This window comes from Homo sapiens, chromosome 10 (genome assembly GCF_000001405.40).
Source record: "Homo sapiens chromosome 10, GRCh38.p14 Primary Assembly".
Lineage (NCBI taxonomy): Eukaryota > Metazoa > Chordata > Mammalia > Primates > Hominidae > Homo > Homo sapiens.
The window spans coordinates 17,720,557-18,836,847 of NC_000010.11; the positions used below are offsets into that span (position 1 = coordinate 17,720,557).

At 39.9% G+C, this 1,116,291-nt stretch overlaps 6 protein-coding genes, 5 long non-coding RNA genes, 1 other non-coding gene and 2 pseudogenes across 55 annotated transcripts, besides 20 other annotated features; 9 read left to right on the forward strand and 5 right to left on the reverse strand.

Moving 5' to 3' along the window:
- Positions 14,031-14,231: a silencer, noted in NCBI's record as "peak889 fragment used in MPRA reporter construct". NCBI's record gives its function as "represses an SCP1 promoter by STARR-seq MPRAs in K562 erythroleukemia cells {active_cell/tissue: K562}" and the evidence as "EXISTENCE:reporter gene assay evidence [ECO:0000049][PMID:32103011]".
- TMEM236 (transmembrane protein 236) lies at positions 31,645-80,312 on the forward strand. 2 transcript variants are annotated; one of them, NM_001098844.3, is made up of 4 exons: positions 31,645-31,996; positions 50,753-50,825; positions 55,473-55,614; positions 75,365-80,312. In NM_001098844.3, exons 1-4 carry the CDS (start codon positions 31,740-31,742, stop codon positions 75,946-75,948), a joined length of 1,056 nt encoding a protein of 351 aa, NP_001092314.1. In that variant the 5' UTR covers positions 31,645-31,739; the 3' UTR covers positions 75,949-80,312. The 2 variants fall into 2 exon arrangements, with proteins under 2 accessions (NP_001092314.1, XP_016872063.1); XM_017016574.2 differs by lacking the exon at positions 31,645-31,996 and adding an exon at positions 47,553-49,405.
- Positions 66,804-67,421: an enhancer, noted in NCBI's record as "H3K27ac-H3K4me1 hESC enhancer chr10:17829359-17829976 (GRCh37/hg19 assembly coordinates)". NCBI's record gives its function as "activates a minimal SCP1, AML or CMV promoter by ChIP-STARR-seq in primed H9 embryonic stem cells {active_cell/tissue: H9 hESC(primed)}" and the evidence as "EXISTENCE:reporter gene assay evidence [ECO:0000049][PMID:30033119]".
- Positions 88,792-190,608, forward strand: MRC1 (mannose receptor C-type 1). Its single transcript, NM_002438.4, has 30 exons — positions 88,792-88,970; positions 102,518-102,919; positions 106,986-107,159; positions 113,119-113,283; positions 120,137-120,250; positions 124,733-124,879; positions 129,023-129,208; positions 132,411-132,568; positions 135,686-135,796; positions 140,831-140,946; positions 142,978-143,126; positions 146,006-146,205; positions 149,690-149,817; positions 150,292-150,379; positions 151,426-151,570; positions 153,228-153,269; positions 154,534-154,697; positions 157,344-157,411; positions 159,165-159,265; positions 159,969-160,114; positions 160,511-160,625; positions 164,713-164,879; positions 173,654-173,756; positions 177,478-177,710; positions 180,232-180,397; positions 181,417-181,566; positions 186,330-186,443; positions 186,978-187,142; positions 188,750-188,791; positions 189,659-190,608. The coding sequence occupies exons 1-30, from the start codon at positions 88,910-88,912 to the stop codon at positions 189,907-189,909; spliced, it is 4,371 nt and encodes a 1,456-aa protein (NP_002429.1). The 5' UTR covers positions 88,792-88,909; the 3' UTR covers positions 189,910-190,608.
- Positions 124,551-124,637, forward strand: MIR511 (microRNA 511). Its single transcript, NR_030167.1, has one exon. It is a non-coding gene; the product is annotated as a microRNA 511 (primary transcript).
- Positions 182,246-182,422, forward strand: LOC124902600 (uncharacterized; annotated as a pseudogene).
- Positions 231,362-322,729, forward strand: SLC39A12 (solute carrier family 39 member 12). 4 transcript variants are annotated; one of them, NM_001145195.2, is made up of 13 exons: positions 231,362-231,469; positions 232,635-232,981; positions 241,025-241,306; positions 244,927-245,134; positions 257,346-257,518; positions 260,756-260,927; positions 266,923-267,095; positions 270,595-270,747; positions 272,625-272,735; positions 275,100-275,166; positions 280,111-280,269; positions 282,615-282,802; positions 322,149-322,729. In NM_001145195.2, exons 2-13 carry the CDS (start codon positions 232,721-232,723, stop codon positions 322,275-322,277), a joined length of 2,076 nt encoding a protein of 691 aa, NP_001138667.1. In that variant the 5' UTR covers positions 231,362-231,469; positions 232,635-232,720; the 3' UTR covers positions 322,278-322,729. The 4 variants fall into 4 exon arrangements, with proteins under 4 accessions (NP_001138667.1, NP_001269662.1, NP_689938.2 ...); NM_001282733.2 differs by having other exon boundaries at positions 272,628-272,735; NM_152725.4 differs by lacking the exon at positions 272,625-272,735.
- Positions 260,602-261,801: an enhancer, noted in NCBI's record as "CDK7 strongly-dependent group 2 enhancer chr10:18270087-18271286 (GRCh37/hg19 assembly coordinates)". NCBI's record gives its function as "activates an origin of replication core promoter dependent on BRD2, BRD4, P300/CBP, MED14 and CDK7 cofactors, with strong dependence on CDK7, by STARR-seq in HCT116 cells {active_cell/tissue: HCT116}" and the evidence as "EXISTENCE:reporter gene assay evidence [ECO:0000049][PMID:35650434]".
- Positions 269,567-269,626: an enhancer, noted in NCBI's record as "active region_3111". NCBI's record gives its function as "activates an Ori minimal core promoter by ATAC-STARR-seq in GM12878 lymphoblastoid cells {active_cell/tissue: GM12878}" and the evidence as "EXISTENCE:reporter gene assay evidence [ECO:0000049][PMID:35858748]".
- On the reverse strand, positions 281,230-290,006 carry SLC39A12-AS1 (SLC39A12 antisense RNA 1). The gene is made up of 5 exons (NR_038419.1): positions 289,973-290,006; positions 289,109-289,197; positions 287,994-288,127; positions 283,755-283,852; positions 281,230-282,840 (listed from the first exon to the last, which is right to left on the reverse strand). It is a non-coding gene; the product is annotated as an SLC39A12 antisense RNA 1 (long non-coding RNA).
- Positions 315,255-315,844: an enhancer, noted in NCBI's record as "H3K27ac-H3K4me1 hESC enhancer chr10:18324740-18325329 (GRCh37/hg19 assembly coordinates)". NCBI's record gives its function as "activates a minimal SCP1, AML or CMV promoter by ChIP-STARR-seq in primed H9 embryonic stem cells {active_cell/tissue: H9 hESC(primed)}" and the evidence as "EXISTENCE:reporter gene assay evidence [ECO:0000049][PMID:30033119]".
- Positions 315,845-316,433: an enhancer, noted in NCBI's record as "H3K27ac-H3K4me1 hESC enhancer chr10:18325330-18325918 (GRCh37/hg19 assembly coordinates)". NCBI's record gives its function as "activates a minimal SCP1, AML or CMV promoter by ChIP-STARR-seq in primed H9 embryonic stem cells {active_cell/tissue: H9 hESC(primed)}" and the evidence as "EXISTENCE:reporter gene assay evidence [ECO:0000049][PMID:30033119]".
- Positions 345,936-347,135: an enhancer, noted in NCBI's record as "CDK7 strongly-dependent group 2 enhancer chr10:18355421-18356620 (GRCh37/hg19 assembly coordinates)". NCBI's record gives its function as "activates an origin of replication core promoter dependent on BRD2, BRD4, P300/CBP, MED14 and CDK7 cofactors, with strong dependence on CDK7, by STARR-seq in HCT116 cells {active_cell/tissue: HCT116}" and the evidence as "EXISTENCE:reporter gene assay evidence [ECO:0000049][PMID:35650434]".
- Positions 359,451-359,651: a silencer, noted in NCBI's record as "peak890 fragment used in MPRA reporter construct". NCBI's record gives its function as "represses an SCP1 promoter by STARR-seq MPRAs in K562 erythroleukemia cells {active_cell/tissue: K562}" and the evidence as "EXISTENCE:reporter gene assay evidence [ECO:0000049][PMID:32103011]".
- Positions 415,367-416,333: an enhancer, noted in NCBI's record as "NANOG hESC enhancer chr10:18424852-18425818 (GRCh37/hg19 assembly coordinates)". NCBI's record gives its function as "activates a minimal SCP1, AML or CMV promoter by ChIP-STARR-seq in naive H9 embryonic stem cells {active_cell/tissue: H9 hESC(naive)}" and the evidence as "EXISTENCE:reporter gene assay evidence [ECO:0000049][PMID:30033119]".
- On the forward strand, positions 419,868-823,001 carry CACNB2 (calcium voltage-gated channel auxiliary subunit beta 2). 15 transcript variants are annotated; one of them, NM_201571.4, is made up of 14 exons: positions 419,868-420,659; positions 430,327-430,419; positions 681,368-681,487; positions 777,799-777,921; positions 780,256-780,392; positions 785,915-785,991; positions 793,680-793,813; positions 797,780-797,860; positions 798,354-798,412; positions 807,032-807,141; positions 813,520-813,671; positions 815,545-815,640; positions 817,624-817,809; positions 818,674-823,001. In NM_201571.4, exons 1-14 carry the CDS (start codon positions 420,624-420,626, stop codon positions 819,166-819,168), a joined length of 1,899 nt encoding a protein of 632 aa, NP_963865.2. In that variant the 5' UTR covers positions 419,868-420,623; the 3' UTR covers positions 819,169-823,001. The 15 variants fall into 15 exon arrangements, with proteins under 15 accessions (NP_963865.2, NP_001161417.1, NP_963866.2 ...); NM_001167945.2 differs by lacking the exon at positions 793,680-793,813 and adding an exon at positions 793,955-793,974; NM_201572.4 differs by lacking the exon at positions 793,680-793,813 and adding an exon at positions 794,424-794,485.
- Positions 441,400-441,569: an enhancer, noted in NCBI's record as "experimental_11486 CRE fragment used in MPRA reporter constructs". NCBI's record gives its function as "activates a minimal promoter by MPRAs in K562 erythroleukemia cells, with activity observed for both the introgressed and non-introgressed 10:18450970 variant alleles {active_cell/tissue: K562}" and the evidence as "EXISTENCE:reporter gene assay evidence [ECO:0000049][PMID:34662402]".
- Positions 535,693-540,948, reverse strand: CACNB2-AS2 (CACNB2 antisense RNA 2). The gene is made up of 2 exons (XR_001747681.2): positions 540,610-540,948; positions 535,693-536,764 (listed from the first exon to the last, which is right to left on the reverse strand). It is a non-coding gene; the product is annotated as a CACNB2 antisense RNA 2 (long non-coding RNA).
- Positions 619,963-620,168: a silencer, noted in NCBI's record as "fragment chr10:18629448-18629653 (GRCh37/hg19 assembly coordinates)". NCBI's record gives its function as "represses an EF-1alpha promoter that drives an FKBP-Casp9 reporter gene in an ReSE screen in HepG2 liver carcinoma cells {active_cell/tissue: HepG2}" and the evidence as "EXISTENCE:reporter gene assay evidence [ECO:0000049][PMID:32094911]".
- Positions 751,438-751,657: an enhancer, noted in NCBI's record as "active region_3112". NCBI's record gives its function as "activates an Ori minimal core promoter by ATAC-STARR-seq in GM12878 lymphoblastoid cells {active_cell/tissue: GM12878}" and the evidence as "EXISTENCE:reporter gene assay evidence [ECO:0000049][PMID:35858748]".
- On the reverse strand, positions 792,060-818,720 carry CACNB2-AS1 (CACNB2 antisense RNA 1). Of its 2 annotated transcripts, XR_007062076.1 has the most exons (3): positions 818,638-818,720; positions 793,846-798,274; positions 792,060-793,104 (listed from the first exon to the last, which is right to left on the reverse strand). It is a non-coding gene; the product is annotated as a CACNB2 antisense RNA 1 (long non-coding RNA). The 2 variants fall into 2 exon arrangements; XR_007062075.1 differs by lacking the exon at positions 818,638-818,720 and having other exon boundaries at positions 793,846-806,629.
- On the reverse strand, positions 811,293-814,240 carry LOC124902387 (uncharacterized). The gene is made up of 2 exons (XR_007062077.1): positions 812,481-814,240; positions 811,293-811,405 (listed from the first exon to the last, which is right to left on the reverse strand). It is a non-coding gene; the product is annotated as an uncharacterized LOC124902387 (long non-coding RNA).
- Positions 825,005-938,771, reverse strand: NSUN6 (NOP2/Sun RNA methyltransferase 6). Of its 21 annotated transcripts, none has more exons than XM_047424778.1 (13): positions 938,637-938,682; positions 937,663-937,941; positions 934,469-934,619; positions 927,934-928,089; positions 921,920-921,999; positions 895,628-895,737; positions 893,904-894,057; positions 889,289-889,370; positions 875,652-875,771; positions 865,393-865,537; positions 831,267-831,415; positions 827,556-827,681; positions 825,005-825,589 (listed from the first exon to the last, which is right to left on the reverse strand). In XM_047424778.1, the coding sequence occupies exons 3-13, from the start codon at positions 934,505-934,507 to the stop codon at positions 825,377-825,379; spliced, it is 1,374 nt and encodes a 457-aa protein (XP_047280734.1). In that variant the 5' UTR covers positions 934,508-934,619; positions 937,663-937,941; positions 938,637-938,682; the 3' UTR covers positions 825,005-825,376. The 21 variants fall into 21 exon arrangements, with proteins under 21 accessions (XP_047280734.1, XP_011517686.1, XP_024303652.1 ...); XM_011519384.2 differs by having other exon boundaries at positions 893,892-894,057; XM_024447884.2 differs by lacking the exon at positions 937,663-937,941 and having other exon boundaries at positions 938,676-938,771.
- Positions 831,996-832,497: an enhancer, noted in NCBI's record as "NANOG hESC enhancer chr10:18841481-18841982 (GRCh37/hg19 assembly coordinates)". NCBI's record gives its function as "activates a minimal SCP1, AML or CMV promoter by ChIP-STARR-seq in naive H9 embryonic stem cells {active_cell/tissue: H9 hESC(naive)}" and the evidence as "EXISTENCE:reporter gene assay evidence [ECO:0000049][PMID:30033119]".
- Positions 907,142-907,351: an enhancer, noted in NCBI's record as "active region_3113". NCBI's record gives its function as "activates an Ori minimal core promoter by ATAC-STARR-seq in GM12878 lymphoblastoid cells {active_cell/tissue: GM12878}" and the evidence as "EXISTENCE:reporter gene assay evidence [ECO:0000049][PMID:35858748]".
- Positions 931,171-931,270: an enhancer, noted in NCBI's record as "active region_3114". NCBI's record gives its function as "activates an Ori minimal core promoter by ATAC-STARR-seq in GM12878 lymphoblastoid cells {active_cell/tissue: GM12878}" and the evidence as "EXISTENCE:reporter gene assay evidence [ECO:0000049][PMID:35858748]".
- Positions 937,704-937,823: an enhancer, noted in NCBI's record as "active region_3115". NCBI's record gives its function as "activates an Ori minimal core promoter by ATAC-STARR-seq in GM12878 lymphoblastoid cells {active_cell/tissue: GM12878}" and the evidence as "EXISTENCE:reporter gene assay evidence [ECO:0000049][PMID:35858748]".
- Positions 938,524-938,653: an enhancer, noted in NCBI's record as "active region_3116". NCBI's record gives its function as "activates an Ori minimal core promoter by ATAC-STARR-seq in GM12878 lymphoblastoid cells {active_cell/tissue: GM12878}" and the evidence as "EXISTENCE:reporter gene assay evidence [ECO:0000049][PMID:35858748]".
- ARL5B (ARF like GTPase 5B) lies at positions 938,875-961,083 on the forward strand. 3 transcript variants are annotated; one of them, NM_178815.5, is made up of 6 exons: positions 938,875-939,127; positions 946,019-946,079; positions 947,974-948,121; positions 952,066-952,149; positions 953,428-953,579; positions 954,612-961,083. In NM_178815.5, the coding sequence occupies exons 1-6, from the start codon at positions 939,082-939,084 to the stop codon at positions 954,658-954,660; spliced, it is 540 nt and encodes a 179-aa protein (NP_848930.1). In that variant the 5' UTR covers positions 938,875-939,081; the 3' UTR covers positions 954,661-961,083. The 3 variants fall into 3 exon arrangements, with proteins under 3 accessions (NP_848930.1, XP_005252457.1, XP_005252458.1); XM_005252401.5 differs by lacking the exon at positions 938,875-939,127 and adding an exon at positions 939,171-939,336; XM_005252400.2 differs by lacking the exon at positions 952,066-952,149.
- Positions 938,964-939,043: a silencer, noted in NCBI's record as "silent region_2184". NCBI's record gives its function as "represses an Ori minimal core promoter by ATAC-STARR-seq in GM12878 lymphoblastoid cells {active_cell/tissue: GM12878}" and the evidence as "EXISTENCE:reporter gene assay evidence [ECO:0000049][PMID:35858748]".
- Positions 961,084-989,737: 28,654 nt separating the features above from the next.
- On the forward strand, positions 989,738-1,115,987 carry LOC105376440 (uncharacterized). Of its 3 annotated transcripts, XR_930721.2 has the most exons (6): positions 989,738-989,805; positions 1,026,133-1,026,235; positions 1,057,736-1,057,808; positions 1,057,920-1,058,028; positions 1,115,614-1,115,676; positions 1,115,842-1,115,987. It is a non-coding gene; the product is annotated as an uncharacterized LOC105376440 (long non-coding RNA). The 3 variants fall into 3 exon arrangements; XR_930720.2 differs by lacking the exon at positions 1,026,133-1,026,235 and having other exon boundaries at positions 989,755-989,805; XR_930723.2 differs by lacking the exons at positions 989,738-989,805; positions 1,026,133-1,026,235 and adding an exon at positions 1,056,939-1,056,974.
- On the forward strand, positions 1,015,119-1,018,283 carry AIFM1P1 (AIFM1 pseudogene 1; annotated as a pseudogene).
- Positions 1,031,704-1,032,903: an enhancer, noted in NCBI's record as "BRD4-independent group 4 enhancer chr10:19041189-19042388 (GRCh37/hg19 assembly coordinates)". NCBI's record gives its function as "activates an origin of replication core promoter dependent on BRD2, P300/CBP, MED14 and CDK7 cofactors, and independent of BRD4, by STARR-seq in HCT116 cells {active_cell/tissue: HCT116}" and the evidence as "EXISTENCE:reporter gene assay evidence [ECO:0000049][PMID:35650434]".
- Positions 1,101,700-1,101,900: a silencer, noted in NCBI's record as "peak892 fragment used in MPRA reporter construct". NCBI's record gives its function as "represses an SCP1 promoter by STARR-seq MPRAs in K562 erythroleukemia cells {active_cell/tissue: K562}" and the evidence as "EXISTENCE:reporter gene assay evidence [ECO:0000049][PMID:32103011]".
- Positions 1,115,988-1,116,291: the final 304 nt, after the last annotated feature.

Genomic DNA, 1,116,291 nt, shown 5'->3' on the forward strand with positions numbered 1-1,116,291 from the left:
CATTATGTAATGGCCTTCTTTGTCTCTTTTGATCTTTGTTGGTTGAAAGTCTGTTTTATCAGAGACTAGGATTGCAACCCCTGCCTTTTTTTGTTTTCCATTTGCTTGGTAGATCTTCCTCCATCCTTTTATTTTGAGCCTATGTGTGTCTCTGCACGTGAGATGGGTTTCCTGAATACAGCACACTGATGGGTCTTGACTCTTTATCCAATTTGCCAGTCTGTGTCTTTTAATTGGAGCATTTAGTCCATGTACATTTAAAGTTAATATTGTTATGTGTGAATTTGATCATGTCATTATGATGTTAGCTGGTTATTTTGCTCGTTAGTTGATGCAGTTTCTTCCTAGCCTCGATGGTCTTTACATTTTGGCATGATTTTGCAGCGGCTGGTACCGGTTTTTCCTTTCCATGTTTAGCGCTTCCTTCAGGAGCTCTTTTAGGGCAGGCCTGGTGGTGACAAAATCTCCCAGCATTTGCTTGTCTGTACAGTATTTTATTTCTCCTTCACTTATGAAGCTTAGTTTGGCTGGATATGAAATTCTGGGTTGAAAATTCTTTTCTTTAAGAATGTTGAATATTGGCCCCCACTCTCTTCTGGCTTGTAGAGTTTCTGCTGAGAGAGCTGCTGTTAGTCTGATGGGCTTCCCCTTTGTGGGTAACCCGACCTTTGTCTCTGGCTGCCCTTAACGTTTTTTCCTTCATTTCAACTCTGGTGAATCTGACAATTATGTGTCTTGGAGTTGCTCTTCTCGAGGAGTATCTTTGTGGCATTCTCTGTATTTCCTGAATCTGAATGTTGGCCTGCCTTGCTAGATTGGGGAAGTTCTCCTGGATAATATCCTGCAGAGTGTTTTCCAACTTGGTTCCATTCTCCCCGTCACTTTCAGGTACACCAATCAGACGTAGATTTGGTCTTTTCACATAGTCCCATATTTCTTGGAGGCTTTGTTCATTTCTTTTTATTCTTTTTTCTCTAAACTTCCCTTCTCGCTTCATTTCATTCATTTCATCTTCCATCACTGATACCCTTTCTTCCAGTTGATCGCATCGGCTCCTGAGGCTTCTGCATTCTTCACGTAGTTCTCGAGCCTTGGCTTTCAGCTCCATCAGCTCCTTTAAGCACTCCTCTGTATTGGTTATTCTAGTTATACATTCATCTGAATTTTTTTCATAGTTTTTAACTTCTTTGCCTTTGGTTTGAATTTCCTCCTGTAGCTCGGAGTAGTTTGATCGTCTGAAGCCTTCTTCTCTCACCTCGTCAAAGTCATTCTCTATCCAGCTTTGTTCCGTTGCTGGTGAGGAACTGCGTTCCTTTGGAGGAGGAGAGGTGCTCTGCTTTTTAGAGTTTCCAGTTTTTCTGCTCTGTTTTTTCGCCATCTTTGTGGTTTTATCTACTTTTGGTCTTTGATGATGGTGATGTACAGATGGGTTTTTGGTGTGGATGTCCTTTCTGTTTGTTAGTTTTCCTTCTAACAGAGAGGACCCTCAGCGCAGGTCTGTTGGAGTTTGCTAGAGGTCCACTCCAGACCCTGTTTCCCTGTGTATCAGCAGCGGTGGCTGCAGAAGAGCAGATTTTCATGAACCGCGAATGCTGCTGTCTGATCGTTCCTCTGGAAGTTTTGTCTCAGAGGAGTACCCGGCCGTGTGAGTTGTCAGTCTGCCCCTACTGGGGGGGTGCCTCCCAGTTAGGCTGCTCGGGGGTCAGGGGTCAGGGGTCAGGGACCCACTTGAGGAGGCAGTCTGCCTGTTCTCAGATCTCCAGCTGCGTGCTGGGAGAACCACTGCTCTCTTCAAAGCTGTCAGACAGGGACATTTAAGTCTGCAGAGGTTACTGCTGTCTTTTTGTTTGTCTGTGCCCTGCCCCCAGAGGTGGAGCCTACGGAGGCAGGCAGGCCTCTTTGAGCTGTGGTGGTCTCCACCCGGTTCGAGTTTCCCGCCTGCTTTGTTTACCTAAGCAAGCCCGGGCAATGGCAGGCGCCCCTCCCCCAGCCTTGCTGCTGCCTTGCAGTTTGATCTCAGACTGCTGTGCTAGCAGTCAACGAGACTCTGTGGGTGTTGGACCCTCTGAGCCACGTGCGGGATATAATCTCCTGGTGTGCCGTTTTTTAAGCCCGTCAGGAAAGCGCAGTATTAGGGTGGGAGTGACCCGATTTTCCAGGTGCCGTCTGTCACCCCTTTCTTTGACTAGGAAAGGGAACTCCCTGACCCCTTGCACTTCCTGAGTGAGGCAATGCCTCGCCCTGCTTCAGCTCGCGCTCGGTGCGCTGCACCCACTGTCCTGCGCCCACTGTCTGGCACTCCCTAGTGAGATGAACCCAGTACCTCAGATGGAAATGCAGAAATCACCCATCTTCTGCGTCGCTCACGCTGGGAGCTGTAGACCAGAGCTGTTCGTATTTGGCCATCTTGGCTGCCTCTCCAGCCAAAAGCAATGGCAACAAAAGCCAAAATTGACAAATGGGATCTAATTCAACTAAAGAGCTTCTGCACAGCAAAAGAAACTACCATCAGAGTGACCAGGCAACCTACAAAATGGGAGAAAATTTTCACAACCTACACATCTGACAAAGGGCAAATATCCAGAATCTACAATGAACTCAAACAAATTTATGAGAAAAAAACAAAGAACCCCATCAAAAAGTGGGCAAAGGACTTGAACAGACACTTCTCAAAAGAAGACATTTATGCAGCCAAAAAACACATGAAAAAATGCTCACCGTCAGTGGCCATCAGAGAAATGCAAATCAAAACCACAATGAGATACCATCTCACACCAGTTAGAATGGCAATCATTAAAAAGTCAGGAAACAACAGCTGCTGGAGAGGATGTGGAGAAATAGGAACACTTTTACACCGTTGGTGGGACTGTAAACTAGTTCAACCATTGTGGAAGTCAGTGTGGCGAGTCCTCAGGGATGTAGAACTAGAAATACCATTTGATCCAGCCATCCCATTACTGGGTATATACCCAAAGGACTATAAATCATGCTGCTATAAAGACACATGCACACGTATGTTTATTGCGGCACTATTCACAATAGCAAAGACTTGGAACCAACCCAAATGTCCAACAATGATAGACTGGATTAAGAAAATGTGGCACATATCCACCATGGAATACTATGCAGCCATAAAAAATGATGAGTTCATGTCCTTTGTAGGGACATGGATGAAATTGGAAATCATCATTCTCAGTAAACTATCGCAAGAACAAAAAACCAAACACTGCATATTCTCACTCATAGGTGGGAATTGAACAATGAGAACACATGGACACAGGAAGGGGAACATCACACTCTGGGGACTGTTGTGGGGTGGGGAGAGGGGGGAGGGATAGCATTAGGAGATATACCTAATGCTAAATGACGAGTTAATGGGTGCAGCACACCAGCATGGCACATGTATACATATGTAACTAACCTGCACATTGTGCAGAAGTACCCTAAAACTTAAAGTATAAAAAAATTATGGAAATTATTTTCCAAAATGAAATTTATTGGTATAATTGCTCAAATTTTCATCTGTTTAATATACAGTGAAGTCATCATTTTCTTTTCTCATCTATTTTCTTGGTTTACTTTCCAGTTCTAATAATTATAGCTTGCCTTCTGTTACATCATTTTAAAAATATTTAATAACAAAGCTATGGTTTATAAAGTTTTCACTTGTATCGTTTTCCTTTTTATTTCTTTTTTTGGATTAACTACTTGTACGCCTTAGAATAAAATATATAGAAGAAACTTACCTAAATATTTCTCAAAGGCCTTATGTTCAATTATCTTTTATTTTAGCATCATGATTCCATTAAGTGTTCTTATCAATTACCTAGGTTGTTTTCTGTATTCTTTATATTGACATGCCCACCACACGCCCACGTTTTTAAGCAAAGCTGCCTTCATTGTATTATCTGTATTCTTCCTTAGAATGGTCTTCTTTCGAAATTACTTAGTACTTGATAGTATCTTTTTCTGAAAATTTCCAGGCTTCAAAAATGCTCTTCCCTATGATGTTCTAGAACACTTTAAATCTCAGTATTTCAGTATTTAAAACTCTAGATTTCCTTGATGAACAAAATTGAACATTTTATTGGTGCTAACTTGTGGCCAAACTACACTTTGCCAGTTCTCTGATTCCCTGGCATCTGCTAACACTTACCACTGTCATTACTGTCTTTTTGCTGCTGCTGTTACACCTAGAATTTCTGATAATAAATTATTAAGAGTCAGTAAACCCCTGGATAAAAGCAAAAGGGACTGATTTTAATGGTCTTTTGGTGGTCAGAGACTTAGCAAAAGTCATGTCTGTTTTATAGAAGAGTAGTATCCAAATTTTTTGATTAGATACCCTGATGAGTAACAAATTTTTTGAGTGTGTAGCCTTAAAAATATGTATATATATTTATTCACAAATTTTACAAGTTCTACTATATAAAAGCATATTGTACATTATGAAACACACCAAAAAATAGAAATCTTAAAAGGGTGAGATAAAAAGTTATTAATAGAAATTTAAGTATTTTCTTTCTATATCTTAGTGGTTTGTTTTCTCTGTGCCCTAGGATGTATGAACCTGATTTGGAGACCACTTTGTTGAGAGGCTAAGATTAAACAGGCAGGGGATGTAGAATGTTACTAAGTTGGTCCCTTGAAGTAAGTATCTGTTACTTTAAGTGGTACTTTCTCAAAAAATTGTTGGGAAATTTTCATACTTACAGAAAGATTGGAAGAGTGATAACACTGAACATCTAATTACTATTCATCTAGATTTGCTAATCATTAAAAATTTGCCACGTTTGTTTTATCTCGTGTATGTTTATATATGCACGTGTGTGTGTGTATACATATATATATATAGGAGTGTTCTTATGTATATACACACATACTTTATTGTGTGAACTGACACATTATAAACATTGTAAACCATATTTCTAAGTTCTTCATCTTACGTCTTGTAAGGATTTGGACAGTTTCCCACATAACCTAAACCATTTTCACATCTAAGAAAATTAACAGTAATTCTGTAATATATTGTTATTGAATGTCCCTCAAACTGTCTTTTATAGATATGTATATATTTTAAATCCAGGATCCATTCCAGGAATATATACCCACACTTCTAATGTCCTTTGATTCTCTACTAATCTGGGTTAATCTTGTCATCTCCCCCTGATGCTCCACGACATTGACTTTTTAAACACCCCTGCCAGTTGTATCGTAGAATTTCTTACGTTCTGGATTTCTGACTTGATGCTCTATTCTCTTTGCCTCTACTGTAGTACTTATTCCTAAAAGAATTACGTCAGAACCAGATGAGTTCTGGTTAGAGGTAATCAGATTAGATTTTTCAGGCTTGCATCGGAAGCTGCACACATAAAGGAACGTTGTTAACCCTAACATGTAGCTGCTCTGTGATAGCCTGTATCCTCAAGCCATTGATGCTGCCGTAGCTCAGTACACTTTTATGTTCTTCATCTTGAATTGCATTCAGAGAAGCTGCAGAAAATTTGTGCCCTTTCCCCATTCAAACCCTACTCAGCTTTTCTCCATTTGTTCAATACCCACCTTATTCACTCTGGATGGCTTTTAGGTAACTCTAGAAATGTAACCAGCAAATAGAGTTCTATGTTTTTAGATGCAAACATTTTGGCACGTTTGTTTTGAAAGACTTCTCATGACCCTAGTCATAACCTTCTGTTAAAATAGGGAAATCACTGAAGGGGAGGGAAAGCCCTTTCTTTTTAAAAGTTATCATTGTTACTTATTTTCCTCAAGTTGGTAACTAAATTGGAAGCAGACTGAATAAAATATATAAACACAGTCAATTTTGAAACACATGCACATTACAGTAACATATGCCGTCAGCTTATTAAAGAACTAGTTTGGGACTTGTTTCAGTTGGTTAATGGCATTTAAAAAGTAGAATAAATGTTTGTAATCAGTTGTTTCTATGGCAGGATACATCAAGTTTCTTAACTGCAGGGTGATCACATTATCTTGTTACTTTAGAAAAAGATATGCTGTATAAACAGTTAAGAATGTTTTCGGTTAATTATAGGTGATATTGTCTGTTAGCCAGGTAAGATGCAAAATAGGAAAATTTACGTGAGACATCCATGTATGGTTATTTTTCTCTGAACCAAAAATGGAAAAAAAATCTGTTTACTGTTTCAGAATTTGTTTCTATTTCTCCAGAGAAAAGAAGGGTTTGATATAAGTATCTTTGATATTCTGTAATTTAAAAACATAATACCCTGTAAAGGAGTGGCTGAAAATGACTGAAGAAGTTGTAATCAGGAATACAGGTAAATTCACTTAGAGGAACCATTATAACAAGTTCATTTCTATAAAAGGTGGATGGCTCATGAAAAAATGGTTTCATTAATTTGTATTGTAAATGTATCATACTTTTGTGAGTACGTGGATTTCTTTTAAAGAAAGGGGTGGATAGTGGTGATGGTATTTGGGGTTGAAGATAAGAATAAGAACTAAATTAAGTTGTAGGAATTTACTTGTCCATTCTGCTATTAAGTGGAAATTTCAGCTCATGGCTGTAGGAATTCAGAGAACTAGACTTTAATCCAGGTATATCTTTTGTCAAAAGAATATCTTGGTAGATATGTGATTTGGGGCAGCTCCATGTATCTTTCTGGGTCGTCTACTTATTTATGCATTGTAAGGCTAATGTAACATGATCTTTTGTAGCTTGTATAAATTTTCTGTTTCATATCATCTACCTCTGCCTACCTTAACTATCCCTGCCATTCAGCCTGAATAGTTCACCTATGTCACTGAATGGACCTGGGTACCATGGTACTGAAACTTGGGTGCATGATTTCTAGCATGTAGTTATAGCAGTGTACTTTCTGAACGTAACCTGGGGGTACTTTATCTCCATTCGTATCTGGTGAGCCTTTTGTTCTGAGTGATTTTATCAGGAACATCTGCATTCCAAGTAGAAGCGCTTCAGCCATAGTACTTTAACTTTCATTGGTGTTGATTTGAAAACAGAAAAATAAATAGTTGTAACTCTGGGACAGATACTGTATTTGTATACTGCTTCAAACTAAAGGAGGTAAGTAGCATCAGACTACATGAAATTTTATTCTTGATGTTCTTGTATGCAAAGTGGCATCTTGGTCTTGGTGAACTGAAAATGTTAATGTCACCAGTATACTACACTTGCCGTTCTTTAGCTGTTGTATTGCTGAGATGCTAGAGTACTATGGAAACTAGTAGTTTCCATCTTTTGTGCTGGCTAAAATTGTCTACCAAGTAAGGTGCAAAACCAGCAGTGATTTTTTTTTTTTTTGCATCACAAATATTTGGCCTAGAAAAATGCCATTATATACTGCTTAGTTACAAGTTATTAATATAAATAAGTATTAAAGTAGACATTAAATTCAAGGAAGGTTGTTTTTTTTTTTAAAATCGGCTTTTTTCTTGTGTTGTCAGTTAAATTTATCTATTATTTTATATAGTTTTATAAAACAATTCCACAAATAAAGAATACTTGTTTTTAGTTTTCCTATTTGCACTTTAGAAGATTAGATACCATGCTGGCATCTAAAAAGCTTTCCTTAAAGTTTATATTATTTAATGGAATCTGATGAAGAAGTTGGGGCTTACTTCAAGTACTAAGTAAACTGGATAAGGCTTTTATACTTGTTGAGGGGGAAAGACAAACTTTTCCGGTTGTTTATCAGATTTGTGTGTTGTCTCCCTTTGTAAACAGGTACCTTTTAAAATCTTTTTTGCTATTTTTTGCTAATGTTTTGTAAGAATGGTCACAGAAAGGAATATTGGTCGGGCTCTACCAAAAAACAAGAAAAAAAGAATTCTTATAGTAAATACCAATTCTGTGATTATACAATTAATGCCTTTTTCTTTATTTTAAAAACAGCCACTTAGATTCTAATAGATTTTAGTGAAGTATTTTAATATCAAAACATCAGAACAGTCTCATTTCATTCAGCTGGTTGCTGAATGTTAATTTACATGGGGTGTAGGGGCAGACAGTCAAGTGGATTCTCTTCAGGTTAAGTTAAATAAGCATTCGATGTGGAAAGACCTAGTGGCTAGAATAGAATTACATTAGGCTACGAGTTAAATTACCGTGCTTTTGCTTCCTTCATTAAGATAAGTAGTAGAGTATTTCTACTTTTCTTCATGCCTCTCTTGTATTTGAAAAAGAATAATTTTCTTAAGGTTTTTAGCATGATGGAAGCAAATTACATTTTTATTTTAACTTTTCACCAACATTTGTAGATATTTAACTGTGCTGAGTTGTATATTTTAAAGGCAAGAAAAAGCCTTCAGATTTTTATTTGTCAGAGCATATTTGTTGAAACATGATTTTGTTTATGCTTGCAGTGGGGAAAATTTAACATTGAATAAGTGCCTGGTTTATGCTAAATGTTTGTTTTATGTACGTAGTAATTTAAAATGGTCTCGGGATTTTCTTCAAAGTTTAAACGAAGATAGTGGTATTAAAAGCTAAAGGAGCGGTGTTTAGGTAATATGTCTTAGTAGTTTTGTCGCAAGGAAATATTTTGAGATTAAAACTTTGAAGTGCTAGTGCTTGTTTTTGACCAAGTGGTAAACATCACTAAATTAAAACTGAGTAGCATGATCTGAATTACTGTTTAATGTCTTTTGAAAATGACATTTCTAAATATTCATGGCTTATTAATCAAATGCTGTTTATAATTCATTTGTTTCTCGATGTTTATTCCAAGAGCTGTCATTTGAGAAATGTAAAATGCTATACAGAATGCTTAAAATAAGAGAATTCTGAACATTAGGGGTGGTTTCCAGCAGATACCTCTTGGATGTTGGACTTGAATTGCTATAATTTTGATGAAATGATGCTCACAATAGAATGCAGTGAATCCTGCTGTTAATGCACAGTTGCCTTCTAAAAACCAGAATGCTCGGCAAAATTGTACAATAAAGAGGCCTTAGGATATATGGGGAAAACTGGGTTAGAGGCTCAGCAACCCAAAACTTCAACAGTGACATACCCAAGAATAAAGATAAGAATCTAATAAGAGCAGCACAGTTTGACACATGTTAAATGGTTAATAAATATGGCACTTTACCTTGGAAAAGACCTGAAGTGTGCCTGTAGAAGTGGGCATAGGAAGGGTTGCAGCTCATGAATTAAGGTGAAGCTGTGGAAGGAGAGTCAGCTGGAATCAGAGGGTGAGTTCTAATCCCAGGACTGGGTAAGTGTGACTCAGTACTTGCAGTGAACGGAGGCTGCTCACTCGTGTTCTGTGTGTTCCGATGCTGGGTGTGGTTTTCCACATTTCACCTAGCGTTGCTCCTGGATGAGACCATGCGTAAGCAAATTGTGAAATTTGCGTTCTGCTCATATTCCTTGTAGTTCTGCTCATATTCATTATTAATTTCCTGGAACAAGTTTGTGTTTTCCAAACAAATGTGATATCAATATTGACTTTAAAAGACACTTTGTGGTGGAGAATGAGTGGCTATTTACCATTTATTTCTACCCAGAAAAATACTCTTTGTACTTCTAAATGAATAAGAATTGTGGACAACCTCTAAGGTACAAAACTCTTTCTTCCCCCTTACCAGATCAGAAATGATCCCCACTGAACATGTAAACACATTTAGATTCAAATAATTATTTTATGTGTTTTGCTTAAAATGCTTAAAATCTGTGGGAAATTAAATGCCCTGTAAACCCGGTAAGAAAACACAAAACACATAAAGCCTGTGAGAAATTATATGCCCTACAATCCTGCCTCTCCCAAAAAAACAGGGAAAGAAAAGAAAATTAAGGATAAACATCACTTTTTGAGATAAGTGGTCACAGCCATTATGTCCTTAATTTATTTTTGTTTATTAACTGTTGATGGTTTGGTCTTCATTTGCTTAAGTGTTTACACTATTTTTAAGATACACTAACTGCCTTCTTAAGTTTTACATTTCATAGCACTAAATATGTCAGGCATTTATTTAAATATTTAAGTACCTTTAGAAATCAGAAAACTTGAATCCAGGACTTTTTACAAGTTCATTTTGATATCAACATGTAAACTTACTGAAAAATGAACAATAAGGAAACAGCAATGAGCCCACTCTAGTGTTAAAATTTAATTGTTACACTATGTTAGAAGATCTTTTGCACAAGTCTTCCCTCATTTACGTGTTCCACAAGCTCATTTGTAACATAGTAAGTTCTAGGAAACATTTTAGAACAATGCTGAATTTGGTGACTGGGATGCCGGGCTGGGGTCCAAACCCCATTTAATCTATGATATAACCAGAATGTAGCGTAGTGTTACTGGTATGTCTGGCTCATACCCCGTGAGTGCTTTGTAGGAAGGCACACCAAGTCCAAGGGAGACTGCCAGGGGCACATCTCCTGGTAGCCATCCGTGGGTTCTGAGGCTCCTCCACCTCCCCAGAAGCGGTGGGGCTTCTCATCGCTACCCTCAGAATACCTCGTCTAGGCCAGTATGCTGTCATCCTTTTTTGGGAGTCCCAGAGATAAATCTACCTGCCTTCTTTCCACTTTGACAGCTTTACCTGATCCATGGAAAGACTAAAGACAATTTCTCAGCTCCTCCTGTTCTCTCCCTGAAGCAACTCTTTGTGGTTTTCCAGTGGATTGAAGGCTGAACTGTAACGGATAGAGGCCCTAGGCAGGCTGATTTGATACCTGTTTATCATGATAATCCTTAAATTTGTTTTTTTTTTTTTTTTTTTCTGAGAGGCTACACCTTGTATATCCACCTGAGGAATCCGAAGCCCAACACCCATCCTTAGAGGCAGCTGAGCAACCAGTTACTGGAGCAGGGCCCTTGGTGGGGAGGGGGACAGGGGAAAGGAAGGTGGTCATTTTCCTCGCCTCTAAATGCCTCATTAAACAATCTTTTCATTGTAATGCTCTCCCAGGGTTTCAAAGTCAACGTTCATTTCATTATGATTTCCATTTCCTTATGATTCCATCAGTTTTATGGCATGTTTTATCTTAATTCTGCTGTAGGAAGCACCAAGGTAAACTAGGTAAACGTTTGCCCTGTCTTGCTTTTCATTCTTAACTGGGGGAAGATGCAAATATAGAAAAGAATGAGTATAACTAATCAGGAAAATATATTCTGTTTTCTTCTGGACATTTATGAGTTGGGAAAGATCCTGATGAGAAAAGAGATCTTCTGCTTTCCTGCTTCCCTGTCAAACTGTCCCTTGAGTGAAATAGGAAGCAAGGATAGGTGGGATGGCATGGGGCAGGCTGGGGAAGAGGAACGCCCACTGCCCAGGAGAGGCCTTGGTCCTGGGGGATTCTCCCTGTGTGTGGTCATTTCTTAAAGACTGCAGTGCTGTAGCTCCCCAAAACTTTCAGGAAATAAGATCACTCTGTGTGATTCAAATTGACAAAATAGTAGAGAAGGAACCAAAGTAGGAGATGGGTACCTTAAAGCTGAGGTTAAACTCTGCTGGCTTAGCCAGATCAGTCTGACATGTTTTATTTGGCCTGCAGAGAGTTAAAAAATGTTTTTTGAATAGATGATATTTTATGTCTACGTGATTTCCCACCAAAAATACAGACTTTTGGCTCCTTGAAAAATCCCAGATCTAGGCCGGGCGCGGTGGCTCACGCCTGTAATCCCAGCACTTTAGGAGGCCTAGGTGGGCAGATCACGAGGTCAGGAGATCGAGACCATCCTGGCAAACACGGTGAAACCCCCTCTCTACTAAAACTACAAAAAATTAGCCGGGCATGGTGACTGGCACCTGTAGTCACAGCTACTCGGGAGGCTGAGGCAGGAGAATGGCATGAACCCGGGGGGCGGAGCTTGCAGTGAGCCGAGATAGCGCCACTGCACTCCAGCCTGGGCGACAGAGTGAGACTGTCTCAAAAAAAAGAAAAGAAAAGAAAAGAAAAATCCCAGATCTAACAACGTGAGGCCTGTGTTCCCACAACTATCCATGCTGTCTCCAGTTTGCTACTGAGCCCTCCCAACTGTTGGGGAGAATCAGAGATGGACTCTTATTGAAGCAGTAAAGAGACATTTATTATTATTTTTTTGAGATGGAGTTTCGCTCTTGTTGCCCAGGCTGGAGTGCAATGGCACCATCTCGGCTCACTGCAACTTCTGCCTCCCGGGTTCAAGCGATTCTCCTGCCTGAGCCTCCTGAGTAGCTGGGATTACAGGCATGTGCCACCACGTCCAGCTAATTTTGTATTTTTACTAGAGGTGGGGTTTCTCCATGTTCGACAGGCTGGCCTCAAACTCCCAACCTCAGGTGATCCGCCTGCCTCAGCCTCCCAAAGTGTTGGGATTACAGGCGTGGGCCACTACGCCCGGCCTGAGAGATTTTATACAGAAACTATTGCAATAGGGAAAAGAGACTTGCGTCCAGAACTGGGCTCAGTGGAATACAGTAAAGACAGATGGGGACTTACAGCCAAGGGTGGAGGGGAGTAGTTCATGGTTGGAAAATCACTAAGAGGAGACCTCGGGGATAGAGAGGATTCTTGCTAAGAGCAGGCCAGGGTGATCAGATAGCCAGGGTGGAGGACGAGGGATTTGATGAGATCTCAAGGCAGGAGGGCTTCTCTCTAAACTGACCTAGCAGGATTCTTGCTAAAACTGGGCTGTGCAGGCCTGGCAAGGACGGTGGCCAAGATCGAAGCCTGAGAAGAGGTTTAGGAGGTCAAGGAGATCATCTTGTCACCACTCTTTTGCCTGACCCAGGGGATATTTGAAGCATTGCCTCCTGCTTTAAAGAGAGGGTGGATCTAAGACCTCACTGTTCATTTGGACTGTTGAGCACTTGGAATGGGCTGGTGCAATTGAGGGACTGAATTTTAAATCTGATTTCATTTGAATTAATTTAAACTTAAAAACCAGCAGTGTAAGCTATTTCATAAGCTGTTTTGGTGGGACTATATTTCATGGTAACCATTGCATCCATAGAATAGTATGGTAGTGTATGTATTTTTCACTGTTTTTTAATATGGGTGCTAGAAAATTTAACATTCCACACATGGTTGATGTTCTGTTTCTCCTGGACAGTACTGGACTGTGGCTTCTAGGACCTGGTCATGATTCTAAAGAATGTGTCTGTGGCAGACAGACTCTGGAGTGTGTCCCCATGAGCCCTTCCTTGTGACGTTCAGACCCTTATTTAATTCCCTTTCTTTGAGTATGGGCAGGACATGTGTCTTGCTGAAAACCAATAGACTATGGCAAATGCGATGGGCCATCACTCCTTGCTGACATTACGTCATGCTTTTGCCGGCAGGCTGAGCTTGGAAGCAGACCCTTCCCAAGACGAGCCTCCAGAGGAGAACCCAGCCCTGGCCAACACTTTGATCGCAGCCTTGAAGAGGACTCAGCTAAGCCCTGTCCAGATTCCTGGCCCACAGAAACTGTGAGATAATCAGTGTAGGTGGTTTTAAGCCACTAAATGTGTAGTAATTTGTTATGCAGCAATAGAAAACACGTGGCCCGGAAGGGTTGGGGCACATGGAGAACTATGGAAATCCAGCAAAAGGACGGTGCAGGATGGGAGGAGGGTGAGGACCGAAAAACTACCCATTAGATACTGTGCTCACCACCCAGGTGATGAAATAATGTACACCAAACCCCTGACACAATTTACTCATGTAACAAAACTGCATATGTACTCCCAAACCTAAAATAGTTGGGAGGAAGGCTGGGCATGGTGGCTCACGCCTGGAATCCCAGCAGTTTGGCAGGCCGAAGCGGGAGGATCACCTGAGGCCAGGAGTTCAAGACCAGCTTGGCCAACATGGTGAAACCCCGACACTACTAAAAATACAAAAATTAGCCGGGTGCAGTGGTGCACACCTGTAATCCCAGCTACTCGGGAGGCTAAGGCAGGAGAATCTCTTGAACTCAGGAGGTGGACGTTGCAGTGAGCCAAGATCACACCACTGTACTCCAGCATGAGTGACAGAGCAAGACTCCATCTCAAAACAAAACAAAAAAATGTTGGGAGGTGATAAAAAGGTAATCTAGCCAAAGGGAAATCTGCTGATGAGAGTGAATCTTAGTTGGTGTCACTTAAGTATCCTGGTCCCGTGAATAAGCTGTTTCTCAGATGCTGACTGATGCGGCTTTGGTGCTGATTAGCTGACTGTCCTTGGTGATGATTACTTTCATCCTACGTTGGTCTGCTTCAGGGAGAGGAAGTTCAGGTCCATCTGATTTTTGAAGGTAGACTCATTGTTTGTGAGAGTTAAGTGGCTGAGTCCAGGCCACTGGGGCATGGTTGAAGTTGGCCTTATCCTACTGCTTGCAGTGTGTTGGTGGTAGTTTTAATTAAATGTGCCATGGAACAGATTGGGCCCCAGCCTCTGTCAGACAGATTAATCATAGTGGCTGACGGATCGGCGTATGCATGGAAAAATTTGCCAAAAACTTAATGATGTAGAAGCGAAAGGTAGAAATGGTTGGGAGATAATCCTCCATAGTTCTTGCACATCTTGCAAGCAGAGAAAATGACAGTGCTTTTTCTAGGCCGTCTTTTCCAGGATATTTGTATGGCACACAACCTTGGGAGATACACATAGCGTCTCCTTCTGGAGCAAGGGACAGGTTTGTTTACATCCTTGGAAGATGGAGTTAGTGTCTCTCTTTAGAGCAAAGCGCAGGCAGGCTGACCGTGATGAAAGACTGAGAGATGGAGCTCAGGGCTCCTGTTTTGTTCTGCAGCTCACTGCCTTTGCCCTTGTCACTTGCCCTTCTTATCTTCCCTGTGCTTGAGGAACTGGCACAGGAAATGATACTCTGGCTCCTGCTAACGCTGTGAGTAGCGTAGTTCTTTGTCTTGGAGCCATGCCTCTGTGCCTTCTGTCAGCATTCCGGGAACTGTGGCCGGCTGACTTTTCAGCTTGCCTTCATAGGTCTTGACAGTTGTGTTGGATAGTAATAATAAAGTCAAAAAGTCGTTTCTTGTGGAACAAAAGTTAATCCACTTATGACTAAACCTTTCCCAGAATAGGGGTGGAAGCCCATGTTTTTTCATTCCCTAGGGTCAGGGGCAGGGATTTTTGTTTTGTCGGATAAAATTATTCCCATTGATTTATAAAATATGTGTATCAACAAGCAGATCTTCCTAGGAGTGAGCTGATCACACCTTTCGCAGCGGCTTACTGAATTCACCTTTTCTAGGCCTCAGTCTTATCTCTAAAATGAGAAAATTGGCTGGCTATGGTGGCTCGTGCCTGTAATCGCAGCACTTTGGGAGGCTGAGGCGGTGGATCGCCTGAGGTCAGGAGTTCAAGACCAGCCTGGCCAATGTGGTGAAACCCTGCCTATACTAAAAAAAAAAAAAAAAAAAAAATACAGAAATTAGCCAGGCATGGTGGTGCGTGCCTATAATCCCAGCTATTCAGGAGGCTGAGGCAGAAGAATTGCTTGAACCTGGGCGGCGAAGGTTGCAGTGAGCCAAGATCATGCCATTGCACTCCAGCCTGGGCAACAAGAGTGAAACTCCATCTCAAAAATAAATAAATAAATAAATATTTAAATAAATAAAATAAAATGAAAAAATTATATCTCTCTTAAAGGCCCTTCCAGCTACAGTGGCTCCAGGTGATGTGAAAAATACCATCCCTTTATTTATTCAACATGCTCTTATCTTGTCCTTACTATGGGACAGGCACCAGTCTAAGTGCTTTTCAAATAACTCATTGAAACTAGGATGATACTAATAACCCCCTGCCATAGGTGAGGAGACTGAGGCACAGAGAGATTAATTATTTGCCCAAGTTCATCCAGCAGGTGGCATAGCTGGGGTACAAACCTAGGCAACCTTTGTGCTTGTGTCCGCCATGGTGTGCTGTCTCCCATCTTGTCACTGAACAATTGATTCAGTCTCTGCTGTGTGGGAAGCCCCTCCTGAGAATGCTGGAGGCCACAGGGGAGAATGAATCAGGTCCTTGTTCTCCAGGGTCTTGCACTAATGGAGAATTTTGTATTTTTCTCTCTCCATGTGTGTGTGCGTGTCCCACAGGAGGACTCCAGATTAAGCATTTGCATGTAAGAATGTCTCATTAGAATGTGGAAGTCTACATTAAGTGTAGGTTAAAGAATTGGTTCCAGGTTTTTAGTTTGCTTATTTAAGATTGTTTAAATAAACCTTAGCGTTCTAACCTGATGGTAGTAAACTAGGTCAGACTTCTGCGGGGAACTATAGAGACATACTTGGTCCAAAGTTCTACCTATTCAATACCTAAGATTAATAAAATTGTGTATAGAAATTTAAGTAGTTATGCTGAATCACATCCCTTAAAAATGGTTTTTGTCAACCCTAATCCCCTTCATGTGTGTAAATTTAAGCTTCTCGCAGAAAATAATGGAATCTTTATTATCTGCTATTACACCAGGAGCAATCATTTTTGCAATATTCACTTTATAAATGTTGAGTGGGTGGCCAGTTCCACTTCACCGTATGCAAGCTGGGTCTCCAGAGCCCTGGAGAATCACACTCAGGAGCTTCAGGGGACAGGCTTTTCTGAAAGAACTACTTACTGAAGGCCAAGGGAACAGACACCCTCAACTGTCACCACCCTGGGCCCAAAGGAGCAAGCGTTCAGCGGCAAGTGTGTACAGTGATTGCTGGGCCTAGGAGGAGGGATGGACTGACAGAGCTGAAACTGGCACAGTGAGTGGGAAAGAGGGACAAGGGAATCAACACCCTCGCTTCTCCTGCTGCCCTTTGGCCTCCTGCCAGTCCTCTCACTGGCCAAACCCAACTCGAATACAGAGTGATGGGGAAATATTGAGGACAGGGAGAGAAGTGGAGGAGAGCCAGCATGCTGGAGACATACTCAATTGAAGCAGGCATTGTCTAGCTCACCACCTGCAAAAACATTAAATTTTTCCTCTGGCAGTTATATTACCATGCCTATTATTTTATGAAAACCCAAAACATGTTCTAGGTTCTTTCGAGTTAATTTGCTGTGTACATTGCTAAGAATTTACATAAAGTACTGAATTTAAATTATCAGTAGGTGGCGCTGCTGAGATTGACTCTTGAAAAATCCAAATTAGCCATTTAACGGAAGATGATCTAGACTTCAGACAGATTATTTGGGAAAAAACATAACGCTGCAGGACAGTTCATTTATGATTCACTGTTTTCTCATGACATCTGGAATGCACCGATTTTTACAATTTTATTTCCTTAATATGTGGACCATTCTGGGTTTTCTCAACAATTAAAGAGCAGGGGCTGATGTTTCTCCGCAGAATTAGAAGGATGGTCATGCTATAGGCCGTATGCTAGACAAGGGGTAGCTGTTGCCTTTATGTCTTAATTTTCTGTTAGAGATTCACATAATGAATTATAATGTGGATCAAGATTTTTAAAATGGTTCAATTTGAATTTTCCGGAGAAGAGAATTAGATGCAGGGAACTTCAGAGCCACGTCTTCTGAAAGCATCAGAAGTGAGCCCCTGAGGGGCCATTTTCCTAGCAACCCTCAAGAAATAGAGTACTGCAGGCCTTTACCAATAGAAATAGGCCCATAAAAATCCGGGAGTTGTGAAATGTTTAACCTGACATATGGATTTTAAAGATGCCCAAGTCCTCTATTTTCCAAACGACATCAGAGGGGTACTTGGTAAAATACAGATTCCCAGGCCTTTTGCCTGCAGATTCTGATTGAGTCAATCTGGGATGGGACTGGAAAGCTATAATTAGCAGGTGCCTCCCCACCCCCGCAGGAGTCCTTAGGTCACACTAGTTTGGGAAACACTGATACTATGCAGCCTCCTCCTTTCCAACAAGTGTCTTCACCTACTTGGTGTAAAGCTTCACAGACATTCTGAGGTCACAATTACCTTTGAAAATTGAGGAAAGCTAGGGACCCTTTCACTAGAAAAATACTCCTGCCCAGAGGTTTACGTATAATTTCAGGTGTTTCAGGGACCCTTTAGAACTCTTTTTTTTTTTTTTTCAGACGGACTCTCGCTGTATCACCCAGGCTGGAGTGCAGTGACACGATCTCGGCTCACTGCAACCTCTGCCTCCTAGGTTCAAGAGATTCTCCTGCCTCAGCCTCCTGAGTAGCTGGGATTATAGGTGCCCACCACCATGCCTTGATATTTTTTTTTTTTTTTGTAATTTTAGTAAAGATGGAGTTTTGCCGTGTTGGCCAGGGTGGTCTCAAACTCCTGACCTCAGGTGATCTGCCCGCCTCCCAAAGTGCTGGGATTACAGGCATGAGCCACCACACCCGGCCTAGAACTCTTTTCTGTAGCCTTTCTTATGAACCTCTATCCTAGAGTTGGTTTAAAACTCTCCAGCCTAGATTTCAAGGCTTCCCCTAATCTTGCCCCATCCTACCAGTTGAGCCTCTTGTCTCATTATTCCCATGATAGCCAGGAGCTGTGAAGAGGAACCAGTTATATTCCAAGTCAAAATCAAAGGAACCTCTGTGCTTTCCTTTAAGCATATACGAGTCCTTTGCAATAGAGTGGAGTCTGTTAAGGAAACACACTAGGCAGGATTTTGTAGATTGTGGTCATTGGCATCTTCCAGGGAGAAAAAAGATGATAAAAGTCACTGGTGATCTGCCAAGGCAGACGTTTCACTTCGCTTTCTTCTCTTCCCAAGGACACAGTGTCTGATTTGTAGAGCATCATTTTGGGCCCTGTCATGGCACAGCAGAAGTCATTCTTACAACCCCCTGGTGAGCCACAGGGGCTTACTTCAGACTCCACCAGAGTCTTGCTGAAATATCTGTTAGCATCAGTAGGCTTGGATCCTACCAGCAATTAGAGTTGTCCAGTCACTCAAAAAAATTTTTGTTTTTTTAAAAGAGACAGGGTCTTGCCATGTTGCCCAGGCTGGTCTTGAACTCCTAGGCTCAAGTGATCCTCCCACCTCAGCCTCTTAAGTAGCTGAGCCTATAGGGGCACACCACCATACCCGGCTCCCAGTCATCCAAATATTTTAAATTATTGAGACTAGTAGGTTTATTACTAGCCTGAATCAATCCATCAACAGTCTGATGCTGGCCTTGTACTGTAAGTCCAAAGTATTATTGTTATTACAGAGGAGGGTCATATAGATTAATTTAAATACCTTAAGTCAGATCATACATAAATGTTGAAAATAGAAGTCATACCTGGGCCACTACCTCTTTGGTGGTGATTTAAACCATTACATTTTGTTTACTTCTGTACTTACGATGATGACTAGGTGTTTACATTAAATTGGCTTATCCATGCTTAAATAATATAGGAACAAAAAATATACTCAAATGGCAAGATACAGTTTTAAAAAATATACATGCAAACAGTTTAAAAGTGTAACTAATTGTTGGTATGTATGATGTTTTCATTTAATTCCCATTGTTTCATTTTAACAATGATATAAAGGTCAAAATAGAATTTAGCAGATGTTTAACCACTAGAAGGATCTAACATTGAGTAAGTGGACAGAAAACAGTTAACTGAGCAGGCTGGACTGCTGTCTTTTGAAAGGCCTGTTTACAAAGTTGGCCCTTGGCTGGCGTCTGGGAACTTAAATTTCGGGAGGGTTCCCACAATTCCCAGAATTGATAAGAGTGGCTCACTGTGCCTAAATGATTTGCGTCAATGATGTGGTTTATGCTGAACACCTGCTTGCCTTCTGGGAGTCTGGAAGTTTGGTGGGTTCCAGGCAGAATGTGCCTTGGCGACCAGCGCCCCGTAAAAACCATGGGCACCGAGTCACTGAGGAGCTTTCCTGGTGGCAACATTTCATGTGTTGTCATGGCCCATTGCTGCGGGAACTCAACAGGTCCTGTTTGACTCAACTGGGAGAGGACTTGTGCAAACTGGTACCCTGTTTCCCATGGACTTCATCACCTGTGCCATTTCCCTTTGCTGATTTTCCTTCAAGTTCTTTCAGTGTAAAAAATCATAGCCCTGAGTACAATCATATCTGACTCCTGTGATTCCTACACATTTATTGAAACGGGTGGTGGTCTTGGGATTCCCCCAACACAAGATACTGTCACCACCTTTAAGGAAGTAAAATGAATAAGAGAAATATGCATGTGAAACTATAGCACAAGGTTAGAATGTAAGTATGATAAGAAGAAATAGGGACCAATACTGCTTGCAGCTGGGTAATTAGATCTGGTCTTTGGTTATCTCAGTGTTTTGTAGCAAATTTAGTGTATTTCCATTAGGACCTTTGAAAGAATCCAGCTAGACTAGTGTTGAATGAAATTTATGGGAGGCCATTATTTTGATCTAGGCTCCCAGCAGATCAGACTAAACCCAAATGCAGTCACCAGTTGAAAGTTGAAAGTGCCATGTCATCAAATTGAACTTTGAGAAGTTTTCCAAACACCTGGAGATTTATAGCAGCCAATCAGAAGGGGCCCAGTGTACCTGAGCCAACATGCTAAGGAGGCCCCCTCTGATGTAAACTTATAAAGTAATTATTAAAAGACCATATCTGCTATTCGTTTCTTATTTCTGCTCTCTTCAGCCCTTTTCTGTCTATACAGCCAGTCTCTTCTGCTCTACTCGTCAAGGTTTTTATACTATTTTATAGAATGAGATGCTGTCCTGATTCATGAATTGCAATAAATGTCTGCTCAATTTTTAAATGAATTTTATTGTAATTTATTTTTTTTTGAGACGGGATCTCACTCTATTGCCCAGACTGGAATACAGTGGCATGATCATAGTTCACTGCAGCCTTGACCTCCTGGGCTTAATCAATCCTCCCACCTCAGCATCCTGAGTAGCTGGGCTACAGGCGTGTACCACCACGTGTGGCCAGTTTTTGATATTCTGTGGAGATGGAGTCTCACCATGTTGCCCAGGCTGGTCTTGAACTCGTGTGCTCAACCTGGAGGTTCAGGTAAAATTTCCTGAATAACAACTGGCCCATTCTCTGTGCTTAAACTATTAAAAAACAAACAAACAAACAAACAAAATTAGACTCATGCCTATAGTCCTAGCATTTTGGGAGGTTGAGGTGGGAGCATCACTTGAAGATAGGAGTTTGAGACCAGCCTGGGCAATATGGCGAGACCCTGTATCTACTAAATAAAAATTAGGCAGGAGGTGGCTAAGGTGGTGATATGCACCACCTAAGTCCCAGTTACTTAAGAGGCTGAGGTGGGAGGATGACTTGAGCCCAGGATTTCAAGGCTGCAGTGAGCTAGGATTGCACTACTACACTCCAGCCTGGCAACAGAGTGAGACCTTGTCTCAAAAAAAAATTGGTGCCCAGTCACGGTGGCTCACATCTGTAATCCCAGCACTTAGGGAGGGTGAGGCAGGCAGATCACCTGAGGTCAAGAGTTCAAGACCAGACTGGCTAACATGGTGAGACCCTGTTTCTATTAAAAATACAAAAAAATTAGCCGGGCATGGTGGCGGGCGCCTGTAATCCCAGCTACTTGGGAGGCTGAGGCAGGAGAATTGCTTGAACCCAGGAGGCGGAGGTTGCAGTGAGCCCAGACCGTACCATTGCACTCTAGCCTGGGCAAGAAAAACGAAACTCCGTCTCAAGGAAAAAAAATTGGTAAAAATTCCTGCTGTCAAGAAACTTACATTTCAGTTTGAGGGAGACAGGCAAGTAACATAAAAGTAAAATATTATGTTAGATAGTGTTACATGATAAAAATGAGGCAGAAAGAGGGATAGGAAGCTGGGGGAGTTGATGAAATTTTAGATAAATTATCTCATGAGAAGATGTCACTTAAGACCTGAAGAACGGGAGGCGGTTGGCTTTTTGGATATCTCTGGGGAGTTTTCCAGGCCAAGAGAATAACAGGGCAAAGTCTAACAGAAGCCTTTATGCTTGGTGTGTTTGAAGAATATTGAGGAGGACAAGGAGAGAGGAAATTTAGTCAGAGAGAGAGGTGGTAGGGGAGAGATCGTGGAAGGCCTGGAAAATTATGGTGAAGCCTAGGGCTTTGATCTAAGTGGCTTTTGAGATGAGCTCTGACGTACCTCACTAAATATCAAACTAAATGAGCCAAATTTACATAGTTCAAGATGGCGTATGATCCTCCACAAGACTCACAACTTAATAGCCTAAATTTTAAAAAGGAATAATTAAGGTTGGAAGATTTCAAGCCTATAATATCTTTTAAAATATCAACTCAAGGCCAGGCACATTGGCTCACACCTGCAATCCCAGCACTTTGGGAGGCCGAGGCAGGCAGATCACTTGAGGTCAGGAGTTTGAGACCAGCCTGGCCAACATGGTGAAACCCCGTCTCTACTAAAAATACAAAATTAGTCGGGCATGGTGGTGCATGCCTATAATCCCAGCTATTCGGGAGGTTGAGGCAGGAGAATCGCTTGAACCCCGGAGTTAGAGGTTGCAGTCAGCCGAGATCGCGCCACCGCACTCCAGTCTGGACAACAGAGTGAAACCGTGTCCCAAAAAAATACATACGTATATGTGGGTATCAACTCAAAAATTGTGATGAAAACAGAACAAAACCAAACCTGCGCCACCCAGTGGAGTAAGGAAGCACTGCATACAGGCAGATCACTCAGAATTTTTTTTTTTTTTTTTTCTTGAGACGGATTTTTGCTCTTTTTGCCCAGGCTGGAGTGCAATGGCGCGATCTTGGCTCACCACTCCCGACCTCAGGTGATCCGCCCGCCTTGGCCTCCCAAAATGCTGGAATTACAGGCATGAGCCACCGCACCCGGCTAGAAATTTTAACTTTTATCTACAGTGATCACATTAACTGCACAATTATCATTTTTGCTTACTTTGTGAATATATGGTGGGCAGGACTACTAATAGTTATTTTAAGATATTTTAAGTTACGTACGGAAGAATTGGAGAGTTGCAAACTTATTAAGTCCTCAACAGTGAAGATGTGGGAAATTTAGTTTAAAGCATCCTTGTGAACTTTGGGATGAATTTATGCTAATTGATTAGGCCTGAACCTACATTTTTGTCTGTTTAAATTTGTTACTCTGGAATACCAAAAGGCTAACTTGTTTTAGTCCCTTGAAAAATAAAATTTGAGAATTGTTGCAAACAGTGAAGGGACTTCCTTTTTTCCTTTAATACAGTTTTTTAAAAATTTCTAGCTCATTTACACATTACCACACACACAATTTGTGTGATGACTACATAGTGGAGTCGGAAATTTTAATTCACTTTCTTTCCCTTTTAAGATCTGGGAAATTTTAATGGAATGACATTTTAAGGGAGCATAATTTTTTTTTTAAGTAAGGATTTCCTATACATTTTGTTAATTTCAAGAACAGAGTCGGCCAGGCGTGGTGGCTCACACCTGTAATCCCAGCACTTTGGGAGGCCCAGGAGGGCAGATCACAAGGTCAGGAGATCGAGACCATCCTGGCTAACACGGTGAAACCCCGTCTCTACTAAAAATACAAAAATTTAGCTGGGCTTGGTGGTGGGCACCTGTAGTCCCAGCTACTCAGGAGGCTGAGGCAGGAGAATGGCCTGAACCCAGGAAGCGGAGCTTGCAGTGAGCTGAGATTGCGCCACTGCACTCCAGCCTGGGTGACACAGCGAGACTCCGTCTCAAGAAACAAAAACAAAAACAAAAAAAAAAACAACAATAGAGTCACCAGTTATAAAAGGGCCACAAAAGTGAATACACTGTCACCTTTGCTTTTACAAAGTTGCTTATTTGATAGCCAAACAGATGAAATAATACTTTTTCCTATAGTATATATTTAGCATAATCTGGACTATGATAGCATGAAATTGGTCAAGGGGGCTTATATCAGATAGTAATATCATCTTACTAAATTCTCTTCAAGTGATTGATTGGTCATGCCTGCGTGCGATGATCAGCAACTCTGGAAATTTCAAATAATCAGTAAACCAGGCCCCGGAACCTACTTTCACTTCTTCCCTAGGCTCTATGTACATTCAGCTCCATCCCAAGAGCAGTTTCACTGCCACTAGCTCCTGTCTTTTTGCACATCATAAGATCACAGGAAACAAACCACGGATATGCCAGAACATTCCTGGCAGTTTGTACATTGTGTTTCACAGACCCTACACTGAAAACAATGAGCAAACCTTGAGATTACAAATGATCTTCCTAACAATTTTAGAGACTCGATTTTTGACTTCCTGCCTGCAGGAAGGAAATGACAGTTGGAAGTGTGGAGAACAGGTGTTCCCCTGCACAGAATGATATCTTCTGCTTACTAAAATAAAAAACACTGCATCAACACTCCTACATGGAAGTGAACTCTAACCACAAGGCTCAGTCTTTTCACCACGGATCCAGCTTCAGAAACCCAAATCTGTTTCCTACCAGGAAGCTGTTAAACCCAGCATTAAAGAGCAAAGTAAGGCGCAGAGTTCCTCGAATCAGTACTGGGTTAATCCAAGTAAAGAATCTGGGTGGTTTGAAAATGTCCCCTTCCATGTCTTTCCAGTTACCACAGTACAACTGCATGGCACACTTATCAGAGGACTTAGAAGGGCAGGAATCAGGATTGGAGTAAACGGGTCCCAGCTGAAGGGTAGGTAGGTGATCTTAAACCCTCTTTCATCTCCCGTTGTCTTTGTCTCCAAGTCAGGGGTCTGGGATTATTTCCTCCCAGTAGCTTAGTGTTGGCATAATAGCTTTCTTTTTCTTTGCCAAGGTCGCTAGTTGCTCTATCCCTCATGAAGGAACCTTCGCTGCTTCATAATCCTTTCTGTGAAACTCAGGCAAATGACACCTTAAAAGGGCTGAAGACTCTGACATAATTGAAGGCCATGCCTCGGGTCAGAGAAATACCAGACAGTCCTCTCCAGTCTCCTTCATTAATGGTGCAAACCCATTAGGGCGTGTGCATTTTCTGAGGGCCCACAGATTGGAGAAGGCTGGGGAAATATTGTAGCACTCCCATCTATGAAGCCGTGGTGAATGCTTGAAAAGGGTCATAGTCTTTTTCAACAGGCATCACGAGATTAATCAGTTCTGCAATCCACAGCGACTTTGTCTTTTCTCTTTTACCTTGAGACCCCAAGGAGCCATGCTGTGGAGAAAGAGATCTGGTAGCTTTATTTGGAGCCAAGCATTGCAAGGGTAAGGAGGAGCGAGCGAGGAAATTGAAGCCTGTAGACTGAGTGAGTAGATTGAATTGAGACTCATAGAACATGATTTCTCCTTCTGAAATGTCAGCGTGGGAGACAGCTCACTCTCCCTTGGAATAAAAAAAGAGTTAACCATGATCAAATCCCTTCACATTCCTTCTGCTGCCTACTTCTGTCTATTTTTTTTTCTCTGCCGTATTCTTATTTCTTTAATTTTTTTTTCTAATTTTTATTCCTAACTCACCACTTCTCTCTCTCTTTTTGAGTTGGAAGGAGGACGGGGTCTCTGTTGCCCAGGTTTGGAGTGCAGTGGCGCAATCATAGCTCAACCTCCTGGGCTCAAGCGATGCTTCCTCTTCAGTCTCCTGAGTAGCTGGGACTACAGGCACACACCTCCATGCCCAGATAATTTTTGTATTTTTCATAGAGATGGGGTTTTGCCATGTTGTCCAGGTTGGTCTTGAACTCCTGGGCTCAAGCAATCTGCCCACCTCAGCCTCCCAAAGTGCTGGGATTACAGGCATGAGCCACTATGCCTGGCCGTCTCCACTTCTCTTATACTTCTCTTGTGCATTCCTTTTTTCCAGGAATACATATTAAGGGACCGTTGTGTGCTTGGCACTGTGCTGAGAAATGAGGATGCACAGATGAAAAGCAGATGCTCTCTGCCTTCCAGGAGCTCACGGTTTTGTGAGGGACCCAGTGTGTAAATGAATGGTATAAGAACATTTTATCATTTGTGCTACCCTACAAGTATCCAAAAGATGTTTTGAGCCTGGGCACAGTGACTCACGCCTGTAATCCCAGCACTTTGGGAGGCTGAGGCGGGTGGATCACTTGAGGTCAGGAGCTCGAGACCAGCCTAGCCAACATGGCGAAACCCCATCTCTACTAAAATACAAAAATTAGCTGGGCATAGTGACTGATGCCTATAATCTCAGCTACTCTGGAGGCTGAGGCAGGAGAATCGCTTGAGCCTGGGAGGCGGAGGTTGCAGTGAGCCGAGATTGCGCCACTACACTTCAGCCCAGGTGACGGAGCAAGACTCTGTCTCAAAAAAAAAAAAAAAAGGTGTTTTGAGAAAGGAGGGATGACTTAATTCCGCTTGGAAAAGCAGAGTAAGAAAAGGTTGCACAGAGGAGCAGGAGAGAAAACAAGGGTCTGTAGAAGGATGAAGCTTCCCTTTTCAGCCTTTTCCTATGAAAGCAGGAGAGGATGATCCAATTCCACCCAAAGGCCCAGCCAGAAAACAGTGGTTCAAACCTGTCTCCTGTCTTCTGCTTGCCTCTTGACTATTTCGCTGCTCTTAGGTACTACCGTTAAAAGGATAATTGAAGTGCAGTTTGATTATTTGGCTTCTATAAAGTAAGGGAAATCAAATTGGTGGAGGATAGATTTTAAAAAAAAGCACAAAATTGTTATTGAACTCCCTCCACCCCACTTCACCCATGCTCTAGGGACAGCCCTGTGAACAGTTTGACAAGTATCTTCCTGGATTTTAAAATTTACGTAGAAACCTACAACTACAATATTTGAAATCAAAAAGATTGTACCACTGATGTTGTTAGACATAGTATCTGTATCTTGCTTCTCTGTCCCACCCTCTTCCCTATCTTACTACATCATGAACATTCTTAGAACTATTTTTCCTTGAAAAAAATCATTATTATTTTTAGAGGCAGGGTTTCCCTCTGTTACCACAGGCTAGAATGTATTTGCTGTTCACAGGTGCAATCAAAGTGCACTGCAGCCTCGAACCCCTGGGCTCAAGCAATCCTCCCACCTCAGCCTCCCTAATAGCTGGGACTATAGGTGCATGCCACAATGCCTGGCTAAATTTTTAATTTTTTTTTTTTTTTTTTTGGTAAAGACAGGGTCTTGCCATGTTGCCCAGGCTTGTCTGAGACTCTTGGCCTCAAGCAATCCTCTCACCTTGGCCTCCCAAAATACTGGGATTGCAGTATTTCACTGCACCCAGCCAGAACAATTTTTCAAAGGAAATATTATTACACTATACAGAGAAAATTGCTGTAGCAATATACAGCTACCGCTTTGAGTCAACAGAAAGACTGATACAAAGCTTACCTCCTCTGAGAAGGCTTCTCTGATAAACTGTGAGTTTTTTCCATCCTTTCCCCTGTATTTTCTGGTAATTTTCCATGGGGTTTCTGAATGGTATTTGGCCTCTGCTCATAAACACACTCCTTTGTCTTATTCTCAAGCCCTTTCTCTAGCAAAGAAGAAAGACCACCTTTTGTAAGGGCACATGTGAGCTGGAAAGTTCAACAACTCAGACACCTGTAAAGACTGGTCTTTCTTGGCATGCTTGCTTCTCCCTGTTGATCTGTCCTAGCCTTCTCACTCCCAGGTTCCTTGCTCAACTCACTCTTCTATTCCCTCCCCGCCTGGCTTCTATTTGTTCATTCATCAGATAGAATTGACAACATGCCAGGAGTGGAGGTTCCAGCCCGTAGAGTTTGGCTTGCTCTAATTCTGACTCAAACTCATGACCTTCTTTAGCTCCACTTACCAAATTCTCCCCATGTTTCTGAGTTCAAATTCCTAAGGGTGAGAATCCGATTGACCTGGTTTGTGCCAGGCTACACATAGATGGCTGGACACTCTATGGCCCAGGACCCATTCATTCAAGAAGATGTGGCTGAAGAAGGGAGATGGACTGTGGGCAGGTCACCCTTCCCAGTCCTAACTCGCCCAGAGTACTTACTCCACCAGTGTCCTCGGGTCTTTGCGGGGCACTTGTGTTATCTCCCTAAGCAGAACGTGAGTTAACAGGGACTGCCGTGATCTGCACGCAGGAAGTGTTCAAAGGACAATGCGAACACATGCAACTGTTTCTTTACATGGAGTTGGACTTGTGGCAGGCAGAAAGTGAGAATCACAGCCTTCCTCCTAAAGAAACCACAGCCAGTGACCAGGGCATTCCAGGAGGTAGAAAACACTGGTCACAGGTCACGTCACATGAGTGCTAACACTCATGGGGTAATCTTGTAAAGGTGACCGGAAGCAGTGGCTCACACCTGTAATCCCAGCACTTTGGGAGGCCGAGGTGGGTGGATCACTTGAGGCCAGGAGTTCGAGACCACCCTGGCCAATAGGATGAAACCTCGTCTCTACTAAAAATACAAAAATTAGCCAGGTGTGGTGATGGGTGCTTGTAATCCCAGCTATTAGGGAGGCTGAGGCAGGAGAATCGTTTGAACCCAGGAGACAGAGGTTGCAGTGAGCTGAGATTGCACCACTGCACTCCAACCTGGGAGACAGAGCGAGACTCTGTCTCAAAAAATTAAAAAAATAAAGGTGGAGGAAGATTATGAATCAGAGGAATGTTACAGGCGGGAAATAGAAAGCTAGTGCCAGTTTTAAATTCTCATAAATGGAAATAAAAATTGAGCATTCAAAATGGAATTTTAGGCCTGGGTAAGAGACTTCTTTCTCCAGAGTCAAGCTATTCAATAACTCTCTTCAAATGCTCAATAATTCTTATTCATACACAAAATTTGTAGCAGAAATTATGATTCAACAGAGTGCTAGTGACTCAAGATGGACTGTTAGGAGGTTAAAATATAATTCATATCCAGTATCATTTAAATAGGCATTTTCATCAGGGATGATACTGACAATTGATGTCAGTGATAAGTTATTAGAAGTAGTTGACAACTGGGTGCAGTGGCTCACACCTGTAATCCCAGCACTTTGGAGGCCGAGGTGGGTGGATCACCTGAGGTCAGGAGTTCGAGACCAGCCTGGGCAACATAGCAAAACCCTGTCTCTACTAAAAATACAAAAATTAGCCGGGCATGCTGGCGCATGTCTGTAGTCCCAGGTACTCGGGAGGTTGAGTCAGAAGAATCGCTTGAACCCGGGAGGTGGAGGTTGCAGTGAGCTGAGATTGTGCCATTGCACTCCAGCCTGGGTGACAGAGTGAGACTCCGCTTCAAAAAAAAAAAAAAAAAAGTAGTCGACGACAGAACCGCTGCTCAGATGGGCCTCCACCCCATCCTTTCATATTTTATCATTGTTCCTCTCAGTCTCTTCTTTGGCTTGAAAGAACTTCTGCTAAACTTCAATGGATTCAAAATCCAAGTTCAAATAACATAACTAGATGGCTTGAAGAACCTGCTGACTAATTGTCTGGCAGTGGGAGGGCAGAAGGCATCAATCCTCAGGGCCACACCAGGAGCCTCCGATGCACCCTGGAAGTCCAGCAGCGCAGGGCCCCTTCTGCCGGGGGCCTTGAGAGAGAGAAGCCTAGAGAAATACAGGTCTGCATCAGTGTGACAGCAGGTACAGGGAAAGCCACAGAAGGGACGGGGCTCAATGTCTGCTGCTGCGTCGCCTCCCTCATCACTCCCGCTCCATTTGTGTTGGCCAGGGGGCTCTTACCTCTAGCCCAGGCTCCTCTCTGGTTCCCAGCTGTACTCCTGCCTCCAGGGTAACACTGCTCTGTCCTTCCTCCACATCAGCATTGAACCTCCTTTCCAGATGACCAAAGGACTGCTGTGTTCAGAAAACCTTGCTTTTTCACTGCCGGCTACACACCCCCACCAAATCCTTAATGGGACACGCCATTCTTACCTCAACCTATTTTGTTGTTGTTGTTTTGAGATAGGGTCTCGCTCTGTTGCTCAGGCTGGAGTGCTGTGGCACGATCACAGATCACTGCAGCCTCAACCTCCCAGGCTCAAGCAATCCTCCCACCTCAGCCTCTGGAGTAACTGAGACCACAGGCAAGCGACACCGTGCCTGGCTAATTTTTGTATTTTTTGTAAAGAAGAGGTTTCACCATGTTGCCCAGGCTGGTCTCAAACTCCTGGCCTCCTCAAGCTATCAACCCACCTTGACCTCCTAAAGTGCTGGGGTTACAGGTATGAGCCACCCCACCTGGCCCCCAAACTATTTTTCTAACATTGCCTCCTCCTGTTTCCTGCTGTGCCACACCAGATTTTCACTAACCCCTGCAGCCTCCTTGGCTGTGTCTGAAATGTCACCGACACCACAGTGCCCCCGTCCATCCTGACCGTGCTTATGTGCCCATCCTCTTCCCACAACCCCAAGGTGAAGCAAGGTGAAGTTCACCTGTGTCCCTGTAGCACTTCATTTACACTCTTCTGGCCTTGGTTTTTTGTTGTGGTTCCTCATTTTATCTCCTCCATTGGACCTCAAGCACTTTCAGAACAGGAACTGCTGTCATTCATTCATCTTCACACCCTAACACATACTAAAATGCTCATTGTAAGTGCTCTAGTATGTTTTTCTTTTCTTTTTTTTTTTTTTTTTTTTGAGAAGGTGTCTTGCTCTGTTGCCTAGGCTGGAGTGCAGTGGCATGATCTCAGCTCACTGCAACCTCAGCCTCCTTGGTTGAAGTGATTCTTCTGCCTTAGCCTCCCAAGTAGCTGGATTACAGGCATGTGCCACCACGCCCCTCTAATTTTTGCTTTTTTTTTTTTTTTTTGAGACGGAGTTTCGCTCTTGTTGCCCAGGCTAGATTGTAATGGTGCAATCTCGGTTCACTGCAACCTCCGCACCTCCCAGATTCAAGCGATTCTCGTGCCTCAGCCTCCCAAGTAGCTGGGATTACAGGCATGCACCACCACACCCGTCTAATTTTGTATTTTTTTCGTTTTTTGTGCAGATGGGGTTTCACCATGTTGGTCAGGCTGATCTTGAACTCCTGACCTCAGGTGATCTGCCTGCTTCAGCCTCCCAAAGTGCTGGGATTACGGGTGTGGGCCACCGTGCCTGGCCTTAATTTTTGTATTTTTTAGTAGAGACGAGGTTTCACCATGTTGGCCAGGCTGGTCTCGAACTCCTGACCTCAGGTGATCTGCCCGCTTCAGCCTCCCAAAGTGCTGGGATTACAGGTGTGAGCCACCATGCCCGGTCTCAAGTATGTTTTTCAAAGGAAGGATATTCATGGAGACAATTGTCATTCTTTAAACATTTGATATGCATTTGAGCTAGTCACAGATAGCTGTTAATGTGTAAATCTTGATAACAGGCTTCTAATGTCACCATTTCAGTTTCCTGTGCAGCAAAACAAAAATAACATTAATTTGTGTTATATGGCAACTAATGCACAATAATGAATAAATATCTTAAGTATTAGGGAGAATCCTGGTTAGAGAGTTGATAAAGTGAATACAAACTCCCTTTTCAAGCACTTGAAAGGGAGGGATGGTTTTCCAAGATGAAGACTTAGGTTTGAGTATCTCCCTTTGCCTGAATTTGCTTTTATGTAAAAATAGAGGGTTGGATTCTATCTATTCCCCTTTAACTCTAAAATTATATTATTCCAGCAGTTTTACTTAACAAGAATTGACTATCACACAAATGGTTTTGTGCTAACGTTAGCAATAAACACCTTTTTAAAACCCTGCTTTTACCCATGCTCCCGGGCATGCTCTAAAGTTCATTTGACTTCTAATAATGGATGTGCAAATATGTTGAGTGATCACTTCCACAATGGTCCTGTTCCTTTAAGAGACCACGGTTGTTAAGTTAGGAGATCATTGAACCATATGAGGGTCAATAAAAGAATAAAAAGTCACTGGTTAGCGATTCGAGGACAAGGAACTTGATCCCAGTTCAGTGTCTGTGGGTCCATATGCTGCCCACAGTCAAAGAGGGAGTCCCAGGTTCTTGGCAGCTTGCTTTTCCTCAGGATGGCTTCTGGAAGGCTCATTAAGTTCGTGGTTTTTGAGCTCCTAGAGTTTGCCGCTTTCTCCATCCCCACACTCGTGATCACAGAACAGTTTGCCACCGCCTACCAAGGAACAAGGGCTAGATCTGACAACACACACTACTGGCTGATCATCTCCTGTTCTATTGCCTATGTTGCGTTAGTGACTCTACTGATCTGGGTTCCTGTAAAAGTTATCCTGCACAAGAAACGTTATATTTACAGAAAAATTAAAGGATGGTAAGTAAAAGAATTTTCTTTTTTTTCTTTTTGATTTGGAGTCTCGCTCTGTCACCCAGGCTGGAGTGCAGTAGGGCAGTCTTGGCTCACTGCAACGTCCGCCTCCTGGGTTCAAGTGATTCTCCTGCCTCAGCCTCCTGAGTAGCTGGGATTACAGTCGCACACCACCACACCTGGCTTATTTTTGCATTTTTAGTAGAGACGGGTTTTTGCCATGTTGGCCAGGCTAGTCTTGAACTCCTGACCTCAAGTGATCTGCCTGCCTCAGCCTCCCAAAGTACTAGGATTACAGGCAGAAGCCACAATGCCCGGCCTGTAGAAGAATTCTTTAGTAGGGAATCCCCATGATGCTGTCAAAGATACGTTTGTTTGTTTGTTTTTTTGTTTGTTGTTTGTTTTAACTTTAAAGTTCAGGGGTAAAAGCGCAGGTTTGTTACATAAGTTAACTTGTGTCATTAGGGGTTTGTTGTACAGATTATTTCACCGGCATGCACCACCATGCCCAGCTAAGTTTTGTACTTTTAGTAGAGACGGGGTTTTCATGTTAGCCAGGCTGGTCCCGAGCTCCTGACCTCAAATGATCCACCCATCTTGGCCTCCCAAAGTGCTAGGATTACAGGAGTGAGCCAACACGCCCAGCCTGTAAAAGAATTCCTTAGCAGGGAATCCCCGTGATGCTTTCAAAGATATATTTGTTTGTTTGTCTGTTGTTTGACTTTTAACTTTTAAGTGCAGGTTTGTTACATAGGTTAACTTGTGTCATGGGGATTTGTCGTACAGATTATTTCATCACCCAGGTATTAAGCCTAGTACCTATTAGTTGTTTTTCCTGATCCTCTCCCTCCCACCGTTCACCCTCTGGAAGGCCCCGGTGTGTGTTGTTCCCCTCTGTGTGTGCATGTGTTCTCATCATTTAGCTCCCACTTATAAATGAGAACATGTGGGATTTGGTTTTCTGTTCCTGCGTTAGTTTGCTAAAAGTAATGGCCTCCAGCTCCATCCATGTCCCTGCAAAGGACATGATCTTGTTCTTTTTCATGATTGCATAGCATTCGATAAAGTATATATGCCACATTTTCTTTATCCATTCTATCACTGATGGGCATTTAGGTTGGTTTCCTGTCTTTGCCATTGTGAATAGTACTGCAACGAACATACGGGTGCATGTGTCTGTATAATAGAATGATTTATATTCCTTTGGGTATATACCCAGTATTGAAATTGCTGAGTCGAATGGTATTTCTGTCTTTAGGTCTTTGAGGAATCACCACACTGTCTTCCACAATGGTTAAACTAATTTAGACTCCCACTAACAGTGTATAAGTATTCCTGAAAGATATGTTCTAACATACTGTGGGTAAGGATGTGAGCAGAGCGTAAGGATAGAATGTGACATTAATGGGAGGCTACAATTACTGCTTCTGTGAATGTATGGATATTATGGTATCTTCCTTAATTTTTCTACAGTCATTTATACTGAGTGATAATAACACATGAGATGGGTTAGTAAGACTGGAGTTTGTGCCAGTTCATGCTATTCTAAGTAGTAAATGTTGGACTTAATTCTCCTGGACACTAAATTACATAAACTTATCGGAGTGAGCTTACACAACTCATAATCAGAAGATGGTAATGTAGAATTTTAATTTTGCGTAAAACTGAAAGTAATGTCTATTTTTAATTATTTACATTGCATTTTGCAGGCTTACGTCATACTTTGACCATTAACTACGACTTTTAAAACAACTGGTTCCTTTAGACTTTTTATTTACTTATTTTTTATTTTGAGACTGGGTGTGGCTCTGTTGCCCAGGTTGGAGTGCAGTGGCGTGATCATTGCTCACAGCAGCCTCAACCTCCCCAGGGGGCTCAGGTGATCCTCCTACCTCGACCTCCTGAGTAGCTGGGACTACAGGTGCACACCACCACACCCGGCTACTTTTTTTGTGTTTTTTATAAAGATGAGGTTTTGCCACATTGCTCAGGCTGGTTCCAAACTCCTGGGCTCAAACAATCCACCCGTCTTGGCCTCCCAAAGTGCTGAGATTACAGGCGTGAGCTGCCAAAGCTGGCCTACTTAGACTTTAAAAATAAATAATTTACTGTGTTGGTAAATTCTGTTACCCTTGTAGGGGAGGAAAGTACTTCAATAACAATACAGAGATATTTTAAATAAATCAGGATTTAATGTTAATTTAACTAGCAGTTTAGCTAATGGGTATACTGATCCACATAAGGGTATTGAGAACAAATAGTCTCTGATATTAATGTATTTTTCCTTTTAGATCTTCAGATCTGATTCTTACTCATCTTGGACTTCTCTCTTTTCTTTAATAAGTTAATATAAGCTAATTTTTCTTTCATACTGATGTTTTATTTATTTATTTATTTATTTATTTATTTGAGACAGAGTTTCACTCTTATTGTCCAGGCTGGAGTGCAGTGGCACGATCTCAGCTCACTGCAACTTCCGCCTCCTGGGTTCAAGCAATTATCCTGCCTCAGCCTCCTGAGTTGCTGGGATTACAGGGTCCTGCCACCACTCCCGGCTAATGTTTTTTTTTTTTTTTGTATTTTTAATAGAGACAGGGTTTCTTCATGTTGGCCATGCTGGTCTTGAATTCCTGACCTCAGGTGATCTGCCTGCCTCGGCCTCCCAAAGTGCTGGGATTATAGGCATAAGCCACTGCTCCCGGCCGATGTTTTATTTTGAAAGCGAATGACATAGAACACATGTGAAAAGTGAGGCACTGGGAATTTGCACATCCACGCAAGGGCAGAAATGTAAAAATAATAGACTCTGCAATAGAGCTAGAAATACCATTGCTGAGGTTGGGAGGATGCTGATGGAGAGCTGACATGTGAAGTTCATGGTGCTGTCTTTAGGTACCGATCCCAGATGTGGCTACTTCTGCGAACCTTGCCAGGAGACTTTCATTTTCCCGAAAGCAGGGGTCTTAAGGGGTTTCTGGAAATAAAGCATTATGTTGTTGGCACTGCTTTTATCAGTAGGGTTTAGGGGCTTTCCAAACCTTGACCAGAGCCCCAGGGTCACCTAAGGGGTAGCTTGGAGCTGGGCTTGACCCTCCACCTCTCACACCCTGTAGGGGTGGCTTTGACTGTCCAAGATTCCTGGCTGGGTTGGAATTTTGAGGGAATGGTGGAAGGTTCAAATGACAACAGGAATAAACCAATGGGAAACTGGCCCACCACAGCCCAGGAAGAAGCTCTTGGGTTTTTTTGTATTTTGGTTTTTTGTTTTCACATTGACTCAAATCCCTAAGACTCTAGATTCTGAATGTCATTTAGGCAGCAAACCTTCCCATATAACTTACTGTTATTATTATTAGGCTATAATTGATTCTTTATAGATCACTGATTATGTGCCATGTAAGTACTGATATGAGGTGGTACAGAAACACGTACTTCATAGGCCAGGCACAGTGGCTTACACCTTTAATCCCAACACTTTGGGAGGCCAAGGTGGGAGGATTGATTGAAGCCCAGAGTTAGAGATCAGCCTGGGCAACATAGTGAGACCTCGTCTCTACAAAACATTACAAAATCAGCAGGATGTGGTGGTGCACGCCTGTAGTCCCAGCTATTCAAGAGGTTGGCTTGAGCCCAGGAGTTTGAGCCTGCAGTGATCTATGATTGTGCCACTGCACTCTAGCCTGGGTGACAGATGGAGACCCCCAACTCTGAAAAACAAAAAGACAGAGAAATATCTACTTCACCTCATAAAGTATTTTTTTTCTTTTTGAGATGGAGTCTAGCTCTGTTGCCCAGGCTGGAGTGCAGAGGAGCGATCTAGGCTCCCTGTACCTCTGCCTCCCAGGTTCACACGATTCTCTTGCCTCAGCCTCCTGAGTAGTGGGGATTACAGTTGTGCACGACCACACCCGACTAATTTTTGTATTTTTAGTAGAGATGGATTTTCCCCATGTTGGCCAGGCTGGTCTCGAACTCCTGACCTCAAGTGATCTGCCCGCCTCAGCCTCCCAAAGTGCTGGGATTACGGGCATGAACCACTGTGCCCAGCCTAAAGTAGAATTTTTATGAGTTTATCGTTATTATTGCCTAGAGAAAATTGCCGATTAGAGAGTTTCAGCAGCTCTCCCAAAGTCAGTGAACTAGACAGAGTGGAAGAGGCAGACTTTGGACCTAGGTCTACCTGACTCCATAATGGGTACTTCTAGCCACTGTCCCAAACTGCCTCTTTGAAGGACAAGGTCCCATTCTCCTGGGGCAATTGAGAGTTAAGGAACAGAGTAGGCTTTTGTTTCTGCCCCTTAGTGCATGTGGTATACCAGTCATCTCTGGTGTCTGTTCAGATTTCATGTTGTGCATCTGGCTCAGGTACCTCCCCTGTGCTAAAGTGTTTCGGGTTGTCATGACTACATCTCTCAGTGATTTCTTTTGGGAAATACACTTCCAGTCTTTAGTTTCTGTTTTGCCGGTGTTGCTGGCCACACGTGTTTTAAATAGTGTTTAGACAGTGGACAGGTTATCTGTAATTTCAGTGAAACTGAAACTGTTTCCTTCTGGCCACATTCGTGAGCATTATCATATAGTTATCTTTTACTGGCATAGAAGAGAAGCAGCCACTGAGCACTGTTCTAGGAGCTTTACACCTTCTGTACTGTTAAGTTTAAACTTTACAACAACTCAGCGAAGTGTACATGCTAAAGTTCTCATTTTATAGACAAAGAAACTGAAACTTGAAGTAATTAACTTTGTCAACTGATAAAGCTAGCAAGTGGAGCCAGGCATGGTAGCTCCTGCCTGTAATCCCAAGACTTTGAGAGGCTTAGGTGTGAGGATCGCTTGAGCACAGGAGTTCAAGACCAGCCTAGGCAACGTAGTGAGACCCTGTCTCTACAAAAAAATTAAAAAATTAGCCAGGCATGGTGGTACGTGACTGTAGTCTCAGCTGCTCTGGGAGCTAAAGGGGGACGATCACTTGAGCCCTGGAGATCAAGGCTGCAGTGTGTTGAGATCATGCCACTGCACTCTAGCCTGGGTCACACAGCAAAACCCTGTCTCAAAAAAAAAAAAAAAAGCTATGTAATGGGGGAGCTAGGATTTGTGAGCCTAGGTCTGTCTGATTCCATACAATTTCCTGTATCTCATACAATTTTCTTTTCCTTTATTTTTTCTGACTTTGAATGCCAGGTGTGTTTCAAGAAAAATGCAATGCTTTTTTTGTTTATTTGTTTTGTTTTGTGTTTTTTGAGATGAAGTCTTACTCTGTTGCCCAGGCTAGAATGCAGTGGCATGATATCCGCTCACTGCAACCTCCACCTCTGGGGTTTAAGCTATTGTCTCATCTCAGCCTCCTGAGTAGCTGGGATTACAGGTGTGCGCCACCACGCCTGGCTAATTTTTTTATTTTTAGTAGAGGCACAGTTTCACCATATTGGCCAGGCTAGTCTCCAACTCCTGACCTCAAGTGATCCGCCCACTTTGGTCTCCCAAAGTGCTGGGATTACAGGCGTAAGCCACCAGGTGCAGCCAGAAAAATGCAGTGCTTTTAATGTCATTAACATAATTTCACCCAGAGTGCATTTGGCTCTTATAATATATGGGGTAATATATAGGGTGTCATGTCTTGATTGCTACATGAAGATGATGCAAAAATAATTGCTACTAGACAAAGTAAGGATTGAGCATATGAATTATTTTTGAGGAATAGTCAAATAGTTGTTTATGTGAAATTTCATAGACCCTGAACATTCATGATTTGATGTTGATGAGGCTTATCTGAGAGCTTCCCTGAAGGTCCAGGCTGGTGTCATGAGCCCTGTGAGGCTGGTCTTCAGGAGAGAGTGAGTCATCAGTCAGTAAATGGTGTGCCCCAGGAATATATGTAAAGGAAAACTGGCCTGGATTCAAATCCTAGCCTTGACATTGACCATGAAACCTTATGTGAGTTATTTGAATTCTTTGAGCCTTAATTTTTTCGTGAGCAAAACAGAGACAACTTAGTTTCTTTCTTGGAGTGCTGTTTTAAGAAATTTCATAAGATCATGCGTGTAAAGTTCCTAGCATAGCAACTGGTCTGTAGTAATCATTCATTGAATATAAGTGTTATGACCTCAAACTGAATTTACTATTTTCATTAAAAATGTGATCGTGTTAAATCTTCAGAATGACTCTGAAAAGTGGTAGAAGTGGCAATAAAACTGAAGGAAAATATATCCTGTGAGTAATATTCCTCGATTTTGGAGAATTTTGTAGGTTTCTTTTATTCTTTGAGAAGAATGAACACCAGAATGGTGAGATCATTAGTATCTCAGAAATGTTTTACATTAACAGAGGTATTATGTGTTATTTTATGTCATATTTATGTTTTATTATGTTATGGTTTTCATTTCATGTTCTCACTAGGCCTCCATGCCAGTGTTGTAAAGTTGACCAAGCAGACATAATTCCCATTTTATGAGGGAGGAAACAATTTCAGAGAGCTTAAAATGTACTGGAGGCTGAACTTTAATCCAGTACTTTCCCCTTCTCTCATTAACACTTCCTGATTTTTCTGGAATTATGGCTCCATTCTAGGGATGCCTGCCAGAATTCATAATAAACAAGTGAGATGGTTGGGGGAATGAAGAAAGCTATTTATATACACACCAAACTGTGTATTCCAGGAAATAAGAGAGTTATTTTCCTGGAATATCAGTAGATGTGTGATAACATTGAGCTACAAGGCTAGCCTGAAACTGGAGCAGATCTTCATTGAGAAGGTACATTGGCAGTAGGATAATCCTAGAATATTTGTGGAGGTTCCCAGACTGTCTTGGGACCTAGAGCTATATTTTGGGTGTTCTTTTGAGTCCTTTGGAGTACAATTAATTCAGACTATGAACACGTCAGGAATCCTGGGCAGGGCAAGTTTAAAAGACCATTTTGGGCAACATTTTACCTGGCTTAAGGTTTTAACATATTCCATGAGATTTTGCTCTTGATCTGCTTTAGGTAACGGTGGTGGTGATCATAGTAGTAGTAGCTGTTGTAGTTGCAGTAAAGTAAGAGCAAATATTTATTGAGCAAGTACTATGTACCAGGCATAATTTTAAACACATTGTCTGTATTATTTTAGTTGATTTGCGAATCTTGATATGCAAGAACAATGATAGTCTCCCCTTTAGAAATGAGGAGATTGAGGCACAGGAGTTAGAAGATCACAGAGCCAATGAGTAGTTGAGTCAAGACTGCCCCAAGGGGACCATCCTGGCTAACACGGTGAAACCCCGTCTCTACTAAAAATACAGAAAAATGAGCCGGGCGTGGTGGTGGACGCCTGTATAGTCCCAGCTACTCGGGAGGCTGAGGCAGGAGAATGGCGTGAACCCGGGAGGCGGAGCTTGCAGTGAGCCGAGATAGCGCCGCTGCAGTCCGGCCTGGACGAAAGAGCGAGACTCCGTCTCAAAAAAAAAAAAAAAAAAAAAAAAAAAAAGATTGCCCCGAGGGAGCCTTGAGCACCTCACTGCTCCGCGCTGGCCCTGACAACTGAAACACACAGCACTAGTGACATCTGTGCACTGCTGGACACACGGGCTAACCTGAAGGAAATGGAACTCACCTTTCAGCACCTCTGAGAGATCATTAATTGGTAAGACCCCATTAACTAAACACTGCTGCTTACCAGTTACTTCTCAGAACACTCCAGTTTCTCTTAGTGAATCTGTTATCTACCATGTTTAACATTTTCTCATAGATTTATTGACTATTTGTATTTTCTAAAAATCATATATTTTTGTCCTTGATCTCTTTTTCTGTTGGTATGTCCATTTTTTTTTTTTGCTACTGATTTACGAGTTCTGTAAACATTAAGGATGTTCATTTGCTTAAATTGCACAAGATCATCAAACAATAAGTATGTTGAATTTGATGTAGCATACATTTCAGAGTTATCATTAGTCTTTTAATTTTACTTTGGTGTTTTTGATATGGAGAATTTTTATTTTTCACGTAGTTTAAGCTATCCACATTTCCTTTACAGTTTGGTCTTGGGCATTATACATGAAAAAGATCAATAATTTTGTCATAGTTGACTGCAGGCTTTATCTTCCTTGCCCTACTATATCCAGTGTATTAGTCTGTTCTCATGCTGGTAATAAAGACATACCTGAGACTGGGTAATTTATAAAGGAAAGAGGTTTGATGGACTCACAGTTCCACATCGCTGGGGAGGCCTCACAATAATGGCTGAAGGCAAATAAGGAGTAAAGTCATGTCTTACATGGCAGCAGGCAAGAGTGCATGTGCAGGGCAACTCCCCTTTATAAAACCATCAGATCCGTGAAACGTATTCACTGTCACAAGAACAGCACAGGAAAGACCCGCCCCCATTATTCAATTACCTCCCACCAGGTCCCTCCCATGACATGTGGGAATTCTGGGAGCTACAATTCAAGATGAGATTTGGGTAGAGACCCAGCCAAGCCGTATCACACTGTAAACCAGCACGAGCTTATTTACTTTTTCTTTTCTCTCCTTATCCTATGCAGGAAGTCACCACATTCTGGTAATTCTTCCTCTTCCTCTCTCTTGCATCAGCTCCTTGTTCTCCATGGCTGTTTCTCTCATCCCAATTAGGCCCTTATTTCCAGACCATCAAAACTTGAGTTTCTGACGTGGTCCCCCAAATTTTCATATATTCAAATCCAGTGTCAGACCTGATTCGTCCTGATTGTTTCTGTTCAAGGAAAAATGAAGACCATTTCATTAACTAACGTTTGGGCTCTGGCAACCTTCACCCACTGGTCTTCTTGCCTCTTGCTTCTTTTCTCCCCCCTGCATTCCCTCCCAGTCCTTGTCAATAAGGTAATTCTCTCCTTAAAAAAAGTTTTCTGGGCCAGGCGTGCTGGTTCACACCTGTAATCCTAGCACTTTGGGAGGCCGAGGCGGATGGATCACTTGAGGTCTGGAGTTCAAAACCAGCCTGGCCAACATGGTGGAACCCCATCTCTACTAAAAAATACAAAAGTTAGCTGGGTGTGGTGGCTCATGCCTGTAGTCCCCGGTACTCAGGAGGCTGAGGCAGGAGAATCGCTGGAACCCGGGAGGCAGAGTTTGCAGTGAGCTGAGATCGTGCCACTGCACTCCAGCCTGGGTGACAGAGTGAGACTATGTCTCAAAAAAAAAAAAAAAAAAGAAAAGGAAGTTTTCTGTATCTCAGCCGCACCCCTTAAAAATCTCCTCTTCCCCTTGCTTGTAAATCAAATATTGACATTATTCCACAGAATCCTGGAGCTGGGCAAACTCTTACTGTTCGTCTTCAAAATGATTTCTCACAATACAAATACCTCTGATTCTACAGAGAACTCACTACTTTCTGTGGCTCTTCGTAGAACAGCCTTCTTTATTACCTTGTGTTGAAACAATACCTATCACTATATAGCTCTCTTTCTCATCCACTTTGTAGACTTCACCTCCTCTGCCCTTTCTTTCTCCATGGCCAGGAGCTGTCACATTACTGCCTAATTCCCCATTTCTATTGCTTTTTGAACACTCCCATCAGCTCGCATAATATAAACTGCCACTTGTATGGTGACAGCTCCCCAAATTGTGTCTCCAGGGGTGACTTCTCTGAGCTTACTGTATCCTTGTTAAATTTTTGCAACATTTGAAGGCAGTGGCATCATTCTGCCATCTCAACCACGCCACATCTCAGTCTGCTAAGTTTTCTCTTCTCCAATGGGCAGAGTTCCATCAACCATTCCTATCCCATGATTTCTGGACCTTTGACTCTTTTGAAAGTCTCCTTGGGATGCTGGCTGGATTTTTAATGCCTCGATATTATCTCAGTGACACCCTGATGTCCTCTTGATGTGGCTACTGACTTCGTGTATTGATATAATGCAATTGGCTTCCACTGCAATGATGTCACCTATTTCATAACAGAGTGTATGATTGACTAAACCTAGTTTTACTAGAAATCCTCTGGGTTAATAGTGATCCATGAGTCTGCTCTATGGGTTTGTTTAAATAGGTATATATTTACCTATCTGAATTTCATATATATATATATATATATATATATATATATATATATATATATACACACATACATATATATATATATTTAGGTTTTATTATATATAAATATATATATTTAGGTTTTTGTCGAGACAGGGTCTTGCTCTGTCACCCGGGTTGGAGTGCAGTGGCATGATCATAGCTCACTCCAGCCTCAACTTCCCAGGCTCAAGTGATCCTCCCTGAGTAGCTGGGCTACAGGTGTGCACTATGACACCTGACTAATTTTTAAATTTCCTGTAGAGACAGGATTTGCTAGGTTGCCCGGCTGGTCTCGAACTCCTGAACTCAGGCAATCCATCTGCCTCGGCCTCCCAAAGTGCTTGGATTATAGACATGAGCCACCATGCCCAGCCTCCCTACACGAATTCTTCATGTTAGCCAGCATTATTTCCAGGCTACTGCAGGTACAAGCCTTTGTGCTCAGGTACTGCCTCCATCCTCAGGGACTCTGTAGTCCACTGTGGAGTCTGGATAGTTGCATATGAAGAAACTAGAAAATGATATAAACCAATTTATAACAAACCACCAAATTTTATGTGACCCACCACTAGTCCTTTAATATCCCAGAGAAGAGCATCATCAAAACTTAGTGCTTACTGGGCACAGACTTGGTAGGCTGAGGCAAGAAGATTGCTTGAGAGCAGGAGTTTGAGACCACCCTGGGCAACACAGCGAGACCCTGTCTCTACAGGACGTTAAAAAAAAAGTTACCTGGGCATGGTGGTGCATGACTGTAGTCTCTGTTACTTGGGAGGCTGAGGTGGGAGGATCACTTGAGGCCAGGAGTTTGAAACCAGCTTCAGCAACATAGCAAGACCCTGTCTTTCTATTAAAAAAAGAAAAGAAAACCCTCAATGCTGACAGTAAGGGAGATGTCCTATTTGATTCATCCTTCCTACCCATCCCTTTCTACCCTGCCCCATCAGCCCACTACAGTGCCTTGAAGTCAGCAGCTTTTTAGCACATGTGGTTTATGGACTCAGGCTTATTAGAAAAACACTGTGCTTTGGAGTAATCAGAGAAAGTCTCATAAGGAAATCTTGATTTTCACTGAGCTTGGAAAGATGGGTGTGGGAGGGCATCCAGAGGAGGAGGATGAGTATGAGGAATGAGTTGATATAGTGAATTATTTAAGAGGTGGGAAAAGACCTACTTGCTTAGAAAGGAGCAGGTGGTGAGAAATGGGTTGGCAGCATCGCAGAGTGGTTAGGGGCGTGAGTTTTGGAGTCCTCAAGACCTGGATTAGAATTCATCTTTCACTTCCCAGCCACAGGATCTTGGGCAAATTAATTCAGCCTTCAACCTCAGTTTCATCACCTGTAAAAAAAGGGTTGATACCTCACTCAGAGGGTTGTTGTGGGGTTGTCGTATGTAAAATTATTTCCTGTAGCGCTTAGCCTGTGGCATGATATGAACTCATTGAGTTGTCGTAAAGAGCTGAGTGTTAATATATGTTGGAATGTTAATACTAGATTTTGGAGAGCCTTGAAAGATGGGCAGGGAAACGTTAACTTCATGAGTTAGGTAAAAAGTTTTATGTTTCTGAGCAGAGTGTCATCTCCCAAGTTCTCATCTGATCCTTTCCACCCACCATGCTTCCTCTATGAGAAATCTCAGGGCCAGAATCCTTGCTGCACAAACAGGAATTTGTAACCCAATGTGGCTGAGCTTACTGAGTTCATCGTTAATAGGTCCCATTCCTAGGAGGGTCCCTCTCATTGCCAGTTTATTATGATGCACACAGAGATCTATCGGCAGTACCCTAACTCAGTCTTTCATGTGGAAATTACACCATGCCCACGTATCCTTTTCTTTAGCCAATCCTACTGTGGTCGCAAACTTGCATTCTTTGCAGCATGAATAGTCTTTCAAAGAAGTGTCTGTTGTATTTCCAACCTAAATTCTGTTATTTGTAGTACTTCCTAGGACTGCTATAACAAAGTATCACAAACTTGGTGGCTTAAACAACAGAAATTTGTTTCAAATTCTGAAATACCTGAAAGTTCTGGAGGTGAGAAGTCTAAGATCAAGCTGACGGCAAGGTTGGTTCCTTGTGAGAGATGTAAGTAAGGAAGGCTCTGTGCCTCTCTCCTGGCTGTTGGTGGTTGCTGGCAATCTTTGGTGTTCCTTGACCTGTAGATGCATCACTCTGATCTGTGCCTTCATCTTCACATGGCATTCTTCCTATGTGTCCTCGCTTAGTCTTCCCCACCTGCATGTCTGTTTTCAGATTTTCCCTTTTTTTTTTTTTGAGACGGGGTCTCATTCTGTCTCCCAGGCTGGAGTGCAGTGGTGCGATCTTGGCTCACCTCAACCTCTGCCTCCCAGATTCAAGCCTCAGCCTCCCGGGTAGCTGGGACTACAGGCGCGCACTACCATGCCAAGCTAATTTTTGTATTTTTAGTAGAGATGGGATTTTACCATGTTGGCAAGGATGGTCTTGATCTCTGGACCTTGTGATCTGCCCACCTCAGTCTCCCAAAGTGCTGGAATTACAGGCACGAGCCACCACGCCCAGCCCCAGATTTTCCCTTTTTAAAAGGACACCAGTCATATTGGATCAGAGTCTCCCCTTACACCCTGTTTTCACTTGATGACCTCCATAAAGACCTATTTACAAATAAGGTCACATTCGGAGGTACTGGGGGCTGGGACTTACACATGTCTGTTTTGGGGTATATAATTCAACCCATAGGATTTCACTCTCTGACCCTCCCAAAATTCATGTTCTTTTGGTGTGCAAAATAGACTCATTCATCTCAACACCTCCAAAAGTCCTAATCATCCCAGCATCAACTCTAAGTCCCAAATCTCAACTACACATCATCAACTCAAAATCCCAAAACTTTCCCTCAAAATCATCCAAACAAGGTATAGGCAAGACTTGGGATATGATTCCTCCTGGGTCAGAGTTTCTTTCCATCTGCAAACCTGTGAAGCTGGACAAAAAGTTACTTGCTTCCCACATACAATGGTGGAGCAGGATAGACATTACCATTCTGAAAGGGAGAAATTGGAAGGGGAACAGGAGTCGTGGGTCCCATGCAAGTTCAAAAGCTAGGAAGGAAAATCCCGTTAGCTTTTAAGGTTTAAAAATAATCCTCTGTGTCTTGATGCTGATTCCTGAGCCCATCATCCAGGCCTATGACTGTAGTGGCCCCAACCCCTCAGCCTTGCATGGTCATAGCTCTGCCCTGTGGTTTTAAGTTGGGCGCCTCTGGGCTTGTGGTTGCAGCACCAGTCTCCCTGGCTTTGGAACCACTGTCAAAGTCATTTTTCCCTTTTCTGAAAGATAACACATTTGCAGCCAAATAGCTCCATCAACCCATTTTCTCCCTGGAGTCCTAGAAGTCCAACAGCATTCCTTCATTTCATCTTACCTCTGCAACCTTCAGTCCAAGACAGCAGTATTTCTGCTGAGATGGTTGACTGGATTCACAAACCACAGCCTTGGTGTTCTCTTCTGAGCATAGTTTCTTATCATTTGCAATATGGATAGCCTGAGAATTTGTCAAATCTTCAAGTTCTAGTTCCTTTTTGCTTAAAAATTCCTTTTTCAACTTATCTCTCTTTCTTCATTCACATTTTATTGTAAACAGCAGGGAGGAAACAGGCTGTGCCTTCAACACTTTGCTTAGAAACATCCTCGGTTAAATATCTCAGTTCATTACTTACAAGTTCTACTTTCTATCCAACAGAGCACGGTACAGCCAAATTTTCTGCCATTTCATAGAAAGGATCACCCTTCCTCCAGTTTCCTATAATATGTTCCTCATTTCCATCTTAAACCTCACCAGAAGCACCTTAGCATTCATATTTCTAGCAATACTCTGTTCATGACAATGTATCTACTCTCTAAGATGCTAACAGCTTTCTCTATATCCCTCCTCTTTTCTTTCTGAGCCCTCACTAGAATCTCCTTTAACACCTGTGTTTCTACCAACAGTCTCTTCAAGGCAATCTAGGCTTTTTCTATTGTGCTTCTCACAACTCTCCCAGTCTCTACTCATTCCTCAACTCCAAAGCCACTTCTACATCTTTAGGTGTTACAGCAGCATTCCACATTGCAGTCGCAAAATTGGCGTTAAGTTTCCTAGAAATGCGACAACAAAGTACCTGGATGGCTTGAGCAACAGAAATTTATTGCCTCAAAATTCCAGAGCTGAAAACACTGAGATCAAGATATTGGTAGGATTGCTTCCTTCCGAGGGATATGAGAGAGAATTTGTTCCATGTCTTTCTCCTTGCTTCTGTTGTTTTTTTTTGGCAATCTTTGATGTTTCTTGGCTTGTAAATGCATCACTGTGATTTCTGCCTTCATCATCACATGATATGCTTCCTGAGTTTCTTCACAGTCTTCCCTCTGTGCAACTCTGTCACCAAATTTCCCCAATTTTATAAAAACACCAGTCATATTGGATTAGGACCCACCTTAATGATCTTATTTAACTTGATTATCTCTGTAAAGATCTTATTTCCAAATAAGATCACATTCTGAAGTACTGGGGTTTGGGATTTCAACATATCTTTTTGGGGAGACACCATTTGACCCATAATACTCAACAAATTATAAGCATATCCAGCCGGGCATGGTGGCTCACGCCTGTAATCCCAGCACTTTGGGAGGCCGAGGTGGGTGGATCTCGAGGTCAGGAGTTCCAGACCAGCCTGACCAAGATGGTGAAACCCCGTCTCTACTAAAAATACAAAAATTAGCCAGGCGTGGTGGCATGTGCCTGTGATCCCAGCTACTCAGGAGGCCGAGGCAGGAGAATCACTTGAACCTGGGAGGCAGAGGTTGCAGTGAGCTGAGATCAGCCATTGCACTCCAGCCTGGGTGATAGAGTAAGACTCCATCTCAAAAAATATATATATATAAGCATATACGAGCAGTAAGTCAAGATTTTCAAACACAGATTAACATAACTTCTGGTTAAATAAAACATAGACTTGGGTTGTATTTATTTATTAATGAGTCCCTTCATTTAGTATTTATTGAATTCCTACTATGTGTTGGACATTCTCTAGCATCATGAAGTTCTTGAACTTGGATGAGAAACAATTTACATTGTTTCTTTCATTAACCTCTAATTGAAAGCTACCAGTCTTTTCTGATGTGGATGTTGGTAACAAACCACAGTAATATTAGCAGGACCTGTAACTTTATTACATAGAGCTTTTCAGACCATGTATCACAGATCTTTTCATATGTCACAACGGTTGTAGGAGAGACTTCAGTATATGGTTTATGATCTTCACTATCTTGAAATTATGAGTGATTACAATTTTTACTAGATCTTAAGTACTCCCCATCTTTTTTTTTTTTTTGAGACAGTGTCTCGCTCTGTCACCCAGGCTGGAGTGCAGTGGCGTGATCTTGGCTTGCTGCAACCTCTGCCTCCTGGGGTTCAAGAGATTCTCCTGCCTCAGCCTCCCAAGTAGCTGCGACTACAGGTACACACCACCACACCTCGCTAATTTTTGTGGTTTTTTTTTTTTTTTTTTTTTTGTAGAGACGAGGATTTGCTGTGTTGCCCAGGTTGGTCTCAAACTCCTGGGCTCGAGTGATCCACCCACCTTGGCCTCCCAAAGTGCTGGAATTACAGGCATGAGCCACCAGGCCTGGCCTGCTTCAAAGAAAATAAAAAAAAGACAATGTGTTCATAGATAGGCACATATATTGTTATGAGGTTAATGAAAGAAATGATTAAATTGTTTCTCATCCAAGTTTAAACTTTAAAAAGAATTTGGATTACTACATAATTCTTTAAAAAAGAACCATAAACTGTATACAATTTTTTTAAAAAAGACTTTAGGTAATTTTTAAAATTTGGATAATTTCAATATAATTGATTTATTTTCTAAAAATCTGTATATTTTATTTTACTCATTTAAAAATGTTGTCCTGAGAAGGTTTCATAGGATTCACTAGATTCTCCGAAGTTTCATCGCACAAAAATGATTCAGAAACATTATTCTAGTTGCTGGAAATAAAGTAGCAAACAAGTCAGATACGGTCCGGGCTTCCACAGAACTTACCTCGGGGGATGAGGAAAGAGGAAGATGACAAACAATAAACAAAGAATCAGCAGATTTCTAGGTAGTCATAGGGCTATGTATACAACTCATGTGTGTGTGTGTGTGTGTGTGTGTGTGTGTGTGCCTGTATGTGTTTCCTATACTATATATGAGAGTAGGAGCAATAAGAGAGAAACCATATCATGTACAGCATGTAGACTAGGGTAATAAGTTTCAGTTTTCTTCTAATTACATTGTGTGTTCATCAAAGATTTTTTTAAATTGTGATAAAATACATATAATGTGAAATTTACCATCTTAATCATTTTAAGGGTACAGTTCGGTGGCATTAAGTACATTTACATTGTTGTGTGACTGTTGCCACCATCCATCCACAAAACTCTTTCATCTTGCAGGACTAAAGCTTTATACCCATTAACCAATAACCCCTTCCTTTCCCCAACATTGGAGCAGTGACAAGACGTGTTTTACATTTTAAAAGCATGACTTCATTTAAAAAACGTGAAGACAATGTTGCTAGGCAAGAATAGAACCACCAACAGGAAACCAGTTAGGAAATACGGCAGATGAGAGGTGACAGTGGATGAACTATGGTGTTGGCAGAAAAGGAGTTTGAAGTGGACTTTGGCAGTAAATCAGACAGGATTAGATGATGGGCTGGAACAAGTATGGAGGAGGACTTGGGTTCTGTTTCGGACATGGTAAGTCTGAGTTGTGTCTTTGCCATCCAAGTGGAAGTGCCTAACAGTTGGGTAGACAAGTCAGAGTTCAGGAAAAACACCAGAATATATTGTGGAGTCCTGGGCAAATGAGTGGTATTTGAAGCAATGGGAACGGATGAGATAATCCAGGAAGATAATATAGATAAAGAACAAGCCCGGGAATAATCTCTGGGGCATTGTCATCGTTTAGAGGTCAGGTTGAGAAGAAGAGAACTTTATGAGTGGCTTGTCCAATCTTACTTAGAGAACTTAGTGTTGTAGGAACTTGGATCTTGGCTCAGACAAACAGACAAAGCTACCAGTTGAAAATTCCATCAGGCTGGTCTTAGCCAGGTTATACTGGGTCTGGCCATGAGAGAGGGGTAATCTCATCTTCTAATTTATATTTACACCTAGGACATCTAAGATGGTGCTGGGATGGGGGAGGCAAGACAGCGCCAAAGAGAAATTGTTCTCTATTATTTTATTCTTTATAATTTCAACTTGTATTTTAGATTCAGGAGGTACATGTGCATGTTCGTTACACTGGTATGTTGCATGATGCTGTGGTCTGGGGTGTGACTGATCCTGCCACCCAGTTAGTGAGAATAGTACCCAAAAGGTAATTTTTCAACCCTTGACCCCTTTCCACCCTCCCCTCTGTAATGGTCCCCAGTGTCTATTCCCACCTTTATGTCCATGAGTACCCAACGTTTAGCTCCCACTTATAAGTGAGAACATACAGTATTTGGTTTTCTGTTCCTGAGTTAATTCGTTTAGGATAGTGGCCTCCAGCTACAGCCATGTTGCTGCGAAGGACATGATTTCATTCTTTTTTATGACTGTGGAGAAATTAATAATTTGAAAGCATTCAACACTGCTTGTACATAGAAAACATTATATAAATGGAATTAACATAATATATATTAACGAATCAAAGAGGAGGTAAATATTTCATTGTAGAAAACCTTTGAGCAGGTATCTTTTCTTGTCCCATAAATTAAGGATGCTAAACATACATTTAAATTTTCTATTTTTTTAATTAATTAATTTATTTATTTTGAGACAGAGTCTCGCTCTGTCGCCCAGGCTGGAGTGCAGTGGCACAGTCTTGGCTCACTGCAAGCTCTGCCTCCCGGGTTCACGCCGTTCTCCTGCCTCAGCCTCCTGAGTAGCTGGGACTACAGGTGCTCGCCACCACGCCCGGCTAATATTTTGTATTTTTAGTAGAGACAGGGTTTCACCATGTTAGCCAGGATGGTCTCGATCTCCTGACCTCGTGATCCACCTGCCTTGGCCTCCCAAAATGCTGGGATTACAGGCGTGAGCCACCGTGCCCGGCCACATTTAAATTTTCTGTGTCATAAGATATACTATTTTCTACATATTATATCTCAATAGCTATTTGATTGGTTGATCATGCAAGGTTTAAGAAGTGGTCCAAAAACAAGTTTGAAAAATTATGTCATTTTTATGTGTGTATGGTTTTTTTTGGTTCTAGTAAAAAAATGTAAATGTTTTTAAGTGATCTTTAAATATTTAATAGTTTATCATCTCTAAATGTACTTTTTGAAATATAAATTTTACAACATGGGATATAATATAACTTGAAAGTCATGCTGTTCATTTATTCAGTTGGTCACTACAGCCTGACCTCTTGGGCAGGATTTTAATTAATGAATTATGAACATGTTGAATGTCATTTGACTTGCGATTTGATGCTTTTAATAGTTTGTGGTTTGCTAATTATTTGGAAATCTCTCACCCCTTTGTTCTAGAAGAAGCATTCTGGTTTCTGCGCGTGTTCCTCTTTGCCATATGCAAACATTTGGGAAATGGAAATAGGGAAGCAGCAGCTTCTTAGAAAAACTATAGATGAATGGAACAGGAACTGCAAAATTAGCAAAATGTAAGAGGAACTGTCGATCTTGTCCATGATTGCTTTGGCTTATTTTTTCTCCTTTGCTAGGAGACCTGTTCTGATGATGTGTGTGGTCCTCACCACACTGCCCTGCCTCACCTTTTCCATAGCAGTGACTGAGGTATGGAATTTTTGATTTCTTCTGCTACAAGATTATGAGATTTTATAATTTCTTGTTATTGGAATTTGATAGAGCAGCGTGCTCAACAAATTTCTTGACATCTATGTAATCCAATCTTCTTCCAGGTTGCAATATATGTTATTTAAAGTACTGAGATCATTGTTACCTCTGTGATTGTGAAGGAAAGTCTAGTAGCCAATTTTTAAAAATTAATTTTGTGTTTGTGTGTGAGACAGTAATGATATTTGAACGTTTAAAAAGTGAAAAATGTGAAAGTTGATCTATATTTGTTTCTTCTACCAACCTGATGTTTTTCATGATTGTCCTCAATTGTAAATGAATACAACAAGATCTAAGGGAAGGACCACTTACATTTTAATACCTTTGATAAGATGTCCATTGATAATAATTTGCATGTGTTATTTATTTGAAAATAATACTGAGTTTATGTTTTGACTAAATATAGCTTCAAAAGATCTTGGATAGAAACCAGCAGGGCAGGAATATCTTAGGCAGAACTTTCAGGCTTGTAAGTACTTCATTATCCAAGAAGGTCAGAGAAGAATGCCCCACTAATCTTATTGATTTGCAAGGTGCTGTGGAAGATAACTTTTATTTTCCCAAAGCATACTTAATTTACTAAATTACTTAATTTACCTTGTGATATTTCACTTGTATGTGAAGCAAATATTCATTAAGTATATATTACAGGCCAGGCACTGTTAGGTACAGGGCATAGGGGACCCAGGAAATATGGCCGAGTCTCTCATATAATTTTCTGACATTAGAGAGAAAAATAAACAGGCAATTAGAACAAGTATCACAAGTGTTGTGAGACAGGGCAGTACCGAGTAATGTATGACATTAGAAATTACATGGTTGTTAGAATGCATTGTAGGTGCTGCTAGAATACATCATAGATGCTAAATTAGGACAATGTATGAAGGCATAGAATAATTTTGGGAGGTTACTCACATGTGCTTTGCTTCCAGTGAACTGCAACAGGGAATATTTCAATCTAGATCTGTCTTTTCCCCTCTCAAAGACCTTGTAAATCATTTGGAAGGTTCTCAAAAGCTGTAAAAATTTAGTTTACAACCTTTTAAGAAACATCACTGCGGTAAACTGATGGCATATCTGGAGCTCGATAGCCCTTTTTGGCTCTTTTTTATGATGTCTCTTCCATTGTTACATCTTTTTCTTTCCTTTCCTTTTTTTCTTACTTAATTTTCACCGAAGTATAACACATAAACAGAAAAGTGCACGAAACATACAAGTACAGTAACAATGGAATACCACAAAGCAACCCCCTGGGTAAGCATCGCTCAAGTCAAGGTCAAGAAGGAAACTTTGGCCGGCTCCATGCCCACACTCCTTTATTTTTATTTATTATTTTATTTTATTTTTGTATCAGAAACCCATTGCTTGCTCACTCTTTTTTTATGCTCCTTTCAATGACTCCCTTTCCCTCCTTTCCAGAAGTCACTTCTAACTTGACTTCTGATACTGCAGGCTAGTTTGTCTGTTTTTGAAATTTTTCCAAGGAGAAATCAAATGATGTCTGGCTTCTTTTATTTAAAATATGGTTGTGAGGGTCATTCCTGTTTCTGTAAATACCTGAAGCTCATTCGTTTTCAGCTGTAGAGTATTACATTTTATGAAAAGATCATAATTTACTTATCTGTTCTACTCTTGGTCGCCATCTTGGTTGTTTCCAGTTTTGGCAATTACAGAGAATGCGGCAGTGAACATCTGTGAATATGTCTTTTGGTGTGCATGAGCAAGCATTTCTGTTGGTTATGTATGCAGGAGCAGAACTGATGGATCATGAGATATTGAAATGTTAAATTGTGAGAGATAAGGTCAAACAGCTTTTCAAACAGATTGTACTGATTTCTATAGCATCTCTATAGAACTCACCAGCAGAGAAGGAGCATTCACCAGCGCTTGCGTTGTTTCTTATTTTTTTGGAGACAGAGTCTTTCTCTGTTGCCCAGGCTGGAGTGCAGTGGTGCGTGTGATCTTGGCTCACTGCAAGCTCCGCCTCCCAGGTTCAGGCGATTCTCCTGCCTCAGGCTCCCCATCAGCTGGGATTACAGGTGCCCACCACCACTATGGGCTAATTTTTGTATTTTTAGTACAGACGGGGTTTCACTGTGTTGGCCAGGCTGGTCTCGAACTCCTGACCTCAGGTGATCCACCCGCCTCGGCCTCCCAAAATGCTGAGATTACAGGTGTGAGGCACCCCTCCAGGCATCATTGTGTCTTTTTATTTCAGCTCTTCTGGTGGGTACGATCCTGAATCTCACTGTACTTTTAAATTACATTTCTCCAGTAATTAACAATGTTGAGCATCTTTTCATCTTGCCCATTTTTTATTGTGTTGCTTATCTTTTAAAAACGTATTTGGAAGACTTATTTTCATATTCAGATTATACAAGCCTTTTTTGATTATATGTATTGCAAATATCTTTATGTAACTTGTCTTCACACTTTTATATCTTTTTGATGAAAAGAAGTTCTTAACTTAAAAATAGTCCAGTTTATTGCTTTCCTTTATGGATAGTGCTTGGGTCACTCACTTGTAGAAGATTTTGTCATTGTGAATCTGAATTTCAAAGTCTTAAAATCTTTCATATATATATATTTTTGTTTGTTTGTTTGTTTGTTTGTTTGTTTTTGAGATGAAGTGTTGCCCTATTGCCCAGGCTGGACTGCAGTGGTGCAATCTCTATTCACTGCAACCTCCACCTTCTGGGTTCAAGTGATTCTCACCTCTCAGCCTCCTAAGTAGCTGGGACGACAGGCATGTGCCACCACACCCGGCTAATGTTTGTATTTTTAATAGAGATGGGGTTTCAACATGTTGGCCAGGCTGGTCTTGAACTCCTGACCTCAAGTGATTTACCTGCCTTGGACCCCTGAAGTGCTGGGATTTCAGGTGTGAGTCACTGTGCCCAGCCTCCTAATTATATTTTGAAAGCTATATTGTTTCTTCATTCTTTTTTAGATTCACAATACATCTGGAACTGATTTTTGTATATGTTGTACAGCAGTGAGTTAATTTTTTTCCCCACATAACATTCAATGGACCGAGCACCATTTTACTAAAAAATCCATCCTTCCCACATTTCTCTGCTGTGCCACCTTTGTTATAAATCAAGTGTAGATATACATAATTCCTATGCCAACTCTACACTGTCTTAGTTCTTGCAGCTTTATACTAGTTCTTTATATCCAGAAGAGTAAATCTTCCTAGCTTATTCTTTTTCTTCCAGAATTTCCTGCCTTTTTAATTTTCATATAAATTTTATTGTCAGCCTGTCCTTTTCCACAAAAAGTTGCAACAGTGGTTGAAGTTGCATTGAATAGTATCATTTTTCCTTCCTTCCTCCCTCCCTCCTTCCCTACCTCCTTTCTCTCTCTCTCTCTCTCTCTCTCTTTCTCTCACTCTGTTGCCCAGGCCAGTGCAATGGCATGATCTCAGCTCACTGCGACCTCTGCCTCCTGGGTTCAAGCAATTCTCCTGCCTCAGTGTCCTGAGTAGCTGGGACCACTGGCATGTGCCACCATGCCTGGCTAATTTTTTTTGTATTTTTAGTAAAGATGGGGTTTCACCAAGTTGGCCAGGCTGATCTCGAACTCCTGACCTCAGGTGATCCACCTGCCTCGTCTTCCCAAAGTGTTGGGATTACAGGTGTGAACCACTGCAACCAGCCTACACTGTTTATTTCATTCTCTGGCGCATTACCCTGGCTAAGACCTCCAGGACAATGTTGAACAGAAGTGGCCATGGTGGCATCTTTGTCTTATTCCTGATTTCAGAGGGAAAACTTTCAATATTTCATCATTAATACAATGCTTTCCATAGTTTTTTGTTATTGTGGTTTGTTTTTGTTTCTGTTTTTTGTGGGGCAGGGTCTTGCTCTGTCACCCAAGCTAGAGTGCAGTGTCACAGTCACTAGTCACTGCAGCCTCGACCTCCTGGGCTCAAGTGATCCTCCCATCTCAGCCTCTCGAGTAGCTCGAACCAAAGATGTGTGCCACCACACCCAGCTAATTTTTAAATTTTTCATAGACTTGGGTTCTGGCCTTGTTGCTCAGGTTGGTCTCGAGCTCCAGGCTCAAGCAATCCTCCCACCTCAGCCCCGCAAAGTGCTGGGATTATAGGTGTGAGCCACCACACCTGGCCTTGCCGTAGCTTTTTGTAAACATTTTAAGCAGACGAAGGAAGTGTCCCAAAGTCTAGCCAGAATTATCTGAGTTCTGTCTTCTTGGAAGACTCTAAATGTTCATATTTGTTCTTCTAGCTCTTTGAGGCTGGATTCTTAGAAGCTCTGCTCAGCAGTAGAGTTGGAAGGAGTTACCCCTTCAATATTACAGGGAGCCCACTACTGTTTTTTGCATGTATTTACCAAGGTCTGTCTTTAACTGAAAATATGCTTCCATTGATATGAGTCCTTATGACAGCTTTAGAAATGATTCAAAACCTTGTGGCATTTAAAACCTGATGAGTTAAAAACCAACCTTCTAGTTTTTTAGTAAATGTAATTATAATTAATTTAGTGCTGCATTCAGACTATTGAAAGCATTTTGAGCAAAGAAAGCACAATAATTTAATGCTTGTAAATGGTTTTCTCTAAACAGGTTCAAAAGAGCATTAATGGGTCCGCTGATGTCTTACCTGATATGTTACCTGACCTGCCCGTATCTCTGGTTCTGTTATCCCTGATCATGGTTGATATTATTGAAAAACTCAGGATATATCCTCTTAGAGGGAGTCAAAAGAGTAAGTGTTCTTTTAAATGTGAATATTTTTTAAAGTTTGATATATTTTTCACATTTCTGCCACTGTGTTATCTGACAACATGTTTAATGATACCTTTTCTTAGGGCTAACATTACTGATAGAAGATTGCAAATGAAGATATCTAAACATAATTATTTTTAAACCTACCTTGATAGCTAGATAGCTGCTTTTGTTTGCTATTCGCATTTTAGTAGTACTGATAAATTAAAAATTATCAAATAGTTAATACCAAAAACCTTAATGTTTATTCCAGCAAGAAATTATCCAAGTAAATTATTATAGATGTATATTTTTCTAGGAAGTCTCTTAAAGCTTATGTTTAAATGGATTAATAAAAAGCTTAGTTTGGAGACTTTTACTACAGGAATTAATATGACTGTGGTAGTTGTGTCCTAGATAATCATGTGTTTTTAATTGTGAATTATAAAAATGCCAAAGATCACACTAATAAAACCAAGATATGGCTGGGTGCAGTGGCTCACACCTGTAATCCCAGCATTTTTGGAGGCCAGGATGGGAAGATGGCATGAGCTCAGGAGTTTGAGACCAGCCTGAGCAACATAGCAAGACACCATCCCTATAAAAAAATAAAATTTAAAGAAAACTCAACAAGATGTGTCACATCTCCTCCAAAGTGATGAGTTGAAACTAAATACAGATTGGCCCTTACAAAAAGATATTTTGTTAATGGAATATTTTATTTATTTAGTCGTAAATTACTCCAGCTTTCATTAAATTTCTTGCGGTAGTATCTGTGTTTAATTGGCAATATTTGTATGCTAGTTACTGTGTGGCTAAGATTTTGTCATGTTGTGCATTTGAAATGGGTAAGGTTTGTCAGGTTGTTTTCTGATGGGGTGAATGGAGTCAACTGAGTGAGCCTCAGGAGACAGCTTCAGAGTGACGGGGTCACCACTGGGGCTCGTCAGTCATTTATGGGTCAGATATCAGTACCTTCCAGTCACTCTTGCTGCTCAGATGGAAAGCAAAACTGAGGTGGAGGCCACTAGGAAGTTGGAGAATCTGAGCCTGTCACTTTGTACTTCATCCTCGGGTGGGAGATGACGGTCTGTTATGGCTAACATAACACAGGTGACATGTAGGTGGATAAGATGGCAGCCGGGGCCATCTGTTGAGTGGAAAGCACACCCAAGTCACATCTGCCCTCCAGAGTCAAGCGTATTTGTCTTAAACTCAGGAGAGTTGGGAATCTCCAAATCCTTTGCTACATCTCTAGATTCCTTAAAAATGCAAATCTATTTTTAAATATAATTTTTTTTTCAATTTGAGCTGGGGTCTTGCTATGTTGCCTAGGCTGACCTAGAGTTCTTGAGCTCAGGAGATCCTCCTGCATCAGCCTCCTGAGTAGCTGGGATTCTAGCTGTGCACGGCTGCACCCAGCGTTAAATTGGATGGTTTCTGATGACTCTGTATTTTCCATATTAATATAAATTTCCTGTCCAAGTTAAAAGGTCTTTTTAAAAAAGAAAGACACGTGTATCTTTTTGGGAATAAGTTAATAACATTTTATTTTTGTTAGTGATGAGTTGTTTTTTTGTTTTGTTTTGTTTTGTTTTTGAGACGGAGTCTTGCTCTGGAATGCAGCGGCATGACCTCTGCTCGCTGCAACCTCTGCCTCCTGGGTTTAAGCAATTCTCCTGCCTCAGCCTCCCGAGTAGCTGGGATTGCAGGCATGTGCCACCATGCGTGGCTAATTTTTGTATTTTTAGTAGAGACAGGGTTTCATCATGTTGGCCAGGCTGGTCTCGAACTCCTGACCTCAGGTGATCCACCCACCTGGGCCTCCCAAAGTGCTGGGATTACAGGTGTGAGCCACCGTGGCTGGCCATTAGTTGGGTTTTTAAAGGGGAATTTCCTTGCATCCATAACTTCAATAATGACACTGAGAATTGAAATAAGACATCTAAAGAAGAAGTAGATCTGGGGGAGAAGACTCTAGCACAATTTGTACAACTGCTTCTCACTTGAAGAGCCTCCTTCTTGAGCTGTTCTCCGTCCAAATTTAGGAAGATTAGTGTCTGGTTTGATAGTTCCACCGTTTAATAAATTCACACTTAAAAAAACTAGCAGTCACTTGAAATGCCTTTGTAAATATGAATCATACATGCTTTTAATTTGTATGCAAAGACCTTGAACCCAAATTGTCTCCTACACTCATTTTAACATGAAATTAATGATATAAATTATGTAAATTTTGAATCCATGAGGTTTTCTCATTTATTACTTGGAACATGAATTAATATATGAATACATTAACATGTAAATCTTAAATACATAAATCTGAACCTAAGCAAATATACCATAAATATGGTTTCACTACAGGTGATACTTGCAAGTAAAAAAAATTGACTAGAGGCGGGGGATGAACAAGATCTAGAATAATTTGGCTCCCTTTAGGAAATGTGGGAAAAGTGAATATGTTCTTTGCTCTTTCCAGATAGTCTGAAATGCATACATGTCTGTCAGCTAGCAGCAGTTTGGACTTTATGCTAGATGAAACCAACATAATCTACAACGTTTTGATTTATGGACACTCTCACAGCATCCTAACCATCTTCATTCCAAGCTACAAAACTTTTATCTTTGTGTAGCTTTTCTTTTTCCAAAATTTTAAATAAGTTATTCTGCTGACAAAATATGCTTATGCTTAAAGCAGTCTTCACCGGACCAAGGAATCCTTTCTACTAACTTCGTATTACCAGTGGAAATCTCTCAGTATCAAGTAATTATCATGCAACAGCTTCTAAGTGCATCGTTTCATGGAGGTAGAGCAGTGCATGGGAGCATTTTTCTGACGCGTGGATCTCTGTAGCACGGCAGTCTCACAGATGTACGTGGTACCTAGGAATGCCAATCCCCAGTCCCGTGCAGAAATAACAAGAATACAAAGGATAGCCTGTGGGTACAAATGAGCGCACCTTAATGCTTCCATTTGAATTTTGCTAACTGAATCCCATGTATTAACGCTCATTTAGCATTGCAACCATACCTGTTTCTAGGACATTACCATTTTTACGGAGAGATAGATAGGTTGCCAGCTCTCACTCCAGGCCCAGCTCCCTGGCAATCATGACCTTGAACCACCTAGAAGCAAAGTGAGCCCCCATCTAAGGTCTTGTGATTGCTGCTGCTGCTCTGGGCAATTTCAGCTTTGTAGGCAGAGTGACCCATCTTGGTGGGGTACACACTGGTTTGAGGCTCAACAGTAAAGAAGAGGACTTTCATCTCCTCTTCTTCACTGTCTTTTTTCTGCTCCCATTTAATTAATTAGTTAATTAATTAATTTTTTGAGACAGAGTCTTGATCCTCCTGCCTCAGCCTCCCAAGTAGCTGGGAATACAGGAGGGCACCACCATGCCTGGCTAATTTTTGTATTTTTAGTAGAGATGGGGTTTCACCCTGTTGGCCAGGCTGGTCTTGAACTCCTGACCTCAAGTGATCTGCTTGCCACAGCTTCCCAAAGCACTGGGTTTATAGGCATGAGCCACCGTGTCCACCTGCTGCTGCTGTTTTAAACCAGACCCACAGTGGGTCTCCTGTGCCCTTATTTGTTGGTCCAGACCCCTGACTACCTTGCTGCATCTGCTTTGCACTCAGCTTTTCACTCTCACGTGCAAACCCCTCAGCATGCTATTTTCTACCACTCCTGCTCGGCTCTGCTCTAAATGCTGTTGGTGCTGCTGTTGCTTGTGTCTGGGATATTGGTGGATGTTTTGCTGGTGCTTTAGACTGACTTCCTTTCTTCTGCTAGTGGGAATATTGGCTTCCTGCCACCGAGTTCTAGTTTTCTAAAGAGGTTTCAGGCAGAGCACTATAATAACTGTTTTTTTCTTGGAAACAACAGCCTTTTAGCCCTTAGAGTGTATATGTACCAACAAATTGGCTGGGCTTCAGTGATTTCAGGTAGTGGCCATTCTACTCCCCTGGAAACCACCATTTCCCCTCCCACTTATAGAACTCGTGGCTGAATGTGGCAGAGCCAGACTCCTTTGAGGCAGCTTTTCTCCATGGGGGTCTCATAGATCCTCAAATCAGGCTTAGCTATATTGCCTGAACCTCAATCCTTGCCATCGTTAGAGTCCTCTCCTTGTCACTACCTAGATTCCTTAACCCCCATCAAAACCAGTGGGTGCAAACAGACCTATGAAAGTGTCCATGATTAGAGAGAGAGTTTTCAGTCCTACCTTCAAGACTCATTTGAATAGGACTTGCAGCCCAGGCCAGACATGCTGTTACAAAGTGCTACAATAGATTTTAATAGCTAAAGTACTATGGTGCCACAGATGAAGGAAAACTTCATTTTATCTAAGGTGATGAAGGTAAGAGAAGACTAAAGGGAAGATCTTGGGTTTGCAGGAGTTTGTAGGTAGACATGGTAAAGAAAGCTTTCTACATAGAAGAAAGGTTGGGCCTCCAAGAACTAAGGCGTGTATGTAGCAAATGGCCATGTTTGGGAAGTGAAAATGAAGCAGTGTTGTTGTCTGGGGTAGATACCCAAGGTTCGTCATCTTGTGCCAAGAAGATTAAGGACATGGACACACACAAGGAGTGAGTTTAGGAGCGGAGGTTTAATAGACAAAAGAAAGAAAGGAGAGCAGCTCTCTCTCTTTCGAGACAGAGGGGCTCCTAAATGGGAATTCCAGCCATGACAGAGTGCACCGGGTTTTATAGACAGGCTTTAGGAGGTGGTGTCTGATTTACATAGGGCTCAGAGATTGGTTGGACTGGGTGTGATGTTTACATAGCACCCAGAAAAGGCTGGTCACCCCACCGTAATCTTATTATGCAAATGGACTTTCCACTTGGCTGGTGCCATGTTGCCTGCTCCTCACTGTACATGCAGCTGGCAAAGAGAAGGGAAGATGGAGCCACCATTTTGACCATGCCTAGTCCCAGGTGGCCTTTTCCTATTGGCACAGCTGCCAGCATTCACCTGTACACGCTTCCAGCTTGCTTGTCTGTGTCTGCAGCTCGATTTTACAGGCTGCTGTTTGTTAGAAAATGATTTGGGAGTGCTTTTCATTAAAAGGAAAACCTTACCAAGGACTCCCGTACCCTCATATCTGCCTAAATAATTTCTTCTTAACTCCTATATCAAAATTAAGCTTGGTTGGATTTCACACCTTGAATCAACAAACCTGGTGCTGGGAGGCAAGTTTCCTTCTTAAAACTGACTACTGTTCATCAAATTGTCATTTCAGAAACCTACAATGTTACTTCAAGAGTGACTAAAAATTTGCATGCAGCCCGGCGTGGTGGCTCACGCCTGTAATCCCAGCACTTTGTGGGGCTGAGGTTGGGGGTGGGGGGGATCACCTGAGGTCAGGAGTTTGAGACCAGCCTGGCCAACATGGTGAAACCCCGTTTCTACTAAAAATATAAAAATTGGTTGGCCGTGGTGGCATGCGCCTGTAATACCAGCTACTGGGGAGGCTGAGGCAGAAGAATCGCTTGAACCCAGGAGGCGGAGATTGCAGTGAGCTGAGATGGTACCACTGCACTCCAGCCTGGGTGATAGAACATACCTCTGTCTCAAAAAAAAAAAAAAAAAAAAAGGAAAGAAAATTTGCATGCGTGTGTGTGTTGTATGTGTGTGTTTGGGAGAAGGGAGAGCTTCATCATGATCAACAATATTTTTGTGTGTTTAAGAGTTGATGTTTTATGTGAGATTTCATTTGGGGGAAAAAAAAGCTTCCTCTGCTAAATGTTTAAAAATCATTAACCTAGGGCTTCATTCAGCATTGTAACCGCACCTGTTTCTAGGACACTACCATTTCTATGAAGAGATAGATAGGTTGCCAACTCTCTCTCCAGGCCCAGCTCCCTGGCAATCATGACTGCACCACCTAGAGGCAAAGTGAGCCCCCATCTAAGGTCTTGTGACTACTGCTGCTGCTCTGGGCAGTTTCAGCTTTGTAGGCAGAGTGACCCGTCTTGGTGGGGTACAAACTGGCTTGAGGCTCAACACCTTTGAAAAACAGATAAACCTTTTAACATGCCATGTTGAATTTTTTCTTTCCAATGTTGCATTTTTCCAAAAGAACACATACTCATTTTAAAAAGTTATAAAATAGAGATAAACAAAAAAGAAAAGGTAAACCAACCATAACCCTACAAACTAGAAATTTGTTACTGGATAGCATCTTGATGTACATTCATGTGTTAAGAAAACCTATTCTGCAACTCTTCTTTTTTTCTTAATGTATGGTGGGCATCATTCTCATTATTACATCTTCTTTTTGTTTTATTTTGTTTCATTTTGAGACAGTCTCACTCTGTTGCTCAGGTTGGAGTGCAGTGGCATGATCTCTGCTCACTGCAATCTCTGGTCCTGGGCTTAAGCGATTCTCGTGCCTCAGCCTCCCGAGTAGCTGGGACTACAGCCGTGCACCACCACGTCCCTCTAATTTTTGTATTTTTAGTAGAGACGGGATTTCACCGTGTTGGCCAGGCTGGTCTTCAACTCCTGACCTCAAATGATCCACCCGCCTCACCTCCCAAAGTGCTGGGATTACAGGTGTGAGCCACCGCGCCAGGCCTCATTATTACATCTTCTACTGTGTAGAAGGTGTTATTGGTCAAATTATATTCCATTATGTTAATGAGCCATGATAATATATCTAGCAGATCCCCAGTTGTTGAACAACTAGATTTGTTCCAGTTTTTAACTATGATAAATCCTGCTGTTATGAGTCTCATTCAGAAGTAAAAGGGTTGAGAAGGACAAGGATATGGTTAGAATGCCTGAGGCGATGTGCTTGAGTTGGACAGGGCAGACAAGTCATGGTTAAAGCACGTGTCCATGTGTAGTGCAGGTGGGCTGTGTTTAAAGCGCCCTGTGCTCCGTGTGGGAGTCAGAAACCTCTCAGTGAGGTGACTGGCAAAACAGAAGCTGGGGATGGAGAGAGTTAACTGCCTCTGGATGGGAGCCGAATGATATCAGGATGATGATTGCAGAGTGTCCTCAGAAGGCCTGGAGCATCTGCTCATGCCCAGACTCCTCAGCAAGAACACTGCCAGAAGAAAGTGACTACTAGGGACTGGTTACACAGGCTGGGAATGTCGAGGGGCCCGTAATGGGATCGTATGTACTGTGCGGTGTGGCAAGAGGGGTTTGGCTGCATTAGGGAGAGCCGCATGGTCAGAGATGGCTGGCTAGAGGTGAGGTCAACAGGCTATTTGAGTGGAAAACCTCAGCTCCCTGCAAAGGAGGCGGTTTCCACTATCACATCAGCGAGAGGTGCCCGGTATGATGTTGGCAGGGTAAGGTTTTCAAATAAATCTGCTCCCAATGGCCCTCGTCCAATGCCTTCTGTGTGGTCTTTTAATATCAGAAACTTGAGTCAGTGCCTGCAGGCACCTCAGCAGCATAGATGGCTATTTCCTTAGGTCAAATGTTCAGATGCAGAACTTCCGGCTCACAGTCCGTGCAAGCTTTTAAGGTTTTTGATATGTGTAGTTAAATTGCTCCCTCTAAAGAACTTACCCTCTAAATAGCAACGTAAAGAAATACCTGTTTCTCCTTAACCTTACAACCTTGCAACACTGGAAATTTATTCCATTTCCTCTCTTGCAAAATAGTATCGTAGGCAAAATAGTAGTAGTTGTAGTTGTGTTTGCCCTCTTCTCATAGGCTTATTGGCCAGTTGTATTTTTCTTTTAAATCATATATTTAGGTCTTTGATCTGTTTTTATGTTGGTATGGCCATTTTTCTTTTATTTTCTTCTTCTACTTCCTTTTTTTTTCCTGCTGATTCATGAGTTCTATAAATAGTAAGGCTGTTAAGTTTTGCCTGTCATAGGTGTAGTGTATGTTTCAGGGTTCTCATTTGCCTTTTAATTTTACTATGGTGTTTTTCATATAGGGAATTTTAAATTTTGATGTCATCCAAGCTATTAGTATTTCTGTATGGTGTAGTTATGCTTAAAAAGTCTTTTTTTCACTACAAGTAAAAATTATTTACCAATTATTTTCCCGAAGCAGTTTACATTTAAATGTTTAATGAAGAAAAATTGAATTCTCTATAGGATACAAGTTGGTTAATTTATAAATAACCAATAAGTTAGACAAGATAGTCAACATGTTTATTTACCTGAGCTGGCAAAGTTTTTAGACTTCTGATTCTATTGTATTTCTTCTGGTGTTTCCAACATATAAAAAAGCACTTAATAGAGTGCTTTAAAAATATCAGTGCCAAGCACAGCTGCCCCAGATGAACTGAATCAGGATCTCTGGGGATGGGATTAGGCATATTTGGATTTTAAAAAAGGAAACCTCATTGAGTGACCCTGATTTATATCTCTAATTAAGAGCAGTGCTTCTCATCCTTGGCTGTACATTAAAATCAACTATGGAAATTTAAAAGTTTTGATGCCTAGGATGCTGCCTGGTTAATGAAATCATAATTTTTGGAGTGAGGCCCAGGCACTACTAATTTTTAAAATTAGTGATTCCCAGGTGATTCACAATTGGGAAAATAATAGGAGTGGATAGGGAGAAAGCAAGCAAGGGGAATTTACATCAGATAATGCCCCAATTTCTTCATGAAATAGGAAGCAAATTTTCTGCTGAGAACAATGGAGATGGATAGAGGGGAGAGGACCCAAAAGAATGGGGAAGCTCTGGGGTAACTGCTGTGGGGAATGGAGATGAAGTGGGCGAGGGATAGGGAGACAGATGGATGAGTAATGTTGAGTGTGCAGCAGAAATTGGAACCAGGAATTTGTTCTGGGGCCAATCCAGATAATGTGATTTTTTTCCTCACTGAGGCTCAGAAATCTGGGCCTTGCAGGTTGAAAAGATAGAAGCGTTAGGACTGACCCAGATTTGGGAGTTCGCAGAGCAGGAAGGAAGAAGGAAAAGGAACTGTTTCTTTCTGAGTTATTTCTTCTTGGTATTGACTTACCAGAATATAATTTCTGAAAATGAATGCCAACAGTAATTTTTATGGAAAGTCTAAGCTATTGCCATTGAATCGGGGGCCACTGGTTATCACAAATACAGGGACTCTTAGCCGTGGGTTTCCACCAGAGATCATCAACGTGTCTTCACTATACATATGCATGAGCTCTACCTAGCGATCAACAGACTGGAAGACAGAACCTGGCATCTGTAATTTTTTAAAGCTCCGCCATAGATTATGATGCCCACTCTGAGAACCTCTTACTATAGAAAGTGCTAGGAGCTGTCATAAATATCAAGTTAAAAGCAGAGAGGCCAATCCAAGCACAGGCCAATCCAAATTCTTAAAGGGAACTGGCTTTCCAAATTTCCTTGAAATGTAACTCATGACACTTTTACCAAATAGCATGTAAGAGATGTCATAGACATTAAAAGGAAACAAACAAACAAAAAAAGGATGTAGCTTTTTTTTTTAATAAAATGAATGGCATTTTGAGTTCCTCTTTAGTTCTTTTTAAGAAATAGCTTATTATACAAGATGAGCCCCTAGTGCGAGCTGAATTTCCATAATGTGTTGTTTTGCAATGTGCTCAGGGGTGACTATGAGGAACACTGTGTCCGGGGACCAACCGGGGGGGGATATTTCCTTTCCTACCCTCCCTTTGCTACTTAGAAGAAGGAAGTTTCAGGAAAGTATGTTAGTTCTAGGATTTTTTTTCCTCTTCTCAAGAAGTAAGTGGGCATCTACTAGACTGGGGTAAGAGAAGGGTAGGATTTCTGATTTATATCTTCTAATGAAGTGCCAGCTGTCTGGATTAGACCCATGAGATTGGGCCAAAAGCTATACTGGAGTGAGCCGGGTACCAACAGACATAGAATGTCAGGTGCTATCAAAATTTTCAGTGAAAGCTCCCTTTGATCTTGACAGCTTTATATGATTTTAATAATTTGGCATTAAATTGTTTGTTTTTCCTAAGTGGGCAAAAGAATTGTGAATAATTTTAGTATATTAAATGAGACACTTGCAAGTCGCAGAATACTTTGGAAACAAATATTTCAGGGAGACTGATAGGAATAAGGGAATAAAAGAATTCAGCATGTGTTACTTTATAATACCAAGCCTTGTGTTCCATATTATTATGGACCAGTTTGACATTAAAGGCATAGGTCACTGATTTTCAATATTTACATTTTCATATCTTAGGTCAAAGAGAGCTGATCACCTGCATAATGTGTGGATGTTCTTTTTCTCTTCTGTTTTTTGAGACAATGTCTCATTCTGTTGTCCATGCTGGAGGGCAGTGCCACGATCACAGTGCACTGCAGCCTCGACCTCCTGAGCTCAAGTGATCCTCCTGCCTCGGCTTCCCAAAGTGCTGAGATTACAAGCATGAGCCCCTGGCTCAGCTGATGTTCTTGATCATTTGTTGTTGATATTGTGTGTATACTAATAGTAAGGTCCTATCTAGAAGAACACCGCTTTTCTCATGTTCTGCTTCCACTTGCTATTTTGGGACCTTAAGTCCTTCTGTTTCTGGATGTGTGTGCATAGGTGGGGGGACTGGAGGGTTCTCAGGGCTTCTTCCTATGAGATCACAAACATGATCTTCTTGAAATTACACATCTGCCCTGATATGGTTTGGCTGTGTCGCCACCCAAATCTCAACTTGAATTGTATCTCCCAGAATTCTCACATGTTGTGGGAGGGTCCCAGGGGGAGGTAATTGAATCATAGGTAAACCTGACAGTAAATAAATACCTGTCTTTCCCATGCTATTCTCGTGATAGTGAATAAGCCTTATGAGATCTGATGGGTTTATCAGGGGTTTCCGCTTTTGCATCTTCTTCATTCTCTCTTGCTGCCGCCATGGAAGAAATGCCTTTCACCCTCTGCCATGATTGTGAGACCTCCCCAGCCATGTGGAACTGTAAGTCCAATTAAACCTCCTTTTCTTCCCAGTCTTGGGTAGGTCTTTATCAGCAGCATGAAAACGGACTAATACATGCCCTTTCTTCCCCCTGCCTGGTGACCCCTGACGCTACTGGTGCCTGGATGGTCTCTGGCATGCTTTGAAGCACTGCTGCTGCTGTTGGTGCCAACTGTCTGCCCAAGCACTGTGGACTGTGCCATGCCAGACAGCGCTGGCACCCTCTGTGGGGCCTGATGTCGCATTACATCCTCTCTTAGTGTTGAGCTAAGTCCCCTTAGTGTTGCCGGTCCCCAGCCTGTGCTGCCAGGTGCTCCCCATGTCTTCCAGGGTATGTTAGTGGAATCAATCGTCATGGCCTTGCTTAAGGGGCTCCCTCCAGGACTGGGCCATAGGGGCATCTGAGTGGTAGACTCTGTGCAGAGCTCCACATTTTTTACCCATTGACTCTACGGGAACCAGAGTCAATGGCTGGGCCGAGCTTTCATGCTTTGGCTTCCTTGCCTTAGTGCAGGTTTTTTCCCCAGAATGCTCATTGCTCCCTCATGCTAATAGATTCCAGAAAAGAAATTCCTCCCACCTTTTATTCAGCAAATCTTTATGGTGGATCTGTTCCATATCAATACCAGGCACTCCACTGGTGCTGGGGGTACAAAGCTGAGCAGAAACAGGCGAGGCTGCCTTTTGCGGAGCTCCTGGTCTAGACGCTCCAGGGCTCTTAAACTACACTAGTAAATATGCATAAACCAGGCTGACGGAGGTTCTTAAGAATGCAATGACTCAGGTTTAATCCATTATGCATCAGTTTCTGTCATCCACTCCTGCTGGGATTGCTAGCTCATGTCTGTATCCAAGCACTTAAAACTCCTGAGTATTTGGAATAAAGGAGGAAATACGGGTAGAGGCATTTCAGACCATTTCAAAGTATAGGATTATTTCTCTTTGGCAATGAGATAACTATATGCACCTTGACATTCTACCTTACTATGTATATATTTTTAAACATATTCAATGGTATATTATTTTTATATATATTATAAAATAAATAAATGTTTCAGGAACATTGATAAGAATAACAGAACATGAAGAATTCAGCATGAATTTATTTATATATTAGATATTTTGAGTAAAATATATCTAGAAATATATATCATTATAAGTAACATAAATAATATAATTACTTTTGTATAAAATATATTGTAAATTAAATAACATTTTCTAGTCTAACCATATATCTCTTGGGGAGAAGGACCACAATATGAATGAAAAGCTGAAGATTAGGAATTTTAGATTGGAACATTTTTTCAATATTTAAAAATGGAATATTTAAAAATTGATAATATTAAGATTTTAGCAACACTTGTCGAGTGTTAGATAAGTCTGTAAAGCAGCAGTAGAGGGAAAAATGATCTCTAAACCATCCAGTGGGCTGGGCATGGTGGCTCACACCTGTAATCCCAGCACTTTGGGAGGTTGAGGTGGGAGGGTTGCTTCAGCCCAGGAGTTCAAGACCAGCCTGAGTAACATAGCAAGACCCCATCTCTACAAAAAAAAAAAAGAAAAAAAAAAAGTTAAAAAATTTTAAACCACCTAGCTTTCTAGTTGTGTCCTCTGACAAAATAATTCTCTTAACATTTTATATTGTATAAGATACAGAAATGATACATTTATTTATTGTCAGATTTACACAATGAGTGGCATGGAACTGAAATGGGATCTTAGGGTTTTTGAATTTACTGGACAACAATCTCATGCTTTCTGTAAAGAAAGTTGCCGCAACTATTTCACAGCTGGGAATGCATGCCCACAGGCTTTTCCAGAGCTGATGACGGGTTGAATATTTGTCTTGAATTCATTATTATTTGTTGAAAACTTGTACACAGTTTTGAGCACAGGCAGTAGTAGTATACTGGTCAGTGTTTAATCAGTTGCCTTTGTGGAGTGGGGTTGAGGAGTGGGGAAGTCCTGATTTGTAACATTTGCCAGTGTCTGTGGTGTAAATTCTCCCACTATGACCGATTTCAAGCTACCAAGGTGGTATCACTGAACACTGATAATGGAATTAGGAAGAGATACACACAAGAGACTCTTGTTAGCTGGTGTAAGCTGCCTTCACCTGTGTAGGTTATATCTGTAGGGTAGCATTTTTCTTTGTGATGTGAACAGGCAAATATAAGAAACTCATGATCTTGTTTAGTCTCTGTAGTGTGACAGTCTTTCTCTAACTTGTGACCTCCCCTGATATACCAGATAATGAGTTATAGTGTAACTATAGCCAAAGTTAAACAAATTATAGTCACTCTTACTATTTACTGCAACCTAATATATTCTATTCTGTCCCAATTAATTTAAAACAATTAATTATTTCACTATTGCTACTTTTTATTTATTTAACACATACATGACCATTCTATATGCCAAACACTATTTTTAAGTGCTTTACAGATGCTGACGAATTCCTTCACTGTGAGGTTGATGTCCCATTTCATCATTTATTGCTTGGCAATATTACTTGTCTTCCCTACCTCAGTGAGAGTATGTCAAAATAACAGTGTTTAGCTGGGTGTGGAGGCTCATGCTTGTAATTCCAGTGCGTTGGGAGGCTGAGGCAGAAGGATCGCTTGAGGCCAGGTGTTCAAGACCAGCCTGGGCAACATAGTGAGATCTCCATCTCTACAAAAAATTAAAAAATGAGCCAGGGCCGGGCACGGTGGCTCACGCCTGTAATCGCAGCACTCTGGGAGGCCTAGGAGGAGGATCCCGAGGTCAGGAGATTGAGACCATCCTGGCTAACATGGTGAAACCCCATCTCTACTAAAAATACAAAAAAAAATTAGCCGGGCGTGGGGGCGGGCGCCTGTAGTCCCAGCTACTCGGGAGGCTGAGGCAGAAGAAAGGCATGAACCCGGGAGGCGGAGCTTGCAGTGATTCAAGATCGCGCCATGGCACTCCAGCCTGGGCGACAGAGCGGGACTCCGTCTCAAAAAAAGAAAAGAATAAAACAAAAAAACAAAAAACGAACAAAACAAAACAAAAAAATGAGCCAGGCGTCATAGCGCATGCCTGTAGTCCCAGCTACTTGGGATTCTGAGGTGGGAGGATCGCGTTTGCCCAGGACATCAAAGCTGCAATGAGCCAGGATTGTACCACTGCACTCCACTCTGGGTAGAGAAAGACGCAGTCTCAAAAATAATAAATAAATAAATAAATGATGAAGCTGAAGTTCTGCTTTCTAAGGTTTAGTTCAGAGTGCTGTATTTGAATGGAAGCTGCTAGAAGGGTGAGAATCATACCTATTGATTGTTGCGTCTTCCACAATTCCTAGTACAGTATCTTAGACATTGTAAGTGTTTGAGACAGGGAATAAACGAATGGATGAATGAGTGAGCCTGTAGTCCCAGATAGTTGGGAGGCTGGGGCAGGAGGATCGCTTGAGCCCAGAAGCTTGAGGCTGCAGTGAGCTATGATTGTGGCAACAGAGTGAGACCATGTCTCTAAAGTAAATAAATAAATGAATAAAGAAATAAATAACAGTGTTTCTAATTTACCTTGAAGTGTATTTTAATTTATTGCCTTTTTCCCTTTGTCCTCTGAAATTATTATGACTACCACTGCTTTGTGTGCCGAATGTTTTTTCAAAAATCATTTTAAAAGGACTGGTAATTTTCTTCTGCTCCATATATTTTTCTCAGTGTTATGCCTAAATCATTCATTTTTAGATTCCTCTAACCATTTTCCCCTTGGGAGAAATAGATTTGGGGGATTACCCTAAGACTAGCCATATTTGTTTCTGAGTAATTATGTTTTGGCTGCTGTGAATTGGGTAACAATCTCTTTGCACATCAGCTGCCTCTGCTGACTTCTGTGTCTTCATTCTACTGCCTCACATTCGCCTCTAAGTTGCTACTTTTGCAACAACCTAATAAACTTAGAATAAAATCCAAAACTTTTATCCTGGACCATAAGACTCTCTATAATCTGTCTCTGCCACAGACAGTGTGGTACAACAGTTAAGGGTTTGGGACTCAAGTTCTGGTCTTTCTACTTGCTAGCTGTGTGACCTTGGAAATAGTGCATAATCTCTCTGTGCCTCAGTTTACTCATCATTAAAATGGGAAAATAGGCTGCATGCAGTGGCCCATGCCTGTAATTTGGTGCGTTGGGAGGCTGAGGCAGGAGGATCACTTGGGTCCAGGAATTTGAGACCAGCCTAGACAACATAGCAAGTCATCCGTGTCTCTATAAAAAGTAAAAAAAAAAAAAAAAATTAGTCAGGTGTGGTGGTGCAAGCCTGTAGTCCCAGCTATTTGGGAGGCTGAGGCAGGAGGATCGCTTGAGTCTGAGAGTTGGAGGCTGTAGTGCGCTATGATTGTGCCACTGTACTCCGGTCTGGGCAACAGAGCAAGACGCTGTCTCTAAAATAACGTAAAGTGACATAAAATGGGAAAACCATAGGGTTTTAATAAGTGAGTTAAAGCATATAAAGGGCTTGGAAAAGTGCCTGATACGTACAAAGTTCTTAATAGTCACCAGCTCTTTTCCTCTCCCACTTCCTCTCTGCATCCCCCACCTCTCACCAAACTCCTTTCTTTCAGTTCCTGCTAGCTGAAGGATATTTACACAGGCCATTTCTACTACCTGCAAGTTCTTTTCTCCATTCTTCACTGAATCAATTCCTACTCATTCTTACTATCTCTGCTTAACTGTCAGGTCTCAGACGAGCCTCCTTTGACTCCCCATTGAATCCCCTTTGATTATCTCTCATCACAGAATTTACTTTCCTTTAAAGCCCAGCCACCATTTATTATTCTATATTTATTGGTGTGATTGCAGGAGACTCACAGTCATGAAGCTATGAGCTACTTCTGTGCTATTTGGGATGCCATTTGCCAACGTCTGTCTAGCCCAGGCTTGGTACGGCACTCTCATATTTGCTCATTACAGGCAGTTGGGAGTCTAATGAATGCATTTTTAGCATTAGCTTTCTTCCTGGATGTTTTTAGGTGCCTTTTCTTTGTGATTCTTTTTTCTTTTCTTCCTCTTTAATTAATTAATTAATTATTTGAGATGGAGTCTTGCTCTGTCACCTAAGCTGGAGTGCAGTGGTGCAATCTCGGCTCACTGCAACCTCCATCTCCTGGGTTCAAGTAATTTTCCTGCCTCAGCCTCCTGAGTAGCAGGGATTACACACGTGCACCAATGTGCCCGGCTAATGTTGTGTATTTTTAGTAGGGATGGGTTTCACCACGTTAGCCAGGTTGATCTGGATGTCCTGGCCTCAAGCGATCCCCCTGTTTCAGCCTCCCAAAGTGCTGGGATTACAGGCGTAAGCCACCGTACCTGCCTCTGTTTTTATTTAGATAACATATTGTTTTCCTGTTCTCTTTGCAAGAGAAATGAACACTCTAGAAAATGCCTCACTACTGAATTGTTATCATGTGCCTTTGTTTTACGTTAGGTGTTAAAAACTTTTGGAGAACAAGTTAGAGGTAAAAATAAATCCATAAATAAACAACTAAGTAAAGTATGTAACAGTTGCCTACTTAGCCTCTTGTCTGCTAACAAAATGACATTTTCTTGGTCATTTAGCTTACACAGTGACGACCAAAAGTCGTTTCAGCAACTAGAATCAGATGTGGGAAACTAGATCAAAAGGCTGCTAGTTTTACTTTTTACAGGGCCATGTGAGCCTCTCAGGAGGTGAGGAGAGCTCTCTCTTTATGCTTATATCTTCTATAGATTTTGCACCAATGAATATTGTTTTACCCAAACAGAACAAATAACAACTAACAACAATGGGAAAAAGAATTCCAGCTCTAAGTGGACATTTAGAAAGTACTTATTTGGAGAGAAAACTCACCCTGGAGCTAAAGGGAATAGTATCAAATCCATGACCCTGTACTTTGCTCCGAGATGTGCTTGCTGGTCCCCTCCAATGACCAAAAGGTTTCTCAGCTTTGTTAACTCTCCCCAGCCCTCTGGGAGGCCATCAAAGCTTTCCAGCTAATAGTTCTAGTACTTCTTACTTGAAAAGAGGAAGCAGAGTCCCTGTACCCCCTAATTTAATTTGAGCTGTGGAGAGATATGAAGTTCACAGACCTAATCTCACCACATACACATGTATCTCATTAAAACCAAACTCCAGCTAAGAATTCATTGTTCATAGCAGCTGCTCTTAGCATCTGAAATGTTAAGACTCTCCCTGACTGTTTAAAAAAATGTTAATGTGTCACTTTTGGGGTTTCCACTTCCTGGCTTTGAAACAATGCTGAATTTGCAATCATCTCTCAAAAGCCCAAATTATACACTGTGTTCTGAATGTTGACAAAGCCATTGGGATTTTCATTATGACAGTTTCACCTACCAAGAGAGGGGAACAAAAGTTCTCTAGGACATGACATATTATAAGGCAATATTTTCTATATTGATTTTTAAATTCATTTTTATTTATTTTATTTTTTGAGATGGAGTCTCACTTGTCACCCAGGCTGGAGTGCAGTGGTGCGATCTTAGCTCACTGCAACCTCCTCCTACCGGGTTCAAGCAATTCTCATGCCTCAGCCACCAGAGTAGCTGGGATTCCAGGTGCCCACCACCACTCCCAGCTATTTTTTTTGTATTTTTAGTAGAAATGGGTTTCACCATTGGCCAGGCTGGTCTCGAACTTCTGAACTCAGGTGATCCATCTGCCTCAGCCTCCCAAACTGCTGGGATTACAGGCGTGAGCCATCACGCCTGGCTCTATATTAATTTTTTAAATAACATAAGAGGTGCAATGGATACAAATGAGCATCTGAGTTTAAAAAGAGATGGTTTTATGAATTTTAGAATAATAAATTGTTGTATAATTTTCTCCCTTACTTTAGTATTATTTATTAAGATGATTCCCACTCAGGCCACTGTGAATTCTAATATTGGTAAAGAAGTTTCTAAGGTCATGGGTGCTGACATTTACCTATCAATGATTCATACTGGAAGTAATGTGTCATCAAGAATTTAGATTATCTTTTTAGTTTATAAAAATGCTCAATTCACACTTAAACTTTAAAACTAATTAGTTACTTGTATAAAAGAAATTAGAAATGTATTGTGTCCTTTAAACAAACTCCTACTTACAGTAGGTAAGCATTTTATTAGTTATTCATAATAATTTATTTATTTTAAAATGTTTTCAAATTCAGTTCCACGCGCTTCAACAAATTTTTATTGACTTTGTCTCTTTGACCTTTAGAGCTATTCAGTCTAATGGCTCCTTTTAAGTTTTGTTTTATCACGTCATATGGCAGCTCAGCATGTTTGCTGAGTAAACTTTGTCAAGTCCTGATAATTTCTTAGCAACCAAAATGGTGTTTTAGTGGATAAATGTTTGAAAAAGAACTCGTTATACCTTCTGTGCATAAAAACAATGCCATCAACATTGTTTTAGGTCTTGAGATTTGAGAATTTGTACATAATCCAACCTCAACACCCATGTATTATACATGGAGAGGAACACACAGACACACACACGCACACACACACACAATGGTGTTGCATCACGTGCCCTATTCATTCAGATCACTGGTGTGTTGACCATGGCCACAGAAGAGATGCTTTAGGTTAACCAATCCTAACGATCACTTCTAGAATCTTTGCAAAAGAACAGCTTAAAAACCTTGGATTCAGCATGTCACTCTTCACTATGAATCTCTAGTGGTCAAACAGATTCCTTCTAGGCCAGGCACTGTGGCTCACACCTATAATCCCAGCACTTTGGGAGACCAAGGCATGAAGATCACATGAGGTCAGGAGTTTGAAACCAGCCTGGCCAACATGGAAACCCCGTCTCTACTAAAAGTTAGCCAGGCATGGTGGTGTGCACCTGTAATCCCAGCTACTCGGGACGCTGAGGCAGGAGAATCGCTTGAACCCAGGAGGTGGAGGTTGCAGTGAGCCGAGATCATGCTGCTACACTCCAGCTTGGATGACAGAGCAAGACTCTGTCACAAAAAAACAAACAAACAAACAAAAAACAATGGATTCCCTCTTAGCACCAAACTTCACGCCTGGAGATCTAGGGTATGGTAATCTCTGTAAGCCTCTTCTTACAAAATGACAGGGCCTTTGTCTTATAAAATGACAAAGTTGGATTGGGGGACTTTTAGATTCACTTGATTTTATGACACTCAAATGTTTTATAATTAGCTCATGATCTATTGCATCTAGACAGGTAATAGCAGCCATAAAGTTAAGAGTTTGTCAATTGGAGTCAAACAAATCTAGGTGTGAATTGCAGCTCTGCCCAATACTAACTGCATTTGAATATTGGCGTTCTTTAACCTCTCAAGCCCGTTTCCATAGTTGTAAAATGGGATAGTAATCCCTATTTTCTCAGCTCTGTTCTGAGGATTAAATGAGATAATATGTGAAAGCGTATAGCTTAGAAACCAATAATGTTTGTTATTATGGAGTGGTAAAAAATGACTTCGGATCTGAATCCAGGAAAATACCAAGACACCAAGAGCCTTCTCCACCTCTATGTTTTTTCAATGTGCTACTTCAGTGTTATCTTGAAATTCCATGGGTAAAATCGGCCTCAAATAATAGAATATGTGGGGAGGGAGAGCATCAGGATAAATAGCTAATGCATGTGAGGCTTAATATCTAGGTGATGGGTTGACAGGTGCAGCACGCCACCATGGCACACATTTGCCTATGTAACAAACCTGCATGTCCTGCACATGTATCCTGGAACTTAAAATAAAATTAAATTAAATTAAGTGAAAAACAAAAGAATATGGAGAATTCCACCTTTAAATGGAATTTTAAATTTGAATAACATTTGAGCTAAAATGGATACATTTTAAAAACTAAAATGTAAATAAATCTGTTAATTGCAGGTAGTGAAAATGGACACATCCATTCAACCTCTTTGCAACACATAAAAACTGTGACGGAGCAAGTGAGGCAAAGTCCAGAAAACGCTGCATCTCCCCAGGCAACCAACAGCACCCAGGTGTCGCAGCCATCAGGAGCCATGACACGGAGCCAGGAGTCTGTGTTCATGGGACCCCAGGAGCCCTCCTGTGACTCCGGAATCCTGAGAATGATGTCCCGGCGAGATGTCCGGGCAGAGTTATTCTTATGGAGCTTTCTCCTGTGGTCTGACACGATAGAAATGGTGCGTGTGGCTGGTCACCCCAACGTGTACAAGTCAAGCTGGCTATACCCAGTCTACATATTCAGTTTTATTTCTCTCCTTCGAATTACATTCACTCCCCAAAACCCTCTTCTCAATTCCCTGAGCGTCCTGCTGCAAGATTTACCATTCGTTTTTGTTAGACTTGGTTTAATCATTGCCCTGGGGACTATCACACCCGTACTGGGCCTGTGTAAAAATATCCTCGTGACTCTCTCTTACATTTACTTCAATTACCTAACCAGAATCAGGATTTTTTCTGCCTTTGAAATGTCTCCATTTTAAAAAGGAAATGGGATCTAGTAAGGCCTCTTTGTGATACCTGTGTGCACATTTGTAATCCTTCTTTTTTTCTTGGGGCGTAGGTGTTTGCACTATAAAGGAAATGACTAGATTGTAGAGAATAAGCCATTTTTACTAACTCTAGCATATCAGTTTTTTTTTTTACATATACAAATGGTGCTAAATTTAAGTAAAGTAATATTCTTATAAGTTGGCTCTCAGGTATTTCTAGAAAATGTTAGCAGCTAATTTTAGTTAGTTATGTATACTGAGGTCCCCAACCCCTGGACCATGGTCCCAGTACTGGTCCGTGATCTGTTAGCAAGCAGACCGCACAGCACGTGGTGAACCTCAAACTGAGCGTTCCCGCCTGCATTCCGCCTCCTGTCAGATCAGCAGCAGCATTAGATCCTCATAGGAGCCCAAACCCTATTGTGAACTGCGTATGCAAGGGATCTAGCTTTCGCTCTTTAAGAAAATCTAATACCTGATGATCTGAGGTGGGACAGTTTCATCCCAGAACCCAACCCCACCCCCAACCCTGGCTGTGGAAAAATTGTCTTCCACAAAACTAGTCCCTGGTGCCAAAAAGGTTGGGGACCACTGATGTATACCACGCTTTTTCTAAGAATACTCTTCAACGGAGCCCTTTAAAAAACTAAGAACCTTTTCCATCAAGTTAGCCCAAGAATAAGATTTTTATCTTTTATATAGATAGCATTATATGAATTGATTGATTAAATTTAGTTTTAAAAAACACACTTGAAATTATTGAATAATTTTTAGGTTATACTTTTTTTTTTTTTTTTGAGACGATGTCTCGCTCTTGTCCCCTAGGCTGGAGTGCGATGGCGCGTTCTCAGCTCACTGCAACCTGTATCTCCCGGGTTCAAGCGATTCTCCTGCCTCAGCCTCCCAAGTAGCTGGGAATACAGGCACCTGCCACCACGCTGGCTAATTTTTGTATTTTTAGTAGAGACGAGGTTTCACCATGTTGGCCAGGCTGGTCTCAAACTCCTGACCTCAGGTGATCTGCCCACCTCGGCCTTCCAAAGTGCTGGGATTACAGGTGTGAGCCACCACGCCCGGCTGGATTATACTTTTTAAAAATTTGAAAATTGTAGTTTTAGGGGTTCCTTCAAAGGTGGAATTATATTCTTTATTCCATTGTGGCAAGGGACTTTTATTCAATAAATTGATTTCAGCATAAAAAGCAATTCACTTTAACAGATATTTGGCTCAGTTTAAGGCTTAGCTGTATTGCCAGTACTGAAGTACTAATATGAGTGTTGTTTAGTATAATGAAGTCAAGGTACATCAGTAATACCAAGATAAAGTTTCATAATAAAAAGCCATAAAGTGAAGACAGAGATTTCAAAGTAAAAGAATATTTTATTTGTGGAATTTGATACTTTGATAAATAATCAAAGTACAAGCCCTGTTTAAAATTAAAAGTTCGGCTTACAAATATAATAGCCAATGTATCAGTGTCTTATGTGATACTATATCATGGATATATTGATGTTATAAAATAATTAGATACAGAGTCATGCAACTTGCTTTCACCCTGTTGGGACACTCTGAACAGTCAGCACTGTTCATTTGATAGTAATTTTCAGATGCTAGAGAGATTTGTGAGAGGCTGATAATGCAAGAGTAATGATTTATGTAGCCAGTTTCTTCAATGATCTGTGATAACAAATCATTAAGAATGAGACATATGGCTTAAGAATGAAGCTTAAGAATTTGACATATGGCCGGCTGTGGTGGCTCACACGTGTAATCCCAGCACTTTGGGAGGTTGAGGCAGGTAGATCACTGGAGTCCAGGAGTCTGAGACCAGCCTGGGCAACATGGAGAGATTCTACCTCTACAAAAAATACAAAAATTAGCTGGGCATGGTGATCTGCAACTATAGTCCCAGCTACTTAGGAGGCTGGGGCAGGAAGATTGCTTGAGCCCAGGAGGTCAAGGCTACAGTGAGCTATGATCATGCCACTGCACTCCAGACTGGGCAACAGAGTGACACCCATCTAAAAAAAATAAAAGAGAATTTGACGTTGTGTTATTCTACGCTCCACCAAATACCTCTCCCCTTGCCACCCTGTCTCCCTTTCCCTCTGTTTTAGGATTTTTCTCACACTGTAAAAGAAGATTTACTCACAGTTGTTAAAAGCTTGCCTTCCAGCTTTCTAATTTGAGGTAGGTTCTATAACCTCTGTGGGTCCCCGTTTCCACATGTAAAAGATGAACATAATACTAGTACTACATTAATAGGGTTAGGAGGGTTAAAGGGTAAAGAGTCCTTTGAGCACATTTTCTGGCAAACCATAATAACTTGATAAATGCTAAGCATTGGAACGGGTACCAAGTCTCCAAGAAACAAGTATCTCAATGCAGTTTTAGAAATTTCCTGTTTTATTCTTTTCTGTGGCCCTGCTCACCCTCTGGGAATAATCATTTCAACTTTGCATTTGTGAAAAATAATACATACAATCTTAAGGTTACTTCAGACTATACTTTTTCATCGAGGAGTATTGTATTCAAAAGTGATCGATCTGCTGAATATATAAATTAAAATGGACACAAGCCTTCATTCATCAGACATTTGAGTGTCTGTCCTCTGAGTTCCCATAGAATCTGAATTACACCACTTTATTCACACTTACATTATGTGTTTACTTTTCTGAGTGTCCTATTAATCTTTATTCCTTAAAGGAAAGCCTGAGGGCATCTTGTTTAACAATGCATCTCTCTCTTCATCAATCAACGCTGCAGGTGCTTACAAGACTTATAACTTAAAAAAATTATAATACAAGGCTCAGCGCAGTGCCTCAAGTGCCAACAGTTTCGGAGGCCTTGGCAGGCGGATCACTTGAGGCCAAGAGTTCGAGACTAGCCTGGCCAACATGGTGAAACACCGTCTGTACTAAAAATACAAAAATTAGCTGGGTGTGGTGGCACGCGCCTGTAGTCTCAGCTACTTGGGAGGCTGAGGCAGGAGAATCACTTGAACCTGGGAGGCAGAGGTTGCAATGAGCTGAGATTGCGCCATTGCACACCAGCCTGGGTGACAAGAGTCTCAAAAAAAAAATTATAATACAAGTAATTACTTTCGAATTCTGCCATGGGTATCTTTTTATTATTAAGAAAAGCCTGTCATCAAGGGATTCATTTATGATATTCCTAAATATGAAAATATTTTGTGTAAGTATATATTTATCTCCATATTAGAACTTAGCAACAGTGCTCAGATAAACTCAAAAGTATTACTTGAGTTTAGAATGCATTTTGTATCTAATATTTTAATATGAATGTGCCTGATATTTTCGGAAGTCACAACACTATACAAATAATGAAGGCATGTACAGAAGATTATGTGTAGGAGGAAAATTGAGTAGCTAATTTAATTTCATTTAATATTTTACTTAGAGTGTATACATGTTTATAGACTGCAAGTCTATGGGATTTAATAGATATTACAGCAAATTACACTGCGAAAACATTGATAGTTCTACACTGTAATTAAATGTTATATATATTATTAAAATTATTAGGTTGGTGCAAAAGTAATTGAGGTTTTTGCCATTGAAAGTGGTGGTGCATGCCTGTAATCCCAGCTACTCGGGAGGCTGAATCAGAATTGCTTGAACCCGGAGGGCAGAGGTTGCAGTGAGCTGAGATCTCGCCACTATGCTCCAGCCTGGGCAACAGATTGAGACTCTGTCTCAAAAAAAAAAAAAAGTCAAGTACAGTTAGTTAAAGGAATGTGCATTTAAAAATTAATCTATGATTAGGCTATTAATATATAGTCTAATAATTTTATTGCATTATAATTATAAAGTAGTTTTATAATTTTATAAAATTTTATTGATGCTGTAATTTTTATAAAATTTTATTTATTTTATAATTTTACAAAAAATTCTAATACCTGTAATACACTTTTTAGTGCCTTTTCTTTCTAAAAGTTAATGTTTGAAATTACAATGTGTAAATGTTATCTCGTCTTGTTTTTCTTATTAGGGCCCCATTTCACTGAATGACAATTGCAATGAGGCATAGGAAAGAAAAGGGAAATGAAATTGCTTGCTGAAGTCCTACTATGTTCTGGGCACTATGCTGTTTGCCTAATACATAATTGCCTTGTGCTGTGTACCTTGGAGCAGGGCCTTACATAGTGAATATATCAATAGTTGTTCACAAAAAGAGCAATATACCACTTAGAAGCTACAAAACTTAAAAATGGCTACTTATACTCCATAGAAGATATAGTAAATAATAGAAGAAAAAAATGAAATGGCTAAAGACATTTTGTTTTACAATGGGGCTGTTTTTACATGTTAATTAAAATTCTATGTTTAAACAAATCTCTTGTGATGGCTGTTTCATTATGAGAGGATGCATTTGTATTAGTCAGTCCTCTAGAGGGACAGAACTAATAGGATAGATGTATATATGAAAGGGAGTGTATTAAGGAGTATTGACTCACACGATCACAAGGTGAAGTCCCACAGTAGGCCATCTGCAGGCTGAGGAGCAAGGAAGCCAGTCCGAGTCTCAAAACCTCAAAAATACGGAAGCCGACAGTGCAGTCTTCAGTCTGTGGCCAAAGGCCCGAGGGCCCCTGGCAAACCACTGGTGTAGGTCCAAGAGTCCAAAAGCTGAAGAACATGGAGTCCAATGTTGGAGGGAAGGAAGCATCCAGCACAGGAGAAGGATGGAGGCCAGAAGACTCAGCAAGTCTAGTCCTTCCACGTTCCTCTGCCTGCTTTTATCCTAGCTGTGCTGGCAGCTGATGAGATGGTACCCTCCCAGATTGAGGGTGGGTCTGCCTCTCCCCATTCACTGACTCAAATGTTAATCTCCTTTGGCGACACCCTCACAGACACACCCAGGAACAATACTTTGTATTCTTCAATCCGATCAAGTGGACACTGAATATTAACCGTCACAGCTCTTATACAATGTTCAGCTTCCTGGTTGTCTGTCTCACATCCACCTTCTGTGCTCTGTAGTAATCGAATCCAAACACACAAACAGTAGAGTCAGAAGGTGAAAAAATAGAGAAACAGAGAGCCATGTACACCTGCCCACACAGAGACACTGAGAACCAGATCCAACTGCATTCGAAAGGTGTTTCCAATGTTTACAGGTGAGATTAATTAATGAATTCTAAATCATACAGCGCCCCTTCAGGTTGAACAATGCACAACCTCTACATCCCTGAGTACTAGTGATTAATAGCTTTAGTAACCTGAGATATTTGTATTAACAATTATTTACAAGAGCTTTTACATATATTACCATATCCTGAAGATTATTTTTTGGAAATTTCATTAATTTGTCATTTGACAAATTTGAGTGCCTGTTATAGACTAGGTATGGTTTTATATGAATTTGAGGATAATATTTACTAAAGTAACACTTGCTGTGAAAGTGTGCATTTATATATACACACATCTTAATTTCCCAAGATATGCCTATTTTTAATAAGATTATTTTTTATTTTAACTTGTAATTATTCTTATATTGAAATGGAAATAATGGATTTTTAAGGAATGCCTTCTTTCTCTACAAAACTTTTTTCTTTTAAATATTTAACTCAGATACCTTAGAGGTGTTCAGAATATTTGAGTGAATAAATAGAAAATTTGCGTTTCAAATTGCTAAAAATTATACATAATCTTACATAGTAAGTGTTGTTCTGAAGAACCAGCCCAACATTGTTGTGTCTTGGTTTCCATCTGTAAAGTATAGGTCACTTTCAGATTATAAACACATGTTTAATCTTATTCTTAAAATTTGTTTCTGCCGGGCGCAGTGGCTCACGCCAGCACTTTGAGAGGCCGAGGCGGGTGGATCACGAGGTCAGTAGATCGAGACCATCCTGCATGCTGTCTAACACGGTGAAATCCCATCTCTACTAAAAATACAAAAAATTAGCCAGGCGTAGTGGCGGGTGCCTGTAGTCCCAGTTACTGGGGAGGCTGAGGCTGGAGAATGACGTGAACCCAGGAGGCGGAGCTTGTAGTGAGCTGAGACTGCGCCACTGCCCTCCAGCCTGAGTGACAGAGCGACACTCCATCTCAAAAAAAAAAAATTTGTTTCAAAAATTAAATGGGTCAAATAGCCTTTTAATTAAATTACTTTGTAAAATTTAGTATATTAAAACGATGTGTGCCAAGACAAAACCAAATGAAACAAAGTATTGGTTATAGAAATACAAAATTCAAAGGTCCTTCAAATACTATGAATCTACACACTGTTGATTACAATAAGTCTAAATATGTTATCTGAAGACAGTTACAATTAAAGCCTAATTTTATGTAAGTAATTGAATGCAAAGAAATTGGATTGCTATGATATAGTAGTTTTCTATTAAACTGTAAATGCATTGTTGATGTTTTGCTATGGTTTTGGTAAGGACTGAAAAATATGAGGTATAAGAACATCTAAATTTTTAAATTTTTACTCAAAAATATCTTTTTTTTCTTTTGGCTGGTAGGAATTATGTTGATAAGAGTTGAATAAATTTGTTCATTAAAAGATAGGCTTACTGAAAACACCATTTCTGAAGGGCTTACCAGTTTTATCTGTGAGAAATGATGTAACAGGTTATGAAAAATTTTGCCCAGCTATTTTTCTTGGAACTATTTCAGAGCAAAGCAGACACTAAGTTCATCATACGTGAAACTGAGTGGGTAGGAGGTGGCTGGTGTTTGAGAAAGTCTAGGAGGAAATGACACAGTTGATTGTCTTGCCAATAAAAAAATGAGAATTTCCTTTATATTTTAGCTTGAAGAAAGGACTAGTTAAAAATAACCACCATCATCAATAGCTAACCAAAATTCAGAACCAGAACTTAGTAGAAGGGTGTAGACAGGATGGCATGAGTTGGATTTTTAAAAAAGTTTGGTAAAGGATACATAACACAATTATTATTGTAGTCATTTCAACTGTACAATTCAATGGCTCTAAACATATTCACCATGTTGTTTAACTATCACCACTCTGTATTTCCAGAACTTTTCATCATCCAACATCCAATGGGCTCTGTGCCCATTAAACAATAACTCTCCATTCTCCTCCATCCTCCACCTCCCACCCCTTAGTAAACTCTCTTCTTCCTATGTCTCTGAATTTACCTATTCTATATACCTCACATAAGTGGAATCACATAATATTTGTCCGTTTATGTTTGGCTTATTTCACTTAGCAAAATGTTGAAAGGTTGTACATATAGCAGGTATCAGGATTCCTTTTTACGGCTCTATAATATCCCACTGTATGTTCATACCACATTTGTTTATCTGCTAACAGACACCTGAGTTGCTTCTACTTTTTGGCTATCATAAGTAAAACTTCTTTGAACATTGTTGTACAAATATGTGTTTGAGTCCCTAATTTCAGTTCTTCTGGGTATATACCTAGAAGTAGAATTGCTGGATCGTATGATAATTATAGTGTAACTTTGTGAGGCATTGCCAAGCTGTTTTCCGCAGTGGCTACACCATTTTACATTCCCGCCAGCAATGCCCGAGGGTTCCAATTTCTCATATTCTCACCATCACTTGTTATTTTCTGTTTTTTTAAAGTAATAATTCTTTTGGGTGTGAAATTCTATTTCATTGTAGTTTTGATTTACATTTCCCTAATGACTAATGATGTTGAGCATCTTTACATGTGCTTAGCTTATTGGCCACTTGTATATCTTCTTTGGAGAATTATCTGTTCAGGTCCACCGACCATTTTGTATTTGGTTTTGTTGTGGTTATTGAGTTGTAGTTGTTAATATATTCTGGATATTCATCCCTTAATCAGATATGTGATTTACAGATATTTTCTATTTTGTGCTGTCTTTTCACTTTCTAGATAGTGTACTTTGGTGGACACAGTTTTTAACTGTGATAAAGGCCTTTTTATCTACTTTTTTATTGCTTGTGTTTTTGGTATCCAATCCAAGAAATCATTGTCAAATCCAATGTTGTGAAGATTTTATTTCCTGACGTTTTCTTCTAAGAGTTTTATAGTTTTTAGCTCTTATGTTTAGGCATTTGATCCACTTTGGGTTAATTTTTGTATTTAATGTAAGGTAAGAGTCCAATTTCATTCTCTTTCCTGTGGATGGCCAGTTTTCCCAGCACAAATGCTGTTCTTTCCTCATTGAATGCTTTTGGCACCTTGTTGGAAATCAACTGCCCACATAGGTTTATTTCTGGCCTCTCTATTGTATTCCATTGGCCTATATGGCTATCCTTATGCCTGTACCACACTGTTTAGATTACTGTCATTTTGTAGTATGATTTGAAATCAGGAAGTGTGAATCGTTCAACTTCATTCTTTTTCAAAATTGTTTTGGCTGTGCAGACTCCCATGAAATTCCATATGAACTTTAGGATGGGGTTTTTCATTTCTGCAAAAAAAAAAAATCATTGGGATTTTGATAGGGATTGCATGAATCTATAGATTATATTGGATAATATTGACATCTTAACAATATCAAGTCTTCCATTTCATGAACACAGGGTATCTTTTCATTTATTTAGGTCTTTTTCTTTCAGCAACCATTTGTAGTTTTCAGTGGACAAGTCTTTTGTCTACGTAGTTAAATTTATTCCTAAGTATTTTGTTCTTTTTGATTCTATTGCAAATGGAATTTTCTTAATTTTATTTTCAGATTGTTCATTACAAGTGTATCAAAATTCAACTGATTTTTGTGTTTTGATTTTGTGTCCTGCAACTTTGTTAAATTTGTTAGTGCTACAGTTTGTGTGTGTGGTGTGTATGTGTGTGTGTGTGGCGTGTGTATGTATGTGTGTGTGGTGTGTGTGTGTGGTGTGTATGTGTCTATTGTGTATGTGTATGTGGTATTTGTGTGTGGTGTGTGTGTGTGTGTGTGTGTGTAAGCTTTAGGACTTCCTACATTTAAAATCAGGCCATCTGTGTACAGAGATAATTTCACTTCTTCCTTTTTAATTTGGATGCTTTTATTTATTTTTTTCTTTCCTACATGCTCTTATTAGAACTTCCAGTACTAAGTTGAAGAGAAGTGATGAAAGCAAATAAAAGCACCAATCAGAACACACAGTCCTGACATTTGGAGGGCTAAATCCTTGTTGCCCGGCCTGGCCTCACCTAGCTGCACTGGGCGTGTGGGCTGCTTCCCCCTTCACAGCTGCCTGACACAGCCATAACCACAGGGAGAAGCTGAAATTCGCTGAAATGTACCAGCCTCTTTATCAAGCTCTCCCTTGGATGCTCCAAGTTTCTGACTAGACTAGTTCCCAAATACAGATGGTCCTTGACTTAGGATTGTTAGACATAATGATTTACCCACTTTATGATGATGTGAAATAGAAATGGTGCATTCAGTAGAAAATGTATTTCGAATACCCATACACCCATTCTGCTTCTCACTTTTAGTACCATATCCAATAAATTACGAGATACTCAACACTGTATTATAAAATAGGTTTTGTTAGATGATTTTGAAATAGAAGAGTTCCCTTATGACCCTCGCAGGGGGTGCGACAGGAATGAGGCTTGCTCCTTTGGTGCCCTGCTGCTCAAACCCCTAGGGGGGAGCATGCAGCATGCAGATGGGCAGGTGCAGAGGCTGTGGGGAGTGCTTTTGGGCTCCACCCCACGGCAGCATCTAGGACTCCTGAAGCCCAAGTGGGCGTGTGTTACAGTGTGCTCTTTCAGCTATACCATCTGCAGACAGCTTGTGTTAGTCAGCTCAATAGACCCTCTGCCTTATCACAAGGACAGGGAGGCAGTGTGACAGCCTGAGTTCTTGCCCAGTGTACTGGAAGAATCAGATCACATGTGGGCTGGAGGGTTGAGTGCAAGGTTTTATTGAGTGGTGTAGGTGGCTCTCAGCGAGATGGATGGGGAACTGGAAGTGGGGAGTGGAGTGGGAAGGTGGTCTTCCCCTGGAGCCAGGCTGCCTAACCCCCCAGACTATTCTCCAACCACTGCTGGCCAAACTCCCCTTGGTGTCCAGATGTCCTTCTTCTCTCTTTCTCTGCTGCGCCACCCCACTGCTCTCCACTGCTCTATTCCTTCACTCTTCTCAATGTTTAGCGCTTGTGTCTATGCCCATTAAGGTCTCAGGTTTTTATGGGCACAGGATGCGGGGTGTGGTGAATCATAGTGGTCTTGGAAATGTAACATTTGCGCATGAAAACAGGAGTGCCTGTTCCCACTTAGGTCCGTGGGCACAGGTCCGAGGGTGGAGCCCTCGCCAGGGATCCTGCCCTTCTCTACCTAGCACTTCTCTGCCTCCTGTCCCTATCAATTTTGCCCAGTTGGAAGCTAATGTAAGTGTTCTCAACACGTTTAAGGTAGGCTACGCTGAGCCGTGATGTTTGGTAGGTCAGGTGTATTAAGTGCATTTTTGACTTAGCATATTTCAACTCACATTGGGTTTAACAGGGCCTAATTTGATCATGAGTAGAGGAGCACCTGCAGTTACTTCAGTCAGTTCCTGTCCATTTGATGGCTGCTTAGATGGAGGGATGAATTCCTGGAGTTTCCCACACCACCATCTTCTGTGACATCCCTTCCCCAAGATTTGGATTTATTTTTTGCCCCAGTGGCCTCTTGTAGCCTGATAAATCTTTGTTTCAACGAGGTCAAGGTCATGGGGTAAATTCTTTGTGGGGTGGTTGGCTGCATTTTGTTTAAACTTCACAGATTTTAGTACTGATCCTAATTTTTAATTTTACTAATGTGATATACACACTTATGTAATTAAAAAACAAACCCTGGGCCAGGTATGGTGGCACACGTCTGTAATCCCAGCACTTTCAGAGGCCAAGGCGGGCGGATCACTTGAGGTCAGGGGTTTGAGACCAGCCTGGCCAACATGGTGAAACCCCGTCTATACTAAAAATGCAAAAAATAGCTGGGCATCATGGCACGCGCCTGTAATCCCAGCCACTTGGGAGGCTGAGGTAGGAGAATCGCTTGAACCCGGGAGGTGGAGGTTGCAGTGAGCCCAGATTGCACCACTGCACTCCAGCCTGGGCGACAGAGCAAGACTCTGTCTCAAAGAAACAAACCAACCCTGAATGTGATTATATACATAATTCAATTAAATGTATTTGCTTCTGAAATATATATAAATGTAAATTAGGCAGTCACTTTTGTATATGATTTATTTATATTTGAAAGCCACAAATGACCCATTTAAACTATTATTTTCATAAGCCAGTGAAACAATGTCTGAGAAACATTTTTGTTTTGTCTGTTCTGTTCTATAACCATCATTTTTTTTTTCAGTCATGTACAGCCTTAGTGACAAAGAAACTTTGGTCCTCTGTCCTACATTTTCACTATCTTTTTCCCTCCGGTCAGGATAATCTCAAATTTACATGTTAAAAACAATCAGTAAGAGAACTACATCACATTTCTAATAGGATGGAAACTTTTCAACTTTATCACAAAGACAACGAATGTGGAGGCTTTCCGTTTGAAGATAAAACTATTCATTTAAAAAATTTTAAAAATTACAATGTTTCCAGTAGCTTCTTTTTGAATTACTAACATATTCCACACTCTAGTAACGGTTTGGCCAGCTAATCGTTAGTTTCTGCTTTAAAATGTTCTAAATTCCTGTTCTACTTTTGAAAAATGACAACATAAATGTTTGGAGGGTTATTTTCTGCTTAATGAAAGATCTAGAAACATATTTTATTCTAAGAAAGAATTCCACTTGCCTTTAAATAAAGATATACCTTTTGACCAAACAATCAGATTTTCTTTTTCTTTTTTTTCTTTTCTTTTTTTTTTTTGAGATGGAGTTTCGCGTCTGTCGCCCAGGCTGGAGTGTAGTGGTGCGATCCTGACTCACTGTAACTTCCACTTCCCAGGTTCAAACGATTCTGTTGCCTCAGCCTCCTGAGTAGCTGGGCTTACAGGTGTGCATGATCACACCCGGCTAACTTTTGTATTTTTAGTAGAGACGGGTTTTTGCCATGTTGACCAGGCTGGTTTCAAACTCCTGACCTCGGGTGATCTGACTGCCTCGGCCTCCCAAACTGCTGGGATTGCAGGCGTGAGCCATTGTGCCTGGCCAGATTTTCTTTTTCTAGCAAGGGGACCCACTTAAACTTGAAGAGGACCGGGATGGTTGAGGCTGGGCAGCAAGGCTTTACTGCAAATCCTTTACCACTGTTTTTTCTGGCTTTCTAGAGAACGTTCTAGCAAAAGGTTTCTAGAACTTTCTCCTTCCTGGCCTGACTGACATTCCCTCTTAGGTGTAGCCTCCTTTTCACTTTTCTTCTGCCTGGAGGAAATGAAGCTCCACGGAACTTTCTGTTGAAACTTTCCAAGAAAAAAAAGAAAGGCTCTAAGCACTGAATGTGGAAACTGAAGGGGATGAGCTTCAACTCTGAAGTGTTTCCAGCGTAAAACTGTCCTTTCCAGGGCCCGTGTGGCTGTCACTTCAGAGTGGAGGTTGTCTGCTGAGGGACCCCTGACTCAGCTGCTTCCCAGGGGAAGCTCCGTCTTCCGGCACAGGTAATGGCCTGCAGCTTGATCTCCACCCAGCCCCATCTGAGCAGGCCGGGAGCTCCCAGGCTGTTTCACTTCTCTCCTTCCTGACTCCTCACCATCACCATCGCCCTCTCTCCTCCCCACCCCGCCACTCCTCTCCCACACGTGTCCCTTTCTCCCCTTCCTCTGCGTCTGCTCTTCTCAGAAGTTAGCTTACGAAGCAAAGTTGTTACTTTGAATTCCTGTTTTTCCAGCCACCCTCATGTGACAGGATGTCTCCTCAGTAGAGGCTTTCCCTAAATTCAGGAGCCCTTTAAAAGGGAGGGCTTCCTCTGTAGTTCTTTTCAGCTGGGCAGCTCTGGGAACTTGGATTAGGTGGAGAGGCAGTTGGGGGGCCTCGTTGTTTTGCGTCTTAGTTCCGCCCTCCTGTCCATCAGGAGAAGGAAAGGATAAACCCTGGGCCATGAGGCTACCCCTGCTCCTGGTTTTTGCCTCTGTCATTCCGGGTGCTGTTCTCCTACTGGGTAAGTCTGCTCTGAGGCAGGGGATCTCTGACCTGGGGGGCCGGAACCACACCTTCCTCTTCTGGGTTACTGTGAATGGGTTCCTTTCAACATCTTTGTGAGGAGGAAACGGGGTTCCCCTGCACCACGCAGTCCACGGCTAAGCCTGCTGCCTTCACCTGGCGGCCAGGCATGGGAGGCCTGGAGTTGGAGGAGGGAGGAGGATGCGTCTCAGGTCTCGGTTGCTGCCCTGCCGGGAACCCTACAGACCTTCAGTGTCCTCCTGACTTCTCTCATCGCTCGTTGTTCCTTCCCTGTTTTCTTCGTGCAGAAATTTCCTGCTCTGTGGTTTACTCTTTCTGGTTTTCAATTCACACTATTTCTGTCTCACCGCCAACAAACACCTTCTGAGTGTCTCTGGCTGGAAGGAGGGCAGCCCTGATGTCTCCCCGCGTCTTAGGTCCGAGGGTATCATCGCAGATCATCCCCCCAAAAGAGATTCTAAGCAATTTCCATACTCATTTTTTTTTCTGCCAGAATCATTCAGACACTTGATTGTTAGAAAGTTCATCCTTATCTGTATTCTAGACTATTCAAACTGCCGCATAAGCAGATCGATTCCTGTTTTTCTTCTTTTTCTGGAGATTAGAGATTACTCATTAGGAACAGCTCCAGAGTTGTTCAAATTCTCAAATACCTTTTCCAGTCTGTCTTTTCTATTTCTCTATACTCAGTTGCTTAAACTTCAGGATGGGAGTGCCTCGGGGGATTTTCATTCCTGGTTCTATTTGGAGATGATTTAGAAGAGATTTCAAATTTGATTTTTTGATTTCTGATCCCCCTTTAATTCTATGAAATCAACAAACACTTGCAGAGAATGGTTTGTGCCTACGATCTACTCTATGCACTGATGTGAAGGCGGGTGGGAAGTTTCCTAGGAAGAGAGTGTTTTAGTACCGCAAATGTTAAATCATAAGTATTGAGTGGTAGTGATTACAAAAACACAAGTGAAGGCGGTATGGTTTACATCCTGTCTCTCTCACTCACTAGCTTTGCGACCTTGGGCAGGCTACTTTATTTCTTTGTGCTTTAGTTTCCATGTCTATAAAATGGAAAGAATAATATTACCTGCCCCCATCAGTTCTTGTGATGATTCAATGAGTAACAATATGTGAAATGTTTAGAACAGAGTATGACCCATAGTAAGTGCCTTATAAGTGTTAGCTATTAAAATCAGTGGCAGAAAAGAAGTACATAAAAGGCCAAATAAAAAGGATAGATGAAATTAATTTTATTTTTATTTTTGAGACAGATTCTCATTTTGTTGCCCAGGCTGCAGTGCAGTGGCATGATCTTGGCTCACTGCAACCTCTACTTCCTGGGTTCGAGTGATTCTCCTGCCTCGGCCTCCCAAGTAGCTGGGATTACAGGCATGCACCACCATGCCCAGCTGATTTTTGTAGTTTTAGTAGAGACAACGTTTCACCATGTTGGCCAGGCTGGCCTCGAACTCCTGACCTCAAGTGATCTGCCCTCCTCAGCCTCCCAAAGTGCTGGGATTATAGGCATGAGCCACAGCGCCCAGCCCTGATATTATTAATGTATTTTATTTCACCCAGTAACTCGGAAATATTATCCCTCAACATTTAATCGATTTGGAATATTTTCCCATTCATTTCTTAAAACTAACTCTTCAAAATCTGGTGAGTATTGCATACTTATAGCATGTCTCAATTCACAGTAGTGTCATTTTAAGTGTACAATGGTTACATGAGGTGACTGGCTATCATACTGGGCAGCACAGACACAGTGCCTAATTTTCTTTAAACTGACTCAATAATGCTTTGAGCAATAGTGTTTCTCGGTTTGCTCAGGAGTGTTTCCCTCTTCCTGACAGCAGGATGCCCTCCTCTGACTAATGTCTTCCTCTTCATAGGCACAAATATTGGGGAGAGAAGGGGGATGCTGAAGATCTGTTTACTTGGAGAATAAACAAACAAAAAATTCAAGGGACCCCCCTTCCAGATTTTTTTTTCCTACGTGAAAGCCTGTAATTTGTGTTGTTTTGTTTTTTGAGACTGGTTTCACTCTGTCACCCAGGCTGGAGTGCAGTGGTGTGATCATGGCTCACTGCAGCCTTGACATCTGGGCTCATGCAATCCTCCCACCTTGGCCCACTCCCAACTCCCCAGTAGCTGGGACTTTGGGCTTGAGCCACTATGCCAGGCTAATTTTTAATTTTTTTTATTTTTTTTTATTTTTGTAGAGATGGGGTCTCACTATCTTGCTCAGGCCGATCTCAAACTTCTGGGCTCTGGTGATCCTCCCACTTTGGCCTCCCATAGTGCAGGATGATAGATGTGAGCCACTGCACCCAGCCTGTAACTTTTATTTTATCTTTTCTTGGCCCGAGAAGCATGTGATTGGAGGAATTTGTGTAAAGGCAGGGCACCTGCTTAGTTAGCAGCAGGTTAAACTATGCGAAGCCCCAACACCTCTCCCCTGGCTTCCTGCCCACTAGGAAAACCCATGGGAAGGTCTCCCTACTTGCCATCAGTTTATTTCTTTTCAATCCACACCCCTTCCTTCCACCTTCAGGAGAGCATCCCACAGCATTAGCACCATAAGTCTCTGTGGGCTGCTGCCAACGGATGGGCTGGTTCTCCCTGGAGGGGTCCAGGAGTCTAGAGGTTAACAGGGCTAGACGCTCACCTTTCCTACTGTTGTTCTTGCCGCACTATCTTTTTAGCACTCAGCAGCAAGGTTTCCAGCTCAGTTGGGTTATAATCATGGTAGATGCACCATGAGAGCCGGTGGGACACAGAGGTTAGACCACAGCAAAGAAGTTTAACTTGGAAATGGGAGGGTTTGGCTCACAGGTAGTGGTGTATTGGCAAACAACTACTGGTTCCAAGAAGGAAAAGAAAGGAAGCACTGATTTGACTTATGCTGTTTTGCTGTTTACTGATGTCCATGCTGTAAATATTCCCACCATGGTTGATTTCAAGCTACTGACTTGATGCCCCTGGGGGCAGAGTTGGGAAGAGATGCCAACAGTAGGCTTTTTTTTTTTTTTTTTTTTTTGAGATGGAGTCTCTCTCTGTCACCCAGCCTTGAGTGCAATGGTGTGATCTTGGCTCACTGCAACCTCTGCCTCGTGGGTTCAAGCAATTCTCCTGCCTCAGCCTCCCGAGTAGCTGGGATTACAGGCACCCGCCACCACACCCGGCTAATTTTTTCTATTTTTAGTAGAGATGGGGTTTCACCATGTTGGCCAGGCTGGTCTTGAACTCCTGACCTCGTGATCTGCCCACCTTAGCCTCCCAAAGTGCTGACATTACAGGCATGAGCCACCACACCTGGCCAACAATAGGCTCTTGCTAGCTGCTGCTATTGGTCCCAGGGCAATATGGAGCCTTTCTAGGCTCTGGGAAGGCGCTCAAACAGTGGGTCAGGTAGTATCATGAAAAGCCTAGAACATCTGCAAAAAATGATAATGAGAGACGTCTTGGTGGACAGAGAAGCCTTAGAATCATAGACCATTAAAGCAAGAACAAACTAGGAAATGATGCATTTTGACATCATCATTTTATAGATGAAGCACCAGGCTCAGGGAGGTAAAATGTCCAGAAGGTGACTGTTTAGCAGGTAGATGTAGATCCAGGACTTTGCTCAACGGCTTGTACTTTTCCACATCCCCTTAGATTTCTTGCTGCGCTGTTAGATCAAGTAAGTGCAAATTAGGTTATTCCTGTTGCCATTTGCGGGTCTCACATTTGGCTGGAAGGGATCCAACTGTGGTTCTGACATAGACATCACGCTAATGGTATAATCCTGATACTCCTCTATTTCATTTCCCTCGTTGAAATGCTAAGAAAGATAATTATTATCATGTGATTATCACAGTAGTGGTTTTTCACAAGCACTCTTGAAAACTTTGATTCCAATATAAATGTATGTCTTATGGTAAATATTGATTCTTCAGTGTATTTTTTCACAAAACTGAATTAAGTGGGAGAAAAATACAAGCACCTTTCTCCTTTTTAAATTTGTTCTCCATCTTTCTCAGTGTTTGTATCTAGAAGGCTGAGCTAACTTTTATGCTTTGGAACATAGGGCTAGATTTTATATATATAAATATATACATATATATATATACACACACACACACACACATTATATATATATATATATATTTTTTTTTTTTTTTGAGACAGGGTCTCACTCTGTCATCCAGGCTGGAGTGCAGTGGCATGATCATTGCTCACTGTAGCCTTGACTTCCCGGGGTCAAGTGATTCTCCCACCTCAGCCTCCTAAGTAGCTGGCACCACAGGTGCATGCCACCATGCCTGGCTAACTTTTGTGTTTTTTTGTAGAGATGGGGTTTTGCCATGTTGTCCAGGCTGGTCTCAAACTCCTAGGCTCAAGTGATTTGCTCACCTCGGCCTCCCAAAGTGCTGGGATTACAGGCATGAGCCACCATGCTCAACCTTAGGTTTTGACAGTTGTGCAGCTTTTGGTTTAATCTACAAATATTGCACATGAATAACTGTAGTAGAAACTTAGACCTCAGGGACCCATAGCTTCCCATAAAGCAGATGGGAAGATGTCATTGTGCACCTTTCCCTATGTGAGAAAGTTGAAGCTCTGAAGATTCAGTGGCTTGCAGAAGTCAGGTAGTCAGTAAAGACCAGAGCTAACTCTTCATTATGATCTTTAGACTCTGAGGCTAAGAAGTAGATAAATTTACTACCTGGAGTGTGTTGATCAGGAAAGATATAATGTGGTTCAAAATAACACTATGTTAGAAGAAGGACTTAGATCCCTTTATCTGTATCAATTTTTTTAGACTTTTCACTTCAAGAGGGGGAAAGGAAGGAATTAATATTTATCAAGTGTGTATTAGATGCAGATAATATGCTGGGTGCTTTACATAAATGATCTCATTTAGAAATTCACGGTAGCTTTACCAGACAGCATTATTGTCCCCATTTTACAGATGAGGAAGTAGAGGCTAGAATGGCTAATAGCACTAAGGCATCACAGCTAAAAAATGGTGGAACCAGGATTTGATTGCAAGCCTATCAACCCCAAAGAAGATAACCCTCCACACCACATCCCCTGAGGCTAGAAACCCTGCAGTTCCGTGTTCTCGGTCCTTCCGTCCCTCTTTTTTTTTTTTTTTTTTTTTTTTTTGAGACAGAGTCTCGCTCTGTCGCCCAGGCTGGAGTGCAGTGGCGCCATCTCGGCTCACCGCAACCTCTGCTTCCTGGGTTCAAGTGATTCTCCAGGGATTATAGGCGTGCACCACCCTGCCAGGCTAATTTTTGTATTTTTAGTAGAGACGGGATTTGGTCATGCTCACCAGGCTGATCTCGAACTCCTGACCTCAGGTGATCCCTCCTGCCTTGCCCTCCCAAAGTGCCGGGATTACAGGCGGGAGCCACCGTGCCTGGCCGGTCCCTCTTTCTGCACTGCTGCAACAGTTCTCTGCTCTTTCATTTCATCTTATTCTGAAACATCTCACACTGTCTGTACGACTGATTTTGCCAAGTTAACAATAATAATAATGAATATATATTAAGCAATTCCTGTGTCAGGAACTCTTCTAAGCACTTTATTTAGATGATCTCATTTCATTCTCACGACAATGAGGAGGTCCTGCTATTTCCCCCTTTATTTTACAGATGGGGAAGTGGAAGCACAGAGTAATGTTGAACTTGGCCAAGGTCACACAGTCAGCGAGCAGCGGAGTCTGTTACCTGGGAGCCAAATCCTAGAGCTCTGATTATGTCATGATCAGATTGACATGATACATACATAAGGTGAACGAATTAGTGGGGCTATGCATGGAAGAAGAAAGAGCAGTGTGGTGTCAGCTTCTTACCTAGTAAAGGGTTTTGTTTATTTATCTTAAGGGGGATCTGGGGAGGCTGGCATTCAGAGGCTGAAGAAATAGGAGTGAGAGCAGAAACTAGCTGTGGAGAAGTAGGAGGGTTCACAGTCCAGGACACAGGTAGGGCGGTCAGCAGGAGGAAGGAAGCCTCTTCTACTGACTTGGGAGCGAATGGCCCCGGGAAGGTGTAGATATTCATATCTTTAAGGTGGTAGGAGGGAAGTTGGAAGAGTTTCTTGGCCTCTGTTTTGTCCTTGTGGTCAGACCCATACTGGGTTCATATTATGTACTTTTCCAAATGGCCAGTTGCAATGACCTAAATCAGTAGTTTCCCTGAATATTTTGGGTCTGAATGAAGGATCAAAGTGACAAATGAAGTAATTCTCTGTTTTTTTTTCTTTTGTTCAACATTTCATTTCTTTTTCTTTTCTTTTTTTTTTTGAGATGGTGTCTCACTCTGTCGCCCAGGCTACAGTGCAGTGGCACGATCTTGGCTCACTGCAACCTCCGCCTTGTGGGTTCAAGAGATTCTCCTGCCTCAGCCCCCCATAGCTGGGATTACGGGCATGTGCGACCACATAGGCTAATTTTTGTATTTTTAGTAGAGACGCGGTTCCACCATGTTGGCCAGGCTGATCTCGAACTCCTGACCTCAGGTGATCCGCCTGCCTTGGCCTCCTGTTCAACATTTCTAAGCCTAAGACTGACTAACACCCTCCATCAGCCCCCAGCACCTGGCATAGCTTCTTGAATGTACTAGGTGCAGGGTAAATATTTGTTTTTCACTGAATTTGGGGTCTTTGGGGAAAACATAGGTACATTTATTTAACTGAGGCTGGTGAACATATTTCTTAGTTTGGATTCCCCAAGAAGCTGTCCTCAGACAATTGCACTCTGGTTTGAGGGCAAGTTAGTTTATTTGGGAAGTGAGCCCAGGAAACACTGACAGGGTAACGGGGAAGTGAGACAGAAAGGGAAGGTGTGTGGACACCCAGTGACCGCTGTGGGCAATGGAGTGTAGGAGCTCTGGGCGACGGTGTGGAATGGTTGCCTTGGACTCATCACATCCAAGGTACAAGAGATTTAGAGCCGTCAGCGGTTCTCCTTGGCCTCTGATGAAGGCTTCCTCCTACAGGGCATTCGTTTTCTGACCCATCTAATTTGTGCCATGTTTGAGCCTAGAGGGCTCTGATAGCCAGAAAAAGCCCCCAGGGCAAAAGGCGTGGTGCTGGCGTTTGGGAGTGGGGCCTGCATGCACCTAAACAGCGAAGGCCGAGGAGAAATAGTATAAATCTGGAGGCATCTGCTACAGCTACTTGCTGCTTTTCCTCTTATCTGGCTTCTCTGTCTTCCAGAAGTTATTGTCTTTTGTGTTCCAATGTCAGCATTTTATTTGCTGATAGTCAGGAAAATCTAAAAATGTATAAGAAAATGTAGCATATCATACTTATCTCCCTGAACAATCACCTTTAATAACCAAATTTTCTTTGCTAGTAGGCTTGGGAATTTAATGACTTGTTCAATGTTGCGGCATAATTTTAAAAATGCTTAAAAAAAATCCAGGCCAGGCGCGGTGGCTCATGCCTGTAATCCCAGCACTTTGGGAGGCCGGGGCAGGTGGATCACTTGAGATCAGGAGTTCGAGACCAGCCTGGCCAACATGGTGAAACCTCATCTCTACTAAAAATACAAAAATTAGCTGGGTGTGTGGTGGCACATGCCTATAGTCCCAGCTCCTGAGGAGGCTGAGGCACGAGAATCGCTTGAACCTGGGAGGCGGAGGTTGCAACGTGTTGAGATCACACCACTGCACTCCAGCCTGGGCGACAGAGTGACTCTGTCTCAAAAAAAAAAAAAAAAAAAAGAAAGAAAATCCACACCTATGTTACTGGATGTTTAGTCTTTAATCATTTTTAACCTGAGATATTGGGTTGAAACTTATTGCATGTTACTGGATGTTTAGTCTTTAATCATTTTTAACCTGAGATATTGGGTTGAAACTTATTGCTTCTTTACTAAATGTATTTTGATCCTTGATCTTTTTGCCTTTGAGTTAACCACAGCAGAGAGTGTGCTCAACATGGCAGGAAACTTATGTCTTTTGTTTGTCTTTGTATTGTCATTAGCATAGCATCTGGCGTGTGGTCATTGTTTGTCAAGTATTTGTTGAAAAATTAATGTGAAATTAGTAAGATCAAGTTAGGATGGAAGGAGAATCACTGCAATTCTGGATATAAATTTCTGATGTGTAAGTATTAAAAAAAGAAACTCACATATTAGATCCTACAAAAGAGATTGCAGAGAAATTAAAACAGATCGACTGTGTCGATCTGTTCATCTTTGCCGTATTTCTGTTACAAAAACATAATTGGTATGGACAAAAATAGAATGTTTATAAATGTTGGTGTGGTTAATATTGGTAAAAATGCCACAAGCTGCCTTTTGGCCAACGTCTTGAATACGCCTTCAGAGGAAGAAGTATGACATTTTAAGTCAGACATGTTGCAGAGATGATGATAAAGGCAAAATGACATGCTGATTACTTGGGGAGAAGAATAATGCACGATGAATGTATCACCATAGAGCAATAATTTTACATTTCCTTGTATTGTCTGGCAAAGGCAATATCAAACTTACACTGCTTCCTAATGGCAAAAGATAAATAAAGGAAACAAGAATAGATAAGTGTGTATTGAAACAGAACCTTTTCATTTCCAAGTACCCTTTTTGTAAGTATACACATTTCTAAATTGCTCTTCAGTAAAAATAAGCTTTCAGGGGAAAAATGAATATTCAGCATACCTGTAATCATTAATCTATCATTAGATAAATAATTTATCTGGGTTACTAGTTAAGATGCTTCCGCTTAATAAACATTCTTTCATTCATTCAACTAATTATTTGTTGAGAGATTATTTATGCTCCCCAAAAAGAGACTGCAGCACTAAATCAGAAAGATCAAGTACCTCGTCTCATGAAATTTACATTCCAGTAGGGGACTATGGACAGAACATTAGTAAACAAATTGAAGAAAAATATATTTTAAGATGGTTATGGATATTATATGGTAAATAAAAGAATAAAATGAGTTAGGATGATCAGCCTGCTACGATGTTGACACTTGGCTGGGCGCAGTGGCTCACACCTGTAATCCCAACACGTTGGGAGGCCGAGGTGTGCGGATCACTTGAGGTCAGGAGTTCGAGACCAGCTTGGCCAACATGGTGAAACCCCACCTCTACTAAAAATACAAAAATTAGGTGGGTGTGGTGACATGCACCTGTAATCCCAGAGCTGAGGCAGGAGAATGGTTTGAAATCAGGAGGCTGAGGTTGCAGTGAGCCAAGATGGCGCCACTGTACTCCAGCCTGGGTGAAATAGCAAGGGTCTGTCTCAAGGAAAGAAAGAAAAGGAAAGTTGACACTTGAGCTGTGACCTTAGTGAGCATCCCAAGAAGAGGGAACTCAAAACATGAAGTCACTAATGTGGAAGTGAGCCTGGAGAGTTTGAGGAGCTGAAAGGTGGTGTGGTTGGTGGTGAGGGCAGACAGGTCACTGTTCCCTTTCTAATAAACAATGATATAGGGGCTGGATGTATTTTTCCTGGGTACAGTGGTTCCCTTTTGCAGGGTTTAAGTTGTTGAGAACTTGTAGTTAGAAACCCAGTCTCCTTCCCACCCAGAAAACCTCTCCATAAAGGTAGATGAGAAAGAAAAGAATTTTACTATTGAGTGAACATTCAACCAGAATGTGGTGTACATCGCAGGCAATCTGCAAAAGAGATGGGAAAAACAGAAAGAGATCTCACTCTTGTAGGTGGCTCAGTGAAGACCACCTATTATATTAGGTAGGTTTTGCAATTTGGCATCAGGTGACAAGTCAGGCCCGGCTCCTCCCAGAAAACTGGGAGATCAGGTGTTATCTTTTTTGATGATTCCATTTTCAAGAGAGGAAGATTAGAGCCAAACCATGGTGGCTTGGCCTGGGATGGTGTAAATGGAGTTGGAGCAAAGAGAATGAATTAGGGTATATGTATGAATTCAGAGTTGTATGTGTGTGTGTGTGTGTGTGTGTGTGTGTGTGTGTGTACACAGAAAGGGAAGAGAAGAGGGTGGAGAGAGGGAGAGAGAGAGAGTTATTTAAGGAATTGGCTCACACAATTGTGGAAGCTGGCAAGTCCAAAACCTGCAGGGGTAGAGGAGTATGCAGGAAACTCAGGAGAGAGTTGATATTGCAGTTTGAGACTGAAGCAGTCTAGAGCTGGGTGAGGTGGCCCATGCCTGTAATCTCAGCACTTTGGGAGGCCGAGGCAGGAGGATCACTTGAGCCTAGGAGTTCAAGACCAACCTAGGCAACAAAGTGACACCCCTGTCTCCAGTAAAAATAAAAAATATTAACTGGGTATGGTGGCACAGGTCTATAGTCCCAGCTACTCGGGAGGCTGAAGTGGCAGGATCGCTTGAGCCTAGGAATTCAAGGCTGCAGTGAGCTGTGATTGCACTACTGCACTCCAGCTTGGGCGACAGAGCAAGATCCTGTCTCAAAAACAAACGAACAAACAAAAACAGAAATAAAGCAGTCCAGAGGCAGAATTCATTCTTTGGGGAATTCCCCCTTTTTGTTCTTCTTCAGCTTGTTTCTCTTAAGATCTTCGCCTGACTGGATGAGGCCCACCCACGCTGAGGAGGGTGAGCTGCTTTACTCAAAGTTGGCTGATTGAAATGATCATCTCATCTTTAAAAGAATTCCTTTGTAACAACATCCAGTCTGGTGCTTGATCAAATATCTGGGTGCCAAGACCCAGCCACGTTGACACATAAAATTAACCACTGCAGTGTATTTTTGGGTAGACATGGTAGATTTCACTATTGCCTTAGGATGCAAAAACAAGCTGAAAATCCAGGAAGACTCCTAGGTTTTTAGCTTATAGATCTCGGGGGATGGTGGTGCCAAGAATTAGAAAGAGAAGTTTGGATGTTACTCATTAAATGCTGTCTTAGAGTGAAATTAAGATGAACTGCAGATAAAAATTAGGCATATAAAAGTCAAGTATAAAAACATCTGAAGGAGGAACACTGTTCATGCATAAAGATTTTTGAACGCCTTCTCTTAAAAGACTGGTTGCCAATCAGTTAATTGACTGAATTTGACCAGTTAATAAGACTGTTGTTTGACAATACAGTGAAAATGGCCAAAGTATAAGGTGGAAGATATATTTACTATTATTAACAATGAGGTATTACTAAGCAAAGCTATCTGAAAAGTGGAAGATAAGTCCAGCTTTAAAAAAAACAACAGTAGGTAGAATAACACAAACAAATTACATTAAATTTAGAGGCTAGTATAGTGGAGTTTACATATATCTATGGCAAAAGTTTCAGAGTTCATTACATTTTGAGATTAGAGAAGATAATTTACCTTTGCATAAAGTAAATGATCATAGTCACTGTTTTTTAAAAAACCGTTTTTATTTTCCTATTTCCTGTGTTCCATTGTGAGCAAAGCCCTATATTATCAAAATTCTCATTTTATTGCCAAGGTAGAAAATTACTCATTTTGTCCCACTAGGGCACGAGCAGTTACAAAATGAGATCAAGTGTGGAAGGAAGCTCAGCTAGACAGGAGGAGATTGGGATAGGTATTGCATGTTCTGTGAACAGTTGTCAAGTGCAGAGAAGCCAGCAGAGGCAGGTGTCTGGATCCAGGCTTTACTGAGTTCCAATTCCAAGAAATCAAAGCAGCATGAATGAGTAACCCAGCAGAGGAGCCCAGGCAGAGGTTTGAAGTTGCAGAGAACTAGGAACCCAGGTGGCATAGAGGCAGCGAGAGTAAGTCTTACTCACTCTAAGTAAGACAGCATTTAATGCGTAACATCCAAACTTCTCTTTCTCATTCTTGGCACCATCATCCCCCAAGATCCATGAGCTAAAAACCTAGGAATCTTCCTGGATTTTCAGCTTGTTTTTGCATTCTAAGGCAATAGTGAAATCTACCACCTTTACCCAAAAATATACTGCAGTGGTTAATTTTATGTGTCAACATGGCTGGGTCTTGGTACCCAGATATTTGATCAAGCACCAGACTGGATGTTGCTATAAAGGTTTTGTTTTTTGTTTGTTTTTTTTTAAAGATGAGATGATCATTTCAAGGTAGGATAGAGGCAGGAGATCTGGAACTAGTGTGGACAAGAGCATACAGAGGAGCGTGTCAGGAGAAAATAATCTTTTGAGGCAAAAATTTATTATAAGCTTTAAGCTTATGGGTCTAGAACTGATCTCAGAGTGTAAGTGGTGCTAACCTCCCTGGGGTGTTCAGAACAGGATATAGAATACAGCTTGCAAAAATGCTTTGGAAACACTGAAGGACGCTACTAGTGGTATGATTCTAACTTTGTTTGATTTCGCTGGAATTATTTAATTAAAAATAATGAGCTCATTTAGTCAGAACCTCAAACATCTGCACTACTACCAGCTCATTTTGAAAGAACAAGGTGAATGCATGGAATTTAGGAAAATTTCACAAGATGTGTTTAATTTATGTTTATGTCACAAAATCAAAGCACTCAGTTACTTTCATTTGTTTATTCCTTAACAATAAAGAAAAAAGAGAAAGCTTTACATGAACTCAATTTTGATTTAATTAAAGGAAAAAAAAATGCTTACCAGATCCTTTTTTCCTCTTTTGCAAGAGGAAGTTCCGTTTTGCCAGCTAGCAGCTATGTGCTGTTAAGTATAAGCCATCCTTACATATTTACTTGAATCACCAGTTCCAAATTACAAATATAAAAAATGTTATTTTTAAAGTTATTCTCATAAAATATTCTCTCCAATGATATAAAACTTACATTGATTTTTCCTTTATTGCAAACTTCACTATTAAATTATTAACAAATAATACCAAAATGTGTTGAGATGTGTCACACTACAAAATCCTATTCTAGTCTGGGCGAGGTGGCTCCCACTTGTAATCCTAGTACTTTGAGAGGCTGAAGTGGGAAGATTGCTTGAAGCCAGGAGTTCAAGACCAGCTTGGGCAACACAGTGACTCTATCTCTACAAAAAATAAAAAATGAGTTGGTTATGGTGGTACAAGCCTGTAGTCCCAGCTACTTGGGAGGCTGAGGCAGGAAGATCACTTGAGCCCAGAAGTTGGAAGCTACAGTGAGCCATGATTGCACCACTGCACTCCAGCCTGAGCAACAGAGTGAGACCTTGTCCTTTAAAAACAACAAACAAACACACACCTTTTCTAGGACATACATGCATTTAATTTTACAGTTTATTGTATTCGTATTACCCAAATTTTCTTTTCCCAGTTGATATTATTCCTTTCTGTTTTCTGCCTTGTATGTTCCACTCCTGGACAATCCTTGGGCATGTAAGGTGGGACTTTGCATGAGACTCCTCACAGTGAACTAGGACATTTTGAGAACATCCAGCTGAGGGCTGGTACCTTGGCAGGCCCTCAGTCCAGGTTCTCCTTCCAGCTTCAGGGATCCTCGAAGAGAGCTGGCCCAGGCACAGTCATCAGTACCTCTTTTCCTGCAATCTTAAGTCTTTAGGGAAATGGAAGAGTTGGAAACTTTTGACCTAAAAGATCGTCCTTGTTACATGAATCCACTTAGCCATGCTTGCTTTCTTCTTCTTTTCCTGCTTCTTTCTTTTTAAACAGACACCAGGCAATTTTTAATCTATAATGAAGATCACAAGCGCTGCGTGGATGCAGTGAGTCCCAGTGCCGTCCAAACCGCAGCTTGCAACCAGGATGCCGAATCACAGAAATTCCGATGGGTGTCCGAATCTCAGATTATGAGTGTTGCATTTAAATTATGCCTGGGAGTGCCATCAAAAACGGACTGGGTTGCTATCACTCTCTATGCCTGTGACTCAAAAAGTGAATTTCAGAAATGGGAGTGCAAAAATGACACACTTTTGGGGATCAAAGGAGAAGATTTATTTTTTAACTACGGCAACAGACAAGAAAAGAATATTATGCTCTACAAGGGATCGGGTTTATGGAGCAGGTGGAAGATCTATGGAACCACAGACAATCTGTGCTCCAGAGGTTATGAAGGTAAGATGCCTGGAATTTTCACCTTCGTGTTGAAATTTTCTCGTCTTCTTAGTTGGAACCTGATTCAAGAAAATCATCATGTTCTTGTTTGGCGTGTACTAGAAATATCAATTGATCAGCATCTTTGTGTTTTCAACTATTCTGTAGGACTATTCTGAGGACATGATGGTGAATAAATGTGATTAAAAAGTCCTGAATGATACTTCAGCTATTTTTACTTAATGGGAAGACATTCTTTTAACTTTCTCTGAGGTTTTATTTTTTTAACTATGGGCTACATTTTTCAGAAAATCGTTTTCATTGTAGTCTTTGACCCAAAGCCTCCTAGTTAACATTATAAAGTTGTAGTGATAAATACATTTAGCCAAATATGTCTTTTCCTTTAAGTTATCCCTGGAAAAATGATCCATAGAACATTCTTTCCCAATTTAGATTGCCTAAGATGAAATCTCGGCAGATCCCTTGGCGACATGGGATTCTAAATGTTACTGATTTATTTTGTCAGGTTATGGGTATTTAGAGACTGTAATAATCAGAAGATTATAAAATCTCTAGGATTAGCTTGTAAATTAATATGCAGTCTATTTAGTTAGCCATCAGAGAAGGTGATACCTCCAATGCGGTGGGAGGAATCCTCTTATATGTAGTTGGTTTCTTGACCTCTTGAAGGTTAAATAAAATCAGAGTATTTAGTTCTTTCTTATATTGACCAAATTTCACTATCTGGTGGCTGCACAGAAAACAAAACAAAAATACAACACAACTTGAAGGCTTGTTACAAAGGCTGGTCTCTTGAGTCAGATGATGTTATAATCACATTTTAGGTTTGGATACTTCGTTATTGTGAAGTGTTATCTAGAACAACCTCAAGGTCAGAGAAAGAGCCTACTTTTGGGGACAAGAGATAACCTGTTTCCAAAATTGCTATGTTACGGGGCTACTAAGATTGGTTGAACCTAGCTTATCTCAGCTAAGACTGAGCATAGCAATTTAGTTCTTTATAAGGCAATAATTTGTGAGCTTTCCATTTTCCATCTAGGCACAGAAGAAGGGAGAGTAGGAATTGAAGTACGGTGAGAGAAGGGCTCAGAAATAAGTTATTTTGAAGCATTTTTCAAACATAATATAGGTTTAGAAGTGATATGAGGGGCAAGCTAAGTGAACACAAAAAAAACCTTTCAGGAGAAACTCAACAGAAAATTACAAGGAAGGAGAAGGGTGAATTAAACTTGACGGAGTCAAATTCCACAGGTGGGACAATTGTGCTAATTGAGGAGTTTAACTTGAGGAAGATTGGCGCTAAGAAATCGGATTTTTATTTTATTTTAAAATATAATATTATGCTTCCCTCACCCCCTACCCTTTCTGTTTCCCCATTGGTTTTGAGACAAATATACATAGGGTTTGGGCTAATAGTTCTCAAACTTTAATATGCTTAAGAATCACTTGGAAAGTTTGTTAAAAATATAGATCCTAAGCTCCCCCTTCTACTAGATTCTTAATATACATATTGGGAAAAACCCCAGGAATCTATTCAATGATTTCTATGAAGACCCGGGTGATTCTGTGGCATAGGGTCTATTGACTACATTTTGCATACTCCCCAAAGATCTCCCAGCACTTAAGATGATCCTGCTCCTCAGTTCTAGCTCTGCAGAGTGACCACGAGATTGGGAACACACATTAGAACTGAAGACAGTGTCGAGAGGATGTATTGTAGGGTCTCTGTATCTCTGATGAGAACATGGGGGAGGGGTAGAATGGTGGAACTTTTTGAAAATAGGAATTATTTTAGAAGAATGGAACCAGAATTGTAGACTTAGATGGATTTGATGGTTATTTGGAAGTTCAGACTCCAAGAAGAAGACAAATTGACTGCAGTTACATGATGTGTCAGTGGGGTAGTTGGGGTTCTTTTGGCCTCATCAGTGTTGGGTGTATAGAATGGCTCAGTAGTTATTAAACAGAGTTAGTTAATAAAGCTGGCAGGCGTGGTGGCTCACGCCTGTAATCCCAGCACCTTGGGAGGCTAAGGCAAGAGGATCACTTGATTTCGGGAGTTCAAGACCAGTTTGGGCAACCTAGTGAGACCTAAACAAAATGTAAAAATAAGCTTGGTACTGTGGTGTTCACCTGTAGTCCGAGGTATTCAGGAGGCTGAGGTGGGAGCATTACTTGAGCCCAGGTAATTGAGGCTGCAGTGAGCCATCATTGCGCCACCTACTGCAGCCTGTGTGACAGAGTGAGATCCTGTCTCAAAAATAAAATAAGTAAATAAAGCTATATGTCATTGGCATCTGTAAATCCAGCGCTGAACATTTCTTGGCTAATGATGACCAGTACAACTAACCCCAAGGTGGTCTTGACTGGTTTCCTTTGTACGAAGAAACAGTCATCCCAGTGACTAAGAATGGCGCAATTATTTCTGAATACAGCGTGTTCCTAATACAATATATGATTTGGAGACCATTCCCATAACTTAGTGGAACTAAAGCTGGAATCGCATTTTAAAGTTATTAACAACTACCTTTTTGACAAAAAAGGAATTTTGAGGTCATTAAAAATAAACCTAATATTTAAAGAGGACTTGATAATTACAATGAGTAAAGGAAAAAGAAAAGAGGTCAATAACTCACATTATTGTGCTCTTACTATGCGCTACATGTTTTACAAGCTTTATATTATCAAAATGACTAAATGTCTTTTAAGAAATTTTTCTTCCTTTTTTTTTAAGATTTATTTTTTGACGCAGAGTCTCACTCTGTCACCCAGGCTGGAGTACAGTGGCGTGATCTCGGCTCACAGCAACCTCCGCCTCCCGGGTTCAAGCGATTCTCCTGCCTCAGCCTCCTGAGTAGTTGGGATTACAGGTGCCTGCCACCATGCCCAGCTAGTTTTTCTATTTTTAGTGGAGACAGGGTTTCACCATTTTGGCCAGGCTGATCTCAATTCCTGACCTCTAGTGATCCGCCTGCCTTGGCCTCTCAAAGCGCTGGGATTGCAAGCGTGAGACAAGCTAAGAACTTTTTCAAGTCGTAGAATCTGCAAAATGTAATGAATTCCTACCTAGGATAAATTCTGAATGTCAGTTGGTGGCAAGAGGTCAAATACTTTAATGTAAAAAGTTGTTATCTCTACAAAGATGGAGACTTTAAACATACTGGACAATGTAGCTATGTGCATTGTTTGGTTCTTAGTGGAGAGATGAGCTTCCTTAACCTTTTTGGCTTAAGCCAAACCATAATCAACAATGATTCTGTGTTTGTTTCAATTAACATTTCTAGTTGAACCCAGAGCTTCCCACTCAATCTGTTGGCCTTAACTTGTTGAAAAGAAAAACCTTGATTGTAGATGGTATATAACAGTTTTGAGTGGTTTCTTTTCATGATAGGGATTAGAGAACAATGCCAAAATGTCTATCCTTCCTTATGGTCATTGTTGAGGAACTCAGGTGAAGGCTGGCTTGACAAGAAGTGGTTGGAGGGGATTTAATTATTGACTATGTGTTTGGGCTATACAGCTTTAAGGTTTTTTTTAATCTAGAGATTCCAAAGCTCCATGATTCCAATCAAGAGAAAGAACTGTTTCAGAGGAAATTCAGAAGTTAAAGCTGGTGTCAATAGAGGAAGGAGGAAAAGACAGTGGAAAATGAAGTGGTACTATGAGTTATTATTACCACTTTAACTAGTATCACTTCATTTTCCACTGTCATTGGTACCACTTTGAATTGTACCATTTGAACATTTTCAAATGGTACAACTTAACAAATTAGTCTCGTTTGAAAATGTCCCAAAACGCAGTGGAAATGAAGTGGTACTAAGAGTTATTTGCTAAGTACAGACAGCTCTATGTACCCAGCAAAAGACTAGGGTAGAAGGAGAAGGAAAAAAAATACCCAAAAAAAAAAAAAAAAAAAAAAAAAAAAAAAAAAAAAAGAAATCCCTCTGTGGGTGCATCAAGTGTAATCAGAACAGTAAGACCAATTCCTTCAGTAGGCTTCTTATTGGAAAGTTAATGTTCAGAAATATCACTCACATTCCAAGTTCAAGTCAATATGTTTTTCCAGCCATGTATACGCTACTAGGCAATGCCAATGGAGCAACCTGTGCATTCCCGTTCAAGTTTGAAAACAAGTGGTACGCAGATTGCACGAGTGCTGGGCGGTCGGATGGATGGCTCTGGTGCGGAACCACTACTGACTATGACACAGACAAGCTATTTGGATATTGTCCATTGAAATGTAAGTACTGTTTATCACCAAGAAAAGTTGGGCACATTTAGTCTGATAATGTAGTGAAAGACCTTGAATTTATCTAGAGCATTTTTCCCCAAAGTTATTTCACATTTACGACCTCATTGTACCTACTACAGCCCTTTACAGACGTTATTATTTCCATTTTCCAATGGAGAAAATGATCTATATTGGCTGAAGACTAGAACACAGATGTTGGACTTTATACTGTAGGCTTTGTATGTGTATTTTGATTTTGCCAGTAAGACTAGAGTCACCCCTACTGTCTCAGCATTCCCTGAGATCATGCTAAGAGGACTAGACTGTACCCCCATGGTCCCAACATTCCCTCCATCAAGTGACCTCTTTATTTATTTATTTATTTTTTGAGACGGAGTCTCGCTGTGTCTCCCAGGCTGGAGTGTGGTGGTGCGATCTCCACTCACTGCAAGCTCCGCCTCCCGAGTTCACGCCCTTCTCCTGCCTCAGCCTCCCGAGTAGCTGGGACTACAGGCGCCCGCCACCACGCCTGGCTAATTTTTTGTATTTTTAGTAGAGACGGGGTTTCACTGTGTTAGCCAGGATGGTCTCGATCTGCTAACCTCGTGATCCGCCCACCTCGCCTCCCAAAGTGTTGGGTTTACAGGCATGAGCCGGCGCGCCCGACTATGACCTCTTTATTTTTACCAACTATCAGTTACTCAGCGAAAATTATCCTGTACACAATATAGTATATACTTAACACGGGAGGTAGGTAGGCATGCTATTATTCCCTCATCTCTGAAATGCCTTACCTTTATGAAACCATAGATCAAAAACAGAATTCAAAGGAAGCCACAAGCATGTGGTTTGATGGAGAAAGACGTGAAGGTCCTGAATTTTGTGTCAATGTCATCAAAAGTGTTCTTCACAGTGAAAATGATAGTCAGGATACTCTTCTTATGTTTAAATTAAGAAGGGTGCCATTTAGTTTCACACAGCTAGAAATCAATGGAACTCGGTAATTTATATGCTTCAAGGTTTCTTAAAAATGAAAATTCAGGTTTTATTGCAAGGATGCAAAATAAGCAGTATCGCATTATCTTAGTGGGAAAGCACCAGAACAGATGAATTCTTGGTGTTCTTCCACGCTTAAAAATCTGTAGGCAAATAGTGAAGCACATTTTAGGTGGAGTGGAGGAGGGCGTCATGTTGAAGGCAGAGCTGGGGCTGAGGAAAAAGGAAAAGGAAGTATTCCTCTTAGCTTCACGTTCCCCATCACCAGACACCCTCCTCCTGATGCTGGCTCCACCCTTCCCAAACTTCTTACCCCCGACCTCTCACCTGCTACTTTAGACCAGATCAGAGTAGCTCTTGTTTCCTGGTTATCACCCAGAACTCTTTCTCCTGCTGCCCTGCAAAGGGACTGGGCAGAGCAAAGAGCATTCGATATGGTCTGGGATGATTGTGACACCACCTGAGTAACAATAGAATCACGACTATCACAACTCAACTTTCCAGACCACAAATCCACAAGTAATCACACTATTTCAAGCATTATTGTAAAACAGAACAACTTAAAAAATACCTGAATTTGACGAACAAAAGCCAGAATTCTAAGAATTGTACTTATTTATCTCTCTGGATTTATAATCCCTAATTATCACACTAAAAGTAAATTTAATTTCTGAGCCCCATATACTATTGTAATTGTCTTCAGAGTGCAGTCTCTCCAATCCGAATGAATACTCACAAAAGCCCATAGGCTTTCTGTTCATAGCGACACTGCTGCCTCGGTCTTAACTGAGGTAGTTCTATTTGTCTCTCTTATGTCAATCTTTAGAAAGACATTTGATTTCCATTCAAGGTTTTTAGATGTCGAATTTTGTATTCGAAGTATTTTTGTCTGAAACACATTGAGCAATTTTTTTCTAAGATAAAGCAATACTTGGTTTTCAAGTGATTGAAAGTGTCTTTCTCCTTTACTTAATAGGAATGATATTTTCTTAATCTGTTTCATGGACTTTCTTAAGGGTATATATTTCATGGGTCCAACTATAGCATCCTCCACATCCTTTGAAATTGACAAAGGAGTTAGATGAATGTGTGATTTCCTGAATGAAATGTGGAGGACAAGTGGTAAGTTACTAATCACAAAGAAAACTCACAATCTTGGAAATCCTTGGATGTGTGTTGGAGACGTATCTTGAGTTTGTTCAGTGGAATAATTTTTTAGTCTTATTACTTGTATTTATGCCTTCACTGTCAAATTATATATTTTTTCCTGTTAAATGTAAAATAATCGTAGAAAATAAATTGATTTGGTTTCAATATGCATTAAAATTTTAAATCACGTTTTGTACATTTAATATCTTTCTTAAAGGGCTTTATAGTCTTCCAGTCTGTTTCATTTTGTGTTCTTTTCAAAAGAGTTTTTATTGTATTTATTTATTTATTTATTTTTGAGACAGGGTCTCACTCTGTCATCCAGACTGGAGTGCATTAGCATGATCTTGGCTCACCACAACCTCTGCCTCCCAGGCTCAAGTGATTCTCCTGCCTCAGCCTCCTGAGTAGCTGGGATTACAGGCACCCACCATCACGCCTGGCTAGTTTTTGTATTTTGAGTAGAGAAGGGGTTTCACCATGTTGCCCAGGCTGGTCTCGAACTCCTGACCTCAAATGATCCACCCACCTCGGCCTCCCAAAGTGTTGGGATTACAGGTGTGAGCCACCGTGCCCGGACGAGCATTTTATTTTATATCAGCCTTAAAAGTGGCAGGTTTTATACAGGAGGATGAGGAACCAGTTATTAACCTAGTAACACTTAGTAGATGCTCTCCATTGTCCGTTGCATTGTTTATTGTAATGCTTTCCTTCCATGTAGACATTTATTTTCAAGTATCGTGAGAACAGGTAAAGGAAAATTCTTGGTTCTCTCAGTTCTCTGTAGCAAGTTTAGCTTCCAGCATCAGTTGTGTTGGTTTACTGTGGGAATTTGAACTCCTTGGGGAGATGGTATGCAATCAGCAAACCTAAACATTAATTGAGAAATATGTTTAAATCCCTTGGTTTAAAATGTACTTTCTTTAAGTGAAAGGTCAATTGCATTTCCTTCTTACGTCATTTATGTCACTTGCCTCCATTCCTAGGTTTAAAAACAACAACAAAACCCTTTTTTATGTCTCACATTTTCTACTATATATATATATATATTTTTGGAGACAGAGTCTTGCTCTGTCACTGAGGCTGGAGTGCAGTGGCATGATCTCGGCTCACTGCAACCTCTGCCTCCCGGGTTCAAGTGATTCTCCTGCCTCAGCCTCCTGAGTAGCTGGGATTACAGGCGCGTGCCACCATACCTGGGTAATTTTTTTTTTTTTTGTATTTTTAGTAGAGACGGAGTTTCACCATGTTGGTCAGGCTGATCGCGAACTCCTAACCTTGTGATCCGCCCACCTCAGACTCCAAAGTGCTGGGATTGCAGTCGTGAGCCATGGCGCCCGCATTTTCTACCATATTATAAACAAAACCTTCCTCCAGTTGTCTAAAACGAGTTGTTTAAAACATCTCTATCTTCAAATATACCCCAAATTAGTCTTATTTGAATGGTCTCACCGACATACACATGAAACTTGCAACACCTCAGATCATTATAATTTAAATTTAGCATTACTGATTCAAATTTATTTTTATATAAGCATATAATGATTTTGTAGTTAAAGCACCTTAAAAATTTGTATGCTGTTGCCTGAATCAAATTTTGATATGTTTTCTTCCTCTTTGATATGTCATGGGACCACAAGTTTCATATCATGGTGTGTGGTTTGCATATTACAAAAAGGTCTATGATCGCTTCCTCATCAGATATAAAGGGCAATTAGATACAGTTAAGAGTTACAAGAGTGTAGGCTATGTGCTTATGGAAAATTGCCTAATTTCTTAGTAAATTGAGTATTTCTCAGAACATTTTCAGAGAAGTTATATAATACTTCCTTTTTTCCTTACAAATAAATGAAAAGATCATTACTTCACATGGCTTGTAAGCAGAATTTTATATTATTAAAAAGAAAAAAGAAATATTCACTACATGAAGCATGCCAAAATATTTCATTTGTTTACTAGCTTCGCAAACATCATATATGTGAAAAACTATCAATAATATTTATTTGTATATCATTGGCCGCTTACAGAGTACAACCAGGTTTATGGAATTTATTAGGAATCATAAAATAGCAAAGGAAGAAATCAGCTTGTGATTTTTTACTCTGTGGAATGAAAAAGTTACAAGCAACATTTGCTATTGCTAAGCGCTCCACCTGTATTAAATATATTCTAGCAATGAGAAAACGAGACTTCAAAAGTTAATAATTTATCTGAAGTCAAGTCTCCAGTGAGCGATAGGACCTCAGGTGCAGGCCCAGGCCAGTCTGTCTGCAGGAGTCCGTGACCTTCCCTGCTGACAATCTTATGCTTCCAGAAAGACCAAACTAGAATGTGCAGGCAAAGGCAAAATATCCACCTGCTGAGAAGATGTACGTTTATTTTCTTTGCTTCCCCTGCCTTACTTTACTAGATCAAGGAATTTGGGCTGGTATCCGTTCTTTTAAAACATGTTTTATTCACTTTGGGAAGCCGAGGCGGGTGGATCACAAGGTCAGGAGATCGAGACCATCCTGGCTAACACCTTGAAACCCCGTCTCTACTAAAAATACAAAAATTAGCCGGGCGTGGCGGCGTGTGCCTGTCGTCCCAGCTGCTGGGGAGGCTGAGGCAGGAGAATGGCGTGAACCCGGGAGGCGGAGCTTGCAGTGAGCCGAGATTGCACCACTGCACTCCAGCCTGGGCGACAGAGCGAGACTCTGTCTCAAACAAAACAAAACAAACAAAAAAAGTTTTATTTTTATTTATTTAGTTTTTGAGACGGAGTCTCGCTCTGTCGCCCAGGCTGGAGTGCAGTGACGCGATCTCGGCTCACTGCAAGCTCCGCCTCCCGGGTTCACGCCATTCTCCTGCCTCAGCCTCCCGAGTAGCTGGGACTACAGGCGCCCGCCACCACGCCCGGCTAATTTTTTTTGTATTTTTAATAGAGATGGGGTTTCACTGTGTTAGCCAAGATGATCTCCATCTCCTGACCTTGTGATCCGCCAGCCTCGGCCTCCCAAAGTGCTAGGATTACAGGCGTGAGCCGCTGTGCCCGGCTATTTTTATTTTTATATATGTAGGGGGTATATGTGCAGATGTCTTGCATGCATATATTGCATCATGGCAAAGTCTGGGTACCCGAACTGTGAACATTGTACCCAATGGATAATTTTTGAATCCTCACCCTCCCACCCTCCCACCTTTTGTAGTATCCAAGGTCTATTGTCTTTATATTTGTCTCACTTCCCAACTCAATTGATCCCGAAAGGGAAATCGTGCCTGCCTTTCTTTCTTTAGGCATGTGGAAAAGACTGGATGTAGCTGATCCTTTGAAACCTCATCCCCTACTTCCTATTTCATTTCAGGAGTAAAGAAAATCTCAAAGTCATCTTAAAAACAAGTAAAACAGTCCGGGCATAGTAGCTCACCTTTGTAATCCCAGCACTTTGGGAAGCTGAGGCAGGAGAATGGCTTGAGAACAGGAGTTTTAGACTAGCCTGGGCCACATAGAGAGACTACATTTCTGCAAAAAGTTAAAAAGTTAGCCAGGCATGGTGGTGCATGCCTGGAGTCCCAGCTACTCGGTAAACTGAGGTGGGAAGATTGTTTAACCTCAAGAGTTGGAGAGTACAGTGAGCCAGAATCACAGCACTGCACTCCAGCCTGGGCAACAGAGCAAGACTCTGTCTCAAAAAAAAAAAAAAAAAGTAGAAAGGGGGAAAAAAAGAAAGGAAAGAAAGAAAGTGCTTCAGGCAAAAATGCTCCTAGGTGGTTTAAATAATACTATTCACTGGAAGTGTTTTCTATGCATAATGAACCAAATTCCATCTGATTTCTTTCACAGTTGAGGGCAGTGAAAGCTTATGGAATAAAGACCCGCTGACCAGCGTTTCCTACCAGATAAACTCCAAATCCGCTTTAACGTGGCACCAGGCGAGGAAAAGCTGCCAACAACAGAACGCTGAGCTCCTGAGCATCACAGAGATTCATGAGCAAACATACCTGACAGGTAAGGACATGAAAAGTCTCAAGTAAAATCATGACTGCTTTATTTTTATATAATTTAACTTAGAAGTCAACAGCACAAGTGTTTATAGATGTTATGACAGAAGCAATTCTTAAGCAGTTTATGTGGATGTCATGACAAATCTGTACTCTGAAAATGACACCAGGGATGGCAAATAGCTCTCATTTCCTGTGCCAACTATTGGTTTTAAGAGTCTCTAGAGCCAGTGCTAAGAAGGATTCTGAGGGCTAATCTAGAATCAGAGTAAAAGATGCCACAATCGATTAATGATGTCGTTCTTGGACGCAAGGCAGTGGAACAATCCTGGTCAAGTATCCATCATCCAGGTCTAACCTGAAGCCACAGGTCTTTCATTAGCCTCATAGAGGTCAAAATGATAAATTAAAAGACTGCTACCACTGGCAGAGACAAGTCAGAGGCTGTTTTGAAACCCTGAAACCCTGAGTTCTTTTAGCCTCCTGTCCCTCGAACCCCCAGGCTCTACCAGTTTTCAGGTTTTATTGATACTCTTTCCACAATGTGTTTGGTTTTGATGTTGTTTTGTTTTGTGTTGTGTTGTTTTGTTTTGTTTTGAGACGGAGTTTCCCTCTTGTAGCCCAGACTGGAGTGCAATGACGCAATCTCAGCTCACTGTAACCTCCACCTCCCGGGTTCACATGATTCTCCTGCCTCAGCCTCCCACGTAGCTGGGATTACAGGTGCTTGCCACCATGCCCAGCTAATTTTTTGTATTTTTAGTAGAGACGGGGTTTCACTAGGTTGGACAGGCTGGTCATGAACTCCTGGCCTCAGGTGATCCACCTGCCTTGGCCTCCCAAAGTGCTGGGATTACAGGCGTGAGCCACCGTGCCTGGCCAATGTGTTTGTTTTTAAAATATCTGTTTTTATTAGATTGTGAAGACTAAAAGGGCTAAAGTTTGCTTGAGAAGAGAGTATCCGTTTTAGCTTCTAAAATATACACTTGGGGAAACAGAGAGATTAGGATCAGAAATTAGTGTGGGAGCAAAAGCATCCCCGATTTCTTGCCCCCAAAATCTCCTCCCTCCAGTTTTTCTGGACACGGCTATATTAATATTAGTCTGTCTCTGCTCCTATGACTGCCATGTTCAAAAAACCCCTTGTGGCTTCTCATTTCCCATCAAATAATTAACAAAATACATTTTGCCTGACATTCAAGATTGCCACCTGCTGAACATCTGTACTATTCCCGGTCTTGCATTTTGCGGTCACAACAAAAGAAAAGTCAGTCTTGGATTCCTTGTTTTTCCTCATCCATTCTCACCCTCACATCTTTTCCCATGTCATTTCTTTTGCCTGGAATTCTCACGATTGTGTACAGTTGAAATGCAATTCTATTTCCATCTGCATTTCTCTTATTTGCTTATTACCACTTTTATTAGTATAATAGCTACTTACACATATGTCCTGCTTCCTTGACAACACTATAAATACATTAATTTGTTATTATTTATTTACTTATTCATTCATTCCCAAGATATCTTGTACCCATGTGCCAGGCTTTGTGCTAGGTCCTGGGGACATCAAAGCTGACCCTGTCTTGTCCACATGCAGCTTAAAAGTCCAATGGGAAGAAACAGATGTAAACAAGAAAACAAACAAATGAATAGGTACCAATTATAATAAGTCCTGCATGGAAAGCAAACTGAAGGCCATGTGGAGATCGCGTCAGAGGGGGAAATAGCTGAAAACGGGGAATGTCTTGTGAATATTTATGACCCCTCTTCCCCCAAGGAGGTTCACACAGAGCCTTCCAAGGAAGGGTCTCACCAAACATTTGCTGACTGACATGTTAACATGCAACAAAATAAAAATACTTAGAAATTCAGTCTCCTGTTTGGAAAACTAGACAGTCATGGCAAGAAGACAGTAAATGCAGTGGTTCTTCTGTGTGAAGTGGCTTATTCATCACCTTGGAATTCTGTTAAAGTGATGATGCCTGGGCTGAGATCCCGAAGACTCTAGATCAGTAGGTGTGACACAGGGCACAAGAATCTGCCTTTTGTCAAACTCCTGGGTGATTCTGGGGCAGCTGGTTGAAAGACCATATCTGGCAAAACACTGTGTTAGTTCCTGCTGTATCCAGGTGCTAACACCAGGCAGCAGAGCAGAGAGGCTGAGAGCAAAGATTCTGCAGCCAGACTGCCTAGGTCCCAGCTCTGTGAAACTGGGGGAGCTTGTGGGGATTTGCTGAGGCACCTGTGCTTTGGTGACCTTGTCTGTTAAAAGAGCTAATGTGTGTGAGCCAATACAAGGGCAAGAGCACACTCCCTACCTTGCCTCATTTCTTAGCACCTACCTTTTTCCAGCTATTTTCAGATGACACCCGTCACCAACCAGAACACATCTCTCCTATAAGTTATTATTAAGGAGACCGAGGATAGAAAAGCAATATGATGTCACTGTGGATTCATAGTCTTAGAGATAGGGTTCTTCCTCTGTCTGCTCAATTATTCTGTTTTGCATTAGCCTTTGGGACCCTTCTAATAGTGGAACAGAAAGGATCAGAGTGATTCATATTTACAACCATGCACAAAAATAAGGAGGAAGAGGAGAAAGTACAGAATAGACAAAAGTAAATTTATGTAGATGATTAAGGAATAGAAAAGATGATTCGAGGCAGTCTTGTGGTTATTTGGGCAGACTTGCAGGCACGAGAGAAAATGTATCAGAGGTGGTCTGGGCACAGTGGCTCACCCTTGTATTCCCATCACTTTGGGAGGCCGAGGTGGGTGGATCACCTGAGGTCAGGAGTTTGAGACCTGCTTGGCCAACATGGTGAAATCCCATCTCTACTAAAAATACAAAAAATTAGCTGGGCACGGTGGCAGGCTCCTGTATTCCCAGCTACTCGGGAGGCTGAGGTAGGAGAATGGCTTGAACCTGGGAGGTGGAGGTTGCAGTGAGTCGAGATCGCACCATTGCACTCCAGCCTGGGCAACAAGAGTGAAACTCGTCTCAAAAATAAATAAATAAATAAAAATTTAAAAAAAAAGGAAAGAAAATATATCAGAGGTGCAGAGGTGAAATGGTTTCAGTTGATGTGTTTTTGGTTTTTGTGTTTGAATTTATTTGTGGGGTGTGTTATCTCTTGGAAGCCTGGGGACAGAGCACAGGTTACTTTGTGCGCTCTCCACCAGCTACAGAGAAGGAGCAAGTGATCTGAGCGGACAGCGGCTTTGCCCAAGCACAGACTCATTTCCTGGTTCCCGGACTCTGCTATCGGACTCGAGCTGCAGGAAATGCTTCCCTAATCAGCAAGGGCTTTTCTTGTGTCTATCAGGACAGCAAACAAGCCCCAGGAGATCCAGAGGCTGGGTTCACCTCAGATACTTACTTGAATCTTATCCAAGCCTCCGGAATTTCAGTCAGCAAATTTTCACTGGCATCTGGATAAGAATGGCATCTCTAACGAGATTTGTAGTACTTCCTGCCTTTCTTTAAGTAAAAAATGTCAGGCATTAGGACAAGAAAAACTCTGACAGGGAATTTAAAAAATAGGGGAAAGATATTCCCTCCCCACTGTTTATTTGAAAGAAAGGGATGATACTCAGTGTTGATTGAGATATATTGGGGAATAATCCAGAAAACAGTGGTGTGAGTGTGTAATTGCAATCCACTCTATTTTGGAAAATATGCCATTAAAATGAAAAAACAACCTACAAAATATTTACACTTTTAAAATAAGTTTTCTTTTATGTGAGGGTTTTGAAAAGTCTGTATCTTTTTATTTTATTTTATTTTATTTTATTTATTATTATTATTTTTTTTGAGACAAAGTCTCACTCTGTCGCCCGGGCTGGAGTGCAGTGGCACTAGGACTTAAGTGATTCTCGTGCCTCAGCCTCCTGAGTAGCTGGGGCTACAGGCATGTGCCACCAAGCCTGGCTAATTTTTTGTATTTTAGTAGACACAGGGTTTCACCATGTTGCCCAGGATGGTTTTGAACTCCTGAGCTCAGCTGATCTACCAGCCTCAGCCTACCAAAGTGCTGGGATTACAGGCGTGAGCCACCATGCTCGGCCAGTCAGTATCATTTTTTAAAAATGTAGAACCTGGTTTGATGACTCTAATTAAATTGTCTGCCAATTACTGAAGAGCTACTACATACTAGTTTCTGGGCTTTAGTTCTAAAGCCCACAGCAACCTCATGAATAAATATTATTAGCCCCACTGTATAGATGAGATAACAGACTAGGAGGGAGAAGTTAGGAAACTTGCTTAATGCCTCCTGTTTAGAAAACAGCTGAACTGGAATTCAGCCCTGTCTTCCATTTCACCCTGCCTGTGTCTCACGCACAGAACACCCGGGGATCCGCTGGTTCCCAAAGCACTGATGAGAACCCTTAATTTTGTCAACATTTCCTGGCTCCAGTAAATGTGTTCCAGATTGGTGGTGATCTGATTTCATATTATCTGCCAGGTGAAATGTTTCTGCCTGGCAACACGTTTGCACACTACCCACAGCTGTTTTATCGTCTTCCCTTCTGTTTCTACCCCGAAAAATGTTGGGACGCTCTATGGAGTCTCTGAGTCCTGAATCAGATTTGTGGCTCCGTATGTGCAGGATGAGGATTTACAGAACTGAAATAAGATATAGGAAGTGAAATTTGGCTTGTTTCCCCGATGGTTTTTACCAGTTTCCTTTGGTACTGCCTGAAAAACACATTGGACCTCAATTAAAAAAAAAAAAAGAAAGTAAAAAAAACAGTGTAATATTGGACATTTGTGTATCTTCTATTACATCTAAGTTCAAAAGTTGGTATATAACCATTTCAGACAATATATGCAGAAAAGTTACGCCTTGAGCATGTGAGGCTGGGCGCAGTGGCTCACGCCTGTAACCCCAGAGCCTTGGGAGGCTGAGGTGGGAGGATTGTTAGAGTTCAGGAGTTCGAGATCAGCCTGGGCACTACAGTAAGACCCCAACTGTACAAAAAAAATTTCTGGTTTGAGTTGGTGTCTGGAAACAAAACAAACAACAAAAATTTAGCATGTGGAATTGTTGCTTTGTGCAGCAATACTAAAATATTTTGGTCTGCTCTTTTATAAAATTACAAAAGCATATTAGAGAAAATTATTTGTGGACAACACCCATCTGCTTTAAGAGATATATTTTAACCCAAGATTTGAATTTTGCTTCTAAGTCACACCTTTGCCAACCTTAATATGAAGCTATTGATAATAATAATAATAATGGTAATAATAACAGTAGTAACTTATATTTATGGGGCATATACCATATGTCAGGCCTTGTTTTAAAAAGTATTAACTAATTCAGTTCTTCAAGACAAGTTTATAAGTACTTAGAGCTGGTAAAAGATGTCAAAAGGTAATTCTCTTAAAGAGCTATTATCATTTCTCATGATGCCAAACATAGTAATTTAGTTACGCAGTCTCAATATCTACTTCAGTTCTTCTTTAATCAGCGAATTATTTATAATTTTTAAAACTTAAATACACTTATTTTCGTAATTAAGTTTTTTAAAATCCCTGAGTAAATTGGTTTTGGGAATAGCTAGTATTAAAATGCTACTTTTAGGAGCATGTCCTGTAGAATACGTCTGTGCAAGTAGAAAGATAATTATATTTAAGTTAGTACAACTTTAAAGAATTTGTGAAAATTCTTTTAAAGAATTTTTTTGAAGGTTGTTGAGTACAGTGGTGTGTACCCTGTAGTCCCAGCTATTTAGGAGACTGAGGTAGGAGGAACGCTTGGACCCAGGAGTTGGAGAGCAACCTGAGCACCATAGTGAGACTCCATCTCTAAAAAATAAAAATAAATTTAAAAAATGTTTTTAAAAGCCAAAGGATAGTTTTTATTTTAATTAATTGCTTTTGATCAATTAAAATAACTCAGAACAGAGAATTCTCATTGATGGTTTCAAAAAAGATAGAGGTGGCAGGGTATGGTGGCTCACGCCTGTAATCCCAGCATATTGGGAGTCTGAGGTGGGCGGATCACCTGAGGTCAGGAGTTTGAGACCAGCCTGGCCAACATAGTGAAATGTCATCCCTCCTAAAAATACAAAAAAAAAAAATTAGCCAGGCGTGGTGGCGGTCACCTGTAATCCCAGCTACTCGAGAGGCTGAGGCAGGAGAATCGCTTGAACCCGAGAGGAGGAGGTTGCAGTGAGTGGAGATTGAGCCACTGAACTCCAGCCTGGGCGACAGTGCAAGACTCCAACTCAAAAAAAAAAAAAAAAAAGAGCGGTAATAATAGGTTAGAGTGTTTACCGCTGAAGAGCTGAGGTCCGTGTTGTTTCTGGTTTTATGACTTCCACATCAGTCCTAGAACAGAATTGGAAACATTGTATTTTTGATTTCTTCACTGCTTAAGCAAAGCATCCTTGGTGTTAGCATAAGCACTTAGTGATTAGTATTTAATCATCATGTTAACGAAGAAGAGAAATTGACTTTAAAAAATGATAAAATAAAATTCTTAGAATAAGGTTTGAAATATGCAGTGGAGGTAACACCTATTCATATTCACACAAGAAGACTTTACACTATCCTTGAGAAAGTAGATAATAGTCAAGATGATGGGGTTTGAAGCCTCATTAGATCTGGGTTGGAACTTTAAAAATCTTACCAGATTACCTATGCTGCCTCTGCCTCCGTTTCCCCACCTATCAGTGAAGGTAATAATTTTACTTGCCTTAGGTTGTCAGGAGAATCAAAGGAGACATGGTAGGCATGATTATTGTTACTTCCCTCAGTGACATTTTGATTCAAGCACTTAGTTCTGAATTTAATTTCAACTGTTTTCTGAATGCCAAGTTCTTGTTTGTTTGTTTTGCTTTCTTTAAAAATATAGGATTAACCAGTTCCTTGACCTCAGGACTCTGGATTGGACTTAACAGTCTGAGCTTCAACAGCGGTTGGCAGTGGAGTGACCGCAGTCCTTTCCGATATTTGAACTGGTTACCAGGTAGGGTTAAGCCTGTTTGTGTCGAATTAATCCAAATTTAAGTCATCTAGACGCCCCGAAGACGTTTATTATCTCACCTGTTGATCTCAAAGAGAAGAATTGGGAGACTTCATCAAATACAGTTCATTTCACCTTGTTTTGAAATCTATGCTAGATTTCCATTTACTGAATTGTAAGGTTATACCAGCTTCCTGGGATAGGGATTTGTCTGCCAGGATTCTCACACAAAACAATAAAGGTCTCTGTTTAAAGTTTCAGTTCTCAGAGTATCCCTGATGTGTTGGGTACTATATTCAAAAGCAGATGTTGTGGCTACTCTTAAACATGATTTACTAAATATGCTACTTGCATTGTTACTATATACTTGCTGTTGCATTGACTTTGTCAACATCCTTGAGAGGATTAGCCAACATCTCTTTGTAAAGTTTGACAAGTGGATTGAAATTATTTTGGGTTGGAGAGATTTTTTATGACTGTACCTTGAGTCATGAGGTATTTGCAATATTGCTGTCCTTGTGACAGTGATTTTAACATCTACATTAACACCCACTTTTCCTGTTTTTGATTTAATAACATCGGCTTAAAAATACTATCTCAGTTACAGCTTATGATATTCCATACTAGCATAAAAATTCATTAGAGGTTTCTCAACAGTAGTTTATAGAAAAACAGAGTTGGGGATGATAAAACCTACAACAGCTTTCTAATTTTTTTAGAGGATAGAAAATGCTGTGAACTAATTATTTCTACATTGTCATAACATGAAAGTAACAGAATATAAAATAAGTTTACATATTGAGCAACTATTTAGAGAAAACAAAAAAATGATATAAAGTTTTTCTTATTCACCAGTACCAACTGGCGTTAGTAGCCACTTGAGGCCTTCTATTGGGTATAAATTCAATCCCCACCCCTCAATCCCACCCCAGTGCCATTTTTTTTTTTTTTTTTTAGGAAAGAGTGCAATTAATGATTAGTGACGTCTGCCGTGGGTGTGGGAAAGGAGAGAAGTATCATATTGGTCACATCTTATCAAATCTCCTATGGGCCATACCATTATAATACGGTGTTCTTCAGACAGTCAGACTTCTCTTTTAAAGCCATTGAGTGGTTTTCGCATTTGGCTTAGAAAACTAAACTCTCCATTTTTGTTTGTTTGTTTGTTTTTGTTTTTGAGACAGGGTCTCACTCTGTTGCCCAGGCTGGAGTGCAGTGGCGCAGTCTCAGCTCACTGCAACCTCAGCCTTCCTGGCTCAAGTCATTCTTGTGCCTCAGCCTCCTAAGAGGCTGGGATTACAAGCATGCACCACCATGCCTGGCTAATTTTTTAATTTTTTGTAGTGATGGGATTTCCCCACATTGGCCAGGCCAGTCTCGAACTTCTGAACTCAAGTGATGTGGCCTGCCTCAACCTCCCAGAGTGCTGGGATTACAGGCGTGAGCCACTGCGCCTGGCGAAAATCTCCATTTTCTATATTGGTTTATTGTATTAAAAGAAGAAAAACTTCAATAAAATAATATTTCAAATAGATGCTAAAACACGAGAAAATTTTTAGAGAATATATTTTGGCTTAAATAAATTAGATTTTACTCTGAAATTCCAGTTTCAAAGCGTTACTTCAACATATGATGGTTACAGTGCTGTCACTCAAGTCTTGAGCCAATAATCAGTTCTATTTTTTTCTGGAACATGGAAGGTAAAAATTTCTGGAATATGGGAAGACTTACTGCAAGGGAATACATATAAAATATCCTTTTTTGTGCGTGAAAATTTAGGTGTCTGTCTACCTATTCAGCCAGATGCAATTAGAGAATACTAGTTGGCCTCAATCAGATTATTAGACAATAAAACTTATTAGGGGACTAGAATTTATTCTTCTTTGTGTTGCTAAATTTTTATACATATTAGGCAGTCATTTAATTTATTCACTTGGGGGTGATGATTATATTTAACCGCTTGCATCCTACGAGTTCAGGGAGAAAACTTCCGGGTTAACTTTGGGTGGAGTAAAGAATGAAAGTGGAATATGATTAAGAAAGGGAAGCAAATGCTTTCTAAAATTAAACTTCAATTCCTAAGAAGTAGGTGCAAGATTAAATCACCTTGCGAAATAGTATGAGAGTTTCTTCCAACTAAAATTAGAGATCTTGTGGAAATTAAAAATCGGTTTCATATTTGTTCAGTCAAGCATTCAATTGAATAATTACCAAGTAATGAAAATATTAAAATATATTCACTTTTGAAGTGAGGATGTTTTGCATAAATGATGTACAAGTGTGAATTCAAATATATAATAACTATGGTAAACATCAAAACCACTAGTTGATGTCTCAAAGTTGAGAGAGGTATTGTATTGATAAATAAATGTGTAATATGATTTACTAATTAGCACATCAATTAATAACTTAGAGCTAGAAATGTATTTGTTTGAAAGTTTCTTTTTAGTGCTGATACCTTATCTGTTAGTTCAGTTATCCTGTTATTTTAGTTACAGTATCAGCAAATGTTTAAGATACCTTTATGCTTATTACTAACTTTATGATAACTTTATGCTTATTACTAACTTTAAGATAACTTTGGCCAGGTGCAGTGGCTCACGCCTGTAATACCAGCACTTTGGGAGGCTGAGGCGGGTGGATCCCGAGGTCAGGAGTTCAAGACCAGCCTGGTCAAGATGGTGAAACCCCGTCTATACTAAAAATACAAAAATTAGCTGGGCATGGTGTGGGCACTTGTAGTCCCAGCTACTCAGGAGGCTGAGGCAGAGAATTGCTTGAACCCAGGAGGTGGAGGTTGCAGTGAGCTGAGATCACGCCACTGGACTCTAGCCTGAGTGACAGAGCAAAACTCCATCTCAAAAAGAAAAAAAAAAGATAACTTAATGCTTATTACTAACCATTATTTTCTTTGTGTGGTAGTTAAATAAACTTTAAAAAAATCATTTAATTACCACACAAAGAATACCACCAAAACTTTAAAAAGGTTATTTAGGTTATTACCTGCTCCAGACTTTGTGGAGCAGGTAATATGATTTCCGTCTTGCAGGAAAGGAAGTGACATTCAGGCACAGGTTACATACACATTGGAGGTCACAAAGCATAGGTATTAACAGAATGTGGCTCATTCACCCTGTCTTCAGGTGGAAGGTGAAGCTAGTTTGGGGAGTACTGGTTTTTAAATCATATATTAGAGTAGCAAAACGCATGTGAAATGTATCAATGCCTACATTCATCCCTTTAGCAACGTTGACTTTATCTGGTTCTTTAATCAGTTTCCACTAAGAAATGGATAAGGCATAGCTGCTGAAAGTCTTCTTCAGTAGGCTGAGTTGAAGATATTGAGACAGTTTTAGTTCTGGGAGCACAGCATGCTGCCCATCTAGCTCTCCCATTAGCTTTTTCTCCTCCATTTATTTTTATTTTTATTTTTGAGACAGAGTCTCACTCTGTCACCCCGGCTGGAGTGCAGTGGTGTGATCTCCACTCACTGCAACCTCTGCCTCCCAGGTTCAAGCAATTCTCCTGCCTCAGCCTCCCAAGTAGCTGGGATTACAGGTGCCCGCCAGCTCCCCGGCCGATTTTTTTGTATTTTTAGTAGAAATGGGGTTTCATTATGTTGGCCAGGCTGATCTCGAATTCCTGACCTCAGTTGATCCATCCGCCTCAGCCTCCCAAAGTGCTGGGATTACAGGCGTGAGCCACCGTGCCCTGCCCTAATAATGTTTAGTGTGGCAGGTTTGGAACATCATGTATTCTTTCTTTTTAATAAATTCTACTTGTAGATTCAGAGATACATGTACACGGTTGTTACATACCTAGGTAAATTGCATGTTGCTGAGGTTTGGGATATAAATGATCCATCCCATCAACCAGGCAGTGAGCATAGAACCCAGTAGCTAGTTTTCCAAACTTTGTTACCCTCCATTCCTCCCCCATCTCATAGTCCCCAGTTTCTGTTGTTGCCATCTTTGTGTCCATGAGTACTCGGTATTTAGCTCCCACTTAGAAGTGAGAACATGGCTATTTGGCTTTCTGTTCTGCATTAATTCGCTTAGGATAATGGCCTCTAGTTGCATCCATGTTGCTGCAAAGGACATGATGATTTCATTTTTTTTTATGGCGGCATAATCATGCATTCTTTTCATTAGGTACCTCTCTTTGATAATGTAATCCGTTGTGACAACTGTTCAAGTTTTAAGGTGTAGCTTTATTAGCTGATAATGGGGGAAAGGGTTGTTTCAAAGAAGTATATTTGCTTTATCAACATTCTAAGTATTGGAATGATCCAACGATAAGAAAACAATAGACACCCATCGTGTCTTTTGCTCTGCAGTCAGTAAATATTTTTTTGTGAATGTGTAGCAAAAGACAGAATGGTGGTCCATTGAATCCCCAGGATGAAGACATGAGGAGACGTGGGAGGGATGCTATCTGCTGGGAATAGCTATAATAGTCCACTTTAACTTTTCCTTTTCCTCGAAGGAAGTCCATCAGCTGAACCTGGAAAAAGCTGTGTGTCACTAAATCCTGGAAAAAATGCTAAATGGGAAAATCTGGAATGTGTTCAGAAACTGGGCTATATTTGCAAAAAGGGCAACACCACTTTAAATTCTTTTGTTATTCCCTCAGGTAAGTGATCTATGGGATCTGAAGTGCCTCAACTATTAGAATTGAAAGATAAGTAACATTACAGCTTAGGTGTAACTGTTGGAATGCCGCCAGAGGTTTTGTGGATAGTTGATGGGGTAAACTTAATGATATTACTGCAATATTTCTGTGTGCTGGTTGCTAGTATTTCCTGAGTGTGCGGCGGTGTCTGGGCATTGTGGAGATCCTCTGACCTAAATAAAAATGTTACCTTCCCAATCAGTCCTCTGAGGTAGGTGTCATGATTCACATGCTATAGTTGAGGAAAAAGATATTCAGAGGATACAGAAACCTTGCAGACATGGCAAAACCGGAATCCAAGCTAGAAAGTCAACATTTGGAAGGGATGTTTATATTAGGTCCTCACGGCTCTATCTGGGCTTCCTTGCTATTCAGTGTAGCGTCTTATACTAAAGTTTTCATAAAATAGAATAAAATATCTAAAAAGTTGTAACTGAATTTTATTTATTTATTGAGACAGAGTCTCATTCTGTCACCCAGGCTGGAGTACAATGGCGCGATCTCAGCTCACTGCAAACTTCGCCTCCTGGGTTCGTGATTCTCCTGCCTCAGCCTCCCGAGTAGTTGGGATTACAGATGTGTGCCATCACGCCCAGCTAATTTTTGTATTTTTAGCAGAGATGGTGTTTCGCTGTGTTGGCCAGGCTTGTCTTGAACTCCTGACCTTGGGTGATCTACCCACCTCAGCCTCCCAAAGTGCTGGGATTACAGGCATGAGCCACCGTGCCTGGCCTGTAACTGAATTTTAAATATCGGCTAGACTTCAAGAAAAAAAAAAATCAATTGTGTTGTCCCTTACAATTTTATAGGAGAATAAACTACTAAGGCAAGAATTCTTTCTTCCAATTGATGAAAGACAAACTACATATTTTTTATTATTACCTCTTTTTGGAGGGACAGCGAATGCTTTAAATGGTTTAATTTATTTCTGTTTTTCTGCTGGAGGAAACTGACAATGTGGCATTCTTGTTTTTTTCTTCCCATTGGCTTTGAAAGCAATTTCATGTATTTTAAAATACGCTTGACATAGCTAGAGATTCAAAAGATACAACATGATAAATAATAAGGTTTTCCCTACCTCTCACCTGTAACACCCAGTTTACCTTCCTGGAGAATAATTGTTTCTGGGTGTGTATCCTTAGTTATTCTGTGACTATATAAACAAATATATTTATAATTATTTTTGTTTCATACAAATGGCAGTATACTATAATATGTTTTTATCCTAAGTTTTCCACTTAACAACAATTTTGGACATCATTCCACGTAGAATATAAACAGCTTCTATGTTTAATTTTATGGCTGTCCAAAAGCTATTGCAGAGACAGCACATATATTTTTTTGACCGATCTCCTGTGTAATGGATTTTTAATTTAATTTACTTCCAATCTTTTATTAATACAAACAGTCCTGAGGTAAATAACTATATACATTCTATGCACATCATTTCATGCATGTGATCATTCCTGGAAGTGGAATTGTTGGATTAGGGAGGAGATGTGTTTGCAATTTTAATTGATATAGATTTGGCCAAGATCCTAAATAGATATAGATGCGGGACCTGGATGTTGGGTTTGATTATCCTTTACAGGCTCTCCATAGTGACGGTGGGTATCTTTAGAGAAAGCTCACCATTTTTGCATTTTACCTCTACTATTCCTCCTCTAGGAGAAATAGTGTATTTTTTCCTTTTTTGGAAGCCTTCATTACAATTCTCTTTCTAAGACTTGGAATTTCCATGTTGCCAAAGAGGAGAATAGTTACTTTATAGTTTCTCTGGTACAGCACTCAGAATTCTGTAACTTGGCCTTACTGCTTAACCTGCCGGTGCTGGGATCCTCATGTGTAAAATGGAAATGTTCATGACTCTTCTTCCTGAGATAAAATTTTGTTCATTTCATCAAACACTCAGTACATTCTTATTCCTCCATGATGCCTTCTTCACTCGCTAACCACTTGATGTCAGTTTCTGAACATCTCTATACTCCCTGGATTAATGATTCTGTTTTATCTATAAACTCAAATAAACCAGAGCTTGGAAAAGCGTATCAGAGTTCAAATTATGCAGCATACGGGATTAGCAACAGCCTTAGGCAAGAATTCAACCTCAAACCCTGTGAATTATTGTAACACTAACCCGTTTGTCCATAATCCTCAGGTCTCTAGGGCTGTACTCTCTGGCTTAGCAGCCACTTAACCGCATGTGGCCACTGAGCACATGAGCTGTGGCTAGAGGAACAAATCATCTTCTGTGGCTGCCCCAGGGAACTCCCCTTCATTTCACTCAAGTTGGTTGTTTTCATGCTTTCAAATATGTTTAAAGTTCATCATTTCAGTTTTTGAAGGACAGCATTGGCTGATACTATTTTCAATTTCCTAGGTAGCAAAATTAAAATAACCCACCAGAGGGCTCCAAAGCTGTACTAAGCTTGCTTTCTTTTTCTTTTTCTTCTTTTTTTTTTTGTAACCACTGGAAGTGCACAGAATCTAAATTGTATTGAGGGAATAGAATTTTTTTAAATATGCATTTTTTATTACAATTGTACAGCATTTGAGCCTCATGACTGAGTAGTTACTTGTATGACTGCAGGGCACAAAATCCTGGGCTTAAACAATGATGTTTCAGATACTCTCCACCTTTAAGGGAAGATACGACCAATTCATCAAAGGAATAGTGAAGAAAGGTACCCTATAACGAACATATACTAAGACAGCCATTTGAAAACATTTAATATGAGCTTAAATAATATATACGTTCACTTTCATTTGGCAATATAGTCCCCTTCTAAGCAAAACATGTTGCCAAATTACTGTTTGAAATAGTATCTCTAGAATAGTAATAACAAGCAGCCATATATCAACTATAACTTCAATTCTTTTTCTCTTCCAATACTCAATACGCTTATATGTACCAGGCCCTGTGCCAGGCTCAAGGCAATAGGGATGAATAAACATCTGCCTTCAAATGTCTTTATTGTCACTTTCCCCTAGCTCATTACTATTAAATTTTTGCAGCGTATAATCAAGATTATACAATTTGATCCTATTAGTAGCGAGGCTGAGGATGTTGACAGCTGGTTTAATTAAATAATGATTGTGTGGTGCTTGTGATTTACAAGCACACTCTCTCTATTCTTTTCTAGTTCAGAAGAACATGGGGTGGGTGGTTTGATATTAGTGTTAGTACTAATCTCATTTAAAAATTTTCACCTATATGGGTACTCCTTTTCATGTGATGTGACTTGCCGAAGATCACACAACTTACCGCAAATTCAGGTTTTAGGAGTTATGACTCCAGATCCCTCTCCTAGTCACAAGCACGTGTCAGTTTTGGGTAGCAACTAAATGGTAGTGGGTCTGTTCTGAGGCAACAAGTGGCTGACTCATGTGGCTATGGTGGCGGAGGCTCCTTGGAGACCGTTTGTCCCCCAGCCATTCCAGCTCTCTACTTCAACACTAACCTGCCTCTCAAGAGTGACTGGCTCCCTAATGTCCATAGAATAAAGTAAATTCAAATCTTTTAGGGGATGTGTTTAGTCCCCCAAAGCTTTCAGGCCTCCAGCATTTAAACAGTGCATAACAGATGCTTAGTTCAGGTTTGCTGACAAGATTTAGATAATCTAATATGTATTAGTATAGTCTTGTTGTAGATATAACTTTTTAAAAAGAGATTTCCCATAGCCAAGTACAGTGGCTTATGCCCTGTAGTAGCAGCTACTTAGGAGGCTGAGGCAGGAGGACTGCTTGAGCCCAGGAGGTTGAGGCTGCAATGAGACATGATCACACCACCGCACTCTGGCCTGGGGAATAGAGGGAGACCTTGTCTCTTAAAAAAAAAAAAAAAAGAAAGAAAGAAAGTTGATAAGGTGATTTCCCATTTGATTAAAAAGTAGGTTATTTTGTTTTGTCTAAAAACCAACAAAATAGTATATGCCTTGTCTATTTTTGGTGAATATGTATGCTGCGAAAATAAAAACTAAATGTTACCTTTATTTGCCTAGTAACTATAAGCTGTTTCATGTATTATATAAAATGATTAAAATATTGTTATAGTTTTAATCAAATCTTTTAAAATTTTTTTCCGACCCCCCTTTTTGTTTCTAGAAAGTGATGTGCCTACTCACTGTCCTAGTCAGTGGTGGCCGTATGCCGGTCACTGTTACAAGATTCACAGAGATGAGAAAAAAATCCAGAGGGATGCTCTGACCACCTGCAGGAAGGAAGGCGGTGACCTCACAAGTATCCACACCATCGAGGAATTGGACTTTATTATCTCCCAGCTAGGATATGGTGAGAAACTTGACAGTGATAATATACTTGGCTTTAATCCTGGGAGCACCCCTTTCTACCCAACTCTGGAAAATTCTATCATAAACATCAAATTTAATCAATGTAAATCAATAATTCAACGAACAACGTATGAATTTAATCACAAATGCTGAAAATGCCACAATGTGAAAATTGTATAATAATTGAAAGAATTCTTATCACTGAAAGATAATTCAATTTCTTTTTCTTTTAATGTGTAATCCATTTATGGGTAGTTTTAAAACATTATTTTTTTCATGCATTATCTGGATGCAGAGCAGTCTACCTTACACTTGTGAACAATGCTTAATTCCTTGGAATTATCTGTGTGTGTGTGTGTATCTTCTTTTTTTAGGTCCATATTTTATCTCCTAAAAAAGATTTCTAAATGGACTGTTTCAGACTTTAGATTTCTTTTTTCTTTGTGAATTTAGCTGATGCTGGGAGGGTGTTGAACAGTGAAAAATATAGGAGTTTTTTTTTTTTTGAAATGGTTAGATGTCAGCCTAAACCTTTTAAAGGAATATATTTCTTGGCCAAGCTACGGTGGCTCATGCCTGTAATCCCACCACTTTGGGAGGCCAAGGTGGGAAGGATAGCTTGAGCCCAGGAGTTTGAGGCCAGTCCAGGGAACATAGCAAGACCTCGTCTCTACTAAAAAAAATTTTTTTTAAAGAAATGTATGTCTCAATTTTAGGTGCATAATTAAAAATACACAGAAAATGTACTAAGCAGAAAAAAATAGATGAATAAAATGAGCTGGGAATGCTTGTCCCGAAGATGAGCGGCTTGAGAAACAGCATAATGATAATGGGCACTCAGCAGTGCTTGTTGATTAAATGATGATCATTTTCATCTTCCACTGATGAGGCTGCTGAATAGCTGCAGCTGCTCTTCATTTCCCCCCAGCAAAACAAGAGGAAATGGATGGTGGAGATGGTGGAGACAGCTTCCTGACACATAGTGCCTGGAAACTGATTGGGGCTGGGGGAGGGGAGGAAAAAGCAACTAACAAATAGATGAGAAACAAATAGAGTAGTAGCAGAAAAAGACTTAAAAGTCCCCGAAACACTCCTACTTCTAGCACCTGCCAAATGGTATCCATCTTCCTGTGTTGACCCCATTGAGTGTCTTAGGCCACGAGAATAGCCCAGCTGCAGCCTATGAACAATTTCTTGGTTATTCTGTGTCTACTTATCCTGGAAAATTCACAATAGAAGATAATAATGGAATCAGAACTGGTATGTCTGAATAACAATTACTTAAATTTAGTGTGGCACTTATAGCCAGTAAAGTTTGCAAATGATTTAGCAGAAAACAGGTTAGTTAGGATGCTCTAGAACTGGAGTGCACATTTAACTCTACTTTGTATAACATAATGTAGTGAAAGAAAAAAACCTGATATTTTTATTGCTATAATTATTTTAGGAAATTGGATGGCCAAAGTTGCTTTGAAATTCAGCATGAGAATTAGTAAATAAATTAGAAAACCTTCCATTAAAAATTATTGATAAGATTTTATTTTAAACAATAAAATAATATTAATAAAAGTAAAGTTGTAAAGTTAAAATTATTGTTTCTAAACAAAAACCTAGAAATTTTTTTTTACATAATTGAGATGATACCTTTTGTATTAATCATGGAAGTATATTTCAAGTGGACACATTAAGACCTATACACGTAAGTTATGATTATACCAATGAATACAACTTCCCCAACTAATTGATAAAAATCAGCATGACAACTTTACACTCACATCTTATATATTTTTCTAGGATCAAGATTGTGCTTAGGAATTGAAGAAGCTATGGGGGAGAACAATTTAGTGAGAAATATGTATATAGGAAACTCTTAACTGTGGGACTTAGGAGGTTAGTTTTTCTTTGATCTTCAATTTAAATCTTTGAGGGGTACATGAGGTCACTTTGAAGCCTGCATTTGTTGCTGAAAAGATCACGATCTGCAAATCAAGTGAAAGGAGAAGAGGATCATCCTGGCAGTGTCATTCATTCTCCACGGCACTGGAAACATCTGCCAGTGCTGGCGCCAGGCCAGCTAGAGACTTCTCCAAAAGCAAAGTTGAATGACAACTTTCAGGAGGAAGAGACTAAACCGCTTAGGGAGAATCTTATACATTGTGATGTTTTCCTCATTTTCTACCACAACATCATCTTTACAATACTTTGGCAACTAATTTTATTATACCACTAAATGATCATACATCAAGCATTCATGATGGGACTCCCAGTCGTGTGAATTAGATAGATATTGATTTGTGTATTCTTTAACTTTTTTTAATTTAGACAAGTTTATTTTTTAGCCATGACATCTTAAACCTTCATTGACTTTAACTTTATCCCATTTTTGTTGTGATATTTAGGAATTTTTAGCATGGCACCTACTTATAAAATCAATAATGTTCTCCATAGAATTTCAAAACAAAATGATCATGTTTTAAATCTATATTGGTTGTTTTCGTTTTACCCTCATTTGTTATTTAAGTTTTGCTGGAATTTCCTGGCATTTCATGATGAAAATGATTACAGATTCATTTGTATATACAGCATAATAGATAGGTACCAAATGTCAGGTGCAAGTCTCACCTCTTGGTTTATAATTCTTTCACTATATAGATAATTTTCACTCCCAGTACAGTGATTGATCTTTAACGGAAGTATCTAGAATGTTCTTGATAACAAGAGTCAGTAAAATAGAAGCAGTTTAAAATTTTTGTTATTTGAAAACATTCATCAATTTAATCATAGTCAAACAGATGTATATAAATAGGCTACCATCAATAACATGAGTGCAGTTGGCATGGTAAATTATTTGCAACAATAAAAGCAGCTTCATAAGATAGAGCATAGTAATAGACCTACCTCAATTTTGTTTTTGTAACTGCCAGGAGATACAATCTACAATATTTCCACTAAAGAATACAGTCATATTCACAATGTAAAGGGTACACTACACAGCCTAAAACTAACAAGGTAAAATGTAGTTGGCATCTAAGTCGACAGCATGTAGGTCAGATGAGCACTCATGAGGACTATCTTTCATGATGGTGATCATATCAAGGGAGGTAGAGCCCTGTTGATAAAGCAGAGTGCCTTCCGTTCCTTTTACCCCCCGACCTTTGGAAAGCAACCCTTGTATATACCACTGTGTGTTTCTTCCTGTTTAGAGCCAAATGACGAATTGTGGATCGGCTTAAATGACATTAAGATTCAAATGTACTTTGAGTGGAGTGATGGGACCCCTGTAACGTTTACCAAATGGCTTCGTGGAGAACCAAGCCATGAAAACAACAGACAGGAGGATTGTGTGGTGATGAAAGGCAAGGTAAGGCCACTTGAATGACTGATATTTATAATGAAAGTCACGGGGGATTTTTCCTTCTGTCCCAGTCAGTTACATATGTTTGTTTAGATTGTTTTTATTCTACATAAATTGGCATGGATCAAAGGTGAACCAAAATTCAGATTTGATTTCTTGAATCCCTCTCAACTGTCTAGCAAAGTCAAATTTTCAAGAGGATCACTGAAGCAATGGACAGAAACTTTTGGGTCAAGGATGAAATTCGCCTGTAATGAATACTCATATTGTTTCTATGGCACTATATATGTACATGGCCATATATATAGTGCCATATTATAATGGTGTATATATATATCCACCAAAGCTCTCATCTGACCAATTAAGCCATATATATGATTATGCATGTATATATAAAAAGTTATTATAAGCCATATATATGATTACAAGAGATGTAAAAAGAGATATATATGTATGTGTGTGTGTGTGTGTGTGTGTGTGTGTATATATATATATATGTAAAAAGAGATTGTAGCCCCGTATATATGTGAGAGATATATATACACCAAGTAGATGCAGATCTACTTACAGCTACGGTGGATTAGGTCTGGAAGCTGTACTTGGGGAGCTACATTCATTTTTTTCAGTTTACATGGAGCTGTCATATGAAATGATTGCTTTTATGATTGAAATATGACCTCAGTGATTGAAAAATGTTATCAAATTTATCTTTTATTAATAGATGGTAAACACAGTGATTAAGAGGCTGAGTTTTGCTGTGTGACTGACTCCTTTATTTGCAAAATGGGAATAAGAGCTGTACTTAGCTCACCTGTGGATATGAGGTTTTTTTTTTTGTTGTTGTTGTTGTTTGTTTGTTTGTTTTTTAAGACAGAGTCTTGCTCTGTCACCCAGGCTGCAGTGCAGTGGTGCAATCTCAGCTCATTGCAGTCTTGACCTCCTGGGTTCAGGCCTCCCAAATAGCTGTGACTAAAGGTGCGTGCCACCACGCCTGGCTAATTTTTTGTATTTTTGGTACAGATGGAGTTTTGCCATGTTGCCCAAGCTAGTCTTGAACTCCTAAGCTCAAGCGATCTGCCTGCCTCAGCCTCCCAAAGTGTTGAGGTTACAGGCGTGAGCCACTGTGCCAGGCCCAGGATATGAGTATTAAATAATGCATGTGTGGTACACAGTTCCCAGCCCATATTTATTGTTCAATAATTTTTGTCATTGTGGTTGTTTATTTTTGTCACTGTGGCTGTTATTTTTGTCATTGTGGTTGTTTTTATTGTGATGGATTGAAAGTTTAAGAACATATTAGGTGTTAACTATCCAAAGAGTAGACAGAAGAAACCAGAAAGCAGCATGCTTGGAGGAGGTGAAAGGTCAGTGTGGTTGAAATCATGAAGTCAGAGCCGGAAGGGTGGGTAGGAACTGAGGTTCAAGAAACATGAGTTGTCTCGGAGGGGTAAAACCAAAGTGGCAATTTATAAATGTTACTCTGGCTAAAGGCTTACGTGTCAGATTGCACTGGGCTGAGACCAACTAGGATATGAGGAGTTAAAGACAGACAATACAGAAAACATTTTATTTATTTATTTATTTATTGAGACAGAGTTTTGCTCTTGCTGCCCAGGCTGGAGTGCAATGGCACAATCTTGGCTCAATGCAACCTCTGCCTCGAGAGTTCAAGCGATTCTCCTGCCTCAGCCTCCCGAGTAGCTGAGATTACAAGCGTGCACCACCACATCCAGCTAACTTTTTTGTATTATTAGTAGAGACAGGGTTTCACCATGTTGGCCCGGCTAGTCTTGAACTCCTGACCTCAGGTGATCCACCCGCCTTGGCCTCCCAAAGTGCTGGGATTATAGGCGTGAGCCGCCGCGCTTGGCCCAGAAAACATTTTTTTCAAGATGTTTAGCAGCGAAGGGAAGGAAAGGAGAGGTCCTTTTAACATGAAATCTCAAAGGAAAAGAGAGGGGATAGAATCTGAAATAAAGTGGAAGGTTGAGCCTCAGATCCAGGGGAGCACTCATCAGTAGAAATAGGAAGAAGGCAGAAAAGATGACTGTGGTTTCATGATGCTTTCAAGTTGGTGTGTTGGGTGCAGGAGATTTTTCTGGATGGCGTATATGAACTTGATTAATTTGAAGACAGAGCTGACTGCAGGGATTGATGAAGACGCTGCATGCGGCCGGGCCCAGTGGCTCACGCCTGTGATCCCAGCACTTTGGGAGGCCGAGGCAGGCGGATCATGAGGTCGGGAGATCGAGACCATCCTGGCTAACACGGTGAAACCCCGTCTCTACTAAAAATATAAAAAATTAGCAGGGCGTGGTGGCAGGCGCCTGTAGTCCCAGCTACTCAGGAGGCTGAGGCAGGAAAATGGTGTGAACCTGGGAGGTGGAGCTTGCAGTGAGCCAAGATCAGAGCCACTGCACTCCAGCCTGGGCAACAGAGCGAGACTCCGTCTCAAAAAAAAAAAAAAAAAAAAAAAAAAGAGGCTGCATGCAAACCTCTTGCGAGCACCGTCATCCAAGGACTTACAGACATTTTTAATTTCTCCCTGGATTCCTCTAAACAATGGCTTGGACATCTCAGATATAAAATCATATTGCGGCTCCAATCACTTTTTACATGTTTGTAGCTAGAGTCAAAATTACTGTTTACATATGAACATGTCAATTACCTTTCCTTTCAGTAGATGCCGTTTTCTCTCAATAACCTTGGATCTTAATTTTCCTCCTCTGAGGCACAGTTACAAGAAAATAACATCAAAGTCCAAAATTGGCCGGGCGCAGTGGCTCATGCCTGTAATCCCAGCACTTTGGGAGGCCAAGGTGGGTGGATCGCCTGAGGTCAGGAGTTCAAGACCAGCCTGGCCAACATGGTGAAACCCCATCTCTACTAAAAATACAAAAAATTAGCAGAGCTTGGTGGTGGGTTCCTGTAATCCTAGCTACTAGGGGGGCTGAGGCAGGAGAATCACTTGAACCTGGGAGGCAGAGGTTGCCATGAGCCAAGATCGCGCCACTGCACTCCAGCCTGGGGGACAGAGTGAGACACTGTCTCAAAAAAAAAAAAAAAAAAAAGGTCCCCAAACTGATAATCCTTTATTTTTTTCTCTCTCTCTGCTCCCTGCAGGATGGGTACTGGGCAGATCGGGGCTGTGAGTGGCCTCTTGGCTACATCTGCAAGATGAAATCACGAAGCCAAGGTCCAGAAATAGTGGAAGTCGAAAAAGGCTGCAGGAAAGTGAGTGCACCATGCCCACAGTGACTTAAGCTGAGCACGTATGAGTTGATACCGTTGGCTTTATTTTTATGTGTGAAAGTGCCTTGTTATTGCAGTAGCCAAGGGTTTCTGCTGTCTCAGTCTTCAATAGTTTATTGTTAGTGTTGATCTCACTGTTCTCCTTAAAGTTTTCTTGGGGAATTCTCTATAGTTAATACAGAGGTACACAAGGCCGGTAGCTCCTTTCAGAATGTCATGGGAATTGGAAGAGAGAGAACAGGAACTAAAAATGGCACATCAGAGGGAATCTGGCTAAGTTGAGGGCAGGCCACGGGAGAAGGTGTCATCCACCTTCTATAGTAGAAGGTGACAGTCTACTATAGTCTGTCATCCTATGGGTTGTTAAGAACATTTGCAGTAGATACCCCCAAGTTGCTGATAGCAAATGATCCTTAGTCATTTTTTTCCCATTTATAATCTTTCTGATGAGGCATCTCCTGGAGAGGATTCTTCTCAGTAGGTCACCGCAGTCGGGAGGTAGGAAATCCAGCCTCCAACTGGTACCCACGGTAACTCAGTGGTCCCTGTGAAATAGTTTTTTAAAGCACACAGAAGCTATGAAAACACAGGGTTTATGGTTATCATTTTCCTGTTTGATTGCTACATCTTCTTTTCTACTTTCTCATTTTCTTTGAATAAAAATGAAGTAGAAACTATTTTTTTCCCTAAGAGTATTATGTTGTGGTCACATAATCTTATAACACGTACCAGAAAGCTGATAATTTGGTACTATAAAAATAAACCATAAAGAAATAGAGCAGATAATGGAAAATCATAGCATGGAAGAGTCACAAAGGACCTGGGTGATTTCACAGTTCCTCTTCTAAGTTTTGAATTCTGGAAACTTCAGTTCAGAGAAGCAACGTAGCTTTCTGATAGAAACAGAGGCAAGGGTAGAACCCAGGTCTCCTGTCCCTAAACAACTATCCTTTGTTTCAGTTCCAGCATACGTTCATATTCTTTGCCTGATCATATGTTTACACAAGCTTGTATATTACTGTCATTTTCTAAAATAACAAACCTTACATTTTTATTGCTTTTAATCAATCTGTTTTATTTTTTTCTATTTTCCTACACATCTAAAATCTTGATAATAATCCTGTTTAATCATTAGGATGATAATAAAAATAAAATAATAGCAGTCCCTTATGAAGTACAATTATTGCATTCTAATAGATTTACAGGGTGAATATTATAGTCCTGATTAAAAAGAAGAGGAAACTGAAACACAAAGAGTTTAAACAACTTGACCACTTTAAAAACACCTGTTTGAGGCAGTGCTTTCCTTACCGGGCTGGGAAGACTAGGAAAGAAAAAATCCACTCATCAACAAAGGAAGATAATAATGCAATTTTTTTCTGCCTGGGCTTTGGCATACAGTGGTGTTGAGGGGTCTTTCTAAGAATTCAGAAATCACAGGCTTGTTGTTGTTGCACAGACCTGGGATTTAATTTTCAATTCAATGCTATCAGTGTGGGAAACCCTAAACCAAGAAATCAACCTAAAGTGGCCACAGGTTTCTAATAGTCCAGGATTCCTGACATATATAAATGTAAATCCTCATTATAAAGAAGTCTCATTATTCAAGCTGTGGCAACCCCACAGGTGAGACTGAAACCCCAAATTATAAGATATACCACCAGGATCTTCATATGGGGAAAATTTATAGATATGACATTAAAATAAAATGTGTTTTAAAATGTTTACAGAAAAAGACAGAAATGAAACCATTCATCAGCCACCAAATTGTCTGAGAATGTCTTAAATTCATCCTCACCCTGAATAATAGTTTAGCTAGGTCAGTTTAGAATTCTGGATTGATGGTTGTTTTCTGACAGCGGTTTATATATTATTTTATTATACTTTCTCGTGGCCTTATTTTTGGTACTGGAATTCCTGCTGTCACACTAATTCTTCTTCAGTTTTGAAGTGGATATGCTGGTGGTTCTCTCTGATTGATTTTAAAATCTTCTCCTTGTCTTTGGCATTCTGCAGTGCCTGGGTGAATGCCGAGTACCTAGTGGAATGCTGCAGTGTAGCATTCTACTACATGTGCCTAGATCTGGAATTATTTTATTTGTTGACTTTGCTCCCTGGTGTGATTCTTTTTTTTTGAAATGAAGTCTTGCTCTGTTGCCCAGGCTGGAGTGCAGTGGCATGATATTAGCTCACTGCAACCTCCGCCTCCCGGGCTCAAGTAATTCTTCTGCTTCAGCCTCCTGAGTAGCTGGGACTATAGGCACAAGCTACCATGCCTGGCTAATTTTTGTATTTTTGGTAGAGATGGAGTTTTACCATATTGGCCAGGCTGATCTTGAACTCCTGACCTCATGATCCATCCGCCTTGGCCTCCCAAAGTGCTGGGATTACAGGCATGAGCCATTGTGCCAGGCATGAGCCATCACAGGCATGAGCCATCGTGCCAGGCCCAGAGTGATTCTTTGAGGTTTCACAGCCATCTTTCAGTTCTTGAAAGTGACCCATCATTAGTTTTATTCGCTGCTTCTGAAACTTCTGAAACTTATTATAGGCGGTTGTTCAACCTTCTCATTCTATTGTCTATGCTTTCTGTCAACATGTTTTTTAACCTCTTTTCGTATCTTCATCTCTTCCTATGCTATCTTTTCTGTCTTGCTTTTTATCTTTTCATCCAATTGACTAATTTCCTATGAAACCCTGATTACTATATTTAATCTGACCATTGAGTTTTTAACTTCATTGCTATGGTTTTCTTTTATAGACATTCCGTACTTTGGGGTTCACATCCTCCTTTTCTTTGTGCATACTATTTTGATCTTTTGTTATTGGATTTATTCTTTTGTTACCAAGTCATCTCAAACATGCTGTTTTTTTAATAAGAGCTTTCTGTTTTATTATGTTCAGTTGTTGACTCTTCCTTAAAATGGGACATTTTCTCATATGGCTTGTTGTTGTTGTTGTTTTTGAGAAGGAGTCTTGCTATGTTGCCCAGGCTGGCATGCAGTGGCATGATCTCGGCTCAGCGCAACCTCTACCACATGGGTTCACACAATTCTCCTGCTTCAGCCTCCCAAGTAGCTGGGACTACAGGTGCCTGCCGTCACGCCCAGCTAATTTTTGCATTTTCAGTCAAGACGGGGTTTCACCACGTTGGTCAAGGTGGTCTTGAACTCCTGACCTCAAGTGACCCACCTGCTTCGTCCTTCCAAAGTGTTGGGGTTACAGGTGGGAGCCACTGCGCCTGGCTGGTTTATTGCTTTTGGTTGTGATTTAGTGACCTCTCCATCCCCACCCATCTCCCCAAATGTCACAGTCTCTCTTGACCTGGTTGGTGGGCGTATTTCTGATGTGTGGTTTTGCATTCTACTTCTTGGAGTGCTTTAGAGATTCTCCTTTTACAGATTAAGTATGACTTTAATTTTTTGGCTGTGGGTTCCCATACAATGTGGATAGCATAAACTTGGAACTGTCACTCATCTGCAGCACAAACTTGGTATTTGTTTTCAAACTCAGGAATTGTTTTTTTCCGGTACTCAGAACCCCAGGTAGATGACAAGACACTGTCATTTCCTGCTTCTGTGGGCAGAATGTTCTAGTTCTCCTTTAACCAAGGGGTTACCGGGGTTACTGGTATCATTTTTATACAAGGACCTCGGTTCCAACTCCCTGCCTCAAGTGAGACAAAGGCCAAATACCATATTCTGTATGGACATTAATACCACAGCCTTTAGGATCTTAATCTAGGATCTCATATGTCCTTGGCCAACAACAATTTAATTTGTGCATTTTCCATTCAGCTTTTAGTATTCTACTAAATTCGGGTACCTGGAGTTTTCCCCCTTCTTCTTCTCAAACTCTAGCATGGATTTTTCATTTATTGTTATGTTTTTATTTAGCATTTCTGTTTTTTTTTTTTTCTGAGACAGAGTCTCACTTTGTCACTCAGGCTCGAGTGTAGTGGTGTGATTGATCATGGCTCACTGTAGCCTCCACCTCCTTGGCTCAGTCAATCCTCCTGCCTCAGCCTCCCGAGTAGCTGGGACTACAGGCACATGCCATCATGCCTAGCTAATTTTATAAAATTTTCTGTAAAGATAGGGACTCACTATGTTGCCCAGGCTGGTCTTGAACTCCTGGGCTCAAGTCATCCTCCCAACTTCGACTCCCAAAGTGCTGGCGTTACAGGCATATGCCACTGTGCCTGGCCATTTCTGTGTATTTGGAGTATGGGAGAAGGAGGAACAATGCTGAATCATACTGCCTGAAGTTTGAAAAGTGCTCTCCTATGACCAAATGATGTAGCTTTATACCCACCTTCTAGTATTGTCTTCCATAGGCAACTAGGTTTGCTCTTCCCCAAATTCTTTCCTGTGGTTACCTATTCTAAAACTGGTATCTTAGCCGTTCTGTTCAGTTTCCTCAGTAAACGTTTCACAAATAGTTTTCGTTGCAAGATACATTATAAGTGGAGAGAATGGCTGCCCCCATTTATTTGCATATTTGTCATAGGAGGAATGATGTACTACTGTTTCTTTTATTCGTTTATGTGTATAATTTTCATTGCATTTCAGATTCTTCAGAGTTGTGTTCTTTAGACATTCCTATTGTTTATCCAATAGTTTCATGATAGAAAAAGTATTAAAATATTATTTTCTAAGGCTGGGCACAGTGGCTCACGCCTATAATCCCAGCACTTTGGGAGGCCAAGGCGGGTAGATCACTTGAGGTCAGGAGTTTGAGACCAGCCTGGCCAGCATGGTGAAACCCCATCTCTACTAAAAAGACAGAAAAATTTGGCCGGGTGTGGTGGCACGTGCCTGTAATTCCAGCTACTCTGGAGACTGAGGCAGGAGAATTGCTTGAACCTGGCAGGCGGAGGTTGCAGTGAGCCAAGATTGCGCCATTGTACTCCAGCCTGGGCGACAAGAGCAAAACTGCATCTCAAATAATAATAATATTTTATAATATATATGCATGAACTCTGCTCATTTATTCACTGCTTGATAACATTAATAGGGCTGGAAAAAACATCACTTTTACTGCTATATGATTGGACATACGCTTTCAACATTTGCAGAAGCAAACCAAACCTGTAATAATGAGAATGCTTATTTAACAACTATTGAAGACAGGTATGTAACTATTTTAATTTCATTTTAAAATATGTCAAATAGAAAAAAGTTTCAGAAAAGCCCAAGTATCAACATGCTCTAAATTTCTGAGTATGTGTGATCTTGAGGTATGATTTGTAAAGATAGAAGCATTAAAAATAATATTCTTATTTGGATTCTTCATTGCAAACATTACAAACCGTTTTTGCTAAATTTAGTAGTATAAAGCAACATTCAGAACAGTTTATAAATAATAATCTAGTAAATGTAGTTTATGGAGCTAACTTTTTAATGATCCATTCGACGTTGAATTTTTTAAAGCAGGAAAGTAACTAAAAGTTGCCGGCTCAAAATCACGTTATATCTTTACCACTCTCTCCACCAAAAAAGAAGGCAAAGAAGTTTACTGAATAATTCATTCATTCTTTCCAGTCTTCCATTCTTTGCTTTGCTTTGCTATGTTAACAGACTCATAGGTCAGGAAAATCACATGGACATAGAGGAGCTTATGTAATTTTTTATCTCTAGGGTCCTATCTATTTTTAAGATTTATTCGTTTACTTTTCACCTACTCTATGCAAAGCTCTGGATTAGCCACAGAAGAAAGTTTACAAAAATGGAAAAGTATCTATTTCACTTGCAGTAAAGAAGTAACAAAATTATGGAGTTTTAGTACAATAAGTTATATTTACTGGACTTTCGAGGCAGACCGAATAAAATGTAAGGGATACTGTTGATATTAAAAAATCTTTGGATAAAAATGAGAGATGTCATAACATTTCATAGTCTTTATAAAAGAACTGTATTTCTATCCACATGCTGCTTTCATATATATTTAAATGTCTAATATATGGTAGTAGCACCCTAATACAATGCTAACATCTGAAACTCAGAACGTAGGTACTTTTTATCTTCTGTGAGGGAGGTAAACTGCTCACCTTTAAGTACCATGAGATCATATTCTGGTCTGCACTATAATTGATCTTTTGGTCTATTGGACATTTGTGCATCTACATTTGGACATTTGTACATCCAGATGTGCATGATTTCACTATATTTTATATTTATTTTTCCTTGTGTATCTTCTGTAATATTTATACTCAGGAGTTCACTAACTGTTGTTAAATATGGTTTAGAGACATTTAAGGCAACTAAATCGAGTTTGGAACTTTTAATTTTTTTGGTTTGTTTTGTTTAGGGAATGAAATTATTTAGACTATGGTCAAATAAAATGTTGTATTGCTGTTAGGTTTCTCTATATTCTCTTCCTGCTCTCTCTGAAGTCATCTACAACTCTCTCCGTTTCTGGAAACTTCGGACACCATTTTTCTTTTTCTCAAAAGACAGACTTTTTCCTATGTTGCTGCTTCCATTGTTTTATTTGTCATTTTAGACAAGTTTTCAGTGCCTTGTCAACTGAATTTTATTGTTCCCAGATTAATGCCAAATAGACAAGAATCCTAAGGGAGAGAAAGTGTTGGAATTCATGATTCTGCTTCTCATTCATTCTGGAGATTGAGTCTCTGCTTCTCTGTATTTCTTGATAATTTTCTCTTTTGTTTCAGAGCTGAAATATGAGAGAATAAAATTGAGGGGGGAAATTCATGCAGATTATTCCATGAGTATTATCCTTGATAATGTTATTAACCTTGAACTTGCTTAACCAAGAATTGAGTAGAACTATTTGAAGAGTGGACTGATTTTTTAAAACATTGTATTTTAAAATGCATTAGTTTTCTTCTTTGTATTCTCAAAATTCTCTGACATTTTGAGAATAGGCAGAGGGGCTGGTGAGGGCTAGAGGGAGATGGTTTGAGTATCTCCGAATGATTTTATATACTCAGCTATATGGTATTTTTCCATCATAAGCTCACATTTCCTTGGTGACAATGTGTATAATGTAGATGACATACAAATATAACACAATATATTTGAATTACCAGTTCAGTTATAGCTCAAACATAGGACTGAGATAGTTTCCACGTTGATAATTTTGAAAATTGGCATAAATGTTTCAAAAACTTAATTGAATGTTAATTCTTCTTTTTAAAGATATGAACAAGCCTTCCTGACTAGTTTCGTTGGCTTAAGGCCTGAAAAATATTTCTGGACAGGACTTTCAGATATACAAACCAAAGGGACTTTTCAGTGGACCATCGAGGAAGAGGTTCGGTTCACCCACTGGAATTCAGATATGCCAGGTACGGGCAGCGCTTAGGTTGAGGGTTGCTTTCACCCTACGAATCTGTTAGATAAAGTCTGTTATTCCTCCGGGTATCTCTGCAAATAGACTAGGTAAATTAGTCATGCTTTTAGTAACAATTTATATTTCATTCTCTTTTCGTTTTTTCTTTTCTTCCTTTTTTTCTTTTCTAAAAGTTTCCCAATAGGTTTAGTGTTCTAAAGAAAAAAGGAAGAAAAAAATTGCTAGGTTATATTGCTGGGTTATCTGGTCCTGGTCTACTTAAAACCTATTCATGAAATTCTCAGTGGTCGCAAAGGTTTCAAATGGTTGACTCTTTCTTTCTTTCTTTTTTTTGAGACAGAGCCTCACTCGGTTGCCCAGGCTGGAGTGCAGTGGCGCCATCTTGGCTCACTGCAACCTCAACCTTCTGGGTTCAAACAATTATCGTGCCTCAGCCTCCTGAGTAGCTGGGACCACAGGCATGTACCAGCACGCCTGGTTAATTTTTGTGTTTTTAGTAGAGATGGGGTTTCACCATGTTGGCCAGGCTGGTCTCGAACTCCTCGCCTCAAGTGATCTGCCTGCCTTGGCCTCCCAAAGTGCCGGGGTTACAGGCATGAGCCACTGCGCATGTCCTGTTTGACTTATTTCTGAAAACCTAAAACTATATTAAATGGACATAAAGCTTTTCAGTGCAATTAGGAGTTGAAATATTAGAGTGGTTGGGTGGGGCAGCAAAGGACATTGCTCATGCGGAACTCATTATTTCCATATCTTCCATGTGCTACCATGTTTAGTCTTTTATTTGCCTTGGATTTTATTTTGTCATCATAAAAACCTTGCCAGGTAAGCTTCAGTATCTTCATTTAAAAGAAGTGGAGGTCGGCCGCGGTGGCTCATGCCTGTAATCTCAACACTTTGGGAGGCAGAGGCGGGCAGATCACCTGAGGTCAGTAGTTCGAGACTAGCCTGGCCAACATAGGGAAACCCCATCTCTACTAAAAATACAAAAATTAGCCAAGTGCAGTGGTGCGTGCCTGTCATCCCAGCTACTTGGGAGGCTGAGGCAGGAGAATTGCTTGAACCTGGAAGGCAGAGGTTGCAGTGAGTCGAGATTGTGCCATTGCACTCCAGCCTGGGTGACAAGAACAAAACTCCATCAAAAAAAAAAAAAAAAAAAAAAGCAGTGGAAACTGAGACTCAGGAAGTTTATGTGACTAGAAAGCTTCCAAGCATGGATTTAGACTAATCTGTGTCATCCCCAAATCTGTGCTACTTACACTCGCACCACCCTGCCTGCCTCTCTATATATTTTGATTTACCCTCCCTAGTAAGATGTTGTAAGTTGTTTCTGAAATAGTCTCGGAAAGATTCTTTGACTTTTTATACAGTGATATCACTAGCACACAACATTGTTTAATATGACAACACACAGAGAAATTTCAACATCCCTTATAGCAAATATTTCATTGTGCTTGGGTGAAAAGCTAAAAAATAATAGCTCGAGTCTATCAATTTACTACCTGACCTAATATGTCCTAATCTTCAGTGTTCTGTAATTTGCATTCTCACCTTTCAATAAGGGAAATAGATCAGTAACCTAAATAGTGTGATTTTTGTTTATGGAATTATTGAACTTTCTGAAACATAGCAAGATTTCAGTTGATTTAAAAAGTAACAGGATGGTGTAATAAAAGCTGAGTGCATACTTTAAAAACACATCTTGGCAGTAGTGATAAGTCTTACTCTGTAAGTGAAGCTGCTGAACTTTGCCTGTGGTGTCATCCAGCAGCAGGATTCTGAGGAGTTAACCCTGGAATGTCCTTAGGGACTAACAATGGATGGAAGTGGAACAGAACTCAGTTGCAACCATTGTCATGGTATATCCTTGATGGAAGGACGGTGGCTGCCCTCTTTGGCTGAGTTTACAGCTGCAGGAGGAGTGGGCAAGGAGCCTGGGGCTCGGGCCTGAGCATCAGGTCAACTGAATTGATTCTGATGGTTAATGGGATGCCGCAGCCTCTGTAGTCATCTATTCCACAGTTAGCAGGTTTTAACTCAGTGCTACAAAGAGAAGGAGACAATCTTAGGAATCAGGGAAAACCCTTGAGGTGTCAGGGAATCAGAGATTTCAGAGAAAATATTCTAAAAAAGGTGTACCTCCCCAGAACTTCATGAATGACTTCTAAGCACTTCATGTTCTTTAAAAGTCTAATAATAAAAAAATTACTTCATTGTAGCAGCAAAGAATCCTGATACTTCCAAAGCTCTATCTTAGTTAATTGCTATTTGGAAATAACCTTGACTGTAAGACAGAATTATAAATTAAGCTCAGTGCATCCTCATTTTATTTTATGTACTTCTTTGTTCGTTAAAGCTGGCATTCCTTACAGTTCTATGAGGCAGGTCTTGGTATTTGCATTTGGAGAGGAGAAAGCAAGTTCAGAGCGTTTGAGTAACTTACCTAAAATCTCTAGTTGAGACGTGTCTCATTTTGAAATCTGTGAAAAACTTTGGTCCTGGAAAACCTACGTAGACCTTAGTGGGAGGAAAAGAATCTTAAAAAATTAAAAAAGAAAGAAAGCAGAGAAAACCAGAAAGGGGAGGAAGGGAAGAAGGAAGGAAAAAGGGAAGGAAGGAGGGAGGGAGAGAGAAGCAGTAAACTATTTTTGCCATTATGGTGAATTTGATAATATAAAATATTTTATCATTAAATGCCTGTGTAGGGGGCACTTTGCCAAATGTTAGAAATATAAAGTGTTACAAACCCCCCTGCATCTGAGATCATAATTGGGCATCAGAACCCTGATGCTCGGTTCTGAGTGCCTTCTGTGAGCACGGCAGGCCTTCAGCAGGCACCTGTCAAGTGAATTCTACTTCATATATTTAATGCAGGGCGAAAGCCAGGGTGTGTTGCCATGAGAACCGGGATTGCAGGGGGCTTATGGGATGTTTTGAAATGTGATGAAAAGGCAAAATTTGTGTGCAAGCACTGGGCAGAAGGAGTAACCCACCCACCGAAGCCCACGACGACTCCCGAACCCAAATGTCCGGAGGATTGGGGCGCCAGCAGTAGAACAAGCTTGTGTTTCAAGGTGAGTATCAGTTATAAAGCTGGTAAGAGAATCTGGAGTATGCTTCAGCCTAAAGAATCATCTAAGGACATAGAAAACAAACAAAAACCAAAACACTCTGCCCAGACTCTACCATAGGTATTTAGAAATTCTGATTTGATTAACCCGGGGATCAATTGTTTAAGAGCTCCTTGGGTAGATGTATTTAGACCCACAAATACAACCAACAACATAAACACAACTCACAGAAGTTTTTTCTCACCTGCTCTGCCGCTATCACCTCCTCTCTGCTTCTCTCCTTTCTCCCAGGCCTTCTAGATCTGCCTCCCTCCATTCCCCCCTTGCCCTCTTCCTCCTTCCCTTCCTTACCCCCTTACCCTCCCTTCCTCCCTTCCTCCTTTCCTCCCTCCCTTCCTCTGTTCCTTCCTTCCTCCTTTCCATCTTTTCTCCCTTCCTCCTGTCTTCCCTCCCTCCTCCTTCCTCCATCCTCCCTCCTCTCTCCCCCTTCCCCCTTTCCCCTTCCTCCTCCTCCTCTTCTTCTTCCTTCTTTCTTCGTTCCTTCTTCCTTCTTCCTCCTTCCTTCTTCTTCTTCTTCCTCCTCCTCCTCTTCTTCTTCTCCTTCTCCTTCTTCTTCTTCTTCTTCTTCTCCTTCTTCTCCTTCTTCTTCTTCTTTTCTCTCTCTCTCCTTCTCTTTCTTTCTCCAGTGGGGTCGTGCTCTGTCATCTAGGCTGGAATACAGTAATACAGTCATGGCTCACTGCAGCCTCAAACATCTGGGCTCAAGTGCTCCTCCCACCTAAGCCTCCCAAGTAGCTACAGATATGCACCACCATGCCTAGCTAATTTTTAAAATCTTATTTTATGTAAAGATGGGGTCTCACTATGTTGCCCAGGCTAGTCTCAAACTCCTCGTGTCAATTGATCCTCCCACATAGACTCCAAAAGCTCTGGAATTATAGGCATGAGCCAGTGCACCCAGCCTCTTTTCGTCTTGATAGAAATTTCTGTTTCCTGTCACGCTGTTGTATTCCAATTCATTTTTTTCCCATGCTCTTAGAGCCCAAGTTTTAGCTAACAAAATTGATAAAGTATTCTACAGTAATGCCACATAAGTATTCTAAAGAGAGTCCTCCCTTTTTCTGATGTAACCCCGATGATTATAATGATGGGTGAGGAAAGGAAATGATAGGTTGGGGCACATGGCTTTTCAGTGCCCATTAAATGACAATTCAATATTCTACCACTATTTAATACATTCATAGTTTAGGCCATTCATTTTCTCCTTATGCAATCAAATTCACTGAAGCAAACAAACAGACAAAAAAAGAAACCCAGAAAATAACAAACAAAAACCCCAATGAATTAAGGATTATGGTCTTTTACACTCTCTCTTTTATAAGTCACATCCTTTCTGGAGAAAATTAGCCTTAGCCAAATACAGAAATGTACCTACTGTGTTAGTCTGTTCTCACACTGCTATAAAGTTACTACCCAAGACTGGGTAATTTAAAAAGGAAAGAGGTTGAATTGTCTCCCAGCTCCACATGGCTGGGGAGGCCTCAGGAAATTACAATCATGGTGGAAGGGGAAGCAGGCACCTTGTTCACAAGGTGGCAGGACAGAGAAGAGCATTTGAGAGTGTAGGAGAAGCTACCACTTATAAAACCATCAGATCTTCTGAGAACTCATTCACAAGAACAGCATGGGGGAAACTGCCTTCATGCTCCAATCACTTCCCTCCCTCAATGTGGGGATTACAGGTCCCTCCTTCAACATGTGGGGATTACAATTTGAGATGAGATTTGGGTGGGGACACAGAGTCAAACCCTGTTACCTACCTACTGCTTAATGATACTGTTTTCTAATAGTCCTGCTCTCTGTACTTCTTTTATTCAATCTCTTTGAATGGCATATGGCCATGACATGCCCTGTAAGACAGTTTGGCAAGACTGGTGAGGAATTTGCATCAGGATGACGCTGTGCAGTCTCTTCTAACTCAAGAGGAGTATGGATAATTGAGCTGGTCACTCCCACTAATAGAAATAGGAATACAGGAAGTCTTCAATCCAGATTGGCCATCAGATCTAATAACATAATTTACATAGAAGGCGATGTATTGGGCTAAGACAGAAGAGGTTTGTAAATGGATTATTTGAGGACTAACACAAAGAAAATCAAGTATTTTATTGTTACCTCTGGAAACTTTTGAGTTACTACACAAAGGCCAGATTCATCTTATTCCTAGCCTTCGCCTGAGGATGTTAGGCGATGGAGATTTATTGCAGTTTTCTGAGAGAATCAGCAGTTTTACCCAGAGCAGAGAAGGGTATCAGGGGCTTCAGTAGGGAGAATTTTCGGGTGGATGTTCAACAAATCAAAATATGTGCTTGACTAGAAATTAGGTGGTTTTACAGGTACTTGGGGTAGGGTTTGTTTGGAAATATATAGACCACCTTTATAAAGATTAAGATGTGAGATTTATTAATGAAATTCAGCTGATAGTAAATTTAGTTAAGAAAATAAAATCTTATATCACAGTCTAGCAAGTTGAGGCATCATAGGAGTCTGGGATATACTGATGTGGATATTTACTTAAACACCTTTGTCCACATAGCTTGAGTCAAGTTAGGGTCAAGGTGAAGGTTGTCTTCGGCTGCTTAATGACAACTTGGGCAACCATAGTGCCTTGGAAGCAAATTTTTTTTCCCACAAGGCTGTGATGTGGGAATGATGAGGAGTAACGCATGAGAATTAGAAAAGTCAATGGCCACGATTACCTCCTTTCTATTTGCATACTGGTGGGTGTGTCCCAGACCGTCACTGTTGACTGCATTTCACTATTCTCTGCAGTCCTCTGGATATTATGACACAATTCCTAAATCATATAATCTTTTAAATTTAATTTTGCTCAGAACTCCCTGCCAGATGGTTGTCTGTGTTTGCATGTGCTTCAGTAGTTGTTAAGATGTACAACCATAATGAAAAATACAAGGCGGTATTGAAGGACATTACCAACAAAATATTGAAACATTGCCAGGTTATTCATTGTTTAAGCTGAACACACTAACAAACTGTGCACAATTTTAGAAAAGTTATTTTCCTTCAAATTCTTCTTCTTCATGTTTACTTTATCTGTATCAAAAGTGTCTTTCATTTCTTTCCATCTCAATGCCACTTTTTACACTTAACCAAATTAATCTTGTCTTCCACGAAGAGCTGTATACATAACCCATATGCCTAAAGCTCCTAAGATTTTCATCTAATTTCTCTTGTGCTATAAAATAATTTTATTTTCTAAGGTTTTCTCAATAAAAGAATCCCCCAAGTTTTGTTACCCAACTATTCACTCATAAACTGATTTTAAAGCAAAAGAATTACATTGTTTTGAGTCATTACACTGTTTTGTTTTTCTGTAAATGAACTCTCATCAAAAGTAAATATTTGTTTCTCTTAATTTGATAAACTACAAAGCATAAAATAATTTTTGTAACCATATCATCTTCAGCTGTATGCAAAAGGAAAACATGAGAAGAAAACGTGGTTTGAATCTCGAGATTTTTGTCGAGCTCTGGGTGGAGACTTAGCTAGCATCAATAACAAAGAGGAACAGCAAACAATATGGCGATTAATAACGTAAGTGGTATTTTTATGGATTCCTCCTTTTTGTTATCTAGTTGGTGCTTATGAAGTTGAGAAAATTTGTCTGTTTCTGAAATTGTTGTCTCAGGATGCTAGTTTGAGCACCTGTATCATCTCCCAAATCTGTGGGCCCTGTTTGATCTAGTTTCGCTTTCAAATCCTTTAATTTTATAAGTGTAAATTCTGCTATGACTTGGTCTATAAAAGTTCAAGATGCTTAATACGTATTTGTCTTTCAATACGATACCATTATTTACTCTCAGGCAGTGGTCTGTTTTTAAGATATTTATGGGATATACCAAAATGCACATCTATTGCATAAGTCTTCTATTTAGCTGTTAAATCTCTTTACTTGTGTACTATTAATTTACGTTTTGGAGGTAACTTTCAAATGTGGTTAGTCCTCATAAGTTACTGAACTTGCTTCATGCAATAGCATATGCTTTCTTTATGTTTTGGATTTCATAGAGCTAGTGGAAGCTACCACAAACTGTTTTGGTTGGGATTGACATATGGAAGCCCTTCAGAAGGTTTTACTTGGAGTGATGGTTCTCCTGTGAGTAATTTTACTTACTATATAACTTTCTTACTTTATCGTGTATTTATTTTGATGTTGTCTTTTTTTTTAATGCAAACTTTTAATAAGACAGTTCATTATGATAGCCACTATCCTGCCATGCAAAATTGATGTGCAGGTAAACTTCCTAAAACTTGCGTGTTTTATACCCTCTTTTAGATCAATAGAAATGGAAACATTTTTGATATTCCCACTAATAATGATTAGGCTTCGTCAGACTTCTCCATTTCCAGGAATGAAGAAGTGAGAGATTCTGGCACGTGCTGGCAATATTTAGAAGCCCTAGTCGTCACAAGAAGTGATTTTGTATAATTTCAGTTCTACCTCTTAATTTCAGTTCTGCCTCCACCAGCAACTTTTCAAGGAACTTGAGTGAGGTGGTTTATTTGATGGCTTCATTGACATTTGGGTTTTATATTTACATCTCTGGAAAACACATCACCGTGCTTAGTCCAGAACCCCGTGGGTTATGATTCCACACTGAAAACTCCATAGAGGACCTAGACCCAGGGCCTCCGTTTGTTTCTACTGTTCATTTTGGCAAAGTTTAGTAGCTGTTAGCAATATTTTCTGGGTCTTTTTCTTTTGCAAGAAGAATAAATTGTATTGCTTTATCCTACACATTTAATAAAGAGAAAACTTCCAATAACGCACTGAAATATTATCCTTTCCATTGGGTTGTAAATTTAGGAACTCCCAACACTGAGAAGTGGAACTTTGTTGCCAAGTTTTTCCTGTATATAAATCCCCATTTGTGGCCCTTGGATCCATTCTATTTAATAAGAGTAAAGAAAATGTTATAATAATCAATTGTGTACGTTATTCAACATCACAAGGTTCCATGTAATGAAAGCTGTTTCTTTTCTACTACGTTTGTGAACTGTGCTTTCAAAGCAAAGCTATTGTGAAAAAAAAGTAAATTGATAAAACAATGCAAACATATCTTTCGTTTTCTGTTTGGATGAATGATTGGCATTGGCTTGATACAAATGGTTAATGGTTGTAGTTTAATGTTTCTAATATAGGTTTCATATGAAAACTGGGCTTATGGAGAACCTAATAATTATCAAAATGTTGAATACTGTGGTGAGCTGAAAGGTGACCCTACTATGTCTTGGAATGATATTAATTGTGAACACCTTAACAACTGGATTTGCCAGATACAAAAAGGTATGATCACCTCTTCTCTCCTTTATCTCAGCTTGGTAGACTAACCTCCTGACACCCCAGAATCTTTCCTTTATTAGCAGAAGCAAACAAACAAAATAACAAAATCAGGAAACTGTCAGTGGCCATCATTGCATAGGATAAGCATGAAGTTGATAAGCACAGATAAATGTGCCAAAGGAACAGAGAAGATCAAAAGGCCACCTGGGAGTTCTGGGCAAGAGTCACGTCCTTCCAAATAGTTCCCACGAGCAGCTCTGATCCTGGCCCAGGTTCCATAGCAGTAGAAGTTTGTGAGTGTCCTATGCTGTCAACAGAATAATGCAAATGCAACTTCTGTTTTGGAATTTTCACCTTCTGACCTACGTTAATCATCAAATAGTTGAACATTTCCCCAAGTCTGAATATTCTGAGTATTGATTTCTCAGATAAATGTTCCACACAGTGAACAATCACCCTGGAGTGGCCTCTGATGCTATTAGCCCCACCATGTTATTGATGGCCAAACAATACGCATGCTGACAGCCATTATCTGTGGCCTCTGATGCTATTAGCCAAACCATGTTATTGATGGTCAAACAATACGCATGCTGACAGCCATTATCTGGGACTCAGAAAGTTCTGCATATTCAAGTCAGGCCAGAGGATCCGAGTTCTAATGTTAAGAGAAACCAACACACCAACAAGCAAATAAACAAACCTACCCTTGAACCAAAATATACATCAATACCTCCGTTGCAAATGGATAAATGGAACTGCATTGCCCTCTGCTGTTGGGGAATCTTGGCAACCATTTCAACTCTATGGCTGGAGATGACTTACTGCTCTGTTTATTTTCCATCCTCCTGCTTAGATTATTGCTTTCAAAGTTTCCAGAATAGAAGAAGTCAGTGGTGGCCAGTTGTCCTTTAATGGTCTCTTATCTACCAATGGCTAGTATCCTTTTTGCATTATCGTAGCTCTACTCTTGTAGATGTTAAATTCATTAACCCAAAAGCTAGGTAACCTGAGTCCCTTTATCAGCTTTCAACAAAATCCAGATATATCATTAACTAATTGGAAAGAAAAATATTTCATTTAACTTTTAGTAAGCCATACATTTAAGAAAAATAGATTTTCTTAAGAAAATACATTTTCTATTTTATAAATAAATAGTTCACATTTAATCGTTTCAAATCATGAAATCATAAGTCATTTCACAGATTATAAGATGTCTGGAAAATGAACAGCTGTTAAACACCTATTACATACCAATAACTCACATATTTTCACAAACTAATCTATTTGGTTTAGTTGACAAAATTAAGGCTAAATGATTTAAACCCAGGCTTGGGATTTGAAGCTAGGCTTTCTGATTCTAAAACTCATGATCTTTTTTTTTTTCCTTTATATAATGCTACTTGTGCCTGAAAACTGTGGTGGTTGTAATTTCTGTTGGCTATTATTGCACCTAATTTGTTTAATTCTTCACTTCTTATTCTCTTTTCCTTCATTCTGCCCTCCACAACATGACGTGCAAATAGGAGAAAGAAAGGGAAGGGAAAAAAGAGAACAACTAAGTTTTTAGCAATATTGACTCATGAAAATAGTGACAATAGAAGGAAATGTAATTAGCAGAAGTTTAAGTACACTTTATTTCTATTTTTCTCTTGTTTTACAGGACAAACACCAAAACCTGAGCCAACACCAGCTCCTCAAGACAGTAGGTGTTTTCTTATTTTCTGATCTCTGTACTGATAACCCTTTCTCCGCCTCTTTCCTTTCTCAATGAAAAAATTACTTGCCCTAGGAAGGTAGAGAGCAGAAGTCCTTAATAACCTTTGAGTGAGAACGTCATGGAAATTTGGGTCTTCCTCTCCAGAGAGAAGCTCATATGCCCAAACATAAGGCATGTTAATACAGTTTCTCAAGGGTTCATGAATCAATTCCAAGGTCCCAGGTTCCTTCTTCTTTAGCACATATATTAGTGTCCACAGGCTGCTGTAACCAGTTACCAGGAACTTGGTGGCTTAAAATAACATGCAGTTACTCCCTTACAGTTCTGGAAGTCAGAAATCTGGAATCAATTTCACTGGGCCAAAATCCAGATGTTGGCAGGACCACGCTCCCTTTAGGGGCTCTGAGGGAGATTCTCTTTCCTTGCCTTTTCCAGCATCTAGAGCTACATTCTATGAACTCATCAGCTCATGACCCATTCCTCCTTCAAAACCAGCAATGTAGCATCTTCTTCCAGTGATCACATTGCCTCCTTCTCTTGTAGTCAAATCTCCCTCCGCCCCTCTGCATAAGGATACTTGTTACTACATTTAGGGCTCACCTAGATGATCCAAGATAACCCTCCTATCTCAAGATCCTAACTTAATCATGTCTATAAAGTCCCATTTTCCATGTAAGCTAACATTCATAGGTTCCAGGGGTTAGGAACTAGATACCTTTGGGAGCTTTTATTCAGCCTACTGTAGCACGGAAGTATGGAATTCCATGGGTTGGAGAAAGCCTGAGGGGCCCACTTGATACGTGAATTCCTTGCTTCTACCCTGAAGCACCCAAGTGCATCTATTCGAAGTTTTGCTTTTTTTTTTTTCTTATACTGGGGTGAAAGCTGCTTTCTCATAGTTCCCACTCCTTTGATGTAGAAGATTATGGGTGCATTATACATAAATCCTCACAGCTATGCTATTGTATTGATGAAAGTGACACCCGGAGTTCTTTTACCCAGTAATGACATATGGAACATAGCTGGGAATACAAAATGGGTCCTTTTTACCAGATTGGTAGAAAGTGGATATTTGGGCTGGGGTTCAGATGTCTGTATTTGACGTGGACATTCTGCTGTTCTGGTCTCTCAGAGTTGCAGATGCCTCTTGATATAGCAGCTCTATCCCTTTCACCTTTGTGTGCTGTACACACCAGATTCTTGAATTTGTCTGCATAAAACTCATTGCCTTTTCTCATTAACTTTTCAGATCCACCAGTTACTGAAGATGGGTGGGTTATTTACAAAGACTACCAGTATTATTTCAGCAAAGAGAAGGAAACCATGGACAATGCGCGAGCGTTTTGCAAGAGGAATTTTGGTGATCTTGTTTCTATTCAAAGTGAAAGTGAAAAGAAGTTTCTATGGAAATATGTAAGGACATCAATCATTTTTTAAAATTTTAATAGTTTTTGGGGAACAGGTGTTGTTTGGTTGTATGGAAAAGTTCTTTAGTGGTGATTTCTGAGATTTTGGTACACCCGTCACCTGAGCAGTATACGCTGTACTGAATGTGTAGTCTTTTATCCCTCACAACCTTCTTACCTGTCCCTGCATCCCCAAAGTCCATTGTATCATTCTTATGCCTTTGCATCCTCATAGCTTAGCTTCCACTTATGAGTGAGAACATGAGATGTTTGGTTTTCCATTCCTGAGTTACTTCCCTTAGAATAATGGTCTCCAGTTCCATCCAGGTTGCTGCAAATGTCATTATTTCATTCCTTTTTATGGCTGAGTAGTATTCCATGGTATGTCTATACCACATTTTCTTTATCCACTCATTGGCTGATGGGCATTTAGGCTGGTTCCATATGTTTGCAATTGCAAATTGTGCCAATATTATAACGTGTGTGCAAGTGTCTTTTTCATATAATGACTTATTTTCCTCTGGGTAGATACCCAGTAGTGGGATTGCTGGATCAAATTGTGTTTCTACTTTTAGTTCTTCAAGGAATCTCCATACTGTTTTGCATAGTGGTTGTACTAGCTTACATGCCCACCAACAATGTAAAAATGTTTCCTTTTCACCACATCCATGCCAACATCTATTATATTTTGACTTTTTAATTACAGCCATTCTTGCAGGAGTAAAGTGGTGTCACATTGTGATTTTGATTTACATTTCTCTGATAATTTGTGATGTTGAGCATTTTTTCATAGAACATCATTGATTTAAGGATGGAACAGTGACATGTGATAAACAAAGTGTCTACAATTGGTACCCCCTAGTAGAATTTCTAATTATGTGCTGAATTTGCACCTCCAAAGGTCAAGGTAAAGATGGGAATGCAGGAGAAGGAGGAGGTCATAACACAAGTTATGCCCTATTGTTTAAATATTTAGTGCAGAATTGCAGAACTCAGAATCTTTTTTTTTTTTTTTTTCTGAGACAGTGTCTTGCTCTGTCGCCCAGGCTGGAGTGCAGTGGTGTGACCTCGGCTCACTGCAACCTCCACCTACTGGGTTCAAGCAGTTCTCCTGCCTCAGCCTTCTGAGTAGCTGGGACTACAGGCGCACACCACCATGCCTGGCTAATTTTTGTATTTTTAGTAGAGACAGGGTTTCACCATGTTGGCCAAGCTGACCTTGAACTCCTGACCTTAAGTGATCTGCCTGCCTTGGCCTCCCAAATTGCTAGGATTGCAGACGTGAGCCACTGTGCCCAGTCTCAGAACCATTTTTTAGCTTGGATTTTGTGAAGATCAGTACTTGATGGCTTTGAATTCACTAATTTGAGTTCACTAATTTGATTTGCAAAGATTATAATTCTTAACTAGTTGTTATATGTCAGTCCTGGACCCTTTGTGTATCATATAGTTTAATTTTTAATTTAAAAATCTGGCTTACATGGCCCAAATTGTTAGCTATATAACAGAGTTTGACTATTTATTATAATCATCTTTCTTGGTTGTAACAAAATTGTGATACCATTGATATACCTATCACTGAAGGTATAATTTATTTTTTCCAAGAGTGCTTTGCTCAGTATCTTTCTGATTAAAATTCTTCATGGCCTCATTGCCAGAGAGGAGGTAACAGAGAGAGCAGGAAAAAATAAGTTGAACAGTACTGAAAGAATAAAAATTCATTTGATTTATAAAGGTACTAGAGTATACTCTGACTTAACATCATTTTGTGGATATACCTTGCTTTGAAACTCTCAAGATGTTTTCTAATATTGCACAACTATATATATATATTATGTATATATATGAAAATCAAATATATCTATATATAGTGAAATGGTACATTATAATGAAATTAATACATTTTGGGGTTCCTTTCCTTGTTCATGAATACACATGTTCTCCCAAGTTTGAAGAACAGATATATCCTCCTGGCTCATACACAGATATAAATTATAATATATATGTAATATATACATAAAATATGTATATAAAATAAATACTTAAATAACATGAAATAAATATATGATATATGTAAAATATATATAGAAAATATATGTAATACATGTATAATATATTTTATATTATACATATCAATCCTCTCACCTCAGCCTCCCAAGTAGCTGGGACTACAGGTATGCACCACCATCTCCCACAGGGTGACTATTTTTCATATATATATTTTGTATATATATTTGACATATAGATTCATTTTACATATAACTGATTATTCTTTTTTATATAAAAAAGAAAAATTTATACACAATTTAATAACTTGAATTTGTAAAGCAAATACCTTAAATCATTCTCCATAATGTTAAATGCCTACAGTAGTTACATTGTTGAAGACATTCTTTAAAACCAAGTAGGCAGTCAGGATTGTAGGACTATGCATCAAATAAAAGACTCCTGCTTTACAAGTTCAAATTATTAAATTGTGTGCATTTTTTTTTATTTCTAGGAAGAACATAATATAGAATGTACTACATTTCTGCAGAAATTCCTCTCTAGATAAGGTTTCGATTAGGCTGCCTCATTAACATGTATGTTTTGTTTAAGAACTTCCTGATTGTGTGATTCTAAATTAAACTATACGTAAACTTCCATGTTTCAGGTAAACAGAAATGATGCACAGTCTGCATATTTTATTGGTTTATTGATCAGCTTGGATAAAAAGTTTGCGTAAGTAAATCAAGCTAAAAACAACTTTGCTTGGGTTAGTGTTCTGACCAATACCTATGAGTTATTTTGAGATTTTTCTTTGTGGAATGCATTTTTAAAAATCCTACAGCATTCTCAATTGAAAAAGCAACTTGAAAAAAGGAATTTAAAATGATTCTATTAAATATTTTCAGCACTATAAATTCCAAACAAACAACTCAAAATTGGATTCAGTTTTGCAAAACTACACTTTTCTTTGTTTTCAGATGTCATCATCTGTCAGTAAATCATCTACTAAAAAGTTGTTGTTTTAGACATATACAAATACTGAATTTATTTAAAAAATTATAATCCCATCTGGGATGATAACCTTGCTAACCTTGCTGCTGGGAACCACAGTATCCTTTCCTATTGCCCTGTTCCCTGTGTTAGCAGCACTATTTTGAAGCACACTTTAAATCTGCAGGAAATACATTCCCTTTAAAAGGGTGATTGTACCATTTTCTATTAGATATAGGAGCCAGAAAAAGCTGTAGGGACATGAGAAAATGAATACATTTTATGTTCTTTTTTCTTGTACCTTAATACATATGTCCTCTAGAGTTTGAAGGGCAGATACGTCCTCCTGGCTCATGTGCAGATTTTTTTAGCCTTACATGTTCCAGGGGACTGCTATTGTCATCTTTGAGCAATAGAGACCTAAATTCAAGGTCATTATTTTTATTATTATTATTTGAGAAAGGTCTTGCTCTGTTGCCCAGGCTGGAGTGCAGTGGGGTGATCACAGCTCACTACAGCCTCGAAATCCTGGGTTCAAGCAATCCTTCCGCTTCAGCCTCCCAAGTAGCTGGGATGACGGACATGCACCACCATACCCCACAGGGTCATTATTTTTAAAGAGTAAAAATGTTGGATCTTGCTTTGGACAAGGAACGCCATTTTATCATTTCTAAAGTGAAAAGGTCAAATTTCATGATCTCATGGCTGGTCCCCTTCTGGCTCTCACAGTCTCTGAATTTCTATAATTTATAGACATAAGTTTAGCCCACCTACATTACAAGAAACTAGAGTAAACACGAGAATCAGAGAATGAGTCTAATGAGAAATTCTATACACTCTGCCTCTCCATGGGTGGTTTGGTTTTGTGGGAATCATGCCCGGGGAGTACGATGGGAGGATTTTTGTCTCTGGCTCACTTCCAGAGTAATCAGGGTCTCCACTTTGCGACTAAAGGTGGTTTCTTCCTGGGAGGGAAAAGAAGGTAGCCTGGACATGGCATCAGGGTTGCTACTGCGGAGCATGATGCATAGGACACACCACATACTCAGGCATTGGGGGTTTTCCTGCCACTCTCTGGAGGTCTCCCTCTTCTGGGTTGACTTGTCCTGTCCCACCAGTAGGCTGTAGCCAACTATTCTTTTTTATGAGGTGGAGCTTTGCTCTTGTAGCCCAGGCTGGAGTGCAATGGTGCGATCTTGGTTCACTGCAGCCTCCGCCTCCCAGTTCAAGCGATCCTCCTGCCTCAGCCTCCTGAGTGGCTGGGATTACAGGAGCCCACAACCATGCCTGGCTAATTTTTTTTTAATTTTAATTTTTAGTAGAGATGGAGTTTCCCCATGTTGGTCAGGCTAGACTCGAACTCCTGGCCTCAGGTGATCCACTCGCCTCGGCCTCCCATGGTGCTGGGATTACAGGCGTGAGCCACTGCTCCTGGCCTGTATCCAATTAGTCTAATGATTGGATCGTTTCAAAATGCCTGAATTTTCTTTTCCAGTTGGATGGATGGAAGCAAAGTGGATTACGTGTCTTGGGCCACAGGTGAACCCAATTTTGCAAATGAAGATGAAAACTGTGTGACCATGTATTCAAATTCAGGTAGGCAAGTCATGCATATTGAATTTGCTTTGTGGCGTGGCGTGTCATTTGCCACATCCCTAGACTAAAAGTAGCAAGTTGTGTGCTTACATCAGACAAGATAAGAAGAGAGAATAAAGGAGAATTCTAATTTTGGCAGCCTAACAGTTCAACTTGTAACGAGAATAGATGCTTAACATTTACACTAGTAAATGACATAGTTAATCTTCTCACTTCTTCCCAAATTAGGAACCATTTTTTCATGTTCTGATTTGAAAAAACTTATCCAGAATTTGTTTATCTATCTCCTTTATTTCTCTCTGGCTCCTTATTATTCTGCAAAATGGGAATAATGACACAATCTATCAATTGTTGAGAAGATAAAATGAAATCATACATCTAAAATACTATGTAGATGCTCGGTGTATACAAAGTTTGCTGTTGTTAGATTATTATGATTAGCTACTACCATTTAGGTAATATATCTGCAACATCATGTACATGTTTGGTTCATAGGATGCTCTCTATAAAGTGGAACTATTATTAGTTTAAGTAAAACAGCAAAAGGATATTGCATGGATACCTCTAGTCACATATAAAAATAAAGTTTGATTATAGTCTAAATAAGTTTTGAGAATTCTTGTAAAATAGAAATATATTTTTTAAAATAATGTTTTAAAACATAAACATATGAATCTAATTTAACTATTTCTCTCTTTGCCAGGGTTTTGGAATGACATTAACTGTGGCTATCCAAACGCCTTCATTTGCCAGCGACATAACAGTAGTATCAATGCTACCACAGTTATGCCTACCATGCCCTCGGTCCCATCAGGGTGCAAGGAAGGTTGGAATTTCTACAGCAACAAGGTACTAGGAAAATTAGTTGCAATCTTGGCACTGATCAGTATGGAGAGTGATGCAAATCTTTCAGCTCAAAGTTAACTTTTGCTAGCCTCATTACTTTAGAAAATTTTTGGCAAGAATAGGTGAAAATTCGCGTGACAAACTCTTTATGGAAATTGAGAGCATACTTGAGATATTATCCACATGGATGTATCCTTTCTCCCAAGGGAGAATAAAACTTTGCAAAGAAAGTGAGTGGGTCATAAAACTAACAATTTTTTAAATCTCCAGTTGGTGGTGAGAAAATTCTGATTTAGCTATAATCTTCATGAATAATTTTGCTTTTTGTAGAGCAAAGTTGATCATCTTTAGTTAACCCCTGCAGTTTTTCTTTTTTTCTCTGCCCCTCTTCCATCCCAGTGTTTCAAAATCTTTGGATTTATGGAAGAAGAAAGAAAAAATTGGCAAGAGGCACGAAAAGCTTGTATAGGCTTTGGAGGGAATCTGGTCTCCATACAAAATGAAAAAGAGCAAGGTAGGCAGGCCATTTTGCAATTAGTTGTGTGTTTAAATATGGAATTCTGACTGCAAAATGGTAAAATATTGCTGACAGTAACTGACTTTTTGGTTTTCCAGTGTAAAAGCTAAAAAAGTGGAAAAAATCAAATGCTTATTGAAAACTATTTTATTCCATTATAGCACGTATTAAGCTGTTTATTTTATATAAAGTCATCACAACTCTAAGAAGCAGGTATTATGACCCCATTTTGTGAGTGGAGAAATGGTGCATAGACAGCTTTGAGTGAAGGAGCTTGCCTGTTAAGCATTAGAGCTGGGAGTCAAACCTAGGTTTGTCCAGCTTTCTACCAAATCAGTTTGCTCCCAAAGAGTCAAAGAAGAGTACTTCTAAGAATAAGATGTAAAATTGCTGCTTTCCCATTTATTGCTCTTCTAGTCACTTGATCATAGAACTTGTAATGCAGCAAAGTTGATATTTTAAATATGAACTTTGAACAAATTTTGATTTTTTTTTTTTTTTTTTTTTTTGGTAACAAGGTCTTACTCTGTTGCCCAGGATTATAACTCACTGCAGCCTCGAACTCCTAAGCTCAAGCAATCCTCTTGCCTCAGCTTCCTCAGTAGCTAGGGCAGGCCTGGGCCACAATGCTCGCCTAATATTTTTTAAAGTTTTTTTTTTTTTTTTTTTTTTTTTTTTTGGTAGAGATAGAGTCTCACTATGTTGCCCAGGCTGGTCTTAAACTCCCATCTCAGCCTCCCAAAGTGTTAGGATTACAGGTGTGAGTCACCATACCTGGCTTTGAAATATTTTTTGATAAAACATGAAAATAAGCCAGAACTATGAAGGAGGATATTCACCATATCCATAGAGCAGATGGTAAAATTCATGATGTTGTCGTCAAAAGAAAGGTACCCACCATTTCTGCATGATCTTTCTGTGGAGGCATCCACTGAAATAGGTATTAGGTTAAATTGTGACTTGCCCTTTGAGGAGGGTGTTGACTAACTGCAGGAGATTAAGACTAAACTGATGAAGGGTTTCGAAATCACTGCAAGTGAGTCAGGGTTGAAAGACCCTCAAGTTATACAGCTTGGAAAAGAGAGGGTGTGGACTTTGAAGGATCATCCTGTGTCGCCTCAGATAGAAGACGTGGAACCAATGAGTGATGGTCACAGGGAAATAGATTTAGGCTCAAAATTAGGGGGCCATTGTTACAGAACAATGGCTGGTATGTTGGCTGGTATGTAGTATAGAAGATGCTCAACAGTTGTTTGTTGTATATATAACTTTATAAGGACATGGTAGGAGACATATGGACTGAATGTTATGTAAGCTCTCTTTTGGTTCAGAGATTCTTTGACTTCTAGAATCATTTATTTCAAAAATGATATGAGAAAGAAAATAGAAGAAAAACATAGGAAATAAGAAAGGCACTAGAAACATGTAGGGTGCTCTCTCAAAAGTTTATTTGGCTTTGTGAATGCCACCATGTGCTCTCTGAGAACACATTGTACAATAAATCCCAACCAAGCTTTTACCGAGAACATTTGACAAGTTGAGCAATTTGTCAGGCACTGAAAGAAAAGGGTCAAACCAAAGCACACAGTACAAGAACATAACATTCACATTTCTCCAACTGGCCTACCCCATTTTGGGCTTAGCTACCCAGCAGAGAAACACAATAATTGATTTCTCCTCTTAACCACAAAGTGCTGATTCCTGGCATAGTGAAATTGAAACTGGATAATAGAGATGTGCAGAAGGAAACAATTTGCAGATAAAATAACATTATTCCTGGCAAAACAGGCACACGTAGTTGAATTCTTATTGTGGTTGTAGGCAGAAAAAAAGTGCTGAATCTTGGCAGGTAGAGCTTTTCCATGTTTCATTTCAAGCTGGGGATGAGGCAAAAGTTATGATCTTATTTGGAAAACAAAATAAAACCAAAACAAATATCTACCCATGCTCTTTTCTTTTTAGAGATAGGGTCTCGCTTGATCACCCAGGCTGGAGAGCATTGATGTGATTATAGCTCGCTGCAGCCTCCAACTCCTGGACTCAAGTAATCCTCATGTCTTAGCCTCCCAAGTAGCTGGGACTACAGGTGTGCACCATCATACCTGACTAATTTTTAAATTTTTTTGTAGAGAGAGGGTCTTGCTATGTTGCCCAGGCTGGCTTAAAACTTCTGATCTCAAGTGATCCTCCCACCTTGACCTCCCAAATTGTTGAGATTACAGATGTGAGCCACCATATCTAGCTGTACTCATGCTGCTTTTTCTTTTCTGAAAAACGGTGGAAGAGTTTTTTTTTTTTTTTAAATCCTTAATTAAGAAAAACAGAAGTCTCTGAGACGGTAGCTGCCTCTTCTACTCTGCAGAAAGAGTAAGCGTATAGCAATGGAATTGCTTGAAATTTTATGAGATTGTTTGTTCATGAATACACAGATAATTGCATCTCTGCAGATTTTTATTTTGCATTTTCTATAAGTAACCCTGGATGCTTAGTCATTCTATTTCCTATTTATGTTCAGCAGATGTGTTTAAGTGTAAATGTTTGCAAAGTGTTGTTCAGTAGAGTAGGTACTTGTTGGTCTAGGAGTTAATGACTCAGGTGGTGGTGTTGGCCCCAGATGGCAGCTGCCATGGGAGGCCTGGAGGTACGCTGAGGGAAGGGGAGGGGCACATGTACAATTCAACCTTTTATGTCTCTTGGATGTTTGCCACCATCCTCTTGGCCACAGAACTGATAAGCAAGAAGCCATATTCTATAGTCTCATCCAGTGATGTGAGCACTTTATTACTAATTGATTTGTGTAGAGATGGGGTCTCCCTCTGTTGCACAGGCTCAAGTACAGTGGCACAACCATGGCTGTCTGCAGCCTCGACCTCCTGGGCTCAAGTAATCCTCCTGCCTCAGCCTTTTGAGAAGCTGGGACTACAGGCGCATGACACCGATGCTTTGTTAATTTTTGTATTTCTTTGTAGAGACAGGGTGTCGCCATGTTGCCCAGGCTGATCTTGAACTCCTGGCCTCAAGCAATGTTGCTGTCTCTGCCTCCCAAAGCACTAGGATTATAAGCACCAGCCACCATCCCCAGCCCCTGATGTGAGCATTTTAGCATCAGGATGGTCCCCTAGATCCAAGCACACTGAGTATATGGGCAACTGATCTCAGGGATTTCTCCCCCACCTCCCCAGGAGGAATCTCAATTGGGAAACTTTTGGTTTGGCAATCTGAGATACTGATAATTTGATAGCTGTGTTAGTCTGTTCTCACACTACTATTAAGAGCTGCCGGAGACTGGGTAATTTATAAAGGAAAGAGGTTTGATTGACTCACACTTCCACATGGCTGGGGAGGCCTCAGGAAGTTTACAATCATGGTGGAAGGGGAAGCAAACATGTCCTTCTTCACATGGTGGCAGGAGAGAGAAGTGCAAAGCAAAGCATTAAAAGATAAAACCATCAGCTCTTGTAAGAACTCATCTCATTCACTATCAGGAGAACAGAATGGGAGAAACCTCCCCCATGATTCAATTACCTTCACCTAGTCCCACCCTTAATACATGGGAATTATTACAATTCCAGGTGAGATTTGGGTGGGGACACAGAGCCAAACCATATCAACAGCCTAATGATTCTTGTTTTGACAGTTTTTATTTTTTCAGAACTGTCTGGGTTAAGAGTCCTTTGTCCCATAGTTATTATATAAATCAGATTATCTTATTTACAGAATCGGGACAGCTGCTAATCCATACGGTGACTTTTTATGAATTAGAAAAAGTTTTGGTTGTAGGCAGCCACGACCCAGATAGGGGCGCACAGAATGGAGCCCTTGGGCAGGGTGCAACTTGCACAAGTGTCTTCAGTGGCCTAGATAAAACCTAGACTTTTATTGTATGAAACTTTTCAAAGTCCAAAGCGCAAGTGACAACACAATGCTGATATTAGAATGTTTGTGTGTTCATGGTAGGTATTTTTAAGTAACAATGACACAAGTCACATGCTAAATATTTTGAAATTCATATATTTTGAATATTTTCCATATTTTGAGTATTAACTCTCAAAGTTTAAAATTATATCATGAAATTTTCTTTCAGCATTTCTTACCTATCACATGAAGGACTCCACTTTCAGTGCCTGGACTGGGCTGAATGATGTCAATTCAGAACACACGTTCCTTTGGACGGATGGACGAGGAGTCCATTACACAAACTGGGGGAAAGGTTACCCTGGTGGAAGAAGAAGCAGTCTTTCTTATGAAGATGTAAATATCAGATTCAGGTCACCTCTCTACACACCATCAGCTTGCACAGGGTTATCATCTTATTGATTACTGTTCCATGAAAGAATCTACCAGAATACTCCTTGATCTGTTCTATGCTTGCAGATTTTACCTATTTCAGACTGAGCTGACTTTGAGAGAGGGAGTATAAATTCAGTTAAAAAATCTTTGGCTTGAGGAAGTGGCAATAGTGAGAGGTCAGGAAACCCAGTTCCATTCTGAGCCTAACTTGCAGTCAAAAGAAACACTTCAACCTAGAGTTATCAACTTTCTTTGTATCACCTTCCCCTTATTCCTTGTAGCTGTTTTAGTATTTGGGGTGTAGGCCTGGAAGCTACTACTGCTTCTAAAGATCATATGATCATCATCCATCATGATCATGATCATGATCATGATCATGATCATGAGCTAATATTTGTAGACTGCTTATTATGTGCCAGATGCTTTTGTACATTAACCTGGAAGACAGATTGCTACTTTATTTTACTACTTTTATTCTTATATAATTGAACAGCCAACTTATCAACATCAACACCATGTTAGGGATTATAAAAAGTGTGAAGAAATAGAAGATTTTGTTTTTACCTTAAAAGTGTGTACACTTAAACTAGACCACAAGTCTTATATAAGAAGGAAGATAGGAAAGAAATGAACATGTCTAGTGACAGCATCAGCTATAAACACTGTAGCAGCTAAGAGGAAAGAAACTCACTGTGGGATGGGGTGATTTAATCAGTTGACATACGTCTATGGTGTCCTATGTGCTAGACACTGTCTGCATGACATGGTGGAGGGAAGAAATATAAAAAAGAATCAACTATGGGTGTTTTCTTCCTTCCTTCCTTCCTTCCTTCCTTCCTTCCCTCCTTCCTTCCTTCCTTCCTTCTTCTTTCCCTCCCTCCCTCTCCCTCTCCCTCTCCCTCTTTCACTGTCCCTTTCCCTCTCCCTTTTTCACTCTGTCAATCTCTCAACCTATTGCCACCCTGTTACCCAGGCTGGAGTGCAGTGGCATGATCTCGGCTCACTGCAATCTCCACCTCCCAGGTTCAAAGATTCTCCTGCCTCAGCCTCCCAAGTAGCTGGGATTACAGGTGCCCACCACCATGCCTGACTAATTTTTGCATTTTTAGTAGAGATGGGCTTTTACCATATTGGCCAGGGTGGCCTCCAACTCCTGACCTGAAGTGATCCACCTACCTTGGCCTCCCAAAGTGCTGGGATTACAGGCATGAGCCACCACGCCCATTCAGGTTTTTGTTTCAATAAATTTAAAACATAATAATTAGGGGAACTTAGCAAAAGGTTGAGAAAGGCCATGTTAGATGGTCAAGGTGGGCAGCCTTCAAGCAAGAGATACATGATGTGTTTGGGCAAATGGAGTAAATGGCTTTGAATACAGCAGGAGTTTTATCCAGAAAAAGAAGTAGGAGTAAGCTTCAAAAGGTGGGAAATAGAATTTAGAGAAATGTAGATGCCCTGTGATGGAGTCTGAACTTTGTCGAATAAGCAACAACAACAAAAAAAGCAGTGGAAAAATGACCTATTCAAAATGGCATTTTTATGACCATTAATAATTTGGTAGCTATTTGCCGGGTGAATACATTCTGGTGATGGAGCCAGACAGCAGCCCATAGGGTTGCTGTGTCTGTGAAGTAGCCATTCTTTTCTTTCTTTACTTCTCTAATAACATTGCTTTTACTCTAGATAAAACATAACTGGTGGTCAGGAGATCGAGACCATCCTGGCTAACAGGGAGAAACCCCGTCTCTACTAAAAATACAAAAAAAATTAGCCGGGCGTGGTGGTGGGCGCCTGTCATCCCAGCTGCTCCGGAGGCTGAGGGAGGAGAATGGCATGAACCCCGGAGGCGGAGCTTGTAGTGAGCCGAGATCGCGCCACTGCACTCCAGCCTGGGCTGCAGAGCGAGACTCCGCCTCAAAACAAAACAAAACAAAACAAAACAAACAAACAAAAAACTGGTGATGGGTAAATAATTTTCTGTGGAGAAATTCTTTCATTCTCATGACACCAATGAGGGCTGAAAGACTTACTGAAGAAGCGAAAGTAGAATGGAGCGAGATAGCATTAGCTTAGATTTAATGGATGAGAGGTGAATTTCTTGTAAATCAAAAACGTTCATTATTGCACATATTTTTGTTGTTTCTAGAACATAAAGAAAGGCAGAAACAATAAAAACAAACTAACAAACAAAATCTGTAATCTCACCAATTCAGAAAAACAACACTGCTCATTTTTGTTGATTTTTTCTCCCAGACATTTTCATAGTGCATATAAACAGATAAAGTTTATATTTCACAAAAATGGAATCAAAATACACATAATGCTTTTTATTTTATTTTATTTTTTTGAGATGGAGTCTCACACTGTCGCCCGGCTGGTGTGCAATGGTGCAATCTCGGCTCACTGCAACTTCCACCTCCCGGGTTCACGTGATTCTCCTGCCCCAGCCTCATAAATAGCTGGGATTACAGGTGCACACCACCACACCTGGCTAATTTTTTTTGTACTGTTAGTAGAGATGGGGTTTCACTATGTTGGCCAGACTGGTCTCGAACTCCTGACCTCGTGATACACCTGCCTTGGCCTCCCAAAGTGCTGGGATTACAGGCGTGAGCCACCACTCCCAGCAATAATTTTTTAAAAACAATTTCAGGACTTTAAAATGGAGAGGATTAAATATAGTTAGAAAAAGAGAATGGGAGAGAACTTTTAATATGTGTTTTGTGGTGGAAATATGCTTGGATTGTAACAGGTTTTCTGGATCAGAGACTCTGAGCCAGGATAATGGGGGGTAAAAATAGTTAAGAAAGGAAATAGGGTGAGTGGAGAACTTTTGAAATGTAAGTTTCAGGTTGCCTGATAGTTGCAGCACATGGGATGAAGACACTGCAGGTTGACAAGATGTCTGTGGCAGGAGTGTAGGCTGTGATTCACTGTAGCTCAAGGGATGGGTTAAAGATGTGCTGACTTCACAGTGACATGTCTCTTAAGTACTTTCATTCAGAAAAACTGCAGTCACCTTTTTTTGGTTGTCTTTGTGTGTCACTATTAGTGTATTATTATTGACTTAACATTTTCTTTAATTTCTAGGTATTTTGGAATTCTCCAACTGTTACTGATTTCTAGTTTAATTCCATTGTGGTCTTAGAGAATAGTTTATGTGTTTTCTATTCTTTTAAATTTGTTAAGGCATGTTTTATGGCTCAGAATATGGTCTGTCTTGGTGAATGTTTCATGTGATCTTGAGAAGAATGTATATTCTACTATTATTGGAAGAAGTAGTTTACAGATGTCAATGAGATCTGGTTGATTGTTGGTGCTGTCCACTTTAACTATGTTCTTACTGATTTTTTGCCTGCTGGATCTGTCTATTTTTGATAGAAGAGTATTGAAGTCTCCAGTCCTAATCATGGATTTATCTATTTATCTTTGCAGTTCTATCAGTTCTCACTTTACATATGTTGATGCTCTATTGTTAGCCACATACACAGTAGAGACTGTTATGTCTTGGTGGAGAATTGTCCGCTAGATCATTACGTAATGTTCCTCTTTACCTCTGGTAACTTTCCTTGCCCTATAGTCTGCTCTGTCTGAAATTAATATAGCTGGTCTAGCTTTCTTTTGATTAGTGTTAGTGTAGCGTATCTTTCTCCATTTTTCTCCACTTTTAACTTATGTGTATCTTTATATTTAAAGTGAATTTCTTATACCAATATCTGAGTCTTTGTCTATTAATTTGTGTAGTTAGACCATTAACATTTAAAATGATTGTTGATGTAGCTGGGTTAACATCTATCATATTTGCTATTGTTTTCTGTTTTTATTCTGTATTTCATTTTTTTGTCTTCCACTCTTTCTTGCCTTCTCTGGTTTTACTTCAATATTTTGTATGATTTTATTTGTTCTCCACTCCTAGCATACCAATTATACTTTAAGAAAGCTTTTTTCTTTTCTTTTTTCTTTTTATTACAAATAAAGGCGGGGTCTTTCTGTGTTACCCAGGCTGGTCTTGAACTCTTGGGCTCGGGCAATCCTCCTACCTTGGCCTCCCAAAGTACTGGGATTACAGGCATGAGCCACCACTCTTGGCCTAAAACAAAAACAGAAACAAACTTTCTTTAGTGGTTGCTCTTGAGTTTGCAGTATATATTTACAACTAATCCAAGTCCTTTTTCAAACAGCACATAAGAAAGCATCTCCTATTTCTTCCTCCTTTCCCGTGTAACATTGCTATAATTCATTTCACTTATCCATAAGCTATTATCACCAAATACGTTATCACCAAATACATTGCTGTCCACTTTTTACATTAGAGTCCTTAGTATATTATTCATAGTTGTTTAACAACAACTATAGTTGTTTGAAGAGACCGGTATCTGTTAGATGAATTCAGAATAAGGAAAATGAAAAATTCTATTTTTCTTTCATTTATTCCTTCTCTAATGCTTTTCATTTATCTATATAGACCTGAGTTTCTGACATATATAATTTTCCTTCTTTTTTCCTTTTAACATTTCTTTCAAGCTAAGTTTACAGGCAACAAATTTTCTCAATGTTTGTTTGTCTGAGAAAGTCTTTGTTTTCTTTTCACTTCTTAAGGACAATTTCACTGGAGACAGAATTCTAGGTTGGTGGGTTTTTTCTTTCAGCACTTTAAATATTGCATTCCACTCTCTTCTTGCTTGCGTGGTTTCTGAAAAGAAATCCAACGTAATTACTATTCTTGCTTCTTTAGAGATAAGATTTTTTTTTTCGTCTGGCTTCTTTCAAGATTTTCTCTTCATCTTTGATTTTCTGCAGTTTGAGTGTGATGTGTTTAGATGTTGTATCTTAGTATTTATCCTGTCTGATGTTCTCTGAGCTTCCTGGATCTGTGATTTGCTGTCAGTCGTTAATTTTGGGAAATTCTAAGTCATTATTGCTTCAAATTATACTTCTTCTGTTCCTTTCTCGTTTCCTTGGCCACACCCAGTGAGCCTATCAGAGATAGTCTTCATTTCTCTTAAGGTGTTTTTGATGTCTAGAATTTCCTTTTGATCCTTTCTTAGCATTTTCATCTCTCTGCTTACGTTACCTACCCAGTCTTGCTTGTTGTCCACTTTTTACATTAGAGCCCTTAGCATATTATTCATAGTTGTTTAAATTTTTGATAATTCCACTGTCTTTGTCACATCTGTGTCTGCTTATTATGCTTGCTCTTCGCTTCAAACTGTGTGTGTGTTTTTAAAAAATCTTTTAGTGTGTCTTATATTTTTATGTTGAAAGCTGGGTATATATTACAGTGCAGGGGTCTGCAACCCGTGGGCCACAGATGGGTACCAATCCATGGCCTGTTAGGAACTGAGCCTCACAGCAGGAGGCGGGTGGCAGGCGAGTGAGCTAAGCTTCATCTATATTTACAGCCGTTCCTCGTCACTCGCATCACTGCCTGAGCTCCGCCTCCTGTCAGATCAGCAGTGGCATTAGATTCTCATAGAAACGTGAACCCTACTGTGAACTGTGCATGCGTGGGATCTAGGTTGCACGCTCCTTATGAGAATTTAATGTCTGATGATCTGTCCCTGTCTCCCATTACCCCCAGATGGGACCATCTAGTTGCAGGAAAACAAGCTCAGGGCTCCCACTGATTCTGCGTGATGGTGAGTTGTATCACTAGTTTTATTTATTTATTTATTTATTTATTTATTTATTTATTTATTTATTTATTTTTGAGATGGAGTCTCACTCTGTTGCCCAGGCTGGAGTGCAGTGGCGCGATCTCGGCTCACTACAAGCACCGCCTCCCGGGTTCACGCCATTCTCCTGCCTCATCCTCCCGAGTAGCTGGGACTACAGGCGCCCGCCACCACTCCTGGCTAATTTTTTATATTTTTACTAGAGACGGGGTTTCACTGTGTTAGGCAGGATGCTCTCGACCTCCTGACCTCGTGATCTGCCCGCCTCGGCCTCCCGAAGTGCTGGGATTACAGGCGTGAGCCATTGCGCCCGGTGCTCATTATTTTATTACATATTACAGTGTAATAATAACAGCAGTAAAGTGCATAATAAGCGTAATGCGTTTGAATCATCTCGAAACCACCCTCCACCCCAGTCTGTGGAAAGTTTGTCTTCCATGAAACTGGTCCCTGGTGCCAAAAAGGTTGGGAACTGCTGACGTAGTGGATAAAGGGAACAGAGGTAAATAGACATTTAGTGTGAGGTTTCATGTTTACTTAGCTACGAATTAGGCTGTGTTTGCTGTTTGCTGTCACTTTAGGTGTCAGAGGTTAAAATCTCTGGTGTCCTTGTTTCTGTCTCTCCTGTTGTCTTTGGGTTCTCCTAAAGACTTCTGAAATAATGTCAGAGAGGCACAGTTCTTCGGCTGTATCTGCCTGTTATCATACGGGAGCCCCAAGGATATGGTGGTAAGATATTGGGGAGGGGAAGTATTTCGTAGTCCTATGATGGGGACTCTGACTTTTAGGGAATCTGTGCTGTGACCTTCGAAAGTGCTTCTCGGTTTTGTTTTGTTGCTTTTTCATTTTGGGTGAGACAGGAAAGCTAGAGAGGCTGGAGTTGAGTATTTCTTTTCTCCTAGGTTAGTTAACGTGTGGTGAAACCGCAGTTAGTTAGGCACTGGTAAACTTGTTGCTCTTGAGTGCTGGTCTTATTAAGAACAGAATGAATGCTCTGTCGTATTTTAAAATGGCTCTTTTCCCACCTCTCCTGTTGGAAGCAAGAGGAAATTTTTCTCCAGTCTGCACTGTAAGAATCTGGTAGGACTCATGGAAGGAAAACTCAAAAAACTCTGCAGTCTCTCTAGGACTGCCTCCCCATGCACTCCTCTGCCAACAGTTTTTAATTTTCAAACTTGTCCACACTGAACCTCCAGCAATGTGTCAATGACATTTAGTATCTCCTACCTCAATACTTGTTCCCTTTTTCTGCTCCTGGGCTTCTGCTCTGGTCAATTCTTATTCCCTATATCCATCAGTCCGTTTCTCCAATCTGGGGGGCAGCTGTTTGTCTTGTGACCTCCATTTTCCAATGCATTTAAGAGAAGTTGTTGATGTTCAGCTTTTCTCGCCATTTTCTTGCATTGTGGTTGGGAGTGACAACTTCCAAGCTCCTTACATATCCAACTAGAGACTTAAGTTCTCAGCATTTTCTTTAAGTGTGCTCCTTTTTTTTGTTTTGCTTAAATTTACTTTAAAAGAAAACTTCTTTTTAGAAGAAAGTAGAAAATTGATATAGTCACCATAAATAGAAGATAACTGGCCAGGCGTGGTGGCTCATGCCTGTAATCCCAGCACTTTGGGAGGCTGAGGTGGGCAGTTCACGAGGTCAAGAGATCGAGACCATCCTGGCCAACATGGTGAAACCCCATCTCTACTAAAAGTACAAAAATTAGCTGGGCGTGGTGGCACACGCCTGTAGTCCCAGCTACTCGGGAGGCCGAGGCAGAAGAATTGCTTGAACCCAGGAGGCAGAGGTTGCAGTGAGCCAGGATTGCGCCACTGCAATCCAGCCTGGCGACAGAGCGAGACTCCATCTAGGAAAAAAAAAAAAAAAATAGAAGATAACTGTGAAAATAAACACAGTGAAATTTGGGGGCTCCAGCAAAAAAGCAAAGTGATTTGACCAGGTCTCTTGTCTTTATTTCTGGCTTCCCTCAGCCCTTCCTTCCCTCCCTCCCTCCCTCCCTTTCTTCCTTCCTTCCTTCCCAAGGTCTTGTTCTCTCAGCTTGGCTGGAGTGCAGTGGTATGGTCATAGCTCACTGCAGCCTCAACCTCCCAGGCTCAAGCGATCCTCCCACCTCAGTCTCCTGAGTAGCTGAGACCACAGGCATGCACCACCATGCCCAGCTAATTTTGTTTATTTTTTGTAGAGTTGAGGTCTCCCTATGTTGCCCAGGCTGGTCTTGAACTCCCAGGCTCAAGCGATCTTCTAGCCTTGGCCTCTCAAAGTGCTGGGATTACAGGTGTGAGCCACTGTGCCTGGCCTTCTCTTACTTTAAATGAGCAAAATGCCATATTTCAAATTAAAGTGTAGATAGTACATTGAAATGGGGCAGGCAGCATGTGTTTCTCTTACCTCTACTCCAACAGGACCAGGTATGAGGATTAGAATGGAAATAATGGCATTTCAGAAAAAAAAATCTGAGATATATTTAGTACATAAAGGAAAGAAGGATTTGGAATGGCAAACACATTCACAACCAAACAAATATAATATTGTTCCAGTCCTGGCATACTCCCCTGTAAGACTATAAATAAGATGTGAAACTTTCTGGCTATACCAGCCACATACTATGAATCTATAATAATACTTTTATAAATTTAGCAATGAAATATATAGATCATGCTCATTTCCCTTTAAAAATATGGTACCTACTTTTGGGTTTGAATACTGGTAATTAGTATGGAGAGGATACTGTGTTCTCCTAGTTTCTTTGATTTCTAAGTTTTTATAGTGTTGGATAAAAGGTCTGATAGCAAAATTTCTCAGTCCTGTCTCCAAAATTTATCCAAATCGGTTGGGTTTTCGATTCATATAGTGAGAGTTCAAATGTGGAGGATATGCATAGTAGGTAGAGTTGGGTAGAAAGTAATGATGGATTGAGCATATCTTAAGTTAGGACAATCTTAAAATTTGGAAATCAGGGATAATGAAAGATTTTTTTGCTTATTAATGAATTGATTTCAATAGTCGTTGATTCATGATTGTTTTCTTTTTCTTTCTCCATAAATATACAGGCTGACTGTGTTGTTATTATTGGAGGTGCATCAAATGAAGCAGGAAAATGGATGGATGATACCTGCGACAGTAAACGAGGCTACATATGCCAGACACGATCCGGTAAGTTCTACCAAACCTTACCTTCCTGAAAGAGCTGGGGTTTTTTTTTCCCCACTTTTTTCTTTCTTTCTTTCTTTCTTTCTTTTTTTTTTTTTTTTTTTTTTTGAGGCAGAGTCTCGCTCTGTCGCCCAGGCTGAAGTGCAGTGGTGTGATCTCAGATCACTGCAACTTCCGCCTCCCAGGTTTAAGCAATTCTCCTGCTTTAGCCTCCTGAGTAGCTGGGATTACAGGCACACACCACCACGCCTGGCTAATTTTTGTATTTTTTGTAGAGATGGGGTTTTCCATGTTGCCCAGGCTGGTCTTGAACTCCTGACCTCAGGTGATCTACCTGCCTCGGCCTCCCAAAGTGCTGGGATTACAGGAGTAAGCCACTGTGCCTGACCTCACTTTTATTTTATTTTATTTTACTTTAAGTTCCAGGATACATGTACAGAACATGCAGGTTTGTTATATAGGTATATGTGTGCCATGGTGTTTTGCTGCACTTATCAACCTATCACCTAGCCCCACATGCATTAGCTCTTTGTCCTGATGAACAGCTGTGTTTTTAAATGTACTTTAAAATATATAATCATGGTTGGGCACTGTGGCTCATGCCTGTAATCCCAGCACTTTTGAAGACTGAGGTGGGTGGATTGCTTGAGCCCCCGCATTTGAGACCAGCCTGGTTAACACAGTGAAATCCCATTTCTACAAAAAATACAAAAATTATTTTGTACTTTTACAAAATTATTTTATTTTTGTAGCTGGGACTACAGGTGTGGTGACTTATGCCTGTAGTCCCAGCTACCTGGGAGACTGAGGTGAGAGGATCACTTGTGCCAGAGAGGCTGAGGCTACAGTGAGCCATGATTGTGCTCCTCACTCCAGCCTGGGTGACAGAGTGAGACCCTTTGTCACAAAAATAAAAACAAAAACAAAAATAAAATAAAATAAAATATATGATCATTTCCTTGCATAGCAACAGGTTTGATTGTTGCTTTAATCCATGGAAGCCTATGACAGACAAAAAGGGTAATGTTTTCTATACTTAATTCATGAATCTGCTTTTTTTTTTTTAACCAGACAGTTTTGGGCAGACTAAACCTGTCACTAAAACTTTCTATTAGAAATTTGGGATATTTGCTTACCTGTACCTTTTTTAAATGTCAGAATAGGAATACCTCCCTTTAATTCATGTAATTTAAGAACTTTTGGCATAAAGCATCATTTGTGCCTCATTATTTGTCCTATATCTTGTGTGCCTTAAACATGTGGATATATGATCTGAGTTTCTTTTTTCATCTTAGGAAGCCAGAATATGGTTAAATGAAAACAACACAGTATGCAGATATTTGCTGTCAATTAAGATGGTGTTTATATACATTTTAGTTTCTAGAGAAACTAGAATAAAAATGCCTAGTTGACAGGGCAGGTGAGCCCCGAAATTGGGGCTTACCCCGGGAGGGTTCTTGGCTTCACCCAGGAAGGAATTTAAGGGCAAGCTGGTGGTGTTAACAACTTTTATTAAAGCAACAGTGCACAGCAGCAGCAGACATAGTGCTTCTTGTGGAGCAGAGCTTACGCCATAGGCAGTGAATTCTGCACTCATATTTATACCCACTTTTAATTACATGCAAATGAAGGGGCAGGTTATTCAAAAATTTTTGGAAAAGGAATGGTAACTTCTGGGGGCTGCCACAGCAGTGGTGGGTGTGCCTTATGGAGAGTTTCAGCCAGTCTTCAATCTGGTCTGGAGTGAGTCCTGCCTCCTACCTCATAGCTACACAAAAGGGTCAGAAATTTAAAAATAGATTAGACAAGAGGGTTGAAGGTGGTGAGGGTTGCTGTCATCCTGAGTAGAGTTCTTAAAGGATGGGTTTGTGTTGGAAGGTACTTACTCTCCCAGACCTAAGGAATTTTTCTATACTATTTTGGAAATCAGGGAACTAATGTCAACTCATGACAATGACTGAAAACCATCTAAGATACTTTCAGATGGTTGAGAAGTACTCCTGCAATCCTAACCTTTCTCAATCCAAAAGCCATCCCAGTGCATGTCATTTTTCTCTCTATACTACACTCTATAGCACCAGAATCTTAGGTCAGCAGTAATACCAAACCATGCCATCTTTGCCTCTGTTCTTTGGGACAAGAGGGGACACTCCTTCCAGGAGTGAATGGTGATTCACACGCTTATTTAAAAACTTCTCTTTCTTTTCCTTATACACATACATGATAGAATATGTTGCCACAAATAAAAATCATTTGCAAATTTTTAATGACTTAAGGAAAGATTCACAGTATTAAAGTGAAAAAAGGTAGCATATAAACTTTTATAAACTATAATTTATCACCAGGTGTGGTGTCTCATGCCTGTAATTCTAGCACTTTGAGAGGCTGAGGCAGGAGGGTTGCTTGAGGCCAGGAGTTCAAGATCAGCCTGAGCAACAGAACAAGACCCTGACTCTAAAATAAAATAAAATAAAATGAAATGAAATGAAACAAAAAAGTTGGCACTTCTGTAGTGAAGGACAAGGCCAATGGCAGGTCATGCAGGCATAAAGTGGAACACATTGGAGAAAAGGCCAGTATACACACTGGTAAACAAGGATATCTCGATCCCTAGACCAGAGTAAAGAACCAGATTGCAAATATTTTAGGTTTTGCAGGACATACAGTCTCTACTGCAAATAGTCAACTCTGCTGTGGTCACAGATGATCATAGGCAATACACAAACAAATGAATGTGGCTGTGTTCCAGTAAGACTTTATTTATGGACACAAATTTGAATTTCATGTAACATTTACATGTCATGAAATATTATTCTTCTTTGATTCTTCTCTATCCCCAACCATTTAAAAACTTTTTCAGCTCACAGGATACAAAGACAGACCACAGGTCAGATTTCATCCTCTGGCTATTATTTGCTGACTTCTAGGGCATCAGATAATACAGACAGAAACAAGCTCTTTTGGGAGTCTTGACATGAAGTGGCTCAGAGTACAGGGGGCACAATGCAGTGATTAGAAACACATGCTAGGAGCTTGAGGACAAAAGATCAGAAAGCTGAAGTGATTTGGCTTGTAGGGGCTCCAACCCCTAGGTCAGTTTGGATAAGATTATGGGAGGCTTTACCCATAGGCGAAGGGCATAGAAAATCATCAAGAGTAAAGCTTGATCTTGAGATCAAGGTTAAACGAACCAGGGACTTGTGTATGGCTGCATTCCAGAATCTACACCCGTTACCTGAATGTGCATTACTCACAAGTGAAGTCAAACAGATACAAACTCATGGATCAAGTAGAACAAATGAGGGAGGAAGAGAAAGACTTTTCTTGACTTTGACTTTTAACGTACATGGAAAAATAAAGATTAGCAATGACACAATCATCTATGTTCTTTAATTTGTGGGATTAAACTACGGCATTTCTTTCATCAAGATACCAGATTGGATTGAATTTGTCACATGTTTTGTTTGTTAGTTTAGAAACTTGATCATGTATTTGCCTTAATATTCTAAATATAGTTTGGAATTAATTTAATTTGATCAGGGATACTGATGAAAAAATGTTTGTTTTCTAGTGTGAAATGGCTTATAAAATATTTCTAACAGCTGAATGTTTGGAGTTATGCTACTTTGCTTATTTTTATGATAGATGAGATACACTTATCATTACTGATAAGGCTCAATTACTGTTTATTGATAATGCTAATGAAAATAATGTTTTTATCTAGACCCTTCCTTGACTAATCCTCCAGCAACGATTCAAACAGATGGCTTTGTTAAATATGGCAAAAGCAGCTATTCACTCATGAGACAAAAATTTCAATGGCATGAAGCGGAGACATACTGCAAGCTTCACAATTCCCTTATAGCCAGCATTCTGGATCCCTACAGTAATGCATTTGCGTGGCTGCAGATGGAAACATCTAATGAACGTGTGTGGATCGCCCTGAACAGTAACTTGGTAAGATGCTGGAAATATGTGCAACTTGACATGATCAGTGAATTATGGTTGAATATGATTATCTTTCTGTTTGTTCTGTTGAATACTCATTATGTGTAAGAGACTGTGCTAGGCAATGTGAATGATACTAACATCAACAAGATCCAATCTTTCAGGGACGTGATGCCTTTAAGGATCTGGCAAGCTAGTGATATGTGTCAGAAATCAAACTAAGAATTATCTGATGAATGTTAACTCTCCTATTGCATTAGACTATGAAAATTATATTCCAAATCTCAACAGTTTAATTTATTCGCTTATTGCTTCCAAGGTCATGATTGTAACTATGGCATGAGAATTAAGAAAGCAGGTTAGGGACATAGTTGCCAGTGATGGGGACAATTTTTTTTTGTTGTGGCAAGACGTTCTAGACTTGTTGTAGGTCCTGAGGTTGTGGAGCTCCCATCCATTTGTGAGAAATATTTCATTGCAGTCAGTTCCTTGTATTCCATAATAGACTAAGGTTGGCAAAGACTAGGGAAGAGGCAGAAAACTAAGAATGCTGATAGAGTTGCCAAATTATTCCTAAAATGAGTCTTCTCTGATGCCTAGTCATGCATCTGTCCTCCCTCTATTCATCCTTCTAGCTAGCCAACCAGCAAGCTTCCTAGTAGAAGTAGATATGACAGTCAGCAATTAAGATATAAGAAGTATCAAAGAGAGGCATATAGAAAGTGTCATGAGAAGAGAGAAAAGGGACCAGTTGGGCTAGTGGGGAGGACCAAGAAGGTTCCTCAGAAAAAGCCAAAGTTTATAGATATAGTCTAGGATGGTAGAACATAAGGAAGGAATATCAAGAAGACAAAAAAAAAAAGGAGATAAACTGGAGAGTAGATGAGTGTCAGATGTTATGAAGCTTCCAAGGCCATGATGCAGAGATAGAAATTTACAATTTATACAATGAGTATTTCCTAAGTAGGGAAGTGTGTATTTAAAAGTAAGTAGTTTCAGAATGATTTCTGTGATTAAATTTAGGCAAGACATTTTTACGTCGCTGTTGACTAAGTTTTTATAATTAAGTCATTTGATAAGTCATTTGTTTTCTTCTCACAGACATGTTCACGATTCTCTTATGAGTTTAAAGTAAGCTTTTATTTTTAGAAAGATTAAATAGTTTTTCATTGTGGCAATATTTATGACTACAACAGTATTATTATCTTCCTTATTTCTATAGAGTTAATGATTATACAAGCATTATTTGATTAAATATGGTATAATACTACAAAATTCTAATTTGAGATAACATACTTCTAATTTTTGTCACTGGATTTTTGGCAATTGGCTTCGTAAATTAAATAATGCAGTCAAAAGGGTGATAATTGCTTGAATCTTTGAAAAATTCAGCTACCTCTGATTAATATTATATATCATCTATTCTTAAACAATACCTGTAAAATCTCTATTAGACTGTTAAAAGGATATTATTGATAAATAATATTTTGATGTTTATCAATATTTTGTATGTGATCATAAATTTGTTTCACTAAATTTAATAAGAAATTAACTGTGCAGGCCAGGCACGGTGGCTCACGCCTGTAACCCCAGCAGTTTGGGAGGCTGAGGCAGGCAGATCACCTGAGGTCAGGAGTTCAAGACCAGCCTGGCAAACATGGTGAAAACCCGTCTCTACTAAAAAATACAAAAATTAGCCGGGCATGGTGGCAGTGCCTTAATCCCAGCTACTTGGGAGGCAGAGGCAGGAGAATCATTTGAACCCGGGAGGTGGAGGTTGCAGTGAGCCTAGATCGAGCCATTGCACTCAAGCCTGGGGGACAAGAGCGAGACTTCTCTCAAAAAAAAAAAAAAAAAAAGAAAGAAATTGACTGTGCAAGTAGACTAAAATGACTGGCTTTTTACATCATATATATGTGATGTCATATGGCCGAAAGACCACCTCACTAGAATATAGCTGAAAGACTGCCTCACTAGAAATCAAGAGACTAAGGCTTCTCTCTTCCATACCCTTACCTCTCTTCCATACCTCTCTTCCATGACCTTAGCTAAGCCGTTTACCATTGGTGCTGTTTCAACAACAGAATAATGAGAAGATATGAAGAGATGAGCATTTCTCTCAGGTGTCCATGAATTTAATGAAAATTACTTAATTTTTATTATAATTTCAATAATAATATAAGAAATATCTTATTTGTTATGAAGATAAAACTTCTCTTTTGCCCTGAAAACCTGCAAACAAGGGGAGTTTCACGGAATAAGAGATAAATTTTTTTTTATTAGTGTTTTTTGAAATAACTTCCAAGGATGTATTCCTGGGGATCTCTAAGAAATAACTGTTTCTAAGAAAGGCTGCATGTACTGAATTTGAGTTGACAGAAATGATTTATAGTGTTCTTTTTATTCTCAAATGTTCCAGGTTCTATGTCAAATCATGGTCTTAAATATACTTTGTATTCTTGAATTGGTTCTTTTAGTATTTTCTAAATGAAGCAAGGCTGCATGTTAATGCTTGTTTTTGTCGTTGCAGACTGATAATCAATACACTTGGACTGATAAGTGGAGGGTGAGGTACACTAACTGGGCTGCTGATGAGCCCAAATTGAAATCAGCATGTGTTTATCTGGATCTTGATGGCTACTGGAAGACAGCACATTGCAATGAAAGTTTTTACTTTCTCTGTAAAAGATCAGATGGTAATTGAATATATAAAAACAGTCAGGGGATCTGAAAATTTCTGAATAAGCTACTACATACCACTGTTGATATTATTAAACAGTAATGTGTCTTGGATAGCTAAGAATAATATAGAACATACTCCCTCACCTATCAAAAGACTATCTTTATAAACCAACATACATAGATCAAAATAATGGAGATAAACATCTCCCCAGGAAATTTTGCTTACTTTTGATGTTGACAACACATCTATATCAAAGGAATTTTATCAGAATACATGTAGATTCATCAGAGTCAATGATGGACACCATACTAGAATTCTAAATATAGCCTTTAGTTAATCCCAGGTGCTATTAATAGCTAAGAAAGGGTTGTAGGAATTAGGATCCCAGAAAAGGAAAACAGTGACTTAAAAAAGGAAAGTCACTTTACAAATTACTTTGTGGTGACTTTTAGAAAATTTATCTTTGGGCCGGGTGCGGTGGCTCACCCCTGTAATCCCAGCACTTCGGGAGGCCGAGGCGGGCAGATCACCTGAGGTCAGGAGGTTGAGACCAGCTTGGCCAACATGGTGAAACCCCTTCTCTACTAAAAATACAAAAACTAGCTGGGTCTGGTGGCAGGCACCTGTAATCCCAGCTACTCGGGAGGCTGAGGCAGGAGAATCACTTGAATCCGGGAGGCAGAGGTTGCGGTGAGACAAGATCGCGCCATTGTACTCCAGCCTGGGGGACAGGAGCAAGACTTCGTCTCAAAAAAAAAAAAATTATCTTTGTAGGTATCTATAGATCGATTGTCTTAACTATGAGTGTAACTGACTGCCGCTATACCATAGCACATTCTATTGAAATATATTTAAAGTGGAAAACATTGATAAAAGGAAACCCAATAATAAATATGGTGATCCAAATGATAACCATTGGAAGATTTTTTAAAATAATGATCAATGATCAGTTTTTGTAGCTGCTAATGTATGATGCTACACACTACAGAAACTTCAGGTTTTGCTTTATTTAAAATGTGTTTTTATTAACAGAAATCCCTGCTACTGAACCCCCACAACTGCCTGGCAGATGCCCGGAGTCAGATCACACAGCATGGATTCCTTTCCATGGTCACTGTTACTATATTGAGTCCTCATATACAAGAAACTGGGGCCAAGCTTCTCTGGAATGTCTTCGAATGGGTGAGTGCCACATTTCCTGAAGGAAAACTCCATAATCATCTATTCTGGGGTCCACTGACACTATACATGAAATATACAAAGAATGTAAAAATACCTGTTTATATTTTTAATGATTTATTTTATAACAGAATGGCCAATATCATGCTTCCCAAATGTAATCTCTAAGTTTGTAGCCTCAAATTTTAGAGAATTTAGAGAATTCGGGTAGAAAACAGCGTATTCTAAATGGTTTCTTCCTTTCAGACTTCATGTTGTAAATTGTTAGGATTCTCATCCTCAGTTATTCCAAGTGTTGTACTCACCTCTTATCACTGGTAAGCTGAAGTTTTACAAGTGCCCAGGAACTGTTTTGTTGTACCATTAATAGAAAAGTATTTCTATTTATTGTTTTTGTGAAGACAAATAAAACTCAAATAGACACCACAAAGATGAATGATTTTTCCACCTGAAGTGAAAAATGTCAAATAAAGTTTATTTTAAGGGTACATTTAAAAGCCACTTAGTTAAATCCCGTTAAATATTTTACTGAATTATATTTACTTCATGTTTTTTATGCCCTAACTCAAGAGTTCTCCATCCAACAGTGGTACGCACAGTTTATAACCTCATTTTCTCCACGTTCTTTCAAAAGTCAACCTGACTTTTGACTTTAAATTCTGAGTGAGATGAAGTTTGCTTTAGCTTTGTACAGTGGCAGTATCTTAGCCGATGAGGTTTATCCGAGGCACGATTATTGCTAATTGAAGTTTGCTTTGTCAGTTTTTGATTCATGTACTTTGGGGCCCTGTTGTTAGGTACATATTCGTCTACACTCATTACATCTTCTTGATGTATTAAAAATTTTTTTCCTATGAAATGTCTTTATTGTCTCTAGTACTAATGTTTATCTAAAAGTCTATTTTATCTAATATTTGTGTAGCCACTCCAGCTCTTTTTTGGCTATTGTTTGCTTAGCATATATTTTTCCATGCTTTTACTTTCAACCTATTTGTGTCTTTGAATCTCAAGCGTCTTTTTTAGACAGCACATAGTTGGATCTTTCTTATTAATTAATTTTCACTCTGCCAGTCTATGTTTTTTGATTGTAGTGTTTACTCCATTTACACTTAATGTAATTATAGATAGGTAGAATTTATGTCTGCCATTTTGCCATTTGTTTTCTATATGTCTTATGGTCCCCCTATTCCTCTATTACTGCCTTCTTGTGTGTTAACTAGATAATTTCTTGTGTACCATCATTTTAATTTTCTTTTTCTTTTCTTTTTTTTTCTTTTTTTTTTTTTTTTTTTTTGAGACAGAGTCTCATTCCCTCGCCCAGGCTGGAGTGCATTGGTGCAATCTTGGCTCACTGCAACCTCTGCCTCCCAGGTTCAAGCAGTTCTTCTGTCTCAGCCTCCCAAGTAGCTGAGACAACAGGCACATGCCACCTTGCCCAGCTAATTTTTGTATTTTTAGTAGAGACAGAGTTTCACATTATTGGTCAGGCTGTTTTCGAACTCCTGACCTCAGGTTATCCACCTGCCTCGGCTTCCCAAAGTACTGGGATTACTGGTGTGAGCCACTGCACCTGGCCTCCATTTTAATTTTCTTGTTGTTTCTTTTACTATATATCGTTTGGTTATTTCTTAGTGGTTGCCCTAGGGATTACAACTAACATGTTAATTTACAAAAATCTAGTTCAAAATTAGCCAAGCATGGTGGTGGGTGCCTGCAATCCCAGCTACTTGGGAAGCTGAAACAGGAGAATCACTTGAACCCAGGAGGTGGAGGTTGCAGTGAGCTGAGATCACGTCACTGCACTCCAGCCTGGGCAACAGAGCGAGACTTCATTTCAAAAGAAAAAAATCTGGTTCATATTAATATACATATAAACATTTAATTTTAATAGTGTACAAAAACTTTGCTGTTATGTAGCTCCATTCCCTCTGCCTTCCTCTGTGCTGTTATTGGCAGACAAAAACAACTTTATCCATTGCATACCCATAAGCACTGATTTACAAGTATTGTTTTACACAGTTATCTTTCAATTAGAAAAGATAGAGTTATACATAAAAAGCACATTTAAACTATTTTTTATATTTACCCTTGTAGTTTCCTTTATTGATGCTCTTTATTTCTTTGTGTGGGTTTGAGTTACTGTTGAGTGCCCTTTTATTTCCACTGGAAGTATTTTCTTCAGTAGTTCTTAAAGTGATAATTTCTTTTCATTTTGGTTTAGGAATGTCTGACTTTTTCCTTCATTTTTTGTAAGATAGCTTTGTTAAATAGAAAATTCCTGCTTGACAGTCATTTTCTTTCATCTTTTTCACGATGTCAGCTCATCGCTTGCTGGACGCCATGGTTTCTAATGTGAAATTAGTGTTAAGATCCCTGTACATGATGAGACCCTTCTCTCTCACAGATTTTAAGACTTTCTGTCTTTTGGTAGTTTTATCGTGATGTGTATACATGTGGTGTTAGATGTGGTAGGTGCAGATTTCTTTAAGTGCCTAGAACTAATGAAGTCTCCCAGGTTTTGCAGAGGATCTGTCTGTGTGTTGGGATGTGCCTTTAATATTTGTCCAAGCAGTTACAAACTGCCTTAGCTTTCACTTCCTGCTTGTGTAGTGCATCTTCAGCCAGATGCAAGAACTTAGGACCTTCTCAGGTCTTTCTCAGACATGCACATAGCCTTGGGCAAGGGCACACTTCAATGCATATCTGTAGCCTTCTACATTCCCCGGAATTTGTCAATGCTTTTTAAAGTCTCCTATGAACATCCCATTCCCTAGCTTTTCCTTTTAAGTTTTTCAATTCGCTAGTTGTTTGCCCCAACTATTATCACTGCCTTAGATGGTTACAATGTTAGACAATTGCCACTGATAGTTTTTTACAAACACTTGAAGGGAAAAGTCTGTTTGCACTGACTGAGCTCTGAATCAGGTCAAATAAAGACAAGCTTTGCGAGTGGGGTTTTCTAGGGAACTGTAAGACAGGTCAAGTAATGGAGATTCTCTGAGAATGGGGCTTGGAAAGAGCTCCAACCCCATTTTAGCCTCTCCTGTGGCTTCTAGGCTACTGGTTTTCACTGTGGTTGTGGGGCTGTTGGTTTTTAAGGCTACAGCAGAACTGGAAAGAAGGCAGAGGGATTAGGACAAGTTAAAACACTATAAAACTCACTATCATTACCAAGACACAGTCATTTTTCTTGCATAAATGCTTCTTGAATTATTGCAAGCCTTTGATTAATTTTCAGCATTCTGAAACAGTGGATTTAGAGTTTTCCAGTGTTCTCATTGGTTTTATAGAAAAAATAATTTTCAGAAGAACTTATTCTGCATTTCTCATGATGTCACCTGATGCCTTGTTTGAACTTTTGTAATTAAAAAAATGTTTTCTTCATATTGCTAAGTATTTTTTTTGAAAAAAATTGCAATGAATATGTAGAAACTTTGTTTTCCATTTTAGATGACTCTTTTCTGGTAAATAAAATGAATGCTTCTCATTCTCATTCTCAAAATATGAGTCATAAATATTTTGAAACGGCTAATGTTTGTGAAATATATTTAATAATGGATTATGTAGTCATGCAGTGAAAACAAGGCGATAATTCAGAACTCAGTAATATGGGATACAGGCATATGGTTAGGTACGGACCCTCAAGGTTCAGAAAGCCTGGGTCATACCATGATCTTCCCTCTGCTACTGTTAGGATCTTGGCAGATTACTCATCCTCTGTGCTTTAGTTTCCTTAGCTATAAAATGGGGCAAAGATGGTACCTATTTAATGAAGTGATTGGAAAATTTAATGGGTTAATGCTTGTAAAGTCCAAAGCAAAATGTCCAGAATGAAATGCTTAAAAGATATTAGTTATTATTAAAAAGCTAGAGATTTTTACTCTAAAATTTAATGTTGACAATCTAATGTGGGTTGTCACTTCCATAGCCATCTAACTGGTCTTTCTGTTTTATTTCCTTGCTTTGAATGGTCCTATACATAACAGCTGGATTCTAATAATAACTAATATAGGACCATTCTTAGGTGAAGAATCTAACTGTTATGTATAGGACCAGTCAAAGCAAGGTGATGGGTTATTGCATCATTCAGCTGCCTGAAAAAAAAACTTGGTGTTCTTTATCACCACATTGCTCTTAATACCAATCTCTGGTCTTCTGCAACGAGACCTAACCCATGTCTTTTTTTTTTTTTTTTGCCTGTGGACCAGATTGGTGCTATACTCCAGCCAAACCAAGCTATCTCTGTTCCTGAAGAAGTTCTATGCTTCCCTTCCTCTTTGTCTTTCCTCTTATTACCTCTTTTTCCTGGAATTATTTTCTATCCTTTTTACTTGAAATCCTATTCTTCTCTCTACTGAAATTCTGTTTCCTCTATCCTCCCTTTTATCTGCTTCACCAAGAATGAATATTTCACATGTCTATAGCATATGGCACTTAATTTCTCTTCTATAATATTTCTTTGTACTCTTGTTACTGGCCACTGAACCATAACTTTTGGAAGACATACTCTACATCCTACTAATCTTTGACTATCCTGCAGGAACTAGTTCAGTGCTTGTACTCAAATGATGCTAATGATGCTTAAAAACGTATTTCAGAATGAAAACTAAAATTCTGAGGAAACAAACACCTGCCCTTTGAAATTCTTCCCCTTAAGTGGAGATGTTAGGCTGATTTTTGTTGCTCTCAATAGCAGTGCTGTTTACAAAAATATTTTCAGCTACTTAAATGTGCAGCTATCATATTTATCCTTTTACGCTTTCTAGGTTCCTCTCTGGTTTCCATTGAAAGTGCTGCAGAATCCAGTTTTCTGTCATATCGGGTTGAGCCACTTAAAAGTAAAACCAATTTTTGGATAGGATTGTTCAGAAATGTTGAAGGTAATTTTTGCAGCATGCTTATTTAATCACAAATATTGTAAAATGTTGTATGTAAAACAAGGTTTCGTTTCCAAAATGTGTTGCCTTAAAAATGATTAATTCATGAGGAATTTGAAAATTCAAACTCATATTTTTATTTAAGAACTGAAATTTAAAATGAGTTTCATATCATGCTATCCTCAAAGTTGCTAATTAAAAAATATCTTTTGTAGCTAAGATAGTTTGAGGAGCTTTAAAAAGCATTTTCTATGTTTTCGTGGGGCCAGGAAAAAAATGCTAAGGAAAGGATAAGTATAAATATTTGTACTAATTAGAAATACGGTTTTAACTAAAGCTATACGGTAAACCTATTCTTTTTCGTTTCCTTCCCTGTAATAATTAGTCATTATAGTCTTGCCTGTTAAGTCTGGTTATAAATGACTATTGATTCTAGTATAAAAGAATATGCTTAGAAATTTCACATAAATTGGCTGAACTTATTTTAAGATAGGTTATATTTAACTTTTGTCTTTATTGGTTTTATCTGATGACCAGGGACGTGGCTGTGGATAAATAACAGTCCGGTCTCCTTTGTCAACTGGAACACAGGAGATCCCTCTGGTGAACGGAATGATTGTGTAGCTTTACATGCGTCTTCTGGGTTTTGGAGTAATATTCACTGTTCATCCTACAAAGGATATATTTGTAAAAGACCAAAAAGTAAGTAAGAAGTTTGTTGCATGGTGCATATCACTGGCTGCCATTTCTTTCAAATAGTAAGATATCAGGTATGGAATCATAATGTGATTACGAGGCCATTGGAAGCTCTGTCCTTTCATCCGTGAAAAATCCATTCTGCCGTTGTAGTTCATTACTGTTTGCAGCTCTGCGTGAGTGAGAGACACTCTCTGTCTGCTTAGCTGTTGTATTGATTTTTGTTTATCAGTGCATTTGTAATGGGATATCTGAAGGATTTGCCAAGCTGCAAACAGTCAGGAGAGCCCATCTACAAAGCCTTATTGCATGAGGGAAAAGGTGGTAAAGCCAGTACCAGCCCAAACCTGAGGAGACCAGGGTTCTGGAGAGGGATCAGAATTGATTGTGGAATGAGTCACGTCAGACTAATTCAGTCTCCTTTTAAGATGGAAAGTGAGACCATGAAAGGAACAGGATTGGGGAATTGATAGTGTTGAATGCTCACAAGGTGCCTCTATCTGGAATTTAAAAATATTTTGTTGATATGTCATGTCACATAATATCCCTCCCAATACATTACTGATTAGATAATAGAGGTTTTTTGTTTGTTGGTTTGTTTGAGACAGAATCTTGCTCTGCCACCAGGCTGGAGTGCAATGGTGCGATCTCGGCTCACTGCAACCTCCACCTCCTGGGTTCAAGCGATTCTCCTGCCTCAGCCTCCCGAGTAGCTGGGATTACAGGAGCATGCCATCATGCCCGGCTAATTTTTGTATTTTTAGTAGAGACGGGGTAGAGTTTACCATTTTAGAATTTGGCGGGTCTTTAGGCTTCTCTAACTGTTCTAAGACACACCACATCCTCTGGTACAATGTTGGAGTTGTTTTATTTTTTTTGTTTTGTTTTTGTTTTTGAGACAGAGTCTCACTCTGTTGCCCACTCTGTTGCCAGTGGCGTGATCTTGGCTCACTGCAACCTCCACCTCCTGGGTTCAAGCCATTCTCCTGCCTCAGCCTCCCAAGTAGCTGGGATTACAGGCGCACGCCACTATGCCCAGCTAATTTTTGTATTTTTAATAGAGATGGGGTTTCACTATGTTGGCCAGGCTGGTCTCGAACTCCGGACCTCAGGTGTTCCACCTGCCTCAGGCTCCCAAAGTGCTGGGATTACAGGCGTGAGCCACCACTCCTGGCCTGGAGTCTTATTTTACTTTTCATTCAAATGCTTTTTAACATCTTAGGCTTCAGCAGGCTAATTTCAAAACCCCTAGCCTTGAATGTTTTACTTATGGGTAGATTGGGTAGGTTTTAAGGGTGAGTATCAGTGGCTCAAATGTAACTTGGAGAATCACATTTCCAGATCTTCTAATGTACTCAAACGCACCATACAACCATAGGCAACTGCTATGGCTCAGACAGAGAGACAGATAGATGATAGGTAGGTAGATATATAGATAAAGGTACAGATCTTTTTTTTCTACCTGTATTTTTATATCTATCATATCATAATATCATATATCAATCAACACACATCAAATGTGGAGGATTCCATGTATTTGTGAGCCAAATAATATTTGCTATCTACCTGCAATTATTCTGGGTTTTTATAAATTTTTTTTTTTTTACACACAGTTATTGATGCTAAACCTACTCATGAATTACTTACAACAAAAGGTAAGGCCATTGCAAAATTTCAAGTTCTGTGTTAGTAATACATCCGTACTGTTTGTTTTAAAAGGCATAATCATAATCCCTTCCAACTCCCCTGCTCTCTCAGTAGAATTTGCTTAAGCTAAACTATCCTTTGTCATCAGCCTACTTTGAATAATACTTTAGAAAAAGAGGCCTTGGAGTCAGGTTGGTGTTTTTACTATAAGCAGTTATTGAAGGCATTTTTTTTTTTCGCTCTGTTACAAACAGCTGCCTTGAACCCATGGAAGAAATTTCTCTTAAGAATCTCTGTGGGTTTTTTTCTTTTCTTAGAATTTTTTTTTTGTTTTAATTTTTATAGACTACTTGAATTAGGTAACTGATTTCACTTCACTCATTTTGTTGGCTGCTTAAAAAAAAACTGAAAGTGAGATTTATGGCTTGCCTGTAACCTCCTTATTAACATCATGAGTGCCGTTTGTTTACTAATTACATCTATGAGTTCACGTTTCCACTATTCTTATTTTATTTTTCTCTTCATTTCCATTTTCTTTTAATTATTATCATTACTAATCTACTTATCTTCTTATACTGTATTTTTAACAGCCTTAAATTATTTTGAAATAAGGTATATATATTTTAATACATTGATGAACTAGCCCACTGCTACATAGACAGATGGATTATTCTTGCAACTGAATAATCATCTTAACATTCTGAATAATCCTCTATACCACAGGGACTCTTGTTTTCACATCTTTCTTTTCTGTTTGACAAATGTCGCTTGAAAGAATATTTATGCCTTTTAGTTTTTCAACAAGCGAAGTTCTGCATAGCATGCAACCCTCTGCCTCCCTCCACGTTTTCCATAATGATTTTATTTATTTATAGCTGACACAAGGAAGATGGACCCTTCTAAACCGTCTTCCAACGTGGCCGGAGTAGTCATCATTGTGATCCTCCTGATTTTAACGGGTGCTGGCCTTGCCGCCTATTTCTTTTATAAGAAAAGACGTGTGCACCTACCTCAAGAGGGCGCCTTTGAAAACACTCTGTATTTTAACAGTCAGTCAAGCCCAGGAACTAGTGATATGAAAGATCTCGTGGGCAATATTGAACAGAATGAACACTCGGTCATCTAGTACCTCAATGCGATTCTGAGATATTTGAATTTCATAAAATTGTAACTGAAATTTAAAATTTTTAGTTCAATGTGATTGTTTTCTTTAAAATGAGTACTGAATTGTACTGGTCTGTCCTTTTTTCCTTTGCCTAATTGAAGAAATAATTGCTTGTTTTCTAGCCTGGCAAGATATTTTCATAAAAGAGGGATAACAATGCTGATTACTACCTTTTAAAATATTTTAGATAAATGCACAGCACCACAGCACCACATCTAAGCATTAGTGATGGGTAGCTGATGTCAGCTTCATGTGGATTTTAAGCACTCTAGAAACAATGAAGCTTCTTGGCATATTTTAAGGAGCTCCCAAAATGTGTTACCTATTAAATTGTAACTCAGCAAGTAGAAGACCATTTGAAAAGTCAGGTACAAATTTCCTCAAGTGGCATAAAAATGTAGTCAGTTTTCTCTTTTACCAGTTTTTATTTCCACTCCAATTATTTAGAACTTTATTTGTACATGTGCAGAAGAATAAGGCAGCTGAGAATCTTGTTTCCCCCAAGAGAGTTTTACAGGCTGAGTGTTGCAAATGTGTTCTTTGTCCTGTTATATGTATATCAGGAATACAAGGATGTGAAATAAAACTGTAAATTTGCATAACTGGATGTACTTAGATAATGTGAAATAAACATTAAAGACAAGGTCTATTTTTAATAGATTTGCATTTTGGTGATCTTAGTATAAATTTGCTTTTAAATGAGATGTATTTATCCACTCACTTTACACTTTAACTTGACACTTATGATATTATTTGTAGAGAAATTCTTTAAATGAAACTCATGAACTATTTTGAAAAGGAGTGTTGCTAAAATGCTGTGTGTAAAATGAATTTTTTACCGTAATGATTTTGCCAGATCTTCCTCTATAACATGGACTCAATCAGAATTCAACAATCAAAGCCACTAATACTATTGAGAATCAGAATTCAGAGTATCCTTTTCTCCCTTTAATGATTTCTTTTCGCTTAACAATTTTGCCTTAAAGTTTGAGGTATATTGTGAAATATTTGGGAGGTTTTACATCTGTATTAGTCAATTTTCATACTGCTGATAAAGACATACCCAAGACTGGGTAATTTATAAAGAAAAAGAGGTTTAATGGACTCACAGTTCCACGTGGCTGGAGAGGCCTCATAATCACGGTGGAAGGCAAAAGGCACATCTTACATGGCGGCAGACAAGAGAGAAAAATGAGAGCCAAGCAAAAGGGGTTGCCCTTATAAAACCATCAGATCTCCTGAGACTTATTTTCTACGACAAGAACAGTATGGGGGAAACCGCCCCCACGATTCAATTATCTCCCACCAGGTCCCTCCCACAACATGTGGGAATTATGGGAGCTACAATTCAAGATGAGATTTGGGTGGGGACACAGCCAAACCATATCAATATCTCACACAGGTACCACACTGCCAGCTCACCTTCACTTTTTAATGAGATTGCCCACGAGCAGGAGTCTTTACCTAGAATCACTGGCTGGGACTCCTTGGATGGCTTTAAGGGGTCTAGGAAGGCCCCCAAATTGCAGGGCAAAATGTCATGTTTGTTTTGTGCCTATATTTTTCTGGAAAGATTCTACAGCTAGATTCTCAAGAAAGTCAATCATTCAAAAAAGAATAAGAAACAGCATAGTATTTGGGGTAGGGTGGAGTTTCCAATACTCCAACTTAGAAACAAATAGGAAGTAAGAAGTAGGCTGGGCGTGGTGGCTCACGCCTGTAATCCCAGCACTTTGGGAGGCCGAGGTGGGCAGATTGCCTGAGGTCAGGAGTTCAAGACCAGCCTGGCCAACATGGTGAAACCCCGCCTGTACTAAAAATACAAAAATGAGCCGGGCATGGTGGTGGGCACCTGTAATCTCAGATACTCAGGAGGCTGAGGCAGGAGAATCACTTGAACCTGGGAGGCGGAGGTTGTAGTGAGCTGAGATCGTGCCATTGCACTCCAGCCTGGGCAACAAGAGTGAGACTCTGTCTCAAAAAAACATAAATAAATAAAATAAAAATAAAAAAAGTATGTGGGCAACTGTTGGAAAGGTTTCTGAGCACAAACAACTCCACTCAACACCTCAAATAATAGAAATCAAGTTGCTTTTCGTTTTCTTGGTAAGAACAAAGCAAGTTCAACTAGAAGTTCCAGTGGAAACAGTGGTTGCAGTGTCAAAGCAGTATGTGGTGAATTACACTAAGGCAATCCCTTTCCTTCTGTCTAGCTAGCTAGCTAGCTAGCTAATTTTTTCCCCTCAAAGATAAAAGACAGAATTAGAAATATGGAATAAGAAGAAATGCTTGAGTGAGTACGGTTTACAAATTCTTTACACAAATCTTTTTCATTATAATTCAGAGCTGCAGTTTCACAGAAAATATTTTGGACTCTGTGCAACATATATCTCAGACTAAATGTCTTATCATTTCAGGAAACAGTCTGTGTTTGACAGGGTTGCTGAGTATTGTATTTCACACTCTCATATTATCCACCCAAACACATACTCAACGAGATAAGTCGTGTGTATCTCTTTAGTATTGTACTAAAATAGCAAGGATATTTTTTGGTGGAGCCAGCGGGAGGTATTGGGTAGAGAAGAGCAGTTTCTGTGTTGTTCATTTATTCATTTGTTTTTGGTTTTGCTGGTTGTAATTTATGTGATTGCACTTGCTTGAGGTTTTCATCAGGGTTCAGGAGCTGGAAAATTCTTAGGGCTGTTTTTTCCCAGTTGAACTCAAACAGTGTGGATTGTTTGTAAGCTGAACTCTGAAAATGATGTGGATATCAGTACAGACTGGTGGACACATGACACATCCATTTCTCAGTATTCACTCCTGCATCCGTTTATCCCTTTATTCATTTTTTCATTAAATATTTCTTGAGCATGTAATACATGTGCCAGGCATTGCCCTCACCCCTGTATGTTCAGATACAGGTAAGAAGCAGGGCCCGTCCACAAAGTGCAGTCTAGTGGCCGTCCAGACCACAAACAGATCATTTAATAACCATATGGCAGATGCATTGGTAGAATGTGCTTAAGGTATTAATGAAGCAGCAAGAAATGCAGAGATGGCTGTTGGCAGGGGCAGAACCAGGTTTTGTGGGGCCTGGAGATGTTGCTCTTGGGGGCCCTCTTTAAGAAAAAGGCTGGGTGTGGTGGCTCATGCCTGCGATCCCAGATCTTTGGAAGTCTGAGGCAGGAGGATCGCTTGAGGCCAGGAGTTCAAGACCAGACTTGGCAGCATAGTGAGAATCTGTCTCTACAAAAAGCTTTTAAAAAGCTAACCGGGCATGGTGACAAGTGCCTGTAGTCCCGGCTACTTAGGAGGCTGAGGTGGGAGCATCCCTTGAGCCCAGGAGTTTCAAAGCTGCAGTGGGCTGTGATCACACCACTGCACTCCAGCCTGGGCCACGGAGTGGGACCCTGTCTCAGAAAAAAAAAAAAGAATATTAAAAAATAGGTACAAAAGTGAAAATGTATTCAGAACAAGAAAAGAAATCAGGAGAAGTTGCAAATTATTAAAAGCTGGTAACTGCAACAAACATCACACACTGGGGACAGTTACACATTATTTTTAGTAATTACCTTCCTGATGTACTTCCTATTACTTTGCTTGGGCTGTCATAATAAAATGCCACAGACTGAGTGGCTTAAACAACAGAAAGATATTTTCCAATATCTTCTCCAGGTAAACAAAACAATTGAATATATGTGTATGTGTATAGTGTGTGTGTACAGTATATGTGTGTACAGTATATACATGCGTGTACAGTACATGGGTGTGTACGTATGTGTGTACAGTATGTGTGCAGTATATTTGTGTACAGTATGGGTGTGTACAGTATGTGTGTGCTTACAGTAGACATCTGTGTGTGTACAGTATATATATAAGTACATGCAGTAGATATTTGTACAGTATGGATGTGTACAGTATATATGTGTATAGTATATGTGTGTACAGTATATATGTGTGTGCATGCCATAGATATCTGCAGTATATCTGTGTGTGTACAGTATATGTGCGTGCCTACAGTAGACATCTTTGTGTGCAGTATATATGTGTGTGCATGCAGTAGATATCTATGTGTGTACAGTATATCCAGTATATGTGCACACAGTATATGTGTTTTTACAGTATATATGTGTGCATATACAGTATGTATGTATAGACATGTGTATGTGTGTACAGTGTGTACAGTATATATGTGTGTGGTATATATCTGTACAGTATGTGTGTGTGCAGCATATATGTATGTGTACAGTATGTGTGTACACTGCATGCATGCATTCTATATCTGTGTACAGTATATGTGTACAGTATATACATGTGTGCAGTACATATGTGTGTACAGTATATACATGTGTGCAGTACATATGTGTATACAGTATATATGTGTGTGCAGTAAGTTTAAAGTATGTATGTATGTATAGTATGTGTGACGTGTGTACAGTGTGTGTACAGTATACCTGTGTGTGTGCAGTATATGCATGTGTGGCATATATATATGTGTATGTACGGTATATGTGTGTGTGCAGTATACATGTGTGTGTGTGTATTTGGAAGGAAGAGAGAGATTTATTTTGACGAATTGGCTTGCACAATTATGAAGGTTTGAGGAGTCCACAATCTACCGGGCAGGCCAGCAGCCTGGAGACCCAGGGAAGGGTTGCAGTTCAAGTCCAAGGGCAGTCTGCTGGCAGAATTCCTTTTTGCTTGCGGGAGGCCAGGCCTTCAGCTGATTGAATGAAGCCACCTACATCATGAAGGGTAATCTGTTTTACTCAAAATCCATCAATTACAATCTTAATATCCAATACCATCACAGAAACCGCTAAAATAATGTTTGGTCAAATATCTTGGCACTGTGACCCAGCCATGTCGACACATGAGATTAACCATTACACTCCCTTATATGGCAATGATTTTGTAATATTTTTGGCAGAGGGAATAGAAAGATAATTCCATCTTTAGCACAGTCAATCAGACATTTAAAAAATATTTGATAGTTTAGAAATGCTGATTTCAACTATACGACTTGTTATTGATAATGTTTAATTTTTAGGATTGTTATCACATATGGGAGAACTATCACGTAATAGGTACAATATACCCATAGTAGATACCTAATAGGTATCATATACGAGCACTAATAATTTAGGACATTAATTTTGAGTTTGTGTGTGAGAGAAATAAGTTTTTGATGTGATGATATTATACAGGTTTTGATGTGATGATATTAATCAGTTTATTGATATTATTTTTATAATGGCCTACGAGTTTTGGGAAGGCTGTTATTTTATGTCAAATGAGCTAAAAGTTTAAATCTTTTTCTAATATGTTCATATGATTTACGTTTCTTTAGGAGCTAAATTATAGAATCTAAGAATCTCTTCAATACTTCAATTTGAAACATCTCTTGTTATAAAGTATTGTTTTGGAAATGATCTGAAAATTCCCTTCTATTTCCTTTTTGATCTCAGAATAATTTCTATTGGTTTCATGGCCAATTTTTTGCTATTTTATATCCCCATTAATCTCATATGCATTTTTCCTATTTCTTTAATAATTTTAAAAATAAGATACACTTTCTATACATCCAAACCTTCAGACTGCCAGTATTTATAGAACTCCTGAATTGTTTTAGCTGAAATGTTCCAAAAATGTTTTTTCCAAGTTGCAGTTAAAATGACATATTTGACAAAACTCCAATACCACATTCCTATCAAAACAGAGAAAAGAAAAATATGCAATTCTTTTATAATTGTCTATTATAGACAATAATACGCCTTTCATTTAATTACTTAGACCTTCTTTTTGTGTTACTTAAACCTTCCATTTTGATTAAGCATTGATGATAATTGAAATTTCTTTCTTTCTTTCTTTCTTTTTTTTTTTTTTTTTTTTTTGAGACGGAGGCTCACTTTGTTTCCCAGGCTGGAGTGCAGTGGTGCACCTTGGCTCACTGCAGCCTCTGCCTCCCAGGTTCAAGCAATTCTCCTGCCTCAGCCTCCTGAGCAGCTGGGATTACAGGCACCTGCCACCATGCCAGGCTAACATTTTTGTATTTTTAGTAGAGACAGGGTTTCACCATGTTGGCCAGGCTGGTCTCAAACTGATAATTGATATTTTTACTTAGATTTTTTATACTCTGGTGATTAAAATAATTTCTATAGACTAGCTTCATGTTTCACGTATTTCAAACCTTGTTCCTCCTCTAATCCCCACTTGCTTTGCTCATGGGTCCCCTAGGATATGCTAATAGTACTCTGTAAAATCTGGCCTTCAACCTTTTAGTAATATAGTTGGATGTTTTTGCAAAGGGAGTGATAGGTATATTGCTAGAGCCCATTCATGAAGTGGCTTTCTGATGTGTTCATTTCACTAGGCTCAAGTATGGTACTCAGTGACCAAGTCAATATAAATCTAGGTGGTTTGTGAAGGGATGTTGCAGAAGTAATTAAAGTTCCTAATCAGTTGACTTTAAATTAGGGAAATTATCTGGAGAGGGCCTGGCTTAATCAGTTGAATGGTTTTAAAATTGAGCTCAGGCTTTTCCTGAGGGTGAGGGCTTCTGATTATGGAACACAGCTTTGGCTCGAGAAGTTCCACATGAAGTTCCAGTTCCAGTTTGCTCCTGATCCTCTCCCCTCCCCTCCCCTCCCCTTCCTTTCTTTTTCTTCCATTCTTTCTTTTCCTTCCCTTTCTCTTTCCTTTTGTTTGTTTTCTTTTCTTTTTTTTCTTTTCTTTCTGACAGGATTTCACTCTGTTTCCCATGCTGGAGTGCAGTAACATGATCATAGCTCACTGCAGCCTCAAACTCTCAGGCTCAAGCAATCTTCCCACCTTGGCCTCCTCAGTAGCTAGGACTACGGGTATGTGCCACCATACCTGGCTAATTTTTTTGGTTTTTCATAAACATGAGGTGTCCCTGTGTTGCCCAGGCTGGTCTCAAACTGCTGGCCTCAAGCGATCCTCCTGCTTTGGCCTCCTAAAGTGATGGGATTACACGTGTGAGCCACCATGCCTGCCCTAATCTTCCCTTTCTGATGAGCTGTCTTACAAACTTTGGACTTGCTTAGCCAGTCTGACACAATTGCATAAGCCAGGTCCTCGTAATATGTCTCTATATATGTGTATCTATGTATGTATTCATGATCGTCAATCTATTTTCGTATTTCCTACTGGTTCTGTTTCTTTGGTTGAACTCTAATACACCATTCCATTATTAACAACCACATTAATACACCATTCCTATATATATATATATATATATATATTTTTTTTTTTTAGATGGAGTTTCGCTCTTGTTGCTCAGGCTGGAGTGCAATGGCACTATCTCAACTCACTGCAACCTCCACCTCCCAGGTTCAAGCGATTCACCTGCCCCAGCCTCCCAGAGTAGCTGGGATTACAGGTGCACGCCACCATGCCCGGCTAATTTTTGTATTTTTAGTAGAGACAGGGTTTCACCATGTTGGTCAGGCTGGTCTCGAACACCTGACCTCATGTGATTCACCCGCCTCGGCCTCCCAAAGTGCTGGGATTACAGGCTTGAGCCACCGTGCCCGGCCACACCATTTCCTATATTAACAACCATGTAAATATATTATTCCACTAAAACCCAAACTAATGTATTCCAAACTCAACATCCCTTTACCCTGATTCCCCAAAATGTCCTGGTCATTCCAACGCCACCTATCACAAGAGGAGGTACCCCCCAACCCATCTTGGAGCGGTAGTTGAAATGGAGAGTCTAAAACAATTATGGTTAAAATATTATCTACAGATTTTATTTTTAAAAACATAGCCACGTGAAAACACTGCTAAGGCCCTCCCAGGGCCTTGGAAAGGACCCATGCAAGGGAGTGGCCCTGAAACTTAAGCCTCATTAGCGTCACTATAGAATCACTCTGAATGCCAAGCACAGCTTCTGAGAGAAGCCACTTGAAGTGAAACCAGAACAGATATTCAAAGATGAGTAGAAAATAAAGCATCATAAGGGCAAAAGGAAGGCAGAAATGGACACTGGGCAGAGGAGAAGCTTGAGAAAAGCCACTGAGATGAGAAACAGCTGGTTTATATAAGACGTAAAGAGAGATGAATGTTGAGAGGCGAGCAAGGGATCGTGCACTCGAATAATGACAAGAGGCATTCTTCCATTCGGTCCTCCTTCTACTTCATCTGTACTCAGGGCCTTTTGATGTGGTGTCAGGCTCTGCCCGTGTGACTCAAGCAAGGAGATTACATGTTTCACTACATAATCAAAGCTACACGTGTCATCTGGCCTAATTTAAAAGAGAGCAGAAATCATACCCCTTTACATGCAGATTGATATGGTTTGGCTGTGTCCCCACCCAAATCTCGAGTTGTAGCTCCCATAATTCTCACGTGTCATGGAAGGGATCCAATGGGAGGTCATTGAATCATGGGGTGGGTTTTTCCTGGGCTGTTCTCCTGATAGTGAAGTCTCATGAGATTTGATGGTTATAAAGGGGAGTTCCCCTGCCACGTGAGATGACCCTTTGCTCTTTCTTTGCCTTCTGCCATGATTTTGAGGCCTCCGCAGCCATGTGAAACTGTGAGTCCATTAAACCTCTTTCATTTATAAATTACCCAGTCTTAGGTATGTCTTTTTTAGCAGCGTGAGAATGGACGAATACACAGACATTCAAATGTAAGGTCATAAAGTTACTCAAGTAGACTCATGAAGAATTAGAGACTCCTGAAGGCTTAGGCCACATAACTATGGGATGCATAGAACAACCGACTTTTCTCCATCACAAAACTGGAGGTGGAAAATTCTATCTTAACTTGGAAACCTTTGTATTACTAAGATTATAAAGCATATTCGTGAGAATTTATTCTCTGCTGATAACTTATGGAAAATCGATTTCATTGACTATACTAAGATTATAAAGCATCTATATTCGTGAGAATTTATTCTCTGCTGATAACTTATGGAAAATCTATTTCTTTGACTATAAATGAGTGTTCTCAACATTGGTAAACATTGTAATCACCCAGATCTGAAATTGTTTTTGCCAAAATTAAAACAATGAGAAAATTATGACAGTGAAGAGATCTGACCTAACCAACTCCATGTTGCTTCTAACCTCCAAGCTGCCCTTGTTCATTCCTCAGCATAGGCTGAACTAACTTTGGGAGGAACTTGGTTTATAGTTTAATCCTGAGACAAAGATAACAGCCCTTTTCTGAAACAAACTCCCTTCTTGCCTGGGGACCAGACTGCTCTGTAAGACTAACAAGTTAGCCACAAGATTAGAAATTATGGTTTAGGACTCATGCAGCCAGAGGCCACAGGATTCTGAACCTCCCCAGTTGCTCCTAGGGATAACATCACTATCATAAAATCTAAGGCTGGTACTCCAGATATTGTTTTAGACCTTGCATTCTGATGCACCAGCTAGTGCCACCCAGGTTGGTAATCTGGCTCAGCCAGTTCTATGATCCCACCCAGGAGCAGAAGACAGCAAGAAGAACCCCCTTTGATCTCCTGTGATTTCATCTTCAACCTGACCAATCAGAACACCCTACTCCCTGGCCCCTACCCATCAAATAATCCTTAAGAAACTCCTTCCTCTGACTTTTCTGGGAGACTGATTTAAGTAATAAAACTCTGGTCTCTCATTCACCTGGCTCTGCATGAATTAAACTTCTCTATTGCAATTCCCCTGTCTTAATAAATCTTCACTATTTGGGCAACAGGCAAGGAGAACACACTGAGTGGTTATAGACCCATTAAACCAGAATCTGGGAGTGGCACTCAGGCATTTTCTTAATTAACAGAACAGATCAAACCGAAGGAAACTCCAGGTGCTTCTATGGACTGGGTCCTGACGGCTATGGTTTGAATGTGTTCTTTCTAAAACTCAGATGTTGAAACTTAAGGGTCATTGTGCTAGTATTGACAGGTGGGGCTTTTGAGAGGTGATTAGGTTATGTGTGAGGGCTCCTCCCTCCTGACTGTAATTCCGGCCCTTGTAACAGAGGCTTCTGAAAGCGTTCAGCTCTTTTCCGCTTCCGCCTTCTACTACGTTCAGCTCTCTCCGGCTTCTGCCTTCTACTATGTGAGGACGTGACGTTTCTCCCCTCTAGAGAATGCAGCAAGAAGGTTCTTCCCCTATGCAGGTGACTTGACCTTGGGCTTCTCAGTCTCCAGAACTGTGAGGAAAATGAATCTCTGTTCTTTATAAGTCACCCCTGTGTCTGCAGCACAAATGGATTGAGATAGGAAGAAATAAAGTTAACTGGTACTGGTTTGAAGGTATTAATCCTCAGTATTCTCTCTTTGGTACAACATAGTAAATCTCTCTCACAATTATGGGAAAACAGTTGGTAAATTCACTGATGTAGAATGGCTACCCCAAATCTTTTTTTTTTAACCAAAGAGAGGATATAACCAAAAAATTTCAATTATAATTTTCAACTTTTCATGCTTCTGTGATTTTTTTTAAAGAAAATTCATATTTAAATACTGAGACAACTTTTAGTTTTCTTAAAACCTTTAGTTTTTGTACGTGTTTCTTCTAAAACTCAGATGTTGAAACTTAAGGGTCAATGCAATAATATTGACAGGTGGGGTGTTCGAGAGGTGATTGAAACTAAGTTTTCTTATTGAAATGAGAAATTTTCAATAAGAAACTAAAAGTTTGCTTAGTATTTAACTAATTTGCTGAGTTAATATTTAAATATATGGATTACATAATATGGATTATATTTAAATATTAAATAGAAAATAGCATGGATTTAAATATGGAGTATATTTAAATACTAAATAAGAAAGCTTCCTTAAAATATTGTTCTTGGTCAAGCCTCAATAGATGTTATAAAAATGTATCAGGGGACTGCTTCCCCTGGTAATTCCACCCAAACTGCTCACAACATACCAGAAACACATACTTTGGTACTAGTATTTCTTTGGTGTTCTGTAAATGTTCTTTATTCGGAAATGCCCCCTGACAGGCACTTTCTTTAAAAGTGACAGTGACATTGGAAAGGCTCCTTGAGTTGGCTGGAGATCCGACTCTTCTGTGGTGCTTTAAAATATTAACACTATTCACGACAGCTCTGCAAGAATAGGTTTTGGCAGTGGTTATTGATCTTGTTCAACTAGCTCTGTGGGAGCTTTCTCCTTGTGGGTGTGATTATAGCTCATGTACACACAGTTGCCTCAGTTTTAAGGAGCTTTACAAAGCTACCATGTTTTTTCCATTGATTTAATTTTTTTTTCTTTAAGTGCAAGAAAATTCAAGACTCTGGGCCTGTCCCTGATTGAGGATTCTAGCAGGAGTTCTCAAACACTGCTGGGCCTAAGAGCCACATGAGAAGCTTATTCTAAAGCTCAGATTCCTCTGGGTCCATGCTTGTGATTCTCATTAAGTAGACCTGGGGTGGAGCCCTGGAATCTGCATTTCAATCAATTTCCCAAAAGATTCTGAGGCACACAGGCCTTAGACTGTGACTTTGAGGAGCGTTCTATTTTGGAATCCTTTTGCATTGAAATTGCATTTCCCCCAAACTGCTTGTTAGAAATCTCACCTAATCCATGAGGTAAAAGCAGTGTAGCTCAAGAGCATAGGAATTAACTAAAGCTGCAGCTTCTCCATGCTTTTGTTAATCAGGAATCACAGATACTAAAATCCACTCCCGCAGTTTTCCCTAAACCCCTAATTCTCTCCCAGTGCACGACTCCTCACATCCCTTTCATAATCACCATTAATGAGTATGTGTGAGTGAAGCTTTGCCTCTCCTATCCAATCTTAGAATATGAACTCCAAGAATCGGATACCATAGGTCAGATATCACGGAGCCCTGGGCAGAACCCTAGGTCTTTGTGAAAAGAACCATCTTTCCAGGGTATGAGTAATAACAGTAAATTGGTTTGAGACAGGAATAATACATGATGATCACAGAATAAAAAGATTGCAGGCAGCAGTTTCACGTGACTAGAGGCTAGGGGCTAAGATCCTGAAAAACCAGTGTGTGAACCAAGCTGACTAAGACAGACTGCACTCAGCATGGCACTGGATTTGACCTAGGTTTCACCTAGGACCTCATTATATGTTCATTAACATACAAATGACATACCCACTAGTACTATGACAGTTCTGAGAATACCCATATTTGATGTAAAAATGGCTGGCACCATAGTTCAGAGAAATCACTTGCTTCCAGGAATTCTCATGAATAGTCCACCCTTTGGTTAAAAAAACCCATAGAAGTAGCAACCCTAAACCCCATTGCGTGACTTTCTTGAGTACACGGATGGAAGTACAGCACTTCCTTTCTGGAGTGTGTACTTTATACTTTGCAGTTAATCTCCATACTTGCACTATTTTCTGAATCCTTGAATTTCTTCTCACGATGGTGTCAAGAGCCTGGACATTGGCTGGAGTTGAGGTCCCACTGGCAACCGGGAACCTCGCCTAGCCCAACAGTATCAGTTTGACCCATGGAGATATCCATCATAAAGTGCCAGTCTCCTTGGGCCAAGGTTTGCTCACCTTCTAAAAGGAAGTTAATGGAAACTTTCTGATACTCCTGACCATCAAAACTAGATAATTCAGCTTTATTCTCTCAAAGTTAGAGGGCAGAAGAAAACACATCCAGTTCTTGGAGGAAAATTGCAATAAATATTTTGAAGAGAGTTCCATCTCTTATTCTCCCTCAATTTTCTGAAAGTCAGAGTAACACTTGGCTATAAAAGTGATAGGGAAACTAAGTGCCTATCATATACCAGGCACAGTGGCATGCAATCAAGTGGGATTTCATGTATTTCCCAAGTGTGTTTTGCTGGCTGCCATGTAAGACCCTAGTGTTAATTCCAAAACTCAGAGGTCCTGGCTCTTGAATGGGTGGGGACAGGAGGTGGATTTAAAGTTTCCAGCAGAGAAGAAGTGTGGGACTGATCGTCTGCTGGAACCAGTTCTCTGAATATGATGGTTTATCTGGCAAGGTTTGATTCCCTCAAGGAAGTTCCAGGCTAAAAGAGGAGCTAAGCTTCTACAGTCTCTGAGCTTTTTGTGTTACTGATCTTGAGTCTTATTAAAAAAAAAAAAAAAAAAAAAAAAACCCTGACTTTATCTGGCCGTGCCAGGCTCCCTTCTGGGCCCTTGCTGCCGTGTGTCAGTACGCTGTAACTAGAGATGGATTATGTAAGAAATGTTTTTGTCAGAAGAGGCTGTTGCAGTATTTTATGTGCCCTGGTGCACAGCACCTCTGCTGTGAGTCCCCTCCCCGTGTGAGTTGCAGCCTCGCTGGATACACCTGCTACTGGTCTCAAGCACCTGTGATTTATTGGTCATGAAGCAGGTACTGGGACTCCTGCTTTTATTATCTGCACGGCCATCCCTCAGCCAGTATAGATGCCCAGGCTAGACTTGCAGAGCATGAAGAAGGAAGCAGAACCAGTTTGGGACCTTCGCCTGAGCAGCTGACTCAACTCCACTGCCAAGCAGCCAGGAATCTGGCACAGTTTCTGAGATGTCTCAGCCAACTGGTATTTCTGAAGCCATAGTTTTCCTCTGAGCTCCCCCTCAACATGGGTATAGTCATTGTGCTTGTTTTGCTTCTTCCTTGTTCTTGTTTAAAAGCCAGTTTTCTTCCTTGAAAGGCAGTGAAATCTCTGGGTTTTCCATGTGGGTAGAGAGGAGCAGGCGGAACAAGCTTAGGGAGGCCAGGCGGTAACAGGTAACCATTTCTTGAAGTTGATCCTCAGAGCATCCAAGCCAGTGGGTTCATTTGGATGATCTTCAGCCAGGCATAGTCCCTGGTGCCAAGCCTCAGGATATCAAAGAACTACTTACAAAATATGTGTTCCTTCATAAGGAAAAGAATGGTTTAGCTCAGAGGGCGTGCCTGCCAATAAATCTCACATAGGTTAAGACACAAACTGAAAAAATGCTCAAGGACCATGAGCCACAGTCACTGGAGAAGCCACAGTCATTCATTCTCCAGCAGTTCCCCTTAACCACCTACCAAAGTCCTTAGATAGCTGCCGTCAACCCGTAGGAACTCACAAAAAGACTATCAAAGTGAAAATGTGTTTCAAGGACTATAGTGGGTGTAACACCTGGGTAGCCAACAACATCTATAATTCATGTGTTTTTCAGCTCTAATTTTGTCTCTTTGACTAATGGAACTTCCATTTCAACTGCATCTAATATTGAAGTATCAAGTTGGAATATTCCGTAAAGAACCAAAACAGAAGACTGATAGTGGCATAACATAAGCTATGAGTTCAAAAGCTATTGCTGGGCCCTAGCTGAGAGCAAGTGGTCAAATACTGTACTCTATTCTTAACAAACCAATTATAACATCATGACTCCTCAAACATTTGATAGATTAGCAAAGACTATCACCCTAGAGGTCCTGGCAGGCTGTTCTGCAGTTAGCACAGAAAGCAGCACTGAATGCATCTGCTCGAGCTTTGGGACCAAAACTATAACCACAGGGATGATCAATGCCATCGCCCGTATAGACTCATACCTAAGACATCAGTGATCACCACCAAGACATGAAGAGTTGAGTCAACAGCATATGTGCCACCTGCTCTGATCAAAGAGCTGAAGGTCACGTTCAGTATCACATAGACACTGCCAAACTTAAAACTTTCAATAAGAAACTTGAGATGTTACTCAGGTTGTTGATGACAGAAAAGTCTGAGGTGGGAGGCCCACTCAGTGCTGTCGTGGCAGAGCTTAGAGATGTTGAAGGTGCCAGGAGCAAACCCAAGGCAGTGCAGATTCCATCAGGCAGTGCCGGCTCCTTGTTACAAAAGCTTCTGAATGGTGCTTGGTAAACACGTTTGCCTTTGGCGACCCTCTTAATTCCCTTGCCATAGTCATCTTTAAAAGCTACAAGTAGGACTATAACCATCAGAGCACTTAATTAGTGACTATATGTAGACAGATTATGAAGGAGTCATTGGAAGGACATTTAGCCAAACAGCTACTTCTGTATTAAGGGTGCCTGAAAGATTTGGGGGCATTTCTCCTTTTTTGGTCTGTAAGTCTAAACCAAATATTGTCTTATGAATTATTTGCAATTTAAGAAAAATGACAGATATTTAATAGACATGAAATTATTTCATTATTACTGAATATTTCCTTCTCTTTTCAAAATTAAAATTATGAAGTTGACCAGAAACAGGAAATAATGCCATCAGTGTAGGTGGTAGGTGATCCTAACCTCAATGTGGACTTGGTCTTTTGGGTCATTTTTCAACCTGATGAAATCTAAAAAGGAAATTCTTGGGCAGTTTGACGTTTTTCTTTCTTTTGATATAATGTGATGTTTATAATCCATTCTAGTTAGAACTCCTGTGAAATGCATGATGAGTAATAGGTTTTGTTTCTGAAAATAGTCATTTAATTAAAAATAAGATCCTAAAAAATGTGCAAATGAATAAATGTAATTTTCATGCTGATGAACCTCATATTTACATCTTTAGCTTTAGATTCTACTTGGAACATCTAACTTGCCTACTTGACTGTTCTCCTTAAACGCGTCATGGGCATCTGAAATTTAACCAGATAGAACACAATATTTTCCCCATGTGGTTACTACTCTGATGGTTTCCACTTAGTGAATGGCAACATTGAATGGCAACTCAGCCACTCAATCTAGAAAACTTGGAGCCCTTCTTGCTTCCTCTTTCCCTCACCCTCCATATATATCACAAAGTGTGTTCAATTCTACTTTTCACTTCTACTTGCCCATGTTTGTCTCTGCCTGGCCACTCCCTAGTGCAGCCGCCATTATTTCTTGCCTGAAATACAACAAACTTCTATTTCCCTACTTTCACTTCCATTACCCTCCAGTCATTCCCCACAATGCACCAAGTGGTCTTCCTAAAATGTGAGTCACACTATATCCCTCTTCAATTTAATACCTTTCAATATCTTCCAACTTCATTTAGAAGAGCCCCCAACCTTCTTACCACATTCTAGAGGACCTGTCTCACCTGCTCCTGGCCTGCCACATGCCTACTTTCTATGCTTTGGCCACACTGGTCCTCCCTCAGCATCTCAAACCAGTTGAGCTCTTACCCCAGGGCCTTTGCCCATGCTGTTTTCACTCTTGGAAACCCTTTTCATCTCTCAGGTCATTTTTCCTAAGGCGGCCTCCTACCCTGTTGTTCAACTCAGCTGCCTGATTATTTTCATCATAACACTGGTCAGAATTCTTTAATTCATTTTTTTTTCTGCTCTGTTCCTTTCCCCTGCAATATAATGTAAATTCCATGAAGGCAAGAGCCAGGTCTAGTTAGGTTAATTAGTGAAACGTCTGGAGCCTTTGACAGTGCCCAGTGCATGATGGTGCTTGATAGTATTTGTCGACTCCACTGAGTCAATGAAAGAATTGGAATAAAAAAGAGGGCTTTAGACAGAATCTAGGAGAGCATTAACATAACCGTTTGAGAGGCAGGAAAAAAACCTTCAAGGAAACCTGGGAGAAGCAGCCAGGGAGGATTCTACAAGAGTTTCCAAAGGCCAAGGAAAGAGTGTCTGCCAAAGGCTGCCCTGTATCAGGTAAGACAGGAGTTGAAAGCTGTCTACTAGATGTAACATTAGAAAAGTCATCGTGACCTTGCCAAAAGCAGTTTCAAGAAGTTTGAAGGAGGCAGACCAAGCAAAAGCAGCTAAAGGGAATGGTTTCAGTATTACCTGAGTACAGAAAAGAAGCTAGGGGAGGGGCAAAGTGTAAGGACCCACAGGTGAGAGGCTGTAATCATTAGAATGTGGCCTCCCTGGGATGGGGGGAGGAGAGCCCAGGGCCCAAATGGAAGAAAGAAGAGACTTCCTTTAGGGTCCCATTCCATGAAACTACTGCCCTGCCCCAATATAATTAAGGCAAATCTCTGGAGGTAAAGTCTGGAGATGGTATTTTTATAAAACATCAGGCTCATCCAATGGCAGCCCATGATTGAAACACTGGTTTAAGTAACCATCTTCCTGGTGGTTGCAGTGTTTTTTTTTTTATTATTGAAACAACTCTTGGGAAGAGAGATTTGGCCTTGTGAGAGAGACAAACTCTGACTTAGGGAAGTGGGCAGATTCACCAGCAGGAAGTGGGAAAGAAGCTGGTAGCTACCTTTACCTCCACCCAGCCAAGCTGCCTGGAGTCCATATACACATTCATTTTGTTGTAATTGTGATAAAATACATATAAAACTTACCATCTCAACCAATTTCACGCACACAGTTCAGTAGTAAGTACATTCACATTTTTGCACAACAGTCACCATGGTCCATCTCCAGAACTCCTGATCTTGCAAACCTGAAACTTCGCACCCATTAAACAACTCGCAATTTCTTCTCCACCCAAGCCCTGGCCACCAACACTGACATGCTACTTTCTGTCTCTATGACTTTGACTACTCTAGGAACCTCATATAAGTGGAATTATATAGTATTTGTCCTCTCATAACTGGCTAGTTTCATTTAGCATAATATCTTCAAGGTCTATCCATGTTCTAGCATATCAGAATTTCCTTCCTTTTTTTTTTTTTTTTTTTGAGACAGAGTTTTGTTCTTATTGCCCAGGCTGGAGTGCAATGGCATGATCTCGATCTCGGCTCACCACAACCTCTGCCTCCTGGATTCAAGCAACTCTCCTGCCTCAGCCTCTGAGTATCTGGGATTATAGGCATGTGCCACCACGCCTGGCTAATTTTTGTATTTTTAGTAGAGACAGGGTTTCTCCATGTTGGTCAGGCTGGTGTCGAACTCCCGACCTTGGGTGATCTGCCTGGGATTACAGGTGTGAGCCACTGCGCCCAGCCTCCTTCCTTTTTAAGACTGAAAACTATTCTATTGTATGAGTAGACAAGTTTCTTTATTTAGTCATCCATTGATGGATATTGGGTTACTTCCACTGTTTGGCTATTGTGAACAATGCTGCTATGAACAGGGTATACAGATAACTCTTTGAGACCCAGCTTTACATTATTTTGGGTATATAGCCCAAAATGGAATTGTTAGACCATGTGGTAAATTTATTTTTAATTTTTGGAGGAAGCGTTCCATTCTGTTTTCCGTAGCAGCCACACAAATTTACATTCTCACCAAGAGTGCATAAGGGTTTCCAGTTTCTCTACAGTCATTGCCAACACTTGTTATTTTCCAGTTTCTTTTAAAACATTGGTAATAATCATTCTAATGGGTGTATGGTGGTTGCATCCATTCTTTTTTGGTTTAGTTTTTTTCTAAACTCTTTGAGTCAGGCTGTCATCGGCGTTATTGGATTTTTCAATGGCAATCCACTCTCTGGTGGACCAGGAGAATGGCCATTGGACTTCAGCAACGTCCTGGCTCTTTTTTTTTTTTTCCTTTTTGAGTTGAAGTTTCTGATGTTTTGAAAATAAAGAGGCTGGGCGTGGTGGCTCATGTCTGTAATCCCAGGACTTCGGGAGACCGAGGCGGGTGGCTCACGAGGTCAAGAGATCAAGACCATCCTGGCCAACATGGTGAAACCCTGTCTCTACTAAAAATAGAAAAATTAGCTAGGCGTGGTGGTGCATGCCTGTAGTCCCAACTACTCGGGAGGCTCAGGCAGGAGAATTGCTTGAACTCAGGAGGCAGAGGTTGCAGTGAGCCGAGATCACGCCACTGCACTCCAGCCTGGCGACAGAGTGAGACTCTGTCTCAAAAAAAAAAAAAAAGAAAAAAACCCGAAAAATTTATAAGTAATTGCCAATTACCTCCTGCCGCCAGATTCTCCCTCTCTGGGGAAGACATCTACACACAGACTTCTCTAAAGTTGTCTCTCACTCTAAAGCCTACAGAGATGTGAAGGAAACCAAAATGTTTTACCCCCAAATACACCACTTTGACATATTAGGTTGGTGCAAAAGTAATTGTGGTTTTCACCGTTAAAAGTAATGGAGAAAACCGCCATTACTTTTGCATCAACCTAATATTTCAAGATGGGTATTCAGAAGTGCTGGAAATATAAGAGTAGTTGAAAAGCTGTCTTTTGTAGGGGAGACTCGCATCTGTACAGAAAATCCGCACTGATGCAGCCTGGCTTTCCCTTTTCTGAATCTAGGAAAGATTAACTGAGAGTTGGACACCTTAAAGGTCTGAAAAAAACATTTACCATCTGTTCTGGGATTAGCTACCTATGGGCTTTCGTCTACATAAGAAGACCACCTTTGCAAGCCAGGCCTTGTGGTCTTTCTCCCATAACCTACCTTGCCAGTATAACCTGATTTACCACCATAATCTGTTTCCAGCCATGCTCCAAGCTCCCATTCTTTCTGTAACCTCGAGATGGTATACGTGTTTCTGAAACCCATTAGGGGCTGGGGTAATCACTCTGTGGTTCTTACCTAAGCACATACATTTGTATGACTTTTTTCATTTTAATCTGGCTTTTGTCAGGTTTTTTTTTTTGTTTGTTTGTTTGTTTTTAAGCAAACCTTCAGAGGATAACAGGAAAATTTTCCTTTGACTTCTACACATGTCAGGAAAAGAGATCTTACTTCTCAGTGCTGCTAAGTTTTCATAGGGCCAAGTTGGCCAGAGGCTAACAAAGTGTGCAAGGGAATAGGTGGGCCAAGCTACTGACCTCTTTCTCTGGCCTTATCTGTACAGAATAAATCAGGCTAGGAGAGAAAACTAAGAGTGCCTACTGATGGGTTCAGGAGTAGAGATTTTTAAAAATACATATACCAATATGTGAAAGAAATGGTGCTGAGAACTGTACATGGTTTATCTCATCACATTTCAACAGTAACTTATGATATACATACTGTTTCATAGATTTTTAAAACTGGGTCTTTATACTCTGCCCAAGTTCATGCAGCTAGTGCATGGTAGAGACAGGCTTTCAACCCAAGTCTGTGTCCACGTTCTGGTTACGTAACCACTACTCTATGATGCCCTCTGTTGACTGGCCAGCTGGGACTCAACATCTTTTTTGGAGTTTGAACATAGCAAGAAAGAACTGGAGCTAAGTGGCTATAATGGTGCAGCATGGGGGTGTAGCTCGGTAGCCTCCTGTTGAGGAAGACCCTGATAGGGCTTTGGTTTTCCCTTTCTCAGGCCTGAGGGTTCAGTGCTTTCATTTTTTAATCTTTTTTTGTTTTTTTTTTTTTGACAGAGTCTTGCTGTCTCGCCCAGGCCGGAGAGCAGTGGTGTGATCTTGGCTCACTGCAACCTCTGCCTCCCGGGTTCAAGTGATTCTCCTGCCTCAGCCTCCCAAGTAGCTGGGACTACAGGTGCCCACCACCACGCCTGGCTCTATTTTTTTTTTTTTTTTTTTGTATTTTTAGTAGAGAGAGGGTTTCAATATGTTGGCCAGGCTGGTCTTGAACTCCTGACCTTGTGATCCGCCCACCATGGCCTCCCAAAGTGCTGGGTGGCGTGAGCCACTGTGCCCGGCCTGTTCATGCTTTAGATTCTATGAGATAGTTCTGGATCCTTTAATAAAAAATCCTTTTTTCTTTTCTTTTTTTTTTGAGATGGAGTCCCACTGTGTTGCCCAGGCTGGAGTGCAGTGGCACAGTCTTGGCTCACTGCAAACTCTATCTCCCAGGTTCAAGTGATCCTCCTGCCTCAGCCTCCCAAGTAGCTGGATTACAGACGAGAGCCACCACACCCAGCTAATTTTGGTACTTTAGTAGAGACAAGAGTTTCATCATGTTGGCCAGGCTGGTCTTGAACTCCTGAACTCAACTGATCCGACCCTTCAGCCTCCCAAAGCACTGGGATTACAGATGTGAGCCACCACATCCAGCCAAAAAAAAAGACATCCTTTGTTCTTTTGCAAGACTTACTTTAGCTAGATGTTTAACACGTACATCTAAATGCTGCTTGACTAGGAATGAGAATAGATACGGAATTGCTCTGTGATTCCACATCAAGATTCATGACCTAGGCAGAAAAGAATTCATTAAACTGTACATTTTTAGGTCTCTCTGAAGATCATGTATTGACACTCAGAGACCTCAAAATGATCCCTCCCCGAGTCTAGTTTTGATATTTTCAGCAGTATCCCTACCCTCTCGACGCTTGGTATTTGTGATGGTTGATTCTATGTGTCAAGTTGACTGGGCCATGGGGTGCCCAGATTAAACATTGTCTTTGAGTGTGTCTGTGAGGGTGGTTTTGGATAAGGTTGCATTTGAAATGTTGTACTTAGTAATGTAGGTTGCCCTCTCCATTATGGGTGATTGTCATCCAATCTTCTGAAGCCTGAATAGAACAAAAGGCAGAAGAATGGAGGGGGAATTTGTTGCTTTTGCTTCTTTCTGCCTGCTGGAGCTGGGTCTTATCCTGCTTTTGGACTGGGATTTACACCATTGACTCTGCTGGTTCTTGGGTCTTCTCCTGCCCTTGGACTGGGATTTACACCATTGACTCTGCTGGTTCTTGGGTCTTTGGTCTCATACTAAATTCCACCACCTGTTCTCCTGGGTCTCCAGCTTGCAGATGGCAAATCTTGGGACTTCTCAGCCTCCCCAGTTTCGTGAGCCAATTCCTAATAATAAATCACTGCATTGGTTGGGCATGGCGGCTCATGCCTGTAATCTTAGCACTTTGAGAGGCCGAGGGGGGCAGATCACCTGACATCAGGAGTTCGAGGCCAGCCTGGCCAACATGGTGAAACCCTGTCTTTACTAAAAATACAAAAATTTGCCAGGTGTGGTGGGTGCCTATAGTCCCAGCTACTCAGGAGGCTGAGGCACAAGAATGGCTTGAACCCCAGAGGTGGAGGTTGTAGTGAGACAAGATCGTGCCACTGCACTCCAGCCTGGGTGCCAGAGCGAGACTCCATCTCAGCAACAACAACAAAAATAAATCACTTCATTCACACACACACACTATTAGCTCTGTATCTCTAGAGAACACTGAATAATGCAAGTATCTAAAAAAATTTTTTTTAAAGTACTTGTACAATGAGTGGGGTTTGTAAAATAAACCTATATTGTGAAGATCTTAAAATTACAGATCTAAAAGAAAAAAAAAAAAACCTTTCCAAGTTCCTGCTTCAGTGAGCAGGGAAGATTTTATTTTACAGATGGAAAAATGCCCCATAAAGTTCACATTATGGGGCACATTCCTGTGCCCAAGAGACAGTCTAGAGTGTGCCAGCACAATGCTTACAGAAATCTGAACCCCAATCTGAATTCAAGATTCAACTTTATATGCCTTTCTCAACACTCCCTAACTCTCTTCTCAGAAAAACTTGTGCGGCCCAAGCCATTAAATCAAGTAGGTGCTCAAAGGTCTCTGTCTGCTTAGTCAGTATCAACTGTGACTCCTCACGCATGGGTCATTTTGAAGGTCTTATTTATTTGTCGCCAGAGGAAACCTTCGGTTGTAGCTGGATGGTGATTTGTGTCCAGTGATAACCACTTTGTTCATGGACACTTGTAGCCTCTCTGCTTCATTTGATGTCAGAGACCTCTGCATTTTATTATAGTGCTAAAAGCCAACTTGCTTTTTGTTGTCTCCTATGGCTTCAGTACTGGGTTAGGGATCCCCATTGCATACACTGAATATCCCATATTATAGTACTGACTCTGCTACATTCTGGCTGACTGATTACCAGGCTTTCTTTGACAAACTGCGAACTCAGTGTGGGCAGTGACTATCCTGTTCACCACGTGTCACCAGCACCTAGGACATAATAACATAGGTAGATACTCAAATACCTAAGTATGATACTATGTAAATGTATACATAATTCGTAAGCCTCATGAACATTTCCTATGTGCTATGTATGTCATTACTTGCATTACTATTTATTTTATTTATCTTGAGACGGTCTTGCTCTGTGGCCCAGGCTGGAGTGCAGGGGCATGATCTCGGCTCACTGCAACCTCTGCCTCCTGGGTTCAAGCAGTTCTCCTGTGTCAGCCTTCCGAGTAGCTGGGATTACAGGTGTGCATCACCATGCTTGGCTAAATTTTGTATTTTTAATAGAGATGGGGTTTCACCATGTTGGCCAGGCTGTTCTCGAAGTCCTGACTTCAGGTGATCCACCCACCTCGGCCACCGAAATTGTTGGGATTACAGGCGTGAGCTACTGAGCCTGGCCTCATTACTATTTATTTAACTCCTCACAACAGCCCTATGAAGGTAAGTTTCATTATAACCTTTACTTTATAGTTGAGGAAACTGAGAGAAAATTTCAGAAGCTCATCTCACAGCAAGTGGCAGAAACAGAATTTGAGCCTGGGATTCTGGCTCTTGAGCCACTAAGTGGGTTTTGAAAGAAAGAGGAAAAAGGAAGGAAGGAAAACCAGCACTTGTATCCGTCTGAATTTTTTTCCTAGGCAAGAGTGAGCCCAGGTCACTGAAGGTAGACTAGGTCAGAAACAGAACTGGCTCTGGGATAGAGTCCTGGTGAAAACAAGACTGATGGCCAGCACAGGCCAAAGGCCCCAGAGCAAAAGCTGTACTCACCAAAAACAGCCACCCAGAGCAAGGGGTTGGTGGTGAGGATGGGGGTATTGGTGGCAGGCAAGGGCTTGTGGGCTTCCCAGTGCCATTCCACTTCTTCCAGCCTGGATATGGCTGGCCCTCAAGGCCTTCCTTTGAGGGAAGAGTGTGATACTAGAGCTTCAGGCTGCTTTTCCACTCTCAGCCCTGAGAACAACAAATTGGGTGTCTTATGATGTTTGTTATAGTTATCATCATCAAAGAATAGATGATGCAAATACATGTATACAAATTTTAAAATGCAAATTGTGTATATAATATATAGATATAGGTATATGTACATACACTTATATTTGTGTGTATATAACATTTTGGCAGAATATAGTAAACTTAGTATATATATGTGTGTGTGTATATATATGCATATATATGGAGAGAGAGACAGAAAGCAAGCTTTACCTTCCCTCATGTTTCTTTTTACACAAATGCAGGAATAAGTGCCTTATTTTTTTGCTTATGATTATGATTGATAGATAGGGTCTTGCTCTGTTGCCCAAGCTGGATTGCAGTGGCGCAATCGTAGCTTACTGCAGTCTTCAACTCCTGGACTCAGGCAGTCTTCCCACCTCAGCTTCCTGAGTAGCTGGGACTACAGGTGTGAGGCACTGTGCCCAGCTTATTTATTTAATTTTGTAGAGATGGGGGTCTTACTATGTTGCCCAGGCTGGTTTCAAACTTCTGGCCTCAAGCAGTCCTCCCACCTCAGCCTCCCAAGGCATTGGGATTACAGGTGTGAGCCCCTGTGCCCAACCTATGATTACTTTTAGTGATTGTTTCTTATTAGTACATATTAAATGACTTTATTAATTTATTGGCTGCATATAGTCAACTGAAAAATATAAATACTATTGCCCTGTTGATGGTCAATTAGGAGGTTCTAGATTTTCATAACAGTACTGATAAGAAGATCGCTTAACATGTTGCTGCCTCTTTGAAAGATGCAAGTGTTTCTCTAGGATCTATAACCAGAAGCATTTTCTTTAGCAGCTCTTTCAACCACTGCCCTCAAGAGTTCCTTTATCGGCCGGGCGCGGTGGCTCACGCTTGTAATCCCAGCACTTTGGGAGGCCGAGGCGGGCGGATCACGAGGTCAGGAGATCGAGACCATCCTGGCTAACACGGTGAAACCCCGTCTCTACTAAAAATACAAAAAAATTAGCCGGGCGTGGTGGCGGGCGCCTGTAGTCCCAGCTACTCGGGAGGCTGAGGCAGGAGAATGGCGTGAACCCGGGAGGCGGAGCTTGCAGTGAGCCGAGATTGCGCCACTGCACTCCCACCTGGGCCACAGAGCGAGACTCCGTCTCAAAAAAAAAAAAAAAAAAAAAAGAGTTCCTTTATCTCCATCCTCTCAACAAAGTTATCACTTTTTTTGTTAAACCAATATTCAGTGCTATTACATTACACTATCATGAGCCATATAGTAGGCTTTTATGTCTTATATTACTTTGTTTTGCTTTCCATTAAAATGTTCTCTCTTTTGCTTTGTTTGAAGGCTCTATCCCTAATTTAATTTCTATGCTTAATGATTAATGTCATCTTCACCCAAACATATAGGGCCATCTATTAGACTTACGATTTTTCTAGGAGACATTCATTCTGGATTCTCTTCTCTCCTTTCTTGTGAATTGGTTTTCCTAAGAATTTTGAAGAAATTATTATACAGTCTCTCAGCATCCAGAGTTGCTATCAAGAAGTCTGGTGCTATTCCAATTCTGTACCTTTTTGGTATGACATATTGTTTTTTCCTCTCTGGAGGTGATTTGGATCTTTTATTCATCTCCAGCACTCAGTAATTTTACAATGCTGGAATTACTAGGCCCTTTCAATCTGGAAACTCATGTCCTTCAATTCTAGGAAATATTTTTGTGTTATTTATAATTTCGTCTCTTTTTCTCTGCTCTTTCTGAACTTTTATTATTTGAAAATTAGACCTGTAATCTTTGTTTTTTTAAAATTATTTCTGCTCATCTACAATACTTCTTTTCTAACCCTCTTATTGAAATATTTACTACTGCTATCATATTAGTAATATTCAAGAGCTCTTTAAGAATTTTTTTTACATTATTCTGTTCCTGATTCATAGATACAATATCTTCTCTAGGAATAAAAGCTGTACCTGAATGGAGCCAACATTTAGGATAGAGTATTAACTTTATACCTTTCTTCATAGTGTCATCCTCCTCTCCTACCCCCACCCCACACATATATCCAACCACATTTATTATCCCCAAGTTCAGAATTCTTCTGACTCAGCCTTTCCAGAAGTAAACTCTGATCCTTCTTCCAGGGCGAGGGAAAAGTACTTACGCAGTGGTGTGGCTTGCAGAAGAAGACTGGAGTCTAACTATTTCTTGCTATGACTTTCAGCTAGTGGTGTGCTGGAGTGGGCTTACACCTGGCTCTTCCCGATAGATGGTTCAGTGTTCTCTTATTGGTAGCCTGAAATGAGCCACAGTAGGAGTATTCATACTACAGAACTCAGCCATCGTTGGGAGGTGCTCCTCATCAGCCATCGTTGGGAGGTGCTCCTCACCTTTCACATCAGTTACATGTAAATTGGGGCACTACCACATCCAGCCAGTCCCCATTTTACGTTCACCCTAGTCCAGGTCTTCAAAGGTATCGTGCTCCATTCCTGAGCCTCCTTGTTGGACTATGACAAAGGGTTTTGTTTCTCTTCAGTGCCCTCCTCTTCATGCAAGTAGATTTCCAATTTGGCATGTGAAGACATGACTACTCTTCCATTTTCAGCTTTTAGATTTTTTTTATTGTTGTTGTCCCTTCTCTGTTCTCTTTATTCAATTATTTATGCTTTTTTATCATCCCCTATTTTCATTATAAATGTGTTTGGAGGAAAGATTTGAGATAAATATATACCATGTTAACCAGAAGTCTTGTTACATATTTATAACCTGAAAAGAGGTATTGATGTAGCACAACTGGAAACTGGACCCAGAATTGGGCAGTTATGCTGGATATCTATGGATGTTTAACCAACTTAAAGAAGAAATGAATCTAACAAAATTCTGGCTTTGCTAATAATGTTTAGCATTTGCAGTGCCAGATGCTACACTTCACGTGGTCTGCGTCATTTAATCTTCACACGAAATAGCTACTAAATCATTATCTGCCTTTTAGAGATAAAGACATTGAACCTTAGAAGGCTTCCAAGGTCACAAATCTTATGAATGACAGTGGTAGGGATTTATATTTACATCTGCCTGAAACATTTAACTCTTTGGCCTGTTTATTACACACTTCTATGGCAGATTCCTGACTAAGAATAGATTCAGGATCAAACTTCAGTTTGGTGAACCAATGTATGCCAGAGAAGAGAAGGATGCTCAGTGCAGGTTTCCAGGGTCTACTCTTCTCCTCAAATGGCATTTAAGAAATAACAGTGCCATCTTAGAAACTGGTTGATAAGAATGAATTTGTTTAGTTCTACTTGATGACATTCCATCCATGATTTCCAGTGCCATACTAAACACACTGCACCTCCAGTATTCCCCTAGATTGGCCTTAATCATTTTATACCTTTTTAGACTGTAAAGTCTGAATAGGTTCAAATGGTATATTAGTCCATTCTGTTTTCACACTATTATAAAGAACTTACTGAGACCGGGTCATTTATAAAGGGAATAGGTTTAATTGACTCACAGTTCTGCATGGCTGGGGAGGCCTCAGGAAACTTAAAATTATGCTGGAAGGTGAAGGGGAAGCAAGGACCTTCTTTACATGGTGAGGAGAGACACGTGCAAGCATGGAAATGCCAGATGCTTATAAAACCATCAGATCTCATGAGAACTCACTATCATGAGAACAGCATGGGGGGAAACTGCCCCCAGATCCAATTACCTCCCTCCCTCGACACATGGGAATTACAATTTGAGATGAGATTTGGGTAGGGACACAGAGCCAAACCATATCAAATGCGAAATATTACGTATCCCTAAAGAGAAGCTTAAGTTTCCAGAAGTTCTAATATAATAGGATGCTGAGTTTTAATAATATTACATTGGTGTGATTATTAATTTTAGTGTCAACTGGGCCACAGGGTGCCCAGATAATTGGTGAAATGTTATTTCTGCGTGTGTGTGTAAGGGTGATTCTGGATGAGACTAACATTTGAATTGGCTGATTGGCTAAAGCAGATGGCCCTCCCCAGTGTGGGTCAGCATCATCCAATCCACTGAAGGCTGGACTAGAACCAAAAGGCAGAAGAAGGGTGAATTCGTTCCCTCTGCCTGGTGGTCTTCAAGCTGAGACATCTCTCTTCTTCCACCTTTGGACTGGAACTGGAACCTATACCATAGGCTCTCCTGGGTCTCAGCTTTCACATTGTAGATCCTGGGAAATTTCAGCATCTATGGTCTTAAGAGCCAATTCCTTATAATAAATCTTTATTTCTGTATGTCTATTTGTGTCTATATCTATATTTACTTCTCCTATTCCTCTGGATAACCCTAACTAATACAATTGGATTGGCCCTCCCAAAGTGCATGCTGGAACACTGCATCACATATCTCTAGGGGTGCTACATACATCATGGACTACGTGAATGACATCTAGTAGAGTTGTGCGGTCTATTAGGCTAGTTACTTTTACTCTCATGAATCTAGGCTCTTGACTAGTAGTTATGGGATCCCAGTGAGATCCCTCCTTATAATATACAATATCCTCCAGTTCGAGGAAGATCTGATCTGGGTTTTTATAGTAGGAATGTGGGAGACAAAGGCTATTTAAACAAAAGTGCTTAGTTTAGCAAGTGAGGCACAGCCATTAGCTGGAGCTACTTATTCTTTTCAGAAGAGGGGGATTGTGAGTAAAACAAGAGATGAAGGCATAGCTCTCATGTCACCATTTTCTCTATTCAGCACCTTATCTTTTTCATGGATTTTTTTTTCAGTGGTTGAGTCACATTCTTCTAAGCTAGCCCTCCCCTCTTCTAGTTTGGATCTCCTGGTCACATCAATGCCCTTTTATCCATTCAAGGATCAACCAATTCTAATCAACTTTCCCTCCTTTGGGTCATATATTCAGTTATTTATCAAATGTCCATTGAGCACTCACTATATAGCAAGCATGATGTGAAAACTGGGGATACACCAGTGATAGAAAGATATAGTCCCTCTCCTTGGAGACTTTACAGCCCTGCAGGAACAGAGTTTAAACAAATAATGACAAATAGCTTATTTTTATTTAATGGAACACAATGAAGAAACTTACAGGAAGCTATGAATTCCCATTATGCAAGGCGTGAGAAAATAATACATAAACTGAGCGATAATGCATGAGTCAGTTCAGAGAAATGGAGAACGGAAGGTTGGGAAGTAGTTTGGGAAAAGTATGTGGGAAGAAGGTGGAGAGGCAAAACAAGATCAAGACCCACTGCTTAAGGTAAGGCTGCCTCATTTTGTGGCTCTGTGTCTTTATGAACCCCCCATTGGGTTTATCTTTTTATATTCTTTTCAATTATCCAAAGTTTAATTAAAAGGAAAATTCTCTTTACTGGTAGAACACAGGATATATCCTCAACCCTTTTACATTAGGATGGGCCAGGACCTCCCATTAGACCAAGCACATGGGAGAACAGGGTCTTGATGCTATACATCTTTGTGTTATATAACAGTGTAGCTATAGCAGTATATTTCACTTGGCAGGTTATAAACATGTGCTTGCTGAATAATTTGTTGAATTAAAGTTTTTCTAGAAATTATTTCTGAAAAATATATTAAGGGAAGCATTTCTTTATTAAATGTTAATAATTTTTATTGACTTTTATGATGCTAATCATTCTGGGATTATCTCTTTAAAAAAACTTCTCTACTTCCTTTCCTATTCCAAACCGGTAGCTAGAATCTTAGTGCTTTTTTGCCTCGGGAATTTTTGAACAGAGCAAGCAGAACTGATTGATATCAAAGGGTCTTTCTGGCTTTTATAAGAGCCAACTTTCATGAAACAGATGATGCCAGGGGCCGTGAGGATGAGGGAAGAGATGAAAGCATCTTTGAGAAGAGGAAGGAAAGGAAATGTCACCCACACAGGCATTGGTTCCAGTGAGAACCGGAGCCTAACCCACTGTGCTGAAACTGTGCCCCGGGTAACACAAACCTCCGAGGCCAGGCCTCAGAGGAATACCTAAAACTGAGACAAATGTCCAGTCTTGGCAAAGATTCTGAGCCCCATGTGCAGAGTGGAAATAGCAGAGTCCATGAACGAAACTGGACTGACCGGACTGTAGAAATTAAGATGTGAGAGTTCTCAGCAATTACTCAGATGCACCACTGATGAGTTTCCCTGGTGTTTGATCTGGGACTCCGGCCCCACCTGAGGGTGGAATTGCCCACCATCAGCCAACATGGAGGCTCAGATTTAGACTGAAGGTGACATAAAGAAATAAAAGCCACATTTTTCACATGACTTTACTGTTCCGTCACAGTACCGTGGGTAATTATTGACTGATAGATTTAGCCATTTGAGAAAGCAGTTGTTTTCCTCAATATTGGATAGATGGGTTTAACCAACTCACTGGGAAGTACTGTTTCCTCAATGAATTTAACATCTTGTAGGAAAAGTTGCTGGATTCACTTGAGGTCCATGTCCATAGTGTGGGGCTTTTGCCTGCCTCTCCAGCTCAAGGGCATTTTGATACTTCTGTGTTATCGCTGTATTGGAATCTTCCATTGCTGGTTCCAGCCCTTCCCCTCATAGTAGGAATTCCATTCATTCATTCATTGATATCCTCTGATTCTACATTTAGCAGTAGATCCCAACAATGTTGACTTGCCTCTTCTTTTTGTAAAAACTGGTAATAGTCTGTTTAATGGAGTTAAGTGTCTACATTACAGTTGACTAATAGTGGCCATTATTTCCCATTCATGGATACTTATTAGCTATCAAATATAGTACTAGATGCCAGGGGACACAAAAATGACTGAGACCCATGCCCCACTAATGGGCGAGATATAGATGTATACATTTAATTACACCATGGGACAAGTTGGATTAAAAACAAAGTATTATGGAGCACAGATGATGGGGATTCTACCACTGCAGAGGAATCATGGACATCTTTTAAAAGGAAGTAGTGTTTGAGCTGGTCCTTGAAATAAAACCTACAGATTTGGCAGCTGAGGGGAGAAGAGCCCATTCCAGCCTGAGAGAAGATATGAATACCAGAATCTGGAGAAGCTCAGTGTGGCAGAAGCAGAGGGAAGGAGTTTAGAGAAGGAGCCAAAGAGAGGGATCTTTCTCTAGAATAATGCTGTAGAGCTTGGATGATAACTGCAGTGTGATCATAGTCCTATTTGATGAGCTCATGGATGTGCTAGGTACCAAGATGTCATAAGGAAAGATGATGCCCCCATTTTAAAAATGAAGAGAATAAGGCTCAGAGGCCCCTTAATAAGTCCTATCCGGAGCAAGGATTCTTTTCCCTAGGTCTGTCAGACTCGTACTTTAAAAAAAAAAAAAAAAAAAAAAAAAAAACTGGTAATAGTCTATGTCTAATGGAGTTAAGTGTCCATATTAAAGTTGACTAATAGTGGCCATTATTTCCAATTCATGGATACTTACTAGCCACAAAATACAGTACTAGATTCCAGGGGACACAAAGATGCCTGAGACCCATGCCCCAGTAATGGCTGAGATATAGGTATGAACATGTAAATTACACCATGGGACAGGTAGGATTAAAAACAAAATATTATGGAGCACAGAATTCTTACAGCCTGTTTTAAGAACTTTAGAAACCCTCTGGCCCAGTCGTTTTTGTGGAGTTCTAGAAAATAAAATACTTCCCAGGACACAATAATTGTTATCAAATTTATATATTAGAGTTCTTTTCAAGATGTCTTTTAAAAGAAGAGTTTTGATGCTAAAACAAATTAGGCAAATAAATATCAGTGATTTTGGATAATTATCTTTTAAAAATTATTTCTACAGTCTGAATATGTCCCCCAACATTTATGTGTTGAAAACTTAGTTGCCAGTGCAATAGTGTTGAGAGGTAGGACCTTTAATAGGTAAGTAGATTATGAGGGCTCTGCCCTCCTGAATAAATATCACTTTCATGGGAGTGGGTTTGTTATAAAAGCAAGGTCAGCCCTCTTGCTCTCATGCTCTTACACCATGTGATGCCTTCTGCCATGTCATGATGCAGCAAGAAGGGCTTCACCAGATGCAGACCCTCAAACTCAGACTTCCCAACCTCTAGAACCATAAGCCAAATAAAGTTCTGTTGTTTGTAAATTACCAATCCGTGTTACTCTGTTATAGCAGCACAAAACAGACTAAGACAATGATTTTTTTTCTGGCTGTACTAAATTATACAAGTTTTCAATAGAATTTGGAAAATATAAAAGAAGGAAAAATCACCAATATTCCTACCACTAGTGGGTTACTATTAATACTTTATTGATACCCAATGTTTTTGCCATGAATATATTTTACATAGTTTTAATCTGTGTATTATGCATAAATGCTTTACATTTTATTATATGTTGTGCTAATAATTAAATATTGGAATGATCCCTTTTTATACTGAGACTGAAATCCATTGAATAATCATTGAACAATTTATTTGGTAGAATGCTGTCAATGCCATTAGTTCAATCCACATAAATAACATCAAATATTCTTTCTTGGAAATAATTGAGTTTATGTTTTAAAAAGTATCATTAAGGGCTATTTAAAGATAGGAATTTTAGAATGAGTCACACAATTTTGATACATCCATCAATTGACACCAAAATCTTGAAAGCAGGATAAACTATTAAATATAATCCCTCTGTTTTTCTAAAAAATTTCTGAAAACAGTAATGTTTTTGGTTTGTGGAGTAAAAATCTACATCTGATAGTGCTGTAGTTTAATATTCTTTAATATGAAATTAGAGTTCTTAATTTTAGGATCAAGTAAATAAGGCTAATTTAAAAAGAAAATTTTCAGTATTTTACACTAATACTTAAGATTCTGAATAAATATCAAACATTGAAGATGTCTTTTTGTTGGTAATATTTGTAGCTAATTCAGGGGGACTTAAAGACACGGTTAGAGAGTGAGTTAGGAGATAAAGAAAATGTCATTAGAAGTTCCACCTACCTCCCCTGAAGAGAGTACAGGTGACAAACACAGGCTTTGGAATGTAAATTGTCAAATTGACTCATAATTTTCTACCCCTACCCTCGATGCCTTATGGCACCCAGTGATCCCCACCTCCTGGTATTCATGCCTATATGGTGTCTCCTCCCCTTAAGTGTGGGCGGGGCCTGCAATTCACTTCTGACCAGTAAAATATAGGATGTCATTCTGTGATTAGATTACATTAGATTGTCAACAATCACATGAGCATGAAAGGGGATCCTTCCCCAGTTGAGCCTTCAGAAGAAACATCAGCCCTAGCTGACACCTGGATTGCAGTCTTCTGACAGACCCAGAAGCAAGGGACCCAGCTGAGCTGTGCCTGGACTTCTAACCCACAGAAATTATGAAATAATCCACTCGTTGTAAGTGATTAAGTTTGTGTTGATTTTCCATGCAGAAATAGATAATGAATACACCTGTGTGCACAGTGATTCACTCAGAGTGACTCAGAATAGCTATGAAATGAAGTGCCCACACCCACCAGGCCTCTTGATACCAATTCTCCATTTCCACCAGCCTCTTTTATGCCTGAAAGTGTCACTTTAAGAAACAAGATGACAAGACATATCATTGTCTCAAGCTCTGTGAGTGTTTGCCTTTGGCTCAAATCAACAGAAAACTTGATAAAAACAATCTCTTGGGGATAGGAGTTTATTGGTTTCATTCAACCAAAACTCCAAGGATAGGTAGCCAGGGGCTCGCAGGGTGAGTTGGATGATCCTCAAGGCCCAGACCCCTCCTTTCCTTTTCCTTCTCTGAAAGGTGAACTTTTGCAATGATTAATAAAACAGATCCAAGGTCAGGCATGGTGGCTCAAGCCTGTAATCCTGGCACTTTGGGAGGCTGAGGCCTGTGGATCATCTAAGGTCAGGAATTGGAGATCAGCCTGGCCAACATGGTGAAACCTTGCCTCTACTAAAAATACAAAAAATTAGCCAGGTATGGTGGCGGGCACCTGTAATCCCAGCTACTTGAGAGGCTGAGGCAGGAGAATCTCTTGAACCTGGGAGGCAGAGGTTGCAGTGAGCTGAGATTTTGCCATTACACTACAGCCTGGGCAACAAGAGCGAAACTCCGTCTCAAAGCAAAAAAAAAAAAAAAAAAAATTCCATATTTAATGAGAATGACATAATATTGTAAAAAGTAAAAACAATAAACTGCAAAATTACACATATAATCCAAATATGCCAAGAGACCAAAGAGAGAGAAACCAAATGATAACAGATAATATCAGTTACCTCTGGAGAGACTGCCTTTTTTTAAACTCTTAGATATTTTCTACAGTCTTTTATTAGTGATCTTATAGGACTTTTATAATAAAAATATTTTTTGACAGTTGCACATAAAATTTATAGTTTTTGTGTAATCATATATACTATCAGCTTCCAAATCAAAGACCAAGGGGTACATTCAGGACTGACATTTTTTAATTAATGAAAATATTATTTTGAAAGGATCACAGAGACAGAAGATATATAAGACTAGTTCCACATCTAGGAGATGCCTTTTCAGTTGAATATTCTGCATCTATTCAGAAAAAAAGTTTAAAGAAGTAGTAAGTCCAGTGTCAGTTTTCTGCATATGGCTAGCCAGTTTTCCCAGTACCATTTATTAAATAGGAAATCCTTTCCCCATTGCTTGTTTTTGTCAGGTTTGTCAAAGATCTGATGCTTGTAGATGTGTGGTGTTGTTTCTGAGGTCTTGTTCTGTTGCATTGGCCTATATATCCGTTTTGGTACCAGTACAATGCTGTTTTGGTTACTGTAGCCTTGTGGTATAGTTTGAAGTCAGGTAGCCTGATGCCTCCAGCTTTGTTCTTTTTGCTTAGGATTGTCTTGGCTATACAGGCTGTTTTTTGGTTCCACATGAAATTTAAAGTAGTTTTTTCTAATTCTGCAAAGAAAATCAGTGGCAGCTTGATGGGGATAGCATTGAATCTATAAATTACTGCAGGCAGCATGGCCATTTTCATGACATTGATTCTTCCTATCCATTAGCATGGAATGTTTTTCCATTTGTGTCCTCTCTTCTTTCCTTGAGCAGTGGTTTGTGGTTCTCTTTTAAGAGGCCCTTCATGTCCCTTGTAAGTTGTATTCTTAGTCATTTTCTTTGTAGCAATTGTGAATAGGAGTTCACTCATGATTTGGCTGTTAGTCTGTTATTGGTGTATAGGAATGCTTGTGATTTTTGCAATTGATTTTGTATTCTGAGACTTTGCTGAAGTTGCTTATCAGCTTAAGGAGTTTTTGGACTGAGATTATGGAGTTTTCTAAATATACAATCATGTCATCTGCAGACAGAGACAACTTGACTTCCTCTCTTCCTATTTGAATATCCTTTATTTCTTTCTCTTGCCTGATTGCCCTTGCCAGAAATTCCAATACTGTGTTGAATAGGAGTGGTCAGAGAGGGGATCCTTGTCTTCTGCTGGTTTCAAAGGGAATGCTTCCAGTTTTTGCCCATTTAGTATGATATTGGCTATGGGCTTGTCATAAATAGCTCTTATTATTTTGAAATATGTTCCTTCAATACCTAGTTTATTGAGAGTTTTTAGCATGAAGGGATGTTGAATTTTATTGAAGGCCTTTTCTGGATCTGTTGAGATAATCATGTGTTTTTTTGTCATTTGTTCTGTTTATGTAATGGATTATGTTTATTGATTTGTGTATGTTGAACCAGCCTTGCATCCTAGGGATAAAACTGCCTTGATCATGGTGGATAAGCTTTTTGATGTGCTGCTGGATTCAGTTGGCCAGTATTTTATTGAGGATTTTTGCATTGATGTTCCTCAAGGATAGTGGCCTGAAATTTTCTTTTTTTGCTGTGTCTCTGCCAGGTTTTGGTATCAGAATGATGCTGGCCTCATAAAATGAGTTAGGGAGGAGTCCCTCTTTTTCTATTGTTTGGAATAGTTTCAGAAGGAATGGTACCAGCTCCTCTTTGTACCTCTGGTAGAATTTGGCTGTGAATCTGTCTGGTCTTGGGCTTTTTTTGGTTGGTAGGCTATTAATTACTGCCTCAATTTCAGAACTTGTTATCAGTCTATTCAGTGATTCGACACCTTCCTGGTTTAGTCTTGGGAGGGTGTATGTGTCCAGGAATTTATTCATTTCTTCTAGATTTTCTAGTTTATTTGCATAGAGGTGTTTATAGTATTCTCTGATGGTAGTGTGTATTTCTGTGGGATCAGTGGTGATATCCTCTTTATCATTTTTTATTGTGTCTATTTGATTCTTCTCTCTTTTCTTCTTTGGATGAAGAGTCAAGACCCATCGGTGTGCTGTATTCAGGAGACCCATCTCACGTGCAAAGACACACATAGGCTCAAAATACAGGGATGGAGTAATATTTACCAGAAAATGGAAAGCAAAAAGAGCAGGGGTTTATAATCCTAGTCTTTGATAAAACAGACTTTAAACCAATAAAGATCAGAAAAGACAAAGAAGGGCATTACATAAAGGTAAAGGGATCAATGCAACAAGAAGAGCTAACTATCCCAAATATATATGCACCCAATATAGGAGCACCCAGATTCATAAAACAAGTTCTTAGAGACCTACAAAGAGACGTAGACTCCCACACAATAATAGTGGGAGACTTTAACACCCCACTGTCAATATTAGACAGATCAACATGACAGAAAATTAACAAGGATATTCAGGACTTGAACTCAGCTCTGGACCAAGTGGACCTAATAGACATCTACAGAACTCTCCACCCCAAATCAACAGAATATACATTCTTCTCAGTGCCATATGGCATGTATTCTAAAATCGACCACATAATTGGAAGTAAAACATTCTTCAGCAAATGCAAAAGAACAGAAATCATAACAGTCTCTCAGACCACAGTGCAATCAAATTAGAACTCAGGATTAAGAAACTCACTCAAAACTGCACAACTACATGGAGATTAAACAACTTCCTCCTGAATGACTACTGGGTAAATAACAAAATTAAGGCAAAAATAAAGAAGTTATTTGAAACTAATAAGAACCAAGAGACAATGTACCAGAATCTCTGGGACATGGCTAAAGGACTGTTAAGCGAGAAATTTATAGCACTAAATGCCCACAACAGAAAGCTGGAAAGATCTAAAATTGACATCCTAACATCGTAATTAAAAGAACTAGAGAAGCAGGTGCAAACAAATTCAAAAGCTAGCAGAAGACAAGAAATAACTAAGATCAGAGCACAACTGAAGGAGATAGAGACATGAAAACCCTTAAAAAAATCCAGGAGCTTGTTTTTTGAAAAGATTAACAGAAGGACCACTAGCTAGAGTAATAAAGTTCTACAATTTTTTTAAATTAATTTTTTCTGAGACTTTGGGCTGAAGAGGCTTTGGAGAGAATGCAAAAATTAAAATGTAGTAGGTTATTTCCCTTTTTGATGAGTGTTTGTCTGAGTCATTTGTGTATCCGTACAGCAGTGTAAAAAGAATCTTAGATTACAGATAAAAATATGGGGTCCCATTGCAACAGGTAGTTGCCCAGTAGTACAAGCACAAATTGACACAGAGAGACCTTGATTTCTGGTGGCACCTACTAGCTGTGCGACCCTGGGCGTTTCTGAATTGTACCATGAGAAGTTCACTAGGTTTCATTGCTATTATCTGAGAAAATACAATGTTACTTAGCAGAGTGCCTAGACATAAGAGATGATCAATGTTAATAAGCATTATTGTAATTATTATTTAGCAAGGTTAGTGCCTTTGAGAAGAGGGAAGATGACATCATAAAGGGAGATACGGGGAGTAGCCAGGCCTAGAGGTAGAGCATAGTTGAGGGACCTCGTACAACTGCCAGAGAAGGCCCCACAAGAGGTAGGCTTGGTGCTGAGGAGGAGAAGCCCCCACTCTCCCAGGAGTGCACTGGTCAAAGTGAATCAGGATCCAGTCCTGCAGCAACAAGGCAGGTTATCTGCTCATTGGAGATGGGCCAGGAAGTGGGGGTAATTGCAGGGACAAGGGCAAATGACAGGTACTTGGAAGTATCAGGTGTAACTAAAAATCCTAAGCCATCCAGTTGAGTGAATGGATCCCCTCTTGGCCAAGGGGACCCAAGAGAAACCTTAAAAACTGAGTTCCTGGCTATGACTGATGGAAGGTCAGATATGCCTTGTCGTACCTCCTCTCTTTTGCAGTTTAGACACAACCACTGACCAGCATTCATATTAAAATAGAGACTGTAAGACTGGAATGGACTCTTTGTGGCAATAAGATGCCAAATTATGAACAGGTCCTGAGACCATACCATACAAGAGTTAAGTACCATACCCTAAGCTAAGTTCTAACTGCCACTAGGTTTTTATTTTTCTCTAGCAGCTAAACAAGCGCTGGCCTTGAGGTAAGCAATATGAAAACAATTACAACTCATCCAGCCTGCAGGCACTGACTGACACCTCATTCTACCAGCCAGAACTACAGCTTTGATTGGACGAGAGACTGATTTCAGTAACTTTCTCCTGATTGGAGACCACTGGCCATGGACTGGTTCTAGCCGGTTTTCAGAAGCTACATACTGAATACCTCTGTGTGTCTCCTTCACCTTTTGACATATAGGACCTAATTGTAATACATTTAAACTTTAAGTCTCCACCTCAAGGTGAACATGGGTTGTGTGTTAGATGCATGTTCAATACACATGCATCAGGATGACCTTTAATGAATATTCATAGCACCTCCTGTAACCTATTGAATATGTATGTTTTGCCAACATGTTCAGAGCGTAAGTCTCCTGCCCCAGTGCCTCCTCCTGTGAAGTGCCTGCAAATGCTGGATGGCCAAGGCTGTGATTCCCAGCCTATCAGAGTGGCCGCCTAGCAGGCTGTAACCCATTTATAAGAAATAAAGTCTATTTTCTAAATTTGTGTGATTTTTTTTGGCAAGTTAACGTAGGTGATAGTGGGACCAGAGAACTTGCTGAATAGGGATTGGACTATTTCTCCTTAGTGATCTCATCACCAAGTCTTAGAGACTGGGACACAGCTTATAAATGATGCTCAATTGAGACCAGCCTGGCTAACATGGAGAAACCCCATCTCTACTAAAAACACAAACAAATTAGCTGGCTGTGGTGGCACATGCCTGTAATCCCAGATACTCAGGAGGCTGAGGCAAGTGAATTGCTTGAACTTGGGAGGTGGAGGTTGCGGTGAGCCAAGATCACAACATTGCACTCCAGCCTGGGCAACAAGAGCAAAACTCTGTCTCAAAAAAAAAAAAAAAAAAAAAGATGCTCAAGTGGTCCCCGGGGATGAGAGCTGGCACTGAGAGGAGCTCACAGGGAGCTGTGATCGGGTGCCCCTCTGGTCCTGAGCCTGCTCCCTCCTTGCTTCTCTGCCTCCACTGGACTCTCAGCTTAAAGGGCGTGACTTTCAGTCCCAACTCCCTGCTGCCCTCTTTGACTGCTGATTCTAGACTCTAACTTCAGTTAATCTCAGCACAGAGCTCACAAGACACAAGCCAAGTTCCTTTCCTTGACAGTTAAGCCCAACTGTTCCCTGAGGGCTTATTACAGAGAACCCTGGGCTGGGTGCAGTGGCTCACGCTTGTAATCCCAGCACTTTGGGAGGCCTAGGTGGGTGGATCACCTGAGGTCAGGAGTTCGAGACCAGCCTAGCCACCATTAAATGGCGAAACCCTGTCTCTACTAAAAATACAAAAAAATTAGCCAGGTGTGCTGGCACTTGCCTGTAATCCCAGCTATTCAGGAAGCTGAGGCAGGAGAATCACTTGAACCCAGGTGGTGGAGGTTGCAGTGAGCCAAGATCATGCCACTGCACTCATGCCTGGGTGACAGAGTGAGACTCCATCTAAAAAAAAAAAAGCCTGAAATTTTCTAGGAATATTTGCCTTTCGTATTTCCATCCGTGTTACTGTGTCCGGAATTGGTGGGTTCTTGGTCTCACTGACTTCAAGAATGAAGCCATGGACCCTTGCGGTGAGTGTTACAGTTCTTAAAGATCGTGTGTCTGCAGTTTGTTCCTTCAGATGTTCAGATATGTCCGGAGTTTCTTCCTTCTGGTGGGTTCGTGGTCTCGCTGACTTCAGGAGTGAAGCTGCAGACCTTCGCGGTGAGTGTTATAGCTCTTAAAGGCAGCACGTCTGGAGTTGTTTGTTCCTTCTGGTGGGTTCATGGTCTTGCTGGCTTCAGGAGTGAAGCTGCAGACCTTCCCGGTGAGTGTGACAGCTCATAAAGGTGGCATGGACCCAAAGAGTGAGCAGCAGCAAGATTTATTGCGAGGAGTGAAAGAACAAAGCTTCCACAGCATAGAAAGGGACCTGAGCTGGTTGCCGCTGCTGGCTGGGGTGGCCTGCTTTTCTTCCCTTATCTGGCCCCACCCACGTCCTGCTGATTGGTCCATTTTACAGAGAGCTGATTGGTCATTTTGACAAAGTGCTGATTGGTGCGTTTACAAACCTTTAGCTACACACAGAGTGCTGATTGGTGTGCTTACAATCCTTTAGCTAGACACAAACGTTCTCCAAGTCCCCACCAGATTAGCTAGACACAGAGCGCTGATTGGTGCTTTTACAATCCTTTAGCTAGACAGAAAAGTTCTCCAAGTCCCCACCATCCCAGAAGCCCAGCTGGCTTCACCTCTCACTGGCACTAGCCACGGGACTTTGTGGCACCTATCCGGAGCACCTAGCCCGGGCACTCCAGCAGCCTAGAGGGAGCTCGTCCCAGACAATCAAGAGCAAAAGACGGGAAGCAAGAAAGAGATGGAGACCCGCCATCGTGGCCAACGTTCTGGTCCACGCACGGGATTCAGCCTCTGATCAAGCCCCAGTTCCCGCCCACGCCTCTCCCTCCACACCTCCCGGCAAGCAGAGGGAGCCGGCTCCGGCCTCGGCCAGCCCCAGAGAGGGTCCCCCACAGCGCAGCGGCGGGCTGAAGGGCTCCTTGAAGACGGAGAGAGCTGAAGCTGAGGCTGAGGAGGCGCCAAGAGCGAGCCAGGGCTGCTAGCAAGTTGTCATCTCTCATTACTAGCATTCTCTCAGGAATATCCTACCGCAGGGTTCCCGTGTTTCATATACAATTAGTGATGAGGCTAATCATCCTGATCTCAAATTTCCTCTACCTGCCCACCAGCTGACTTAAACCCCTATACTGTGGGCATGCATTCTGCCCACTCTGAAATCTTAGGATTTAACTTCTCTTGCTTCCTAGAAAATGAACCACTTTGTTCCTTTAGTCATTTATTCACTAATAATTTGTTGAGAGGTTTTGTTTTGAGGAGCATGAAGGATCTGATGTAAGAACTACCACCGGTGCTGGTGATCACAATATATGCAGCTGATTAAAGTTCCTCATTTATGCTACCTACATCCCTGGTAAGAATTTCATTCCTTCAACCAATACTTTTCATTTGAAAGCATCTCATTACGAAAGACTTCAATCTTTTAGGCTTCTGCATCTTGCAAAACAAATATGGTTCCAAAGAGCCTATCTTTTCAACAAATCTTTGGTTTGAGCCTGGATGAAACAGTTATTACAGAATCAACTGGAGAGGAAAAAATCTTCATCTAACACTGAAGTCTTTCTATTCTGCGAGGTGAAATCCTTTGACCTAGATTCTGTCCCTTGAAAGGCAAGTGACAGTAGGTGAGCCTAAGAAAATTGGTTAATTCTTGATCTAAAAAGTTAAATTCATGAACCACACTGATTTGATTACCTTGAAAATCTACCAGACAGAAAGTTCTCCCTTTTATCCACCTTCATTGTTACCTTCAGAGCAGCTCTCTCCATAGCAACTGAAAACTTTTCTGGGCTGAAATAATCCTCTCTAGCTCCCAGTGCACAGTCAAAGAATTTTAAAAACAGGGAACTTTGTAACTGTGAAATACTCTCCAGGATTTAAAAGGCTGTGGAGCTCCAGATAAAGAATCGTTTATCTTTCTTCTGAAGGTAAGCACTGGGGTTAGAAATGCTTGCATCATCCTCTGTCACTTTTAAATTGCTAACATAACAACCTTAAAGTGTTGTTGTTGTTTTTAACTCATAAAAGTAATCCCAGTACCTTTGTTACTAGCCCACAGTCATTTACCAGCTCATCTCTGGGCCAGGATCGGACATGAGATGCTGTTAACATTTTACATGCCTTAAGCCATCAACAGAAAGATAATTTTTTTTTCCAGGAAGTTGATTGGCTCTAAAGTCATCCCCCACTCCTTTAGTCACCACTGAGTGAGTGTGTGTGTGTGTGTGTGTCATGTTCTTGAGGTCTCGAAATTCTGTTTTTCTAAGATGCTTCCTGCTCTAGAATCTTGATTCTTAGTAAACTAAAAAAAAGACCTGTGTTTTCTGAACATTACTATTTTCTTCTAGTGCTTTTCCTTGTCTAAAACTCTTTTTTTTTCTTTTTTCTTTTTTCTTTTTTTTTTTTTTGAGATGGAGTCTTGTTCTGTCGCCCAGGCTGGAGTGCAGTGGCACGATCTTGGCTCACTGCAACCCCCGCCTCCCGGGTTCAAGCAATTCTTCTGCCTCAGCCTCCCATGTAACTGGGACTACAGGCACGTGCCACCATACCTGGCTAATTTTTGTATTTTCAGTAGAGACGGGGGTGTCACCATATTGGCCAGGCTGGTCTCAAACTCCTGACCTCGTGATCTGCCTGCTTCAGCCTCCCAAAGTGCTGGGATTACTGGTGTGAGCTACCGCGCCTGGCCTAAAACTTTTAAACTCAACATGATGTTGGTCATTTAGTAGAATTTATTTTCTCTTTTTCATGAGGACCATGAATCACTTGGAGTTCTTTATAATGGGATAAACATAAGGTGTTTCCCAACCTGGGTCCTATAACTTGTACCACCTGTTGGTAAATGGAGAAACTTACGTGACGCTATGTTTAGTTTAGGGAGAGAGAATCTAGCAAGCTTTTTGGCTGCTGTGCAGTTTGAAAGTCTACAGCCATGGTGCTTTCCTGCCATTTGGGGTTAGAAATTACCTACAGACCCCCGCTGTGTAGAAACAGCTTGTCATTGCAAATCAGCTTAGCCACCCAATTAATGAATCCTTTCAAACATGTTGCAGGCACAATAATTGAAGGCTTTATTTTTCCCCTTTACCACAGAAATTCCTTTGGTTACAAGTTTACCCCATAAACGGCAACACACTCACCTCCATCCAAGACAGACTCAAGGTGGAGGAAGCGTGGAAATGTGCTTCCGGACAAAGCTCTCAGTATCCTGGGTGCCATTGTTTCTTCTACTCAGCCGTGTTTTTTCTACTGAGACAGACAAACCCTCAGCCCAGGATAGCAGAAGCCGTGGGAGTTCAGGCCAACCGGCAGACCTGCTACAGGTTCTCTCTGCTGGTGACCACCCACCCCACAACCACTCAAGAAGCCTCATCAAAACATTGTTGGAGAAAACTGGGTGCCCACGGAGGAGAAACGGAATGCAAGGAGATTGCAATCTGGTTAGTGAAATAGAATGGGGTCAGGTATCAGGGCATGTCCAAAAGAAAGCAATGGATTCTATAGGGATTTATTTCAGTAAAGCAAAATCACAGGCAAATCTTCCAATATGCAATTGAGCAATGCATTCTGGTAAAATAATTTCCATATTTGGGATACAGCAAATCAGCATTCTATGTATAGCACCTAGGGACATTTTTGTTGTTGAAAGGATGATGTTTATGTAAGGCTTTCTAGAACCCTTCTGCATATTTAGAGGCATTTATTTGTGAGCGCGAACTTTTAGTCCTCTTTTCTGATTGACTAATCTTTTCTTAAAGCCTTCAGTGCACTTGCACGTGACTAGTTTTAGTTGCTATTTGTTTGCTGGAGCATAATGCGATCTGATATTTGCCCAACATTGGGTTTTTGAGTACTTTTTCCTGGCATGGTATTTTCTAATATTATGCATGGCGGGTAGTTAATGATTGGATAATCATCTTAACGATGAGGAATCTGAGCTGGGGAGACAGATGCTGCAGGTGGAGCTGAAGTCGCACCCATGGCTCCTGAGGCCTGAGTCACAGCCTGATCTTAGCCTACAAAGCGAATCTCAACCCTGATTGGAATCAGCTGCATAGGTTTCCCAGCATACCCATGTTTAGGTGTCATCCTCTAGAGACTGAGATTTTACTTGCCTGGGATAGAACTTTTAAAAGTCTCTCCAGGTTATTATTTATTTTATTTTATTTATTGTGAGACAGAGTCTCGCCCTGTTGCCCAGGCTGGAGTGCAATGGCATAATCTTGGTTCACTGCAACCTCCACCTCGTGGGTGCAAGTGATTCTCCTGCCTCAGCCTCCCAAGTAGCTGGGATTACAGGCACCCACCACCACGGCCGGCTAATTTTTTTGTATCTTTAGTAGAGATGGGGTTTCACCATGTTGGCCAGGCTGGTCTCAAACTCCTGACCTCGTGATCTGCCTGCCGCCACCTCCCAAAGTGCTGGGATTACAGGTGTGAGCCACGGCGCCCGGCCTCCAGGTCACTTTAATATGACGTCAGTGATGTCTAAGAATTTATTCATTAGGGAGGGTGGGGTAGGATGGAAGGAGGTGAGAACTCATGTGTTTAAATGACTACAAAAGAAAAAATAAAACCTACTCCACCATCCCATTCCTGACCCACGAGATTTTTTAGGACGAACCCATAAATACATAAATGAAAGCATACATAAATAAGTAAAACAAAAGCTAACAACCGTCTCCAAAATACATTTTGGCAGACTTTCTCAATCATGCAGAGGCGAGGGAGGGAGGGGAGGGGAACATTTTCTGACCAAGTGTTTTGTTTTTTCATAACAGAAGAGTTCTTGCTCATAGAGAATTTTTCTCTGCTTTGTGTGAGCAATAAATAATTCAATAATTATTAAAATACCCAATGGTTCCCAGAGGAAATGTGTTATAATAGGCAACTCATCTGTGATGACATTAATATATATAGATGGCAACACAAGATGTCCCACTGGAAATAACCAGAAGTCATCTCTTATTCATGTCCTCTGAGGATTCGCTTCAGGGGAATGTTCTCCTTTAATGACGTGAAGTGCCTTATTAAGGCTGGTTGAATAGTAGTTTTGCCAGGGGGGAAGGTAAATATGCAAAATTGTTCTCCATTTTCAGGGCTGGGGGAAGGATTGTTTAGCACTTACTGTTTTCTGTGACAGTATCAGGAGTTTAGCCAATTTGGTCCCCATTTGAATCAGTTCCATTCCTAGGACTTGAAACACCATCTTAAATAGCTTCACCCTCCTTCTCTGTGAAAGAAAGGCAGGTGAAGCAGAAGTGAGTCTCAGCTTTACCTACTCAGAAGGCTTCAGTTCACCCCAATCACCCATCAGGAAGGAGCTTAGGAAATGTCTCCCATCATTCATGAAAAGAGGGAGGAAACAGAGTCCTCTGAATTTCACAAACACGCGGGTTCTGGCGCGAACCACAGAGCTTCAGCTTGTGGCCGAGTCTGTTCTGTCATCTGAGGGACTTTGTCTGCTGACAGGCAGGGTTCATGCTACAAATTCTATCGTAAAAAGAGAGGTTAAGGGGGTTTCTTCATATCCCTAAATGTCTGAAAAAAGAGGGAAGTAGGTATCTTGAATTTGTTGGGAGTAAAAATGCTTCCAATTTTACGTCTGTATAAAAAGTGAATTTTTTAAAAAGCCAATGTGAAGTATCTGAGAGCATTGCACATTTAAAATAAATTCAGTCAAGCTGCAGTCTTTGAAAATGAATAGTTCTGGGCTGATCCTGGCTTTTTCTTTCTTTAATGAGAAGGGGTAGAATATAGTTTTAATGAACATCGTGAGAGATTAAATAACTCCAAAACAATACATTCTACTTCAATAATTATGAGAACCATAACCCTACACATGTTTCTGAAAGGAAAAGGGCCCTTTTCTGGCACCTTCTAGTGTTGAGACATGTGGAGCCTCAGCTTCCTCACCCTGAAGGCTGGGATAATGAGCCCCTCCTCAGGGAGGTCTGTGAGGACCACATGGACAAACACATGTTCCTCAGGCGCCAGATGTCTGTGAGGGTCAAATGGATATATATGTGCCCCTGAGGGAGATATCTGTGAAAATCACACGGACATGTGTGCTCCCCGGGGAGATCTCTGCAAGGATCACATGGACACATATGCCCTCAGGGATCAAATCTCTGAGAATCATGTGGACATAGATGTATTATGTCCCAGGAAGATCTCTGTGGATCTCATGGACATGTGCTCCTCAGGGAGATCTCTGTGGGGATCCCATGGACATACATGTTCTTAGGAATCAGATCTCTGAGGATCTCATGGACATACATGTACTTCTTAGGAATCAGATCTCTGAGGATCTCATGGATATACATGTTCTCCTTAGGAATCAGATCTCTGAGGATCTCATGGACATACATGTTCTCCTTAGGAATCAGATCTCTCAGGATCTCATGGACACATATGCAGAAAGTCAGATATAGGAGCTCAAGTTCCTTCTGTTCCCTGTGCCTCACAGCAATGTCTGATTCCTCCTTTTCCAGGGACACTAGAGCAGCGCCATTCCTCAGAATCTCCCACCCACCTGTGTCCCAGGCTCCCCTCCACTGTCCTTGATTCTGAGGATTTTAAACGAAGTTCTCCAGGCAATTCTTAGACACATTCAAAGCAGAGAACCACTGCTTTAAGGGTCTCCATTTAATTCACACCTGGCCCTAGCCCCTGACATAACTGTCATGGAATAAAGTGTGGAAAACACCCAGCTTTGTCTTATTATCTAACAATTTCATCTTAACTCTTCTCAGTTAAAAACTTCTTGTCAGTCAGAAGACCCACTAAATCTAGTACAGACCCTAAAGAGCCAGTACCTGCCATCGGCAACATCCTTCCAGCTCTTTGTCAGGAAAAAAACACATACACGTTCTCTCTTATATTTACAATCAATTGTTAGCCACCCCCCACCTCCGGAAAAGAAAAAAACACCTTATAGAAACCTGAGAACTTAAAAGAGACTGTCTTCTTTTAAGTTCTCAAGTTTCTATAATATAAAATTTCCCATTGTTTAAAATCAAATGTTAAACATCTTTCAGTCTAAAACCCCTAAAGTTTATCCTGGAGGCCTGACAGCTGTCTTACTGATGTAGGAGAAGACAGCTACCAAGTTGTTTTTTGTCAGCTGAGGCTCTCACCTGGCATAGATCATAAGCAAAGCTGAATTTCAAGGCTGGGTGAGACCATGTGATGTGGCTCCAGGATGTGGTGGACAATTACTACCAAGTGTCCGAGTAGCCTGTTTAGCTTGAAAGGGGAGCCTCTCCTTGCATTTTAATCAGTCTTTTCCCAAAGTTTATTTCCTTATAAAGTCATTAAAACTAATTCCCAGAATTTATGAGATTCCCCCCGCCCCAAACCTTTTTCCCCCACCTGACAAGATTAAAAGGAAAATCAATGGATTATTCCTGAATGAGTCCATTCTTCTTAAACAAAGAATTGCTTCACCAGAGGCAGCAGCCTTGGACAGATCTTGATGCCTGTGGGGTGGCAGTATTTGCGACATTTTGCTAAATATCCTCTCCCAAACACAACTGAGCCAACTTCTAAAAACATTAACAACAAAACAAATCTAGTGGCGTCGAACTGAAAATTCCAGCTCTGTCCTCATCCAACAGCCCCAGTAGAGCTTTTTGTCATATCTATGTCCAGGGGAAGAATTCTTATTTTATGTTAGCTTTTCTGAGGCTTCCACCTGTATTCTTTCCTCAAGCCACAGCCTTCTGTATTAAAATAAATTCTTTACGATTCAAATATTATAAAAGGGAGGAAGGTTTCCAGCCCGTGGTCATTTGATTCACAATTAAGCTTTGATTTAGCAGGCCTCAAAAAATCAAAGCAAATGTGATGCAACACGTGTTCATTCAAGGTTACCAAAATCTCTGTTCCGACAAAAGAAGATGCTTCTACAGCTGTTTCAAGCTTTCCAAAGCCAGAAACCAATTGTACCTTCCATATTGTATGCCTTTTATACACAGTTGTGGAATGCCTACCCACACGATTATAGTGCGGACCCTGCTCTCTGCTGTTCCGTGCCTTGCATTCCAATTCCAACCCTGGAAAGATACATGGCAAAGACACTGAGGAAGAATGATGCATGGACAGGAGTCTCCGCATCTCAGATGGGTTGAAATATGGTCACATGTTCTGCCATGTGCTCATACACCAAGCCCTGCCCTGGTCTCATGGCCCCATGAGCGTCCTACTCCTTGCATCATAGACATTCTTCTTCCTACCTACCCAGCCCCATCAAACAACCTGAGTAGCACTTGAAAGTATAACATAAACTCATTCAACGCTCTCGTTGTACCATGTCCTTGTTCTGATTGATGTTAGACTTGGACCAATCTCTTAGCCACCTAACTGACCTCTACTCCCATCAAATAGGAGGGAGAGAAAAATTACCGGTCAAAGTGGTTGCCTAACAAGTACATCAGTGGGTCCACAGCCTGTGTTCTCCATGGCACAAAAGGAAGGAATAAAAGAATGGGTCCTGTTCTTCGAAGAGCAGGAATTGTGACTAACAGTGCTCTCCACCATCAGCTGTGTAGCTTTGGGCAAGTTTCTTATCCGCTTTAGTCTTGGTTTTCACACATTCTATGAGTAAACTTTTCTCATGAAGAAAGGTGTAATTCATGTGTTCTTTGCAGTATCCTTGCATACCGTACACAAATGTATCCATTAATTCATTGTGCATTAAATAATTGAGTAATTGATCTTCTAGTTGCTTTATATTATAAAAATCAAATATTTAGAAATATTTGGTGGATTATTACATAGGCTGGAGACATTTTGTTTTTCACACTTAAAATAATAATATAGGGTTCTTATTAAAAAATTCATTACTTTATGCATTTTTCAAAACCAATTAGATTATGCACCAAGGAATAACTGAATGCAAAAGATACTCTGCACATTGCTGGGCACATGGCTACCAACAAATTGTAGCTAATAGTACCAATAGTTTAGTTTCAGGAGGCTATTTTGTACAAAGAACCTCTTTTATTTCCATTTTTTTATTTACACTTTTTATAAAAGTGTAAGTTTTTCATTACACTTTTATTTCAATGGATTCGCTTTTTGGGTCTTGGTGTCAGCCTTGCCATCAGCTACCAAGGTGTGGACTTTTCTTCTGGGCTACTTAGGAAACAGAAAAGGGATGCTGAGGTTTTACAGGTGGAGCCTAATATCCACATTGAGAGTTGGTCTTAGTGGAACCCCTGGGTCTCCTCTGTTTGAGTACTTGACCCCCTGCAGTTGGGTTCAGGAGAGATTAAAGTCTGTGTGGTTTTATGAAGAATGTGATTATGCTTTGATTTGGAGATGGATGACATTTGTTTCTTCCTGACTCAGATGATTACATAGCAGATGTTACACAGTGGGTTGTACAGCAGACCTTGAATTAGAACCCCCAAAACTTCCACTTCAAAGAAGACTAGATTAAAAGATATTGTAGTACAATATCCCCACCATGGGACAAATCTGTCTGGGAGTCACGACAGGCGTTTCTCAATGCTTTCACTCTGTGGCTATGTCGTGGGGCTGCTTCTCAGATCCTGTGAGAATTCTCAGGAGCTCCCCAACTGTCTCTGCAGAAAGGCAGCTTCCCTCTTGCTGAGAAAGCTTCTGGTCCACAATTCCTGTGTCTTTTTCTCACTGTCCCACAACATTTATCCGAATCCCTTATGTCAAGTAAACTTCTCAGATTGCAGGAGCTGGGCATGTGCTTGTGGCTTGTGAAACAAATAAGGCAGCACAGTGGAGGGGAGGAAAGACTTTTCCTCTAACATCTTAAATTCTGTAGCTGGGGCTTGTGAACGAAATGGACAAAAGATGGATTAACAGGAGAAATAGCACACACATTTGATGTTAATATTTTTATGTGGAATAGGGGCATCATAGAAAAAGTGAAAACTCCAAAGAAGTGGTTAGACCCAGGGGTTTATATACCATTTTAACAAAGAGTAATAAATTGTGGGGATGTGACAAGAGTAAGAAAAAAAGTGAATTTGGACTAGAGATGGTAAATTGTGGGAAAGTGACTAGGAAATATGTATGGGAAACCAAAAATTTTTTTTAACATTATACCAATGGAGGATTATTTTAGTAAAGTTCGTTTGTATAGGTTCATCTCAGCATTAATTCCCCATCTCCAGTGATAAGAATGTTCTCCTCTTCCTGATACAGCAAGGATACCTTTCTAATGGGAAACTTATGCCCTGCTTTTAGATAGTAAGGCGAAAGGCAGAGAATCCTTCCTGTACCTGCTGTTTGTCAGTTGCCTTCAGCTCAAAATAATCAATATGCTACAGTGGCATATTTTGGGGCAGTATGTTCTGATTCCCTTCAACAAAATCATTTTTGGCAATTTCCCTAAATAGGATAGAAGAGGGGCAGATGGAAGTCATTTGTAAAATTTTTATACCTCTTAAGTGCCAGGTATTGTGCTATATGCTAAGGATAGAACTACGCAAAAAGCAGACGAAATCTGCTGTTAGTGGACCACAGGTTCTCATAGAGAAGAGAGAGAATAAACAAGTAAACAAAGCAATTTTACAATACGAGTGCTATGAAGAAAAATTTTTAAATGGTGTATTCCAGAATTGTGCTGTCCAGCACAGTAACCACTAGCCCGCTTGTAACTGTTGGGCACTTGATTCGTGGCTCATCCAAATTGAGATGTGCTGGTAAGCATAAAATGCACGCCAGTTTTCAAAGACTTTGTTCAAGAAGAAAAATATAAAATATCTTAATTTTTAAAAATTTTGATTACATGGTAAAATAATTTAATCTTGGATACATAAGGTTAAAATATTACAAAAGTTACTTTTAGCTGTTTTTACTTTTTAAAATCTTGCTGCTAAAGAACTTCAAATGACATATGTGGCTCATATTTGCAGTGTTCCTTGTATTTCTATCAGATAGTTCTGTACTAGGGAACGCAGGTTGGGAATCTTTAGGAAGGTGTTGTGAGAGGGTGACAATTTAGGCTGAAACCTGAAAAATGAGGGGAACAAGAAGACCTGGAAGATTGTGGGAAAGAATTTGGTGAAATTGACATAAAATCACAGGGGCAGAAGTTGAGTGAGATGCTGGACCAAGGCTAAGAGAAGGAAGGAGGGTAGAGTAGACAGGAGCTAGACCAAAAAGAAGATTGCAAGGAATTCGGATTTTATTCTAAATGCAAATGGGCATCACTTTAAAAGCCAAAGAATAATCTGTTTTACACAAGGCAACAGATCAACAACTTGTGGCCGATCTAGTTGGAGACAGGAATTATTCTTAGAGGAAAAAAGGGGTTCCCTAGACAGGCATCATTGTTATGCGGGAGTCCAACTCTCTGAATCTGGCTATTGGTCCTGCCTGCTTTTCCTTTCTGTTTATAAAATGATAAGCAATGAAGACCCTGGTGGTCATTAGTGTTCTGGAACTATTTTGCTAAGCTTTGTTTCTTTTGTTGTTGTTATTGTTTTCTTCCACAGTGCTTTGAACCAGATGCACTATTACTAATAGCTGGAGGAAATTTTGAAGATCAGCTTAGAGAAGAAGTGGTCCAGAGAGTTTCTCTTCTCCTTCTCTATTACATTATTCATCAGGAAGAGATCTGTTCTTCAAAGCTCAACATGAGTAATAAAGAGTATAAATTTTACCTACACAGCCTACTGAGCCTCAGGCAGGATGAAGATTCCTCTTTCCTTTCACAGAATGAGACAGAAGATATCTTGGCTTTCACCAGGCAGTACTTTGACACTTCTCAAAGCCAGGTAAGAAGGCAAAATTGCTAACTGGCTCTGCTGCTAAGATACAGTTCTAGAGCCTTATTGTTTGTTCCTTATTTATTTCTAAGACATTCAAGGACTTCTAAGGGAGGTAAGTATTTGTGGGTTTTGGTTATGAGATGTTAAATGACATAATTTAAAATTCCGAGTCCAAAAGAGGAAATGTAATGACTAATTGGAAGAGCAGTTTTCGCCAGAAGTTCGGTGGGTGGACAGGCAGTCCAGGTGACAGGTCAGCTGTCTTCTCCTGGGTCCCTCTGAGCACTCAAATCAGTATGACCCAAGGCTTTTTGACCAATTTCCAAGGACTGAGCTGTAGTGGTGGAGAGCAATGTTTCTATTTGCCTTGCCTTCTGGCTGCGAAAGGAGAAGGCAGAGACATTTTGAAAGTGATAAATTATCATTAGTTATTTCACTGAAGAAGCAGCTTGCAAAAAGCATTACTCATGGTTGCCAGCCCTAGATGATATCCCTTTGTGGTTTTGAATTGTGCTGCCTGTGTAGAGGATCCATTCAAATGCCTCTCCTCTCTCCCAGCTCCCACCTGGTCTCTGTTGCCTTCATTACTATTCTAGCAAAACTGGCCTTTCAGTTAGGTTTTTGCTTTCTGGTTTGCAGCAGGAAATCTCAGCAGATAAAGTTCTCTGAACATAAGGTTTCTTTAAGCCACGGGTTTTTTTTTTTTTAAAGAATTAATTGAGAAGCCATTACTACATTTTGAAGAGTATGGGGAAATCATTTTTTTTTGAATTATTCATAAACATGTATAGACAAATTTAGTTCCTGCTCTCAATTCTGGCATTCTGAAGCTTAACGACCAGCAAACATATCCTCTAATTTGCTGTAAATATGTTTAATTTCTTTTATTGGCAGAGCAAATGGAGAAGCTGTTTGCTAAGGACTTTGTGACTTTCACATCTGTAGCTCTAATCCTGTTAATTTCAAAATGCGACCATATTTTTATTCCTATTTTCATTTTAGGAAAAGGGATTCCTAGGCCCAGTGCAGTGGCTCATACCTATAATCCCAACACTTTGGGAGGCTGAGGCAAGAGGATCACTTGAGGCCAGGAGTTTGGGATCAGCCTAGGCAACATAGCAAGACCTTGTCTCTACGAAAATAGAATTTAAAAAATTAGCTGGATGTGGTGGCATGAGCTGGTAGTCCCAGCTACTCAGGAGGCTAAGGTGGGAGGATGGCTTGTGCCCAGGAGTTTGAGGTTACAGTGAACTATGACTGTGTCACTATACTCTACCCTGGGCAACAGAAAGAGACCCTATCTCTAAAAGAAGAAAAGCAGGAAAAAAAAAAGAAAAGAAAAAGGGGTTCCTTTACAGAACTGTTTTCTACCTAAACCAGGAGGCGTGCCTACATATAATTTCTTCAGTACAACATCTGTGTAATCCAAGTTTGATTCAAACTGGCTGCTAACATTTTAATCCTACCCATTACTGCCTCATGGGTAACTCAGCACTTAAAAGCACTTAAAAGGTGATGTGGTGTGTATTTCCAGGTTTCTGGTTATCCCACACATACTGCAAATACCCAGGCTTCTGAGTATTTCTGAGATAAAGCAGCCCCAGAACAGAATAAATCAGTATTATATCTAGAACTCCTTTTTCCAGCTAGTTTCGGTCATTAAGAGTTCAACACCTGCTGAGTCATAACCCTTTGCTACACCTCAGGCCAGTGAACACCTGGATGACACCACTGTCTCTAGTTCCTGGGAAGGGTCCATGAGCTCATTCAACTGGACTAGGATTCTCTAGGAAGTCAATCAGTCCAGACTTTGCAGGAGGCTTTTGGCACTTCACCACATCAGCTGTTCTTTCTGACTAGATGGCATGAGGTCAGATGAGGTTCTGGCTCACCAGGCCCATCATTACTTGAATTTCCAGGTCTTGGTCTGCACGGGACCCAGCTTCCACAGATCAAGTCACTAACGGCTGCTCCAAGTGGGCCTCAACAAGATCCCCAAGAGAATCAACTTGATACCCTAATCCAGGCAAGCTCCCTAATGGCTCAGAAAGCAACATCTCTCCCTTCCTTCAATCTGTTTTGTCCAAACCTCTCTGTGTTTTATCTTCCTGACTCAATCTCTCAATGTTCCCACCTCTTGAATTCTCTCCACTGTTGGCTGATTCCATGGTAAATGAACAGGGATCTCTCCCTAGTGTTCCCGTAGCCCTGCCTACTGCATGGAGGCTGGGCGTTCCTGACCCCACGCAAAGGACTTCAGGGATGGGAACAATGGTTGGAATTCTCCTTTATCCTCTATGGTGTTTCGAGACCCTTATTGTTTCACAGCCTGCACGAAACACTCATGCTTCCGTGAAGTTCAAACTCTGTTATTTCAACTTGTTCTTTTCACCCATGGAACTTCTGGCTACTTCTCCAAATTTATCAAAATTTTGGTAACTGATTCTTAGCCTTCCACTCTGCTCTGGACCATGGTTGTAAATATGTTCCTGCCAAGCTCTTCAATTACAGACTTTAAAAAAATAAGTTCAATGGGCACTTTTTCTCCTTGTCCTAAGCCATTAGAATGCAACCTTGACACGATAACCTTCCCTGGATCTCTCTTTTGATGAATTTATTTTCTCCTTCACTTCATATGAAATGGGCTTAGTACAGTGCCTGGCACATTGTAGGCACTCAAATGTCTGAATGGGAATATGAATGGGATATAAAGCAAAATTAGAGCTTTTCACATGCTTATAATTTAATTGAGGAAAATTGATATACATATTTGAAAAAGGTCCTGTGTCCTCTGGGAGTTCAAAGAACATGGACAGTGTACCAGATTTGACATGCAATGAGTACACACTGAGCTTGGGACCAGAGGCAGATGAGAAGTAGAGGGGCCCTGTGATGACGCAAGGCAGCAGAGCCTGTGTGAAGTCAGGGTAGGGAATGTCAGCTTGAAAATCATTCTCCTGCAGGTTGCACTTAAAGCGGGGAGAGAAACAACCCACCAGTTTTAAGGATGTTAAACAATAAGAGCAGGAGTTCCCCTTGGAGAAAACACATCTTTAAGAGGATAGTCAGGCTGGGTGTGGTGGCTTATGCCTGTAATCCCGGCACTTTGGGAGGCCAAGGCAGGTGGAACACCTGAGGTCAGGAGTTCGAGACCAGCCTGGTCAACATGGTGAAACCCCATCTCTACTAAAAATACAAAAATTAGCCAGGCGTGGTGGCAGGCACCTGTAATCCCAGCTACTCAGGAGGCTGAGGCAGGAGAATCGCTTGAACCCGGGAGGTGGAGGTTGCAGTGAGTCAAAATCGTGCCACTTTACTCCAGCCTGGGCAGCAAGAGCTAAACTCGGTCTAAAAAAAAGAAAAAAAAAAGGATAGGGAGAAAAGCTGGATAAATAAGGACCAGTGAGATGAGGGTTAGAAAATTCAGTGCCATGGTAGATAAACACATAATTTTCAAATAGAGTTGTATCTGAGACAGGAGAAAGATGATAGTCATATTCCTCAAATGATTCAATTTTCTTTTAGAAAAACAATTCCTTATCCCTTTAGGGGGAAATTTCAGAGATGTTAGAATCAAAATAACTTCAGATGTTACAATTTTCTCTTTATTTTGTATCTGATTTCAGTGTATGGAAACCAAAACGCTGCAGAAAAAATCTGGAATAGTGAGCAGTGAAGGTGCTAATGAAAGTACGCTTCCTCAGTTGGCAGCCATGATCATTACTTTGTCCCTCCAGGGTGTTTGTCTGGGACAAGGAAACTTGCCTTCCCCAGACTACTTTACAGAATATATTTTCAGTTCCTTGAATCGTACGAATACCCTCCGCCTATCAGGTAAGGATGTTTTCACGAATTTAACTTCCAAGTCACACCTGCTAAATAAACTATGCCAAAAACAAAGGCCAAAGCTCTTGATGACTGAATTCGTTCAGGTATGTTTTAAATACCATTTTTTATAGAGTCATAAAGTCAGACAGCTTATGTGGCCTTTCAAGGCAAGCGTGCTATGAAAGCTATGCGGTGATGAGGCAAAAACATGGACTTGGCCTATTTCTAAGTGATTGGAATTGTGGATGTAAAGGGAGGAGGCGATTTTATGATCTGCCATAAATACTAACTGAATAGTTTCTTATTTGGGACATAATGCTGGGCCAGGCCTAACAAACTGCTGTGTAGAATGAAAGAATAGTATTCTAAATTGTGCAAGACATTTGGCAGCAGTTTCCTTGCAATCATGAAAGCCATTTAATTTCAAATAGAAGTAATGTGAAATAGCCATCCTTGCTGCATTCCTGACTACCTTACCTGCTTTTTGGGGATCCAGGATGAAATAGGATGTCAGAACTGGAATTAGAATGTTTGTTTTGCACATTTCTTTGTACTTGAGAAGACATTAAAAATGAAATGACTAATTCTTAACATACTCACCAAAATGCCCCTGAGATGGATTTTTGTTGTTGTTGTTGTTTTTAGAGACAGGGTCTCATTCTGTTGCCCAGACTCAAGTGCAGTGGTGGGACCGTAATTCACTGTAACCTCCAACTCTTGAGCCCAAGCAAGCCTCCCACTCCAGCCTCCTGAGTAGCTGAAACTACAGCTGTGTGTCACCATGCCCAGCTAATTTTCTTATTTTTTGTAGAGATAGGGGTCTCACTATGTTGCCCAGGCTGGTCTCTGATTCCTGGCCTCAAGTGATCGCCTGCCTTGGCCTCCTAAAGTGCTGGGACTATAGGAGTGTGCTACTGTGCCCAGTTGGATTTTATTTTTTTAAAGCACCTCATTATCACGAGTAAAAAATTGATAACGATTCCTTAATATCATAAAAAATTCAGGCTGGGTGCGGTGGCTCACACCTGTAATCCCAGCACTTTGGGAGGCTGAGGCGGGTGGATCACTTGAGGTCAGGAGTTCGAGACCAGCCTGGCCAACATAGTGAAACCTACGTCTCTACTAAAAATACAAAAAAAATTAGCCAGGCGTGGTGGCGTGTGCCTGTAGTCCCAGCTACTCCGGAGGCTGAGGCAGGAGAATTGCTTGAACCCAGGAGGCAGAGGTTGCGGTATGTCGAGATTGCGCCACTGCACTCCACCTTTCAAGACAGAGCGAGATTCCATCTCAAAAAAAAAAAATTCAGTTAGTGTTCATGTTTTCATAATTTAAAAAAATTATTTTTATTGAATCAGGATCAAAATAAAGTCCATAAAATGCAAATTGTTGGTTTGTCCAAGTTTCTTTTATACGTGTCACACTTCTTCCATCTTTTCTATTTTGTTGCAAGTTTTTTTTTGTTGAAAAACAAAGGGGGTTGGTTTTCATATGGAGTTTGCTGATTGCAGTCCTAGTCATCTATCACGCATTTCTATGTACTGTGTTTCTTGTGTAGGGGCTGTTATATGTAGAGGCTTGACAAGGTTGCTTAGCTGTTTTATGTTAGTACCTTCCATTAGGAAGCATGTAACACCTAGTCATCTCTTTTTCAGAAGTTAAAAGCTATTGATGATAGTTGCCTAGATTGATTAATTATTTAGGGCTTATAAAATGGTGATCTTCTAACACTCATTTCTTCCTTACTAGCGTAATAATCCTATAATAGAAAAACTTCCCCTCGTCACTACTTCATCTTATTGAGGTTCTTAAGGGAAGGTAAAAATAAATTCTTGACACTTTGACAGTTTTTAAAATAATAACAGTGGCCATGCATCCTTCAAAACAGAACAATTTGCTTTTAAAAATATTTATTTCCCAGGCCGGGCGCGGTGGCTCACGCCTGTAATCCCAGCACTTTGGGAGGCCAAGGTGGGTGGATCATGAGGTCAGGAGATCAAGACCATCCTGGCTAACACGGTGAAACCCAGTCTCTACTAAAAAATACAAAAAAAAATAAGCCAGGCGTGATGGCGGGCGCCTGTAGTCCCAGCTACTCGGGAGGCTGAGGCAGGAGAATGGTGTGAACCCAGGAGGCGGAGCTGGCAGTGAGCTGAGTTCCCGCCACTGTACTCCAGCCTGGGCGACAGAGCGAGACTCCGCCTCAAAAAAAAAAAAATATATATATATATATATATTTATTTATTTATTTCCCTCACAGAGATTGTAGGCATTTGTTGTTATGTTTATACCTATGCCTTTAACATAGGTATAAACTATGGCTTTCTTAAATGAGGTCCTCTTTCATCTATCTTCTAGCTGATCTTTGTTTGTGTGTGTGTATATACACACATATGTATACATGTGTGTTTCTAATTTTTATAGGTTAATTTTATAACCTGCTTCATGATTATTTTTGTATGATTTTTAGGGGTTTCAGATATATAATACTATCTCTAAATACATATAGTTTTGACTATTTATTTCCAGTTCTCATGCTTTTATTTACTTTCTCATCTAATTGCGTTGGTTAATAACCTCAATATAACGTTAAATAATAGTGGGGATGATCTGCATCCTTATTATGTTTCTGACTTTGAAAGAGGAGCCCGTAGTATTTTCTCATTAAGTTTAGAGAACAAATGAGAAAAAATATATTTATAGAGTCTTTCATATTAACCCACATTTTTACATCTCCAGTGCTGGTCATTTCTTTAAGTGAGCTTAATCAAAATGGGAACTTTACCCAAGTGGTAAATTTGGTCATATCTTTTCAGCCTAAAGAACTTCATTTTGTATTTCTTATAAGGCAGGTCTGCTAGCAATAAATTCTCTCATTCATTGTTTATCTGAGAATGGCTTTTTTAAACCTTCAATCTGAAGGATTATTTTGCTGGATATAAAATTCTTGATCCTTTTTTCTTTTTCTTTTTTCAAATTTTTGTGGGTACATAGTAGGTGTATGTATTTATGGGGTACATAAAATGTTTTGCTACAGGCATGCAATGTGTAATAATGACATCATAGAGAATGGGGTATCCATCCCTTCAAGCATTTATTGTTTGTGTTACCAACAGTCCAATTATATTCTTAGTTATTTTAATATTAATATTTACAATTAAGTTATTATTGACTATAGTTATCATGTCGTGCTATCAAATAATAGGTCTTATTCTTTCTAATTAATTTTGTTATACCCATTAACTATCCCCCTCCCTCAGTACATTTCCCAACCTCTGGAAACCATCCTTCTATTCTCTATGTCCATGAGTTTGATTGTTTTGATTTTTAGATCCCACAAATAAGTGAGAATATGCAATGTTTGTCTTTCTGTGCTTGGCTTATTTCACTTAACATAGTGTTTTCCAGTTTCATCCATGTTGTTGCAAATGACTTGATCTCATTCTTTTTTATGGCTGAATGGTATTCCATTGTGTATATGTACCACATTTTCTTTATCCATTCATCCATTGATAGACACTTAGGTTGCTTCCAGATCTTAGGTATCATGAACAGTGCTGTGACAAAAATGAGAGTGCAGATATCTCTTCAATATACTAAGTTCGTTCTTTTGGGTATATACCCAGTGGTGGGATTGTTGGTCATATGGTAGCTCAATTTTTAGTTTTTTTGAGAAACCTCCCGATCGTTCTCCATAGGGGTCATACTAACTTACATTCCCACCAACAGTGCACCAGTGTTCCCTTTTCTCCATATCCTTGCCAGTACTTTTTATTGCCTGTCTTTTGGCTATAACCCGTTTTAACAGGGGTGAGGTTATATTTCATTGTAGTTTTGATTTGCATTTCTCTGATGATCAGTGACATTGAGCACCTTTTCATATTCCTGTTTGCCATTTGTATGTCTTATTTTGAGACATGTCTATTCAGATCTTTTGCCCATTTTTGGATCAAATTATTAGATTTTTTCCTCTAGAGTTGTTTGAGCTCCTTGTATATTCTGGTTATTAATTCCTGGTGAGATGAGTAGCTCGCAAATATTTTCTCCCATTCTGTGGGTTGTCACTTCACTTTGTTGTTTCTTTTGCTGTGCAGCTTTGTAACTTGATGTGATCCCACTTGTCCACTTTTAGTTTGATTGCCTACGCCTGTGGAGTATTACTCAGGAAATTTTCGACCAGACCAATGTCCTCAAGATTTTCCCCAACGTTTTCTTGTAGTATTTCATAGTCTGAAATCTTAGATTTAAGTCTTTAATCCATTTTGATTTGATTTGATTTTTGTATATGATGAGAGATGGGTTCTGGTTTCATTCTTCTGCATGGGGATGTTCAGTTTTCCCAGCACCATTTATTGAAGAGACTGTCTTTTCCCCAGTGTATGTTCTTGGGACCTGTGTCTAAAATGAGTTCACTTTAGGTGTGTGTATTTGTTGCTGGGTTCTTTATTGTGTTCCATTGGTCTCTGTGTCTGTTTTTATGCCAGTACTTCCTGTTTTGGTGACTGTAGCTCTGTAATACAGTTTGAAGTCAGGTAACGTGATTCCTCTAGTTTGGTTCTTTTGCTCAGGATAGTTTTGACTGTTCTGGATCTTTTGTGATTCCATATAAATTTTAGGGTAGTTTTTTCTATTTCTGTGAAGAATATCATTGATATTGTCATAGGGATTGCAATGAATCAGTAGATTACTTTGGAAAGTATGGACATTTTAACAATATTTATTTTTCCAATCCATGAATATGGAATGCTTTCCATTTTCTTGGTGTCTTCTTCAGTTTCTTTCATCAGTGTTTTGTCATTTTCATTGTAGAAATCTTTCATTTCTTTGGTTAATTCCTAGGCATTTAATTTTATTTGTGGCTATTGTAAATGGGATTACATTTTTATTTCTTTTTCAGATTGTTCACTGTTGGCATATAGAAATGCTACCGATTTTTGTATGTTGATGTTGTATTCTGCAACTTTATTGGATTTTCTTATCAGTTCTAATAGTTTGTGTGTGTGTGTGTGTGTGTGTGTGTGTGTGTGTGTGTGTGTAGGTGAAACATAAATTGTGTCATCTGTAAACAAGGATAATTTGACTTCTTCCATTCCAATTTGGATGCCCTTTATTTCTATCTCTTGTCTGATTGCTGTAGCTAGGATGTCCAGTACTATGTTTAATAACAGTGGTGACAATGGGCATCCTTGTCATGTTCCAGATCTGAGAGAAAGGGCTTTCAGTTTGTTCTCATTCATTATGATACTAGCTCTGAGTCTAATATATATAGCTTTTATTATGTTGAGATATGTTCCTTCTATACCCCATTTTTTAGGGTTTTTATCATGAAAGGATGTTGAATTTCATCAAATGCTTTTTCAGTATCAATTGAAATGATCATATGATTTTTGTTGTTTATTTGGTTGATGTGATGTATTACATCGACTGATTTGCATATGTTGAACCAACCTTGCATCCTAGCTAGGGCATAAATCCCACTTAGTCATTATGAATGATCTTTTTAATGGATTGTTGAATTCAATTGCTAGTATTTTGTTGAGGATTTTTGCATCACTGTTCATCAGAGATATTGGCCTGCCCCTCCCCTCCCCTCCCCTCCCCTCCCCTCCCCTCCCCTTCCTTTCCTGATGTGTCTTTGGTTTGGGTATTAGGGCAATATTGGCCTCATGGAATGAGTTCGGAAGTACTCCCTCCTCCTCTATTTTTTGGAATAGTTTGAATAGAATTGGTATTAGTGCTTCTTAAATGTTTGGTAGAATTCAGCAGTGAAGCCACTGTGTCCTGGGCTTTTCTTTACAGGGAGGATTTTTATTATGGCTTTAATCTCATCACTCGTTATTGGACTGTTCAGTTTTTGGATTTCTTCCTGGTTTAATCATGGTAGGTTGTATGTGTCTAGGAATTTGTCCATTTCTTCTAGATTTTTCAAATTTATTGGCGTATGGTTACTCATAGTAGCCATTAATGATCTTTTGAATTTCTGCAGTATCAGTTGTAATGTCTCTTTTTTCATTTCTGATTTTATTTATTTGGATCTTTTTTCTTTTTTTCTTAGTCTGCTTAAAGGCTTGTCAATGTTCTTTAACTTTTCACAAAACCAACTTTTTGTTTCATTGATCTTTTGTATTGTTTTCTTCCTTCAAATTCATTTACTTCTGCTCTAATCTTTATTATTTCTTTGCTTCTACTCATTTTAGGTTTGGTTTGCTCTTGCTGCTCTAGTTCTTTAAGATGCATTGTTAGATTGTTAATTTGAAATCTCCTCTTTTTCGATGTAGGCACTTATAGCTATAAACTTTCCTCTTAGCACCACTTTTGTTGTTTCTCATAGGATTTGGTATGTTGTGTTTCCATTATCATTTGTTTCAAGACGTTTTTCTATTTCCTTGTTAATTTATTCATTGATCCATTGGTCATTCAGGAGCTATTGTTTAATTTCCATATATTTGCATAGTTTTCAAAAATTCCTCTTGTTATTGATTTCTAGTTTTATTTCATTGTGGTCAGAGAAGATGCTTGATGTTATTTCAATTTTTTAAAAAATATGTTGAGACTAGTTTTGTGACCTAACGTATGGTCTGTCCTTGAGAATCACCCATGTGCTGAAGAAAAGAATGTTTATTCTGCAGCTGTTGGATGAAATGTTCTGTAAATATATATTAGCTCCATTTGGTTGTATAGTGCAGATGAAGTTTAATGTTACTTTGTTGATTTTCTGTCTGGAAGATCTCTCTAATGCTGACAGTGGGGTGTTGAAGTCTCCAGCTGTTATTGTACTGTGGCTTATGTCTCTCTGTAGCTCTAACAATATTTGCTTTATGTATCTGGGTGCTCCAGTGTTGAGTGCATATATATTTAAAATTATTAAGTCCTCTTGCTGGATTGACACTTTTATCATTATATAGTGACCTTTGTCCCTTCTTACAGTCTTTGTCTTGAAATCTATTGTGTCTGATATAAGGATAGTGACTCCTGCTTTTATTTTTGGTTTCCATTGGCATGGAGTATCTTTTTCTGTCCCTTTATTTTTAGTCTATGTGTGTATTTATAGGTGAAGTGTGTTTCTTATAGGCAATAGATCAATGGTCTTATTTTTTTTTTATCTATTCTGCTAGTCTGTGTCTTTTGATTGGAGAGTTTAGTTCATTTCCATTCAATATTATTATTGATAAGTGAGGACTCGCTCCTGCCATTTTGTTATTTGTTTTCTGGTTGTTTTATGGTCATTTTCTTTCCTTTCTGTCTTCCTTTAGTGAAGGTGATTTTCTCTGGTGTTATGATTTAGTTTCTTGCTTTTATTTTTAGTGTATCCATTGTATGTTTTCTGTTTTGAGGTTATCATGAGATTTGCAAATACTATCTTATAATCCATTATTTTAAACTGACAGAAACTTAGCACTGTTTGTATAAACAAAAACCAAGCAAAAAGAACATTAATAAAAACTTTGTGCCTTAATTGTGTCCCCCAACTTTTAAACTTTTTGTTGTTTCTATTTATATCACATTGTGCTGTCTATGTCTTGAAGAGTTGTTGTAGTTATTGTATTTCATTAGTTTATTATTTAGTCTTCCTACTTAGGATGGGAGTAGTTTACACAACAGTTACAGTGTTATAGAATTCTGTGTTTTTCTGTGTAATTACTAGTGAGTTTTTTACCTTCAGGTGATTATTATTATTTACTAACATCTATTTCTTTCTGATTGAAGTAGTCCCTTTAGCATTTCTTATAGGACTGGTCTAGAATTAATAAAATCCCTCAGCTTTTGCTTGTCTAGGAAAATCTTTATTTCTCCTTCATGTTTGAAGGATATTTTCACAGGATATACTATTCTAGGGTAACAGTTTTCTTCCTTTAGCACTTTAAATATGTTATGCCACTCTCTCGTGGCCTGTAAGTTTTCCACTGAAAAGTCTGCTGTCAGACATGTTGGAGTTCCATTGTATATTTGTTCCTTTTCTCCTCCTGCTTTTAGGATCCTTTCTTTATCTTTGATCTTTGGTAGTTTGCTTATTAAATGCCTTGAGGTAGTCGTCTTTGGGTCAAATCTGCTTGGTGTTCTATAACCTTCTTGTACTTGGATATTGATGGCTTTCTTTAGGGTTGGGAAGTTCTCTGTTATTATCCTTTTGAATAAACTTTCTACCCCTATCTCTCTCCCCATCTCCTCTTTGAGGCCAATAACTCAGATTTGCTAGATTCAGTAGTCGTGCTTTATTTTTTTTTTTAATTCTTTTGTCTCCTCTGTGTATTTTCAAATAGACCCTGTCTTGCAAGCTTACTAATTTTTTCTTCCACTTGATCAGTTCTGCTATTAAGACTCTGATGAATTCTTCAGTATGCCAGTTGCATTTTTTAGCTCCAGAATTTTTTAAATTATTTTTAAATTATTTAATATTTTAAAATATTTTATTTTTAATTATTGGGTTCTTTTTAATAATTTTAATCTTTGTTAAATTTATCTGAGTTCTGAATTCCTTCTCTGTGTTATCTTAAATTTCACTGAGTTTCCTCAAAACAGCCATTTTGAATTCTATATCTGAAAAGTCACATATCTCTGTTTCTCCAGAATTGTTGCCTGGTGCCTTATTTAATTCATTCGGCGAGGTCATTTTTTTCCTGGAATATCTTGATACTTGTAGATATTCGTTTGTGTCTGGGCATTGAAGAGTTAAGTATTTATTGTAGTCATCACTGTCTGGGCTTGTTTGTACTCACTGTTCTTGGGAAGGCTTTCCAGATAGTACAAAGGACTTAGGTGTATGATCTATGCTGTATCTGCTTTAGGATACAGATCTGCTATATCTTCACCCCAAACCCTGTTAACACCGTAGTTCTTGCAGACTTATACAGATATCTGGTCCTGGACAAGATCCTGGAGAATTCTTTGGATTACCAGGCAGAGACTCTTGTTCTCTTCCCTTTCTCCTAAACAAATGGAGTCTCTCACTCTCTGTTCTGAGTCACCTGAAACTGACAGTGTACTGACACAAGCACCACTGTGGCCACCACCACTATGACCACACTGGGTTAGACCTGAAGCCAGCACAGCACTGGGTCTCACCCGAGGCCCACTGTAACCACTCCCCGGCTATGTTTGCTCAAGGCCTTGGGACTCTACAATTAGCAGGTGGTGAAGCCAGCCAGGCTTGTGTTCTACTCTTCAGGGTGACAAGTTACCCCAGTTCCCAGGCAGGTCCAGAGGTGCCATACAGGAGCCAGGAACTAGAGTCAAAACCTTAGAAGTCTACCTGGTGTTCTACCGTATTGCAGCTGAATTGGCACTCGAATCACAAGACGTAGTCCTTCTCACTCTTCCCTTCCCTTTACAAAGGCAGAGGAGCCTTACTCTGTGGCCAGCACCACCACAGGTCCATGGGGAGAGCTGCCACACTACTGCCAATGTTCCCTTAAGGCCCAAGGGCTCTTGAATCAACTTCTGGTGAATGCTGCCTACCCTAGGACTCACCCTTCAGGTCAGTGGGCTCCCCTAGGCCCAGGACAGGTCCAGAAATCCCATCCAAGGGCCAAGTCCTGGAATCTCAGGCCCCCCACCCCAAGAGTCTGCTTGGTGCTCTAACACACTGTGGCTAAGGTGATACCTGAAGCCAGCAAATCTCAGAGCCTCACCCAAGGACCTTGACATAGTACTTGGGTATCACTGCTGGTTGTTTAGGGTCCAAGAGCTCTTCAGTTAGCAGGTGACAAGTCCTGCCCGGACTGGGTCCTTCCCTTCAAGGCAGCAGGTTCCTTTCTGGCCCAGGGCATGTCTAGAAATGTTGTCTGAGAGCTAGGACCTGGAAACAGGACCTTGCAACTCTAACCACTGCCCCATCCTGCTGTGGCTGAGCTGGTATCCAAGATGCAATGCAGAGTCCTCCCCACTCTTTCCTCTCCATTCCTTAAGTGGAAGTAAGGGGTATCTTTTGGGTAATGAGCTGTGCAGCCTGGGGTTAGGGAAGGGGTAATACCAGCATTGTTCTGGCTGGTGTCTCAGTAGGTCATGTGCCCCACTGTCGAAGTCCAGTGTCTCTGGGTCCAGTACAGCACTAGGACTCATGTAAAAGTCGCCGTCCTTGTGGCCTAGACTGCCTTTCAAGTTTATTAGCACCCCAGAGCACTTTAGCCTGAGGTGGCAAGGCTTGTGGGGGAAGTCAGGTTCTAACTGCTAGGATCAGGGGTTCCCCTCTGGCTAGGGCTGGTTTAAATGCTTCCTCCATGGGCAGATGTCAGCTGAGTTTGGTCCTGTTTTCCTTTCTGCTTTAACAGGACAGCATTGAGTTCAATGCCTCAAAATTGCCATGCCCCCCTACTGTCAGCACCCAGAGATGCTCTCTGCACCACACTGCTGCTACTGGGGAGGTGGGAGAGGGGTGACATCAGAGATTCAAGACTGTTTTTTCTGCCTCTTCAGTGCCTATTTCAGTAATATGAAGTTAAAACCAGGTATAACGAGGGCTCACCTGAATTTTAGTTTGTATGAAGGTGCTTTTCTTGTGTAGATAGTTGTTAAATTGGTGTCCTTGTGGGGAGATGATTGGTGGAGGCTTCTATTCTGCCATCTTACTCTGCCTCCTCCAGTTTTTTTCTGTAGCTCTTTGAATATATCATTTCACTACCCTTCTGTCCCCCATTATTTAGATAAGAAATCAGCCATTAATTGTAGTGATGCTCCCAGGTAGGTGATGAGTCATTTTCTTTTGCTGCTTTCAAGATTTTATCTTCTGTTGTAGTTGTTGTTTTTTGTTTTTGTTGGTACAGATTCTCACTCTGTTGCCCAGGTTGGAAGTGCAGTGGCGCCATCTCAGCTCACTGCAACCTCCACCCTCTGGATTCAAGCGATTCTCCCATCTCAGCTTCCTGAGTAGCTTGGATTACAGGTGCCTGCCACCACGCCTGGCTAATTTTTATATATATATTTTTTTGTAGAGAAGTGGTTTCACCATGTTGGCCAGGCTGGTCTTGAACTCCTGACCTCAGGTGATCCACCCGCCTTGGCCTCCCAAAGAGCTGGAATCACAGGTGTGAGCCACCACGCTGGTCCTCAAGATTTTATCTTTGACTTTCAGCAGTTTGACTGTAATGTGTCTGGGTGTGAATCTTTTTGTATTTATCTTACTTGATGTTTGATATGCTTCTTGAACACGTATGTTCAGGCTTTTACATCAGATTTTGAAAGTTTTGGCCATTATTTCCTCTAGTATTTTTTCTAATCCTTTCTCTTTCTCCTTTCTCTGACTGCTAATATATATACATTGGTATACTTGCTCTTGTTACAAGTCTGTGAACACTTGTTCTTTTTCTTTTTTCTTTCTGTTCTTTAGAATGAATTATTTCTGTTAATCTATACTCATGTTCAGTGATTTTTTTCTTCTGCCCTCTCAAATATGCTGTTGAGTTCCTGTAGTGAACTTTTTGTTTCACTTATTGTCTCGATATTCTTAAACTCCAGAATTTTCATTTGGACATTTATATAATTTAGATTTCCTTATTAAAAATTGCTATTGATTTTTTATTGTCAAACTTTCCTTTAATTCTTTAAATATAATTTCTTTTAGTTCCTTAAACATAATATTTCCTTTAAAGTCTGTATTTGCTGAATCCAACATCTGGAAATACTGAGATGTATTTATTGACTGCTTTTTTTTTTTCTACCACTGTTGATAACACTTAGGAAAATTCTGTTTTAATCATAAGTAAGAAGATGTATAAATCCATATAAATTTACTGTTATGTTTATTTCTTCTTTGTACACATTATTTTTTAAAAGCCTAGAGCTATACTGAGGGAAACTAATCTGTGATCTTTAAATTGACTGCCATACCATAGTTGCATTAGAAAACAAGATCTAGTTTGTTTCTAGAATCTTATCTCCCTTTCACGGCTTTTCTTTCTTTTGCATATACACTTAAAAGGAAAACAATTTGATTGACTTAACTAAAGTAATAATTAATCTATGATGGATGTATAATGCCTCCAGGGAATAATTTCCTAAGGATTAGGCCAGTTTCATCTTTAATTTACATTTTTATAGAAAAAGAAAATCCTTGACGCAATGGAAGGCATTTTCGTGGGTGGAAATGTCCATTCTGTCATCTCTAGGGCTTAAAAAATGATAAGAATTCTTTGTAAGGGAATATCTATGCTGTAGCTATGTGAAATTGTGACTATTCGGAACTTATCTATTCTATGTGACACCAGATTTTATATGAAATTTCTAGAACTAGACCAACTCCTCAACACTCTCTGGACCAGAAGTACTTGTATCAAAAATGAGAAAATCCATCAATTTCAAAGGAAACAAAACAACATAATAACCCATGATCAGGACTATTCTAATTTCTCTTCATCCATGGAAAAAGAGTCTGAGGATGGTCCAGTTTCCTGGGATCAGGTATTGCCATTGTTTCTCTTATTCAAGCATTTGCTACTGTCAAAGGAAGCCCAGCTGTGAAAGTTTTATTAGAGTTGTAGAAAACTTAAAGAGTATTGTGTATTATCTTGAAAAGTAAAAATATTCTAGTTCCACCACGTAGTTACGGTTTTCTTTTTCTACAAGTGTATCTCTGTAGACATAAAAACAAAGCCAAGGTATATAGGGGAATGAAATATATTGCTTTTTCCTCCCTTGGGTTCAGATTGAGTGAATTAATAATTCAGAAAACATATTGAGCATTTTATGCACACCGCTAATCATCCTGGGCATGAGAGATACAATGTTGAACAAAAATAGGCACATATTTTTGCTATTATGTATCTTAAAAGTTATTTTCTGTTACCTCTGCCATGTATAATAGGAATCTGTTGAAGTTGACTCTTTCAGACTCATGTTTATTGTATTCAACTGCAGGTGACAAGAGTTGATCTCCATATTAATCCATGTTTGTGAAGTTTCCTTAATTAGGGCCAACTCTCAGGAAGAGAACAAATACGGTCTCTTCATGGAGACCTTATTTGAATAAAGAATAATTCATTTCTTAACATTTAGGGGTTACTTAAGGCATGCATCTTCTAAGAATGCCAATAATCATTTTCTGTGCAAAACACACACAACAACCTCTTCTCCAATAATTCTTCTCTGTTCCAACGTGTGACTTTCTTTGTGATTCTTGATGGTATCCTAACGTGGGACACCAGATTTGAGGACTCTGCCTATATTATTAGGTTGATCATTTTCCAAGGGTTGTGCCTGGGCCTTTCCAAGGGCTGTGGGCAGCAGCAGTACCACCTGGGAACTTGTTGGAAATGTACATCCTCAGACCCCAACCCAGAATCTACTGAATCATAAACCCCAAGTGTAGAGCCCAGAACTCTGTCTTTTAAGAAGCCCTGCAAGTAATTCTCAAAACTAAAGATTAGAAACCACTGCTTTTGAATATGTTTGTAAAGCTTCTGTAGAAATCTGATAACATCAACACAAGTACAAACATATTTCAAAATTACATAGGAAGGAATAAAGATGTTTTAAAGATTGTTGGCTGCATAACCTAAATTTTCATTTTCTTTATAAAAAATATGTTGTGTTCAAAATTTTATAGAATATAATGAGTCCCCAGTAAGGACATTTATGTTAGTGATTTCAGAAGAAATTTACTTAATGACCTAAATGGCACAAGAGCAGCAAGCGAAGACCAAGGGCGCAGAAGTTTGTAATAGAATAACCTTACTCTCTGAGAAGGTATTGTAAAACTAGAAACTATTCGACTTCTTGACAACAAACTGGAGAAAGATGCATGGTATTCTCTTCTTGTTTCTCTCTCCATTCCTTTATTTACCAGTCAGGCATTTTCTGATAGGAATTGTATTATGAAACTATCATCAAAAGTTTGTTGCCAGTGTCTCTTTATTTTTGTCAATATTGTTGATGATGAAATAATTACATTCTGTCAATAACAAGTGGTGCAAAAGAGAATCTTGTCTTTGGCATACATTATTTTGATAAAGGGAAAAAAAAACACAAGTTTAGCTTTCTGTGGATGCTTTCTGTAGCAGAAAATTTCTGGAGTTCTTGCCCAATCCCTTACTGAGAAATGCCTTCCTCACCCACAGGAGTGAGGTTGGCACCCATGTTTGAACAGCTTTATTCCATCTCCTACTACTTGGGCAAAACTGATTGAACTAAATGGATGCCTGACCCAAGAGGCACCATCTGTGGCTTTGCTGAATCAATCAGATCTCTCTCAGGACTTATAGATGCAGCATTCTTGGGTTCTTGGAGTGAAAAGTCACTTTAGAGTTGGGGCTTATATGGCTGTGAGTTTACGAGAGAAGGCCAAACTGTGAAAGGAAGTAGATATATGCAGAGGGAAAAAGAAAAAAGAAAATACTTGGCTCAGGGAGGGAGAGGAGGGCACGGGTGGGAAGAAGGTTGTGGGCAAAGATCATGCATCTTTGATTTCCCAGCTTCAAGTTCTCATTCCTTATGAAGTGTGGGCATTCATTCAATCCCTGGGTTCTTTGAGACCATCTGTGCCTTTCTAATACAATTTCCTCTTGGTTTTCTGATTTCAGTTGGTTCTGTTCCATGCACCCAAATATTTCCTGATCAAGATAAAACTTTGTATCCATGAAATCATCTCTAAAGATTTTTATGTGGGGGAAAAAGACAAACAGCAACTATGTCATCATTATTTACAGATTAACAAAGTGCCTTCATTAAAAAAAATCTCTATACAGTGTGGCAAACCAAATCAGCTTTGCAAACCACTGATTTTTAAAACAATACCTTACTGATCGCAACTAAAGATCACAAAGACATTGCATTGGGGTCTTATTTCAATAGAAAACATCCATTTGTGAGAGTGAAACTACCCGTCATTCTCACTCACCTACTAAAACTTTTAAATTGTAATTTTTGAAGTACACAACGTCAACCTTTATTCTGAGATGGACAAATGTCTTTTGGCCCTTTTTAGAGACTGTGGCATTTGTTCTTTCCTTATTCTTCTCTCTCATAAATATGCCTATACAGTATGAAAACAAATTGTAAAGATTTAGGTAAAAATCAGTAAAGTCAGTAAGAAATAATGATGTTTTCAACTGTGTGTGTGTCTCTGTGGAGAAGGGTTATGCCAATTGAGAGAGGTAGCTACATCATTTGGTATTTACACAGCAGCTAGTTGACATAGCTTTACTTTCAAAAATTTTACCTTTACTTTTAGGACTTTTAAAAGTACACGTTGCCTACACAGGCTGACTAAATCAAACAGTATGAAAGACAGTGACCTCATTACCATAGGACTTCTGTTTATTGTATGAAGTCTTTTTTAACACAAAGCTATCCTCATTGAAAAAGAACAAAAACATCAGGACATCCTAAGGCTGCTGGTTAGAACACCACTCAACACATTGTAAAACACAATGTGTCTTTCTAGGAAAGAAAAACTGTGCAAAACTCATACTAAATAAGGCTCAGAATGAAAATGAGGTATTGCAGGCTTTGGTCAGAGATTTAAGACATCCTTAGGAATTACGTACAGCTGAAAGTTTGCAGGGAAACACGTGTCGTACCGGCTTCATGTGTGTGTTCTCGCTATTCCATCTAGAATTCACTCCTCAAGGATGACAACTGGTGGAGAATCTAGTTTAAATATGCTGAGATTAGTAACAATGTTATGTTTTCCTCACACAGACCTGCTTCTCTGCTAGGCAGCTGGTGGAGATATTTCTACAGAAGGGCCTCTCACTCATTTCTAAGGAGGACTTTAAGCAAATGAGTCCAGGGATCATCCAGCAGCTCCTCAGCTGCTCCTGCCACTTACCCAAGGACCAACAAGCAAAGCTGCCACCTACCACTCTGGAGAGTAAGTTCTGGATCTTCCTTCAGAAAGCTGATGTGCACAATGTATGCAATAATAATAGTAAATGCAGGATACTTACTATATACCAGGCTCTGTTGTAAACATTTTACATTTATCAGCTCATTTAATCCTCCTAACAATGCTACAAGGTAGATATTATTATTCCCATTTTACAGATGAGGAAACTGAGGCACAGAGAGATTAAGTGACTTTCCCAAGGACACACAGCTGGGAAGTGATGGAGTTGCCATTCAAACCCAGGCAAGCTGGCCCTGGAGTCCTTGTTTCTAACCACGATACATACTACTCTTCAATGAATATTTTATATTTGTATATGGTTTATATGAATTAATTATGTCTTCTATAGTTGACTCAATCATGGATCAACATAAAAGGCCATAGCTGAGAGGTGACATGGTAAAAGAGAAGGCAATAGCATTGGAATGTGGAATGCAGAGCTGAGTCATGCTTTTTTTCCTCAGAGACTTTGTGATCTTTAGCAATTTCTCCCCAAGACTGTTTCTTTTCCAGCCCAGTGGAAAGCAGTGATATCCTATAGGGCTGCCTTTCTCACATCATGGCATGTATAAAAAATGAAAACACATTACAGTAAACCAAAGCTCACTGGGCTGCTGTGGGATGAAGGTGACCCATGCTGGGAGCTACCAGCCTCCCAGATGTAGCTGTCAGCCCCAGGAAGGGAAGGGATCAATATTTACAGTTACCTGTATCCCACTGAGTCATTGCAATAGATGAGATCTCTCCAAGGGCTTCACTGTGAAGCCCTTGAACTGTAAGGTTCAAATGGGATAATGTGGACAAAAATATCTTCAGTAAATTTAAAGCTCTGTATATTTAAAAGACAAAACAAATGGTTGAGAACATCCATGTTATCTAGTAAAAAATATGACAATTAGCTTACCATTGATCTGAGAGCCTTAGATGTATTATTTTCTCAGAGCTGTGTTTCTTTCTCTTTGAGAGAGCCTGCAATAGCAATCATAGCTGAGTTGTTCAGCCACCCACCTCTAACTCACAGTGGATTCTGTAACATCAAGTGGCCTAATTGAAAATGTTATGTGAACAAAAACACGCCAGGCCTAAATATCTAAGATTCTACATTCACTAAGAGAAAAAGAGCTTCATTAATAGTGAGCAGCCAAATAACTCAGCACTTGGTGGTCATTCAGTGAGGCTCAGAAAATGGATGAAGACAGCACTGTGGCACCTAGGAGCATCCCTGGGCAGTTTACATTCCTACCACCTGGCTTGGGGCCGGAATGTACAGGCCGCTCGGAAAAGGGTTTTGAAATTAAGGCCTCGGAAAAAAATTGTGTCTCCTCTCGAATGAACTTCTAGACACTTCTGGGGAATAGTCTTCCTGGGAAACCTCCCAACATGTCACACTCACTAAAGAATCTAGAAAGGGGCCAGGCGCGGTGGCTCACGTCTGTAATCCCAGCACTTCGGGAGGCCGAGGCGGGTGGATCACGAGGTCAGGAGATCAAGACCATCCTGGCTAACGCAGTGAAACCCCGTCTCTACTAAAAATTAAAAATTAAAAAAAAAAATAGCCGGGCATGCTGGTGGGCGGCTGTAGTCCCAGCTACTTGGGAGACGGAGCTTGCAGTGAGCCGAGGTCAGCACCACTGCACTCCAGCCTGGGCGACAAAGCGAGACTCCATCTCAAAAAAAAAAAAAAAAAAAAAAAAAAAAAGACTCTAGAAAGGCCAGGTGCAGTGTCTCACACCTGTAGTCCTAGTACTTTGGGAGGGCAAGGCAGGAGGATTACTTGAGCCCGAGAGTTTGAGACTAGCCTGAGCAACATAGGGAGACCCCATCTCTACAAAAACGAAAATTAGCCAGGCATGGTGGCACGTACCTGTGGTCTCAGATACTTGGGGGGCTGAGGTGGGAGGATCATTGGAGCCCAGCAGTTCAAGGCTGTAGTGAGCTATGACAATGCCATTGCACTCCAGTTGGGTGACAGAGAGAGACCCTGTCTTAAAAACAAGAACCTAGGCCGGGCACAGTGGCTTATGCCTGTAATCCCAGCACTTTGGGAGGCCAAGGTGGGCAGCTCACGAGGTCAGGAGTTCGAGACCAGCCTGGCCAACATGGTAAAACCCCGTCTCTACTAAAAATACAAAAATTAGCTGAGTATGCTGGCGGGTGCCTATAATCCCAGCTACTCGGGAGGCTGAGGCAGGAGAATCATTTGAACCCGGGAGGTGGAGGTTGCAGTGAGCCAAGATTGCACCATTGCACTCCAGCCTGGGCGACAGGGAGAGACTCCATCTCAAAAAACAAAACAAAACAAAACCTAGAAAAACATCACTGTCCTCAATCGAAAATGTTGCATTATGTGAATAGGGAAAAGCTTTAATTTCAAAAGTTCTTTGGAAATTATAGAAATATATGATATTATATTGAAGGGAGGAAGACTCGGGGAGACATTATTAAGAAAATACCATTCAGTATGCTGAAACTCAACCGCTAAGCACCATCTTCGATTAAGTTTCCAGGAAAGAGTATTATGGCCATGTACAAATTAAGTTTCAGACCTATTCAGAGTAGCTGCTCAGAAGTGGCTAAGAATTTAGTGGCTAGGTCAAGCTCTGTTGTAATAATGGGAAACTTTAGAACCTGTCTGCAAGTTGCCTGATGCCAATCAAGACTTCATGGCACTTATGCAGGGACCTGCAGTAAATTAGCAGAGTCCTGTGACCACAGGTCAGATATTTTATGGTTTTGAGGCTGTCGTTCCTACATGAAAGCAAGTGAAATATGACTCATAGAGAATCTAAAAAGATTTGCTAACCTCTGAAGTTATGAAACATTCATTGTCTGCATGGGTAGAAGCCCACAGAGTTGGGGTGTAGCAAAATAACTAAAGAAGTTTCAACTTTGCCTTTTGCCTGGGAAATGTTGTACCCTGATTTGTCATTGTGCTTTCTTGGCCTTTTGTGGTCTTTTGCAGTTACCACTTCTAAAATGGGACAGCTGTAAATTTTATTAAACATCCAGGTGCTCATGTTACTATTCAAATATCTTTAATTTATGTAATAAATGAAAAGAATGGCATTCCCATATAGAGTCTGTGTGGGAAAGAATGGGATATGAAACTTAGTTGAAGATTTTCAGGGAAGTTTCTATAACATGAGTATTTTTGTTACATTAGAATGATAAAAGACACGACGATGTAGGTGTCTGAACAATACACATGAAATACAGTTCGCCATCTTAACCATTTGTATTTGCACAATTCAGTATATTCACATTGTTGTGCAATAGATAATAGAACTTTTTCATCTTGCAAAACTAAAACTCTATACCCATAGAAGAACAACTCTTCATTTCACCTTGCTTGTAAACCATTTTATAGGGATTCCATAGCAATGAAAATGTGGTAGTGGGGGTACGGGAACAGATGCTTAAAAGTTTTTTGCCTCTTCTGAGTATACTGCCAACTCTATTTTAATATTAAACCCCTGGGTAATTTAGAACTTACGTTTCAGTAAAGTCCTCTTAATATCACAAGCCTATTTTTCTGTTACCAGTTATATTATTAAAATGATCTAGTCTGGGCATGGTGGCTCATGCCTGTAATTTCAGCTCTTTGGGAGGCCAAGGTGGTGGATCATTTGAGGTCAGGAGTTCGAGACCAGCCTGGCCAACATGATGGAACCCCGTCTCTACTAAAAATACAAAAATTAGCCAGACATGGTGGTGGGCACCTGTAGTCCCAGCTACGCAGGAGGCTGAAGCAGGAGAATCACTTGAGCCCGGGAGGTGGAGGTTGCAGCAAGCTGAGATTGTGCCACAGCACTCCAGCCTGGGTGAAAGAGCAAGACTGTCTCAAAAATAAAAATAAAATAAAATGATCTAATTTAAAGAATGAACCTTTTAGAAAAATGCAAGTATGATGAGAATGAAATATTTTCTGTTTTAAGAAACTTTAAGAGGATAGTTTTTTTTTTTCAAAAAAATTGCAATGAGCTTTAGGTATTTTGACACCAGGATTGTTTGATTTAACTTATTGTATATCCATAGTCACTGAAGAAAGTGGTAGTTTAATTTCATAATTAGCTTTCCTCATTGTTTACTAACTAGTTTGCCATCACTTGTTAGTAATTTCTAAATAGGTAGAGAAATAAGCATTTGCTTTGAGTATCTACAAGCAGATGAAAATGATGCCATAGATAACTCCTTATCTCTATGTTGTCTGTACTTGATTCTGAAAGTCATTTCCTCCCTCTCTTTTAATCTTATCTCTTCCCTTTTCTCCTTTATTTCTTCTCCCTTCATATATATATATTTTTTCTTTCAAATAAACTTACAAATTATACTTTATAAATATTTTTTTAAAAGGAAGCCTAGAAACATGAAATTCTAAGGATTATAAAAGTCATTGCAATCATCCAAAATGTAGATTGTTCAGATTTTTATTATCGACTGTTACACATTCATTGATCAGTTTTCACCAATAACAACACTCATTTTAGTCACTGAAAATAATATCACCCTGGACATTGCAAATAATTCAGACAGCTTTTGGAAGGAAGTTCTTCCAAAACGTGTACTCATTTTGTACACAAACATAGGTCTACAATACTGCCAAACCTTATGCTTCCTATGTAACAGCTAGTCTTTTCGCCTTTGAGAAGCTTAAGATATGATTAAAGGGAAATTATTGCTAGTGTCTGTCTGTGGATGTTGTAGTTTCAAGTGAGAGAAATTTATTTCTTTGAGGGTTGGAGGTGAGCTCAGTCCTTGCTTGCTGCAATAATTTTTAGTAAGGGGTAGTCAGAGTAACTTCAAAACAACACGGTTATTTGAAGAAAGTCTTGTCTTAGTCCTTGCTGTAACAAAATACCACAAACGGATGGCTTATGTAAACAACAGACATCTATTTCTCACAGTTCTGGAGGTTGGGAAGTCCAAGATCAAGGCATCAGCAGATTCGGCATCTGGTGAGGGTCTCGTTCCTGGTTCATGGACTGGTGAAGGGAAGAACTCCAGTCCCTTTAGCCCCTGTAAAGACCCTAATCCCATTCAACAGGGGTGAAGAGTATATGTTCTAATCACCTCCCAAAGGCCTCACTTCCTAATACCACCCACCACCTTGGTGGTTAGGTTTCAACATGTGAATTTTGCGGAGACACAAACATTTAGACCATAGCAAATCTGTTCATTCTTTTTGTTAAAAATTTAAAAACTTTTTGCCGCATATAACACTTATAAGACTGGGTGCTGTGGCTTATGCCTGTAATCCCATCACTTTGGGAGGTGAAGCAGGAGGATTGCTTGAGCCCAGGAGCTTGAGACTAGCCCAGGTAATACAGTGAGACCCTATCTCTACTAAAAATAAAAGCTTAGCCAGGCCTGATGGCACCTGCCCGTAGTCCCAGCTGCTCGAGGGTCTGATGTGGGAAGATCACTTGAGCCTGGGAGTTCAGGATTATAGTGAGCTATAATCACACCACTCCACCCCAGCTTGAGCAGCAGAGTGAGAACCTGTCTCAAAAACAACAAAAACAACAAAACGCTTATTTAAAAATTCCAAGTTGGGGGCAGTGGGCTTACAACTGTAATCCCAGCCATTTGGGAGGCTGAGACGAGTGGATTGCTTGAGTCCAGGAGTTCGAGACCAGCCTGGGGAACATGACGAAACCCCATCTCTACAAACAAAAAATACCAGAAAATGAGTCAGGCATGATGGTGTGCACCTGTTGTCCCAGGTACTTGGGAGGCTGAGGTGGGAGGATCACTTGAGCCTAGGAGGTGGAGGCTACAGAGAGCTATGATAGTGCCACTACATTCCAGGCTGGGTGACAGACAGAGAGCCTGTCTCAAAATAAAAACAAAACACTTATTTAAAAAATCCATATCCCTACTGGCTGTTACTGTAAGACCAATTCTTCTGGCATTTTCGCCAGCTGAGGCCGGAATGGAGGGCACTGGGCACTGACTGTGTTTACGATCTCCTTTGACTTAGAATACGGCTACAGCACGGTGGCTGTCACCCTTCTCACACTGGGCTCCATGCTGGGGACAGCGCTGGTCCTTTTCCATAGCTGTGAGGAGAACTACAGGCTTATCTTACAGCTGTTTGTGGGCTTGGCCGTCGGGACACTGTCTGGGGACGCTCTGCTCCACCTTATCCCTCAGGTAATCTGGTCTTTTCCATTTCAGATAAAGTTCACTTCATTGCTCTTCACTTTTAACCACTGGAGGTATTTATGCAAAATTTTACTGAGACTTCAAAGAGAGAGTATCGTGGCTGGTGTTTTCCTTAAAAAGAAATATTATTTCCCCAAGGCCTCTCTGCACTTGTAGAAGAGAAGAGATGCCCCAACATTAGGCTCGCCACATAGTAGTAGTATTTTTGAAATAAAACAAAGGAAAGGTGGCAGGGCACGGTGGCTCACACCTGTAATCCCAGTACCATGGAAGGCTGAGGCGGGAAGATCGCTGGAGCCCAGGAGCTCAAGAACAGCCTGGCCGATGTGGTGGAACCCCATCTCTACTAAAAATACAAAAATTAGCTGCACATGTTACATGCACCGGTAGTCCCAGCACTTTGGGAGGCCAAGGCAGGTGGATTACTTGAGATCAGGAGTTCGAGACCAGCCTGGACAGCATGGTGAAACCCCATCTCTACTAAAAATATAAAAATTAGCTGGGCATAGTGCCATGCGTCTGTAATCCTAGCTACTCGGGAGGCTGAGACAGGAGAATCGCTTGAACTCGAGAGGCGAAGGTTGCAGTGAGCAAAGATCGTACCACTGCACTCCAGCATGGGTGACAGAGCGAGACTCTGTCTCAGAAAAAGTTGTCATTCAGTTAGTTCACCCAAGACCTGGTTGTTTAAAAGTCCAGAACCTCCCCGTCTCCCTCTCTCTTGCTTTCTCTCTCTCATTATGTGATGTGCCTGCTTCCCCTTCACTGTCTACTGTGATTGGAAGCTTCCTGAGGCCCATATCAGAAGCAAATGCTGACACCATGCTTCCTGTACACCCTGCAGAACCAGGAGCCCATTAAACCTCTTTTCTTTATAGGTTATCCAGCCTCAGATATTTCTTTATAGCAACACAAAAATGGCCTAATTCACTTGTCCTTCTTTCTGTTCTGCCCAGAAGGCTGCATCTCCTCAGCTACCTTGCAGGTTGGATTTTTGTTTGGGGTCAGCCAATGAGGGGCACAATGGAAAACTCAGAGGAGGAGGAGAGAGAGGCAGTGGCATCTGTGCCCAGCTCCCTCCTGGCTCCGGCGTCCGCTCTAGAAGTGGCTGATTTGCCATGGGCTACGTCTCCAGTGGACAGCTTCCCCACAGCTCCACGGCTCACTGGCCTTCCTCCCTTTTCCCTTTCACCCCTAAGGTTGGCAATGCTTTCCTGCGATTGCCAGTCTCTGGGTGCCTCATTATCCTTTCTTTATACCCTTGACCCTGCCCACCTCTGTAATAGTCTTATCTTTCATGTCTCTTTATTTGAGCCATCACAGTGGAATTCTCCTTCTTGCCTAACAGTGTCTAGATTTCTCTTAAGGGCAGGTGAGCACCAGGAGGCTGCCTCCTGTTGACGTGTGCTGAGGCTCTTTTTCAGAAAGGAAAGGAGTAAAACCTGAGTTGAGGTCATCTACAGATGAGGTGTTCTCTTCCCTCTGAAATCTCTTACCAGGGATAATGATGGTGGACCAATGATCCCCACTCCAGCAAAGCCTGAGCTGGTTAAAATTTTCCACAAGCCTCTGGCAGTTTCCTGCAGGGTCACTCTTGTTGCTTCGAGGCTCAATTGTTATTCAATGTTCTGAAAATCACAAAGGGAGCATTGGAAAAATAAAACCATTATGAGTTTTAATTGCCCTCATAATCTAATATCCTGGAAATATTTCAGGGCTTATGACTGAGTAGAGGCGGCGGCCCAGGCCTTTTTTCTAGGTCACAGCAGCGGTAGCAGAATTGTTTACTGCCCAGGAGTCTGGGAAGCAGAAAAAGGCTCTCAGGTCAGCCTGAGTCTCCCCCAGTGAGGGAGCCCACAGCGAAGGTGGACTTGAGGATGGGTGCAACATGTTACAGAGGAGAACTTCAGAGATTAGCTGGGTTTCCCGAAATTTTGTAGACAGTTTTTTTTTTGCTTAAGGAAAGAGACAAGAGCCGGGTGCAGTGGTTCACGCCTGTAATCCCAGCACTTTGGGAGGGCAAGACAGGCGGATCACCTGAGGTCAGGAGTTTGAGACCAGCCTGGCCAACATGGTGAAACCCCGTCTCTACTAAAAATCAAAAACTAGCCGGGTGTGGTGGTGGGCGCCTGTAACCCCAGCTACTCTGGAGGCTGAGGCAGGAGAATCGCTTGAACCCAGGAGGCAGAGGTTGCAGTGAGCCGAGATCATGCCACTGCCCTGGGCAACAGAACGAGACTCTGTCTCACGAAAAAAAAAAGAGACGAGGACGAAAGTTGTTGGAAAGAGGAAGAAAGATGCAGGACAAGTGTGGTGGTGTGCTAGAAGAATCAGTGATCTGTGGCAAGTTTTCAAACGTCTGCACAGAAGTGAGAAAAATGTTACTCATGTGATTGCCTTTTTTAGTCAGCTAAATTTGTTCAACTGAAAGATCTACATTTTATTTTGAGATCTGGGGTTTTTCTTCTGTTTTGTTTTATGATATTACAAATGTTCCCTATTTTGTGCAATAATGGTCATTAGAAGTATTAGGTGGGTATCCTTAAATGCCCTTAGCAAGAGAAAAAGTTGACTAACATATATTGGTTTTTAGTGATATTTGCATACACAACATATATATGTAGATACATATGTATACTCACATATACACACGTACATATATGTATGTACACATAAATGCCTGTACACATATATGTATGAATGTATATACATATAATCTATACACATATAATTTCTTTTTCCTTTTTAAAATTTAATAGTAACATTCTAAATCTGGAAACCATTTATGAGCTACTTCATAAATTGCCTTCTCTAAGAGAAGGGATATGGTATAGAATGATCTACTGGCTCACAAGAAATCATGAGGTTGACCAATGGAATGACTCAACCAATGGGATGAGTCAGTTACAGAAAAATTCCCAACACATTTCTCATACCCTTTTGTGTCCCAGAGACCTGACAATATTGTCAGTCATACAGTATGCTCCCAAAGGAACAAGTTCTTCACGGTGGATTTCTTACTTATCTGATATTTAATAAAAGTTTACTTTGATTGCTATGGGGCATGAGAATAAACCCCAGATGAAATATAAAATTTATTAATATTTTATGAGGCATGGTTGTACAAACAGATGCAGATTGGACTCCTGAAAAACAATTTGGCCGAAGGACTGAGTTTGTGTGAAAATCTAGGGCACTTGCAGAAATAAAGCTTAGGCTTCATTCTGTTCATTAGCACAAGCTATTCAAAGCTCTCTTTTGTTTTTTATTGTACACAATTTATTTGACCCTGATTGAAGTGTATAGTGGAAGCATTCACATACCCAAAAGCAAACTGGACTTTTAGTGATTGTATTAATAGTTGTCACGGCATTTCCCAGAATGAAAATTAAATATATTCAACACTGGGCCTACTATTTAATAGTTAAGTCATCAAGACTTATCTCCATCTTTCTCTCTGCCTTTTTTTTTTTTTTTTCCCCTGAAGGTTCTTGGTTTACATAAGCAGGAAGCCCCAGAATTTGGGCATTTCCATGAAAGCAAAGGTCATATTTGGAAACTGATGGGATTAATTGGAGGCATCCATGGATTTTTCTTGATAGAAAAATGTTTTATTCTTCTTGTATCACCAAATGACAAGGTATATTTTTAAGTTTTATTTGTCTTGTGCTTTAAAGTCTTATAATACATTCATCTGTTCCTTCACAAGTACTTGTTCAAAAGTAATGAAGTTGCCTGTGTAAGGGATGTCTAATGGAATGCTGATTTCAAGAATACACAGCTCCTTCTAATAGGATATTAATTTTTTAAAATATCTATTCCTGGGCAGTTAATGTACTTATTAAGACCTTTTGTTCAACCTTCATGGTTGGTTTAGGAACTGGGGACTATTTTATGTCTGGGGAATGAAGGGGCCCAACATTCTAGCTACTAATCAGCGTTTTGGATATCTTTCTTAACCTAAACAAATAAGCAAACAAAAACTTTGAAAACTCACAAAATCACATGTAATTTTCTGTCTTAAAGGCATTTAAAATTACAAAAACAAGCGTCTTAGGAATTTTGAAATTTGCAGCAAATCTTTTTTTCAGCTTTAGTAATTTCTTTTATTATACCAGTAGCTGATAAATGTCTACAGATATGGGCCGGGCGCTGTGGCTCATGCCTGTAATTTCAGCACTTTGGGAGGCCGAGGCAGGCGGATCACCTGAGGTCAGGAGTTTGAGGCCAGCCTGGCCAACATAGCGAAACGCTGTCTGTACTGAAAATACAAAAATTAGCCAGGCATGATGCCGCGCGCCTGTAATCCCAGGTACTAGGGAGGCTGAGGCAGGAGAATTGCTTGAACCCAAGAGGTAGAGGTTGCAGTGAGCCGAGATCGCGCCACTACACTCCAGCCTGGGTGACAGAGCGAGACTCCATCTCAAAAAAAAAAAAAAAAAAAAACAAAAGAAAAAATAAATAGCATAGCACTTATTGTTTTTCATTCCTAAATTTGTTCAAAATTCTGTTTTATGAATCAAAAAATAAAATGAATTTATGGATGGATAGAGGGATGATAGATGGATAGCTACATGATAAAATAGATTTAATAAAATAATCATAGGATCAAGGAAGTGGATAGCTCAATATTTACATTACAATACAATTCTTTCAGCTTTCTATATATTTGAAATCTTTTCAGCAATAAATAGAGGTCATGAATTCAAATAGACTACAAGTCAACTTCTGTAAAAGTTTTCTAATAAAGCAGGACTTTTCTTTGGCCTGGGGCCCAAACTAGGATGCTATGGTAATTTGGAAATTAGGAATGCCAATTTCTATTACAGTACTTACCCTAAAAGTTTAGGAACTTTCCTTTCACAAAAGAAGTTCTAATCCCAAGAAGCATTAAAAAAATAACAAATCCCCACTTATACCCAATGGATTAACATTTCTGGGTTGGGAAAACTAAATTAGAAAGCCAAAATACCAGTAATTCAGTAGTTAGAAATCCAGTGTGGTAATGAGTGAAAGAAATTCTGAACATCCAAAAATGTAGAGTTTATTCAGATTGTTTATGGGCTTGTCAGGGAACTTAAAATGAGTTTTAAGAGCATAATTCCAAGATTTATGATATTGCCTAAAATAAAAGGAATACGTATGTTTTAGGAACTGCAAATGCTTTACTTGATGAATACATTTCCAGAGACATTGTTTTAGTAGTCACAGGGTACAATACAGTTTTGATTATTATCATTGCGGTATCTCCATCAGAAAGAATTTAAAATTTAATTTTGTGTAAATATAACTTTTTTTAGTAAATAAAAAGACAGTGTAAAAACTACCACTATTCAAGCCTTCTTCAGTCATCACTAGACATTTTTGAAGTTGCATTCCATTCTTAAAGCATCCCAGTTCTCTTTTGTGGCAACTACCATTTTGGCCAATAGGCAATGGAATGGAACCGTGGCATTGACAAAGACTACACCTGTGTTCTTCTGGCTTCAACACTAATTTTAAACCATCCTCATCCAGCAGGGCCTGTCATTGGTTAATGGGCACGTGGGTCATTCCCACCATCTTGCACTCAACTCTGAATTAAGTGACCAGGCAGGCAGAGGCAAATCTGCTTCAACTATCCAGTTGGTAGGTTCCTGATCTGAAGCATTCTACTGATCTGATTACCTTCTCTCCTTTATTCCTCAATGAACAAATGAAAATCAGTAGGGTAGATAAACAGATTTCATACTCCTGATTTGCCGGTTCTTAACTGTGATAAATACTGTTTAGAAAACTCTGCCAAGCACCTGAAAGCTGTTCTAAAGAGCAACAGGCACCCTCCACAGATTCACGTAATTGCTGTCTGCATCACTGTCAAACATGTATGGATCAGACTGACATCATAGACACGTCCTTAATCCTTGTGTTTACAAGTTTTCATAAACCAGTTGACCTTTGCCTTTGCATTCTGAGTAATCCTTAGCCATGACTAGGTGGATGAAAACAGATGTGGAGCAAGGGATTACTTAGTGCACCTAGGATTGGGGAGTTCATTTCATAATGCAGGAGATAACTGATTCTGTCCAATGAGAAGTTTCATAGTATGTGCCTTTATTCTACTAAATTTTCCACAACAAAATCTTCTATATTAATTCTCAAAGCACAATGTCCAATCATGTTCAAAACAATATTCCCATTCAAATGCTTTAAGTAAGAAGTATAGGAATGGGAAAAATATGAAAGTAATATATAATTGCTAGAATCCCTGCCTCCTGGAACCATGGCCTTAGGGTAAAGAGTTTACGGTGTAAGGACAGCTTCCTCAGTAGAAATGAGGAGGCTATTCCTGAGACATTGACATAGCAAAATAGAAGTTTGGGAGTAGATTTCAGATCTCGTGCTAACTCAGAGATAGGAACCAGAAATTTCCTTTAAAATACGATTTTAAGAGCCTTTATTGTATTTATTGCTTAGACATTCTAAATGTGGTTTGAAAAAAGATAACTTCAGGTGGGATTAGTTTTAAAAATCTCTTTAATACTGACCTTATTCCTTCTCTTTGAAGTGTCCAGAGCCCCAAGATGCATATAACCAAATCTCTGAAGGTACCTTAGTGAGTCTTGAGCTATTTGAACACTCCAGCTCACTAATATACGCATAATTCCTCTTGTTATTTAAGCTGCAATTTGACCTAAAGCATAATAGAAATTGTATAAACTTTTAGGAGTGTTTGATGAGTTTAATTTCTTGTTTTTTCAAGAAACTCGAGGATAAAGAAGAATGTACATTTTTTTCCCAATCAATAAGAAGTCCTGAATGTTTGGCTCTAAATTACTTTACATAATGTGACAATAAATAGCTTTTTTTGAAAAACAAGACAAAACATTCTAGAATAAATATCTGAATTCTGTATTTTCACAGAACTATAAAGCATTGTGATTACAATTAGGTTTTTGATATAACATAAAGGGATCACAATGTTTTTTGTTTCTATATCCTCCCAATTTCAAGTAAGAGGTCTACTTCCTGCTCTCTGTATCCTACAGGCTCTACCTTACTTCTCAGCTATCCTTCTCCAAAAACAGCCTATCATTATCTTTTGAATAGCTGCTATTATTCTAATACGTGAACTTTACTAATGTGTAAAATTTACTTTCTCTCTTTTACACACACACAAAATGCATTTATCTCATTACATTTGTGTCAAAATTTGTACAACTTTGGGAGATAGACTTCTATGCATATGCTTTTAAAAGGACATATTTAATATGCAGATAAAAAGTTTTTTTATAGAATTGAAATCAGAGGCGCCAAGACGGAAAATATATTTTCAGAAATTGGTCTGTGAGTCAGTCTCTGAAATAAAATCACGTAATCTTACCTCATAAAGTCAATTTCAAAATCTCACTTCTCTGTCATATAAAAGGATTAAAAAATGTTTGAATCTATTATTGTTGTCTTTTATAAGTGGGTGGATCTACTTTCTTAATGGGCAAGATTCTTTTACTGACTGGCAAAGCAGTTAACACAGAATATTATGCTGCAGTGAATGAAATGAGGTGTTGAATTTGCATGGGTGTCTTTTCCATCCAAAATACATCGACTGCTCACAGGTTAGAGGATGGATCTTAAGTCCACAATCCACCATACAGGAGAAGTGCTGAGTTAGGCCAAGAATAATTTTTTTCGATAGCTTTTGAATTTCATAAAGGCTTACATAATTTACGAGTCTGAATTACAGACTGTCTCAGCAGCCTTCAGCTCTCTATGGAAGATTCTGATCTACCTGAGAGTGCTATTTTCATCTAAATATGAAGAGTGCAAAAGGCTTGCTTTGCCCACAGACTTTCAGCTCTACATTGTGTGTGTCTATGAAACCTGAGGTTCTAATATACATCTAGAGTACTAAAATGTCTTTTAAAAACCCATGTAACTCTCCAGATGTTTCATTTTTCAACAAAATGATGGCCATTACTTATCTTTCATCAGTTATTTTTTAATTTAAAATAGAAAAGCCCAGAAGATTCACAGGCAGCTGAAATGCCTATAGGCAGTATGACAGCCTCCAACAGAAAATGTGAGTACCAAGCTAAACTTTACATGTGGAAAGTGCCATAGAAAAACAGTTATGTCTGTTTTAAAATAAAATGTCAAAACTATATAGATATCATATTGGGTATGTAGTTTATTATGAAAAACTTTGCAATAGGATTTGTAATAAAAACTAATTCCTATCCAGCTCTCAAATTGACTACATATTCATATCAATTTTACTCCTTCCTTTAAAAATGAAGTTTTTCTTAGTTGATTTAAACTAATTCCCTTCAGGGGAAACTTCAATTAATGTAAACACATGTGTGTTTATCATAGCTCATTTCTAAACATATTTGTGTGATGATTGAGGCTTTTATTTCACTGTGAAGTATGGATATATCATTGTTTTTTCATCTTCTAGCACTGTCTACTGAAAATTCATCACAAATGCGTCTTATTTATCATACTGTCATTGAGATGGTAGAATTCAAATCAGTGATCTCATTTATTCACATCTTATTCTATAACTCATTTGTTCATTTAATTTTTAATTAACAAAGCTTGATGTTTTTTCTATGATTTTTTTCTTCTGCATTTAATTTACCAATTTTGGATAGAACTTTATTAACCTGTGCTTATGTTTCTGAATAATTCTTGAAAGTTTTTCGGATTTTTTTGTCTGTTTTGGTTTTCATCTGTTACTCTTGAACTTTTGCCCTATTTTTCTCACTTATTTTACACTTTTGTGACACAAACTTAAGGTTTTAATGTTATGCATCATGATTAGTTATTCCCATTCTACCGTAATAACTTAGCAAATAGTGAAAATAGCTAACACGTATTGAACACTTCTTGTATGCTAGGCACAGGGCTACACAGTTGGTGTGATCTCATTCAATTCTACAACTTAAGTAAGAATAAATATTAACTGAATTATACAAATGAAGAAAATAGTTGTTAGCGAGGTTAAATCACTGCTCAAGATTATATAGCTAGTCAGCTCTAGCGCTGGGGAACTAAAGAAATGCTAATGCACCGGCGGGCGCGGTGGCTCACGCCTGTAATCCCAGCACTTTGGGAGGCCGAGGCGGGCAGATCACGAGGTCAGGAGATCGAGACCATCCTGGCTAATATGGTGAAACCCCGTCTCTACTAAAAAATACAAAAAATTAGCAGGGCGTAGTGGCGGGCTCCTGTAGTCCCAGCTACTCGGGAGACTGAGGCAGGAGAATGGCGTGAACCCGGGAGGCGGAGCTTGCAGGGAGGCGGAGCTTGCAGTGAGCCGAGATCGCGCCACTGCACTCCAGCACTCTAGTCTGTGCAACAGAGTGAGACTCCGTCTCAAAAAAAAAAAAAAAGAAAAAGAAAAAAGAAAAAGAAAGAAATGCTAATGCACCAACAATTTTTTTGTGACCATTCATTCATTCATGCATCAATGCATTCTTTCACATTGTTTTATTCATTCAAGAAATGTTTGAAGACATGTCCTGCTTCAGGCATGTTTTATGCAGTGAAGAATAAAATAAGCATGATCTTTATCAGTGCAGAATAAAATAAGCATGGTCTTTATTCTTAGCTTGGGATGTAGTCAGGGATAGAAATACTACTAAGACCAAACACCATTATAACAACTACTGTTCTAAATGTTTTAGATACATTAACTCATGTAATTTATTTATTCGATTCAAAATATGTAATTACATATTTTGTCCATTTCTGCTTTTAGAACATTGCTAGTAATATTTTTCCTTCTAAACTTTTAGTTCCAAGAGTAATTTTAGAAAGCTGGGCACATAGTAGGTCTGCAATAGACTTTTTTTTCTCTTTGGTTGTGGTCTTGAAAGAAGGACATGCCCAGTCAAATCAGGAGCTGAAAGAGGATGCTAGATTAGGGAGTAACGATGGTCTTCTTCAAACATTTTATAGGCCTCTTACCTACCTGCTTACTTCCTGTCGAGCTTGGCATGCAGAATGAATAGTGAACATATCCATATTACATTACTCAACTGCCCCTTTGCCAGGGACATACTGAATTAAGCTTCAAATATTTGATGACTTGTTTTGTATTACCTCATCCGTGGAACTCAACTTGTGTTTCAAAGACAAGATGCAAAAATTCAATCCACAGTCTGATTTAAATTTTAAAAAAGCACAGTGATACCACTTCCAGCCCCCATGTTTTACCATGGAAAACCTCTGATAGCTCAGAAACATGGAACTCAATATGACTGCCAAGTACATGAATAGAGGTAAAATATTATACTTAATTCTGTAATGAGTACATTAAATTACCAGTGAATACTTGTCTTATCTTCCACTAAATAATTTTTTTGTTTTCAGATGGAAACTCGCTCTGTCACCCAGGCTGGAGTACAGTGGGACGATCTTGGTTCACTGCAACCTCTGCCTCCTGGGTTTAAGCGATTCTCCTGCCTCAACCTCCCGCTAAATAATGTTTAAATTACCTTAAGAAATATACACAGTGTGTTCTTTATGGCTTACATGCAAATGTTTATATTTGCCTGTGGCTTGTTACCTATCCACGATCTGACATTTAGAAACCCATGATCAGAGATAACAAAATAATAGCAAAAATAGGCCACACTGGTTTCTAGCAGAGTGTAATATTGGCTAAAAATCCTCCTTTGGAATATATGCTATTAATATCAAGGCTACATATAGGCATGTGGAAATTACAAGTTTATTTGCATGTTGCAGTGTTGTCAAATGTATCACTTTAAGTTTTTTTAAATTTCCTTTCACAAAGAAGAGCTTTATCTCTGAAAATTGGCAGGAGCAGTTAAATGATCTAGTAGCATTATTGGTTTCTGAGAGTTTCCAGGCAATGTCAATAAGAACTCCCTGAATTCAAGAATTCAGTATTTATTCTTTGTTCTTATGGCTGTTGCCTGAAATCTTTCCCTTTTTAGCAAGGACTAAAATAAGTTAGTGAACCACAGGAAGGATGTAAGTTAGTTCTACAGTGATATTTCTAAATACCCATGATTTTTAGAAGTAAAATACACAGGCCATCTTTGAAACACAGTAAATGGAGCTATCTCCTAGACGGTAATTTGGGTTATATCTGGTATTTACTGAAGTTATTTATCTCACAGTGTGGGATATGATATGAATCAAATCATATTCCCCAAATAAGATGGCAAACCACATTATAATGCAATCCCCCTTGTAGTCTTAGGCCATGTAACAGTTCGAAACCAGGAAGTATCCTCTTTCTATTTTTATTGAGCACAATTATTAGAATTATTAGAATTTTTATTGAGCACAATTATTAGAATAATTAGAATTTTTATTGAGCACAATTATTAGAATTAGGCCAGGTGCAGTGGCTAACGCCTGTAATCCCAGCACTTTGGGAGGCCGAGGCGGGTGGATCACTGGAGGTCAGGAGTTCGAGACCAGCCTGACCATGTGGTGAAACCCCGTCTCTACTAAAAATACAAAAAAACTAGGCAGGCATAGTGGCATGTGCCTGTAGTCCCAGCAACTCGGGAGGCTGAGACAGAATTGCTTGAACCACAGAGGCGGAGGTTGTAGTGAGCCTAGATCATGCTACTGCACTCCAGCCTGGGCAACAAAGCAGGACTCCATCTCAAAAAAAAAAAAAAAAAAAAAAAAGGAAGCATTATGCATTCAGTTCTAACAGTAACAGTAACTACTACTTACACCTGTCACACAATATATATGCAACTGAATAATTAATGAAAGTTTAGACTATGACAATTGATTAATGACTTTTCTTATCAAGTGGTCTACCTAGGCAGATTACTACCAAAATAAGTACTATGCTCAATATACTTTTCATGTTTGTGAGTCGTTCAACTCTACAATTGAGTTATGCTAACATACAATTTAGAACTTTCAGAACAGAAGTTCTGTCCATTAAAAAGCTGAACCCAATTATGATCAAAATTATTTCATTGGCTCTCTCCTGACCAGATGATATATATTATGCAATCGAATTCCATGAAGACAGAAGCTTCTCTTTATTTTGTTCAACATGTAACTGGCCTAGTGCTGAAAGTTATCTTGCAGAAAGAAGAAAACTTTGAGAAATTATTCCAAAGCTAACTTTGGGGCCAGAAACGTTGGTCGTGGTTCCGTTGAAGTCACAATGGGGAGTGAATGGGGCGCTTCAGGGAAGTCATTAGCACTCACCAGAAAGGGAACCAAAACAATCACACAGTGACAGAAAGCACACTGCCCTAGATTGACACAGAACAGTCTGACTCAAATGAACAGCTTTGGGAAATACACTCCATTTTAATGACATTCCACTGGGAAGTTTGTCTTGGCCCACTCGGTCTGCTACAACAAACTACCATAGACTGGATGGCTTATCAACAAAAAGTTCTTTCTCATGGTCCTGGAGCCTAGAAGTCCAAGATGAAGGTGCAAGACAAGAGCCAACTTTCTGGTTGTAGATGGCGCCTTCCTGCAGTGGGAAGTGGCAGAAGGGGCAAGGGAACTCCTTGGCATCTCTTTTATAAGGGTATTAATTCCATCCCAAAGGCCCTACCTCCTCATACCACCACGCTAGGGGAATAAGTAGAAACGTATGAATTTTGGAGAGACACAAACATTTAGTCTATAGCAAGTTTCTTAAATTATTTTTAAATGCATTGCAAAAGACAGACGGGAAGGTCATCAGTGGTACTTGGGGAGGCTATAACATGGGTTTTACTTTCTTGTGTTGGCATAACTGCATAAGATGTTAAAATCATTTATGCCAGCATGTAATTTATCTCATTAGACCAGTTAGCAAAACAGTGACCATACGTTTAAGTGTGTTGGTTATCACACTTGAATCTCTAGTCCTGACTTTTGCGGAAACAAAGTGATGTTATTTAATCAGATGGAATATAAGAATGTCAAGTGTAGGTGGGAAGGTTGGTTGGTTTTGAAGGATTTGGTGAAATATGTAGTGCTCTGTTAATGCTTCTTCTGTGTTTATTTGGTTCCTTAGGTAAAGCCATTAGCTTGTTAGCAATCATGATTCTGGTTGGGGACAGCCTGCATAATTTTGCAGATGGCCTAGCCATAGGAGCAGCCTTCTCATCATCATCCGAGTCAGGAGTGACCACTACGATTGCTATCTTGTGTCATGAAATCCCACATGAAATGGGTAAGTTCAACAATGGAATTACTGTTTCTGGCCTGTTGAGAAAGAAATAACATCTTTCCAGCTATGGTTTACTAGGATTCTTTTTCTAACCTATGACTTAAAGATGAATACTTTCCTTTTATAATTTATTTAAACCATAAGAAGAGGAGGACTAGAAAAATAACTCCTGTACCTTGGAATAAAATCCAGTTAAACTCCTTTATGATGTTTCCCAGGGCCAGAAATGACTCTATTTGGATTCCAGAGAATTCCATATGGGAGACAGTCATTCAGAGAAATATTTTAAAGAATTTTGATGGGGACTTTAAAATCTGCATATTAAATGTGAGAAAAATATTAGGAGGGGAACTTTATCCATCATGTCAGCACATGGGCCAGTAAGATAAAATAACATTTAAATTAAAACCGGCCGGGCGCAGTGGCTCACACCTGTAATCCCAGCACTTTGGGAGGCCGAGGCATGTGGATCACCTGAGGACAGGAGTTCAAGACCAGCCTGACCAACAGGGTAAAACCCCGTCTCTATTAAAAACAAAAACTTAGCCAGGTGTGGTGGCCCAGGCCTGTAACCCCAGCTACTTGGGAGGCTGAGGTGGGAGAATCGCTTGAACCCAGGAGGTGGAGGTTGCAGTGAGCTGAGACTGAGCCATTGCACTCCAGCCTGGGCAACAGAGTGAGACTCCATCTCAAAAAGAAAAACAAAAACAAAAACAAAAAACCAAACCATGGTTTCATCAACCTGACTTATACAAAATGTTTAAAGCCAAGCCTAGCATTGAAATGACAGGTGTGTGGTGGCAGATTCTCATAAATCTCTTTTTCTGGATAATCTTAGTTGCCCTGTAACTTTTTTTCTTTTAATTTTTGTGGGTACATAGTGGTTGTATGTATTAATGGAGTACATGCGATGTTTTGATACAGGTATGTAATGCGTAAGAATCATATCATGCAAAATTGGGTATCCATCCCCTCAAGCATTTATTGTTTGTGTTACAAACTATCCAATTATACTCTTTTAGTTATTTTTAAATGTACAAATTAAATTATGATGACTGTAGTCGTCCTGTTGTGCTATCAAATACTAGGTCTTATTCATTCTATTTTTTTTTTTTTTTTTGTAGTGATTAACCATCTTTACCTCACCTCCACCTTCCCCTACCACCCCACTACCCTTCCCAGCCTCTGGTAACCTTCTTCTATTCTTTAACTCCATGAATTCAATTGTTTTGATTTTTAGATCCCACAAATAAGTGAGAACAATATAGCCCTGTTCTTTGCCTCCCAGGACGCAAGATGGGTTAGAACAGACGTTTCTGAAACAGACCCAGAAATAGTAGAGGCTGGTCTGGCATAGGCTCCCAAGGGAGAGGGCTCTTCGCAGTCTCTCTGCTTCCACTTTCGCACCTACATTGCCCCTAGGAAACGCTTGCCCTCTTGTGCTTGGAGTCCGTTGCTCAAAGTCCTGACACTGACTCATTATTGACCTATCCTTCTTGGAGCAGTTTATCCAAGGTCCTCCCTGGGCTCATTAAAGTGCACCTGGTCTGGAAGCCATCCCCTATCTGTGGTCCTGAGTTTTGCTACTGTAACAGGGATGTAGCCCCCAGTCCTCAACCCAAAGCCACAGGGCAGTGTGACCGTCTGCAGCAGGCCAGCAGAGATGTTTCAAGCCCCGTTCATGGGAACAATTATGCAATGGAACTAGAAAACTGGGTCCCCAAGCTGTCTATTGAATTTTAGTCTCAATCCCCCAAACTAAGAAGTAGATGTTCTCAGATTTACTAACAGGTCAATCTTCTCTTGGAGGGAAGGCATGGAGAGAATGAGATCATTTTCCTATAATCATTTTCTAAAGGGAAAAATTTGTTTCCTAACCAACTTTTACAATGCTTTAAAAATCTCATATTAAGTAGTTTTCTCTCCCCACAGCAGTTTCTGCATAAGTAAATAATAAAAGCCCATATAGTGTCATGATTTCACCTGGCAAATTTCCAGGCCCAAAGATTTAGAAACCCTGGGACAGTGAGTGACTATTTTCCATTTATCTAAGTTGGAAATGTCAGAGGATATCAAGAACTCAAGAATATGTCACAGACCTCTCTGTAGATACAATCTTTAGGAGCAGCCAAAGGAATGGAACTCTTGAAATGCAACTTCCTAATAGTACGATGAATGGGCTATGAATTCTAGAGAAATATAGGAAAGCATTTTATTTACTGATCACTCAACTCTACCTATAAAATTGGTTCCAGTGCTGACATTCGAAATAGCTAATAGTGCGTTACTTTAGCAAAGGCGTCTTCCATTAAATGATAATTATATTTTCCTTTCCTCTTAAACTTCAGGAGACTTTGCCGTGCTCTTAAGCTCTGGACTTTCTATGAAGACTGCCATCCTGATGAATTTTATAAGCTCCCTAACTGCCTTCATGGGATTATACATTGGCCTTTCCGTGTCAGCTGATCCATGTGTTCAAGACTGGATCTTCACAGTCACTGCTGGGATGTTCTTATATTTATCCTTGGTTGAAATGGTAAGCTTGGTGGCTTTTCTATTTGATTTTTCTAAGCACTGAAAATGTAAAACAGAGAAAAAAAACAGTAAAAATGGAAGGATAAATGAGTAGAACAGAAGAATTTATAAAACAATATAAACCATTAAGGAATATTCTTTGTACTCCAAGAAAGTGCATTCTGGGCAGAAAGAACATAATTTGGGTACAGAAAATACTGACATTTTCTGTAGTGTTAAAGTGACAGGTGTGTGATAGCAGTTGCATGTAAGACTTTTTTCTTTTAGTGATTTTAAGTGGAAAGAATGAAATGTTCATAATCTTCAAAAAGTAATCATCAGCTCATTCGATTCCAGCTTTGTACCTATATATGATGCCTGTATTTCCAGTTGAAAATGAAAAGTTCTGTCAATCAGCCAGCTATTTTATTTATACAATGCGAAAGTTCTGTTAAATAGCCAGCTATTTTATTTATACAATGGAAAATAATTCAACTGAATTTGTCATTGAATTAAATCACTGTTTGACTTAATTAACCAAATGTGTTTTTTAAATAATGATTACGTCTTTGAAGTTTGAATTGCCAAAAGGACAATTGCGCTGATGAAATGAGAAAGAAGATTTTTATAGTATTTGGTTTCTAAAATTGCAACGTATGTTTCCTATAGAGGTCCTTGCTGACCTTAATGATAACTCAGTCATTAGTTTTCTTTCTGTATAACCTGATGAGGGAATTGAACCTGGGAAATTTCACATTGTCTTGCTTCTTAAATTCTGGTCTCCTTAAGATAAAAGTCTTTTTGAAGGTCACTCTCTATTGGGCTTGTTTACAACTTTAAAAATATCTTAAGGTAAAATCATATTGATTATCCCTTCTCATGGGTTGGAATATGGCAAATAAAAATAAAATTAATTAACAAAAGAGGTACTTAAGGCTGAAATCAGGCTGTGTAAAAGTCAGATATGTTATTACCTGTGTCCTGGAGAAGAAAAAGTAAATAACCTTGAAGGTAATATGTGGAACAGATTCATTGAGATTGACTACTAATGAAGCAGAATCCAACCATTGTCCTGGAAGTAAAAGAAATATTTCATGAGGAAAAAAATACAGGAGGCAGAAACCTGTGCTAATAGAACCAGAATAGCAGTGCGTTGTTGAAGTTAAGTCTTAGTAAGGGGATTCTCAGAGTAAACCCTGCCATTTTTAAACCCCACTCTAAGGCTCCTGAGTTTCCGGATGTTTTTCTTAATTCTTATGAGATGCATGCAGATGAGGTAAACACCAAATGTCCTTCCATATTTAGAAATGTTCTTATATATTATCTGTGATGCTCTGAGAACATTCTAATTTTGATAGTAAAGTGAAAGTGGAGCAAATTTTGACCCAGCAATCCCATTGCTGTGTATATATTCAAAGGAATATGAATCATTCTATTATAAAGATACATGCAGCACTATACACAATAGCAAAGACATGGAATCAACCCAAGTGCCCATCAGTGACAGACCGGGTAAAGAAAACGTGATACATATGCACCGTGGAATAATACGCTGCCATAAGAAGGAATGGGATCGTGTCCTTTGCAGGGACATAGATGAGGCTAGAAGCCATTATCCCCAGCAAACTAATGCATGAACAGAAAACCAAACACAGCATGTTCTCACTTATAAGTGGGAGCTGAGCGATAAGAACACATGGACATAGGGACGGGAACAACACACACTGGGGCCTGTCGGGGGAGGGTGGGGGTGGGGAGAGCATTAAGGTAAAGAGCTAATGCATGCTAGGATTGATACCTAGGTGATGGGTTGATAGGTGCAGCAAACCACTGTGACACACGTTTACCTATTTAACAAACCTGCATATGTACCCCGGAACTTAAAAAAATAAAGTGGAGCAAATTTTACCCCTTTTTCTGAACCTATCCCCCAACCTGAGGTCAATGTTATGGAATCCTGCGATTCTTTCAACTTGAGAAATCTGTATTTCCAGCTTTGTTGTGACTTTGAAACCACAGTCACTCACCATTTAATGAAATGAGCTATACTTTGTTTAAACTAAACAGTCTTGAAGGTAATGTGTGGAGCACATCAGTCCTCAGATTCACTCTTGAGCTTCCTAATTTTCAACTTTCGATTTCTAATTTCTCTTTATGGGTCAGTTCAGGGCAATTGCTGGATTCTTTTGAAGTTTACTCTGTTTTTCACACAGACTGGTTCTCTCTTCAAGTAGGATGAATGTCGATGTCTGTAGTCAATTTGTTTTCTTTGCTTTTGTCTACTCTCCCAGAATTGACGGGGGAAGGTTATCAAGAGCCATTTGTCATGCAGAACCCTAAGCTAAGTATGTCATTTTCCTTTCAATGTTCCTGCTCCTTTTCTTGTAAGCATAAGCAATTGCTTAGAAGAAAGCAATGTGACTGATATCCTGTGAGATTCCAGCTGGCATAAATCTTGACCCTATTGCAAATGGCTATTAGCCGAGGAAAAACCAGCATCCTGGCAGAAAGACAGGAAAAAAAAAAATACTTGTGAGTTTCCCGGGGCTACTTCCTATCATCCAGGTCGCTTGCTCTCACGGCCTTCTGAGCAACTTCTAAACAAACGCAGCTCTTTCACATAGCAATAAGTTTAACTGTTGGTTTTCTCTGGGGCCATGCCAAAGAAAATAGTCGGTCATTTAAAGGGAAGAAAACAAGGTTGCAAAGACTCTGAAACAGTAAAGAAAATAAATGCAGCAACTAAGGGGTAAAGGGGAACACTAGATGGAATATACTAGTTAATTGCTAAATCCTGGATATTGACCAGGTACCTTCTGAACAAGGTTAATGTGAAAAGACTAGCTAGATCTTTGTTTGTTTGTTTTAAAGAAATTGGGTGTGTTATTTCAAACTCCCAAAAGAAGAAGAACTAGAGACATAAATGAGGCCATTAGCAATGAGGTCAGCAAAGAAGAAAGTCCTTTCTGGGGAAAAGTGCCAAACTTAATTCTCCAAAGTAGAATTGGCTTATTCAAGTATACTAACTCCAAATTGCACTGAAGCATGGCTAAAGGAAGTTAAGAATGAATGCCTCTCTGGGTGGCCAGAGGAAATTAATGCTCTGTTATGAAGATCAGTGTCCTAGACTGGGTTTCCTTCAAAGCAGCTGGGAAGACAAAGGACAGGGTGAAAGCAAGTCATTTTGGAGGTGATCCCAGGGAGCAGAAGTGAAGGACCGGCAAACTGAAACAGAGAAGGAAGAAAGGTCAATACCATCTGTGTTTTTATTAAGTTGACCAGGACTATGGGAACACCATCACACAGGACCTTCTGATGAGGCTCAAGAAATATGCCTCAGAATAGTTTACCTGGGAAAGGAAGAGGCTTTATCTACAGGCTCTTGTCCCTGTGTTCAACACTGGCCCTGCCAGCATTATCTCCCCATCTCCACTTCCAGGTTATACACACCTGAGTACTAAGAGCATTCCTGGAAAGGGGCTCAAGCCATCACATCAAAGAAGCCCAGGGCAGGAGAAAGAGGAATGCAGTGTGAACCAGAGGCAAGACTCTGCAAAACCAATCAACACCTCCTTGGAATGGGTCTCTGCAGCAGTGACTGGGGTCAGAGATGGGGCTGAGTGCATCTGAAATAGCACACGTGTGATGTCCATTAACGGTTGGCCCCTTCCACTCCTCAAATGCCCTCCTTTCCTCTTAACACCCATCTCTCCCCAAGTCCCTTCGTGGTGGTAGCCAGCCAAAATACCACAAAGACTTCATAGAAAACAATAAGTGGAAGAAGCTCCAAACCCTGCTGGCCCTGAGGCCATAGTTGATATTCTTCATCTCTGCTCTCCAGCATCCAATCCTGATCCTCCTTAGCTCCAGGCAGCACTTGGGTTGATCTACATCAACCCAACCCTGGGAGGGGCAACTTAGGTCTTCAATGAAGGATCTGAATGTTCACTGCTTTGTCCTTGTTAGGCTGTGTATCCTCTAGTTGCCTGGTGACCATTGTTACCAGGCATCAAGAAGCACCAAGAGATGCTCCAAGAAATCTGAATTTGTAGCTGTGTTCCTTCTCTCCTCACCATGCAGCAGCACCCCTAACTCCTCATGGTAACTGTTATAGGAAAGGAGTCCTAATCCAGACCCCAAGAGAGGGTTCTTGGATCTTGTGCAAGAAAGAATTCAGAGAGAGTCCACAGTGCAAAGAAAAAACAAGTTTATTAAGAAAGTAAAAGGATAAAAGAATGGCTACTCCATAGACAGAGCAACCCCATTGCTGCTGGTTGCCCATTTTCATGGTTATTTCTTCATGATATGCTAAACAAGGGTTGGATTATTCATTCCCCCCCCTTTTTAGACCATATGGGGTAATGTCCTGACATTGCCCTGGCATTTGTAAGTTGTCATGGCACTGGTGGGAGTGTAGCAGTGAGGATGACCAGAGGTCACTCTCATTGCCGTTTTGGTTTTGGTGAGACTTTGCTGGTTTCCTTACTGCAAACTGTTTTGTCAGCAAGGTCTTTATGACCTGTATCTTTTGCTGACCTCCTCTCTCTTCCTGTGATGTAGAATGCCTTAACTGTCTGGGAATGCAGCCCAGTAGGCCTCAGCCTCATTTTACCCAGCTCCTATTCAAGATGGATTACTCTTGTTCACATGCCTCTGACATAATCACTAACAATTACTCTTACCATTATAGTAACTTTCTTCACTGTTGGTTGATCCACTAATATAGGGAGCCCCAAATGAGCAAGTGGTAGTGATAGTTTCAAGTTGACTGGAAACTTTATTGCAGGAGTTCTCAACCCCTGGTCCTGTTAGGAACGAGGCCGCACAGTAGGAGGTGAGCGGCAGGTGAGCAAGCGAAGCTTCATCTGTACTTACAGCCGCTCTGCATTGCTCACCTGAGCTCCGCCTCCTGTCAGATCAGCGGGGGCATTAGGTTCTCACAGGAGCGTGAACCTTATTGTGAACTGCGCATGTGAGGGATCTAGGTTGCACACTCCTTATGAGAATCTAATGCCTGATGATTGGTCACTATCTCCCATCACCTCCAGATGGGGCCGACTAGTTGCAGGAAAACAAGCTTAGGGCCCCCCACTGATTCAATATTATGGTGAGTTGCATAATTATTTCACTATATATTACAATGTAATAATAATAGAAATAAAGTACACAACCAATGTAATGTGCTTGAATCATCCTGAAACTATCACCCTCACCTCCAACCGTCGGTCCACGGAAAAATTGTCTTCCATGAAACCAGTCCCTGGTGCCAAAAAGGTTGTGGACCACTACTTTCTTGTATTCCCTGGTGCATTCTCCCCAGGAACAGGGATCTGTGGTCTGACAGTACCTAAGTTTACAGGAACAGGGAGCATAAATACACCAAGTGAAAAAACTAGCAATACCTATCTATCAATTGCTTTATAATTTGGTACTGTTTCTCTCCTAATCGCCATTATTTCCTTCCTTCTTACTTTGCATTTAATTTTCTCTTTACTTTCTTGCAGCTGTGTAAGAGCATCTCATTTTGTCTGAGAGCTGAATGTTCCGCCTAAGAAAATTCTCAGAATTGGAAATCTAGAGGATTTCTTAAATCCAGCTTCTCTAAAGTTTATAAAAATTGCTCAAATAGAAAAAAAAGCCCTCAAAGTATTGTCTTTTTCCAGCGTTTGGATAAGAGAGACTTTATTTTTAACTAATATAATTTGTTATTTAAAGCATAAATTAATTAATTAAAAAAATGTAAATGGGTTATGCCAAGGGAGGGTTTATTTTGGATCTGAAGCAATGTTTCAAACCTTTAGGCATTTTTCCTAGGGTTTTTAGATCCTGCCAAAATGGTGTTTCCATAGCAACAGGACTATAGAAACCTCAAGGGGCTATCACTGTAGATGTAACTAGAGATGTCCCTACAATGGGGGGAACTGGACAACTGCCCAGGAATTTAGTACATTAATAGAACCCAAGCTGATGGAGGAGCTGTAACTTAGGGAGGGAGCTAATGGAGAAGGAAGTACCTGTCCAATTCATGCCAAAACAAAATAAAACATAGCCCAGGTGCCCCCTCCAGGTGTATCCAAGGCAAATGAATTGGAATAGGGGAAATATCCAATTTCAAACCCTCTTCCCCCATCAACCTCCCTCACCATATAGGGTTCTAGATCTCTTCCCCCACCCTCACGTTTTTTGGATGCTCTTTAAAAACTTCATTTCCTCTCCAAGACTATCCCTTATGTTTCTTCAACCTTATTTTACTTATCTAATAACTTTGCAGGCAGGGGATTGGGGGGAGCAGGAACCTCAAGAATAAAAAGCAGTCAGAGCAATTTACTTATCTTCCCTCTTGTGAGAAGTGTCGCCCAGAAGTAATATCACAGCCAGACCTTTGCCTGGAGGACTTTCAATTTCCAGATAATTTTCCTTAAGTGAAAGGCAGGATAAAAGGTATTTTGAATATGAATTTAAGATCTTCTACCTTTAAAACATATCCAAAAATGCAAAAATCAAACCTGAGTATTCAATCTGGTCAATAAACAGGATTATCAATATAGTTCATCCTCTCTACACTTATTGTAGGTCAGTAAATGTAGCAGCTTCAAGAACATGAATTGGGTAAAAGCAAAAAAACATTAATTGAGTGACAAACATCCACCTTTCTAGCCAGGCTTCTCCTCTCTTCTTCATCATATAACTATAAAATTAAACTAAACTAGAATCCTAGACTTTTAGAATATTGATCCCATTCCCTCCTCCCCATTTTTCTTTCTTTTTCTTGTGATTTACTGAGTTTGAATGAGTCTTTCTTTATCAGAGAAATCTAGACTCCGAGGCAATTCAGTCAAAGATCTGCAATCACCAAGTCAGGTCTGGTAAATGAATCCTTTCTCCATCCAAAAGATGAGTAAGTCTTCCTTTCTTTGAAGTTTGGCAATACCTAAGTGTAATTTCTGTTAAACATCCACCCACAGGAAGAGATTTTGTTTGAAAAAGACATATGAAGTAACCTTGATATACGTATTTGTTTTCAACAAATATTGTAGTTAAAATCAATGAGTTCCATTGGCATCATTTTAAATATCCTTTGGCTGAGAAAGAAATAGCAAGCATTCAAAACTCAATTCAGGCAGCAAAATTAATGTAATTTAACATTCACAATTATTTCTTAACAAAAGCAAGAAGGGTGAATCATTCTTACCCACAAATTTGAAAGACTTCTATTCTCTTTCTGTAAAAATCAGTCAAACCCCACACTTAGAAATTTTCTACTGAGAAAATGAGTAATTAAGCCAACTTTGGTGAACGCTGAATTCTCTCTATAATTAAAAGAAACTGACCATCAGAAATGCTGGTATTTTTCTACTCCTCGTTCCTCTTTTCTTCTAACTAATTTCTCAGATCATACACACACATACACACAGATCTTCCAAAGCAGTTATTTTAAAAATGCAGTTGGCCCTAGAACAACATGGGTTTGAACTGCATGGGTTCACTTATACTCAGATTTTCTTCCACCTCTGCCACCTCTGAGACAGCAAGACCAACCGTTCCTCCTCCTCCTCCGTCCCTTCAATGTGAAGATGAGGATGAAGACCTATATGATTGTCCACTTCTACTTAACTAATAGTAAATGTATTTCTCCTCTTTATGATTTTATTTTCTTTTCATTTCGTTTCTCTTTTCTTCTTTCTTTTCTTTCCCAAAACAAAATAATACAAAGCCCAGGCGCCCCCTCCAGGTATTTCCTCCCTTCCTTCCTTCCTTCCTTTCTTTTTTTGAGACAGAGTCTCACTCTGTCGCTCAGGCTGGAGTGCAGTGGCGCGATCTCAACTTACTGCAGCCTCTGCCTCCCAGGTTCAAGCAATTATCCTGCCTCAGCCTCTGGAGTAGCTGGGATTGCAAACATGTGCCCCCATGCCCGCTTATTTTTATGCTTTTAGTAGAGATGGGGTTTCGCCATGTTGGCCAGGCTGGTCTGGAACTCCTGGCCTCAAGTGATCCACCTGCCTCAGCTTCCCAAAATGCTGGGATTACAGGCATGAGCCACTGCACTCATCCCCCTTATGACTTTCTTAATAACATTTTCTTTTCTCTAGCTTACTTTATTGTAAGAATACTGTATATAATACACAGAGCATATAAAATATGTGTTAATTGTGTTATTGGTTAGGCTTCTGGCCAGCAGTAGGCTATAAGTCGTTAAGTTTTGGGAGAGTCAAAAGTTATACATGAATTTTCAACTGTGCAGGGATCAGCATCCTAACCCCCACATTGTTCAACTGAACTAAAGCTGGCTGACATCTGTCTTTGCTGAGCTTTACGACTAAGAATTTGTCTAACTGAATCACTTCCCCTAAGGAAAAAAAGGAGAAGAGAATTGTTAAATACAAGTTTAAAGCAGGTAACATCTTAGTCTCTCCTAATTGCGTGTGACAGTGATGTGCTCTTTATCTTATAACTCACAGTTTTCAAAAAAATGTAATTTATCTTCTGCAAACTGCTTCATGAATTGCCTTGAGAAGATCCCACTGGGAAGTGATAGACATATAAGATTCTGTATTTGAATTATTCAGCAAATAAAATTTTTAAAGCTGAAGATTTTAAAACAACCTTGAGAATAGCCTCCGGGTTGGCTATCCCATATAAGTTGAGAGCTGTGGTCTTTGCTTTCTTGAATAACAAGGAAGGTTAAAACAGCTATGTTAAGTTGTTTATTGAACATAAATACTAGTTGAAAAAGACCTAAATTCAAAACAGTGGGAACAAACCGCCTGATTTCAGGAGATTCTTGAGTCAACAGAGTGTTGAGGATTCTACTCTTACTAATCAAATATGATTCTAAAATAGAACATATTCTAACATCCCTCTTTTGATTGATGTCAAAAAGGACAACCAAAAAAATGAATTCCATGAAAAAAAGGAAAAGCACAAGATAGCCATAACCAAACTTTTATCTGAATTAAACCCTCAGAAGATTGTTAAAAGCAAGAATTGATATATTTGTAAGCAAACATTCCAGAGAAGATTTTTATTCTCCAGAATGTTGTAGAAAGGGAAATCCTGGAGGGCCTTTTTAAGACTCTGTGGCTGATAAAAGCTCATCTCTGTGCATATGTAACCATCTCCACCAAGGTCCAGTCAGAGGGTCAGCAAGGTTCATTAAAAGAAAGACACTCCAGACTTCCCTCCGTCTTGTTTACAGCAAACCATCACAAAGAAATTAGAAGTAGAAAACCCTGCAGACTATTGAAAGGGTGGCTGGGTGCGGTGGCTCGCGCCTGTAATCCCAGCACTTTGGGAGGCAGAGACAGGCGGATCACGAGGTCAAGAGGTCAAGACCGTCCTGGCCAACACGGTGAAACCCCTTCTCTACTAAAAATACAAAAATTAGCCCGGCGTGGTGGCGCACACCTGTAGTCCAGCTACTCAGGAGGCTGAGGCAGGAGAATTGCTTGAACCCAGGAGGCAGAGGTTGCAGTAAGCCAAGATCGCACCACTGCACTCCAGCCTGGGTGACAAGGTGAGACTACGTCTCAAAAAAAAAAAAAAAAAAAAGGGCTTAAATCCTGCAAAAATGGATTTGTTTGTGGTTGTTAACGAAGCGTGAGGACATGAGAGCTGAGTTTATGCTCAGGGACTTTGAGATCTAAACAAAACTCAGAATTTCATGTTTTTTAGTGGAAAGTAATGACAATGAATCTTTACCAGGCAGCAAGTGACATCTCTTATTATCACATAGGTTCTTAGATCTAACCTAAATGGTGCTTTATTAAAAATATTGTAATATTATAATCTTTATATTATAATAAGCTAAAAAGCTAAACAATGATATTACAATAAGTTAAAAAGATAAGTAGTTAATAAGCATATTACAGTAAGCTAAATATATCACAATAAGCTAAAAATCTAAACAGTTAAAGCAAACTAAGAATTTTAAAGCTTTAGCTATCATGTTTGGGTCTGATCCATTTTAAGTTAATTTTTATATATGGTATTAGGTAAACATCCAACTTTATTTATTATTATTATTATTATTATTATTATTATTATTATTAGAGACAGAGTCTTGCTGTGTTGCCCAGGCTGCAGAACAGTGGCATGATCATAGCTTACTGTAGGCTTGATCTCCTAGGATCAAGTGATTCTCCTACCTCAGCCTCCCAAGTAGCTGGGACTACAGGCACCTGCCACCATGCCCAGCTAATTTTAAAAAATGTTTTTTGTACATATGGCATGTCACTATGTTGCCCAGGCTTGTCTTGAACTCTTGGCTTCAAGTGATCCTCTTGCCTCAGCCTCCCAAAGTGTTGAGATTACAGTATGAGCCACCATGTTCAGCCTGTTCTTTTGAATGTGTATATCCAGTTTCCCCAGCACCATCTCTTGAAAGGACTCTCCTTTGACCATTGAATGGTTTTGGCACCCTTGTTGAAAATCAATTGATCACGTGTGCAAGACTTTGTTTCTGGGTTCTCCATTCTCTTCTCTTGGTCTATATGGCTGTCTGTAGCCAGTACCACACTCATCTGATTATTCTAGTTTTGTAGTAAGTTTTGAAATCAGGAAATCTAAGATCTCCAAATTTATTCTTTTTCAAGATTGTTTTGGCTATTTGAGGATCCTTTGAGATTTCATATGAATTTTAGGGTTAATTTTTCTATTTTTTAAAAAAAGTGATTGGGATTTTGGTAGAGATTACGTTTAGTCTGTACTTTAAGTAGTATTGATATCTTAATAATACTAAATTTTCCAATCCATGAACGTGAGATGTCTTTCCATTTATTTTGTTTTTAATTTCTTTCAGCAATGTTTTATAGTTTTCAGTACACAAGTCTTTCACTTTTTTGGTTAATTTTATTTCTAGGTATTTTCTTCTTTTTGATGATATTGTAAATACATTTGTTTTCGTTTCTTTTTTGGATTGTTCATTGTTTGTGTTTATAAATGCAACTAATTTTGTGTGTTTATTTTGTCTTTCAACTTTGCTAAATTTATATATTTGGATTTTGTTTTAACATCTTGGGAGTGAAAAAATATACACCTACTGCTTAACAAATTATTATTTAACAGAAAGGTGTATTCTACAAGCAGTATTTTTTAAAATATAATGCTGTAGTGCATAAAAATATGTACATTAAAGACACATTTACAAGTCAAAAAGATCCTACAACAATCACATAAGCCCTTTCCTCTTGTTTTGTTTTTGAAACCCACTGGAAACAGAAATCAAAATTTAGCTCATTCAGTGTCTGTTTTTCCCTTCTTCAATTTTAAGTTGTATGAATAGAGAAATATGCATTTATGACAATAAATAAAGGAAATCTCTATTGTCTTTCAATGTTAGAAGGGATCATGTCTTTTGAAGTCCTTGTGCTGTATGACAAAATTAATCCTTGCATGAATTTTTTTCTTGTTCACTAGAGCAACTTTTCTGGTATTTCCTTAAAGTTTGTGATAGTGAATGCCAGGTACAAACTGCCTTGCTTGTTAGGACTAACACAGGTTTACAAATCTGATGCATCTACAGTTTGAGTGTCATAATGATCACAGCTGTGAAGGGACAACCTATGTATGGTTTCATGTTTCTAACTATCTGCAAGAAAAGTAAAAAAGTAGTGTGATTGACTTCATGGTAAAGCACTACAACAACTAGCAAGATGGCTAGATGATGTATGGGAGAAGAAAGATGAACTAAGGCAGTTCATGCACTTTTTGGATTTGTAAAGGCCAAACGGTCTTCCTAATTTATCAATTTTTCAGCAAGTTGTGATCTCATAGATGAGTTTTTCAGTAAATTTTCTTGGAGACACTGCATGGATAAAGGATTTTACAGATTATTAGGTTGGGCAAAAACTGTATAAACTTTTGGGTACCACTAAGAACCATATTAAATCTATATATCTATATATCTGTTTAATGGAAAGACTGTTACATGTCTCTTTGTAATCATTTTTTAGTTGACATGTTAACAATAATCATCAAAAGACTCTAAAAAATTGAGATAAAAAATTAGCTGAATGCCTTATTAACATTGTTCTCAATATGTGAATAAGTGAATACTCAAAAGATGTTTTTTTCATTTTTTCTCTGTGTTTGATATTAGGGAGATGTTCCAGTGATTCTTCATAATAGTGATCACATTTGGGAAAAAAATCTAGGTGCATTGGTGGTATAATATTGTAGAAAGTGCTTGGACTAAATCTTGTCTTGAGTATCAATAAGACTGTGAAAAGGCACAGTCTAGTTTGGCCTTAGACATCAAACACTCTAGTAACTCGAAATATGCTTTAGTTTTTCCTTCTTTTTTATTTTTAAAAAAATTTTTAGAGTGACAGAACTATGTGGGTGGGACATAAAAAGTACAGAATGAACCATAATCATGATGATTCTTCTCAAAGTGGATGTGTAACTCTTGTTAAGAGTGCTTCTAAAGATAAATAATCAACTTTTTTTTTTTTCACCTACACTATCCAAATGGTGGCCAGTAGTCACATGTGGCTATTATGCCTTGAATGAGGCTAGCATGACTGAAAAATGGATTTTTTTTTGGTTAAACTTTATTTTTAGGGCAGTTTTGGGTTCACAGCAAAACTACTCAGAAGGTACAGAGTTCCCATAAGTCCCCTGTCCCCACACATGCACAACCACCCCGCTATTGACATCCTGCAACACAATGATACATCTGTTACAATTCACAAACATACCTTAACACATTGTGACTCAAAGTCCATAGTTTACATTAGATTTCACTCCTGGTTTTATACATTCTATGGGTTTTGACAAATGGACGATGACACATACTCACCATTGTATCATACGGAATAGTTGCACTGCCTAAATGTCCCCTGTGTTTTGCATATTTGTTTATTCTTCCTTCCCCCAAATCCCTGTCAACCACTACTATTTTTACTGTCTTCATGGTTTTGTCTTTTTCAGAATGTCATATAGTTGCAATTAATGATACAGTGTGCTGCCTTTTCAGATAAGCATCTTCATTTCATAATACAAATCTGAGTTTCCTCTGTCTTTTTACAGTTCGATAGTTCATTTCTTTTTAGTGCTGAATAATATTTCACTGTCTGGATGCATCACCATTTATCCATTTACCTACTGCAGTACATCCAAATTTGGTTCCTTCCAAATTTTGGTAATTATGGATTAAGCTGCTATAAATACACTTGAGCAGGTTTTTGTGTGAACAAACGTTTTCAAATCTGTTGAGGAAATGCCAAGAAATATGATTGCTGGATTACATGATAAGTGTGTTTAGTTTTGTAAGAAGCTACCAAACTGTCTTCCAAAGTGGCTGTACCTTTTGGCATTTCCATCAGCAATGAATGAGAGTTCCAGTTGCTCTACATCCTCACCAGCACTTGTTGCTGTCAGTGTTACGGGTTTTGGCCATTCTAATAGGTGTATGGAGGTATTTCATTGTTGCTGTAATTTGCAATTCACTAATAATATAAAATGCTAAGCATCTTTTATATGACTACTTGCCATCATACATCTTCTTTGGGGAGTCTCTATTCAGGTCTTCCCATTTTTAATTGGAAATTGTCTGTTTTCCTCTTAACTTTTAAAAGTTCCTTGTCTATTTTGGATACCATTCCTTTATCAGATGTTTTGCACATGTTTTCCCCAAGTCTGTGGCTTATCTTCTCATTCTCTTGACATTGTCTTTCACTGAACTGAGGTTTTAATTTTGGGAGTATATATTTAGGGCAACTTGAATCTATGCTCCTGGATTGCAATCCTGAAGCTTGGCCCAAATAAATTATTTACTTATATATTTTTAAAAATACATTTTAATTTTAATGAAGCCCAGCTTATGAATTCTTTCTTTCATAGATCATGTCTTTAGCATCTTGCCTGAAAAGTCATTGCTATACCTAAGGTCACCTAGATTTCTTTTATCCTAATCTTCTAGGATTTTTATGGTTTTGCATTTTTAATTCAGGTCTATGCTTTATTGTGAAGTAATTAATTTTTTCTTTTTGAGACAGAGTCTCACTTTGTCACCCAGGCTGGGGTGCAGTGGCACGATCTTGGCTCACTGCAACCTCTGCCTCCTGGATTCAAGCAATTCTCCTGCCTCAGCCTCCTGAGTAGCTAGGATTACAGGTGCATGCCACCACGCCCGGCTAATTTTTGTATTTTTAGTAGAGACGGGGTTTCACCATGTTAGCCAGGCTGGTCTTGAACTCCTGACCTCATGATCCACCCACCTTTTTGTGAAGAATGTAAGACTGTGTCTAGATTCACTTTTTTTGTAAGTGGATTTCAGGTTGTTCCAGCACCATTTTTTGAAAAGAGGCCATTGCTCCATTTTATTGTGTTTACTCCTTTATCAAAGATCAGCTCACTGTATATAGGTCTATTTCTGGACTCTGTTATATGCCATTGATCTATTTGTCTATTCTTTTAGCAACACAGCAGTGTCTTGATTCCTGTAACATTATAGTAAGTCTTGAAGTCAGGTGGTGTCAGGCCTCCAATATTTTTCAGTGTCAGTCTTTAATATTGAGTTGGCTATTATGGATTTCTTCCACTCCATGTGAACTTTAATATCAGTTTGTTGATACCCATTAAATAACTTGCTGGGACTTTGATTTGGATTGAATTGAATCTATACATCAAATTGGAAATAACTGACATCTTGAGGATATACAGTCTTCCTACCCTTGAACATGGAATACCTTTCCATTTATTTAGTCTTTTGATATCATTTGTCAGAATTTTGTAGTTTTCCTCATGTACGTCTTGTGCACATTTTGTTAGATTTATAACTGAGTGTTTCATTTTTGGAAGTGCAAATGTAAATGGTAATGGATTTTTAACTTTAAATTTCACCTGTTCACTGATGATATAGAGAAAGGCAGTTGACTTTTGAATATTAACCATGTATTCTGCAACCTTGCTATACTTGATTATGTGTTCTAGGAGCTTTTTTATTGAATCTTTTAGATTTTCTTTACAGTTATCATGTCATCCGTGAACAAAGGCGGTCTTATTTCTTTGTTTTTAATCTGCATGCCTTTTATTTCCATTTCTTGTCTTATTGCATTAGCCGGAACTTCCAGTATGATGTTGAGAAGCAGTGGTGAGAGGGCTCATCCTTGCCTTTCTTCTGATTTTAGTGGGAAAGCTTCTAGTTTCTCACCATTAGGTATATTTTAGCTATAGGTTTTTGTAAATGTTCTTTATCAAGTTGAGGAAATTACCTTAATTCCTAGTTTACTGAGAGTTTTTATCATGACTGAATGTTGGATTTTGTCAAATACTTTTCCTACACCTATTGATATGATCATGTAATTTTGTTTTCTTTAGCTGTTGATGTGATGGATTATGTTAACTGATATCCAAATGTTGAATCAGCCTTGCATACCTGGAATAAATCCCTCTTGATTGTAGTTATAATTCCTTTTGTACATTGTTGGTTTTGATTTGCCAATACTTTGTTCAGCAGTCTTGCATCTATATTTTTGAGAAGCGTTGGTCTGTAGTTGATTCATTGGTGTTCTTTGTTTGTAATGTCTTTGCCTGCTTTTGTTCTTAGGGTAATGCTAGCCTCACAAAATGAGTTAGGAAATATTCCTTCTACTTCTATCTTCTGAAAGAGATTTTAGAGAATTGGTAAAATTTTTTCCTAAAGTGTTTGGTAAAGTTCATTGGTGAGCCCATCTGGGCCTGGTGATTTCTGTTTGGAGAGGTTATTGATTATTAATTCAAATTCTTATTTGAATTAGATAAGGGCCTATTCAAATTTTCTATTCCTTCTTGTGTGGGTTTTAGCTGACTGTGTTTTTCAGGGAATTGGTCCATTTCATCTATGTTATCAAATTTGGGGGCATAGAGTTGTTCCTAATATTTCTTTATTATCCTTTAATGTCCACAGAATCTGTAGTGACATCCTCTCTTTGATTTCCAGTATCAGTACTTTGTATCTTCTCTCCTTTTTTTTGTTAGCCTAGCCAGAGTCTTATCTATTTTATTAATCTTTTCAATGAACCAGATTTGGCTTTGTCGAATTTCTGTATTGATTAACTGATTTTAATTTCATTGATTTCTGCTCTTTCATTATTTTCTTCTGCTTACTTTTAGATTTAATTTGCTCTTCTTTTTCTAGTTTCCTAAGAAGGAAGCTTTGAATTCTGAGTTTAGATCTTTATTCCTTTCTGATATATATAATATCTGATTCTTTTCTGAAATTCAATGCTCTGAATTTTCATTTGAGCACACTTTCACTCTTATCTCACACATTTTGATAAATTTTATTTTTATTTTCATTCATTCGAAACTTTTTTAGTTTCTCTTGAGATTTCTTTCTTAACTCATGTGTTATTTAGAGGTATGTTATTTAATCTCCAGTTCTTTTGGTATTTTCCAGCTATCTTTCTGTTATTGATTTCTAGTTTAATCCATATGATCTAAGAATAGAAGTTGTATGACTTCTATTATTTTAAATTTGTTAAGGTCAGTCTTATAGCCCAGAATGTGGTCTATCTTGTTGAATGTTCCACGTGAGCTGGGGAAGAATTTGCAATCTGCTCTTGTTGGATAAAGTAGTCTATAGATGTCAATTATGTCCAATTGATTGATGTCCTGCTGAATTCAACTATGTCTACTGATTTTCTGCCTGCTAGATCTGTTCATTTTTTTATCTTCCAATTTTTTTTTAGGTTCAAGGGATACATGTGCAAGTATGTTACATGGGTAAGGTGCATATTGTGGGATTTGGAATACAGATAATTTTGTCACCTTGGCAATCAAGGTAATACCCAATAGGTGGTTTTACAATCCTCACCCTCCACCTTAATTAAGCCCTAATATCTATTATACCCTTCTTGAGTCAATATTTATTTCCCCCTTATAAGTGAGAACATGCGGTATTTGGTTTTCTGTTCCTGTTTTAATTCACTTAGGATAACGGCCACCAGTTTCATCCATGTTGCCGCAAAAGGTGCAATCTTTTCTTTTTTATGGCTGTATAGTATTCCGTGGTGTATTTGTACCATATTTTCTTTATCCACTCCACCATTGTCAGGCATTTAGGTTGATTCTATGTCTTTGATACTGTGTATAGTGCTGTGATGAACATATGGGTGCATGTGTCTTTATGGTAGAATGATTTATATTCTTTTGGATATATATAGCCAGTAATGGGATTGCTGGGTTGAATGGTAACTCTATTTTAACTTCTTTAAGAAATCTCCAGACTGTTTTCCACAGTGGCTGAACTAATTTACATTTTCACCAGCAGTATATTAGCATTCCCTTTCTCTGCAACCTCACCAGCATCTGCTGTTTTTTAACTTTTTAATAATTGCCATTCTAATGGGTATGAGATGGTGTGTCATTGTGGTTTTGATTTGCGTTTCCCTAATGATTAGTGATATAGAGCATTTTTTCATATGCTTGTTGGCCATGTGTATGTCATCTTTTGAGACATGTCTGTTCCTGTCCTTTGCTCATTTTTTAATGGGGCCATTTGTTTCTTGCTTGTTAATTTATTTAAGTTTCTTATAGATTTTGGATATTAGACCTTTGTTAGATGGATAGTTTGCAAATATTTTTCCCATTCTGTAGGCTGTCTGTTTATTCAGTTGAGAGTTTATTTTGCTGTGCAGAAGCTCTTTAGTTTAATGAGGTCCCACTTGTCAACTTTTGATTTTTTTGCAATTGCTTTTGGAGTCTCTGTCATGAAATCTTTGCCAAGACTGATATCCAGGATGGTATTTGCTAGGTTTTCTTCTGGAGTTTTTGTAATGCTAGGTTTTACATTTAAGTCTTTAATCCATCTCAAGTTGATTTTTGTATATGGTGAAAGGGGAGGGTCCAGTTTCTATCTTCTGCACATGGCTAACCAGTCATCCCAGCACCATTTATTGAATAGAGAGGCCTTTTCTGCTTGTTATTGTCTGCTTTGTCAAAGATCAGATCATTGTAAGTGTACAGTTTTATTTCTGTGTTTTCTAACCTGTTCCATTGGTTGGATAATTACGTCTTGTTGAATCAAACCTTTTATCATTATGTAATGCCCTTTCTTTTTGTCATTTTTGATCAATCATTGTTGGCTTAAAGTCTGTTTTGTCTAAGATAAGAATAGCAGCCCCTGCTCTTTTCTGTTTTCTGTTTGCTTAATAGATATTTCTCCATCCCTTTACTTTGAGTCTATGGGTTTTCTTGCCTGTGAGATGGGTCTCTTCAAAGAAAGCATACATTTAGGTCTTGCTTCTTTATCCAGCTTACCACTCTGTGCCTTTTAAGTGGAGCATTTAGCCTGTTTATGTTCAAGGTTAATATTGATATGTATGGATTTGATCATGTCATCATGTTGTTAGCTGGTTGCTATGTAGACATAATTGTGTATTTGATTTATAGAGTCAGTAGTCTATGTACTTGAGTGTGTTTTTGTGGTGTCAGGTAATGGTCTTTCATTTCCATTTAGCACTTCCTTAAGGACCTCTTGGAAGTCAGGTCTGGTGGTTACAAATTCCATTAGCATTTGCTTGTCTGTAAAGGATTTTATTTCTCCTTCACTTATGAAGCTTAGTTTTGCTGGATATGAAATTCTTGGTTGAAATTTGTTTTCTTTAAGGATTCTTAATTAGGCCCACAACATCTTCTGGCTTGTAGGGTTTCTGCTGAAAAATCAACTGTTAGTCTGATGAGTTTCCCTTTGTAGGTGACCTACCCCTTCTCTCTAGCTGCCTTTAATATGTTTTCTTTTGTGTTGACCTTGAAGAATCTGATGACTATGTGTCTTGGGGATGTTTGTCTTATATAGTATCTTGCAAGGGTGCTCTTCTCTGAATTTTCTGAATTTGAATGTCAACCCCTGTAGTAAGGTTGAAGAAATTTTGAAGGACAGTATCCTCAAATATGTTTTCCAATTTGCTTGCTTCCTCTCCGTGTCTTCCAGGAATGCCAATGAGTCATAGATTTTATCTCTTTACATAATCCCGTCTTTCTCAGAGGTTTTGTTTATTTTTTTTTTTTAGTTCTTTTTTGTTTATTTTTGTCTTACTGAGTTAATTTGAAGAACCACTCTTCAAGCTCTGATATTCTTTCCTCATCTTGGTCTGTTCTGCTGTCAATACTTCTGATTGTGTTATGAAATTTATATAGTGAGTTTTTCAGTTCTATCAGCTCACTTTTGTTCTTTCTTAAAATGGCTATTTTATCTTTCATTCTCTTGAATCATTTTACTGGATTCTTTAGATTTCTTGGAATGGGTTTCAACTTCCTCTTGAATCTCGATGATCTTTGTTGCTATCCAGATTCTCAATTCTATGTCTTTCATTTCAGCCATTTCATTCTGGTTAACATCCATTACTGGGGAGCTAGTGTGGCAGTTTGAATGTATGGAGACACTTTTGATTTTAGAGTTGCCAGGGTTCTTGTGCTGGTTCTTTCACATCTGTGTGGGCTGATGTTCCTTTAACTGTGGTGTAATTTGAGCCTGGTCGGTTAGCTTCATTTCTGGATGTTTCCAGAGGGCCAAGGCTTTGTGCAAGTTCTTTTTTTGTGGCTGAATTCTAGTCCCTGGTTTCACAGAGGTCTATATTAGCGTAGTATTTTTTGGTGTTGAAATTTGGGCTCTAATCCAGTATATGGTGCTTAAGAGTAATGACCAGTAGACAGGCTCTTAGCCACTTGGTTCCTCTGTATTTCCTAGTTTTTGCATCCATGCCCCTTCTCAGTGCTAAGAGTGTAGGCTCCTCTCCTACTTGAGTGCTGGTCACAGATCTCAGCTTGGCCCTCTGGGGCTGTGCATCACAGCCCTGGAGCAAGCTAAGGCTTTTTGTTCCTTCCCCAGCTGGGGGGCAGCAGGGATGGGGACCTTGACAGTGGCAATGACAGAGGCCCTTTCACTTATCTCTTGGGGCTCCACCCAAGAGAAACTTAGAACTGCTGTCAATTAGAATGATCAGTCCAGGGTGGAGTGGCTGCATTGCAAGCCCAAGCTGCCTGGTAAAGAGCAGGGATGTCAGAGGGTTCATGGGTAAGACAGTCTGGCCTCTCCTTTCTAGGGCAGCTGGGTTATGCTGGAGGTGTGAGTAAAGAACTCAGTCTTTTTGTTCCTTCCACAGCCTGGTGGTAGGGGACCAGGTAGCACTGGTAAGGGAAGGTTCTGCTGCTACAGCAGTGGCAGAGGGGCTGTCAGTTTCCTCTGGGAACTTCATGATGGAGTGACACAAAGCCACTGCCAATGGGAATGTTCATTGTGGTGGGGTGGCTGCACTGCAAGCCCAATCTGGAGGCCCTGCCTGGTAAAGAGCATGGAGTCAAGGGCTCACAGGGAAGAGAGACTGGGCTCCTCTCCTTATGCTGGTTGCAGTGTGCTGGGGGTGTCAGCAAAGTGATCAGGGTCTTTATTCTCTTTCCAGCCCAAGGGTAGCAAGGGTAGTTCCTCTGTAGCAGCATGGCTGAGATTCTAGGTTGTCTCTGGGATTTCCTCCCCAGAGAAATGCAGAGCCACCACCAACCTAAGTGCCCAGGTTGGGACAAGGAGGCTGTTCTGTACACCCAGGTCAGGAGGCACTGCTCAGTGAGGAGTAGCAGGGACAGGGACCCCTGTGGAAGTCTGGCCACTTTTCCATAAGGCAACTGTGGTATGCTGGAGGCCTGCAAGTCTTAGACCCTTTGCTCTAACTGCAGCCTGAGGGCAGAAGGGGTGGGGGCTGCAGCAGTGTCAAAAAGGGCAGGCCTGTTGGTTACCTCTGGGATCAGCATCCCAGAGAAATGCAGAGTGGCTACTGGCCCTAGTGCCCAGGTGGAGGTGGGGTGGCTGTGTCGGGGTCCCAGGCCAGTGGGCTTTGCCCAGCAAGGTGTTGGTGAAAGTGAGGCCTGTAGTCTGTCTGCTTCTCAACACTGTGGTTGCAAGAGAGCCTGGCTTCCCTTCTTGGTGGAGCTAAGACAGCTGGTGCCATGGTGTTCAGGAATCCAAGGCCCTTGGGGTTCCTCATGGGCCTGAAAAGCGGCTCTGCCCTGACTCCATGTAGCTCTCCATGTCAGTCTGGAGGAACTGAGGGGAGGCCAGGGGGATCTCCTGTGCCCAGGGTTGCATAGGTCCATGGAAGAAGAGTGGGTCCCCAGGCACTCTTGCTCACTTAATGTTTCCCTTGGTGGATACCCTGCCTTGGGTCCACTTCCGTCCCTAGTGGGCAGCTATCCTTTCTCACTCTTCTCCACTCTCCATGGGTCTCATTACTTCCTTGATGATTCTAAACATGCCCTCCTGGATGATCTAGTTGAAGAGCTAGTGTTTACTTGCCACTCTATGTCTTCTCTCTCAGAGAAGCACACGCTAGCTACTTCTAGTGAGCCACCTTGACCCAAAATCCCTCTGTTCATTTCTGATGGACGAATGTTAAAGTCTTCAAATCTAGTTGTGAATAAATCTATTTTTCCTTGTAGTTCTATCCATTTTTGTCTCACATATTTTAATGCTGTCTTGGTAGGTACATACACATTAAGGATTTTATGTTTTCCTGGAGTATTAAATCATTTATCATTATGTAATACACCATGTATCTTTGATAACTATCCTTGCTCTGAATTCTGCTCAGTCTGAAATTTAAGATCGCTACGACCACTTATATACCTTTCTCCAACCCTTTACTTACAATCTATATTTTCTTTTTATTTAAAGCATGTTTCTTGTAGATGGCAAGTAGTTTGGTCTCGTTTCTTGATCCACTGTTATAATCTCTGTCTTTTAATTGGTATATTTAGATAACTGTTATAGTGATTGCTTAGTTGAATCAATATCTACCATGTTTGTTACTGTTTCTTATTCATTACTTTTGTTCTCTGTTGCTCTCTTTTGTCTTTCACATTTTTTTTGCCTTTTGGTTTCTAATGAAGCATTTTACATGGTTCTGTTTTCTCTTTTTATTTTTATTTTTTTTTATTATACTTTAAGTTTTAGGGTACATGTGCACAACATGCAGGTTAGTTACACATGTACACATGTGCCATGTTGGTGTGCTGCACCCAGTAACTCGTCATTTAACATTAGGTGTATCTCCAAATGCTATCCCTCCTCCCTCCCCCCACCTCACAACAGGCCCCGGTGTGTGATGTTCCCCTTCCTGTGTCCATGTGTTCTCATTGTTCAATTCCCACCTACGAGTGAGAACATGCGGTGTTTGGTTTTTTGTCCTTGCGATAGTTTGCTGAGAATGATGGTTTCCAGCTTCATCCATGTCCCTACAAAGGACATGAACTCATCAATTTTTATGGCTGCATAGTATTCCATGGTGTATATGTGCCACATTTTCTTAATCCAGTCTATCATTGTTGGACATTTGGGTTGGTTCCAAGTCTTTGCTCTTGTGAATAGTGTTGCAGTAAACATACGTGTGCATGTGTCTTTATAGCAGAATGATTTATAATCCTTTGGGTATTATACCCAGTAATGGGATTGCAGGGTCAAATTGTATTTCTAGTTCTAGCTCCCTGAGGAATCACCACACTGACTTCCACCATGGTTCTCTTATTTTTAGCATATAAATCATGCTGCTTTTAAAATTTATTTTAGTGGTTGTGCTAGAGTTGCACTGTAGATTTACAACTAATCCAAGTCTATTTTCAAATAATATACTACTTCACAAGTAGTGCCAATACCTTGTATAAAATATTTCTAATTCTTCCCTCCTGTCTCTTGTATCACATATTCATTCATTTCACTTATACATGAGCATACATAATTGAATCCAATATTGTAATTATTAACAACTGTAACCTGTTAGATCAACTCAGAATAAGAAAAATAAAGGTTTTTATTTACCTTCCCTTATTCGTTCTCAAGTGCTCTTCTTTTTTATGTAGACCAAAGTTTTTGACCAGTATCCTTTCCCTTGTCTCTGAAGAATTTTTAACATTTCTCAGAAGGCATGGCTACTGGCAACAAACAAATTCCCTCTATTTTTGTTTTCTGAGAGAGTCTATATTTCTCCTTCACTTTTGAAATATAATTTAGTAGGGTGCAGGATTTTCGGTGGGTGGATTTTTTCTCTTAACACTTTAAATATTTTAGTTCACCCCCTTCTTGCTTGCATGGTTTCTAAGAAGTCAGATACTTCTCATCTTTGCTTCTTTAAAGGTGAGATATTTTTTTCATCTGGTTTCTTTCATTTTCTGAAGTTTAAAGATGATATGCATAGACGTAGGGTTTTTTAAAGCATATCTCTTGCTTGATGTTCTTTGAGCTTCCTATACCTATAATTTAGTGTTTGACATTAATTTGGAGAAATTCTCAGTATTGTTTCAAATATTCCTTCTGGTGTTTTGTCTCTTTCTCCTCTTTCTAATATGTTATGCCTTTTGTAGTTGTCCCATAGTTCTTGGATATTCTCTTTAGAGTTTTCTTTTTTCAGTCCTTTTTTCTCTACTTTTCTGTTTTTCAAGTTTGTTTTGTAAAATCCTCAAGCTCAAAGATTCTCTCTTTAGCCATGTCTAATCTACTAATTAGCTCATCAAAGACATTCTTCATTTCTGTGACAGTGTTTTTAATCTCTAGCATTTATTTTTTATTTTTCTTATAATTTCCATTTTTCTGCTTACATTTTCCTTCTGTTTTGAATGTTGTCTTTTTTTATTAAGTTCCTTAACATATTAATCATAATGTTTTAAAACTCCTGATCCAATCATTTCAACATTTCTATTACATCTGATTTTGATTCTGATGGTTGTTCAGTTTCTTTAAACCATCTTTTGCCTTTTAATATGTCTTGTAATTTGAAAGGTGAACATGTTGTACTGAGTGAACAGAATTGTGCTAAATAGGCCATTAGTAATGTGGTAAGAAGGAATACATAGGGGAAAGGGAAGGCTCTACAGTCCTTTGGTAGATCTCAGTCTTTCAGTGAGCTTGTGCCCTTGGACTATGAACTTCATCAGTGTTTCTCATTATCCCTTCCCTCAAGTAAGACAGCATGGCTAGAAAGAGCTGAAATTGGGTATTTTCCTTCCCCAGGTGGATTAGGCTTTGATAAAACCCCAATAGGTTAGGTTCTGGTTAACCAGTTTCCCCTGAGGGAAGATCTTGTTAAGAGCAGAATGCTCTGGTATATTTCAAAATGATTATTTTCCCTCTCCTCCTACCAGAAGTATGAGAAGATTTTTCTCCAGTGTTCACTGTGAGAACCCGTGGAGCTCCTGGAGGTAAAACTCACAAAATCTGGGGGCCTTTTAAGATTGGGTCTTCCGGAATTTTAAACTCAGAGTTGTCCAGGCTGAGCTTTCAGCAATTCATTCATTGCAGTCAGATTTTCTTAACCTTCCACTGACTGGTTCTAGCAGAGGTTTCTGCTACTGGGCTTTTGCTCTGGTAAGTTGTGATTGTCTGAGTCTACCTGCTGTCTCTCCAATGTCTGAGACAGTGTATACCTTTCTCTGATGCATCTAAAGAGAGTTGTTGGTTTTTCAGTTGATCAGCTTTACTTGTTAGGACAGAATGGCAATTGCTCATTTGTAAGCCAAATGGTGACTTGCACCATCATGTTCCATTTTGTTGTTAGATGCCTGCCTTCTGCAAGGACAAACTAAGCCATTTACAAATGGGCTGGAGTTAGAGACTCCCACAGAATGTGTGTTCCTCTAGAAATTAAACATAATTAGGATGCCCCCCAAGATAAATTTCTGAGTTTTCTTCTTTATCACATTTCTTAGAAGCAAACATGGTTCTGCTTATCAAATGCAAATGTATACCTGCCTCCGTGTGCACAGTGACTTTTAGGATCCCTCTTGGAAACAGATGTTGTACATCAGTTAAGTGAACTTTATGAATGGAGAAGCAAATCACTTCTAAGCATTCATAATGCCAAAAGCTATGCATTCCTGAGAGAGAAAAATACTTAAAGTACAACCTTACCTTCATAGGAGACGTCTCTAAATGTCATCAGTAAATGAATATTGTTTCTATATTTGAATTGCAAATTTTTATCAGTGAAAGCTCTTTGACATCTTTATCTTGGAAGCATTGGAGGCTGATCTTTCTTCTTCAGTGTGTATATTTATGAATCATGAATAAAGGTAAATGTTGAAATATTTGATAATGGGTCTTTAGTGATGCCAACAGGAAACCAGTTTCAGGTTACAGATGGAAGTGGACAGTAAATGCTTTGCTTGTCATGAGAGTCTGAAACTCAGATGTACAAGAAAGAGGGACAAAATACGAGTTCCAGAGGATGTTTTGTGGATCATCCTTCTTTGTGACAGGTCCTCCCTAGTATACAGTTATCACATAGGACCAGATGCTGGTATTTGTCTACTTTCTTTCCTGATGGTTCTCCTAATTTCCTTCATGAGTATTTTATTTTAAAGCTTCGACTTGACTAGGAATGAGGTTATAGGGATTGACTCAAGTTTAAAACATTTTCTTTTCTTTTCTTTTTTTTTGAGATGGAATCTCACTCTATCGCCTAGGCTGGAGTGCAGTGGTGTGATCTTGGCTCACTGCAACCTCTGCCTCCCAGGTTCAAGCAACCCTCCAGCCTCAGCCTCCCGAGTAGCTAGGATTATAGGCACCTGCCACCACACTCGGCTAATTTTTGTGTTTTTAATAGAGACGAGGTTTCACCATACTGGTCAGGCTGGTCTTGAACTCCTGACCTCAGGTGATCCACCCGCCTCAGCCTCCCAAAGTGCTGGGATTACAGGCGTGAGCCACCACGCCCCACCAAAACTTTTTTTTTTTTTTAATTTTTGTTTTTTAGTAGAGGTGGAGTTTCACCATGTTAGCCAGGATGGTCTCAATCTCCTGAACTCGTGATCCGCCCACCTCGGCCTCCCAAAGTGCTGGGATTACAGGCGTGAGCCACCGTGCCCAGCCCAAAACATTTTCTTAATGTCACTTTCTAAAATGTTCAGAAATGCTACTTAGCAGTTAGCCATCCTAAGCAGTTTTCAATTAGGTAACAGAACTTGCGAGGACCATTCTCTGTGGATAAGTCGTAGTTTGTGGACTCTGCTGCATTTTAAGGAATTTCTTACCTGTGCCATGATTCACACTTGAAAAAAGAACTCAACAACGGCAGGCCAAAGGGATGCACTTTAGCTAAAGATTTTTTATTTCCAGAAAATTACAACTTCTTGACTAACAACTCTTTGCACCTACTGATTTAGGTTGGACAACTTGTGAAACATAGTGGTAAAAAAGGAAGTTACTTCTCTACTTCAAGGTTTCCAAGTTTCTGGCAGAAATCTAAAGAACATTTCTCTTAGCACTACCTCTGGGCAAGACACTTCTGCTAAAATGTCCTTCTTTTTCTCTGTACCTTTATGTCATTGTTAATATACTCTGTTCATCATTTCCCCTCCTCTACTCTTAGAGTATAAATCAAGATCCGTAAAATTGCTCAATAACAGGACTTAACTGCCCTGGAGGAAGAAGGGATTTTTCTTTCCTTTTTGAAATTCAGAGGGGGAAATGGTGGCATTTAAACTCCTGCCAAAAATTTTAAATTTCTAACAAAAAAATAAAATAAATACTCTTGAAAATTAATTCATATGAACCTTTATTTTCCTTCAAAATTGACTGGCTAAAATGATGGAAAAAATATATACATATATGGAGATTAAGAGAAGGTGGAAAGCTATAATTAGATAGGGTTTGAGTTTTGGCATTTCGTATTTGTAGCTGTTGGAAAGACTTTCTGTAGGACTCTCTGGTATTTGGTATCCAAGAGATACTATGGTTCATATGTTCATCCATAATCATACTAAAAAGAGCCAAGTATTGTCAGAAAAGCAGGTTTAGCTGGGTTTCTCACCGAATTGATTTACATGTGAACATGGAAAGTTCACATAGGCCACCGAAATTGAAATGGAAACTTTTATTTCAGATGAGAATCTCCTTGAACTTTTTTTGAAATGTTGATTTGCACTGTTTGCCCATATCTATGAGCTTGCAAACTTAGTCTTTTCTTTCTTTTTTTTTTTTGAGATGGAGTCTCTCTCTGTCGCCCAGGCTGGAGCACAGTGGCGCCTCCCAGGTTCATGCCATTCTCCTGCCTCAGCTTCCCGAGTAGCTGGGACCACATGGGCCCACCACCACACCCAGCCAATTTTTTGTATTTTTTTAGTAGAGACGGGGTTTCACCATGTTAGCCAGGATAGTCTCAATCTCCTGACCTCGTGATCCGCCTGCCTCGGCCTCCCAAAGTGCTGGGATTACAGGCGTGAGCCACCGTGCCCGGCCAAGTCTTTTCAAACACATATTGTCTGCCTTGAAAACATAGAACCAGTACTGTGATATATTTTTATTTTATTTTATTTATTTATGTATTTATTTATTTATTTATTTATTTATTTTTATTATACTTTAAGTTTTAGGGTACATGTGCACATTGTGCAGGTTAGTTACATATGTATACATGTGCCATGCTGGTGTGCTGCACCCACTAACTCGTCATCTAGCATTAGGTATATCTCCCAATGCTATCCCTCCCCCTCCCCCCTCCCCCCACCCCACCACAGTCCCCAGAGTGTGATATTCCCCTTCCTGTGTCCATGTGATCTCATTGTTCAATTCCCACCTATGAGTGAGAATATGCGGTGTTTGGTTTTTTGTTCTTGCGATAGTTTACTGAGAATGATGATTTCCAATTTCATCCACGTCCCTACAAAGGACATGAACTCACCATTTTTTATGGCTGCATAGTATTCCATGGTGTATATGTGCCACATTTTCTTAATCCAGTCTGTCATTGTTGGACATTTGGGTTGGTTCCAAGTCTTTGCTATTGTGAATAATGCCGCAATAAACATACGTGTGCATGTGTCTTTATAGCAGCATGATTTATAGTCATTTGGGTATATACCCAGTAATGGGATGGCTGGGTCAAATGGTATTTCTAGTTCTAGATCCCTGAGGACTCGCCACACTGACTTCCACAATGGTTGAACTAGTTTACAGTCCCACCAACAGTGTAAAATTGTTCCTATTTCTCCACATCCTCTCCAGCACCTGTTGTTTCCTGACTGTTTAATGATTGCCATTCTAACTGGTGTGAGATGGTATCTCATAGTGGTTTTGATTTGCATTTCTCTGATGGCCAGTGATGATGAGCATTTTTTCATGTGTTTTTTGGCTGCATAAATGTCTTCTTTTGAGAAGTGTCTGTTCATGTCCTTCGCCCACTTTTTGATGGGGTTGTTTGTTTTTTTCTTGTAAATTTGTTTGAGTTCATTATAGATTCTGGATATTAGCCCTTTGTCAGATGAGTAGGTTGCGAAAATTTTCTCCCATTTTGTAGGTTGCCTGTTCACTCTGATGGTAGTTTCTTTTGCTGTGCAGAAGCTCTTTAGTTTAATTAGATCCCATTTGTCAATTTTGTCTTTTGTTGCCACTGCTTTTGGTGTTTTGGACATGAAGTCCTTGCCCATGCCTATGTCCTGAATGGTAATGCCTAGGTTTTCTTCTAGGGTTTTTATGGTTTTAGGTCTAACGTTTAAATCTTTAATCCATCTTGAATTGATTTTTGTATAAGGTGTAAGGAAGGGATCCAGTTTCAGCTTCCTACATATGGCTAGCCAGTTTTCCCAGCACCATTTATTAAATAGGGAATCCTTTCCCCATTGCTTGTTTTTCTCAGGTTTGTCAAAGATCAGATAGTTGTAGGTATGCGGCATTATTTCTGAGGGCTCTGTTCTGTTCCATTGATCTATATCTCTGTTTTGGTACCAGTACCATGCTGTTTTGGTTACTGTAGCCTTGTAGTATAGTTTGAAGTCAGGTAGTGTGATGCCTCCAGCTTTGTTCTTTTGGCTTAGGATTGACTTGGCGACGCGGGCTCTTTTTTGGTTCCATATGAACTTTAAAGTAGTTTTTTCCAATTCTGTGAAGAAAGTCATTGGTAGCTTGATGGGGATGGCATTGAATCTGTAAATAACCTTGGGCAGTATGGCCATTTTCACGATATTGATTCTTCCTACCCATGAGCATGGAATGTTCTTCCATTTGTTTGTATCCTCTTTTATTTCCTTGAGCAGTGGTTTGTAGTTCTCCTTGAAGAGGTCCTTCACATCCCTTGTAAGTTGGATTCCTAGGTATTTTATTCTCTTTGAAGCAATTGTGAATGGAAGTTCACTCATGATTTGGCTCTGTGTTTGTCTGTTGTTGGTGTATAAGAATGCTTGTGATTTTTGTACATTGATTTTGTATCCTGAGACTTTGCTGAAGTTGCTTATCAGCTTAAGGAGATTTTGGGCTGAGACAATGGGGTTTTCTAGATATACAATCATGTCATCTGCAAACAGGGACAATTTGACTTCCTCCTTTCCTAATTGAATACCCTTTATTTCCTTCTCCTGCCTAATTGCCCTGGCCAGAACTTCCAACACTATGTTGAATAGGAGTGGTGAGGGAGGGCATCCCTGTCTTGTGCCAGTTTTCAAAGGGAATGCTTCCAGTTTTTGCCCATTCAATATGATATTGGCTGTGGCTTTGTCATAGATAGCTCTTATTATTTTGAAATACGTCCCATCAATACCTAATTTATTGAGAGTTTTTAGCATGAAGGGTTGTTGAATTTTGTCAAAGGCTTTTTCTGCATCTATTGAGATAATCATGTGGTTTTTGTCTTTGGCTCTGTTTATATGCTGGATTACATTAATTGATTTGCGTATATTGAACCAGCCTTGCATCCCAGGGATGAAGCCGACTTGATCATGGTGGATAAGCTTTTGGATGTGCTGCCGGATTCGGTTTGCCAGTATTTTATTGAGGATTTTTGCATCAATGTTCATCAAGGATATTGGTCTAAAATTCTCTTTTTTGGTTGTGTCTCTGCCCGGCTTTGGTATCAGAATGATGCTGGCCTCATAAAATGAGTTAGGGAGGATTCCCTCTTTTTCTATTGATTGGAATAGTTTCAGAAGGAATGGTACCAGTTCCTCCTTGTACCTCTGGTAGAATTTGGCTGTGAATCCATCTGGTCCTGGACTCTTTTTGGTTGGTAAACTATTGATTATTGCCACAATTTCAGCTCCTGTTATTGGTCTATTCAGAGATTCAACTTCTTCCTGGTTTAGTCTTGGGAGGGTGTATGTGTCGAGGAATTTATCCATTTCTTCTAGATTTTCTAGTTTATTTGCGTAGAGGTGTTTGTAGTATCCTCTGACGGTAGTTTGTATTTCTGTGGGATCGGTGGTGATATCCCCTTTATCATTTTTTATTGTGTCTATTTGATTCTTCTCTCTTTTTTTCTTTATTAGTCTTGCTAGCGGTCTATCAATTTTGTTGATCCTTTCAAAAAACCAGCTCCTGGATTCATTGATTTTTTGAAGCGTTTTTTGTGTCTCTATTTCCTTCAGTTCTGCTCTGATTTTAGTTATTTCTTGCCTTCTGCTAGCTTTTGAATGTGTTTGCTCTTGCTTTTCTAGTTCTTTTAATTGTGATGTTAGGGTGTCAATTTTGGATCTTTCCTGCTTTCTCTTGTGGGCATTTAGTGCTATAAATTTCCCTCTACACACTGCTTTGAATGCGTCCCAGAGATTCTGGTATGTTGTGTCTTTGCTCTCATTGGTTTCAAAGAACATCTTTAATTCTGCCTTCATTTCGTTATGTACCCAGTAGTCATTCAGGAGCAGGTTGTTCAGTTTCCATGTAGTTGAGTGGCTTTGAGTGAGATTCTTAATCCTGAGTTCTAGTTTGATTGCACTGTGGTCTGAGAGATAGTTTGTTATAATTTCTGTTCTTTTACATTTGCTGAGGAGAGCTTTACTTCCAAGTATGTGGTCAATTTTGGAATAGGTGTGGTGTGGTGCTGAAAAAAATGTATATTCTGTTGATTTGTGGTGGAGGGTTCTGTAGATGTCTATTAGGTCCACTTGGTGCAGAGCTGAGTTCAATTCCTGGGTATCCTTGTTGACTTTCTGTCTCGTTGATCTGTCTAATGTTGACAGTGGGGTGTTAAAGTCTCCCATTATTAATGTGTGGGAGTCTAAGTCTCTTTGTAGGTCACTCAGGACTTGCTTTATGAATCTGGGTGCTCCTGTATTGGGTGCATATATATTTAGGATAGTTAGCTCTTCTTGTTTAATTGATCTCTTTACCATTATGTAATGGCCTTGTCTCTTTTGATCTTTGCTGGTTTAAAGTCTGTTTTATCAGAGACTAGGATTGCAACCCCTGCCTTTTTTTGTTTTCCATTAGCTTGGTAGATCTTCCTCCATCCTTTTATTTTGAGCCTATGTGTGTCTCTGCACATGAGATGGGTTTCCTGAATACAGCACACTGATGGGTCTTGACTCTTTATCCAATTTGCCAGTCTGTGTCTTTTAATTGGAGAATTTAGTCCATTTACATTTAAAGTTAATATTGTTATGTGTGAATTTGATCCTGTCATTATGATGTTAGCTGGTGATTTTGCTTGTCAGTTGATGCAGTTTCTTCCTAGTCTCGATGGTCTTTACATTTTGGCATGATTTTGCAGCGGCTGGTACCGGTTGTTCCTTTCCATGTTTAGCGCTTCCTTCAGGAGCTCTTTTAGGGCAGGCCTGGTGGTGACAAAATCTCTCAGCATTTGCTTGTCTGTAAAGTATTTTATTTCTCCTTCACTTATGAAGCTTAATTTGGCTGGATATGAAATTCTGGATTGAAAATTCTTGTCTTTAAGAATGTTGAATATTGGCCCCCACTCTCTTCTGGCTTGTAGGGTTTCTGCCGAGAGATCCGCTGTTAGTCTGATGGGCTTCCCTTTGAGGGTAACCCGACCTTTCTCTCTGGCTGCCCTTAACATTTTTTCCTTCATTTCAACTTTGGTGAATCTGACAATTATGTGTCTTGGAGTTGCTCTTCTCGAGGAGTATCTTTGTGGCGTTCTCTGTGTTTCCTGAATCTGAATGTTGGCCTGCCTTGCTAGATTGGGGAAGTTCTCCTGGATAATATCCTGCAGAGTGTTTTCCAACTTGGTTCCATTCTCCCCATCACTTTCAGGTACACCAATCAGACATAGATTTGGTCTTTTCACATAGTCCCATATTTCTTGGAGGCTTTGCTCATTTCTTTTTATTCTTTTTTCTCTAAACTTCCCTTCTCGCTTCATTTCATTCATTTCATCTTCCATCGCTGATACCCTTTCTTCCAGTTGATCGCATTGGCTCCTGAGGCTTCTGCATTCTTCACGTAGTTCTCGAGCCTTGGTTTTCAGCTCCATCAGCTCCTTTAAGCACTTCTCTGTATTGGTTATTCTAGTTTTACATTCTTCTAAATTTTTTTCAAAGTTTTCAACTTCTTTGCCTTTGCTTTGAATGTCCTCCCATAGCTCAGAGTAATTTGATCATCTGAAGCCTTCTTCTCTCAGCTCGTCAAAGTCATTCTCCATCCAGCTTTGTTCCGTTGCTGGTGAGGAACTGCGTTCCGCTGGAGGAGGAGAGATGCTCTGCGTTTTAGAGTTTCCAGTTTTTCTGTTCTGTTTTTTCCCCATCTTTGTGGTTTTATCTACTTTTGGTCTTTGATGATGGTGATGTACAGATGGGTTTTCGGTGTGGATGTCCTTTCTGTTTTTTAGTTTTCCGTCTAACAGACAGGACCCTCAGCTGCAGGTCTGTTGGAATACCCTGCCGTGTGAGGTGTCAGTGTGCCCCTGCTGGGGGGTGCCTCCCAGTTAGGCTGCTCGGGGGTCAGGGGTCAGGGACCCACTTGAGGAGGCAGTCTGCCGGTTCTCAGATCTCCAGCTGCGTGCTGGGAGAACCACTGCTCTCTTCAAAGCTGTCAGGCAGGGACATTTAAGTCTGCAGAGGTTACTGCTGTCTTTTTGTTTGTCTGTGCCCTGCCCCCAGAGGTGGAGCCTGCAGTGGCAGGCAGGCCTCCTTGAGCTGTGGTGGGTTCCACCCAGTTCCAGCTTCAGGGCTGCTTTGTTTACCTAAGCAAGCCTGGGCAATGGCGGGCGCCCCTCCCCCAGCCTCACTGCCGCCTTGCAGTTTGATCTCAGACTGCTGTGCCAGTAATCAGTGAGACTCCGTGGGCGTAGGACCCTCCGAGCCAGGTGTGGGATATAATCTCGTGGTGCGCCGTTTTTTTAAGCCGGTCTGAAAAGCGCAGTATTCGGGTGGGAGTGACCCGATTTTCCAGGTGCGTCCGTCACCCCTTTCTTTGACTAGGAAAGGGAACTCCCTGACCCCTTGCGCTTCCCAGATGAGGCAATGCCTCGCCCTGCTTCGGCTCACGCACGGTGCGCGCACCCACTGGCCTGCGCCCACTGTCCGGCACTCCCTAGTGAGATGAACCCAGTACCTCAGGTGGAAATGCAGAAATCACCCGTCTTCTGCGTCGCTCACGCTGGGAGCTGTAGACCGGAGCTGTTCCTATTCGGCCATCTTGGCTCCTCCCCCGTGATATCTTTTACAACAAAGGCAGCCTAATAACTATATCATTGGCATCTTGCAGTTAGCATTTTAAAAATTATATATATATATATATATATATATATATATATATATATATATATATATTTTTTTTTTTAATGGAATCTCACTCTTGTCGCCTAGCCTGCGGTGCAGTGGCACAGTCTCGACTCACTGCAACCTCCGCCTCCCAGGTTTAAACGATTCTCTTGCCTCAGCCTTTCAAGTAGCTGGGATGACAGGCACCCGCCACCATGCCTGGCTAATTTTTGTGTTTTTAATAGAGTCTGCGTTTCACCATATTGGCCAGGCTGGTCTTGAACTCTTGACCTCAAGTGATCTGCCAGCCTAGGCCTCCCAAAGTGCTGGGATTACAGGTGTGAGCCACCATGCCCAGCCTAAAAATTGCTATAGATTATACCTCTTTCCAAAATTTTTTGGACCATTTGATTTTCCTCTTCTTGAATTACCTGTTTGGTATCTTTTGCCTGATTTTCTGTTGGTGTGTTTGCTGTTATTGTTTATTGATTTATTAAGTGTTGATTATTGATAATTCATTATTGATTGCATCATGTATTTTATCAAATTTTCATGAAGTGCAGTGACATTTTTATGCTTAATAGGACATTTCTACCATTGATATTTTCCATTTTTTTCTAATTAGACCAATTCGCCCTTGGTCATAATAGACAAGGATGAATTTCAGATAGAAACAGTGAATCTCAGATAGAGAATTGATCTTTGCAGTTCTTTGTATGTTCACTACAGTTAGGAGGTGACCTGGTTTCTTGTCCTCTTTCTGACATCACAACAATGTGACTGTGGGTGAGCTGTTATCCTCTCTGAGCTAATGTTTCTTCAAAACTGAAAGGAGTGAATAGTTTTATCACTTGCAGGATTATGAGAAGTAAAAGGGGGGAAATATATATGTAAGAAAGGACGTGATAAATAGATGTAAATGAAAGGCAAATAAAATAAGCATTGCATAAGACTTTGTAGCCAGGACAACCTGAAAGACCTGGCAGGAAAGAAGTGCTGCTAGAAGGCACAGCTAGGCCAGGTGCAGGGGCTCACACCTGTAATCCCAGCACTTTGGGAGGCCAAGGTGGGCGGATCACCGTCAGGAGATGGAGACCATCTTGGCCAACATCATGAAACCCCATCTCTACTAAAATACAAAAAATTAGCCAGGCATGGTGGTGCGTGCCTGTAGTCCCAGCTACGTGGGCGACTGAGGCAGGGGAATTGTTTGAACCCGGGAGGTGGAGATTGCCATGAGCCAAGATCACACCAATGCACTCCAGCCTAGTGACAGAGTGAGCCTCCATCTCAAAAAAAAAAAAAAAAAAAAAAAAAAAAAAAAAGCACAGCTAACTGTATGGCAAGTTATCATAGGGTCCATTATTTCGATTAAAAAAAAATACAGGAGCCTGTTGCAACTCCTGAAGACATTGTATTCCATGTAAATGTTGCCTCTGGAGTTGTGAAAATGTTCATGGTGTTTTCTGGTGGATAATGCCGTCATTTATATACAAGAATAAAGAATTCTTAATTTTCTCACTGGGAGTAGGGTCACTGACTCTCATAAAAGATGCATTCAATTCAATAGGTATTAAATCCTCCAAGCAAGCAGCAGGTTTATAAACTAAGGCTAGTGAGAAAAATAATGGATTGGACAATTGTTTTAAAAATTTGGGACAATTTTGTAATCCCAGCACTTTGGGAGGCCAAGGTGGGCAGATTACCTGAGGTCAGGAGTTCAAGACCAGCCTGGCTAACATGGTGAAACCCAGTCTCTACTAAAAACACAAAATATGCCAGGTGTGGTGGTGTGTGCCTGTAATCCCAGCTACTTCAGAGGCTGAGGCAGGAGAATTGCTTGAACCTGGGAGGTGGGGAGGTTGCAGTGAGCTGAGATCATGCCACTGCACTCCAGCCTGGGCCACAAGAGTGAAACTCTGTCTCAAAAATAAATAAATAAATAAATAAATAAATAAAAATAACTGGGACATGTTTTGGATTTAGTCAAAACAGAAACAGCTTGAAATTCTGCTATAATTTACAAGATATTAATTCTAGCTCTGTGTTTTTGTACCTAAAACATTTTGGTGATTTGATCGACCCAAATCTAGGGTCTACTTCTCCTCAGCCAAAGACCCTTCCTGGAAGTGTGAGGCAAAGATGGAAATTCAAAAGTGAGCTTTCCAAAATGTAGGTTCATGAAGATATTGATGATTTGAAAAGTCATCTCAAATTCTATCTCTTGAACCAGAACCATTTTTACTACCATGCGTCTATCTTGCCCAAAATATTTTTCTCCATAATAGTCCACTCAAAATAATCGTGATGGTTCAATAAATGACCTATACTTTATAAGTCTTTGCAAACAAAACCTTTCCAGAAAACACTTCTACTGTGTACTTTACCAAAGACTAAGAACAGCCAGGTGGCAGTAGGGACAGAGATGGGATATGCTGTTAATTCAGCCATGTTTTACAAAAGATAATTAATAATCTTGTTTGAAAAATGAGGAGGAGGAGGAGGAGGAGAGGGAACTACACAAGATCTTATTCCATATTTGGAAATTAGAGTAATCAAGGTTTGAGCCTGTAAATGACCACAGATGGTATGATTGTGTCTCACAGATGCAGTTTGAGATGCAGCTTACTGGGACAAAGGAAGGTGGTGGCCTATGTTGTCTGGCTTTGGAGAAAACTATTAAAAAATACTGAAAACTATTGAGAATCAAAGTGATTGGGGCTGAGTATGGTGGCTTATGCCTGTAATTCCAACACTTTGGAAAGCTGAGGCAGGAAGATCAGTTGAGCCCCGGCATTTGTGATCAGCCTAGGCAACATAGCAAGACCTCGTCTCTACTAAGAATTTTAAAATTAGCTGGGTAGGGTAGTATGCACCTGCAGTCTTAGCTACCCAGGAGGCTGAAGTGGGAGGATTGCTTGAGCCCAGGAGTTCACGGCTACAGTGAGCTATGATCACATCACTGCACTCCAGCCTGGGCAACAGTGAGACCCTGAATCAAAAAAAAGAAAAACAAGGTATTGGAAAATTCCCATGTATGTACCTTGTTAATCCCTCAAGAGTACCATCAAATGCAAGCTCTTTGAGAACAAATACTATTTCTTCCCTATACATATAAGCCTTAATCTAGAATTCTGCCATGTCCACTGTGGATTTTGAATTAATATCAAGGCATTTAGAAACCAAAACACTCTGAATGTTGAACTAATATCAAGGCATTTAGTAAATGAAAGATATTCATTCGCCACTTAGGAGGAAACGGGGAAAGTTTGTCATAAATCCATTGTTAACTATATGAGAAACTTGCAACAGTTACATATAGTTCAAACATTAAATATATGTAATTTAAAACATATACGTAATATATAAAACATGAAATCAGATGTTTCAGCTGCTTCTTGCTAAGTCACTTTACTACAAAATTGAAAATATAGACTGTTTTATCCACATTCCATAGATTTTCCAAAATGGCATTTTGAATTTATAATTGATGAATCAGATAAGATTTTTCTAAAGTATAACATGTTTAAACCTGGCATAAAGACACCAAAAGAGCATGTAATTTGTTTAAAATGGTCCACCCAGGAGAGCAGTTCTGGATCCTACTTTGTCTTTGAGTCCATTGCTCCATGCCGGGATGTGAGATGGCAGGTCATAGTAAACCACCCTCATGCCATTGAAATAACTACCTAAGATGAAGAAATATCTCAAACAGAGCATTCAGGGTGCTCCTCTCCATGTACTTAAAAATGTGTCAACCTGGCCAGGCATGGTGGCTCATGCCTGTAATCCCAGCACTTTAGGAGGCCAAGGCAGGTGGATCACCTGAGGTCAGGAGTTCAAGACTAGCCTGGCCAACATGAAGAAACCCTGTCTCTACTAAAAATACAAAATTAGCCAAGCATGGTGGTGGATGCCTATAGTTCCAGCTACTCGGGAGGCTGAGGTAGGAGAATCGCCATAACCCAGGAGGCAGAGGTTGCAGTGAGCCGAGATCATGCCACTGTACTCCAGCCTAGGCGATAAGAGTGAAACTCCATCTCAAAAAAAAAAAAAAAAAGTGTCAAGCCATTTTCTATTGCCATAAACCTAAAGTCCTTGATCATTCATTTGATCGATAAAATAATCTGAGTCGTTCTCTACTGGAGGTGATTTTTATCCCCCAGAGAAAATTTGACTGTGTCTGGAGGCATTTTTGCTTGCCATGATTGTGGGCAGAGACACAGCTGACATCTAGTAGGAGCCATAGATACTGCTACAACATCTTCTAATGGACAGGAGAGGGGTCTCACAATGAAGGATGATCTGGCCCAAAATGGCAAGATTGAGTTAAATCTCCAATCCTTGTTGACACGAGCCTGTGTCCCAATGGAAATGACTGTGTAATGAAAGAGGTATGCTTGCTCTGACCTTCTCAGGGTGAGGGCTTTGAAATAATTTGAGACAAATACACCTTGGGGCACTTCACACAGATGCGTGAGTGAACCCTTCCCTCTAAATGGTGTTAGGCCATTTCACAAACATGAAATAGTTGCCATGTGTTTCTCTGAGAATAAAATATAGCCACAGGACAGCCTGGTCAACACAGTGAAACTCTGTCTTTACCAAAACATACAAAAATTAGCCGAGTGTGGCAGCACATGCCTGTAGTCCTAGCTACTCAGGAGGCTGAGGCAGGAGAATTGCTTGAACCCGGGAGGCAGACATTGCAGTAAGCTGAGATCCCACCACTGCACTCCAGCCTGGGTGACAGAGTGAGACTCTGTCTCAAAAAAAAAAAACTTTATATATATATATATGTATATATATACACACACACACACACACACACGCACACATACACACACACATACATACACACACCATATATATGTGTATATATATGTATATACATATGTATATATGTGTATATATATGTATATACATATGTATATATGTGTATATATATGTATATACATATGTATATATGTGTATATATATGTATATACATATGTATATATGTGTATATATGTATATACATGTATATATGTGTATACATATGTATACATATGTATATACATATGTGTCTATATGTATATACATATGTATACGTATATGTATGTACATACATATGTATACGTATATATATGTACATACATATGTATATGTATATATATACACACATATATGTATATGTATATATGTATACATATATATATGTAGCCACAGGAGATAATGTCCTTACTGTTCTAAAGATCAGGAGGATCTTAGTCATCGCTCTCTCTCTCTCCTTTTCTTCCTCCCTCCTCCCATAATATGTATATATGCCTTACATCAACCTGTGCATATAGTAGTTCTATAAGCCTAATAGAACAGTCCAAAATAATAATTTTGATGCATTATTTACTTCACATTTAAACATTTTCTGAAAAGTAAGAGTTGGGTTTGTTTTTGGTTGGTAACTATGTCATTTTAAGACTTCTACCAAAGGCCAGGTGCAGTGGCTCACGCCTATAAGCCCCAGCACTTTGGGAGGCCGCAACATGCAGGTTGCTTGAGCCCAGGAGCTTGAGACCTGCCTGGGCAATACAGGGAAACCCCATCTCTACAAAAAAATGCAAAAATTAGCTGGGTGCAATGGCACGCACCTGGAAGGCTGAGGTGAGAGGATTGCTGGAGCCCAGGAGGTTGCTGTGAAATGTGATCGCAGCCATTGCACTCCAGCCTGGGTGACAGGGCAAAGACCCTGCCTCAAAAGAAAAAAAAAAAAAAAAAAAAGACTTTGCCAATCCTGGGATCCTCATAACCACAATCAAATGGCTTACTTTTAGCTTACATTTCAAAGACATGGTAGAGTAGGTATTCAGCATTTTGTAACTGTTTTGGGAATTTTAAAGGTTATTAAGTTCTGAATAACAGTCGCTCATGTTTTCCCACCAAGCTTTTCCCAGCAGTTGAATATATCTGGATCTTATTCTGGTTTTTTATTCTTTTTTTAGCTTCCTGAAATGACTCATGTTCAAACACAACGACCCTGGATGATGTTTCTCCTGCAAAACTTTGGATTGATCCTAGGTTGGCTTTCTCTCCTGCTCTTGGCTATATATGAGCAAAATATTAAAATATAAGTGAGGATCTTCAACATCTTTCAAAAATGCATTTATATAGTCTTACTTTGTTTCTTTCATTGCACTCTATAATGATTTTTAAATTAAGAATTTTTTATCTTAGGCAAAGTGTGTCTCTTTCAATTCATTAACTTATTAATTTTATAATGCAGTTTTATTTTTGGAAACATATAAATATCAGACTGTCCTTAATTGAAATTTTGTCTTTGGTTTCCAACACCATGATGAAGCTCTTGCTTTTTAAAAAGTAGTTAGTAAATTCTGCATGAATTTTAGTAAACTTTAAAAAATAGATTTTTTCCCTAAGAAAGAATGTTTGTAGAATTTAAAGTGGACAGATGCCTGTTGGAGTAAAATCAACTGCAACTTTTTGATGTTAATTTTTTTCCCTGTGCAATTATAAACTATAAGCAAGTTAAGTGACAAGCAAATGTAATAAAGACTAGTTTTAATATGGTGGTTTTTATTACCTTCTGTTACTGGATGTCAGATTCTGAGTCATCTCTTAAAAAAACAATGTATAGTTCACCCACTGACTCTAGAGCGCTTGTGAACAAGCCATTTTGGGAGACCTAAAGGATAACATGTCAGCATTCTTCTATGTAAGTCGTCAAATGAAATCTGTTCCAGGCAAGGGGAGCTGGAAACATAAGATGAAGTTCAAAATTTTTAAAGTAACAAAACTGGAGTCAGGCAGTAGATGAATGCCTAAACTCTCACAGATTTAACAGAGAATATTTATGGGAATAATCTCACTAACACGTGAGATATATTTTATCTTCTTTCTGAGGAAACAGAATCCTGAACAGGATTTCAATAGGTAAGTTCATGAAATGTACATGCAATTTACTGATAACCTAGCGAAAGTGTTGAAACAGAAAATAACCCTGGCTTTAGTCAGTTTTCTTAGAAAACAGATGCCTTATATTTTTCTTATTTTTTAAATGCTATTTCTTGACAAGGGAAAAAACCCATTTTACTCCCAAAATGACTCATGGTGCTCAGTCAAAAACATCTCTCCTATCTCTTACTCACCAGTAGGTTTTGTTGTTGTTGTTTGTTTGTTTGTTTTGCTATGCCCTACCCAAACACTATATTTTTTTTTCAACTACCTTTCTTTGATTCCAAAATGAGGTGGATTTTTTCTCCAGTTGTCTTTAGAGCTTAATTTAAGCAAAGGCCATGCATCATCACTGGATAGTGCAATAGTTCTAAAACTTTGGCACAAACAAGAATTAACCAGAATATTTATCTATGAAAAACAGAGCTTGGCCGAGCATGGTGGTTCATGCCTGTAATCTCAGTGCTTTTGGAGGCCAAGGCAGGAAGATCATTTGAGACCACCAGGAGTTTGAAACCAGCCCGGACAACATAGCATAGATCTCATCTCTACCAAAAAAAAAAAAAAAAGTTAGCCAAGTGTGGTGGTGCATGCCTGTAGACCTAGCTACTAGGGAGGCTGAGGTGGGAGGATCGTTTGAGCCCAGGAGTTCAAGGCTGCAGTGAGCTATGGTGGTACCTTTGCACTCCAGCCCGGGCAACAGAGCAAGACCCTATCTCAAGAACTAAACAAAAAGACAGATCGCTGGGCTCCATCCCTCTCTTCTGATTCTGTAGGTCTGGAGTGAGGCCTGTGACCTTGATTTTGAACTCCTTCCATGGGATGCTGCTTTTGCTGGATGGGGCACCACTCAGTACCACTGGTGTGATAGATGTTGGGCCGACTTGGCTTCAAGAAAGTTTAGGCGCACACCTCTGTTGCCCAAGTCAAGTCATGTGCTTTTAAGTAAGTAGGCTAACACGTCTACAAACCACATGCTAGATGCGAGCTCCTGGGCTGAAACACCCATTTCTTTGTCTGCATGCCATGGGACATCAGATCAATCCCAGGAATTATTGAATTAGGACTCCATGCAGCAGTTTTTTTCATATTCATATTTTCCCTAAAAGGTAAGCAGATTTGATACATAGAGCTTTGCCATTTTTTTAAGAGGATAAACTGCAGCTGAACAAAAATCTCTTTGTACAGGTCAGCATGGTGTGGAGGTCAAAATACTTGGCACTGTCTGTGTTTTGGTTTCTGTGACCGGGTTCTGATTTTGACCTTAAGCTTTAATTTATGCCATTTTAATTAGAAAAGTTCTGATGGACGACTTTGTTCCAAGTTCAAGTTTGGAGTCATTTAGAGCTGGCTAAATTAAAATTCTTGGTATGAGCTGCTCACCTTCAAGTTAGAGGAAGTTAAGTTTAACCCCCTGCTGAGGTTGGAAATAGTATGCAGAGAGGCTTAAAGGAAGTGAGCTGTCAGAGGATTTAGGAGGACATCGTCAGTGGGTGTTTGCAAGCCTATCACCAAAGTGCCTTTATTGTAAGCGGAAACCTGTGGTCATCTGCAGAAGTCATTTGAAGAGCAGTGTGCTGCCTTGGACCCTGGGGACAGCTTTCTAGATCACCATCTCTCCCCTCCTCTGCCTTAACACTGGTTTTGTGTTCTTCCAAGGAGTTCAGGTTCCAGATAACAAACCCTAGCCTGTAATGGACCTCCAGCCACAAGCAGACTTAGAATTGCTAGAACATCACTATTCCTCAAAACTGAGTGGCAAGAATAAAAGGATGATGGCAACTATTTGCTTTCTAAATATGCGCAGGGTCTAAATTTGACTCTCCATAACGTCATAGCTTTAAGCTATTTAAGTTATGTGTTACTCACTGATCTTTGGGGTGAATGGTGTTTTCCTTGAAACCAGATTTCTCAATAACATTCGGGTATTTATGTTTCCCAGGCTTAAACTTAGCATTCCACTGTATTTCGACTTGGTGATTGACTTGTCGTTGTTATTTTTTTCCCTGAACTAGAAATGCTTCTGGAGAAAAATCAAAGAGCATATCACACAGAAATCTTATGTGAACATCTATCATCCATAGACAGGGCCATCTTTAGGGATGGGGAATCGGCCCGTGTTTCTGTAGTGCTGAGAGCAGAGCCTGGGAAGCTGGTTCCACTGCTTCATGCTGGACAGGACAGAAGTCTTAAATAAACGTGTCCATCAATTGTGGTCACTACAAATCCCTCCCCCGCTTCCCAGAACTCAGATTTGGAGGTGAGACTGTGCCTCTTCTTATGAGACACACCTCTCTGGGTTCTGCACATTTACAATTTCATTTCCCCACCTAAACTGGAAAGGAAGGGCTGGGTCATGCGGCTACTAACCACTTGGGTAGACGGCACTAATCAGTTGGGTTCTAGGCAGTCATTAAGAATTCAAGCTATAAACTATAATTTTGGTTCAAATCCCAGCTACACTGCCTAATAGCCTTGTAACTTCTTAGAACGGCAGTTTCTTCTTATGTAAAATAGGGCTAAAAAGAGACCCTCCCTCACAGAATTGTGGTAAGGTCAATATGGGATACTGCTCATGAAGCACTTAGCACTGTGCCTGGAAAATACTAGTGGCTCAATAAATGTTAATTTGTTATCACTAACATCATCATCATCACCATCGGTCTTCCCTTCTTTCATCACAGTTTACCTCTCAGTGCTGTACCTTTGGTCAATGAGATCTTTTTTTTTTCTTGGTGGAAAATGGAGATCAAGCCTTTTTATATAACTGCAATCTTCAATAAGATCTCCAAACCAGCTCCCACCAGCCCTTTGAAGTTGTCCTGAATGTTTTTTCATATTGACTCAACTTCCAGAGCTGGAGACATGGGGGCCCCCTCTGATGTGCCCCGTTCTGCCCATCCTTCCAGGCTTACAAGCAGCATGAGCCCCTCTCTCTTCTTCTTTATCTCGTAACAAGTGGAAATCCATTTTGTTCCACTCCAGTTACACTCCTAAGGTTGAATAATGGAGACTCACAGAGAAGAAACTGTCTGAGGTCATTGTTATTGTCACAGTTTGATTTCAACTCAGGGAAGACAAAAAGCAGTTCAACTAATTTCTCCTGTTACCAATGCACCTGCTGAGGAAATCAAACCACCTCTGAAAAGAGTCCAACACCATCAAGGTAAACAGGGCATCTGCTCACTGGAGGCCTGGTTTTGTTTAAGCAGTGCTCCAGTGGGACAGCACACATTTTGGAAACTATCTGGGATTTCTTCTTTACTGACTAGATGGGTCTCACTGTCTCAGCATTTCCATTAAATTTCAGGGTATGCAGAGTGATCATAGACAGCCCACAGTATCACATAGTGCTAGCCCTGGAACCAGCTTCAGAGATTTAATCCAACTCTTTGATTTATAATGGTGATGTAATAGCAAGTATTTTTATAGCACTTATTATATACCAGATACTGCTAATAGTGCTTTATGAGAGTCATTTAATTCCAAGAACCCTGTGATTATAGGTGTAATGCGGTTTACAATTCCATTCTACAGACGAAGAAATTGAGGCCCAGAAAGGTCAATTAACTTGCTCAAGTTTACAGAGCTGAAGTAAGCTCCAGAGTCTGTGATACTAATCTCTACCTCGCACCCCCTCTGCATAGAGAAACTGAGGTTCAACGAGTCTGAATTACTACCTAAGCTCTTATCTCTGGAAATGAGTTTACCTAAGACTAAATTCTAGATCCCTGAATTCTAATCCAGCAATCTTAATAATCTTTACAGTCTTCCCTGGTCCTGCTCAATCAAGCCTTCTCACCTATAAGGTCTTAGTTATCTGAGGTTACTTTTACTATTCCAGTTCATGTTAATATCCCCCTATCGGGACTTGCAACCTATGCAGTAAGTTTTTGCGTTGCCTTCTGGGTTTTCTAATTGTTGATTTATGGGATGGTAAAGAAAGTGATCAGAGGTGCTAGCTCTGGATCTAGCAGCAACTGTCTGTGAGTTTTCAGGCTTACACTTCCTCCTCTGAAAAATGGGAGATTAGACTAGATGATCCTTTAAGATCTCACTGAATACAGGCCATTCAATCCTGAAGTAAGGACTCTCTCCCCAGTGGAAGGGGTGGTTCATCCACTGCACATCAAATAGCACACAGCTTATGGCAGGTTCTGTTATTCTTGTAGAAGCCATTAGTACAGTAGGTTGAATAGTATTTCCCCAAAATTCATGTCCAGCTGGAACCTCAGAATGTAGACTTATTTGGAAATAAGGCCTCTGCAGATATAATTAGTTAAGGTAGGATGAGATTGTATTGGTTTTAGGTGGACCCTAAATCCAATATGACTGGTGTCCTTGTAAGAAGAGGAGGGGACACACACACAGGGAAGATGGCCAACGGAGGACAGAGGCAGAGGACTGGATGATGCAGGTATAAGCCAAGGAATGCCAGAGATTGCCAGTAACCACCAGAAGCTAGGAAGAGGCAAGGAAGGATCCTTCCCTAGCGCCTGCAGAGGAAGCCTGGCCCTGATGAGACCTGGATTTTGGATGTTAAGCCTCAAGAATTGTGAGAATACATTTCTGCTGTTTGAAGTTACCAGTTTGTGGTTACTGGTTGTACAGCAGCCTTAGGAAATTAATGAACTTTCTTTTTTTCTTTTTCTTTTTTCTTTTTTGAGACAGTCTCGCTCTGTCACCCAGGCTGGAGTGCAGTGGTATGATCTCGGCTCACTTCAACCTCCACCTCCTGGATTCAAACAATTCTCCTGCCTCAGCCTCCTGAATAGCTGGGACTACAGGCGTCCGCCACCACACTGGCTAATTTTTGTATTTTTAGTAGAGACAGGGTTTCATCATGTTGGCCAGGCTGGTCTTGAACACCTGACCTCAGGTAATATGCCAGCCTCGGCCTCCCAAAGTGCTGGGATTACAGAAATGAGCCCCCACGCCCGGCTGGGAAACTAATGAACTTTCTAAAGGAGGAATATTCCCAAACATCAAAGCCCTTGGGATTCTCCTCGGCATAAATATTTGAAGAATTATATTTTTAAAACCTAGGTTAAGGACTGCAAACTAGAAAGTGTCACTAAGGGTCACTCTCTCTTTAGGTTCATTTTCTTCAACAAACTCAACAGACTGGACACAACAGAGAGAACACGGCTATTAGCTATGTAGATACACAAACCAAGAAGACACGTAACTATGTCTACAACAAAATGACGCTTCTAAAAAAGTGACAATCAAGCTGAAAGCAGCTTGAATGATGGATGATAGGGTCACGTAAACCTCAAAAGTAAACCTCACACAGAATGCCCTTCAGCTCTTGAGAATGACACTACAGAGGAGAAATCTACATGCAGGGCAGCAGCTTTCAATATATAGGTTTATATTTTAAGCAATAAGACCTTTTTATTACAGAAAAACTTGTGTGGAATCTGCACAGATGCTCTTAAAACTGCCTTGGTAAAAGCCAAGGAATGGAAATCAGGGCTCTAATTTCTTGGTCTCTCCCTTTCCTTCCTGTAGAAGTCTCCAAGGGATCCCTACTAATATCCTTGGAAGAATAAAATCCTGTATTGTAAGCAAATATTTATAGTTATAAAAAGTATTCACAACCCATTGAGTAAAAAAGCAATTTACCAACAAAGCATATAATTCCAGTGTTGTGAATATACAGTATGATATATTACACATATATCCATATTGAAAATGTTCTGGAAGACTATATGCTAAAATGTTCATAATATTTCCTAAGGGGTGGTATTTAAATGATATGATTTTGCTTTTTTAAAAAACAACCTATATTTCATTATTTTTGGCACCACTGTGTTATATTTAGCTTTGGAAATAAGAAACGAGTAAAATAAATTAAAAAAAAATCTGTAAGAACTCTGGAAGATTGTGCCATTATTAAACAACCTAAAATTTCAAAAAGATAATGAGTGAAGTCGCCTATGTGTTCAAAAATCTGCCATATGGAACTTCTGGATTCCACTCTGACACGTAAGGAGCTTAGAAATCATTACAAGAAAAAAGTCAAACACCCTAAAAAGCAACAATTCTTCTAAGGTCCTTCAGAGAGCAAAGGTCGCAGAGCAAATTGTTGGCCTCAAAATGTAAGAGACAGATACAGAGAACTGCAACTTACCAAAGCCGAAGCCCAGGAGCAGAAAACACTGCAGGACCCAGGACCAGTATCCAATAACAAGGTAGAGAAACCTTAGATTGGCATTGATTAATTGCTCGAATCATACTGTAGAGAAGTTTGAGAGCTAAAAACCCTAGGATGGCCCAGTTTTGCATGGAGGGCCCTCACCTGCATGATTTTTACCTCCAGGAACCCTACCAGGTTCTCACAGTGAAGACTGGAGAAAAATCAACAAGTGCTTCCGGCATGGAGAGGGGGAAAGCAGCCATTTGGAAATACACCAGAGCTTTCTGTTCTTAACAAGGTCTGCCCTCAAGAGAAGCCATTTTACCTGAGCCTATTTGATAAAAATATCAGAGACTGACAGCCTGGAAAAAGAGAAGTGCCCAACTGCAGCTCCCCCTAACCTTTCTGTCTACCTAAGAGAGAGAAAATAAAAACTGAGGTCACAGCCCAAGGACACGGGCTCATGAAAAGGATGAGCCCTAATCATAGGATTTTAGAACACTTCCCCTCCCCTACACCTTATCAACACATCAACAGGGCTCTTGTATAATAACAAGGCCATGCAACTGTAAGCACTGTGCATCCCACATGTGATTTCAGAAGAGGCATCTGGAGAAATATAAAGACAACATGGGAGACAAGAACAAGGATACCAGAGGAAATTTTAGCCTCTGACAACTACAGCTCCAGCAAACACTAATTATAGCCTAACCCCTAGACAGATAAAGGACTAGTACCTCAGTTCCTTTCATTTTGTGTATTGTGTTGGCTTTCAACATAAAATAACAAGGCATACTAAAAGACAAACAACATAGTTTGAAGATACAGAGCGAACATCAGAACCGGACTAAGATATGGCAAAGATGTTAGAATTATCAGCCCAGTAATTTAAAACAGCTATGACTATGATTGAAAGACAAAAGCCTCTAATGGAAAACGTTGACAGCATGCAAGAATGAATGGAAAATGTAAGCAGAGAGGTAGAAGCTTTTAAGAGAGAACAAAAGGACTGGGTGTGGTGGCTCATGCCTATAATCCCAGTACTTTGGGAGGCTGAGGTGAGAGGATCACTTGAGCCCAAAAGTTCGAGGCCAGCCTGCGCAATGTAGTGAGATCCCATCTCTACAAACAATTCAAAAATTAGCTGCACATGGTGGCATGTGCCAGTGGTCCTAGCTACTCTGGAGGCTGAGGTGGTAGGACTGCTTAAGCCTGGCAGGTCGAGGCTGCAGTAAGCCATGATCATGTCACTGTACTCCAGCCTGAGAGAGAGAGAGAGACAGAGACAGAGACACAGAGAGAGAGAGACAGGGAAAGATAAAGAAACAAAGAAAGAGAAAGAAAGAGAGAAGGAAGGGAGGAAGGGGATGGAGGGAGGGAGGGAAGGATGGAAGAGGGAAATGCCAGAAATCCCAAACACTGGAACAGAAATGAAGAATGCCTTTGAAAGCCTCCTCAATAGACTGGACATGGCCAATGAAAGAATCATTGAACTTGGAGAAATGTCAATAGAAACATCCCAAACTGAAATACAAGGGGAAAAAAGAATAAAATAGACAAAATAGAATATTGAAGAACTGTAGAACAATTAGAAAAGGTGTAACATACACATAATGGGAATGTGAAGGAGAAGAAAGAAAAAAGAACAGTAACCACTTGAAGCGATAATGAGTTAAAATTTTCCAAAATTAATAATAGACATGAAACCCCATATCTAGAAAGCTCAGAGAACACCAAGCAGGAGAAATACCAAAAAATGTACACCTGACCATGCCATTTTCAAGCTGTAGAAAAAGGCAAAGAAAATATACTGAAAGAAGCCAACAGACAAATATTTTTACCTTTGCAGGAGCAAGGAGAAAAATAAGAATTATATTGGCCTTCTCTTCAAAAACCATGCCATCAAAAAGAGTGGCATGAAATATTTAATGTTTCAAGGGATGTAAGCCACCAACCTATAATTCTCCATCTAAAGAAATTATTTTTCAAAAGTAAAGGAGACATAAAGACTCTCTCAGACAAACAAAAATTGAGGGAATTTATTGCCAGTAGACTGGTCTTGCAAGAAGTGTTAAATATAAATTCTTCAGAAAGAAAATGAAGTAGAAAGTTGCATCTGCATAAAGAAAGAGCACTAAAGAATCAAGACACAATAAGATTTTTTATTTTTCTTCTTAATTGGTCTAATAGATAACTATTTAAAATAATATCAAAAATGTATTTGGTAATTATTGCTTACAGGTAGTTGAAATGAATGGCAGCAGTGTTATAAGGAATGGGAAGAGAAATTGGGAGTACTCTGTTAAGGTACTTGCCCCACATGGGAAGGGATGCAGTGTTACTTGAAAGAGGACTTGGATTAGTTGTAAATGTATATTGCAAAGTCAAGAGCAACTGCTAAAAAAATTTTTAAATGAAGTTTGATATGCTAACAGAGTAGAAAAAATAGAAGCATACAAAATGGTCAATTTAAACCAGAGAATGCAGAAAAAAAGTGGAAGACCAAAACAAAACAAGTAGAAAAAAGATCATGAATAGAAAACAGTAACAAATATGATAGATATTAAATCAACTGTATGAATCACTTTAAGCACCAATGGTCTAAATATATCAATTAAAAGACAGGGTATTGTCAAAGTGGATACAAAAACTAAGACCCAACTATATATATAAAGAAAGCCAGTTTAAATATAAAGACACAGACTTAACATTAAAATTGAAAGGGGCTGGGTGTGGTGGCTCACATTTATAATCCCAGTCCTTTGGGAGGCCAGGGCACAAGGATCTCTTGAGGCCAGGGTTTCAAGACCAGCCTGGGCAATATAGCAAGACACCATTTCTACGTAAAAAATTTAATGCATTAATTACATTTAAAATTAAAGGGATGATACTCCACTCCTGGGTATGTACCCCAAAATTTGGAAATCAGGGACTCAAACAGATATTTGTATACCAATGTTCATATCCACATATTTGCAATGGCAAAAAGGTGAAACATTTTCACTGAATCGATGAATAGAATAACAAAATATGGTGTATACGTACAAAAGAATATTATCCAGTCTTAAAAAGGAACAAAATTCTGACAAATGCCATAACATGAGTGAACTGTGAAGATACGTTCAGTGAAATAAACTGACACAAAAGGACAAATATTGCATGACTCAATATATGTGAGGTATCTAGAGTAGTCAAATTCACAGAGATAGAAAATAGAATGGTAGTTGTTAGGGATTGCAGAAGGGGAAAATGGGTACAAAGTTTCAGTTTCAGATAAGGAAACATTCTGGAGATGGATGGTGGTGATGGCTACACAATGATGTGAATGTACTTAACACCAGTGAACTGTACACTTCCAAATGGTTAAAATGATAGACTCTATGTTATGTATATTTTACTTTAATAGAAATAAAAACAAAAGAGATACTCTATGCTAGCGTTAATGACAAGAAAGCTGGAGTAGCTACATTAATTTCAGACAAAGAAAACTTCAGAGAAAGGAAAATTGTCAAGGATAAGGAGGAGTACTACATGATAATAAAAGAGTCAGTTCTCCAAGAAGACATAATAATTCTTAATGTGTATGTGCGTAACAACAGAGTGCCAAAATATGTGAGCCAAAAACTAATAAAACTGCAAGGAGAAATAGATTAACCCACTATTGCCGTTGAATACTTCAATTGGCCTCTAACAGTAGATAGAAGAAATAAATAGTAATTGATAGATCTAGCAGGCAGAAAATCAGTAAAGACGTAGTTGAACTGAACAACACCATCAATCGATTGGATCAAATGACGTCTATAGACTATTTCATCTTCATCCAACAACAGCAGAATACACATTCTTCTCAAGCACACACAGAGCATTTACCAAAACAGACTACATTATGGGCCATAAAACACACCTTAACAAATTTAAAACAATAAAAGTTATATAATGTCTGTTCTCAGATCACAGTGGAATTAAACTAGAAATCAGTAATAGAAAGATAGCTGGAAAATCCCCAAATAGTTAGAGATTAAACAACACATTTCTAAGTAACACATGAATCAAGGAAGTAATCTCAAGAGAAACTAATGTATTTTGATTAAATAAAAATGAAAATACAACTTATTATAATTTGTGAGATGCTGTGAAAGTAGTACTTAGAAATTATCATCTTAATATATTAGAAAAAAAAGAAAGGTCAAAAATCAATCTATGGTTCTACTTTAGGAAACTAGTAAAAGAAAAAATAAAGACAAAGTTAAGCAGAAGAAAATAATAAAAGAGAAACTGAAATTTAAAACAGGAAATTAATGGAGAAAATCAAAGAAACCAAAAGTTGGTTCTTGAGCAATATAAATCTCTGGTGAGGTTAACCAAGAAAAAAAAAAAAAGAAACAGGACACAAGTTAGTAATATCAGAAATAAAAGCGGTAGCATCCCTGCAGATCCCACAGTTATTAAAAGGATCATACAGAAATACTATGAACAGCTCTATGCTCACAATAGATAAAATGCACCAATTCCTTGAAAGACACAATCTGCCAAAACTCACAAAGAGACCGAGATAACCTGAATAGGACTACAAGTATTAAAGAAATTGAAACAAACATTAATAACCTTCCAAAACAGAAAGTACTGGGCCCGCATGACTTTACTGGTAAATGCTATCCAACATTTAAGAAAGAAATTATGCGAATTATCTGCAATCTCTTCCAGAAGATAAAAGCTGAGAGACTACTTCCTAACTCACTCAATGAAGCCAGCATTACCCTAATAACAAACCAATATCTCTCATAAATATAGACAGAAAAATCTTCAACAAAATATTAGCAAACAATTAAAAAATGTATAAAAAGAACTATATACTATGACCAAGTGGGATTTATCACAGGTATGCAAGTATGATCGACATTTGAAAACTGATTATTCCATCATATGAGCTAAAGGGGAAAACTTATATGATTATATCAATAGATCCAGAAGAAGCATTTCACAAAATCCTACACCCATTCCTGATTTAAAAATGGAAAATAGACTCTCAGCAAACTAGGAATAGAGAGGAGTCTCCTCAATTTGATAAAGAACATCTGCAAAATCCTGCATCTAGCATCACGCTTAAATGGTGAGAAACTTGAAGCTTTCCCACTAAAATCAAGAATAGGACAAGGATGTCTCCTCTCACCACTCTTTTACATCATGATCCTGGAAGTCCTAGCCAATGCAATGTGACAAGAAAAGGAAATAAAAGATACACAGATTGAGAAGGAAGATGTAAAATCGCCTTTGCTTATAGATTCCATGATTATCTATGTAGAGAATCTAAAAAAAATTGACAAAAAAGCTCCTGGAACTAATATGCTATCATAGTGAGTCAGTAACAGATTCTTTAGGCTACTGCTGGTTCCAGAACTCAATTGTTGACTTGCCACTGCTCAGACACTTCCTTTATGGTTGACATTTAAAAATTAGGTAAAAAATATGACAAGTTAGCCAGGTGTGGTGGTGGTGCGCACCTGTGGTCCTGACTACTCAGGAGGCTGAGGTGGGAGGATTACTTGGGCCAGAATGTTGAGGCTGCAGTGAGCCATCATTGTGCCACTGCTCTCCAACCTGGGTGTCTCAGTCTCAAAAAAATAAATAGATAAAAATTTAAAAATAAAAAATAAATATGACAGGATCTGTGTTTAGTTATCTTAGTTTAGAAGTGAGCTTTGATGATAAATTTCACATCTACATCATATGATGTAATGAAAATAACTTCCCCCAACCATACCACTGCCAGTACTAGAGTCATCTTTATATGTTAAGCACTGACTCTATACCCAGCACTCTGTAAGACACTGTATCATCTCCTTTAATCGTTAATGAAACTTTGAGGCAGTTAATCTTACATGAGTTCACTGATGTTTATAAGATATTGGCAAGGGGTTAATAGCATCTATCTTTCAGGTTCAGTGTAAGGAAGACAAGGGAAAATGCATTTGAGAGTACATGCAACCATAATTCTCTATACAAAACAGAAGATGACTTTATTGCTGACAATTTATTTAAAGAAAAGACACAATCAAATTTGAGGTCAGATACTAATATTTGTCTGACTGTCCAATTATGTCCTGCATCAAGACAGTTGTCGGTCACTTAGAGCCTAAACAGTTAAACAGAATTTTTCTCTGAAATAGGTGTGTGATGTGAGCAGATACAGTTTCTTACACAGAATCATGGGCTGCTATCAAAGGAGGCTTTGATAACCTACAGCTCAATGTGGTGTGATCAGAAATATGTTGTTAGAGGGTTATGGATGACAAGGGGCTAGCAGCAAAGGAGAGAAAGCAACAGAAAGGGGTTTGCAGAGGCTGGCTTAGCTGAGGGGAAAGGAGGAAGTTGGGAGAGGGAACACAAGCTGCTCAGACATGATATTAAAGAGGTGTCACAGCCTCAATTCTGATTCCAGAAGTCCTCCTTCCACATGACCTCAAAGGATCCAGATCTCAGGGTCTAGCGGGCTGTGGTCCAAGGCTCCCACCAGGATCATGGTTGGGTCCCCGCACCTCAGCCCTAGAGGAGTGTGTCTGAATTCCAACACCAACCCCAAGGTTAGCTCTGCTAGGCCGATTGCTCCTGCTCCTGCTCCTGCTCTTGCTATGGGCTCATCAGAGGATTTGAGAATCCAGGGTGTGGGAACCAAGGGAGCAGGATGGCCCTGACCATAGCACTGCAGCTGGTGAGGGGCAGAGCTGCACCCTAAACCCAGCCCTCCTGACCGCCTTTTTGAGTCTGTTTTCTGTCTTTTGCTCTGATCTTCTTTTTAGACTTCAACCATCTTCCTCTTAAGCAAGAACTTCCCTTGCAAAAAGATTAACAATATTATTTATGCAACTCTAGAATGAATAAATATATCCACATACATAATGGGAGTAGCTACTCCCTCCATATCAAAGACTGCCAGCACTACAAGCAACACCTCCATTTGTCAAGCACCAACTGTGTACCTGGCACTGTTCCAGGCAATATGCAGATATCCACTACTTTGAGGTAGTTATTCTTACATGAACACGTTGGTGTTTAGAGAGCAGACACAGCCATATATAGGGATCATTCAACAATTCTCATAAACTTACATTTTGTAGTTTGTTTACTGATGGTGACATCTGTTTATTAGTTCTACCCTCTGCAACATGAAGTATGGGAAGAACATAGGTTTTGGAGCCTGCCAAAACCTTGCTGTGTTAATTTGGGCAAATTCCTCAACCTCTCTGAGCCTCAGTTTCCATCACGGATCTAATACTTTCTGCCTCGCAAGATCGTCATATGTGTAAGGAACCTAACACAGCTCCTTCCATGTAATCAGTACTCAATAAACCACAGCTACCATTATATTGTCACTTCTGTTAATATTATTTACCTGCCTCGTTTCTAGAAAATGAGTAAAGCTTAAATTGAGTTCATTCAAAAGCATTCGTAATAATAATAACATTAGCAACATTTTTTGAATATTTTCTATATCTGGAGCACTGTTTATAAATGATTATATTATCTCATTTAATCCTCACAGCAACCTTTACTACCTACTTCACGGTATCATTATGAGAATTGATGAGTAAACACAGTCATGAACCTCACAACACTGCTTCATTCAACACCACGCCATATCTATGATGGTGGCCCCATGAGATTATAATGGAGTTGAAAAATTCCTATTGCCTAGTGATGTCATACCCATCATAAAATAGCAAAATTACTTAAAAAATAAATTTAGTGTAGCCTAAGTATAGAGCATTTCTAAAGTCTACAATAGTGTACAGTATGAACCCTGAATATCTGAGACAGGTCTCAGTTGATGTAGAAAGTTTATTTTGCCAAGGTTGAGGTGACACAGCCTCAGGAGGTCCTGACTACATGTGCCCAAGGTGGGCAGAGCACAGCTTGGTTTTATACATTTTTGGAGACATGAGACATAAATCAACGTAAGTAAGATGAACATTGGTTCCGTCCGGAAAGGTGGGACAACTCGAAGCAAAGGCGGGACAACTTGAAGATGGGAGGGAGCTTCCAGATCACAGGTAGGTAAGAGACAAATGGTTGCATTCTTTTTTTTTTTTTTCCATACTTTAACTTCTAGGGTACATGTGCACAATGTGCAGGTTTGTTACATATGTATACATGTGCCATGTTGGTGTGCCACACCCATTAACTTGTCATTTGCATTAGTTATATCTCGTAATGCTATCCCTCCCCCCTCTCCCCACCCCACAACAGGCCCCGGTGTGTGATGTTCCCCTTCCTATGTCCAAGTGTTCTCATTGTTCAATTCCCACCTGTGAGTGACGACATGCGGTGTTTGTTTTTCTGTCCTTGCAACAGTTTGCTCAGAATGATGGTTTCCAGCTTCATCCATGTCCCTACAAAGGACATGAACTCATCCTTTTTTATAGCTGCATAGTATTCCATGGTGTATATGTGCCACATTTTCTTAATCCAGTCTATCATTGATGGACATTTGGGTTCACTTCAAACTATACTACAAGGTTACAGTAACCAAAACAGCATGTTACTGGTACCAAAACAGAGATATAGACCAATGGTTGCATTCTTTTGAGTTTCTGATTAGCCTCTCCAAAGGAGGCAATCAGATATGCACTTATCTCAGTGAGCAGAGGGATGACTTTGAATAGAATGGGAGGCAGGTTTGCCCTAAGTAGTTCCCAGCTTGACATTTCCCTTTAGCTTAGTGATGTGGGGGCCCCAAGATTTATTTTTCTTTCACAGCAGTAATGTCTTAGGGCTTCACAGTCACTCACCACTCAGTCACTGACTGACCCAGAGCAAAGTCCAGTCCCGCAAGCTCCATTCATGGTAAGTGACCCAGAGAGGTATACTTTAAAAAATATTCCAAGTCTGGGTGCAGTGGCTCACCCACCCAGACCTGATCATGAGGTCAGGAGTTCGAGACCAGCCTGACCAACGTGGTGAAACCCCGTCTCTACTAAAAATACAAAAATTAGCCAAGTGTGGTGGTGGGCGCCTGTAGTTCCAACTACTCAGGAGGCTGAGGCAGGAGAATTGCTTGAACCGGGAAGCAGAGGTTGCAGTGTGCTGAGATCTCGCCACTGCACTCCAGCCTTGGAGACAGACCGAGACTCTTAGGAAAAAAAAAAAAAATCCTCTATACCATATTATCACCACACGTTTTCTATGCTGAGATATGTTTAGATACACGAATACTTATCATTGTGTTACAGTTGCTACAGAATTGAGTACAGTCACATGCTGTGCAGGTTGTAGCTTTGGAGCAATAGTCTGTGCTATCTAGCCCAGGTGTGTCGTAGGCCGCACCATCTAGGTTTGTGTAAGCACATGCTATGATGTTCACACAACCACGAAATTGCCTACTGATGGATTTCTCAGAATATATCCCCCTTGTTAAGTGACATACTTTTAAGTACTTAGAATCATTTCTGGCATACAATAAGTGCTATATGTTTCTTAAAGCGAAAAAAGGTCAATACTCATATTTCCTCCATTTACTTAATCACAGAGATTACGTTTACTTAATCACAGAGATTAGGGAACTCAGCCAAGTCCCACAGCTAGAAAGTAGTGAGGTTGGGACCCAACCCCGGCAGGCTGACTCCTGCAGCCCCTACACTTAAGTGTCATAGCGAACTGTACTGGTATTTTCCATGGATGCACCCCGTGATGGAAATGAGGGGTGTGACTCACTGTTGCGTTGTTCTGCATGTTACCTCTTTCCCTCCTTTCCTCTGATAATAATTTCTTTCAATCCCCTAACATCCAGTTCTCTCTCTCCCTTCATTTGCTTGGGTGGTCCTTTGTTTCTACAGAGAGCAATCCAACGACACAGGGCCCTTTCCTCTTCCTGGTCACGCAGTGGCCTTGAAAAATGGCCATTCTCTCTCAAGAGGCTTGCCGTTCAAAACAACCTCATTTCCCTTCACACTGTATGGTGTAGGTCAAGCTTTTTATTAAAAATGTTCCTGCCTTTCTCCTTCCCTCTGTGAGAGTCCCAGATTGTTCCTCATTCCCCCTTTGCCCAAATCTGGATATCATTCCCCCAGAGTCTCAGGAAACACGTTCCAGAAAATGTGTATTTGCATTTCATGATTATGCAGGAGAAGTGTGGGGACATATGTTACCTTTCAGCAGCTTGTATCCAAAGAGCCAGGCCTCACGACAGAACGTAGGCTCAAAATTAGCGCAATCGTTTACCTTGTCTTCTGAGTGATCTGTGTTCCGTGTCTTTGCACAGAAAGCTCTGTTCGTGTTCTGAGTCTGTTATTTTGATCTATACGATAAGAAAATCACTATCATTTGAATCCACAGCTTGAGAGGGCTGCTTTGCTTTTCATGTACGATAAGTTCTTAAACACAAGTGAGATGGAAAACATATTGTGCAACTCTCGGGAACTATTTAAAATGTAAAATATAAATATTTCTCCTTTGAATGTACTTAACTTAGCGAGCCCGTATCTGGTTTGTGTCCTTTCAGTCATCACACTGACATTGTGTTTGCTATTCCTTCATTTAGCTGAGTCAAAATGAGCTGGAGAAGCGAAAATCAGCACTTCAGCCTGCTCTGCGGAGCAGAGCGCAGGAAGGTTGCCAAGCCTCCCTTGATCGCATAATGCCTCTCAGATAAGGTTAACGCTGCAGTAGGCCCTGCCTCGTGTTAGTATTTTATGGTGACAGCTCGAGTCTCCCATTGCAATGAATCTATTGTGAGGAAAAGCAAACAGAAAAGTCAACCCGCTGAGGGTAGCGGGGCCCATACTTGGCCTTTCTCAGGCTAAACCTGGGCCCATGGCTGCCATTGTCTGGTCAGGGCTGACTCAAAACCACCCAATTCTTTTCCACTCCTGACTGGAGGGATTTAAGAATTTCTGGGCCAGGCGCAGTGGCTCACGCCTGTAATCCCAGCACTTTGGGAGGCTGAGGCGGGCAGATCAGGAGGTCAGCAGTTCAAGACCAGCTTGGCCAATATGGTGAAACCCCGTCTCAACTAAAAATACAAAAATTTGCCAGGCACGGTGGTGCGTGCCTGTAGTCCCAGCTACTCAGGAGGCTGAGGCAGAAGAATTGCTTGAACCTGGGAAGGCAGAGGTTGCAGTGAGCTGAGATCATGCCACTGCGCTCCAGCCTGGGAGACAGAGCGAGACTCCGTCTCAAAAAAAAAAAAAGCAAAAAGAATTTCTGACTGTAAGAGTAGTGGGGAGGAGGGATAAAGAGGGGTTGGATAATAGGTACAAAAATATAGTTAGATAGAATAAAATACAGTGTTCAAAAGCTCAATAAAAATTTTGGTTTATTTCAAAATAACAAGTACATTTTGAATATTCCTAACACAAAGTAATGATAAATGCTTGAGCTGATGGATAACCCAATGACTTAAAATTGATTATTACACATTGTATGCTTGTATCAAAATGTCATAAGCATCCCATAAATATGTATAACTATGTATCCATAAACATTAAAAATTGAAATTTTAAAAATTTAAAAACTAAGGCCCTCTGAATGTAGAAAAACAAAGAAAGAGGTAGCGTCTTCGCTCCAGCATCCTCCCACTCCGCCAGGTTGAACTGCCGCTGTTTAAATAAGACTAAAATCCCATTCTTCTCTCACATCTCTTCATTTGCAGACATCTAGCATGGGCCCCTTCCTTCTGCCCTATAATTTAGGACTCTTCAACACGTAAAGTTGAAGGAACAGGGGGAGTGGGGCTGTCCGATTCCATTCTGTGAATGGAACAATAGATAGCCATGCTTGTGGCCGGGCACGGTGGCTCATGCCTGTAATCCCAGCACTTGGGGAAGCCGAGGCAGGTGGATCACCTGAGGTCAGGAGTGTGAGATCAGCCTGACTAACATGGTGAAACCTCGCCTCTACAAAAAATACAAAAATTAGCTGGGCGTGGAGGCTGGCGCCTGTAATCCCAAGTACTCGGAAGGCTGAGGCAGGGGAATCGCTTGAACCTGGGAGGCGGCGGTTGCAGTGAGCTGAGGTGGTGCCACTGCACTCTAGCCTGGGTGACTGAGTGAGACTCTGTCTCAAAAAAAAAAAAAAAAAAAAGATAGTGATGCTTGTGGGATCACTATCTCATGCTGCATTAGAGTGGATGTGGTTTTCTATATGTCCTTTTTTCAAGTCTTCTTTCGTTATGAGAAAAATAAAACAACAAAAGAAACTTTATGGGGTAAAGGTAAAAAATATCTTTGCTAAGACGGGATAGTTAATACTTGGGGGACAGCTCTGGTGAGAAGGTGGCTTCCAAGTTTCCCAACCATGGAACCCTTTGCTCAAGCAAAATCTCACAAAGTCCAACCATCACTGAGGTTTTTCTGGCTATAGGAGTGTGGTGGGAGTCCTGGAGCTCCTCTGATTGGCGCCTCTATTTTCTGTCTTATGGATTGTCTATTCTAGATAGTTCATATAAATGGATTTATGCGAAGTGTGTCCTTTTGTGTGTTGCATATTTTGCTTAGCATAAATGTTTTCAAGATTTATCCATATAATGGGATATTTGAGAACTTCATTCCCCTTTATTTGTGAATAATATTCCATTGTGTTGATGCCACTTTTTGTGTATCCATTTATGTGTTGGAAGACACCTGCGTCTCCCCACCATTTAGCTATGTGACAACGCTGCAATGAGTATCTGTGTGAGTTCCCGCTCGCCATTCTTTTTGGCATATGCCATACTTGGAAATGGAATTGGAATTGCTACATCACATAGAAACATCGTATTTAGATTTTTGAGGCACCACTAAACTGTTCCCCACAGCAGTTGCACTGTTTTAAATTCCCATCAACTATGTATGAGGGCTCCAATTTCTCAACATTCTTGACAACAGTCGTTATTTTCCATTTTCTGTTTGTTTCTTCCTACATTCATTCCAGTAGGTGTGAAATTATCTCATTGTTTGATTTGCATTTCCCTAATGACTAAGGATACTAAGCATCTTGTCATGTGCTTACCGTCCATTTGTATATCTTCTTTGTAGAAATATCTATTCAAATCCTTTAACTATTTTTTGAAAAGATAGACTTGATTTTTAGAACAGTTTTAAGTTCACAGCAAAATTTAGTGAAGAGTACAGAGATTTCCCATGTATTACCTGCCTCCATTCATAAATAGCCTCTCCTATTATCAATATTCCCTACCAGAGTGGTATATTTATCACAACGGATGAACCTGCATTGACTCTTCATTATCACCCAGCATCCATACTTTACATTAGGATTCTACACAGCATAACATTAGCATTGCATTATGACACTCCTAGTGTTATAGAATGTGTGGATTTGGACAAATGGCTAATGACATGTATCCACCATTGCAGTATTCTGCAAAGTACTTTCACTGCCCTAAAAATCCTCTGGGTTTCACCTGTTCATCCTTTCCTCCCCCTGACCTGTGGCGACCACTGATTTTTTTCTTGTATCCATAGTTGTCCCTTTTTCAGAATTTCCTACAGCTGAATACCATATTTAGCCATTTAAGGTTGACATCTTTTACTTAGTAATATACATTTAAGTTTTCTCTATGTCTTTTCATGGCTTGATAGCTCATTTCTTTTTAGCACCAAATAATATCGTATTGTTTGAGTGTACCACAGTTTATGCATTCACTCAGTGAAGGACACTTTGGTTGCTTCCATGTTTCGGTAATGATTAGTAAGGAGGCGATAAACACCTGTGTGCAGATTTTGGTGTGTACACGAGTTTTCAGCTCTTTTGGGTCAATATCAGGGAGCATGATTGCTGGATTGTATTGTAATGTTATGTTTAGTTTCGTAAGAAATCACCGAACTATCTTTCAATGTGGCTGTACCATTTTGCATTTCCACTAGCAGTTAGTGGGACTTCCTGTTGCCTCACATCCTCACCAGCATTTGGTGTTGTCAGTGTTGTGGATTTTGGCTATTTTAATAGGTATACAGTGATATCTCATTGTTGTTGTAATTTACATTTCCCTGACGATATATGATGTGGAGCATCTTTTCGTATGCTTATTTGCCATGTGTGCACAGGTCGAATGTTCCTTGTCTGAAATGTTTGGTACCTGAAGTGTTTCAGAGTTAGGACTTCTTTTTTTCAGATTTTGGAATATTTTCAGTATACCTACTGGTTTAGCATTTCTCATCTGAAAATTTGAAATCTGAAATGCTCCAACGAGCAATTCCTCTGAGCATCATATCAGCACTGAAAAAGTTTTAGATTTTGGAGCATTTCAGATTTTCAGATTGGTGATACTCAATCTATATCCTCCTTGGTGTGGTATTTGTTCAGATCTTTTGCTCCAATTTTTCATCAGGTTGTCCATTTTCTTATTGTTGAGGTTCAAGGATTCTTTGCATATTTTAGGTAACAGTCTTTTATCAAGTAAGTTTTTTGCAAACATATTCTCCCAGTCTGCAGCTTGTCTTTTCATTTTCCTGACAGTGTCTTTCAGAAAGCAGAAGTATTTAATGACATCTGTCTTACCAATTTTTTCTTTCATGGACAGTGCCCTTAATATTGCACTTAAAAGTCATCACCTAACCCAAGGCCATCTAGATTTTCTCCTATATTGTTTTCTAGAAGTGTTATGGTTTTACATTTTATAATTAGATCTACAATCCATTTTCAGTTAATTTTTGTGAAAGGTATAAAGTCTCTGTCTATATTCTTGTTTTGTTTTGTTCCATTTTGTTGCTTGTGGATGGCAAGTTGTTCCAGCACCACTTGTTGGAATGACTATCTTTGTCCTATGTTATTGTCTTTTCTCCTGTGTCAAAATCAGTTGACTATATTTATGTGGGTCTATTCCTGGGCCCTCTTTTATGTTCCATTGATCTATCTGTAACTTTATACCGGTTGCTTATCCCTAATCCAACATTCTCTAAAATCTAAAACTTTCTGAGTGCCAACATGATGCTCCAAGGAAATTCCCACTGGAGTATTTCAGATTTCAGAATTTTGGATTAGGGATACTGAACTGGTAAGTAGACTGCAAATATTCCAATATCAAAAAAAGTTTTTATATTAACCTTGTATCCTGCAAAATTACTGTAAGTGCTTATTAGTTCCAGGAGTTTTTTTTTTTTCTTTTGCTGATACTTTTGGATTTTCTGCATAGACAATTATGTCATCTGCAAAGACAGTTTTATGTTTCCTAATTGATGTAACTTTTCTTTTCTTTTTTTTTCTTGTTTTATTGCATTAGCTAGGACTTCCAGTATGATACTGAAAAGGGGCGGTGAGAGAGGACATCCTTGCCTTGTTCCTGATGTTAGCACGAAAGCTTTGAGTTTCTTACCATTAAATATGATGTGAGCAATAGGTTTTGTGGATATTCTTTATCAAACTGGGAAAAATCCTCCTCTATTCCTCATTTACTGAGAGTTTTTTTTGTTTTTTAATCATGAATGGGTGTTGGATTCTTTCAAATGCCTTTTCTCCACCTGTTCATATGCTCATGTGTTTTTTTTTTCTTTATCCAATGGATGTGATGGCTTACATTAATTGGTTTTCAAATTTTGAACCAGCCTTGCCTACCTGGGATAAATTATACTTGGTTGTTGTGGTGTATAATTTCTTTCATACGTTGTTGAATTTGATTTGCTAGTATTTTGTTGAGAATTTTTACGTCTATATTCAAAAGAGATATTGATCTATGGTTTTCTTTTCTTATAATGTCTTTGTCTGGTTTTGTTCTTAAGGTAATGCTAGTCTCATTGAATGACATAGGAAGCATTTCCTCTGCTTCTTTCTTCTGAAAGATATTGTAGAGAATTGGTATAATGTTTTCATTAAAGGTGTGGTAGAATTCACTGGTGAACTCATCTGGGCCTGGTGCTTTTGTGTTCGGTAGATTATTAATTATTGATTCAATTTCTTTAACATACCTAGAGCTCTTTAGATTAATTATTCTTTGTGTGTGCAAGTTTTGGCAGATTGTGTCTTTCAGGGAAATGACCTATTCCATCTAGGTTATACAATTTGTGGACATAAAATTGTTTATAATAGTTCTGTATTATACATTTAATGTTCATGGGATTTATGGTGATGTCCTCTCTTTTGTTTCTGATATTAGTAATTTGGATCTTCTTTTTTTCTTTGCTAGCCTAAGAAAAAAGTTAGCCTAGAGTCTTATTGATTTTATCAAAGAATTAGTTTTTGGTTTCATTGATTTTTCTATTAATTTCCTGTTTTCAACGTCACTGATTTCTGCTCTAATTATTTATTATTTCTGTTTTTCAAATTATTTTGGATTTAATTTGCTCTTCTAGTTTTCTAAAATGAAAGTTTAGATTATTGGTTTTAGACTGTTCTTCTCTTCTATCATATGCATTCAATGCTATAAATTTCCCTCTAAGTACTTTTCTCTCTTGATAAGTTGGGTTTTGACTTTCATTTAGTTCAAAACATTTTAAAATTTCTTTTGCAATTTCTTCTGTAACTCATGTGTTATTTAGAAGTGTGTTGTTTAATCTCTATTTTGAGGATTTTGAGGCTTTCCAGTTATCTTCCTGTTCTGGAGTTCTAGTATAATTCTATTATGGTCTGAAAGCAGACATTTTATGATTTCTTTTAAATTTGTTAATATATATTTTTATGGCCTAAAATATGGTCAAACCCAGTAAATATTTCAAGTGAGCTTGAGGAAAAAGTGTATTCGGCTGTTGTACATCTACAGGTGTCAATTATAGTCACTTGATTGATAGTGTATTGAGTTCCACTGCGTCCTTACTGATTGCCTGCTGGGCCTGTTCCTGGTAGAAAGCTGTTGAAGTCTCCAACAGTCATAGCAGATGCATCTATTTTTCCTTGCAGTTTACTTGGCTAGAAGTTTGTCAGTTTTGTTGTAACAGAAACTGCTGTACGTAGACCGTTAGTATTGTGGTGGTGAGGCAAAGTGGGAAGAGGATGATTTTATAGTTTTTTGATTAGGACTTTTAGTGAGCTGATGCCTCTGATTGTGAACTTCACAAGTGTTTCTCAGTATTTTTCTTCCTTCTTAGGTGAGGCTGGATGGCTTGCGTGGGCTGGATTTTGGTATTTTTCCTCTCCCAGGTGGAAGGTCTGAGCGGCTGATGGCTGGCGTTTGGTAGTTCTCTTCCCCCAAGGTCCGTTAGGCTCTGATAAAGCCCCAGCAGCCTGGGCTCTGATTAACTAACTGGATTTTCCTGAGGGCAGACCTTGTTAAGAAGAACGCAGTGTTCTGGTTCCTTTTCTCTTCCACCCCCAGAAGTGGGAAGAGATTCTTCTCCGTTTACTCTAAGAACCTGGTGAAACTCCTGGAGGTAAAACTCACAAAGGGATGGAGACCTCTATGTCTGGGTCCCCTGGAGCTTTTAATGTTCAGGCTTGTTCATACTGAGTCACCAGGAATTTATCAATTACAATTAGGTGGGACACTCACTGGTTTCTGCTCTGGTAAGTTGCAATTCTCTGCGTTGGCCTATCTGTCTCTCCAACTTCTGGGGCAGTGCTGTGCTTGTGAAGCCTCGCTTCTTTTATGGATCCAGGAAGAGTTGTTGATTTTTCAGTTTTTCAGCCTTTTACTTGTTATTAGGACACAGTGGCAACTTCCAAGCAGTACAGGAAACTGGAAATCCCTCTGCCTATTTTTTTGATTGCATTGTTTGTGTTTTTGTGGTTGGGAGTCGGGAGTTCTTCATATATTCTGGTTCGATGATCAGATACGTCCCTTATGATTTGCAAATATTGTCTCCCATTCTGTAGGTTATCATTTCACCTTCTTGATAATATTCTCTGATGCATACAATTTTTAACTTCGGTGAAATTCAATCTATCTGTTTTATCTTTAGTTGGTTATGTTTTTGGTGTGTAAGAATCTGTTTACCAAATCTAAGGTCATGAACATTTACTCTCTTACTTTTGTGAACTGTCTTTTTTTTTTTTAACTTATCTCTCAGGCACTTCCCATATATAATCTTACATAATCCTTGCAACAAATCCAAATGATATTATTTTCCCTTTTTGATAAGGATATCTAACCTTATCATAATTTGCTCAAGACTCTACTACTAGTAAAATGGTAGGGCAGGGATTTAAACTAGTGTTTTCAAATTCCTGACATGTACTAATTTGGAGGATTCGGGAATGAGATATCATAATTTACAATATTTCTCAGGAATTCCGCAATCATAAGTTATTTTAAAATAATTTCAACATTTTCATACACTTTACTCATGATTATGTCTATCTTTGGAAGGCATGTTTGACAAATGAGAAGTATTTAGTAGCGTTTATGAAGTACAGTGAATGTTCAAATACTAGAAAATGGTAGGAAATGGTATCGAGTGGTATTCAAATAATGTAACATTTGGATTTCCTAGCAAGCTTAACAGAACTACAAAGAATCCCATGTAGAAATGTGCCAATGTAAGGATTTATGTGCTTCTAAAACTTCGTATTTCTTAGAACAGCATTCGTAGAATTTAAATGGAGCATGATATGGGTATAAGCTTATTAATATTTATTTCCTGTGCCAATGTGACTCATTGTCAGCATCACACAAGGCCAGAAACATACACGCACAACACAGCAACAGCCACAAGCCAAACTGATTCCATTGTGAACGCATGTCTCCTATATTGATTGATAAGCTTCAGTTCATGCTAGAGAATTATAATACTTTCCCCAAGTTTTCAACTGATTTTCCGGATTTGGAGAAATCTAAATTTTCTGAGAAATGCCAAGGAAGAATTCTTGCATAGAAATAGTAATTAGAACCAGGTCTGGGTTTTTTCCCCCTTCTAAAACTAATGTTCTTTCCACGACTATATCTGGCAGGCTCCCAAGAGCTGCTAAGAAAGAGGAAAGGAAAAGACCATTGGGTTTTATGGCTAGGAGGTCTTTGGTGTAACATCTTGAGAGCGATTATTGTGTATATTAGTTTCCTATTGCTGCTGTAATAAATTACTATAAATTTATTGGCTTAAATCCATGCAAGTTTATTCTCTTACAGTTCTGGAGGTCAGAATTCCAAAGTAAGTTTCACTAGCTAAAGTTAAGATGTTGGCAGGGCTGGTTCCTTCTTGAGGCTCCGCTGGAGAGTATGTGGAGTTTTTTTGCCTTTTCCATCTTAAAGAGGCTATCTTTATTTATTGGCTTGTGGTTCAGTCTTAGCCTATTTGTAGTCTCTTTGTGGTGCCATAACGTAACAATTATCACAGATTGGGTAATTTATAAAGAAGAGAAACTTAGTTCTCGTAGTTCTGGAGGCTGGAAGTTCAAGATCAAGGCACAAGCAAGTTCAGTGTCTGATGAGGGCTCAGTCTTGGCTTCCACAGCGTTGTCTTATTGCAGCATCCTCCGGAGGAAAGGAACACTGCGTCTTCCTATGCAGAAGAAATAGCGGTGAAAAGGGACAAACTCCCTCTAACAAGCCTTTTCATAAGAGTACCTGATCCCATTCATGGAATTGAATCCCTCATGACTCAATAACCTCCTAAAGGCCACACCTCTTAATAATCTTGCACTGGGGATTAAGTTTCAATGTGAGTTTGGGAGAGGACACCATCTTTAAAACCATAGTGATATGGACAGGAGGCAGCAAAATACTGAGTAGAAGAGAGAGGTTCCCTGGCAAGGGCCCCACCCTCAAGCCTGGAGACCCACAGCACTAAATGAGAACAGGCATTCGGTTTTTATGCCCAAAAACTGGCCTTTTGGCCTGCCATTCCCCCTATCCTGCCTCCATATCAGCCCCAAATCCCAAGCACCAGGAGAGATCAGCAGACCAGTGGTGGTGGAACGATGCAGCAGAGAAAGAAGAGGAGGGATGCCTGGACACCAAGGGAAGTCTGGCCAGGGGTGGTCAGAGAAGAGTCCAGCAGCTCGGTGGCCTGACTCCAGGGAAGGACCACCTTCCCACTCCATTCCCCTTCCAGCTCCCTATCCATCTCACTGAGAGCCACCTCCTCCTCATAATAAAACCTTGCACTAATCCTTTGAGCCCTGTGTGATCCGATTCTTTCGGGACACTGGGCAAGAGCTCGGGATACAAAAGGCTGTCACACTGGCCTTCTGCCCTTGCAATAAGGCAGAGGGTCCATTGAGATTAACACACAAGCCATCTGTAGATGGCAAAGCTGAAAGAGCATGGTAGCACCGGAGTTACAGGCACCCACCCCTAAACACTACCGCAGGGCTGATAGCCCAAAGCACTCATCCCAGCCTCTGCACCTCCCTGTCTGTATGCACCCCTAGGGGTTTGAGCTGTGGGGCAACCAAACAGGCGAGCCGTACCCCTGTTAGACATCCTGTGAGGGGAATCAGGGGACTCTCCTGTTTCAGTAGCAGGCCCCTTCCTCTACCTTCAAAGCATGTCAGTCCAGTCACTGCTTCTGTCGCCACACTGCCATCTCCTCTCACTTGGTGACTCCGTCATTTCTCTTGAAGGACAACTGTGATTACGTGAGGTCCATCAGATAATCTGGGAGAGTCTCCTCATCTAAGGATCTTTAAGCACATCTTCAAAGTCTCTTCTGCCATACAAGGAAACATTCACAGGTTCCCAGGATTAGGACAAGGTTATATTTCTGAGGCCATTGTTCAGCCAACCATGACTCTGGGGAATTTGGCTACTTATTATTTAAGAATAAAAGACATATGGGATGGGTAGAACCTGGCAATCAGTGAGCCAGCTATAGCAGGGTCCTGAAAAATGTGCCCCACTGCCACTAAGACCACATCCCACTACACAAAATCCAGGGTCCAGTAGAACTCAGCAGGCTCCTATCCTGATCAAAACCAAAGGCTGGTGATGGCTGTACACTGAAATTACAAGTGGCTCAAAGTTGAAGGAAAGGAGATAAGGATCCAGGTGGCCAGTGCTCTGAAACTCCAGTGAGCAGCCACCGTGGGAGTCTATAGATAGGGCCTGAGCTCCTGCTTAAGCTCTCATTTCAAAGCAGTTCCAGGATCTCTGAAGGAGGACAGAGAGGAGCCACATGTGGCTTCAAGGCTTGCAGGATAACTGGAGGAACCAGCTGGCTCCTGCACTAGAAATTCAGATTGTGGAAAAGAAAAAATGGAAAGGCATAGTTCTTATGACCTGAGGATCTTGGTAGAAAGCTGGCTTTGGAAATCATGCTATCCAGCTGGGCATGATGGCTCATGCCTGTAATCCCAGCACTTTGGGAGGTCGAGGCAGGTGGATCACAAGGTCAGGAGATCGAGACCATCTGGCCAACATGGTGAAACCCTGTCTCTCCCAAAAAAAAAAAAAAAAAAAAAAAAAACAAAAAATTAGCCAGGCGTGGTGGCATGCGCCTGTAATCTCAGCTCCTCAAGAGGCTGAGGCAGGAGAATTGCTTGAATCCAGGAGGCAGAGGTTGCAGTGAGCCGAGATCATGCCATTACGCTCCAGCTTGGGCAACAAGAGCAAAACTGCGTCTCAAAAAAAAAAAAAAAATTCATGGTATCGAAATTCAGCATGGTAAATTATGGGTGCAGTGGGTGAGCTATGACTCAAGAACAACATGAGATTTCCCGTTGATTGGAATTAGGAATAGTTTCAGCAAATCAAATCTAAAGAAAGGCAGACTTTGTTTTTCTTGAAGTTATTGAGTTTTATAACTATTGAGTTTTGTAACTGTCTGTACATGCACATGTGTGGGCATGTGTGAATTTTAAAAAGAGTACATTTGACTTATCTGATGTCAGAATCATGCACCAATATTGCCTATGGCTTCCTGCTGCCAGGTGCAATGTTGCAATAATTAAAGTAAAATTCTTCTCCATATAAACCCATGTGAAGGGTTCCTTGAATGTATTCCTGGAATGGAATTCCTGGGTCATAAAGTATGCTCAAGTACCAGATCATCTCCAGATTGATGGCCTCTGACTACATTTTCCTAGCAGAGCATAAGGATTGAGGTATTCTCACATCCCTGTAAACATTTGTCATTTTACAGCTTACTAGCTTTTGCCAATCATTTTACTAAGTGATAGCTCTTTGTCACTTTAATTTGTATTGTTCTGATTACTAATGAGTTTCACCATCATTTCACATGCCTTACTGCCACGTGGCATTCCAATGCTATAAATCTCTTTGTATCTCTTGCTCACTTTTCTGTTGGACTTATCTTGTTCTTGGTTGATATCAAATGCCTCTTGTATTTTCTACATATTAATCCTTTGTCAGTTCCGGGTATTGCAAATGACTTTCTCCATTCCTCCAATCTCTTTTTTCCATGATGTCTTTCAATAAACAGAAATTCTTAATTTTAATATAAACAAACTCATGAAGTTTTAGCCTTGTTGTTTGTGCTTTTGAGATTTTGTGAAAAAATTTCCCCTATCACAAGTCACAAAAATATTTCTTTATATTTTCTAATAACTTTAGACCTTTAATCTATTTTGGGTTCACTCATCTGGTGCTAGACAGTGATTTAGCATTATTTTTTTTTCTGGTAGTGGTCTAGTTTTCCTAATACTAGCTATTAAATAATTTATTCTTTCCCTAATGATTTGTGGTGACGTTTTATGACATATTAAGTCCCCCTAGATATGTGGGTCTGCCTGTGATCTCTCTCTTTTCTGTTCTGTTGGTCTACTTTGCTTCCAGAATCATACTTTAAAAAATTACTGTGACTCTGGTAAACCTTAATGATTGATATGATGTGTTCCCTTTATAGATTTTTTTTCATTTATTTATGTATTTATTTACTTTTAGAGACAGAGTCTTGCTATTTTTCCCACCTGATCCTAAACTACTGAGCTCAAGCAATCCTCCCATCTAAGCTTCCTGAGCAGCTGGGATTACAGGTATACACCACCATGCCCAGCCTTAGATTTTCTTTAAAGAATGACTTAGATTTTGAGGACCTGCCCTCTTTTTTCTTTCTCTTTTTAAAGTTAAAATATATCATAGTTTTTAGAGGTTGTATTAGTGTAGCACACATGCAGAAAAGCACACAGATCATGACCATAGGCTGGGTGCGGTGGCTCACACCTGTAATCCCAGCACTTTGGGGGACTGAGGGAGGTGGATCACGAGGTCAGGAGTTCGAGACCAGCCTGGCCAATATGGTGAAACCCTGTCTCTACTAAAAATTACAAAAATTAGCCGGGCATGGTGGCGGGCACCTGTAATCCCAGCTACTTGGGAGGCTGAGGCAGGAGAATAGCTGGAACCCGGTAGGCAGAGGTTGCAGTGAGCTGAGATTGTGCCACTGCACTCCAGCCTGGGCAACAGAGTGAGACTCTATCTCAGAAAAAAAGAAAGAAAGAAAGAAAAAGACCGTACAGCTCAATGACTTGCCACAAGGTGAACACACCTGCATAACCAGCACTCACATCAAGAAACGAACCACAACCCAGAAGGCAAAGGAGCAGAGGAGGCCAAGGCAAAATAAACGGGCCATAGAATAATGCCTCTTTTAGCTAAAACAGGACTGTCTTTCAAAAGATGAGCTCTCACTGAAATATGTGCCTGATACTCCTGAATTTCCATAATGAGCACATCTAATCTTTCACTGTGCACATACTTGGGATGCAACTTACACTGTGCACATACTTGGGATGCATTGTAGCTTTTCTCTCTTTTTAAAAAATGGACTTAGTTTGTTAAGTCAGAGCTAATTTTAAATACATGTGGCCATTTTGCCTTTTGATATTGTAAGTGGATGGCTCCCGGGACAAGAAGGGCAGCAAGGCACTATCTGACCTTACTCTGAGATAACGCTCTCAAAACCTTGTCACTACTGATTCTCAAAAGCCTTGTCCTGGGGTCCAGGCGCTCCCTACAATAAGCAAAGCAGACAAACAGCTATGCCCCAGAAGTGCTGAGAAAGTCTCCAGCTCAAAATGTCCCTCCTGAATTTGTCAGATTTTCCTTCAATTTCTTTAGCTCTAGTGTTATTGACCTTGACTCTTTTTTTTTTTTTTTTTCCAGACAGGGTCTCGCTCTGTTGCACAGGCTGGAGTGCAATGGTGCTGTCGCAGCTCACTGCAGCCTCCACCTTCTGGGCTCAAGCAATCCTCACACCTCAGTGTCCTAAATAGCTAGGACCATAGGCATGCAGCACCATGCCCGGCTAGTTTTTTAAAATTTTGTGGTGACAAGGCCTCACTATGCTGCCCAGGCTGGTCTCAAACTCCTGGGCTCAAGCAACCCACCTGCCTTGGCCTCCCAAAGTGCTAGGATTATAGGCATGAGCCACCATGCCCAGCAACTTTAACACTTCTCACCCTTCACAAAGGCGAGTGCCCCTGGGTACCACTGAATGCACCATTTAAGCCACTGTATTTTAAAAATTCAGTGAGTTTTACATCTTTCCCTGCTGCAATGTTTTGATGGAGTATCACAGAAAGATGAATACCCTGAGGGAGAAAAGGAGGAGGCAGGGAAAAAGTGACATCTGTGAGAATTAGTACAGTTGAGTGGTTAAAACATCCATCACAGGCCGGGTGCGGTGGCTCGCGCCTGTAATCCCAGCACTTTGGGAGGCTGAGGTGGGCGGATCATGAGGTCAGGAGATTGAGACCATCCTGGCTAACATGGTGAAACCCCGTCTCTACTAAAAATACAAAAAATTAGCCGAGCGTAGTGGTGGGCGCCTGTAATCCCAGCTACTCGGGAGGCTGAGGCAGGAGAACGGCATGAACCCAGGAGGCGGAGCTTGCAGTGAGCTGAGATTGTGCCACTGCACTCCAGCCTGGGTGACAGAGTGAGACTCCGTCTCAAAAAAAAAAAAAAAAAAAAAAAAGATCCATCGCAGGAGACATAGGTTCAAATCCTAGCCTGGCTACTGTAACATCTGTGTGTTTTAGGGGTCATTGCATCTAACTCCATTAAGCGTTAGGTTCATTATTTATAGCATAGAAGAATGATAGTCCTAAGGTTGTAAGGCTCTGGAAAATGGGCATAATAATAGTAATAGTATGGTGAGAATTAAGTGAAATATTTGGGGTAGTCAGAAGAATGTCCCTCAAAGATGCCCATGTCCTAAACCCAAGCATCTATAAATATGTTGCCTTATATGTCAAAAGGGACTTTGCAGATTGATTACTATTAAGGACCTTGAGGAGATGGCAAAGGGGAACTAAGTTTACAGATGGAATTAAGGTTGCTAATCAGCTGATTTTAAACAAGATTATACTGGATTATCTGTGTGGACCCAGCGTAATCAGAAGTGTCCTTAAAAGTGGAAGACGGACGCAGAAGAGAGGCCAGTGTGATGTGAAGAACTGGACCTGCCGTTGGTGGCTTTGAAGATGAAGGAAGGGGCCATGAACCAAGGAATGGGGGTGACCTCTAGAAGCTGGAAAAGGAAAGAAAATATTCCCCTTAGAGATTCCAGAAACGAACACAGCCCTGCCGACACCTTGATTTTAGCTTCATGATAACTGTATCAAACTTCTGATCTACAGAACTATCAAATAAAATTGTGTTGTTTAAAGCCACTAACTTGATAGTAAATGATTACAGCAGCCATAGAAAACTAATGCAGTATTAAAAATCATAATGACATGCTGGGTACATAACAAGTCATCAGTAATCACATGTTAATTATGCAGGATAAATAGGAAAAATACTGAATACTTCTAAAGAAAATTTAATCTTTCACAGTTTTGCCCAGAGCTGACCCTGTGGAGGTCCTCAAAGACCTGCTCTTAAAACCACATAGAAACTCACAGAGCTGGATTTGGAAACTAAAATACTTCTTCTTAGTATTTATCATTTGGGATTGTCATGTCCAAGTTTACCCCTATTGTTGTTCTGCCTGAAAAGCACTTGAAAAATGTGTTATAAAATGTATGTATGTATGTATGTATGTATCCACTCTAGTTCATAGAAAATTAGGTCTATTCCTGGGCTATAGTAATTCCAAATGGATGTAACCCTATCTTATTCGTTGTCCTCATTCTAGTGCAGGCTCCCATTACCTCTCACAAGGATGATTTGAACAGCCTTCCAACCAGTATCATGAACATCGGTGGCTACTGCCTTCCAATCCATCTTCCACACTGTGTCCATGGTGACTTTTAGAAAGAAAAATCTGGTTATGTCACCCCCCAACATAAAGCCTTCAATGTTTTCCCATCACTTATAGGAGAAAGTCCCAAATTCTTCAGTGATTTTCAAAGGACTTTTCTGTTTGTTTCAAGCCCCTTTCTTTTCTAGCTCGAGATTTCACAGCCTGCCTACTTAAATTGGATGCTCTGAGCCACCAGGGTAACCCCATCATTCAAAACCATAAGTTGCACCCACCTGCCTCCTCACTTTTGCTCTGCAGTTTCCTCCTCCAGAATGTCTTTCTGTGACATCTTAGCAAGTCTGAGTCTTACCCAACATCGTCAAAAACCTTTACAGATCACCCCAGCTTGAAGCCGTCTCCCCTCTGAGTTCACAGAGCATGCCATACTGTTCATCTGCTACCTTCTAGAACAGTGATTTTCAAACAAACCTTAGCTTCTCTATAAACATGTAAGCCTTGGAGGGGAAAAAAGAGTGGGAGGTGGGAGGAAACAACAGCTTACATTTTGATGAGTCCCACACAGTAGCTAGAATAGTGCCTTTCCTTACAGTAGCCACCACCACCTGTGACTGTGTATATTTAAGTCGGTTGAAATTTATCGAATTAAAAATTCCTGAGTCACACCAGCCACATTTGAAATGCTCAGAAGCCACGTGTGGTTAATAGATGCCATACGGGATAGCATAGACACAGAGCATTTCTATCATCACAGAAAGTTCTACCGGTCAGTGCTGATCTAGAACACAGAAAATGATCAGTAATATCTGAGGAGTTAAAAAACAAGAAAGGGAGAGAGGAAGATTAGGAGGGATGGAAGATCACTCTGATTTTCAAAGGGTGTCAGGAAAAATTGTCCAAGACTTGGAAATGAGCAAAAGAGATTATTGAGTGTCGTTCCAGCAAAGGGTTGGCAAAACCCTCCAGGAATTCTCTGGTTCTATAGGGCTGTGCACCTTTGACTGACACTTTTTTTTTTCTTTTTCTTTTTTGTGATGGAGGCTCACTCTGTTGCCAGGCTGGACCACAGTGGCACCATCTCGGCTCGCTGCAACCTCCGCCTCCTGGGTTCAAACGATTCTCCTACGTCAGCCTCCTGAGTAGCTGGGACTACAGGCGAACTACAGGCACGCGCCACCATGGCCAGCTAATTTTTGTATTTTTAGTAGAGATGGGGTTTCACCATGTTGGCCAGGATGGTCTCGATCTTGTGATCTGCCCACCTCAGCCTCCCAAAGTGCTGGGATTATAGGCGTGAGCCACCATGCCCAGCTTGACTGACTTTTTATTATCTAGGCAATTTTCCAGCTCTGTAAAGGAGGAAGTTAACATGCAGAAAGCTGATAGAAATGCAAATAATTCTTGCCTGCAGTGATGCAAATAAACTTTGTTCTATTAGAGAAACCATTCATTTCATCTTGTTATAAAAGATAATCTCAAATATTACGTTTCATTGCCCCATAAGATATTAACACATTTTATATCTATTAGTAAATTTATTTCAGTATTCTTAGCTGACTAGATCTCTGTTCTTCAAAGTCTCTTTGAATATATCTTAGAATCTTACTAATTCTTTCATTGATTGAGTTGGATAAAATCTCAAACATCTTAATTTTTATATATGCATGAGATGTATGTTTTTAACATTTAAAAAATTATACCTTAGGTATTTTGGAGGCTGCAGTAAGATACCCAAGTGGGCCAGGTGTGGTGGCTCACACCTGTAATCCCAGCACTTTGAGAGGCCAAGGTGAGTGGATCACGAGGTCAGGAGTTGAAGACCAGCCTGGACAAGATGGTGAAACCCCGTCTCTACTAAAAATATAAAAATTAGCCTGGTGAGGTGGTGCACGCCTGTAATCCCAGGTACTCAGGAGGCTGAGGCAGAGAATTGCTTGAACCCAGGAGGCGGAGGTTGCAGCAGTGAGCTGAGATCGCGCTACTGCACTCTACCCTGAGTGACAGAGCAAGACTCCATCTCCAAAAAAAAAAAAAAATCTCACGTGGACTCACCTAGAAGCCTGATTAAAATGCCTTGCCTGAGTAGTACACTTCACGGGCTTTGCAAGCCCAGGTCTGCCTTTTCTTGGCTCCCAGATGGAATATTAAAAAGCAATAGAGTTTTAACTTTTCTGACTCTCTGATTCTTTAGGTTATTTTATCCTCTCTATTATTTTGGGGGTTTTGTGCATGTATTTGTTTTTGATTCTTGTTCATACTAAGCCACTAAGCCATTCAACATTATTTGCAAAAATGGGATTTAGTTTTATGGTCTGTTTTGGTGATCCTTGTCAGATGAATGATGGAGAAGAATGAGAGTCATGTTTTTAACTTTTTAAAAATTATACTTTAGGCCAGGTGCAGCGGCTCATGCCTGTAATCCCACTGCTTTGGGAGGCTAAGGCAGGAGGATTGCTTGAGGCCAGGCATTTGGGACCAGCCTGGGCAACAAAGCAAGGACCCTATCTTTACAAAAAAAACAAAACAAACAAACAAAAAAACATGAAAATTAGCCAGGTATGGTGGCGTATGCCTGTAGTACTAGCTACTCAGGAGGCTGAGATGGGAGAAACACTTGAGCCCAGGAGGTCAAGGCTGCAGTGAGCTGAGATCACACCACTGCACAGCAGCCTGGGTGACAGAGCAAGATCCTGTGTCTACCAAAAAAAAAAAAAATTACACTTTAGCAGGGCAAAGCGAGTGACAAATGAGAAGCTCCTTTGCCAAAAGTCCCTTTTAAGATACTGGTCCCCATACACCTAAGCAAAGAGAATTTAGAGGAGGCTTTGGAAAGAAGAAAATTGCCAAATCTATAATCAAAAGTTCTCCAAGACAGTGAAAATTGACAGGATAACAGACAAAAGTAATATAAAGGTGAAAATGTGCTTTGTAGTCCCCGAATATGTAAAAATAAAGGATATAATAAAGGCGGGGCAAGAAGCAGAGACTTTTTGAGTTTGTTTTCTGGGTTGAGATATTAAGAAGAAGAAAAAGTCTTTAAACAGCATCCCATGTGGTCAAGGTAGAAGTTTGTTACTTTTATATTATACTTTGAAATATTAAAAGAGGAAATAAAGAATGAGAAAGTCAGTACAGCCAGGACAAAATTTTTTTTATGAATATAAAAAATAAGAATAAAATTAATGATATCAAAGAAAAAATACCTTTACCCTCTTGGGTTCAGTACCTGGTAGCCTGCAAATTATAGTAACAAAAGATTGATTAACAGGAGAAAAACACAATTTGTATGAATATCTATTGGTGTTCACAGAAAGGAAGTAAAATTCAAAGAAGCAGTTAGACTTGGGCTTTTATGCCCTTTTAACAAAGGAAATGTGGTTAGGGCTTCAAGGAACAACAAATTGTGGGGAATTTATTTAGGAGAAAATGTATTGGGAAGAGATGTCCAATCTTTTGGCTTGCCTGGGCCACACTGGAAGAAAAAGAATTTGTCTTGGGCCACACATAAAATACACTAACACAAATGATAACCGATGAGCTAAAAAAAAATTGCCAAAAAAAACTCATATTTTAAGAAAGTTTACAAATTTGTGTTGGGCCACATTCAAGACCATCCTGGGCCACATGCAGCCCATGGGCAGTGGGTTGAACAAGGTTGATATAGTGGAACTGTTGGAAAATAAGAGTTATTTCAGTAAGATCGGTTTACAGACTTGTCTCAGTGTCAACGCCCAGTCTCCAACGATAAGAATTTTTCCTCTTTCTGGCGAGGGTGGAGGGAACACCCTCACAAAGGGAAATTTGTCAGCTACTTTTAGGTAGATAGATAACTCTTCCTGCATCTGTTGATTCTCAGTAGCCTTCAGCTCTAAATCATCTTTATGCCAAAATGGCATATGTTAGGGTGACATATTCTGATCCCCTTCAATGACTTTCTACAACTGTATTAGGTTTTGATGTGTGAAGATCAGCAAAAATTGAAGAAAGCACTTATTCATTCATTTATTAATTCCTTCAATGAACATTTATTGAATACTAACAGTGTGCCAGGCACCTGGCCAGGAGCTCAAAATAGAGACATTCTTTGCTCTCAAAGGCATTCAAGCTGGTAGGGGTCAGATATGGAAGTTAAGTAAAATACAGTGCCAAGTGGCTGTGATATAAGTATGTGCATGATACAAAAGGAACACAATAGCATAAATTGTCTATTTCATCTGAGAAAAAAAATACTGAAAACATGAATGTTGCAGTTACTTTCCAGGGCTTCTGATCAACTCTGAGTGCAATCAGAAGTCAGAGTCACTTGTGACTCAGCAGTGATTACTGTCAAACAGCAGACTTAGCTAGCAAATTTGTGTTTACTGGGAGCTATGTTCAATAAACAATTCATCTGGAGGCATTACTTTAGTTGAAAACATATGTTTTTAAAAGTTTTACCCGTTGCTTATTTTCTTCAAAAGAAAAGTAAACCAATGAAACAATAGTAATTATAGCTACATCCAGCAATATATCACTGTAAGTATATAATATATATTTTAAATTATATATATATTTTTAAATTATGTATATCATACAATTATTTTATATAAATATATTTTTTCATTTATATATATATATATAATTTGGGGTCTTGGGCTGATTTAGTGGTATCTCCAATCTACTTCAGACTGTCTTTTGCACTAACACACACCAAATACCTGTGTCTGACTTACTTTTAACCTAGTCTGGGAGCCTTTTGTTGAAATGCTTTGGATGGAATTTTATGTAGTGACATCTGTTCACTGTGAGAAAATGCATTAGCTGGAATTGTTTAGTTATTTCTATGCCTCCAGTCAATCTTTTTCTTAGAAGTTATCCTATAGCTTACATGCAACTTCTCACCAGAGCTCAAACTTATGCAATAGGCTTTTCTCAACTAGCTAAACAGATCTAATATCCATGGCCGCTGTCCTAACTGCTTGATGTCTTTCTATATACCTATTATAATCCAATCTCAAGTCGATTACAAATAAATTTTACCCTTTCTTAAGCTATCAATCATAGGCAGGAACTCTGTGAATTAAATTAGTTGCCCTGAGCAACACTGGTGTGTTGCATATTTCGAGGAAATCAGCATGGTTCCTTGAAGTAAACAGGGGTAATTTTCCATTCCTTTTTAGAAGACTTTGTGCCAGTAGAAAAAATCAAACCTCAGTGTGACAATAATACAAATGTGCCGATCTCCAACCACTATCTAATTCAACTGCTGCTAGAGCCAGAAGAAAGGTTCTTTTGTGTGGAAATTCATTCTGTGATTTGGGGCAGTCTGCAGCATATGGGGGCAACAGAAAAACACACAATCGAGATGGTTGTGCAGGTGGTCCTGTTAGGACATGACAGCTGTAAGTGGCCATTTATTCTGAAAGTCAAGCTGCTTACTTCAGTTTGCAGAAAACATATCAATTATTTTAAATTACTTTTCAAAAATCTTATCTCTGACTTCATCTTTCTCTGTTGTAAAAGCTGAGTTCATGTTACCTGGTACATGTTGTGAAGAGGATTTCCAGAATGCACTTGTGTCTGGGGCCATTTTGTTTTCCCCTGGATCTTTCTGTCAGTTTGTTGTGTGATTGCGAGCGTCTAATTCACTCTCCCACCCCGCTGGCCATTTTACAGAGAAGGAAACAGAGGGCCCCAGAACAGTGGCCTCAAGGCCCTCCAGCTGTTCAGACAGGATCCAAGGCTTCTAATTACAAATCCCACTTGAAGTGGGACTAAGTATTCCTTCTAGAGATTTTTGTTTAATCAATTGTACACAGAAACGTCTTGCTACAATACAATAGTTCTAATCATGTCCCTTGAAACCTAAATGTATGTGTATTATGTGGCTTATACTTGGAACCACTGTTTCTTTCTTTTCTCTCGGTTCTCCACCGCTTGTGAGCCATGAGGATCTGTGAATCCTGCCTGCCTTCCACCCTTCTTTCAAAAGTCCTCCCATTCCTTCCAATACCAGATTTTTAGCCTGTTCACCTTCTGCCTCAACTATTTTCATGGCTACTGAATTACAGCTGCCTCTAGCTTCTCCCTCACCCAACCAGTTCCTCCCACACAGTGTCAGCAAAAAGTAGTCTGACCGTGCTCCAAACTGAGAAATGGCTCCCTCAACCTAAAACTGGAGCTCACGGACCTTGAGGTATTTGGGGATGTCTTCTCAGGGCTCTGTGAATTTCTGTATATGTTTAACAACGTTTATGTCATCATTTTGATGGGAACGTGTAAAATATAAATATGGAATGATTAGTGTGCATGGACGATTTCAGCATTCACATTTGTTTTTTGTGTCGTCTCCCATAGAGCAAATTTTTAAAAACCTAATTCACTTTTTTCTTAAATTTGTGTTTAGAGCCATAAGGACCTTGAGATAGAGTGAAACAATGGAGCAAGCTTTGGAGGGGCTGTTTGGACAGGACATGGCTATGTTCAGAATTGAGCCATATTTTACAGATTTCTGTAAAGACTGAACATAATTATGCCCAGTGGTAGGTGATTTTCAAAAATAGTTTCCAACGCCAAAAATCTCAATCAGTTGGATGTCAGTTCTATGTGCACTGCAAAATACAACATGGATCTATTTGCTTTACCCCGTGAGTTGGTTCTTTGGTTTTCTGATGGTTCCATAAGGCTGGGAGTTTGTCAAGAGCATTGTGACTGATGCTTTAGAGCTCGAGAGCATTATTAAATATTTCCCCGTGCTGCTCCCCAGTCCTTCCTCCCACTCTTGTTATCTGTTCTCAGAGTCTGGTGACTAAGGTTTCTGAATTATAAGGTACACTTTTCAGCTGAACAGTCGTCCTCCCCCATTTTCTGGCTCCTTGGGGCTGTGTTTCAGCTCCGGATCACCAAGTTTCTTCTCTCATATCCTTCTGGTTTTAGGATAGCTGATATTTGCATCATGTCTTCTCCGAAGCCGCTTAGATCTCAGCTGAAAGTAGAGGGTGGAGATAGGAAGATGGGAAGCACGTTCTGGATCTTTGAGGGGCTGTATAGATTTGTTTATCTTTTCAGCTTGGGTACCCTTCTCATTTGTTACTTCTAGCCTTCTTGCCCCTCTACTTTGTTTGTGTTCCTATTCTTTCTCCTCCTTCCCTCCATTGCTCTTTCTCAGTCTGTGTCTCTGTCTCTCTGTCTCTCTGTCCTTCTATGCCTCTGTCCCTCTTTGTCTTTCTCTCTATGTATCTGTCTGTCTTTGTTTCTCTCTGTCTCTCTGTATCTGTCTCTCTGTCTCTCTCTGTCTCTGTCTGTCTCTGTCTTGTCTCTCTCTGTCTCTCTGTCTCTGTCTCTCTCTGCTTCTCTCACTCCCAGGTCATGTCTGACAAATCACATAGATTTCTTTTGACTCCCAATTTCTGTCCTACATAACAACACTTTAAAAAAGTAACAGAAATTATGAAACCCATGAAATATGTCAGGTGTTCTGCTATTAACTTTTACACTCTGTATTTCATGAGACTTTTAAGCAAGCCAGCCCTGTCATTCAGGCAAGAGAGAGAATTTCCTGGCTCCTGTCAGTAGATGAACTCCACTTCTCTCCAAAAGCTAGTGCCATTGGTATTTCACACCCTAGGATTTCAGCCAGGAGAGAAAGATGAACTGTATTCATTCTAGTTCATGTACAAAATACTACCTGCCTTTGTCTCATGAAGCTTTTTGGCCTCACCTGGGCCAGGTGTCCCCCGCTGGGACTAGTCAACTGGGACCAGAGAGAGGAACATGTTTTATTAATATAGTAACTCCCATTTGGATCCAGGGATGGACAGGGAGAGGCAGGCAGGGAGGAATGGGTACCCGGAAGATCATCTTAGGTATCCATTTCATATATATGTGACAGCATTTGGCACTCTCAGCAACAGCTGAGGTCGACATTACTATTTCCACTTTACAAATAAGGAGAGACTCTTGGAGAAGTTAAACCACACAGATGATAAGTGGTTGGTCAGATTGATTTCCAAATCAAAATGTATCACGCGTCCCACAATGACATGACACAATATTTCGATGAAGATCAACACTGGGTTGCTTTAGTAAAATAAAGGAATTCTTAACCAATTGTTATCTAATATTACACAGTGGATGTCACTAAAAAGTCATCACTTAATTGTTGGTTTCTTTTATAAATCCAAATAATGTGATGTTAGAGATACAAGGGACCTTGAGACATGATCTTCTGTAGCCCCAAACCCAATCAGAATCTCGACTACCTTCACTGTCTGCATAAGCACCTTTACATCCTATACTCTAATCTCTCAGTTCTTGGACCACCTGAATTCTGATCCTTCCTCATTCTCTCACTTCTTACTCTCGTCTGCATACCCCAGATATATCACTCAAACTGGACATCCAAATGTCACATTCTCTGACGACACCTTGTCTCTCTGTCTCTGTGTCTCTGTCTCTGTCTCAATCTGACCAACCATTTATCATCTGTGTGGCTTAACTTCTCCAAGAGTCTCTCCTTGTTTGTAAAGTGGAAATAGTAATGTTGACCCCAACTGTTGCTGAGAGTACCAAATGCTGTCATCCTCATTCCAGCTTTCTCAGGTTGTCCTACTACCTGCCATTGTCTCATTGAGATATCTGATCCCTTAACACTCCGTCTCCAACTTCCACCCTTGCTGTGATCTCCCCCACTCCTCCCATGCCCCCCTATTCAGCCAAAAATGAATGTTTCTTCGTGTCGGTTGCTCTCTGTCCATTTCTTCCCCGTCTTGCCTCCTCGGTCTTCAAATCATGTTTGTGCAGCAAATCTCCAACCTTGAACCAACTAAATTGTTTTTACTTTCTACCTATTGCTACTCTCTGGAAAACAAACAAACAAAACCACCAAAACAAAGCAAAACAAAAACCTCACAAAAGCAGATTGCTACCACTAAGCGTTAACACTTGGGATCTCATTCTCCCACCCTTGCAGTGGTTAGTTCCAGACTTCACTGCTTTTTGCAGACTTCCTACCCCATAGAATTCTCCTCACTCTCAACAAGGTTGCGCATTCTACTACAGAGGGAAAACTGAAGCCTTTATATGACAGTTCTCTTATGTTCCAACATGAAAACCTTATACATTCATCTTCTTTCTCTAGGTCTGGGAGTCATTTCCCATCCTTTTCAGACAGCATCGTCTATGAATTTTCTTCTTCCTGTTTGTGATCTTCCACTTTTTCCTATTCAATAGCTCTTTTCTGTTGAAATGTTTAAAATATGCACTTCTGCTCACCAAAAGAAAACAAAAAAGCCTGCCTCTCTTTTGTAGGCTGTTTATGATCTCTCACCAGTGGAATATGAACTCCTCAAAGAAAAAGATGATCTTTCCCCACTATAGTTCCTGGCTCTTCATAGAAGTAATTATTAATAAATATTTGATAAAATGAATGAATACACCAGTTCAAATGCCTTGTTTGATTGATAGATAAGGAAACTGAGGCCAGGTTGATGTGATGACCAACCGGGTTTTATTGGACATTTGTAAATGATAAGTGTTTTCCCAACATTTGATTGATTGATTGATTGATTGATTGGAGACAGAGTCTCCCTCAGTCGCCAGGCTGGAGTGCAGTGGCGCAATCTTGGCTCAATGCAACCTCTGCCTCCCGGGTTCAAGTGATTTTCCTGACTCAGCCTCTCTAGCAGCCAGGGTTACAGGCACCTGCCACCATGCCTGGCTAATTTTTCTATTCTTTGGTAGAGACAGGGTTTCACATGTTGCCCAGGCTGGTCTCAAACTCCTGACCTCAGGTGATCCGCCCACCTCGGGTCTCAAAGTGCTGGGATCACAGGCGTGAGCCACTGCGCCCAGCCCCAATACTTGATTTAGTCAACTGATACAAGTAAAGCTATACAAATATAACACATATCATGATTTGCACTTTGTTTGGGATGCTTCTGAGATGCATTCTTGGAGTTATTAAGAATAACTTTGCCAGTGGATATGGTGAGATGACTTTGGATTTAATAGAGGAAAGAAAATTCCTCACAAGGAATGGCTCTTTGGGAAAGATTGTTGTCAACACAGCAGCAAGAACCTTTTAAAACTGACGACAGATTATGACACTCCCATGCTCAAAACCCTTCAACGCTGCCCATTTCCTGCGAAATAAAAATGCAAGCCCTGACCATCACATCCAGGACTCTTCAAGATCTGACCTTCCTTCCAAGCCCAATCTTCCCATTTCTTATGTCCTCCCTAACTCACCAAGCTTGCTCCCCGCAGGGTGTCTACTCGTGTTGTCTTTTCCTGGAAAGCTTATCCCTAGAGAGCCACACCACTCACTCCCTTTCTCACCTTTGCTCAGACACCTCCTTCTCAGTGAACTTGAGGAAGCTCCATGTCAGTCACTGAAACTTAAAGAATATTTTCTCTGCTTATAGAAAATAATCATTGTGCACACTTTCCTGTGGTGTTGGAGCAGGAATGGCAGCCACCAAGGACCTATGAAAATGTCAAGGCAGAAGTGTTGGCTTAGAATGGCTCCACCTCCCCCATCTACTTCCTCGTGCCCCCTTTCCTGATCCCAGAAGATGCCTGTGAGCTGGTGTGTGGATGTTTCCCTGGGTCAGGGCAAAGCCTCACGGGTCTGCCACATCTGAAAATGCCTGTTCGTTCTGTTCTCTTCCCATCCCTACCCTCCGTCATAACCTCCTTTTCCTCAGAGCAAACTAAGTTGTTGAGTTAATAAATCTGACACTCCAGCCTGGGCAACATAACAAGACCCCATCTCTACAAGGAAAATTTTTAAAAATTAGCCAGACATGGTAGCATGCACCTGTAGTCCCAGCTACTCAGGAGGCTGAGGCAGGAGGCTGGCTTGAGCCCAGGAGTTAGAGGTTACAGAGAGCTATGATTGTTCTACTGCACTCTAGCCTGAGTGACAGAGTGAGAACCCCATCTCTAAAAAATAAAATAAAATGATAAAATATAAATAATATATAAGTAAATAAATGTGTCCATACATCCAACACTCTAGGTCAAAAGTCTGCTGTGTTTATTCCTCTCACAGGCTGTTTGCATCTTAAGAGATGACCTTTTTATTAATTCAAACAGATGTGGGATTGGGAGATCATATAGGGAAGCCAGTTTTGACTAGGGAGAATCTTGCAGGAGCCAGGCCTCCTTTGGGACACAATCCAATTCTGTGACAGAATGACATGGATGCCTTACTTTGAGAGTTGCTCAAACCCTGAGAAGTAAGGAATTGCTTCTTAAAAGATCCATGAAAGGCAACTTGTTGCTATATTGATATTTTAATAGCAATATGTCCCCCAAATAATGTTATTCCATTTCACATTTCATATATATTTATATGCTTTCACATTTCATATATATGCATATGCTTTTTCAAGTATCATTTTTTTGGGAAAGTCGTTCCTGTAGCATTTGAGCAGGGCCGTAGTTCTGCAGTTGTTTTTGGCTAAAACTCCTCATTAGTTTCAAAGTGCAGTGTTTGATGATCATGGTCTTCAGGTTGTGCTCTGTTTTTAAAGGAAATATTTAACCACAGAGCAGGACACCCTATCACAGGCACTTAATTTAATGTGGAAACCCAGCTGTTACTTTCTCTGAAACTTTTAGTAACTATTAAGGAAGGTGAAGTGGCAGAATTGGAACCTGAACTATGGTTCATAACTCTGGGCTGAAACTGTTTTCGGAAGAAAGCTCTTGGGTTGGTTGAAAAGATAACTCATGACATGGCGGACAGCCCCAAAACCTAGAGCCAGAAAACATGGAATGCTTCAAACAAACAAAGCCCAGCCTCTTCTTCAATCTGTTGCTTGTTGGTCCTTGGCCAGAGGAAGAAATGTGGGACTCCTGGGAATTGTGCCCAGTGCAAGAGTTCAAAGCTCCCTTTTGGAACGGATTCTGAGTACCAGCAGATAAAAGGCCATCCTCATTTTAGAAAAGACTTGGGCCGCTTTACTCAGTGGCCTGATCTCGAAATATTCCAGAATGTGCTGGTCTCCCTGTACCTATTGTCCATGTCTGTTTCCTTTAGTCATCAGCTTTCCTCAGGCTGTATTTTGGGTGGGCTTAAAAAAATATAATAGCTTTAGAAATTACATAGTAGTTAGAATGAAGATTTTATGTAGAAAGAGCAGTTTATATAAACTCCCAGCATGAAAGTTACCCCAAATGATAGGATTCTGACTTGGTGCATTTGCAGAATTTCAGACTGGATTACTGGTTTTGAAATGAATCAAGTTGTGTGACGGCAAAGTAAAATTTCTTCATCCAAAGTGAACTTGATATCTCCAGAGATTCCCCTGACTTTGCCTCCTTTCTTTAAATATAGACAAAATACAATAATAATCTATCACTCAGCATTTGGTTTTTAAAGTTTATGAGCAACAGTAGAATAATATGGGAGAGAATTCAAGTGATTCTTTGTGTATTAATGAGGGTGAAGGAATATAATACGACAACTGGAAGCTTTGTCCTTTAATTGGTATTGTGTAAGCTCCTGGGGGAGTTACTATGTTTCCCTCAGGAACATAGTAATTGTATTCATTTTTGAACACAAGGATCATTTTCTCAGTGGATTACTTTCCCAGAGCCTAGCACAGTGCCAGGCAAGTTGTAAGTGTTCACTGTCTATTGAAAGAATGAATACGTTGTGAATAGTGCCGCAACAAACATATGTGTGCATGTGTCTTTATAGCAGCATGACTTATAATCCTTTGGGTATATAACCAGTAATGGGATGGCTGGGTCAAATGGTATTTCTAGTTCTAGATCCCTGAGGAATCGCCACACTGACTTCCACAATGGTTGAACTAGTTTACAGTCCCACCAACAGTGTAAAAGTGTTTCTATTTCTCCACATCCTCTCCAGCACCTATTGTTTCCTGACTTTTTAATAATCTCCATTCTAACTGGTGTGAGATGGTATCTCCTTGTGGTTTTGATTTGCATTTCTCTGATGGCCAGTGATGATGAGCATTTTTTCATGTGTCTTTTGGCTGCATAAATGTCTTCTTTTGAGAAGTGTCTGTTCATATCCTTTGCCCACTTTGTGATGAGGTTTTTTTTCTTGTAAATTTGTTTGAGTTCTTTGTAGATTCTGGATATTGCAGCACTATTCACAATAGCAAAGACTTGGAACCAACCCAAATGTCCAACAATGATAGACTGGATTAAGAAAATGTGGCACATATACACCATGGAATACTATGCAGTCATAAAAAAGGATGAGTTCATGTCCTTTGTAAGGACATAGATGAAGCTGGAAACCATCATTCTCAGCAAACTATGGCAAGGACAAAAAACCAAACACCGCATGTTCTCACTCATAGGTGGGAATTGAACAATGAGAACACATGGACACAGGAAGGGGAACATCACACACTGGGGCCTGTTGTGTGGTGGGGAGCGGGGGAGGGATAGCATTAGAAGATATACCTAATGTAAATGATGAGTTAATGGGTGCAGCACACCAACATGGCACATGTATACATATGTAACAAACCTGCACGTTGTGCACATGTACCCTAGAACTTAAAGTATAATAATAATAAAAAAGAATGAATACATGAAAGAATACTTTTTAGTATAATCTTTTAGGGACTATAAGAGAAAAAAATCCTTATGGTATTTTAAAACAGTATTGGAACGGCTACATATTTGGAAAGTTCAGATAGATCACTAATGGAGAAACTGTCTAGTAACCCAGTGAGCAGTTGGGTTGGGAGAATTGGTTGTGAGTTTGGAAGAGACAGAGAATGAGGTACACAATATAATTTGAGTCACAGTTCATTGAGGCCTGACAAGAAATGGGAAATGGAATAGATTGAGTGTGGTCACATGATATCTACGGACTATTGGGAAAATATTGAAAGCTCCTAAATAGGGACAAGTCAGAAAAGCTGAGTTTCATTTCATGGACTTTCTTGGGCAAATATACATGGGAATGCATGTTTGGGGTTAGTTCAACATATTTTTTAGTTTTGAGACCTTAGCTAAAGATTCCCCCAGAACTCCTGAAAAATAAGCTTGCACTGACTAGTATTCTGAGCCTGCACAGGTTTGAGACTTATATTCTTATTTGCTTTTTTTTTTTTTCCATGCTTGTTAAAACTGGCAACATCAACTACTTGGGCTCCTCTAAGCAGACCTTAGCCCAGGCAGCCTGGCATGGGCCCCCATCTGGCAGTGGCCACAACCTGCCTGGATGTCCCATCTGCTAATAGATGGACCTGACAAGCAAGTTCAGGCCTGTGTATCTCAGATATCATTCGTTGTTTACCATATTGTGACTGGCTTGGGTCCATCGTCATCCATGCTCAGTGAACTGGTCACTCCTGGGGTTCTATATGTTTAAGATCTGAGGTCTATACTTGCATGAAGGATGTGGACCTTAAAATTAACCGAAACACAAGTTCAGTTGCTCGCTGCTTACAAACTCCAATTAGCAAGAGCAAGGTCTGGTATAAAGAAAGTGACTTTTTATTCCGTAGTTAGCTTAGGAGAAGCAGCACAGGCTTCCTGCCTGAAAGGTCCTGCTTCACTTTTGGAGCAGAAAGTGGGTGCCTTTAACGGGGAAAGCCTGGCATTAATGGCATACAGAGGCGGAATCAAGCAGGTGGAGAGTCCACATATCGGCGTCAGGCCCTATCTGCCAGGTGGTCAAGCGGGTGACTTTTGGTGCCTTCCTGGGCAGGACTAGGTTGTAAACGTGGCTGAAAACTCTCCAGGTGGGAGAGTCTTGTAGTGGGTATACTTTGGGTTGTAGATGGACTGGTTTTTTTTTTTGTTTTTTTGTTTTTTTGAGACAGTCTTGCTCTGTCACCCAGGCTGGAGTGCAATGGCGTGATTTTGGCTCACTGCCACCTCCATCTCCTGGGTTCAAGCAATTCTCCTGCCTCAGCCTCCCGAGTAGCTGGGATTACACGCATGCGCCACCATGCCTAGCTAATTTTTGTCTTTTTAGTAGAGATGGGGTTTCACCATGTTGGCCAGTTTGGTCTCGAACTCTTTACCTCAGGTGATCCACCCGCCTCGGCCTCCCTAAGTGCTGGTATTACAGGCATGAGCCACCGCGCCCGGCCTGGACTGTTGTTTCTTGGGGCAACCTCCTGGTGGGTGAGAGTTCCACTTTGGGACTTCCAAGCACGTGGTTAGATAAACTCACCCTGAAGGGAGTATCTGGTGAAGGGGAGGTAAAAGGCTATAACTGCCTTTCCAAAGAGCTAAGTAGGCACTGGGATAAACGAGGAAAAAGAAAGGAAGAGAGAGAAAAAATATAAACTATCTCTTAGAAAAATGGGATTATTTGGTTACAAAAAGTCATGCTTTGCCAGGGCCTACTTATGTCTTGTTGGAAGAAATTGTGAGGGGGACAGTGATATTGGGAGGGTCCACAGTAACCCTGAGGAGTCATTGTAAAGGGCAATTTTCCGGAATATTTTATATTGGCATCCTTGAGATTTGGGTCACTAGTTCCAAAGTCATTTTCATTTATTTTTGTATTTGACCACTATTAAAATTTCTATTTCTTTTCCTCTTTATATCACACTCCCCTTTATACCAAGGCATTTTATTCACTTTCAAAATCTTTTTGTCCTCTGTGAACATTCTCACTCTAATCAGAGTCCCTTGGGATGCACTGACTGCCTGCTCTGAGCTCAGGGCTGTGCTGGATGCTGGAGAGACCATTCTGCCTATCAAGTCTTGACACTCCATCCCTTCAAAGAGAGTATCATCTAACTAAGGAACAGAACGAATACAGGAGAGCCCTAAGTCCTGCAGGAATGCAGAAGAGTATTCATGAGGGATGGGGTAGTCCAAGCTAGAGCACAGGCTTGGTAGGATGAGAAGGTGTCAGAATGCATATGGTGCTGGGGGAGGATGGTCTAGACAGTGTGTGTGTTGAGGGGAAAATCAAGGGTTGATCTATACTGGGTCACAGAGCCCAGGGAGTTGCTATAGCAATTCAGGCATACAGTGGTTAGGGCTTGGACGAGGATGATGAAAAGGGGAATGGAGAATAAGCTGAGGTCACTGAAACATATGAAAGGAGAATAAATAGAAAAGTCTATATGATGAACAGAAGAGCTGTTCGTTATTACTTCTTGTTTTTCTTCTTCTTAAGTATGCTCTAACAATCCTGTAACATAATGTTTTCCGAATTTCTGAGTATTTTTAAGATAACATGCTTTTTGACTAATGAAATAGTTATAGCATGATACAGTAGAGAACCGAATGTGTATAGGATAACTTAGAGCCATAGAAACCTACATTCCAACCTGGGCTCTTAGTGACGTGACCTTGGGCAAGCTAGTTCACTTTTTTGAGTAAATTTTTACCATCTGAAAATTGAAGACAAGAATTCTCCCTAAGATAGTTATGAGGAACATGTGATAGGGAACCCCTTCTCTTGTGTATCTTCAGATAATTTATGAAAACCTAAAGAACTTCCGGGATGTGTAGCCCCAAATTATAGGCCATAGGTCACCAAATACCAGCCACAGACCTTACGAGAGGGCTTTGCCTCTAAAGTTGGAAAACCAACAACCCACCACTTATATAATCTGTATGAACACATGTCCCAAGCCCCACTTTATATATTTAATTTTTAACGTTTGCAACTTTAAAAAAATAAAAACACAAATCTAGGAACAAAAATAATCTTTGGTTTCCAGTTCCCAGTGGCTCTTCTTTTTATTAGGTATCGATCTGAGCTTCCTCTCAAGAATGTCTCTGTATTTGCTGCAATTATCTTATAAATGAATTCATCTTTTCATGAGTGAGTTTTATTTTTTCTTACAAAAATAGAAAACTTCTGCAATAACAAGGTTGAGCGTTTAGCTTTTCACATTCAGGAAATACATCAAATAACGATAAAGTACAAGAAACATTGCATTTGAATTATTTTTTAGCTTTCTAATTGTCATTATTTTAATTATCAGCCAGGTTTTCTCTCTAGCTCTTACTCAGCCACAGCCTAGATAGGGAATGCAGACTGTTGAAAGTGTACTTGGGATGGGAGAAGAGGTCTTTTTTTTTGTATAAATCAAGAGCAAATTCTCTTTGGTAAGAAAAATGCAAACTCCACAAGGTTTAGAGAGACATGAGCCAGGCCAGATCTTGATGTGGGAAGCTGAGGGTCTAGAGTAGAAGGAAGGAAGACTTCCAAGTTTCATGTGAAATCTAATGGTTTTGTTTATCTAAGTTGTACAATAACAGGATTTTGTTGTTGTTGTTTTTGAGATGGAGTCTCGCTCTGTCACTCAGGCTGGAGTGCAGTGGTGCGATCTCAGCTCACTGCAACCCTCGCCTCCCGGGTTCAAGCGATTCTCCCGCCTCAGCCTCCTGAGTAGCTGGGACTACAGGCACACGCCACCACACCCAGCTAATGTTTGTATTTTTAGTAGAGATGGGTTTTACCATGTTGGCCAGGATGGTCTCAATCTCTTGGCCTCGTGATCTGCCCACCTCGGCCTCCCAAAGTGCTGGGATTATAGGCGTGAGCCACCGTGCCAGGCCAATAACAGGATTTTATTGAAGACTCAGTGTGTGCTAGGGCTGAAAATTCAAAGGCTGTTCTCAAAGAGCATGAACGCTTGTGTAAGTAGAAAAAAATCCTCTTATTTTCAAAGCTGAGAGTTTCGTGCAGACTGTCCTGGGCTCGCGGGGTGGTGGGGACAGAATACTCCTTATGTAGAAAATTGGTCTTTTTGTGGGAAAATATCTAATAGGTCTTTAGATTCGATCAATACATTTTAGTGCCAGTCTGAATGAGAGAGAGAGAGGTTGACCTCCCAGTAGATAAAAGAAGGAAAATATCCAGATATGGAGAAGAGTGGCGGTGGGTGAAGAAGACCCTTCTCTGAGGAGGAAGATTACCAGTGAGAATTTCTTTGCTATAGATGATGGGGATTCAAAGTAAAGTGGCACTCAATATCCTAAGTTATCTTCAGCTTTTCTATGTTTCGTGATTATCCATTATGGTCCCACATTTTTAAAGTCCTAAAACTTCAATGAACTATCTTAAAAATAACAAGTTTCTTTGGAGAATAAAGGGGAAAATACAAGATAAATCATGAAAAACATTTTAATGGGCAAAAACGGTGACTGAGTGTCCAATAGTCTAACACACTCTTTTTCGTTACTTTCACCTTTCCTTTTCTTTTCTTTTCTTTTTTTTTTTTGGAGACGGAGTCTTGCTCTGTAGCCCAGGCTGGAGTGCGGCAGCGCCATCTCGGCTCACTGTAAGCTCCGCCTCCTGGGTTCACGCCATTCTCCTGCCTCAGCCTTCCGAGTAGCTGGGACTACAGGGGGCTGCCACCATGCCCTAGCTAATTTTTTGTATTTTTAGTAGAGATGGGGTTTCACTGTGTTAGCCAGGATGATCTTGATCTCTTGACCTCGTGATCTACCCGCCTCGGCCTCCCAAATTGCTGGAATTACAGGCGTGAGCCGCCGAGCGCGGCCTCACCTTTCATTTTCTGTGAGCCATTTTACAACTATGTAAGGTAGAAAACAGTAACGATGCAAATGCTTTTTGTTTAAAAAAGTGCAAATTGTACGGAGGTGTAGTTGATTACTGCCATGTGGATATTGACTACTTTTGCTTTGGCTGTAAATTTTTTTTTAGCATATATGTGTATATTTCCAAAAATTCTCATTTGTAGCAGTGGTGACATCTTACTGGTTCGCTCATTAATAAGTTAAAAAACTCTTTGGCGTGTTCATTTCTAAAAATTCTCATTTGTAGCAGTGGTAACATTTTACTAGTTCCCTCATTAATAGGTTAAAGAAAATCTTTGGCGTTGTTCATTTTGTGTTTGTTCTAGGCATCATGATTTAACGGTTTTTTTTTTTTTTTTAAAGAAAACTTTTAACAAAGGAGAAGGAGGCAGAGGAGAAGGCACATGAGAGGGAAGATGGTGATACAGGAGATAGAAAGAAATTATTTAGGCAGATAGTGAGGGCAAAAGAGTCCTTGGCAGAACTTCACTTCTAACAAAAAGCACCCCAAGAAATCTATTTTTTTTTTCCTAACAAAGATCAGCCTGAAAGATTGAGCTGCAAACATAGATAAGAAAACTGGAAACTTGCATGGAGGAATGCTGTCAGCTATGCTGATAGATAAGGGCTACCTGGGGATCAGGCCTGTCCACCATGGGGGCTCCACCTTCCCTTTTTTGTTAGCATGTGCACAGTAAAAAAGAACTAGGCAGCATGAAGAAGCTCAGGCAGAGAACCCACCTGCATAATAAAAGATTGGGGTGGGGGCTGCCAGAGATTTGTGCCCTATGTTAATGGCACAGCTGGTCCTAACCAGTTTCTCAAGCCCTATGTAGATCAGACACCACCTCCTCACCAGCCCATCTATGAAACCTCCTGCATTTGACTGCAGATTGGCAACCCGTTTTTCTAGGACCGTGCTGTGTAAGAGAGACCTATTCTCTTTCTTTCTTTTTTTTTTTTTTTAATTTTTGAGACAGAGTTTCGCCCTCGTCACCCAGGCTGGAATGCGGTGGTGTGATCTTGGCTCACTGCAACCTCTGCCTCCCGGGTTCAAGTGATTCTCCTGCCTCAGCCTCCTGAGTAGCTGGGATTATAGGCGTGTGCTACCATCCTGGCTAATTTTGTATTTTTAGTAGAGACAGTGTTTCACCATGTTGGCCAGGCTGGTCTTGATCTCCTGACCGCAAGTGATACACCCCCCTCGGCCTCCCAAAGTGCTGGGATTACAGGCGTTAGCCACCATGCCCGGCCCTATTCTCTTTCTTTTGCCTGTAAAATTTCTGCTGTTAACCTTACTCTTTGTGTGTCCACATTCTTGATCTTCGTGGCTGTGAGACCACGAAACTTGGGTGTCATCTCAGACAATGAGGCTGCTTCAGTAGGGACCAAATTTTGAGAAAATCTGTGCAAACTGTGAACAACAGAGAAAAGTAAGTAAGCAGCAACTGAGAATGTATTCACAAAAACAACTGCCCTTCATGGAGATTCTATAGAATTCTTAGGACTGTGTGCTAGAGGTTTCAAAAAGGAGGGGCATTTTAAGACATTGTGTTTGAATATTAAAGAGTAATTTCAGTAAAGTGAGAGATCTCGATTCTAACAAATACATTGGTAAACACATAATTACAACAGTGTGATAATTGTCAGATTGGAGATATTTGCAAGTTTCATTAAATCACAGCAAGGACCCCTAAATCTTTTGACTATATTACCGACATTTTTTAACATTTCCATTCATATTTGAAAGTTAAATCAAGTTTTCAGAACTAAAATAAGAAATATCTATATTTCTCTACATCTAATCTATCTTATCTGTCTCATCCATCTATCTTTCTTTTCTTCCCCTCCTGTCTATTTATTGCTACTTTAATTACTTAAAGTAGCAATATTATTAGACAGCAATAAATAGACAGGAAGGAAGGAAAAGAAAGAATAGTAAAAGTAAACTATTACATTCAGTCAAGTTCAACATTGTCAGAGTAACTGAGAATCCCTTACCTGCCTAATTATTAACAGATTCTTTTTTTAAAATAGAGTAACAGTGTCTTTCCTATGTCAGAGGGAGAACAGATGCCCCTTCCCTGCAAATAAAACGTGCATGAAGTGACACTATAGAAAAGGGAGACATGACTCTTTTGTTCTCCAAGGAGCTTGAACCCTCCCAGTGGGGGCAGTGCTTAAGAAGTAGGGGTTGGTTGGCCGGGTGTGGTGGTTCATGCCTGTAATCCCGTCACGTTGGGAGGCCGAGGGGGGCGGATCACGAGGTCAGGAGATTGAAACCATCCTGGCTAACACGGTGAAACCCCGTCTCTACTAAAAATACAAAAAAATTAGCCGGGCATGGTAATGGGCACCTGTAGTCCCAGCTACTTGGGAGGCTGAGGCAAGAGAATGGCATGAACCCAGGAGGCAGAGCTTGCAGTGAGCCGAGATTGATTGCACCACTGCCTGGGCGAGAGTGAGACTCTGTCTCAAAACAAAACAAAAACAAAACAAACAAACAAAAAAGAAGTAGGGGTTGGTGAATTTCTCTGCAAAGGAAAACCTCAGGTCTTTTCTGAGACTCTGCAGGGCTATCTCCTTTTCTTTGTGCAACCCCCACTCAGTAATCATGGGGAATTACCATCCCAGTTGGCTTTACCTTAGGAGCAAATTTATGGAGCCCCTGCTAGAGGGATCCTAGCTACAAGTACCAAAATTAGAGGTGGCTTTGTGATCAGGTAAAAATAGCAAGAAGTGTGAAGTCAGACAGACCTGTGTTTTCTTCCTACTCTCATGCCTTACTGACTGTTCAAGTTTGCACTAAATGTCTTAACTTCCCAAGAGATTTCTCATATGTGAAATGCTGAGATAAAAACACTAACCTTGAAGGTTTATTCATAAATAGACATAGATAAGACAATACAAAGAACTTGGCATAGGGTGAGTGTTCGGTGTCATTTCTACTTCCCTATTTGGCCAACTCAAGGGAATGAACAAGATCTGAAACCCTACAAAGGAATTTTAGGGAAAGGAAAAATGAGATTTCCAAACAATAATTTTTTTATGAGACATAACAAAGAGAAAGGATTTGGGGGTTGGGTTTTCCTGTCTTTCTGAAATTAGGTTTGCATCCAGGAACAAATACCTAGTTCTCAGTGGCAGTGGATTTGGTTTCTTTTCTAACCCTCTTTGTCCCCATTATAGCAACACAAGCATCTTGACTGATCAATAAATAGTCTGCCCTCCATTAGTTACCAACCAGCTCACTGGGAAGGGGTTTAGGCTGCTAGAATTCTAACCTTTGAGCACCTACATAAAAGAGTCACGAATGAAGGGGGAGGCAAATGCTGTCTTTTGCACTCATTATTCAATACTGGGATTTTCTGATTTTGTTTGTAGCAGGTAATCTCAGCCTCAAGACTCTGTCACCCCCACACCTAATCATCTATTTGACTTCTACCCACAGAACTGCCTTTAGCTGAGAATAATGCCTCCTCTTAATCAGCATAGATGACTCAGCTATGAGTTTTTTGGTTTTTGTCTCTGATTATTTTCCTGTAGTTTTGACTTACGTAGTATAATGCCATGACCCTGGTAACATTGCTTTTCTCATCATAATACCATCTATAAATGCACTGCTATTTCAGAAAGTGACATCTTAAAGCCAAGGCTAGGTAAAATTTTCCAGAATAACCTAAGAAGGACTTTTTTTTTTTTTTTTTGAGACAAGGTCTGACTCTGTCACCCAAGCTGGAGTGCAGTGGCACGATCACGGCTCACTGCAACTTCAGTCTCCCAGGGTTCAAGCAATCCTCCCACCTCAGTCCCCCACGTAGCTGGGAGGCTGGGACCACAGGTGCATGCCACCATGCCCAGCTACTTTGTGTATTTTTTGTGGAGATGAGGTTTCGCCATGTTGCCTAATCTGGTCTTGACCTCCTGGGCTCAAGCGATCTAGCCACCATGGCCTTCCAAAGTGTGGGTGTTATAAGCATGGGCCATTGCACCCATCAGAGAAGGTCATATCTTAAAGGGATTTTCAGGCATGGCCAAGAGCACTCGGTATATTGGCTCAATTCACCCTTCAACATCACTCCTTGTGAAATCTTTCTACCTCTACTCTGGGGGAGTAGGAGGAAACTGAAAAGACTGGCACTGTGGGGGCTCCTGCTTGTGGAAGGAAAATGTCGTTTTCTAGCCTACTCTCAAAGCACTACATTTATCAACATCATTTTTACAAAGTTATTTTTTAATACAGGGTTTTTAAAGCTAAGGTTAGTTACCAAGTGGTGAAGTTTTATTAGAATATGCCAAATACTGTGTTAACCCTATATAGACCTTTGAACACTTATCCATATAGTAATCTGTATGTGAAATATCCTGAGAATTTTAGACTGGAGACTAAAGCTTAGAGAGGTCAATTGACCTACCCAAGTTCACACAGCTAAAACGTCCTAAGTGCATCAAATTACTTTTATTTTGCTTAAGCTTATAAGGAATAAGATGTGATAATGCATCTTGATAATGAAACATTCACTGTGTTATTTTACTTGTTTTTCGTTAAGTACAAAGATGTTTTATGAGTATTTTATTCCAGTTTTCTCTTTAATAGCTTAAAATCAAGAATACCTTAAATTGAAAAATAAGCAATCTGAGACGGTCAAAAGGAGGTAATTCAACCTAATAATTCAATATTTAAAAAAAACAAGCAAACTTAGGAAATTGTTACATGCAGTGCATATTAATTTGGCCTTGTGGCTCTTCATTGTGCTCTTACCTTTAGGTACCTCCTCTTCTCTACCACATCCAATTGACAACAGATCCTTTTTTTCTTTTAGTATCTTATTATACTCAGTCTGGTTGCAAGGTCCAGGGAGTTAAAATCAGATTCTTAAAGGTGATTTTGCTTATCTCTGTTCTGCTACGAGTTAGTCTTATAGGTAAACTCTTACAGGGAGACCTTCCTTACTTCCAAATTCTTAGTAGCATCACACTGAGTCAGTCTACAGGAAGGTTTGTTCACTTTACTAAAAACCTCTCAATTCCACTAAAGGATCCCCAGTAATTTCCTTTATATGACTCTTGAGCAGACTTAAGTGATTCACTCAAAAACATAATGGAAATCCTAGGAGGCATATACCATGAGTTAGCCTGAAAGTGAGCAATTCATATAGAATTAAGAATGAATTATTATTTCTGCCCCTGGTTTTGATCATACATATATGGACTATCTGAGCCAGGTAGACTAGTTTGAGGTTTGCTTCCTGTGGTAAGAGCTGTTCTGTCTTGGCTGAATATTAGACAGCTTACGCTAGACATAAAGGCTAAGTGAGGCTATGACTAAAGCATCATTTCTATTTCGTAGTCTTGGTCCTGGGCCAATAACCCTGGTCTGCAAATGAGAGAGATGTTCCAGACTACACATACTGCAAAACAAAGTCAACTGGAGTAGAATCTTTGATGTGGCATTTGAATAAACACCTGAATTGAATTACTGATAGACCGGTGCTGAATGTCCTTCCAGCTGGTTCTCCAATAAGTGGATCTATCCCAGATACAGGTCACTTGCAAAGCTTGAACACCACAGAGTGGACTTAGGACCGAGCAACAAGCACCTTTTGCTTTGAGGAATATTTACCATGTTTTCTATAACCATAAAATATCCAAATATGGAAGATACAAACTCTAAATCTTATGTTTTAAACTCTCTGAAATAGTGATATGATTTGACTTTCTGTACTATTCATTCTTCTATTAAAAAGTGAGTGAGTTGTGGTCACAGAAATGTAAAGCACAATAGAGTTTGTTGTAGAAAGAAAAAGGAAGAAAAAGGAAGGTAAAATAAGATTTCTGTGAGCATAGGTCTTTCACAAACAAGGTGCATCAATGCCCAAGGAAAACCAGTCCACTGGCTGCTTTTATGCATTGTAGGAAAGACCATAAAAGTCACACTGATCTTGTATCAAAAGGTGGCAGTCCTGTGTTCATGGCCTGCTGGTGAAAATTTTAAATCATTGAGATGCTACAGGCAACATATTTCTCAAGCTACTAAACCCTGGAGGAAGGTAAAGATTGCAAAAACCACATAATTGAGCTGAACCTGGTATTCCCCTTTGCAAAACAAGGATACTGTCCTCAGTCTGTCTTGCAGGAATATTAAGAGCTCTTCTTTCACAAAATATTTTGAGTTTTTCTGAGAGAGAAGCTCTGAAAATATTGAGACTGTTTTTTTTAACATAGCAGCAAAATACTCTTTTTTTAGTAAACTATATTTGCACATGTGAACATTCTCAGATTTTAAAGTCTTACTCTTAAGTCTTACTCTCTTTAAGTGAATTTTTATGTTTATGGTATTTTGTGAAATATCAAGAGCAGCAAAACTGAATTACAAATATAATTGCTGTTTTACTATAGCTAAGAATGAAAACAGATGGTAATTATGTCCACTACAAATTGTCCCCTGAGCACATGGGTCATCCATGTTTCTTATGGATGATCAGTTTCTTAGAGGTGCAGAAGAACCATACCTTGCTACATCCTTGAAAATGGATTTTTGCTATAATAAGTGAACTTTCAGGATGTGGTGCAACTATGAACACACTCAATTGCATAACCTGTGGTTTCCTAAGCAGGATTTCCATTTGAAAATGCCCAGGGTCTGTTAGAGAAGAGAAAGTCTAAATAGGATCTTAAATGACATTGATGCTTCAGAGATGTGAAGATTAATCATGATTTTTTTGGGGAGGGGGGCAACTCCGTTTTCTTACTTACATCTCTGAGTACTGACATACAGTCAATAAAAATATTTCCTTTGCCAGATAACGAAGTCCTCGTATTTTTCTTGGTACTATTTGTTAAAACTTACAGGTAGTACTGTGATAAATCATTATAATAATTATAAATCTATTATAATTTTAATAATAATGGCTGCCATTTGTTGAGGTCTTGACCGTACAATGAAAAAGATTTTACACACATTATCTCCTTTAATCCTGATAATAACCTGCAAAGCAAGTACTATCCCCATTTTACAGTGAGAAACAGAGGCTTAGAGAGGGAAAATAACTTGGCCGAGACAAACCTCCAGAAACCAGCAGAGTTGGAGAGTATTTATACAAATAATTAACTGTTATGGGGTTTTTTTTTCTAATTTTCAGTGGTCCCACATAAAAGAATAGTATAAAATGTTTGTCAGTTTTCTGTATATGTTATTCTCTTTCTGATCAGTTAGAGGACTACAAATCAAGTTAAAAATTTTAATAATTTCTATTATCCTGCCTCACTGATACGGAGGTCTAATTAATCTGGTGATATATTGATTAATTCATTCATTTAACAGTTGTTTCTTATGTGAGCCCTCTGATTTTATTCATCCTTCATCCTTCAAGCCCCTCCTTAAATCTACCTCCTACATAAAGCCTTCCTCAGTTTATATTTGTCTTTTTTACTTTATAGCCACTTAGTTTGTTTGTTTTTTTTTTTCCAAAATGTGTGGTGTGTACCACTAGGGATACACAAGATAGTTCTAAGTGATACACAGGCAAACATTTCTAAATGTTTCAGTATTATGTTGTTAACTAGAGAAAAAACCTCTAACTAGCACATAAAATCTGTGATTTCACAAATACTATTTTTATAACAAAGCTAAATTTATTTGTATAATAAAATATTAAATAAGTGATAGTAGATTTGAGAAGATGGTTTGTGTCTTCTGAAATTCAGGAGATGGGGAATCCCATATGCTTTGGCTCATTATTGTTCTATAATGGTGTTTGTTACTATGTGTATGTTTCATTTGCAAACAAGATCATTATCATTAACACATACTGAATACTTACCATGTGGCTACTTCTATACTACACATATGACTACATCATCTCAATTCCTTTTTATAACAACTCTGTAAAGTAGGTACAATTGTAAATCCATTTCATAGAAGAGGAAACTGAGGCTTAGGAAGAGGTTAAGGAACCTGCTCAAACACAGTTAGTAAACCATAGAGCCAGGATTAAAATCCAGGTTTATTTAATTCCTGACCTCATCTTCTGTCTACCTATGCTACCTCCTCAAGGAAGCATATTCCTCAAGGAGAGATGGGGTCAGCAGATATTGTGGTATCTGAAATTATTCCTGGAGTACCTTTTCTTGTCAATGAAAGTTTGGCAAGTTAGAGCTTCTCAGAAGCAGGGATACATTTTTAGAAAATAAGTATTTTTCTCTTTTAGAAGAACATTAAGTATCAAGAACTGAAATAACACTATGGTCTTTTCAGTAACAAGCAGATTATGTGAAGCTCTAAGGTAATCATTCTTTGCATCTTCACTTATTCCTTAGAGATACTGCTGACTAGGCAAAGAAAAATCTTCCAACACCTTCTTTGCTCCAACATACATACATACATACCCTCACACATGCATACATAGGGCACACATGCATACCCACACACAAACACACATTCGCATTGCAAAGATACACACAAATACACATACACACAAATAGACACACACAGTCTCTTTTTTAGCTATCTAGCCAAGTTCATTTTCAGGAAACCTGATTTGAGGAGCATGGCTGATTTGATACATAAGACAGGCTTTGGGGAGTCATTCTGGGGAGCATTTGCTGATTTTGTACAATGCATTCACTCTGCCTACTTTTCCATTCCATTGTTTGAACTAAGGCTATCAAATTTATTCTCTTTGCACTAGACAAAATGATAAGAATGTCAACCTATTAAAGTCTGAGTTGATTTAACAAACAAAGTTATACAAAGCATCAACAGCCAGATTGACTTCACTTCAAATCCTTTTCCTTTTTAATAGAGCAAAATCTCCTTTCTCATTTGCTGGTGAACTCTAGAGAGTGGTTTAGATTTTTGGTACATGACATTCTCAAGAATTATAGTAGGTTTATTACAGTGGTTATGGGAAGTAAACTCCATCTTATTTTTTCAACTCATTACTTTTCTCAATTTCAATCTGAAACTTAAATGCTGAATTCCACTTGGGTAGGTAGTGAATGACATTAATTCCTTCAGTCCTGACCCAGGTTTCCTGTCAATATTGGAGTGAAGCACCTTTAGACTCCATATATTTGAATGCTTAGTCCCCAAGTGTGCAGAATTTCCCCAAGGCAGAATGAGTTATAAGCTGCTTTTATGTACTTCCCAATGCTGGGCCCTTAGTGATGAATCAATGAATGTTGCTGAAATGAAATTTTTTTTCATATCATGGACAAGAAAACCTTGAAGAGGAGGGTGACAATAGATTCCATCAAGTCAACTATTTTCTATATGCTCATTACGGATGCTAAGAAACTAGATGGAGCTCTCTAAGGACAGGAACAAATGAGGCTAGCAGACTGCATAACATATTGTAGATAATATTATATTGAGGGGACTCAGGAGTGCCATAAAAGGTACATTGTCACCAGTCTATCAGATTTTAATATTTCCATAATTATTAAAATGAGATGGTAAAAAGAAAAAGCATAACCACTAGAAGTTACCATAAATTAATAATATTCTCAGGCAAACAGTTGCTCTCATAATGAATTTTGGTATTTGGTTTCAAAAAGGAACCAAACAGTTGAAATACTTCCACACATTCTAGAAAATGAAATTGGCATACAGGGTTTTGACGATGACTGTAAACAATGGTTTGCATTTTCTTCTCCATTGCCCAAAATGACGTTAATCCTCTCTGGCGCTCATGACAGGGAAAATAAATGACTTTTTTCTTTCCCTTTGTCAGAAACACACTAAATCATTCAGGATTGTTTCGAAGTAATTTCATCTGTTTTTGGTCCTGTTTTTATGAGCACGGAATGTCTCCTCGGGACCTGGAGAACACTTTCTGTTAAAAAGCCATATTACAATATGTTAATTTGTGATGGACGTTAGTATGCGCATCCCATGGTCTTGAGGGACTCAAATCGCTTCGGGAAAATGATGCCCTCTTCTTGACTTGGGCATTCAGCCAGAAACTGGGGGTTCTCTCTTTCCTGAACATTCTATTGGACATATGACAGCACACTGACACCACGTGTCAAAACTATTTTTTAAGAAAAATGAGTGAGCACTGTATATTCTGTACCAGGCAAATGACAATAACCTTGAGTCCCACCACCATCGATAACCTCTTGCCACCCAGTGTCATTTTTAATAAGTTCTCCATGAAACTAGTTCCATCGTCTGTCACACTGCCCTCTGCTGGCCTGGACTGTATTTACTGACACAGAACATTAAAAACTTAAAATGTTAGGAAGGGAATCCTCAGAATCCTCTGGATCTGACCATTGATTACAGCTCTTCCAATACAACCCACAAGTCTATCCATTTTAAAATGCCATTTATTCAACACTTATGGGGCCCTGACTCGTGGCCGGGCAATGTAGGCACTGCGAATATAGCAATGAACAAATCGCATACCGTGTGCTAAATAAGTGTCCAGCCTAGCAGGCAGGATGGTCTCGTAAACAAGTAGTTATAGTAAGAGGTGAAAATGCCCATATCTGGGTAATGCAGTGTTTATTTTCTTCCTAATCGTGACTGTAGATCTTACTCATTCTGTTGGTGTAAGAAAAAGGCCATATCCTGGTCTTGATGCACTTACCATAAATTTGGCATCATAAGGTTTATGTCAATTCACGTTTCCTTTAGGTCTAGTTCTATTTCATTATGTGGAAGCTCCATGCTAACTGAGGCCTGTCTAACAAATTGGATATGGATAAAATATGGTGAGTGCTTGGGCGCCATTTTTCAGCCCACAGTCATAGAGATATTTTACATAATTAAGGTGCGTCTAGAACAGCAGCCCAATGTTCCAATACATTTGTTAGTCTGCTACTTTGGACCAATATTTCTGGCTTGAGAAAATCACATTGGCAATATAATTTGGTTGGGTTAAAGCTCAGAGAATAGCAAATGAATCATCTGTGATTATATTAAAAGTATGGCCAAAATTTTATTCCAACTATTTTTGAAGTATGTAGGAATACAGGTTGTGTGAGGTCAGAGTAAAGGTTGAGCCTGGGAAGGTAATGGTGATGAGAAGAGTCTTCATCTTAACTATACTTTGAAGGTATGAAGCTGCAAGATCAGAATCCCAGGGGCTATTGTTTTTTCCTGGTTATTTTACTTTTCAAAAGTTAGAGTATTTGCTATTCAGTGGAATCTTGTTCCAAAGATATTGGTTAACTGAGTCAAACTCTATGGTTTTCCACCCAATTTTTCCTGTTCTATGATAGAATTCAATTCTCTTAAAGTCCAATTTAAAAACTATTTATAAATGAAAGATTAAAGAAATGTAAGTAGGTATTTTGTTCTCTAATTATAAATTTGCATTAATCATTACTTAGTTTAACCGATTTTTCTCTTGTGCTTGAGAAGAATATACCTGCCTAATTCACCCTGATTTTGTTGGTTTTGTTTTGTTTTGTTTTAACATAGCCATGGCTCCAAGATCCCTATTGCTATTTTTTCTTAAAAATACCACATTCGTGTTTTTTTCTTAAGGCTGTGGAATTTTCTTAAGTGAAAAACTCAGTAACTTCCAGCTTAATGAAAGAAGATATCAATGTGCCTTCTTAACACTCTTAACTCGTTCTCTGAGTTCTAAAATGTTCTGTTGTATCCCTTAAGACATCCATTTATCATCTCCCTTACTATAGAAAATAAATGTTCAGTTTGTGTGCTGCAGAATTATCCCAGATCTCTAATAGCAGATGAAGTTAAATTGCTCTTAATTTATTTAAACTGGAAAATGTCCATCTAAAAACAGACTTCAATCATGGGACCAATGAGGAACGTATCTGAAGATTCCTCCATCAGAAATAGCCAGCATAACACGGGAAATGGGAGCCTTTTTTGGACACCTAGTGAGGGCTCAAGGGCAGGTACTTTGACATTCTCTGATAAGTGAAAATGACTTAGCATTTATCTGGATTAGGAGTTTGACAAAGGGGAGAGATGAAGCAATGTGGCCCGAAATTATCTACAGGATAGGAATGAAGACCAGCTTTTTTTTTCTTTGAGTGCTTTTCATATGTTTCTCTTTCTATGTTTTTAATAAAATAAATAGGTTCCAACACTTGGGCTTGTTTATATTACTATGGCCCCATCATCAATCTACTCATATTTTAATGTCTCTTTTATTATCCGCAGGTTTATTCTTAATCACCAGCATTGCTTTCCATCACTGTGAATCTTAAAATTTTATCTGAGATCTTCTAACTTTCTTACAAAAAGATAGGAAGGGAAATTCTTAATCTTTTTCATCCGATTAAATACTGACAAAGTGGCATGTCTCTGAGGTTGAATATAAGGCAGGAACTGAGGTAGACGGGCTGTTCAGAGTCAGATCCTAGCTTTGTCACTTGCTAAAGGGCTCTGACGTTCGGACAGCAAGTTTTGAGCCTCAGTTTTGATATACTTCATGGAAATGTTAAAACCCACATAGAACTGTTAAGAGGAGTGGATGTAAAGTCTTAGTGCAATACCCCTTGGTTTTGTTTTGTTTTGTTTTGTTTTGTTTTGTTTTTTTGAGACGGAGTCTCACTCTGTTACCAGCTGGAGTGCCGTGGCGCAGTCTCTGCTCACTGCAACCTCTCCCTCCTGGGTTCAAGTGATTCTCCCATCTCAGCCTCCTGAGTAGCTGGGACTACAGGCACGTGCCACTACGCCCAGCTAATTTGTGTATTTTGTATTTTGTATTTTTAGTAGAGACAAGGTTTTACCATGTTGGCCAGGATGGTTTTGATCTCTTGATCTCGTGATCTGCCTGCCTCGGCCTCCCAAAGGCCTGGGATCACAGGCATGAGCCACTGTGCAGTTTTCATTGCTGTTTTTTGTTTCCTCATCCCTACTAAGGATCTGACACTCTAGAATTAGCAGAAATGTCAAGAGGGTGTGATGGAGCAGGCTAAGTGGGGAGTGTTCTTTTGCAGCTTTTAGTACTTTGATGACTTGGGATCTCATTTTACCGTAAAAGAAGGTCAATGTGTGTGTGTGTGTGTGTGTGTGTGTGTGTGTGTGTGTGTGTTGCAGGGGGCGGTAGGGATAGGCAAGAGAGAAAGAGAAGTGATCTTGAAACTTCTCTTAGTTTCTAGCTTCTAAATAGCCCTTGGTTTTTACATATACAGAAAAGCGTTGCAGTCCATGCTTTTTGGAGTCCATTTTGGTTGTGTCCATCTTTTCAAGGCCTTCTCTTTCTCTGTCCATCCCTCTTCAGTCTGCTCTTGCATCTCTTGTTTTCCTCATTATCCCTAGATGATCACATCCATACTCACAGCTTCAGTGCTCACACTTCTGCTCATGGCACCCAAATCTCTATTTCCAGCCCCTTCGAGCTTGAAGATTGGTAGTCAGATAGCTCTTTGGGCATGGCCTTTGAATGTCCAATAGGCTGTTCAAACTCAACGTTTAAAAATCTGACCACATGATTTTTACCCCCTCTCTCAGCTGCTACCCGGTTCTTCCTGGGTTCATTTTCTTTGTCAGTGGTGTCTTTATCTACTCCAAACCTCTAGCTTAATAACCTTGGAGTCATTCTGAACCTGATCTTTGAAATCAGCTTGGCTGTTACCTCCAGTTCTACATCAACTCTTATTTCTTTGTAGGAATGCTTATTGGGTGAAATTCAGTAGTAACAAGAGTGACAGAGACATGTGCGTGTCAAACACAGCTTTTCTTTCTTTTCTTTTCTTTTTTTTTTTTTTTTTTTTTTGGAGACAGAGTCTTGTTCTTTCACTCACGTTGGATTGCAGTGGCATGATCTCGGCTTGCTGCACTTCCACCTCCAGGGTTCAAGAGACTCTTCTGCCTCAGCCTCCCACATAGCTGCCACACCCAGCTAATGTTTTGTATTTTAGTAGAGACAGGGTTTCTCCTTGTTGCTCAGGCTGGTCTCGAACTCCTGAGCTCAGGCAATCGGCCCACCTCAGCCTCCCAAAGTGCTAGGATTACAGGCATGAGCCACTGCGCCTAGCCCAAACACAGCTTTTCTTACCTATCTTTTATTCTTGCCTAGTTTAGAACTTTCACCATCTCTCCTTCTTTACGACTGGAAAAATTGCCTTTTTAATTTCCTCCACCAGACTATTTCCAATTTCTCATCAAATTTAGCATTGATCTTGTTGTTGATTCCCTTATTAAAGTGAAATGTCTCTTTATTGTCTGTAAGATGTAGTTCAAATCCCTTAGCTTTCATACCCAACTCTTTACCCCTGGCTATAGTATATTTGCTAGCCTTATCTGCCAATGCTCTGTCCTCTACATACCTGTACTTTAATTGCTTCAAAGCCTGTGTCATTCTCCAGTACAACCAAATACTATACTGAGTTGCCTCGAGACCAGTCTCAGCTGAGTGTTTCATTGAAAACCAACAGAAATTGATTCCAAAATGCACTGTCTACAGTTTTGTGTTTTACTGAAGTTTTCTGGTAAAGAAAAATCCCAGCACTTTGGAAGGCCTAGGCGGATGGATCACTTGCAGTCAGGAGTTTGAGACCAGCCTGGCCAACATGATGAAACCCCGTCTCTACTAAAAATACAAAAATTAGCCGGGCGTGAGCACCACTGCCCTCCAGCTTGGGTGACAGAGCAAGACTCTGTCTTAAAAAAAAAAAAAAGAAGAAGAAGAAGAAGAAAGAAAAAGAAACCACTGCATAGCTCAGAGAAATATTTTCTCTCTAAAATCACAGCCTTCATTGCAGCTCAAGATCTTCCCAGCTTCTCCCTCTTCCTTTCCTTGACTCTGTCCCTACTGTCACCCTACTATCACTTCACCTACCCTCTTGGATCTCTCTTTCTGAATATCTTCCTTCCTTTATCTTGTGCAGTAATGTTGGCCTCTTTGTGCTTGTTCAATTCGGGAGTTATAGTTACAACCTTATCAACCAGTGGTATGGACAGGAGACAGGGAAATACTGGGTGGAAGAGGGCGGTTCCCCATCCAAGGCCATGCCCTCAAGCCTGGAGACCCATGGTCCTAAATGGGGACAGGCATGCCTGTTTTCACACCCAAAAAGTTGCCTTTTGGCCCACGATGCTCCCTGTCTTGCACCCACATAAACCCCAAACCCCAGGTTCCAGAAGCAGAGGAGCAGACAAGATGAGATAAGTAGATGAATGGGTGAATGATGTGGCAGAGAAAGAAGGAGCAATGTCTAAACACTGAGAGGAGTTCAGCTGGGGGTGATCAGAGTGGAATCGGCTGCTGGATGGCAAGGCTCCAGGGAAAGATCATTTTCCCACTCCATCCCTCCTTCAGGCTCCCCATCCATCCACTGACAGCCACCTCCACCACTTGATAAAACCCCCATATTCATCCTTCAAGTCTGTGACCCAATTCTTCCAGGATGCTGAACAAGAGCTTGAGATACAGCAAGCTGTCACACTGGCCCTCTGCCCTTGCAGAAGGGCAGAGAGTCCAATGAGCTGGTTAACACTCAAGCCATCTGTGGACGGCAGGGCTAAAAGGGCACACTGTAACACATACCCACTTGGGCTCCTGCATTCATCCATCTGTGTGCGCCCCCTTCCCTCAGGGGTTTGAGCAGTGGCAGTGACCGAAGAGACAAGCCACACCCCTGTCGCACGTCAGGTGAGGTGGATCAGGGAACTCTGCTGTTTCAACAGAGTCCATTATCTAAGCAGAAAAGTAAAACAAAAAAAGATGATAGAAGGCAAAGTCATTCAGTTCTTGACTTCTCTCTGTGTTGAGAGTTGATTCTAAGTGTGCAAGGATAATATGCAGGGGAACTTGGTAGGAGTCTATTGTAGTTATTCAGATGAGAGGGTGGTTGCTAAGTCCAGGGTAGTAGGAATTCAGATGGCAAAAATGGTCAGATTCTAAGTATATGTTGACGGTATTATGAAAACGATTTTAAGAAAGAGGAGTCAAGATGACTCTTGAATTGTTCGGCTTGAGCAACTGAAAAGGACTTTCTATTTACTGACTAAGGAAAGACTTCAGATGAAGTAAGTTTGAGAATATCAGCACCTTATTTTTGGGCATAATGAGTTAGAGATGTCTCCTCTACATCTAAGTAGACATTTGGGTATTTTGATTTGGAGCATGAGCAAGAAGTCTGAGCTGGAGGTGAAAACGTGGGGACCATTAGTACGTAGATGGTATTTAAAGCCATGTGACTGAGTGAAAAGATCATGGGAGTGAATGTAAATGGAAAAGGGAAGGGAACCAAAGACAGCCCCGACACCCTCCACCATTAACTGGTCAGTACACAAGGGAGAATCAGCAAAGGAGGCTGAGGAGCCCCCAGCAGGGTATGAGGAAACCCAAGAGAGTATGGTGCCTGGAAGCCAAGTCAAGTGATCGTAAGGTGTGGGTTAAGACAAAATAATTTCTGTAGAATGTGGGGAGAAGAGGCCTGCTTAAAATGGGTTTAAGAGAGAAGTGGGGAGAAACTAGAAACAATATAAACAGCCCTTTTAAGGAGTTTTGTAAGGGGATCAGAGAAGTGAGTAGGAAACAGGTCGGAGGAAGTGGGCTGGGAGGGAATTGTTGGTTTGTTTGTTGCCTCGTTGTTTTTAAGATGAAAATACCTCTGTGTGTTGGTGGGAATGATTCAGAAGAAGTAGTGTGGATCGATGAAATAGGGAAGAAATGGGAAAATCACTAGATCCATGTCTTTGAGCAGGTGAGAGGGTATAAGTTCTAATGCATAAGCACTGGCTTTATTAGTTCATCTGTTTTAACAGGATCAAGATTTATCTTTGTTTTCCTGAACTAGCACAATACTTTGTCCATGACGGATGTTCAATGAGTATATATTTAATTGTTTGCTCTTTCTTTGTTTCTTTCTTTATTTTTATTTTTATTTTTTTTGAGACGGAGTCTCGCTCTGTCGCCCAGGCTGGAGTGCTGTGGCACCATCTTGGCTCACTGCAAGCTCCACCTCCAAGATTCAAGCCGTTCTCCTGCCTCAGCCTCCCGAGTAGCTGCGACTACAGGTGCCCGCCACCACACCCAGCTAATTTTTTGTATTTTTAATAGAGACTAGTTTTCACCGTGTTAGTCAGGATGGTCTCGATCTCCTGACCTCATGATCTGCCTGCCTCGGCCTCCCAAAGTGCTGGGATTACAGGCGTGAGCCACTGCACCCACCAGTTTGCTCTTTCATTAATGTAGAGAAGAAAGGAAAGCATGCTCTCTTCCATTCCTTCTCTCTTCTATCTGGACCATGTTGTGCTATATAGCTCATTCCAGTTGTTCACTGAACAGTCTCATAAGAAGAGCAAAAAGACTGCAGTATGGGGAATTGGGGGAGCAAAGAGAGAGGGAAGAGAGAAGAGAGAGGAGAGGAAGAAAGAGAAGAGGGAGATCAAGAAGAAAGAGAGCAAGAGGATGGGGGCAGCAAGGGGGGGAGCACGAGGAGTGGGGGAGCAAGAGGAGATGGGGACAAAAGGAGGTGGGGAGAGAGGGGAGAGAGCGAAAGATGCAGGGAGAGGTGAAGAGAGAGGAGAGGGAGAGTTGAGGGAGAAAGAAATAGAGAGGAGGCCACGCACGGTGGCTCATGCCTATAATCCCACCGCTTTGGGAGGCCGAGGTGGGTGGATCACTGGAGGTCAGGAGTTAGAGACCAGCCTGGCCAACATAGTGAAACCCCATCTATACTAAACATATAAAAATTAGCCAGGCATGGTGGCACACTCCTGTACTCTCAGCCACTCAGGAGGCTGAGGCAGGAGAATCAGTTGAACCCAGGAAGCAGAGGTTGCAGTGAGCCAAGATCTTGCTACACTGCACTCCAGCCTGGGCAACAGAGCAAGACTCCATCTCAAAAAAAAAAAAAAAAAAAAAAAAAAACAGGAAAGAAATAGAGGAAAGTTTATTTTCCTTGTATAACACAACCTGCAAAACTTCATAAAACTTTATGATTCAATTATTTGACAAATGGAAGCCAAGCAGTTAGGGAAATGCTGTGTTCCCTGTCCCTCCCTGATATTATGTCGCCCGGCAGTGTTCGGGGGGTAACCTCATCGTGAATCAACCAAGTCCCCTCTCCCCTGCAGCTTCATCTCTAGTAAAGAGGGACTGTTTGACTGTTTTCCTGCCCACTTTCCCTTCCGCTATTCGGATGCAACGGTGTTTTGACCTCTTTGGCTCTGTCCTGATGTACCCAACTGTCTCTCTACCTATAAACAGGGAGGCTGATTTATTCTGTGGGACAAATTTTATTTTTCTTATATGACTTTAATGTACGTTGTGTTGCTAAATCAGTTCTCTTTCTGTCCCATGTCTACATGGCCTGTTCTAAACACTGGTGAGAACTGACCCAGTATAGACAGGCACTCCAACTTCCCCTTCCTGACATTTTCTAGTAATTTAATAGTTGAATATCTTCTTGGGAGGCTGAGGCAGGAGAATGGCATGAACCCAGGAGGCAGAGCTTGCAACCGTCTCAAAATAATAATAATTAATAATAATAATTCTCTTCATTATCTATTGTTTTTCTGACCTAAATCTCTACTAATGAAGCAAATCAAACCATCCCTAAACTACCTAAAGAATAATTAAGTAATAATTGGGTGTGTCTCACTCATCACAAATGTGTTTGCTTTTCGAAGTCTATGGGTCCCCTAATGAGTGGCACACGCTGGAAATCTGATTGCTCTGGGAAAATCTGTGATACCCCCACCCCTCCATCTCAGGAATACAGGGTGAGCAGTGATATTCCAGAGAAGAGCTGATCTGGGACTATTTTAAGGTCTCCCTAAGTCAGGACCTCTGAGACCAACAGTAAGCCCAGAGAGCACAAGCTGATGCCAAATTTCTATGGATCTGGAACTTTCTATTCCATACTTAAAAGTTACAGAATCTTGACATAGCCTTACCTAATTTTCGCAATGAAGTTTGCACATCCTATACTTTAGTCTCTGGACTTTCAATCAAAAACTGAGGTTCTCTGTTGAATGAGAGATGTGAGTATAACAGATGGTGGTCAGAGCCCCTGCTGAAGGAGTAGATGGTGGCAGTGTGTCCCGTGGGGCCCTCCTGTGTCTGTGCTAGACACCTGACACAAGAGCAATCATTTCATAGGTTGTTCAGTGATTTATGATGTAGTCTAGTAGAAAAGGACAAGCTGAGCCAATCCCCATTTTACTCTTGTGTTTTAACTGGGAAACATTGAAAGAATTATACAGTTGCTAATAGGAGAGAATCTGACTTTTCATCATGAAAGCAAGATCATAGGCCATGGGGACTGAGTTCACCAGAAAGCAGAAAATTTGGGTAATCATCAGACATCAGTTTGTAGGCAGAAAGAGAAGCCTTACTGTGGAAATGAAAGGATTAATTGGCAACAAAGGGCAGACCCAGGTATCCAGGGCCATAAGTTTACACAATTCTAAGGGTCTTGTATAAGAAAAAGGGTATACAATTACAAATATAAAATGGCTGGAGGCTCTCCCAGATTCTTGTTAAAGATCCAAGCCAGTCATAGGTCTGAAGCTTAGGCTTTCTTGGGTTCACAGAATACCCATCTCTGCTAATCACTAAGCAGGGTTGATGTCTGATGGTGTTCAGGTCTTTCTTTTTCCAGTTGGTGTCCTCAAATAAACACCATTTAACTTTTGTGAGGTGTTTTTTGCAACAGAAAGCTTGATTAAAAGATGTAATGTGTGCATTAACTGCATTGACAAATTAGTAGATTTATTTATTTGTCTGATCATTGTGGCAACAGAAAAAATACTGAATCCATTCATGACAAATTATCTAGGTTTTCTCTCCCATTAGCAAGGTACATACATCAAGTCTTCATTATTAGAATACCGTACCTTCTAAGCTGTTGTGGTTTTGTGGTTACATTCTGAGGTTTCAAGCTGCTTCTTATACATCATTTGTTCTATTAGAACCTAAGTCTCCTGTAGTATTGGAAAGGGGCCTGGAGAGAAAAATATTTTTAAAAGGTATTAGTAAGAATGCATTTTCTTTGAACTTTTTGCATATATGAGACTCAGTTTAATAATTCCAATTTGTAACTTTTTTTTTTTTTTTTTGAGATGGGAGTCTTGCTCTGTCACCCAGGCTGGAGGGCAGTTGCATAATCTTGGCTCACTGTAACCTCCTGGGTTCAAGCGGTTCTCCTGCCTCAGTCTTCCAAGTAGCTGGAATTACAGGCACCTGCCACCACGTCTGGCTAATTTTTTGTATTTTTAGTAGAGATGGGGTTTCACCATGTTGGCCAGGCTGGTCTCAAACTCCTGACCTCCAGTGATCTACCCACCCTAGCCTCCCAAAGTGCTGGGATTACAGGAGTGAGCCACTGCTTCCTGGCTGTAACTTTTTAATGTAGTCAAATTTATCAAATTTTCTTTATGGTTAACATATAGAGGTCCTTTTAATATAATTTTACCCACCTTAAAGTCATAAAGATATTTTCCTATTTTAGTCTAAAAGTTTTATTGTTTAACCTTTTATATTTATAGTCTATCAAGGATTGTATTATGGTGTGAGAGTAGGAATCAAGATTAATTTTTTTCCATATTTATTTTTTCACGCCTATCCCATTAACCCAAACCATTTATTTAAAAGTTGAGGACTTTTCCCACTCAACGTTGTCAGAAAATCAGATAATCATGCAAATGTGAGTGCTGCAGTCTCATTGCATCTCTCCTAAACTCGTGTTGAAACCTCATCCCAATCATAGTAATATTAAGAGGCAGGCCTTTGAGAAGTGGTTAAGTTATGAGGGCTCCACACTCATAAATGGGATTAGTGCCCTTAGAAGAGAATGGAAATTTCTGGCCCTCTCTGCCCTTTCACCATGTGAGAACACACAGAACCACTATCTATAAGGAGCAGGCCTTCCCCAGACACCAAATCTGCTGATGCCTTGATCTTGGGACTTCCTGACCCCTAGAACTGTGAGAAATAAATTTCTGTCATTTATAAATTACTCAGTATAAGGTATTTTTCTAGCATCTCTAATGGACTAAGACAGTGAGGTCTCTGTTTCTGTACTCCATTTTTTCCATTGTTTTATTTGTCTATTTTTGGGCCAGTACCAAAATTGAAAATATCTTTGTCAAATGGCATATTAAGATAATGAAAAGGTCAGCCACTGGACGAGGGGAAGATATTTGCAAAACATATGAGACAAAGCACTAGTATTCAGAACATATACAGAATTCTCACAAATAAATGAGAAAAACCACCACCACCACCAGAGAAACCAATAGAAACACAGGCCAAGACACTTGAACAGGCACTTCTTAAAAAAGGGTATTCAAATGCCCAATAGACATGAAAAGGCACTCATCTTCATTAGTTATCAGCAAGATGCAAATTAAAACCATAATGTGCTTCCACCACCGTTGAGAGAGAATTCTCCATACGTCTTTCATGCTTCTGCATGTCTTACAAGACATGCTTTGAGAGTCTGTTTTTTGTTGTAGATTGCCTTCTCAAAAACATCTGTATCATGGACAACCTTAGACAACGAAAATGGTGTCTCTGTGTGGAGCAAGCAGGCATGCTTAGCTTACTGCCCACTCTAAAAGATTCAGGTTCAGTAAACTCAGGATTTCTCACATGTAACACAACCCACTGCTCCTGCAGGTGCCATCTGGCTGTCTTTGCTTTGCCTTGTGGTCCCTGGGGCTTGGGGAGCCAGTGCAGAAGTGCTGGCACTCTAGTTACTGTTATTGCTGTGAAGTAATCAGCTATCCTTCATCTCTGACCCAAGAATATCAAGTCTTCTTCCAGGCTTCATAAACTTGTGGTAAGTTAATTAGCCTGATTTTAGTATAAAAATCTCAGACCCTTTTTAGTTCTTGACAATGTACATCCTGCACAATGGCTAGAAATAAAAAGACTGGTGATACCAAGTGTTGGAAAGGATGTGAAGCAGTAAGAACTCTCCCTGTTTTGGGGACTATAACTAGGCACATTCACTTTGGAAAACTGTTTTACAGTATCCACGAAAGCCGAACGTCATACTTAATAACTAAATAAATTGCTCTCATGGGCTTATGTCCACAGAAATGTATCCGTATGTTTACCAAAAAACAAGAATGGTCATAGGCATACTCTTCACAATTGTCCCAAATGCAAAATAACCCAAATATTCATTGACATAGAGTGGGCAGATAAATTGTCACATCTTCACACTATGGAGTATTATACAGAAATTAGAGTGAACAAACTGCAACTACACACAACAAAGGAAAATTAAATACACATGTGGATTGAACATCCATTTTAGCAAAGCATTGTGCTAGTTCAGGCAAACAAAGATAAATCTTGATCCTGTTAAGGTAGATGAACTAATAAAGCCAGTGCTTATGTGTTAGACCTTATACCTTCTTCCTGTTCAAAGACATTGATCAGGAATTTTTCCATTTCTCTCATATTTTATACACACCACCATTCTTTCTGAATCATACCCATCAGTACACAACAATCTGGATGAATCTTCCCAACATAACATTGAGTGAAAGGAACCATATGCCAAAGACTACCTACTATGGTATATTCCAAAATAGAAAAGCTAAGAGCGTTAAAAGTTATGACAGTGGTTTTCTCTGATGGTGGTTAGTGATAAGCAGGGAGACTGACAGAGTTTTGTAAGGTGCTAATAAAGTTTTATTTCTTAATAAGTACTGGTTATACATGTGTGTGTTAGTTATGTGAAAATGCATCGAGCTATACACACATAATTTGTATATTTTCCCATGCATATGCTGTTTTTCAATTAAAACACTAAAAACGCATAACTCTGAGGCCCGTTGGCATACTGTGTTATGTCAAGATAGTAATTCTGTCTAATAGTTACCTCATTCACAACTCAGCTTAATTTAGAGTCCCAATGGGTTTGGAGGACTTGGTTTAAAAATTCCATAAAGAAAACAACCATAATACTAAGATCACTTTAAAATGAAATGCTTTTATGTTTAAATGTTTTTTTGTGTGTACAATCCACAATTTCTATTTGAAATGTTGAAATATGTTATAGAATGAATGATACTGATGTAGGTTATATTCATTAAGATAAAAAATAAGACATTTACTTAAGTCAAGGTTGCCTAGAGCTTAAAAAAAATCCAGACGTAACTTTAGTAATAATGACTAAAATCATACTGTTAGTAAGTAACCTTTGCTGAGGGCTCTCTATTTCAAAGCAACCTTAATCTTTGATGGGATTGTTCCATTTAATCTTCACAACAGCCGCATGGAGTTTTATCATCTTTGAACCCCATAAACATTCCTTACTCAAGCATTATACTTGAACCATTTTATTACTTTAAGGAACTTTACAACCTACATCATCTACATCATCAACTGCCAATGTATTGAAATAAATGTAGCAAAGGTCATTTGTGAAAAAACAGCCCATCATGGTAAGAAGAATTTAAAGAATAATTTTCAAGTGAAAAATTATTGAAAATTGCCATTATTCCCTCAAAACCCCCTGTTCTGCAAGACTTCAAAAAAAGATTAATTCCCCATAATACTTGCTTGTTTGTGTTCTGATTCATTTGCAATTTAATACTATGTTTAATGAGGGTAGCAACACAAAGTTAACACAAGCTTGTCGAAGTGGGCAGTACAGAATTATCTATAACACGTTTTAAACAATGTCATATTCATTTACTCTGTTTAAAAATCCTTATTTTTTGAGGCTACAATGTATTCTTACATTGTATAATACCAAGGAAATGGGAATAATTAAATTTCTCATAATGCTGTTTTTGATGTGCTACTTTTAAAGCTTTCTGCTGTTGGCTCATGGTGGGGCCAGGGTAGGGGAAATTTTTCACGTGTATTTCTAATCCTTATTTTTGGCAAGATATAGAACTATTTTTGAGAAGATTTTAAAATAAAAGTTAAATGATTTTGTTCATTTAAATGAGCAAATTATGTAAAAAGAGTAGCTTTGGGATAATTTTCACTAGATTACCTATTAAGTTATAAGATGGGTAATTTACCTGAGATAATAATATGAATTTTTATAAAGTTTGCACTGGGCAGAGTGACTCATGCCTATAATCCCAACACTTTGGGAGGCTGAGGCGGGTGGATCGCTTGAGCCCAGGAGTTCAAGACCTGCCTAGGCAACATAGTGAGACCTCATCTTTACAAAAAATAAAAAATTAGACAGGCGTGGTGACAAGCATCTGTAGTCCCAGCTACTTGGGAGGCTGAGGCAGGAGGATTAATTGAGCCCTGGAAGGTTGAGGCTGCAGTGAGCTGAGATCATGCCACTGCACCCCAGCCTGGGCGACAGAACGAGATGAGATCCTGTCAAAAAAAAAAAAAAAGTTTGCTTCCAAATTGATAAGAGATGCCCAAAATAGGATTAAATAATCTTAAAAATTGTCCTTGAAAAACTAAAGGATTTCTATAGTTGTACAAGTATTGTTCCTGTATCTTCTTATGAGGGCACTAATCTCATTATGAGGGCTCCACCCTCATGACCTAATCGTCTCCCAAAGGCCCCACCTCTTAATGTCATCACATTGGGAATTAGAATTTCAACATATTAATTTTAGGGAGATACATTCAGTCCATAACAATTTATTTTAAGGACTTTTACTCCTGAACCAAACACGTGTACATACAAGGTAGCAACAGAAAGATTTCTGAAGTCTTCGGGGACCCCACCAAATGTCCTCCATAAGGTTCAATTTGTTCTTTTTTGCTAGAATTTTTGATCACTTGTTACCTTCGCTTTTACTATCACAAAAAATATAATAATGAGTAGTTCTAAAGTCCTACATTAGTAACACATTTAAATTATATGCATCTATACATATACAAGCCATCCTCTTGTAAAATTCCCTGAAAAACAGAATATGATTAATAGTGGTTTGGCTGTGTCCCCACCCAAATCTCATCTGGAGTAGTTCCTATAATCCCCATGTGTTTGGGAGGGACCTGGTGGGAGGTAATTTAGTCATGGGAGTGGTTACCCTGATGCTGTTCTTGTGATAGTGAGTGAGTTCTCATGAGATCTGATGGTTTTATAAGGGGATTTTCCCCCTTTTGCTCGGCACTTCTCCTTGCTGCTGCCATGTAAAGAAGGGCTTGTATGCTTCCCCTTCTGCCATGATTGTAAGTTTCCTGAGACCTCCCCAGCCATGAAAAACTGAGTCAATTAAAACTTTTTTTTTATATATTACCCAGTCTCAGGTATGTCTTTATTAGCAGCGTAAGAATGGACTAATAGAAGGATTTATTAAGGCAATGAGGAAAATAAAATTGACTTGCTAAGACATTTTTAAGTCAGCGTTCCCCCATCAGATTCACATTTATTAAGTTAAAGCATGAACACTTAGATATGCAAAGTGACTCTGTGTAGAGTTTGCTTTTGTAAATTGAGGAAAAAGCCAAAGACTTTTTCTTTATGGATAATTTGAAGAATGAGCTCATTCATTCATATACAAACATATGCATATATATGCATATAGATATGTAAATATATAGATATATATCACTACTATATGGCAGATATAATGCTAGAAAAAAACAGAGAGGAAATTGAGTTAAGTTTCTAAAGTGAGAGAACACAGGAGTTTGGGGAGAAATGGTAATGGCAAGAAGAACTTCCACTAGGGGCAAGACAGGCTGAGACTCCCAGCAGGCAGAACTTGTTAGAAAGTTTTCTACATATCAGAGACTTGTCAAGACTTGATCAGACTTATCAGCACAAGCAGTGTTTTGTTGTTGTTGTTGTTTTGAACAAATCTGCTGTCAGTGTTCAGATGTGGATAAAGAGGCCTCCAGGCCACCACACTACAGAGATTTCCAGATGTAAAGTGAGAAATCCAGATTTTATGTTGTTGACTAGGATGATGACAGTGAGAAGAGAAAAAAATAGAATTTCTTGGAAAGATATATGTAAGGGAAAATTAATAGAATTTCCTATCTGATTGGATGGAGAGACAGCAGAGAAGAATGACAGCATGGAAGATTCCAGCCAAAGGGATTAAGAGAACAGTATTTCTAAAACGGACAAGGAAGTCAGACATTTGGTGACAAGGTTTCATTTTAGATCTATTCAGGGCTTTCTCTTTTGGTGTGTTTTGTTTAAATGGCACTAATGTCAGAGTTGAATTTGTTCGACAGAAAGAAGATACAAATGCAATATTTTATGACCTGAATATAGGGCTCCTGTGATAATATCTTAATCAAAATGAATATTTTCTTTTATATATATATTTTTATTATACTTTAAGTTCTAGGGTACATGTGCACAACGTACAGGTTTGTTACATGTGTATACATGTGCCATGTTGGTGTGTTGCACCCATTAACTTGTCATTTAACATTAGGTATATCTCCTAATGCTATCCCTCCCCCCTTCCCCCACCCCACAACAGGCCGCGGTGTGTGATGTTCCCCTTCCTGTGTCCACATGTTCTCATTGTTCAATTCCCACCTATGAGTGAGAACATGCGGTGTTTGGTTTTTCGTCCTTGCAATAGGTTGCTGAGAATGACGATTTCCAATTTCATCCATGTCCCTACAAAGGACATGAACTCATCATTTTTTATGGCTGCATAGTATTCCATGGTGTATATGTGCCACACAAAATGAGTATTTTCTATTTGTAATTATTTGGTATCTGCCTCTGTATATTACATGTGGGAAAAAATTGTTAAGAATATTAGCCTTCTACTTTTTTTTTTTTTCTGAGACACAGTCTTGCTCTTTGCTCAGGCTGGAGTGCAGTGGCACAATCATAGCTCGCTGCAGCCTCATCCTTTTGGGCTCAAGTGATCCTCCTGCCTCAGACTTCCCAGTAGCTGGGACCACAGGTGCATGCCACCACAGCTGGCTAATTTTTAAAAAAAAATTTTGTAGAGACAGAGTCTCACTATGTTGCCCAGATTGGTCTCAAATTCCTAGGCTCAAGGGATCCTCCTGCCTCAGCCTCCCAAAGTGCTTGGATTACATGGTACTGGCTTTTAGCCTTCTGCTTTTTATGAATGTCTTTTTTCCCACTCTCATCCCTCAGGATTGTGTATGTGTTGTGTGCAGTGTGTGTGTTGTGTGTAGTGTGTGTGTTGTGTGCAGTATGTGTGTTGTGTAGTGTGTGTGTTGTGTAGTTTGTAAGGTGCATGTGTTTTCTGGTGTGTAGTTGGGTTTTATAATGTGTGTGGTGTGTGTAGTGTATAAAGTATGTGTGTTGTGTATGGTGTATGAGGTATGTGTGTTATGTGTGGCATCTGTGAGTTCTGTGAATGTGAGGTGTGTGAGGCATGTGTCCTGTATATGGTGTGTGTGTGTGTGTGTGTGTGTGTGTGTGTGGTGTGTGGTTGGGGTATGTTGTGTAGTGTGTGAGGTACATGTGTTGCATGTGGTGTGTGTGAGGTGTGTGTGTGTTGTTTGTGAAGCAGGTGTGTATGGTGTGTGTGCTGTGTAGTTGGGGTGTGTTGTGTGTAGTGTGCAAGCTATATACATGGTGTGAGGTGTGTGTGTAAGGTGTGTGTAGTGTGTGAGTTACGTGTGTTGCATGTGTGTGTGAGGTGTGTGTGTTGTTTGTGTGTGAGGCAGGTGTGTATGGTGTGTGTAGTGTGTGGTTGGGGTGTGTTGTGTGTAGTGTGCAAGCTATATACATTGTATGAGGTGTGTGTAAGGTGTCTGTGGTGTGTGAGGTATCTGTGTTGTGTGTGTTTATGTGTGTGGTGTGTGAAGCTTGTGTGTTATTTGGACAGCCACGTTCATCGCTGGGTGCCAAGGAGGCAGTATCTTTATCCTGCACATCCTAGGCAAATAGGCCCCAGGGCCACTGTATAAACATCCCACATTTGAAGGAGTCACAGCTCCCAGCCAGTTTTTCAGATCAGACATTGAAGGAAATAATGATGGCAGAACTGTTACCATGAGCTTTTCAACTGTGAAGTTCTTTCCCCTCTACTACTCTGGTCTCGTTACTGCTCCCACATATAAGTGAAATCAACCAAACCTTAGAGAATATCATTTCTTCTCCCTTCCAGTAGGAAAGCAAAGAAAAAGAATGATGATTATCTAAGTCCGGTTACCATTTGTTAAACTCCTTGTTTATTAATACACTTAATCCCCACAACTTCAAGAAGAAGAGATTATTTTTCCTAATTTACAGGTAAGAAGCCTGATCTATCTTCAGAGGGGCATTCCTGCAAAGCCACATGGAGTGGGGTGCTATTTGTGGGTATCCAAACCTAGGCCATAGCCAGTGCCCTGAAGCATTGAGCCACTTTGAACACTGTGGTTTTATTCATATGTGAGGGCTTGGACTACCTGGCCTGTTTAAAGCAGGCTTATGACGTTAATTAAATAACTGCCTTGATTCAACAAGGTTTCAGCAGACTGTTCCCTGTCCTTCATCTCCTACCCTCTTGCTCTCTCTCCTTTCTTTCCCTCCCTCCCTTCCTTCCTCTCTCCCTCCCTACCTCCTTTCTTCTTTCCTTCCTTCTTCTCTTTCAAAACATTCTTTTGGTTCATAGGTTAAAATTCAACTACAATGCTAGATGATGACAAAATGCTGCCATTTTGAATTCCTGTTTCTTTATCCATTTTTAAATTAAATTACTTCAAGACAGATCTCTAATATCAATAGCAGAAACGATTACACTCCAGTCAATACATATACATACATAGATATATAAACACACATATATACATTTCTTATCAATATTTGTGGCCAATCATCTGTTTAGCCTTGGGCAAGATTTCTTATCTTGCTGAGCATCTGTACAGTGGGGATAATAATGTGGCTCACCTCACAGACGTATTGTAAGGATTAAATTAAATAATCTGCAAAGCAGTTGCACAGTGCCTGGTACATAGTGAGCACTTAGTACATGTAAAACATTCAAATTGTGCATACATTTCATTGAAATATGTTTCTGCTGTTTCGTGTTTAATTTGTGTACTTGTTTTTGTCAACTATGATTTCTTAGTGAGGCAGGAGACTGGCAGGGCGTATTTCCCGGTCCCTACCAGATGAAGTGAAGAAGCCACTAGAAACCAGCAGGAACCAGCAGATGGCAAGGAAAGTGATCCCTAGCTACCCTCAATGCTTATTAGCCTAGAACACTCCCGCCAGTGCCATGACAGTTCACAAATGTCATGGCAACAACCTGGAAGTTACCACCCTTTCCATAGCAATAACCCAGAAGGGATCACCCCTTTTCTAGAAAGTGCTAAATAACCCACCCCTCCATTTGCATTAACCCACTCCTTAATTTGCATGTAATTGAAAGGGAATATAAGTGGTTATAAATACAGTTGCCAACAGCCCATACTGGGTGCACTACCTTTGAGTTAGCCCTGCTCCATAAGGAATGGTACTGTTCGATAAAAGGCTGCTGTCTAACACCACCGGCTCATCCTTGAATTCTCTCCTGGGCAAAGCCAAGAATCCTCTTGGGCTATGCCTCGATTTTGGGGCTCATCTGTCCTGCATTATCAGTATTCCAACATGATCTTTATCTCTATCATTGAGGAATCCTTCGCTGCAGTTTCAAGTAAACATAACCCTTGCTCAAACTGTTCTGTAATGCTAACATGTGTGATCAAAGGCACACTTCTGTGTTCTAGTCTAGAGGCGGGCTGTGTTTACCATATTCACTTACATTTACCAAACCCTTTGGGATTTTTCAGGACAAAAGAAAAGCATTTTCTATATTACTATTGCCATCTGGCATTTTGTGTCTGTTTTATTTCTATGGCTTCAGTGACAACAGTATATCACTCCTCCCAAAGTCCTTCATGTGCAGTGTGAAATCTAGTTGCTGAATATTATTAGGCTACATTAATTTGTAGAGTCCTTTGGGCCACTTGGATTTAATGTACTATATCAGCAGAAAATACCATTATTAGCACTCTAATTAAAGACATTTTATGGTGCCTTCAAGTATGATTGAGACATTTTCCTTAAGTATGCAATTCAGAGAGCTAGTAATCCTGGCATCTGGATGGCTTATAAGAAGAACATAAAATACTTCTAAATGTGTGATGTCTTTACTCCTTATATTCTGTAGTAAGAGATTAGGCTCAAGGAAATATTCTTCTATATTCCCAAATACATCAGCACACGTTATTATTGAACATGATAATACAGGTTTTAGATTCTCTCTGATACTTTCTTTGGAATACGATCTAAAAATATTGAATGATCTGGGAATCTATTTTCAGAAACTATTTCCTTTGAAGAAGGCATCTCCAAACAAATGGTAACGGAAAGAGTGGTTCGTTGGCTTTTAACTATTCTTCTTAAAAACATAGGATTTCAGAGCTGACAGGAACCTTGAAAAGTAATAAAAATTTACTCTAATTTCCTCATTTGACAGTGAAGGACATTAAGGTTAAGCGGCAAAGGCCATTTGTGTTTAAATCTAATGAGCCACAGCGGCAAGCTGTCATCTTAAAAACACTATCTAGATTACCATGGGAAACTGCCTATTGTGTTTTGTGATTTAGACATGTCACTTTTAAACTTTCAATGCCTAAAACCCTCATCTAACTGGAAACATTTTTCCACATGCTTAGAAAAAGGCAGAAAACAGGGGAGGTGGGAGAATCAATTCAGTACATCTGTTTACAATAACAGTACATAAAATCACCTACAGCCTGGCTAGTTTTACCATAATCATTGTTCATAGTGATGATACTTCCTGGGACTTCAAAGTCAGAAAATACTTAACTATTTTGAAAGATTTTTCAATGTCTCCTCAGTTTTCCTCTGAATTCAATAAATAAAAGTATTACATCCCCTGAGAACTCTGACTGATAGAGTTTTCTGACAATGGCTTTTTATTTTCAACATTTCATGCTTTAATTCTGATATACTTTAAAGAAGATGTAACAGGTAAAATATATAGCCAGAGTTACCCACTAAAGTCGGATTGGTAATTTTAACTTAACTATTTTTACTTTTGTTAAGTCATCACAAATAATTTTTTTGTGTTAAATTATAAACATAGGCCACATAAACAAAGGCCACATGCTTAGTACAAATTTTGTCCTGGCATCTAGAATAGGTTTTATGTCACCTGGGCCAGACCCCTTACTGTAGAGCTAGGATGCTGAAAGCCTTACCCATGTGGTCTCAGCTGGTAAGGGTGAGGACTGAGAAGAAAATTAGGCCAAATTAGTCTCCAGATTAGCACTTGCAAAAATTGGTCAAGACAGCTTAATCATTTCAACTTTCTATTTTCCCCAAATTATTTTCTGAAAAATTACCTACTTTACTAATTGTCCACTTTAAATCTGTGATAGTTCTAAGAATGATATACTGAAAGCTGTATTCAGTGAGCCAGAGTTCTATATAACAGCCAAATGCTTTTTTCTGGCCTATCTGGAATATTCTATAACTCAACTATTGTGGGGAGACTTAGAAATTTCAATTTTATTAACTTTTCTATGACCAAGAATAAAAAAAAAAGGCTAGATTTGTATGGCCTAATTTGGTGAGACAAATGAAAGCAAAACACTACTAACTTAGCTAATAATTTGGGAAAGCCCAGTTCTACAATTGCAAATGTGTCTTGCTTTGAGATGCATAGGGCAGTTTCTCTCCCTTCCCAAATTATCAGGATGCTAAATGAACAATTATTTATAAATTACATGTATTTATTTTTTATCACTTGTAGGTAGTTCTGACAGAAAACTGGATCTGCACAGTAATGAAAGCATTTATCCTACAAAACACTTTATGTCATATTAAACAGAAAAATAATTGTTCCGAATAATCAAGAAGGTATTATTAAAGTAGGCTTCTGTCCTTTTCCAAAAATATGAAGGTTGTTATATGAACACTGTCATGGACCTATTTCCATGAGTTTACATATTTCTAGGTTATAGGAATAATAATAACATGATCTAGGCTACCCATACTATAAACTAAGATTTAAATTATAAAGATAATAGGTTTAAATTGCTTCAGAATGCAGATGAATGGTCTTATTATAATAGGGCTGACCTTGAAGCAGCTATAATATTTAAAATAATTAAACTAGAAATGGAAAGGAATTTCCTCAGTACGATAAGAAGCATTTATGAAAACCCATAGCTAACAGCATACTCAATGGTGAAAGACTGAAAGCTTTTGCATTAAGATCAGAAAAAAGACAAAGATGCCCACTCTCGCCACTTCTATTCAACATTATATTTGAGTCTAAGCCAGAGCAGTTTGGCAAGAAAAAGAAATATGAAGCATCCAAATCAGGAAAGAAGAGCAAAGTTATCTGTTTGCCAATAACATGATCATATATATAAAAACTCCTGAAGAATCTGTAAACTAATGGAGCTAATAAAAAATTCAGCAAAGTTGCAGGATACAATGTCAACATACAAGAATCAGTTGTATTGTTATACTCTAGCAGTAAGTACTCTGAAAATGATACTAAGGAAAAAATCATGTACGGTAGAATATTATAAAAATAAATACTTGATAAATTTAACCACAGAGGTGTATAATACTTGAACAATGAAAAATACCAAATATTGCTAAATGAAATTAAGACCTAAATAAATGGAAAGCTATCCGATGTTCATGGACTGGAACACTCAATGTCATTAAGATGTCAATGTTTCCCAAAGCCATCTACAAATTAAATGCAATCCCTATCAAGATCTCAACAGCATTTTTTCAGAAATGGAAAACCTGATCCTAAAATTCATATGGAATTGGAAGGGAGCCCAAATCGCCAAAACAACATTGAAAAAGAATAACAAAGTTAGACAAGTCACACTTTCCAATGTATCAAAATGGAGTTTCTGTTTGGAGTGATGAAAACGTTTCAGAACCAGGTAGAGGTGATGGTTATGTAACACTGAAGGTACTGAGTGCCTCTGAATTGTATACTTTAAAATGCACACTTTAAATTTTTTTGCTATGTAAATTTTACATCAATAAAAAAGTTAAACTATCAAGTTATTTGCTAGCCTAAAATAAAAAACAGAGGTTCACAAATATGTCATTAAATACTGTAGGAATTGCCAGAAAATTTTTGTTCTAAATATGTCTTAGAGATTTGGAAAATGGTGAACATTTGTTCCCATATCATCTTATTAAAACGAAAACCTTAGGCCATGTAAATAAAGACTCATCCAGTAAAAAGTGCTAGAACTACAGTAACTAAAATTAAAAACATAACAAAAAAATTAAGAATGTTACCCTGACAGCTTGAGTGGCATTTTACTGTGGATCTGCTTGCCAATGAATATGGTGGGAACAGCTAAAAATAGACATGAGGAAGGAATCATAACAAATGCTAGGGATACATCTGTAATACGATTGAAGTTGAATTATAAAAATAAGCTCCTTTCATGGTTGACACTAGTATTTATTCGTTTCCTATTGAAATAGGGGTTGATGTTTTTCTTAATTTTATAAGAATTTTACTGGTTATTAACTGAATGTTTGGAGACAAAATGTGTCTTTTCTGAGTCTCAGGTTCCTTAACTGTAAGGTGATGATAATAACTCCAAGCATATGAGGAAGATAGCATGAGATTATTTATATACACCTTACTGCATAACACAGAGTAAACAATTATTGAACATTAGTTCTCCCATTTAAAGAAAAAATCTCTATCATAAAGCCATCTCAGCGAGGTTTTTGCTTAATACTTTTACCATGTTTTAGGTTTTTGAAAGGCAGGGGTAAGAGGAGGACTTATCAGAAAAATGGATCTTCCTAAAGAAGAGTACCATGGGGTTTGAAGATAAACATGAGCCTTTTTCCATGCTTTACGGAATGGGCTAATGACTGTACTCCATACAAAATTCTTTATATAGTTAAAGATGATCATAAAGGGTCATCTCTAAATCACCCCATTCCTATTACTCTTTCTCATAGATACAATTTCCTAATTGCTAATTATCTGAGAAGATACACAACTAAAATTGGGAATGCGAAGTTCTGTATTTTCTCTGTACCTAGCTCATTTGAGGCTTTATGTCGCAACTTGGTCTCCTGTTGTTTGAAAAAAAAAAAAAAAAAATGGAAAGACTCAGTTGTCTTCCAGGAGCACTGTGAGAATTGGTGGTTTTTCAGTAGGTTGAAACTGAGGTTTATAAAGAGATTAAAGACATACTACAAACTGATCATTCTGAAATTATTTTGTTAAAGTTAATGAAGTTAGAATGCATGTTTTAAAATCAGGTGGGTAAATTGTTGACAATTATTAAAATTGAGATCGTGAATTCCAAAGGAATGTAAAGATACTCATTTTAAATGCCTGTAATTGTGAATGTTTTGAGTTAATTTTTATATGTTATACATGCAGTTTCAAATTATTTGACAGCAATTTAAATTGCTTAAAAACACAGTTGGTAAGAGAAACTAAGACTACAGGTTACTTTGCAGGTATTGAATTTTGATGCAATAATAACTCCTTATCTTTTTTCTCAGATAATAAATATCTGTCTATGGTGCTTTTCACCCATAAAAATGATGTACTTGGTTAGGTGCAGTGGCTCACACCTGTAATCCCAGCACTTTGGGAGGCTGAGGTGGACGGGTCACCTGAGGTCAGGAGTACGAGAACAGCCTGCCAGCATGGTGAAACCCTGTCTCTATTAAAAATACAAAAGAAAAAAAAATAGCCGGGCATGGTGATGCATGACTGTAATCCCAGCTACTCCGGAGGCTGAGGCTGAGAATCGCTTGAACCCAGGAGGCAGAGGTTGCAGTGAGCCGAGATCGCGCCACTGCACTCCATCTTGGACGAAAGAATGAGACTCTGTCTCACACACACACACACACACACACACACACACACACACACACACACGATGTGCTCATTGCCTTCTAGGTTTTTTGCAGAAAGATAGCACCATAGTCTTAAAACACTGAATATAGTGATCAAAACAGTGTGGTACAGGCATACAGACAGACATTTAGACCAGTGAAACAATAGGGTGCCAAGAAATAAAACTTTGAATATATGGTCAAATGATTTTTGACAAGGAAGCCAAGACTTAAATGTAAGACCTAGAACTATAAAACTGTTTAAAAGCACAGGGGAAAACTTCATGACATTGGATTCGTAATAGGCAGCAAAAGAAAAAATATACAAATTGGTCTTCAACAAAATTGAGAACTTTTGTGCATCGAAGGACACTATAATGTTTTTGTGGTCAAAGGTCATTTTTCACTTTGTTGAATGAAAAGTTAACCCACGGAATGGAAGGAATATTTGCAAATCATATATCTGATAAGGATTATTATTCAGAATTCATTAAAAACTCCTAGCTGGGTGCACTGGCTCACACCTGTAATCCCAACACTTTGGGAGGCCAAGGCGGGCGGATCACGAGGTCAGGAGATCGAGACCATCCTGGCCAATATGGTGAAACCCTGTCTCAACTAAAGATTCAAAAATTAGTCAGGCACGGTGGCGGGTGCCTGTAATCCCAGCTATGCAGGAGGCTGAGGCAGGAGAATCGCTTGAACCCAGGTGGCGGGGGTTGCAGTGAGCCGAGATCATGCCACTGCACTCCAGCCTGTCAACAGAGTGACACTCCGTCTCAAAACAAAAACAAACAAAAAAACCCTCTGCAACTCACAACATAAAAACAAATAATGCAGTTTAAAAATGAGTAAAGGACTTGACAGTTCTCCAAAGAGGATATACAAATATATTCTTTTATATGTATATGCCATATTTTGTTTATCCATTCATCCACTGATGAATGTATAGGTTGTTTCCACATTTTGTCTATTGTGAATAATGGTGCTATGAACATGGGTGTATGAATATCTCTTAGGGTCCCTGCTTTTTAAATAAATTTTGTGTATATATCTAGAAGTGGAGTTGCTGGATCATACAGTAATTCTGTCTGAATTATTTGACAAACTGCCATATGGTTTTCCATAAAGGCTGCGCCATTTTACATTCCCAACAGCAGTGCACAGGGTCTCAATTTCTCCATATCCTCACCAACGCTTGTTATATTCTGTTATTTTGAAAACAGTCATCCTAACGGACGTGAAGTGGTATCTGATTATGGTTTTCATTTGCATTTCCCCAATGATTAGTGGTATCGAGCTTCTTTTTTTTTTGGAGACAGAGTCTCTGTCACCCAGACTGGAGTGCAGTGGCACAATCTTGGCTCACTGCAGCCTCCGCCTCCTGGGTTCAAGAGATTCTCCTGCCTCAGCCACCTGAGTAGCTGGGATTACAGGCACGCACCACCACACCTGGCTAATTTTTGTATTTTTAGTAGAGATGGGGTTTCAGCATGTTGGCCAGGCTGCTCTTGAACCCCTGACCTCAAGTGATCTGCCTGCCTCAGCCTCCCACAGTGCTGGGATTACAGGCGTGAGCCACCATGTCCGGCCTAGAGCTTCTTTTTTATGTGCAGTCTAAACAAGGTAGACAAAACTTAAGCGGTTCTAGTATACCACTGTGGTGGTGATCTACTTAAAAGACCTTCCTCAATTTGATAATACGACAAGCTAGCCATGTGAAAATTGACCACTAAATGCAGAGGTCCAGGGAATACCTGTTTACGGACTTAGAACCCGAGGAAAAGACAGCTGGCTGTGCTTCCTGGGATGTTTTGTTTATTTCTGGCTGTGGAGGCAAAGAATGATCCAGGGGACAGTGGAGGGACGAGAGAGATACTGAAGCAGCAGTGAGCGGGTGGTGAAAGACAAGTTAACAAAGAGGCATCTGTGTTTGGGAGGAAAATGGAATTTTATCTTGGGACTTTTTCATCTTTACATCACCATATCCTAAGTCCAAACAATTTATTCCCCTGTAGGGCTATGAGAGTTTGAACATCTTATTTACCAAGTGCGAGTGGGCTGCATATTGTCCTTCTCCGGTGTTTATAGCTCAGTACTCTAGAGATTAGGTCATATATTATGTGCAGAAAAGCAGGCAAAGAATTAAAATCAAACATTGACTTCATTTATGCTTTGGTAACAGATTAAGAAGACAGAAATGCTCTCTAGTTGCTTCTAAATAACTATGTTTGCATATGTTTGCTTTAGTTTAATGAATTGTTAGTGTGGTACTAGGTATCAAGGAGGATAAAAATGAAAGAAGTTCCCTGCCCAGCCAGTATAGTGCTGAAGACAGACAAATGGCCATTTTTACTCAGTGTGGGAAATGCAAAATACAAATAGTAAGGGAAGGCCTTCATCCCACATTAGGATGGTGAGGGTAAACTTCTGGGGCAGAAGTTGGAGTTAGCCTAGTGAGCGGACAGACGACAGAGTGACCAAACATGAAAGGGTGAAATGTAAGTAACTGCCCATCCACGAGAAGAACTTCAAAGGTACAACTTTATCCAGAAGCATTAGCCATTTACGGCCTGGGTAATTTACTACGTGTGTGCTAGTTAATTTCTTGATTCTGAAGACACTAACCAATTAGCTTCTTGTTTGAAATAGTCGCACATGGTGACTGTGGAAATTTAGTAACGTTGAGTGACTGGTTTTATGCTTTAAATGAGTTGCTTAATGTTACTAAATTACTAAATGTTACCAAATTTCTAAATGTTACCAAATTTGTATACATAGATGTAATGTGTGAAATGTGATATGGATTCTTTGCCTTTGTAATTAGATTGCAAGTAAGACAATTGCAAATAGTTTTAATTAAAAATCTTAATATTTAAACTTCAAAATAGTAGGTAACACTTTGGTTTTATTTATAATTTTACTTAAAACAGTTCATATTCATTAGTTACAACTTGTATTGACATTTACATTTTAATAGAAAATGTTTAAATTTTAGAAGAAAAATATCTGGTTTAAAATCATATGCAACATAATTTTTGTATCTTAATGTTTACCTTATTTTTCTTTTCTAATGAAACATTTAAATGGTATACATTCTATTTTTTATTCCTTTATATTAAGTGTTGGCAAACTATAGCTCACAAGTTAAATGGTTTAAAAATCAATTATCTAAATTTATACTTTAAGTACCTAGAAGAAAGCAACTTAAACCCAAAGTGTGTAGACTAACAGTAACAATAAAGATAGGAGTAGACATTAATAAATTAGAAATGGCCAGGTAATATAGAAAATAAAATAATATAATATAAATGAAAGTTAAAGACAACAAAAACACCTAGACACGTTATAGTCAAACTGCTAAAAATCTCAGATAAAGAAGAAGCTTCACTTACAGAGGAACAAAAGTAAGAATTATAGCAGATATCACGTGAAAACCTACACAAGCCACAGCAATATCTTTAAAATACTAAAAGGAAAACAAAACAAAAACAAAAACACTGTCATTGCAGAATTCTATAACCAGAGAAGATACATGTTTTAAAAAGTAGGTGAAATAAATATTTTTTCAAACAAAAGCTGAGAGAATTCATTTCCAGCAGATGTGTACTATAAGAAATGTTAAAGCAAATTCTTTAGGCAGAAGGAATATGATACTAGCTGGAAATTTGGATGTACACACCAAAATAAAAGAATATGATACTAGACGTGGTAAAAATCATGGTAAATATACACTATTTTAAAAATGTTTAACATCATTAAAGCATCACTGGTTCAAGCAAAACATGTAATAAAGCATTGTCAGGTTTATAACATACGCAGAAATAAAACACAGAATAACACAGTGGAAGGAACATTTGTAAGTAGACTATTTTTTAATTTTATTTTACTTAAGTTCTGGGATACATGTGCTGAGCGTGCAGGTTTGTTACATAGGTATACATGTGCCATGGTGGTTTGCTGCACCTGTTAACCCATCATCTAGGTTTTAAGCCCCACATACATTAAGTATTTGTCCTAATGCTCTCCCTCTCCTTACCCTCCATCCCCCAACAGGTCCCGGTGTGTGATGTTCCCTTCCCTGTGTCCATGTGTTCTCGCTGTTCAACTCCCACTTATGAGTGAGAACATGCAGTGTTTGGTTTCTCCACATGCACACGTATGTTTATTGCAGCACTGTTTAAAAAGGCAAAGACTTGGAACCAACCCAAATGCCTATCAATGATAGACTGGATAATGAAAACGTGGCACATAAACACCATGGAATACTATACAGCCATAAAAAAGAATGAGTTCATGTCCTTTGCAGGGACATGGATGAAGCTGGAAACCATCATCCTTGGCAGTATATTATTTAAAGATTCTTATGCAATTGGAGAAGAAGTATATTGTTTGAATGTAGGCTGTAGTAAGTTAAAAATATATATGGTAAACCCTAAAGCCACCATGAAAAATGTTTAAATAAAGTGTAACTAATAACCCAGTCATGGAGATTTTTAAAAATAATTCTAAAACATACTCAGTACTACAAAGCAGTACAGGAAAACAGAGGAAAAAAAAGACCAAAGAACAGATGAGAATAAGGAAAACAAATATTATTATAATATTATATTTAAATCAAATTATATCAATAATTAGGTTACATGTAAATGTATTTAACAATCCCCTTAAAACTCATGCTGTCATATTAGATAATAAGGCTAATACAACTATATGCTGTCTACAAGAAACCCACTATAAACATAAAGATATATAGCATGGAAGTAAAAGGATAGAGAAGTATACCATGGAAGTAGTAATCAAAAGAAACCTGAAATGGCTTCATTAAAATCCGAGTAGACTTTAGAATAAGGAATATTGCCAGAAATAAAGACAGACACTACATAATCATTAAGGGGTCAATTCATGGCAAAGCTATAATAATCTTTATAACAGAGCTTCAAAATACATGAAGCAAAAATGAGAAAACTGAAAGGTAAAATACAAATCCAGAATTTCACTTGGTAAGGATATAGAAACATGAAAAACACTCTAAGCAATGTAATGTAATTTGCGTTTGTCTGACATTCCACCTTACAACCGTTTCAGCTAAAAACAGTTTTTGTAACAAGGGAGTATGAGCAACTAGGAATATCAGCTGCAGATAAGCTGACTACTTTGAATATGTAAATTCAAATGTGTTTCTTACTAAGTGGGTTTCATTAGTGTACATGCGTATGATACGAACACACACGTGGGTATGGGTGTGAGTATGTGTATCTTTCATAGGAAAAAATTAAGATCGCTTGACAAGAAAAGGCATGGGAGGTCAAAGGCAATGCCCATGAATGGAACATTCCTATGAAAAGATAGGTTGGATCCACATGACAGCAAAAGATATGAAAAGCTGTATATTCTTCATAATCAATGCCTACCCATCTTTTCACCTTCCTACTGTACTTTCAAGCTGTACTGAATTTCTTGCCTTCCGTCTCTGAATTTTCTTTTTGTCTAGAACATTTTTCCTTATCTTTAAAATTTCTCCCATAGTATTTTGCACTCGTATTCATCATACTTTATCTGTGTCTTCCCTGATCTACTGTGCTTTGTAATACAGGAACCACACCTTGTTCAATACTGTTGTCCCTATTGCCAGGGTCATAGCAGGCGTACACATATACACACAAGATGCCATAAATTAATAACATTTCTGCTATTCATAGCTGTTTGTGAGCTCGGCCCCACTTCTAGTAAGTATATTGCTGTAGTCATCACATTCCAGCACGCACACAAAAGAACTATGTAAATCTGTTTCTCCAACCGTCAACCCAGTCTTAACCTGAGTGGCAGGGTTCTTCGAGGTCTACCAGACAGACAACTGTGATGCATGGAAAAGGAGCCTGAGAGTTGGTGTTTAAAAGACGTGCGGTTAAGTCCCGCCTCTGTCACCTTTAGCTATTTAGGCTTGGTTAAGTCAGTCCTTGCTAGCTCTTCAAAGTCCACTCTTTCTTCCTAAGGCATACAATTGGACTGTGTTTCTCAGCCCGTCTTGCAGCTTTAGTCATGTGACAGAGTTCTAGCCAATAAAATATAAGTGGAAGAGATGTATACCACTTCCAAGTTTGGACAATACAAACTTGCATGCACCACCATCTACCATCACCTAAGGCACCAATGTCCTTTTTCCTCCTTGTAAGTAACCCCGGTGGGAGTAACATGGTGACGTGGGAGGTTGCATTGTGAAGATGGTAGCTAGTTACTCAAGCCTCGGTTCCTAAATGTCAGCATGATGCAGAGCTATTTCTAATGGGGAACTTCTACTCCAGTATACATTTCTTTCAAATCCATTGAATATTCAGACTGTATGTTATAGCAGTTTGACTTACCCTAATTAACATAGAGGAATAGTGATATCTACCTCACAGGCAAAGACAATGCATTTAAGTTCTTAATAGGAAGCCTGGCGCCTCATATGTAAACAAAAGTATCAGTTGTTATAACAAGGTTTAGATGAGAAATAAATCAGATAGATCATAAATGAATGTGCTTTATAAACTAAAAAGTGCTATATACTATTGAATATTCCAGAGTGCTCTCCTGGGTAGTTTTAGGAACTCATGGAATCTCATTTCTGTGAAGTCTTTTCTCTGGAAGTGAAATTAGGCTTTCTCTGAACACTTGTACATTTCAGTTTTAAACTTTTACTATCCATACAGATACATTCAATCCCATTATAATGGATTTGCTTGCATCTTTATATGCTTTTAAATAGCAGTCTGTAATTCAGGGCATAGGTTTACAAAAAGCAAACATGTAACTTCATGGAATGCATCATACCAAGTCAGGCCAGTGGCCAATACAGCTATATATCCTTATGAAAATGCTATTAATAGTGGTGGAAATTCAGGACTTTCAGTGAGGTGTAAAATGATTTACTGAGTAAAATGAGAAATCATACATGTGTATCTGTCCTAAAAAGCTCTTTCTTTAAGGTGTTAAATGTAGTCACAAATCTGCAAGCAGGAGAGGAAGAATAAAGCACTTGTAATCACTGTTTCTTCCACTTACAGAAAAAATAATCTTTTAAAACGTCTGGCTTCATTAGCCAGTGTCTCTTACCAGCCCCTGTTCCTATTTCAGAGCATTAGTAATTCCCAGAATATGTCTGTCCATTACAACAACTAATGAGCACAAGGAAGCTAACATACAGCTTGAATAAATTAGTCATCTGCATTTGAATGCGTCGATGGCACATCCATTATTGCTGGAGTCTCTTGCATCTGCTTAACTTTTAACATGAAAAGAATTAGGCTTTACTTACCAAATTTTTGCTTTCCTCTGTGGCTTTTAAATATTGCGCAAGTCAAAGAATCTTAAAAACAAGATCAACCGTGATTGAAGGCATCTATACATTTTCCAAGTCTTTTTATTCTGTTTATTCTGATTTTGCTCCCTTTTTCAGGAGTAACATTTTGTTACTCTGTGTTTGAAATCTTTTACAAGCCAGACAAGAGTCTGAATGGGTACATTGTATTGGATTAGTGTTCAATGCATGCTAATTAAACTAGTTTGAGTTATAAAGGAAGAAGTAGTATAATGTTCTCATGGGAGTCAGGCTTAGGTAAATGTTGTCATTGTACGTTAAAACTGGCAAAGTTGTATGCTGTGTTTTAAGACGCAAGAAGTCATTCAACATTCATGCATTCATTTAGACAACAAATGTTTTCACGTTCTAACTAAGTGGCAGACACCATGCTGGGTGGTGCTGGGGATACTAAGATGAAAAAGACGCCATCACTGCCCTCAAGGAACCCTATCTAGTGGTAGGGAGAAACATAAAAAAACAGGGAGTTCATATTATGAATTATATGAAATGAATATATTGTATTACATTTGAACATTTAATTCAAACTTTACTTGCCCTCTGGTTATAAGCGTTATTAAAATTATTTTCAAGGTTTTGATTTTTTTGCGGTCTCTTTAAACATCTGATGAAAGATGAAATTCTACTTCCCAAATGGTCCTAATTGAAAGCGAATGCACAAATAAGCATGCTATAAGAAACTGGACAGACATCATGAGAAAACACTCAGTTTCACCAAACCTGGTGTTTTTTTTTAAATAATGTTTCTTCTTTTGTTTTCTCCTTCCTTCCTTCCTTCCTTCCTTCCTTCCTTCCTTCCTTCCTTCCTCCCTCCCTCCCTCCCTTCTTTCCTTCATTTATTAATTGGCTTTTAAGTGCTAACTAGCAAGACTGTAAGCCCCATGGAGCTGGTAACCTGGTCTTTGTTGGCTGTGCTCATCAGGTGGCACAAAATAGAAGCTTGATTCATACTTTATTGGATGACTATTGAAAGAACTCAGAGGGCAACTTGCCAGATTCTGAATGTGTCCTAGAGAATAAGTGTGGTTCCTGTCCACACAGAGTTTACAGTCTGAAATGGATTTAATGTTTTCCCTAAGATTTAAACACATGCTCAAGAAAACTTCACAGTTTGATTAAATGAGTAGGCCTAAAACAGTGATATTATCAACAGAGCATGGGGCAAAAGTAGACTATAAGTCGAAAACTTTAAACACAATTTCTTTTCCATTTTCACACACACATACATACAGGCATACATATAAAAGCATGGCTGATTGTTGCTGTTCAAAATGTTCCCATTTTAGAAATTATTACAAACCAATATTTAAGTGCTGCTGTTTAACATTCAGCAAAATTTAAATAAAAGTGGCATTTTAATTTTTTTAATTTTATTTTTCCATAAGTTATTGGGGTACAGGTGGTATTCGGTTACATGAGTAAGTTCTTTAGTGGAGATTTGTGAGAACCTGGTACACCCATCAACCTAGCAGTATACCTTGCACCATATTTGTTGTCTTTTATCCCGTGCCCCCTCCCACACTTCCCCCCAAGTCACCAAAGTCCATTGTATCATTCTTATGCCTTTGCATCCTCATAGCTTAGCTCCCACATGTCAGTGAGAACATATGATGTTCGATTTTCCATTCCTGAGTTACTTCACTTAGAATAATAGTCTCTAATCTCATCCAGGTCATTGCAAATGCTGTTAATTTATTTCTTTTCATGGCTGAGTAGTATCCCATCATCATATATATCAGAGTTTCTTTATCACCTCGTTGATTGATGGGCATTTGGGTTGGTTCCACAATTTTGCTACTGTGAATTGTGCTGCTGTAAACATGCATGTGCAAGTATATTTTTTGAATCATGACTTCTTTTCCTCTGGGTAGATACCCAGTAGTGGCATTGCTACATCAAATGGTAGTTCTACTTTTAGTCCTTTAAGGAATCTCCACACTGTTTTCCATAGTGGCTGTACTAGTTTACATTCCCACCAGCAGTGCAGAAGTGTTCCCTGATCACTGCATCCATGCCAACATCTGTTTTTTGATTCTTTGATTATGGTCATTCTTACAGGGGTAAGGTGGTATCACTTTGTGGTTTTGAGTTGCATTTCCCTGATCATTATTGATGTTGAGCATTTTCTCATATGTTTGTTGGCCATTTGTATATCTTCTTTTGAGAATTTTCTATTTGTGTCCGTAGCCCATAAAAGTGGCATTTTTAATACCAAAGTTTAGGAAAATCAATGATGCTTTATGGCTAAATCTTTAACTGTATCAAGACCCATTCTTTAAGCCTGGCGCAAATCAGTGCTATGGTGGAGATGATAGGTTTAAAATGTCTATGCTTATCTTTGAGGAGAAAAGTACTGTATCTCATGTAATTTAATATATCATAGTAAACTATAGAAGGCAGTTGAAGCCTATTATAGTAAATTTTTGCATGTGTATTTCAATATACCAAACTTTCAGTTTGTTGTTACAAAATAACATATAAATAGGTTTCTGGAGCTGGATGGGCACGGTGGCTCACACCTGTAATCCCAGCACTTTGGGAGGCCAAGGTGGGCGGATCATGAGGTCAGGAGTTTGCGACCAGCCTGGCCAACATGGCGAAACCCTGTCTCTACTAAAAAATACAAAAATTAGGCTGGATGCAGTGGCTCAAATCTGTAATCCCAGCACTTTGGGAGGCAGAGGCGGGCAGATCACCTGAGGTCAGGAGTTCGAGACCAGCCTGGGCAACGTGGTGAAACCCCATCTCTACTAAAAATACAAAAAAATTAGCCGGCTGTGGTGGCGTGCACCTGTAATCCCAGCTACTCGGGAGGCTGAGGCAGGAGAATGGATTGAACCCAGGAGGCGAAGGTTGCAGTGAGCCAAGATCGTGCCACTGTATTCCTGCCTGGGTGACAAGAGTGAAATTCTGTCTCAAAAAAAAAAAAAAAAAAATGCCTGGAAAACTCATTACAGAAGTTTCCACTGTAGTAAAATTTGTTGAAATAAGTTGCACTCAATCATGTAAAAATGTGGCTCCTTGGGACTATCTGAACGGAATGTTGTAAGTGAAACACCCTCACCATAGTCACTATCCTGTTATCAAGAATTCTGGATCTTAAGGAAGTGCTTGTTTTGTCAAAAATGTGACACTAAGACTTTTCACCCCTATAGAAAAACCTCAACCCTGGCCTGGCGTGGTGTCCCACCCCTGTGATCCCAGCACTTTGGGAGGCCGAGGCCGGTGGATTACTTGAGGTCAGGAGTTCAAGACCAGCCCGGGCAACATGGTGAAACCCCGTCTGCACTAAAAACACAAAAATTATCTGGGCTTGGTGGCCTGTGGCTGTAATCCCAGCTATTCGTGAGGCTGAGGCTAGAGAATCGCTTGAACCCAGGAGGCGGAGGTTGCAGTGAGCTGAGATCGCGCCATTGCACTCCAGCCTGGGCGACAGAGTGAGACTCCGTCTAAAACAACAACAAGCAACAACAACAACAAACTTCAATTATGTTTGGAAAGAAGTGCTAATTTAATTTGGCAAAGATGAAGACAGCAGTCATAAAGCAAAACATTCGGTCTCAGGTTGGGTGGATTCCCACCTAGTTGACGAGGCCAGCTGCAGATTCAGGTGGGATCACCTGATGATCTTTATCAATGCCATTTCTTTCTCTGGATCCTTATTACTGACATTAGCAAGGGCTTTCAGCTGCCCAGAAGATGTTCTTTGCAGACATTTGCTCTCCCGGGCTGCCAGCAGGCTTTACAAATTTAAAACTTTCAGTGTAGGAACCCAGCCTCCGTCGTCCTTCCCCTCCAAAGTTAAGAGATCTGCTCTAAGGGTTCCTGAGGGGTGGTCTGGGGCCATGGGAACAGGATCAAGGCCCCCTGAGCGCCGGGCCTGGCTTCTGTGGCTTCGCAAACTTTTCAGCCTGTGTGCCACGGCGACGCGCAGCGGCTGAGTCGGAGCCCACGCGGCGCGCGCCTCCCGCGAGGAACTTTTCGGCTTGTAGGCTGCTTGTCACTCTCGCTTTCCGACGCGCCTCCCCCTGGCTCGCGCTCCCGGAGTTCCCTCCCCTCCTGGCGAGGACCTTTCCCGGCGCCCGCGGCTCCGATCCCCGCCGCGCTGCGCCCGCTCTCCCGGCCCCGGCTGCCCCGCTGAGGGCTCCCCTCTCCCAGGCACCGCAGCCGCGCCCCCGCGTCCCGCCTCCCGAGCGGCTCGCTTCGCCCGATGCCCCGGCCCCGTCCCGCGCACTGAGCGCCTGGCAGCAGGGCGCCGAGTCCCGGGGCGCTGCGGGGCGCTGCGCCGAGAACGGCCGGGCCTGAGCCCTGGGCGGCCCCCAGAGCCGATCAGAGCGCGGGGAGGCGGGGGCGAGGAGGAGGGGACCCGCCGCCGGGGGCTGGCTGCTTCGCTCCGAGCCGACTTTTCGCCAATGGTCCAAAGGGACATGTCCAAGTCGCCTCCCACAGCGGCGGCGGCGGTGGCGCAGGAGATCCAGATGGAACTGCTAGAGAACGTGGCTCCCGCGGGGGCGCTCGGAGCCGCCGCACAGGTAGCGAGAGCGCGGCGCCTTCTCCTTCCTTTGTGAGCCGCCGGGCAGGGCACCGACCTCGGGTTCTCCCGGCGCCTCCACTGCAGGGATCTCTAGCCTCGCACCTCCTCCCCTCGTCGCCTGCCCACCCTCTGCTCCTCTCCTGGCGCCGGGGACCCTGCCCCTTTGCGCCTTTTCCTGGCTCTGCCTCGGCTTCCATTTTTCTCTGCTTCCGAAAAGCCAGTGGGGAAGGGCGGGGGAGACCTGCCAGTCCTCCCAGACTTCTCCCGGGTTGCTCCAGCTGGCCCTCCTCGCCCCTTCCCGGGAGAGGCACATGGAGAGACATGAATCAGGGGAGTGGACTGGACCTGCTGAAGATCGTGAGTCCGGGTGGGCGGGAGGGGGCCCGCTTCCCGCAGCGCTTTCTACGATGCCGACTCTCCTGGCCACGCTCCGAGCCGGGGTGGGCGTGGGTGTGAGGATGATGGGGTGCAGGTGGGCAGGAGGGGAGCGAATATGGGGGTGCCCTGCCGGATCCCCCCAGAGCTGCCCGGACCACGCTGCGCACCTGGGGCTGACAGCTCTCCAGTCCCCTCGGGCACTTGCCAAGGTTTGCCTGTCCCACCTCATGCCTTTCCCTTAAGAAGCGAGTGAGCTGGGGACAAGAAAGTTTTTATTTTTCCGTCTCCCCTGAAATGTTAGCCATTTCAGGGATCTCCAGGATCCCCTTTCTCTCCGTTGAGTGTTTGCGGTTTCTGGAAAAAGTCAGCTTCGCTGCAGGTTGTTGTGAAATTGGAGATGTCAGTTGTAGGCGCTGGGCAATGACAAGGTGGTTTTTACGTTTTTACGTAAGGCTTCAGCAGGTACAGTTTGGGTTACAGACACCTCCAGGTCTCAGCGATGAGGAGTCGCTCAACTTTTCTCCCGGCAGGGAAATGACTTCAGACTCCTAGCTGCGGGCTGGCTGTTGGCTGGCCAGTGATGTGAAGAGGTCTTGGTTACATTTCAGGCAGCATTCTGGAGAAATGTCTGTTTGCTTAACTGTGTTGGCTTGTTGATTTCAAGCCTACATTTGCCAGATTTTAATTTGCGGTAAGATATATATGTGTGTGTATATATACTTATATATTAATACGTAGACACACATACACACACTAGAGAGCATGTTAGAGTATCATTTGCTGTAGTAGTGGGGGCAGGAGTGTGACAAGCTAATAAAGGTGGCAAATGTTTTCTTGCTGTTGTTTTGATAGGTGGAACATGAGTGCTCTAGATATTTTGATATTGTAATCATGGCAGTTCCAAGTGGCATAGTAGTCTAGCTTTATTGAACTTTCTTTTACCATTGGGAAATTAATGTGCTAACTTAAAACACATAATTCACTTTGACTTGAGAAGGGGAAGAATGTGGACACCAAGGACTTGTGTAATCAGAAATCTATTTCTTTTGTAGTGGTAAAACAGCTAGATTTTGGTCCACCCTGGGCTGTTTGCTTCACAAGCCGAGTAGGGACATGTAATGAACCAGCTACATTCCCATCTGGCCTCTGCCAGAGGATCTGAATTTTAACCAATAGAGTTTGCATTTGTTCTAGACTCCTGATTTTTATCTAGATGCTTGCCAGGTTAGACAGAATGAAAAATGTACCCGGAGACCTCGGTTATTCTAGGATGAAGGTCTTGAATACTATCAGTATTCGAGTCCTCCATCAAAGGAAAGGACATTTAGACCCTCATTTGCCTTTGATCTTCCTTGAGGGATATTTTAGAAAAGTTTTTATTCTTATGATAAAAATAGAGTTCCTAAATTCCTGGACATCAAAGTCAGGGCTCACATAACTGCATTCAGATAAGAGATACTAATTTACTTTGTGATTTATGTACAATGATTAAATGTAAGTCAAGTTATTGTACAGCAGCAATGTGGAAATGATTCTGATGTGAAAAGACACAATTTCTGCCTTCAAAGAATTTATATTCCAGTAGCAGCAATTAGGATATATGTATAGGGGCTGGAAGAGAAGTTCTGACTAGTAAATGGCTTCAAAGGAATAAGGATAATAAACACGCTATTTGGAGGAATCTGTAAGGACTTCATTGATGAGGTGGCATTTGCAAAGAGAATTGAAGGATGGGTCAGATTACACCAGATATTTTTGAGAGAGTTGGTAAGCAGTCGTACATGAAACAGAGTCCCAGAAGTAAGAAGTCTTACAGGATAATTTATCGTTTCTAGTTCAAAAAGAGCATGGTAAGGTCAAGATTGGACACAGGCGTAAAACTGACAAAGCAATTTGAGACTACATCTTGGGGACTTGGAATCTTTAGTGTATTGAGCGACAGGGAACTGTGGAAGGAGTTCAAAAGAGGACCCACATAGCAGCTCATTTGGGAATATTCACTTGGAAATGTTCTGTAAGATAGTTTCAAGTCTTAGGAGTCCAGAGGTGAAGCTGCCAGGCAGCAGACAGATGTAACAGTTTGGGCCGAGGTAATAAGGCCTAAGCGAAAAAGAGATGAAAAGATAATGGATATGACAGTTCTATGTATCAAACATTTCAAAGTTCAATTCACAGGAATTAGCAAGTGATTGCATAGATAAAGGAGAGAGAAGAGAAAGGGCAGAATGGATTTTAAAAGCAAGTTTAAGAGATATAAATATTCAACTGCATCAACATTCATCTCCTTGCTTTCTCTGCCTTCCAAAAATGAAAGCAATTTGACTTGAATTGCGTTCATCTCACACCCATTATTTGAGGGAAACATTACCTTGTTTATTTTATATCTGATAAATCATGGCATCATAGGATTGTGTGAGGCTTGGGAAAGCCATCTCTTCCATCTCTCTGTTTGGGCAGAACAGACCAGCAGTAAAAACTGCCTGAGAAAGGAGGCTGGCTCTAGAGCATCCTCCTTGTATGTGGCACCGAGTAATTCTACTCAGAATTATTGGGCAGTTCTACCTAGAAATGGAGTTTCTATTTACAAATGGAACCTCTAAAGCAATGATTGGTTTTAGGAATCATTCTACCTCACCTCTGGATTATAGTATTATATTTGTATGAAGAAAGCAGAAGATGTAGATTTGCAAACTCTGCCATTTTCCTTTTCTGTATCAATCATTCTGTCTAGAGAGAGGGAGCATCCTGATACATTCCGGTCCCTTTGCCCCAGTACATTGCCATAAACAAAATGATACATTTCTCAAAGCCCTGGTTTTTGTTTTGTTTTGTTTTTGTTTTTGTTCTGTTTTGTGTTTTGAAACGGAGTCTCACCCTGTCACCCAGGCTGGAGTGCAGTGGCATTATCTCAGCTCACTGCAACCTCCACCTCCTGGTTTCAAGCAATTTTCCTGCCTCAGCCTCCTCAGTAGCTAGGACTACAGGCGCCCGCCACCATGCTCAGCTAATTTTTTTGTATTTTTAGTAGAGACGAGGTTTCACCATGTTGGCTAGGCTTGTATCAAACTCCTGACCTCAGGTGATCTGCCCGCCTTGGCCTCCCAAAGTGCTGGGATTACAGGCGTGCGCCACCATGCCCAGCCCAAAATGGATACGTTTCTTACATGGGAAATGAATGGCAATCTAACTGCAAATTCTTGAAAGTCCCCATTTAAGAAAATTGCATTGCTTTTTAGGTAACCTGTTGAACAGTTTCAGCGTGAACCTGGACACAGTCTACTTCCAAAGTCCAGGTGCTCATGGAGGACCCTTTCTCCAAGCTCCAGATCTGTCTGTTCATTGTGGTAGCTGCTAGCCACCTGTGGCTTTTGAGCCCTTGAAATGTGGCTGGTCTGAACTGATATGTGCTGTAAATGTGAAATACACACCAGATATCAAAGGCTTAAGATGAAATAAAGAATATAACACATCTTCATTAGTAAATTTTAAATTGATGACATGTTGCAATGACCATGTTTTGGATATGCTGGGTTAAACAAATGCATTGTTACAATTAATTTCACCTGTTGCTGTTTACCTTTTTAATGTGGCTGCTGGAAAATTTCAGTGATATATTTGGCCATATGACATTTCTATTGGGCAACATTAAAGTATGAAACTGGTAATTCTCCAGGGAATTGAATAGCTCCTGCGTGAAGGTTGGGTGAACGGGAAGCAGGTGACAGGGATTGATAGGTAACAGAAGAGGAAACGGAGGAGTAACAAGAACAGTATCTCAGCACTCTAGGCCTCAGAGAGATTGTCAGTGGCACCTCCAGTCGCACCTGAAACTGAACAGACAGTAACCAGTGGGCCTGTTTGTTTTGCTCCTAGCAACAGGTCCCAGCTGGTCCCAGCCCAGCCGAGTCTGCCAGATGCTTTTCAAGCATGTTGTGGTAATACAGCCTGGTGATGGCAACATCCTGAATGGCTGTAGCAAGGAGCTTTATCCAAAAAGAGTAGCAGCTGTTTTCTAGTGGCTCTTCAACTACATCAACACTGTTTTCCTGAAATATTCTTAGGTCCCGTGTGCAAATGAGTTTTCTGCAGTCTCCAAAGTTGGTGGTTACAGGTCCTGTGCTTTATGTTTTGCTGAAATCTTCACTCTTAACCACCATCACTTTCCTCTTGAATGGTATTTTTTTTTTTCTAATGTGACATGGGAGAAATTTACAGACATGCCAATCAGAATTTCTGAGTATGTTTTAGAATTTGAAATATATCTGAGTGATTTGAGGTTTTGTTGTTCTTACAATATCATGCTCATTTTATTTTTCTCTCTCTTTTTATGTGAAGACTCAATTTACCTGTTGCTGTATTTAATTCCTTTGAATTATATAGCCTTGGCCCTTTCAAGAGAAGCTAAGCAAAATATGTTAACCTCATAGGGGATGGTGATACTCTACAATTTTGTGGCATGTCTCTATCCTACACGTAGTCTAGGTCAAACATAACATAACATGGTTATGTTACAAACTAATTGTAACAATGCATTATTTCACAACTGCAGACAGAGAAAACTACTTATGACATCACTTAAAGGAACCGGGCCTGTCTTACTGATCTTTCCAAGCCTGGCAGGAGGTAGACTGTGAAGAAGGCATGTGTTGTTCCTGGCTTTCTGCTCTCCCTGCCTGTGCTCCTCCTTACTGGGCAGATAGATCTCTGCTTCCTGGCCTCCTCCTTCCTCCCTCCTCCCTCCTGTACCTGCTAGACACCCACCCCCATCCCCAAGAACTCTATTTATGCAGGCTCCTTGTTCCTTTCTGCTTTTGTGTGAACTGAGCCATATTATAAAAGGCAACTTACTTCTCTCTTTTTTCTAGGAATGTCATTTAGCTACTTCTTGCCTAGTAAAGGATCTTACCCTTAGCTTATTCACACTAAGCTATTGGTAAATGAGGAGATTTGATACATGATTTCTCTCTGGATAGTTTTGGCTTTGTTTGTTTTAGGTCATAAGATGAGGAAAGTCTGGAAATTCAAAGGGATAAACATCAATGAATACGAACTGAGAGAGATGGAGACTAATTTTTTTTTTTTTTTTTTTTTGAGATGGTGTCTCACTCGGTAGCCCAGGTTGGAGTGCAGTGGTGCAATCTTGGCTCACTGTAACCTCCACCTTCCATGTTGAAGCAATTGTCCTGCCTCAGCCTCCTGAGTAGCTGGGACTACAGGCACATGCCACCACGGCCAGCTAATTTTTTTTTTTTGTTTTTCGAGACAGAATCTCGCTCTGTCACTCAGGCTGGAGTGCAGTGGCGTGATCTCGGCTCACTGCAACCTCCACCTCCTGGGTTCAGGCGATTCTCCTGCCTCATCCTCCTGAGTAGCTGGTATCACAGGTGTCCGCCACCACGCCTGGCGAATTTTTTTGTATTTTTAGTAGAGATGGGGTTTCACCATGTTGGTCACATTAGTCTTGAACTCCTGACCTCAAATGATCTGTTTCCCTCTGCCTCTACCTCCCAAAGTGCTGGGATGACAGGTGTGAGCCACTGTGCCCAGCCTAACTTTTGTATTTTTTAGTAGAAACAGGGTTTCGCCATGTTGGCCAGGCTAGTGTCAAACTCCTGACCTCAGGTGGTCCACCCACATTGCTTTCTCAAAGTGCTGGGATTACAAGCATGAGCCACCGTGCCCGGCCTAATTTTAAGTGTCAGTATTTTGCTCATGGGAAGTAATCTGTAGGTAGGAGAAGTGTCACAATAACCATAAAAGCACAGAAGCCACATCATTCTTCAGGTTGTCCCCAGGGGCTGCCAAGACAACTTTGAGTGCACGGCTAAAATCTCCAGTTAACTGACAACTTCTGTAATTAATTATTCCTGTCTCCTTCAATCATGCAGCAATTAGATTTTCATTACCTGTGAAAAGGTCAACATTTATTTGCTGATTTTTAAGACTGGAGTCCATTCTTAAGTTACTTCGTGTCAAGGAAGATGGATATTCATTCACACTAAGCTGATATTAACATCATGATGGATTTTGAATGTCTTTTTAATAAGTCATTAATATATTTTTGGAAATTTCTTAAGAATTTTTTTCCCTAGTTTCTGAAATCTTAGCTTGATGTTTTGGAACAACTAAAGGAATATAAATATAAGAGTTTTTTTTTTCTTTTTACTGTGGTGACATAATTTGTTTTAAGCTTCATATAGCTAATAGCAATTAGTGGAAATTAGTGACTTTTGGGACTCTTTCAAGAAGGACACAGAGACCTGCATGTGTCAGGGAGAATCTATAGGTAACACCTTGTACTACAGCCAAATCCCCTTTCCTGTCTCCCCTTTTCCTTATACAACCTGGGCTGCACTAATGATTAACTGTTTCAGATATTGGGCGTTCATATATTTTAATGCTGGTAAAAAATATTTAGAAAAACTGTTCACAAAAGTAGCTGCACTTGAAGTAGCAAATTAACTAAAACAATTACATATATTTTTTTTTTCAAATTTAGTCAGCTAAATATTTGAACACTTAATCTTCCCTGTCTTTTCCGTTTGGGAGAGGTTTGGCCTTCACTTTTTTCCCCCCTTAATTCCTTCAGAAGAAGTAGTCTAGTCCTTATTTTCAAGGATTTCAAGTAACTGAAAACCAAATCTTTCGAGCAAGATGGACTTAATTTTAAATACACATTAGATTAAAATAAATTTAATTTTGTAATAGCAGGATGAATTTTCACTAACATTTTTAAAGGTATATGAAAATGGACTATTAGCTTTCCAAAGATGCTTTAAATGTTTTTTTGTTTTCTGATCCTGACTGTTATTATAATAACAAAATAACTGGTCAGTAAGTAATCACTCTACAGTTTTTTAAAAAAAAAGAAACTTTAGAAGAGAAATTCCTGTGGAAATTAGTAAAATAACAGAATAGAGATATAATGAAGCATATATATTTATTTTGTCTTTTAATATGATATATGATAGGGATTTGCTCTAACACTCTTAAGGCATGAGCAAATGAATACTTTAAATAAATCATCCCTTATACACTTAAGTAATTGAAGAACAATTTTTTTTCTCAAAACTATCACCAGCATGCATGCAGTTCAGTGTGCTATAGTTGTTTGGTGTATAAACTATCTTAGTACAGTTGAAAACTGTAATAATTTCATTACATATACTTTGCATAGGTAGCTAAGTACGCCTGAAATAACATTTATGAACAGGATTCCCAGGGGTCTGGAAAAATTAATGTGAGTTTTTAAATGTGTTCAACTTCTTGCAGAGAACAGCCACCTCCTCTGTGACTGAATGTCTTCAACATTGTGTGGCTCTCACAGTGCCTGTTGTACAATTGTAAGCAACCACAAAAAAGCTTACACATTCAAGAAGTTGGATAATGAGACATATTTATCACTAAAATGCTAAAATTAAAGGACAATAGAATTGCGAAGATACTCTTTTCTGTTCATTTAAAAACGGTACTGGAGGCTGGACATGGTAGCTCACTCCTGTAGTCCCACCACTTTGGGAGGCTGGGGCGGGAGAATTGCTTAAAGTCATGAGTTCAAGACCAGCCTAGGCAACATAGTGAGACCCTGTCTCTACAAAAAACAAAAATTAGCCAAGCACGGCAATGTGTGCCTGTAGTTCCAGTTACTTGGGAGGCTGAGGTGGGAGGATTGCTTGAGCCCAGAGGGTGTGGGGTGTAGTCAAGGCTGCAGTGAGCCATGATCATATCACTGCACTCCAGCCTGGGTGACAGCACAAGACACTGTCTCAAAAAAAAAAAAAAAAATGGGATGAGATTATATTTTGTCTTTGTTCTCAAAGATAATTCATGTTCCTCATGAGGATAAACGGTGAATTTAACAAAGATTGTCGCTACACCCCCAAAGAAACAGGCCTTAAAAATACTTTCTAGGTAATAAGTATTTTTGCACATAGGTTAATATAAATTTAAAAGAAAATTTTAAAGAGATTTTCATACTTTATTTTAGCCTTCTTAGGCCTTAGAAAATGCATCTGTCCAAACCTTTACATAATAATTGGAAAAGAAAAAAAGTGGTTAAAAGAATGTTATTTTTCAACAGTTTACTGAATAATGTTTACACAAGTAAAAAGAATGAGCTGTTAACCGAGGACAACCTTGTATATTACATTATGAAAGACCAGCGTAGCTTTCTTGCCGTTTATGAAGTTGAGAGTTAATTAAATGTCATGGAAACACATTTGTATTATATAAATCCCTTAGATACTCTGAATAGAACAAACATATATAAGAAAATTTTTTGCTTTAAGATGATACCACCCTCTCACTGATAGCAAATTCGTCTAAATTACTCATAACGCAAATGTTTGTAATAGATTTCAGCTTGCCTAAGTGCTACATATATTATGGCAGATATTTTAATGAAAAGCATATGAATAGAGAAAGCATAACCAAATAGCATTTTGAGAACCTGAATGTGATGATTTTAAAAATAAATGTTGTAAATTTTGATAATCTAAGGAAGTCTCTATGAGCCTAATAATTGTCAACATGTTATACGCTTTAGTCCAGTTTGTTTCCACATCTTCCAACCCCTGTATAGGTATCACTTTTTATGTATTACTTTGAGTCCTTACCATGTGTTAGATCTTATGCTAAATGCTATAAATACATTATTTCGTTTCATACTTAATCCTATGAGGTATTATTTCATCTAATACTTAACCCCATTTTAAAGATGAAAAGATTGATGCTTGAAAAAGTTAAGAAATTTGGTGAAGATTTGCTATGTCCAGGATTCTAACCTGTGTGCTACATTTAACTCTAAACTCAACTGTTAAGCTATTGTTCATTTATATTTTAATGTTTAATATTTGCCCTTACTGCATCTATGCTTAGAATTAAACATAGATTGATGTGTAGTTTATTCTTAGGGTTCTGAATGTAAACATAATAGGAAAAGCAAGTTCATTTTTAGATGTTTCTGCTTGGCCCAATCCTATTATCGAAACAAATCATCTTACCTTTAACTTCCTGTTTTAAATGCTTATTTTTAAATGCTTTATCATTACAGGCTTTTGCCTCTTGCCTGCTAACACATTTATAAGACGACATCCATTGTTTTAATTCACTAGTTATTAAATGCTTTGCCAAGAAAACCCTCCTCAGCCGGGTGCAACGGCTCATGCCTGTAATCCTAACACTTTGGGAGGCCAAGGCGGGCGGATCACCTGAGGTTGGGAGTTCGAGACCACCCTGACCAACATGGAGAAACCCTGTCTCTACTGAAAATACAAAATTAGCCAGACGTGGTGGCACATGCTTGTAATCCCAGCTATGCGGGAGGCTGAGGCAGGAGAATCACTTGAACCTGGGAGGCGGAGGTTGCGGTGAGCCAAGATGGTGCCATTGCACTCCAGCCTGGCCAGCAAGAGCGAAACTCTGTCTCAAAAAAGAAAAGAAAAGAAAACTCTCCTCCCCACATCATCACTGATTGGAAATGGATTTGTAGAGTCCCACCAGTATTAACTTTCTAATGATGCTTACATGATGGCAATGTATTACTTGTTTTTGGTCTTTGACATTTTCTGCAACTAGGCCTACATTCCTGTTAAAGGGTCTCATAATAATCTTATTTGTCTTTTTTTTTTTTTTTTTTTTTTTTTAGTCATATGGAAAAGGAGCCAGAAGGAAAAACAGATTTAAAGGATCTGATGGAAGCACGTCATCTGATACTACCTCAAATAGTTTTGTTCGCCAGGTAAGAGTTTTAAGTTCATGGTTTTGATAAGTACCTTAAAATGACTTTAGATTTTTAAAGGTGGGTTTCACTCTTTTCCTTAAGATTTATGTAGTATGATTGTACTTACTTTTAATTGAAGTGAAGACGGTGCTGTTTAATGTCATAATTAAAATATTTTAATCTTAAGTGAGACTAAGTAATAATTACACTCTTTCCTGGCAAGTTGAGGAAAGAGAAGTGTGGCATTCATTACAGAGGATTTCTTTGAAACAGTGAGAGAACTCCAGCAGAAATGATTATGGATTTGGGGGGATTGTTTTTTTTTTTTTTCAGTGGGACAGAGAGCTGATGTGCATCTGTATCCCTACCTGTGAGATACTGGGGTTCTTCTAGTTGAGCTTTCTTCTTCTCACTTGGGCTTGCATTGAAAACTAGAAAATCATTCTTGGTCTTGAAATGGTTGAGGCTATCGAGGTTAAACAGAACATGCAGTATCACTGAGACATAATTTAAACCATTTCTGCCTTTGGAGACATAGCCTTCGTCTCATTTAATGTGTAGTATCTTCCTGCCAAGCAGCCTGGAACAGTCCCCTAAACAGACAGTGCCAGGCTCCCTAACATATAAACACGCTTATATATGGTAACAGAAAGGAATTCCATTACCAGAGGAAGAGCATAGAGGCAGCTGGACCTCTGAGGGTTGTGGTTATGTGTTGAGAATGAAGTCTCATCAGGAATGAGTGAGCTTGTTTCTTCCTCTAACCCCTCTCCATGGGGTGGAAAGTAGGGGCAGAGCATGCAGCAGAGAATCTGTTCTTGTGGCCCAGGGATGTCCAGTGTCTGATCAGTACTCTCATCATCTCTTGTCAATGACAGCTCACTCTACGGAACAGTGGTAGTCAACTGGAAAAGCTGCCTCGTGTCATTTGGATGCCACTTTCCCCAGTGCCGCTTGAGTCCATCATCATGGCCATAGATTCCACCCCTGCCCCCTGTTTGTGTGGCAGGACTGTTTCCTATAAATCCTATATGACCTTTTGGGTTTTATTTTTATTGGGGACAGTTACATTTCCCTAGCTGTCTACCCTTATTGGCTCCTTGTGGCACTCCCCAAGTGCCTCCCTCATGTTTCCTTCCCACAGTTAGCTGCAGTTGAACTTGAACTTGTCCACCTGCAGCATCGGTGGGGATTTTGATCTTGGCTGGTTGCTGCTTCTTTGCACTGTCCTTAGACGAAGGATGATCTGTCCCCAGCCATCAGTCCCCGCTTGCAACATTTGAGTATGCCAGTGGTACTTCCAAGTAACTTGGCAACTGGAAAAAAACTGGTCCTGGTCCGTGCCAATTGGGAATTGTTGTGGTTGCAGGAAGTGAGAAAAAGAGTTACTTAAGAAGGGGCAAAGCTTTTTTGGTTAGAAACATTTAGAAAGAAAAAAGATGAAGCCACGTGAGGCTCAACCCTAGAGCTATGTTCTAATGGTGTCAGCAGGAGCTAGGAAGGCTGTCAGAGGAGTGGAAGGTGTATGCGTTGGCCTCATGTTTTCGTGGGCAGAATCCAGGCATCATGGTCCTGCTGATGAAGGGAGGGCCTTGGGACATAGTGACTTGGGAGAGTCAGTTAAAGGAAAGTTACCCATCGCCTTTTCCATTTCAAGCTATTTATTCTGCCTCTGAGACAAAGAGATTGAACCTGGAGAGCTAGAGTTAGAATCTACAACTCTGAGTCATCATGCAGGACCTGAAACAGACCAAAAAAAAAAAAAAAAAAAAAAACAAAAAACAAAACACTAGCTCCTTAGTGTGCATAGTAGCTGCAGTAAAGCAACAAATAATGCCAAGCCGCTTGTTGAAATTGCACGGAAAGAAAAACTGATATGTTTCAAATAAGCAAGACATAATGAATAGAAACGAACAGTGTAGAACCCGTTATTAGTCATTTAATCCCTGTAGAAACGCCACGTGAAGGCAGTCACTGGACTCCATTTTCAAATGGTATTTTTGGCTGTGAATTCCTTTTTCATAGAGTTTTAATAACCCAATTCACATGGCAAGGAGGGATTACCATAGTGTGTATAAGTAAACTGGAATTTGTTTTTCTTCACGGTAATTTTCTTTTGTGTTCTTAGTAATGTATGTAGCTTTAAACACCATTATAAGTGATAACAAGAGTTGTTAAATGATTTAATGTAAATTTTAGTATATATTGCCAAAACATACATAAGCGTGTAAGAAGGCAAAACCAAATTTATCCCAAAGGGTAAATATACAGGTCTGTTTCCTAGAATATCAATAGGACGAGGTGTTTGCTATGGCATGGCTTTTGGGGTAATGATTACACAGGCGTATCATTGAAAACCCTCAAATGCTGGCTTGCATCTGTCACAAAAGGAAAACTAGCGTCTTTGGCAAGAATTCTGAGTTAAAAGTTGTATTTCTCCTTTGGTAATTTAATCTCTATTCTGTTAAAACAGCATTCCCATTTTGCTGCCATTTGAAAATAAGTAAAAGCTGCCATAAGATAGCCAGATATTTAATAGAAATGGTTTCCTGGAGTGTTTGCAGGAATGCATGGCAGATAGTGACAATGGGCACACTAGATTTTACTTATTTATTTATTTATTTATTTATTTATTTATTTTTGAGACAGGGTCTCACTCTGTTACCCAGGCTGGGGTGCAGTGGCGCGATCTCGGCTCACTACAACCTCTGCCTCCTGGGTTCAAGTGAGTCTCCTGCCTCAGCCTTGCGAGTAGCTGGGATTACAGGCACAAGCTACTATGCCCAGCTGATTTTTGTATTTTTAGTAAAGATGGAGTTTCACCATGTTGGCGAGGCTGGTCTCGAACTCCTGACCTCAGGTGATCCGCCCACCTTGGTGTGCCAAAGTGCTGGGATTACAGGCATGAGCAACCATGCCCGGCAGCATACTAGATTATTAAGTAATTAGAAAAAATACCTTTACATGTTGTTTTTTAAAGTAAGTGTATGTTTTTTAAACAAGTGACTTGCATCGACACATATTGCGTACTTGTCTGTAGCTAGGGAACATATATAATTGGTATTACAAAGATATTTGCCCAATAGAATTTTGTTTTAAAATATCTTGCAGTTAGAGTCTACTATAGCCCTTTGATTAAAAATAGTTCCTATATAATTTTAAAAACCTTAGAATTTTATTGTTATAAACAGTATATGATTTGAAAGAAATTTAAAAAGTAAAATATTCAGAAACACTAGGTATACTTTTAGGTAGTCTTTATAATACCAAGATTTAAAAGTTTTAGAGGTTGATAATGTGAAAATTTGACATAAAGGAAAGGAATTAAGAACTTTAAAAAAAAAAAAAACAACTTGGAGAATATCAGAGAGTTTGTTAAGGAATAAATTGTCCTCCTATCCAACCCTCAAATTCATCTTTAGAAGCGCAGACACCCAGTGTGACTATATTTGGAGATGAGGCCTCTGGGAGTGGGGCTCTAATTCATTAGGACTGTTATCTTTTTTTTTTGTTTTTGTTTTTTGTTTTGAGGTGGAGTCTCACTCTGTCGCCCAGGCTGGAGTGCGGTGGCCTGATCTTGGCTCACTGCAACCTCCATCTCCTGGGTTTAAGTAGTTCTCTTGCCTCAGCCTCCCCAGTAGCTGGGATTACAGGTGTGCACCACCATGTCTGGCTAATATTCGTATTTTTAGTAGAGACAGGGTTTCGCCATGTTGGCCAGGCTGGTCTCAAACTCCTGACCTCAAGTGATCCACCCGCCTCGGCCTCCCAAAGTGCTGGGATTACAGACATGAGCCACCGCACTGGGCTGTTATCCTTTTAAGAAGACAAAAAGAGAATGAGGTTGCATGCACACAGAGAAAAGGTCATGTGAGGACACAGTGAGGAGGCAGCAGTCCGCAAGCTAAGGCGAGAGAGGCCTCACCAAAAAGCAACCCTGCTGACACCTTGACCTTGGGCTTTTAGTTTCCAAAACTGCGAGAAAATTAATTATTGTTGAAACCACCCTGTAGTAATCTGTTATGGCAGCTCAAGCAGACCAATAGAGATTAATATATAATTAGGCTTGAAAATGGGCCTTTTAAAATCAACCTTCTTATTGATCATGTAACATATATGCCAAAAAGTGCACAAATCATGTGTTCAGCCTGGTGAGTTGTCATAAGGTCAACCCCTGTGGAGCCACCACCCAGGTAAAGAAATAAGCATTCAGCCTCACCTGTCCCCTTTTGGACCTTTCTCAATCATATTCCCTCTTTCCTCACTAAAGATAATCACCATCCTTACTTCCAATACCATACATTTGTTTTACCTGTTTTTGCAGTTTTATGTAAATGGAATCATTTTGTATCTGAATTCTTTCACTGAACATTATGGCTGTTATATTTATCTATGTTGGACATTTTAGTAATTTGTGGATTGTCTTTGGTTGATTTTGGTTTGTTGGTGTGATTTTACAGCATTCCACTGTGTGGAAAGACCACATTTGATTTATGTGCTCTACTGTTGGTAGACATTGGGCCATTTCCAGTTGAGGGAACTGAGATTGATGTTCCTATGCACATTCTTATGTGCTCCTTTCATACACATATGTATGCATTTTTGTTCAGTGAATAGAGTGGAATGCTAGGTAATATGGCATGCCTGTGTTCAGCTAAAGTAAACATCATGAAACAGTTTTCCAAGATGGTTGTACCAGTTTGCACTCCCACAAGCAGTGGGTGATGGTTTCAGTTGTCTTACATCTTTGCTAACACTTAGTAGTGTCAATCTTTTTCATTACAGTCAGTTTTATGACAGTGCAGTGGTAGCTCAATGTGGTATTAATACCCATTTTTCTGATATCTAACCCACAATTTAACTGTGGCTAGGCCTAGGGAACATCTAGAGAACAGAGAGAGAGAATGAGAGAGAGAGGGAGAGAGAGAGAGAGAACATATTATATATATATATATATATATATGTCAATATGCCATATACATACCATATATATCACATTATATACATGAAAGGTTTTATCAGAGCATTTTATTACTCTTTGTAGTCAATTTCTCATTAGTCATAATTAATTCTGTAGCAATTTAATTAAAATTATAAATATTAGAATATGGTGAAACATATTTGAATATATTGTAACATCAGCAGAAAAAGGCTACAAAGTAAAAGGGTAAAAAGCATTTACCAGTGGTTTTATCTTTCCAGACTTTTAGTTGTATAGTTTAGTTAGGTAACGAACCTTATCTTTAAGAAGAATCACTGGTCTTAAGGAAAGTTTTCTTCTTGATATGTTTCTGTGTTAGGCTCTAAAGCAGAACAGCAGCTACCTTGAAAGAATTTTTGCAGTTATATATAGATGAAGGTTCCATTTTGTTAATAAACCAGTTCACCATTAGTTAGTCAATTAACTAGTCTTCTGGCCCTTGACATTATCAACTTATTTGAAGTCAGTGATATGTTACAAGAGGATTGGGGAAATGACATGCCCCATGAAGTTAGTTAATTTTCCCCCGGAAACTGGATTCATGTTAGCCTTTGGGGTAAGGGCTGAGTCTTGATCCAGTAGTACAGGAAGGGGTCTGTCCATAGGGGTCATTGGCTGTGCGTGGCAGATGTTAGTGGGATTTCCCATGAACTGTGAAATATGAGGTTGCTGTTGGTTCTATTCCATATAAACTTGTTGTAAAGTGATAAACTAGCTCATCTTATACAGTACATCAAATATTTCAAAGACAGAATCTGTTCTTCCTTGCAGTTTCCTAAAACATTAATTGGAACAAAAGTTAACTGTGGGCTGGGCGTGGTGGCTCACACCTGTAATCTCAGCACTTTGGGAGGCTGAAGCAGGAGGGTCACCTGAGGTCAGGAGATCGAGACCAGCCTGACCAACATGGAGAAACCCTGTCTCTACTAAAAGTAGAAAAAAAAAAAAAAATTGGCTGGGTGTGGTGGCGCATGCCTGTAATCCCAGCTACTTGGGAGGCTGGGGCAGGCAGGAGAATTGCTTGAACCCAGGAGGCAGAGACTGCGGTGAGCCGAGATTGCGCCATTGCACTCAGATTGCGCCATTGCACTCCTGCCTGGGCAACAAGAACGAAACTTTGTCTCAAAAAAAAAAAAAAAAGTGAACTGTGGTTTATCTGATTGCTTTTTAAATGTCATTCTTTTAGGTTGCAGACAAAAATGTTACCTAGGTGCAATACATGATCACTTATATACTGAACGTATAATTTCTATATTTATCTTTTATGTAAATTATGATGTTATAAGATTTATTTAAACAGTTTTCTTCAAGAAGCTGGTTAGTGGCGAACGCCTGGACTTGGAAGCCAGGCTACATGAGTCTGAATTCTGGCTTTGCTATTTATTAGTTGGCCTTTGGACAAGTAACTGAATCTTTCTGTACAGCAGCTTTTTCCTCTGGAAAAAAAATGCTTACCTCAAAATTAGGTGTAAGGATTACATGAGTTATCACTTGTAATTTGTTTAGAACCATACGTAATATGCATTATTTAAGGGTTTATTACTATTATTTGTAAATATTACTGCCTATTTGTAACATTAGTTAAAACCCGAATAAGAAATAGACTATGGAGAGGGAAATAATAGTGTTCATTAAATGCTTACTTTAAGTTCTGTCTCCCCGTTTCACAGATGAGAAATGGAGGCTCAGAGGTGAAGTGACTTTTCCACAGTCACGTCAAATGTAAGGTTGGAGTCAAAATCTGAGTCTAAGTGATTGACTCCAGATTCTTGTCCTTATTGGTTATGCTATACTTCCTTGTAGCTAAAGGAAATGAATAAATTATAATAACAATTTCATTCTTTCATCTAAGGAAGACATGCAGAAAAATTCCTACGACAAATACATAGAAAGATAAAAGTTAGTCTTCTACTTTTAACTTCCTTCTGTACCGGAAAGTGAGAATGTCTTCAGCGTTGTAAATTTTCACTAGGCATCATGATTTTTTTTTAGATCGGCATAATTCCCTTCTCTCATGAAAAGTTCCTCAGATTCCTAGTTTGTGATACTGTTTGGCATCCTCCAGCACTCTTGCTGGTCATGAAAAGTGGAACTGGAATTGGAGGAGCATTTATTTTTTTCCTTTCTCCCACAAAAGTCATAGGAACATAAACTTTTTGGAATTCTGAAAGTCCTTTTTGAAAAGAAAAATAAACAGAAATGAAATCAAGTATGAATCACCTGTTTTGAGGTTTGGCGGAGGCTGATGTGGGCCCATGAATCACTCCTGTTGTGAATCTGGGTAAAGTTAGGCATATTTATGGCACCTAGTTTTACAGTAACCTCATTTAGAAATTGCTTTCCAGTTCATAAGGGCTTTTGCTTTGTAAATTGTCATAATTTTAATTTATTACGGAGAACAAAGTGTTAAACATAACCTCTAGGCACTGTTATTAGAATGAATGAATATTATTTTCAAATTGTTTATGTGCTATAAGAGATTCAATACATAAAGCTATAGTTATCTTGGACTTGTTATTAAGATTATTGCAGCTATTGAGGTTGTCTTCAATTCCCGTAGAAACTCTTTGGCTATGGGTTGAGAACAGATACATGAATGAAAAAATTTCATTTATCATTGTAATAAACCTGGAAAAGCTATAATTCTTAATCTTTTGTATTTAGTACTTTGCACAAATTTATAGCCTATTAAGTGAATTAGTTTTTCATATCACTTCTTTTCTCCTAACTTCATCAAAAGAAAGGAAAAAAAAATCTCTAAGTTTAGTTGTCTTAGAAGTTTATTTTAGAGCCAAAATCTAAACAGATAAATTAACTTACTGGAAGAAAAATAGGTGGGGAAGAGTAACAAGTCCTGCTTGGCATGGATGGGTAGAACATTTGTGCTGTTCTTTTCAAGAGATTGTGCAAGAATTGCTAAGTGTATAAATTCTTTGATGCTGCCAAGGTCAGGGAAAAATATGTACATCTGCAAATAAGTACTGGTTATCAAAGTTAAAGCAGCTTTGATGAGGGGGGAGGTAGAGGAGGCAGTGTTAGTAACTGCCACTGCTTATTTAGTGTAGTTCTGTTCTCTCTCATTCTCTCTCTTCCTCCCTCCCTCCCTGTTTTGTCTTCTTTTTCTTTTTTGAAAATGTCTTCATTTTCTTAAAGACATGTGTTCTCCTTGGCTACATTTATGTACCTGGCAGCATTCCAAAGTTGAACACCAAATGCTAAGAGGATGACTGCCAGCTTTGCTTTATTTTTATGATTCCACAGCATGGCCATTTTCATTGAAAGTACATTGTCATCTGAGCTTTCTACTCTATGCTCCTGCCGCGTATAGCCCGGACTCGCGAACTGTTTACACTGATTTTTTTCCATAGGTTGCTGCGTTGCACACTTGTGTCCTTTGTGCAGAAAGTTGAGCTTTAGGAATCCACAACTGTTTTTGGGATTTTCAAGCGCCATTGTTCTTTGGGGTTAACGGGGAAGAACTTTGCAACTGATCAGGGATTTTGCTCACCAACATATGCTGTGGTTGTAACGAAATTATCCTGTAGCTTCTAACAGCTTCTAGAATACAAATCAGGATGACAAAATGGAATGAACCAAATATTTAACAGAAGGTTGCATGACACTTTCAGAACATGGTATTCTAAACAAATTCCGTCGTCTCTCAGTACCTTGTTCTTGGTGCTGCATTTTTGGATCTTTTATATTAGTTCAAATTGGCTTTAAATGCAAATGATTAATCACAGAGGCACACAGTCTATTTTTTAGTTTTGTTTTGCAAAGACAGATTAAACTGCGATAATGATTACAGACTCCAGGCCTGCGTAGACTGATATGTTTAAGGTTGGATAAATCTTTCAGCCCTTAAATACTGGCCTGTTGCCTTGTTATGCTGTATGCGTCACAAACACACTATAAATAATAATTCAGTAGATTTATTGCCACTGTGATTTCCTGTAAATTTCTTTTTATCTTATTATGGAGTCACTTAGATTTTGTGAATGGCAGAGTCTGTTTGGTGTCCTAAGAACTCATCTTAAAGATATCAGTATAAAAATATTGACCTTTTTAAATAAAGAAGTCCCTTGTTTTTTCTGTAGGATAAGCCTGTATACTATTAAAACATTTTACTTTTTTCTTTTTAGGAGATATAGGTACTTTAGAAAGTATTAAAACAAAATTTAGATTTTGCACTTCAACATATAATTAATTTTAACATGTCTCGTTGAACATAATTTTGGGGAGAACAAGGGTTTGATTATAGAAAAAATCTTCCTCATTCATATATTATTTTTAGGTATTTGGAACACTTTATAAACTAGGCTTGATTAAGTGCTCCAGTTATTAAAATAATTTTGTGGATTGAGATTTTTTTATGTTTGCGTATATACTTTTCTATGAAGATACATCATTTTAAAACCAAGAATTCTTTCTGTAGTTACTTTTATTTTCTTCAACTCTCAGATATGCTTTGAATTACACTTTCCACCGATACCTCATTTTCTTCCATTTTTATTCATCTTCTGTTTGGTTAAACCATATAAAGTCTTAGAAGTCACGCAAACTGAATTAACCTTACTAGATTGGTTGAAAGTTTATCTTGATTATCTAATATAAAGTAACTAGCATAACTAGGAAAATAGAATTTCCTTAAATTCTGAATTTATAAAAAGCATGTGTTTCAGATGAATCATAAACTTTTAGGAGTACTACTGAAGATTACTTACTTAGCTTAAAGTTAGTTATTCTTGTGTCTCAGGTCTTCCCAGGCATGGCATCTAAGGTGGTGGTCTGGTATGATCAAAGAATACTTCCCTCTTCCCTATTCTGTCACTTATAGATGTAAATATAGTCAGTTCCTTTCTCTCTTGTTTTGTTTCTGGAATCTTCACATTTGATGATTATCACATGCTGGAGAAGTCATTTTTGAGGGTTCAGTATTGAGACATAATCTCAAAAATATTTGCTATGGCTTAGTTCATTAAGTAAGTTTTCCAATTTTTGTCTCATCTTTAGTCCGCAATTGTGACCAAGCATGTGTGTCTGTTACAAAGACCTGAGTTGGTGAAAAAGGAATGGTGTCTCCCCCTACCCGCCTCAGAGCTGATCATGCTCCCATTCACCATGTATTTATTGCAGTTGGAGGATAAAGAAGAGGGGAAAACAGGAAGATAATCCAAGAAGGATGGAAGAAGCTCTGTAGAGTCTTCCATTAATTCATATTTAGGAAAATGTAGTAAAAGTTCTTCAGGAAGTCCCTGTCCCCTGCCATTGCCTTGGCCATCTGTGTTATCCTTCCAAAACTGTCATCAGGTTCTAGAAAATTATTTTGGCTTCAAGCCTGACATCTCCATTAATATTTTCTTATATCCTTAGTATCTGTAGAAAAGTGCCAGCCTCCATTTCTTCTTTTGCATAGAGTATGGGGATCGTGTGATTGTTTAGACTTCTGTCAAGGTTACTTTGCCCTGACCATACTTTCTCCTCTTCCTGTCTCAGAGTCTGAACACTATGACCCTACCAGCTTTTCCTTCTTGGAAAGCACATCTCTGAGCCAGGGGTCTTCTTTCTCTTGTAGGTGTAACCTTAAAGTTTAGTCCTATTCATGACCCCCATTCTCATTGCCATGGAAAGATTTGTTGATTTCTTGGTGGTCCAGGTGCCGCATCTGAAAGTTGGAACATGGCAAATCTCTTTTTTTTTTTTTATAACAACTGCCCCTTCCCACCAAAACAAACAAGCAAATTTGAGGCCCAGGCAGGTGAATCACCTGTGGTCAGTAATTCAAGACCAGCCTGGCCAACATGCTGAAACCCTGTCTCTACTAAAAATATTTTTTAAAAATTAGCCGGGCATGGTGGTGGGCACCTGTAATCCCAGCTACTGGGGAGGGTGAGGCATGAGAATCACTTGAACCTGGAAGGCAAACATTCCAGTGAGCCAAGATCACACCACTGCACTCCAGCCTGGGTGACGGAGTGAGACTCCTTCTCAGAAATAAAATAATAAAATAAAATGTAAAAAATAATACAATAGATGAATTGTATTAATTTCATGACAGCCATGAATAGACACATGCATTTGTACATATATGTGTGTCAGTACGTGTTCTGTAACTTTTAGGTTTTCCTTTTATTCTTTTCTCTCTCATATTTAAAAACAAGGCTATATTTTACAATGTAATTATATACCTAAGTCAGTATCCTTCACAGTATGCTAAGATTATTTAGAAGTAATTTTATACTTCCATTTCTCATAGCACATTACCTCATCTATTGAGTTCTTGAAGTTATTACTTTAAGCTTATAGAAATTTAACACCTAAAAGCATGAGAAATAAAGAGCCTCACTTAATGTTTCTCTCTGATAATTATAAGGAGAGCTGAAGCAAGGAGAAAACCCACATGGTAAGCCAGAATGCCCTGCTGTGGAATTATTACTTGTCAGGAAAAAAAAAAATCGAGGATCTGATGTCATCTCTGGCTGATTTGTTCAATGACGCGTACTCGTTCACCAATGTGTGGATCGTACTGAAGAACATTGTTTACTCTTTTCAAGGTCTGATTTCCAGTCATGCTGCTTTCTGAACAGAATGTGTTTAAGGAGTAAAGTCTAGAAATCTCTAGGAAATATTTCTCTGTCAATTAGATTATTATTAACATCAGGGATCTGAACACGTGCATTTTGAAACCAATTCCCAGTGGATTCTCTATGACCTGGAAGAGCTCAAGGGGTCAGACTGGGTCATAAAAACCTTAGGTAAGAACCAGCTCCTAGGGAATTAGTAAACCAAGGCATGACTTACTTACATAACATCAGCCATTCGTGAACCTGGAGGAAGTATGTGTTCATAGAGGTGCAAAAGAAAGCCCTGTGTGAGCCGAGAGGAAGTGATGTGTTACTCTGAATAGTGAGCATAGATAGTTTTTGCACACTGATCGCAACATTGATGTAAAACAGTGGGGATGCACAATGTGTTTCTGGGATGGTAAATACCGGTAGGCTCAGATTCTGGGTTCATGGAGAAATGGATAGAAGAGATCGATGGATGGGTGCATGGAGTTTGGAAGCTTACAAGGGCACCAGGCCATGAAGGACCTCCAAGACAGGATATATATGAAGCAGTGTGCCGGAGGGGATGAAAGGCTTACAGCATACACAGAGGTCGAAGAGTTGGAAAATCAAGCATCGTAAAGGAATCATTTGATAAAAGGTGGTAAAATAGTGGACGCATGCTGACCATGTGCTAGCTACTCTAGTGAGTACTTTATTTGATCATTTGCACAACTCAGTGAGATGGATGATGTTAGTATCCCCGTTTAACAGATGATGAATGAAGACCTTGACAGATTAATTAATTGGCCTGAGTATATATCCTTATAAATATGTAGTATTTATTATATCAAATTGGTATTACTCTTGGGAATGTTTACGTGTTTGTTGGGCAACAAGAGACTTTTCAACAACAGTGATACCTGAGATCTGGTAGAAAAGGGGGTGGTGATTCTAGACCCTTAGTGCAAAGCCACTGACCATGACCATGGGCATGAGGCACTAAGTCTTCGCCCCTGAGCCAGGACTTTGGCAATACCTTGGAAGAGGGTTGCATCCCAAGAGCTGAGTTGGCCTCAGGCAGGGCCGCAACACTGACATCAAGAAATCAGGGGGTCATCTGTTTCGTATTGAGCATATATCAAGAAACAGAGGTGTTCAGTTAGTGAACCTACAGAAAGGTTATATAGGTGTTCATTGGACCATTCTTTTGCTTTTTCTACCGGTTTGGAACTTTTCAAAATTAATAGTGTGGTGCAGGAGGAAGTGGTAGAGTGGGTGGGAATGGACAGGGGCTAGGTCAAATAAAGGGCAGGAGTTCTGTGAGAGAGACCAGGACCCCAGAGCAGGGTTATTAAGGTTATGAGGTTGGTGCTTGGTTGACTGTGTAATCTACTGTGGCACGTGGAGAAGCAGTGCTTTCACTCATCCTAAGGCAGAGTGGAATTGTGGGAAGGGGAAGGGAGTTGTTGGAAGATTCCTTAGATGATGTCCTGCCTATCTGCCTCTTCAGAGATGTTTTGAGGGCCAAAGGGCAGGACTAAATCAGAGTTGGGAGGTAGAGGTTGATGCTTTCTATTGGCAAGGTTATTACAGAGTTTTGCAGTTTTAAAAAGATCTTTGTAAACTTTTACGACAGATAAAATACCACCATGTGCAATCACAATGTAAACAGGTTTTCTACTAGATGTCAATTGAAGGTCACAGGGTTTAGAGCTGCAGACAGCTGTTTATCTTAAGTCCCTGTTGTGGCTTTTTCTGTGAACTTATGTAAAGCCCTTTGAACCAGTGCCACTGACTAATAGACGTTTTCCCTTGCGCAGAAGTGGTCATTAGTGGTCATATAAGTTGAAAATCAGCCATTCTCTCTCTGCCTCAGGCCATTTGTTTGTGGGAGAGCAATCGTTGAAAGAAACTAGGTTATTTGGTTACCAAGAGACACTGCCCTTTACCATGAGTAATTACCCTCTTTTGGAAGAAGAATTGGTTAGTGTGTGTTAGACAATTCTGCAGGCAATGGGTCTTTGGGGAGATGTTTACAATATTCCTAGAAAAGAGGCCAAAACAATTTTACTAACATTTTTCATTGTTTCTGGCTCTTGCAATTAATACAAGAAGCATGAACATCCTGAAGCTGTGATCTATAAGGCAAACGAGATAAACTGTATAATAATGATGGTAGATTACACGTAGCCTGATTTCAAACCCAGATGTTTCAGCCCGGACATCTGTGTTTAGTCTTTTTTACTCAAAGCAGAAGAATAACTCTGGATTTAGGACTTGGAGGTGTCTACATTTTATTATGAAACTATTTCTCTGACCGTTTTGTGTGCGTGTGTATGTGAAAACTGCGTGGGAAACAGGCCAAAAATACACGGACTTCCTGACTCTGCTAGACTTTATTTGTACTAAGTTCTTGTCATGGGTTCTTACTGACTCATTCATTCATTTATTCATTCATTTTTTTTCACCAACATATGGAGTGCCTTTGCCAGGCAGTGGGCCAAATGTAGAACAAAATAACATGGTTCCTAGATTAAAATATTAAAGTATTGATGTACTCATGATGTGAAGTCCAGCATTACGAGTTCTGCAAAAGAGCTGAATACAAAAATGTGGTGGGTACACGGGGAGGCGACTGATTAATTCTACTGTTGGGAAGAAGAGGGAGCATTGCCAAGAAAGTCATATTTGAGCTGGATATTGAAGAATGAGTTGAAATGTTCTAGGAGAAGAAATTGGGAAGGAATGCGTCATCCGAGAGCTCATCCTGTGGAAGGGCAGAGAGGAGGGATGGAAAGCGATGAGTTCCATCTGCTGCGGCTGGTGGCTGGCTGAGTCCAGATAGGTACAGTGCAGCCAACTCCTGAAGGTGTCGATGTCAAAACAGAGAGAAACGATGTCACTGCACCTGTGCCCTCTTTTGGAAGAAGGCACAGGTTGAGGTGCAAAGGCACGATCTATCGCCCAGGCTGAAGTGCAAAGGCACGATCTCGGCTCCCTGTGACCTCCGCCTCCCAGGTTCAGGCGACTGTTGAGCCTCAGCCTCCTGAGTAACTGGGACTCCAGGCGTATGTCACCATGCCCAGCTAATTTTTGTTTTCTAATAGAGACAGTGTCTCACCATGTTGGCCAGGTACAGGTAGTATACCTGCAATATCGTGTTGCTTTTCTCAAGACCACTATTATGCCAGGGAAGTTGTTTATACATCTTTTGAAACACCTTATTTACATATACCAATTCTGAATAACCTGTACAGGAAGTAGTCTATCCCAGTAAACATCAAATAAGAGTGTATTTTTATAGCTTGCTCTATTAGTGTGGAACATTTTAAAGGGCAGTATGTTTATTAACAAATGCCACATGTCTTTTCATTTCCTTTGCAACTGACGTTAGATTGACCATAGATGTTTACATTTCTATGGTTTGAAGAGTTGTAAGTTTCTGGGTCCAAAATATTGTGTTCATGTTAGATTTTAGATCGAAAGTAGTCTATTAAGAAAGTTATTTAGCTTAAAAATCAGGCTGTAAATATCAATTGATCTTATATTCGTAATATATATGACTGTATATGTACAAGTATACATCTGTTTCCTTCTATGGATGTCTTTAGGTTTACATTTAGAATGAATCTAGATTACTTATGTAAACTAACGTTATTATTAAGGTCATAAGTATTTCTAGGATAAATGAACAGTGACAAATCTTAAAAATTAAGACACTTCAATCCTGATTCAATTAATAATAATTCAATTAATAATACAGATATTTATGAGGATTTTTTTTTTGAGACAGACTGTAGTTCTATCCCAGGCTGAAGTGCAGTGGCACAATCTTGGCACACTGTGACCTCTGCCTCCCAGGTTCAAGCGACTTTCATGCCTCAGCCTCCCGAGTAACTGGGACTACAGGCGTGTGTCACCATGTCCAGCTAATTTTTGTTGGCCAGGCTGGCCTCAAACCCCTGACCTCAGGTGATCTGCCCACCTCAGCCTCCCAAAGTGCTGGGATTACAGGCGTGAGCCACCGCACCTGGCCAAGTTTTTGTTTTAATCGCTAAACTCATAAATATTCCTAGATATGCTTAAGAGATTAGATACCCTTTATTATTTTGTGGATAGTTACTTGACCACCAGTTCTATTGGCTTGTGAAGTCTAGTCCAGGACAGAGGAGAGGAGAGTAAAAACCACTGAGGGCCCCAGGTGGCTCTAGAATGGAGACAGGAGAAAAGAACATCACACTCTGGGGACTGTTGTCGGGTAGGGGGAGCGGGGAGGGATAGCATTAGGAGATATACCTAATGCTAAATGACGAGTTAATGGGTGCAGCACACCAACATGGCACATGTATACATATGTAACAATCCTGCACGTTGTGCACGTGTACCCTAAAACTTAAAGTATAATAATAAAAAATAAATAAAATAAAAAAGAAATGCACAGAGGAGGGAGGTGCTTTCAGGCCCCTAAATCCCCTGAATCTCCAAGTCTTCCCGTTTCCTCTCCCGCTCATTGAGAATAAGACTGGAAATCCTGGAAAGCCCTGGGCTGGCCCTCCAGCCTCCCTTGCTACTCCACCTGCACCCTGTTCTTCAAGGTGAAGGTACCTAGAATAATTATTAGCTGCTTAAAAAAGAATGAAATCATGTCTTTCACAGCGACATGAGTGGAACTGGAGGGTATTATCCTGAGTGAACTAACTGAGAATCAGAAAATCAAACACTGCATGTTCTCACTTATAAGTGGGTGGGAGCTAAACAATGGGTACATATGGGCATAAAGATGGAAACAGTAGACACTGGGGCCTCCAAAAGGGGGAAGGGTGAGAGGGGAGGGGAGGGTCGACAAATTACTCATTGGGTACTGTGTTCACTATTGGGGTGATGAGTTCAGTAGAAACCCAAACCTTACCATCATGCAATATTCCCATGTAAGATACCTGCACAGATATTCCCTGAGTCTAAAATAAGATAAAAAACAATAAAGGATAAAGGCACAATGATACAGCCTCGGGGAGGAGGGCCAGTGAGGGGAAAATGTTCACCAGTTTCCCTCTTACTGGGCTATTCAACCTTGCATCTCATCTCAGAAATGCTCGCATCGACTGTGAAAAATTGTCTTTATTTTATTCGAGGCCCTGCAACTCAGTACCTGCATGATCGGGGGAAGTTTTATCAACTCCAAATCTCAGCTCCTCTGGAAAGTGAGGATAATAATACAGAATGGCGCAGGGGGTAGCCGTTGGGGGGAGAAGTAGTTCAGCTTGCTCATAATCTCTATCATCACAAACAAATCTATAGTTTAAGGAAAACCAGAACATTCTCCAGGTAAGTGTAAATGCAGCTTTAAGACACGTGTCATATATTCAAGCAATTTTACAGCCCCAGTGAAAACCCTGTGTTTACTACACCAGTGAAGCTTCTCAGTAAGTTCCCCGAGGTCACCCCCGACCCCAACCCCATTGCAAGCAGTTTGTTGCCTTGAAACCCCTTTGGTGTGGAAATTCTGGTGAAGCCACTTAGGATAGAAACCTCTCTATCTTAATGAGTAATCATGCAGACATTCTATATTCCCTATTGCTGGGTTTTAAAAAAATTGTTGTTTGTTTGCATTTTTTGTTCCCTTTTTACTTCTCCTGCAAAAGCAAACACTGCTGGACATGATGGCTCATGCCTGTAATCATAGCAACTTGGGAGGTTGAGGCAGGAGGATCCCTTGAGCCCAGGAGTTCAAGGCTGCAGTGAGCTATGATCAAACCTGGGCAACAGAGCAAGACCCTGTCTCTAAAAATATAACTAAAAGAAAGCAAGCTTGGGAGGCTGTTAATGAGGCTGGAAGGACTGCTGCTGAATAAACCAACTAGTAGGAGAAGAATTCTTAATCACCAGATAACTAAGTAATTTTCCCCCCAAAATTGATTGAGCCAGTATCTTACTTAAAGAGCCTTCATTCTGCAAAAACAGATGATTTCTTGATATCTTCATCTAGATTTACATCTTTCTTCCTTCTTTGTGTGTGTGTGTGTGTGTGTGAGTGTGTGTGTTTTGTTGCTGTTGTTGTTTTATGGAGTAAGGAGCTAAATTTTGAATATATGAAGCACCTCACACTGCCACTTTTTTGTTCTCTGCTCTCAGGAGCTAAACATCCATTTTGTCCATTAAATTTTCCACATTTTACTGAAACATTTGAAAACCAAGCTCTAGGCTCTTTTTATCAATGGTTATTTTTCTTCTGATGCCGTGTGATCCTGGAAGATGGATTTAGGGCATGTAATGGAAAATTAGCTAGATTATAGAACTCTGTTTTGAAAAGCAAATGTATTATTTTCCCAAATACAAGCTCCTTGTGAATGATTTTTAACTGTGGTTCCTTGACATAGGCCAATGATGTTGATTTGATTAAGGCTTGTGTTTCCCTGCAAAGACCTTATAAAATCTACTTGATCTTGGAACTTTTTAATACAGTCTAACAGCCAAGAAATTTTTAAAACAACTGTTTTCTTCTGTTTAGTTCATTTATAATCCTCATCTTATTAAGTATACATAATAAATGGTGGCTAGCTACTAGCCTAAATAACCTTATTATACTAATAATAGCTGTAATAGCATACAATTACAAAGAAAATCGAGCATGATCATACTGTTGCATTGGTGGTAATTTAAAAAGAAACTGATTCTTCTTTTTTATTATATTTTTGGCATATATATTTTTAAAAAAAATAAGTTTAATTTAAAGATGATCAGAAGTCAATGGTATAGCTGTGGTTTGGTAGGGCTAGAAAAGTCTTGTGTACAATGAGTAATTCTTTTGTTCAGGAAAGAATTTACATGTTTACCAGATGATTTAACTTAAAATATATGCTACTCTCATTCTTGTTTTATGTTTACAAATAGGTTTCTTCTGATTACAAAAGGCATATAATACTCCCTTGAAAATAACCCAGAAAATAAAGATTGCCCATTACCTCACAACCCAGATCTATTTACATTTTAAAATAAAATGTAGAAAATTAGTGATAACAGGCATAATTGTACGGGAAAAATATTGCTCTCTGAATAAAGTCATCTGAGTTCAACCTCAATTTAGAGTACTTTGCCCATTCACTTTTAGGCTTTTGACCAAATGCTTATATTTTGTAAGGTAGGTGTTTCATACTAGGTAGCGGAGATTAACACTTTATTGGGAACTCATACTTCTTGGGTCACAGTGTCTTCTTGCTTGTCACTTGTAGTTACAGAACCAATCTTCCCACTTTTTCACATCCTTCCCCCAGAATTTCCCTATGCTGATCGTCTAAAAGAGGGAAAACAGGGTACATCAGTTAGAATTCTCTGTTGCAGGAGACCACAAACATGACTCAGGCTGGCTTTAAAGCAACAAGGACATTTATGGACTCATGTAACTGCAGAGCCCAGTTGTCAATAGCTCATTGATGTCATTGGGCAGCTGATGTCTTTCCATCTCTGGCCTCTACTGTCTTCCATGTTGGTTTCATTCTCAGCTCTAGGTGATGACAAGATGGCTCCCAACAGCTTTAGGCCCACTTTCTTCCTGGTTCATACTGCAGTGCACCTCATTGGCTCTGGTTGGATGATGGCATGTCCATGAACTAATCACTGAGGCTGGGGATCTGTGACCCACTGATGGGCCTGGCCCAAGCCATAAGTTCACTTTAGAGGTGGGAGAAAAATCAACTCCACACAAGGCTAAGAATGAGGAGGGGTGTTCCTTCTCAGAGGGCTATTTCTGGAGGAGGAATGAATGGATGTAGGATGGTAACAAAAAGAACTGAGGTCCACTTTACAGAATGAATGAATGAAGTTGACCTGAGAGCTCTCAGATTCCTACAGATGGCTTAAGAAAATGCCAGACTCCAGGGAAAGGTGAAAGAATAAGTCCTTGCCATCCCTCCAGCCTTTTTCAAACTATAGTGCACCCTTTTCTATTTAGTAGAAGTGGATTCCTGATGGCATTGAGAGTGAGTCTGTGAAAATATATCTTCCTGGGAATATACGTGTAAATATACTGGCATCAGAACATGCATTCAGAGTCATGTGTACTGCCTCTATATTTTTAAAATTTTCAATTCTTAGTCTTCGTGATAAAACCACGCCCCACTGCCATTAAAAATTAGAATGTTGGTGGGTTGTGTGTTTGTGTGTTGAAAAACCCTTGTGAGGACAAGAAGACTAACTAAATCAAATTTTTATAGTCTTAATGACATTTGAGCAGCACTGACGTGCTAGAGGGAAAACAGTTATGTTGGTTTTAGAAACCAATACGTTGTATTCTTGACAATGCTCTTTTAAGCTTGATTATAGTATTGTCACATTTTACCACAATACTAGACATCTTAGAGAAATTTAATAACATGTTTGGGAATCTTACTAATTGGGGGAAATTAACATATTAAGATTTTCCATATATTTTTTAAAGTAATGATAATTCTTGCATGGAATCTTAATTCAATGGAAGAGAAGATTCATTTACCGCCTTGCAAGGTGCTCAAGACCGTGTGTGCTCTATTTGGTACCGCTGGCTGCATCATTAAACGCACACTCTGCCTACCTGCAGAGAAAATCGCTGTTCTTGTTGTTTTTAGATCTTTGTAGTCATAATTGTCCATTATGTTTAACAGCACTGGAGATTTTGCAAGTGGAATTGGGTAGATCTGTTAAGGACATTCAGTCCTGTCTTCTGCCAGGCATTAGGGTCTCTTCTAGCATGTTTCACTCAATTTCTCCAGCCAAGAAATGTAGGGTTATTCTTTGGAAAGGGGATTGTGATAAGTTAGGATATTTTGGTTGTAAGCTTCAGAATCCCATTTCAAAGTTGCATAGGCAACAAGAGATATGTTGCCACCCATAACTGTAACAGTCAGGGGTATTCCTGGGCTGGGGGCAGGATGCTGCCTGGACTGTGTCTCCCCCGCATGGGTATTTGATTCTCTATAACCCAAACCAGATTTCCCCATGCAGGCAGCAACATGGCAGTTGGAAGCTCCAGGCTCCCTTCTTCCCGGCTTTGATAGCAGAAAAAAAAAAAAAAAAAAAAAAAAAAAAGGCTATTTGTTCTTCTTCATCCTTCTTAATTCCAGTTTAAAAAAAAAAAAAAAAGGAAGGACTCTTATTTGACTCACTTAGTTTACACACCACCGTTCACACACCACCGTTTGGACTCATCTGTTTGGACAAGGATGAAGCACTCTGATGAACCAGTTGGGATCAAGTACCATCAGAGTTGGCAGCAGGGCACAATTCTGAGTTTAATGCAGAAAGGAGGGTGGGAATTGTTACCCGGAGAAGTCAAATACAATAAATAAAGATGTTGGGCAAGCAGATTATTAGTGGCAATAACACACTTCTGTTATTACATCAATGCTTACATCAGTGTCTGCCCCTCACCTCCCACCCCACTATGTGCAGAGCAAAAGCTGACATTTCATAAATACTCTGTTTCTTCTCTGTGGAGCTAACTGATCCTCCTTTAGGCATATATCTAGATGAATAGTAGAGGAAACTAAGAAGGTAGAAAGTCTAGGACCGTGCGGGATTACAAAACCAGGATCTTGGCATGTTTCAAGGGCAAAAAGTGGTGGGGCACAGTGTCCCAGGCCTGTAATCCCAGCACTTTGGGAGACTGAGGTGGGAGAATCACTTGAGGTCAGGAGTTCGAGACCAGCCTGGCCAACATGGCAAAACCCCGTCTCTACTGAAAATACAAAAAATTAGCCGAGTGTAGTGGCAAGTGCCTGTAGTCCCAGCTACTCAGGAGGCTGAGGTGGGAGGATCACTTGGACTGGGGAAGTGGAGGTTGCAGTGAGCCAAGATCATGCCACTGCACTCCAGCCTGGGCGACACAGCAAGACTCCTTCTCAAAAGAGGCAAAAAGCTAGCACTTCCATCTGGAGAGTTGATTGGAAATGTTTTTCTCTTCTCTTGAATCTTCACTGTTTCCCTGAGATGCCATTTGATTGTGTTTTCTAGTTTTCCACGCATTGTTTTTTTGTAATTTTTTTTCAAACTGTACAATATCCCTGAGAGTAGGGAAGAAAGAGATGTTCAGAGTTGAAGGTGTCAGAGCTAGGAAGTGGCAGAGACTGGATGTGAAACCCTTGTCCTGTGCCCATTAGCCCACTCCAGGCTGCCCTTGCTATCCAGGTTTTATTAATTTTAGTGTCATCAGCCTTCACTGCGAAAAGCCTACACCTATTTTACTTTATTTTCAGTGGATGGTGTAGCTAATGGACAAGTATAAGACTAGCATGTCTGTGTTTGTCCTGCATGTAATGACCAGAATTCCCTAGTCATTATGAACACCAACTCCAAGCCTGAATTCTTATCCACGCTCCTGAACTCTTTAGTCATCACACATTGGGCAAGTTACTTAACCCTTGCGAGTTTCAATTCATCTTCAAATAGGGAAAATAATAAGGCCTTTTTTTTTTTTTTTAAATGGAGTTTTACTCTGACACCCAGGCTGGAGTGCAGTGGCACGATCTCAGCGCACTGCAACCTACACCTCCCAGGTTCAAGTGATTCTCCTGCCTCAGCCTACCGAGTAGCTGGGATTACAGGAGTGCACAACCATGACTGGCTAATTTTGTGTTTTTAGTAGAGATGGGGTTTCACCATGTTGGCCAGACTGATCTAGACCTCCTGATTTCAAGAGATCCACCTGCCTCAGCCTGCCAAAGTGCTGGGATTATAGGCATGAGCCATTGCACCTGGCCATAAGGCCTATCTTATAAAGCTATTTTGAGAAATGAAAGAGATGATGGAGATGAAATAAGGATAACTTATTAAATACTCTTTAATGGGATTCTGACACTTACAACCAAAATGTCTTAACTTGTCATAATTGCCTTTCCAAAGGCCATTTGTACATTACCTAGTGCATGGTAAACTCTATACATGTTGGCTCAAATGGTACTAATAAAACATCCAGGCCGGTGGCTTATGTTAGGATGGTGTATATACTTCCAGGAAAACCACAGGTGAGAGATGTATTCCTGGTTGAGAGATTTTGGAACCTTTTAGGAATGAGGTTCCTGAGAGCTGAGGCTGTAAGAACTTTGAGTATAGTTTTGACTTGTTTGAGGGTGGGTTTAGGGTTCCTTACAATATCAAGTTTGTGGTTTAATTTTTTTTGCTCTTGGAATTAGCATTATATAATGAATCACTGTGGGTTCTGAATATAGAGAGACATTTCTACTTCTTCTAACCTTTTAGTATGATATGTTTTCTAAGCCTAAAAGGCCCAGGACATTGTATGTTTTGTTGATATTAAGTTTGTATCTGGTGGTAGGGCTGTGTCTGTTATATTTTTGCAGGTTTTTAAAATGCTTGGCCATTTAGAAACTTTTAAATGTTTAGATTTTACGTTTCTATAAAAGTGCCACAAATACTCCTGCAAATTAGTAAGTTCAGGGAAACTGGTGGTAAAATGTTGGTGAGTCTCAGATGGCCTTTATTAAATTAGTACTTTATTGGTACAACTCTAGTAACAAAAACTTATAGAGAGTGAAAAAGAGGATTCATTCTGTAAGAGGTAATAGAAACAGACTGTTCTCTAATATTTCCTTTTAAATAATTTGTAAAAATTTTCTTGTCTTTGCTTAATCTTACCATTGTTTGAAAGAAGTGAAAACTTAGCACCTTTGAAGATGGGAGTTTGAGACATTTCCTTCTTTCCTTACCTCCCTCCCTCCCTCCTTCTTTCCCTTCCTTTCTCCTTCCCCTTCCCCTTCCTTCTCCCCTCCCCTTCCCTTCCCTCCCTCCCTCTCCCTCTCTCTCTTTCTCTCTTTTCCTTCCTTCCTTCCCTCCCTCCCTCCCCCCTCTTTTCTTTTCTTTCTTTCTTTTTTTCCTTCCTTCCTTTTTCTTTCTTTCTCTTTTTCTTTTCTTTCTTTCTCTCTTTCTTTCCTTCTTTCCTTCTTTCTTGAGTTTTGCTCTTGCCGCCCAGGCTGGAGTGCAATGACACAATCTTGGCTCACTGCAACTTCTGCCTTCAGGGTTCAAGCAATTCTCCTCCCTCAGCCTCCTGAGTAGCTGGGATTACAGGTGCCTGCCCCCATGCCCAGCTAATTTTTGTATTTTTAGTAGAGACGGGGTTTCACCATGTTGGCCCTGCTGGTCTCGAACTCCTGACCTCAAGTGATCCACCCGCCTTGGCCTCCCAAAGTGCTGAGATTACAGGCGTAAGCCACCATGCCGGGCCAAGACATTTTATTTCTGACTTGAGATTTGTTCTGTTCTGCTTGATTCAAGTATTACAGACAAGTATGTGTGCCAGATGTCTGTTCTAACATGAGTTCAAATTTAAATACAATTCAGATTTCTAGAGTATTACCTTTACAGTTTTCCCTCAACTAAAAAAAATGTTTAAAATACTAATTCATTGGAAAGAATTGAAACTTAACTTTTCACTTTGGTTTTCAGACAGAAAAATTTAGAAACACAAAATTGAAGAGGATTATAGCAGCACTAACATAACAATCATTTATAAATAGATAAATAAAATAACACTTAAATCTGTTCTGTTAGCCACTTTCAACCAGAGATTAACAAGACTATTTCATGTGGCTGACGAGAATTGACCTCTCTATGGTCTTGTTTAAAAGTCTTCTTAAATAGACGTATAGAATCTTAGGATATTCCAGGTTTCTTAATGTTAGAAACAATATAATTATGTTGGTTACTGTCAAAACTTGCAGTGTTGTTTGAAATATGTATTTACAGCAACAGATAGTCATTGCGTCTTTCGTTGTCCACACTGGTACCAGTTTGGTACTGAGGCATCTGACTAAAGACCTCAGAGAAGCACCAGAAAATGGAAAAGAAAGATCTGCCCCCAAATACGCAGCTGGCCACCTTTTTGCTACTAGTTTACTTTGTCGCATATAAAATAACGAAGACAGATGCATGTCAAAGGATGTGCGTATTGGGTCAGAATAAAAACATGCACAATTTTTTTTATGAGGAACACTCGTTTTATGAAAGTTCACAGGCTCTTATTCACTTAAGTCTTTAGAAATTTGTGTCTCTTTGTCTTTCACACACACACCCACTGCCAGGGATACAGGGCTCCAGTCTTCCGGCTTCTTGATGAATTTTTTTTAAGTACTTCTTTGAGATGGAGTCTCACTCTGCCGCCCAGGCTGGAGAGCAATGGTGCAATCTCGGCTCACTGTAACCTCTGTTTCCCAGGTTCAAGCTATTCTCCTGCCTCAGCCTCCTGAATAGCTGGGATTACACGTGCCTGCCACCATGCCCTGCTAATTTTTGTATTTTTCGTAGAGATGGGGTTTCACCACATTGGTCAGGCTGGTCTCAAACTCCTGACCTCAAGTGATCTGCCCGCTTCAGCCTCCCAAAGTGCTGGGATTACAGGCATGAGCCGCTGCACCCGGCCTCTGGCTTTTTAGGTTCAGAACATTTTCCCCTAGAATTACTGTGGTGGTCAATAGAAAGAAAGCCCATTATACGTATTTATGGTAGGAACCTGAGAGCAGTGAGTACTTGTTCGTGTGTGAAAGACACCTACAGCATGTTGTAACTAGACTGAATTCTGAATGCAGCCTGTTATACATGAGAATATTTCATTCCTAGTATCATTTCTAGTATGCCAAAGACAGTGGTGCGCTTCCATTCATGACCACATAGTGCTCACCACACAATTGTACCAGTGCATATTTGGCTTTGTACAAACAGGATTAGGACAAGAAAATTACCAGTTATTGCGGGGGTCAGTAACCCACCAATATAAAATAGAAGACACTGATGATGGTGAACAGTATTATGAAAGAGAGACAGTCTCTGATTCCAGGAAGTTTACTGTTTTAATGAGGAGGTAAAATGTGCACATGATGTATTTAAAAGAAGAAAATGGGAAGGCTTTAAATAGGGAAATAGAGAAAGTGCTCTAGGAGTTTAGTGTAGGAACATATTGTTCTTACTAGGGAATCACAAAAGCATTGCAGAAGAAATTAAATGTGAACCTCCAACAGTGGGGATGGGAAAGATGGGTGTTCTAGGAGTGGAGACCAGGGTAAGTGAAGCTACAGAAGAGGGAAAGTCACAATTCCTATAGTTGAGCAATATTTTTCCTGGCATTGAAGGAACATTGAAAGTGATTGGAAGGTAAGTCTGTGAAGGTGGGTTGTAGCAAATGGTGGAGATCTAGAATGCCAAATGGAGGTTAGCATTTACAGGGTGCAAGTCAAATGGTCTCCACGTACCAGCTTCCATGTGAGGACCACCATAGAGGTGCTAGCCTATGGGCAGCCATGTTTCAGAGAATGCTGGGTGGGCAGGCATGGTTCAGTTGAAGAGGTGAAGGATGTGGGGATAGTAGTTCACTGCAGTTCGGTGTTTCAGGGGACATTGAGAAGGTATGCGGGGAATGAGTGAAGATAAGGAAGAGATGAGTGGGACTTTTGGTTAGGGGTACAGAATTCCAGAACTTGTTAGTGATGGCAGTGAGAAAGCGTATAGAGGTGAGGGAGGGAGGTACCCTCCACATTTTAGGTAGTGACTGAGGGAAAGTGTTGTTTTCACTGTGTAGCCTCAACCCTAAACCCTAAGGCTGGGGTTTAGGTTGCAAAGACATTTAGCAAGGAGAACATACAGAAGCAGAAGTGCCTGTTAGAGTCCTACAGATCACCCATCAAATCATGTGCATATACATGTAGTAAACCAAAAAGTGACTGAAGCAGATCTCAATCCATCAGAAGTGTATTTTACCATAGTTGAAGATGCACCTGAGAAAAACAAACACGTGCCTCAGTAGGATCTGCAACCTATGCTTTATCCACAGAGGGTTTTGGGATGTTCAGTATTTAACCAAGAAAGAGGCTGGGCACAGTGGCTCATGCCTATAATCCCAGCACTTTGGGAGGCCAAAGTGGGTGGATCACTTGAGGTGAGGGGTTTGAGACCAGCCTGGCCAACGTGGTGAAACCCCGTCTCTATTAAAAATGCAAAAAAAAAAAAAAAAATAGCTGGGTGTGGTGGCAGGCACCTGTAATCCCAGCTCTTGAGCTGAGATCACGCCACGGCACTCCAGCCTGGAAGACACAGCAAGACTCCATCTCAAAAAAAAAAAGAAGAAGAAGAAGAAAGAAAGAAAGAGCAAGCATTTGGGGAAGAAAAAGAAAAGGAGGACAGGCAGGCAGTGAGGCAAGCGGCTCCATCTTGGTAGGCTCTGATTAGCACTCAGTGAATCTACATGTTACATGTGCAAAGAAGAGTACAGGAAAAGCCAATTTTGCATTCTTCTCTTGCTTGGTTAATCTACATTTTAACATGTTACATAAGATAAAGTAAGCATGTGGAATTACAGCTATTTGGGAACAAAAAGGAAGGCAGTTTTTGTGTGACTCAGTTTCTAAGCTTAACTTTCCATTTGGCATAGTGAGTTTGGGGTGCCAAGATTCTATTTTCCTTTCACAGTATATACGTAGGTATTCAAGAGGCATATCATATGCATTTTGCAGCTAGACTCCCATCCACTGGCACAGTGACCATCCTGGGAGAAGATACAGGCATGAAGCTGATTGCAGAATAGTGGTGTCTCCTCTCATATCTCGGTTTTGCATTGGGATGCATACTTCCTGAAGTTCTCCTTTTCTTGGCGGTTGCTACTGAGGATATAGAGTTGAATTCGGGTAATGTAGACTGGAGTATGATGCGACTTTATCATTATCTCCTTAAGTCATAAGCCTGTAGGGATTGGGGACTTTACCGTTGAAATGAGCCTTTTCTTTTTCTGTGTTTTAGTGATGTTTGCTGCCAGAGATCTTCAGAGAGATTTAAAAGTCATTTTAAATGGCACTTTTAGCATTAACTCTACCTATTAGGCTTTGTTAGAGCCTAATCTTCTCAGATTCCTTCTCATTCAAGAAATGTTGATTAAATATCTGAATTGTGCATGTATATCATAATTTAAATACATGGTAAATACTGAAAATCATACAGAGATTAATCAGATAGAGGTCCTGTTCTCAAGGATCCAGTTGACCCACAGATTTCTTCTTTTTTGATTCCTTTTATTTTTATTATTTTTTTTAGCTTAGAGAAAGGTCACACAAAGATAGTGATTTGGGAGAAGGTTCTTTTCCCTATTTGCTTGTTTCATTTAGCATGGGTGATAGAAACATCTTTGGGTAAAAGCAAACATCTGGCAAGGGTGCCTCTTAGATGGAAGGTTGAGCAGATATTCGGTGAAATATGAATCAGTGTTCCTGCTTTTGCTACGTTCAATTCTGAAGTTTGTGTTGCCATGGGGATGGAGACTGCCAGGAGAGCTGCCATTAGCAAGTTTGTTTGAAACTCTGTGAACCCTTGAGCCCCAGGGAAGAGAGGTTGGATAGGTCTGGTAATAGACCCCTGGGAGATGCTTGGGCATTTCTGCTGCCAAACCTTGTAGGGACAGGGTGGAGGTTGAGGATAGCTGAAACATAGAGCAGAAGTTGGGTCTATAGAAAGCACTTGAGACTCTTTTTTTAAAGAGGCAGAAACCTTCCAGCAGGTCTGTGCTCTGGGTGAGATATTCACATAAACAAATTAGAATTTTCTAGGCCTTACTGCGGAACAGGCTTTTACCAGTTGAGTAACCACAAACGCTTTTATTGCAATGTAAACTAAACACTATAAAATAAATGTCAATAACTTTAATTTTTTTCTACTTTTTTTAGCAAAAGGAATAACCCTTTAGCAGAAGACTAGTAAACATATATGAGGAAGTCTGGACAGAAAAAGAAAGGGTTTATAAATAGCAGACATAGCAGCCCTTGCTATCTGAGAAATTGTTGTAGGGAGGTGATAGCTTTCCTAAGACCACTAATAAAGGTCTTCCGTGCCTCTGGGTAAAAGGGACAGTGAGTCAGTTACCCTGCTCTTGTTCCTGTTTTTCTCCCTGCATCCCACCCCAACCATTATGTTCTTTCCATTTAGTCTGTAACTTACCTGGTCATTGCTGAATAAAACTTTGATTTTTGTGGTCAGGTTCAGTTTTTTGGAACCAAATGATTCTGAAAGTGCTATAGTAATACATGCATGTTTATCTTTTCATTAAATTTTTTAGGATCTTCGGGTAAAGATAAGCTCAAATCAGCAGATTTTTTTTTTTTTTAATTCAGGGATTTCTTCCAAGTGCTTAATTTAGCACTGTGTGCTTTAGTTTGGTGTTTAACTTTTTGTATGATGCCTGATTGCATACCGGTTCTTTCCTTTTGCTTGTGAGTAAACACGTGCATGCCAATATTTAAAATCTGCTTTAAACAGAAAGAATAATATTAAAACTCTTTCAGTTCAGACAAGTCACTCAAACTAAATTTCCTCTCCAGTAGTCTAAGTTGTGAATTTTACCTTTCCCTTACTAGCAGAATTCCACTTGTAGCTCACTGGTGACAGAGGGGCGTGTTATTTTTCATAGTATTCTCCTTGGTATAGATGAGGCTTGCAAAAAGGACGTGTCCTGAAGATTCCATTCCTGTGCTTATATGCACTAGTTGGCATGACTACAGGTCTGCTTCCTCTGCTGGCTGGAGCTGGGGCTATTTATAGTTTCTCTTCTTGGCTTCTGATTTAGCGTATCAGCGTGTATTTATGCAAGGGAGAACTCCGAGGCCATATAAGACTGTAGTTTAGAAACCTACTAGCCTCATTTGCCTTTTGCTCTCTGGAGGGAGAGGAATGATCTTATATTTTGCCAACATAGAACTGTAGCAGGCTGGAGGGGAATGACATACCGCACATCACTCTGGCTTCTCTGCAACAGACAGAGGGGTGGTCTAAGAGCCTGTGATGGGGCCATCTTCCCAGATGGAAAGACTATTCGATCCATTGCACTAGATGAAATGTTTAACTCCTTTAATAAGTAGGCAGTACTTCAAATCTCCTTGTCTTTTTCTTTTACGTCAGGCAGGATGATATAATGGGAGAATGTGGACTGGGTAAGGCTGCCTTTTTTTTTTTTTAAGGCTGCCTTTTAACCTTGGGTCTTACGGTCACAAATCCTGTTGCGTCGCAGAGGTCAACCTCCCTGATCTTCACTGTCTTCATCTGCAAAATGGGAAAATTGTATCCCTCCCTCATGGGGCAGTTACGAGGATTAGGGACAGTGTAAACCACACATCAATGTCTGGCACAGAGCAGATGCTGAGAAAATCCTGAAAACTCAGTCAAAGAAATAGAAGAGGCCAGGCGCGGTGGCTCACTCCTGTAATCCTAGCACTTTGGGAGGCACGGGCCGGCGGATCACGAGGTCAGGAGATCGAGACCATCCTGGCTAACATAGTGAAACCCCATCTCTACTAAAAATACAAAAAATTAGCTGTGCATGGTGGCACATGCCTGTAATCCCAGCTACTCAGGAGGCTGAGACAGGAACATCGCTTGAACCCGGGAGATGGAGGTTGCAGTGAGCCGAGATCACACCACTGCACTCCAGCCTGGGCAACAGAGCGAGACTCCATCTCAAAAAACAAAACAAAACAAAACAAAAAAAGAAATATAAGAAAATGGAGCAGAGGCTATTTTCCCCTCAAGGATTTACATTGAGGCTTTTAGCCAAAATAGAAAAAAAAAAAAAAAAAGAGGTCAAGCATATCTTGAGAGGGTCCATTTCTCCTTCCCTTTTCTTCTGTCTCTGTCCTTGGTATCCATTGACCCAGGGTCACCTTGCCCTCTAGAACTGTGCATCTGAGTACATGCAAGCACTGGAATGACCTTACCTAGATCCCTACTTTCTCCCATGAAACTTCCCTCTTAGCAAAAGCTAGTCCACCCTCACACTGCAAATTTTAAGACATTCTCACAAATCAATAAGCTGAATCTTATTTTTCTTTCTTTCTTCCCATTGACTTAAGTTTTTCACAAGAAGCTCAATCTTAATAGTGAGAAGATGCAAGACTGTAGCCCTGGTTAAACCTCTCTGCCCGTAAGGAACTTGGTACCCTTCCTTATAGAAGTCTGCTAAAGTTAGCCCTTTGAGAAAATTACCTATTTGCAGTACTCTTTTGCCATTTTTTGAAAAAATGGCCGGTAGTCAGAGTTTTGAAATTTGAGGATAACTTTTTTATTTTATTTTATTTTATTTTATTTTATTTTATTTTATTTTATTTTATTTTATTTTATTTTATTTTTGAGACAGGGTCTCACTCTGTCACCCAGGATGGAGTGCAGTGGTTCAGTCATAGTTCACTGCAGCCTGGAACTCCTGGGCTCAGGCGATCCTCCCACGTCAGTCTCCCATGCAGCTGTAACTATGGGCGCATGCAACTATATCCTGCTAATTTTTGTATTTTTTTTTTTTTACAGAGATGGAGTCTTGACATGTTATCCAGGCTAACCTTGAATTCCTGGCCTCCAGCAATTCTCCCATGTTGGCCTCCCAAAGTTCTGAGATTACAGGCGTGATCCACTGTGCCCGGCCTTGAGGTCAACTTTAAACAGCTTCCAAACAAATCCTCAGAAAAATTAGTGACCCTGTGGGGTTCTCCTAGTACGTGGCTTGTCTGTGTTGTGTGGGCTGATTTTGGTACCAAAGAATAGGTCTGCAGGGCAGTGAAAGACTATGAATCTGAGGAGGACCTTCCTGGGTCACTGGCAGAAACAGCCTCCCTTGAGCATACCCTAAGCCACCTTCCCTTTGGCCCAATTATGTCTGGGGTGTTTATCAATTTTGAAGTAAGGGCCGGGTACAGTCGCTCATGCCTGTAATAGCAGCACTTTGGGAGGTTGAGGCGGGCATCCACCTGAGGTCAAGAGTTTGAGACCAGTGAGCCGAGATTGCACCATTGTACTCCAGCCTGGGCAACAGAGCAAGACTCCACCTCAAAAAAAAATTTTTTTTTGAAATAAGGTAGAAGGGGTAAAAATGTAAAATATAAAAACGTAGGTAACATTTTATAGCAATCCGAAAACTTTGAGTTCAATAATAATTCATTATGTTGCAATTTTTGTAAGCACAAAAGTAACACATGCCTGTAATAGAAAATTTGAAAAAGGAAAAGCATTTCAGGAAGAAGATTAAAAAAAAAAAAATCACCCAGGCAGGAGGTGGTGGCTCACACCTGTAATCCCAGCACTTTGGGAGGCAGAGGTGGGCAGATTGCCTGAGCTCAGGAGTTTGAGACCAGCCTGGGCAACGTGGTAAAACCCCGTCTCTACTAAAATACAAAAGATTAGCCAGGCGTGGTGGCGTGCACCTGTAATCCCTGCTACTCGGGAGGCTGAGGCAGGAGAATTGCTGGAACCAGGGAGCCAGAGGTTGCAGTGAGCCAAGATCGCACCACTGTACTCCAGCCTAGGTGACAGAATGAGACTCTGTCTCAAAAAAAAAAAAAACAAAAACCCATAATTTCCTTCACCTGAAGCGTTAACATTATTAATATCTTGGGGTCTTTTTACCCAAATCCTTTTATCTCAATCTCTTACACTCATGCATATGTAATTATTACATACATATACAATAGCTGAGAAAATAGTATACAAATTGAATTGTAACATCTTTTTTTTTTTAATTAGGAGAAGCAGAGGGGCATTGTGGTTGAGAGATTATTTGTGCAGCTGGGCAGACCTGTTGGAATCCTCATTTTGCAGCCAAGTATTATTTGATAGTGGTGGTAACTTTTCAAGGCTCTTCTTTCTCATCTGTAAAACGCAGATCCCAGTATCAACCCACACACCAGGATTAAATGAGATATTATATGTGAAGTGCTTAGGACCATGTCTGCCATATAGTCTGAGTTCTCTAAATTATAGCTGAAGCAGACAGCTATCATCAGGCTTTTCTGCCTCTGTAACATTTGTTTTCTGTCCTCTCCTTCTGCCTGTTCTTTTTTATTATTTTTTTTCATTAAAAAACTCCTGCTGGTCATTTAAAGTCTGCTTCACATTTTGCCACTGTATTAGTCCATCCTCACACTGCAAATAAAGACATACTCGAGACTGGGTAATTTATAAAGGAAAGAGGTTTAATTGACTCCCAGTTCCACATGGCTGGGGAGGCCTCACAATCATGGTGGAAGGGCAAGTCACGTCTTACATGGCAGCAGGCAAGAGAGAGCTTGTACAGGGGAACCCCTCTTTATAAAACCATCAGATCTGGTGAGACTTATTCAGTGTCATGAGAACAGCATGGGAAAAACCCACCCCCATGATTCAGTCATCTCCCACTGGGTCCCTCCCATGACATGCAGGAATTATGGGAGCTACAACTCAAGAGGAGATTTGGGTAGGGACAAAGCCAAACCGTATCAGCCACATATATGGAAGTGCAGGGATTCTCCTAGATGTGAACCTATGGGTGCCCTAGGAGGCCGAGTGGTACAATGGTGTAGTGGTGCATAGTACAGGTAGTTCACCGAATGCCCTAACTTTAATGCCACATGCCACCTCTGTTATTCACTAGCTCTGCAAGCCCAGGAGAGTTACTGAATTGTTCTAGAGCTCCGTTGCTCCTCTGTGCAGATGAAACAATTATAGTACCTATCTAATTGAGTTGTTGAAAGGATTAAAAGTGTTAATCCAAGAAAAATGCTAAAACAGTGCCCAGCCAAGGTTAGCTCTTATTAACAGAACTTGCTGCACTGGGGCATTCATCTTTTAGGAAAGTATGGATTTAATTTTAATCATCTTTGTATTCACTCTAAACTTACCCCAATGCCAGACCTATGGTAGATGATCAGTTTATACTCATTGAACTTTGTTGCATGGGATTAAAACCTGCAAGAGAAAGACAGGACTTCTTGAGATGATGACAAACCTACAGTTCTATTTCTGAGGCATCATGGTTATAGGAAGTATTAAGCACCTAAGTTTAAAACAGAAAAGGAAATGAAAAATGCTTTTTGTAATTTACTTTTTACTTTATGACAAGTTTAGATTTATCAAATTATTGTGAAGATGGTACAGAAATCTCATAAGCCCTAGACTCAGTTTCCCCTATTATTAACATCTTGTATAAGTATGGTACCTTTGTTATAATTAATGAACTAATACTGATATACTAACCAACTAAAGTCCATACTTTATTCAAATTTTCTCAGTTTTTCCTTAAGTTACTTTTACTGTTCCAGGACCCTATCCTAAATGTCACATTACATTTAGGATACAGTCTTTTTAGGCTTCACTTGCCTGGGACAGTTTCTCAGACTTTGTTTTTTTTTTTTTTTTTTTTTTTTTTCAGTGTTGTGTATTTGCTTGTTTTTAATTTCATTCGATTCAATTCAATTCAATTCAATTTTAAGTTCTAGGATACAGGTGCAGGACATGCAGGTTTGTTACCTAGGTAAACACCTGCCATGATGATTCGCTGCACATGTCGACCCATCACCTCGGTATTAAGCCCAGCATGCATTAGCTGTTTTTCCTGATGCTCTCTCTGTTGCCCAGGCTGGAGTGCAGTGGCCTGATGATGGCTCATTGCAGCTTCAACCTCCCAGGCTCAGGCAATCCTGCCACTTCAGCCTCCTGAGTAGCTGGGACTACAGGCATGCACCACCACGCCTGGCCAATTTTTCATTTTTTGTAGCAACAGAATCCCACTATGTTTCCCAAGCTGGTCTCAAACTCCTGGGCTCAAGCAATCCTCCCACCTTGGCCCATCCCAAAGTACTGGGATTATAGCGTGAGCCACCACACGCACTTGACTTTGTTTTTGGTGACCTTGACGGTTTTGAAGATTACCAGTTAGATATTTTGTAGAATTTCTTTCCATTAGTACTTTTTAAAAATTGAGATATCATTCATAAACCTTAAAATTCACCTTTTTAAAGTATACAGCAAACAAAATTTAAAAAGTTTGTTGGTAGCTTGATTCTGTTCAACCTAAAATTTATTAACAGAATCAGATGAGTTAAATTGTATACAGAGTATTTCCAGATAGGAAATGTGTTATTTAAATTCCATTTATCTGGTGAGCTCAGATGCTTCTGGTGAACATTTATTTGAGCAGGGTTATAATGCATTTTGGCAAAAGCAAACTTGAAGGTCATCTTGGATTTGCTGTTGCCCTGGAAATGTTGAAAGGAATGAATTTGTTCTGGCATCTTGGACTGTTTTGGACACAGTTTCTAGCAGGGTACTTGTTTTTATATACTAACTGAAATAGTACTGAGGTCAATAGCTTGCATTTGGAAAACAGAAATGAAAATACATCTTTTACCTTGACAAAAGGTTGGCAACTGATGGCAGAGATGATCAGAAAGTAGAAATAGGGTGTGTGAGTGGGATTCCCATTTGCGTAGCTTTCTTTGCATACCCAGCACATTCATTCATTTAATAAATATTTATTCTGTGCCTACCATGTGCCAGAAACTGTTCTCGGTGCTTGGGATATGGTAGAGAACAAAGCAAACAAAATCATGTTGTCATGGAGATGACATGCTGATGGTGCCAACAGAGAGTGAACAGGTAAGTGTGAGTCAGGGGTGATTGGTGGTTTGAGGAAGTCATCGTAAGGTGATAAAGAATGGCTGGTGGGAGGTGTTACTCAAAGAAAGCTTCTTTTAGTTGACATGTGAACAGAGACACAAATGTATATTTGAATAAATGTGTGTCTGCCACATGGAAGTTATCTTTGGAATGAAGGGAATATAATTTTTCTTTATTAGACCATTCTCACATTACTATAAAGAAATACCTGAGGCCAGGCATGGTAGCGCACACCTGTAATCCCAGCACTTCGGGAGGTGAAGGTGGGCGGATCACCTGAGGTCAGGAGTTCGAGACCAGCCTGACCAACATGGAGAAACCCCATCTCTACTAAAAATACAAAATTAGCTGGGCGTGGTGGTGCATGCCTGTAATCCCAGCTACTTGGGAGGCTGAGGCAAGAGAATTGCTTGAACCTGGGAGGCGGAGGCTGCGGTGAGCTGAGATCATGCTGTTGCACTCCAGCCTGGGCAACAAGAGTGAAACTCCGTCTGAAAAAAAAAAAGAAAGAAAGAAATACCTGAGACTGGGTAATTTCTAAAGAAAAGAAGTTTAATTGGCTCACAGTTCCACAGGCTGTACAGGAAGCATGATGCTGGCATCTCCTCAGCTTCCGGGGAGGCCTCAGGAAACTTACAGTCATGGTGGAAGGCAAAGGGGGAGAAGGCATGTCTTACATGTCCAGAGCAGGAGCAAGCAAGAGAGGGTGGAGGGAGGTATTACACTTTTAAAGACCAGATTTCATGAGAACTCACTCAGGATCATGAGGACAATACCAAGAGAGATGGTGCTAAGCCATTCATGAGAAATCCACCCCCATGATCCAGTCATGTCCCACCATGCCCCACTTCTAACACTGAGGATTACAATTCAACATGAGATTTGGGCAGGGACACAGATCCAAACCATATCACTTACTATCATGTGTTCAAATAAAATCAGTCAATAAAACGAATGGGGCAGCTTTTGTACAACTGTCACTATGTAGCGCCCTAGGGGTTTAATAGTAAGATACACATTATCTGCTTCCATGGAGCTTATGGCCTTGAGCAGGAACAGGATGTTAATGAATTAAAATAAGCCCATGGGTGACGAACCATGGAAAGTGCTAAGAAGGGAGGGTATAGGGAGCTATGAGCCATGAGAGGGGAATCAGTCTAGGCTGGGTGGTCAGGGAAGGCTTCCTGGTAGAAGTGATGCTTGAGCTGAGAGGCAACACAGGAGGTAGAGTTCACAGCCATCAAGATGGGTCAGGAGGAAGGCCAGTGAGTCTGGGCAGCAGGAGTGGGGTTAACTGAGAAGAACCTACCGTGGGGATGGCAGCTAGGAGAACCTCACTTAACACTGGGCACATTCTGTTATTGGAATTTGATATTCTTCTTGTAAATGGTAGTAAGTGAGCATACATTAATCTGAAAAAGCCCATCCAATTGACCTGCCTTAACATTTTCAGAATGTGCACTATGCATTAGATTTTGCTAAGATAAGCTAAAATATGCTGTTATGTATCAAATTTCTAACACTTTGTTTGAATCACCAAAATGAGAAGAAATAGATTTACGGCAATATTTTAAAAGTGACTGTGTTAGTAAGAAAAAGAAAGGATTCTTTTTAGGAAAACAGATTTTAAGTCAAAACATAGAGGGTTCTTATATTTTTCTTTTTTTTTAACTATCATCTAGTGAAATTTTAGAGAAGGCATTTAACTGTATTATACACCATGGTCCTGAGAGGAAAAACAGTCTTTGGGGAATGCTTTTTAATCTAATAAAATGAATTATCTTTGTTTCAAGCTGTTCTTCTAGTACATTCAGTTACTTAACGTGGTGCATCATCTTTTAAGAGTGTTTTCGATATGACACGCTCAGAGTCAAATGACTTTATAAAGACCGAACGATGCTCTTGTGAAGGATGCAAAAATGCCTAATCTCTGGCCTTCAAAATGTTTCTGCCTTTTTAGGAAAATCCACATGTAATTGTGGAGAAGTCTTAAATGAAGGGCTGACAACAGTGGTGGTGGCGAACAAGGCTGAGAGTGATGGCGGCAGTGTGGGTTTCTTGAGCTGCTGAAATATTGTTTGGATTAAGGTAGAGAGTAGGATCTGCTTGGTGACATTTGTATACTGTTTTGTATTTCTGTTAATTGACATCAACAACAAATGTACCACCAGAAATTCTATTTATTATTTTAAATCTTTTAAAATAGCTCTTTCAGAGCTTCAGAATTTTTAGCAAACTTTACAGGGCCATTTTGCTTGCTTATCTCCTTCCTTCCTGCCTTCCTGCCTTCCTTCCGTCTTGCCTGCCTGCCTGCCTGCCTACCTGCCTTCTTTCCTTCTTGCCTCCTTTCCTTCTTGCCTCCTTTCCTTCCTGCCCACCTGCCTTCCTGCCTTCTTGCCTTCCTTCCCAGAGTCCCACTCTGTTGTGCAGGGATGCAGTGGTGCAATCATAGCTCACTGCAGCCTCCAACTCCTGGGTTCAAGCAATCTTCCCGCCTCAGCTTCCCAAGTGCCTAGGACTAGAGGTACACACAAATGCCAACATGCCTGGCTATTTTTTTATAGAGACAGGGTCTTACTGTGTTGCCCAGGCTGCTCTGGAACTCCTGGGCTCAAGAGATCCTCCTGCCTTGGCCTCCCAAAGTGATGGGATTATAGGTATGAGCCCCTGTGCCCGGCCTTCTTTGTGTATTTCTGATAATTTTTTAAATTATGAAAATAGTATATGCTTATTTTGGAAAATTTGGGAAATACAGGCAAGTATAAGGAGAAAAATTTTCAATCTTATAATGAAATCATCTCGTTATAGCACATGGAAGGGATATTTTGAATGAAAATAGGTTTTCTCTGATTATAAAAATAATGTCTACTTAGTATAGAAAAAAAAGACAATTATATAGTGAGATCACCACTGTTAAGACTGGGGACTAGTTCTATGCGTGTGTGTGGATCATACTATGAAACTTGAACTCACATTAGTACCAGAATAGACTCTGAGAAGGGATAAGAACCGCACTTGAGAGGATTGTCTATTGTTATTTATTTATATTTTTGAGACAGGGTCTCACTCTGTCACCCAAGTTGGAGTGCAGTGTACTGATCATATAGCTCACTGCAGCCTCCAACTCCTGGGCTCAAGCCATCCTCTTGCCTCCGCCTCCCAAGTAGCTGGTACTACAGGTGTGTACTACTGTGTCCAACTACAGATTGTTTGTTTTTTTAAAAAAAAATTCCTCAAAGTAGTTTCTTCTTGAAAATCTTGGGCTTTTACAGACTTCTAATTTCATAATTTCAGTTGTGGCTTTCAGGGCTCTTAAACGAGAATTTAATGCTCATGAACGTGTCATTAAAAATAGCTACTAATCTATTTAATGAGTAATTCATATCAATTGATGAGAAATTCAAAAATAATATAGCAGAAAGTGATAAATGCACAATCCACAATCTCCCAGATATTGTAAGTTTACATTCTTCCAGAGTTTTTTGGATGCATGTATTTAAATTGGGGATATATGTATATATTTTATGCAAAATGACTTCATATTATTTGCATTGTTCAGTAGCTTATTTTCCTGATTAAGTTGAATACTGTGAACCCTTTTCTATTTTGTTCAACAGAATTTTTTCTCCTAGCGTTTGCTATGGCAGGATACTATTTGATTTTGTAGTAGTACCATAGTTTAAATACTTTTTTATTATAAAAATTGTGTTGTTTTAATTTTTTCATTATTAAAAGTAGTGCAATGGTGAGCATTGGTGTCAGATTATTGCCTGAAGATATCTTTTTAGAATTTGAATTTTTCAGCATTAACAGTGTGAATACTTTTCAAGCTTTTGTTACATATTGCCAACTTTTCCTCCTAGAACACTGGACCAGTTTAGATCACCACTGCGTTTTCCATCACATCTTGATCAACACTGGATGTTATTCCTTGAGATCTTTGCATGTTTACTAGGCAAAGAAAAGTGATTGTTGGTTTTAAGTTGTTTCCCGACACCCTGGGCACCTTGAAGATACTGTGTTTTTAGACAGTTGAGTTCATAAGTATGTACGGAAAGCCCGTAAGCAAATGCTGTTAATCTTCAGCACTTGAATGATGATCTCACAGAGTTTGGACAGGCACTGGGGATGTGCTATGGACAAAGAAGCAAGGAGCTGATTCTCTTACCCCCGAAGCCCTTCATGGGTGGAGCTCCTTGAGACCCCTGGCTAAATTTAGCTCATGTCCGCATCCTCTGCGTGCTCTCAATAAACACTATCAGAAAGGGACATGCTCTCTGGGATTTGCACCTATGACCCACAGGCAAGGAGATTCATCCAGTAATACAGATACAATAACGTAGGTTTTCTCAGATACAGAGGGTTCAAGAACATGATGGCACAGGGGTCGCTTCCAGTCCCTCAGTGTATTCCCTTCAGTTACTATTCCAAGAGGAGAGGACCCAGTCCCCCACCTGTCATGTATTCTCCACCCACCCTGCCCCGAGAGTGACCCTTCTGTGTAAGAAGACTTGGAGGGAATGGTCATGGGAGACGTCCTGGAAGAGGCAAACAATTGCTTCAAACAAGAATTGAATGCTCATAGCATGCTGTTAAAAATAGTTACTAATTTATTTAATGAGTAATTCCTATTCATTGAGGAGAAACTAAAAAATAAATATAGCAAAAAGTAGCAAATGCCCAATCCACAACCTCCCAGATATTGTACTTTGATGTTCTTCCAGACTTTTGGGATGCATATATTGATTTATGTCCTACTGAAACCTCATGATGGAATTTGATCGAATTTATTCAGGCCAAGGGTTTGAGAAGGTGGTAGCAGTAGGAGTGATGGGAAGTGGAGAGATGGGGAAACTATTTCAAGCAGCATGAAGAGTTCAAGAAACTCCAGGTTAGGTGTTGACAAGGGAAGGGCAGGAAAGATAAGATGAGTCTGTATCAGCAAAGGTCTTGAAGCCATATTAGGAGTTTGCTCCAAGGGCAATGGGAAACTAGAAAAGGGTTTTAAGCAGAGGTGTGATATCATTAGATTTGGTTTTGAAAGATCATCTCCTGACAGAGCAGAGAATGCATGGGAAACGCGCAAGCTGTGAATAGGCTGCCTTAGAAGGTTACAGTAAACCAGGTGCGGGACAATGATGACGTCAGGAACTGGGAGAGTGAAAATGGAGGAGAAGGAAAATAAATGGATTCAAACAATATTAGGAGGAAGAAACAGACAGGACTCAGTAGCTGGATATTTACTAAGTGCTTTTATGTTTCTTTTCTCCTTTGACAATTGGAATAACCCTGTAGATAAATAGGGTAGCCATTCCTATCTATATTTTATGAATGAAAATACTGAGATTCAGAGAAGCTAAAGGATTTGTCCCATGACACAGAGCTGGGGAAGGAACTAGAACTTGACACCAGCTGCCCCCCGTGTATTGCTGCTTTTGCAGCCCTGTGCTTCTTGTTTCAGTGATTGATGAAGGTGGGAAGAAGATCAAAACACCTGTACATCTAGTTTTTTTTTCTTTCTTATTTTTTTCCATAAGTTATTGGGGTACAGGTGGTATTTGGTTACATGAGTAAGTTGTTTAGTGGTGATTTGTGAAATTTTGGTACACCATCACCTGAGCATTATATACTGTACCCTATTTGTAGTCTTTTATCCCTCACCGCTTCCCACCCTTCTCCACAAGTCCCCAAAGTCCACTGTAGCATTCTTATGCCTTTTTGTCCTCATAGCTTAGCTCCCACATATCAGTGAGAACATACAATGTTTGAGTTTCCATTCCTGAGTTACTTCGCTGAGAATAATAGTCTCTAATCTCATCCAGGTCACTGCAAATGCTGTTAATTCATTCCTTTTTATGGCTGAGTAGTATTCAGTTGTATAAATATACCACAGTTTTTTTATGCACTCATTGATTCATGGACATTTGTGTTGGTTCCATATTTTTGCAGTTACAAATTGTGCTGCTATAAACATGCGTGTGCAAGTGTCTTTTTAATATAATGTCTTCTTTTCCTCTGGGTAGATACCCATTAGTGGGATTGCTGGGTCAAATGGTGATGTCCACAGTGGTAAAAAGGACTAAAGTGTGCCCTCATATCAATATAAGGTACAAGTGAAATGGAAAGACTTGAGGCAGGAATCTAGGATGCTAGATAAGTGAATCCTGAAAAAATCGTCTCCTCTGATCTCCAGCAAATGCAGAGGCAACAAGAACAAGGCCAGACAAAGGTACAGTCTGTTGTTTGGTATAGCTTTGGATCAAAGCACCAGTGGATTTCATCACCTGAACCTTCAAGGATTCTTTGTCTGTACCAGGCAGGCCTGAGTGGCATCAGACTTACGTTCATTCATTCATTCATTCATGTATTATAATTCATTGAAGTGAAATTTATGTAACATACAATTAATCATTTTATTTTTATTTTAATTAATTATTTTAGAGACAGGGTCTCCCTTTGTCACCCAGGCTGGGGTCCAGTGGTGTGATCATGGCTGACTGTAGCCGCCAACTCCTGGGCTCAAGTGATCCTCCTGCCTTAGCCTCACAAAGCACTGGTATTACAGGTATGAGCCACCACCTGTAACCATTTTAAAGTGGACAATTCAGTGGCATTAAATACATTCACGATGTTGTGTAACTACTCTCTCTTTCTAGTTCCAACACATTTCCGCCACACCTAAGTAAAATTCCTTACCCATTAAGCAATTTCTTCCTATCCTTCCCATCCCCCAGGCCCTGGCAACCACCAATCTGTGTTCTGTCTCTATGGATTTATTTATCCTGGGTATTTCATATAAATGAAATTAGACAACATGTAACCTTTTGTGTCTGGCTTCTTTTATGTAGCGTAATTTTTTAAAGGACCACCCACATTGCAGCCATACTTCATTCTTCTTTATGACTGAATGATATTTTATAGTATTATCATCATAATATTTGTGTGCCACAAATTATCCATTCATCCACTGATGGACATGGGCTGTTTTTGCCTTTTGGCTATTGTGAATTGAGCTGCTATGAACATTTATGTATCTGTACTTGTTTGAGTCCCTGTTTTCAATCCTTTTGGATATATACGTAGAAATAGAATTGCAGGGTCATGTGATAATTCTTTATTTACAATTCATATATAATTGTACATATTTATGGGGTACATGTGATGTTTTGATACATTTGAATACAATGTATAATGATCAAATCAGGGTAATTAGCATATCCATCACCTCAAACATTTGTCATTTGTTTGTGTTGGGAACATTTCAAATCTTCTCTTCTAGCTATTTTGAAATATATAATAAATTATATAATAATCCTGTGTGTAACTTTTTGAGAAAGTGTCAAGCTTTTTTTTTTTTACAGTGATTGAATCATTATACATTTTCCCCAGCAATAAACAAGCATTCCAATTTCTCCACATTTTTGCCAACACTTATTATTTTCTAGTTTTTCGATTATAGCCATCCTGTGGGTGTGAAGTGCAGGTGGCTTCTTTTTATTAGGCCATTCCTGGTTTCCACTCAAGGAAAAGGCCCTTTTAATGTAGAAGGAAAACCAGGCCCACCTTATTATGCTAGCTATTAGAAAAGAAATCTCCAAGGAGATAGATTCCAGAAGGGCCTCTGCAGGGCAGTACTCCCTTCTGGAACCCAAGGCTTTACTCTCTTGGCCAGCATCTGAGCTCCCCACTCTAGTGTGGTGGGTTGATGTGTGTTTTACCTCTGAGGGGCTCACTACAGCCCTCTCTCCTTGAAGATGGAGTGAGCTGGTGGGCTATGGAGGAGTGCTTGTAGAAAGGAAACTAAAGCTTTCTGGACAAACAGATAAACTCCTAGATTCATTCATTTATTCAGTAAATATGTATGCATCCTGATTATATGCTGGGTACTCCTCTGGGTGCTCATGAAGCATCAGTCACTCAAACACATGAAGCTTGTTGCTTTTGTGAGCTTCCATTCTGCAGGGGAAGATAGACATTGAGCAATAAGCTTAATAAATACATCCTATGGTATGTTAGGAGGTGATAAGTGCTACAGAAAAAAATAAAAAGAAAAAGTAGACCAGGATAGAAAGCTTCTGGAGTATTGGGTTGGGGAAAGTGGGGTAGACCTTTTGGAGAAGCTGTGGTGTGAGCACAGTCTGGAAGGAGTTGAGTATGAAGGATTCTCTCAATCAGAGTTTATCCAGACAGAGATGCCCCATGCCTCTGAGCTCACTGCTGTGGTTCCTTTCCTGTCATCTGAGTCCCTGCTCTTCCAGGTTTTCACAGTCATCTCTTGATGTTCATCTGTCTCCTTCACTTTGCTCAATACACTAAGATGTCTTTGCAGTTGCAACTGGTTAATGAATGACGGTGAAAATTAGGCCCCTAGGGCTGTCAGCAACTCCAGGCCCCCCAGCTGAAGGAAGCCAGGTGGGAGTGAACCAAATCTTCCCAATTTACCTGACAATGAGACTCAAAGTTGTAAAGACTGTAGGCTATAGCTCAGTTTGTCAGGGATTCTAGAATCTTCTAGAAGGGGCTTCTAGAAGATTCTGGACATCTTTATAGCTCAGACAATTTGTAATTATCAGGTACCCCATGGGCTTCTGGTGTTGTGCCCTGAGGGCAACCAACAAAGGCTTTAAGTTTATCAGGTTCCTCTCTGTGATGTCCTCTTTTAAATCAGACCTGTTCATTCTGGGACAGGCAATCACAGCTGAGGCAATAGATGGGTGTGGGGGAGATATATTTTGTTTAGTGTCTCCTATTAGAAGATTTTCACTTGAAAGATGAGAATTGGAGTCTTTTTGTCCCTGAGAAAATATCCAGATTCAACCTTATCTTTGCAGGCCTTTTACAAAATTCTGTGCTGAAGTCTGTGTTTTATGAAACGAACATTCCTACAATTATGTTTTTAGCAGTTCCAGTCATGTGACATGGAATACAGTTTCGACATCATGATGTCCATTCACTTTATAGTGATGTTGATTTCCAGTTTCTCAGAAGATTCATTTCAGAAATAAGAATTGCTCTGGTTTCAAACTTTTAGCTCTAAATTCAGCATTTGGAGACCTTCAATGAGGCTGATTCTTAGGATGTGTATGGTCTCAAATTTTTTTTCCTTAGAGTTTAAAAATATATGACCAAGTATAATGAAGATATGGCATTTCTTTAAATATCCAGCTACTGCAAAGGAGAGTTTAAGATGACCTCAGGAATGCTTTCCCAAAATGTAATGGGCTTTGCTCTTTTTCACTCCAGCTATTTTAGGCAGTCATTAAACAGTTGTTAGCAGTTTAGTAAGTTTATATAAAAGTGCATATTTTGAGGCTTTACATGCCACAGGAGAAGTTCCAATGTAAACAGAGGAAGACAGAATCAGTGCTTCAAACGGAAGCGCCCAGCACTATATTCTCATACCAGTTGAGGAAATGCTTACACATACAAGCCCATCAACACACATTGACCCACCCCAGCTATCAGAGAGGTTCTGGGATAATTGATCTCTCAGGGGGTATCAAGTGGGACCAATCAGGCGAGATCCCAGTTCTAGTTCTGGGTGGGTCAACGAGATTCACTTTGTGCTGGGGTTACAGATTGTGTCTCAGCTTTTGGTAAATGTCTCATAAATGCATTCCACTCATCAAGAGAGCGTGGATTATGAGCTCCTGGCTCTCGGCCAGAGAGATGCGCAGCAATGCTGGGATGCACGTGCCAAGAATGTTCTCTGTTCTTTAGACTGTTCAGACTGTCGGTGCCTGACCAGGCAGAGATGGCTCTTTGTCACTGTGATACCTGCATTCGTTGATAAGTGGTGGGGCTCACCCCTCAATCTGTGGACTGGTTCTGACACTGGTCCATTTCTCCTTGAGTTGTTGCAGAAGAAGAAAAAAAGCAGTAAAAGCTGTCGCTTTCTGTGTAATGTCTATGAACTTGCATTTGTCATCAGAGTCAACTCTTTGGTACAGAGCATACTCTTCTTTGTTTCATTAATTAAAATGCATCTGTAGTCTTCAAAACAAGCTTTTATCTGGATCTCTGTGATTCCTTTTTAAAATTCTTTATTTCTCTCTCTGTGAATCTCAGCAGCAATAGTAACCCTAGTGATGGCCAGCACTGAGCACTTACTATGTCCCCAGGCTCTGTTTTGCATGAGCTTTACACATATTAACTCATTTGATCCACAACGTATCCCTGCCAAAAGGAAGCTAATATTATTATTACTATTCTTATTTTACAGATGTGACACAGAGATTAAGTAAATTGCTTATAATTACATGGCTTGTAACTGTGGGGTTTGTACCCACTATGTGGCTTCAAAGTTGACTTTAACCGACACTACTAAGCTGTTTAACAATACAATGGCAGCACCACCACCAACAAAACTTTTTTTTTTTTTTTTTGAGACAGGGTCTTGCTCTGTTGCCCAGGCTGGAGTGCAGTGGCCTGATCATGGCTCATTGCAGCAGCCTGGTCATGGCTCATTGCAGCCTCCACCTCCTGGACTCAAGTGATCCTCTTACCTCAGCCTCCCGAGTAGCTGGGACTACAGGGGTGCTCCAGCATGCCTGGCTAAATTTTTGAATTTTTTGTAGAGAAGGGGCTTTGCCATGTTCCCCAGGCTAGTCTCGAAGTCCTGGACTCCAGTGATCTGTCCACCTCAACCTCCCGAAGTGATGGGATTACAGGTATGAGCCACTGCACTGGCCAAAGAAACATTTTTGACTGCTCCCTGTGTGCCAATCACTTACTGATGCAAGACTTAACTTTTATCACATCTATTCATTTCACTGGTGTCTAAAACAAACTCATCTTCCTTCCAAAGGGGGTTATCTTTTTCTTTAATGCCATCACTGTGACTGAAATGCCTTTTGTGTGTGTGAACCACTTTCTCCTAAAAGTAATTTAGGGAGACTTTAGAACAATTGTTTTCCAGGTAACTGGCCTTCAATTACTAGTCAATTTCCTTGTCTTCCTGGATTTTTCAGTGTCTTTTGATCCAGCCCATCCTGAGTTTTTCTTGCTATTGTTGAATTCAGGATGCCCTGTTGGGCTTCTTTCTCCTCTCCCCTCCTCTCCTCCCCTCTCCTCCCCCTCTTCTCTTCTCTCCTTTTCTCTTCTTCTCTCTGCCTCTCATTCTCTCTCTTCACTCCCCATAGGGAACCTCATTATGCCTCTTAGCCCCCTGGGCAGTGCTTCCCTATAATGATCATGACATTGGTTGATAGTTATCAGATACAGAGCTCTTTGATGGCAGGCCTGTGTTTCGTTCCTCGTCTTGTTCTTCTAGCACCTAGCATTTGGGCCTGGCCCACAGGGAACACTCAGTAAATGCTTCCTGAATGAGCAAATCCCTTCCTTCTCATCCTCTCTAGCTCTTGGCCTATAACCTACTCCAGACACTCATTATTATTTCATGCCTAAGTTATATCAGCTAGAATGTTTTTGCCTGCAAGGAACAGAAAATACAACTCAACCTGGCTTAAGCAATAAAGAATTTTATTGGCTGACAGAACTGAAAGTCCAGAGATAAAGCAGGCCCCAACACAGGCTTAATCCAAGCACCCCAGTGTGTTTCTTTGTGATTCTCCTGGCTCTGTCCTCCTTCAGCCAACAGTGTGATGGTTATAGGATTTCAGATCCTCATATTAGGCCACGATGACATCCAAAGTGCATCTTAAGAGGGCGCTTTTCCTGGAAGTTTCTAGGAAACCTCTCTTTGTATTTCATTGTTAGAATTGGGCCACATGCCGGTTCCTGAACCAATTCCCATAGTCAGAGCATTGCCATGTTCTGAGTAACTTACAGCTGGATTTGTGGACCAGACAAGTGACAGGGAGAATGGGATTCCTTTGAGCCAAAAAAACAGTCAGATCAACGTCTCCTGGGGCGTGAGGCCTCTTATGAAGGATGGGTGGACACCTGAAAGAAATGTGGAGTACTGCTGGAAATATATGAGCTTTGCATATATTAACATGTTATTTATATATTTTATAAATTATATATGAATATATATTAATGGTTAATATATAGTCAATTAATTGTATTATAATCAATATACTTAATTATAATTAACATTATATATTTTGTATATTATATATTAGTAACAATATAAATTTACATAATATACAGAAAATATACATAAATAATAAATGTTAATGTATGTAACATATTAACTTACATAATTAACATGTAATATATTCATATGACATATATGTAATATATTAATATATATTACATATCACACATATTACATGTATGTAATATATTAACATCACATATATTACATATAAGTAATATATTAACATATATTAACTCAAATGAATTAATATTTGAGTTAATATATGCAATAATATATGTTAATAGTATAATATATATTTAAAGCTCATATGTTCCCAACAGTACCCCATATTTCATATAGTAGTTGATATATGTAAAGCTCATACCGGGGGCACCTGGGGGTATATGTAAATCTCATAGGAAGATTCTTGGGGCTAGTAGCCATCAATCTTCACCACGCTGCACTCTGCAAAGCTTCCTAGTTGGTGCTACTTTTTTGGGCATGCCTTGTTCTGTTCCTTTCCATGGTGTGTCACTGGAGTCATTGCTCTGAAGCATGACATTTATGATATGACATTGATGAAAAATGTTAAATGACTCCCCATTGTCTACTGGAAAATAGCCTGACATTCAGACCTCTGTTCAAGCAATCCCATTTTGTTCTTGCAGATTCATCTTCCAACCCTCTTGGAAAGTAAAGCTGGGTTTTGGCCAAATTGGTTTTCTACTCATGCTCTGATAATGTATGCCCACACTTTTACTTCCACGCTTTCATTTCCTCCACCCAGCATGACTGCTTTCCTTCCCTGTATGTGTCAAAGTTCTAAGCTTGCTTTCAAGATCCACCTTCCATTCTCCCTGACGCATTGCATGACCACTCTAGTTTGAATCAATTTACTTCTATTCCAAATATAAATGTAAATATTCCGAATGTTAAAATTCACTCATTAATATAGCATGGCATTCAACTTAGATTGTTTTGCAATGTTGGATAATGTCTCATTTAAATTTATCTTTTTTTCAGTCTCCCTAGAAGTAAAATTAGATGCATTCGTGATTCTCCTAATGCCTGAGTTAGCACCTTGCAACTCATAGGTGCTAATAAGTATGTTGATATGTGTCCGCTGAGAAAAGTACTAGCAAAAAAGCATGATAGGCACATTGAAACTGTGAAGGTACCATCCAGCTCTTTGAAAATTAGTCTAAAGTAAATAATTAGTACAAACATTTACTGAGAAACTACTATGCACAGGCATGGTTCAAGGTTCTAGAAATTGCAACAAAGAATATACCAAGTCCCTTCCATCAGTGAGCTTATATTTCTAGTGGAGAGACATACAATAAACAAATTAATATTTAATAAAATGTCATGTAATGCCAACTTCTAGGAAGAAAAGCAGAGAAGGGTGAGAGGACATTGGGCTGATATTTTGAAGGTAGGGTGACCAGAGAAGGCTTCTGAGCAAAGTTCTGAGTAAACCTCCCCGAGATGACATGGGGCAGATGGAACCCCATGAGAAAAAGCCCTGGAGAGAAGTCTTGCTTAGTAGGCTTGAGAGAGAGCCAGAAGGCTAGCATGGTTGGAGTGCACTGATGGAGAAGGAGTAATAGGAGACAGGATTGTCAAGGGATAAGGGTTTGGATAATGTCAGATCTTATAAGGTATACCAGATGTTCAGTTTAATTCTAAGTGAAATGAATGCCTTTGATGGACTTTGATTAGGGTAATCATCTGACGTGATATATACTGTAAGATAATTACTTTGTCTTCTGTATGGAGAAGAGATTTTGAGGGAGCAAGACTGGAAGGAGGAAAACCAGAGAAGAAGCTATTACAGTACTAATAGTTCAGGCGAAGTGTGATGGTAGCTTGGTCTAGAACATTGGTGGAGAATTGGGAAGAAGCGGTTGGGATCTGTATACATTTTAAGGTAGAAGCAACCTGTAGAGTTTGCAATGCATTGTATATGAAACTGTGTGTGTGTGTGTGTGTGTGTGTGTGTGTGTGTGTGTGTGTCTGTATTGTTGTAAACAAAGATGAGCAAAAAAGAATCAAGTAAGATAATAGTGGCTTCTCAAATCAAACACTTCATTTAGTTTTTGTTTTTAAAAATCAAACAGACATCCTTGAACAGTGGACATTTTAAAACATTGTTCCTAAAAATTACTAAAAAGTTCCAACATTGTTTAAAAATACTAAATACGTGACAACAATTGAAAAGCACTTAGGGTGATCATTTGCATTTGTGCCATTAATTTAGACATCTTTTTGTAGGTATTACATTAATTATACTCAAAAAAAAAGTTTTTTTGTGTTGAAGATCTTCATTATTGCAATTGTGAAAGAATTGAGGATATTTTGACTTCTGTAATCCATATATTGTACTAATTTAAAACTCATTCTGCTTGGTGTAATCTTTGGTATATCTTATGACTTACATGAATTGGAATATGGCTCCTTTCCATTCATGAAAGGAAGGGGAAATCTGATTGAATTAGTGCATAAGAATGAGCATAAATATAAATAATAAATTTTTTATAAAAGTAAATATTTTAAAATAATAAAATTTAAAACTTCCAGTAAAAATGATCCATTGTGTTCATTACTATTAGGTATGTTTTCTGTACAATTGCATTGTTTATTATTTTATCTGCTTAGAGGAATTAGTCTACCTTTTTCCCCGCGGTAGAAGTACTGCTTAAAAAATTGATGCATTTAGTCTTCTTATACCAGATTTTTCTAAGAAACTTGTAACTTCATCAAATTTATTCACTTTTACAATAATTTTATAGTTGCCAAGTAGCAGTCACTTGCCCCCATTTCTTAAGTAAGAAAAATTTAAGAGATAGGGAAATGAGTAATTGCCATTTAGAAGTTGTTTTCTAATGCCCACATATCTGAAGGAAGCTCCATCTGGAATGCCTTAGCTTCTAGAAACAGATCTTTGCACTACATTTATTTTTTGTGTTGAAATTTACCTCCATGACATCTATACCAACTCTGTGCAGTAAGAATTTGGTTTCAATAGTATAATAGGGCTAACGTTCACTGGCTTCCATTTTATGGCCAAATTAATTCTATTGGGTGATCATTTTAATGCCCCTCTAGGAGAGTTATATGTTTGTGTATTTCTTAATAACTTACTACTGGGAACATTTTATCTATGCATTACTATTTTATTCATTCAATGGACGTATAGTGAGCACTATCATTTTCTAGCCACTGTGGTTGGTTGTTCATTAGAATTTTCAAAACAGTAGTCCTGATCGATTTCTCACATACCTGCCTTATAATAGGGTCCAGTATCTTTTTTTTTTTTTTTTTGAGACATAGTCTCACTCTGTCAGCCAGGCTGGAGTACAGCGGCATGATCTTGACTCACTGCAACCTCCGTCTCCTGGGCTCAAGCAGTTCTCCTGCCTCAGCCTCCCAAGTAGCTGGGATTACAGGCATGCGCCACCAGGTCCAGCTAATTTTTGTATTTTTAGTAGAGATGGGGTTTCACCATGTTGGACAAGCTGGTCTTGAACTCCTGACCTCATGTGATCCTCCCACCTTGGCCTCCTAAAGTGGTGGGATTGCAGGCATGGGCCAGTATCATTTCTATGTGTTGTTTTTAATTGACACATAATAATTTTACATATTTATAAGGTACATAGTGATGTTTCAATACATAAAATATAGAAATGATCAGATTAGGGCGATAGCATATCCGTTTTCTTGAACACTAATTTCTTGAACAGAATATTCAATATCTCCTCTTCACAGCTATTTTAAAATGTATAACATATTATTACTAATTGTAACCATCCTGCAGTCTTCTGGAACACCAGAATGTATTCCTCTCATCTAGCTGTAATTTTGTGTCCTTTAACAAATCTCTCCCTGACATTTTTAAAATGTCTTATACAATTTGAGAGCCAAATGCTACAGAACAGGTGGAATTTCAGTGATCCCTGTTCTCTACCTTCTCATCTGCTTTAATTCTCATAATTTCTTCAACAAGTGACAAAATCTTTCATTATGTAGCCAGGAAGAAAATGAGTAAGATTCTAATTTTTATGAAAGTGCCCTTTCACCAACATTTTACCAGCTCTGTGTTAATAGACAGTTCCCTATTTTGGTGGTAGTTTGATTAGAGAGGGAAGAGTACATGCTTTGGACCCTTAAAATGGAATTGACTTTCTCTGGTGAAGGAAGTCAGTGAAAAAGTTGGCTGACAACACACAAAAAGAGGTGAATTTGGAAGCCATCACAGTATTGCTGGAGATAACCCTATTGACTTTCCCTTGGGTGGTGTCAAGCAGAACTGTGAAGGTTATCTTATGTGATTTGGATGATGAGGATCCTCGGTTACACAGATCGAATTTCTAGTTTCTTCTCTGGCTATGATTGAGTACATATACTGATCTTCTCTGGGCCTTGGTTTCTCTAACTCTCAAATGAGCCACCATATATTATAGGGACCAAACCATGGGATTTTGGGGTCAAAAATATCCTCGGTGTAAGTATCAGCTCATCTGTTTACTTCAAGTTTTTTTTTAACTCCTTTAAAAACTTCACATTCTCATCTGTAAAGCAAGGATAATAATACACAATCTATAAGGGCTTAAGCAAATTAGAGATGATATAGTTTAAGGATTTAGTATAGTTCCTGGAACAGAGTAATTTCTCAGTCATTGGCCGCCCAATGGCATGAATTGAAAAGGTTGAGCCAGTGTCTATAGTTCCAGAACCATTCTCAGGTTCTATTTTGGAATGTTTATCTCTTCTGTGTTGTGGCTGTGGAGTAAGATCCATCTGGAATGTAGTAACGTCAAGAAATAGCAAGTTCTTTGCCTTTCTGTCTTTGTTTCAGGAAGCACATACTTTGTAATCTGTGACATTTTTATGCTGAAATTCCCTTTCTTGACATACAGACTGACACTGTATAATTCAGTCAGTTTCCTATTATCTCTGTTGTTAAGCAAGACTGGATTTTCATCACTGGGAAAGCTGTTAACAGAGTCCCCATTAAGCGAGCCATCACTGAACATTTTCCTTGATTGATGCTTTAAGATTCTGTCACTCACTCTTTGAAAATATCAGACTACAGGGTCTGAAGCAGGTTTCTGCAATATTCTGCAGTACCTCATGGGTACAAAAGAGACACAGGAATATGCCACAGCATCTAGATCCAATTCTTAGTGAAAATTTTGTTCTTTCATCTGTATTCTGGTCAGCCAGCTTGAAGTAGACACAGGCAGATGCTTGGAGAGTCGAAATTATAGCCGAATGATATCACAGAGTAGTTAAATACCAGCCAAGCTGTGGTTGCAGCATGGCAACTTTACAAGCCGGGCAGGTTAGCATGGATGCTGTGAAAAGTGACCCCTCTATCTGAAAAAGGGTTTTGTACCTTGGCTGGCATTAGTCACTTTTCCTTGTTTGATATTTACAGCTTTCTCTTGTCCTTTGTATCCTTTGGGTAACACACCGTGAGTGAGAGCAGAAAAGCTTTCCTTATAAAGGTAGCAATTTTATTCAAGATTAAAATGCTCTATTTTTCCACATTACATCAATGAGTACCTTCAAAAAAAGATGACTTAATGAGGGGGAAACATGAATAAATAAACACCCACACGTACATACATATGTATGTGTGTATATACATAGAGAAACATAACGGGGCGAGTGATCGTTGATTATTTTAGCGGAGGCTGTAGAGGGAACAACACAATTACATATATGGTAATGAAGAATGAACAAGTAATTGTGTTGTAATTTCCCTCTGCTTTTTGCTAGTGGTGACTGTTATGAAAAGCAGGTTGTTGGAATAAAAAAAAAGATACTAAATAAAGAACCGTAGTTCTTATAATAGCATTTTATAGTCTGTCTTTTGAAATATACTAAAATTTTTCACAATCCATGTTTCTCTGCTTTTGCCAATTGTGTTTGTGATTGTTCATTTGTGCATAGAAGTTTCAGTAGGAAAATACAGTCGTTTTTGTAAAGGTTGGATTTATAAGCTTCAATAAAAACAGGCTCATTCAAACAAAAAAGCAATCAGATTGCAAAATGGCAAATAAAAGAGGAAGCTTATCCTTATAGGAGAAAAAACGTTTAATTTTAACATTATGTTTAAATAGACAAAGAGACCTACTGCAGACTTTTAAAGTGTTCATTTTGCTTCCGTTGCTGCAGTTCAGCTTACAGATGGTCCCTACGATAGTTGCTATAGAAACCAAACCTTTTTCATCAATCTCTCCCTGTTGCTATGGTGTGTTTGCAGCCACTGCATGTAAACTTTTGTATAAAGTGTCATTTATGCTTTTCATGACTGACCTTATAATGAAACATATTGATTATACATTAACCAACAAAGTCTAGCATGAAATGACACATCACCACTAAACACCCGTTACTAAGTAGAATAGGTGGACCTAACATTATTTGTAGATGTGAATTGTGCCTTTGTTAACCAGGCTATTTGAAATATCAGTGGGATAAGGAAATCTTGCTCTAATTGACAAAAGCAGAATCTTTTATTTTCTTTCTTGAAAGTGATAGTTTTTCTTTTAAAATTTAGTTTCTTCAAAGTTAAACCTGTCATAGGATTCAAATTTCCTGCTTTGTAATTTTTGCTCTGACATTTTATGTGTGGCCTTAGGCCACAAAATCATTTAACCTCTGGATTTAGTGAGATAACAAAACTATGGCATGATAGATTTGGATGTGTTAAGCTCTGCGAGGGCAAGTACACTACCTGTTTTGTTTACCGTTATACATTCAGAACTTGGTGATATCCAGACAAACAGCCTAGAATACAGTAAACATTCAAAAGTACTTGTTGAGTAAATGAATATACATGTTATTGCTTCTGATCACATATGCATTCCATACTGTACTTTCTGTATAGAGTCAATTTCAAGAGTAGGCTTCATTTCATTTTAATGCCACAAATATTTAATGAGTTCCTACTAGTGGTAAAATGCTTCACTTCTTGCTGGATTCCTTAAACTTTACCAGAAAAAAAAAAAAAAAAAGGTCTGGCTTTCATGCCCAAGACTCTATATTCCAAACTCTCTAATGTTTATACATTTGTAGATGTCAAGTGTTTTTTGTTTTTGAGGGTTTTTAAAAAAAAATTCTTAAGATCTGTATCATTGAATAGAAATTTCCTGGACTTTCCTTTCAACATATGTTATTAACATGACAGTTATCTGTCCAGTGGTTAGAAGCATGGTCCTTTGAATCAGAAAGACTTGAGCATTAACTTACTACCTCTGCACTATTGGGAAGGTTACATCCCTTTGCTAGCCTCAGTTTTCTCATCCGTATAATGGGGACACTAATACCTAACTCATATAGTTATTGTGAGAATTGAATGGGATTTATAAAGTACTAAGCGCAGCAATTAGCCCAGCGAGCACTCGTAAATGGTAGCTGTTATTGTTGTCTATATATGCATAGAGGATGCGCATGACTAGTTTGTTGAACAGTCAAAAATCTGTGAATTTTACTATTTTTATTTCCATTCAATGCCTCTAACTGTGTGCCATGACAGCTCTTTCTTTTCCACTGGGTGAGCACATTTTCTTAATATTTGGTGTATTGTTTAATGTACCAGTCATTTTGGATTTAAACAACAAAATTCTATGCAGCTTAAAATTCCATTCACAAATATGAATGAAATCTGATCTCCATGACCTCCAAACCACACTTCTGAGTCTTAGAATTGGATGGGGTCCTTGGCCTGATCTTCAATTCTTTCTTCTATTCCAGCTTACTGGAGTGGAGAGAAGAGGGTAGTGTTTCAATGTTCCCTGCTCCTCATCAAAACCTAACTCCTCCAGTGATTTAGATCAGAAGTCAAGGAGGCAAAGAGTTTCTACAACCCATCAGAGACAGGAAGGCATCTTTGTTCTTGCTCCAATTTGCAAGGGTTCCATCTGTTGATGCTTACCTCTGTGGGGTGGGTCCAGGGAGAGAGAATCTACGGTTTTCAGTCTCCCCAGGCCCTCTCCATCTATGAGAATTTTTTTGTTTGTTTGTTTTGAGATGGAGTCTTGCTCTGTCACCCAGGGTAGAGTGCAGTGGTGCAATCTTGGCTCACTGCAATCTCCACCTCTCGGGTTCAAGTGATTCTCATGCCTCAGCCTCCCAAGTAGCTGGAACTACAGGCATGCACCACCATGGCTGCCCAGTTAATTTTTGCATTTTTAGTAGAGACAAGGTTTCGCTATGTTGGCCAGGCTTGTCTCAAACTCCTGACCTCAGGTGATTCACCCGCCTCAGCTTCCCAAAGTGCTGGGGACTACAGGCGTGAGCCACTGCGCATGGCCATCATCCATGAGGATTCTTAGAGACACATAGCTGTATCTCCTTTGTCTCCTGAAGGCAGTCCTCTTCCCTGACTTCCTCTCTCCAGATGGGGCATCCACTGCTCGGGCTATTGCCTGGGCATCCCTACTATGTCCACCTCATCCTCCCACCTGTGTATTGTGTCACATGGAGCCACAGAAACAGCAGCATTGTGCAGTCACTTCTTTCTCTCCCATTCCCCTCATGCTGTGCATGTTCCTTCTTTTCCCCGATGGGACCAACTGCTCCAGCCAGCCACTCTCTGGCTTTCAGACATGTCTAAGGAAATGTAGGAGCAAGACGCAGGCTGCGTCCATGTACTTCCCTCAAATTCCAGAAAGGGGCACATGCAGATTCTCACATGAACGTCCCAGTGTGCTCCAGTCCTCTCCAAAAAGCATGCTGGGGGGCGCAGTAGTGGTGCCTTCTGCACTGCAGCTTAGCAAGCAAAGTGGGGAGGGTAATGCCGGGCTCCATTTTTCGCTGGAAGGTGAAGTAAGACATGCCAGTGTAAGCATTAAGCCAACCAAAGTTTTAAGTCCACTGTTGGGGAGGGATTGGTGCAGTAGTTCCCAATTATCCATGGTTTTCTTTCAAGATTTCAGTTAATCGAGGTCAACTTGAGTACAGTACAATAAAATATTTTGAGGGAGAGACGACATTCACATAACATTTATTACAGTATATTGTTATAATTCTTCTATTTATTTATTTAGAGACAGAGTCTCACTCTGTCACCCAGGCTGGAGTGCTGTGGCATGATCTCAGCTCACTGCAACCTCTACCTCCCGGGTTCAAGTGATTCTCCTGCCTCAGCCTCCCTAGTAGCTCAGACTACAGGCGTGAGCCACCACACCTGACTAATTTTTGTAGTTTTGGTAGAGACAGGGTTTCACCATGTTGGCCAAGCTGGTCTTGAACTCTTGACCTCAGGTGATCCGCCTACCTCTGCCTCCCAAAATGCTGGGATTACAGGCATGACCTCCCAAAATGCTGGGATTACAGGCATGAGCCACTGCACCCAGCCAATAATTGTTCTATTTTATTTTTAGCTATTGTTAATCTCTTACTGTGTCTGACTTAGAAATTAAACTGTATCATAGGTGTGTATGTATAGGAAGAAACAGTATATCAGAACTATCCATGGTTTCAGGCATCCACCAGAGGTCTTGGAAGGCATCCCTCATGGATAAGGTGGGGTGGGGGAGAAACTATATATCTTAGTTAATAAGCATTACTAGAATGTTACAAAATATATTGAAGTTTGTAACATATAGAAATCATGTGTCACTTAAATCTGTAATGTAAACACCTGCAGTACTGCAAAGCTTAGAAAATTGCACACATTCATTTACCTTTTGACTAATTTTTGTTCTTTCTTTTCAAATATATTTAACATGTACATGGGCATGATGTATTATGTTGCATGTTGCATATCACATAGCAAAACTTTAGCTTCATTTGTTACTTAAGAACCATTATTATTAAAAGCATCATATTGTATACTATATATATAGTTTCTATTTGTCAATTTAAAAAATAGTTTACAAATAAGTAAAAAGAATCATCGTTATGAAAAAGGAGTTATCATTGTACCAGCAAAAAGGAGAGTGAATTAACAGTTTTGATGTAGAATTCTGCATAGTAGAAGTTGACATATGTATGCTTTGTATGTGCTGCTTTTAAAAAATCTCAAGTTTCTATTTAAACCCTGAATTTTAGAAACCTACGAATATTAGTTGCATCTTTCTTGTCAGAGGAACTATAAAAACACTTTAACACAAATGCTAAACCCTAAAACCCAAACAGGTAAATGAGCCCATGGACTGATAAGCCTTTAGCCATTTAGAAGGAGCTTCAAAAAGGCTGTTTTAGCTGGACACAGTGGCTCATGCCTGTAACCTCAGCACTTTGGGAGGCTGAGGCTGGAGGATGACTTGAGCTCAGGAGTTCAAGATCAGCCTGGGCAACACAGTGAGACCCTATCTGTACACACACAAAAAACTTTTTTTTAATTAGTGGAATGTAGTGATATGTGGCTGTTGTCCCAGCTACACTTGGCATGCTAAGGTGGAAGGATCGCTTGAGCCTGGGAGTTCGAGACCAGACTGGGCAACATAGTGAGACCCCATCTATACAAAAACTAAAAAATTAGTGGGGTGTGGTGGTGCACACCTGTGGTCCCAGCTACTTGGCAAGCTGAGGTGGGAGGATTGCTTGAGCCCAGGAGTTGGAGGCTGCAGTGAGCCATGATCGTGCCACTGCACTCTAGCCTGTGCAACAGAGTGAGACCCTGTCTCAAAAAAATAAAATAAAATAAAAAGATTGTTTTAAAATGAATCTGACGTTATTCCTCATTCCTTATTGCTTGTTCACCTTATTTGTTAAATTTTCAGACTGGAGCCCAGCCTGAAAAAGGACTGAAGTCCTTTTCTGTAGTCATCTCAGCTACTGGAAAGGCAACTCTTAAGCACACTGTTTTAGAGAAGGGCTGAGCGGTAGAAGATACGACGTTTAGAGAGAGAAAGCCCCTGAACACGTATTAATTCTAAAGAATTCTAAGGAACTGATGCGTATACATCCACATATGAACCCAGGGCGATGTTGAGTTCTTCTGGTGGGATTCTCTGGAGCACATCATCGTTGGCATTTGATGACTGTAAAATCGCTGGAAGTTGAATGTGCACATTTAAATAGAAACTAAATGATGCAATGCAAAACTAATATAATCTTTTCCAGATTAGCTGCCATTCCACATTACCTGCAGAACTGCTTCCTTCCTCTTTTGTAGGTAATGGGCTTGACTGCATGTGAAACATAATGTAAATGTTATGTCTTATTAATGCATCCAGGAAATCTGCCTTAAAAATTACTTTTTATCACAGAAAAATGTGGCTTAATTTTTTTTAATCATATGCCTTAGGCAAACAATGGTTTGACGGCAACATCACCTGCATGGAGCACTGAGTTTATTATTTTTATTTTTTTGATAGATGGATATGTTTCTCCAGGGGCTTTCTGCTTTAAGTTACAAATGGTTATTAAATTTTCAAGAAAGGTATTCTCTTAACTCTCAAAGTCTGTCTATTTTTAGACTTTTGCAGCAGGAAATAGAAGTAAGGATGTGCTTTTCCAGATGTTTCCAGCTTGCTTTTTCGTCAGCTGTGTGGTTCTACAACTTGATACTTATATTTGGAATAATTCTGAGCTGTATTACACAGGCAATGAAGGGGTCTGTTTGAAAATTTGTAAACAGGTTATTTTTTCACTTATAATTAAATATGTGTTGCTGGTTTGGGAAGAATTGACTATATTAGCTATTGATTTTTTTTTATATGTAGCATACCCAAACTTGATGTTTTGAACATTTTCATGTTTTAAGTAGTGCCGACAAATTTGCTTTTAGGGCACCATAATATGGTCTTTTTTGACTTTAGAAATTAGTATTTCTAAAATTATTGATTGTCTTGAGTCATTTACATGTTGAATATTTCTCTGGACAGGTTTAATAGGACAAACCAAACGTAGTCCAAAAAATAAAATTCTTTCAAGACCTATATATTTTCGTAAAGATAAAATACTAGTTCAGATAGTTTGTCATTGACAAACTACCAAAAGCTCCTTGGTGGATGTCTAGATTTTGAAATGGATAGGAGAAAGAAAAGGATGTATTTCTGAATACTACTGGGCCCTTAAGACTAATTTTTCAGAGAATCTTTGCTAAGGTTGAGAAGAGGTCTCCTTTTGAGTTACAGGAGGAGGGAATGTCATATCCCCGTTTGAAAGTGAACAGCTCTTCCTAGCCATGCCACATTTCCAGTGGTTCCACTTGGGAGCGTGGCAGGACAGAGTTGATACCTGCCAGGTGAGTAATGAGGCTTTTAGATTGCATGAAAATACATTCGTGGTGGTGGCTATAGTCAATCTTAAGCCAATCTAAGTGTGTGGAAGAGAAAACGCAGCTCCAGAATGGAGAGAAATGTATATACATGCAGGTACACGTGTGTGTAGGTATACATATAACAATTTTAGAGTAGTTATAAATGGTATGATAATTCATTGAGATTAGAAACTGCATACCACTCTTTATATAACTGTCTTTGAACAAAGGTGAAGAATGGTTTTTTTTCCCATAGGCCTTAGAAGCTGGTGGGGGTTGGGGTGTGGTATGAATCTGTAGAGGCGATAAATAGAATGTCGTAGTTAAGAACCCAGGGATTAGGGAGAAGACCTGGTTGGATTGCTGGTTCTGCCACTCTCCACCTGTATAACGCTGAGTTATATTTATTTGTCTTTCTAAGTCTCAGTTTCCTTATCTGAAAATTGGTTACAATAAAGGACTCTACCTCCTAGATTTATTGTTAGCATCAAATATAGTAACATTAATGTGTCTTTAATTATTACAGACCCCAAATCTGTAAGTAACTCAAGGAATGTTTCCTCTCAACCTGTCTCATCATTGAGATCAAGGAACTTAAATGCTTTTAAGTAAATGTAAAATATGTATAATATATTGCATGCACATTATGGAAAGTGGAGTGGTAGTTGATAAGCGTATGGCTTTTGGACTCAGAATATGAGTACAGGGATTATGCATTTACCATTTCTTATCTGCATGCCTTCAGACAAGTTTCTCAGCCTTTGTAAATTCCTGCTTCCTCGTGTATACATGGACACCATTGGAGTAGCTACTTTGTAGAATTGCTGTGAAGATTAAATGAGAGCATCTGAAGCACTGAGCATGAAGCTTTGCTCATGGGAAGACCTCCATGACTATTAGCTATTATTTTTGCTGTTGATGTTGTAAACAGACTTGGAGGCGGAGGGCTATGCAGTAAGTTGATTTGAAGGAGAGCAGTAGAGGGTGAGAGAAACAGAGGGGTAGAGAAAGAGGAAGATGGAAAAGAGAAAGCCGGGTACTCAGTAAGTAGGTTTTGAAGTGCAGGGTCACCGTGTTTGTGACACTAGGCTTGGACATTGCCATTGTCTAGGAAACTAGTCTTTGAAATGCATAATTCCCCATTCTTTATTTAATCATTTATGAGTAAGTAGCTTGACTGGTTCTATTTTTAAATATTTATCATTCAACTTTTAAGATATACAAAAAGGCTCAAAGAATAATAAAGTAAAGCATTACATACCTATCACCCAGCTTCATGAGCTGGGTTTGTTTTTATTGCCAATAGAGTTGCTTCCCTTTGTGTAGCACTCTTTCCTACTTGCAGACTACCTTAAATTTCTTAAACCAGTTCTGTGAGTTTTAAAATATTTTTATTATACACGTGTATCTCTTTAAGCAATGTATAGTACTGAGTATTCTTAGATGTTTTCCTGTAAGATGTATTTACAGGGTTCAGATTTATATAAATAGCGGAATACTGTAGTGTGCTGCTCACACCTCTCTTGCTGCTAAACCTGATGGTTGTAATTTATCAGTAATGTTACACATGGAGCAGTTCATTCATTTTCATGCAGTAGAGTATTCCGTGGCGTGAATGCGACACAATTCACTTATCACATTTTCTGCTGACAGATATTTATTTACGTGGTTTCTTTTTTTTTTTCTCCCCATTACCAACAATGACATTATAAATATGCAGGTGCATTAGTTCTGGTACAAACGTGCAGACGTTTCTCTAGGGCAGTGCTTTCTCAATCTTTTCTGAATTATGACATATGTAGAAAATAATATTTTCAGGGTGTTCACAGCTGTATCAACAGGCCCAAATCCTCCAGGCCTCAGGTGTTTGTACAGCTGAATAGATTGATATCTCAGGCACACCTACAACTCAGTCAATCAGTGGGGAAGTTCTGCTTAAGGCCGACCTTGGAGTGGAATGGCTTAGTTGTACGGTGTGCATATTTTTACCTTTACTCAATATTGCACTTCTCCAAAATCATGGTGCCATTTTTACATCTCAACCAGCAGCATCTGAGTTCTCATTCCCCCACATTTTATGAACTCTTGGAAATATTTTACTTTCACCATTTTGTCAGTCTGATCCTCTTCTGCTTTTATACCTTGACTTGATACCTTTTGCCATATATTGTGTTTTTTTGCTTTTTATATTGATTTGTAGAAGATATTTTTATATACTTACTGTAATCCTTTGTCAGTTTTATGTGTTGCAAATATCTACCCCCAGTCTATGAGTTGGTTTTCCACTGCATTTTCATGAATATGAGTACCAAGTTGTGATGTTGTCAACTTGAACCATTTTTTCCTTTGTTTTCCATTTCTCATCTTGTAAGAAATATTCTTTTATATTTACTGCTAATATTTTTTTAAATGTTTGCTTATTTTTGTTTGTAATATGAAGGAGGAATCTAATTTTAAGTTTTCTATTTGGATAAGGAATTATTCCAGGGTCGTTTATAAAATGTTTTTTACCCCACCACAGATCTGCAAGTGCAACCCTGTCATATATGGAACAGCTATTTGTTAAGTTTATTTATCAGAATTAAACATAAATCAGAATAAATAAAAACGTAAAACCTGGAATCCCCCCTTCTGCCCATAAAACAATTACAAATCACCAGATTAAAAGAAGACTTGGGTTCTGAGCCAAACTGGAAGTGAGAGCCCTGGCAATAGTTAATTATGATATATGACCTCGGATCAAATGTGTTAGACTTTTTGCCTTTGAGCACTGGTTTAAGTTTCTCTGCCTTGTGGGTTTGTGAGGAAGCACATAAAGGATGTAAGGGAATAGAGGATCCCATCTCTACAGATAATCATCTGGCCTCATGCAACCAGCATGCCACTTGTTGGAGAAGTGTGTTCAAAACTCATTTCTGGTTCGTGCACCTGTGGCCCTTGGCGGCAGGTCCTGTAACACACAGCCTGACCACTGATACAGAGGAGGCCCCTGGGACTGCTTTCCTTATAAGGGTCCTGCGCCTTGGTAGAATTTAGATTTGGAGTTGCAGAGACTCAACTCAGGAAAGCAAGTCTTTAACCTCTTTGACCTTGGTTTTCTCACGTGTTAAGCTCAGGACGTGGAACCGGTGATTTCTCATGCCTTTGATTTTTAAGAGTATGTGGAATAGAATTGTGCATAACTGTGAATCACAGTCACTGTAGAACCACAGGGCTGGCTGGTAGCTTTCGGAATCTGTTAGTGGCTTTCTCTTTGCTCTTTGAAAGATTGGTGCTGTTCCATTTCATGATGCCAGAAAGTCATGTTGGGAATTGGTGTTAATTTTTCTGGGCTCAAAAAATCCTGTTTCTTGACTATTTTTCCTACTTCTTTCCATAATGTGAGCTATTCTGCAAACCAAAGCACTTTAGTAAAACTCTCTACTACTAGAAATGTGTTTAACATTATTGGTGTGTTTTCAACAATACACATCAAACTTTGAGAGCCACTCTTGTGAGTGAAATTGCTGTGGAGTATGGAGTGAGAAGTTATTCTTTGATCTATTTTAGGCTACTTGCAAAGAAATATAATAGAATGGCTAGAAGAGCCATCTCTGGAGTCAGGACAGAGTATCTGTGGCCAAGAATTAGCAGGATGACCCTGTAGAAGTTATTCACATAACTGAATTTTTAATGAGATAATGCATGTAAACTACTAAGTTTTAGATGGTATAGTATCTGATCAGTATACGGTAGCTACTTATTATTTGAATATGTTCTCTAATTCCTGATTGATTTGTATTTATTAAAGATTATTCTACAGATTCAACTTGTGCTGATGTCTTTCCACTGGCTACAGAAGATTCCCAGTTTACTTCACGTATCTGAAAAAAAGAATTTCTTATTTAAATTTACCCCTACACAACTGGAGGCAGGGGGGCAGTGTGTGGGAAAGGTGAATTTTTATAGAAGTATAAGTTCTTCTGAAAGGGACCCAAGCTAAAGTTTCCACGACAGGGTTTCAAATTCATTTTTTAAAACGGGGGCAGCACATCCCGGTTCTGATTTGGAAACAAGCATTGCTGCCTGGAATGGATTAAAAACAGAAGATCTCTACTTCTGCATCCATTTGTACCTTACACAGGGATGCTTTTAAAAATATTTAACAACTGTGACTGGGTGCAGTGGCTCACGCCTGTAATCGCAGCACTTTGAGAGGCCGAGGCAGGAGTATCACTTGAGGTCAGAAGTTCGAGACCAGCCTGGCCAACATGGTGGAACCCCATCTTTACCAAAAATATAAAAAATTAGCCGAGTGTGGTGGCATGTGCCTGTAATCCCAGCTACTCAGGTGGCTGAGGCAGGAGAATCGCTTGAACCCAGGAGGCAGAGCTTGCAGTGAGCCGAGATAGCACCACTGCATTACAGCCTGGGCAATGGAGTGAGACTCCATCTCAAAAAAAAAAAAAAAAAAAAAAAAAAAAATTAACAACTGTATGGCGTGGCAACAGCTGGTCGGGGAGGTTGCCTACCATTGCCCTGTTGGAACAGATTTGTAACTCCTTTAATTGTAGGATCCTGGTGAGAGTTTGGGGCCGTTGATGTAATAGGACACATTTGGGGGCTTGTAGCAGTGGCTGTTTGTGAATTAGCAGGGAAGCATTTTGGTGTGGCAACAACTGGGATGGCTGTGCCTGTGTGTACTGGCTGAATGTCCCTGTGTCATGTCCACGCCAGGGATTTTTTGCCCAGTTTGTCATAGAAGGAAGGTAGAATGTAATGCTTATGCTCACGATAAGAGTAATACGAATTATTTACATGGATTTAGTTTTTTAGAAAATTATTGGCTAAAAATCATTGGGTCTTATTGGTTGTAAAGTGCTGAACCCACTGTGCAAAAATCAAGACACTTAGAATACAAGAAATACTGAGACTTTTTCCCTTCACGGAGATTCCCAGTATGGTATTCATGGGGGCAGTGACATCTAGCGTTCCCTCCCAAGATAGCAGGCACTCTGAATGAAGACAGTGTGTTTATTTCACAAGTAGCCTACAAACTCAGTTATTTCATCCAGGGCCTGAATTTTACCATTTTTGAAAGTACGTCACATTCATCTAAGTGAGGGGGCCTGGTTTGTTCCAAATTTTCATGACCATCGGAGCGGGTCTGACGGTGAGACCAGACATTTTGCTTGTATTTCTGGTTCAGCTCCAGCTAGGGCTGAACTCAGGGGGCCCCCTGGAAATGGGGCATTTCTGGGACCAATCTGAGGATTTGCAAAGAATTTTAAGTAAGCACAAAACTTTTGATTAAAAAGGAGGGCACAAACTGAAGCCCAGCCTTTGTTTCTAACACACTTTGACAAAATGGTCATTTTGAATTAGATATGATTAGAAACCTCTTAAGAAATAAAAATGAAAACTCGCCAAACTCTTTTATGGCTATGCATGTTCTGTCCTTTGCTGCTCTGTGTCAGATAATTTTTCTTATACTTGGGATGTCCTGAATATGTATTTTATTTGTGCTTTTTGATGAGCACAGCACTAAGGAAATAAGCGAGGTGAAGAATTTAAGAAAGCAGACGGATCTTTTTAGGAGGCTATAAATTTTCCGCGTCCCTCCACTGCCCACTCCCAAGGCCATGTTGATGTTTAAGAGAAGCCTGTGGTCTGGTTTTTCAGTCTCGTGTTGGTGCCAAGTCAGTGCTTTCATTGTTTCTTACTGAGATCGGGTCTAGATGCTCTGTGAACAATTGTGCTTATGGTTATGTAGACTTTTAGAATCCTTGGTGATTGTCATTCTATAATTCTCTCCTGTTATTTTAATTTAAAGTAAGTCTTGAGGCCAGGTGTGGTGGCTCATGCCTGTAATCCCAGCACTTTGAGAGGCCGAGGCGGGTGGATCACCTAAGGTCAGGAGTTTGAGACCAGCCTGACCAACATGGTGAAACCCCGTCTCAACTAAAAAAAAAAAAAAATAGCCAAATGTGTTGGTGCATACCTGTAATCCTAGCTACTTGGGAGGCCAAGGCAGGAGAATTGCTTGAACCTGGGAGGTGGTGGTTGCAGTGAGCCAAGATTACACCATTGCATTCCAGCCTGGGCAAAAAGAGCAAAACTCCATCTCAAAAATAGCAATAATAAATAATAAAAAATAAACTAAGTCTTGAATGCTTCTCTGAGATTCTTGAGTATAAGCACTATCTGGTAAAGTCCATCAAAAGAAGAGCATCTCTGTGGATCCCTTGAGCCCCTTTAGTCTTAAGCAAACCAAAAAGCTACATGGTGATTATTATGAGTGGACATATCCCACGTAAGCATGTACAACAGTCTTAACACCTGATTTCATTAGATATGGCAGTAATACAGCTCTAGAATGACTCTATTTCGGTGGTTTATAGACACTTAGTTTTTGTAAAACACTTGTTTTTCTTTCTTTGTTTTTCAGTGATAGCTTGTGCAGAAGAACATAAATGCAAAGCTTGTTCATTGAGACTGGAGAGAGGAAGGCCAGAGTGCCATCTGCTGGCTCCTTCCCATTCTCTCATAACCCCTCATGGCTTTTAAAAAATCCATTATGTGAAATTCAGCTATTCCTTAATCTCTCCAAATTCCAAAACAGAGGTCTCATGAAAAATTCCTTAAAAGCAAGCATAAATAAATACATTGAGTTATACATTTCTGCCCAGGTCATAGGACCAATGACAACCTACATGTGAGACCAGGTCAGAATGGAAGTGCTATAAGTATCTTATTTAACCAGTTCATTTATTTGGGTCAAGTTGAACTATTTTCTAGCAATAACCCAGAGATCCTTTCTAGGATATAAATAGAACCTTTTTATTCATTTATCTTTTCATACGTTTATTGAATAAATATTTACTTCACCTCTGCTCTAGGCAGGCATATGAGATGCATTGGTGAGCAAATATTTCTTGGGACCCTGTGTGCACCCCAGGAAATCCCCTTCCCACATGGGGCTTCCATTTTGGTTGGTAGATAAAGCTATAAACAAATACTATAAATAAGTCGGCTGTGCAAGCTGGCTCACACCTGTAATCCCAGCACTTTGGGAGGCCGAGGCTGGTGGATCACCTGAGGTCAGGAGTTCGAGACCAGTCTGGCCAACATGGTAAAACCCCATCTCTCCTGAAAATACAAAAATTAACCAGGCAGAGTGGTGTGCGCCTATAGACCCAGTAACTCGGTAGGCTGAGGCAGGAGAATCACTTGAATCCAGGAGGCAGAGGTTGCAGTGAGCCAAGATCGTGCCGCTGTACTCCAGCCTGGGCGACAGAGTGAGACTCCATCTCAAAATAAAGAAAGGAAAATAAAATAAACAAGTCAATTGTTTAGTATGGCAAAATTGTATAAATGTTATAGAAAAAAAGAAAATGGAGATGAGCATAAGGGAAGTCAGAGTGTGTATTTCCATCTTAAGCAGGGAGGTCAAGATGGTCCTCACTGACAGAGTGACATTTGAGCAAAACTTGATGTGAGAAAATAATCACATGCTTATCTAGGAGAACATTCCAAGCAGAGAGAACAGCCATTGCGAAGGCCTAAAGACCATGTGACTGGTGTGTTCAGATATACCAAGGCCAGTGTAGCTGGAGCAGAAAGAGGGAAGGAGGAGAGGTGGGAAGGGGAACCAGGCCAGTTCATGCACTAAAATATGTCTTGTGACCCTGTCTCCACCCCAGGAAATGCTTGCCCCTGCGTTACCCTTGGTAGCCTTTTCTTGGTTGAGATGGTGGTGCATGCTTTAGTTTCTCAGTAAGAATTTCACACTACTAGGAAGAGCCCCTTGTGTCTTCGGTATAATACTGGGTCATGACTGATATGCTCTTCATTCCCTGTATTATATTTTGCAGGACATTCTAAAGGTTTGGGGGAGAACTGAATTCTAACAGATGGTGCACACTGCTGTTGTGATCACAAAGGCCTGAGGCAGACCACTTCAGTCTAACATGTCATTACCAATTTAATAGAAATATTTCTTGTTGGACTAGTCTCTAACAAATGTACATTGTTTGTGAGAATTGGTCTTACTGAATTCTGAAGGTATTTTTGTCCTTACTGGAGTGACAGCATAATATTTTGACAAATCAATTCAATTAAACAACCTACTGATTAAGTCAGACAGACGAACTGATTTGTTTTCCAGATTATTGATTGCCATCACTGAATTCCATACAATTTATTTGACATAGTAAGAGTATAGATTGTTCACAATCTAGATCCCAAGAGACATTAAATGTTCTTGGTTATAACATTTTTATTCTGTAGATAAGAAAATGGAGGCCCAGAGATCTGTATGAATGTGTATGTGTAGCACTGCCATTCAATTAGCTGTGTGTGTGCATGTGTGTGCATGTAGGTACCTTATGTGTCTGTCTGAAATTTATCTGCTATTCAAAATACTTCTGGGCAGGGCACAGTGGCTCATGCCTGTAACCCCAGTACTTTTGGGTGGATCATGAGGTCAGGAGATTGAGACCATCCTGGCTAACACAGTGAAACCCCGTCTCTACTAAAAGTACAAAAACTTAGCCAGGCATGGTGGCACGTGCCTGTAGTCCCAGCTACTTGGGAGGCTGAGGCAGGATCACTTGAACTCTGGAGGCACAAGCTGCAGTGAGCCAAGATCATACCACTGCACCCCAGCCTGGGTGACAGAATGAGACTCCATCTCAAAAAAAAGTACTTCTGGCCAAGCACAGTGGCTCACGCCTGTAATCCCAACACTTTGGTAGGCTGAAGCAGAAGGATCTCTTGAGCCCAGGAGTTTAAGACCGGCCTGGGCAACATGGAGAAACCCTGTCTCTACAAAAAAATTTAAAAATTAGCCAGGTGTAATGGTGTGCACCTGTGGTCCTGGCTGCTTCAGAGGCTGAAGTAGGAGGATTGCTTGAGCCTGGGAGGTCGAGGCTCCAGTGAACCATGATCATGCCATTGCATTCCAACCTGGGCAACAGAGCAAGACCCTGTCTCAAAGACACAAAAAATACTTCTACCTCCAGAATTCGGAATGGTATTTTTCCATTCTTGTCACAAGTGAATTTCAAAGATTTGCTGGTTATAACATGTTCCTTTTTTTGCCTCAAATATTAAATGACTCAGCAGTCATTGTTCTCTGAGGGTGGGGAATGAAGTGATTTGAGCTGGTGATGAAAAATAGGAGAGAACCAGATGACCTGATAATTCAGTTTCCATGTGCTGCTGGCAAAGACATTTGACCTTCTGAGAAAAGTCAGCCTCCAAAGACTAAATATTGTTAATTTTTAAATATAGTTCTAGAGAATTCTTTTCCTAATCCTTTTACTGTAGTCCTGTTAATGCCTATAGCCCTGGGACAAGTTGTCCAGCACCAGAAGTGGACTTGCACAGAGGAACATATTAGTAATTTCCATCTGGCTCTGTACATGACTTGTAGATTAAACAGCCAATTGGGGCCTCCTTTAGAATACAAAAACTTGGGGAAATTCAACTGTTATATATTCTAGTCATTTTTTACACTTATAATTCCCTCAACTTCAATAGCTTCCAACTGTTATTCATCTTATCTCTGGCTTTCTGGCTTTTCTCTGGCAAATCTTTCATTTTTTTTTTTTTTTGAGACAGAGTCTCACTCTGTCACCCAGGCTCAAGTGCTGAGGCACAGTCTCAGCTCACTGCAGCCTCCACCTCCCGAGTTGAAGCAGTTCTCCGCCTCAAGCTTCCCGAGTAGCTGGGACAGATGCCCGCCACCATGCCTGGCTAATTTTTGTATTTTTAATAGAGATGGGGTTTCTTCCTGTTGGCCAGGCTGGTCACGAACTCCTGACCTCAACTGATCTGCCCTCCTAAGCCTCCCAAAATGCTGGGATTACAGGTATGAGCCACCACCCCTGGCCAAATCTTTCCATCTTAATTCCTCTTCTCCTTTTTTTATTTTTTAATATATATATATATATATATATATATATATATATATATATATATACACACACACACACACACATACATATATATACATATATATGTGTGTGTATATATATATATATATATATATATATATATAGAGAGAGAGAGAGAGAGAGAGAGAGAGAGAGAGAGAGAGAGAAAGAGAGAGAATCTTATTCTGTCACCCAGACTGGAGTGCAGTGGTGTGATCTCAGCTCATTGCAACCCTCCCCTCCTGCATTCAAGTGATTCTCCTGTCTCAGCCTCCCAAGTAGCTACGACTACAGGCACCTGCCACCATGCCCAGCTAATTTTTTTTAATATATATTTTTAACAGGGTTTCACCATGTTGGCCAGGCTGGGCTCATAATCCTGACCTCAAGTCATCTGCCTGCCTCAGTCTCCCAAAGTTCTGGGCTTACAGGTGTGAGCCACCGCACCCAGCCTTATCTGTGTTTATTTCTTTAGACTAGAGCAGAGGCCCCCAAACCCCAGGCAGCAGACTAGTACTGGCTTGTGGTCTGTTAGGAACCAGGCCGCCCAGCAGTAGGTGAGCGCCTGGCAAGCAAGCATTGCAGCCTGAGCTCCACCTCCTGTTAGATCAGCAGCAGCATCAGATTCTCATAGGAGCGTGCAAACCCTACTGTGAACTGCACGTGTCAGGGATCCAGGTTGCGCGTTCCTTATGGGAATCTAATGTCTGATGATCTGAGGTGGAACAGTTTCATCCCAAAACCATTCCCTACAATCCCCCCTAGTCCGTGGGAAACTTATCTTCCATGAAACCGGCCTCTGGTGCCAAAAAGTTTGGGGACCACTAATGTAGAGGGCCCTAAATGGATGAAGTTTGAATGGTTCCCTTTTATAGAAAAATACAAATACTCATGCTTGTGATCTAAAGAAATCAACCTGGATGGGGGCTGGGCAGTTCTGCCTGCCTGGCTCTTTTCTGTAGTTAGAGAGGCTCAGAGAAGAGGGAGGAGAGAAGGGCAGGGGGCAGCCAGGCCACTTTATGCCTTTGGTAAGAGGTTCTTTTGAAAGGTATTCATCTTTTTCCTCGAATCTTAAGAATTTTCAAAACTTGACACCTGCTTCCATTCTAGCGTGACTATATAAATTCGTTCCAAAGGCAATAGCAGTACTGTTGATTGTGTCATGGAACAATATGGGAGTTCAGAATTGACTGTTACTCATACAAACACTCACATCTGCTAATTCCTGGACCTATTACTGTTCTTTCAGAATTCATTACATAGTTCACAAGTCTCAGTTTAAAAAAAGCACCAGGCATGGTGGCTCATGCTGGTCATGCCAGCACTTTGGGAGGCTGAAGCAAGAGGATCACTTGAGGCCAGGAGTTCGAGACCAGCCTGGCCAACATGGTGAAGCCCTGTCTCTACTAAGAATACAAAAGTTAGCTGGATGTGGTGCCTCTTGCTTGTAGTCCCAGCTCCTTGGGAGGCTGGGGTGGGAGGACTGCTTAAACCTGGGAGGTGAAGGTTGCAGTGAGCTGAGATTGCGCCACTGCACTCCAGCCTGGGCAACAGAGCGAGACTGTCTCAAAAAATAAAAGTAAAAAATGAAAACCTTTGTGTTCATGAGCACTGAAAACCATTTTAAAAGACCTTTATAAATTCATTGCAAAAGAAGTAAAATGTTTGAAAATCATATCTTTCTCTCCTCTAGTATAGTTTTCTTTTTATCCATGGAAACCAATCCAGAATTTTGGAAGGCATTTTGTGTTCTGTCTTTATCAAAAGCTTGCAGTGTTTCCTTTTGGAAAGTAGCATTGGCCCAATTGGTATTGAGGTAGTTTCTCTTTATAGAAGTATTTCATCTACTACACAAAGGAGGGACCAGAGAATTAGGATTTCACCATTATGCAGTCCTAGAGATTGGCTGGCAAACTTGCCAAAGAAAGGCAGTGATATCAGTAGTTGCTAACGTTACAAGGAAAGGAAGAACCTGGCAGTGTGTATCCCTGGCAGGAGTACACAATACACCTGTGACGTGTCCTGCCACATTCACATCACAATCCGATCCAACCTCTAGATTGAAACAGCAGCCTACACTGGAATATGTTAAATGACCACATGCCGAGGCAGAACCCAGATTGTGTGAAATTCTGTAGGACAAATGACCAGTTTTCTTTTATGACCCCATTGCTAAGGGGACAATGGGAAGAAATGGGGAATCTGCAGAGGAAAGAAACATAAGACCCAGCAACCAGTTGCAATGTTTAGACCTTATTTGGATCCTGATTTAAACAAATGATTGAAAACACACACACATACACACACACACACACACACACAAATTCTGTGAGACCCTCTGCGAAATAAGAACACAGACTGGATGTTTGCTGATATTAAAGAGTTACTATTTTTTGTTTGTTTGTTTGCTTGTGATAATGGCTTTTGTTATTAGGTTCTATTTAAGTAGTACCGATCATTTAGAGATGCCTGCTGAGATATTCATGGATGACATGCAAAAACTGGCATTGGATTCAAAAGCACATTGAGCATAAAAGATGTGAAATGGCCAGGCACAGTGGCTAATGCCTGTAATCCCAGCACTTTGGGAGGCCGAGGTGAGTGGATCGTCTGAGTTCAGGAGTTCAAGACCAGCCTGGCCAACATGGTAAAACCCTGTCTCTACTAAAAATACAAAAAGCAGTTGGGCGTGGTGGTGGACGCCTGTAATCCCAGCTACTTGGGAGGCTGAGGCAGGAGAATTTCTTGAACCCAGGAGGCGGAGGTTGCAGTGAGCTGAGATTGCGCCATTGCACTCCAGCCTGGGCGACAGAGTGAGACTCCATCTCAAAAAGAAAAATAAAAGATGTGAAACTTGCCTCAAAAGTAAGCTTTCATTCCTTTGTTAACTTTGTTGCTTTGAGTGTTCTGTGTGTTACATAAATGACTCAAAAATCCCATCTGACACAACTCCAGAAGGCTTTCTGGTTTGCTGTCAGTCATGGGCATATTTATGGGCATGACACACACACAGATGAGCCATTTAAATAGGATTTTGAGCATTGCTAATTTTGCTTCAGAAAGATTTGTTTGATTTTGATGCCTTTTGCTTAATCCCTACATATCTGGTCTTCAAATATGAACTATTAAATCATATATCCAACACCTTCTATATATGTAATACTGAATATTAATAATTGGCATAAATAATTACAACTCCACAGCACTGCAGAAGAGAATGTCATTAAAGAGGCTAGTCAGTAATATACATCCAGCCAATGTTTGTTGAATGAATAAATGAAATTTCATTTAGCATATTTAATTTTTGTGAAAGCAAAAGAGTATTACACTACTAATACATTCCTCTTGTTCCATGAATAATTATTGATTATTTAATGTATTTTACACGATTTTCAGGAGCAATCGTTATAGTAAAAATGTAGTAGTTTTTAATACTTATGCAGAAAAGCACATAAAACAGAATGCTCCTATGTTCCCTTCTTTTTACATTAGGAAACATTTTTTTCTTTATTTAAAAATGAAATTTTTCAGTATAAACTATTATATGGTAACTAACAAAACATTTAAAAGTACTACAGTCTTTTTCTTTCATCACCAGATACAACCACTATTAATATTTTAATTTCCTTTTTAGTTTTTAAAAATAAAGCTGTAATAATATTAAGGAGAATTTTTGTCTTCAATTTCAGAGACAGAATCCTATTGCAGAAATTTTATTTTTAAATTTTCCCTTTGTGTTGCTTTTCCCCCCAATAAAACAGAAACTGCTAGGCTCTTAGAAAATGGGAACTCTTCCATCTAGTGAAATATGTACAGAAAAATAGATAATAGGCAGCCTACCCCTTCTACTAACATATCACTGCATCTTAAACTAAGGGGTCTATTTTTTTTTTTTGTCCTGGGAAAAGTGGACTCATTTTCATATCTAGAATTAATGAGGTTTAGTTTGATAAGGACTGCTTTTAGGTGGCCCTAGAGATGAGTAATAAGGACAAATTAGATATAAAATAAAATATTACTCTTTTGCAATGTTTGCTTTTCCTAAACCTCTTAGCGAAAGTCTCTGCTGTTTCTTGTCTTTTTTGGCTAGAATGGTTTCTAGGACTATGAACAACTGCTTTAAACACAGCAAACTTTCTAACTCCTTTTTATCAGGCTTAAATATGATTAAGACCTACCTTCCGTGTGCCTTCTCCCTCCTCTTCCCTCCCTCTTTCAACTTCTCCCTTCAAAAAAAAAAAAATTCCAATTTCTTTGTAGTCTCAAAGCTCAGCTGATATGAAATCGATTTTGGGAAGTGAGTTTCATACAAAATTAAAGGAAATCCATTTTATTGAAGAAAATTACCCGGCTCCTTAAAGTTCCTCATTTTGTAGCTACTTTATACTTTCCAAAGAATTTCTTTCTCTAACCCACGAAGGGTTGGGACAGATGCTCATATTCTCATTTTACCCCAAGTTAGTTAGCAACTTGGATCAGGTTAAGAAGCTCGTTCTGATAGAACCTGGATGAGAACCTGGGCCCCCTAGTCTCCTGTGTCAGAGAGTAGGAGGTTATGCTTGGGAACAGAAGGCCTACGTCCCACAACCATGACCAGCCCAGCGTTTGTGGGAGTTCAGTCCAATATAGAATCACTCTTTCAAGGTAATAACTTTACTGCGGGCTTTTACGGCCTGCCGAGCCAAATCGAAGTCATGCCATCTCCAGATTGCAGGAGCAGAAACAGGTTAAAGGGCCTCAGTCCTCCCTTAAGGTGGCCTAAGCTCCGCCTCCTCCCTGCTACATCCTGACAGGCACATTCATCTATACCTCAGCCTGTCAATTTCCACTCCCTTTTTCAGGATGAGCCTAGTGTGGACACCAAGGTGTCCGCGTGTTTCGCTCTCTATGGCCCTTGTTCTTTTCTGATGTCAGCCAGCCCTCTGTTTGCTCAAGGCCAAGGCTACATAATTACTTAGCATGGACATTTCATTTCCTTCATTTTATGTGACCTGCTGTTTCTCAGGCTTTTGGCTGCACATAATAAGCTTTTTTTTTTTAAAGTGATCTATTGTATTTTTCCATGTTCTGTTGAGCTGGGAGGAGTCGGCAGAACCTTTTTAATATCAGATATTACAAAATCCCTGGCAGAGGATGGGGGATGGGGGAGGGTAAAGCCTGGAGAGACAGGGCTAAGCAGCTTAAAAACCACACCACTCACTTCCAGTTTATTAAGTCCCTACTTGATGCAAACTTTTCGTAGGTCACCTCAAAATATTACAACAGCCTTTCATGATAAATATTAGATGCCCCATTTTACAATGTAAGAAACTGAGGGTTTAAGAAATATGGCCTGGGTCCAGGACTGAACCAGGATTCGTGACACCACAGGCAGGCTCTGTGTTAGTCTTCATTCAAATAATTTTCTCTCTCTCTTTTCTTTTCTTTTTCTTTCTTTTCTTTCTTTTCCCTCCCTCCCTCCCTCCCTCGCTCCTTCCTTCCTTCCTTCCTTCCTTTCTTCCGTCGTTTCTTCCTTCCTTCCTTTCTTTCTTTTCCTTTCTTTCATCTTTTTGGCAGGGTCTCCCTCTGTCACCCAGGCTAGAGTGCAGTGGTGCCATCATAGCTCACGGCAACCTCCACCTCCCGGGCTCTAATGATCTTCCCACCTCAGTCACCCTAGTAGCTGGAACTACAGATGTGCACCATCACACCTGGATAAGTTTTTAAATTTTTGTAGAAATGGGGTCCCACTATGTTGCTCAGGCTGGTCTCCAGCTCCTGGGCTTAAGTGATCCTCCTGCCTCAGCCTTCCAAAGCACTGGGATTACAGGTGTGAAGCACTGGACCTGGCCTAATTTTCAAATATTAAAGACATGTTCTTAGTGGAGGGCAGGCTAGCATGATGAGAGATGCTTTTTTTTAATTTTCTTTTCTTTTCTTTTCTTTTTTTTTTTCTTGAGACAGGGTCTTGCTGTGTAGCCCGGGCTGGAGTGCTGTGGTGTGATCTAGGCTTACTGCAACCTCCGCCTCCTGGGCTGAAGTGATCCTCCCACCTCATCCTCCCTGGTAGCTGGGACTACAGGTGTGTGCCACCATGCCTGGCTAATTTTTGTATTTTTGGTAGCGAAGAGGTTTTGCCATGTTGCCCAGGCTAATTTCGAACTCCTGAGCTCAAGTGATCCATTCACCTCAGCCTCCCAGAGTACTGGGATTACAGGTGTGAGCCACCGCCCCCAGACGGATGGTTTTAAGTTTCTATTGACTGGCATCGGCTACTTCAGCAGAAGCTGGATCCATAATGCATTTTGTTAGCTTTGTAAGAGTTACAGTGAGATCTGAGTTAACTATTCCTTTTCCCAAATTACCCTAGTGATGTTTTAATGCTCCTTATAAACCAGTCCCCTGCTGTGGTTCCTTCATTTGGTATGACCCCAGGCTACACAGCCAGTAAGAGGCAGAGATGGGGATTTAAAACCTGATCTTCCTGTTTGTTGCTTCTACGATCTGCCGGCACTTCTTGAGATTCATGAGCGTGTGGCCGTATGATCACTAATGAATTAACTCAATCAATATCAATTGAATGTCTATTCTGTCTTACATTTGTATACTGTTTAATGGTTTACAAACAGTTTTTGCAGGTATAATCTCATTTAAATCTTACCCAGAAACCACAGGAAAGAAGTAAGCCAGGAAATATCAAACCACCCCAAGACACAGGCAGAATACAGCCAGGATTTTAACTCCTGTCTTTTAACTCCCAGTTTTGCCACACTGTACAGGTCTGCGGTTATTGGTGTCTCTTTCAGATGTTGCTACTATCCAGCCTGGGAATATGGAAAAAAAGTGGGGGAGGAGGGAGCGAGGGTTATTTAGCTGCACTTTCAAATCAAGGAGAATGGCCACTTAAATGAGACTATTTCTTCACCCATAGCTCTGAGGATGACATTAGCAGCCCACATTAGAGGCAGAAAAAGAAATCTCCCTTCTGAAAAGACCATAATGATAAAACAACACGTTTTCTGAAATGATAGGAAGAATTTTATGTCGAATATCGTAATGGGGTCAGTAGCACTTCTCAGAAGGGAGGTCAGCAAACTGGGTCTTGGTGAGTGCATCAGATCAAAGCAAAAGAAGGAGAAGGGGCAGTGCCTTCTGTACCGAGAGGAGGAGCAGAAGCACAGGCATAGCTGTGATCCAGAAGCGCAGATTTGGGGCCCCTGGTTGCTGGATGGCCAGGGGGAGGATTTGGTGTGGGCTGGGGAGTGGCTGGAGGCTCTGGAGGCTTCCATGTCAGAGGGTATGCAGTCAAAGAGAGATAGGAGAAAAAAAATACCCCAGCTCGGAATGAACTGATGGATGGAAGGAGGAGGAAAGCGCAGAGATGGGGGTACTAACGTTATTTCAATTCAGTAGTGTTCCATGAAAGGCACATAAAGGCAAAGCAAACCCAAATGCCAAAGGAGCTGAGAAATCAAAGAGACAGTTTGTTGGAACTGGGTGATTTATTGAGGGAACTTAACAACAGAAAGGTGGTCTTGGGCGGCCGCAAGACAGGCAGATCTCTGCGCTGTTACTTTCCAGACCCAGCGCTTATCTACCATAGGGAAAGGGAGTATGCGCTCCAGCAAGGTGATTAAAGGCACCCTCCAGAATAGACAAGTATGCTGCGTGCCTCACCGCCTATAATTTGTGCAGTGACGTTAAGGTTGACATGTTGTCATACAAGAGACAGTAAATAAAGTAGGAATCAAAAGGCATTTATTGGACTGGGGCTCATCAGAAGTCAACATGGTGAATTAACATCCAAGATAGAGTCACTTTTGTCTCCACTCCAACATCATAAATTTGATGATTGAGAGAGTGAGAAGATGCTAGTGCTGTCTTCAGTGCATGCTCTGAAAGGAGGAAAAAAAAATTTGCAGTCAACATTTTTACATTCTTTCAGGGTAGGGGACAGCCTTTTCCACAGAGTGTCTTTTGGTGTACAAATGAAAACCTCACCCTCAAAAGGTTGGGTTAGTTGATGGTTCATTTGGGGGGAAAAAGAAAAATAGGCCGGACGCGGTGACTCACGCCTTGTAATCCTAGCACTTAGGGAGGCCAAGGCGGGTGAATCACCTAAGGCCAGGAGTTCGAGACCAGCGTGGTCAACATGGTGAAACCTTGTCTCTACTAAAAAAAATAAATTCAAAGTTAGCCGGATGTGGTGGCACATGCCTGTAATCCCAGCTACTTGGGAGGCTGAGGCAGGAGAACAATCGCTTGAACTTGGAAGGCAGAGGTTGCGGTGAGCCGAGATGGCGACATTGCACTCCAGCCTGAGCAACAAGAGCAAAACTCTACCTCAAAAAAAAAAAAAAAAGAAAAAAAAAAAGAAAAGAAAAAACATAATACATTGTTTTTAGGCAAAGATGGAAAGCATCTTATTAGTCTTACCAGACATGAAAGAATAGTGAAGGATGTATCCTCAAAAGACAACCTCCTGTATTTGAATCCAGGTCTTTCACGTCCTGGATGTGTGATCTTGTACAAGTTAGTGTCGGTAGGACAGTTGGAAGAACACATGGGACAGATATCACTCAATGACTTGCAGAGACAGCCTGTGTCAGTTTTGTTGTGAGTGGCTCGTTTTTACCCTCTTCCCTCTTAATGGATTTTTTTTTTCTTTTGAGACAGAGTTTCACTCTTGTCACCCAGGTTGGAGTGCAATGGTGCGATCCCAGCTCGCTGCAGCCTCTGCCTCCTGGGTTCAAGGATTCTCCTGCCTCAGCCTCCCAAGTAGCTGGGATTACAAGCATGTGCCACCATGCCTGGCTAATTATTTTTGTATTTTTAGTAGAGATGGGGTTTCACCACGTGGGCCAAGCTGGTCTCGAACTCCTGACCTCAAGTGATCCACCTGCCTCAGCCTCACAAAGTGGTGGGATTACAGGCATGAGCCACCGCATCCGGCTCTCTTAATGGATTTCTTTGCAGTTCTAAAAAGCATTGTTACAGCAAATATATACACAAGCAAGATAAACTATCTGAACTGTGTTTCTTATTTGGTCATGTAAGTAATGATAGTGTAATTAGTGTGAGAAATTAGTATTATTTATTAGTATGCATAATATTAGAATATTAATTAAGGAAAGGAGATCAGCATGTTGGCAATCTGAAGACTAAATCCATAATTTCAATTACATGATTTTATTTATTCTTATAAAACAAGAATCGTTATTCCCATATTGAGGGGTTGAGGCAGAAGTTCAAAACTTTAGTTGTATTTCTGCTTGGGAAAATAGCAGAGATCTAAAATTAGTCTTATTAGACCACAGATATGTACCCAGCCAAATTTAATGTGGGATTTTAAAGTTCATGGAGTTAAATAGTTCAAAGTAGCACTGTACAAAGCAAATAGAAAATGCACTTTTAAACTTTTTTCAATTTTGCTTGGTAAGATATGAAAATCATTTAAGGAATGTATTTATATTTTTATGATAATCCTTAAAATATTTAGCAGCATGAAAAATGTATTAAAATATTAACAAAATGACAGGCTTTTTAAAAGGACAGTTCTTTAGTAGGTATCATATTTGTTAAATCAAAAGAAAACACTCTTCTATGGTAAACAGTCCTAATTTTTAGCTATAGATTCATATATTTATAGGTTGGTTTATAGTTATGTTTGTCAATGAAGTATTATAGCTATGATGTTAGAGCCCTTTTTAGAAGGATGTTTATGGTAATTTTTATGTAGTTAAATAGATTCAAATTAAGATGTACTACGGTAAAATTACATATGGCATTACTCCTACCATTTGGAGAAACTGGAATATGCCATGCAACCTTTAGTATCGAAACTCGACACCCACTTTCAAAACAGCAAGCATAGAGAAATCTTGTGATTTATTCCTCCATAAGTCAGCCTCATGAATCCTGGTGACAGCAATTATTTTGATCTGAATCACTCAGTGACCAATTCTTAGTTCACTGATTGCATTCCATGAATATTACAGCATCATCTGTACCTAACATAGGAAATTATTGACATCATATTTTACATAGTTGGTTCAAAAGGGCTAACTCATTAGAATGAGGGAGACAGAGAGAGCATCCCCAACTCCCTTGTTCTCCAAGATAGAATTGTTAGAAGAAAAAGTAATAGAAATGTCAGAAATAAATCAAATCAACAGCATACATTTCTGCAGCAATGAACTTTCCTTGTTGTTAGAAAATAAAAGCAAGAAGAATGAACCCTCTCTTCTACAGAAAACTTCTTCTTTCACACTCAAGTTGCCTGTTCCCTCGATCTTTTTTTTGTACTGTTATTAAACACATGAATATAAATTCATATGGGGAAAAGTTTATAGACCATGGTATGATTGGAACTAGTCCCAGAAAATAAAGGCATCTAACAGCATGCATGTACAGTATGTGTTGTTATAAGGCAGTTCCTTGAGATTTAAAAACCTCAAGATATGTGGTACTAAATAGGAATAAGGAACAAGAATGAAAGGAAGGTGAGAAAAACACGAGTTTTCTCTTGGAAAAATCTATAAATGATTACTGAAGTAAAATATGTCATTCTTAAAGAATCATAGACATTTAGAAATCAGACAGAGTATTAAGAATATTAAAGATCATGTCACCAAAAGTCCTCACCTCTTACTAAATGGGGAGACGTATTTTATTTCTTTAATGTAAATGATAAATGATCATTTCAAGTCCCACATGAGGTGAAACTGACCATAAGAAGGAGATCATTTTTTGTAGCTTTTTTTTTTTTGGTAGCTTCTAGTTAATACTTCTATACAAGAAGGGATTAAAATGAACCATAAATTCTTTCCAGACAAAAAGAAAAACCCAGAAATTTCTCAATGGCAATGTGCATATTTTGCAGCTTGTGTCAGTTAGGGGAGGAGAGAAGGAAGGTTAGTAGGCTGAAACGAAAGGATGCGTCTCAGTGTTTTGTGTATTCTAATAGCATGTACAGAAAGAAGTAGCCCTGGCTAGGAATGGTCCACATGCAAACTAAAAAGTATTGCCCTACATCTTAGGCCTTTGGTTGCCATAATGCATGGCTTGTGGTATCATGTTCAACTCTTTTTTCTTCTTCTTCTTTTTTGAGACAGCGTTTTGCTCTGTTGCCCAGGCTAGAGTGCAGTGGCCCGATCTCGGCTCACTGCAACCTCCACCTCCCAGGTTCAAGTGATTCTCCTGCCTCAGCCTCCCAAGTAGCTGGGATTACAGGCAGGCGCCACCACACCCAGCTAAACTTTTTGTATTTTTAGTAGAGATGGGGTTTCGCCATGTTGGCCAGGCTGGTCTCAAACTCTTGACCTCAGGTGATCCACCTGCCTCGGCCTCCCAAAGTGCTGGGATTACAGGCATGAGCCACCATGCCACGCCATGTTCAAATCCTTATGTCTTGTGTATCTCTTTATGTATTTGAATCCTCTTCCCAATTAGACTGCAATCTCTTTTAGAGAATGTGGCTTATTGTTATCACCTGTTTCTTATCCATTGAACCTTCACTGGCACATAAAATGGCGCCTTATAGAAACTTGACAGTACGGTAAGTGATTGATTGACAGCTGTACCTTTAAAATAGAAACTTGCTGTCCTGGATCTATGTGATTCAGGGGTAAAGCATGCTGAAGACTTAAGTTCTAAATCAGATTCTTGTTTGCTCCCTGAGTCTCTCTGAGAGTTCTAATTGCTCTTTTATTCAAGACTCATTGTTCACTGTGTATGTCTCAAAGTAGTTTCAGCCCTCATCACTCCCCTGCTGAAACCCCTTTGTAAGCAACAAGAAGTATTTCTTTTCTTTTGTACAACTCTTAGCAGTGATTGTGATAAAATCTGTATAAATACATATTTGGAATGCTCCAGACCTCCATGCAAAATGTACTAACACCTTCTTTTGGAAATTGTCCTTTATTGCTTTTATTTTCCTTCCCCAAGCACATAAAAATGACCACAAAGGTATTTATGTGAAACATTCTTAGTTCTCTTCTGAAGGTAACAATGATACATACTTTCTGATTTGTTTTTCTTTTGGGGTTGATCATTGGAGGAAATATTTAAAACCATAGTGAGAAGAATTTGCCTTAAGGAAAGAAGATATAATAATATTTCTAACAGTGTCCATGGCACTTTATATGTAATCACTCATTTAATTCTCATGACCAATCTATTCACTAGATCATTAATTATTATTATTATTATCATTAGCATTTTGCAGAAGAGTGAACTTAGGAACAGAAAGAAGCCAAGTAATTTGTTCACAGTTACTCATCCAAGATCTGAGCACAGACCGGGCTCCACAGGTCACAGGTTTAACCGTGAACCAGAGGTTTAACCGTGTAGCCTTCTTGACAGGTAAGAAAGGTATAGGAAAGGAATAATTGAAATCTCAAATTCATGGTTTGCAGTGTTTAATACAGTGAGAAAGTTGATTGAATTGTCTGTGGCTCTTTAAAAATATGCTTTTTGGGGGTCAGAATGATACTAATCTCTTCCTTTAACTAGTGACCTTAGAGTAAGTTTGAGTTATCAGGTTGCATAGCTGAGCCACGTTATGTCAGCTGTGCGTAAAATTTGCTATCATAAAAGATATGAACTGTTGTTTCCATTGCTATTGCAATTTTTGGAAACAGTTTTTTAAAATTCTTTTTTGTGTATTCGTTACAAGCATAAGTCCAAATATCCCAGTATCTTTTGAATAGCTTAGAGAGGCTGGGTGCAGTGGCTCATGCCTGTAATCCCGGCATTCTGGGAAGCCTAGACAGGCAGATGGCTTGAGCCATCTTTCAAGACCAGCCTCAGCAACATGGAAAAACCCCAACTCTACAAAAAGTACAAAAAATTAGCCGGGTGTGGTGGCACACACCTGTAATCCCAGCTACTTTGGAGGCTGAAGCGGGAGGATCTCGAGCTCAGAAGGTCAAGGCTGCAGTGAACCATGATCGCACCACTGCACTCCAGCCTGGGTGACAGGGCAAGACCCTGTCTCAAATAAATAAATAGTTTAGAGAGCTTGAGAAAAAACATAGATGTATTCCTCACACATACTTCTGCCTTGAAATTGATGAGAGTCTAGGACAGGGCGGCAGATAAGTCCAGGTATCATATTAGCATCAGCTCACCTGTCTCAAGATTTACTGTCATCCCAGAGGACACTGACGTCACACAAGGGAGCTTCCTGCTGCTCTACAGTTTATGCTTGAGGATGGGACACTTAAGTCTCCTCTCTCCAGCCACGAGCCATATTGCCACTTTTCTATGTTTAGTGACCTTAACTGGTAATTTTTTTTTATCACTTCCAAAATTTGTAAGCACTTGAGACTTGGGAGCTAGTCTCTAGTGGAAACATCTTTTTTTCTCTCTCTCTCTATTGCTCTGCTAGCTAGGTTTCTTTTTGTTAGGTTAAAAAAAAAAGAATGATGTTCTTATTTTTTAAAAACTAGGTACTGCGCTGAGAATTACAGATTGGGGTTTGATCGCAAGCTCTGCCAAAGCTGTGAATTGAAGCAAATCACATCAGCACTTTGAACATCTTTGTTGTTCGAAGAGCCAAGCAAATATTGAATATTGAGTGCTAGTAGGTAGGTATTGTGCTGGGTGCATTGTCTGTCTGAACTTTTATCAGCAGGCATCTTTCAAGCTCCCGCTGAGTGTGAATAAAGTACTAGGCTAGGTAGTGTGGGGCACAAAAGAATAAAAAATAAGATCCCCGCTCCCAAGAGCTTATTTATCAACACACGAATAGCCTCTTTTAGGAGGGTCAGCCAGTGTCTGAGCCGTGTAGAGAAAGGTCACGGTCACTGAGTGCTCAGTCAACTGAAATCCCTCAAATCTCCAGTATGTTCCTGCTCAGAGCATAGGCGTCCCCTACTGTTGCAAACCTAAGACTGCAATCCAATAAAGGAGACCAGCAATTCCAGTTCCTGATGGTACTTAGACATACCAGATACTGGGACAGGCAGGGCTGGGCAGTGGGCCAGCAGCTGCAAGGTTATGTCCTGGCGTTAGAGGCTGGTTCATGACTGAGACACGTTCTCTCACTAGGGGAGACACAGGCTCTTCCACCTTGGTCCGAGGCTGTCGGGGAACATGGCTGGGGTCTTCGTCTCTGATGTGCTTTGTGCTGAATGGAGGTGTCTGGGTCACTTTTCTTATTTAAGATATCTTAAAATGAGAATAGAGAAAGCAGTTTTGGTAGGAATGGAAAAAGATGTAGCCACTGCAGAAAACAGTATGGCAGTTCCTCAGCATATTAAGCATAAAATTACCATGTGATCAGCAATTCCACTTTTGGGTATACACCCAAGAGAACTGAAAGCAGGGACCGAGAGAGAGATTTGTACAGCCATAACCTAGCAGCATTATTCACAATAGCCAAAAAGATGGAGGCAACCCAACTGTCCATCAGCAAATGAAAGATGAGCAAATCGTGGTCTGTACATACATGGAATAATTTTCAGCTTTAGGAAGGTATTTCTCACACATGAAGACATTATGTGAAGTGAAACAAGCCAGTCACAAAAAGGACAAATATGGCTTGATTCCATTTACTTGAGGTACGTAGAGAAGACAAATACGTAGAAATAGAAGGTAGAATGGTGGTTCCCAGGGAATGGAGAGAACGGAGGAAGATGAATGATTGTTCCATGAGTACGGAGTTCAGTTTGGGATGCTGAAAAGTCCTGGAGATGGATGGTGGTGATGATTGCACTATGATGTGAATGCACTTAATGCCACTGAGCTGCACACTTAAAAATAGTTAAAAGGGCCGGGCGCGGTGACTCACGCCTGTAATCCCAGCACTTTGGGAGGCTGAGGCGGGCAGATCACGAGGTCAGGAGATCGAGACCATCCTGGCTAACACGGTGAAACCCCGTCTCTACTAAAAATATAAAAAATTAGCCAGGTGTGGTGGCGGGCGCCTGTAGTCCCAGCTACTCAGGAGGCTGAGGCAGGAGAATGGCATGAACCCGGGAGGCGGAGCTTGCAGTGAGCCGGGATCACGCCACTGCACTCCAGCCTGGGCGACAGAGCGAGACTCTGTCTCAAAAAAAAAAAAAAAAACAGTTAAAAGGAGCTGGGCGCAGTGGCTTATGCCTGTAATCCCAGCACTTTGGGAGGCTGGGGCAGGAGGATCGCTGGAGACTGGGCATTCAGAACCAGCCTGGGCAATGTAGCAAGACCCAGTCCCTATAAAAAATAATCTAAAAAAATTAGCCAGGCACAGCAGTGCATGCTTGTAGTCTCAGCTACTCAGGAGGCTGAGGCAGGAGGATCCCTTGATCCTAGAAGGTTAAGGCTGCAGTGAGCTATGATCACACCACTGCACTCCAGCCTGGGAGACAAAGCAAGACCCTGTCTCTAAATTTTTTAAATTAAAAAGATAGTTAAAGTGGTACATTGTAGGTTATGTATATTTAGCAATAATAATAATAAAACAACACAGTTTCCTTTTCCAAGAGACAGAAGGGGTCTGTTTGGTTAAATGAAAAGGACGTGGTACAAAGTGGTTGAGAGTAGTTGCTGTTCAGGCTCGGGGCTGCTGCTGCTCTCTGTCTGCCAACAGCCAAAGGCAAGTCGGTTGGAGCAAACTGACTGGTCTTGGCTCTGCCTCAGAGCTGCCCTAGAGCTTTGACTGTATGAGGAAGAGGGGCAATGAGGTTTTGGTTGGTTAGATATTACAGCAGCCACGGAGGTATGGTTTGGATTTGTGTCCCCACCCAAATCTCATGTGGGATTGTAATCCCCATGTTGGAGGAGGGGGCTGGTGGGATGGGATTAGATCGTAGGGGCAGATTTCCCCCTTGCTGTTCTCATGATAGTGAGTGAGTGATTTCTCACAAGACCTGGTTGTTTAAAAGTGAGTGGCACCTCCCCTTAAACTCTCTTCCTCTTGCTCCAGCCATGTAACATGGCTGTTTTCCCTTCTGCCATGATTGTAAATTTCCTGAGGCATATTCATCCATGTTTCCTGTACAGCCTGTGGAACCGTGAGCCAATTAAACCTCTTTCCTTTATAAATTAGCCAGTCTCAGGTATTTCTTTCTAGCAGTGTGAGAACAGACTAATAAACAGGACTTCTGATCCTGTGGCTCCAGTGTGACTGCAGCCTGATTAGGACCCCACACCTGGCTGATGCCGTTCTGTCACTCTGTCTACTTACAAGCAGAGACATTCGCCATTGGTTAAAACCAAACACAGAGGCACGATCGGCTGCTACAGTACCACCTAGTCTCCAAAATGGCAGGAAAGGGCGCAAGCCCACAGTATGGACATCTCTGTATTGATGGGAGATCACAAATCCATAAAAAACAGGTGAGGTAGAGAGAAAAAGAAGGAAATTCTGCAGGTGCCTACAGCTTCCCATTACATGTCTTGGACAATCTTATCTTAGTTGTATTTCCAGAGCCCCTCAGTAGGCCCCCCAAGAGCAAGGGGCCACCTTCTGCAGAAACTTAAATGCCAATTGTTGGTATTAGCCAAAGTGGAGAAAGAGAATGAAACTTACTGGTTTGAGATCAAGCTATTGCCAAATAGACATATCATACCAGAAGACATGTGTTTGTGTTATTAAAAAAAGTAGTTCCCCCAAAATGACAGTCTCTGCCTCATAATCTACCTGCCATTTACCCCTACCTGCCACTCCCTGAAGCCATCGGTAACCTTGGAAATGCTTGCATCAGTGATCCAAGTGTGGATCTCCCTACCCCCACCCTTTCTTATTCAGAACTTTGCAGTCTGAGCCTCCTCTCGGCTAAGGATCTCCTTTGGGGGACTGTTTCAATCTGACATCCTGGCTTATCTATAGGGAATATGCTAGGAAGCTGGGGATATTCCAGAATTAAACTGCAGAGAATTATGTTCATTCATGGGCCTGTAGTACTATGCACCAGGCGAAGTGCCAAGCAAGGCAAGTGCAAACATGGAAAATAGAAAGAAAGAGGCTCTGCTTACCCAGGGATCTCAAAGGCGAAAGGGTGAGTGCATTGCAATTGCCTCCAATGTGGTCAGTGTTATTGTAGGGTAAATGCATAGAGGTAGCAACCTACTCTTGGGGTCTGGAGTAGGAATAGAAAAAGGTGGTGTTCTGGGTTGAATTGTGTTCCCCCAGAAAGTATGTTGAGGTCATAATCCCCAGTACTTATGAATGTAATCTTATTTAGAAATAAAGAGGTTTTAAAGATATCATCAAATTAAGATTAGATTTTACTCAATTAGGGTTGCCTCAAATCCAGTATGACTGATGATGTCCTTATAAGAAGAGAAAACCAAGACACAGATACACAGAGAGAAAAGATGGTCATCCAAAGGTGGAGGCAGAGATGGGGCAGATGCATCTACAAGCCAAGGAATGTCAAGGACTGCTGGCAACCTCAGAGGCTAAGAGAATGGTGTAGAACAAGTTCTCCCCTAGAGCCTCAGAAATGGCATGGCCTTGCCAACACCTTGATTTTGAATGTCTAGCCTCCAGAACTGGAGAGAGTGTATTTCCATTGCTTTCAGCCACCTATCCTATGGTGCATAGCTGTGGCAGCCCCAGGAAACAAATGCAGATGGTATCATTTGAACTTGATCTTGACGTTGGAATGGTTCTTCAGGTGCATCAACAAAGACAGGAAGAGATAGGGGCTAGAGAAGGACAAGAGCTGTTCAGAAAGCAGCTTTGATTCAGTGTGATATACCCAACAGGGGTAATGGTATGCACCAGTGTACCGCAATATACCATAGATGGAGTTGAGTTGTGTTCTGGAATGATGGTAGAAAGGTAGGCAGGAATTAGCCCAGACAGGGGATCTTTTGCTATGCTAACAAGGCTGGACTTTGTTCACTGAGGGTTTCATGGCTGAAGGATTGTAAAGGCTCCCATAGCCTCACTCATTCTGCTCCCCACTCTCTCTCTGTAGCGTGGAGCATATCCTAGTTTGGACCTCATGTTGTCTTGCTCTCTAGAGTTCTTCCAGATGGAAGGTTGGGCCAGATGTAGACTGACTTTAGGATGGGAACTATGAAGGCTCTTTTCTGAAACATCTCTCCCGCTTGCATTTGGCATGTGGTTTTATAACTCCCCATGTCCACCCCAGACATAACCTTATGATTGGCATATAATGTACTCGAATCCAAACCATGATTAAAGTCTGTTTTGTTTTGCAAATTCTTGGCACTGTTTTGTGAAACTCTTCCAGTTCTAGCCTGGTCCTCTCTTAATAAAACCAAAGCTTTTGATAGCAAGTATTCCAAGGTTGCCTTACTCGCGTGCCCTGATTCTGTACTGATGAAAGCCATCGTTTTGAGATTTACCTTGGTTCCATTTTCCAATTCTTATTTTCTTATCAGAAACACACTTCATTCTTTTCATTTTTCTCATTATATGATTAATGATTTTCCAAATCATTTCTGATTAATATGTTTTCCATCCAATGTGAACCTAAAAATAAGGAAAAATCTCAATCCAACATAAGGGACTACTTGCTACACATTCTTAAAGGATTATTTTAAATCTTTTGAGCTTCTAAGTTGCTTTAAATAGTATAACATGAATGAGTTGACTGCCAAGGAGTATGGGATTGTAGTGATTCAAAATTTCTTCGTGATCACTCTAAGAATGACTTCTTATTTGCCAGAGTAGCTTCATTCAGATAATAGTAATTATAACAGTGCTACAGTTTTAAAAAACAATGTGGAAAATTACTACAGGAAGATGCTGGAGGCCTGAGTGGGAGCCCATCTCTGCCTTTAACTAACACAACCGTAAACCATTCAACTATTTTTGGCTTCAGTTTCCAGAAAATGAAAAAAGACCTGATTCGATTATTTCTAAACTCCTACAATTGTGAAGTCACGAATTTGCTTTTTAATTACAGAGGCGATGTGAACCCTGAAGGAGTGTTTTAAGATTTGATGGCAGCTGGAACCCAAATGCTTTCAGGAAGATTTGAATCTTGCAAAAATCTTTTCAGTGGGGGCAGTATTCTTTAGCAAAGTTTGCCATCTAGTGGCCACCAGGACTAAATGGGGCTTTGCTTAAAGTGTTGAACAAAAGACTCCTTGACTAAGTTTATTTATTTTTAATTTTTTTATTTTTATATATTTAGCAGGTACAAGTACAGTTTTGTTACACGGATATATTGTGTAGTGGGCAAGTCTAGGCTTTTAGTGTAACCATCCCCCGAATAGCGTGCATTATACCAGTTAGGTCATTTCTCATCCCTAACCTCCCTCCCACCTTTCCGAGTCTCCAGTGTCTATTATTCCACTTTATGGGTCCATGCGTACACACTGTTTAGCTCCCACTTAGTATTTGACTTTCTGTTTCTGAGTTATTTCACTTAAGACAATGGCCTCCAGTTCCATCCATGTCACTGCAAGAGACATGATTTCATTCTTTTTAAGGGTTGGGTAGTATTCCCTGGTGTGCGTATATGTGTGCATGTGTAAGTAGATATATACACCCCACACATTTTGTTTATCCAGTCATACATTGATGGACACTTAGGTTGATTCCATATCTTTGCTATTGTGAATAGTGCTGCAATAAATATACAAGTGCAAGTATCTTTTGTATGTAATAGACCTTATCTAAGTTTCATAGACAGTTGAGTACAATTATATTAATTAAGTTTTGAAGAATTGAGTCAACTTTAAAAGTAGAGAAGTGTTCTAAATACCAGTTAATCATGGATCTTAGTTCTTCTAGATTTTCTTTATAGTTTCTAGATCACCCTCCCCAGCTCCAAAGATTATAAAGCACTAAATGCTTTTATTTGTTTCAAATAAGAGCTTGTGAAATCCAAGTCCTGGAATTACATATCAAGGAATATGTATATTACCTGATCTTTACTGATGACTTTGGATTCTCATGTCTTCTCATATCTGATAAGGCAGATAGCTGCCTCTCTGCCTTATCAGCTGTAACAATCTCACATGACTTTTGGGTAGCTTCATATTTAAAAACTTTTTTAAAAATCTTCAGTATGGCAACTTATGTACTATTTTTGTAAAAATATTGAATAACTGGAATAATAGAAATGGTTCACGCTTTGAACTAGCATAACAAAAACTATGAGTATTCTGTTGACATTAGAGAAATGCCTAAAAACACATTCTCCTTGACATTTTGTTCCATCCCACTTGGACTCTCTCTTGAACAATATTATTCTACAATCCAAATAACATGTTGCAAAACAATCGCAGAGTGACTCAAATCGCTAAACATCTTTTCTTCCTGTATAAAACTTGACAAAAGCTTTGATTAAAGTCTCATGCAGGTTGTGGATTCGGTTCCAAGCAGCGTGGTATGTGATGGCGTACTCAAAACTAGTCTGGCTCAACTGTACAGTTTTATAATTTGCCTGCAGGGAGATATTGAGAAAGTGGAACGTGTAACCAGGTCGCTCACTATTAATCTTTTAGCTGGGGAAAGAACAAATCCAACTTCTTTCTTGACATCTCCTCTTGGTTTTCTCAAAAACACCTCAGACTCAACACATCCAAAATTGAAACTTGCGATCTTGTCTCCCCATATCCTGGCACATTTCTACTGTTTCAGCAAAAGCCATTTCTGTCTAACTGGTTACGCAAACCAGTAACCTCAGAGTCATTCTCGATGACCTTCCTCTCCCTCGGATGCAGAACCAGTCTGTCACCCAGTCCTTTGGTCTCATCATTAAGAATCCTGAGCAGATGCCTCCTTCCCTTTTCTCCCCCATCCTGCCTGCCTACTCAAAGCCAACACCCCCTCTGCCTGCCCATGGCATTGGTCAGTGGCCTCCACTCTGCCCTCTCTCGCTCTTGTTTCCCACGTGGCACTTACTCAGAGTAATCTTTTCCCAGTGAAAAGAAAAACACAGAAGATGTTGCCATAATGAGTTTTACAATGCCACTTAGGACAAACCTGCCTCCTGTTCTGTTCACGGTTATCCCTCTGCTCAGCGAGATAAATGCATACCTGATTGCCTCCTTTGGAAAGGCTGATCAGAAACTCAAAAACATGCAACCATTTGTCTCTGAGTTGTCCTGCCTTTCCAGACTAAACTCGTGTTCATCTTACATATATTGATTGATGTCTTGTGTCTCCCTAAAATGTGTAAAACCAAGCTGTGCCCTGACCCCACCTTGGGCACATGTCACCAGGACCTCCTAAGGCTGTGTCATGGGCACACATCCTTAACTTTGGCCAAATAAACTTCTTAAATTGACTGAAAAAAGATAAATAAATAAAATGCATTAAAGAGACTACATTTAAGTGGTGAAAAAGTGCTTGCTTTTGTGCTTTTGACTTTGTTCCATTAAAGATGCAGGTGACCTACAGGGAGGGAACATCACACACTGGGGCCTGTCACGAGGTGGGAGGCTAGGGGAGGGATAGCATTAGGAGAAATACCTAATGTAGATGACGGGTTGATGGGTGCAGCAAACCACCATGGCATATGTATACCTATGTAAGAAACCTGCATGTTATGTACATGTACCCCAGAACTTGAAGTATATTAAAAAAAAAAGATACATACAGGTGACCTATAAAGAGGTACATGGGAAACAAAAGTAAAAAATTAACCATGAATACAAAAATGAGACAAGGGGAAAGAAATGTAAAAACTAAAAGGATTTTGAAGTCAACCTGGGCAATTTAGATTATATTTTAATTATTTTTATTTATATCTATATTTACTGACCTTTTTTTGAACTTTTAATCTTTATAGTCTGCTGAAAAGCCAGAGAAATGACTTCTGGAATATTTGTACAAATAGTAAGTGTCAGCTAAAATGAGCTTCTACGTCATGTAATATTTTGAAAGAGAAGAATTGTAAGTGGATTGATCATCTTGGTTATATTCAAGTCACAATAAACAAAATATTCAAATAACAATAACTATTCAATTACGTATATAGTCAACCACCAATTTTATATTTATTTCAATATTCAAATTCTAGTACATAGTCAAGTAACAAAAGAGAAGGATACATTTTTTAGAATGCATGTATATATGTATATATGTGTGTGTATATATATGTATACATGTGTGTGTGTGTGTATATATATATATACACACAATAAGACACTTAAGAAAATGAATGTCCTATTATAAATTGAACTCTCAACTGGCTTTCAATTTATGTAATATATATAAAAATATAAAACAATAGTGCAAAAATTATTTAACAAACAATATAAAAATTGCATTGGGATAACTAGTTAAGTACTTAAAGAATTAGGCCCACACCTTGTGTCAAAACCAATTAGAGAGTTAAATGGAATATACTTGAGTAGAGAGTTGGATATAAAACAAATCATAATTAGAATAAATGTGTTGATTTATTAGAACGATGAAAAGGTTGAAAGGTCTTTCTTAGTTTTGATGTAATAAAAATATTCACAAAGCAGCACATACTGTTATTTTAAAATAGTAAACTGCATTACAAGAAAATAAGTTGAAAAGGTATGTTGGGAAAATATTTGAAGCAAATATATAAATGAAGAATCAAAACATCACATAAACAGTTTCTACAAATTGGTAAGGCTGCAGCAATGTGAAAACTGATTTCAGAAGTGTCTGTATTAGAAGTACAATTAAAAGTAGAGAAATTTTAAAGAAAACATGCAAAAAGTTGGCCGGGCGCAGTGGCTCATGCCTGTAATCCCAGCACTTTGGGAGGCTGAGGCAGGTGGATCACGAGGTCAGGAGATTGAGACCATCCTGGCTAACACAGTGAAACCCCGTCTCTACTAAAAATGCAAAAAAAAAAAAACCAAAAAAACAAAAAAACATTAGCCGGGCATGGTGGTGGGCACCTGTAGTCCCAGCTATTCGGGAGGCTGAGTCAGGAGAATGGCATGAACCCGGGAGGCGGAGCTTGCAGTGAGCCGAGATTGCGCCACTGCACTCCAGCCTGGGCGACAGAGCAAGACTGTCTCAAAAAAAAAAAACAAAAAAAAGAAAACATGCAAAAAGTCTTGAACATATATTGAGATAAAGACTAAATTTTATTTGATACTTTCTAAGTTGTCAATATTGTTATATTTTCAATAAAATTAATAAAACAAATGTATGAAACATCCTGGTAGATATTAAAAGAGACTATTTTAGAATCTACAGGACTAGTAATACACAAAGTCCCTAAATTTTAACAGCATTCTAGATATACTGTTGTATTAAATTTGATCAAGAATAAATACAAAGTTCCCATTAACACATTTATTCAAGGTAAGGGGAAATAAAGGTGATTCATAGGAGTCCTGGGTAGGCCCAGGTAAGTTGGAGAATTTTGTGTTTAAGGGTAGGGTCACCCTGGCTGTTTACAGGGATCATGCTCACGACTATGGAAACAAGGAGAATGGTGAAAGAGACTCAACTCAAGACAACATGGCAGAGTTTAAGAGTGCTGTGGCTTGGATGTAGTTCGTGCCTCCCAAAACTCATGTTGAAATTTGATTCCCAATGAGGTAACGTTGGGAGCTGGGGCCTAGTGGGTGGTGTTTGGTTCATGAGGACAGATTTCTTATGAATAGATTAATGCCCTTCCTCGGGGATGAGTGAGTTCTCACTGTCTTGGGAATAGGTTAGTTCCTGCAAGAGCAGGATGGTTAAGAAGAGTCTGGCTCCTCAATTTCTCTCTCTTGCTTTTCCTCTTGGCACATGATTTCTACACACACCTGATCCCCTTCCGGCTGCTGAGTGGAAGCAGCCTGAGGCCCTCACCAGATACAGCTGCCCAATTTTGGACTTTCCAACCACCAGAATCATGAGCCAAATAAACCTCTTTTCTTTATAAATAACCCAGCCTCAAGTATTCAGTTATAGCCATGGCAAATGGACTAAGACAGGGAACAACGAGAGCTTTGGTATCTGAGAGTGCTGAGTTGGAAACCTAGCTATGTCTCTTTACTCTTAGAACCCTGTTTCTTCCATCGTGCAACTGAGCTACCACTAACTGTAGTGCTGCATTGCTGGGGAGAACTAATAATGCAATGTGGCAAGGAAGATGTTGCTGGCTTTTATTTAACAGCACTCAATCAATCAGGTGATGCCAGGCCTGCTTCTCCATAGTGCAGTGTCTTTGATATTTACTGCAATGATGTTGGCTATAATTCTGTTACATGATAAAAGAGATTTCAAGAGTTTTAAAAACCCCATCAAAAAAAGAGTTCATTCTGGAACCACAGATGTCTGGTTTCTTTGCTGAGATTCATATAGAGTAAGATCATTGAATTTAGCAATGGATTTCAGACATCAAATTCTACCTTTAAAAACATCATTTAAAAACTAAAATTAGAATCATCAACCGCTTCTCAACTACCATATGTCAGTGATTATGGGGATCCCTAAAGGATATGGCTTTTCCTAACGTGCAAAACAGTCTCTCATAAAAAAATTGATGCACATATTCAGGTGAAGCATAATACTGATTCTTGCCTGTGGCAGAAATTCTGTTAAGTACACCTAGCAATTTTGTTGGAGAGTTCTGATTTCATCTGTTAATTTCAAATTTCTGGACAGCTCTTTGAATTCTTTTGTCAACCTTATGTAGGAAGACTTGAGAGTTGTTAGGGCTCCATAGGGGAGTATCCTTAGAGAAGGATGGCTCCCTACCAAGCACACACAGATGTGGGGCACTAGAGTAGGCTGAGTAATCGCCCCCCAAAGATGTCCATGTTCCAATCTATGGAACCTATGAATATGTTACCTTATGTGGCAAATAAAATTTTGCAGATGTGATTAAGTTAAAGATCTTGAGCTAGGAAGATTATCCTGGATTAGCTGGGTGGGCACAGTGTAATCACAAGGGTTCTTTTGAGTAGAAGAGACAGATAGGAAAGTTGGAGTCAGAGAGGGAGATAGGACAACAGGTGCAGAGGTCAGAAGGAAATTGCAGTTGCTGTCTTTGAAGTTGTGGAGGGGCCATGAGCCAAGGAATACAGCAGCCGCTAACAGATGGAAAAGGCAAGAAAACAAACTCTTCCCTGAAGGCTCCAGAAGGAACACAGCCTTGGATTTTTTTTTTTTCCCCAGTAAGACTCATTTCGGACTCCCAGCCTGCAGAACTGTGAGATAATACATTTGTATTGTTTTATGCCACTGTATTTATGGTAATTTGTTAAAGCAGCAATAGCAAACACATACAGGCACACAGTGTGTAGAAATGTCTTCTATGTGTCTTTTTTGTGTGTCCAGATGAACTAAGGTAGAACTGCTGTAAGGAAACCTGCAGCACTGTTGCCTGTGTTCATTTTTTTGTTCTTATTCGAGACAGGGTCTCACTCCGTTGCACAGGCTGGAGTGTACTGGTGTAATCAGAGCTCACTGCAGCCTCTGTCCTTCCCTGGCCCAAGTGATCCTCCTACCTCAGGCTCTTGAGTGGCTGGGACTTACAGGCATGCACCATCATACCTGGCTAATTTATTTATTTTAATATTTTTTGTGAAGATAGGGTCTCACTATGTTTCCCACAGCTGGTCTTAAACTCCTGGGCTCAAGCTATTCTCCTGCCTCAGCTTCCCAAAGTGTTGGAATTACAGGCAGGAGCCGTCACACCTGGTCTCCTCCTGTTCATTTTTATTTTTGCCAACAGCATCACAAAATGTGTTTGGCCTTTTGAGTTAGCCACGTGATTACCTCTGCTCCACCAAGACACGAGAAGGTCAGCAGTCACTAGTCATTCTCCTCTCCAGCAAGGTATAGTCTAGTAATCAGAGATTCAGAGTCCTGGGTAGGTGAAGGTATGGGGTGGGAAGTGTTCCTATCTGTACAAGACCTTTCATTTATTTTTAATCTGACCTTGCTTTTAAATGTGCATAGTGCTTATATTAATCAGGAGTTGGGAAGCAATCGATGGGCATCAGTGGGTAGGTGCTGGGGAAGGAGTGAAGAAATAGCACTGAAGCACTGGAAATAAATGGTCAGAAAGGATTCTGTTGGCTCTTCTACTCCTGGAACCCGGAGAACAGCTCCAGGTCAAAAGGTGCAGTGACCCTCTTGATCTCCGAGAGGAAGAAACCTCAGATGAAAGACTGTGTGTCTACTGGGTTAAACACACCAATTCTCTATTCAGACTGCCTAGAATTGAAGCCCACTACCCTTCCCCTGGCTCTGAGAGCTTACGCCAGTTAGGAACCTCTAGGCTCAGCTTTCCTGTGTGCTAAATTGGTACAAAAATATTATCTTGAAGGATGGTTACAATAATTAAATGTGAAGTGCTCAGCACATAACAAGCACTCTATAAATGTTTAACTAGTATTATATTAATAATATTATAACCTTAGGGAACTTCCAAATTTTGAGAGGAGGATAAGGCTCCTAGTTCTCTCTTTCTTTTAAAAAAAAACATTTTTACAATGTCTTCTCTACTTCCTCTGTTACATAAATGAGGTAAAGATAGGCTCTGTGTATTGGTCCCCAGGTTGTTTATTTCTTCAATGGGGGTTGAAATGCATTATCTCAGAAGCCTAATGGTACCAATCTCAAATGTTTACACACCCAGCTGTTATTTATTTATTTGTTTGTGTTTACAGTCAGGGTCTCACTCTGTCATACAGGCTGGAGTGCAGTGGTGCGATCATGGCTTACTACAGCCTCCAACTCCTGGGCTCAAGTGATCCTCCCGCCTCAGCCTCCTGAGTAGCTGGGAATACAGGCATGCACCACCAGGCCCGGCTAATTTTCAGGGTTTTTTAGTTTTGTTTTTTGTTTGTTTGTTTGTTTTGTAGAGACAGGGTTTCACTATTTTGCCCAGGCTGTTCTCGAACTCCTGGCCTCAGGCAGTCTTTCAACTTTGACCTCACTGAGTGCTGGAATTACAGGCATGAGCCACCAGACCCAGCCCATCCAGTTGTTTTAAACCTAGCCCGAATAAGTAGTTTTTTAAGCCCTTTTGCCTGCCTTGCATACCCCGTGAAACCTCATTTCCACCTGCTGACCGTAGGTAAGATGCAGCCTCGCAGTTGTAAGGCATAATCTGCTGGGGCCTTCAGAGCTCTCTGACCCAGAGACTGCCACCCTACTGCTGAATGACATCACCTCGACACGTGAGACCCGTCTGCTATCTCCTCTCCTGGGAATTCCCTGGCCCTTCTCCCCTTCTAAGTAGCAACCTCTGTGTGCCATAGCCTCTGCACAGAATCCTGCTGTGAGGGGCTTCCTCCCATGCAGAGTTGTCATAATTACCCAGTAAAGCTGTGTGTGCTTTAGCCACCTCCTAGACATCGTATCTTTTTCCTTGATCAGTCCCCAAATCCCTCAGGATCTTCTTCTTGTCCAACTAACACCAATTCCCAATAAAGGACCATTCAAACATATTTTTACTTCTCCGCTTCATCATAAGCCAAAATAGAACCAAGAGACAGAATAGTCAATGTGTTAGTTTTCTTTAGAGTTGCCCAGTAGGGGGTATGAAGTGCCGGCTGGATATAGGAAGATTGTCAGGGTTGCCAAATATCCCAAATGATTATATTCTTTCCATCATCTCTTAAAAAAAAAATCATACTGTGATTTTAGGCACATCTGTAGGTACTTTGCAAAATAACTTTGTCTAAGTCCATTCAGGCTGCTGTAATGAAATAGCATCAATTGGGTGGCTTATCAAAAATGCATTTATTTCTCACAGTTCTGAAGCTGGGAAGTCGAAGGTTGAGGCAGATTTGGTGTCTGGTGACAAACTCTCCCCCTCTGAGTTTCCATAAATTTTAGATCTTTTACTCCATTACCTTCATAGTATCTGTGAGGACCACCTTTTCTGGGGTAAAGGAAACCATGATTTCATTCTGAATGCTAATGCATATGACATAGAGTACCTCTGATGATGTTACAGTAACACACAGCTTCCCCTGTTTCATAAATGGTACCTTCTTACTGTGTTCTAATATGGTGGAAGGGGCAGTGGATCTCTCTGGGACCTCTTTGATAATGGTGCTTAATCCCAATCATGACCTAATCACCTCCCAAAGGCCTCTCCTAATTCCATCACATTGGTGATTAGGTTGCAACATATGAATTTTGAGGGAAATGCAAAGATTCAGACCACAGTACCTACCAAACTAGAAAAGAGAAATTGAAATCCACAAACTTTAGCCTTCAAATTCAGTAGAAAAGCCCCACTTTTCCAAGCTAATTGAGCTGATGTTAGGACCCAAATGAACTGTTCTTTATGAGGAAGTAGAGAACATACTGCTTGTGTCAAACATAATGAGTTGGATCTTTCAAAAATTAAAAATTCGTATTTCAATTAATTTACCTTTGGTGAGTGTCTGATTCATAAGTAAGAATAATGGAATACTTCTGTGGTCTAATAATTAAAAAGTAATTGGGCAAATACATTTTTTGAAGTATTTTGTCATAAATCATATGAATCTCCCCAAGTTCTACTATTTCTGATCTTAAATTTGAGAAGAACTTTTTCTGTTGTATCTGTCATTCTTATAGTGTTCTCAACTAAATCCAATAGGAAAAGAAAAATTGAGATTTTCCTCATTCATTTCTTTGTCACTATGTAGCTCATAGCTAATTCAATATTAGGAGAAGTGAGCTTCTTTTAAACATATCTTAAAAGAGAATGTCTATGATCTCATTGGACATATCCAATATCACTCTCTGAGAAGTCTTCCTCTTGTTCTGTCCTGTAATTTTATATCTTTGTAACCAACATCGTTTGATAGCCCATCACCTCCTCTCCTCAGATCCTCATTTCCTTCCTTATCTGAGTTCCCGTGATGGAGACAGACTTTCTCAACTCTCTGTTCCTCTCTCCCTCTGTCTTATTTTCCTGGGAAATGTGACATCAGCCTAAACCTGACTCTCATTCACTCTGCCCTTGAATTTCAGCAGACACACATAGTGGGGGAAAAAGACCACTCTGGGCACTGTTTTACTGGAAGTTCATGACCACAAATATCCACCTGCACTCAATTCTACCTGTTGATTCTGTTTTCCTGGCCAGTCCACTCACCTACTCCTGAGAGGTCTCTTTCACACCTTCCTTGTACTTAAATCTGCAACAGTTTCTCCCATCTCCTCATTCTCGGTTAATGATCTTTCTCCTAATTTCATCTGAGAAAATAGCAACTCTCTAAAAAGACCTTCCCACTACTGCTACCATTAAATCCACCCACTGGTACCCAAATCTTCTGCTTCCTTCCTGCGACAGTGGGTGAACCAACTAAGAGTCTATCTGAGCCAACCACTCTGCTTATGCATGGGGTTCCAGCCCCTTGGCCCAACCAAGGACTTTGCTCCTACAATTATCTGTGATCTCTGTTGAAGTGTCTTTTGTTTTTCCTTTCTTACCTGTAATACCTCCTATTCCAAGAAAAAAAAATGTCTTATTCCTGCATCTCTTTGCAGCTTTGTTTTCATTTTTCTACTCTCTGCTTAAGAAAATCTCCTTGAAAAATGTGTGTCCACCCACTGTATCAAATTGTTCACCTCGCTCTCTTTATTGAACTCATTTCAGACTCTTGACTCTGTCCCCCCAATGACTTCACTTGAGATGCTATCATCAGTGGCCTCTACCTGACCAGATCTGATGGTCAGTTCTCAGTCTTCATCTTACTTGACCTCACCTCTAATGGGCGAGATGCTCCAGGAATCAGTTTTCAGCTCCTCTTTCTTGGGAAATTTCTCAAGGGAATTTCACAAAAGCTTGTGGTTCTCAAGACCATCTATATGCCACCTTCCTAGTTTATTTCTCTACTCACACCTCCCTTCTGGACCCTGGGATTATATATGAAATTGCCTACCTGACTGCTCCACATCGATGTCCTACAGACGTCTCAAAATTAATATCCCTGCAAAAGTATTTTTTGTTTTCTCCTCTGATCCTGCTCCTCCCTAAATATTTTTCTTCTCAGGAAATGGAGCAATCATGTGAATGGTTGCTCAGCCCCATCTCCCCCCTTCCAGCTTCCAACTGGACTCATTCTTGGATTCTTTCTCTCCAATAAGACATCAATCTATAGGTCAATTCTGTCACACTGGACTTCAAAATATATCCAGAATCCTACCACTTCTCAAGGTGTCCTCGCACGAACACTTTAGACCAAGCCCTTCTCTCTTATCTGAACTATTGCAATAGTCTAAAAACTCATCTCTGTGTTTCCTCATTAGCTCTTGGCAGTCTCCACACAGCAGGCAGAATACTACTTCTGAGATATAAATCAAGCTAGGTGTCCTTTTCAAAGTCCTCCAGTGGCTTTCCTCCCAATTAGAAGAAAATGCAGTCCTTGTTGTAACTTTGTGAACCTATATGATCTGGCCACTCAACGGGCTTCATCCATAGGCAACTTCTTACTGTCCTTTCTGTGGGCAAAGTGTGTTCCTGCCTCAGGGCATTTGCCTGGACTTTTCTTCTGCCATGTTGTCTGACTCCTTCACTTTATTCACTTTGTTCTGCTCAAAACTCATCTTTCTAAGAGGTCAAGGAGGTCTGCCTATTGTCAATTTTATCTCTCTCTTTTTTTTTTTTTTGAAAGTTGTCCATTCTAAATGTAGAGGGTGCCTAAGCTAGCAATGACTATGGACGAATGTCTTTTATTTTTGGAAAATTAAATATTTAAGATTTAGGATATCTAGATACTTACGACCACTGTACAGCCTAGTGGTAGAATCAAGACCATCGCAAACTGATTTTGAATGAAACAAGATCCATCTTTGGCTTCCTCCATTTCCGTTTCCCCATCTCTACTTTCTTAAGCCCTCATCCAGTTATCCAATACTGTGCAGGTTTATGCTCCAACTCCCTCCCAGGTCTGCTCTTACTCCTGAAGTGTCCATGCACCAAAGCTACCTACATCATCTTCTCCCCAGTCTCTGGAACTTCTCATTGGTAGTTAGGTGTTGGGAGGAAAAGCCGTTTGCTTTAACTACAGCTGCAAGCTGAGGTGGATGGCCTTCCCTTAAGTGTCTTCATCTTTTATTACTTCCAGCTTTGTTGGTAAATGATATGCATCTGTGTTGAGTAGTCTTAAGGTCATTGCCCTCAAATATTTATCTGAAGCTCATTGATGAGAAACAACACTCAGTGGGATTGTTTAATAGACACAGAATTCATTCAGTGTCTAAAACTCCGGTTGGGAGCTAGATTTTTACAGTTCAGCAAATCTGGGTTCAAATCCTATTTCTGCTGCATATGAATTTTGTAGCCTTAAGCAAGTCTCTCGGCTCTTTTTTTTTTTCTTTTTTTGAGATGGAGTTTCACTCTGTCGCCCAGGCTGGAATGTGATGGCATGATCTCAGCTCACTGCAACCTCCACCTCCTGGGTTCAAGTGATTCTCCTGCCTCAGCCTCCTCCTGAGTAGCTGAGGTCACACACGCCTGCCACAACGCCCAGCCAATTTTTGTATTTTTAGTAGAGATGGGGTTTCACCATGTTGGCCAGGCTGGTCTTGAACTCCTGACCCCAGGTGATCCACCCACCTCGGCCTCCCAAAGTGCTGAGATTACAGGCGTGGGCCACCATGCCCGGCCTCAACTCTTAAGTCTGTTTCCTCATTTGTAACCCACTGTATTAGTCCGTTCTCACACTGCTCTAAAGAACTACCTGAGACTGGGTAACTTATGAAGAAAAGAGGTTTAATTGACTCAGTTCCACAGGCTATACAGGAGGCATGGCTGAGAAGCCATCAGAAAACTTATAATCATGGCAGACAGGTGAAGGGGAAGCAACCACATCTTACCATGGTGGAAAAGGGGACAGAGAGCGCGAAGAGGGAAGTGCTACATGCTTTTAAACCATCAGATCTCGTGAGAACTCACTATCACAAGAAACAGCAAGGGGGAAATCTGCCCCCATGATCCAGTCACCTCCCACCAAGTCCCTCCCCCAACACTGGGTGTTACAATTCAACATGAGACTTGAGTGGGGACACAGAGCCAAACCATATCACCCAGGGATAAAGAGTAATAGTCTTCTTCATAATTGATATGAGGATTAAAGGAATAATGCTCACTGGGTGCCTGTATCAGTAAATAAATGCTAATGTTTTTTGTCATTGTTTTTATTACTATTCTTGGGTCAAGCCAAATCTATAAGGAGTTAATTATCTTATCTAACCTATTGTCCTTTCTCTCTGCCCAGATTATTTTACTGAATGTTGCTATGGTGGGAAACCTTTAGCTTCCCCTGACCGTCAGTCTAAGAAGCAGCTTTTCAGAACCCACTGGGGCATTTACCGGAAGGAATGCTGTTCATAAGTTTACACAATGTTCCTTTTTATGGGGCCTCCAGGAGAAATCGGTGTCTGGTGTTAGTGCCAAACAGAGTCGTTCTTTTGAGCATTTGGTTTATTTTAAGCTTATGGATGGTAAATTACATAACCGACCGAGTTTCACTTTTTGAGTTGGCTGCTCGAAAGCTTACAGCCAGATCTATGGCTCATAGTAAGAAGTACTTCCATTATTATGGGATGCATTTCGAGCCTTGTTTCTGCATTTTGTATTGCCATCTTTGCTTTGCTTTTTTTCTTTTAATCCCTCTTTTATGTTATTTAAGTGTCCTTTTAAAATTTATCCTTGTAAATTGCCTTAAATTATTTCTGAAACAAGGTGAGGAATAGATAGATACATAGCTGTAGGTAGATGAAATATGGTTTTAAATAATTTGTCATAGTGCTTATATTTAAGAGAGGTTTAATTTTTATAAGAAGATACTTGTGGCATAAAATGAATTTTCCAATTGGTAAAATTTCAGACTTTGCAAGAAAGCGCAAGGAAAAAGTATAAGGTGGGAATGTTTTTGCAGAAAGGTGATTTGGGAAACTGCTGGAAGGGGAACCTCTGAAAGGTAGGCAGGTAGGCAGATGATGGCTCGGGTGGAAAAGTGCCTGTTGTATGACTGGATTGGTTAATTAACCATTATGTGATCCTCCAAGGTCAGCTTATAAAATTAATTTTCACCTTTCAAAGAGAAGGTAGGAAGAGGTTTAAAGCCATGGGCTCAGGAGTCAAACATCTGGATAGAAGTTCTAACTCTGCCATTGCCTTGAGCAACTTACTTGACTTCACAGTGCCTCAATCACTTCGTATATGAAATGGAGATGAAGGGCTCATGGAGTTGTCATGAGAATCAGAGGATGAGCTAGTGACGTGTTTAGAATAGTGACTGGAACTTAGCAGGAGTCAGTGAAACTCTTTGTACCTCTTCGCTTGAGTCCCTGGGTTTTTAAAAAGTTGCAAACAGTCCATTTTTTAAATGAATTGCATAGTAAGGTAAGTCAGATACTGGTGGGGCTGAGTACATAGCAATATTTATGACAAGTATGAATTTTAATAAAAATATATGCAGTTCATTAGATACATCATAGAATTCTAAAATCTATCAGGAGTATTTTATGGCAACTTCAGAGAAATGGTATGTTTCTCTTTCGTGGTCTTTCCAAACAAAGAGGAAATCAAAATTGCTGCTGGGAAATATTTTATCCTGTTATCATCCTAGATTTGTTCATGAAATGTTACACTATGAATAGCCTTTCTTGTCTTTTGCCACCAAAAAGCTACCATTTTCTTTCTTATATACATGTTGCATTTTCTTAGATCTACAATGAATGAAATGAACTGGTCAAATGGATTCTCTGAGAGTGTGGAAAATTTAAGACATGAATATGCCTCGCCTTTTCCCCTCTCCTTTCTCACTTCCTCCACTCCCTGTAATAAAGAGAATTTTACTTTTCTCTACTCAGTGCTTCTCCTTCCATCCCCATGTAATAATGTTCTATCATTGCCCCCGACTCTGGAGCATGAAATCTGAAGTTTGGGCGCGAAGACAATTGGCTGAAGATACAAAATAAAAGGAATCAGGTTTTTGTTTCCTGGCTCTTCTTGTTTAGAATCTGAATGATGGGTACAATAGGGCAAATGTAAAGAAAATTTTTAAAAGCCCAGAAACTAAGCAAATTTACATCATACGAAGCTGAGGGATATAGGTTGAGGAAGAGAGAGTCAGGAACTCTGTACGTGGGAGAGTCCATTTTTGATGTTTTTGTTTGTGCTAGAAAGCATAGGTCCTCAAATGGCTTTGGTTATGAGAGAATCAGGGAGGAAAGGAAAAAGGATGTTTGAGAAGTGTTGCTGTGTGGATTATAGGATCCTGTGTTACATTCTTTGAGCTACGCAATTAAAAATTGGCATTTGATTTTCAAGTTTTTGTTGCTACATTGTATTCCTTTAAGTATGACTGGGCTATCAGAGAACTGGGATTTATTAGGGTTACACAATCTTGTTCTCACAATCTTGAATGTAGCAAGTGTAGTCTACCTCAATAACACAAAATATGTTTTAAATTTATCATTGAGGTTTAGTGTGCATTCCATGATTATTAGTAATTTCAAAAGTATGACTTTTTCCCTAATTTCATTGCTTTTAGTTATCTTATTTACTTCTCCTGCTATCTGCGTCTAGGTGGTAAATAAACAAATGTTGCCACTCTCATTACTGAGAAAAAAAAATGATTGATTGTTGGTCTGAAAAACAAAACAAAAACCAAAAAAAATCCCGTACATCAAAAGACAACCCAGACACTTTGGTGAGAAATAAAGGAAAATTAGAGAAAGGTTTTCAGTTCTGTAGAAGCTGGAATGAAATAGAGTGTGCATTTTGGTGGCTAAAGAAGTGGAGTTCAGTGGAAGCTGCAAGCAGCCAGATAGAGATTTTGTTCAGGACCCTAAGGAGAGAAATGAGGACTGGACCAAGAAATAGAAGTACACTGGCACTGACATGAAAACAAAGGTTTATCACAGATCGGATTACTGAAGACTGAACTTCAGAAATGCATGGAAATGTTCAGGAATGAGAGAACACGGGAACGTGTATGTATTACATTGGGTTTCATTTTCTGTTTCTGTCCTTGCACTTACCTACTTGAATTCCCCAATATCTAATAGATTCATTCATTTTCCTTATCTCCCATCTTCAGCTCCTTAGCATGAGAGCATCATCTTTTGCTTGGGTAAAAGTACTTCCTAGCTGATCTCCCTGGCTTCTCTCTAGCCGTCTTCCAATCTGTCTTCAACTGTCCTGCCAAAGTGGATTTTAAATGGCACAAATCTGATCATGCCTCTTGTGGGAAAGAAATCCCACTGCTCTTAGTAGAAAGAGAAAAGATCCCCAGCGTGGCCCTCATGATCTTGCCTGATAATCACCTGCCTCTCTAACCTCATCTTCTCCTCCCTCTCTTACTTTATTCTCCAACTGCTTAAGCTGGGCCTTCTCCCTTCTACCACGTAGAGCTTCCCTCTCCCTGCCTTTAGTGAACTCCTTCCCACCCTTGAGCCTCAGCTCAGGTAGCAGTGCCCCAGAGACACCTTTTCTGACCCTTCTAATTCTCGAAGATGTCAACCCCCTCTACATTCTCATAGTATTCTGTACATTCATGCAAAGATCTTATTAGCTTGTAATTCTATGCTTATGTGATTATTTGATTCAAATTGCCTTGCCCCCTGGACTTTAAGCTCCTTGAAGGCAAGGACATTGGTTGTTTTACTTGTCGTTTTCCTACTGGTGCCCAGCAGAGACACGCACTTGATGAGCAGCACTCAGTTGATATTGTTGACTGAATGGATGGATAGAGACAGTTGGTCCTTTTTTTGTTTTTACTGAAATTAGCAAGAGTTTTTGGTCAACTTAAGCACCCTAGGCTCTTCATAGTTGCAGACGTACTGTGAAGGGAGAGTCTAATGAGTATTTAAGCAGGTGTCTGTCAGAAGACGGACCCTTCTTTCCTAAAATCGCAGCCACAGAAAAGCCAGAAGCACTTAAGCAGAGTCAATTCTGACAAAAAACCTTCAGTTCTGCTACAGAAGGCTTCTTTAGGTCTTTCATTTCTTATTATGAAAGAGTTCTCTTCTTGAAGGAAGCACTTCATCTGATGTTTAACTCTGACTGTGTTCTTGCCACTCCTAACTAATAGTAACATAGAAAGTGAATAGTAAAGAAACATTAATCCTCATACTTTCAAAAGACTGGCCAGGAATAAATCCCTTGGATTTAAAAACATATATCTTCCATCGATATTATCTACATTTACCTTTGATTACTTTTAATTTGTTGATTTTTGTCATTGAGCCTCTTCTTAACGCTTTTCAATATTTTGCTTTTAAGATATCTCGTATTATAACAAAATAGCTAATTTAGCAATTCATTAGGTTTGTAATTTAGCTACATGAGCCAAGCAGCTAGTTTTTGTTGACTTTATTTGATTATTTAGTAAATGAACAGTTATCACAGACAAGTATACAAGCTCAAAAGCTTTCAATTTCTTGCTGAAGTTGAACTATTGACCAGGTTATTTTTAGACTCAACAGTCTGGAATTTTTTTTCTACTTCTTAATAAAACAACAGATATTTTCACATTTAAAAGTTTCAGTAATTCTGCATGTACTGCCAGTTCAATTCTAAACTCTTTGCTGTGTCTAAACTCTTTTGCTGGGACCCAGGTAGTCCCAGCCTGAGTTCCTGATTCTCGTCTCCATTCTTGCCTTTTCTTTTTTCCCTCTTCCACTCCCCCGCCTCCTCCACAGGCTTGGATCTGTGAATTCATCATTCATTCCAGAAACACTTTGAGGTGCTTTTAAAATCCATGTTTAGGCCGGGCATGGTGGCTCAGGCCTCTAATCCCAGCACTTTGAGAGGCCAAGGTGGGTAGATTGCACGAGCTCAGGAGTTCAAGACCAGCCTGGGAAACATGGCAAAACCCCATCTCTACAAAAAAATACAAAAATTAGCTGCGCATGTTGGCACATACCTGTAGTCCCAACTACTACTTGGGAGGCTGAGGTGGGAGGATCACTGTGAGCCTAGGAGGTTGAGGCTATAGTGAGCTGAGACTGCACCACTGCACTCCAGCCTGGGTAACAGACACAGACCCTGTCTCAAAAATTAATAATAATAACAATAGTAATAATAGTACAAGTTTAGCATCTATAATTGGAATCAGAGCAAAAGTGCCAATATAGGAGTTAATGTCTCTTTCTTGGTGTAGTCCAAACGTAAACACTATTGGGCCAATATGGCAGCTCCCCTGTCCTAGGGACTTGGGTCTGTCTTGTCGCTCTCTTCTCCTGAATGTGCAGCTTTCTTCTCATTATAAATGGCTGTCCCAGCTCTCAGCAGTGACACATGACTTGGGTATTGGCACATACCATTTCTACATCTGCCCATTGACCAGAATCTAGTCCCGTGGCCATCCAAGTTGCAGGAGAAGCTGGGACATTCATCTTAGCCCAGCAGCCGATGTCTGTCTCTATTACTGTAAATGAAGTAAAGAATGGATCAGGAGGGGACAACTATGAATCTTTGTGATACCTACTATGTTTCAGTCACTGTGCTAAGTGCTAGGGATATAGAGATAAGTAAAGACTGAATCTGGTGGAGAACTGAGTTTAGAATGAGGACTTGGGGTAGATCCCTGTTGTCTGAAGATACCCTTCTTCGTATACACTATAGAAACACAATTTGTTCTGTGTATGTTCTGTATGTAACCTTCTGTGCTTTTGCATCTTCTGCCCATTGCCTGGGATCCTTTCTCCCTCGCACTTTCCACTGAATGCAATTCCGTCCATTCTGCAAGGCCAGCCCAAGTGTCCTCATCTTTGTGAAGGCTCTATTTTTCCTTCCAGGGATGGTTAGGAGTTGTTCCCTTGGCGTTCCCATTGCTCTGAAACACTGTGTTCTCTTTCCTCTGTTTTTTGAGATGGAGTTTCCGTCTGTCACCCAGGCTGGAGTGCAGTGGCATGATCTCGGCTCACTGCAACCTCTGCCTCTCAGGTTCAAGCAATTCTCCTTCCTCAGCCTCCCGAGTAGCTGGGATTACAGACATGTGCCACCCTGCCCAGCAGATTTTTGTATTTTTAGTAGAGACGAGGTTTCGTCATGTTGGTCAGGCTGGTCTCAAACTTCTGACCTCAGGTGATCTGCCCACCTGGGCCTCCCAAAGTGCTGGGATTATAGGCGTGAGCCACCCCGCCCAGCCTCCTCAGTTCTTATACGTGCCTAGAGGAATACATGGATTGTATTTTATTCATTTCATATCCCCAGCACCTTAGCACAGCACTGAGCAAACAGAAGGTGCTCTATAAATGTTTGCCGAATCAAATTAGTTAGTGCTTGGAATCCTTTTGTGGATTCTTGAATGACAAGGTGGGTGGAATATCTAATGAATGGGGGAATCTCTCTCATATTGTGTATAAAAATATCATAGTTAATAAAATGTTAAGTGAATTCCAAATCAAATTCAGAATCATAGAGGGGATAGATCATTTCCCCAGTGTTTTCATCTTATTCTAACTTTAAGCTAAATTTTTATTCTTTATTCAGTTATTCTAGTAAAAATGTGGTGATAGAGGTGATGAAGGGGCCTTAAGAAAAAACTTGAGGCCGGGCACGGTGGCTCACGCCTGTAATCCCAGCACTTTGGGAGGCCGAGGCGGGCGGATCACGAGGACTGGAGTTTAAGACCAGACTTCCTACCGTGGTGAAACCCCATCTCTACTAAAAATACAAAAATTTAGCCAGGCTGGTAGCGGGCACCTGTAATCCCAGCTACTCAGGAGCCTGAGGAAGGAGAATCACTTGAACCCAGGAGGTGGAGGTTGCAGTGAGCTGAGATCATGCCACTGCACTCGAGCCTGGGTGACAAGAGCGAAACTCTGTGTCAAAAACAAACAAACAAGCAAACAAAAAACAAAAAAAAACTTGAATTTGAATTATGTGTTCTTTTATATTACTTAGTGTTCCTCTCACTGAAGTTTCTTTAAAAAATCAAATTGAAGTCCTACCTACTTGGAATATATCATGTATGGTTCAGAAAATGGTGAGGGATTTTTTTTTTTTTCCAGGATGTACTTCAAGAGCCAATTTACAGTGTAATTCAGAAATTTTGTTTTACTCTAGGTTTCTGATTTAATCACTAAAGTGTCCTTATTTTCTGTCTATAGACTATGTTATTTTCCTTTTGGACCTTCAAATCCACAAAGGTTTAACTAGTATATGATAGGACCATAGAATTTTCACAGACTATGTAGATTATATAAGTTTCAGAGTTTAAATTATGCTATTGCTTATATTACTGATAAACAAAACATGGAATCATTTTGGGACCCAGTTTGTCAGTTAAATAAGGAGATTAAGGCAGAATTTTTTTGTCACCTCTATCAACCTCTTAGACTATTAATAATAATATAAAAGTGTTGCTTTAAATCATAGACTTTAAAGGCCAGGCATGGTGACTCACACTTGTAATCCTAGCACTTTGGGAGGCTGGGGCAGGAGAATGGCCTGGAGCCAGGAGTTTGAGACCAGCCTGGGCAACAAAGTGAGACCCCTGTCTCTATAAAAAAATTTTTAAAATTAGGCTGGGCACTGTGGCTTACACCTGTAATCTCAACACTTTGGGAGGCCAAGCTTGGCAGATCACTTGAGTCCAAGAGTTCAAGACCAGCCTGGCCAACATGGTGAAACTCCATCTCTACTGAAAAAAAAACAAAAAACAAACAAAAAAAAAAAGTAAAAGTAGCCAGGCATGGTGGTGCACACCTGTAGTCCCAGCTACTCAGGAGTCTGAGGCAGGAGAATTGCTTGAGCCCTGGAGGTGGAGGTTGCAGTGAGCTGAGGTTGTGCCACTGCACTCCAGTCTGGGTGACAGAGTGAGACTCTGTCTCAGAAAAAAAAAAAAAAAAAAAAATTAAGCAGGTGTGGTGGCATGCACCTACAATTCTAGCTACTTGGGAGTCGGAGGTGGGAGGACTGCCTGAGCAAGGCAATCAAGAGTTCAAGGCTGCAGTGAGCCATGATTGCACCACTGCACTTCAGCTTGGGCAGTAGAGTAAGACCCTATCTCAAAAAAGCCTTGAGAAAATACTGGTAAAGTGTTGAGAATTAATTGTCTTTTATTTTTCCAGGAGCCTAAAGGATGTAGTGGTGGTTAATCTGTGACATGAAATCATTAACATACCTTCTTAGGTCTCAACAGAATATGGAATGACTTGGGCATGGGTGCAAATTTGGATCAATATCTGTGACACACTAAAGATATTGCGTATTAGAATGGCTGATATCATACCAATGAACAGCTGAATCTCCACATGTCTTAATGATTCATCTTTTTAGGTGTGACATTTACATGGTCTTTAGGGAGAATATTAGGATCAGCTCAGTCCCTGAAAACTGGGTCTTTAGGGAAAGATCTAAATAATAGCTTACAAAGAATATTGACTTGGGAGCTCTCACACTTGGAAGGCAGCCTTATGTAGTTTATTATATCTAAATCATAGGTGGTATGAGATCTAATGAATTAATGAGGTCTGAGTCGGATCAAATTCGCCTTCCAGAGTTATGTTTATTTAACATGCTTTAACCCAGAAAATGAACATTTGCCAGCGAGCACCAAACAACTGTGCGCCGCAGTGCTTGAGCGAGTCAGGTCCTGAGGCCACTCTGGCGATCCTCCTTACAATTCATGTGAAATACCTACTGCAGGACAAAGCATCTGACGGTTTGGAGGATGTTTCTGTAGTCCTAGGAATCCACAGTGAATTCGAGTCTAGACTCAGTCATTTTTCAGGGTCAGGGGAGGAGGGAGAAGTAGCAAATCAGATATGCCCAAAACGTTACAGAGGTAACAGTGAATCCAGGATGCTGCTGTCAGCCTGTGCATTGTGAAGAAGGCAATCATAGGCGAGCAGCCGCGGGAGCAGGAACAGCAGCGTGCTAAGAAGCAGTCACATAAACAGCAGCAGGAGTAGGCCTCCTGCTTTTCAAAAGCAGAGTACTGCAGGGTCGCGAAATGCAAGACACTCAGATGTTTGAAAATCTCCCGAGTTGAGAATGGCTACTGTAAAAGCGTCACCAAGAAACTCTGACGATCTGGACAGTCCTAACTCTGTGTTAGCAATACTTACTTCCGGAAAATTAATGCTACTTCTTGTAGATTTTTGCAAATAGGAAACCCCCTTGAAGAAGATCTCAAATTACGCCCCCCACCCCCAAAAAAAGACAAACAGGGGAGAACAAAGTTTTGGCATGCCTGCAGGAACGGTGGCTTTTTTAGAAACTACCTAGGAGGCAGAAGCTAAGTGATTTGCTCATGCCTCTTACCTGGGAGTAGAAGGTGGGAAGAAATGGACCGAGGCTGTGACGAGAAGACAAGGCACAGTGCAGCTTGGTGAAGCCACACGCTGACTGCGTTCTGCCCCCTCTTCATGCAGTGCTGCGGGCTGGTGCATCGCCGGCGAGTACGGGTGTCCTATGTAAGTTTCTATTGCTGTAGAATTGCAGCTGGGAGCTGAAAATACTATTCGTGTCTGTCTGGTGCATGTTGCCTCTTTCAGCTGTTTTTATTCCCTGTGCTGAACCAACCAGACAGTCGATCATTTCGTACCATGAGTTTTCAAGGAATCTGAGGTATAGGAGATTCTGAGATATTTATTTTTTCCCAGAGATGTTTTTATCTGTCTTTTGTGCCTTGTGACTTTGATAAGGTTGGAAATAACTTGCGCGGGGATTGGTTTGAGAAGTCCATTGTCTCAGAGATCTGCCTCATTCAAACCAGTTGATACTCTCTTTTACCTAGAGTAGTCCTGTTTTCATATTTGAATGATGGGATGGTGGGGGGAAGAAATACCACGGAGTTTGACAAATTATAGATAGGCGCAGAGGCTAACACTAAATCCTATTTTGAGCAGCTTCAGAAAAATAGTAGATAATAATCACTGGATGGATGACACAGCTGTTGCAACAGCTTTATCATCCTGTGACTCTTTCACTGAAATAGCCCTTATTTCATGGCCCTGCTGTGTTTTGCAAAATGGCTGTCTGAGTATTAAATTCTACAAGGCAGGCTCACACAAATATTGAAGTGTATCACTACTTAACATGATTGGATGCTAATTGCAATATGCTGTGCCTTACACTAGCCGACCAGCTCCGAGCAAGCGCTGGCTTGATTTTCATACTCCTTTTGCGAGCAGCTACTCTATTTTCAGGAAGGGTTGTAAAAGGGAACAGGAGGTTTATGCAGGCTGGGCAAACTGCAGTGCTGAATTGCTTAACACTGGTTTGACATTCCTGACTGCAAAACAAATAGAAAATTGACAAAGCAAGCTAATCAATACTTAAAGTATTGAAGGTAAAGAAACCCGTGACCTTGGAAAATTGGCCACAGAAAAGAGATATATGTGAGACTTACAGGACAAACAAGGTCAAAATCTGATATGATCTCAATAATAAAGTTGGAAATGGTGACGGGGTGGGGTGGGAGGGCAGGGAGAGATAACTATACTGTCAAACCTTAAAGAGAGTATTCAATTTTATTAAATAAGTAAAAGCATGAAAAACCCCTTTTATTTAAAGGTTTTTGCAGTTGTTACATATTTGGTGCCATTTGTCTTTTGAATGCAACAGTTGACATATCAGAAATCAATGGAGGAGTCAGGTAGCCAGCCAAGATTTCTAAAGACGACATCTGCAGGGATAGATGGTTTTTATCCAGTCAAAAAATTAATTGCTTTTTAAATAAGATTTGGGAATAAGTGTTACAAACTTTTTAGAGTATAAGATTAGCCGCCTAAAGAAAACCTTAAGTTAAAAACAAAAATAATTTTAATTTAAAAATCCATAGTTTCTAGAATAGTGAAGAGTGAGAATTTCTTAGCTTTCTGTGTTTCTGTTTATTCTTGTATAATGAATTAGAAGAAATCCATGGTTATGTGTGCCTATTGAATACAAAAATTCTGAAATAAGGCCTCCAACAAAGCAACAAATTTTTACCCTACTTATTTTAGTTCTTCTTCTTACATTGAACATGTAAATAAATAGAAAGAAGAGACAACATAATCTGGATTTTTGAAGTCTTGATTGAAAGCTACAGAGACTTGGTTCATCTGCTCATTCTCAAATATTTTTACCCTGTATTTTGAATAAAGTACCACAAAATATAGAGCACAGATGTCTTTTAAAGATAAAAGAAATGCATACCCTTGGTCACTAGAAATAAATTTTCGTTTACTTTAGAGTGTTTTTCTCTTGGGAAGCCTTACCTCTAACCCACCTGCTGCTGTTTTAACCTCTCTTCTTTGACACTTTATGGATTGCAGTTTTCTTTACAGATGGCCAACCCAGAGTGGAAGATAGGTTAAATCGAAACCTATTTTTTTCCTTGAAGGAAAAGAACCCACTGTGCATCTATCTGTAACGGAGACTTTAGATTTGACCGCAAAGCAGATGAGTCTAGAGGCTGCTCATTGAATACAAAGGGCAGCCAGACCCCTATGTGGTACTGGTGGTTAGGACCTCGTCATACTGGTTGGGCTGTCCTGGTGTCCTTTCTCAAATCTGTTGTCAGTTTCCAGGAATCACAATTCTGGTAATACTGGAACTAAATGTCAATATTTATATACATACATGTATGCATATATCTGTTAGATCTAATTACATAAATAATATATTTTAGATGTAATATAAATCAATTGATAAATATGCACCTGTGTGTGCATGTGTCTTAATCTTTCACTAGTTCTTATACCTTTTCTTTTTAGTATGACAGCTTTCTTAAGAATTCCTCCTACTCAAACATTGTCTCTCAGAAAGAATATGAAAGTTATGTGGGTTTCAAAGAAAGTTATACTCATATGCCATAGTTCTTTATTTCTAGGTTTTTACCTTTCTAAGCTGTTGCTTTTATTAGGTTGCCTCCGCTCACTTGTTTAACGTTACATTCAGATTCAAAACTTCTCTGAGCAGTGGGCTCACAGAAGTAGGCTGCAGACTGTAGTCCTGTCTTGCTCTTTAAGACTCAATGCATAAGCTTTATTCTTGACATTATTATTGATGTTCAATATCTAGTCTTCATTCTTTTGTTTACTCCTAACCATCATTCTTTTAGAACTCAGCTTCGCAGCTCAGAAGTAATTCCTGTGTTTACCTAAACTGTCTTGCTATTTCGTTAAGGACATGAAAATCTGTGAGCTGAATAAATACTCTTAAATTTAAAAGGATATATAAACATGGTAAGCTCTGTGTGCATTTCTGTGAAACACTTCTCAAGTATTGACATTTGCATGCTTTGGAGAGCAGAGACACTAACTCTTTTTGGTAAGCTTTTTGAAAAAATGTTTTAATTTTTGTGGGTACATAATAGGTGTATATATTTATGGGGTACATAAGATGCTTGGATACAGGTATGCAATGCATAATAATCTCATCATGGAAAATTGGGTATCCATCCCATCAAGCATTTATCCTTTGTGTCACAAACAATCCAATTATACCCTTTTAGTTATTTTAAAATGTACTATTATCGAAGTATAACATACATGCAGAAAAGTGGGTGCAGAAATTATATAAGCATTGAGCTTGAAGAATGTTCTCAAAGCAAACATGCCTTTGTAACCAACACTCAAATCAAGAAACCAAGCATTGTGAGCAACCTTCTCCTCCCTTCCAATTCCAGCTGTCTCCCACCTCCCCCAGGGTACCCACTAAACAGACTTCTAACATGGTGGATTGGTTTTTCCTGTTTCTGAATTTTATTCAAATGAACTCAAACAGCATGTACTCTCCTCTCATCCAGCTTGTGTTGCTCACCATTGTATTCATGATATTAACCCACGTGGCTGCACATAGTTAAAGCTGCAATTTCTCGTGCTCACGGTTGTACAGTATTCCATTGTGTGGCTCTGTGATGACTTAGTGATCCATGCTACTGTTGATGGGCATTTGGGTAGTTTCCAGTTTGGGGCTATCATAAATAGTGCTGTTATAAACAGTTGGGACATGCCATATTGTGAATGTTTATGTATGCATTTCTCTTGGATGCAAACCAAGGAATGAAACTGCCAAGTCATAGGGTACAGTATAAATACATTGTGCTTAAGTAGATGCTGGTCAGCAGCTTTCTGAAACATCGGGTCAATGTTCACTCCCACCTGTGTGCCTCCCCCCTACACCTAGTATTGTCATTTGCATTTTAGCGTGTCTGATGAGTATGTCAGAGTATCCCATTATGGCTTTGCTGTGCATTTCCCTGATAACTAATGAAGTCAAGCATGTTTTCATATATTTATTGACCATTTGGCCATCTTCTTTTTTTTTTTTTTTTTTTGAGATGGAGTCTCACTCTGTTGCCCAGGCTGAAGCGTAGTGGCACAATCTCAGCTCTCTGCAACCTCCACCTCCCGCATTCAAGCCTCAGCCTCCTGACTACAAGTGCCCGCCAATTTCACGCCCAGCTAATTTTTGTATTTTTGGTAGAGACGGGGTTTCACCATATTGGCCAGGCTGGTCTTGAAATCCTGCCCTTGTGATCCGCCCACCTCAGCTTCCCAAAGGGCTGGGATTACAGGTGTGAGCCACCACACCCGGCCATTTAGCCATCTTCTTTTGTGAAGTACCTGTTCAAGTATCTTGCTTCTTTTTGTCTTAGGTTATCTGTCTTTTCAGGCATTTTCCTTCAGAAAAGAACTGGCAAGGAGAAAAGCATCTGGTGATTAGCATAACAAAATCATTAAAGACAAATGTTACTGACAGAGATATATACAAATGGAATCAGACTTAGCCTGGGTTTGAATTTTGATATAATCATTTACTTACCGTGTGATAGTGGGGTTCTTTTCTTTCTTTGAGTCTCGGTTTTCTCACCCATATAATCAGGATAATAGTAAAATTTCAAAAGTTTATTGTGAGAGTTAAGATGAAATAATGTTTGTGTGCACTTACTTCTGGCCTGATACGTAGTTGTTTTTGAAAAATGAGTAGTTATTGTGATAGGAGATCATGAAGCAGGGGAGTTTGCTGTCTACTTGGTTGCTGCCTGTGTTAGTTGCTAACTACTAATAGTCTTGAAAAGCTTTTATTAATAAATGACTAGATACTGGAAGGTAATGTAGTCCACATGTTAGTAATCTCTTATAAGATCCACACTTTCCATAGTGTGTGATCACCTTTGAGCTTTTAGAGCATTTAAATGTCACCAAATGATATTGCATTTGTATATATACCGTAACTTAAGCAATTCGGTACTCTAGTTAAATTCTGATTGTTCCAACGCACATTTACATAGTTCTTCAAAGTTTACAAAATGCTTTTATGCCCACTATTTCATTTGACATTAAAGCAGTCACTAGGGATAGGCAAAGGAAGTGATGATGTCTTCATTTTATAGATGAGAAAATTTCAAACCAGGGAAGTAAACTGTACTGCCAAAGGCCACAGAGTCTGAGGATGGTCAAACTGAGATTCAAGCTGAAATTGACTCTTATTCCATGTATAGTGCTTTGGTCATCTTGTTTGGAATGTCTTTCCAAGTTTAAATAATGGGATTATAATTAAATTTAATTAACATGAAAATGTTGTAGTGCTTTTGGGTATAAAAATCAATTATCACTGGGCTAGAGAAGTGCTGAAGTGCCTGTTCACAGAGATTTCTGGTTAGTAGAATGTAGGTAGTATAGTTTTTTTTTTTTAATTGTGGTTGTTCACTCACAATTCATACTTTTTACAAGTGATCAGAATTGTCCCGACAGTTAAAATAAGTGTGAGCGGGCCGGGCACGGTGGCTCACGCCTGTAATCTCAGCACTTTGCTAGGCCGAGATGAGCAGATAACTTGAGGTCAGGAGTTCAGGACCAGCCTGGACAACAGGGTGAAACCTCGTCTCTACTAAAAATACAAGAACTTAGCCGTGCGTGGTGGTGCATGCCTGTAATCCCAGCTACTCGGGAGGCTGAGGCGGGAGAATCACTGGAACCCCAGAGGTGGAGGCTGCAGTGAGCCGAGATCGTGCCACTGCACTCCAGCCTGGGAGACAGACGAGACTCTATCTCTAAATAAATAAATAAGTATGAGCTATACACTTATATATGCCTTGGGAAATATATTTGCACAGTAAATGATTTTTAAAGGCATGTGTGTATGTATGTGTGTATATATACTATGTGTGTGTGTGTATATATGTGTGTGTGTGTGTATGTATATATATCTGTCTCCTTAAATCACTCAGAGCTTTTCCAGATAATGTCTTAAGATGTCCTTTAAGGGTGATATTTGGCTTTTAAGACCTCTGTATCTTTGAATGTCAAGTTCATATATGTATTTTCGTAAGAAATTGATAACTTCATATTTGGAACTGCATTTTTTTTTTATTAATAATAGCTTTTAATATTGGCCATGTTAAAATCCTTAATTTTTTTCAGAACTTTAAATTTGGCTTTAATTATAAACCTCACTACATAATGACATTTTATTAAAATTAAATAAGGGGCTGGGTGTGGTGGCTCGCTCCTGTAATCCCAACACTTTGGGAAGCCAAGGTGGGCAGATCACTTGAGGTCGGGATTTCAAGACCAGCCTGGCCAACATGGTGAAACCCCATCTCTACTAAACATACAGAAATTAGCCAGGTGTGGTGGCGGGCACCTGTAATCCCAGTTACTCAGGAGGCTGAGGCATGAGAATCACTTGAACCCAGGAGGTGGAGGTTGCAGTGAACTGAGATCACACCACTGCACTCCAGCCTGGGTGACAGAGTGAGACTCCATCTCAAAAAAGAAAACAAAAAAATAAAAAGGGAAATGAGGTAAACTTTCATATAAACATTAAGAAGCACAGAGGCGGGAAAATGAAATTAAGTTGGTGGTTGGCAACCTCTGGGCATGTGTAGAGAATGAGCTTGTTGGTGCATGTTCAGGGTCATGGGACCCTCTGGTTGCCTTAGCATCTCCCAGCACAGCCCCAGTTAACACCTATCACTTTTTCTTCCCATTGGAGAGGCAGTTTCATGTGTGAATGACACTTCCGGGGCAGCGGCCCAGCCTTTGCACACCAGAGAAGCTCCTGCAAGTTACTTCATCACTCTGTGCCTCAACTTGCCTTTCTATGAAACAAGAATAATAAGAGTCTTACTCTTAAGTTTTCTATGATTATTAAATGTGTTAAACTATGAAAACACTTGGCACGGAGTAAGTACTCAAGTAAATGTGAACTGTTTCAATTGTGATTATTCCCACCTCCCTCTGCATCTGAGTACAACTTCTCCAGTGCTGAAAAAGAGCAGTCCCTTTTAGAAGGATGCCTTCATTGTTTTAAAGAAAGCTCTTGTAAAGCGTATTGAATTATGTAGGAATGTAGTGGTCATCATCTAACTGTTCATTCATGAAGCAATTACTGAGTCCCTGCTCTTTGCCCAAGGCTATTCTGAAAGTTAGAAATGTACAGAGGAATTGAACCTTTCATCTCTGTTCTCAGAAAAGTCTAGTCTAGCAGTGGAAATATATGAGTTTCCGGAACATTAAAATGTGTTTGACATAACAGGATTATCTGACAATAGGAATAAATAAATGGTATACCACCTATAGTAGGAAATAGCATATAGACATTAAAGAGAAAAGGCTAGATTTGTATAGACTTACGTAGAAGGAGGTTTATATTCTGAGAATACGTTATATAAAAATTAAGACGTAGAGCAATGTATATAGTATGATTGCATTTATTCTACATGTGTTTGCATTTATATTGGTGTTTGCATGAGTAGAGGTCTAAAAGACTTTACCAGTATACGAACAGCACATGAAAATGAGATTATAGAGGAACAGGCAGGATTTTACCTTTTACATCATTAAGTATGTTGCAATAAGTATGTTTTAATTTAATAATACATATTTAATGTGACAAATGCCTTAAAATTAATTTATCCCTCACCTTTTCCCAGAAAGGCTTATAAAATTTAAATATGTTATCTCCTACCTCACTAGAAAACACTCAACCTGAAATGCATTGAGCAAAAGTAATTCATAAATGGAGGAGTCTACTGATTGAGAAATTGTCATATGTACTCAAAGTATTTTGGAATAAAGAAGGGCAAGGTCTGGCCTTCTTCTTGATCAAGAAGTGTCTCATAGCAGCACTGCTATGAGCTCCCAAATGTCCTTTAGGTCTGGCCTTCATGAGATGTTATATGTGGAGGTGCTTAACTGTGGGTTAGGGTTAAGTCCTTTGCTTTGCATGATAAGAACCTGTTTCACGAAGGGTGATCAAGTCCTACTGAGTTGATTTGCACTGTGGTACACCTTCGTTGCTGGCAGATTTCCTAAATAAATAAAGGTCAGAAGGAATATATGAGATCTAAGCAGGTGAATTTACATCATCTTAAGAGATATTTCCATTAATTTGTGCTAGCCTACTGAATTATCATCCGTCACTAAAGATACACACAACTCATGATGGTCACATGGTCACATCTGTTAGACATGGCCCCATCCCACTGTCTAAAACACTTTTCCCTTCACTTCTGTGATACCACATTCTCCTGTCTCCATTTTTTTCTTCCTATTTCTCCTAATCTACATATGATATATTCAATGTCTTGCCATATTGCTATTCCTTCAGGTGGTCATGAGTCCATCCTCAACTCTAGAGAAGCTGGTGAATGGTAACATAACATTTGAGGAATGCTCAAAAGAAAGAAAATCTGAAAGAAAATAGACCTAGAAAAAATGGCTAGAGAAATTGAAGTTAAACTTTTCTGCACATACGCTGATAGCTACCAAATCAATATGCCCAGCCCAGATCTTTCTTCCAAGTTTTAGACCCATATTCAAAAGTTTCCAGACATCTCTATTTGGAAACTCTCCAGGCACTGTAAACATGGTTATACAAGACTGAGCTCCATCCTTGCGGTCCTGTTCCTCCCTCTCTCTGCTCCTCCCTTCCACTCTCCCACCACTACTTATATCTACTCCTCATTTACTGGTTAGATTAAATGACACTTTTATACTCTCCATTGTCCAAGCCAGAAACATGGTCCTGTCCCTCTTCTTTACTTTCTGATCCATTCAATCATGTTCGATCATTGCTACTTCCTTGAGAGCTCTGGAATCTTTTCTTTCTATTCCACCTATCTCCATCCTAGTGCAGGCTGTTATTTTCTTCCCCAGTTACCACAGTAACTGCAGTAGTCCATTCTCACCCTGCTGTAAAGTAGTACTCAAGACTGGATAATTTATAAAGGAAAGATGTTTAATTGACTCACAGTTCCTCATAACTGGGTAGACCTCAGGAAACTTACAGTCATGGCAGGAGGCAAAGGAGAAATAAGGACCTTCTTCACGTGGCGGCAGGAGAGAGTAGAGAGCAAAGGGGGAAGAACCCCTTATAAAACCATCAGATCTCATAAAAACTTACTATCATAAAAACAATGTGGAAGAAACTGCACCCATTAACCAGTCACCTCCCACTGGGTCCCTCCCTCGACAAGGGGGGATTATGGGGATTACAATTCCACATGAGATTTGGGTGGGGACAAAGCCAAACTCTATCAGCAGCCTCCTAACTGGTCACCCCATCTTAGTCTTCATCCTTCAACAATCCATTCTCCACATTGGAACTGCCATTGTGATTTTTTTTCAAGAGCAATCATGGTATTTCTCTGCTTAAAGCCCCCAGTTGGTTCCCATTTTCTGAGAATATGAGTGCAATCTGAGCAATGTTGCTATGAGACACTTCTTGATCAAGCCACTGCTTGTCTCCTTAGCCTTAATTCTCAGCACCTTCATCCTCTGGAGTCCCCCAGTGGCATTGAATTTCATACAGTTTCCTAACAATCAACACTCTTTTATTTGCCTGTGCTCCTCCACAGAGGCTGTTCCCTGGTCTCGGTTAGGTATCCTTGCTTTTCCCCTATCATAACACTTACCCTACCTTATCCTAATTATCCCTCTAGTTGTCTGCCCATCTTAGAACTTAAGTTTCTTTCATTCCCTTTTTGATTGTTGTATCTCTGTTGCCCAGCAAGAATGCCTGGCCTCTGACAGACACTCAAGACGTAATGGTTGAATACATATATACATAATGCTGGGGAAATATCAAATTTTTACTCTTTCACTACTACCTCTTTATTCCTACTTGTCATTATAATATGTCGTTTTGGGGGATGGGGGTAATGCTCTCAGTCAGTCTATGAAGCTTCCCCTAGATACTTCATTGATTTATGTGATATATGTGAAATTTACTGTATACTTGTGTGTATAAACACACATACACAGAGCTTTGTGATGGTATAAGTGTTCCTTGGTCTCATCAATATGCAGAAAGTAGAAGAGAAATTTGGTTGATATGCATAAAGTAGAAGAGAAATTTGGTTGCTACAGTTTGCAACTATGTAATCATTTCCTCTTTTGGCCTCTTTTCCCGATTTAGATGATATTCCTTGTATTTCTTTTAAGAATATAAAGCAAGAAGCAGCTTATTTACCCATAACAAGGACCTACTGAAGTGCAGAGGAGATCTAAGTTCTGATTGAAAGCACGAAATTGACTAAAAGCCACAAACTAACTTTGTTTTAAAACAGCAGTTACAAAAGTAGGTAAATATGTTTAAAAACAAAAACATATTTAAAAACAAAAACCTATCTTCAAGCACAGCCATTTAAAAATAAAAACACCACCAGATTATTTAAAGCCTTGAGTTAAGGGCTTTAATGGCTATATGTATGGAAACCTTCCCTAACATCTTTATCATATATAAAACAAGCAGCTCCTATTTTAGGAGATGTGTCCTTCCTCCTTCCTTCTCCCGGTGGCAGCACAGGCAGGTAGCCGTTCTCTGAAGCAGCCTTTTGTGTTGTTGGTTTAGAGGCTTTCATTGCCCGCTAACCTTTCTGCTGAATAGATCTGTTTCCCATTGAGCCAGACTCCTGTGTGTGTTCTCTTCCTTGGTATTACATTGAGATAACAGCCAATTCTCTTCTGTTTGAATCATCAGAAGTAGCTTTATTTTTTGTTTATTGGGGTTTTTTTCTTCCTTGCACTTTTGTGATGAGCAGGTCACCATTCTCCTCCATACCACCAAAGGAATAAATAATTTATGTAACCTACCCTGATTTCCAAACAATAAACCTGAATAAAGAGAGTAAGGGACAAGGGTTCTGTTGTAATTTCCATCTCTTACCATTTTTTTCTTTCTTCCTTTCTTTTTTCTTTTTTTTTCTGGAGGGAGTAATATTTCCAGTGAGTCTGTGAAGCTTCCCCAGAGTGTCCCATTGACTTCTCTATGGTAGTTTCATTATTGGGTGAATCAGTTTTTTCTTTGGAGCAGATATGATATTATGAAACAATGTGATAGCTATTCGAAAGAGTGGATCACAATCTTTTTTCTACAGAGAGGAGTGGGACATAGTTCTAATTAGAACAAAGGCTTCTTAATGACTTTCAAGGCTCGTAGTTAAGGGAGACAGGGCAAGATGTCAAGGAATGGTGAGCTAAAAGAATCTACTTGGAAGATGTGGGATCTCTCCCTTCCTCTCCCCCAAGGTTCTATGCCTCTATATTCATAATTACCCTCCAAAAAACTTCAGAGAGGGTGGATAATATAATTCGGTGGTACATACTAGAAATCACCTCTTTCTAATTTAAAAGATAGAATTTATTGGAGGTTTGTAGCAATGCTGCTGATATGGTTTGGCTCTGTGTTCCCACCCAAATCTCACCTTGAAGTGTAATAATCCCCACGAGTCATGGGAAGGACCCGGTGAGAGGTAATTGAATCATGGGGGCAGATTTTTCTCATGCTGTTCTCATGATAGTGAACAAGTCTTACAATATCTGATGGTTTTATAAAGGGGAGTTCCCCTGCACAAGCCCTCTTATCCGCCGCCATGTAAGATGTCCCTTTGCTCTTCCTTTGCCTTCGGCCGTTGATTGTGAGGCCTCCGCAGCCATGAAGAACTGTAAGTCCATTAAACCTCTTTCTTTTATAAATTACCCAGTTTCAGGTATGTCTTTTTTAGCAGCATTAGAATGGACTAATACAGCTTCTTAGTGTGTACTTTGGGTCACTAGCGTTAGGATTCCCAGGGATGTTGGTCCCCAAAAAAATGCAGATCTCTGGGAACCATCTTAGACTCATAGACTCTGAATCTCAGGGATGGATCCTGATAATTTAATGTTTAATAATCTCTCAATGTGACTTCATTGTGCATCACTATTTTTTGAGGGCTACTGGCCAACAGCAGAGCTATGGAAGGAAAGCTGAAGGTTGGATCAGGGCTGCTCTGAGAATTTCAGTATTGGGAACTGTGGCTGGGCTCCTTGGAGTCTATCTTTTGAGGTGAGTCAGCTCACCTCAAGTCAACTGGTGTCAAGTGTCTCAAGGTTCAAGTTCCTAGGAGAGGGGATCAGAGTGACCTGGCTTGATCTCCCCAGGTCAGGAGAGGGGAGGGCTACTTGATCGGCTCTCTCACCATGCTTACAGACAGTGGAGGACGAAGAGGATTTCCCTGAGGAAAATCCAAGTGCTGTTTTCCAGAAAACAAAACAAAACAAAAACAAAACAAAAAAAAAAGAGGGAAATGGATCCTGGGCAGATAAAAACCGCATTTTTTTTTTGCACATACACAGAACTTTATGATACCATTTTTAAAAGTGAACCATGCTCTCCTGTGGTGAAAGCTTAGAAAGTGAAGAATTAACATATTTAAGCTTAGCAGTGCTGATGTTCCTCATTACATAAATGGGGATTATGGAAATGGTGGCTAATAGTGATGGAGTTTACAAGGAAACATCCAGAATTCAAAATACAGAATTGCCTTTCCAGTAGGATTTGTACCTGGCAAAAACTTGCAGAGTAGGGACTCAGTATTTGAATTAATTTAAGTAGTCATGGCAAAAAGATTTTACTCAGATATTCAGTAAGTATTGGCAACTTACTGAATTATAATACTGAATTATAGTAGGAGCTTGCAGAATTGACTGAGCAACACTTTGAAGAACATATTTATAAAATAGCTAAAATGAAATACCACATACTCTTTCATTCCTTTCAAGGTACAACTTTAACTACTAGATCCAGTTCATACCGTTTGTTTCTTCTTGTTGTTGGAATTTCTTCTTGTTGTTGTTGGAACCACAGGTCTGAACAAACACTGTTCTGTTGAATATCTAGAAGGAAAGACACAATTTGGATTTTGCTTTTCCAGAAAGTTCCACTCCTTGGGGGTCCTACTAACCTCTAACTTTGACATCATTATGGATGCTGCAGAAATAAGTCGGATGTCCTGGGCGCAATGGACTACATTGTGAAGCCTGTTGGCAACTTCCCTTATATAAGGTTAATTCGGGTGAAATAAATCAACCCGACTACTTATTTTGATGAAAATAAATGTCAGTCCAGAAAAAAAAAGAGGAGAGAGAAGGCACCTGCAGTGGAAAGGAATAAGAAAAGTATCTTGCAAACTGTTCAAACTGTAAGTAACTATCAGCACCCCTCAGCACCATTTTTATCTGAAAGAACACTGCAAATATCTTAAAAAGTGACTTAAGGTTGTGCAAGAAGCTTCCTCAACTTACTCCTGAACGCCTGCCTCTCAAATCTGAATATGGCAGCAGGACAGAAAGACCCTAGAATTTCTCACCTTGTATGTAAGCACTCTAAGCAAGGTTTGCCTATGAATTTTTGTTTGATTAAAGATGGGTGAAGAGAGGGTCAGAACTTCTCTATGTCACGACCTCTCTTCCTTCAGGGTTGTACATGTTTTAAAAGAGAAATCCACAATTTTTTTTTCTCATATAGTACACACCTTCACTTAATTTAGTCTTATGGCTTTAAAATGTATTATTTTAAATAACCTTTGGTCAATCCTCCTCAAAGCACCAATTTCATAGGATTTTCATTTCTGAACTATAGTTACAACATGCTTATAACCATTTAAAAATAATAGGATTCTTATTTCTATGGACCAAAAAAACACTTAAAATTTCAAAATGAATCCCCGCTTCAAAGGGAAAAACCATCAGGGCTGGAGGGTCCTTTTCTGATTTTTCATTTTTTTCTTCTCTGTATGATTTCTTATTACACAGTTTTATTTTTCCAATGAACTTAACTCTTGAGCCATGATTGACACTACAATCAGATTAAAGGATACTCTTTTAAAAGACACTGATTTGGACTCTACTCCACAAAAAAGGAGATGAAAGCTGGCTTTTTCTGACTTGATTGGCTGTTCTGTGTTTACCTTTTTAATGTCCTTGATGAGACAGGTGTTTCTCATGGCATTTTATGCAGTCAGTCAGTCAACCGGGATTTCACTCTGACAGCTGTGCTCCATCGCTATCTGGAGAAAATGGCAGCAGCTCAGAGTTCCTACAGATACCCCTGTGATTTGATTTCCAGCTATAGACTTTCGTTTTCTGCCAGGCCTCTGATGGGTCAGATTTAAGTACCAATGTGCCATCTAAATACTAGCTTTCTGAACTCATTTCCCAACTTTATCCTGTTAATGCCAAACTTCTTTATGAAGGGGGAAGGTTAGCTTCGTAATAAGGGGATAGATACAAGAGACTCCATACACACGTGGTTTTGAATATCAGCTTCTAGGAGCTGATGGAAGAGTATGCACAGAATATTAGTCTCATATTAAGCATCAGGAAGAATAGCTAGTGGATGCTGGGCTTAATACCTAGGTGATGGGATGATCTTTGAAGCAAACCACCATGGCACACGTTTACCTATGTAATGAACCTGCACATCCTGCACATGTACCCCTGAACATAAACTAAAAGTTGAAGATTTAAAAAAAGAAAAATAAAATTTATTTTTCTAAAAAAAGAAAGTTTCATATTAAATGAGTGGCTCATGAAGAAAATAAAATTGGATTTTATTCTCCCATGCAACTCATCATGGTTTTAAAAATTTATTCTTGTTAAATAATGGCTCTGTGTTTTGTAAACTGCATAGAATAACACAATCAATGTTTTATTAATAGTTTCTAAATTACCATGCAGACCACAGAAGCTCAAGATTTTAAATTTTGAAGTAGGACTTTACTATCAGTTGTTATTAGTAATTTGAACCAATTTCTCTGGTTTCAAAATACGTTACTTAATTGCCACGAGAGTGGTGAAACTTTGTTCAGATTTAATGAGGAAATTCTGGTTCAGCTTTTCTTTATTCCTTGTCTATCTTTCATACATTTCAACATGTCAAAGTATTAACATATATTTTATAGTAATCTCAAATAATAACTAATCAATAAATACAGAACATCTCTGTACCATGCAACAATTTCAGTTTCACATGATATAAAAGATTAGAACTGTTACAGACTTTGGGCAAAAGTGGTGAGCTCAGACAATTTCACGATAAATTAAACTTAGAATCAAAGAGTGAAACCAGAATAAGCAACGTTAAGAAGTGGATGATCAGGCCAATCTTATTGGAAACGTCAATCGTGTACTTGCTAACCTACAGCCTTCTACTACATGAAGCTGCCCAACTCACAGTCACTGCCAAATGGCAGTTCTGTATATACAAACTACATGGACGGCACCCTCACCCCACAAACAAGCAGCCAAAATGTATTCGGTTGAGCACTTTGACTTAGGAATTTGAATGGAGAATTCACAGTATCACTTAGCAGTGGAGCAGGAGCTGAAAGATTACCATATGAGAATTAAAGTCATAGAGGGCTGGATACAGTGGCACGCACCCAGCTCTGTAATCCCAGAGCTTTGGGAGGCCAAGGCAAAAGGATTTTTTTTTTTTAAGATGGAGTTTTGCTGTTTGCCCAAGCTGAAGTGAAGTGGTGTGATCTTGGCCCACTGCAACGTCTGACCCCCAGGTTCAAGCGATTATCCTGCCGCAGCCTCCCAAGTAGCTGGGATTATAGGCATGTGCCACCACACCCGGCTAATTTTTGTATTTTTAGTAGAGACAGGGTTTCGCCATGTTGGCCAGGCTGGTCTTGAACTCCTGACCTCAGACAGTCCACCCACTTCAGCCTCCCAAAGCGCTAGGATTAAAGGCGTGAGCCACCACACCCGGCCTTGCAGGAGGATCTTTTGAGGCCATGAGTTCAAGACCAGACAGGGCAACATAACGAAACCCCCATCTCCACAAAAAAATTAAAAAATTATTAGCCTGGTGTGGTGGTACGCACCTGCAGTCCCAGCTACTTGGGAGGCTGAGGTAGGAGGAGCTCTTGAGCCTGGGAGGTCGAGGCTGCAGTGAGCCGTGTTCGTGCCACTGCACTCCAGCCTGAGGGATGGAGCGAGATCTTGTCTCTTAGAAGAAAAAAGTCATGGAGGGTCATGGCAAGCCAAATTCTGAGTAAAGAATCCCGTGAGGAAGTGGAAGCTATGTGATAAAGAATCTGCATGGAAAAGGGAAAGAGTCAGCCAGGTGGCACCGGGTGCAGACCGCAGAGCATGCAGGAGGAGTGGCCTATAAAGGCAACACCCTTTAAGACAGAATGTTGTGTTCATGGCAGAACACCAGAGTGAAGATCAAAAGTCGTCTCTGGTTTTTCTGAAGTCTTATGGTCCAGCTTTTCTGAGTTGCCACAAGTGTATATTCTTTAAGTAAGGCCCGGCCCCTTGTGGGGACTTCAGTGATCTCTGTTCTTTTCCGCCAAGTGGCCAACACTCTAATACAACGAGGAAAATATATGATCAACCAAGGAGACAAAAGTGAGTGAGCGCTAAATGTTAGCATAAGCTTAAATGATGCGACATGATAAATCAATATAAAGATGAAATATATACAGAGGTTTCTAAAACACAAATGATAATTAAAGCATATCTCATAAATTATGAAGTGAGACATACTTAATCTTCAGCTTAACAATGTCTACACTTATTCGTTTAATCAATATTTATTTAATGCCTAGCATGTCTCAGACACTATGTTATTCTTGGGGGATGTAAAGATGAATCAAATAATCTTTTCCCTCAAGGAAATCATAGTCTGGCAGCTAGAATGAGACATCGCTTTCATTTTTTTCTTTTTTAAAAAATGGATTGCTTTTGATTCCTGAGTCAATCTGTTATCCTCACTTAAGCAGATCATGTATGGGAATTTGTCTGGGAACCAGTTTCCTATAACCAGCTATAACACAATGTGATTAATTAGACGTATATTTTGGCTCAAATCTTGGATTTAAGTGAGTAACCTAGGTAGTATACAGAAATGGATATTTTTCAGGCTAATGGATAAAGATATGTGTTCCAGTAAATCAAGTTACAAGGAAAATATTGTCCTTAATATTGTTGTTATTATGTAGATTAATTTTAAGATTAATTATATAACTGCTATGCATACATCATGACGAAAGAAATGCAGGATTTAGCTTATGACTTGATGTGGTGGCTGGGCACAGTGTCCCACACCTGTAATTCCAGCATTTTGGGAGGCCAAGGCAGAAGGATAGCTTGAGTCCAGGAGTTTGAGACCAGCCTGAGCAACATAGTGAGACCCTATCTCTACCCAGAAAAGATTTAATGTGGTGAGTAATAAGGAACTGGCTTCATGATGATCATGAGTCTGCATTGATGTGGCAAGAGGCACTCCAGAAAGACTTCTGGCGACGTAGGCAATTGGATTTGAATGGAGACTGTCAGGAAGGCCACAGTCTTATGTATTCCCCAGGTGAGGTGATCAAGGGATGAGAAAAGTCGCAGTGACAGGGGCTATTGAGAGAAAAACAAAGAAAATGAAACATAAATATGATGATTTTATCTTTTTCTATTTTACTTATAAAACATGATTTATATAGACTAAAATTTTATTTGCGATAAGGGAAATGGAGATAGAAAACGGCTAAGTCAGAAAAAGATAGTCATTCTGCTTTTCACAGCCTATTTTGGGCCAATTGCTCCCTGAAAATAAATTTTTTAAAAAAACTTCTAGGGCGCAGTGACCACACTTGTAATCCCAGCACTTTTGGGGGCCGAGGCGGGTGGATCCCTTGAGTCAAGGAGTTCGAGACCAGCCTGGGGAACATGATGAGACCCCTACTCTACAAAAAATACAAAAATTAGCTAGGCCTGGTGGCATGTGCCTATAGTTCCAGCTACTTAGGGAGGCTGAGGTGGGAGGATCGCTTGAACCCAGGAAGTCAAGGCTGCAGTGAGCCATGATCATGCCACTGCACTCCAGCTTGGACAACAGAGAGAGATCCTGTCTTACAAAAAAAAATCTTTAGTATGTTTTGGTTTGAAATTGAGCATATTGGAAACCTCCTGAATTCTTCCTCTATACATTCCTTCACCCATTTCTTATCAAGGACGTTTTAATTTAGTTGGTTGGCCAAATTAATCAAATCTGAAAGGATTTGGCTGTCTTTCTGAAAGCTGTCCCAGAACTGGTAAAACAAATGGTTCTTTTCTTCCTGGAAGAAATTCAGAGAGCCCCTCCCTCCCGGATCTCCCCATTTCCTTTTTTCTCTACCTTTCCCCAATGATCACAGTCAGTAAGAGCCAGAAATGGCTTTGTAACTCTTACGAATAATGAAAAGTCATTGCTGATGATTCGCACCAAGGGGGAAGGATGCTGTGGTTAGATCCTTGCTTAAGAAACGATTGTTTGTAACATTATTCATGTCTTTGTCATCTCTGGGTTCTGTCACTGCAGCATGTTCTACTGGGATGTGTCTTTGAAGTTCCCTTGGCAGACATTTGTATTATCATTTTAGCAGCATTTTCTTGCATATAATATGCCAGAGTAATATATACTAAAATGATAAATATAGTTTTTGCCCTTGAAGAGTTGATAATCTGACAAGGGTTGGCATTTAGTTACTAAATCATCCAAAGAGAAGTTATCATAAGAAGTATCATGACCTATTGACAAAGTTTTAGGCAACCTGTTAGAAATACTCAGCTTGGTCTAAACTAAATACAGAGCTCTTCAAAGTCATTGGTACTAAAAGCCTAGCTTGAGCTAAAGAAAACAATTTTCCACCCGAGAGCTGGGCGCAGTGGCTCATGCCTGTAATCCCAGCACTTTGGGAGGCTGAGGTGGGCAGATCACTTGAGGTCTGGAGTTGAAGACCAGCCTGGCCAACATGACAAAAGTCCGTCTCTACCAAAAATACAAAATTAGATGAGCATGGTGGCATGTGCCTGTAATCCCAGCCACCTGGGAGGCTGAGGCAAGAGAATCACTTGAACCCAGGAGGTGGAGGTTGCTGTGAGCCGAGATCGCACTGCTGCACTCCAGCCTGGGCAACAGAGTGAGACTCTGTCTCAAATAAGTAAATAAATACAAATTATCCACCCAAGAGAATAAATTCTGGTGGCCACTTATTCAAAGTAGAATAAGTTCTACTTTGAATTATTACTACTATGTGTTGTTTCACCATAGCTGACACATGGGGATTATAAATTACATTTACAAGAATAAAAACTAGAAAAATTAACCATGAGTATTTATTGAGCAATTACTATTTAGCAGGTACTATCCTAAGTGCTTTACATATGTTCATGAAATACTCATAACCTATGAGCACTATAAGAATCTTTTATTTTGTAGATGATGAAATTGAGGCACAAGGGCACTGTGTCCAAGGATGCCCGAGCCAAGATTTGAACACGTTGAGCCTGGTCCTAAAGTCTACTATTGAATTCGTACACTTAATCCCTCTCCTAGTCACTGCGGCCCCTCTGTGTGTATTATAAAAAGGTACTCTCTTTGAGTGGGAAAATTAGAAAAATGCACCCTCACAGGGAGCATGTAGCCTCTCTTTATTTCACCCCTAACTCATCCTTTGGCCTGGGCTTTTGAACAGTACACAGAATGTACAACTGTACATGGCAGCCCTGTCTTCACTGTCTTCACTACCAGTCAGTACCTTTACAAATTTCAAGTAACTTTGACATGCATAATCTTATTTGATTTTGGCTTCAGCCACATGAAATAAAAATGACAGTTAATTACCTTTCTCTTACAAAACAGAAATCTATTCTCTTTATGTATTGATGTATTGATCACACAAAAGGTACATCATAAAAACCAAGCAGTGGCCCAGGGGCAGGAAAGATCCTGGGTATGAACCACTGTGTGCTTTACTATACTACATGCTTTGCACATGACTTAATTTACTGTTCCCAAAAGCCCTACAAGGTAGGGGATCACTAACGCCTGTACACAGATTAGGAAACAGCTTCAATAAAGTGAATTACCTTGCTGGGCTTTCCATATTTTGTAGGTTGAGGTGTCTGAATTCAACCCTGGGCTATCTGACTTGAAATCTATGCTTCTTCCACCATTCTTAGACCATCTCTATTTGAGTCTATCTGATTGTTTGGTGTAGACATGTTCAAACAAGATAATACTCATTAGTGTTGGACAATTGGAGATTAGGATAAAGCGTGCCTCAAGCAGAGAAAATTGCCCAGGGAAGATACACTAGGGAAGATACTGCCTGCTTCTTAATAAGCTAGAACAAAAAGAGGTCACACTCAAGATTATGAGCCACTTATTTTGTTAATCAGCACATACTAATGGAGCACCTATTAAATGCTTGGCAGCCATTTAGGAGCTGTGTGGGAAACAACAATGAAAGTCAAACCACTTACCCTCAAGGGGATTGCCGTCTAATTAGTAAGACAACTAACAAGCCTGAATGTGAACACTGAAGCTACTTAGTAATCTCCAAGGACCTCTTTCAGTAGGGACTCATTTAGTGAATTTGCAGAAGAAACACACACAGATTGGGAGCTTCCCTTCCGTTCTTTCCACTAAATGGTGGGGTACTGTTTGCTGTTGTGTGTGTCCAAAAATAACAGACCTCTTTCCCAAAAAGCACAGTCTGAGACAAGGACTTAGTGTAGGTAATTTCCTGGAATGGATGTTTCTGGGAGACAGAGGAGGAAACGCCAAAATAAAGGAACATTATAGCACTTTTGGAGGCTGTGGCAGGTGGATCACCTGAGGTCAGGAGTTCGAGACCAGCCTGGCCAACATGGCAAAACCGTGTCTCTACTAAAAATACAAAAAATTAGCCGGGCATGATAGTGCATGGCTATAGTCCCAGCTACTTGGGAGGCTAAGGCAGGAGAATCACTGGAGCTCAGGAGCTGGAGGTTGCAGTGAGCCGAGATGGTGCCACTGCATTCCAGCCTGGGTGACAGAGTGAGACTCCATCTCAAAAAAAAAAAAAAAAAAAAAAAGGGGGAAATAATGTTATTAAAGTTGTGGACATAAGGGGTCTGGATTCCATCAGGGCCCCCTGGAAGATGTACCAAAACCTTCCAGAATTGTCCACTTTAAGGATGGCAGTGGGGAGCATTTGTTCACAGCTTCTGTCCCCTATTCATTGAGAGTTGTCCCTAGGGGCAGTCATTACCCCACATTTCTGGGCTGGCTGGTGAAAAGAATGGATGTTTACAGGTCGTAAGACCCTGGGGCAGAGTGGAGAGTCCCATGGCTTAGGTTTGAGGTAGCACAGAGGACACTGCAGCTGTGGCTGGGTTCAGAGGTGGATTGACAGAATGGAATGCAGAGCAACAGAGGTGTCTGCTGCAAATCTCTTTCAGCCCCCTCCGTGTGTGAGCACTAGATGGCTGTCCTTGTCATAGACAAAAGATAGACCAGTCACCTGGGGAGGCACTGGCATCAGCCTGGGAAATGGTCAAAGCTGGGTTTTACCAGTAGTCATTTAAAGTCTCTTGGTCTCCATTTCCCATAAGATGGAAAGAGTAATAGGACCTGCCTTACAGATTGTTAGGAAGACTTATTAACTCAGTGTGATAAAATGTTTCATAGAATGCTGAGCACTCTTTCTGGCAAATATGAGTATTCAATTTGTTGGGAAACAGAGATCCCAAAAGGCTTATATTGACTGGACAAGGAGTTGCTTTTTTTAAGTGTGTTTTTTTCCTTTTATTGTCTGCCTTGTTCATTCACCTAGTATATTAGTCCATTTCCACACTGCTGATAAAGACAGTCCCTAGACTGGGTAATTTAGAAAGGAAAGAGGTTGTTGACAAATGGGATCTAATTAAAGAGCTTCTGCACAGCAAAAGAAACTACCATCAGAGTGAACAGGCAACCTACAGAATGGGAGAAAATGTTTACAATCTACCCATCTGACAAAGGGCTAATATCCAGAATCTACAAAGAACTCAAACAAATTTACAAGAAAAAAATCAAACAACCCCATCAAAAAGTGGGCAAAGGATATCAACAGACACTTCTCAAAAGAAGACATTTATGCAGCCAACAGACACATGAAAAAATGCTCATCATCACTGGCCATCAGAGAAATTCAAATCAAAACCACAATGAGATACTATCTCACACCAGTTAGATGGCAATCATTAAAAAGTCAGGAAACAACAGGTGCTAGAGAGGATGTGGAGAAATAGGAACACTTTTACACTGTTGATGGGAGTGTAAACTAGTTCAACCATTGTGGAAGACAGTGTGGTGATTCCTCAGGGATCTAGAACTAGAAATACCATTTGACCCAACCATCCCATTACTGGGTATATACCCAAAGGATTATACGTCATGCTGCGATAAAGACACATGCACAGGTATATTTATTGCAGCACTATTCACAATAGCAAAGACTTGGAACCAACCCTTATGTCCACCAATGATAGGCTGGATTAAGAAAATGTGGCACATATACACCATGGAACACTATGCAGCCATAAAAAAGGATGAGTTCATGTCCTTTGTAGGGACATGGATGAAGCTGGAAACCATCATTCTGAGCAAACTATCTCAAAGACAGAAAACCAAACACCGCATGTTCTCACTCATAGGTGGAAACTGAACAATGAGAACACTTGGACACGGGGTGGGAACGTCACACACTGGGGCCTGTCATGAGTTTGGGGGAGGGGGGAGGGATGGCATTAGGAGATATACCTAATGTAAATGACGAGTTAATGGGTGCAGCACACCAACATGGCATATGTATACATATGTAACTAACCTGCACATTGTGCACATGTACCCTAGAACTTAAAGTATAATAAAAAAATTAATAAAAAGTGTTCTTCAAACAACTGTGAGCAAAGATGGACTAGTAGATATAGCTCCCCTGAATACTAACCATTAATATGCAAAGAAGATTGATTTTGACAATGTCATGGACAACTTTTCAGAAGTTTCCAAAACAGAAATTGTAGTGTTATTATTATTCATCACTGATACCAGCCTATATGTAAGAATAAGTTTTTCCTTTTTTCAAAAATACACTAATGTGATTAAAACCTTAAAAAAAATAAAAATAAAAAAATAATAAATAATAAAGGAAAGAGGTTGTTTAACTGACTCATAGTTCCACATGGTTGGGGAGGCCTCACAATCATGGCAGAAGGCAAAGAAGAGCAAAGTCACGTCTTACGTGGATAGTTAACAGGCAAAGAGATAACTTGTGCAGGGAAACTCCCTCTTAAAAACCATCAGGGCTCATGAGACTTATTCACTATCATGAGAACAGCAGGGAAAGACCCACCCCCATGATTCAATTACCTCCTACCAGGTCCCTCCCACCAATACGTGGGAATTGTGGGAGCTACAATTCAAGATGAGATTTGGATGGGGACACAGCTAAATCATATCACGTAGTTGATCTGTTTTCAATTTTTATTCCACTGAAAGGTCAATTCAGATTTGCTAAAGTATCCTTGATTGATAGGATATACCTGGTTGGACACAATAAAAATCAGTTCCTTTACTGGAAACATGTGCACTTAAAGGAGAATGCTGAATCCCATCAAGGAACAAAACTTTCTCCCATTCTGTCCCCAGAAACTAGTCACAGAAGGGTTTGCATATTCTTTGTGGTGAGTGCATACTGATGACAACTTCTGTTTATTCCTCCAACCCACTTCCTAGAGCCAGGATAGCTTTGTGCATCTGATTCTTATGATGAAAATTGTTAGATTATTTTTGGGGAACTGCTGTGTATGAGGCAGTATGCTTGGTCCTAGAAATGTGAAGGGTATAAAAACAAAAAAATATATAGAATGCATTTCTTGTCTACAAAAAAAGACGATTCTGGTTGAAGGAACTGGATGCAAATGGTTGAGCTTTTAGAGATAATGGGGAACTAGGGAGTACTAAATCACAGATTTGGTCCCATTTTTACTTATCCAAGACGAACATAAGAAATTCAATGGGAAAGGAATTCACCTGGGGCTCTTTGAGAAATAATGAGCTAAATGTATTGGAGACGTAAGTGAGAAAGGCCAGCAGTCAGCAGTTCTGTGCTCATCAAATTCAGGTTATGCACAGTCCTTTTCCTAGATATGTATGGTAGTCTTACAGATGTGGCACATCTGGTCTCCAGAGATGCACCTCTCCCAACCCATGAGCCATATACCCTGTATTCCTGTCTTTGTACAGTCCTCTCCCTTGAATCTGGGCTGCCTCCGTGACTCACTTTTGGCAGGTCTAACGTGGTGAAAGTTATGCCATGTGACTTTCAAGGTTAGGTGAGAAGCTTTGCAGCTCCTTAGGGTTTCTTGGAATGCTTGTTCTTGGGATGCTGTCTCTTGGAACCCAGAAAACAAGCTGTGAGAAGCTCAAGCTATACACAGCGGTCACATGTTTTTCTGTGGTCACCATCCCCAGCTGAGCTACCAGGTGACAGCCAGCACTGTCTGCCACTTGGGTGAGCCATCATGGATGTCCAGCTAAGATATCCAGCTAAGGCTTGAATAAGGCTTCACATGGCAGCCCCAGCAGCTATCTGACTGTTACCATGTCAGAGTCCTCAAATGAAAACTGCCTAACTGAGCTCAATGAATACACAGAACCATAAGATAATAAGTTGTTCTTTTAAGCTATCAAGTTCTGGGAGAGTTTGTTACACAGCAGTTGATAACTGGTACAAAATGTAATTTATGTCTTAAATATCAGCAAGCTTTTAATTTTTTTCACAGTTGTTATGTGACATTTTGAAGTCTCCATTTTTTTGTTTTTGCTTTTCTTACTTTTGACATACTATAAACTCGATCCTTTCAAATAGCTTTATGGAATAATATTGCTGTTCATTAGTTTTTAAATCATAACCTTACAGATGAAATTCTTAAGTGTATTGTCAACCCTTTTGTAGTCTGGTGAAGCCTACGGAAGTCTTTTATTATTAAGTGAATAATAAGAAATTTGTAGAATCACAGAAGAAACCAATCATGTGGGAACACAGTTTTTGAAATACTTTAAAACCCAAATCTGTGGTGTAGTAATATATGTACATCTGTGAACACATTAAATAACACTATTGATGGGCACAATTATAATTTTGAAGTACCAATAAACATAATCATTTTCTAACATTTTGTAACATTTTAGCATGGACATTTTTAAACATGCAGCAAAGTTGATCCCACAAAGAATATCTGTATACTCACTGCCTAGACTCTCCCATTAACATTACTTATGCTGCCGGGCGCAGTGGCTCACGCCTGTAATCCCAGCACTTTGGGAGGCCAAGGCGGGCGGATCACGAGGTCAGGAGATCCAGACCATCCTGGCTAACACGGTGAAACCCCGTCTCTACTAAAAAAATACAAAAAATTAGCCAGGCGCGGTGGCGGGCGCCTGTAGTCCCAGCTACTCGGGAGGCTGAGGCAGGAAAATGGCGTGAACCCTGCAGGTGGAGCTTGCAGCAAGCCGAGATAGCGCCACTGCACTCCGACCTGGGCAAAAGAGCGAGATTCTGTCTCAAAAAAAAAAAAAAAAAAAAAAAAAAAAAAAAAAGGAACATTACTTATGCTTGCTTTATCATGTTATCTATCTAACCATCCGTCATCAATCTTAATGTTTTTATGCATTTTCCATGTAAATTGCAAAGCAAATTGCAATTCTCTATGAATAATTCAGTGTGTATATAATTAGCTGGAAGATGGACTTAAGATTGTGATTGTGATATATGTGAAAATATTGTAATCTGATGGAAAAATGTTGGTGATTCCTATTGCTGACATTACTAGGTATTGCTGTTATCACTGTGGCTTGTTACCAGTATTCATATTTTAAAGCAATGCTAAGTTTCAGTCAGAAGTTACTGAAAATAAAGATGTAAATTTGTTCACATTCAAGTTCATGACCCTACCTATTAATCGACCCCATAGGGTCCACGATCTCCAAGTTAAGGAGACCTAATAAATGAAATGTGCAGATAGTCTATGAATAAGTTAAAATTCAAGGCAAATATGTAAACTAATATAGGCATACTTTAAAAATCAAGCCATAGGCCAGGTGTGGTGCCTCACGCCTGTAATCCCAGCACTTTGGGAGGCTGAGGTGGGTAGATCACTAGAGGTCAGGAGTTCAAGACCGGCCTAGCCAACATAGTGAAACCCCGTCTCTACTAAAAACACAAAAATTAACCAGGCATGGTGGCTTGTGGCTGTAATCCCAGCTACTCAGGAGGCTGAGGCACGAGAATCACTTAAATATGGGAGGCAGAGGTTGCAGTGAGCTGAGATCACACCACTGCACTCCAGCCTGTTTGACACAGCGAGACTCTTTCTCAAAAAAAAAATCAAGTCACAAATATAAATTCTGACATTTTTCCCTTTAACATTTTACAGTGACATTAATGAAAGGAGCTTGGAATACTCCAAAGAGTCATGGAAAAGGAGAAGGGAGTGTTAGTGATTTGACATCTGTATTAGCTAGGGCTGGTGTAACAAAAGCACCAAAAAATGGTGTGGTTTAATACAACAGAAATTTACTGTCTCACAGCTCTGAAGCCTGGAAATTCAAAAACAGGGCCAGGCGCAGTGGCTCACGCCTGTAATCCCAGCACTTTGGGAGGCCAAGGTGGACAGATCACCTGAGCCCAAGAGTTTAAGACCAGCCTAGGCAACATAACAAAACCCCATTCCTACAAAAAATACAAAAATCGGCTGGGCACGATGGCACGCCCTGTAGTCTCAGCTACTTAAGAGGCTGAGTTGGGAGGATTGCTTGAGCCCAGGAATTTGAGGCTGCACTGAGCTATGATCATGACACTGCACTCCAGCCTGGGTGACAAAGTGAGACCCTATCTCAAAAACAAAACAAAACAAAAAAACAGAGGTGTTACTGGGGCTGTGCTATTGCTGATGATTGTAGGGGAGGATTCTCCCTTGCCTACTCCAGCTTCTGGTGTTTGCTGACAGTCCTGGCAATGCTCAGCTCCTAGCTGTATCACTCCAATCACGTGCTGTCTTCTCCTGTATCTTTACATCATCTTCCCTCTGTGCAGGTCTGTCTCTGTGTCCAACTTTCCTCTTTTTATAAGGACACCAGTCATATTGGATTAAGGCCCACCCTAGTGACCTCATTTGAACCTGATTACCTCTGTAAAGACCTTAATTTCTAAATCAGGCCACATTCTGAGGTCCTAAGGCCTAGAATTTCAACACAGCTTTTTGTGGGGTCATAACTCAAACCCATAACAACATCAGAACATTGTAATTCAAAGGAACACAAATTCAGGTTTACTTTGAAACTAAATATTTCTAGAATTAAATTTGTCCAGAGTTACATGGTCTAGTCTTACTTTCATACAACTCTCTTCTAACACACTGTGTTTGTGCTGGATATCCCTTTATGAGTTTTAAGAACTCTGAAATGTGAAAAGTACAAATAAGTAATCTCTTGCATTCCTATTTTAGTCAAAAGATCAGGCTCCAAATTGCTTTATTCATCTTTGAGTAGTATTGCAGAAAATTTTAACTGAAAATTATATTCAAAATACTGTTTTCAATTTCCTAATGGAACTGTAACCAATTAGTCAACCACAATTATTGAACAACCATGAGTACTGTATTCCCTGAGGAGAAAAAACATAGTTTTTAGGCAACTATAGCAAGATGCAGCAAATGAGATTTATACACACACACACACACACACACACACACAGAGATACCCAGTAGATGCAGAATCAAGGCACTCTTTTATTTAAAAAATCCTTTTCTCTGCCAGGCGCGGTGCCTCACACCTATAATCCCAGCACTTTGGGGGGCCAAGGTGGGCAGATCACTTGAGGTCAGGAGATCGAGACCAGCCTGGTCAACACGGTGAAACCCTGTCTCTGCTAAAAATACAAAAATCAGCCGGGCATGGCAGCACATGCCTGTCCTCCCAGCTACTCAGGAGGTTGAAGTGGGAGAATTGCTTTAACCCAGGAGGCAGAGATTACAGTGAGCCAAGATGGCATCACTGCACTCCAGCCTGGGCGACAGAGCAAGACTCCATCTCAAAACAAAGAAAAGTAAAGTAAAAAAATTTTTCTCCAGTTTTGTGTCTATTTTAATTTTTCTTCTGATTTTGAACTGATTAAAAATTTCATATCTGCAACTTTAGTTGTAATATCAAGTTTTGCTTTTTTAAAATCAAATGCTGGTTAATACTGCCTCTACCCCCGACCCCCTCCCCAGCAAAAAAATCCAGAATCATTCAAAATCAATCTTACGAAGTTGTCTTCATTTTTTTTTCTTGTTTTTTTGTTTTGTTTTTTTTTTTTTTTGAGATGGGGTCTCACTCTGTTGCCCAGGCTGGAGTGCAGTGGCGTGATCTCGGCTCACTGCAAGCTCCGCCTCCCGGGTTCATGCCATTCTCCTGCCTCAGCCTCACGAGTAGCTGGGACTACAGGTGCCTGACACCACACCCAGCTAATTTTTTGTATTTTTAGTAGAGATGGAGTTTCACCCAGTTAGCCAGGATGGTCTTAATCTCCTGACCTCGTGATCTGCCCGTCTCAGCCTCTCAAAGTGCTGGGATTACAGGCATGAGCCACCGCGCCCGGCCAAAGTTGTCTTCATTTTGAGTAAGATTTTTAAAAATGTAAAATACTTACCACAGAGAACATTTTCAGCAAATGGTAGCTATTATAATTGTAGATGCTGGATGGATGGATGGCACAGAGTTATCAGTGGCTTAAGCCCCTGCTGATAGCACTGATATTTACGTGACGTTTAGCTGTGTGGCCCCCTTTAGTTGTTCTATCCTTTATAAAATTTTACTCCAAAATATGTTTTTTGAGGAGTCCTGGAACATTATTATTTTTAAAATAAGTAGGAACCATAATTCCAAAGAATTCTTAGACACATAAGGGCAACATATGGTCCTTTAAAAATATATAGATGAGCAATTCTTTTAGAGTAGGTTGAAAGAGACTGAAAGAAAAAAATCCAGATGCCATTTGATTTCAGTGAGAGAAGAGTCTAAAAAGCACTCCTTTGACTTAATAGATCTTTTTTGAGAGGTATATGACATCTCTGTATCTTAATTTCCTTCTCTTTAAAGTTTTTTTCTTTTTTCTTTTTCTTTTTTTTTTTTTTTTTTTTTTTTTTTGCCTCAGCCTCCTAAGTAGCTGGGACTATAAGCGCGCGCCACCATGCCTGGCTAATTTTTGTATTTTTATAGACACGGGGTTTCACCGTGTTGGTCAGGCCGGTCCCAAACTCCTGACCTCAGGTGATCCGCCCACCTCGGCCTCCGAAAATGCTGGGATTACAGGCATGAGCCACTGAGCCTGGCCTCCTTTTCTTTAAAGTGTTTATGTTAATACCTATTTCCCAGATTGCTTGAGGCTGAGTATATATAAATGTCTTTGTGCATATAATAGAAGCTCAAGAAAAGTGACATCCAGTTTCTGGCTCCCTCTGTCACCTCCCATCACCTCAATCTCTTGGTCAAAGTGACCATTCTCCCAGGAAGAAAAAAACTCAATGAAATAAAATAATAACATGCATTTCTTCTGTTGTAACTGACCTTTCAATCTAAAAGAACATCAGAATTTGGAAGAAAAAGTAAAAAGTGAAATAGATGGTTCCTTCCACCTCTATTTGTTTCTGAGCAGCTTCTGGTGGCCAAATGTTTTCTTGGTAGCATATTCCCTCCAGCAGAACCTTCCAGAATGCTTCACTCCGGTGAAGAGAAGGACAACAGGCTTTCTAATCACACGGTGTTGCTTGCTGAGGGGGAAGGCAGAGGTCCGCCTGTATAATCCGATTTCATCAACTCACACTAATCACTACTGATAGTAGCAAAATTTAGCCTGGATCTGCGCTGTTAATCTAGATTGACAGGAGGTAAAAGGAGAGGAACGCAAGGGCACAGGAACAAAGGGCGGAGCGCCAGCACTCATTTCCAGCCTTGCTCTTCCGTCTGGGGCTTCTAATTTGGTCCCCTTTGGGGCTTCTATTTTTCTTACCTTATAAACAAATGTCCCTGGTTGTTAGGATACCAGCCTTTCATGGAGCGGTTTCATCAACAACAGGTGCGCAGTGAGCTTCTGGAACTGCAGGGAGAGCGATAACCTACGTCGTGAGGCTGCGCAGAAGGTACTTACAGGTACTCATTGTACCTGAGACTATGTATTATTTATTGAAACTGAGCCCTGAATTATCTTTATCCTCTGAGCGGCACTAGTGCCTCCTAAAATGGATGCCAACAGCAGCTAATCTACAAGAGCTCCCACATGCTCCTTGCTCTCATTATTTTTCTTATTAGTAATTGTAAGTGGTAGCTACCAAGCTTCTTATTAAAGCTTGGAGAGTAATTGGGAATTGCAATTGAACAGCCGAGAGAGGAACACCTCTGTGATTTTGGACGTTTCCACGTGGACTGAAGTTTTAATTTTTTCAAGGGACTACTCCACTTCGGATGTTGTGGCTATACAGAAGATAACATGTTGCAGATTCTGCCTCCATAGTGATCAGAGTAGCAATCTGTGATGTGTGTGTTCACGTGCTTAATGCCCAGAAGGAAGATGGGCTATGGGAAGGTTACTTTCGCTGTTACTTATGATATCTGTGTCTGGCAAACCAGAGAACTTTTTGCATTTGGGTAACAAAGACGTTTGGAAATATACTCCATTGGATTTTCCATGTTGGTGAAACTATTGTTGACCGCTTCAGTACTGTATGTTGCCATGCCAAAATCACCTAAGGGCAAAAATGTCTCCTGGGTAAGTAGATGTTGATTTTATATCTCTTAAAAAGTATATTTTAAGCAGAAACACATGCTTTAAGAACTTAAAGACATCTAGTTGTTTCATGTTGGTAAGAGTATTTGGAAAACCTTCAGAAAGCATTTGTCTTAGAAAAGCATATAAATATCTTTGTAAGTGTTAGAAATCCTTTGGCAAAGTCACGGTGGAGTGCTTGCTAAAATATGAACTATAAGACATGTAAACACTCAGTTTGTTTTGCCATTTTTAGGTTTTTAGGTTTGCTTCACCTTTGCATACACACACAGAATTTAAAGTGCATTCATACAAAGTCAAGGTTATGATTTTAACATGTTTTCAACTCCAAAACTGTTTGTGTTGAGTAAAGATTGCCTAGATTTCTTTTTTGGGGTAAGTCAAATGTTAAGGGTAGAATATGTGATTTTCATTATTCAGTGATATTGTTGGTGTGTTCCTTTTTTCCTTGGAAACAAGATAGCATAGCTGTTTCTTAATTTTACGTATCTAAGTAATTGCCCTCAATCAATGATAGACATGTATAAAGTTTAACATTTCAGTAATAACAACGGCATGTTAATCCTAATCAAATTTGACTCCTTAATATTGTTTCAAGGTGGCTGGGTGCAGTGGCTCACGCCTGTAATCCCAGTACTTTAGGAGGCCGAGGCGGGCAGATCACGAGGTCAAGAGTTCGAGACCAGCCTGGCCAATATGGTAAAACCCCGTCCCTACTAAAAATACCAAAATTAGCTAGGCCTGGTGGCGAGTGCCTATAGTTCCAGCTACTCAGGAGGCTGAGGCAGAAGAATCGCTTGAACCCAGGAGGTGGAGGTTGCAGTGAGCTGAGATCGGGCCACTGCACTCCAGCCTGGGAGACAGAGTGAGACTCCATCTCAAAATAAAATAAAATTATATATATAGATTTAAGGTAGTTTCCTACCAAAAACACAAAACCTACCAGATTGAGCTCAGAATAACGAGAACAATCTGTAAACTCTTAAAAAATAAGGGCTTTAGTTTCCTGCTATCATGTTAAGTGAGCTTGATACATTAAAATTAACAGGCAAATGGATTCCTTTCTATTCTGTACAGAAAGTTGTGTGTCTAAACACCAAATTTTTTACCACCAGCCCATGCAACCTCGACCATACTCATCATAGAATTTATTATTAGATCATCATTATGGTTTTTTGGCAATAATGTAGGAAAAATAAATAATTCCATCTTTTTGGTCAAGAGATAACGTTTACTACCTTAATTTGAAATTCACCAATTAGGTTATTCTTACTTTATATGAAATAGCACCATATTTGTCTAAAAATGGTTATTGTGGCTTTTTTCTGTTATAGACAGTTATTCTTTAAGAGTACTTAATTAAAAGAGGTGTACCTTAGTTTGAAACACAACTCTCAAAATTATTTCAGAAAAATTGACAAAATTTTTGAAGTTAATTCGCTTTTAATAATGGATACTTTTTGTCTTCATATTATTGTTATCGTTGATTCTTCACTTCCTCTTAGTAAAACCAAGAGATATGATTCAGGAACCTTTGGCCTAACTGGTGAGTTTCTTTCCCTCCTTATACGGATGGGTCCAAGGGCTAGTTCTGATGTCCAAATGTGAGTTTGCTACTTTCTGCCAGCACATAAACATTAAAGAAAAGAGTCGTTTCAGAAGTACATCCCCTCCTTCATCTGATTAATACTCCTAAAAGATTAATTCTGTCAAACTAGTGCCTGCCTAATGGCATGTTTCTACCATGAAAGCAAAACTTGAAACATTAAGCTCAGACTCTACCCTTGGGTTGGGTTTACTTCATACTCAATTATGCTAATATTTTTTGAAAAGTTCAAGTTGTTGGCTAAAAATTTAGGAGCACTTATTTCAAGAGAGTCAGCATAGTTTCATTTCCTCAGGTTAAAAATTCCCCGGTGTATCCCACACTATTACAAAATGCCTCTGTACCAGGTTTGTCCAAAGATGAGTTATGAGTTTAATGACTGCCATATTACAGAGAATACAGTCATTTGGTTGGTGTGTGCTGATTATGCAGTGGTCCAATCATTCATGTTAATGACTATGATAAAATTCCTTAGTTTGACTTTAGGGCATAGAGAGAGAGACTTTGAAATGTTGATCATTGCTTCAGTTTTCACCAGTCACGGTTTTTTAGGTATTGAATGACGTTTCCCTGCATTTTTTGGCTATGTGAAGTGAAATGTATCTGGTCTTCCTGCTTTTGCCACTGGCCAGTTTCCATTTGGATATTTATTTAGACTTGAGTTCAGGAGGAGAATAAAATGATTCCCCTTGTCTCTTTAACCACATAGTAAACTTCCCAGTGGTGACAGAAGATCATGTAACTCTTCCTCCCTGGCCCCTCGGGCACGTTTCCGAGACCTGCTTCACTCCATGTGATAAACATGAACACATCTTGTGGAACACTGCAAGCCCCAGAGTGGACCACCACCTTCTTTCTCCTGTTCATGCCTGGTCAGAGTGGTATCTAGGCAACTGGTTAAACTGCTTGACAGTGTAGCTCTCTGTGCAATGGAAAAGATGATAGCAACCAGCATGTTCTCTGAGATGTGCTGAGGCTTATCAGATCATCCTGGTACAAGGGTTCGACATTCATTCAACAAATGTTCACAGAGTGCCTCTTCTATGATCCTCTAGGTACCGAGGACGCAGTGAAAAAGATCCTTGAGAATCTCCAACATCATAGAGCTTACATTCTAGGGAAGGGAGAAAGACAAAAAGCAAATACCTAAGTAGTACATAAGATGGTGAATGAAATAGAACAGGGAAGGGGTTAGGAAGTGCCAGGAATTGAGAGGTGGTGTTGCCAATTGGTTGGTTAAACCTATTTGAGCAGAGACTTGAAGAAGGTAACAGAGTCAGCCACGGGGAAATGTGGGACTCAAGCATTCCCTGCAAAGGAAAAATGCTCAGATGCAAAGGCAGGAGTCTGCCCAGAATGTGAGGAATGGCCAGAAGGCTAATATGGCTGAATCGTAGTGTCATTCTTTCAGTTTCCTGTGTCTCTTGTATGTATTTGCATATCTTTAGTAGTTCTTCATGGGGGATTCCAAGACAGTCCTCAATTCCTCTGTTCAAATCCCCAGAGAATTCTGACATGTAGGAACTTCGTAAGAAGGTGCACACCAGTGCCTGCCAATGAAGGTTATAGGTGACAGGAGAGAGGGGGCAGAGCACTGCAGACGCCCATCTCATCACCCTGACACAGTCAAGCTTCATAAGCAGCCCTGAAGAGTTGATAATTTTGTTATTTTTATTTTTTTACCGATATTGAGGCAGTTTTACAAATGAGTATTATGGTGTTTTATAATAAGAGAAGTTAGGAGCAATTTTAATATTAAAGATAGTATTAAAAGGGGGGATTTAAGGATACAGGCTAATAGGACACAGCACTTCCAATAACAATGCATACTTTTTGTTAGAAAATGGTGCACAATTCCAAACTTTATTATAGAATCTCCATATATTCTTTGAGTATAAAAATCCTTCCTGTTTTTTGAGACATGATCCTGCTTCCACTTGTTCATGACAACTGCATAGACCCCTAATGGCTGTAGACCTGACTTTATACCACACTAACCAAGTTTGTTGAAAAGTCACTTTGCCTTGGCAATACAAAAATAATGGACTCCACTTAGGATCCTGATGCTAGGCAAACTCTCTTGCTGTTCTTTTAATTCTCAGGAACTGAAATCAGTCACACTGAACCTCCCAGTGTTCCATATCTATGGTCCTACATATAACAATGATTACTTGTATATGGTACATTTCATTGGTTGTTCTTAATGTTTTTTATTATGTGTCATAAGACACTAATACCATTTAAGAAAATGAAGGGAAGCTGTAAAGAACATAAATGAGTGACTTAGGTTCACATAACAAAGAATGCTAGAGATTAAATAAGAACTCAGAATTTTGGAGTTTGCTTTCTGTTTCTTGATTGAGATACTCCTAGCAAATACATTAAGTATGTGCATGTTATTATATTATAAAAGTAGATGTTACTAGAAATTGGCTAAAAGACTAACAATGACAATTAAACATACTGCATAGACGATGAGACATTGACTCATTTTTGAAGGGGAAAAGGAAAGGGTTCTGCCAGGGACAGAAGTCCATCACCTTTCCTTGGTCATTGAATGTTATTTCCATGTAGATGTCTCTCTCCAGTTGTCAAAAATCACTATTCTTTTTGCGTGTTTTTTTTTTTTTTTTTTTTTTTTTTACCCTCCGTGATCACTGTATCTGTCTTGATGAATTTTTTTCAAACTGAATGGCTTTAAGTTATGACTTTATCAGAGATCTATCTCTTGTTGCTTTTACCTAATTTGATATGCAGGTTTCACTGCAACATCTAGATTACTGGTCTTTCCGACAATAACAGTTTCTAAAAATATCTGATTTTATATTTTTCTTTTTTATTCTCTGAATGTTTGCCACTGTCATCAGAAAGAGCTCCCTGTTGTTACTCTCCTTTGTTCCCTTTCTGGATTACATTAGGTTTACTGAACTTGTTCAAACATCTCTGAAGATTTTAATTTTTTCAACTTTACTCACACTTGACAGGAAATCATAGTGTGTCTGGTGATACAGATACGCTATTTACTTACGCTCACAGCCATGAAGATTTTTCCAGACACTCATACGTTGAGAGAGTATTTTCTTCTCCAATAAATTAATAAGCATATAGATATATTTTTTTTAATAGATAACTCTATGTCTAGGGAAACCTGAGAGATCACACCAGGTGGCTTCAGTGAATATGAATATTCACTAGCCAGCCATAAAGCATTAGGAAGTATGTGTTTGTATACAGCCTGCCACTACCGATTATATTTAATATTCAAATGTGTACCTTTTAAAAATCAAAGTTCAAACTTACAGGGTACTTAGAGATTTAAAAGGGAACAAGTCATCAGTTCCTATCTCAAAACTGGCCCATTTACCCTTCTTTCCTCTTTCTCATTTCTGATCCTGGAAACAAAATTATTTTCTCATACAACATCGAGAGCATTGCAGACAATGTATTATAGTGAGAAAGTATGTGCGGTAGAGGCAGATTCTGAGTTTAAATCCTGATTCTGCTAGTAGTTGTTGACTTTGGACAAATTATTAACCACTAAGGTTTCCGTCATTCATCTGTAAAATGAGGATAATAACACTTTTCCTGTAGGAGTATTTTTTAAAACAACATGTAAAAAGTATGTATTGTAGTGCCAGCGCATAAAAGTAATTTGTTAAAATCGTTTCCTCCTTTTGTCTGCCCTTTCTTTTCCAATCCTACTGCTATAACATGAATTCGGGGATTTATCGTCTTGTATCTACTAGACACCATGGCAGCCTTCATACCAATTGCTAACTTCCCTTCTCCATTCCATTCCAAGCACTTCTATTCAATATGTTTCCTTTAATCCAGATTTTCATCAGTTTTGAAGCACATCATAATCCTTTAAAAATTCCTCAGGCCAGGCACAATGGCAGATTTCTATAATCCCAGCACTTTGGGAGGCCAAGGTAGGGGATCACTTGAGCCCAGGAGTTTAAGAACAGCCTGGGCAACACAGCAAGACCCTGCCTCTACAAAAACATTTAGAAGAATTTTTTTTTAATAGCCGGGTGTGGTGGCTGTATGCCTGTAGTTCCAGCTACTCAGGAGGCTGAGGAAGAAGGATTGCTTGAGCCCAGAAGTTGGAGGCTGTAGTGAGCTATGATCATGACACTGCATTCCGGCCTGGATGACAGAGTGAGACCATGTCTTTAAAAAAAGAAAAGTTTCTCACCATCCATAGATAATTAAACATTTCCAGGCCGACTGAATTCCTCCACGGAGAAGACAGGAGAGGGATTCAGAACCAACCTGAGCCCAGGGCTGCTCCACTCCCTGCTCTCTACCTTCTTCCCCTTGGGTTTGAGCCCAGATTTTAGGTGAGATGAGCTTTCAGCTGGTGGAACATCTCTCTTCCGTTTTGCTGTGATAACAACTCTAGTTCTTATGTGGAGGGAGGGATTAAAGTGCATTGGAGTGCACTATCCCTCCACAGAAGTGCTTCACCCTGCAGCGCAAATGTGCTTCCTCCTGGGTTGGGCATCTAGCCCAGGTATTTCTGAGTCTGACGATCATGGAGTGAAGGCCGAAGAATGTGGATAAAGAAAGGGAAGGAGAATCAAATAATGCCCCCCAAGTTACTAAGTGTCTTGCTGAACTTTTGCTTTTTCTATGTGGGTGAAGGTAAAAAGAGATAACTCGAGACAGTGCAGGAAAAATATCATTTAAAACCTAACCTTGAGGCTGGGCGTACTGGCTCACGCCTGTAATCCTAGCACTTTGGAAGGCTGAGATTGGTGGATCACCTGAGGTCAGGAGTTCAAGACCAGCCTGGCCAATGTGGCAAAACCCCATCTCTACTAAAAATACCAAAATTAGCTGGGCATGGTGGTGGGCGCCTGTAACTCCAGCCACTCGGGAGGCTGAGGCAGGAGAATCACCTGAATCCGGTGGGGCGGAGGTTGCAGTGAGCCGAGATTACGCCATTTCACTCCAGCCTGGGCGAAAGAGCGAAACTCTGTCTCAAAAAAAAAAAAACCTAACCTTGAGATCACTATATCCAGACTAAACAATGAAGAGAATGTACAGTGTGAAATTTCTAGGAGAAAATGTTGATCTATGTCATAGATCATTTTAAATGCCACAGGTGAGGCCGTAAGGGCCCAGGAATGGGAGAACCAGTTGTGAATCATTCCCTAAAATCAAGAGGTGATACAATGTGCAATGTGTTACCAACTCATAGCCAGTTCCAAGAGATCTGGGTCTATATCCGGTTTGGGGATTTTGTCTCCACTACTCCAGCCTTAGTGCAGGCTGGCTGTGAGTTGCAGCCCTGGTGGACATTAGATGTCTTGACCAGCAGGTCACCGGACCTTTCAGAGAAAACATGCCACCTTCTTGTAGTTCAACTGCACTGTGAGAGGGGCAGATGGATAATCCCTCATTTAAAGGTAAGAGGTAAAGCAGAGGTAATAAGAATGGCGGGTTTCTTCCACTCTGCAAAAACTGCTGTATGGGCTGTGTGGGCACACCTTTGAGCTCTTAGATGGAGACGAGCTCAGGGATAGTGCCTTTGGAGAAAAGGTTGGAGAGATTGCACTGTGAGAGGCTTCAAATCAAGTTACCAAGTAAATAATGAGTGCAGCACACCAACATGGCACATGTATACACATGTAACAAACCTGCACGTTGTGCACATGTACCCTAAAACTTAAAGTATACTAAAAAAAAAAAAATAAAAAATAAAAGAAAAAATAAAAAGAAAAAAATAAAATAAAAAAAGAAAAAAAAAGTTACCAAGTAAATATTAACCCTTTTGCAAGAATTCATTAAAACTAGGAGCACCAGAAGTCGCATATAATGCCTCTTGCCCACAATTCTTAATAGTTCTCTTTCTTTCTCAGAAGTGTTCTGGATTGGACAATACATGGCATGCTCACTCTAATTGTCATAACAGAGTACGGGTGGATGATCATGGTGGGAAGGAGTAGGAAGAAGTAGGGCCTGGGAAAGTGTGAGTTTTCCCAAGGAAAAGCTCCACTGTGGTTACTCAGAAATTCAGTGGAGAAGGGGAGCGGGAGCGTGGCTGCACCTCTGGCCTACTCTGGCTTTAGGCATCAGTTTTGTGACTTTGGATATACTAATTAGTCTCTTTGAAGGTCACTTTCCCAGCCTGGGCAACATGGTGAAACCCCATCTCCACAAAAAATACAAAAATTAGCCAGGCATGGTGGCATATACCTTTACTCCCAGCTTCTCAGGAGGCTGAGGTGGGAGGATCAATTGAGCCTGGGAGGTTGAGGCTGCAGTAAGCAGTGATCGCACCACTGCACTCCAGACTGGGTGACAGAGTCAGACCCTGTCTCAAAAAATAAAAATAAAAAAAAACTTTCTTCACCTGCAAAATGGAGATCATTATAACTCATGTTGCTGATGGTTGTGAGAATGAATCATAAGAATGCAAAGAATATGTATATTGATGATAAGAGATGTCACGAGAAAGAGCAGCTGGGATTATGCTGGACCATGCTACTTAAAATCACCTCTGATGCCAATCTAGATTTCTTAGTCTGGCCTTCAGGAACATCTATAGTCAGTCTCAATCTAAATTTCCGACCCTGTTCTCCACCACTTTCATAGGTAGAGCCTCTACCCAGTGAATGCATGTTGCATTTCTTTTTTTTTTTTTATTTTGAGACGGAGTTTCACTCTTCTTCCCCAGGCTGGAGTGCAATGGCACTATCTCGGCTCACTGCAACCTCCACCTCCCGGGTTCAAGTGATTGTCCTGTCTCAACCTCCCAAGTAGCTGGGATTATAGGCGTGCATCACCATGCCTGGCTAATTTTTGTATTTTTAGTAGAGATGAGGTTTCACTCTATTGGTCAGGCTGGTCTCAAACTCCTGACCTCAGGTGATCTGCCCACCTCGGCCTCCCAAACTGCTGGGATTATAGGCGTGAGCCACCACGCCCAGCGGTGTTGTGTATTAATATCTCTGTATGTCTGTTGCTGTGCCTTGGGTAACAAGTTGACTCCTACACTCCTGAAATTTCATTGCTGCTACTTCTACTAAGCCAAGATAAAAAGTAAGTCTTATCAGCAAAAGTGATGTGAAATAAAGAGATCATTGGAAATACTATCACCTTGTCTAAAATACATTTGTGTTTATGTTACTAAAACTAACAGAACCTATTACAGCAATGACAACGTATTTCAAAACTCTAGGTGTTTGTTATGCCTTTTGGCAATTAACACCTTTAAAAAATGCAATCTGACGGGTGAATCACGAGGTCAGGAGTTCAAGACCAGCCTGGCCAGGATAGTGAAACCCCATCTCTACTAAAAATACAAAAATTAGCCGTGCATGGTGGTGGGCACCTGTAATCCCAGCTACTCGGGAGGCTGAGGTATGAGAATTGCTTGAACCCGGGAGGCAGAGATTGCAGTGAACTGAGATCGTGCCACTGCACTCCAGCCTGGGTAACAGAGCGAGATTCCATCTCAAAAAAATAAAAATAAAAAGCGCAATCCAAATCAACAATGATGCATTGACTTCTGGGAAAAAAAGTAACAGAATATTCAGAGTACTCTGGGGAAAAAAGAAAGATAGGATTTCCTAAGGACTAGTGTCAGTTCCCAAGAAAATGAGTGAGGAAAGAACGCTATTTTAACTTGCATGTTACCCAAAAGTGAAAGTGAGATGGAGACTCTCAAGGTAGAGAGAAAACCACCACTCCTTTTCAAAAAGGGGACTCGTGTTCGGAAGTGCAAACGTAGCAGTGTTCCTGGCACCACAGAAGTTTGGTGATTTTAATCCTGACACCATTTGCTGTTTCTGAACTTTTACATTTATCGTTGTTATTAACTTCCCAAGTCAAACCAGGGGAGTGACGTGAGCTGACTTTGCGCTCTCTGATAGCACGAAGGAAAGCCCCAACAGGTGAATGACATGGTTCTGGCATCTTTTCTGCCTTGATAAACAAGCTCCACAGTAATCCCAGCACTTTAGGAGGCTGAGGTGGGAAGATTGCTTGAGGCCAGGAGTTTGAAACCAGCCTGGGCCACATAGCAAGACCCCGCTCTACAAAAAAACACAAAAATTAGCGGGACATGGTGGCACATGCCTGCAGTCCCAGCTACTCAGGAGGCTGAGGTGGGAGGATCATTTGAGCCCAGGAGTTTGAGGCTGCAGTGAGGTATGATTATGACACTGCACTCCAGCCTGGGTAACAGAGCGAGATCCTGTCGCAAAAACAAACGAAACAAGCTGTTCAGGTAAATCCACTAAGCCTTTCTCTCTTTTTTTTTTTTTTCCTTTTTTGAGATGGAGTCTTGCTCTGTCACCCAGGCTGGAGTGCAGTGGCACAATCTCAGCTCACTGCAACCTCCGCCTTCTGGGTTCCAATGATTCTCCTGCCTCAGCCTCCCGAGTAGCTGGGATTACAGGCATCTGCCACCACGCACAGCTAATTTTTGTATTTTTAGTAGAGACGGGGTTTCACCATGTTGGCCAGGCTGGTCTCGATCTCCTGACCTCGTGATCCTCCCACCTTGGCCCCCCAGGGTGCTGGGATTACAGGCATGAGCCACCGCGCCCAGCCGCCTGTTTCTAATACATAGGAAGGAGATGAATATGTCACACTTCCTGGAACCCAAGAAAATAACCCAAATTATGCATTCTATAAAAGTAAACATAGCCTTAAGAAAGACTAGGAGGAAAAGTCTTACCAAGCAGAATGAAGAAATAGCATAGTAATTGATTTATCAAAATTGCCCACATCAGGCCTCCCAACTTGACGTAAAGAAATCAAAATGAAATCACTCATTTAGCAGTCAAAGTTGTAGAACAGACTTTGAGATATTGTCCCAGTGATGCCCAGAACCTGAATAGCAGCAGTCCAGGGAAGTTTGATGGGGTCAGGGGTGGGTCGGGGGGCGCTTTGTTGCTGTAGCAGTCTTCCAAGCTGCTTGCAGATCTGCAGCATAGCAGCAGCAGAAGCGATAGCGCCTGTATTTAAATGTGAATGACATTATACAAAATATACTTGCATGCACGTTTATAGCAGCAGAATTCGCAATTGCAAAAATGTGGAACCAACCCAAATGCCCATCAATAAACGAGTGGATAGAGAAACTGTGCGATATGTACGCAATGGAATACTACTCAGACATAAAAAGGAATGAATTAATGGCATTTACAGCAACCTGGATGGGATTGGATACTGTTATCCTAAGGGAAGTAACTCAGGGATGGGAAACCAAACATTATATTCATATGTTCTCAACCGTAAGTGGCAGCTAAGCTATGAGGATGCAAAGGCATAAGAATGGCATAATGGACTTTGAGGACTCAGGGGGAAAGGGTGGGAAGGGGGTGAGGGATAAAAGACTACAAGTTGGGTTCAGTGTATACTGCTCAGGTGATGCGTGCACCAAAATCTCACACATCACCACTAAAGAAACTTACTCATGTAACCGAACACCACCTGTTCCCTAAAACCTATGGAAATAAAAAATAAAAAATAAAACTAAAATGCAAATGACAGGTGTGCAGTAGACTTTTCTAGACTTGCAGGCATATTGCAGTTTTGTGTAATCTGTGCTGAACAGAGATCGCATCTCTCTTCATAAAGCTCTTTTATAGTTTCACACCTGTAATCAGCTGTCCTTTAAACTCTGAAGCTTCACGGGGGTCTCCTTAGACTCGTTAGTCTCATGGTGGCACTCACAGTGGAGGATGTCCTTGTTGGCTACTGGTGTCACCTTTGGAGTTGAAGGAATAGACAGTTTATTCTTGTTTTTGCTTTTCTCTCATGGCTGTGCGGGAGTGCTGGCAAAAAGATAAGGATGTGAGAAATGTTTAAGAAAGGGAGAAGGCCAGGCATGGTGACTCATCCCTGTAATCCCAGCACTTCGGGAGGCCAAGGTGCGAGGATCACTTGAGCTGAGGAGTTCAAGAACAGCCTGGCCAGCATAGTAAGACGTCATCTCTGCAAATAATAATTAAAAGTTAGTCAAGTATGGTGGTGCACGCCTTTGTTCCCAGCCGCTCAGGGGGCTGAGATAGAAGGCTCGCTTGAGCCCAGGTTGGGAAGGCTGCAGTGAGCCATGATCACGCCACTGCAATCCAGCCTGCGTGATAGAGCAAGGCCCCATCTCAAACCAAAAGAAAATTAAAAAAAAGGGAGAAAAAAGAAACACAATCCAGGGCCACGTGTCTCAGATGTCACTTACTTCTCTTCATAAGAGCCAGTACTGAATTCTTAGAAGCTGTGCAACCCGTATGAAGGCAACCCATATGAAGGTTTTCATTTTCTGCTACTTTTTCAGTTATCCTGGAAAAAATACTGAGAGGCAACACCTGTTAAGGCAGGCTGTCCTTGGGGGTGCGTGTCCAGCGCTGCCCTTGACTAGTTGTGGCACTAGTTACTTATCTTCATGAAGTCTGTTTTCCAGTCCGTTCAGTGGGGGAGCGTTAAACCTGTCCTACCCACCTCAGACAATGAATTGCAAAGAAAATGATGTCTGTGTAAGAGTTTTGACATTATGCAACATTATATGAGATTAAAATTTATTCAAGATCTAGAAAAACCGCCAGTGTTTTTATTTTTTATTAGTATTGCTTGTTGAGACAGAGTCTTGCTCTGTCATCCAGGCTGGAGTGCAGTAGCACAGTCACAGCTCGCTGCAGCCTCAAACTTCCAGGCTCCATCGATCCTCCTACCTCACCCTCCTGAGTAGCTAGAACTACAAGCTTGCACCCCCACATCCTTCTAATGTTTTAATCTTTTGTAGAGATAGGGTTGCATTATGTTGCCCAGGCTGGTCTCAAACTCTTGGGTTCAAGCGAGCCTCCTGACTCAGCCTCCCAAAGTGCTAGGATTATAGGTGTGAGCCACTTCACCCGGCCTAATCAGTGTTTTCATACGTAGAATTGCAAGTCATGGTGGCAGTGGACAAGTTTATTTCTCAATACACAATGGGCAAGTATATTATCTCAAATGAGGAAATGAACTATGTTTATACCACCTAAGAGTTGTGGAGCTTAAAAAAAGTATTCAGCACATTTAAGAAAGGTATTAAATACATTTTGTTTCAAATATTGCATTGAAAACATTGTTTGTTTCCCCAAATTTCCAGGTGAAGGATAAGCCTGTGCTCTTTTTCACTCCATTTTTTTTTCCCAATGTAACCTAAACCTGTTAATATCTATATTCAGCAAAGCTGCCCTGGTTGCCTGGCAACCAGGCTTCGTGGGCTAGGGAAACACCAAGGCAAGGAACCAAAGGCAGCGAACACAACCTTGACTTTGCCTGCCGCTGCACAGGCGATCATCCTCTCTGTATTCTGTATAAAGCTCTATTTCCAAAACATAAGTAAATCTTGCAAGAATGTTAGCTCGATGCTATTAGGAGTTTAAAACTTACGGTTTGTGGGATAACATTTCAACATAATTAAATAAGCATGAAGAAATCTCTCTCTCTGCTCTTCCTTAATTAAAACAGGGGCGGTCCCTTTCCTCACAGGTCATGCTGTACATTTCAATCCCACTTTTTATTTCCTCTGCAGAAAGATGTGTGCATTATTCTTGGAATAAGATGTAATGGAAATTGAAATGTCAACTTTGAGAAATAGAAGTTTAGGACTCATTACTGCCAAACATATATTTTTGTGTCTTATACAAGGAAGTAAAAAGAAGAATGAATGAAAATGATTTTTCTTATTCCAATTCTTCCATGTTTCCACCTTTATCTCATTCCCTTTCTTATATTCTCCCCTGTGGGAACTTCATCACTTTAAAAATTAAGAACAAGGAAAGCCTTTGGGTTACAGGAAATAAATGTCGTCTACTTCATGGACAGTAAATGCTATGAGGCTGAGACAGAATTTGGAATTTAAAGCTTACATTATCTATTGTTTTATTATGTCACTTGTTTCATAAGGCAGCTTTTATTGGTTAAGTTCAATATTCAGAGGAAAAGTAAACTGAAGGACCCTGAAGCAGATCCTTTTTGAAATAAGATTGGAGAATAATATAAGGTAAAACATGTAACTGGGGCTGTTGAAGTGGAGATTTGGCTAAGTATGACAAAAATGAGAACAGAATACAGAGAAAATTAACTCAATAATATCTCAGCACAAATCCTCGAAATCTGCAATGAACGTATCTTTTGATTCCTAAGTCATGAAAGAAGACAGTCTTTCATTATTACTTTGCCATGTAATAGCCATTTATATCAATTTCACATTCTACTTTCTTCTATCCTTATTCCATAGCTGGTGTGAGTTAGTTTTCAAGACAAACTGGAAGTCCCAATTTTAAGTAACACCTCCTAATTTGTAAGTGTTGGCTTCAGTAAAAATTAACAACCTCACTCTGTAGGTCAAACAGAACCCATCTGGAAGCCAGGTTATGCTCATGGTTGACATTTGTGACCCCAGGTATAGGGGGAGAAGAAGGGTAACTGAGGAATTCTCACGTGTTAAGAGGCTGCATATAAAAATGATAAGTGTTGGGAGGCCGAGGTGGGAGGATCGCTTGAGCCCAGGAGTTGGAGGCTGCAGTGAGCTATGATTGTGCCACTGTACTCCAGCCTGGACAGCAGACCGAGACCCCATCTCTAAAAAAAGGAAAAGTAAAGTGATAAGTTGTCAAGGAGGTCAGACAAGAAACAGGGTCCTGCTTCACACTTTGATAAGTAAGGGTGCAGAACATTTCAGGAGGAAGAGAAGAGACAGCCAGGGGGCCAAAACAGAATTCAGCAAGCAGGCATTTAATTGTGATCTTGGGAGAGGAGTTTCAAGAGGATGGTGGAAGTCAGGCACAGATGCAGTGAGTTATAAGGAGCGTGTGGGTGATGAAAGTAGAAACAAGCAAATATAGCCTCCTTCTAGAAGGAGGAAGTATGGCCACAATCACTTGAGGAGAAGTGAGTTGAGGGAACGTGTAGGTATATTTGTAGACACAGAACAAATTTCTGGAGAAAGTAGAAGATAGGACAAATACAGAGGTCTAGGGTTTGAAAGAATTAAGAATTAGAGGGTAGCGGAACACATAGATAAATATGTAAAGGGTTTCCTGTGGTTAATGACAAAAGATTTTGAGTAGATTCCATAATGGTTCCCATCAGCCTTGTTGCAGTAGAAATGAGGTCCTTGGAAAATGAAGAAGGCAATGTGAGAGAGGCAGAAGAAGGAGAAAGAAGAGTCTATTGTAAAATAATCATAAGCATTACGGTGGGGTCAGGGTGAAACTGGATAAAGTGTTATGTATGGACATTCTCCAGCAATTTGCAGTAACCCCAGAGAAAATGTCTAACATGCTTTTCAGGGTTAGTAGCTAGGAGCCAAAGATAGTTAAGGAGTGAGGGCTTCTTTGTTGCCAAAGACTGAGCTGTTGAAGTTCTAGTCCTTGGGAAGTCAGCCAGGGAGAAAAGCAGGTGATTCCGGGAGGTTAATGGACTGAAGACACTGCAGAGGGTTAGAGATCATGGGAAAAGCTAAGTGTAGGTTTATTTTAAAAGAAGCAGCAGATAGGGTGAAAATATAAAAGGTTGTGATCTGAGAAAAGTGTCTAGATTTGAGGTCCTTGGGTTAAAATAATATGGGTTAAAGGCAAGAGGCGGTAAGGATGATGTCTGTCAGTTCCTGGTTAGGAAGTGAAAGTTCCTCTAGAAGAGGAAAGACAAGGTCCAAGGGTAAAGGCAGGATTTTGTATTTCACATCCTGATTATGGCAGAGAAAATGGTGGAGAAAAAAAAAATAAGCTAGGTGAAATCGTGTTTAAAAAACCAGAGGAATACCTCAAAAGTTGGTAAATAAATGCCATTCTTTTAGGGCCGGTCACGTGGCTCCCGCTTGTAATTCCAGCACTTTGGGAGGCCATGGCGGGCAGATCACGAGGCCTGAAGTTTGAGACCAGCCTAGTCAACTTAGTGAAACCCTGTCTCTACTAAAAATACCAACATTAGCCAGGCGTGGTGGCACACGCCTGTAGTCCCAGCTACTCGGGAGGCTGAGGCAGGAGAATCACTTGAACCTGAAAGGTGGAGGTTGTGGCGAGCCGAGATTGCACCACTGCACTCCAACCTGGGCAACAGAGCAGGACTCTGTCTCACATAAATAAATATAAATGCGATGCTTTTTCCTTCATGGCATTTATTATATGTAACAATTGTTTGTTTTTTAATCCCCACTTCCCTACTAAATTGAAGGCAGACTATATTTTATCTATTTTGTTCATACCAAGTTCCCAGCACAGTGATGGCTTATAAAGGAGACATGTCCAATAAATATTTGTTGCATGAATTAAAAGACAGAACCAAGGATGGGAAAGTGAACATATAATTTGATGCCACAGACTTAAAAAGATGTGAGGTCACTGAATAAAATAAATAGGAAATGTTCTGGCAATGGAACAAAGGAGCTTATCTCTTAATAAAAATAGAAAAACATAAAAATGTTCAAATCAATGATAATGAAAGAAATATAATTAATTCAAACATTTGCTTACCCTGCAGAAGGCAAGAAAGAAGAAGGTGCTTTCATTTTTCTGCGAGTAGCATGTGTGTATTACACTGCTTCAGTCAGAGAAATTAAAAGGTAGGATAACTTAAGTCTAAAATAATATATGCCAACTTTTTTTTTTTTTTTTTTTTTTTTTTTGAGGTAGAGTCTTGCTCCGTCACCCTGGGCTGGAGTACAGTGGTGTGATCTTGGCTCACTGCAACCTCCACCTCCCAGGTTCAAGCGATTCTCCTATCTCAGCCTCCTGAGCAGCTACGATTACAGGCACCCGCCACCATGCCAGGCTAATTTTTGTATTTTTGGTAGAGTCCGGGTTTCGCCATGTTGGCCAGGCTAGTCTCGAACTCCTGGCCTGAAGTGATCCGCCTGCCTTGGCCTCCCAAATTGCTGGGATTATAGGCGTGAACCACCACGCCCAAGCTTTACCAACATTTTCTTTTTAAAAATGTTCACGTTCAGGGGTACATGTGCAGGTTTGCTGTATAGGGAAGGATTGCTATCACAGGGATTAGATGTACAGATTATTTCCGTCATCCACGTAATAAGCATAGTGCCCTCTAGGCGATTTTTCAATCCTCACTCTCCTCCCGCCCTCCGCTCTCCAGGGGACCCTGGTGTCTGTGTTCCCATTGTAGTGTCCTACAGCAAAATTTTCTATTCTTCACATTTCTTGAAAGATCATTGTAAAATGGCAAGTATATTTTAAAATGGCAATGCTGTAAAAGCACTCACAGTGATTTCTTGGGTTACCACTCAGCTTCCCCACAAGGTCACTTTCATGAGATCTGGCTCTTGGGGTCAGAATGAATTGTAGGTTGGATACGCATCAGCCTGCCAAAAACAACCCCAAGTGTGCCAAGTATGGGAGCCAGCAACGTTACAGAAGGCATACGGTATGCCTGACACCTTTGGCTCTTGGCAAAATGAGCCAAGGGTATGACTTGACAACTTTTTTGGGTGAACAAGTTGTCCCTTTTGTATCAAATGTCATCAGCTCACTGATGTGTATTTGCTGATGTCAGCCAGAAAATGAAGCACTTGCAAAAAATGCAATTTTAAAGCAGTCATATTTGAATACTAACTTCCACTGATTCTCATTTGGGTTTGGAAGCAATGCACAATTGCCCTTAAAATAGAAAAAAAAAACTTATTCCTCGGAAGTGATGCTGTCCTTCTCCCCTCGTCGTTACCAATTTTTTCACTAAAATGAATATTGTCAACAATGAAGTAAAAGTGAAGCTGTCATTTGATATGTTTCTGAAATTTTAAAATATTGAATGGTTATTTTCAGACTAAATATGTTATCTTATTTTTTATATGTTTAAAGGTAGCAGGAAAAGTGACTCTTGTATTTATGACGGGAGAAAGAGGGGACAATTCAGAAACAGAGAGGGAGACCAATAGAGTCAAAAATGTCTCCAACAGTTACATAAGCACCAGACTGCCAAGAATTTTTACACTGAAGCCGGAGCTTGACTGGGAAGTAGAGGTACACATCACATGAGAACACAGGTGGTTGGGTCGGGGCTGCATGGTGCAGTTCAGGTCTTCAACAGGGTAGACTCTTCAGAAAATGTGGATTTTTCTTTTTTCCTTTTTTTAGTTTAGTGGAGCCTCGCTCTGTCGCCAGGCTGGAGTGCAATGGTGCGATCTCGGCTCACTGCAACCTCTGCCTCCCGGGTTCAAGCGATTCTCCTGACTCAGCCTCCCAAGTAGCTGGGATTACAGTCCCGCGCCACCATGCCCAGCTAATTTTTGTATTTTTAGTAGAGACAGCGTTTCACCATGTTGGCCAGGCTGGTCTCAAATCTCCTGACCTTATGATCCACCCGCCTCAGCCTCCCAAAGTGCTGGGATTACAGGTGTGAGCCACCTCGCCCAGCCCAGAAAATGTGGGTTTTATTTGATCTGGTGTATTTCTGTTTGTTTCAGAATAGATGTCCGGATAAACAGTCACCTGAGAATGAGGAAGGTGTGTGTTTTCAAACCTGCACATAATAAAAAGACTATTGATAAGATTATTAGAATGGAGATAGAAAACTAATTTTAAAATTAACATTATTTTGCCATTTAGAAATGAATAAAGTTATTTCTGATACCAGTTATTTGAAGAAATATCATCAGAGGACTTAATTTATATATCCAACTAAAAATGATGGCAGTGCTGCTGTTTCTAAGCTGTGTGTAAATACTCAGTTACAGTTTCTTAATTTGGTCTCAAATAGATTTTTTTTTTCAACTTGCGTGCTACAGGTTTATTTTTCTGTTGTATTTTCAGCAATGTTTTAAAACTCATTCTTTGAAATTCTAAAATTTGTCAATTAAGATTGGGTTTCGTAGTTCTTAACATCTTTTATCCTCTCTAAAATTAAGTCTACTTTGATGGTAATAATTAGGTTTACTGTGTTGATAAACTAAGGAAAGCATACAATTTAAAAAAGTGATTTTTTAGGCTGGGCGTGGTGGCTCACGCCCGTAATCCCAACACTTTGGGAGGCTGAGGTGGGCGGGTCACCTGAGGTTGGGAGTTCGAGACCAGCCTGACCAACATGGAGAAACCCCATCTCCACTAAAAATACAAAATTAGCTGGGCGTGGTGGTGGATGCCTGTAATCCCAGCTACTCAGGAGGCTGAGGCAGGAGAATCAGTTGAACCCAGGAGGCGGAGTTTGTGGTGAGCCAAGATCATGCCATTGCACTCCAGCCTGGGCAATAATAGCAAAACTCCATCTCAAAAAAAAAAAAAAAAAAAAAAAGTAAAAAAAAAAAGAAAATTATAAAGAAAAGAAACCCACCCACTGGGTTCGAGCAATTCTCCTGCCTCAGCCTCCCTAGTAGCTGGGATTACAGGCATGCGCCACCATGCCTGGCTAATTTTTTTTGTATTTTTAGTATAGATGGGGTTTCACCACATTGGCCAGGGTGGTCTCGAACTCCTGACCTCAAGTCATCCACCCACCTTGTCCTCCCAAAGTGCTGGTATTACAGACCTGAGCCACTGTGCCCGGACTGTTTTCTTTCATTTTCTGTTTTGGTTTACAAACCTCCACTTTAGTCTTCAAATACATTCATTTTATTAATTATGCTGACCATTGAATTTTTTTATGCTGGCAAGTATATTTTAATTTCCAAGGACATTTCATTGCCTCATCAGTACTTTTTCATAGCTTTTTGTTCTTGTTTTATAAATGCAATAATCTCTTGACTCTCTCTGAAGATACCAATTTGGATTTTCTGCTTGTTTAAGTTTGCTTAAGTTCCTTGTATTTTTGTTTCCCTGAAATTGGTTTATCTGCTTATTTTGGACCTTTTAGGCTCTTCTTTCTTTTTATTTTCCAAATATCTGCTTTTACTTATTTGTCCATCCATATTTGTGAATGATTGACTACTTTGGTTCATTATAGGCAGGTGGCATGGGTTCCTCTGGAATCTTTTAGTCTTGTTTTCTTAGTAGTCTTCTCATCTCTAAATGAGAGGGCAGCTGCGGCTCCATGTAGATAGGTAGGAGTATAGACAAACCTTGAGCAATGTGGCGGTTAGGGGCGTTGACCCATTGCACAGTTGGAAATCCATATACAACTTTTGACTCCCCAAAGCCTTACTACTAATAGCCTACTGTTGACCAGAAGCTTTACCAAGAACATCAACAGTCAGTTAACACATGTGTTGTGTTGTATGTACTATGTACTGTATTCTTACAAAAAAGTAAACTAGAGAAAAGATGTTAAAAAAATTATAAGTAAAAAAATATATACTTACTATTCATGAAGAAGAAGTAGATCATCATAAAGTTCTTCATCCTCATCGTCTTCCCACTGAGTGGGCTAAGGAAGAGGAGGGGTTGGTCTTGCTGTCTTGGGTGGCAGAAGATGAAGGAAATCTTCATACATAAGTGGACCCACATGGTTCAAATCTGTGTTGTTCAAGGGTCAACGGTAGATGGCACTTAGACTTCCCTATAAGGTGTGTAGTCAGGGAACCGCCTGGTAGGGACCCCTACAGTCACCTGACTTAGGAAGTGTGTTACTCTTGGGGATGGAGCACTTCATTTCTTTTACTCCTGGGCAGAGCTGACTTTTCTTCTCCAATGATAGTCCCCTTCTATACTTCTGGGTATGTCAGTATTTACTTTAAACTACTCTATTCCTCTTTCAATCCCACACCTTTTGAAATGCATTTATATATTTGATGCTTCTTATCTTTTTTAAGCCTGTAAGTTGTCTGACTAACAGAAATTTCCCAAGTAGGTAAATCTTAGGAAACAAATTAAAATGATAAATATGGTGAAATTTAAGACCTTCTAAATGATTAATAAAGTATATAAAATTCATAAGTTTGCAACTTAAAATCTCAAATCTAAACCAACTACTCAGTCACACATTTTAAATTGGAATTAAATGACTGATCTGTTTCTATTGAGCCGAACTCTCTTAAACACTAAAAATATGTAAAATGTGAAATATGCACAAGCTCCTTTACATAAAAAAATATTATTTATATTTGTTTAGTCATTGAAATAGCTCTGCTTTTAATTATAAATTTTTCTGGACTTGCCCACAAAGGAATAATTTATATCATCCTAGCTCAGCCAGTTAAGATTATATAACAGCCAGAAATATTGGCCCAGATGCTGAATAAATCCTTGTCGATGACTATAAGGAGATACACAGAGCTCTGTTAAGGTCACTGTATCAGTGTCCTTTAAGTGTGTGTGTTTGAAGGTGTGGGGTGGCAGGATGCAGGGAGGAAGAGCTGTGATAGCCCAGGTCATTCAGATCCCTAATCTGCTCTTTTCTGTCTTCATACACTGAATTAGATTTGGCCTTTCTTTAGCTTTTAAGATTTATGTGTGCCTTTTCCATCTAACTCTAAATACCTTTGATAAGTCCTGTCTCCTTTGCCTGTATTTTTTAACACTTAGGACTACAGAACTCTTGGGGGCGGGGGCATTCAAATGGCATCCAGAGTTTTAGTGCGTTCTCCTGACATTGACTTTTTTAGCCACATTTCAAGGTCATGCTACTGACGATTACGGACCAAGAGAAGAGCAAGTGACTGCTGACCTCTAGAGGATACTCAATGCAATAAATGATTGTTTTTCTGTGCTAATAATAGCACTGACATCATATGGTTGTAATAAATTTGAACAGGATGATTGAAGCAAATGTACAGCGCCTAGCATGCACTAAGAATTTGGTGACTGTGATCATTTTTTATAGTTGCATTTAGATAAAGAACTGTCCCTAAAAATTATTCATCGTTAGATGAGAAAGAAACCTTTAAGCAGATATTTAGATAAGGGGTGTTTTCTTTTATATCTCCAGTATATTCCCACTAGCACTGAGCAATATTTTATGAATCTAGTATCGCAAAAACAGTTTAGATTTATAGCAGGTTCTCAGCCTCAGCACCGTGGCCATTTGGGGCTGGATATCTCGTTGCCGTGGAGCCGTCGCGTGCATGGTAGGATGGTTAGCAGCGTCCCTGGCCCCTACGTACTAGACGCCAGAAACACTCCTCTCCAACTGTGACAACCAAAAATGTCTCCAGAACCTGCCAGATGTCTCCTGGGAAAGGCAAAATTACCACCATTTTATAACCATGCCAATTGCTGTGTATTTTTTTAAATCTGTTTTCCTATTTGCTTCTCTGAACTCAGTTCCTATCTTTGGAGCTTTCTATCTTTTGACCTAAAAGTGGCATGGAATATCTCAACACTTCCTTTTCCTCCCCAGCTCGGGGTCTAAAGAGGAGAATGTAATTAAGATTAAATCCAAAGCTTTATTTAAATAAATAATCAATCTATTAAGGGGAAAATATGCTCCACTAAAGCCATAAAGCCATCGGCTATCACTCCTTCTTGTGAGCCTGACTTGCTTTTTCGGTTTGTCGCTGGTTAAGAGAATTGCAGATGTATTCCATTGAGGAAAGCGGTATGTTCCCACACTAGCGAAAAACATTGTATTCTTCTAGTTAATCATTTTCAAAGAGCTGTTTCTATTTCTGGTTACTACAAAAATAATGGCCTGCAGGTCATCTATTTATGATCAAGTAAATTCCGCTTCATTGAAATGTTGTAGACTTTAGAAGAAAGAAAGAAAACACACTAAAGGCTTCTGGACAGTCAAATATTTTAACTTGGAGTGTGAAACACTAAATTAATCACACAGTAACTTCAGGCTGTTATTAGCCTTTTATGGTCAATGAATATTGATTGTTGAGTGAATCAATGATTGGACACACGTATACATGGATTTTATCACTTGGAAACTCTATAATTATCATACTAAATTCCCGATATTGTGGTTAATAGCTTTCTAGAAAAAAGAGTTGTTATAAAACCATAATGTATTACTGTTAAAAGTTGGGATTCGGGGAAAAGTAAGAGCTGTATAATTAATCCACCTATCAAAAAATAATCCTAATTAATATTTTTATTGTTAGTGAATTTGAATGTTAGTTGAATTGTTCATTTTGGATAAGGAGATTACAAAGATGTTTGACTCTGTTCACAACATGGGGAAAATGATTGGGCTATCTGAGACTGAGTTATCAATAGAGTATACTTTTTGTTTGTTACATCAGTAAATATCAGGGTTTTTTTTTTCTGTTTTTCCTCCTTCTTCAAGTCTGAAAAATTATTTGCCTAGAAGGGGAAACATATTCAGACAATTGAAATTCCACAGTTCATCTTCCCACATTTGTGAGAAAAAAAAAACGTGAGCCACCATAAAGTAACTAAAACAGCTAAATCAGTCTATTACTGTTGCCCTCAGTTACCATTCAAAAACTGTCTGCCATACAGCAAAACATTTTTTCATACACATGAACCCTACAGTACCCACTGTAACAAATACAGCAAAAATATTACAGAATAAAAACGTCTCCAAGGTCCAATAAAAGATGTTTGTTTGATACAGTAGCAATACCAGTGCACCTGAAGAGTATTACTTCATCCTGAAAACCTCTTAAAATCTGCACCAAAAGATTAAAAAACACTTACACTAAAAACTTACTAACTCAGAAAAACTCATGGGAAGGACAATTGGAATTCTAGTGGTGTTTCATTTCTTTTTTTAAAAAATACTTGCCCTTAGAAATTCACATACTAACTCTAACCTAGTAAGTTAGATAGACATGTACAAAGTACTTTCTAATTCAGAGATAAAAACAGTGGGACCAGGCGCCATGGCTCATGCCTGTAATCTCAGCACTTTGGGAGGCCAACGCCGGCCGATGACCTGAGGTCAGGAGTTCGAGACCAGCCTGGCCAACACAGTGAAACCCCATCTCTACTTTAAAAATACAAAAATTAGCAGGGTGTGGTGGCACACATCTGTAATCCCAGCTACTTGGGAGGCTGAAACAGGAGAATTGCTCAAACTTGGGAGGTGGAGGTTGCAGTGAGCCAAGATCACACCACTGCACTCCAGCCTGGGCAACAGAGCGAGACTCTGTCAAAAACAAAACAAAACAAAACAAAACAAAACAAAAACAAAAACAGTGGGCCAGTCACTGTAGCTCACGCCTGTAATCCCAGTGCTTTGGGAGGACAAGGCAGGAGGATTGCTTGAGCCCAGGAGTTTGAGATCAGCCTGGGCAGCAAAAAGAGACCTTGTCTCTATTTAAAAAAAAAAAAAAAAAAAAAAAAAAAAACTTTTTTTTTTTTTAATTAGCCAGATGCAGTGGTGCCTGCCTGTGGTCCCAGTTGCTCTGGAGCCTGAGGTGGGAGGGTAACTTGAGCACAGAGGTTCAAGGCTGCAGTCAGCTATGATGGTGCCACTGCACTCCAACCTGTGTGCTAGAGTAGGATCCTGTCCCAAAGAAACAAAACAAAATGAAACTAAAAAGAGTGGTGTGTTGGTAAATGTTTAATATTCCACTATCCAAAAAATAAAGAAGAAAATAAGTTCTGATGTGTAGCGCTTTCCAATTTCCATGGTATAAATACTCCCACCATGGACAACTTCAAGCTACAACATCGCCTCACTGAATGCAGAGCTGAAAGTCATGCTGCTGACACCATTCTGCAGTTTCCATCATAGACGTAATGAACTTCGGAGTACAGACAGTAGCAAAATCATTAGGAAGTTATGAGTTTTGAGTATTGTCTTTGTTTTTAGCATAATTTATTTAGTCACAGGTTTTAGTAACTTCTAGTAATGGCTGTATTTGACAACTGACTCTCCAAATTCCCAAAATTTTAACAGTCAGGCAGGCCAGCTCCAGGAGCACACCTCTGAGATACATTATATATGTGTGTGTGTAATTTACATTTACATTTACATTTACATATATATGTAAATTCTCTAAAGGTTAATAGGTACTTGAAACATCTATTTCCCAGGTGTTTTAAAGTAATTTTTTGCAGTATTAGCATCTACTTATTCAATTCCCTAGTTCTAGTATCTAAAACAGGAGCTGGTATAAATTAAGTTCTCAATAATGTTGGGTAGCTGCCTAGTCCTAACAATGTGAAATAGGCCTGATAAATCAAAGGAAAGTTCAGTTAGCCTGTATTATCTCAAATTATCTCTGAATTAAAAATCTGTATTGATAACTAGAAAAGGTCTTTCTTTTTTTCTTCCCCCCTCTCTTTTTTTTTTTTTAAGACAGAGTCTCGCACTGTCACCCAGGCTAGACTGCAGTGGTGTGGCCATAGCTCATTACAGCCTCCAACTTCCAGGCTCAGGCAATCTTCCCACCTCAGCTTCCTGAGTAGCTAGGACTACAGATACATGGCACTATGCCTGGTTAAATTTTGTATTCGTTGTAGTGCCAATTTCACCATGTTGCCTCAGCTGGTCTTGGACCCCTGGGCTAAAGCAATCCACCCACCTCAGCTTCCCAGGGTGCTGGAATTACAGGCATGAGCCACCAGACCTGGTCCCTAGGAAAGATCTTAACCTACTCAATAAGCCTATAAGAATAAATAAGTGGCTTCCTCCAGGTTCTCTGTCCTTTTTGTATTAGGATCCTGCAAATCTTAGCACTGTCTTAGCCCCAGCAGACCTTGCCAACTTACTTCATCCTTGGGTATTCTTTTTATAATTACCCTCAAGGAAGCCATGCTTCTTAGGAGAGTGGAGAAGAGAAAAGGTAAGCTCCTATTACAAGAAGAAACTTTGCTTTTTACCTCTACCACCTTCACAATCCAGCAAGAATTGAAAGGAAACACATTCTTACCTCCCATGCACTCATAAACTTACAGCTGTCTCCCCATTCCCCACACCACCCCCTGCCCCCCACACAGAAAACCTACTTTACAAAAACTGTCCTCTCAAAGGTCTCCAGAAACCTTCTCCTTGCTTAATCTAATGACTTCCTTTTGGCCTTCATCCTACCAAACTTTTCCCTAGCTTTTTTTTTTTAAATCTTTTTTAAAAGTTTAGATTTGGGGGTTACAGATGCAGATTTGTTACATGGGTATACTGTATGACGCTGAGGTTTGGGCTTCTAAAGATCCCATTGCCCAAGTAGTGAACAAAGAACCCAATAGATGGTTTTTCACCCTTTCCTACCTCTCCCCTTTTGGGACTCCAGTGTTCATTGTTCTCTTCTTTGTGTCCAGGTGTACCCAATGTTTAGCTCCCACTCGTGAGAACATGTAGAATTTGATTTTCTGTTACTGTATTAATTTGCCTAGGTTCTTGGCCTCTAGCTGCATCCATGTGGCTGCAAAGGACATGATTTTATTCTTTTTTATGGCTGCATAGTATCCTGTGGGTGTATATGTATCACATTTTCTTTATCCAGTGCACCAGCAACAGGTGCCTGGGTTGATTCCTCATCTTGGCTATTGTGAACAGTGCTGCGATGAACATATGAGTGCAGGTGTCTTTTGGTAGAATGATATGACCCTAAGGAACATCCATTCTTTCTTGAAAATTTCTGACATTTATTTATTCATTTATTCCATACATATTTATTGAGTGCTCCTCTGTTCCAGCCATTGCTCTGGACATTGGGAAATCAGCTATGAATAAAGAACATGAGGTCTTTATGCTCTAAAAGAATCTATTTTAACCTAGGAATACAGCTTACAAGGGACCTGAAGTACCTCTTCAAGGAGAACTACGAACCACTGCTCAAGAAAATAATAGGACACAAACAAATGGGAAAACATTCTATGCTCATGGATAGGAAGATTCAATATCGTGAAAATGGCCAAACTGCCCAAAGTAATTTATAGATTCAATACTGTTCCCATCAAACTACCATTGACTTTCTTCACAGAATTAGAAAAAGCTATTTTAAATTTCATATGGAACCAAAAAAGAGCCTGTATAGTCAAAACAGTCCTAGGCAAAAATAACAAAGCTGGAGGCATAATGTTACCTGACTTCAAGCTACACTACAAGGCTGCAGTAACCAAAACAGCATGGTACTGGTACCAAAACAGACATATAGACCAATGGAATAGAATAGAGACCTCAGAAATAACGCTGCATGTCTACAACCATCTGATCTTCAACAAACGTGACAAAAACAAGCAATGGGGAAAGGATTCCCTATTTAATAATTGGTGCTGGGAAAACTAGCTAACCATATGCAGAAAACTGAAACAGGATCCCTTCCTTACACCTTATACAAAAATTAACTCAAGGTGGATTAAAGACTTAAATGTAAAACCTAAAATCATAAAAATCCTACAAGAAAACCTATGTATGGGCAAAGACTTTATGATGAAAACACCAAAAGCAATTAGAACAAAAGCCAAAACTGACAAATGGGATCTAATTAAACTAAAGAGCTTCTGTACAGCAAAATAAACTATCATCATGGTGAACAGGTAACCTACAGAATAGGAGAAAATGTTTGCAATCTACCTATCTGACAAAGGTCTAATATCCAGAATCTACAAGGAACTTGAACAAATTTACAAGAAAAAAACAACCCCATCAAAAAGTGGGCCAAGGATATAAACAGACAGTTCTCAAAAGAAGACATTTATGAGGCCAACAAACATATTTAAAAAGCTCATCATCACAGATTATCAAACAAATGCAAATCAAAACAATGAGATACCATCTCACATCAGTCAGAATGGTGATTATTAAAAAGTCAGGAAACAATAGATGCTGGTGAGGCTGTGGAGAAATAGGAATGCTTTTACACTGTTGGCGGGAATGTAAATTAGTTCAACCATTGTGGAAGACGATGTGGGAATTTCTCAAGGATCTACAACCAGAAATACCATTTGACCCAGCAATCCCATTACTGGGTATGTACCCAAAGGAATATAAATCATTCTACTGTAAAGACACATGCACACGTACATTTATTGTGGCACTGTTCACAATAGCAAAGACTTGGAGCCAACCCAAATACCTATTAATGACAGACTGGATAAAGAAAATGTGGTATATATACACTGTGGAATACTATGCAGCCATAAAAAGGAATGAGATCATGTCCTTTTCAGGGACATGGATGGAGCCGGAAGCCATCATCCTCAGCAAACTAACACAGGAACAGAAAACCAGACACTGCATGTTCTCACTCATAAGTGGGAGTTGAAAAATGAGAACACATGGACACAGGGAGGGGACCAACCCACACCAGGGCCTCTCAGGGGGTGGGGGGCAAGGGGAAGGATGGCATTAGGACAAATGCCTAATGCATGTGGGGCTTAAAACCTAGGTGATGGGTTGATAGGTGCAACAAGTCACCATGGCACATGCATACCTATGTAACAAACGTGTACATTCTGCACATGTATCCTGGAGCTTAATATTTTAAAAAATAATATAAATAATTAAAAAATAAAAAGGCACAACAAAGGGAAGGAATTTAATTTTTGAAAAAGAATATTTTGTAACTGAGAAAGATAGTAAATAAACAAACCAAATAAACTGACAAATTAAGGGGAAGTGTGAGCGTTTTGCAGTAGAGTGAAGGACTCTCTAATGAGGTGACCTTTGAGCTGAGACCTGTATGACAAGGAAATGCCACAGGGTGAGCTAAGGTGGAGAGAGTTCTGGACAGAGGCAAGTGCAAAGGCCCTGAGGAAGAGTGAGTCTGGTGGGACCCAAGAACAGAGAGGCCAGGGCAGCTGGAGTGGAGGCCAGTGGTGAGGATAGCAGCACGTGAGTCCAGACAGACCGGGAGGGACAGATTCACTGTCTTCCTCCTATAGCTTTGCTCTTTGGCTCCTTCTGAAGGCATCATTCCACCGAGTATCACCTTCCCCTCCAATCACTCCCCGATCCACTTTCATGCCGACCCCGCCACCCCAAGGACCTGTCAGCTCCTCCATAAACTGATATCTCACCAGTTCGAATTAATTTCCCCCTCTTTGATTCACACGTCAAACTCTGTTGACCCTTTTATACCCAATCCTCATGTACTCTCCAATTTTTCTACCAGATTGGAAGCTGTTTGAGCACAGGGAGCTTTTGTCTTACTCATCTTCAGTGAGGGCAAAGTCTTCGTAGTTGCATTGTTATGTTTGTTTCATTTGCTTTGCTTTGCTTTGGTTTTGTGGTCTATGACATAGTTAAGTACGAAACAAATTTTTTTTCGTTTGGTGAAATGAGTGAACATATATTTAATGAATGTTGTTCTGGCAAAAATTTTGAAAAACTAGTGCTTAAAACATAGCTTAGAATTAAGTCTTTGCATGAAAAAAGACACGATTATTAGAGGCAGTAGAATGTGATGTTTGAGAGCACAAAGTCTGAATTTAGACTGCGGGGACATAATCCCAGCCCTGCCACTTACTAACTGTGATCTTGGGCCAGTTACTTAACTTCCCATGCCATTGTCATCTCATCTGTAGAATGGGGATAGTTGTATGTAACCCACAGGGTTGTTTTTTAGGTTGAATGAATAAATGCATGGAAAGAACTAGAAAAGAACATAGTTAGAACTGCGTAACTATTGGCTATTATTTACTTATTGATGGGCTGAAAAAGAATATACTTGATTTTCACTTCCTGTCCAGCAACATTTGTCTGATTTTTTTGCACATTTTGGATGCTCTCAATAGTCATTTCATTACAAGTAGAATAACCATATCCAAGAAACCAAGGATTTGAAAAAGAAATAATTGTCTTACTTAACTAACTTGATTTGCAGGTAGAACTACTGATGATAACATGCAAGGGGACAGAAAGCTCATATTTTTCCTTCTAAGGCAACTATTAGTAAATCCTTTATTTCACACACCACAAACTGAAGTATTTCTGAAGTGCAGTCCAGGAAGAAAATGTGTCTCTTAGAAACAGAGAATTGAGAAAGCAGAAATAGACCTTCTAGGTGAAGCTGAGGACTTCTGGTGCATCCCTGCAGGCCATGAGACATTTTCTCAGATAAGTGGGAAGTTGATATTGAGCCTCTGATTACTCTGAACACCTTCCCTCCACCTCCAACTGATGGCATTTATTGATTAGATCAACTTGGGGTATAAGTGCAGTGATGTAACTAGACTTTGAGAGATTGTCTTAGGTTATGTTTTGACTATGCATGTATTTGAGAATACCACAGTACTTAGAAAATTTAATTTATTTCACCAGCTACCAGAAGTATGACAAATTAGTGATTGACAAGGCAATTGCTAGTGGGAAAAAAAAATGAATAAGACCTACTGTTTGACAGCACAATAGGGTGACTATAGTCAATAATAACTTAGTTGTACATTTTTAAATCACTTGAAGAGTATAAATGGACTGTTTGTAACTCACAGGACAAATGCTTGGGGGCATGGACACCCCATGCTCCGTGATGTGCTTATTTCATATTGCATGCCTGTATCAAAACATCTCATGTACCCCACAAATAAATACACATACTGTGTACTCACAAACTTTTTTTTTAAAGGAGAGAAGGCAGTTGGTGTTTGGTATTTTAATCACCTCACTAGTGTGGATATGTGACAATCATAGGAGCCATTACCTCATATTAGGTCCTGGCCTGTTGATGCATCTTTTGCCCTCTGCCCCTCTTTTTGAATTGTTTTTGGGATTCATGGGTTGTTGGTAGGGAGAAACCTTTCTAAGCCAGGGGTGGTGGCTCACACCTATAATCCCAGCATTTTGTGAGGCCAAGGTGGGAGGATCACAAGAGGCCAAGAGTTCAAGACCAGCCTGAACAACATAGCAAGACTCTGTCTCTACAAAAAATTATTAAAAAATTAGCCAGGCATGGTGGCGCATGCCTGTGGTCCTAGCTACTAAAGTGGCTGAGGCAGGAGGATCTCTTGAGCCCAGGAGTTGGAGGCTGTGGTGAGCTATGATCGTACCACTCCACTCCAGCCTGGGCAAGAGAGCAAGACCCTGTCCCCACAAAAGAGAGAAACCTTTCTAGGATGTTAAAATCCCTCAAACAGAAATCTTAGAAATCAGAGAGTATTAACTCTGATTTCCAAATTAACATCTTGGAAATCAGAGAATACAGCTAATGACAAGAATAATTAAAATGAGCTGAATAACACTCAAAAAAGAATGCAAATCAACTTTCATGGATGAAATCGCATGATTTGTAAAAAGCAGGCAGTGAGCAGATATTTTGTGGTTAATGTTTGTTGATTAAGGTTCTTTGCTGTTCACCAACACAATCAGTAATTTGTTTTTGTTGTTTTTATATGTAACAAGTTTGTTGTCCTACAAAACATCCCACATTTCCATAATTTTACAAAATTACCCTGAATGAGATGGAATAAGCCGATTAGAAACAAAGATCTGAGAGCAATGTGATATCTCTAATTATATGATTTTATTTCCTTTTAGGAAAATGGAGTAGCTTTTAATGTTCTATTAATCTCTGATTTCAAAGTGAATATGAAAGAAATAATGACTATATTTGTGAAACTAAGGTAGATGATTGTCAAAACATGACATTAAAGGAATAAATTCTTAAAGTATCTTATTTTTGCGTTAGAGACCACAGCTGGCTAAGTCATTTACATTAATAGACTTGTAGTGCTTTTACATGTGCAGTAGTGATAGTGTATTAAATTTAAAGGTCTTACTTCCTGCCTAAAAACATCAAGAAATATTTTTAATTTTTTTTTTTTTGGAAATGAGATGCCTATAGAAAATTGCAAGAAAAATGATAGCCACTACCTTAACTTTTATGGTGATATTCTTTTTTTTTTTTTTTTTTTTTGAGACAGGGTCTTGCTCTGTCACCCAGACTGGAGTACAGTGGCATGATCATGGCCCATTGCTGGCTTCTCCTCCTGGGTTCAAGCAGTCTCCAGCCTCAGTTTCCTGAGTAGCTGGGACTACAGGCACATGCCACCACACCCAGCTAATTTTTTTTTTTGTAGTGATGGGGTATCACTGTGTTGCCCAGGCTGGTCTTGAACTCCTGGGCTCATGCAATCCTCTCGCCTCAGCCTCCCAAGGTGCTGTGATTACAGGCGTGAGCCACTGCTCCTGGCCTCTCCTTGTTTTTCTTTATTATTTTTCCATATCTTTACACATCCCTAAGCAAAGTGGAGTGATTTTGCCTATTTTTGTATTTTGTATGTAAATGCAATCATATTCTAAGTATATATTTTTTGAGGGCTTGGTTTTTTTTTACTGAATATTACATTTCTGCATTTGGTCTGTGATATTTGTATAATATTCCATTTTAGAACCTATATCACAATTTATCCACTAAATGTTGGTGAACATTTAGTCTGTTTTTTAATTTTGGAACACTCATCGAATCATAGTATAGTAATGTTCATAAGTATGAATCTGAATAATCAAAAAAAGATTCACTTGGATTCCATATTTCCAGTGTAAGATTGTATGGAATTAGAGATTATTCTCCCCAGAATGGATCTCAATGTGATATTTTTGAGCAGTTAAGAGTGAGTCTCAATACTGGAAAATTCACTTACTTGGAATGTCCTAATGAAAAGAGATAATCACATTCAATAACTACACTGAACAGAAAGCAAAAAGTTGGAAAGCTTTATGTTGTTAATAGATTTTCCTATTTTCTCCATCCAGAAAATAAGTAGTGAGCTTCTTTCAGGCATGTTTTAAACTGTTACAATATGATTACACTTCTTTGAACACATTGAAATGAGACAACATAAATTCAGTCATCTCCATCTTAAAGTCATTTGTAGAAAATGGCATGTTATATTCCATGAATAGCCTGCTGATGTACAACAGATAAAACATTACACAAAATGATAGGGGAAAATACCATTTTAAACATCTAACTGATCATACGAATGAGTGTAATGGCTAGGAAGGCAAATGAATCTTTGATGATACACTTGCAAGGAATTTAAAAAATCATTCATTCACTCATCTGTCAACTATTAATTAGGTACCATCTATGTGTTTCTGTTCATGAGGAGCTTCGGCATTACAGGGAGGAGAATTATATATTAGATAAGTATTTGCATACATGGGGTGGCTGGTGCTATTATAAACAATATGCAATGGATAATGAAGAGAAGCTTTCTCTCTAGTAAGGTCAGGGAAGGCATCTGAAAGGAAGGAAAGTTTCCATTGAATTTAAAATATGGATTGGAGTTTGCCAGGAAGACAAAGAGGGAGGCCATTTCAGAATGCAGAAGTTTTGGTAGCCTTGCCAGTCGCAAATACTTACAGAATGAATGGATGATATTGGTAAAGGAATGTGCAAAGAGACATAAATAAGCCAATTGGGAAGTCCATAATATGGAATGCAAAGTAACAGAAATAATATGTTTTAAACAGTTAATGTTTATTCAAAACTTACCTGTGGGGTTGGGTGCAGTGGCTCACGCCTGTAATCCCAACACTTTGGGAGGCCGAAGTGGGTGGATCTCTTCTTAAAGTCCAGAGTTTGAGACCAGCCTGGCCAACATGGCGAAACCTCGTCTCTACTGAAAATACAAAAATTAACTGGGTGTGGTGGCATGCGTCTGTATTCCCATCTACTCAGGAGGCTGAGGCAGGAGAATTGCTTGAACCCAGGAGGCAGAGGTTGCAGTGAGCTAAGAGTGTGCCATTGCACCCCAGCCTGGACATCAGAGCAACAGAGCGTGACTCCATGTCAAAACAACAACAACAAAAACCTTACATGTGCCAGACACTATACTTAGCACTTTACATATGTTACTTATTCCTCACTCTTACGCCATGAAAGATGTGCTATTAGTATTAGCTTCATGAGCATGTCGCCTGTGCTGAGAAGGGCTCCACACTTGGATTACTGCTCTGCTATTATTCTGCTGTGATCCTTCATAATTTGGAACAAGGGACACCACATTTTCAGTGTGAACTGGGTCCCCCAGTCATGTAGCCAGAGCTAGTCCAGAGCATCCCCGTTTTTTAGTTGCAGAAACTGACCTACAAAGCAAAGTCATTTGCCTCAAACCTAGTTGGTTTTTGTCTTTTTAGGGACAGGATCCCACTTTGTCTCCCAGGCTAGAGTACAGTGGCTCAGTCATAGCTCACTATAACCTTGTCCTCCTGGGCTCAAGGGATCCTTGTGCCTCAGCCTCTCAGGTAGCTGGGACTACAGGCATGCACCACCATGCCCAGCTAATTTTTTTTTTAAATTTTTTGTAGAGATAGTGTCTTGCTACGTTGCCAAGGCTGGTCTTGAACTCCTGGTCTCAGGCAATCCTCCTGCCTTGGCCTCCCAAAGTTGCTGGTGTTACAGGCTTGAGCCACCACACCCAGATGAAACCTAGTCTGTCTGTCTTTCTTTCTCTTTCTTTCTTCCTTCTTTTCTTTTCCTTTTCTTTTCTTTCTTTCCTTTCCTTCTTTTTCTTTCTCTCTTTCTCTGTCTTTTTTCTTTCTTTCCTTTCTCTTTCTTTCCTTCTTTTCCTTTCTTTCCTTCTCTCTCTCTCTTTCTTTCTCTTTCCCTCCCTCCCTCCCTTCCTTCCTTCCTTCCTTCCTTCCTTCTCTCTCTTTCCCTTTCCCCTTCCCCTCCCCTTTCTTCCCTTTCCTTTCTTTCATCTGGCTCTATCACACAGCCTGGAGTATAGTGGCATAATCTCAGCTCACTGCAGCCTCCACCTCCCAGACTCAAGCCAACCTCTCACCTCAGCCTCCTGAGTAGCTGGGACCAGAGGCGCACACCACCATGCTCAGCTCATTTTTGTACTTTTTGTAGAGATGTAATTCCTCCATATTGCCCAGGCTGGTCTTGAACTCCTGGGCTCAAACTCCTGGGCTCCCAAAGCTGCTGAGATTATAGGCATGAGCCACTGTGCCTAGCTGAAACCTATTTTTTCTTCATGTTGATTCCTACGGTGTTAGTCCTATGCTAACCTGACTCTGTTGTCTTCTATTTTCAAGATAAATCATTAACAGAAGATATGAGCTACTACAGTTATTCAGAGTTAGTGTACAGAAACAGAAAAAAATAAAGCAGTTTTAAAAAGGAAAAAAATGGACTGAATGATTAGGAATAAATAAAACATGCAAATATTACCTTGAGTCAAAATTGGAATTCCAAAATGAATAATTAGTAGATGTAAGGCATTCCTCCAGTGTACTTCATGGCTTGAATTCAAAATCATGTTCCAAGGTAAATAAATCTGCTCCATCTTGTTTATCCAAAGGGCAGTTTGGTGTTGACTTAGTTCTGCTCTTTTTTGGTAACTTATTCAAGAAAAGCAAAGAGCAGAAAATTCGTGGTGTTTTAATCCAGGGAGAAGGAGCGGGTGGAAGTAAACAGAGTTCCTCCTTCATCAGACTTCGTCAGAACTGCTATGCCCTCTGACTGCATTAGATTAAATACTGCAAATAAATTGGATCCCATTTGGTACTTAATAAGCACAGCTCACTTGGAAGAAGTTTTACTTCAAGATATCTTCACTTTTCTTTGGAATATGACAGTTTACCCCTCTGACCACATGAACCTCTTCAAAATTTTATTTATGCTCCTTCATGTTAATTCAGAAAGTAGAAAGTAATAATTTTTTTGAGACAGGGTCTCACTCTGTTGCCCAAGTTGGAGTACAGTGGTGTGATCAGGGCTCACTGCAGACTTGACCTTCTGGGCTCAAGCAATCCTCCCGCTTCAGCCCTCCGAGTAGCTGGGACTACAGGCATGTGCCACCATGCCCAGCAATTTTTTGTATTTTTGGTAGAGACGGGTTTTTTTGCCATGTTGCCCTTGCTGGTCTTGAACTCCTGGACTCAAGTGATCCGCCCACCTCAACCTCCCAAAGTGCTGGGATTACAGGCGTGAGTCACTGCACCTAGTGAAAGTAATGATTTTTTTTTAAGCATTCCCATAGGCCACCCTTCCTTGAAGACTGATAAGTCAAATTTCCATGATATTAAAGAATGGTATCCTAGAACATTCCAGATTGGTTTTCATTCTGTTTGACTTAAAGATTTGAAATATGTTCTGATGTTATTCCAGAGCACCTGTGGATTTGAGGGTCCAAGAAAAGTGACCACAAAAGAGCATACCTATTAATTATATAAAGAACATGTTTTTTGTAAGTATATCCATTATATTTTCATAATAAAAATAACATGATTTTATTTCTATTTATTTCTTCAGCCTCCAAAAATATCAGATATACCTAAATGCTCTTTTGTAGAAATATGCACATCTGGAAATCCTAAGTTGCCCGGTCATTTTTGTTTGTTTGTTTGTTTTTATTTGTTTTGAGACGGAGTCTCCCTCTGCCACCTAGGCTGGAGGGCAGTGGAGTGATCTCGGCTCACTGCAACCTCCACCTGCTGGACTCAAGCGAGTCTCCTGCCTCAGCCTCCTGAGTAGGTGGGATTACAGGCGCATGCTACCGTGCCCAGCTAATTTTTGTATTTTTAGTAGAGACGGAGTTTCTCCACGAAACCAGGCTGGTCTCAAACTCCTGACCTCAAACAGTCTGCCCACCTCGGCCTCCCAAAGTGCTGGGATTACAGGTGAGGCATGAGCCTCCACGCCCAGCCCCAGTCATGTTTTCAATGACCACATTTATACCCTGTATTCTGCTGAAGACAGAAATTTAAGGCAGTATCCGACTAACCTCTTCTTACAGATGAGCAGGGTTTGGCACACTAGAGCCTCTGGAGCTAGGACTGAGGGTTGGGGGGTGTCCTGGCAGGGCTAGTTCAAGACTTCAGGGCAAGGGGAAGTTTTGTCAAATGCCTGAGGAAAGGCAGAGTGGAAGTTGAAGACATATCAGAAGTGTCAAATTCTTGAAGCAGATAGGATATGAGAAGATGGGCTGCCTTAGGGGTAAGTGGTGAGCTTTTGTAGCCAGTTCTGGAAAGAGGACCTGAAAAGATCCAACCTCTATGCAGTGCTCTAAGAATCTTAGAAGTCATCAAATGCTGGGTTTCGTGGTAGAAATTCAAGAGCTGCCAGAATTCAAGGGTCAAGACTGAACAATGATGAACCATGCAGAGAAAAGAGGAGAATTTACATGGCCCTAAAACAATAATTTGCTACCTTGGCCACACATTAGAATCATCTGGGGAACTTTAAAAAATCCACATGCTCAACCAAGTTGCATCCCAGACCAATTAAGTTGGAATCTCATAGGGTGGGATTCAATAGTTGGTATAACTTAAAGCTCCCTGTGATTCCACTTTGCAGCAAGGCTGAGAAAGACTGGTTTAAAGCAAGAAGGAATGCTTACCTGGGTACTTTTGGCCTGGTTTATCCACTTAGGTATCATACTCATTATATTCATAGTTAGAATAATTCACTGTTCTATAAGTATAACCACTATTATACTTAAGTATAAATATACTTAAATTGCACTTACACTGTTTGTCTACACAGGCACTTAAAGGGTCCTGCTTACTAGGGTTCAATTCACATCATCAAAGACTGAAACTTCTATAAAGTTTTAGTCCCCCTAATTTAACAAACCAGTGTAGAATAGCAAGACATTCATCCTAAAGAGACTTGTACATTGAAGTCGATGTAGATTTGGGACTCAATTCAATGAACTGCTCTTTCATCAGGGGTTGGTTAAGCAAGCTTCAGGGATTCTGAGCTATTTGTGTGAACCAAACGTAACCCTAGGTCAGAGATTTGTAGAACTGTATATGATTTCACTGGATATGTAGAGAATAAGGAAACACAAAACCTCCACATCTCCCAAAGACTGTATTTATGTTGGGGGTATATCCAGTTTTTCATTTGATACTCAGAGAATAGTTTTGACTTTGCAGACCTCCTGATTGCTCTCAGGGCTCTCAGACTACACTTGGAGAACCCCTCACAAGAGGCATATGCATAGTGAAAGGAGTGAGGGCTGCAAGTTCATGGATGCATTATTTTCTCGTTTTCGTTTGTAGGGAAATACATGCTCTGTCATTGACTTGCAAGGATTTTCTTTTTATTCTTAATTGCCTCCCTAATCCTTTCTCCACTCAGCTGTGGTACTCAATGCACTCAGATTAAATGTGTGTGTTCTTCTGGGCCAGGAAGGAATAGATAGCATTGATGTGGACCCTCAACTGTATTACAGAATAGGGTGGTAAACACTCAGGAGAAACATTCTCCCTGGTAAAGTGCTAAGCAATTGTTAAACAGCATTTTAAAGCATGAATGAACGTCTTGCTTGTACATTCCAAAGTTCCACAAACAAAAGAAAAGTTCTTATTCTAAAGGAGCAGGAGATGAATCCTGCCGATAATGTTTTTTATAATGTGGCTGTGAATATTTTTTCCCAGAGTTGGTAATCCTAAATCACCTCTTACAAGTAAAAAAAGAAAAAAAAAAAAAAAAAAGCAGGATAAGAAGAAAGATATAAGCTTAAATAATGGGCCATTGTAGTCAAAATCAGGGAGTAGCCAATTATTTTTGCGATTTGCACTAAGTGTGCGTTTAGAAAGTTGGATTAATCTCACTACTTCACTGCAGAAATTAATGAGATGAGATCACATGGTAGAAACCAGTGCTTTGTACCTCATGATCTCATTTTTAGCAATCTTGTATGTCCTCGTTTTATAGTACTTTTATCCCAAATTCATTGTTTCCAATAAAATATTTTATGTTTATTTTATGCTATTATATTTATAGATTTATGTTTTCTTGTTGTTGTTTGTTTGGTTTTCTTTTTTGAGATGGAGTCTCGCTCTGTGTCCCAGGCTGGAGTGCAGTGGTGCGATCTCGGCTAACTGCAACCTCCTCCACTTCCTGGTTTCAAGCGATTCTTCTGCCTCAGCCTACCAAATAGCTGGGATTACAGGCACGCACCACCCTGCCCGGCTAATTTTTATATTTTTAGTAGAGACTAGGTTTTGCCATGTTGGCCAGGCTGGTCTTGAACTCCTGACCTCAAGTGATCCACCCTTCTCGGCCTCCCAAAGTGCTGAGATTACAGTTGTCAGCCACTGCACCCAGCCAGATTTATGTTTTAAAAATTCAGATATTTATAAAGATAACACAAAGAAGTCCTAAAAATCGCATTCATTATTTAATACTCAAAATATTTGACAGACTTCATATACGTAATTACACATTAGTCACATATCATGCATATGCTTATGTAATCTAGTGTGAATACAATTATCGGGTCTATTCCTTCCAAAACTCATGACATCAACAAGCTTTAGTTTAAATAAAAGTTAGATGGCCAGGTGAAGCAGTTCATGACTGTAATTCCAGCACTTTGGGAGGCTAAGGTGGGAGGAACACTCGAGCCTAGGAGTTCAAGACCATCCTGAGCATAGCAAGACTCTGTCTCTACAAAACATTGAAAGATTAGCCAGGTGTAGTGGTGTGTTCCTGTGATCCCAGTTACTTGGGAGGCTGAGGTGGGAGGATCATTTGAGCCCAAGAGGTTGAAGCTACAGTGAGATGTGATTGTGCCACTTCCCTGGGTGACAGAGCAAGACCCTGTCTCCAAAATAACTAAAGGTTAAAATTAAAACTAAAACTTTTTTTTTTTTGAGATGGAGTCTTGCTCTGTTGCCCAGGCTGGAGTGCAGTGGCATGATCTCGACTCACTGCAACCTCTGCCTCCTGGGTTCAAGCAATTCTCCTGCCTCAGCCTCCTAAGTAGCTGAGATTACAGGCCCCCGCCACCACGCCTGGCTGATTTTTGTATTTTTAGTGGTGATGGGGTTTCATCATGTTGCCCAGGCTGGTCTCGAACTCCTGGCCTCATAATCTGCCCACCTCGGCCTCCCAATGTGCTGGGATTACAGGTGTGAGCCACCGTGCCCGGCCTTTTTATCTTCTGCACCATGCCCGGCCTTTTTTTTTTGGAAACCGAGTCTCACTCTGTTGCCAGGCTGGAGTGCAATGGCGCGATCTTGGCCCACTGCAACTTCCGCCTCCTGGGTTCAGGTGATTCTCCCGCCTCAGCCTCCTGAGTAGCTGGGACTACAGGCGTGCGCCACCATGCCCAGCTAATTTTTGTATTTTTAGTAGAGACGGGGTTTCACCATGTCGGTCAGGATGGTCTTGATCTCTTGACCTTGTGATCTGCCCTTCTAAGCCTCCCAAAGTGCTGGAATTACAGGCATGAGCCACCGTGCCTGGCCATAAATTTTTTTTGATTAGATGATGCTGGGCACAATGGCACACACCCATTGTCCTAGATACTTGGGAGGCTGAGGCAGGAGGATCACTTGAGCCTAGGGGTTTGAGGCTGCAGTGAGCTATGTTTGCGTCATTGCAGTCTAGCCTGGAGAACATAGCTAGATGGCATCTCATTTAAAAAAAAAAAAAAAGGATGGGGGGGTGAAAATTGCACAATTTCTTCTGACTTTTTTTTAACTTAAATTAACTGAGAAGCCCTAGAGATTATAACTGTTACCTCTAACTGCTTGAGATTCTTGCATAAAGTCTTGTTCCTCCAACATGTTACTAGAATAACAGCTCCAGAACTGTTGGTTTGAAGACTAAGTCACTAGCCTCCCTCTAGGTGATGAGTTGAACATCCTCTCATAACAGCAGAAGACTCAGAGTCTCAGGCCTATCAAGCAACTTAGCCAGTTAGTTAATGGCAACAGAGCCGGGCCTAGCTCAGATCTCCAAATCTAAATCTGGTGTACTCTTCACTGTACTGAATGAACTTCAAGGTTTCCCTGGATTGTGGGCCAAATCATATCACTCTAAAAGTACCAAGTATGTTCATGGTGGCAGCCATGCAGGAGTTGATTAGGGGCGCAGGGTGGGGGCAGTGAGGGGAAAGCACTCTAAGCAGATGGAAGAGAAAGTGCGGAGGCCCCAACACAGGAATGCTCTTGGCTCAGTCCGAGGACAGCAGGACACCAATGTGGCTGCAGTGTGGGGATGAAGGGGCAGAGAGAGGGGAGAGGACGTCTGAGATGTGAGTGGAAGCCATATCTCCCCAGGCCCTGCAGGCCACAGTTATCTCAGCTGCAGCAAGACATGAGTAGAGGACTTTAATTTTAAGCAGCAGGGTGATACAAGCTGTCTGTGCCTTATAAAGACCTCTTTGGCTGCTCTATGGAGATTGGACAGCGTCCAAGAGATGAGCTGGGGATATTGCTAAAGGGAGTGGTGGTGAGAGGTGGCAAGGGTTGGATTTGCGAAATACTTTGGAGTTAGCATGGACAGGACTTGGTAAGTGATTAGCTGGGAGGATAGGGGAGCATGTGGGTGCTGTTTGCTGTAGTATGAGGAATTAGTAGCTCTTTCGGGGACACAGAAAGATCAAGAAGTCTATTGGATATCCATGCAGAGTCATCAAATTGGCGTTAAATGCAACAATCTGGAACTCAAAGACCTTAAATATTTAGGAAAATCCAACCTCGCAGAAACAAAGAGTATTCCAGGACTACAGAATAAGTATTCTTTCAGCATAGGTGAGAAGTGAACATTTCAGGAGGAAATCTCTTCAGATGGCAGGTCAGAGAAAGGCTGGGAGAAGAGGATTAGGAAACAGGGTGAGAGGGGGTATCTAAAAAACACAGTGGGACAAAAATAGCACTTTATGTAACCTCCCTAGTCCCTAGCACAACTTGTATTAGTCTGTGGAAATTGTATTAAGGAGAAATATTGAAACATTATACATAATACATTGAATTAGTTAGATTCATTTAACTACTATAGAACATAATCAGCAGTTCATTTACAGTTAACTCTGAAAAGATGTTTAATTCATTTTAATGGTATGAAAAAGAGACTTTACCATGTTAAATGCAGGTTACAAGTACCAAAAAATTGCAAGCTATGATTTTCAGTGTCAAATTTACAATACAACAGATCTATGGGGTTGGGGAGTAAAGGGGCCAAAAAAGCCACCAAAATACCCTTTCCTCCCATTATTTCTAGAATTGCTTGAAGTGGCAGCTTTCATGAAGATAAAATTGCTATGCCTCTTCATTAATAACAGTAGGTTCTCATTTTCAAGTGTATCTCATTCAGCGATAGGGATGGGGGGATGGGGAAAAGTCCTTTTCAGTTTTTGCAGTTAGTCGTAATATGCTTGAATTCAACGCGCTTTCTCAAAAAAGGCTCATTTATTTGAGTGGCTCTGATTTGAATAAAGTCTCACCTTATCTGAAGCTGCTGAATTGCAGGCGGGATTGATCATGGCTTCTTAGAGGGATAAACTCTGAGGAAGGGATTTCCACAGTACAACTACTTGCCTTAAATAGTACAGCTTTGGGACAAAAGCACTTTGCTCTTCTCAGTCAATAGCAATAGCTCAGTTGGAAATTTTGTTAATGTTAAAAAAAAAAAACCTGTTAGAGACAACATAGATTGCTATGTTGAAAGAAAATTCTATTATGTCTGTGACTATTTCCATCTTGTTTTTTTACTATGGCATGTGAAATTGTTTCCTACTTTTATTTTTTGAGAAAAGCATGTGTTGGCTGTTATTTACCAAAAACACATGTGAGCCTTCGTGTGTACACACACACTAGAGTTTTGTTTTGCTGTTATGATTCACTGTCTGGCTAACACGTACCATAATTATCCATATTTGTACACATAGCATGGTCTTGTATAATCAAAGATGACACTGTTGAGGCATAAACTCTAAATTGGGGTGTGATCAAGGGAATTTTTTCACAATCCTCTATGGTTGGATAAATAGACTGGACTTTGAAGTCTGGACGGACCACTTGAAGTATGTGACCTCCAAAATTCTGCCTTTTTTTTTGTCGTCTCCTGGCAACGTAACATATTTATACTTTGGCCACTACCTCTCCTTCCAGAAAGGTCTGCTGCTGTTTTAAAGTTTAAAACAACAAATGAGAAAGTTGTCCCGATTGAAAGTTCAGAATTCCTGAGGTTCTCCTCTCTGCTTTCTGTTTATGTCGACAGATAATAGCAATGCAGACTACAAATAAATCAACAGAAAGAACCCTTCTCTTTTCAGATTAGTGAGCATGCATCTAGTTATAATGTCATTTTCATTAAGCCCTTTTCACTGTTTAGCAAAGACAACTTGGGGGCAAGTGACGGGAGCAGGGGATGGAAGGAAGTTGGAAACAAGCTAAGGACAAATGTTCCACGGTGTGAATACGAGCTGGGACTGCAGAAACCTCAGGTCCTTCCATCTGCAATCTGACACCCAGCTACTCCAGTGGCGTCTGTGCGCTTCTCCCAGAATCACAGAATAACTGGGCACTTAACTGAGATCCCAGGAGCTGCTTTTGAGACCCACGGGGGTCTGGTTTTTCTCCTCCTGCATTTTGCCTCTCCAGTCTTCTGTCCTACTTTCAAGCAATCTGAACAAGATGGAGAAAGAATTTGAATTTCACATTCTGGGATCTTAGGTTATACTTGAAAGCACTTCACATTGACAGCTTTGACATAAAGGGCACCTTCATTTCTGGCCAGTTTCTCATTCTCAGCACTATGGACATATTGTGCAGGATTGTTCTTTGTGATGAGAAGCTCCCCTGTGCATTGTAGGATGCTGAGCAGGAACCCTGGCCTCTGCCCACTAGATTCCAGTAAACTCCTCACCCCTCCCCATCGTGGCAAGCAACAATGGCTCCAGAAATTGCCCAATGTCCCCTGAGGGGTCAAAATCACCCCCATTCGAGAACCACTGAGTTACAGCAAAGGAAATCAACATTTATTTGGCAATTCTGGTGTGCCAGATGTGTACTAGATGTTTTATGTCATTCTGGCAATTATCTTTTGAAGTCTTATCCTCTTTTTATAGATTAGAAACCTGGGAGATGACAAGGAGAAGCATTGTTTTGTTTCGTGCTTTCCTTTCACTGATTTTCTGGTACTCAACAATGAAAATATAACCAGAAAAATTATTTCATAACTAGGAAAAAAACCGTGAAAACATGCTATTTTAATATATTTATCCCATAATATGACTATACATTTCAGACATTCGTTACCTAAGTTACAGACATCTAATGTGAAAATTTGTCAGAAGTATGAAAAGTAAAAAAAAAAAAAATACCGTTGGATATGGACTTAACCACTTAAATTAAGATAGCCTTTCTTTTTCTATTCTCTTAACACTGGCAAGTGACCAAATTGTCTTGGATTTCTTATTTCTTCTGGTGTCAGGCATGACAAATTATCTATCATCTAAACCATCACTTTCACAGGGTGTGATGGCTCACACCTGTAATCCCAGCGCTTTGGGACGCCAAGGTGGGCAGATCACTTGAGGCCAGGAGTTCAAGACCAGCCTGGCCTACATGTTGAAACCCCATCTTTAGTAAAAACAAGCAGACAACAACAACAAAAATAATTAGCCAGGCATGGCGGAGCATGCCTTTAATCCCAGCTACCTCAGGAGGCTGAGGCATGAGGATTGCTTGAACCCAGGAGGCAGAGGTTGCATTGAGCCAAGACGCTCTCCAGCCTGGGCAACAGAGCGAGACTCTGTCTCAAAAAAATATATACATATTAAGTCCATCACTTCCTGTCTTACATGAACCTCAATTATTCTTTTTTCTGGGTTTCAATCTTAGGTCTGTTTCTCACTGATGCATACATTTTTTCCTTAGTTTTTCCTCATTAGTTTTTCTCTATATGTTCTTACCAAGGACCTCAACAAAATATCTCTCAGTCTTGTTTGACAGCAAGAAAACACACACACACACACACACACACACACACACACACACACATACACACACAGTTATTTAGTAGTAGAAAATTTACAGAAGCTTGGAAAGGCATTGAAATTCCTATATGTTCCATTTAGAATTTCCATCCTCATCCTTCTCTTCAAACCTCAGTTGCTTTGGTTACCCAAAATCATTATTAGTTAACATTTTTCTATTGTAAATATGTTTTGGTGGCATTATAAATTAAAGTGGGCTGGGTTTGGAAAGCTGATACTCAAATATGCCATTGTCAGAAGAGAGAGGAACTATGGCTTCAAATTTAAAACTGGCATCTAAATATAATGTTTCCAAACTTTCAGAACATGTCTTTCAAACAAATATAGATTGAATACAGGCCAAATTTTGTTTTTAATTCATTAAAGGAGCCAGCATGGTTAAGCCAGTTTGAAAGATTATGGGAAAGGTTTAAGTATTTATAGTCATTGAAAGAAAGAACCCTGAGCTATGAATTGTTCAATTAGATACAAGAACTGGTTAATACTCCCCAGAACAATAAAATGACGACTTAGGGTGGGCCAGACATGGCAGCTGATGCTGTAATCCCACACTTTGGGAGGCCAAGGTGGGTGGATCACCTGAGGTCAGGAGTTCAAGACCAGCCTGGCCAATATGGCAAAACCTCATCTCTACTAAAAGTACAAAAATTAGCCAGGTGTAATGGCGAGTGCCTGTAATTCCAGCTACTCGAGAGGCTGAGGCATAAAAATTGCTTGAACCTGGGAGGCGGAGGCTGCAATGAGCCAAGATCATGCCACTGCACTCCAGCCTGGGTAACAGAGAGAGAGACTCCATCTCAAAAAAAGAAAAAAAAAAAGATGACTTAGGGGATAATCTTTCCTACAAGACAGCAATCATTTGCATTTCTCCTAGACCAATTTATTTATATTGGACGAATTCATTTGCATGTCTGTCAGCTTTTGACAAGTTAAAGTCTATCCTCACAGAGATAAAAAATATCCTAACCCATAATAAATGCTGAGTTAAACAAAGGGTTCTAATTTCCCTAGAAAATTAGATAATCCTTGGTTGCGTGTTAGACACTTAAACTTTATTTGAGGTTGAAAAGTAATACCAACCCATTGTAGAAAGTTTGAAAAGTACTAAATTTTTTAAAAGGAAAGAAAAAATAAATACCCTCAAACCACTACTTAGTAACCCACAGCCACTGTTAATATAATTCATATGCTTCCTTACAAGTTTCTTCTAAATATTTTTAACAGTGGAATCTTTACTGTAAAAACAAATTGGTAGTCCACTTTTTTCTTTTGCTTTTTGCTTTTCTTTTCTCTTCTTTCTTCTTCTTTTTTTTCTTCTTTCTTTGTAGACAGGGTCTCACTCTTGTTGCCCAGACTGGTGTGTAGTAGCGTAATCTTGGCTCACTGCCCCCTCGACTTCCTGGAGTCAAGCAATCCTCCCATCTCAGCCTCCTGAGTAGCTGGGACTACGGACATGCACCACTATGCCTGAGGTCTTTCTTTATTGCCCAGGCTGGTCTTGAACTCTTGAGCTCAAGTGATCCGTCCATCTCAGCCTCCCAAAGTGCTGGCATTACAGGCGTGAGCCACCATGCCCGGCCTACTTTTTTCTTTTATTTACTCTTACCCATTGTAGCATTTGTTATGTAATGGAAGTGTCTCATAAGCATTTTAATGGCCACAGTGGTCTAGCACTTTTTGTATCAAAAATTTTTAACAGTTTTTCCTAACTTTAGACATTTATTTATTATAAATTATTTCAGAATACAAAGAAGCATAGAAAATATTATAATGACCAATGATGTAGGTGTGATCTAGTTTTGAAAACATATTACTGATAAAGTTGCCCCTTCCCCTCACTAACGCTTCCAAATATACTCCTCTCCAGACATAACCACCATCCTGGATTTGGCATTCATTATTTTCATATTTATTTTTTTACATGTTTTACCACCTGCATAAAATATATAGTATTTCTGCATATTTTCAACTTTGCTGCAAATCATACCATAGGTTCTTTTTAAAAAAGTCTCTATATATTAAGGTGTACAACATGATGTTTTGATATTCATACACACAGTGAAATGAAACTGGATCGTTATCTTATACCATGAACAAAATCAACTCAAAGTGGATTAAAGACCTGAAACCATAAAATTCCTAGAAGAAAACATTGTGGAAAAGCTGCTGAATACTGGCCTTGGTAATAATTTTTTTAAAACATCACACCAAAAGCTCAGGCAACAAAAACAAAAATAAACAAGTGAGATTACACCAAACCAAAAAGCTTTCTCATAGCAGAGGAAATAGTTATCCAAATGAAAAGGCAGCCTGTGGGTTGGGAAAAAATATTTTCAAATTACATACCTGATACGGGGTTAATACCCCAAATATATAAAGAACTCACAGAACGGAAAAAAGACATAACCTGATTTTAAAATGTATGAAGGACCTGAATGGACATTTCTCCAAAGAAGACATAAAACTCTGGCCAACAAATATATGTAAAGGTGTCAACATCACTAATCATCAGGGAAATGCAAGTCAAAATCACAATGAAATACTAGTTTACTCTTGTTAGGATGGCTGTGATCAAAAGGACAAGAGATAACAAGTGTTGTTGAGGGTGTGGAGAAAAGGGAACCCTTGTACACATAGGTTCTCAAGGTACCTTAAAGTTCCAAAACTTGATTTTTCTATCAACATTGTGTTTGTAGGGATTTACTCAAGTAGGTAACTTCCAGACCCTTCACTTTCACTACTGAATAGTATCCAAAATTTTATCCACTTTTCTGTTGATATGCATCTAGGTTTTTTCTTTCCTTCTTTCCCTTCCTTCCTTCTTTCTTTCTCTCTCTTTTTCTTTTTTTCTCTCTCCTTCCTTCCTTCCTTCCTTCCTTCCTGACTTCCTGCCTTCCTGCCTTCTTTCCTTCTTTCCTTTTTTTTTTTTTTTTTTTTGAAAGAGGGTCTTGGCTCCACCCAGGCTGCAGTGCAGTGGTATGATCATAGCTCATTGCAGCCTCTACCTCTCAGGTTCAAATGATCCTCCCAACTCAGCCTCCCAAGTAGCTGGGACCACAGGCACATGCCACCATGCCTAGCTAATTTTTAAATTTTTTTGCAGAGACGGGGTCTTCCTTTGTTGCCCAGGCTGGTTTCAAACTCCTGGGCTCAAATGATCCTCCCACCTCGGCTTCCCAAAGTGCTGGAATTATAGGCGTGAGCTACCATGCCCAGCCTGTTTCCCGTTTTTTACTACAGCCCCTCGGTGTAGCTAGGGACATTTCATTCATGCACCTCCCTGTGTACTCATGTGAGGGTATCCCTGGGTATGTACTGAGGGGTGGGATGCCAAGCCTGAGTACTTGTGCATCAACAGTTTCATTATATCCTGCTAAATATCTAATGTGACTGTACCAGTTTATACTCCCACCAACAGGCTGGGCACAGTGGCTCATGCATGTAATCCCAGCACTTTGGGAGGCCAAGGCAGGCAGATCGCTTGAGGTCAGGAGTTCGAGACTAGCCTGGCCAATATGCTGAAACCCCGTAACTACTAAAAATACAAAAATTAGCCAGCTGTGATGGCACTGGCCTATAATCCCAGCTACTCAGGAGGCTGAGGCAGGAGAATGGCTTGAACCTGAGAGGCAGAGGTTGCAGTGAGCCGAGATCGCGCCACTGCACTACAGCCCGGGCAACACAGCAAGACTCCATCTCTAAATAAATAACTAAGATATTCTCCCACCAACAGTATGTGAAAGTCTAGTTGCTCTGCATCACAGGCTTACAAACCTTTTCTGTAAAGGGCCACGTAGGACATATTTAAGGCTTTGTGAGTTACATGGTCTCTGTTGCAATGACTGCTCTTGTAAAGAGCACAAAAGCAGCCATGGAGCATACGTAAATGAACAAGCCCGTATGTTCCAATAAACATTTATTTAAGAACATTGATTTGAATTTCAGGTAATTGTCATGTGCCACAAAATACCATTCTGTTTTTTATTTTTTCCCCAGTAATTTAAAAATGTAAAACACATTCTTAGTTTGTAGGTTATACAAAACAGGTGGCTGACTGAGCTTGACTGTGGGCCATAGCTTGCCATCCCCTTCTTGACATTTTCACCAAGATCTGAGATTTTCAGATTTTTTAAAAATATTTCCACCATGATGGATGCAAAATGGTAAACTGTGATTTCAGTTTGTATTTCCTGATTAGAAAGGAAGTCCTGTGTATTGACCACTAGAATTTTATCTCCTATGATTTATCTATTCACGTCTTGTTTTCCATGTTCTTTTAGTTGTGGGTCTTTTGGTTGTGAGCCTTTTGATTTATAGGAGTTCTATTTCCTGGATAGTAATACCTATATATATACATATATGTGTGTGTTGCAAGCATGCTCTCAGAATATTGTGTTTATTATTTCAATGTTTAATGCTGTCTTTTAATATAAAGAAGTTTTTAATTTACAAAAGGTAAATGTCTCCAAGTGATACTCATTTGACTGTGAAAAAAATTAGATTTTCCATACACACTGAGAACTTGAAAGGCAACGAAAAAAGAAAGATATCACTTTCTTGTGTGCAAAAGAGAAAATATTTCTTCAGTGGGTGGGAGTAGAAAAATATTTTTACTTTTATTGCAGACTTTCAAGACAGTAGTTTCTTTGAATGCTAACAGCTTATCCAGTTATGCAACCTGTTGTTCTGTTCTGAAGAAAGGATTCTCGAGCAGGGCTGGAGTCCTGGCTGCCTGGAGGGACCTGTCGCATCTGATACTAATGAAGTGTTACTGTACTTTGACAAGTTTGCAGGCGTCTGTCTTCCAAGCCAGCTGACGTAATTCAGAGGAGAATAAGACCCTCCCACTTGCGTTTGTTAATTGACTTTGATGAGCTCCTCTGCTCTGCCTAAGTGGTTCTGGAACAGAGAGCTGTTGTGATCCGACGAACTTTAGAAAGTCACACTAACTAAGACTACACACCCCAAGCCAGCAAGAAAAAGGAAAGCAGTTGCTATGCTGTTCAGCAAAGCAAGACTTGGCTGCCTTTTAGCTAGTCCTGAATTCTTGCTCCTGTGAAGAAAATTCCTGCTGGAGTGCTGGGCGCACTTGGAATTGGTCTAGCATGCTTGACAGACGCCTTATAGCTCCTCAAACTAAATACATTATTCCTGGGGTAAGCATACGGGAGAGAAGCCGGCCAGATGCACGGTGCGGTTTAAAGAAAACAGGAATGCATAGAACTGTTGCCGAGCTTGAGCTAAAATCATACTAGTTACTTAACTTTTTAGACTTTCTTATCTTGCCAGAAATGTTGCCATTCACAGTGTTATTACTTTAATGCTGTGGTGATTTAAGCAAGTGAAACTGTAACTCTGGTTTTAAACTGTATGTTACTGAGCTTCATTTAGTAGCTTAGGGAGAGAGTCCCGGTGCAGACAAATTTAGTGGAAAATGAAAATGCTTTTTCCAGCTATAGACCAGCACTTGTCTTGAGTATCACTCTGACAGCCTAGCCACTGACTTCTTGTGTGTCTGAGACCTATCTGTGTAAATCAGGATGGTCTGACTTGCTGTGTTGCTGCAAATTAAGATTCTTTTACTATTCATCAACTTTAGAAATTTTGAATTTAATAAAATACAAACATGACAGTCTAAAGTTTAAAATACTTAAACATAAAGCTTTGCCACACGAGGACTGACTGTTTGGGTCTTCGGATTTGGTTTAGAACTTTTAAAGAAAAGACTTTATTATTATTTATTGGTGCCTTTTTAGGAAAGGATGAAAACATGCACAAAAAAAACCCTGAACCTAAAACTAAACCAGAGCCCGTAAAAATAAAAGTCATAAAGTTACAAATATCTGTGCTAATAGGACATGAAAATACCATTTTAAAATTAATAGTTTGTCTAAAAATTATTTTAAGTACTTCTTTTGTTTCTAATTGTTCCAACCTATACTAAATTTAGTATAATAGAGAAAAAAATGCTTGCTAGGAAATATCTTTGTGGTCATTTCTTCTATGTTGTATCATATAAAACTGGAAACTGAGATACTTTTTATGTGATTTTGATGATTCTTTTATTAGATTTTACTTTAAGTTTTCTAAAGATACAGAATTTTACTTGCTGAGTTGGCCCTCATTAAGTATTGTACGTGACAATTCTATTTCTTTAGGTTCTGACATGGCTGGCAATGTATACACTAATTATCAACGGTTTCTGGGCATTAGATATGTCACGCCCACCTATCAAATGCTACTCATGTCCAATTTAGAAATTATTCTGTACCTGTTTGAGTACATCTGGAATCATTTCCTGTAAACTTGCTTGCTTTTTAAGAATATTATCAAACATGAAATAACTGCTATATTTTTTCCTGCAGCGGAATTCTGTGAATTACGAAAACATGTATAACCTAAAATGCAAATTGCCAAATACATTCCATTGGCCATTTTGAATATTTTCAGCAACAAAACTGGTCACAATTATGTCACAGTTATTTAATAAGAATGACAATCTATATGATATTAAATAGTCACGAGGCCAGGTATGGTGGCTCACACCTGTAATCCCAAAAGTTTGGGAGGCCAAGGTGGGAGGATCGCTTGAGGCCAGAAGCTAGAGACCAGCCTGGGCAGCATAGCAAGATCTGTGTCTACAGAAATAATAGTTATCACATGAATAATTTATCCTACAATTAATTTTAGTCCTATCTTTAAGTATCATGGGGAATCTGCACAGGGATGTTTAGTCTTTTAAATTACTTCTTTCCTAAAAATAGACTTTTTGTTTCCTATGGCCTGGCTACCTCTCATTTTAACTAATAAGTATGCTTGAATAGGGCTTATAAACACATGGATTTTTGGATTTTTGAATGGTTAAAGTTTAAAACAACTCTTTTTAAAGTCTTTATAACCATTCAACACTTTAAATTCAGTCTTTCTCAAAGTTCTCCAATAATGACAGAAATTCTTTCAAGTTTGGACAAGAATATAAATGGAGATAATTTTTTAAATTATACATATGTATATTTATATATGTATATTTATATGTGCCTGTATATGTATTATGGGATAGTTGTTTAGAATGCTGAATAAACTGTGTGGTCTTTATTTTTGTTCTAATCGCAAGTATGATTTCAGTTTTTATATCAGTTTCAGTTTATTTCAGTACCTTCTAAAGTCATTCCAAACCTCAAATGCAGGAAACACATTTAGAAATTACCCATTTAATTCTCATTGTGCATTAAAATGAAATCAATAAACCAATGCAATTTGGTGTAATTACTTTCTACCGCCAAAGGCAAATATATATAGATCAGTCTAACTAGTTTTAAGTGCATAATTTATTTATGAATCCTGGTATCATTGCATTGTAAATTTCTTGAACATGGTATCTTTAATAACTGCAATTGAGTGCCATTATTCTTAGACCCAGATGGTCACTTCCTCTCTATCCTTTCTTCCCTTCCTCCAAATAACAATGATCTCTCTGATTTGGGCAGGTTTTTTTTTATTATTATTGTTACCCGTAATTTTTGTTTTTTCTGACTGTGGTTAAGAGAAAGTATTTGGATCCAGTCAGACTTGACGTTGAATACTAAACCGTCCCCTAAATAATGGTGTGATTTGGCAGATTTTATCTTCTCTGAGCCTCAGTTTCATCATCTGTAAAATTAGGAATAATAATAACTGTGTTTCAAGATACTTGTGAGAATTTTTTAAAACGATCAGAGTACATGCATAGAATATAATTATATGGATGGCTTAGCATAGTTCCTAGAGTTATTCAGGGAAGGTGTATGCCTTCCTATATTTTCTGCAATAGCTAGGAATGAAAGAACTTAGCTCTGAAATCCCAAACTGTGATACTTCTGATAGGCAGCAAAGGAAAGTGATGAGTTGAGTTTTTATTTGCATATTGGAGGACAGGGAGAGAGATTAAATGTCCCCCTTGTGAAGTGTGACTTCTAATTGGAGACCTGTGGGTCAGCTATCAGCGGGCTGGGAGGGGAAAGCAAATACAAACGCTCTAAAACTGTGTGCAAATATTTCAGTCTCTGCATATGTGAACATTTTCTAGCTTCTGCCAATTATCAAAGTGGTCCTCAACTTCTAAATGGTAATAAATAAATAAATCTGAGTGGGCGTAAACCTGAGACAACAAATAAGATGATGATGATGAAGTATTCTAAGAAGGCTAGTAATTTTGGGTCGATTATTTTTTCTTCCTCTTTAATTTTATATTGCTCAAGCATTTATCAAAAAAAAAAAAAAAAAGAAAGTTAGCATGTGACTGTGTATTCCTGTATGTTATAAGACAAATAATGATCTAAGGCTGCAGGCTTCTACATCACTCTTCAGATATAATTTGTATTTAAATGTAAGTATAATGTCCATAAGGCCTGGTGGCTAATGTATGTACATGGAGATGCTGGCTTCAGCATCAAGAGGAGCCATCCTGTTTGATTTTACTTTGCCCCATAAAACGATCAGTTTGTGGAAAGAGTCATTTTGTGCAGTCGCAATAGAGATTTGCAGTTATTTTCATTATTAAAATTGACAAAACTTTTTTTTTTTTTTTTAAACAGAGTCTCACTCTGTCACCCAGGCTGGAGGGCAGTGACATGATCTTGGCTCACTGAAACCTCCACCTTTTGGTTAAAGTGTTTCTCCTGCCTCAGCCTCCCAAGTAGCTAGGATTACAGGCGTCCTCCACCAACCCCAGCTAATTTTTTTTGTATTTTTAGTAGAGACGGGGTTTCACCATGTTGGTCAGGCTGGTCTCGAACTCCTGACCTCAGGTGATCCACCCACCTCGGCCTCCCAAAGTGCTGGAATTACAGGTGTGAAAAGAGCTCTATCCTTCAAAGTAATTAAAGTTTTTACCACTAAAAATAGAAGAAATTGGCTGGGGGCAGTGGCTCATGCCTGAACGACACCAGCCTGGGCAACAACTCCGTCTCAAAATAAAATAATAAAATAAAATAAAACAGAAGAAATATTAAAGGAATGTGGGTGTAGGAATACCCCACAAGCTCACCATGCTGTGGTCAGATATTTTTATGCTGGCATATTGTACTGCAGTTCTTTTCTACAAGCATACATATTTTTATAGTTGTAACTGCAGTGTTCAGACAGTTGTGGGTTCTGCCTTTTTTCCTTCAACCTTATTTTGAGATCACTGTTTAATCAGATCACTGTTTAATCAGCATAATATAACATCGTGACGATCTGCCATTGATTGTCCAATAAAATGGTCATTTATTTTTGGACTTTTTAATTGATTTTATAATTTTGTTTTCATAGATAAATCTATAACAAATTTGAACATATGGTTTTCAGCTCCATTAAATAACTTATTTGAGATAAATTATCAGATGTGGAATTATTTGCACAGTGAGTGGGTTTGAATGTTCTTATAAGTCCCTGGCTATGCTTTTGATATCTTTTTTTCCAAATTCTACCAGTGGACAATGCCAGTATTATTCATATACTAATTTTATCACAATGTATGCAGTATTATGTATTAATGATTGCTTTTCATGTAAATAGTTATACAGCATTGTTTTAATTTCTGTTTAGTGGATTACTACTGAAGGTGAATATTTATATACTCTCTGTATTTCTGTGCGAATTGTTTCATTAGGCTTCCTGCATTTAGATTAATAAGTTACTTTTTATTTGTTGGATATTAACAGGCTTTCCCTCTCTCACCTTGGAACTCCCATCCGTCTGTCTCTGTATGGGGGAGCTTCTTCCTTCTTTCTTTCCTATTAAACACACTCCGCTCCCTAAAACAAAACAAAAACAATCCTTACAGAATTAACTGTGGAATAGTTTTTCCCCTATCCAATACTATGCTATCAAAATACTGTCTTTCATATAAATTTATCTTAAATTTATATTCTAATACCCTACTGGTATCTCTAGAGGTTGGCTTGAAGAAATAGAGTATTCGCATAATTAGAAATCAACAGATAGACTAGTCACAGGATTAAACCTCAGTTTCGGAATGTGGAGCAAAAAGCTTTTGACTTTATTCAGATATCTCACTTATTTTTGACAGGGAGCTAATAACCATTACGGAGAATAAGGAAAAGGTCACATCTGACCGAAGCACGCTTAGTATGAAAAGTGCATTCTGTCTCACCTTTCTGTTCATAGATTTTACATTGTCAGGGGCAGCACAAGCCAACATATCATCACATTTCTGTTGTTTCAGGGCTGGCAGGGCCTGGCAGAGACCCTGTGCCTTTGTAGCTTCCTGCAGGGCTCCCCCTCCAGTGGCCATTCAGAGATCTTCCACTCTCCTCTTAAGAGGTGGAGAACTGGAACTTTCTTTTATTTGTTTGAGGTGGAGTCTCACTCTGTTTCCCAGGCTGGAGTGCAGTGGCGCGATCTCAGCTCACTGCAACGTCTGCCTCCCGGGTTCAAACGATTCTCCTGCCTCAGCCTCTTGAGTAGCTGGGATTACAGGTGCCCGCCACCACGCCTGGCTAATTTTTGTATGTTTAGTAGAGACGGGCTTTCACCATGTTGGCCAGGCTGGTCTCAAACTCCTGACCTCGAGTTCCACTCGCCTCGGCCTCCCAAAGTGCTGGGATTACGGGCGTGAGCCACTGCACCCGGCCAGAACTGGAACTTTCTATATGGTTTTCTGGTAAGGGATCTGCTAGTATTTTGATCTTAATGTAATATCATGTCATTTGTTAATTCACAAATAGTCATCACTTTTCCTTCAACCTTTGTTCAGTTACCTAGCTTTGTTAATGTTAGTGGCTTTTTTGGGGGAGGAGGGGAGCTCGGGGGGCACAGGGTCTCACTCTGTCGCCCAGGCTGGAGTGCAGCGATATGATCTCAGCTTACTGCAACCTCCGCCTCCCAGGCTCAAGCCATCATCCCATCTCAGCCTCCCGAGTAGCTGGGACTACAGGCATGTGCCACCGCGCCTGGCTAATTTTTGTGTTTTTCGTAGAGACAAGGTTTCACTTTGTTACCCAGGCTGGTCTGAAACTCCTGAGCTCAAGTGATCCACCCTCCTTGGCCTCCCAAAGTGCTGGGATTACAGGTGTGAGCCACTGCACCTGGCCTGTTAGTGGCTTTTTGGACATCAGAGAAGAGAAAAACCTGACCCGTGAAATCACATCTAAGATCCTTAATTGTGCTGCCAACACACAAAATAGACCTGCTGCTGTCAGTCAGAAGGGGCCATACTCATTGATAAAAGTGCACCTTTTAGAAAGTCTGTTTCATACTGTTCTGTGCCGCCTAGTCTTCTTAATAGAAGAAAAAGGCTTTGATTTGAAAACATGATAGGATGGACATATCTGACTGCACTGAAAGGACAAGAACAAGATTTTATTTTATTTTATTTTATTTTTGAGACGGAGTTTCTCTCTGTTACCCAGGCTGGCAGGCTGGAGTGCAGTGGTGAGATCTTGGCTCAATGCAACCTCCGCCTCCCAGATGTAAGCAATTCTCCTGCCTCAGCCTCCTGAGTAGCTGGGACTACAGGCGCATGCCGCCATGCCCGTCTAATTTTTTTTTTTTTTTTTTTTTTTTTTTTTGTATTTTAGTAGAGACCAAGTTGCCCAGGCTTGTCACGAACTCCTGAGCTCAGGCAATCCGCCCACCTTGGCCTCTCAAAGTGCTGGGATTACAGGCTTGAGCCACCATGCCCAGCCAAGATTTTATTCTTAATTCTAGCACTGGCTCCTTAGTTTTTGAGCAAGTTGATTAACATCTCTAGGCTTTTTTTTTTCCCCCTATACAATGAAGGCAATAATTTTTATCTCTCTACTGCTCTGTCTGGAAGGCTATAAAAGCCTATACAGGTAATGCAGTATCCTTAAAGCATCTGAGAATAGCTGTCCCTAGTTTTGTCTTTACTTTGAAGCCTGAGTAATTACTTAAGGAATGTACCTTGAATCTTGAGACCATGTTTCTAACAACACAGGTATTTCTGCAACCTGAAATCTGATGAGCCTGAGATCCTTTCTGTTGGACCCAGGTTGAGGACTATTTTCGTGACTTCGCTTAATGAGATTTAATGTTCAATATAAACACTTGAAAGGAATTTTTCAAGGCTAAATTCTACATCAGAAGGTTTTGAGCGTCGTGCACAGCTCAACTTCCAAGTCTTTTACAGTGGGCTGTGAATAATTAATGCTGATTTGATATCTGGGCATTCTTTTAAAAAACGTGTATATCCACCCAAATATAACAATATAGAAAAAAGAAGAGCCTCATGATATTGCCCAAAATTTTAATGACTCACATGTGATATGCTGAGTACTATCTAGGTGAAGTTAAATGTGGCCTCTGTTGACGAAATTGCCACTTACTTGGATAACATAACAAGATAAAAACACGTTTGCAACGATGTACATTTTGAGAAATCATGAATTTCTGCATTGTAGACATAAATATTTAAAGAACTCTCCGGGTAAAAGATCAGTTGAAAATTTGGAAATTGTGGAATTCAGTTCAATTTAGAATACTTACTGAATGACAACAATTAGAGAATAATTTTGTCAAATGTCTCTTTAAAATGATTTAATTAAGATACATATGTTTGGCACTGTAGCTGGAATACAGAGGCCCAAGGTGGTTATATGGGCTAAATTTGAACTCAGAAAAAGGATGGATGGACGGACGGATGGACAGATGGATGGACAGACAGACAGACAGATAGATGGATGGATAGGTGGATAGATAGATTGTTTGAGACAGAGTCTTGCTCTGTCACCCAGGCTGGAGTGCAGTGGCCTGATCTCGGCTCACTGCAACCTCCACCTCCTGATTCTCCTGCCTCAGCCTCCCGAGTATCTGGGACTACAGGTGTGCACCACCATGCCCGGCTATTTTTGTATTTTTAGTAGAGATGGTGTTTCACCAGTTTGGCCAGGCTGGTCTGGAACTCCTGACCTCAGGTGATCCACCCGCCTTGGCCTCTCAAAATGCTGAGATTACAGGTTTGAGCCACTGTGCCCAGATACAAAGTTTATATTTTAAAGAGACCTCAGAACTAGGCCAGGCAAGATGGCTGATGCCTGTAATCCTAGCACTTTAGGAGGCCAAGGTGGGAAGATCGTTTGAGCTCAGGAGTTTGAGACCAGCCTGGGCAACATAGGGAGACCCTGTCTCTACAAATATATTTTAAAAATCAGCCACATGTGGTGGTGTGTGCCTGTGATCCCAGCTCCTTGGGAGGCTGAGGTGAGAGATCACTTGACTCCCGGAAGTTGAGGCTGCAGTGAGCTGTGATCGTGCTTCTGCACTCCAGCCCGAGTGACAGAATGAGTCCCACCAAACAGAACAAAGGGACCTCAGCCTTTCTTCACTTCTTTGTTCTTCATATGAAGGGTGGGCATTCACAGGACATTGCAGGAGGTGTGATAAGATTCAGAGTTCCCCATACAGCCTCCACTTGACCGCTTCTATTTGAAGGATGTGATGCTGTGGCTGGAACAACTGGTTGGTGAAAATGTTGTTGAAAGTCGTTTGTTTAAAGAGACCTAAAAAGAACCGTTTTCCCGGAGCTCCGGCATACTACAATGACCTAAGTTAATAGACCACAGCGAGTGTGAAGAATAATGGGTCCAATTGTTGATGCAGTATCTGCTTTTAGGCTGAGAAAATATATATTGGTTTAATTTCCACAACTGAGTTTGCCTGACTTCTCTGGGACCATTTTCCATTCCAGCAGCATAAACCTGGCTCAAAATGCCATTAAAATTGATGACAATCTGCTAGGTGAGATGAGCCAGACACAAGGAGACAAATACAGAATGACCCCACTTATATAAGGGACCTAGAATAGACTCACAGAGTCTAGAATGGTGGTTTCCAGGGGCTGGGAGAAGAGGGGAGTGGAGAGTTAGTGTCTAATGGGGACAAACTTTCAGTTGGAGATGATTTAAAAAAAAAAAAAGATCCTGGAGACAGAAGATGGTGATGGCTACCCAATAATGTGAATGTATTCAATGCCATTGAACTGTATGCTTAAAATTGGCTCAAATGGTAAATCCTATGTTATGCATATTTTGTCACAATGCTTAAAATACAATTTAATAAAAACCCACCTGTATTGCGCACGTATGTTGCATGAGGCCAAATGCTTTATATCTATTATTATTATTTTTAATTCCGTAACAGCTGGGTGCGGTGGCTCATGCCTGTAATCCCAGCACTTTTGGAGGACGAGGTGGGTGGATCACCTGAGGTCAGGAGTTTGAGACCAGCCTGGCCAACATGGTGAAACCCTGTCTCTACTAAAAATACAAAAAATTAGCCAGGCATGGTGGCGAGTGCCTGTAATCCCAGCTACTCAGGAGGGTGAGGCAGGAGAATCGCTTGAACCCAGGAGATGGAGGTTGCAGTGAGCCGAGATTGTGCCATTGCACTCCAGCCTGGGCAACAAGAGCAAAACTCAGTCTCAAAAAAATTTTTTTAAAATAATAAAAATAATAATAATAATTCTCATAACAACCCAGTGAAGTAGACACATGATCATCTCTAGTTGGCAGATAAAGCATCTCAGCACAGTCAAGTTTGTCACTAGCGTGGGGTCCCACAGGTGTCCGTGGAAAAAGCAGGAATTGGAAGCAAAAGGGCAGCCTCTTCCATGCACGCAGCCCACACAGCACTGCCTGTGCCTCCTTGTTGTTTTTGTTTGTTTTGCCTCTGGTGACTGCACTTTCTAATGGCCCCAGCTGCTAGAGCAGCCGACGTTCCCTCAGGAGTAGCGCTTTAGGTTCCCTTAATCTTCACCCAGGGGTACCTCCTTGACCTTGAACCCTGCAGGTCCTGTAGCAGGAGGTGAGATTGCCCATCAGCCCTCCAGGAGTCCACCAGACCTGGCAGGCCTTCATGCAGCAGAACAAAAGGCCAGCTGTTTATTTCCTAGGCAGAGTTCATGAAAATCACCCCATGGGTGTGATACCAAGATCATCTTAAAATTAACTTGTGTTTTAAAAACCATTTTCTGTTTGGTTTTTTAGTGGTGGTGGTTGTTTTTGAGACAGGGTCTCGTTCTGCCGTCCATGCTGGAGTGCAGTGGCACAATCATAGTTCACTGTGGCCTTGTACTCCTGAGCTCAAGCCGTCATCTATCACAGTTAAAAACCATTTTTAATCTTCTCTAAACAAGTAACTTTTCTTAACATAGTTTTCAATCTTCTAGAATGATCAACTAGAATTTTTTTAAATGAGCTGCTTTTTTCTTATTATATGCCAGCTACTTTTTGGAAAAACAATAGCATAGAGTCATTCTCACAGGAGAATGTATATAAAAACAAAGTAAATATATTTTTATAAAGATCACATGTACACCCTTTCTTTTCTTTTTTTTTTTTTCTTTTTTGCTAAAATGTGTATTTATAACCAGATTTCTCATCAGGCTTTCTTGGGATCTTTAAAATATGTTTCTTTTGCAAATATAGGCTTAGGACTAAATATATTCTGTATCCCGTCATCATGTTGTATTACAGATGAGAAGACAATTAATTCTGTGATAAAGTATCATAAGGCAAGAAAGAAGGTGCTTGGGGAAATTGGACTGTGCTAGAGATCTTTTCTGATTCTGCAATATACTACGTATTCAGTGATCTGCTATATACAATGATTACTGTCTCTTTACATTCTTCTACCTATATTTTTTAATTGGGTGAGATGATGAACTGGAAAATGATTTGCTACATCCAGAAATTTCAAAGCATTCTTAAGGATTTTGTTGAAAACACATGTTATTCTATTGTTACCGTTTTCTGCCTTTTTCACTCTACCATGGAAAACCAGATGGTCTGTACAAGCCGAGAGAAATAATTTCCAACCCAGTGTATTTGCATAATTTCCTCTCTGCCCTTAATCTGGAACAAAAGGAAACAAAATGAATTGAGTTCAGCATAATAAACTAGATTGGTTCTTAATTACAGAATTAGGAAAGTTTTTCACATAATTTAAGATTCTTTGGTTGTATTGCTTTCAAAGTTAGAGAAAGTCTCTTTTAAAGTGTGATTTCTATTAGAGGCTTTTTTTCCTGATGAATTCATTGATTCAACAAGTCAAAATGGGTGACAGTTTTTGCAAACCAAAGGAAGAGAGTGATGACATTTAAAACACATATATAGACATAGAGAATTTCAAATGTTCTACACTCCTGCTGCTCTCTCAAGGCGTGTTCAGAGTCTCCTAAAAAGGATGTTTGACCTGTTTGCAGAGCTCTGACAGATGATATTTTGACAGGTCTATTTCTTCTGCGTGTTCAATGCAATGCCCAAGATGAATAGGCATTCAACCTAAAAGTACAACTTAAAAGTACATTTTTGCATCCAAGCCAGCCTCTGCGTACTTCATTCTTATCCTTATATAAGGGTAAGATATTTGATATTCTGATAATCCTGTTACCTTTCTGATCGCATGAGTTGAGTGGACTTCCACGCATCACGTCCCATGACAGGGCTCCTCTGTGAAGCAGGGAAAAAGCATGGCATCTGATCTCCTTAATTCTTACAACACCAACAGAACATAATTACTTTATCATACAGGGCTATGAAGATAGCACATGTCACCACTGTATGAAAGCTCTTAGGTTGTGGAATTTAGTCTAATGTTATCATGGAAGAGTACTGAAATAGGGAACAGTAGGGTTGATAAATAGAGAAAGAAAAGAGAAACCAGGAATAATCAGTGAATGATAAGCAAGTAACATGGTTTAAAAGCATTCCAGGAGTTCCATTTTTAAGCACTCTTGTTTACTTAGTTTTGCTACCCACTTGTTGCTTTGGAAGAGTTTCTATTAATTAGATGTCATTTTTCAAAAGTGCGTACTTAATTGTTATATGAATTACAAGGGACTGCATAGGTTTCGTTGCAAAAATGTTTTTCAAGGAACACTTAGAGGAAACATGCTTCGTAGCATTTCATAGTATATGACATTTTTAAGGGAGAATGCTTTACATGTAATATGTAGCACAATTTGGAATTATTAGTATATTGGATTTTCTCATGTTCTGGGCAAATGAAGGAACATATATGTTTGTATCAATAAAAGCTGTGAACAGAATATGTGAGCATATTTTGAATCCATCAAATGTATTACATCACCTCTAGTAAAGCTATAAATTATAGAATACTTTAATAAAGTTATTTTTCTTATTCATGAAATATTATGTCTGGTAGCAGGAAAATGTGATCTGTTCAGAAAAAGGATAATGAAAGAAATCTTTTATTAGAGAAATATGATTGCTATACAATAATGTGGCCTACATTTAATTCTACATGTTTTAAAATTAGAATTGGGCTTTAAAAATTTATGGTTCTATGCCAGGTGCGGTGGCTCATGCCTGTAATCCCAGCACTTTGGGAGGCCGAGGCAGGTGGATCACAAGGTCAGGAGTTCGAGACCACCCTGGCCAAGATGGTGAAACCCCATATCTACTAAAAATACAAAAATTAGCCGGGCACAGTGGTGGGCACCTGTAATCCCAGCTACTCTGGAGGCTGAGGCAGGAGAATCGCTTGAACCTGGGAGGCAGAGTTTGCAGTGAGCTGAGATTGTGCTGCTGCACTCTAGCCTGGGCAACAGAGCAAGACTCTGTCTCCAAAAAAAAAAAAAATTATGATTCTATATGAAACGTACGTTTGTATGGACTTGGAAAAGTCTTAGTTAAGGACATAGGCCTTCTCAACTCTTTTTAACTCTGTAACTTTATGATATAAACAAAATATGTAAGCATTTCTTCACAGTTCGCCGATCTACGTTGATTCAGTATAAGGTACACATCAAAGTAAAATTAACCAAAGACTCTAATTTGAGGGAATAATAAGGCACATGGTTGATAAGAAAGAATACAATATTCCAGGGGTTATGAACTATTAGCATTTCTGATTCATGGCAATCCAATTTGAGAGTATAAATTTGGATTACCAGCTTAGTTCTGAAAAACTTTCTTTATACTGCTCTATGGCAGCTGAGGGCTTCCGGTTCATCACATGTATCTGTTTAGTCTGCTAACTCTGACAAAAGCCATTATCTATTTTTTTTGCCCAAAGGCATTATAAGGAAATAGTATGAGCAAAGTTTTCTTTCTAGTATAAACAATAAATCTTACTAGCCATTGGGCAAACTCATATTCTGGTGAATATTTGAAAAAGCTTGGCACTCATTAATACCAGCAAGTGTCCAGTAGCTTGATGAGTACTTTATAGTATTTAAATGGAATGTATAGTCTGTCAAAAAACTATAGTAGGCCTTAATTAGCTGGGTGACATTGGACAAATTATCCAGAGTCAAATCCCTGAGAGTCAATTTGCTTATCTTTTCATTTGGAGTAATAATGATGTATGACCCCTATAGACCTCAAGGCTCAAATATAATTTGAAAATCTTAAAAATAGCAAAGCACTGTATGATAATGAGGTATTAATCATTTAACAAACACTTGTTAAGTGTTAGCTCCTTTTTTTCCTCCTGACTTGGGCCCTTAAACTGCTTGCCTGTCTTGGGAAGAGTCTCCTTGGTGAGGTCCTATGAGAACTTTCCACTGTGCCTGGTCCCAACCACCACCCAACTCTCCACCCTTCCACCAACTTGTGCTGGCCTTGAAAAGGTCAGAAGGCTGTTGGAAGAGTCCTGGGGAGAGAAACATGGCAGCCGAGCGCAAGACAGTTATGGTGGGGCCTAGAGAGGAGCCAGATGTCATGGTGTGGTTGATTGTGTTGGATGAAGCTGAGGTCACAGAAGATGAAGGCTGAAAGGAAAGCTAGGGTTATTTTGTGGTGTTTTTGTTGTTGTTGTTGCTGTTTTTGCTTGTATGTTTGTTTCTCAATTACAACTATAGGGATGGGGGAACTATCTTTAGAGGAGTCTCAGGACCCAGCAGGCCCAACAACAGAGGAGTGGGGACTTCTGAGAAGTCTGGCAGAGCAGGTGATGGGCAGTAGCTTTTCCGGTTCTGAAAATATCTGCATAATCTACACAGGGGTCAGCAGGGTTCAGAGAATTAACCTAAAGCACAACCATAAAACCATGTGTGGTTTCTTTCTTCAAAGTCACATCTGAAGCTCAATATTACAGGTTGAGCATTCCAAATCCAAAAATCCGAAATCCAAAACTTTTTGAGTACTTACGTAGGCTAGAGACACCTTTGCTTCCTGATGGTTCAACGTACACAAACTTTGTTTCATGCACAAAATTATTTAAAATATCATGTAAATTACCTTGAGGCTATATGTATAAAGTGTACATGAAACATTAATGAATGTTGTATTTAGACTTGAGTTCCATCCCCAATGTAGCTCATTACATACATGCAAATATTCCGAAATCCAAATAAAATTTGAAATCTGAAACACTTCTGTCCCAGGCATTTCAGGTAAGGGATACTCTGCATGTACACTCTAAGTGTTTCAGGGTGCTTAACATAGTACTTCTATCATTTCTTGTTATTTGAGCTTTCTAGATTTTGGAGTTCTGGATGAGAAGCTTATCTTTTACAAACATTACTTGTAGTTATTCTTTTCCAGGTATAAACCTAGGTAGAAAAAAGTTGTTATAATGAAAAGAAAAATGTATCGTCGTTTTTTTAAAAATGGGACTTCTATATGTAACTAACGATTTGGTGTTAGTGTGAGCTATGATTTGTTCTCAGGATCATGAATGATATCACACAAATGATTACGACACTTGAATAAATGTGGCCTTTATTTAATTTTTTGATGCTATTGCAGAGCTGCTGCTAACATTCAGTCCTAGTTATAATCACAAAAGTATCTGCCATAAGCCCAGCTGATTAGGCTCTGCAAGTTTGATCTGATTTTTCTCTTTTTTTTTTTTTTTTATTTTTTTGAGACAGAGTCTTGCTCTGTCGCCCAGGGTGGAGTACAGTGGCGCGATCTCGGCTCGCTGCAACATTTGCCTCCTGGGTTCAAGCAATTCTCTGCCTCAGCCTCCCGAGTAGCTGGGATTACAGGTGCCTGCCACCACGCCTGCCTCATTTTTTTGTATTTTTAGTGGAGACAGGATTTCACCATCTTGACCAGACTGGTCTTGAACTCCTGGCCTCATGATCCACCCGCCTCTGCCTCCCAAAACACTGGGATTACAGGCGTGAGCCACCATGCCCGGCCTCTGATTTTTTATTCTCCTCTGTAATGTCCGAGTCAACTAACATGCACATAAAATATGCAAAAAACCCCACAACTTTCTGGAAGGTTTCTGTAAGGATTGCTCCACGGAGACTCTGGCACCCCAAGGCTGCAGGCCCCTGGAGGTCCCAGGAGACCTGGATCTCTGCCCACTGCCCCATGCATTGACACAGCCCTCCCTTCCCACCTTCCCCGCTGTAATATTGCTTACCCATCTTGATTCCTTCAAGGATGAAGCTGCCATAGGCTGGGCCTCTGCTCCTGCTTTTTTCTGATGCTTCATTCATGCAACTATCCCAACTGCCCAGCACCCACTTTGCATCACGCTAGCTCTGGGCACCATCAGGAAGCCCACTGTCTATACCCTGTGCTCTGTCTCACTCCACCTCATCATCACTGCTTATTTTCCTCACTTTCTCCAGCAAGCCAACTTCTTTCCACCTTTCTGGTCTTGCTGGATTATTATTATTGTTGTTGTTATTATTTTAAACCTGGAATATTCCTCCCTGCCCTTTACTTTGATCCTAAACATCTCTGTGGTTCTGCAGAAAAGCTTTTCCTGACTACATTGCACAAAGGAGCTTCTCCCATTATTCACATCACCCAGTTTGCTTCGTATAAATGTAATTATTTGACCAGCAGTTTACATTTTGATCCTCTCTCCTCTCGTCTCTTTTTCTCCTTCATTTTTTTTTTTAACAGAGTCTTACTCTATTGCCCAAGCTAGAGTGCACTGACATGATTGCAGCTCACTGCAGCCTTGACCTCGAGGGCTCAAGCAATCCTCCCATCTCAGCCTCCAAGTAGCTGGAACCACAGGCACATGCCACCATGCCTGGCTAATTTTTTTATATTTTGTAGGGGTGAGGTTTCCCCATGTTGCCCAGGCTGGTCTCGAACTCCTGGGCTCAAACGATCCTCCTGCCTCAGCTTCCCAAAGTGCTGGGATTACAGGCTTGAGCCACTGTGCCTGGCCCAGACTCAATTTCTTTTTTTTTTTTTTTTTTTTGAGACGGAGTTTCGCTCTGTCGCCCAGGCTGGAGTGCAGTGGCGCGATCTCGACTCACTGCAAGCTCCGCCTCCCGGGTTCACGCCATTCTCCTGCCTCAGCCTCCCGTGTAGCTGGGACTACAGGCGCGCACCACCATGCCCGGCTAATTTTTGTATTTTTAGTAGAGACGGGGTTTCACCGTGTTAGCCAGGATGGTCTCGATCTCCTGACCTCGTGATCCGCCCGTCTCGGCCTCCCAAAGTGCTGGGATTACAGGCGTGAGCCACCGCGCCCGGCTGACTCAATTTCTTTTACCTGTATTTCAGCACTCGTCCTTTATCATCCTGAAGTGAAATGTATAGTTAATGCAAACAACCAACACACAAATTTTTAAAAACCATTTGGGTCAAAATACTGACCCAATGAATAAAAAGATTAATTTATTCTCTGGTAATGTGTATTTCAATGGGTTATTATGCTGGCATAACCACACTAGAAAATGTGAGGAAGCAGTTCCATGGATAGGGCCACTGCATGGACGGATTAGCGGTGATGTACACCTACAGGTGTGCGGCTATTAAAGACAATAGTTAACAATTTGGTAAAGTTCCAAACAAAGTACAATCTTTCATTGATTGTCACAGTACTTTCATTTCTGGAAAATTCAGTATATTTTACAACTATGCGAAAAGACTTGTACTCATATCCAAAAAAAGATTTAGATTCTAGGTTCAGATAATTTTATATTTTTCGCCCACATGAATTCCAGCAGGATAGTCAAAGATCGTGAGAGGAGGTGCACATCCATCTTATAATCACATAGGATTGCTGTGTAAAATGCAAACAGGTGTATTCCTAGCCACTGTGTACAAGCATCCTGTAATGCTTCTCAGTCATTGAAACAACCAAAAATCCAGCAGTACCTTTCTGGAACACTCCTTTTGGGGACCCATTAGTTTAGACGATAAACTCCTTAAGCTCCTCCTGCATGGCGGGCAGGAATCATATTTGCCTCATCTACTATACAAGCCTCAACATCCAGCACATCATTGTCGCAGTGCATGGCAAATATTTAAAGAAGGAATAAACGAATGAGTGAATGGAAAGGAATACGCAGAAACAGGAAAACACATTCATCCATTCAATTGATTGATTAACTGGAGACAGAGTCTCACTCTGTCACCCAAGCTAGAGGGCAGTGGCACGATCTCAGCTCACTGCAATGTCTGTTTCCCAGGTTCAAGTGATTCTCCTGCCTCAGGCTCCTGAGGAGCTGGTACCACAGACACGCGCTACCACGCCTGGCTATTTTTTTGTGTTTTTAGTAGAGATGGGTTTTCACCATGTTGGCCAGGCTGTTCTCAAACTCCTGGCCTCAAGTGATCCACCCACCTCAGACTCCCAGAGTCCTGGGATTACAGGTGTGAGCCACCATGCCTGGCCCATCTATTCAATGTATAAATGTTTACTGAGCAACTAGTATATGCTACCTGCTGTTCTAGAACCTAGGAATACAGCAATGAATGAGGGAAATTCCTTTTCTAATGAGCACGCTCTCTCTCTCTCTCTCTCTCTCTCTCTCTCTCTCTCTCTCTCTCTCTCTCTCTCGCTCTCTCTCTCTCTCTCTGGAACTGCTTTGTGATTGCAGTATGACATCTGGTTTTCCTATACAGGTACAAGGTGGCTGTGCTTGAGACATGCCAAGTTTTTTTTAACTCAGAATACTTACCATATAAATAGAGCAATAGAGTATGATAGACAAAGCTGGCTAGGAAATAAAAAGCAGTGGAAGGAATTCAGTTTGATGACAAAGAAGTGTGAATTGCCCTTAAGAAACAAACAATAGAATAAAATGAGAGCCTGAAAATAAATAACTTGGTTATTTATAGATTTCTTGTGTCTGTCAATACAGCATCACAGACCAAAACATTTAAATTCAGGGGTTTTGTTGTTGCTGCTGTTCTTTTCATAAATATGGCCATATTAGAAAAACTTTACATGGCGTTTTTCTCTTATGCAATCTTTTTTATGTAGCAGTTTCCTGGGAAATGTTATGTCAGCTTTAATACAGGCCTGAATTTAACTGGCAAATAGTGACACAAATTGTCATGATGGAAAAGTAACATGTTGGGGGTTTTAATAACCACTGAAATACTGATAGCCATTTTCTTTTTTTTTTAACTTCTACGTTATTTAGGGACCTATTTTGCAGACATAACCTTAAACTAAAATATCCCGTGTCCATTGAGAAGCCTACCCCCACAAAAATAAATAAATAGATGTGGGAATGATATTTGGAGTTTGTGAGTAATGTTTGTTTTGTTTTTTGTTTGTTTGTTTGTTTTGACACAGGGTCTCCTTCTGTCACCCAGGCTAGAGTGCAGTGGCGCCATCTCGGCTCACTGCAACCTCTGCCTCCCAGGTTCAAGTGATTCTCCCACCTCAGCCTCCAGAGTAGCTGGGACTACAGGTGTGTGCCACCATGCCCGGCTAATTTTTTTTTATTTTTAGCAGGGATGAGATTTTATCATGTTGGCCAGGCTCGTCTTGAATTCCTGACCTAAAGTGATCCACCCACCTTGGCCTCCCAAAGTGTTAGGATTACCAGCATGAACCACCACACCCAGCCTGAAGCTTATAAGTAACATTCTGTTTTGTTTTTTTTTTTCTTTTTCATACTTTAAGTTCTGGGGTACACGTGCAGAACATGCAGGTTTGTTGCATAGGTATACATATGCCATGGTGGCTTGCTGCACCCATCAACCTGTGATCTACATTAGGTATTTCTCCTAATGCTGTCCCTCCTCTAGCCCCCCACCCCCCAGCAGTCCCCAGTGTGAGATGTTCTTAAACTGGCATGTTTCTTGGCCACATCTCTTGAATTTTAATTATTGTACTTTGAATTATTTTGATGTTAAGATTAACTTTTATGCTTATGCTTATTGCTGTCGTGAGTGGTACTAAAGAGTCCTGGGTTGTAAATTGAGCCACGAGTGCAAAGAGGAAATTAAACTATTCTATATTCAAATTAAGCCATAAACATAGGAACTGGACTCTATACTGGGGAGGGCGGGTAAGAACAGTACAGGAGCATAGGGTGATCCAGCGTCACACAGAGCAGGTGCTCAGGAAAGACATCAATAAACTGCCGATGAATCAACATTGTAAGAACAGGGGAATGAACTTTGAAGTTTCTTTGACATCAGTTATTCCAACAACCTCAGAAATAGGTGCTGCCTCCTCTCCTATATAAAGGAGGAAACTGAGGCACAAAGAGTTCAGTTTAGGTTTATTTTAAGAGACAGAGTCTCACTCTGTTGCCTAGGCTGGAGTGCAGTAGAGCAATAATTACAGCTTACTGCAGCCTCAAACTCCTGGGCTCAAGCGATCCTCTTGCCTCAGCCTCCTGAGTAGCTGGGACTACATGTGTGCACCACTATACCTGGCTAATTTTGTTTTTTGTAGGGATGGAATCTCACTTTGTTGCCCGGGCTGATCTTAAATCCTGGCTTCAAGGGATCCTCAGGCCTCAGCCTCACAAAGTGCTGGGATTACAGGCATGCACCACTGCACCCAGCCTTATTTTGTTGTTAAGGCAATATTTATGCTGTGTTTCTAATAATTCACTTATCACTCACAAGAGTCCTGTGAGGCAGACCTATTGTTTTTATTTCACAGAGAAGAAAACTGAGGCACAGAACTTTAAGTGGCAGCTTTGATCACGGGGCTAAGATATGGTGGCCACACATAGTCATGAGTGAGGAGAGCAGGCTCCATAACTTGTCCTCTTAGACGACTTGCTGGCTGTATATTCCCCTGCATCTGGGGTGTCAGATTATGCACCTGCTGAATACACAGCCAGCAAGGAGCAGAACAGGACTGTCTGATTTCAAAATCTATGTCCTTTCCCCTATCCTTAGCTGCAAAACCAGTGATATTCCCTACTCACTGTGGGAAGAAGCATGAATGCCTTCCTAATCATCAAAGCCAAGAGGTTTTGTCCACAATTCAAATTCCTGCTGACCTTTCTTTTCTGTTCATTGTTCATCCCTCCTTCATCTCATTGTGGTTTTTTTCCTGCCTCCTACTTCTCTGAGCATGACCTCTCATTCTTCTCTGACTTTTCCCCCATCTACTAAATGTGTGTGTTCCCTTAAGTTTTATCTTAAACTCTCTTTATTCTTTTATCTGCTTGGAGCATCTGTGTCTTAGCATTCTCCTCTACTTCCCGGGCTCATCCATTACCTTTATGTAGCCATCCTAAAGTAGACTTTTCAAAAATTCCACCTGTAATCCCAGCAACTGGGGAGGCTGAGGTGGAAGGATCGCTTGAGCCCAGGAGTCCAAGACCAGCTGGCAACTTAATGAAGCCCTGTCTCTACAAAAAATTAAAAAAAAAAAAAAAATAGCTGTGCATGATGGTGCATGCTTGAAGTCCCAGCAACTTGGGAGGCTGAGGCTGGAGAATCGCTTGAATCCAGGAGGTGGAGGTTGCAGTGAGCCAAGATCGCACCACTGCACTCCAGCCTGGGCAACAAAGCAAGACTCTATCTCAAAAAAAAAAAAAAGAAAGAAAGAAAAAACAATTCCAGTCATATAAGTCCAATTGCTTATCATACATTTCTCCACGGTTGTTATATTACTGTTATCCTGTCTAAGGTAAAATTCTTTTTTTTTTTTTTTTTCGAAACATAGTCTTGCTCTATTGCTCCGGCTGGAGTGCAAGTGGCATGATCTCAGCTCACTGAAACTTCCACCTTCCGGGTCAAGTGATTCTCCCATCTCAGCCTCCTGAATAGCGGGGATTACAGGTGCATGCCATCATGCCTGGCAAATTTTTGTATTTTTAGTAGAGATGGGGTTTCACTACCTAGGCCAGGCTGGTCTTGAACTCCTGACCTCAAGCAATCTGCCCGCCTCTACCTCCCAAAGTGCTGGGATTACAGGCGTGAGCCACCACACCCAGCCTAAGGTAGCATTCTTAATTGCTGTTTCCCAAAACCAACCCCTGTTTCTAACTTCCATATTATTACTGCTACACATTTTTTTATATTTTTTATATTTTGTAGGGATGAGGTTTTCCCATGTCGCCCAGGCTGATCTCAAGCTCCTGGGCTCAAGCAATCCTCCTGCCTCAGCTTCCCAATGGGTAGCAGATATAAGACAATTTGTTTAACAATTAACACTCAGTTTATCTAGCAGTGGTTCACCTAATGATTGAAGCCTCTTTCGAGTGTTTTTGTATACATGCATACATCCTATTCTTTTCAGCCATATTGTTTTTCTTGTTAAGGACTTCTTAAACATGCTTATTAAAACATTTTCAACTTAATTTGTATTTCTAAAAAGTCATGATGAATTTTGTTTCAGTTATAGCTATTAAGGGTTTTCTAAAGATCCTCTCTTCAAAATGTTTTGTTAGGAGCAATAGATATTTGTAAAATTTATGAAAATTTGACTAGTTTTTTCTAATTCTTTACATTGTGTGATTACTGTTTCCTCCTTGTTTTTTTCCCCCAAGTGATTATATTAGTATTCTATTTTTGTCATTTTAGAGAATGGACACAGAAGTCACCATAGGTGAATTGACTTAAAATCTTTTAAGTATAAGAAAAATAGCAAAAATGATAACCTGCGAAGTGGGTGATCAATTTTTTAAGTCCATAACGTGTTAAAAGTCCATAACAAATATTGCCATAGAAAATGCATGTAGAGGCTGGGCGCCGTGGCTCACGCCTGTAATTCCAGCACTTCGGGAGGTCAGGAATTTGAGACCAGCCTGGCCAACATGGTGAAAACCCGTCTCTACCAAAAATGTACAAAAATGGTGGCACATGCCTGTAGTCCCAGCTACTTGGGAGGCTGAGGAGAGAGAATCACTTGAACCCGGCAGGTGGAGGTTGCAGTGAGCTGAGATCGCTGACACTGCACTCCAGCGTGGGCGACAGAGTGAAACTCTGTTTAAAAAAAAACAGAAAAACAAAAGAAGGAAAAGGAAATGCAAGTAGAATGTTAGACCAGGTCTTCATTAAGTGACTTCATTAACTCTGGGCTAATTGGCTCTACCTGTGAGCAAAAGCTGATTGTCTGTGTTGAAGACAGTTTATCCACCTGTCTCTCCTCTCTGTCATAGTCACATGTTGCCTCTCCCCCATCTTCTCTGCTCACACATCTCAGAAGCTCCTAACCAGCTTTTCTTCCCATGAACAGTAAAATAGGTTTCCTAAATAAAGATTTTGACATCCCAGCCCCTTGTGTTAAAATCTGGGATGGCTCATTATTTACAAGATCAATTTCAAAAGTATTAGCCTGGCGTTCCAGGCTCTCAACAGGATGGATGGCTCAGGCTTGGCTTTTCAGACATAACACCTATGGTTTCTGTACAAGCACCAAGCAGCACGTCTACTCACTTGAGGATGTCTTGTACCCAGTCACCCCCGCTTTCTTCCTGGTTGAAATCCTGTCGCCCCATGGGGCCTTCTCTGTTCCCCATGGAAGCTTCATCCTCTGATCCTCAGTGCCATATGGTATTTGTTGTGCTGGTTATTTCTTGACATGTCTGTCTTATGCTTTCAAAGAGTGTGCACTCTCTGAAGGTTCAGCATGAAACTACCAGTACCTTCCATTCCCTTCAGTCTTCTATTCTAGTAAGCTCAAAGCTAGCAGTTCAAAGCTAGTATTTAATAGCATGTTTAAAATATGTATATGACTAGACAATGTGGCCAAAGGAAGTGTCTGAGCCAGAGGGTCTGAATTCAGGTCTTTGTCTAACATACTCATTATAGCTGTGTGACACTTGGTATGGCACCTAACCTCTCTGGAAATCAGTTCTTTTTTTTTTTTCTTTAAATAGTAAGGATAGTTATACCAATCAAATAGGTTTGGTTTAAAAACAGATCATTTTGGATAAGTGCATTCTATATCATAAACTGCTTTAAAAATGTTAATACTGGCAATATTTTTATTAATGCTGTTGCGAATAGTAGGGTCTTGAAGGCAGTTTAATTTTTTTTTTTTTTTTTTAGATGATGTTTTGCTCGTTGCCTAGGCTGGAGTACAATGGCACAATCTAAGCTCACTGAAACCTCCGCCTCCCGGGTTCAAGTGATTCTCCAGCCTTGCCTCCTGAGTAGTTGGGATTACAGGCGCCTGCTACCACACCCAGTTGATTTTGTATTTTCAGTGGAGATGGGGTTTTGCCACTTTGGCCAGGCTGGTCTTGAACTCCTGACCTCAGGTGATCAGGTGATCCACCCACCTCAGCCTCTCAAAGTGCTGGGATTACAGGCATGAGCCGCGGTGCCTGCCTTCTACATGCGTTTTCTATAGCAATATTTGTTATGGATTTTTAACTAATTTTTTTTTTTTTTCTGGGAGATAGAGTCTTGCTCTGTCACCCAGGCTGGAGTGCAGTGGCAAGATCTCGGCTCATTGTAACTTCCGTCTTCCGGGTTCTAGCAATTCTCCAGCCTCAGCCTCCTGAGTAGCTGGGATTACAGGCACGCAACACCACGCCTGGCTAATTTTTGTGGTTTCAATAGAGATGGGTTTTACCATGTTAGCCAGGCTGGTCTCGAACTCCTGACCTCAAGTGATCCACCCACCTTGGCCTCCCAAAGTGCTGAGATTACAGGCATGAGCCACTTCGCCCAGCCAAGGCAGTTTAATTTTTTTCTTCTGGTCTTGTCTTCTCTTTCTTTCTACATTTCTCACCCTCTTCTTTCATCTCCTGCCTGTTCTACATCTGTTACCTCTGACGTGCATTTGTTGCCACCGTTTCTTTTGTGTGTATCAATTTACTTTCCTCTCCTTGCTTTAGATATCTTTCATCTTCATTCCCAATCTTCCTCTTTCTGCCAAAATGTCATTTTCCATGCGATATTTCTTCCTTCATTATTCTTTAGCTTACTTTCTTGTTAGTATGTATAATAGGGTTTAAAAGTGATCGGAGATTAAAGAATTATCATAAAATCCAGAAGTCCATACAATTTCTCTTGCACTTAGGATAGCATTTTTTTCAAGTGCTGTTTTATTTGTAGGCACAGAATTTTGGAATGTTAGTAGTAGAAAGAGGTGTATAAATTAATCTAATCCAATCTACTTGGGTTAAGGATGAAAGCAGATGTCTAGAGAAGTTAAGGCACTTGTCTTGGACCTCAGAGTTAATTACTGACTGAGTTGATAGTTAAGACCATTTCCTGAGTTCAACTTACTCTTGTCTCATTTTTTGCTAACCACTGTATTGTGTTTCCTGCCCCTGAGTTTGGTTAAGGGCACCATCTGGGAGTTAGTTTGTTTTCAGCATGCAATCAAGCTGATTGGCTTTGAACGAGTTATTTACCCCTCTGGCCTTGACATTCTCATCAGAATATGAGAGGACAATATAGAGATTCTTTAAGGCCTCTTTTTAATTTTCAACCTTTCTTCATCCATATTTGACAGTTATTTGGTGACGGCCAATTATTTACAAATAAAAGCGATTTGGACTCTTACATTCAGTTTGCCTTCATGTTTTATTCCAAATGCCACCCAAGTTTGGGCTTCTTTTGGGCATTACTGTATTTTAATCTATACAACCTCATAAGCTTCTCCAGGATTTGTTTAAATTATTTCTAATTAAAACATGATGGCTTTCTGGGCAGAAATCCTGTCCTTGTACTACAAGGATGTTTGGCAAGGTTATTGTTATTTTTTAAGAGGCTGAAGGAAAATTAAATATTTTGCTGAAATATTTTCTCTGGATTATAACGTTGGGACAGAATAGTGCAACATGCTTAGTGTATACTACCTGAATGTTGAAAAAGAGAGCCTCCATTATTCCTTATTTGGAGAACAGTATAGTATTAACCATTCATTGATTTCAGTGAATACTTTCTCACACAAATTATTCACAATGTGAAGGAAACTCAGATCAAGAAAGAAAAGAAATGTATAGAACTATCTTTGTTGAGGATGTAAGAATCTGTCAATTTGGCCTGTGGAGGGTAGGAATTCCAGGAAGTTTCTGAGCCCTCTCACTTCTCACAAACACTCACATTCCCTTCAAATTCATAGAAAACCATTCTACCCATTTAAATAAACAAGAAATAAGTCTTGCTTATTTCATTCTGGTTCATTAGGGTTCTTTTCCCATCTACCTGGCTCACTGGAATGTTGGCTGGTTCTACCTTTCAAATGTAGGAGCCTTTCCACATCTAGGTCTGGGTCATGTAAATAAACAGAAACTTGAATGAAATTCTCGCTGAGGGCGGTGGCTCACGCCTGTAATCCCAGCACTTTGGGAGGCCGAGGCGGGCGGATCACGAGGTCAGGAATTCGAGACCATCCTGGCTAACACGGTGAAACCCCGTCTCTACTAAAAATACAAAAAATTAGCCGGGCGTGGTGGCGGGCACCTGTAATCCTAGCTCCTCAGGAGGCTGAGGCAGGAGAATGGTACGAACCCGGGAGGCGGAGCTTGCAGTAAGCCAAGATCGCGCCACTGCACTCCAGCCTGGGCGACAGAGTGAGACTCCGTCTCAAAAAAAAAAAAAAAAAAATTATCCTGGCCCAGCACTTTCTTTGGTTTATTTTGCTTTTAATAATCAATTAATATAGTCCATCGAAGACTGATTTTGGGCTGGGCAGAGTGGCTCACGCCTGTAATCCCAGCACTTTGGGAGGCTGAGGTGGGTGAATCACTTAAGGTCAGGAGTTCAAGACCAGCCTGGCCAACATGGTGAAACCCCGTCTCTAAAAATATAAAAATTAGCCGGAAATCACTTGAACTCGGGAGGCAGAGGTTGCAGCGAGCGGACATTGTGCCACCGCACACTCCAGCCTGGGCAACAAAGCGAGACTCCGTCTCAAAAAAAAAAAGCTGATTTTGGCTGTTTATGGAATTTTCAGTCAGTTTGCCAGAGCATCATTTCCTGAAGTGCTTACAAATAGTCATTTTTTGTCTTTTGGTGTCTGAGAGCCTATTTTAAGAGCATTGCCAAGCGTGGGAAACTAGTATCACTATATTCCAGCTGTGGAAACTGTATCACTGTCATAATGCACTTGAACTTCCTATGAAAGGATTTCTTAGCGGACATGCTGAGAATTTACTTCGAGGTGTGTACGAAACATGTACTACGATGACGATGAGCCTTCTGAAGTGGTAAGAAACATATACCCATTGACATCTGACATTTTTCATCATTTTTTTAACCATTTCCAAGTTTGTTTTTAAACTTTCCACTAAAGTGCTTGTTGTCACTAACAGTAATATAAAACAAATAGTATTTTTTTTTTTTCCCTTAGGGACTAGCACAAATGTTGAAATACTTTGGGACAAAGTTTGAAATGAACACATTTTATAATTATATTATTTTGTTATATGCGGAATTATTTTTTGTGCTTGAACTTGGATTTTAAATAGTTTTCAATATCTTCACACGTCTTCTGAAAAGGTATTTTTAAAAGGTTTTATAAGTGTAACTATAGACAGTTTACATTCTTTTTTAAAAAACTTGATTTCCTAGTGAAATTATATCTGTTAAATATAGTTAAAAGTAATTGAATTGAGAATTGTATATGTTATAAAACTTTGGATGATTTGTAAATACTTAGTAAACTGTTAGTGAAACCTCACTGTAAGAAATGTTTCTCTTAAATGTTTAAAAAAGTATTTAAATTAAGAGTATATAACTAATTAGGATTCTGTATTGTTCTCAAGACATAAAATTATGTAAAAATTCACATTTATCAATACACATAGCAAAACAGACAGTAAATGTAGTCACCTGTTCCTTGTATGCAAATAAAAGATGAAGCTAAACTTTAAGAGTTAGGGATACATTTTTGAAATTGTAGAAAGCTATATTAAACCATATACTTCTTTGAAATAGTATATAATTCAATTCAAATTTAATAATTATGTTTCTGCTTCCTTAATATCTTATTGAATTGTGATGTAATTTAATTTGATTTTAGAAAGACTTAAGAATTCTAAGTTTGACTGTTAAGAAACGAACCTATGTTAAAGAATATATTTTGGCCGTCTGGTCATATTCTACTGAAAACGAAATTCCCTTTTTAGGTGCGTTTGGGGGTACAGTAGAATGAGATTATTTCACTTTTTGTCATATGGCCAGGAGGAAAGAAATTTCTTGAAAAGCAACTGAGCTCTCTCCTGTAAACACAGCAAGTTGAAATCGCACAGCTCCTAATTTGGTGTCTTTATTTCAATCTTTGGAGTAAGATTATGAACAATAGCTATAATTCCATTCTGAGAGTTAAAAGTTTTCATTGTAAATTTCAAAATGGTCATTTCTACTAATATGGGCATTATTTTTCCAAAGACCCACTTCTGTCTCTTGTTTTTCGCCCTCGGGTCACTGGCAATATGGAAAAAAACTTTCAAAAGAGTAGGATATGACTCCATTCCAGTGTTCCCAGGAACTGAAAGTGATTGCAAAATTATAAGCTTTCAGAATAACACAGAGAAAACTTCTACGAAACAAGTAATGCAGAAATGCATCCAATATTTAGGCCTTGCTCTCTATTTTTATTGCCTGCATCACATGTGGCTCATACAGAATTTTCAAACTATTTAAGAGTTGCATTTAAGCATATGCTACCAAAAAGGAAAAAAGTATTTTGAGGAATGGTGTTAACATTTTAGGGAAAGCATTCCTGAAAATGAGTTCCAGGTTTTGTTATTTTTTTAATAAAAGAATGTAAATGTATACAGAAATTATTTCCTAGAATGTACTTGAAGGAGTATTTTAGGAATACAAACATTCATTAATTAACCCTCATGTGTTTAAAATATACACCTGTTATATATGATTATGCACAAAAGCCAGTTTTTCATGAATAATTTGTGTCTTTTTTACATAATTTCAGAAACCATATGCTCTATAATGAAGAAAAAATATTTAAAGTATGTAATCATGTTAAACAGTTACAGCATGAGTCACTCTATTTAAAAAAAAAGAGAGAGAACCAGTCTGCACGTGACAACAAGAACTTAAAGGATCTGGTGTTCATTTGAAATGTACTGGTAATTTAACATCACTGTAAATTCATTAACTTAGGTCATTCTGGTTATTGAGATCAAATTTGAAATTTTTCTTTTGTTAAGTATTCAAATGTTTAAAAGCCCTGTAAACCAGATCAGAGTATTAGGACATAAATTTGAGTGTGTTTATTCCTTAAAATGAGGTCTACATAACTGTTTTAAAAATTGCCTCTGGTAATTCTTCTAAGTCTTACAGTAAAATTTGCCAGAGGCGTACTATTTAAATTACAATTAAGCTATCAAATTTAAAAATTACTTTTTCATTTCTTTTAGTTCTGTTTTTCTCCCCGTGAATCAAATATTGTTTGTGCTACTAATAATTTTTTGTGGATTTGTCATTATTTTTGAATATTTAAAATATCCTGTACTTTGCTGTAGTATAGGTGGCAGTAGTCTAAACCTTGATCTTTTTAATGCATTCACATCAGGATTTTTATTTTTGTGGGAAGGTAAAAATCATTATTTTCCCCTAAGGTCAGTGATGTGGTCTTATTTTTAAGAAGAAACATGCATCAATAAGAAACATAAAAATAGGCTGCCTTTGAAAGGACTACTTTATTTAAGAAGATATATTTCCTTATTGTGTCTTGTTAGAGGGTGGAACTGGGCCATTAGTGGACAAAAGGGATAAGAGGGTCGAGCATGGGGTTTCACACCTGTAATCCCAGCACTTTGGGAGGCCCAGGCAGGCAGATCACCTGAGATCAGGAGTTCAAGACCAGCCTGGCCAACATGATGAAACCCTGTCTCTACTAAAAATACAAAAATTAGCCAGGCGTGGTGGCACATACCTGTAGTCCCAGCTACTCAGGAGGCTGAGGCAGGAGAATCACTTGAACCTGGGAGGCAGAGGTTGCAGAGAGCCGAGATCATGCCATTGCACTCCACCCTTGGCAACAGAGCAAGACTCTGTCTCAAAAAATCAAAATAAAAAGGGACAAGATATATCTCTTTTCTGTTCAGAAAATAATAAGTGAGCCCACTGATAAATGACCTGCCAACCTCCCAGTTCTGGAAGTCTTTTGTCCTGCTTTTGGCATGCACTAGTCAACACTGTCCAATAGAAGTTTCTCTGATAATGGCAATGTTTATATCTGCACTGTCCAATATGGTTGCCACTAGCCCTGCCTGGTTATTGAGCACTTGAAATGTGGCAACTAAACAATTGAATATTGAGTTACATTTAAATAGCCACACTTGTGGCTTCTACTAGACTCCTTTCTGTACAAAATGTGCTCCCTGCACCAGGAGTGCCGGCATTACCGTGGAGCTTGTTAGGAATGCAGTCTCAGAAACCACATCTTTTTTCATTTGTTTTTTTGAGGTAGAGTCTTGCTCTGTCACCCAGGCTAGAGTACAGGGGCACTATCTGGGTAGGCTCACTGCAGCTTCCGCCTCCTGGATTCAAGTGGTTCTCTTGCCTCAGCCTCCCCAGTAGCTGGAACCACAGACATGCACCACCATGCCCGGCTAATTGTTTTGTATTTTTAGTAGAGACAGGGTTTCGCCATGTTGGCCAGGCTGGTCTCGAACTCCTAGACTTAAGTGATCCTCCCACCTTGGCCTTTCAAAGTGCTGGGATTACTGGCATGAGCCATTGCACCTGGCCAGAACCCACATCTTAACAAGAACCCCAGGTGAATTAATAAACTCATTACCATTTAGAAGTCCTCATAGGGCTGGGGAGCAGCCTTGTAGAGCTCATGCTTACTTAAAATTTCCATCATTCTTTAGGCATTAAAAAAGTAATCCAAGCTTACATATCATAATTTTTAAAGTACTCTTTATAATTAAACTTTCTCCCATTGTTGGGCATTTAGGTTGTTTTACACATACACGCAGGCACATATTTGTATAGATACACACATATGTGTATATATTTCAACATCTATATCTCGATATGTAAATATAGATAGGTACACATGTATATGTCACATGGTGAACATTCTCTTACCTAAATATTTTACGTGCATCTTTTTCTTTCACAAAGATTCCAGAAAAAGATAATTACTGAGTATTTACTTTTAAAAGAGTAATATGTATTCATACACTGCTTTTCAGAAAGGTTATACTAAATTTAGACTTCCAACAGCCAGCAATGTTTGAGTTCCACTGTATTACTATTATTTAAAAATAGTTATTTGATAGACAAAAATATTATCTCATTCTTAAACATGTGCATATTTCTGATTACTGTTAAGTTTACTGTTTTTATTTTGTTTTTTTTAATTATACTTTAAGTTTTAGGGTACATGTACACAACGTGCAGGTTTGTTACATATGTATACATGTGCCATGTTGGTGTGCTGCACCCATTAACTTGTCATTTAACATTAGGTATATCTCCTAATGCTATCCCTCCCCCCTTTCCCCGACCCCACAACGGGCCCCGGTGTGTGATGTTCCCCTTCCTGTGTCCATGTGTTCTCATTGTTCAATTCCCACCTATGAGTGAGAACATGTGGTGTTTGGTTTTTTTGTCCTTGCGATAGTTTGCTGAGAATGATGGTTTCCAGCTTCATCCATGTCCCTACAAAGGACATGAACTTTTTTATGGCTGCATAGTATTCTATGGTGTATATGTGCCACATTTTCTTAATCCAGTCTATCATTGTTGGACATTTGGGTTGGTTCCAAGTCTTTGCTATTGTGAATAGTGCCACAATAAACATACATGTGCATGTGTCTTTATAGCAGCATGATTTATAATCCTTTGGGTATATACCCAGTAATGGGATGGCTGGGTCAAATGGTATTTCTAGTTCTAGATCCCTGAGGAATCACCACGCTGACTTCCATAATGGTTGAACTAGTTTACAGTCCCACCAACAGTGTAAAAGTGTTCCTATTTCTCCACATCCTCTCCAGCACTTGTTGTTTCCTGACTTTTTAATGATCCTCATTCTAACTGGTGTGAGATGGTATCTCATTGTGGTTTTGATTTGCATTTCTCTGATGGCCAGTGATGATGAGCATTTTTTCATGTGTCTTTTGCCTGCATAAATGTCTTCTTTTGAGAAGTGTCTGTTCATATCCTTCGCCCACTTGTTGATGGGGTTGTTTGTTTTTTTCTTGTAAATTTGTTTGAGTTCTTTGTAGATTCTGGATATTAGACCTTTGTCAGATGAGTAGATTGCAAAAATTTTCTCCCATTCTGTAGGTTGCCTGTTCACTCTGATGGTAGTTTCTTTTGCTGTGCAGAAGGTCTTTAGTTGAACTGGATCCCATTTGTCAATTTTGGCTTTTGTTGCCATTGCTTTTGGTGTTTTAGACATGAAGTCCTTGCCCATGCCTATGTCCTGAATGGTATTGCCTAGGTTTTCTTCTAGGGTTTTTATGGTTTTAGGTCTAACATGTAAGTTTTTAATCCATCTTGAATTAGTTTTTGTATAAGGTATAAGGAAGGGGTCCAGTTTCATTTTTACTTTTATTTTGAGATGGAGTTTCACTGTTGTCACCCAGGCTAGAGTGCAACGGAGTATCTCGGCTCACTGCAACCTCTGCCTCCCAGGTTCAAGTGATTCTCCTGCTTCAGCCTACCAAGTAACTGGGATTACAGATGTCCGCCACTATGCCTGGCTAATTTTTGTATTTTTAGTAGAGACAGGGTTTCACCATGTTGACCAGGCTGGCCTTGAACTTCTGACCTCAGGTCATCCACCCGCCTTCGCCTCCCAAAGTGCTGGGATTACAGATATGAGCCACTGTGCCTAGCGCTGTTTTCATATTTTTAAGCCATATTTCCTTCTTCCTCATTTATGTGTCCTTGGATAAGTTATTTAAACTATCTGCACTTTACTGTCTTCATCTTAAGTTGCTTTGTAAGGTCGCTGAAGACCAAATGAGTTAGTATATTTCACATACTGGGAACAGCAGGTGCTGAATAAATTCTTAGCTACTATTACTCTTAGTCCTTGGTATGACTTTTGTCCACTTTCTCAGTTGAGTAGCTGAGACTACAAGTGTGAGTCACCACACCCAGCTTATTTTTTTTATTTTATTTTTTGTAGGAATGGAGTCTCACTATGTTGCCCAGGCAGGTCTGAAACTCGTGGCCTCAAGCGATTCTCCCACCATGGCCTCCCACAGTGCTAGGATTACAGGTGTGAGCCACAGCACCCAGCCCCATATTTCCCTAAAGACTAGCAGAACTCACCTCAGGCTGCACTGTCAGGAGGTTGTAAAGAAGCCTCTTTTTGAGGGTTCCTATTATCTGTGTTAGAGGCAGAAACTTACCCCTCTCCTTTCATTCATTCACTCAGCAGGGATTTATTAAACCTTTATGAAATCCAGGCACTGCTTTCTGCTGCTCTGAACTCAATGCTGATTTGTTATTGATTCTACTGCTATATTTTGGTCTCCCAAACAAGGTAGGACAGCTTTCCTTAAGGGCCTTCAACCCACCATGATGATAGCAGCTATTATTTATTGAATATTTATGGTAAGGCATTATATTAAGTGATGTACATATATTATTCCAAACAATGTTTTTATATGCAAAATTTACAGATGAGGAATTCGAGGCTTAATGAGTTTGAAAAATGTGCCCAAGATCACATAGTTCATAAGAGGTAGAACCAGAATTCAAGCTTGGGCCAGCCAACTGCAAAATCCAAGCCTCTTCATTGCTTTACTCTGTTCCTCCCATGAAGTCACCCTCACAATTTCTCATTTGTTCTCTCAAGCCTTTGAGGTTAGCCTAGATGTTCCTTCAGATTTTTCATTAGTATTTTTTTGATTTATATTTAGTTAATGCATAAGATGTTAGAATTATTAATGCAGTTGCTATGTGATTTGCTTTGGGGGAAGTATTTATCCAGTAGATCTCTACTGAAGACATTGGTGCTTGTACCGGTTCTCTCTCCAAGACAATACTGATTTCCACACTTCCAAAACAAAGTTAAGATGTAAAAACAGAGAATACAGTGTGGGAGGAAATCTTGAAGACTTGTGTAGAGGAATAGAAGCAAATGTAAACAAAATAAATAAATTAGCCTCCCTCTTTCACACTCCCATATTGCATTGTAACACTGTACTGATTTAGAGAAAAAATATTATAATTAACAGCATATCAGGGATAGATAGAATGGTAGAGGAAGAAGAAGCTATACAGTGATTAAAGACATAAAGTACTGTTTTGATTGAGGTGGAAAAGCCTGCAGAGATGATTCACAAAGCTATAACCAGAGCACTGGATGAGCAAGAAAAGATTTGAACATGAGGTGTTGCCTCTGAAGTTTCCAGAACAGGGAAGGCTTAGGAGAAAGTCAGTGGATGAAGAGATGCCAAGTAGACCAGAGGGAAAAATGGAATCACAAGATCACCTTTCAAAGGCCGAAGAGAGAGGGATTGATCCTGAATTAATAAGAAAGAGAGGTGTCCCCTGTGATGAGTATAAAGGGGAACAGGTGACCTGAGAGCTGAACCAGAGGCAATATCAAATTAGTCAAGGCAAGGCCGGGTACAGTGGCTCATGCCTATAATCCCAGCACTTTGGGAGGCTGAGGCAGGAGGATAGCTTGAGCCCAGAAGTTTAAGACCAGACTGGGCAGTATAGTGAGACCCTGTCTTTATTTTTTAAAAAATAGAAAATTTAAAAGAAATTAGTCAAGGCTAAGGTGGTGTAATCTGAATAATCTTTTGAAGTCCTTTGTCACCTAGATAGGCTTTTTGTATTCTCCACAGTAGTTCAACACTCTGCATGATGTATGTAGCATTTCATGTCCTGTGCAACAGCAGAATCACAATGTAGCACTAAATGCCACTTTCCTTATGCACACCCACTGTCCTTAATGTGTTACTTAGCATCAGCTCTATGCATAGGGTACAGCCTCCTTCCCAGTTTTCAGATAAAGAAACTCAGCCTTAGAACTGTAATGTAATTTGTCCAGTAGCCCCTAGACTCTCAGATTTAGTATTTGTCAGACTACCCCCTAAAGACAGGGTACTTTAGTAAAAGCAAAAGCCTGTGTCCCTAAGATTTAGCCTAAGGAGAAAGTTCTACTTTCTCTGTTTGTTAAAACTTGAAAATGCACACGGCAACATGGCAAGACCCCATCTCTACAAAAATTTAAAAAATTAGCCAAGAGTGGTGGCACACACCTGTGGTCCCAGCTACTCGGGAGGCAGGAAGATTGCTTGAGCCCAGGAGGTTGAGGCTACAGTGAGCCATGATCATACCACTGCACTCAGCCTGAGCAACAGAGCAAGACCCTGTCTCAAAAAATAAAAAATAATTGGGAGGTGAATGTGTCCAAGTGTCTTCTTCTCTTTTATTTTGTCCTATGACTTCTCCCTCCCAATCCTGCACCAATGCCATAGGGAAAAAGATACATGTATCTTTATTAAGATAAAGATAATCTCAATGTGCTAATGGGGATGAAGTCTGTTGTTAAATTCATCATTTTCTAAGTCTTCTGAGAGGTAGTATTTACTCTTTGGATTGAGCTTTCAGACCTATGCATTGGGAAAATGTCAGGCCATTTAAACTAGAAAAAGTAGCTTTTAATTGATGAAGACCTTTGTATTTATTTTCCCTGAGTAGCCTCTTGTTCCTTAAAACCGGGAAATAGAAGGCAATATTTGTCACAAAAATACTTCTAGCAAGCAATTGAAAATTTAATTTTTCTAGGACCCTTATTGGGGTTGTGCAGGAGCCCATTCTCTGAGTGACATCTCTGATAATCGTAGGCCTGAGCATGTTTATTCATACATCTGAAGCCCAGAGAGCAAATGCCTGAACAAATGGTATTGCCTGTGTCTACAGTTGAAGGATGGTTCAATGTTACCAGTTTGTTGATACGCTGAAAACCACCAGGAAATTGCCTCCAAATACCTTTGACATAGATTTGGACAACAGAAATATTTTTACATCAGTTGAGGTAACTGGATTTAATCACTGGATTAAAAACCACCTTTACTAACCACTATAGAGAACAGATGGAGGTTGCTCAAAAAACTAAAAATAAAGCTACCATATGATCTAGCAATCCAATTTCTGGATATATACCCAAAAGAAAGGGAATTAGTATTTGGGAGAGATATTTGCACTCCCATGTTTATTGCAGCACTATTCACAGTAGCCAGGATTTGGCAGCATCTTAAATGTCCATCAGCAGATGAATGGATAAAGAAAATGTGGTACATTTACACAGTGGAGTACTATTCAGCCATAAAAAATCAGTTTCTGTCCTTTGCAGCAATATGGATGAAACTTGAGGTCGTTATGTTAAATGAAATAAACTAGGCACAGAAAGACAAATTTCTCATGTTCTAGCTTCCACTTATTTGTGTGAAGCTAAAAATTAAAACAATTGAATTCATGGAGATAGAGAGTAGAAGCATGTACCAGAGACTGGGAAAGGTTGTGGTAGGGGCAGGCATTGGGGGACAAGGGGATGGTTAATGGGTACCAAAAAATAGTTAGAATGAATAACACCTAGTCTTTGGTAGCACAACAGGATGACTATAGCCAATAATTGTAAGAGTTAATGAAAGAGGAAAGAAACACAAAATGTGGCTGGACAGTTAAAGAGAGAATTATTTTAGATAAAATAAACTTGAGAGGGGCTTCTGGCCAATTTTGGTCAGGAGCACTTTCTCTTACAGGCTTAGAGTGGTTTTAGGGTGAGGAGGCTTATCACAAGCTTAGAATGTTTCTGTGTGAGGGAGAAGTTTTATGGTGGGGTTGGACTATCTCTGCCTAGAGGGGAGGTTATCTTGGGGCAGACATCTTTCCAGCTCGGAGGAGGGTTATCTTAAGGCTGGCATCTTCCCAGAGGGTTTATCTCAGGGCTAGCATGTCCCCGGTCAGGGAGGAGTTTGGAATGTTTCTGCTGGGAGATGTTATTTGGTTTATAGTCATGCTGACCTTAGCCATTAGGCTGATGCCCTTTGGATTTAGGCAGTTTTTGATTACGGTGAACTTTAGAATGAGCGGCTTGTCCAAGATGGCGATGTTCCTGCTCTGTCAATAATAATTTAATTGTAAATTTTAAAATAACTAAAAGAGCATAATTGAATTGTTTTTAACCCAAAGGATAAATACTTGAGGTAAGGGATATTCCATTTACCCTGAAGTGATTATTATATATTGCATGCCTGTATCAACATATCTCATGTACCACATAAATATATACACCTGCAAAAAGAAAACCAAAAACCACCCGTTCTAAGATACCAGTTTAAGTGTAAATAATTTTAATTAGTGGGTATGTGAGAAGGGGAGGAGATTTCTTGTACTACATAGATGGCTTCTAAAGTTAAACTCCTCCATTACGTTTATAGAAAGAAGAATTGGAGTAAGGAATGACTTGATACCAATATTACCAATATGTGTATTGACATCTTGTGAGCTATATAATATTATGTCTGGTGTATCCTGTAATACAGAGGTTGACAAAGTTTTTCTGTCAAGGGCCATGTAGTAAATATATTTGGCTTTGAGGCCATAAGATCTGTGTTGCAACCACTCAGTTCTCCATAAAAGCAGCCATGAACAATTCGTACAAGACTAAGTGTGGCCATGTTCCAATAAAATTGTATTTAGGGACACTGAAATTTGAATTTCATGTAATTTTCGCAACATGAGATGTTCTTCTTCTTTTGATTGATTTCAACTACTTAAAAATGTGGACATCATTCTTAGCTCAAGAACCATACAAAGAGGCAGTGGATCAACTTAGGCCCATGAGCTATAGTTGGCTGATCTCTGATATAGTCTGTGTGGTTAGAGCGGGGAAGGTATTTTTATACCAGCAAAAACGTTATGCTTTCTCCACAAGCCTGGTATAAAAATTGGGAATGCGCTACAGATGCCACTTGGTAGAAAGCTGTTTTATTAAGGTTTCTGAAAATTAGACTTGCCAACACAAACATTAACCTTCGCTCCCTTTATTCAGATGTTACATTTAAATTTTTACCCAGACCTGGGAACTGAGTAAAATTATAATTATGATAGACACAGGGCCCTTGAACTCTTTCTTTTGGCTGTTTTGAAAGGTCGTTGTCTTCATGTTAATTAGGAGCCAGGAACATTCTGCTTCAGCTGCTTGTTGGGAAGGCATTATCATTAGGGAAATGATCTAATCAAGAGTTTGCATGGGAGGTGGGGTGTGGGCCTGGAGGCTAGGAAACCTGAGAGGTTGAATTACAGGGACACGCAACTGATAATTATAATAAACTTCTCCCTAGACCTGAATGCACAGCTTGGAACCTGTCAGTTTTCACATTGGAATTATTATACTCAACCAATGACAGTGTATTTGGTGATATGTCAACATTTTCATTCTGAATGAGTGTTAATTGGGTATTTTAGTGCTTGAAATTATTTGTTACCAAAAACACTGACACAGCCTGACATTCTCTGCTTTTTATAATTCTGTAGCACCTATAAAATTTCTTTCTCTAGATTTAATTGCTTTATACAAAATATGTACGTCAATTAATCAGAGCTGTAATTATTAGACTCCACAGTTGGCCGGGCATGGTGGTTCATGCCTGTAATCTTAGAACTTTGGGAGGCTAAGGCAGGGGGATCACTTGAGCCCAGAAGTTGGAGACCAGCCTGAACAACATAGTGAGACCCTGTTTCTACAAATAATTTTTTGAAATTATACAGGAGTGGTGGTGTGCGTCTGTGATCCCAGCTACTCGGGAGGCCGAGGTGGGAGGATCGGTTCAGCCCAGAAGGCCAAGGCTGGAGTGAGCTATGATGGCACCACTGCACTCCAGTCTGGGGAAACCCTGTCTCAAAAAATAGAAAATAGACTCCACGGTGGCCTGACGGTTAAGTATGCCTAAATCAGCCATTCACAGGTCAGGGGGTTCTGAAAGGGGCTCTTCAGAATTATAAACTTCAATTTTAAAACCAAAAATTACCTCCCTTCCTCTTTCTGCTCCCAACTCCTTAGAACAAATTTGAGTTGAGTGCCTGCCAGCCCAGGGCTGTTCTAGGTGCTGGGGGCCAACAGCACAGACCAGTGTTCCAAAGCCAGGAACCCGGGCTTTCTTCCAGCAGACTTTTATTGTAATGCATCCATTTGCTTACTAGAGAGAATTTCTTCTGTGTGTCAGTTTTTTATTGTAAATTTTGAGGCTTACTCTTGAGTTCTCCACCTGAAATCAAATTTGGCTTTGTCTTTTCTTAAAAATTATTTTATTGTGGCAAAACATACATAATATAAAATTTGCCATTTTAACCACTTCTATTTATTTTTATTTATTTATTTTTTGTTTGTTTTGAGACAGGGGTCTCACTGTCATCCAGGCTGGAATGCAGCGGTGTGATCTTGGCTCACTGCAACCTCTGCCTCCCAGGTTCAAGCGATTCTCGTGCCTCAGGCTCCCTAGTAGCTAGGACAACAGGCGTTCACCACCATGCCCAGCTAATTTTTGTATTTTTTGGTAGAGACATGGTTTTACCATGTTGACCAGGCTGGTCTCGAACTCCTGACCGCAGGCGATCCGCCTGCCTCAGTCTCCCAAAGTGCTGGGATTACAGGCATGAGCCACTGTGCCTGGCCCCATTTTAATCACTTTTAAGTGTACAGTTCTACAGCACTAATCCATCACATTGTCGTACAACCATCACCACTACCCATTTCCAGAACATTTTCGTCTTTCCTGGCTGAAACTCTGTGCCCATTAAGCACTAACTCTCCATTCTCACCACTCCCCAGCCCCAGCACCCACCATTCTACATTTCTGGACAAGGGGACAGGGTTTCACTCTGTCACCCAAGCTTGGAGTGCAGTGATGCGATCATAGCACACTACAGCCTCAACCTCCCAGTCTCAAACGATTATCCCATCTCAGCCTCCCAAGTGGCTGGGACTATAGGCATGCACCACCTCGCCTGGCTAATTTTTGTATTTTCTGTGGAGACGGAATTTCACCATGTTACACAGGCTGGTCTCAGACTCCTGGGCTCAAGCAATCCTCCTGTCTTGGTCTCCCAAGGTGCTGGGATTACAGCTATGAGCCACCACACCTGGCCCACTATTCTACCTTCTGTTTCTATGAATTTGACTACACTGGGGATTTCATATACATGGAATTATACAGTAGGTTCCCTTTTGTGACTGGCTTATCTCAGTTTGCATAATGTCTTCAAGATTTATCAGAAACTTTACATTCTTAAAAAGTTTTTTCAATGTAAATTTTTAGTTTTAATTCAATCAGGTTAAAGGTCATATCTCAAGAATGAACAGTGTTCCTCATTCCTTCTTAAAATATTTTTAAAATGTTTTTTGAACCACCAAATGGCATTTTCATTTTGTTTTTTCTTAGCAAAAAAATAAAAATTAAAAGGTCTTATTGGTTGAAAACCCTTGAATATTACAGTCTAACTAGGAGAACCAAAGTACATTCTTTGCATAGGGGTCAGGAACTATTTTAAGAATAAATTCTTCTTTACTTTCTAAAGTAAATGAGAAATTGCTAACTTGAAACATGTGTTTTTCTTTTTTTTTTTTTTTTTTTTGAGATGGAGTCTCGCTCTGTTGCCCAGGCTGGAGTGCAATGGTGCAATCTCGGTTCACTGTAACCTCCGCCTCCTAGGTTCAAGCGATTCTCCTGCCTCAGCCTCCCCAGTAGCTGAGACTATAGGCACGTGCCACCACGCCCAGCTAATATTTTTATTTTTAGTAGAGTCAGGGTTTCACCATGTTGGCCAGGCTGGTCTGGAACTCCTGAGCTCAGGTGATCTGCCCACCTCAGCCTCCCAAAGTGATGGGGTTATAAGAATGAGCCACCACGCCCCGCCAAAACATGTATTTTTGAGGTTAGGTTTAGAGAAAGATGCATCATAATATTCTTAATTTTTCAGCGCATTAAAGAAAAGATGAATAGGAAAGGAGATAAATAACATCCCAACTGGGGGATCCTACTTTTAAAGAAAATGTGTAGACTTTTCACCATGCGATCCTCATACAATCTTGATCTTATATTAATTAGCATATTTCCCCTATGTGCGGAAATCTGTAATGCCCTTCCTCTGTGGTGGGCTGCCTTGCTTTGAAAACACCACCAGGAGCCCCTCTGAAGAATGACAGCAGCAGGTGTTCTGAGAGAAAGTAGTGAGATGGACAGAGCTGTGGATACTAACTGCAGAGACCAAGTCTCCAGACACAGGGCCAGCTGGGGAAATTCTACTGCTGGCTGCCATTCCTTGGTTCTGTTGTCAGTAATCACAGGTCACAAGCCTCGCCTCTCCTGCCTACTAGATGGTTCATTTTGGCCGGGTGCGGTGGCTCACGCCTATAATCCCAGTGCTTTGGGAGGCCAAGGCCTCCCAAATGTATGAACTCTCGTACATTACTGGTATATAAATTGGTAAAACCATTTGGTAATATACCTATTAAGGCTAAGCATGTGTATGCCCTATGATCCAGGTGTCAAAAGACATGTATAAGAATGTAGCAGGGCACCGTGGCTCATGCCTGTAACCCCAAAACTTTGGGAGGCTGAGGCGGGTGGATCCGGAGGTCAGGAGTCAAGACCAGCCTGGCCAATATGGTGAAACCCCGTCTCTACTAAAAATACAAAAATTAGCTGGGCGTGATGGCGTGCACCTGTAGTCCCAGCTACTGGGGTGGCTGAGGCAGGAGAATTGCTTGAACCTGGGAGGTGGAGGTTGCAGTGAGCCGAGATCAGGCCACTGCTCTCCAGCCTGGGCAACATGAGTGAGACTCCGTCTCAAAAAAAAAAAAAAAAAAGGTTCATTTTAATGTAACTTAGTTGACTGTAGAATTTGGAATGTGAAGGGATAGGATTGTATTAATGAGTGTTGTGTTCGTATATTACATCATGCTGTACCCACAGAAACAGGTCCTAAGAAATGCTATTCTCTAACAATACACATTCATGATGTGGCTCACCCAGAGCACCAAAACCCTGCTGGCCATAGCAGGTAGGGTCCACTTATCCCCGGCATCGCCTGGGACATCATATGGACATGTTCTTTTACTTGGTTCTTCATGACAAGCACAAAAGCATAACTTGAGAAGGATTGAACTTACATTAGAATGAGACTTTTATGTATTTTTATAATATCGTCATCTTAAGCAAAATTAAATGTGTTATAAATGATATATGGTGGACCTCTGATGTTCATGTGTGTTTTTCACCTCACCGAAGAATGCTAAAAATTAATCTTAAATATAGCAAAATTACAGCAACAATAATAATAAAATATACTTGCTCAGAATGGATCTTGTGTCCTCCAGCATTGTCTAGAATTTTCCAGATTTTTCAGGAGGGCTGTCTCGTCTCATAACTCTGTGAATGTATATCACTCCAGAACTGCCTTTTTTCTCTGCTTAGACAGTTGTATCTTTCTTTGTATTGAGTATTCTTCGGTGAGTTAGCTCAGTGCCTCTTTTTTTAAAATTTTTTATTTTCATTTTAAGTTCCTGGGTACATGTGCAGGATGTGCAGGTTTGTTATATAGGTAAATGTGTGCCATGGTGGTTTGCTGTACCTATCAACCCATCACCTAGGTATGAAGCCCAGCATGCATTAGCCATTTTTCCTAATCCTCTCCTTCTCCCTTCCCCACCCACCAACAGGCCCCAGTGTGCGTTGTTCCCCTCCCTGTGTCCGTGTGTTCTCATTGTTCGGCTCCCAATTATAAGTGAGAACATGCAGTGTTTGGTTTTCTGTTCCTGTGTTAGTTTGCTGAGGATCATGGCTTCTAGCTCCATCCATGTCCCTGCAAAGGACATGATCTCATTCCTTTTTATGGATGCATAGCATTTCATGATGTATATGTACCACCTTTTCTTTATCCAGTCCATCATTGATGGACATTTGGGTTGATTCCATGTCTCTCCTATTGTGAATAGTACTGCAATGTACATACGAGTGTGTGTGTCTTTGTAATAGAATGATTTATATTCCTTTGGGTATATACCCAGTAATGGGATTGCTGGGTTAAATGGCATTTCTGGTTCTAGATCTTTAATGAATTGCCACAAGCTTGGTGTCTCTTCTGTGTTTTCCTAGCCCACAGGATGGCACGGGTGCTGTTTCACTCATGATGGCATTTCCCACTGGTAGGAAATATGCATGTTATATTATATGTGACAAAATCCATGGAACACTCACCAAAGCCACAGAAGTTGTATTTTTACCTGCTTAACAGCCGGTGTCATCCAAGGTTTGATGTGACAGACACATACTTTATTCTGTTAGCTACAAATATTTATTCTGGTACAGGATGTGTTTAAAGGCATAGGCAAAGGCCACATTATACAGGTAAGGAGCATGGATTTTAAGTGGAATAGAAAGAAATTGAAGTCTTCTAGATAGAGGAATGAAACGATCTGCTGTATGTCTGAAGATGAACCTGGCCACTGGAATATAGAGGGGCTAGCAGAAGTGGGTATAAGCAGAGAGACTAATTACAAAGGCACCGTAAGAGTCTACGCAGTACAGGTGAGTGACTTGACTAGGGTTGTGGTAGTGGAGTGGGAAGAGTGAGGCTTGTTATGTTCATAGAGGTGTATAACAGAGCAATATCGTCTTCATGTGCCAAGCCCTGTGCTAGGTCTTGGGGATTCAGCAGTGACAGAGGCAACACAAATCCCTACTTTCATGAAGCTTTCATATTAGCAGCGAGGGGTAAACCATAAATAAATACATAAGTATGTAGATGGTGCACCAGAAGGTTGGGGAGATATTAAGCAGAGAAGAGGAATACAGAGTAGCGAATAGAGTGCCATTGTTTTTTTTTAAATGGAATCTTGCTCTGTTGCCCAGGCTAGAGCACAGTGGCTCAATCTCGACTCGGTACAACCTCCGCTTCCCGGATTCAAGCGATTCTCCCGCCTCAGCCTCCAGAGTAGCTAGGATTACAGGCACACACCACCACGCCCGGCTAATTTTTGTATTTTTAGTAGAGATGGGATTTCACTATGTTGGTCAAGCTGGTCTCAAACTCCTGACTTCAGGTGATCTGCCCACCTCGGCCTCCCAAAGTGCTGGGATTACAGGCATGAGCCACCACGCCCAGCCATAGAATGCTGTTTAAAATGCCACAGTTATTTATGTAAAATCTGTGATCTTTCACATTGTTAGGAGAAGGTAAAAAGTGCATCCAGAAGCAAGGTTATCAGGGCCAAAGAGGCACCGTGTTCCCAAGGAACCTGTAGTCACTGGTAGAGTCAGTACTGAGACTCCCGAAGATCAATAGGACCAGCATATGGTGTCTTGGCCATATCATCACGATCTGTGGTCATGTTTTGAGGGCAACTTGAATATTTTTCATGATAAAAATATAGTGTACCTCTTTTTCTGTAATTGAAAAACAATTTCCAAGTAATGGCTGTGTATATTACGTGAAAAATTACCACAGAAATCGAGAGTGGAGAAAGGTATCCCAAGTCTTTCATAGAAAATGACCTGGAAATTTTCCTTTTAAATGTCTCTTTTTAAAGTAGTATGAATATGGTTGGCCAGGCGCAGTGGTTTATGCCTGTAATGGCAGCAGTTTGGGAAGCCAATGGGGGTAGATCGCTTGAGCTCAGGACTTCGAGACTACCCTGGGCAACGTGGTGAAACCCTGTCTCTCCAAAAAAAGAAAAAAACAATTAGCTGGGCGTGATGGTGCACATTTGCAATCCCAGCTACTTGGGAGGCTGAGGTGGGAGGATCACTTGAGCCTGGAAGGTGGAGGTTGCAGCGAGCTGAGATATTGCCATTGTACTCCAGCCTGGGTGACAGAGTGAGACCCTGTCTCAAAACAACAACAACAAACAAAAAACAAAAAAAACCCACAAAACCAAAAATAAAGTAATATGAACATGGTAAAAAAAAAAAAAATCAAGCATTACAAGAGGTTACCCAGTGCCAGGTTAAGTCCCTCCCATCTCTGGCTGCTGGTTCCTCAGTTTTCTTCCCCACAAGCAACCACGGTGACCAGGTTCTTGGTGTCACTCTGGCATTGTGGTTCTCAACCTTGGCTGAACAGTAGAATCACATGCAGAACTTTGAAAAGAACAGTTGCCGGCTGGGTGCGGTAGATCACGCCTGTAATCCCAGCACTTTGGGAGGCCGAGGTGGGTGGATCATCTGAGGTCAGGAGTTCGAGACCAGCCTGGCAAACCTGGTGAAACCCCATCTCTACTAAAAATACAAAAAAAATTAGCTGGGCATGGTGACGGACACATGTAATCCCAGGTACTCGAGAGGCTGAGGCAGGAGAATCATTTGAACCCGGGAGGCAGAGGTTGCAGTGAGCCGAGATTATGCCACTGCACTCCAGCCTGAGCAACAGAGAGAGACTCTAAGAAGGAAAAAAAAAACGGTTGCCTTATCCCACCTCCAGAGGCTCTAATTAAATTGCTTTTGAATATGCCATAGAGATTTGTAATACCCCCCCCCCTCGCCCCCCACAGGTTTTAAAAATGTGCAGCCACTTAAATGTTCTAGAGCTAGCCTACATACTCATAAATGTATGCATTCTTTAAAATGCACTTATCAAAAAATTAGCTGGGCGTGGTGGTGTGTGCCTCTAATCCCAGCTACTAGGGAGGCTGAGGCAGGAGAATCGCTTGAACTCAGGAGGCAGAGCTTGTGGTGAGCCGAGATCGTGCCAAGCCGAGATCGTGCCACTGCACTCCAGCCTGGGTGACAAGAGTGCAACTCCATCTCAAAAAAAAAAAAAAAAAATTTATTCAAATGACAGCAAAACGGTGTATTTCTACCAATGATAGAAAAATACTCTCTGATGGTTTTTTCTTTTTCTGATGCTTTTTTCTTTTTAACCTGTAAAATACATCTTGGAGATTATTTCACATTAGCATGTATCGCTAGAGATAACTTATTTTTTTATATGTCCAAATGATATGCCATCATATGGATGCAACATAATTTTATCAGTGCCCTACTGATAGTTATGTTATTCAAAGTAATCTGTTATCACAAATAGTGCCATAACAAATATTCTTATATATATATCCTTATGTACACATTTGTATATATCTATAAAAGTCCCAGAATCAGAATTAGAATTATGGATCAAAGGTAGGTTTTCAGTTTTGATAAATTCTACCAAATTTTATCCATAAGGGGCAATGTGTGAGAGGACCACACTAACAGTGCATTCGCTTTGCTTGTAATCTTTGCCAATAAAAATTAAAACTAGTGTTGTCTTTGATTTTGCCCTGTTTTAACATCAGGACTAAACTTAGGCATTTTCCATTAGCTTAAAACCGTTTCTTTTTCTGGGAATGTCTCTCCTTCCCCTGCTTTTTTGGCCTATTTTTCTAGTGGGTTGTTGGTGTTTTTCTTATTGATTATAAGATGTATTAATATATGAAGGCATCAAACTTTTGTCAGCATATGATGACATATTCTGTATATATCATCAGTATATGAGCAACTTTACTGTTGCTCTTTTATTTATGATTTTTTTTTTTTTTTTTTTTTGAGACGGAGTCTCACTCTGTCGCCCAGGCTGGAGTGCAGTGGCGCCATCTCGGCTCACTGCAAGCTCCGCCTCCTGGGTTTGCACCATTCTCCTGCCTCAGCCTCCCAAGTAGCTGGGACTACAGGCGCCCGCCACCATGCCCTGCTAATTTTTTTGCATTTTTTTTAGTAGAGACAGGGTTTCACCGTGTTAGCCAGGACGGTCTCGATCTCCTGACCTCGTGATCCACCCATCTCAGCCTCCCAAAGTCCTGGGATTACAGGCGTGAGCCACTGCGCCCTGCCTTTATTTATGATTTTTAATCTGATATAGTAAAATGTATAGCTTTTATGTTTTGGAGTGTTTCAAGTATCAGTTGGTAAGAGAGCTAGGTACTGGAAGCTATTGGAGAACAGAGAATATGTCATCTATATTCTTAGATCCTCAGTGCCCAGCACATGGTAGATAATTGTTGACAGAATAGTTGGATGTAAATGTGATGATGATGATGAAGGATCATGAAAGTTGATCCCAGGTATTCATCCAGAAGAAATTAAGGCAGTAACAGTATTATCATCATTTAATTCCCTTCATAATTAAACGCTCCAGCGTATAATCACGGTGTATAATACTTCTGGTATAAACTGAAAGTACTGAGTTTCAGAAGGCAGATCTAGCTGAGTCGTCTCAGAGCCGTCATCTTGGTCACTAAGCTCTTGCTCCTTAGAAACTCGAAGATCCTCCACCCCTTCCCATTGGTCTTTCTGCCTCGGAATGTTGTTCCCTTGCCTGTATCTATGACTGTTTCCTGCCAGCTGCAAAACACAGCCTAAATATCTATTTCCCTTTAGAAGCTTCTTCTGAGTCCCATCTTCATCTCCCTGCCATCTTCCCTCATAGTGTCCCATGGCTTTCCTTTATAGTAGTTATCAGAACTGTCATAAAATAATGTTTTGTGTTACAGCCTCTGTGATGTGTCTCCCTCACTCGACTGGGAACCCCAATCACTTCTTCTTCCCTCATGTCCACTGGGAGTGCTCTGGGATTGGGGAACAGAGGTAAACAAAAAAAGCTCCCTGCCCTCCTTTGAGTATTACATTCTACTGTATATATGTGTTGGGAAAAGGAGATAATAATAATACTGAGTTGTGCATCATTTCCAATGATTGTCATTTAAATGAAGCAGAAAAGCCAGTAGGTGCATTTTTGGCTTGGAGTATCTGAGTCTGGTTTGTGTCTTAATAGTAGAAGGATCTAGCACATAACATATGCATACACTACCAGGCTGTGAGACTGTGGTCACCCTCGTGCAAGTCAACAGACAGCTGTCAGCATAGTCACCGAGCCATTTCTTTCTCTCTTTTTTTTTTTTTAGCGACAGGCTCTCATTCTGTCACTCAGGCTGGGGTGCAGTGGTACAATCAAGGCTTACTGCAGCCTTCACCTCCCAGACTCAAGTGATCCTCCCACCTCAGCCTCCCAAGTAGCTGGGACTACAGGTGTGTGCTACCATGCCCAGCTCGTTTTAAAATTTTTTGTACAGATGGGGTCTCGTTATGTTGTCCACATTGGTCTCAAACTGCCGAGCTCAAGCAATCCTCCTGCCTCGGCCTCCCAATATGCTGGGATTATAGGAGTGAGCCACTGCACCTGGCCCAAGCCATTTCTCATCCTTACCAAAATGTATTCTTACCAAACTGTCAGGCCATTTTTGCCCTGCTTGATGGAAGTTTTGCTATCATTAAAGTCCATTACACCTTCAAATGCAAAATAGAGCAGATATTTTCATGCAACAAAAGATGCTTTTTCATTTGCAAGACAAGAAATAGGATATAAACTACTTTTGACCAATGGTATATGTCCAGTATTTTATTAAACGTTCTGAATATAGTCTAGATTTTCTAATATTAATATTATATATCTGTGGCACATTTCCAGCTAAATAATCTAAAATTTACAGCCTTTTTAAAACACAGAGGTGAATGAACCAGATTGTCTCTAGTTCTGAAATCACCTCCTGAAGGTGGGTTTGCTGCTTAAGGGATACATTAACTATATTAGGTCCCTAGGGTACTTTCCAGTGCTTTATTTCTGAGTACTCCACACCACTGGCATTTTTCCAGACAAATCCCTGATGGTGTAGCCTGTTTTTTTAATATTAAGTCTCTCTGAACCAAAGTCATATCTTTCCAGAAGGTTAGACTTTTAGAACAGTATATTAATATTTTACTACCAAATTACTGGGTCATTTTGGCCTGCTTAAGTACCTAACCTAGTACCAACAAATTATTTAAGCAATCATAGGAGAAAAATCCAGTATTTCAGGTAGACACTTAAATAATCATTTCTATACATTATACACAGAGAAATTTACTTCATAATCATAAAATTTTATGTCTAAGTACTTTTCTTTTAATTATTTTCTTGCCTGTCATAATTCCCATAGCAACCTTTACTTTGTTCTCTGTTTTTCATGTGCATAAAGAGGCTTTCAGGAGACCTGGTCCTTGCCTCCCTTCCCCATATGCAAACAACTACGAAGGTGAATCAATTACAGAAAATATGTATAAATCATCTCTTTTACAACATCAAAAATATTTTCAGGGTACTTTGTGAGAAATTTCAATTGCAATAGGAAGGGCCTTTTATTCACAAACATAGGAACATTACAGGAAAAGAATTTAACTGAACTCCCAACATTTTTTGAGAAAATGGAATCCAACCTTATCTCTTCTGTTACTGTTTTTGTTTTTTTGAGATGGGAGTCTCACTCTGTCACCCAGGCTGGATTGCAGTGGCATGATCAGTTCACTGTAGCCTTGAACTCCTGAGCTCAGGCAGTCCTCCTGCCTCAGCTTCCCAAGTAGCTAGGACTGCAGGTGTGTGCCACCATGCCTGGCTCATTTTTAAAATGTTTTTGTAGAGACAGGGTCTCCCTATGTTGCAAAGGCAGGTCTTGAACTCCTGGGCTCATGCAGTCCTCCCACCTGGGCCTCCCAAAGTGCTGGGATTACAGGCATGAGTCACTGTGCCTTGCCTCTGTTATTTGTTTTACATACGTGAATGTATGTATATATAGAAATGATTCAGTTTTGTTTTTGTTGTTGTTTTCTGGTTTTATTAAATACAGTCATCATAAACATTTGCCTGTAATCATCTTTAGTCTTTGTAACTATTTTCAAGGTTATCTAATAGTCTACTAAGCATGTGAACCATAATTTTAAAATTTTCTTAAACTAGTTCCTAGAAGTGAAATTAATAGCCTAGGTACATCTAAATGCATGTCTAGTTACACATAGAAAGTAAATTGTCTTCCCAAAGGGTTGCGTGAAAGCCAAAAACTATCAACAAGGTGTGAAAGTATCAATTTAAGTGTGTCCCCCTGACATTGTGAATTGGGACTTTGCAAAGAGCATTGGTTTAATGATGGAAAATGGTATTGTGTTTAATTTAATGAGGTTGAACATCTTTTCCAGATGCTTATGGCTAATTGATTTTTTCGTGAATTTTCTATTAATATCCTTTATTTATATCAATTCATTTCTTACTGTTTTACTTATCAATTAGTGTGCCTTTTATATATGCAAAGAAAATGTTAAACAGTAAAATATTTAAGGACTGAAGCCATATCCCTTTTCACAAGTGTGTAGTTCCCTGGAGAACACAGAAGTTAGCTGTTCATTCATGCCTGTAGATTAATTGTTCATTGCCACCCGGGAGAACTCATCTTGGAAGGAAAGAGCCCAGATTCATTTGTTTGATTGTTTCGCTGCTCAAGAAAAGGCCTGGCACTTGGATGTACCATCTTTTGACATGGCCTTTCTTTTCTTGAGACGGAGTCTCACTCCTTCGCCCAGGCTGGAGTGCAGTGGCATGATCTTGGCTCACTGCAACCTCCACCTCCCGAGTTCAAGTGATTCTTCTGCCTCAGCCTCCCGAGTACCTGGGACTACAGGCACCCGCCACCATGCCTGGCTAATTTTTGTATTTTTAGTAGCGATGGGGGTTTCACCATATTGGCCAGGCTGGTCTCGAACACCTGACCTTGTGATCTGCCCACCTTGGCCTCCCAAAGTGCTGGGATTACAGGCATGAGCCACGGGGCCCAGCCAACATGGTCTTTCTTTGGTAGTAGAGAGTCTATTAAGATATTCTAGAGTTTTATATTTATTTGTCCAGTTATTCAGTTGCATTCCTTTATATTACCCAACATTGCTTGAAGAAATATCTTCTCCCTGTATTGGCTTGATTTTTGAAACATTCTGAATTATTATAAGTTATATGTATAGTCATATTTTCTGCTGTAAATTTGAACTCCATCTCTATAGGAATGTCAGGGGTAGTGCATAAGAAGTAAATCAACAGTCACTCACACAATATGTTATATTTACAATATATTCGCAACCATCTGTAAGAAAATTTGCAAGTGCATTCTTTCTAGTAGCTTCAATTTAGTATACTCATTTTACAAATGAGAGAATTAGCCAGAGAATTATTTACATGCCTTGCCTTTGGCTATGCAATGAGTCACTGGTACTTTTAGGATTGGAACTTTAAGTTCCTGGAATGAAGAAGCAGAATTAATGGGAAAAGAAGCTTCACAAAAAATAAGTTGTAATCATATTTTCAAAATATAAAGTCTCTCTTAGATTCACTGGAAAAAGGATGCTAAACAAATTTCAAGTACAATGACTGTTTTTGGAGTGGCTTGCTTGTTATGAAACATGGTTATTTAATCAACTGGCCTATAGTTGACATTTGCACCAAGTTAATTAAGTTGGCATTTGTGGAGGTTTGTGATAAAACACTGGGGATAGCTTCAAGCTGAAGCCTTTGTTTTATTCTTTATTCATTATAAATATTTATCATCCGTTCATCATGGAAAGTCACATTTCTGTTTGTGTTTTTTAATTAAGAAAGAGACACTAGCACATTTAGGAATGTTTAAGAATGTTTAGGAATGCGAAAATGGATCGGGAGAGCTTTCTTGTAAATTGGGAGAGCTTTAAACTATAGGATGTAAGAGAGAAGAGGTTTTCTCTCTTTCAGTCCTTATTCATTCATTCCACAAATGTTTGTTGAGCATGCATTCCATGCCTGGCACTATTCCAGGCACTTGGGATATAGGAGTAAGTGAAACATTTAAAAAAATCCATCCTCGTGGGTGTTATATCCTAATCAAGGGAGACATATACTAAACAATATCGTAAGTAAATTATATGTTAGAAGGTAAAAACACTAATAGGCTGGGCGTGGTGGCTCACACCTGTAATCCCAGCACTTTGGGAGGCCGAGGCACATGGATCTCTTGAATCCAGGAGTTCGAGACCAGCCTGGGCAGCATGGTGAAACTCCATCTCTACAGAAAATACGAAAAATTAGTTGGGCATGGTGGTGCGCACCTATAGTCCCAGCTACTCAGGAGGCTGAAGTGGGTGGATCCCTTGAGCTCAGGAGACAGAGGTTGCAGTGAGCCAAGATTGTGCCACTGCACTCCAGCCTGAGTGACAGAGTAAGACCCTGTCAAAAAAAAAAAAAAAAAAAAGAAGGTAAAAGCACTATTTTTAAAAAAGTAGAACAGGGTAAGTGAGATTGGAAATACCGCTGCAATCAATGGGGGTTACAATTTGAAATAGGATGGTTGCAGAAGACCTCATTGAGAAAGATTTTGAGCAAAGACTTAGAGGAGGTGATAGAGTTAGAAGGGTAGAAATCTAGGGGAGGAGAGTGTCTGGTACCTCTGAGGAATATCAAGGGGCCCAACAAGGTTAGAGCCGAAAGAAGGGAGAGCGAGGTGGCAGGGAGAGGGTGTAGAGATCAGCGGAAGAGGACGTTACTAACAAAGGAGACTTAGAAGGAACAGCCAATGGGAAAAGAGAAAGACCAAGAGGGAGTGGTTTCTTGGAAGTCAAGTTGAGAAAATGAAGAGAGGACAGGGGATGATCAGTGATGTTAAAGGCTGCTGATTGCTGGAGTAAGATGAGCACTGAGAATCAGCCATCGATGTAGCCTTAGAGACATCATTGATGACCTTGATGAACAGTTTTAGTGGAGTGGTAGGAGGAATAGGAGGAAGTATATTTAAGAGAGAACAGGAAGAGAAGAGTTAGAGGGAGCAGAGCCAACTTTTTCTATGCATTATTTTTTCTGCAAAGGAGAGGGGAAAACTGGACAAGAGCTGGCAGAGAAAATGGAGTCAAGGAAAGGTTTTCTTAGGAAGAGAGAAATAATCACGTGAGTTTGCTGATTCAAATGATTCAATAGAAAAACCCTAAGTGTAGTGACATCCATGCAGTTTCTGGAGTACCTGTAACCAGCATGAATTTCTAGACCAAAAATTCCCTACATACAATTTATTCACTCCTTTTCTCCCATTTCATTGAATTTTCTGCAGCTATGTATTGAGACAGTTCAACTCTCCCAAGCCACTATTTTTCTGCTCCCTGCCTACTTGTTTTCAATTTCATAACTGATAAGATAGTTTGTATATAAAAAATTATATTAGCATGAAAAAATTCTTGTCATTGGCTGGATGCGGTGGCTCACACCTGTAATCCCAGCACTTTGGGAGGCCGAGGCAGGTAGATCCTCTGGGTTCAGGAGTTCAAGACCAGCCTGACCAACATGATGAAACCCCATCTCTACTAAAAATACAAAAATTAGCTGGGCATGGTGGTGGGCACCTGTAATCCCAACTACTCAGGAAGCTGAGGCAGGAGAATCGCTTGAACCCGGGAAGCGGAGATTGCAGTGAGCCGGGATCGCCCCATTGTACTCCAGCCTGGATGACTCCATGTCAAAAAAAAAAAAATCATGTCATCTGTCATCATCAGTAGATATATATTAAAGGCCTAGAAAATTTTCCCAAAACACACATACACATACATAATGTTCTAATTTTTTTAAATTACTTAGCCTATGACTGAAATCCAAAACTCAAAATAATATCAAAATTGCCCCTCTAATTTTAACTTTTTCAAAATGGTTCCTTTGGACAATGTCAAATTTTGCAAATATTGAGCAGAGGCTCTTCTATAAACTGTAAATAGCCATCATACCCTCATGTTAAGGAATAATTTGGTGGTAACAGCATTTTGATATGTTCGTTTTTTAAAAAAATGAAAGTCACATGTCTGAACTTCTTGCCTACTATTTGTACTTTATAATAACTTCAGCTTCAGTACTGAAAACCAGCAACTGTTCCTTTTGCACTGAAAGAAGACACTTGAATCCTAGCCACTTTCAGGCAGGATGAGCTGCCGACCAGTCTACTGAAGGCCAGCTTGCCAAAGTTCTATTCATTTTCAGCAAAGAGAGAAAAACTTAAATAGCCGGTGTCTTGGCTTCTATTGTTTTCCGATTCTAATCTACTTTCCCTTGTAGATAAGTAATGAAAAGAATGCTTGGTGATGCTGAGATACTCTGAAGTGAGGAAAATTTCAGAGGAGCAGCCAAGTCTTTCCACAAAACAGCATTCTATTAATGAATGTAAAATGAGCCCTCGGTGTACTTTCGTTGTGCCTTTTTGGAAAGATAAAATTTGAAATTTTTGTTTTTCCAAGTAGGAGTCTCACTCTGTTGCCAGGCTGAAGTTCAGTGGCACAATCTTTGGCTTACTGCAACCTCTGCCTCCCAGGTTCAGGCAATTCTTCTGCCTCAGCCTCCCGAGTAGCTGAGATTACAAGCGCCCACCACCATGCCTGGCTAATTTTTGTATTTTTAGTACAGACAGGGTTTCACCATATTGGCCAGGCTGGTCTCTTGGCCAGGCTGGTCTCGAATTCCTGACCTGGTGATCTGCCTGCCTCGGCCTCCCAAAGTGCTGGGATTTCACCGTGAGCCACTGCGCCTGGCCCAAATTCGAAAATTTATAGATGTGTGTGAGAGAGAGCAAGCGAGCGTGCCTAAAGCTTAGCAAAGACATAGCTAAGCATTACAAAACTATCACGATGCCTTTATGATCGTTAGAAATGGCTATACCTATGACCAACAAACAGAAAAAACATATGCTTTTGATTAACAAAAACATCAGATGCATGTAGGAATTTGTCCTAGCTTTTCTTTTTATGAGCAGACACATGCATGGCACTTGAAATTTGACTGCTAAAGGTTTACTCCTAACTCTGTGGATCCAATTTGTTATATACTCATTTTACAAAGGGAGGAATTAGCCAGGGAGTTATTTATATGACTTGCATTTGGCTATGCAATGAGTCCCCTGCTTCGTGGCCTTGCTCAGGTAGCTTCTCTATGTCTCAGTTTTCTCATCAGTAAAAATGAAGATAATCGAAATTACATTAGGTAATACTTGTGAATCAGCACAGTACCTGACACAGTGTAAGCATTTATGAAATATTTGCAATTATTATCATTAATAAGATGTATTATTATGTGCATAGCCTGATCTTAATTGATTATCCTCATTATGAGTATAATATAAAACAATCTTCAAAACGCACTCTTTTAGCCTCTAAGTAATTGTGCTGGACTGAGAAGGAAGAAAATACAAGAACTCTGTTTATATTCTCCGGAGACATCATGTTTCCAGTAACGTGGAGTTCACTAACAACAACTTAAATGTAACTCCGAATTAAGGAACTCACACAGGCTGAAGGAGTTTTTCTGGGAGGTAATCCCATGTTGATGGAGTCTCACATGTGTATTCCAGGAGTGCCTGAGTATATATCACATGCAGAGTGAGAGAAAAAGAGAAGGGAGAGAGAGAGAGAGACTGAACAAGTTTAAATAAATCTTACTAAAAATTAATGTTAGCATGTTAGATACACTGACCTCTTTTCAATTCCTCAGACATGCAAGCATTTCTTGTACACAAGGCCTTTGCATATGATGTTCTTTCTGCCCAGACATCCCTCTTCTCAATGCGTTGCAGGGCTGAGTTTTTTCTTTCATCGTTTAGATTTCAGCTTAGTGTCATTGCAGACTGTCATCTCATTACTCTAACTAAAATACCATCCCTCCCACCATCATTTTATTATCTCAGCTTTTTTTCTTGTCTCTCATAGCCGTTATTTTTCTGGTGCCTTTTAAAAAAAAATCAGTTTCCTTCACTGAGATATTAAGTTTCATGACAGAAAGCTTTAATCTTTTTTACAGCCCTGTTTTCAGTATTTAGCTCACAGTTACAGCACAGAGTTTCAAAGTAATAAGTACTCAATAATTGCATGTAGTTTGGGGAGTTGTTAAATAAAATTTAATCTCTTCATTAGTACATCCTATAGCTATATGTTTATAAATTTTCATATTGTCTTGAGAAAATTGAAACTGACATTTTGGCTTTTACAGGATCATAAAAGTATCACACAGGGATGACCCTGCAGCGATGTATTGCTATCACCTCTGTTACTATTTTGACACTCAGCTAAATGATAGGTCAATCACATTTGAGATTTTCATCATCGTATGAATTTGAATAATAATTACACGACAGTTTGCAAACTAAGGTATACAATGTTTATGCAACTGTCCCGCATCTTGGCACGCTATGTCATTTTTCAGTGTTTAGAGTCAGGATCTCTCATCAGTACATAGTTGATGATTTTATTGTTATTATTTTGAGACAGGGTCTCCCTCTGTCACCCAAGCTGGAGTACAGTGTTGTATTCTCTGCTCACTGCAGCCTCTGCCTCCTAGGTTCAAGCGATTCTCCTGCCTCAGCCTCCCGAGTAGCTGGGACCACAGGCACCTGCCACCACGCCTGGCTAATTTTTGTATTTTTAGTAGAGATGGGGTTTCACCATGTTGCCCCGGCTGGTCTTGAACTCCTGGCCTCAAGTGATCTGCCTGCCTCTGCCTCCCAAAGTGCTGGGATTACAGGCATGAGCCAGCATGCAGCCCATAGTTTATGATTTTATTTATGAAGAAACCAGTAAAGCAGAGAATAGCAATTCAGATTTCTTGCATCTACATTGCACCAGAGAACAGAAGGTAATTCTAAACTGTGAAAAGAGATGACAACACCATGAAAAATGAAAGAATTATCTCCCTTCCCCCACAGACAATACAAGATAGAACCCTTTCCCCTTGGTCCTGGCCCGCTGAAGTCTATCCCATTTTGATTGATGATTGATTGAGACGGAGTCTCGCTCTGTTGCCAGGCTGGAGTGCAGTGGCACAGTCTCAGCTCACTGCAACCTCCACCTCCAGGGTTCAAGCGATTCTCCTGCCTCAGCCTCCCGAGTAGCTGGGATTATATGCATGTGCCACCACACCTGGCTAATTTTTGTATTTTTAGTAGAGACAGGGTTTCACCATGTTGGTCAGGCTGGTCTCGAACTCCTGACCACAGGTGATCCACCCACCTCGGCTTCCCAAAGTGCTGGGATTACAGTTGTGAGCTATTGTGCCTGGCCCCATTTTGCTTTATTTTAAAATATGTGGGCCTGACCAGCAAGCAATGAGTTTGCCATTGGGTCAGCATCGTCCTATGCATGAGGAGGTGGTCTAAAATCTTGAGGATTTTGATGAGTTATAGCTTTGTCTAGAATCAGACTGGCCTTTGGATTCATAAAAAGTTGATTTTGCTCAAGAACATGGCTTTAAGACTTCATATAAAGATTTCCTACAGAAAGAGAAGAACACAATTTGGGATCCAAGATGCCGCTATGAAATAGGCTTACAACTCTTATCTTTTGGGCTTTAAAAGAGAAAAATACAAGAATGCTCCAAAATACTGATGCTGAAAATATAGATGACTGTGAAACAGCAGAGTACAGCATCAAAACAGCAAAGTATATAAATTTTTTAAAGCATTAAAGAAAAAGGGTGGCCAGGTGTAGTGGCTCAAGCCAGTAATCCCAGCACTTTGGGAGGCCGAGGTGGGCAGATCACCTGAGGTCAGGAGTTCAAGACCAGACCGGTCAACATGGCAAAACCGTCTCTACTGAAAATACAAAAATTAGCCGGGCCTGGTGGCGCATGCCTGTAATTTCAGCTACTCTGGAGGCTGAGGCAGGAGAATCACGTGAACCTAGGAGACAGAGGTTACAGTGAGGCAAGATTGAGCCACTGCACTCTAGCCTGGGCAACAGAGTGAGACTATCTCAAAAAAGAAAAAAGAAAAAAGAAAGGGTGACGCTTTCTTGTGTGAACGTTAGACATAAAAGTGGAAAAACAATGAAACCCCGTCTCTACTAAAAATACAAAAATTAGCCGAGTGTGGTGGTGCACATCTGTAATCCCAGCTACTCAGGAGGCTGAGGCAGGAGAATTGCTTGGAGCCAGGAGATGGAGGTTGCAGTGAGCTGAGATCATGCCATTGCACTCCAGCCTGGGCAGCAGAGCAAAAGCGAGACTCCGTCTCAAAAAAAAAAAAAAAAAAAAAAAGTGGAAAAAGAAATTGAAGAGTAGATAAAAGCATAAATTAATCCAGTGATATGCAATTTTCCTATGAGCAATGAACCCACAAAGTGAGAGCTCTAAGGATAAAAGGTGATGATCCTGGGAGGAACTATTAGTACACAGTAGTACAAGTTACATTTTCAGAAATGTCCAAATAGAAATGCAGGTATTAAGATGTAGAAAAGGAAATCTGGGTAGCTGAAATGTGATGCACTGACAAGGACAAATACTGCAAAAGACCAGCTAATCACGTTGTAAGAGCCCTAGAGATCAAGGGTACATTTTGTAATGAACCTATTCCGGAGTTATGGAAACGACCGCCAGCTGTTCCTGACTGAAGACTACTTGAGGCACGATGACCCAGAAAGTCCATATGTTTCCAAAGATAAAAGCTTAATTAGATATATCACTTCTAACTGAATAAATCCACACTCCCACAAGAAAGGAGATTAACTGTAAGGCATATGTCAGGAGGGTGACTTTCAAACATGCAACAGCTTCAGATACTGAAACATGCTACTATTTAACTGTGGCTGTCTTTGGATGGGAGACTTTCAGGGGATCGTTATTTGTGTGTCTTTCAATGCTGGGTGCATATAACTTCTATAACGAAAAATATTTTGAGGCTGGGTGAGGTGGCTCACACCTGTAAACCCAACACTTTGGGAGGCTGAGGCAGGAGGATTGCTTGAGCCCAGGAGTTTGAGACCAGCCAGCCTGGGCAACATAGTGAGACCCATCTCTACAAAAAATAATTTAAAAATTAGCTAGGAATGGGAGCACATGCTTGTATTCCCAGCTGCTTGGGAGGCTGAAGCCGGAGGATCACTTTCGCCCAGGAGGTCAAGGCTGCAGTAAGCCATGATTGCATCACTGCAGTCTATCAAGCCTGGGTGACAGTGAGACTGTCACACACACACACACACACACACATACACACACACACACACACACACAATTGTTTTTGTGTGAAAGTATATACTATCAGAGATACAAGGAATGAAGGTAATCCAGCTCTTTCTATGCTTCTATGAACTACTCTAAAGATCAATTGGTAGTCACATCCTGTATTATAAAATAGTCAAGCCATTGCCAAAAGTCATTGAAGAGATTTTTGTTTTTAACTGCTATTTAAACCTGGAAACAGGTCTCAAAGTGACTATGCAATGTAAAAGCTCCATCTGAATATTAGCAAAGGACTTTTTATATCTTATTTTAAAATAATGAATGAGACCGGGAATGCGACCGCGGGAATGAGACCGCACAAAATTATGTGTGGGTGTTATGCGGCCCTCTCTTTATGTACTTCCTGTCATTGCTGGGTTCTTACTGATAGAAGCTTTGTCTTTTCATTGAGGTGTGACTTGAACCTGTAGCGGGGTGATTGGGTCTAACATGGCAAGACTGGTGACAGTGGGGACAGGGGCCCCTTATGGGGTATAATTATGCTTCCTGGTAATTTTCTACTGTGCTGCTACTACTATAAGAAGCCCTCTAGGAAGATCAGGAATCCCCTACCAGGTGTGTATGTGTTGACACACTCATTTCTCCCTTGTAAATTTGCTTGAACGAAGAGTTTGCAGTGCATTTTTATCCCCCATGCATTTTACAGTCACATCATAACAATAGGTGATCTATTAATTTACGTCAAGATACCACAATTGAGGTACAACTGATCACTAACTTTCATTCTGAAACCCCTATTCTACGTATTTTCTAGTATTTGGGTCTTGAAGATTATATTAGTGCAGAGTGCCAGGTGGGGAGGGAGGAAGGGTAGAAGGGAGGAGGAGGGAGGAAGACTTTTTGAGATAGGGTCTCACTATGTTGCCCAGGCTGGTCTCGAACTCATGGGCTCAAGCAATCCTCCCACTTTGGCCTCCCAGAGTCCTAGGGTTACGGTCGTGAGCCACTGCAGCCAGCTGTGGTTCTTAAGTATTCTTAAGAACACTTTTTTTTTTCATTTTTATTTGTACAAAATATTCTCCCACCACACTCAAACAAATGCAGTTTAGACTACAATGAGAGCATTTTGTTTATGTCAAGAAAACAAAGTGTATATTTCTTAATAAGTAAACTTTTAAAATGTAATTTCATTAGTACAGGAAATTAATAACTTTAGTGTCTTTCCTTCTTCAGCCTCACTCACCTCATCTACAAGCAGAGTTGGGACTCAATTATTCTGTGAATTTTAACTCCAACTAATAAATTAACCAAGCTTTGAAATTTCCTTGTAAGTATGGTTATAACAATTCACACTGCTGTTTATGCCAGTGGCTTTATTTCAAATGGTAGTTTCTCAGTTGGAGAAGCAGTTCGAAGTCATTTTGAGCTCCTTTAAACTCAACGCTTTATAAAGCGGTGATTACTTTCGTGTCCTAATTAAATGGCCACGTCACTCTCTTGCATCTTGTTTGGAAAGTCACAAGCAATAAAGAACTGTGCTATATTATGACTGATGAGCATTATTTGATTTTTGCTATGCAATATTGCATATGATATTTACTACCTGTGAACCTCCTTGTGGTATAGGACACACTTAGTGGAGCAGGTAATGGAAAGGGATTATTAAAGGAAACGATCTCATGCTTTGTTTTTGAGAGAAGGTTTCATCTGAAACAGAAACAGACACACATACCACGAGCCCGATTACTATAGAACCGAAGAGACCTTTCCAGCTGTTTACACTTCGGATGTAAAATGGCAATTTGACATAGACTAACAGTGTGATGTGAGCATCTGCGTAAAAAGGCGACATATGGAGCATGCCCAGTGTGGGAGTGCGTCCTCCTCCCTCCGCCTCCCCCCTCCCCCTCGAGATCTCCAAAGATAAGGCTTGAACTTTGCACTTGCAAATGTCACTGCATACGTTTTTGCACTAGTTTTTTTTTTTTTTTTTCTGCGATTCTTTTACAACTAATTTCTTTTAACAATTTGAGCGCAGGGAAGAGAATGTTTAGGGTTATGAGATGCATTAAGTTTAGAACGAGTTGATGCTCGGCTTTTGAATGCACTTGTCTTCTTTATTTTTAAAGCAATATAAAGCACTCGAGTGTGTGTTTTCAGCCCCTCCTGGAATGGGAAAATAAGAATCTCCCTGGATGGGAGTCCTCTGGGGCAGGGAGTGAAAGCCCCGGAGGCAGAAAGGGACGGAGAACAGGGGCTTGCCCAGAGCATGGATAGGAAAGGAGCTGGGGTTCTCCGGGGCTCAGCGCGCACTGAGAACCTGTGCCCGGGGCTGCAGCTGCGGACGATAAAGGCGCTGTCTGGCTCATGAAGGCCACCTGGATCAGGCTTCTGAAAAGAGCCAAGGGAGGAAGGCTGAAGAATTCTGATATCTGTGTAAGCGCAAGGGCTTTCGTTTGTGGGGAGAGGTTATTTTGTCTCTGCTTTTCTGTTGTTGCAGTGAGTGCAGGTAGAGAGGGTGGTTTGATTTGGTTAATCGGATCATGATTGCAGGAGAGGGAAGCTAGGGAGATTCCTCTCATTTTTTGAGCTCCTTTTCCTAGGTTGTGATTAATTGCCAGATGAGCTATCCCAGGCAGGTGTTTTCTGTAGACGGCTTTTTATTAAATCTAGGTAAAGGTATTTTAAAATGTGTTGCTGGAAGATGGAGTGAAGTTAGCTGCTAGTGTCTTACAGTTTTATCAGAGAAAATAGCAGGTGTATAAAAAGGTAAACAAGGCTTTTTCAGATTAAAGTGGGAATCATGTCATGGTAGTGACATTTTGGAGAGTTCAAGTTTATAACTCAGACTTTCTTTCATGTTTTTGTTAAGCTTAATGTCCTCCTAGTTTCAAATACCTGCTTTAGCATGTAGATTGTTCTTGAAGCTATCCTTGAAACCCATCGTTGTCCTTCAGTTCTGCACTGCACCATCAAGCTGTTTAATTATAAAACCAACTTGTTCTGGCTTCCAGGAAGGATAGTTTTTTGGAATATAAAGCTTGGGAAGGAATGGCAACTCAGTAGACACAACTATTCTATTGAATGTCTGCAAACCAGAGCATGGTTTTCTAGATAGGTTGCTGCAAAATGAATTATTTTCTCCTCTTTTCAGGAAAGTATAGAACAATCCGGGAAGCTAACTGCTGTGTCGATGAGACTTTTCCAATGCAAACATCATAGACTGAATCTACTTTAAAATGTACATTTTCCTCTCCAGGGTTCGGCAGACTCCTACACTAGCCGTCCATCCGATTCCGATGTATCTCTGGAGGAGGACCGGGAGGCAGTGCGCAGAGAAGCGGAGCGGCAGGCCCAGGCACAGTTGGAAAAAGCAAAGGTAAAATCGTTTCCTCCCTGCCAAGATCTTTGCAAGTTGTGCTGTGCCCCTGATAGACCACCTGTGGGAGTTTCCCCTAAAGGTTGTTTGATCTATTAGAGAATTTCATTGTCTGGTTTTAGAAAGGTACAAAAAATGGAGCCTAGTTTCTTCCCTTGGTAGAAAAAGGAAGTGTGGTATGTAAGACTGGTCTTCTATGTTGTTTTATAATCCAAGCAACTCTTTTCTGTGGGTGGATGGCTTATTTGGACACATACAAAAGGATCCTTGAATTTGCCAAGAGGAAAAACTGCACCTAATATCAACATGTTTTACTTCATTTCCACAGTAAACTATATCTCTGTTAAGAAAAAAAAAAAAAACAGACTGACTTCAAGCTATTGTTTATTTTCTTAGACTTGAACAGTTTTTCCCCTGAATTTTACTTCATAGGTGTTTTATGTTAGTATCCTGTATTTTCAAAATGGATTACATTATGCTTTTCCAAAAGCAACAGAGGATTTTATTGATTTTTAAAAGTTTCTTCTCTTAGAACATGTTCTTCTCCATTCCATCTTAATAAAGTGTGTATATATGGAGGGGAGACTGCAAAGCAGCTATGAAATAGATAGTTACAGGATTCATCTCAGGCCATGTCTCATTTCAGTCATTGCAGTGATTTGAATTCTTTCTCCCATGCTGTCCTTGGAATAGTGGCTATTTCTAAAGCATAGATTGTTCGAGTTGAAGGTGGCTTGGTTTGTGGGATACTCAGTCACTTCTCAATGAACCTATTTTAACATGGTTGTTGATTTTCCTTTGAAAAACTTGTTTTGAAAAAGGCTAAGTGCCTTGTTGATCATGCTAGAAATACCAGGATAGCATTTCTACTGCCTGCCTCATCTCTGAGATGAGTAAAATCTATGTGTGTTGCTATGGGAATTGTGGTTAGGAGATTCTGGTTTGAATGCATGGACAGCCCTTATGTAATACATTATTCATGACCTCTAGTGCGGCTGCCATCATAGTCTACTGAGGAACTGCCAGGAGACCTTGACTTCTAAAAAGCAGTACTTTTGTATATCAGAATGATGTTCTTACCTCGCCTGGCAGGGAAATTTTCTCCAGGACTGACAGTCTTCTCTGAAAGGCAGTTCATAAATAGCAGATGCAGGGAGGGTTTTGTGATGGTGGAAACTGATAAAACTGGACGTGGCCCAGTTGCCATCAATGAATCTGCTCTACCAATGTTAGCCACGTAGAACATTGTGAAGTTGAAATTAAATAATGAAGAACATTAAATAATGTATGACAGTCTGCATTGTAGTTAATATAGGTTGCAGCTGAGAGTCTGAATTCTATATTCTATATTTTGCATTGTGTGTAAAGAAGAGTACAAAAAAACTACAGTTTGTATTCCGAAAATAAGATTGTTCTATTTGCGGCTAATTTATTCATGTAAGTTTCACATACCAAAATTGAACAGTTTCTCGGGCTTATATGCCATCATGATACAGCCCAATAGACTGTAGGTTTGGTTTTCAATTGTTATGTAATTGGGGCATTTTTGTTCATGACTCTGTGGCTGTGTCATGAGTTAGATGACATTGCTGCAAAGAACTTTTAAAGTATCTTTTAACCAAGCATGGATCGAAATGTTGCTCCTAAATCAAACCAGGGTCGTGTTACTTGTCCTACAGCCTAAAAAGATGATAGTTAGAAATGATGTAGAGGATAAAAGAAAATGAAGAGACTTTAAAACAAAGGCAAAATAATTGAAAAACTATTTCCTATGTTTAAGGCAAGATAGTTTATTTAATGGGTGAGATGGGAATGGTTAATGGGTACCCAAAAAAAAAAAAAATAGAAAGAATGAATAAAACCTATTTGATAGCACAATAGGGTGACTAAAGTCAATAATAACTTAATTGTATATTTTTAAATAACTTAAAGAATGTAATTGGACTGTTCGTAGCTCACAGGATAAATGCTTGAGGGGATAGATGCCCCATTCTCCAGGGTATGCTTATTTCATATTGCATGCCTGTATCAAACCATCCCATGTACCTCATAAATATACACATCTATGTACCCATAAAATTTTTTAAAAAATAGTTTATTTATATTTTTTCTTTAAAATTAGGTCAATATTTTAAACCTTTGATGTATTCAAATGAGACACACTAGGGTAAGTGAGAATTTAAATATGTCTCAAAAGAAGATACAAAGATGAGCATTGAATTTTCCTTTATATTAAAATCATGGTTTGGTAAGTCTGGTTTATTAATCCCAATATCCTTGAAGAAATAATGCAAAATAGGGATTGTAGAAGGCTAGTTCCCTCTATAAATTTTTATTGTTATCTATAAAAATAACCTCATTCTTTGCCAGAATTTCATCTTGCCTTAATGAAACCTACTTCAAAATGAAGGCTTAAAGTTTAAAAACATAACAATTCATGCTATTTAACTTTAAATAGTTAAAAACACTTTGCACAGCCATTTTGGAAGAATCAGACATTTTCTACATTTACTTCGTAACCATCGAAGCATCTCTCAAACAGAAAGACTCTACAAGTCAGTGCTTTTACTCACCTTACAGATCACATGTAATAAATAAGTCTGTGCAGATGACGTTAGCAGTGCTTTCAGATCCTGGTCCTGTATAAATACAAACACATTATCCACTAATTGCCTAATAATACCTCTGTGAAATAACGTGATTAGCAAGAAGTGAGACTAGAGATACTGTCTTTTAAAATTTAAGTGACCTACAAAAGGTTATATAACGAAGTACTCTGTGCTGTCAATAAACCTATTACTCTCCACTACCACTTTGTTAAGGCTTTTCTTAACCACTAAACTGCAGTGAACAGATTAGATGTTAATTTTGAGGCCAATAAATACCAACTGACATGACATTGTTTTTTAACGTGGTGTTTTCTGGTTCCAAATGTGTGTTTTGATGTTGTACAGTTATGGCATACTTTGCAAATCCTGGTCATTTCAGTTTGTGCTATCTGATATTACCTTAAAGACAAGTAATATATGAATGTAATTTATTCCCACGTTGATCTTCTCTTTGAAAACAACTTTATTGAGATATAATTCACCCATTTAAAGTGTATAATTCAGTGGTTTTTAGTATGTTCAGAGGTGTACAACCATCACTATAATCAGTTTTAGAGCATTCTCATTGCCCCATAAAGAAATTCCAAGCCTGTTATCAGTCACTCTCCATTCTCCCCAACCATCTCCCTGTCCCCATGCGTAGAACCACTATTCAACTTTTGTTTCTACAGGTTTGTCTATTCTGTATATTGCATATAAATGAAATCTTACCATAGGTGATCTTTTGTGATTGGCTACTTTTGGACATCTGGGTTGTTTTCACCATTTAGGTATTGTGCGTAATGCTGTTACGAACATTCCTGTATATATTTTTTTGTGTGTGGGCGTATGTTTTCATTTCACATATGTATGTACTTTGGAGTGAAATTGCTGGGTCACTTGATCATCTCTTTTTAATTGAAATAATGATTTTCTTCTTTTCTCCTTTGATCCTCAAAAACGATGCCTTCTGCCCTATATACAGGGACTCTGAGTTGGGAAATCTGGATGTAGAAGGAGTTGAAGCAGTGATAAGATAGACTCAGCCAGGCACAATGGCTCATGCCTGTAATCCCAGCAATTTGGGAGGCCGAGGCGGGTGGATCACCTGAGGTCAGGAGTTTGAGACCAGCTTGGGCAACATGGTGAAACGCTGTCTCTACTAAAAATATAAAAATTAGCTGGGTTTGGTGGTGTATGCCTGTAATCCCAGCTACTTGGGAGGCTGAGGCAGGAGAATCACTTGACGCTGGGAGGGAAAGGTTGCAGTGAGCTGAGATCTCTTGCTCTCACGTGTGCAACAGAGCAAGACTCTGTCAAAAACAAACAAACAAACAAACAAACAAAAAACGATGGACTCAATGTGATCTTCTTAGCCGAATAGAATAACCTTCAATCTTGAGTCCATTGTTCTTTTATCATCGAATATCTACTATATTAAAGAAAATGTTAGGCCCAGTTGGTGAATAGGAGAGACTGCAAGGCCGGAGCCACAAAGAAGAAATTGGCAGGTCTTTTGCCTGCAAGAAGCTTCCATTGTTTGTTTTGGGAGAAAGTTGTGGTCATAAAAGGTGGAATACAATAGGTTGTGGGGAAGGGAGGGATAGAGAGGTCTGTGAGCACCCAGGTTTAGACTGCATCCTACTGGCAGGAAGAGAAAATCCTTCTTGGAGGAGGTAGTGGCTTAAAAGTAGACCTCACAGCAGGGGTTCGTATTCTGTTAGGAACCAGGCTACACAGCAGGAGGTGAACAGCAGCAGCCAGACAGGAAGCTTCATCTATATTTACAGCCACTCCCCACTGCTCACATAACCACCTGAGCTCCGCCTCCTGTCAGATCAATGGCAGCATTAGGTTCTCATAGGAGTGCAAACCCTTTTGTGAGCTATGCATGTGAGCGATCGAGGTTGCGCACTCCTTATGAGAGTCTAATGCCTGACGATCTGTCACTGTTTGCCATCACCCCTGGATGGGACCATCTAGTTGTAGGAAAACAAGCTCAGGGTTCCTACTGATTCTACATGATTGTAAGTTGTATAATTGTTTCATTATATACTACAATGTAATAATAACAGAAATAAAGTGCACAATCAATGTAATGTGCTTGAATCATCCCAAAACCATCCCCAAACCCCAGTCCATGGAACAATTGTTTTCCCTGGTGCCAAAAAGGTGGAGGACTGCTGCCTTAGAGGATGGACAGGTGAAGTTTAGCTCTTGAAGTACAAAGAGGGAAGTAAAGAAGAGAGAAATGCCTCCCAGGCCCTGGAATACAGTGTATGCGACGGTCAGTGTACGTAAAGGCTGTGCAGCAAGAAAACATAGACCCTTTCAGAGAAAGGTTAGTTTCTTGAGAAAATGTCTTTATTCTACCTTCACAAATTAGCTGGTTATAGTATTCAGAATGAAAAATGTTTTTCTGCAGATTTGTGAAGGTTTACTTCATGGTCTTCTAAAGTCCAGACCTGCTGTTCTGTCTTTTTTTTTTTTTTTTTTTTTTTTTTTTTTTGAGACAGGGCCTCCCTCTGTCGCCCAGGCTGGAGTGCAGTGGTGCCACCTCAGCTCAGTGCAACTCCACCTCCCGGGTTCAAGCGATTCTCACACCTCAGCCTTCTGAGTAGCTGGCATTACAGGCACGCACCACCACACCCAGATAATTTTTGTATTTTTAGTAGAGACAGGGTTTCTCCATGTTTTCCAGGCTGGTCTCAAATTCCTGTCCTCAAGTGATCCATCTGCCTCGGTCTCCCAGAGTGCTAGGCTTACAGATGTGGCCCACCATGCCCGGCCTGTTCTGTCTTTAAGTTTTTGATTTTTGTTTTTTTAAAATCTCTAATATTTTGGGAACTGATCTTCCTTTGGTATTTTGACATTTTGACATGACATGCCTTGGTGTGCACCTTTTTGTTTATTGTACTTGGCTTCTCATGCATTCATTGTGAAGGGCTGATCAGTTCAGTTCTGGAAACTGCCCCTTTTTTTGGAATAATTTCTTCCCCTATATTGTCCTCTTTTTACTGGCTCTCTGGTTTGTGCGATATTTGATTTGAGCCTCTGTGTAATCATTTTTCTCACTTTTTCTCCATCTTTTTGTTGTACCTGAATTTTTCTCAACTTCTAACCCATCTGCTCAAATTATATTTGTCAAAATGTCTAATTTCCAAGAGCATTCTTCTTTTCTTCATTTATAGCTTCTTGTTTTTATTCCATAGCCATAATATTTTCTCTTATGTCTCTAAAGATACTAATTTTTTTGAAGTTACCTGTGCTGTCACTGTTTATTAAGCTTCTTTAATATTTGATGTTACTTTTTACATAATGGAGACTTTTTTCAAATGTTTGATTTCTAATGACTATATTTATTATTTCATATATTTGAAGTGAAAATAAAGTGTAAGAAGCAGCAAAAGCATGCAACTTCATGAAGATTATGAAGTGGAAGCACCTATTGTAGAGGGTTAAAACTGAGTTATCCTGTAGGAAGTGCAAGGACTACCTACACAAAGATCATCAGAGGTGAAATTATTGACTGCCTTTTGGAATTTATACATCAACAAAAAGTTTTCAAATGAACTTAAGGAAACATTCACTATCCCTGACTTTTTTTTTTTTTTTTTTTTTTTTTGAGATGGAGTCTTGTTCTGTCACCCAGGCTGGAGTGCAGTGGTATGATCTCAGCCCACTGCAGCCTCTTCCTCCCGGGTTCAGGCAATTCTCCTGCCTCAGCCTCCCGAGTAGCTGGGACTACAGGTGTGCACCACTGCGCCCAGCTGATTTTTGTATTTTTAATAGAGACAGAGTTTCACCATGTTGGCCAGGCTGGTCTTGAACTCCTGACCTCAAGTGATCTGCCCACCTTGGACTCTTGAAGTTCTGGGATTACAAGCATGAGCCACTGTGCCTGGCCATACCCCCAACTTCTTAGCTAGGGAGTATAGGTGAGAAGACATGAGAAGATGTTGAAAATCTCTTACAAACACATAGGTTTACAAAACACAAGCCTAAAACCAAGATGCTCAGGCAGTGCTGAAATTTGCTCTTGGGAGGAAATCCCAGTTTCATGATGTTTGAAAACATTCTTTCTCTTGCTGGATCACGTGTCATCAGATAGAGAAGGGCCAAAATTGTAGTATAAAAGGTTCTTTAGGGATGAGATTATGGACGCAAATTTTTTCTTCAAGGGAAGAGTATTTTTTCTTACTACTAGTTTTCTTCAGGTTTGTTTATTATTATTTTTTTAGACAAGGTCTCACTCTGTTGCTGAGGCTGGAGTTGCAGTGGCATGATTACTGCTTACTGCATCCTCGAGCTCCTGGGCTCAAGTGATCCTCCCACCTCAGCCTCCAGAATAGCTGGGACCACAGGCATGCGCCACCATGCCTCGCTAACATTTTTTAAAATTTTTTTTGTAATCTCAGCACTTTGGGAGGCCAAGGCAGATGGATCACCTGAGGTCAGGAGTTCGAGGCCAGGCTGGCCAACATGGTGAAACCCGTTTCTACTAAAAATACAAAAAAAATAGCTGGGTGTGGTGTTGTGCATCTGTAAGCCCAGCTATCCCAGAGGCTGAAGCAGGAGAATCACTTGAACCCGGAGGCGGAGGTTGCAGTGAGCCGAGGTCGTGCCATTGCACTCCAGCCTGGGCAACAAGAGGGAAACTCTGTCTCCAGGAAAAAAAAAAAAAAAAGTAGAGACAAAGTCTCCTTATGTTGCCCAGCCTGGTCTTGAACTCCTGGGCTCAAGTAATCCTCCTGCCTCAACCTCCCAAACTGCTGGGACTACAGATATGAACCACTGTGCCCTGGAGTTTATTCATTCAGTTTTGACCTGTCAAACTTCTCTACTTCCAACAAGTTCAGCTTATCACTTATCTTGACTAAAAGAAAGCCTGAAGGCTTGAAGTTTCGGGAAAGGCCATCCGCTGGGCTGAGACTCTGTCTGACTCTGGACAATGTTTAATTTTTGATCATCTATTCATAATTAAGAGGAAGACATTGTAAAGCTGATTGGAAGCTCCAAATGCAGTGGCAAAGCTTCTTGACAGGTCATCTTGTATAGGGTAATTGGGGAGGGACTGAAGAACTGGTAGGAGTGGGCACCATTATCTTTTAATCTGGCCAATGCCCCAGAGAGGACTCCCCCAGTCTCCTGTCTTGCTCTATTGGACCGCTCACAGGCTTTTGGCAGTTGTCCAAGAAAAGGTGGCTAGAGTTTCATCACTTAGGATGGAGATCTTATAATTATTTAATCCTCCTATGTTCAGTATGTCACTCGCCTTTACTCTCAGCTATCCTTCTGATTGTCTGAAATCTCCTGGTCATCCTCTCCAGAGAATAAACCTTTGGTCTTCTGGAAGTGAGGGGAGAGAGAAAGTGGATTCTGATAAGTCCAATGTCCAGTCAGTGCTGTTTTCAGCCCCAGCCATACTTCATCCTTCAGAGGTGCCTGTTACCTCCAGTTCCACCTCCTTGCCAGGGCCCTGCAGCTGCAATCAGCTTTCTACTCCTTAGCCGTCCTGCCCGCCTCTTGCAGGTACTCTTATTCTAACACTTTCTACTCTGCTAGTTAATTAGTGCTTGTTCATTGTGTTCTATATTCTATGTTTCCACATACTCTCATCTGGTTTCCTGTTCTTAGTATTTGTGGGTTTATACTTTTTCTAAAAACATATTTTCAGGAGGAAGCATTAGTTCAGTTGACCATGTTTTGTTCCCAGTAGTTTTCAGTAAACATACTACAAAAAAGAAAAAATATTTCTCATCTTGCCTTAGTTCATAAATGCCTTACAGATTGAGAGAATTCCCCTAACTAGCCTTTGAAGAAGAAAGAAGAAACATGAACATGTTTACGTCCCATCAGCCTGAAGATAGTTTATTTCAAAAAAATATTAAACATGTTTTAAAAATATGTCTTATTGTGAACATTATATGGGAGGTAGGAGAGAAATATACACATATGTCTATAATGCGTATGTTCTTAAACCTACAAGATAGACTACTGGAGAATCCAGAGAATAGGTGGCAGGTGTGAAACTAGAGGGCTACTTATGGGGAAAAAAAAAATGTGTTGGCTGGGCGCGGTGGCTCATGCCTGTAATCCCAGCACTTTGGGAGGCCAAGGCAGGTGGATCACAAGGTCAGGAGTTTGAGAGCAGCCTGGCCAGCATGGTGAAACCCCATCTCTACTAAAAATACAAAAATTAGCTAGGCATGGTTGTGGGCACCTGTAATCCCAACTACTCTGGAGACTGAGGCAAGAGAATCACTGGAACCCAGGAGGCAGAGGTTGCAGTGAGCTGAGATCACGCCACTGCACTCCAGCCTGGGCGACAGAGCAAGACTCCATTTAAAAAAAATAAAAAAGAAAGATAAAAATCCAGCAGCGATACCTTATGAAAAACGCAAGCACAAAATATGTCACACATTCTTATTAAAATATTTTAGGCTGAAATTATTTTCACAATGTACATTTTCATGCTTCTTGCTTTAAAAAATTGTCAACTCTTTGCTTATAAGCATGTACCTTTCAAGTATAGTTAGAAAACTGGCTGAATATGTCTAATTTCTAGCCGCATGCGTTTGTTTATTGTTCAAATACGCATTAGCTTAGATTGCGTTTTTCTACCTGTGATAAATAAAAAGAGTGCAGAAGCCCGCTGGACCTCTGTTAGGCTTCTCTTCCCTGTTGACATATACTTATGACTGGGTAGGTAACAATCACACACATTGGTACTGTCGTTCTTCCACTCACCTCTAATGTTAATTGATGATAATATTAATAATGACAACAGTAATAGCACTTAATGCCCAATCACTGCTCATTATAGACAATTTGAAAGATATAAAAGGAAAAGGCAAAATTTGTGTCTTTGAGCATTTTTTTTTTTTTTTTTTTTGAGATGGAACCTCGCTCTGTTGCCCAGGCTGGAGTGTAGTGCCACCATCTTGGCTCACTGCAGCCTCTGCCTCCTGGGTTCAAGCAATTCTCCTGCCTCAGCCTCCGGAGTAGCTGGGATTGCAGGCACCTGCCACCATGTGGGCTAATTTTTGTATTTTAAGTAGAGATGGGGTTTTACCATGTTGGCCAGGCTGTTCTCGAACTCCTGACCTCAAGTGATCTGCCTGCCTCGGCCTCCCAAAGTGCTGGAATTACAGGCGTGAGCCACTGTGCCCAGCCTCTTTAAGCATGTAGAAATATATTTGAGCAGTCATGACCTTACAATACATACAGCACTGATGACTACACTATCAGCAAAATCCTTACTCTCGAAGTTCTTGCTGCAAAACAAACAGATCTCAGCCTAGTGGCATTAAGTCACCATTTTATTTAGGTTACACTTCTCTGCCACACATCCCTGGCCAGCTTTCTGGTTAGTTGGTGACCAGGTGACCTGGGATGGCTTGTCACATGTGTCTGGAGGCTGATAGCTGTCAGCATGTGTGTCTCGTTCTCTTCCATATGGTTGTTTATCCTCCAACAGGCTGGCTAGGGTTCGCATGCTGGTCCCAGGGCTGCTTCATGAGAGAGCAAGCTCCAAGGGGGTGATAATCATATCTCTACTTATGTCATGTTTGCTAATGTCCCATTGGCCAAAGCAAGTCACCGGCCTAAGCCTGGAGTCAAATGGGAATTACCAAGGGTGTGGATTCAGGTGGGATATGTTGCAACCACTTTCTGCAAACAACCTGCCACATTCATCTTTTTTCTTCCTTACCCCTTTGGAAGAAGAAATATCTGCATGCCTTGTGAAATAAACAACGCTGTCCTCCCTTCTGTCCTATTTTTTTCCCTTCTTTCTACTGCCAACCTTATCACCCCAGGCTTTATTCTCCTGCTTCAATTTCTTCCCTACTTACTCTTTAACACCGTGAAACTGATTTCTGTCTCCATCTCTTTACTGAGGGTCTCTAGTGACTTCCTAATCACAAAGCCACTGACCTTTTATTAAACCTCCCCTTGACATCTCTGCAAACTTCAATTTGTTTTTCTTCTCTGCTAAGTCACTTTTGTCTTGCAGGTGCTGGTACACACAAAGTCTACTTCTACTACCACTCTGGTGGTTCCTGTTCAGTCTCTTCTGTTTCGACTTTTAGTTCCCTCACCTGAAATGTGGAAGTCCATTCAACCAAATGCTCAGGCCTTGGCCTCCTGATGTTTGTTGCTTTAGGCATGTCATTGGTTTCCAGACTGAGCTCTGTAGAGCCCCAAGAGATCCATGGATTCTTCTGGAGTCACTGCAGAGGCTTAGGGATGCCCAGCAGGCTGTGGTCTGTGCGTTGTACCCAGGATTCAGCCAGAACAATGCTACCTTCACATGTTTTATTTTATTGTGTTGTATTTTTATTTTTTATTTTTTGAGATGGAGTTTTACTCTTATTACCCAGGCTAGATTGCAGTGGCACGATCTTAGCTGACTGCAACTTCTGCCCCCCGGGTTCAAGTCGTTCTCCTGCCTCAGCCTTCCAAGTAGCTGGGATTACAGGCACATGCCATCACACCCAGGTAATTTTTTGTATTTTTAGTAGAGATGGGGCTTCACCCTGTTGACCAGGCTGGTCTCGAACTCCTGACCTCAGGTGATCCACCCACCTCAACCTCCCAAAGTGCTGGGATTACGGGCATGAGCCACTGTGCCCAGCCACACATATTTTATGTATTGGGACCTTTATGTGCATTTTCCTTTGAATGAAGGGTTTCACCTCAGGAGCGAGCTTTAAACCACTGCCATCTTCCCTTCTATTCTCTCATACTTCTCCAGGCTTCAGCCGTCACTTATAGTTAGTGTCTTTGGTCTTCGCCTCTCTCCCTAGTGCTTGGATCTCAGGTCCTCTTTTTGGATCTCTGTCGGTTCTGCCACCCACTTAAAATTGAGCTCCCAGTCTTTTCCTTTAAACCCTTTCTTCTCTGCATTTTCCATTTCCATTCTCATTACCTCCATCCTTCCAAATCTGAAACCTTCGTCGAAGGGTCAACAAATCTTTTCCTGGGAATTATCAGAAGGGAAATATTGCAGGGGCAGGGGTCATGCATTCTCTATGCAACTGCTCAGAAACCTGGATTTGGATTCCATCTCTGCCATGGAATGGCTGCCTGACTTTTTGATAAATTACAGGTGAAGCTAAGTTTTGCCATTTGTAAAAGGACACTAACCTCTGTTTGACAGGATTCCAGTGATAATTGAATAAGCTGTTACGTATAAAGCACAAGGTTCCTGGACCTGTCTTTCCCTACTCTAGCCCTTGTGATGGGCACAGGCAACTGGGGCACACAGCACCTGCCGTGGAGCAGTTCAGGGTGTTGTGAGGAATCTGAATGGAAAGTAATGAAACAAGTGTCTTTGCCTCCTCTGTAGTTATGTGCGGTCTTACACTATTTTACATGGTCACTATCAGCTTAGTTGTTTGTCACTTGTTGGTGACTGCTGTAAGGTAGATTTGAGATGTCCAGGGACTGCAGAGCTGCCTGGGATATGACTGGCATTGACACACTTGCTTGATCTCACAGCAGTTGCCATGGCAGGTCAGGTTGCATCCCCACCCATCCCAGTGACGAAGGCATGGGCCTTGTCTCCTGTACTCTAACTTTGAGATGTGCTTTCTGCCTCTTAGTCACATGGGTGCAGATCTCTGCCTGAGTTATCAAGAGCAATTGAACTCTCTCTTGCTCCTCTCACAGGCTCTTTTCTGAGTAACACCAAGTACTTGGGAACAAAATTACACATTGCTCTCTGTTTATTTATGGTTATATTTATCTTGGCAATCGACCTGTTAAGCTAGTTTTAACTTTCTTATGGGTAACAGTCACATGTTTTAAAAGGAACCTGATGGTTCCAGAATCCTTGTTACTACTACCTTTTTTTTTTTTTTTTTTTTTTGGAGACAGAATCTCTGTCACCCAGGCTGGAGCGCAGTGGCACAATCTCGGCTCACTGCAACCTCTGACTCCCGAGTTCAAGCAATTCTCCTGCCTCAGCCTCCCAAGTTGCTAGGATTACAGGTGTGCACCACCACAGCCTGCTAATTTTTGTATTTTTAGCAAAAATGGGGTTTCACCAGGTTGGCCAGGCTGCTCTCATAGACTTCTGGCTATTTTAAAACCATAAATAGATTAAGGAAGGATTATTATAAATTGCAGTTCAAGCTTTTTTTTTTTATCTTAGAGCACTATAACTGAATGTCTTTGTTGTATCATTGTAAACACAGCAATAAATATGCAGTTCTTCCCTCCCTTTTTCTCCACCAGATGTTAACAGGGAACGACATGAAGACTTTTACGCAGAGCTTAAAACAGTCAACCCTCTCTGTTCTTACAAGTTTTTGCCCCATCAATGGCTACATAAAAGATGTTGAAAACTGTGGAAAAAAGTAGAATGTATTTAATTAGCAAACATTTGATGAGTGGTATCATGCTATCGAGTTGGAATTTAAGGAAGGGAAATTGAAGATGTGTTAGATGTGGTGGTTTCTTCCTCAAGAAGCTCATGGTCTAATGGTCATGCTAAAAATGTGTATCACTGAGTAATGTGGTAGCTATCAGACTTAAAGCACTGTAGGCTTGGCATGGTGGCTCATGCCTGTAATCTCAGCACTTCGAGAGGCTGAGGTGGGAGAAAAGCTTTAGGCCAGGAGTTTGAGATCAGCTTGGGCAACACAGTGAGATCTCATCTCTACAAAAAATAAGCAAAAATAGTTAGGTATGGTGGTACATGCCTGCAGTTCCAGCTACTCAGAAGGCTGAGGCAGGAGGATTGCTTGAGCCTAGGAGTTAGAAGCCACAATAAGCTATAACTGCACCAATATACTCCAGCCTGCATGACACAGAAAGACCTTGTCTCTTAAAAAAAAAAAAACAAAGAAAAGAAAAAAAAAGCATTATGAGCCAAATGGCAAATGGGTGGACCCCAACACTGCTGGAGAAGGCAGTGCTGATGACCAGAGAAGGGCACTTTAAATTATATAAGCCCCCACTGTTAGTGACTGACCCTCTGGAGGCAGAGCCTACGTTAACCAGCAATGTGATTCTCTCTAAGGTTAGCAAGATGATTGCTAACTATGGGGTCCAACAACGCCTGCCATTTTAGATTATTTTCATTTTAAATCTCAATTCGCAATTTACTTAATGGCCCAAGCATTTTTTCATCCTCATAACCATTCGTAAGTGTACAATTGTATGAAGTATTTCACACTGTTGTGCCACAGATGCCTAGAATCTTTTCATCTTGCAAATCTGAAACTCTATATCATCTGAACAATTCCTTATCACCCTGCCCTGCCTCAGCCCCAGACAACTACCATGCTACAATTTTTTTTTTATTTGCTCAAATTTATGGGGTAGCTAAGACATTTTTTACAGGTATATAATGCATAATGATCAAGTCAGGGGACTCAGAGTGTCCGTCACCCAAGTACAGCAGTTTTGTTGAGTATAGTCATCCTACTCTGCTGTCAAACACTGAATTGATTCCTTCCATCTTACTGTATGTTTGTACCCTTTAACCCACCTCTCTTCCTCCTCCCTGCACCCCCCACTCACCCTTTTCAGTCTGTTATTTTTCCACTCTTTATCTCCATGTGTTCAATATTTGTCCCTTTGTGACTGGCTTATCTCAGCATGATATCCTCAAGATTCATCTATGTTGTCCCATGTGACAGAATTTCCTTCTTTTTCAAGGCTGAGTAATATTCCATTACATGTATAGACCACATTTCTTTATCCATTTATCTGTCAATGGGTATTTGGGCTGCTTCCACCTCTTGGCTACTGTGAATAATGCTATAAAGTTTTGTTTGCTTCTTTGTTTTTTGAGACAAAGTCTCACTCTGTCACCCAGGCTGGAGTGCATTGGCACGATCTCAGCTCACTGCAACCTCCACCTCCTGGGTTCAAAGGATTCTCCTGCCTCAGCCTCCTGAGTAGCTGGGACTACAGGTGTGCGCCATCATGGCCAGCTAATTTTTTTTAGTAGAGACAGGGTTTTGCCATATTGGCCAGAGTGGTCTTGAACCCCTGACCTCAGGTGATCCACCAGCCACAGCCTCCCGAAGTTTTCTTTAAATCTTCAACTTTTTTTCAATGAGCCTGTCAAGGTGGACTGTCAGCAAGCAGGAACTATAGCGTATGTTTCACAGCGGCTCAGTGTTTAACTTCCCGTTGTATTGTTTTGCTTGGTCTTTAACAAGTACTAAGTAGGGAAGTGGAAGCAGATATAGTTACCCCATTTTATGGATGAGCAAACTGATGGTGGATACTGAAGGATCTTGCCCAAGCTCACTGAGCTCATAAGGGGCAGAATTAGGGCAAGGACCCAGGCTTCTGCCTCATTTTTTTTTTTTTAATGTTCTTTCACCTCATCAAGGAGCTGCTTTTAGAAAGACACAGGCTTATGAAAGCAGAAAGTGCATTAAAAAAAAAAAGACACCAGCTGAGAATGCATTAATGTTTCCTCTTTGTTTCATGCTCTAGAGAGATTAAGGAAATAAAAGCTTTTTTTTTTCTCTTTAACTATAAAAGCAAAAATAAAGCAGGGCAGCTATTAAGACGATTTTAAAAGTATAAACATCTTCGTGCAATTTTTTTTTGCTGTTGAGTCTGGATAGAGTTTACAAGCAAAAAACTCACCTTTTGTCCTGCTTTTTAAAGTTTAGTTTATTGTCATTACACCATTGATGTGAAACAAGTCAATTTTTACACTTCAACATTATTTAAACAAAAATCTTGAGCTAAAAATTCTTTTTTTTTTTTTTTTTTTTTTTTTGAGACGAAGTTTCACTGTTGTTGCTCAGGCTGGAATGCAGTGGCGCGATCTCGGCTCACTGCATCCTCTGCCTCCCGGGTTCAAGCGATTCTCCTGCCTCAGCCTCCCTAGTAGCTGGGATTACGGGCACACACCACCACACCCGGCTAATTTTTGTATTTTTAGTAGAGACAGGTTTCACCATGTTGGCCAGGCTGCTCTCAAACTCCTGACCTCAAGTGATCCACCTGCCTTGGCCTCCCGAAGTGGAGATAAAAATTCTTGAATTTAATATGTTGTTAGTTAAAGGAAGACCTTCCAGGATGTCTGTGTATATCCTTTTCATGGTTAAATGGAGATACAAATGGAACGTACTTAATACTATTTGAATATGCCTTTTCCTGTAGAGAAATGGAAAAATAATCAAATATCTAGGAAATAGATTGTATGAAGAATGCTGAAGAAACAAAATTTAAATAGAGCAAGGAAGAGAAAATTGAAGTTAAAATGAAACGATTTAAAAAAAGATTTTATTAAGTGTTGCCTATTCGTAAGGGGAAAAAAACGAAAGGAACAAACTAAAAATTACAGCAGCCAAAAATATAAAGTTAGATGTAACAATTGACTAGAGAAACATGAAGACGAGTTATAAAGGAAGATTAGGAGACTGCTGTAGTGCAGGAGTGCAGGGTTGTGGTTTTTTGTTTGTTTGTTTATTTGTTTGTTTTTGAGATGGAGTTTCGCTCTGTCGCCAGGCTGGAGTGCAGTGGCGCCCTCTTGGCTCACTGCAACCTCTGCCTCCCATGTTCAGGCGATTCTCCTGCCTCATCCTCCCGAGGAGTTGGGACTACAGGCGCACGCCACTATGCTCAGCTAATTTTTGTATTTTTAGTAGCAATGGGGTTTCACGATATTAGCCAGGATGGTCTCGATCTCTTGACCTCGTGATCCACCCGCCTTACTAAACTCCATTTTTAAGGAAGGAAAATGAATCGCACAATCCGCTGTCAGTTGTTTATTCTGATTTCCTACTAAAAATTATTTCAATTGATATTTGCAGGATTAACACATGTTAAAGCAAACTAAATATGGCCTGAGAAGGCCTCCTTACTTCTACATTTGAGTCCTCGTGGATGAACTGTAATCTAGCTTAATAGGCAGATAAGATTGAAAACCTAACTTGGAAGTATGTGCCTGTAACAGTAACTGAGTCTTGGCCAATCCCAGCGGCCGTACTTCAACCACTCACAGACTGCTAAGTGTTCAAACTGTGTTCAAATAAGACAAACGCCAATATGTAGCCAGTCCAGCTATTTCTGTACCTCACTGCCGATTTCTGTATGTCACTTCCCTTTTTTTTGGTCTATAAATGTGTTCTGACCACAGGGCATCAGGGCGTCAGTTCTTGAATATTTGACACCAGTATCATGGTCTCATCCTGCCCTCCCTAGACTGGACAGGAAGTGAATTCAACAGGAAGTAGGCAAAAATGTACAGTCTAATCTTCTCGTCTTTGGCTTTCTCGTTTCATTCCCTGGATTTTTAAACAACCAACTATCCCTTTGTCTTCTTAGAGGAACTGTAATCATCCCTGAATGAAATATTTATTGGATCAGTTGTAAGCTTACATTTGAGTCAACCTACATTCCTTACAGTTGAGGGTTAAGTTTCAAGATCCTTTATGAGGCAACTCAGTGACACTCATCCCCAGGCAGAATTAAAGGAGATCTTTGGCTGTGACAATCTAAAGCTCTTTGGCTATGACAGAACAAGGAAAGTTACCGTGGTTGAACTAGATGGGAAGAACTACTTGCTTCTCCTCTGAGCGTACTGTGACTTGCTTAATTCTATGAGTTTAAGTAGCCTGAGGATTCAATAGGTCACATAATGGATATGCAAAATGGAGTATAGAAACCCTTTAATAAGTAAAAATCTCCAGGTGCTGTATTCAGCATACTTGCATGGATCCCTGACACTGTGGTGTATGTTAGGTAAGACATAGAAAATGCAATAGTAACTGTATTATAATGTACACAACCATTCTCTTCAACTCTTTACTTTAAAATGAGAGAGAGAGAAGGTGACACGGAGCCCTAGTCACACAGCTATGATTGGACTAAGGTTATGAACTAGTGTCCATTTTACCACATGGTCCATCTACTGAATTGGAGTTTCAGGGGTGGTAGTTGAGTCAGGACCCTCTTATTCAAATGATCAAAAGTCCAATAAAGGTGTACCTGGAAAAGGGGTCTTGTCCAGACCCCAAGAGCGGGTTCTTGAATGTCACATGGGAAAGAATTCAGGGAAAGTCACAGAATATATTTAAAACAATTTATTAGCAACTGCTGTATTACAGAGTAGAGCATCCTCAGAAAGAAAGGGGAGGAATGTCCCTATCTTAAATGGAATGCTGGCTTATATGGGTTATTAAGGTTAAGAATAGTGTACTTTATTACAAAAGCTTGTGATCAGCTGTGACAGGCTATTAGTATTGTTATTTTCCTATGTTAATATTGATTTCAGCAAGAATTTAGGAATGCACTACTATCTCTAAAGCAAAACTTCTTATTAAACTAAGAATGTTTTTTCTGTTTAAAATATCAGGACATTTCTATAAGTTCTAGGTTTTTATTTAGTTAGTTAGCATCATTAACTCGTTCCCTCAACTGTAAGTATCTTATGACCAGGCGTGCCCAACCCCCTGGGAATGTAACCCAGCCAGTTTGGCCTTATCTGGCCTTTGTTCAAGATGGAGTCACTCTGGTTAGGATGCCTGTGACCAAAGGACATAGCCAAAACTTGAATGTTTCATCTCAGCCTAATACACTGATGAATGTATACTCCAGCATTAATCTTTTGTTATGAAACCAAGATCTATTCTTTAAGTAGAAGTCTGTGTATTAGTCTGGGTTCTCCAGATAAACAGACCTAATAGGAGATAAACACACATACACACACACACACACAGAGAGAGAGAGAGAGAGAGAAGTATATGGAGATTTATTATAAGAAATTGGTGCACATGATTATGGAAGCTAAGAAATCCCATGATCTGATCTGCCAACTGTAACTGGGGACCCAGGAAGGCTGATGGTATAATTCCAGCTCCAAGAGCAGAGAAAAGATCGATGGATGTCTCACCACAAGCAGGCAGGCAGAAAGAAAAATGAGTGAATTCCTCCTTCTTCTACCTTGTATTCTATTCAAGCCCCCAACAGATTGGATCAAGCTCATCCACATTGGAGAAGGCAGTCAACTTACTCAGTCCACCAATTCAAATGCTAATTTCACCCCAAACACCCTCACAGACATACCCAGAAATATTGTTTAAATTTGCACCCTGTGGTGCAATCAAGTTGACCATAAAATTAGCCATCACAGTCAGCTAATTGAAGTTATTACTCTACTTATATGACCATCTTCAGTCTAGAATTTAGTTAAACATTCGAGTTGGACCATTATCTGTAGGAATTTGGGTTCCAGGAAATACAAGAAGAACTGAAAATAATTTTTTAAAAAAATTTAAACCATAGTCATGTTTATGCCTGAAAATAATACTTTAAATTTTTTCCTAAATATTCTAGAAATTAAAGTTTACCAAACATGAACCATTTGTTATTAATATTATACTTTTGATGAATGACTTGATAAAATACAAAAGAAGGAAATGTATTTTTTAGGAGAGGAATTTGAATAATTTTTCCCCAAAAAATTCATATGTATGTAAAATATCTTCATCTTAGTAAAGGTCCATTAGCCCTTGTTAACTCTGGTCCAAGAAAATCTATCAATTCAAGTTAGAAAAACAGGTACTCAATAATCTTAGCCCTTGACATTTTTCTTTAAATTTCTCTGAAATACATATTTTTTTTTTTTGTTTCCTTGGCTGAAAAATGTTCATTGTAATATTACCAGTGTGGTTTTTTTTGTTTTTTTGTTTTTTTTTTTCTAAGACAGAATTTCACTCTTGTTGCCCAGGCTGGAGTACAATGGTGCAATCTTGGCCCCCTGCAACCTCTGCCTCCCAATTTCAAGTGATTCTCTGGCCTCAGCCTCCGGAGTAGCTGGGATTACAGGAATGCACCACCACACCCGGCTAATTTTTTGTATTTTTTAGTAGAGACAGAGTTTCTCCATGTTGGTCAGGCTGGTCTCAAACTCCCGACCTCAGGTGATCCACCCACCTCAACCTCCCAAAGTTCTGGGATTACAGGCCTGAGCCACCGTGCCTGGCCCAGTATGGTATTTTTAAAAGGTTTTTTAAGTGGTTATTTTTTTCTGGCTCATGAATATCTTTGAATATATGATATGAATCTGTGAGCCTTCTCCAAAAAATAGCTTATATCTAAACAGCTTGGCTTATATTTCCAGGGTCTCCACAGGCCTCTGAAACAAACCTATATATCCTAAGGGTATACAAAGTACAAGAATCTCTTGCTAATAAGCCCAGCCTTTTTCCTTTTAGAGTGGCTGATGCTTGAAGAACTATGGAACGTTGGGGTGTATTCCTTTGCTCTCAGATACTTGAGGAGATCACCACATAAATTCTTAGAGTTCTGGGTTTAGCTGTAGTGTTTAGTCTAGTGTCGAAGCAGAGGTTGGGCAAATATACACTACTGTAAATACTTTCTTGTGCTATAGCTGTTAAGCATGTTCTAGTTTAAACAGTTGTCAGTGATTAGCGATTTTGATGTTCCGTTTTAAGATTTTGTAATGGTCTAGACGAACATGAACAAAACCAAAAGACCGTTTCAAGTTCAGCAGATAGTAGGAGCTAATCTTTTCTGTGGTTTGGTTTGGTCGCCTGCCTTAGGTTGGTTTACTAGTCTGTGACTTTCTGAGTTGCTTTATCTTGTGCTAACTTCTATCAGATACAATCTCCATATTGATTCCTGTTTATTCTTGCCTGGATGATCTATTCCATTTAGATAGCTAGAACATTCAGTAGCTCTCTTGAGGGAATCCCACCTGTGGGTTGCAGAAGGGTAACCTACGGATGCCCGATTGTCCTTTTTCCCTGGATTAAAAAGAAACCATTTGCCATTTTTCTGGCTTCTTAGAAAAATAAATGATATATGAAATGTTTGCAGCAGCAGAACTTTTTCCTGCCCAAAGGTTTAAGATTCCATGGACACATCTCCTGGTCTAGCATGCTATTGCTCTTTCTCATCAACTTTCCATCTCTCCTCACTCGTCACCTCCCACCCCAAATAACTTGTTTGTGTATTCCTCTTACAGCCTTTTTCACAGCATATTGGGTTATTTGTTTCTCTTGCCAAACATGTACAATTTGGCGTACCTGGGACTGAGGAATGGCCTGTTGACACTTCAAAAAAAATTTTTTTTAAGATGGAGTTTCATTCTTGTCACCCAGGCTGTAGTATGAGTGCAATGGCGGATCTCAGCTCACTGCAACCTCCACCTCCCACGTTCAAGTGATTCCCCTGCTTCAGCCTCCCAAGTAGCTGCGATTATAGGCATGCGACACCACACCCAGCTAATTTTGTATTTTTAGTAGAGACGGGGTTTCACTATGTTGGTCAAGCTGGTCTCAAACTCCTGACCTCAGGTGATCCACCCATGTTGGCTTCCCAAATTGCTGTGATTACAGGCGTGAGCCACTGCGCCTGGCCAACACTTAAAATTTAATTTCTTTGTAGAGGCATAATAAATATGTGTGGACTGAATGAATCACATGATCTGAGTGATAGGAAGTGTGTGAATGGAATCCTAAACGTTTGGAGGTCATCATATTTTGCCATCTTTATCCTTTATCTTACCTGTTTTATGGGGTTATGTCTTGTCTCTACAATTACATGTGACCTCAGTGAGGAATCAGGATTGTCAATTATGTCTCCATTCCCAGTGTAGTGAGTGATATGTAGAATGACTTTTGGTTGCATTATGACACTCTTTAGTGAAAAGTAATGATTAAATAGTTTGGGGTGGAGATAACGTGAAGAGCTCTTTTTAGAAACTTTCTGTTTGGTGCAGTAGGTTACCAAGGCATGGGCCGGAGGAAGATATAGTAGGAGGTGGTCTCTGCCAGGAGAAAGAATTCCCCCTGTAGGAAGCCAAGTTCCTGACTAGCAGTTGCCAGGGCTTTCTGTGTCCTGCCATAAGCAACGGTCCCTTCAAGCCCAGTTCCTGCAAAGCTGTTCTGTTACATAAAGATGAAATTATAAATACACTGGGGTATCTTTCAAGTAAAATTAACTCTATATATTAAAATTCACCTTATATGTATTCCACAAGCAAATGTCCTGAATTCTTGGTCCATGTGAAGTTTGATTATTGCAATTTTGGGAATAATTAGGGAAGAGAATATATAGTAACATAAAGGACTCAAGCATAAGACATACAAATGTCTAATATTCCCCCCTCCATGTGCAGACTATTGGATTATTCCATTTGCTTTTGTAATATGGGAATACAGCTGAAGAATAAAATGCAATGACATGACCTCATGATTACTGGAAAGAGTTTTTTCTCTTATTTACTGATAAATCTGCTATAATTTGAGATCAATATGTAATAACATTTTTCTGCAGGTGTTGACTACAAATATATCCCTATATAATAAAAATTTATTGAAAATAGGATGTCATCTTGTCTTCTCAATTTTTTTTGAAAAATTAAATAATATATAAGAGTATTTATTATAGTGGGATAAAAAGAAAAAAAACTCATGTACCCACCTCCACAATTACAGATACAGAGTGTCACTAATAGCTTTGAAAGCTTTCATGTTATCCTTCCCCAGGCTACCCTGATTCAGAGCAGAGATGCCCCAAAGTGGAGCTTAGCCCACTGAGTTCTTGGATTTGCCCAGGAAAGAATTCAAGGGCAAGCCAGAGGGAGAGGAAAACAGCTTTACTGAAGAAGTGTTACAGCTCCTCTACTGCCCCTGCAGAGCAAGGCTACCCTGTAGGCAGAGAGTAACAGCTGAGGGGAGTTTTGCAGTCGTATTCATACGCACTTTCAATTGCATGCAGATTAAGGGGCTATTCGTGCAGAAATCTCTAAGGGAGAAGTAGTAATCATTGGGTCATTGCCACGGAAAGGTGTGGTAACGCCTGGGTGTTGCCATGGCAATGGTAAATTGACATGGCACACTGGTGGGCGTGTCTGATTGAAAGCTGCTTTCCCCTGGGCCCTGTTTTAACTAGTCCTCAGTCTGGTCGGGTGTCCGAGACCCCCACCTCCTACCTCAACCCCCTCTATCAGAGTTTATCATTATGCTGAATGTGGTGTTTCCCACTCCCTTCCTGTTCATTACATTATGTCTTACCATCTATATTTATTTTCTACATGACATACTGGTTAGTTTTTCTGTGTTCAAACCATTATTTAAGTAGAATAATCAAGGTGTTCTTTTGAGACTGCTTTTTTGGCTCAACATTAAATGTGTAAAATTCATTCTTGTTGATTTGTATCACCATAATTTCTTTTTACCAATATGTGGTCTTCCAGTAGGGGATGTGGCACAATCAATCTGTTCTCTGTCCATGGGCATTTAAGGAATTGCAGATAATCCCAGTCTGGAAGCATTTATCCGTGTCTCCTGATGCATGTGTGCAAGAGTTTCTCTTGGGTATGTTAATTAGCAGTGGAATTGTAGGTTGATAAAGTATGTGTATCTTTACCTTTACTGGGCAGTTTTTAAAGTGTTTGCCTTCATTTACACTCATACTATCACTGTAGGAGAGTTTTCACTCCACCATTACTTTCATTGAATACTTTTCATATATTAACCTTTTGTTTTCTTCTGTGAAATGACAGTGCATGGCTTTGGACTTCTTTTTAATTATTAAATTGTATTTTTCTATAAACGTACAAGAGGACTTTCTATATTTTATATGTCATTATTTTTGTTGGTTATTTGTATTGCTGAAAGGGTTTAATTTGTAGCTGCTCTTGTCACATTTATATAGCATTCTTAATACCAATCAAGTCCGATGTATCTATCTTTTCTGTCACTATTTTTGCTTTTGGGCTCTTGTTTAAGAAATTCTTTCCTGGCCAGGTGTGGTGGCTCAATCCTGTAACCCCATTACTTTGGGAGGCCAAGGCAGGAGGACTGCTTGAGCTGAGGAATTTCAAACCAGCCCGGACAATCTAACAGTACTTCGTTACTACAAATAATTGAAATATTAGCTGGCCAATGGTGACAGACACCACTGGTCCCAGCTACTTGGGAGGCTGAGTTGGGGGGGTTGCTTGAGCCCAGGAGGTCAAGGCTGCAGTGAGCCGACATTGGACCACTGCACTCCAGCCTAGACAACAGAGCAAGACCATGTCTCAAAACAAAACAAAACAAAAAGCAAAAAAGGAAATTCTTTCCTACCTTAGCCTCATAAAGAATTCTTCTATCTTTATTTCTAACAGTTTTAAAATTTCATCTTTCATCTGTAATTCCTCGATCTTTCTGGAACTGGCTTTTGTATAAGGAGTGAGATAGGAATCTGACTTCATGTAGAATACCTGTTTGTTCCAGAGCTATTTTTTGAATGGCTTCTTATCTCCCCTTGGTCTGAAATGCCTGCTCAGTCATAAACCAATTTTCCACATATGAGTAGGTCTGTATCTGAGCTGCTATTCATGTTTCAATGCCATACTACCTGAATTTCTGTAGTTTTAAAATAAAGATTGATAGAGTTTGGACATATCAACCCATCATATTTTTCAGGATTGAACTGACTATTCTTGGACCTTTCTGTTCCATATAAATTTTAGATACCATATATGAAGTCCAACAAAAAAAGAAAAAGAAAAAACACAAACATACCCTGCTGACATTTTGTTTGGGGTTGCATTTAAGTCTGTAGATCAACTTGGAGGAAAATGCCTTTGTTATAATATTGAGTCATCTTACCCATAAATAGGAACTATCTCTCCATTAATTTAGCTGTTGAATGTCTTAGAATATTTTCGATAAAGGTCATATATTTTTTAGATTTGTTTCTAGATATGTTAATTTTTTAGTTACTACAGTCTCTCTCACCTTTCTCTCTCAAGTTACAGTTTCTGTTGGCTAATATGGAGAAATTCAGTTGATTTTGTCTGAAAAGCTTTGTATTTATCAGTCTTTCTAAACTTATTAAATGCTTATGAATTTTCTGTAGATTCTTGGGTTTTCTATCAGACATAGATAGGACAGTCATAGCATGTGAATAACGGAAATTCTATTTCTGGTTGAGCACAGTGTCTCACACCTGTAATTCTAGCAATTTTGGAGGCCAAGGTAGGAGGATCACCTGAGGCCAGGAGTTCAAGACTAGCCTGGGCAACCTGGCGAGAATGTGTCTATAAAAAAATTAAAAATAAATTAAAAAATAAAATTCTGTTTCTTCCACTCCAGTCCTTTTAACTTTTCAATTATTTTTCATCTTACCGTACTGGCTAGACTCCTCACCGCAACATTAGGTTATTCTTGTCTTAGTGGTACTCTTTAAAAGCATGTATTTGATTTGGGTTTTCTATAGAGGTACTTTAGCATGTTAAGGAAGTTTTCTTCTATTTCTAGTTTGCTGTTTTTTTCTTAAAAATTATGAATTGGTACTGAATTTTATCAAATGTCCCTTTTCTACATTTTTTTTTTTTTTTTTGAGACTGAGTTTTGTACTTGTTGCCCAGGTGGGAGTGCAGTGGTGCGATCTCGGCTCACGGCAACCTCCGCCTCCCGGGTTCAAGCGATTCTCCTGCCTTAGCCTCCCTAGTAGCTGGGATTACAGGCATGCGCCACCACGCCCGGCTAATTTTGTATTTTTAGTAGACACAGTGTTTCTCCATGCTGGTCAGGCTGGTCTCGAACTCCCAACCTCAGGTGATCCACCTGCGTCCCTTTTCTATATCTTTAAAGGTGGTCATATGATTTTTTTGTTGAATTTCTTATTGCGGCAAATTTTATTAATAGATTTTCTACATGGAACTGTTTACTTGGATAAACAACATTTTCATGATGTTTTTAACATCACCTTTTTTTAACATGTCGCTGGATTTGACTCTTGAAGATTTTGGGGGAGGGTGGGGGACTTACTGTATGTATAATCATGAGGGAAACTGGCCTCTAATTTTCCTTTCTTATCCTTTCCTCAAGCGATTTGACACTGAAGCTTACTGCTGTCTTAAAGTTTTTGTTTGTTTCTTTGTTTTGATCTCTCTTCTTGGGAAGAGTTTGTTATGTTCTGATTATGTATTCCTTGAGTATTTTCTATAACTCACTGGGAAAATTCCTAAACGTACTGTGTTTTTTGTGCTTTGGGAAGATTTGACTATTGATTCAAATTCTTTAACAGAACCCTTTAGGGTTTTCACTCTCTTCTCATGCCAGTTTGGGCATTATAGCTTCCTAGTTCTTTTTCTATCTCATCTAGATTTTCAGAATTTTAGGCATGAATTTATAATCTCATTTTCTTACTAATCTCTGCAGTATCTACAGTTACATCTTTTCCTTCTCTCAATTTTTACTCAATAAATCTCACTATATATTTTTGAATAATTCTATTTTCTATTTCATTAACTTCTCTTCTTTTTAAATTTGGTTCTAATTTCTTTTTCATTTAAGTCAGTTACTTAGCTCATTATTTCTCAAAGTATCTTCTGTTAATCACACAAGCTTTTTACATTTCTTTTTGAGAACCTGGTTTTCTGTATCTCACAAAATTTCATATGTAGTATTTCATTATTGTTCAGTTCTAAGTATTTTCTATTTTCATTTTGATTTTTTTATTGGGATGGTGAGTTATCTATAAGTGTGCTAATTCCCAAAGATATGCAGGTGATCCTACTGTTGTCATTTCTGTCTCTGATTTCAGGTTTGTACATTTCAAATGGGAGAGAGCTCTTTTTTTTATTTTTTTAGTTTAGTGGGACAATATTTATCTTTTTAAAATGTAGCATTTACTCGTCTTACTTTGGTTGTGATTACACATGTTTGCACTTAGTTTCCACTACAATCTTATTTTGTCCTTTTTGCATGCTGCAGTTTTTCTTCATCACCCCTTATCTCCCTATTTCTTTCTTTAAGAATTACTTTCTGGCCAGGCATGGTGGCTCACGCCTGTAATCCCAGCACTTTGGGAGGCCAAGGCGGGCAGATCACTTGAGGCCTGGAGGTTGAGACCAGCTTGGCCAACATGGTGAAACCCCTTCTCTACAAAAATAGAAAAATTAGCCAGACGTGGTGGCGGACACCTGTAATCCCAGCTACTCTGGAGGCTGAGGTATGAGAATCGCTTGAATTCAGGAGGCAGAGTTTGTAGTGAGCCCAGATCACACCACTGCACTTCAGCTTGGGTGACAAAGCGAGACACTGTCAAAAAAAAAAAAAAAAAAAAAAAGGAATGATTTTATTTATTTATTTTAATCAGGTTTTTACCCTTTATTAGTTTGGAAGTTACACATTATAGTTCTGGGCTTGTTTAAATGGATACCTTAGAAATTTCAGCATGCATTCTTAAAATCTAAAGTTAACCAGTTAAGGACTTTGGAGCATTTAAGGCTGATAACTCCTACTTGATTTATATTTTTGCCAATAATTTGGTTTTATGTTTTCTTAACCTTACACACCAAATATTTTTACCATTTAACTTTTAAAAGTAAGTCTGTATTTGTTTACATTTATTCACTTAATTACTACTGCCTTTTCTAACCATTTCTTTCACATATCAAAGATTCCTTTTGATATCACTGTTGTTCTTGAAGCTTGTCATTGACAAGTTTCTTTCATGAGAAGATTTTTGACAATGAAGTCTCTTTATGTGTCTGAAGGAAACTTATTTATAGAAGATAGTTTTGTTGAAAATGATTGTAGGTTTATACTTTTTCCTGGAACTTGAAAGATGGTATTTGATTGACAGTTGGCTTCTGACTGTTGAGGAGTCAACTCTCATTATAACCATGTCAGCTCTTTGTATGCAGTCTCTCTTCCTAAATCCTTTCAAGTCTTCTTCTCTGTCTTTGGTGTGGTGTCATCTCACTGTGATCCATCCAGGTACTGGTTTATGTTTCACTTTTTCCTGCTTCGGATTCATTGTGCCTCCTGAATATGAGGATTTGAGAATTTTGTCAACCCTGGAAAACCCTCAACCATTAGCTCTTAAAAGTTGAAAAGTAAATGAAGTCATCCAGCATTGTTAGGTATTCTTCAGTGGAATGTTTGTTCAAAATGTCAAGTTAGGCCAGGCATGGTGACTCATACCTGTAATCCTGGCACTTTGGGAGGCCAAGGCGGGGGTATCACTTGTGCCCAGGAGTTCAAGACCAGCTTGGGCAACATAGCAAGACTCCGTCTCTACCAAAAAAAAAAAAAAAAACCAAATTAACCAAGAATGATGTTGTACACCTGTATCCCAGGTACTCAGGAAGCTGGGGTGGGAGGATCACTTGAGCCCAGGAGTTCAAGACCAGCTTGGGCAACATAGCAAGACTCCGTCTCTACCGAAAAAAAAAAAAAAAAAACAAATTAACCAAGCATGATGTTGTACACCTGTATCCCAGGTACTCAGGAGGCTGGGGTGGGAAGATCACTTGAGCCCAGGAGTTCAAGGCTGCAATGAGCTGTGATCGCGCCACTGCACTCTACTGTGGGTGACACAGAAAGACCCTGTCTCAAAAAACAAAACAAAAAAAGTCAACTTAGCTCCATTGCCAGAATTCGCAGATACATGAATGAGGTTTTACCCCACATTATTTTATCTGAATTTTGGTATAATCTTCTATTTATTTTACAATTATTTACTTAAGCAGAAAATCAAGAAGATGTTAAAAAAAAAAAAAGGGACATATTACCTAAAATACTAGGGAAGAAGAAACCGTGTTTTTTAAGTAGAATAGGCCAAATGTCAACAGACATCCAGGGTACTAGAAAATATTGAGACGCGTCTAAACACACAAACCTGTCTTCGAACCTCTAGTCACACAGCATGTTTGCATTCTATATTTCCATGAAACTTGGAGTGAGGAGGGAGAGAAAATACATTTATTTTTATCCTCTTTAGTTAAAATTGCATATCAGGATTTCTTTTTTTAGGAGTTGCAGGTTAACTTCTAAAGTTATCTCCCACCTGCACTACATAGGGAGACCCTGTCTCTTAAAAAAAAAAAATTAATTAATTAACTGGGTGTGGTGGTGGAGGCCTATAGTTCCAGGTATGTGGGAGGCTGAGGTGGGAGGATCCCTGGAGCCCAGGAGGTTGAGGCAGCAGTGAGCCGTGATTGCGCCACTGCACTCCAGCCTGGGCAACAGAGTGAGACCTTGTCTCAATCGATCAGTCAATCAGTAGTAAAGTTATCTCATTACAGTTCAATGTCTCAACATAGGACTGGGTAGAAGGAAGCCTTCTGTCCTGTGATCTGTGTTGCTCTGATACATTCCTAAAAAGAAACTATTAAGAGGGGTAGATATAATTCTAACATGCAAATGTGTTGAGGGAAAGGTGAAAAGTACATATTACTTGATTACTATTTATTCACATGGAAACCATTTTTGTATTTGCAGTTAGTGTCAACTGAAGGGATTAAGAAGATAATCTCTATCATTTATATTTGGGTCTGGTCAGATGCTTTTGTAATTATATTTCTATTTGATGCCTCCTTTATCTGAGATTTTATATATTTTTTTAAATCTGGAGACAGGATCTCACTCTGTCACCCAGGTTGGAGTGCAGTGGCATGATCATATAGTAGCTCACTGTAATCTCAGCCTCCTGGGTTCAAGCAATCCTCTCACCTCAGTCTCCAGGGTAGCTGAGATACAGGAGTGTACTACTACATCTGGCTAATTTTTAAATGTTTTTGTAGCGATGGGGTCTCGGTGTGTTGCACAGCCTCGTCTCAAACTCCTGGGCAAGTGATCCTCCTGCCATGGCCTCCCAAAGTGCTGGGATTTTAGGCGTGAACCACCATTCCTGGCCTGTCTGAGATTTTATAATACTTAAAACAACCACACAGTGTTGGCTCATTTAACTTCTTCATCCATTCACATTTGCTTGTGGGTCCAGAATGAATCTGCTTTTCTACTGATGCCTCAAGTAGGTCCCAACTTCTTTTATAAATATGTAAAAATCTATTGCCTTTTCCTGTGGTTACTGCTTGTGAGAGAAAACATACTCGATTTATACCTAGAATGAACTTCAGCAAAGTTAGTGAAAATGTCAACATAAACACAGGCTTTACCTCTGAAAGTCTATGATATGAAACATCAAGAGCTGATCAGGCTTTTTCCCTTTAAGAGCTTTACATATAAATTACAATATTTTCCTCCTTAAAAAAGCCAAAATGAGGAAGTTAACGGAGATGAAATTACAGTCCACTCATTTGATAAAAAAGCCAAGAAACAAAATGGATAAGCATGGATAAGCCCCAAAGATATCTTTGTTGACCTCATTGAATCTCATTTCTTTTTCTTTTTTTTTTGAGATGGAGTCTCGCTCTGTTGCCTAGGCTGGAGTGCAGTGGCGTGATCTCAGCTTACTACAACCTCTGCCTCCTGGGTTCAAGCAATTTTTCTGACTCAGCCTCCTGAGTAGCTGGAACTGCAGGCGTGTGCCGCTATACCCAGATAATTTTTGTATTTTTAGTGCAAATAGGGTTTCACCATATTGGCCAGGCTGGTCTCGAACTCCTGACCTCGTGATCCGCCTGCCTTAGTCTCCCAAAGAGCTGGGATTACAGGCATGAGCCACCGCACCCGGCCCAAGACTATTATTTATGTTTGTAAAGAAATATCAATTAATTTTAGAAATAGAGATGGTGCTTCCAAGTCTTAGAGGGGAGGAAAAGCTCTGTTTTAATTATCCAAAATGTCAAGCTATTCACTAAGATTTTTCCCTTGACTTGTAGCTAGCCTCAGTTTAAACAAATACCACATATATTCTATTTGAAGTAAGATTTAAAATGTTAAATGTGACAACAAATCTGTCACCCAAAAGCTTCTTCACAGTCTTTGATAATCCTTCCCTCCTGCCCCTTCTGATGTCCTGATCTGCTCATAATCTTGGTTGTGGTAATGGTTTCACAGATAATCACATAAGTTAAAACTTAACACAAATTGCACTCTGTGGAGGGATGGATGTGTGTGTCTCTGTGTGTGTGTGTGTGTGTGTGTGTGTGTGTCCCTGTCCCTATACCTCAATACTACTGTTAAAAACAAAAATATAAAAATACATTTTCAAAAACATTCCAGGCTGGGTGCAGTGACTTACACCTGTATTCCCAGCACTTTGGGAGGCCAGAGGCAAGCAGATTGCTTGAGCTCAGGAGTTCCAGACCAGCCTGGGCAACATGGTAAAACCTTGTCTCTACAAAAAAAATACAAAAACTAGCCCAGCATGGTGGAGTGTACCTGTAGTCCCAGCTACTTGGGAGGCTAAGGCGGGAGGATGGCTTGAGCCAGGAGGCAGAGGTTGCAATGAGCCAAGACTGTGCCATTGTACTCTACCAGGGTGACAGAGTCAGCCCTGTCTAAAAAAACAAACAAACAAACAAACAAACAAACAAAAAACTGTAGTAAAAAGAAATTCATTGATGTTGTATTTCAAAGCAATAGGAAATATAGCCAAAGAAAATATTTTAACACCTTTGAGATAAAAGAGAGATAGAGATGACTGGTGTCAGCTATCTTTTATGACTGCCCAAATATCGCTTCCCTTTGGGCTTCCTGTTTCTGTGTTTACATTTTTTTTTACCTTGTTAGAAAGTAACTGTTTAGATAACACTATTTATTCATTAAAATAAATATATGTATATGCGTGTATTGATATATATATATATATATATTTGAAATCCTATTAAGTACAAGGCAGTATGCCAATGCCACATGCAGATAGATATAGCAAGATGATCAAGATAGAGTATTTCATGCAAGGGGACCGGCATATTCCCAAGAGCAGGAGAGAGAGCAAGATTGGTTTTAGAAATGGCAAGCAGTTTAATATAACTGGATCAGCGACCACAAAAAAACCAGTTTCTCTTTTATAAAGCCAGGCTACTTTACAGCATTTCTCATAATTCAATTTTAGTGGAGACCAGGTGATGGATTAAGCATCCAGTTTTGCCCTGCACAGAACTCTGTTGATTGTATTGCTGTTGTTATCCAAGACCAAGCACTTAGGAAAAATAGCTGATGTTTCTGCAACTCAGAAGCTTTGTATGAGTTGCCTTGGTTTATTATAGAGTGTTAAGGAGGTGTAATAATCTGTGCTGGTAATAGCTGGTCTTGGTAAAGAAAAGCCCTTTCTCATGCAAATACTAGATGTAATGAAATGATGGGTCTGTGAGTGATATTTAAGGTTTATAACTATATTTTTTTCTTAAGCTAGTCAAGTACAGTGTTGAGAAGGAGGAAAGAGTGGAACAAGGAGTCCAATCTGTAACTTGTAGCTACATTACAAAAATAAGAATTATGTAAATACTTATAGGGAACAGTAAACGTGTTATGGCAAGTTTGAAACTGTCTATCCCCTAATCCTTTTTTCTACCATCAAAACTATTGTCTTAAATCAGATTTTGTTGTTGTTGTTGTTGTTGTTGTTGTTGTTGTTGTTGTTTTAATAGCTTGGAACTTCTTGGAACACAATTGTGTTAGAACATACTGTGCTACAGTATTCCTATCCATTCCAGCAAGAGCTTCGGTAGAGTTGTATATAAAGCTTTACCAGTTAATTTTGAGCTTTCTCTGAAAAGCATATGGCATGTTTTATACAGAAAAACCATTTTAAAACATAGAACATTGGGAATTTTGGCCATGAACTGAAAGAAAATGGTTTGAAGATATGATCTTCTAATTCGTTATAGGAGTGGGGAAGAGGTTTCTCATATGGTATGATTTTAAAGATCTATTAAAAACAAATTTATATTATAGAGTTCATATATAAATCATGACCTCTATTCATGATTTAGTCAGGAAGACAGAAAGCACTTCAAATATTTCAGGGATAAAGTGATTTAACATAGGGAATTAGGAATGTACAAAATCTGAAAGGACTGAAGGAATAAAGTCAGAGAAACCTGCCAGTTCTCAGTGTAGCCAGTAGAATTTGGGGAATCAGGAAGTTTCCAGAATTACTAAAAATCATTGCTGATAATTGCAGCTACCTAAGGCATTGGTTGGGTGATTTTCAGGACACAACCTGGAATAGCATTTCCCAAATGTTTTAGTCTCGTGACCACTTTACATTCTTAAAAATTAATATGATGATGATTATTATATTTTTTATAGAGACAGGGTCTTGCTAGGTTGCCTAGGCTGGTCTCGAACTTCTGGGCTCAAACAATCCACCCACCTTGGCCTCCCAAAGTGCTGAGGTTATAGGCATGAGTCATTGTGCCTGGCCCTAAAAAAATTATTGAACACCTCAGTGAGCTTTTGCTTGTATAGCTTATGCCTAATGGTGTTTTTTGCATTAGAAATTAAAACAGAAAAAAATAAATTACAAGAATAAGGAAGCAGGCACTCCCCTAGCTATCAGAGTGATAAAGTCATCACAGGTCGTGTAAGTATTTGAAAAATTCCAATCTACCATCATGAGAGAACGAGAATATTAGAAGGCAAATGATGTCTTAGTGCCATTAAGAAAATAGTTTTGACCTTGTGGAATCCCTAAAAGGGTCTCTAGAGCTTCTAGGGGTTCCTGAGCCACACTTTGAGAACTGCTGGCCTAATGGAACTGGAAAGTCTCTGGTCTGCTGGAGCCCACGTAGATGCCTTCTGCTGATGGTGGCTTCTCCTCTGCCTTCTGCATGTCACACAAGGATAATCTGGCTTCTCCTCTGCCTTCTGCGTGTCACACAAGTGGCTCTCATTGCAAGGAGTCCAACCTGGAACCCTGTTGGCAGAGAATCTGAAAATATCATCCGTAGGAATTCATGCTCTTTGTTAGATGGGAAAGTATAAGGCAGGCGGAGGCATAGTGCCGAGCTGACAATAGGCAATCCAACATATTTCGTTAAAAACCGTGAAAATCCACCTGAGTTGACAATAGGTGGCATCTACATGAACAGAAAAATTTCTGAGAGTAGGGTCTTCACTTTTCCTGAAACTCCCTACTCCTTTCCAATGATCACTTCTTTCCCTCAGTCTTTGACAGTAATAAGACCATGAAATAACTACCAAATCAATCTTTGACTGCTTTCCCCTGCATACCTTTTTTGATATAGGGTCTCATTCTGTCACCCAGGCTGAAGTGCAGTGGGGTGAACATAGCTCACTGCAGCCTCGACCTCCCAGGCTCAAGCGATCCTCCCTCCTCAGCCTCCCAAGTAGCTGAGACTACAGGCACACACTACCATATCCAGATAATTTTTGTATTTTTTTGTAGGGATGGGGTTTCGCCATGTTGCCCAGGCTGGTCTCAAACTCCCAGGCTCAAGGGATCCATCCGCCTTGGCCTCCCAAAGTGCTGGGAATACAAGCATGAGCCACTCCACCTGCCCCCCAACCAACCCAAAATTTTTAATAGGTTTGTTTATCCTGAAACTTTGTTTTATGTGTGCACCTATATGTAAAATCACTCATCAAAATTATTGAGATCTACACAGAGCTCAACCAATTCTGATCCTCTTTGGAGGGCCCAGAGCATCTGTGAGCCCAGAACACAGCGGTTTTGCATAAATGAGCTTTTGAAAGTACGATGACTTTAAGTACTCTAAAATGCTTAGATCATTTTTAGAGAATTGATAAGTTTAACAAAAGGAGAACTTCAGAATGAAAATTATTATTCCACCTTCTATGAGGAATGTTTTAAAAGATAAAAGTTGTTGGCTATTACCTTGAAAATCTAAAGCTATGTGCAGTAACTCACAAATAGTGAATTAATTGATTTAAAATTTATGGTCATTAATGATGAGTTTGCCAGTAAGAGTTTTTCCCCTCTTTGGTGGAGAAGTTTAGAAACTTCTGTTTCATTTCAACTTTGAACAAAATCCTAGAAGCCATTTCAAGTATACTTTGCTAACCCAGAAATTTTGGCAAGAAAGTATAAACTTGAGCCTTCTCGGATAGTCTGTTCATGGAGAACAAAGCAGAGAATGATAGCAAAAACAAAAATCTAATCAACCAATCAGAACAATGCTACTTCTTTTCTATTAATCATTGCCACATTTCTCTTCCCTGTCCTCCATCAATAGATCAAAATTAGAATAGGACTTGTAGGTAAAAATTGGCCCTTGAGAAGGTATGCGTGGATTACTTTTATTTGACTTACATGTGGCTTTATAGTCAGAAGTACTGTTGCTTGCAAAGCATATTTGTTTGTTTGTTTGTTTTTTAACTCAAAAGCACCTGAAAAAATAATCAGAGGTTTTTATACCTACAAAATGTTACTGGGTTCCCATTCCATGTAGATGCCAAAGCCAAATGAGCTTGTACAACTGAACAAAAATAAATCATGTTTATTTTTTCCATATGCACTTAGAGAATATGCAAAAATAAATGTCCAGAAATAAAAATTTGCCAAAGATTGCCACATATGCCTGAATATAAGATGAGGCTTTTTTCCCCTCAGAATTATTCTTCAGAAAAGAGAGAGTCACCTTATATTTGAAATCTCACAAGATCTCCCATGGTGCAAGAAGTACATTTTCCATTACTTTATTTTGAACAACAATGTGCTGCTTGCTGGAGATACATGGGCCTGCATGATGTCAATCAATCTTATTTTGGTGTGTTTATATAAGTCACCTGATACATTTGACTTAAATGTTTAAATAGAGATTTAACATTTACTTCTAGAGACATGACGTCACACTTGTAAATATTGGATGCTATGGTAAACTCAAACATTCAAAACAAATACTGTTTCCAATTAGTTGAAAGGAAGTTCCCATTAGAAAGGGGTTAGGTGACCCAGTATCTCTCCTGATATCCACAAGACAGATGAGAAGTTTTCAGAGGATTTTTTAAAAATTAAATATGGATAAGGATGTGGAGAGAGGGATACTTCTAAGTTAGTGCAGTTGGCCATTGAACAATGAGAGGTTATGGGCATGGACCCCCTACAAAGCCAAAATCCATGTGTAACTTTTGACTCCTAAAAAAACCAAATAGCGTATCGTTGACCCAAAGCTTTACCAATATCATAAAAGGTTGGTTAACACATATTTTGTGTGTTATATACTGCATACCGTCTCCACAGAAGAGAGAAAACATGAGAAGATCACAAAGGTCCTTTTGTTGCCAGGCTGGAAAATGGCAGGCATCATTCTCCACGCATTTCACTGGCCAAAATTCAATCACGTGGGCCAATCTAACTGCAAGGAAGGCTAGAAATTTAGTTGTCTGTATTCTGAGGAAGAAAATGGAGTTAGTAAGCATCTTGGATCTCTGCCACAGTATCTGACTATCTTTGACAGCACTGAGAGTCAGCCACAAGGTATTTATTCTTTGTTAAATGTGACATCACCTTATATTTGGAATCTCCTTCTATTTGGGCATATATAGCAGTTGCCTCAAAACTTCGAAGTCATAGAAAATTATTTATGGCTAGATCTTTTAAAGAGTTTTTGTAATCGAGGCAAATTGACATAGAACATGGAAATGTATCTAAAATGATTGGAAACTTATTATAATTAGAAATGTATTAAAACTCAGGGGAATGGCCCTGAGTCTGGGGGTGTCGGGATACCTGGCCCAGTTGGATTTTTTTTTTTTTTTTTTTTTTTTTTTTTTTTTGAGATGAAGTCTCGCTCTGTCACCCAGGCTGGAATGCAGTGGCGCTATCTCGGTTTACTGCAAGCTCCGCCTCCCGGGTTCATGCCATTCTCCTGCCTCAGCCTCCTGAGTAGCTGGGACTACAGCCGCCCGCCAGCACACCTGGCGATTTTTTTTTTTTTTTTTTTGTATTTTTAGTAGAGACGGGGTTTCACCGCACTAGCCAGGATGGTCTCCATCTCCTGACCTCGTGGTCCGCCCGCCTCGGCCTCCCAAAGGGCTGGGATTACAGGCGTGAGCCACCGCGCCCTGCCCCCAGTTGGATTTTTATTTCCAACCACTGCTAAAGCATTCCTATGCCATTTGCTCTGAACCCTGGACTCTCAGGAACTGGGTTGGCCAATCACCGATTTAATCCATCTTGCTGTGATGGAGAGAACTTATGCCCAAAATTGTTGATTGGCAGTCAAGGCCCAACAGCCAATGGGCGGTAGCTGCAGCCTCGCGGTCCCTCACCACCTGTGCTCTGCTCGTGTTTACCCTGCGTGCCGCCAATAGTGATTCAAGCCAGTTATCCATCTGTTCTCCCACACCACATCTTCCCAAAAAGGCCGTTTCTTCTCCTCTTGGCTGGAAGCCTGTGCCCTCTGCTCACAGTTCTGTTAGAGCATTCGGATTTATATAGAACGAAGGTTTGCTTTGCTTTAAAACATCAATTCCTTGATCCCAGTTCTGTTCTCCCTGGGCCTTATGGAGTATACGATCACCTTCTTCCTCTTTAGATTTTTTCTTCTCTGGGCTAAAAATCTCAAAGTCCTCATGTGACATGTTTTTATGCCCTCTTACCTGATTTCCTCCCATGTGAGTGTGCTATAAATACAGCTCTTCCAAAGCAGAACACATCAGATTAAATACTTGTGATCTGGCAGGGCACGGAATAGAATGGCGTAGGCCAGCACGTGAATTGGTGGTAAACTGAAGGTCATCGGGGAGAAAATAACTTCTCTACCCTCTTCGGTGTAGTATTTAAGGCCAGTGAATTAAACTAACAAAAGGCACATCTCACAGGATACGAGACATGCAATTTTATTAACATTTTACATGCACTGGAGTTCACAGAAAAGGAGTGAAAGTCGAAGTGGGAGGATTGGGGGCTTATATACCATTTTAAACAAAGAAAAGGGTGTCTGCATTTCACGAGATGCTGAATTGCAGGAAGGTGACTAGGAAGAATATGCGGAAGCTAATGGAAGATGAGGGTTATTTTAGTAAGGTGTGTTTCTGCATCTCATCTCCATGCCAACTCACCATCTCCAGCAGTAAGACACAACTTTTCTGTTCCTGGTACAGCAGAGGGGAATTTTACAAGGGAAAATTTGAGTCCTGGTTTTAGGTAGATGAGGGGAAGGCAGAGAATTTCTCCTGCATTTGTAGATTCTCAGCCACCTTCAGTTCAATATAATCCTTATGGCAAGGTCGCATATTTTGGGGATGACCTCTTCTGATCCCCTTCAAGGTACAATTTGAAACCTTCTCCAAGTATTCTGAATTGCTTTCCTCTGGAGACATTAATTTCCCCACCTCCCGCTATCACCTTTGAAATCATGCTCTAAGTAACCCTTCATATTATCACACTGTAAATTGGGATGTTTAAAGTTTGGTTGTTTATGCAGTTATAAATCAGCTTAATTATTTGTCATTCAGCTTCTAATAGCTTCTCTGCAAGAATAAGAAAGCTCATCTGATACTCGGCTGAAATCCAGATTCGCTCATCCTTCCTCCCTCCCTCCCTTCTGCCTACTGCATGCCAGTGATCTCCCAGCCACCAGGAACAGAGTAAACAAAACAAAGCCCCTGCCGTCAGTAGGATTACAGTCTAGCTCGGAGAAATAGGCCACATGCAAATATATATGTAGATAATGTGTTGTAGCAGTAAGTGCTAAAAAATAGTCTCTGTTCTGCTGCTATAATATTTTCACCTGAGTGATTTATAAACAATAGGAATTTATTGATCACAGTTCTGGAGGCAGAGAAGTCTAAGATCAAGGCACCGGTAGATTCAGTGTCTGGGGAAGGTTTGATCTCTGCTTCACATGTGGCCTCTTGTTGCTGTGTCTTCATGTGGGAGAGGGAGTGGAAGGGCAAAAAAGGATGGACAGGCTCCTTCAATCCCTTTTATAAAGGCATAATCTTATTCATGGGGGCCCCACACTCATGACCTAACTACCTTGTTAAAGCCCCACCTGCTGATAACTATAGCCTTGGAGATTAAGTTTCAACATATGAATTTTGGGGGAACATGTTCAGTCCATAGTAAAAACTAAGAAGGTAAAGAGGATGAGGAGTTGGGGAGTGATAAAAATGGCTTCTGTGGGCCAAGCGCAGTGGCTCACACCAGTAATCCCAGCATTTGAAGTGTCTGAGGCGGGAGGATTGCCAGAGCTCAGGAGTTGGAGACCAGATTGGGCAACATAGTGTGACCCCTCATGGCAAAAAATCAAAAATTAACTGGCATGGTGGTCCACATCTGTGGTGCCAGCTACTCGGGAGGATCACTTAGAGGTTGCAGTGAGTTGTGATCATGCCACTGCACTCCAGCCTGGGTGACAGAGCAAGGCCCTATCCCCCACCCCCCAGAGAAAAGCTTCTGTGAAGGTGACATTTGATCAAAATTGTGAATGGAGTGAGAATGTGTCCATGTGGATATTTGAGGATAGATTATTTCAGGCAGTGGAAACCATAAAGGCAAAGCTCTGAAGCACATTCTAGGAACAGCCCAGATCCCAGTGTGTCTGAATACAGAGAAAGGGGAAAGAGAGGCAGGTCAAAGGTCACACAGGGACTTGCAGGCCAGAGATGCAGGCCATGGGGAAGCCTTTGGACTATGTTGTGAATGTTAGAACATCTGATGGAAGGTGCTGAGCAAGAGTGGCATGATTTGATATAAACTTCAAATCTTAAAAGCCCTCATAAAAGAAAAACACTGATTGCTTTGTGGGGAAAAAGCCATGGGATTGGGAACCAGTGTGGAAGCGGGAAATGGGTCAGGTGGCCAGTAGTTGAGGGGTGTTGTTGACCTCAGTCCTTACTCCAGTTTAATAACCATCCGGCTGGGTGTGGTGGCTCACGCCTGTAATCCCAGCACTTTGGGAGGCCAAGGAGGGTAGATCACCCAGGTCAGGAGGTCGAGACCATCCTGGCCAACATGGTGAAACCCCGTCTCTACTAAAAATAGAAAAAATTAGCTGGGTGTGGTGGCGCATGCCTGTAATCCCAGCTACTCAGGAGGCTGAGGCAGGAGAATTGCTTGAACCAGGGAGTCAGAGGTTACAGTGAGCTGATATCGCGTCACTGCACTCTAGTCTGCCGACAGAGCAAGATTCCATCTCAAAAAAATAAATAACCATCCAAAAACTGAACTATACGGCTTCCTTGATGGGGTTTGTTTTTCATCAACTTTTGCTGGCTCCTAGCAATTCTGCTTTTCATCTTTTTCTTTTTGTTACTACAAAATTTCCTTTTTTCTTTTTTTTGCTGGCTTTACTGAGGTATAATTGACAAATAAAAATTGTATATACTTATGATACATAGTGTGTGTGGTTTTCTGGGATTTTTGTTGTTGCTTTTTAAATTTTTTTTAAAGACAGGGTCTCACTGTCGCCCAGGCTGGAATGCAATGGCACAGTCACAGCGCCCTGCAGCCTTGATCTCCTGGGTTCAAGCCATCCTCCCACCTCAGCCTCCCAAGTAGCTGGGACTATAGGCATGCGCCACCACACCCAAATAATTTTTATATTTTTAATAGAGACTTGGCCAGGCCAGTCTCGAACTCCTGGACTCAAGTGGTTCACCTGCTTTGGCCTCCCAAAATGTTGGGATTACAGGCGTTAGTCACCGCATCCAGCCTCAGTGTGATGTTTTGATATACATGTGTGTTGTATACATATACAGTTAAGGTAATTAATGTATCTGCTTTTATTTTCTAAGTACTTGCAAGCTCCTCGCCTCATAATTCCTTCTAGAACTTTCCTTGATTGAAAATCTAGTCCCCTGAATGAGGTGGACATACCAAGACAGGATGAGGGAGGTGGAAAGGATCTGTTCCTTGTAGTGGACACACCTGGTTTGAATCTGGCTATTCTTTTTTTTATTGAGACGGAGTTTCACTCTTGTTGCCTAGGCTGGAGGACAATGGCGCGATCTCTACTCACTGCAACCTCCGCCTCCTGGGTACCAGTGATCCTTGTGAGTCAGCCTCATGGGTACCTGGGATTACAGGTGCCTGCAACCACGCCCAGCCAATTTTTTGTATTTTTAGTAGAGATGGGTTTCACCATGTGGGCCAGGCTGGTCTTAAACCCCTGACCTCAGGTGATCCACCCACCTCGGCCTCCCAAAGCGCTGGAATTATAGGCGTGAGCCACCACGCCTGGCCGAATCTGGTTCTTCTTTAGCTCAGGCAGAGTAATCGTATTACCTTTTTTTTGTTGTTGTCATAAAATAAGATAATGCTTCTCTAAGAAATAAGTAGGCTGTGCACAGTGGCTCACGCCTGTAATCCCAGCACTTTGGGAGGCCAAGGAGGGCAGATCACGAGGTCAAGATATCAAGACCATCCTGGCCAACATGATGAAACCCCGTCTCTACTAAAAATACAAAAATTAGCTGGGCGTGGTGGCACGTGCCTGTAATCCCAGCTACTCAGAAGGCTGAGGCAGGAGAATTCCTGGAACCAGGGCATCGGAGGTTGCAGTGAGCCGAGATGGCGCCATTGCACTCCAGCCTGGTGACAGAGCGAGACTCCACCTTAAAAAAAAAAAAGAAAGAAAGAATTATAGTGGAGACTATTAAAGAGCTTGAGTGTATCCATGTTGTTGGGTCTACATGTAAAAACAATATATATATATATATGTATATATATATATATGTGTATATATATATATGTATATATATATGTGTATATATATATATGTATATATATATGTGTATATATATATATGTATATATATATATATATATATAAATAAGGAACTTAACTATACATAATTTTCTGCAGTATGAAGGCTGAACAGATCTTAATTTTTTCTACACATTTTTGTTTTTACTTTAGCATGCATTTGACTGAGTCGTGAAGTTTTTAAGGGTGTGAGATATGCTTTTTTATGTTTTAATCCCCAATTCAGTGCCTGAATGCTGACGGGTGCTACACAGACAGTGAATCAGTGGGTCTGTGCAAACGAGGGCCAGTGAGAAACACCCTAGTGTCCTAACTGAAGGAAGAGGCCATTTCCAGTGACAGCACACTCATCAGTTCACCTGGAGTACCGGAGGCACGTTTTCAGGTTGACTAGGGAACCAATGAGGCTTCTGACAAGCAGGGGACTTGGGTGCAGGGCCAGCAGGAGCCCAGGCCTCCTTTCTAGCAAGCTGTGCTGTTCTGCCGGGCTTCTCCTGCTATGGGTTATTGAGTTCTGTTTCCTGAGAGGCATAAGGGGAAAGTGTAGACCCAACTCCTCAGATTGTCTTAAATAATTTGAGTAACTAATAGGCATTAAGTAATTTGAGCAAATATTGTTCTCCAGAGGTTGAGAATCCTTTATTGTCCCTTTCCTCCCAGGACCACTCAGTATAATGTTGGAAGAGAGCCTTCTGTCCTTATCCAGGTGCAGGGAATGAACCAGATGATTCAATTCCTACATACCTTTTTTTTTTTTTTTTTAAACAGAGTCTCACTCTGTCACCCAGGCTGGAATGCAGTGGCATGATCTCAGCTCACTGAAACCTCCACCTCCCAGGTTCAAGAGATTCTCCTGCCTCAGCCTCCCAAGTAGCTGGGGTTACAGGTGCCTGCCGCCACACCTAGCTAATTTTTGTATTTTTAATAGAGACGAGGTTTCGCCATGTTGGCCAGACTAGTCTTGAATGCCTAACCTCGAGCAATCCGCCCGCCTTGGCCTCCCGAAGTGCTGGAATTACAGGCGTGAGCCACCACACCCAGCCACGCCCTTTCTTAGACTAGACCCTGAAAAAGGATCCCTTTTCATCACTCCCACTGCTCTTAAGGATTCTCCCTGCTGTGGTCTAAATGTTCGTGTCCCCAGAATTCAAATGTTGAAATCCTAACGCCAAAGGTGATGGTTTTAGGAGGGGGTGCCTTAGGGAGGTGATGAGCTCATGAGGGTGGAGCCCTCATGAATGGGATTAGTGCCCTTAGAAAAGAAGCCCCAGAGAGCTTCCTCATCCTTTCCACCAGGAGAGGATGCAGAGAGAAGGTGTCATTCTTTCCACTGAGGACAGTCGAGTGCAAAGAGCCAGAACGATCTGGGTTAACATCCCAATTCTATCACTTATTTCACTGTGTGTCCTTCAGCAAGTTACTGAATTGATTGTATTTTCTGTTTATTTAACAAATATTTATACAAAGAGCTTACCATTGCCAAGCATTATTCTAAGTCCTTCACAGATGATAATTCATTTAATGCTTGCAATAACTGCAAAAAATAGAAACTCTCAGTATCCAAGTTTTATGGCGGGAGCAGTGGGGAGACTGTGAAGTCACTTGTGCAACGTCCCACAGCTAGGAAAAAAGTAAGCAGGACTGCAACCTACGTATTTAGTACTAGAGGTGTTTAGTACCCGAGTGAGTTCACTTAATCCGCTCTGCTATGCTACTCTAGATTTCCGTAATTTGTAAGTAATTTGTAAAATAACAGCTTGACAAAGATTGCTGTGAGAATTCAGCCAATGCTAGCTAGCTTCCTTCTCCCCTTCCATTTCATAGAGAGGGTAAAGTAACACACTGGTTTGAGTATTAGTGAAAGATGATGGCATTTAGAATTGTAAATTGAGGGAACAAAGTAATCAATGATATCATGAGAAGCAAAAAAGACTTTTTTGGACTTTTGCAGTTGTACTAAGTTTCTATGGTTTTACCATTTGTTTTCTGGAAAGATTAAAAACCATTTTGTTGAACTGGTAATTCCAAGCTTTTAATTTTGTTTTCACCAAGTGTTTGTTGCTCATTTATTACACACATTGAATTTGCCCCAGTTTTTCCCTACCACAAGTATCTAATACAGTGAGATAGGTGTTTTGCTTCTGCCCATGGTTTTTTGGGTAATACCTGACATGCTAACATTATTCTGTTATTTTTTCAGTTCATTATTAAAGTTGTTTGGGGGAATTTGAACACATCTGATTCCTCTCAGGAACGAGAGGGGAAATTGTCTAGCAGCTGGCACCCTGAGAACTGGTACAAATTACTATGTCCGATAGTTTATCTTGAACTACGGTGTTTATAACTACCAACAGAGCATCAATTTAACAAAAATTGCAGTACTTAGTATTAAAAGAGGCTTGCACTTTAAAGAAGAATGTGGAGAATTTTCTTTTCCATTACACACGTACTGGCCATATTTTGGCAACAGAGTTTCCAGTGTCATTGGCTCTGAATTGAAAAACATGAGTGAGTATCCTTTCCTATGTACAGGAGATTTCCGAGGTACGTAATGTGATTGTTATTCATTATTCAGGTTACTTCTAGAGCTCTCTAAGCAAGATGTGCATGGGGAAATAAATATGAACGAGAGAGACCGTCTGTGTCCTTCTGATGCTTCATTCTGAAGACGGAAGGCCAGATGTAACAAGCACAGTGAATACAGTGCTCTGGGATGTCAAAAAGAGAAGGGATAATTTATGACCGGGGCACCAGGAAGCCCTGTAGAAGTGGTGGGATTGGGCCAGGTGTGATGGCTCACGCCTGTAATCCCAGCACTTTGGGAGACCAAGGCAGGCAGATCACATGACGTCAGAAGTTTGAGACCAGCCTGGTCAACATGGTGAAACCCTGTCTCTACCAAAAATACAAAAATTAGCTGGGCGTGGTGGCACATGCCTGTAATTCCAGCTACTCAGGAGGCTGAGGCAGGAGAATCGCTTGAACCCAGGAGGAGGAGGTTTCAGTGAGCCAAGATCACACCATTACACTCCAGCCTGGGTGACCAGAGTGAAGCTCCATCTCATAAAAAGAAGTGGTGGGATTGTAGCTGAGCCTTGGAGAATAAATAAGACTTGGAGAAGTTGTGATGCCTGAGGAAGACTTTCCATGATGAAATAAAGAAACAGCCACAGCCAGAGCTCAGATGAGAGGAAATTTAAGGACCAGGGGTCCTTTTGGATGAAGCATGAAGCACAGAAGAATGGAGGGAAGGAAAGGGATGGCAGTCTGCATGAGAAAGGACCTGAAATGGTATTTTCTGTGTGATTGACTATTTTCTTTCATTGAGTGAAGGTTTTGAACCAGGAAATGAAATCATCAGAGCAGAATTTTAAGCAAACTAATCTGGCTTGAAACTAAATTAGGCTGGAGTAAATGTTCAAGAGTGTGAAAGTGAGGTCATCTGTTGCAATACTTGGGCAGTAAGTAGCAGGGGCCTGACATGTTAAGGTGACTATAAGACTAGAAACAAGATCTCTGCAAGGAAAAGAATCAATGAGGCTGGACAAATAACTGGAGACAAGAGAGGAGATGGGTGATAAAGGGAGTGCTTTCTAATGTGTATTGGTAGATGTTTCCAGTGACACTACTTAGTATCACAGATGTTACTGAGACTTTGCTCAAGTCAACTTGTAATTGCATGCACTGATTTTCTCTGTAAGACTTCTCAGAGCCTATAATATGCTAACATGCGCTGTGACACTCCAAGAAGAAGATGGTGTTGTCTAATTTCCCATACTTATTTGTCCACAGAAACTCTTTTTTAAAAATAAGCTAGGCACAGTGGCTCATGCCTGTAATCCTAGCAGTTTGGAAGGCCGAGGCAGGAGGATCGCTGGAGCCCAGAAGTTTGAGACCATTTTGGGCAATACAGTGAGACCCTGTCTCTAAAAAAATAAAAAATTAGGTGTGATGGTGTGCACCTGTGGTCCTAGCTACTTGGGAAGCTGAGGTAGGAGGATTGGATGAGCACAGAAGGTTGAGGCTGCAGTGAGGCTGTGATTATGCCGTTGTACTCCACCCTGGGTGACAGAGCAAGGCTCTGTCTCAAAAAAAAAAAATAAATAAATAAAAAGTTGATAGGTAAATGTGGAAAGGATCTAGGATTTTCTGGAACACTATTTTGAGACATGGTGTACTACATTTGGAGGATGATGGTGTGATTTATAAAAACTGGGAAGTTGACATTAGAATATGGTTTCCACTAAAGATAAGTTGACATCACCTTATCTTGTTGTTAAAATGTGTTAAATTTGAGGCACCATAGACCGTGTATTTGGAAGCATGGAGAAAGTTGCATGTTTTGTGGAAGTAGAGCTAAGATGAGAGATTTGGATAGCAAGATTAATCTGGGGTTATCACCTAGGGGTGATCATTGAATTCATAAAGGTGAAATAGTAGGGAAAGGAGAATTTGAGTGGAGCGAATGACAGAATGTTGGGAAAGATCTGTAAGAGACAGAAGAACTGGCAAAGGCTAAGAAACAGTGGTCAGGGAGAAGGAGAATTCGGATCTTGCATTTTCAGCAAACTAGAATAGGACTTTGCAGAGTCAGGGAGTGTTCAGCAACGTCAAATGCTGCAGAGAGAGGAGTGGGGGAGCTTTAAAGTTTGGAAAATAAGACATGATCACTGGCTTTGGAAAGAATTGTTTTATTAGAACATGGTAGGTGTGGAAGCCCAATTTAAGAAATCTTGGAGTGACTTTGAAAAAAAAAAAGGCATGAACAGAAAGTACATCACATCCCTGGTTAGAGCATTGTTAATGATATAAAATAAAGATTTAATGAAAGTTTAGAGGAAGAACAAGATTCAGATTTCTTTTTAAAAAAATCTTTACATTTTGCTCAACACAGGGAAATTCTTTGCCTCCAAACCCGAGAGCTATTTTTGTTTTCTTTTAAGGGCATGGGCAAAATGAACAGGATTAAGTAGAAGAAAAGAAGCAGAAAAGAAGGGATAATGGAGAGGGAAAGACACTTTCTTTTTGTTTTTTAATAGAGATAGGGTCTTGCTCTGTTGCCCAGGCTGGAGCGTAGTGGTACAGTCACAGCTCACTGTAGCCTCAAACTCTTGGGCTTAAGCAGTCCTCCCACTTCAGCCTCCCAAAGTACTGGGATTATAGGGGTGAGCCACTGTACCTGGACCTACTACTAAAATCCCTGGAATGGTAGTTCTTAAATGTTAGCTTGGGCCGGGCATGGTGGCTCACACCTGTAATCCCAGCACTTTGGGAGGCCAAGGTGGGCAGATCACCTGAGACCAGCCTGGCCAACATGGTGAAACACCATCTCTACTAAAAACACAAAAATTAGCAGGGCATGATGGTGGGTGCCTATAATATTATCCAGCTACTCAGGAGCTCTGAGGCAGGAGAATCACCTGAACCTGGGAGGCGGAGGTTGCGGTGAGCTGAGATTGTGTCATTGCACTCTAGCCTAGGCGACAAGAGCAAAACTCTCTCTCATTTAAAAAAAAAAAAAAAAAAAAAAGAAAAGAAAAGAAAGAAAGGAAAGAAAAAAAAGTTAGACTACAGAATTCCCTGCAGGACTTGTTTAAATACAGGCTTCCTGGCCTCAGCCCCAGAGTCTCTGTTCATCAGAAACTGGGTACAGCCTAAGAACCGGCCTTTCTAACAAGTTCCCAGGTGATGCTGATGCAGTTGACCTGGGGATGACAATTTGACAACCTCCACCCCAGAGAAGGGAAAAATGTAGAATCTAGGTTGCAGGTCAAGGTGTGCCCTGGGAGAGAGAAAAGGCACATCTTTGTCAGGAAGTTACCAGGAATGAAAGAAGAAAGGGTGAATAAAAATACATAACAATTTGAAGTGCAGTTAGAAGAGAGATGACAGTCACTGGAATTGGAGAATTATGTCCTAGAGTCTAGAAAGTTGTCACTGTAGATTGTGAAGTTGTGACAGTGAAGATGGACAGGTAGAGATGATACTGTGAGCCCAGTGCTGAAACCATCTAGGAAGGTGTCTGTAAGTGAACAAATGGACCTTATGAAGATAGGTCATGTCCTATGGTCTGGTAATGGTGTTGGGGCAGCAGAGCCCCTACCAAATTCCTTATGCTAAAACGAGAACGTGCCCAGGTGCGGTGGCTCACGCCTGTAATCCCAGCACTTTGGGGGGCTGAGGCGGGTGGATCACGAGGTGAGGAGATCAAGACCGTCCTGGCTAACACGGTGAAACCCCGTCTCTACTAAAAATACAAAAAAATTAGCCGGGCGTGGTGGCGGGCGCCTGTAGTCCCAGCTACTCGGGAGGCTGAGGCAGGAGAATGGTGTGAACCTGGGAGGCAGAGCTTGCAGTGAGCCGAGATCGCGCCACTGCACTCCAGCCTGGGCGACAGAGCGAGACTCCATAAAATAAAAAATAAAAAATAAAACACACAACAACAAAAAACAGAGAACTCCAGTTCTACCTCTCCTGCAACAAGTCGGGAGGAACTTGCTGTGATGAAGCTGAATTTCTCTTTAAGCCAAGACAGAGTCAGAGGGGGTTTGCTAAGAACCGTAGATACTTACATCGTGCTCTGCAAAAACTCCCTTTTTCTGTCCTCACAAGGACCCTATGGGATTCCTGCTATTATCTCCATTTTACAGTTAAAGAAATAAACTAACTTGCTAAGTTCACAACTACTGAATGAGGAAGCCAGGAACGGAGTCCGAGCAGTCTATGGGAACTTGACAGAATCTCTCTCTGACTGTTGGCACGTGGGACTTCCCACTTCCCTTAACCATGTTAAAGGAACCCGGAGCATATCCCAGGGGCTGCACTGCATGCCATAGGGTTGTTCCCAGAGTGGCACTGTATGATTGAGGATGCAGGCCAGTTACAGCAGAGAAGGGGCCTCAGAAAGGTCACACACCAGGACCAGTGTTGAGAACAAGAGGTAGGATGATGCAGGCTGGCTCAGGGCCCATGAAGGGCTGGAGCCCATTCTCACCAGCGTGGAAGACCCGGGGCTGGCGGCATGAGGCAGAAAGAAAGCACTTCATCAGGCTCAATGGCAACAAATCTCTTCAGTGGAAAAGTTCTGCTGTTTCCTCTGTATATCCCTTGGGTCTGTATCATTCTCAAAATGAGAAGTCTGTAAAGCCCAAAACTATCCGGTTAATGTGCAGTTCCAACCAGCTTAAAGAATAAACGGTAGGTAAAATGCCTGTGTGTTGTATTTCTCTTTATGTCTGCCTTTTAAAAACTGAAAGTGCATGTTTACTAAATCACAGGGTTTGAGTTGAGGAAAACACTACCGTTGTATGCCTACAGGCATGCATTAAGTAGGGCTAAAAGCATCCTTTAGCAAAAGTAGTTTCCTCTTTTCCTTGCTAAATATCTTGTATGCATTGTACCTGATCACCTAAAAGCCAGTGCTTTTAGTAATTATTGAAGAATAAGAAGGGCCTGTGGTGAATAATGTCGAAACAGTGTGATGGGGGAGCTCACACGTGGTTGCAGTTGAAGGCAGAGAAGATGTGGGCCGTAAGGAATCCCCCAGGACTGGGTGTTCCTTCTCACTGCTTCTTCAGAAAAGCATTGTCAGAGTACGGGAGAGGGAGCAAAATAGTGTAAAAATGACCCTCGCCAGCTCCAGCTGCTTTTTTTTCTTTTTTTTTTTTTTTTTGAGGAGTCTAACTCTGTCACTCAGGCTGGAGTATGGTGGTGCCATCTCGGCTCACTGCAGTCGCCGCCCCCTGGGTTCAAGCAATTCTCCCCTCTCAGTCTCCTGAGTAGCTGGGATTACAGGTGTGCACCACCATGACTGGCTAATTTTTGTTGCTGTTGTTGTCATATTTTTAGTAGAGACGGGTTTCACCATGTTGGCCAGGCTGGTCTCTAACTCCTGACCTCAGGTGATCCACCCGCCTTGGCCTCCCAAAGTGTTGGGATTACAGGCATGAGCCACCACGCCCAGCCCCGTTTGCTTTTTTTATGAAAAGAATCACTACCAATATTTTAACATGTTACTTGGGACATATTTCAGCAGCTAGGATAACACATAATAGGGGAATCACTGGGAAATTTTATCATCTTACCTATACATGCGATAAAAATCTATTAAAGTCAGCTCTATATCTTGGAGCAGACCTTGGGGGAAAATTAGTGCAGAGCTGGGATTTGAAGGATGGTGGGAATTGGACACATTTGAGCATTTCCTCAGTGGTTCTTGCATTTCTCCTTATTTATCAGCCTCCTGATGTGAGAAAAGTAACTACTTAATGAAGAGATCCAAAATAAAGAAGCAGCCATCTGGGTAGTTTAATCTTATAAATACCCAGCTGCAATTTTAAGAAGAGATTTAGAAGCATAGTGGTGTGTCTCGGGTTCCTGGACCAGGTAGACCCACAAGCTGTCACCTCCCACCTGGCCCCTGCTCTGTTTCAGATTTTGTTCATTGCAGTCATGGATAGAGAGTTTCTGTCATGAAGACACATCACATCTGCCACATCAGTTTAGCACTGTTCTAAACTAGGTTGCGACAGAATTTGTTCAATGTGAAGTTTTTCTGATTTGGTGTATATTAGGAAACTCAATGTCTTTAGGGCTGTGTTTTTCCGATAAACACATTTTTCCCCTGCAGAGGATGTTTGACCATTTTCTTTGTTACTCCTCTCCCAGAAGAGAGGAAACTTCTCACCTGCAAGGACTTTTTGCTCCGCAGTTCCCTTCACACTCACATATTCTCCTGTGTCACAGCTCTGGGGTATGTCTTATGCTCACCCATCACGTAGTTCGTTATCACCACTACAGATATTGACAAGCTAGTGAAACCTGCGTTTTCATTGCATTTAACTTTGAAGGCACACATCTTTGAACAGAATGCTAGGTGCTAATGTCATAGCTTACATCTAGATAGGGCTCTATTTATGATGCTGTTATGTTGTCTTCATAATCTATTGTGGTATTCAGTTTAGCTCATAACAGCTGTATAAATTCAGGTTGCCAAGGGTAAAAGAGGTGACCCAACCTCCCATCTGGCTGTATTCCCCTTGCACACTCATATACCTGTCTCTTCTCAATGCCCTAATTCTATCTCCTATAAAAAGTTTGCATCTTCATGAATTATTCCTATCTTAGTAAATTAATAAATGGCCTTTCAGAACAAGTCATAATAAAAATACAGCTGGGCATAGCGATGCACACCTTTAATCCCAACACTTTGGGAGACTGAGCAGGAGGATTGCTTGATGACAGATGCTCGAGACCAGCTTGGGCAACAAAGTGAGACCCTGTCTTTACCAAATAGAAAAAAAATTGAATGGGCCCACGTGGTGGGGCATGACTATAGTCCTAGCTACTTAGGAGGCTGAAGCAGGAGGATTGCTTAAGCCCAGGAGGCTGAGGCTGCAGTAAGTCATGATGGTACCACTGCACTCCAGTCTGAGTGGCAGAGAAACACTGTGTCTCAAATAATAATAAGTAGAACCATAGCACATTTAAAAAAAAATTATCTAGCTAATATCACATCAAAAGACTATCTTCAATTAATCTTTGCAAAAATAAAGGTTATCAAGGTTGACCTTTTTTAATTTAATATTTTAAAGTCAGGGTCTTGCTCTGTTAGCCAGGCTGGAGTGCAGTAGCACAATCATAGCTCCCCTGTCACCTCAAACTCCTGTGCTCAAGCCATCCTCCCACCTTGGCCTCCTGAGGAGCCAGGACTACAGGTGCACACCAACACACCGGGCAAGGTTAGCCTTATAGACAGAAGTTCTCTACCTAGGATGATTTCTATATTTTTGTTCACCAAAAAAGGTTCTCTGGCCTACCAGCAGCACCCTGGCTGCTTTTGCTGACTCTAGTCATTCCTTAATGAGTATACCTGGTAGATTCTTACTGGACTATACCTTAGTGCAGAAGGATATTAGAATATCCCACGCTTGATAGCAGACCTGGTTGAAGAGGCCAACACAAACCAGAGTCAGGGATAAAACCAAGATAAAAATCTCATCTCCGCTGACATCATAGCATCCATGCAGTTGCTCAAGCCGAAAGCATCCTCGATTCCTCTCTGTTTCTCTCCCCTGCTCAGATGATCTGTACTGATCCACTTTTCTCCATCTCTGCTGCTACCTCATTAGTCCAAGCCATGTTTTGTCTCCCTGGAACTATTAATATTAGAACAGCCTTTTGACCTGTCTCCTCCTCTCTCTCTTGCTTTTCCTGATTTTCTCTCCCCACGACAGCTGGAGGGATTTTCTTAACACTTAAATTGGATCCTGTCTCTGTCCTACCTAAAAACCTATTGTGACTGTCTATTACTCTTAGACAAATCAAACTCCTTCTCATGGTTTAAAAGGCAGTGCGTAAACTAGCTCGTGTCAGCCTGACTTTCCAGTGTCCTTCCTGCCAGTCCCACCTCATTGCCTAGCAGGTACTCTTGTCTCCCTCCATCGCCTCCACAGGCCTGCTCCCTTGAGCTCTTTCTGTCCCTCCATGAGGCTTGGAATCTCTCCCCTCCTACCTACTCACTGTCATCTATGTCCCAACTCATTGTCTCCTCCTCAGAGACTTCTTGAGCACTGCCGCTCGTATCACCCTGTTTATTTCCTCCACAGAACATTAATGAAAGAGTTCATAGATTGTCTCGTACACATACTTACCAATTTCTTGCCTTATTTTATTTTGAGACGGAGTCTCGCTCTGTTGCCCAGGCTGGAGTGCAGTGGCGCGATCTCGGCTGGCTGCAACCTCTGCCTCCCAGGTTCAAATGATTCTTGTGCCTCAGCCTCCCAAGTAGCTGGGGTCACAGGCGTGCACCACCATGCCTGGCTAATTTTTTGTATTTTTAGTAGAGACCAGGTTTCACCCTGTTGGCCAGACTCCTGTTTGTCAAACTTCTGACCTCAGGTCATTTGCCTGCCTGAGCCTCACAAGGTGCTGGGATTACAGGTGTGAGCCACCATGACCAGCTGATTACTTGTCTGTTTTTAAACAAGTAGCATGGAGGTGCCTGGAGGCCTGCGTTTGTGTTTCACTTGTTTCTGATTGTACTCCCAGGAACAAGCCCAGCGCCTTTCCCACAATAGGTATTGTATAAATAATGAATGAATGAAGACAGTCTCTATTCTCTTGAAATGTAAACAGGACAGTGAGGGGTAAAATAAAATGGACAGTTATCATGTAGAGTGATGGGTGCTTTGATGGGAGAAGGGTTCTGTCCCTTAGGAACATTCAGGGGAAGTAGTACCAAATACTCAGGAATTAGAGAAAGGGTCCAACAGAAAATGATATCTACAGATTTCAAGGATCCCTAATAAGTACCTATATTGTGTTACTGTATTAACATTAATGTTTCATTTAAAACCAGCGTTTTTCAACCTTTGTCATTAATCGCCCCCTTAAGGGGCCTTTTCTAGGCAGTTTTTTTCCTAATCACCATCCCTCCCTCCATAAAATTTCATACCACAGACATGTCTATACCACCGTGTATTTTTCTAGGTACTGTATGTGTATCTCTACTTTATACTCAAAATGAGTAAGATTGTTTTTTTACCCCCTAAGAACAAACGTTTGCCCCCTTGGGGATGAGATTGCCCCTGTTGGGAATGCATATATTAAAGCATTTAATATCAATCATAGGACCAAGTTTTAAAGAAAATGCAGTTGGTACGTCTGCACAGTACTTGCACTTTAAATGTCAATGGACTGTGTAGTATTTCAAAAGCACACACATGCACAATTTTCTTTCCAATGGAGGAGACAGATGATACTGGTTTTTTCAAAAGTGTGATATCGATGGATACTGTGGCTCACGCCTGCAATCTCAGTATTTTGGGAGGCCAAGGCAGGAGAATTGCTTGAGGCCAGGAGTTCAAGGCCTGCCTGGGCAACATAGAAAGACTGCCCCCCGCTACAAAAAAATTAAAAAATTAGCCAGACGTGATAGCAGGCACCTGTGGTCCCAGCTGCTGTGGAGGCCAAGGTGGGAGGATCACTGGAGTGCAGGAGTTCAAGGCTGCAGTGAGCTATGACTGTGCCACTGCAGCCTTGGGTGACAGAGTGAGACCCAATCTCTTAAAAAAAAAAAAAAAAGTGGTATTCGTACTCATTGACGTGAAAAGTCAACACCAAAGTCATAATGAGAGTTCACATAATAATATCCACCAATATGTGCCTCTGGAAAAAGCATTAAAAGGTGCATCAGAGGAACTTATATTTTTAGGAAAAAGTGTGACAGACAAATGCACAGCAGTCATTGCACAGTTTGGAAAGGAACATGTGGGGGCTGGTTGACTCCAAGAGTGCTTGGTGATAGGTTGGGTTGGTGACTTAGTAAGAAAGTGTTGCCTAAGACTTTGATTTAGAAACGGCACTTAAGTTATTAGGTAGATGAGTGCTGATAGAGTTACTTGGAAGAACTGAGGTAGGAGAGCTGTGTTTGAAGATTCCTGGAGATAAGAAAACATTTTCAGAGAAAGAGTGAGTAATCTGGTTTACATTCTGCTATTGCTGTTGTTGGAGGTTAATTCTGTTGGGAACACCTGTGTTCACACAGGTAAATACCAACTGGCTCTTCCTTAGGGGATAAATAGTGTATAAAGTTGGTGTAGAAAATGCTGGTGAAGGAGTTTTTAGTAATGGAACTTAGCCCAAGGGCAAATTGTATATCACTCAACACTTTTCACTTGCTTATCTTTCAGGAATTTTAAGAAGGTTAAGGCACTAAGGTTCCTTAAGTGTTTTAACTCTGCAGGCCCCATCTGTGTTCCAGCTGCTGTTCTGCAACTGCAAATGGATTCTGCTTTAGTATGATAATAAGAAGGTCATAACCCAGCAAAAGTGGTGGGCTTCTAACTCTATCCTTTTAGCAGAATTTCTTTTCATTAGCTGAGTAGAATTGAGCTTCACTGGTTGGCAGTGAAATGAGGCATGGCCTAGCTTGATGGTCCATGAAGGATGCTCACTGAGGGTGACATTTTGTTCCATTAAAGCTGATGTTTCTATTTATACCAAGGATAGTTTGTGCAGTTACACCGGAAATAAGATATTTCCTGCGTTTACAGACATCTACATGCTTGCCTTTTTTTCCATTTCCCACTGAACCAGTCTCGTTGTTGTCAATTATTCTTCTTCCTCTATTTAATGGAATCTTTACTTTCTTGACAGATGAATGTACATGACCACTTTCATAATGCCTCTCCCTTAAGAAACTTCCTACTGATCTTGGCCAGGCACGGTGGCTCACACCTGTGATCCCAGCACTTTGGGAGGCTGAGGCGGGCTTATCATTTCAGGCCAGGAGTTCGAGAACGGCCTGACCAAAACCCCGCCTCTACTGAAAATAGGAAAATTAGCCAGGTGTGGTGGTACACACCTGTAATCCCAGCTACTTGGGAGGCTGAGGCAGGAGGATCACTTGAACCTGGGAGGCGAAGGGTGCAGTGAGCCAAGATCACACCCACTACACTCCAGCCTGGATGACAGAGCAAGACTCCATCTCAAGAAAATAAAATAAACAACCAGTTCTCATGAGAATCCTATCACGAGAACAGCGCCAAGATATAGTGCTAAACCATTCATAGGCCACCCTTATGAGCCAATCACCTCCCACCAGGCCCCACCTCCAACACTGAGGATTACAATTTGACATGAGATTTGGGTGGGGTCACAGATCCAAACTGTATCACTTTCCATTCCTCCAGGCCTAGCAACCACTATTCTACTTTCTGCGTCTATGATGTTGACCATTCTAACTACCTGGTATGAGTGGAATCATATATTTGTCCTTTTGTGACTGGCTAATTTTACTTAGGATAATGTCCTCAGAGTTCACCCATGTTATAGCATTTATCAGAATTTCTTTCCTTTTTAAGGCAGAATAATATTCCACCGTATGCATATACCACAATTGGGTTTATTTGATTCATCTATTGGTGGACATTCGGGTTGCTTCCACCTTTTGGCTACTGTAAATAATGCAGCCTTCCTCCTGTTCCCTTTCTCCCCTTAAGGGCCCTTCAGACCTCTGCCTTCTACCACTGGGCATAGTCTACACACAGATCATGACTTTTGGCTACTGTCAGTAATGATGCTATGAGCATGGGTGCACAAATACACCTCCAAGAACTTTGGGTGTGGGTGTATGTTTAGACAGAGTTTCACTCTGTGTCCAAGCTGCAGTGCAGTGTGCAGTCATGGTTCACTGCAGGCTCAACCTCCTGGGGCTGCGTGATCCTCCTGCCTCAGCTTCCTGGGTAACCAGGACTACAGACATGCGCCACCACAACCAACTAATTTTTCATTTTCTATAGAGACGGGACCTCTGTATGTTGCCTAGGCTGATTTTGAACTACTGGGCTCACAGTATCCTCCTGCCTTAGCCTCCCAAAGTGCTGGAATTACAGGCATGAGCCACCACACTTGGCCCTCCAAGAACTTTTGAAATAAACTCTATTAATTATATTCAGAAAACTTAATGCTATCACCTTAGACTGTATAGCATAAATTAAGTTCCTCCCACATAGCAATGCCTCCTTTTAAGATGCTGCTGGGTAATAGTCCTTAGTTTAAATATGTCCCAGCTCTCCTTAGCACAGCAGCAGTCTTTTACATTAACTTTTTAGAGTAAAAGAAAAATTAGGAGAGGGCCGGTCGCGGTGGCTCATGCCTGTAATCCAAGCACTTTGGGAGGCTGAGGTGGGCGGATCACCTGAGGTCAGGAGTTCAAGACCAGCCTGACCAACATGGAGAAACCCCGTCTCTACTGAAAATACAAAATTAGTTGGGCATGGTGGCACATGCCTGAAATCCCAGCTACGTGGGAGGCTGAGGCAGGAGAATCACTTGAACCCGGGAGGCGGAGGTTGTGGTGAGCCAAGATTGCACCATTGTACTCCAGCCTGGGTGACAAGAGCAAAACTCCATCTCAAAAAAGGAAAAAAAAAAGGAGAAAATGTTTGGAGAAGTACTAAATATAAAAATCAACTTATTTTTAGTAGAATGTATTTGTTCTCAACACAGCTAATTGTTTTAGATAATTACCAGCCTTGGACTACAGACACATTTCACTAAGCCAGAAAATTATTTTTGAAATATTTTGATGATGCAGAGAAATCATTTAACCAATTCTGCTATCTCATTGTCTTTTATGAAACACTCCCTTTAAAAATATACAAGTATTTTAGACTATGCAAACATTTACGCTTGTTTGAAACTAAGTAATAAAATCTATTAAGGTTTTCTGTTGCAAATGAATTCATATCTTCCTGTGGAGTCATAATTTAAGATAAAAATAGTGAGATTCAAGTTCAAAAACAAATTTGGCAAATCAAGTATTGTAAAAGTCTAGGAAATGTGAAAATTTTATTCTAGTTGACTTTCATGTTTTACTATTAATTTGCATGTGGTGAATTCCTACTTGCATTGATTCTAAAAGGTTGTATAAACTGTATGAGGATGGGAATTGTGTCTGTTTCATTTACTGTATGCTCAGTACATACTAGTACTCAACACATACTAGTCTCAATACATGCTGGGTACATACAAATGAATAATTACAACAGTATCATTTAGAAACTCTTCCATAGTCTTTCTTCATGCCTTAACATGGAATTAATAAACAAAATTTTAAGAAATGTCCTACATATAAGACAAAAAGGTCCCAAAGGATATAAATAATAGTCCTAATAAAATCAAGATTTTTTTTCACTTGTTATTAGCATCCTAACTGCAATGGCCAACTAATTCAAAGGCCTATGCATACTATTATACTATTAACAGTAGGAAAAAAGTAAGGTGAACTTTTTTTTTTTTTTTTTTTTGAGACAGAGTCTCACTCTGTTGCCTAGGCTGGAGGGCAATGGCGTGATCTTGGCTCACTGCAACCTCCGCCTCCCAGGTTCAAGCAATTCTCCTGCCTCAGCCTCCCAGGTAGCTAGGATTACAAGCACCCGCCATCATGCCCAGCTAATTTTTGCATTTTTGTAGAGATGGGTTTTCACCATGTTGGCCAGGCTGGTCTTGAACTCCTCACCTCAGGTCATCTCCCCGCCTCGGCCTCCCAAAGTGCTGGGATTACAGGCGCGAGCCACTGCACCTGGCCCAAGATGAACTTTCACAAACATTTTTTAAAAAGACTTCTGCTCCTGTTGATAGCTCAACATTGAAGATACTATGAATTTTTAGTTAAAAATTTTAAAAACATACAGTTTTGGCTTCTGTCAAAAGAATATTGCTGCCTCATTGTCACAGCTATAGCCAAGAACATTAAAATCTCATGTCCTAATGACACTAGAAACATTAGACCAATTGTCATTTGCCCCTCCCAGCTATCATTTTTCTGTTTCTTCTGCAGAAATATCACTATCCTTTGGAACAATTTTGAAGGAAGGAGGTGGCTGAGATTATCCCATGGGACTTGTGGTTTTCTGGACTGAGACCATTCTTTCAGAGTTTCATGGGGCTGACCGCCACCACACCACAAATCACCTCAATGCTGGGAATACCTGAATCATCCAGGCTTTACACAGCCATACAGTGGTGCTGCCAGTTAGGAGCTAAGAATTTCTCACCTGGCTGTGGTGCTCTATGGCATGACCAATGCTTGGGTGAAATTCACCAAAAACAGCAAATAGTTATTTCTCCCTTTTTTATTATTATGTATCATATTATTGCTAACTAAAAAGATCCATAATGTTCTAGATATGTTATGTAGTTATTTGGGCAGTTCTTACTCTCCAGCTGTTTGTAAAAGTAGAATGCTGGCCGGGCGCAGTGGCTCACGCCTGTAATCCCAGCACTTTGGAAGGCCGTGATGGGTGGATCACCTGAGGTCAGGAGTTCAAGACCAACCTGGCCAACATTCTGTCTCTACAGAAATACAAAAATTACCTGGGAATGACGATGGGTGCCTGTAATCTCAGCTACTCGGGAGGCTGAGGTGAAAGAATTACTTGAACCCAGGAGGCCGAGGTTGCAGTGAGCCGAGATCGCACCACTGCACTCCAGCCTGGGCAACAGAGCGAGACTCCATCTCAAAAGAAAAGGAAAAAAAGTCGAATACTAACATATTTGGGTTTCATTTAAGAAAATCATATCTTACATTATTATTTATGTATGTATATGTCCATACATATATACACACGTACACACATATTCTCAAATGGCAAGTGGGATCATGGACATCTATAATCATGCATAAAAGAAAGGCCTGGGAGAGATTAGGAGTGTTGTTTTAATTCATGTTTTACCTCTTTGTTTGTGGCTGTCAGTAGATTAACATAAAGCATGTTGGAAAGAACCAGGGATTATCTTCTAGCCCAATGTATTCAACTTCTGTTTGCACATTTACATTCTTTCTCTGAATGATGAGCTCTCGGAGGTTTAGTAGGGATAAGTTCCAAGGGAAGCCTTTCTCAAATTCATCACTTACAACATTTATACACACAGCTCTGATAGTTAAGTAGGACTGACTTTTTCTAATATGTGTAGGGATATTTCAAAATTATTTCTATTTTTTCCTGTGGGAGTTCTGATGTATACAAGCCTAGAGATTGAGTTTAGTGATGGTGCCAGGGAAGATTTTCTTTTCGGCAGGTTAAAAAGTCTTTGAAACCCTCCCATTTAAAAAAATAAATAAAGGATTCTGGTTGGGCATGCTGGCTCACACCTGTAATCCCAACACCTTGGGAGGTCAAGGCGGGAAGATCACTTGAGCCCAGGAGTTCGAGAGCAGCCTGGACAATGTAGTGAAACCCCATCTCTACAAAAAATACAAAAATTATTATGTATGGTAGGGCACACCTGTGGCCCCAGCTACTCAGGAAGATGAGGTGGGAAGACCACTTGAGCGTGGGAGGTTGAAGCTGCAGTGAGCTGTGATAGTGCCACTGCACTCCAGCCTGGGTGAAAAAGCAAGATCTTTCCAAAAAAAAAAAAAAAAATCCACTTTTTGCTCTATTTCTTTTCTTTCCTTTTTCTTTTTTGAGACCGAGTTTCGTTCTTGTTGCCCAAGCTGGAGGGCAATGGCGTGATCTTGGCTCACTGCAGCCTCCGCCTCCTGGGTTCAAGCTATTCTCCTGCCTCAGCCTCCCGAGTAGCTGGGATTACAGTCATGCGCCACCACGCCCAGAAAATTTTGTGTTTTTAGTAGAGATGGGGTTTCTCCATGTTGATCACCCATCCTTACCTGATCTGCACACCTCGGCCTCCCAAAGTGCTGGGAATACAGGCATGAGCCACTGCGCCCTGCCTTTCTTGCTCTATCTTTACACCAGCATCCCTTCTTCAATTACACACAATTCTTTCGATCCCTATCCTCAAGGTGCCAGGCGTTATTCCACCTTTATCTTTTGAACTTTATCCAGAGTGACTGTCTTGCTGTAACAGATCACTCTCTGGTCAGACCCCTTTCAAGGCTTTAACTTTCTTGTTTGATAGCATTCTCCCTTTTCAGTTCCTTTCAAATCCAGTGTTCATGACTTCCCTGATTCTATCAAGATATATTTATATTTTTTGAATGTGTGTGCTTTAAGCCAGTGGTCCCCAACCTTTTTGGCACCAGGGAACGAGTTTCCTGGAAGACTATTTTTCCACAGGTGGGGAGGGGGTGGGAGATGGTTTTGGGATGAAACTGTTCCACCCCAGATCATCAGGCATTAGTTAGAGTCTCAACCTAGATCCCTCCCATGTGCAGTTCACAACAGGGTTCACGCTGCAATGAAAATCTAATGCCACCCACTCACCCACTGCTCACCGCCCCCAGCTGTGCAGGAGACCCCTGCTTTAGGCATTTCGATAAAGCTTTTTTTTTTTTTTTTTTTTTTGGCGTTGTACCATCACCCAACTCTGCAACTCCTCGAACAGTATGAGTGGGAAATGCCAGTGGCTTCCAATCTATCCTTTGGCACTCGAGGAGGGAGTTTATCCAGTATCTGATAAGACATAGCTGCCTTGGCATCTGCAAACTTTCCTGGAGCTCTGGAGAGATGTCTGAAATTTTATTTTTTCCATGTTGGTTGTTCACTTATTTTAGGAAGAGATACCTCTCCACCCTCACAGCCAGGAATCTATCCCGTTCTAGAGAATCGGTACTGTGTTTTGCTCATTTTCCCCATGCACACGAACTTCTTGCATGAGATTCCCAGCAGTCTTGATTTCATAATCTTTCTCCAGAGCTTTGTAAAATGTCCAAGGATCCTGGGACAGAATATTCACTATAAGAAATTATTAAGCTGTCTAAAAACAGAAATAGCTTTTACACTGCCTGTAAGACAGCAAATAGGAGCGCTGGTTGGTTGATTGATTGATTGAGACAGCGTCTCACTCTGTCACCCAGGCTGGAGTGCAGTGGTACAATCCGCAGCTCACTGCAGCCTTGAACTCCTGGGCTCAAGCGATCCTCCCACCTAGTCTTCCAAGTAGCTAGCACTACAGGTGCACATCACCATGCCCAGGTAATTTTTGTATTTTTTGTAGAGATGGGGTCTTGCTATGTTGCCCAGGCTGGCCTCATAATTCCTGGGCTCAAGCTATCCTTCCACCTGGACCTCCCAAAGTGTTGGGATTATGGGCATGAACCACTGCACCTTGCCTAGGAACTATTTATTAAGCAAATGTAAACAGTGTTCACTTTCATATCATCTGAGAGGACTTTTATACCTTTCCCTGTCCCTCAAACTTTGTATTCTCTTTTGCTTTCAGTATTTTTAGCATCTCTTTTTACTGTTAAAAAGTGAAAAGTATCTCTTTCATTTTTTAGTATTTTATATTTTTTACTTACGTATTTTATTTTTTATTTTTATTTATTTATTTTTGAGACAGAATCTCACTCTGTTGCCCAGGCTGGAGTGCAGTGACACGATCTAGTCTCACTGCAACCTCCACCTCCCAGGTTCAAGAGATTCTCCTGCCTCAGCCTCATGAGTAGCTGGGATTACAGGTGTGTGCCACCACGCCCAGCTAATTTTTGTATTTTTAGTAGAGACGGGGTTTCACCATGTTGGCCAGGCTGGTCTCGAACTCCTGACCTCATGGTCCACCCAACTTGGCCTTCCAAAGTGTTAGGATTACAGGCAAGAGCCACCGCACCCGGCCACTTATTTCATTTATTGACCTCACTTCATGCTCCACTAAGAAATAAAAACTTCACAGATAGCAACAGCCTCATCTTGCCACCACCAAATCTGTAAACCTGCCTTTATCTGTGCCCCTTGTGTGTTCTCCTTCTTCCCTCCTGTTAGAAGAAGCATCTCTCCTCCTGTCAGAATCCTCCTGTTCTTGGCCAGGCATGGTGGCTCACACCTGTAATCCCAGCATTTTCGGAGGCTGAGGCAGGAGGATCATTTGAGCCCAGGAGTTCAAGATCAGCCTGGACAATATAGCAAGACCTCTTATCTATTAAAAAAAAAAAGTTTTTGTGTTCTTTGTTTCTCACCTTCCAAGACTTTTTCTTTCTCTTTTTGGAATCAAGGTCCTGCTTTGTCACCCAGGCTGGATTGCAATGGCACAAGCATAGCTCACTGCGGCTTCACAGCTTCAACCTCCCAGGTTCAAGTGATTGTCCTACATCAGCCTCCGGAGTAGCTGGGATTGCAGGTGCACGCCACAATGCCCTGCTAGTTGTTTTTTTTTTGTTGTTTTTTGTTTTTTTTTTGTAGAGATGGGGTTTTGCCATGGTGCCCAGACTGTCTGGAACTCCTGGTCTCAAGTAGTCTGCCCACCCTGGCCTCCCAAAGCAGGATTAGAGGTGGGAGCCACCGTGCCTGGCCCCAAGAGTTCCTATCCTGCAGCATCTAGTCATCCCCTCTCTACTGGATCACTCCATCAGCATGACATATTATGGACATTATGGAGTGGCCCATGATCAGAGCCCAAAACACCACATCCCAGCTCCTCCCGCTCCATGCAGCCTCCTAGCTCTGCCCCCCTTCCCAGCCAGGCCTTTGACAAATGAGTGGTCTGCACTTAACTTCTCCCTTCCTCTCCTCTTCATGTCCAGATATTCCTCCCACAGCTCTAACACATTGCTCCCAACAAGGCCACTAACAACCTCTGTGCTGTCAGAGAAGTCATAAACATCGTCTTATCTTACCCAAGCTGTCAGCGGCCTTCACAATCGTTGAACCCTACCTCCAACTTGACATGTTCTCTGCTCTTGGCTTCTGAGACACCATGTTCTCTGGACATCTCTTGCCAGTTCTTTTTTTTTTTCTTTTGGGGAGGGAGTGGTAGGGACAGACAGACTCCTATCCCTCTGCATAACTTCTCAAAGTTAGGGTTCTTTAGCACTTAGAACCTGGCTCTTTTCATTAGCCAGGTGTGGTGGTCCATGCTTGCTACTTGGGAGGCTGACATGGGAGGATCACCTGAGCCTAAGGAGGTCGAGGCTGCAGTGAGCAGTGATCACACCACAGCCTTCCAGCCCGGGCAACAGAGTGAGACCCTGTCTCAAAAATTAAAAAAAAAAAAAAAAAAAAAAGAATTTGGCTCTTTTCTCTTTACTTCTCACTCTTAGATTCAATTTTTATTTCCAAGCTTCCCCACTTGTATATTCACACGGACCTCAAACTTACCCAAATCGGAGCACCTGATTGCCCACCTCTACCACCCAACATGTTCTTCTCTCAGGCTCCCCCTTTTCAATAATGGCCCTAGCCATCAATAAGCCCTGTTGTTTCTATAATAACTCTAAAATACACCCAGCTTCACCACTACCACACATCTCCAAGCCACCATCCACTCTCATCTGGACTCTGCTTCTGCTCTTATTCCTTTCCAACGTGTTCAAAAAGTTAAACTGGAGAAAATTGACAGCATCTGCATTTACGCAGGGGCGGTAGGAATGGGAGAGGAGGGGAGGCATTTTAAAACTATGTATTTAGTGGTTAGAACATGCAGATTCTAGTGAACCAATGCAAAGTGGGAAAGAACCAAGAGGAAGGAGTCCAGGTTAAAGGGATATTCAACAGAATGGGGCAGATGGGAAGGCCAGGCTTTGAACAGGTGACTTCGTCTTGGGACTTGTTGAGCTGTGGGAGGATCAGATGGATATTCTTGGAGGTGGTTGGATATAGAAAACTAGAAACAGCCGGGCATGGTGGCTCACGCCTGTAATCCCAGCACTTTGGGAGGCCGAGGCAGGCAGATTACCTGAGGTCAGGAGTTCAAGACCAGCCTGGCCAACATAGTGAAACCCCATCTGTACTAAAAATATAAAAATTAGCTGGGCTTGGTGATGCACACCTGTAGTCCTAGCTACTCAGAAGGCTGAGGCAGGAGAATTGCTTGAACCTGGGAGTGGGAGTTTGCAGTGAGCCAAGATCATGCCACTGTGTTCCAGCCTGGGCGACAAAGCAAGACTCTGTCTCAGTAAAAATAAATAAACTAGAAACAAGACTTCAGGGCTAAATATGTACATATAGGAATCATCCATGATAGGATGTACTTGAAGCCATGGAGGCAAATAAAATCACCTGGGAAAAAATGTACAGATGAGAAGATGAGAGTGTAATCCTGCTTCTTGCCGCAGGTTGAGTTTTTGGAGCACCCTCGTTCCACCTTCTAGTCCCAAGCGTGTGTTCCTCTTCTCTCCATAGCATTACCCTACCTTCATGTGGTCCTGGTTACTTCCTCCCAGGATGCATGCAAAAGGAAGCACAGTGTTCCACATTCCCTTTTAGTCTTGTTGATCCCAAAGATAAGTACGTCATCCAACTTCTTCTTTTTTTTTTTTTTTTCAAGATGGCCTCTCCCTTTGTCAACCATGCTAGAGTGCAGTGGCATGATTGCAGATCACTGCAACCTCTGCCTCCCAGGTTCAAGTAGTTCTCCTGCCTCAGCCTCCCGAGTAGCTGGGATTACAGCATCCACCACCTCGCCCAGCTAATTTTTGTATTTTTAGTAGAGACAGGGTTTCACCATGTTTCCCAGGCTGCTCTCGAACTCCTGACCTCAAGTGATCTGCCTGCCTCAGCCTCCCAAAGTGCTGGGATTACAGGCGTGGGCCACTGCGCCCGGCCCCAACTTCTTTATAAAGGTTTTGTTACTGAACATTTTGGCACTTAATAAAATTATCTAAACCTCCCAAGAGAGTGACAACACTTGACAAACACATACAGGCACACCTCCCTACCCTGGGGATGACTTATCTGACATTCCAGTTACGGTGCACGAAGCCAAGAATCCCTAAGTAGCAAATAAAACCTTTCAACCATTGAAGTAGAGTTATAACTTCCAGACACTAAAGCTGGAGTTCGTCTTTTGCCTATTTAATCTATATATTTTTTATTTTTTAGAGACAGTGTCGCTCTGTCACCCAGCCTAGAGTGCAGTGACATGATCATAGCTCACTGCAGCCTCAAACTTCTGGACTGAAGCAACCCTCCAGCCTCAGCCTTCTGCATAGCTGGGACTACAGGTCCCAGCACACCACCATGCCCAGCTAAATTTTTTACAGAGACGAGGTCTCACTATGTTGCCCAGGCTGGTCTCAAACTCCTGACCACAAGCAATGCTCCTGCCTCAGCCTGTCAATATTTTACCTGTATTTCTCATCAGCTTGGTTTTTTGGTCATGGTTGTTAATTTTTGAATTATATGAAAGTCCTACATAGAAGGTTCTCTCCTGGTGTTTTGGCAGATGTAAGAAAATTGATTTCGTTTGTAGCTGTTAATTTGAGAATCCATTGTAGATACTAGCAATTTCTGAAGGAATAAGAGATTCACACTTTAATGGGACTTCACAATCTTTCATCTAAAAATTCTAGCTCCTGGTAGGGAGACAAGTTCCAGACCCACAACTATTAGAAATATGTTAATAAACTGGGCCCCGGATTGAAGCATGTCTAAACAAACTATGGAATTTAATAATGTCCGAATAATGTGGAAATAATGTTTTCAGTGGAATAGGATGAGGCTGGGTGTGGTTCTCACACCTGTAATCCCAGCACTTTGGGAGGCCGAGACGGGCGGTTCACTTGAGGTCAGGAGCTGAGAGCAGCCTGGCCAACATGGTGAAATCCTGTCTCTACTAAAAATACAAAAATTAGCCGGGCATGGTGGCAGGTGCCTGTAATCCCAGCTGCTAGGGAGGCTGAGGCAGGAGAATTGCTTAAACTCAGGAGGCGGAAGTTGCAGTGAGCCAAGATCACAACACTGCACTACAGCCCAGGCAACAGAGCAAGACTCTGTGTTTGTTAAATAAATAAATGGAATAGGATGAAACAGAAAAACATTGTCATTTTTTGAAAACTCTGAAATAATCTATTCTAAAGTAATTCAATTGAAATAATAAATTCACTTTGCATTCTCCTTTTGCCACAAGATTCAAATATTTACTAACTGGCATCAACACTGGTGTTCAAATTCAGTATTGGCAATTTCACACTTGAAGACTGTCTGTGTTCCCAGAGAGTGTTAAGTCTAACTTTGAGGTCCACAAATATTTATTGGTGTCTGGTGTATGCCAGCAACTGGGAAAACAATAGGAGGTGGTTCCTACCTCAAAAAGCTTGCAGTTTGGTGAATTTACAGTCTAGTAAGACTAGACCTACGTAAAAGATACAGAGCAATGCAAAACAGTAGATGTCAGATGCCATTTGACTAACATACGCGTTAATTGCTGCAGGATTTCTAGGGAAGGAGAATCTGGTGGGCTGCAGTAGGAGAAATTGGAAAATAATTTACTATTCTCCATTGACAGTGGCAGTCAGGAACCTGGGAGCCCAATTTATTTGTCCCCTCAACCCAACTCAAATGGGTCCTCCCTTGGGAACTTTGCTGCCAACTTGCTCCTCTTCTAAACCCCTCCCCAGGCACAGTCTATCAACCCCAACTTTGCAAAACTTCCATTTTTTGTTCTTAACTATGCTAAAGTACTCACAATGCATTGCAATTGTTTGTAAGCCTGTCTCCTCTACAAGATTCTGATTTCCTGTTTTGTTATGTTCATCTTTGAATTCCCCTACTGCTTAGTATGATACATACAATATTGTTAGTGTCCCCAAAAAGTGTTTTTTTGTGAATTAAAGAAATGAATGAATTCACAATGTATGACTTGGGCCTTAAGGAAGATGGCATTCCTACATCTTAAAATTAGTAAACAGCATACCTTTACCAGGCACATGTTGATCAGAAATAAAGGAAAGTAAGTAGCCTGTAGAACTGGGGTGCTCAAACACCAATTTTTCTCAGGATTACTGAAAAACTTAAATATACAGGCCAGGTGTGGTGGCTCACGCCTGCAATCCCAACATTTTGGGAGGCTAAGGCAGGCCGATTTCTTGAGCTCGAGTTTGAGAACAGCCTGGGCAACATGGCGAAAACCCATCTCCACAAAAAACACTAAAAAAATTAGCTAGGCATAGTGGCATGCATATGTAGTTTCAGCTACTTGGGAGGCTGAGGCAGGAGAATCGCTTGAGCCTGGGAGGTGGAGGTTGCAGTGAGCTGAGATGACACCACTGCATTCCAGCCTGGAGTCAGATCCTGTCTCAAACAACAACAACAGTAAAAACAAAACAAACAGACAAACAACCTTTAAGTTATACAGCTAAATATAAAGTTCACCCCAAACTTAGTAAATCTGAATCTGCAGGCATTCAGGCAAAACTGCAGACTGAGCGTCTGATTTTTTTTGTTTTGTTTTATTTTGTTTTGAGACGGAGTTTTACTCCTGTTACCCAGGCTAGAGGGTAGTGGCACAATCTCAGCTCACTGCAACCTCTGCCTCCCGAGTTCAAGCAATTCTCCTGCCTCAGCCTGTGGAGTAGCTGGGATTATAGGCACGCACCACCACACCCAGCTAATTTTGTATTTTTAGTAAAGATGGGGTTTCTGCATGTTGGTCAGGCTGGTCTCAAACTCCAGATCTCAGGTGATTCGCCCGCCCTAGCCTCCCAAAGTGCTGGGATTACAGGCATGAGCCACCATGCCTGGCCATGCATCTGAATTTTTTAAAGGTGCCATAAGTGATATACAGCCAGGTGGTTACTATAAAATGTTTGCAGATAACTGGCACTGGTTGCTATGAAGAAGCAAATATTTTTAAATTTAATAATATTAAGAATTGTTTGACCCAGGAGTGCAAAAGCAGCCTGGGCAACAAAGCGAGACCCTGTCTCTACAAAAATTAAAATTAGAAAATCAGCCATGCATGGTGGTCCCAGCTACTCTGGAGGCTGAGGTGGGAGGATTGCTTGGGCCCAGGTGGTCCATCCTGCAGTGAGCTATGAGTGCACCACTGCACTCCAGCCTGGGTGACAGAGGGAGACCCTGTCTCAGGGAGAAAAAAAGAGAAAGCACAGAGCCTAGTTTGTTATATCACCCTTGGGGGTTCAAGGTCAGCACCATGGACATCGCCATTGGATGGGTTGGTTTTTATCATTCCTTCCTTCACACCAGTCTGTCAATTACCCCATCTTCCTTTATTTCGTTGCTAATATTTATGCCTCTCTAGTGTCATCCCACTTGATGTATTTAATATGTTGTTGGCAAGCATGGCAGTTAGCTCAACTTTTTAGCAGCTGTATTTTGAATGAAAACCAACCTCATGTTCCAAGTCCTCTTGCTTAATTCTAGCAAATTCCTAAACTGTATCCAAATCTAGAAGTCTGACCCCTATGTGGGGTGGTTCTTAGGAAAACTTATTTAGACTGTATTACAAGTAGTTCGGTTCTAACCTCTTAATTTTACATTTGTACAAATTGAGGCTCAGAGAGATGACGTTCTTGAGATGGAGAGTTACTGATAATAAACTAAGTTCAACAGTGTTTTCATGGTTTGGTCCAGAAGTTACTATAAAATCGTAACCACATCCATGGAAGGAATATCTAGTTACTAATAAAAATAAATCTAATGGTTGATACAGTTTCTCTAAATCCTCCCTACTCTTTATTAAAACCTATTTAACCACATTTATACATGTTTATGTACAATGTTATCCACCCCAATAAGTCCTGGGATCTTGAGGTTAAGAGTCCTGGTTCTATTCATCTTTGAATACAACCCAACAACAAAAACAGAGATTAATTATACTCATATTTTTTCTTTATCATGCTATAAATCCACTTTGCAGTTAATATCTATGAAAATTAATGAACATTTAAAATAAAGTATTCAACTTAGGAATTGAATATATATTATATATTTATTGAATGCGTTTTCATCTCTATTTAAGAAAACCAGATAATTGCACTAGCCAAAATAAAAAAATTTAAAATCCACATTAAAAAGAAATGTATTCAGGGCCAGGCATGGTGCCTCATGCATGTAATCCCAGCACTTTGGGAGGCTGAGGCTGGAGGATCACCTGAGGTCTGGAGTTTGAGGTTGGCCTGGCCAACATGTATATAATATATATATTGTATATAATGTATAGTATATATCATATAGACTGTGATATATTGCATATATTATATATAGACTATGATATACAGCATGTGTTACATATAGTATATAACATATGGTGTATATTATATGTGGTATATATTATATAGAGACTGATATACTGTATTGTATATATTACATATGATATACTGGATAGACTATGATATACTGTGTATATTATATATACTATTTACGTTATTCTGTATATATTATATATACACTATATCTCTCACCTTTCTATCTAAACCTGCTTCAGTTGCATTGCATGGAGCCTTTGCATACAGTTTGTTCACCCCTAAATTATACATGCAGTTCACCAGATCCTATTACGCTATGTCTGTTCCCCCTTTAAATTGATTTTTCACAAGCACTTAGCTTGGTGTCTTCAGCGTCTGGCACCTGGTAGGCATTGAGATGTTTGTTGCAATCTTTCTCAAATGCTGGGTGTGGATGGTGGTGGTGTCAGCAGCAGAATTAAAAGATAAAGGAAACCATCTGTCCTTAAAGGAACTCACCCTGGTCACAGAGACTGACATGCAAGGGGAAAGGGTATGAATGTATGAGCCAAGCATGCCAGTGTCCGTTCTCCTGGTTCCCAACAACAGTGTTAATTTTATGGTAGATGCCATTTCAAGTCCCACAGCCATCGATGTGGTCAAATGAAAGGTGTTACACAGGGCCGGGTGCGGTGGGTCACACCTGTAATCCCAGAGCTTTGGGAGGCCAAGGTGGGTGGATCACCTTAGGTTAGGAGTTCAAGACCAGCCTGGCCAACATGGTGAAACCCCATCTCTACTAAAAATACAAAAAATTAGCTGGGCATGGTGGCGGGTGCCTGTAATCCCAGCTACTCGGGAGGCTGAGGCAGGAGAATAGCTTGAACCCAGGAGGCGGAGGTTGCATTGAGCCAAGATCATGCCACAGCACTCCAGCCTGGGCAACAAGAGTGAAACTCCATCTCAGAAAGAAAGAAAGGAAGAAAGGTATTGAACAGAATTGAAAAGTTTGTCAGATGAGTGTTTCTGGAAGACCTTAAAATTAAGAAATTATTTGTTCATAATAAAGACTACCCTTTTCCCTACAGAATGTAATTAAGATATTTATTTTTTATAACCTAAAAATTCGTCTTTGTCAGTATCATTTTCTGCAAGATAGGAAGCTATTATCCTGCAGCCACTGGTTTTTGTGAAACTGCCCATGGTTTACGCCTTTGTATTTTTTTCCTGTGTCCTCTGGAGCACTAGTTAGCCAAAGTCTAAAATTGGAGCAGAAATTATGGGGCAGTGGAGTTGGAATTACAGCTTAGACTCCTGTCTCTACCACATGTAACTATGGCCTGCCATCTGATGTTCTTCATTTGCAAAGTGGGAATAATAGTACTTAATATACCTGTTGAAAATATTTGACTTTCTGACTCAGAAGGGATCTTAAAAATGTCCTTTTATAATTGAGGTAAAGAAGAAATCGCTAGGTAGGGAAATGTATGTAGTAAATGATGAAATCTGTAAAGATGTTTTAAAAATTGTAAATACCTCTACAAATATCATATACTACTCAAGCAACATCCTAACATCACTAGGCATTTGTTTTCTGTTTAACTGCCTTTGGAAGACCTGCATGTAAAGTAACAAATATGTCTCACCCCAGACGTGTTCAACTCCCGTATCTCCCTTTTTCATTACAGTCATCTCTCTGGCTCCTTCACTGCCCCCATTCCTATCCATCTGCTCTTTGATGTCATATGCACCTTACAGGTTTCAGTTTCTCTTCCCGGCTTTGCTTTCTTTTCTGCTTGTCTTGAGCCCCATGGTTGACTAGCTGAAGCATTCTCGAATAAGGAGTCTCAATTCCTTTAATATCCGGCCCACTTTTCTTCTTTTTTTTTTTTTTTTTTTTTTTTTTTTTTTTTGACATGGAGTCTCGCTCTGTCACCCAGGCTGGAATGCAGTGCTGGGATCTCGGCTCACTGCAACCTCTACCTCCTGGGTTCAAGTGATTCTTTTGCCTCAGCCTCTCGAGTAGCTGGGACTACAGGTGCACGCCACCATACATGGCTAATTTTTGTATTTTTAGTACAGATGGGGTTTCACCATGTTGGCCAGGCTGGTCTTGAATTCCTGACCTCAGGTGATCCGCCCGCCTTGGCCTCCCAAAGTGCTGGGATTACAGGCATGAGCCACTGTGCCTGGCCCCCAGCCCATTTTTCTACGCTTCTTGCCTACCTTGGTTCCATGATAAAAGCCACCTCCTTAGCCTGTTAACCCATACAATGGAGGTTTAGGGAGTGGGTGGAAGAGCTTTAGTGTCTTTGGTTTAAATTTAGGTCTGTTTTAAAATTGTGTCTGATACAACCACATCTCCTTAATAAACGTATTGGTTTACTATTTTCAGTTCAGTCTTTAGAAAACAAGCAGCCTTTCAGGAAGAATTTCAGAGAGGTTTGGTTCTCAAATTTTGTGTGCTTCTAAATATTCTTTATACCTTGCTTCAAAATGTAGCTACCTGAGCTCACCTTTCTGTAGCCATTTCAGTTTATTAGGTTTGGGGTGAAATGTGCCATTTGTATTTTCAACAAGCCCCACCCCAGCTGCTGAAAATGATGCAAAATCAAATTTGAGCATCGCTGCTGTAGAATACATTCTCTCTTTCTTCCAATGGAGAGTTCCATTCCTGAATGTGGGATATGTTGAAATGGTGCAGCCAAATTTGCATTGTTGTTCGGTAATATCAGTGGTTCTTAATCAAAGACATGTATGAGAATCAACTGTGGTGCTTTTGAAGGTCATCACTAAAAATTGTCCACGCTTTAGCTCCACCCACTGGCAATTCTGTGAAATACTTTTCAGGTGGGGCCCCGCTCGCCTGTTAACGTATCACAGGTGATTTCTACTTGGTATAATATGGTATGACCCATCTGCAGTGGAAACAAATGCCTGTTTTGGATAGGAGTATTTCAATTCAAGTTAATATGAATTGATAAATACACAGGTAATATTTGGGTTGTTATTCAAAGAACTTATAAAAGTCATATCTTGTAAAAGTCTATAGATTTATTACAGCCTTTTAAAAAATATTGCCAGGCCCCAAGCCCTGAAAATATGTTGCGCTTGCTCCTTCCCTTACTGAAATCACATTTAAATTCAGAATCACCAGTGCTAGTTTACTTTCAGTTCAAGACAGCAAGCCTGAAAATAGCCTTAATGACGCATGCAGAGCATTTTCCTAGGAACAGACTCTGGACTTATTAGTGTCTGGAGCCATCAGTCAATACTTTTCTGGTGCACTGGTGTGTTAGTAAGGGATGCCAGAAATGCGTGCCTTCTCTTATCAGTCACCCGGAGAATTCACGTAACTTGCTTTAAATAGCCGAAGTGAAGAAGGAGATTGACTTTACAGTTGTGTTTGCTTCTTTAAAAAATATACTTATCTTTTCCTAGCTGTAAAATAGCAATCGAAAACTGCCATCTAAAGTGAAAAATAATTCCCTAAGGTTTCAATAGGGTTTTTCTTGTATCAGAACCAGGGCCAGGGTGTAACTGGATTTAAGTGCCAGACAAGGAGCTAGAAGCTGCAGGTGCAGCTCCCCGCCACGCTGCTCTCTGTGACCTTGAGTGAGACACAAAATTGCTGGGCTTCCGTTTTTCATTTTAAAATGCGAGGGTTGGATTTGCTCGCTAAGAGCTCTTTTATCTCTAATAGTTAAGATGATGGAACATGATGTTTTGAGATGTTTTGCTGAAATTTCTCACATAGAAAATGGGCCTTCTGAAAACATATAATTATAGTTTTGGGTAGGAAGAAGCTGTCATGGTGGCGAAGGGGAACATTGCAAATCTGAACATGACCGCAGCTGGCGGGAGAATAATGTGTTAGAATTGAAAGGCACCCTGCAGACTTGCTGTTTAATGTACAAAGAAGCCTAGGGCCGGAGGGGCAGGGGGACTCTCAGGGACAGTGGAATCTGGCTCAACGGTCACCCTCTGGTAGCAAGCAAGACCTGTCTCTGTGACAGGTCTCAATCAATGGAGAAGCTTATTTTGCCGACGTTAAGGACATGCCTAGGCTCAGCGTCCTAAACTAAGCCAAGTGCACCAAGCCAGGTGCTCAGGCTCCTAAACTAAGGTGCAATTAGGCAATCAGCATGGATTGTTAGACTGTACAAAGGTGGAGATGCCAATTCCCCAACTGTTTTCCTAGGGGTTGTGTTCCCACACACGCACTTTCTCCTTAGTAACAGCGCACGGCTCCTGACCTGGATGGGTGGCCTTAGATCTGTGAAGCACATCTACCTTGCCTTGAGAAAGATGCAACTCAATGTTGGCTTCCTTAGCTCCGTGCCACTCAGCATTGCAGCACCGAAAGGAAAACTGTTTCCTCTCTACTCTCCCACTACTCTCAATTCTTCCAACAACAGATGTGGGTTGTTTTCCCCCCCAACAGCAAGCAGTTCTCCAGTTCTCTGCAGATGCTAATGCCACGTCCTGCAATTCAATTCTGACCTTATCTACCTGGAGTTAGTGCAGACCCAACAGGTTGAAGGCTGAGTCCCAAAAGACTGTCCCCACTTCAGATGCCAGTCGCACAAGTGATGAGTCTCCAGGTTATCCTCAACTTCTGTCCAACTCAACTACAGATCAGAGGTTCCCATGGCCCCCTACTCAGGTTCTATAATTTGCTAGAAGGGCTCATAAAACTCAAGAGAACAGCCGACTTACTAGATGACTAGTTTATTATAAGAGGATACAACTCAGGAACAGCCAGAGGAGAGAGGGATGGGAGAGGGTGCAGAACATCCATGCCGTATCTAGGTACGCCACCCTTCCAGCACGGCCCTGGGGTCACACACCTGGAAGCTCTCAGATCTCCATCCTTTTGGGTTTTTATGGAAGCTTTGTTACTTAGGCACCATTGACTAAATCACTGGCCACTGGCGATTAAGTCAGTCTCCAACCCTTTTCCTGTCTCTAGAGGTCAGGGTGTTGGGGCGGAAAGTTCAAACACTTTAATATTACGGTTGGTTCCTCTGGCACCCAGGCCCCATCCCAAGGCTCTCCAGGAGACCCCAGCCACCAGTCATTCATTAGCATGCCAAAAGACACTTAACACTTTGGAGAGTATAAGAGTTTTAGGAGCTGCATTCCAGTAAACAGGTGTGCAGATCAGATAAGCATTTCTTATTGTATTGCAGTATCAGAGATGATGCTCACCGCTGGACCACATTCCAAGATATGGCTCCACTTATTGATCTTTGAATGAAGGGGTACCTTATTGATCCTCCCCCTGACCTTACCCCAAATAACAAATCATACCAGTACTAAACTGGCAGAACTCAAGATTGGTTAGGAAAGATCCTCTGAAACTTCGTATAATGACAGTTACCTTGTTTTGAGTGTGTCCCCTGTGCCAGGCACTGTGCTGAGAGCTTTGTGTGTTCAGACTCACTTCACAGTTACAAAACCCTCTTTAATATGTGGGAACTGGGCTTGAAATGGTTTAGGTACACGGTCCAGTTCATAGCCAATGTTGTGTTACTAGAAAGGGATCCCAATACAGACCCTGAGAGTGGGTTCTTGGACCTTGTGCAAGGAAGAATTCAGGGCAAGGCCATAGAGTAAGGTGAAAGCAATTTGTTAGAGAAGTTAAAAAAAGAAAAAAGAATGGCTACTCCATAGGCAGAGCAGCAGCATGGGCTGCTTAACTGAATATACTTATAGTTATTTCTTGATTATATACTAAACAAGCAGTGGATTGTTCATGAGTTTTCCAGGAAAGGTGTGGGCAGTTCCTGAAACTGAGGGTTCCTCCCCCTTTTAGACTATATAGGGTAACTTCCTGACATTGCCATGGCATCTATAAACTGTCCTGGCACTGGTAGGAGTGTCTTTTAACATGTTAATGCATTGTAATTAGTGTATTATTGTTACAGTGGAGGGTGTCCACGTTCTTGGCGTCTTCAACAAAGAATTGGACAAAACCCACAAAGCAAGGAAAGAATGAAGCAACAAAAGCAGAGATTTATTGAAAACAAAGTATACTCTACATAGAGTGAGAGCAGCCAAAGCAAGCAGCTCAAGAGCCCGGTTACAGAATTTTGTGGGGTTTACGTACCCTCTAGAGGTTTCCTGTGTTTGCTTGGTATACACGCTATGTAAATGAAGTAGCGACTCTCCATCAGTCTGATTGGTTGTAGGAGGAGACTAATCAGAGGCTGAAGCGATGTTATGAAGTTGCACCCTATGCACACATCTGATTGGCTACAGAAAGTGACCAATCAGATGCTGAAGTGAAGTTACAAAGTTATACCCCTTTGTAAATGAAAACTTGGCCCCAGACCAGCCTGAATGGTTGCAGGAGGGTTCTAAACAGAGGTACTTTCAATTTCAGAGGCAGAGCATGGTAGCTTATGCCTGTAATCTCAGCACTTAAGGAGGCTGAGGCAGCCCAATCACTTGAGGTCAGGAGTTCTAGACCAGTCTGGCCAACATGGTGAAACTCCGTCTCTACCAAAAATATTTATTTAAAAAACTAGCCATGTGTAGTGGCACACACTTGTAATCCCAGCTACTCAGGAGGCTGAGACAGGAGAATCACTTGAACCCGGGAGGCAGAGATAGCAGTGAGCCAAGATTGTGCCACTGCACTCCAGTCTGGGTGACAGAGTGAGATTGAATCTCAAAAAAAAAAAAAATACAGTTCTCATCTGCCACACAGAAAAAGGAGGGGGAGGGTATTGCAAAGGGCGTAGCCTTTGGTCCTTTTGTTATTTGAGCGTGGAAAGTTGGGGTTTTTCTTTTGATTTAGTTTTAGGAAGTCAGCGTGAATCAGCCTTAGGTTCCCTGTCTCCAGGCCCTATTCTCCTGCCTCATAATAAATAATAATAATAAACAGGGAAGACGACCAGAGATCACTTTCATCACCATCTTGATTTAGGTGGGATTTGGCCGGCTTCTTTACTGCATCTTGTTTTATCAGCAAGGTCTTTGAGACCTGTATCTGGTGCTGAACTCCCATGAATAAGAATGCCTAAACTCTTGGGAATGCAGCCCAGTAGGTCTCAGCCTTATTTTATCCAGCCCCTATTCAAAATGGAGTTGCTGTTGTTAGAATGTCTCTGACAGCTGGACTCATCCAAAGCCTTTTTAGTAATGCCATGACTGTGTAAATCCAGAAGTCTCTGTGACAGGTCTCAATCAATTTAGAAGCTCACTTTGCCAAGATTAAGGATATGCCCAGGAGAAAAGAACATGGAATCACTAAAACAGTCTGTGGTCTGGGCCTTTCTCCAAAGGTGAATTTGAGGGCTTCAGTATTTAAAGGGGAAGAGTGGGCTGCAGAGGGAAGATGGAGGGTGTGGTAATTCACATAATGCAGGAGGAAAGGGGCAGGTTAGGGAAGAGTCACTTATATATTCCTCCGGCTTTCAGTAAATTGGCACTTTACAAAGATAAGATGGACACAGAGTAGGAAGTATTTAACCTTTTAGTTGTAGTTGTCTGCTTAGGAACAAAAGGGAAGGCAACTTCTTGCATGGCTCAGCTTTCAGCTTCATTTTTTTTTCTTTTGGCAGAGTGAATTGGGGTTCCAAGGTTTGTTTGTTCGTTTGTTTGAGACGGAGTTTCACTCTTGTTGCCCAGGCTGGAGTGCAAAGGCGCCATCTCGGCTCACTGGAAGCACCTCCTGGGTTCAAGTGATTCTCCTGCCTCAGCCTCGCGGGTAGCTGGGAATACAGGCAGCGGCCACCACGCTTGGCTAATTTTTATATTTTTAGTAGAAACGGGATTTCACCATGTTGCCCAGGATGGTCTCAAACTCCTGACCTAAGTTGATCCTCCCACCTCAGCCTCCGAAGGTGCTGGGATTACAGGCGTGAGCCACCATGCCTGGCCGGAGTTTTTATTTTCCTTTTACAAGTGCTTCCTCTTCTATTTCCCACAGAACATTCTGGAAAACCACCAGGGTAGAACCCTGACTTCTATTTGACCACAGCTCACCATTCTTATATGTTTTGTGATTTTCATTTTCCCTTAAGAATTGTCTCCAATTGCGACATTCTTCAGAACTTATTAAAGATATCTGAAGTGTATACGGTGAAAAATGTATAGAATGGTGGTGTCACCACTTGATGTTGAGTGTGAAATGTGTGGGTAGTAAACTTCTGAAGCTGCTGCTGTAAGGGCCAAGGGAAACTTCCCCTTCACCCTGTGAAAGTTTGCAGAAAAAGCAACTCACTAAGACAGGTTAATTGGAGAAAAGGCATGCAAATGTATTTAACATGCACACGGGGAGAATCTCAGATTACTTATTCCCTAATAGAGTTAAGAAGCTTATACAGCATCCTGGCCAAACAAGTTATGGGAGTAGGGAGAAGAGGAATTCCATTGAGAGGATCACTAGGGAGAATGAATGGATCCAGGAACAGAGATAAATTTGTAAATAGTCTCTTGACAGTTAAGGTTTGGTTGCATTCTTGGTATTAACAGGGAGGGGAAGCAGAAACCATTGGTCTCTTTGGTGCCTCTGGGTCCTGGGCAGATACAGCCTTTGCTGTGGGAGGGATGTGGGGGACCTTGAGGCGGCTTCTTCATTTCAGCAGGCCAACTACTCAGGAGGCTGAGTCGGGAGGATCGCTCTAAGCCCAGTAGTTCAAGGTTGCGGTGAGTTCTGATCCTACCACTGCACTCCAGTCTGGGTGACAAAGTGAGACCCCGTATCTAATTAAAAAAAAGAAGACACCTCTTCAAATTTTGACAGAGTTTAACTCTTTCATCAAAATACCTATATATTTTATGTAATATGGATCATTTATATATACACATATCTGTGTGTACATATTGTTATCTGTATACGTATATCTGTATTATATAACATATATAATCTGTGTGTATATGTATATATCTTTTTATGTGTCTATCCTTCCTGACACCCATTCCCTGAATTCTTTTCTGCCAAGATAAATGCAAAGAGCCAGAAAATCTGTGATCCTATCTCTTAACAGATCTGTGCTGAGAAATTACTGTAGGTATACCTGGAGTTCTTAATAAAAATTCTAGTTAGATGACTTTTGAGAACCATAAAAAAAAACTTAAGAGAACTTCTGGGATCTCTAGTAGGGACTAACTTTCTCTTTACAAATGTTGACAAATTGTTGAGATTGTCTGCGGAGATAGTACATGATATGGTTTGGCTCTGTGTCCCCACCCAAATCTCACATTGAATGGTAATCCCCATGTATCAAAGGAGGGGCCTGGTGGGAGGTGATTGGATCATGGGGGTGGATTTCCCCCTTTCTGTTCTCATGATAGTGAGGTTCTTATGAGATCTGATGGTTTAAAAGTGCGTGTGTCTCTCTCTCTCGCTCGCTCGCTCTCTCGCTCTCACTCTCTCTTGCTCTCCTGTGATAAGACATGCTTGCTTCCCCTTTGGTCATGATTGTAAGTTTCCTGAGGCCTCCTGTTAAGCCTGAGGAACTGAATCAACTAAACCTCTTCATAAATTGCCCAGTCTCAGGTAGTTCTTTATAGCAGTGTGAGAACAGACTAATACAGTATATGAGGTACACAAGACAGCTCATTACTTTTAGAGTCAAGCATTGTTTTTAATTTAAAAATGTTATCTCCCAGGTTGATCATAGGCTGTATTCATTCAGCTTGGCTTTGAGTGACTCTGGGCTGTTTGCTAAAACTAATTTGTCCTCAAAGGAAAGCGAGTTATGAATAGGGGCATTCAAAATTTTATGACTTTGGTTCTGATGATACTTTCAAAAAATGAATTTTAAATAATTTTCAAATGAGAGAAACAATCCTCAAATATATGTTCATTTTTTTCCAAGGGTTTTTTGAAGGGGTTCCCATTCACTTGGATAGGTTTGTATATGCTTGACATTTTTTAATTACTCAAATTATTTGAGGATCACAATTCACTTTTAATTGTTTTTTTAATATTGGAGATGTGGGATTTGTTTTTTTCTCTTTTGGTTGTCAACCTGGTTACTAACAGACTGATTCTCCTTGAGCATCCAGAATAAGACAAGCCCGTTGGTTTAATAGTTATCTGTGGTAAGTACCGTCATACACAGTGTGTCTCCTTTGTAAAACTTAAGTGCAATGAATGATGTTGTTACTAGTCCAACGTGTTTCTCTCTTGCTAGAATAATAGCCTCACAGAGCAAAATCTCTGTCTTGTTGAGTTCTGTGTTCCCACTGCCAAGAAAGTATCCTGAGCCTAAGAGGCACTTAATAAGCACTTAATGAATTACAAAAGAAATGATTTGATTACAGAACTAAGTCTACCAAGTGTAGCTAGTTCAGTTGCAGAAAACAGAATCCAGAACTTTTATGTTTCCAGTGCATCATTTTGTCTCTAACTGCTTAGGAACTATGGTTAGGGCTAAGAGAAAATAGACGAATTTATCCCCTGCTGGTGGGCATGAAAATTAGCACATCTCCCTGGAGGAAAACTTGGTAAAATATTTATCACATCTTTTCAGACGTAAACACTTTTTCTAACCACATAGGAGACTTACATAAACATCTTTTGGTCAATAATTTGTCTAAGGAAATAAGGATAAAATGTTTTAGATATGTTTTTAATATCAAAAGAAATGTCTAATAACAGTGCAGACCCCTCTTACGTACCCCTTGAGGTCCTCTCAGCCTCACCTATCTGTTCCACCCCTCTCTGTGGCAATTCCTCTGCATAAGGCCAACAGGTCTTCCTTGTTGGCCACAGGTGGTGTGCTGTGAGGCTGTGCTCATCACGCTTGTGTGCACAAAGCACTGGGCAGACACACCCAGTGCAGAAAATCTTTGACCAAGAGGTGACCAAAACTGATAATATTACATCTTCGCTATATATATATATATATATATATATATATATATATATATTTTTTTTTTTTTTTTTTTTTTTTTTTTTTTTTTGAGACAGAGTCTTGCTCTGTCTCCCAGGCTGGAATGCAGTGGCATGATCTCGGCTCACTGCAACCTCTGCCTCCTGGCTTCAAGTGATTCTTTTGCCTTAGCCTTCCGAGTAGCTGGGACTACAGGTGTGCACCATCATGCCCGGCTAGTTTTTGTATTTTTAGTAGAGATGGAGTTTTACCATGTTGGCCAGGCTGGTCTCAAACTCCTGACCTCAAGTGATATGCCCGCCTCGGCATCCCAAAGTGCTGGGATTACAGACGTGAGCCACCGTACCCGGCCCATCATTCCTTTAACAGAGTGTCTTGAGATGTGGCTTATGGCTTCTCAGAAGATAGTCCAGAAGGATTGAGCCATCAATCAATCACACCTAGTAGCAGCCAAGTCTATTACAGCCCCTCAGATGGTCTCTTCCTCTCCTTCCCTGATTCCTTCTCTGGCCCCTCTCTTCTATTCCCTGAGATTGTACTCTTATATAAGCTCAGTGCCTCAGTATCTGCTGTCTGGAGAGCTGAGAAGTTGTCTTGTTGATTAAATAAGCTATATCATCTTTTAAGTGGCTACAGATATGGACAGCCATTACAACTGACATGAAAAGGCAATAAATGAAATAAGCTGGTCACAATTTTTTTTCTGAGACAGAGTTCTGTTGTGTTGCCCAGGCTGGAGGGCTGGAGTGCAATGGCGCGATCTCGGCTTACTGCAACCTGTGCCTCCTGGGTTCAAGCAATTCTCTTGCCTCAGCCTCCTGAGTAGCTGGGATTACAGGCGCCTGCCACCATGCCCTACTAATTTTTGTGGGTTTTTTTAGTAGAGATGGGGTTTTGCCATGTTGTCCAGGCTGGTCTCAAACTCATGGCCTCAAGCAATCCATCTCGGCTTTCCAAACTGTTGGGAATACAAGTGTGAGCCACCACACCTTATCTCTTATTGGTTTTTACAGAGACTAACTGAGATATATTTAAGCAACAGGACTTCTACATAGTAAGCACAATATAGTTGCAAATTAAGGCAGTTATTAATTATTACAGTCTAATAATGTCTGAAAAAAACAAGTCTGTTTATCACGCTGAATCACATCTGTATACTGCCACAGGTATACCTCAGGGAAGTTCAGATTACTACCCAAGGGCCAACCGCTGCTTCTGAAACATCAACTGACAGAAGAACCTACGGAAGTTATAATATCTCCTGGCTAGACTGAAGATGCCTTGAGCAGATATTTGGGTGTTTTTTTCTGTTTTTTGTTTGTTTTGTTTGTTTTGAGATGCAGTCTCGCTCTGTCGCCTAGGCTGGAGTGTAGTGGCATGATCACGGTTCACTGCAACCTCCACCTCCCGGGTTCAAGCGATTCTCCTGCCTCAACCTCCTGGGTAGGTGGGAGTACTGGTGCCCGCCACCATGCCCAGCTAATTTTTTGTATTTTTAGTAGAGACAGGGTTTCACCACGTTGGGCAGGCTGGTCTCGAACTCCTTACCTCAGGTGATCCGCCCACCTCACCCTCCCAAAGTGCTGGGATTACAGGGATGAGCCACCACGCCAGGCCTGGGGTATCTTTATTAAAGACCTTTAGAGTTACTACATGTTATTCTCAGAGTTTATTTGTAGATGTTCCAATGATAACCTTGCCTCTAACAATGCACCCCAGTCATAGTGGAGCATCTGTCATTTTAGAAAAGTTTTCATATATTCAGCTCATCTGTGCCTTCCTCCCGTGTCTGCTCTTTGGACCTTGTTTCGGCCCCTTCAAACAGAGCAACAATTGGTCACTAAGCTTTCCTTCAGAAAGTCTCTCAACACTGAAGCAAGGGCAGCAGCAAAGGTTTTAAGAGTTTCTAGAGAGTGAGTGATCACATGGGGTTTCATGTTCAGAACTCACCACCCACAACTCTCTGCACTAATCTAATCCCTGCCAAAACATTTGGTTTGGGTCATGGGGACACTCAGCTCAATCATTTTCGTTTAAAAAAAAAAAACAGAACAGGCTGGGCACAGTGGCTCATGCCTGTAATCCCAGCACTTTGGGAGGCCGAGGCCGGTGGATCACCTGAGGTCAGGAGGTAGAGACCAGCCTGGCCAACATGGTGAAACCCCGTTTCTACTAAAAATACAAAAATTAGCTGGGCATGGTGGCGGGTTCCTATAATCCCAGCTACTCGGGAGGCTGAGACAGGAGAATCGCTTGAACCCGGGAGGCGGAGGTTGCAGTGAGCCAAGATCACTCCACTGCACTCCAGCCTGGGCAATAAGAGCAAAACTCTGTCTCAAAAAAAAAAAAAAAGAAAAGAAAAAAGAAACCAAAACATGAGTATAAAATAAATGATGAAATAAAATCGCTGAAATTTGTATAACTTCTGATCGCTAGACCTCTGTGAACTTAGCTAAAACCGCAGCTGTTGCAGTGGAGAAGAAAGTGAAGATTACCGAATTAACATAAAATATAATGTGTCTCCCCGTGCTTGTCAGCATGTACTTTGTAAAGGCTTTCCTGGTGTTTGTTTAGAATGCTGCTTTGGAAATTCTTTGTAGTGTATAATTTTCTAAATAAGTACAGAATAGACATTTTATAACAATTTAAATGCCAGCATCAGTTTAAAAGGGATACCACTGTTGGAGTCTCTTAACTCTTTCATTACTGTCCTCGCCACAGAATACAATTACTGAGTGGAACCGCGGTGACAAAAGCGAAAACAACTCAGTGTTCAGGGTACTGTGAATATTTGCTGGGCCACATTTCGTGGGCTGAGACTCTTCAAAAAATGATGTCACTGGTGTCTAGCAAGATTGCCTTATATCAGGCTGCTTTTCATTTTGTTTTTGAAATGTTTGTAGTTTAAGAAAAACAAGGCCAGGCACAGTGGCTCACACTTGTAATCCCAGCACTTTGGAAGGCCAAGGCGGGCAGATCACTTGAGGTCAGGAGTTCAAGACCAGCCTGGTCAACATGGTGAAACTCCATCTGTACTAAAAATACAAAAATTAGCCGGGCGTGGTGGCGGGCGCCTATAATCCCAGCTACTTGGGAGGCTGAGGCAGGAGAATCACTTGAACCCGGGAGGCAGAGGTTGCAGTGACCTGAGATCACGCCACTGTACTCCAGCCTGGGTGACAGAGCCAGACTCTGTCTCAAAGAAAAAAAAAAAAATAGATACAGTATAGAGAAAACCAACTAAGAAATGGGAGAGCTAAGTGAGTGAAGTGTAACTGATAAGCAAAGAGAAGGAATAAAAATACCAAGTTATCACTCAGGAGTTACAGGCAGCAGCTACACAAAAGATGTAGCCAACCAAGGGAAGAAGAGAGTGCTCAAATTAGTGTGAACCCAGACACCTGAGAATCCAAACTTTTCAATCGCTGTAGCTAAAGTTCTTTGGCCCAGTGTAGACACAAGCTCCCTCACTGGGGTCTCAGGATATAAGGATTCAAGCCCTGTCTCTCGTGCCACTCTGTCCTTTCAACCACGCAGTGCTGGATTTTAAACAGGTAGAAAGTAAAATGTTTATTGTATTTACCCCTTTGCTTAATTCTTAATCATTTTAAATTTAATAAATATCTATATACACTTGCACTTACATATATATATGTTGATCGTATAAAACAAAATCCTGGCTGGGCGCGATGGCTCACGCCTGTAATCTGAGCACTTTGGAAGGCTGATGCAGGCAGATTGCTTGAGTCCAGGAGTTGGAGACCAGCCTGGACAACATAGTGAAACCCTGTCTCTACAAAAAATACAAAAAGTAGCCAGATGTCATAGCGCATACCTGTAATCCCAGCTACTTGGGAGGATCATTTGAGCATGGAATGCAGAGGTTGCAGTGGGGCGAGATCACACCATTGCACTCAGCCCTGTGTGACAGAGTGAGACCCTGTCTTAAAAAAAGTATATATTTGTTTCAAAACATATTGTAGGAACTTTTGCCCATATATAAAGAATAAAATAAAGTTGAAAAGTTTCCTTCCTTAATGGAAGGATTATTTATTATCATTGAAAGTTAGCAAGATGATAGAGAGAAGTTATAATCAGACAAGGATAACTAGAAAGTAAGATATCAGTAAGTGCTAAATAAAGCAGATGGCTATGACCTGGTTCCTGTAAGTATAGTCAGTACCTCTTCAGTTCCTGGGTGCTTCCTATATAAGACTTGATAGCTACACTCCCACCTGAGGCATTTAATATAATAAAAGAGTAGAACAAGTTTTATAAGAAGTTAGTGTACACAACAAATAAGTGGATAAAAAAAACGGATTAGATCTTCTTGACCTGTCTTTTCTATAGTCCCTCTCTCTCTCTTTTTTTTTTTTTTTTTTTCTGAGATGGAGCCTCATTGTGTCGCCCAGGCTGGAGTGCAGTGGAACAATCTTGGCTCACTGCAACCTCCACCTCCCGGGCTTAAGTGATTCTCCCACCTGAGCCTCCCAAGTAGCTGGGATTACAGGCACCCACCACCATGCTTGGCTAATTTTTGAATTTTTAGTAGACCTGGTTCCTAGGTCTACTAAAGTAGGTTTTCACCATGTTGGCCAGGCTGCTCTCGAACTCCTGACCTCAAGTGATCTGCCCACCTCGGCCTCCCAAAGTGCTGGGATTACTGATGTGAGCCACCGTGCCCAGCCTCCATAGTCTCTTACAATAGGGATCTGGGTCATTTTTTTTTTTTTTTTCATTTCTCTAAAAAGAGCAAATTGAGAGTAGTTAATATTTAAGACAAATCCATTATAGACATTAAAACAAACTATGAATTTTCCTTTTATGTTATTAGCAATTGACAGTTTCAGGATGAAAATTGAAAACCATACTTTGCTATTTAGCATAGTAAAATTCACCTTTGTATTAGGAAATGAAGAAATCAATGCATAAAAATCTAAGTAACTATATTAATCATGATCAGAAATTTATTTCTATCCTTGAGTGAATTTCATTTCACTTTTTAATCATAGGTATTCATTCTATCACTGGCACATTTTTATTAAACTTAGGTATGCATTGTGTTATAGCGTTCAAATTATTAGCTTCACTATTAACTCATTAGTCATTGTTTAGGGAGAAAGCTAGAACTATAGTGCCATGAAATTATAATGTGTTTATTCTATTTCATAACCAAAGATATTTTTAAGTTAATTATCTCCTCCTATAATAATTGGTGCTTAGCAGCCTTAGGCCTAGTGATTCCAGAAGGCTGTAAGAAAATAAAAGTTCTTCCTTTTCTAAACATTAACCACCTCTCTGACAAGAGCCTGTGGGCCTCCACACAGCAGGCCTCTGTGGAGCAAATAGAGTTTCCTTTGGATGTGAGAAAAAGCAAGTCTTGCGGCCAAAAAGCTGTCCACTAATATCCTTCCAGCCCTGCCAGATTAGTTCTTGCGTATACCCATCTGTTAATGACAGGGTCCAGGCATCTGTCTCTAGGCAGAAAAGAGCATACGGCAGTGAGATGAGGGACTTCAAGGCCAGGGGATAGAGGGCATGAGTCAGGGCAGAAGCATGGAGAAGGTGGGAAATTTGGGGAGCTTGAACAGATGTTTCTGGACCATCCTTTTGGGTCTGTAGGCCAGATAGTAATGAAGCATTATTGTGTGGGGTAAATATGTGAGGTTCATTGTCTCACGGCAGGGAAATCGAGGACGTGGACGTGGAAGAAATGAGTTTAAGAGCGGAGGTTTAATAGGTGAAAGAAAAAGAGAATAGCTCTCTCTCTCTCTTGCAAAGAGAGAAGGGCTCCCAAGTGCGTCATCTGGTTTCATGGTGAAACGCATGGGGTTTCATAGTTGAGCTTGAGAAGGCGCTGTCTGCTTTACATAGGGCGCGAGAGATTGTTCGGACCAGGTGTGACATTTGCATGGTGCATGAAGATGCTGGCCAGCCCACCCTAATCTTTCATGCAGATGGGGTCTCAACCTGGCCAGCACCATGTTGTCTGTTCCTCACTGTACTTGTGGTTGACAAACAAAAGGGAAGATGGAGCCACCAGGTTGCACATGCCTGGCCCCCAGGTAGCCTTCATCTATTGGCACAGCTGCGGCATTTACCTGTGCAGACTTTTAGCTTGTTTATCTATGCTTTCAGCTTGATTTTTCAGGCTGCTTTTTGTTAGAAAAGAAACAATATGGGGGCTGTGTTTCATTAGAAGGAAGCCTTACCGAGGACTCTCTTACCCTCACTGTTTGCTGAAATAATTTATTTCTAGCTCATATATCAGTAATAGTGCTGGAGTCAGGGTGGGAAGGGAGGTGGTGAAACCAGGTGGTTGGTCTCTTCAGCAGCCTTCTCAAGATGAGTGATTTGTGGAGGGGCGCGGTGGCTCACGCCTGTTATCCCAGCACTTTGGGAGACCGAGGTGGGTGGATCATCTGAGGTCAGGAGTTAGAGACCAGCCTCGCCAACATAGTGAAACCCTGTCTCTGCTAAAAATACAAAAATTTGCTAGGCATGTTGGCGGGCGCCTATAGTCCCAGCTACTTGGGAGGCTGAGGCAGGGGAATCACTTGATCCTACGAGGCAGAGGTTGCAGTGAGCCAAGATCCTGCCACAAATTGCACTCCAGCCTGGGCAACAGAGCAAGACTCCATCTCAAAAAAAAAAAAAAATGAGATAGGAAGACATACATGGTCTCATAGTTTATAAAATTCCACACCAAGGACCCTGCACAGGAAACACTGAAAGGCTGCTGCAGCGACCCTAGTTTTACAGAGGGAATAAAAAGTCATGCAAATTGTACTTTTAGTAGAGACAGGGTTTCACCATGTTGCACTGGCTGGTCTCGAACTCCTGACCTCAGGTGGTCCGCTTGCCTCGGCCTCCCAAAGTGCTGGGATTACATGCGTGAGCCACCACACCCAGCCATTCATGAAATACAGCTTTCTAGATGGTGAAAAAGAGATGTGAAGAGAGAAACGGAAGATCTAAATAAATAAAAATAATGATTTGTGCCGGGAACTGTGGCTGACGCCTGTAATCCCAGCATTTTGGGAGGCCGAGGTGGGCGGATCACGAGGTCAGGAGATCGAGACCATCCTGGCTAACAAGGTGAAACCCCGTCTCTACTAAAAATACAGAAAATTAGCCAGGCGTGGTGGCAGGTGCCTGTAGTCCCAGCTACTCGGGAGGCTGAGGCAGGAGAATGACGTGAACCTGGAAGGCGGAGCTTGCAGTGAGCCAAAATCACACCACTGCACTCCGGCCTGGGCGACAGAGCGAGACTCCATCTCAAAAAAAAAAAAAAAAAAAAAAAAAGAAAATCAGGATTTGACATCGCTGTTGATTTCCTGAACCTCGAGTTTTTTAAGTGCATCTTTGTACTTAAAAGGAATAGGTTACCTTTATGAGGGACACCCATCGTTCTAACATGTGAAGGTGTTCATTTAGTGTCACACGCAAGGCAGACCTGGGCCCAATCTTTTTTTGCCTTTCTTTATACCAACCAATTTTTAGCATTTTGTAAATTATAACTTTCAAGTCTTCAAAATTTCACATAAACATGTAAATGTTGTGGAACTGCCATCTACACACCCCTTTAAATGAAAAGCACTCTAGTACTGTAGGAGAAACACAGGCTTTGGAGAGAGAGAGATTTTAGCACCAGCTCTAACGCTTATGGCCTGGGAGAACATATAAAAAAAAAAAATCTTCAGCCGGGTACGGTGGCTCATGCCTGTAATCCCAGCATTTTGGGAGGCCAAGGCGGGTAGATCACCTGAGGTCAAGAGTTTGAGACCAGCCTGGCTAACATGGTGATACCCCATCTCTACTAAAAATACAAAATATTGGCCGGGCACGGTGGCTCACACTTATAATCCCAGCACTTTGGGAGGCCGAGGTGGGCGGATCATGATATCAGGAGATCAAGACCATCCTGGCTAACACGGTGAAACCCCACCTATACTAAAAATACAAAAAATTAGTGAGCCGCGCCACTGCACTCCAGCCTGGGTGACAGAGCGAGACTCTGTGTCAAGAAACAAAAAATACAAAAAATTAACTGGACATGGTGGTGGGTGCCTATAATCCCAGCTACTCAGTGGGCTGAGGCAGGAGAATTGCTTGAACCTGGGAGGCGGTGGTTGCAGTGAGTTGAGACCTAACCATTGCACCCTAGCCTGGGCAACAAGAGTGAAACTCCATCTCAAAAAAAAAAAAAAAAAAAAAAAATCTTTCACAAATGTTGTCTTAAAATTTAACTTTTTTTTTTTTTCAGAGAAAGGATCTTGCAATGTTGCCCAGGCTAGATTCAAACCCCTGAATTCAAGCCATCCTGTTGCCTCAGCCTCCTGAATAGCTGAGACTACAAGCGTGTGCCACAGTGAATGGCTGGGAGAACTTTTTTGAGCCTCAGTTTCTTCACCTTGGAATAAAACAATTGTAGCTGGGGTTAAATGAAATGTAGCAATCTATGTATAATATACAGCACATTGTTTGTCCCTTGGCCGACATTCCGAAAGTGGTAGCTTTCATCATTTTACAGTAAGTCCTGTCATGTACAAGGTAAAGAAGGACCTAGAAGAAGAGAATATGAATTTCTTAACATCTCTTATCACTTACACATTCCCTTCTCAACAAATATTGATTGGAAACATACTGGAGACACAGTGTTGAACAAGACATGGCCTTGGTGTTTTAGTTTCGGTTTTTTGAGACAGGGTCTCTCTCTGTTGCCCAGGCTGGAGTGCAGTGGCGTGATCATGGCTCACTGCACCCTTGACCTCCTGGGCTCAAGCGATCCTCCCACCTCAGCCTCTTGAGTAGCTGGGACCACAGGTGCACACCACCACAGATGGCTTTTGTTTGTATTTTTGGTAGAGACAGAGTTTCACCATGTTGCCCTGGCTGGTCTCAAACTCCTCGGCTCAAGCAATCCACCTGCCTCTGATTACAGATGTCAGCCACTGCACTCCACCAAACTTGGTGTTTTTAAAGCACTTTTACATTATTGTCTAGATAAAGAGATGCCACTCTTCTACAAATTGGTACTTACGAATTTATTTTGAGGATCTGTTCGGCTTTAGTCCACAAACCAATATGCCACAAACTTTTAATTCTTTATCCCAAAAAGGGGGCTACAATGCATAGATGATTTACCAGTCGCCCTCATGCTATGTAGCATGTGCTCATACGTCATGTCGAAAGTACCAGAAACTGGAAAAGGAATCAATTCCTTTTTTTCTTGGCTTGGAACAGGGAGAAGCAAAAACTGGTAGAAAAGTCTGACATCACCTCTTGGGCCTGACCCTCCATAGCCACAAAACAAGTTGGCCAGGAATCCAGGTAGAATCTGCAAAAGCAGACTCCAGGTCTCACACTGGCCTGGCAATAAAGTCTTTAGGATGTTAATAGAGGTTGAGTGAAAGTGAAATGAAGGACCATATTGTCTCCCAACCAACGTAGTATCCTAATGATTCTGTAGAGCAGGATGAATCTAAATCTAAATGTGGATTTCAATAGAATTCCGCAACAGCCATCCCTGAAGCTCCTTCTACAGGATCCTACCTAGGGCTGTGGGCTATTTCTGTATCTGTGCTTTCTGCTTTTCTTCCCCATCTTACTCTACAGCTATGACCAAGCCTTTCTGATAAACCCGGGCCGGTGGGGGAGGGGGGAGGGTGGAGTTAAAGGGTGGCAGGAAAAGGACAGCTTGAAGGACAACCTATTAACTAGAGTGCACCTCAGTTACATTTGGCCTTGGGATCTGGAATAGCTTCGCTTTCCTCAAGAGCCAGAGCACCTCTTGTGTCCCAGCATGTCCCAGAGCACTGTGTCAGTTTCTTATCACAGTGCCCACTGTTCCTGGTGTTCCCGTGAAACCTCTGGAACACCAAGATTTTTTGGCTTCTTTTTGTTCTTGCTTCTTGGGACTCTTCTTTACCTTAAGGAGAAAGCACAATAAGAAGAAAGAGTAAATGGCCCACTGGCCTCAAACATTCATATCCAAGAATCAGTTCTATTCATCAGTATTTATGATGGACCATGCAGGAGTGAACTAGGAATGAGCTGAACCATGCCCCAGGGCCATGATGCTGGAAAACCATAAAAATCTGGTAGGGCAGGGTGTGGTGGCTCACACCTATAATCTCAGCCCTTTGGGAGGCCAAGGCGGGAGGATCACTTGAGGCCAGGAGTTCAAGACCAGCCTGGGCATCAAAGCGAGACCTCATCTCTTCAAAAAGTAAAAATAAAAATTAGCTGGGCATTGTGGCATGAGGCTGTAGTCCTAGCTACTCATGAGGCTGAGACTGGAGGATTATTTGAGCCTAGGAGGTTGAGGCTACAGTGAGCCATGATTGCACCACTTCGTTCCAGCCTGGGCAACAGAAAGACCCTGTCTGGGGGAAAAACAATCTGGTAGGCTTCCAGACCAAAAGTAACTTTTGTAGTTCGAACAAGGGCAAGAGCCCTGAATGGTAAGAGGAAAGAGTTCCATGTGGCTCTTTACCATTCTGAGATTAAGCCAAAAATGAAGATGTCAACTTAAAACAGGATATATTTGATTAACAAATGGTTTCATGGATAAAAATTCAATGATTCCGTAAGGGATATTCCCTTGGAACTTCAAGTTGGTTAAAAAAAAAAAAAAAAAAAAAAAAAAAAGCCTGAGCGTTTGAGGACTATCAAAGAAAATCAGAATGAAAGAGATATGTATCAGTACATTCTTGCATTGTTACACTGTTATAAAGAAATACCTGAGACTGAGTAGTTTATCAAGAAAAGAGATTTAATTGGCTCACAGTTCTGCAAGCTGTACAGGAATCATGGTGTTGGCATCTGGCTTCTAGGGGAGGCCTCAGGAGACTTACAGTCGTCTAGGAAGGTGAAGGGAAAGCAGGCATATCATACATGGCTGGCACTGGTGCAAGAGAGAGGTGGGAGGTGCCACACATGTTTAGACAACCAGATCTTATGAGAAGTCTTATCATGAGAACAGCACCAAAGGGGAAAATCTACCCCTATGATCCAATCACCTCCTACCAGGCCCCACCTCCCACACTGGGGCTTACAATTCGACATGAGTCTGGCCAGGGACACAAACTCAAACCATATCAAGATAGAACACTGTAAACAAAGTGAATATGGGAAAACCTGGCCGGGCGTGGTGGCTCACACCTGTAATCCCAGCACTTCGGGAAGCCGAGGCAAGCGGATCACCTGAGGTCAACAGTTCAAGACCAGTATGGCCAACACGGCAAAACCCCGTCTCTACTAAAAATACAAAAGTTAGCCGGGTGTGGTGGCATGCGCCTGTAGTCCCAACTACTTGGGAGGCTGAGGCAAGAGAATCACTTGAACCCGGGAGGCAGAGATTGCAGTGCGCCAAGATCGCACCACTTCACTCCAGCCTGAGTGACAGAGCAAGACTCTGTCTCAAAAAAAAAAAAAAAAAAGAAAAAAAGAAAAGAAAAGAAAAAAGAAAATGAGTATGGGAAAACCTTACCATTTGCTCAAGTCCCAGAGAATATGAAAGAATCTATATCACAGAAAAGCTTCTTGACTTTAACAGCGAGTTAGTTTGTGTCGTGCATGTGGCAGATATTAAACTGTGTTGATGAGTTTGGTTTGAGGACGTTTACAGTGGAAGACCACCCAGGAAATGACTTGTCTTGGGCTTTAATGGGGGGTAAATACAGAGAAATATTTACTTAGGTGTAGCATTTACTTTGGTATATAGCAAATGCCTATTAATAAGCACTTACTGTATATAGTTAGCCCTCTTTATCCATGAGTTCCACGTTCACGGATTCAACCAACTGTGGATTGAAAATGTTAAAAAAAAATTACAACAATAAGAATGATAGACTTAAAAAGCAATAGAATTGAATAACTATTTGCATAGCGTTTACCTTGTATTAGGTATTATAACTGCTCTAGAGATAAAGCATACAGAGGATGTGTGCAGTTATGCGCAAATAGTACGCTGTCTTTCTCTTTGTTTGAGATGGAGTCTCGCTCTGTTGCCCAGGCTAGAGTGCAGTGGCACAATCTCGGGTCACTGCAGCCTCCGCCTCCTAGGTTCAAGCAATTCTCCTGCCTCAGCCTCCTGAGTAGCTGGGATTACAGGTCTGGCCACCACGCCTGGCTAATTTTTGTATTTTTAGTAGAGACGTGGTTTCTCCATGTTGGTCAGGCTGGTCTCAAACTCCTGATCTCGTGATCCGCCCACCTCTGCCTCCCAAAGTGCTGGCATTACAGGCGTAAACCACTGCACCCATCCAAGTACACTGTTTTATATCAAGGACTTGAACATCTATAGATTTTGAGGGTCCTGGAAACAATATCACGGCAGTTATCAAGGGATGACTATACACCCAATACTAGCCTGGCCTGGTGCAATCCATTTTCTGTAATCCCGTTACCTTAAAGAATGGCGCTCTTACCCTTGTTTTAGCCATGTGAACTTATGCTTAATGAGACTAAAGAATTTGCCCAGGCCACTCACCTAATAAATGGCAGAATCAACATCCAAATCCAGGTCCACTTAAAATCCCTTGTTCTTGAACCCATATGAATGAAATTAATATGGAGAATACCTTCCACATTGTAGACACACTGCAAGCTGAAGTGAGACCAGGGAATCAGAAGTGACATTGTCACTGGCCTCTTTGGTTTAGCATCCTGGGGTCTTTTATCTTGGCTACATCTGTCCCCCGCATCCCTTGACTGTACTCTAATTTTAGAAATATAGTTCCTGAAGTAAAGATATTGAGGAATAGGTATCTGCTGCTCTTGTTTCCTAGTTCTATAAAGCTAATTCCCATATAAACCACATCTAATGGTAGCATCATTGGTTACAGGAGGTGAGGCAAGAAAGGAGGCACGTTCCAACTTAACATCTTAATCTAAGAGCATAAAATTATTACCTGTGGTCTCTGGAATTATACACCAATTTCCACCACCACTTTAATTTCTTTTTCCTTTTTCAGTCCCCTCTTTCTGCTACTCAGATGATTGAAAAGTGATAAAAAGTTGGTAGAAGTCATAAGATTTTCTATGGGGTCTTCTGTCGAGTCAGGCATTAAAAATGTGTCTTACATTGATGAAAAACTATATGTGATGCTTAAACTCTGTATCTTCCAAGGAATAAAAGAAACATCTGGGCTGGGTGCGGTGGCTCACGCCTGTAATCCCAGCACTTTGGGAGGCCGAGGTGGGTGGATCACAAGGTCAGGAGATCGAGACCATCCTGGCTAACACGGTGAAACCCCATCTCTACTAAAAATACAAAAAAAAATTAGCCGGGCATGGTGGCGGGCACCTGTAGTCCCAGCTACTCGGGAGGCTGAGGCAGGAGAATGGCATGAACCCAGGAGGCGGAGTTTGCAGTGAGCCGAGATCGTGCCATTGCACTCCAGCCTGGGTGACAGAGTGAGACTCCGTCTCAAAAAAAAAAAAAAAAAAGAAAAGAAAAGAAACATCTGAAAGATGTGAAAGACCATGCTACAATTTTTTTTTTTAAATCTTGGATCTATACTTTTGTGATCAGAAACTTTTCTGAATAATGGATGGATCTACTAATGGAAATTGTATTTCTAGTGGTAAAACTGAGTTTGATGAAGACTACATCCTTAGGAGGCTGAGGGGGGAGGATTACTTGAGGCCAGGAGTTTGAGGCCAGCCTGGGCAACACAGCAATACCCTGTCTCTACAAAGTTTTTTTAAAAAAAATAAAATGTAAAAACTTTAAAATATTTTTAAGATTACATCTCACTAAAAAGTGCACCTTGCTTTAGTGCTGGGTACAGTATAAAACAGTGTGGCCCATTTGGACAGTAGTTTAGAATAAAAATTTAAAAGTCTTAATAACTCATGTCTGACACATGCTACCTCTGGGACTCCATCCTAAGAAAATAATTCTAAGTAGAAAGAGGCTTTTGTACAAACATTTTTCAAAGCAGAATATTTTTCATACTGAATAATGTTGTGAACCTAAGTATCAAAGAAGGGTGAATGGTGAATGGTTGAGGGAGTCTTTTTTTTTTTTTTTAGATAGAGTCTCACTCTATCACCCAGGCTGGAGTGCAGTGGTGCAATGATCTTTGCTCACTGCAGCCTCTGCCTCCCGGGTTCAAGTGATTCTCCTGTCTCAGCCTCCTGAGTAGCTGGGATTACAGTCATGTGCCACCATGCCTGGCTAATTTTGTATTTTTAGTAGAGATGGGGTTTCTCCATATTGGTCAGGCTGGTCTAGAACTCCCAATCTCAGGTGATCCTCCCACCTTGGCCTCCCAAAGTGCTGCGATTACTGGCATGAGCCATCACGCCCGGCCAAAATATATTTTTAAAAGTATAAAAACTGTGTGTGTGTGTGTGTGTGTGTGTGTGTGTGTGTGTGTGTGTGTGTATAAGAGATGAGGTCTCACTTTGTTGCCCAGGCTGGTCTCAAACTCCTGGGCTCAAGTGATGCTCCCACCATGCCCTCCCAAAGTGTTGGGATTTACAGGCATGAGCCACGGCACCTGGCCTTTTAAAAAAATATATATTTTTTGCTTTTTCATTTTTTTATGTTTAATATTGGATGAAATGCAATATGTTATGATTGTAGCTCTGGAAGTAAACTTTATATACTTAAGAACATTTCTAGAAAAAATAGAAACATCATACTCTCAAGGATTGTGTTTCAGTTGTACAGGTAAATAAATGTACACATTTATTTACGTGTATTTTTAATTCCCATAATTCCACACAAGAAGCAGGATCCCTGGTATCACTAAAAATTAAAGTGGATGTCATTCGAGACCAGCCTGGCCAATATGGTGAAACTCCATCTCTACTAAAAATACAAAAATTAGCCAGGCATGATGGCGGGTGCCTGTAGTCCCAGCTACTTGGGAGGCTAGGGTAGAAGAATCGCTTGAACCTGGAAGGCAGAGGTTGCAGTGAGCTGGGATCGTGCCACTGCACTCCAGCCTGGGCATCACAGTGAGACTCAGTCTCAAAAAAAAAAAAAAAAAAAAATTACAGTGAATGTCAATAACTGGCTTCCAAATATTTAACTCCACCTCATGTCTATTGTGCCTATATCCAGAATTTGGTTTTCCTTTCCCAATCTGCAAATTGTGACTAGACCATAGTAACATCAGGGATCTTAAGTCAGTCTTAACCCAGACAAGAGGCAGGTAGAACAAATTAACTTCGGAAAATTTGGAAATGAAAATGGGTTCTCTCTACTCCAACTCCCCTGTGTCTTCTCTGGCAAGTCCAGGTAGAGAGCGCATTGAATAGGGAGAAACTGCTCCCTTCTCCTGAGAGGTCGAAATAATTTTTTTAAAGAATAGGTTAAGCCGGACGCGGTGGCTCATGCCTATAATCCCAGCACTTTGGGAGGCCAAGGCAGGCAGATCACCTGAGGTCAGGAGTTCAAGACCAGCCTGACCAATATGGTGAAACGCCATCTCTACTAAAAATACAAAAAATTAGCTGGGCGTGGTGGCGGGTGCCTGTAATCCCAGCAACTCGGGAGGCTGAGGCAGGAGAACCGCTTGAATGCAGGAGGCGGAGGTTGCAATGAGCCGAGATCATGCCATTGCTCTCCAGCTTGGGCAACAAGAGCGAAACTCCGCCTCAAAAAAAAAAAAAAAAAAAAGGAAAAAAAGAAAAAAAAAGTAGGTTAAAAGGAATATCACATGAAAAACTATGTTACTTTGTATATATCATGTATATAAGAAATACATAGAAGAGGCCAGGCATGGTGTCTCGTACCTGTAATCCCAGCACTTTGGGAGGCTGAGGCGGGCAGATCACCCAAGGTCAGGGGTTCGAGACCAGCTTGGCCAACACAGTGAAACCCTGTCTCTTCTAAAAATACAAAAAATTAGCTGGGCGTGGTGGCTCACGCCTATAATCCAAGCTACTCGGGAGGCTGAAGCAGGAGAATCAATTGAACTCCAGAGGAGGAGGTTGCAGTGAGCTGAAATTGCACCACTGCACTCCAGCCTGGGCTACAAAGTAAGACTCTGTAAAAAAAAAAAAAAAAGAAAAGAAGAAAAAAAGAAAGAAAGAAATATATAGAAGCAATCCACTTGCCCATAATGGGAAAGAAATACAATACCACTTAGAACAATACCATTTTCACCATTTCTGAGCTTACCTGTTTCTTTCATCTTGTGGATAAATAGGTATTAGCTAAAGAGAGAATAAATGCTTATCTGTAAATTCTTTTGGTTTGATTTGTTTTTTTCTTTTTTTTGAGACAGGGACTGACTTTGTCCCCCGGGCTGGAGTGCAGTCGCGTGATCATGGCTCACTGCAGCATAGACCCCCTGGGCTTAAGTGATCCTCTTGCCTTAGCCTCCCAAGTTGTTGGGAGTATAGGTGCCTGCCACCACACCTAGCCTAATTTTTGTTTTTGATTTTTAGTGAGAAGAGGTCTTGCTATGTTGCCCAGGCTGATCTTGAACTCCTAGGGTCAAGCAATCCTCTTGCCTTGGCCTCACAAAATGCTGGGATTACAGGCATGAGCCACCACTCCTGGCCCTTTATCTGTAAAATTTCAAAGCATCAAATAAGGAAAGAGATCTTAATTAATATCTTTAGTAGCTGAACAAACTCAAGTAGGAGAAATAATAGAAGAAAAAGTCATTGCTTTCATAATTCGTTGCAGCCATGAATGAGAGTTGCTATAGTTGTAGCATATTTTCCCCGGCTCTTTTCTCATTCAATGATTGTACCTTTCGGAATTATGTCTTTAATGATTAATTAATTAAAGTAGATGTTTGGGGTAGCAAGGCAGTGACTAAGTCCTTTCCACTGAAACGGAAGAACTGGGGATTTTATTCATGTTTGTGTTTCCTGATTTACAGTTGCTACAAGCGCCAATGTTGAAAACACATATTTCCGTGGCTCTTCTTCACCTTCATTACTTGTAGTGCTTTCAAAGAGAACAATGGCCTTTTTCTAGTTCAGAAATGGGTGTTATGTAGCTCACAGCTGGGAGATTTCAAGTGTTTTGAATACGAACAAGCTGTTTTGTGATAAAGAACCAGTGCAGAGGGGAAACCAACAATGATTACAGTAGTTATTCAGTATGTCTTTGTGTTTGAGGGAAAAAGGAGGGACAGTGTTGTTTTGCTCTTATTTTTTTCCCTCTTCCTTTTCCCACTTTAGACAAAGCCCGTTGCATTTGCGGTTCGGACAAATGTCAGCTACAGTGCGGCCCATGAAGATGATGTTCCAGTGCCTGGCATGGCCATCTCATTCGAAGCAAAAGATTTTCTGCATGTTAAGGAAGTAAGGAGAATAATTTCATTTTCTAACAGCATGATGTTTCACCTTGACATACCATTTCTTATTTCCTATTCATATGCCGTTTCTGTGAAGTAGCATTGCACATCGCTGCAGTTGTATAACACACATAACTAAATCAATGGCTCTCAACCTCTGCTAATATAAATATACCTTTTAAAGTGGAAAGAAGTCACAGGCCTCTTGCAATAACTTCAGCGCTCCCTGGGGCTCTGTGGCCCAGAAATTGGGAACTGCTAGAGTAGATGATCCTTTTTTATGCTTAACCTATACTTTTTTTTAATGTTTCACCTTGACTAGGTGTAGTTTTTCCTGATGCCTGAAGTCTAGGCATCTGGGGAGGGTTTAATAATAATATCTAGAATTCATGACTCTTCTCTCTGCTGACAGTGTCTCAATACAAACTACTGATGACCTTTTTCCTCCTTAAATGCTAAATTTCTGCAGTGGGTGAGAGAATGGTAAGAATTGACACCAATAAGGCAACAAAGAGGTATCAGGAAAAGTCCTTTTCCTACATGCTAAATGTCTCCACCTTCTAGTGAGCAATGACACAACCTGCAAATTGGAAACTTTCATCCTTAATTAAGGTTTGTTTGGAGTCAACATTTATCAAATGCCTGCCTTGTGGAGCACTGTGTAAACTGACCAGAAATTTCCCCTGTAGAATATTCTCAGTGTGTGATCCTGAGGTTTTTCTTGGACCTGAAGGAATTTATACTTGGAGCTCTTCCATCTAGGGTATATATAATATGTCATAGGAAGTATGTGTAAATCGAAACTCTTCACTGCACTAAAGGCTGTCAGCAAAGGAGTTGATAACTGCCGATTAAAAGAACCTAGGGCTGGGCCCGGTGGCTCATGCCTGTAATCCCAACACTTTGGGAGGCCAAGGTGGGCGGATCACAAGGTCAGGAGATGAAGACCATCCTGGCCAACATGGTGAACCCCGTCTCCACTAAAAATACAAAAATTATCTGGGTGTAGTGGCACATGCCTGTAATCTCAGCTACTCGAGAGGCTGAGGCAGAAGAATAGCTTGAACCAGCGAGTCGGAGGTTGCAGTGAGCCGAGATTGCGCCACTGCACCCGAGCCTGGCGACAGAGTGAGATTCTGTCTCAAAGAAAAAAAAAAAAAAAAAAAAAAGAACCTAGAAGCCTGGGTACTATGGCTCATGCCTGTAATCCAAGCACTAAGAACCTAGAAGCCTGGGTACTATGGCTCATGCTTCCAAGCATTTTGGAAGGCCGAGGAAGGCAGATCTCTTGAGCCCAGGAGACCAGCCTGGGCAACAGGGTAAAACCCCATCTCTAAAAAAAAAAAAAAAAAAAAAATTAACCTGGTGTGGTAGCATACACCGGTAGTCCTAGCTACTCAGGAGGCCAGTGGATTGATTGAGCCTGGAAATTCAAGACAGGAGTGAGCCAGGATCATGTCACTGCACTCCAGCCTGGGCGACAGAGCAAGACCCTGTCTTGATTAAAAATAGAAGAGCCTAGAGAATTTAGAGCCTACCATTTTGGTAACCTCTGAAAAGAGATGTCAAATACTGGCTAGGTGGGAACAATAGAAAAAGTTATCAGCTGTGCCTAGAATCTCACTTTACACCAGGAAGTTAGATTATTATGAGGTCTCTTCTTGATGATTGATGCTGAAAGGGGGATCTTTCCACCATGAAAGGAAAAGAAAAACAGAATGTATATTCTTCTTCGACGTGTTCAAGGACAGATTTATTCAATCGAGGAAAAAGAAGGCAAATCACAAAGATTTAAGATACATATTCCACCTGCAAGACATAAATTGTCAACATCACACAAGTAGAGAAATCATCTGTGAACATCGCATTGTATATTTATAAAACTGTTTGCACAAAGGTAAATTGTCCTGTGACATGAAATATTTAAGGTACACTTCAATATTTATCTCTTTCTCTCAATAATTCCAATTGGTCTGATTATATAAGGGGAAGATTTCTGTAACAGTACTTCCTAAAGATCTCTTGGTAGGATGGGCTGTTATTCTTTGAACCCAGAGAGCTTATCCCTACTCATGGTGACAGCAGCTGCTGCAAGGGAATTCAGCCTGGTCCTACGGCAGCACCAGGACAGACAAGGAACGCAGAGCCTTTGATAGATTGCTGAGGACGCTAAATGCATTTCTTACATGTGAAACCCATGAGCCGAAGGGTTTCTTGAATGATAATATTTAAGGCATAGTTAATGGTCATTGCCATATTTCTCTCGACTGAAAATAGTGTGGAAGAACAAGGATTTGACCTTCTGTGCACTGATTTTTAATGCTTTTGATTTTGTGTTTAGAAATTTAACAATGACTGGTGGATAGGGCGATTGGTAAAAGAAGGCTGTGAAATCGGATTCATTCCAAGCCCAGTCAAACTAGAAAACATGAGGCTGCAGCATGAACAGAGAGCCAAGCAAGGGAAATTCTACTCCAGGTATGAGACAGATGTCAAGTGTTTGCATAAAACTTAGATTATACCACTATCTGTGTACTGTTGTCTGCTGTATTCTGTATCCTTTATTATGTATTAACAAGGAGGCTGGTAATATGGTTTATTGATAGCATCACAAATCTTGCATTTTCCTGCATTTAAAAAACTTCAGTCCAGCACCTGATTTTCACCCTATTTGGGAAAGTGTCAAATTATTATCATTAATGAAAAGAGCTAAGGTCATAGAGTATTAAATTCAGGCTCCAGGGCAGAGGAAAATCTGAAACCTTAATCATTTACTGAAAAATAGTCTGGCACATCATAGCCCTGGTGACTAATCCCACTGTCTGTAGCTGCCTGGTATGGCTGGGAGATGTTTGAGAGATGACATTCTCAGACATCATCAGGCAGTGGCAGCTCTTGTCATCCGTTAGTTTCATTTTCACCTGAGAAACTCAATTTTCAGTTCTACCCACTGTTAAGCACTTAAAGAGAAGCGAAGTATGAAACAAGTTAAAACTGCCTGTGCAGATGGCAATTAGATGAGTTATGTAAGAAGCTGGGGCTGAATAATCCCTCCTAGGATTTGTGAGGTTGTCTGTCCCTCTCTGAAAGAATCACTAGAAAGGCTTCTCGTAGATGTACTGAATTTTCCATGGAATCGTATGCAGACGGGTCTAAGGACGCAGCATGCCTCTCCCAATGTGAAAGGATGGGACATGGGCAAGGCCTTTCTTAAATACGAATCGCTGGATTTCTCTTTTCTCCATCTTACATCTTATTTGTTTATCTAAGATGCAAATCCCTTTGTCAGTGATAATACTTTACTGTGAGCAAGTATTTTTTTCAAGCGTCAGCAGATGAGTGAAACAGAATATGCTTTGTGGTTTGGAACACCCATCCTCATTAACTGGCTTTTCATAATTGTCAAGTTCATTTAGTTCAGACGGATTCCTCTGTGTTTTGAGACCTCCACCCCAGAATTGACTTTCATTAATTCCTGGGTTATTGAGAGCACTCAGATGGTGAGATGCATTCAGTCATATAAAAGTAGAGGCATGCATAAAAAAGAACAAAGATTGGCCGGGCATGGTGGCTCATGCCTGTAATCCCAGCACTGGGAGGCCGAGGCAGACAGATCACCTGAGGTCAGGAGTTCAAGACGAGCCTGGCCAACATGGTGAAACCCCATCTCTACTAAAAATCCAAAAATTAGCTGGGCATGGTGGCGGGAGCCTGTAATCCTAGCTACTCGGGAGGCTGAGGCAGGAGAATTACTTGAATCTGGGAGGTGGAAGTTGCAGTGAGCCCAGATTCGTGCCACTGCATTCCAGCCTGGGCGACAGAGTGAGACTCTATCTCAAAAAAAAAAGAACAAGATCATGTCTTTTGCAGCAACATGGATGGAGCCGGAGGCCATTATCCCAAGCAAACTAACACAGGAATAGAAAACCAAATACGGGGGCCACGTGCGGTGGCTCACACCTGTAATCCCAGCACTTTGGGAGGCTGAGGCGGGCATATCACAAGGTTAAGAGATTGAGACCATCCTGGGCAACATTGTGAAACCCCGTCTCTACTAAAAAAAAAAAAAAATTAGCTGGGTATGGTGGTGTGTGCCTATAGTCCCAGCTACTTGAGAAGCTGAGGCAGAGAATCACTTCGAACCCGGGAGGCAGAGGTTGAAGTGAGCCAAGATCGCACCATTGCACTCCAGCCTGGCGACAGAGCAAGACTCCATCTCAAAAAAAAAAAAAAAAAAAAAAAAAAAAAAAAAAACCGCATGTTTTTACTTATAAGTGAGAGCTAAACATTGAGAACATACACCAGGAAGGGAACATAAGACACTGGGGACTACTTGAGGGTGGAGGATGGGAGGAGGGTGAGGATCAGAAAAACCACCTCCTGGGGCATTATGTTCATTATCTGGGTGACAAAATAATCTGTACACCAAACCCCTGTGACATGCAGTTTACCTGTGTAACAAACCTGGACATGTACCCCGAAACTAAAAGTAAAAAAAGAAAAAAAAGTTGCCTGTAAAGATAACCCTCTTAGGATTAAAATACTTTACTCTGAATTAAGTTATCATTATCATTAGCAGCAGTAAATTATTCATTAGACCAACATACATATAATGCATATTTTGATATGCAATATTAAATATTAAACTTTTGTTGAAAATGCATTTCTTAATGAGAAAAAAAAGTAAAGACATGCAGATGAACAGCGCATGTGCATTCTGCCTGCAGGGTGTTTGAAGACCCGATAGGATTCTTTCAATCCTTAATGTTCCATTGGCCTTATTTTGTGTTTTCCTACCCTCTGTATTGAAAATGGTATCATAATACTAGCTAATGAAACCTTATGGCCAAGCACGGTGGCTCATGCCTGTAATCCCAGCACTTTGGGAGGCCAAAGCAGGTGGATCGCTTGAGGCCAGGAGTTCGAGACCAGCCTGGTCAATATGGTGAAACCCTGTCTCTACCAAAAGTATGAAACTAGCTGGGTGTGGTGGTGCACACCTGTAACCCCAGCTACTTGGGAGCCTGAGGTATGAGAATCACTTCAACTTGGAAGGCGGAGGTTGCAGTGAGCCGAGATCATGTTCCAACTTGGGCGTCAGTGAAACTCTGTCTGAAAAAACAAACAAAAAAAAGAACCACCTTATATGGAAACATTTTGTTTTAATAGGGTGTAGACATTGCTCCTGTCAACTAGGTAGTATATCGTTTGTTGAGGTTTGAAGTTATCCCAGCTGGGGGTGTTTTGTTTTTAGTTAGGACAATTCAGCATTTTTCAGAATTTTCTTGTCAAATGACTTGAGAAAGGGGTTCCAAGATGAAATAAATTAAGGATAGTTCTAGGTAATAGAAAGTTACTTCAGGATTTTTTTATAGCCTTTTAATGTCATCATGTACACTGTGAATCTCTGGTGGAATGGGAATTTTTTTAAGTATAGTATTTACTAAAATTGCTTTCTCATAAAAACTCCCCTGGCTCATGTCTTAGGAATAGTGTTTTGTAGAATACATTTTGGAAAATTTGGGATGGATTTTTGCAGAGGCAGGCTTGTGTGTCTTTCTTTGCCTCTTCATATAGAAACTGAGAAATGAGAACAACTTCAAAGGGAGTAGAAATCTTTCCCAAAATTGTTTGAGAAATGTAGTCTCCTGTGTCTCCCAAATGGGCTTGCCTAGGCTAACATTAGTGCTCCACTCATCTTTGTAAGGACCTGTGGGAGCAGTGGGTATTAGATCTTACAGGTCACAGATGAGAAAACAGGTTAAGAGAAGTTAGGGAACTTGATCGAGGTCGCAGAGCTAGTAAGCGTCAGAACCAAGATGGTAGCCTGACCTCCACGCTGTACAGACTTCCATGCTGCACTGCAGATTAAGGAGCCAGGTCTTGCCTGGCACAGCAAGCCCAGGACAGATGGTTATTGCCATCTGTTATTATTTACTTTATTAGATATGTTGTTTTGCTCTTGCATTTTTTTCCCTTAGGACTCTGAGTTATCCGTATTTGAGGGAATGTAACATCTCAGAACTTACTCCAGAGAACTAGATTACCTTTTCTTACAGCCATATATCTTTTCCTTTGATTTTCTTCATTTTATTTTGGCCCAAGATTTTGCCTAAGTATGTGAAAATACTTTTACTTGCTTTCATAGGTTTTTACATTTCTCTCCTTTTGTGTGTGTGTGTGCGTGTGTGTGAGACAGAGCCTCGCTCTGTCACCCAGGCTGGAGTGCAGTGGCGCAGTCTCGACTCACTGCAACCTCCGCCTCCCCGGTTCAAGCGATTCTCCTGCTTCAGCCTCCCAAGTAGCTGGGACTACAGGCATGCACCACCACGCCCAGCTAATTTTTGTATTTTTAGTAGAGACAGGGTTTCACTGTGTTGGCCAGGCTGGTCTCAAACTCCCAACCTTAGGTGATCCACCCACCTTGGCCTACCAGAGTGTTGGGATTACAGGCGTGAGCCACCGTGCCCGGCCTCTCCTAACATTTTAAATGTAGTTTTGTTTTGAGGACATAACCAGAATCCGGCAGTCTTTAAAAACTCTGATACAGAAATTATAAAAATTGACAGAACTCAATGGAAATGGAATTGGGGTACCGTTCAAGAACTTGGCATTTTAATAGAATTAAAAGTCAAGGACAAATCTGCATCCTGGTCATTGTCACCATTTGCAGCATTTGTCACAATTTTACATAAATAATATTTTGGCTGTTACTAAAATTCAAAGGGAATATAAAACCCATGAACTTAAACTGAAATTAGACTTAATACTTCAGAAAAAAAAAAAAAACTTCTGGGGAAAAAAATGTTTTGGTCTTGGTAATAGGTCCTTGTATAACTGCCAGAAACTGCTTCTATAGATATCACTTGTCATTAATTTCACATACTGTCTGATGCCCTTATTAAATGTATTTGAGTATCTCTTAAGAACCTTAAAAAGATATACAGCCCTCCTGCTAATTGCCTAATAAAGTTTTTGATGTTTATGCATTAAAATGCTAGAACAGTAGCAATAACATTCAGCCTGTTACTGATACTTTAATAAAACTTTTATTTCCATATTAATATTTACGTAAGTAAATATTGCCCTTTGATGCATAAACACTGTAGCAAATTCTTTCAACTAGACCCTGGCTCGGCCATAATAATAAACATTAGGCAGTGAGATCATTTTGCCCAAATGTAAAATGTTCTTCTTATCTTCATCTGAGAGAGGGGTCATTCGGTAACACGTTATTTAGCATGCTAGTAGGCTGGTGAAAAACACAAATGCTGTTGTTCTAATATTAACTCCAATGTTTCTGAGACACTGCAGTATATCATATCAAACTTTCAAATTTGGTAGTTCGGAAATGTATGATCTTCAAATTATTCCTAAATTAACCACGTTTCATTCTCCACGTGAGTCACGCTTGAGAAGTATTCTGGGTACTATCTGATGGCTACATCATATCATATTCTGTTTAGTCATGTTTCTTCGTGTGTCCGTTAGTGGTTGGCAAGTTTTCATATGGCTCTGTTGTTCTTTGATAGATTGCTCATGAAAGCGTGAGTGCTTTCAATCTTAGTGTACTATTAATAAAATAAGCCTAAAACAGAGGAGCTGAAACCAAACAAGAAGGAAATATTAATCTTGGGTGTTAGCCTTAAGGTTCTGTGCATCGCCTCTGAGGGTCTCTAAAATAAAAAGCAAAATAAATCTGTGCTATTTCACTGTCTGTGATCTGGGCAAGTAACTTGGGGGCTGCAGAAATTACACTGGTTCTCTTCCATTCTCTCAGGTCCTTTTAAAATTAAACCTTGAATTTGAAATCAGAGACCATCATGTGGCTATTTCAAGTACTCCAGGAATCTCCACTGGGAAATATTGTTTTCCTCCTTAAATGAAAGATAAATTTAAAGTTGAATAAAACCATAATGAATTATGTTTACTGAATAATATAAATGTTTGAGGATGCGAAATAAGTGTCAGATTTAATAGAAATTTTTGCTTTACTCCAGTAAATCAGGAGGAAATTCATCATCCAGTTTGGGTGACATAGTACCTAGTTCCAGAAAATCAACACCTCCATCATCTGGTAAGTAGGTGATAAATGCTGAATAATACATACTGCATTTCATGCTTTCCCCAGCTCTATCCAGTTTTGTGAATTTACGTATACACTGAATCACTATGTTAACCCTACAGATGTTAAAAGGAATCAGAAGTGAGCATGCCCTTTTGGAGTTACAAACAATATGGGGAAATGTTTTTTTCTGGCTGGAAAAAGAAGTATGTCAAAGTGTTTACATTGCTGTAGATGATCAAAGTGATTAATGTATTTATTTATTTATTTATTTATTTTTTTGAGACAGAGTCTCACTCTATTGCCCACGCTGGAGTGCAGTGGCATGATCGCAGCTCACTGCGCCTCTGCCTCCAGGGCTCAAGTGATCCCCCCACCTCCGCTTCCCAAGTAGCTGGGACTACAGGTGCACACCACCATGCCCGGCTAATTTTTGTATTTTTTGTAGAGATGGAGTTTCACCATGTTGCCCAGGCTGGTCTCGAACTCCTGAGTTCAAGCGATCCACCTGCCTTAGGCTCCCAAAGTGCTGGGTTTACAGATGTAAGCCACTGCACCCAGCCATATTAACCTTTAATCCCTAGTTCCTGCGATGGTGCTTGTCATGGGCAGTAAATGGGTGAATACTTGCCAACAACCATAGCACAATGTGAGATATAACCTTAACATTAAACAGAAGGATAAAAACTTTAGAAAGGTAAGGAACAGAGGGTAAAGTGAAGATAGAGGATTGGCCTGTTGTGGGCTCTACCAGAAAAGTTCTGTGGAAGACACAGACAAGAAGTATAGAAAAAAGATGAAAATGTGTGTGGGAACAGTAACTACTGTTTTCTTTCCAAAGCAGTGGGTTCATCCTAATGGTTGCTGGATAAAATAAAGCACACCTACTTAAATTTGAATTTCAGATAAACAATAATTTACTAGTTTAAGTACATATTGCATGGGGCATACTTACACTAAAAATGTATGGAACATACTTATGCTAAAACATTGTTTTAAATTCAAATTTAACTGCATTTATATTTGCTAAATCTGGGAACTCTCCTATTCTGTGTAGAACATGGAATTCTATATAGACAGGAGACTAATGATTTGAATTGCAAAAAAAAGCACATGATCAGTATCTTAGTTTGCTAAGAGAATTGTTATTGGGAATCAGAGTAAGACTGTAAAGGTTGACTGCCAGGGTGTTTCAGCAAAATGATACTGTGTGTGATTTCTAGAAAGCTGGAAATGGGAAGAGATAAAAAACAGAGAGTTGTACAACTATGCAGAAATCAAAGAACTAGTCACACAGTGACTGATGTGCTTTAAGGACAGGATTTCTCTATTACTAATAATCAGCTTCATTCCTGAATGGTGGTGGCCTTTAGAGACCAATCAAGGACTTCTTAGCAAAAACTATAGGATTTTTTTTTTTTAAGAGAAGGGGTTTCACTATGTTGCCCAGGCTGTTCTTGAAACTCCTGGGTTCAAGGGATCCTCCTCCTCAGCCTCCCAAACTGTTGGGATGACAGGCATGAGCCACCATGCCCAGCCATTGGCAAACTAAGATACTGATCATGGGCTTTTTTTGCAATTCAAACCATTGTTCTGTTTATATAGAATTCCAAGTTCTACACAGAATATAGGACTTTCAAGTGAGCAAAATCTGAGCACAATAAATGAATTGCTTTAGGAAGCAAATTAATTTCAAAAACTATCTACTTATAACTTGAAGCAAGCAATTCTAAGATGCTCAAAATTAAGTAAAATAGTATGCATGAAATGAAAATGAAAGGCCCTGTAGGTATTATGTGAAACTTATACCTTCCCTTGATAATTACGGAGCCCCTGAATCCACAGAGGAAGGGAGGCCTATCCTGTTCCTTCTCAAATGTGTGAAGTTGCAGGGATTCCTATATAAACCTTACACTCTTATATATCTCAAAGATGATTTCAGTGATTTCTAGGGACTGCTACTAGGCTCTTAAAGTGGAAAAAGACTATGTCACCTTGCGATAAAGCAGCAGTTCTGCCTGCAAATGTCAGCCTCACTTCTTTCTATATACCAGAAAAATTCTTCCATTCCCTCCAGCCATATTGTAGCCCTCCAGTGGTTTTGGCAACACAGATGCTCCCCAACTTATGATAGAGTTACACTTCACTAAACCCATCATAAATAGAAAATATGGTAACTCAAAATGTACTTAACACGTGGACAGACCCAGTAAAAAGTCTGACGTCAAACCATCGTAAAGTTCAGACCTTGACTTATGATAAGGTTATGTCCTGAAAAATTTGTAATAAACTTGCACAATCTTAAGTTGAACCAGTGTATGTCAAGGACCGTCTGTATAGTGAAAGGAGGTGCTGCATTTTGAAGAACAAGTTAGTATACATGTAAAATAACATTCCATTTTGTAGGCAGATGTTTGACATTACTAAAAGTAAAGTTCCATGAAGAGTGTAATATTTAAAAAGGTGATTTAAATGTTCACCAAGGTTTTGTAGAGATACACCAACTTTCAAGTGACTTTTCTGGTGACTGAGTCACTTGGAGCTATAACCAACTACAAAATGTATAATAAGCATATTAGGACTCTGAGACAATTTTTATATCAATAGCTCAACTGATTTAAAGGAAAACTTCAGAAAGCTCGAAAGAGAAGTTCTCCCAATCCACCTCCAGGCACAACTGCTCCAACTATCAAGTGTGGATGGGTCTGTAATGATCATTTTCATCGTTTCCAAAGGTCTCATCTATTATTCTCCTCACTCATTGCCAGACCAAAGAATATAAGTATCTGCCTAAAGTATATATGCTTGGATGCTGTCAAGAACTTGGAAAATTTCCCACTTGACATCTGGGCATTGGTGTCATAGCCAGTTGCAGAATACATACATCGCACCCACACACACGTGTGTACATATGTGTCAAGCCCAAGCTCTGCTTAACTTGACCCAAACCTTTAACACCAAAACTTAAATTTCAAAAAATTGTTCTCGGTGCCATGGTCACGCCTGTAATCCCAGCACTTTGGGAGGCTGAGGCAGGAGGATCACTTGAGCCCAGGAGTTCAAGACCAGCCTGGACAATGTAAGTGAGACCCCGTTTCTAAAAAATTAGCTGGGTATGGTGGTGTGCACCTATAGTCCCAGCTACTTGGGAGGCTGAGGTAGGAGGTTCACTCGAGTCCAGGAGGTTGAGGCTGCACTGAGCCATGATTATGTCACTGCACTCCAGCCTGGGCCACAGAGGGAGACCCTGTCTCAAATAAATAAATAAACAAACAAACAGAAAAAATGTTCCCAAGGCTCTCTATCACTAATAATAATATATGCATGCTAGTGAGGAAGAATGAGACTTTTCAAATATATGAAAGCAGTTCTTTCCAAGTAAATACTAATGTTTGCTAAAGCATGGAAATATAAGTATGAAATTTAAAAAGAGTAACATTTCTCATTAAAAGGAGAACCATCTGAGTCTAATAAAATACATGTAGCTGAACAGATTTGAAAATGCTTCTTAACTGCCTTGGTAAGTTTCTTTAATATGTTTTGAAAGTGACCACATGTTTCAGAATTCTACGTATTTCAAAATGAACTCAGATGTTTTTAGACCTGAGTTAACCAAATGTCAGAACTAGTACATTATAGAAAGTTCTCAATTTGGGATATCCAGCCCTCATGTCCAGATACAGGTAAATTTCAAACCTGACTCAGGCTATGTGTGTGGAAAGCCAAACACCTGGGCAACGTTGCAGCCAAAGATGTATACGTTTCCACTCTTTCTTTGTTTTTTTTTGAGATGGAGTCTCACTGTCACCCAGGCTGGAGTGCAGTGGCACAATCTCAGCTCACTGAAGCCTCCATCTCCCAGGTTCAAGTGATTCTCCCACCTCAGCGTCCCAAGTAGCTGGGATTACAGGCACCGGCCACCACACCTGGCTAATCTTTGTATTGTTAGTAGAGACAGGATTTTACCATGTTGGCCAGGTTGGCCTCGAATTCCTGACCTCAAGTGATCCACCCACCATGGCTTCCCAAACTGCTGGGATTACAGGCATGAGCCACCATGCCCAGCCTCACTCTTATTTTAAAAAACAAAAATACAACTGATGATCACAGCAGGCTAGATTCAATGGGCAAATCACAAAATTCAACTCATGAACTTGACTGTCCAAGGGTCCTGTAAATTCTGACATCCAACTGGTTATCTTCATTTTAGGAGAGCCCTCAAAGGGTACTATCCCTTGAATGTGGTCTTTATGAGCCCAATAAAAGATGAGAAAGATAAAACCTGTGGGAATTTACCACCAGCAAGGAAACTCTTGATTTTGGTTAACATGTATTGTAGGAATAATGAATTCCTGACGCAGATTTTGTCCTTCATATCCAGGAAAGCGCTGACAACATGCTGCTTGAGTTGAGATTCAAGGAAAAACATTTCTGAAGAGTTTTCTGAGACTCTTGCCTGGCTTATGCCATTCAATAAGCCCCATAAGGAAACTTTCCTATATGAGCAAAGGATTAGCTATAGGATGGTATAAAAGTCAGCACTGGATAAAGCCCTAGGCACATTTTATGTTTTCTCTACATACCACATGTTAAACCTTTTAGCACATCAGTATGCATAGATGGGGCAAAGAGGAAGACATACTTACTATATTAGGTCTACGTAATTAGGACTGAATTAATTCCATTATTACCTTTTTTTTGATAGAAAATCATACCTCCTGCATTATGCAAGCAATAGCTGATTATTTGTAATAGTGTACAAACAATGGCAGGTATTCACTCCATCACAGGTTTCCTACCTCACCAAATGAAAAGGAATAATTAAATAAGAGAGCCTAGTTTTCAAAAGGCTGCTTCATTTAATATTCATAACAACTTCAAAACTGAAAAATAATGTAATGCCTGTCAGATGATCTTCCATCCTTTGAAAAGGTTAGAAGAAGCTGCTGTGAGCAGTTCAGCTTGTGTATCCCAGGGAATGGTAGCTGTATTGTAACACCAAGTTGTCTGTTATTTCAAACTGGTAATTTGTTCCTTCCTTCAATCTAAATGTACTGTGGTTTTTGTTAGAGAGCTAACATGTATAATATGATGCTTTCCTGCAGTGAGTAAATTTTTTTTCTTCTCCTTGACTGATTCTTAACCGTAGAATAATTTTCTAGCTAGTCCAGCTCTATGATGTCATCCTGACTCCTGACATCAAGGACATGACCCCATTGAGGATGTGAAGGGAACTGAAAGAGGGCACCCAGATTGAGAAGGGACTTCGCCTGGATGGGCAGTGTGGTATAGGGACGGTTACAGACTCATTTAGGTGGGCACTGTGGTATACGGAGGGTTATAGACTCACTTACGCAGGAGGAGTAGGTCTGAATCCTGACTGCCAAGTTTTTGCCAAGAACAAGTCCCTTAAATTTTGAGTTTTTTAATCTTAAAAATAAGAGCCTTGAAGTTGATCTTTATTTCCATCTCTGACTCTGCAGTTGATAAAATTCTGTAGCTATTTCAATTGCATGTGGAAGGATTTTGTAAAATTTGAAGTGAGATTATGCATCTTTTTTTCTTGTAACACTTTTTAAGTACTATATTTTCAGGTGGAACAATGGGAAAAGTAAATCATGTCAAGCAACAAAGCTAAACCTTTCATTTTACAGATGAGGAAACCAGTGGCATATCCTCTTGGGTCCTCGTGCCCTTCCACTCTGCCTCTTTTGTTAAACCCAGTGGCTTTGCATAAGTCACCAGAAGTCTTCCAATGTCATTTTATTAGACAGATTTCACTCGGATATCTTGGGACCCAGTGTTTTCCCATTAGTCTTCATCAGCCTAAAATCATCTTAATCCTGTCCTTCCTGGAGCCCTCCCTGAATCATTGGCCTTGTGTATGACTCCTTTGCATTGACTGGATTGAGAATTTTCCATTCTCTCTTTTTCTCAAATGTCTGTTGCAATTTTAGGGAAACTTTTCACACTGTCCTTATTTTTACACAAAATCTGCAAAAAGAAAAATCTTTTTTTGCACATTGTATTGTTGGTGCAAATGTAATTGCGGTTTCGGACCATGGATTTTAAATGATAACTAGGCCTAAATACATCTTTATTAATCAAAATAGGAAACACTACAATCAACACATTTTTGCCAAGGAGAAATAAGTGTGTTTATTCCTGTAGCATAAAACTCCATGCTTTGGGATTCGGCAAACTCTTGAAAAGCACTTTCTGCATCCTGCTGGTTGTGGAAGAATTTTCTCTGCAAAAAGTTGTCAAGATGCTTGAAGAAATGGTAGTTGGTTGGCAAGAGGTCATGTGAATATGATGGATGAGGCAAAACTTCGTAGCCCAATTCATTCAACTTTTGAAGCGCCGGTTGTGTGATGTGCAGCCAGGCGTTGTCACGGAGAAGAACTGGGCCCTTTTTGTTGACCGACGCCGGCTGCAGGTGTTGCAGTTTTCGCTGCATCTCATCGATCTGCTGAGCATACTTCTCAGATGTGATGTTTTCGCTGGGATTCAGAAAGCTATAGTGGATCACACCGGCAGCAGCCCACCAAACAGTGACCATAACCTTTTTTTTTTTTTTTTTTTTGGTGCAAGTTTGGCTTTGGAGCTTCTCAGTCCAACAGCTGAGCTGGTTGTCAGTGGTTGTCATATAAAATCCAATTTTCGTCCCACGTCACAATCCGACTGAGAAATGGTTCATTGTTGTTGCACAGAATAAGAGAAGATGCTTCCAAACAACAATTTATTTTTGCTTGGCTCATGAGGCACCTACTTATTGAGTTTTTTCACCTTTCCGATTTGCTTCAAATGTAGAAAGACCATAGAATGGTCAATGTTGAATTCTTCAGCAACTTCTCGTGTAGTTGTAAGAGAATCAGCTTTGATTATTGTTCTTGAGTAGTCGCTGTCAACTTCCAATGGTCAGCCACTATGCTCCTCATCTTCAAGTCCCTCGTCTCCTTTGCAAAGCTTCGTGAACCACCACCGCACTGTACGTTCATTAGCAGTTCCTGGGCCAAATGCATTGTTGATATTGCAAGTTGTCTCCACTGCTTTACGACCCATTTTGAACTCGAATAAGAAAGTCACTCAAATTCGCTTTTTGTCTGACATCATTTCCATAGTCTAAAATAAACATAAACAGCAAGTAATAAGTCATTAGCAAAAACGCATAAAGCGAGAAATGCGCATTAAAATGATATATAACATAACCACATTTATTTAAGAATGTATTCCAATATCAAATGGCAAATTCCAACAGTGCAAAAACCGCAATTACTTTTGCATTCACCTATAATAAAGGTTTTCAAAGTAGTTGTTTGTTATCTCAAAGCTGGTTTAAGATATTGTAATGAAGTCAAATGTTCTGTACTGCACTTTTATACAGTTGATACAGAGAAAATCAACATTATATTTGAAACTACAGATTTAAAATGTTTCTCTGAAAATATTCAAGACGTCTAGCATGAAACTGATTCATTCAAGCAAACAGATTATAAGTGTATCTTTCAGTTTCATTAGATTTGATTACCTTGCATTCTTAATGTGCCTTACCTTTAAATTTAATTTTCTTGCGTACTGTGTTGAGCACTCATGATAGTTTTTTTTACTATGGTTAGTTTTATTTGCTTTCATTTTATTTTCTTTATAACCTATTTTTCCTCTCCTGTCCACCTGATTTTTGAATTGTCTGTATATAGCTATAGACATAGATGCTACTGGCTTAGATGCAGAAGAAAATGATATTCCAGCAAACCACCGCTCCCCTAAACCCAGTGCAAACAGTGTAACGTCACCCCACTCCAAAGAGAAAAGAATGCCCTTCTTTAAGAAGGTAACATTAACTTCCAAGCTCCCATTGTCCACCTGCTCAACTGCACTGCGTCACATTTCTAGTCCTGTTGACTGTCTGCGTCCTTTGATAAGCCAATAACGTGCATGCTCTGTTATTTGTTTCTTTTCCATGCTGCTGTAGCTAAGCAGAAGCAGAAATCGGTAAGTTTACATTGACATAAGCTGTGTTTATCCTGCCACTGGCATCATTAGCATTAATTCCCACAGTTGTATTAAATACAATCATTTCTGTCCCAAGCAAAGAACCTATCAACAGCTAATTGAGTTCATGCATTTCAAACCAACTAAATTCAGGGAGTGACCTGTTAAAACACCATTACAGTACTTATCCTTTTTGATGGAATAATATCTACCACCAAGGGAATTTGTTTCAACATTCAGGGATGTCAAACACTGACAGCTCCACATAATGCACCTAAATTGTGCATGCTTATTCTATCTCTTTCTTTTATCCAGAAATTTAACTTATGATCAAACATATTAAAGCAGTTATTAAATTCTGACTTATGATATCCAGATACATAGCTTGTACTAAAAAAAAAAGTATTCAAGTTTTAATTTAGTCAGTATTTAAACTTCTAATCCACTAGGTGCAAAATCTGCAGATGAACAAGACCAGTGGAAAACTGCAGGCTTGTTTTGGCGGTTTACTGTGAGTTTTTCCTATTGTCATATATAAATATTCTCCCGATGTTCTTGCCTTCTCCATCAGTCAGATTTTACCATCTCACCCTTTGGACAGTGCAGCCAGTGGTCATGCGTAGAGCCTTTGCCATTGGCCATCCAAGATGCTACACAGCGAGGCTCCTTGTCCCCTAAATGGAAACTATAGGGTATTCCTGAGCTCTCCTTACTTCAGACAAAGCCTTTTCCTCACCCATTTTGTAGCTTTAAAGCATTATTTTTTAAGGACCACTAACCTCCCCCCAAATTTCCCTTTTTTTCCCCTCTTTTACCCATCAGTTTCCACAGCTACCATGCTGTCTTTTAGAATCATACTAATGTCGCCAAGTCTGGCAAAACCATGGATATATTCTCACACGCAGATGTGATGTCAAATCTGTCTATCCTCTGCCCCCAAACTCTCCACATAATGAACACTTTTCCTCTGCAAACATGTATTTTGGTTTGTGGAGGAACTCAAGTCATTAATGAGGTGTCAGATACAGAACTGTAAAGTTGGCTTTTTTTGAATCAATTATGATTATTTTAATAAGGGAAAACTTCAGCACTCTGGGCAAAAATTGCAACACTTGGATTTTTGTGTTAACATAGCCTCAGCTTGATGTTCACCCACAACAGTGGGCCCATTTCTGGGGTCCGATCTTCTTGTTACAGCTAAAGCTTGCAGCCAAGTGACTAACAGTGTCTATCATTCAGAAGCTTAGAAAATCGGCATCGCTAAGACATTTGGGCCTTGACGGAGCAGGAATGTGAGCTAAAACCCTGTTTGTCAAGATAGGTTTGTGAAGTTTGCTTACCTTTAAATTCTAAAACTTTAAAAACTTTTATCACAATTTTTTCACTAAATAATTTGAGCAGGCAGGGCGCAATGGCTCACACCTGTAATCCCAGCCCTTTAGGAGGCTGAGGCAGGTGCATCACCTGTGGTCAGGAGTTTTGAGACCAGCCTGGCCAACATGGTGAAACCTCATCTCTGCTAAAAATACAAAAAATTAGCCTGGCATGGTGGCAGGCACCTGTAATCCCAGCTACTTGGGAGGCTGTGGCAGAAGAATTGCTTAAACCCGGAAGGCGGAGATTGCAGTGAGCCGAGACCATGCCACTGCACTCCGGCCTGGGCAACAGAGCTAGATAACTCTGTCTCAAAAAAAAGAAAAAAAAAATCAAGCTAAATGGGGTTAACAGGGAAGAGTAGATAAAAATGATGGCGTCATTCTTCATAGGGCACAAAGCACCAATATTCCATCAAATAAGGTAATTTCTGTAGCTACCCTATTGATTAAGAAGCTGATTGATTACCAGCAACGGGTGACCCTTTGCTAGTTGGCAGTTACAGATCGAAGGAACCAAAGACCTATCAAACACTGGGCCACTTCAGAATTAAAGTCTTGAGATAAAATTTCTTGGTAGCTGTTACTAAAATGCAGGAAATTTACATTCATAATTTCAACGGTGGAAAAGGTGTTCTTACACCGCATAGTTATCAGGACTTGGCTTCTAAACGTTTTCAGTATGATCCCAGGTGGTATAAATGAAATAGTTTAAGAAATATGCTTATGATGCCTTCGGCACTGGTATTCATTCTTCTTATGTTATTGATAATGTGGTTAACATCAATGTAGAATTCAAAAACAAAACAACAGCCTGAGATTCAATGAGAAGATCGTTTTCTATGTTTTAGGTTGCTTTTAGAGTGGTGCTTGTGTGGTACGTGTGCTGTCACTGTATTATGTTTGTCTTGTTTTTTTTTTTTCTGTTCAAAACTGTATTCTACCTTGATTGTGTCAATTAAAATTAATTCTGAATGCTAGGTGAAATTTTAGGCAGTGAAATTTGACAGCACAGTCATGGTAATATTTTTCTTCCCTCTGATTATATCGTCTGTGACTACGGGTAAAATCTCAGATGGAAGCTTTTGAATTTGAAATGCTTTTTAATTCTCCCCTGAGGCAATGTGAATTCAAATGAAGCCAGAAAAGTTTGTAATGGGCAATTTTAAGCAACAATAAAATGTTCTTGAGTGACGGGCAGATGCAAAAATGACATTCATATCTGCACATCAGTGTACTGAATTCTTAAAATCATTTACAGAACATTTTTCTGTTGGTGTGTGTGATTCTCAAGTTATATTTTTTGACACTCCTTAGCCAGAAAGATTCATATAGCAATGATTTGCTTATCGCAGTGTCTAAGGCCATATCACTCTTATGCATTTTTTTAAAAAGTCATTTTTGGGTCAATTTAGCATTTTATGCTATCAAAAGAGCCAATTTTAATATAAACCAATTTGCTGTTACCTAATTTTTGGAAAGATGTTATTTTACCATTTTATTTGAAGCAATTAACCTGAAAAGTGTTGACAGTTTTAGAAATTGCTACAAAATTTAGCTCCTCCCCTCTTATTAAAAAGAAATAATTTACTGCAGAAAGATGTCATTAGTTATCTGACAGAAAACTACTTTTGAGAATCATATTAGATATGCACATTGATAATGAACCTTTTGAGACCACAATAGCATGGTTGAATATATTATTATACATTAATCACCTTCCCTCGAAGACACATAAACCTTACCTTTGAAGTACCAAGGTATAGAAACCAAAAAATTCAATAGCATTAATCACTAAGCTGTGAGCAGGGATCATGATTACTGTTTACTAAAATAAGCATGCATGTTCATTTAAACTCTCACAATAATATAGAATTTTGACAGTAGTGAGAGTTACAATATTTTGAGATTAGGTAAAAAGTATTGGTAGTGAGAGTTATAATATTTTGAAATGAGGTTTTACACAGGTAAGACAAAAACCTAAGATGCAAAGGTAATGCAATCTTTCTTTCCTCTGTAATTAACCATGTTAGGTCTAATCACTACAACTCTTTAGAAAATTCAAATGCAGCCGAAAAGCAATATTAACTTCTAGTCAAGCCTAAAGCACCTATCTTGCATGAGGCATGTTTCTCTTTGTTCTGTCAACTAGTTTTTGTTCAAAAGCAGCATCTCTTGCTTTAGGAACGAATAGGTCTGTAGCATTTCTTGAGATGAGCAAGAAGACTGTAGACAACAGTAACTTGAAACTTCAGGAAAATGAACCCACCAATCTTTGACTGGGTTTATGTAGAAAAGAGGCAAGTGGGGAAAATAAAATGTCTGGAAAGCCAGTGCCTCATATTATGGAGTTCAGAAAGAGTACCTTATACACAAAATATTTATGTTCTACCTGCCTGTGAAACGTCTAAAAGCCTCTCCTCTCTCTGCAGACAGAGCACACTCCTCCGTATGATGTGGTACCTTCCATGCGACCAGTGGTCCTAGTGGGCCCTTCTCTGAAGGGCTACGAGGTGGGTAGCAGCCTTCCACAGGAAGCTTAACTTGCATGCTGAACTTCTTTGTGATGCTGCCTCCTACTCCCGACCCTCTCTCTGAATTTTACAGCTTAAGGAGCCAACTTTAGAGCTTAGAGAGCTCACAGCAGCAAAGCCTGTTGTTCTGCAAACTGGTATACACTGCTTCGTCCTTTTTCTGTTTTGTTTACCTGGCTGTTGCTTTGAAGATTTCTGCTAGCTGCAGTGTACTCAGTCCAGGAAATAGTGTCAAATGGAGACCGACTGAAACCACTTGCAATGTTATTTGTCACTAAAACATCATGATAAGTTCAGTTTAATTGTCATTGCATCAGAACTCAGAAGCAGAAAAATGCGGCAACCTCATATTGCCACTCTTTCCAGATGCAAAGCTCAGGTTTTCAAGCATTCCTAAGAGAAGTAAAATTGTTTTATCATCGTTAGTAATTTTTTTTGGTCATATCTTAATTTATTGCTTGCTCAATTGCAGGTCACAGATATGATGCAAAAAGCGCTGTTTGATTTTTTAAAACACAGATTTGAAGGGCGGTGAGTATTTCAGCATACTGGGTTTTGTGGATTTTGTCTTAAAGATGGCAAAACGCTGGTGGGACATGCGTGTGATTCCAAGAGAAAATGGCCCTCTGATGTCTATATGATGACAGGAAACAAGTTTCACTCAATTTAATCTGATTCAATCAATATTTATCATATTTGCTTGGTACATCTTTAACCCCTGATGTCTAGTTCCTGTACCTACATCCATAAGCTGACCTTGGGCAGGACACCACTGGCCAGTCTCACCCTCAATTCATGGTCAACTGGCCCTCTATTGCTGCCCAGGCATCGCACTAAATATCCCTCTTCCATTCACTTTTCCACTCTTCTAAAAGACTTCTGTGCCATCTCCCCCTCCTTAATCCTCTGATAACCCCTTCTCATCTCACGCTCCCCCAGTGAACTTGCTTCCGTGTCATTGAGAAAATAGAGGCAAACAGAGAACATCCAGGCATTTCTACAACCCCGCCTGTGGAGTTGCATGTTTGCCTGCATGCTCTGCTTTATCTCCAATGACTATGTTCCCAGCAAGGGCCAACCCACCATGTGGGCACTAGATCTCATTCCCCATCCCCTCTCTGCTAGAAGTATCCATACAGAGCCGTAATCATCCTTTGCTCTCTCCTCATGAGTATTTCCTGTTCTAATGGAAACTCCATCACCATGTAAAAATGTTAATTCCTATCACATTGACCTCATATTGCTCTAGGTGTCTCATTTTTTTTTCTTTTCTTTACAGGAAGATTCCTTGAAAGAATTGAGTGTACTGGCTTTCCTTCCACTTTCTTCAGCCTACCCCAGTTATGTTTTCACCCACACCACTCAGCTAAACTAGTCATGTCAAGATCACCCATGACCTTCACATTGCTAAATCCAGGGATAAATTTTCAGCCCTAATCTTACTTGACCATGAGCAGTAGTTGACATGGTGGATTATTCCATCCTCTTTGAAATACTTTGCTTGGTTTCTGGAACCACACTTTTCTGGTTTTCCTTCTATCACACTGACTGCTCCTTTGTCTCCTTTGCTGATACTTCCTCATCAACTGGAAATCTTGGACAGCCCAGGGCTAAGCTCTATGATGTCTTTTACCTACATTTCTTTAGTGATTTCATTCAGCATCAGATTTTTAAATTCCATTCCTTTGCCAGTCTTTCCTCTAAATTCTAGACCCATGTATACAATTGCCTATTCATTATCACTACTAAGATGTCTAATGGACTTTTCAAATGTAACCTCCCCCAAAACTTACTCCTCCCATGGTCTTCCCTATCTCAATTAATAGCTTCTTCGTCTTTCAGTCCCGAGACCCTTCAGCCCAGATCATTTTCCTTGACTGTTCTTTCTCTCTTATATTTCACATGCAAATGCTGTTGTCTTTATCTTCAAAATATATTCAGAATCGAAGCCCTTCTCACACATCCTCTGCCACCATTTTGGTCTGAGACATCTTCATCTCTTCCCTGGATTGGTGCAACAGCCTCCCACCTTGTCTCCTTGCTTCTGTGGTTGTTCCCTTAAAGCCTGTGCTCAGGTTAGCTGCTGCATGACCCTGTTAAGATGTGAGCTAGTGCCCACCACTCCTTTACTCAAAACCATCCAGTGACTTCTTTTTTTCCTCTGAATGGAAACCAAAGTCCTACAGTGGCCTACATGACCTCCTATGGTCTATTCTTCCACACGTCCTTACCTAGATTTTCTCTTGCTGCTCTTCCCTCGCTCATTCTCACCCTGCCGTACTTACTCCCTTGCTGTTCTTTGAGTGTTCCAGACAGATTACACAATCACCTCAGGGCTTTGGCACTTTGCAGTTCCTTCTGCTAGGAACACTTTTCCCTCAGATATTCTCCTTGGTATACGTGTGTACATGTATGCACACATACACATGCACACATTTGTTCTGTGTCTCTCCTTTCCCTCTGTTTTCTAGTGCTCTTTTATGTATTTCCAGTACTATTTTTGTTTATTGTCATTCTCCCATAATTAGACGATAAACTCCATGAGGGCAGGGTTTGAGAATGTTTTGTGAACTGTTGTATTCTCAGTGCCTGGAGCAGTACTCAACATGAGCAGTGGCCAGATGAATTTTGAATGAACGTCTGCTGCATACTCTCTGCTAGAGAAATGCGGAGATGGTGAAGCCAGTCTCTGCCTATGAACAGCTCTCATGGAAACCATAAATTGAAACCTGTAGCAGTAACACTGCATATAAGTAAAAGGGCAACTTGGTTATATGCATGCACAAGGTGCAGGTAGCATAAAGGGAGGCGTAATTAACACCAACTTCAGGACATCCACACCTGGAAGAATTTTTAAATGGTGCCTAACGTTTGACCAAATGGATTACAGGGAAGAGAAGGGTATGTTCAGCAGATGGTATATAGTGTGTGAAGGCTTTGAGGTATGACACAGCATTATGTGTAAGGCAACTCACACCCACATCTTAAAGGACATGGGCAAGGAGTGACTGGTAACAAATCCAAGGGTCATATCTAGTGTGTCACGCCAATGGGCTTGGACTTAATCCTTTCTTTCTCCTCCTCTTCCCCCGGTCACTATTCAACTTGCCTCAGTAAGTATTTATTGAGTATATTCTATGTGCCAGGCATTGTGAGGAGCAAAAATAGACAAGGGCCTTGGCTTTGTGGGGCTTAAAGTCTATTGAAAGGCAGTCTTGAATCAAATAATTAATGGGTGCCATCATTGAATGTTAAGCCAGCTCCTGAAGCATCAAAGACATGACTAGAGTCCAAAATGGAAACCTCAGAGTTTAAGAGTAGGTTATTACAGGGGACCTGGAAGATACAGGGCTAGTGTATATTTCTGTATTTTTAACCAGATAAATGCAGTGCTTCTCTTCTCCACATTCCTTTCCTCCTCCCATCCTAACAATGCAACTACAATAGATCAGGAGTCCCAAATCCCCGGGTCACAGATCAGTACTGGTCCATGGCCTGCTAGGGGCCACACAGCAGACGGTGAGTGGCAGGGGAGTGTGCAAAGCTTCATCTGTATTTACAGTCACTCCTCATCACTCACACATTATTGCCTGAGCTCAGCCTCTTGTCAGATCAGCAGCGGCATTAGATTCTCATAGGAGCACAAACTCTACTGTGAACTCTGCATGCGAGGGATCTAGGTTACATGCTCCTTAGGACAGTCTAATGCCTGGTGTTCTTTCACTGTCTCCCATCAACCCCATAAAGGACCATCTAGTTGCAGGAAAACAAGCTCAGGGATCCCACTGATTCTACATTATGGTGAGTTGTATAATCACTTCATTATATATTCCAGTGTAATAATAATAGAAAGAAAGTACACAATAAATGTAATGTGCCTGAATCATCTCAAAACCATCTCCCCACTCCTACCAAACCGGTCCACGGAAAAGTTGTCTTTAATGAAACTGGTCCCTGGTGCCAAAAAGGTTGGGGACTGCTGCAATAGATAGTATTTGTTGGTTTCAGGATTCTTTTAGATTTCTTACTATAGTACTTTCTTTCTAGACCACACCTACTACTACAACCATTTCTAATTTATATTGACTTTTGGCAGGGGAGGCAAGGGTAGGAAGGAAAGTTTTATAGGAGGACAAGTCTTTTTAGTAAGTGATCAAGCAGGCTGGGCTTGGTGGCTCCTGCCTGTAATCCCAGCACTTTGGGAGGCCGAGGCGGGTGGATAATGAGGTCAAGTGTTCGAGACCGGCTTCGCCAACATGGTGAAACCTCGTCTCTACTAAAGATAAGAAAATTAGCTGGGCATGTTGGCGGGTGCCTGCAGTCCCAGCTACTCGAAAAGCTGAGGCAGGAGAATTGCTTGAACCCGGGAGGCAGACGTTGCAGTGAGCCGAGATCGTGCCACTGCCCTCCAGCCTGGGAAACAGAGTGAGACTCTGTCTCAAAAAAAAAAAAAAAAAAAAAAAAAAAAAAAAAAAAGTGATCAGGCAAAGAACTGAAAGGAGAGAGAATGAGGAAAACAAAAACTATTATAAGTTTCAAGGTATGAAAAGACTTTATAATCAAGGTCTTCTAACCAAATATTCCTAATTAGATTTTTTTAATTTTCCATATCTTTAAGAAATATTTTTCAGTTTGTGACAGGAAATAGACCCTTTAGCTTGGACCAAGGCTACTAGGCACTGGCCAAGTATAAAAGGCATAGCTCTACTCTGCTCCATTTAGCTTGTTTCTTTATCCTTGGCTCTGTCATTTATCACAATTTGGAATTGTCAACATGAGCCTGAACACTAAAAAAAATTCTGCTAACAAAGGCACTGTGTTTTCCATGCCTGAGTCAACCCACTGCCCTTTCCTAAATGCCAAAGATGGGGAAATGGGATGGAATTTCCTGGATTACTACTTGTACTTAAACCTGAGTAAGTTTTGAATTTGGAAGACACATTCCAGCCAGAGAGGGTGGATTTTGGACCCATGTTCGAGTGTATCAGCCACCCAGATTGGTTTTATTTAAGAAACAGATAAACAAAATATCTTAAAGTATCTGTTATTTCTAGCCAGAAGTAACTTTCATATGGTTTAATTAATAGACCTGCCTTGGCTCATCTTGACTTACAGAGCTGGGGTTCTATATTCTAGCCCTGTTCTCCCCAGTTAACAGTCCTCAGAGGAAGAAACGAGTCCATAAGGCAGAATTTAAAAGCTGTGTACAAATTTAACATTTTTACCCATGGCAAGACATCTAGAGTAACTGAATTATTGACTGTCTTTGCTTTTGGCAAGGCAAGACAGCAATAGAGGATGGAAATTCAACAAAAGTATCAGGTGTGTATATACATATGACATTCTAAAAGGGAAAAATGAATTATTCCTTAATCATCTATTAAATAAGCTAAGTTTATTTTTTAAAAACGTTTAAGCCCAAGAGGAGAAAATATGAAAGGAAATGTTAGTTATGCGAAAGGTTCTAGGTAGTCAAGAATTCCTTTTTCTTTTCTGAAACCCACTTAAATTCATTTGCAGCAGCCCTAGGGGGTTGTCAGAATCACATTCTGGTTAAGTAGTGTCAGTGTGTCAGATCAAAGAAGAAATAAATCATCCTCCTCCTCCTCCTGTTGTGTGCAATAAAGTAGCCCATTCAAAACTGGATTCACAGTAACCAACTGTGTCATGTAAACAAAGCAATCTTCAGATTCACCTTGTAGGATGGTGACAGGTAAATTAACAAGGAAGTTGAGAACAAGAAGGAAAGCTACCTGGGATAAATTCACGGTTTTTTTTTTTTGTTTTTTTGTTTTGTTTTGTTTCCTTCAGTGACTTTCAAAACGTCAGCAATCAGCCCTGAAGTGTTTGGAATGCATACTGAATTGCTACAGGGATAAATATACCATTGCCAGAATCTTCTGTAGGACAGTCTTACTAGAAATCAGTAATCCTGAGGCTGAGCACAGTGGCTGTCACCTGTAATCCCAGCACTTTGGGAGGCTGAGGCAGGCAGATCACTTGAGGCCAGGAGTTTGAGACCAGCCTGGCCAACATGGTGATACCTGTTTCTACTAAAAGTACAAAAATTAGCTGGGCACAATGGTGGGCACCTGTAATCCCAGCTACTCAGGAGGCTGAGGCAGGAGAAGCGCCTGAACCCAGGAGGCGGAGATTGCAGTAAGCCAAGATCACACCATTGCATTCTAGCCTGGGTGACAGAGCAAGACTCTATCTTAAAAAAAAAAAAAAAAAAAAATTGAGCAAATAAAAAGTTGTTTATCTCATGGAAACCACGAGGAAAATACACAAGAAAAAGTATAGTAGGCTGGGTGCAGCAGTTCACACCTGTAATCCCAGCACTTTAGGAGGCTAAGGGAGGAGGACTGCTTGAGCTCAGAAGTTTCAGACCAGCCTGGGCAACATAATGAGGCCCTGTTTCTACTAAAAAAAAAAAAAAAAAATTAGCTAGGTGTGGTGGCATGCACCTGTAGTCCCAGCTACTTGGGAGGCTGAGCCAGGGGGATCACTTGAGCCTGGGAGGTTGAGGCTGCAGTGAGCTATGATTACTACACCCTTGCACTCCAGCCTGGGTGACAGTGAGATGCTGTCTAAAAAAAAAAAAAAAAAAAACACATTATATGACATAGTTCATTGACTATTATTTACATAGTTTCAATAAATATTAAATATGGAGCCAGCCAAAATTAATTTGTCTATTTGAATCCCTCTGGGACATTCTAGCCTGTTGCAGTGTAGATCTTTCTTTCTGTGCTGGGTGTCATTCTGGAACATTCCGTGTTATATGCTTGGGGATTCCTTTCACCTTTGTTTTGGGTTGAAGCTCCTGTTTCCCAGATCCCTTGATTTCTTTCAAGCTTTACTGTCATTTTAGTCAAAAACCTTCTCATTTCCCTAGGAAGGGTATATACATGTTTTTTTCAATAGCCTGAATGTTTACAAACCTTTCTGTTTAATTGCTAGTTTAAATGCTTATGGAATTCTGATTGAAATAGTTTTCCCTCCAAATTTTGAAGGCTTTTTGCTTCATTACCTTGTGGCTTCCATTGTTGCTTTGAGAAGTACAAAGCATTCTAGTGCTTTGATTCTAGACCCTTTGGGACCTGTCTTTTTCCTCTGAAAGCTTATGGGTTTCTCTTTGTCCCCAGTGTTATGAAATTCATAAAAATATGTCTTGGTGTGGGTATTTCAACCCGTGTGCCGGACCCTTTCAATTCAGAAAATCAGATCCTTAATTCTGGAATTAATTCTTTATTTTCTTTCCTCTGTCTTCTTTATTATCTTTTTCTGAACTCCTGTAATTTGGAATTTGAACCTCTTGGGTTATGTCTACTTTTCTTACTTTTCTTCTCCTATCTTCCAACTCTTTTTTGTTTTACCCTTTGGAAATGTTACATTTCTTTTAACCTTTCTTTTGCTTTTTTTCTATTTCTATTATCATGTTACTTCCAAAAGCTCTTATTCTAAGTCTTTAAATAGAAATTTGTTCTAGTCTCATAGATAAAACCATCTTTTAGCTTTTAACTGTGAATAATTGTCATAATTGATTTTTCTGTTTGTTTTGCTCTCTCATGAGGTTTTCTGAAGATGCCTGACAAACTGTCCTGTGCTCAAATTTTAAAATAAGGCATAAAATAATTAATCAGAGGTTCTGTGCTCATAGGCGGAGCTTGTCAACTTTGTGTTTCTGTGTATGGCAATCTTGCTAGATAATTTACACAGGAAACCTCCAATATCATTATCTTTGGGTCCTTACAATTTGGCAGTCAGATTCCCCAGAGAAGAATCTTCCATTCTGACCCCTGGGGATATAAATATAAGCCTGGCTACCAAAACTGTACAATGAGAAGAAAGGCTGAAGACTCAACATTCAGAATCCTTTCTTTTCCATCCAGTATTCCCTGCTCCTGTTCTGTCTAGGGTCCCCTGGTCAGAGGCCCTCTTGTATTGCCTGCAAGATAACAAATGTAGGGTCTTGTACCACACAGGAAAAGAACTGTCACCTGGCTATTTGATATTGTGAGGGGGCAGTGGAGGGCTGTAACTGAAACAGACTTTTGAACCAAACTTTTCCTTTTCGCCCTAACTTCATTCTCTACCTTCTTTAGAAATATTGTGAGCCTTCAATTTTGCTTCACAGCTTTTTCCTACTGCTGACTTGAATATTCAGCTTTCTGCAGTCTAAGTCATTTGCTATTTCCAGTTCCCAAATTTTGTTGCTCTCATTTCTACCTTATCTAAAATGATACTCCCAATTCAATATTGTCTCTCATAATACCCTGTATGTTCTTTCCACAACAATCATCATCTTTAATTATTTTCCTTTATTATTTATCTCTGCCACTAGACCATTAGCTATCTGAGGGAAGACTGGTTCTTATTTATTTTTCATGCCTATCACAGCAATGAACTATGGCACAGAGACTAGGAATATAGGGTCAGGAGTCTGGGTTCAAATCCCAGCTCTCCCACTTAGTTACATACATACCCTTGGATAAAAAATCTCTCTGTGAGTCTCATTTTTCATCAGCAACAGTGGGATAATAGTAAACGTTTCTCCTAGAGCTTTTTGGATCATTTAGTAATTCAAATAAAGTGCTCAGTACTTATCTGACACTTGTAAGCAACAAGTAAGTGCAACGTAAGGCAGGTGCAGGATAGGGCCGGGCGCGGTGGCTCACACCTATAATCCCAGCACTTTGGAAGGCCGAGGGAGGCGGATCACTTGAGGCCAGGAATTCAAGACCAGCTTCCATAGTGAAACCCCCTCTGTACTGAAAATACAAAAATTAGCCGGGTGTGGTGGCACACACCTGTAGTCCCAGCTACTCCAGAGGCTGAGGCAGGAGAATCACTTGAACCTGAAAGGTGGAGATTGCAGTGAGCCGAGAACGCACCACTGCATTGCAGCCTGGGCAGCCTGGGCGAGACTCTGTCTCAAAACAAACAAAAAACAAAGTAAGGCAGGTGCAAGATAAAAATGAATAAGTAAAAAGAAAAAAAATGAATAAGTAAGTATCCTAACACATATGGTTTGAAAATATGGTTGCTATATATATTTCATACTTAGATGAATTTGGGGCATACACTTCTATCCCCTTTGATTAGACCAATAACCTTAAGGTCTTCTGTGACTTTTTCCTCCAACAGGATATCCATCACAAGGGTCACCGCTGACATCTCGCTTGCCAAACGCTCGGTATTAAACAATCCCAGTAAGCACGCAATAATAGAAAGATCCAACACAAGGTCAAGCTTAGGTAAGTCTGTGCAATGAGCTTAAGCTTTTTAAACTCTCCTCTCCCGATGTTGATGATGAGAAGACCTAACAAGATGATAATTCCATGTGTCACAGAGTATAGAAAAAACAGGTGTGTGCTGCCAGTCGCTGTTGCTATGGTCTTACTGATTTCATGGTGTGGAAGGATTTGTTATGATAGTTTCAAGTTAAGAATTCCACAGGCTGTCAGCATTAATGTTTTGGTTGTGGTTTGTTTTCACTAACATGAGCTTTGGTGTCTGCAGACTCTAAGATCTCCTGGCTTTGCATCAGTGTTACCATGAGCAAGTTTATTAACCTTTTGAAGCCTCCATTTCCTCATCCTAAAAAAGAAATAAAATAACTACCTCATAGAATCATTGCAAGGATTAAACATGATATGTGCTCAATAAATGATATCCATTATTATCCTAAATATTCCTTAATTCCAGTTATATATCAATAATGAAATCATTCTCAGGAGAGTGTAATTTGTGGGTGTGGAAATTAGTAAAAGATGAAGTCAATTCCTGGCTATATTTATTGATAGATATCAATATGTTTGTTTTATTTGTAAAAACAGTGTAGGGAGTTATTGTGTTTACAGAGATGGTATGTGGATACTGCTTATTAACGTATACTGAATTGATCACACTGAGACCCTTCAGCTGCTATTTAATCTTTTTGGTATGTGCTTGGAGTTTTAGGTTAATCACTGTTACACATGTTGCTTACTGGATGGTTAGGTTTCTGTTTTTATAAAGTAAACTTTCTGAGAGTTGTGTCAGATCTTTGAGCTTAATTTTTCTCTGTTTATAGGTTAGATATACAAATCCTCTGAGAGGCTGGTTTCTAACATAGAAGTTCTTCGTTTACTCTGAAGTATGATTATATAAATAACAGAAAAACTATTATAAATAATAAGCTTTATATGTTAGCAATGAGCATGATACATTATAGAACTCAGTTTTGTTTCTCACCTAACAACCCTTCGTTGGCAAAACTTCAGTAACAGGTTTAGAAATATATTTGAGGAAAAAATGTAATCATGTGTTTTGCTTATAGCAATTCCTTTTTATGTCCTTATCATCTGTCACAGTTAAAACTCTTTCCACACATCATTTGATGCTCACAAGAATTACTTTTTATTTTGACTTTTTTGAGAGAGGGTCGCACTCTGTTACCCAGGCTGGAGTACAGTGGTGTGGATCATGGCTCACTGCACCTTGACCTCATGGGCTCAATCAAACCTCCCACCTCAGCCTCCTGAGTATCTGGGACTACAGGCACATGCCACTACATTGGGCTAATTTTTTGTAGAGAGGGAGTCTCACTATGTTGCCCACGCTGGTCTCCAATTCCCAGGCTTGGGCAATCCTGCCTTGGCCTCCTGAAGTGCCAGGACTATAGGTATGAGCCACTGTGCCTGGCCAAGAATTATTATAAAATGCTTATTTCATAAATTAAACTGAATTAACAAAGTCAAGTAATTTTTTAGACTCATCAGTGGAATCAATTACATAACAGATTTCCTTAGATTGCCAAGATTTTTTTTACAACTACTGATTATACATTGTTTTTAAATGAATTTTCCAGTCTATGTATTTCATTGAGCATACACTAGATACCAAATATCATGTGGAAGCCCATGAATAAAAAAAGAAACTGATGAAGCCCCTTCCCTCAAGGAGCTGGGTGTAGCCATAAGGCGAATCAGTGAAGAGCCCTTTGAGATAGAGGGTGATGAGCAAAGTGGTCGAGCCATGAACTGGCTGCCAAAGAGCTGTTGCTGCAGGAGGCACAGGGAAAGGCTTTTCCAGGGAGCTGATCCTGAGCTGAGACTTGAAGATGACAGGATTTAGCCAAGAAAAAAGGGAAAGGAGTGGAGAGGGTGACAGTGATTCGAGACAGTGAAAGCCACAACAGGCTTCTGAAAAACATAGGTGCTTCATTTAAGCTAAAATATATTGTTTTAAAAAGAAGGACATGGGAGATGACATGACAGAGAGAGGCAGGCATAAGACATGAAAAGGTTGGAGCTTATTTCTATTAGTCTGTTCTCAGGAAAAAATGTGATCATGTGTTTCGCTTATAGCAATTTCTTTTTTATGTCCTTATCTATCACACTTAAAACTCTTTCCACACATCATTTGACGCTCACAAGAATTACTGCTAATAAAGACATACCCAAGACTGGGTAAAGTAAAGAGGTTTAATGGAATCACAGTTCCACATGGCTAGTGAGGCCTCACAATCATGGTAGACAGTGAAGGAGGAGCAAAGTCACATCTTACATGGCAGCAGGCAAGAGAGAGCATGTGCAGGGGAACTCCCCTTTATGAAACCATTAGATCTCATGAGACTCATTCACTATCAGGAGAACTACATGGGAAAGACCAAGTCCCATGATTCAATTACCCCCCACCAGGTCCCTCCTGTGACACATGGGAATTATGGGAGCTACAATTCAAGATGAGATTTCGGTGGGCACAGCCAAACCATGTCATTATTCTTAAGGTGGTAGGAGACCATGTACAGACTGGAGGCATTCATTCATTTAGCAAATACTTGAATACCAACCATGTGCCAGCCATTATTTTGGTGCCCAGGGACACAAAAGTGAAGGACACAAAGTCCTCTTTCTCATAGTGTTTGTTTTACAGGAAGACATGGACAAAATCTTGTATATATAGACAGACAGAGATGGCTGGTCAGTGGTTGAGAATTCTAAAAGCAGCAGCAGACCAAGGAATAAAGAGTGAGCCAAGGAGGAGGCTGTAATATTATTATAATAAAATGCAAGAAGTACAAAAATGCAAAAAAAAAAAAAAAATGCAGTTGGGCAAACCAACTGCATCTAACACCAAACCCATTTTATAATAAAGTGTAGAGTATATCATGTAATGTATTGAATACTAAAAGTGAAAAACAGAATGGTTGTATGGGGACTCAAAGTTCGGTTCCCACTGTACATATATTGCTTTCACACTCTTATAAAGTTGAAAAATCTTTAAGTCAAACCATCGTAAGTCATGGACTGTCTGCACTTAGTGTAGGCCAAGTACTGCAGTAACTATAACGGAAGCTTTGCATGTGGATTAATTTAGTCCTCATTTCCGTAATACAGATTAGAATACTTAGGTTCTAAGAGGTTCAATATGTTACCCACTGGCCATAAAGCTCTATGAAGCGATGACGCTTCACTTCTGCCCCCCAAGCCACTTTGATATGTGGCAGTGGGAACAGAGAGGCAGAATTTACTGAGCCTGGGGAGAAAGGTAGTTAGAGAAGGCTTATACAGATTCTTTTTGCAAGATAAGGCAGGCACTGGTCAAAATTAAGAGTTTTGTGTGTAGTAATTATGAAAATGGCATTGGAATTACACATATGGCATTAAATAACTCATACTAGAGCTACCTCCAGGTCTTATTAATTCCTAACTGACCACTTAGGTGTCCCTCAACACTAGCCGCAATGAAAGTAACCATCTCTACTCTGTTATTACAGTATTTTTTGTTTGATTACAGAAACCTCCTTCTAAATAAGTTAACTTCTGTTTTTTGTTTTTTAACTTTTAAGTTCCTATCACCCAGGTATTAAGACTAGTACTCACCAGTTATTTTTTCCTGATTCTCTTCTTCCTCCCACCCTGATAGGCCCCAGTGTGTGTGTCATTAACCCTCTATGTACCTTGTTTTCTTTATCCACTCCATCACTGATGGGCCTTTAGGTTGATTCCACATCTTTGCTATTGTGAATAGTGCTGCAGTGAACATATACATGCGTGTATCTTTATAATAGAATGATTTATATTTCTTTGGGTATATAGCCAGTAGTGGGATTGCTGGGTCAAATGGTATTCCTATCTTTATGTCTTTGAGGAATTACCATACTGTCTTCCACAATGGTTTAACTAATTTACACTCCCATCAACAGTGTATAAGCGTTCCTTTTTCTCCATAACCTCAACAGCATCTGTTATTTTTTGACTTTTTAATAACAGCCATTCTAACTGGTGGGAGATGGTATCCCATTGTGGTTTGATTTGCATTTCTCTAATGATCAGTGTTGTAGCTTCTCTTCTTTATCTAAGAGGAAACATTGTTCCTGTTGTTGTTTATAGATATTAGAGATATAAAGCATAGAAAGGTGTTCATTTTTCAGTTTAATTCAGTGGGTATAAGAAACTGTGGGATGTGGGGAGATGAGGAAGGCTTGCCCCGTCTTCAAGATGCTGAGCTGCATTCTTTCATTAGCTAGGACAACTGGAAAGAATCAAATTGACTTTCAGTTTCAGAAACGAACATTGGGGAAGTTTCTGACATTTCTTTATTAGAGTAAATTCTGAGCATGATATACTCTGTCAAAGGAAAATTCCTAGCATGGATACATCCATTTTTAAAAGCATCATTTTTACTTTGAAGTCAAAAGTATTATCAGAATTTGTCATCGATTCTTAAGGTTGTATCTACTAATACAGTGTTGCACCAGGATTCTGAAAGTCCACTTTAAAATATTTTAAAACTCTTTCCCTTTAATTAACGGAGTGTAAAGTATGTATGTAAGGCTACCACAAATATCTTTATATATGTGTATATATTAAAACATGTTAATATATTGACATAATATAAATAATATCCATATATGTAATATATTTTAAGGCTATCCAGGTTTTATACAATCAGCACATATTAGGGCTGGGCGCAGTGGCTCACGCCTGTAATGCCAGCACTTTGGGAGGCTAAGGCGGGAGATCACTTGAGGTCAGGAGTTTGAGACCAGCCTTGCCAACATGGTGAAACGCCATCTCTACTAAAAGTACAAAACATTAGCTGGGCCTGGTGGCACATGCCGGTAATTCCAGCTATGTGGGAGGCTGAGGCGAGAGAATCACTTGAACTGAGGAGGTGGAGGAGATTGTGGTGAGCCGAGACTGCACCACTGCACTCCAGCCTGGGAGACAGAGAGAGACTCTGTCTCAAAAAAAAAAAAAAAAAAAACAAAACAAAAAAACAAACAAACAAAAAAAACAAAAAAACCCACATATTAAACTTGTACTACTCAAACCTTTAAAAGCAAGGAGTTACACGGGATGCTGTGACTGTCTGAACACTTAACAGATGAAACAAAGATGAAAATCTTTGTGATCAGATTTCTTAATGCTTACAGTAAATATTAATTTAGGTTGTAACTTGACTGGGATTCAGTGGCCCAATGTTATTTTAAAGCTAGTATCTCATGTAGTTTGGGCCCTGATTTTTTAAAGATATCTAGGTAAAAAAAAAAGGACTCAAGTCATAACATATTGTGAGGCAGATGGATTAGTGACCAGAGAGTTACCTTTTCTTCAATAAGGTACTAGTTAAAATTATCTCCAGGAAGCTTCTGGCAAGAATCCAACGGCCTAAGAGGAATTAAAAGGTAATTGTAAATCCACATTTGCTAGCATAAAAGTCTCATGGAATTCAACCTCCACGACTGCAGTGGGAAGTGAAAGCTATGTACTATGCTTTATAGACCTATGCTGCCTAGTAATAGTAGCTTCTGCCTATTTATTAAATTTTAAAAATTTACACGCCTGTTCAAGTGCTCAGTAGCCCATTAGCTGCTGCCACGCTGGACCACATACAGAGAATATTTCCCTCATTGCAGAAAATTCGGTCAGACAGTCCGGTTTTTGAGTCTTTGGAGATCACAGAACAGATGAACTGAATGCCATTTTCTCGGAGTTCAACTAGATATTCTAATGTTTTGTGATAAGTTTCTATAAATTTTATACTTTAGATTTCTGTAGTGCTGCCTCTGAAAACTGCCCTTTTAAAACATGACTACTTTGGTTGGAAAATATGAGGTGTGTTTTTGGATAAGTTTCTTTCTGGTGCCATTCACGTCTTTGCTGTTTTATTTTGTATTTCATCTTGTTAATAAACATCTAGACGGCATACAGGTGACATGTAAACATAGATCAGCCCGTGCACTGAAAGGAAAACCTGTCATGGTTGCTAATGCAAAGTGGTCTGCAATGAACACACGGAAGATATGTCAAGGTTCTTATTTTACAGCAGTTTTATGAAATGATTTCATAGACTGCAAGCACAAAGAATGTCAGCAGAGAGCTAAAAATTTCCACAATCCAAGTATTATACTAAAAGTAAATTCTGTAGCCGGTTGACAGAAAAATTCCTTAAATCCTAATGATGTGTGGAGAAACAGCCCTTTCCAAAAGGATAAATTACTGTTGTAAATTTTTATCAATTCTATTGCCTGTAAGCATTAACATAATGGCTGACCTACTCACCTTTCTGTTGAAGAAACAGTATACCATTTTACTTTATCTTAAAAATACTGCACTTTAACTGAATTGTTTCGCCCTTTACAGCGGAAGTTCAGAGTGAAATCGAAAGGATTTTTGAACTTGCAAGAACATTGCAGTTGGTGGTCCTTGACGCGGATACAATTAATCATCCAGCTCAACTCAGTAAAACCTCCTTGGCCCCTATTATAGTATATGTAAAGATTTCTTCTCCTAAGGTAAGTAGGACTGCTACTGTTTGCTCTATAATCAAACTTTCCTAAAATGTATTTTATGTTCTGCTTTCTATAATTAGGCTATTGTAATAGCCTTTATGATGTATAGAGAATTTGAGGAGACATGATAGTCAAGAATTTTTAAATTGATATAGTTTCATGGCTTAGAACAGCTGTTCTCAAAGTGTGGTCCATGGATCCCTGGAGAGTGTTGAGACACTTTTAGAGGGTCCATTTAGTCAAAACTACTTCCATGATAATACTAAGACATTATTTGCCATTTTCACTGTTTTGATATTTGCATGGCTGATGCAAAAGCAATGGTGGGTAAAACTGCTGGCGTCTAAACATAAATCAAGACTGTGGTATCAAAGTACCAGCAGTTACTGTATTCACCGCCACCATGCTTTCGCAGTTTGAGGGGAAAAAAAGCCAATTTCACTTAATGTCCTTATAAAGTAGTAAAGTTTATTACTTTTATTAAATCTTGACTTTTAATATTCAGTGTACTAAAACAAAGTACACACAAAGCTCCTGCTGTATACCAAAAAGTAAGGACAAGCACTGGTTTGATTGAGTTGTGAACTAAACTAGCCATGTTTTTCATAGAATACCATTTTTATCTCAAACAACAACTGACAGGCTATGCTTATTCCGACTTGGTGTAGCAGATATTTTCTTGGACAAAATAAGCCTGTCACTTAAAGGAGAACAGCATGTGTTGCCAATGATAAAACTCAAGCTTTCAGACAACAATCAGAATTTTAGAAAACTTGTATGCATCTCTGAGAACTTGCAAGCTTCCCAATAAAGTTTTCTCTGAGATCAATGGTAATATTAATGAATATGATGTTTTAATAATGTATAATGAAATATGTCAACATTTGGAAGATCTGAAGTCAGTGAACCATTATTGTTTGTATGATCAATGAATAACATTAATTTTCAAGACAGACCAATGGAATGTCATGGAGTAAGAAAATTGCACTGCAGGTTCAGATTCCACATAACAAATAGTCTTTAAGGAACCACCATTTGTTGAGTTTTAGTGTAGTATCAAAGAAGACTATACTAAATTGTTTCTCCTTTTCTCAATTACAAATCTGTAGGAGGTTGGATTTTCTTCACGTATTTCAACCAAAACATGACATTGCAGCAGGTTGACTGTAGAAGCAAACAGGAGACTGCAATTGTCTTCTATGAAGCCAGCCAGCCAGCCATTAGAGAGATGTGTAAAAATGTAGCTATTTTTATTAAAAAAAATTCGGCCGGGCGCAGTGGCTCATACCTGTAATCCCAGCACTCTACTAGGCTGAGGTGGGAGGATCATGAGGTCAGGAGATCGAGACCATCCTGGCTAACACAGTGAAACCCCGTCTCTACTAAAAATACAAAAAAATTAGCCGGGCGTGGTGGCGGGTGCCTGTAGTCCTAGCTACTTGGGAGGCTGAGGCAGGAGAATGGTGTGAACCTGGGAGGTGGAGCTTGCAGTGAGCCGAGATCGCACCACTGCACTCCAGCCTGGGCAACAGAGCGAGACTACATCTCAAAAATATATATATATATATTTTAACATGTATCAGATTTATTGTGAATTTTTAAATAAATGTTTTAATAGTTTTCCATTTTAGCTTCTTTAAAGAGGTTGTGAGATAAAATGTTTGAGAGCTGCTAGCATAGAAAAAATGTGAGTGCTTAAAGCTTGCAACTGTGATTTATGTTAACATGTTAATTTTGCAGATAATCTTATAGCTCCATCTATTATAAGCCCCTTGTGCTGTATATAAAAAGGCCCCAGAGAAAGGAGTCAATAATGTACCTTGTACTTTACCTGGATGTAGTTATTACTCTGTTAAAAACTCATTATCTTTTACAGGTTTTACAAAGGTTAATAAAATCTCGAGGGAAATCTCAAGCTAAACACCTCAACGTCCAGATGGTAGCAGCTGATAAACTGGCTCAGTGTCCTCCAGTAAGTTATCTCTATATACAGCATAATCCAGTTACAGAGATCAGACCTTTTTTTTTTTTTTTTTTTTTTTTTTTTTTGGGGGACAAGGTCTTGCTCTGTTGCCCATGTTGGGAGTGCAGTGGTATGGTCTTAGCTCACTGCAGCCCTGAACTCCCGGGCTCAAGTGATCCTATTGCTTCAGCCTTCCAAGCAGCTGAGACTATAGGTGCATGCCACCATGATCGGCTAACTTTTTTTTTTCCCCCTGTAGAGACGGGGTCTTGCTATGTTGCCCAGGCTGGTCTAGAACTCCTGGCCTGAAGTGATCCTCCTGCCTTGGTCTTCCAAAGTGCTAGGATTACAAGCATGAGCTGCCATGCCTGGCCAGAACTGGCATTATATTTTGAAAAAAACAGTCAAACACCTGTCAGGGAAGAGAATCCTCATCACTTACAGTGGTATTCATTCCAAAGTAAACTGTCCTCCCTCCTTCCATGATCATGTGTTTTGAGCACAAGTAATCCAAACGATGATCATAGCTTACCAAAAGCTTCCGTACATCCTGCAGTAACTTCACTTTGTTAATATCCAACACAAGATCCTGGTTCCGAAAATTTGGCTTGTATGATGAGTCTATTTGGAGTTGGTATATTATTCATTTCTGATCATAGGGATCAAGTTGTCTGCTCTTAATAACTGTCTGAGACATTTATTTTCACATGGTCTCAAATCAATTTCTAAGTAATAAGTTACCTAGATTCTCACTTGTCGTCTATGCTTTACATGCAATGCCTTGAGGTATTAGAGCTTTCCTAGGTTTAGTTTTGGAGGCAGGGTCTTGCTTTGTTGCCCAGGCAGGAGTGCAGTGGTGGTGTCTCAGCTCACTATTGCAACCTCTGCCTCCCGGGCTCAAGTAATCCTCCCACCTCGGCCCTCCAAGTAGCTAGGACTACAGGCAAACGCCACCATGCCCTGCTAATTTTTGTATTCTTAGTAGAGACGGGGCTTTGCCATGTTGCCCAGGCTGGTCTCAAACTCCCGACCTCAAGTGATCCATCCACCTTGGCCTCCCAAAGTGCTGGGATTACAGGCATGAGCCACTGCACCAGGCTTTTTTTTCTTTTTAAGCATAGCCATTTCAGGGTCTATAAATATTTGATTGCTTAATATATGTTAAAATTTATAATAAACACTAAAAAATCTTTTGAAAAGTGGCATTATTTTCTTCTCTACTGAACTACTGTGAAGTTTGGACAATGTCAAAATTTCACATCCTAATCTTACCTTATTAATTTCTAAATTCAGATTTCATAATCTTGGGCCGGGCATGGTGGCTCATACCTGTAATCCCAGCACTTTGGGAGGCCGAGGCGGGTGAATCACTTGAGGCCAGGAGTTCAACACCAGCCTGGCCAACATGGCAAAACCCCATCTCTACTAAAAATACAAAAATTAGCAGGGCTTGGTGGTAGGCACCTGTAACCCCAGCTACTTGAGAAGCTGAGGCAGGAAAATCACTTGAACCTGGGAGGCCAAGGTTGCACTGAACCAAGATCAGGCCACTGCACTCCAGCCTGGGTAACAGAGTAAGACTCTGTCTCAAAAAAAGAAAAAGAAAAAAGATATCACAATCTTTATGTCAAGAACAGGCTTCTTCCTATTCTATTCTATTCTGTTCAAATATATATACATCTCTTTTCTACCATAGTATCTATGCCTTTTTCATTGCTGATTGATAGACAACTTTTCTGGGTTGCCATGTCCTTAACAACTGTTACCTTTCTGGCCATTATTTATTAGTTAAGCATTCAGTGCCCTCAACAATGATTTGAGGTAGTCAGACACTTCCTAACTAAATAAAAAGGGAGATAGTAGCAGCACTTATAGAAGCAGGAGCAAGTACAAAGGGGTGCAGCTCATGAGCCCCTTCCTCCTCTTATGGAGGTGGGAAGGGGGTGAAAACTGGGCTGGCATCAATGTGGTCTGGAATGTCTGCCTCTGCAGGAGCTGTTCGATGTGATCTTGGATGAGAACCAGCTTGAGGATGCCTGTGAGCACCTTGCCGACTATCTGGAGGCCTACTGGAAGGCCACCCATCCTCCCAGCAGTAGCCTCCCCAACCCTCTCCTTAGCCGTACATTAGCCACTTCAAGTCTGCCTCTTAGCCCCACCCTAGCCTCTAATTCACAGGTAAGGGGAGTTTTTATATATATCTATATATACAATCTTCATAGAAAAAAGGTTGCCTATGGTGACACCTCTAGGATCCAAGCCCAGTAGCCTGCTTGGGGCTTGTTCTAGTATATTAACTCAAAGCAAGTCCAGCATGAGCTGTGTATGTACCTGTAAGAAAAGCACCATCAACAGAATATATTGGGAACATACACAGACTACCGAAACTTTCTAAACAGTAGCATAGACTGTGGAAGTGGATCACCTAGATTCAAATCCTGGCTGCACCTCTTACCACTTGTGGGGTGGATAACCTGGGGCAAATTTCTTAACTGTTCTTACCTCAGGAATAATAATGGCAACCTGTCCAAGAGGCTGCTGGAATTAATAATCTCAAGAGATGATCTTATAGGGCTGTTGTATTAATGAGTTATTATATACAAAGGGTCTACAGAACAGTGCCTGTCCCATACTGTATCACTGTATCAGGTAAGCATTTGCTATTTTTAATATTCTCACATACAGTCAAGCAGAGGTAGTTAAGTTTACACCGCTGTATAGAAAAATCTCAGGGACCTGCATCTGTATTTGAGCCACAGGAGAATAAATAAAAGAACATTTTCCCTGCTGCTGCTTTTTTTTTTTTAAAGGAAAAAGTTACCATGGGCACTGTTCTAGGCACTTACAAAAGTCCAATTTAATATAGTATAGTATAAAGCCTTATAAATGCCACTGGATGTTACCAAAGGGATGAAGCTAGGTTAGACTTCATTTCAGCTTTTCGGATGCTTAAAAAGGACTCTGCTTGAATGCACTTGCTCTGGGACATGTTCTTTACACACTGACCTTGGTTAACGCCTGGTGTGCTCCTTTCGCTGCCAGGGTTCTCAAGGTGATCAGAGGACTGATCGCTCCGCTCCTATCCGTTCTGCTTCCCAAGCTGAAGAAGAACCTAGTGTGGAACCAGTCAAGAAATCCCAGCACCGCTCTTCCTCCTCAGCCCCACACCACAACCATCGCAGTGGGACAAGTCGCGGCCTCTCCAGGCAAGAGACATTTGACTCGGAAACCCAGGAGAGTCGAGACTCTGCCTACGTAGAGCCAAAGGAAGATTATTCCCATGACCACGTGGACCACTATGCCTCACACCGTGACCACAACCACAGAGACGAGACCCACGGGAGCAGTGACCACAGACACAGGGAGTCCCGGCACCGTTCCCGGGACGTGGATCGAGAGCAGGACCACAACGAGTGCAACAAGCAGCGCAGCCGTCATAAATCCAAGGATCGCTACTGTGAAAAGGATGGAGAAGTGATATCAAAAAAACGGAATGAGGCTGGGGAGTGGAACAGGGATGTTTACATCCGCCAATGAGTTTTGCCCGTTTGTGTTTTTTTTTTTTTTTTTTTGAAGTCTTGTATAACTAACAGCATCCCCAAAACAAAGTCTTTGGGGTCTACACTGCAATCATATGTGATCTGTCTTGTAATATTTTGTATTATTGCTGTTGCTTGAATAGCAATAGCATGGATAGAGTATTGAGATACTTTTTCTTTTGTAAGTGCTACATAAATTGGCCTGGTATGGCTGCAGTCCTCCGGTTGCATACTGGACTCTTCAAAAACTGTTTTGGGTAGCTGCCACTTGAACAAAATCTGTTGCCACCCAGGTGATGTTAGTGTTTTAAGAAATGTAGTTGATGTATCCAACAAGCCAGAATCAGCACAGATAAAAAGTGGAATTTCTTGTTTCTCCAGATTTTTAATACGTTAATACGCAGGCATCTGATTTGCATATTCATTCATGGACCACTGTTTCTTGCTTGTACCTCTGGCTGACTAAATTTGGGGACAGATTCAGTCTTGCCTTACACAAAGGGGATCATAAAGTTAGAATCTATTTTCTATGTACTAGTACTGTGTACTGTATAGACAGTTTGTAAATGTTATTTCTGCAAACAAACACCTTCTTATTATATATATAATATATATATATATCAGTTTGATCACACTATTTTAGAGTCTTAATGCCAAGTCAGCAGATTTGCTTTATGAATTACAGGGACTAGAAATGCCCACATTCAGGAAATTTGTAATAACATTGTCTAGACACCTATCCTCATTCTAGTAGAAAGTGTGTACATACTGTAAATATGTGTGATTGCTTGACTTGAAAAGGTTTGAATTCTGAATGTTATACCATCCTTGTAAGTAAGTTTGTAATTTCCACCATAAATTATGGTAAATATAAAACTCCAGAGGTTGTTCTACTCCATACAGTTCACACTGATTGTGACACATTCTTAGTAGCTAGTGTCTGTTCTAGTCACTGCACTGGAGTCTACGAGCCGGAACTCGCTATATGCACGTGTGTGTGTCCGTATGTAAGAAAGTGTGCACCGAGTGACTGAATGGTTGAGATGAATTGGAATGCTGAAGACTAACGAAGAAACTAGAGACTGATATCGAGCATTCTGCCCACCTCGCTCTGTATTTAATTAATTGTGCTATATGTTGCTTTAACAACCCATTGAGCAGTCAGGGAATGTGAGTAAGCTTGCTGCCAAAGGTAACTAGGAAAGCATTCATCTGCTGCCTCCTTGTTTTTGCTCCTAGAGAGTGAAAATACAGGCAATTTTACTGTGAGTGTTTCACTGGAAATGTACAATCTTTGTGTGTTAGAGTATTTGTTTTAGTAAGAAATGTTTACACAGCTTGTGGAATTATTTCGTGGGAAAATAAATTTTTATAACTTCTCCCACTTCAATTTCTAACCTTGCCTATTGTTCCTGTTGTTTGTTTACCTCCCAGTTACCTACCATTCCTCCCCACCACCGACTCCAGCAGGTTCACTGTCTGTCAGAACCCAGAAGTGCTTCTTATAACCAAAGTTTCTGTTCTTCAGAAGAAATCAGGGCAAAATGGGGTGACTTGAAGTGAATAAAATGTTAAGAATATTATCCTACATAAGACATGTACACAGAAGGGGAACCTTGAAGACATTATCTCCATGCCTCAATTACACTGCTGTAAGAAGCTTACAATGTCATCATGTTTAAGGCTAAGACCTTTTCCGTGTCTCAAGTGTATATTTTGTCCAGTTATAACTGGATGGTAAGACAGTATTAAGAGTGCAAGTACCTGGCACTTGAAGTTTGTCCCAGGAAAATGCCTGTGTATAATTACCTAACTTCAGATCTGCACATTAACTTATTTAACAAAATAAATCAGCCGGGCGCAGTGGCTCATGCCTGTAATCCCAGCAATTTGGGAGGCTGAGGAGGGTGGATCACCTGAGGTCAGGAGTTCAAGACCAGCCTGGCCAACGTGGCGAAACCCCGTCTCTACTAAAAAGATAAAAAATTAGCCAGGTGTGGTGGTGCACACCTGTAATCCCAGCTACTTGGGAGGCTGAGGCAGGAGAATTGCTTGAACCCAGGAGGTGGAGCCTGCAGTAAGCCAAGATCACACCACTGTACTCCAGCCTGGGTGACAGAGTGAGACTCCATCTCCAAAAAAGAAAAAAAAACAAAAAACAAAAAAAACTATCCAGCAAAATTATAAAATCTACTTTGTTTTGCTTCCTTGATTATTCCAAGTTCTTACCAAATATTCTTAGCCTTTTATAAGTAAAACTGTTTTACATTTAACTCCTTATTTCCCTTACCCCCAAGAAAACGCAATATTAAAAATGATTAAGCTGGGGTGGTAGAGTATACCTGTAGACCCAGCTACTTGGGAGGCTGAGATAGGAGGATCCCTTGAGCCCAGGAGGTGGAGGCTGCAGTGAACCGTGACTGTACCAATGCACTCCAGCCTGGTGACAACCTGGTGTTTAAAAAAAGAAAATAAAAATTAGTTACATATATAATGTTTTATCAGCTTATATATGAAAAAATTTCCCTCAGTTCGTTAATTAGCCCTACACTGTTTACATAAATTTATTTACTGAGTATAAAATCAGTAGTCATAATAAACTTGACAATTCTTACATTGGTAGGAAACCATATTCTAATTAAAATTGAATTTATAAAATATTTCTGATAAAACTTTTGTCATGGTAAGAGATTCACAATTATTAGTTCAATCCTTTATTATTTCATCCCAATTAATGATTTTAGAATATTTAAATTCTTGAAACATAGCTAGTATTTATCTTACTTGCTGCTATCATTAATCCCTTTCAAAAAGTAGTGGTGAGAGTTTCCATCTTTTTTATTTTGTATCTAGATTCTTAGCTTGCACTTTACTGTAGAACATATTAGTGCAAATCAGAATATTCCTCAAAGAACTAGCTTGAAGGATTTGACATAAGAGCCGCTATATGTGAAAAACTGTATAGTGGACATATGTGTAAACTGTGTAGTAAATCTGTAAATGAGGAAATAATCTCAAGGGCAATGGGATATTTACTGACCTGCGGAATGTAAAGTTACAGTCTTTTCACACAACAAAGGCTTAACCTTAACCTACTCAGTTGTAGAGCCATTTTTGTAGTCAACCTAGAAAATGCTGGAAATGTATTTAATAGTTTTTTTTTTTTTTTTTTTTGGTCATATCCATTTCAGTCTTTCCTATGCTCTTTCTCTACTGCTCATTTAAGTTACTGTTACAAAAAGGTGCTGCTAAATGTAGGATGTCTTAGTCATGTTGTACTTTGGGACAATGCCACATTTTTAACATGGTCTGCTATGCATTCCTGTTAAACATTCACTGTCAGCTACACTGAACTGTCTAACAAACCTGGTTTAAAGTAATTCATATAAAACAAATAAAGAGCTGGCTTCTGCACTGTTTATTAGTAGTAGTATTAATTGCCATGTTAGAAATGATTCATGTAGTTGAGACTATATTAAATATTCAACACTTCCCAGCTGCAGGGCATCTTTCTTGGGGCAATGCTAAATACTTTATGTTCCTTTAGTAATCTTCCTATTATGTCTGATTAAAAAAAAAGATACCTCCACGTAGATAAAATATTTTATTCAACGTGAGCTCTAGCAGAATAATCTGGGTCAGTTATGAGTTCTGGATCAAGAGTTTAATTTCTGCTGCGCTGTACTTTTAACTATTTGTACTTTGCTTCATTATTTAAAACATGACACAGGGTTTTAAAGTAAATGTACTCACTGTTGAACTTAAGTACTTCTTCTGTTTCATAGAAATGTTAATATTAAATGTTAAAATATATATTAATTTTCCCTCACATTTCCCTGATTTTTTCACCTTATTGCATTTTTTTCTTATACTGCTATGTCCCATAAGTTTATGTGATTTTCCAGTTTGCTTAAGTTTTTGAAAGGAAGAAACCCACTGAAAATTAGCTCTGTTCAAGGAAAAATTCTGAATAGTATTCTTTGTCCTGTTTCCAATATGTAAATACTTTTCTTCTATTTACTGGCATTGGTTGTATTTTGATATTTGTTGGTATTAATCAAACATTTACACCAGTAAAAGTTTGTTGCTAGGCTGATTCTCTGCCATTTTCATCCCAGCTTAGCAAATAAGGATGTGCAGCAAGCATTACAGAAAATGATTTTTGTAGAGTTTCTTAAAAGACATTTAAAGTTTAAAGAGGTATGCTGAGCCCTAAAAAGATAAGTCCCACAGGAAAAGTGTTTCTCTTTAGTCAAATGACAGCTACTGGATATAAGGCAGAATGAGGGATGTAAGAGAGACACATGTTTGCTTGAAATAATTTTTCTCTCAAACAATAATCATCTATTGACTGTTTGCTCTGAAGCTGTGACAGAGAAACGGCAGGACAGGGTCTCTGCCTGGAGGATGTTTCCCAGGTGTGGGGCTGGGGCTTAAGGTGCATGGCTAGAAAATTTGAATGAGAGTGTCGTAAGTGCCAGGAGAACATTAGATGTGGGAGCCAGGGGCACAGAGAAGGGGAGCAGTGCCTATCCAACCTCAGGGAAAGGTATTCAAGAAAGCCTCCTTTAAAGAAGAGGCAATCTAAAGGTCTTACCTGATCCAAGAGACCTTGCAATCCTTATGGATACAATAAATAGTTATGAGAAATTCCTAAAGAAAACCTGTGGAGGGCGGGGCGGGGGGGCGGGCGGAAATCAAACTATTAACCAATTGTCCATTTCTTAAGCCCAAGGCCTAATAACTTTTGGGTGATTTGAATGAAAGTTAACAAAACAGTATGATGGATTTAACACCATGAGACAGCCTTAAAACTATGGCTGGGAAGTAAGTATTCTGATTGATCTAAAAAGCCAATAGGAAGGCAAAATCCTAAGGCTGTAATGTTTTTTTTAAAAGCTGGCTGGGTGCAATGGCTAACATATGTAATCCCAGTGCTTTAGAAGGCCAAGGCAGCGGGACTGCTTCAGGCCAGGAGTTCAAGACCAGCTTGGGTAACAAAGCAAGATCCCATCTCTTTAAAAAAAAAAAAAAAAAAAAATTAGCCAAGCATGGTTGCACACAACTGTGTTGTCCTAGCTACATGGGAGACTGAGGCAGGAAGATTGCTTTAGCCCAGGAGTTTGAGGTTGTAGTGAGCTATGAAATCATGCCACTGCACTCCAGCCTGGGTGGCAGAGCAAGACCTTGTCTTTAAAAAGTAAAATTAAATTGAAAAGCAGTCACTTATTTTGGCCACTACAGTGGGATGCTTGATTTTTGCAATTCGAAGGATGATCTGCTTTTTGTCTGAATTCAGACTTGATTGTGGTCTTTTTTTGTCTGGATCTATGATAGGTACGGCTGCCTTGTCTGATGTTGGGGATAGGTGAAACTGCTTACGTTCAACAGGAGAACACCAAGGCCCAGCTATAAGGGTCAGGTCAGGCCACTTCCCAGCTGCCAGAGCTGGTTTTTTCTTTCTCACCAAGCATTTTCTAATAACTGATATGTTTCAAATACATGATAAGTTATCCAAATTGTAGAATAATCTCATTTTCTAAATCTACAAAGTAAAGAAAATACTAACTTTACTTTTTCGTTTAAAATTATGAAAAACATTGAACATAGACTACCATTTAGACTACGATAGTCTTTAGACTATCACTTCACACTATCATTCAGAGGAGGTCCAGACTTCATTTGAAAGGGGGTTGACTTACTAAATAAGCAGACAGAGAGTCAGGTAAAATACTTACCTCCATTATTGGCACATAGTCAATGTTTTACTTCCCATGCCCTGAATCCTTAAGAAACTAGGAACCTAGAAACAAAAACAACTTTTCATAACCACATCAAATATTGCTAATTTATTCCTTTTGTTAGATTCACTAATTTTTAACATTAAAAATGACTTGTACACTTTACAAATTAAAACATTAGATCACAAATGAAAATATGCTCCAGACATCTATAGGCATCTGCTTTTCTTTATACTCTACTAAATACATAAAAAAAAAAAATCTTTTAAAAACAGAAAATATAATCTCATACCACCCCCTACTTCCTCTATGTCTCTGGATCCCTGGTAAAACAGCTGGCAGCCTTTTCTGTTTCCATAGCAACCACATCATCATTCAGTTGGCCTGACAACACTTTGGTTAAAAAAAAAAAAACCACAGACAGCAAATGTTTGGAATTTTCATTTCTGAGCATCCATCCCTCTCCTATGTGCTTTTGCATTTTACAAATTTTGCAATAAAAAAACCTATAGAGTCCTTATTAGCCAGACGCAACATGTCTTCTCTTCTGGCCTCTCTAAGAGAGTCCATGTCAGTGTCCGGTAATGGCACAGCCGATGGATCAAATCGCTGCAGCTGTTTCAACTGTTCACATGAGAGCCCAGCTCCCCTCATTCCTTCTCCTCCAATCTGCGGTTCCTGTTTGGAGAAAGTGGATCAATATGGATGAACATCCTGTAATTAGCAAGTATGACTGCTACAATTTAAGTTAAAAGACAAATTGGGCTGTAACGACTACATCTTCCAAAAATAGAAAAATGAGTAAATGCCTTTCATTTTGGTGGAACATACGTGCTGCTTTCCAGACAGTAAAGTAGGAAAGCAATACTATGCGTCACCTGATGAACAAATACCTATTATTACATGCTTATCAAACACTGTGACATTATCAAAGGCCTGAGCTTCCTAGTTGGAAACAAGTGGACTCAAATTGCAGCTCTACCACATTTTAGCTGTGTGACTTTAGGTAATGTTAACTAACCACATTTCCTCATCTATTAAACAAGGCTTAAGTAACGAAGGTGGTATCACACCTGGCATATAGCAGGGACTCAGTAAATGGAACATTATTATCAATAAAGCAGCAAAGGCCAGGCACAGTGGCTCACACCTATAATCCCAGCACTTAGGGAGGCCGAGGCGGGCTGATTACCTGAGGTCAGGAGTTCAAGACCAGCCTGGCCAACAAGGTGACACCCTGTCTCTACCAAAAATACAAAAATTAGCCAGGTGTGGTGGTGCATGCCTGTAATCCCAGTTACTTGGGAGGCTGAGGCATGAGAATTGCCCGGGAGACAGAGGTTGCAGAGAGCCAAGATTGTGCCTGGGCAATCCAGCCTGAGCGACAGAGTGACACTCCATCTCAAAAAACAAAAAATGAAAGAAAAGAAAAGAAAAGAGAAGGAAGGGAGTGGGGACGGGGAGGGGAAGAAGAAAAAGAAAAAGAAAAAAGAAAAAAGAAAAAAGAAAGCAACAGAAAAAATTCAGCTTTATTTAACAGTTTCCAAAACTGAAAGGTGGTCTTTGGGCATCTAAGGTACCTCTCTCTGACCCATACCAGTTGGGCGAGAAAAGTTTCTAGAAAAACAAACATAAGAAAGGAAACATAATTTAAGGCTGTATCAATTAGTTTAGAGGAATCATAAGGCATTGAATGATACTTGCAAACTACTGAAGAAGATCTATAATCCTAAGTCACCATCACAGACAATCATCTGCATGTTAATGAAGATAGGTTTTCAGACATATACTTAAGAAAACAGATCGTTTATTATCCCATGGAGGTCAGGGGAAAACTTCCCATCCCTTTTAGGTATATATTTTGAGTGTGTGTATATTTCCAAATGAATTCCGAAGTCTTCCTTTCATCTACAATGTAATTATCTTAATTTACGAGACTAGAAACCATCTCTGAATTGTCTTTATTTATGTATTCCCATTACCTAATTTCTGTATAGAAAGGTACTAAAGTTAGATGCTCAATGTATCTGAATGTATGCGAGCATTATTACAGATTTAAACTTAATCTCAAATATCCTGGACTAAAAATTGAATCAAAAATACATTTCTAATAAAGACCATAACATAAAGAGTTGTGTTAGGTAAAAGAAAGTATAGCAAAGCTTTTTAAATATTATACATTTTATATAATAAGCAATAATCCAGAAATACTTTTTTCCCTTTCAGCTGGTCTTCTGATATCCCACAGTTATTAAAGCTCATTTGAGCTTTGATGTGACATGAGAGAAAATGCTCAACATTTTCCATGTCAGAAAAATACAGGACTGGGAAGGAGAAAAAAATCTTTTTAGAAAAAAGGTGCCGAGTAACATGAATAGCTACAAGGGGAATAAACACATAACAAAAACACTCCCAAGCTCTGTGCCATTTTAACACAATGGCAGGAACAAAGATGAGAAAAAACTTTGTCAGGACATGCAAATTATGGGCAGTCTAAAGTGGATTTAATTAGATAAGCATTCTTGTTTATTACAGTGTTCACTTTGGAAGTTTTACTTATCTCTTCGTTAACACCCTGATTACCACAGTGCTTCAGTTTCTGTGATTTATCTTATTACACAGAGAAAAATGAAATTACTCCTACCTGGGGCTGAAGCTGAAGGCAAGGAAATTTTGTCAGGGCCCAGGCAACCTGTTCTTCATTTTCGGCCAGTGTTATAGTGCACGTGCTATAAACCAGCACACCCTCTGGCTTCAGCAGCTGAACCGCCTAAAGAAAACTGTGATCAGACCACACACAGCACAAGACCAGATAAACATATGAATGAATTTCAAAGCAAAAGGTATAATGTCTTTCAAATGTTTGGGATAAATAAAATGATGTTCTATGTGACAAGGATTCCTTCTGTAATTAGAGTATGCAAGAGCAACACTTGCAGCCTAGACTAGGTGCATTTCATTATCTTGGAACTGTCATACTCCAGATGGACCAAGACTTCCCCAAATATAATCATTCACCGTCATGCCTTTGGATACCATTTTTTATGCTGAAAACTCACAAATTTACATTTTTAGGCCACATCAACTTGTTAAATTCCCTACTTAAATGTTCAGTTGGCTTCTTAACATTTCTTTTTTATTCTTATTTTTTTAAATAGAGATGAAGTCTCACTGTTGCCCAGTCTTGTCTTACACTCCCGGGCTCAAGCAGTCCTCCCACCTTGGCCTCCCAAAGTGCTGGGATTGCAGGCGTGAGCCATGGGTCTGGCCCTTCTCAACATTTCTATAATACTATCAAACTTGACATGTCCCAAAATGAACTCCTACTTTCCCTCTGAAATCCACTGCAGAAGTTTTCCTATCTTTCCAGAATCTCAGGTCCCAAACCTCAGATTTTCCTTTATGCCTCTTTTTCTGACTCCCCCAAACATCACCAAGTCCTATTGGCTCTACCTTCACATTCTAGCCAGAATTTGGCCACTTCTCACCACTTCCACTATCATTGTGGTCCAAGCCTCTTTATCTTTTGCCTGGATTATTCCAACCGCCTCCTACTTCATCAACCTGCTTTATTCCCTGCCCTCCTGCAATCTAGTCTCAGTACAGCAGCCAAAGCAGTCCTTTTAAGCTTGTCTCTTCTCAGCCCCAAGCCCCTCACATGTCCTCCATGATCACTTACAGTCAAAGTCCTTACATGATCACTTAGAGTCAAAGACAAAGTCCTTACAGAGGTCTTTGAGGTCAGACATAAACAAGTCTCTTGTTGCCTCTCTGACCTCCTCCTGTACACCTCTTACTCTGGCCCATTTGACTTTGGCAACACTGGCCTCCTGCTGTTTCTGGAACACACAAGACACACTGGCACCTCAGAATCTTTGCAGCAGTTGGGAAAGCTCTCTTAATTCCCTGCACTGCTTACTCCTTATCTTTGCATGTATGTCACGTTCCCGGGCACTCTGTAGATTTGCAACTATTCCAATCCAACACTCCTATCCCCAGTTCCTTTAGCTTGCTCCATAGGGCCATTGCATTATTGCCTTCTAATATACTAAAAAACTCATTTATTTATTTCCTTTCCTAGTTAGAATGGAAACCTCGTGAATAAGGGCATGGAGTGTTTGTCCACTTTCTCAATGCTGTACCGTCAACATCTAGAATAGCGTCTTACATACAGGAGATCTATGAGTATTTGTTGAATAAATTAATCAGGAGATAAGGTATTGTGCTAAAATGGACTTGTCTGAAATACCTAAAGTTCAGCTTTTCAAGCTCCTAATTTTTAAAAATTTAAAGGAAATCTTTAAAAATAGAGTATACATACTTGTGCTTTTTAAATCAGAGTATGCTGATCAAAATTTAAACTTTGTTACTATGTGCCAGTTACTGTGTGAAACACTGTATATGAATTTTTCTCAATAAATCCTTATAACAACCACAAAGTAAGATGACTATCACCAATGAGGTATTCCTAATAGGTAGAGCTGTTATCCCTGCTACTCAGATATAGAAAACAATGTACCTAAAGTCACTTAGGTGGAAGAGCCATGGCTCAAGTCAACAAGGCTCAAGTCCACATTCTCGATTTCTCTCCATGCCAAATGGCAAACCTGCTATATTCTAGTTCTCTCTGATATACTGTCAGCTTTTCCTTCTCATTGAGATCATTCATCTACTCCTAGTAGCCTTTTAAAATACCATTTTTGCTGTGACCTAATAAGAACAGAAATCCAAGTCCTTTACAGAAGTATCCTAATTTTATTCTCAAGTCAAAGTGGGTTTCGGCTGTAACTAAAGTTTCCTTTTTGCTGCTTGCTGTTTTAATTCTGAGGATGAGTTCTTCGAAGACTTCATAGAAAAAGACGAAGTTAAATAATACACAACCAGTGCTACCTTTGTATATGAAAGGAAACACCAGGAGAGTTGAATCAGAATGTACTCAAAGGCAGCTTTAGAAACTAAATCATTATAGAACATCCATTGTTGCTCTAGCCTTGTATTTTGGAGGGCTGGGAGGAAATAATGAATTCATCTATGATCAAACACTGCCTATACACGCTGAAATCCACTGAGTCATTTTTGAAAGACTAGGAGAAATCCTCAAATGTTCTATCTGGGCTTCTGAAAGTGCTGGAGACAAGTTAAATTTGTACAGTTTTTATGGTTCTCCTATATCCTACGCTGGCCACTGTCTCTTCCTGTTTTTATCAATGAGTTTTGCTCCCTATTGGGCCTTCTTCTAAAGACGACCCCCAAAAAATCTCTTTTTTTTTTTTTTTTGAGACAATCTTACTCTGTTGCCCAGGCTGGAGTGCAGTGGCATGACTTCAGCTCACTGCAACCTTCGCCTCCCGAGTTCAAGCAATTCTCCTGCCTCAACCTCCCGAGTAGCTGGGACTACAGGCGCCCACAACCACACCCAGCTAATTTTTTGTATTTTTAGTAGAGACGGGGTTTTGCCATGTTGGCCAGGCTGGTCTCGAACTCCTGACCTCAGGTGATCAGCCCGCCTCAGCCTCCCAAAGTGCTGAGATGATGGGCGCAAGCCACCATACTAGCCAATAACTCTATTTTTTTAAAAAAAAGAGTAATTTATTTTATATCTAATTCTTTACATCAATTAGTAACTACAAGTTAACAACTCAGTGACTTTTTTCAGATAGAGAATATTTGAAATTTATTAAATATCTCAGTGATGAAATTCTACTATTGCCTGTATATCTTAAAGGTGAGTCAACTTAAATGAAAACTTCCTATATTTAAAACTAGGTCCTCTCAGTTGTGTGTGTGTGTGTGTGTGTGTGTGTGTGTGTGTGTGTGTGTGTGTGGTAAAATATAAATAACATAAAATTTATCATTTTAGCCATTTTAAGTCAATAATGACATTCAGTACAGTCACATTGCTGGGCAATGATCACCACCATTCATCTCCAGAACTTTTTCATTATCCCAAACTGCAAGTCTATACCCATTAAACAATAGCTCCTCAATCTCCCAGCCCCACAATGCCTGGTAGTATCTATTCTTCTTCCTGTCTCTGTGAATTTCCCAGCTACCTCATATAAGCAAAATCTTAAAGCATTTTTCCTTTTGTGTCTGGTTCATATTACTGAGCATAATGTTTTCCAGGTTCACCCATGTTGTGCCTGTATCAGAATCTCATTCCCTTTGAAGGCTGAATAATGTTCCATGTATGGATATAGCACATTCTGTTATCCATGTATCTGTCAACAGACTCTTGGGTTGTTCCCACCTTTTGGCTATTGTAATGAACGCTGCTATGGAGATTGCTGTCAGTAGTTTAAACATCAAAGTAGCAAAAGTTAACTTTGTTTCACAAAAACAGACCACCACATACTGCAGTGAAGAGTTTTCGCTGTAATGGCTGATATGATGCCACTTCCTTCACAGACCAAGTACAGGCCATGTTTGGTCTCTGTCCCATTCCACTACAGGGTGCATCCAGAAGAATTCGGTCAAAGGATTCTGGTAGAAATGGAGGTTCTCCTATAAAGAGAATTATAATCATGTTTACTATCTTCCATATAGGTTTAAACTAGAAAACTCCTGAGATGAGCAGGAATTTAAAATCATAATCTAGAATAAAAAAATGAAACAATTTCTCCCTTCAATCAAGTAGCTGGTTAAACTAATTTTGACTTATACCTAATACAGATTTGATGTGGTAGAAAGGTTTAAAATGTAGTTATAGTTGAAAAGTTATTCTGTTGATATAGTACAAACCAAGGCCTAATCACAAAAGACCTTCTACCCCAAACTTCAGAAGCCACAACTCATCAAAGCTAGGACTTGGAATTAATTCTAGTTGTTCTGGAAATGGATACTTCTCTTGGTAATTCCTATTGAAGACAGCCCCCAAGAAAATGCCTGTTTGACTGTTGTGAAACACACTGATTCTGTGTTCCTGAGTCTCCTTGTTTCTGTGGCCATGAGAATGGCTATGGTCTAGAATAGGGAGAATGAGCCAGTACCACCCCTAGATTCAATCTTCCACGAAGTTTTCCTTTGCATTCACTTCAGTAATTTTCTCTAACTTCTAATCTATTTAATATTATTGGAGGAAGGTGTGAAACCAAGTGGTCTGTTTACATATTTGGGCTGTCTACCTGCTACCAAGATTTCCATTCCATTCCGCATTCCATTTCATTCCGCATTCCATTCCATTCCCCATTCTATTCCATTCTCCATTCCATTCCATTCCATTCCCCATTCCATTCCATTCTGCGTTCCATTCCATTCTCCATTCCACTCCATTCAATTCTCTACTCCATTCTATTCTCCATTCCATTTGATTCTCCATTCCATTCTTCTCCATTCAAATTCCCTAATCAATTCCATGCTCCATTACATTCCATTCTACACTACACTGCATTCCACATACCATTCCATTCTCAATTCACCATTCCATTCTCCCTTCCATTCCATTCCACTACACTCGACTCTCCATTCCATTCTCCACTCAATTCTCCATTACATTCCATTCTCCATTCCATTCCATTCCATTCTATTCCACTCCATTCTCTAATCTATTCTCCATTTCATTCCATTCCCTTCTCCATTCCATTTCCCAATCCATTCTCCATTCCATTAAATTCCATCTTCAGTTCGATTCCATTCTCCATTCCATTCCGTTCGATTCTCCATTCCATTCCATTCTCCCTTCCCTTCCATTCCATTCTCCATTCCATTCCATTGCATTCTCCATTCCATTCCATTGCATTCTCCATTCCATTCCATGCTCCATTCGATTCCATTTCATTCTCCATTCCATTCCATCCTCCATACCATTCCATTCTCTATTCCGTTCCGTTCTCCATTCCATGGAATGGAATGGGGAATGGTATGGAATGAAATGCAGAATGGAAGAGAATGGAATGGAGAATGGAAGGGAATGGGAAGGAGAATGGAATGGAATGCAGAACGGAGAATGGAATGGAATGGAGAATGGAATGGAATGCGAAATGGAATGGAATGGAGAATGAACTGGAATGGAGAATGGAATGGAATGGAGAATGGAATGGAGCGGAGAAAGGAATGGAGTGGAGAATGGAATGAAAGGGAGGATGGAATGGAATGAAATGGAGTGTGGAATGGAGATTGTTTTGAATGGAATAGGGAATGGAATGGCATGGAGTGGAACGGAATGGAAGGAAGAATGGAATGGAATGGAGAATGGAATGGAATGTAGTGGAAAATGAAAAGGAATGCAGAATGGAATGGAAATGTAACAAATGGAGAATGGAATGGAGAATGGAATAGAATGCTGAATGGAATGGAGAATGGATTGGAATGGAATGGAATAGAGAATGGAGAATGGAATGGAATGCAATGGAGAATAGAGTAGAATAGAATAGAATGGAGAATGGAATGGAATAGAATGAAGATTGAACTGGAATGCAGAGTGGAATGAGATGGAGAATGGAATGGAATGGAATGGAGAACGGTATGGAATGGAATGGAATGGAGAATGGAAGGGAATGGAATGGAATCGACAATGCAGAATGGAATGGAGAATGTAATTGATTACAGAATGGAATGGCATAGAGAATGAACTCAAATGGAGAATGGAATGGAATGGAGAATAGAATGCAATGGAATGGAGACTGGAATGGAATGGACAGGAATGGAGAAGGGAATAGAATTGAATGGAGAATGGATTGGATAAACGAATGCGGAATGGAATGGAATCAAGAATGGAATGGAATGGGGAATGGAATGGAATGCAGAATGATATGGAATGGACTGGAGACTGGAAGGGAATGGAAAGGAGAATGGAATGGAATGTAGAAAGAAGAATGGAATGGAATGGAGAACAGAATGCAATGGAGAGTGGAATGCAATGTGGAATGGAATGGAATGGAGAGTGAACTGGAATGGAGAATGAAATGGAATGGAGTGGAGAATGGAATGAAATGGAGAATGGAATAGAGAATGGAATGGAACGGACAACGGAATGGAATGAACAATGGAATGGGGAATGGAATGGAGTGGAGAATGGAATGAAAGGGAGAATGGAATGGAATCAATCGGAACGTGGAATGCAGAATGGGTATGAATGGAATAGAGAATTGAATGGAATGGAGTGGAATGGAATGGAACAGAGAATGGAATGGACTGTAGTGGAAAAAGGACTGGAGAATGGAATGGAATGGAGAATGTAACAGATGGAGAATGGAATGCAATGGAGAATGGAATGGAATGCTGAATGGAATGCAGAATGGAAGAGAGAATGCAGTGGAGTGGAGAATGTATGGGAATGGAATGGAGAATGGAATGTAATGGAGAGTGGATGGAATGTATTACAATGGAGAATGAAATGGAATGGAATAGAATGGTATGGAATGGAAAACGGCATGGAATGGAATGGAGAATGGACTGGGAAATGGGATGGAATATAATGGAGAATGGAATGGAATAGAGAATGGAAGAAACGGAATGGAATCAAGAATGGAATGGAATGGAATGAAATGAAATGGAGAATGGAATGGACACTGGAATGGAAAATGTAATGGAGAATAGAATGGAATGCAGTGGAATGGAGAGTGGAATGGAGAATGGAATGGAATGGAGAATGGAATGGAGTGGAGAATAGAAAGGAATAGAGAATGGAATGGAGTGAAGAATGGCATGAAAGGAAATGGAGAATGTAATGTAATGGAGAATGGAATGGAGGATGGAATGGAATGGAGGATGGAATGGAATGGAGAATGGAATGGAATATGGAATGGAATGGAGGATGAAATGGAATAGAGTGGAGAGTATAGAGGAAAGTAACTGAATGTGAATGAAATGGAATGAAGAATGGAATGGAATGGAGAATGGAATAGAGTGGAATGGAGAATGGAATGGAATAGAGAATGGAATGGTATGGAGAATGGAATGGAATGGAGAATGGAATGGAATCGAATGGAGCATGGAATGGAATGGAGAATGCTATGGAATGCATTGGAGAATGGAACAGAGTGGAATAGAGAATGGGATAGAATGCAGTGGTGAATAGAATGGAATGAAGGATGGTATGGAGAATGGAATGGAAGGGAGCATGGAATGAAGGCAGCATGGAATGGAATAGAGAATGGAATGGAATGGAGAATGGAATGAAATGGAGTGGAGAATGGAATGGAATAGAGAATGGAATGGAATGGAGCATGGAATGTAATGGAGAACAGAATGGAATGGAATGGATGATGGTATGGAGAATGGAATGGACAGTGGAATGGAATGGAGAATGGAATGGACAATGGGTTAGAATGGAGAATGGAATAGAATGGAGAATGGAAAAGAGCGGAATGGAATGGAGAATGGAATGGAAAGGAGGATGGAATGGAATGGAAAGTGGAATGAAATGGAATGGAGAAAAATGGAATGGAGAATGGAATGGAATGGAGAATGAACTGGAATGGAGAATAGAATGGAATGGAGAATGGAATGGAATGGAATGGAATGGAGAATGGAAGGGAATGGAATGGAAAATGGTATGGAATGGAGAATTAAATAGAATGGATAATAGAATGGAATATGGAATGGAATGAAATGAAGACTGGAATGGAGAATGGTGTGGAATGGAAGGGAAAATGGAGAATGGAATGGAATCGAGAATTGAATGGAATGGAATGGAGAATAGAATGCAATTGAATGGGATGGACATGAATGGAGAATGGAATGGAATGGAGAATGGAATGGAATGGAATGCAGAGTGGAATGGAATGAAGAATGAAGAATGGAATAGAATGCAATGGGAAGTGGAATGGAATGGAATGCGAATAGAATGGAATGAAGAATGGAATGGAAAATGGAATAGAATGGAATGCACAGTGGAATGCAATGGAGAATGGAATGGGGAATGTAATGGAATGGGGAGTAGTATGGAATGCAATAGAGAATGGAAGGCAATGGAATGAAGAATGGAAGAAAACAGAAGGGAGAATGGAATGGAATGGAGAACTGAATGGAATGGAATGCAGAATGGGATGAAATGGAGAATGGAATGGAATGGAATGGAGAATGGAATAGAGAATGGAATGGAACGGAGAATGGAATGGAATGCAGTGGTGAATAGAATGAAATGGAGAATGGAATGTTATGGAATGGAGGATGGTGTGGAGAATGGAATGGAATAGACAATGGAATGGAATGGACATGGAATGGAGAACGGAATGGAGAATGGAGTGGGGAATGGAATAGAATGGGGAATTGAAATGCGAATGGAATGGAAAGGGGAAGGGAATGGAATGGAGAATGGATTGGAATGGAATACAGAAGGATTTGGTATGGAATGAAGAATGGAATGGAAGGTAGAATGGAATGGAATGGAGACTGAACTGAAATGGAGAGTGGAATGCAATGGAGAATGCAAGGGAATGGAATGGAGGAAGGAAGGGAATGGAATGGAGAAAGGAAGGGAATGGAATGGAAAATGGAATGGAATGGAGAATGGTATGGAACGGAATGGAGAATGGAAGGGAATGGAATGGAGAATGGAAGGGAATGGAATGGAGAATGGAATGCAGTGAAAAATGGAATAGAATAGATAGTGGAATGGAGAATGGAATGGAAAGTGGAATGGAATGGAAAATGGAATGGAATGCAGCATGGAATGCAATGAAATGGAGAATAGTGTGCAGAATGGAATGGAAAGTAGAGAATGGAATGGAATGGGGAATGGAATGCAGTGGTGAATAGAATGGAATGGAAAATGGTGTGGAGGATGGAATGCGTATGCAATGGAGAAAAGAGAACATGGAATGGAGAATGGAATTGAATGCAGAATGGAATGGAATGGAGAATGCTATGGAATGCAGTGGAGAGTGGAAGAGAATCGAATGGCGAAGCGGATGGAATGCAGTGGTGAACAGAATGGAATGGAGGATGGTATGGAGAATGAAATGGAGTGGAGAGTGGAATGGAAGGGAGCATGGAATGGAATGGAGAATGGAATGGAATGGAGAATGGAATGAAATGGAATGGAGAATGGAATGGAATAGAGAATGGAATGGAATAGAGCATGGAATGGAATGGAGAATAGAATGGAAGGGAGAATGGAATGGAATGGAATGGATGATGGTATGGAGAATGGAATGGACAGTGGAATGAATGGAATGGAGAATGGAATGGAAGATGGATTGGAACGGAGAATGGAATAGAGTGGAGAATGGAAAAGAGCAGAATGGAATGGAGAATGGAATGGAAAGGAGGATGGAATGGAATGGAAAGCGGAATGAAATGGAATGGAGAATGGAATGGAATGGAGAATGAACTGGAATGGAGAATAGAATGGAATGGAGAATGGAACAGAATGGAATGGATAATGGAAGGGAATGGAATGGAAAATGGTATGGAATGGAGGATTAAATAGAATGGAAAATAGAATGGAATATGGAATGGAGCGTGGAATGGAATGGAATGAAATGAAGAATGGAATGGAGAATGGTGTGGAATGGAAGGGAAAATGGAGAATGGAAGGTAATCAAGAATTGAATGGAATGGAATGAAGAATAGAATGCAACTGAATGGGATGGACATGAATGGAGAATGAAATGAAATAGAATGGAGAATGGAATGGAATGGAATGCAGAATGGAATAGAGAATGGAATGGAATGAAGAATGGAGAATGGAATAGAGTGGAATGGACTGGAGAATGGAATGGAATGCGAATAGAATGGAATGAAGAATGGAATGGAGAATGGAATGGAATGGAATGCACAGTGGAATGCAATGGAGAATGGAATGGGGAATGTAATGGAATGGGGAGTAGTATGGAGTGCAATAGAGAATGGAAGGGAATGGAATGGAGAATGGAAGGAAATGGAAGGGAGAATGGAATGGAATGGAGAACAGAATGGAATGGAATGAGGAATGGGATGGAATGGAGAATGGAATGGAGTGGAGAATGGAATGGAATGCAGTGGTGAATAGAATGAAATGGAGAATGGAATGTAATGGAATGGAGGATGGTGTGGAGAATGGAATAGAATGGAGAAGGGAATGGAAAAAGGAATAGAATATGGAATGGAATGGAGAAAGGAATAGAATATGGAATGGAACGGAGAATGGAATGGAATGCAGTAGTGAATATAATGGAGTGGAGAATGGAATGTAATGAAATGGAGGTTGGTAAGGATAACAGAATGGCGTGGAGAATGGAATGGAGAATGGAATGGAAGGGAGAGTGGAAAGGAATTGAAAATGGAAAAGAATGGAATGGAATGGCGGAAGGAATGGAATTGAAAGTGGAATGAAATGGAATGGAGGATGGAAAGGAATGGAATGGAGGTTGTTAAGGAGAATGGAATGGAATTGAGAATGGAATGGACAATGGAATGGAAGGGAGAATGGAATGAAAAATGGAAAAGAATGGAATGGAGAATGCAATGGAATGGAAAATGGAATGAAATGCAATGGTGAATAGAATGGAGTGAAGAATGGAATGGAATTGAGAATGGACTGGACAATGGAATGGAAGGGAGAATGGAAGGGAGAATGGAAAAGAATGGAATGGAGAATGCAATGGAATGGAAAATGGAATGAAATGCAATGGTGAATAGAATGGAGTGAAGAATGGAATGGAGGATGGTATGGAGAATGGAATGGAATGGAGAATGGAATGGAATTGGAAATGGAGGAGAATTGAATGGAACGAAGAGTGGAATGAAATGGAGAATGGAATGCAGAATGGAATGGAATGGAGAATAGAATGGAATGGAAGATGGAATGGAATAGAGAATGGAATGGTGAATGCAATGGAATGGGGAATGGAATGGAGAATGTAACGGATGGAGAATGGATTAGAATGTGGAATTGAATGGAATGGAGAATGGAATGAAATGGAATGGAGAATGGGATGGAATGGAGAATTGATTGGAATGGAATTGAATAGAGAATGGAATGGAAGGGAGAATATAATGGAAAGGAATGGGGAATGGAATGGGGAATGGAATGGAATGGAGAATGGAACAGAATGGAGAATGGATTGGAATGGAATGGAGAATCGAATGGAGAATGGAATGGAATGGAATGGAGAGTAGAATGGATTGGAATGGAACAGAATGGAGAGTGGAGAATAGAAACGAATTGAATGGAATGGAGAATGCAATAGAGAATGGAATGGAATGGAGAATGGAATGGAATGCGGAATGGAATGGAGAATGGAATGGAATTAAGAATCTTACGGAGACGGCAATGGAATGTGAAATGTAATGCATTGGAATATGGAATGCAATGAAGAATGAAATGGAATGGACAATGGAATGGAATGGACAATGGAGTGGAGAATGGAAGGGAATGGAATGCAGAATGGAATGGAAGCGAATGGAGAATAGAATGGAAAAGAGAATGGAATGGAATGGAGAAAGGAATGGGGAATGGAATGCAGTGGGGATTTGAATGCGGAATGGAATGCAATGGAAAGGGGAATGGAATGGAATGGAGAATGGATTGGAATGGAATGGAGAATGGACTGGAATGGAATAGAGAATGGTTTGGAATGGAATGGAGAATCGAATGGAATAGAGAATGGAATGCAATGGAGAATGGAATGGAATGGAGATTGAGCTGGAATGGAGAATGGAATGAAATGGAAAATGGAATGGAATGGAATGGAGAATGGAATGGAGAAAGGAAGGGAAGGGAATGGAATGGAATCGAGAATGCAGAATGGATAATAGAATGGAATGGGGAATGGAATGGAATGGAGAATGAACTGGAATGGAAAATGGAATGGAATGGAGAATGGTATGGAATGGAACGGAGAATGGCAGAGAATGGAATGGATAATGGACGGCAATGGAATAGAGAATGGTATGGAATGGAGAATGGAATAGAATGGATAATGGAATGGAGAATGGAATGGTATGAGAAATGTAATGTAATGTAATGCAGGATGGAATGGAATGGAGCATGGAATGCAATGAAATAGAGAATGAAGTGGGCAACGGAACAGAAAATGGAGAATGGAGAATAGAATGGCATGCACTGGTGAATAGAAAGGAATGGAGAATGGAATGGAATGGAGAAAGGAATAGAAAATGGAATGGAATGGAGAATGGAATGGAATACGGAATGGAATGCAGTGGTGAATAGAATGGAATGGAGGATGGTATGGAGAATGGAATAGAATGGAAAATGGAATGGAGTAGAGAATGGAATATAAAGGAATGGAATGGAGAATGGAATGGAGAATGGAGAATGGAATGGAGAATGGAATGGAATGTGGAATGGAATGCAATGAGGAATGGAATGGAATGGAGAATGGAATAGAGAATGGAATGGAATAGAGAATGGAATGGAGATGGAATAGAGAATGGAATGGTATGGAGAATGGAGAATGATATGGAACGGAATGGAGAATGGAAGAGAATGGAATGGGGTGCAGTGGTGAACAGAATGGAATGGAGAATGGAATGGAATGGAGGATGGTATGGAGAATGGAATGGAATGGAGCATAGAATGGAATGGAGCATGGAATAAAATGGAACATGAAATGCAGTGATGGAGAATGGTATGGAGTGGAATGGAAAATGGGGTATGGAATGGAATGGAGAATAGAATGGAATGGAATGCAGAATGGAATGGAGGATGGTATAGAAAATGGAATGGAATGGAGAATGGAATGGAATGGAAAAAGGAATAGAATATAGAATGCAATGGAGAATGGAATGTAGAATAGAATGGAATGGAATACAGTGATAAATAGGCTAGAAGGGAGAATGGAATAGAATGAAATGAAATGGAATGGAGGATGGAATGGAGAATGGAATGGAATGCAGTGGTGAACAGAATGGAATGGAATGGAGGATGGTATGGAAAATGGAATGGAATGGAGAATGGAATGGAATGGAGAATGGAATAGAATATGGAATAGAATGGAGAACGGAATGGAGAATACAATGGAATGGAATGCAGTGGTGAATGGAATGGAATGCAGAATGGAATGGAGGATGGTATGGAAAATGGAATGGAATGGAGAATGGAATGGAATGGAAAAAGGAATAGAATATAGAATGCAATGGAGAATGGAATGTAGAATAGAATGGAATGGAATACAGTGATAAATAGGCTAGAAGGGAGAATGGAATAGAATGAAATGAAATGGAATGGAGGATGGAATGGAGAATGGAATGGAATGCAGTGGTGAACAGAATGGAATGGAATGGAGGATGGTATGGAAAATGGAATGGAATGGAGAATGGAATGGAATGGAGAATGGAATAGAATGGAGAATGGAATAGAATGGAGAAAGGAATAGAATATGGAATAGAATGGAGAAAGGAATAGAATATGGAATAGAATGGAGAACGGAATGGAGAATACAATGGAATGGAATGCAGTGGTGAATAGAATGGAATGGAGAATGTAATAGAATGAAACGTAATGCAGGCTGGAATGGAGAATGGAATGGAATGGAGAATAGAATGGACAATGGAAAGAAATGGAGAATGGAATGAATGGAATGGAGAATGGAAAAGAGTGGAATGGAATGGAGAATGGAATGGAATGAAAAATGATATGGAATGGAGAATTGAAAGGAATGGATAATGGAATGGAATGCGGAATGGAATGGAGCATGGAATGGAGTGGAGCATGAAATGGAATGAAGTGGAGAATGGAGTGGAATGGAACGGAAAGTGGAGCACTGAATGGAATGGAGAATAGAATGGAATGGAAAATGGAATGGAATAGAATGGAGAATGGAAGGGACTGGAGAATGGAATGGAATGGAGAATAGAATGCAATAGAATGGAATGGAATGGAGAATGGAATGGATTGGACAGGAATGCAGAATGGAATGGAATAGAATGGAGAATGGAATGCAACGGAGAATGGAATGGAATGCAGAATGGAATGGATTGCAGAATGGAATGGACTGCGAAACGGAATAGCATGAAGAAGAATGGAGGATAGAATAGAAGGGAATGGAGAACGGAATGGAATGGAGAATGGAATGGAATGCGGAATGGAATGGAATGCGGAATGGAATGGATTGCAGAATGGAATGGATTGTAGAATGGAACAGAATGAAGAAGAATGGAGAATGGAATAGAATGGAATGGAGAATGGAATAGAATGGAATGGAGAATGGAGTGGAATAGAGAATGGAATGGGGATTGTAATGGAATGGGGAATGGTATGGAATGAAATACAGAATGGAAGAGAATGGAATGGAGAATGGAAGGGAATGGGAAGGAGAATGGAATGGAATGCAGAATAGAGAACGGAATGGAATGGAGAATGGAATGGAATGCGAAATGGAATGGAATGGAGAATGAACTGGAATGGACAATGGAATGGAATGGATAATGGAATGGAATGGAGTGGAGAATGGAATGAAAGGGAGGATGGAATGGAATGAAATGGAGCGTGGAATGGAGATTCTTATGAATGGAATAGAGAATGGAATGGCATGGAGTGGAATGGAATGGAAGGAAGAATGGAATGGAAGGAAGAATGGAATGGAATGGAGAATGGAATGGAATGTAGTGAAAAATGGAAAGGAATGGAGAATGGAATGGAAAATGTAACAAATGGAGAATGGAATGGAGAATGGAATAGAATGCTGAATGGAATGGAGAATTGATTGGAATGGAATGGAACAGAGAATGCAGAATGGAATGGAATGGAATGGAGAATGGAGTAGAATAGAATGGAGATTGAACTGGAATGGAGAGTGGAACAAAATGGAGAATGGAATGGAATGGAGAATGGTATGGAATGGAATGGAGAATGGTATGGAATGGAATGGAGAATGGTATGGAATGGAAGGCAATGAAATGGAGAATGGAAGGGAAGGGAATGGAGAATGGAATGGAATCGAGAATGCAGAATGGAATGGAGAATGTAATTGATTACAGAATGGAATAGAATAGAGAATGAACTAGAATGGAGAATGGAATGGAACGGAGAATGGTATGGAACTGAGAATGGTATGGAACGGAATGGAGAATGGCAGGAATGGAATGGAGAATGAAAGGGAATGAAATGGAGAACGGTATGGAATGGAGAATGGAATAGAATGGAGAGTGGAATGGAATATGGGATAGAATGGAGAGTGGAATGGAGAGTAGAATGGAAAGTGGAATGGAATATTCTCCCTTCCCTTCCATTCCATTCTCCATTCCATTCCATTGCTTTTTCTATTCCATTCCATTCCATTGCATTCTCCATTCCATGCTCCATTCGATTCCATTCCATTCTCTATACCATTCCATTCTCTATTTCATTCCATTCTTCATTCCACTCCGTTCCATTCTCCATTCCATTCCATTCTCCATACCATTCCATTCTCCATTCCACTCTATTCCATTCTCCATTCCATTCCATTCACATTAAATTACATTCCACTACACTCTCCACTCCATTCCATTCAATCCTCCCTTCCATTCCATATTCCATTCCATTCTCCATTCCATTCCATCCTCCATTACATTACATTCTCCATTCCATTCCACGTCATTCTTCACTCCATTCCATTCTCGATTCCTTTCTATTCTCCACTCCATTCCATTCCATTCTCCATTCCACTGCATTCCATTCTATTCTCCATTACATTTTACATTCCATTCTCCATTTCATTTCATTCCATTCCATTCTTGATTCCATTCCATTTCTTCCATTCTCTATTCCATTCCATTCTCCATTATATTCCATCCCATTTCCCAGTCCATTCTCCATTACAGTCCATTCCATTTTCCATTCCATACCATTCCATTCCATTTCATTCTCCACTGTAATACATTCCATCCACTCTCTATTACATTCCATTCTCCATTCCATTCCCATACATTCTCCACTCCACTGCATTCTCTATTCCATTCTCCATTCCATTCCACTCCTTTCCGCATTCCTTTCCATTCTCCATTGCATTCCATTCTCCATCTGTTACATTCTCCATTCCATTCCATTCTCCCGTCCATTTTTCACTCCATTCCATTCCATTCTCCGTTCCATTCCATTCCACTCTCTATTCCATTCATACCCATTCTCCATTCCATGCTCAATTTCATTCCATTCCATTCTCCCTTTCATTCCATTCTCCACTCCATTCCATTCCCCATTCCATTGTCCATTCCATTCCATTCTCTATTCCATTCTCCACTTCATTCCATTTCATTCTCCATTCCGTACCATTCTCCATTCCAGCTCACTCTCCCTTCCATTCCATTCCACACTGCATTCCACTCTCCATTGCATTCTGTTCTCCATTCCATTCCATTCTTCATTTTACATTCCATTCCATTCTCCTTTCCATTCCCTTCCAGTCTCCATTCCATTCCATACCATACTGCATTCCATTCCATTCTCCATTCCATTCCATTCTGCATTCCATTCCATTATTCAATTCATTCTCCATTCAATTCTATTCCATTCTCCATTCCTGTCCATTCCATTCCAGTCTCCATTCCATTCCATTTCATTGCATTCTATTCTTCATTCCATTCCATTCTCCATTCCATTCCATTTCATTGCATTCTATTCTTCATTCCATTCCATTCTCCATTCCATTCCATTCTCCATTTTCCATTCCATCACATTCCATTCCATTCCCCACTCCATTCTCCATTTCATTGCTTTCCATGCTCCATTCCATTCCTTTCCATTCTCCATTACATTACACTCCATTCCACGTTCCATTCCATTCTCCATTCTATTCCATTCTCCATTGCATACCATTCTCCATTTCATTCCCTTTCATTCTCTGTTCCATTATTTCCATTCTCCATTCCGTTCCATAACATTCTCAGTTCCATACCATTCTCCATTCCATTCCGTTTTCCATTCCAGTTCATTCCGTAATCAATTACATTTTCCATTCCATTCTGCATTCTCGATTCCATTCCATTCTCCATTCCATTCCCTTCCATTCTCCATTCTATTCCCTTCCACTCTCCATTTCATTCCCTTCCATTCCATACCATTCTCCATTCCATTCCATACCATTCTCCACTCCATTCCATTCTCCATTTCATTCCACTCTCCATTCCAGTTCAGTCTCCATTCTATTCCATTCCATTCTCCATTCCATTCTATTCTACTCCATTTTCCATTACATTACATTCTCCATTCTCCGTGGCATTCCATTCCAATCCATTCTCCATTCCATTCAGCACTCTATTCCATTCTCCATTCCATTCTCCATTTGTTACATTTTCCATTCCATTCTCCATTCCTTCCCATTTTCCACTACATTCCATTCCATTCTTCCTTCCATTCCATTCCACTCCATGCCATTCCATTCTCTATTATATTCACAACAATCTCCATTCCACGCTCCATTTCATTCCATTCCATCCTCCCTTTCATTCCATTCTCCACTCCATTCCTTTCTCCACTCCATTCCATTCTCCATTCCATTCCATTGTCCATTCCATTCTATTCTCCATTCCAGTTCATTCTGCATTCCATTCCATTCTCCATTCCATTCCGTTCTCCATTCTGCATTCCATTCCATTCTCCCTCCCATTCCCTTCCATTCTCCATTCCATTCTCTTCCATTCCATACCATTCCCCATTCCATTACAATCCCCATTCCATTCTCTATTCCATTCCATTCTCCATTCCACTCTATTCCATTCTCCATTCTACTCTATTCCATTCTCCATTCTTTATTCTATTCCATTCCACAATCCATTCCATTCCACATTTCATTCCATTCCACATTCCATTCCATTCTCCATTCCATTCCATTCTCCATTCCATTCTATTCCATTCTCCATTCTTCATTCTATTCCATTCTGTAATCCATTCCATTCCGCAATCCATTCCATTCCACATTCCATTCCGTTCTCCATTCCATTCCATTCTCCATCCCATTCTATTCCATTCTCCATTCTTTTTCATTCTATTCCATTCCACAATCCATTCCATTCCGCAATCCATTCCACTCCACATTCCATTCCATTCTCCATTCCATTCTCCATTCTTCTTCATTCTATTCCATTCCACAATCCATTCCGTTCAGCAATCCATTCCATTCTGCATTCCATTCCATTCTCCATTCCATTCCATTCTCCATTCCATTCCATTCTCCATTCTATTCCACTCCATTCTACATTCCTGTCCAATCCATTCCATTCTCCATTCCATTCCATTCTATTGCATTCTACTCTCCATTCCATTCCATTCTCCAGTCCCTTCCATTCTCCATTCTATTCCATTCCATTTCCCATTCCATTCTATTCTCCATTCCATTGAATGCTCCATTTTCTGTTCCATTCCACACCATTCTCCACTCCATTCTCCATTTCATTCCATTCCATGCTCCATTCCATTCGATGCTCCATTCGATTCTGCATTCCATTCCATTACCCATTCCCTTCAATTCTCCATTCCATACCATTTTTCATTCCATTCCATTCTCCATTCCATTCCACTCTTTCCCATTCTCCATTCCATTCATTCCATTCTCCATTCCTTTCCATTGTCCATTCTATTCTCCATTCCACTCCATTCTCCATTCCAGCCTCCATTATATTTCATTCTATTCCATTCTCCATTCCATTCTATTCACCACTGCATTCCATTCCATTCTACTCTCCATTCCATTCTCCATTCCATTCCATATTCTATTCCTTTCTCCATTCTATTCCATTCTCCATTCCATTCCATTTTCCATACCATCCTCCATTTCATTCCATTCTATTCACCACTGCATTCCATTCCATTCTCCATTACATCCTCCATTACATTTCATTCTATTCCATTCTCCCTTCCAGCCTATTCATCACTGTATTCCATTCCCTTCTATTCTCCATTCCATTCCATATTCTATTCCTTTCTCCATTCTATTCCATTCTCCATTCCATTCCATTTTCTATACCATCCTCCATTCCATTCTATTCACCAATGCATTCCATTCCATTCCATTCTATTCTCCATTCCATTCCATATTCCATTTTCCATTCCATTCCATACCATTCTCCATCATTGCATTTCATGCTCCATTTCATTCCATGCTCCATTCCATTCCATGCTCCATTCCATTCCATTCTCCATACCATCCTCCATTCCATTCCATTCTCCATTCCATTCTATTCACCACTGCATCCCATTCCGTTCTCCATTCCATTCTCTTCCATTCTCCATTCCGTTCCATTCCATTCTCCATAGCATTCCATTCTCCATTCCATTCTCTATTCCATTCCATTCTCTATTCCATTCTCCATTCCATTCCATTCCTCATTGCATTCCATTCCGCATTCCATTCCATTCTCCTTCCATTCTATTCTCCATTGCATTCCATCCTCCATTCCATTCTGCATTTCATTCCATTCCTTTCTCCATTTCATTCCATTCTCCATTCCATTGCATTCTACATTCTTCATTCCATTCTCCATTCCATTCCTTTACATTCCATTCTCTACTCCATTCCATTTTCCATTCTATTCCATTCTCCATACCATCCTCCATTCCATTCTATTCACCACTGCATTCCATTCCATTTTCCATTCCATTCTCCATTCCATTCCATATTCTATTCCTTTCTCCATTCCATTCCCCATTCCATTCCATTCTCCATTCCTTTCTATTCACCACTGCATGCCATTCTATTCTCCATTGCATTCTATTCTCCATTCTCCATTTTCCGTTCCATTCCATTCCATTCTCTATTTCATTGCACTCCATGCTCCATTCCATTCCATTCTGCATTACATTACATTTCTCATGCCATTCCATTCTCCATTCCATTATCCATTCTATTCCATTCTCCATTCCACAAAATTCACCATTCCATTCCCGTCCATTATCCATTTCATTCTCTACCATTCTCTGTTCCACTCCATACCATTCTCCATTCCATTCCTTTTTCCATTCCAGTTCATTCTCCATTCCATTCCGCATTCCATTCTATTATCCATTCTATTTCATTCTGCATTCTCGATTCCATTCCATTCCCTTCCCTTCCTTTCTCCATTCCATTCTCCATTCCATTCCATTCTCCATTTCATTCCATTGTCCATTCCAGCTCCATCTCCATTCCATTCCATTCTCCATTGCATTCCATTCTATTCTCCATTCCATTCCAAACCATTCTCTATTCCATTCCAATCCATTCTCCATTCCATTCCAATCCATTCTCCTTTCCATTCCATTCCCCTTTCCATTGCATTCCATTCCACATTCAAATCCCCATTGCATTCCATTCTCCATTCCATTCCATTCTCTTTTCCATTCTATTCTCCATTCACTTCCATTCCATTCTGCATTCCATTCCCTTCCATTCTCCACTCCACTGTCCATTCCATTTCATTCTCCATTGCATTCCATATTCCAATACATTTCACATTCCATTGCAGTCTCCCTAACATTCTTCATTCCATTCCACATTCCATTCCGTTCTCCATTCCATTCCATTCTCTATTCCATTCTACATTCAATTCCTTTCTATTCTCCACTCTCCATTCTGTTCCATTCCAATCCATTCTACTCTCCATTCCATTCCATTCTCCATTTGGTTCTCCATTCCATTCCAATCCATTCTCCATTCTATTCCATTCTCCATTCCATTCCCTTCCCCATTCCTTTCCATTATATTCTCCCTTCCATTACATTCTCTATTCAATTCCATTCCAATCAATTCTCCATTTCATTCCATTCTCCATTCCATTCAATTCCACATTCCATTCCATTCTCCATCCGTTACATTCTCCATTCCATTCCCCATTCCACTGCATTCTCCATTCCATTCTCTATTCCATTCCATTCCATTCTCCATTCCATTCCATTCTGCATTCCATTCTCCATTTCATTCCACTCTCCGTTCCATTCCATTCTCCTCCATTTCCAAGTCCATTCCATTCTCCATACCATCCTCCATTCCATTCCATTCTCCACTCCATTGTATTCACCATTGCATTTCATTCCATTTTCCATTCCATTGCATTCTCCATTCCATTCTCTTCCATTTTCCATTCCATTCTCCCTTCCATTCCATTGCCCATTCCATTCTCAATTCCATTCCATTCTCCTTACCAACCTCCATTCCATTCCTTTCCATCCTCCATTCCATTTCATTCCACTATCCATTCCATTCCATCCTCCATTCCATTCCATTCTTTTCCATTTTCAAGTCCTTTCCATTCTCCCTTCCATTCTATTGTCCATTCCATTCTCCACACCATTCCATTCTCCTTACCAACCTCCATTCCATTACATTCCATTCTCCATTCCATTATATTCACTACTGCATTCAATTCCATATTCTATTCCTTTCTCCATTCCACTCTCCATTCTATTCCATTCTCCACACCATCCTCCATTCCATTACATCCCATTCTCCATTTCATTCTATTCACCACTGCATTTCATTCCATTCTCCATTCCATTCCATTCTCTATTCCATTCTCCATACCATTCCATTCTCCATTCCATCCCATTCCGCATTCCATTCCATTCTCCATTCCATTCCATTCTCCCTTCTATTTCCTTCCATTCTCCATTCCATTCCTTTCCTTTCTCTATTGCACTCCATACTACTCCCCATTCCATTACATTCCCCATTCCATTCTCAATTCCATTCCATTCTCCATTGCATTCCACTATTCATTCCATTCTATTCCATTCTCCATTCCATTCTATTTGCATTCCATTCCATTCTCCATTCCATTCCACTGCCCATTCTATTCTATTCCATTCTCCATTCTTCATTCCATTCCATTTCGCATTCCATTCCATTCTCCATTCCATTCCACTCCATTCTCCATTCTATTTCATTCCATTCTCCATTCATGTCCATCCCATTCCATTGCATTCTATTCTCCATTCCATTCCATTCAATTCTCGATTCCATTCCATTCTCCATTTTCCCTTCCATTCCACACCATTCTCCATTCCATTCTTCATTTCATTCTATTCCATGCTCCATTCCATATTCAATTCCATTATCCATTCTATTTAATCCTCCATTCCATACCATATTCCATTCCATTCCCTTCCATTCTCCATTCCATTCTCCATTCCATTCCATTCTCCATTCCATTCCATTCTCCAATCCATTTCGTTCCACTTTCCATTCCATTCCATCCTCCTTTCCATTCCATTCTCCATTCCATCCTCCATTCCATTCCGCTCTTTTCCATTCTCCATTCCAATCCAGTGTCCATTCCATTCTCCATTCCATTCCACTGTCCATTCCATTCCATTCTCCATTCCATTCCATTCTCCATACCATCATCCATTCCATTCCATTCTATTCTCCATTCCATTTCATGCTCCATTCCATTCCATTCTCTATTCCATTCCATTCTCCACTCCATTTCATTCCATTCTCCATTCCATTCTCCATTCCATTCCATGCTCCCTTCCATTCCATTCTCCATACCATCCTCCATTCCACTCTATTCACCACTGCATTCCATCCCATTCTCTATTCCATTCTCTTCCATTCTCCACTGCATTCCATAGCATTCTCCATTCCATTCCATTCTCCATTCCATTCCATTCTACATTCAATTACATTCTACATTCCATGTTCTCTTTTCTCCATTCCATTCCCATTCCATTTTCCATTCCATTCTATTCACCACTGCATTCAATTCCCCATTCCATTCCATTCTCTACTTTCCATTCCACTCTCCACTCAATTCTCCATTTCATTGCATTCCATGCTCCATTCCATTCCATTCTCCATTCCATTCCACTTTTCATTCCATTCTCCATTCCACTATCTATTCTATTCCATTCTTCACTGCATTCCATTCTCCATTCCATTCCCTTCCATTCTCTTCCATTCTCCATTCTGTTCCATACCATTCTTCATTCCATTCCATTCTCCATTCTCCTTTCCATTCCCTTCCTTTCTCCATTCCATTCCCTTCTTTTCTCCATTCCATTCCCTTCTTTTCTCCATTCCATTCCCTTGCATTCTCCAGTGCATTCCACTCTCCATTCCAGTTCAATCTCCATTCCATTCCATTCTACATTCCATTCCATTCTCTATTCCATTCCATTCTTCATTCCATTCCAAACCATTCTCTATTCCATTCCAATCCATTCTCCATTCCATTCCCTTCCCCTTTCCATTCCATTCCCCATTCTATTCCATTCCCCACTCCATTCTCCATTGCATTCTATTCCATTCTCCATTCCATGTCTATTCCAATGTCCATTCCATTCCATTCTCTATTCCATTCCATTCTCCCATTCCATTCCATTCTCCACTGCACTGCACTCCATTTCATTCTCCATCCCATTCCAATCTCAATTCCATCTCCATTCCATTCTCCATTCCATTCCATTCTCTATTCCATTCCACATTCCATTCCATTCCATTCTGCATTCTGTTCCATTCTCCATTCCATTCCATTCTCCATACCATCCTCCATTCCATTACACTGCATTCCATTCTCCATTCTATTTTATTCACCACGGCATTCCATTACATTTTCCATTCCATTCTATTCTCCATTCCATTCCATATTCTATTCCTTTCTCCATTCCATTCCCCTTTCCATTCCATTCTCCATTCCATTCCATTTTCTATTCCACTCCATTCACCACTGCATTCCATTCCAGTCTCCATTCCATTCCATTCTCCATTGCATTTCATTCTCCACTGCATTCCTTTCCATTCCATTTCCCACTGAATTCCATTCTCCATTCCATTCCCTTCTATTCTCCATTTCATTTCACTCTCCCTTCCAGTTCAATCTCCATTCCCTTCCATTCTCCATTCCACTCCACATTCCCTTCCATTCTCCATTCCATTCTATTGTCTATTCCATTCCATTTCAATTCATTGTTCACTCCATTCCCTTCCCCATTGCATTGTCCATTCCATCCCATTCTCCATTCCATTCCCTTCCATTCTCCATTTCATTCCACTCTCCCTTCCAGTTCAATCTCCATTCCATTCCATTCTCCATTCCAATCCACATTCCATTCCATTCTCCATTCCATTCCATTTTCTATTCCATTCCATTCCAATCCATTGTCCATTCTATTCCATTCCCCATTCCATTGTCCATTCCATTCCCCATTCTGTTCTATTCCCAATTAAATTCCCCATTCCATTCCACTCCCCATTCCATTCTGCATTCCATCTCCATTCCCTATTCCATTCCATTTTCCATTCCATTCCATTCTCCATTCCTTTCCTTTTATTCTATTTCAACTCCATTCCATTCTCCATTTCATTCCATTCTCCTTTCCATTCTATTCTATTCTCCATTCCATTCTTCATTCCATTCCATTCTCCATTCTCTTCCATTCTCCTTCCATTCTCCATTCCATTCCCTTCTCCATTCCATTCCACATCCTCCTTTCAATTTCATTCTCCATTCCATTCCCCATTCCATTTCAAACTCCATTCCATTCCATTCCATACTCCATTCCCTTCCATCCTCCATTCCATTCTCCATTCCATTCCATTCCTTTCTGCATTTCATTCCATTCCTTTCTCCATTTCATTCCATTCTCCATTCCATTTTCCATTCCATTCCATCCTCCATTCCATTCCATTCCTTTCTCCATTCCATTCCATTCTCCATTCCATTTCATTCTCCATTCCTTTCTCTATTCCATTCCATTCCATTCTCCACTGTATTCCATTCTTCATTCCATTCCATTCTCCATTCTCTTCTCCATTCCATTCCATTCTCCGTTCCACTCCATTCCATTCCATCCTCCGTTACACTCCATTCCATTCCATCGTCCATTCCGTTCCACTCTCCATTTCATTCCATTCCATTCCACTGTCCATTCCACTGCATTCTCCATTCCACTCCATTCTCCACTCCATTGCATGCTCCGTTTCATTTCATTCTCCATTCCATTTTCCATTGTCCATTGCATTCCATTCTGCATACTCCATCCCATTCCATTCTCCATTCCATTCCATTCTCCATTCCATTCCATTACCCATTCCTTTCCATTCCTCATTCAATTTCCAATTCCTTTCCATTCTCCATTCCATTCCATTCTCCCTTCCATTCCATCGGTTCCATTTTCCTTTCCATTCCATTCTCCATTCCATTCCATATTCCATTCCATTCTCCATTCCATTGCATTCTCCATACCATTCTACGTTCCATTCCATTCCGTTCTCCATTCTCCATTCCCTTCTCCCACAGTCTTTTTGGCCAAATTTTACAACAAGTTCTAGAAAAAGTTGTCATCCCAGAACAAATATGCCTTCTCCAGTACGTGGATGACCTTCTCAAATCTGATGAAGATATAGGGAAGGTAACTGACTTCTCTACACATATTCTTAACCATCTGCAGTTTGAGGGTTGCTACGAGTCTCAAAAAGAAAGCTTCAGTATGTAAAGCCCAAAGTTAAATATTTAGGCCACTTAGTAGGTGCAGGCAAGTGAAGAATAAGGTGTGAACAAATCGAGGGAATCACGTCCCTACCCTTGCCTCAAACTAAACAAGAACTCGGGAAATTTTTAGGCTTAGTTGGATACTGCCACTTATGGATTGACTCATATGCACTGCACAGTAAACTGTTATATCGAAAATTTGCCCAGGAGAAGCCTAACCATATCCTGTGGACTTCTGAGGAAGTTAATCAAGTCGAGGAGCTGAAGGAAAGGCTCATAACTGCCCCTGTTTTAGCCTTACTCTCCCCAGAAAAGCCATTCCACCTTTTTGTTAATGTGGACAGTGGAGTAGCTTTAGGAGTGCTGACTCAAGAACACGGAGGCTGCCAGCAGACTGTGGCCTTCCTATCAAATGTCTTAGACCCAGTCACTTGTGGATGGCCTCAATGCATCCAGTCCAACACGGCTACCACAGTTATTAGTCGAAGAAAGCAGAAAGTTAACCTTTGGAGGAAAACTGAGAGCAAGCACGCCTCACCAAGTTAGAACTACGTTAACCAGAGAGCAGGGAGATGGCTTACTGACTCGAGAATCTTAAAGTATGAAGCCATTATGTTAGAAAAGAATGATTTAACATAGACCACCGAAAATTCACTCAACCCAGCAGGTTTCCTAACAGGAAATCCAAATCTAAGGAGGGAACACACGTTAGATTTAATTTATTATCATACAAAGGTTTGACCAGACCTAGAAGAAACTCCCTTCCAGACTGGATGGCACTTATTCATAGATGCTTCCTCCCAGGTGACTGAGGGAAAAAGACACAATGGGCATTCAGTGATTGATAGAGAAACTCTTGTAGAAATTGAGTCAGGAAACTTGCCCAACAGCTGGTCTGCTCAAACGTGTGAGCTGTTTGCACTCAGCCAAGCCTTACAGTACTTACAGAACCAGGAAGGAACCATCTATACCAATTCCAGGTATGCCTCTGGAGTGGCTCATACATTTGGGAAAATTCGGAGTGAATGAGGTCTCATTAATATTAAAGATCAAGACCTTGTTCACAAGGAGCTAATCACCCGAGTACTGAATAATCTTCAGTTGCCAGAGGAAACAACTATTGTCCATGTTTCCGGACACCAGAAAAGCCTTTCTTTTGAAAGTCGAGGAAATAACCCAGCAGATCAGGTAGCCAAGCAGTCTGTTGTATCTTCTGAAATGCATATTTTTCACTTAACTCCCCATCTCCCTCCTCCTACTGTAATCCCCATTTTCTCTTCCATCAAAAAGGAAAAACTAATAAAAATAGGCGCTAAAGAGAATTCAGAATGAAAATGGATATTGCCAGACCAGAGAGAAATGTTGTCTAAACCCCTTATGAGGGACGTCTTACCCTAACTACATCAAGGGACCAATTGGGGGCCCCAGGCCATGTGTGACATAATTCTCAGAGTTTATGGTTGTATAGGAATTTATACCCTGGCCAAACAGGTTATAAATAGTTGCTTAGTATATAAGAAAACTAAGAAACTATAAAAAGATTACCTCTCAGGTAAAGGAATCTGGGCTTAAGTTCAGTCCAAAGTATCCAAGTTGATTACACAGAAATGTCTCCAATAGGCTGTCTAAAATATTTACTAGTGATAGTAGACCACCTCACTCACTGGGCTGAAGCTATCCCCATTTCAAATGCGACAGCCAATAATGTAGTTAAGGCCCTAATTGAAAATATAGTATCCAGGTTTGTACTAATAGAGAACATTGATTCAGACAATGGAACTCATTTCACCACACACATTATTAAAAAGCTATCCCAAACATTAGACATTAGATGGCAATACCATACTCCCTGGCACCAACCCTCATCAGGGAGAGTAGAAAGAATGAATCAGACCTTAAAGAACCACTTAACCAAGTTAGTCTTAGAGACTCGATTGCCATGGACCAAGTGTCTTCCTATTGCCCTGCTGAGAATTTGAAATGCACCACGGAAAGATACTGGTCTTTCTCCTTATGAGATGCTCTATGGATTGCCTTATTTACACTCCGCTGCTGATACTCCTACCTTTGAAACAAAAGATCAATTCCTAAAAAATTATATACTTGGTCTATTTTCTACTTTCTCTTCTCTTAAAACTAAAGGTCTATTAGTACAGGCGCTGTCCTTAGAGTTCCGGGTGCATCAAGATCAGCCTGGGGATCACATCCTCATCAAAAGCTGGAAGGAGAAGCTCAAGCCAGCCTGGGAAGGTTCTTACTTAGTGCTCCTAACTACTGAAACCACAGTCCGTACAGCTGAGAGAGGATGGACTCATCACAACTGAGTCAAGAAAGCGCTGCCCCATCCAGAGTCATGGGCCATAGTCCCAGGGGAAAACCCTACACCAAACTAAAGCTAAGAATTTAACTCTTTGATCTATTACTCTTTCTTCTTTCCTTGCTCTATTGCTGACCATCTAGTATTAACATAACCAAGTCATTTTCACCTCAAACTACTGCATTTGATGCTTGCCTTCTTATACCCTATAAGGACTTGCCAAGTCGAAGACAGATCTCCACTTCAGAAAAGTACCTCTGTCCCTCCTGGCTCTCCTCAGACTAGGTATTAGTGAATTGGGACCATTTAATCCAGGGAGATTTCAATAGACCCCAGTGTCAACCAGGAGTCTTACCCTCAATGTAGAGCTTTTATGCCATAGTTGGTCCAACATTCTGTGGACCACTAAAGAGCAAGGATGGACTGCCCCAAAAGGTTTTTGTAATTTCCTAAAACTAAACTAAAACTCTTTTCCAGGATTCTACAGCCTGGGGTAACAAGTCATGCCAAGCTCTCTCTCTGCTACATCCCGAAGTTTGACACCCTGCAGGTCAGCCCCCGAGGGCCATCCAGCTTCCATCCCCCAACACTAAGTTCACTTTGTGTCTCTCATGACAGGGAGGAAACTTAGCATTCCTTGGAGACCGGAAGGGATGCAGTGAGCTTAAGAATTTTTAAGAGCTTACCAGTCAGTCAGCCCTTGTTCGTCCCCGAGCAGATTGTGGTGGTATTGTGGTAGACCTTTACTGGATACTCTGCCAAGTAACTGGAGTGGCACCTGTGCTTTAGTACAATTAGCTATCCCTTTCACCCTGGCATTTCATCAACCAGAGGAAGAAAAAATAGGACATTGTAAGCAAGAGAAGCCCCTTATGGGTCCTTCAACTCTCATGTCTATTTAGACGCAATTGGAGTCTCATGGGGAATACCAGATCAATTTAAAGCCTGAGATCAAATAGCTGCAGGATTTGAGTCAATATTTTGGTAGGTGACAATAAAAATGTAGATTGGATACACTATATCTATTACAACCAACGGCGATTTATTAACTACACTACAGATGCTGTTAAAGGAATAGCTGAGCAATTAGGGGCTACTAGCCAGATAGCTTGGGAAAATAGGACAGCCTTAGACATGATATTAGCAGAAAGAGGAGGAGTTTGATTCATAATTAAAACTCAATGTTGTACCTTCATCCCAAACACCACCGCCCCTGATGGAAATATAACAAAGGCATTGCAAGGTCTGACTGCTCTGTCTAATGAGTTAGCCAACAACTCAAGGGTAAATGACCCTTTTATAGAATGGCTAGAAAAGTGGTTCGGTAAATGGAAAGGAATAATAGCCTCAATTCTTACTTCCCTCGCAGCCGTAATGGGTGTACTTCTTCTTCTTGGGTGCTGTGTCATATCACGCATCCATGGGTTGGTACAGAGGCTCATAGAAATGGCACTTACTAAAATCTCCCTTAACTATCTCCACCTTATCCAGAGAAGTTTCTCCTTTTGGAAAATCAAGCAGAACAACTAAGCCAAGACATGTTAAAGAAGTTTGAAGAGAAAGAGCTATAAGGAAAATGTGAGAAGAGGGAATTATTAGATATGAGTTCTAAATTTCTCTTCAAAGAATCAATATGTCAGTATGTTCAATTCTTGGCCTTCTACTTTTAAACTTAACTTCCTCGTAACCCAACCTTTATCGATCACCTGCTCCACCCTGACTCATTCTGATTACCTGCTCCTCCCTGACTCATTCTGATCTACCCTGGCTCCCGCCAAACCACTCACCCTGTCATTCTCTTTAAATTAGCCAACCGGAATTAGTTTAGCCTGTGTGGTCTAACCCTAGCCAATAGGGGAATGACACAGCAGCAGGAGCCATACGCGTAAGGGATAAGAACCCCTTCCCCTCCCTTGTCCAAGTGTGAGCTTACCATTGCTCCATCTGTAAGGGCGTACCCTTCTACAGAAGTAAATCGCCTTGCTGAGAAGTAAAAAAGAAAATTGTATATTCGAGTGCTATTTCTTTTGCAGCACCAAAACCTTACTTATAACACAGTAAAGGCACACTTATAACCAGGAGGTGCCCTGCTCTGAGTCCTGAGTAACGAGCAGCAGCTAGGCAGGACCTTTGAGCTGAGAAGCCCAGCTCCATGGAGCCTCTTCTCTAAGCCTATTTTTTTTTTTTTTTTTTTGAGATGGAGTTTCACTTGTGTCACCCAAGCTGGAGTGCCGTGGCACCATCTCGGCTCACTGCAACCCCCGCCTCCTGGGTTCAAGCGATTCTGCTCCCTCAGCTTCCTGAGTGGCTAGGATTACAGGCACATGCCACCACACTCAGCTAATTTTTGTATTTCTAGTAGAGATGGGGGTTTCACCATGTTGGCCAGACTGGTTTCAAATCCTGTAAGCCTTTCGGTTGTGGTAGGTGGCCCTTCCTGTCATTTCTCTGGCTCAGGGGAAAGGGCTGCTCCCTGCACTCATCAGCTCTAGGTTGCCCCAGGGCTCTCCGTTGCTTACAGCCCCCCAACATCAATTCAACTAATTCCTTAGACTGTTGGTTTATATTCTCTCTCTCCGGCATAAATTTGTACTAAATTCTCTCTACTGAAATACCTTCTGGTTGTCTTTTAATCCTGTGGCCAGCTGAATTCCAGTAAAACACAGCTCACAACAGTTCCTTAAAGGCCCAGGCTACCTGAAAGCCCACAAGCTACCTGTTTTAAAAATGGAATAAGGTGCCCAAGCTCCGTATCAATGATCTTGTACCATGACGAAGAAACTATGGGCTGCATTTCAGCGCACTCACCCTCAATCATATGTCTTACATAGGACACATCTGTAAATGGTGAACCTGTCAACGGTAATGGTAATGTGTCATCTCTGCATTCACCACTTCTAATATTCTCACTGAAGTACTAGATGATAATTATATAGACATTAAATTATGAAACTCCTACAAATATTCCAGACCTTTCTTAGAACAGGCTAGGATCACCAGAATGACCCCCAGACATACCTGGCGTGAGTGAAGTTTCTTTTATTCAAAATTAGAAAGGCATGAGATATATGCTAAGAATTATTTATAGTTTAAGAATACTCATATTTTAACTTTTTTATTACTATTTTTTTTTTGAGACGGAGTCTCGCTCTGTCACCCAGGCTGGAGTGCAGTGGAGCGATCTCGGCTCACTGCAAGCTCTGCCTCCCGTTCATGCCATTCTCCTGCCTCAGCCTCCTGAGTAGCTGGGACTATAGGCGCCCGCCACCACATCCAGCTAATTTTTTGTATTTTTAGTAGAGACAGGGTTTCACCGTGTTAGCCAGGATGGTGTTGATCTCCTGACGTCGTGATCCACCCGCCTCAGCCTCCCAAAGTGCTGGGATTACATGCGTGAGCCACGTCGCCCGGCCTCATATTTTTATTCATTAAACGCTTTTTCACATAATATATAGTCCTGTGTGAATGCAAAATATCTGAACCAGGTTTCAGTCAATTTAGATAGTTTATTTTACCAAGGTTAAGAATGCGTCCATGACACAGCCTCAGAAAGTCCTGAGACATGTGCCCCAGGTGGTTGGGGGTACAGTTTGCTTTTATGCATTTTAGGGAGACATGAGACATCAATCAATATGTGTAAAATGTACACTGGTTCTCCGGTAAGGTGGAAGTGGGGCTTCCAGGTTAGGAGTAGCTAAGAGACAGAGGGTTGCATTCTTTTGAGTCTTGATCAGCCTTCCACTGAATACACAATTTAGTCTGCCTCAATAAATCTGCATTTTTACATAAACAATAGGGGAGAGAAGGCAATCATATGTGCATTTGTCTCAGGTGAGCAGAGGGATAACTTTGAAAAGAATGGGAAGCAGGTTTGCCCTAACCCGTTCCCAGCTTGACTTTTCCCTTTAGCTTAGTGATTTGGGGTCCCAAGATTTATTTTCCTTTCGCACCTGTAACTACACCTAGGGATCTCTGAAACTGTATTACTTTGAGGTGGTGTGTAATTTAGGAACAATTTTGTGTTAAATGAGATTGACATGACTTCTGGAATAAGGGCATGGGGAGTTTTGCAGACGCTCTCGCCAGCGGCAAAAACAAAAACAACCCTTTGAAGCCTCTGGAAAATGTCCTAAGACCACACAGCAAATGAAGAAACATTTATTTAAGAAAATCAACCACAGCTTAATAAGAACAGTGAGAATCTGTGCATTTGTGCCATGACCCGCTCTTTTCTCCCTTTTCCAACTACTTTCCACTTCTCCGAAGCTCAGAATAAGATCCACTTCATGTGGGTGCAGCCAAGAACACAAGACTCCCTCTCTCCTTAAGCTCCCAGTCAAGGAATGAAAGGACTGTGGTCTCTCCCTAAGAGGGACAGGCTTGTCAGCTTGTTTCATGTGCCCCAGTTCCACCTTGCACAGGCTATAATTCCAGATAAGAGCCAGAGAACTGGGGGCTATCTTCCTCCACCCAGCCCCCATTCATAGGTGGGAAGCTCTACCCAGGCACAGTAGGCTAAGAGTATTTAACCCCTGATTACCCTCACCCAAGAGCCAAGTGAAGAGGTTCCATCCCAGGAGAGGCAAGCCAAAAGACCAGAGGCTGCCACCCCAGCCCAGCATCAAGAGTCTGGCTCCAAGAGAAACAAACCACTGCCCTGCCCCCATCTCTGCAGCAGTGGCCCAGAGGTTTTACCCAAGATGCAGAAAGGAAGAACAGAGTTCTGAAGCTCTCCCCAAGTGAACTTGCTAGCAGGAGTAACTCTGTTTGGGTCTGCAGCAACCTCAATTCTTGCCCCCTCAGGAGAAAGAGTTCGACCAAGGGGCACAAGGCAGAGTGATCTTGGTTGAGGCAAATTTTAGAGCAGGAGTGAAAGTTTATTAGAAAGTTTAAAGCATAAATGAAAGAAAGTAAAGTACACTTGGAAGAGGGCCAACTGGGCGACTTGAGAGATCAAGTGCATGGTCTGACCTTCTGACTTGGGGTTTTGTATGCTGACATACTTCTGGGGTCTGGCGTTACTTCTCCTGATTCTTCCCTTGGGGTGGGCTGCCAGCATGGACAGTGGCCTGCTCGCACTTGGGAGGGGAGCGTGCACAGTGTGTTTATCAGAGGCGTTTGAACCACCCATCTTGAATGGGGGCTGGGTAAAATAAGGCTGAGACCTACTGGGCTGCATTCCCAGTAAGTTAAGGCATTCTTAGTCACAGGATGATACAGAAGATCAGTACAAGATACAGGTCATAAAGACCTTGCTGATAAAAACAGTTTGCAATAAAGAAGCCAGCTAAAACCCACCAAAACAAAGATGGCGATGAAAGTGACCTCTGGTGGTCCTCACTGCTACACTCCCACTGGCACCATGACAATTTACAAATGACATGGCAGCATCAGGAAATTAACCTATAAGGTCTAAAAATGGGAGGTATGAATACTCTATCCCTTGTTTAGCATATACTCAAGAAATAGCCATAAAAATGGGCAAACAAGCCAGCCGTGGTGGCTCATGCCTGTAATTCCAGCACTTTGGGAGGCCGAGGTGGGCGGATCACAAGGTCAAGAGATCGAGATCATCGTGGCCAACATGGTGAAACCCCGTCTCCACTGAAAATACAAAACATTACCTGGGTGCGGTGGCATGCGCCTGTAGTCCCAGCTACTCAGGAGGCTGAGGCAGGAGAATCGCTTGAACCCGGGAGGCGGAGGCTGAAGTGAGCCGAGATCGTGCCACTGTACTCCAGACTGGTGACAGAGTGAGATTCCATCTCAAAAAAAAAAAAAAGGGAAACCAGCAGCCCTCAAGGCTGCTCTATGAAGCAGTCATTCTTTTATTCCTCTACTTTCTTAATAAACTTGCTTTCACTTTACTCTATGAACTCATCCTGAATTCTTTCTTGCAGGAGATCCAAGAACCCTCTCCTGGGGTCTGGATCTGGACCCCTTTCCAGTAACATAATTACTGGAGTTGTGTGCATTCTTGCTGAGGCGTTCTTCCCTTACCAGCCGAAAGTCCCTAGGAGGTCATATACCAGTTAAACTTCCAAGACCTTGCCTTCGTGTGCATGTGTGAGCCCACTCAGCCAACTCCTGAGATCTTATCAGAATGCTGATCACCAGTTTCATGTTTTTTCTGTCTTCTGGGAGACTACCTTTCCCTGGCACTGGCTGCAACCAATTATTATTTTAGAAAGACAGTTAACAACTGCCTGACCGTCACCTGATGCTTGCCTGACATTCCCGGTTGTGGAGGCTCTCTCCTGCCCTGTTTATGTCTGACTAGCTACCTACTGTAACAAACTAACTTTATTTTGAACAGAAGGTGTGGAATTTTAAGCCTCAGCACACTCTTGAAAATAACGGAGATTGTGGTGGTGAGCAATTAAGAGGAGGCTGGGAGCTCCATGAGAAGAATCCGCTAAACCAAAGACCGGAGAAGTTTATGAGAGAATCAAGGTATGAGACAGCGAGAAGAGCCTTCTGGGCTGGGAAAAACCTCAAAGACTATTCAGAAAGATTACCTATGCAAAGGATCTCATATTCATTGGATCAGATGGTGGGGCAACTTATGTCCCAGGGCACTGTTGAAAAGAATAAAGCAATCAATCTGCAATTAGTGGAGGGTAACAGTGCTCTGTAATGCCAACTGAAGCACACAGTTTAACACAAAGAGCAGGGAAAGAGACAAAGTGAGCCCTGCGAAAACTAAAACCACTGTAATCCCAGGAGTACTATGCCCATGTCAAAAAAGCTGCTGAGGAGTGACATCTCAGCTGCACATGCTGAAGGAATACAGTTTACTAAAATAGTGGAGCCATGACACTAAACAAATAAGCAAACTATCACAACAAGCCTGGGGAGGAGGTGAATTAGCATTCAAGTTGTTACGATGTATTTGTCAGGCCTCTGAGACGAAGCTCAGCCATTATAACCCCTGTGACCTGCACATACACATCCAGATAGCCTGCAGGAGCCAAGAAGTCTGGAGCAGTCAAAGAAAAACCACAGCCAAAAACCACAGCCAGTTCCTGCCTTAACTGATCAACTAAAATTATAATATTTTACTATTGTGACGTGTCCCTGCCCTACCTTGGCTGATCAGTCAACTTTGTGACATTCTTCTTCTGGACAATAAGTCTTAGGATCTCTCCACCACGCATCTTGTAACCCCCTCCTCTGCTAACAATAGATAACCACCTTTTACCGTAATTTGCCATTACCTACCCAACTCCTATAAGGCAACCCCTTCCTTATCTCCCTTTGCTGACTCCCTTTTCGGACTCAGCCCACCTGCACCCAGGTGAATTAAAAGCTTTGTTGCTCACACAAAGCCTGCTTGGTGGTCTCTTCACACAGACGCGGTTGACAGTATTACCTAAAATGTCCAGTTTTCAGCCGAAAAAAGAATATGAGATATGCAAAGAAAAAGGAAAATGTGACCCATTGGTAGGGGAGAAAAAGCAGCCAAAAAAGTTAACTTTGAGAGAGTTTAGCTGCCAGACTTAGCAGGCAAAAACTTTAAAGCAGCCAATAAAAATATGTTCAAAGAATTAAAAGAAAGGAAAACATGCTTAAAAATGTAAAGGGAGATATGGTCGCCATGTTTCATCAAATAGAGAATATCAATAGAGGGAAATTTTTAAAAAAGGATATCAAGATGTTGAAAGTACAATTCTTAAAAATTCCACTAGAGGGGCTCAACCAGAGTTAAGCCTATAGAAAAAAATGAGCATACTTGAAGACAGATGAATATAGATTATGTAATCTTGTAACTGAGTGCTTGCATTTTTCTAAGAAAAAAGGAATGAATTGCTATTTTAAAAATTATTTTCTGTTCTCTTCTCCCCTTTCCCTATTCCCCGTTTGTTTCCTACTCAGCCCTTCAGAAACGCAAATTTAATCTTTTACACACTTTCCCCTCACCAGACATACCCTGCAGGGCAAGTTCTTCTAACTAAGCCTCCAAGACAGATCTCTCCTAGAGAACTGACAGTCAATTTGCAGACCAAACCATACTGGCCAGCGAACTTTCACCTCCAGGGGGTGGTCTTGAAATTTCCACCCTCTAGGTGTTGCCACTCTTGTGGGGAGTAGGGGGCACTTTCATCCACCAGGAGGACATATCGAAATCATGCCTGCTTGGCCACTTTTACAACTTATTCCTGCCCAGGAAGGTGCCAATTAAACTGTGTTAGATTAGGCACCAGCTAGCAGTGGGAGCCCTGCCCTCGTTCACTTCCCCCCTTACCTTATAAAAGTTTCCGCTTTCTGCTCCAAAGGTGAAGCAGCACATATAAACGCAGGATGCTGTATGCCTCATTCCCTAAGCTAGCTTTGGAAGAAACCATTTTCCTTGTACCAGACCTTATTCTTGTTAATCAGACTCTAAATGTGGCATGCAGCTAATCAGGTTTTTGGTTACAATCTGAAGGTCAGAGAGATACAAAAATGAAGACAAATGACCACAAACTTCAGAGAAACTTGTGACATTATTAAGACAACTTAGGCATTATTAACACAACTTAGGTAGTCCCAAAAGGAAAGCAAGAAAAAAAGGTAATATTCAAAAAATTATGGCTGAAAATGACCCACATTTGATGAAAAGCAATGTACACATCCAAAAAGAACAACTAGCTCTGAGGTGGACAAATGCAAAAAGATCCACAACCAGATACATCATCGTAAAAATGTTGAAAGTCAAAAGCAAAGAGAAAATGTTAAAGGAAGCAAGAGAAAAACAACTTGCCATGTACTAGGGAACTATAAAAGATTAGCAGTTGATTGTTAATTAGGAACAATGGAGCCCCAAAGATGGTAACATGACATATTCAGAGTACAGAAAGAAAAAAAAAAACCCATCAACCAAGAATTTAATACTCAGTAAAACTATCTCTCAAAAATAAAGACCTATTTCAAATAGATCTTTCAAAAATAGAGACCTATTAAAAAAAAAAAAAGAGAGAGAAGGACCTAACAGACATACAAATAGCCAACAAGTTTATGAAAGAATGCCCAATATCGCTAATCATCAGGAAAATGCAAATCAAAACAACGAGATGTCACCTCACCCCAGTTAAAATGGCCATCATTAAAAACACACACACAAAAAATAATATATGCCGGCAAGGATGCAGAGAAAACCAAACTCTTTTACATTGTTGGTAGGAATGTAAATTAGTACAGCCATTATGTAAAATGGTATGGAGGTTCTTCAAAAGTAAATAGAACTACCAAATTACCCAGCAATCCTACTACTGGGTATATAGACAAAGGAATTGAAATCAGCAGGTCAAAGAGATATCTGCACTCTCATTTCACTGCAGCATTATTCCCAACAGTCAAGATATGGAATCCATCAAGAAACGAATGAATAAAGAAAATGTGGTACATACACACGATGGAATACCATTCAGCCTTTAAAACAAAAAGAAATTATGTTGTTTGCAACAAAATAGATGAACCTGGAAGACATCATATTATGCTAAGTGAAATAAGCCAGGCAGTGAAGGACAAATATTACACGATCTCACTTAAGTGGGGAATCTAAAAAAGTCAAACTCATAGAAAGAATAGTGGTTACCAGAGGCTGGGGGAGGAGGGAGGACCAAGGAATGGGAGACACTGTTCAAAGGGTACAAAGTTTCAGATGGACGGGAGTAAGTTTTTGAGATCTACTGCACAGCATGGTGACTATACTAATGTATTTTGTGTTTCAAAGCTGCTATGAGAGTAAATTTCAAATTACCACAAGGATAAGTACAGTGATGGATATGTTAATTAGCTTGTTTTAATCATTCCACATTGTATACAAAATTATATACATGTCAAAACATCACACTGTATGCCACAAATATATGATCTGTCAATTAAAAATAAGAAAATCAAAATAGCTCACCTTCTGTGTCCTCCACCATATCAAGTTTAACCGCCTTTGTTCCATCAAAACAAAATGCCCTGATGGAATTCAGCCCTAACAATAAGGCATTCTGTTTGATTTTTTCTACTTTGTTGAAGATTTTATCCAGTGCTATAACTTCTCCCTAAAAAGAAACAAAACACACACATGCAGAAAAAAAAAAAGAAAATTATAAATCCAAAGCAGTCATAAAAATAATGAGAAAAACATGAAAAATTATGGTCTTTTCCACCATACTCCCATCCCTAATTTAAAACCTCTATCCATTAACCAAATGTATGTGTCTGGAATTTATTCCTTCTGGTGGGTTCTTGGTCTCGCTGACCTCAAGAATGAAGCCGCAGACCCTTGCGATGAGTGTTACAGTTCTTAAAGACGTTGTGTCCGGAGCTTGTTCCTTCAGATGTTCAGATGTGTCTGGAGTTTCTTCCTTCCGGTCGGTTCATGGTCTCCCTGACTTCAGGAGTGAAGCCGCAGACCTTCGCAGTGAGTGTTACACCTCTTAAAGGTGGCGCGTCTGCAGTTGTTTGTTCCTCCGGGTGGGTTCGTGGTCTTGCTGACTTGGGGAGTGAAGCGGCAGACCTTCGCAGTGAGTGTTATAGCTGTTCAAGGTGGTGCGTCCAGAGTTGTTTGTTCCTCCCAGTGGGTTCGTGGTCTCGCTGACTTCAGGAGTGAAGCCGCAGACCTTCGTAGTGAGTGTTACAGCTCACAAAGGTAGTGCAGACCCAAAGAGTCAGCGGCAGCAAGATTTATTGTGAAGAACGAAAGAACAAAGTTTCCACTATGTGGAAGGGGACCCTAGCGGCTTGCAGCTACTGGCTCTGGTGGCCAGCTTTTATTCCCTTATTTGGCCCCGCCCACATCCTGCCTATTGGTCCATTTTACAGAGCGCTGATTGGTCCATTTTACACAGTGCTGATTGGTGCATTTACAATCCTTTAGCTAGACACAGAGCACTGATTGGTGCGTTTACAATCCTCTAGCTCGACAGAAAGGTTCTCCAAGTCCCCACTCGACCCAGGAAGTCCAGTTGGCTTCACCTCTCATGTATATCCAATTCACATTAAATACTTATGGCTTTCCATTAAGAAAATACACATTCTTGCCAGAAAAATAATCTTATAATAACTAGCTACTTTTAATCAACAAAACTCAACACCAAAAGTATTTGCAATCTTCGAAAGACACTTAAAAACATCCACTGGAGGCAAACATTAAAAATCACCAATTTGATGTGCCTTGCTCACCTCTGGAACAACATGAGCTAATGCTATTAGACGGCGGCCTTAAAGTGCTTTGAGATGCAAATGAATGTTACTTGTATGACTGGTCATTTTAATATTTCCCAGCTAGCCACATATAATTCCTGTGAACCCTGGCAACCAAAACTGGAAAAATATAAGCCAAAACCTCTGTATAGCATAGCAAAATATTTTGGTATGGTATAAAACGCAGTTCAAGAAAATTTTATATAGTAACACTTTAAGTCAAAGTCAATAAAGATAAGAGGTCAAAATTTGGGAGGGGCCAAGAGAGCTGAATAGAAACAGCTCCAGTCTGTAGCTCCCAGCGAGACCAATGCAGAACGTGAGTGATTTCTGCATTTCTAACTGAGGTACCCAGTTCATCTCACTGGGACTGGTTAGGCAGTGGGTGCAACGCACGGACAGCCAGCAGAAATAGGATGGGGCGTCACTCACCCAGGAAGTGCAAGCAGCTGGGGGGCCTCCCTCCCCCAGCCAAGAGAAGCTGTGAGGAACAAACTGTGCTACCCAGGCTGGGTACTACGCTTTTCCCATGGTTTTTGCAATCCACAGATCAGGAGATTCCCTCATGAGCCTACACATGGGCCCTGGGTTTCAAGCACAAAACTGGGCGGCCATTTGGGCAGGCACCGAGCTAGCTGTAGTTTTTTTTTTTGTACCTCAGTGGCACCTGGAACCCCAGTAAGACAGAACCGTTTACTCCCCTGGAAAGGGGGCTAATGCCAGGGAGCCAAGTGGTCTCACTCAGTAGGTCCCACTGTCACGGAGCCCAGCAAGCTAAGAACCACTGGCTTGAAATTCTCACAGCCAGCACAGCAGTCTGGAGTCAACGTGGGATGACCGAGCTTGGTGGGCATCCGCCATTACTGAGTCTTCAGGAGGCTGTTGTACCTTGACAGTGCTAAGGAGACTGGGAGGTTTGGACTGGGAAGAATTGACCGCAGCACAGCAAAGCAGTTGTGGCCAGACTGCTTCTCTAGATTCCTCCTCACTGGGCAGGGCATCTCTGAAGGACAGGCAGCAGGCCCACTCAGGGGCTTACAGATAAAACTCTCATTTCCCTTGGACAGAGCACCTGGGGGGAGGGGTGGCTGTGGGCACAGCTTGGGCAGACTTAATCTTTCCAGCCTGCGGGCTCTGAAGAGAGAAGCTGATCCTGACAAGGGGGATTCTCCCAGCACAGTGTACCAGCTCTGCTAAGGGACAGATTGCCTCAAGTGGGTCCCTGATCTCCGTGCCTCCTGACTAGGAGAGACCACCCAACAGGGGTCGACAGACACCTCATGCAGGAGAGTTCCAGCTAGCATCGGGCCAGTGCCCTTTCAGATGAAGCTTCCAGAGGAAGGAACAGGCAGCAATTTTTGCTGTTCTGCAGCCTCCACTGGTGATACCCAGTCAAACAGGGTCTGGGGTGGACCTCCAGCAAACCGCAGCAGACCTGCAGAAGAGAGGCCTGTTAGAAGAAAAACTAACAAACAGAAAGCAACAACATCAACAAAAAAGACCCCCACAACAATCCCATCCAAAGGTCATCAACCTCAAAGATCAAAGGTATATAAATCCATGAAGATGAGGAAATAACAGCACAAAAATGCTGAAAATTCCAAAAACCAGAATGCCTCTTCTCCTCTAAATAATCGCAACTCCTCTCCAGCAAGGGCACAAAACTGGACAGGGAATGAGACTGACAAACTGACAGAAGTAGGCTTCTGAAGGTGGGTAATAACAAACTCCTCTGAGCTAAAGGAGCATGTTCTAACCCAATGCAAGGAAGCTAAGAACCTTGATAAAAGGTTACAGGAATGGCTAACTAAAATAACCAGTTTAGAGAGGAACATAAATGACCTGATGGAGCTGAAAAACACAGCATGAGAACTTCTTGAAGCATACACAAGTATCAATAGACAAATCGATGAAGCAGAAGAAAGGATATCAGAGACTGAAGATCACCTTGCTGAAATAAGGCATAAAGACAAGATTAGAGAAAAAACAATGAAAAGGAGTGAACAAAGCCTACAAGAAATATGCGACTATGTGAAAAGACCAAACCCATGAATGACTGGCATACCTGAAAGTGACAGGGAGAATGGACCAAATTGGAAAACACACTTTAGGATATCATCCAGAAGAACTTCCCCAACCTAGCAAGACAGGCCCAAGTTCAAATTCAGAAAGTACAGGGAACACCACTAAGATACCCCTCAAGAAGAGCAACCCCAAGACACATAATCAGATTTTCAAAGGTTGAAGCAAAGGTTAAGGGCAGCCAGAAAGGAAGGTCAGGTCACCTACAAAGGGAAGCCCATCGGACTAACAGCAGATGTCTCTGCAGAAACCCTACAAGCCAAAATAGAATGGGGGTGAATATTCAACATTCTTAAATAAAAGAATTTTCAACCCAGAATTTCACATCTAGCCAAATTAAGCTCCATAAGCAAAGGAGAAATAAAATCCTTTCCAGGCAAGCAAATGCTGAGGGATTTTGTCACCACCAGTCCACCCTTACAAGAGCTCCTAAAGGAAGCACTAAATATGGAAAGGAAAAACCAGTAACAGCCACTGCAAAAACACACCAAAATATAAAGACCAACGACACTATGAAGAAACTGCATCAACTAACGCGCAAAATAACAAGCTAGCATCATGATGACAGGATCAAATTCACACCTAACAATATTAACTTTAAATGTAAATGACCAAATGCCCCAATTAAAAGATACAGACTAGTAAACTGGATAAAGAGTCAAGACCCATCGGTGTGCTGTATTCGGGAGACCCATCTCATGTGCAAAGACACACACAGGCTCAAAATAAAGGAATGGAGGAATATTTACCAAGTCAATGGAAAGCAAAAAAAAAGTAGGGGTTGCAATCCTAGTCTCTGATAAAACAGACTTTAAACCAACAAAGATCAAAAAAGACAAAGAAGGGCATTACATAATGACAAAAGGGTCAATGCAACAAGAAGAGCTAACTATCCTAAATATATATGCACCCAATACAGGAGCACCCAGATTCATAAAACAAGTTCTTAGAGACCTACAAAGAGACTTAAGACTCCCACACAATAATAGTGGGAGACTTTAACACCCTACTGTTAATAGTAGATCAATGAGACAGAAAATTAACAAGGATATTCAGGACATGAACTCACCTCTGGATCAAGTGGACCTAATAGACATCTACAGAACTCTCTACCCCACATCAACAGAATATACATTATTCTCAGTGCCACATGGCACTTATTCTAAACTCGACCACATAACTGGGAGTAAAACACTCCTCAGCAAATGCAAAAGAATGGAAATCATAACAAACAGTCTCTCAGACCACAGTGCAATCAAATTAGGACTCAGGATTAAGAAACTCACTCAAAACCGCACGACTACATGGAAATTGAACAACTTGCTCCTGAATGACTACTGGGTAAATAAAACAATTTAGGCAGAAATAAAGAAGTTATTTGAAACCAATGAGAACAAAGAGACAATGTACCAGAATCTCTGGGACACAGTTAATGCAGTGTTAAGAGGGAAATTTATAGCACTAAATGCCCACATCATCAAGCTGGAAAGATCTGAAATCGACACCCAAACATCACAATTAAAAGAACTAGAGAAGAAAGAGCCAACAAAAGGTAGCAGAAAACAATAAATAACTAGAGCAGAAATGAAGGGGACAGAGACACAAAAAACCCTTCAAAGAATGAATTGAGGAGCTGGTTTTTTGAAAAGATTAACAAAACAGACCATTAGCTAGACTAACACAGAAGAAAACAAAGAAGAATCAAACAGACACAATAAAAAATGATAAAGGGGATGTCACCACTGATCCCAAAGAAATACAAACTGCCATCAGAGAATACTATAAACCCCTCCATGCAAATAACCTAGAAAATCTAGAAGAAATGGATAAATTCCTGGACACATACACCCTCCCAAAACTAAATCAGGAAGAAGTCAAATTCCTGAATAGACCAATAACAAGTTCTGAAATTGAGGCGGTAATAGCCTACCAACTAAAAAAAGCCCAGGACCAGATGGATTCACAGCAAAATTCTACCAGAGGTACAAAGAGGAGCTGGCACCATTCCTTCTGAAATGATTCCAAACAATAGAAAATGATTCCTCATTTTATGAGGCCAGCATCATCCTGATACCAAAACCTGGCAGAGACACAACAAAACAAGAGAATTTCAGGACAATATCCCTGATGAATATCTATGCAAAAATCCTCAATAAAATATTGGCAAACCAGATCCAGCAGTACATTAAAAAGCTTATCCACCACAATCAAGTCAGCTTCATCCCGGGGATGCAAGGCTGATTCAACACACTCAAATCAAAAAACGTAATCCATCACATAAACAACCAATGACAAAAACCACATGATTATCTCAATAGATACAGAAAAGGCCTTCCATAAAATTCAACATCCCTTCATGTTAAAAACTCTCAATAAACTAGGTATTGATGGAACATCTCAAAATAATGAGAGCTATTTGTGACAAACCCGTAGCCAACATCATACCGAATGGGCAAAAGCTGGAAGCATTCCCTTTGAAAACTGGCATGAGACAAGGATGCCCCCTCTCACCACTCCTATTCAACATAGTATTGGAAGCTCTGGCCAGGCTAATCAGGCAAGAGAAAGAAATAAAGAGTATTCAAATAGGAAGAGAGGAAGTCAAGTTGTCTCTGTTTGCAGATGACATGACTGTATATGTAGAAAACCCCATCGTCTCAGCCCAAAAACTCCTTAGGCTGATAAGCAACTTCAGCAAAGTCTCAGGATAAAAAATCAGTGTGCAAAAAAATCACAAGCATTCCTTTACACCAACAACAGACAAGCAGAGAGCCAAATCATGAGTGAACTCCCATTCACAATTGCTACAAAGAGAATAAAATACCTAGAAATGCAACTTACAAGGGACATGAATTACCCCTTCAAGAAGAACTGCAAACCATTGTTCAGGGAAATAAGAGAGGACACAAACAAATGGAAACAAATTCCATGCTCGTGGATAGGAAGAATCAATAACATCAAAATGGCCATAATGCCCAAAGTAATTTATAGACTCAACGGTATTTCCATCAAGCCACGATTGTCTTTCTTAGCAGAATTAGAAAAAAATACTTTAAACTTCATATGGAACCAAAAAAGGGCAAGTATAGCCAAGCCAATCTTAAGCAAAAAGAACAATGCTGGAGGCATCATGCTACCTGACTTCAAACTATATTACAAGGCTACAGTAGCCAAAACAGCAATGTACTGGTAACAAAACATATAGACCAATGTAACAGAACAGAGACCTCAGAAATAACAACACACATCTACAACCATCAGATCTTTGACAAACCTGACAAAAACAAGCAATGGTGAAAGGATCCCCTATTTAATAAATGGTGCTGGGAAAACTGGCTGTCCATATGCAGAAGACAGAAACTGCACCCCTTCCTTACACAAATATTAACTCAAGATGGATTAAAAACTTAAATGTAAAACCCAAAACCATAAAAACCCTAGAAGAAAACCTAGGCATTACCATTCAGGACACAGGCATAGGCAAGGACTTCATGACTAAATCACCAAAAGCAATGGCAACAAAAGCCAAAATTGACAAATGGGATCTAATTAAACTAAAGAGCTTCTGCACAGCAAAAGAAACTATCATTGGAGTGAACAGGCAACCTACAGATTGGGAGAAAATTTTTGCAATCTACCCATCTGACAAAGGTCTAATAACCAGAATCTACGAAGAACTTAAACAAATTTACAAGAAAAAAAAATCCCATCAAAAAGTGGACGAAGGATATGAACAGACACTTCTCAAAAGACAACATTTATGCTGCCAATAAACATATGAAAAAAAGCTCGTCATCACTGGTCATTAGAGAAATGCAAATCAAAACCACAATGAGATACCATCTCACGCCAGTTTGAATGGCGATTAAAAAGTCAGGAAACAACAGATGCTGGCAAGGATGTGGAGAAATAGGAGAAATAGCCTTTACACTGTTGGTGGGAGTGTAAATTAGTTCAACCGCTGTGGAAGACAGTGTGGCGATTCCTCAAGGATCTAGAACCAGAAATACCATTTGACCCAGCAATCCCATTACTGGGCATATACCCAAAGGATTATAAATCATTCTGCTATAAAAACATATGCACACATATGTTTACTGCAGCACTATTTACAATAGCAAAGACTTGGAACCAACCCAAATGCCCATCAATGACAGACTGGATAAAGAAAATGTGGCACATAGACACCATGGAATACTAAGCAGCCATAAAAATGAATGAATTCATGTCCTTTACAGGGACATGGATGAAGCTGGAAGTTATCATTCTCAGCAAACTAACACAGGAACAGAAAACCAAACACCACATGTTCTCACTCATAAGTGGGAGTTGAACAATGAGAACACATGGACACAGGGAGGGGAACATCACACACGGGGGCCTGTCAAAGGGTTGGAGGTAAGGGGAGGGATAGCATTAGGAAAAATACCTAATGCATGTGGGGCTTAAAACTTAGATAACGGGTTGATAGGTACAGCTAACCATCATGGCACATGTATACCTATGTAACAAACCTGCACATTCTGCAGGTGTATTGCAGAACTTAAAGCACAATTAAAAAAAAAAAAAAAGGGCCAAAATTTTAAGAATGCATCGTGGGCCAGGCACAGTGGCTCATGCCTGTAATCCCAGCACTTTGGGAGGCCGGGGCAGGCAGATCACTTGAGGCCAGGAGTTTGAAACCATCCTGGCCAACATGGTGAAACCCCATCTCTACTAAAAATACAAAAATTATTCGGGTGTGGTGGCATGCACCTGTAAGCCCCACTACTTGGGAGACTGAGGCATGAGAATCGCTCAAACCCGGGAGGCGGAGGTTGCAGTAAGCCAAGACTGGGCCACGGTGCACTCCAGCCTCAGCGACAGAGCAAGACTCTGAGAAAAAAAAAAAAAAAGAAAGCAAGCCTGGTGACATTCATATATTTTAAAACATACTATGAAATGGAATTGCAAATACAGTGAGAATGACTCTTCTATATATTTTCTTGCTTTGTTTTCCCTTTTCTTTTACACTGCCCTTGTATGCCATATGCAGCAATGGCATAGCCTACAATGCAGACAATTTGTAAATATTCCTCAAATACTACCAGGTTCAGTGATAGACACTTTCTGTTTTTTTTTGTTGTTGTTGTTTTTTGTTTTTTTTTGAGACGGAGTCTCACTCTGTCACCCATGCTGGAGTGCAGTGGCGCGATCTTGGCTCACTGCAATCTCTGCCTCCCAGGTCCAAGCGATTCTCCTGCCTCAGCCTCCCAAGTAGCTGGGACTACAGGCACACGCCACCATGCCCAGCTACTTTTTTTTGTATTTTTAGTAGAGATGGGGTTTCACATGTTGGCCTGGATGGTCTCGATCTCTTAACCTCGTGATCCAATTGTGGCTCAAATATTTCTATTCCGGTTGTTCGTGTCTGCATTGCTGCCCCACTGTGGCTGACTGCCTACATAGCCTCAATTCTTCAACTTTCCATGTATATTCACTCTTCACCAGATAATCCTGCAATATCCAATATGCTGTCACTCTGATGGGATTCAGTCATGTGATTTGTTTTGGCCAATAAATAGGGTGACAGTAGATGTCATGTAAGCAGAGGTTTTTTTTAATACCATGAAAAGCACTTGAACAGTTGGACTTGCTCTGCTTTGCTCTCTGCCATCACCAGCCCCCAACTACTGCCCTCTGCTGGGCCAGCCTGCTGGTCCCAATCAGGGGAGAACTTACACATCGGCCAGAGGCAGGGCATCCCTGTCATCTCAGCTGAGGCCACTTTAGATGAGCCAACAACCATCCAAGACCAAGTGAATGGGCCCACCCAAGATCATCAGAAACACCCAATTCACCTGCAGGTGACCAGTACATGAGTGAGCCCAGCAGGGATCAGCTGAATCCCATGGACTCCTGAGCCCCCAAAATGTTTAGTTGTATGCCGCCAAAATTTTGTGTCTTCACACATCATAAAACCAACAGAAAACTGATACACCCATAATATCCAGACTCCCTTTGGAAAGACATTTTTACTAAGAGAGAACCAAATCTCTATGAATAATTACCTTTAAGCAAATACGATAAATATGCCATAATTTAATGGAGAATTAACACTTTCTCAAAGCCGATCATGATCAATCTTTAATCTTCCATATAAAGTGAAAAATGATTTGCATTAAACATCACAACGCCACAAAATCAACCCTTCTTATTTCAGGTGCTTTATTTTAGGCCCTAGTTGTATTTAATGCATTTTTCCTTCAAGAGTTTTTGTTACCACCTTAAATTCTTTTGGGGCAAAGAAGAGTATAAATAAGCAGGCAAGTATATCCTCTCTAATGAGTATTACATTCCTCAAAATGTAAACAACAAATATCCTTTTCTCTTTTTTGATTCTCATTCTCAGTATTTAAAAAATATCCTTTTTTATTGGAGATCTTTCTTAGACCAAAATGATAACTTCAAATAGTAAATATTCTATATGTATGTGTATATGTTTATGTATTATACAACTATGTTTATATATTTTAACATATACATATTTCACACTTTGATAATATACTGTGAAATTAGTTTTTAATGGCAGAATATATTTTAATAGTTTAAACAACTATGAAATCTTATAAGAAAATGAAATAATCTAAATGTATTAAATTTAATTTCTTAACAGATTAAGTCTATAATCATATAAGCAAATTGTAAAATTCAAGACGGTCTTGAGACAGTCTTCATAAATGATCATTGTCTACTGAGCTTAATATGTAGTGACTGACATAACTGAATAGTTTTCATTTTGGCTGAATCTGAACTAAATGAGACTGTGAATGGCTCTATGTTTCAGAAATTACACATTGTGAAATATACACTACTTTGAGAGTGGATTTGCTGTGAAGACAGTCTCACCTGATCATGCATTAGTGCTGCAATGTGTGTTGTTTTCCCTCCAGGTGCTGCACACAAGTCTAGAATCTTCTCTCCAGGTTGAGGATTTAGTACATGACTTACTAAGGCAGATGGCAAATTCTATAAGGAAAAAAATGTAATCGATTATCAATAATCCTAAAGCATTTTTAATTTGAGAACCAGAGAATATAAAGAACCCTTTGGGGGTAATCCACTACAGCATCCTCACGTCTGCTAAGAGGACAATTTTTATAAATATACTCAGGTTAGGAAATTCACAATTTCCTAGAATATCCTACGATCTCCCAGGACTTACACACAAACCACCTGCGCAAAAATATACATGACACAATTTTCAAGTCAACTGAACTCAATTGCCTTATCAGTATTTTCTGGGTACCAGCAAAAAATAAATAAATAAATAACCCATATTATTTCCTTTTCTGAATCCCAATGGTTCTCAATATTCTGGAAGCCAGAGACCTCTAAAATTGCAGGACCACTCTGGACTTTTTTCCCAAAAAATGTACAAAATTTTGGTCTCAGCGGTCATTACTCAGCATTTTAGTACAAAAGCATGCCATTTTCATATAGACATATCATCTGAGAGTACTTCAATCTCAGCATTGTTCACTTTAATAATTTAAACTCCACTTGGGAACACATAAATATTAAATAATTGGTTTCTTCCAGTTAACCAAGAATATAACTTTGCCATTTTGGCCGCCTCATCATCTAACTCTCATTTAAGATGCCTTGTTTTATGCTGCTAAATCACCCAAAAGGCATGTTTGGGTCCCTGCTTCCACCACATTTCAACAGGAAATGAACTAAAATGCAAAAACAAACAAACAAACAACGACAACAACAAAAAACCTCAAACCCTGGCTGTTTCTGACTGGGACCTAAATATATATTATGAGGTTATACAACCAAAACATACCTCATCTATAGCAGTAAGTCATATTAAATCATTAATTTGTTATTAGTATCAATTATATAAGGACTACTTACTATAGAATGATAGCCTTGAATAAAACAGATAGAACAGTATCATAAAATAACTCATTTCTAAAATTATTTGGCAAGAAAAACAGAGTCTTATAAGCATGGAGTTACTTGTTTGGTTATTTTGGAGACAGAGTCTCATTATTTTGCTTAAGCTGGGTTCAAATTTGGGATCCTCACAATTGTGCCTCTTAAAGCTTAAAGGTTTCAATTCATTCCTACCAAAAGACTGAACAATACATCCATTAGTACACCCTCAAGAACTGTGAGATGGCCAGGAGTGCTGGTTCATGCCTGTAATTCCAGCACTTTGGGAGGCCAAAGCGGGAGGATTGCCTGAGGTCGGGAGTTTGAGACCAGCCTGACCAACATGGAGAAACCCCATCTCTACTAAAAATACATTAGCTGGGCATGGTGGCACATGCCTGTAATCCCAGCTACTCAGGAGGCTGAGGCAGGAGAATCACTTGAACCCAGGAGGTGGAGTTTGCAGTGAGCAGAGATAGCGTCAATGCACTCCAGCCTGGGCAATAAGAGCGAAACTCCATCTAAAAATAAATAAATAAATAAATACATACAAACATACAAAAAAACTGTGAGATGGCTACAACATTCTCAAGGGAATCTAAGATCACCACTTTGAAACAAACTCAGTGGTGAGAAAGCAGTTTCAAACAAGCAAATTTCTTCCTCTGAATATATGAAGCATTAAAATCAATGCAAACAATTTAGGCACCCAAAGAGCTAAGTGTCAGGCCTCTGAGCCCAAGCTAAGCCATAATATCCCCTGTGACCCGAATGTATACATCCAGATGGCCTGAAGCAACTGAAGATCCACAAAAGAAGTGAAATTAGCTTTAACTGATGACATTCCACCATTGTGATTTGTTTCTGCCCCACTCTCATCAATGTACCTTGTAATCTCCCCCACCCTTAAGAAGGTTCTTTGTAATTCTCCCCATCCTTGAGAATGTACTTTGTGAGATCCACCCCTGCCCGCAAAACATTGCTCCTAACTCCACCGCCTATCCCAAAACATGTAAGAACTAATGATAATCCCATCACCCTTTGCTGACTCTCTTTTCAGACTCAGCCCGCCTGCACCCAGGTGAAATAAACAGCCTTGCTGCTCACACAAAGCCTGTTTGGTGGTCTCTTCACATGGACACGTGAGACACTAAACACTAAAAATAGCTTAACCTACTATAGTTTATCCAGCAAGCTCTACTTATTTATTTTTATTTTTGAGACAGGATCTGGCTCTGTTACCCAGGCTGTCCGGGTCTCAGACTGTCACCTAGGTTGCAGTGCAGTGGCACAACCACGGCTCACTGAAGCCTCAACCACCTGGGCTCAATCAATCCTCCCACCTCAGCCTCCCGAATGGCTGGGACTACAGGCACACATCACCTCACTCAGCTAATTCTTTGTATTTTTTTGTAGAGACAGGGTTCCCCCAAGTTGCCCAGGATGGTCCTGGGCTCAGGTGAGCTGCCCACGTAGGCCTCCCAAAGTGTTGGGATTACAGGAGTGAGCCAGTATACCTGGCAGCAAGTTTTATTTATTACAAAAATATTTAAATTGAACTCCAAGATGAAAACACTAATACACGTTTAAAGCGGCTAAAGATTTGGTGATTCTTTATCTAGAGACAGCTGGCTATGCTTCACTCCTAAAAATGATAACATTAATGGATTGGCCAAAGATTATGTAAGTTTCCATTCAAACATAAGAAATACATTAAGAACTTTCTGATTTGTAATAAGTGAAAAAATATAAAACAGCCCATGTGACGAGGCTTAATTAAATATTCAAATAGCAGGCTTATTTTTTATTTTTGGAGATAGAGTCTTGCTCTGTCACACAGGCTGCAGTGCAGTGGTGCAATCAAAGCTCACTGCCACCTTGAACTCTTGGGCTCAAGAAATCCTCCCACATCAGCCTCCAAATGAGCTAGGACTACAGGCGTGTGCCACCACACCTGGCTAATCTTTAAAATTTCTTGTAGAGATGGGGTAGCACTATATCACTTCTTGGACTTCTGGCTAAGATCAAGCATTGAGATGGGGTTGCAGTATGTTGCCTAGGCTAGTCTCAAACTTCTGGGCTCAAGTTATCCTCCTGCCTTGGCCTCCCAAAGTGCTGGGATTACAGCTGTGAGCCACTGTGCCCGGTGACAGAGTTTTCTTAAAATAATTTACAACTTTCCTTTATAATATTCCTTTACACTGGTTATGCAGTATAATCACCGGGTAAGCTTAGGAAGAAAAGTCTGGGCCTTATCTAGTAAAATCAAGTCAGAATTTCCAACACTGGAGCATCAGTGGTTTCAAAATCACCCTAGGTGATTCTAGTGGGCATGGAGCCATGCGCCACTGCTGGACTACACTGATTACCACATAGCTGCACATTAGAATCACCTATGAAAGCTTTCAAACATCTGACCCAGGCTCTAACCCAGACAAAGGAAGGCCGCCATAGGTGGTAGGGCCAGGCAGGAGTATTTATTGAATGCTCCCTAGATTGTCCAACCTCTTTAAATTGTTTACAAGAAATGAGGCAATTAAAAAATTCAGTTTCAGGCACCATTTTTTTCTTCCAGTGAACCAAGAATATAACTTTGAAAACAGTTGCTGTATTTAACTGTCAACCCTTTATTAGACAATTAGTTCAACTGAAGGGCATCTAATACTTCTTAATTCTGTGGATTGTGTTTAAGCAATTTAAAAGTTTCCTTTTTGATTTTGGAAAACCAAATAATATAGTACAGTTGTAATTTTAATGACTGTGTACAACACTTCTATTAACTTTACAAAGTATCTTTGGGTAATGTAAGATGCTAAAATTAAAAATTATCCCTTATCACTAGCCCCTCACAATACACCCCACTTACCACTAAAAAGCCCCCATCACAATGTGAAGCTTTTGTATTGGCTGTTGGAAGCCACAGGGGGTATTGGCTTGGGGGGATAACAGTTTTCCAGGAAGAGGCAAGAGTCATCAAAAACCAAAGCAAAACGAAAAAAAAACCCCACAAATTTCCCAAATATTTTTGCACAAGAAAGCATGTAATTATGTCCTCCTGTCCTGTACAATAATTTCAGTAATCACATAGAATGAAAAAAGAGGCCGGTTGTGGTGGCTCATGCCTGTAATCCCAGCACTTTCAGAGGCCTAGGTCGGAGGACCGCTTCAGGCCAGGGGTTCCAGACCAGCCTGGGCAACATAGTGAGACCTCATCTCTATAAAAAAATAAAAAATTGGCTTCACATAGTACTGTGTACCTATAGTACCAGCTCCTTGGGAGGCTGAGGCAGGAAGATCACTTGAGCCTGGAAGATCAAGGCTGCAGTGAGCCATAATCCCACCACCACACTCAGCCTGGGAGACAAAGCCTCAATAAAACAAAAAAAGAGAAGAGACTACTACCTGGCCGGTGCAGTGGCTCATGCCTGTGATCCCAACACTTTGGGAGGCTGAGGCAGGTGGATCCCCTGAGGTCAGGAGTTTGAGACCAGACTGGCCAATATGGTGAAACCCCACCTCTACTAAAAATACAAAAATTAATTGGGTTTGGTGGCACACACCTGTAAGCACAGCTACTTAGGAGGCTAAGGCATGAGAATCTCTCAAAACTGGGAGGCGAAGGTTGCAGTGAGTGGAGATCATGCCATCGTACTCCAGCCTGAGTGAAAGAGCAAGACTCCATCTCAAAAAAAAAAAAAAATATATATATATATATATACATATATATATATATATGTATATATATATATATTATATACTAGCTGCCAAACTCTTGTGCCTGGTAGACAGATTTCAAGGTGTAACTACTTTGGCCACTCACCTTATGAACTACCTCATCTTCTCAAGTTAACCAGTTATTGAATGTCATTCAAGAAACCGTATCAGTTTTCTTAAGTTATAAACCAGTGCAGGCTTGAGATAATATATATTCAAAGTGCCTAGCACAAAGCCAACTTTAAATCAAAGCTGGCATAGATTCCTAGAATGTTATCTTGCATGAAGATGCAGCTCATGATTTGAGTATCTTTTTCCCTGTATTTTAGAAGATATTTTGAAACATGCCAAGCAAAATAGAATTTTAGTTCAAAATGAAACTACGTCACAGACTTCTCTGTGGGCCCAGATTTCAAATGGCAGAACTGCAGGAAAGTAGCAAACCAGAATAACACCTGGATTTCAACTTGAACCCTTTGTTCCAAGGAACCGAGTGTTTCAGTGTATGTTCAGCTCCCTTTAACCTCAAAGCTCCTTACTGAGATGTGGCAGGAGTAATTTTCCTAGTGGCTGGACTAAGACATAACAGTTATGAGCAGAACTAGGAGCAGGAAACAGGGCACTAGAGCTGAGGTTCCCTACATTGCTGCTGGATGAGTTTTGGGGTTTGGGGTGAAGAAACACTTTATTCCCCAAACCAGCTGGATTAGCAGTTCTCATTTTTTTACTTATAAAAGGAAATAAGGCTGGGTCTGGTGGCTCATGCCTGTAATCCCAGGACTTCGGGAAGCTGAGGCGGCCAGATCACCAGGTCAGGAGTTCGAGACCAACCTGGCCAACATGGTCCCCATCTCTACTAAAAATACAAAAATTAGCTGGGCATGGTGGTGGGCGCCTGTAATCCCATCTTGGGAAGCTGAGGCAGGAGAACTGCTTCAACCCGGAGGCAGAGATTGCAGTAAACTGAGATTGCACCACTGCACTCCAGCCTGGGTGACAGACTAACACTCTATCTCGGGGGAAAAAAAAAGGGAAATAAATCCATCAAGATGCTGGGGGAGAGTGGCTTTGTGAGACAGGTAATTCCCCCTTCCTGGTAATGGTGGGGTTGTTTTGTTTTGTTTTGAGATGGTGTTTCGCTCTGTCACCCAGGCTGGAATGCAGTGGCGCAATCTCAGTTTACTGCACCTCTGCCTCCCAGGTTCAACTGATTCTCCTGCCTCAGCCTCCCAAGTAGCTGGGATTACAGGCATGCACCACCACACCCAGCTAATTTTTGTGGGGTTTTTTTTTTTGTTTTTTTTTGAGACGGAGTCTTGCTCTGTTGCCCAGGCTGGAATGCAGTGGCGCAATCTCGGCTCACTGCAAGCTCCGTCTCCCAGGTTCATGCCATTCTCCTGCCTCAGCCTCCCGAGTAGCTGGGAATACAGGTGCCCGCCACCACGCCCGGCTAATTTTTTGTAGAGATGGGGTTTCACCGTGTTAGCCAGGATGGTCTCGATCTCCTGAACTCGTGATCCGCCCACCTTGGCCTCCCAAAGTGCTAGGATTACAGGCGTAACCCACCGCACCCGGCCTAATTTTTGTATTTTTAGTAGAGATGGTGTTTCACCATGTTGGCCAGGCTGGTCTCGAACTCCTGACCTCAAGTGATCCACCTGCCTTGGCCTCCCAAAGTGCTGGGATTACAGGTATGAGCCACCGCGCCCAGCCTATGGTGGGTTTTGCATACTCACGGGGCAGCCTGGCAGCCTTTGGCAGTCCAGTCTCCTCCCTACTTCCAGAAAAATCTATTTTTTACTATTGGGTCTTTTCAGAGTCTGAGTGGGTTGAAGGGTATATCGGTGAGGGATGCATTTTTCTCAGCATTTTTTTGAAACTACCAGTTACTCTTGCATAGTATTCCATCTCAAAAAGGAAGTAGCTACAAGTGGTAAGTCAAAGTTATTTATGAGGCTTATCAAGCTAATATCAGACTAATAAACATTTATTGACCAAAATATACAACCTCTACATAAGTCCTAGCCTATTAATGCTTTTAAAATTCAGAATTAGGTCGGGCGCAGTGGCTCACTCCTGTAATCTCAACACTTTGGGAAGCCGAGGCAAGCAGATCACTTGAGGCCAGGAGTTCGAGACCAGCCTGGCCAACATGGCAAAACCCTGTCTCTACTAAAAATATGAAAATTAGCCAGATGTGGTTGACTCACGCCTGTAATCCAGCTTCTTGGAAGGCTGAGGCATGAGAATCGGTTGAACCTGGGAGGCGGAGGTTGCAGTGAGCTGAGATTATGCCACTGTCTCAAAAAAATAAAATACAGAATCAAAACAGTAGACAGATGGTTTATTCATTTACTCCACAAAATGTAATGAGTGCTTACTATGTATCAGACATTGGTCTATGCACTGGAGTTAAGAAAGTAAATAAGATCTCTCTGCTCAATGGAATGTACATATTGGTGGAGGTGCAAGAACAGCACTCCTGAACTATATGCACGCTCTTTTTCTTTTCTTTTCTTTTCTTTTTTTTTGGGATGGAGTCTCGCTCTTGTCGCCCAGGCTGGAGTGCAATGGTGCAATCTAGGCTCACTTCAACCTCCGCCTCCCGGGTTCAAGTGATTCTCCTGCCTCAGCCTCCCAAATAGCTGGGATTACAGGCACCGCCACCATGCCCAGCTGATTTTGTGTGTGTGTATTTTTAGTAGAGACAGAGTTTCACCATGTTGGCTGCGCTGGTCTCAAACTCCTGACCTCAGGTGATCCGCCCACCTCAGCCTCCCAAACTGCTGGGATTACAGGCGTGAGCCACCGTGCCTGGCCACACACCCTTTTTATTATAACAACAGTAAAATGAAATCCTTCTTTTATATTTAATAAGCTGAAAGTGAGTTACTGCCAAAAGCAACAGCTGAGCACTAACTACACACAACTTAAAAGCATTAGACTGCCGGGTGTGGTGGCTCACACCTGTAATCCCAGCACTTTGGGAGATTAAGGCAGGCAGATCACGAAGTCAAGAGATCGAGACCATCCTGGCCAACATGGTGAAACCCTGTCTCTGCTAAAAATACAAAAATTAGCTGGGCATAGTGGCGGGGGCCTGCAGTCCCACCTACTCGGGAGGCTGAAGCAGGAGAATCACTTGAACCTGGGAGGCGGAGGCTGCAGTGAGCTGAGATCGTGCCGCTGCACTCCAGCCTGGGCGACAGAGTGAGCCTCCATATCAAAAAGCATCAGACTTGTTAGAAGTATCACTTACAAGTGATAGATGACAGGTGAGATAGAGAAGAAACCTTATGATCACAAAGTTATTCTACCTACATGTTTATACTTCAAGGATCTAAGCAAGTTTCCACAATACACATTTATTTAAATTAGCAGTTCTATCATGCAAAAAATCCAGCAGCATAATAGGAAGATGTAAAATGTGAAGGGATGCTCTTCAATTTTAGAGACTGAAGCTTCTCAGATCTTCCCACTGCTTTGTTACTCAAAGTATGGCCCGCAAATCAGGGGAATCCAAATTTCCTGGGAACTTGTTAGAAATACAGAATCGCAGAATCCACTCCAGACTTATGAATCAGAATCTGCATTTTAACAAATCCCACAAGATTTTTATTATATTTGTACGTTAAAGTGTAGGAAGGCCAGGCATGGTGGCTCACACCTGTAATCCCAGCACTTTGGGAGGTTGAGGCGGGTGGATCACCTGAGCTCAGGAGTTCAAGACCAGCCTGGCCAACATATAGTGAAATCCCATCTCTACTAAAAATACAAAAATTAACTGGGTGTAGTGACGCATGCCTGTAGCTCCAGCTACTTGGGAAGCTGAGGCAGGAGAATTGCTTAAACCCAGGAGGGGGAGGTTGCAGTGAGCCGAGATCGTGACACTTCACTCCAGCCTGGGTGACAGAGCAAGACTCTTTCTTTTTTTTTTTTTTCTTTTTGAGACGGAGTCTCACACTGTCACCCAGGCTGGAGTGCAGTGGCGTGATCTCGGCTCACTGCAAACTCCGCCTCCCGGGTTCATGCCATTCTCCTGCCTCAGCCTCCTGAGTAGCTGGGACTATAGGCGTCCGCCACCACGCCCAGCTAATTTTTTGTATTTTTAGTAGAGATGGGGTTTCACCGTGTTAGCCAGGATGGTCTCCATCTCCTGACCTCGTAATCCGCCCGTCTCGGCCTCCCAAAGTGCTGGGATTACAGGCGTGAGCCACCGTGCCTAGCCGAGACTCCCTTAAAAAAAAAAAAAAAGTGTAGAAAAATTGTTTCATACTATGTGGATTAAAATTAATTTGGGAATGGGCTCCTACAGGCCAAATCTGGGACAATTTCAGCACCAAAATAATTAAATATAGTAATGAACTATAAATCATTGAAAAAATAGGAATTTGTGAGTATACGCTGTTAATAAGTAAGTAAATAAAAAGGGAAGAAGGGAGTCCTCTTATATTGAAGTGCCCATTCCTGACTGGCAAAGTTGGAAAATCATTGTTCTGTAACAGTAACAACTAGCTCAGGCAAAAATCATCAATGGATGCAAAATCGAGGGGGAAATTTGAATTAGGAGCAGGATTTGAATGATTTTTTAAAATGTCTCCCCACAGACTGGTTATTAGTTATAAGGGGGAGAAAACATAAATATATGTGTTGTGGTGAAATCAGTTGGCGTCTAGATAGGCTGTCAAAACAAACATCACCAGTAAGAGACACATGGCTGTGGTCTAACTCCAGATATGACACTCTGAGGCTTACACGTCAACTTTTGTTGCACACATGGAAAACATCCTACAGCATCAATAAGTAATGGTAAGGGGGTGCAACAGTATGAAACATCATACAACCTAAGGATTCTAGCAAGTTTTCTTATGACAGGGATCTAATAAAAAAATACATTCAGTCTACAGAAATAATGGAAGCACATGAGAGACAAACATTATTCTCCAAAATGGAACAATTCTATTAAACAACTTATGACAAAACGGAAAGAATATATATAAGAAATAAAAGTTGACTGAAGATAGTAAGTGAGATTGCTGGATCAGAGATAGACATGATGGGGGAAAAAAAGAAATTACACAAGGCCTAAAAGGGTTCAGCACAGTGCCTGATGCATAATAAATATTTTAAAATTATTGGTCATTATGTTAGAAAAAAGAAAAAAACTAAAGTGGACACTTCTTTGTATGATGGTTCCCAAATCTGGGTCTGTATCACAATACACTTAAAAGTGCAAAATACACAAACAGCAGATTCCTGTAGGCCTACTCACAATCTCCAGGGGGTTATCATGTACCCCCTGATAAGGACACTTCATCTCTGTGGTATTCTTCTCAAAAATCCAACAACCCCAGCCTAGATGAAGCCAAAATGAGTGACATTAACAAAATACCTTAGTCTCAAAACTGTCAAGGTCTTACAAACAAGGCAAGATAGTTATCGCAGGCCAGAAGAGACATCATGATTAAATGCAGTGTGGGATCCTGGATCGGATCCTGAACACAAATAGGACATTATGAGAAAAACTGGTGAAATCTGAATACCAGTTGGAGTTTAGGGTAATGTGATATTCACAGCATTTGGAGCTACGTACCTAACATTCATAACGTAGTAACACACCAGTGTTGGTTTCTAAGCTGTATCAAATGTACCATGGTAGTATATTACCCTTAGGAGAAACTGGGTGAAGGGTATATAGAAATGACTGTCTTTGCAAATCTATAATTCTAAAATTCTATTCTGTAATTCTGAAATTATTCTTAAATAAAAACTTTTCAACCTGATGAGAGGAAGTAGAAAAAAAATCTTTATTAAAAAGAAAATCCAGGAATAGACTCTAGGTACCCATATTACAAGTTTTTCAAGTGATTTGATACATACAAATTCACTGCAGTCTTGGTCAACGGTGTTATTAAATTATAGAATTTGTGGGATAATGAGGCTCCCTGTGTTGGCTGAGACCTATGAAAGGCTTGGGCATCTTCCATATTAGATCTAAGTTAATCAATCCCTGAAACCAAAATGAAAACTGCAAATTATGGCTACCAAGAGCTTCTTAGCTGTTAGAGAAGCATGGATACTGACAAAAGCAAAAATAATTTTCAATATATTATTAAAGTATCAGCATCTATTGCAATGATTTAACACTATTGAAAAGCATTTTCATTTAGATGATGCCTCTCACATGATGTACTTTCAGGGACTGTCATTTAATCCACTTTATAGTCACTTAAGCATTCAAGTATGTTTGCCTGAAAACAAAGGCAACTTCTTGAAACATTTCAAATGCGTTTTATATTACTATTATATGTAAATGTGAAACTTGTTCTATTTGTGAGAATCATTATGTATGTAAAAATTCAAGGATAATTATCAATTTTTAAAATTCCACATTCTTCTTAAACTTACTCTTCTGCACATTCTTTCAAAATTTTCCTTAGAGAAATGAATATCACCTGGTTCTGGTCTGCATTGAATTAAGCTATTTAGATTTTATGGATCAGGTAAGACCCAGTTAAGAATCTGGTAGTTCTGAACCAGCTTGAAAAGGAAGTTATAACACAAAAAGATCAACTAACTAAACACTGACCACAGAGTTTTTGGGAAACCGTCAAAGAAACTGAGAAATTTAATGTAATATATGAATTGCTTAAAGCCCTTACCCCCTGAACTTGGAACTCAGTACATCTAAATTAGGACCCAAGAACTGCATTTTCAAAAGGCCCTGCTGGTGACTCAGATGCAGATCTTCCAAGGGTTACATCTGGAGCATTGGCATGGGGCCAAGAATACAGGCTTGAAATCAGAAAGACCTGAATGCAAATTTTGACTCTGCAAATTTTTACCTATGCAGCACACAACAAACTACTCCTTTAATCACTGAAAAACTACTAATACCTACTACAGGCTATGCACTTTACTTTTCTAAGCCTCTATTTCCTTATCTATGAAATTGAAGGTTTGTAAGAAGTAAATGAAATAATATATGTAAAACACTCAGCTCAGTACATGGACTACAATAAGCAGTCAGTGTTAGCTGTGATTACCATTAGCATCCCTTATAAGTTTCAATGGCCATCAGAAACTGGCCATCAAAATAGATTACATGAAATAAAACAGCTTTCACTAGAGAAATGACAAAAAGTTAAACTCTGCCCTCAGATGCAAAAGCTTCATTCTGGCAGGAAATTCTTATGTCCCTTGCTATTCAGTGACAAAGAATATGGCTCTATGGTAGTCTGGACAGTATGAATCACAAAATGACTCACAATATTTCATAAAGTCATCATTAAACTGATTTTAAGGTGAAGGAGTGCAGCTATAGATAGCAAAAAAGTGTAAAAAGAAAATCTGCACTATACTAGATTTCTCTTTTTATAAAGTCAAAACTAAATAATGACCAGGCATGGTGGCTTATGCCTGTAATCCCAGAACTTTGGAAGGCCAAAACGGGAGGATCACTTGAACTCAGGAATTCAAGACCAGCCTGGACAATACGGCAAAACCCCATCTCTACTAAAAATACAAAAAATTAGCAGGGTGCGGTGGCGCATGCTGTAGTCCCAGCTACCCAGGAGGCTGAGGTGGGAGGAGGATCACCTGAGCCTGGGAGGTCAAGGCTGCAGTGAGCCAAGATGATGCCACTGCACTCGAGCCTGCGTGACAGAGTAAGATCCTGTCTCAAAAAAAAAAAAAAAAACCACTGTAAATTATGAGATGAGCAGGTACTGTCAAACCAAAGAGAAAACTAACATTGCATTAAACATTATTAACTGGAAGGAGTGCAGGTATCACTAGCAATGACTCAGGGCTACGTTGCCAAATGAACACAAGTGTTTGAAAATGAATTACATAATAAACAAGCACAAAAAAACTCCACTGAAACTAAAATTAGCAAACGAAAATTCCCAAAATGATTCATAAACAATTGTATGTTAGGTTATATATCCTAATGTGTTAGAACATCACCAATGTGCAAATAGATAATAATAAACGTCCGTTGTTCTGTTTGTTCACACCAGAAATAATCCCTGAATTCATAAAATGTCTGTGGGCTAAATACTGGGCAAAGGCCAGGTACGGTGGCTCACACCTATAATTCCAACACTTTGGGAGGCCAAGGCAGGAGGATCACTTGAGGCCACGAGTTTGAGACCAGCCTGGGCCACAAAGTGAGACCCCATCTCTACAAAAACATCAAAAAAATGAGTGGGGCATAGTAGTGCACACCTGTGGTCCCAACTATTTGCGAGGCTAAGGCAGGAAGATCGCTTGAGCCCAGGAGTTTGAGGTTACAGTGAGCTACGATTGTACCACTGCACTCCAGCCTAGACAACAGAGTGAGAGCCTGTCTCAAAATAATAATAATAATTATTATTATTACTGGACAGAGAAGGTGGGGCAGCACACAACATTTGGACTTAGGTTTGAGTTCAGATACCACCAGTTACCAGGAGTGTGACATAGGCCAAGAGTCCTAACAGATCTGTTCTTCAGTAACTTCATCTTATATTGTGAATTATAATAATACTACCAAACCAGCAGACTATAACAAGTCAAATGATTTACTAATGGAACACCACACATGTATATCAAATGCATGCAATATTCAGGGATTAGTATTTTGAGATGGAAAGCAGTCATTTTAATCAGTTATTAAATCACCTTTGGGCAAAGAAAGATAGAAAAAGTAGTTTAAAAATCAAATGAGAAAAAGAAAAGAAAGGAGAATGCTTGTAAAGTTTTTTCTTACTGCTTAACCAAAGGTAGATCAGTGTATGTAAGTAGACCACAGAAAAAATCTTAAATTTTAAAATATCCTAGATTTCAAATAATTCACTGATGTATGTTTCAATGTCACTAAATATTTTACTTTTATACATACTTACTTGTAAAAATAAGTAACGGGGCAGTACACTGTCAAATGAAGGGCTGAGATATACTGGTTCTGTCATTCTTATGCCCATGCCTCTGAAAAATAGGAAATCTAACATTAGTCTGTATAAATTCCATGGTCTATACAAACTATGTTTCCAGAAACGTTCTCCAATAGCCTGTCAAACATAAGATGCTCTATCTTTTTAAGAACTATTTTGGCTCAAGCCTGTAATCCCAGCACTTTGGGAGGCAGAGGTGGGAGGATCACTTGAGGTCAGGAGTTCAAGACCAGCCCGACCAACATGGAGAAACCCTGTCTCTACTAAAAATACAAAAAATTAGCCAAGCGTGGTGACAGGCTGTAGTGGTGACAGGTGACAGGTGAGGAGCTGTAATCCCAGCTCCTCAGGAGGCTGAGACAGGAGAATCACTTGAACCTGGGAGGCAGAGGTTGCAGTGAGCCAAGATCGCGCCATTGCACTCCAGCCTGGGCGTCAAGAGTGAAACTCCGTCTCAAAAAAAAAGAACTCTTTTTATTAAACAACAAAATACATAAAGTAGTCCTGTGAATTGTTTTTGAATTTTTACCTGCAGAATACGAAGCCATCAGAACTAAAAAGGAAAAAGTTACATAAATTTTTCATTTAAGCACAAATGTGTTTCTGTAGAGATTTGAACAGACTAAAAAGCAAATACCACCTCATTCTTTACTACTTCCTGTCAGCTCTTTATAGAATAATTGCCTGGTACTGACACAATCCCAAGGATAACCTTTTCCACCTTTGTCCCATTTTAGGAGTGGCATTGAAAATGATCAGAGCAGGAAGGGCCAGGACTCAGATGGCCTGGTGGAGAATGACTCATCAAGACAAACATCACAATCTCAGAGATGTTGTCAGAGGCTACTGAAGCAGAGAAAGAACACGCAAATCCTGTCAGACAAAGCCAAGCCTGGCCTTGTGTGTCAGGCCAAAGCAGACAAAGCAAGCGAAAGGAGAAACATGGAGAAATTCAAAGAGTTCTGGGGATTAGGACGGCACAGAAAAAAGTATAGTCTCATTAAAAGGGAAGTATAAAAATCAGGATTTAAGCCGGCACAGTGGCTTATGCCTGTAATCCCAGCACTTTGAGAGACTGGCACAGGAGGATCACTTGAGGTCAGAAGTTTGACAGCAGCCTGGGCAACATCTCTACATAAAATTTAAAAAATTACAAAGGCATGGTGGAGTGTACCTGTAGTCAGTCCTGGCTACTCGGGAGACTGAAATGGAGGGATCCCTTGAACCCAGGAGTTGGAGGATGCAGTGAGTTAGCATCCCGCCACTGCACTCCAGCCTGGGCAACGAGCACCCAAATAAATAAAATTTTTAAAAAAATTTTTTTTAAAAATCATAACTTATACCTAGTTTAAGGGTACAATCCAAGGAGAGTCCCATTAGGACTCCATTAGGATGAGCAAAGATAAAGTCTTAGAAGCAGTATGGCAGACAAGTTCATAGCTAGCTTATGGAACAGTTTATGAGTTGATCTTGGCAGACATGCATCTACATGCATGTGTAGATAGATGGTGTGTACTCTATCTAATGTTGGCAGGATAAGTTTATGTTGGTCTTTAGAGTAAAATAACGTCAGTAGATACCCGTGGACTATTACTGAAATGGTATGACTATAAACTCCCCTCGGTTTTGTTGTTGGTTTTATTTATTTATTTTCAGACACAGGGTCTCACTCTGTCACGCAGGCTGGAGCGCAGTGGCACAATCATAGCTCACTGCAGCCTCTAACTACTGGGTTCAAGTGATCCTCCCAACTTAGCCTCCCCAGTAGCTGCGACTACAGGCACACACCACCATGCCAGGTAAGTGTGTGTGTGGACAGAGTCTCACTATGGTGTGTGTGTGTGTGTGTGTGTGTGTCTGTGTGTGTACAGTCTCACTATGTTGCCCAGACTGGCATCAAACACCTAGACTCAAGTGATCCTCCTGCCTTAGCTTCCGGAGTTCCTGGAATAACGGGTATGAGCCACCATGCCTGGCGCCCTCAGTTCTAACAGCATTTAGCATACAATAAATGCTGACTCCTTTTCTTCCTCTTCTCATCCCTTTACTACCTTACTCATTTGTTTACCACTTGAAATCCATGAATGTACACTTTTAATCAGAGGTAAAACTCAGTTGCTGCTCCAGTCAGGACCAAATCAAACCACTGTATCCACTTCCAAGGCAAATATCCCCTGCTCCTGAGCAGAAAATATACAAACGAAGCTTCTGAAATGTCACTGACTCACATTTGAAAGCCAGTCCTGGCTGGGTGTGGCGTCTCATCCCTATAATCTTAGCACTTTGGGAGGCCAAGGTGGAGAACTGCTTGAGACCAGAATTCAAGACCAGACTGGGCAACATGGCAAGACCCCCATTTCTATGAAAAAAAAATTAAAATATCAGCTGATCATGGTGTCATGTGCCTATAGTACTAGCTACTCAGAGGCTGAAGTAGGAGGATCACTTGAGCTCAGGAATTCAAGGTTATAGTGAGCTTTCATCACACCACTCCAGCCTTAATGACAGAGCGAGACCCTATTTCTAAAAGAAAAAAGCAAAGTCAGTCCTTTGTTGTGACACCTGGTACTCTTACCTTGATCAATACCCAGAATCTACAACTATTATTGAAAATCTTGAATTCCATAGTCTGATCACTCCATAATTTAAATGACTTTCTGACTTGCAGGACTCCAGTCCTCTAAAAAATACTGAAACTTGAAAATGTTCATGCCTGTCTTCCTAACTCAGTTCCTAACTACTACTTTAGATTCTGGTGCTCTTCGACTATCTCCTTCTGACCACGCCTACCAGAACAAGTGAGTGCTATAAATCACTGAACTTAACATAACGAAGAATAATTTAAGCCAATTATTATTCAGGTATGAGATTACATGTTTCTTTAAAAAATACTTTTGTAGCCACATATCTCCATATAATAATGCAAAGTACAAGATTGCGTATGTTAACACAGTCTGTTAGTAAATTAATCTGCCTCCGTGAATCTATGAATGATTCAACCCACCTGGAATTCAAGAAAGCAAAGGACTCAAATTCACTAACTGAATAGCAATTGTACCATTAGTTGTGTTGGTTTAAAATTTTTTAAGGAATATAAATAAGAAACAGGGTGTACATGTAGCATTTCTGTTATAGCAGCCTGCTTCTTCCACCGGAAGAGACAAAACTTCCAACAGTATAACTGAATAAATTGAGTTTAAAAACCAATTTTTTTTTCTTTTTTTGAAATTCTGAAGTCTCACTGTGTCACCCAGGCTGGAGTGCAGTGGTGCAATCTTGGGCTCACTGCAACCCCCCGGGTTCAAGCGATTCTCCTGCCTCAGCATCCTGAGTAGCTGCGATTACAAGCACCTACCACCACACCTAGCTTATTTCTGTATTTTTAGTATAGATGGGCTTTCACCGTGTTGGCCAGGCTGGTCTCGAACTCCTGACCTCAAGTGATCCGCCCACCTTGGCCTCTCAAAGTGCTGGAATTACAGGAGTGAGCCACCACGCCCGGCCAAAGGGTGGCTGAAAGTTGGTTGCCTCCTAACTTCCACCAACAAAAAATTATTCAGAACATTGTTCAGAAAACATTATTCAGCACGATAACTGGAACAACATCAAATAACCTAAAAGAATGAAAAGTATACCATTAACAATGAACTAATGGAGGCAGTCAAAATATCAATTACCAATTACAGGTCCAAAGATAAACACAGCAGATATATGCACATAATCTTTATATTCATGAAGCCTTCTAAAAAGAATAAAATCTTTGTTCTTGGCCATTTGGAAAGTGCTGCTACCTAGATCTAGGGAATCCAACAGTCAACTTCTTCAGAAGAACGAATGAATTTCAATTACAAACCCAAACTGTTGCAACATGAAAAACTGTTCCACCAATTAGGGATATCGTCCAATTCTAAAGGGAGAAATTCACAGCTTTCAGCATGTCTATGTCAGCCATGAACTTTGGAGTAATGGAGCTGTCCACAGAACTCAAAAAGCCTGAAAAAACTAAGTAAAATAAGAGCCTGGATTTTTCCACCAATTTATTTAGGGCCACTAGCAACCAGGAATGATTTAGAACAGACTATATTTTAATTTAGTTTGAACAAACCTAAACATTCATTTTTAAACACAAATATTCATGTGAGTGCTAGGTTTCTGGTAAAATTTATTTTTAATTAAAAAATATGTTTAATTTATATTAAAATCAAACTTTTTCTGACAAATAAGAACGTTAAAAATGATCTGGATAGATCATCTAATTCTTTCTCCATCATAATGCACTGTTTTTCAAAGATGCAAAATATTTTGAAAAAAATAAAATTCAGAAGGACAAGTAAAATTATTTGACAATTAAAATGTAACTGGTTGCTTAATGAGGCTCTTTAATTTGATCAGTTACCCTTTTTGACCAAACATCATGGAAATATGGGTTTAAACAATTTTTTTCCAGTTGGATTTATACCAAAAAAAAAAATTTCATATAATGCAACTAGATACATTTTACATTATTTTTAATTTTCATTGACCCACAAAAAGGATGCTGATTTCCCCAAAGCACCTGATGACATACTTCAGTTCAGGTAATCCACTGAAGATTTCTTTGCGGCTTAGTTCAGAAATCCCATTTCCAAGAAATACTTTTGTTCCATCAAATTCTTTGGCTCCTTTCTTACATTTTCCTTTAATATCAGAGTATACAGAAATAACATCTCCAGCTTTCATAACTAGAGAAAGAAGAAAATCAGATTACACTGATTTATACTTTGGCAGAAGAATCGTGAAAATTATTTGAGCTAGATCGGTGATCTCTAGAGGCATCAATAGTGGGCATGAAGCAGTTCAAACTTGCTCATTACCTCAATCTTTAATAGAAAATCTGACTTTTTACTTTAAAATATTCCATAACAATAAAACTCACTAAAGAATCTTTTTCAGTGAAAACAAAGAAATAAAATAGCTTCAAAACATCCTACCCTCAACTGGAAATCTCAAGCTGAGCCAAATTATTTCCCCCAAGCCTTAAAAGATTTCTTATAAATCTTGACATCTCAGCTCAAACCTCAAAGTTCTAAGTTTCCTTCAAAAGGACTGTTCAAAAATGTACCCTAAAATCCTTCAAAGAAATATTTCTAAATCCCATAACCCTGTTTGTATTTGCTATTTTGATATGACAGCACGATTAAGGCAGACTTTAATGATAAGCATATATAGTCATTCATATATATATATATATATATATACACACACATATAGGCACACATATATACGTGTGTGTATACACTTAGAATACCTTTTACAGTATACAGTGTACAGAGTTGCTTTATATGGCTGATTAAATCCAGTTTGTGTAGGCATTTATTTTCTGTAACAACTCTCAGTGTTATTTATAATTGGAAATTATATTCCACTTCCAAAAAACATTTTTAAACCTAATCTATCATAAATTTATTTGGTCTATTACCTGACAACAATAGCGAACAGCCTATTAGCTAGAGCTAAGAGAACTGTTAAAATCATGTAGATCAGATGTCAACACACTTTTCCTGTAAAGGGCAAATAAATATTTTAGGCTTTGTAGCCACATAAGTTCTCTGTGGCATATTCTTCTTTATATGTGTATCTTTTCACAACATTTTAAAAAGGAAAAAACCATTCTTAGCTTATGGGCCACACATAAACAGACATGAGCCAGACTTGGCCAGGAGGTAGTAGTTGACCCAATTCTGATACAGATCAAATTATTCATTTCAAGGACACCATAACTGAGGCCCAGAGACGGAATACGTTTTCTACAGATGAAAGCAATTGTTTCTTGATTTCAAGTCCAATAAGGTACCACTGAACCACAGTGACTAACTTACTAAGCATATGCAACACAGGTATGTCGCCAACTGGGTGAATACATTAAGAGTATCAAGTTTCATCCCAATGTTCAGAGTCCAGGTTCTGGATGTTCTCTCACTAATGACACAACAGCTTTCTGAGGTTTTAAGGCAATGCAGTCAAGAAAACAAAACAGAAGTTCATTGACGTACTCTATCAGTAATGATCCACTAAAACAACCATCATCAAATACATCCTTATTTGGAAGGAAAAAAAAAAAACCATCAGAAAACCTTATATGATGACTAGTTTGTTAGTCCTTACTGGATAAAACCCTAAATGCAAAGCTGGAAAAATACCCGACCAAGAAAAATTTGGAATATATCTTAGTGACAAATCAATAAATTTTCCATTTGAAAATGCACATAAATTTTAGAGAACCTTAAAGACAAATCTAAACATTATACTTACATTGTGATGCTGACACAATTCCTGGGGCATAGACATGGGCTCCTCTTAAAACTGCATTGCCACACTGGGCTCCAACAATGGCTTCACACTGTTGTTTTTTAATATTCTTTCTAGAAATGTAAGACACAAGAAGTTTAATAGTAACATACCTCCAATGCCTACCAATTTTTCCCGTGTTCTATCTGAACTCTAATGCCTCTTTAGTCTTAACTGTCCTGAATACATAAGAAAACGCTGAAAAGAGAGGCATACATATAGAGGAAACAGGAAAAAACAGCAACACGAAGATGGGCACTTGAGAGGAAGAAAAAAATCAAGAGGTCCATCTGCTGGAAGGCAATAAAGTGGCACCAGAAATTGCTTAATCATTTAACAAGCATTACTGTTTATCATAGCATTAGGAGAAAAATAGACTTTCTCTGTCTTCAAAGACTAAAATAGAAAAATACACAAGGAATTACAAAAACATTTCTAAAGTGGTAAATTGTTGCATGGTAAATTATGAATAATTTAAACAAGACAGGAAAAGAAGATAAGTCTTTTTTCCTTCCTTTGCTGCCCAACCTTTTTGAGTCTTTTCCAGTTTCTCACATTCATTTCTTAGACCACTAAAATCTGTATTACTTCTAACACTCAGGGTTCCAAAGATCAGGGACCCAATGTGATCAGCCCTAAATAAAAACCCTTAACAATGAGTCTCTAATAAGCTTCCTTGGATGTGCTGTCACAACTCACTGCTGGGGGAATTAGGTGCATCCTGTCTTCAATTCCATGATCGCCAATTCATCAAATCTTACTAATTTTTCAGCTTTATACCCACTCTTTCCTGGTCCCAAACATTCTCATTGCTCATTCTCTGCCTACTTCTTAGAGGCTCTCCCCGCCAGGTTCCAAAACATGCGACCATCTCTACTCACCTTGCATTCTATCCCTTGGCAATCTCATGATTTCAATAATCACTCACAAAAACAATCCACAAATTCTAATGTTTAGCCTTTCTAGTTTTTTTTTTTTTTTTTTTTGAGACCAAGTCTTTCTCTGTCACCCAAGCTGGAGTGCAGTGACGCAATCTTGGCTCACTGCAACCTCTGCCATCTGGGTTAAAGTGATTCTCATGCCTCAGCCTCCTGAGTAACTGGGATTACAGGTGCTCGCCACCACACCTGGCTAACTTGTGTATTTTTAGTAGTGACAGGGTTTCACCATGTTGGCCAGGTGGGTCTCGAACTCCTGACCTCAGGTGATCCACCAGCCTCAGCCTCCCAAAGTACTGGGATTATAGGCATGAGCCACCACGCCCAGCTTAGACTCTTAATTAGTATTTCTAATTACCTACGGACAGCTATATAGAGACGTCTCACAGTTACTTCAAACTCAACAAGTCCTAAACAATAATCAGTTTTCCCTCATCCATTCCTCCACTCCTTGGCAGGATCCCAAATCTTTTCATCCTGTTTCCAATCTTGAATGAGACGTCATTATCTGCCCAGATAACCAAACTAGATGCCTCAGTGTTACGGTCTGGATGTGTCCCCCAATATTCATGTGCTGGCAACTTAATCCCTAGTGCAACAGTGTTGGAATATGAGGCCTATTGGGAGCTGTTCAGGTCATGAGTGCTCTGCCCTCATGAATGAATTAATGCTATAATAAAAAGGGCTTGCAGCAGTGAGTTTGCTTTCTCTTGCCCTTGTGCCCTCTACCATGTACAGATGCAGCAAGAAAGCCCTCACCAGATGCAAATGCCTCGATCTTGGACTTCGTATCCTCCAACACTACAAAAAACAAATTTATGTTCTTTATAAATTATCCAGTCTCAGGTATTCTGCTATAGCAGCAAAAAATAAACTAAGACACTCAGCGTCATCTTAAAGTCCTCCTAAGCCTTCACATTGATTGATTTAGGAATCAAGCTATCTTCTAGTTCTGATAGGTTTTGTGGGCGTATCTCCTGATGTTGGACACATATCTCTTTGTGATTACTGAAATAGCTTCCTGCCTTTTACCACTGGTTTCAGATTTTCTCTGTCTTTGGTGTTCTGCAACTTCACTCTGAAGTATGTAGACATGAATCTACTTTTACTTTTGGCTTCAAGCTCACACTTCTTAAATTTTTCATCAGTGATAGAAATTCATGGTCATTACACTTGTGATTATTGTCTTTCCCCCATTATTCCTATTCTCTATACCTGAGACTCATTAAAAATATAAATGCTGGTCAGGTGCAGTGGCTCACACCTGTAATCCCAGTACTTTTGGAGGCTGAGGTGGGTGGATCACATGAGGTTGGGAGTTCAAGACCAGCCTGACCAACATGAAGAAATCCCCGTCTCTACTAAAAATACAAAATTACCCAGGCATGGTGGCGCATGCCTGTAATCCCAGATACTTGGAAGGCTGAGGCAGGAGAATCACTTGAACCCAGGAGGTGGAGGTTGCAGTGAGCCGAGATGGTGCCATTGCACTCCAGCGTGGGCAATAAGAGCAAAACTCCATCTCAAAAAAAAAAAAAAAAAAAGAAACGTAAAGTGCTTTTTCATGACTCAATTTCACTTTCATATTTTTAATTTCTCTCTGCTGCATTCTAGATAATTTCCTAAGAGTCATCTCCTAATTCAAAAACTTTCTCATCAGTTGGGTCTAATCTGCTGTTTAATTCATTGTATGAGTTTTTAATTTTAATGATAATTTATTTTTAGAAATTTGTTTTCAATTCTACCTTTTTATCCTTAGGGTCTTTTATGTTTTACTCTTTCATTTTTAATCATTTTAAGAAAACTGTTTTGTCTACAGCCATATCACTCTGAACATGCCCGATCTCAGCTGATCTTGGAAGAAAACTGTTTTTATAGTCTATGCCAGAGAGGTCTATTTGTTAAAAGTTCTGAGGGAAATCCAATCCTGCAGCTTATTATATATGCTGATTCTTACTCATAGTGGTTTGATTCCCAGTGTAGCTTTTAACAATGCCAAGTGTTTGGCTTGGACTGAATGAGTGCTGCTCCAGAGTGGTGTCACTTAGTTTTTGCCAAGTACCCAGGAATTGGCTTGGGACCAAACAGTTAATTTCCCAGTTTGCAGGTTCCAATTTAGGTTGCAGCAATTTGCATTCCAGACCTTTATGACGGAGGGAACTTACGGCTGCGCATTCTCAGAAACACATTTTTCTCCAACCTATATCCTAAGGCAAGAAAGACCTACTTTTAATTACTGCCTTGTAATGACTACTGGGTATTTCTCACCCTTACTATTAACACTTAATTGTTTAAACCAAAGACCCTAAATTTAGAAGAAAGACCACCTCCTTTCCCATACCTTCAACCCCCCAATAATAACTCACATGCTTGCTGTTCTCTTTTCAATTATTCTGCATTCCTAACCTCTAATATATCAACTACATTTTTAATCACTCAACTACATCATTTTGTGGCCTACTATGTTCTTTTTTACTTAGCACTCCTCGGTGTATGTAGCAAAAACATCTTCATGTTATCTAATTCACCATACATATTATTGAAGCTAAAAAACTCGGAAATACTTTTCTAACTTTTCTCCAGGTTTGCAATTCAACTTTTGAAAAAATTTCTGAAACTTTTGACTGTCAGTTGATGTAAGAAACACACTTGATAAAAGAACTTATTTCAAGTTTTTATATCATTTGAGATCTTGATATAAGAAACTACACATACATGTCTGTGTGTGTGGTATCACACATAACATTTCATTAAATATTTTTACTATGTGCGATGCAATATATTATAAAACATCCCTTTTTTTTTAAATATTCATTGAAAACATTAAATTGATTTCACAAGTTACTAATGGGTCATGATCTCCAAGCAGTTTGGAAGACCACTACCACTATTATATTTCTAAAATACACATCTAATTTTTACTAATAAAAAAAATTTTTTTTTTTTTTGAGACGGAGTCTAGCTCTGTCTCCCAGGCTGGAGTGCAGTTGCGCCATCTTGGCTCGCTGCAAGCTCCACCTCCCGGGTTCACGCCATTCTCCTGCCTCAGCCTCCTGAGTAGCTGAGACTACAGGCACCCGCCACCATACCCGGCTAATTTTTTGTGTTTTTAGTAGAGATGGGGTTACACCGTGTTAGCCAGGATAGTCTCGATCTCCTGACTTCGTGATCCGCCCGCCTCGGCCTCCCAAAGTGCTGGGATTACAGGCATGAGCCACTGCGCCCGACAATAAAAATTCTTTAGCTTCTTAAGTCTATGAAAAAAAAATTCCTTGGTACAAAAAAATCTTCATACTTCATATCTGCCTCTCCCAACTTCTTCAGTTTCATCTTTCACCCATCCCCCAACTCTGAAAACAAATAGCCAAACCTGATCACTTTTATCAGCAGCCACCAATGTTTCATGCATTCATGTCTTTCCTCATGCCTTCTCTCTGCCTAGCATAACCTTGCCCACCTTAACAGCCCTTCGGCCTAATTTCTCCTCACCTTCAAGACTCAAATGAAATAATATCTGCTTAGAGAAAATATTTAACAATTTCTTTGTACTCAGTCCTTCCTATTCTATGCTCCAATAGCATTTAATTTATACTTCTACTGTGACTATCATAACAGTCTGACTTGTACCAAAGTCTCCTGACTTTAGACTATAGAACTATGTCTCATTCATCTTTGTAACACCATCACATCTCACATATAGCACAAATTCAAAAACATGTTTTGTGGAAGTGAAATCTGTAGTGTTAGATTTTATGAAAATAACATGGAGGGGAAAGGATGAATTCTGGAACAGAGAACTGTGCAGAAAAAAGTTAACATAGTAGGCCTGATCTGTTATCTTTGAAAAGCCTGCTTACAAGGCTGGCCCTTGACTGACATCTGGGAACTGAGATTTCAGGAGGTTTACTTATTAACTGCTAAGAGTGGCTCACTGTGCCTGAATTATTGAACAAACTATGATTTATAGTAAATACCAGCTTTCCTTCTGAGAATCCAGAATGTGGGTATGTACCAGGCAGTGGGAATCTACATGATGAGCCCTGAATAGGAATCCTGGCAGTGAGTCTCATGTGGTCACAGCTCAGCACTGGGGGACTTCCTGTGGGAGTCCTGTGTGACTCCCCTGGAAGAGGACTCTGGAAGCTTGTGATGGTTTTCCCTTTGCTGATTGTGCTTCATATTCTTTCACTGTAACAAATCATAGCCGTAAGTACAAGTATGTGCTGAATTCCCTAATTCCTCTTAGAGAATCACAGAACCAAGGAATGGTCTTGGGGATCCATAGACACCAGGACTGACAATATAAAAACACAGTATGTCATATGCAAGTATCAATATTTAAGTCAGCATTGTTGAAAGGGAGTTTTTACTAGGAAAACTAAAAGAGCAAACGTAAAAGTTGGTGCAAGGCCATAAAATATGCTAAAAGCTTGATTTTTATTGAAATGTTTCCAAATAGAGTGCATCAACAACATTAAAGAAAGATTACGTTCCAACAGTTTAGTAATATAGGTTGGAGAAAAAAACTATAAATACACCTAGATTGAGAGAAAAGTATTAGAATAGCTAAAAAATGAAGTAGCTAAGGAATTAAAAACAGATTATGGGAATGTCCTGTTAAGGAATCTAAAATCATGTATTTTTATCTATTTGGTATTTTAACTGCACATATTCACAACCCTACACATACTAACAACCCTACACCAAATGGAAGGTGATGGATGAAACTGTGAAACAGCACATGATATTGCTGCATGCCAAATACTTCTTTGCAGCAGGACTGCCACCTTTATTTAATCAGTAGTCCTTGTGCAACAGCATTTCTTAAATATTCTATTGCAATAACCCTATTCACACATATATATATATATATACGAATGACACACACACACACACACACACAGACACACACACACAAAAATTGAAATCTTAAAGTGCTTGTTATGGATGGAATATTTGTGTCCCCAAAATTCACATGCTGAAACCCGAACTCAATGTGATGGTATTTGGAGAAGTCTTCAGGGGTAATTAGTTATGAGGGTAGAATGCTCATAAATGGGATCAGTGCCTTTATACGAGACCAAAGAGCTACCCACTTGCTTTCTGCAATGTGAGAATACAATGAGAAGTCAGCTATCTGCATCGCAGAAGAGGGCACTCACCAGAACCCAAGCATACTGGCACACGTCGTGGATTTCCAGCCTCCAGAACCATGAGAAACAATCTAAGACAGTACTGACATGAGTGACAAGGCAACTACAAAAGATGGAAATCAGCTGCGCACAGTGGCTCATGCCTGTAATTCCAGCACTTTAGGAGTACGAGGTGGGCAGATTACCTGAGGTCAGGAGTTCGAGACCAGCCTGGCCAACATGGTGAAACCCTGTCTCTACTAAAAATACAAAAATTAGCTCAGCGTGGTGGCAGACGCCTGTAATTCCAGATAGGAGGCTGAGGCAGGATAATCGCTTGAACACGGAGGTGGAAGTTGCAGTGAGCAGAGATCGTGCCATTGCACTCTAGCCTGGGCAACAAGAGCAAGACTCCGCCTTGGGGGGAAAAAGATGGAAATCGAGTAGGCTGAAAGAGAAGACAAATCCAGTCTCATTTGGATTTCAAGAGATTTATGCTGTTGAATTACATATTCAATTGTGAAAGAAAGGAAGAAAGTTAATGTTCTAGCCTGCTTGAACTATTTTGAGACTTATCAAAAAGGGAGGAGCATTAATTGAGAGAATACAGAAATTCTTTAAAATTACCAATTGGTTTTTGGCCTAAAAAGTTCTACTGATCCAAATGTAGCCTTTAGAAAACGCTGGTTGAGAGATGTTTTAAAGGCTCTTGTATCAAGACAAGTCTGGCATTCCGTTTTCTCCTGAAGTCATTAAATTACCAGACAAAAATCATCTTCCAGAAATTAAAATATATTTCACCAGTACATGAAACCTCATTTTAAGTAAACTGAAGAAAGCAAAATTTTATTTTAAATTTCATTTGAAATTTTATTTTACATCTCATTTTAAGTAAAGTGAAGAAACCAGTAATTCAGTGATGCATTACTTTTAAAATTGTTTACTGTATATAAAGTTTAACTGATGCATTTATAATGAAAATAACTGTGATATTGAGCTTCTACTAAAAAATCAGAGGAAGAAAACTCCTTTTTCTAAATCCCATGGCAATGAAAGGGGGGGAAAAGAATAAAAATCTGAGGAGAAAATTCCATTTGCAATAAAACTAAGAAACAGCTATAATTGCGATGATGAGAAAAAATTGGCTGACAGTGAACTTTGAGCCAAACCTAGTTTCTCAGCACGGTGTGGAGTCTCTGAAAAGGAGAGGCTCCTGGAGGCTTAATCAAACATTTATTACTTAGGACCAGGACCACAGGCTTAGTGGAAAAGAAATCAGAATCTAGGAATGTCTTACCAGTATCCTGTTCAGAGGAGACAAGTGTGAAAGAAGAAATGGATTGTCAGAAATGGCATAACCAGACAATGTGTTATTTTCTCTAACAAACCTGATCAACTGCCAAAAAGCAGCCCAGGAAAGAGAAAAGAAATAGCAACCAACTTTGCTGCTCATGACTTAAGTTATCTAAGCAGAGATTAAATGAAAAAGAAAGCCTTCCCCACCCTCTGGAAAAAAGGTATGAGCTAAAGCCTTCACAGAGAGCCTCGGCTCTGCTCACCAGGACTAGAGAAAAGCCAGCAGAGAAGATTTGCAGTACTTCCCAGAAAACTTATCTGACTAGTCCCATAGGCATGCTCTTTCCCCCATTCTGGATCCTTCTTGAGCAAACTGCAAATGAGGATGTAACTGTTTCCATTCAATGCATGATAAGCAGAAATAATTCATTCTGCATTCATTGGTGGCACACACATACACAAAAAGCAGAAGGTAGATTTTAAAAATGTAAACCAAACAAAAGGAAAAATAATTCAAGTACCACTGTATTTTCAGAGAAATTAAAGGAAAAACCTCAAAAAAGGGATAAAAGAACAAAGATGAAAGTAAACTAGCAGCTAAGAAAATAAAGGACAATAAAACTTCTGAATAAGGATTTACAAGCAGAAAGAGGTAATACATCCCTATGACTAGATAGTATTTTCAATCCCCATTTTAGAGATAAGAAAAGCAAAGCACAGACAAGATAAAACTTATCTCCTATACTATTGACAAGAGAGCCACTTTGAAACAGAGCCAAAGTGACCAAGACAGGCCTAACAACAAATGGGCTGGGTGCGGTGGCTCATGCCTATAATCCCAGCACTTTGGGAGGCTGAGGAGGGTGGATCACTAGGTCAGGAGATTGAGACCATCCTGGCTAAAAAAATACAAAAAAAAAATTAGCCGGGCATGGTGGCAGGTACCTGTAGCCTACTAGGGAGGCTGAGGCAGGAGAATGGCGTAGACCCGGGATGTAGAGCTTGCAGTGAGAGCTCCTGGCACTGAACTTCAGCCTGGGAGACAGAGCGAGACTCTGTCTCAAAAAAAAAAAAAAAAAGAACGAATGCGGAAGAAAAAGATCAGTGAATGGAGTTGAAGAATATGTTAACAGAAAAAAAAAATTAAAGTAACAGGCTTGAGACTGCGGTTCTTAGAAAGGGTTGCTTGAGAGGATGGGTCTTGGCTAGCTAAGCAGCTAGAAACTGGAATGAGTTCCCAGCAGTGACATAAAACCTTCCCTAATGATAAATAAGAGTGGCTCACAATTCCTAAACTCTGTACAAGCAAGGTACAAACACATGTTTATTCGGAGCACCTGCTTTCCTTTCGGGAGTCTGGGAATTTCGGTACATGCTACGCAGAGGGTGCCTATGTGACCAGCCCAATAAAACCCTTGGGCACCAAGCCTCTGATGAGCTTTTCTTCTAGACAACTATTTTACATGTCACAATTAGGTGCTGGAGGAATTAAGCATGTCCTATGGGACCTCACTGAGACAGCCTGTGTTTGGTTTCTTCCAAACTTCACCCCATGCCTCTTTTCCCTTGCTGGTTTTGCTTCTGTATGCTTTCATGTAATAAACCATAGCCATTGGTGTGACCGTATGCTAGGTTCTGTGAGTCTTAGCCAATCACTAAACCTGAGGGCTGTCTTGGGAATCTCTGATGCAGGTAATATCTGTGCCAGAAACACAGCACACAAAGTCCTGCTGTCTTTATAAAAGAGAATACAGAAAATGTAAGAGAAAAATATTCAAAGAAATAATGGAAGACCTATATAACTGAAAAGCTACACTGTGTCTCATCAAAAGCTAAGAGGAAATAGGCTGAGTGTGGTGGCTCACACCTGAAATCCCAGCACTTTGGAAGGCCGAGGTTGGTGGATCACCCGATTCAAGAGTTTGAAGACCAGCCTGACCAACATGGTAAAACTCCGTCTCTACTAAAAATACAAAAGTCAGCCGGGTATGGTGGTGGGCACCTGTAATCCCAGCTACTCCGGAGGGTGAGGCAGGAGAATCACTTGAATCCGGGACGCAAAAGCTGCAGTGAGCCGAGATCGCGCCACTGCACTCCAGCCTGGGTGACAGAGTGAGACTATGTGTTTTTTTTTTAAAAAAAAAAAAAAAAAAAAAAAAAAAAGATAAAGAACTAAGAGGAAATAATCAAAATCAAGCATTACACTGGCTAAATGTCTAAAGTTGAATAACTAAGAATTCCACAGATCTCCAATCAAAAGACAACGTACTGTTAAAAGGAAAAGTTTTTGGTGGGCCTTAGATTTCTTCACAATAACATTTAATGCCACAGGTTATAAAAGCAATGTCTACAAAGTGCTAAGGGAAATACTATGTGGCCTGAAACGACCAGACTCAGCCAACTTGTTTTATAAACAAAAAGGCAACAGGCAGACATTCTCAATCAAGAAAGTAACGCAGTACGTAAGAGTCACACTTTGGGAAAGGGCAGGGGGTGCGGGAGATCTGCTAAGTGACTGTACTCACCAATAAAGACATTAATAAAGATAAGAAATGAGAAATAAACTGTGCCATAAGGACCGAAAGCAAACACTGCATCCATGTGAATTATACTTGGGAAATAACAATGTTACAAAGCTTGACAATGTTTAAAAAAAAAAAAACAGAAAAACTGGCCAGGCATGGTGGCTCCTGCTTGTAATCCCAACACTTTGGGAGGCCGAGGAGGGTGGATCACTTGAGCTCAGGAGCTCGAGACCAGCCTGGGCAACACGGCGAGACCCCATCTCAAAACAAAAATAAAAAAACAGTAAATACAAATTAGCTGGTAAAATTTTAGGGAAAATTTAACTCCAGTAATCTCCTCATTTCTCATAATGGAAAGTCAAAAGAGACTTAATGGGCCGGACACAGTGGCTCACGCCTGTAATCCCAGCACTTTAGGAGGCTGAGGCAGGCAGATTACCTGAGATCAGGAATTCGAGACCAACCTGGCCAACATGGTGAAACCCTGTCTCTACTAAAAATACAAAAATTAGCTCAGCGTGATGCCAGACGCCTGTAATTCCATATACTCAGGAGGCTGAGGCAGGATAATCACTTGAACACGGAGGTGGAGGTTGCAGTGAGCCGAGATCGTGCCATTGCACTCTAGCTTGGGCAACAAGGGCAAGACTCCGTCCTGGGTGGGGGAAAAAAAAAGATGGAAATCGAGTAGGCTGAAAGAGAAGACAAATCCAGTCTCATTTGGATTTCAAGAGATTTATGCTGTTGAATTACATATTCAATTGTGAAAGAAAGGAAGAAAATTAATGTTCTGGCCTGCTTGAACTATTTTAAGACTTTTATCAAAAAGGGAGGAGCACGAATTGAGAGAATACAGAAATTCCTTAAAATTACAAATTGATTTTTGGCCTAAAAAGTTCTACTGATCCAAATGTAGCCTTTACAAAATGCTGGTTGAGATGTTTTAAAGGCTCTTTTATCAAGACAAGTCTGGCATTCAGTTTTCTCCTGAAGTCATTAAATTACCAGACAAAAATCTTCTTCCAGAAATTAAAATATATTTCACCAGTACCTGAAATCTCGTCTTAAGTAAACTGAAGAAACCAAAATTTTATTTTAAATCTCATTTCAAGTAAACTGAAGAAACCAGTAATTCAGTGATGCATTACTGTTAAAATTGTTTACTGTATATAAAGTTTAACTGATTCATTTGTATTTTAAATAACTGTGATATCGAGCTTTTAGTAAAAAATCAGAGGAAGAAAACACCCTTTTCTAAATCCCATGGAAATGAAAAGGGGAGAAAAAAGAATAAAAATCTGAGGAGAAGAATAGGAACAGCTCCGGTCTACAGCTCCCAGCGTGAGCGACGCAGAAGACGGGTGATTTCTGCATTTCCATCTGAGGTACCGGGTTCATCTCACTAGGGAGTGCCAGACAGTGGGCGCAGGTCAGTGGGTGCGCGCACCGTGCCCGAGCCAAAGCAGGGCGAGGCATTGCCTCACTCGGGAAGCACAAGGGGTCAGGGAGTTCCCTTTCCTAGTCAAAGAAAGGGGTGACAGACGGCACCTGGAAAATTGGGTCACTCCCACCCCAATACCGCGCTTTTCCGATTGGCTTAAAAACCGGAGCACCAGGAGACTATATCCCGCGGCTCGGAGGGTCCTACGCCCACGGAGTCTCGCTGATTGCTAACGCAGCAGTCTGAGATCAAACTGTAAGGCGGCAGCCAGGCTGGGGGAGGGGCGCCAGCCATTGCCCAGGCTTGCTTAGGCAAACAAAGCAGCTAGGAAGCTCCAACTGGGTGGAGCCCACCACAGCTCAAGGAGGCCTGCCTGCCTCTGTAGGCTCCACCTCTGGGGGCAGGGCACAGACAAACAAATAGACAGCAGTAACCTCTGCACACTTAAATGTCCCTGTCTGATAGCTTTGAAGAGAGCAGTGGTTCTCCCAGCACGCAGCTGGAGATCTGAGAACGGGCAGACTGCCTCAAGTGGGTCCCTGACCCCTGACCCCTGAGCAGCCTAACTGGGAGGCACCCCCAAGCAGGGGCAGACTGACACCTCACACGGTCAGGTACTCCAACAGACCTGCAGCTGAGGGTCCTGTCTGTTAGAAGGAAAACTAACAAACAGAAAGGACATCCACACCAAAAACCCATCTGTACATCACCATCATCAAAGACCAAAAGTAGATAAAACCACAAAGATGGGGAAAAAACAGAGCAGAAAAACTGGAAACTCTAAAAAGCAGAGCACCTCTCCTCCTCCAAAGGAATACAGTTCCTCACCAGCAATGGAACAAAGCTGGATGGAGAATGACTTTGAGGAGCTGAGAGAAGAAGGCTTCAGACGACCAAATTACTCCGAGCTACGGGAGGAAATTCAAACCAAAGGCATTGAAGTTGAAAACTTTGAAAAAAGTTTAGAAGAATCTATAACTAGAATAACCAATACAGAAAAGTGCTTAAAGGAGCTGAGGGAGCTGAAAACCAAGGCTCGAGAACTACGTGAAGAATGTAGAAGCCTCAGGAGCCAATGTGATCAACTGGAAGAAAGGGTATCAGCGATGGAAGATGAACTGAATGAAATGAAGCAAGAAGGGAAGTTTAGAGAAAAAAGAATAAAAAGAAATGAGGAAAGCCTCCAAGAAATATGGGACTATGTGAAAAGACCAAATCTACGTCGATTGGTGTACCAGAAAGTGACGGGGAGAATGGAATCAAGTTGGAAAACACTCTGCAGGATATTATCCAGGAGAACTTCCCCACTCTAGCAAGGCAGGCCAACATTCAGATTCAGGAAATACAGAGAACGCCACAAAGATACTCCTCGAGAAGAGCAACTCCAAGACACATAATTGTCAGATTCACCAAAGTTGAAATGAAGGAAAAAATGTTCAGGGCAGCCAGAGAGAAAGGTCGGGTTACCCACAAAGGGAAGCCCATCAGACTAACAGCAGGTCTCTTGGCAGAAACTCTACAAGCCAGAAGAGAGTGGGGGCAAATATTCAACATTCTTAAAGAAAAGAATTTTCAACCCAGAATTTCATATCCACCCAAACTAAGCTTCATAAGTGAAGGAAAAATAAAATCCTTTACAGACAAGCAAATGCTGAGAGATTTTGTCACCACCAGGCCTGCCCTAAAAGAGCTCCTGAAGGAAGCACTAAACATGGAAAGGAACAACTGCTACCAGCCACTGCAAAATCATGCCAAAATGTAAAGACCATCAAGACTAGGAAGAAACTGCATGAACTAACGAGCAAAATAACCAGCTAACATCATAATGACAGGATCAAATTCACACATAACAATATTAACTTTAAATGTAAATGGACTAAATGCTCCAATTAAAAGACACAGACTGGCAAATTGGATAAAGAGTCAAGACCCATCAGTGTGCTGTATTCAGGAAACCCATCTCATGTGCAGAGACACACATAGGCTCAAAATAAAAGGATGGAGGAAGATCTACCAAGCTAATGGAAAACAAAAAAGGCAGGGGTTACAATCCTAGTCTCTGATAAAACAGACTTTAAACCAACAAAGATCAAAGGAGACAAAGAAGGTCATTACATAATGGTAAAGGGATCAATTCAACAAGAAGAGCTAACTATCCTAAATATATATGCACCCAATACAGGAGCACCCAGATTCATAAAGCAAGTCCTGAGTGACCTACAAAGAGACTTAGACTCCCACACATTAATAATGGGAGACTTTAACACCCCACTGTCAACATTACACAGATCAACGAGACAGAAAGTCAACAAGGATACCCAGGAATTGAACTCAGCTCTGCACCAAGCGGACCTAATAGACATCTACAGAACTCTCCACCCCAAATCAACAGAATATACATTTTTTTCAGCACCACACCACAGCTATTCCAAAATTGACCACATACTTGGAAGTAAAGCTCTCCTCAGCAAATGTAAAAGAACAGAAATTATAACAAACTATCTCTCAGACCACAGTGCAATCAAACTAGAACTCAGGATTAAGAACCTCACTCAAAACTGCTCAGCTACATGGAAACTGAACAACCTGCTCCTGAATGACTACTGGGTACATAACGAAATGAAGGCAGAAATAAAGATGTTCTTTGAAACCAACGAGAACAAAGACACAACATACCAGAATCTCTGGGACACATTCAAAGCAGTATGTAGAGGGAAATTTATAGCACTAAATGCCCACAAGAGAAAGCAGGAAAGATCCAAAATTGACACCCTAACATCACAATTAAAAGAACTAGAAAAGCAAGAGCAAACACATTCAAAAGCTAGCAGAAGGCAAGAAATAACTAAAATCAGAGCAGAACTGAAGGAAATAGAGACACAAAAAATGCTTCAAAAAATCAATGAATCCAGGAGCTGGTTTTTTGAAAGGATCAACAAAATTGATAGACCGCTAGCAAGACTAATAAAGAAAAAAAGAGAGAAGAATCAAATAGATGCGATAAAAAATGACAAAGGGGATATCACCACCAATCCCACAGAAATACAAACTACCATCAGAGAATACTACAAACACCTCTAAGCAAATAAACTAGAAAATCTAGAAGAAATGGATAAATTCCTCAACACATACATTATCCCAAGACTAAACCAGGAAGAAGTTGAATCTCTGAATAGACCAATAACAGGAGCTGAAATTGTGGCAATAATCAATAGCTTACCCACCAAAGAGTCCAGTACCAGATGGATTCACAGCCAAATTCTACCAGAGGTACAAGGAGGAACTGGTACCATTCCTTCTGAAACTATTCCAATCAATAGAAAAAGAGGGAATCCTCCCTAACTCATTTTATGAGGCCAGCATCATCCTGATACCAAAGCTGGGCAGAGACACAACCAAAAAAGAGAATTTTAGACCAATATCCTTGATGAACATTGATGCAAAAATCCTCAATAAAATACTGGCAAACCGAATCCAGCAGCACATCAAAAAGCTTATCCACCATGATCAAGTGGGCTTCATCCCTGGGATGCAAGGCTGGTTCATTATACCCAAATCAATAAATGTAATCCAGCATATAAACAGAACCAAAGACAAAAACCACATGATTATCTCAACAGATGCAGAAAAGGCCTTTGACAAAATTCAATAACCCTTCATGCTAAAAACTCTCAATAAATTAGGTATTGATGGGACGTATCTCAAAATAATAAGAGCTATCTATGACAAACCCACAGCCAATATCATACTGAATGGGCAAAAACTGGAAGCATTCCCTTTGAAAACTGGCACAAGACAGGGATGCCCTCTCTCACCACTCCTATTCAACACAGTGTTGGAAGTTCTGGCCAGGGCAATTAGGCAGGAGAAGGAAATAAAGGGTATTCAATGAGGAAAAGAGGAAGTCAAATTGTCCCTGTTTGCAGATGACATGATTGTATATCTAGAAAACCCCATTGTCTCAGCCCAAAATCTCCTTAAGCTGATAAGCAACTTCAGCAAAGTCTCAGGATACAAAATCAATGTACAAAAATCACAAGCATTCTTATACACCAACAACAGACAAACAGAGAGCCAAATCATGAGTGAACTCCCATTCACAATTGCTTCAAAGAGAATAAAATGCCTAGGAATCCAACTTACAAGGGATGTGAAGGACCTCTTCAAGGAGAACTACAAACCACTGCTCAAGGAAATAAAAGAGGATACAAACAAATGGAAGAACATTCCATGCTCATGGGTAGGAAGAATCAATATCGTAAAAATGGCCATACTGCCCAAGGTAATTTGTAGATTCAATGCCATCCCCATCAAGCTACCAATGACTTTCTTCACAGAAGTGGAAAAAACTACTTTAAAGTTCATATGGAACCAAAAGAGAGCCCACATCACCAAGTCAATCCTAAGCGAAAAGAACAAAGCTGGAGGCATCACACTACCTGACTTCAAACTATACTACAAGGCTACAGTAACCAAAACAGCATGGTACTGGTACCAAAACAGAGATATAGATCAATGGAACAGAACAGAGCCCTCAGAAATAATGCCGCATATCTACAACTATCTGATCTTTGACAAACCTGAGAAAAACAAGCAATGGGGAAAGGATTCCCTAGTTAATAAATGGTGCTGGCAAAACTGGCTAGCCATATGTAGAAAGCTGAAACTGGATCCCTTCCTTACACCTTATACAAAAATCATTTCAAGATGGATTAAAGACTTAAACGTTAGACCTAAAACCATAAAAACCCTAGAAGAAAACCTAGGCATTACCATTCAGGACTTAGGCATGGGCAAGGACTTCATGTCTAAAACACCAAAAGCAATGGCAACCAAAGCCAAAATTGACAAATGGGATCTAATTAAACTAAAGAGCTTCTGCACAGCAAAAGAAACTACCATCAGAGTGAACAGGCAACCTACAAAATGGGAGAAAATTTTCACAACCTACTCATCTGACAAAGGGCTAATATCCAGAATCTACAATGAACTCAAACACATTTACAAGAAAAAAACAAACAACCCCATCAAAAAGTGGGCGAAGGACATGAACAGACACTTCTCAAAAGAAGACATTTATGCAGCCAAAAGACACACGAAAAAATGCTCACCATCACTGGCCATCAGAGAAATGCAAATCAAAACCACAATGAGATGCCATCTCACACCCGTTAGAATGGCAATCATTAAAAAGTCAGGAAACAACAGGTGCTGGAGAGGATGTGGAGAAATAGGAACAATTTTACACTGTTGGTGGGACTGTCAACTAGTTCAACCATTGTGGAAGTCAGTGCAGTGATTCCTCAGGGATCTAGAACTAGAAATACCATTTGACCCAGCCATCCCATTACTGGGTATATACCCAAAGGACTATAAATCATGCTGCTATAAAGACACGTGCACCCGTATGTTTATTCCGGCATTATTCACAATAGCAAAGACTTGGAACCAACCCAAATGTCCAACAATGATAGACTGGATTAAGAAAATGTGTCACATATACACCATGGAATACTATGCAGCCATAAAAAATGATGAGTTCGTGTCCTTTGTAGGGACATGGATGAAATTGGAAATCATCATTCTCAGTAAACTATGGCAAGAACAAAAAACCAAACACCGCATATTCTCACTCATAGGTGGGAATTGAACAATGGGAACACATGGACACAGGAAGGGGAACATCACACTCTGGGGTCTGTTGTGGGGTGGTGGGAGCGGGGAGGGGGGAGGGATAGCATTGGGAGATATACCTAATGCTAGATGATGAGTTGGTGGGTGCAGCGCACCAGCATGGCACATGTATACATATGTAACTAACCTGCACAGTGTGCACATGTACCCTAAAACTTAAAGTATAATAATAATAAATTAATTAAATAAAATAAATAAATAAAATCTGAGGAGAAAATTCCATTTGCAATAAAACTAAGAAACAGCTATAATCCCGATGATGAGAAATAACCGGCTGACAGTGAAATTTGAGCCAAACCTAGTTTCTCAGCAGGGTGTGGAGTCTCTGAACAGGACAGGCTCCTGGAGGCCTAATCAAATTATTACTTAGGATCAGGACCATGCACTTAGTGAAAAAAAAATCAGAATCTAGGAATATCTTGTCAGTGTCCTGTTCAGAGGAGTCAAGTCTGAAAGAAGAAATAGATTGTCAGAAATGGCATAACCAGACAATCTGTTGTTTTCTCTAACAAACCTGGATCAACTATCTAAAAGCAGCCCAAGAAAAGAGAAAAGAAATACCAACCAACTTTGTTGCTCCTGACTTGAGTTAACTAAGCACAAATTAAACAAATAAGAAAGCCTTCCCCGCCCCCTGGAAAAAAGGTATGAGCTGAAGCCTTCACAGAGACCCTCGGCTCTGCTCACCAGGACTACAGATGAGCCAGCAGAGAAGATTTGCAGTACTTCCCAGAAAACATATTTGATTAGTCCCATAGGTATGCTCTTTCGCCCATTCTGGATCCTTCTTGAGCAAACTGCAAATGAGGATGTAACTGTTTCCATTCAATGCATGATAAGCAGAAATAATTCATTCTGCATTCATTGGTGGCACACACATACACAAAAAGCAGAAGGCAGATTTTAAAAATGTAAACCAAACAAAAGGAAAAATATTTCAAGTACCTCTGTATTTTCAGAGAAATTAAAGGAAAAACCTCATAAAAGGGATAAAAGAACAAGGCAAACTAAACCAGCAGCTGAGAAAATAAAGGACAATAAAACCTCTGAATAAAGATTTAGAAGCAGAGATAAGTAATACATCCCTATGACTAGACAGTATTTTGAATCCCCATTTTAGAGACAAGAAAAGCAAAGCACAGACAAGATAAAACTTATCTCCTATACTATTGACAAGAGAGCCACTTTGAAACAGAGCCCATGACCAAGACAGGCTTAAGAACAAACCGGGCCTGGTGGCTCACGCCTATAATCCCTGCACTTTGGGAGGCTGAGGAGGGTGGATCACAAAGTCAGGAGATTGAGACCATCCCGGCTAACATGGTGAAACCACATCTCTACTAAAAAAAATACAAAAAAAAAAAAAATTAGCTGGTCTTGGTGGCAGGTGCACGTAGTCCTAGCTACTAGGAAGGCTGAGGCAGGAGAATGGCCTGAACCCAGGAGGCGGAGCTTGCAGTGAGCTCCTGCCACTGCACTCCAGCCTGGGTGACAGAGCGAGACTCTGTCTCAAACAAACAAACAAAACAAAACAAAACAAAAAACAAACGAATGCAGAAGAAAAAGATCAGTGAATGGAGTTGAAAAATGTGTTAACAGAAAAAAAAAAGTTAAAGTAACAGGCTGGAGACTGCGGTTCTTAGAAAGGGTTGCTTGAGAGGATGGGTCTTGGCTAGCTAAGCAGCTAGAAACTGGAATGAGAAACAGTTCCCAACGGTGACATAAAACCTTCCCTAATGATAAATAAGAGTGGCTCACAATTCCTAAACTCTGTACAAGGTACAAACATGTTTATTCGGAACACCTGCTTTCCTTTTGGGAGTCTGGGGATTTTGGTATGTGCTACGCAGAGGGTGCCTATGTGACCAGCCCAATAAAACCCTTGGGCACCAAGCCTCTGATGAGCTTTTCTTCTAGACAACTATTTTACATGTCACAATTAGGTGCTGGAGGAATTAAGCATGTCCTATGGGACCTCACTGAGACAGCCTGTGTTTGGTTTCTTCCAAACTTCACCCCATGCCTCTTTTCCCTTGCTGGTTTTGCTTTTGTATGCTTTCATGTAATAAACCTTAGCCATTAGTGTGACTGTATGATAGGTTCTGTGAGTCTTAGCCAATCACTAAACCTGAGGGCTGTCTTGGGAATCTCTGATGTAGGTAATATCTGTGCCAGAAACGCAGCACACAAAGTCCTGCTGCCTTTATAACAGAGAATACAGAAAAGGTAAGAAAAAATATTCAAAGAAATAATGGAAGACCTATGACTGGAAAGCTACACTGTGTCTCATCAAAAGCTAAGAGGAAATAGGCTGAGTGTGGTGGCTCACATTTGTAATCCCAGTACTTTGGGAAGCCAAGGTGGGTGGATCACCTGAGTTCAGGATTTCGAAGACCAGCCTGGCCAACATGGTAAAACTCCGTCTCTGCTAAAAATACAAAAATTAGCCAGGTATGGTGGTGGGCACCTGTAATCCCAGCTACTCGGGAGGCTGAGGCAGGAGAACCACTTGAACCCGGGAGGCAGGGGTTGCAGTGAGCCGAGATCCTGCCACTGCACTCCAGTCTGGGTGACAGAGTGAGACTCTGTGTTGTTGTTTTTTGTCGTTTTTTTTAAAAAAAAAAGACAAAGAAGAACTAAGAGGAAATAATCAAAATCGAGCATTACACTGGCCAAATGTCTAAAGTTCAATAAGTAAGAATTCCACAGATCTCCAAGCAGAAGACAAGGTACTGTTACAAGGAGGAAAAGTTTTTGGTGGGCCTTAGATTTCTTCACAATAACATTTGATACCACAGGTTATAAAAACAATGTCTACAAAATGCTAAGGGAAATACTATGTGGCCTGAACAACCAGACTCAGCTAACTTGTTGTATAAACATAAAGGCAACAGGCAGACATTCCCAATCAAGAAAGTAACGCAGTACATAAGAGGTAACCTTCGGCAAAGGGCAGGGGGTGCGGGAGATCTGCCAAGTGACTGTACTCACCAACAAAGACATTAATAAAGATAAGAAATGAGAAATAAACTGTGCCATAAGGACTGAAAGTAAGCACTGCATCCATGTGAATTATACTTGGGAAATAACATGATATAAAGCTTGACAATGTTAAAAAAAAAAAAAAAAAACTGGCCGGCCATGGTGGCTGGCACTTATAATCCTAGCACTTTGGGAGGCCAAGGAGGGTGGATCACTTGAGCTCAGGAGTTCGAGACCAGCCTGGGCAGCACAGCAAGACCCCATCTCAAAAACAAAACAAAACAAAAAACAGTAAATACAAACTAGGTGGTAGGAATTTTAGGGAAAATTTAACTCCAGGAACCTCCTCATTTCTCATAATGGAAAGTCAAAAGAGACTGAATGGGCTGGGCACAGTGGCTCATGCCTGTAATCCCAGCACTTTGGGAGGTGGAGGCGGGCAGATCACAAGGTCAGGAGTTCGAGACCAGCCTGGCCAATATGGTGAAACCCAGTCTCTATTAAAAATACAAAAATTAGTCGGGCGTGGTGGCACACGCCTGTAGTCCCAGCTACTCGGGAGGCTGAGGCAGAACTGCTTGAACCTGGGAGGCGGAGCTTACAATGAACCAAGGTCACTTCACTGCACTCCAGCCTGGGCGACAGACCAAGATTCCATCTCAAAAAAATAAAAATAATTAAAAATATATATACTTAATAAAAATCAGGAGTTAAAAAAAAAAAAAAAGGAATTGACTTTTTTTTTTTTTTTTGAGATGGAGTTTCAGTCTTATCGTCCGGGCTCCAGTGCAATGGCGAGATCTCAGCTCACTACAACCTCCACCTCCTGGGATCAAGCGAGTCTCCTTCCTCAGCCTCCCAAGTAGCTGGGATTATAGGCATGCACCACCACACCCAGATAATGTTTGTATTTATAGTAGAGACAGGGTTTCACCATGTTGCTCAGGCTGGTCTAAAACTCCTGGCCTCAGGTGATCCACCCCCCTGGGCCTCCCAAAGTGCTGGGATTACAGGCGTGAGCCACCACGCCCGGCCTCTTTTCAGGAATGAAATGTAGGTATGTGAATTTACAATCCTAAATAATTTTTTCAAGCTTCCCTGCAATAGCTCACCATTTGTATTTTATACATTCACTTATGTTCTGATGAGTAGCCTAGATCACTACAAAGAACAGAATGAAAGGATGATTAAAGCCACATAAAAGTAAGTATTGAAAATAATTTAAAGTTAAATCATCCATATATTTTAGAGAACTAAAATGGCCAGTACTGGCAAGAATGAAAGCATCAAAATCTCTCATATACTGCTGAAACAAACTGGTAAAACTTTGTAGAGGGTAATCTGGTAATATGTCTCCAACTAAAATAAGCACAGACCTTTGAACTGGTTATTCTGTGTCATATCAGTTTGTTCTGCAGACATGCTTATGCAAGTCCACAAATATTGACTCCAACACTTCCGGTAATAATGAAAAACAGGAAAAAACTAAATGTCTATCAATGGAGGATAGAAAATTTAAACTGAGCTAAATGATAAAACATACTGTTAATGTAGCCATTAGAAAGAATGAAATAGTGTTATATAATTGTGAGACGATATCCATTATATATTTTTAAGTGAACACAAAACAAATTGCAGAATATTATCATCTTTTCTATTTTCTAAAAATGAGTACAAATGACTGTACATGTGCATTCATGTATGCAGATGTAAGCACAGAGACAGTTCAGAAAATATCAAATTGGATGCTCAGAGAAACAAAATTGGGAGGTGGGACAGGAGACGTAACAGATGATTACTTTTATATTTATGTACAACTCTAGTTTTCACTTGCTTCTATAAAGAAAAACCTAAGTGAACTATCTTTAGGAAAACTAAATAAAACTAAAGAATAAAGAAGAGGTGTTTAACATAATAAGAAATGGCAAAAGTTGGCCAGGTGAGGTGGCTCACACCTGTAATCCCAGCACTTTGGGAGGCTGAGGTGGGTGGATCACCTGAGGTCACGAATTTGAGACCAGACTGCCCAACATGGAGAAACCCCATCTACTAAAAATACAAAAAATTAGCTGGGCATGGTGGCAGCTGCCTGTAATCTCAACTACTCGGGAGCATGAGGCAGGAGAATCACTTGAACCCAGGAGGCGGAGGTTGCAGTGAGCCAAGATCGTGCCACTGCACTCCAGCCTGGGCAACAGAGTGAGCCTCCATCTCAAAACAAAACAAAACAAACAAAAAAGAAGAACTAAGAGGAAATAATCAAAATCAAGCATTACACTGGCCAAATGTCTGAAGTTCAGTAACTAAAAATCCCACAGGTCTCTAAGCAAAAGACAAGGTACTGTTACAAGGAGGAAAAGTTTTTGGTGGGCCTTAGATTTCTTCACAATAACATTTGATGCCACAGGTTATAAAAACAATGTCTACAAAGTGCTAAGGGAAATACTATGTGGCCTGAAACAACCAGACTCAGCCAACTTGTTGTATAAACATAAAGGCAACAGGCAGACATTCTCAAGTAAGAAAGTAACGCAGTACATAAAAGGCACACTTAGGGAAAGGGCAGGGGGTGCGGGAAATCTGCTAAGTGACTGTACTCACCAACAACGACATTAATAAAGATAAGAAATGAGAAACTGTGCCATAAGGACTGAAAGCAAGCACCACATGTATGTGAATTATACTTGGGAAATAACAATGTTATAAAGCTTGACAATGTTAAAAAAAAAAAAAAAAAAAAAAACTGGCCGGCCATGGTGGCTGGCACTTGTAATCCTAGCTCTTTGGGAGGCCGAGGAGAGTAGATCACTTGAGCTCAGGAGTTTGAGACCAGCTTGGGCAACACGGCGAGACCTCGTCTCAAACAAACAAACAAACAAAAAACAACAACAGTAAATACAAATTAGCTGGTAGGAATTTTAGGGAAAATTTAACTCCAGGAACCTCCTCATTTCTCATAATGGAAAGTCAAAAAGAGACTTAATAGGCCGGGTGCGGTGGCTCACACCTGTAATCCCAGCACTTTGGGAGGGTGAGGCAGGCGGATCATGAAGTCAGAAGTTGGAAACCAGCCTGGCCAATATGGTGAAACACAGTCTCTACTAAAAATACAAAAATGAAGCCAGGTGTGGTGGCATGCGCCTGTAGCCCCAGCTACTCGGGAGGCTGAGTCAGGAGAACTGCTTGAACCTGGGAGGGGGAGGTTGCAGTGAACCAAGGTCACATCACTGCACTCCAGCCGGGGTGACAGACTTGAGACTCCGTCTCAAAAAAAATAAAAACAAAAAAATTTTAAAAACAGATACTTAATAAAAATCAGGAGTTAAAAAAACAAAAAGTAATTGACTTATTCTTTTTAAGAATGAAAGGTGGGTATGTGAATAATTTTTTCAGGCTTCCCTGCAATAGCTCACCATTTGTATTTATACATTCACTCATGTTCTGATGAGTAGCTTAGATCACTACAAAGAACAGAATGAAAGGATGATTAAGGCCATGTAAAAGTAAGTATTGAAAATAATTAAAGTTAAATCATCCAAATATTTTAGAGACCTAAAATAGCCAGTATTGGCAAGAATGAAAGCATCAAAATCTCTCATACACTGCTGAAACATTAACTGGTAAAACTTTGTAGAGGGTAATCTGGTAATATGTCTCCAACTAAAATAAGCACAGACCTTTGAACTGGTTATTCTGTGTCATATCAGTTTGTTCTGCAGACATGCTTATGCAAGTACACAAATATTCACTCTAACACCTCTCGTAACAATGAAAAACAGGAAAAAACTAAATGTCTATCAATGGAGGATTGAAAATTTAAACTAAGCTAAATGATAAAATATACTGTTCATGCAGCCATTAAAAAGAATGAAATAGTGTTACATAATCGTGGAACGATATCCATTATACATTTTTAAGTGAACACAAAAGCAAATTGCAGAACATTGTAATCTTTTCTATTTTCTAAAAATGAGTACACATGATTACGCATGTGCATTCATGTATGCAGCTATAAGCACAGAGACGGTCTATAAAAAATCAAATTTGATGCTCAGAGAAACAAAAGTGGGAGGTGAGGTGGGACAGGAGATGTAACAGATGATTACTTTTATACTTATGTACAACTCTAATTTTTACTTGCTTCTATAAAGAAAAACCTAATTTAACTCTATCTTTAGGGAAACTAAATAAAACTAAAGAATAAAGAAAAAGTGTTTAACAGAATAAGAAATGGCCAAAGTTTGAACCTAAATAAGTACAATTTTGCATCCTCATAAGGAGTGTAGTAACCTCCAAAGATCTGTGATTATGGTCTATTATAGTAGCAGCTAACTGGTCCAAAACTAAGAGATGATAGAAATCAGAAGAGCAGCTTCCTGGTAGGGTAGCTGAGTACAAGAGATGTTTCTGGGATAATGGAAATGCTCTATCTTGACTGGGGTGGGTCTTGGCTGCACAGTTGTACATATTTGTCAAAACCCAACAAACTAAACATTTAAGATCTCTTCGTTTCACTGTATGTAACTTTCACCTTTAAACAACTGAATACAAGATGAAAAACTTTAAAAATTAAACTAAATAGAATGAGCCTATACAAATCAACTTTAATTGCAAAAATACATTCTTATAGTAAAAAAAAAAAAAACAAAAATATTACACATGAAAATTTCCTTTTATTTCCCCCCTCTCTCCCAATCTAATTTCCTCAGAGTTAACCACTATTAAAAGGTGGGTATGTTACAGCTTCCAGATGTTTTTTTACATGTAAATAAATATACATAAATCCACAGTTGTGTACTTTTATTAACTGCAAAAAAAGTAATTATCCCAAGTATAGCAATTTGCTTTTGATACTTAAAAACTGATCATAAACATCTTCTCTGATTGGTAAGTAGAATTCTCCCATATTAAAGGCCATATACTATCCCATTGCATGGACAAATCATAGTTTATTAAACCACTGCTCTATTGCTGCCCACTAAATTGAAGTTTTAACAAACTTCAATTTTAACAAAAGCATTTCTATATTTATTATAATTCTTAGGAGTTTAAAAAGACTTTAGACTATAATTAGGAATTTTAAAATGCTCCATAGGAATAAAACTCCATTATAATCATTATACTATGAAAACTTATTTTTCCTTTTTTTTTTTTTTGAGACAAGGTCCCGCTCTGTCTCCCAGGCTGGACTGCAGTAGCACAATCATGGCTCACTGCAGCCTCCACCTCCCAGGCTCAAATGATCCTTCCACCTCAGCCTCCTGAATAGCCGTGACGACAGGTAAGCACCACCATACCCAGCTAATTTTTGTAATTTCTTTTACTAGAGGTAAGGTTTTGCCATGTTGCCCAGACTGGTCTCCAACCCCTGGGCTCAAGGGATCCGCCTACCTCAGCCTCCCAAAGTGCTGGGATAACAGGAATAAGTAAGCCACCAGATCCAGCCTGAAACCTATTTTTCAATTTTCAAACATATGCTTTCCAAATACGTAAACGCGCAGAACATAAATGGGACACAGTAGTTTAACATAATTGTTGAATTATGAATAAAATTTTACAGGCTGGGCAACGTGGCTCACATCAGTAATCCCAATACTTTGAGAGGCTAAGGTGGGAGGATTGTTTGAGGCTAGGACTTCAATACCAGCCTGGGACACATAGTGTGACTGTTTCTACAAAATAAAAAATAAATTAGCCAGGTGCAGTGGTGCGCAACTGTAGTCCCAGCTACTCAGAAGCTGAGGTGGTATAATTGCCTGAGTCCAGAAGTTCGAGCCTGCAATGAGCTATGCTTGTGTCCCTGCACTCCAGCCTGGGTAACAGAGCAGGACGCTTTCTCAAAAAATAAAATTTTACAAACATATCAGCTATGAAAGTAGAAAACAGGTTACTCTATATTTTTGTTGCAGCTCAAAAAAGAGTTTTAATTTAGCACTGAAAATTCATATGAAATACAAGTAAACAAATGAAATAAAACTTCACAGAAAGTGGGGGGGGGAAAACATCACTGCACTAAATGGACCTAAAATGCATTATTCTCAAGATCCTTGGGCCCATTCCTAGCCTTCTTTTGTATTATTTTCCATGACAGAGTCTAAAGTCTGCATTTATGAAGTTTTGAATTCCTGTTATCTATAGAAAGTTGCTAACAATGGAGAAACTTAGTATTATCACTGAACAATTAAAAAGCTCCCTGTGACAAACTTTTATTGAGAATAATATAATTTGGAAATGAAGTTCTTACAAACCTGGGTCCAATAACAGGAATAAGTAACACATCTTGAAGGTCTGGATGTTGAAGAATAGGAACACTTAATCCATTAAACTGCTGTTAAAGATAAACATGATTATAAAGTAATCCATACATTTGATACATTTCAACTTATGGAACTTTTCAGTATCATCATCTACCACAGCATGAAGCCCTAGTAGCTCTGGGGCATTTTCACCTTATTCCACGGGATACTGTAAAAATCCAAAAGACCTCAAAACAACAATGTTTTCTCTATTTTAATTCTGAAGTATCCTAACTTCCTTATAAGACTCAATTTTGCTTACTATTTGGCATTATAAACACAAACCGTGGTTACCCTAAATGATTTACTTTAGAAACTTTTATTTAATATAGAATTACATGTAGTATTCCTTTAAGAAAAGTTTCTGAATAAGATGTTAAAGACTGAGATTACTATTGATAAATACTACCTAATATACACAATCAACACTGGCATCCATGTCAGCTTTGGTGAGGAAAAGAAATGTTTATGGTAGAGGTTTGGGATTTTCAGTATCCTCTATTATAAGGGAACCAGAAGATTATCACACTGAAAGCAGGTACAGGTGCGGGAGCCAGCTCACACCAGCTCAGGAGAGCCACTGCATGCATCTCTTTCCAATTCCATGGTCACACATGTAGCTACCAGGGAACATGGTGAGTATTTATACCACAGAAATCAACAAACACCACAAATTGGGGTTATTTTTCCCAGAAAGGGTTTGTTAAATATGTACCAGCATACCACTGTCACAAGCAGAAGACAATTGGACACCCTACACAGAATAAAAAACAGCTGCATAGGGGACTGGATGACAGGGACCGTATACTCTATTAGAGGGCAGCACGCAAATATCTGACAACAAGTCTGCCTCGTAGGTTAGGGTTTATCAACTCCATTTTCACATACTACATAAAAGACCAATCACCACAATGCATGTTTGCATTGCCCCACAGGATTCATACACTATCTACAGAAAACTTCTGAGATCAACTTACTGATTTCTAAGTTGATAAGGAAACAGAAAATAATCGTGCATATTTTAGAAATAAAACTTCATATCTACCAAGTCACCAGCTCTCTGAACTTCTGCTTCTTCCAAAGGGTCTAGTTATCCAACAGATAACTAATAAGCAATCTGAAAGATAAATTCCACCTCAATCAATCAAATCCTTCTTCCTTTCTCTTTCCCTCCCTCCTTCATCATTTTGATAGCCTTACAGTATCAATTATAGGGAACAAATCTTGCCAAAGAGAAGATAATGAACTTTGATTTTTGTTTTGTTTTATAAGTAACATTTGATTTAGACTATAGAAATATCTTATACAGAGATCAAAGCTTCTCAAGCCAAAGGTCATTGTCTCTCCCTTTCGATTAGAAGCATGTTAATATATAAATAAAACCCATAAAACCACACATGTACATACCCTTCATAACACACGTTTTTTTCCAAACCAAGTATATCACCAGCTTCTTTTAATGTTGGTTTCTGCCCAATGCTATTTTAAAACAGCCTTATTGAGATAATTTACATACCATAAATTTCACCCATTTTAAACGTACAATTCAATGATTTTTAGTAAATTTAAAGAACTGTACTCCAGTTTTAGACAATTTCCATCATCCCACAAAGATCCTTCACGCTCACTGGCAGTCAATCCCTGTTCCCATTGCTAGGCAACCACTATCTTTCTTTCTCTATAAATGTGCCTTTTTCTGGACATTTCACATAAATGGAATACAAACCAAGCATCCCTAGTCTAAAAATCTGAAATGTTACAAATCCAAAACTTTTTGAATGCTGACATGATGCCAGAAGTAGAAAATTCCATACTTGACCCAGACTGGTCAAAGTCAAAATGCAGGCTCACAACACAGTTCATCCAGCCTATTGTGTTTTTGTTGTTGTTGAACAGCTAATTCAGGTACTCTGGTGATGCTACTGTGCTGCTTAGTTACCCTGAACACATTATTTTTTTCACTGTATTAAGGTATGTCTTTTTTTTTTTTACTGTTAAGTGCTTACATATGAGTAAGTACAAGAAAATGTTGGCCGGGCGCAGTGGCTCATGCCTGTAATCCCAGCACTTTGGGAGGCCGAGGCGGGTGGATCACGAGGTCAGGAGATCGAGACCATCCTGGCTAACATGGTGAAACCCTGTGTCTACTAAAAATACAAAAAAAAAATTAGCCGGGTGTGGTGGCGGGCGCCTGTAGTCCCAGCTACTCGGGAGGCTGAGGCAGGAGAATGGCGTGAACCCAGGAGGTGGAGCTTGCAGTGAGCCAAGATCACGCCACTGCACTCCAGCCTGGGCGACAGAGCGAGACTCCGTCTCAAAAAAAAAACAAAAAAAAAAAACTGAAAACGTGTAGGTCAGGCACGGTGGCTCACTCCTGTAATCCCAGCACTCTGTGAGGCCGAAGCAGGTGGATAACCTGAGGTTAGAGGTTTGAGACCAGCCTGGCCAACACAGTGAAACCCTGTCTCTACTAAAAATACAAAAATTAGCTGGGTGTCTTTGAGCGCACCTGTAATCCCAGCTACTCAGGTGGCTGAGGCAGGAGAATTGCTTGAACCTGGGAGGCAGAGGTTGCAGTGAGCTGAGATCGCGCCATTGCACTCCAGCCTGGCTGACAGAGCGAGACTCCCTCTCAAAAAAAAAAAAAAAAAAAAAGAAAATGTATATAAATACAATTTTCTCTGTATATAAATTCAGAGTCAGGAATGATAGTGATGTCAAACAACCAGATTGTCCACATGGCTGAGATAGTGACACCTTTGCTTTCTGATGGTTTAATGTATATAAACTGTTTCCTGCACAAAATTATATAAAATATTGTATAAAATTACCTTCAGGCTATGTATACAAGGTGAATATGAAACATAAAAGAATTTCATGTTAGACTTGGGTCCCACATCCTTTATCTCTCATTATATACATGCAAATATTCTAAAAGCTAAAAAATCCAAAATTTGAAACAATACGTAGCATCCGTGTCTACCTTCTTTAATATTTTTGAGGTTAATCCATACTGTAGCATGTATCAGTTCATTCTAGTTCATAATTTTTATTGCTGAAGGATTCTACTGTATGAATATATCACATTTTGTTTATCTACTTAAGAGCTGATGTATATTTGGAGTATCCCCTTTTGATTATTATGAGTAGTGCTGCTATGAACATTCATGCTGGAGAATTTATATGAACATATGTTTTCATTTATTTGGAGTATATACCTAGGAGTGGAATTGCTGGGTTTTAGAGTATGATTAACTTTTTAAGATACCACCAATGTTCCAAAGAGATCATATTATTTACATTTCAACCTACAATGTTTGAAGATTCCAGCTTCTCCATATTGTCACCAGCCTAATTAAATTTTATATTATTAAATTTCAGGCCAGGCACGGAGATATATGGGATTCACGCGTGTAATCCCAACATTTTGGGAAGCCAAGGCACGCAGATCACTTGAAGTTAGGAGTTCGAGACCAGCCTGGCCAACATGGTGAAATCCCATCTGTGCTAAGAATATCAAAATTAGCCGAGCATTGTGGCGAGTGCATATAATCCCAGCTACTCGGGAGGCTAAGCCAGGAGAATCGCTTGAACCTGGGAGGCAGAGGTTGCAGTGAGCCAAGATCGCACCACTGCACTCCAGCCTGAGCAACAGAGCGAGACTCCATCTAAAAAATAATGATAATAATAATTCAATATGTGGTGCACAGATATTGGGGAGAAAACACTTACTTTTATATCATCCTATTCAGGACATCTCTTTAGGACACGTGAACTTTTCAACGTGAAAGGAAAAAGAAATCCACAGCCTAAAACCTCCTCCAAGTACACTTTCTTACTAGAATCGGGTACTGCTTTACCATTGGTTTCCTATCTAGTGACTCTGACCGAAGCTTCCCTGTCCAACGTTAACCTTCAAAGAAAGGGACCCAAAGTCCAGAGTGACTGATCCTAGCCCATGGGATCTTGTATATCCAGACTAGGATGCTAAAATATCCAGGTTCTGGAAATCATTTGTTGTGGAAAAAAAAAATAATAAAGCCAGGCACAAGGCCTCACGCCTGTAATCCCAGCAGTTTGGGAGGCCAAGGTGGGCAGATCACAGGGTCAGGAGTTCGAGACCAGCCTAGCCAATATGGTGAAACCCCATCTCTACTAAAAATACAAAAATGTAGCAGGCGTCTGTAGTCCCAGCTACTTGGGAGGTTGAGGCAGGAGAATCGCTTGAACACAGGAAGCAGAGGTTGCAGTGAGCCAAGATCGTGCCACCGCACTGCAGCCTGGGCGACAGAGTGAGACTCCCTCTCAAAACAAAACAAAAAAAATCTGGATCTGAGTTATGGATACTTCCAGTGGGCCTCAGAACAGTTTCCTTTTTATTAGCTGAAAACATACACATGGTTATGGAAAAGTAATGATTTTAGTTGCTTAGGGCAACTACTTATGTTTTATACCTGTCATTACTCTCAATAAGATTATCACTATCAATAAAAATCAGATTAATTTTTAAAAAATCTTATTTAATTATTATACTAAGGTTTGGTCTCATACACTGAGATGCCATAGCTGGTTCTTCTAATAACATGGTTGTCTATTCACAACTTGGTACTTATAGTTGTTCTTAAATAGAGTATGACAAAGAGTCCATAAATGTAATAGAGAGATTTTTTAAAAGGGGATAAGTGACTCAGTGATAATTTTCTGAAATTTTCTAAATAACTAAATACAGCTTGTGATTGACAAATGGAAACCCTTTAATCATGGTTGCCTCTCGCTTTTAACTCAGACACAAATAAGGCAGAAATGAGTCTGCTGACACCCACGTTACATGTTACCAGTCAGTGAATAACTACAGTATACAATTTATGTGGTACCTCTCAGCATCTATTCTTCTACATCCTACATTGCTTTTGAGGTAAATTTCAGTGTACAGTGTATGAAACACCTAAGGCAAAGCTTTCAAAAGCAAAAGAGTATATACAAGATAACTCAAAAAAATATAAACAAGATAACTCATACTTTCTGCTTAGAAGTCATAAATGCCATTTTATAATATTGTTTTCATCTGTAAGAGGAATATTTTGCCAAAACTATTTTATTGGTTGGGTAAAAAAAGTCTCATGCTGTTTTACATTGAAAATAGATTCAGATTCATCATCTTAATTTCCTGGTTTTATAAAACATAAGGCGCTCAACACCTTGTTTTTTTTTTTTTTTTTTTTTTTTTTTGAGACAGAGTCTCATTCCATCGCCCAGGCTGGAGTGCAGTCATGCAATTTCGGCTCACTGCAACCTCCACCTCCCGGGTTCAAGGGATTACTCGTGCCTCAGCCTCCCAAGTAGCTGAGATCACAGGCATGTGCCATCATGCCCGAATAATTTTTTTATATGTTTTAGTAGAGACAGGGTTTCGCCATACTGGCCAGGCTGGTCCCAAAGTCCTGGCCTCATGTGATCCACCTGCTTCAGCCTCCCAAAATGCTGCGATTACAGGCATGAGCCACCACGCCTGGCCCAACATCTATTTTTTTATGTCAATTAACAATATAATCTCACAGGTACTTAGTATGTACCTCCTTACCCCTGGGCTTATTATCTCAGCTATACCATCTGTCCTCCTGGTCATTATATGCTACTTATCACAAAGCCACAGGTTTTTAAGGTTAGACTGGACTTCTTCACATGTATTTTAATGATGAAGCTACTAAGGCCCAGTTTAATGCGGCCCAGAGGGGTTTAATGAGCTATTTTAGTCACCAAAAATGAATAAATTTAGAATCAGAAGTACTAGGTTCAAGTTCTAGCATTACCACCTAGGATAACTTTGAAGAATTTACCATTCATGGTCCTCAATCTCCTTATCTGTAAAACTGGAAGTGTATTATATCATTCATAGGATTTTAATGGAAAACATGGTAGATTGCAAAAATGTAATTATGTACAAATGACAGAAAATTTCCACAAACCTTCTGAAGTTCATCAAGTAACAGATTTTTCACATGTTGTACTGAGGCTAAATGTGTATTCACTCTGACAGTTGTAAATGATGGAGGATGTGACAGGTGCTTTAACAAAGTTTCAAACTTCCTTTCTGCTTCTTGTTTACCTAAAGCAGTCACAATCTAAAAAGAAGTTCATGTTTAAATTTCCTGAGAATTAAAAACAGTCAGCAGAGCATCCTTATATATTAATTCCATCTAATGAAACATCGCTTAGCAATTGTTCAGCTCCATTCTATTTTGCTGTATTGTTTATATGTTAATAGCAACTAAGGAAATAGTAATACTTCACGGGGTTCTTGGGCTTCAACATGGTAATAAACACCTAAGAAAATGCCTGAAATAAAGGGCTTAGAAAAACATTGCCTAAACTTCAAAGCATTATGAACATTTTCCAAATATTAGTATCTGCTACATTTATTCACATAAATTCAGGAATTCAGTCTATTTATAATGCATTACCATTACAGCATCTCTGTAGAGCTAGCATTATATCCAAGTTAGTTGGACGTTAGCTAATTAGCTAACATCATATCCAAGAGCAAACTGGCTGGTATCCTTTTAAAATACCAATATTTAAAAAATAAGTAATATTGATATAGTCACTGTCATATAAAGATTCCCCTAGGACATCAGCTTTTTAATATGGTGTTATTAAATGTAACAAATATATATTATCCAAAAAAGATGAGTAGCAAAGACACCTGTCAAATATGACGGTATAAAGACTCAACAATATTCCCTTGTAATTAACCGAAGCTTTTCAAGAAACGTATTTCTTTGTCTTCCTATTTGACTAAACCCTGCTTTACAGAATCTTCACAAACCACTTGTTAGCCTACTCATGCACCAGCCTTAAAAGTATTCATACTTTCTCAAGGTTTAGTCTTATCAAAACTGAACATTCAGCCTGGGCAACATGGTGAAACCCCATCACTACAAACAATACAAATATTATTAGCCAGAGTGGTGGCCCCTGTCTGAGGTCCCAGCTACTCGGGAGGCTGAGGTGAGAGGATCACTTGAGTCCCAGAGGTCGAAGCAGCAGTGAGCTGTGATCATGTCACTGCACTCCAACATGGGCAACAGAGGGAGACCCTGTCTCAAAAAAAAAAAAAAAAGGCATAAAACTTAATATTCCTTTCCCTTCAGTACTTTTCACAAAGGCATAGCTTTTCATTTTGTAAAACCATACCACTGATGAGACTCGAGGCAGAGGCAGTGTCAAAGAAAGACGTTTGGATCTTCTTTATAAAACGACGTTCTCCATTTTAAAATCTGCTGAAAAAATTGTGGTATGCCCCTACTTCTCCTAATATGTGCCTTATATTTTAAGTCCCTTGAAATCAACAGAATATATTTTCTCTTTCCATACAGTCTAGTACCTCAAGCTAATCTTTGGAAATGAAACGTAGAAATCAAATCTAAAAGGCATGGCTTCAATAACATATTCAAAAATGAGTAACATTTAAGTGGTGTTACTCTAACTAAGAAAACTAAAGATTTCAAAAAAAACAAAGTTGCTTAGAGGCAACATGGTAAAGTGGTAGAGAGGACAGGCTTTGCAATAAAAGACAATCAACATTTACTGAGGACTTCTGTGGCAGGCACTGCCAATTGCAAACAAAATTAACATTTTTTGAAGACTTACATGCCAAAACAATGCAAGTTGTTTTCATTTACGTTTAATATCCTAAAACAACCTGGTAAAATATTTTTAACTTGACTAAAAAATTAAAGATTTGAAAAAAAACAAAGTTGCTTAGAGGCAGCATGGTAAAATGGAATAGACAACAGGCTTTGCAATCAAAGATAATCAACATTTACTGAGGACTTTAGCAAATAAAATTAACATTTTTTGAGGACTTACATGCCAAAACAATGCTAGTTGTATTCACTTACGTTTAATATCCTAAAACAACCTGGCAAGATATTTTTAACCATTCTCAATTTTTCACAGAAGAGAAAAATCTAGGTTAAGCCACGTAATTTACAAAGCACTAGAATGCAAATCATGTGCCTGAGATTCAAAAGCTGTACCTTTGTTCATTACACCTGAACTCTTTCCCTCCAGATTTCAATAGTTACTTGATAGCTGTGTCAACTTGGATCAGTTACACAATTCCTTGAGCAGTTTTCTGCTCAAGTCTATTAAAAGAGGAAAAACCTCTAAGAAAAAAAAGATTGTGAAGATTAAAGATGCAAATCTCCTAGCACAACTGCTGGCATTTAAGAGGCACTCAACAAATTACAGAAACCTTTTCACCTGAGTGCCAGAGCCAGCGCTCTTTTAAAATTCGATTCGAGTTCTTGAAGACAGGGACCTTTTCTTGTTCATCCTTGTAACCCTTTGTGCCATGCCTGACAGGCACATGCCTTTTTTCCCTTCTTTTCCACTCCTAAATGTTAAAACATATACCTTATTCACTTCGTATCTCAGTAAGCTTTAATACCTGTAGAAACATATTGGTATTTTTACACTTGATAGACAAGTAGTAAGGAACGACGGCTGTCAAGATTTCCCTTTATACTTATTTCTATTTCTCTCGAGTGTGCGAATATTTGAGTTTTTGCAAAATATCAACTAACATCTTTACTTGACCTACCTCCTTATTCATAAAGCCTTCCTTAAGATAGTTTTCAACCTCAGGTCTCAAAGATATCTTAGGGAAAATAGACATTTTTCCTGTTGTTTAGTTCTCCACCAAGAGAAATGCTGGAAAACGGTGTTTTGTTTTTTTTTTTCTTTCCGAATTAATAGTGACGAGTGTCTTGACACCAGATGCTGAGGAAAATCTTGCCGATCACGCTGAGTTAATTTCGGAAATGCAGAGGTACACGCTTTCTCAAGCCTAGCCGATTAGAAGGGGCTGCCGGGCTTCCACCACACCTCATCGAGGCAATGTTTTCTGGTAGAGATGCTCATGGAAATCACTGAGCCAATGCCACTCACGTTGCAAAGAACCAAAAAAAGAAAAAAATGCTTAGTAACTGAATCCGTGGTGAAACGGACGCAGATCAGTAAGCCAGGCTGACAGCAGCTCGGTCCCTTTATCTTTTCTATCAATTTCCAAACACGCGCCCCCTATTTCTCGGCGGAAAGTCGCTTCCGGCTTACGTCACGTCCGGCGCCTGCGGCCCACCCCTCCCTTTCCGGTCCCCCAATCCACAGCCGCAAGTTTCCCCAACACTGCGTTACGCTACGCCACGCCCCCGGAGGTTCCTAACCCTGCGTGAGGCTCTTTCACCTGCCTCAGGTTAAGTAGGCAGACCCCGCGGGCGGGATGGTCAAAGATATTTAGTTCCCGGTACCGGAGGGCTAGGTGCCAGGGGCAATGGGGAAACAGCCAAATGGCGTGGGTTGAGTGGAAGATGTTGCTGGACTGAAAAAAGGCACAGCCCAGTTGCTGTCCTGCCAGATGTCCTCCAGTTAGAGGATGAGGCCAGAATTTGGGCGCATCAGCCACCGTTTGATTTCATGACATGATTTTACCTCTCTCAGGCATACAGATCTGACTTCAGTTGTGAAGTTCATAGGGTTCATATTTTTGAAAGTTGGGCTAATGGTCTGTTAATATCCAATGCTCAGGTAAAACTTAAAACCCACAGACAGTGTTTACAGTTAGTTATAAGGCTAACTGCTACTTGTATCATAGTTGACATATTCTTTAGAGTTTGGAAGACCCTCGCCATTATTTTTTTTTCTTTTTTTTCATCATAAGCAGACAAGGATATAGATTCAAAGAACGAGGATATCTAACCAAACTCACTGAGTCATTTTATAACTGTACAGGAAAGTCAAAATAATTCTATCACCTTGACATATGTTTTTTGCAGCACACCATGGTAATTTACACATAAGTATAGGAAAGGGTTTTTTATTGTTTTTTTCTCTTTAATTTTCACACCGAATTATACACACAGACACACACACATAGAACAGGTACTTTCCATGACACACCAACTCTTTACCAGAAAGAGTAGAAAATAATGAATGACCATTATACCACACAACAACCTGCAAGTTGTTTATCATTTTCTCTGCTCTTTTTTTTTTTTTTTTTTTGAGTCTCTGTCGCCCAGACTGGAGTGGAATGGTGGGATCTCGACTCACTGCAACCTCCACCTCCTGGTTCAAGAGATTCTCCTGCCTTGGCCTCCCGAGTAGCTAAAATTACAGGCATGTGCCACCAGGCCCAGCTAATCTTTGTAATTTTAATAGAGACGGGGTTTCACCATGCTGGCCAGGCTGGTCTCAAACTCCTGACTTCAACTGATCTGACTCTCTAGCCTCCCAAAGTGCTGGGATTACAGGCGTGAGCCACCACGCCCAGCCCATTTTCTCTGTTTTAAAGAGTAAATCAAGGTTCCTAGGGTTGAAACAACTCTCCATGTTCTCACAAATAAAAAGCCAGGATAAAGACTAGTAATTTGGCTTCTAGAGCCAATACCTTGTCCTTGACCATAGCATATTTCTTCAATAAATCCATGAGATTCTTTCATGGCTAAAACATCTGAAAGTGATAAATGTCTAAATCAGACATTTCCAAAGGAATTTCTGTAGCCTGAATTTCATGGTGACCATAGCACCACTGATGGCTAGAATCTGTATTTTAGCGATAAAGGAGGAGAAACAAGTTGAACTACATTTTAAACTCCACAAGGATAGAGACTTTATCACACCACTATGTACCCAAGCCTAATCCATAATGGGCACTCAAATACTTACTGAATGACTAAATGAAAAGATGGATGAACATCTCTATAAACTATGGAAAGAAAATGCTGATAAAGCATTTGCCAGAAATTACTTCACTAGTGCCACACACGGACAGAATTGAGGACATTTAGACTTTTTTGTTTGTTTGAGATGGAGTCTCATTCTGTCGCTCAGGCTGGAGTGCAGTGGTGCTATCTCAGCTCACTGCAACCTCTGCCTCCCAGGTTCAAGTGATTCTCCTGCCTCAGCCTCCCCAGTAGCTGGGATCATAGGTGCCCACCACCACGCCCGGCTAATTTTTGTATTTTTAGTAGAGATGGGGTTTCACCATGTTGCTCAGGCTGGTCTCGAACTCCTCAGCTCAAAGTGATCCACCCACTTCAGCCTCCCAAAGTGCTGGGATTACAGGCGTGAGCCACCACACCCAGCCATTTAGACTATTCTTGACTAGATGTTATAGTAATGACAGTTAATGTTGACGAAGATATCTCTTGGGATTCTAAGGCTGGATCCAAGAAAAGCATATTACAAAACAAGAGGTTGGCATAGTAGATATGTGCTATGTAAGCAAAGGAAAACTACTCTATGAATACACCCATATAAGATTTATTTAGGCTACAAGTTCTTCATATGGGCGACATGGCTCCCCAGGGTGTGGGGAACTCAGGGAGGACTGAAACAATTTTTGATACAATCTCACTCTTTTTAGTTTGTGGAACTCCAAAGCTTAACCTTACCAAAACAATCACTCCTGAGCATTTAATTTCATGGTAAGGGTATGGGAGAATTAGCAGGAAAAAATGTCTAGAAAGGCTCTTTAGGGGGATGATAATTTTAAAAGGTTGATAAAACACTGATTTAGGTGATCACTGCCCTCGAGTCTCACTCTGTCGCCCAGGCTGGAGTGCAATGGCATGATCTCGGCTCACTGCAACCTCCGCTTCCTGGGTTCAAGCGATTCTCCTGCCTCAGCCTCCTGAGTAGCTGGTATTACAGGTGCCTGCCACCATGCCCAGCTAGACAGTTAACTAATTTCTATCTAGTCCTCCCTTTTTCTGTTCTTCCAGGTTGCCTTTTTATTTCTTCTATGACAGACATGCCTCTTTTACTTGCCAAAATGTTATTTCAGACTGATCTTGGAAGAAAGGTCTTAATTCTGCCTCTGGCTATCTCCATTCAAGGGAACTTCTTTCCTTCTTAATTTCAAACCTGAATGGTTCTATGAAAATAACATGACACCTATAGTCACCCATTCACCCATAAATCCAATCCTGTATCAGTACAGCAGCTCCAGTCTAAGCTCAAATTTATTTGGCATTTGAGACACAATAAATTAGGGACTATAGTATCTGGAAAGTGGCCTGGCGCAGTGGCTCATGCCTGTAATCCCAACACTTTGGGAGGCTGAGGCGGGTGGATCACCAAGTCAGGAGTCCAAGACCAGCCTGATCAATATGTAAAACCCCATCTGTACTAAAAATGCAAAAATTAGCCTGGCGTGATGGCACGTGCCTGTAGTCCCAGCTACTTGGGAGGGTGAGGCAGGAGAAACGCTTGAACCAGGGAGGCAGAGGTTGCAGTGAGCCAAGATTGTGGCACTGCACTCCAGCCTGGGCAAGACTCTGTCTCAAAAAATAAAAAAATAAATAAAATTAAAAAGTCTGGAAAGTAAAGGGAAGAATGAATACAATTTAGTTAAGAATACTGCCAGGATTAAACAAACAAAAAATCAATCTTGGATTGGTTCATCTTTATTTCTAGAAATAATACTATATACCTTACCGAGAACTTCCCATTTTTCTTGCCACGCTTATGGAACATTGGAAATTAGCACTATAATTTGCTTTGGGGAACACTTCTCTGAAAATCCAGCAGTCCAACTGTTGCCAGACTTAAATCCCTCGCTGCTTTATCTTGCTCGTATCCTTCCCACCTAAGAAAGGAACAAACAACATAGATTCTTACAAAGAAAATGGTATTAACATATGACTGAAGTTTAGCAGGGTTCCTGGGCAATCTATATCTTTGACACCTCTGGTGTCAAGCTACTAGGGTGCAGATTCCAGTTCTTGCAACCTCAGTCAAGTATTAAAGTTCTTTTCACTTCAGTTTCTTCATCTGTGAAATACAGATAATAGCTCCTGCTTCACAATTTTACTATAAACCAAACAAATTAGGTAGAGTGCTTTAAATGGTACTAGAACAAAGTCCTCTGTAAATGTTACATAGTATTAATATACATGTACTGAAGGAATGGCTATAGGATAGTGAAACGTCATTTGTGAGGAAAGAACTAAAGTGACCTAAATTCTGACATGTCAAGAGAGTCAACTTTTCTATCTAAGGGAGGAGTGAAGATTTCAGGTGTTTAGGAAATGTAAGAGGCTCCACCCGAAGGAATGGGACTGTAGTAAAGAGGGGCAAAGCTGTTTCCAGAGAAGACAGGACCAGAAGCTTCAAGAAATTGAGTCAGCTTCAAAAGCCAAAAACCTACTATAAATGGGTAATTTATAAGCCACCATGACTGCCACACTGAGCAGCCGAGCCCCTAAAGGACTACATGTGTTGATGATACAAGCTTTGAAGTACCTGTTGGAAGGAGCATTTATCAAATGTAGGAAGGCTGGTGACATTGAGCCCTAAACTACAGAAGAGATGTCAATTCTCATTGATTGAATTATGACCAAAGTCATAGACCTACGGCTAGTTTGATCTAGTAGATATTTTGAAACTCAGGATATTATGGCTTCTCTTTGTAAACATAAAGCAACTTTGTCAGAAATTTATCAACATTTTATCAATACACTTTTCGTAATGATAGGAGCGAGACGTGAGTTTCTTTTATATTACTTACAGCATCAAAAATTGTTGGTCTCTCAATAGATATTTACAGAAGGCGATCATATTGATTTCAGACCATATGGCAGGTAGAATTTTCTGACGGGAAATCTATCAGTCACACCTAATCTGGAGACTGATCAACTAAACTAAAATCACAATGGGCATTACCTTAAAGGTTGAGGAAAGTTAAAAAATGGTGGCTTCCAGCACTTTGGGAGGCCAAGGCAGGTGGATCACGAGGTCAGGAGTTCAAGACCAGCCTGACCAACATGGTGAAACCCCATCTCTACTAAAAATACAAAAATTAACTGGGCATGGTGGTGCATGCCTGTAATCCCAGCTACTCAAGAGACTGAGGCAGGAGAACTGCTTGAACCCGGGAGGCAGAGGTTGCAGTGAGCTGAGATCACACAACTGCACTCCAGCCTAGGTGACAGAGTGAGACTCCGTTTAAAAAAAGCAATGGACAAATTGATCAGAGTTGTATAAGTAATAAATTGAATTCAATTACAGCTACAGCTAGCTCTTCCAAGTATTATCTGAAGTTAGTTTGTAATAGTTCCTTTTAAAAACATCTTATAGTTTTATTTTTTGAATTCCCGAGTTGTTTGACATTTTTCTTCCTTGAACTCTTTAAAATATTTTGTTGAACTGGATAGAGATTTTACTGGGATTCCAATTTAATTAAAGGAAGTTATTTCCAATGAACACTTAAGAAAATTAGTTACAATCCTTTTTTTTTTTTTTTTTTTTTTTTTTGGTTCAGACAGGGTCTCACTGTCACCCAGGCTGGAGTCCAGATGCACGATCTTAGCCCACTGCAGTCTTGACCTCCTTGGCTCAAATGAGCCTCTTGCCTCAGCCACCTCATTAGTCGGGACTACACATGTGCACCACCATGTCCAGCTAACTTTTGTATTTTTTTGGAGAGACAGGATTTCTCCATGTTGTCTGGGTTGATCTAAAATTCCTGGGCTCAAGTAATCCACCTGCCTTGGCCTCCCAAACTGCTAGCATCACAGGCATGAGCCACCGTGCCTCTCCTAATGTAATTGAAAGTATTTTTTCTAACAGATCGATAGGTACATCAGCATGATATCTGTTTAGATAATACACAACTATATTCTGTTAATCAATCATATTACTTTTGATAATTGTGGCTATTTTTCTTTCCCTCCAGTTTGTAAAAATTTTAGATTTCCAAATCAGCAAACAAAACTTTTAAATATGAAAAAATATTTTTAAAATATTAGAACAGTCTCATTGTCAGGTAAATTGTTCATAAGAAAGGTGTTAAAAGTAAGTTAAAAGTAAATTTTAACGAACTGAAAACTTCAACACTAAAGTTTTCTGAAATTTCAAAGAAACAAAACCAATAAAAATATCAAGAGCCATGTTCAAATAAATACATTCATTCCACTTAGTTAAAAGTAGAAGTATAATTCAAACTTACTGTCTCTAAAATATCATAAAAATGTTTAAGAAATCTATAGTTTTTTTTGCTTCAAATCTCTGCATTTTCTTTATTTTATTTTTATTTTTATTTTTTTAGACGGAGTCTCACTCTGTCGCCAGGCTGAAGTGCCCTGGTGTGATCTCTGCTCCCTGCAACCTCTGCCTCCCAGGTTCAAGCAATTCTCCTGCCTCAGCCTCCTGAGTAGCTAGGATTACAGGCGCGTGCCACCACACCCGGCTAATTTTTGTATTTTTAGTAGAGACAGGGTTTCACCATGTTGGCCAGGATGGTCTCCATCTCTTGACTTCGTGATCCACCCGCCTCAGCCTCCCAAAGTGCTGGGATTACAAGCATGAGCCCCAGCGCCCAGCCAAATGTCTGCATCTTCATACAAAAATGCTTTGTTCTTTTCAGAAATGGTTTCTTAGAAATCCGAAAGCCAGAAAAAAAAAAAAAAAGCAGAATGTGGTTTACATCCATGTCTAACAATTGAAGAAGCTGTTACGGAATCTAAAGTTTGTTTTGTGATAATGAAGCTAGGACTAAAAATGTCCTTTTAAGCCATTACTTACACAAACACAAAATTATTCACATTTATGGTCCAACTGATAGTCATGAAAGTTAAGTTTGCATAGGGTCAGTACATTCTTTTTCCTCTACATAGGAGGTTGAAACTTGCCTTTAATGTTGTAACGTTGGAGCATATTATCCTGCATCTAAGTCTTAAAGGGTCTTTAAACCATAGCACTGGGAGGACGTAAGTCATACATTCTCCTTGTACAGGTTAACTCAAGAGTTTGGCATGTTAAAAGGCCACGTTGCCAAGGTTAAAATCCAACCATCTGACTGAAGTCAGAGTCTAAAAAAATTTTAAGCTTGCTCCTCCGTCAACTGGTTTCAAGGACATTCAGTTTCGTTTCATGCCAGGCTGTGAAGCTTTTCTTTTCAATGCTAGAACCTAACCATGGAAAGTGGAATTGAAAACAATTACACAGCGAATTGGCTTATGCGTGGACTTCGATCTGGGATCCACGAACATACCTAATGCTTGGCAAAATGGAGAGGGGTGCTATGTGTTATTATTATGTGTTATTATTAATCACATAACTGAACTCTGTGGCTCCAGGCCTTCCATGGCTCGTCTCCCAATCAATTCTTTTCAGAACTAAGAATCACGACAGGGGCCGGGCGCGGTGGCTGAGCCTGCAATCCCACCACTTTGGGAAGTCGAGGCAGGAAGATCGCTTGAGCCCAGGAAATTGAGTCCCCCTGGGCAACACAGCCCGACCTCGTCTGCAATCGATCAATCAATCAATGAGTACATAAATGCATAAGCCAATGAATGAATACGTGAATGAATAGATTAATAAATGAATGAAGAAGAATCACGGCAGAACTCCTAACCCCTAGCACGCCTGCCTAGGGGAACAGGAATAAGTCAGGAAAGAAACACTCTTCACTTCTGTGAGTTTTCTAAGAGCAGCAAACGGCGGCTGCTCACTTAGAGAACCTATGGTCTTTCCTGGTTTTAGAGGTCAGGGAAGCAGCTGCTAGCAGCAGAGACTCAAATCAAAGGGGAGTCCCACAAACGTTTTGAAGGCTGACATCAGAAGGAGCACGCACCAAGGGAAATTTCCCACCCCCCCGCGATACCGCAAATTCCCAGCCGCTGGCCGTTTGGGACTCTCCTACCGGAAGTGAAACCGAAGAAAACGCCACGTCGAAGGCGTGGGTTGCCGTAAGTGCGCCGTCGTCACGCGCCTAGCTTCCGGCGATGGGTGGTCCTGGGATCCGGAGGGGAGGCGGGGTGGAGGCGGGGCTTGGGGCTGTGGAGAGGCTGTGGTAGGTAGGTGGGTACAGACCGAGGGGACTACGGGTCGGCGTTGGGCTCAGTGGGCTCGAAACAAAGGGCTGTCCGGTGGGGATTCGTCGCGGCGCCTTCTGAGTGGTCGGGTCGAGGCTTCTCGGCCTAGCAGTGCCCTCGCTGCGCGATCTCAGGCGGGTTCTCCTCGGCTCCGCGCAGCCCGCGCCGCGGTGGGGGACCCGGCGCAGCGGCACCTGCTGCCGAGGGACCCCGCGGCCCGCCCCGGTGCTCGTGATGGGGCTGATCTTCGCCAAACTGTGGAGCCTCTTCTGTAACCAAGGTGAGAAGAATGGAGCTGCGCGGCGGCTCGAATCCGAGGCAGAGGGTCCCGCCGCCGATGGGGACACCGGAGACAGGGGACAGAGCGTTCGGAGACGCGGAGGAGGAAGGGACTTAGGCCAGGGGGCGGGCAGAAACTCAGTGTTTTAGACCTGGAGGACGTACAGGAGAGACCTGACGTGTGGGAGAAATAGGGAGGCAGAAGAGAAGGTATTTGGCGTCCCAGAATCCAAACTGAGAATGTTTGGATATTGGCGAAGTAAAGCGGGATACAGCTAATGATGCCAGGAGGCGTATGGAGGGCCTTTCTCGTCTTTATTGAAGCGTGCTTGTGTCTATGTGTATCCCCAGGATAAGTGTCCGCCCAGAAACCTAGAACTTTTTTTTTTTTGAGTAATGTAGGTGCTTTGTTTTCCCGCCCTGCAGTTTGAGCCGTAAGCCAGTGCACTTTCACTCTGATTTCGCCTCCTTTCCTCTAGGACTTGGGAATGAGTTGTCCTATTCAGATGCACGAGTTTTCCAGCATCTTCATTGTAAACTTTTTTTTTTAAAGCATTTAGTTCAGAAACTAAATGCTTTTCGGTTTTGTGTAAGACGTTACGTGTCCGTAATTAGTCTGTAACAGGTAATGAGACACCTGGAAGTGGCAGGTCCAAAGGGCCGAGAAGTTGCAAAACCTGTTCTGAATCAGAATGAGATGTGATGTCTTCTGAAGAGAGAAAACACCCAGACCAAAAAAGGGGCCGACGATAAGTTAAAGTTTGAGGCGTCCTTTGAACAGAATGGTTTCTTAGTAATTGAAACCAGTTTTGAAAATCAACTCGTTTCATTTTACATTTAAGAGCCGGGCATCGTTAATAAGCCAGTTTTATTTCCTTTTATGTTGGTACCAATTTGTTACTGCTAATGTAGGTATCTAATCTTTTTCTGGATTTAAGAAGTTGTGGAGGTAATGGAATGGCTTTAGTTGACTTGTTCTGTAGATTGATAAGAACACTAAAGCAGTCTTTTTCAAGGTTATAAATATAGATACAGGCACACACATGTGTATATATATGTATATGCCTGTATCCAGTAACCACAGATAATATTACTTATCAAATGATTTCAAAGTGAGCAGAGCTTCACACTTTGTGGGTATTATCCATACATTTAAAATATTATTTTTATTTATTTATTTTTTGAGGCAGAGTCTTTCTCTGTCGCCCAGGCTTCAGTGCAGTGGCGCAATCTCAGCTCACTGCAACCTCTGCATCCTGGGTTCAAGCGATTCTTGTTCCTCAGCCTCCCGAGTAACTGGTATTTACAGGCACCCGCCACCACGCCCGGCCTATTTTTGTATCTTTAGTAGAGACAGGGTTTCGCCATGTTGGGCAGGCTGGTCTCGACCTTCTGACTTCAGGTGATCTACCCACCTCGGCCTCCCAAAGTGCTGGAATTACAGGTGTGAGCCACCGCGCCCAGCGGTAAAACAGCATTTTAAGACATGCTTAAAGGTATAAAGATTAATACAAAAATCACCAGTTTTCTCTTTCCCCTGAGCTGGAGAATCGAAACGTTACCGAAGTAGTTGGTTTTCCCTTTATATCCTTTCCCGTTTTCCTTTCTCCCTTTTCTGTTACATGGCTGCTGTCTTGTCTTTTTTCGTTGGAGGTGTCCTTACTCAGACTAGAGGTAATAAAAGATGTAAGGGGAAAATGTAGATGGTGATGAAAGACATCCAGTGGCTACTTTTATACTCGCATAATTGTTCAGGCCTCCTGAATCTCCATTTCTACTTAGAATTTTTCTCTTCCTCTAACTTTCCTGTTGGAAAATTTAGAACCAGTGATTATTCTGTTATTTTATTCTTATTCATTCATACAGCCATAGGCCAGTCTTCAGAGTTTAGCATAGGAGATACAAAATTAAAGAATAAAGATACCTTACTTCTTGGCAAAGTATTCAAACATCAATAAACGAGACAAACATGAAAAAAAATGCAGTGTGGTAAATTATTTAACAGATATGTGTAAAAATATAACGTTGGCTGCAGCACAAGGTATACTTGGACGTAATGTAATGATGAGTAGGAATTTGGGTGGCATGCTAGACAGACCGAATAGAAGGGACGTGTTATTCTAGGCAGAAGAGCTAATATGCAAAAGGGAGAGGAATGAGCTAGTTTGGTACTTTTAGGGAAGCTGAAAATAGTTGAGCTTGGCTGTGTGTTAGTTTGCTTGCGAGGAGTGAAGAGGAGATGAGATTGGAAAGACAACCAGGAGAACCTTATCACAGAGGGCCTCCAGTGTTGACTAAGACATTAAACTCTCTAGAGCAAGGAATGGGACTCACTGAAGGGTTTAATCCACAGATGTATCTTAGCCTATATTTTTGTTTTCTGCATCAACAAAATTAACTACCAATCTCAGCATTTTCCATTTTTGTAACTATATTTATCTATTCCAGTGGAATTAGATATATTAGAATAACAGGCCCAAAGCGCCACCTCACACCAACTAAATTAGATTGGGGTGAAGAGGCCTGGGCATCACTGCCAAGGTAAATCGAATGTGCAGCCAGTGTTAAGAACTACTGATCTTACTTTATGTGCTCCTTTCCCGTGTCTTTCTTCCAGTATTTCCACATTCTCATCCTTTTTTTTCCTGTAGCATTTTAGAGTCTCATGCGTCTTATAAATTAGATACCTTTCTGTGAATAAGTATACTAAAGCGTGTGTTGTCTAAGTAAAGCAATGTAAAAGTTAATTCCTGCAATTTTGTATTGTTTGAACTGGAAGCCTGTTTACTTCGACAGTTATTATTCAAGGAAATAATTTGGAATTCTGATTATCTCTGCAAACATTTTATATGTTAATGTAGTTCTGTGAAATACATATGTGTTATGTGTGTTTGATAGCTCACCTCTAAAGTTTTGCATTGTTTTTTAAATTTCTTTTGAACTTTTGTAGGCATAGTCTTTTTCTCTCAGTGTTATGATTGTGGAAACCTGTCATCAGTTATTTCTTTTTTTGTTGTTTGTTTGTTTTTTTTTTTTAATGAGATGGAGTCTCACTCTGTCACCCAGGCTGGAGTGCAGTGGTGCGATCTCGGTCCACTGCAACCTCCATCTCCTGGGTTCAAGCAATTCTCCTGCCTCAGCCTCCTGAGTAGTTGGGATTACAGGCGCACACCACCACTCCGGCTAATTTTTGTATTTTTAGTAGAGGTGGGGTTTCACCATGTTGGTCAGGCTGGTTTTGAACTCCTGACCTCAGGTAATCCGCCCGCCTTGGCCTCCCAAAGTGCTAGGATTACAGACGTGAACCACTATGCCTGGCCCAGTGATGTCTTTAAATTTTATTTATTATTGTTATATTTTCTGTCACCCAGGCTGGAGTGTAGTCCTGTGATCTCAGCTCACTGCCACCTTTGCCTCCCAAGTTCAAGCAATTCTCCTGCCCCACCCTCTGGAGTAGATGGGATTACAAGCACCTGCCACCATGCCTGGCTAATTTTCGTATTTGTAGTAGAGATGGATTTTACCATGTTGGCTAGGCTGGCCTCGAACTCCTGACCTCAGGTGATCTACTCGCCTCCCAAAGTGCTGGGATTACAGGCGTGAGCCACTGCACCTGGCCAGTTATTTCTAGTGTTACCCAGAATTAAGAACAAATGAAATACAGTTTTAATTGTAGTTCTTTTTCAGAACCATGTAACAGTAACATCTTAATTTCATAATTTAATCATTTCTTTCCAATCCATGAATTTCATGTTATCATTTTGAACACTGGTTGCCAATTGCGTATGATTATTGTCCTTTACTTCTGACTGCTCAGATCTCAGATCTTGTGGCTCACATTTCTCTCTTTAGCTTATTCTGCTCTTTTTTTTTTTTTTTTTTTTGAGATGGAGTCTCTCTCTGTCGCCCAGGCTGGAGTGCAGTGGCGTTATCTCGGCTCACTGCAAGCTCTGCCTCCCGGGTTCATGCCATTCTCCTGCCTCAGCCTCCCAAGTAGCTGGGACTACAGGTGTCTGCCACCACGCCCGGCTGATTTTCTGTATTTTTAGTAGAGACGGGGTTTCACCATGTTAGCTAGGATGGTCTCGATCTCCTGACCTTGTGATCCTCCCACCTCGGCCTCCCAAAGTGCTGGGATTACAGGTGTGAGCTACTGCGCCCGGCCCCAGCTTATTCTGCTCTTAACTCTGGACTGTAAGCAGGTTTCAAACACACTAAACTTAAACTTATCATCTATCTGCATCCTGTCTTCCAGACCATTCTTTGTTTTTGTTTTGTTTTGTTTTGTTTGAGACGGAGTGTTGCTCTGTCACCAGGCTGGAGTGCAGTGGTGCAATCTCAGCTCACTGCCACCTCTGCCTCCCAGGTTCAAGTGATTCTCCTGCCTCAGCCTCCCAAGTAACTAGGACTATAGGCACCTGCCACCATGCCCGGCTAAGTTTTGTATTTTTAGTAGAGACGGAGTTTCACCAAATTAGCCAGGTTGGTCTTGAACTCCTGACCTTGTGGTCTGCCCACCTCAGCCTACTGAAGTGCTGGGATTACAGGTGTGAGCCACCATGCCTGACCTGGCTAACTTTTTTCTTAAGAGATGGGATATTACTGTATTGCCCAGTTTGGTCTCAAACTCCTAGATTTAACTGATCACTTCTCCTTGGCCTCCCAAAGTGTTGGAATTACAGGTGTGAGTCATTGCACCTGGCCTAAAACATTCTGATTTACTGTAACTGATAGTAACAGTAGTGTCTTTTTTTTTTTTTTTTTTTTTTTTTTGAGATGGAGTCTCGCTCTGTTGCCCAGGCTGGAGCACAGTGACCCGATCTCGGCTCACCGCAAGCTCCGTCTTCCGGGTTCATGCCATTCTTCTGCTTCAACCTCCCAAGTAGCTGGGACTACAGGCACCCGCCACCATGCCCGGCTAATTTTTTTGTATTTTTTGTAGAGACAGGGTTTCACCGTGTTAGCCAGGATGGTCTTGATCTCCTGACCTCGTGATCCTCCCACCTCGGCCTCCCAAAGTGCTAAGATTACAGGCGTAAGGCACCACGCCTGGCCTAACAGTAGTGTCTTAACCTAACATTTCCTCATGTTAGGGACCTACCTTTCAAAATGGTGCATTATTGGTGAGTTTTACCATCACAGGCCTTCAGTATTATGTGAAGCATCATAGTGCAAAAGTGAAGCAAGGAGCAGGATTGTTTGCAAATGACCTGGGTCTTCATTTGAGTTGCTTCAAGAAGGAGCCATCTGGTACTGTCCTTCCATTCCTTTCTCCCAACAGGATTATCTGCCTTCAAGTTTTGCTTATCTTTAAACTAGTGGCTTCCTTCTCACCACTGCAGGCATGTTGTTTTCTGTAGATGCTTGGTAGGTGGAGCTTCTAGCTGTCACCAAAATTTAGAATGCTTAGTGCCAGGCAGTCTGTTTGTTCCTCACTGATAAAGGTTCTTGTACTTTAAGGGATAACAAACAGGGTAATACTTAAAGATTAGCTTCATTAGAGGACATGTAGCCAAGCTTGGTGGTGTGCACCTGTGGTCCCAGCTATTCAGGAGGTTCAGGTAGGAGGATCACTTGAGCCTGGGAGGTCGAGGCTGCAGTGATCATGCCCCTGCACTCCAGCCTGGGCAACAAAGCAAGACCCTGTCTCAAATAAATAAGGAGAATTATAGTGAGTTATACTAAGCAGGCAAGTTTTGTTTTGTTTTACAAAGCAGCTTCTACCATAGTGAAAATAGCCCTTCCAGAGGACCGTGTCTGTTTATCCTGCACTGTAATAGGCTGTATCTAGAGTGTGTAGGTCATTGGAAGACCTGCACATCTCAAGAACTTAAATTTTCTTGGTCCCTCTTTTTTTGGCTGATGAAGTTTAGAACTTCAGAGTAGGAATATGAGCTGATAGTTGATTATATGACCAGAATGTTGACATTCACCAGAGGTCATCAAGAAGAGCGGGATTCTGATATGAGATGTGCCCAATCGTTGCCTACAAATCAACTGTGTTGTGATTCTGTGGAAACTTCCCTACTTACCCTGTTGATGTTAACTTGTAACTTTTTAAGCATTCTTCTGCCTTGGAGAAGGGGATCTTTAGTATACTTGGCATAAGTGAAAATCTAGGAAAGATGGTATCTGGGTTGTTTTCTGTATTCAAAGGACATTGCAGAATATATACCACTTAACGGAATAATTAGATGAGCTTTAGCAACTACTTATTAAAAGAGGTGAATATTTAGTGCATGGCACCCAAAGGAGGAAAGAACTGAAGAGATTTTCATTGTACAAAGAGCAGAAACAGAATCTGCTCAAAAGAACTGTAGAAGCCGGTTGAAAAAATGTTAAACAATGAGTAATTGTGTAAAAACTTGAGAGTATATGTTTGTCTTTGTGACACATGAAACGTTTCAATTTTAAGCTTACATGGGATTTTTAAGTGAGAGGAAGAAACAGATCCTGGTATACATAGGTGGGGAAACTTACAGATATGAAAACATTTTGATAAAAAGCTAACTTGATTGGTACAGAGCTAAAAAGGTGTGTAAAACAGGCTTTTTAAAAAACTTACATTTAGGTTATAATTTTTGCCTAGATTAATATTTGGGTCTCCTCTCCCCTAGATGCAATATAAGTGACCAACTTTGCTGGTGTTTCCTGCCTACCCATCTCCCACATTCTTTTACATGAGAACTAGACAGAGAATCAATGATAATTGATTTTGTTACTTAACCTAGGTAGCCTTAACATCATAACATTTCTTTCTGCATTTTAAGTCTAGTGATAGATATTCAGTGAATGATTCTCATTAATGAGCTAACTAATAATCATTGTTGAAAGCATGTAATTGCAGTAATGCAGTAGTGTTAAATGTTTATGATTTGCTTTCTTTTTGTAGAACACAAAGTAATTATAGTGGGACTGGATAATGCAGGGAAAACCACCATTCTTTACCAATTGTAAGTATGGGTGTTTATTAAACAGTTTTCACTAGTTATTGAAACTAATGTGTTTACAATTAATAAGAGATGCATTATAATAATGACGGAAAAACTTAAATATATGTTTTTTGTTTTTTGTTTTTTTAATTTTACCGAACACAATCTATAGAAAAGTGAGTGAAATAAACATTTGCTAAACCCTTCACAAACACTTATTGTTTTCTGCCCTCGAAAGAAAGAAATTAATATTAAATAAATAAAGCGCATATTAGAAGTGCTGGGGTGAGGTGATAAAGTGGATTTCACTTAGTTCTTACCCCACTTGGGTTTATGTAAATAAATTGATAGCTCTAGGAAGCCATTGCTACCCTCCTGACTAATAGCTTTGGAATTTTTTAACATAGCCAGACTTGTCAAAAGAAATGTGATCACTCCTGAAAATATTGCTGTAGTAGCTTGCAAGAGGGAGAGTCTTGAGACTTTCAGAGAAATCTGTTAATACCTTAGGAAATTTTCACAGCTCATCATTCCACTTGTCAGAGTACCTTCCATTATCCTTTCAATGCCAATGAAATGATAGTATTAAGCAGTAGAAGTGGATCTACCAGGCACTTTAACAAAATAGTTCTACAGTTCTTTGCCCCATTGTGTGGCTCTTACCTCTTCCCACTCATGTTGCATTAGAAGACAGCCATCAGCTCACCAGAAGTACTTCATTAGCCAGTGATTAACGCATTTTTCAGCTACTTTGCTAAAAAGCTACTGACTTAAAGTTTGTTGTTTCAGAGTTGAACAACTACTTGTTTCTCTTGAAAACATTTTCATTCATTGGTGATTATGTGTTTAAATATGAATTAGCTTTTAAACATCACATATAAACATTTCAGAAACCTGTCATCTTTGTTGAAATAATTTTACACATGGCTTCAAAAATATACATAAAACCCAAGAGAATTGCAAGCCTCCTCCAACACAGTAGTGACATGTTACTGGCAAGGGCATATTTGTTGAATTAATTGATTAATGTAGCTTTACCAATGATTATGATAATACGAGGGGTATGAGCATCAGTATTCTAAATATATATATATATATATACACACACACACAAACACACACACACACATATTTGAGACAGAGTTTTGCTCTGTTTCTAAGGGTGGAGTGCAATGGCGTGATCTCCACCTCCCAGGTTCAGGCGGTTCTCCTGCCTCAGCTTCCAGAGTAGCTGGGATTACAAGCGCCCACCACCACGCCCTGCAAATTTTTGTATTTTTAGTAGAGACGAGGCTTCACCATGTTGGTCAGGATGGTCTCAAGTTCTTGACCTCAGGTGATCCACCCAAAGTGCTAGAATTATAGGTGTGAGCCACCACACCTGGCCTTCTAAATATATCTATAGTTAATTTAAATTTTTACTTGCCCATGGTCATCTTTTTAGGACTACTTTAGATTAATATGCCTGAATTAATTTTTGTGACTAAGTCTCAATTTAGACAGTCTTCAAAATTATAGATAGCCTGCTATCCAATATTTGCTATTTTGCAATCACCTAGAAACTTGCTTTTCAGGATGGCATGGGACATTGGGTCTTATCTAACTGATAACAGGGCATGGTGGTATTGGAATTTTTGGCCACAGAAATGCAAATTCACACCACACTGTTTCCTTTCTTTTCCATCAAGCTTGCAATTCCTTCCGTTAAAAAAAAAAACAAACAAGAAACAAGTCTTTCTTCTGGAGTTGTTATCTAGATATTGATTTGCGCAAGTGTTCTCCAGGTTTATAATTTTCATGCTAATGATCACCATCATTGGTGCAGAAGGTTGATTGATCTTAAAAATACAGAGATAAAAGTTGCTTCAGATTCTCAAGATTTACAAGAGCTTTTACGGTGTCTGTTTTTCAACAGCTTAATGAATGAAGTGGTTCATACTTCTCCAACCATAGGAAGCAATGTTGAAGAAATAGTTGTGAAGAACACTCATTTTCTTATGTGGGATATTGGTGGTCAGGAGTCTCTGCGATCATCCTGGAACACATATTACTCAAATACAGAGGTATGCTAAGATGAATTTTGAATTTTAATCCAAAGGTCCCTAGAGTAAACATAGAAAGTAATTAGGCTGCACCTGGGCGTATTGACAGTTGCCTTTTTTTTTTTTTTTTTTAAGACGGAGTCTTGCTCTGTCGCCAGGCTAGAGTGCAGTGGAGTGATCTTGGCTCGCTGCAAGCTCCGCCTGCTGAGTTCAAGCCATTCTCCTGCCTCAGCCTCCCAAATAGCAGGAATTACAGGCGAGTGCCACCACACCCGGCTAATTTTTGTATGTTTAGTAGAGACCGGGGTTTCACCATATTGATCAGGTTGGTCTTGAATTCGGGACCTCGTGATCCACCCTCCTTGGCCTCCCAAAGTGCTGGGATTACAGGCTTGAGCCACCGTGGCCGGCCTTTTAATAAGATCCTTTTTTGTAGGGAATTTGGGTTTCCTTTTTTTAAAAAATAAATAAATAAAAATTTCATAAATGAGACTTAAGAATTTGGGTTTTCGAATAAAAGAAAAGGCAAATAGAAAGATTGTTTGGAGCTATTATTACTTGAGTGCTTACTGTTTGGCCAGGTTCTCTCCATTCATCTTCACAAGATTTTCATGTCTCCAGGGTTGGAGAGATCTGACACGTGGAGATATTATGTAGGTTTCCCCAAGATCTCACAACTTTCTAAGAGACCCTGACCGGTGGAGGAATAAAATATTTTATTAATTTAAAAATTTTTTATACCATGAACATTCAAAATGTTGGTAGATTTTTTTTTAATTAGAAAAAAGTAGATTTGCAAATCATCTCTCAAAGTTCTCTGCCACTTATGAGTTCAGAGCTAACTTGGGGAACAAACCTGGATATATTCATGTTCTATTTCTGCTTTTATTTCTTATTAGAGGCAGATTTTTTTAAAAGCCATTCAATGTAGTTTAGAGAGATTTATCCTTGATAGTATGATTTCACAATTGCATCCATTTAATTGTTCTTTGCAAAGAAGTACACCTAACCAATTATTTTTTTCTAAAATGAAACCTTTTAAAAATTGGAGTTGGGCCAGACACGGTGGCTCACGCCTGTAATCCCAGCACTTTGGGAGGCCGAGGCGGGTGGATCATGAGGTCAGGAGATTGAGGCCATCCTGGCTAACACAGGTGAAACCCCGTCTCTACTAAAAATACAAAAAACTAGCCGGGCGTGGTGGGGCAGACTTGTAGTCCCCAGCTACTCAGGAGGCTGAGGCAGGAGAATCGCTTGAACCCAGGAGGCAGAGTTTGCAGTGAGCCGAGGTGGCACCACTGCACTCCAGCCTGGGTGACAAAACGAGACTCTTATCTCAAAAAAAAAAAAAAAAAAAATTGGAGTTGGAAGGGAAGAGGTAGAAAAGGATATAATATGAATAATTTTTGGTGAACAAAGTTGCCTCTTTAAAAAACATGTATTGTTCTAGATTTATATTATAATAGCATGTGTGTATGTGTGTATATATTCCAATGCAACGTGTAAGTAAACAAAGATGGCGTATCATAGATAATCAGAACTTGTGGTAGCACTGAATTATTTTATTGGGTATGCAGAAGCTGTAAGCAAATAATATAGTTAAAGGGTAGCTTATACATTTATACAGTAAAATAATGTTCTGAAACTAGAATAAGTTAGAAAGTAAGGGAAGGGCCAGGCGCAGTGGCTCACTTCTGTAATCCCAGCACTTTGGTAGGCCGAGGTGGGCAGATTGCTTGAGGCCAGGAGTTCAAGACCAGCATGGCCAACATGGCAAAACCCCATCTCTACTAAAAATACAAAAATTAGCCAGGCATGGTGGCATGTGCCTGTAGTCCCAGCTACTCCAGAGGCTGAGGCATGAGAATCGCTTGAACCTGGGAGGCGGAGGTGGCAGTGAGCTGAGATAGCACCACTGCACTCCAGCCTGGGTGGCAGAGTCTCGCTCTCTCTCAAAAAAAAAGAAAAGAAAGTAAGGGACAAATGACATTGTAGCATATGATTAATTTAAACATCAGAGCTGTTAGTAGTTTTAAGCTCACAGTTAACTCCAGCTGTGAAAAGGGCAGTTATCATTGATGAATAGGTCAAAGTTGATTCTAGTGAATCCATATGTACTTAAAGTGTGTCGAAAGGGTAGTTCTTGAAGTGACTGAAACTCTGGAGGACTTAGCATGGGTCCAGAAAGAGATATCCATTACTGATGCCATTTGCATGAAACGTTCTTTTAATAAGTGATCTCTACAAGAATATCAAAATTACTACAAAGAACAGTGGCGCCTGTCACTTTGCATTTTGAAAATTCTTCACGTGGAAGAGTCCCCCAAAAGCGGTAGTATGTCCATTATAATACAAGAAGTTACAGGTATTAAGTAATTATTGACACCTTCCTCTCATTAACTCACAGTTGTTTCCCATATTCTGTTGATTCCTCCTTTGCCACGCGACATTCTTTCCGTTTATTCCCTTCTAAGCCCAACTCAGTTTATATTCAGATTAGTTGTCTGTTTCCCTAATTTTATTTATTTTTGTTTTTTATTTATTTATTTTTTTGAGATGGAGTCTCAGTCTGTCACCCAGGCTGGAGAGCAGTGCAGCCTCCGCCTCCCAGGTTCAAAGGATTCTCCTCCCTCAGCCTCCGAAGTAGCAGGGACTACAGTACACACCACCACACCTGGCTGATTTTTGTGTTTTTAATAGAGACAGGGTTTCACCATGTTGGCCAGGTTGGTCTTGAACTGTCCTCAAGTGATATGCCCACCTCGGCCTACCAAAGTGCTGGGATTACAGGTGTGAGCCACTGCACCTAGCCTGTTTCCCTAATTTTAAAGTCATCTCTGTAATCTAATTCTACCCTTCATGTCTCAGTTTATTTTGCATCTATCTCCTGCTGTAATAACATCATTTCATCTCATTTCTTAACTTTTTATTCTGTATACAGTGTTCAGCTTAAGGGTGCTTTTTCGCTGTATCATCTCCTCCATCTCCTCCTCCTCCTCCCCCTCACCCACCCCCCACATTTTTTAAAAAATGAGTTAGGGCCTCTCTCTCACCCAGGCTGGAGTGTAGTTGCATGATTCTCAGTACAGCCTCAACTTCCTAGGCTCAAAGCAGTCCTCCCACCTTAGCCTCCCAAGTAGGTGGGACTATGTGCATGGCTAATTTTTATTTTTTGTAGAGAGACAGGTTCTCACTATGTTGCCCAAGCTAGTCTCAAACTCCTGGGCTCAAGCAGTCATCCCACCTCACCTCCCAGAGTGCTGGGATTATATGTGTGTGAGCCACAATGCCTGGCCTATATCTTCTTATTTTTTAATATGCAAACTCCCTTTTTTCATGTATAGCTTTACCAACAGATTTCTCCTCTTTTTTCTGGTGTCTTGCCTTTATTTAATTTCACCTGAATCTCCAGTATATAATGCCTAAGTATATATGTTTCAATCTGGAGCATTTATGGTGGATACTGTTTTATAAAATTGTCTTATTTTTAAAATGCATTTATCTTTTTCTTTCAAACTAGCTTTTCTTTCTAAGAGTTAGGAGATTGTGGTATACACAAGTAAGCAATTATTGACTGTTTAGATGAATGATAATGGAGTACTTTGAAGTTTTAGTGAAAAATATTATTGAAATTAGTGTAAGTTTCTTTTCAAAAATTGCTTTTTACTACCAGCATTTGAAAACAAATCATAGTATTATGTATTCGGGCATCACTTAAAATAAAACAAGTGGGGCACAGTTTTTATTTGTTGAAGCTATGAGTTATTTTCTTACTGTTAACATTTGGATTTTACTGCTTGATGTGGTTCAGTATTATAAAAGCTGTTTATGGTGAAAAAGCAGTAGATGTTTTATAGTAATGATGATGCCATGTAGAGAAAGTACTTAGATTACTTGAGTAGTTTTACAGAAAACTTTTCAGCATCCCATTCAATTTTCTGTCTTTCCTTTTAATTTTCTTCTAGTTCATCATTCTTGTTGTTGATAGCATTGACAGGGAACGACTAGCTATTACAAAAGAAGAATTATACAGAATGTTGGCTCATGAGGTAAATTTTTAAAGTAAATCTTTAAAAAACAGTGTAGTAAAGTATCTGTACGTTGCCTTTGCTTTTTTGCAAAGATTAATGTGATATGATGTTGGCTATTTTATGATTAACACAACTTTATGTACTAAACTGATGAAAGTCTTGAGGTAAAAAAAAATGTTCATTACTTTTTCAAACTTAAAAAACCCTAACACATTAATTTGTAGATTACTACTGTTATTGTAAAAATTTTTCAAAGCTAAAGTTACTTAAGCATGCCTTTAAAAGTCTGATAAATTGAGATAAGCAAAAGGAAAACTTAAGGGTCTTTTCCCCAAAAGTTTCAATAACTGAAAGGTTTTTTTTTTGTTTTTTGTTTTTGTTTTTGTTTTTTTTGAGACGGAGTCTTGCTCTGTTGCCCAGGCTGGAGTACCGTGGCGCGATCTTGGCTCACTGCAACCTCCGCCTCCTGGGTTCAAGCAGTTCTCTGCCTCAGCCTCCCGAGTAGCTGGGATTACAGGAACCCGCCACCACGCCTGGTTAATTTTTGTATTTTTAGTAGAGACAGGATTTCACCATCTTCGCCAGCCTGGCCTTGAATTCCTGATGTCGTTATCCGCCTGCCTCAGCCTCCCAAAGTGCTGGGATTACAGGTGTGAGCCACTGTGCCTGGCCTGTATTCCATGTTTTTCAAACTTATACTATATAATATATATCTTTCTGAATCTTGCTCTTTTTGTACAACATTGTGACTTATCCATGATAATATATTCTGATTATCCATCTTAATATGTACTGCTTTCGTTCATTCCTTTTAACAACTGTATAGTTTTCCACAGTATGAGTATATCACAATCTATTCTTCTAATGTTTTCATAGTATAAACAATGCTGAAATGAATATTAACCAATGACCTTATGTTATACAAAGACTAGTAAGTAATAAGTATTGCCCAGCTCCCACCACCAGTACTCTTAAGTTTTGGATAAACTCTAGTATTTGGCAACATACTACCATATTTGCCTATTAGAATATTAATTATGTATTTTTGAGTCAGTATTTAAAATTCAGGTGTATTTTTTTTTTTCAGTTTGACCAGTTCGACTCAAAAATAAAAAATAATTATTTAATATTAATCTGTTGGAATGAATAATGAAATTACGGGTATTTGAGATTATTTTTATGTTAAATACTAGTGCCCGATTATGTTAAAGTAGAAGCACTTCATTATAACTGTTCAGCTGGGTAAATTTAAATTGTGGTATTTCACATATTAGAAATATTTTGTCTTGATTGCAGGATTTACGGAAGGCTGCAGTCCTTATCTTTGCAAATAAACAGGATATGAAAGGGTGTATGACAGCAGCTGAAATCTCGAAATACCTCACCCTTAGTTCAATTAAGGATCATCCATGGCACATTCAATCCTGCTGTGCTCTCACAGGAGAAGGGTAAGTTCATCCGTCTGAGGGGAGGTATGACTTCTTTCAAATTTCTTCCAACTTTTTAGGCCAACTTGTTTTCTTCATGGGTCCTGTTCCTTTTCTGTTTGTTTGTTCTTAATTAAAGGTGACTTTTATAATGTGTCTCAGGCTTACAACCTAGAAATAATTCTAGTAAAATCACTGGCAACTTAAAAACTTTTAATGTAAATATAATGTTTTACCAAAAAGCAATAAACTATTGAATTGAGTTTTCATAATCCAAATTTTTTTCTTTGTTGCCTTTATCATATACTGAGAAAAAAACTGTAATGTCACCTTTCTTTTAAAAAGGAAGCTTGAAAGAAATTTCACATTTTCTGCAAGGACTTAAACCTGAGCTCTCAGCTTTCTGCAAGAGTATGTCTTCTTTATTATTAGGAGGTCTTTTGGGAGGCATATTTCCAGACAATAAACAGTTGAGACAAATGCCACATGGTCTATTCTTCCATCTCTAACAATTTGAATGTGGGTATTAGGCCAAGAAGAACCGAATGTTATTTAAGTATTATCCTGTTTATATCAGAGAACTTATCCTCAAATCAACCTCACCTTCTTAGTTTTTCTCTTAGTATTTATCAGAAATAGCTTGCAGTAATAGCTGTGTGTAGGCCTTTTTGACTCATACTTTTAAGACTGAGTCTAAGTATTCCATTCTTTAGAATTGAGGAGGATAAGGTGAAGTTGCTATTGACTTTCTCCAGTCGTTAAGTTTCAGTTAATTTTAAAAGGCGGGGAGTATTTGCACTCTTCATGGCAAAACTGGCAAAGTTGTATCTTCAAGATGAGACTGAAGCAATTTCCCACAAACTGATTAAGAATATTTAAGAGAACATTCCATTTAAAAATTTCACTTATTATAGTGTGACTTGAATGTTGACACTGATGTATATAAATAATGATTGTGCTACCAGCCTTTGGTTAAGACCTAAAAATAATAAGTACGCTTTCAGTTTTTAAGTATAAGGTTTTTAATTAAAAATACTTCTATCTTTTGTTTAGGTTATGCCAAGGTCTAGAGTGGATGACCTCCCGGATTGGTGTGAGATAACTTTTTTGCTTGAAAGAGACTGCTCTATTTATTCTGTGACATGAACATTTTTTCCTAGTACCTTTGGCTGCTAAGGCAGCAGCATGTTTAATTTATAACAACACAAACCTCTGAGAGCAACACTTGAATCAAGTGCAGCTGAACTGGAACATAAAAGATTTTTTCTTAACTTTTTTTTTTTAACACACTAATCTTCAGTTGGATGAATGTAATGTATAACTATGTTTTCAGCAACAATTCTTCTGTTTATTCTAATTAATCAGTGACTGCCTTGTAAGAAATGTTTGTCATATGCGTGATGTCTTCTGAAATATTCTTATAACCTTAATGACCAATTGCTTTCAATTCTTGACCAGCACTCCCTCCCAACCAGAGAATTACTGGTTTGATAGAGTAGTCTTGGAAACCATCAGGTACTGCCTGCAGACTTCTCCAGCACTAAATATATTTGTTCCCTCTATAAACCATTCATCTTTCGGACAGAACTTACTGTAAAGAAAGAAATCTGCCTAGAGGATATATGTAAGGAAGATTCCACATCATGAGTACTTGCCTTTTAACTTTCCCCCACATTACTGTTGAGTCATGGAATAATGTTTAAGTTGTTATTTGCATGGAAATTAAGTAGGCTGTTTATTTATCTAAAGGAATCAAGTCCACTCTTCTGCCTGCAACATTTGTTCAAAAACTAACCAAGGTAAAATATTTATTTGAAAGCCCAACTTTGATGTTAAATATTCTTGAATAAATCTGTTATTTTAAGAATATCACATTATTCAATGCATATAAAACTATCAGAAGTTAGTAAATCATACCAGCACTAAAAATAAGACAATTGGAATATATTTTAGCATCAGTTTACAAACAACTTTATTATCAACAGAAATTTTAGCTCTTTTCTTTGCAAGATATATCACAGCTGCTTTGGGCAGTAGCTGAAGCCGAAGTATGAACAGTCCATTTTGTTTCTTAAAATTTGAAGTCGTGTCTGTCATAGCATTTTTACTACCAGCAGTATGTTACTTAAAAAACTACATGGCTTTCCTTGAATTTATTTGACGGTATTATGTAATAGACTTGAAACAATTGCCATCTTTGTAGTTATGCCTTGGGTTCTAAAATGTTATAGGAAACTGCTGAATTGAATCCTAGCTTTTAGAATATTAATAGGAGACTCAAAGTTAATATTCTTAACAACTTAAAATTAAAAAAAGTCATAATCTATCAAAAGTTTATTTATTGGATGGCATTAAAACATTTTTGAGGCAGTTGTCTAATATGAACAATAATCTAAACAATATATTCCTTAAATTAAGAGGAAAGACAAGTGTCGTATTTCGATCCTGTTTATTCAAATGTGTGATTTTGCTGAAATGAAAGGGATAAAATGAATACTTAGAGAATAATACTTCATTTTTGCAGTACTTTTTAATTTTGATAAAAAAGATACAAAGTTCATAATATCAAAATATGTGTTCAAAATTGGTATTTTAATTTTAATATTTTTGTAAGTTGATTTAAATTTTGCTCTTTTTTCAGGTGTGCTTGGTTTATTATATTTAGTCAAGTTAATTTAGTCGAATGTGGTAACATTTTTCTGATTTATCTTTAGTTGGAGCACACCCTTGAACTGAACAGTGGCCAAAGGAAAGCTTTCTGGGCTTTGGAAAGTAGTTGTTTAACTTTGTTTTAAGCCGTTTTCTTAGTGATTCTGTATCAAGTAGAGGATAAGTGTAGTTTAACTTAGTTTTTAATATAACCCATAATCAAGAACATGAGCGAAAAGCAGACATAAATCGATATGGATGGTTTGTGGTGTGTGTGGGATGTGGGGGAATTAAGAAAATGCCATTTACCTAAGCACAGTTTGCCTGAATTTCTGCTTGGTTGTGTTGTTTACCGTAAGTACTGAGGGTAGTTTCCCTAAGTCTGTCCTGAGAAAAAGCATACTTAGTACTCCTGTATTTGTTCTTATGAAATGACTATCTGCCTTCTTGTATCTAGTAAGATTGGCTGGCTCAATTTTCTTCTGTCAAATTATATGGTTATTTTTTATATTACCACATCAGCATTATATTAAAAGTGTTTTTAATAGTTGATTGTATTTTGCCAACTACTAGTATAGACTCAAATTTGCTATTTAATTTTTAAAATACAATTTATTTTGTAAATCCTTTAAAAAATATTTGGTTAGTTTTGGATTAGAAATGATTTATGTTAGCCATGTGTTGAAGATGAAATTGGCATCAGTGTAGACGGTGCTGATTGGGAAAAGTTCATGATTAGGAAATTCATGTAAGACTTTTTAAGAGTATTTTTTAGGTTTTCACTCAATCTTTCCTGTCACAGTAACGTGAAAACTGATTATTCTTTACTCCAAGAGAATGTTTTAACCCAAGCAAGTATCTAATACTAGAGCATTGGTTCTGACATTCATTGTAAATCAGTGAACTGTAAGATACTGTCTAAAAAATGTACATTTGTAATTAGTGCCTTTATTCATATTTTGAAATAAGTTCTTAGTTTTATATTATACCTGTTCTTTAGAAGTCATGTTAGCAGCTAATTATTTCAGTGATGAAATAATTTGTGTTTTATATCCCCCTTCACCTCCATGTATTGGTTAGCACAGTTTATAGTAAGTGAAAAGCAAGGGACCCACCTACATTACCTTCAGGAGACTGTTCTACCTTTTAATTTGAAAACAAGGAAATTAAATTTTAACAGAAATCTTTTAAGTATGTTATAACCAAAGTGTTCAATTATCCTTGCAAGTTCAAATACAGCATTTTTCTTAATTTTGAGCGTGTCATGTCCTTCATCTTTAAACCCATCATTCTTATTGAAGCCCATTTGAGAACTCTTAGAATTAATAGAACCTTTTATAAGGGAATATATGGAATATTTTTTATTGTTAATGTAACTTAATTCCTTAAAACCTGGAATATTAATATATATAATCTATTAAAAGCTGAAGATTAAATATGTAATTTTTGCTTTTAGTTTCTTGTGTTAGTATGCTTAAAGGTATCAATACTTTTATTCTATATTCATTAGAAGAAAGGTAATAAATTTAAGTTTCATTGCTGAAAAATTTTAAATGAGTGCCACCCCATAGCCATAGTCATTTTGATTAAGCATAATTTAACTTTCATTATAGCATAAAGAGAAAATAATTATTTTAGTATGGAAACAGTGATAGGCAGTGCTGTAAACAATATTCTCTGAAAAGTTGTGGGGGTCACAAAGAAAATTTTAAAGAATATAGAAGCTTTTTTAAAAAATCTTTTTAGTGTAGTTTCTTAGAACAAATTATAAACATAATCATTCTGAATAATCAATTTTTATTTAGTCCTTAACTATGTAAAACCGTATCAGTAGAAAAATGTGCTGGTGTCGTGTCTAAAGATGGATAAATTTCTTTGGAATTTATCTTTGGAGACCAACTTTATGAGGCAGACTTTTTGTCTACAGCTTTGGAACCAAAAAAACTTCACTCTAATTCAGTCCTAAAGGCTATTTTACATTTTGCCGGGGTAAAGTGACTTCAAGATACAGCATGGTGTCTTGTATCTAGTAGAATATTGTGCTAGCCATCTAAAAAAGTGGATTTGAGCCTTAATTTGGCCGTTTCTCAATTGTCTAGTTGACCTTAGACAATTAGTGTCCATGGCTTTCCTTTTGTTTTTCCCATACTGAGGAACTTAAACTACAGCTCTAAAATGTCTTTTGGTTTTAAAATTCTGAATGCTTATATACTACTATTAAAAATTAAAAATCCCTCAAATAGTAGGGCAATACAGGTAATATGAAATTAAATGTATTTTTATCCATTATTTGATTCCCACCTGTTATTTTATTTAGAATACGAATACAACCAAGTAGGGAAAAACGTATCAGTAACTGCTATTCAACTTAAATTCAGCGAATTAATAGCTGAATAGAAATAGCTAATGACAATGCAAAAGAGAAAACAAGCCATATTGCTAAGAAAAGGATAGTAAGCTGCTTAGAAAGAACCAGCCTGTGTTGGAAATAATTCTCTTCTAGATAATTTACCTTATTTTCTTGGCTTGTACTAATTGAATGGAAGTGGTTAATTTGTTCAGAGTTTATTGCCGTTTGATGCCACCCCAGTCTATAGTTCTGTGTGACTTTCCATATTGAAAGAGTAGGGTTAGTAGCCAGGTTGTCAGTCTTTTACAAATGTCTACATAAATGTCTACATAAATCTGAAAGTGGTTTATATTCAAGGTTAGTTTTTCAGTAGCGTCTCCTCCTTATTCATTCACTTTTACTGTGAAGACTGAAATCCAAAAGCCAGGTTCCCCAAAAAAGTATTTTTAAAAAATTTTAGGGGACCAAAATAAATAGAGGAAGACCAATATAAAAAAATATGTTCAACTATTCCATTTTAAATTTAAAGCAGAAAAAAAAATTGTGCCCCTCAGACCTAAAGGCAGCTTTAAATGTATATAGTTTGGTGAAACATTTGGGAAATATTAATTTGGAGGTTTAGAAGCATACGAAAAACAAATTCAAAGCACTTGAAAGTAAAGACAATATCATGAGGTCGAAAAAACTTCAAAAGGATATTAGGTAAGAGAAAATGTGAATGAAAGCAGTGAATTTCTGCCTCTCCTCGTATTTAGGGTACTTAAAATTACTAAAAAATACTGTCTTTTTACCATACAGCTAGATGGCCTGTATTATTCTTAATGTGGCCAAAGGAGTGAAGACTGATTAGGGTTTTAGAATTTGGAACTGTAGTCACATAAAGGCATCTTTTGCATTTCTTAAACCAGTAATCTACATTTTCTCCTGGAAATGGAGAAATATGAAATGTGCTGTGCATAGCTTTTGGAATAGAAAACAAAGTTTTAAAAGAATGGATATGTTTTCTTGCACAACTTGTAAAATTTTAATTAAAAAATTACCTCATTTTTCAATCCATAAGGTGCTTTGCTCAAGTTTGTGGGATGTTTGTACCATCCCATAAAAACCCCCTTCACCCAAACTGTATTTGAAATATGCAAAATTCATAACTAAGGGATAGCATTCCTTGGAGACTTTGTTTTGTTTTACTCTTGTTTACCAGCTGGGCCAACATGGTAGATATATGAGATTCACATATGGTTTCATTAAAGCACATAGGAAAGTGCTCAGTCAATATTTAATTAGTTTAATTAGATAAGGGAAAGGAGAAATCCTAAATTTGATGGATTCTTTTATACTGTGAATATATTTCCATCAGTGTTGGTAAGATATCAAATGACTATCAGTTGATCCCAGTCATCAGTGACTTATTTGCATATTTAAGCCCTATTCACAAGAGACCATAATCATTTTAATCTTATATTTTCCCTCAGGAAATTTAGGGACTCTGAAGCCCCTATTTTATTCTCTTGGAGTAAACTGTTGAGTGTAGTTACAAAAACTTTTATTTATGACTTAAAAAAAGTTTAGCTGCTATTTCAGTGAAAGTGTAAAATAAAACGGTCATGATTTTTTTCAATTACAGAATAGTTACAAATTTTACCATGTTCATCTATTCCACAGAGCATGTTAAAAACAACAACAACAAAAACCTAACAGCAATTACAACCTTGGTGTTGCGTTTATTCTAATCAGAGTGAATGATTATAATCACACTTTGCTATTTTAACATAAATTGGTGCTTTAGAGCATTAAAGAGGAAGCAGCAGGCCCTGTACTCAGTATTTATTATTTCTTGCCTCAGAATGCAAAACAACTTTAAAGTGTCTATATTCATATATATGTGCATTTCTTAAGATTTAAATACAAACTGTTGTTACTCCTTAAGCTTCAGGCTTTCTGCGAAAGCTCTAAGAATATCTTCATTACTATGCTTGGTCAACTGGAAGATGGTATTAATAAGGTCAGAATTAGGAATTGGATTGCTCTGTGGGTCCTCCGGTATTGTGCAGAGGAAAGAAAAATGTCTTTCACACCACAAACTGTGTGTCTGAACCCCAGCCAAACAAATGTGTTCCATTGGTCCAATATATAAGCATTAACAACAACAACAAAAAATTTAAAACAAGTAAATTAATGCATTCACATGATCACTTCTTGAAAATGGTTCAAAGCATGTTTTCCTGATGGTGGGATTGTTTAAATGACATGTTTTAAAGTTTTTAATACTTTATTAGTTATGAAGTGCTTCTTTTATATGTTAAGTTTAGGTTGCCAGTACTCATAATTTTTATTTCTGCAATTATGTTATAATGAGTTGTTTGCATGCCTACTTAACCCAAGTAAAACGATGCTGTTTGCTCTGGAATGTTCATCTTTTAGACAGGTTTTGGCTCATTTCCAATCATGGTGCAATATAGTGTAACATTCATTTGTTTTCATTCAACAGTTTTATTTTTGTCATAATAAATAATTACTTTTCCAATACGAAGTGAATCCAGTGTTTTCTTTTAAAGGTAAATCTGCTTTAAGTTATTTGCTTGCAAATAATAGAAACCCACCTATGCCAACAAAGAGAGGATAATTGGGGTGAGGTGGTGGAGGCTCACAGAACCCACGGAACAACTGGATTTGTAGAACAGACTGAGACTAGAGACTGGACCATTTAGGAGCAAGCAGGAAGTTACCTTTTTTCCTGCTCATCTGTTTCTGTCTTTCACCTGACTGGATTTCTCTGTTTCCTGATCCACATAACAGATAATGTCCCAAGTCCAGTAGCCTCCTAAATTTGTACAAGGGAGAAGTCAGATTATTGTTAGACTTTCAATTACAATTCCATATTCCCCAGGGAAATTGTTCATTAGCCTGCATTGGGTCATTTCCTCTCTCTGATCTAAACAACTGGCCAAGTGGAAGGTGCATTTACCAGAGAAGGGGAATCCCTGGCCTGGGAAGGTGATCCGGATTGGTGTGTACTCCATTGTGGGGTATAATTGGGATCATCTACCAAAGTTGTGTCCTTGTAAAAAATAAAATAAAATTGAGATCTAATAATGAGTGGGATAACATTTTCACTATGTTCATTCTTCACATTCCTCTAAAGTGGTTTTAACTCCACCGTTTTTGCTCACAGACCTCTTTGGGAATGTGATAAAAGTTGCCTACGTAGAAAAATGACTCATAATTACAGAGTTAGGAATTTTGAGTAGAAGGTTAGGAATTTCAGGTACCTAGGCTTAAGAGTTCTGCTACACACGGAACACTCAGATTTCTTCTGAAAGACACCAGAAACTAGTAAGATTTCATTCTGCCTGTTATTTTTTAATCAGTAAACTTAAGATTGGTATCTTTTTTAAAGCATGTTTTATGTAGGTATTTTTGTAGGTATAATGAATGCATTAAACTGTTCGTGGTTAAAGTGTACAATTTGAAAAGCTTTGATGTGTATACATTTGCAAAATCTTCACCACAATCTGGGTAATGAAAATACCTGTCACTCCAAAAGTTTCCTAGTGTCGCTTTGTAATCCTCCCTTCTGCTCCACTCCCCATCCGCAGATAATCACTGGTTTTGACTAATTATCCCCAATTTTGTGATTTAAAACAGTCTAAAATTAAGGTGCCAGCAGGGCTGTGTTTCTCCTCAAGGTTCAGGAGAGAACTCATCCTCACCTTTTTCAGCTTTTAGAGGCTGTGTGCATTTCTCGGCTCATGGCCCCTTCCTCACATCACTCCACCATCTGGCTTCTGTCAACACATCTACCCATTCTCATCATCCTATGCTTTTCTCATATTAAGGACCCTAGTGTTTCTAACTAGGTTTTCCTTGATAATCCAGGATAACCTTCCCATCTTGAGGCCCTTATGCCAGGTAAGGTAACACATTCACATGTCTTGGGGAATTAATTCTACTGCATGTGAGCTAAAAGAGCATCCTGAACAAAACCCTCACATGCTGGCAGGTGGCCACTTGCGATACTGGCTCACTGCAACCTTTGCCTCCCAGGCTCAAGTGATCCTCCCATCTCAGCCTCCCGAGTAGCTGGGACCACAGGCATGTGCCACTACACCCGCGTAATTTTTTTGTACTTTTTGTAGAGATGTCCCGCCATGTTCCCCAGGCTAGTCTCGAACTTTTGGGCTCAAGCCATCTGCCCGCTTCGACCTCTCAAAGTGCTGGGTTTACAGGCGTGAGCCACTGTGCCCGGCTCATACACTGATTCTTGATTTAACCTTTCTTTGTTTAAAAAACCCTTCCTACTAAGAAATATGTATACTCCTCAGCAAATTTGAATTCACATCTGAGATTTTTGACCTGACATTTTTGTGAGGACTTGGAGATTTGATGTTGCTATACTTGAGGATTATTCTGCAACAGAAACAAATGTAGTTTCAGTTTGATAATAACAATGAATGCACGTCTTCCAAAATGGGATTGGCTGTTTTATCACTTCTTTCAAATTAGTCACCTTATTTTGGCAGATGACACTATATGACTCAACATCAAGATACTTCATACTTGATAGGGATCATCTGATCTATGGCTCTGTTCTGAATTATGGTATTTTCATATTCAATTTAAAATAACACTGCAACCTCTTCTTCCTGGGTTCAAGCAACTCTCATGCCTCAACCTCCCAAGTAGCTGGGATTACAGGCATGCACCAATTACAGGGAAATTTTTTTGTACTTTTACAAAAAACTGACCTCAGGTGATCTGCCCGCCTCGGCCTCCCATAGTGCTGGGATTACAGGCGTGAGCCACCACGCCCGGCCCAGATGCATGTGGTTCTAAAGCTGTTCACTACCAGGGAGAAAGGTTCAAGAAACTTGAGCTCTGGCTTCGTTTTCTCTTACTGACAGAATGAAAGGGAAATGAAAAAATTTCCTCCATATATGCTTTGCCCAAAAACAAAGTTCAGGGGATGCATAGGCATAATGGAAGTCACTTGGCTAGCAACGGCAATTTGTATTCAGAACAGGGACCCTGTGGCTCAGAAGAGGTGGAGAGAAAAGGCTTGGAGAAGGATTTCACATTCTGAGGGAATTCTTAGCTATATGCCTGCCTGAGCTAAATAGGAACTCTAACTCCCTCTGCTTATAAACAAAACAAAAAGCAAACACGGATGCAAACAAGAACAGTGGCTCCTTTTCAAACCTGTTTTTTCTTTCCTTGTCAAAGTTATAATTTCCTTTGAGAAAATTATAACTTACATGACGTGCATGAAACAATGTGCACAATTTAACAAATCAGTAACTTGAACATATGTCCCCACCACTTATTATTGTATCCAGTATTGCTCTCTGGAAATGGCCAGCTTCATGTGGTTGTAGTTACCACCCTCATTCAAAAGTACTTGAGACCATGTTCCACCTCTGAGGGTTTCCCAGGGTGAGATTAGGGCTGTGGCTGATTCTACCCCCAAACCCACAGAATGCCCCAGTGATAGTTATATGTATGACTGTGGTAAGGAGAAATTTGATAGGGAAAAAGAGACGTTGATTTCCCATCCATCTCCTTTATTTCCTGGAGCCTGTGGCATACATGAAACCACCATTGCAAAATAATAACTGAGACAGTGAAAGAGATCTGACCCAACCAACTCCATCTTTTAAGAGCTTTTAACCTCCAAGCTGTCCTTGTTCATTCCTGGGAGCTGGCTGAACTAACTTTGGGAGGAACTCAGTTTATAGTTTGAAACAAAAACGATAGCCCTTTCCCAAGACAAATCCCCTTCTTGGCTGGTGACTAGACTTCCTTTGTGGGACTAACACATTAGCCAAAAGATTAGAAATTATTGTTTAGGAGTCATGCAGCTGTAGGCTGCACGATTCTAAACCTCCCCAGATTGCTCCTGGGGATAACATCACTATTGTAAAACCTAAGATCAGTGTTTGAGATATTTTGTAGACCCTGCACTCAGTGGATCAGCAGGCACCACCCAGATCAATAAACTGGCTCTTGTCTTGTGGTCCTCACCCAGGAAGTGACTCAGGGCAGCTTCAACTCCCTGTGATTTCATCTTTGACCTGACCAATCAGAACCCCCGATTCACTGGCCCCCTACCTACCAAATTATCTTTAAAACCTCCAGTCTCTGAATTGTCAGGCTGTGCATGGATTACTCTTTCTCTATTGCAGTTCTCCTGTCTTGATAAGTCATCTCTGTCTAGGCAGCAAGCAAGGCGAATCCACCTGTTGGGTGGTTATATACAGATTGTTCAGGTCTGAGTTAATAAGGAAAAACAAAGAATTACAACAATTCAGCCCTGATTAATTTTGCTGAATGGTGGAGTCCTCAGTAGAGTTATAACTTCCAGTGACTCCAATGAATCCCACTCTGTAGACCAGCCCCTACATTTCTAGATGAGACTCCTTTGATGATAACCTACCAGTAAGACAAATTGTGGTGCACTCTCTTAATGGGAGAAACTAATAACCCTGCTTTTGATGGGGAAGGGCCAATATGGGTATGCGCCCATAAAACTGAGAATAAAAAGGTTTTGTACTCCAGATTCAAGAAAGGAAAAATACTGTCTTTTTGCTATATCCCTACAGGTAAGAACGACAGCCCCACATGAATGCGTACGTCTCTGACAATCAATCAGTGACGAATCAGTGACGAGCCAATGCTTCAGAAAGTCAGCCAGTCAGTGAAAGTGAATGATCATGCTTCCACTGGGGGAATTTGATAAGAAGATTGAAACTCTTCCAATTCCCTGTGTTCCATTCAAACCGTATTTTTGCTCATAGAGACTAACCCTTAGAGTGATTCTCAAACAATGATGTCAGCATCAACTAGGAACTTGTTAGAAATGCAGATTTTCAGACTCCATCCCAGACTTTTTATATTAGAAACTCTCAAGGTAAGGGCCCAGAAATCTAGTTCAACAAGCCCTTCAGATGATTCCAATGGAAGTTAAAGTTTGAGAACCACTGCCTTATAAACCCAACTCTTCCTTGCTTTGGAAGGAATATCTGTTTTACATATTCACTGGTGGCCTTTTGCTTTAACAAAGTGAGACCATTATTATTTCTGGAGGAAAAGTGAAGAGATGGACCGAACACACTGTGCAGGGAGAAAGCTGGTGGAGGGGACAGGGTGGTGCTCATCAGTCATAGGGAAGAACCCTGAGAGAGGAAAATAAGGGTTCCTCAGCTGAACATATATTGGGAATTCAGATAGAATACACTAACATTAGCCATAGCAACCCAAGCTTGCTGGACTTAAAGTAGGAAAAAGAGCCTGGCAAACTCCAATCTGAGAGCCTGGAAAATGGCAATATCCAGCTTTATTTTATTTTATTTTTTTAGACAGAGTGTCACTCTGTCGCCCAGGCTGGAGTGCAGTGGCGCGATCTCTGCTCATTGCAACCTCCGCCTCCTGGGTTCCAGCAATTCCCCTGCCTCAGCTCCCGAGTAGCTGGAATTACAGGCATGTGCCACCACGCCTGGCTAATTTTTGTATTTTTCAGTAGAGGTGGGTTTTCACCATGTTGGCCAGGCTGGTCTCAAACTCCCGACCTCAAGTGATCCGCCCACCTCGGCCTTCCAAAGTGCTGAGATTACAGGCATGAGCCACTGCACCTGGCCCTATCCAGCTTTTAAGGTTACTTTATCTCCAGGCTAGTGGTGAGAGTTAATGAGACACAAACCCCACCCAACAAATGGGGTGACTGGGAATATCCTGAGAGTGAATAAAAGCCTTTTATATCCTTAGCAAGCAGGTTTGGGAGAATGCAGAATCAAACAGTTGCCAGGGATACCCCTTTCCTTTTTTAAAAAACAGACTTTACTCTTATTTTGTTAAATTTTTATTTTATTTATTTATTTATTGACGTGAGTTTTCACTTTTGTTGCCCAGGCTGGAGTGCAATGGTGCGATCTTGAATCAGTGCAACCTCCACCTCCTGGGTTCAAGCGATTCTCCTGCCTCAGCCTCCCGAGTAGCTGGGATTACAGGCACTCGCCATCATGCCCGGCTAATTTTTGTATTTTTAGTAGAGATGGGATTTGACCATGTTGGCCAGGCTGGTCTCGAACTCCTGACCTCATGATCTGCCCACCTCGGCCTTCCAAAGTGCTGGGATTACAGGTGTGAGCCACCACGCCTGGACTAAAATAGGCTTTATCCTTTCGATTCACAGAAACATTGAGGAGAAAGTATAAAGAGTTCCCATATACCATCTGCCATTCCCTCCCACCCCCACACAGCCTCCCTTACTGTCAACATCCTGTACCACAGCGGTACATTTGTTATGACTGAAGAACCTACAGGGCACGTCATCGTCACCCAAAGTCCATAGGGTTTACTCTTGGTATTGTAGATTCTATGGGGTTTGACGCATGCATAATAACATGCACTCACCATTATAATATCATACAGAATACTTTCAGTGTTCTAAAATCCCTCTGCTTTGCCTGTTCCTCCTTCCCTTCCACCTAACCCCTGACAGCCACTGATCTTTTTGCTGTCTGTATAATTTTGCCTTTTGGAGAATGTCATATAGTTAGAATCATACAGTATGTAGCCTTTTCAGATTCGCTTTTTTCATGGTAATATGCATTTAAACTTCCCGCGTGTCTTCTCATTGCTTGACAGCTCATTTTTTTTTCTTTCCCCAAATTAACTTTTCATTTTATTTGCGAGTTTTTAACGTGAAGGGTAATACAGGTACAGGAAAGTGCACATTCCAGAAGTGGACAGTTCAGGAATTTTCACAAATTGAAACTATGCATGTCAGCAGTACACTGATCAAGAAAGAGAACAGGAGAACAAGCCAGATGGCTTGTGCAGCAACCTGGTGGCTCATGCCTGCAATCCCAGCACTTTGGGAGGCCGAAGTGGGAGGGACTGCCTGATCCCAGGAGTTTGAGACCAGCCTGGGCAACATAGTAAGACTCCATCTCTACAAGAAATAAACAAATAAAACAATACCTGGCTAATTTTTGTGTATGTTTAGTAGAGACGGGGTTTCACTGTGTTGGCCAGACTGGTCTCAAACTCCTAACCTCAGGTGATCCGCCCACCTCGGCCTCCCAAAATGGGATTACAGGCATTGAGTCACCACCGCCGGCTGACATAGATTATTCTTAATGTTCCTTTCTGTTATGAAGTCGTTCCTGATTTTAAAAAAATCATATATGTAATATGCTCTGAAAATCAAATACAATGTACCTGTAACAGATATATTGCAGTTTATAATACTGTTTAACAGTAGGTATATATTAGCTAAGAAAATTTTAAAATCTGGGCCAGGTGCGGTGGCTTACATCTGTAATCCCAGAACTTTGGGAGGCTGAGGGGGCGGATCACCTGAGGTCAAGAGTTTGAGATCTACCTGGCCAACATGGTGAAACCCCGTCTCTACTAAAAATACAAAAATTAGCCAGAGCATGGTGGTGAGTGCCTGTAGTCCCAGCTACTTGGGACACTGAGGCAGGAGAATTGCTTGAACCTGGGAGGAGGAGGTTGCAGTGAGCCAAGATTGCACCACTGCACTTCAGCATGGGCAGCAGAGCCAGAAACCATCAAAAAAAAAAAAAAAAAGAAAAAAGAAAAAAATGTTAATATGGTATTAGAAAACTACAATGTAAACAATCACAAAAGATAGTTTAAGCTGAAGCATTAGCAATAAAATATGTAATCAGTAAATGAGAGGCTTTGGGGTTTGTTTTCCTTCTCATCCTCTCTCTCTCCTCTTCCTCCTCTTTCTTATTTTCTTCTTCCTCATTTTTCTCTCTCCTCTTCCTTTCTTCCCTCTTGCTTCTCCTCTTCTTCCCACTGCCTTCTTCTTCCTCCTTTTCCTTCTCATCATTCTCTTTCTCTCTCCTGCCTTCTCCTTTTTTCCATTCTCTAGTCCTGACAGTCAGTAAACCCATGTCACGGTAAGTTAAGGGATGTATTTCTTGTTCTTCTTGACCTTGTTCAGAGTCTCACTCTGTCACCCAGGCTGGAGTGCAGTGGTGCAATCTAGGTTCACTGCAACCTCGGCCTCCCGGGTTCAAGTAATTCTCCTGCCTCAGACTCATAAGTAGCTAGGTTTACAGGCACGTGCCACCACACCCAGCTAATTTTTGTATTTTTGGTAGAGGTGGGGTTTTACCATGTTGTCCAGGCTGGTCTCGAACTCCTGACCTCAAGTGATCTGCCTACCTCGGCCTTCCAAAGTGCTGGGATTACAGGTGTGAGCCACCGCACCCAGCTGACCTTGTTCTTCTTGATCTTCTTGTTCTTCTCCTTCTCTCTCTCTCTTTTTTTTTTGTTTGTCATTTAATAAAGAACTCCAGAGGAGTTTAAATATGAATATAACTTAAATGTGACTCAGAAGAGGAAGACAGGTGAATGCTGTTTTTTAAAAAGTGCTTTTTGAAATATTATTTTCTTCTCTTTGATAAAACCTGATATGGTGGCATAGAAAAAAATACCCAGCCTCTCACAACTCCTCCCCTCTCTTTTTAAACAGAATATTTCTTCTAACTTTAAGCTTCAGGGGCCATCAAGAGGTAAATTAGTTTTCTAGACAGTGTGTTTCCTCTAGATGGCAGAATAGGATTTTATTTTGCACTGTTGAATCCTCTTCGCTATTATTTGAACGTTTCTTATTACAGAAGTTTTAAAGTTATTTGGTAACTGAATACATATTTAAAATTTTCTTTGTGCAGATAACACCTCGCCAGCCTAAAGTCACAGGAAGAATAGGCCTAGGTACACAAATGATAAATCTAAATAATAATTTTTTAAAAAAAATTCAGAATGTTTGATAATCAAAGCTATGCTATCTTGAGTACATTGCTAATTACTTTGCCAAAATATAGATCCCACTAGACTGGCTTTAAAGGGTAGATGAGATTCATTAACTGATATTTATTATTGCTGCCCAGTGAATGTTGCTGTAGTCCTTGAAAATTACCCTCTTATTTGGTGAAATACACTGTCGCATTTACTTTTATGTTGCAAATGTGTTTACTGGTGAAATACACTGTCGCACTTGCCTTTATGTTGCAAATTTGTTTACTGGCAATTTTTTTTCCCCATAGAAATTTCAAAAATAAACTTTTTAAGAGTTTATTTCAAATAGACTAGAATAGACTTGGCTTAGTTATTAAGAAGTTTGAATTCATTGTATCTGAAAAATGGAATTCAAATCAGATCCCTTAGCAATTATCATTTATTTATAATAGTTTATCATATAATGCAGTGTTGTCTCTGAATACAATTGCTATTGGAGATCTATTAGTTTACTTCCATTTCTCAATAACCTGTTTCTACCAGAAAATGAATTTTCCACATAACAGACACTCTAGAAATACTTATGAATTAGAATTGATTTGAATACAGGTCACATTCCCAACTTTGATCTGAAACATCTAAGGAGATGTACTCACGGGTTGAAACCTAACCTTTCTTTTTAAAAGGGATCATCTTTTCCCCACAAAAAGCCTGCATCACATGCCTCCCAAATGAAGATCACTCTTTGTCTACTTGTACAGGGATGAAGTAACAAAGACTGATTTCGGAATTTTAGATTTACCCGTATTGAGATCTGAGGTCTGTAAGTTTTGTTGTAGCAACAGAGCAAGATAATGATTTGTGATTTCTCACTCTGATAATTTTGCCTATGAGTGACTGACACAGTCACGTGCTGCAAACAATGTTCTGGTCAACAAGGGACCACATGTACAATTATGATCCCGTAAGATTATAATGGAACAGACCGGGCACGGTGGTTCACACCTGTAATTCCAGCACTTGGGGAGGCCCAGGTGGGTGGATCACCTGAGGTCAGGAGTTTGAGGCCAGCCTGGTCAACATGGTGAAACCCCGTCTCTACCAAAAATACAAAAATTATCCAGGTGTGGTGGCATGTGCCTGTAATCCCAGCTACTCGTGAGGCTGAGGCAGGAGAATCACATGAACCCGGGAGGTGGAAGTTGTCGTGAGCCGAGACGGCACCACTGCACTCCAGCCTGGGCAACTGATTTCTGGAGTGTGCCACTGCACTCCAGCCTGGGTGACAGAATGAGACACTGTCTCAAAAAAAAAAAAAAGAAAAGAAAAGAAAAGAAAAACAAAAACAAAAATATTATAATGGAGCTAAAAAATTACTGTTGCCCAGTGACATTGTAGCCATCGTAATGTCACAGCACAAAGCATTGTTGCTCACAGGCTTGTGGGGAAGCTGGTATAAAGAAACCTGCACTGCCAGTCGTATAAAAGCAAAGCCCATATAATTATATAGACTACATACTGCATGATAATGATAATAAACAACTATATTACTACTTCTTGTATCTACTATAACATCATTTATATTGTTATTTGAGAGTGTACTCCTTCTATTGATTTTAAAAAGTTAACTGTAAAACAGCATCAGGCCAGCCTTTCAGAAGAAATTTCAGGAGAAGGCATTATTATCATTGGAGATGAGAGCTCCATGCATGTTATTGCCCTGAAGACCTTCCAGTGGGATGAAATGGGAGGGTGGAAGACAGTGATATTGATGATCCTGACCATGCATAGGCTAATATGCTTGTTTGTGTCTTGGTTTCAAATAAAAGCATTTAAAAAGTAAAAAAGTAGGCTGGGCATGGTGGCTCACACCTGTAATCCCAGCACCTTGGGAGGCTGAGGTGGATGATCACTTGAGGTCAGGAGTTTGAGACCAGTCTGGCCAACATGGTGAAACACCATCTCTACCAAAAAAAAAAAAAAAAAAAAAATTGCCAGGTGTGGTGCCACAAGTCTGTAATCCCAGCTACTCAACTCAGGAGGCTGAGGGAGAAGAATCATTTGAACCCAGGAGGCAGAGGTTGCAATGAGCCGAGATCACACCACTGCACTCCCACCTGGGTCACAGAGACTCTGTTTCAAAAAGAAAAAAAAAAAGTAAAAAATAAAGTAAAATGAATTTAGAATAGAAAAAAAGCTTATAGAATAAGGATAGAGAGAAAATAGTTTTGTACAGCTGTAGAATGTTTGTGTATTATAAAAGAGGCAAAAAGTTAACAATATTGAAAAGTTTATAAAGTAAAAAAGTTAAAGTAAGCTAAGGTAAATTTATTATTAAACTTTTTAAAAATAAATTTAGTGTAATATAAGTGTACAGTGTTTTTAAAGTCTACAGTAGTGTACAGTAATATCCTAGGCCTTCACATTCATTCAGTACTCATTCATTGACTCACCCAGAGCAACCTCCAGTGTTCATGGTAAGGGCCCTATGCAGGTGTACCATTTTTTATCTTTTATACCATGTTTTTGCTGTACCTTTTCTTCTTTCTTTGTTTTTTTTTGTTTTTTTCTGAGACAGGGTCTCGCTCTGTCACCCAGGCTGGAGTGCTGCAACCTCCCCCTCCTGGGTTCAAGTGATTCTCCTGCCTCAGCCTTGCAAGCAGATGGGATTACAGGCGTGCACCACCACACCCAGCAAATTTTTGTATTTTTCGTAGAGATAGGGTTTCGCCATATTAGACAGGCTGGTCTCAAACTCCTGATGTCAGGTGATCTGCCCGCCTTAGCCTCCCAAAGTGCTGGGATTACAGATGTGAGCCACCGCGCCTGCCCCCACAACCCCCCAATTTTTTTTTTTTTTTTTTTTTTTGAGGCAGAGTCTCCCTCTGTTGCCCAGGCTGGAGTGCAGTGGCATGATCTTGGCTCATGGCTCGCTGCAACCTCTGCCTTCTGGGTTCAACCGATTCTTCTGCCTCAGCCTCCTGAGTAGCTGGGATTACACATGCACACCACCACACCCAGCTAATTTTTGTATTTTTAGTAGAGACTGGGTTTCACCATATTGGCCAGGCAGGTCTCGAACTTCTGACCTCGTGATCCGCCCGCCTCGGCCTCCCAAAGTGCTGGGATTACAGGAATGAGCCACCGCGCCCGGCCTTGCTGTACCTTTTCTATGTTTAGATATGTTTACATACACAAATACTTACCATTGTGTTACAGTTGCCCACAGTATTCGGCACAGTCACATGCTGTACTGCTTTATAGCCTAGGGGCGATAGGCTATACCATATAGCCTAGGTGTTTAGTAAGCTAGTCCCTCTAGGTTTGTGGAAGTACACTCTACGGTGTTCACACAACAACAAAATCACCTAAGGTCAGATTTCTTAGAATGTATCCCTGTCGTTAAGTGACACATGACTGTATAAGCAACAGTGACAAATGTCATCTAGAGTACTGTCTTAGACCATTTCGGTTGCTATAATTGAATATCATCAGCTGGGTAATTTATAACGAATAAAAGTCGATTTAGCTCATTGTTCTGGAGGCTGGAAAGTTCAAGAGCATGGTGCTGGGGTCATGTAAGGACCTTACTGCTGTGTCATGACATGGCAGGAGGAATCACATAGAGACACAGAGCAAGTACAAGAGAGCCATGGAAAGCTTGTTTTCATAAGAAAGCCATTTCTGCTGGGTGTGGTGGCTTACACCTGTAATCCCAGTGATTTGGGAGGTCAAGGTAGGTGTATCACGTGAGGTCAGGAGTTCAAGACCAGCCTGGCCAACATGGTGACACCCCATCTCTAGTAAAAATACAAAAATTAACCAGGCGTGGTGGTGCGTGTCTGTAGTCCCAGCTACTTGAGAGGCTGAGGCAGGAGAATTGCTTGAACCCAGGAGGCGGAGCTTGCAGCGAGCCAAGATCTCACCATTGCACTCCAGCCTGGGCAGCAGACCGAGACTCTGTCTCAAAAAAAAAGAAGAAGAAGAAGAAGAAGAAGAAGAAGAAAGAAAAAGAAAGCCATTTCTGTGATAATAAACCCATCCCTGTGATAGGGACATTAATTCATTTATGAGGGCAGAGCCCTCATTAATCCATCAATCTGTTCATGAGAACAGTTTCCAATACTTGAACTTTTGGAGGATGCATTCAAGTACTGATTGTCATGACTTCTAGCAGAGTCTTGCTGAGGAATCTGGGGCTGAGGCTAGGTTCAGAGGGAAAGGATGTTACAACTGACAAGCATTTTCTGTCGTGTTGGAAGAAGAGGTTGTAGTGCAGGTGCGCAGGTATTTGCCTTCTCCTCTAGGCTCTGACTGCGATAGAAAATTTCAAGTTTATTTCTTCAAAGGAATGTAGCAATGTTGCTTTCAGACTGCAGAATTAGGCTAGCTCCACTGAGAGGCCTTTTCAGGTCCACTCTGCTAATAATTTAGGCCAGAGATGAGCAATTTTGAATTTCTAATCTCTTTATACCTTTCAGAAGGCTCTACCAGGTTCCTCTGCAACTGCATGTTTGTTTTTTTTTTTCCTGGCTGCCATGCAGTTAGAAGGTATTAGCTGAGAAAAATATTTTATTGCACCTTTGAAGAATCGGCAACACAAATTCTTTTCACTTTGGGCATTTATTCATAAATTTCAACAACAAATACTTACAAAGGATTGTGCAGTATGGCACTTTGTTAGGTAGGAGAGTTTAAAGTGCTAGAAACAAAAACTTCTTGCCTTTCTGGATTTGAGTTCTGCTACAATTACTTTGTTGACTGGATCTTCTAAGTGCTCTTGACTCTTACCGAGTCCATCTGTTACTGTAGGAGGCAGTGACTACAATAAAGTTCCTGCTTTCAGGAGGCTTTCATTTTATCAAGAATAATACATGAATGAATATATAGTGTAATTCCAGGGCTACGTACTATAGAGAAAAGCAGGACAAGATAATAGGAAGCGAAAGGCTGCTCAGGGAAGATCTCTCTGTCGGTTTTTGATGTTGTTGTTGTTGTTTTCTTTTCTTTCTTTCTTTTTTTCTTTTCTTTCTTTTTTTTTTTTTTTTTGAGATGGAGTCTCTCTCTGTCACCCTGGCTGGAGTGCAGTGGTGTGATCTTGGCTTATTGTAACCTCTGCCTCCCGGGTTCAAGCAATTCTCCTGCCTCAGCCTCTCGAGTAGCTGGGATTACAGGCGCCCGCCACTATGCCTGGCTAATTTTGTATTTTCAGTAAAGATGGGGTTTCATCATGTTGGCCAGGCTGGTCTGGAACTCCTGACCTCAGGTGAACCGCCCGCCTCGGCCTCCCAAAGCGCCAAAGCGCCGGAATTACAGGCATGAGCCACCGTGCCCAGCCTTGAAGAAAGAATATTAATTGTTATATGATTACACAATGAAATCTGAACATATTAACAGTATTGCTTGACCTTCAAGTTGAAAAGAAAAATAAAAAAGATTTTATTTTATTTTATTTTATTTTTAGACGGAGTCTCACTCTGTCCCCCAGGCTGGAGTGCAGTGGCGCGATCTCGGCTCACTGCAAGCTCCGCCTCCCGGGTTCACGCCATTCTTCTGCCTCAGCCTCCCGAGCAGCTGGGACTACAGGTGCCCACCCCCACGCCCGGCTAACTTTTTTTGTATTTTTAGTAGAGACGGGGTTTCACCGTGTTAGCCAGGATGGTCCCGATCTCCTGACCTCGTGATCCGCCCGCCTTGGCCTCCCAAGGTGCTGGGATTACAGGCGTGAGTCACTGCGCCCAGCCAAAAGATTTTCTTATAGTGATTTTTGATGGGGGATGTGAGGGGTTGTCATTAGAGTTGTTTTCAAACATTTCTGGTTCTCCCAATTCTGGGAAAATGGTAATATTGAACATCCTGATCCCTTCTGGTTGGGAAGCCATTCATGGAGGTCTGGCCAGTGATTTGAGAGTGGAAATGACATCTGTCACTTCGGGACCAAATCTTTAATTGCATTGTAAGATCTTCCAGAACTCTCTTGTTTTCTCTGGAATCATGACCGACATTTGGGATAATGTTCCTCAACCAGCTTGCATCTCTGAATCACAACAAGGAGTAAATTATTCCCCACCCTCACCGTGCCGTCCGTGTAGCAGGAGTAGAAAATAAATCTTGATAGTTTTTTGCCACTTAATATTTAAGGTTGTTTGTTACACAGTCTAACCTAGCCCCTGATGCAGGCAACAAAGTTCTCTATGAGTGGAATTATCCTTCAAATGCCATTGCTAATAAATCAGCATGTTTGCACTCAAATTTAATAATAGGCCTTTATCACTCACCCAAAGATATTTAAACAGGGTAACACCAGGTGGAATTTAAAAAAACCCCAGCAAGTCATATAAGAGGTTAACTAGGAAAGTGTACATACAAAACACTAGATAGCTGAAGAAAGTCCATGCTTTTTCCTTTTTCGATGACTGCACATCTTGGTTTTGTTTTTTGTTTTTTGGTTTTTTTTTGAGATGGATCTCACTCTGTTGCCGAAGCTGGTGGTGCAATCTTGGCTCACTGCAGCCTCCACCTCCCGGATTCAAGCAATTCTCCTGCCTCAGCCTCCTGAGTAACTGGGATTACAGGCACACACAACCACACCTGGCTAATTTTTGTATTTTTAGTAGAGATGGGGTTTCACCCTGTTGGCCAGGCTGGTCTCAAACTCCTGTGATCGACCTCAGGTTATCCACCCACCTCGACCTCCCAAAGTGCTGGTATTACAGGCATGAGCCACTGTGCCCGGCCAATGACTGCACACCTTGGATATACTACAGGTTTCACACATTATTCTTCAATCTTTCTGTCATATATGGCCATGTTCAACATCATGAACTAAGAAGAAATCCAAACCTAAGGTACTAAAATTAATCTAGTTGTCAGCACTAAAGTGACCCTCACTGGACTAAATATGAGGAAAAAAAAATAACCTTCAAAGAAATAAAAGAGTTGAAATAGAATCTAACAGAGGCCAAAATGAGGTAGCCTGGAAGGACGTCTGTAGTAAGCAGCCTTTAAGATAGCCCCATGATTCCTGCCTCCTAGTATTCATGCCCTTGTATAGTCCCCTCCCCTTGAATGTGGGCCAGACCTAGTGATTGACCTCTAATGAATAGAATATGACAAATGGCACATATAGCTGTCAGTTCTGAGATTAGGTTACAGAAGACTGTGGCTTCCTTCTTTGGCTGTTCTGTCTTGTTCTTTTGCACACTTTCTCCGAAGGAAGCCAGCTGGCATGTTGTGAGCAGCTCTATGGAGGGGCATTTGTGCAAGAAACTGAGAATAGCATCTGACCCACAGCCAGTGAGGAGCCACAGTCCTCAGTCCAACAACCTGTGAGGAAAGGAATTCTGCCAATAACTATATGAATGAGCTTGGAAGTGAATCTTCCCCCAGTTGAGCTTTCAGATGAGTCCTCACCTCAGGCAACCTCAGTGTACCTGCAGCCTCACGAAAGACCTTGAGCCAGAGGTATACAGCTGAACCACATCCAAATTCCTGACCCATAGAAACTGTGAGATATTATAATAAACGCATGCTCTTTCAAGCTGCTAAATTTTGAGATAATTTATATAGAAATAAATAATACAGTATCTTAAGTATATCCTGGAGCACAATGCCAAAGAATATAAATGCAAAGCTCTGAGTTTCTGCGAGTATATTTTAAAAGCATCTGGGCTAAATCCAATTATCATAAATTATATAGTTCTTTTAGCTAAACATCAAGACCATGCTTCAGGCTGGGAGCAGTGGCTCACACCTGTAATCCCAGCAGTTTGGGAGGCTGAGGTGGGCAGATCACCTGAAGTCAGGAGTTTGAAACTAGCCTGGCCAACATGGCGAAACCTCGTCTCTACTAAAAATACAAAAATTAGCTGGGCATGGTGGCAGGCACCTATAATCCCAGTTATTTGGGAGACTGAGTCAGGAGAATCGCTTGAACCTGGGAGGCAGAGGTTGCAGTGAGCCAAGATCGTGCCACTGCACTCCAGCCTGGTGATAGAGTGAAACTCAGTCGCAAAACAAAAACAAAAACAAAAAAAACCCAAAAACAAACCCATGTGTCAAAAAGCAGAATGGCTTTATAATGCCAAAATACATCATGGAAGAAACTGTAAATACACACCTATATCTGTGCTTTCCTCTACATTTGTCATTGTCCTAACAGTTACATTCACCTTGTGACTAGTACTGTTCAGTGGACTGTAAGTGGGAGTCAATTGTTTTACTTCCAGGTTGTTTTCTTCCCCCTATATTCTGGCTAAACTTTAAACCAGAAGATGATGGGACCTCCAGGTGGAAGAGGTATGTAGCAAGAGAGAGGAAAAAAACAAACAAACTTGTGTTCTATTAAGCACCAAGCTTTCAGGTTTTATTTGCTACCACAGTGTAGTTCATCTTATCCTGGTTACTAGATCCACTGACAGTCATAATGCAAAAGGCATTAGAATAACAGTTTTTAAGTATTCTGACTGCTGTCTCCATATAGAGACAATATAATTAGCCCAATTTCAGGTCAAATTCTTTGTGTGTTTTCATTTTACCCCCACCACCCCGCCCCAGTGAGGAGATTTCTCTTCCTTTGCAGTGGTCCAGTTACAGTCTAGAGGGGCCTACTTGCAGTCTGTGCCCATGGAAATCAGTGCTACTTACAGATCCCCTTCACCTGCCATCTAACCCTGATGGCCAGTTTACTTAGTTTGAAACTTAGATTTGTTATGGTTTGGCTCTGTGTCCCCACCCAAATCTCATGTTGAGTTGTGATCCTCAGTGTTGGAGGAGGGGCTTGGTGGGAGGTGATTAGATCATGGGGACAGTTTCCAATAGTATAGCACCATCCTCCTAATGCTGCTTGTATACAAGTATATAGCACCCCCTCCCCCACCCCTCCTCCTGGTCACGTGAAGACCTGCTTGCTTTCCCTTAACCTTCCACCATGATTGTAAGTTTCCTGAGGCCTCCCTAGCCATGCCTCCTCTACAGCCTGTGGAACTGTGAGTCAATTAAGCCTCTTTTCTTCACAGATTACCCAGTCTCAGGTAGTTTTTTATAACAGTATGAGAACAGACTAATACAGGATTTTTAGTCGATTTTTTGTGCCTTTTGGTTTTTCATTTAGATACATTTTTTTTTTATTCCTTCAACTCCTTAGAAAATGACAAATTGCAAGAGTGTGTGCTTTAATAAAGAACAACTTACTTCTTAGTCTTGATGATTGATGTGGAAACAGCCCAGTTCATAAGACGGGACTTCTGGTTTCACATTTGTCTTTTAAGTCACATCTATACCTGGGAATCTACACATGGAATATTCAATGGAACAGGCTGGGAAAATCCCCATGCTGTCACATTTCTAAGGCAACAGTCTCCTGGTTCCAATTCACATCCCTCCTTTAAAAGTACATCAAAATGCCTGGATTTATTCATTCTTACATTAATCAATGAATTCAACATTTATTAAGAACTTAAAAATGTGCCAGGCCTCATGTTAGGTGTTAGGACACAAACGTGAAGAAGACCTCGTCTCAGTCTTCATAGAATATCTATGCCAGGGAGAAGGCCAGTGCGGAAAATCATAACAAGCGTGAAGAGCATTATGAAGGCAGTGTGGGGCAGTAATGAGAGTTTAAGGGTGCAAGAGAAGGAAATCTGAGTGGGGGACATTGTGTCGAAGATGATGTGGTGAGGGAGTGATGTTCAAGTTGAAAGTGAAGGATAAGTGGGAGTTAGATTGCGGGGGACGGGCATGGAGAATGTTCACAACTGAGTGAACTGCAAATGTGAAGCCTCTGAGGTGAGGAAAAGCTGAATGAGTTAGAGGATCTAAAGTAAGACCTGGATGGCTGGAGGCAAGTGATCTTCCAGGGCCTAAGTTTGACAACAGCACCTCATCATGGTCAGAGAAGCTTTGTAGAAAAGACACTCCCTGGCTAGAGATTCCCAAATCCAACAGGAAAAAGAAAAGAACTTTTTTCTTTCTGATTTTGACTGCTCTCTTTAAGATTGTCCATGTTCTGTGAAATGAATTTGATCAAATGCATTACTTAATTTTTTTTCAAGTATTACTTATGGCTGAACATACTGTATTTGTTTCAAGCTCTCCATTCCTGGCCATTCTGTTTATTTAGGATCATCTGTAACATATTCACATGTGAGGAAAGTTGAGAGCTTAAGCGCTCAAAGTTTAAACAGTTGTGTAACAGATTCTGTGGCAGAGATAATGTTTAATTTTCAGTGTGGATGTTAATCAAAGGAGTCACTCAAAATTCTTGCAAAAAGTATCATAAAGCCACGTGTGTGTCTGCCCTTTGATCTTGGAAACTTTCATTCTGAAACTTGAGTCAAAACACAGTCTTTTACTAATTTCATCCCAGACAAATGTGAGAGCCACTAAAATGTTCTATTATTCTGTCTGCACTATGTAACTCTGTTTGCCAGTAGCTTGGAAATCAATCAATTGGAACATTTTAGAAATAATCTCTTTGCAAAAGCAAACCATAGAATACACTAGAGTGTATTCTTTGATGACAATCAGTGGCTGGCAAAGCAATGTGGCCTGCAAAAGGGAGGCTTCCAGGTGCCATCAGCCACGTCCTAGGTGCCAAGAGAGAACTGTGGAATGACACTTCTTTCTTTGTGCTCAGCTACATGGCGTGGCAAGACACCCTGTGCTGGCAGCTCATTTATCAGGAAGTAGCACCATTCACATCAGTAATGTTTGCAATTAGAGCCTATTAAGCCTGATTGAAAATGAAGCATCAGAGGTGTTATGCAATTTGAGAAAGGGGAAACAACATCTGGAGCCCTGTCATCGTGGTGGGAGAGAGTAATGAAAACCCGGGGCAGAGAAAATGCAAGCTTTTTTAAACAAGAAGGAAGTTGTGGGACAATTTCTTTAGAGAGTAAATTTCATATAACTAGGGATATTTAACAATATTAGTCATGTGGTTTGGATTTGTGTCCCCATCAAATCTCAGGATCCACTGTAATTCCCAATGTTGGTGGTAGGGCCCGGTGGAAGGTAATTGGGTCATGGGAGTGGATCCTTCATGAATGGTTTGGCACCATCCCTTTGGTGCTGTTCTCACAAGATCTGGTTGTTTAAAAGTTTGTGGCACGTCCTCTCTCACTCTCTTCCTCCTGCTCCTGCCATGTAAGATGAGCCTGCTTCCCCTTCGCCTTCTGCCATGATTGTAAGTTTCCTGAGGCCTCCCCAGGCAGCAGGCATGCTTCCTGTACAGCCTGCAGAACCATAAGCCAATCAAACCTCTTGTCTTTAGAAATTACCCAGTCTCAGGTATTTCTTTATAGCAGTGCAAGAATGGATTAATACAATTGGTTATAAATATAGAATGTCACAGATAGTGTGCCAAATGTTTACATGTGTCAACTCCCTGAACACTCATCACAGCCCTGTGAGATGGAGTTACTGTCATTCTCATTTTACAGTTGGAGCTTTATTAGTATGAATTGAAAAAATGAATGAGCCCACCAATGCAATGTCCAAGATAGCAAAACTGAGGCTAGAGCTACTGACAAGAAGTGACCTTGGACTTAAGCCTCAGGCTTTTGATTCTCCACCTACTTCTTTTTATGCTATCTCACATTTCAATTTCACCAACGGAAACACCAGGACTAAAGGCTTTTGGGGTTTCATGAAAAATAAGGAGCAGGATTGGCTTAATATAAGAGAGTGAGATGCTCTTCTATGTGATTAATCATGAAGGATGAAATGCTTGGATCTCCCCAGATATTTTCTGTTATATGCCAACTGAGGCTGAAATTCCAGGGCCTTAACATTAGACTCTAATCCTATCAATGTATTTTTTTCCTGTCATTAAAATGCATGAAGCGTACATCTTTAAGTCATAAATCAGTTTTGGTATTTGTAATTTGTAATATGAATGACAGGCATGGGATCTGGTTTTCCCAAGAAATACTGTGAGACCACCTAATGGAATAGGCTATTTGCAAGAAAGAGAATGAGCCCACAATGGGAACAGTTATTTAGACTACATTGTGAATGGTGTTCCCAGAAAATTCTCAACACAGTGGTGGGCAGGGAGTCCAGGAAAAGTGTGTGTGTGTGTGTATGTGTGTGTGTGTATTTAATTAAAGAGGAACCGAAGACATACTTCCCTTGCGTGTCAAACACTTCTTGTACTAGTTTCCAAGGCACTTCCATGATCAACTTTAAGAGTTTGCCCTCTGATTACAATGGGCTGAGTTTATGAAGGTTTCAGAAACCTGAATTGATCCACACATTTCCTAAAGTCAAGTAGACTTAACAACTCTTCTATGTTGGGGCCGCAGAGAATGTACATGGCATCAATACTTGGTGTTACTCCATTCTGGTTAAAAATTGAAAAGGGATAAACTATTAGCCTCAGTAGTTTATAAATATTTTATTGAGCTTTGATTGAAATGGGAAAATTTGAAAAATTTATCTAGAAGTGAAGTTATAAAAAAATTAGTCCTTTTACAAATTGTTCCTGTAGGCAGCTTGTTTTGAATTATTCCTAAACAGAAAAAAATAAGGGCCACTTTAAGGCCAGATGATAGAAAATGAAAACTACATGTAGTTTTTCTAGCAAGTGTTCCTCAAGGGGCCCTGACCACGGAGTACATGCTTTTGATTAAATTCACTGAGTTTTCTGCATTGTGACTGTGATGCTTGGGTTGGCTGCTAAATGTGTTGCTTTCATGGAGATTTTGCATTAAAAATCACAGGAAGGTGCTTTCTGAGGAAGTTACATGAATATTTTATAACATTATGTGAATGTTAACCATTTCGGGTAATGATGTTAACTTCAAGGTATTTGTACCCAGTGTACTCTTTGGGTATCCAAAGATTACCAGGATGGAAAACATATTTTATATACTTCCTGAAGTTTCCTTGTCTCTGTGTGAAATGCTCCTTATCTAAACTGTATTTTACTGACAAGCATAGATGTTAGAGTCAGATTGCCTGTGTATGAATTCTGGCTCCACCATTCCTTAGCTCCACCACCTTGGGCAAATTATTTAACCCTTCTGTGTCTTGGTTTGCTTCTCTGTTAAAATGAGAATGATAACAATACCTACCTTATGGAACTGTTGTACAAATTAAATGAGATAATATATGTAAAGGGCTTGGAATTGTGTGGCACATAAGTTCTTAATAAATATTTTAAAATTATAACTGTTCTTTCTAATTTGCGATTCCTAACCTTTCCCCTAAACCTTCACTCCATCATTCTTGCATCAAACATTTCTTTCTTTTTTATTTTATTTTATTTTTTTGAGACAGAGTCTCACTCTGCCGCCCAGGCTGGAGTGCAGTGGCACGATCTCGGCTAACTGCAACCTCGGCCTCCTGGGTTCAAGCAATTCTCCCTGCCTCAGTCTCCCAAGTAGCAAGGATTACAGGCGCCTGCCACCATGCCCGGCAAAAACATTTCTTGACAGCTTATGACATTTGCTAATAGCTCTTAAATTTTCTTCCAACAGTGAGTTTATGACTCCAGGATTGTAATAGATGTGCTGGAGGTGATGGGTACGAAATGAATACGATGTGGTCTCCTCCCTTAGATTCCAGCCCTGCAAAGCAGATATGACTGTCTCAGCTAATTGTAGCGCCACGCAGAATGCAGTAAGTGCGCTTACCTGTGTATAAAATGAATTGGTAATACAAGAAGAGGGAGGAGAGCTACATTTCAATTTGGAGAATGAAATAAGATCTGGGAAAGCTTTTCAGCTACAGTGGCCTTTGCATTTGATCTTGCATGAGGACATTTTAAGACGAGGGAATATGTGAGCAAACAGCACTGAGGCCAGAAAGCCGAGAATGAGCCTGGAGAATCTGAGTGATTCTGACAAGCTGGAACCTAGAGAATCATGCCTGGAAATGCAGCCTAGGAATCAGTGACGGAAGGATGAGCATAACATCCTAAGGACGTTGGTATTTATTTTACTGGTAATGGGAAGCCACCAGAAAAGAAGAACAACGAGGGGCAAAGCCAGTCTTTTTCTTTCTTTCTTCCCATTCTGTTCACTTTTTTTTTTTTTTTTTAACAAGGTCTCGCTCTCTCGCCCAGGCTGGACTGTAGTGGTGTGATCATAGCTCACTGTAGCCTCGAAATCCCGGGATGAAGTGCTCCTTCAGCCTATAGGCACGTGCCACCATGCCCAGCTGATTAAATTTTTTTTTTTTTTTTTTTTTTTTTTTGTGGTAATGGAGGTCTCACTGTGTTGCCCGGGCTGGTCTCAAACTCCTGAGCTGAAGCAATTCTCCCGTCTTGGCCTCTCAAAGGGCTGGGATTACAGGTGTGAGTCACCGTGTCCCACCCATGTCTTTTTCTTTACCGCTGATGAAAGGGTTGCTTTCATTAAGAGCACTTGATCAACCCACCCTAACCTTACCCTTTGCCTTAACACTAGATTTTCCAGATCCCTAGGGAGGGAGTTCTGAGTATCCTTGGTTAAGGTTATCTACTCTTTGCTGTGATCTCTTAACTTACATTTACATTTTCTAAATGACAAATTCAAAGAGAACATTATTTGCAATGCAATGTATCTTCTAATGACTTGAGCTTCTTGCGTGATTAGTTTGGAATAAATACCTTATAGATCAAGTTTGCTTTGAGTCAAATGTTGATAATGTAAACTAATTGGTAAATGCTTTCTTATATTAGCATAAAATTGGAGTCCTTTTGAAATAGAGTTCCTTTTTGAGTACTTGCATTACAAATCTATATAAAGCTCAAGTTTAAGGTAATGGTATATGAAGCAAAATTGCATTCTGGATCCATGAAAAACAATGTAATTTTCTGTTGAGATTATCATGCTGCCATGTAGTTTAAAATTCTGGCTAGTATTATAATTTAGCATAAGAAATATAAAATTTCAAGGTGCTTATTGTGAGTAGGATTCTAATGCCCCCAAATTGAGCTAGTTTCTTTCATTGTTTCCTCATTCCTTCCTTCCTCTTTCTCTTTCTTTCTTTCTTTTCTCTTTTTCTTCTTTCTTTCCTTCTTTCTTTCTTTCTTTCTTTCTTTCTTTCTTTCTTTCTTTCTTTCTTTCTTTCTTTCTTTCTCTTTCTTTCTCTTTCCCTCCCTTCCTTCCTTTCTCTCCCCCTCCCTCCCTCTCTTTCTTTCTTTCTCTCTCTCTTTCCTTCCTTCTTTCTCTTTCTTTCTCTCTCTCTCTCTCTCTCTTTCTTTCTTTCTTTTTTTCTCTCCTTCCTTCCTTCCTCTCTCTCTCTTTCTTTCCCTTTCTTTCCTTTCTTGCTTCTTTCTTTTTTTGTGTGATGGGGTCTCACTCTGTTGCCCAGGTTAGAGTGTAGTGCCACAGTCATAGTTCACTGCTGTCTTGAACTCCTGGGCTTCAGTGATCTTCCTGGCTCAGCTTCCCAAGTAGCTGAGGCTACAGGCACATATCACCATGCCCAGCTACTTTTATTTATTTTTTGTAGAAACAGAGTCTCAGTAAGTTGCCCAAGCTGGAGTGCAGTGGCATGATCATGCTTCACTGCAATCTTGACCTCCCTGGGCTCAGGTGATCCTTCCACCTCAGCCTCCAGAGTAGCTGGGACTACAAGTGTGCGCTACCACACTTGGCTAATTTTTAAAATTATTATTTTTTTTTTTGTATAGACAGGGTTTCACCATGTTGCCCAGCCTGGTCTTGAACTCCTAGGCTCAAGTGGTCCACCCTGTAGTGCTGAGATTACAGGCATGAGCCACTGCACCCAGCCAAGAGTTAATTTTTTAAGGACAGTTCTGTCTTTTGTTTTCCCAGAAAGCAAGAACCACCCATGTGTTTCTACCTTCTCGGCAAGTTACTGATCCTCACTGAATAAAAGCAGCTACCTCACAGAAATTAAGTGTAATTATGTACACAAAGCTTTTTGAATATGTGTGACACATAGCAAATTTTGTGTCTCAGTAAACGTATATTTTAAAAAGAATTAAGCTTCTTTATTTTCTTGTAAATTTTCTTCACTCATTACTCTGGATTTTTTTATTTATTTTTTTTATTTTTTATTTTTTTTTTTGCTGTTGTTGTTTTTGCTCTTGTTGCCCAGGCTGGAGTGCAATGGCTTGATCTCAGCTCACTGCAATCTCTGCCTCCCAGTTTCAAGTGATTCTCCTGCCTCAGACTCCCAAGTAGCTGGGATTACATGCATGTGCCACCACGCCCAGCTAATGTTTGTACTTCTAGTAGAGACGAGGTTTCAGCATGTTGGCCAGGCTAGTCTCAAACTCCTGACCTCAGGTCATTTGCCTGCCTGAGCCTCCCAAGGTGCTGGGATTACAGGCATGAGCCACTGTGCCTGGCCTACCCTGGGTGGGCCAATTTTAAAAAAATATACTTTATTTTTAAAAGCAGTTTCAGGCTCACAGCAAGCTTAAGCAGAAAGCATAGAGTTCCCTAAATCCTCCCTCCCTCACGTATGCACAGCCTCTCTCACCATCACATCCTTCATCGGTGTGATCACATTTCTTATAATCAATGAACCTGCATGGACACATCATTATCACCCAAAGTCCATAGTTGACATGGAAGTTCGCCCTTGGTGCCGTACATTCTATGGGTTTTAACAAGAATATTCACCATTACAGTATTATACAAAAGAGGCTGGGTGCAGTGGCTCATGCCTGTAATCCCAGCACTTTGGGAGGCTGAGGCGGGCAGATCACAAGCTCAGGAGATCAAGACAAGGCTGACCAACATGGTGAAACTCCATCTCTACTAAAAATACAAAAATTAGCTGGGCATGGTGGTGTGCACCTGTAATCCCAGCTACTTGGGAGGCTGAGGCAGGAGAATTGCTTGAACCCAGGAGGCGGAGGTTGCAGTGAGCCGACGCCACTGCACTCCAGCCTAGGCAACAGAGCAAGACTGTCTCAAAAAAAAAAGCTTCATTGCCACACAAATCCTCTATGCTTCACCTATTCATCCTTCCTCCCTCTAATTCCTAGCACCCACTGATCTCTTTATGATTTTGCCTTCTTCAAAATGCCATATAGTTGGAATCATACACTATGCAGCCTCTTCAGATTGGCTTCTTTCACTTAGTAATATGCACTTAAAGTTCCTCCATGTCTTCATATAGCTTGGCAGCTCATTTCTTTTTAGCACTGAATAATATATTACATTGTCTGGATGTACAATAGTTTATCCCTTCATTTATTGAAGGACATCTTGGATGCTTCTAAATTTTGGCAATTATGAATTAAGCTGCTACATGTTTATGGTGTTTATTTATTTTTTTGAGGTGGAGTTTCGCTCTTGTTGCTGAGGCTGGAGTGCAGTGGCGCAATCTCAGCTCACTGCAACCTCCACATCCCAAATTCAGGTGATTCTCCTGCCTCAGCCTCCCAAGTAGCTGGGATTACAGAGATGCCTCCCAAGTAGCTGGGATTACAGAGATGCCTCCCAAGTAGCTGGGATTACAGAGATGCCTCCCAAATAGCTGAGATTACAGCCATGCATCACCACTCCCAGCTAATTTTGTATATATGTATTTTTTTTAGTAGAGACGAGGTTTCACCATGTTGCTCAGGCTGGTCTCAAACTCCTGACCTCAAGTGATCCAACCGCCTCAGTCTTCCAAAGTGTTGGGATTACAGGTGTGAGCCACTGTGCCTGGCCTATTTATGGTGTTTATGGACAAACACACAGGTGCAGGTTTTTAGGTGGACATCAATTTTCAATTCATTGGGATAAACACCAAGGAACTTGATTGCTGGATTGTATGGTGAAGATATGTTTAATTTTATACAATACTGCTAAATTGTTTTTCCAATACACTATTTGGATTTCCACTGGTAATGAATGAAAATTCCTGCTGACCCACATCCTCGCCAGCATTTGGTGTTGTCAATGTTCTGGATTTTGGCCATGCTAATAGGTATATAGCTGTATGTCATTGTTGTTTTAATTTGTATTTCCCTGATGGCATGTGATGCCGAGCATCTTTTTATAACCTTATTTACCATATGTACATTTTCTTCAATGAGGTACCTATTCAGGTGTTTTGCTCATTTTAAATTGGGTTGTTTTCTTATTTTCTTATTATTGAGTTTTAAGAATTCCTTTGGATATCTGTCCTTTATCATATATATCTCTTGCAAATATTTTCTCTTAGTCTGTGACTTGTCTTCTTATTTTGTTGATCCAGGTCAATCTTTTAATTTAATTTTTTTTTTTTTTGAGATGGAGTCTTGCCCTGTTGTCCAGGCTGGAGTGCAGTGGTGTGATTTTAGCTCACTGCACCCTCTGCCTCCCAGGTTCAAGCTATTCTCTTTCCTCAGCCTCCTAAGTAGCTGGGATTACAGGTGTGCACCACCATGCCTGGCTAATTTTTATATTTTTAGTAGAGATGGATTTTGCCATATTGGCTAGGCTCGTCTCAAGCTCCTGACGTCAAGTGATCTGCTGCTTCAGCCTCCCAGAGTGCTAGAATTACAGGCATGAGCCACCGTACCTTGCCCTAAAATATTTTTAAGTTAGAAAATACCACTGCCTGGTGCAGCAGCTCATGCCTGTAATCGCAACACTTTGGGAGGATAAGGGAGACGGGTCACTTGAACCCAAATGTTCAAGGCCAGCCTGGGCAACATAGTGAGACCTTGCTTGTCTCTACAAAAAATAAAAATAATAACAATGAAAAAGAAAATACCACAGAGTGACAAGAAACAGCGCTTGAACAGCCAGAAAAGGTTGTGTGTGTATGTCTGTGTGTGTGTGTGTGTGTGTGTGTACGTGCCTACTGTAAAATACTGAGGTAGTAGCTTGTTTTTCTAGTCATTTAATAAAACTTTTTATTTCAAAATAATTTTAAACATTCAGAAGAATTGCAAAGTTAGTACCGGGAATTCCAGTTTATCCTTTACGCAGTTTCCCTTAATGTTGACATCTTACGTAACAATGACACAATGATCACAATAAAGAAATTAACATTAGAGCAACAGTATTAACTAACCTACAGGCCTTACTAGGATTTGACCAGCTTTTCTTCTAACGTCCTTGTTCTGTTCCAGAACTGAATCCAGGATACCATGCTGCATTTTAGTTGTCGTGTCTCCTTAGCGCCCTTTGATCTTTTATGCTTTCTCTATGTCTTTGTTTTTCATGACTTCGACACGTTTAAGGAGGACCAATCAGGTATTTTGTAGACCCAACGTGTATTTGTCTGATACTTCATGATACAGGCTTTTAGGAAGAATACTGAAGATGTAATGTGTACTTGACTCATACCAATGATGTTTACCTTGATTACTTGGTTAAGGTGGTGTCTGCCACATTTTTCTCCTGTAAAGTTACTATTTTTCCCATTCCTATGCAAATATTGTATGTCTCCTTAAAGTTTTGGCCACTAATTTTAGCATTCATCAATGAAGTTTGCCTGCAGCGATAATTACTGTGGAATTCTAGTGCTGCTTTTCTATTCCTCTCATTCTTCCACATTTATTATTTAGAATTCTTCTGTAAAAAAGATTTGTCCCTTCTCTCCCGCTTGTTTATGTATTCAATCACCTACTTATAGGTGTTTAATTTATTCTTTGGGTTATAACCCACTACTCCTGTTGTCTGTTTTATTGCCCTAATTGTTCTAGCTTTGGACATCAGGAGCTTTTTTAGGTTGGTTCCTCTATCCCTTTCACATGTCTCCCTCCCATGCCCCCCTGCTTTTTTTTTAACTTATCTGGAGCAGTTCCTCACTTTCTGGCACCCAAAGATGCTCATCTTATATTTTTCCTGCCCTAGAATTAGAATCAGCAAAAAAAAAAAAATCCATGTATATGTGTATATATATGGACTCACATACACACAAATATAGCGATGTTTATATGCATATCTATCAACTGTGGTTCCCCCATCATCTGCAGGGGACACGTTCCAAGGCTCCCAGTGGATACCTGAAACCACAGATGGTACCAAACCCTATATATATATATACACACACTGTATATATATATACACACACTGTATATATATATACACACACTGTATATATATATACACACACTGTATATATATACACACACTGTATATATATATACACACACTGTATATATATACACACTGTATATATATATACACACACTGTATATATATATACACACTGTATATATATATACACACTGTATATATATATACACACACTGTATATATATACACACACTGTATATATATATACACACACACACATATATAGTTTTTTCTATATATACATGATTATGATAAAGTTTAATTTATATATAGAGACACAATTAAATTAGAGATGAACAACAATAAGTAATCATAAAACAGGACAATGCTAACAATATATGTTAATGAAACTGATGTGCATTGCCCGTCTGGCTCGGCCTCCTTCTCTGCGGCTGCGCGGGAAACCCCACGGCTTCCCCTCTACGTGCCTGGCGGCGGCGCCACCGCGCGCCTTCCTCAGCCGCTGTTAACCCCGGGGTCTAGAGAAGCACTGAGAGGACTCCTCAGCCTGGTGAGTGGCCCGCAAAGGACAGCGCTCGCCCCAGGTGCCTTAGCCTCAGGAGTCAGGTCCCCTACCCGGGCGTGCAGGCGGGTTTGGAGGGGTGGTCGCGGAGGAAGGGGGCACAGGTATACCTGGCCCCACAGCGACCCCAGACGTTGCCCTCCTCAGGGAGGGGACCCCCGGGAAGCTCCTGCTGCGGCTGGCGGGTGTCCCATGCAGTAGGGCCCGGGGCAAGGGTATGCCACCAGTCAGGACTGCCACCTCCCACCTTCCTGCAGCCCGGGGACGCTGACCCCTGCCCGGGCAGCATGATGTGTCACGCTGGTGTTCACTTCCAACACAGAAGCCCCGAGTCTAAGCCTCCCCGCCTTGGACAGATGGAGTTACGCCCCGCAGCCCCATTTTTCTCTTCACCCTGTTTCGCGGGAATTCAGCTAAATACACAGAGCGGCCTCCTTCTCCCCGAGTCAATGAGAGAAAGCTCAAAAAAGGACCGAGCCATCCCTGTTGCTAGCTCGACTTCATCACTTTACGCGTCCTGAAACTACTATAGATGTTTGCTCTTCTCAGAAATAGCGGGGGGAACACATTTCCTTATTATGTTTTTAGGCTTTTCAGGTGTTGCCATTTATTTTAATTTAATTTTAGTTTTTGAGATGGAGTCTTACTCTGTCGCCCAGGCTGGAGTGCAGTGTCACAGATCTCTGCTCACTGCAACCTCCGCCCTCCTGGTCCAAGTGATTCTCCTACCTTAGCCTCCCAAGTAGCTGGGACTACAGGCCCGTGCCACCACGCCTGGCTAATTGTATTTTCAAGTAGAGATGGGGTTTTAGCATATGAGCCATGATGGTCTTGAACTCCTGACCTCAAGCGATCCGCCTACCTCGGCCTCCCAAAGTGCTGGGATTACAGGTGTGAGCCACTGTTCCCAGATGTTGCAATTTAAAAACCCAAAACAACAACCAACCCCCCACTCAAAGTGATGTGAATGTGGTCTCTCCCTCTCCCCCTTCCTCTCCCCCTCCCCCTCCCTCTACACACCTATTTTCCAACTTTGTTTGACCCCTTCTCCCTCCCTCTGTACACACCTGTTTTCCCCCGTGGTTGACCGCAGATAACTGAAAGTTTGGAAATAAAAATCGTGGTGGCCAAGGGGGATTACAGCACATATGTCTCCATCTGTCTCTCTAAATTACAAGCCATGAATTTATACCAGTCACCCTGTGAGAAACAAACTCACCTGTCCAAACCCAAAAAAATGGACTCAGAGACCTGAAGAACAGCGACAGTGAGACTTTTAATGACGGTCTTGCAAGATCGGGTGTCTGATGGGTAGGCACACCCAGCACAGTTACAAGCAATTTATCCCCTCAGGTCCCTCCACTGGTTCCTCATAGGCTGAGTACTATGGGGTCACAATCTTCCTGGACATTGCCTATCGGTTGTTGGGTTGGGGCTTTAGATGTTTTTAGGGTTGTCTTGCTGCATTTTGTTGTAGCCGACGGTGTATCACAATTCTAGTTAGCTCAGGGGCTGTTTAAGTATTTGACTTATGATCTAAGTAGCTGGGCAGTCTGATAAGAACAGACAAATATATATTTGATATATAAAATATATCAATTTGCTTACACATGCCCCTCTGTGATCCCAATCTCCTGACCACACTCTGTAATCACAGCTCACCATTTTGGCACCTCCTTCCTTCTCCCCTCCAAGGGCCTCAGTGCTGCTGTCCCCACAGGAAAGGGAAAGGAGAGGAGCAACTTATTTTTAAGAAGCAGGTTTCACAGATGGGAATCAAGATGGGACCACACGACTGTCTTGGAATTCAGTCTTGGGAGCTGAAAGCCACTCACTGAATCTGTCTTTTCCAGGAAGGCTTCTGAGGCAAATGTTCATTGGATCTTAAATCTGGAGTCCCAGGGTTTCTCCTGTTAGCCTGCCCCTAAGACACGCTCACTTAGCAAGGCAGGTGCTGCTTCAGAGGTGCTGCAAAGGGTTTACTTCAGACCAAAATATAATTGTCATATGATTGGTGATTCCTGAGATCACTTCATGGTGAGCAGAAGAAGAAAGCCTTTCATGCCAAGCCGACCCCGCATTGACCCCTCTTGTGATCTCACTGACTATCCCAGACCTGCTGTTGGTCATCCTGGTTAGGACCAACTCTGCTACCTGCCTGGTGTGTCTTCTCAGCTGCTCCTGGGTAGGAGGCAACAGCCTCCCTTCCTAGTAGAGTATCTGTTTGTGTGATATAAGAACACAAATAGGATTATGCCACCCTCTGCTTCAGACTTTCTTTTGGTTTTCCTTGAATTTAAAACCCAAACTTGGCTGGGCATGGTGGCTCACGCCTGTAATCCCAGCACTTTGGGAGGCCGAGGTAGGTGGATTGCTTGAGCCCAGGGGTTCGAGACCAGCCTGGGCAACATGGCGAAACCCCATGTCTACAAAACATACAAAAATTAGCCGGGTGGGGTGGCGTGCACCTGTAGTTTTGGCTACTTTGGAGGTTGAGTTGGGAGGATTGCTTGAGCCTGGGAGGTGGAGGTTGCAGTGAGCTGAGATTGCACCACTGTACTCCAGCCTGGGGGACAGAGTGAGAACTTGTCTCAAAATAACCCCTAACCACCCCCTCAGAAAAACTCCAAACTCCCTCATTTGTGCTATGAAGCTGAAAAAAATGAACCCTTTCTCACCATACCTTCCTGTCTGAATGCTTCTCACTGTCATTAAACCAATCTTGACCCGGGCTCTGAAGGCCTTTGACAATCTACAGTCACAAACGTGGCTTAGAAGTCCAAAGTTGAGTACAGGTGACATAGCCACTGAATCCTGTTCTGAAAACCAGACGTTGGTGGAGTTGGCAAGTTAGCATGTTTGTCTGAGTCAGTATCACTTGAACTAATTAAGTTTTTCTTTGCTCACTATGCTTTGCTGGGCTTTCTCAAGCTTTTTATGACTCATTGAAATACAAGCTTGTGGTTCTCTTACGTTACATAATAGATCGGCATGTCAGCAGATAACTTGTTTGCAGGGAGCTGGTGAAATGCCGGGACAAGTGACAACTGCTCAATGTCTGTAAGGAACACATCACCAAATAGAACAGGTTGGAAAATGAGTACAGATACTCGAAAGCCTTAATCTGCAATTTCTAGGTCATCATGCGGAATGGATTAATATAAAAATGGAGAGTGGGCCTATTACTGAGAAAAAAATACATCAGGATATTCCTTTTGTGCGGTATTCATTAAGCAATGACAAGGCCCATGCCTCACCATATTTTAATTTTCCTTATATATCAGAGACAGAGATTGAATTTTTAAAAATCTGGGCCTGTCAAATCTGAATGCTGAAAATTGCTAGTAAATTAGCTTAAAAAGTTTACCGTGCTGAATATGAACCGTTTGCTGTTTGGCATAGTAAGAACTGAGATTTTAGAAAGAGGATCTTTGGAAAGGAAGGTGAGAAGAAGGAGTCACTGCATTTCAAAGTAGCACCTTTTAAACTTACACGGAAGAAGAAGCTGGTGGTATTTGCTGCATGGTTGATTCTACTTTAGGTGGTCCACATTAAAAAGTATGGAACATCTTTTGTGTGCGTGAGTGATAGTGATGAAGATGGTGATTGACAGAGATAACTTTCCATGTGGGGGGATGGGTGGGACTTCTTTGGTGGGATCTGTGCGGTGCCTGGGACTTGGCCACATCACTGTGCTTCTAGAATTTTCAGTGGTGTTTGAAATTTCTCCCATTAGAATAATAATTATGACTTTGTATCATAACTTGGGGTTCCAAATGCTCTGGTTATCGGGACAGAGAAATATCTTAAACATTAATAGCCATCAAAGGTTGAGTGCAGTGGCTCATACCCCTTATCCCAGTACGTTAGGAGGCAGAGGTGGGAGGATTGCTAGAGGCTGGGAGTTTGAGACCAGCCTGGTCAACAGCAAGACTCCATCTCTGAAAAAAATCCTAAAATTACCCAGGTGTGGTGGCACGTGCTTATAGTTTCAGCTCTTGGGAGGCTGGGGCAGGAGGATCACTTGAGCCCAGGAATTTGAGGCTGCAGTGAGCTATGATTGTGCCACTGCACTCCAGCCTGGGTGACAAGAGTGAGACCTTGTCTCCAAAAAAAGAAGAAAAAAAAATTATCAGAATTCTGGATCCACAGCTACCCTGCCAGCACTGAGAAAAACCCACTAAAACAGGATGGGTTATTCTGGACAGTAAATGATTACAAAAGTGGGGATAGTTCTGCTGAAAGTGGAAGAAGAGGCAAAAAAGAAATACACAGAACATTCTAGAGGAAGAGCTCAAGCTGTGAATCTTGAACGTTCAGATATCCAGATGTGCTGAATGAAAAATAGGTCTTTGTGTCATATGAGCACAATCTTGTGTTTTTTATTTTCTTTTTTCCCTTTTATTTATTTATCTTTTACTATTAGCCATACTTGCTGTCACTTTTATTTAAAATGCACTTAATATGACTGAAGCATAGTGGTATCAGTAGAAACCATTTTTTCCTAGGCACTGATCCCAGTTCTGCATAAATACCAGGTGACTCCTAAAAAATTTCTCTCTAATTATATAATATTATAAGCAATCTACAGTTATTTAAAGCTTCAATGCTGTAGGCAAAACACAACTGAAATATTACATTATGCATGTTTTATTTCGAATGAATCAAGCAATAAAACCTTAGAAGCAGCCGTTAGCTTTAGGTAATTGTCTGCATCTAAAAATTAAATGCTCCAAAGAACTGCAAAGAATGCTTAGTGGGCAAGGTCATGCAAAAAGGGTCCCCTCTTTAGATGTGGTATTCAACAACATTTCATTAGACAGCGGTACCAACTTGAGCTTTTAATCTTTATAGTGCTATGATTTGGTAGTGATTTTTGTTGTTAGGATTTGAATTGTTAAGATGCCAACAAAAATCAATTTTCAAAAATTAGGTGAGGAATAATATGCTTTTCTTTAGAGTACTATACGTCACCTTGGTTTTCTCTCTTTCCTGTTTGTGCTCTTACCCCATTACAGTCTATTTGCATATGACAGCTATGCAATGTAAATTTTTCAAAACACAAATAGGATTATGACACCCTCTGCTTCAAATTCTCCATTTTTTTTTTTTGGAATTTAAAATCCAAATTCTGGCAGGCCACGGTGGCTCACGCCTGTAATCCCAGCACTTTGGGAGGCTGAGGCGGGCAGATCACCTGAGGTCAGGAGTTTGAGACCAGCCTGGCCAACATGCTGAAACCCCATCTCTACTAAAAATACAAAAATTGGCCAGGTGTGGTGGTGGTCGCCTACTACTATTCGGGAAGCTGAGGCGGGAGAATCACTTGAACCTGGGAGACCAGGGTTGCTGTGACCCGAGATTGGACCACTGTACTCCAGCTTGGGCAACAGACTCCGTCTCAAAAAAAAAAAAAAAAAGAAAAAAAAAATCCAAATTCCCTTACTCTTCTTCCGAAGCTAAAAAAATGAACCCTTTCTCTCTATACTTTCCCACCGGCTCAGTCTGTTCCAATTGCACAGACCATCTTTCTGTTTCTTGATGAATTGCCTGCCTCCTCCCTACATTAGAATTTTGCCTTCGCTGTTCACACTGCCTAGAAAGCTCTGTTCTCAGGTTTTTGCAGGGCTGCTTCTATCAATCAGATTCTACTCACATGTCACCTCCCCCATAAGGTCTTCTTGCTTTCCAAACCTAAGGTTACCTGGATCGTAGTCAATATCATGACATCTGGCTTTCTAAAATTATTCATTTTTAAATACCATTTTTCATTGTCTGAAATTATTTTGTTCAAGACTCTGTTTATTTTGTTTCGTTTCTCCTAACAATGTAATCTGTGTGGATAAGGGGCATTATCTGTCACCTCTTCTCCCTCCCGTGCTTCCAGATTAGTAATAGAAGTGTGGCATAGAGCAGGAGATACATAAATATTTCCTTTTTTTTTTTTTGGAGACAGAGTCTCACTCGGTTGCCCAGGCTGAAGAGCGGTGGCATGGTCTTGGCTCACTGCAACCTTGGCCTCATGGGTTCAAGCGATTCTCTTGCCTCAGCCTCCCGAGTAGCTGGATTACAGGCACCCCACCATGCCTGGCTAATGTTTGAGACAGGATCTCACTGTCATCAAAGTTGGAATGCAGTGGCATAATCAAAGCTCACTATAGCCTCAAACTTCTGAGCTCAAGTAATCCTCCTGCCTCAGCATCCTGAGTAGCTGGAATGATAGGTGTGTGCCACCATGGCCAGCTAATTTTTAATTTTTGTAGAGATGGGGTCTTGCTATGTTGCCCAGGCTGGTCTTGAACTCCTGGCCTCAAGTGATCCTCCCTTCTCAGCCTCCTAAAATGCTGGGATTACAGGCAGGAGTGAGCACACCTGGCCTTCATAAACATTTCTTAAATGAGCAAATTATTTCTTCTTGGTTGGTTAATTGACAGCCCACAAATACTGTGCACCAGTAAACTAGATGTGTTTCAACTACTTTGTACCCACAGTTTGGCTAATTAGTGTAGGGGAGGAAAAAATTTTCCTTGACCCAGGGTCCCTGGCTGGGTCTGAAAGGAAAACTAACAGATTAATAAGAGAAAAGCATACACATTTATTGACTATTAGTTATATGTGACACAAGAGCCTTCATAAAGCAATGAAGACAGGAAGGAATGGTGAAACTTGCATATTTTTATGCTAAGTTTGATGAAGAGTGGACAGTCATGGAGAATTATGATTGGACGACGGGAGTGTGATCTAATGGCAATAGACAGGAGGCTTAGCAAGGCCAGTCCGTTCAGATCCTTCTCTGTCCTTTCATCTTAAGAGATAAGGATGTTCCTTTTTTCCTCCAGATATAGGGAAGGTCTTTCTCATAAGAGGGTTTTTTTTTTTTTTTTTTTTTTGAAACGGAGTCTCACTCTGTCACCCAGGCTGGAGTGCAATGGCACCATGTCGGCTCATCGCAACCTCTGTCTCCTGGGTTCAAGCAATTCTCCCACCTTAGCCTCCCGAGTAGCAGGGATTACAGGTGCCCACCACTATGCCTGGCTAATTTTTATATTTTTAGTAGAGATAAGGTTTCACTATGTTGGCCAGGCTGGTCTCAAACTCCTGACCTCAAGTGATCCACCCGCCTCAGCCTCCCAAAGTGCTGGGATTACTGGTGTGAGCCACTGTACCTGGCTGAGGGTCTTTTTTAAAATTATTATTCCCTGACAATCGTATGAGGATCTTATGAACTGCTTCAGGGAAAGGTCAGAAAATCTTTCCTAGGTTTTATGACCTGCTTTAGGAAAAGGTTATAAAAGGTCAGAGCAAACTTTCTGCTCCTGCTGTTTTCTTCAATATGCCAAGGTGCTATATTTTAGGGTAGCCTGTCCTGAACCCCATCATTGTTATCAACGATTAGGAGATCAGGCACATCTTGACTTTCACTTAGTAAGAGTAAGCCTTTGTGTCTAAAAAAATCATACTAGTTTATTAAAAGTCTGTTTTTATTGGGTTAACTAATCAGACAATAAAAATTACAAAAGGGGGCTAAGGAGGGAATTCAACTGATTTTGTAGGGTGGACGTGTATAGAGATTAGACAAGAAAATTCTTTTTTTTTTTTTTTTTGAGACAGGGTCTGGTCACCCAGGCTGTAATGCAGTGGCATGATCTTGGCTCACTGCAACCTCTGCCTCCAGGGCTCAAGCCATCCTTCCATCTCAGCCTCCAAAGTAGCTGGGACTATAGGCACACTCCACCATGGCTGGCTAATTTTTGTATTTTTTATAGAGATGGGGTTTTGCCATGTTGCCCAAGCTGGTCGAGAACTCCTGAGCTCAAGTGATTCATCCACCTCGGCCTCCCAAAGTGCTGGGATTACAGGCATGAGCCACCATGCCTGGCCTAGATTAGCCAAGAATATGCTTGTTCTCATTGCCAAGGCCTGGAGATAGGCCTGCGGCCTGAAAGGACCTCGACAGACAGCCTCGCGGTGACCCTTTGATGCTCTCTGGATATACCAGGAAAACTGCACGATGTGAGGCACACAGTGAGAAAGCCAATCTGTGTATTTATTTATTTATTTTGAGGTGGAGTTTTGCTCTTGTTGCCCAAGCTGGAGTGCAGTGGCGTGATCTCAGGTCACTGCAACTCTGCCTCCCAGGTTCAAGTGATTCTCCTGCTTCAGCCTCCTGAGTAGCTAGGATTACAGGTGCACCACCACACCTGGCTAATTTTTGTATTTTTAGTAGAGATGAGGTTTCTCCATGTTGTCCAGGCTGGTCTCGAACTCCTGAGCTCAGGTGATCCACCTGCCTTGACCTCCCAAAGTGCTGGGATTATAGGTGTGAGCCACTGTGCCTGGCCCATTCTGTGTATGTAACTAGTGGTAGATACTCAGTAAGGGCAAGTTTTCCACGAAAGAAAAAGTGGAGGATGCAGCAGTTGATAGCATGTTAGAGAATGAGTCTCCCTGTGTGTGTGGCCTTCCTGGTAAGGGGAAATTAGGTTCTGAGAAGGAAGTTAAGATTGTGTGTGAAAGGAGGAAGGTGCTATCTCAAGCTTTGTCCTTAATGATCATTAAGGAGGAGAAATGGAGTGTAGTGTAAGGAGACTGATAGCAGGGAAATGAAACTCCAGCCATTTGAAACCAGTCAATAGAGTCAAATGTTTTCTGTCTGCTGTTCACCTTCTTGAGCCACTGTGCAGATGCAGGCAGCAAAGAAATGACAAACAATTACCTCCCTGGGCAGGTGAACCTATTTCAAAACCCATGGGCAGGAGTTTTAACCTGGATTCCATGAGTAAACTCCAGGAATTTGTGAAATCCTGAAACCCACATATCATACATGTTTACGATGATCCCTTAGGTGTATTTATTTCTGAGAAAATTAGTCATAACTTTTTATTGGATTTTCAAAGGGGTCTGTGAGTTTTAAAAGGGAAGATACTATCACACATGTTTATGGTGATCCCTTATATGTATTTATTTCTGGGAAAATTAGTCATAACTTTTTCTTGGATTTTCAAAGGGGTCTGTGAGTTTTAAAAGGGAAGATACTCTGTTGGATAGCTTTGTCCAGTGCTATACTTTTTTTTTTTTTTGGAGATAGGGTCTTGCTCTGTTGCCCAGGCTGGAGTACAGTGGTGTGATCATGGCTTACTGCAGCCTTGACCTCCTGGCCTCAAGTGATCCTCCCACTGTGGCCTCCTGAGTAGCTGCAACTACAGACATGTGTCACTATACCTGGGTATTTATTACTATTATTATTTTTGTAGGGATGGGATCTCACTATGTTGTCCAGCCTGGTCTTGAACTCTTGGGCTCAAGTGATCATCCTGCCTTGGCCTCCTGAAGCGCTGGGATTGCAGGCATGATCCACCATGCCCTGCCCAACGGTACACTTTTCAGGAGAAAACTCTTCCACTTCTGTCTTAGGTAGCAGCAATCAAGATGAATCCTAGATCCACCAAGGGGACAAAATTGTTACTAAAAAAACTTTCTATAGCGTAGTAAATTTGTAGCCTAGGGAAGGCTTCAACCTGTTAGGCTGAAAGCAGCTATGACTTTCAGTAAATCTGAAAAGAGCATTCCTGTTGCAGAATCAATGAGACTCTGTAGGCTTTGGCTGATAGACAAATGACTCACTGTCTTCAAAACTACTATGGAAAAGGCTATGCTTTGCATCTGTCTAGGGTGTAAATTTGCTTTTGATTGACAATGTGATAGCAAACAATTTAAAGGGAAGAAACAGAGAGAAAATGTCATCTTTGTGGGCAGATGCTTTTATTAGGAGCTGAAAGTGTGATGGAAGTACTTTTGAAAATGTGTTATTTCTCCCTGTTCTTTTTTGCCACTGTAAGCAGAGAAAAAAAGTTTTTATTCTTACCCTTGTCTAAGAAAAGTCAGCAGATTCAAAATTCACTGTAAGCACAAAAGGTTTGTGAATCTGCATTTTATGGTGGGTACATACTGGCTTGGTAATAAATGGTTTCAGGGCGCTTGTAACTTCAATTATTGTTGCAATTTAGAATGATTGAGCAACTATTTTTGTGAAATACTGTTTGGTGAAAACTCAAGTGTTTACTGGGAATTCTTTATAAAACATGGGGTGCTTATGATCTTAGGGCTTTGGGCTAAAAAATGTTGATTTATTGGGTAGAATGAATTGTTCTAGCCTGACATCAGAAGTACCAAGTTGCCTTGTGGCTCCTTAAATTCAGTTTGTGTGTTTGGTATTTGCAGATGATACGTTAATTTTAAAAATCTTTAGGGAGTCTTTAAATAAATACTGCCATGTAAGCCTGAAAAAAGTCCATGCCTCTTCTTCCAGGGAGCTGCCCAGACACTGGGCAAATCAGATTTCATAAATATAGCTTGTTGTTATCCTTTACCTATCGTGGAAAGATAAGACAGGAAGTCAGCACACCTAATTCAATAACAGATAAGAAAAGCACACTTTTTCTTTTCTGAGAGCTGTGTAACCTGAGGGTCAATTTGAATGTTTAGAGAATTTTTCTTTTTGAATTTTGTGGGCATTTTAAATATATATATTTATATATATTAATATATGTATTTAAATATATATATTAATATATATTTAAATATATGTTTTATATATATAAAACAATGAGTTTATATTAAATGTGACCTGCTTAAAATAGAAAAAAGAGAGCCAGTTCCATTAATCTGAGTCAGTAGAAGTTGAAAATCCTTTATACCACTCTTTTCTTTTTTAATTTCCTCAGCTCACGTTCTCAGATGGCCCTTCTCACTGCAGAGGGGCTCTGATGTACCAATGCGAACGTTTCAAATGTACACTGCAGGTTCTGTCTGCGGAGACCTTTTGGGCTGTTCATCCGTCGTATTATCTGATAAGAAAGAACTTACATTGAGAAGCCAACTGTCACTCAAACTCCCTCCATTCCAGTGAGCCTTGAGGGTGCCCTATCAGCACAGATCTGCCAGGCTGCCCTCATGGCGCTGTCTAAAATAGCACTGCCTGCCTTGGCTCCCTGGATCAATGAATCCGCAGTGAGGCTTTACTGTGCTTTGCTACTCCATCGCCACTTGTCTTTTGCTGATCTTCAGGCATCAAGATTTTGTCACCTTCTTATTCTCAAGCGCCTGCATCATCTTGTCATTCTTCGCTTCACTTTAGCTACTTATTCCTTGCAGAACCCAGAGAGCGTTCCAGAAAGTCGAAAGTTTAGAAATGTCTTCACAAAGCTGAACACTCTGACTTCCAAGGACATAACCTTCCTACTTTTCTGTATTCATTTCTCTGAGAACTTTTGCTGCTGTCACTGTTCTGCCCCAGATCATGTATGGCCAACATGAGAATAATCCCCAGTACTTACTTTCCAGGTATTAAGTTCGAGTAGACACCAAACCTATTGCTTATTATCCCTGCTTCTTTTCTCTGGGAGACACAGAAAAAAAGAGACAGAGAGGACTGAGAGAATATGATGTGTGTGCGTGTGTGTGCTCATGAGCATAGGCATATAGAAGAAATTGATACCCAGAATTCTAGAATGAAAGGCCCACTTTATCACATGCTAAATAATTATTGTATCACGCAACTCTAGTTCTTTTATGCATTTTTAAAATGAAAACTCCAGTTTAAAATATGGCATTCTTAGTCATAGTCTTACCTTCTTAGAACTTTTTTTTTTTCAATTAAAAATATTTTTTTGGGCTGGGCACAGTGGCTCATGCCTGTAATCCCAGCACTTTCGTAGGCTGAGGCAGGTGGATTGCTTGGGGTCAGGAGTTCGCGACCATCCTGGCTGACATGGTGAAACCCTGTCTCTACTAAAAATACAAAAATTAGCCAGATATGGTGGTGTTCATCTGTAATCCCAGCTACTTGGGAGGCTGAGGCAGGAGAATCGCTTGAACCCAGGAGGCAGAAGTGCTGTGAGCCAAGGTCATGCCACTGCACTCTAGTGTGGGTGACAGAGCGAGACTCTGTCTCAAAAAAAAAAAAATTGTAGACATGGGGGTCTCAGTATGTTACCCAGACTGGTCTCGAATTCCTGACCTCAAGTGATCCTCCCATCTCAGCCTACTAAAGTTCTGGGATTATGGGTGTGAGCAATTGCTCCCAGCCAACTTTAGAACATTTTATTCTGAGAAAACCTGAGGTAATTTATTTACACATTACAAATTTGATAATTCTATACAACCATTTATTAGTCATAATATTTTGGATAGCTTTAGGAGAACTTTGTCAAATCTGAGATTGTTCTTCCTAACACCATTATCAATGTGGCTAGATATATGGGCAGCTTTATTTTTATTTATTTATTTATTTTGAGACAGAGTCTTGCTGTGTCATCCAGTCTGGAGTGCAGTGGTACGATCTCAGCTCATCTGCAATCTCTACCTCCTGGGTTCAAGTGATTCCCCTGCCTCAGCCTCCCATGTAGCTGAGACTACAGGCATGTGCCACCACGCCCGGCTAATTTTTGTATTTTAGTAGAGATGGGGTTTTGCCATGTTGGCCAGGCTGGTCTCAAACTCCTGACCTCGGGTAATCCACCCGCCTTGGCCTCCCAAAGTGCTGGGATTACTGGCATGAGCCACCGCGCTTGGCCTTCTGGGCAGCTTTATGTGGAAAGTGCTTTATCTCCACACACAGGTGGGACAAGGTGGGACAGAAACCTACCTAGTGACTCAGATCTCTATTAAAATGTGACTAAATTTAAATTGTCAAATTTAAAAATAAGAATATTAAGGGTGATTCAGGATCCATTAAGAAATATCAGAATTCTACATAAAGATAAAAACCAGCCAGGCACGATGACTCATGGCTGTAATCTCAGTACTTTGGAAGGCTGAGGCAGGAGGATCACTTGAGCCCAGGAGTTTGACACCAGCCTGGGCGACAGAGCAAGACCCCATCTCACAAAAAGTTAAAAAAAAAAAGAGCTGAATGTGGTGGCATGCTCCTGTAGTCCTGAATGCTTGGGAGGCTGAGGCAGGAGGATGGCTTGAGCCCAGGAGGTAAAAGCTGCAGTGAGCCGTGATTGCACCATGCACTCCAGCCTGGGTGACAGAGTAAGACCCTGTCTCCAAAAAAATAATAAAAACCTATATTTAAAATATCTCAAGACATGACATCCTATAAATAGTCATTTTCTTTGTGTTTAGACTGGGAATGATTTATTCATTTTAGGACGCTGAGTAAAATATTTTATATTCAAGGCTACCTAGTGGATGAATTTTCGTGCTCGTCAGAGTCAGGATTTGTTTAATCTGTGACAGCACCCTCTAATGGTTTCAGTCATGCCTGAAAAATATCTGAGTGAACTTCATGGACTTCTTCTCTGATTGTTCCCCTCAAGTCTGAAATTTTATTAATCATATTTGGAATCAAGCAGACAAAGTGCTCAAGTATTCTGAAAAATAAGAGCTTGGTGCGGTGGCTCACATCTGTAGTTCCAGCTATTCAGGAGGCTGAGGCAGGAGGAATGCTTAAGCACACGAGTTACTTATAAGTAATTCTATAATTTTAGGCAACTTGATTACACATAAAATTTCTTTCATAATATATATCTTCCACAAATGTATAACTTTCTTATATTACTTCAGTCCTTTGTCCTATACGTTCCCTCTTTCTCCTTTTGGACAAACCAGTTATTCCACTTCCAAACAAAAATTACTCACTTTTTCTCTTAGCCAGAGCACATCTTCCATACCACGTAGCTTCACTTACCAGAAACATGTCTTACTTTCCTTACCATATGAAGTGTTTCTTTTTTTATTTCTAGTTTTAATTACCATATGTTGATTAGAATTTTTGACTCTTAATAACCTTAATTTCTAATGAAAACCTAGGGAAAAAGAAATTTTGAACTGTCATACATCAACATTTTATGAATATACATTTTATAACTTCCAAAAACATGTGCTCCCTCATGGAACAATTTTTTCATGTTTACCAACAGACTCAAATATATTTAGCTTCTTTATACCATATAAAAACAAGATGCCAAAGTGTATATAGTTTAAACGTATGTTCAGCAATTAATGTTAATATTTTAACTTAGAAATGACTCAGATATTTTATGAATGTCTATTAATATTACATGAGATTGAGATTTCAAGTTGCTGAAAAAGATTTTGATAACTATGACAAGTTCATTTATAAAGTTTTATCTCACATTTATTTCTTTTGTCCTTAACAATTACACTTAGATTATTCATGAAAATTGAGACATTTGACAGACTTAGCCATCATCTCAAGCTATTTTCCCATGAAGTGTCTCATAGCACATGCATATTGGGCAAGTATCATTAAAGAAGAGCCCTAAAAATTAAATATATGGGTCCTTATTTTGCTTCTGTGCTTGATATACACAAAGTAATGAACACTGCGCTGTCCTCTCACTTGCAAATTTATTCTTAGGTCAAACTCATAATTTTATGATCTTAATGGTCTAATAGAAATAAAGATTGTTTCTGCATTATATTTAATGCTGGCAATACTGAAGACATGCCTGTTTTCATTTTTTTGTTTTCTATTTTTATTTTGGTGGGTACATAATAGGTATATTTATTTAAGGGGTGTGTAAGATGTTTTGATACAGGCATGGAATGTGAAATAAGCACATCATGGAGATTGAGATATCTATCCCTCATAAAGCTTTTATCCTTTGAGTTACAAACAATACAATTACACTCTTTATATATATATTTTTTAAATTTTATTATTATTATACTTTAAGTTTTAGGGTACATGTGCACAATGTGCAGGTTTGTTACATATGTATACATGTGCCATGTTGGTGTGCTGCACCCATTAACTCGTCATTTAACATTAGGTGTATCTCCTAATGCTATCCCTCCCCACTCCCTCCACCCCACAACGGTCCCCGGTGTGTGATTTTCCCCTTCCTGTGTCCATGTGTTCTCATTGTTCAATTCCCACCTATGAGTGAGAACATGCAGTGTTTGGCTTTTTGTCCTTGCGATAGTTTGCTGAGAATGATGGTTTCCAGTTTCATCCATGTCCCTACAAAGGACATGAACTCATCATTTTTGATGGCTGCATAGTATTCCATGGTGTATATGTGCCACATTTTCTTAATCCAGTCTATCGTTGTTGGACATTTAGGTTGGTTCCAAGTCTTTGCTATTGTGAATAGTGCCACTATAAACATACATGTACATGTGTCTTTATAGCAGCATGATTTATAATCCTTTGGGTATATACCCAGTAATGGGATGGCTGGGTCAAATGGTATTTCTAGTTCTAGATCCCTGAGTAATCGCCACACTGACTTCCACAATGGTTGAACTAGTTTACAGTCCCACCAACAGTGTAAAAGTGTTCCTATTTCTCCACATCCTCTCCAGCACCTGTTGTTTCCCGACTTTTTAATGATTGCCATTCTAACTGGTGTGAGGTGGTATCTCATTGTGGTTTTGATTTGCATTTCTCTGATGGCCAGTGATGATGAGCATTTCTTCATGTGTTTTTTGGCTGCATAAATGTCTTCTTTTGAGAAGTGTCTGTTTATATCCTTTGCCCACTTTTTGATGGGGTTGTTTGTTTTTTTCTTGTAAATTTGTTTGAGTTTATTGTAGATTCTGGATATTAGCCCTTTGTCAGATGAGTAGGTTGCAAAAATTTTCTCCCATTCTGTAGGTTGCCTGTTCACTCTGATGGTAGTTTCTTTTGCTGTGCAGAAGTTCTTTAGTTTAATTAGATCCCATTTGTCAATTTTGGTTTTTGTTGTCATTGCTTTTGGTGTTTCAGACATGAAGTCCTTGCCTATGCCTATGTCCTGAATGGTATTTCCTAGGTTTTCTTCTAGGTTTTTTATGGTTTTAGGTCTAACATTTAAGTCTTTAATCCACCTTGAATTAATTTTTGTATAAAGTGTAAGGAAGGGATCCAGTTTCAGCTTTCTACATATGGCTAGCCAGTTTTCCCAGCTCCATTTATTAAACAGGGAATCCTTTCCCCATTTCTTGTTTTTGTCAGGTTTGTCAAAGATCAGATAGTTGTAGATATGCGGCATTATTTCTGAGGGCTCTGTTCTGTTCCGTTGGTCTATATCTCTGTTTTGGTACCAGTACCATGCTGTTTTGGTTACTGTAGCCTTGTAGTATAGTTTGAAGTCAGGTAGTGTGATGCCTCCAGCTTTGTTCTTTTGGCTTAGGATTGGCTTGGTGATGCGAACTCTTTTTTGGTTCCATATGAACTTTTAAGTAGTTTTTTCCAATTCTGTGAAGAAAGTCATTGGTAGCTTATGGGGATGGCATTGAATCTATATACAGTTGTTATTATTGGCTATAGTCAACCTATTGTGCTATCAAATAGTGGTCTTATTCTTTCTACTTTTTTTGTACCCATTAACCATCTTCACCCTCTCCCTATCCCATTTTAATTAAACCAACAGTATTCTTATTTACCAAATTTTACTGAAGTCATGTGAACTTAAAAAGCATTTGAGTTAGTTTCTTTCCTTTTTTCTTTTTCTTTTCTTTTTTTTTTTTTTTTTTTTTTAGGACTGAGTCTTGCTCTGTTGCCCAGGCTGGAGTGCAGTGGCATGATCTTGGCTCACTGCAACCTCCACCTCCTGGGTTCAAGCAATTCTCCTGCCTCAGTCTCCTAAGTAGCTGGGATTACAGGCGCATGCCACCACGCTTAGCTAATTTTTGTATTTTTAGTAGAGACAGGGTTTCACCATGTTGACCAGGCTGGTCTCGAATTCCTGACCTCAGGTGATCTGCCAGCCTTGGCCTCCCAAAGTGCTGGGATTATAGGCATGAGTCACAGTGCTTGGCCAATGCTTGTTCCTCAACTGAATTTACTGAGTTCAGGGTGGAGCCCATTAACATATGGGGCCAAAAAAGCATTTTCTACACATGAACTCAGGATGGATAGCTCTGAACAAGCAGCAGATCCACCCTGACCTTTATAAATACTTTATCTCACTTTCTTTTTGCCTTAGGGAAGGGAGAATAACTACATGAAAAGGTTAGCAGATTCAGTTTTTCTCATCTGTTAGTCACTTAAGCTTTCCATTTGCCTTTGTAAGGAGTCTTTTTAAAAAAGTATAAACATTTTAAAATTCATTTTTGGAAGAGTCTACACATCAATAGACAACCCTTGGTAGGCCCCCTATGAGAGACTCTCATTTTTAAATGCATTTCTTAAAGTGCAATGTGGTTCATCTGGAATATTCCACATTATGGCCATCATAATTCTAAATTATCTGTAGTATGATTTTGCCATTTTTGTAAGCAGCTTCTGTGACCTAATATTTACACATGTAAAAGGTAGTCCTATGGAGTATTCAGGTCTTTAGAAATTGAGGATGAAATTTTTAGGTTGAATCTTGGCTCTCTTAGAGCCAAGATTAAAGCCCGAAGAAAGCACCGTGGGCTTGTGTTGTGTAATGCTTTCATGGCGTACCTCATTGCATGAAAATATCCTTGAAGCTGGTGAGCAACCTAATGTTAGCTAGCCCATTCTGTTAGCAGCTTATTTTTTTCATGGAAGTCTTATTTTTTAGTGGAGAGCACTGTAATAGCTTTATTTTTTTTGAGAGACAGAGTCTCACTCTGTCGCCCAGGCTGGAGTGCAGTGGCACGATCTCAGTTCACAGCAACCTCCGAATCCCAGGTACAAGTGATTCTTCTTTTTCAGCCTTCCGGGTAGTTGGGATTACAGGTGTGCGCCACCACACTAGGCTAATTTTTGTATTTTTAGTAGAGATAGGGTTTCACCATGTTGGCCAGGCTGGTCTTGAACTCTTGACTGCCTCGGCCTCCCAAAGTGCTGGGATTACAGGCATGAGCCACTGCACCCAGCCACAGCTGTAATAGCTTTTAAGTTCTCAAACTGTGCCCACCAGTCAGGTTGTAGCTTTGGCTCTGAGATCCCCTTGACCAATTTAGCCAATACTTACCCAGTTTTGTCTGACCCAGTCAGTCCCCTGAGGCCTCCCTTACTGAGGCATTCAAGAAAAAGAAAAGAAGAGGAAAGAAACCCAAATACCTAAGATTTTTGAGGAGTTCATGCCTCCTACAATAACTACCATTTATTGCAACTGCTGTCAGTTACCTTTTTTTTTTTCTTTTTTTCTGAGACGGAGTCTTGCTCTGTCACCCAGGCTAGAGTGCAGTGGCGCGATCTCGGCTCACAGTTACCTTTAAAATTGTAGCTCTTTCATGATCCAGAGCTTCTCCCAAAGATAGCCAAAAGAAAAGAAGACTTAGACAATTCCTTGAGAGCTTGCAGCAGTCAATACGCTAGCTGTACATGGGGTACACCCACATTTCTGTCTGGCCATATTCTTGGGGGCTTGACTTAAGACCGAAACAAATAAGCCTCTATGACTTTAGCCAAGACATCTCCAAAGTGGGAGCAGAAAGATGCAGCTCTTACCAGTTACTTGTCAGCCACCACAAACCCAAAGGCCAAGTGCCTTCTCATAGCACAAAGAAACTCTGGATTTGAAAGCCAAAAAAAAACCAGGAGCGCAATGCAAAAGGAGCAGAGTCTGACTTGAGAGAAACTTACTTATGACTCTCAGGGCTCCATGAGGATGACAGGAAACCTGAAAAGGGGTCAGTGGTGCTTTTCCTGCATCCATTCCTCAAAGGGTCTTGGGGGGTGATCAGCAGTGTACTCTGGGTCCCTTCGGGGTCGCCAGAAGTGGCAAAAGACAAAATCATAGCAAGTTTAGTTTATTTTTATTTTTTTGGGACAGAGTCTTGCTCTGTCGCCCAGGGTGGAGTGCAGTGGCGCGATCTCAGCTCAGAGCAACCTCCACCTCCCGGGTTCAAGCAATTCTCTTGCCTCAGCCTCCCGAGTACCTGAGACTGCAGGCACGCACCACTAACCCCGGCTACTTTTTTCTATTTTTAGTAGAGATGGGGTTTCACCACGTTAGCCAGGATGGTCTTGATCTCCTGACCTCATGAGCTGCCCGCCTCAGCCTCCCATAGTGCTGGAATTACAGGCTTGAGCCACTGTGCCTGGCCAGCAAGTTTAGTTTAAAGATCTTAGTTGGCTTTATTTGCGATTCCAGAATCAGGCAACCCTTTATTCTGTAAAATAGAATGAGTGTTTCAAAGACCTGAGCAGATGTGTTTGGTTTTATAGACAGAAAAGAGCTGAAGAAAGCAGAAACAGAAAACGGAATGCGGATTGATAGTTTCGAAGTTACTTTTCTTGTAAAAGTTAAAGCAGAGGGGACTTCAGTGTCATGCCAACTAAAACTGGCCTATTTGGAGATGTGGCTATTTTCTCTCTCTCCTGATTTCTTGAAAGTTCAGATGTATAACTTAGCTTCAGTTTGGTGACATGGAACTTTATTACTTATTATTTTTTGAGATGGAGTCTTGCTCTGTTGCCCAAGCTGGAGTGCGGTGGCACAATCTTGGCTCACTGCAACCTCTGCCTCCAGGTTTCAAGCCATTCTCCTGCTTCAGCGTTCCAAGTAGTTGGGATTACAGGTGGAATTTCACTTTTGATGGCATTAAGAGGTGCTATTAGCTATAAATCACAAGAAATAAGAATAGAAATTGATTTAGCAGAGAGGAAAAGGGTGATATTAACAGCTAATTGCCTAAGGTTTGTGGGATACCAATACAAAGTTTGCCCACTTGCTCTGCAGCCCAGAGGAACTGAAGGCACTGGCTTCCATGGAGATGGTGGCACAGGCCCAGGGCTGAAAACGGAGGAACTGTTTGTGTCTGTCGGAAGAACACTTTGACTTCAAAGCCTAGTGAATCCCCTGTATTAGTCTGCTAAGACTGCCATGACAAGATATTACAGACTGGGTGGCTTAAACAGTAGACATTTATTTTCTCATGGTTCTGGAGGCTCGAAGTCCAAGATTAAGGGGGCAGCACCTTACTTTCTCCCAAGTCTATGTCCTCAGCCTTCAGATGGCTGCGTTATCACAGTGTCCTCACCTGCCCTTTTCTGTGTGCATTTGCAGTCCTGCTGGATTAGGGCCCCACCGTTATGGTCATATTTAACCTTGATTACCGAGTTAAAGACTCTCTCTTGTGGCTGGGTGCGGTGGCTCATGCCAGTAATCCCAGCACTTTGGGAGGCCCAGGCAGACAGATCACCTAAGCTCGGGAGTTCGAGACCAGTCTGGCCAACATGGTGAAACCCTGTTCTACTAAAAGTACAAAAATTAGCTGGGTGTCATAGTGCACGTCCGTAATCCTAGCTACTCAGGAGGCCGAAGCAGGATAATTGCTTGAACCTGGGAGGCGGAGGTTGCAGTGAGCCAAGATTGCACCACTGCACTCCAGCCTGGGCAACAGAACAAGACTCTGTCTCAAAAAAAAAAAAAAAAAAAAAAGACTCTATCTTGAAATACAATAGCATCAGAGGTTAGGGCTTCCACATATGAATTTTGGGGAGACATAAATCAATTCATAACAATCCCTTTTCCCACTCCCCAGGCGATGAGTAGGGTAAGGAGGATAAAGCAGCAGAAGGTCAAAATGAATGGTGGACAGAAAAAAGGGATTCCCTGGAAGTTGTCTTGCTAAAAGGTGAAGATCCCAGGCCACTTCTGTAGTCCTGAGGCCTTTCACGGTCAGCTCTCAGGCACAGCGCAGATGAGTTGTTCCTTCTTGGAACTGCTGTAAAACATCCATAGAATGCCTTTTATTAATCATGAGGGTGGAAAAAAGGGTGTGCCAGATAATTCATGGGAAGATCCTCTTGAAATTAATGTGTACTGCTCCATAATGGAGAGGTCAAGCAGAAATATTGTCAAAGTTCTAGACGTTGTTAAGTCCTTTATTGTGGTTCATCTTGCTACCTAAGGAATAGGTGGTTTGTTTGCAATCCTTGCAAACCTTTGCAGTATCTACAGCAATACCAGAGATGATGTTTATGACACGCCATGAGCTTCTTGAAGGTAGATAGGTATCTAATTCAGCTTTACATTTCCTGGTCCAGGGACAGAGGCTGTCCACAACTGGTACTAAAAACGTGAATTCTGATGTTTGCAAGTGGCTTTTTCTCTCCCATGCATTATTATCATAACTACTTGGGAAATAATTTGTGGTATTTGAAAAGCAATTTGGAAATTTTAGAGGTAACCAAACCCCTTTTAACCTTACCTTTGTATACAAAAGCACATTTATGTTATATTTTCATCCTCTGGTATCTGTGAGGATTGGTTCCAGGATGTCCCTCAGATACCAAAATCTGCAGCTACACAAGTCCTTGATATAAAATGGTTTAGTATTTGCATATAACCTATGCACATTACTTACATATACCTTATTATATTTTTATTATTTTCTTTTGTTTTTTTTGGAGATGGAGTTTCACTCTTGTTGCCAGGCTGGAGTGCAATGTCACAGTCTCGGCCCACTGTAACCTCCGTCTCCTAGGTTCAAGCTATTCTCCTGCCTCAGCCTCCTGAGTAGCTCCCGCCACCACACCCAGCTAATTTTTGTATTTTTAGTAGAGATGGGGTTTCACCATGCTGGCCAGGCTGGTCTTGATTTCCTGACCTCAGTTGATCCACCCACCTCCGCCTCCCAAAGTGCTGGGATTACAGGCGTTGAACCATCATGCCCGGCCCTTCACATATAGTTTAAATCATCTCTAGATTACTTATAATACCTCATACAATGCAAATGCAATGTAAATAGTTATGATCAGGCATTGTTTAGGGAATAGTGACAAGCAAGTAAAAGTCTGTACATGTTCAGTGCAGACACAATTTTTTTTTGAATAGTTTTGATCTGCAATCAGTTGAATCCATGAATGTTGAACCCATGGAACCCACAGGACCCACGGATATGGAGTATGTTTGTGTGTGTGTGCATTAGATCTTGGCAAAAATCCATTTGTAGATAAGAAAAGTGAAGTTTGTAAAATTTGATGATTATCAGGACTAGAACACAGATACTGTGCTTCTCTTTTACTTCATTATGCTAGCATGAGTTTAAAAATGCAAATTCTGTGATTACTTAAGCATCAATTCTGAAATGCTTAAAAGTTGCATTTAAACTGCAGAGCATGTTGTTGCCCGACACTAATAGAATTTTCTTTGAAAGGCAGTGCCAGATAATTTCCACTGGATATTAATAAGGTGAGTAAAAAATGTTTAAATAAGCCACCCTTGAGTTTTGCATTGGTTTCTGAAGGAGAAACAGATATAAGGAGTCTGTCAGAACAACAGCAGCAAAAGTTTGAGACATTGCTTTTGTGTGGAAAAAAATCCTCCTTGCTGTGCAGAAATCTCTAGAAATGTTGCACTCTGGGGTTTGAGAGGCTGAGATAATGCAATAAAAAAGAAGCTTGCTTTCTTAAGAAACCTGGGCTGAAAACCAATGAGGCAAGAATAGTGCCAAGGTTCAGCCACGTTTTGACCTCACTTGCCCACCTGTATTCAGATTGTGCAGTCATGAAGGGAAATGAGTTTGTCTCTCTATGCCTGTTGGACATTTGTCTCCACAACAAGCTCACTCAGTGATATAAAGGCAAGGATCCTGTGTATCAAGCCATGTCCAAATGTGGTTTTCTAATCAGTGTAAGAGCCCGAGACCCTGGTATGAGAATTGACTAGATAATTCTCCAGACTAATTGTTGTCAATACTTATATATATTTAATTACTTAATTTATATACCACCATGTTCCACAAATAATATGAAGCAACTTAATTATGATATTTATGTAGTTATTGACATTTCATGTGTTTTAGCAGGTTTTTTGTTAAGTTCAAACAACGAGCCTCTGAGGTCAGTATGAACAGTCCATTTTTACAGCAGGAGGAACTATAGTTCATATAGATTAATTGAGTTGCTTTGCTATGAGGTAGTTATTAATATTGTCTTCCTACGGGTAGGAAAGTAAAGCTTAAAGGAAAGAAGTAAATTGTTAAAGAAGACACACATGATTTGAGGTGCTTCTGAGAGGTAGGATTTCCTTTCAAATCTACTGACCTGAAAGACTGTCCTTAACCCCTATGGTATCCTACCTTCTCAAAATGGAACCCAGTTGCTCTTCTGTTGGTTTTAGCCATTAAAAAAAAAGAGTCATTCTGTTGATTCATGTTTCTAAACATGATGTTTTAGAACAGGGATGCAATTTACAGTTAATTTCAAATTATTTTGGCAATATGAGACACTCCATTTTTATTTCTAAAATATTAGTCCATCCAGAGAATTATGCTTGCATTTACTCATATGATTTTATCCAATAAATACAAGGAGAAAGTTAACCGCAGTAGAAAAACCTCTGCTGTCTTATTTGTGGAGAAATCCTAAGTTGGTTTGAATTAGGAGTCCTAAGTTTTTATTTTTTATTTTTATTCTTTTTGAGACAAAGTCTCGCTGTTGTTGCCCAGGCTGGAGTGCAGTGGTGCAATTATGTTACTGCAGCCTCCACCTGCCAGGCCCAAGTGATCCTCCCACCTCAGCCTCTCAAGTAGCTGGGACCACAGGTGTACGCAACCACACTTGGCTAATTTTTTATAGAGACGGGGTTTTACCATGTTGCCCAGGCTGGTCTCAAACTCCTGGGATCAAATGATCCACCTGTCTCACCCTCCCAAAATGCTGGGATTACAGGCATGAGCCACTATGCCTGGCCTGTAGTTGACTTTTAAGAAGGGATTAGAGTATTAACTTATTCTGTTTATCTTGTGCTCTCAACAAATACATTTTCAACTTGGCAAAGTATGGTTGATTACCTGTGACTTTTTTTTTTTTTTTTTGAGTCAGAGTCTTGCTCTTTTTGCCCAGGCTGGAGTGCAATGGCACGATCTTGGCTCACCGCAACCTCTACCTCCTGGGTTCAAGCGATTCTCCTGCCTCAGCCTCCCAAGTAGCTGGGCATGTGCCACCACACCTGGCTAAGTTTGTATATTTAGTAGAGACGGGGGTTTCTCCATGTTGGTTAGGCTGGTCTCGAACTCTTGACCTCAGGTGATCTGCCCGCTTCAGCCTCCTGAAGTGCCATTACTGTCAATGGCAAAAACTGCAGTTACTTTTGCACCAACCTGATAAGAAATTGTAAGAAGTGACAAGGGAAACTTAATATTGGATGCTATCCCTTTTGAAATCTGAAGTTCTTTTGGTGGAGACTAAAAGCTAAGGTCGCTTTGAGAGACATTTTCTGAGAGCTATTTACCATGTATATAGTCAAAGTAAATAATTGAATGAGGTGTCTGCTTTTTGCTGAATACTATGTAACCATAAATATTATTCTAACAGCTATTGCTCCTTGCTATATAAGATTATTAGACTAAGAGACAGATATAAATGAGCCTGGAACTCTGCAGCTCAGCCCCCCACGTCCTCTAAGGGTTGCTCGAACCTAGCCTCTGTCCTTCTCTTTCTGGGGTGGGGTTGGTGGTCCTTGCAATTTTATGAAAACTGCCATTTATCTTCTTTGTTTTATTGATGTCAGGGGTGTCAGCTTTGAAATGCTCACTGAAGGGGTCCTCTAAGAATCTAAAGCCTGGAGCTAATGGCAGTGCTGCACTAATGCTCTTGTGGACATGGTGAGCATTTCTCTGCGGCCCAGTTGCTGATGTTACCTGGGCAAGGTGCCTCTTTGTGGGTGGCTGAGATCAGCCACTGAGCTGGCATAATTCAGACTCCTGCAACAGGTGACAGCCTTTATCTATTTTTTTTTTTTTTTTTTTTTTTGCCATGGAGTCTCGCTCTGTCCCCCAGGCTGGAGTGCAGTGGTGTGATCTTGGCTCACTGCAATCTCTGCCTCCCAGATTCTCCTGCCTCAGCCTCCTGAATAGCTGGGATTACAGGCCCATGCTCGCAGGCCTGGACAATTTTTTTTTTTTTTGTATTTTTAGTAGAGACAAGGTTTCACCATGTTGTTCAGGCTGGTCTCGAACTCTTGACCTCATGATCCACCTGCCTTGGCCTCCCAAAGTGCTGGGATTACAGGCTTGAGCCACCATGCCTGGCCTCCTTTATCCTTTTTTATACACTTGCATTCTGCTCTGTAAATGGTTTTTAGGATGGAAAATTAATCCTCCAGTCTCAGCATGTGTACTTGAACCATTCTCACAGTCTTCATCTCTGATTGAGATCTTTCCATCTTGCATCAGCTCCACTTCTTTTCTGGAACTCAGTCTTTTATTATTTTTATATTTTTTGGCCAATCATCTCCCTGGGATTCTGCCAACAGATGAGATGTAGGTCTTCTCAAAGCTTTTACAACAAGTAGGTGACTAGCTTTTTACTTCCTAATATACAATGTAGACTTTTGCAAGTATGTTGTGAATAATTAAATTGAGAGTATTCCACAATCATTAGGGAAAAAATTAAGTGTAAAAACATAAACATTGGTGGTGTTTGACCCGTTGGTCTGATGTGAATCCAAGGAAACGAAAGGAAGAGGTTCCGAGTAGCAGTTGCTGAAATGTTCTGATGTGGAGGCCTTGTGGTGGGTGCTTTGAAGCAGAAGCTGGTGCCCTTGGTGCAGATGGTGTGTGTCTGCAGCCTGAGGCAGAGGAACTGGCTTCTAAGCAACTTGTTCCAGCACTGGGGTGTTCCTCTAGAACTCCAGATGACATGACAAATGGCTAGCTCTGGTGCACCAGGAGGCAGAGTAGATAATTCTGTGTAAGTCCTTATTGTGGGCTTATCAACAGCAGGAGCTGGTGCATATGCCTGCAAGACTATAAAGGATAACCAAAAAAGATATAATGAAAGAATGCTAGGGTTAGGGCTGACATCAGAAGAGAAGCAAAAAAGGGCCACATTATCTGCTCTAGATGGAGAGCCAGTTCCTCAAGGCAGCTTGCCAAATCATGTCCCTTTCCTGCTAACTGGCGGAAGAACTGCTGTTTTTGCTGCAGCCGAAGCCACCTGGGTTCGGGATCCTGGGACCGGGGTCCTCATTATGTCTGAAGATCCTGAGCTGCCATACATGTGATCTCCCCTTTGAAAAGAACCATGGTACAAAAGTTGACAAATGGGACCTAATTAAACTAAAGAGCATCTGTACAGCAACAACAACAACAACAACAACAAACTATCAACAGAGTAAACAGCCTACTGAAAGAGAGAACATATTTGCAAACTGTTCATCTAACAAAGGTCTAATATCTAGAATCTATAAGGAACTTACACAAATTTACAAGCAATAAACAACCCCATTAAAAAAATGGACAAAGGAATGAATAGAGAGTTTTCAAAAGAAGACACAGCCAACAAGCATATGAGAAAATGCTCAACATCATTAATTATTAGAGAAATGCAAATCAAAACCACAATGAGATCCCATCTCACACCAGTCAGAATGACTATTACTAAAAAGTCAAAAAATAACAGATGCTGGTGAGATTGCTGAGAAAGGGAATGCTTATACACTGTTGATGGGAGTGCAAATTAGTTCAACCAGTGTGGAAAGCAGTTTGGTGATTTCTGAAAGAACTTAAAATAGAATTACCATTCAAGCCAGCAATCCTATTAATGAGTATATACCCAAAGGAATATAAACCATTCCACCATGAAGACACATGCACGTGTATGTTCATTGCAGCACTATTCACAATAGCAAAGATATGGAATCAACCCAAATGCCCATCAGTGGTAGACTGGATAAAGAAAATGTGGTACATATACATACACCATAGAGTATTACATAGCCATAAAAAGAATGAAATCATGTCCTTTGCAGCAACATGGATGGAGCTAGAGGTCACTATCCTAAGTGAACTAACACAGGAACAGAAAACCAAATACCACATATTCTCACTTATAAGTGGGAGCTAAACATTGAGTACAAATGAACAAAAAGAACAGAATAGTGCACACTGGGGCCTACTTGAAGGTAGAGGGTGGGAGGAGGGTGAGGATTGAAAAACTAACTATCAGGTACTATGCTCATTACTTGAGTGATGAAATAATCTGTACACCAAACCTCTGTGACATCCAATTTACCTATGTAACAAACCTGCACGTGTACCCTTGAACCTAAAATAAAAGTGAAAAACAAACAAAAATTCCAAAAGAACTGTGGTTTTCAGATGACTCAGATGTCACAAAGACAGTGTGATTCAGACAGTGGAATGGAAAAAGAGAGAAGCATGTATTTCCAGCCACCTCTTTCTGTGTCTCTGCCCAGGACTTGCCTCACATTGAGAATGGTGTTGTGGCCATCCTCACGAGGTAGAAGATGGTATAGCTGAAAGTGAGAGGCAACACAGTGAAACTTAATGATGGCTCCCAAATAGCCTATGAAAACTGCTTGATTGCAACAAGAGGTCCTCCAAGAAGTCTGTCTGAAATTGATGAAGCTGGATCAGAGGTGAAGAGCAGAGCAACACTCTCTAGAAAGATTGGAGACTCTAGGACTCTGGAGAAGATTTCATGGAAGTCAAGTCAATTATGGTTATCGGTGGGGGCTTGCTTGGTGGTGAACTGGCCTGTGCTCTTGGCAGAAAGGGTTGGAGCCTTGGGCACAGAAGTGATTCACCTGTTTTCTGAGAAGGGAAATATGGGAAAGGTCTTCTGCAAATCCCTCTGCAACTGAACCGTGGAAAAAGTCAGACGAGAGGGGGTTAAGATGATACCCATTGCTGTTGTGCAACCGGTTGGAGTCAGCAGTGGCAAGTTACTCATCACGTTGAAAGATGGTGGGAAGGTAGAAACTGACCACATAGCAGCAGCCGTGAGCCTGAAGCCCAGTGCTGAGTTGGCCGAGAACTGGTGGGCTGGAAATAGGCCCAGATTTTGGTGGCTTCTGGGTAAATGTAGAGCTATACTCATGCCTAAACATCTGGGTGGCAGGAGATGCTGCATGCTTCTATGATATAAATCTGGGGAGGAGGCGGTTAGAGCACCATGATCAAGCTTTTGTGAGCAGAAGATTGGCTGGAGAAAATATGACTGGAGCTGCTAAGCCGTATTGGCATCAGTCAGTGTGCTGGAATGATTTGAGCCCTGATGCTGGCTATGAAGCTATTGGCCCACAGTTGGTGTTTTTGCAAAAGCAGCTGTGCAAGACAACCCAAAATCTGCCAAAGAGCAATCAGGAGCTGTTATCTGCTCAGAGAGTGAAACACGGTACGAGGCCTCAGAAATTACTCTTCCTCCTAGAACCCCTGCAGTTCCAAGGCTCCTCTCCAGGGAGAAGACTACGGCAAAGGTGACATTTTTGATCCCAGGGACAAAGTGGTCATGGGGCTCATGCTATATGGAACATCTTTAACCGAATGCCGATAGCAAGGAAGACCACTGAGGATGGTGAGCAACTTGAAGATCTCAATGAAGTGGCCAAACTATTCAACATTCATGAAAACTGAAGCCCACAGTGGAATAGACAAGCCCTTCAGTGTCCCTGAGAGTGGGTTGCATGGGTAAAGGAGCATTTTTTTTTAATTCAGCAAACTTTCTCTGTGTATATAAATGTGAATAATCAAGTCTCTTGTGAATGTTTTCAACCATGTAGGCAAATTCTTAATTTTCACATCATGAAAAAAATCTGATTCTTCTAAAAAAAATTAAAGAATTAGGAATTAGACATTAAACCTTAAACAATAAAACACTTCACAAAAAAATGACATAAAAATGTAGGGGTGACCGAGATAACATTTCACAAGCATTTCTTGTAAACCACATAGTTTTAGGCTTATTCCCAGGCATGTTGGAAATTTGAGTGATTCACATATAATGTCTTTAAAATGGCCATTGGCCTATTTTACTCAGAATATGTTGAATGCAGCTCTTGCCTAAAGATTGGGAAACAGATATGCATTGTGAGTGTTGTGTGAGAACCTTCCGTGGGCTTTTGAAGAAACACTGTTCCCAGTATTGACTTTACTTTTGGAATCTAGGACACAGCTGAAATTGCTTAGTGCCAATGACTGGCTGTCTCATCTGGAGTAATCTTTCTCTCGATCTTTTTTGGCCTAATAGATATTTCAGTCTCACACATTTGCCAGACTTCTGCTTTGTTTGCTTCTCACTGTTTCCTTGAAGAGAACTGATAGTTCACTGGAATGAGAAAATAAAAACAAAATAACAAACTTTACTTTCTAAAACAATAGTGTTTTAGAACTAAGATTGCAGCTTAACGTGAGATAAAATAGACTTGTTCATCTAATAAACTTTGGAGCCCTTAGTATATATCCAGACATTACCTAATTTAGCATTGAAAAACAATAGATTTTGTGTATCCTTTTGCCAGTAGATTGATACTTGGATTATTTCCAGTTTTTAGTGTTTATGAATTAAGCTGCTATAAACATTTTTACTGGTTTTTATGTGAACCTAAGTTTTTGTTTCACTTGTGTAAATACCTAGGAGTAGAATTGCTGGATTGTATGGTAAATGTATGTTTAATTTTAAGGAAACTGCAAGACTGTTTTCCAAATTGGGTGGATGTGTATTTCATATTCCTGCTAGGAATCGAAAAGAATTCCAATTGCTCAGCATCATTTTGAGCACTTTGTATCGCCGATTTAAAATATCACAGCCCACAGCCATTTAGGCGGATCACCTAAGGTCAGGAGTTCAAGACCAGCCTGGCCAACATGCTGAAACCTCATCTCTACTAAAAAAACCCAGAAATTAGCTGGGCTGGTGGCAGGTGCCTTTACTAATCCCAGCTACTCAGGAGGCTGAGGCAGGAGAATCACTTGAGCCTGGGAGGCAAAGGTTTCAGTGAGCCGAGATCGTGCCATTGCACTCCAGCCTGGGTGACAAGAGAAAAACTCCATCTCAAAAAAAAAAAAAAAAAAAAAGTTACAGCCATTATAATAGGTATGTAGTGATATCTCATTATGGTTTTAATTTTGATTTCTATGATGACTAGTGATATTGAGCATCTTTTCACATGCTTATTGGCATCCATATGTCTTCGGTGAAGTGTTTGTTCAAATCTTTTGCCCATTAAATAATTTAAAAAATGTTACTGCGTTTTAAGAACTCTTTATATATCCTGGATATAGGTCCTTTGTCAGATATGCTGTTTGCAAATATTGTCTCATAGTCTGTGGCTTTTCTTTTCATCTCCTGAGAGTGTCTTTCATAGGGCAGGAGTTCTTATTTTGAAGTCAAATTCATCTATATATTTTTTTTTATGAATTGGTCTTTTGGTGTCATGCATCTTGGGGTATAACTCAGCAGCAAAAGGGAACAAACTACTAATATACAGAACAACACTAAATTAAGTGAAAGAATCCTGCCCCCAAAGGCTACATGTTATATGATTCCATTTATTTGGTATTTTGGAAAAGACAAAACTAGAAAGACAGAAAGTAGATCTATAGTTGCCAGGAGCTAGAGGTGGGAGTCCGGGCAGAGGAGTTGACTGTGAAGAGGAAAGGGGAATTTTTTGGGGGTAATTCTGCTATCCTATATCTTGATTGTGCTGCAGATGGCATAACTAAACGTGCTTGTCGAAACTTACTGAGCTGTCCACTAAAAAGGGTGGCTTTATTGTATTCTATGTGTTCCCCAAAACTATTTTATCTACTTCATGGGCACATTACAAAATAATTTCCAGCCTCCTTTGTAATTATGTCTGGCTGTGTAACTAAATCTTGTGAAGTTATGTGTTCCCTTCCAATACTGATCCATTAAAACCTCCTGTGAACTGCCATTCTTTCACTTCCCCCAGATTCTAGATAGATGTACAAGATCCAGCAACAGATTCTGTGAGGTTGAGGTTCTATGGCAGGGTGCAACCATGAGGTTCTATGGCAGGATGCAACCATGAGGTTCTGTGTCATTGTAGAACCACGAGGTTCTATAGTTGAGGTTTATGGCATTGTAGAACCATGAGGTTCAATAGTTGATGTTCTATGGCATGGTGGAATCATGAGGTTCTATAGTTGAGGTTTATGGCATAGTGGAATCATGAGGTTCTATAATTGAAGTTCTATGGCATTGTGGAACCATGAATTTCTATAGTTGAGGTTCTGTGGCATGGTGGAAACATGAAGTTCTCTAGTTGAGGTCCTATGACGTGGTGAAAGCATGAGGTTCTATAGTTGAGGTTCTATGGCAGTGTGGAACCATGAGGATCTATAATTGAGGTTCTATGGCATCGTGGAAGCATGAGCTTCTATAATTGAGGTTCTATGGCATGGTGGAATCATGAGGTTCTACAGTTGAGGTTCTATGGCATGGTGGAACCATGAGGTTCTATGAGGTTCTTTAGTTGAGGTTCTATGGCATGGTGGAACCATGAGGTTCTATGAGATTCCTTAGTTGAGGTTCCGTGGCATGGTGGAACCACGAGGTTCTATGAGGTTCTTTAATTGAGGTTCTATGGCATGGTGGAACCATGAGGTTCTATGAGGTTCTTTAGTTGAGGTTCTATGGCATGGTGGAACCACGAGGTTCTATGAGGTTCTTTAGTTAAGGTTCTATGGTATAGTGGAACCTCCAGGTGGAAGTGACCTGGGTCACTGTGTGACCATATCAGTTGGTGGTCATTCAATTGGATTGTAAAATGAATTAAAAAAAAACCTTTATTTTGTTAAGCCAACTGAAATTTATTAGGTTTGTTTGTTACAGCACTTTGTATTACTTAGCCTAAACCAAACAGGAACAAGCACTTCCTTACCTGTTCAGGCATATTAAAAGGTTGGAATTTTTGGTAAGAGGATAATGAGGTGATTCATCCATAAGGTTGGAGAGCTTCAGATATCTGTGGATGTGGCATTTGCAGTGGTATTTTCTTTGATCTTCGGGTTTTGGGAACACTTTTGCACTTTCATTTGGGCTAGACTGTAACAAGATGTCTGATTTATATGTTGATTAATGGAAGAGGTATATTAAAATATTCTATGTTGAGAGTGTTTTTTTCTTGTTGTGTTTACATAATTTTTTGCTTTGTATTCATTGAACTTATGTTATTAGTTGCTTATAATTTTGGGACTGATAGTTGTCCATGTGTATTGAACCTTTTATCATTATGAATTGATTTATTTCTATCAATGTTCTTCATTTATAAACAAATTGTTTACTGTTAATGGAATTATACAAGCTTTCCTCAGTATTTGCTTGGCATATACATAACAGTTTTTCTTCTTTCATACTGTACATCTTTATGTTACAGATATATATTGTCTATAAACAAAATATAGCTGGATTTAGAAAACACAGTTTATAAGTTTCTTCTTTCTTAAATGAGAACATTTGCTCCATAAGTTTTTAAATTAATATATTTGGAATACTCTTTATCATTTTATGATTTTTGTGTATTTCATCCACCTTATGATTTTAGTGAAGGAGTTAATATATAGATCAATGGAACAGAATGGGAAATCTAGAAATAAACTCATACATATACCTACTAAATAATTTTCTACAGGATGCTAAAGCAATTTCATGGGGAAAGAAATGTCTTTTCAACAATGGTGCTGAAGCAAATGAATGTCTGTATGAAAAAAAATAAACATCAACCCTTCCCTTCCATTACATACAAAAATTAACTTGAGATGAAGTATAGACGTAAATGGGAAAGTTAAAAAAGTAAGACTTTTAGATGGAAACATGGGTTAAAATCTTTTGGCAACTTTGAGTAGGAAATTTTGTTAGTTATTACACAAAAAGCATGACTCATAAAATAAAAAAATCGATAAATCAGATCTTATTATTATTTTTTTTTGAGATAGAGTTTCACTCTTGTTGCCCAGGCCGGAGTGCAATAATGCGATCTTGGCTCACCACAACCTCCACCTCCTGGATTAAAGTGATTATCCTGCCTCAGCCTCCCGAATAGCTGGGATTATAGGCATGCACCACCATGCCCGGCTAATTTTGTATTTTTAGTAGAGATGGGGTTTCTCCATGTTGGTCAGGCTGGTCTGGAATTCCCGACCTCAGGTGATCTGCCCAAAGTGCTGCGATTATAGGTGTGAGCCACCACGCCTGGCCAACACTCTTCTAATTAAAAAATAAGAAGACAAACTATCCAATTTGAAAATGGGCAAAAAATTTGGACAGATACTTTAGGAAACAATGGTCAATAAGACATGAAAACGTGCTTGACATATCAGGAAAATAAAAGTCCAAATCACAATAAGATAACACTACATATAATTAGAATGCTTATGGTAAAATTTCTGGGAATACAAATATTGGTGAGAATTTGAAGCAACAGGAATTCTCCTACACTTCAAATTACTTTGGAAGATTGTCACATTTTAAGAAGTACACATATGCCTACCATATGATCCAGACATTTTGTTCTAGGTATAAAATGAAAACATGGATCTACACAAAGATGAATGTTAATAACTGCTTTATGCCCAATAGCCAAAAAGTGGACACAACCTAAATATCTGTGAATGGATAAGTGAAATGTGGTATATCTTTACAACTGAATAGTACTCCGAAATAAAGAATGAACTGCTGATTCATAATACAGCATGCATCGACCTCAGAATTATTCTAAGTAAAAGGATCAAGACACAAGAAATGGATATTGTGTGATGCCATTCATGTAAAAAAGTGCAGAAAATGCTATACTATAAAAAATATATAGCAGCAATTGTCTGGTACCAGTGGTAGAGAGTGGTAGGTAATGTAAAAGCACTTGAGGTAGCTTTTGGGGTGATAAAATAGTCTGTATTTTGGTTGTGGCATTGGTTTCATGGTTATAATAATCTTTTGAAGCTCACTGAATTGCACACATTCATACAGCTTATTTTAGATATACCTTAATAAATTTGATTAATTTTTTTCATTAGGTTTAGAACTCTTACACCTAATTTGTCTCAGTATGCATATAATTCCACTTTCTTCTGGTTTCCATTGTTGCACAGGATAAATTGTCTGTCAGTCTCATTATAATTCCTTTGCATGTGATGTCTATTTTTTCTCTTGCTTTATTTAGGATTTCTCTTTTTCATTGTTTTTTGGAAGTTTCATTATGATGTATATTTCTCTCTTTAATCTTGCTTGATATTTGTGAGGATTCTGAATTTGTGGAGAGGGATCTTCCAGAGATTTTAGGAACTTGAAGTCATTATTCCTTCAAATATTTCCTATATCATTCTTTTTCCTTTCTCATTCTATTAAACTCCTTCACTGGACATGCTTTGGGCACTGTTATCTGTTCCTGTACCTTTAAAGTCATGAAAAATTCCAAAACTTAAAATTACCAAATTTAAGAATTGACTTTCTTTAAGGAATGATCTGTTTTAAATTCTCTTCTTACCTTGTTGCGTTTCTTTCCTCACTTAATTTTTGACATCTAAATATTCCTTACTTTTCTTGCTAGCTAGCTATAGACATTTAAAAAGATTAAAAATATACTTCACTTGGCATTTTAACTTGTTTTTGGTTGGAGGATTAGTTATGAAACCTGGTCTGTACTATCAGAAAATAGAATTGCATGGTACATATCGCTCCATTTAAAAGCTGTATTATGATATATCTATTAATATTTAAATTATTTATTTAACAGTTCCTTAGTCACTGCAAAGCTCAAGGTCTAAAATAGTTTCTACAGGCTGAAAAAAAGTTTATAAACACAAAACACATGAGAAAATCCTGGACAGATTTTGCTTTGATGGTATTGTATAATCTGAGGCTCATTTACAATGAGATTGCAATGAGACCTAAAACATTTTAAATTGAACAGGAGATTACATTGTTAAGAGTCCATTATTTCTTAACAATTCACTTTAGAAAAATGTATCGGCATTTCAAAATGATCTCAGAATTATAAAAAGCAAAATTTGGTAGCTGTAAAGAGAACCTTTTGAGACAGTTGTGATATTGGAAGGAAAACGAACAATTCATTTCTTTTGTCTAGGTTGGTGAAATAATATTTCAGAAATGACAGATCTTACAGATCAAAAGCTTTAACTTTATTATTATTCAACTCGTATCAATGTTAAGCCTGTTATTCAATAGCCCAGTTATTCTTAATATTTTGGAATTTGATACCTAGTTTGACTTTATGATCCATTTTACTTTAACACCTTTGAATTTCAGATCCTGTGGTGATGTTAACCAGGTTTGAGCACTAGCATTCCTAATGTGCATTGAACACCTCCTGTCTTATGCTTATTTATGCCAGTTTTAGCGGTTTTCCAAATCTCTAAGGTAAATTACTGTACTTCTAGCTTATACAATTGATCACACAGACACACAAAAACAAATACGTCAATGAAATACGCATTCACATTTCGGTGCTTATTTTTAGTCCAGAAATATTTATATAAATATTTTAAATGAAATAATTTATATCTCTGTATTATTTTTATTACTGATATCAGTGTCTAAATGTGACTGTTGTTTAATGTTTATTAAGAAGAAGGAGACCTTGAATTTACATCTCATTGTGTATTGTTCTAGAAGAGATTCTTTTTTTGGATAAAATATCTCTTAAGTTGTCACCTTTTCCAATGCATTCTAAAGTTTGTTATTTCTGCATTCATATTTTAGATGCATAATTTTATGTCACGCTATAGTTGTGAAAAAGGATTATTTTATAAGCACTACTTCAAATTTCTAAACAGAATATCAACTGGAACTTTAGAGCAGAGTTGAATTGTGAAAGGAGCATGGACTTATATCAGGCTCTAATTTTAAAAAGTATCCATTAATTTTATAAACATTGCTTTAAATTTCTGAACAAAAAATAATATGGAAGATAGAGAACAATATTGGATATTGTAGAATGAACACAGTTTTGAGGTTTGAGTGTGGCTGTACTCTTCACTGGCTATGTCCACACCAGAAAAAGTATTTTACAAATATTCAATAGCTCAAAGCTAGAATGAGTTGAATATTATCTACCCAACCGAGTTGTAATGCATTTCTATTAAGTACAATATGTATGATGACTATTACATAGGTACTAAAAAATGAGCTTTACTATTTTTGGGTCAACTCTGCAGATTTATTTATTTATCTGCAGCTCAAATTTATTTAATTTGTGGGGCAAGGATTGTAAGACTCTACAACTTATGCTTAAAGCTGTATAATACAGCTGGTGGTTAGAAAATTTAGTGGCAGTTTCTAAAGGTCTGCACTGAGAAATGCTAATTCCAAGGTCTTTCTTTCTTTATTCCATTTACTCCCAGTGGATGACAATCAAGGAACATCATGCAATCCACAGAGCTGTGAGCAATGAGGAAAGGAACCTCTGCAGCTTAGAGGCAGCAGTCTATCACCCTTTTGTCAGAGAACCTTTGTAGAAGAGTCAATGTTTTTTGCCATTTGAAAATCTCTGTTTCTGCAAGATGCCATGCTAGGCACTGTACACAATTAAAATGAGTTCCCATCTCCAAGGAATTTGCAACCATAGACAGCACAGTGAAGACAGGTGTTAACTTGAAGGCTGTACACAAACAGTGAATTCTCAAGTCTCCTCCCCTTCCCTCCCCTAGGCGCTGTGCACAATTAAAATAGCAGAGTTCCCATCTCCAAGGAATTTGCAACCATAGACAGCACAGTGAAGACAGGTGTTAACTTGAAGGCAGCGCACAAACGGTGAATTCTCCCCTCCCCTCCCCTCCCCTCCCCTCCCCTCCCCTCCTTTCCCCTCTGACAGAGTCTCACTCTGTTACCCAGGCTGGAGTGCAGTGGTGAGATCTTGGCTCACTGCAACCTCTGCCTGCAGGGTTCAAACGATTCTTGTGCCTCAGCCTCCCGAGTATTTGGGACTACAGGCAAGTGCCACCACACCCAGCTAATTTTTGTATTATTAGTAAAGACGGGGTTTCACCATGTTGGCCAGGCTTGTCTCGAACTCCTGACCTCAGGTGATCCTCCTGCCTCTGCCTTCCAAAGTGCTGGGATTATAGGCATGAGCCACTGCACCTGGTCAAGATCCTTGTATTTTTAGTATTTTTCTAAGCACCACTGAAACATGATTTCTGTTTGAAGCAGCCCATTATTTTCTGTGAAATAAACCAGAACATTGAAAAGCTATGCAGTAGTCCATATTGATTTTTTTTTTTTTGAGACAGAGCCTCACTCCATCACCCAGGTTGGAGTGCAGTGGCATGATCTCTGCTCACACTGCAGTGTCTGCCCCCTGGGTTCAAGGGAGTCTCCTGCCTCAGCCGCCAAAGTAGCTGAGATTACAGGTACCCACCACTACACCCAGCTAATTTTTGTATTTTTAGTAGAGATGGGGTTTCATGATGTTGGCCAGGCTGGTCTTGAACTCCTGACCTCAAGTGATCCACCTGTCTCAGCCTCCCAAAGTGCTGGGATTACAGGCATGAGGCATCGTGCCTAGCTTGATTTGGTTTGTTCCCCAAATTCCTTTTAAATTTCTTTTGCATCTGCCCCTCCAGTTAATTTCATTGTTGGATGCATATATTTTTGTAATGCAACACATTCTTGTGTTTATTTTAGGGAGGCAATTGAAGTTGTCACCTACTGTACAACACAGTGGCCCTTGTATGAAGATCCAAGACACATATGGAAATTAAAGATTTAATTATCACTCCTTTGGAGGATTTGTTGGCCATCAGCAACTTGGGCTTAACTTGGGTCCAATTTTATAATTTTAGTAAATTATAATAATATTTATGATATCTATAACTATATACTAGTGCTTGGTCTTATTGTTCAGATATAGCTATAGTTTTTCTTGTTTAATTTTTATGTGTTTATTTTTTATTTTGTTGAATTAATTTTGTCTTTCATCGGTATTTGTTAGTTCCTCATTTTTTTGTGTCTTTCTGTGTATGTAAATAGGTAATTCCTCTAAATAACATTTCTTTTGTTATCAACATTCTGTCAGTGCTAGTTTACTCTTTGTATTAATTCCCAACAAATTTTTCAGTTTAATACTCAGGGTAATATTTTTAACATATTAAAAAGAATTAAGGAGGAAGAGAAATTGGAAGTATGTAAAGATGGGAAAGCTTAATAGTTGTAGCTATTTGGGAAGACAGTGATGTGAAGGAAATAATTATTACCTACTTACATAAAATTCAGTATTCCTTATAGTTTTAAAGAGCTAGTCTTTTAAGAAACAATTGCTATTTTTTAAAAAAATAAAAATATTATACATCCCCAAAGAGAAAATTTCTGAGGTTGTAAATCACAATGCTTACAATTGAGTACTTTGTGACTCCCCTAACTTCCTTCCCCACAAATAAGCAATTTTTTTCTACCATTTAGATATTCAAAATATGCTTTGCTTCTGGGGATTGATGAAACTGCCATTTAATTAAAGAATAGTTTTTAAAGCAAATTTCATTTGATCACTTCCCTTAAGCATAATACTTGACTAGTGTGTCCCTCATGGAACTCTTTTAGTATTCTCACTGCTTGAAGAAAATCTTAGCTATAGTTTGAAGTGATCAAAAATTTATTAATATTTATTCATTTTTTAGTTATGTATCATCCTTTTTATCTTTAGAAAAAGGACAAAAATATTCTTAGGTGATCTACCACGTGGGAATGCAGTTAATTACTCTATTGTCTTTGAAATTCTTTTTTTTTTTTTTTTTTGAGACAGAGTTTTGCCCTTGTTGCTCAGGCTGGAGTGTACTGGTGTAATCTCGGCTCACCGCAACCTCTACCTCCCGAGTTCAAGCGATTCTCCTGGCTCAGCCTCCCGAGTAGCTGGGATTACAGGCATGTGCCACCACGCCTGGCTAATTTTGTATTTTTAGTAGAGACGGGGTTTCTCCATGTTGGTCAGGCTGGTCTCCAACTCCTGACCTCAGGTGATTGGCCCGCCTTGGCCTCCCAAAGTGCTGGGATTACAGGCATGAGTCACCACACCTGGCCCAAAATTCTTTATCTGGTGTCCATTCTGTCCAGGTTTTCCCTTACCTCACTGGCTTTCCTTTCTAATTTACCTGCTTGGTACTTAAAAAAAACAAACCAACCCAGAAACCTCCCTAGCCTTTGAAAACTGGAATACTCCTTGGGCGCTTTTCTTCAGACCAGCTCCCTAAGAGACCTTACATGGTCTTGTAGCTTAAAAATATTATGTTGACAACTTCAAAATTTATATCTCCAGGCCTTGCCCCTAAACTGCAGTCTTGTATATGATATTTGCAGCTGGATCTCAAATCTTTCACTCTTTTTTTTTTTTCTTTTGGGACAGAGTCTTGCTCTGTCGCCGAGGCTGGAGTGCAGTGGCGTTATCTCGGCTCACTGCAACCTCCACCTCCCAGGTTCAAGTGATTCTCCTGCCTGAGCCTTCCGAGTAGCTGGGATTACAGGCATGTGCCACCATGACTGGCTAATTGTTTTTGTGTATGTATTTTTAGTAGAGATGGGATTTCACCATGTTGGCCAGGCTGGTCTCAAACTCCTGACCTCAAGTGATCTGGCCACCTCAGCCTCCCAAATTGCTGGAATTACAGGCATGAACCACTACGTTTGGTCAACCCTTCCATTTCTTAAACTTAGTTTCCAATTATTTCCAAAGCTGGATCCTCTCAGAATCTTCCCTAAGTCAGGTAAATGCAGATAGTTGTTCAGGCCAAAAATCTTGGAGTTATCTTCAACTCCACTTTTAATTTCACATCCCAAGTACAATCTGTCAGTCTTCCTATTGGTTCATTTTCAAGATATGTCAAAAATCTGACTGATAACTATTGTTATCACTCTGATCCAAACCACCACTGTATTAGACTTGGATAATTGCAATAGCCTCCTATGTTAGTCATGACACTAACTGCTTAGCAAACAACTCCAAAGTCTCAGAGGTTTAGTGCAATAAATGTTTGTCATTTTCTCACATGACAGTGAGTAGGTGAAGGAGCTCTGATCCACATGGCCATTCAGGGTCCCAGAATTCTTCCGTGTAGTGGATCTACCTTTCTTTACAACATGGAATTAATTACATATTGGATTATCTGCATCTGGCAGAGAGTGTGTATGTGTTTTCTCATAGGCCGGGACTGGAAGTAGAGTAGCATCATTTCTGACTACTTCTTTTTGGCCAGAAGTCAGTTGCATAGTCCTGTCTAGCAAGGGAAACTGGGAAATAGCATGTAGCTATGTATTAAGGGAAGCAATAAAATTATTTGATGAACACATGGCAGTCATGTGATCCTGTTAAAACGTAAGAATCAAATTGGTTTATTGTTTAATACTTTCCAATGTTTTCCTTCTCTCTCTCTGTAAAAAACAAAACAAAACAAAAAAACAAAAAAAGAAACAACTCAACATGTATAGTGGGCTATGGAGCCCTGCATGATCTTTGACTTTATTTCCTAGTTTTCTTCCCCTTGTTCTCTCCTCTCCAGTCAAACTGGTTTCTTTTTAATTTTTTTTTATTTTTAATGTTTGTAGGTACATAGTAGGTGTATATATTTATGGGATCCATGAGCTGTTTTGATACAGGCATGCAATGTGTAACAGTCATATCATGGAAAATGGGGTATCCATCCCCTTAAGCATTTATCCTTTGAGTTATGAACAATCCAATTATACTCTTCATTATTTTAAAATGTACAATTAAATTATTATTGACTATAGTCACCCTGTTTTGCTATCAAATCATAGGTTTTATTCATTCTTTCTATTTTTTTTTTTGTACTCATTAACCATCCCCAGCTGTTCCCCACCCTCCCACTACCCTTCCTAGCCTCTGGTAACCATCATTCTACTCTCTAGCTCCATGACTTCGATTGTTTTGATTTTTAGATCCCACAAGTAAGTGGGAACATGTGATGTTTGTCTTTCTGTGCCTGGCTTATTTCACTTAACATAATGATCTTCTGCTCTATCCATGTTGTTGCAAATGACAGAATCTGGTTGTTTTTTGGTTTGTTTGTTTTACACGCTGGCTTCTACAATGGTCTTTGAATGTGCCAGGCATGCTCCCACCTCAGGGCCTGTACACTGGCTGTTTCTGCTCCCTGTAGTATGTTTCTTCTAGATAGCTGCATGGCTTTCTGCCTCACTATCTTCATATCTTGGTTCAAATACCACTTCTCAGTGAGTTCATGTCTGTTCACCCAAGTTAAAATTGCAACCAGCACTCTCAGTCATTCTTTTTTTTTTTTGAGATGGAGTTTTGCTCTTGTTGCCCAGGCTGGAGTGCAATGGTGCGTTCTTGGCTCACTGCAACCTCCGCCTCCTGGCTTCAAGCTATTCTCCTGCCTCAGCCTCCCAAGTAGCTGGGAGTATAGGCATGCACCACCACACCTGGCTAATTTTGTATTTTTAGTAGAGACGGAGTTGCACTATGTTGGTCAGGCTGGTCTTGAACTCCTGACCTCAAGTGATCCACTGGCCTTGGCCTCCCCAAGTGCTGGGATTACAAGTGTGAGCCACCACACCTGGCCACTCTCAGTAATTGTTATCCTGCTTCTCTGCTTAATTTTTTCTAGGCATTATCATGTTCTGTCATATGATTTATTTATTTTGTGTATCGTTTTTCTCCTCAGACTAGAATGTGAGCTCCAACAAGGTAGGGATTTTGTTTGTTGTGTTCACCACTGTATCCTCTACCCTAGGAATAGTACCTGTCATTTAGTAGGTACTAAATAATAATTATAGTAATAGGATTACAAACTTGTATAATAATGACTTGTCAAGTGAATGAATTCTTTATTCTCAAGAACTTAAAAATCAAGCTAGGAAGAGAGAGAGAGACAACTGTAATGTATCACTACAAGAGAAAGATGTCAAGAGTCATAGAAACAAAGGAAAGACTGATTTGTCTCTGCCTAGAATCCGTCAGATACCTCAATGGGCACAATGTTTATCTGGGCATTGAAGAACGAGACAGTGTCTTCTAGGTTTTGAGGAGAGAGCCTTTCTAGGGAGAAAAATGTCACAAACAAAGGCTTGAAAGCAGGAGTATTGTGACATTTGGGAAACAACTGAGAAATGTGAGGAAACTGGAAATAAATATGTGTGCCTATATTTCAGAATGGGGAAATTAGGTTGAAATACTAAATTAGTCCAAAAGTGTCTAGCACTATAACAAATTTGGATTTCATGCTGCTGGCAGTGGAGAAACTTTGCAGTCCTTAGTAGGATTATGCTGAGTCTAGGTGTATATGTATGAAAAATAGACTTGGTGAAGAGTGCAGGAAGACTGAAGGGCAAGTGGCCTGGAACTCAGGTGAGAGGCTATTCTGATACCCACAACAGAAATGAATACCTGATCTAAAGTAACGTTAGATATGAGTTCTAAATTTCTTTTCAAATAATCAATATGTTAGTGTGTTCAGTTCTTTGCCTTCTACTTTTAAACTTAACTTCCTCATAAAGCAACATTTTTTGATTACCTGCTCTACCTTGACTCATTTCAATCACCTGCTGCAACCTAACTCATTCCGATTACCTGCTCCATCCTGACTCATTCCGATTACCTGCTCCACCCTGACTCATTCTGATTACCTGCTCCACCCTGACCCATTACTTGCTCTGTCATAACCATTTTTCCAGCCAAACCACTCACCCTGTCACTGTCTTTAAATTAGCCAATCTGAATTAGTTTAGCCTGTGTGGTCTAACTCTAGCCAATAGGGGAATGACACAGCAGCAGGGGCCACGTGCATCAGGGATAAGAACCCTTTCCCCTCCCTTGTCCAAGTGTGCGCTCACCGTTGCTCCATCTGTAAGGGCGTACCCTTCTATAGAAGTACCTTGCCTTGCTGAGAATTAAAAAGAAAATTTTATATTCGAGTGCTGTTTCTTTTGTGGCACTGAAACTTTATATATAACAATAAGATATTTAAAAAGGGCTCATATGGATAAATCTAATCTACCTGACCTAAGATATTCAACAAGGGGACATGTGGGGATTATGGGAGCTACAATTCAAGATGAGATTTTGATACAGGAGCTAAAAAGAAATTATTTAAGCAGTTAGTAAGGGTAAGAGATCCTCAGGAAGGCTACCTTTTTAACAAAAAGCAGCCCCTAAATCGTTTCTTTTCTAACAAAGAGCAGACTGAAAAATCAAGCTGCAGAAATGGAAAAGCAAGCTAGAAGCTTGCACTGGTAAATGCCAGCAGCTGTGTCAATAGGAAAAGGCTACCTGGGGGCCAGGCATGTTCACCATGGTGGCTGCATCTTCCCTTTTCTTTATCAACCACGTGTACAGTAAAGAGGCAGGCAGAATGGCACTGACCAGGTAGAGAATCCGCTGGCATAATAAAAGATTGGGATGGGGTGGCTAGCTTCTTTGTGTGCTATGTAAATGGAACACCTGGTCTGACTAATCTTTTGGACCCTATGTAAATCAGACACTGCCTCCTCAAGCCCGCCTATAAAACCCCATACAACCATGGAACAGGAAGACCGACTTGGGAACCCGTCTCTCTCTGCAGGAGAGAGAGCTTTTCTCTTTTCTCTCACCTGCTAATCCTCTGCTCTTAAACTCACTTCTTGTGTGTCCCTGTGCTTGATTTCCTTGGCGTGAGATGACGAACCTCGGGTATTTACCGCACACAATGACGCCACTTCACCATGGGTGGGGACATAGCCAAACAACATCAAAGGAAGAGACTGATGGCTCTCTCTCTTTCTGTGGGGGAGCCTGAAGTTATAGGACACACTCCTCATTATGCGATGCTGCTGAGGAGAACAAGCCCCAAGCTCAGGCTAGCCTGCTAGAAGACAAAACACCATCAAGTTACCCCAGCTGAGGACATTAGATCATTCAGTCCCTAGCTGACCTGCCAGCTGATGAAAGAAGCATGGGCAAGTCCACAGATCAGTGGTGCTTGGTCCAGATAAGCAGAACTTCTCAAAATTCCATAGATTCAAAGTTCTGGAGTAGTTTGTTACTCATCAGTAGTTAATGGATACAAATATCTTAAAAATTTACAATACTTATTAACATAATATTAACAATGAGAAAAGAAATAACGTACATAACCAAAACAACTACAATGAAAAGTGTATAATTCTGTTTGAAAAAAAGATATTCAACAAGGGCTCATATGGACAAATCTAATCAGTCATGAAGATATAATCTAAATTGCTTGCCTGTCTCTAAATGGTAGTGGAAAGAACTCTGTCCAAATGTGGCTACCCTTTAGAACTTAGAGATCATGGGATTATTGGCTTTGGCTTAAATTTAGTATTATACTTCTCCATCCATGTAGAAACTGTTTCTAATACTTTCCATGGCCATTAGAGCAAGGTCTTTAAAGTTTGAATCTCCAGCAGTTTATTGTGAAGATATTATTTCGTGAACAAAAAAAAAAGACATGGACATTTACATGACTAAATGTTGACAAATGGTTTGGTTTTGAATTTGATCCTAATTCGTCAGACCTATTTAGCCTTTCTCAAACAAGCTTCATCATCTACAAATGGTGTATGTCACAACTGACTTTATTCTGTGCAATTTAAAAAGTATTTATTAAATATGATCTTCACATTGTAAGGTACTACAAGCACACAAACATGACTCATATGCAGAGAAAAGCAGTCGAGTCAGTGCCTATCTGTCACTGGACCGTTCCAGTCATCCCCATAATCGAGTGACAATAGTACTTGAGGGCCTTGAAAATAATGCTGAATAGGATTGCTTCTCTGGCAAGAAGACATTCATGCTTATATTAACTTTCTAAATCTGAATTGAATGATTTCCAAAAGATTGTCTTTTAGTTTTTATTGTTCCTAAATGTTCTGCATTTTAAAATTTAGCAGTAATGTGATATTGGATATTCTAAGTTGTGGCTTGTGTATGTGTGTGCTTATGTCATGGGTATGGGGCTGATGAGTAACTAGGCTTTGACCAATTAGGTATTAAGGAATCAAGACCATCCATCAGTTTTTAAGTGACATAATATGCTTATCCTGAGAGATAGTATAAAATCCAGAAAAATTTTTGCTTTTTTTCTTTTTAGTGATAAAATCTGTTTCTTAATAACACTTTCTTTCTTTTCTTTTCTTTTTCTTTTTTTTTTTTGAGATAGAGTCTTGCTCTGTCACTTAGGTGGGAGTACAGTGGTGTGATCTTGGCTCACTGCAACCTCCGTCTCCTGGGTTCAACGGATTCTTCTGCTTCAGCCTCCCAAGTAGCTGGGATTACAGGTGCATACCACCATGCCCAGCTAATTTTTGTATTTTTAGTAGAGATGGGGTTTCAGCATGTTGGCCAAGTTGGTCTCAAACTCCTGACCTCATGTGATTCTCCTGCCTCAGCCTCCCGAGTAGTTGGGATTACAGGCATGCACCACCGTACCTGGCTAAATTTTGTGTTTGTAGTAGAGACAGGGTTTCACCATGTTGGCCAGGATGGTCTCGAACTCCTGACCTCATGTGATCCTCCCACTTTGGCCTCCCAAAGTGCTGGGGTTAGAGGCATGAACCACCACACCTGACCCTCTTTCTTAGTAACACTTTCTCGTTAACCATATCTACATATTAATAGGGAAGAAATCTCAAAGCCCAAGTTTACCAGAAATTGCACATTTAAAACATCTTCTGCTGTAAAACATCATGGTATAAAAACCATGCCCTTTCTTAGCCCTGGGGAAATTGGTGATCTAAAGTGTCTGAGCCTGGATTATAACCCCACTGTGAGTTCATTTCACATTGAGTAGTTGAACTCGATAAAAATATACTTGACTAAATTCTGGGCATTGATGATATTTCATTTTTGTGGGTGTTCTTAGCTTCACTGGACTAAGAAATAACCTTGTTCTGGGAGTGTAAATAACAGTCTTCTCATAGCCGCCTCATCCTTTCTCAGCTTCTGTGCTGGGTTCTCATTCTTCCTCTGGCTTTCCCAGCACAAGCGAAGTACCCTGAAATAAGAAACTTCTTTTGGAATCCTGACCTTAGCCGTCACCATCACCACATAGCAAACTGCTACAGATGTTTCTCCTTTCTTTTTGTCTTTGTATAATCATTACATTGAAGAGGCTTTGCATCCTATTGGGTTCTCACTTTTGGTTTTATTTGGGAGGAAATTATATGGCTTTAGAAAGTTAAGTAGAGTATTTTTTCCCAGTGTTATAAGCCTTCTGAAGAAATATAACAGCATGGGAGGCATACTTACATCATTTTAGAGTAGAGCCTAAACAAATAAAAAAATACTCTCCATAGGAAAATGAAATAGGACATTGTTTAATAGTTGTTACTGTAAGAGAAAATACTGGAGTTTTATATTTTGTGTAAAACATTTTTTTAATTTAATTTTTTTCTTTTCTTTTTTTTTTTTAAGAGACAGGGTCTTGCCCTGTCGTCCAGGCTGGATTGCAATGGGGCTGTCTTGGCTCACTGCAACCTTGACCTCTCAGGCTCAAGTGATCCTCCCACCTCAGCCTCCTGAGTAGCTGGGACCACAGGCATGCACCACCATGCATGGCTAATTTTTGTATTTTCTGTGGAGACGGGGTTTTGCCATATTGTCCAGGTTGGTTTCGAACTCCTGGGCTCAAGCGATTTCATTGCCTTGGCCTCCCAAAGTGCTGGGATTACAGGTGTGAGCCACTGCACCTGGCTTATATTCTGTTTTGAGACAACTTTTGATATTTCCAACAAAAATGGTAACATCACAGCAGCAATCATTTGTGTGGAAGGGTGAGCCGATGATCACCAAGGAAGTTGGTAAGTCCTAATCCAGGCGGGTTCAAGAATTAGGCTGTGATGAGGGTTGAAGCAAATAAATCTGAAGGAGCTTATTAATAAAGCAAAAGATCCTGTAGACTACATGTTATCAGATAGTATTACAATATTCCATGATGGCAAAAAATTTTTTGGTATATAATTTTCTATATAAGATATCTATAATACACAACCCATTCCCAGTGTTCTGTTCCTGAACTGCTGTATTAGAACAGTGCCTGGTGTGTAGTAAGTACTGAATAAAAGCTTTAGTGAATGAATAATTCTTGATACATTTTGGAGGTGATATTTACTGAGCAGTTACTTTGAGCCAGGCACTTTTCTAAGCGCTGATAATATGGTGGAATATACATGTACATGAGTAAAACAATTGGATTTTCATGGGGATTCTTGTTCTTCTTGCCATTGGGATTTATAAGCCATTAAACCATAGGTGGCACTTCTCCAAAAGTGGAGGATGTGTTGGAATCTGATACTTCTTCTTCTTCTTCTTCTTCTTTTTTTTTTTTTTTTTTTTTAGACAGAGTGTTTTTCTTGTCACCCAGGCTGGAGTGCAGTGTGGCATGATCTTGGCTGATTACAACCTCTGCCTCCAGGTTCAAGTAATTCTCCTACCTCAGCCTCCTGAGTAGTGAGTAGCTGGGACTACAGGCGCCCAGCACCATGCCTGGCTAATTTTTGTATTTTTAGTAAAGACAGGGTTTTACCATGTTGGCCAGGCTGGTCTCAAGCTCCTGACCTCAGGTGATCCATGGACCTCAGCCTCCCAAAGTGCTGGGATTACAGGAGTGAGCCACTGTGCCTGACCCTTATTCATTTTTTGGATTTCCTAAGATATGAAATGATATTGTATTAGCTCATTAGAAAGTTAGATTGACATTGTAGATGACATTAATTTGCCATAGATATTCACTCAAAGAATGACAACATATATCCCAAGCTTTTACTTTTAGAAGATTATTATTTAAAAAAAGCCACATGAAATAAATTGTTATTGAAGATATTTACATTTAACAGCTTTCATTATGTTGTTAAATATTCTCAATAAAGTAACTGGCAGGAGCCTTTCTCTCCTGAAAATGAGAAGTGCAATAGGTAATAATCATTTTCTTTCTTTACTTTCCATTTCATGAATAGTTTTACTATTTTTGTGGGAAGCCAAATGTTAAATTTTATATTTAGCTGATCTTCTACCAAGAATTAAAAAAAAATTTCTTTCTGACAGTTTTTAAAGGAAGTATACCTTAAGAGTCCTTAAAAAGTATGTTTTAAAGGTTGCCATGGAAATGGTAAGATTGAGAAAAATAACTATTTGGCTTTTTTTCCTTTGACTTTCTAATGACTTTATAATGAAACTGCGTATTGATTTTATAATGAAGCTACATAACTGATATTTGCAAAGGGATAATATAAGGATGAATCTTTTTACAGCTCTGGAATATAAAGGCTATTTGAAATCTTTCCCATTCCCAACACCTTCTCTTGACCCCCTCTTCTCCCATCAGCTCTTGTCTAATTTCTCTACCTTCCTCACTAGCAAACTTCTTTGAAATGGTTATAAGTACTTTCTGTCTTCTCTTTCTTTACAGAGCCCACTCCATTAGGGCCTCCTTTCCATGCTTCTATTAATACAAGTGTTTCTGTTCCACGTCCTCTGTGTAGCTAAATTCAGGGGCCAATTCCCAGTCCTCATCTTAACTTGACTGAGTAACAGCATTTGACGTCATTGGTTGTTTCCTTCTTTGAAGCTGTGTCCGTGTCTATTCACCACCATAGCCCTCCCTTTTTGTTTTATATGGACCTCATTGGGTGGCTGCTGTGCAATTTTCTCTGCTGGATTCTACTCAGCCTATCATGACCTCAAACATTGCAGTCTTGCAGGGGATAGCCTTTGGATCTTTTCTCTGTCTATATTCAGTCACGTGGTTATCTCATCTTTTTTTAAAAATCAAAATTGGTACATTTTATTTGTGTAAATTATATCTCAATAAAGCTGATACTTTATCAAAGAGTAAACTAAGTCATACATTACTTTAATTTTTAAAATTATCCGTACTTATCCTGTTGAGATATTATTATTATTTATATTTTTTTATTTCCATAGGTTACTGGGGAGCAGGTGGTGTTTGGTTACATGATTGTTCTTTAGTGGTGCTTTGTGAGATTTTGATGCACCCATCACCCGAGCAGCATACACTGCACACAATTTGTAGCCTTTTATCCTAACCCTCTTCCAACCTTTTCCCGCTGAGTCCCCAAAGTCCATTGCATCATTTTTATGCCTTTACATCCTCATAGCTTAGCTCCCACTTACGAGTGAGAAGATAAGATGTTTGGTTTTCCATTCCTGAGTTACTTCACTTAGAGTAATAGGCTCTAATCTCATCCAGGTGGCTGCAAATGCCATTAATTCATTCCTTTTCAAGGCTGAGTAGTATTCTATCGCATATATATGTATATATATATATGTATCTCACAGTTTCTTATATATATCTCACGTATCTCACATATATACATATATATGTATCTCACAGTTTATCTACTCATTGATTGATGGGAATTTGGGTTGGTTCCACGTTTTTGCAGTTGCTGATTGTGCTGCTATAAACATGTGTGCAAGTGTCTTTTTCGTATAATGATATCTATCTATCTATCCATCTATATAATGTATAAAGTACCTTTATTTTTCCTCTGGGTAGATACATCCTGAGTACAGAGATTTGGCTGTCAAAAGTTGCCTACCTTTCTTTTAAAACCTATATTTCAAAATATCAGAAAATCCTGTCAGCTTTTTCTTCAAAATATATCCTAATTTTGAGCTATCAATGATATATTTTTAGTTCAAGGCAGTTTCACTTCTTACTAGGTCTACAGCAATCAGTTTTTATTGTGTTTTTCAGTTTCTTCTCTTGCTTTCCTCACCCTAGGGCCACCAATGGCTTATAGTTTCATTCAGAATGAAACCGAAGTGCTTACCATGACATTTAATGTCCTCTATGAAATGAACTTGACTTATTTCTCTTTCTGCATCTCTTAGCAATCTTCACCTCCCCCATAGTACTTCAGCCACATTTGCTTCTTTGTGATATCATTAGTCATGCTAAGTCTTCTGGGGCTGTGACATATAGGGCTTCTTTTGCCTGAAGCACTTTAACCTGATAACTTGTTAGCACACTCTTACTTCATCCAGGTGTTTTCTCAGTGTCACCTAATCACAGAGTCCTTCCCTGCCCCTCAATCAAAAACATGGGACCTTCCAGCCTTTTCACTACTCATCCTCTTACTCACCTTTATTTTCTTTAAAGCAGCAGTCCCCAACCTTTTTGGGGACCAGTTTCTTGGAAGACAATTTTTCAGTGGATCAGAGAAAGGGGTGGGGTGATGGTTTCAGGATGATTCAAGTGCATTACATTGATTTGTACTTTATTTCTAGTGTTATTACATTGTAACATATAATGAAATAATTATACGACTCACCATAATGTAGAATCAATGAGAGCCCTGAGCTTGTTTTCCTGCAACTAGACCATCCCATCTGGGGGTGAGGGGAGGCAGTGACAGATCATCAGGCATTAGAGTCTCATAAGGAGCCTGCAACCCAGATCCCTTGCATGCACAGGTTACAATAGGGTTCATGCTCCTATGAGAATCTAATGCCACCACTGATCTGACAGGAGGCAGAGCTCAAGCAGTAATGTGAGTGGCCCCAAACAGCTGTAAATACAGATGAAGCTTTGCTCGCTTGCCCACTTCTCACCTCCTGCTGTGTGGCCCTGTTCCTAACTGCTGTGTGGACCAGTACTTGTCTGTGGTGCAGGGGGTTGGAGACCCCTGCTTTAAGTCACCTATCAATATTAATTATCTATTGATTCAGTTGACTGATGGCTACCTTTCTCCAGTGAGAGGTAGCCTCTCTGATAGCAGAGATGTTGGCTTTCTGTTTGAAAGTATATCCTCAGTGTTGGAAGAGTGCCTGACCTGTATATAGCAGGTACTCAACAAATTTTGTTTCCAAAGAATGAATGGAAGAAATAATGAATGGGTTTTAGTGTGTTGGAATGGAAGTGTTTGCCATTCTCACGTATCCATAAAATGCTGGTTGTGGCTCTATGATTAATCAACTTGATGATGCTTCACCCTGGGCATCCCTCATTCCACTGGTGAGCCCATGCAGAGGTAATGGAAGGGTCATTCTAAATGCTTTTTGCTAGAAGAGTATCTTGCTGCTTGGAGTTCTCCTGGGAAACTGATCCACTACTGCTGAGAAATGTGATTACTGTGTAGTTTCCACAGCAACACCATTGATGATCACTCCCACTCCATCAAGAATGGATCAGAGATTGAGCAGGAGCCATACTCTTCGGTCGCTTCTTCGAAAGAGCAGGATTTATTTTCAACTCTATGTAATTATTTGCTGGAACCTCATTTTGCAGAACTGTTATTTTACAGTGGGAGTACTGGGGAAAGGTATTTAAACTGCTCTAAAATAAGGACACATTGGAAGTGTTTTCTCTGTAAGGGAAATTGTCCAAATTTGACTTTTGAGTCAACATTTTTAATGGATATTTAGGGCTTATCAAAATTGCTTGCAGCCCAAATAAAACATCAAGCAGAGGGATACATTTTACTGGTAGAAATTCATGACTTCATTGGATTAAGATTTTATAGTATTTTTGTGTTCTATATCTCTTCAAGTTACAGTTTGACAGAAGTTGCATTAAATCTGCCATTTTCAGATGAATCCTGAAGATGGAGAAATTATAAATAATTTTTATAAATGATAAAGCTATGTTCTTCTTTAGCAGTGAATGCCACAGTCAAAATAAATAAATAATTTAAATGCTTATTTGAGATCAGAATTGCTTTCAGAAAAACATACCATTAAAGCTAATGACAGAAAAGTTATAATGGAATAAATATTACAACAGGAAGATGATTTAAATTCTCCAAAGGAACTTTGTACATTTTAAAATTAATAAAAATTAATGCTATTTGCTATTTCATTCATTGAAAATATTCCATGTTTAGTAGGGAAAATACTAGTTAGACTTTTGGTGATGTATTATAAAATACGATAGGTTAGAATAGCAAAAAAATATTATAAGACTATGTTTTTGAAGAATATAGAGTAATTACAAAAGGAAACCTAGAAGACAACACATTACTGAAACACTGATAATGATGGTGTGTAAAATCAAATTATTTCAAATTTAAAATTACTATAAAATTTAAAAATTTAAATGAAAGAAATGTGAACATTTTGACACATAAATTACATTTAGTTTTCATGTTTTTTCCAGTCCTTATCTAAATCCATATTCATATTTAACAGACATAGTCATAAGGCACATGCAATATTATAGCTATAGTTTTCACTTAAAATCATATATATTTTTATATCTTGCTACATGACCTTTTATGAATATCATTTTTTGTTTGCTTGTTTTTGAGACACAGTCTTGCTCTGTTGCACAGGCTGGAGTGCAATGGCGTGATCTCGGCTCACTGCAACCTCCGACTCCTGGGTTCAAGCGATTGTCCTGCCTCAGCCTCCCGAGTAGCTGGAATTACAGGTGCACGCCACCGTGCCCGTCTAATTTTTGTATTTTTTTTTTTAGTGGAGACAGGGTTTCACTATGTTGGCTAGGCTGGTCTCGAACTCCTGACCTTGTGATCTGCCTGCGTCAGCCTCCCAAAGTGTTGGGATTACAGGCGTAAGACACTGTGCCTGGCCGCGAATATCATTTTTAGTGATCACTTGCTATTTCATTCAGGAGATTGCTGGAATTTGCTTAAACTACTTTTCTAATTCTGTACTCAGTCACTTTCTATTTGCTTTCTGAGTAGGCGCTCAAAATATTTAGTTATAATAAATAACTCCCTATGTGGTATGATTGGAGTAATGACAAAAGAGATTTCTCATTTCAAAGTTTCCATGCTAAGTTATACTGTGGCCTGGATCAGTTAGCATGTTGGTTCCAGCCAAAATATAAAAAATACATTTTGAACAGAGAAGACACAACAATAGGGTTTGAACCTAGGCTCAACTCAGGAGACCAGATCTGGTGGGTTGACATTGAGAAAGGATTTTGAGTAAGGATGGACAACCCCAAGGGTCCGAGGCGACACCTCATTTGCAGTATAAAATCTGTTACTGGACAAGGTGTAAAAATTGTATGATTTTTATGCAGTTTGGTTTTATATAGATGAAAAATTTCTAGATGAAAAGAAACAGCTATAAATATTTTTTTCCTGTCTTTGGGCTGAAAGAAGTTTAAGGAGATGTTACTGATTCACAATGCATATCATAGTGTGGGCAGAAAAATAATAAATTTACCTAATCCTAAATGTACTATAACACAATAACATGACTGTGATACGGTGGTTCAAATCAGTAAAGTCAGAGCTGCACTTGTCAGTTCTGTTGTTTGTCATTAAATCATGAGGAAAATAACAATGACTAGCAAGATTTTAGACACTGATCTATTTTTTCAGATTCTTTCACAGTCCAAATGACCAAGACATCACTGGAACAAGGGTTCATTTAAATTGTAAGGCAGTATACAAGCAGCAATTAAATGATATCTTTTTCCATTAATGGCTGTGTTATAATTTAAAAGAATAATTGTTGTTCACCTATGTCCAGCGGTGGCCATTTATGACCAAAATGATAATACTCAATTTTAAGGATTTAATTAGAGCAATGAAGTAAATTGTAAATTACACAAATTGTAAATCATGTGCATAATTACAGCGGTAATTATGTTCATTTACTCATGTAAAATATTTTTTGAGCTTTTTGTGTGTGTCAGACACTATTTTAGGGAACAAAGTGGTGAATAGAACAAAGTCCTTACCCTCATGGAGTTTGTTTTCTAGTGAAGTGACATAGACACTAAACAAGCAAATACAATACACAATTTCCAGTTTTAAACACACAGTAAAAAATAAAACTAAAAACACCGGAAGAAGACCTGGTTTATATAGGGTGGTCAGAGAAATCTTTCCAAGTTTGAGATATTTGAATCAAGACCTAAAGAGGGGACAGAACCAGCCTGCCATTAAGAGGTAAAAGATGCTCCAGGTGAAAGAATCACATGTGCCAAGGTGTTGTAGAAGCATTCTGGGCATTGCCCAGGGAAAGTGATGAAGCAGATGGGAATGGAGCAGAGTGACTGAGGTTAGGAGTGGTCTGAGAGGAGACAGGGAGGTTGGGCGGCTAGTGGTGCAGATGGTGTAGGAGCTTTAGAACACTTTGATTATTTTGTTTTTTTCACCCAGGGTGAGACAGGAATCCATTACAGGGTTTTGAACAGAGGAAGGACATGCCTGGTTTGTTTTAAAAGATTGACTCTGCTGTGTGGAAAATAGGCAATATCAAGATGAGGAGCAGAAAAAGAGAGGCCTATGAGCAATCTCTATAGAAAAGAGGCAACTGTGGCTTTGACGTGGTGGAAGTGGTCAGATTCAGGATGTATTTAGAAGGACGAGCTGATAGGTCTTCAGACAGTATAGTGTGATGTTAAGTGAAACGGCAAGGACAACTGATGCTTCTGGGCTGAGCATCTGGTAGGCTGAGGTTGCCCTTTGCTGAAATACAGAACAGTGTGGAAGAATCAGTGTGGTATGGGTGCAGCTGGGACCAAGAGCTTGATTTGGGATGTGTGAGTTCATGATGCTTATTAACTATCTAAATGGAGATGTTGCATAGACAGTTTAAGATATATCTAAAGCTCAGAAGTTTGTTCTGGAAATATAAATATTTTAAGTCTGTTCGTAAAGCAAGAGCATCAGTGATATGGTTAGGCTTTGTGTCCCCACCCAAATCTCATCATGATTTATAATCCCAGGAGTTTAGGGAGAGACCTGGTGGGAAGTGGTTGGATTATGGGGGTGGTTTCCCCCATGCTGCTATTGTGATAGTGAGTGAATTCTCATGAGATCTGACAGCTTGATAAGTGGTCGTTTTTCCTGTGCTAACACACACTTGCTCTCTTGCCTGCTGCCATGTAAGACATGCCTTCTTCCCCTTCCGCCATGATTGTTAAGTTTCCTGAGGCCTCCCCAGCCATGTTGAACTCTGAGTCAATTAAACCTCTTTCCTTTGTAAATTACGCAGTCTCGGGAAATTCTTTATAGCAGTGTGAGAATGGACTAATGCGATCAGCAAAGACTGAAACTGAGTAATCATATCCCTGAAATGAAAAATGAACGTCCCAGAGTATTCAGACAGCAGCATATGGCCAACAGGGGACCGTGAATGATGATCCAGCAGATTATAATGGGCAACCCCTTAGACACACTGACCCATCTGTCTGGGAGTGCTTTGTAATCCCCTGTGATTTACTGTACTCACTTATTTTTTAATTTGTTTATTTATCTGATACCTTTTAGCAGGATATAGAAAGGGACCTGTAAGATTATCCTTCCAGACTGGTCAACTGAGGAGCTCAATAAATTGTACTGAATAGAAGTAAGTTCTATGAATCCATAAGACAAATGCAACATAGTCATCCATTTGGATAAAACATTTCTGTATGATATTGATGGCCATTCATTCTTTCACTCACAATTATTTACTGAATGCTTACTATGTATGCTTTTGTGCTCTGTGATGGGGATGGTTCAGTGAACAAAAAAGAAAAAAATTCTATGGAACTTTCATTCTGTAGGGAAGATATAGACAATAAAAATATAAGTAAAATATATATTAGATGGTGGTATTTAGAAAAAACAGACCAGGAAAATGACACTGGCTTTATAATTTTAAATAGGAAAAGGCATTATTAGGAAGGTGACATACGAAGTTTTATTTTTTCTCCCCAAATTTTATTGTCCATGGAACAATCCTCGATAGTTTCTCTACAGGTGTCTGACTACATCCTAGATGAGATTTACAACTAGCCTAAATTCTGTTGTGAATCAGCACCAGCCTCAGCTTTCTTGGTACTAGAGGAAGAAGGGTTTTGTCTGTAGTTATCTGCATCAGCTTCACCTCCAGTGAGTCTTATGGGTCACTCTTCTTCAATCTTTGGGTCATGAGATTTTCAGTGTTGGTACACAATGTTGCAGCTTTTACCATCTATTAGGGTATCACTGGATGCAAGCCATCTCTCTCCTGTTCTAGGATGCTGCAGGTCCAGTTATAGACCAAGACAAGCATCAGAGAAAAAGAGACCATGTGATAGCCTTGCATCAAGCCAATCTTGCATCAGCTTCTTGTAAATAATGCATATCTGTGCAAGACCTCCACTAGGAAGACATTCTAGAACTACAATTATTAGTAAGTGTCAGAAGGATTAGTAGAAATTGGACAGATAAGGCAAATATTTGAAGGCCTAAAGACTCTCTCTCATTTTTTTTTTTTTTTTTTGAGACAGGACCTTACTCTCTCACCCAGGTTCTAGTGCAGTGGTGTGGACACAATTCATTGCAACCTCTGCCTCCTGGGCTCAGGTGATCCTCCCAACACAGCCTCCTGAGTAGCTGGGACTACAGGTGCACATCACCATGCTGGGCTAATTTTTTTGCATTTTTTATAGAGGTGGAGTCTTGCCATATTCCCCAGGCTGGTCTCGAACTCCTGGGCTCAAAGGGATCTGCTTGTCTTGGCCTCCCAAAGTGCTGGGATACAGGCATTAGCCACCATGCCCGGCCTATGAAGACATTTTGAATCTCTCTGTTATCTATATCTGGGTATGTTCTACAATTGCTGAGTTAACTTGGAAAATGACTACCTCACTTTCAACTGCAAACTTCAAAATTTTTGAGTTAGGTATAGTGTTGAATCTTTTGATTGATGGATTTTTCAGCTTTGAAATGTTAAAAAGAAAAAATACCATATTCACCTATTATTTTTCTTCATTTCTAATTTTTGTGGGTATATAATAAGTGTATACATATGGGTATATGGTATATTTTGATAGAGGCATACCATGTATAATAGTCACATCAAAGTAAATGAGATGTCTATCACCTCAAGCATTTATCTTTTGTGTTATAAACATTATTTATGGTAATTAAAACCACCATTGGGGCTGGGCGCAGTGGCTCATGCCTGTAATCCCAGCACTTTGGGAGGCCGAGGTGGGTGGATCACCTGAGGTCAGGTGTTCGACATCAGCCTGGCCAACATGGTGAAACCCTGTTTCTACTAAAAATACCAAAAAAATTAGCCGGGCATAGTGGCAGGAGTTACTCAGGAGGCTGAGACAGGAGCATTGCTTGAATCCAGGAGGCAGAGGTTGCAGTGAGCCGAGATCATGCCATTGCACTCCAGCCTGGGCAACAAGAGCAAAACTATGTCTCAAAAAACAAAAAAACAAAAAACTGTTGTTGGATAAAGTAGAAACATGTATATATACTTATAATATTCATGCACATCTATCTTTCTATCACAACAATAATTAATGTAAAGTATTGTTTTGTTCTTGTTACTCATTGTGCCTAGGAATTTGGTTCACATGTGACTGCTAATGTCAGTGCTGCTGTGATCTCAGGTACACAAAGTAATGAATGAACACTTGGCCTCTGGAGTCCATAGATGGGGCAGAGATCAGTTCCTCACTTGTGTACTGAGTAACTTGGTAGCTAAACTCTTTTAGCATCAGTTTCCTCATCCAGAAAATGGTGATCATAAAATAATTCTCATGAGGCTGTTGGGAGGATTGAATCAAATTAGATAACATAGGTGATGTGCCTCATCTTGTGAGATATATGGAAGGCACTTAGAAAATGGTAGATGGCACAGAATGGTGGGAAGTTAATTGGATCCCAAAGGACTCATACATGTGAACTTGTCCTTCATAACTTATTCTTCAGCATTTCAAGGCTGCTTCAATACAATATACTACTCTATCATTCATCATTTTAGTGACTATCTCTACTTACCTATGTTGTACCAGTTCTTCCATTAATAAAATGAATTCATTTTTAGATATTAAAATTCTCTTTCTGATTGAATGCCATTTCCCAATATCCCCCAAGGCAATGTTTTCAAAAGTTTCCCACAGAATAGTAACACAGACGGAAACACTGCCAATTAAATGCTGTGTGGACAAAAGAAGGTTGAAAAACACTATGTATACTGTCTCTCTTTTGCAGAGTCACAGGCATAACAAGAAATCTTTTAATAAAAATATCAGTTTTTCTTAGTGTAATCTTGTATTTCCCAAGCAATTTTGCTAACTGAATTCTTTTTATTTTTACTTTATTATTATTTTTAACTGGGGGTGAAATACACATAATGTCTTAATCATTTTTAAGTGTACAGTTTAATGGCATTAAGTACATTCATATTGTTGCGCAATCATCACCACCATCCATCTCCAGGACTCTTGATCTTGTAAAACAGAAACTATACCCATTGAATTATAACTTCTCGTTTCTCTCCCCTCACCTCCAGCAACTATGATCGTACTTTCTGGCTCTATCAGTTTGACTGTTCTAGGCACGTCATGTAAGTGGAATCATGCAGTATTTGTCCTTTTGTGACTGGCTTCTTTCACTTAGTATGATGTCCTCAAGGTTCATCTATGTTGTAGCATCTGTCAGAATGTTCTTTCTTTTTAAGGTGGAATAATACTCCCTCGTTTGTATGTACTGCATTTTGTTTATCCATTCACCCATCAATGGGCGCTTGGGTTGCTCCTAACTATTGGCTATCATGAAAAATGCAACAAATGCAACTATGAACATGCGTGTACAAACATCCTATGAAAGAGAACCTGCTTTTAATTTTTTGGGTATATACACAGAGGTAGAATTGCTGCGTCATCTGGTAATTCTGTTTAATATTTTGTAGAACTGCCATACTGCGTTCCATGGTGGCTGTGTCACTTTACATTGCTCTAACAGTGCACAAGAGTTCCAGTTTCTCCAAATCCTTACCAATACTTGTTATTTTGTGTTTGCATCTTTGTTTAATAGTAGCCATCCCAAAGGGTGTAAGGTGTATCTCGTCGTGGTTTTGACGTGCATTTACTTACTAATTAGTGATGTCTAACATGTTTTCATGTACTTCCTGGCCATTTGTGTAATTTCTTTGGAGAAATATCTGTTCAAGTCCTTTGCTTATTTTAAATTTTTTTTTCTTGTTCAGTTGTAGGAGTTACTTATATGTTCTGGATATTTATGATTTGCAGATGACTTTTCCCATTACTTAGATTGCCTTTTTGTTGATTCTGTCCTTTGATGCACAGTAATTTTAAATTTTGATGTAGTCTTGTTTATCTGTATTTCTTTTGTTGCCTGTTTTTGGTGTCATATCTAAAAAATCATTGCCAAATCCAATGTCATCAAGCTTTTCCTTTATGTTTTCTTAGGAGCATTGTAGTTCTAGATTTTATGTTTAGATCTTTGATCCATTTTGAGTTAACTTTTGTCTGTGGTGTAAGGTAAGGGTCCAACTTCATTCCTTTGCATGTGGACATCGCGCTTTCCCTGCATCATTTGTTGAAAAGATTGTTCTTTCCCCATCAAATGGCCTTGGCACCTTTGTCCAAATCATTTGACTATATATGTAAGGGTTTGTTTCTGGGCTCTTTATATGCCTGTCTTTATGGAAATACCACACTGTTTTGATTATGGTAGATTTATAGTAAGTTTTGAAACAGGAATTGTGAAACCTACAACTTCGTTCTTTTCTTTCAAGATTGATTTTTTTATTTGGGGTCTTTTGAGATTCCATATGAATTTTAACATGGTTGTTCCTAATTCTTCAGAAAATCCCATTAGGATTTTGATAGGAATTGCATTAAATTTGTAGATTGCTTTGGGTAGTAATGACATTTTAACAATATTGATTGTTCCAATTCATAAACATGAGTTGTCTTTCACTTGCTGATTGTATTAATCTGTTCTCATGCTGCTAATAAACACACACCTGAGACTGGGTAATTTATAAAGAAAAGAGGTATAATGGACTCACAGTTCCACATGGCTGGGGAGGCCTCACAATCATGGCAGAAAGTGAATGGGGAGCAAAGTCACGTCTTACATGGCAGCAGGCAAGAGAGTGTGTGCGGGGGAACTCCCATTGATAAAACCATCGTATCTCCTGAGACTTATTCACTACCACAAGAACAGTATGGGAGAAACCGCCCCCATGATTCAATTATCTCCACCTGGCCTTGCCCTTGACACATGGGGATTATTACAATTCAAGGTGAGATTTGGGTGGGGACACAGTCAAACCATATCATTAATATCGTCTTTAATTTCTTTCAGTAACATTTTGTTTTCAGTGTACAAGTTTTCACCTGCATAGTTAAGTTTATTACTAAGCATTTTATCCTCTTTTGATTCTATTGTAAATATAATTGTTTTTCTAATATCCTTCTGGGATTGTTCATTGTTAGTGTATAGGAAGCAAAGGATTTCTGTTGAGTTCTTTTTATTCCCACATAATATCTCAACATCCTTTAAAACTGGTGTTCTGAAAAGCACAGTTTACTACTCAAAGCAATAAGCTTTGGAAATACCACTCAAAGGGAGATACTTTTTGTTGTTATTATTGCTGTTGGAAAATCTTTCTTTCAGCTTATTTGCTTTTTCACATCATTTAGAGAGCTTTGTTGATGTCGTTTGTAACATTTATGATGAATCATGTTCTTATTTATTTTGAGGAAAAAGCCCTAGAATATTTGAATAATATCATAGTTGAATAAAAGTTGATTTTTTTTTTTTGAGACAGAGTCTCACTTTGTCACCCAGGCTGGAGTGTAGTGGCACAGTCTCAGCTCACTGCAACCTCTGCCTCCTGGGTTCAAGCAATTCTTAGGCCTCAGCCTCTGGAGTAGCTGAGACTACAGGTAGGCACCACTATGTCCGGCTAATGTTTTTGCATTTTTGGTAGAGACAGGGTTTCACCACATTGCCCAGGCGGGTCTTGAACTCCTGAGCTCAGACAATCCACCCACCTCAGCCTCCCAAAGTGCTAGGATTACAGGCATGAGCCACTGTGCCTGGCCAATAAAAGTTGATTTATTCATCAACCAGATCTCAATATTTACTTGCATTTTATTATTATTATTATTTTTTGAGATGGAGTTTCGCTCTTGATGCCCCAGCTGGAGTGCAATGGCATGATCTCGGCTCACTGCAACCTCCACCTCCTGGGTTCAAGCGATTCTCCTGCCTCAGCCTCCCAAGTAGGTGGGATTACAGGCACCTGCCTCCATGCCCGGCTAGTTTTTGTTATTTTTAGTAGAGATGGGGTTTCACCATGTTGGCCAGCCTGGTCTTGAACTCCTGCCCTCAGGCGATCCACCCGCCTTGGCCTCCCAAAATGCTGGGATTACAGGCATGAGCCACCACTCGCGGCCGTACTTGCATTTTATTAATTCAAGAGTGAAAAGTTCGAATGTGAGTTTTACTGCATGTGAACTATATGACTTTGCACATTGTGCTTAGTAATTCTGCACCTAAGCTTTCTAACCTGTAAGACATAGTAACAACACCAAACACCAAATGTATTTTTGTTATAATCAAAGAAGATTTTATATCTATATATTTATAGATATATTTCATTTTAGGCAGTGTTTTGGATTGAAGATGAACAGTGTGTATTATATTTGTACTTTGCTATGGGTTCTATATGTTCTAAGTTAAAATATTAAAAAACTTTTAAACATTAAATCTCTTAGTTCATGGAAAAATGAAGAAATACATGCAAATGGTAGGGTTTGAAATACCATTAATTTGTTTCTATAATTTAGGCTTGTCAGTATTGCTAGACTTATTAATTTCTTTGACATTGATCAAATGTCTGTTGTTTGAAAGCACAAAAGTCAATTGTATTTTCTGAGTAGGGGCATCAGATGAGAAGTTCCTAAACATGATTTCTGAGAAACATTGAGCAAACTAGTAAGTGAGAAAGAATCAGGTCCTTACTTCTTGGCAGCAGTCTTCCCTTCTCTTCATTATAAAACCCAACTGTTTTTTTTTTAATTTAGGCCTATGTATAATGTAAGAATTAATTCATTGAAAAGGATAAAACACCATTGCTGCACTTCAAATCACTGACTGTAGAGACTAGTAATCCATAGAGATACGACCTGCTATCTTTTCTCTTTCCCTTATTCAAGGTTGTGGAACAGATTTCCCCCAAAGATTGCTATTATTTTTGTCTTTAATCTCAGTCCTTTCATAAGAGTTTAAACTAACTTCTTATTGCTACCTTTGGAGGTGGCATTGCTATTATCTCTGAGGTGATAACGGGCTTTCTGCTGCACAGAATATTGTTGCAGTCATTTCCCAAACGGCTTACCACCTAAGCAGGAAATCCCATTCTAGGGTAAAATATCTTAAATGAGAAACATCACCAGTGCCCGGTTACTTATTCCCTAACTATGGTTAGAAAGAGATTTTAGTTCCTTGAGAAGTCCTTCTGTTATGAGCGGGGGATCAGCACTTGTGTATCTCCTAGAGGTGTCCCTGGTTTTCTGAATGTGTAATCTGGTGTCTGCAGGCAGCTTTGCTCTGTGCTTATGGTCAGTGAGAGGGCTGCATTTAGTATCATCAGTTCACCCTACTTGCCAGAGCCCTCCGTCCCAGCAGTGTTGAGAAATAGCAGTTTTCTCTCTAAAATGACAAATGTTGAAGAATGCATTCATCCTCTCATTCTTTTATTTGTTGATTTACTTATTTGTTTATCAAGATGTGGCCAGGTGTAGTGGCTAATGCCTGTAATCCCAGCACTTTGGGAGGCTGAGGCAGGTGGATCACTTGAGGTCAGGAGTTTGAGATTAGCCTGGCCAACACAGTGAAACCCCATCTCTACTAAAAATACAAAAAAATTAGCTGGATGCTGTGGTGCATGCCTGTAATACCAGCTACTTGGGAGGCTGAGGCAGGAGAATTGCTTGAACCCGGGAGGTGGAGGTTGCAGTGAGCTGAGATAGTGCCACTGCCCTCCAGCCTGGGAGATAGAGTGAGACTAGGATCTCCAGAAACAAACAAACAAAAAGAATGTACAATGTGTAAGGCATTTCTAGGGGTACACAGATGAAAAAACTATCATTTTTGACCTCAAGGAACTGTCTGTTGAGTGGTAATAAATATGTAACTCTCCTACATTGTGAATAGTACCAGCACACACAGGAAAGACAACTGCAAGGTGGTGGGGAGGGAGCTTACGGTTGAGATTGGAAAAGAGCTGAGGAGGGTACTGAGGTGGGAAGACAATGGAGAGAGGCTTTCAGAAGGGAGGGAAGTGTTGCGTCTCCATCCTTGAGGCTGCAGATGATAGAGAATACCTGCCTTTCTGGGACAGTGGAGGGGCCGGAGTGATTGGGGTGGAACTTTCCCCTGCCATTCCAAGGGGCCTGAGGTCAGGGCATGGGCAGAACTCCAAGGTGCCACCTCCACAACAATAAAGTGATTCCTTCCTTCAATCAAACAGACCCAATTACTGGGAGGAAAAAAACCAAGACATTCTAAACCAAGCCGTTTGACAGGAGAAAGTTAAAATAGTCACCATGTCACTGCTGGAGTCAAGCCTCAACCCTCTGACAGGTTTTTAACAGGTGAAATCTATTCCATTAGTAATTCCCTATAGGACACCATGACAGCTGCCTGAGCTCCCAGTTCCCATGTTTGCGCTATTATTTTCCTGAGGCCCCGTTGTTTTCCTTAGGCCCCAGATACAAACTTGGGATAATCAACAAACTAATTTTGTCCCCTTTTTCGTGAACTCCCCAGCAGAGAATTACTCCACTTTTTTCAGCTCCAAGACACTGCCTTATCTGAAAGATGCTAATAGGATGGCATCTGCGTAGACAGGGATCATAAATATTCAGATCAATTCCATGTAGTACTTGTTATGTGCTTAGCTGTGGCTCTGACAAAAGATGAGTAAAACATAGTTGTAATCCTCAGAGAAACAGGGTAATTGTTTGTGGGGGGAAATGAGGAGATGCTAAAAATTAAGCATGAAGGACTCTTATGTTTACAGGAGAATTCTACACCAAAACGCTAAAATTCAGGGAGATACATAGCAAAGGACCCAAATGGGCCCACTAGAGAAGGAATTTTAGTATATATGTGTGGGGTAAGTCAGATCGGTGTGGGTTTGTGGTAATACAGGAAGGCTTTATGAATGAATTGGGACTTGGTCTTTAGGAATGAATAGGAGTTGGGTCGACAGAGTGGTTGGTGAGAGGACATTCCAGAAGGAGAAGCAGGACAGCAGAGTGTTGGGAGAAGGACACGGGCATGAAGCTCAAGGAGAGAAGGACACAGCCTGATTGATTTAAGTGGGGCAGGGAAAGACAATGTTAGGAGTGACATGTTACCACTAAATTATGGGAGGCTATAAAGATGAAATGGTTGCTCTTATTTTTTTTTCCCAGAGAAATTAGAAGCTGTTGAAGTTATTTGAGCAAGAGACTTGTGAATGAATAAATTTACTTATTAATTTCTTGGAAAAAAGGAGTGCTTTAGATGCTGAGAAGCAAGAAGCTAGGGAGACCAGTTGGGAGACTGATTTAGCAGCTTTAGGGGAATGAAATATTCTTGGATTCAAGTTGTGGCAATGAGGACAGAAATGATTAGAAAAAAATAACATAAGCCTGGACAACATGGTGAAACCTGTCTCTACAAAAAATACAAAAATTTCAGCCTGTCACCAAAAACAAAAAACAAAACAAAACAAAAAACCCAAAACATAGCACTATGATGTGCCAGATGCTTTTCTGTCTTTTACCATAATTATATTACTTATTTACTCCTTGGAAAAACTCTTAATGAGGTATGTAAAATGTAATCGTTCCCATATTGGTGTAATTGTACATACCTCACCCATTTTATAGATCGGAAAACTGAGGCAATGAGCAGTTGTGTAACTTTTCCGTGGCATGTGGCACAGCCTCGATCCAATCAGGCAAACTGATGACACAGTCTGTACTGTTAAAACTGCTAAATCCTTTTGCCTCTGGGATGGGTAAAGGGGCTGTTTATGAAGAAACACAGATAATATTTGGAAAATCTATAATGTATGGGAAGACAGGCAGCATCACTCTCTGGATAGCTTTTAACTGTTTTTTCTTTAACATATTGTGTTATTTGAATTAAAGATATATAATATACTTTTAAAATAGAATGATGGGAGATAAATTTAAAAATTTCTGTGATTTGATTTTAAAGGAGTAGAGAAAACTTAAATCTGTTTATTCAAATGCTTCTAAAATGATAGGTTTTTATATTTTCTAGGAATAACTTGTGCATCTTGAGGTGTTGATTTGTCAGAAATGCAATTTGGAATTGTAAGTGTAAATGATTGATTTATACTATGTCTTGAACCCATATGAGGCCTTCTGTTCATAACACATTAGTTGATGGTAGGATTTGTAGCAAAATCCACACATTTTCCTTATATGGTGGGCAATTTGCCAGAAAGCTTTTGGGTAACTTGCTAATGTGCCAATAAATAGCCTGTTTTTAGCTCCGCTATCTTAAGAATACTCCATTCTTATATTTGAAGACATAAAAAGACTATAGGGAAGAGGATTTTTATCACTTCCTCAGTTCTTACTCTTTATTTAAGTGGGGAATTACATTTCTAAAGAAAAGACAATCTCTCATTCGGCGTTGGTTACTAAGTATGTCGTTTTCGTCTTTCTTTGGGGGAAAATTTTAAGTTGTTTTATAAAAATTCTAATAGTTTTATTAGATTACAAACCAACCCTGGAAGAACATTTCCATTAATATAATATTTGACTGGATTTGTGTTTCTGAGCTTAATGATGGGAGAGAGAAGATATTAAAGATCTCAAAATGAATGTTTGAAAACATTTTACTGGTCTTGTCCTTATTATAATTTCTTTTTAACTTTGTTCTGGTTTAAAGCACATTTTATTTCAAACAAGGTGGATACATAGGAGTAAACTTTTATTTGATAAATTTTTAAAGAAGAACGGAGAATAGTCATTAAAGTGTAATAGATCAGGATAACTTTTATTTTTAAGAGAATTGAAATTTTCTTTGTTATACAGATAATTTTGGACATGTTGGGTATTTTAGTGCAAAGATTCAAGCTCTTTCTTACATTTGTGGTTATTTGCAAAACAGGAGAAGAATATTCAAGGCTCCTGATGAAAGAAGCCTGTCTTTTCAGGAAAAACACTTCTCTTTCCAGGCATTTTCAGAATTTGCTTTGGAAATTTTGTTGGTCATTTAATTCTTGTTCGTGTTATCTAATGTAATCGAGTTATTTCATTTCCATGCAGGAATATGTGGCTTAATAAACCATTTGTAACAACACTTAGAATTTCTAAGTGAAAGACTTTAGTGTTCCTATATGTAAACACAACAGGCAAGTTAACTTCAGAATTGCTAGGAGATAAAACACCAGACTAATTTTTGTGAAGTCTTGACTCACTAGATTTACCTAAAGGAAGGAAAAAGAAAAAGAAATAAAACCGAAATGAAAAGATCTGTTTGTCTTCAAATGATATTACTCAAGCAGTAATATCATCTGATATTTACTCAAGCAGTGATTGCTGTGATTTAAGTTGCAAGTTTTGTGACGTGTAAATAAAATCAGATTTATGATAGCAAAAATATAGTCTGATAAGTTGCTGTGTATATTGATGACCTTCTAGTCATTGTAGATCTTAGGATAAGGAATATAGTTTCTCCATATGCATATTATTTCAATATTAACATGATAGGAAAATGCAGAAGTTTAGTTATGACCTAGTGCCAAAGTTGTACAGGCCTGCATGAGTTGGTAAAAAGAAAGTACACTGGGAGGAAAAGTAATAAATGAACATTTAAATTATATTTCCAATTATAAAAACAACACAGTGGCAATATCAACAACATGAAAGTACAGAGAAGCAGAAAGATGGAAGAAAAACTACCTATAACTCACAACCTGGAAACAACTATTGTTAACTGTATTATATTTCCTTCCAGAATTCTTTATTCTGCCATATGAATACAACTGATTGGAATCATATTTAATTATATATTTTTCTTTATTTGTTTTTCACTTAACATTGTATCAGGACCATATCATTAAAATTTTTTGAACATTTAATTTTTAATAGCTGCAAAATAATCAGGATATAATGTGTTATAATTTATTTAATTACTTCTTTATTTGGACATTTGGTTCAATTTCCACTTCATCTTTGTTACAAATAATGGGTAATGACCATCTAGATATATACATTTTTGTCATCTTCACCTCATTGTTTCCTCTGAGTTGATTTCTAGAATTGGAACTACTGGGTTATTTATTCATTTAATCATTCTGTTACGGTAGGTAGCTAGTCAGGCATGAGCAGGGCAGGAGAGGCCCCCCACCCCCACCAGGAATGTCAGGTGACCATCAGGCGGTGGTCAGACTGTTGTTACACTAGTTCTCTAAAATAATTGGTCACAGCTGGTGTCAGGGAAAGGCAGCCTCCTAATAGATAGAAAACACCTGAAACTGGTGATCAGCAGGTTCCCAGTAAGATCTAAGGATTTGGGTGAGTGGGCACAGGCATGCCCATTAAGAGGCCAAATAGCAGCAGTTAATTGGTATATGGCCTCCTAAGTATATTTGACTGGTAAGGGAAGAACACTTCAAGTGAGCGTGCATGTAACTCCAGTAAAGACACTGCGCATGTTCACCTCTCAAGTGCTAGCAGGCCATTGCGCATGCGGACAGCCCACCTCCAGGGAAGAATCAGAGGAGAAGGGACGGAAGGCCTCGGAAGTATGCCAACATATAAAACCCTACCTCAAAGGTCAAATGGGGCACTTGATCTCTCAACTCGCCTGCTTTGTCTTCTTCCGAGTGTTCTTTCCTTCCTTTCATTCCTGTTCTAAAGATTTTTAATAAACTTTCACTTCTGCTCTAAAACTTGCCTCGGCCTCTCCTTTTTGCCTTATCCCTCTCAGTTGAACTCTTCTGAGGAGGCAAGAATTGAGGTTGCCTCGGACCCGTATGGATTCATGGCTGGTAACAATTCCTGCGACAAAAACATTTTCGAATGCTAACTTTGCGCTATAAAACATTTTTTCCAGTTCAGCTGTTTTTAAAGTTTATTCACAAAGTTATGCAACCATCACCACTATCTAATTTTAAACATTTTCAAGTCCTCAGAAATACATTCTGCTGCCTCCCTTCTCCATACCCATTCAAGTGTCACTGTCCATTCTGCCTTTTCCTCATCCCCTGTAAACCACAGAAACCATGAGCTTTCCATTTCTAGAATCTGCCTACCCTGGAGATTTTATATATATATGTGCAATAAAACGTTTTTAAGTCTTTTGATACAAGGTGTAAAATTGCTATCCAAAGTGACTCTGCCAACTTTTTGATGCTTATGCCAAACATAACTACCTCTTGGTGTTTCTGCCCTCATGTAGTCCTTTTCCTAATGAATAGCATCAACCTATGTAAACCAACATGTGGTTACAGAAACACAGACTGGTCATAAAGGCGATGATGGCATCTGCTTTGCTTCCTCTTAGATCTCCTGCCCTGGGAGAAGCCAGCTGCCATATCATGAGAACGTGTAAGCATCCTTGAGGAGCGGTCCATGTGGTAAGTGAGGTACAGAAGGCTCCTGCCAAGAGCCAGCAGGGTCTTGAGTTCTCCAGTCAACAACTGTAAGCGTGAGCCATTTTGCAAACAGATCCTTCATTCCTCACCCAGCTTTCCAGTGACTGCAGCCCTGGCCAACCTCTTGATGGCCTCCTCATGAGAGCTGATGAGCCAGGACCACCCAGTGAAGCCATTCCTGGATTCGTGTCCTGCAGACACGGTAAGATAATAAATATTTAATTTGCTACATTTGGGGGGTAATTTGTTACACATCAATAGATAACTAATACTCATTCCTATCAGCATTTGTAATAGAATTCTTGCTGATGTTGTCATTTTTTCAGTTATTTTGGCAGATAAAAATCATCTTATTGTTTTACTTTGCACATTTTGGTTAATAGTTTTCTCATGTTTATTAATCATTTTTTTCTTCTTCCAATGGTGATTTACATTTATCCATTTTTCTGTCAGGGTTTCAGTTTTTATTCCTTTAGGATTTGCATTTCTGCTAAAAACTAATACAAAAGCAAAGTTATCAATAGGGGCCATGAAGAAGCCTCAGAAATGCACAATTCATAGATTTTCTTAGATTCACAAAGTGACAAGATTTGGGCAACAAATTATGCTTAAAGATGATGTTTGGCATTTCACCTGGTAATATTTGCTTCTTTGGTAACTGAAGCAAAATGTGGAAGATTTTGTATTCCAAAAATGCCACAGCAGCATTTCCCAACCTGCACCATGAGTTTAACACTCTTCCCACTAAGTGCTAGGGTCAAGAGTGGCCTTGAATCTGGATGGGCTAGGGACTGTGCAGCCAGGCCATGTGACTTTTGAAGGGGAATCATAGAAGATGCTATAGCTCCTGCCTGGATTTTTTTTTTTTTTTTTTGATGCTCATTCTTAGAGCTCAGATACCCCGATGTGAGGAAATGCAAATTAGCCCACTTTAAGAGGGCACTTTGAGCGTCTACTGTAGGTTTTCAGCCAACTGCCCAGCTGAGGTTCTAGTCAACAACCAGCACCAATGGCCAAATATGCAAGTGAAGTTGCCTCTGCATGATTCTGGCTCCAAGGAATTGAGTCACCTCCAACCTTCTAGTCTTTCCAGCTGAGGTTGTAAATTTCTTGGAGCAGAAACAGCCAAGTGCACTCTGCTTTGTCTGAATTCCTGACCTAAAGAACCTGTGCATGATATAATCATGTTGCTTTATGCTTTTAAGTTTTAGGTAGTTTGTTATATAGCAATAGGAATTGGAACAGCTACCATATAAGGAAAAGTAGATTGGTTAGACATTTTATTATTGTTTAAATTTTTTCTTTGTATTTCTATACAATGTCTATACAAATGGTTAGGTATTTTTAATCCACGTTTTAGGATGCTCAGGACATACAGGCAAAGAGAGAGGGGAGTGGTGTTTTCAGGATGTATTAATTGGGGCTTTCTATTGAAACAGAGCCAATACGATGGAGATATATGCGTGTGTGTGTATATCTCTATACATATATAAATATAACATTTATATATAAAATTATATTAAATTATTATATATAATTTATTATATACAATATATTTCATATAATTATATTTATAAATATATAATATATAAATTATATATTATAAATTATATAAATTATATAATTTAATATATATACATTATATGTATTAAAATTTTAAACAATAATAAAATGTGTAACCAATCTACTTTTCCTTATATGGTAGCTGTTCCAATTCCAGTTGCTACATAACAAACCACCCAATATATAATATATATATATATATGAAATTGGCTTATGCAATTGCAAGGCTGGTATGTCCCACTATCTGCCATCTGCAAAGTGGAGAACAAAGAAAGTATTTGGTATAATTCAATCTGATTCTGAAGGCTTGAGAAACAGAGGATGGGAAGGGTTGGGTAGGGTGCTGGTATAAGTCCTGAGTCAGAAGGCCTGAGATGTCCGAGGGCAAGAGAAGATGAATGTTCCAGCTCAAGAAGACAGAGGACTCACCTTTCCTCCACATTTTAATTCTTTTCAGGCTCTGACTGTTCAGGCATTGAATGGTGCCCACCCTCATTGGTGAGGGCAGATCTTTTTTACACAGTCTGCTGATTCTAATGATAGTCTCTTTTGGAAACACACTCACAGATGCGCGGAGAAATAATGTTTTGCCAGCTATCTGGGCATCCCTTAGCTCAGTCAAGTTGGCACATAATATTAACCATCACATATGATTTCCTAATGTTAGTATTAGTCCGCTAGTGGATTCTTTCCATACTTTTTCAAAGTTATAACTGGTGATAAAAACATAATGGAGACATTTTACAGTTAATCATTTATTCATAAATATATATTGAGATATTTTAGTAGGTGCTGGGATTAGACTAGATATTGAGGGTTCAATAGTGAGCAAAAACCAGGCACGGATTCCACTTGCATGGAGATTACAGGCCAGTGCAGGGTAGACATTAATCAAGTAATCCTGCATACATATAAAACTTAACAACTGGGAATACCAGATGAAGGAGGTCATAACAGTTTTCTGAGAGCAAGAACGCACTGATTGTGGTCAGGAAAACTTGTCTGAAGAACTGGTATTTGAGTTGAGAGCTGAAGGATGAGTAATTGTATTTAGCTATACTTAGGTTTTCTTTTTATGTAGTATCTAGTTTTTAATTTGTTCATTCACTTTCTACCATTTAATTATACACTGCTTTAGGCCAGAAAATGGCCTTTCTGTTTCACTTGAATAACTTTATAGAGCATATTTATGCTCATAGTCCTGCTTAGCCTTCTGCAAATTACTTATAGGAACATGTTGGGCTTGAGAGTAATTTAACTTAGGCTTTCATTTCTGTAATTGTTTTACAATGCTGCTTTTATATCACTCACCTACAGGGTTTAGTTGAGATCTCTGTATCATTTGCACAAAGCTGTTCCGATGAGCATGGTACCCATGGGTTTAGATACTGATCTGCGGTGGAGATTCAGTTGGCTGATGAGCCATGCATTGACTTGGCAAAATGATGGGTTATTTTTACTGATGACATTAGTGACTCCTGTACTGTTAAGTTACAAGAACATTTAATGGTTATTAATTGGCAAGATAAACTAGTAGCAGTTTATGAAGATTGGCAGAACAGATTTTGTTTCTACTGATAATGTAAGAATGGAAAGAAAATGATAGAAAGGTAGGATCCAAGATCCTCTAAATCTCTAAAGCTCATCTGACAACTTAACTGCCTTAAGATTCTCAGTATTTTATAACGGAATTTCTACAAAGGGGTTGTAACTATAAAGGAGTCTTTCGGCGGACCCAGACTTGGAGGGTCTGCTGGAACTCAGGATGGTTATGCAAGGACTGAACATGAGGCAGAACACCATGCTTTCTCTAATTTAGTCAAACACTGATATTCCATCAGGGTTGTAAAGAGCAGATATTCTGAGATGAGCATCTCTCTAGAATTTATCTCTGGTTTAAGGCCTCCTTCCTTTTGAGGGGCCTACTAATTTTGGTATTGAGCTTCTTCTACACTTGCTGAGCCACAGCCCATTTATCTTTTTGTTGGAGACTTAGCTAAGGGTTGGGCAGTCATTGAAGTGGACCAGGTGGTAGCAGAAGATGTGATCTTTTCATGTTAGGGACCAAGAGATGCTGCTAAAGGGGCAATATTTTTGGTGTTTGTTCTGATTTGTGTCAGGGACAAGTGGATGGCTCAATTGTCTTTGTAGTAGTTTGGGTTAAATTAGAGCTATTTCTTTCACTTGAAGTTAACTTACCACTCTGATTAGCTGTATGGCCAGGAAAAAATGCAATCATTTCAGAAACTTGGCAGAGGACACCTTAGCTACAAGAAAAGATTATGAGTCTTTAGCCCATGGTGATGTGATTTGAGAAGTCATGGAGCCAAAAGTCTTAGAATAGGGTTTCTCTTTAGATAAACTTAAGGAAAAGACCGATTGCTCTATGCTCATGGCAACCATTAAACTAACAAAATTGGTTCTAAACCTGTTTAATCATCCAATGACAGTTCAATAGCCATAGTATGAAGTATTAACTGGATGTAGTTTCAAACCTCTTTAGTGGACTAATGACAAATTGCTTCAGTTTAACAGACACCTGGAAGCCAACCATGAATGATATAGCCTCTCACTTTTTTTTCAACTTTTATTTTAGGCTTAGGAGATACATAAACAGGTTTATGACATGGGTAGATTGTGTGTTGTGGGGGTTTGCTGTACAGATTATTTTATCACCCAGGAAATAAGCATAGTACCTGATAGGTAGTTTTTCCATCTTCACCCTCCTCTCTTCCTCCCCCCTCTCCCAGTCTTCACCCACAAGTAGGCTCCAATGTCTGTCGTTCCCTTCTTTGTGTTCATAGTGTTCTCAATGTTTAGCTCCCACTTATAAGTGAGAATATGTGGTTTTCTGTTCTTGCATTAATGAGATTAGGATAATGTCCTTCAGCTCCATCCATGTTGCTGCAAAGGACATGATTTTGTTATTTCTTATGGCTGAGTAGTATTCCATGGTGTATATATGCCACATTTGCTTTATTCAGTCCATCACTGATAGGCATCTAGATTGATTCCATGTTTTTGCTATTGTGAATAATGCTGCGATGAACATATGACATGCATGTGTCTTTATGGTGCAATGATTTATATTCTTTGGGGTATATACCCAGTAATGGGATTGCTGGGTCACATGGTAGTTCTGTTTTAAGTTCTTTGAAATTCTCAAACTGCCTTCCAATCTCTAAACTACTTTTTTTCATTGATGAGCTAATTTGCATTCCCATCAGCAGTGTGTCAGCATTCATTTTTCTTTGCAGCCTGGCCAGAATCTGCTACTTTTTGACTTTTTAATAATAGTCATTCTGACTAGTAGGAGATGGTATCTTACTGTGTTTTTATTTGCATTTCTCTAATGATTAGTGTTGAGCACTTTTTCATATGCTTTTTGACCACATGCATGTCTTCTTTTGAGAAGTATCTATTCATGTCGATTGCCCATTTTGTAATGCGGTTGTTTGTTTTTTGCTTGTGATTTGTTTAAGTCCCTTATAGATTCGGATATTAGACATTTGTTGGATGCATAGTTTGCAAATATTTTCTCCTATTCTGTAGGTTTTCTGTTTACTCTGTTGATAGTTTCTTTTGCTGTGCAGAAGCTCTTTAGTTTAATTAGGTCCCACATGTCAACTTTTGTATTCGTTGCACTTGTTTTTGAAGACTTACTCATAAATTCTTTGCCAAGGCCAGTGTCCAAAATGGTATTTCCTAGCTTCTCTTCTAGGGCTTTTAAAAAAAGAGTTTTAGGTTTTACATTTAAGTCTTTAATCCATCTTGAGTTGATTTTTTATGTGAAAGGAAAGGGTGGTTCAATTTCAATCTTCTGCATATGGCTAGCTGGTTATCTCGGCACCATTTATTGAATAGAAGTCTTTTCCCCATTGCTTGCTTGTGTCAACTTTGTTGAAAATCAGATGGTTGTAGGTGGGCAACTTTATTTCTGGGTTCTCTAGCCTGTTCCGTTGGTCTATGTTTTTGTTTTTATACCATACCATGCTGTTTTGGTTACTGTAGCCTTATAGTATAGTTTGAAGTCAGGTACTGTAATGCCTCCAGCTTTGCTCTTTTTGTTTAGGATTGTTTTGGCTGTTCTGGCTCTTTTTTGGTTCCATATGAATTTTAGAATAGTTTGTTTTCTAATTCTGTTGAAAAATGATGTTGGCAGTTTGATAGGAATAGCGTTGAATCTGTAAGTTGCTTTGTGCAGTATGACCATTTTAACATTATTGATTCTTCTTATCCATCAGCATGGAATGTTTTTCCATTTGTTTGTGTCATCTCTGATTTCTTTGAGCGGTGTTTTCTAATTCTCATTGTAGAGATTTTTTACCCCTTTGGTAAGCTTTATTACTAGGTATTATATTCTGAAACTTTGCTAAGTTGTTTATCAGTTCTAGGAGCCTATGGACAGAGATGATAAGGTTTTCTAGGTGTAGAATTATATCTCTCTGAAAAGAGATAGATGGACTTCCTCTCTTTCTATGTGGATGACTTTTATTTCTTTCTCTTGCTTCATTGCTCTGGATAGCCTCACACTTTGAAAGTGAGACAATTGGTGGTGGACTGATTGGGCCGATTGGAAGTCAATATTTTCATCAATCTGTGTTCTATGAGCACTACTTCTCTTAGACCTTGAAAAGCCCTTACAAATTGCATTTTTATATTTCTGTTCTGTTTTTAGCATTGGATGTTTATAGTTCAGTGTTTAAAGCACTCAATACATATTTATGTATTTTTATTTTATTTTTAGACGAGTGTTTAGTTGACATTCACCTGAGCTGCTTTACAGAAGTCTCTAGGTGCTGCTAAGGAAGAGTAATGACTCAGGAACCATTGAAGCCCCATTGCAGCTGGATATTGGTAGAAGTCAGAATGTAGAATGATAAAAATGTGGAACAGAGATAGAGACTACAGACATAAAGGGATAGAAACATCTAAGTTCAGTGAATGCATAAATATTAACTTCAAGACAGCATAGATATTATTTATTGGCCCTAAAACATTCCAAAATTTATAGTTTTATAATAAATTCACTATGATTCTAAAAGTTAAGGATTGCTTCAAACCTCTGTTCACAGATATGTTAACTCCAGAAACAGAGACATATTTCTGGTTAAACTCCACAGATTATCACAGGTAACAGCCAGATAAATATACTGTATATATTTTTCATTGTCTTTGTCCCCACCGCCACTTGCCCACTTTTTTAGTTTTGATTCTCTTTAACTCCCAGCACTTATGGAATACATTTTTAGAAAAAGACCATTGCATGGAACACTGAACATATAAACCCCTTTAGAATCTGGCTTCTGTTTTTCTGCCCTAATCTCTTTCCATTCCCACTCCAAACACAGAGACACACACATGCACACAAACACACGTACCAAAATATTAATCGTCATCTCAGCATGCTAAAGCCTGCGTTTGTATCCATAGTCCTGCATTTTCTTTGCTGGGAAGGCCTTCTCAGAGTTGTACAAATCCTCATCCTATAAACCTCAGTTTGGAGAGGGCTTTGAAATAAATCTGTTTTCATCCTAGGAAAGGAGTTGATTATTTCAAAGGCTCGTTTGCATCTAAACAACTTCTAGCACTTACCACGAAGAATTGTAGTTATTTTCTTACATGTCAACAGACTCCAGAGAGGAAAAGCTCAAATTTTATTATTATTATTATTTGTATTCTGAATCTTAGAATCAAAGAAGACTTATAGGTAATGTTTGAATGAATATAAAGAATTCTTTCCAGTTGGTAGTACAGAAAACAATGCATTACATCTAGTAAATAATTAATTGATCCGTTTTGTATGGCCAATAGATGAAAAGCTTCTATTTTGGCTATATCTCCTGAAGTGTAAGTGGTCTTTTAAAAATGTAATCATAGTGAATGAAAATTGTTAAGAAGAACTCTACCTATCCTAGTTTACAAATGTGGCATCATGATGATAGAAATTATACCAAACTTCAACATTTTTTTGGGTGGAATTTGTTCTTTATGATTGTCCCATTTGATAGTTTTTTAAAAATTCCACAAATCTGAACAAGGCATGTCTGTTCATGGCATTAGTTGCATTAAGTTTTACTAAACATGTTCTTTCCCGGAATAGAATCTCAGGTAAAATAGCACTTCCCATCAGAGCTTCCCAGCCTCTGGTAAGCGTAGGAGTTGTTTGCTAAGCCTGTTTTCCCGAGATGTGTGCTAATGTTTTCTCTTACTCAGAGCTTCCATTAGCAGGCTTTTAAGACCCCTCCAATCAACCTCTAACAAGGCTGATGCTCAGATAAATGTAAGTGAAGGAAAAAGAAAAAGTGTATATACATACACACACACATATATGTATATGTATATACACTCACGAAAAGTTTCAGAAAAATAATTAGTGTTTACTTTGAGGTTTTCACTTTGAAAGCATCCTTTTAGAAGCAGATCTGTAGATCATTAGGAAGACTTCTGAATAACACAATAGTAGATAACTCTAGTGAAAAAGAGTTATTTCTTTCTGAGTTAGTTTTGAATATAAGGTCAAAATGTATCATTTCAGGGCTAGAGCTATATTTAGGTTATTTGGGCTAAACTCATTTATAGGCAGGATTAATTCACACCAGGAAGGCTGGGAAGTATTGTTAGAAAATGTCAGGAAGGAACTGTTTTTACTGTGGGATAGGTTTCTGCTTGATGCAGAGACGTCCGGGCTTTTATAACATTATACCACAAAGGTCAAGGCAGTACTCAGGATCAACAAGCAGCCCTTTAGGGTCAGTTTCTTCAAAGGCTTGGATTTCACTCCCACTCAAAGTGGTAAACTGATAAATGTGGAGTCTGGGTAAAGAGATTGGCTGGATCAGCAAATGTATTATCGCTGAAACCAAAACACAACATGACAAACAGCAAACAAAAACCAAAATCAAAGCCAGTATTAAGCCAAGTCCCATCCCCTCCCTTAAAAAAATTAACATTTAAGGAGGACAGGCCAGTATCTTCCTAGTAGATAAAAAGTAGTATATTAAAAGAATTAAGTTCTTGCTTTCATAACCCCTAGGTTCAGCCTTTCATTAAAAAACCGATAACCTTAATTTGAATTAGCAAGTCTGTAATAGAAAGAACTGTCTATGGTAGTATTAGGGACCTGATGTTTTGAGCTCTATGTGCCAAAATTAGCTGTGTCACCTTGGGCATGACCTTGCCTTCAGATTTTTTTTTTTTTAAACTAAGAAAATTTAATTAGATGAACTAAAAAGTCTCGTCTGGCTCTGGTGTTAAGAAGGATTTCTGAGGAAGGATGATTAAATTTGGAAGCATAGGTCTGGGGTGCCAACTGATACTATATTAGGACATTTCCTGGAGCTGAAAGGTGCTGGAAATTTTAATTATTCATCAGGCATGACGCAACTTTCAGTTGATTTCTGGGTTGAGGGCTGAAACAATTGAAATTGTTCTCCAAGAGATCTTGGCTCTGTTTGTGAAAACTCCTCCAGCAGGCCTCCCCCATAGTTATATTTCAAGTCAGGAATCTTCTCTTATCTTCTCTTCTCTTCTCTTTTTTCTTCCTTTTTTTTTTTTTTTTTTTGAGACAGAGTCTTGCTCTGTCTCCCAGGCTGGAGTGCAGTGGTGCGTTCTGGGCTCACTGCAAACTCCACCTCCCAGGTTCAAGCGATTATCCTGCCTCAGCCTCCCGAGTAGCTGGGATTTCAGGTGTGCACCACCACACCCTGCTAATTTTTGTATTTTTAGTAGAGACGAGGTTTCACCATGTTGGCCAGGCTGCTCTCAAACTCCTGACTTAAGGTGATCCACTTGCCTTGGCCTCCCAAATTGCTGGGATTACAGACGTGAGCTGCTGTGCCCGGCCAGGAATGTCACTTTTCATATTAAGATATCTTTTTATTCCTTCTTCTCCATTAATATGGTCATTAGCTAGTATAGAAGTTTTCAAACTTTATTGTGCAATTGTATTACTTAAAATACAGATTCCTGTATTCCACCACTAAGGAGTCCCCAGCTCTGAGTTGGGTCAAAGGAATATGCATTTCTAGCAAGCTACCAAAGGGAATGGGCCACACTTGGACAAACTGATCCCAGAGACCATGGTTCCTCTTACCTTCAACCATGTACCTTCCAGTCCCTTGCTATCTTCTGCTGTCTTGAATCAGAACAACTCAAGCAGCAGCAACTTACTTTTTTTTTTTTTTTTTTTGAGACAGAGTCTTGCTCTGTCATCCAGGCTGGAGTGCAATGGTGGGATCTCGGCTCACTGCAAGCTCCACCTCCCGGGTTCACGCCATTCTCCTGCCTCAGCCTCCCAAGTAGCTGGGACTACAGGCGGCCACCACCACACCTGGCTAATTTTTTGTATCTTTAGTAGAGATGGGGTTTCACCGTGTTAGCCAGGATGGTCTCGATCTCCTGACCTTGTGATCTGCCTGCCTCAGCCTCCCAAAGTGCTGGGATTACAGATGTGAGCCACCACGGTGCCTGGCCAGCAACTGACTTTTGACAATGACATTTCTAGGAGGTGGTGCCTCCACCATCATCTGAGAATCATTTGTTCTACGTATAGATTCCTGGTCCGAATTCAGAGGTTCTAGCAGTATAGGAACTTTACATTTCTTAGCAGAAAAATTAATTTAGGAAACCACAGGCTTAATGAACTTAATCCTTAAGATTTCTTGAGTTATTATGTGATATTAATCATTATTCTATTGGAGGAAGTTACCAGAAGTCCTTATAGCATTATGAAATCATTGTGACCTTTGTTTTTACTAAGGTTTTGATATAAAAAATAGCCATATGTTTAATGACATTCTTTGTTCTTTATTGCTTTAGAGTTCATGGCCATTACCTTCTCAATGTTCCTTCTATTAAGACCCTTGGGACAAATTTTTTCCAACACACAGGTTTAAAAAAAGTTTGTTTCTATTGATGAATTGTTGTGATTTCTTCTACTAGACAATGAGAATTGTGTAACATATCATATTACCCTTTGCGTAGGCTGCTAGGAAGCTCAGGGCAAAGCTTTGAGTTCAGTTGTGGTAGTGTTCATTAGTCAGAGTTTTCTGGATGTAATTTCTACCTTCCATCTTTATAAATTGGCATTTTTGTTTTATTTGATATCAGTATATGTGTAGTTTTATTGTTAGCCAGTTAAAATCACTAATTGAAGTGGAAGGAATAAGCAGATTTAATGAGAATGATTCGTTTTAAAAGCTATGCTTCTTAACTACTCTCCCATATGCTCTGGCAAAATAGTGTCTTCCTTGTTTTTTACATCTAAGGCACTGTTTTCATCCCTTTCAATCTGCATTAACTAACTGCTTCTGTGTATTTATTGGTCTAAGCATTATTTGGTTATTCCTGCATTGCATTTATTTCCCCCTGGTTCAGTATTTCCAAAACTTCCTTAATCATAGAATCCCTTGGAAGTGCTTGTTAAAAATACTCAATCTCAAGACACCCTCCCCTGTTCCAAAAATCTGATTTGGTAAGTAGATGACATGGTAGGTGATATGGTTTGGCTGTGTCCCCACCCAAATCTCACCTTTTATTGCCATGTGTTGTGGGAGGGACCCAATGGGCGGTGATTGAATCATGGGGGCAGGTCTTTCCTGTACTGTTCTGGTGATAGTGAGTAAGTCTCACAAGATCTGATGGTTTTAAAAACAGGAGTTTCCCTGCACAAGCTCTATTTGCCTGCTGCCATCCATGTAAGATGTGACTTTGCTCCTCCTTGCCTTCCGCCATGATTGTGATGCCTCCCCAGCTATGTGGAACTGTAAGTCCATTAAACCTCTTTTGTAAATTGCCCAGTCTCAGGTATGTCTTTCTCAGCAGTGTGAAAACAGACTAATACAGTAGGGTTGCATTATCATTTTAGTATGCTGTACTTGAGAAACCCTGAAGTGGGCATGATCTTACCCTTAAGGAGTTCATTACCTAATAATCTAGATCAGTAGATGGTAACATGCCTGGAAAACATCTTATGAAATAAACTTTTGAACCCCATCGTGGTTTTATTGAATCAGAATCCTTTGGAGTGGAATAAGAAATTTATATTTAAAAGAAAAATCTGAATTGCATCTGATTATCAGCTATATTTGAGAACCACATGTGAATATCAAGGGACTTTGGAAGAAAAGACTTATGAGACAATTTAATTAAATGATCTTTGGAAGGGCCAGTATCCTGCTAGCTAATATCGGGGAGGCTGTAAAATTCTAGAGCAATATTTTTTTCTAATTGTTGATCTGATGATGGCTAAGGTTGAGTTTTACCATATCACATCTCTCTTACCTTTCTCTTCCTCTGTGATTCCTCTAGTCTTTCCTTTCCCTGTTTCCCTTCATAACTCCCTCCCTCATTTTTCTCATTCATATCTGGAATATATATTACAGAATTTAAAGTTTATTATGTTATATTATTTATCTCAGAAAACACTGTTGAGATACAATTTTGATTAAATTCATGGCAGAGGTTCTCAAATCTAACCTTACGCTACAATTATTGGGTCACCTGTGATTTCTTCCAGCAGTGTTTTGTAGTTCTCCTTGTAGAGATCTTTCATCTCCTTGGTTAGATGTATTGCTAGGTACTTTATTTTTTTGTGGCTATTGTAAATGAGATTGCATTCTTTATTTGGCTCTCAGCTTGAAGGTTATTGGTGTATAGAAATGCTGCTGATTTTTGTACAATGATTTTGCTGGTGGGGCTGCAGAGAATAGGGAATGCTTGTATATTGCTGGTAGGAATGTAAATTAGTTCAGCTACTGTGGAAAGCAGTTTGGAGATTTCACAAAGAACTTAAAACAGAACTATCATTTGACCCAGCAATCTCATTACTGAGTATATATCCAATGCAAAATCAATCATTCTACCAAGAAGACAAGTGCAGTCATATGTTCACTGCAGTACTATTCACAATAACAGAGACATAGAGTCAACCTAGTTGTCCATTAGTGGTGGGTAAAGAAAAGGTGGTACATGTATACATGGAATACAATGCAGCCATAAAAAAGAATGAAATCCTGTCTTTTGCAGTAACATAGATGCAGTCAAAGGTCGTTATCCTAAGTAAATTTACACAGGAACAGAAAACCAAATACTGCATGTTCTCACTTGTAAGTGGGAGCTAAATGTTGGATATACATGGACATAAAGATGGGAGCAATAGATACTGGGGACTCCTAGATGTGGGAGAGGGAGGGACAAGGGTTGAAAATCTACCTATTGGGTATTATGCTTACCACCTGGGTGACAAGATCAATCGTACCCCAAACCTCAGCATCACACAATATACACATGTATCAAACTTGTACATGCACACCTTGAATCTAAAATAAATGTTGAAATTATATATAAAAAAGAATTACTTGAGGAGCTTTAAAAACCTCACCTTATGGTAATTAAGTCTGGGGTTGGGGTCCTGGTATGTGTATTTTTTCTGAAAGTTTTCCGGTTAATTTGAATGGTATTCAGGCTTGAGAATAACTAGTTTATTTTGTTTTACATTAATGCATTCAAGTTTTTGAACTTGAACTGAGGTCTTTTGCATTCTGCCTTTTTTGTTGTTGCTCTTCGTATCTTTTAATGCAAAAATTTTGTTATATTGGACAGCCTTTAATGAGACAGTAAACTGTTGCACTGAGGCCAAAGAGAAAACCATGTAATAAGACATTACTTTATGTCTTGTAATCAGAAAACTTGCCATCAGGCTCTGACATCATCTATGGGAAATACGGATGTTATCCCCACAAAACTAAGATTTTGGGTTTTCTGTTGTCATCCATTTTTTTCCTGTATAATTCTAAATATTTTGTAGTGAACTATGCATCTTCCTTAGAGACTGAAGTATTTAGTCCTTATAACTTCCAAGACATGCCATGGCATATCCTGTTGTTTTATTTTCCAAGTAAGGAAAAGCTTAGATTGTGAGTATTTTAACAAAATCTTTTTTAAACCCATAAATATTATTTGAATACCTGTAAATTCAAGGAAGCATAATAATGAGATGTTTGTCTCTGTATTAGTCTGTTTGCACGCTACTGATAAAGACGTACCTGACACTTGGTAATTATTTAAAAAAAGAGGTATAATGAACTCACAGTCCCAGCCCCACGTGGCTGGGGAGGCCTCACAATCATGATGGAAGACAAAAGGCACGTCTCACATGGCCACAAGCAAGAAAGAAGATAAGAGCCAAGCAAAAAGGGAAACCCCTCAGAAAACCATCAGATCTCATGAGACTTATTCACTACCACGAGAACACTATGGGGGAAGCCCCATTATTCAATTGACTCCCACTGGGTCCATCCCACAACATGTGGGAATTTTGGGAGCTACAATTCAAGAGGAGATTTGGATGGAGACACAGCCAAACCATATTAGTTTCCTTCAGAGAATTTATAGTTATTCATCAAACATTTAGGGAGTCTCTGTGCTAGATGTGTTGCTGGGCATTGGGAATGGGTATAGGAAATTCCTATGGGAATTCCCATAGGAAACTCACAATCACATGAATGAAAAAGATATACTAAGAGATATGACAAAGATATGTGCAGTCTAATTGGGGAAATAAAATCAATACTTATGAAACAAATATTAGGAAATTGTTATTAGATCATAACTGGAAAATAATTAGAGAATGATTAAGTGCTAAAATAGAGTGCTACTGTTTAAAGTGTAATAGGAGTTCAGAAAGTATAGTGTCCAATATGGGCTAGAGTAGTTGGGGTAAGCGTCATGGAGAAGGTGGTACTTTACTGTGTCCTGAAGGAAGGACAGACTTTGCTAGATGAGTGTGGAAGGGGAGGCCATTCCAGGCATAGGACTTAGCAGAGCATAGGTCCAATAAGGATATTGGACCTATCCAGTAAGGATATACATCATCTGTATGTGTAGCAGGGCAAGGTACATGCAGACACAGAAGAAATGCTTTCTTTTTCTTTTTTTTTTTTTTTTGAGACAGAGTCTTGCCCTGTCGCCCAGGCTAGAGTGCAGTGACATGATCTCAGCTCACCGCAAGCTCCACCTCCTGGCTTCACGCCATTCTCCCTCCTTAGCCTCCCAAGTAGCTGGGACTACAGGCGCCCACCATCACGCCCAGCTAATTTTGTTTTTGTATTTTTAGTAGAGACAGGGTTTCACCGTGTTAGCCAGGATGGTCTTGATCTCCTGACCTCGTGATCTACCCACCTCGGCCTCCCAAAGTGCTGGGATTACAGGTGTGAGCCACTGCGTCTGGCCAAGAAATAAGTTCTTATATTTTGGAGGGGTGTCATGAATCTTTTTGATGACTGAATGAAATCTATGCAGCCCTTTCTCCGGAGATAGGAGGCATGTATAAACATGTATACATATGTATACACATATATAAAGAGGCAAAGATTTTGTAACTAATTTTAGGGGTTTTATAGCTTCCTTAAAAGCAAACGGAGGAAATAAACTATATGTGTTTCTTTTTTTTTTTCAAAATGACTATAGGTTTATGAGCAAGGGAGTGAGATTATTATCTTGGTTTAGGGATGATTTCCTGGTTTGGGGAAACTTTCCTTGTTGTATCAGTGTAATTACAAGCATCAGAGCCAGGAAAGAACTGGAAATGGAGGAAATGAAGATGACCTAGACTGGGAAGGCAGTTATCAGGATGGAGATTAAAGCAATAAAAGAAAGATATTGTGCATTAATTAACTGACGATGAGTCTTTTGAATAGATGGAATGCAAGGAATAATTTTTTGTGTACATTTTAGTTTTTACATTTAATGTTCCAAATATTTTATGAAGTATTCTATGATATCAAAGGTTATGTAGTTAGCTATCTTAAGAAGCAGTAAAACTGTAGTAAACATTTTTAGAAGTGACCATTGTGAATGAAGAAAAAAGTAGTATTTTTCACCAGATTAATTTGAAGGATAAAATAGAGGAGGGTAAAAATGTATTCAGTGCTATCAAATTTCTCAAAATGGTTTGAATTTAGAAAGAAGGAAGGTTTTGTTGTTAGCATGAATTCAATAATGAGCCATTCAAAAAAAACCTACTTTTAAAGAAGTTTTTATTTACTCGTTCATTCATAGCTGAATTAGGTAACTTGGTTTTTTATAAAGAAGTATAACATAGGAAATCTGTGTGTAAGGGAACCATATGTTCAAGGAAGAGATGATGAGCTTGGATGTCCTTAAGGTTGAGGAAGACAGCTGTTAACCAGCAGAGGGAGTGTGTTAACTGGATTTTTGATAGTGTTAATATTTTTCGCACAAGTGACTGAGTGATAGTAAAAGCTTTACTCTGATAGGGTGAAAAATCAAAATTATAAGTGTGTCGTCTAACTTAGTAACTAGGATCAATTACTTTTTTTCAGGAGAATCTCTGCATCATGCTTTTATGAAATTAGATATGAGATTGAAATTGACAAACTAAAGAAAATATGGTAATAAATATTGTTTTATTCTTGTTTACTTTTGCAAAGTTCATAGCTTTTCTTGCTTTCTGCCAGAATGCAGGAAGGGATGTCTGATTTTCAAGAACTGATATGTGGCAATGACTATGTTCACATTTTTGACTAAAATATCCTTGGGTAACTTTTATTTTCTTTAAGAAAGGACTGGATTGTGTCAATCTGTCTTCCATTGAAGTTTTATATACTATACATTTACCTGAAGGGTATGGTTAACTTTACACAATACCTTTAGAATGAAAGAAAACTGATTTTAAGAAGGCTGTGCTCATTTTTCATTGCCTGCCAAAAATGAATGCATGAAATAACACAGCAAAAATAACAGTAGTTTAAGCAATCTATCAGTTGCTTTCAGATAAATACTTTTGACAGTTCTTCAGTCCTTCTGTTTCAGATATAAAGAAATCCCTGAAATAGCACAGACTTAACCAGTTTCTTAAAAAATAAGCCACAAAATGTAAAATATTGCTCTGTAATTAAATGAAGGTGAGATTTTCAAATAGGTGAAACTCAATGAATTAAATTTTTACATACATTTTAATTTTTCTCTCCTTGAAAAAGAAATTTCAAATCTGGTATGTATTGTTACTATAAGACCAGGTTTTCCCAAACCAACTGGTTAAAAGAATAAAGCTTAATTAAATTAATAATAATAACAAGTTTAATTAAAGATTAATAGTACACATCATTCCAGAAAGAAAATGAGGCAGCGTAGAAGTTTATCTAGAGAATAAATAGATGCAAAATAAGTGAAAAAATTAGGCTTAATGTGTTTGTGAGAGGAGAGATGGAAATATAAGGGTTAGGAAATGGAAGATGAAGCTAGGTTGAAACCACTGTTTTAAAAATCTAGGGACCTGGGTAAGATGGCTGGGTAGGCACTCCCATGAGACAGACCAAAATGTAGAGTAAATGGGCATACTCCAAACAGATCATCTGAGAGAACACACTGAGAGAAGGTGGAGAGATGACCCATATGCCGGGAGTGAAGGGGGAGGAAACTGGGAACCACACATGGGGTTGCCGAGCACTGGGACAAATTCCAGGCCCTGAACAGCTCCAAAGGAATGGGCGGCTCTGACCTGTGTAATCTCCCTGACCTGGAGAAAGCAGGGGCTCTTTCCCATGGGACTGGGATGAGTGTAATGTGCGTGCCAGCCCCTCCCAGAGTCCCTGCCTGAACATACAGACACACATCCATTGTGGTCTCTGCTACCCTGCTGGAATGCTTTTGCTAGCAGCCACTGCCATTGTGCTTTCAGCAGCGGTCCCCACTGCCCCACTGGAGCACATTTGCTGACAACCTCCCACTGGAACATGTTTGCCTGCAACCCCACCACCATCCATCTAAAGCATGTTTGCCTGTGGCACCCCGCCAGACTGCCTCCTGTCTGCTGCACTCCTGTTGTCCCTGCTGGAGCACTTATGCCCACAGCCCTTCCCGTTGTTCCCTATGAAGTGCTGTTGCCAGCAGTCTGGGAGTACCTTGGCCCTTCCAGCTCTGCTGGGGCTTGACCTTGGGGGACCAGAAGACAGAGCCATGGACCCAGTCCCAGCCACCTCGGATTAGAGCACACAGACCAGGAGTGGAGAGCTGAGCCTTGGTTGTCTCCAAGCATTGGAAAGGAAGCCATTCAACTATACCCAACTTGCACTACAGTTAAACCCTCAAGGTCAATAAAGATCATAAAAGCAAAAAGCCCACCCAAAGGGCAGCAATTCCAAAGGATAAAGGAACATCAGCATTCACAGATGAGAAGGAACCTTCAAAATACAATTAGCATTAACAACACGATAGACCAAGCTGAGGAAAGAATCTCAGAGCTTGAAGACCACTTCTCTGAAGCAACACAGGCAGACAAAAATAAAGAAAAAATAATTTCAAAAAATGAACAAAACCTCCAAGAAATATGGGATTATGTAAAGAGACCAAACCTATCACTCATTTGCATTTCTGAAAGAGAAGAAGAGAGAGTAACCAATTTGGAAAACATATTTGAAGATATAATTTACAAAATTTTTCCCAATGTCACTAGAGAGATTGACATGCAAATTCAAGAAATTCAGAGAACCCATGTGAGATACTATGTAGGATAACTATCCCCAAGATACATAGTCACCATTTTCCAAGGTCAATGCAAAAGAAAAAATCTTAAAGGCAGCTGAAAAAGAAGGGGCAGATTACTTACAAAGGGAACACCATGAGGCTAACAACAGATCTTTCAGCAGAAACCTTATGAGCCAGAAGAGATTGGGGGCCTACTTTCAACATCTTTAAATAGAAGACGTTCCAACTAAGAATTTCATATTCTGCCAAACTACAAATTAAGCTTCATAAGCGAGGAAGAGAGGAAATCCTTTTCAGAGAAGCAAATGCTAAGGAAATTTATTACAATGAGACCTACCTTACAAGAAGTCTTAAAAGGAGTGCTAAGCATGGAAATGAAAGAATGATAATTGCCACCACAAAAACACACTGAAGTGTATAGCTCATTGACACCATGAAGGAACTATACAATCAAGTCTACATAACAACTATCTAACAGCATGATAACAGGATCAAAATCTAATATCTCAATATTGATTCTGAAAGTAAATGGGCTAAGATATAGAGTGGCAAGTTGAATAAACAAGCAAGACCTGGTCTTCAAGAGACCCATCTCACAAGTAATGGCACCCCTAGACTCAAAGTAAAGGGATGGAGAAAGATTTATAGAGCAAACAGTTTGCAAAAAGGTACAGGGCTTGCTATACTTATGTCAGATAAAACCAACTTTAAGCCAACAATATCAAAAAGGAAAAAGAAGGGAATTATATAATGATAAAGGGCTCGATCCAACAAGAAGATTAACTATCCCAAATACATATACACACCGAACATCGAAGTGCTCAGATTCATAAAACAAGTTCTTATAGATTTATTAAGATATTTAGACAACCAGCCAGTAATAGTGGGGCACTTTAACATCCCATTGACAGTGTTAGACAGATCTTGAGGCACAAAAATAACAAAGACATTCTTGACTGAAACTCGACACGTGACTCATTGGACTTAATAACCAACTATAGAAAACTCCACCCAACAACAACAGAATATACATTCTTCTTATTTCCACACGGCACAAAGTCTAGTGTTAATCACATGCTTGGCCATGAAGCAAGTCTCAACAAATTCAAAAGAACTGAAATCACATTAACCACACTCTTAGACCACAGCACAATACAAACAGAAATCAATACCAAGGAGATCTATCAAACCCATACAATTACATGGAAGTTAAACAACCTGCTCCTAAATGACTTTTGGATAAAAAACAATAATGAGTCAGAAATAAAAATGTTCTTTGAAACTAAGGAAAACAGAGACACAATGTAACAGAATCTTTGGGACACAGGTAAAGTAGTGTTAAGAGGAAACTTTACAGCACTAAACACCTATATCAAGAAGTTAGTGACTGGGCACAGTGGCTCATGCCTGTAATCCCAGCACTTTGGGAGGCCGAGGTGGGCAGATCACGAGGTCAGGAGATCGAGACCATCCTGGCTAACACGGTGAAACCCTGTCTCTACTAAAAAAAATACAAAAAATTAGCCAGGTATGGCGGCGGGTGCCTGTAGTCCCAGCTACTTGGGAGGCTGAGGCAGGAGAATGGTGTGAACCCGGGAGGCGGAGCTTGCAGTGAGCCAAGATCACGCCACTGCACTCCAGCCTGGGTGACAGAGGGAGACTCCATCTCAAAAAAAAAAGTTAGAAAAATCTCAAATTAACAACCTAATGTTGCACCTAGAGGAACTAGAAAACAAGAGCAAACCAGCCCTAAAACTATCATAAGGAAGAAATAATCAAAATCAGAGCTGAACTGAATGATATATTGAGATACAAAAATCTGTACAAAAGATCAATGGGACCAAAAATTGGTTCTTCAAAAGATTAAACACAATTGATAGACCACTAGCTAGATTAATAAGAAACAAAAAGAGAGAAAATCCAAATAAACACAGAAACAACAAAGGTGACGTTACAACCGACCCCACAGAAATAAAAAAAAAAAAAACCATCAGTGACTATTACTGCTATGCATCCAAACTGAAAAACTAGAAGAAATGAATAAATTCTTGAAATGAATACATTCTATCAGTCTTTCCCAAGATTGAAGCAAGAGGAAATTAAAATCCTGAATCGACCAACAATAAATTCCAAAATTGAATCAGTAGTAAAAAGTCTACTAAAAAGAAAAAGCCCTGGATCGGATGTATTTACAGCTGAATTGTACCAGATGTGAAATCCTACTGAAATTATTCCAAAAAATTGAGGAGGAGGGACTCCTCCCTAACTCATTCTATGAAGCCAGCATTATTTTGATACCAAAGCCTGGCAGAGACACACCAAAAAAAGGAAAACTTTGGGCTGGTATCACTGATGAACAGAGATACAAAATCTTCAATAAAATACTAGCAAACTGAATACAGCAGCACATCAAAAAGTTAATTTATTATGATCAAGTAGGCTTTATTCCTAAGATGCAAGGTTGGTTGAACATATACGAATCAATAAATGTAATTCATCACATAAACAGAATTAACAAAAACCACATGATCTTCTCAAGAGGCACAGAAAGGGCATTCAATAAAATTCAACATCCCTTCATGTTAAAAACTCTCAACAAATTGGGCATCAAAGGAGCATTCCTGAAAATAATAAGAGCCATCTAAGACAAAGCCACAGCCAACATCATACTGAATGGGCAAAAGCTGTAAGCATTCCACTTGAGAATTGGAACAAGACAAGGATGTCCAATTTCACCACTTCATTTCAAAGTAGTACCGGAAGTCCTAGCCAAAGCAGTTGGGCAAGAGAAGGAAATAAAGGGCATCCAAATAGGAAGAGAGCAAGTCAAACTATCTCTCTCCACGGACAGTATGATTATATACCTAGAAAACCTCATAGACTCTGCCAGAAGGATTCTAGAACTGATAAATGACTTCAGCAAAGTTTCAGAACACAAAATCAGTGTTCAAAAATCAGTAGCATTTCTATACACCAATAATGTTCAAGCTCAGAGCCAAATCAAGAACACAGTCTCATTTGCAATAGCCACAAAAGAATAAAATACCTAGAAATGCAGCTTACCAAGACGGTAACAAGTCTCTACAATGAGAATTACAGAATGCTGGTGAAAGAAATCAGAGATGATACAAACAAATGTAAAAATTAATATTGATAAAATGGCCACACTGCCCAAAGCAATTTATAGATTCAATGCTATTTCTATCAAACTGCCAATGATACTTTTCACATAATTAGAAAAAACTATTTTAAAATTCCTATGGAACCAAAAACAAGCCCGAATCACCAAAGCAATCGTAAGCAAAAAGAGCAAAGCTAGAGGTATCACACTACTCGACTTCAAACTATACTTCAAGGCTACAGTACCAAAACATGATGATACTGGTACAAAAACAGACATACAGACCCATAGAACAGGATAGAGAACCTAGAGATAAAGCCACACACCTACAACGACCTGATATTTGACAAAGCTGACAATAACAAACAATGGGGAAAGGATTCCCTATTCAATAAATGGCGCTGGGATAATTGGCTAGCCGTATGCAGAAGATTGAAAGTGGACCCCTTCCTTTCATCATATACAAAAATTAAGGCAAAATCAAAGAGTTAAATGCAAAACCTAAAACAATACAAACTCTAGAAGAAAACCTACGAAATGCCATTCTAAACATTGTCCTTTGCAAAGAAGGTATGAGTAATTACAACAATTACAATTACAACAATTACAATTACAATAAAACCAAAACAATTACAACAAAAACAAAAATTGACATGTGGGACCTAATTCAGCTAAATAGTTTCTGCAGAGCAGAAGAAACTATCAATAGAGTAAACAGACAACCTACAGAATGGGAGAAAGTAATTGCAGACTGTGCATCTGACAAAGGCCTAATATCCAGAATCTGTAAGGAACTTAAATTAACAAGCATAAAACAACTCCATTAAAAAATGGGTAAGGGACATGAACAGATACTTTTGAAAGGAAGACCCACACATAGCCAACAAATATATGAAAAAATATTCTTCACTAATCATTAGAGAAATGCAAATCAAAACCACAGTGAGATGCCACCTCATACCAGTCAGACTGGCTGTTATTTAAAAGTCAAAAAATGACAGATGCTGGCAAGGTTGCAGGGAAAAGAGAACACTTATATACTGCTGGTGGAAACATAAATTAGTTCAGCCACTGTGGAAAGCAGTTTGGAGATCTCTCAAAGAACTTAAAACAGAACTATTATTTGACCCAGCAATCTCATCACTGGGTATATACCTAAAGGAAAATAAATTGTTCCACCAAAAAGACAAATGCACATATATGTTCATTGCAGCACTATTCACAGTAGCAAAGATGTGGAATCAACCAAGATGCCCATCAATGGTGGACTGGATATAGATAATATGGTACATATACACCATGGAGTACTATGCAGCCATACAAAAGAATGAAATCATGTCCTTTGCAGCAACATGAGTGCAGCTGGAAGCCATTATCCTCAGTGAACTAAATCAGGAACAGAAAACCAAATGCTACATGTTCTCACTTATAAGTGGAGTGTTAAACATTGAACACGTATGAACACAAAGATGGGAGCAATAGACACTGGGGGCTGTTGAGGAGGGAGGGTATAAGAGAGGCATGTGTTGGAAGGCTGCCAGTCAGGTAACATGCTGACTACCTCGGTGACAGGATCATTTACACACAAGCCTCAGTGACATGCAATTTTCCTATGTAACAAACCTCTATATGTGCCCCTTGAACCTAAAATAGAAATAGAAGAGGAAAAAAAAAATCTATAAAGTTTATACATTTTTCCAAAGTTGTGCAGAACCTTGATTCTGACTCCTTCAAAGTAGGAGCTAAAATATGCTTTGTGATTTTCTTCTCTTTTTTTAAAAATGAAATAACAGCTTCATTAAGATAGAATTTGCATACCATATAGTTCACACATTTAAAGTGTATCATTCAGTGGTTTTTAGTATATTCATAAATACATACACTAATCACTGTAGTCAATTTTAGAGCTTTCATCACCCCAAAAATAAACCCTGCACAACCTGGCTTTTCCTTTTTATCCTTGAGTATCCTCTACCCCTCAGCAATAAGCAACCACTTATCTATTTTCGGTCTCTATAGATTTCCTTATTCTAGGATTTTATATGAAATGGACATATTAAGCATGTATTCTTTATTGTGACTGGCTTCCTTCACTTAACATGATGTTTTCAAAGTTTATCCATGTTGCAGCATGTTACCAGAACTTCATTCTTTTTTATGGATGAATAATATTTTATATTATTCCTTCATATAAAATATTTTATATTATTAATTCATATATATTTTGTTTATCCATACATTAACACGTAGACATATAGTTTGTTTCCAGATTTTGGCTAATAGGAATAATTCTGCCATAAACACTTGTGTATGGCATGTCTTCATTTCTCTTGGGTACATCTCCGAGAGTGGACTTGCTGGATCCTATGGTAACTCTATGTTTAATCATTTGAGGAAGTGCCACACTGATTTCCAAAGGAGCTTGCACCATTTTATATTCCCACCAGTGGTGTATTAGGGTCCAGTTTCTCCAAATATTTTTCAACACTTAGCTGAGTTTTTGGTTCTAGCTATCCTAGTAGATGTGAAGTGGTATCCCATTGTGATTTTGATTTGCATTTTCATGACGACTCATGATGGTGTTACATGATCTTTAATGATCATAGGATAAAAAGAAATAATTTTCTTAATAGAATATATTAATTATTTATGTACATGGACCCAAGGGAATGTTATCTTATATGCCTTCATGAAGAAGTCTGTAACACTTGTATAGTCAATGGAATAATATATTCCACAGGGTAAAGTGCAGTTAATAAATGATTCTGTGTCAGAATTAGGGGATGTGAAGCCCTGCAAGAATAATTAAGCTTTACAGCTGTGTTTTATAATCAGCGCTACCGAATATTTCCTTCATGCTGTTGATTAAGGAGACATAGCTGTTTAATAAGCATATGTTTTCTCTGAGGCACAGCTACTAACAGCTGAGGTTCACCTTTATTTGTCCTTATAGGTGTGCTCATCTTACCAAAGGTAAGTCAACAGTCTGTTTACTCTGATTGTTCTGCTTGAAATTAGCAGGAAACAATTTAAGGCTCCTCTGAAGAGCTCATTCTAAAGAGTGCAATTTCTACTTTTTCTTTGCAGAAATCCTGTGTTATCAGCTGGCCCTGCAAAGATAATGAATCCTGTCTTTTGCTGAATGTTCACCCCATTAGAAACTCAGTTTCACTCTGCTTTTATCCACTTTAGACCCTATGTTGATCTTTCTGGTTCTTTACAGTTGGGTTGAAAATAATAACAGACAAAAGCCCTACGGAGTCTTCATTCCCTCAGGTGTTTTTGCTGCTGGGACACAAATAGCACAATTTTTCTTTGTCCTTTTCCCAAAATTGCAGCAGAGCAAGCTGAAACTGTGATATTATTAAGAAAAAAGTGCTCTCCTTTTCTTTCAAATTAAACCCTGTGGTTCTGAATTAGTCCCTGGAGGTGGTTGAATAGGGATAGTACATCTGTTCAAAAATTAGATGCTTTCCAGTTAATAAGACTGCATTGGATGCTATATTATTCTCTTGTCAGAACATTATAAATTATTTCATAATTTTGAAAGTATTGCAGGAAGTTGTAATAAAACTTTGCTGTTCTCATTAGCAACTCTTTGTTACCAACAGTCTTCTCTAGCTTTGAGGACTTAATTTTTTTGATGACTTATTTAACGTGCTCCAGATTCTCTGAGTTTGGCAAAGAAAACTTTCAATTAGAAAAATAATTAACTGCCCTCTTTGTGAAATTGATGGGTCTCAATCACTGTATGGTGAATTTTTACCAAATGGAAGAAACGAATTCAGCAATATAGAAAAATCTTGTTAGATAACCTCAGCAGATATTATGAGATAACCAGGCAAAATTATTCTAATTACCTTATCATAGAACATATACATAATTTTACTACATCTTCTTTTTTTTAAATAATTTTTTTTGAAATAGAGGTAGGGTCTCACTATATTGCCCAGGCTGGTCTCAAACTCCTGGGCTCGAGTGATCCTCCCACCTCAGCCTCCCAAATTACAGAGATTACATGCATGAGCCACCACACCTGGCCGCCTTCTTCTTCTTTTTTTTGTTTTTAACAATGAACTTGCAAGTAGTGGGGAATTAAATTTAATGGAAATTAGATTAAAATTTGTGGATCTCCATGGCAGTACAGTGAGTGAAAAAGTAAATTTGGCTTGGGTAATAGGGAGAAACTGAGAAAGAAAAGTAGATTTACTTCCTAAATATTTTAATATCCAGTAACAGCAAAGCTGCTAATTAAATATGTCAGGAATAATAAACATGAACCAATTCAAATCACTTCCCAGAAAGTCTCACTTTCACTGCAGATTTGATTAAATCTCATTTGTCTTGTCCCAGCAGCTTAGCAGAATAAGGTAAAATATGGAAAGGAGGATTTTGGGGTGCCAGAGGAGCCATTTCCACCGGTGCCTTTAGCTCTAATTTATTATAATTTAATCAGTTAATATGCCCTGGGCTCTGACCCTCATCAGTTATCAAGACGGGCTTCATGGACATGCAACCAGTGCAGCTCACAGCACTTAGAGCTTAATGCTATATGAGTCTATTTTAACACTGCTATAAAGATACTACCTGAGACTGAGTAATTTATAAGCAAAAGAGGTTTAACTGACTCACAGTTTTGTATGGCTGAGAGGCCTCAGGAAACTTACAATCATGGTGGAAGGCGAATGGGAAGCAAGGCACTTCTTACCTGGCAGCAGGAGATGGGGGCAGGAAGCACCAGACACTTATCAAACAACCAGAGCTCATGAGAACTCACTTGCTATAATGAGAACAGCATGGGGGAAACCACCACCATGATCCAATCACCTCCCACCAGGTCCATCCCTCAACATGTGGGGATTGGAATTTGGATTACAATTTGAGTTGAGATTTTGGTGAGTATGCAGCCAAATCATACCAAATGCTCTACATGCAATTGTTGTCCTGAAATTCGGAACAATTTAATATTTCCATTTGTGCTATGCAAGTGAAATCTGACAACTGGGACAACTGAGTATGGGCTAGGGGCTCGGAGCCTCAGTCCATGTGGGATTGCAGCTCCTGCCTCCTCCACACCTCCTAGGATGGATTCTCAGGCACCTGCTCCCCTGCCCCTCCCAACACCACCTGTGACCTATACCCCCACTCCAAGTAGGATCTGGATATGTGTCAGAGGTTAAAGTTGGACTTATACAACATTAAATAGCAAGCAAAAAAACAAAACAAAACAAAACAAAAACTCGAAAACCCACTGTGGCAGGTCAAGAGACAAAACTTGGGAAGAAGGGAGAAAGCTTTTTGTCAGTGCTGCAAACAAGGGGCCCTTGTTTGAAATGTAGGCATTTTCATTTTGCTCTGAGCCTTGCAAATTATGCAGCTGGCCCTGTCTGTTAATCAGTGATGCTCCCTGTCTTCTCCTTGCTATCAGGTTATTTTCTTTTGAAATGAGTGGATAGAATAAAAATATCCTCACATTTTCCTTGTTTCCTTTTCCCCATGCATCTGAGTGCTTCTACTGTGATTTTCACTGTTCAGATCCACCCTGGAGGCACAAGAGCTGTAATGATGCTTTCTTACAAAGACCATTGTCCTGAGTGCTTCAGGGATTAATGTCTCTTTGAAAGAGCCAATTGTTTTTTTTTTTTTTTTTTTAATTCCAGGTGATCTAAGAAACTAGTATGGAAAATATTTTTGTTATGTTTGTAATGCCCCATACTTATTTTTGTTATTGTCTGTACTGATTAGCAACATAATCTTACAGTCAAAATCATGCCACTGGAAGCATAACAGAAAGGTCACTCATTGGTTTTCCTATAGTTTTTTTAAATCGGACTAGCTCCACTCAGGTGGGTGTGCCCTAAGATGAATTGTATTTGGAGGAACTGAAGACTGCTGAACATTTTACTCCTTTCTTGTACCATAAAGTAAAAACCAGCCATGCTGCCCTAAAGATCACTCAGAAAATACTTTCTTTCAGGCATTTATCTAGTCCTATATATTGATATACTGTAGGACATATTTTTTCTAATATGGTAGTGATTAGAATTTCATTACTTTTGTTGTTTACAGAGAGTCAACACCGCCTATGCCAAGTTAAAATAGGTAGTGGCTTAAACAAAATTGAGTAGATATACTGAGCATCAAACTGAACGAAGTGGAAAGCTGATGTCAGGAGATAATTTCAGACTTTCTCTAGACTCCATTCTCCTTCTCTGCACCTCCCAGGAGAATATGCCTACAGCTCTCTAATGTCTTGCATTCCTTTATAGATACGACCTTCCCATGTTAACTTTGTAATGTTTGTGCGGTCTATCGAAGTTTCTTGCAAACTACTATCTATACACTCTCATTGCTTCCTGAAGTTAATCCCCCCTAAAAGGGATATAGACAACTGGAAAGTGCTACAGACACCAAACTTCCCCAGGGGAGCCTCGGCATACATCAGTCCACTGAAGGCTCTCAGTAGGCTTGGAATAAAATTGGTATTTAACCCTGGATTTTCCAAACTGATTTTATCATGAGGCATATTTTTTTCTCATTATTATCTGTTAACATTTTGGGGTCAAAGCAATCCGTGGCAAACCTTTTGGTAATTTCCAGTATAGATAGTTAGAACTAGTTGCAGAGGGTGGGGGAGGGATTCTGGCCTTTAACCAGTTTTATTTCGATTGTTGTAAAGATATATATGAATTCAGTGACTGGTGTCAGAAATGCGACAGAATATATTTCTGATGCTTTAAGTTTATGGTAATTGTAGCAGCCATAGGAATCTAATCTAGCAAGTAAAGAGAATAATAGTTAAACTTTTCAAAGTTTTCATCACTGATCTAGGCTTGAGACCATTTTTCTTGCTTCCACAAAACTGGAAAATCAAGGTATCTTTAGCATTTCTTCAGATTCAGCCTGCAGACTCAGATCTATTTTAGCTATGTTATTTTAGGATTTCTTAGGAGGCCATGGTTGCAGGAGGAAACATACATGAGAGGGTGGAACTTGGAGCCAGTAATAGGAAGAATTGCAGTGGTGTTCAAGGTGAAAGAGTGGATAGCGATTATGAAGTTGATATACTACCTTGTCAGCCAATTATGTTGAGAGGTTCCCTCAAATTTGAGGCAACTCTGGCCACGTAGTCTAGGGAGAGCAAAATCAAAAGGGAAGATTGTTTTTTATCACAGATACATATTGTTTGTTTCATGGAATCTGTCTTGAATATAAGGTTAGAGTCAATTGGGATCAGGTGGAGATAAAATGTACTTTATTTATTTATTTTTTTTATTTTTGAGATGGGGTCTTGCTCAGACTGGAGTACAGTGGCACCATCATGCCTCACAGCAGCCTTGAGCTCCCAGGCTCAAGTGATCCTCCAACCTCAGTCACCTGAGTAGCTGGGACCACAGGTGCACACTGCCATGCCTGGTTAATTTTTGTATTTTTTGTAGAAACAGGATTTTCCCATGCTTCCCAAGCTGGTCTCAAACTCCTGGGCTCAAACAATCTGCCTGACTCAACCACCCAAAGCACTGGGATTACAGGTGTGAGCCACTGTACTCAGCCACTAAATGTACTTTTATATCTATACAAACAAAGATGGATAAAATCATCCATCTATCTATCTAGCCATCTGCCTGTCATCTACATCTATCAATGTATGTTTTAACATTTTGTTTGAATTATGACAGTGTCATTATTAACTTTTATATCACTGCAAAAGAAGTAAATAATCAGGTAAATTAGTTCAATAAGGGCCCTAACTGAAGACTGAAAGGATAACAAAAAGAAAAGAAAAGAAAAGAAAAGTATCTTACTGTCTTTTAGCAGAAATTTGCACTGTATGAAAGCAAATATGGACATATTCAAATTGGTGCTGAATAAATATGAGAAGGCTAGAATGTCCTGGCTCAGAAAAACTATCTCTACAGTCACAACCATATAATGATATTTAAATTTTATTTATTTCTAAGCTCCCATTCACAGCACAAAGCTCCTGCTTATAATGCTATACCATTGAGTAAGAGCAAAATCTTCATTTCAAAATCGAAAAGGTTTAGCGAGGCTCAACTGAATGGATGTGTGCATAAAATGGTATTTTTCCCGGGGAGGTGAGATTTTGATAATACTAAAGCCTCTCCCCTGACTGAATTGGCCACAAGGAGGAATCCATCCCTGTATAATGAGGCCAGGGATGGTCTAGCATTTCTGGAATGAAGCCCCTTGGAACTGCCATGCTGATTTTATCACACATGAGTACAGCAACCAGTTGTTGACACTGGGTTCTGTTGCACAGACAGAACTGGGAATGCTGGCCAGCGGTGGATTGAAATGGAAATGAGAAACCTTCTGTGCTCCACTGGCTCAAAACTACCTGCTCTTGTCCTAGCATGCAGGTTGCCCCTAGTATTACCCCATCCCTTCACTGTCCTTGTCCTACAGCCTCAGTCTTATCTAAAATACCTGAAGTTTGTGATTTAGACACACACTGAGTATTCTGGTTCTGACCCAGGCTGAGTTTCCTGGAGTAATTCTTCACCTGTCATTAGCGGCTTTCAGTCTCTTCCCCTGGTTTGCTTATAATTCTTGATGATACTCATCACTGTTATTATTTTTTTTTCATTTTAGTGTGTCACTCAAGCTTCAAATCCTGATAATTGGGAACTCAGCATATGGCGGACTCGAAGGGATCATACTTTTTTCTGTCTTTCTCATCAAATATTAAGCTCAATTATCTTTCCCCCATCATCAGCAATTATATAGGTTTGCATAAATTTACATTGCCGCAGCAGTCATATTGCCCAACTGAATTTCTGGCAAGTATAAATGTTATTGTCAGAGGCAATTTATAGTGCAAGTCAAACAGACATCCTCCTCCACCCAAATCTCTTTCCCCTCGACTCCTGGAAGCATAATTAAGAGAAATGTAGAAAGCTGCGTGTGAGAAACATGGAAATATAGCTGCTGTGTTAAAGGAAGAGAGAATGAACGAACTAAAATAATTATTCCTAACTACCCTTCCTTGGAGTGTTGTGTGTGTGGGTGACAAAGATGGAAATTGGAAAGAGAATTCCCTGTTTTCCTATATATTTGGGTCAATTCAGTTAAAAATTCTTTCTAAAAACAGACATCATTTATTAATAATGCAACTTAACTCTGTGCGAGGCAGTAGGGATACACTAAAGAGTAAGACAAAACGGCTGGACATGTTGGCTCATGCCTGTAATCCTAGCACTTTGGGAAGCCGAGGTGGGAAGATTGCTTGAGCCCAGGAGGTCAAGATCAGGATGGGCAGCAAAGAGAGCTCCCATTTCTACAAAATAATAAAAAGATTAGCTGAACCTGGTAGCGCACTCCTGTAGTCCCAGCTACTTGATGTGGGAGGATCTCTTGAGCCCAGGAAGTAGAGGCTGCAGTGCCACGATCGTACCACTGTACTTCAGCCTGGGTGACAAAGCCGGACTCTGTCTCAAAAAATGAAAAAAAGAGAAAAAAAAGAAAAAGGAAAAAAGAAAAATCTTGCTTGGAAGGGGCTGGTTGTGTGATTGTTCATTCATTTTGGTTTTGGTGAATTCTCTCCCTTGTATTTGATGGGACAGATTATGGGTTCCATAATAACTTAGATGAAGACCATTCTGGGACTTTGAAAATAATTCTACAGTCCCAAATAATTAAAGAAAGAATGGCCTAATACTTATTCATTTTCTATTTTGGAGATAGTTTCAGAGAAAAATGGACAATGGTCATCCCCTAAGGTTTTGGTCTACTTATCCTAGGAGATGCTGGGGTTTTTGGTATTCATTGGGTGTATAGTATGGACAATACATTTGATAGTTGGTAAGATAATGGAAACGATGCTCTTCAATTATTAAACTCTGAAAGTTAGACAGCACTTTAATGGGACCTTTATTCTAAGGAAAAAAATTTCCCCTCTGGATATTATTTTTCAGCATAGTTCCTTCACTCTCTATGCTTGTTTAATGACTGCTGCTTAAAATTCTTTCATTTCTTATATATTTAGTGGGACAAATGGAGAGAATAATGGTCAGAATAGAAATAATAATCTTTTCCTGTTTCACACTGTTCTTTCTTTTGGGAACAATCACAAATTGTGTTTGAAAGCAGAATGTTCATCCTTTGAAGAAATACTGGGCTTGAAAACCATCAGAGTAAAACTGCGTTTTTCTCAAGGAAAATGACTAACTGTCTCCTGCTCTAACATTGCCTAGAAAATGCCATTATAGTTTAAAGTAAATAGCAAGTACATGCATTCGAATAACTCCTGTGGGTAGGTGGCATTTACTCTCCAAGCTGAACCCAAATAAAGTTTTCTTTATGGATTTCTAATTTTATAATGTTCTTGAACTCTTATCTTTTAATGGGTATTATTCAGAAAGCAAAAACAATAACACGGGTAATTAGATACATTTTGAGGTGGAATATTAAGTATTTCACTCAGGAGGGATTTTATTTAATTAAATTGACTCATCATGAAGACTTGAAGCAATCAATTTTATTTTTACAGGGAGTACATTCTTGTTGTTAGAAATCACCTTAATATAGACCCTTCACAAGTCAGAGAAATTTACCTTTTAGCTTTATAAGACACACGAACTATGCTTGTAAGCAGGAATAGTGTGGTATCCCAGGTACATGTTTTATACCTGCATTATTGAACAGTAATTATTTGGTGATTTTAATTTCCATCATGAGTTGAAGCAAAACTTTTGATTTTATTAGGAAGTGAGCTATTATGATGCAACAAGTTATTATAGGATATTATGGCAATTGTTTTTTATGTAATGCATTAGGGGTTAAATAAAAAAAGAGTGGATATTAGAAAATTCCAGTTAGAGGGAGGCGGAGGTTGCAGTGAGCTGAAATCACACCACTGCATTCCAGTCTGGGCAACAGAGTGAGACCCTGTCTCAAAAAAAAAAAAAAAACATCTGGTTAAAGATATTGGATTAAATGGAGACTGAAACTTCCTGTCACCCTTTAAAAACAAAATCACTTCACTGAGTATGATGGGCATGTAAAAAGCTGTACATATTTAATGTATACACCATGATGAGATTGGAGATAAGTGTACACCTGTGAAACCATCACCACAATCAATGCTGTAAACTTTTCAGTCATCTCCAAAGACTTCCTCCTTCCCATCCTTCCTCTCCGCTCCCATCCTCCCTCACTGTCGCTCCCTCCCTCCCTTCCTCCATTCCTCCATTCCTCCATTCCTCCCTTCCTTTCTCTTTTCCCTCCCCTCCCCTCCTCCTCCCTCCCCCTCTCCCTCTCATGGACACAAGGCGGGGAACATCACACAATGGGGCCTGTTGGTGGGGGGTGGGGGGCTGGGGGAGGGATAGCATTAGGAGAAATACCTAATGCAAATGACAAGTTGATGGGTGCAGCAAACCAACATGGCACATGTATACCTATGTAACGAACATGCATGTTGTGCACATGTACCCTAGAACTTAAAGTATAATTTAAAAAAAAGCAAAAATAAGAAAAAAAATAAGAAAAAAATTATATTCTTAAGAAAAATACTTGTGACATGTTATCAAAGAAATGAATTAGACTACATGAATATATTCTAAGAATAATTATTCTGATTTTTAAGCGTTTAGATACTATAAATATTTTTATACTATTTTTCATGAATATATGCTAATTGTATTTTTATAAATCTTTTTTTGAAAATAGGTTTTGAAAGGAGCTATTTCATAGGTTTACCATCATAATGAAACAATTCATCAGATGGTTTTAATAACTACACAATTATAATAATTGTAGCACCACCTTTTATTCACCAAAATGTCCAAGTTGGTACTGTAATTGTACAGTTACCCTACTAATGCAAAAGCCAAATAAAAAGAAAGTAAAAGACAATAAAAGAGGAAAAGAGAGCCAAAATTTGAAGAAGATGGAAAAATTTGGGCACATTAAAACCTGAAAACATTTAGCAAAAGAAGGTATCATAAAGTTGAAAACAACTGGTAGTCTTGGGAGGACAATATGTGCAACATATATCACAGACAGCCTATGTATCAAAAGAAGAATATGAACAGCATATACAGCATATATAACACATATGATATATGAAAACTCCTTTTGCTGGCAAGCAAAAGACCAGCAACCTAATATAAAAACAAAATGAACCAGAACACAAACAGCCAATTCACATAGGGAAAAAGTGGAAGAATATCTTCATTGCTTTCAAGTTTTGACAATTATGAATAACATTGCTATAACATTCCTGTACAATTTTTTTGTGTGTACAAACATTTTTAATCTATTTAAGTAAATACCTAGGAGGACAGTTTCTAAATTGTATGGTAAAACTATGTTTAACTTTGTAAGAATTTCCAGATTCTGCCCATCAGCAAAGAATGAGAATCCACGTTACTCTGTGTCCTCACCAACACTTGGCATTGTCAGTGTGTTGGATTTTAGTAATTTTAATAGATGTGTAGAAGTACTACAAATTTATTTTCAGTTTTCTAATGACAGATGATGTTGAGCATCTTTTCCTGTGCTTATTTGCCATTTTTATAACTTCCTTGGTCAGGTCTGTTCAGATCTTTTCTATGTTTATTAACTGGGTTTTTTTTAAATTGTTGAGTTTTATTTTTGGAGTTTATTTATTGGAGTTTTAGAGTTTATTTTGGAGTTTATTTGTTGAGTTTATTTTTGGAGTTCCTTGTATATTTTGTATACCAATCCTTTATCAGATATATATTTTGTAATATTTCTTTCCCCTCTGTGGTTTATCTTTTCACCATCTTGGAAGTGTCTTTTGTAGAGTGAAAATTTTCGTTTTCATAAAGTGCAACATGCACATTTTTTTTTCTCATGGATCATGCTTTTGGTGTTGAATTTAAGAAGTCATCACCATACCCAAGTCACTTAGATTTTATCCTATGGTATCTCTTAGGAGTTTTTAATGTTTTACCTTTAGGTCTGTGATTCATTTTGTTTTGGGATAACCTGCCCCCAATATTTCAACATAGGTTCTTTCTATTTTCCATGAGTGTCGGCTGGCTGAGAAATAAAGAGAGACAGTACAAAGAGAGGAATTTTACAGCTGGGCTGCCAGGGGTGACATCATATATTGGTAGGACCATGATGTCCACTTGAGCCTCAAACCAGCAAGTTTTTTATTAAGGGTTTCAAAAGGGGAGGGGGTGTAAGAACAGAGAGTAGGTACAAAGATCACATGCTTCAAAGGGCAAAAAGCAGAACAAAGATTACATGCTTCTGAGGGAACAGGACAAAGGGCAAAGCAGAACTACTGATAAGGGTCCAACAAAGATCACAAGGCAAAGGGCAAAAGCAGAACTACTAATAAGGGTCCAACAAAGATCACAAAGCAAAGGGCAAAAGCAGAACTACTGATAAGGGTCTATGTTCAGCGGTGCAAGTATTGTCTTGATAAACATCTTGAATAACAGAAAACAGGATTCGAGAGTAGAAAAGTCATCTGACCACAGATTTACCAGGGTGGAGTTTTTCCCCACCCTAGTAAGCCTGAGGGTACTGCAGGAGACCAGGGTGTATCTCAGTCCTTATCTCTACCGTATAAGACAGACACTCCCAGAGCGGCCGTTTATAGACCTCCCCCCAGGAATGCATTCCTTTCCCAGGGTATTAATATTAATATTCCTTGCTAGGAAAAGAATTTAGTGACATGTCTCCTACTTGCACATCCATTTATGGGCTCTCTGCAAGAAAAATATGGCTCTTTTGCCTGACCCCACAGGCAGTCAGACCTTATGGTTGTCTTCCCTTGTTCCCTAAAAATCGCTGTTATTCTGTTCTTTTTCAACGTGCACTGATTTCATATTGTTCAAACACACATGTTTTACAATCCATTTGTACAGTTAACACAATTATCTCAGTGGTCCTGAGGTGACATACATCCTCAGCTTACAAAGATAACAGGATTAAGAGATTAAAGTAAAGACAGGCATAAGAAATTATAAAAGTATTATTTGGGAACTGATAAATGTCCATGAAATCTTCACAATTTGTGTTGCTCTGCCGCGGCTCCAGCAGGTCCCTCCATTTGGGGTCCCTGACTTCCTGCAACAATTTTGAGTTAATTTTTATGAAAGTTTTAAGGTCTGTGTCTATATTTATGATTTTGCATGTAGATATCCACTTGTTGCAGTACCATTTGTTGAAAAGACTGTCTTTCAACGAAAGATAGTCTACTATTTTGGATCAAATTCTGCTAAATTGAATTTCATCTAGTTTGTTAACTTCCTTTCTGTGTCTTTTTCATGAATATTTTAAGTGTTTGAATTGCCTTTAGTCCTTTGACAAAGATCAGTTGACGATATGTGTGGGGGTTGATTTCTGGGCTACTTTGATCGAATTCTCTATTTGTTCTTTTACTGATACCATACTGTCTTCCTACTGTCTTCAGTACTGTACCTTCATAGTAAGTCTTCAAGTCATGTAGTGTCACTTTTCCAACTTTGTTCTTTTCTTTTACATTGTATTAGGTATTCTGGACTTTTTGTCTTTTCACCGAAACTGTAGAATCTGTTGGCTTCCGAAAAATAACTTTCTGGGGTTTTAATTGGGATTACATTGAATCTATACAACAAGTTGGGAAGACTGACATCTTAACAATATTGAGTCTTCCTTTTCATGTACATGCAATGTCTTTCCACTTAATTAGGACTTCTATGTTTTCTTTCAAGAGAGTTGTGTTTTTCCTCACATAAATCTTGTACATATTTTGTGATACTTATGACTATTTCATTTCTTTGCTAATACAAGTGGCACTGTGTTTTAATTTCATATTACAATTGACCATTGCTGGTACATAGGGAAGCAATTGACTTTAATATATTAACTTTATATCCTGAATTCTTATTAGAATCGCTTACTAGTTCCAGGAGTTTATTGTTGCTTCTTTGGGGTTTTCTACATAGAAATGATGTCAATGATGTCATCTGTAAACAAAGACGGTTTGATTTCTTCCTTCATAATCTATATAATTTTAATTTCCTTTTCTTGTCTTATTGCACAATCTAGCACTTCCAGTGGGATGTTGAATAAGAGTGATGAGAGCAGAAATACTTGCTTTATTCACAATTATGGTGGAAAAGTATTTATTTTCTCAATGTTAAGTATGATGCTAACTATGGGTTCTTTTGTAGATGGCCGTTATCAAGTTGAGGAAGCTTCCCTCTGTTCGTAGTTTGTGGAGAGTTTTTTTTTGAAATCACAAATGGGTGTTGGACTTTCACAGATGCTTTTCTGAATATATTGACATGATCCTATAATTTTTTTCTTTAGCCTGTTTATGTGATTGTTTACATTAACTGATTTTTGAATGTTGGTCCAACATTGTATCCTTGGAATAAATCTCACTTGGTCATGGTGTATAATTGCTTTTTAAAAATAAATTACAGGATTTGGTTTGCTAATATTTTGTTGAGACTTTTGTATTTATGTTCATGCTATGGATTGGCCTATAGTTTTCCTATTTAGTAATGTCTTTGTTTTTATATTAATGTTGGTTTCATAGAATGAGATGTGAAGTATTCCTTCTAATTGTTTGCTGGAAGAGATTATAGAGAATTCATATTGTGTCATCCTTAAATGTTTGGTAGAATTCATAAGTGAACCCATCTTTGCCTGGAATTTTCTATTTTGGAAGGTTATTAATGATGGATTCAATTTCTATGATAGATACAGGCATATTCAGATTGTTTCTTCTCATGTGAGTTTTGGTAGAATGTGTTTTCCAAGGAATAGGTTCATCGCAATGTAAAAATGTGATTATAGAGTTGCTCATACTATTTTTTTATTATCCATTTAGTGTCCATAGGATTAATCATGTTGACCCCTTTTTCTTTCCTGATATTAGTTATTTGTGTCTTCTCTTTTTATTCTTGGTTAGCCTGGCCAAAGTTTTACCGATTTTCTCTGTTGATTTCCTACCTGTTTTATTGTTATTGATTTCTGCTCTAATTTTTATTATTTCTTTCTGCTTACTTTGGATTTAATTTGCTCTTTTCTTATAGTTTCCTAAGATGGAAGCTTAAATTATTGATTTGAGGTCTTTCTTTCTATAATATGCATTAAATGATATAAATTTCCCTCTATGCACTGTTTCATTGCATTCTGCCTAATTTGATTCTTTGTATTTCTTTCAAACTCATAATTCTCTTTTGTTCCCACCAAAAATGACATGCAACTTTGATTTTAGTTGTGAATACAAATTTGAGAAAGACAGTAGGGCTGATCAGTTGTGAAAACTTTTATTTCAATAAGTTCAATGAGACCTATAAATGGTTAGTCATGCCTATAGTTTGAGTTAAGAATGAAGCCTGTGATTCTTAAGTTTTACATAGGCCACCTCCAGATGTATGTGCTTTCAGTCAATTGGTTTTGAGTCTCAATCTCATGTTGCTTTTGTGGAAATAATACTTTTATTGTCTTTAGAGTTCACAGATTATCGTAATTCATGTACAAAGCTTCTAAAAAACCAAATAATTATTTTTAATAAACTAGTCATAAGTATAATGCATCAGAAAATAGTCTTTATCCTTATTGTAAATTTTTATAGCTTTCTTTTTAAAGATGTAGAAACGAATCTTCATGCAGTATGAAAGAAACACATATAATTGGGTCATTTTCTCCAATAATTCTACATAAAATACCATCCAAGTTTAAAATTTACTATGGAAAGAGAAATTTCAGTTCTGAGTATCCGAGACTAGTGCTGGTTAGTAGTGCTTTATTTTAGATTTGTAGTAAGTAAATGTCCTCTCTTTTCACCTTTATTCCAGAAAACCACATTCTCAGGCATAGCACATCTTGAACTATCTTGATTAGCTTCAGTTGTCAGACAACCAAATGTGTAAAACACGCATAGAAAAGCCAGTTTTTTCCCTTTAGGATAATCTTTTCCATTATGAATTTGTGTGACCTCTACCATATTTGAGCTTAAGATTTCTCATAGGCTGTTAAATGCACTTGCAAATGTCACTCACATGCTTCATTAAGTAGAAAAGTTTTTGGAATGTGATTACAATTGTGTAACTCTCTGTTGGAAAGTCCTATGCCCTGTGAGATATGCATGTTCAACAGTAAGAACAAGATGTAGAAAGTGGCTGGAGATGGGGGACTGGTTGAGAAAAGCATGTAGTCTAAAGCTGTAACATCCTGGCTATTTGCAACTTCTCCATGAAGGTAGAAAAAAGCAAAAGTATATGAAATTGTAAACTCATGGAACCCCTCCAGATAAGTTAAAAAAAAAACCCAAACCAAAAATCTCCAAACCCAAATGAACTTCCGGAGTGTACTCTCTCTCTCTCTCTCTCTTTCTCTCTCTTTCTGTCTCTCTCTCTGTCTGTCTTTTTTTGAGACAGGGTCTCACTTTGTTGCCCAGGCTGGAGTCCAGTCGTGTGAACATGGCTCACTGCAGCCTCGAACTCTCAGGCTCAAGCAGTCCTCTTGCCTTAGCCTCTCAAGAAGCTGGGACCACAGGTGCACACCACCACACCTGGCTGACCAGAGCTCTTCCGTACTCCATATTATGTCTAGTTTATGCTCCATCTACTATTTTGGCTCAAATTCTGCTAAATTGAATTTCATCTAGTTTGTTAACTTCCTTTCTAGGTCTTTTTCATGAATATTTTAAGTGTTTGTTTACTTTTAGCTTTTTTTTTTTAAGATGAGAAAGATACCACTTGTAATTCTTTAGGTAAATTGTGTCTGTGTTCATGCACACTAGACTCATATTGTGTGATTTCTCTAAGGACAACATTGCAAATTTTTGTTACTCTTCTTATCCAAATTAACTCTGTGGAGTCACAGGAAGTACATACTTTTTGAAAACTTTAAAAGGAGATAGAATTTTATCTCACTTCCATGTCCTAACTTTGTTCATGTAACTATTTCATCTGTGGCTATACTGATGCCACCTAACTTGAAAAGGAAATGAAAAGTAGGCATTCACAACATGATGATTTGCCAATCAAGCCTATTTTTAGTAGTCAGTAAAAATTCCTGACTGAATATCTAATTTAACAAAAAGCAAATGAGCTATGAAGATTGCTGAGAACAGGTAGTTTAAAATTATCAGTCATAATTGGCTTCTAGTGTCTCTCTTAATGTAACAATCCTATTCTGTCATTTTATAATAGTGGTTCTCAAACTTTAGTATACGTCATCTTCAACTAAGCAGTTTGTTAAAGCACAGATTGTTTGACTTCATTTCTAGAATTTATGATTTATGGAATAGTGTATGGGTTGGATAATTTGCATATCTAACCGGTTCCCAGGTGATGCTGGTCTGGGACCACAGTTTAAGATCTACTATTCTAAGCAGTAAGATCAGTCTCTTCCCGGACCTCCCTGCAACAGCTAATCGGAAACGATTTACGTTATTCTTTTTATACTTAACAATGTTGGTTGCTTCTTCTCTGAAAGGATTATTTTGAAGATTTATTATTCCCTCTCCTGAAGATTAGAAGTTAAGGAGAGGGCAGTTTTGTCACTTAGAGGTTAATCTTGAGAACACACAAAAAAATTGTACCACATACAGAAGCCATCTCTCTCATGTAGGGGACGCCTTCAATTTTGTTTCAAAGTTCTCTACATTTTGTATATCTTTATGCTTCTTTATTGTTGACAAATTAAAAATCCATATTCATACAAATAAAACTATTTAAAACTATAAATGAGTATCAGTACCAGATTCAGCCAGAGAAGCCATAATATTCCACATAGAATTTTGAAAATCCAAATGGCCATACTGCCCAAGGTAATTTATAGATTCAATGCCATCCCCATCAAGCTACCAATGACTTTCTTCACAGAAATGGAAAAAACTACTTTAAAGTTCATATGGAACCAAAAAAGAGCCCACATTGCCAAGTCAATCCTAAGCCAAAAGAACAAAGCTGGAGGCATCATGCTACCTGACTTCAAACTATCCTACAAGGCTACAGTAACCAAAACAGCATGGTACTGGTACCAAAACAGAGATATAGATCAATGGAACAGAACAGAGCCCTCAGAAATAATGCCGCATATCTACAACTATGTGATCTTTGACAAACCTGAGAAAAACAAGCAATGGGGAAAGGATTCCCTATTTAATAAATGGTGCTGGGAAAACTGGCTAGCCATATGTAGAAAGCTGAAACTGGATCCCTTCCTTACACCTTATACAAAAATTAATTCAAGATGGATTAAAGACGTAAATGTTAGACCTAAAACCATAAAAAACCTAGAAGAAAACCTAGGCAATACCATTCAGGACATAGGCATGGGCAAGGACTTCATGTCTAAAACAGCAAAAGCAATGGCAACAAAAGCCAAAATTGACAAATGGGATCTAATTAAACTAAAGAGCTTCTGCACAGCAAAAGAAACTACCATCAGAGTGAACAGGCAACCTACAGAATGGGAGAAAATTTTTGCAATCTGCATATCTGACAAAGGGCTAATATCCAGAATCTACAATGAACTCAAACAAATTTACAAGATAAAAACAAACAACCCCACCAAAAAGTGGGCAAAGGATATGAACAGACATTTCTCAAAAGAAGACATTTATGCAGCCAAAAGACACATGAAAAAATGCTCATCATCACTGGCCATCAGAGAAATGCAAACAAAACCACAATGAGATACCACCTCACACCAGTTAGAATGGCAATCATTAAAAAGTCGGGAAACAACAGGTGCTGGAGAGGATGTGGAGAAATAGGAACACTTTTACACTGTTGGTGGGACTGTAAACCAGTTCAACCATTGTGGAAGTCAGTGTGACGATTCCTCAGGGATATAGAACTAGAAATACCATTTGACCCAGCCATCCCATTACTGGGTATATACCCAAAGGATTATAAAACATGCTGCTATAAAGACACATGCACATGTATGTTTATTATGGGAGTATTCACAATAGCAAAGACTTGGAACCAACCCAAATGTCCAACAACGATAGACTGGATTAAGAAAATGTGGCACATATACACCATGGAATACTATGCAGCCATCAAAAATGATGAGTTCGTGTCCTTCGTAGGGACATGGATGAAACTGGAAACCATCATTCTCAGCAAACTATCACAAGGACAAAAAACCAAACACTGCATGTTCTCACTCATAGGTGGGAACTGAACAATGAGAACACATGGACACAGGAAGGGGAACGTCATACACCAGGGCGTGTTGTGGGGTGGGGGGAGGGGGGAGGGATAGCATTAGGAGATATACCTAATGTTAAATGAAGTCAATGAGTGCAGCACACCAACATGGCACATGTATACATATGTAACAAACCTGCACATTGTGCACATGTACCCTAAAACTTAAAGTATAATTTAAAAAAACATAAAAAAAGAATTTTGAAAATCCTATCAAATAACTAAATAGTCTCACTTTTATGTCTATATTTTTGACAGAATGTTAAAAGGGAATTCCACCTTTGGCTTTCTGAGGGTGCTTCTCCATTTTCTTAGACAGTGGTCTCAGTTGCTTCCTGTTATAAAATAACACTTCAGTAAATTTCTGTAGTGATTGCTCCTTCTACCTTTGCAGACTTCTGTTGTCTAGAGGACAGATATCAAACTCAGGGAAAATGATGGAGTTAAGTGTGTATGTTTAATCTCAAGTGATAAATGTACTGTTTGCTTACTGCTGTAGGCTATAGACATCTCTTTTTATATGAAGGCAGCCAAACACATACCCAATTTAGAACAATTTTATTAATCCACTCTGTAATAGTCTAATCTCTACAAACCTTATAAATTACAGCTTATATTGTCAGAGGAACTCGGAAATTCTTTAGGTGATAATATTTCTTTCCATGTGAAAAAGCTTGAAATAATTACAACATTAAAATTATTTTGGCTGGTCGCAGTGGCTCATGCCTGTTATCCCAGCACTTTGGGAAGCTGAGGTGGGTGGATCACCTGAGGTCAGGAATTTGAGACCAGCCTGGCCAATGTGGCAAAACCCTGTCTCTACTAAAAATACAAAAATTAGCTGGGCATGGTGGCACGTGCCTGTAATCTCAGCTACTTGGGAGGCTGAGACAGGAGAATTGCTTGAACTCAGGAGGCGGAGGTTGCAGTGAGCTGAGATTGCGCCACTGCCTCCAGCCTGGGTGACAGAGCAAGACTCCATTTCAAAAAAAAAAAAAAAAATTGAGGAGAAATAGTGTATATTTCATGTCATTTCAAAGCCTTATATTTTTAATAAGTTCAGGGTTTCTTTTAATAGGTTAGATAGATCTAAATAATTCAAAAATTGGATTCACTGCTTTTGTATTTTTACAGGGTTCCCTGTGGCATATTATAAAAATGGCTACAGATTTATTTCACCCCTGTATGTGCATTACTTTATATTGTGACTTTCCATTTTCCTTCCATAAAAGGGTGGAGGCTGTTTGTTGATTCTTTGGCTCAGAACATGGCATGCAAATTACTTTGGACAATGAGGAAAATATGTCACAGGGATAAGCTTTTAAAATGCCATGCAGTGGGGCTTGCTTTTTGCTGAATGTGGAACCTCAGATACATCATATGAATGAACATAGGCTATCCTGTTGGAAAATTGGAAGCAATGTAGAAGAGAACTGAAGCATCTTGGCTTCTCTTGAGCTAACCAGCTAGATATGTATGTTAGACCACCCTAGACCAAAGATCAGCAAACTATGTCCCGTGAGTTGAATACAGCCCATCAGCTGCTTGTGCAAATAAAGTTTCATTGAAACACAGCCATGTGTATTTATGTACGTATTGTCCATGGCTGCTTTTGCACTAAAGCAGCAGAGTTGAGTGGCTGCAAGGGAGACCCTATGGTCCATAAGGTCTCGTACAGGCAAGGTTTGCTGACGTCTGCTGTAGATCTTTTAGTCTCAGGTAAGCTGGCCCAAATCAGAAGAACCATCCAGCCAGCCCACAAAATCATAAAAAATAATACATGGTTGTTGCTTAAAGCTGCTAAGTTTTGGGGCGTTTTTTTTTAATGCAGCAGAAACTGATACTAACTGAAACTAACTGATAACTAACTCCATCCCTACCACCTCAACCCCAAGCTTTACTTTTATCTTTCTTAATAATGCCCATTCTCTGATGCTCTTAAGCTTGGAGGTTTGGCCCATAAGCTCAGTGAGTATAAGAGGTGAAATAATCTTGGAGATTATTTCTTGGCTCCAGTTTGCAGCCAAGAAAATAAAACCCAGGGAGAGTAACTTAAGGCTGCAGAGATAGTAGTCTTTGCCAACTGACTGGGAATAGGCATTTCACTTGTGCAATTCAAACCTTTCTTCCTTTCCAAGTTGATTGTAAAAATGCCTTGATTTGATTATCTGAGGAAGTGATTCAACATTCGTTTAGTTATTCTTAAGGCAACTTGATCTTCTTTTATATTATTTTTTTCTAACAGGGGCTTTGAAAATAGGGGGATGTAATGACTTGTGGTCACTGAGAATTCTGCTACAATGGTGTTTGAGAGGACTGATTTAGGGAAGTGACACTTCATCTTTAATCACATCCAAATGGGCAGCTTGGTCTAATGGCTATGTATAATTTTTTTTTTTGATTGCTTGTTTCCCAGTTTCCCTGAGTAACTCTGATAAACTTCAGATATATTATTTTATTAATTAGATAAATTCATTAACTGGTTTGCATTTACCTTTCTCAAAAACCTTTATTTGGATTGTATGGCAGACACTTGGGGTGCAAATTGTCACAACTCTTTTGTCCACTTGATTTCAGCACTAAAGTCGTGGACAGTTCCCTCCCCTTGTCTGCTTTCTGCACCAAGTACTCTGTAGGCATACACTGTTCTGCTTTCTTGAAACCTGGACAAGCCATTCAGCTGCAAGCAGGTGCAACCTTGAAGTTCAAAGAGAGGTCATACACTGGGGCAATCCTTCATCAACAGAGGATGTGCGTTGATGGAAACATGACCCAGAATCCCTCTACAGGGACATTTGGAGGCTTTTTCTCCACAGTTCCTTAGAGGGTTTCCCACAGGACTCAGCTAAATGGCCACCTGCTTCATTGCACACCTTGTTAACTTGTTAACATCTTTCTCACAGGAACGGACTCCAAGATCTTATTCAGTTATTGCATCTAACTCCATGCCCAGTGTCTTTGGATGATGTGTAATTTTTCTCCCTCAAGTATCAATCTGGTTCCCCATAGTTCACGTTTGTAGAGAAAATAGATCTTAATCTTCTTTTTCACATACACATTAATGGATTACAAACGCTAATCCATTACTATTGTCTACACATTCATAAAAGGGGAGAATGGGAAACACTTTATTTCCCTAGAAAGGAACAATGAAGACTTTTGCTAATTAAGGAATGAATCATGAAAGGCCAGAGGAAGGAGGGGTGGTTCTGGAGGAAGGAAGGAAGGATGAAAGAATGGCTAATGTGTAGACAGCCAGTGTAGACAACCAATGTAGACAACCAATGTTGTATATCTGCTGGTATACCACAAAAGTATTTTCTATTTTGTTCTATTGAGATTTAAAAAATCTGATTTGTATCAAATGACTTTTCAGCATCTATCAAGGTAATCCTGTGCTTTCTATTTTACTTATTAATACATGTATTGGTAGATATATTAATATAAAACTAGTAACAAGCTCTATTTGTTCATTATATATTATACTTTTAATACATTTCTGATTTGATTTGTATGGTATTTATTTAGTCTGTTTGATTGTATTACATGTCAGATTAATCTGACATTTTTTGTCTGTTTGCTTATCGCCTGCTAATCTTATTTTCAAGATTGTTTTAGCTGCATAATAAGAATTAGGGTGCTTCACATTTTGTCTATTCCTGGAATATTTTAAACAGTATGGGCATTGTCTAGTTTTTGTATCTTTAAAAGAACTCAGCAGCAGTACAGTTTCATTGCAGTGGTTTTTGTAGAGGTTATTTTTAATAACCCAGAAATTAAGCCCAGTACCCAGCAGTGATCTTTTCTGCTCTTCTCCCTCCTCCCACACCCTACCCTTAAGTAGACCCTAATGTCTGTTTCCATCTTTGTGTTCCTACGTTCTCATCATTTAGCTGCCATTAAGTGAGAACATATGGTATTTGGTTTTCTGCCATTTCGTTATTTCTAACGAGATTATATCATGGTATTCTTCAGCAACTTGCTTTTGATTATGTGGCCTTGGGTTGGCCAATTAAATCCTCCCCTCTTGGGTGTAGTATATGATTTTCCTCATTCCCTAAATGATTTCGTGATAGTCTGTTGTTGTTTAGTTTGGTTAAATGTTTTCCTTTTTTTAAAGTTATACTTTAAGTTCTGGGGTACATGTGCACAATGTGCAGGTTTGTTACATAGGTATACATATGCCATGGTGGTTTGCTGCACCCATCAACCCATCATCTACATTAGTTATTTCTCCTAATGCTATCCCTTGCCTACCCCCGACCCCCAACCGGCCCCCGTGTGTGATGTTCCCCTCCCTGTGTCCATGTGTTTTCATTGTTCAACTCCCACTTATGAGTGAGAACATGCAGTGTTTTGTTTTCTGTTTTTTGTGTTAGTTTGCTCAGAATAATGGTTTCCAGCTTCAGCGATGTCCCTGCAAAGGACATGAACTCATTCTTTTTCATGACTGCATAGTATTCCGTGGTGTATATGTGCCGCGTTTTCTTTATCCTGTCTATCATTGATGGACATTTCAGTTGGTTCCAAGTCTTTGCTATTGTGAATAGTGCCGCAGTAAACATACTTGTGCATGTGTCTTTATAGTAAAATGATTTATAATCCTTTGGGTGTATACCTAGTAATGCGATTGCTGGGTCAAATGGTGTTTCTAGTTCTAGATCCTTGAGGAATTGTCATACTGTCTTCTACAATGGTTGAACTTATTTACACTTCCACCCACAGAGTAAAAGCATTCCTAGTTCTCCACATCCTGTCCAGCATCTGTTTTTTTCTGACTTTTTAATGATCACCATTCTAACTGGCATGAGTTGGTATCTCTTTGTGGTTTTGATTTGCATTTCTCTAATGACCAGTTATGATGAGCTTTTTTTCATATGTTTGTTGGCTGCATAAATGTCTTCTTTTGAGAAGTGTCTGTTCATATCCTTTGCCCACTTTTCGACAGGGTTGTATTTTTCTTGTAAATTTGTTTAAGTTCTAAGAGCCAAAATTAACAAATGGGATCTAATTAAACTAAAGAGCTTCTGCGCAGCAAAAGAAACTATCATCAGAGTGAACAGTCAACCTATAGAATGAGAGAAAATTTTTGCAACCTATCCATCTGACAAAGGGTTAATATCCAGAATATTTTCATTTTAAAGGACAAATAAAGATTTCTTTCTATGACAAGTAGGATGTCAATGGAAACTTCGTGTTTGTGCTGGTACTAATTTCTAATATTTCTGTGGAATGGTCTCCCAGAAGCAGACTGGCTGGCTTAAAGTTCATTCACATATAAAGTTTTATATTTCTTCCTAGCTAAATTGCCAATTTATATTATTTGTCCATTTTTTCTGTTGAGATACTTGTCTTTTTTTTATAACTTTATAGGAACTTTTGATGTAATATAGATATTATTTGCTTCATAGAGCACATATAGCTTCAGTGTTTTTGTAGATTTTAATCTTTGCTTATGGTATTTGTGTTAAACTGAATTTTAATTTTGGTGACCTTAGTGTTTATGGTTCTCATCTTGCTTACAAAGTTCTTCACCTAAATCTTATAAATTATTACTGTATTTGTTGGAATATTTGTTTTGTATTCACTATGTTTAGTTTTAATGAGTACAGCTTATTTTTTCTCAAATAGCCAGTTGTCTGATAGCATTTACTGAATGGCTCTCTATTTCTTTATTGATAAGAATTTATATATCACATTCTCAATGAATATGAAAGTATAAGCGTGTGTTCATTTTTATGCTTATTTCTGAATTAACAGCAAGCCATTTTAATTACTAAGTCTTTATTGTAAGTTTTGAGATTACTTGCTTTTTTTGTTTCAAAAATGTATAGGTTTGCCTTGAGTACTTACTTTCCCTTATGAACTTTAAAATCAGTATGCTATTCCCCAGTCAAAAAATAAATATGTATTAGAAATTGGATTGAGATTGTATTTACTATAAAGATTTGGAGGATTTGTTCTAGCCATTTTCAGATTGTTATTACAGCATAAATAGCCAGTCTCCTTGAAATGCATTAAAATATTGGTTAAAAGAAAATAACACTCTACATAAAACTAGAGTGTTATTAAAGTTTCCCTATGAATGTATGCAAACTGCAAAAGCAAAATAACCATTTAAAAAATAAATATACGGTATCTTTTTACCTTCTGCAAGATTAATTTTGATCTTGAATATTATAGAACTGATGAGGAGAATGATAATTTTAAGCTTGGCTTCATTTTGATTCCATAGTTTGGAGTTTCTACATCTGAAGACTACTGTCACAGATATATTTCTGTAAAACTGAGAATGTAAATGAAAACTCAAAATTCCATTTCTGTGGATGCATGTCAGTATTGCTTTTTTTCTGTACTAATTAAAAATGTCAGTATATAAGGTTAGTTACATATTATGTATCAAATTATTTTGTTGACAGTATAGACTTCTTAAGTACATATTACAATGTAATAAAGTGGATTGGCTATAATTTTTTGCCATGTACTCTATGCATAGTTTAAAGGAAGTTATCTCTTACTTCCTAAGGTTAACTGCTATTAATATTGAATATTTTCAGATAGCTTTCTTTTAATTTACATGTGTATGCATAATATGTCTGTATTTCTCAAACACAGTGGTATCTGAATATATATATGGTGTGCCACCTCAATTATTTTACTTATATTTTGGGAGAATGTTTTATGTTAGAACACATAGGTATTCCATTTTCTTTTTAACATCTAAATATAATTCCACATAGTAGATTATCATAATATATACAATTTTTTAAATTGAGTCACTTAAGTTATCTTAATTTTTATTATTATAAGCAATGCTTTCATAAATGCTTTTGTGCACATATTGAAGTATTTCTGAGGGATAAATTTATAGCAGCGACATACCTGGATCTATGTTTGTGCACATTTTAATGTTCTCCAAAATGGTTGTGATATTTTACATTCTTGCCAGTAGTATAAAGACATGACAACAGTAAATTTTATCAGTTATTAAAATTTATGCTAGGCTGATGATAAATTTGAATTCCTATGTTTCCTAATGATTTTATCATTTCAAATGTTTATTTGAAATTTGTATTTCTTCTGTTAATTTCTTATTCATATATCCCAGGGACATTTATATTTATTTAAAAATAATTTATAGGTATTCTCTATACAGTATAGTTAAGAGATTTTTGTGATTCAAAATTTGGCTTTTTAAAAGTCAAATTATAAATTTTTATGGTATTGGGATTTAGTTTTGTTTAAGGCCTTTCCTATCAAAATATAATTTCCTAGATTTTCTTCTAAAAGTTTATATTTTTATTGTTTACATTCAGATGTTTATTTATTATTATTTTTTTGAGTCAGGTTGTCACTGTCATTCAAGCTGCAATACAGTGGCTGCAAGATCATGGCTCACTGCAGCCTCAAACTCCTGGGGCTCATGTAATCCTCCCACCTCAGCCTCCTGAGTAGTTAGGATTACAAGTACACGCTATCATGACTTACTAATTAGATTTTTTTTTTTTATTGTAGAGATAGGTTCTCACTGTGTTGCCCTGGTTGTTTCTGAACTCATGGGCTCAAGCAATCTTCCTGTCTCGGCCTCTCAAAGTACTGGGATTACAGTTGTGAGCCACCACTGCCAGCACATTTAGATCCTTAGTATGGCAGGAATTTATTTTTCTAGATGAGTGATATAGAGATCTGTCTTTAGTTTTTTAAGTATATAGCTGACTATTTTAATGCAACCCTCCCTAATTATCTGAAATGTCACTTGCTTATATATGAATTCCTTGTATGTGCATAGGTCTGTTTTGCACTGTTTAGGGTGATTTATCTACTTCACTGTTCCTTGGGGTTCCAAAACTTTCTGTTATGTTTTGGTATTTGAGTAGTCAAGTGAATAATTCTTTATTCTTTTTTATTTCTTTAAGATTTTATTGCCTATTTTGTCCATTTACTTTTTCAATTGAATGTAGAATAACTTCGGAAAGTTCTATAAAATGAAAGTTTGCATTTGATTAAAATTACATTGGTTTGATAGATTTATTTAAGAAAAATAAATAGGCTTATGGTACTTTTCCCTTCAATCCAAAACATGGTGTTCTGGTGTTCCTCTCTCTGTGTTCTGGTCTCATCTTATGCCCATGAATAAGGTTTAAATATAATAACTTTGTTTATATATCTCTTGAATATTCTCATGTTAATTCTTAAGTATTTGCTAGTTTTTGTTACTATTATAAACTGAATCTTTCTTAAACTAAAAAGAGTGCTTCAGCCAAAAATTGTTGTGCACTTGCTGAAATACTCAACTGCTATTATGTCTAGTTTGCCATTCTCCAAATACATTTTAAGGTGGAAGTGGTTTTGAAAATTGTTTAAAAATCAAGGATCTAGTATTTCATTTTTCTGTCATCAAAAAATCTTGTCTGTTTGATACTTGTTTGAAACTCTCAATATATGCCATTTTCATTCCCTTTTTATTCTATCTTATTATTCTATATTCCATGTTTTGTCTGTTATTGGCACTCATCAGAAGTCATGAACTTTCCATGCATCTATCAATTTTTCTCTATCCTTTGGGGGAAAGAAATTTATCATACAGAGTACAGTAATTTTATTGTACTTAGGAACATCTTACTTCTTTGAATGTCTTATTAGAGCTCCAGAGTGAGAACTGTAAGAAAAATATGACTTGAATAACCATAATTTTTCCAACCTTTTTTAGTGCCTCCTCTCAAATGTGTCACTACCAATGCAGTGTTTGTGGCATAATAGTTGTAAACAGTTGTTTATTTATAAAAACATTTTAATCCAAATTTTTTTGGCATCTTATATATCATCAATATACTTTCTATGCTGTGGTATTTCTAAAATCTTGGACATAGTTATTCTGGGCATAGTTATTTCTTGGATATGGCCTAGAAAGTAGCATTTGGATATTTCAAATCTGTTGACTAAATGGCACAAGTTAAATTGAAGCCAAGAGTTCTACTAAATTTAACCTTAATTTTACCTAAATTTAGTATTACATCGGCTGTTATTGGCACTTAGGTTTCTTATGCCTTATAGTCTTAGCCACTAGTATATAAACACCAAAACACAATTCTTGAAGATATAAAAATGAGAACTCATGTTTTCAAGCACTTAATCAATTCGAGGTACATTTAATTCCTAATGTCCACACTATTCTGACTTTTTTTTTTTTTTTTTTGAGAGAGAGAGTCTTTGTCACCCAGGCTGGAGTGCAGTGGCGTGATTTCGGCTCACTGCAACCTCCAGCTCCTGAGTTCAAGCGATTCTCTTGCCTCAGGCCTCCTAAGTAGCTGAGATTGCAGGTGCACACCACCATGCGCAGCTAATTTTTGTATTTTTAGTAGCGATGGGGTTTTGCCATGTTTCCCAGGCTGCTCTCCAACTCCTGACCTGAAGTGATCCACCCGCCTCAGCCTCCCAAAGTGTTGAGATTATGGGTGTGAGCCACTGCACCTGGCCTATTTTCTGACATTCTAAGTGCAGTACAATGTAGAGTCTTTAAAAGTGTGGATAATGCATTTCCATTTTTAGTTGTTAAGGAACACCCATAGTGAAAGGGTAGTTTCCCTCAATTATGAAACATTAGGTTGTGATGTTATATGCAGAAATTTTATTTAATGATAAACATAACAGCTTGGGATTTGACATGGTGACAATGGCTAGAAAAGTGCAGCTTAAGTGCTTTTCAAGCTGTGCTCGCTTCATTCATGCAGAATTGCTGTCTTTGCTGACTTCTGGTTTCTTGCTTAGGCGCTGACAAGAGAAAGTATCTGTCTGTAGTTTCTAATGCTAGTGTTAGTCTAATCATAAAGCCAGCACACCTTTGTCTCATATAACACAAAGTTATTAATCAGCTCCCCAGTGTCTCTTGTAGAAAGAATAAGAGGAAGTATTTTAAAAATACATATTCTATAAATATATTCTTATTGCCCATTCTTAGAGTTTTCATTTGTTGAGCATCAGTGTACCAGGTAATTTACAGACTTCTACAATCTTCATAATTATGGTGTAGGATAAATTTTTTTCCCTAGTTTACAGAAATGACTATTTTTTGTAGTTGTATGTGAAAATTATAGAACAGTTTTGGGGATCTGCACAATGTTATGTTCTCACACAGAGAATTTGCCTTTGTTTCTTGTATGCAGGTAATTTGAAGAAGAACAATTCAATCTCTTTGGGAATTAAGTTGATTTGCAGCTCTATTTAAGTTTCTAGAAGAGCTGTTCTATATCTAGTTGCCCTTTCTCCAATAGCATAGCCCTTCATGAGTCCCAGCTGAAAGCTAGGAGTGTTTACTAAGCTCCTTCCCTCTCCAATTTTTGTTTTCTCAGTCTCATGAACCACTGAACTCCCTGCTGAACTCTGCTCACCTTTTCAGCCTTTGAGTTGCTGCTTCCTGTGTGGCTTTTTAGTCTGTCAGCCAGCACTTTAAAAAAAAATCTATGTGTATAAATAAAACTACCATGTGACCCAGCAATCCCACTACTGGATATTTGTCCAGAGCAAAGGAAATCAGTATATCAGAGATATTTGCACCCCTGTGTTTACTGCAGCACTATTCACAATAGTCAAGATTTGAAATCAACCCAGGTATACAATATCAGATTAATGGGTAAAGAAAATATAACATATATACACAGTGGAATACCATTCAGCTATAAAAAGAATGGAATCCTGTCATTCCTGTCATCCCTGCTAACATGGATGGAATTGGAGGACATTACGTTGAGTGACATAAGCCAATCATGGAAAGATAAATACAGCATGTTCTCACTCATATGTGAAAGCTAAGAAAGTTGATCTCATGGAAGTAAAAAGTAGCACAGCGATATTAGAGGCTGGGAAGTGAGAGGGGAGAGGGGACATAGGGAGAGATTTGTTAAAGGAGACAAAATTACAGCTAGTTAGGAGGAATAAGTTCTAGTGTTCCATAACACTGAAGGATGGCTGTAGTTAATAATATATATTTTTTCAAATAGCTAGAAGAGGCTATTGGATGTTCCCAAAGCAAAGAAATAGTAAATATTTGAATGATGGTTATGCCAGTTACCCTGATTTGATCGCTATACATTTTATGTATCAAAAATACACTATGTATGCCATAAATGTGTACCATTATTATGTGTCAATTAAAAAATAGAATTTTTTAAAAAAGTCAATGACTTGAGGAAAAATATGATGAATTTGGGAGTTACTGTTCTGTACTTCCCTTCTCTCAGGGATGTCAGCTGTCAAGTCCTTGAAACTTTGGTTGCACATTGCCTTCAGGTTTTAAATTAATTAGTTAATATTTTTTATATCCAGGATTTCTAGTTGTTTTCAGCAACAGCTAGCCGATTGCAGGTAGTCCTCTATAACTGTAAGTGGAAGTCTTTCCTGGAATCCTTCTTCTGGAAGCTTATTGATTTTGTTCTGGAAACAAATTCCAGTATTATTTTGAATCACATTGATTTGGTTATTGTCCGTATTTTACCAATAACAATTCACAGTCCATGAAAGCTGGAAGCATGTAGTGCTTCTACAGTATTTCTCTTACATGGTAAGCTTTGTCCATCTGACAGGCAGTTGACAGGTACCCACTTCCAAGGCTGCTGCTGCTAATGTATAACTAGCACAATGACACACAGTAAAATGTTATAAGAATTCAGGAGCATTTCCCAACCCATCTTCTGGTTATAATTTAGAATATACTAGATCTTTAAAAACTTTAAAAAAAATTTTTTTTTTGGGGAGACGGAGTTTTGCCATGTTGTCCAGATGCAGTATTTTGAGCCTATTGTGTCTATAATGTAAAGACAATTAGAAAATTTGACAAATTATCCCATATTAGATAATCCCTTGTCATGAATTGCATTACCCTGACTGACATTTTTCTCAGTAGGTGAACCATGAGGCACTAGATGAAACAGTGATGATTAAAAAGGGTATGTATTAGAATCACTTGGAGGGTTTGGACTATAGATCACGCTTCAGGTCCCATCCGGGGAGATTCTGATTGAATTGATCTGGGGTGAGATACAAACGTCTTCCACTTCATATTCCTGATCCTCTGATTCCTACTTAGCCAAAGTGTCCTCTTCTCTGTAATATTTTCTTTTACTTCCCTGGACTCTATTTTTTCTCTTCTCTGAATTTCCAAGTTTACAATACTCCCAGGGCTCTTATGTGTGTACTCATTTCTTATTAAATCATCTTTTTTTCTTAATTCAACTTTTAATGTTTTTACATTTTTCATTCATTTATATTCAGTCATATATCCCAACTGATGTTTAGTATATTTTATATTGTTATCATTATAGTTTTTCTTGTGTCATTCATAATCAAATCGTATGGTCTTACCTCACCACCTAAACTGTCAACCCTTTGATTAGGGACTGTATCTCATATTTATTTTGTAAAACGGTAGACACGGCCCTGTCCCTGGTGAAGAAAACATTCTTAAAGATTAAAAACAAGCAAAACAAACAATATCATCCAGGGAAAAGCACTACCTTTATGTAAGAAAATACTTTGATAAGCCACTTATAATTGAATGTAAGTATTTCATGGTGGGCCACTAAGGCTGAAGACTACACCTCAGATAGTCAATGCAATTGCTAAATGTCTTTATTTTTATTTTTAGAGATAGGGTCTCATTCTGTCATCCAGGCTGGAGTGCAGGGTCACAGTCTTGGCTCACTGCAGCCTTGACCTCCTGGGCTCAATTGATCTGACCACCTCAGCCTCCCTAGTAGCTGAGACCACAGGTGCATGCCACCACATCTGGTTAATTTTTGTATTTCTCTTTGTTTAGAGCGACGGGTTTTCATCATGTTGCTTAGGCTGACCTCAAACTCCTGGGCTTAAGCGATCTGCCTGCCTCAGCCTTGCAAAGTGCTAGGGTTACAGGTGTTAGCCACTGCACCCAGCCTTTACTTCAGAATGGAGAGAAATGCAGGGGTGATGGAAAAGCAAAAAACTAGATAAGACAGAAGGAAACTGAGAGAGAAAACAAGACAATGGGGTGTGGCTGAGCAACCAGCTTAGTCAGGTGCCTGGAGAAATTTTAATAAAAGGGAATCCTTATTCAATCTTAAGTTATCTTGCTACACTTAAAAAGTAATAAACTCTCTGTTTCACCTAAGAAATCAGTAAAGAAGTTTGCTATACGTTACCCTATAAAACGTACCATTTAGTTTAGTTTTTTTTCTTTATTTCCTTATGAATGAAACATGGGCAAGTGAATGCAGTAGATAGGATGCTGCTTGAACTGAGCTAATTTGGTGAAAGCCACACCTTGGAGTCAGAACTGACCACTTGTCAGCCCCTGTGTAGACATCTCAAATATGCAATATAATACAGATAATTCAAGCCAATTTCATTTAAATGTTAAATTATTTAAGCTTTAAGACTTTAAGAATTAAGATCTTAAACTACTGCATGGGCTATAGAAATAACTGCTTTTTCTTAGCTGGTGTAAGGAACATGTGTATATATTTACGGCAAACTGCCTGGGATTAAATCCTGGATACACCATATTACCTTGGGAAAGTTACCCAGTTTAATTCTGCCTCAGATTTCTTAACAATGGAAGTAATAATAGTCCCAACCTCAGAGGGTGGCAATGAAGATAAAAATGAGTTAAGACACTTAAATCCTTTAGCCAAGTCCCTGAATGGCACATGCAGGAATGCAAACAGTGTTAACAACCATTATCATTTTACTGCTGTGGTGTAGTTCTCAACCCTGCTTTGCATCAGAGTCACCTGCGGTATCTGAAAAAATGTACATCCTCAGGTTCTAGCCCACACCGATTAAGCAACATTTCTGGCATTGGAAATTGGGCATGCATAGAAAAAAACCACAGGGATCCTGAGAGACAGTCAACTCTGCAGAGCACTTCTGGGATATGTTTGCAGGTAGCAAAATGTGAAGATAAGTGTGAATGGTGAGATCCTATAGAAATTAGATCACTAGAGACACATAACTCAAGCTACCAATCCCCAAACTCATTAATATCAAAGTGAGTACTGTCCAAAAGTCTTTGGCTGTCAAATGGAGATGTGAGAAACCAGCTGTTGAACACCTTTCTGGGTCTAGCTGGAACCCAACCTTGAGGAAAGAATGTTTGTCATTCCAGCTGATTCTTATTGAAAGAAAATAACATTTTTCTCTCTGCTTTGAGAATGAATTCAAGGATCCGGAGAACATAATTGGCGTCTATGATGATGAATGTTTACATGACAATTCTGAGCTGTCTTTTCTTCAGTGTGAACCTAACTGTTATTGCTTTATAGGATTTTGCATTTTAGAAGAATAGAATGACAGTAGCAATTATGTCATGACCTCAGGAGGAGGTAGACTTTTCCAGATAGTTGTGATTTTTCTGGAATCCCTCTTGCCTGACATTGACTGTTACACAGCCACTATTTGTGTTGCTCAGTCTGACACCTGACCACAGGTACATGCTTGTAAGTTCTTGCTCAGATTCTTCAATAATTCTTTATGATTGTGTTTCCAGGATAATAAAGATGAACCCTGTGGTTGGCATTCAAGATTCTCTAGTGTGAGTCTCAGTTACTTTACTCTTACTTTAGCCAGTTGAGCCTGTTTCTGTATACCAAACATTTGGGAGATAGAGATGATGTGATTGTTACACTTAGACTAGCAGACTCAGCTCTTCTCTCCTGACTTTCCCTCTGTAGCCTAATGATAGGCCAGCGATAGTAATAAGAAGGCAAAAACTTGTCTTAGTAATATGGATTTTAGGCACAACCATATACAGTATCTATCAAATTATCATTTGGAGGAGGGCAGACGGCTATAATGGTTAAAACCATGTACTTTGGAGATAGATTTTGCTTCAGGATGTTCCTTAACCTCTTCATGCTTCTATCTGTAAAATGGGGATAAATCGTAGTAAGTAATTCATAGATACAGGAGAAGGAATTGAGTTTTATTTTTCTTTCTATTTTGTTTTATTTAGTTCTAGTTTATTTTAATTTTATTTTGTTTTACCTATGGAACAGTGCCTGTCACATAGTAAGTCTTATATTGGTGTTTGTTAGAGGGAAAGAAAAAGTTACAGCGGTGGAAGTTCTTAGCACAATGGAGTCTTCCAAGCATGGCTTCCTCTACTGATTCTTGCCTAGTATTAAGATGTTAGACTCTGATCTTAATGTTTGACTTATTCTTTACCATATTGATTACATACTTATTCTTTACCATATTGATTACATCCTGGGTTTGTCAAAAGTGAAAGGAATAATTCTTACCCTTGTTATTTTAACCAGTATTTTTTTTTACTTTTATCTAAAAGGGCATTTTTTACAACTATTATAATTTTTCTAGAGTATAACCAAGTCCTACTTGAGTATTCCCTCTTTGCTACTTTCTGGAGGAATTTTGGGTTTCATATCTGGTTTCTAAAGTACAGCAAAGAAAGGAAAACTAGAGTCTTATGCTCTGCTGGTGTGTCCTTAATCTTTCGATCTCTCCTCAATTCCTGTGTTTGGGTCATTTTATAGTTTCTGCAGAACTAGAACTTTGCTGCTTAAAATCATCCCTGGACTCTTAGTCATTGGCCAGCCCAAGCATGCTGTTGGTTCTTGATATGATTTGGTTGTGTCTCCACTCAAATCTCATCTTGAATTCCCACATGTTGTGAGAGGGACCCAGTGGGAGGTAATTGAGTCACGCGGGCAGGTCTTTCCTGTGCTGTTCTCATGATAGTGAGTAAGTCTCACAAGATCTGATGGTTCTATAAGGGGGAGTTTCCCTGAACAAGCTCTCTCTCTTTGCCTGCTGCCATCCATGTAAGATGTGACTTGCTTGCTCCTCCTTGCCTTCCACCATAATTGTGAGGCCTCCTCAGCCACATGAAACTATAAGTCTATTAAACCTCTTTCTTTTGTAAATGGCCAAGTCTTGGGTATGTCTTTATCAGCAGCATGAAATGGACTAATACAGTTCTCCACTCATATTTTCCACTCTTATTTCCTTACTACATTAGTGCCTGCCATCAGACTTCCAGACACTGTGGCCTGCTGGAGGACTTCCAGAGGACTTTCTCTGCTGCTAAAGAATGCACCTCTGCCTGTGCCCATGACTGGCCCAAAGTGCAGGAGAATTGACATTGCCCAACCAACGACTGATAAATATACCATGTTCCTTCCTTCTCAGGTTAAATCTAGGGCTTTTCCAGTGGGATTGAGCTCTAGAAACTGTCTCTATTGAATGCCTCATCATCCTTCACTGACTTCTCCACTCCCTAACTGTTGTTCTTTCCCTCCGCAAATAAAAGACTTGGACTCCAATACTTATATCAGCTTCTGCTTCTGGGGGAACCCATGCTCAGGCCTACATGTTCTTCCAATGTGTAGCATAAAGGTTGGAGTGATAAAGTCCAATTTGATCTGTTTTGCAGGTGCAGCAGGTACTGGGGACTGGTTGCCACCATTACAGCATTAGTTGGTGCTATAGACTGAATGTAAGTGTCCCCTGAAATTCGTATGTTGAAACCCTAATCCCCAATGTGATGGTATTTGGAATTGGGGCATTGGAAAGTAATTAGGTCATGAGGGTTGAGCCCTCATGGAGGGATTAGTGCCCTTGGAAGAAGAGGAAATGACAAGAACCTCCTTTCACCCCCCAGTCTCTGTGCATGCACCAAGCAAAGGCCATGTGAGGACATACCAGGAAAAGGCCCTCACCAGACACCAAATCTGCCAGCACTCCAGTCTTGAACTTCCCAGCTTCTAGAACGATGAGAAATAAACTTCTATTGTTTAAGCCACCCAATGTAGAGTATCTTGTTATAGTGGTCTGGAATGACTAAATCAGTTGGTGACGGAAGTGATATGGGAGATAACATCAAGTAAAGAGTTTATATACCATGTAAAGAGCAAAAGTGCTTAAGGGGCCAGGTGCGGTGGCTCACGCCTGTAATCCCAGCACTTTAGGAGGCCGAGGCAGATGAATCACCTGAGGTCAGGAGTTCAAGACCAGCCTGGCCAAAATGATGAAACCTCATCTCTACTAAAAATACAAAAATTGAGCTAGAAGTGGTGGTGTGTGCCTGAAATCCCAGCTATTTGGGAAGGTG

Excerpts from the sequence above, each read along its gene's own strand:
- TMEM236 (NM_001098844.3), top strand. The coding sequence starts at position 31,740 with ATGGCTTCTGGAAGGCTCATTAAGTTCGTGGTTTTTGAGCTCCTAGAG. Across the intron at positions 50,826-55,472 it reads TTTCCATAGCAGTGACTGAG|GTTCAAAAGAGCATTAATGG; the intron begins GTATGGAATTTT and ends TTCTCTAAACAG. Across the intron at positions 55,615-75,364 it reads TCTTAGAGGGAGTCAAAAGA|GTAGTGAAAATGGACACATC; the intron begins GTAAGTGTTCTT and ends TGTTAATTGCAG.
- MRC1 (NM_002438.4), top strand. The coding sequence starts at position 88,910 with ATGAGGCTACCCCTGCTCCTGGTTTTTGCCTCTGTCATTCCGGGTGCT. Across the intron at positions 120,251-124,732 it reads ATATTTGAACTGGTTACCAG|GAAGTCCATCAGCTGAACCT; the intron begins GTAGGGTTAAGC and ends TTTTCCTCGAAG. Across the intron at positions 177,711-180,231 it reads TCGCCCTGAACAGTAACTTG|ACTGATAATCAATACACTTG; the intron begins GTAAGATGCTGG and ends TTGTCGTTGCAG.
- SLC39A12 (NM_001145195.2), top strand. The coding sequence starts at position 232,721 with ATGTGCTTCCGGACAAAGCTCTCAGTATCCTGGGTGCCATTGTTTCTT. Across the intron at positions 260,928-266,922 it reads GCCACCTACCACTCTGGAGA|AATACGGCTACAGCACGGTG; the intron begins GTAAGTTCTGGA and ends CCTTTGACTTAG. Across the intron at positions 282,803-322,148 it reads ATTTATCCTTGGTTGAAATG|CTTCCTGAAATGACTCATGT; the intron begins GTAAGCTTGGTG and ends TTCTTTTTTTAG.
- CACNB2 (NM_201596.3), top strand. The coding sequence starts at position 420,181 with ATGGTCCAAAGGGACATGTCCAAGTCGCCTCCCACAGCGGCGGCGGCG. Across the intron at positions 430,420-681,367 it reads CAAATAGTTTTGTTCGCCAG|GGTTCGGCAGACTCCTACAC; the intron begins GTAAGAGTTTTA and ends TTTCCTCTCCAG. Across the intron at positions 780,393-785,914 it reads CAAGGGAAATTCTACTCCAG|TAAATCAGGAGGAAATTCAT; the intron begins GTATGAGACAGA and ends GCTTTACTCCAG.
- NSUN6 (XM_047424777.1), bottom strand. The coding sequence starts at position 930,647 with ATGTCTATTTTCCCTAAGATATCTTTGAGACCTGAGGTTGAAAACTAT. Across the intron at positions 889,371-893,891 it reads GAACTGAAGTATGTCATCAG|AGGCATGGGCATAAGAATGA; the intron begins GTGCTTTGGGGA and ends CCTATTTTTCAG. Across the intron at positions 865,538-875,651 it reads CAGCACTAATGCATGATCAG|GGAGAAGTTATAGCACTGGA; the intron begins GTGAGACTGTCT and ends GTTTCTTTTTAG.
- ARL5B (NM_178815.5), top strand. The coding sequence starts at position 939,082 with ATGGGGCTGATCTTCGCCAAACTGTGGAGCCTCTTCTGTAACCAAG. Across the intron at positions 939,128-946,018 it reads GAGCCTCTTCTGTAACCAAG|AACACAAAGTAATTATAGTG; the intron begins GTGAGAAGAATG and ends TTCTTTTTGTAG. Across the intron at positions 948,122-952,065 it reads CATATTACTCAAATACAGAG|TTCATCATTCTTGTTGTTGA; the intron begins GTATGCTAAGAT and ends ATTTTCTTCTAG.